At 44.0% G+C, this 1,120,000-nt stretch overlaps 5 protein-coding genes, 2 long non-coding RNA genes and 1 pseudogene across 19 annotated transcripts; 3 read left to right on the top strand and 5 right to left on the bottom strand.

Moving 5' to 3' along the window:
* Positions 1-127,830: 127,830 nt before the first annotated feature.
* Positions 127,831-140,225, bottom strand: LOC141090239 (uncharacterized). Its single transcript, XR_012232400.1, has 2 exons — positions 140,181-140,225; positions 127,831-128,771 (listed from the first exon to the last, which is right to left on the bottom strand). It is a non-coding gene; the product is annotated as an uncharacterized lncRNA (long non-coding RNA).
* On the top strand, positions 138,800-172,977 carry PAX6 (paired box 6). Of its 8 annotated transcripts, none has more exons than XM_073576311.1 (14): positions 138,800-138,955; positions 148,615-148,782; positions 151,287-151,352; positions 152,074-152,134; positions 154,843-154,973; positions 155,427-155,468; positions 155,561-155,776; positions 156,172-156,337; positions 164,992-165,150; positions 165,434-165,516; positions 165,851-166,001; positions 168,988-169,103; positions 171,282-171,432; positions 171,752-172,977. In XM_073576311.1, the coding sequence occupies exons 4-14, from the start codon at positions 152,125-152,127 to the stop codon at positions 171,835-171,837; spliced, it is 1,311 nt and encodes a 436-aa protein (XP_073432412.1). In that variant the 5' UTR covers positions 138,800-138,955; positions 148,615-148,782; positions 151,287-151,352; positions 152,074-152,124; the 3' UTR covers positions 171,838-172,977. The 8 variants fall into 8 exon arrangements, with proteins under 8 accessions (XP_073432412.1, XP_073432417.1, XP_073432411.1 ...); XM_073576310.1 differs by lacking the exon at positions 138,800-138,955 and adding an exon at positions 148,305-148,465; XM_073576316.1 differs by lacking the exons at positions 138,800-138,955; positions 171,282-171,432 and adding an exon at positions 148,304-148,465.
* A 47,697-nt stretch (positions 172,978-220,674) lies between these two features.
* ELP4 (elongator acetyltransferase complex subunit 4) lies at positions 220,675-748,535 on the bottom strand. 4 transcript variants are annotated; one of them, XM_073576301.1, is made up of 11 exons: positions 748,341-748,535; positions 735,382-735,417; positions 654,747-654,868; positions 573,920-574,045; positions 532,465-532,598; positions 513,020-513,104; positions 494,404-494,595; positions 424,200-424,308; positions 408,515-408,621; positions 359,617-359,758; positions 220,809-220,922 (listed from the first exon to the last, which is right to left on the bottom strand). In XM_073576301.1, exons 1-10 carry the CDS (start codon positions 748,504-748,506, stop codon positions 359,651-359,653), a joined length of 1,185 nt encoding a protein of 394 aa, XP_073432402.1. In that variant the 5' UTR covers positions 748,507-748,535; the 3' UTR covers positions 220,809-220,922; positions 359,617-359,650. The 4 variants fall into 4 exon arrangements, with proteins under 4 accessions (XP_073432401.1, XP_073432403.1, XP_073432402.1 ...); XM_073576300.1 differs by lacking the exon at positions 359,617-359,758 and having other exon boundaries at positions 220,675-220,922; XM_073576302.1 differs by lacking the exons at positions 359,617-359,758; positions 408,515-408,621 and having other exon boundaries at positions 220,675-220,922.
* On the bottom strand, positions 594,973-595,476 carry LOC141090215 (ras-related and estrogen-regulated growth inhibitor-like; annotated as a pseudogene).
* On the bottom strand, positions 718,835-721,384 carry LOC141090234 (uncharacterized). The gene is made up of 2 exons (XM_073576299.1): positions 720,935-721,384; positions 718,835-720,181 (listed from the first exon to the last, which is right to left on the bottom strand). Exons 1-2 carry the CDS (start codon positions 720,998-721,000, stop codon positions 719,153-719,155), a joined length of 1,095 nt encoding a protein of 364 aa, XP_073432400.1. The 5' UTR covers positions 721,001-721,384; the 3' UTR covers positions 718,835-719,152.
* IMMP1L (inner mitochondrial membrane peptidase subunit 1) lies at positions 748,523-858,958 on the top strand. 2 transcript variants are annotated; one of them, XM_073576304.1, is made up of 7 exons: positions 748,523-748,683; positions 766,668-766,726; positions 829,999-830,135; positions 830,242-830,330; positions 832,299-832,425; positions 856,296-856,406; positions 858,782-858,958. In XM_073576304.1, exons 3-7 carry the CDS (start codon positions 830,031-830,033, stop codon positions 858,845-858,847), a joined length of 498 nt encoding a protein of 165 aa, XP_073432405.1. In that variant the 5' UTR covers positions 748,523-748,683; positions 766,668-766,726; positions 829,999-830,030; the 3' UTR covers positions 858,848-858,958. The 2 variants fall into 2 exon arrangements, with proteins under 2 accessions (XP_073432405.1, XP_073432407.1); XM_073576306.1 differs by lacking the exon at positions 766,668-766,726.
* On the bottom strand, positions 858,855-940,412 carry DNAJC24 (DnaJ heat shock protein family (Hsp40) member C24). 2 transcript variants are annotated; one of them, XM_073576307.1, is made up of 5 exons: positions 940,260-940,411; positions 935,972-936,110; positions 904,595-904,730; positions 865,746-865,814; positions 858,855-861,552 (listed from the first exon to the last, which is right to left on the bottom strand). In XM_073576307.1, exons 2-5 carry the CDS (start codon positions 936,077-936,079, stop codon positions 861,416-861,418), a joined length of 450 nt encoding a protein of 149 aa, XP_073432408.1. In that variant the 5' UTR covers positions 936,080-936,110; positions 940,260-940,411; the 3' UTR covers positions 858,855-861,415. The 2 variants fall into 2 exon arrangements, with proteins under 2 accessions (XP_073432408.1, XP_073432409.1); XM_073576308.1 differs by lacking the exon at positions 865,746-865,814 and having other exon boundaries at positions 940,260-940,412.
* A 17,209-nt stretch (positions 940,413-957,621) lies between these two features.
* Positions 957,622-961,450, top strand: LOC141090233 (uncharacterized). The gene is made up of 2 exons (XR_012232399.1): positions 957,622-957,969; positions 960,258-961,450. It is a non-coding gene; the product is annotated as an uncharacterized lncRNA (long non-coding RNA).
* Positions 961,451-1,120,000: the final 158,550 nt, after the last annotated feature.

Genomic DNA, 1,120,000 nt, shown 5'->3' with positions numbered 1-1,120,000 from the left:
CTCAATTCTTCGTGGCAGAGATTCAACAAGGTGCTGGAAGCATTCCTCAGAGATTTTGGACCATATTGACATGATGGCATCACACAGTTGGCGCAGATTTGTCGGCTGCACATCCCTGATGCGAATCTCCCGTTCCACCACATCCCAAAGATGCTCTATTGGATTGAGATCTGGTGACTGAGGAGGCCATTTGAGTACAGTGAACTCATTGTCATGTTCAAGAAACCAATCTGAGATGATTCGAGCTTTATGACATGGCGCATTATCCTGCTGAAAGTAGCCATCAGATGTTGGGTACATTGTGGTCATAAAGGGATGGACATGGTCAGCAACAATACTCAGGTAGGCTGTGGCGTTGCAACGATGCTCAATTGGTACCAAGGGGCCCAAAGAGTGCCAAGAATAAATTCCCCACACCATGACACCACTACCACCAGCCTGAACCGTTGATACAAGGCTGGATGGATCCATGCTTTCATGTTGTTTACGCCAAATTCTGACCCTACCATCCGAATGTTGCAGCAGAAATCGAGACTCATCAGACCAGGCAACGTTTTTCCAATCTTCTACTGTCCAATTTCGATGAGCTTGTGCAAATTGTAGCCTCAGTTTCCTGTTCTTAGCTGAGAGGAGTGGTACCCGGTGTGGTCTTCTGCTGCTGTAGCCCATCTGCCTCAAAGTTCGACGCACTGTGCGTGCAGAGATGCTCTTCTGCCTACCTTGGTTGTAACGGGTGGCAATTTGAGTCACTGTTGCCTTTCTATCAGCTCGAACCAGTCTGCCCATTCTCCTCTGACCTCTGGCATCAACAAGGCATTTCCGGCCACAGAACTGCCGCTCACTGGATTTTTTTTCTTTTTCGGACCATTCTCTGTAAACCCTAGAGATGGTTGTGCGTGAAAATCCCAGTAGATCAGCAGTTTCTGAAATACTCAGACCAGCCCTTCTGGCACCAACAATCATGCCACGTTCAAAGGCACTCAAATCACCTTTCTTCCCCATACTGATGCTCGGTTTGAACTGCAGGAGATTGTCTTGACCATGTCTACATGCCTAAATGCACTGAGTTGCCGCCATGTGATTGGCAGATTAGAAATTAAGTCTTAACACACAGTTGGACAGGTGTACCTAATAAAGTGGCCAGTGAGTGTATATATACATACACGAACACACATACTATACACACAAATATATACACACACACACACACAGATATATATAATCTCACTAAATGGATAAGTATAGAATTTCACCATCTCATCCAACGAGCTCTGGCAATAAATGCAATAAATCTCTAATACAGATACAACCCCCATAACTGCAGGGTCCCGTGGATTCCTTATTGTGTGTGTTATTGGTCTGATGTCCCTATCTTTCTTTCGTCCTTCAGATCCTGTATATTGGGAAATCTCATCAGTAAATGAGCTGCGCAGTCAGGGGCTGGAGACTTAATTTCTCCATACGCTTTCATGTACTCCTGTCTTTCTCAGAATGGGGGTCTCTGTAATAATTGGTTAATCATATCTGAATGAGCCCCCCAGCTCCTGGGCCTAGCTGGTGGAGACCCCATTAGGCCCGGCCTGATCTGGAGCAGCCACATCTCATTTACATCCGCACCTTGAAGTTTCAGAGACCATTACTGGGGAACAATCCAGGCCATGAATAATTCAGCACTGTACAGAATTATGTATTAGCAGAGAATTTCCAGGAACACGAGACACACAATCAACAGGAAATAACATTATTCGCCGTCCTTTCTCAGTGTTGCATTATTTGAGTTGATCTTATTCAAAGCGGAGCAGACGTGAATTATAATCATTCCAATTATCTTCAAGATACTTTCCATAGGACTCAGGTTGTCAAAGGGAAGAAAGTCCTTTCTTGCTGCTCTGTGGCTCCATTTTCCAGTCGGTTTGGCCTTCCTGCTGCTTGACTAAGTTTGCTTCTCTTTGCATACTTGGATTGTCTTGGTGTTTCCTCCAAGAAGCTTTCTGTTCTGATGATGCACAAAGACAGCAATGGTGTGGAGAGGATGACAATGGTATGAGGGGATGGCATCCTTCAGGGGGCTTCATCTACAGCCATCAGTCTGGGCCCATGGCTGGGGCAGAGTCAGCACATGGACCAAGATGGAAGCAAGACCTTCTAGCGGCACACCTGAGGGGGTCTCTTCACAGGTCTCCTTAGTAAGTTCTCCCAGTCCCCATAAAGTCATCATTGTGCAGCCCCTCTGTGCTGTGCCAGGCCTCTGCGGTTCCTTCTGTACGTGTCTGTGTATAAGGACACTGGGTGATCAAAGCTGCCTATAGTTCTAGAAGGACAGACACAAGTGACCACACATACCCAGGAGAGGCCCTCCTTAATCAGCAGGTCTCCTGGTAAATTTAACTTCTCCAATCATCTTTTTCTTACAAGTCATTGTAGCAAATTAACCAAATCAACAAACCAAGGAGGCTCTTGCAGCTCATTTACACCCAAATACAAGGGCAGGTTTTATTATTACATGATTTATACCTAATTTTCTAAAGGATTATTGGATTTATGCAAGCGATATCACAATTACTACTACAGGTAGTGTCACATGAAGAAGCCCTCCATCAATGGTCACATGTACTCATATATTGGCATAAAAATCCCTTATAGTTTCCATAAGTGCCAACTTACAGTATAAGTATACACCAGGCGGTATAGTCATGAGCAGTGTCAGACTGGGCTGTCAGGGGCTAACCAGTAATATTGACTTTCAGGGGCCCACTTTTCACCTGCATACAAATATTACACTACCCCCGTTCACAAATTTACCTATATCACCATATAATAATAAGCTGGGTAGTTTGGTTAATGAATGACGAGATGCTGAGTGAATCAAGTGAATTATGCCAAGTACTGCCCATACAGTGGGGTTGGAGGCCCAGATCTGCACAGGAGCCCACCAGGGAATTGCCCTGTTACCCTATGGGCCAGTCCGAGCCTGGTCATGAGGTAAGTGACACCATGGTCACTGACATAGGAGATGGACCTCCTCATCCCCAGAGTTTCCATCTTCAGGACTTGTACCTTTCCCAGGGTGCATAGAACATACAGGTATGTGGGACCTACTGTATGTCCTGGCGATAATGGGGCAGTGTAGCTCCAGGAATACCTGCCAATATATTAATGTGCCATTATGGAATTCATGTACAAACGATACCTAGATGTAGCGTCAATGTCTTGTAAGTTTAGAGAGGCAAGTACTATTCATTTCCACAGATCAAAGCTATCAGTGGAAATTTTATTTTACACTGCATTAAAATTCTTACATTATTATTACTTATTAAAATGTCATACAGTGTTCATTATTACCCTTAATGGGGGGCACAGAAGGCACTGTTCATTTAAGAGGCATTAAGGGGGTACTCAATGTATTATAACCTTCAAAGGAGCACACAAGGGGAATTATTAGTGTTTATTTGTAAAAAAAAAAAAAAAAAGTGTGCATATTACTTACCAGGACACACAATTGAGGCTTTGTTACTTTCTCAGGGGCACAAGGGGCACTATTACTGTGTGGGCGCACAAAGGGGGCATTATTACTGTGTGGGAACACAAAGAGGGCACTATTACTGTATGGGAACACAAATGGGGCACTATTACTGCGCGGGAACACAAAGAGGGCACTATTACTGTATGGGAACACAAAGGGGGCACTATTACTGTGTGGGGACACAAAGGGGGCACTATTACTGCACGGGAACACAAAGAGGGCATTATTACTGCGTAGGAACACAAAGGGGGCACTATTATTGTGTGGGAACACAAAGGGGGCACTATTACTGCGTGGGAACACAAAGGGGGCACTATTACTTTGTGGGAACACAAAGGGGGCACTATTACTGTATAGGAACACAAAGGGGGCACTATTACTTTGTGGGAACACAAAGGGGGCACTATTACTGTGTGGGAACACAAAGGGGGCACTATTACTGTGTGGGAACACAAAGAGGACACTATTACTGTATGGGAACACAAAGGGGGCACTATTACTTTGTGGGAACACAAAGGGGGCACTATTACTGCGTGGGAACACAAAGGGGGCACTATTACTGTGTGGGAACACAAAGGGGGCACTATTACTGTGTGGGAACACAAAGAGGACACTATTACTGTATGGGAACACAAAGGGGGCACTATTACTTTGTGGGAACACAAAGGGGGCACTATTACTGCGTGGGAACACAAAGAGGGCATTATTACTGCGTAGGAACACAAAGAGGGCACTATTACTGTTTTGGGCCACAAAGGGGCACTATTACTGTGTGGGAGCACAAAGGGGCATTATTATTTTTTTAGCGCACAAAGGGGGGACAATTACTGTATGGGAGCACACAGGGGGCATTATTATTGTTTTGGCGCACAAAAGGGCACTATTGCTGTTGCGCTGATCTGAGATAATCTCTATCAGGGCAGGTTCACACAACCGTGTAAAAAATTAGAGTTTCATCATGAAAACTCGGATGATTTTTTTCTCATTTGTCTTCCAGGTAGAATCCGTTTTTTACAGCAGCTATTAATGAGTTACAGGACAGTTACAGTTTCCTATACTGCTGAATTGCAATTTATCGGTAAAAATCGGATCCTACAGTGAGGCTCCATATGTCATCTGATTATTTTTGTGCCGCCATAGACTTGGATGGGAGAGTCTCATCCGATTTATGAAAGAAATTAGTGCGCGCTGCAATTTTTTTCAAACACAGATTTGGTCAGTGAAAAAATCGCTTATCTGCACTGCCCCATTAAATAACATTGGTCGTAGTACAGTCAATTTTTTATGGACAGTACTGAGACCAAAAATGCAGTAGTGTGAACGAGCCCCAACTGTATTGGGCACATTTACTGTCCGTCACGCTTTATGCTTAGTGCCACTATCTATCTGCCACTATTATTTTCAGGGGCACTTTCTTTGGAACACATTTTTAGGAGGTAATTATAGTATTAAGACAATTTTGAAGTATTGGGGTCACTGTGTCACTCAGCAGGTGCAGTGATGAGGTAAATGGGGGCTGCAAAAGGCACAGAATTAGGAGTAGCAATAGGGTGGGCAGTTTATGTAAACTAGGAAAAGATGGATGGGGTGCAGGAACTGTGGGCAATTAAAATCACCCTGAAAGCAGTATTGGCACAGTTCGCAGAATATTTCTCAACCACAAAGATCGCTCTCCGCATATTCTTGTGAACAGGAATAGTCCAAGAGGTGACTGCCTGAGCGAACCGGTCCTGCCCCATCTTCCCATAGCCCGTCCACTGTGGTGAGACGGAGATCCCTGATCCGCATTTTCACTGTACTACTGGAACTGTGAATAACATGGCTGCCTGTCTACACCACCACTTAGCACATGCTCCCCTGGTGACTACACAGCACAACACTTTCATTCTGGAGCATCTATGTCATTGATTTGGTGGTAATATTAGGTGTGATAGGCGTATTGTGATATCCGTGGTGATTTTGGTCAGTCTGTATTGTATGGTACGAGTATGGTCGTGGTCATGGTGTGGCAGTATTATTTCAGCCTTGTATAGTGGCAGGATTGGTAATATTGGTCTTTGTATAGTGTGTTCTGTTTGTATGATTTAGTCATGATATCACAGTCCCATGTCTTATAATAAATCTATATGTATATACTTTTTTTGTGGCAAGAGAAGCTGTCTCTTGTAAGACCCTAACAAACCCCCTACGTTAGAGGTTGATTCATTGTGGTAATATAGCCTAGCAGCTTCTAGAGTTGGTATAATCAGAACCCAAGGAAAAATGTATTGTCCAGGAGGGTAAATATGGCGATCAGCGCTGCAATGATATGGTGAAAGTTGTCATAATTTCAAGTGATACATTTCTGCCTGATGTGTCTGTTGGTTTCTGAATTTTACCATGTTTTTGTATCTTTCATGGTTTTATTTGGTTTCCAAACCTTTACTTTTTCCTATGATGAATTTATATCTTTCCCAGTGATGTTTATAATCACTTCCATTTGACTTTTCCACTATATCAGCAGGAAGCTTCCACTACTCTATCAGTAAAATAAATAACATCTAACGTTCCACCTGAGCTTTCCCATTCCAAACCTCAGATTATGCCCTTTTGTTGAGCGCATGGCTTTTTTTTTAATGCCTGTCTGTACCTTACGAAAACCCTTTACATATTTAAAGGTTTCCAGAGTGTCTTCAAGTTCAATTTCTTACTAATACTTACCGTATACACATAAAGTTCCTTCAGTCTTTTCTGGTGTTTTCGGACCATACCTAGCTCATTGTGCCAAAACTGTTCCCCGGGACCCTTTATACAAGAGTCAGGACAACCTTTCACAAGTAATGGACCAGCTGTAATTGGAAGGTTCAGCCGATTGTCACTTAATGTGTATGTCCACCTGTAGGCCACTGTCATGGTGTCAAGCAAAGTGGCCTACTATTGTTTTGGAAAAACTAATAAATGCTGTCCCCGTAAGATTTGCCCCTCATCCAACCAGAATACCACATTTGGCCATGGTCAACATAAGGGAATTTGGAATCCATACATAAAATAGTGTAAGTGTGAAAATCTGTAGGCACTTGAGTCCCACCTCTCATAAACATTGCAGTTTTGGTAGGGCGCAGGTTTCTGGTGTTGCTGTTATCTATGAGTAACAATTTTTGCAAAATATAGACAAGCTGATGTTCTGCTTCAGTGTTTGAGTCACAGTAACATTGGGACAATTGTATGTAAATTATTGGCACATATTATCGGGCACGTGCCTTTATTCTGAAGGTCCATGACCACTATGTTATCTGCGCCTCTTAGGAATTTAGTATTCATGATTCCTTACAATGACAGATACACATCCCAAGACAACATTTAAGTGATCAATTAATGTTAAATCTGATAAAACATCCTAAAAGAATTTCCATGATCATTTCCAAGCATATCCATGCCATGAATATAACAATTGGTCATGTTGTATGAAATATAATTACGTCTATTTTACCTTTTTATCACAGTATAAGATCCTCCTCAGTGAATAACAATTTAAAACAACTTTATTTATATCTTTGATACATACATACATTTCATACATACATTTCATAATTTTCATTTGAAACTGTATCACCCAAGTATTTGGGCTTTAAACAGAACTGGGGCTTCTGTGATGCAATTTGATTAACCCCTTAATGACCTATGACATGCTATGTCCGTCAAAGGTTGCCTCCACCTCTTTGTTGAGGACTCCAGCTCTGAGTCAGACTCTGCATGTTTTCTGGCACCTGATCAGCTGTCATGTGCCCCTACCAGCCGAGGGTGGAATCGCAATCCACCCGCTGCAGTTAGCTAGTTAAATGCTACTGTCAATCTCTGACAGCGGCATTTAACTTGCACAAACCGGTTCCATGTCTTAGCTCTGCCCTTCGGCACCCGTGTTACTTGCCGATGGGTTGGCTTGACAACCCAAGGTCTGCACTAGACTCCTGTGGTTGTCTTTGCCGAACTGCTATGAGCTCCGTCCAGTGGTCAGCACTCATAGCAGATGAACATTTCTGCTACATAGTACAGGGCTGCAGCCCTGCTATGTGCAACACAAGTGATCAGATGATCGCAGCTTCTAGTCTCCCACGGAGACTATTGAAGCCAATTAAAAGTTTAAAAAAAGGTTTTAAAAATATTTAAAAAAAAATTAAAAAAATACAAAATTTCAACTCACCCCTTTATGCTGCAAAAAATAAGCCCTCAATATGGTGATTCTACAGGTTTGGGAAAGTGGCACATTTTTTTTTTTTTACAAACTTTGGATTTTAGTTATCACTTAAATAAAAAATAGCCTAGACATGTTTGGAGTCCATGAACTCGTAATGACCTGTAGAATCATAATGGCAGGTCAGTATTAGAATTTAATGAACATGGTAAGAAAAACAATTGTGGAATTGCACTTTTTTTGCAATTACACCACCCTTTGATTTTTTTTTTTTTTTTTTTACTATTTTCCAGTACACAATATGGTCAACGCATTAATGTCATTCAAAAGTATAACTCGTCCCACAAAAAACAAGTCACGGCCATATTGACAGAAAAATAACAAAGATATGGCTCTGGGAACAAGGGGAGCGAAAAATGGAGATGCAAAAACGGAAAAAAAAACTTGGTCTTTAAGGGTTAAAGGGGTTGTTCTCTTTCAATGATTGTTGCTCCAAAGGTTCAGCAAGGCAAAAAGACAAAAAAAACCCTCCACTTTTACTCTGTCCCACAGGATCCAGCTCTAATCTTTGCTTGATCGGCTGCAGCAGCTACAGTATGTAACAATGGCAGCACTGCAGCCAATCACTGAGCTTAGTGGCTCATTTAGTCTACAACGGTGGGGCCGCTCAGTGATTGGCTGTAGTACTGTTTGTATGACATCACTGCTGCCGCCTATCCACAAAAACCCAAGCAGTAGTGATTGGCAGCTATAGACCCTAGAGGACGAGGAAAAGTTTGGTTTGTTTTTTGTTTTCTTTGCCTCCCTCAGACTTTGGAACAATAACGTTGGAATCTGTTGACGTATGTGGCGCAGGCGACCACCCTATTGCAGGTTGATGCAGGTCATAGTCCTTTTCTTTATTCTGTTGTCCCCTATTTCTGGCACCTAAAAAATGTTTTGAACGTCAGAACACTCCCACAATAAGGGGGCATTCAGGCGTCCTTCCAAATAGAAGAAAGAACCTACTCCAACCAATCCAAACGGACAAAGGGGCATAAACAAAAGCACTTAAAATGTCAATATTTTATTCCTACAAAGTTTAAAATAATATGATCAAAAAACATTATTATCAATTTTTCCATAATGTCCAGTTCAAGTCAAGTGACTAGGAGAAACAATGATTCAAATGTAATGTGAGGTTAATAAAGGGCAGATACACACAATACACACAATGGGAAGACCAACAATCTCTACGATGTTACATCTAAAACCCTGTTTCGTGGGATAACCCAATATTCTACCTGTAAAATGAATATAACACAATGTAATGTTCATGTAGAATACTTTTAGATGTCTAAAGCTGACTTCTAATGTTAGAGATGAATAAAGAGTTTATGTCAAGGCCATTAATGCATCTCAAGGACACTTGAAGGACGCCAACTTCTAAGCCTGTCGATACTCGTGTCCTTAAAGGTCTGAAACCTGTGGCAGTCGCGAGGCCTCCACTGAGCTTTCACAGCCCTCATATTATATTGGTTTGAGAGCTTCCTTTTTTATCCTCCCCTTCCAATGAATCATTTGCTGTATTCCTTTTAATTGTGATAGCCAATTAGCCATCGTGTATGCCCCAGTTGCCGGTAACGGAGCATTAAACTAGCCTTTATTTAACGCTAATTTACCATAGCTGTTTTGTTTAACTTTGTCTTGTAAGAAGCAGGTTTTTGTAACAAAAAATAGGTATAATTTTATGTGGAGTTGCATTTCTTTTACCCGATGCTCAGCAAGGCTTCTCTTTATTGTACACCCGGCCAGGCCGGGCAGGATGGATGAAGCCTTATTTCCGAGCACCTGGAGCCACAGAACAGAAAATTAGCATTGATATAGATTTAGTTGAAATGTAATCTCTTAAATCTGTCCAAGATTCGGGGAGATAATTACACTTTCACTGAATTGCCAAGGGTCAGAGTCTCTGTGGACCCGAGGAGTTGATTTACTAACAATAGTGTAACATGAAAAAATAGTGTTTGAGATTATAATGTTAATATATTCCGCCACAAGGGAGTTGGGGGTAATGTACAGCTCATTCAATATAAGTTGATTCCTTTTCCTGTGTGGAGATACTAATCCTTTCTAGCAGTTAATTACAAAGAAAAGTTATGTTTAAAATTACACAAGCAGTGCTAATCGATTGTAATACAATATTGGCAGGAGCTTTCTTTTCAGAGAAGCTTTGGAGGTTTATGTGAAATAAAGCAAAAGGGAGACGGTGAGTGTACAATGTAGGAAAGAGAGAAAGCGGGAGCGAAAATGGAAGGTTAGGTATCAAGCCTCCGACAGTAATACGGGCCCATGATATGGCGCCTCAAGTCTTCTAGTGGTCCATTCGGCTTACATACACTTCTTCAGAATCTACAAGAAAAAAAATTGTGCCATGTCCATTGGTAGATTGTGTTATGGAATTGTCCTCCACCGGCATCAATAATTGTAAGAGAGAATACGGTAGGAATAAGGTCTACGGTGGGAATAAGGAATAAGGTCAGTGCCGTGGGTCGGTCCGTTAGTTTGTGTACAAGAATAGTGAAGCCCGTCGTTAGCTGTGGAATATATCATGTTAGTGTGGACAGATCCTTTACAGATCATAAGAAAGAGAGAAAAGTAAAAAACTAAGAAATAAATAACACTTGTGTCTTCTTAAATGGCAGAATGTCCATTGGAGCTTCTAAAGTAGCTACCCGGATATGGATGGTTACCATTTGTATCCATCATAGTTATGATCCTAAAAGAAGAAATAGAGAAAAGTGGAAGAAGAAAAATTGGAAAGGAGATAACAGAGAAAAAACTGAGAAATGAAAACGATAGAATAAGGCTCTGTTCACACCACTGTTAATGCTTCTACGATACACCAGTGAATCCTGATAAATCCCATTAAAGTACAACACAAGCACCTATACTATTCTTCCCACTGGATACAACATCTATATGAACAGAGCTCAGGTCAGAACAATTTTCCAATGTGTGGGAAAAACTGTCCCATAAAACTTGATTGTCATCATCATAGATTATGGTTACAACTTGGAGTAAAAATTAGATTTGGACCCGGGTTCACAAAAGAACACCAAAAAATTGTTACATTTTCATCCAGAAAATTCGGACGATTTTCCTCTGTAGTCAACTGTGTGCCGGTTTTTGATGAAATGTGTGATGATCAAATTCAACTTTCTATGTTAATATTGGCAATGTATCCATAAAAAAGGATGCTATATGGATGATCTGCATGGGATCAGATTTTTCGTGCATTGGAGACTTGAGTACGTGAGTCTCATCTAAAACGGGGAAAAGTACATGCTGCAGGGAGGGTTTCCGGCGACCATATGGCCTGTGCGAAAAAACGGTCCTCTACAAAGTCCTATTCAGTAACATAGTCCGTGTGCTGTAGGCGCAATATTTGATGGTAACTTGGACAGCGCACGTCTCTATAGTACACCCGTCTGAGCGAGCCCTGTAGTCCAGACCCTTCAGCAGGTGGAGGATGGCTTAGACTGGATACAACTGAGTCAGGACTTGTTCACACCTCAGGATCTGTCACATCTGCCTTGCTCTTGAAGCAAGCAGATTTCCATTCACTGACATCAAGCAGGGATCTAAATATCTATTGGACAGTGGAGGGATTTTTCATTTCAGGCCACCATTATGTAGCTTAATGTATGTGAAGCAGGAAAACCTCTTTGACGTATCGGCGTTGGCCTATTATTTGAATGGTGGTGTTCGCATTGGGAACCTTTACAGATCAGCAGAAATGATTTATTTAGTAAGAAAATAAATCATCATTCCAAATGATTACTTTTTTTAAGTGCTTTTAGACATACAAGAGACGTATATAGCAGGTCAACTGGAGGTGCTTAACCCATTCCCTGCCAGGGGCAGTCAAATTCTGTTGCTCTGGGGTCTAGTTTCAGGAAGACTTCCAGTAATCATCATGACTAATATGACTTATGCTTTCAGATACATTCCAGCTCTTATTCACCTCCTAACCTGCACGCACACCCGGCACCCAGGAGGACACAGCACTACTACAGTGAGTGTAGGTTGTATGTCACCGGCAATCTCGCGGAAGTCTCCATGTCTACGTTCAGGATTTGTTTTTGTACCAATTTAAAAGTTAAAAACCTCATGGACTTTGGATCGCTTAGAAAGAATGAGACAAATGTGAAGCATTCTAACTAAGCAAGGTACGAATACTTGTCATGTATTTCAGCAGAGGAAACAAAGGTTACAATTACATACTAAATAGTAAGACACTGAGGGGCACTGTCCTGGAAAAAGGTGTAGGGGTATGGGTGGATAACAAAACTATCATTAGTGCCCAGTGTCAGGCAGCTGCTGCCAAGGCAAATAAAATAATAGGACACATTAAAAGAGGCATAGATGCTCATGAGGAGAACCAAGTGTTACCTCTATACAAGTCACTAGCGCGGCCACATGTAGAATAAAGTGTACAATTAAGGTCCAGTGTATTACAAGGATTGAGCTGAACTAGAGCAGGTGTAGAGAAGAGCAACCAAGGTTATTAAGGGAATGAGGGAGCTGTAATACCAAGGTTATCAAACTTGTGGTTATTCAGTTTGGAAAGACGAAGGCTTAAGGGCGATCTTATTCCAATATACAAATGTATGAGGGGATAGTACTGAGATCTTTCAAGGATCTCTTTACAAGTAGGCCTGGAATAATGACAAGGGGGCATCCTCTACCTCTGGAGGAAAGAAGGTTTAATCATAATCACAGACGCGGATTCTTTACTGTAAGAGCAGTGAGACTATGGAACTCTCTGCCATATGATGGTGTAATGGTTAATTCATTACAAAACTACAAGGAGTTCTGGATGACTTTTTTTGAAAAATATAATATTACAGATTATGTGTATTATATTCTGTGATGGGGCGTTGATCCTGGGAACTAGATTGATTGCCATATGTGGAGTTTGTAAGGAATTTTTCCCCTGATATGGGGCAATTAGCATCTGCCTCATGGGGTTTTTGCCTTCCTCTGGATTAAGAATATTATAGGTTGAACTCAATGGACCTTTGTCTTTAGTCAACTTTAAAAAATCCTAACTGCTCCTACATTATAACCTGCGCTGACAAGAAATGAAGTCTAGATCGGGCCTCATTGTAACATCATTAGCTTTTATCTAGGTATCTGGTTAGATAAGTATGTAAATGTGAAATTACTAAATAAAAAAAATTACCAGATATTTGCACACTGACATGTATTACTTGTTGGAAAAGATAATTTAGGGATTGTAGACACATTAATCATTTATCACTTTGTGATAAAGAAAGACAGAGATAGATAATACATAGATAGATAGATTGATATATAGATTGATAGATAGATAGATAGATAGACAGAAAGATACATAGATAGGTACATACAGTAGATATAAAGATACAGTTGTGCTTTAAAGAAAACTTTACATACCCCAACAGTATTTTTGCTTTCTTGGCCTTTTTTCAGAGAATATGAATGATAACACCAAAACTTTTTCTCCACTCATGGTTAGTGTGTTGGGTGAAGCCATTTATTGTCAAACTCTTGTGTTTTCTCTTTATAAATCATAATGACAGCCCAAAACATCCAAATGACCCTGATTAAAAGTTTACATACCCCATTTACTAATACCGTGTATTGCCCCCTCTATCATCAATGACAGCTTGAAGTCTTTTGTGGTAGTTGTGGATGAGGTTCTTTAATTTCTCAGATGGTAAAGCTGCCCACTCTTCTTGGCAAAAAGCCTCCAGTTCCTGTAAATTCCTGGGCTGTCCAGCATGAACTGCGCGCTTGAGATCTCCCCAGAGTGGCTCAATGATATTGAGGTCAGGAGACTGAGATGGCCACTCCAGAACCTTCACTTTGTTCTGCTGTAGCCAATGACAGGTCAACTTGGTTTTGTGTTTTGGATCGTTGTCATGTTGGAACTTCCAAGCACATCCCATGTGCAGCTTTTGGGCTGATGATTGCAAATTTGCCTCCAGTATTTCCTGATAATGTGCTGCATTCATCTTTCCTTCAACTATGACCAAGTTTCCTGTGCCTGTGTAGCTCACACATCCTCAAAACATCAGCAATCCACGTCCGTGATTTACAGTAGGAATGGTGTTCCTTTCATCATAGGACTTGTTAACTTCTCTCCAAATGTAACATTTATGGTTGTGGACAAAAAGTTCTAATGTTTGGTCTCAAAAGAATGGTAAATTCGCAGGGGAAAATATAAGGCCCCTAATGTTGCCCTGTTAGCTTCCCAGCCAAAGATGTGGAGAATAGGAGTTTTTGATAATTTTCCTAAAGAGGTGTACCTCCTTGAACACAGCCCACATGTGAGGTCAGCAAAAGAAGGAGTCTCCAGGTTTGTGAGCAAAGCAGAAAACCCAAATGGACAATTTGGGAGGTGTTCACAGCTGGAGAGACAGCCAAGAACACCATGCTGTGCTGCTGAATCGCTCCTTTGGGAAGTCTCTCCTCCGCTTTATCGACACATCATACCTGTGACTGAGATATAGTAAATTCATGTGTTCATCCCTTTTATTTTCTAACTGTTGTACATATTGTATTTTGTCTTTTTTTGTAATATCTTTTGTATGTTTGTAAACATTGACGATATTTTCTGGAGTAAACTTTTAAATTTACTAAAAACATATGTGACATGCACAAAATGTGAACAAGTCGGTCAGACAGTGCTTATGCCACCCAATGGCTGAAATACAACAAGAAAACACAAAATGACAAATTTACAAAAATACTCTGCAGTAAAAAATATGGCAGTAATCAGCAAGTGCTGGATAACAAATACAGGGTATTTAGCCGATACGTTTTTTGTAAAAAATATATGCCACGCTGCTCCACCACGTCACGGTAACTCTTCACGGAGCAGTCCCTATCTAATGCATTTAAAACCTGAACATGTGAACAGTGTCTAAATGAATAGGATACAGACAGGCGCCTCCTAGTATATGGGCTTGTGGTTACATTAGAGAGGGACTGCTCCGTGAAGGGTTACCGTGACGTGGTGGAGCAGCTTGGCATATATTTTTTGCAAAAAACGTATCGACTAAGTACCCTGTATTTGTTATCCAGCACTTGCTGATTTTTGCCATATTTTTTACTGCAGAGTATTTTTGTAAATTTGTCATTTTGTGTTTTCTTGTTGTATTTTAAATTTACTAGCTTTGTCCTTCCTGCTCTATGACCGAACCGACACGTATGCTGCGCAAATTCACGCTACCTGGGGTTGGTTTCTGATCCGATATAGGCTTTGGTAACAGACCTTGCTTGTATCTAAGTAATGAGGAACTGGTGGCAGCGTCGCGTTCTGGTGTTATTAGAGAATCCTGACAGTGATGGATCAGAGGTTTATGTGTGTATTCCTGGCTTGGGACTGGTGATATACATACAGTTGTGGCCAAAAATATTGACACCCCTGCAATTTTGTGAGATAATACTCAGTTTCTTCCTGAAAATGATTGCAAACACAAATTCTTTGGTATTATTATCTTCATTTAATTTGTCTTAATTGAAAAAAACACAAAAAGAATTGTCCTAAAGCCAAATTGGATATAATTCCACACCAAACATAAAAAAGAGGGTGGACAAACATATTGGCACTGTTTGAAAAATCATGTGATGCTTCTCTAATTTGTGTAATTAACAGCACCTGTAACTTACCTGTGGCACCTAACAGGTGTTGGCAATAACACACTTGCAGCCAGTTGACATGGATTAATGTTGACTCAACCTCTGTCCTGTGTCCTTGTGTGTACCACATTGAGCATGGAGAAAAGAAAGAAGACCAAAGAACTGTCTGAGGACTTGAGAAACCAAATTGTGAGGAAGCATAAGCAATCTCAAGGCTACAAGTCCATCTCCAAAGACCAGAATGTTCCTGTGTCTACCGTGCGTAGTGTCATCAAGAAGTTTAAAACCCATGGCACTGTGGCTAACCTCCCTAGATGTGGACGGAAAAGAAAAATTGACAAGAGATTTCAACGCAAGATTGTGCGGATGTTGGATAAAGAACCTCGACTAACATCCAAACAAGTTCAAGCTGCCCTGCAGTCCGAGGGTACAACAGTGCCAACCCGTACTATCTGTCGGCGTCTGAATGAAAAGGGACTGTATGGTAGGAGACCCAGGAAGACCCCACTTCTTACCCCGAGACATAAAAAAGCCAGGCTGGAGTTTGCCAAAACATACCTGAAAAAGCCTAAAATGTTTTGGAAGAATGTTCTCTGGTCAGATGAGACAAAAGTAGAGCTTTTTGGGCAAAGGCATCAACACAGAGATTACAGGAGAAAAAAAGAGGCATTCAAAGAAAAAAACACGGTCCCTACAGTCAAACATGGCGGAGGATCCCTGATGTTTTGGGGTTGCTTTGCTTCCTCTGGCACTGGACTGCTTGACCGTGTGCATGGCAATATGAAGTCTGAAGACTACCAACAAATTTTGCAGCATAATGTAGGGCCCAGTGTGAGAAAGCTGGGTCTCCCTCAGAGGTCATGGGTCTTCCAGCAGGACAATGACCCAAAACACACTTCAAAAAGCACTAGAAAATGGTTTGAGAGAAGGCACTGGAGACTTCTAAGGTGGCCAGCAATGAGTCCAGACCTGAATCCCATAGAACACCTGTGGAGAGATCTAAAAATGGCAGTTTGGAGAAGGCACCCTTCTAATATCAGGGACCTGGAGCAGTTTGCCAAAGAAGAATGGTCTAAAATTCCAGCAGAGCATTGTAAGAAACTCATTGATGGTTACCAAAAGCGGTTGGTCGCAGTTATTTTGGCTAAAGGTTGTGCAACCAAGTATTAGCCTGAGGGTGCCAATACTTTTGTCTAGCCCATTTTTGGAGTTTTGTGTGAAATGATCAATGTTTTACTTTTTGCTTCATTCTCTTTTGTGTTTTTTTATTTAAGACAAATTAAATGAAGATAATAATACCAAAGAATTTGTGCTTGCAATCATTTTCAGGAAGAAACTGAGTATTATCTGACAAAATTGCAGGGGTGTCAATACTTTTGGCCACAACTGTACCACCTTCACTGCAGAGCAACCCGATAGCCAGTACATGACTGGGAAGTAGTGTTGAGCTTTCCGATACCGCAAGTATCAGGTATCGGCCGATATTTGCCGTATCAGAATTCCGATACCGAGTACCGATACTTTTTTCGTATCGGATACCAGAATCGGAAGTCCAAAATGCAATGAGCCACTTTTGTGGCTCTGATTGGCTGCCGAAATGACGTCATCATGATGCGCTGTCTGTGCGCATCATGATGCGCCATCAGTTCGGGCCTTCGGGGGAGCTGTGCCGACTGTCCGGGGGTCTGTGCCGGCCAGCCGGTGGTCTGTGCAGGCCTGCCGGTGGTCTGTGCAGGCTCAGGGGGTCTGTGCCAGCCTGCCGGGGGAGCTGTGCCGGCCTGCCGGTGGTCTGTGCAGGCTCCGGGGGTCTGTGCCGGCCTGCCGGGGGGGCTGTGCCGGCCTGCTGCTGGTCTGTGCAGGCTCCGGGGGTCTGTGCCGGCCTGCCGGTGGGCTGTGCAGGCTCCGGGGGTCTGTGCCGGCCTGCCGGGGGAGCTGTGCCGGCCTGCCGGTGGGCTGTGCAGGCTCCGGGGGTCTGTGCCGGCCTGCCGGGGAGCTGTGCCGGCCTGCCGGTGGTCTGTGCAGGCTCCGGTGGTCTGTGCCGGCCTGCCGGGGAGCTGTGCAGGCTCCGGTGGTCTGTGCCGGCCTGCCGGGAGCTGTGCAGGCTCCGGCGGTCTGTGCCGGCCTGCCGGGGAGCTGTGCCGGCCTGCCGGTGGGCTGTGCAGGCTCCGGGGGTCTGTGCAGGTATCGTCCGATGGGACTACAAGTCCCATCGGGCGATGCCTGCTACCATGACAGTGATTGACACATTAGCCAATGATGGGACAGTAGTAGTCCCATCATCCGGCTAATGTGTTGAATGTAAAAAAAAAAAAAAAAAAAAAATTTACATGCTACATACATACTACATACATACTACATGTAACATACATACTACATGCAACATGCATACTACATACATGCTACATGTAACATACATACTACATGCAACATGCATACTACATACATGCTACATACTACATGCATGCTACATACATGCTACATACTACATACATGCTACATACATACTACATATATACTACATGTAACATACATACTACATGCAACATGCATACTACATACATGCTACATGCATGCTACATACATGCTACATGCTACATACATGCTACATACATACTACATGTAACATACATACTACATGCAACATGCATACTACATACATGCTACATACTACATGCATGCTACATACATGCTACATACTACATACATGCTACATACATACTACATATATACTACATGCATGCAACATACATACAACATATATACTACATGCATGCAACATGCATACTACATATATACTATATATACTACATGTAACATACATACTACATATATACTACATGCTACATACATGCTACATGCATGCTACATACTACATACACAATACATATATACTACATGCATGCAACATACATACAACATATATACTACATGCATACTACATATATACTATATATACTACATGCATACTACATACTGTATATACTATATATACTACATGTAACATACATACTACATATATACTACATGCTACATACATGCAACATACATACTACATACATGCTACATACATACTACATACATAATATATACACTACATGCATGCAACATACATACAACATATATACTACATGCATACTACATATATACTATATATACTACATGTAACATACATACTACATATATCCTACATGCTACATACATACTACATACATGCTACATATCACATGCATGCAACATGCATACTTCATATATACTGCATATATACTACATGCATGCAACATACATATACACTACATACAATACATACATATAGACATACAGTACATATAACAGAGTACATACTCACCGTCACTTGTCACTTTGATCCCCGAAGCCATTGTCCCCTTGAGGAATAAATATCAAAATAAAAAAACACCAATATACTTACCCCGATCCGCAGATGTCCACGAGGGTCCCACGTCCATCTTGCGTGGAGAACAGCAGCATCAGCTGATGCTACCGTTCTCTACCAGCTCCAGGAATACAATGACGGAAGGTAGGTATCCTTCCGCACTGTATTCCTCCACCACTGTAAAAAAAAAAGTCCCTAGTCTCACTTTATGCCATGGCTGCGTGGGAATTCATAGACTTGAATGGGACTTCCGGTATCGGAATCGGCGATACCCGATATTTTTTTTAGATCGGCCGATACCATCCGATACGATACTTTTAAGTATCGGACGGTATCGCTCAACACTACTGGGCAGTCTTTCTGGTGACTACTTATGTTAGGTGCAGTTCCCTTACTGGCCGGAGGGTAAGAGGAGTGCCAGAGAGCTGCAAGTTCCTAACTGGTAACAAAAATGGTTTTCGTGGCACCTTTTCTTAACAATTCTTTCAAGGCTGTGGTTATCCCGGTTGCTTGTGCTCCTTTTTCTACCACACTTTTTCCTTCCACTCAACTTTCCATTAATATGCTTGGATACAGCACTCTGTGAACAGCCAGCTTCTTTAGCAATGACCTTTTGTGGCTTACCCTCCTTGTGGAGTGTGTCATTGACTGCCTTCTGGACATCTGTCAAGTCAGCAGTCTTCCCCATGATTGTGGAGCCTACTGAAACAGACTAAGGGATCTTTTTAAATGCTTAGAAAGCCTTTGCAGGCGTTTTTTGTTAATTATTCTAATTTACTAAGATAATGACTTATGGGTTTTCATTGGCTGTAAGCCATAATCATGAACATTAACAGAAATAAACACTTGAAATAGATCACTCTGTCTGCAATGACTCTACTGTATAGAATATATGAGTTTCACTTTTTGTATTGAAGAACTGAAATAAATTAGCTTTCATATTATTCTAATTTTGTGAGAAGCATTTGAATAGAGATAGATACAGTTGAAATCAGAAGTTTCCATACACTATATAAAAAGACACATGCATGTTTTTCTCAATATCTGACATGAAATCAGGATAAACCTTTCCCATTTTAGGTCAATTAGGATTAACATAGTTATAAATATTTGCCAAATGCCAGAAAAATGAGAGAGAGAGAACGTTTTAAGGCATTTTTATTACTTATAATAACAAATACACACTGGCGCTTCCTGGTGCAGATAGGAATGGATATGTGCAATGCAGCCGCTGCTGGTATATATACTGGGTCTGTGCACACCCAAAGAAAAAACCATATACAAATAAAAAGAATACCTGCGCTGGCTAACTATATCCAAAAAAACTCCCAATAAAAGTGAATGTGGAATGTTATACCACTTACGTCATAAAAGTTGCAGAACTGCAAATGGATCCAGCGTGCACCACGTGTGGAGATAACCGTGCCGCGGTGGTGAAGAACAGAGACGCAGCACCAAGGAGGCGTCCCTCCTATAAGTGGTGGTGCAGTAGCGTCTCTGAAACTGGCAGCCGCTGGGCGTGATGGACAATGGCGGCGCGCTCCGGCCGAGAGGCGCCGCCGGCGTGCAGCGGCTGGGGCAGGGAGGAGGGATCAGGTGACGTCTCCGGGATAGAAAGGAAGGGAGCACGTGCAGGCCAAACTAGAAGCCAACGCGTTTCTAAGATCTACGGACCCTCTTCATCAGGGCTGTCAGACCCTGCTGCGCCCATCCCTATATAGGGCATGAACCACACCTCCCCCCAGTGGATTTTTACTTTAGCCCCCTGCTTCCAATTGCAAAGGTCTGTCCGGTCTCTTACTCCTACCCCCGGACAACAGGGGAGACAGCCCCGACAGTTCCGAACCCAGCACAGGAGAGGTACTCACGGCCCGGTTCTCCTCCTTACATGTAAACTTCTGGTTTCAACTGTAGATAGATGATAGATAGATGGATTGATAGATAATAAATAATAGATATTTAGATAGATAGATGAATAATCAATTTGGTATTAATTCCATTTAAATTTCACATATTCAACGTTTGCACACCTCTTGGCACCCACATTGTGCTGCTGCACCATTTGGTATGGATATTACGTTTCTTTGTAGTATACATTTGGAGGTGGTGACTGCCTCAATATTTGGCTGAGCGTCTCCCATTATTCTAAGGCTGTTTTTACATAGTGCTGGCTCTACCTGCCCTTAACATTTATAGGCATTAGGATTGAGAGAGGCATGTCAAATAAAAAAAAATTAGGGTCCCATCAAAGAAAGGTCACCTTGTCATGGCTGGTGGGCGCACAGGAATTGGCCAATTTGTGTGCTAATTACCTCAATTTTATAAGTAGTATATATTTGGCATTATTGAAAGGTAAAATTCATATATTCAATGTTTGCCTACATTTTGACACTCATCATGTGCTGCTGTACGTTTTGGTTTGTAGATAGATGACACATATAATATACATAGAACAATAGATAGATTTGTGACAGGATAGAGTGAAGTCTAGAAATTATTTTTTTTTTCTCCTAAACACTGAAGCTAAATGTACACAATATGACACAATCACATGAGTCATGTTCCTACAATATAATACTTTGTAGATGAAATATTACATTACAATATTTCAGATAATGTATCCACATAACACAATGATACACATATAATACACAATGTACTGATATAACAATAATACACATATAATATACAATGTACTGATATAACACAGTGATACACATATAACACAATGATACACATATAACATACAATGTACTGATATAACACAATGATACACATATAATACGCAATGTACTGATATAACAGTGATACACATATAACACAATGATACACATATAACATACAATGTACTGATATAACAGTGATACACATATAACACACAATGTACTGATATAACACAATGATACACATATAATACGCAATGTACTGATATAACACAGTGATACACATATAACACAATGATACACATATAACATACAATGTACTGATATAACACAATGATACACATACAATATAACACAATGATACACATATAATATACAATGTACTGATATAACACAATAATACACATACAATATTCTAATATAACACAATGATACACATATAATATACAATGTACTGATGTAACACAATAATACACATATAATATACAATGTACTGATATAACACAATGATACACATACAATATACTGATATAACACAATGATACACAATGTACTGATATAACACAATGATACACATACAATATACTAATATAACACAATGATACACATGTAATATACAATGTACTGATATAACACAATAATACACATATAATATACAATGTACTGATATAACACATTGATACACATACAATATACTAATATAACACAATGATACACAATGTACTGATATAACACAATGATACACATACAATATACTAATATAACACAATGATACACATATAATATACAATGTACTGATATAACACAGTGACACACATATAATATACAATGTACTGACATAACACAATGATACACATATAATATACAATGTATTGATATAACACAATGATACACATACAATATATTAATATAACACAATGATACACATATAATATACAATGTACTGATATAACACAATAATACACATATAATATACAATGTACTGACATAACACAATAATACACATATAATATACAATGTACTGATATAACACAGTGATACACATAGAATATACAATGTACTGATATAACACAATAATACACATATAATATACAATGTACTGATATAACACAGTGATACACATTCAATATACAATGTACTGATATAACACAGTGATACACATATAACGTACAATGTACTGATATAACACAGTGATACACATATAAATCACAATGTACTGATATAACACAATGATACACATATAATATACAATATACTAATATAACACAGTGATACACATATAATACACAATGTACTGATATAACACAGTGATACACATTTAATATACAATGTACTGATATAACACAGTGATACACATATAATATACAATGTACTGATATAACACTGTGATACACATATGATATACAATATACTAATATAACACAGTGATACATATATAATACACAATGTACTGATATAACACAATGATACACATATAATACACAATGTACTGATATAACACAATGATACACATATAATACACAATGTACTGATATAACACAGTGATACACATACAATATACAATGTACTGATATAACACAGTGATACACATTCAATATACAATGTACTGATATAACACAGTGATACACATTTAATATACAATGTACTGATATAACACAGTGATACACATATAATATACAATGTACTGATATAACACTGTGATACACATATGATATACAATATACTAATATAACACAGTGATACATATATAATACACAATGTACTGATATAACACAATGATACACATATAATACACAATGTACTGATATAACACTGTGATACACATATGATATACAATATACTAATATAACACAGTGATACACATTTAATATACAATGTACTGATATAACACAGTGATACACATATAATACACAATGTACTGATATAACACTGTGATACACATATGATATACAATATACTAATATAACACAGTGATACATATATAATACACAATGTACTGATATAACACAATGATACACATATAATACACAATGTACTGATATAACACAGTGATACACATACAATATACTAATATAACACAATGATACACATATAATATACAATGTACTGATATAACACAGTGATACACATATAATATACAATGTACTGATATAACACTGTGATACACATATGATATACAATATACTAATATAACACAGTGATACATATATAATACACAATGTACTGATATAACACAATGATACACATATAATACACAATGTACTGATATAACACTGTGATACACATATGATATACAATATACTAATATAACACAGTGATACACATTTAATATACAATGTACTGATATAACACAGTGATACACATATAATACACAATGTACTGATATAACACTGTGATACACATATGATATACAATATACTAATATAACACAGTGATACATATATAATACACAATGTACTGATATAACACAATGATACACATATAATACACAATGTACTGATATAACACAGTGATACACATACAATATACTAATATAACACAATGATACACATATAATATACAATGTACTGATATAACACAGTGATACACATATAATATACAATGTACTGATATAACACTGTGATACACATATGATATACAATATACTAATATAACACAGTGATACATATATAATACACAATGTACTGATATAACACAATGATACACATATAATACACAATGTACTGATATAACACAGTGATACACATACAATATACTAATATAACACAATGATACACATATAATATACAATGTACTGATATAACACAGTGATACACATATAATATACAATGTACTGATATAACACTGTGATACACATATGATATACAATATACTAATATAACACAGTGATACATATATAATACACAATGTACTGATATAACACAATGATACACATATAATACACAATGTACTGATATAACACAGTGATACACATACAATATACTAATATAACACAATGATACACATATAATATACAATGTACTGATATAACACAGTGATACACATATAATATACAATGTACTGATATAACACTGTGATACACATATGATATACAATATACTAATATAACACAGTGATACATATATAATACACAATGTACTGATATAACACAATGATACACATATAATACACAATGTACTGATATAACACTGTGATACACATATGATATACAATATACTAATATAACACAGTGATACACATTTAATATACAATGTACTGATATAACACAGTGATACACATATAATACACAATGTACTGATATAACACTGTGATACACATATGATATACAATATACTAATATAACACAGTGATACATATATAATACACAATGTACTGATATAACACAATGATACACATATAATACACAATGTACTGATATAACACAGTGATACACATACAATATACTAATATAACACAATGATACACATATAATATACAATGTACTGATATAACACAGTGATACACATATAATATACAATGTACTGATATAACACTGTGATACACATATGATATACAATATACTAATATAACACAGTGATACATATATAATACACAATGTACTGATATAACACAATGATACACATATAATACACAATGTACTGATATAACACAGTGATACACATACAATATACTAATATAACACAATGATACACATATAATATACAATGTACTGATATAACACAGTGATACACATATAATATACAATGTACTGATATAACACTGTGATACACATATGATATACAATATACTAATATAACACAGTGATACATATATAATACACAATGTACTGATATAACACAATGATACACATATAATACACAATGTACTGATATAACACAGTGATACACATACAATATACTAATATAACACAATGATACACATATAATATACAATGTACTGATATAACACAGTGATACACATATAATATACAATGTACTGATATAACACTGTGATACACATATGATATACAATATACTAATATAACACAGTGATACATATATAATACACAATGTACTGATATAACACAATGATACACATATAATACACAATGTACTGATATAACACAGTGATACACATACAATATACTAATATAACACAATGATACACATATAATATACAATGTACTGATATAACACAGTGATACACATATAATATACAATGTACTGATATAACACTGTGATACACATATGATATACAATATACTAATATAACACAGTGATACATATATAATACACAATGTACTGATATAACACAATGATACACATATAATACACAATGTACTGATATAACACAGTGATACACATACAATATACTAATATAACACAATGATACACATATAATATACAATGTACTGATATAACACAGTGATACACATATAATATACAATGTACTGATATAACACTGTGATACACATATGATATACAATATACTAATATAACACAGTGATACATATATAATACACAATGTACTGATATAACACAATGATACACATATAATACACAATGTACTGATATAACACAGTGATACACATACAATATACTAATATAACACAATGATACACATATAATATACAATGTACTGATATAACACAGTGATACACATATAACATACAACATTGTCAGATCGTGGTAGGAAAAGGGATGGAGTCAATAGAGAGATTAGCATCAAAGAGAAACAATTTCATAGAAATACAGAATAGCATTAGACAACGCTGTGATAAACAACAAACCAAGTACAATAACCGGAATAGATGGACAGATTCCAGAAGAGATTCACATGGTTCTTTTCCATTTGCCCTGGGCCGAGGCCAACGTCCGCTCCACATGTCACCCTCAACATGGTACGTAGGGCTTTTTACAAGTGCTCAAAGGCCAAAGTCGAAGCAGAAACCCCCAAATGCAAATCCCAGGTCTCCCTAATCTTCTATGTAACAGCAATCTATATGTTAATAGAATGGGATCTAGAGGTGGCAAGTTGTAATTTGTCTCCTCAATGCCTGTAGCCCCCTGGTAAGGTCCCATCTCTTGCATGTTGTCATAGAACAGCTTGAGTCTTACATTAACTTCCTTTTGATGGCCCAGGGATGACAAATGCGCTTGTTTTATCCATACAATTTATTTCATTATTGTGTCCAACACAAATCATCACTATCAATCATCGGGGAGTCCACTTGGCAGGTGTCAGTCCTGCAATGTTTTGGAGGATTCAGTCTATATTTAATCCAATTACAAGGGTCAGGGCTTCAGTGTAAATCCCCTTGTTAGATCTGCTGTCTAATATTCAGGATTTAAAGCCGGCGCGCTCAGATGGATGGACGGGGTATTTACATATCGCATTAGACGCATACCGAGGTTTACTAATTTCTACAACGGAGATGCGGGTTTGGACCTAATGTAATATCTTGTTATGATGCTATAGGGAAAGGAGGGGGGGTGATGATGATGATGAGGGGGGAGACTTTCCGCTCCATGGGCTTTCAAATACAATTGTAGATCGAACTCTGCCTTGTCAAGTTGAGCAAAAGTGAATCCGTAACATCAACGACGTGACTGTCTACTCCGTGCTCGTTGCCTCCAATCACCCCCAGGGAATCCAGCTAATGTCTCAGTCTACAGCCAGGAGGAGGCACAAAGTAAATCAACGATTGGACAAGCTTGGTATTACTATTAATAATAAAACCTCTCTAATGGGAGCTCTTCTTTGCCGTAAACACAAGGACGCATTTTATCATTTTCAGTTGTAGTTTTTGGATTAAAAAAAGGTGGAAAATGATTCTTTGTCTCTTGATTCTCTTTATAAGTCCTGGAATTTATTGGAACAGTTATTATTACTCTACGTATAATGGAAAGAATTCCAGATTATATTGGTGGCAAAAAATAATGAATAATAAGCACATTATAGAAAACATTTCTTACGTTATGTTGACAATGTTATCTGATTATATTATCACTGTTTTGTTGTTATTTTTATATAATTTATTAAAAGAAGCTTAAAGATATCAGTAATTTTAGATTTTATATATTGCTGTTAATTATATAATTACCATTCTTTTTCAATTTCAATGTTTGTATTGTTTTAAAGTTGTTTACTGAGATTTTGATTGGAATAGGACAGATACATAGGTGTGTGTGTATATATAGGAGTAGGACAGATACATAGGTGTGTGTATATATATAGGAGTAGGACAGATACATAGGTGTGTATATATATAGGAGTAGGACAGATACATAGGTGTGTGTATATATAGGAGTAGGACAGATACATAGGTGTGTGTATATATAGGAGTAGGACAGATACATAGGTGTGTGTATATATAGGAGAAGGACAGATACATAGGTGTGTGTATATATATAGGAGTAGGACAGATACATAGGTGTGTGTATATATATAGGAGTAGGACAGATACATAGGTGTGTATATATATAGGAGTAGGACAGATACATAGGTGTGTGTATATATATAGGAGTAGGACAGATACATAGGTGTGTATATATATAGGAGTAGGACAGATACATAGGTGTGTGTATATATATAGGAGTAGGACAGATACATAGGTGTGTGTATATATAGGAGTAGGACAGATACATAGGTGTGTGTATATATATAGGAGTAGGACAGATACATAGGTGTGTGTATATATAGGAGTAGGACAGATACATACGTGTGTGTATATATATAGGAGTAGGACAGATACATAGGTGTGTATATATATAGGAGTAGGACAGATACATAGGTGTGTGTATATATATAGGAGTAGGACAGATACATAGGTGTGTATATATATAGGAGTAGGACAGATACATAGGTGTGTGTATATATATAGGAGTAGGACAGATACATAGGTGTGTGTATATATAGGAGTAGGACAGATACATAGGTGTGTGTATATATATAGGAGTAGGACAGATACATAGGTGTGTATATATATAGGAGTAGGACAGATACATAGGTGTGTGTATATATATAGGAGTAGGACAGATACATAGGTGTGTGTATATATAGGAGAAGGACAGATACATAGGTGTGTGTATATATATAGGAGTAGGACAGATACATAGGTGTGTGTATATATATAGGAGTAGGACAGATACATAGGTGTGTATATATATAGGAGTAGGACAGATACATAGGTGTGTGTATATATAGGAGAAGGACAGATACATAGGTGTGTGTATATATAGGAGTAGGACAGGTACATAGGTGTGTGTATATATCGGAGTAGGACAGGTACATAGGTGTGTGTGTATATTGGAGTAGGACAGATACATAGGTGTGTATATATAGGAGTAGGACAGATACATAGGTGTGTGTATATATAGGAGTAGGACAGGTACATAGGTGTGTGTATATATAGGAGAAGGACAGATACATAGGTGTGTGTATATATAGGAGTAGGACAGATACATAGGTGTGTGTATATATTGGAGTAGGACAGGTACATAGGTGTGTGTGTATATTGGAGTAGGACAGATACATAGGTGTGTATATATAGGAGTAGGACAGATACATAGGTGTGTGTATATATTGGAGTAGGACAGGTACATAGGTGTGTGTGTATATTGGAGTAGGACAGATACATAGGTGTGTATATATAGGAGTAGGACAGATACATAGGTATGTGTATATATTGGAGTAGGACAGATACATAGGTGTGTGTATATATTGGAGTAGGACAGATACATAGGTGTGTGTATATATTGGAGTAGGACAGGTACATAGGTGTGTATATATAGGAGTAGGACAGATACATAGGTGTGTGTATATACAGGAGTAGGACAGATACATAGGTATGTGTATATATTGGAGTAGGACAGATACATAGGTGTGTGTATATATTGGAGTAGGACAGATACATAGGTGTGTGTATATATTGGAGTAGGACAGATACATAGGTGTGTGTATATATTGGAGTAGGACAGGTACATAGGTGTGTATATATAGGAGTAGGACAGATACATAGGTGTGTGTATATATTGGAGTAGGACAGATACATAGGTATGTGTATATATTGGAGTAGGACAGATACATAGGTGTGTGTATATATTGGAGTAGGACAGATACATAGGTGTGTGTATATATAGGAGTAGGACAGATACATAGGTGTGTGTATATATTGGAGTAGGACAGATACATAGGTGTGTGTATATATTGGAGTAGGACAGATACATAGGTGTGTGTATATATAGGAGTAGGACAGGTACATAGGTGTGTGTATATATTGGAGTAGGACAGGTACATAGGTGTGTGTATATATTGGAGTAGGACAGATACATAGGTGTGTGTATATATAGGAGTAGGACAGATACATAGGTGTGTATATATATAGGAGTAGGACACATACATAGGTGTGTGTATATATTGGAGTAGGACAGATACATATGTGTGTGTATATATTGAAGTAGGACAGATACATAGGTGTGTGTATATATAGGAGGAGGACAGATACATAGGTGTGTGTATATATAGGAGTAGGACAGGTACATAGGTGTGTGTATATATAGGAGTAGGACAGGTACATAGGTGTGTGTATATATAGGAGTAGGACAGGTACATAGGTGTGTGTATATATAGGAGTAGGACAGGTACATAGGTGTGTGTATATATAGGAGTAGGACAGGTACATAGGTGTGTGTATATATTGGAGTAGGACAGATACATAGGTGTGTGTATATATTGGAGTAGGACAGATACATAGGTGTGTGTATATATTGGAGTAGGACAGGTACATAGGTGTGTATATATAGGAGTAGGAGAGGTACATAGGTGTGTGTATATATTGGAGTAGGACAGGTACATAGGTGTGTGTATATATTGGAGTAGGACAGATACATAGGTGTGTATATATATTGGAGTAGGACAGATACATAGGTTTGTGTATATATAGGAGTAGGACAGGTACATAGGTGTGTGTATATATTGGAGTAGGACACATACATAGGTGTGTGTATATATTGGAGTAGGACAGATACATAGGTGTGTGTATATATTGGAGTAGGACACATACATAGGTTTGTGTATATATTGGAGTAGGACAGGTACATAGGTGTGTGTGTATATATAGGAGTAGGACAGATACATAGGTGTGTGTATATATAGGAGTAGGACAGATACATAGGTGTGTATATATAGGAGTAGGAGAGGTACATAGGTGTGTGTATATATAGGAGTAGGACAGGTACATAGGTGTGTGTATATATAGGAGTAGGACAGGTACATAGGTTTGTGTATATATTGGAGTAGGACAGATACATAGGTGTGTATATATAGGAGTAGGACAGGTACATAGGTGTGTGTATATAGGAGTAGGACAGATACATAGGTGTGTGTATATATAGGAGTAGGACAGATACATAGGTGTGTATATATTGGAGTAGGACAGATACATAGGTGTGTGTATATATAGGAATAGGACAGATACATAGGTATGTGCATATATTGGAGAAGGACAGATACATAGGTGTGTGTATATATAGGAGTAGGACACATACATAGGTGTATATATATAGGAATAGGACAGATACATAGGTGTGTGTATATATATAGGAGTAGGACAGATACATAGGTGTGTGTATATATAGGAGTAGGACAGATACATAGGTGTGTGTATATATATATAGGAGTAGGACAGATACATAGGTGTGTGTATATATAGGAGTAGGACACATACATAGGTGTGTGTATATATTGGAGTAGGACAGGTACATAGGTGTGTATATATAGGAGTAGGACAGGTACATAGGTGTGTGTATATATTGGAGTAGGACAGATACATAGGTGTGTGTATATATAGGAGGAGGACAGATACATAGGTGTGTGTATATATTGAAGTAGGACAGATACATAGGTGTGTGTATATTGGAGTAGGACAGATACATAGGTGTGTGTGTATATACAGGAGTAGGACAGGTACATAGATGTGTGTATATATAGGAGGAGGAAAGATACATAGGTGTGTGTATATAAAGGAGTAGGACAGGTACATAGGTGTCTGTATATATAGGAGTAGAACAGGTACATTGGTGTCTCTATATATAGGAGTAGGACAGGTACATAGGTGTGTATATATAGGAGGAGGATAGATACATAGGTGTGTGTATATAAAGGAGTAGGACAGGTACATAGGTGTCTGTATATATAGGAGTAGAACAGGTACATTGGTGTCTCTATATATAGGAGTAGGACAGGTACATAGGTGTGTATATATAGGAGTACGACAGATACATAGGTGTGTGCATATATAGGAGTAGGACAGGTACATAGCTGTGTGTATATATAGGAGGAGGACAGATACATAGGTGTGTGTATATATAGGAGTAGGACAGATACATAGGTGTGTGTATATATAGGAGTAGGACAGGTACATAGGTGTGTGCATATATAGGAGTAGGACAGGTACATAGGTGTGTGTATATATAGGAGTAGGACAGGTACATTGGTGTCTGTATATATAGGAGTAGAACAGGTACATTGGTGTGTGTATATATAGGAGTAGGACAGGTACATAGGTGTCTGTATATATAGGAGTAGGACAGGTACATTGGTATGTGTATATATAGGAGTAGGGCAGGTATATAGGTGTGTATATATAGGAGTACGACAGATACATAGGTGTGTGTATATATAGGAGGAGGACAGATACATAGGTGTGTGTATATATAGGAGTAGGACAGATACATAGGTGTGTGTATATATTGGAGTAGGACAGATACATAGGTGTGTATATATAGGAGTACGACAGATACATAGGTGTGTGTATATATAGGAGGAGGACAGGTACATAGGTGTGTGTATATATTGGAGTAGGACAGATACATAGGTGTGTGTATATATTGGAGTAGGACAGATACATAGGTGTGTATATATAGGAGTAGGACAGATACATAGGTGTGTGTATATATAGGAGTAGGACAGGTACATAGGTGTGTGTATATATTGGAGTAGGACAGGTACATAGGTGTGTATATATAGGAGTAGGACAGGTACATAGGTGTGTGTATATATAGGAGTAGGACAGGTACATAGGTGTGTGTATATATAGGAGTAGGACAGGTACATAGGTGTGTATATATTGGAGTAGGACAGGTACATAGGTGTGTATATATAGGAGTAGGACAGGTACATAGGTCTCTGTATATATAGGAGAAGGACAGATACATAGGTGTGTGTATATATAGGAGTAGGACAGGTACATACGTGTGTGTATATATTGGAGTAGGACAGATACATAGGTGTGTGTATATATTTGAGTAGGACAGGTACATAGGTGTCTGTATATATAGGAGTAGGATAGGTACATAGGTGTCAGTATATATAGTAGCAGGACAGGTACATAGGTGTGTGTATATATTGGAGTAAGACAGGTATATAGGTGTGTGTATATATAGTAGCAGGACAGGTACATAGGTGTGTGTGTATATAGTAGTAGGACAGGTACATAGGTGTGTGTATATATTGGAGTAAGACAGACACATAGGTGTGTGTATATAGGAGTAGGACAGATACATAGGTGTGTGTATATATTGGAGTAGGACAGATACATAAGTGTGTGTATATATTGGAGTAGGACAGATACATAGGTGTGTGTGTGTGTATATATAGGAGTAGGACAGGTACATAGGTGTGTGTATATATTGGATTAGGAAAGATACATAGGTGTGTGTATATATTGGAGTAGGAAAGGTACATAGGTCTGTGTGTATATAGGTGTAGGACAGGTACATTGGTGTGTGTATATATAGGAGTAGGACAGGTACATAGGTGTGTGTACATATTGGAGTAGGACAGGTACATAGGTGAGTGTAAATAGGAGTAGGACAGGTACATAGGTGTGTGTATATATAGGAGTAGGACAGGTACATAGGTCTCTGTATATATAGGAGTTCGACAGATACATAGGTGTGTGTGTATATACAGGAGTAGGACAGGTACATTGGTGTGTGTGTGTATATAAAGGAGTAGGACAGATACATAGGTGTGTGTATATATAGGAGTAGGACAGGTACATAGGTGAGTGTATATAGGAGTAGGACAGGTACATAGGTGTGTGTATATATTGGAGTAGGACAGATACATAGGTGTGTGTATATATTGGAGTAAGACAGACACATAGGTGTGTGTATATAGGAGTAGGACAGATACATAGGTGTGTGTATATATTGGAGTAGGACAGATACATAAGTGTGTGTATATATTGGATTAGGACAGATACATAGGTGTGTGTGTGTGTATATATAGGAGTAGGACAGGTACATAGGTGTGTGTATATATTGGATTAGGACAGATACATAGGTGTGTGTATATATTGGAGTAGGAAAGGTACATAGGTCTGTGTATATATAGGTGTAGGACAGGTACATTGGTGTGTGTATATATAGGAGTAGGACAGGTACATAGGTGTGTGTACATATTGGAGTAGGACAGATACATAGGTGTGTGTATATATTGGAGTAGGACAGATACATAGGTGTGTGTATATATTGGAGTAGGACAGGTACATAGGTGTGTGTATATATAGGAGTAGGACAGATACATAGGTGTGTGTATATATTGGAGTAGGACAGATACATAGGTGTGTGTATGTATAGGAGGAGGACAGATACATAGGTGTGTATATATAGGAGTAGGACAGATACATAGGTGTGTGTATATATTGGAGTAGGACAGATACATAGGTGTGTGTATATATTGGAGTAGGACAGATACATAGGTATGTGTATATATTGGAGTAGGACAGATACATAGGTGTGTGTATATATTGGAGTAGGACAGATACATAGGTGTGTGTATATATAGGAGTAGGACAGGTACATAGGTGTGTATATATAGGAGTAGGACAGATACATAGGTGTGTTTATATATTGGAGTAGGACAGGTACATAGGTGTGTGTATATATAGGAGTAGGACAGGTACATAGGTGTGTATATATATTGGAGTAGGACAGATACATAGGTGTGTGTATATATAGGAGTAGGACAGGTACATAGGTGTGTATATAGGAGTAGGACAGATACATAGGTGTGTGTATATATAGGAGTAGGACAGATACATAGGTGTGTGTATATATTGGAGTAGGACAGATACATAGGTGTGTGTATATATAGGAGTAGGACAGGTACATAGGTGTGTGTATATATAGGAGTAGGACAGGTACATAGGTGTGTGTATATATTGGAGTAGGACAGATACATAGGTGTGTATATAGGAGTAGGACAGATACATAGGTGTGTGTATATATAGGAGTAGGACAGGTACATAGGTGTGTATATAGGAGTAGGACAGATACATAGGTGTGTGTATATATTGGAGTAGGACAGGTACATAGGTGTGTATATAGGAGTAGGACAGATACATAGGTGTGTGTATATATAGGAGTAGGACAGGTACATAGGTGTGTATATAGGAGTAGGACAGATACATAGGTGTGTGTATATAGTGGAGTAGGACAGATACATAGGTGTGTGTATATATAGGAGTAGGACATATACATAGGTGTGTGTATATATAGGAGTAGGACAGGTACATAGGTGTGTATATAGGAGTAGGACAGATACATAGGTGTGTGTATATATAGGAGTAGGACAGGTACATAGGTGTGTATATAGGAGTAGGACAGATACATAGGTGTGTGTATATATTGGAGTAGGACAGATACATAGGTGTGTGTATATATAGGAGTAGGACAGATACATAGGTGTGTGTATATATTGGAGTAGGACAGATACATAGGTGTGTGTATATATTGGAGTAGGACAGGTACATAGGTGTGTATATAGGAGTAGGACAGATACATAGGTGTGTGTATATATAGGAGTAGGACAGGTACATAGGTGTGTGTATATATTGGAGTAGGACAGATACGTAGGTGTGTGTATATATAGGAGTAGGACAGGTACATAGGTGTGTGTATATATTGGAGTAGGACAGATACATAGGTGTGTGTATATATAGGAGTAGGACAGGTACATAGGTGTGTGTATATATTGGAGTAGGACAGGTACATAGGTGAGTATATATAGGAGTAGGACAGGTACATAGGTGTGTGTATATATTGGAGTAGGACAGGTACATAGGTGTGTATATATAGGAGTAGGACAGATACATAGGTGTGTGTATATATTGGAGTAGGACAGGTACATAGGTGTGTATATATAGGAGTAGGACAGGTACATAGGTGTGTATATATATTGGAGTAGGACAGATACATAGGTGTGTATATATAGGAGTAGGACAGGTACATACGTGTGTATATATAGGAGTAGGACAGGTACATAAGTGTGTATATAGGAGTAGGACAGATACATAGGTGTGTGTATATATAGGAGTAGGACAGATACATAGGTGTGTGTATATATTGGAGTAGGACAGATACATAGGTGTGTGTATATATAGGAGTAGGACAGGTACATAGGTGTGTATATATAGGAGTAGGACAGGTACATAGGTGTGTGTATATATTGGAGTAGGACAGATACATAGGTGTGTATATAGGAGTAGGACAGATACATAGGTGTGTGTATATATAGGAGTAGGACAGGTACATAGGTGTGTATATAGGAGTAGGACAGATACATAGGTGTGTGTATATATAGGAGTAGGACAGGTACATAGGTGTGTATATAGGAGTAGGACAGATACATAGGTGTGTGTATATATAGGAGTAGGACAGGTACATAGGTGTGTATATAGGAGTAGGACAGATACATAGGTGTGTGTATATATTGGAGTAGGACAGATACATAGGTGTGTGTATATATAGGAGTAGGACAGATACATAGGTGTGTGTATATATAGGAGTAGGACAGGTACATAGGTGTGTATATAGGAGTAGGACAGATACATAGGTGTGTGTATATATAGGAGTAGGACAGGTACATAGGTGTGTATATAGGAGTAGGACAGATACATAGGTGTGTGTATATATTGGAGTAGGACAGATACATAGGTGTGTGTATATATAGGAGTAGGACAGATACATAGGTGTGTGTATATATAGGAGTAGGACAGGTACATAGGTGCGTATATAGGAGTAGGACAGATACATAGGTGTGTATATATAGGAGTAGGACAGATACATAGGTGTGTGTATATATTGGAGTAGGACAGATACATAGGTGTGTGTATATATAGGAGTAGGACAGATACATAGGTGTGTGTATATATAGGAGTAGGACAGGTACGTAGGTGTGTATATAGGAGTAGGACAGATACATAGGTGTGTGTATATATAGGAGTAGGACAGGTACATAGGTGTGTATATAGGAGTAGGACAGATACATAGGTGTGTGTATATATTGGAGTAGGACAGATACATAGGTGTGTGTATATATAGGAGTAGGACAGATACATAGGTGTGTGTATATATTGCAGTAGGACAGATACATAGGTGTGTGAATATAGGAGTAGGACAGGTACATAGGTGTGTATATATAGGAGTAGGACACAAACATAGGTTTGTGTATATTGGAGTAGGACAGATACATAGGTGTGTATATATATAGGAGTAGGACAGATACATAGGTGTGTGTATATATAGGAATAGGACAGATACATAGGTGTGTGTATATATAGGAGTAGGACAGATACATAGGTGTGTATATATAGGAGTAGGACACATACATAGGTGTGTATATATTGGAGTAGGACAGGTACATAGGTGTGTGTATATATTGGAGTAGGACAGGTACATAGGTGTGTATATATATAGGAGTAGGACAGATACATAGGTGTGTATATATATAGGAGTAGGACACATACATAGGTGTGTGTGTATATTGGAGTAGGACAGATACATAGGTGTGTGTATATATAGGAGGAGGACAGATACATAGGTGTGTATATATATAGGAGTAGGACACATACATAGGTGTGTGTATATATTGGAGTAGGACAGATACATAGGTGTGTGTATATATATAGGAGTAGGACAGATACATAGTGTGTATATATAGGAGTAGGACACATACATAGGTGTGTGTATATATTGGAGTAGGACAGGTACATAGGTGTGTATATATTGGAGTAGGACAGGTACATAGGTGTGTGTATATATTGGAGTAGGACAGATACATAGGTGTGTGTATATATAGGAGTAGGACAGATACATAGGTGTGTATATATATAGGAGTAGGACACATACATAGGTGTGTGTATATATTGGAGTAGGACAGATACATAGGTGTGTGTGTATATATAGGAGTAGGACAGATACATAGGTGTGTATATATATAGGAGTAGGACACATACATAGGTGTGTGTATATATTGGAGTAGGACAGGTACATAGGTGTGTGTGTATATATAGGAGTAGGACAGATACATAGGTGTGTGTATATATTGGAGTAGGACAGGTACATAGGTGTGTATATATTGGAGTAGGACAGGTACATAGGTGTGTGTATATATTGGAGTAGGACAGATACATAGGTGTGTGTATATATAGGAGTAGGACAGATACATAGGTGTGTATATATATAGGAGTAGGACACATACATAGGTGTGTGTATATATTGGAGTAGGACAGATACATAGGTGTGTGTATATATTGAAGTAGGACAGATACATAGGTGTGTGTATATATAGGAGTAGGACAGATACATAGGTGTGTGTATATATAGGAGTAGGACAGGTACATAGGTGTGTGTATATATAGGAGTAGGACAGGTACATAGGTGTGTGTATATATAGGAGTAGGACAGGTACATAGGTGTGTGTATATATAGGAGTAGGACAGGTACATAGGTGTGTGTATATATAGGAGTAGGACAGGTACATAGGTGTGTGTATATATTGGAGTAGGACAGATACATAGGTGTGTGTATATATTGGAGTAGGACAGATACATAGGTGTGTGTATATATTGGAGTAGGACAGGTACATAGGTGTGTATATATAGGAGTAGGAGAGGTACATAGGTGTGTGTATATATTGGAGTAGGACAGGTACATAGGTGTGTGTATATATTGGAGTAGGACAGATACATAGGTGTGTATATATATTGGAGTAGGACAGATACATAGGTTTGTGTATATATAGGAGTAGGACAGGTACATAGGTGTGTGTATATATTGGAGTAGGACACATACATAGGTGTGTGTATATATTGGAGTAGGACAGATACATAGGTGTGTGTATATATTGGAGTAGGACACATACATAGGTGTGTGTATATATTGGAGTAGGACAGGTACATAGGTGTGTGTGTATATATAGGAGTAGGACAGATACATAGGTGTGTGTATATATAGGAGTAGGACAGATACATAGGTGTGTATATATAGGAGAAGGAGAGGTACATAGGTGTGTGTATATATAGGAGTAGGACAGGTACATAGGTGTGTGTATATATAGGAGTAGGACAGGTACATAGGTTTGTGTATATATAGGAGTAGGACAGATACATAGGTGTGTATATATAGGAGTAGGACAGGTACATAGGTGTGTGTATATATTGGAGTAGGACAGATACATAGGTGTGTGTATATATAGGAGTAGGACAGGTACATAGGTGTGTGTATATAGGAGTAGGACAGATATATAGGTGTGTGTATATATAGGAGTAGGACAGATACATAGGTGTGTGTATATATTGGAGTAGGACAGATACATAGGTGTGTGTATATATAGGAATAGGACAGATACATAGGTATGTGTATATATTGGAGAAGGACAGATACATAGGTGTGTGTATATATAGGAGTAGGACACATACATAGGTGTATATATATAGGAATAGGACAGATACATAGGTGTGTGTATATATATAGGAGTAGGACAGATACATAGGTGTGTGTATATATAGGAGTAGGACAGATACATAGGTGTGTGTATATATATATAGGAGTAGGACAGATACATAGGTGTGTGTATATATAGGAGTAGGACAGATACATAGGTGTGTATATATATAGGAGTAGGACACATACATAGGTGTGTGTATATATTGGAGTAGGACAGGTACATAGGTGTGTATATATAGGAGTAGGACAGGTACATAGGTGTGTGTATATATTGGAGTAGGACAGATACATAGGTGTGTGTATATATAGGAGGAGGACAGATACATAGGTGTGTGTATATATTGAAGTAGGACAGATACATAGGTGTGTGTATATTGGAGTAGGACAGATACATAGGTGTGTGTGTATATACAGGAGTAGGACAGGTACATAGATGTGTGTATATATAGGAGGAGGAAAGATACATAGGTGTGTGTATATAAAGGAGTAGGACAGGTACATAGGTGTCTGTATATATAGGAGTAGAACAGGTACATTGGTGTCTCTATATATAGGAGTAGGACAGGTACATAGGTGTGTATATATAGGAGGAGGATAGATACATAGGTGTGTGTATATAAAGGAGTAGGACAGGTACATAGGTGTCTGTATATACAGGAGTAGAACAGGTACATTGGTGTCTCTATATATAGGAGTAGGACAGGTACATAGGTGTGTATATATAGGAGTACGACAGATACATAGGTGTGTGCATATATAGGAGTAGGACAGGTACATAGCTGTGTGTATATTTAGGAGGAGGACAGATACATAGGTGTGTGTATATATAGGAGTAGGACAGATACATAGGTGTGTGTATATATAGGAGTAGGACAGGTACATAGGTGTGTGCATATATAGGAGTAGGACAGGTACATAGGTGTGTGTATATATAGGAGTAGGACAGGTACATTGGTGTCTGTATATATAGGAGTAGAACAGGTACATTGGTGTGTGTATATATAGGAGTAGGACAGGTACATAGGTGTCTGTATATATAGGAGTAGGACAGATACATTGGTATGTGTATATATAGGAGTAGGGCGGGTATATAGGTGTGTATATATAGGAGTACGACAGATACATAGGTGTGTGTATATATAGGAGGAGGACAGATACATAGGTGTGTGTATATATAGGAGTAGGACAGATACATAGGTGTGTGTATATATTGGAGTAGGACAGATACATAGGTGTGTATATATAGGAGTACGACAGATACATAGGTGTGTGTATATATAGGAGGAGGACAGGTACATAGGTGTGTGTATATATTGGAGTAGGACAGATACATAGGTGTGTGTATATATTGGAGTAGGACAGATACATAGGTGTGTATATATAGGAGTAGGACAGATACATAGGTGTGTGTATATATAGGAGTAGGACAGGTACATAGGTGTGTGTATATATTGGAGTAGGACAGGTACATAGGTGTGTATATATAGGAGTAGGACAGGTACATAGGTGTGTGTATATATAGGAGTAGGACAGGTACATTGGTGTGTGTATATATAGGAGTAGGACAGGTACATAGGTGTGTATATATTGGAGTAGGACAGGTACATAGGTGTGTATATATAGGAGTAGGACAGGTACATAGGTCTCTGTATATATAGGAGAAGGACAGATACATAGGTGTGTGTATATATTGGAGTAGGACAGATACATAGGTGTGTGTATATATTTGAGTAGGACAGGTACATAGGTGTCTGTATATATAGGAGTAGGATAGGTACATAGGTGTCAGTATATATAGTAGCAGGACAGGTACATAGGTGTGTGTATATATTGGAGTAAGACAGGTATATAGGTGTGTGTATATATAGTAGCAGGACAGGTACATAGGTGTGTGTGTATATAGTAGTAGGACAGGTACATAGGTGTGTGTATATATTGGAGTAAGACAGACACATAGGTGTGTGTATATAGGAGTAGGACAGATACATAGGTGTGTGTATATATTGGAGTAGGACAGATACATAAGTGTGTGTATATATTGGAGTAGGACAGATACATAGGTGTGTGTGTGTGTATATATAGGAGTAGGACAGGTACATAGGTGTGTGTATATATTGGATTAGGAAAGATACATAGGTGTGTGTATATATTGGAGTAGGAAAGGTACATAGGTCTGTGTGTATATAGGTGTAGGACAGGTACATTGGTGTGTGTATATATAGGAGTAGGACAGGTACATAGGTGTGTGTACATATTGGAGTAGGACAGGTACATAGGTGAGTGTAAATAGGAGTAGGACAGGTACATAGGTGTGTGTATATATAGGAGTAGGACAGGTACATAGGTCTCTGTATATATAGGAGTTCGACAGATACATAGGTGTGTGTGTATATACAGGAGTAGGACAGGTACATTGGTGTGTGTGTGTATATAAAGGAGTAGGACAGATACATAGGTGTGTGTATATATAGGAGTAGGACAGGTACATAGGTGAGTGTATATAGGAGTAGGACAGGTACATAGGTGTGTGTATATATTGGAGTAGGACAGATACATAGGTGTGTGTATATATTGGAGTAAGACAGACACATAGGTGTGTGTATATAGGAGTAGGACAGATACATAGGTGTGTGTATATATTGGAGTAGGACAGATACATAAGTGTGTGTATATATTGGATTAGGACAGATACATAGGTGTGTGTGTGTGTATATATAGGAGTAGGACAGGTACATAGGTGTGTGTATATATTGGATTAGGACAGATACATAGGTGTGTGTATATATTGGAGTAGGAAAGGTACATAGGTCTGTGTATATATAGGTGTAGGACAGGTACATTGGTGTGTGTATATATAGGAGTAGGACAGGTACATAGGTGTGTGTACATATTGGAGTAGGACAGATACATAGGTGTGTGTATATATTGGAGTAGGACAGATACATAGGTGTGTGTATATATTGGAGTAGGACAGGTACATAGGTGTGTGTATATATAGGAGTAGGACAGATACATAGGTGTGTGTATATATTGGAGTAGGACAGATACATAGGTGTGTGTATATATAGGAGGAGGACAGATACATAGGTGTGTATATATAGGAGTAGGACAGATACATAGGTGTGTGTATATATTGGAGTAGGACAGATACATAGGTGTGTGTATATATTGGAGTAGGACAGATACATAGGTATGTGTATATATTGGAGTAGGACAGATACATAGGTGTGTGTATATATTGGAGTAGGACAGATACATAGGTGTGTGTATATATAGGAGTAGGACAGGTACATAGGTGTGTATATATAGGAGTAGGACAGATACATAGGTGTGTTTATATATTGGAGTAGGACAGGTACATAGGTGTGTGTATATATAGGAGTAGGACAGGTACATAGGTGTGTATATATATTGGAGTAGGACAGATACATAGGTGTGTGTATATATAGGAGTAGGACAGGTACATAGGTGTGTATATAGGAGTAGGACAGATACATAGGTGTGTGTATATATAGGAGTAGGACAGATACATAGGTGTGTGTATATATTGGAGTAGGACAGATACATAGGTGTGTGTATATATAGGAGTAGGACAGGTACATAGGTGTGTGTATATATAGGAGTAGGACAGGTACATAGGTGTGTGTATATATTGGAGTAGGACAGATACATAGGTGTGTATATAGGAGTAGGACAGATACATAGGTGTGTGTATATATAGGAGTAGGACAGGTACATAGGTGTGTATATAGGAGTAGGACAGATACATAGGTGTGTGTATATATTGGAGTAGGACAGGTACATAGGTGTGTATATAGGAGTAGGACAGATACATAGGTGTGTGTATATATAGGAGTAGGACAGGTACATAGGTGTGTATATAGGAGTAGGACAGATACATAGGTGTGTGTATATAGTGGAGTAGGACAGATACATAGGTGTGTGTATATATAGGAGTAGGACAGATACATAGGTGTGTGTATATATAGGAGTAGGACAGGTACATAGGTGTGTATATAGGAGTAGGACAGATACATAGGTGTGTGTATATATAGGAGTAGGACAGGTACATAGGTGTGTATATAGGAGTAGGACAGATACATAGGTGTGTGTATATATTGGAGTAGGACAGATACATAGGTGTGTGTATATATAGGAGTAGGACAGATACATAGGTGTGTGTATATATTGGAGTAGGACAGATACATAGGTGTGTGTATATATTGGAGTAGGACAGGTACATAGGTGTGTATATAGGAGTAGGACAGATACATAGGTGTGTGTATGTATAGGAGTAGGACAGGTACATAGGTGTGTGTATATATTGGAGTAGGACAGATACGTAGGTGTGTGTATATATTGGAGTAGGACAGATACGTAGGTGTGTGTATATATAGGAGTAGGACAGGTACATAGGTGTGTGTATATATTGGAGTAGGACAGATACATAGGTGTGTGTATATATAGGAGTAGGACAGGTACATAGGTGTGTGTATATATTGGAGTAGGACAGGTACATAGGTGAGTATATATAGGAGTAGGACAGGTACATAGGTGTGTGTATATATTGGAGTAGGACAGGTACATAGGTGTGTATATATAGGAGTAGGACAGATACATAGGTGTGTGTATATATTGGAGTAGGACAGATACATAGGTATGTGTATATATTGGAGTAGGACAGATACATAGGTGTGTGTATATATTGGAGTAGGACAGATACATAGGTGTGTGTATATATTGGAGTAGGACAGGTACATAGGTGTGTATATATAGGAGTAGGACAGGTACATAGGTGTGTATATATATTGGAGTAGGACAGATACATAGGTGTGTGTATATATAGGAGTAGGACAGGTACATAGGTGTGTATATAGGAGTAGGACAGATACATAGGTGTGTGTATATATAGGAGTAGGACAGATACATAGGTGTGTGTATATATTGGAGTAGGACAGGTACATAGGTGTGTGTATATATTGGAGTAGGACAGGTACATAGGTGTGTGTATATATTGGAGTAGGACAGGTACATAGGTGTGTATATATAGGAGTAGGACAGATACATAGGTGTGTGTATACATTGCCTACAAGTAGTATTCAACCCCCTGCAGATTTAGCAGGTTTGATAAGATGCAAATAAGTTAGAGCCTTCAAACTTCACACAAGAGCAGGATTTATTAACAGATGCATAAATCTTACAAACCAAAAAGTTATGTTGCTCAGTTAAATTTTAATAAATTTTAAACATAAAAGTGTGGGTCAATTATTATTCAACCCCTAGGTTTAATATTTTGTGGAATAACCCTTGTTTGCAATTACAGCTAATAATCGTCTTTTATAAGACCTGATCAGGCCGGCACAGGTCTCTGGAGTTATCTTGGCCCACTTCTCCATGCAGATCTTCTCCAAGTTATCTAGGTTCTTTGGGTGTCTCATGTGGACTTTAATCTTGAGCTCCTTCCACAAGTTTTCAATTGGGTTAAGGTCAGGAGACTGACTAGGCCACTCCAACACCTTGATTTTTTGCCTCTTGAACCAGGCCTTGGTTTTCTTGGCTGTGTGCTTTGGGTCGTTGTCTTGTTGGAAGATGAAATGACGACCCATCTTAAGATCCTTGATGGAGGAGCGGAGGTTCTTGGCCAAAATCTCCAGGTAGGCCGTGCTATCCATCTTCCCATGGATGCGGACCAGATGGCCAGGCCCTTTGGCTAAGAAACAGCCCCACAGCATGATGCTGCCACCACCATGCTTGACTGTAGGGATGGTATTCTTGGGGTCATATGCAGTGCCATCCAGTCTCCAAACGTCACGTGTGTGGTTGGCACCAAAGATCTCGATCTTGGTCTCATCAGACCAGAGAACCTTGAACCAGTCTGTCTCAGAGTCCTCCAAGTGATCATGAGCAAACTGTAGACGAGCCTTGACATGATGCTTTGAAAGTAAAGGTACCTTACGGGCTCGTCTGGAACGGAGACCATTGCGGTGGAGTACGTTACTTATGGTATTGACTGAAACCAATGTCCCCACTGCCATCAGATCTTCCCGGAGCTCCTTCCTTGTTGTCCTTGGGTTAGCCTTGACTCTTCGGACAAGCCTGGCCTCGGCACGGGAGGAAACTTTCAAAGGCTGTCCAGGCCGTGGAAGGCTAACAGTAGTTCCATAAGCCTTCCACTTCCGGATGATGCTCCCAACAGTGGAGACAGGTAGGCCCAACTCCTTGGAAAGGGTTTTGTACCCCTTGCCAGCCTTGTGACCCTCCACGATCTTGTCTCTGATGGCCTTGGAATGCTCCTTTGTCTTTCCCATGTTGACCATGTATGAGTGCTGTTCACAAGTTTGGGGAGGGTCTTAAATAGTCAGAAAAGGCTGGAAAAAGAGATATTTAATCCAAACATGTGAAGCTCATTGTTCTTTGTGCCTGAAATACTTCTTAATACTTTAGGGGAACCAAACAGAATTCTGGTGGTTTGAGGGGTTGAATAATAAATGACCATCTGAATAAACTTTTCACAATTTAAAAAAATATTAAACAAAGAAATAACATTCTTTTTTGCTGCGGTGCATTTCACACTTCCAGGCTGATCTACAGTCCAAATGTCACAATGCCAAGTTAATTCCGAATGTGTAAACCTGCTAAATCTGCAGGGGGTTGAATACTACTTGTAGGCACTGTATATTGGAGTAGGACAGATACATAGGTATGTGTATATATTGGAGTAGGACAGATACATAGGTGTGTGTATATATTGGAGTAGGACAGATACATAGGTGTGTGTATATATTGGAGTAGGACAGATACATAGGTGTGTGTATATATTGGAGTAGGACAGATACATAGGTGTGTATATATAGGAGTAGGACAGGTACATAGGTGTGTATATATATTGGAGTAGGACAGATACATAGGTGTGTATATATAGGAGTAGGACAGGTACATACGTGTGTATATATAGGAGTAGGACAGGTACATAAGTGTGTATATAGGAGTAGGACAGATACATAGGTGTGTGTATATATAGGAGTAGGACAGATACATAGGTGTGTGTATATATTGGAGTAGGACAGATACATAGGTGTGTGTATATATAGGAGTAGGACAGGTACATAGGTGTGTATATATAGGAGTAGGACAGGTACATAGGTGTGTGTATATATTGGAGTAGGACAGATACATAGGTGTGTATATAGGAGTAGGACAGATACATAGGTGTGTGTATATATAGGAGTAGGACAGGTACATAGGTGTGTATATAGGAGTAGGACAGATACATAGGTGTGTGCATATATTGGAGTAGGACAGGTACATAGGTGTGTATATAGGAGTAGGACAGATACATAGGTGTGTGTATATATAGGAGTAGGACAGGTACATAGGTGTGTATATAGGAGTAGGACAGATACATAGGTGTGTGTATATATAGGAGTAGGACAGGTACATAGGTGTGTATATAGGAGTAGGACAGATACATAGGTGTGTGTATATATTGGAGTAGGACAGATACATAGGTGTGTGTATATATAGGAGTAGGACAGATACATAGGTGTGTGTATATATAGGAGTAGGACAGGTACATAGGTGTGTATATAGGAGTAGGACAGATACATAGGTGTGTGTATATATAGGAGTAGGACAGGTACATAGGTGTGTATATAGGAGTAGGACAGATACATAGGTGTGTGTATATATTGGAGTAGGACAGATACATAGGTGTGTGTATATATAGGAGTAGGACAGATACATAGGTGTGTGTATATATAGGAGTAGGACAGGTACATAGGTGCGTATATAGGAGTAGGACAGATACATAGGTGTGTATATATAGGAGTAGGACAGATACATAGGTGTGTGTATATATTGGAGTAGGACAGATACATAGGTGTGTGTATATATAGGAGTAGGACAGATACATAGGTGTGTGTATATATAGGAGTAGGACAGGTACATAGGTGTGTATATAGGAGTAGGACAGATACATAGGTGTGTGTATATATAGGAGTAGGACAGGTACATAGGTGTGTATATAGGAGTAGGACAGATACATAGGTGTGTGTATATATTGGAGTAGGACAGATACATAGGTGTGTGTATATATAGGAGTAGGACAGATACATAGGTGTGTGTATATATTGCAGTAGGACAGATACATAGGTGTGTGAATATAGGAGTAGGACAGGTACATAGGTGTGTATATATAGGAGTAGGACACAAACATAGGTTTGTGTATATTGGAGTAGGACAGATACATAGGTGTGTATATATATAGGAGTAGGACAGATACATAGGTGTGTGTATATATAGGAATAGAACAGATACATAGGTGTGTGTATATATAGGAGTAGGACAGATACATAGGTGTGTATATATAGGAGTAGGACACATACATAGGTGTGTATATATTGGAGTAGGACAGGTACATAGGTGTGTGTATATATTGGAGTAGGACAGGTACATAGGTGTGTATATATATAGGAGTAGGACAGATACATAGGTGTGTATATATATAGGAGTAGGACACATACATAGGTGTGTGTGTATATTGGAGTAGGACAGATACATAGGTGTGTGTATATATAGGAGGAGGACAGATACATAGGTGTGTATATATATAGGAGTAGGACACATACATAGGTGTGTGTATATATTGGAGTAGGACAGATACATAGGTGTGTGTATATATATAGGAGTAGGACAGATACATAGTGTGTATATATAGGAGTAGGACACATACATAGGTGTGTGTATATATTGGAGTAGGACAGGTACATAGGTGTGTATATATTGGAGTAGGACAGGTACATAGGTGTGTGTATATATTGGAGTAGGACAGATACATAGGTGTGTGTATATATAGGAGTAGGACAGATACATAGGTGTGTATATATATAGGAGTAGGACACATACATAGGTGTGTGTATATATTGGAGTAGGACAGATACATAGGTGTGTGTGTATATATAGGAGTAGGACAGATACATAGGTGTGTATATATATAGGAGTAGGACACATACATAGGTGTGTGTATATATTGGAGTAGGACAGGTACATAGGTGTGTGTGTATATATAGGAGTAGGACAGATACATAGGTGTGTGTATATATTGGAGTAGGACAGGTACATAGGTGTGTATATATTGGAGTAGGACAGGTACATAGGTGTGTGTATATATTGGAATAGGACAGATACATAGGTGTGTGTATATATAGGAGTAGGACAGATACATAGGTGTGTATATATATAGGAGTAGGACACATACATAGGTGTGTGTATATATTGGAGTAGGACAGATACATAGGTGTGTGTATATATTGAAGTAGGACAGATACATAGGTGTGTGTATATATAGGAGTAGGACAGATACATAGGTGTGTGTATATATAGGAGTAGGACAGGTACATAGGTGTGTGTATATATAGGAGTAGGACAGGTACATAGGTGTGTGTATATATAGGAGTAGGACAGGTACATAGGTGTGTGTATATATAGGAGTAGGACAGGTACATAGGTGTGTGTATATATAGGAGTAGGACAGGTACATAGGTGTGTGTATATATTGGAGTAGGACAGATACATAGGTGTGTGTATATATTGGAGTAGGACAGATACATAGGTGTGTGTATATATTGGAGTAGGACAGGTACATAGGTGTGTATATATAGGAGTAGGAGAGGTACATAGGTGTGTGTATATATTGGAGTAGGACAGGTACATAGGTGTGTGTATATATTGGAGTAGGACAGATACATAGGTGTGTATATATATTGGAGTAGGACAGATACATAGGTTTGTGTATATATAGGAGTAGGACAGGTACATAGGTGTGTGTATATATTGGAGTAGGACACATACATAGGTGTGTGTATATATTGGAGTAGGACAGATACATAGGTGTGTGTATATATTGGAGTAGGACACATACATAGGTGTGTGTATATATTGGAGTAGGACAGGTACATAGGTGTGTGTGTATATATAGGAGTAGGACAGATACATAGGTGTGTGTATATATAGGAGTAGGACAGATACATAGGTGTGTATATATAGGAGTAGGAGAGGTACATAGGTGTGTGTATATATAGGAGTAGGACAGGTACATAGGTGTGTGTATATATAGGAGTAGGACAGGTACATAGGTTTGTGTATATATAGGAGTAGGACAGATACATAGGTGTGTATATATAGGAGTAGGACAGGTACATAGGTGTGTGTATATATTGGAGTAGGACAGATACATAGGTGTGTGTATATATAGGAGTAGGACAGGTACATAGGTGTGTGTATATAGGAGTAGGACAGATACATAGGTGTGTGTATATATAGGAGTAGGACAGATACATAGGTGTGTGTATATATTGGAGTAGGACAGATACATAGGTGTGTGTATATATAGGAATAGGACAGATACATAGGTATGTGTATATATTGGAGAAGGACAGATACATAGGTGTGTGTATATATAGGAGTAGGACACATACATAGGTGTATATATATAGGAATAGGACAGATACATAGGTGTGTGTATATATATAGGAGTAGGACAGATACATAGGTGTGTGTATATATTGGAGTAGGACAGATACATAGGTGTGTGTATATATATAGGAGTAGGACAGATACATAGGTGTGTGTATATATAGGAGTAGGACAGATACATAGGTGTGTATATATATAGGAGTAGGACACATACATAGGTGTGTGTATATATTGGAGTAGGACAGGTACATAGGTGTGTATATATAGGAGGAGGACAGATACATAGGTGTGTGTAAATATTTTAGTAGGACAGATACATAGGTGTGTGTATATATAGGAGGAGGACAGATACATAGGTGTGTGTATATTTTGGAGTTGGACAGGTACATAGGTGTGTATATATAGGAGTAGGACAGGTACATAGGTGTGTGTATATATTGGAGTAGGACAGATACATAGGTGTGTGTATATATAGGAGGAGGACAGATACATAGGTGTGTGTATATATTGAAGTAGGACAGATACATAGGTGTGTGTATATTGGAGTAGGACAGATACATAGGTGTGTGTGTATATACAGGAGTAGGACAGGTACATAGATGTGTGTATATATAGGAGGAGGAAAGATACATAGGTGTGTGTATATAAAGGAGTAGGACAGGTACATAGGTGTCTGTATATATAGGAGTAGAACAGGTACATTGGTGTCTCTATATATAGGAGTAGGACAGGTACATAGGTGTGTATATATAGGAGGAGGATAGATACATAGGTGTGTGTATATATTGGAGTAGGACAGGTACATAGGTGTGTGTGTATATATAGGAGTAGGACAGATACATAGGTGTGTGTATATATAGGAGTAGGACAGATACATAGGTGTGTATATATAGGAGTAGGAGAGGTACATAGGTGTGTGTATATATAGGAGTAGGACAGGTACATAGGTGTGTGTATATATAGGAGTAGGACAGGTACATAGGTTTGTGTATATATAGGAGTAGGACAGATACATAGGTGTGTATATATAGGAGTAGGACAGGTACATAGGTGTGTGTATATATTGGAGTAGGACAGATACATAGGTGTGTGTATATATAGGAGTAGGACAGGTACATAGGTGTGTGTATATAGGAGTAGGACAGATACATAGGTGTGTGTATATATAGGAGTAGGACAGATACATAGGTGTGTGTATATATTGGAGTAGGACAGATACATAGGTGTGTGTATATATAGGAATAGGACAGATACATAGGTATGTGTATATATTGGAGAAGGACAGATACATAGGTGTGTGTATATATAGGAGTAGGACACATACATAGGTGTATATATATAGGAATAGGACAGATACATAGGTGTGTGTATATATATAGGAGTAGGACAGATACATAGGTGTGTGTATATATTGGAGTAGGACAGATACATAGGTGTGTGTATATATATAGGAGTAGGACAGATACATAGGTGTGTGTATATATAGGAGTAGGACAGATACATAGGTGTGTATATATATAGGAGTAGGACACATACATAGGTGTGTGTATATATTGGAGTAGGACAGGTACATAGGTGTGTATATATAGGAGGAGGACAGATACATAGGTGTGTGTAAATATTTTAGTAGGACAGATACATAGGTGTGTGTATATATAGGAGGAGGACAGATACATAGGTGTGTGTATATTTTGGAGTTGGACAGGTACATAGGTGTGTATATATAGGAGTAGGACAGGTACATAGGTGTGTGTATATATTGGAGTAGGACAGATACATAGGTGTGTGTATATATAGGAGGAGGACAGATACATAGGTGTGTGTATATATTGAAGTAGGACAGATACATAGGTGTGTGTATATTGGAGTAGGACAGATACATAGGTGTGTGTGTATATACAGGAGTAGGACAGGTACATAGATGTGTGTATATATAGGAGGAGGAAAGATACATAGGTGTGTGTATATAAAGGAGTAGGACAGGTACATAGGTGTCTGTATATATAGGAGTAGAACAGGTACATTGGTGTCTCTATATATAGGAGTAGGACAGGTACATAGGTGTGTATATATAGGAGTACGACAGATACATAGGTGTGTGCATATATAGGAGTAGGACAGGTACATAGCTGTGTGTATATATAGGAGGAGGACAGATACATAGGTGTGTGTATATATAGGAGTAGGACAGATACATAGGTGTGTGTATATATAGGAGTAGGACAGGTACATAGGTGTGTGCATATATAGGAGTAGGACAGGTACATAGGTGTGTGTATATATAGGAGTAGGACAGGTACATTGGTGTCTGTATATATAGGAGTAGAACAGGTACATTGGTGTGTGTATATATAGGAGTAGGACAGGTACATAGGTGTCTGTATATATAGGAGTAGGACAGGTACATTGGTATGTGTATATATAGGAGTAGGGCAGGTATATAGGTGTGTATATATAGGAGTACGACAGATACATAGGTGTGTGTATATATAGGAGGAGGACAGATACATAGGTGTGTGTATATATAGGAGTAGGACAGATACATAGGTGTGTGTATATATTGGAGTAGGACAGATACATAGGTGTGTATATATAGGAGTACGACAGATACATAGGTGTGTGTATATATAGGAGGAGGACAGGTACATAGGTGTGTGTATATATTGGAGTAGGACAGATACATAGGTGTGTGTATATATTGGAGTAGGACAGATACATAGGTGTGTATATATAGGAGTAGGACAGATACATAGGTGTGTGTATATATAGGAGTAGGACAGGTACATAGGTGTGTGTATATATTGGAGTAGGACAGGTACATAGGTGTGTATATATAGGAGTAGGACAGGTACATAGGTGTGTGTATATATAGGAGTAGGACAGGTACATTGGTGTGTGTATATATAGGAGTAGGACAGGTACATAGGTGTGTATATATTGGAGTAGGACAGGTACATAGGTGTGTATATATAGGAGTAGGACAGGTACATAGGTCTCTGTATATATAGGAGAAGGACAGATACATAGGTGTGTGTATATATAGGAGTAGGACAGGTACATACGTGTGTGTATATATTGGAGTAGGACAGATACATAGGTGTGTGTATATATTTGAGTAGGACAGGTACATAGGTGTCTGTATATATAGGAGTAGGATAGGTACATAGGTGTCAGTATATATAGTAGCAGGACAGGTACATAGGTGTGTGTATATATTGGAGTAAGACAGGTATATAGGTGTGTGTATATATAGTAGCAAGACAGGTACATAGGTGTGTGTGTATATAGTAGTAGGACAGGTACATAGGTGTGTGTATATATTGGAGTAAGACAGACACATAGGTGTGTGTATATAGGAGTAGGACAGATACATAGGTGTGTGTATATATTGGAGTAGGACAGATACATAAGTGTGTGTATATATTGGAGTAGGACAGATACATAGGTGTGTGTGTGTGTATATATAGGAGTAGGACAGGTACATAGGTGTGTGTATATATTGGATTAGGAAAGATACATAGGTGTGTGTATATATTGGAGTAGGAAAGGTACATAGGTCTGTGTGTATATAGGTGTAGGACAGGTACATTGGTGTGTGTATATATAGGAGTAGGACAGGTACATAGGTGTGTGTACATATTGGAGTAGGACAGGTACATAGGTGAGTGTAAATAGGAGTAGGACAGGTACATAGGTGTGTGTATATATAGGAGTAGGACAGGTACATAGGTCTCTGTATATATAGGAGTTCGACAGATACATAGGTGTGTGTGTATATACAGGAGTAGGACAGGTACATTGGTGTGTGTGTATATATAAAGGAGTAGGACAGATACATAGGTGTGTGTATATATAGGAGTAGGACAGGTACATAGGTGAGTGTATATAGGAGTAGGACAGGTACATAGGTGTGTGTATATATTGGAGTAGGACAGATACATAGGTGTGTGTATATATTGGAGTAAGACAGACACATAGGTGTGTGTATATAGGAGTAGGACAGATACATAGGTGTGTGTATATATTGGAGTAGGACAGATACATAAGTGTGTGTATATATTGGATTAGGACAGATACATAGGTGTGTGTGTGTGTATATATAGGAGTAGGACAGGTACATAGGTGTGTGTATATATTGGATTAGGACAGATACATAGGTGTGTGTATATATTGGAGTAGGAAAGGTACATAGGTCTGTGTATATATAGGTGTAGGACAGGTACATTGGTGTGTGTATATATAGGAGTAGGACAGGTACATAGGTGTGTGTACATATTGGAGTAGGACAGGTACATAGGTGAGTGTAAATAGGAGTAGGACAGGTACATAGGTGTGTGTATATATAGGAGTAGGACAGGTACATTGGTGTGTGTATATATAGGAGTAGGACAGGTACATAGGTCTCTGTATATATAGGAGTTCGACAGATACATAGGTGTGTGTGTATACACAGGAGTAGGACAGGTACATTGGTGTGTGTGTGTATATAAAGGAGTAGGACAGATACATAGGTGTGTGTATATATAGGAGTAGGACAGGTACATAGGTGAGTGTATATAGGAGTAGGACAGATACATAGGTGTGTATATATAGGAGGAGGACAGATACATAGGTGTGTGTATATATTGGAGTAGGACAGGTACATAGGTGTGTATATATAGGAGGAGGACAGATACATAGGTGTGTGTATATATGGGAGTAGGACAGATACATAGGTGTGTGTATATAGGAGTAGGACAGATACATAGGTGTGTGTATATATAGGAGTAGGACAAATACATAGGTGTGTGCATATATAGGAGTAGGACAGGTACATAGCTGTGTGTATATATTGGAGTAGGACAGATACATAGGTGTGTATATATAGGAGTAGGACAGATACATAGGTGTGTGTGTATATATAGGAGTACGACAGATACATAGGTGTGTGCATATGTAGAAGTAGGACAGGTACATAGCTGTGTGTATATATAGGAGGAGGACAGATACATAGGTATGTGTATATATTGGAGTAGGACAGATACATAGGTGTGTATATATAGGAGTAGGACAGATACATAGGTGTGTATATATTGGAGTAGGACAGATACATAGGTGTGTGTATATATAGGAGTAGGACAGATACATAGGTGTGTGAATATAGAGGAGTAGGACAGATACATAGGTGTGTGTATATATAGGAGTAGGACAGGTACATAGGTGAGTGTATATAGGAGTAGGACAGGTACATTGGTGTGTGTATATATAGGAGTAGGACAGGTACATAGGTGTGTGTATATATTGGAGTAGGACAGATACATAGGTGTGTGTATATATTGGAGTAGGACAGGTACATAGGTGTGTATATATAGGAGGAGGACAGATACATAGGTGTGTGTATATATTGGAGTAGGACAGGTACATAGGTGTGTATATATAGGAGGAGGACAGATGCATAGGTGTGTGTATATATGGGAGTAGGACAGATACATAGGTGTGTGTATATAGGAGTAGGACAGATACAAAGGTGTGTGTATATATAGGAGTAGGACAGATACATAGGTGTGTGCATATATAGGAGTAGGACAGGTACATAGCTGTGTGTATATATAGGAGGAGGACAGATACATAGGTATGTGTATATATTGGAGTAGGACAGATACATAGGTGTGTATATATAGGAGTAGGACAGATACATAGGTGTGTATATATTGGAGTAGGACAGATACATAGGTGTGTGTGTATATATAGGAGTACGACAGATACATAGGTGTGTGCATATATAGGAGTAGGACAGGTACATAGCTGTGTGTATATATAGGAGGAGGACAGATACATAGGTATGTGTATATATTGGAGTAGGACAGATACATAGGTGTGTATATATAGAAGTAGGACAGATACATAGGTGTGTATATATTGGAGTAGGACAGATACATAGGTGTGTGTATATATAGGAGTAGGACAGATACATAGGTGTGTGTATATATAGGAGTAGGACAGATACATAGGTGTGTATATATTGGAGTAGGACAGGTACATAGGTGTGTGTGTATATATAGGAGTAGGACAGGTACATAGGTGTGTGTATATATAGGAGTAGGACAGATACATAGGTGTGTATATATTGGAGTAGGACAGGTACATAGGTGTGTGAATATATAGGAGTAGGACAGGTACATAGGTGTGTGTATATATAGAAGTAGGACACATACATAGGTGTGTGTATATTTTGGAGTTGGACAGGTACATAGGTGTGTATATATAGGAGTAGGACAGGTACATAGGTGTGTGTATATATTGGAGTAGGACAGATACATAGGTGTGTGTATATATAGGAGGAGGACAGATACATAGGTGTGTGTATATATTGAAGTAGGACAGATACATAGGTGTGTGTACATATTGGAGTAGGACAGATACATAGGTGTGTGTATATTGGAGTAGGACAGATACATAGGTGTGTGTGTATATACAGGAGTAGGACAGGTACATAGATGTGTGTATATATAGGAGGAGGACAGATACATAGCTGTGTGTATATATAGGAGGAGGATAGATACATAGGTGTGTGTATATAAAGGAGTAGGACAGGTACATAGGTGTCTGTATATATAGGAGTAGAACAGGTACATTGGTGTCTCTATATATAGGAGTAGGAGAGGTACATAGGTGTGTATATATAGGAGTACGACAGATACATAGGTGTGTGCATATATAGGAGTAAGACAGGTACATAGCTGTGTGTATATATAGGAGGAGGACAGATACATAGGTGTGTGTATATATAGGAGTAGGACAGATACATAGGTGTGTGTATATATAGGAGTAGGACAGGTACATAGGTGTGTGTATATATAGGAGTAGGACAGGTACATAGGTGTCTGTATATATAGGAGTAGGACAGGTACATTGGTATGTGTATATATAGGAGTAGGGCAGGTACATAGGTGTGTATATATTGGAGTACGACAGATACATAGGTGTGTGTATATATAGGAGGAGGACAGATACATAGGTGTGTGTATATATAGGAGTAGGACAGGTACATAGGTGTGTGTATATATAGGAAAAGGACAGATACATAGGTGTGTGTATATATAGGAGTAGGGCAGGTACATAGGTGTGTGTATATATAGGAGTAGGGCAGGTACATAGGTGTGTATATATAGGAGTACGACAGATACATAGGTGTCTGTATATATAGGAGGAGGACAGGTACATAGGTGTGTGTATATATAGGAGTAGGACAGGTACATAGGTGTGTGTATATATAGGAGGAGGAGAGATACATAGGTGTGTGTATATATAGGAGTAGGACAGATACATAGGTGTGTGTATATATAGGAGTAGGGCAGGTACATAGGTGTGTATATATAGGAGTACGACAGATACATAGGTGTCTGTATATATAGGAGGAGGACAGGTACATAGGTGTGTGTATATATAGGAGTAGGACAGGTACATAGGTGTCTGTATATATAGGAGTAGGACAGGTACATTGGTATGTGTATATATAGGAGTAGGGCAGGTACATAGGTGTGTATATATAGGAGTAGGACAGATACATAGGTGTGTGTATATATTGGAGTAGGACAGATACATAGGTGTGTATATATAGGAGTAGGACAGATACATAGGTGTGTGTATATATAGGAGTAGGACAGATACATAGGTGTGTGTATATATAGGAGTAGGACAGGTACATAGGTGTGTGTATATATTGGAGTAGGACAGGTACATAGGTGTGTATATATAGGAGTAGGACAGGTAAATAGGTGTGTGTATATATAGGAGTAGGACAGGTACATTGGTGTGTGTATATATAGGAGTAGGACAGGTACATAGGTGTGTGTATATATAGGAGAAGGACAGATACATAGGTGTGTGTATATATAGGAGTAGGACAGGTACATAGGTTTGTGTATATATTGGAGTAGGACAGGTACATACGTGTGTGTATATATTGGAGTAGGACAGATACATAGGTGTGTGTATATATTTGAGTAGGACAGGTACATAGGTGTCTGTATATATAGGAGTAGGACAGGTACATAGGTGTGTGTATATATTGGAGTAAGACAGGTACATACGTGTGTGTATATATTGGAGTAGGACAGATACATAGGTGTGTGTATATATTTGAGTAGGACAGGTACATAGGTGTCTGTATATATAGTAGCAGGACAGGTACATAGGTGTGTGTATATATTGGAGTAAGACAGGTACATAGGTGTGTGTATATATAGTAGCAGGACAGGTACATAGGTGTGTGTGTATATAGTAGTAGGACAGGTACATAGGTGTGTGTATATATTGGAGTAAGACAGATACATAGGTGTGTGTATATAGGAGTAGGACAGATACATAGGTGTGTATATATTGGAGTAGGACAGATACATAAGTGTGTGTTAATATTGGAGTAGGACAGATACATAGGTGTGTGTGTGTATATATAGGAGTAGGACAGGTACATAGGTGTGTGTATATATTGGATTAGGACAGATACATAGGTGTGCGTATATATTGGAGTAGGAAAGGTACATAGGTCTGTGTATATATAGGTGTAGGACAGGTACATAGGTGTGTGTGTATATATAGGAGTAGGACAGGTACATAGGTGTGTGTGTATATATAGGAGTAGGACAGGTACATAGGTCTCTGTATATATAGGAGTTCAACAGATACATAGGTGTGTGTGTATATATAGGAGTAGGACAGGTACATAGGTAAGTGTAAATAGGAGTAGGACAGGTACATAGGTGTGTGTGTGTTTATATAGGAGTAGGACAGGTACATTGTTGTGTGTATATATAGGAGTAGGACAGGTACATAGGTGTGTGTATATATAGGAGTAGGGCAGGTACATAGGTGTGTATATATAGGAGTACGACAGATACATAGGTGTGTGTACACTCACTGGCCACTTTATTAGGTACACCATGCTAGTAAGGGGTTGGACCCCCTTTTGCCTTCAGAACTGCCTCAATTCTTCGTGGCAGAGATTCAACAAGGTGCTGGAAGCATTCCTCAGAGATTTTGGACCATATTGACATGATGGCATCACACAGTTGGCGCAGATTTGTCGGCTGCACATCCCTGATGCGAATCTCCCGTTCCACCACATCCCAAAGATGCTCTATTGGATTGAGATCTGGTGACTGAGGAGGCCATTTGAGTACAGTAAACTCATTGTCATGTTCAAGAAACCAATCTGAGATGATTCGAGCTTTATGACATGGCGCATTATCCTGCTGAAAGTAGCCATCAGATGTTGGGTACATTGTGGTCATAAAGGGATGGACATGGTCAGCAACAATACTCAGGTAGGCTGTGGCGTTGCAACGATGCTCAATTGGTACCAAGGGGCCCAAAGAGTGCCCAGAAAAAATTCCCCACACCATGACACCACCACCACCACCAGCCTGAACCGTTGATACAAGGCAGGATGGATCCATGCTTTCATGTTGTTTACGCCAAATTCTGACCCTACCATCCGAATGTCGCAGCAGAAATCGAGACTCATCAGACCAGGCAACGTTTTTCCAATCTTCTACTGTCCAATTTCGATGAGCTTGTGCAAATTGTAGCCTCAGTTTCCTGTTCTTAGCTGAGAGGAGTGGTACCCAGTGTGGTCTTCTGCTGCTGTAGCCCATCTGCCTCAAAGTTCGACGCACTGTGCGTTCAGAGATGCTCTTCTGCCTACCTTGGTTGTAACGGGTGGCAATTTGAGTCACTGTTGCCTTTCTATCAGCTCGAACCAGTCTGCCCATTCTCCTCTGACCTCTGGCATCAACATGGCATTTCCGGCCACAGAACTGCCGCTCACTGGATTTTTTTTCTTTTTCGGACCATTCTCTGTAAACCCTAGAGATGGTTGTGCGTGAAAATCCCAGTAGATCAGCAGTTTCTGAAATTCTCAGACCAGCCCTTCTGGCACCAACAATCATGCCACGTTCAAAGGCACTCAAATCACCTTTCTTCCCCATACTGATGCTCGGTTTGAACTGCAGGAGATTGTCTTGACCATGTCTACATGCCTAAATGCACTGAGTTGCCGCCATGTGATTGGCTGATTAGAAATTAAGTCTTAACACACAGTTGGACAGGTGTACCTAATAAAGTGGCCAGTGAGTGTATATATTGGAGTAGGACAGATACATAGGTGTGTGTATATATAGGAGTAGGACAGGTACATAAGTGAGTGTATATAGGAGTAGGACAGGTACATTGGTGTGTATATATAGGAGTAGGACAGGTACATAGGTGTGTGTATATATTGGAGTAGGACAGATACATAGGTGTGTGTATATATTGGAGTAGGACAGGTACATAGGTGTGTATATATAGGAGGAGGACAGATACATAGGTGTGTGTATATATTGGAGTAGGACAGGTACATAGGTGTGTATATATAGGAGGAGGACAGATACATAGGTGTGTGTATATAGGAGTAGGACAGATACATAGGTGTGTGTATATAGGAGTAGGACAGATACATAGGTGTGTGTATATATAGGAGTAGGACAGATACATAGGTATGTGCATATATAGGAGTAGGACAGGTACATAGCTGTGTGTATATATAGGAGGAGGACAGATACATAGGTATGTGTATATATTGGAGTAGGACAGATACATAGGTGTGTATATATAGGAGTAGGACAGATACATAGGTGTGCATATATTGGAGTAGGACAGATACATAGGTGTGTATATATTGGAGTAGGACAGGTACATAGGTGTGTATATATAGGAGTAGGACAGATACATAGGTGTGTGTATATATAGGAGTAGGACAGGTACATAGGTGAGTGTATATAGGAGTAGGACAGGTACATTGGTGTGTGTATATAGGAGTAGGACAGGTACATTGGTGTGTGTATATATAGGAGTAGGACAGGTACATAGGTGTGTGTATATATTGGAGTAGGACAGATACATAGGTGTGCATATATAGGAGTAGGACAGATACATAGGTGTGTATATATTGGAGTAGGACAGATACATAGGTGTGTGTGTATATATAGGAGTAGGACAGATACATAGGTGTGTGTATATATAGGAGTAGGACAGATACATAGGAGTGCATATATTGGAGTAGGACAGGTACATAGATGTGTGTGTATATATAGGAGTAGGACAGGTACATAGGTGTGTGTATATTTAGGAGTAGGACAAATACATAGGTGTGTATATATTGGAGTAGGACAGGTACATAGGTGTGTGTATATATAGGAGTAGGACAGGTACATAGGTGTGTGTATATATAGAAGTAGGACAGATACATAGGTGTGTATATATTGGAGTAGGACAGATACATAGGTGTGTGTGTATATATAGGAGTACGACAGATACATAGGTGTGTGCATATATAGGAGTAGGACAGGTACATAGCTGTGTGTATATATAGGAGGAGGACAGATACATAGGTATGTGTATATATTGGAGTAGGACAGATACATAGGTGTGTATATATAGGAGTAGGACAGATACATAGGTGTGTATATATTGGAGTAGGACAGATACATAGGTGTGTGTGTATATATAGGAGTAGGACAGATACATAGGTGTGTGTATATATAGGAGTAGGACAGATACATAGGTGTGTATATATAGGAGTAGGACAGGTACATAGGTGTGTGTATATATAGGAGTAGGACAGATACATAGGTGTGTATATATTGGAGTAGGACAGGTACATAGGTGTGTGTATATATAGGAGTAGGACAGTTACATAGGTGTGTGTATATATAGAAGTAGGACACATACATAGGTGTGTGTATATAAAGGAGAAGGACAGATACATAGGTGTGTGTATATATAGGAGTAGGACAGGTACATAGGTGTGTGTATATATTGGACTAGGACACATACATAGGTGTGTGTATATATAGGAGTAGGACACATACATAGGTGTGAGTATATATAGGAGAAGGACAGATACATAGGTGTGTGTATATATAGGAGTAGGACACATACATAGGTGTGTGTATATATAGGAGAAGGACAGATACATAGATGTGTGTATATATTGGAGTAGGACAGATACATAGGTGTGTGTATATATATAGGAGTAGGACAGGTACATAGGTGTGTGTATATATAGGAGTAGGACAGGTACATAGGTGTCTGTATATATAGGAGTAGGAAGGGTACATTGGTGTGTGTATATATAGGAGTAGGACAGGTACATAGGTGTCTGTATATATAGGAGAAGGACAGGTACATTGGTATGTGTATATATAGGAGTAGGACAGGTACATAGGTGTGTATATATAGGAGTACAACAGATACATAGGTGTGTGCATATATAGGAGTAGGACAGGTACATAGCTGTGTGTATATATAGGAGGAGGACAGATACATAGGTGTGTGTATATATTGGAGTAGGACAGGTACATAGGTGTGTGTATATATTGGAGTAGGACAGGTACATAGGTGTGTGTATATATTGGAGTAGGACAGGTACATAGGTGTGTGTATATATAGGAATAGGACAGGTACATTGGTGTGTGTATATATTGGAGTAGGACAGGTACATAGGTGTGTGTATATATAGGAGGAGGACAGATATATAGGTGTGTGTATATATTGGAGTAGGACAGATACATAGGTGTGTGTACATATTGGAGTAGGACAGATACATACGTGTGTGTGTATATACAGGAGTAGGACAGGTACATTGGTGTGTGTATATATAGGAGTAGGACAGGTACATAGGTCTCTGAATATATAGGAGTACGACAGATACATAGGTGTGTGCATATATAGGAGTAGGACAGGTACATAGGTGTGTGTATATATAGGAGTAGGACAGGTACATAGGTGTGTGTATATATTGGAGTAGGACAGGTACATAGGTGTGTATATATAGGAGGAGGACAGATACATAGGTGTGTGTATATATAGGAGTAGGACAGGTACATAGGTGTGTGTATATATAGGAGTAGGACAGGTACATTGGTGTCTGTATATATAGGAGTAGAACAGGTACATTGGTGTGTGTATATATAGGAGTAGGACAGGTACATAGGTGTCTGTATATATAGGAGTAGGACAGGTACATTGGTATGTGTATATATAGGAGTAGGGCAGGTACATAGGTGTGTATATATAGGAGTACGACAGATACATAGGTGTGTGTATATATAGGAGGAGGACAGATACATAGGTGTGTGTATATATTGGAGTAGGACAGATACATAGGTGTGTATATATAGGAGTAGGACAGATACATAGGTGTGTGTATATATAGGAGTAGGACAGATACATAGGTGTGTGTATATATAGGAGTAGGACAGGTACATAGGTGTGTGTATATATTGGAGTAGGACAGGTACATAGGTGTGTATATATAGGAGTAGGACAGGTAAATAGGTGTGTGTATATATAGGAGTAGGACAGGTACATTGGTGTGTGTATATATAGGAGTAGGACAGGTACATAGGTGTGTGTATATATAGGAGAAGGACAGATACATAGGTGTGTGTATATATAGGAGTAGAACAGGTACATAGGTTTGTGTATATATTGGAGTAGGACAGGTACATACGTGTGTGTAAATATTGGAGTAGGACAGATACATAGGTGTGTGTATATATTTGAGTAGGACAGGTACATAGGTGTCTGTATATATAGGAGTAGGACAGGTACATAGGTGTGTGTATATATTGGAGTAAAACAGGTACATAGGTGTGTGTATATATTGGAGTAGGACAGATACATAGGTTTGTGTATATATTTGAGTAGGACAGGTACATAGGTGTCTGTATATATAGTAGCAGGACAGGTACATAGGTGTGTGTATATATTGGAGTAAGACAGGTACATAGGTGTGTGTATATATAGTAGCAGGACAGGTACATAGGTGTGTGTGTGTATATAGTAGTAGGACAGGAACATCGGTGTGTGTATATATTGGAGTAAGACAGATACATAGGTGTGTGTATATAGGAGTAGGACAGATACATAAGTGTGTGTTAATATTGGAGTAGGACAGATACATAGGTGTGTGTGTGTATATATAGGAGTAGGACAGGTACATAGGTGTGTGTATATATTGGATTAGGACAGATACATAGGTGTGTGTATATATTGGAGTAGGAAAGGTACATAGGTCTGTGTATATATAGGTGTAGGACAGGTACATTGGTGTGTGTATATATAGGAGTAGGACAGGTACATAGGTGTGTGTGTATATATAGGAGTAGGACAGGTACATAGGTCTCTGTATATATAGGAGTTCGACAGATACATAGGTGTGTGTGTATATATAGGAGTAGGACAGGTACATAGGTGAGTGTAAATAGGAGTAGGACAGGTACATAGGTGTGTGTGTGTTTATATAGGAGTAGGACAGGTACATTGTTGTGTGTATATATAGGAGTAGGACAGGTACATAGGTGTGTGTATATATAGGAGTAGGACAGGTACATTGGTGTGTGTGTATATATAGGAGTAGGACAGGTACATAGGTCTCTGTATATATAGGAGTTCGACAGATATATAGGTGTGTGTGTATATATTGGAGAAGGACAGGTACATAGGTCAGTGTAAATAGGAGTAGGACAGGTACATAGGTGTGTGTGTATATATAGGAGTAGGACAGGTACATAGGTCTGTGTATATATAGGTGTAGGACAGGTACATTGGTGTGTGTATATATAGGAGTAGGACAGGTACATAGGTGTGTGTGTATATATAGGAGTAGGACAGGTACATAGGTCTCTGTATATATAGGAGTTCGACAGATACATAGGTGTGTGTGTATATATAGGAGTAGGACAGGTACATAGGTGAGTGTAAATAGGAGTAGGACAGGTACATAGGTGTGTGTGTGTTTATATAGGAGTAGGTCAGGTACATTGTTGTGTGTATATATAGGAGTAGGACAGGTACATAGGTGTGTGTATATATAGGAGTAGGACAGGTACATTGGTGTGTGTGTATATATAGGAGTAGGACAGGTACATAGGTCTCTGTATATATAGGAGTTCGACATATACATAGGTGTGTGTGTATATATAGGAGTAGGACAGGTACATAGGTGTGTGTATATATAGGAGTAGGACAGGTACATAGGTGTGTGTATATATAGGAGTAGGACAGGAACATAGGTGTGTGTATATATTGGAGTAGGACAGATACATAGGTGTGTGTATATATAGGAGTAGGACAGGTACATAGGTGTGTGTGTATATAGGAGTAGGACAGATACATAGGTGTGTGTATATATAGGAGTAGGACAGGTACATAGGTGTGTGTATATATAGGAGTAGGACAGGTACATAGGTGTGTGTATATATTGGAGTAGGACAGATACATAGGTGTGTGTATATATAGGAGTAGGACAGGTACATAGGTGAGTGTATATAGGAGTAGGACAGGTACATTGGTGTGTGTATATATAGGAGTAGGACAGGTACATAGGTGTGTGTATATATTGGAGTAGGACAGATACATAGGTGTGTGTATATATTGGAGTAGGACAGGTACATAGGTGTGTATATATAGGAGGACAGATACATAGTTGTGTGTATATATTGGAGTAGGACAGGTACATAGGTGTGTATATATAGGAGGAGGACAGATACATAGGTGTGTGTATATATGGGAGTAGGACAGATACATAGGTGTGTGTATATAGGAGTAGGACAGATACATAGGTGTGTGTATATATAGGAGTAGGACAGATACATAGGTGTGTGCATATATAGGAGTAGGACAGGTACATAGCTGTGTGTATATATAGGAGGAGGACAGATACATAGGTATGTGTATATATTGGAGTAGGACAGATACATAGGTGTGTATATATAGGAGTAGGACAGATACATAGGTGTGTGTGTATATATAGGAGTAGGACAGATACATAGGTGTGTGTATATATAGGAGTAGGACAGATACATAGGTGTGCATATATTGGAGTAGGACAGGTACATAGGTGTGTGTGTATATATAGGAGTAGGACAGGTACATAGGTGTGTGTATATATAGGAGTAGGACAAATACATAGGTGTGTATATATTGGAGTAGGACAGGTACATAGGTGTGTGTATATATAGGAGTAGGACAGGTACATAGGTGTGTGTATATATAGAAGTAGGACAGATACATAGGTGTGTATATATTGGAGTAGGACAGATACATAGGTGTGTGTGTATATATAGGAGTACGACAGATACATAGGTGTGTGCATATATAGGAGTAGGACAGGTACATAGCTGTGTGTATATATAGGAGGAGGACAGATACATAGGTATGTGTATATATTGGAGTAGGACAGATACATAGGTGTGTATATATAGGAGTAGGACAGATACATAGGTGTGTATATATTGGAGTAGGACAGATACATAGGTGTGTGTATATATAGGAGTAGGACAGATACATAGGTGTGTGTATATATAGGAGTAGGACAGATACATAGGTGTGTATATATTGGAGTAGGACAGGTACATAGGTGTGTGTGTATATATAGGAGTAGGACAGGTACATAGGTGTGTGTATATATAGGAGTAGGACAGATACATAGGTGTGTATATATTGGAGTAGGACAGGTACATAGGTGTGTGTATATATAGGAGTAGGACAGGTACATAGGTGTGTGTATATATAGGAGTAGGACAGGTACATAGGTGTGTGTATATATAGGAGTAGGACACATACATAGGTGTGTGTTTATATAGGAGAAGGACAGATACATAGATGTGTGTATATATTGGAGTAGGACAGATACATAGGTGTGTGTATATATATAGGAGTAGGACAGGTACATAGGTGTGTGTATATATAGGAGTAGGACAGGTACATAGGTGTGTGTATATAGGAGTAGGACAGGTATATTGGTGTCTGTATATATAGGAGTAGGAAGGGTACATTGGTGTGTGTATATATAGGAGTAGGACAGGTACATAGGTGTCTGTATATATAGGAGTAGGACAGGTACATTGGTATGTGTATATATAGGAGTAGGACAGGTACATAGGTGTGTATATATAGGAGTACAACAGATACATAGGTGTGTGCATATATAGGAGTAGGACAGGTACATAGCTGTGTGTATATATAGGAGGAGGACAGATACATAGGTGTGTGTATATATTGGAGTAGGACAGGTACATAGGTGTGTGTATATATTGGAGTAGGACAGGTACATAGGTGTGTGTATATATTGGAGTAGGACAGGTGCATAGGTGTGTGTATATATAGGAATAGGACAGGTACATTGGTGTGTGTATATATTGGAGTAGGACAGGTACATAGGTGTGTGTATATATAGGAGGAGGACAGATATATAGGTGTGTGTATATATAGGAGTAGGACAGATACATAGGTGTGTGTATATATTGGAGTAGGACAGATACATAGGTGCGTGTACATATTGGAGTAGGACAGATACATACGTGTGTGTGTATATACAGGAGTAGGACAGGTACATTGGTGTGTGTATATATAGGAGTAGGACAGGTACATAGGTCTCTGAATATATAGGAGTACGACAGATACATAGGTGTGTGCATATATAGGAGTAGGACAGGTACATAGGTGTGTGTATATATTGGAGTAGGACAGATACATAGGTGTGTGTATATAGGAGTAGGACAGGTACATAGGTGTGTGTATATATTGGAGTAGGACAGATACATAGGTGTGTGTATATATAGGAGGAGGACAGATACATAGGTGTGTGTATATATTGAAGTAGGACAGATACATAGGTGTGTGTACATATTGGAGTAGGACAGATACATAGGTGTGTGTGTATATACAGGAGTAGGACAGGTACATAGATGTGTGTATATATAGGAGGAGGACAGATACATAGCTGTGTGTATATATAGGAGGAGGATAGATACATAGGTGTGTGTATATAAAGGAGTAGGACAGATACATAGGTGTGTATATATATAGGAGTAGGACAGGTACATAGATGTCTGTATATATAGGAGTAGAACAGGTACATTGGTGTCCGTATATATAGGAGTAGGACAGGTACATTGGTATGTGTATATATTGGAGTAGGACAGGTACATAGGTGTGTATATATAGGAGTATGACAGATACATAGGTGTGTGCATATATAGGAGTAGGACAGGTACATAGCTGTGTGTATATATAGGAGGACGACAGATATATAGGTGTGTGTATATATAGGAGTAGGACAGATACATAGGTGTGCATATATTGGAGTAGGACAGATACATAGGTGTGTGCATATATAGAAGTAGGACAGTTACATAGGTGTGTGTATATATAGGAGTAGGACAGGTACATTGGTGTCTGTATATATAGGAGTAGAACAGGTACATTGGTGTGTGTATATATATGAGTAGGACAGGTACATAGGTGTCTGTATATATAGGAGTAGGACAGGTACATTGGTATGTGTATATATAGGAGTAGGGCAGGTACATAGGTGTGTATATATAGGAGTACGACAGATACATAGGTGTGTGTATATATAGGAGGAGGACAGATACATAGGTGTGTGTATATATTGGAGTAGGACAGATACATAGGTATCTGTATATATAGGAGTAGGACAGATACATAGGTGTGTATATATAGGAGTAGGACAGATACATAGGTGTGTGTATATATAGGAGTAGGACAGATACATAGGTGTGTGTATATATTGGAGTAGGACAGATACATAGGTGTGTGTGTATATATAGGAGTAGGACAGATACATAGGTGTGTATATATAGGAGTAGGACAGATACATTGGTGTGTGTATATATAGGAGTAGGACAGATACATAGGTGTGTGTATATATAGGAGTAGGACAGGTACATAGGTGTTTGTATATATTGGAGTAGGACAGGTACATAGGTGTGTGTATATATAGGAGTAGGACAGGTACATTGGTGTGTGTATATATAGGAGTAGGACAGGTACATAGGTGTGTGTATATATAGGAGAAGGACAGATACATAGGTGTGTGTATATATCGGAGTAGGACAGGTACATACGTGTGTGTATATATTTGAGTAGGACAGGTACATACGTGTGTGTATATATTGGAGTAGGACAGGTACATACGTGTGTGTATATATTTGAGTAGGACAGGTACATACGTGTGTGTATAATAATAATAATAATAATCTTTATTTATATAGCGCCAACATATTCCGCAGCGCTTTACAGTTGAACAGTTTCAAACACAACAGTCATAAGTAACAACGTTAACAATACAATAATTAAAGCGAAATAAGACGACCCTGCTCGTGGAGCTTACAATCTACAATGAGGTGGGGGGGATACAAAGCACAGGTTTGTATTTACAATGATGTATTTACAATGACGGTCCAGCCATCTTCAGGGGGTGGGGGTTAGATGGAGATAGTGAATGGGCTACACACACACAAACATGACTTTGATTACTGAATGTGATAGGCCGCTCTGAACAAATGTGTTTTGAGCGAGCGCCTAAAACTATGCAAATTGTGGATGGTCCTAATATTTTGGGGTAGAGCATTCCAGAGGATTGGCGCAGCACGGGAGAAGTCTTGGAGTCGGGAGTGGGAGGTACGGATTAGGGCAGAGGTTAGTCGAAAGTCATCTGCAGAGCGCAGCGGTCGGTTAGGCCGATAGACAGAAATGAGGGAGGAGATGTAAGGGGGTGCCGCACTGTGGAGCGCTTTGTGGGTGAGAACAAGTACTTTGAATTGTACCCTGTAATGAATTGGCAGCCAGTGTAACGACTGGCGAAGAGCGGACGCGTCTGAGAAACGATTAGCCAGATGGACAACCCTGGCTGCTGCATTAAGGATAGACTGGAGAGGGGAGAGTCGAGTGAGAGGGAGGCCAATTAATAGAGCATTACAGTAGTCTAGGCGGGAGTGGATCAGGGCGACAGTGAGAGTTTTTGTTGTTTCCATGGTGAGAAAAGGGCGGATTCTAGAGATGTTCTTTAGGTGTAAGCGGCATGAGCGGGCAAGAGATTGTATATGGGAGGTGAAGGAGAGATCGGAGTCGAACATAACACCCAGACAGCGCACCTGCTGTCGGGGTGTTATTATGGTGCCACCCACAGAGAGGGAAATGTCAGATTTAGGGAGGTTAGTAGATGGTGGGAGCAGAAGAAGTTCAGTTTTGGAGAGGTTGAGTTTCAGATAGAGAGCAGACATGATGTTGGAGACTGCAGACAGACAGTCAGTGGCGTTCTGTAGTACAGCGGAGGTAAGGTCAGGGGATGATGTGTACAGTTGTGTGTCATCAGCATAAAGATGGTACTGAAAGCCAAATCTGCTGATGGTCTGTCCAATTGGGGCTGTATAGAGAGAGAAGAGAAGAGGGCCAAGGACTGAGCCCTGAGGTAGCCCAACAGTGAGAGGAAGAGGAGATGAAGTGGAGCCAGAAAACAGAACACTGAAGGAGCGGTCGGAAAGATAGGAGGAGAACCAGGAAAGAGCAGTGTCCTTAATGCCTAGTGACTGGAGCCTAGAGAGTAGGAGAGGATGGTCAACAGTGTCGAAAGCTGCAGAAAGGTCGAGAAGAATGAGCAGAGAATGGTCACCATTACGTTTTGCTGTCAGAAGGTCATTGGTCACTTTGATGAGTGCAGTTTCTGTCGAATGTAGGGGGCGGAAACCGGACTGTGAAGGGTCTAGGAGGGAGTGAGTGGAGAGGTAACGGGTAAGGCGTGAGTATATCAGGCGCTCCAAGAGTTTAGAGATGAAGGGGAGATTGGAGACTGGTCTGTAGTTGTTTGTGCAGGATGGGTCAAGGGTGGGTTTCTTTAGTAATGGAGTAATGATAGAGTGTTTGAAGGAGGAGGGGAAAATGCCAGAGGAGAGGGAGAGATTAAAGATTGTAGTTAGGTGAGTTGTGACGACTGGGGAGAGAGACTGGAGGAGATGTGAGGGAATGGGGTCGGTTGTGCATGTAGTTGGACGAGAAGAGGAGAGGAGCCTGGAGACTTCTTCTGTGATGGGAGCAAATGTGGAGAGTGAGCCAGGGGAAATGCAGGGAGGGATGGGAGTCACTGAACTTGGTGATTGGGAGCGGATTTCCTGACGGATATTGTCTATTTTCTCTATAAAGTGGGAGGCCAGGTCATCAGCGCAAATGTCTGTGATAGGGGCTTGTGCTTTTGGCCTGAGGAGGGAGTGAAAGGTGTCAAAAAGTTTCTTGGGGTTGTTGGATAGTGAGGAGATCAGGGTGGTGAAGTAGGTCTGTTTGGCGAGGTGAAGGGCAGAGTTATATGTCCTAAACATAAATTTGAAGTGTATGAAGTCTTCTGGTGTGTGTGTTTTCCTCCATAAGCGTTCAGCACACCTAGAGCATCGCTGGAGAAATCGGGTTTGCGATGTGAGCCAGGGCTGTTTCACTCTGTGTTTGGAGGTTCTGAGGGTGAGGGGAGCTACTTGGTCAAGGGTGCTTCTAAGAGTGTCATTGAAGTGATGTACAGCCAGATCAGGACAGGACAAAGAAGAGATTGGGGACAATGATGAGTGTAGGGAGTCTGAAAGTGTATGAGGGTTAATGGCTTGTAGATTTCTGACTGAATGGTAGGTAGGAGGGTGCTGGGGTGAGCGAGGATTTGTGAGTGTAAAGGAGAGAATGTTGTGGTCAGAGAGGGGAAGCGGTGAGTTATCTAGGTAGGAGATTGAGCAGAGCCGGGCGAAAACCAGGTCCAGGGTGTTACCGTCTTTGTGTGTTTCAGAGGTTGAGAGCTGAGAGAAGCCTAGAGAAGTGGTTAGTGATAGAAGCTGGGATGCAGATGTGGAAGTGGGGCTGTTAATGGGGATGTTGAAGTCTCCCAGGATAAGGGTTGGTAGTTCTGAGGACATGAAGTGCGGCAGCCAGGCAGAGAAATGGTCCAGGAAGTGGGTGGGTGAGCCTGGGGGCCGGTATATGACCGCTACTCTGAGGGAGAGGGGACGAAAGAGCCTGATGGTGTGGACTTCAAAAGAAGGGAATGAGAGTGATGGAACTGAGGGGATGACCTGGAAAGTGCATTGTGGGGACAGGAGTATGCCGACTCCACCACCAGGTCTATTTGTCGGTCTCGGGGAATGGGAGAATTGTAAGCCACCATGGGAAATGGCAGCAGGAGAGACAGTGTCAGAATCCTGAATCCAGGTTTCCGTGAGGGCCAACAAATTCAGAGAGTTTTTCAGAAAGTAATTGTGTAGGAAAGGAAGCTTGTTGCATACAGACCGTGGATTCCAAAGGGCACAATTGAAAGAAGGAGATGAAGGAGTGCAAGTGATATTAGTAAGATTATTAAGGTTTCGATGTGAGGTAGGGTAGGGGTTGAGGTTGGGGGATGGTGGACCGGGGTTGGGGGAGATGTCCCCTGAAATCAGTAGGAGCAGGAAGATAAAGAGCAAGTAGTTTTTGGAATTGTATGAAGATTTTATGTGCAGTGTGTTTGGGCAAGATGGGCTGAGGCTTTTTAAGAAGGTGAGAAGTGCATGGGAGCTGTACATGGGAGAAGCAAAGAGAGAGGAGCTGATGTATATGAGTCGTGATGGAGGGGGGATTGGTCGGTGAAAGTGGATTGCAAGAGAACATAGGAGGATAGGAATAAAGCACATGGTTAAAAGAAACAGCAGAGTGAGGGTTACCTGACTCCTGTCCTGACTAACTGCCATGTAATAACTGCTGTATCCCGACGCTTATCTTCGTGACGCTTTGCTTCTGTGATGCGTGCACCCCTATGGATGGTTCTAAATTTATAGTCCAGACTGCAGGGTCTGAAGAGATGGATTGTGGGAACTGGTTGAGGATAATTTGGCAGCTGGGGTCAGCACACCAGGGTTTTGTTTTTTTTTTTTTTTTTTTTTTGGGATGATCAAAGACATTCAGCCTGGCAACATCTATTTTAACACCTCCACCAGATAAGATCTACACTGATCCCAGTCATGGAAATGCAACAGTGAGTTTTAAGTACAATGCACCAAATGATTTATAACAAAGAATTAGCAGACACATTAAACTATGTTTCTAGATGGTAAAGCAGCAGATGACACAGCAGACAGCAAGCAGAGGGAATTTTTACCATTAGAATCTATTGCAGCAGATGAGACAGCAATCAGAGGTGGGAAGTTGTACCATTTGAATATGTTGCAGAAGACAGCAAGCAGAGGGAATTTTTACCATTAGAGTCTATTGCAGCAGATGAGACAGCAATCAGAGGTGGGAAGTTGTACCATTTGAATATGTTGCAGAAGACAGCAAGCAGAGGGAATTTTTACCATTAGAGTCTATTGCAGCAGATGAGACAGCAATCAGAGGTGGGAAGTTGTACCATTTGAATATGTTGCAGAAGACAGCAAGCAGAGGGAATTTTTACCATTAGAGTCTATTGCAGCAGATGAGACAGCAATCAGAGGTGGGAAGTTGTACCATTTGAATATGTTGCAGAAGACAGCAAGCAGAGGGAATTTTTACCATTAGAGTCTATTGCAGCAGATGAGACAGCAATCAGAGGTGGGAAGTTGTACCATTTGAATATGTTGCAGAAGACAGCAAGCAGAGGGAATTTTTACCATTAGAGTCTATTGCAGCAGATGAGACAGCAATCAGAGGTGGGAAGTTGTACCATTTGAATATGTTGCAGAAGACAGCAAGCAGAGGGAATTTTTACCATTAGAGTCTATTGCAGCAGATGAGACAGCAATCAGAGGTGGGAAGTTGTACCATTTGAATATGTTGCAGAAGACAGCAAGCAGAGGGAATTTTTACCATTAGAGTCTATTGCAGCAGATGAGACAGCAATCAGAGGTGGGAAGTTGTACCATTTGAATATGTTGCAGAAGACAGCAAGCAGAGGGAATTTTTACCATTAGAGTCTATTGCAGCAGATGAGACAGCAATCAGAGGTGGGAAGTTGTACCATTTGAATATGTTGCAGAAGACAGCAAGCAGAGGGAATTTTTACCATTAGAGTCTTTAGAGTGTATATATTGGAGTAGGACAGGTACATACGTGTGTATATATTGGAGTAGGACAGATACATAGGTGTGTGTATATATTTGAGTAGGACAGGTACATAGTTGTCTGTATATATAGGAGTAGGACAGGTACATAGGTGTGTGTATATATTGGAGTAAGACAGGTATATAGGTGTGTGTATATATAGTAGCAGGACAGGTACATAGGTGTGTGTATATATAGGAGTAGGACAGATACATAGGTGTGTATATATTGGAGTAGGACAGATACATAGGTGTGTGTATATATAGGAGTAGGACAGGTACATAGGTGTGTGTATATATAGAAGTAGGACACATACATAGGTGTGTGTATATATAGAAGTAGGACACATACATAGGTGTGTGTATATATAGGAGAAGGACAGATACATAGGTGTGTGTATATATAGGAGTAGGACAGGTACATAGGTGTGTGTATATATTGGAGTAGGACACATACATAGGTGTGTGTATATATAGGAGTAGGACACATACATAGGTGTGAGTATATATAGGAGAAGGACAGATACATAGGTGTGTGTATATATAGGAGTAGGACACATACATAGGTGTGTGTATATATAGGAGAAGGACAGGTACATAGGTGTGTGTATATATAAGAGTAGGACAGGTACATAGGTGTGTGTATATATTGGAGTAGGACAGATACATAGGTGTGTGTATATATAGGAGTAGGACAGATACATAGGTGTGTGTATATATAGGAGTAGGACAGGTACATAGCTGTGTGTATATATAGGAGGAGGACAGATACATAGGTGTGTGTATATATTGGAGTAGGACAGATACATAGGTGTGTATATATAGGAGTAGGACAGATACATAGGTGTGTGTATATATAGGAGTAGGACAGATACATAGGTGTGTGTATATAGGAGTAGGACAGGTACATATGTGTGTATATATAGGAGTAGGACAGGTACATAGGTGTGTGTATATATTGGATTAGGACAGATACATAGGTGTGTGTATATATTGGAGTAGGAAAGGTACATAGGTCTGTGTATATATAGGAGTAGGACAGGTACATTGGTGTGTGTATATATAGGAGTAGGACAGGTACATAGGTGTGTGTATATATAGGAGAAGGACAGATACATAGGTGTGTGTATATATCGGAGTAGGACAGGTACATAGGTTTGTGTATATATTGGAGTAGGACAGGTACATACGTGTGTGTATATATTGGAGTAGGACAGGTACATACGTGTGTGTATATATTGGAGTAGGACAGATACATAGGTGTGTGTATATATTTGAGTAGGACAGGTACATAGGTGTCTGCATATATAGGAGTAGGACAGGTACATAGGTGTCTGTATATATAATAGCAGGACAGGTACATAGGTGTGTGTATATATTGGAGTAAGACAGGTATATAGGTGTGTGTATATATAGTAGCAGGACAGGTACATAGGTGTGTGTATATGTAGGAGTAGGACAGGTACATAGGTGTGTATATATTGGAGTAAGACAGATACATAGGTGTGTGTATATAGGAGTAGGACAGATACATAGGTGTGTGTATATATTGGAGTAGGACAGATACATAGGTGTGTGTACATATTGGAGTAGGACAGATACATACGTGTGTGTGTATATACAGGAGTAGGACAGGTACATAGGTCTCTGTATATATAGGAGTACGACAGATACATAGGTGTGTGCATATATAGGAGTAGGATAGGTACATAGGTGTGTGTATATATAGGAGTAGGACAGGTACATAGGTGTGTGTATATATAGGAGTAGGACAGGTACATAGGTGAGTGTATATATAGGAGTAGGACAGGTACATAGATGTGTGTATATATAGGAGTAGGACAGATACATAGGTGTGTGTATATATAGGAGTAGGACAGGTACATAGGTGAGTGTATATAGGAGTAGGACAGGTACATAGGTGTGTGTATATATAGGAGTAAGACAGGTACATAGGTGTGTGTATATATTGGAGTAGGACAGATACATAGGTGTGTGTATATACAGGAGTAGGACAGGTACATAGGTCTCTGTATATATAGGAGTACGACAGATACATAGGTGTGTGCAAATATAGGAGTAGGACAGGTACATAGGTGTGTGTATATATAGGAGTAGGACAGGTACATAGGTGTGTGTGTATATATAGGAGTAGGACAGATACATAGGTGTGTGTATATATAGGAGTAGGACAGGTACATAGGTGAGTGTATATAGGAGTAGGACAGGTACATAGGTGTGTGTATATATAGGAGTAGGACAGGTACATAGGTGTGTGTATATATTGGAGTAGGACAGATACATAGGTGTGTGTATATATTGGAGTAGGACAGGTACATAGGTGTGTATATATAGGAGGAGGACAGATACATAGGTGTGTGTATATATAGGAGGAGGACAGATACATAGGTGTGTGTATATTTTGGAGTAGGACAGGTACATAGGTCTGTATATATAGGAGTAGGACAGGTACATAGGTGTGTGTATATATTGGAGTAGGACAGATACATAGGTGTGTGTATATATAGGAGGACAGATACATAGGTGTGTGTGTGTATATATTGAAGTAGGACAGATACATAGGTGTGTGTGTATATACAGGAGTAGGACAGGTACATAGATGTGTGTATATATTGGAGTAGGACAGATACATAGGTGTGTGTGTACATACAGGAGTAGGACAGGTACATAGATGTGTGTATATATAGGAGGAGGACAGATACATAGCTGTGTGTATATATAGGAGGAGGATAGATACATAGGTGTGTGTATATAAAGGAGTAGGACAGATACTGTACATAGGTGTCTGTATATATAGGAGTAGAACAGGTACATTGGTGTCTGTATATATAGGAGTAGGACAGGTACATTGGTATGTGTTTATATTGGAGTAGGACAGGTACATAGGTGTGTATATATAAGAGTACGACAGATAAATAGGTGTGTGCATATATAGGAGTAGGACAGGTACATAGCTGTGTGTATATATAGGAGGAGGACAGATACATAGGTGTGTGTATATATAGGAGTAGGACAGATACATAGGTGTGTGTATATATAGGAGTAGGACAGGTACATAGGTGTGTGTATATATTGGAGTAGGACAGGTACATAGGTGTGTGTATATATAGGAGTAGGACAGGTACATAGGTGTGTGTATATATAGGACTAGGACAGGTACATAGGTGTGTGTATATATTGGAGTAGGACAGGTACATAGGTGTGTGTATATATAGGAGTAGTACAGGTACATTGGTGTGTGTATATATAGGAGAAGGACAGATACATAGGTGTGTGTATATATAGGAGTAGGACAGGTACATAGGTTTGTGTATATATTGGAGTAGGACAGGTACATACGTGTGTGTATATATTGGAGTAGGACAGATACATAGGTGTGTGTATATATTTGAGTAGGACAGGTACATAGGTGTCTGTATATATAGGAGCAGGACAGGTACATAGGTGTCTGTATATATAGTAGCAGGACAGGTACATAGGTGTGTGTATATATTGGAGTAAGACAGGTACATAGGTGTGTGTGTATATAGTAGCAGGACAGGTACATAGGTGTGTGTATATATAGGAGTAGGACAGGTACATAGGTGTGTGTATATATTGGAGTAGGACAGATACATAGGTGTGTGTATATATTGGAGTAGGACAGATACATATGTGTGTGTGTATATATAGGAGTAGGACAGGTACATAGGTGTGTGTATATATTGGATTAGGACAGATACATAGGTGTGTGTATATATTGGAGTAGGAAAGGTACATAGGTCTGTGTATATATAGGAGTAGGACAGGTACATTGCTGTGTGTATATATAGGAGTAGGACAGGTACATAGGTGTGTGTATATATTGGAGTAGGACAGGTACATAGGTGAGTGTATATAGGAGTAGGACAGGTACATAGGTGTGTGTTTATATAGGAGTAGGACAGGTACATTGTTGTGTGTATATATAGGAGTAGGACAGGTACATAGGTGTGTGTATACATTGGAGTAGGACAGATACATAGGTGTCTGTATATATAGGAGTAGGACAGATACATAAGTGTGTGTATATATAGGAGAAGGACAGGTACATAGGTGTGTGTATATATAAGAGTAGGACAGGTACATAGGTGTGTGTATATATTGGAGTAGGACAGATACATAGGTGTGTGTATATATAGGAGTAGGACAGATACATAGGTGTGTGTATATATAGGAGTAGGACAGGTACATAGCTGTGTGTATATATAGGAGGAGGACAGATACATAGGTGTGTGTATATATTGGAGTAGGACAGATACATAGGTGTGTATATATAGGAGTAGGACAGATACATAGGTGTGTGTATATATAGGAGTAGGACAGGTACATAGGTGTGTGTATATATTGGAGTAGGACAGATACATAGGTGTGTGTATATATAGGAGTAGGACAGATACATAGGTGTGTGTATATAGGAGTAGGACAGGTACATATGTGTGTGTATATAGGAGTAGGACAGGTACATAGGTGTGTGTATATATTGGATTAGGACAGATACATAGGTGTGTGTATATATTGGAGTAGGAAAGGTACATAGGTCTGTGTATATATAGGAGTAGGACAGGTACATTGGTGTGTGTATATATAGGAGTAGGACAGGCACATAGGTGTGTGTATATATTGGAGTAGGACAGGTACATAGGTGAGTGTATATAGGAGTAGGACAGGTACATAGGTGTGTGTATATAAAGGAGTAGGACAGGTACATAGGTGTGTGTATACATTGGAGTAGGACAGATACATAGGTGTCTGCATATATAGGAGTAGGACAGATACATAGGTGTGTGTATATATAAGAGTAGGACAGGTACATAGGTGTGTGTATATATTGGAGTAGGACAGATACATAGGTGTGTATATATAGGAGTACGACAGATACATAGGTGTGTATATATAGGAGTAGGACAGGTACATAGGTGTGTGTATATATAAGAGTAGGACAGGTACATAGGTGTGTGTATATATTGGAGTAGGACAGATACATAGGTGTGTATATATAGGAGTACGACAGATACATAGGTGTGTGTATATATAGGAGTAGGACAGATACATAGGTGTGTGTATATATTGGAGTAGGACAGATACATAGGTGTGTGTATATATTGGAGTAGGACAGGTACATAGGTGTGTGTATATATAGGAGTAGGACAGGTACATAGGTGTGTCTATATAAAGGAGTAGGGCAGGTACATAGGTGTGTGTATATATTGGAGTAGGACAGGTACATAGGTGAGTGTATATAGGAGTAGGACAGGTACATAGGTGTGTGTATATAAAGGAGTAGGGCAGGTACATAGATGTGTGTATACATTGGAGTAGGACAGATACATAGGTGTCTGTATATATAGGAGTAGGACAGATACATAGGTGTGTGTATATATAGGAGTAGGACAGGTACATAGGTGTGTGTATATATAAGAGTAGGACAGGTACATAGGTGTGTGTATATATTGGAGTAGGACAGATACATAGGTGTGTGTATATATAGGAGTAGGACAGATACATAGGTGTGTGTATATATTGGAATAGGACAGATACATAGGTGTGTATATATTGGAGTAGGAAAGATACATAGGTGTGTGTGTATATATAGGAGTAGGACAGGTACATAGGTGTGTATATATTGGAGTAGGACAGATACATAGGTGTGTGTATATATTGGAGTAGGACAGATACATAGGTGTGTGTGTATATATAGGAGTAGGACAGGTACATAGGTGTGTGTATATATTGGAGTAGGACAGATACATAGGTGTGTGTGTATATATAGGAGTAGGACAGGTACATAGGTGTGTGTATATATTGGAGTAGGACAGATACATAGGTGTGTGTATATATTGGAGTACGACAGGTACATAGGTGTGTGTATATATAGGAGTAGGACAGGTACATTGGTGTCTGCATATATAGGAGTAGGACAGGTGCATTGGTGTGTGTATATATAGGAGTAGGACAGGTACATAGGTGTCTGTATATAGGAGTAGGACGGTTACATTGGTGTGTGTATATATAGGAGTAGGACAGGTACATAGGTGTGTGTATATATAGGAGTAGGACAGGTACATAGGTGTGTGTATATATAGGAGGAGGACAGGTACATTGGTGTGTGTGTATATATATAGGAGAAGGACAGATACATAGGTGTGTGTATATATAGGAGTAGGACAGGTACATAGGTGAGTGTATATAGGAGTAGGACAGGTACATTGGTGTGTGTGTTTATATACGAGTAGGACAGGTACATAGGTGTGTGTATATATTGGAGTAGGACAGATACATAGTTGTGTATATATAGGAGTAGGACAGATACATAGGTGTTTATATATTGGAGTAGGACAGATACATAGGTGTGTGTATTTATAGGAGTAGGACAGATACATAGGTGTGTGTATATATAGTGATAGGACAGATACATAGGTGTGTGTATATATTGGAGTAGGACAAATACATAGGTGTGTGTATATATTGGAGTAGGACAGATACATAGGTGTGTATATATTGGAGTAGAACAGATACAAAGGTGTGTGTGTATATATAGGAGTAGGACAGGTACATAGGTGTGTGTATATATTTGAGTAAGACACATACATAGGTGTGTATATATATGAGTAGGACAGGCACATAGGTGTGTATATATTGGAGTTGGACAGATACATAGGTGTGTGTATATATTGGAGTAGGACAGGTACATAGGTGTGTGTATATATAGGAGTAGGACAGGTACATTGGTGTCTGTATATATAGGAGTAGGACAGGTATATAGGTGTCTGTATATAGGAGTAGGACGGTTACATTGGTGTGTGTATATATAGGAGTAGGACAGGTACATAGGTGTGTGTATATAATGGAGTAGGACAGATACATAGGTGTGTGTATGTAGGGTTCGAGCAGGCTCACAGGATGCAGTGACGAGACACGAGACTGAATGTGGGGTGAAATAAACTTTTATAAGTTTTAAAGCCGCAAGGGCTAAAACTGATTAAATCAGACAAAACGGGAAACACTTATTTGTCCTCGCAGGGACTCGTAAAACAACATTAAAAAAACAAAAAGGGTCCTTATTTTCTCTATAATACACTTAGCCTTCCGGGCGTCGCTCGAGTTCACGACCACTCAGGGGTTGCAGATGTGGCTGCCTTGTAATCCACGACTTCCCGGAAGGACTTGTGCTTGTCCAGCCCCGAAGAGACCAGAACGATGGGGCGCAGCAGGCCCTTAAGAAACTGGACGGTGGGGCGCAACGGGCCCTGTAGTAACCGGAACGATGGGGCACAACAGGCCCTGAGGAAACCGGAACGATGGGGCACAACAGGCCCTGAAGAAACTGGGCGGTGGGGCGCAACGGGCCCTGAAGAAATGGGGTCGGTGGGGCACAACGGGCCCTGAAGAAGCTGGCACGGTGGGGCACAACAGGCCCTGAAGAAATGGGGTCGGTGGGGCACAACGGGCCCTGAAGAGGCTGGCACGGTGGGGGCACAACAGGCCCTGAAGAAACTGTTCAGGGGGTCAATCTCCCAGGCGTCCGTTTAGAGGCGCTCGTTCCCCAGCCAGGTCATGACGCAGTTTCAAAAAAAAGACATAAACGTTAACAAATTCTGCTCAGTGTCCCCTCAGTAACCGGGACGGGCTCTGCGGCTGCTTATAGCGAGGTGACGTCCCCTGAGGTCGGTGATGACGGGGCCGCAGCTGTGGGAGAAGACAGGGGGGCAGTGTCCTGGCCACTGTACCGGATTGCTGTGTCGTCGCAGCGGTCGCCTGAGATCCCGGTCCTGTCACACCACTTTATCTGAATCTTTGCGGGGGGAAACTCCCGGGGAGAGTCTCTTACGCGTCAACCTTCGGTCAGTCTCAAATTTCCCTTTTTCAGTCTCCTGCCTGTCTCTCTTTTCCACACCGTCAGTTGCCACAGTCCTCTCTCTGCCGCACGGCTTCCTCTCTCCTGTCAGGCTCTCTGCCAACTGCCACCTCAGCGCGTCCCCTGCTCCTTTTACCCTCGCCCCGCCCCCTGTTGCCCTGACAACTTCAGTCGCATGTCTCCCTTTGTAATCCCCCTGATGTGGTTTCTTCAACAACCCTGATGGCGGTCCCCCTGGTTCCAGCCCAATCACTGTATGGGGGTCCTCCTCCCCACATTCCCCCACCCTGTAAGCTCGCCAGTCCTCGGGCGAGGGTGTTAGTCTATTGAGATTGGTCTGTAAAGGTGTCAATATTTGTTGCCATACGAACTGGTCTTGTTCATACCGTTCGGGGGGTTTGCCGGCTGTTGACCGCTCGGAGCGTCTAAGTTCGACTGGGGTGGTGGACGTCGGTGAGCTGCAAGATGCCGGTGGGTTAATTGTGTCAACTGGCTCATTATTGGGTGGAGGGCCCTTGGGAACTGGAGGGAAATCCTCGTCATCTGAGTCCCAGCATATGGACTCCGGTTCGGATGTCCTCGGGACGGGTTCCAGTTGCTTCGGGTCGGAAGAAATACACAGGCGTAACATATTACGATGCACAATGCGAGTAGGCAGTGTTTCATCCTGCTCGGGCTGTATTTCGTACACAGGTCCTTCTGAATGGATACGGCGTAGTACCCGATAAGGACTCTCTTCCCAACGTGACTCCAGTTTATTCTGGGGGCGTTGATCTAGTACAAGCACACGGTCCCCGCTTTGGAGATGGGGAGGGGAGGTTGTATTCTTCCCGGGGTGTTCCCAGTCTTGAAGTTTGGTGTGTACAATTCGGTGAAGAGTTTGCAACCTGTGGCGATGATTTCGGACCCAAGACGACACTCCGGTCCAGGGCCGAGGCTCTTCGGGGTCCAACTCTACCTCCGTGATCCCTTTACCCTCTCGTCCGAACAGCAGGAAATAAGGAGTATAGCCCGTTACTCGATGTACCCGATTATTATAAACCCACACTAATTCAGAAACATATTCAGGCCAACGAGCTTTCTTGTCACTCTCCAGAGTGCGTAGCATTTGAATCAATGTCCGATTAAATCGCTCACAAGCCCCATTCCCTTGCAGGTGATATGGTGTGGTCTGGGATTTATCAATCCCATAAAGATGATGTAGTTCCTCCATAACTTTCCCCAAAAAACATGCTCCCTGGTCGGAATGTATGCGCTGAGGACAGCCGTACACTTGTATAAAATTTCTGCAAATTGCGGAGGCGGCTGACTCCGCGGTCTGGTCTCGAGTAGGGGTGACCACAGCGAATTTAGTGAAATGATCCACCATGACGAGGCAGTGTTCGTATCCCTGGAATGCGGGACCAATGTGCAGATAATCCACCGTCAAGAGCTCCAAGGGTTCTGAAGTCACAATCGTCTGTGTTGCGGTCCTCTGAGCAGGCGGTTTGGCCAATTCACATAAGCGGCAAGTACGACAAACTTCGTCCACAACAGCCGACAAGCGTGGGTGATAAACTTTCTGTTGTAACCATTGCAAAGTCTTTTTGACTCCAAAGTGGGCCCCTTTTTCGTGAGCCTCTCGAGCCAGTTCGTGTAGTTGAGCTCCGGGCGTAACCACCTGCCAAACAGTCGTTGAGGTTGTTTGCGAAGTGATCTTACGGTACAGTAATCCCCTTCGGATAATCAGTCTCTCCCATTGTCGCAGCATCAGCGACAGGTCTTGGGTCAAAGCTTGTCGTTGAGTATCAGTGGGTAATTGTCCAGCGGCGACCCATGTCCGGAGAAGTCCAACTTCTTCATCTTCTTGTTGCTGTTGTATCCACTTATTACGAGATTGTTCCAGGATGCCCCTGTGGGCCTCTGGGGAAGATACTTTTGCATCAACATTGGTGAGCACGGCAGCGGTAAGAGCGAACGGTATTTCCTCTCCTTCTAATTCTTCGTCTCGATTCTGTCCAGGAGTTGTATGTCGAATCCTAGAGAGAGCATCTGCATGAACATTCTCGGCCCCTCTTTTGTAAATAATCTTGTAATTGTACTTCGCCATTCGGGCCACCCATCGCTGCTCCAAAGCCCCCAACTTGGCGTTTTCCAAATGAGCCAGTGGGTTATTGTCAGTTCGCACTACCACCTCGGAGCCCGCTAGGTACTCTGCGAATCTCTCCGTCATAGCCCACACCACTGCGAGGAGCTCGAGCTTAAAAGAGCTGTAATTGTCAGGGTTACGCTCGGAGTCATGGAGTGAACGGCTTCCATATGCGATCACCCTTTCCCGGCCATCCTGAACTTGTGACAACACAGCTCCTAGCCCGTGAAGACTCCCGTCAGTGTGCAGGATGAACGGCTGAGAAAAATCCGCATAAGCCAACACTGGGGCATCCGAGAGTGCAGCCTTGAGATCTCGGAAGGCCTCTTCCTGAGGGTGTTGCCACTGGATTTTTCGCCCATTGGCCCCAGCGGGAGCCCCCTTCAGCAGGTCATGTAGGGCTCGAGCTCGACATGCAAAATTCTTTACGAAACGACGGTAATATCCAGCTAACCCCAGAAAAGCCCGCACGTCTTTCACCGTCTCGGGGGTAGGCCATTCCTGGATAGCAGCAATCTTCTCCCGGGATGGCCTCACACCTTCTGCCGAAACGACATGACCCAGATACTCAATCTGAGAGCGAAATAGGTGACATTTCTGAGGCTTCACCTTCAACCCGTACTTTTGCAGCCGGCTGAGTACCTGTCCCAACCGCTTCAGGTGGTCCTCGAAGGAGGCGGCATAGACGATGATGTCGTCCAGGTAGATCAACGTGGCCTCAAAATTGAGATCCCCTAGACATCGCTCCATCAATCGCTGAAATGTCCCGGGGGCGTTGGCCAGCCCGAATGGCATTCGATTAAACTCAAACAGTCCCATGGGCACTATGAACGCCGTCTTAGCTCTGTCCTCTTCTGACATAGGCACCTGCCAGTACCCACTGGCCAAGTCCAGGGTCGAAAAATATGTTGCTTTACCCAATGCAGACAGAGATTCTTCTATGCGGGGCAGTGGGTATGAGTCTTTAATAGTGCAAGCATTCAATTTACGATAATCAACACAGAATCGTAGTGTACCATCTTTCTTCCGGACCAACACGATGGGGGCCGCCCAAGGGCTTTGACTTTCCCGTATCACCCCTTTTTGTAGCATCTGAGCCAGCAAAGTTTTCACCTCCTGATAGAGTTGTGGCGGGATCTGTCGATATCGTTCTCGGATAGGGGCCGCTCCTGCTGTGGGGATCTCATGAGTGATGGCGGTGGTACACCCAAAGTCGTCCTCATGACTAGCAAATACTTCATGGTACTGTCCCAGCAATGCTTTTACTTGTGAAAGTTGGGCCGCAGTTAGTCCAGAAAGCTCGGCCCGCATCTGCTCCAAAATATTTCGGCCCTTCTCTTGTGTCGAGACTTCGTGGGCCTGTAGGGTTCGTATTGTTACCTCCCCAGGATCCTCGGGGTGTACTCGTAATTGAACCGCAGCAGCGGGCAGCACTTCTTCTAGAGGCTTTACTAGTTTGGCCAGTACAGTCTGTGCTTTCAGAATGATATCTCGGTCTTCAAGGTTAACGCAGCGGACCAGGGCGGTTCCTTTTCGCACCGTAGCGAGGGAACGGGCCACCAGTATGCCAGGAGGTAAGTGCTCTGAGTGACACGGCTCCACCTGCACCTCTACGCCTTCCAAAGGTATCGGGGCCCGAATTGGCAGGGCCACCACTGTCTGTCCAGGAGGCAGCACAAGCAGGGGTGCCGCTGTCGCGATGACCTTGCCCAGAGCCTCACCCTCCTGGCAGTCCCGATGCACCCGCGCACCTCGCACCAGCTGCTGGAATACCTGTCCCTGAGCTGTGCGAGAACCCCACTGCTTCAGTGTCCTTTGTGTGGGATCATTAAGCAACAGGTTACCAAACTCTTTTAAAATATTCATGCCTAGGGTGACGGGGTGTCGTTGATCAGCTTCTCCATGAGTCAGCACCACCCCTCTGCGGCCGAGGGGTTTACCGCACAACGTCACCTGCACCCACACTACCCCGGCAACCGGAACCGGCAGTTGGTTGGCGGCTACTAGTCTAATCATGGGCCCCCACTGAGGCCTTGCTGCCTCTGGAAAGTTTTGTTGAAAGTACGCTGCGGGCATAGTGGTTACTTGTGACCCAGTGTCCACCAGACACCGGACGGCCCGGCCCTCTACTTCTGCCCAAACTTCAGGACACTTTGCTACCAAATCTTCGGGACTTCCACCACCCCTAGTTGTGGTTTTCGGCTCCGAGCGGCGTCCCCCCAGCCCGGAGCCCTTTAGTTTAATGGCCGCCGGGGTGGGTATCTCCCACGCCGCGGACACTCTCGGGCGAAGTGGCCTGGTTCTCCACACTCATAACACCGGGCCGGTAGAGATTGACCACCTCGCGGAGAGCGTGACCCCCAGGGACCAGGATTAGCACTGGGTCGTCCAGTCTCCGGTTCGGTTCTTCTCTTTACTTCAGCCAACTCGCTCTTTATATTTTTCAATTCACGCTTCATCTCCTCCACCCATTGAGGTTCCTCAACTGTGTTCGAGGAGGCCTCCACACCTCGGACCTTCCCCACGGGGACCGCCATCCCCTGCTCTTGCTCCTGAACCCGTGCCTGACTTCCCACTTCTGAAAAGTCGATTTGGGGATTCATTCTGATCCGTTCCCTTAAAGCCTGCTTTATCAGTGGATCTCGCAGTCCAGTCACCAGTAGGTCACGTAGGGTTATGTCAACAGGTCCTACCCCTACCCCATCTTTTCTTTCAATAGCCGTATGCAACTCTTGGAGTACATTCATATACTGAGTAATCGTCTCCCCCTCTGCCTGCATCCGGCTAAACAGTCGGGTCCTTAACTCTCCCACATTAGTGGGATCCCCGTGGGTCTGTTCCACTATCTGCAACACCTTTTCAAAAGTGTTGCGGTGCCCCGGAGGTTTCAACATCACTGACCTCCGCACCTCCCCGTCTAGGGCCATGAGTGCCACTTCAGCTTCCAGGTCAGGGGTCATTGGGTGCATCCGAAAAAGCCCCCTCATCCGCTCTGTCCAGCTCCATAGCATAGTATTTGAGCCAGAGAATCTAGGCAGGTTGTTCAACATGGCCCCCAATGAGATGCTGGTACGGGGACCCTCATTATTTACAGAGCTTACAGCTCCCCCATGTTCGGGGCTACCACTGTCCGCGCTCGGAGACTGCATCCTGCCGACTACGCCAAGTGTAGGGTTCGAGCAGGCTCACAGGATGCAGTGACGAGACACGAGACTGAATGTGGGGTGAAATAAACTTTTATAAGTTTTAAAGCCGCAAGGGCTAAAACTGATTAAATCAGACAAAACGGGAAACACTTATTTGTCCTCGCAGGGACTCGTAAAACAACATTAAAAAAACAAAAAGGGTCCTTATTTTCTCTATAATACACTTAGCCTTCCGGGCGTCCCTCGAGTTCACGACCACTCAGGGGTTGCAGATGTGGCTGCCTTGTAATCCACGACTTCCCGGAAGGACTTGTGCTTGTCCAGCCCCGAAGAGACCAGAACGATGGGGCGCAGCAGGCCCTTAAGAAACTGGACGGTGGGGCGCAACGGGCCCTGTAGTAACCGGAACGATGGGGCACAACAGGCCCTGAGGAAACCGGAACGATGGGGCACAACAGGCCCTGAAGAAACTGGGCGGTGGGGCGCAACGGGCCCTGAAGAAATGGGGTCGGTGGGGCACAACGGGCCCTGAAGAAGCTGGCACGGTGGGGCACAACAGGCCCTGAAGAAATGGGGTCGGTGGGGCACAACGGGCCCTGAAGAGGCTGGCACGGTGGGGGCACAACAGGCCCTGAAGAAACTGTTCAGGGGGTCAATCTCCCAGGCGTCCGTTTAGAGGCGCTCGTTCCCCAGCCAGGTCATGACGCAGTTTCAAAAAAAAGACATAAACGTTAACAAATTCTGCTCAGTGTCCCCTCAGTAACCGGGACGGGCTCTGCGGCCGCTTATAGCGAGGTGACGTCCCCTGAGGTCGGTGATGACGGGGCCGCAGCTGTGGGAGAAGACAGGGGGGCAGTGTCCTGGCCACTGTACCGGATTGCTGTGTCGTCGCAGCGGTCGCCTGAGATCCCGGTCCTGTCACACCACGGAGGGAATCAGCAGCCGTCACTTTATCTGAATCTTTGCGGGGGGAAACTCCCGGGGAGAGTCTCTTACGCGTCAACCTTCGGTCAGTCTCAAATTTCCCTTTTTCAGTCTCCTGCCTGTCTCTCTTTTCCACACCGTCAGTTGCCACAGTCCTCTCTCTGCCGCACGGCTTCCTCTCTCCTGTCAGGCTCTCTGACAACTGCCACCTCAGCGCGTCCCCTGCTCCTTTTACCCTCGCCCCGCCCCCTGTTGCCCTGACAACTTCAGTCGCATGTCTCCCTTTGTAATCCCCCTGATGTGGTTTCTTCAACAACCCTGATGGCGGTCCCCCTGGTTCCAGCCCAATCACTGTATGGGGGTCCTCCTCCCCACATGTATATATAGGAGTAGGACAGGTACATAGGTGTGTGTATATATTGGAGTAGGACAGGTACATTGGTGTCTGTATATATAGGAGTAGGACAGGTACATAGGTGTGTGTATATATAGGAGTAGGACAGGTACATTGGTGTCTGTATATATAGGAGTAGGACAGGTACATAGGTGTCTGTATATAGGAGTAGGATGGTTACATTGGTGTGTGTATATATAGGAGTAGGACAGGTACATAGGTGTGTGTATATAATGGAGTAGGACAGATACATAAGTGTGTGTATATATAGGAGTAGGACAGGTACATAGGTGTGTGTATATATAGGAGGAGGACAGGTACATTGGTGTGTGTGTATATATATAGGAGTAGGACAGGTACATAGGTGTGTGTATATATTGGAGTAGGACAGGTACATAGGTGTGTGTATATATAGGAGTAGGACAGGTACATTGGTGTCTGTATATATAGGAGTAGGACAGGTACATAGGTGTCTGTATATAGGAGTAGGACGGTTACATTGGTGTGTGTATATATATAGGAGTAGGACAGGTACATAGGTGTGTGTATATAATGGAGTAGGACAGATACATAAGTGTGTGTATATATAGGAGTAGGACAGGTACATAGGTGTGTGTATATATAGGAGGAGGACAGGTACATTGGTGTGTGTGTATATATATAGGAGTAGGACAGGTACATAGGTGTGTGTATATATTGGAATAGGACAGATACATAGGTGTGTATATATTGGAGTAGGAAAGATACAGGGGTGTGTGTATATATTGGAGTAGGACAGATACATAGGTGTGTGTGTATATATAGGAGTAGGACAGGTACATAGGTGTGTATATATTGGAGTAGGACAGATACATAGGTGTGTGTATATATTGGAGTAGGACAGGTACATAGGTGTGTGTATATATAGGAGTAGGACAGGTACATTGGTGTCTGTATATATAGGAGTAGGACAGGTGCATTGGTGTGTGTATATATAGGAGTAGGACAGGTATATAGGTGTGTGTATATATAGGAGTAGGACAGGTACATAGGTGTGTGTATATATAGGAGGAGGAAAGGTACATTGGTGTGTGTGTGTATATATATAGGAGTAGGACAGATACATAGGTGTGTGTATATATTGGAGTAGGACAGATACATAGGTGTGTGTATATATAGGAGTAGGACAGATACATAGGTGTGTGTATATATAGGAGTAGGACAGGTACATAGGTGTGTGTATATATAGGAGTAGGACAGGTGCATAGGTGTGTGTATATATTGGAGTAGGACAGATACATAGGTGTGTGTATATATAGGAATAGGACAGGTACATAGGTGTGTGTATATATAGGAGTATGACAGGTACATAGGTGTGGGTATATATAGGAGGAGGACAGATACATAGGTGTGTGTATATATTGGAGTAGGACAGATACATAGGTGTGTGTATATAATGGAGTAGGACAGATACATAGGTGTGTGTATATATAGGAGTAGGACAGGTACATAGGTGTGTATATATAGGAGTAGGACAGGTACATAGGTGTGTGTATATATAGGAGGAGGACAGATACATAGGTGTGTGTATATATTGGAGTAGGACAGATACATAGGTGTGTGTATATATTGGAGTAGGACAGATACATAGGTGTGTGTATATTTTGGAGTAGGACAGGTACATAGGTGTGTGTATATAGGAGTAGGACAGGTACATAGGTGTGTGTATATATTGGAGTAGGACAGATACATAGGTGTGTGTATATATAGGAGTAGGACAGGTACATAGGTGTGTGTATATATAGGAGTAGGACAGGTACATAGGTGTGTGTATATATAGGAGTAGGACAGATACATAGGTGTGTGTATATAGGAGTAGGACAGGTACATAGGTGTGTATATATTGGAGTAGGACAGGTACATAGGTTTGTGTATATATAGGGGTAGGACAGATACATAGGTGTGTGTGTATATAGGAGTAGGACAGGTACATAGGTGTGTATATATTGGAGTAGGACAGATACATAGGTGTCTGTATATATAGGAGTAGGACAGAAACATAGGTGTGTGTGTATATAGGAGTTGGACAGATACATAGGTGTGTATATATAGGAGGAGGACAGATACATAGGTGTGTGTATATATTGGAGTAGAACAGATAAATAGGTGTGTGTATATAGGAGGAGGACAGATACATAGGTGTGTGTATATATTGGAGTAGGACAGATACATAGGTGTGTATATATAGGAGGAGGACAGATACATAGGTGTCTGTATATATAGGAGTAGGACAGATACATAGGTGTGTATATATAGGAGGAGGACAGATACATAGGTGTGTGTATATATTGGAGTAGGACAGATATATAGGTGTGTGTATATATTGGAGTAGGACAGATACATAGGTGTCTGCATATATAGGAGTAGGACAGATACATAGGTGTGTGTATATATAGGAGTAGGACAGATACATAGGTGTGTGTATATAGGAGTAGGACAGGTACATAGGTGTGTGTATATAGGAGTAGGACAGATACATAGGTGTGTGTATATATAGGAGTAGGACAGGTACATAGGTGTGTATATATAGGAGTAGGACAGGTACATAGGTGTGTGTATATATAGGAGGAGGACAGATACATAGGTGTGTGTATATATTGGAGTAGGACAGATACATAGGTGTGTGTATATATTGGAGTAGGACAGATACATAGGTGTGTGTATATTTTGGAGTAGGACAGGTACATAGGTGTGTGTATATAGGAGTAGGACAGGTACATAGGTGTGTGTATATATTGGAGTAGGACAGATACATAGGTGTGTGTATATATAGGAGTAGGACAGGTACATAGGTGTGTGTATATATAGGAGTAGGACAGGTACATAGGTGTGTGTATATATAGGAGTAGGACAGATACATAGGTGTGTGTATATAGGAGTAGGACAGGTACATAGGTGTGTATATATTGGAGTAGGACAGGTACATAGGTTTGTGTATATATAGGGGTAGGACAGATACATAGGTGTGTGTGTATATAGGAGTAGGACAGGTACATAGGTGTGTATATATTGGAGTAGGACAGATACATAGGTGTCTGTATATATAGGAGTAGGACAGAAACATAGGTGTGTGTGTATATAGGAGTTGGACAGATACATAGGTGTGTATATATAGGAGGAGGACAGATACATAGGTGTGTGTATATATTGGAGTAGAACAGATAAATAGGTGTGTGTATATAGGAGGAGGACAGATACATAGGTGTGTGTATATATTGGAGTAGGACAGATACATAGGTGTGTATATATAGGAGGAGGACAGATACATAGGTGTCTGTATATATAGGAGTAGGACAGATACATAGGTGTGTATATATAGGAGGAGGACAGATACATAGGTGTGTGTATATATTGGAGTAGGACAGATATATAGGTGTGTGTATATATTGGAGTAGGACAGATACATAGGTGTCTGCATATATAGGAGTAGGACAGATACATAGGTGTGTGTATATATAGGAGTAGGACAGATACATAGGTGTGTGTATATAGGAGTAGGACAGGTACATAGGTGTGTGTATATAGGAGTAGGACAGATACATAGGTGTGTATATATTGGAGTAGGACAGATACATAGGTGTGTGTATATATTGGAGTAGGACAGATACATAGGTGTCTGTATATATAGGAGTAGGACAGATACATAGGTGTGTGTATATATAGGAGTAGGACAGATACATAGGTGTGTGTATATATTGGAGTAGGACAGATACATAGGTGTGTGTATATATTGGAGTAGGACAGATACATATGTGTCTGTATATATAGGAGTAGGACAGATACATAGGTGTGTGTGTATATATAGGAGTAGGACAGATACATAGGTGTGTGTATATAGGAGTAGGACAGATACATAGGTGTGTGTATATAGGAGTAGGACAGATACATAGGTGTGTGTATATAGGAGTAGGACAGGTACATAGGTGTGTGTATATAGGAGTAGGACAGATACATAGGTGTGTGTATATATAGGAGTAGGACAGATACATAGGTGTCTGTATATATTGGAGTAGGACAGGTACATAGGTGTGTGTATATATAGGAGTAGGACAGATACATAGGTGTGTATATATAGGAGTAGGACAGATACATAGGTGTGTGTGTATATATAGGAGTTGGACAGATACATAGGTGTGTGTATATATAGTAGTAGGACAGATACATAGGTGTGTGTATGTATTGGAGTAGGACAGATATATAGGTGTGTGTATATATTGGAGTAGGACAGATACATAGGTGTGTGTATATAGGAGTAGGACAGGTACATAGTTGTGTGTATATATTGGAGTAGGACAGATACATAGGTGTGTGTATATATTGGAGTATGACAGGTACATAGGTGTGTATATATTGGAGTAGGACAGATACATAGGTGTGTGTATATAGGAGTAGGACAGGTACATAGTTGTGTGTATATATTGGAGTAGTACAGATACATAGGTGTGTGTATATATTGGAGTAGGACAGATACATAGGTGTGTATATATAGGAGTAGGACAGATACATAGGTGTGTGTATATATAGGAGTAGGACAGATACATTGGTGTGTATATATTGGAGTAGGACAGATACATAGGTGTGTGTATATATAGGAGTAGGACAGATACATAGGTGTGTGTATATATAGGAGTAGGACAGATACATAGGTGTGTGTATATATAGGAGTAGGACAGATACATAGGTGTGTGTATATAGGAGTAGGACAGGTACATAGGTGTGTGTATATATAGGAGTAGGACAGATACATAGGTGTGTATATATAGGAGTAGGACAGATACATAGGTGTGTGTGTATATATAGGAGTAGGACAGATACATAGGTGTGTGTATATATAGGAGTAGGACAGATACATAGGTGTGTGTATATATAGGAGTAGGACAGATACATAGGTGTGTGTATGTATTGGAGTAGGACAGATATATAGGTGTGTGTATATATTGGAGTAGGACAGATACATAGGTGTGTGTATATAGGAGTAGGACAGGTACATAGTTGTGTGTATATATTGGAGTAGGACAGATACATAGGTGTGTGTATATATTGGAGTATGACAGGTACATAGGTGTGTATATATTGGAGTAGGACAGATACATAGGTGTGTTTATATATTGGAGTAGGACAGATACATAGGTGTGTGTATATATTGGAGTAGGACAGATACATAGGTGTGTATATATAGGAGTAGGACAGATACATAGGTGTGTGTATATATAGGAGTAGGACAGATACATTGGTGTGTATATATTGGAGTAGGACAGATACATAGGTGTGTGTATATATAGGAGTAGGACAGATACATAGGTGTGTGTATATATAGGAGTAGGACAGATACATAGGTGTGTATATATAGGAGTAGGACAGATACATAGGTGTGTGTATATAGGAGTAGGACAGGTACATAGGTGTGTGTATATAGGAGTAGGACAGATACATAGGTGTGTGTATATATTGGAGTAGGACAGATACATAGGTGTCTGTATATATAGGAGTAGGACAGATACATAGGTGTCTGTATATATAGGAGTAGGACAGATACATAGGTGTGTGTATATAGGAGTAGGACAGGTACATAGGTGTGTGTATATAGGAGTAGGACAGGTACATAGGTGTGTGTATATAGGAGTAGGACAGGTACATAGGTGTGTGTATATATTGGAGTAGGACAGATACATAGGTGTCTGTATATATAGGAGTAGGACAGATACATAGGTGTGTGTGTATATATAGGAGTAGGACAGATACATAGGTGTGTGTATATAGGAGTAGGACAGATACATAGGTGTGTGTATATATAGGAGTAGGACAGATACATTGGTGTGTATATATTGGAGTAGGACAGATACATAGGTGTGTGTATATATAGGAGTAGGACAGATACATAGGTGTGTGTATATATAGGAGTAGGACAGATACATAGGTGTGTGTATATATAGGAGTAGGACAGATACATAGGTGTGTGTATATAGGAGTAGGACAGGTACATAGGTGTGTGTATATAGGAGTAGGACAGATACATAGGTGTGTGTATATATTGGAGTAGGACAGATACATAGGTGTCTGTATATATAGGAGTAGGACAGATACATAGGTGTGTGTGTATATATAGGAGTAGGACAGATACATAGGTGTGTGTATATAGGAGTAGGACAGATACATAGGTGTGTGTATATAGGAGTAGGACGGATACATAGGTGTGTGTATATAGGAGTAGGACAGGTACATAGGTGTGTGTATATATAGGAGTAGGACAGATACATAGGTGTGTGTATATATTGGAGTAGGACAGGTACATAGGTGTGTGTATATATAGGAGTAGGACAGATACATAGGTGTGTATATATAGGAGTAGGACAGATACATAGGTGTGTGTATATATAGGAGTAGGACAGATACATAGGTGTGTGTATATATAGGAGTAGGACAGGTACATAGGTGTGTATATATAGGAGTAGGACAGATACATAGGTGTGTGTATATATAGGAGTAGGACAGATACATAGGTGTGTGTATATATAGGAGTAGGACAGATACATAGGTGTGTGTATATATTGGAGTAGGACAGGTACATAGGTGTGTGTATATATAGGAGTAGGACAGATACATAGGTGTGTGTGTATATATAGGAGTAGGACAGATACATAGGTGTGTGTATATATAGGAGTAGGACAGGTACATAGGTGTGTATATATAGGAGGAGGACAGATACATAGGTGTGTGTATATATAGGAGTAGGACAGGTACATAGGTGTGTATATATAGGAGTAGGACAGATACATAGGCGTGTGTATATATAGGAGTAGGACAGGTACATAGGTGTGTATATATAGGAGGAGGACAGATACATAGGTGTGTGTATATTGGAGTAGGACAGATACATAGGTGTGTGTATATATTGGAGTAGGACAGATACATAGGTGTGTGTATATATTGGAGTAGGACAGATACATAGGTGTGTGTATATATAGGAGTAGGACAGATACATAGGTGTGTGTATATATAGGAGTAGGACAGGTACATAGGTGTGTGTATATATAGGAGTAGGACAGATACATAGGTGTGTGTATATATAGGAGTAGGACAGATACATAGGTGTGTGTATATATAGGAGTAGGACAGATACATAGGTGTGTGTATGTATAGGAGTAGGACAGGTACATAGGTGTGTGTATATATAGGAGGAGGACAGATACATAGGTGTGTGTATATTGGAGTAGGACAGATACATAGGTGTGTGTATATATTGGAGTAGGACAGATACATAGGTGTGTGTATATATTGGAGTAGGACAGATACATAGGTGTGTGTATATATTGGAGTAGGACAGGTACATAGGTGTGTGTATATATAGGAGTAGGACAGATACATAGGTGTGTGTATATATAGGAGTAGGACAGCTACATAGGTGTGTGTGTATATATAGGAGTAGGACAGATACATAGGTGTGTGTATTGTGGTGTGACAGGTGAACGCGTGGTTAATGGGAGATATGTCACATGGAGGGATGCTCCCTGCGATGCAACCCGGAGTATTTTGCCTATAGTGTAAATGAGCACTAAAGATGTCATTTAGTGCACTGGGTGCGGAATGTACTCCGTTTTGCCTGAAGATATGTGTATGTTCAGGACCTGTGGTGAAGTCCTGACTATGTGACCAGCTCATGTGATCCATACCTCACCTATGGGTGTGGTTACAGGGCTATGTAATTAAGGTGTTTGGCACATGTGAGGGAGACGGTGAGGAAGTCTGGCAGAGTGTGGACAGACTTCCATGTGTCCAGGTGGGACACTACAGAGAGTGGTCTGTGTTCCAAGGAAGGAGAAGCCTTCCTGTGTCTGCGGCTGCAGATAGAGCGCTGCTCTGGACATTGCCCTGACCTGTGTGCACAGGACCTGAGGGAACACAGCCCAGCTAAGGACTGTTTATGTGCTGTCTCTGGTTTATGGAGTAATAAACCCTGTGAAATTTTAAAGGAACGTGCCTCATGTTTGACTCCCGCCGCACCTAAGCGAGTCCGAATCCTTACAATTGGTGACAGACTGCGGGCAGCGATTCCCAGGAGCACAGACGGTATGGAAAATCGTGAGTAATACTGACCGAGGTCAGAGGAAATGACTGTATGGAGATTTGTGGGATGCCTATGAGGAGAAGAGGTACCCGAGAACCTGTGTGGCTGACACCAGCAGGTAACGGACAGGAATCCGTGTTGCACTGACTAGTGTCAGTGAGAGACTGTGCTTGTGTTTTTTTTTTCCCTTTTCCTCGCTTCTCTGCAAAAAAAAAAAAAAAAAAAAATCCTGAAAGTGCTTGCTGTGGCTCAGTACGCTCACGAAGGTCTTGCAGCGCGGGGACCTGATGTTTTTTCTTTTTGGGATCTCCTATTTGAGCATTGGTAGCAGACGCTGTCTGTCTACACCATCCTGCTGCAGCTTTATGGCATATGACTAAGCGGATACAGTAGTTGTGGCTTTACACAACTATTAAGGAGGGCAACAAGTGGCTTCCGGTGGATCGGCGGGTCCACGAAGACGACGCAGCAGGAGCGGCAGAGACACCAGCAGCTGCTTGTGAGCGACGGCAGGAGCTGAGGCAGTGCCAGAAAGAAGTGGTGTCGTGCTTAAAGGGCCAGTACCAGCCTGAAGGAAAAAAAAAAACTGTACTGTGTGAACTGTGGCCTAAGAGGTTCCGCAGGACAGACATGGGGAGATCCCGAAAAGGGGTGGAGTCCCAAAAGGGGGCGGTGGCCCAAATCGGGGTGGTAGCCCGTAAAGGGGTGGAGTCCCCAAAGGGGGCGGTGGCCCAAATTGGGGTGGTAACCCAAAATGGGGTGGAGTCCCGGGAGGGGGTGGAAACCCAAAGCGGGGTGGTGGTCCAGAAAGGGGCCAAGTTTGAAGAAGTGACAGCACTGGGTGACTCAGTAGGTACGTCTGGAGTACCGCAGTGTATGTGCAGGTCTTTTCCAGAATGTGGAATATCCTTTCCAGGTAGTAATGACGGGCCACAGATGTGTACAGTGATGCTGCACCGGGAAGGAGCCTTTGGTCGGCTGGAATCAGAGAATCAGGTGACTCTGACAGGAACTCCTCTCACTTTCTCTCTGTCGGAGAAAAACGTCAGGGTTCGCTGTAAACACGGGGTCACGGTGAACTACGCAGTAGACAGAGTAGTGTTTGAGGGGACCAAGGGTGGTGAGTGCCAAGGTGGAGGGATACCACGGGACTTAGTCTATGCCTGGGAGAGGAGCCAGGACTTTGTTCTGTTTGATGATGTTTTGTCGGACGATGGAGATGCTTCGACTGTGGGGCCAGCGGACACTGAGATAGTGATGGCTCCTGACATGGACAGGTCAGAGGTAGAACTGACCAGAAGAAAAAGTACAACTGCCCAACTTAAGGACCTGACGTCTCGTGATATGACGGATGGTGGGCTGGGAGATGAGACGATTGTGAGTAGTTCGGTCAGTGAACCGACACTACAGTGCCCCTTCTGGCTGGATGGAGAACGGGTGATGGGATTGTTAGACCCTGGGAGTCCGGTATCTGTGCTAAAAACCACTCCTGGACGTTCTGTGTCGCCTGGGACGGTGACGAGAGTGAATGGCTTTGGTGGGGACGATAAAGAACTTTTGACAGCATACCTCTACATTGACACGACTGAGAGTTCCACGTACCATGTAGTGACAGTAGACCCAGACTTACAGTATACTATGGTAATAGGGCGGGACTTAGAAGCCCTGTGGGACTGGTGGACAAAAGGAGAAGTGTCTGTTGATATAATGTGTATGGGAGGTAATGGTGTGAAAAGTCCGCCTCCTAAAGTTGACAGGCCTAAGTTAAACATGATGTCACCTGACGGGTACCAGAGAGAGACTGATAGTGGTGTGGTAATTAAAAAGAGTGGACCTGACACCCGAACAGAGAGCAACATGAACATTTCTCATGCGGTGGGGTGTGACACAGGTACCAGGCGTGACTGTAATATGTTATTGCCAGTAGCAACCACTAGGGCTGAAGACAGTGTTTGTCAGACAGAAGCACGAATCCAGTGTAATGACAGTTTGCCCCAGGTAGAAGCGCACCTACGAGACTTGGAGCAAGGGCGCGAAGAGATGTGTCAGCAGCTGGCGAGGGTGTGTCTGAAGGTGGCGAGTCTGGAAGTCGCCAACTCCGCGCAGGTGGAGCGGTTGCACCACCTAGAGTCCGAGCTCTTGGCAGGCAAAGCACTGAGACAAGTGACTGAGCACAGAGTGGATGAGCTGGAGAAGGAAGTCTCTGAGCTCAGAGGTCACCTGTCAGCGTGTAAAACCATGAACAAGACCCTGTTGGAAGATATGGAGGTGCTCAGAGAGGCCCAAGAGAAGTATCAACAGGAGATTCTCAGGAGAGAGGATGAGCGTCGCTACCTGGCAGAGGAGCGAGATAAAGTTCTGCAAGAACTCAGTGGAGTAGGAAAAGGTCTTCTACGGGAGAAGTGGATTGGCGAAGACGTACAGCAGCCGTGCCCGCCTGATAGCAAGGCAGAACTGCCAAAGCCCATCTTGGAAAAGGGTCCTGAAGACTGTAAATCTCGGGAAGATGGTGAGCCAAGGGCTGCACAAGACAGTCATCCAATCGTGACAGATATCTTGAGGGAAGTGTCCGTAGGGAACCCAGAGCCATCTGTTCAGGATGAGAGCAAGTCCACGACCTTCAAGGTTGTAATTGAAGTACCAGAAGACATGCAGGAAGCCTGTGCTGAGGAAGGTGTGCATGAGGCCTTTAGGAAGGCTATAGAAGCATGTAGTGTGATCTGGGCACCAGAGACGAAGCAGCTGGTCATACTGTCATCTAAGGAAGTCACAAGGAAGCGGGTTACTATCCTGAGGGATATGCATCTACAATGCCTCCGCACAAGGCAGATGATCCTGTTGGGAAAAAAAGAAGCCGCTCGATGTCTAGAGTGTGCGAGGAAAGTTCAAAGTCAGCAGGGCATTGCAGAAGACATCATTCAAGTGCCCGGAGGTCTGGTGAGGAAAGTCATCGGAAGGTTTGGGAAAGTGATGCAGGACATGGTGAACAGGTCTGGCGTGATGAGAGTGAGGATTCCGGCTGATGACGAAGCCCAGGACAAGGATGAAGATGGGATGGTTCCATTCCTCATTGTTGGGTCCATGGAGAGCCTTGGGAATATCCGGATGCTCCTGGAGTATCGCGTGTCATACCTGAAAGAAGTAGAGCAGCTAAGACTTGAGAGGAAGCAGATCAGTAGAGAGCTGGAGGAAATGGAAAGAAGATGGCCGCCTCCTTCAACTCGCGGTATAGAAAGACAAAGAGGTTCACTTAAGACTGGAAGTCCTAAAGATGGAGATAAGAGAGTACATAGAGATAAATGGAAGGGCTGCTCTCGGGACCTTATAGACCTTAGGAGAAATGGCCAGCAGAGAGAGGACAGTAGGTGGCCTGATGGAAGAGGAAGTAGTGATGCCTCAGTTAGCTCAGAGCTGAGTGACCTAGGCAGGAGACCCTGTAGAAGACGTGGTGACAAAGAGTCAGTCCAGACAAGAGGTATGGGGGCAAGGGAGTCGCAACACCATACTGACCGCCGGGGATGCGGGTGGTCTGACGTGGGCCCATCTTTATCAAAGAACAAGACAGAGTCGGATAAGGGATGCCTACTGAAGAGTTCACTAGCAGGGCCTGACTTTGATAGACGATTTGACTGGCAGAGACGACCGAGAAGGATCTCTGGTCGAGTAATAGAAAGTGCCAAGCCCCACGGCTTTAGGCAGAGGAGGGGGATATGTGGTGTGACAGGTGAACGCGTGGTTAATGGGAGATATGTCACATGGAGGGATGCTCCCTGCGATGCAACCCGGAGTATTTTGCCTATAGTGTACATGAGCACTAAAGATGTCATTTAGTGCACTAGGTGCGGAATGTACTCCGTTTTGCCTGAAGATATGTGTATGTTCAGGACATGTGGTGAAGTCCTGACCATGTGACCAGCTCATGTGATCCATACCTCACCTATGGGTGTGGTTACAGGGCTATGTAATTAAGGTGTTTGGCACATGTGAGGGAGACGGTGAGGAAGTCTGGCAGAGTGTGGACAGACTTCCATGTGTCCAGGTGGGACACTACAGAGAGTGGTCTGTGTTCCAAGGAAGGAGAAGCCTTCCTGTGTCTGCGGCTGCAGATAGAGCGCTGCTCTGGACATTGCCCTGACCTGTGTGCACAGGACCTGAGGGAACACAGCCCAGCTAAGGACTGTTTATGTGCTGTCTCTGGTTTATGGAGTAATAAACCCTGTGAAATTTTAAAGGAACGTGCCTCATGTTTGACTCCCGCCGCACCTAAGCGAGTCCGAATCCTTACAGTATATATAGGAGTAGGACAGGTACATAGGTGTGTATATATAGGAGGAGGACAGATACATAGGTGTGTGTATATATAGGAGTAGGACAGGTACATAGGTGTGTATATATAGGAGTAGGACAGGTACATAGGCGTGTGTATATATAGGAGTAGGACAGGTACATAGGTGTGTATATATAGGAGGAGGACAGATACATAGGTGTGTGTATATTGGAGTAGGACAGATACATAGGTGTGTGTATATATTGGAGTAGGACAGATACATAGGTGTGTGTATATATTGGAGTAGGACAGATACATAGGTGTGTATATATAGGAGTAGGACAGATACATAGGTGTGTATATATAGGAGTAGGACACATACATAGGTGTGAATATATTGGAGTAGGACAGGTACATAGGTGTGTATATATAGGAGTAGGACACATACATAGGTGTGTGTATATATAGGAGTAGGACAGATACATAGGTGTGTGTATATATTGGAGTAGGACAGGTACATAGGTGTGTGTATATATAGGAGTAGGACAGATACATAGGTGTGTATATATAGGAGTAGGACAGATACATAGCTGTGTGTATATATAGGAGTAGGACAGATACATAGTTGTGTGTATATATTGGAGTAGGACAGGTACATAGGTGTGTGTATATATAGGAGTAGGACAGATACATAGGCGTGTGTATATATAGGAGTAGGACAGGTACATAGGTGTGTGTATATATAGGAGTAGGACAGGTACATAGGCGTGTGTATATATAGGAGTAGGACAGGTACATAGGTGTGTATATATAGGAGGAGGACAGATACATAGGTGTGTGTATATATTGGAGTAGGACAGATACATAGGTGTGTATATATAGGAGTAGGACAGATACATAGGTGTGTGTATATATAGGAGTAGGACAGGTACATAGGTGTGTGTATATATAGGAGTAGGACAGGTACATAGGTGTGTGTATATATAGGAGTAGGACACATACATAGGTGTGTGTATATATAGGAGTAGGACAGATACATAGGTGTGTGTATATATTGGAGTAGGACAGGTACATAGGTGTGTGTATATATAGGAGTAGGACAGATACATAGGTGTGTATATATAGGAGTAGGACAGATGCATAGCTGTGTGTATATATAGGAGTAGGACAGATACATAGTTGTGTGTATATATTGGAGTAGGACAGGTACATAGGTGTGTGTATATATAGGAGTAGGACAGATACATAGGCGTGTGTATATATAGGAGTAGGACAGGTACATAGGTGTGTGTATATATAGGAGGAGGACAGATACATAGGTGTGTGTATATTGGAGTAGGACAGATACATAGGTGTGTGTATATATTGGAGTAGGACAGATACATAGGTGTGTGTATATATTGGAGTAGGACAGATACATAGGTGTGTATATATAGGAGTAGGACAGATACATAGGTGTGTGTATATATAGGAGTAGGACAGGTACATAGGCGTGTGTATATATAGGAGTAGGACAGATACATAGGTGTGTGTATATTGGAGTAGGACAGATACATAGGTGTGTGTATATATTGGAGTAGGACAGATACATAGGTGTGTGTATATATTGGAGTAGGACAGATACATAGGTGTGTATATATAGGAGTAGGACAGATACATAGGTGTGTGTATATATAGGAGTAGGACAGGTACATAGGTGTGTGTATATATAGGAGTAGGACAGATACATAGGTGTGTGTATATATAGGAGTAGGACACATACATAGGTGTGTGTATATATAGGAGTAGGACAGATACATAGGTGTGTGTATATATTGGAGTAGGACAGGTACATAGGTGTGTGTATATATAGGAGTAGGACAGATACATAGGTGTGTATATATAGGAGTAGGACAGATACATAGCTGTGTGTATATATAGGAGTAGGACAGATACATAGTTGTGTGTATATATTGGAGTAGGACAGGTACATAGGTGTGTGTATATATAGGAGTAGGACAGATACATAGGCGTGTGTATATATAGGAGTAGGACAGGTACATAGGTGTGTGTATATATAGGAGTAGGACAGGTACATAGGCGTGTGTATATATAGGAGTAGGACAGGTACATAGGTGTGTATATATAGGAGGAGGACAGATACATAGGTGTGTGTATATTGGAGTAGGACAGATACATAGGTGTGTGTATATATTGGAGTAGGACAGATACATAGGTGTGTGTATATATTGGAGTAGGACAGGTACATAGGTGTGTGTGTATATATAGGAGTAGGACAGATACATAGGCGTGTGTATATATAGGAGTAGGACAGGTACATAGGTGTGTGTGTATATATTGGAGTAGGACAGATACATAGGTGTGTGTATATTGGAGTAGGACAGATACATAGGTGTGTGTGTATATATTGGAGTAGGACAGATACATAGGTGTGTGTATATTGGAGTAGGACAGATACATAGGTGTGTGTGTATATATTGGAGTAGGACAGATACATAGGTGTGTGTATATATAGGAGTAGGACAGGTACATAGGTGTGTATATATAGGAGTAGGACAGGTACATAGGTGTGTGTATATATTGGAGTAGGACAGATACATAGGTGTGTATATATAGGAGTAGGACAGATACATAGGTGTGTGTATATAGGAGTAGGACAGGTACATAGGTGTGTGTATATATTGGAGTAGGACAGATACATAGGTGTGTATATATTGGAGTAGGACAGATACATAGGTGTGTGTATATATAGGAGTAGGACAGATACATAGGTGTGTATATATAGGAGTAGGACACATACATAGGTGTGTGTATATATAGGAGTAGGACAGATACATAGGTGTGTGTATATATAGGAGTAGGACAGATACATAGGTGTGTGTATATATAGGAGTAGGACAGATACATAGGTGTGTATATATTGGAGTAGGACAGATACATAGGTGTGTGTATATATTGGAGTAGGACAGGTACATAGGTGTGTGTGTATATATAGGAGTAGGACAGATACATAGGCGTGTGTATATATAGGAGTAGGACAGGTACATAGGTGTGTGTGTATATATTGGAGTAGGACAGATACATAGGTGTGTGTATATTGGAGTAGGACAGGTACATAGGTGTGTGTGTATATATTGGAGTAGGACAGATACATAGGTGTGTGTATATTGGAGTAGGACAGATACATAGGTGTGTGTGTATATATTGGAGTAGGACAGATACATAGGTGTGTGTATATATAGGAGTAGGACAGGTACATAGGTGTGTATATATAGGAGTAGGACAGGTACATAGGTGTGTGTATATATTGGAGTAGGACAGATACATAGGTGTGTATATATAGGAGTAGGACAGATACATAGGTGTGTGTATATAGGAGTAGGACAGGTACATAGGTGTGTGTATATATTGGAGTAGGACAGATACATAGGTGTGTATATATTGGAGTAGGACAGATACATAGGTGTGTGTATATATAGGAGTAGGACAGATACATAGGTGTGTATATATAGGAGTAGGACACATACATAGGTGTGAATATATTGGAGTAGGACAGGTACATAGGTGTGTATATATAGGAGTAGGACACATACATAGGTGTGTGTATATATAGGAGTAGGACAGATACATAGGTGTGTGTATATATTGGAGTAGGACAGGTACATAGGTGTGTGTATATATAGGAGTAGGACAGATACATAGGTGTGTATATATAGGAGTAGGACAGATACATAGGTGTGTATATATAGGAGTAGGACAGATACATAGGTGTGTATATATAGGAGTAGGACAGATACATAGGTGTGTGTGTATATATAGGAGTAGGACAGATACATAGGTGTGTGTATATATAGGAGTAGGACACATACATAGGTGTGTGTATATATAGGAGTAGGACAGATACATAGGTGTGTGTATATATTGGAGTAGGACAGGTACATAGGTGTGTATATAGGAGTAGGACAGATACATAGGTGTGTGTATATATTGGAGTAGGACAGGTACATAGGTGTGTGTGTATATATAGGAGTAGGACAGGTACATAGGTGTGTGTATATATAGGAGTAGGACACATACATAGGTGTGTATATATTGGAGTAGGACAGGTACATAGGTGTGTGTATATATTGGAGTAGGACAGATACATAGGTGTGTATAAATATATATAAACTTCTATACTTCCAGAAATGTTATCACACACATAAAAACATATACTTTTTAGATGTCTTTAATAGTAATGTATATTGCGCATATTATACATTCCAATCATTAATACATTATCATAATTCATCTATTTAGTACTAAATTAAAAAATAATAAATCTATGTTTTCTCTGGGAATATTTGACCTCAACACAGGTTGAAATTTAGACAAGTGATAAGTTATCAGTCCTTTTCTCGTCCTCACCTGGTATGAGGCATATGGGGATTGGCTCTCTGGTGCCATAATGGGCACAGGTTATCCCGCAGGGCCCCCTGACAGACACTTACCGTTGTGTGGCGTGATGGGCATCACCTCCATGGCAGAATGATCGGTGCTGGCTGGGCTGCGGGATGCTGTGAGTGCGGCGGAGCCGAGGCTTCTCCTGGGTTCTGCAGTCTGTGTAATGCCACAGTAAACAAATTGTCTTGATGCGCTTATTATTATTGCTCAGATTCTGCTTGGATAGAGAATTAAAGCTCATTATTACAGTGTGTGTGCTGAGAATTGCTCAGTCTATGGGAACACATGGGCTTAGGGCATCCTTCAAAACTTCACATTGCAAACTAACTGAAAGATGCATTATACATTTCTAACACATACAGCGGGGTCTAGCTGACAGTTTTTCCTGGACAGAGAAGCCTGTGTAGATTTGGGCAATGCAATCATTCTTATGGCTTCATGCATGTGTTGTCACTATCTGCAAGATTGACAAATGAACCCACGAGACAATGGAGCTATCTAATTAGAGATGCAGTAGAGCGGAGATTGCCACTTGGCACAACACCGAGTATTGCAACTATTGTTGACTGTGGTATCGAATGAGACAGTGGGTTTCCATAAGACTCTGGGTTCATATAATACACCGTGGGTTCATATGAGAATGTGGGTTCACATAATACACTGTGGGTTCATATAATACAATGTGCATTCCTATAATACTCTGTGGTTTCATATAACACACTGTGGTTTCATATAATACACCATGGCTTCATACAATACACTGTGGGTTTATATGAGACTGTGGGTTCACATAATACACCGTGGGTTCTTATGGGACAGTGGGTTCATATAATACACTGTGGGTTCCTATAATACTCTGTGGGTTCCTATAATACTCTGTGGTTTCATATAATACACTGTGGGTTCATATAATACACCGTGGGTTCGCATAATACACCGTGGGTTCACGTAATACACCGTGGGTTTATATGATACACCATAGGTTCATATGATACTCTATGGGTTCATATAATACACTGTGGGTTCATATAATACACCGTGGGTTCATATAACACATTGTGGGTTTATATAATACTCTGTGGGTTCATATAATACACTGTTTTCAAATAATACACCGTGTGTTCATATAATACACTGTGGGTTCATATAATACACTGTGGGTTCATATAATACACCGTGTGTTCATATAATACACCAAGGATTCATATAATACACTGTGGGTTCATATAATATACCGTGGATTTATATAATACTCTTTGGGTTCATATAATACACAGTTTGTTCATATAATACAGCGTGGGTTCATATAATACTCTGTGGATTCATATAATACACTGTGTGTTCATATAATACACTGTGGGTTCATGTAATACACTTTGGGTTCATATTATACACTGTGGGTTCGTATAATACACTTTGGGTTCATATTATACACTGTTGGTTCATATAATACTCTGTGGATTCATATAATACACCGTCGGTTCATATAATACTCTGTGGATTCATATAATACACCGTGGGTTCATATAATGCACCGTGGGTTCATATAATACACCGTGGGTTCATATAATACACCGTGGGTTCATATAATACACCGTGGGTTCATATAATACACCGTGGGTTCATATAATACACCGTGGGTTCATATAATACACCGTGGGTTCATATAATACACCGTGGGTTCATATAATACACCGTGGGTTCATATAATACACCGTGGGCTCATATAATACTCTGTGGATTCATATAATACACCGTTGGTTCATATAATACACCGTGGGTTCATATAATTCTCTGTGGATTCATATAATACACCGTGGGTTCATATAATACACCTTGTGTTCATATAATACACCGTGGGTTCATATAATACTCTGTGGATTCATATAATACACCGTGGGTTCATATAATACTCTGTGGATTCATATAATGCACCGTGGGTTCATATAATACTCTGTGGATTCATATAATACACCGTGGGTTCATATAATACACCGTGGGTTCATATAATTCTCTGTGGATTCATATAATACACTGTGGGTTCATATAATACACTGTGGGTTCATATAATACACCGTGGGTTCATATAATACTCTGTGGATTCATATAATACACCATGGGTTCATATAATACACCGTGGGTTCATATAATACACTGTGGGTTTATCTACTCCGTTGTCATTACCTATCTTACCAAAGAATACCAAACCAAACCCAAATTCAGCCCTGCTGCAAGTGCTCAATATAACGCAGATTATCTTTGTTACTCATAATGTTTGTTTAGGATACAATATCATTACAACCTTTATCTAAATGTTTAAAGTTTTTTTTTTTGGTAGGTTGCAGTTACTTCTAACATTGATCATAATATGGCGAGGGGGTCGTGTTGTAGAACATGAACAGTTAATGAGAGATCGGGGAGGGAGAGGGTACAAAAAGATAGAGGAGAGGATTGAGAGAGATAGGAGAGAGAGGACAGAAAGATAGCAGAGAAAACATGGTGAGGAACAGAGAGGGAAAAAGAAGATAGAGAAAGGGAGAGAAGGAGCGAGAGATAAATGATAGGAAAGAGAAGGACAGAGAGAGGGAAGAGAGAGAAAGAGGGGAGAAAGATGGAGAGATGAGATACAGAGAGGGAGGAGAGGATGAAAGTGAGAGGGAATAGACAGAAAGAGAAGATAAACAGGAAAGAGAGGGGAGGGAGAGATGAGAGAGAAGGAAGAGGGGTGAAAAGGGGAGAAGGGATGGGAAAGAGTAACAAGAGATGGAGAGAGTGTGTGTATAAGGCTAGTTTCACACTAGCGTTTTTTTGCGCTGCGTTTTTGCGCAGTGCAAATGCATACAAAAAACGCATCATGCGTTTTGTATGCTTTTGCTGCTTTTTTGCGCATGTGTTTTAACCATTTTTTAGCCATTTTTACTCTTAAAATGCAGACGTGCGCATATCCATGTGCACATCTGCGTTCCCATAGACTGTAATGTGTTTTTTGCGCATTCCGTGCGCATGTGTTTTTTTTGAGACAGGTAGGACGGACCAAAAATGCAACAGGTTGCGTCCGGCGCGCATGGGCGCACACTACAAAAAACCGCATGCGCACGTAAAACGCGTACGAAAGCGTGCAAACGCTAGACCATGCGCACCCATGTTAAAGATAGGGGAAAAGGACGCATGCGCATGTATGCGCAAAAACGCAGCGCAAAAAAACGCTAGTGTGAAACCAGCCTAAGACAGGTGGAGTAAGGGAGACAAGTTAAAGGGGATCTGTCAGCCCATTTTAGCCCTATCAGCTGCCGGCACCACCATCAGGGACTTATCTACAGCAATAGGGCAGAAAAAGTACGCTTGCGCAGGAGCCAAGGGAGAAGCAAGGAGGAGGACGTCATTGTATGAAGCTGGGAGGCTTACATATTAAATTAGAAAATGGTAGCACACCAAATATGAAATACGAATAGCAAAATGGCTTTAGTAATACATTTCATAATGGCTTTTTGTAAGGCATATCAAATATGAAATAAGTGAAATATGAATAGCATAATGGCTTTTGTAATCTAGAAAAACATATTAGATACTTAGCACAAAATTTGGCCAAAAGATGTGAGCCCATTCACCAACGACAAGGTAATAATCTCAGATTGAATGAGTCCCTATACTGACTGCCTGGTGTGAACTGACCTCTGGCTAGTAACAAAAAGCCATTATGAAATGTATTACTAAAGCCATTTTGCTATTCGTATTTCATATTTGGTGTGCTACCATTTTCTAATTTAATATGTAAGTTGCCTTTTGGTATGCACCTATTCAGACTAGTTCTAGATGTGCCGTCAGTTTTTTCTATACTTGAAGCTGGGAGGCGCCAGACGGGACCGCGACACCCACCGCACCCTACCACGCCCCTGGTGAGTATAATCTAACTTGTTTTTCTTATCTTTCAGGTTTCATCGGGGGCTTATCCACAGCATTACAGAATGCTGTAGATAAGCCCCTGATGGCGGTGGCCGCAGCTTATAACGCTAAAATGGGGTGACAGATTCCCTTTAAGGAGGGATGAATGAAAGAGAAAAAGATTGTGAGATGAAAAAGGGGAGAGAGTTAAGTGGTTAAGGATAAAAATAGAAATGGAAGGGTATGGAGGCATATGATGAGAGACAGAAGAAGAAGAAGAAGTAGAAAGGAGCAAGAGGGAAAAAGTGTGAGAGAAAGGGAGAAAAAGAGTGTGAGGGTGAGGGTGAAAGAAAGAGAGACAGCATGATACACAAGACAGAGGTAGAGAGGGTGAGAAAGTATAAGTAAGGTAAAAGTGGAGAGAATGTGTATATGTGTAAAGGTATGTGCAGATGATCCAGAACTGGCAGTGCTTTGGTGTCCAAAACGCTGCCGTCTATTGAGCGCAGGTGAATCCTCATGTGTTCACTGCACCGTGCAGATTTACCGCGTCTAATGCATTGAATGGGTGAAATCGATATGCTGCGGTCTGGAGACAAGCGCTGCATGTCCGTCACCACAGGGTGAGACACATTTCTGGATGTGTGTATTATACATCTGGATATGTGTATTATATATCTGGATGTGTGTATTCTATTTCTGGATGTGTATTATATATCTTATAGTGGGGAAAAAAGTATTTAGTCAGCCACCAATTGTGCAAGCTCTCCCACTTGAAAGATGAGAGGTCTGTAATTGACACCATAGGTAGACCACAACTATGAGAGTCAAAATGTGAAAGCAAATCCAGAAAATCACCTTGTCAAATTTGGCAAGATTTATTTTGCAAATTATGGTGGAAAATAAGTATTTGGTCATTAACAAAAGTTCATCTCAATATTTTGTTATATATCCTTTGTTGGCAATGACAGAGGTCAAACGTTTTCTGTAAGTCTTCACAAGGTTGGCACACACTGTTGGTGGTATGTTGGCCCATTCCTCCATGCAGATCTCCTCTAGAGCAGTGATGTTTTCGGCCTGTCGCTGGGCAACACAGACTTTCAAATTCCTCCAAAGGTTTTCTATGGGGTTGAGATCAGGAGACTGGCTAGGCCACTCCAGGACCTTCATATGCTTCTTATGGAGCCACTCCTTCTTTGCGCTGGTGGTGTGCTTGGGTGCATTATCATGCTGAAAGACCCATCCACATTTCATCTTCAATGCCCTTGCTGATGGAAGGAGGTTTGCGCTCAAAATCTCATGATACATGGCCCCATTCATTCTTTCATGTACACGGATCAGTCGTCCTGGTTCCTTTGCAGAGAAACAGCCCAAAAGCGTGATGTTGTCACCCCCATGCTTCACAGTAGGTATGGTGTTCTTTGGATGCAAATTAGTATTTTGTCTCCTCCAAACACGACGAGTTTTGTTTTTACCAAACAGTTCTACTTTGGTTTCATCAGACCATATATCATTCTCCCAATACTCTTTTGGATAATCCAAATGCGCTCTAGCAAACTTCAGATGGGCCCTGAGATGTACTGGCTTAAGCAGGAGGACACATCTGGCACTGCAGGATCTGAGTCCCTGGCGGCGTAGTGGGTTACTGATGGTAGCCTTTGTTACGGTGGTCCCAGCTCTATGTAGGTCATTCACTAGGTCCCCCTTGTGGTTGTAGGTATTGGCGATGATGATCCTGCCGACTACACCAAATGTAGGTACGTGTGGCGACTGGGGGATGTTCCGTTTTCTGCCGCAGACAGACTTAAGGCAGAGACTGATGAGTGTTCAACAGGTCCTTCTTTATTGGTCGTCCTCTCAATGACCACAGCAATACCAGCAGCATGACAGCTTTGACACACAGGCCCGGGTACCTTTCACCTTCTTCTCTGTCCTTTCCAGTGACATCCCTTGCGGCTCCTTCACTGTGGCTGCCTTAGGCCCACCACTACAGCGCTACACCTGTCCGTCTGTCTGGTACCCCTGGGCTCTCTCTGTCCTGCGGCTCTCCTGTCAGGGCCACCCCCCTGACCATCTTTCTCCTCAGTCCCGTTCGGAGCTTCCTCTTCTGTTCATCTCTCCCTTCCTTCTCTTCTTCTCTTAAGCTCCTCCTCCTGGACTGGCTTGGCTTCTGGAACTCTCTACCCCTTCTTATATCTGCCTCCCTGGGAATTCTCCTCTAGAGCTCCCGTAACTCCACCCCCCTGACTCTGCGGTTTTGTAGCCTTAAGCTGATGTTAAGCCTTTTCCTCACTGCTCCCTGCTTCTATCTCGTGGCCAAACTACAGTACTACACCATCTTCTTTTCCTGCTGTCTCTGGTCTCCCCCTAGTGGCCAAACCCAATACTTCACCATCCTCTACTGTCACTAGCTGCCTCCCACATTCATATACAGCAGTCCACGTAAAGCACATTGTACCTTTACCTTCCCACTGCAGACAGGTCCATAGGTCAGTCCACTTCTCCTACATGGTTCTGGGATTTTTGCTCACCATTCTTGTGATCATTTTGACCCCACAGGGTGAGATCTTGCATGGAGCGCCAGATTAAGGGAGGTTATCAGTGGTCTTGTATGTCTTCCATTTTCTTATTATTGCTCCCACAGTTGAATTCATCACACCAAGATGCTTACCTATTGCAGATTCAGTCTTCCCAGCCTGATGCAGGGCTACAATTTTGTTTCTGGTGTCCTTCGACAGCTCTTTGGTCTTCACAATAGTGGAGTTTGGAGTGTGAATGTTTGAGGTTGTGGACAGGTGTCTTTTATACTGATAACAAGTTCAAACAGGTGCCATTACTTCAGGTAATGAGTGGAGGACAGAGGAGCCTCTTAAAGAAGAAGTTACACGTCTGTGAGAGCCAGAAATCTTGCATGTGACCAAATACTTATTTTCCACCATAATTAGAAAAATAAATCTTGCCACAAGGTGATTTTCTGGATTTGTTTTCTCATTTTGACTTTCATAGTTATGGTCTACCTATGATGTCAATTACAGGCCTCTCTCATCTTTTTAAGTGGGAGAACAGCTGGGGCATGTGCCCCGGGCGCAGCCAGCAGGAGAGCGCAGTCGGGCCCCCTAATGCGGCGGTCCACAGTGTCTCCCCCGGCGGCGGCATTCTGCCCCCCCGGCCTGGGAGTCAGCTGTTCTATGTGCCGGAGAAGCTGCCGTGCAGCGGCTCCCTGGGATCAATTGTACTGGCGTCTGTACAGACACCAGTACTATTGAAGCTCTGACCGCAGGGTCAGAGCGATGCCAGCAGCGTGATCATGTCATGTGATCACGCTGCTGATGTCACTCGCTGGCGCCCAGGACACTGGTGGTAAGTATGCTCCACTCTGGAGCTGAAGAACCACCGAAGATTAAGGGGGATACATAAAGTGTGTAGGGATACATAAAGTGTGGGGGATTAGAGTTAGGATGGGGGGCACTTTGTGTGGGGGATTTAGAGTGGGGATGAGGGGTTATTTAATGTGTGGGGGCATTTGGAGTGGGAATGGGGGGTTATTTAATGTGTGGGGGAATTTGAAGTGGGAATGGAGGGTACTTAATGTGTGGGGGGAATTGGCATGGGGGTTATTTAATGTGTGGGGGGATTTAGAGTGGGGATGGGGGCTATTTAATGTGTGGGGGAATTTGGAGTGGGAATGGGGGGGTACTTAATGTTTGGGGGGAATTGGCATGGGGGGTTATTTAATGAGTGGGGATGGGGGGTTATTTAATGTGTGGGGCATTTGGAGTGGGGATGTGGGGATACTTAATGTGTAGGGGCATTTGGAATGAAGATGGGGGTTATTTAATGTGTGGGGCGATTTAGATTGGGGATGGGGTACTTAATGTGTGGTGGGTATTGGCAGGGGATTGGGGGATTATTTAATGTGTGGGGGTATTTATAGTGGGTATGGGGGGTTATTTAATGTGTGGGGCATTTGGAATGGGTATGAGGGGTTATTTAACCCCTTAACCCCCAAGGGTGGTTTGCATTTTCATGACTGGGCCAATTTTTACAATTCTAACCACTGTTCCTTTATGAGGTAATAACTCAGAAACGCTTCCATGAATCCAGGTAATTCTGACAGGGCTTTCTCATGACATATTGTACTTCATGTTAGTGGTAAAATTTCATTCAAATATCTTGCATTTATTTGTGAAAAAAATAGAAATTTGGTGAAAATTATGAATATTTTGCAATTTTCCAACTTTGAATTTTTATGCCCTTAAATCACAGAGATATGGCGCACAAAAAACTTAATAAGTAACATTTCACATATGTTTACTTTACATCATCACAATATTGGAATCAAAATTTTTTAGGAAGTTATAAGGGTTAAAAGTTAACCAGCGATTTCTCATTTTTGCAACACCATTTTATTTTTACGGACCACATCACATTTGAAGTCACTTTGAGGGGTTTATATGATAGAAAATACCCAAAAGTGACACCATTCTAAAAACTTCACCCCTCAAGGTGCTCAAAACTATATTCAAGAAGTTTATTAACCTTTCAGGTGCTTTACAGGAATTTTATGAATGTTTAAAAAAATGAACATTTAACTTTTTTTCACAAAAAAATTATTTCAGGTTCATTTTTTTTATTTTACCAAGGGTAACAGGAGAAACTGGACTGCAAAAGTTATTGTGCAATTTGTTCTGAGTACGCTGATACTTGATATATGGGGGGACCACTGTTTCGGCGCATGGCAGAGCTCAGAAGGGAAGGAGCGCCGTTTGACTTTTTCAATGCAAAATTGGCTGGAATTCAGATTGGACGCCATGTCACGTTTGGAGAGCCCCTGATGTACCTGAACAATGGAAACCCCCAACAAGTGACCCCATTTTGTAAACTAGACCCCCCAAGGAACTTATCTAGATATGTTGTGAGAACTTTGAACCCACAAGGGCTTAACAGAAGTTTATAACGTACAGCCGTTCAATTAAAAAATCATATTTTTTCCACAAAAATGATCTTTTCACCCCCAATTTTTATTTTCCTATGGGTAACAGGACCCTAAAAGTTATTGTGCAATTTGTCCTGAGTACGCTGATACCCCATATGTGAGTGTAAACGACTATTTTGACGCATGGCAGAGCTCGGAAGGGAAGCAGCGCCATTTGACTTTTTTGGCTGGAATTGGGATTGGAAGCCATGCCGCGTTTGGAAAGCCCCTGATGTGCCTAAACAGTGGAAACCCCCCCACAAATGACACCATTTTGTAAACTAGACCCCCCCAAGGAACTTATCTAGATGTGTGTTGAGCACTTTGAACCCTCAAGGGCTTCACAGAAGTTTATAACGCCCGGGCGTGAAAATAAAAAAATCATATTTTTTCCACAAACATTATCTTTTAGTCCCCAATTTTTTTATTTTCCCAAGGGTACCAGGAGAAATTGGACCCCAAAAGTTGTTGTCCAATTTGTCTTGAGTACGCTGATACCCCATATGTGGGAGAAAACTACTGAATGGCACACGTCGGGGCTCGGAAGGGAAGTACTGACGTTTTGGAATGCAGACTTTGATGGAATGGTCTGCGGGTGTCATGTCGCGTTTGGAGAGCCTCTGATGTGCCTAAACTGTTTAAACTCCCCACAAGTGACCCCATTTTGGAAACTAGACCCCCCACGGAACTTATCTAGATGTGTGGTGAGCACTTTGAACCCCACCTCACAGAAGTTTATAACGCCCAGGAGTGAAAATAAAAAAATCATATTTTTTTCCACAAAAATGATATTTTTGCCCCCAATGTTTTATTTTCCTAAGGGTAACAGGAGAAATTGGACCCCAAAAGTTGTTTTGCAATTTCTCCTGAGTAGGCTGATACCCCATATGTGGGGGTAAAACACTGTTTGGGCGCATGGCAGAGCTTGGAAGGGAAGGAGCACCATTTGACTTTTTCAATGCAGAATTGGCTGTAATTAAGATCAGACACTAGCGTTGAGCATTCCGATACCGCAAGTATCGGGTATCGGCCGATACTTGCTGTATCGGAATTCCGATACCGACATCCGATATTTTTTCAATATCGGGCTTCGGAATCGGAAGTTCAAAGTTGATTGACAGCCGAAATGACGTCATCATGATGCGCGGTGTGTGCGCATCATGATGCGCCGTCATTTCGGGCCTGCCGGGGGTCTCTGCCGGCCTGCCGGGGGGCTGTGCCGGCCTGCCGGGGGGCTGTGTGGACTGCCCGGGGTCTGTACCGGCCTGCCGGTGGTCTATGCACCCTGCCGGGGGGCTGTGCCGGCCTGCCGGGGGGCTGTGCCGGCCTGCCGGGGGGCTGTGCTGATGTCCGGGGGTCTGTGCAGGCATCGTCCGATGGGACTACAAGTCCCATCTGGCGATGCCTGCTACCATGACAGTGATTGACACATTAGCCAATGATGGGACAGTAGTAGTCCCATCATCCGGCTAATGTGTTAAATGTAAAAAAAAAAAAAAATAATACATACATACATACTACATGCATGCTACATACATACTACATGCTACATACATAGTACATATATACTACATGCATGCTACATACATACTACATGCTACATGCATAGTACATATATACTACATGCATGCTACATACATACTACATACATACTACATGCATGCTACATACATACTACATGCTACATACATACTACATGCATGCTACATACATACTACATGCTACATACATACTACATACATACTACATGCATGCTACATACATACTACATGCTACATACATACTACATACATACTACATATATACTACATGCATGCTACATACATACTACATGCTACATACATACTACATACATGCTACATACATACTACATGCTACATACATACCACATATATACTACATACATACTACATGCATGCTACATACATACTACATGCTACATACATACTACATATATACTACATGCATGCTACATACATACTACATGCTACATACATACCACATATATACTACATACATACTAAATGCATGCTACATACATACTACATGCTACATACATACTACATATATACTACATGCATGCTACATACATACTACATGCTACATACATACTACATATATACTACATACATACTACATGCTACATACATACTACATACATACTACATGCATGCTACATATATACTACATGCTACATACATACTACATACATACTACATGCATGCTACATATATACTACATGCTACATACATACTACATACATTCTACATACATGCTACATGCATGCTACATACAATACATTCATACAATACATACATAGACATACAGTACATATAACAGAGTAACATACTTACCAATACTTGTCACATTGTTCCCCGAAGCCATTGTCTTCTATGGAATAAATATTAACATAACAAACCACAAAAATACTCACCCATGATCCGAAGCAGTCCACGAGTGTGTCCCACGACGATCTTGGGTAGAGAACTGCAGCATCAGCTGATGCTGCCGCTCTCTACGGGCTGCAGGAATCCAATGACGGAAGGTAGGTATCCTTCCGCACTGTATTCCTCCGCCACTTAAAAAAAAAGTCCCTAGTCTCACTTTATGGTAAAAGCTGATGCTGCAGTTCTCTACCCAAGATCGTCGTGGGACACACTCGTGGACTGCTTCGGATCATGGGTGAGTATTTTTGTGGTTTGTTATTTTAATATTTATTCCGTAGAAGACAATGGCTTCGGGGAACAATGTGACAAGTATTGGTAAGCATGTTACTCTATGTTATATGTACTGTATGTCTATGTATGTATTGTATGAATGTATTGTATGTAGCATGCATGTAGTATGTATGTAGCATGTATGTAGTATGTATGTAGCATGTAGTATATATGTAGCATGCATGTAGTATGTATGTAGTATGTATGTAGCATGTATGTATGTAGCATGTATGTAGTATGCATGTAGTATGTAGCATGTATGTAGTATGTATGTAGCATGTAGTATGTATGTAGAATGCATGTAGTATGTATGTAGCATGCATGCAGTATGCATGTAGCATGCATGTAGTATGTATGTAGTATGTATGTAGCATGTATGTATGTAGCATGTATGTAGTATGCATGTAGTATGTAGCATGCATGTAGTATGTATGTAGTATGTATGTAGCATGTAGTATGTATGTAGAATGCATGTAGTATGTATGTAGCATGCATGCAGTATGTATGTAGCATGCATGTAGTATATATGTAGTATGTATGTAGCATGTAGTATGTATGATGCATATATGTAGTATGTATGTAGTATGTATGTAGCATGTAGTATGTATGATGCATGTATGTAGCATGTAGTATGTATGATGCATATATGTAGTATGTATGTAGTATGTATGTAGCATGCATGTAGTATGTATGTAGCATGCATGTAGCATGTATGTAGCATGCATGCAGTATGTATGTAGCATGCATGTAGTATATATGTAGTATGTATGTAGCATGTAGTATGTAGCATGCATGTAGTATATATGTACTATGTATGTAGCATGTAGTATGTATGTAGCATGCATGTAGTATATATGTACTATGTATGTAGCATGTAGTATGTATGTAGCATGCATGTAGTATGTATGTATGTAGTATTTTTTTTTTTTTTACATTTAACACATTAGCCGGATGATGGGACTACTACTGTCCCATCATTGGCTAATGTGTCAATCACTGTCATGGTAGCAGGCATCTCCCGATGGGACTTGTAGTCCCATCGGACGATGCCTGCACAGACCCCCGGACATCAGCACAGCCCCCCGGCAGGCCGGTACAGACCCCCACAGGGTGCACAGACCACTGGCAGGCCGGCACAGACCCCCGGCAGGCCGGTACAGACCCCGGGCAGTCCGCACAGCCCACCGGCAGGCCGGCACAGACCCCCGGCAGGCCGGCAGAGACCCCCGGAAGGCCCGTACAGACCCCCGAGAGGCTGTACAAGGGCAGGAAAGGGTTTTTCCAATTCCGATACCGGAAGTCTCATAGACTTGAATGGGACTTCCGGTATCGGCATCGGCGATACCGATACTTTTTTTAAAGATCGGCCGATCCATTCCGATCCGATATTTTGAAGTATCGGACGGTATCGCTCAACTCTATCAGACACCATGTTGCGTTTGGAGAGCACCTGATGTGCCCAAACAGTGGAAACCCCCAATTCTAACTCCAACCCGAACCCCAACACACCCCTAACCCTAATCTCAGCCCTAACCCTAATGGGAAAATGGAAATAAATACATTTTTTTAATTTTATTATTTTTCCCTAACTAAGGGGGTAATAACAGGGGGTTTGATTTAATATTTATGGCGGTTTTTATGTTTGGCAGCTGTCATACACTAAAAGACTCTTTTTATTGTAAAAATAGTTTTTGCATCACCACATATTGAGAGCTATAATTTTTCCATATTTTGACCCACCGAGTCATGTGAGGTCTTATTTTTTGCAGGACGAGTTGATGTTTCTATTGGTATCATTTTCGGGCACGTGACATTTTTTGATTGCTTTTTATTCCGATTTTTGGGACGCAGAATGAACAAAAACCAGCATTTCAAGAAATTCTTTTGGGGGGTGTGTTTACACCGTTCCACATGTGGTAAAATTGATAAGGCGATTTTACTCTTAGGGTCAGTACGATTACAGCGATACCTCAATTACGTAATTTTTTATGTTTTGGCGCTTTTATGCAATGATAACAATTTTATATAAAAAACAATTATTTTTGCATCGCTTTATTCTGCGAGCTATAACTTTTCTATTTTTTTGCTGATGATGCTGTGTTGCAGCTAATTTTTTGCGTGACAAGATGACGTTTTCAGCGGTACCTTGGTTATTTATATCCGTCATTTTGATCGCGCGTTATTGCACTTTTTGTTCGGTGGTATGATAATAAAGCATTATTTTTTGCTTTGTTTTTTAGTTTGATTTTTTTAAGGGGTTCGCTAAAGGGGTTAACTAATGGGACAGTTATATAGGGCGGGTCGCTATGGACGCGGCGATACTAAATATGTGTACTTTTATTGTTTTTTTTTATTTCCAAAAAATGAATTTATTAGGGAATATATTTTTTTTATTTATTTAGCAATTTTTTCTATAAATTATTTTTACACTTTTTTTTTCACTTTGTTATACTGTCCCAGGGGGGACATCACTGTCATGTGTGAGATCGCTGATCTGACACATCACAGATCGCTGTGACAGATCAGCAATCTCACACAGGCAGTGCAGAAGGCTTCCTCATACCTGCGCTTTGCAGGCATGAGGAAGCCGCCTCCCTGCAGGCTCCCGAAGGTCCCCACCGCCATATTGGATCTGCTCCGGGGAGCTCAGGGAAGCACGGAGGGAGCCCCTTCCCTGCCGATGCTTCCCTAAACTCCTGGTACACTGCGATTGTGTTTGATCGCAGTGTGCCAGGGGTTAACATGTCGGGGGCGGTCCGTGACCGCCCCTGACACATAGTGCCGGGTGTCAGCTGTGATAATCAGCTGACACCTGGCTGCAATAAGCGGCGCTCACCCCGTGAGCGCCGCTGATCGCTATGACGTACTATCCCGTCCTTGGGTATTAAGTCCCAGGGAACATGGACGGGATAGTATGTCATATGGCAGAAAGGGGTTAATGTGTGGGGCATTTGGAATGGGGATTTGTGGGTTATTTAATGTGCGGGGGGATTTAGAGTGGGGATGGGGGGTACTTAATGTGTGGGGGAAATTGGCATGGGGATGGGGGGTAATTTAATGTGTGGGGGGATTTAGAGTGGGGATGGAGGGATATTTAATGTGTAGTGGGAATTGGCATGGGGATAGGGGATAATTAATGTGTGGGGGGATTTGGAGTGGGGATGGGGAGGTTATTTAATGTGTGGAGGGATTTGACATGGGGATCGGGGGATTTAATGTGTGTGGGGAAATTTGGAGTGAAGATGGGGGGATTTAATGTGTTTGGGGCATTTGGAGTGGGGATGGGGGAATTTCATGTGTGGGCTGATTTGGAATGGGGATGGGGGATTTAATGTGTGTGGGGAGATTTGAGGACACAAAATGAAGAGTGTGTATGTATGAGGAAATAGTATGAGGGATGGGTGCAGACACAGTATAGTGAGTGGGGGGACGGGTGCAAACAGTATGGGGAGCAAACGGTTAAATGGATGTGGACACAGTATGAGTATGTGGACACAGTATTAGGGGCAGCACGGTGGCTCAGTGCTTAGTTCGAATCCCACCAAGGACAACATCTGCAAGGAGTTTGTATGTTCTCCCCGAGTTTGCGTGGCTTTCCTCCGGGTACTCCGGTTTCCTCCCACATTCCAAAAAGACATACTGATAGGTAATTTAGATTGTGAACCCCATCGGGTACAGTGATGATAATGTGTACAAACTGTAAAGCGCTGCGGAATATGTTAGCGCTATATAAAAATAAAGATTATTTTATATTATTTTATGAGTAGCGATGGAAAAATGTATGTGGACACAGTATGGGGAGTCGGTTATGAGTGAGCAGACAGTATAGAGAGTGAAGGGGTAAATATATGAGGAGACAGAATGGTGAACAGGGGGATGTTAGAGGAGACAGTATGAGGTGGGAGGGGAATAGTGTGAGGCGACAGTATATTGCATTATAATGACACTATCTTTAAGGGGATCGTGTGAGATTTGCTGCAGAAGACCGGAGAAGATGGAAGTCTGCAGAGACGAGATGTGGATGAGAAAACTTATCATGGGGTCTGGAAAAGAAGAAGAAAAGAAGGAGAATGACTCCAGAGACTACGTCATCTATAAGGTACCTGGATGTAAATATTATTTGTGATACTGACTAATTCTCATATTTTTATTTATGTTAGGAACATTAAAGGGGTTGTCCAGGTATGTGATGAGTCTGCAGTCATTCTACGTGACTGCAGACTTCTGAATTCTCACAGTGCGCACTGAACACTGTTAGGATTTTCTCGTGCCAGTAATTTACCTACATGCAGTCACATGCTGACTAGACATGTGTGGCCTCACTCAATGGAAATGAACAGAGCCAGGCCAGGCACGTCTAGTCAGAATGTGGCCAGAAGTATACAGATCATATGCTTGTGCTGACATGACCATGTACTCTTGCAACTGGTAAGGGAGAATCCTAAAAGTGTGCAGTGTATTCGTTGTGAGAATTCTGAAGCTGCATTGTCAGCATTCGGCTCTGCGGGTTCCAGTAGTCATCACATGGACACTTCACTCATATGCGATTTTGATACTTATGGTCCTGTGACAACGAGCTTCTCTTCCTGCTTCTCTCAGTTTTTCACTGATCATTGAGAGCACTAGGAAGAGCAGCTCGTCAGTACATGACTGAGTGTGCAAATCGCATGTGTGCTGGGGGCGCTGAACAGATTTCTTGCTTGGGTGCCAGAAAGCCTAGATACACCTCTGTCTGGATGTGTGTATTATATATCTGGATGTGTACTATATATCTTGATATGGGTATTTTTTTCTGGATGTGTGTATTATATGTCTGGATGTGTATTATATATCTGTATGTGTTATATTTCTGGATGTGTATTATATTTCTGGAAGTGTATTACATTTCTGGTTGTGTATTATAGATCTGGATGTGTGTATTAATAATAATAATAATAATAAATTTTATTTCTATAGCGCCGACATATTCCGCAGCACTTTACATTTCAGAGGGGACTTGTACAGACGATAGACATTAGAGCATAACAATAATCACATAGATCATAACAGATACCAAGAGGAATGAGGGCCCTGCTCGCAAGCTTACAATCTATGATGAAGAAAAAGGGAGACACGAAAGGTGGGTGGTAACAGTTGCCCTGATTGTATGGACCAGCCATAATGTTAAGTGTGTAACAGTACAGACGCAGAGGGCTAATGGATGCATAAAGCATGTGGGAACATGATGCGGGGAACCTGGTTATATTAAAAACTTTTGGCTGTGCCACATAGGGATAGATTAGGTTAATATGTTGAGGCGGTAGGCCAGTCTGAATAAATGAGTTTTCAGGGCACGCTTAAAATTGTGGGGATTGGGGACTAATCGTATTGACCTGGGAAGTGCATTCCAACGAATTGGCGCAGCACGTGTATAGTCTTGGAGACGGGAGTGGGAGGTTCTGATTATTGAGGATGCTAACATCAGGTCATCAGCAGAACGAAGGGCGCGGGTAGGATGGTATATTGAAACAAGGGAGGAGATGTAGGGTGGTGCTGAGCCATGAAGAACTTTGTGGGTGAGAGAAATAAGTTTGTACTGGATTCTGGAGTGGATGGGTAGCCAGTGTAATGACTGGCACAAGGTAGAGGCATCGGTGTAACGATTGGCGAGGAATATGATCCTGGCAGCAGCATTCAAGACAGATTGGAGGGGGGAGAGTTTGGTAAGAGGGAGACCAATTAGAAGAGAGTTACAATAATCGAGACGAGAATGAAAAAGATAAACAGTAAGAGATTTTGCGGAGTCAAAAGTAAGAAAAGGTCGAATTCTAGAAATGTTTTTGAGGTGCAGATAACAAGAGCGAGCCAGTGATCGTATGTGGGGTACAGAGGAAAGCTCGAAGTCAAGCATGACCCCAAGACAGCGGGCATGTTGCTGGGGAGTAATAATGGAACCACATACGGAAATGGCAATGTCGGGTATAGGTACAGTAGTAGCGGGAGGAAACACAAGGAGTTCAGTCTTTGACAGGTTCAGTTTCAGATATAGTGAGGACATGATGTTAGACACAGCGTTTAGACAATCGCTGGTGTTTTCTAGAAAGGCAGGCGTGATGTCAGGAGAAGAAGCATATAATTGGGTGTCATCAGCATAGAGATGGTACTGGAAACCAAATCTGATTGTTTGCCCAATAGGGGCAGTGTACAAAGAGAAGAGGAGGGGGCCTAGAACCGATCCTTGAGGAACCCCAACAGTAAGGGGAAGGTGAGAGGAGGAGGAACCGGCAAAAGATACTGTAAAGGAGCGGTCAGAGAGATAGGAGGAGAACCAGGAGAGAACGATGTCCTTGAGGCCAATGGAACGGAGCATAATGAGGAGGAGCTGATGATCCACAGTGTCGAATGCTGCAGAGAGATCCAAGAGAATTAGCATGGAGTAATGACCATTTGATTTAGCTGTTAGTAGATCATTAGAGACTTTAGTGAGGGCAGTTTCAGTAGAGTGTAAAGAGCGGAAACCGGATTGGAGAGGGTCGAGAAGAGAGTTATCAAAGAGATAGCGGTTAAGACGGGAGTGTACCAGGCGTTCCAGGAGTTTAGAGATGAAGGGAAGATTAGAGACAGGTCTATAGTTAGCAGCACAGTTTTGATCGAGGGATGGTTTTTTTAAGTAGTGGATGTATAACGGCATGCTTAAATGAGGAGGGAAAGATACCAGAAGAGAGAGGTTAAATATTTTAGTTAGGTGAGGGGTGACAGCAGGGGAAAGGGGCTGGAGTAGATGTGACGGAAATGGGTCACTGGTGCAAGTGGTTGGGTGAGAAGATGTAAGGAGCCTGCTTACTTCTTCTTATGTGACTGGTTCAAAATCAGAGAGTGAGCTAGATGCAGTGGGGGAGGGAGGACAGTGCATGGTATGAGGTGATTGGGAGATAATTTCCTGTCGGATCTGGTCAATTTTTTCTTTGAAGTAATTGGCCAGATCGTCAGCTCGAAGCTCCGTGATTGGGGCCTGTACTCTTGGGTTAAGTAGAGAATGAAAAGTGTCAAAGAGACGTTTAGGGTTATTGGACAGTGAGGTGATGAAGGTGTTGAAATAGGTTTGTTTTGAGAGGTGAAGGGCAGTATTGTATGTTCGAAGCATAAACTTATAATGGATGAAATCTTCGGGTAGATGGGATTTTCGCCACAGACGTTCGGCGCACCTGGAGCACTGCTGCAGGAAACGTATTTGCAGGGTGTGCCAGGGTTGTCGTCGTCTGTGTTGTGGTGTTCTATGTATAGGAGGTGCAAATTCATCCAGGGCACTTTGAAGTGTTTCATTGTAATGCTTCAATCTGGATATATCTGGATATATCTGGATGTGTATTGCATTTCTGTATATGAGTATTATATCTCTGGATGTGTATTATATATCTGGATGTGGGTATTATATATCTGGATGTGTATTACATTTCTGGATATGTGGATTTTATTTCTGGATGTGTATTATATATCTCGATGTGGGTATTATATATCTGGATGTGTGTATTTTATATCTGGATGTGTATTGCATTTCTGGATATGAGTATTATATTTCTGGATGAGTATTATATATCTGGATGTGTGCACTATATATTTCGATGTGTATTACATTTCTGGATATGTGTATTATATTTCTGGATGTGTATTATATATCTGGATGTGTGTATTTTATATCTGGATGTGTATTGTGTGACACCCCATAGTCCGGTTGTCACAGTGACATTACCTCCCTCTAAGAGGTGAAGTCATGCTTGGAGGCAGAAAGGGACCCCCATGCCAGGCAGCATAGATTTAATCACAATTTCCTGCTGCAGGTCAGAAAAGGGAGATGCCTTATAAATTCTGGCCAGCAGAGGGGGTTGGTGAGTCAGCCAGAAGTCAGCTGAGGGGCTTGTCATGGAAACAAAACATCTGTGAGCTGTGAGGAAAAAGGACAGTTAAACGTGATAACATGAGGTAAAAGAAATGTTTCTGGAAGATCCTGTCAGTTAAAGATAGGCAGAGTTGATCTGTGAAGAGGGAAAGGACAAGAGCAGAGACTGAGAGACTCTAGGGAAGCTAAAATACTGCATATAGCAGACCCCTGAGTGAAGCGCTAATAAAGAGAAAAGGGACATCATAGTCCTAGGCTGACAGGAACTGTACGCCCTGATAGCCGAATCTGAAAGTACAGGGGATTGTAAATTTCTGTGCATATTGATCACCTGAGGGCACGGCAGCGGATAAGGAGCCCGGGGCCGACGGTGAAGAGAACGGTACCCGTGGAATAGGCTCACGCTGACAGCCGTACAGGTTAGTGAAACCATCACGAATAGAGGGTCGCAGCATAGCTATATACAGCGGAGACCCACACACAAAGCGCAGAAAGGAAAGTCCTAAATACCCACCTGGCAAGGTGGATCCCCTGAATGCCTCCAGGCGAGCCAGACTCATTCCATCACCTGTATGTGGTACTCCGGACTACAACCAATTACCAGTAAAAGGTAAAGAAACTGCACCTCTCTGTGTCTTTCTCTCATTTCTCTGCACCCCAACGTTCACAGCCATTTTTACTATTTATTTAACATCTTTGCCCTGGGACTACAGCCCTACCTGTGGAGGGCTACATCATCATAGCTGCGCCCAACATCCATCCCAGAGAAGCAACACCGCAGCGCTGGTCACCTCTGACTAGAATACCACAGGTGGCGTCACGTATTTCACCATCTAATAACTTTATTTTCCTTTTTACCACATACTGTAAATACCACACAACTTTGCTCTATTTTATTACTGGACGCTTCTGGGCCACGGACCGGGTCGCCGCCGCTGTGACACCGTCCCCCATGGAAGTCGACGGGCCTGGTACCGAGTACCCCCAGGCCCCGCGGGGCGCTCCATATTGCATTTCTGGATATGAGTATTTTATATCTGGATGTGTATTATATATCTGGATTTCTGTATTACATTTCTGGATGTGTGTATTATATATCTGGATGTGGGTATTATATTGCTGCATGTGTGTATTATATTTCTGGATGTGTGTATTATATATCTGGATGTGTATTATATTTTTGGATATGTGTATTATATTTCTGGATGTACAGTACAGACCAAAAGTTTGGACACACTTTCTCATTCAAAGAGTTTTCTTTATTTTCATGACTATGAAAATTGTAAATTCACTCTGAAGGCATCAAAACTATGAATTAACACACGTGGAATTATATAATTAACAAAAAAATGTGAAACAACAGAAAATATGTCTTATATTCTAGGTTCTTCAAAGTAGCCACCTTTTGCTTTGATTCCTGCTTTGCACACTCTTGGCATTCTCTTGATGAGCTTCAAGAGATAGTCACCGGAAATGGTCTTCCAACAGTCTTGACGGAGTTCCCAGAGATGCTTGGCACTTGTTGGCTCTTTTGCCTTCACTCTACGGTCCAGCTCACCCCAAACATCTCGATTGGGTTCAGGTCTGGTGACTGTGGTGGCCAGGTCATCTGGCGTAGCACCCATCACTCTCCTTCTTGGTCAAATAACCCTTACACAGCCTGGAGGTGTGTTTGGGGTCATTGTCCTGTTGAAAAATAAATGATGGTGTGTGAAGCGTGTGCAAAGCAGTACTCAAAGCAAAAGGTGGCTACTTTGAAGAACCTAGAATATAAGACATATTTTCAGTTGTTTCACACTTTTTGCTAATTATATAATTCCACATGTGTTAATTCATAGTTTTGATGCCTTCAGAGTGAATCTACAATTTTCATAGTCATGAAAATAAAGAAAACTCTTCGAATGAGAAGGTGTGTCCAAACTTTTGGTCTGTACTGTATGCATGACTGTGGTAAAATTTACAGTATGGCCAGAGTCACACTAGCGAGGAATACGGACGAGTGCTATGCTATAAAACATTGCATAGCACTCGGATCGCTGTTAATCTATGGGGCAGCTCCCATCACTGTTTTTTTTTCTCTGTTGTATTATACGTTCGAGTGAAATTGCAGCATGCAGCGATTGTACGTGTAAATCGTCCGAGTCTCGGTAGCGCAGATGCCGAGACCTGTACCGATGTGAGTGCCAGCAGGGGGCCAGGAGTGGAGATGCAGCCCCAAAAAAACACAAATGTCTATATTACGACAGACTTAATTTTCTAGCTCCCGTTATGGATCTCAGACCGAAAGTGCATGCATGACCCCATATTTTACACATGGGCTTAAGGCCAAATCTTAATGTTTTTTTTACCACTTTATGCTTAAAAACAGAACTGGCTTAAACCTTACCGAGAGGGAAACTGCTTTCGACTCAGAGGTGAACATTAACCCAGATGGTGAAGGTGACGAAGTGGCTGGCCCATCTTCGGCACCATCATCCAGCACCCAACCACCAACACCAGCAGTGCCTTCGGCACAACAGGAGGTGAATCCAGAGAATGAGGACCGGGGCCACAGTAGCAGTCCAACATTGCCACTGGGTACATCATCCCAGGCTGCTGCAAACCCACACCTTGGCTGGCGCAGGAGGGAGCTTTTCACCACAAGCAACAGGAGACGAGTGGACACTGGGGTGTTAGACTATCTTTCATGGACTGTGAATGACGATGTGGAGGAAGCTTATACACGCAGTCTGGCATGCTACCTACGTCCAATTCCACGTGATCGATGCTTGCACACCCCCAAGTAATCCCAACCAAGTATTTATATTCCTAGAAAGGTGGCAAATATCAAGCAGTAACCAACTTCAAATGCCTGGAATACAAGATGAGCAGGCACTATCAGTTGCTGAACAACCTCCCTCAATTATGCCAACACCTCAGCCACAGCACGCCCAAACCCAACATGGCCCAACACATGTACAATATTCTGATACTGCTGCACCTGTCCAATATGGTCACTTGAGCAGACCCACTGTTGTAGGCTGGTCCCAACATGGGCATGCTCGACATGGCCATATTGGGGGGGGTTCAACAAATGGGGATGCCACTACCCAGGATTACCACCATCCATACCCTATTTCCCAATACTATAGTCTCCAAAATGATCCTTACTTGGTCCGTAATCCTGGGTCATCACAAGCCATGTCGCAGTGTCAACGTCAGTTTGGACCACAAAGTAGCCAAACCTCGCATGCTGGCCACCCGTCATCACCACCCCCAAGCTACCATAACTTGTAAGGCAAAGTGGCATCGTCAGTTTCGTTTTTTTTTTACTTTTATGAAGGCCCAGTTTTATTGGCCCCATATGCCATATGCTACAAATATAGTTTATTTGTTATTCCAAAACGTGTTTTGATTAAAACAAGTTCAATCAATATGAGTGTTTTTTAGTGTTGTGACCATGTTGATGATGGTTTTTTTTTTCAATTTTTAATCATTATAAGCCAAACTCAACACACACTTCAAACATTAACATAAGTTTACTTATGGCCTACAAAATTTACTAAATCAAACATAGAGACTGCATTCTCTTGCAGTGCAGTATATCCCTCTGGTGAAAGAAAATAATTAGTAAACACATCCTGCACATTAAGTCCAGAGGGCTGACGATGTGGATGAAGTACACGGGTAGTAGCCCTGCCATTATTTCCAACCGCAACTTCATCACCATCATTTGATGTACAGTCATGGATTCTGGTGAAATTGTGAAGTATCACACAGGCTTTTATAACCTCATTCACATTTTCTTCACTAAGTTGAATGGCAGACTGCAGGACCCACCATTTGGCACAGAGAATGCCAAAGGCACATTCCACCAGTCATTGTGCGTGTGATAGGCGGAAATTAAAGATTCTGCGCTGGTAGTCCTGGGCTCTACCTGGATAGGGCCTCATGATGTGGTGTGTTAATTGAAAGACCTCATCAGCAACCATCACATAAGGCACCACATCCATTGCAGACCCTTGTAGCTGACGTGGGGGTGGGAGGTCAGTCATTATTGCGCAGCCGCCGACCCATTATGAAAGAATTGAAGACTGGTATCTCCAGTTCTTCCATACGCCCCAATATCTACAATTATAAACCTGTAAGTGCTGTCGACCAGGGCCAACAGCACTATAGGAAAAAACTGTTTATAATTATAATATTGGGACCCTGAGTTAGTTTGGCGGTTTACGCACATGGATGTGCTTCCTATCCAGGGATCCAATGCAGTTTGGAAACTGGCACATGTCCACAAAGCCAGGGGCTATCCGCAACCAGTCTTTTTTTTTGGCTCAGGCATTACTGATTGATGCAGTTGGGACCATATTTCAGAGCATGCAGAACGGACAATGCCAGAGATGGTGGATTTCCCAATTAAAAATTCTAGATGCCGCATAGGAGAGCCCAGTGGATAGGAATCTATAAGTGAAGAGAAAAAAAAAAGATTAACATATCCAGGCCTAAAAAAAAACAGTTTAGGACTTCCTAAAAGTTATGGGCAGTATAAACTAAGCCCTATCTAACCAAAATACCACATAATTCAAAGCCTTTGGAACAATTACAAACAGCATGGAATGTCAAAAGCAAAATGTGAACAAAATAATATTAGCCAAAAAGGAAACAAAGTACTACAACCAAAGGAATGGATCATTGTATTTCCCTAAAACACAAATAGAAAACATGATCAACATAGAGGAGTAATACATACCGTAAAGTGAGTAAAAGGCGCTCCTCTGCAGAAATACACTTGCACATCTTGGTGTCCTTGAAGGTGATCCCAGGGTGCACAGTCTCCAGAAGAATGTCAAATGTGGGCATGCTCATCTGACAATACTGGTAGAACTTGTCAGGATGGCTGCATAAAGAAGCACACAGTCGGTGGAAATGCCCTATAGTCAGTCATCACCTCATAAGCGGATGTACCCACATTCTTCTCCACCTCTTCGGATCCACAATCACTGGGTAAGGCTCCCCAAAACATCGGGACAAAACCCAGTGGAAAAGCACCCGCTCAGTAATGTTGAAAGTAAGCCTGTCTGACATGTTTGACACAAAGCAGAAATACCACAACACCAGCACGGACTCTAATGCAAAGATGGGAGGGTGGAACCTGTTGTTGAGCCGATAAATAGGGTTGATAATTAGGAATTTAATTTATTTCAGGCCATAGATCCGTTATATTAAACAAAGAACCTGGCACTCAACTTGGTAGTAATATATAGGTGAATTTATTCCCAGACAGTGGTACAGTATGGCACGACAAAACGCTTTGTTCAATTTACATGACCTTCATCAGTTGAGTACTAATAATTGTGGCAGGATATGCAAAAGAGGCTTAATATTCTCACAGTGAGAGCCCATGAGCAGTAATGCTGAATGATTCAGTCTGGGTAGTAGCATTGGTGGATGCAGCCAAGAGTTCAGAGCTGCAGACCAACGGTGGACCCCTCGTTTAATGACAGAAAAACCCACAATGGTGACAGAAATAACTTGAATCTGACAAAAGTAATAATAAATCAAAAATCTATGAAAATGAACAAATAAAAGTCAGACATTGCTTTCCAGCCATGCTTCCATATAAGTAAAAAAAAAATAAAACTCATTAAATAGGCTTGGACAGAAATGATGGTACCCTTAACTCAATATTTTGTTGCACAACATTTTGAGGCAATCACTGTAATCACACGATTCCTGTAACTGTCAATGAGACTTCTGTACCTCTCGACAGGTATTTTGGCCTATTCCTCAAAAGCAAACTGCTCCAGTTGTCTCCTGTTTGAAGGTTGCCTTTTCCAGACGGCATGTTTTAGCTCTTTCCAACGATGCTTAATAAGATTTAGGTCAGGGCTCATAGAAGGCCACTTTAGAATAGTCAAATGTTTTCCTCTTAGTCATTCTTGGGTGTTTTTAGTTGTGTGTTTTGGGTCATTATCCTGTTGCAAGACTCATAACCTGCAACTGAGACCAGCTTTCTGACACAGGGAGGCACATTTCACTCTAGAATCCCTTGATAGTTTTGAGATTTTATTGTACCATGCACAGATTCTAGACACTCTGTGCCAGATGCAGCAAAGCAGCCCCAGAAGATAACATAGCCTCCTCCATGTTTCACAGTAGGGACAGTGTTCTTTTCTTGATATGCTTCATTTTTCCATCTGTGAACATAGTGCTGATGTGCCTTACCAAAAAGTTCCATTTTTGTCTCATCTATCAATAGGACATTCTCCCAGAAGCTTTGTGGCTTGTCTACATGTAGTTTGGCAAATTCCAGTCTGGCTTTTTTATGATTTTTTTTCAACAATGGTGTCCTCCTTGGTCGTTTCCCATGAAGTCCACTTTGGCTCATACAACGACAGATGGTGCGATCTGACACTGATGTTCCTTGAGCTGGAAGTTCACCTTTAATCTGTTTAGAAGTTTTTCTGGGCTCTTTTGTTACCATTTGTATTATCCGTCTCTTTGATTTGTCATGAATTTTCCTCCTGCAGCCACGTCCAGGGAGGTTGGCTACAGTCCTATGGAGCTTAAATTTCTAAATAATATGTGCAACTGTAGTCACAGGAACATCAAGCTGCTTGGAGATGGTCTTATAACTTTTACCTTTAACATGTTTGTCTATAATTTTCTTTCTAATCTCCTGAGACAACTCTTTTCTTTGTTTCCTCTGGTCCATGTTGAGTGTGATACACACCATGTCACCAAACAGCACAGTGAGTATATATAGCCATATATACAAGCCCACTCACTGATTCCAAGATTGTAGACACCTGTGATGCTAATTAGTGGACACACCCTGATTTAACATGTCCCTTTTGTCACATTATTATCAGGGGTACCATCATTTCTGTCCAGGCCTATTTCATGAGTTTTATTTTTTTTAAATTCTGTGGAAGCATGGTTGAAAAGCAATGTCTGACTTTCATTTGTTCATTTTCATATATTTTTTAATTATTATTACTTTTGTCAGATTCAAGTTATGTCTGTGACCATTGTGGGTTTTTCTGTCATTAAACGAGGGGTACCAACAATTTTGTCCATGTGTGTATGTAAGTGTCAGATTGCGGCCACAAGCCACTTTGCTTTGCGCAGTGTATTAAAAAATGTAGAACGCAGAGGCAGCAAACCAACCACAGGGTAAGGGAAGCGCTGCTTAGACTGCTCATACTAGAAGAGATAGTTGTGTGACTTGTCAGTTGTCCAGATAGTCCAATTTCTGGTGGCTTCTGGTTTTCTGTAATGGTAGTAAGTTTATATACAAAGTTATACAGTTGTGGCCTAAAGTATTGACACCCCTGACGGATCAGAGGTTTATGTGTGTATTCCTGGCCTGGGACTGGTGATATACATACAGTTGTGGCCAAAAGTATTGACACCCCTGCCATTCTATCAGATAATACTCAGTTTCTTCCTGAAAATGATTGCAAACACAAATTCTTTGGTATTATTATCTTCATTTTATTTGTCTTAAATGAAAAACACAAAAGAGAATGAAGCAAAACATTGATCATTTCACACAAAACTCCAAAAATGGGCCAGACAAAAGTATTAGCACCCTCAGCCTAATACTTGGTTGCACAACCTTTAGCCAAAATAACTGCGACCGACCGCTTCCGGTAACCATCAATGAGTTTCTTACAATGCTCTGCTGGAATTTTAGACCATTCTTCTTTGGCAAACTGCTCCAGGTCCCTGATATTAGAAGGGTGCCTTCTCCAATTAAATGAAGCTAATAATACCAAAGAATTTGTGATTGCAATCATTTTCAGGAAGAAACTGAGTATTATCTGACAGAATTGCAGGGGTGTTAACACTTTTGGCCACAGCTGTATATCATGGGTGTATGTATCTACAGTGGGGAAAAAAAGTATTTAGTCAGTCAGCAATAGTGCAAGTTCCACCACTTAAAAAGATGAGAGGCATCTGTAATTTACATCATAGGTAGACCTCAACTATGGGAGACAAACTGAGAAAAAAAAATCCAGAAAATCACATTGTCTGTTTTTTTTTCATTTTATTTGCATATTATGGTGGAAAATAAGTATTTGGTCAGAAACAAAATTTCATCTCAATACTTTGTGATATATCCTTTGTTGGCAATGACAGAGGTCAAACGTTTTCTGTAAGTCTTCACAAGGTTGCCACACACTGTTGTTGGTATGTTGGCCCATTCCTCCATGCAGATCTCCTCTAGAGCAGTGATGTTTTTGGCTTTTCGCTTGGCAACACGGACTTTCAACTCCCTCCAAAGGTTTTCTATAGGGTTGAGATCTGGAGACTGGCTAGGCCAAGCCAGGACCTTGAAATGCTTCTTACGAAGCCACTCCTTCGTTGCCCTGGCGGTGTGCTTTGGATCATTGTCATGTTGAAAGACCCAGCCACGTTTCATCTTCAATGCCCTTGCTGATGGAAGGAGGTTTGCACTCAAAATCTCACGATACATGGCCCCATTCATTCTTTCATGTACCCGGATCAGTCGTCCTGGCCCCTTTGCAGAGAAACAGCCCCAAAGCATGATGTTTCCACCACCATGCTTTACAGTAGGTATGGTGTTTGATGGATGCAACTCAGTATTCTTTTTCCTCCAAACACGACAAGTTGTGTTTCTACCAAACAGTTCCAGTTTGGTTTCATCAGACCATAGGACATTCTCCCAAAACTCCTCTGGATCATCCAAATGCTCTCTAGCAAACTTCAGACGGGCCCGGACATGTACAGGCTTAAGCAGTGGGACACGTCTGGCACTGCAGGATCTGAGTCCATGGTGGCGTAGTGTGTTACTTATGGTAGGCCTTGTTACATTGGTCCCAGCTCTCTGCAGTTCATTCACTAGGTCCCCCCGCGTGGTTCTGGGATTTTTGCTCACCATTCTTGTGATCATTCTGACCCCACGGGGTGGGATTTTGCGTGGAGCACCAGATCGAGGGAGATTATCAGTGGTCTTGTATGTCTTCCATTTTCTAATTATTGCTCCCACAGTTGATTTCTTCACTCCAAGCTGGTTGGCTATTGCAGATTCAGTCTTCCCAGCCTGGTGCAGGGCTACAATTTTGTTTCTAGTGTCCTTTGACAGCTCTTTGGTCTTCACCATAGTGGAGTTTGGAGTCAGACTGTTTGAGGGTGTGCACAGGTGTCTTTTTATACTGATAACAAGTTTAAACAGGTGCCATTACTACAGGTAATGAGTGGAGGAAAGAGGAGACTCTTAAAGAAGAAGTTACAGGTCTGTGAGAGCCAGAAATCTTGATTGCTTGTTTCTGACCAAATACTTATTTTCCACCATAATATGCAAATAAAATGAAAAAAAAACAGACAATGTGATTTTCTGGATTTTTTTTTCTCAATTTGTCTCCCATAGTTGAGGTCTACCTATGATGTAAATTACAGACGCCTCTCATCTTTTTAAGTGGTGGAACTTGCACTATTGCTGACTGACTAAATACTTTTTTCCCCACTGTATGTGTATGTGTGTATAGAGGTATAGATGCTGTTTTACACAGTATGTGTGTCTGACAAGTGTGTACACTGTGTCTTTGTGTGTGCCGGCTTGGGGTGTGCCTGGCAGTATGTGCACTCCATGTAGTCAGGCCAGGCAGACTTCTCTTTATGCCTCATTGATTTCTGGAGAGCAGTGCAGTTTGGATAGGGGGTGGTAAGAGCACCTGGTCCAGGCTCAGGATCCATCTCCTATTATTGACAGACAGATAAGCAGGCGGGAGCCGTGGTGTTTCCAATGCTTCCTCAAAGAACCCTGCTGGGTTGCACGGATTCGGAGTCCCTTAATGGCAACAACTCCAAATAATCAGTAAAACACCTTCGCGACAGCTCTTTCCCAGGCTACCACTTTTAAGCCAGTGAAATATTAGCCACCAGTTTCCTGAGAAACCTGCTGGAGAAGTGTAGTACCTCCACTATGTAATGTGAGCAAACAACAGAGAACCCTGGTCAACACAGGGATAGATGGATTGAGAGAGAGAGATAGATAGATAGATAGATGTTAGATAGATAGATGATAGATAATAGATAGATAGATAGCTAGATAGATAGATAGATAATAGATAGATAGATGATAGATGATAGATAATAGATAGATAGATAGATAGATAACAGGCCAGCAGCAGATCATGTAGGCTACAGGTAAGTGTCACAATGGGCTGTGGGGTCAGGTCTGTGTAGAGAGTAATTAGCTGACTTGACACAAATAGCTGCAGATGTGAACACTTGCTGCAAATACTACCGCAACATGTGTGATGAATACCAACACAAAAGACTGAGCAAACAACAGGAACATATTAGAGAGACCCACTCTGAAACTAATCTACCAACCAACATAGGAAAACGAGAGCACACAAAGGTCTCATAACAACTAACAATTTATTAAATAGACTTAAAAAAGATTAAGTACAATACACACACATATACCAAAGCAGAATGCTGCTAGAAGGGGCTCCGGTGACATGTACAAAGTAAGAGCTGTAAAGTAACACGACAGATTCCAAATAGGACAAAGAATCCCATCTGCAAAATTTCTCAAGGCAACTAACAAGTGTCATGACTGGTACTAAATAGTTTAGAGAAAAAGAGCATAAGGTAAGTACTTAACCAAAAGATAGAATGTCAGTGAATAGGGGTCTGGTCCACGCGTCCTGGTCCACCTGTCCCAATGCGCGTTTCACCCGGAGGCTTCGTCAGGGGGCGTGCAACATGTGGGCACATGTGTGTATAACGCAGTCATGTACAGAGATAGCAAGAATGATTTTGTCATTTAACTCTAACATACAGCACAACCACTATTTTAAATCAGTATAATGAGTTAATTTACCTGCAGTCCCATGTAATACCACAGATAACACTGCAATGGGATATGAAATGTCAAAGCCTGCACATTGGATTATATGTGATAAAATGACAATAGTGACCTGTAAATATGCACAGGAATAACCTCAATCTACATGTGTAGGAGAGCCATTACTGTGAGGAGCATTCTACTAAAGAGAGCAGTATACGTTCCATTCAGTGATGAACAGACATCAAGAAGATTCCTGTGTGTATAAAGAGGCAAATATCTGTATGAAGATGCAGGCATGTATACAGCACCAAGAAACGTACAAAAAGAAAAGTATATAAGGGGGTAAATATACCGGGGGGAATTACCAGCCTACTACTGTGCATAGATAGATACAGATAGATAGATAATAGATAGATAGATAATAGATAGATATGAGATAGATAGATATAGAAATAGATAGATCTATAGATAATATATACTGTAGATAGATAATATATAGATAATAAATAGATCTGTATATAATAGATAGACAGATAATAGATAGATAATAAATAGATAATATATAGATAGATAATAGACAGATAGAGAATAGATAGATATATAGATAAATAGATAGATAGATAATAGATAGATAGAAGATAGATAAAAAATAGATAGATAGATAGATCATAGATAGATAATAGATCAATAGAAGATAGATAATAGATATATAGACAGTTAGATCTATAGATGATATATAGATACAGTTGTGGCCAAAAGTATTGACACCCCTGCCATTCTGTCAGATAATACTTAGTTTCTTCCTGAAAATGATTGCAAACACAAATTCTTTGGTATTATTATCTTCATTTAATTTGTCTTAAATGAAAAAGCACAAAAGAGAATGAAGCAAAAAGAAAAACATTGATCATTTCACACAAAACTCCAAAAATGAGCCAGACAAAGGTATTGGCACCCTCAGCCTAATACTTGGTTGCACAACCTTTAGCCAAAATAACTGCGACCAACCGCTTCCGGTAACCATCAATGAGTTTCTTACAATGCTCTGCTGGAATTTTAGACCATTCTTCTTTGGCAAACTACTCCAGGTCCCTGATATTTGAAGGGTGCCTTCTCCAAACTGCCATTTTTAGATCTCTCCACAGGTGTTCTATGGGATTCAGGTCTGGACTCATTGCTGGCCACCTTAGAAGTCTCCAGTGCTTTCTCTCAAACCATTTTCTAGTGCTTTTTGAAGTGTGTTTTGGGTCATTGTCCTGCTGGAAGACCCATGACCTCTGAGGGAGACCCTGCTTTCTCACACTGGGCCCTACATTATGCTGCAAAATTTGTTGGTAGTCTTCAGACTTCATAATGCCATGCACACGGTGAAGCAGTCCAGTGCCAGAGGCAGCAAAGCAACCCCAAAACATCAGGGAACCTCCGCCATGTTTAGGGACGGTGTTTTTTTTGTTTGAATGCCTCTTTTTTTGGTCTTTCTTTGGTCTTCTTTCTTTTCTCCATGCTCAATGTTGGTACACACAAGGACACAGGACAGAGGTTGAGTCAACTTTAATCCATGTCAACTGGCTGCAAGTGTGATTTAGTTATTGCCAACACCTGTTAGGTGCCACAGGTAAGTTACAGGTGCTGTTAATTACACAAATTAGAGACGCATCACATGATTTTTTGAACAGTGCCAATACTTTTGTCCACCCTCTTTTTTATGTTTGGTGTGGAATTATATCCAATTTGGCTTTAGGACAATTCTTTTTGTGTTTTTTCATTTAAGACAAATTAAATGAAGATAATAATAACAAAGAATTTGTGTTTGCAATCATTTTCAGGAAGAAACTGAGTATTATCTGACAGAATTGCAGGGGTGTCAATACTTTTGGCCACAACTGTAGATAATAGATAGATAGATAGATAGATAGATAGATAGATAGATAGATAGATACATAAAAAAAAATTACCAGATATTTGCACACTGACATGTATTACTTGTTGGCAAAAATAATTTAGGGATGGTAGACACATTAATCATTTATCACTTTGTGATAAAGAAAGACAAAGATAGATAGAAGATAATAGATAGATACAGTAATATATAGATAGATAGATAATACGTAGATAGATAGATAGATAACACAAAAAAAATATGCACAGCACTAAAAAGCTGGGAGCATAGGCAAATACCAAACCTTACAATTAGTCCAAGAAAAATGATACAGCCCTCCATATAGCAAAACATAAGGTGCTCTTTATTGGCCCATGTAGCAATGTTTCAAGCTTGAGAAAGGTCTGCGCTCAGGACCGAAACGTTGCTACATGGGCCAATAAAGAGCACCTTATTTTTTGCTATATGGAGGGCTGTATCATTTTTCTTCGACTCTAGATAGATAGATAGAAGATAGATAATAGATAGATTATTATTATTATTTATTATTATAGCACCATTTATTCCATGGCACTTTACATGTGAGGAGTGGTATACATAATACATACAATTAGTGTAATCTTAAACAATACAAGTCACAACTGGTAGAGGAGGAGAGAGGACCCTGCCCGCGAGGGCTCACAATCTATAAGGGATGGGTGATAATACAGTAGGCGAGGGTAGAGCTGGTCGTGCAGCGGTTTGGTCGATCGGTGGTTAGATAGATAGATAATAGATAGATATGGGATAGATAGATAGATAGATAGATATGGGATAGATAGATAGATAGATAGATATGGGATAGATAGATAGATAGATAATAGATAGATAGATAATAGATAGATAGATAATAGATGGATAGATAGATAATAGATAGATATGGGATAGATAGATAGATAGATAGATAGATAGATAGATATGGGATAGATAGATAGATAGATAGATAGATATGGGATAGATAGATAGATAGATATGGGATAGATAGATAGATAATAGATAGAGAGATGATAGATAGATAGATAGATAATAGATAGATAATAGATGGATAGATAGATAATAGATAGATATGGGATAGATAGATAGATAGATATGGGATAGATAGATAGATAATAGATAGATAGAGAGATAGATAGATGATAGATCTATCCCTCTATCTCATCTATCCCTAGATAATAGATAGATAATAGATAGATAGATATGGGATAGATAGATAGATAGATAGATAGATATGGGATAGATAGATAGATAGATAGATATGGGATAGATAGATAGATAGATAGATAGATAGATAATAGATAGATAGAGAGATAGATAGATGATAGATAGATAATAGATACATAGATAATAGATAGATTATAGTTAGATACTATGTAAAATATATGTAAATAGAATTAAAACATTAAAGCATTTAACAATATTACATTAATATTTACACATTTATTGCTAAATTATCTATTATTTGTATTTGTTTTTTTATTCTAATTTTGAATTCATGATTCGCTGTTTTCTATCCTCCTTGATGCATTAGATGTATAAATATACCCAGATTTATAGATCACATGACGTCTATTAGTGACTGATAATCACAGTCCTACAGATGAGCCCGGCCGGTGCCCCCTCTGTCCTTATTACCAGGGTAGTATGGAGAGTACTGCTCGCCCCTGTGATGTCACCAGCCTGTCTCAGCCAATCAGGACCCAGCTGGCATTGATATTAAGGGAAAGTTAGAGAGCAGTCGCACAGCCGGGCTTTTTCCTGTCATTGACATTTAAACTGAGTGGCAGATTCTCATGTAACAACTGAAGATCAGATCTGCCAGTTCTTAACTATCAGGAAGAAGCCCAAGTGGCAGAATTATCACCACAGACCATGTGAGCTGCTCATTGGAAGCTGCAACAGGTAATTTTTTTCCTCTTAATACTTGTGTAAATGGCGCTAATCCCGGGCTATCGGCTGTATTTGCTTTGCCTGTTTGCTGAGATATCCTACGCCTTATCGGAGTTTTCCTCCAGAGAATTTACAACTTAAAGATTTTAGAAATTTACCAAAACTAGAGACTAAAAATCCAAAAGGTGAAACCCTGAGAATGCTATGGAATATAATCCACGTCCAGGTCTCAGTCGTGTTCATTCTTTTCTTGTGTGATGGAAGAATGTGCTGCAAATAGTTGTGAGAACTGAGAATCCTTTACCTTTACCCCCATGTGATTTGATCTTTTTTTCGGAAAGACCTTATAATTAGTGATTTGCAGCGGCTAGGGGGACGGGGAGTTGAGTTACCGGGATTTGGTCACACCCTCCTCGCCTGCTGAAAAACTTACTTAAGAAAATTGAATTTAAAGAGAGAAAAAAAAAACCTATCATGTCCTGACATCCCGACATCAGAATGAAAACACTGGCACTTTAACCGAAAAATGACAAATATACCGGAAACCTTTCGCATGCTGCAATCTTCTTGAACTTTTTGATTTACACTTTACTGAAATTTATGAAGCATGAAGGAAAGAAGTTTTTTTTTTTAATTTTCTATATATATATATATATTCTAGACGTACATCTATATGTATACAGTTTTTTAAAATTATAAGACTACGATAAAAATGCATTAAATATTTAAATATATTATTCCGTTAGTAAATTTGAAAAAAAATTGAAGCGTCATCTTTTAGAAGTCTTAACATTTTTTGTGGAATTTGTTATTTTTCGAACGTTCAAAATGGTCTAAATTTTTTACCTTCCGCGATTTATAAACGAATCCTAGAATAACAAATAACGTGGAAAAAAAAGCATTGAAAATTTAAAAAACTATTTTTTTTTTACTATATTTGCACTCCCTAATAAAAATGAATAAAGTCGCCATTTAGCTGTTTAAAGCCTCGATGATTAACACAGACTAAATGGTACAAGTGTTTGGAGCAGCTTGGGATGGGCATTTTTGCAGAAACCAAATTAATACTTAAATCCTTAACGCTTGAAAAAAAAAAACTAAATGCAGAAAAATGAGTGTGAAAATTTAACGAAAAAGAAAGGGAAAGCATAAGAACTGAAAGTCAAATTTAAGAACAAGTCTAAAAAGTTTTTTTTTAATTAATATATGATTTCTAAAAGTGAAAAGCTATCATTACCTTTTGGGATACTTTAGACAGTGTCAGCTTGGGTGTGCTCCTCTGCCATGTAAGAGACTGGTGTGTATTTCTTTAAAATGATGAATTTACTCTTAACGCCATGTCCCCAACACTAAAGAACTTCAACACCGCCCCGTCCACACACATAGTCATTGGCTCTCCTAGAGGCAAATGCATTGCAGTCTGACACGTCAGGAATGGTGTTTATCTCTAGGTTCAAAGTGATCTGGACAAGGGGACTTTAAGCATTTTTCTGGGTATTAAAAAAGGTGACTTGTAGAGCAGATATTAATGCAACGAGACACATGTGGCACCGGCGCAAATAAAGCTGCCGCAGAAAAACGCAAAACTGGCGCATTACTGTTATATTATCAAGACACTGCCTTGGGTTCATGGGGAAAAGTTTTACAACTGTTTCCTACAATTACAATGGTGAACACATTTACATGTATAACTTGTAAAAAAATAAATATTAGACACATTTTCAGGCAAACAGAGAGCTGCGGAATAGCAAACATAGAACTTTATACAAAAATACAATTTATATATATATATATATATATACGTATCTATATAAATATAAATAGATGTACCAATATCTAGAGATATAGATATACATATATATCCATCTATATAAATGTATATAGATATACAAATAACTATAGATATACATATATATATATACACACTATATATAGATATACAAATAACTATAGATAGACATACATATATATATATAGATATACATATATATAAATAAATATATATACATATATCTATATAGATATACATATATATATCTGTATATATATATATATATAGATAGATATTTATATATGTAAAATATATATACAAAAATAGTATAAAAACCAAAAGCGAGGATTGAAATGGCAACAAAACGATAAAAATCATTTTCAGACTCATATTTATTATCATTAAATAAGAATAATAATAAGCGTTTTATTTGCATTAGCTTTTACATCCAAAATTCTATTCCTCTGTAAAATCAATATCAATGATAACTGTGCGTCACCAATATTCATAAATCCATCAGAATCGTAGCGCAGATTAAAGAGTGATGCCCCAATTCATTTTCAGAATTTCGTTTTCTTAAATATTACTGCTATTACTTTCACAGAAACACACAAAGTATTCAATGTGCCATAAAATTGTTTTCCAGAAAAGTTTCATAAAGACGCTAATCGAATCAAGTAAAGGGTTTCTGGGATACTTTACGTCTTTGTATGTTATTTTATTAGGGGAAAAAAAACTTTTTTGTTGACCGACCTTGGCATTTTCAGTAAAATGTATATTTGGTGACACCTTTAGATACTTGTCTGTGACAACCTGGCAATTGTAAATAGCTCTAGAGTTTATTAAAAAAAGACTCTTTGGTGTAAATGAAATCATACAGATAGGAGCCCGGAGCACTCACCTTTGGTAAGTGTCACTGACACACACCCCCCCAAGTATCCATTAAAATGACGTCATCTGCATTCAAGTAAACCCTCCCCTTATACTTTCTTTTTCTTAAATCCAAAACTAATACTTTTTTTCTTCCTTTTCGAAGGGTACAAAAACCCAACTTTGCCCCAGGCAGAAATAGGATCACGATTCAAGAGAAGGCATTAGTTGGTGCTAATCCCAACAGTTGCTAATTGAAAATGGTCAGATGGAGGGATGGACGAATAGTTTCATTATTTTATAGAAAAAAATCTGAAACAAAAGGGACAATAAGACTGGCTGACAAATGCATACACCGGGCCAATAGGAACTTGAAAAATTCTTCATTTTCATAGACTTCCTCTTTGAGTTGGGACTCTGCATGTGCATCAATATACATAACAAGCAAAGGTTACCAATGTGCACGGTTTGTGCACTTCACGTACAAAGCAATCCTGTCATTAGAGCTGCTTCTATTAACCCTTGACATGTCGACAGGAGGGGAAATCAGTTTTTAAATTTTTAAATTAAGAAAAAAAATTTAAAAATTATCATTTTCTTTCAGAGAACAACACGACTTGTGTTTTTACAATTTAAGTAAAAATTCATTAAACCTTAGCCTACTGAAATAATCTGAACTTGGGCAACATGTGGCTAGACCGGGAACAACATGAAATTGATAAGGTTATAGCATTATTCAGCATATTAAGTATACATTTATAATTTAAGAGAAAATACATAACAAGAGAATAGAACTAAAAGAAGAGACCTGAGTAGTCTCAAAGCTTGCAATTTGTTACCATCTTTTCAGTTAGCCATTAAAAGGTATCAACCACTTCTAAATATTTTAGAACTAAACGAGGCATTTACAAAAAAAATTATATTTTGCCTAAATTTTCACAATTAGAAAAAAACAATTTATCTTTTACCTTTAAGACAGTGGAAATTTTTCCTTAATTTTAAAAGTACTTTTTTTTTTTTTTTTTTACAATTTCTAATTTCTCCGCTCTGTTAATATATTTGTGAATTCTGATACAAACCATAATATGCTGATAGGATAAACTATTGATTAATACAAGCTGTTCCAAAAAGTCTTGTAACACTTTCATCTCTGTGTAAATGGAGGCTGTGAGCAGCTCAGTGCCGGTTTTCTTCATGGCTTCAGTTAGGATGAAATGAGTGCGCGCTACGTATCTTCTCCATGATATATTTTCAATTAGAGGTCAATTTATTAAGCACTTTGTCCTCCGTGACATCTGGAATATGTGAGTGCAGTTCGGTGATACAATAACTATGACGGGTAACCCAATGCGGAGGTTGCTCTTTTATTGATAACAACAATTCACCGGAGACAACATGAAATGATGTCACTCGTCAACGACTAGAATACGGCAAAGGCTGGGAGACGGGTGCACACGGGGTTCCAGTTTTTATAGACACTTGGATTACAAGTGAGTGGACTGGCTTCAATTCTGCAATATTTTACAGCATATTAATGTATTATACTGATATGCATATGAAAAGCCGATCTGCGAGAGGTAATTATGCCGCAGTTTTTTGCTGCATGACAGCTGGATAAACATAATTTCTAATAAACATCTCTAATTAGGGAGGAGGGCCGGCGGCAAGATTGGATTTTTTATGAAATGGCGTCCAGCCTACACATATTTAGGGATATGTATAAAAATCTTATAAAATTAATAATTTTCTCTAATTTTTTTCATTCTGTTCCCTATTTTTATAGAAGTCTTGAAAACCAATAATAACCCCAATGATTTTTTTTTTCTTTCCTGGAAATAAAGGCCACGGTCATTCCCTTGTAAATTCTATTTTCTTAAGTAAGTTAAAGGCAACGGCGGAGGGTGTGACCGGTTCACGGTAACCCAATTCCCCATTCTCCTAACCATTGCAATGTGCTAATTATAAGGTCTTCTGGAAAAAAAAAGATCAAATCACAAGGGGCAAAGGATTTAGCAATTTCACAAATATGTGCAGATCATTCTTACAATAGGAAAGAAAGACCAAAAAAGGAAATATGAAAGAGAAAGAATAAAGAAAAAAAGAGAAAAAAGAAGATAGATTTGATGAGATGCCCCCACTATGCTATCACAAAGTCCACATTTGGCACAGTGTAAAACAGTGTAAACTCTCCAGACTTCTGCACTAGGATCTTGCCTATATTTCGGAGTAAGCTTCCCCAGCACCCCAGACCGGGAAGGTTGGGACAAGGTCTCCAGGTATTAGCTTACAGGGAACTACAATGAGGGACACTGCTTGAGCCGCTGTGAGGGAGCACCGCTGGGCACAGAAGCCGTGTGTAGGCCGAGAGAGGACAGAGAGTGACAGGCAGGCAGCTCATTATCCTGCTCCCATTCACTAACATGCAAACTCTCTGGCAGAGTCGTTTGTCTCCCTATTGTAGTCTATGTAAGAATGCAATGCTTGTCAGCCCTCTCATTCACTGTCCACATACTTTATTGATGAGATGTGACTTTTAACACTTTCACATGTCAAGAAAAGTCAAGTGTACACATCTAATACTTCATTTTCTCCCCTTCTCCTTGCATTCCCTGTCCCTCTCCCCACCGGGGTTTTGTTTTATTGTTAACTTTATTTCAGTCTCTTTTTTTTTTCCTCCATGCTTGAAACTTGTGAAATTAACAATTAAGGCAACCAGAGATCAAGCTGGTACTTTAAGTGTAACCTTAAAACTAGCACCCAGGGGTTGCTTTGGAGTGTACTGAGGTGTGGATTAATAGTGTACCACTCTACAAATGTACTCTCTGGTGTGTGGTCAAAATACTAAAAAGCGTTCACTTATTAGGACATGATGGCTGTCACCTCCCAACGCCACAAATCAGGGCGCTATTGTACGACAGAAAAAGAGCAAATCTGCATTATTAAAACATATATAGCCAGATGTGTGTAGGTATATATATAGATATATATCTACATATATATCTATATATATATCTACACACATACATATCCCTACACACACACATATATATATATATATACTTATACACACATATCTATATATCTACACACATACATATGCCTACACACACACATATATATATACATATACACACATATCTATATATCTAAACACATACATATCTCTACACACACACACATATATATATATATACATATGCACACATCTATATATCTACAGACTTACATATCTCTACACACACACATATATATGTATACACACATATCTATAGATCTACACACATACATATGCCTACACACACATATATATATATACATATACACACATATCTATATATCTAAACACATACATATCTCTACACACACACACATATATATATACATATGCACACATCTATATAACTACAGACATACATATCTCTACACACACACATATATATGTATACACACATATCTATATATCTACAGACATACATATCTCTACACACACACATATATATGTATACACACATCTATATATCTACAGACATACATATCTCTACGCACACACATATATATGTATACACACATATCTATATATCTACACACATACATATCTTTACACACACACATATATATATACATATGCACACATCTATATATCTACAGACATTCATATCTCTACACACATATATATGTATATATACACACATATGCACACATCTATATATCTACAGACTTACATATCTCTACACACACACCTATATATGTATACACACAAATCTATAGATCTACATACATACATATGCCTACACACACACATATATATATACATATACACACATATCTATATATCTAAACACATACATATCTCTACACACACACATATATATACATATGCACACATCTATATATCTACAGACATACATATCTCTACACACACACACATATATATGTATACACACATATCTATATATCTACAGACATACATATCTCTACACACACACATATGTATGTATACACACATATCTATATATCTACAGACATACATATCTCTACACACACACATATATATGTATACACACATCTATATATCTACAGACATACATATCTCTACGCACACACATATATATGTATACACACATATCTATATATCTACACACATACATATCTCTACACACACACATATATATATATACATATGCACACATCTATATATCTACAGACATACATATCTCTACACACACACATATATATATATATATATACATATGCACACATCTATATATCTACAGACTTACATATCTCTACACACACACATATATATGTATACACACATATCTATAGATCTACACACATACATATGCCTACACACACACATATATATATACATATACACACATATCTATATATCTAAACACATACATATCTCTACACACACACACACATATATATATATATATATATATATATATATACATATGCACACATCTATATATCTACAGACATACATATCTCTACACACACACATATATATGTATACACACATATCTATATATCTACAGACATACATATCTCTACACACACCCATATGTATGTATACACACATATCTATATATCTACAGACATACATATCTCTACACACACACATATATATGTATACACACATCTATATATCTACAGACATACATCTCTACGCACACACATATATATGTATACACACATATCTATATATCTACACACATACATATCTCTACACACACATATATATATACATATACACACATATCTATATATCTACACACATACATATCTCTACACACACACATATATATACATATACACACACACCTATCTATATATATATATATCTACACACATACATATCTCTACATACACACATTTCTATATACACACATATATATATCTACACTCACACACACGCACACATATATATCTACACACATACCTATTTTTACACACACACTTATGTATATATATACACATATGTATATATGTACACACATATATATATATATATATATCTATCAACACTCACAAGCACACACACACATATATATCTACACTCACACACACATATCTATATATCTACACACATGCATATCTCTACACACACGCGCACACACACATATATATATATATATATACACACACATAAATATTGCTAACATGTCACTGGGCTTGATAAAAATTCCAGATTGGAAGCTGAAACATTTTATCTAAGTGAGTGAATAAAACTCCACTTTTTTTTCAGTTGGACCCCTTAAGTGTTGCCCTCATTATATATATTATATATATATAATGTACACATATACGTAGACTGTGAGCCCTCGCGGGCAGGGGCCCCTCTCCTTGTGTACTTGTGTGTCCCTTGTCTTACACATGTTTATTGTACCTGTCTATATTTCCCCCTTTTCACATGTAAAGCGCCATGGAATAAATGGCGCTATATAAATGTATAATAATAATAATAATAATAATATTAATATATACATATGTATACAAATTTATATATATCTGTCTATATACATGTAATATATTTATATATATATATGTTTGTGTGTGTTTCATGCTTTCTATACATATAAAAGTATCAGCATTTAGCACAAGCCCAGCATCCATAGCACAAGATCTACTGGAACAGCAGAGCTGAATTTGTACTGCAGCCATTCCTTTCAGACCCCACACTGACAGTCAGTGAGCTGAGCTCGGCTTCCTCTGTATATACTATTTCAGCACATATCACGGACATATATATAATGCTTCTTCTTGCATTACCTGGGGGAAAACAGAATTCATTCCACTCTGAAGAAGATTGCACAATTATCTCGCAAAAAGGTAAAAGTGACTCTCAAATTTGATGACGTCTTAGGTTAAAGAAAAAAAATAGTTGGGTCAACAATGACACGTGGAGGAAGTTTGTGATTGTTTGCCGAGGACACTTAAGGCGACTCAGTGAGTACACTTAGTGAGTGGAGAATTTGCTCCTGGGGTCTTGGGACGGGGTCTTCTTTAAAACAAAAAAAAGGAAAAGCCTGTCGTTCTTACATGGCTGGGGGCAATTCCCAGCTTACAATACTCCTGTCTCCCAAATATTTATGCTCTTAACATGTGAATGATATTTTGCTGATCCCTATTGTCTACCGAGGCTTTTTCTCTCCAAAATGCAAATGTCCCGCATTCACGGTGTAAAAGGCCCTTTTACAACAAAAACGCAGCTTACAAGGAAAATTATTTCACTCCTAGTGAGAGGAGGAGTGCACATTCACAGCGGCGTCACTCGAAAAAGGAACACGACTTGTCAGGTAGTGATACCTTCTAGTGGATCAGAGGAGTCAGTAACAAAATAGATAAAAAAATAGGAAGAAAAAAATAAATGGGGGGTATCCTCCGTCTTCAAAGTTGCACTGAAGAGCCATCTTTTTTAGTCCTGGAGAAATGTTGTGAGTGCAATCCAATCATGAAATTTTGAATGTGCTTCACAAATTGTGTGACACACCCGCGCGCTCGCACACACGCACACGCGTGCACACGCAGTTATAAGGAGAGCAATCAGTACACAACAAAAATCTGTGCCGTGAAAAAAAAAAAATCAAGTGTATTCATATTGAAAGAAAGGAGCCAATGGAGGCATGTACCGGGGGAGCAGCCAATGGGCATGTGCAGGGCTAGCCCCGCTGCTTTGCATAAAGCAATATTTTGTGTGTGGAGTAGTCAGTGCATTTGCATGTCTAGAGTGATTAGTGGGTTTGAAAGCAAAGCCCAAGCACAGCCTCATTTCCCGCTCTGGTGGTGGAGGAGAAGCAGGAGGAGGAAGTGTTTTACTGGGACATGATGACAGGGGTCAGCCTTTACTAATGGGCCAGTGAAGAACAGTGGAGGTGAGGCAACAAGGAGCAAGCACACATACATTAATACACATGAGGCATCACCAATCAGTATAGGTGTGCACGGTGCCTGTGCACTGCTCTCACACACTCCCTGCCTCCCTGACAGCTCTTCTTATTGTCAATCTCTATCTCCTCCTCAGAATCTAACCAACAACAGCAAGGAGGCTCATCCCTGGGAGACAGAGAAGGAGAGAAAGGGGAGCTGCTTCATCCTTCCTGGGCACTACAAAATAAATCAGCAACTCTTTATTAAGCAACAGCACACCAATTACCGAGAGGAGCCTGCAAACCTAGGATGCCTCTTCCAGGTGAGCTGCCGTGCAAGCTGCGAGGCTCCCGGACTGTGCCCACGCCATGTCTTGCCTGCACAGTTTTACTTCTTTTGGCACAGTGTCTCTAACTTTGACTTGATACAGGAAAGATGTATATCTTTGTACCATGCTAGCCAGTGGATAGAAAAATATTCAGAATAGAGAGTCCTCAGTGGTTGATACCTTTTAATGGCTAACTGAAAAGATGGTAATACATTGCAAGCTTTCGAGACTACTCAGGTCTCTTCATCAGGCTAACTTTGACTTGTGCAGCCATAGAGCAAGACACATTGCTATAGAGAGGGCAGCAATGCTCATGATTATATGTCGTAGAGCTTTGTGTATATGGAAGATTTTGGATATATAGTTAATAATTCAATTTACAAGGCGCTACCGGGAATATCCTAAACAGCCATCATTGTAAATGGCCAATGTATATATATATGTTTACTTTTTTCTCTTTGGAGATTTTAGAACTACCACGTGTAGACATCCATCTAACATATATCATATATATTTGTAAATATATGAAATGACCATGGTATAAAGTAATCTGCTGCTCCAAATTGAAGCCAACAATCTCCTTTAGAGCTCATCTTAATTTTCACCAAATCCAGAATGATCTTGCCCTGCCTTTACTTAGCGATGTAACCCCCCTTGTGATGTGTGTATTGGGCGAGCACTGATCGCCTGATCATCCACTAGGCTGCACATTTATGGTGTGATCGGAGAAAGTTTGTGGCTTTGTGCTATGTAAATACAGAGGGATTCACACTCCACATAAGCAGGTGATGTACAAGTTATCACCGCCCTTACATTCTGAGGTGGAGTGAACAGACGGATTTGTTTATTTACCTGTAGAGATAATTCTGAAAGTCTCTGAAGTTTGTGGAAGCAGATTTGTTACATGGTATCACTCAGTATTGTTGGTACATATTGCTGTAATGTATCGGTTGTCACTTGTTACATTGTGGTCAATTGATTATTAGAATTATTGAAATATTGTTTCTGTGTTACACTTTATTATAAAGAATTAATTTTCTCCATTGTAATAAACATCTATTGTAAAGGATACAACATAACACAAGGTGCATTTCTTTAGCACTGCTGCACATTGTATCAATGCCAGTGCTATGACAAGGCCATGCCTGTTGCTATTTGCACAAATTGGTTTTACAATTAGCAAGATTGCTGAAAAAGCTCCTGGTAAAATGACTATTTAGTGGTATTTTAGGAAGGTTATGCTTTTACTCGATTTACAGAATAAATTGACTCTGCAAACTGTACGCTCCATGGATTAAGCATGTTGTTATAAGTGAGATTAGTGGTGTTCTGTGCAGGAGTCTTCCAAGGGATATGCTTGGTTACCCAGAAAAAAAAGTGTTTACAAATCAGTGCCATGTCCTCAGCCACCGGCCCCAGTCCTGTAAAAGAAGAGGGCTGGAATATGAAGGAAACTGATCACACTGCTGCATTATTAATATCTATCACTGGAAATATTTACCAATTACCTGCCAGTTGTGAGTCACGTTTATGGTTCCATGATGGTGCCTAAAAGTTTCCAAATATTAATTTGGGATATTAATATTAATTTTCCATATAAAAGAAGCACAGCAGCACTTTTGAAGAGCCAGGCAAACGCTTATTTTTATTTCATTTTATGCGACCATCATCCCCTTTTTACTCCTTATTACTGAAACCGTCCAATGCCTTGTCTTTTGTAATTGTCTATTGCCAATTGAGCTCCCCACAGAGCTGTTGTTTGCCTTTAACAAACCCCTAACAACTCGCACCAGTAACACAATTACCTTCCAAAAAATATTCATAGAATTAAATGCTATTTTCCTATTTTATTGCTAAATATCTGCTACAACATTGTGGCCATAATACCAAACAGGAACAGTGAACTGAGGGAAAAAAGGGAATATTTGCTTTAAGTTTTATCCTAGAAATGGGCTGTTGCCTTTGCTTTGCATTCATAGACTTTGGTTTTGGGTAGATGGTGCAGAATGAAAATCATTGTAGGCTTTGTTAAGCAGCCTCACCCCCTCCTGGTTTTACTTTTTAAAGCCAGATCGACAACGTGTGTCATTGTACAGTCAGCGACGGAAAGATCTAAACTGCTAAAACTTAAAACTTACTCGCAGAAAAAAGAAGCTTCAAATTTTAAAACCGACGATCAGCCCTCGCCCAGCTGTTAGCGCAACTCCTTATCTAATTAGCAGGCAACACTCTGGTTTCTATGGTAATACTTTGCCCTATAATTATTTTTCCCCTAAAATATTGAAATCTTTAAAAAAAAAAGATTTTTTTTACAGCGTTTATTTTTAATTTAAAAAAAAAAAACAACAGAAAAACAAATTTGAGGAAAAAAAAAAAAACTCCAGAGTGATTCATGCTTTCCTGGACAATTGTGGAAAAGTTTGTAACACAATTGTACTGATATTTTTTCATGTATTTTTTCTCAATCTAATTCGCCTCTTCTTTTTTTTTTGCCTTAGAGGAAGGATACTAGGAGCAGATGCTGAAGTGTGTACTGCATTTGGGAGAGGAAAAGCAAATATCAGGTAAGACTCCGAAAACAAAAAATCTTGATCACTTTTGTTATAATATATATTTATATATATATATATATATATACACACACACACACACCCCATGTATATATATATATATATATATATATATATATATTAATTAGCGCCACAGTAACATTTGCATATACTTTAAATCAAATTATATATATATATATATATATATATACATATACATACAATGTCAGAATGTTATGTGTGAGTTAAAATATATTGCATGTTAATATATATGTGTGTATATATATAGATATATATGTATATACGGGTGTGTGTCGATATATATATGTATATAAATAGATATATGTGTATATACATATATATACACATATATGTAGATATAAATATACAGTATATATACACACAAACATATACATATATAAACACACATTATATATATAATTGCAAATATTTCTGAATAAAATCTTAATAATGTAATTATCAATAATGATTGATAATTTTTAGGCACATGATTATATTTTTAGACACATAGTTTAATATACTTATTCATTTACACTCTTTGTTAATCTATGGTAGCACCTTTTTAGAAATTACAATACATTTTTTTTTTACAAAACGTTTTAAGCCACAATATCTTTAAAAAGAAACGGTGCAATAGCATTGACTCTTCTGCTCGCTGACGGACGTATAAAAGCTGCTTTTTTAATTAATAGGAAATGTGTTTATTTATTAATAGAATCCCTTGGAGTCACCACGTGGGAATTTACTGCAGATCATCGCCACCACCATGCAGAACAGTAAGTAATGAATCACTAAGGAATAAATGCTATTAGCCTATTGTTTTATCTGAGGGGCATCAATCAATTAAAGTGGGTGATTTATTTTATGACCCCTCTAATATTTTACTGAGCGCTTGTTAAGAGACTTGGGCTAAATTGTCCCAGTTATTTACAATGGCAGCTGGTAGTAGAGGAGCTTTGCAGGAAGGGTTCTTTTTATGGCTGATGATTTCGTTTGGGTTCTATTTGCTTCTGAATGTATTAGTCTCTTACAGATCTGATTAAACTTTTAGTATTGTTGTTAAACTATTAGTATTGTTGTCTCCACTTTTTTGGGCTTCAGACTAAATGGTCGTCACTTGGGGCCATTATTCGTAAAGTGGATTCAGCTTTGTCTTTGGAAATTGGCTGGGAAATATAATTTGTTTAGCTTACTATCAAGTAGCTATTTTTTTAATATTAAGTCGTCTCAAGATATTTGGGAGAAATCTTGTCAGTGCTTAAATAGATTTTACAATGATCTATGTCCATATATCTATCTTCATCTCTCTTCACATGAGAGGTCTTGTTAAACTATAGTTAATACTTTGATAGAATTTCATAAATTTCTGATTGGCTCCAAAACATTGGTTTCCAAGAAAGAGTATTTTTGATATCCTGAAATAAACATCTGTTTGCACCCATTATATATATATATATATATATACACACACACACATTTGTGTGTTTGGTGTAGTTTTCTCTTTATCCTTTTTTATTTCTTACTGTTGTGTATATTGCTGTGTCCATTATATTTCAAGATGTTTGGTTGGTAAATGGTCAATGATGTGTAGAACTTTGTGCCAATCTGTGCATCCTATAAAGTAGCATTGTTAGAGGGATGTGCAGCATTTGTGAAAGTTGCCGTTACAGCGGTGCCTTGTGTTCTGCTCGGAGGTGTCCTGCATTGACTAAGCCTCTTTTTTTCTGTGTAAAGGTCACTATTAGTATCTTTGTAGCTTTATGTGACAACAATTCCTGGGTGTATAAAATTCAAGGAGTCCAAATCAACACCATATGCTTTCTTATCAGCCGCCTAGGAGTGGCTAATGATTGCCACGGAGGCAGCTCTACAGCCTTCCCTTGGGAAATCACATCTTGATTAAGGCTTTAACCTTTTAAGTGAAATTTTAGTATTTCACCATTGTCAGTGTCAATTTTTAAGTTGATAAATGGTCTTTGCAAATGACATTCCTGTAGGGGATGAAAGCCGAACACTGGTCCCTGCAAATCCTAATAATAAGAGGAGCTGTCTTGTAGACAAGTCTATATGGACACGTTCGAATGCCTAGATCCTGTGAAATGCTAGATGCCCCAAATAAATTTTTTCATTGCATTATAAAGTACATATTTATTAGATAGAATATAGAGTTTGGGATTTATAATAAAAACTAAGATTTATCGACTTGTAGGACCATCATGGAGCTGGTTGTTATGGGCCAAATTGAGGTGTAGAGATTTGAAAGATTACTATATGTGATATGTGAGTGGGTATCTTTTGGTAGGTTTTGGATGTCATATATTGGCAAACGATTCCTTTAGAAGGTCTGGATTTTCAAAACCATATCTTGGGGTGAATATTTAAGGTGTCAACCAAACCCTATAGAAAATTACAGTAATAATATAAAGTGGATGTCAGAAGTAATCCAGGCTTCCTCATTTGTGGTGTTCATCCAGATCCCCCAGCCTCCCTCTCTACCTTGAAATAAAATGTGTCTTTTCCTTAAAGTAACTAGTGTTAGCCTTATCTCCATCCTGAGTGATCTCCAAATCCGGATAGAAAGGGTCGTTTTTATCATACTACCATTTGTCCTGACGATGCAATTTTCAAAAGCAGAGCACTGTCATAAAGTGACATGTCTGCCACAAGTACTTCAAATGATCTTTTCAATTAGCCTTCCATGCATGATCTGGGGCGACTTCCGCCTATTTCCAGAAATTAAGCTCAAACTTGACGTGCAGCTAGCTTTATTTTAAAGACAAATGTCACAAAGACTCATCATACTTTCCCCCTTCTTCTATATTTGGTGCTTATTTATTTGCTAAGAAGCCAGAGCCTCCTGCAAGTCCATTTATTATCAGTAGTCTGCAAGCTGAGGAGCACACACATCTCCTTGCTTCGTTCTTCTCCAGGGAAACTGTCTCAGCTCTGAGACTTCAGGTTTGAGGATTCTTTTTTTTTTTTTTTTTAATGAAGTAAACTACTATAATATCTCAGCACAAAGGAAGGGGAGCTCCAGCCCATGTCTGAAGAGGACTCTCAGGGTATTTATGAGACCTTCTCTGTAGAGTAGAGTCTGAACTCTGCCACTTCTTGTGCCATTTCTTTGCATTAGTTAAAGTGGTCATTGCCATTGGAACCTTTTGTGGTTTTTGTGCGAATGATGATGTTATTCGATGGTGAGGTTGGAATTGTTTTTCTGTTTGATGTAATTAGCTGGAAGCTACTTGTTTTTTTTGTGGAATTGAAAAGAAGGTTTTGGAATTTGTAGAGGTAGATGGTTGAAAATGTTTGGTGTTTTTTCATATTTATTAGTTATGGATCTTCAAATATTTGGCATTTATTGAATACATCTAGGTCAATTATAACTGTCTGCAGGGTGCACCCCCACTGTGGCTCGGGGGTGCATGATATTTTGGTGGTGTCACAGAGTAATATAGTAGTTGTTACTATGTTTTATTCTCAGGTCACAGTGGAGTGAATCAGCTCGGTGGAGTGTTTGTAAACGGTAGACCCTTGCCAGATTCTACCAGGCAGAAGATAGTGGAGTTGGCACACAGTGGAGCAAGACCTTGTGATATTTCAAGAATCTTGCAGGTGAAAATGCTTCTTGCTTCCCAACTGCTCTGATTTTATATTGATGCCCATCTGTTACCATTCTATCCCCTCCTCTATCGATATATAAATATTTCTCCAGCTTATTAATACATCTGCTTATCAAAAATTATCCCAATTTTTTTTATTAAATTTTAAATAATAATATTAATACATTGGCTTGATGCCATTTAATATGCTGCACCCTAGATCAAATTAGATTCTCATGTTTTGGCTCTGATTAAACCCAAGCTATTCCTACACCATAGAATATATAGGAGGATTAGGCAGATTTAAATAGGAAATTAATAATATTTTAAAATGTTTTCTAATATTTAGACGATGAGTTTCTAGGGCCATAAATGTAATTCTAAAAATAAAAAAAAAAAGAAAATAAGAAAAAAAAGAAACAGACATAAGTTCTCATACCATTGAAGGTATATTTTTGTATTATAGAGCCATGCAGATGCAAAAGTGCCAGTGCTGGATAGTCAAAACGTAAGCTTGTCATTGTTTAATGCCTTCTATAAAATTGTACTATTGTCTTGAAATTATTAATAATGTGATTTGTTGTTTGTTTCTCCGTACAGGTGTCAAACGGTTGTGTGAGTAAGATATTAGGGAGATATTACGAGACTGGATCCATCAGACCAAGAGCCATCGGGGGAAGCAAGCCTAGGGTGGCCACTCCGGAGGTGGTCAGCAAAATAGCCCAATATAAAAGAGAGTGCCCCTCCATCTTTGCCTGGGAGATCCGAGACAGGTTACTGTCTGAAGGCGTCTGCACTAACGATAACATCCCCAGTGTAAGTTACTGTTCTCAATGGAGACGCACTCAACGTGTTATATAGGGTTGTGGGGATGTACCCACAAAACGGCATCACTTACATTGAAAGGAGAGTTCTGTTCTGAGCATCGTAACTAACGGCAGAACATCTCTTGTTAAGTCGTCTCTTCTTATTGAAGAGTTATAGTCATAGAAGGAAAAATGTCACAACAATTGTAAGCTAAATCCCATTCATCATCCCTGATAAAATGCATTGGGCATAATATACTAACAATCAGCCTCGATGGAGGGCATCATCCATTCAGACCCCTACGGCACGGAGATCGTGGACTGTACATATAGTACACAGTGAGATAATGGTCACATCCAGGACGAGAGCTCATAACCTTATGCCCATCACTATTCATCCTGCAGGTATCATCAATAAACAGAGTATTGCGCAACCTGGCTAGCGAGAAGCAACAGATGGGCGCAGATGGCATGTATGACAAGCTGAGGATGCTGAACGGACAAACAGGGAGTTGGGGTACCCGGCCTGGATGGTATCCGGGTACATCAGTGCCAGGCCAGCCTACACAAGGTAAATATTTATGCATGTTCGATATTGTACGCGGGATGTAGACACGAGGGTCTGAGGATGCGTTAACGCTAAATATTGTAATGGAATTATAATTAGGCTACGTGCTAGCGGGGTCTTAACTGCAAAGCATGATTATACATGTGGACTGGAACGCTGCAGCGCTATTGTAGTCATTTTGGAGAATATACGTAAGATTAAGATGGTGGCTCATAATGGATCTGAGCTATCCTCGTGAGTGTGTAAGGACGACTATGTTATACGAGGGGTTAATTACGTGTTGTAATCATTTGCAAATACAATAATTTGAACATAAAATATTTGCAAGGATTTGCATGAGCTGAATTTTGATTGTGCAAAATTGTAGCACTTAAAATCTGTACTTTCAAGCCATGTTGGTACGAGTTTATTGATTTACTGTTATACTGGCATCATAGGATAAGTACTGTATGTAATGCTGGATGTCCATACATTGGCGAGAAGTTTGTCAGATGTAGCAGAGCTGAGACGGTTATGTGGTAAAACACACATAGCAATGCCAGGGAAACGATATTATTTGACCTTAATGCTCTCATGACAAGAATGGTCAAATTACCATCTGTATGTATAAGGCAGCGGTTTAATGGCTGAACGCTGATTTTATCGGAGGATTATGATCATGGGATTGGGGATAAATGGATTTATTTCCAAGGCTCACATGGACTGTAATTGGTTGCGAGGTAATAATCCTTAGCCGATATCTCAAAGGTAGTAGATGTGGCGCAGTATTGTCGTGGCGCATTATTCCAGACAAGGTAGCAGAGTAGACCCCGTCCAAGGAATATGCCCAGTATCTGCCACAATAGATGTTTCTGTCACACATAAGAATTAGTTATGGGAAGAAGAATTCTGTGCCGATGTAATTGCTCATTAGAGATCGTTTTGTTTCTCATTAAGGAGACATGAATAAAGCATCTAGTTGGAGGGGCAGCTGTAGAAATGTTTCACAGGAGACCCTTGGACACGATACGTCTCCGCTTGCCAATTAGAAAAACAATATAAGAAGAAGGGGGCTAAGATGGGAAAGTGGGGCTCCCCGAGTATCCTGATTAGTCCCAGCACTGCTGAGCCTGATATTATGTGTCACCTAATATTCCTTCACATTGTCATGAATGGGGCTGCCAGGTCCCCACATCTCACGTCAGGAGGTCAGCTGAGGTCCTAAAATGGTCACTTATTAATATAGTTTTCGAAAATATTTGGCTCAATGAGTGTCCAGATATGATGCGACTTGTCCTACACAAAAAAAAGCCGCAATAAGCCACTTTTGTACATTTACAGATGAAGCAGGGCAGAGTTTCTCATTTAGCACGAAAGATTGTTACTCTAGGTCGTTATTGGGCTTTGGCTGTAAACCTAAAAAATTGGGATGGAAAAAATATTATTTAGTTCATGGTTGGAAAGGAATATTGTTTTAATGCGAGTACAACACAATCATTTCTAAAAGTTTATTAGGAGCGATGTTTACAATGGAAAAAGGCGAAATGTGTATGCAAGTAATAGAGAGGCTGGAAATCATTTCTAGAGGCAGCCTTCTGGATAAGAGAGCTATTGGCTGTGAGTTAATTAACAAAATATCTAAAAGCGCAATACATAGAATGTATGCTTAGATATTAGATATATTTACAACACGACAGATCTACACACACAAGAGATAGAAAATGGAGAGAGATTGGGTAGATGATATCATTTATTCGCTGTGAGTTAGAAATAAGTGCGGTACACAATAGATGCATGGGATGCATGCTTATATATATAGTATCTACAATACGATCATATATCTACATATATTGCAGCTATGGTGGACAGATATGATAGATGACAGATAGACGTACTGACAGATATAGGATACATAGACAGATGTGATAGATAATGTGATGGATATTTCCATAAATGTGTGATTGATATGTATAAAAAAGGGAATAGCGGCGCTCTAATTCCAAAAATGATGTGTTTATTAGTCCAACATGACAATGTTTCGGTCCATGTGTGAAACTTTCTCAAGCCAAGGCAAGTAAGGTTCACACATGAGCTGAAACGTTTGCATGTGGGATTAATAAACACATCATTTTTTGGGGAATTAGAGCGCTGCTATTCCCTTTCATATCTATAGGATTGGGCTGTGTCTGGGAAGCGTTGCACCCACACATCGGATGGCTAGTGCTGCATCTCATTTTGCCTTTCTAGATATATAGGTAGATATATAGAAATGGGATAGATAGTTAATAGATAGATAAATAGATAGAAAGATTAGATAGATAGATAGATAATAGATGGATAGCTGATAGATAAATATGTGATAGAAATGTGATAGATACATATGTGATAATTATGTATGTGATCTATAGATATGTGATAAATAGATAATAGATAATAGATAAATAGATAGATAAATAATAGATAGATAGATAGATAATAGATAAATAGACAAATAATAGAGAGATAGATAACAGATAAATAGATAGATAGATGATAATTAGATATAGATAGATGATAGAACATATAAGATTGGAGAGATGGTTGGATGGGATAAATGGATAGATATATGATATTTATATGATAGATAGATAAATAATGGATAGATGATAGATGATAATAGGTAGATATAGATGATAGATATTAGGTAGATAGATAGATAATAGATAGATGGATAGATAAATAGATAGATAGAAAAAAGATAGATAGATAATAGATAGAGAGAGAGATAATAGATAGATAATATATAGATGGATAGATAATAGATAGATAGGATAGATAATAGATAGATAGGATAGATAATAGATAGATGATAGATAGATAGATAGATAGATAGATAAAAGATAGATAGATAATAGATAGAGAGAGATAATAGATAGATAATATATAGATGGATAGATAGATAATAGATAGATAGGATAGATAATAGATAGATAGGATAGATAATAGATAGATGATAGATAGATAGATAGATAGATAGATAAAAGATAGATAGATAATAGAGAGAGATAATAGATAGATAATATATAGATGGATAGATAGATAATGGATAGATAATAGATAGATAGGATAGATAATAGATAGATAATAGATAGATGATAGATAGATAGATAGATAGATACATAGACAGACTACATTTATCTTTGAGAAGGAAATACTCGAAACATCTCCACTAAACCCCTTGGAAGATGCAGGTGCCTCAGTCCTTTCTTCCTCTCCTCCTTACTCTTTGGCTGATGTACTTTTCTTGCCCGAGGACATTACTGCTCCCTAAGAGGCCATTACTGAGGAAGCATAAGGCAGGCTGGGGCCTCACAGGGCATAAATATGTTCCCAATATTGCCAACACCCTGGGCACAGAGCTCTCCATAATAGACATGAAAGGGTCCGCTCAGTCCAGGGAGAGAATTACGCAGCTCTTTACTGACGACTCAGACACTTTTGTAACTTTACCCCCTCAGATAAGACTATAAAGCTTCTATTTAGGATTCAGCCATTTTCCCCCGCGCACTGAGGCGCCATGTTGTGTGCTCCTTGGAAGCTGCTGAGTTACTGTCTGATGTTACTGGGTTTCCGCCTCACTGATTAAGACACTAAGAAACTCAGGAATGAGTCTAATTTCCCAGAGCCTTTCTCTCCTGTGTCTTCTTCCAGGGAGTAAATCCCATACATGACACACTCACACAGGCAGGCGCGTCAGCTGCTCCGGCTGCGGGATAATAGTGGCGCGCAGTCACTACAGTCTTTCTATGGATTATCCTGAGCAGTCCATTCACTCCCCAACTCCATTCTATACAGACCTTAAACCAGATATCTTAATTGAGTGTCACGTATATGTAACTCTATATGCCGGAGCGCTGGAGGGGACTGACGTGTGAGCACCCGATAAGGCCGCGGCTGCACAACATGGCGCAGGAAGGGCTATTGGTGACTCCTGGGACAAAACTAATATGTGATTATACTTACACAGCTTTTCCGATGCAACAAATCAATTGTTATTTTCACATTATTTGGGGCAAAAAAGTTGTATGACTAAGAAATCCCACCTGGATGCACCAACGAAAAGCAAACATGCCACAAATCACATGTATGTCACATATGTGTACAACTCAATGTGCTTGCACCACTGAAGTACCACGACAAAAGATTTATATCCTGACACTCCAGCACGTCCTGAGACAGCAGGAGGCCAGACACTAATTTGTGATTACTATGTCTGTAGGACTACACTGACACTGCTGTACATGAGCAGCTTAACACTATATACAGAGTGCACTTGTGTTGTGTTGCAGAAAGAATTCGTAGCCTAGGATTTCATTACAAATGTTGGACCATATGGCTTCTGCAGCCTGTATGTATCACTGTACATATTCAGATGCAGAATGATTCAAAAGTCACATCTGGCAGTGAGCTTGTCTGTTTGCAAAACCTGTAACTTTCTCTCTTCTCAAAGCTGATTTTTGACCAAACTTGAACTTTAAGTATTTTAAATTTGAGATCAAGCAACCTACAAGAGAGTTCACTAGAAGAGAGAGAATGGCCACAGAGCCTGCCATCCAATCAGCTCACCGACTGTTTACTCAATTTTGCAGTCTGCTATGTACTGTGATGCATACAGGCTGTAGAATCCAGACGGTCCAAAAATTTTAATGGACCCATACTGCAAAATGATAATTAGGTAAAAAAAAAAGCATCAAGAACCTGTCACTAGTATATCCATAAGCCAATCTGCAGATTGAAGTTTGATGGAGGCCAGTGCCGTCACTCACACCTGTATAAATGACTACTGCACAGACATGTAAGCACTATGGCCCCATTTATCATTTGCATGTTTTCTTTCAGTCAATTTTCTTTTTAACTTGTGGTGTTCAGTTATTTTGTGCTAAAGTCTTTTCAATCGTGCACGTAGTTCATGAATTGTGCATGGAATAAAAAATGCTCTCTCCTTTGGCTCTGACCAATTTTGTCACTTTTTAGCTTAAAATTTTGCAAAATTGCACCACAATATCTGGTGTACATAACATAGCTCCGGAGGAGGGCTGGAATACATTTCTGCTAAGTTTTGCGACTTTTCGAACAGTCGCATTTGATGAATTACACAATCAAACCTCTGGAAAAGCCACATTGGTGTAAAAAAAAAATCACAAAACAAAATGAACATAAAATGAACAAAAGATGAATTAAAAATAGCACAAATTGTTTGATAAATTTGTCGCAAATCAAAAAAATCACAAATTGAGAGATATTCACACCAAAAAAATGGTGAAAATGCAATGATGGACTAGGCTCTATGTTGGCATGCTCTGCATTGTGCCGACTCTACAGGGAAAGCAGGAGGCTGAATAGTGTAACCCCATATCCCTGCAGCATAGGGCAGACTCGTGCACAGATGCAGCAGTGCTGAATGTGTTATGTAAGACTTCGAGGTCACGTTGTCTGTGTCCTCCTCCTTCATACACAGGGTATATACTTTGTTGGGAGGATTAGGGGCGTATGAACCAATGTTGTCCAAGATGGAAACCAATATTATTGCCCGTCTGTATGTCATATATCCACGTGCCACTGGTCTCATCAGGGATGCCTGCAATGTACGAGTCTGCCAAAAACTGGTGAGGACCAGCGACGCATTGGCACGTGAGTGGCAGACAATTTAACATGTGGCTATTTCTTTACTTCAGTATATTCCTTATTGTCAGAGAGTTTTCAACAAGCTGGACAATTCCTTTAGATCCACTAAACAAACTTAGAGTTCAGAGAAGAACAAGCTAGATGACAAGTTCAGCACTGCTATATCTGACTGTTAGGCTGGGATCACACATGTGAGAAACTCGGCCGAGTCTCGCATGTTAATACCCATCACTGCCGCCGGCACTCGGGAGCGGAGCGAGCGGCTCCATGTATTGCTATGTGGCCGCACGTTCTTGTCCCAAGTGCCGGCGGCAATGCTGGGAATTAACATGCGAGACTCCACCGTGTTTATCACATGTCTGATCCTTGCCTTAGATTATACATAGAGCCCATAGGAGGTACGTAGGGAGCCAGGCCAAGGCAAACCATAGCCCTTACTCCTATGAGCTGGGTTATATTACATCTCTCCAGTGGGATGATGGGGGGAGATGCGGAGGACGGGCAACAGTCATGAGCCGTCATATCCTGCTACATCGCATTGTGATGGCATGGACTAACACCAGCAAGGAGCTCCAGTTTCCTCTGATATCGCCCGCTATGTCATTGTGTTGTTCATTGCTTATGGAAAATGAACGCTAGACCCAAAGTCTGACATTTTTTCATTTAAAGAAACAAAGTTGCCTACATTTTAGTGTTCTCTGGTAGCAGCCATGAGTCAGACTGCAGTGTTCTTCACTGGAATTGGAGAAATACGAGTTATGAAGTCCTCAGACATGAGCACACTAGCGTCCTCGGATAGACCCTAGTGTAAAATATTACGTTTTCCCCTGACACTGCATGTTTCAGACCTGTCAAATCGCTGGACTCCTATTACCATTAGATCTGTGATTTACAGTCTTGGGAGTAGGTTTTAAGCCTAATTTTTTTTACATCAAATTTTACATGAAATCCATGCTTTATATTCACTTTTCTTACGTTGGTTCTGGACGCGTAGTTTGCAACAAACCGTTCTAAAATAATGTAAAAAGAAAAAAAAATAATTGCACATCCGTTATGGTGCACCAAGTGTTTTTGGCCTTTCAGACGTCAGTTATACGGCCCCAAGCTCCAGCTCTGCGGGGAAAGTTGCTTTCCTGCCTACAATCACGCTTCTAGCGTTAGTGGCAGAACATTTAGGAGGAACACATAGATAGACACTTGTGGGTTAACATGTGAGTTGAAGCTTATCTAATGTTAACGGAGTACTTTTCCGCCTTTTTTTTTCCCCTCTCGCTGCTGAGTAAATAGTTGGAGTGTATGTAGTTATCCCATTGACACATTTAGGTATTTTTTTCTTCCTATAGAAAGTTACAAAAAAATCCTATATAGCTTTGAGGAGGCCAGGCTCGAGGACAGTGATTAATGATAGCTGCGCCTAAAGGTTAACATACTTGCCTAACAGTCTGTTGACTGGACCCCTTGTGATACAATGTAGATCACTGCGAGATTGAAGAGAATCCTTTTGTTCTTCGCCTCGATTGTGTCCTCAAAATTCTACCCACGGAAGTTTGCCAATCCCTCTAGCCCGAGTGTTTAATAGTTTCTCTTACTCTGCTGCCATTGTGCGCTGTTGAAAAGCAGCTCCGATTCTATTCATGTGTTGGTGGTCATCTCAATAGGTCTACAAACGTCCATATGGTCCTCACTGTAGATGAATCCCTACATTTAAATGGAAGGGAATGTTGGGGTTTTAAAACATTTCAAAGTGTTTGAAAGAAACCCACCAGATTCTGTCACAATTCTCTTAACCCTTTGAAGGCAACACTATTGTGTTAGAATATTCCTGTGATGTTAATTCCCATAATATTTAATTACAAAAGGTGCAAATTCTTTCAAGCAATAAGGGTCAATATTTTTCTCTTTTCCTTTGGGTTTTTTTCCCTTAAATTAGAAAACACACACCAACCACCGTATTGTTGCATACTTCGATTAAACAAAAAGATTTACATAGGAGGTTCAACAAAAATAAATTTAAAAAAATACTACTATTTATTGGATTGTGGGGCTGGAATAATCTTATTTTTCCCCCCAATCATCTATTAGATATTTTTTCCATTTTAAATAAGAGTTGTGATATGAGAATTTTTTTTTTATGTACCGCCATTAAGTCATGTACTCACCATAAATCTAAAGTTACAGTGTGGTACTGAAGTCGTTACATTAACTTCTAAAACAAAAATTATACAGTCATTTTTGAAGAAATCCCACTTTTCTTGTGCACCGTATTACAAACAATGGACAGTCCCTTTATCTAAATATAAAATTCAATTTTCTGCAATTATAGGCTGTTCTTACTGATGATATAATTACAACTGTTCATGTAATAGGTGTCAGGGAATTGCACACTCGTACAATGGTTGAATAAAATTGTAGAACAATGCACGCACTTCTAAATTCAGAACCTTTAAAACATGAAATTGGCTGTGTGGAAGTCAAATCTATCGAAAAAGAAAAACTAGATAAATATTTCTTTTTCGAGATTACAAGCTCTGTTTGAGTTCTTAATCACATTTTCAGCAAACCTATCAGCATTTAATTGATTAAAATTGCTGATTATAGAACATTTTAGGGAAGTATTAACGGGGCGAAATGCTTGTTACCTGCCGCAAAGAGTTTGCCAATAATTATGAATTTGGATTTGTTAATTTAAGTCGCCTTCTCCACTTTTTCTGAAACATGAAATAATTTGCTAATTTAAGTCGCCTTCTCCACTTTTTCTGAAACATGAAATAATTTGCTAATTTAAGTCGCCTTCTCCACTTTTTCTGAAATATTAAATATTTCAAGACATTAAACTTAGCTTTGAAGTTCTGATTGCTACTGATTTACAATCTTTTGGTAATTTTTTATCATCTCCGTAATAAGTAAAAATAAAAATTGGAAGTACAAGATATATATTTTTTAGACAGAACTCACTGTAATAGAGTCAATGTTGGAAAACTTTTATTGAGTTTAACTTGCCCGCTCTGTCCTAGATGGATGCCCACAGCAAGAAGGAGGTGCGGAAAACACCAACTCCATCAGTTCTAATGGGGAAGACTCAGATGAAGCACAAATGAGGCTTCAATTGAAACGGAAACTTCAAAGGAACAGAACTTCATTCACCCAGGAACAAATAGAGGCTCTAGAAAAAGGTATATGCCATTTTATGGAAGTGACTGCAAATATATCATTAATGGAGGGAATATTTATTTTAAAATATTATCTTTTTTTCTTTAAATGCCTGGGTATATGTAATAAAATGCACTGTGGGATCTGACTGCCATGTATACAGACACTCCTGTCTTGGTGGAGAAGAAAAAAAAACTGTAGAACAGGGGCCATAAGAGCGCATCCTCTAATTGGGGATGTTTAATAGCTTTGATAATGAAACCTGCATATTTCTCTTAACTAACCTGTTCCTTTGTGTGCTTGCAGAATTTGAACGAACCCATTATCCTGATGTGTTTGCCAGAGAAAGATTAGCTGCCAAAATAGATTTGCCAGAAGCTAGGATACAGGTAACTGTTACTATGTAATTAAATAAGATGTTTGACCTCCAGTGTAAAATGCATCACATTTATGTTCAAGCACAACAGTCATGTAGATAAGTGAGGGACTCGCAATATCTCGTTTTATTTATAGATCCCGCACATTAAATAGAATGAGAGGACGTATGTAACCAACAGCAATGTCTTCCATATTCAATAATTAGTTGGATCCTTTAAAAGGTTCCACAAGGGTTAAGTACTTTCAAATATCCCATTTATTATACAACCTGTCCCCACAAAATGGACTTATTTTTACTATAAGATCATCACCCGATCACTCAGTAGGTCTCTTTTTTACTAACAGGTATGGTTTTCAAATCGGCGAGCAAAATGGAGAAGAGAAGAAAAGCTACGAAACCAGAGACGACAAGCCAGTAATACGCCGAGTCACATTCCTATCAGTAGTAGTTTCAGCACAAGCGTTTACCAGCCGATCCCACAACCAACTACTCCAGGTCAGTACATGGACTGGAAAAATGTAAAATGTCTTCTCAATGCCAATTTACCAATGAGGCCCAAATCTAGTAAAACTTTTCCTCCAGATTTAAACTTCAATTTTATTCCCTCAATTATTCATGGGGAACATTGTAGAGTTCTTTAAAGTTCAGTGTTTTGAAATCTCAAAAGGCCACTTCAGTTTGGACAATTGAAAAACTATGATTTTTTTAGACTACCAAGACGTTTTCACTGTCAAAATCTATTCTAAGGGCTGTTTCAGTAAGTTGTATGCTTGACATAAGAATAAGGGGAGTGCACACAATCTTTTTGCCGATTATTTGGAGTGGTGGAAACTGAGTGCAAATAAAAAGTTTTTGATGAGTTTACAGTTTTGGAGTAATACTGGAGAGTTTAAACCCAGTTTCTGCTCCAAATACACCTAAAAAACCCGCAACATTGTAATTTAGAGTAAGGCCGGGATCACACTACCATGTGTGATGCGAGAAACTTGCACAAGTCTTTCGCATCAACACCCGAAACTGCCGCCGCCACTCAGGACTGGAGCTGCGGCTGCATGTATTTCTATGCTGCAGCTGCAGCTCCGGTCCTGAGTGCCAGCGGTAGCGCCAGGTGTTGATGCGAGAGACTCGTGCGAGTTTCTCGCATCACACACAGTAGTGTGATCCCGGCCTAAGAGTTAATTCTGACACTAACATTTAAGAATTAAAATAACTGTTAAATGATGAAACAAGGTTGAGTAAAATCAGGGATGTAAAGACCAAAAAACTCCTGGAGGAAAAAAATGGTAATATCACTAATGAGAGGGGAAGCAAAACTAACTCTTCTACCCGCTACCTCCCACATTCGGCATGCATTACCATCTCTATGTCAAATGTATTCATTTGGGGAAATATAATTTGTAGCGATGAGTCTTTTGAATTTCGAATTCACCAGGTTTGCAGATTTTTTTTCCCAAAACTTCAAATTGCAGTGAATTGATTTGAGGCAAATCACAAGTACTTCTATTTTTCTGAAATATGTACATAACACTCTGAGGTCTACTAGGCCTGTAGCTAACTTATTCAAGTGCTTTAAAGGGAATCTGTCACCTCATTTTTGCCCTATGAGATGTGGCCACCGCCATCAGGGGCTTCTCTACAGCATTCTGTAATGCTGTAGTTAAGCCCTCGATGTAACCTGAAAGGTAAGAAAAACGAGTTAGATTATACTCACCCAGGGGTCCGGTCCTGTCCGGCGCCTCCCATCTTCTAGCGATGAGGTCCTCTTCCTTACTTCTGCAGCGGCTCCTGCGCAGGCATACTATATCTGCCCTGTTGAAGGCAGAGCAGAGTACTGCAGTGTGCAGGCGCCAGGAAAGGTCAGAGAGGTCCAGCGCCTGCGCACTGCAGTACTTTACTCTGCCCTCATCAGGGCAGATAAAGTATGCCTGCGCAGGAGCCGCCACAGAAGTAAGAAGGAGGACGTCATCGCTAGAAGATGGGAGGCACCGGACCGGACCGCGACACCCATCGGACCGGACCCCCGGGTGAGTATAATCTAACTTGTTTTTCTTATCTTTCAGGTTACATCGGGGGCTTATCTACAGCATTACAGAATGCTATCACCAATATTCCCAAAAAATTATGGATATAACAATATCACCTCTTTAACTCCAGATACAATGCTATAATACACAATTCTTTCTAGCTAATTATAGCAGAAAAAACGAGTATTTAGGAAAAAATATATAATACAATTTAGATAAGCCCATTGTGAATGGACAATTATATACTGCGGCCAGTCCTTAGCCTGTGGCCCAAATAGCGATGCATGTAGATAAACTATACACTGTACTTACATCTAATAAGTGGTAGAGGATTCCCCAAGCCTGCCGCCCCAACGCGCGTTTCACCGCTTATCCAGTTTGTATAGCTTATTTGCCGGCACTGGAAGATCGTATGATACTTTATTGTCAGTGTAGTGATTAGTTCCATTTGCACAAAGCACGCTTTGCACTTTAGACGTGGCCTGATTATGTAATGAGCCTATTCACAAAGTTGAAAATTTGCATTACATATGTTAATATTGAAATACTTCAGGATGCTTGTATGCTGATAGTATATGGTTTCAGCTATTTTACATTATCTGTACTGTCTATTTTTGGATTAACCCCTTGTGAGCCTGTATAGTGGGAAACTCTGTTTATTATGTATATTTTTAATATATTTCAATAAAATTGTTTATATATTTTTTCCTAAATACTCGTTGTTTTTTCTGCTATAATTAGCTAGAAAGAATTGTGTATTATAGCATTACAGAATGCTGTAGATAAGCCCCTGATGGTGGTGGCCGCATCTCATAGGCCAAAAATGAGGTGACAGATTCCCTTTAAAGCAAGTATAGCTTTATCAAAGTCAAAGTGACCTTTACATATATGACTATATAGATAAATGAATGGTAACTGTGCTGTAAAACACACTGTCTGTACAGTTTATTCAGTGTTTTATGGCTTCCTTTTATAATGGCTAAACTGTGAAATGTGACATCCTCTCACAATCCAGATTCACCATAAAATGGTGGCTACATTCCCTGCTTCTGCTTTTATAGAGTCTGTGATAGTCCATTTTGATTGGCTGTGATGTGATAGCACGCCTGGGTCTTGTGAGCCTTTTCTGGTTTATAGCACCTTTTGCAATGTGTAAAATGGAGGCGGTCATTTTAGCCAATTCTCATAAATTGTATCTCAGATTGTTTGAATTGACTAGTTTCAGTGCATTGCTAAACATTTGACACAAATTCAATTCAAATTGAATCGATCTGCCCATCTCTAATGAGATTTCTTGTCATTAGACCAGAATACAGTCAATAATTACATAGTTTATCTTTTATAAGCATCTATGTTAGACTGTACAGTTGTAAAAAACGTATTATCATGGCAGGAAGAATGAAATCCATGCTAAAAGTGATAATGTATTATAATAAAGTCACTCTCTCTCCGCGCAGTGTCATCATTCACATCAGGCTCTATGCTGGGAAGAACAGATACAGCTCTTACTAACACATACAGCGCGCTGCCACCTATGCCTAGCTTCACCATGGCAAACAACCTTCCTATGCAAGTGAGTATGCTCATGAGCTTTGCAAAAACTCAAATTCCAATATACAATTGTAATATACACATGCATTAAGCAAAACTTAGTAAGCCACCACAAGTGAGACATTACGGAAATTCAAAGAACAGAATTAACAAGATACAAGCCATATTTTCTGGGCAAGCAATGTATAATTTGCCAATGTTGCTAATATATTCAACATATCCATTTAATATAGTATCAGGAATGTTACACTTGTTTAGAACCCATTTTTTACAAAAAATATTCCTTTATGAGCGTGAATTTATATCAGATTTCTCATTAGCTTTTCTAATTCTCAAAATATTATATTTGGAATTTACACTATTTTTACACCAATTACATTAATAGTTCAATTTCAAGGTCCATATTTAGTCTGAACCTCACATATTTCTTATGAAATAACTATAGAATTGTACGATGATGGTCCATACTGGTTAGTTTAGTAATATAATAAGAGGTTGGGGTGGTTAAGGTTCTGGAATGGGCCTTAGTGCAATTCGATCTCCCATTTTTCTTCTCTATTTGATCACTTTCCCAGCCGATGACCAAATTTTTCAGATTCTCATATGAAACCACTAATTACTTTTCGAGATAGACATCTAGGATGGATTGTCAACTTTTAAGTTACATATTATATACCCTTCCAATTGATGTTTCATGACAAGCTGCACCTGCCCTGTGTACCCTATAACTGGACCTCAGTAAGAATATAAATTCAATTATTCTTAATGTAATGACTGAAACATAGAACTGAAGACCTGCACCATAAAATTAGTTGAAATATTTACCCATCCTTCATTTTTTCGTGTATGACAGTATGGTTGCTGGAGCATTACTGCAACTTTTTATGGATTAATGGAGTAATTGCAATTCTAACTTTTCATTTTGGGTTCGGTAAAAAGGGCACAGAGTTTGGAACATTAGAAAACACATTAAATCCCCAGAAATAATCTGCATCTTCTTGCTAGGCCGATCACATATTACCTTTAGCCATATGCCACGGTCATACTTATTAGAATTTGAATAAACCATTTGTCAGCTGTCTTCACCCATAATATTGGTTTTAAAATGTAAGAGTTGTCCAAGATTATTTAAAAAAAAAATGGCCTCCTCTACTTCTTCCAAAAATTGCATCCTATCTAGTCTATCAATGTATTGTGTCCAGTACACCCGCTTCAGTCCTATTCACTTCAAGGTGCATGAGCGGCAGCACCGGAGATAGCAAAGACACGGGGCTGGTGTTTTTAAAAGAATAAAAACAGATCTTTTTTTTAGTAATCTTGAATCACCACTTTCAGACCCATTTAATAAAGACATCAAATAGGTGTCTTACAAGTCAACTTGAATTACTTAAAGGGGCTTTCCACTACTGGACATCTCCAGCTAATCCATTCAGGATCAAGTGTTGTTACTGCCGCTGTTTACGGAAAGTGACAAGACTTGTTGTGCCCCATGCCGGCTTCGGTCTTTACTCTCTCATCAGAGTAGATATTGGCTCTGGCGAAATATTGCCGATTTGCAACCAAAGAGCTGCGTCTCATTTGCTGCAACTGGCACGTGACACAAGTCAGCTCACTCTCTGGGAACAGCGGCATTGACATTGCAGGAACTATGCCACTGCAGGAGGAGACTATACATTGTTTTTATTAGGATCATGAATTGAGTAAGCTGGGGTTGCTCAAGTAGTGGACAACACATTTAAAGTAAAGTTTGGCTATTAAAATGTACTGACAATACATGGGTCTCTTCTTTCTCTGAGCAATTTAATTTTTACACTTGTATCATTTCATCAATAGCTCCTGTCCCTTGTATAAAACAAAATAAGATTTTCACTTACCGGTACTAACATTGATGCTGGGCCGTGCACTACCAGCCATTTGTTACCTGTCCTTTGTTGCAGTTAATCTCCTAAACATGAGGTGCATGCCCCATACATGATGACAATATATCTACCAACTATTGATAGACTCAAATCTCCTTAAATATGCAACCAGAGATGGAAATTAAGTTTATTTACAGACGCAGTGATCTTTGTAGGCACATACATACAGACACACTTTAATTTTTGCACTGGGCAGATGTTGGATACAGGAGGTGCAGTGATTGTGTTTATACATCACAGATGGCACTGAGCAGTAATATTGCTTTTCTTTCTTCTTCCAGCCCCCTGTACCCAGCCAGACCTCCTCCTACTCATGCATGCTGCCCACAAGTCCATCTGTAAATGGGCGGAGCTATGATACATACACACCTCCCCACATGCAGACACACATGAACAGCCAATCAATGGGCACCTCTGGCACAACTTCAACAGGTAGGCATTCCATTATTTTCCACCCTCTCACTCCTCATACACAGCCACTCCCGACTAAGATAGCCACACATTCATACACCAAGTAGCGACTGCACCTTTGCAGCTCTACTGTTCATAGATATGTGGAAAATTATAAAAAAAAAATAAAAACGTAAATCACATTCTGTACACAATGCATGCTCAAAATCAAGCCCTGCATCCTAATGACAGTTCCTATGAATGTCCTAAAACCACAAAGTGCATGAGATGTGTATTGTGATATACAAAAAAAAACAAAATAATGTGAAATTATAACTTGTACCTTTTGTATTTTTCTTAGGTCTCATTTCCCCTGGAGTGTCAGTCCCAGTACAAGTACCCGGCAGTGAACCTGACATGTCTCAGTACTGGCCAAGACTACAGTAAAAACCGTGTTAATTTAACCAATGACTTTATGGAGAACAGTTGGATGTTCAGCAGTATTTTATAAAAAAAACAAAACGGAGAACTTTCTTGGATTATAATAAAAAAAAGACTTATCGGCACAGAAGCTGTGCTCTGATAATATTGGGAAAGACTGCACAAACGGACATTTGCACATTCAGAGCATTATATCATTTGGATCAAATCTTCATTTTGAAATCCAAACTTTTATCCATGTGATGTACTCTTTGTAAACTGACTTTGTTAATTAATGATGGACAGAACAACACTGGTTGGGTGGAAGGATCTGCTCTCCGATAGTCATAATTGCTTTTGAATTGTTTTTTCTTCTTTTTTTTTAATTTTTCTTTTAAATGGAAGCCATGATCAAGCCACGAAAGATTTATCGAGATATATCAACCCCCAGGGTTTGTCCGGGAACACTCCACATTTTTATCGCAATTCCTCGGGCCAGTTGCCGAAAAAAGCATAACAAAAATTCTATTTAAAAAGACCTTCTCCTTAGAATCCCTCCACTCATTGGTACTCCCCAAAGGTTGATGTATAATCCCCAAAACAAAAAAAGGAAAAATGAAGAGAGATGTTTGGTAGATGAAAGGTAGATTATGTCTTTGATATAATCCAATTTGTTTTGTGTCAAAATGTTCTTTTTTTGTCTTCCCTAGAAATCTCCCAGAATGATTTCTATAATAAAGTTAATTTCATTTATATTTGACAAGGATACTGTATAGATGTTTTATACACTTTTTCATGCATCATATTTTTTTTCTTGGTCAGCAGGTCGTTTAATTGTTCCTAGATAGATTGTATAAAATGTTCACAGTCCAATCATTCTTGTGCATATAGATCATTCCTTATACCGATTAAAAGTGCTTGCAAGAGTTTTCAACTTAAGTGTTTTCAAGTTGTTCACAAGTACATATCAAAATTAACCATTGTTGATTGTAAAAAAAAAACCATACCAAAGCCTTTGTATTTCCTTTGTTATATATTTTTTTCATTTAAACCTTTAGCGTGGTGTTGAAAATTTTTGTTACCGGTATTGGACGTCAAGTCCGCTTTGTTTTAATTGTAATTTATTTTTAAATAAATTAGGGCAACTGAAAGATTGTGCTGTACAAATGTCCAACTCCGATTGATGAACTTTTTCATTTTAATGGAACGTGTGCTGAGCATATGCACAATTTATAGTAACTAGGGTCCTTGTTAGACTGAGTTATGTTATAAGGTGAGCTTAGTTCTTTGACTAAGGTATGGCAACACAGCTGTATAGTACTTAAGTCTATGGTCTGGGTCTCAGTGAAAAATCTGTTTTCCTGCTATTATGTGTCTTTTATCAAGACGGTGTCTTCTTGGGTGGAAGGTGAGTTACTGGCTCAGACATCAAGACATGTGCAACGACTAACGCTCCACTTTGTATGCTCGTAAAATGCCAAAACACGGAAGATTATTATTAGTCGTATATGGATTCTATAGTGATTTGACCCATTACTTTCTGTGATTTCACAATATCCAAAATAGGCTTAATTTGTTGCTTTAAAAGCCTAGTTTTACTCCTGTGGATTAACTCAAAAATAAAGTGGAATTTCTCTACCGTCTCCATTGGACAAAAGTTCAATGTGATGCCCTTAAATGGGGTTTCGCATGAACAAAGGTATTTTTAATCAACATTTTAATCAATAAGTCTTTGAATTATAAGTTCCACAATTGGATGTGTTAAAAAAATGTTCCTGTGCTGAGATAATCTTATAAATGTGCTCCTGCTGTGCACTGTGTAATGGCTGTGTCTGACCGTACAGGGACATGGTCTGATCATACCACAGCTCCTGGGCAGGGGAAGAAGCAAAATAGAGGGTATAGACATTACAACAGGGGATGACAGCTGATTCTTTTTGTGAGGCAAAACATTTCACTGCCTATTTTTAAGCAATGTTTTATCTCAAAGTAGGAATCAGCGGTTTTCCTGTGCTGCAATGTCTGCATACTCTCTTTTGCTTCCTCTCCTGCCCAGGAGCTGTGGTAAGATCAGACCATGTCCCTGTAAGGTCAGACACAGCCATTACACAGTACACAGCAGGAGCACATTTATAAGGCTAGGTTCACATTAGCGTTTGTGTGGGGAGCGTTCCATCTGCAGGTGCATGTCAAAACGCATGCAAACGCATGTTGACGCCGTGTTTTTTTATCCGCATCAGCATACGCATGACGGCAAAAAAAACGCTGCGTTTGCATGTGTTTTTTGCATGTGTTTTTTCCATGCATTTGCATTTTTTCAGCGCATGCGTTCGGAGAATTTCCTGACACAAGCCACACCCAATGGGCGTGTCTCATTTTCCGGACATGATTATGTGAAAAATACATGTGTTTCAAATGCATGTGTACGCATGTCCTTGCATACCCATGCATTCCCATAGACAGTAGCGCATTTATTTGACACACTCATCCGCATGCGCATGAATGCGTGTATTTGATGGATTTTTGCCGCTTCCAAAAATCCAACATGATGCGTCCGCCGGACCCCACCGCACACCGAAAAACAACGCATGACTATGCAAATGCATGCGAATTGATGCAAATGCATGCCCCTGCGTACACCATGTTAAAGATAGGGAAACATGATGCATGCGGATTACTGCGGATGAAACGCTGCGCAAACAGACGCTAATGTGAAACCAACCTAAGATTATCTCAGAACAGGGAAAACAGTTTTTGAACACATTCAACTGTGGAAATTATTATTATTCAAAGATCTATTGATTAAAATAAAAAAAATGTCTGTAGTGAAGATGAATAAATGTCTGCCCAACCTCAATTGTCTCCCTGCACTTGACAGCACTAAAATATTATAAGTGTCACTAAAAATAACAGCATCTGCAGCATCTACTATGAGGTCTCACAACAAAGAGGTCATACCTCCATTTAAAATTGAAAAGCAGCACAACTTGTATGGTTGAAAAGGGAAAAGTAAATAAATGGCAGAATTTATTAAGACCAGCATTTATTTACTCCAGGTTTAATAAAAAAGCCTGCAGCAACAGCATATGCCTCTTAATAAATTTGGTGCATTTGTGCATTGCACCAGGGTCAGAAATAAATGTCAGATATATAGATTGTAACTACAATTTACACCAATTTCTGGTGTACACTATTGTAAATCTGTCTGATCGTGCATGAGCTACCGTACTTCTTTCCTCTCCTTTATAAAAAGTGCCACAAGCAACAGAAAAATGTGAAAAAAAAAAAAGTCACAAATCGTGATGTAAGTACGGTGTGCCCCATCATTTTTGACTTTTTTAAGCCAGGAAAGGGTTATAGGGTAAAGATAAATTTTCTCCTGAGAGAAGATTGGTTGGAGACAAGACATATGAAAAATAACTACCAAACAGGGTAGATTGTGAATTAAAAAAATAGTCATGAGCCTTTCATATCCTAAATTAATTACTGGAGTCCATTGTCCTGGCGAAGTGGGGCTAGATTCCCAATTTTGCTACAGAACACCGTGACTGCTTATTCTTCCTCTGGCAAAACAAATTATTGACCTGCAAAAAATATCTCCAGCAACGCTATTTCTGTAGGCATATGTACCCATTAACAAAAACGCAATTGCCCTGTACTTACAGAATAGATGAGAATATAGATAACAGATTGTTTTATCGAAGACCCTTTGGGAAATCTATAACCAAGCAGAAGTTTTATCCCCACTTCTACCACTGTTTTACTATAAGTCGCGCCATTTTCATAAACAACTTTATAATATCTATTGAGAACACGCTAGTTTTTCTTCCCGTCAGGTGAAGAAGGATTTGCTGGTGACAATAAAAGCAAAGTGTATGGGGTGAATAATCAGAGTAAAGATGGTTCTTCTCCACACATTAAGTTGATTACTGCATGTGAAATGATCAGATTGACATCTTATGTGGCGCCCCTGAGGGTTCAGTCGCCACAGAGGTACTGCACCTCCTCCTGAGGTGTGGTACCCCACCATTCAGGTAAGGTGGAGACACCTGACCACACTCCAACACCTGCATCCCACACAACATAGTAGTGTAGCCAATCACCTTTGGTGGCTCCCTGCTTGGAACACGAAATGTGCTGGGAGGTGGGTGGAGGTGAGTATACATAAAAGAGCGGGAAGAGTTGAGTCAGTCGTTCATTCAGTCAGTGAGTGAAGATGTAGAAGGACAGAGAGTGAGACAGAGAAGATTCCCAGGAGAGGGATGGGAGAAGGAAGTGCTGCAGCAGGCCACAGTGATCTGGGTCTGCTGGCGCAGGAAAGAGACAGAGAAAGGAAGCTTGATTCTCCATTGGGAAGAAGGATTAGCACGGAACGTGAGGAGAATAAGAGAACAAGGACTAGGGTTAGAGGAGAACCCTTCTCAAGTTCTAAGCGCAAGGCCGGGGTCCGGTCCCAGAGGTTGTACGGATACTAACGGTCCAGCAGCAGACACCGGAGGAATTGAAGTAGTGACCACTTTATTCCCACACAAGACTTGGGGGCACAACAGCAACATAATAGTGAGCCGGGACTTAGTAGCAAGGAGTCCCCGAAGCAGGCTACAGCTGTCTGCCGTACAAGTAGAGTTCATAGGAACATCTGACAGGAGGAACTGCAGTGTAACTCAGTACTAGGAGAACTTCATTCAAAGGCGCTATAAGAGGAGACGTTCAGAAAAGGCACATATGTTGGCGGAGTGTTGGGAAGGAGTACTTCATCTTGCCTGAAAGTTGGTTGAGCTCCTGACCCGGAGGACACGGCACGGATGCGGGCACCTGTACCTGCAACAGACTGTGAGTAAAGCTTTGGAACTACATGCCCTGGTGTCCTCCACTTATTCCGGCGCCAACCCACCCAGCACTGCTACATTCCTTGCGCCCGACACTACACCATCTACGTGTCACTTCACCTACTCTGCCCTGGGACTACAGCCCTGCCTGTGGAGGGCTATAACATCATTGCTGCACCACACCATCTGTCCCAGAGGATCTGTCTGCAGCATCAGCTTACACCTCCAATGCGGAACACCACAGGTGGCATCACGAATCACTCATAAACTTTCATCATCATAAGCACACTGCAACAACTCCCCTTTTACAAAGGGCACCCAGGGCCACGGGCTGGGTCCCAGCTGCTGTGACATCTCCCATTGAAGCTCATCGGGCCCGGTACCGAGTACCCCACAGCCCTGGGAGGGCGACCCATTTACATCATTGATCAGGTCCGATTTCGTTGAGGACCCATACTCCATGGAATAATAAACTAGATCCCTCAGAAATCCCAATTTGCATTGTATTTTAATATTACATAATTCAAAAACTCATTCGTACTTTTATAGTCAGACATATCACAGTGATTTTTGTAGTAAGATAGAAACTCTCGAAGCTCTTGGCAAAGCATCCAACCCCTTATAAATAAGAGGTGTGGAAGTCGAATATCAGCATTTTACACCTATGCAACCCCCTCACATAGAATTGTGGCTTGTCTGTATCCTTTAGGTCATTGGTATGTTACCAGCCCTCATATCAGTAAATACGGCATTTTTGAGTCTAAAAACATCATAACTTGTTCATTTCTTGAAGGCTAAGTGCACCAGAATGTTTTTGATACTGTTGGACGTATATGTTTATGTCCTACAGCGGTCAAAGTATGATTGGATACTGTGACATCCATTTACCATAAGGACTAGTGATGAGCGAGTATACTCGTTGGCTCGGGTTTCCACGAGCATCCTCAGGTGGTCTCCGAGTAATTTTGCGTGCTCGGAGATCTAGTTTTTGTCGTCTCAGCTGCATGATTTGTGGCTGCTGGACAGCCTGAATACATGTGGGGATGCCTGTTTGTTAGCGAATTCCCACATATATTCAGCCTGTCTACAAGTCACAAATCATGCAGCTGAGACTACAAAAACTAGATCTCCGAGCACGCCAAAATACTCGGAGGACACCCGAGCATGCTTGGAGAGAGCCAAGCAACGATGCTACTCGCCCATCACTAATAAGGACCCATTGCAAAATTATAAGTAACTTGGCTGTTCTAAGATTTTTGCAGTGGCCGTCTGTGTAAGAAAGCTTTTTTACCTTTTATTATCTTTTTCACCTTTTTTACCTTCTTCACTTTTTTATGTTTCGCACACCTTCTCTAAGGGCATTACGCCCTTTAAATATTTACGATTATTTTAGGTTCCCTTTATCCCTCGCAGGGTATTTTTATGGATGTTTTAATACATATTTTTGATATGTTTTGCATGTTCACACTTCTTAATCCTTAAACTTGATCTGCCAACCTCATAATATGGCAAATAATAATAATAAAAAAAAAAATTTTAATTTTTTTTACAAAGTTTTTTTTTTTTTTCCCCAGCGTATAATTATACATTTTTTATGACATTTTGAACCTATTGAGCAAACTAATAGGGTTCAAACTGAATTTAATATCTGAAGGTTGAATATATTTTCAGTATTCTGCAAGCATCCGGTTACGGGATTAGTCCATGAATTGTGTGCATGGATTCAAATTCAGTTCTTAATAAGGCACCCTGCTCGCTATGATTGGGCGTTGATAGGTGCACATACATTTTTAGTGTATTTTTTATTTTTTCAGTCATAGTTTTTAATATGTGTCTGAATAAAGGTTATCACCCATTTTTTAGTATTTTTCATTTTTTAGTTTTTCATGTCCATTTTACAAAAAAGTTTTGGAACCAATATGATTTATCTTCAAGCCCTCTTTGTTTGACCAAGGGTTAATCACAAGTAGCCACAATCAGCTTTGTTTGTGCAGACACACTAGTCTCTTTGTATAGGATAGGAGGAGTTCAAGCCAGGCTCCTATGGGTCAGGTGATCATTCTATACAGGCTTAGAATGCTATATAAGGATGGTTCACACACTGGGAGGCACATCCCTGATGAAGGGAGAAGCATTCTCTCGAAACGCATCGGATTTGTGCCACTTGTGAGCCACCATCCTTTCCCTAGTGTGACGTCACGCTACACCCCGCCCCCACCACGCGCCGATCTCCTTAGCGTTGCTCACGGCCGGAGCACGCGAGGCAGCGGCGGCTCCCACTGTTTCACAGTTTAGCAGCAGCGGCTATCACCCTCACGCCTGCACCACTGATCACCTACCAGCCAAGTAAGTGCCACATATTCCTGCACCACGTTAGCTGGCACATGCCTTTACTGATAATCATCCACGTTGCAGGTGGTCTGCCTTCATGTGCATCTGCACAGCATTCAGGCTATTCCTGGTTAAACTGAGGACACTTAGAAAATAGCACCCAGCAAGGTTAGCATATAGCCTCTAACCAGTCAACTAATATTCGGTGGTATTTTCCTTTATTCATTATCTATTTTTTGGCTCAGCATTTTAAATCATATCAAGATCTTGAGGCACCTTTCTTTCTGATATCCACACTACAGCTGTTTCATGGTATGCCGTCCACTTAAGGTACTGTCACACTTAGCGATGTACCAGCGATCCCGACCAGCGATATGACGCGGTCAGGATCGCTGGTACATCGCTAAGTGGTCGCTAGTGAGCTGTCACATAGGCAGATCTCACTAGCGACATCGCTGGGGACGGGGGTCGCTACTTACCTGTCACACCAGGCGATCCTGCGGCCTCCCGCCCGGCTCCACGCGTCGTTCATCCTCACAGCAGGAAGCGCTGCAGGAAGCTGACGACGAGAAGCGGTCCTGAACGTTCTCGCGCGATCAGCGATTACCAGCGGGGGAGCCGGTCGTAGGTAAGTATCAGACATAGCGATATCGCTAGCAATATCGCTATAACGTCACTAGTTATAGCGATATTGCTAGCGATATCTCTTAGTGTGACAGGCCCTTTAGTTTGATGCACAATTGTGAACAAATTCGGGTCAGTGTTTTTAACCCTTAAGGGATTCACTTTCAGCCAAACATTAGTGTTCATTTATTTATCACTGGTTGTATTTTTATTTTATCTTAACAGCTTTTTCATCTAATTAGAAGGCATCACATATATTCAAGTACAGGCAAACAGCTTCAGGACATTCCAATTTTTCCATTTATTTACAAGTGAGTAATCTGAATCACCCTTTTGAGTTTCCCAGTATTGCGCGGTGTTTTACCATTTTCTACAAGATCTAGATTATGTTAGTTATAGACATTCATATACATACAGTAATGGCCAAATTTTTTATACCCTTGAAATTGTTCCAAAAGATGAAGTATTTCTCCCAGAAAATTATTTCAATGACACGTTTTGTTATAAATATCTTTATTTCCTTTGTGTGTAATGGAACACCAAAAAAAAGAGAAAAAAAAGGCAAATTGGACATAGTCTCACACAAACCCCCAAAAATGGGCAGTACCAAATTGTTGGAAACTTTCCAAAAGTGTACGCAAACAACATGGACCGAATGCACACCAATCTTCCCTTGTCACACTAAGCATGGAGAACAGAAAGAGAACTGTCTGAGGACTTGAGAGCCAAAATTGTTAAAAAATATCAACAATCTCAAGGTTACAAGTCCATCTCCAGAGATCTTGAAGTTCCTTGGTGTGACGCTTCAGGGGTATGGACTGCGGCCGAGAGTGGACCCTCTGGGTCGCGGAACTGAGACCCCCAGGACGAGCGCACCAGGTGGAGCCGACCCCTATACAGTGACCGTTAGGGGCAGGTCCACGGGGGCTCAGACACCGCGACAGCTGGAACCTAGAGGGGCGGCTCGAGGGACTGGAATGACTATAGGCTTTAGAGGTTTACCAAGGGACGAGACTCCATGCAGGAGGAGAGAGGAGAAAGCACAGACGACTGACAGACAGTGGCAGGAGTACAGGACAGGGAACTGAGCAGACACTGGGGGACGGAACAGAGACAGGGTACTGGGGGACGTAGGCAGTGGCGCCTGGACAGACAGGACAGAGGACGGGCAGGGAGACAGGACAACAACAGTAGCAGGGACGGCAAGACTGGGACTAGGAAGTGCACAAGACAAGGAAGACCTATAGACAAGCTATAGGCAGCCAAATAAGAGCAGGTAGGCACACACAATAATCAGGCATCCTCCCCTTATGGGAGACACCTGATATATCCCCTGCTGGCGGGCGATTGGCTGACCGCTAATCGGTCGCCGCCCACCGCAGGGTTGAACAACCCGACGGCCGCGCGCCCGCGACCTAAAGCGCATGTGCGGGCCAGCAGCCGTCGGGAGACCAGGGAGGCGAGGCGCGCGTGAGCAGGAGGAGACGGGAGGTGCGCGTGAGCTGAAGAGAGGAGGAGGCGGCGGCACGCGATGGGCCGGGTAAGTAGCAACCGCGGGGGGCCCCGGTCCTGGGGGGACGGCGGCGGGCACGACCGCCGCCGTTACAGTACCCCCCTCTTTACATCTCCCCCTTCTGAGATTGGATAAAAACTTTCTCAGAATTTGTGGGGCATTTACATTCTCCCGAGGTTCCCAGGACCTCTCCTTGGGACCAAATCCCTTCCAATCGATAAGGAAGAAGGTTCTTCCCTTGACTTTTTTCATGGCCAGAATGTCTTTCATTTCAAAGACGTTATCGTCCCCCATTGGCTGAGGAGAAGAGATAGGAGCAGGACGGAACCGATTGAGAATGACAGGTTTAAGGAGCGAGACATGGAAGGCGTTAGGAACCCGGAGTGAAGCCGGCAATCCCAATTTGTATGCAGCATCGTTAATGCGTCCAAGTACTTCAAACGGCCCGATGTACCGAGGGCTCAACTTGTACGAGGGGACTTTCAGACAGATGTGTTTGGTTGAAAGCCAGACTTTGACACCTGGATGGTAAGGTGGAAGGTCTCTCCGTCTTTTGTCTGCATGTTTCTTCATCCGGGCACTGGAGTTCACGAGAGCCTCCCTGGTCTCTTTCCAGACTTGCGAAAAGTCAGCGGCGAGAGCATCTGCCGCAGGAACCCCCGAAGATGTGGAAATGGGCAGCGGGACGCCAGGGTTCTGACCTGTAACCACAAAAAACTGTGACTTGGAGGTGGACTCATTAGGATGACTATTGTGAGAAAATTCTGCCCAGGGAACAAGTGAGACCCAGTTGTCCTGGTGGGCGTTGAAAAAGTGACGCAGGAAGGACGTCAGAACTTGATTGACTTGTTCCACTTGCCCGTTGGTCTGAGGGTGGTAGGCGGAGGAGAAATCCAAAGATGCACCCATGAGCCGACAGAGGTCCCTCCAGAAACGAGAGGTAAACTGCACACCTCGATCGGATACGATCCGTTGAGGGAGTCCATGCAGCTTGAAGATCTGATGGACGAAGATCTCGGCCAACTTAGGAGCCAAAGGCAAGCCGGGTAATGGGATGAAATGGGCCATCTTGGAGAAGCGATCTACTACCACAAGGATAGTAGTACACCCAGCAGAGGAAGGCAGATCTGTCACGAAATCCATGGCAATTTGCCGCCAAGGCGCCTCTGGAACAGGTAGTGGGTGAATAAGACCAGCGGGCAGATTCCTAGGCACCTTGTTCTGCGCACAAGTAGAACAGGATGCTACAAAATCTTTCACGTCCTGTCGAAGAGAGGGCGACCAATAGTAGCGGGAGAGAAGCAAGTGGGTCTTTTTGGTCCCGACGTGTCCTCCAATCTTAGATGAGTGCCCCCAACGTAGCACCTCCAGTCTTCTGCTCTGTGGAACGAAGGTTCTGCCGGGCGGAAGGGCAGAGAGGCTCACGGGAGCCACGGTGATGATTTTTGTAGGCTCAATGACATTTGATGGATCCTCTTCCAATTCTGGTGATTGCTGAGACCTAGAGAGGGCATCCGCCTTGGTGTTCCTATTCCCGGGTCGAAAATGGAGCTGGAAATCGAAGCGGGAAAAGTACAGCGACCATCTAGCTTGCCTGGCGTTGTCTTTGAGTGGACTGAAGATAGGCTAAGTTTTTGTGGTCAGTGAAAATAATAAAGGGCTGAACCGCCCCCTCGAGCAGATATCGCCATTCCTCCAGCGCCATCTTTATAGCGAGCAACTCCCGATCTCCGATTGAGTAGTTACACTCGGCAGAGGAAAAGGATTTGGAAAAAAACCCACAGGGAACCAGACGTCCGGATGATGCCTGCTGGGAAAGTACTGCCCCAGCCAAGGTGGAGGAGGCATCCACCTCTAGGATGAAGGGCCTGCTGGCTACAGGGTGATGCAAGATTGGTGCAGACACAAAGGAGCGTCTCAAAGCAAGGAAGGCGTCTTCTGCCTCAGGAGGCCAGGAGTTCGATTTAGTTCCTTTACGGGTCAGGGCCGTGATGGGCTTGGTCACAGAGGAAAAGTGGGGAATAAACTGTCTGTAATAATTTGCGAATCCCAGGAAGCGCTGAATGGCTTTCACACCGACAGGACGAGGCCATTGGAGGATGGCAGAGAGCTTCTTGGGATCCATCTCCAGACTGGAATCAGTGGTAATGTAGCCCAGGAAAAGCAACGAGGTTTGCGCAAACAGGCATTTCTCCAATTTCGCATAGAGATGATTCTCCCGAAGACGTTGCAAGACCAGGCAAACACTTCTTCGATGCGAGGATAGATCGGGTGGGATGATGAGAATATCATCTAGGTACACCACAACACAGGAGTACAGTAAATCCCGAAAAACCTCGTTGACGAATTCCTGAAAGACTGCTGGGGCATTGCAGAGACCAAACGGCATGACCAAATATTCATAATGGCCATCGCGAGTATTGAAAGCCGTTTTCCACTCGTCCCCAGCGCGGATTCGGATCAAATTATAGACTCCTCACAGATCCAGTTTGGTAAAGAGCCAGGCCCCCCTCAGCCGGTCGAAGAGCTCTGGGATCAGAGGAAGAGGATACCGATTTTTAACAGTGATATTGTTCAGCCCTCGATAATCAATGCATGGCCTGAGGGATCCGTCTTTCTTCCGGACAAAGAAAAAGCCCGCGCCAGTAGGAGAAGATTTCGGATGAAACCCTTGGCCAAATTTTCCTGAATGTACTCTGTCATGGCCGAGGTTTCTGCTGGAGCCAGGGGGTACGTTCTCCCCCTAGGGGGGGTGGCTGCTGGAATCAACTCGATGGGACAGTCAAAAAAACGGTGTGGCGGCAAGGAATCTGCTTCCTTCTTACTGAAGACGTCGGCATACGCGTGATACGGAGCCGGGTGTCCTGAAAGGTCGACTGGCTCCTGAGGCGGGTGAGGACGGACCACCGACAACAGACAGCTTTCCTGGCAAGTATGACCCCAGCACAGAATCTCCCCAGAGCGCCAGTCCAGAACCGGTTCATGCAACCTGAGCCAGGGTAAGCCAAGGAGAACGGCGTGAGACAAGTTGGGGAGGACATAGAAAGCTATCTTCTCCTGATGAAGAGCTCCCACTCAGAATTCCACTTCAGCAGTAACCATGGTGATAAGTTCCGGAAGTGGTCCGCCATCCACAGAGGAAATCGCATGTGGGTTTTCCAAGGTAACCACCGGAATCTGGAACTTGTCCATCACCTCTAGCCGAATGAAATTACCAGCCGCACCCGAGTCCACATACGCCTCTACAGATCTACGCTCCCGACCTAGCATAATCAAAGCAGAAATGGTAAGGGGCAGAGAGGAATTAGGGTCACCTAGGGAGGCCTCTCTTACCTGGCCTAGGTGGAGGCGTTTCCCGGTCTCACAGGACAGGTCCGCAGAAAATGATTGGCTCCTCCGCAATACAAAGCCGCAGACAAAGGCCCTCCGTCATCCTCTCCCTGCGCCATTGCTCAGACAATCTTAGACGGTCAACCTGCATGGGCTCAGGGGCGGAACTGGTAGAGGGTGCTGAGGAACGCGGAATAGGGGCTTGATAGAGCCTAAAGGGTCTCTTCTCCCTGGCTGCTTCGCGAGAACGTTCAAGGAACCGGAGTTCAATACGGGTAGCCAGGGATATGAGGTCCTCTAGAGTGGTGGGGGTATCCCGACCAGCAAGCTCATCCTTTATTTTGCCAGAAAGGCCCCTCCAGAAGGCTCCCACCAGGGCCTCATTATTCCACCCAAGTTCCGAAGACAGTGTCCGGAAGCGGAAGGCATACTGTCCCACGGTGAGCGAACCCTGACATAGGTTAAACAGAGCCTCAGTGGTAGAAGCCAACCGCCCAGGCTCGTCAAACACCTTGCGGAACGTGTCAAGAAAATTTTGGATACTAGAGACCACAGGATCATCCCTCTCCCACAAAGGATTCACCCAGGCCAAAGCCTCTCCCTCAAGGTGGGACACGATAAACGCCACCTTGGCACGGTCAGAGGGGTATTGCTGGGGTAACAGTTCAAAGTGCAGTCTGCACTGGTTCAGGAAGCCCCAGCATAGCTAAGGATCCCCGCTATACCTGGGGGGTTTTCCCAGGCGAGGTGGGGGGTGAGATGCTGGATCCCGGGGTTGGACCGAGGCAGCCGCCGAGGACTGTAAGGACAGTAGGTGGTCATCGACGGACGCCATGTAGTTTAAGATGTGGGACTGGGCGTCGCGCTGCTGCGCTAGCTCCTGCTGGAGACCTGCTAATATGGGAGCATGCCCTGGGTCGGCAGTTTGAAGGGCGGAAAGCCGGGTGTCCATGGATTTCATAAATGACATAATGCGGGTCTGGTTTTCCCGTAAAAAAAAAGTAATTCTTTTTGCGTAGCGGCCGCGGCTCCAGCGGGGTCCATGGCCTGATTATACTGTGACGCTTCAGGGGTATGGACTGCGTCTGAGAGTGGACCCTCTGGGACGCGGAACTGAGGCCCCCGGGACGAGCGCACCAGGTGGAGCCGACCCCTATACAGGGACCGTTAGGGGCAGGTCCACGGGGGGTCAGACACTGCGACAGCTGGAACCTAGAGGGGCGGCTCGAGGGACTGGAATGACTACAGGCTTTAGAGGTTTACCAAGGGACTGGACTCCGTGCAGGAGGAGAGAGGAGAAAGCACGGACGACTGACAGACAGTGGCAGGAGTACAGGACAGGGAACTGAGCAGACACTGGAGGACGGAACAGAGACAGGGTACCGGGGGATGTAGGCAGTGGCACCTCGACAGACAGGACAGAGGATGGGCAGGGAGACAGGACAACAACAGTAGCAGGGACGGCAAGACTGGGACTAGGAAGTGCACAAGACAAGGAAGACCTATAGACAAGCTATAGGCGGCCAAATTAGAGCAGGTAGGCACACACAATAATCAGGCGTCCTCCCCTTATGGGAGACGCCTGATATATCCCTTGCTGGCAGGCGATTGGCTGACCACTAATCGGTCGCCGCCCACCGCAGGGTTAAACAACCCGACGGCCGCGCGCCCGCGACCTAATGCGCATGTGCGGGCCAGCAACCGTCGGGAGACCAGGGAGGCGAGGCGCGTGTGAGCAGGAGGAGAGGGGAGGCGCGCGTGAGCTGAAGAGAGGAGGAGGCGGCGGCACACGACGGGCCGGGTAAGTAGCAGCCGCGGGGGGACCCGGTGCTGGGGGGACGGCGGCGGGCACGACCACCGCCATTACACTTGGTCCATGGGGCGCAACATAATCAAGAAGTTTACAACCCATGGCACTATATATAGTCTCTCTGGACATGTACAGCAGAGAAAAGTTGATGAAAAGTTGGAACGCAGGTTAGTCCGGATGGTGGCTAAGTAGCTCCAATCAAATTCCAAAGACATTCAAGCTGTCCTGCAGGCTCAGTGCGTGCTGACACTGATGCACCTATCTTTCAACATTTGAATGAAATGAAACGCTATGGCAGGAGAACCAAAATGACACCAGTGCTGACACAGAGACATAAATCTAGACTTCAGGTTACCAAAATGTATGTAAGCCAAAATCCTTATGGGAAAGCATCTTCTGGACAGGTGTGGCCAAAGCACATCATTTTACTGTTTGCCAAAAATAGAATGAGGCCTACAAAGAATAACTCAGTACCTACAGTTAAACATGGTGGAGGTTCAAAGATGTTTTGGAAGTTGTTTTGTCGCCTCTGGCCCTCTGAAGATCACCAAAGGATTTTGGGATGCATTATAGTGCCCAGTGTCAGAAAGCTTGATTTGCATTGTAGGTCATGAGTCTTTCAGTAATACAACGACCCCAAACATTCTTCAAGAAGCACTCAAAAATGGATGGAAACAAAGCGCTGGAGAGTTCTGAAGTGGCCAGCAATGAGTCCGGATCTAAATCCTTTTGAACACCTGGGAGAGATGTTAAAATTGCTGTTGGGAGAAGGCAGTCTTCAAATATTAGAGACCTGGAGCAGTTTGCAAAAGAAGAGTGGTCTAAAATTCCAGTCTAGAGGTGTAAGAAGTTTGGTGATGGTTATAGGAAATGCTTGATTGCAGTTATTTTTGCCAAATGACGTGTATCCAAATATTAAGTTGAGGGTGCCAAGACTATTGTTCAGCACATTTTGAGTTTTTGGAGAAATTAAATGTGTACTCACTATAAGGATACATATGAGATAAACTAAGTAAACCTTCTTTGAATCTTATGGTTTTTATGTATCAGAACATAAGAAAGTCTGGTTGTAAAAAGGTCTTAAATTTAGATAAATACAAACTCAGATGAAGAATACCACATGATAAATTATATGTTCTCATTATTTAACAAAAATTAAGGCAAAACGCAGAAGCAGTGAGAGAAAAAATAAGTACATCCCATAAATCAACTGTTTATAAAACCACAATTTGATATAAATTGAATTGTTTCTGTATGACTTACATCATTCTGAAGGAATCTATCTCACTCTTCTTTATAACGTTGCTTAATTTCACTACCGTTTGTGGGCATTCACTTATTCACAGCTTTCTTAAGGTACTGTCTCGGCATTTTAGTCAGATTGAAATCTGGACTTTAATGGCGCCATTTAAACACCTTGATTCTCTTCTTTTTCTGCCATTCTAAGTAAAATAAATAAATAAGTCGGCACACAGGAGCAGCTGTACAGTTGGGAGGATAGGCAGGTTGCATAGTCAGAAAAAGCCAGAAGTCAGTACACAGGAGCAGCAGTATAGTTAAAGGATCAGCAGGTTGCATAGTCAGGAATAGCCAGAGGTCGGTACAAGGTAGCAGCAGTATAATCTTGAGGATAAGCAGCAGGTGGAAAGAAGCTTGACTAAAAGCTAGGAGCACAATCAACTCGCAAGGAAGGAAGTGCAATGCCAGGTTCAAGTAGGGTATTCAATCAGGAGATCACAGGGTTGAGCCAATCATGAACTCAGGGTTGAGCCAATCAGGAACTCAGGGTGTAGACAATCAGAAACAATACAGGTACTAGTATCTGGTTTAGCGAAGAACTGTTCAGCGAGCTGTTTAGATCAGAGAGAGAAGCTGCCACCTGGTGCACAAGAGCTGCTAGGTTCGAGTCCTGACAATACTCCCCTCCTTTCAAGATGGCTTCTGGAAATCTCATGTGCAGGTTTCTCTGGATGTCTCTGATTAAAACCTTTTGGAAGCCTGGGTGCATGAACATTGCCCTCTGGCTTTGATGAATTATCTTCTGGTCCATAACCCTTTCATTGTACCAAATATTGTAATCTTCCTCTAAATCTTCTAGAGTCCAGAATTTAATTCACAATGTACTCTTCTTCACTATGGACTCTTTCTGATGGAGTAGGTGGCTGAGTTCTTTCTGGAAACGGGTTCTCAATCAATGTTTTGAGCAAGGATACATGAAACACAGGGTATACTTTCAGGCTGTTAGGAAGTTTTAAACAGAAAGCAACTGGGTTAATTCTTAATCTTGGCTCATAGGATTTTCGCTTAAGCAAAATGTGATGTAAAAATTGTAATGTGAACATTTGAGTAAAAGATATAATGCTTTTCGTTCTGAGTGAGATAATTGGTAAAATGACTTTTGAAGTTTTTAATGAATCTTCCGTGGACATTTGCAAATCCTATAAAATGCTGGATGTCTTTTAGATTTCTTGGTGTAGGCCAGTCAACTACCACTCTGATTTTACTGGAATCCATGCTCAGACCTTCTGGGGCGATATGTCAGACCTTCTGGGGCGATATGTCCCAGAAATTGAGACCTGTTTGTTCACTTTCACATTTTTTGAGTTTGATATAGAGCTTATAGAGCTGATTCTCCTGTAGACATTTCAGGACAAACTTGACATGTCTGAGATGCTCCTCCAAGGTATCTAAAAATATAAGAATGTCATCAAGATAAACAACCACAAATCAATCCAATAAATCTTGAAAAACATCATTAATGATATTGAAAGGTGGCAGGACCTTGCTAATTCCGAGAGGCATAGCTAGGTATTCAAAATGTCCATATCTAGTTCTAAAGGCAGTCATGCACATTCATATGAAACTATAAGCCCCTCTGAGGTCAAGTTTGGTAAAAATCTTAGCAGACCGCAGTCTCTCCAACAACTCAGGATATAAGAGGTGTGGGTAGCAATTTTTAATGGTAATCTTATTTATTTCTCTGTAATTAGGGATGAGACATTCTTTTCTAGAAAAAAGGGTGCTCCAGCTGGCAAAGAAGAAGGTTGAATGAAGCCTTTCTCTAAATTATCATCTTGGTATTCCTTTAGTTCTTTCCATTCTGGTTCAGAAACATTGTAAATTTGCCAAAATGGAATAGTTGATCCAGGAAACAATTCAATGGGACAGTCGTAAGAACGATGAGGAGGCAGCTTTCTTCTTACTCCAGACCTCACTGAACTTCTGGTACTGAGGTGGTAGTTTATCATAATTCTGATGAGAAATCAATGATACTTGAATTTGTTTGCGAATAGATAAATTAACACGGCAGTTGTTCTTACAGTACTCAGAGGGAAAGGTAATGGTCCTCAATGACCAGTTGATACATGAGTTATGGATTAAAAACCAGGGAATTCCTAGAATAACTGGAAATTTTGGAGAGGAAATAAGAAGCAAACTAACAGCTTCATGATGATTCGGTTCAATACAGATTTCAAGTTCAATTGTCTCGTAATAGGTCCAGAAGATAAAGATTCAGCCACAGTTTCCATATTGATTGACATGGATTTAATCCTACTTGCAATGTTATTATCAAGTGTAAATTTAAGTCCATAAAATTTCCTCCTGCTCCAGAATCTAATATGGCAGAGCATTGTATTTTTGGCTCCCAATTATGATCTGTATGGGAACAATAAAATTAGATAATAGTAATTGCTCTTTGCCTTTAAACTGCATTACAGATGGTCAGGATAAATGGATCTGGCCATTTAAAAAGGTCTAAATTGCTTGCAGTTTTGACATTTGTGAAGGCTATTGTCCTTTTATTAGGACAGTAAATGGCAAAATGTCCAGAGCTCCACAAGAATGGCATACATTTTCAGTACGTTGCCTCTTTTTACTGCAGAGAGACGCTTTCGGATTACATTAATTTGCATAGGTTCAGGCGCAATTTCCATTTCCTGTTGGTTTTTAAAAAAAATTAATTGAGTAAAGGAGTAGTCAGCATTGTTTCCAAATACTCGCAGTCTTTCCTTTCTTCATTCAGTGAGTCTATGATCAATTCAGATGCACAACTGAATAAGGTCTTCCATATTACCAGGGGTCTCGACCCTTGCAAGTTCATCCTTTATTAGCTCTGATAATCTTCGTCGAAATTGAGTCCTCTGGGCAGATAAACTCCATGTGGTGTTTGCAACCCAGTGGTGGAATTCTGTGCCACCCTTGATGTAGGTTATGCAACTTGGTTTTAGCTGTAACACAATGATTCGGATCATTAAACACTTGATCCATAGCGGTGATGAAGGAAACAGTGATTCAGGAGTTCAGAATTATTTTCCAGAGAAGGTGAGGCCCATGCAAGAGCCTCATCAGTCAGGAGATTAATGATGAAAAGAACCTTTTTCCTCTCATTGGTAAATGAAAAAGGTTGCATCTGGAAGTAGATATATTGATTAAGGAATCCACGGTAATGATAACGATCCCCACTGAACTTTGCGGGCAGCTGAATGTGTGCATTCGATTCCGGGCCTGAGTTACGCAAATCCAGAAGTTGCCTCTGTAACTCAATAATTTAATATTCTGACCCAACACACCTGTGTTTGCAACTTAGAAAATTTTTCTTGGTATGTGACCAAAAAAAATTCTGGATTTCAGCAACTTGTTGCTTCAGGGTGGCTGCAACAGACTCCATTTTATGTGTGAGATTATTCAGTTATGGACTGACCTGAGTTCGAGTAGTGGTACTGCAACCACTAGGGGCCACACTAGCAAGAAGCATAGTCAGGAATAGCCAGAAGTCAAGAACAACATCTGTAAGGAGTTTGTATGTTCGCCCCGTGTTTGCGTGGGTTTCCTCTGGGTTCTCTGTTTTTTTCCCACAGTCCAAAGACATACTGATAGGGATTCTAGATTGTGACCCCCATCGGGGACAGTGCCGATAATGTATGTAAAGAAATGTGGAATTAATGGCGCTATATAAATGAGTAAAATAGATAAATAAGTCGGTACACAGGAGAAGCTGTACAGTTGGGAGGATAGGCAGGTTGCGTAGTCAGAAATAGCCAGAAGTCAGTAGACAGGAGCAGCAGTATAGTTAAAGGATCAGCAGGTAGTCACGAATAGCAAGAGGTCATACAAGGTAGCAGCAGTATAATCTTGAAAATAAGAAGCAGGTGGAAAGAAGCTTGACTAAAAGCTAGGAGCACAATCAACTCGCAAGGAAGGAAGTGCAAAGCCAAGTTCAAGTAGGGTGCTCAATCAGGAGATCACAGGGTTGAGCCAATCAGGAACTCAGGGTTGAGCTAATCTGGAACTCAGGGTGGATACAATCAGGAACAATATACAGTAGGTACTAGTGTCTGTGTTAGCAAGAAATTGTCCAGCAAGCTGAATAACTCAGAAGAAAGAGTTGCTGCCTGGTGCACAAGAGCTGCAGGGTTCGTGTTCTGACAGGTATGGTCCAAACATATTTGAGACGCAGTAGCTGCATGTCTCGCTGCTGTTCGACAGCAGCAACACATGCAGGGATTACCTGTTTGTTGGGCAAGCTCTGCATGTGTTGAACATGTCAAACAGCCGCAAGACATGCAGACCCAGGTACTCGAATGCATTATTCGGGCATGTCGAAGACACTCGGTTAGCACACGAGCATGCTCGGATAACAACTCATCAAAGGACATTCGCTCATCACTAATAAGTCCTTGGGTCACTAATGACTATCAAAACTTTCTCACAAAACACAATTCTGTTACTGGGAACTGATAACAGAAGAGTTCAATTGTCTACTTATTAGTCAAAATATATACACAAGATGGATGTTAAAAAAAAATGATTTTTAAAAAATCACCCTTTCTTTTTCAATGAATGGTTTCTGCTCTGCTAGAAACCTTTAAAATATAGAGAACAAAGCTAGTAAAGACTAATAATTTTCTATGTGGGATGGTGAAATACGGATAAATGAAAGTTAAGAAGCATATATTTGTGACCCATATGATTAACTCTGCAGGATTTACCATCAAATGCCAAGTTTTATGTATTATTAAGAAACCGAGAACTGACATTTATTACGATTCACTTTGTATGATGTTTTTCTCAGTAAGAGCTTTGTTCCATTGTAGATGGTACACTTACATTTTCCTCATTTGAAGATCCTCACCATCACAGGTAAAATATAGTCCCCTACTTTCTGGTGGAGTACACACAGAAAATAACACAAATTGAACATTTCTAATAAGGTGTTGCATAATTAATCCTTTAAATCAACCAATATTGTGTACAATTTAAGATTAAATCCTAAATATACGATCTAAATAAAAAGAGATAAAAGGGTAAACTCTCAATCCGTTAAGATGGCGTCGTTGTGTTGATGATTCCTGTTCACAGCATAAGGCTGGGTGCAGATGAGCGCATGACAAATAATCCAAGTTTCATCCATTTGCCTTTTTTTAACATCTGTGTGACGTCCGTGTGCCCACTATATGTGTAATTCATTTTCATACATCTACATTCAAAACTGTACAAGATCAAAATGTCTCCTAGGTTAATAATGGAAACATATACATAAAAAAATTACATGCCATATGGATGTTCTGCTTTACATACCCATTAGTGAATAGAGCACGCTTCAATTTTTCTCACGCACAGTCTGACTGAGAAAAAATGGTCATCTGAGTAGACATTTTGAATAACATGGGTCGGCGTGCTGTCCGATCAACAATCTGCACACATCTGATTTTTACGATCCTCTGCATGAGCCCTAACTTCCACATAGATGTAGTTGTCACGTGCAGGGGATGTTTTGGGGGTTTTGTTTTGTGCACTCGTGAATGAGTGGTTGCTGGTGTGGCAAAGATCCTGGTGTATATTTAGAAGGTATCTTCTAATACCGTCCCACCTACATATTAAACACTAAAATAGGTGTAAGTTTAAAGATATAAGGGGATCAATTGAGGCAGGGCTGAAAGCTAAACCTGGGTGTAGTTAGGATTGCTATATTTATATATTCATAATAAAAGTAACATTATGAATGATCTTGTATTATGAGTTTAACAAAACAGGGCATGTTTTCTGCAATACTGAAAGTATGTTGTCCAAGTCTGTTGCTTCAGGCTATTCGTATTGTACAAAAAAACTGTAGACAAGAATACAACGAATCCTAGGGTAAATTGGACCCACCCATCACCTATACCACAATATTTTGAGGGAGGGGAAGCCCATCTGCCATAACCATCTGTACAACATTGTCTAGATCTATGTAGTAAAGGAAGTGTTTTAGGCTTGGGGTGAGGAGACAAACTACAGTTCATAGGAAAAGCGCAGGGGTGGCATCACAATGTCCATCTACACTAACAAATGCAAAGTTATTCCAGTCATTTTGGAACATACCTCCTTTTGTTCGTACCTGATTACATAACTGGGTGGTGGTAGCATTGTGCCGCAATCTGAGGATAGCCTGGAGGGGCGTCATCAAGTCTGACTTGGATACACGACAGCTGACGATACCGTGAGCTGAGGAGAAACAAGGGAGGAAGGACAAGGTGCTGCTTCAAGACGGACCTCCGGTAGATGGCAGTTGACCCCAAGGGACCGGAGGAAGGAACAGCCAGGGATGGCAGACTTGGCAAGCAGAGGCTGTGACGAATCGTGCAGGGGAAGGGGGTTTTGACTTCGCTCACCTCGGAGGAGGGGAGAGAAGGATCCAGCTCCACCACTTGCCCCAGGTCAGTCAGGGAACTGCATCGAGGGCAAATAGTCGCCGGAAAGGCTTGCCTTATAGGTACAAGTTATTGAGGTGCTCCCAGTGAAGGGGGATATACATCACCAGGGATATATATATAAACCTCCTGGCCATCACTGCCAGAGTTCCTCACTAACAGTACAGTATGCTGCTGCCAGTTCCTCGTTCGATATAAGCCCCATCCGACATCAGGCTTATATCATGTCAGAAACTAACCCGGGCAGCGTATAATATAACCAACCGAGCATGCGGATGTGGGGATTCGTGTATCGAGAGAAAAGAGCAGCTCAAGATTCACTTTATATTTAATCGCTGAAAAGGCGCACTAGAGATATACAGGTATATATTTACAAGAACAATATAAAGGTATGCAGTCAGGAGTTTAGTAGAAGATAGGGTATAGATAGGTTGCAATTACTGTGTTATGCAGCATGTGACCACAGGGAGGCGCTGATGGATCAGTTCCAAATCTTAGTTATGTGGTTTTCCAGGCTGCGTCAGCGAACAGATCCTCTTGCCAGTAGAAAAACTAAGTCCAAAATGAAGCCTTACCTTATATCTCCTAGGCTGCTCCCTCTCACGCTCTGCGCTCACCCCTGGGCTTGTGTAGCCTCTATCCTCTCATATCTGAGAGTATGATATTTCTGTCCAGAACCATGGAGGTTCTTAACTTGCCCAAAGTGCTGTATTCAGGGATGCCGCTGGATTCTACTGGATTTTATCTGTGCATAGAGGCTAAATATGCTTACCGTATGCAAGACTGCGGAGCCCTGTGTGTCTCAAACAGTGCCTTCCCCCTTCCACCAATCCTGTAATGAAACATAGACAGGCCTAGATGGGTTGAAACAGGTCGGTCACAGTTTATTAATTACATAAGCAGAGAAAGGCAATTACATTTCATAATGGGCTCATCACCGGAGGCCCTGTCTGTGACTGACAGGCGAGCTGGCTAATGAGAGGGTACAAACCTTTGCCTTCCTTATCTTCTGCTGTGACTTAATAACAATAACAAGATATATATATATACTGTATATATATATATTTTTTTTTTTATTACACATATATATCTACACAATTACAACTCACACACCGTTGACATATACAAAAACTACAAACTCCAATATGGAGTTACAAAGCTATGCTTTGTAACTCCATAACACAGAGTGCTACAGGTGGCTGTCGGGCATGGGTGTGTGGGGGAAGGAATGCCAGTTCTGATTATTTGCTCAGCTAGTCTGAGATATTGCATTCTGTTATTATAGGTAATTTTCCAGATTCAATACCTCAGAGCTTTGATGTGACCTGTAGTGCATGAGTTAAACAAAAATGAATCTAGTTTGGCTGTGCCTGCACTAGAACTCACACCCTTGAGCTAATTGCTAGTCACCAAGCTTCAAAGATCTTGTTCCTGGAGTTTTTAATTAAAGAAAAACATTGCATTGCTTTTTATGGCCTTGGGAAATGCATGCCAAGAGAGGGGGATGAGTGGTCTGAAGCAAGTATTTTTGGGCCAAACTTTATCTTGATGGGGAATTCCATCAGAAATCAAAATTATATCATTTTCCCATATCTCACACAGGCAGACATGGCTGATTGACAGGCAGGCAGAAACGTCAAATAGACAGGCAGGTGGGCAAGGCTGATAGGCAGGCATGGCTGATAGCAGGCTGGCGGGCATGGCAATTCTGGTACACTGGAATATGAGCACTGGCACTTGAGAACTAACAAGAGTGTTATGAAATAGACTTACAATGTTGCACAGGCACCACCCACTTGGTGGCGGTGCCTTAAATAAATGTTCCTCAGCCATTGTCTCTTTAAGATGTTGGGACTCCATACATGCCCTGAAACACTGTGCCTGGGGATCTGCTAGCAGTGCGCAGATGCAAGGCAGCTGCAGGAGAATGAGGATGGGGCATGGGACTGCAACAGTGAGTATATCAGCATCTCAGCTGAGGGAAAGAAGTGGAGTGCAGATATGACAGAGCCATGGCAGGGAAAGCAGGAAGAGAGGGAGGCGCGGGGCCGCAGCGGTGAGAGCGTCGGCATCTCTGCCGGGTAAGGAGGTGCAGAGACACTGGCATTACAGAATATGCAGTGGATGTAAATATACTTTTTCAGGATTCTCTAAAAGTACATTTGACACATTGGAACAAGAAATTCACATTTAGACCCTTGGTTTTGAATATAGTGAGACTTGCTATACCTGCTATCTCATTCACATAAACAGCAGTATTTAGTGTACCAAAGATGCAATCCAAGCAATAAATCAATTGCCTCCAAATCTCCGCAGATATTCAAGATATATTTTTAATACTTAAATGCAAAAACCTCAGTGACATTATCACTATGTCAAAGAATAGGGTTTTTAAGGCTATAAATAGCCACCCTAAATCAGGAAAAACACCTGAAACACCCACTCCAATAGGTATGCATGCAAAGAGAAAGATTGAGTAACTAGGTGAATATAATAAAAATACGTCTTTATTGGTTAACATGTATATCATTCAGTACAAAGATACAAAGATTAAAATGACACCACAAGATGAAAGAACAGAGTACCCCGGGAAAAACACCCAGCCACAGGATGTCAAGTAATATAACAATGTATATAGAGAGTAACCACATCTATATAGATAACAAATATCTGCTAGTTCCCCATCCCCCGAATTGGGGGTCACTGCGCCACATTATCAGTCCATTGTGACCACCTAGTGTGCATAGGTAAATTTAAAGTGGCCAGTTTAAGGAGATATCTTACCAGATATGCATGAAGGCTGAGTGAACCCAGGACCAGGTAGGACAAACGCCCGACGCGCGTTTCGCGTGACTACAAGCACGCTTTCTCAAGGGCAGTGTACTGGGGAGTGCGCACAGGACCTTCTTAAGCCCATGTGACGAATCACATGGTTTCCAATCGGCCAATCAGAGTGATTTGGCGCGGTGCATGCGCACTATCCACCCAAAGGAGTGCGCACAGGACCTGCTTATACCCATGTGATAAATCACATGGTTTCCAATCGGCCAATCAGAGTGGTTAGGCGCGGCGCATGCGCACTGTCCACCCGAAGGGCAGACAATGCAGAGAGAGCGTCATGCGTTGCCCCGGGCATCAGGGGAGTAGAAGAAGTCCCCGGAAGCCCGGAGGAAGGCAAAAAGACACTCCCCCACATATCGGCCACAAACAGGAGCAGTGGGCATGCGCACAACCACTGACACCAATGGATGTAAATATATATCATGTGAGACAACGAACACTGGGCATAGATCAAAAATAAACAGAAGATGAAACAGGCAACTAAAAATAAAGAATACTCAGAAATTCAAAATATGACATCACAATACAAGTTGCTCTCTTCAAATTAAAGCGTCCCAGAATCGTCCATGAACACCGATGTCTGAAATTGATGAGCATCCAATGTAGATATTGAAATTAGGGCCAGTGGGATCGCCACATATAATGGAACAGATAAATCCAATTGATGAGTAGAGAAGAGATCTCACATAGACTAAGAGGGGAAATAAGTGAAACATATATCAAAAATACACATATACAATACAAAATAAAAATTAAAAAGGTTAAATAAAACACACCCCAACTCCCTGGGATATGAGGGAACACGTAAGAAAAAAGGGGCAAAAGGATAAATAACTAAAAAGACCAAAAGAGGCTCAGTATATACTTTTCAGAATATCCTATAGGAAAGATGCAAAGGATAATGATTCATTAAGTCCTTTAGGGGCCATTGTATCAAGTGTAATAATCCATTTAGTCTCAATTTGAGCCAACCTACGTTTATAGTTCCCCCCCCTTACCCCTAGATGTACTTGATCAATCCCTCTAATTTTAAGGGAAGTTGATTCCCCATTGTGATGTTGTCGAAAATGGCGGGGCAGGGTTTTCAGGAGGGACATATCGGCCACTGTCTTGGATGCACAAATGTCCCGCACATGTTCACGCACCCTCATCCTCAGCTCCCTCGATGTTAATCCAATATAGATTTTTGGACAGTCACATGTAGCATAATAGATCACATTCATACTGCCACAAGAAATTCGATGGCGTATATTGAACTGTCTCCTTCCATCTGAGGTCTGAAAGGTGGTGCAGCGCAGGACATTTGTGCATGCAAGGCAGTGGCCGCAAGGTATGGAGCCAGGTGTAGGGCCCCTAGAGCCAAATGGATTAACTTGTACATGTCGATAGTGGCTCTGTACAAGGAAGTCTTTAAGATTTTTCGATCTTCTTGGGGCCATTAACGGATATGAACCCAGAGCAACTCCCAAGGAGGGTTCGGTACCCAAAATATGCCAGTGTTTCATAAGGATCTGTCTCATATCCTCCCATTGATGGTTAAAAGTAGATATAAATCTAATAGGTGCTTCCTTATTTGGATAAGGGGACCTCTTCGAGGATCCCAAAAGACTGCCGCGTGGTGTAGCCCTTGCTCTTAAATAACCTTTTTTAATGCTTCTATTTGAGTATCCACGGTTAAGGAATCGCTCTTTCAAATCGGCCGATTGGATCTCAAATCTAGTATCCGAAGAGCAAATCCACCTCGCCCGTAGGAACTGTCCGACCGGAACAGCTCCTATGGTGGAAGGATTGTGGGCAGAGGACGCATGAACCAATGAGTTAACGGATGTCGGTTTTGCGATAGACATCCGTCTGGATATAGCCTGAGTGATCAACACTCATGGCAATATCCAGAAAACTGATTTCAGTGGCATCATAAGAATAAGTAAGATGGATGTTAAATTCATTATGGTTCAGCGTCCTCATGAACTCCCCGAGCTGCTGCACCGATCCATCCCACAAAAAGAAAATATCATCTATATATCTATACCAACACAGCACATGGGAGGCGGCCTGTACGCCTGCATCGCCAAAGATCAATCTCTCCCACGAGCCGAGGAAGAGATTAGCATACGCAGGCGCACAGGCCGCGCCCATGGCTGTGCCACGCTTCTGTAGAAAAAACTTATCTTTAAAAGTAAAAAAATTGTGGGTAAGGATAAAGCGCAGCAGCTCGAGAATGAGCCCACACAAGGGGCCACCCAGGTCGGAAGCACCCAGGAAGAGGCGGACTGCCTCCAAACCGTGAGAATGTTCAATACACGTGTAGAGACTTTCCACATCGGCAGTCACTAATAACGTCCCTTGGTCCACAAAAACACCATCAACCCTAGCCAGGGCGTCCGTAGTGTCACGTATGTATGATGGTAAAGTTTCCACCAAAGGTTTTAAATAAAAGTCAATAAATTGACAAATAGGATCACAAAGTCCATCAATGCCTGACACTATAGGGCGCCCTGGCGGGTCAAGGGCGTTCTTATGGACCTTGGGCAACAGGTAAAAAGTTGGGATCCTCGGATACTTAATCACAAGACCATCGAAGACCTGCCTTGAGATGACATTGTTATCCAGTGCCTCCAGGAGGATGCCCTGGAGGTCGAGAGAGAAGGTCACAAGTGGGTTGGACGGCAGACATGAGTAGGTATTTAGATCTCTTAGTTGACGAAAGGCCTCACGTTCATATTTATCGTGAGGCCAGACAACAATATTCCCCCCCTTGTCCGCACTCCCCAGTACACTGCCCTTGAGAAAGCGTGCTTGTAGTCACGCAAAACGCGCGTCGGGCGTTTGTCCTACCTGGTCCTGGGTTCACTCAGCCTTCATGCATATCTGGTAAGATATCTCCTTAAACTGGCCACTTTAAATTTACCTATGCACACTAGGTGGTCACAATGGACTGATAATGTGGCGCAGTGACCCCCAATTCGGGGGATGGGGAACTAGCAGATATTTGTTATCTATATAGATGTGGTTACTCTCTATATACATTGTTATATTACTTGACATCCTGTGGCTGGGTGTTTTTCCCGGGGTACTCTGTTCTTTCGTCTTGTGGTGTCATTTTAATCTTTGTATCTTTGTACTGAATGATATACATGTTAACCAATAACCAATAAAGACGTATTTTTATTATATTCACCTAGTTACTCAATCTTTCTCTTTGCATGCATATTTTTAATACTGTTTTTTTATAACAGCAGTTTAATATTTTTGTATGTCTTTCATATCAGCAGCATGTACAAAAGGTATTGATGTGAAATTATTACCAATATGCAGAAGAATGACCTTGACACTAACTTTTGATGAGTCTAGGAACAATCGACACTCACGTTGTTGATGTCCAAGGGCCTCCATAACAGAGCAAACATCATTACAAAAACTACTCCTTTTTCTTCAGAGAAATAGTTTTTTTAAATCATTCTCTTGGCTAAGATACCTGATTATTCTCACGCCTTTGTGGAGTAGATTACGCCCTTTGAGCCTGGAATAGCTCTCACTATTGTTAAGACAAGTCTATATCATTGATAAGGTCAATCAGATCTTCTTGAGTTAAGAAGTGAGGGTCTGATGAACAACTTGCTTCAAAAGTAGGATCACTTCTCACATTGCTGTATGCTTCCTCTTCATTGTGAGTATGGTCAGAGTCAGAGCCATCGCTTATGGTCACAAAATCTGGACACTTGAGTCCAGGAAGCTTTTTGCTATATAATACGGGCCTCAATGCAGATGACAAATTAAGGTAATTATTATTTATTATATTCAACTATATATTTTGCTTTAGATGTGAGAAGGCAATCTGTCACCCCATTTTTCGAGTATCAGCTGCCGCCGCCGCCATCAGGGGCTTATCTACAGCATTCTATAATGCTGTAGATAATGACTATTTTTATAACCAGTAAAAAGCCTAATACAAGATAAAGAGCATATAAATATGGCCACATATGGGACATAGTAACTAGTTTAGTTATACAGCAGCACTTTATAATCATGTGCTAATTATGGTATTTGCCTGGGTTGAAGAGCCATTTAAATTATCTTGCAGTGCCTGTTATACCCCTCTGTTTCATCTGTGTGTCCACTACCTCGGACCTAAGCATCGTTAGTGTTTTTGAGTGACTCACACCTAGCACCGATCTACTTGTACCAGTAATTGGTTATATGTTTTTACTTGTGTGTTAATAAAAACTATATTTTTTACATGATTAGACTGCCCTTTGATCATCCATTTTCTGTGCTTTCTATACTAATTATGTGTATAACATGTGAAGAAAGAGAAAAACGTGGACGGCACCGATGGTACCATGTGACTTCTGGTGATGTGCGGTATCCGGAGCACTTGATGCTGGCAGCTTCGGGTGCTGGTCTGGAAATCCACAGTGCAAATATATCCAAAAGGAAAGAGAGACCACACTCCATGAGCTGGTGTGAATAAAGCTTGATTTATTGGCACATGCGGTACATGTCGGCTGGGGGAGTGATATCATGAGAGGAAAAACAGCTGACAATGGCCGTTTCACGCTATCAAAGCGCTTCGGGCCGTCAAAGCGCTTTGACAGCGCGAAACGGCCGTTGTCAGCTGTTTTTCCTCTCCTGATATCACTCCCCCTGCCGACATGTACCGCATGTGACAATAAATCAAGCTTTATTCACACCAGCTCATGGAGTGCTAATTATGTGTATGTTTGATTTTTTTAAATTTTATTTTAAATGAGCCTGATTTGAACTTTTATATATTTTTTAAAAAACTTTTTTTTTTTACTTTTGGCATGCTTCAATAGTCTCCATGGGAGACTAGAAGCTGCCACAATGCTAATCAGCTATGCTACATAGATGTTATGAGCAAATCACCTCTATGTAGCAGAATTACTCACTTGCTACGAGCGCCAACCACCACGTGGTGCTCACAGCAAGTTGGCACTGACAACCACAGAAGACCTCTGGCTATCATGCCAATGAACCGGTGACCTGCGATTACATGACGGAGTCACCAGTGGGCAGATTTCCGGCCCGATGGCCGAATAGGCAAGTTAAATGACGCTGTCAGCATTTGACAGCGACATTTAATGGGTTAATAGCCGCAGGTGGATTACGATTCCACCTGCGGCTATTCAGGGCACATGTCAGCTGTTCAAAACAGCTGACATGTCCCGGGAAAGATATGGGCTCAGCGCCCGAACCAACATCAAAGGGAGGGAGTCCGACGTCAGCGTAAATTTACGCCCAACATCAGAAAGGGGTTAAAAAAGAATATAATGCTGTCTACAGGGAATGCAGGGCAAGTGTTAGAAGAGTTAAAGACAGTAATGAAAGGAGGCTTGCAAGGGAGCCCAAAAGCATTAAAAAAAGGATTTGGGTAGTATTCAAAAGAAAAATAAGTTAAAGATGCTATAGGAATTTTGCAAGATGAAAAGGGTTTATTGGTCAAAAATGAGAAGGCCAAACTTTTCAATTCCTATTTGCATCTGTGCTCTCTAAGAAAGCAAACGAAACATCAACTGATCTTCACGGTGCCATCAAAGGAATAAAAGAATCCACACTATCTTTAAACAGAGAGATGGTGAAGGAACACTTAGCTAATTTAAATGAATTTAAATCTCCTGGTCCAGATTAACTACATTCTAGGGTACTGAAGAGTTAACAGAGAAAATAAAAGAACCACTAGGCAGATTTTGTGAAAAATCATGGAGAACAGAAGTCCCAGAAGATTGGAAAAGGGCAAATGTCCCTATCTTCACAAAAAGAAAGAAGATGGAGCCAGGAAATTATAGGTCAGTGAGCCTTACTTCTATACCAGGAAAGATCATTGAATAAATAAACAGAATGTATGTAAGTACTTGGATAAAAATACAGTAATTAACCAGAGCCAGCATGGGATTGTAGCAAACAAGTCATGCCAGACAAATCTAATTTCATTCTATGATGGAAGCACTGACTGGGTGGATCAGGGAAATGTGGTAGGTATAGTATATCAAAACTTCAGCAAAGCATTTGATAAAGTATATCATACTATCCTTATTGAAAAAATGATTGGGATTAACAAGGCTATGGTTAGGTGAATTCATAACTGGCTCAGTGATCGCACTCAAAGAGTGGTAATAAATGGTTGCACATCCAATTGGAAGATTGTTTCAAGTGGGATACCATAAGGCTCTGACCCTGCTCCAGTGTTGTTCAACATTTTTATAAATGACCTAGATAAGGAACTGAAGATGCAAAGCTAAGAGGGATAGCTAACACTAGAGAAGACAGAGAAAAGATTCAGAAGGATCTAGATAAGCTTGAACAATGGACAGTGACTAAAAGAATGGCATTTAACAGGTAGAAGGGCAAGATTTTACATCTGGGCAAGAAAAATTAAAATTACATCTACAGAATGGGAGTGTAATGATGTATAGTAGGTTTCTATGAAGACAGTGGCTAGATGATAGAGTCACAGACACAGGTATACGTGAAAGTAGTTTGTATCAAACAAGCAGCACAGAACAGCACAGGTGCTGGCGGAGCCAGATAATGACAGCAGTGGTAACAGCAGCAGAACTCAGTCCAGTAGATAGCAAGTTGTACACCGGCACTGTGTAGATGTAAGCAGACACAGTCTGAAGAATGCAGGCAAGGACAGTCACTTAGCCCTCTCCCTTGCGGGAGGGGAATCTTCGGGCACAGTGCAGTGGCAGAGAAAGTCACTAGGTAATTGATACTGGATGTGCAAAGGTAGCAGGGATAGTCTCTCAGGTGGAACGCACACAGCAGTCAAGATCTTCAGCGCATACCGTGAGTGCTGTAGTAGCGGTGAGCGGTGGAGGCAGGGCTGGAAGGAGCCTTCAGGCCGACCCCGTCAGAAGGTCCAGGCAGCGGCAGTTAGGCAGCAGGTAATCCAGGTGGATTCAGCAGGAAGGAAGGAGGTAGCACAGCGTGCAACTCCCAGCTAGCAGATCAGGTACAGGACGAGATATACAAGCAAGGTAGTCACGTCCAGGAAAGCTATTTAAACCCGGCGGCGGGACCAACAGGCGGTGATGTCACAGGAACCAGTATGGCCGAACGAAGCCAGGCTTAAGGGCAACAGTAAGGGCAAAGTCCGGAACACAGCAGAATAGGAACGATGCTTACATTATTCCCCCCTTAAAGAATGTCCTCCGGACAATCTTCGACCAGGCTTGTCCGGGTACCTTAGATGAAACTGCTCCAGCAGCCGCGGAGCACAGATATTCTCCACCGGTTCCCAGGAATTCTCCTCGACAGAGTATCCTTGCCACTTGACCAGATATTGCAACTACCTTCTGAAGATCCGTGAATCCAGAATCTTCTCCACGACATATTGTTCATGTCCATCAACGAGCACTGGAGCTGGAGGAGAGGAAGTACGCCCTGGGAAAGAATTTGGTACAACTGGCTTTAGTAGGGAAACATGGAACACCGGGTGAACCTTCCAGGCAGGGGGTAATTTCAGACGCACCGCAACCGAATTCACTAGAGCCACGATCTTGTATGGCCCTACAAACTTCTGCCCCAGCTTGACAGTCGGTGCCCTCACCCTCAGATTCTTGGTAGACAACCAGACCGTATCTCCCACCCTATACACCGGAGCCGGCCTCCTGGTACGATCTGCTGCTCTCTTATACCTTTCCTGCGCAGTCGTCAAGGTGGTCTTCAGAGCTTCCAAATTCTGCTGTAAGAAAGAAAGATGGTCAGACACAGCAGGCACTGCAGCCTCCTTGGGGAACTGCGGCAAGATGCTTGGGTGGTAACCCTGATTAGCAAAGAACGGTGACTGCTTAGTCGAGGAGTGCTGCGAGTTGTTATATGTGAACTCTGCCAGGGGAAGCAGATCTACCCAATCGTCCTGCAGATGACTTAAGTAGCAACGGAGGTACTGCTCCAGGGTCTGATTCGTACGTTCCGTCTGTCCATTAGTCTGTGGATGGTAAGCCGAAGACAGACTTACTCTAATATCCAGAGCCGCGCAGAAACACCTCCAGAACCTAGACGTGAACTGCACCCCACGATCCGAGATCACCTCATCCGGGACTCCGTGCAGACGGACCACCTCTTGAATCAACAAGTCTGCAGTCTGTTTTGCTGTGGGTAATCCAGCGCAAGGGATAAAGTGTGCTGCCTTAGTGAGGCGGTCCACGACCACTAGAATGGTGTTCTTACCCTTGGAGACCGGTAGTTCAACAATAAAGTCCATTGAGATGGATCTCCAGGGACGAGATGGTATAGGCAAGGGTTGTAACAACCCGGAAGGCGACGCACGAGGCGTCTTGAACCGAGCACATACCTCGCAGGATGACACGTATCCCTCCACGTCCTTCCGGTACGAAGGCCACCAGAAGTACCGAGCCAGGAACTCTTGGGTCTTCGTTATTCCACGATGTCCCCCAATCTTAGAATCATGGATCAGTCGGAGGACTTCAAGTCTTGTCACCTCTGGTACATACAGCCGATTCTCCTGTAACCACACTCCTCCATTGTAATTTAGGCTTACTTCGGGGGTAGGTTGCCTTAGCAACGGATCTGCTGCGTATGCTGCTTTGATCTCAGACAGAAGATCCTGATGATGGATTGCAGAGATGAAATGAGCGGGAGACACAACAGTACTAGGAGACGACTTAATCACTTCCTCAGGAGCAGCAATCCTAGATAGCGCATCTGCCTTACCATTCCGTGCCCCCGACCTGTAGGAGATGATGAAGTTGAATTGGTTTAGAAACAAGCTCCAACGTGCCTGACGTGGGTTCAAACATCTTACGGACTGCATGAATTCCAGGTTTCGGTGGTCGGTAAGAACTGTAATCGGAGTTGAGGACCCCAGCAGCAAGTGTCTCCACTCCTTGAATGCCGTCACAATCGCCAGTAACTCCTTGTTCCCTACGTCATAGTTCTTCTGCGCCGGGGATAGCTTCTGAGAAAGAAAGGCACAAGGATGAAGAACTGCCTTCTCACCTCCTCTCTGTGACAACACTGCGCCGATGGCGACATCCGATGCGTCCACCTCAAGAGTAAAGCTCAGGTCTGGGTCTGGATGTCTTAAGATGGGAGCCGACACAAATTTGTCCTTCAGCCATGTGAACGCCTCCTGGGCTTGCGGAGTCCACCGGAACGGTACCCCCTTCTTGGTCAGTTGGGTGATGGGAGCCACAATCTCAGAGAAGTTACGGATGAAGCGCCTATAGAAGTTGGCGAATCCCACAAACCTCTGAACTTCCTTCACCGATCCTGGCGCTGGCCACTCCTGGATCGCTCTGGTCTTTTGATCGTCCATCTGGAGACCCTGTGGAGAGATGACATAACCGAGGAACTGCACTGTTGCCCTGTGGAACTCGCATTTCTCCAATTTGATGTAAAGATGGTTATGCAGCAGGCGTTGCAGCACTGTCCTCACGTGGAGCCGATGTTCCTCGAGATCACTGGAAAAGATTAAAATGTCATCGAGATACACAACCATAAATACATCAAGCACATCTCGGAAAATGTCATTAACAAAATGCTGAAAGGTTGCAGGAGCATTTCGTAGTCCGAATGGCATGACCCGTGATTCGAAGTGTCCATAACGGCAGCGGAAGGCCGTCTTCCACTCATCTCCAGACCGAATTCTCACGAGATTGTAGGCTCCCCGAAGATCCAGTTTGGTGAATATCTTAGCCTGCTTCACCCTCTCCAGTAGTTCAGAGATTAAGGGTAGCGGGTGCCGATTCATGACCGTTACCTTGTTTAAATCACGGTAGTCCATGCAAGGACGCAGACCCCCGTCCTTTTTCTTCACGAAGAAGATTGGTGCACCCGCAGGAGAAGTAGACGGTCGGATGAAGCCCTTGGCGAGATTCTCGTCGATGAAGTCCTTCAAGGCCTTTAATTCAGGACCAGACAAAGGGTAAATACGCCCGAATGGGATCTCCGCCCCAGATATCAGTTCTATCGGGCAATCATAAGGCCGGTGGGGAGGTAACATATCTGCCCTCTTCTTATCACATACCTCTGCCAGATCCTGATACTCCATTGGTAATTGTCCCTCAGTCGTAGCTACTACCTTGGGGATAGCAGCGACCTTAGGAATAGCGGGGTTGCTGTTAGAACTTGGAGGGAACTGCACTTCCCTGGTCTCCCAGTTGATGCGAGGATTCTGAACCTGGAGCCAAGGTAACCCCAGGATAATAGGAAAGTGAGGAGAAGATATTAGTAAAAAGGACAAATGTTCCACATGTTCCTCTCCAATGCATACCTTCACCGACTCAGTCTCCATGGTTACCGGTCCCGATGTAAGTGGTGACCCGTCTACTGTCTCCATCAAGACTGACGACTCCCTCTTCACTGCCCTGATTCCATGCTTCCTTGCAAACGCGATATCCATGAAGTTTCCACTGGCCCCGGAGTCCAACATGGCGGCGCTCTCGACACACCGACCCTGGAAGCAGACCCTCAAGGATAGGTAATAGTGGGAATTCTTCTTAGTAGCGAAGGAGGAAACGACGGATGTCATCGAGATCACCACTGCGTTCAATGGAAGAGATGCCAGCGAATTCATATCGGCAAAGTCCAGGTCTCTCTGATTGTCTCTGCCCCCCGAATTGTTCAGATCTAGGACGCAGGACTCCCCCGCCTCGGAGTTACAATCAATGATAGCTGCAGCCGTCTTACATCTCCTGACTGGACACTCGGAGATGAAGTGACCGGTCCCCCCGCAGTAGAAGCACAGGTTTTCCTTAAAGCGATGCTCCTTGCGGGCATCAGGAGGATTTCTACGTACGGCATCCACCTGCATCGGTTCGGGCTCGGGCTCGGGATTCCTCCTGCTGGTGACATCTCTGGAGGGAGAAGAGAACGGAACAGTGTTATTAAACCGTAGATCAGACCAGCGCTCCTGTCTGCGCTCAGAGAGTCGATTGTCAATGCGGATGCAGTGGTTGATGAAGTCCCCAAGAAGCACGGGCGAGTCCCCGCGTGCCAGTTCATCCTTAACTGCCGTAGACAATCCCCTGCGGAAGATGGCCTGCTTGGCTGCCCCGTTCCAGGTGGTGTCTAAAGCCCATCTACGGAAGTCCAATGCATACTCCAGCACCGAACGCTTCCCCTGCCGAAGGGTCAGCAGCGTCGTCTCAGCAGTATTAGCTCGGTTCGGGTCATCAAACATCTGCGTCATTGCGGCAATGAAATTGTCCATAGAGTTAAGCAGAGGGTCGTCGGTCTCAATCAAAGGGTTGGCCCACGCGAGCGCCTTACCAGACAGCAGCATGACTATGGTCAGAACTTTGGAGCGTTCCGTAGTGAACTGTGGGGCATGAGCAGCAAAGAAGATCCGACACTGGTTCAAAAATCCTCGGAATTTATCCCTCTCACCAGCGAACCGGAAGGGTGGAAGCTTCGGGAAGGTCGGTGTAGTATCCCGGGCAACACCTGCTACCTGCGCGGCTGGGGCCTGTTCCAGAGCAGCAATCCGATCGAGCTGCATAGGAATCGCTTGCTCCAACGCCAGAACACGATCACCCTGAAGAGGAGCTGCTTGTTCCAGCGCCGTAATCCGATTTGCCAGTCGTTGCAACTGTGCCTCTGCTGCCCCGGCGTTGTGTTCGATACGTTGCTCCAGCGTGTCCAGCTGGGTCCTAATGCCTGCCACATCCTGCCGTATCAAAGCAAGCTGCTTGCTTACACGTTTCTCCAGGGACTCTACACCTGCGGTCTCCATATTGGTGGCTTGTATATCCTGTAATGATGTATAGTAGGTTTCTATGAAGACAGTGGCTAGATGATAGAGTCACAGACACAGGTATACGTGAAAGTAGTTTGTATTAAACAAGCAGCACAGAACAGCACAGGTGCTGGCGGAGCCAGATAATGACAGCAGTGGTAACAGCAGCAGAACTCAGTCCAGTAGATAGCAAGTTGTACACCGGCACTGTGTAGATGTAAGCAGACACAGTCTGAAGAATGCAGGCAAGGACAGTCACTTAGCCCTCTCCCTTGCGGGAGGGGAATCTTCGGGCACAGTGCAGTGGCAGAGAAAGTCACTAGGTAATTGATACTGGATGTGCAAAGGTAGCAGGGATAGTCTCTCAGGTGGAACGCACACAGCAGTCAAGATCTTCAGCGCATACCGTGAGTGCTGTAGTAGCGGTGAGCGGTGGAGGCAGGGCTGGAAGGAGCCTTCAGGCCGACCCCGTCAGAAGGTCCAGGCAGCGGCAGTTAGGCAGCAGGTAATCCAGGTGGATTCAGCAGGAAGGAAGGAGGTAGCACAGCGTGCAACTCCCAGCTAGCAGATCAGGTACAGGACGAGATATACAAGCAAGGTAGTCACGTCCAGGAAAGCTATTTAAACCCGGCGGCGGGACCAACAGGCGGTGATGTCACAGGAACCAGTATGGCCGAACGAAGCCAGGCTTAAGGGCAACAGTAAGGGCAAAGTCCGGAACACAGCAGAATAGGAACGATGCTTACAGGGAGAAATAGAACTAAGCAACAGCACGTGTAAAAAAGATTTGGGTATACTAATAGATCACGGAGTGCACATGAGTCAACAGTATAATGCACGAGGAAAAAGGCAAACAGTTCTAGAATGTATTAAGAGAAGCATAGAGTTTGGATAACGTGATATAATTATCCCCCTCTAATCCTCCTTGTTTAGGCCTCATCTGGAACACTGTGTCCAATTCTGGGCACCACATTTTAAAAAAGACACTGAAAAACTGAAGCAAGTTCAGAGAAAAGCTATCGGGATGGTGAGCAGACTTCAAAGTGTGTACTACAAGGAACAATTAAAGGATCTGGGAATGTTTAGCTTGCAAAAAAGAAGGCTAAGAGGAGACTTAATAGCTGCCTACACATATCTGAAGGGATGTCTGTTGTGAATTCATTTTTCCCTTCACCGTTGAGGTCTGATGAACTCCCTCCTCTGGTGAAGGAAGGTAGTGAGGCTGATTACCAAACACCTGGGCAGCTAGATGATGACTGGGTGGCTGGAATTGAGGACTGGATATAAGACAGCCGACGCCCTTCTGCCTTGCTGGTGATCCTGCTGGATTCTTGGAGACCAGTCTGATTCCTACGTCTCAAAGCTAAGTTTTTCTGCTCTGCTTTGCATACTTCAGTTTTGTTTTTGTTTTGCCTTGTTTTTTGGGAGTTATGCCATCCCCGGCCGGGGGTGAGCTGAATTCCATTTTTGTCTCTGATCTGTTGATCTTTTGCTCTGTCTTCAGAATATACCTGAGTGCTGATTTAGTCTTTTGAAGCCTAGCGACTTCAGGGCCTGTTTTTCCTATCAGTCGGTTGGCACATTTTGGATAGGGTTTTTGCGGATGGCAGACAGCAGCTTTCCTATCCTGTCCTATTTTAGTTAGCTTGGGCCCCATCATTTGCTCAACCTATCTTTCTATCTGTGTTAGTGTTTTCATCTTGCTTCTCCGTCATTATATGTTTGGGGGCTGCCTATTGCTTTGGGGTCTGCTCTGGGGCAGTTTAGTTTTTCCCCTTTCTGTCTTTAGACTATGTAGTTCTCCGGCTGTGATCGAGGGGTCTAGGGCACCGTAGGAACCCCCACGGCTACTGCTAGTTGTTGTGGATAGGCTCAGGGGTCTGCAATCCGATAGCTGCCAACCTCTCTGGTTTTTCTGGACTTAGATAGTATTTTGTTTTTTCCTCCTTCGGTGACTCATCATAACAGATGTCATAGTGTAGCGGGATTATCTTTATTCTCATTTGCACATGGAAATACGAGACGCAGTGGAATGAAACGGAAAGGGAGAAAATACAGATTAGATATTAGAAAAAACGTTTTGACCATTAGGGTAATCAATGAGCGGAACAGGCTGCCATGAGAAGTGACGGGTTCTCCTTCAATGGAAGTCTTTAAACAGAGGCTGGACAGACATCTGTCTGAGATGATTTCGTGAATTCTGCACTGCATTGAGCAGAGGGTTGGACACAATGACCCTTGAGGTCCCTTCCAAGTCTAACATTCTATGATTTTTTGCTCAAGAATATCCCTATATTTTGCACCATACATCTTCCCCTCGATTCAGACCACTTCTCCTCTCCTTGCTGTCGAAAAGCATCCCCACAGCATGATGCTGCCACCACCATTTTTCAGTGTGGCGATGATCTATGTTGGTTTGGTGCCAAACATAGCGTTTACCTTAGAGGCAAAAAAGTTCAATTTAGATCTCATCTGACCATGGCACCTTCCTCCATACATTTGGGGAGTCTCCCTCATGTCTTTTGGCAAACTCAAAGCAAGCCTTACAATTTTTGTGTGTAAAGGCCCTTTTACATTTAGCGATGCACCAGCGATCCGACCCGGTTAGGATCGCTGGTGCATCGCTAAATGATCGCTAGTGAGCTGTCACACAGGCAGACCTCACAGTGATGCAGCAGTGATGCAGCGCACGATACTCACCTTTCACACACAGCGATCCTGACGTACTCCCGCCCGCCTCCACGCGTCGCTCGTTATCACAGCAGGAAGCCCTAGCATGGAGCCGGACATTCTCGCCCGATCAGCGATGGACAGCGGGGGAGCCAGTCGGAGGTAAGTATCACACATAGCGATATCGCTATAACGTCACAAAATCGGTGACGTTATAGCGATATTGCTATGTGTAAAACCCCCTTTAGTAAAGGATTTTTTTTCTGCCTATTCTTCCCTAAAGGCCCCCTTTATGGAGTGTACGGGCTATTGTGGTCTTAAGGACAGACATTCCAGTTTCTGCTTGTGAACTCTGCAGCTCCTTCAGGGTTACCGTCGGTCTCTGTGCTGCCTTTCAGATTAATGCCCTTCCTGTGTTTAGGTGGACAGCCCTCTCTTGGCAGATTTGCTGTGGTACCATGCTCTTTCCATTTGATGATAATGGATTTGATGTTGCTCCGAAAGATCATCAGAGATTGGGATTTTTTTTTTAACCCAACCCTGACTTGTACATCTCAACAACTTTGTCCCTGACTTGTTTTGAGATCTCCTTGGTCTTCATGGTGTTCTTTGGTTAGTGGTGCCTGTCGCATTTCAGAAAAGGTGGGTATATAGTAACAGTCCGTGTGACACTTAGATTGAACACAGGTGGACTTCCTTTCACTAAGCATGTGACTTATGAAGGTAATTGCTTGCACCAGAATTTTTTTGGGGCTTCACAGCAAAAGGAGTAAATAAATATGCACATGCCAATTGTTAGTTATTTGCTTCCATAAATTTAATTTATGCGTATATTTTTCTCACTTCACCAGCATAGACTATTTTATGTTGATTAGTGATGAGCAAACGTGATCGGGTAAAGTGTCATCTGAGTATCTTGGGAGTGCTCGGATAATATATTCAAGTCCCTGCGATTGCATGTTTTGTGGCGGTAGACAACCGCAACACATGCAGGGATTGCCAAACAATCAGGCAATGCCTACAGGTGTTGCGACTGTCTACCGCCACAAAAACCGTAGCCGCAGGGATTTGAATATATTATCCGAGCACTCCCAAGCTACTCCGATAACACGTTATCCGAGCACATTCACTCATTTTAGTGGTCTACACTCTGTAGTAATATCTTAGCCTGACGAAGGCACGCTGCTGAAACACGCGTTGGGGAAGTGGCACCATCGCTGATATACAGGTAAATCATGTGTTTTAACTCTGCAACCTAGCATTGTACATCTAGGTACTGGCAACACGTTTAGGCTTTCCTTGTGTTGGTAATATATGAACCTTGCACTTTAGCACGTATGTGGTAGTTTGTTTACACAGGGACTGGGATATTTTGCCTATGTACTATGTATTAACTGACTTGCTGCTATTACAATAAAATCTCCTGTCAGGCTCTGGTGCCACATTCTTGGCTCAGCATCTGATTGTTTTAGTTCACCTGCTTTTTAATAATTTTAAGTTATGTTTTTTTCTATTAAGTTAATAAAGTATTTTATATTTGTATTAGTTCTTGTGCATCTTTCCTCTTATATGCTCTCAATCCCTACATGTGTTGAGGCTGTCTACCACCGCAAAACATGTAGCCACCGGGGCTTGAATATATTAACCGAGCACGTCCAAGATAATCGGATAACATGTTATCCGAGCACATTCGCTCATTTTATTTAATGGTCTACTCTGTAGTAATTATACCTCGAAAATGATACGTGATACATGTAATATATCTGTGGGAACTGCACAAATTGTTAGAATGATGGACCACAGTGCTCATCCATTCTCATCGGCATGTTCTTAGAGGGGAAAAATGTATGAAACAGTGAACAACCTGTGCACTACCACTTTATACAACTCCATGGATGGTACAGAAACAGTCAAGGGCTCTTACTTAGTTGTCCCTGTACCTCTTATAGAGCTGTAATGAAGCTTTGGGGTGCATGACCTGCTGTATACAATACATCCCACCCATAGGTGTGCTTTTAGGGATGACTAACTGACTAGGGTTCTTGCTCCAGTGACATCAGGGTCAATTCTAAAGTGATCTAATACTCATTACAGATCATATTGAAATAAGTCTCTTTCTGACCCAGGTCAGTATCACACGGCTTTCAAGACTGTTACCTGTTGGTCACGCAGGTTCTCGGATCCCTCTTATCTGCAGAGGTATCCTGTAAATCCTTCTCACTGACCAAGGTCAGTATCACATGGTTTTCAAGACCGTCCGCTCCTTTTGGCTTGGACACGCCGGCACGGCTTCCCCAGGCTATGCGACATCCGAGCCTGGAACATGGGAGCTCTGTCTGGGCTGACAGACTTTTAACACACTCTCACATGTGCAACACACCTTCCTTAAATAGCCTGTAACTACTCCCAGTTACCTATCACATGGCTAGTCACATGTTCATGACCTCATCACAGGTCCTCAAAATTCACAACCATACACATATCTTCAGACAAAATGGGGTACAGTAAGCCCCCCTCACCACGGAGTGAGGCACATGGGTAGCCAGGCCCTCCCAACTCTCATAGCTACCCGTAGCCTGGACCCAAATGTGAACTACTTAAAAATTTACGTACACTTAAGAAAACACTCTGGGCTACATCACAGGGAGCTGCCATCCCTGTGATACATACCTATTAACCACATGACCACCAGTCACACCACACACCAATTATGGCATATCTGTAAAACATGCATAGAATAAGCTTGTCCATGTGCGAGGAGCTGCAGAGCTCTGTATGTGTAAGAATAACTAAATGTTAAGTAGAGAACAGAAAAATCTCACAATCTTACACTCCTTTCATAAGGCGAATAATAGCTTTTGTAATTGGGTTTCAAACTCTCAGAAGCTAATGGCATGTCATTGAATATATTTGACTGTGCCAGTTTTGACTTAAAACTTCAATGTGTATGAAAAAAGCCTATTTGTAAAAGCTAATTTTGAAAAGCAAAGGAGGAAAAAAGCCTGCTGTAACTAATGAAATAGCTGATGACAAAATAGTAGTCTTTTTGATTTTAATCACAAAAAAAATAAACTGGTAGCGACAGGTTATGATGGATAGATTTGACATCTCAGCAAATCACTGTCATTGATTCAATTATTCTAATTCAGAATAAAAGCTGTATACAGTATGTGTTTATGCTACAGTGAAGTTTCCCTAGTGATTGACAGTCATCAAAATTCATGACTATTAAAACCCAAGTCTGCATTTGCAAACCATTTTTATAGAGCAAGTCTTCAGAGCTTTTAGATTAATTTCTTAAAACATGTTGACAACGGATCCTAGATAACCATGATGTGGTACAATGAATAATTATAAATATAAGTCTATGCCCAACACTGCACAAACTAGGACTAGCAGGCTAGTAGTCGTCCTGCCTGACCTAAGGATTCACCAATGGCTTGAACAACTAAGATAGGTCTAACCTCCTCAATAAGTCCCTACCTGACCGATCCTCCAGCAACATTCTATTATCCGGTACTGTTCAGATGCTCAAACATTGTGGAATCCTTGAGGCCTCAATACACACCAGAAGCCGAATGATGCTTCACCTCATCGTTCAGCCAACAGCTCTCTCAGCCGTCTCTCCCACACATGATTGTTTGGCCAAGCACTCTTTTCTTCTCTATGAAAGCTGCCAACAGACATCTCTGCCAGTGGCTTGTCTCCGAGAGAACTGACATTTCGATGATCAGTTGTCTAGCGCCTCCATACACATTAGTGTTGGCCGGACCTGTTGATATTGGCGAGGGGGGCTGACATTAGTCTAATGTGTATGTTTGGCTTTAGGGTTGGATGTTGATGCCATTGGCCCAGGTTGCCTGATCTTAGAAGAGCTTAAAAATAGTTGTTATTAATGTAATGCTGCAGTCTAGGATTTATTAATATAGGAAATATCCAATTAGCATCTGCGTTCTATGGACCTATCTAGATTAGGTCCCTAACTGTGCCACACTATGACCCTCATGTCACATCTTATTACCCATCTCTTATGACCTGTCTCCATTCAACATGTTAGGTGACATGATTGTAGTGGAAGTTGCCAAAATAAATTATTTACAAATATTAAAAGTATTGGTATTTTTTGATTTGCAGTTTGCCCTTTATCTTAATAACATATTTAAAAACAAAAAGCAAAAGCCAAAGAAGAACCAACCAAAACGTCCCATATATTATAATGTAAAAACACAGTTTTTTATTAAACAGGTAGAATAACAGAAAAAAATCAATGGAAATATTACATTAAAATTAATACAAACAAAGACGCCTCTAGGAGGGTAAGGTACAAGGTAAAAATTTCAGGGGAGATATGCACCAGCAAATATCTAGTAGTGCAAAATCACAAAAACATATAAAAAGTAAAAGTGCTTGTGCAATCAAAAAGCGAGAATCTAATACATGGATAGTCCAGATATATAATAGCAATGTGTAGTTCATTAGATTAAAAAAAATTGCTCATTGTGAATGTAAAATTGTCATCTGCATAGTGTAACACAGAGTAAGGTGTGTATAACTGATACATCATATCCAAAGTGAAAAATAACTTACAATGGCAGTAAAAAGTCACTGGCACCCAGATGGCTTTCTCCCCAACGCGCGTTTTCGGCACTTTATTTACTTATTATATATTTTTGTGATTTTGCACTGCTAGATATTTGCTGGTGCATATCTGCCCTGGCATTTTTAACCTTCCACCTTACCCTCCTAGAAGCGTCCTTGTTTCTATTAATTTTAATGTAATATTTCCATTGTTTTTTTTCCTGTTATTGTACCTGTTTAATAAAAAACTGTGTTTTTACATTACAATATAAGGGACTTTTTGGTCGGTTCTTCTGTGGCGTTTGCTTTTTGTTTTTCTGAATTCCCGACTGTCCACTTGTCACTACTTTGGTCCGGCTTCTTCGTAGCAGGTTTTTTTTTTTTTACTCTATATTTACTCACTTATTTTATTTCACCATTTGTTATATGGAATTCCCTGCCACCTTTTAGCATTGCCTTTGTCAATATATTTTTTCATTTAATAACATATTAGCATAGCACAAGCGATCTGAAATAATGACATTGTGTTCAATGGAAAGATATTAGAAATATAAAGAAAAGCCTTACCCTCTTACTGCTGAATCTACATTTGATTTAGACTTTGAAAAACAACATAAAAAACTCCATGATTTTTTCCAGCCAAGAGATACATATACATCAGCAATGGTAATGACCCAAGAAGCCTGCTGAACAGTGTATACAGTACAGTGGGAGTTGCTGTAAATTCTGTTATCTGTACAGTAGCATTAGCGATGCAGTCAGACTAGAGGTGCCCATACTCCTTATCTCTCTCCTGACTTCTCCATGCACATGAACTTGTGTCTTGAATTAGACAAGCACTCAAGTGTTTTTAATGGGGAGAGATAAGCTCAGGCACTTTCATTTGTGGCTTATTTGCCAAGAAAACATAATGGTGTTTAACCTCTTGGCACATATCAATGTAAATGTAGGTCCTCATGTGTGGCGTGGGCTAAGGAGCTGAGCACAATCCACATGCTACAGATGCTAGTTTTCCCCAGTCGCTGCTATTTAACCATTTAGATGCCATGGTCAATCACTGATAGTAGTATTTACATGGAGTGATTGCCGGTGTGCACCCACAACAGCTCCAATGGTCACTATGGCACTCAAAGGCATGCTGAGGCCCCCTATGGTTGCGATCTTGGTATTTATGCTACAGGCCTTCAAAAAAAGACCATGATTTAAATTATATTTTGAAATAGCGGTGTATTGCAGTATACAATGCAAGCAATCAAAGCATTACAAATTGAAGTCCTCTTAGGTGGACTAATTGTCATGATCCATGTGGGATCATGTCAGATAAGAGCTGGTAACCTTTTTTTTTCCTCTCTCTAAGCTTTGTGCTTAGAGATAGTTTTTCCCCCGGTGGCCAGTATGGTCATTGCACTGGTGTGCATAGAGATAGTTTTGCCCCGGTGGCCAGTATGGTCATTGCACTGGTGTTTTTAGAGATAGTTTTGCCCCCGGTGGTGGTTAGTGTAATTGCATGGGAATCACTAACAGGTGTGTTTACTCAATAAAGGTGTGTCAGTTGTGCTCACTCTCGTTGGTGATATTGTTGGTCTTTTCCAACCATGCTGGGTGAAGGAAGGAGCTGAGGAGAGCTCAGTCAGAGTCCTTGAGTGGCAGCTATGGTGTCAGCAAGGAGTTCGTGTAAAGCATGGTGGAGTGGCAGCTATGGTGTCAGTGAAGAATTCTTGCAAAGCTTGGTGGAGTGGCAGCTATGGTGTAGAGCTGCACTCAGTTGCTGGACTCTTTTGCTGGAAGCTGCACTCTGGTGCTGGACTCCGTTGCTGGACAGTTGCACTCAGGTGCTGGACTCTGTTACTGGACAGCTGCACCCAGGTGTTGGACACGGTGGGAGGAAGATGCACTCAGGTGTTGGACTCTGTTGCCTGGAGAAAGTGCATCAGAGCAAAGCTAAGTGTTTCCCTGTTTGTCACTTTTCCTCCTGTTGGTGTTAGTACAGCGGTGGGGCCAGTGCCTGCACCACCCAGCTCCCTAGTAAGGAATAGTTGTAGGGTGTGCTAGGGTGACAGGTATCCTGATCGGCGACAGGTGAGGAGCCTGTATAGGGAACGTTAGGAGTGTTAGGGACACTGACTCAGGGAAGTGCAGGAGGTCTCCACATCCCCCGTTCCCTATCGCAGGGCCCACCGTTGTAAATGCTTCCCTATCCCCTGTGTCTTGTTGTATTAGTTACCGGACTGTGGGCCGCGTCACATTGGACAATTACACGTGCCGTGTCCTGTTGTATTAGTTACCGGCCTGCTGGCCGTGTCACACAGGACGGAGCACGTGACACTAATAAAGAAAAAGATATAAAATAAAAAATGTAAAATTAAAATTACCTTCTTTTGGGATTCTGCCTATCTGTGTGTCTGGAATCAGGAAATGACAGTTCAGCTGTCCAATCAAAGATAAAGGTGTGCTGACCTGTCAATAAGGTAATGGACAGCTCAGTCATCTAATCGGAGGCTGGGGCGTGCTGAGTTATTATTCTGTTGAGTGACTGTTCAGCTGATCAATCAGGGGTGGGGCTTCCTCCATGTGTCTGCTATTCAAGTGATTACCTGGCTATTTCGCTGTCTCTCTGTCTCCAATTAATGCCAGTTATAGCTTTGCTCAAATGGTGCGCACTTGCTCTGTTTTCTGTACTTGATATTTGTTGCCCGACCTTGGACCTTGCCCTTTTGTCTTGATCCGATACCTTCCTGGAATTCTGACCTGGGCCTGTGACCTGACTACGACTTTCTCTTCCCCATTCTTTATGTCGAGCCCTCTTGGTATCTGACCCTGGACCTCTTGATTACTCAACCTTACAGGTAGTAACATCTCCTTTTCTCAGTTTAAAAATAAACATTTTGGGCGTTGCTGCATCCGTGAAACTGTTAACTATCAAAATATAAAAAAATAATTCACCTATACAGTAAATGCTATAAACAAAAAAAAACACAAATGCCATTTTTCGTTTGCCACACCTTTCTCAAAATATGCCAGATTAAAACGTATGTACAACAAAGTAACAATAAAAAGTATTTAAGCCCAACACATAATATATATATGTGTATATATATGTACATACATATATAATATTAATTTACCCGTACGGTAAATGCTGTAAAGAGGACTGAAGTGAAGACGACAAAAACATGGACTTTGGTCACTACACCTCTGTACAAAAAAACCTGAAAAGTCATGAAAACTATGAATTACACAGATATATACATGCTATAGAAAGAGATGCTCTGATCTCAGCAGGGACTCCAGCTGCAGGCACTTTTAACTACAGTATATTTCCATGAGATGAAAAATGCTATTTCAAGTTCAATTAGGCGCTGTTTACGTATCGCTTTCGCCATTTTTTTGACATTTTTGTGAACAGTTTATCAGTAACCTGTATCTAGCTGAAGTACTACTTTACTAGAGTCTCCAGAACTGTAATACCCCAACTATAACACAATAAACATTCAAATTTCACACTATACCCAGATTGCAGTACTCTGGTTTTCTTTGCAGTAATATGCATGAGCATTGATATCATTGCTGTGGCCAGCGACTATCAGAGTCATGGCCTGTTTCTATGTAAGGCCGCGGATCACACATGTGAGAAACTCAGACGAGTCTCGCATCCTAATACCCAGCACTGCCGCCGGCACTCGGGAGTGGAGTGTGTGGCTACATGTCTTTCTATGCAGCTGCACGCTCCGTTCCCGAGTGCCGGCGGCAGTGCTGGGTATTAAGATGTGAGACTCGTCCGAGTTTCTTGCATGTGTGATCCCGGCCTAAGACAGGTAATGGCGCTGCACATGCAAACCAGACATGTTCAAAGCTATGATGTCAGTGTAACAGCAATTTATTGGCATGAACATTACAATTTATCTTTAGTCATTTGATACAGGTTGGGAAAATTTGCGTTTTTGCCTACGTCAACCAAGACTTCCTTCATAGTAAATGAGAGCCCGCCATCCATACGGAGCATCCATAATGCCACACACATTTTACTATTGATGTTGCAAACTCAGGATATATCAGTTACATTAATAGGTTATGTCCCACCCTGGCAATAGCCAACAAGTAACCAGAATTTTACCAACATGAGTCTCGATGCATGAAGCCACTAGAACGACACAGTAGAACATCTTCATAAAAGAAAAAACGGACACAACATAAAAAGCAAAATAAATGATAGAAAATCATACATTCTCTATCCCAATTATCTTAATTGTCAGGTGTTTGTAGGCAAGATATTCGGCACACTATTACTGCAAAGAACGTTTTGTATGTGTGTGTTTTCGCCCGGCATTTACACTATTTATTCATTAAGCTTGAGTGAACATTTCAGAGTTACCAGCATTAATGTATCTGTCAGTTTGAATTTCAATCTAGAATTTAATCTGTTGATGTAATCTCTCAGTGTTGCTGTAAATTATTTAAAACTATGGTTTTAACAGAGAAGAAAGAAAAACATATTAAATACGCTTTTTGGGGAAAATAAACTGATAGACTTTTCCTGATAAATAAACATATGTGACTCCTTGTTATATAAATGTTTAGATCAAAAAGTGATTGTTGATTTCTGTGCAATCTGTTCAGATTCGCATACATTACCATTTTTCATCAGGAAATAGCAGTCCGCGAAAAAAAAAAAAATTAAATCAACTAAACATCACAAAAGTATGAAATCATAAGTACATTAATTGGGACATGAGATTCATGGTCCATAATTTAGAGAGCTCATTAATAAATAATTCAGTATGCTCATGCACTAAAATACTAATAAGTAATGTATACAGTATAATAATAGTGTATTATGGTCTCATAAAAATATTAAATAATATCAAACGTAAAATAAAATTATAATACATTATATCTGTGCACAAAAAAACAGACGCAGCCGGTTAGACCAATACTAATTTAATAATAATATTCCATTAATAATATGGTTTTATAGAAAAATGTGTAATGTTGATGATGATGGTGCCCCATTTGGAACATATCTGCTTAGCAGAAATCACTAGAAGTCCAGGTGCTTCTTGCCTGCGGCGGCAGAGCCACATCCTGAGCTCAGCAGTTTGGTCGACCCTGCCAGATCCTGTTTGCTTGAACGACTCACTGTGTCTGACAAGTCTGGAGGCAAATGCAGTCTCTGTGGAGAGAATGGGAAGGAAAATAACAGAACACAACCATTATTAAATGTTTATTTGAAGTAGCACACGGCCTACCTTGTTAGTCATTCATGTAGTCATTTAGCTTTACATGCTACATAAGTATCTATAAATCGCTTCCAAACCATTTATTTGAAATACAATTTACACATGGAGAGGAGACACGCATTTCAATGGGTGGCTTAAAAAAAAGGGGAGACATATACAATATGAACTCCTTTTATGTTAAATCAAGACATCCAAGGATATTTTCAAGGAAACTCTTGACATACGCATGTATATCTGTATTATATCTGTATACAGTCATCAACATCCCAGCTTTATGGAATGCGCGACTTACCCCCTTCTGTGTATGGTCGTATCAACATATGCCTCTAATCCCTCTGTTCTACATCTTCATACAGAGGTCGCTGGCCATAGGACCTAATTGTAGGAAGCCACCCAGGGTTGTCAGGGGCTTCAGGGATCCCAAAGCAAGAAAAGTAAGTGTTCTGTATGTTCAGACTGAGGAAGGCATGACTCATGGGGCCATCACCACAATGGGAACCTAAGAGATTTCTATCCCCTCACATTACTGCTCAATAGGAGTTGCTGTCTCGACTGTATCCAGAAACCCCATAAACGTTAATCAGGAGGGCCATGCGCATCATAACCACCTCTCCTATATGTGGCTGTGATATGGGTGGGGTGGTGTTCAAATCCTAATAGGGTCATTCATCTAAATTTGACCCAGGACCTCAAAAATGTTAATCTGGCCCAGATCATGACAATCGTTATCAGTTTCTACATGCAATTAAATACACAGTAAGAAGCACTATTATTCTTTTTCAGGCTGTTGGGCTGCACAGGTGACATGTATGACATATCCAACCCTGAAGACAATCTAAGAGAAAAGTCTGTACGTCAGATACAAATCCTAATATTTACTGAAGGATTAAAAGAATTTGCTTTTAAAATCCCTTTTTGTTAGAATGGTGTCTTGAAAAATGTAACAGAGTGTCCCACTACTGAAAGCTCATGCAAGCAGATGTAGTCTTCAGGGAAATTTGGCAGCAAGCGCTCCATTGCTTGTAGCACCACTATAGAGGAAATGTAAGATTACATGCTGCCCAGTGGGTTTTTCTGTGTGATGCATGGACATGTTGATTTCTCTAGAGCAAGAGATGCTCTTCATAGCTACTCTCTACTTACTGGGGATCCAAAATGAGGGACTTTTATAATTCTATGCCGGGAAACTTCAGTCACTGTTTCATAATGGTGAAGTCAATATTACATGGTTCTTATTACCAGTGTTACAAATAAGGGCATATTTTGGGTTCAGTATGAGGCTTGCCTTGAATGACGGCAAATAGAATGTTGGTCACACAGTAACACACATACACGTAGTATACAGGCATTGCCAAAAGTGTTGGCACCCTTGAAATTGCTTGAGAAAATGTATTTCTCCCAGAAAATTATTGCAATTACACATTTTGTTATACACATGTTTATTTCCTGTGTGTGTACTGGAACACAAAAAAACAGAGAAAAAGGGCAAGTTGTACATAATATCACACAAAATTCCCAAAATAAGCCAAATAAAATTTTTGTCACCTTTTCAAAATTGTGGGCGAATAACTTTGTTTTAAGTGTGTAATGCTCTTTCAATCTCAACAAAAGTCAAGGGCAAACATTGGATTCAGCTGGCATATATTTGCCATCTCCAGCCAGGGCCAACTTTATGTGGCCTTTTCAAGGACACAATCCTTCCAGCAAGTCAAGGTGAAAGATTTCACTACTGACCAACAAGGCAACTTAAAGAAATACAACAGAGTTTACACCAAAAATGTGCTTTGCAGAGAAGTTTTTGCACAATTAATTTTTTTTTTGTTTTCAGCTAATACTTTAATGACATTAAAAATGTGCCAACAAAAATGCTCATCATGGATTCAATAGCTAGAAGAATATAGCAGGCATCCCTGTCAAGCACATGCAACGCCGAGTCCATGTATAAGAGTTTAACGCATTTAGTGAATACAAGTTCATCAGGTTTTTTTAGTGAAATTGCACCAGGACTCAGAAACCCCTTTAAATCTATAAGTGGTGACTTATCGATGCAATCTGTATTGGTATTAATCCAGTACAATATACAGTCATATGTAAAAGTTTGGGCACCCCTATTAATGTTAACCTTTTTTCTTTATAACAATTTTGGTTTTTGCAACAGGTATTTCAGTTTCATATATCTAATAACTGATGGACTCAGTTATATTTCTGGATTCAAATGAGGTTTATTGTACTAACAGAAAATGTGCAATCTGCATTTAAACAAAATTTGACCGGTGCAAAAGTATGGGCACCCTTATCATTTTCTTGATTTGAACACTCCTAACTACTTTTTACTGACTTCCTGAAGCACTAAATTGGTTTTGTAACCTCATTGAGCTTTGAACTTCATAGCCAGGTGTATCAAATCATGAGAAAAGTTATTTAAGGTGGCCACTTGCAAGCAGTTCTCCTATTTGATTCTCCTATGAAGAGTGGCATCATGGGCTCCTCAAAACAACTCTCAAATGATCTGAAAACAAAGATTATTCAACATAGCTTTTCAGGGGAAGGATACAAAAAGTTGTCTCAGAGATTTAACCAGTCAGTTTCCACTGTGAGGAACATAGTAAGGAAATGGAAGCACACAGGTACAGTTCTTGTTAAGCCCAGAAGTGGCAGGCCAAGAAAAATATCAGAAAGGCAGAGAAGAAGAATGGTGAGAACAGTCAAGGACAATCCACAGACCACCTCCAAAGACCTGCAGCATCATCTTGCTGCAGATGGTGTCACTGTGCATCGGTCAACAATACAGCGTACTTTGCACAAGGAGACGCTGTATGGGAGAGTGATGCGAAAGAAACCGTTTCTGCAAGCACGCCACAAACAGTCGCCTGAGGTATGCAAAAGCACATTTGGACAAGCCAGTTACATTTTGGAAGAAGGTCCTGTGAACTGATGAAACAAAGATTGAGTTGTTTGGTCATACAAAAAGGCGTTATGCATGCGCTGTATTGTTGACCGATGCACAGTGACACCATCTGCAGCAAGATGATGCTGCAGGTCTTTGGAGGTAGTCTGTGGATTGTCCTTGACTGTTCTCACCATTCTTCTTCTCTGCCTTTCTGATATTTTTCTTGGCCTGCCACTTCTGGGCTTAACAAGAACTGTACCTGTGTTCTTCCATTTCCTTACTATGTTCCTCACAGTGGAAACTGACTGGTTAAATCTCTGAGACAACTTTTTGTATCCTTCCCCTGAAAAGCTATGTTGAATAATCTTTGTTTTCAGATCATTTGAGAGTTGTTTTGAGGAGCCCATGATGCCACTCTTCATAGGAGAATCAAATAGGAGAACTGCTTGCAAGTGGCCACCTTAAATATCTTTTCTCATGATTTGATACACCTGGCTATGAAGTTCAAAGCTCAATGAGGTTACAAAACCAATTTAGTGCTTCAGGAAGTCAGTAAAAAGTAGTTAGGAGTGTTCAAATCAAGAAAATGATAAGGGTGCCCATACTTTTGCACCGGTCAAATTTTGTTTAAATGCAGATTGCACATTTTCTGTTAGTACAATAAACCTCATTTGAATCCAGAAATATAACTGAGTCCATCAGTTATTAGATATATGAAACTGAAATACCTGTTGCAAAAACCAAAATTGTTGTAAAGAAAAAAGGTTAACATTAATAGGGGTGCCCAAACTTTTACATATGACTGTATGAAGGGCATTAGAAAGGTGACGGAGCGCTTGCTTTTATCTATTTGTAGCTTTGTCTGAATATTCAGTAACACCTTTTTCTCCACTTTTTGATACTGTTGATGCTATTTTAGTATAATATAACTTCTATTTTCCTACGGTCATATATCTGTCGTTTCTTAATCCCTTTTTACCTCAAAGATGCATCTGATGTTTTATTTCCGTCCTTGTTTTGGGGACAGTTTACTGAACGATATGTAGTCCTGTGATGTGACTGCAAGTTTAAATTTCGCAGTGATGGGTAATCAGTAGGAAAAATGCCGAGAAATGGACAGTTGCCATGGAGACGCATGCAAAAGCAAACTGCCCGAGTGTCGTTACACCGTCCGGCTGTTGGAGATGGACAGCACTATAAATTTATATTTTAGAATAACAGGGTATCTGATCTTCAATAGAAAACGAGCCGGTAAACATAACACCAGACACAAAGAGAAATTGTAGCTAGAAGTAAACACCAGCACGTGTTAAAATGGCTGTCTTGCCACAACAAATTCTATCTATTGCCCTATCAGGGAATATGGCCATCATGAGGGAGTGGGGTCTCTACCCTGATTCGTATCCCTCTCTGTGGTGGCTCTGGTGAGTCCATACATTGTGTGAACAGCCATTTTTTTAAATGCATACATATAATAGCTGCTACGGGGAAAATGTAAAAGCTTCCAAGATCTGGGAGGAGAAGCTGCCATCAGAAGAATTATTGGAGGAGGACTCTTTCTAATAGAATGTTTATATGCCTACCCAATAAAAGGTGAAGCCTTGATAAAAGTGATCTCCTGAAGTGGAACTTGGACATACTAGAAGACTACATTAAAATTGGTTATGATCGTAAACCCCCAATGGTCCCCATTAAGGAAATGAGACAAATGTACACTGAAGAGTGCAAGAAATCATAGTATTTCCTTAAAGCATTGAGGATTCTCTCTACAAAAACGTCACCTTGTGAAGAATGTCACAAAAAATTCAATCAGTGTGAAGGCCTATCTTTTAACACCTTTCCATCAAAGCCACCTTTGACTTTTTGAATGCAAAATTTGCTAGAATAATTAGAGGACTCCGTGTAGTGTTTGTAAAGCCACAGATGTGCCTAAATAAACAACAGTGCAAACCCCCACATGTGACACCATTTTGGAAACTAGACCCCTCAGAGAACTTATCTAGATGTGCGGTGAGCACCTTGAACCCCTAAGTGCTTCTCAGAAGTTTATAACATTGAGCCATGAAAATAAAAATATCACATTCTTCCCACTAAAAATTTCTTTTAGTCACAATTTTTTTATTTTCACAAGGTAACAGTACAAGATGGACCCCAAAATGTGTTGTGGAATTCCTCCTGAGTATGCAGATAACCCCCATATGTAGTGAAAAACTACTGTTTGGGTACACGGCAGGGCACAGAAAGGAAGAAATGACGTTTTGGAAACTAGATTTTGATGGAATGGTCTGCAGGTGTCATGTCACGTTTGGAGAGCCCCTGATGTGCCTAAACAGTGGAAACCCCTCACAAGTGGCCCCATTTTGGAAACAAGACCCCTCAAAGAATGTATCTAAATGTGTGGTTGGTGAGCACCATGAAACACCAGAGGCTTCACAGAAGTTTATAACGTAAAGCCATGAAAATAGAAAAAAAAATCACATTTTTCCCACAAAAATGTTATTTTATCTATACATTTATTTTCACAAGGGTAACAGTAGAAAATGGACGTTCAATTCCTCCTGAGTACACCAATACCCTATATGTGGTAGAAAACTACTTTGAAGGCACAGTGCAAAGCTCAGAAGGGAAGAAGCGCCATATTAGAGCTCAGAATTTGCTGGACTGGTTAGAGGGTGCCATGTCACACAGAGCCTCTAAGGTGCCAGATCAGCAGAACCCTCCATAAACACCATTTTACAAACAACACCACTCAATGAATTCATCTAGGGATGCAGTCATCATATTGACACCACAGGTGGGTCACAGAATTGTACACCATTGGGCAGTGAAGAAAAAAATTACATTCTTATCAACAAAATGTATTAGACCCAGATTTTAAATTTTCACATTGGCAAATGGATTTAAAAATGGCACCAAAGTGTGTCTGCAATTTCTGCTGAATGACCCTATATATGGCTGTACAGTACTGCTTAGCAATACGGCGAGACTCGGGAGGAAAGGAGCGCTATTTGCCTCCTGGAGTGCACATTTTCTTAGAATCGTGTATGGACTCCATATAGAGAGCCCCTAAGTGCTAGAAAAGCAGAATCCCAAATCAAGTCACCCCATTTTAGAAATTACACCCCTTTGAGAATTTATCTACACATGTAGAAATGATTTTGACTCAATGGGTGTTTTCCAGAAAAACACAATTTTACACAATAAAAACTATTTTATGGAAAAAATAATTATTTTTGCTTTGCTTTATTCTGAGAGCTATAATTTATTTTCCCGCTGATGGAGCTGTATGGCATCTTATTTTCTGCATGACTAGATGCTTTTTTCAGCAATACCATTTTTATTTACATTCATATTTTTTATTGCGTTTTATTCCACTTTTTGTTCCAAGGTATGACGATAAAGCATCGTTTTTTGCCTTGTTTTTTAATTATTTATTTGCGGAGTTCACTTAATTGGTTAACTAGTGCAGTTTTATAGGTTGGGTCATTCCAGACATGACGATACCAAAGATGTGTCCTTTTATTGTTTTTTCATAAAAATATTTATTTATGGGTACAATATATGCATATTTTTTCCCATTATTTTGATTTTTTTTTTACAATTTTTAAATTTTTTTTTACTTTGCCTCACTATGGGACTTTTTGCAGTGTTAACCCTTGTAAAGTATAACAAAACAGGCACTTTCCTATGATATGCAAGCTGTCAGCGCTGAACTGAGAGAAACTTGCTGTATCATGGTCTGAGCATCTAGCAACCTTGCTAACTCTGGTGACCCGGATGTCGTCGGGTCACCATGGCAATGATCTGCTCCTCGCAACGACATTGCGGGGTGCCGATCTGAGAGCAGAGGGGGCTTCCTCCCTCTGCTTGCTTGCTAAATACTGCAATAGATATCGATCACAGAATTTAGGGGGTTAAAGTTTCAGGAGTGGTGTGGGCACCGCTCCTGCACCGAGTGCCGGGTGTCAGCATCAGTTGACAACCGGTGGCGATCACGCACACAGCCTTTGTGGGTGCAAAATCGCCATGACATATTCATACGTCATAGGTTGGGAAGTAACAGCTGACCATGACATATGGATATGTCCAATGTTGGGTAGAGGTTTTAAATGTCAACTTTTAACTCATACAAAAACCATAACGAAGAAGAAAATCAATATAGGTAAAACGAGCCATGGTAGGTGACATGTTCAATCTGCACATAAAATATAAAGTAAAAATACATATAAATAAAATAAATTGAATGTAATTTTGAATAAAACTTGAAGGATGAGTTTGTAATTACATTATTAAAGCATAATGTAAAATGTCTAAGTCCTAATGCTTAGCATGTAGCCCAAATAATTAGGGCACTGAAAGGTTTACTGTACTATACCTCTCATATTTTCACTTAGTTCATGTTCAGTACACCAGAAAATGCATTTTGTGCAGGAATGAAAAAATGGAAAAGTGGAGCAAATGTGTGGCTTGCCCGGGGCTTAAAAATGCCTTGTTCAACTATGACAGCTGAGGCCGCAGCAGGAAAATTACAGGGAGAACACAAAAATGAGAGCAACGTGAGGGAAAGAAGGCGCAGAAAAAAAATCACAGAAATCATTTCCATAAACTAATATTCTCAATGGGGAATGATGAACGGCACACAGAGATGTTAACGAGGATATATCATATAGCTAAGAAAAAGCTATTGGCGAAGGACCTAACAATAAAGGTTTCAGATAGCAGATGACTTTGAGCCATTTTCATCATGGGAACTATAGGTCACTAATTTGTTAGAATCAATAATGATTGACAGCCGCCTCCCACAGTTAGGCAGCAGGGATTGGGTAGTCAATCAAAATTACTTTGGCAGTCCCGCCTTGTCAACAGAGCACAGCGGAAGAGAAGCCTCTGCTCTTTCAACGTGACGTCTGTAGAGGTAGCTGAATCACCGGCAGGAGCGGTCTATGACATCTCTGTGCTGGCCAAAAATGGCACAAGGCACAACAGGCAGGTAAGTAGCAACTACTGCCTGTTAGTGATTAGGCACTTTTTTTAAGCTCCAGATAGCCTCTTTAATAGTGCATATGTCACAAGTTTACTACAATTACCGTAATTCCTCCATAACACTAAGTAATGGCAGTGTGGCACTGGATTACCTTAATGATCCCCATGTTGTAGGTAGCAGCAGTATAAAATTAATGTTATGTTTCTGCTGCAATCTGCTCCATGTAGTCATCTGAGTCGGGCCACAGAGGTGTTCACTGATTAATCAAGACCGGCATTATTCACGAAGATCTTAATGAGGGAGCATGATGGAGTCATAGGAGCTGGATTCATCACCTCATGATTCAGGTGCATCTTAAAAGTGGCTTTAGCCTCACCTCACGTTTGGTGTACGGTATGTCTCAACTCATCATGAATTAGACTAGGGTGCTGCCATGCCTCGTCCTAACTCTGCCTCTTTTGCAAAAGATGGTTGAAACTACTGTGAAGATGGCAAAAGTCGACTTCGCACTGCGCAAAACTTTGTGACTTTTCAAAATGTTTTAAGCCAGAAAAAGGATGAATCTGGGCCATTGTCTCCGCTGTAGTCCTGCCCACGGCTACTTGATTGCTGTCCTCCTCAACTTGCAAACCTAATACACGGACATCCATCCTATAACCTTCAAGGACGTGCCCATTTTGGGCCTGTAGGACAAAGCAATTATTATTTATTCTATTTTTTTCCTATCATGAGCCATAGAATTTTTATTTACTTCGGTGGTGGAGCTGAACGAGGGCTTGATCATTTCAGAATTGTGCTTCTCAGAAGTCACCTACGTGGTATTCCTAACTTTTATTAATTCTTTGTGAGGAAAAATAGAAAAAAAATAGCAGTTCTGTTGCCGCTTTTTGACATTTTAAATTTTCTGCTAATCAGGTGCTGCACAAATAAGGCGTTAACTTTATTCTGTGGGTCACAACTATTATGGCGAGATCAAATTTTATTGTTTCATTCCTGTTTTAATACAATAATTACACTGAAAAAAATTATTTTCTTGTCTCCATATCATGAGAGTTAATAGTCCATTGATAGCGGTGTGCGAGAGCTTATTTTTCAAGACATGACATACGGTGTTTTCAGTAATATAATTTTTGGGTAAATATTTTTTGATAACTTTTTATTATACTTTTTTGGAGATGGAATGTACAAACGAAACAACAATTATGGATATTTTTTTATCCTGGAGGTAGATATGATAATAACCATAGTCAATTCAAACTATGTAGCTTTTTTATGTTTTACTTCTCTCGAACATCAAGTAAAATGAAAAAAATCACTTTAAAAGGTGTTCACCATAATTCAAGACCCATAACTTTTTTATTTTCCCATTCACAAGATTGTGTGAGTACGGACTTTTCTTGGGGAACAAGCTATAGTTTTCATTTATGAATTTTTTGGGTATAAACAATTTTGATAACTTTTTCCTTAATATTTTTAAGTTAGATGAGTAAAATCCATCAATTTTTATTTTGTTTTTCAAAGTTTTTTATAATGGCATGCACAATACAGCATAAATATTGATACACTGAACCAAGCAATCGTCATGACGGATATATAGTACTGTATATGTCATATAGAATTAAGGTGCTAAATGGTAAAAGAAATGACCTTGTACGGCCCTGTCATTGCCAGGAAATACTGGGATGGGAGGTACTGTACTGTAGGTACCTGTTAAAGATTTTAGCAATGAACTTTTAACAAACATTTTAAGCTGTTTACTATTCTCAATATAGATCCCCCGACTTAAAAGTGTGGTCCGAAACCAACACTGATTTAATCCTAAATTTCTATTTACTGTAATAATTAAATAGCTTTCCTAATATACATTAGTTAAAAATTCCCTATTGTTTCCTCTACTCTCTACCAAATCTCAGCATTTTCTTCTTTAATCCTTTAATATTATTTTATTTAAAATATAAGAGAAATTTAAACGTTAATTTCCTTGATGTGTCCAGATAAATAGCCATCAGTCCCCACCTTACTGTTCTGTGTGTTGTGGCTGTAAGACAACCATCTGGAGCCTCCTTTGCACCGTCTGCATTTGATCAAATATATTGATAAGTCATGTCCTTCGTTAATTCCTTCCCTATAATCACATGCTTAAAATAGATGAAATCGGAAGAAGACATAAGTTTAACCTCATCATGATATTTGATGTATCTATACATCATGGAAACGAAGGACTTCTCAACCAATGAGGCATATATGTGTCATGGCGATCACCATCGGGTGTTTAGTTAACATGATAGCTGACACCCCGATCTCAATGCCAGAAGCGATGCTCGCATCGCCCCAGGCAGATTAACAACCTAAATGTTGTGATTGATATCAATTGCAGCATTTAGAAGGCAGGGAAAGGGAAGGGGCTCCTATTCCCCTCCAATAGGTGCCCCAGCGACGTCATTGCAAATGTTGGATCGTTGCCATGGTGACCCAATGTCGTCATGATGACATCCGGCTCAATAGGCTACGCCAATCCCCTTAGACCATGCGCAGAGCATGGCCTAAGTGGCTTGTGTCAGTGCAGCACAGACAGATATAAAGCAACGCAATGCTATAGGGAGATTCCCTATAATGGGGCAGATGGAGGCACCGTGGACGCTATGTGACCTGTGATCCGGAGGTGTCAGTCTTTTTAGGCATGCGTAAAAATGCGGTCCCCCCGAGTTTTGTGCACTTCTGAAAAGGACACTGCTGAACAGAGGCCAGACAGAGTTCAGAGTAACTCTGCTGCCTCATTATAGTGAATGGACCTGTCGGGTGTGTCATCTGAATTACGTAATTCACAGATTTAGATGGAAACCACAATATAAGTGCTCAGCGTAGAGCGCAGGATAAATGAGATTCCAAATGTTATGTAAAATGTACCCAATAAAAGCTTCAACTCAATCCACAAAAAAAGCAAGTCCCCACTCAGGTCCGTCATCTGTTATTTGTAATATAGGGGGCTTCCATGTTACTAGTAGCACAAAGGCTCTGGAAAAGGACTATGGCTCCTCGCCCCCCCAAAAAAAAGAAATTTAGCGAGTTCCGCACTCCCAAACCCAAACGCCCCCTCTCTTCTGAGCTTCACAGTGTACCTAAACCATGTACAATGCCTTACGAAAGTATTTGGCCCCCTGGATCTTTTCAACCTTTTCCCACATATCATGCTTCAAACATAAGGATACCAAATGTAAATATTTGGTGAAGAGTAAACAACAAGTGGGACACAATTGTGAAGTTGAACAAAATGTATTGGTTATTTTAAATTTTTGTTGAAATTCATAAACTGAAAAGTGGGGCATGTAATATTATTCGGTCCCTTTAACTTAATCCTTTGTTGCGCCAACTTTTGCTGAAATTACAGCTGCAAGTCGCTTGGGGTATGTCTCTACCAGTTTTGTACATCGAGAGACTGAAATTCTTGCCCATTCTTCCTTGGCAAACAGCTCGAGCTCAGTGAGGTTTGATGGAGATCGTTTGTGAACAGCAGTTTTCATCTCTTTCCACAGATTCTCGATTGGATTCAGGTCTGGATTTTGACTTGGCCATTCTAACACCTGGATACATTTATTTGTGAACCATTCCATTGTAGATTTTGCTTTATGTTTGGGATCATTGTCTTGTTGTAAGACAAATCTCTGTCTCAGTCTCAGGTCTTTTGCAGACTCCAACAGGTTTTCTTCAAGAATGGTCCTGTATTTGGCTCCATCCATCTGCTGAAGAAAAGCAGGCCCAAGTCATGATACTGTCACCACCATGTTTGACAGTGGGGATGGTATGTTCAGGGTGATGAGCTGTGTTGCCTTTACGCCAAACGTATAGTTTGGCATGGTTGCCAAAAAGTTCGAGCTTGGTTTCATCTGACCAGAGCACCTTCTTCCACATGTTTGGTGTGTCTCCCAGGTGGCTTGTTGCAAACTTTAAACAACACTTTTTATGGATATCTCTGACAAGAAGAAAGCCATTTATCACTCTTCCATAAAGGCCAAATTTGTGCAGTGTACGACTGATTGTTGTACTATGGACAGACTGTCCCACCTCAGCTGTAGATCTCTGCAGTTCATCCAGAGTGATTATGGGCCTCTTGACTGCATCTCTGATCAGCCTTCTCCTTGTTTGAGATGAAAGTTTAGACGAAAATTTAGAGGGATGGCCGGGTCTTGGTAGATTTGAAGTGATATGATACTCCTTCCATTTCAATATGATCGCTTGCATAGTGCTCCTTGGGATGTTTAAAGTTTTGGAAATCATTTTGTATCCAAATCCAGCTTTAAACTTCTCCACAACAGTATCAAGGACCTGCCTGTTGTGTTCCTTGGTCTTCATGATGCTCTCTGTGCTTTAAACCTGAGACTATCACAGAGCTGGTGCATTTATACGGAGACTTGATTACACACAGGTGGATTATATTTATCAACATTAGTCATTAAGGACAACATTGGATCATTAAGAGATCCACAATGAACTTCTGGAGTGAGTTTGCTGCACTGAAAGTAAAGGGGCCGAACAATATTGCACGCCCCACTTTTCAGTTTTTGACTTTCCACAAAAATGTAAAATAACCAATAAATTTCGTTCAACTTCACAATTGTGTTCCACTTGTTGATTCTTCACCAAAAATTTACATTTGGTATCTTTATGTTTGAAGCATGATATGTGGGAGAAGGTTGAAAAGTTCCAGGGGGCCGAATACTTTCGTAAGGCACTGTATAGCGTCCACATGTTTGGGACTTCTGTAGCGATGAACGCCCACCTAATTTACAGGTGCGTATCTCCAGTAGCATGAGCTGGGCATAACATACTGGTCAATACAATAGCAGATTTGCAATTTTCACTCAGCAACATCCACTGCTTCTCGTTTCTGGAAAACACCCAAGGAGTCAAATCACCCCTACACTTGTAGATAAATTCCCAAAGGGGTATCATTTCCAAAATGTGGTCACATGAGGGGTTATTATGCTCTTGTAGTACTTAGGGGCTTTGTATATGGAGTCAACAAATTATTTTAGGACTATCTGTGCTCCAGTAGGCAAATAGCGCTCAGTCACTTCAGAGTCTCTCTGTATGGCTAAGTAGTACTGTACATCCACATATGGGTTATTTTGAAGTTCAGCAAAAAATGTGACAAATTTTAGTGCCATTTTTACCTATCTACCCTTGTGGAAATGGATGATCTGGGGCTAAAACTAAATGTTTGTGGTAAAATGTACCATATTTTTTGGACTATAAAATGCATGTTTTCCTCCAAAAATGTGGAGGAAAATGGGGGGTGCTTCATATATGTGTGAATAAAATGTGTGAAAAGCATTATAGAAAGAATACTTAAAACCTCAAAGTTTATTTTAATTTCGGGGGAAGGATTGTATTCATAGTCAAGAAAAACTTCAGATTGTTGGCAGACTCCAGAGCATAGGTAAAAGAAAGAGGAATCCAAGCTGAAGAGATTAGAGCTTTTGTACCTGCACAGTTTCCAGCGAAATGCGTTAAACAGCCACAAGGTGCAAGACAGCAGGTGAACCATATGTTTTACTCTAACAGCGCATACACTGAACCAAGATCCCCAGGCTACCCAGACATCTATCAGCAGTCATAGTCATATAGCCAGAACAAAGGACACTGCAGAGAAATGCACCACACAAAACACCACTGCAGTGTACAAGTGATGACCCAAAAGGCATAGTTATCTCCAATCTGCTGATTTCTTCACTCTAGCTATGCTCAGGTATGCTTTCCTCATGAGTTTTTACTTTTATATGGTTACTATAAAACTTCCTACCCGACTTGGTTAGCCAGAGTAAAGAATACTTCTGCTTTATTGACCTTATTATAGCTACACTCCTGAACACTGAAACTGCAAAACAAAGATGGAAAAGTGGACTTATGGAAATCACAGGATCGGAAGACATGTTAATGATATCCAGATTCAGAAGAAAATAGGATACAAAACATTGTATGCACTTGGGCAAAAAAATCATCAAGATCCACTGTTGGCAGCTCCATTTGCAACTGCTGACCAATGATGTCATAGATGACCTTGATGAGGGACAAGTACGGAGATGCTATAGGCCATTTAAGGCCATGCAGGCTGCTCGCAGTAGCACAATCAACACGCAGCCCGGTGTTATCTTCTTGAAAATGGTTCGAGGGGCTCTTTGGAGAAATGGCCACACCACTGGTTCTAGGAGTGATCCATTCTGTACTGCCAATGAAACTGTACATTGCATACCAAGCCATTAGCATGGCACAACGTATAAGGGAGGGGGGGGTCGATTCTGCATGGGGTGCTCACACTCAATACTAAATACATTAAAGATGTTTTGAAAATGTTTCCATTTTTTCATCATTTGTATATCATTATCATGTCTATCCGTCCTGATATTTCTATAATGCCACGACTTTTTCCTTCTTGGTGTTGCAATTTCAATGTGTAGGAGTATATGTCATGTATAAATCAGTTTATGTAGTAAGTGATTTCAATTTCATTTCAACCAGTTATAAAACAAATCTAGGTGATAAAAAATACATCAAACTAGATAACCCATTGCCAAGAGTTGCAACATGTCTTCCTCTGTCTTTTAACATCACTCAGAAGACAGAAGATCAGCACTCGAAACATTCTACATAGATGACACCACAAGGGACTCACTCAGACATACGGTATCTTAAAGCTCTTAAGGCTCCTACACACATTAGACTAAAGGTCCCGTTACATTAGCGATGTACCAGCGATCCCGCCAACGATACGACCCGGTCAGGATCGCTGGTGCATCGCTAAATGGTCTCTAGTGAGCTGCCAAACAAGCAGATCTCACCAGCGATGCAGCAGCGGTCATCACTTACCTGTCACATGCAGCGAGGGTGACGTCTTCTGCCCGCGTCCATGGAGTCGCTCGTCGGCGCCAGTAGGAAGCCGACGACGAGAAATGGACCATCTCGTTCTCACTCAATCAGTGATATCCAGCGGGGAGCCGGGTCAGAGGTAAGTGTCACATGTAGCGAGATCGCTAGTGATCTCGCGGTTGCGTCACAAAATCGGTGACCCTTTAGCGATATCGCTAGCGATCTCACTATGTGTGAAGGGGGCTTAATGTTGGCTGAGGCCACTTAAAATTGATAAGTCATTTTATATGTAAATCACTTTAATAAAAAATTAGGTTGTTCTAACCCAAAAAAAATCAGTCCAAAGTCCTAGCCAAGAGAACACTTTTGAAGTAGAACTACCAACTCAATAGGAGAGGATGGAAAGTTACAAATAATGAAAATTTGTACAGTTTTCAGACATATTAAATATACATGTGTAACAGAATCAGTTTTAATTTGTTGCCTGGGGAAAGGGCCAGCAAAAGCATGTTGTTCTACAGTTTGTGTGTGAAAGGCCTGGTTTAATCCCTTGGTGACCACCATTACAACTTAAAACATACATGAGATATAAGTGAATAGCATCCCTCAAAGGGTGAAAATGCAGCAGCCTTCAGCTGTACACAACAGCCAACACCCTGCTGCATAAGTCAAGATTGGTTTTGGCCATTTAACCCCTTAGAAACTGCTGTCAATAGTGACTCCAGCATCTAGATGGTTAACAGAGTGTTGGAGCTCCCTCTTTAGTCCAATCGGCACCCTAAGATCATCATTGTGTGGTCCTGATGGCAATTCATGGCAAAATATTGGTCTTAAAGTTTGCCAGCTATAGTGGCCTATTCAGGTATCAGCAACATTTAGATGGTAAAAATAACATTTTTCATTCTTGTAGGGCCACTTTGCATTAATTCCTGAAAAGCACCTGAAGGGTTAATAAACTACTTGACAGCAGTGTTTAGGTGTGTTGGTTTCAAATGATATCACTTTTGGGGTTTTACCAATATGTAGGACCCCAATGTCTCTTCACAACTGAATAGGTCCCTAAATTTTTTTTGTAAATTTCCTTTAACTCTTTTTTGACCTTATATGTATCCATACGTCCAGGTCGTCTTTTACCTACTGACATTGGAGCGATTTTCGCTGCTGGCTGTCGACTGATTCTGCCAGACGACACCCGGAACTCAGTGCCAGGAGTGGTCCGGCACCTCTCCCGGCACGTTAACCCCCTAAATGCAGCAATGGAACTTGATTGCAGCATTTCGGAAGCAGGCAGAAGGAAGAAAGACCCTCTGCCCTTGGATCGAAGACCACACGACATCATTGCGGGGTCTTGATCATTCCCGATGTTGTCATGACATCCAGGTCACCAGAGCTAGCAAAGTTGCTTCATTATGCTCAGAGCATGATCAGCAACTTCGTCTGTCAGTGCAGTGCTGACATCTTGTATAGCATAGGGATGATGCTGCATCCCCATAATATACAAGTAGTCAGCCTGCAAAAATGATAGTCCCATAGTGGGACAAAGTAAAAAAAAGTAAAAATAAAAAAGTGACAAAATTTGTAAAAATATATTTTAAAAAGCATAAAATATATACATATATATTGTACCTATAAATATTTTTAGAAAAAAAATATAAACAATAAAATTACACATTTAGTATCGCCACGTTCAGAACAAACCGACCAAACCTATAAAACTGTCCCAATAGTTAACCCCCTTTAGTTAACATCGCTAAAAAACAAAAGAAGGGCAAAAAACAATGCTTTATTATCATATGGCCGAACAAAATTTGGAAATAAACGCAATCAAAAAGACAAATATAAATACACAAGGTACCGCTGAAAATGTCATCTTGTCCTGCAAAAAACAAGCAGACATACAGCTACATTAGCCGAAAAATAAAAAGTTCTAGCTCTCAGAATAAAGCGATGCAAAAATTATTTTTTTCTATAAAATAGATTTTATAGTGTAAAAGCGCCAAAACATATAAAAAACAATATAAAGGGGTATCACTGTAATTGTACTGACCCGAAGACTATAGCTGCCTTTTCAATTGTACCACACATTGAGTGACATAACAAAAAAATTGCTGATTTTTGTTCATTCTGCCTTCCAAAAATTTTAATAGAATGCGATCAAAAAATGTCTTGAGCCTGAAAATGGTATCAATAAAACATTGAAAACAAGCCCTCACATGATTCTATTGGTCGAAAGATGGAAAAATTATAGCTCACAAATATGAGGATGCAAAAACTAGTTTTGGCAAAAAAAAAAGCATCTTTTAGTGTGTGACAGCAGCCAAACATAAAAACCCAATATGAATCTAGTATCTCTGTAGTTGCATCGACCCAAAGAAGAAAGTCGTCTAATCACTTAGACCACAGAAGGAACGGTATAAAAAATAAATAAAACCAAACCTTTACCTGCTGTTGATTTGTTCATTCTGACTCCCAAAGATCAGAGTGAGACACGGCACACATTTATACTGCGCTCTGTGCTGAGTGCTTACACCGGGGTTTCCATGTAAATCTCTAAAATACATGATTCAGACCGAACACCTGGCGGAAGGTTCCCTATAATGAGGCTGATGCAGGCACTATGGACGCAGTTTGACCTGTGATCCGGCGGTGTCTGTCTTTTTAGGCGTGGGTAAAAGTGCAGTGGTTCACATATGGAGGGTTTCTGTTATTTTGGCACCTCTGCCAATGTGACATGGCACCCTCAAACCATTTCAGCAAATTCTGATCTCCAATATGGCGCTTCTTTCCTTCTGAGGTTTGCACTGTGCCTCAAAAGTAGTTTTCCCCCATATATGGGGTATTGGCATAATCAGGAAAAATTGCACAACAAATTGTATGGTGCAATTTTTTCCTGTTACTCTTGTAAAATAAAAAAATTGGAGCTAAAATATCATTTTTTGTGGGGAAAATGTTATTTTTTATAAGTTTTCACGGTTCGATGTTATAAACTTCTGTGAAGCACCTGGGGGTTCAAGGTGCTCACAACACATCTAAAACATTTTTCACTGCTTAGGCACATCAGGGGCTCTCCAAACACAACATGCTCTTCCGTGCACCCACACAGTGGTTTCCCCCCACATATGTGACATCAATGTGCTCAGGAGAAATTGCACAACAAATTTTGGGGTCCATTTTTTCCTGTTACACTTGCAATTCTAAAAAAAAATTGTGTCTAAAGTGACATTTTTGTGGAAAAAAAAAATAAAAATGTTTTTCCATATCACAAAAATTGCTGTGAAGCACCTGAAGAGTTAATAAAAACTTCTTGAATGTGGTTTAGAACACCTTGAGGGGTGCAGTTTTTAGAATGGTGTCACTTTGAGTATTTTCTGTTGTATAGACCCCTCAAAGTCACTTCAAATGTAATGTGGTCCATAAAAAATGGTCTTGTAAATTTTGCTGGAAAAATGAGAAACTGTTGTTAAACTTTCCACCGTTATAACTTCCTAACAAAAAAAACTTGTACTGATGTAAACAAGACATGTGGGATATGTCATTTATCAACTATTTTGCGTGACATATTTCCCTGATTTAAGGGTATAAGAATTCAAAGTTTGAAAATTGCAAAATTTACCACATTTTCACCAAATTACCATTTTTTTTCACAAATAAGCGCGCGTCATATCGAAGAAATTTTACCACTATCATGAAGTACAATGTGTCCGGAAATATATTCTCCGAATCAGTGGGATCCGTTGAAGCGATCCAGAGTTATTACCTCATAAAGTGACAGTGGTCAGAATTGTAAAAATTGGCCCGGTCATTAACGTGCAAACCACCTAGGCGATAAAGGGGTCAAAACATGAAAAATTACTGCTACAATTTTAAAGCTTCTAATATCCTAACAAAATAAAAGGCCATTTGGCAGATAGTGCTGATGTAAAGAAGACATGAGGGAAATGGTATTTATTAACTATTTTGTGTGTTATGACTACCTGGATTAAAGGGATGACCATTGAAAGTTTGACAATTGCTACTTTTTGGAATATTTTGTCAAATTTCTGATATTTTTAAACGTAAACAAAACATAGCAACCTAAATTTACCACTGTAATAATATATAATGTGTCAGAAAAAAAAAGGCTCCAAATCAATGGGACATGTTGAAACATTCCAGCGTTATCGCCAAATAAAATGACACTGGTCAAATTTGAAAAATGTGTCTGGTCACTATGGGGTTAAAGTAGGCCGGCACAATCTGCGTCCATTCTTTGCTAGCCTCAACCATCTTTGGTATACTCTCTCTGTTCAGTACTCTTTGCTGAAGATATATTTGTGCATAAATGTGTCTCTCTCCATCAAAGAAGGAGAGCGTATGAGGGGTGTGAACTGCTTGGTGGCTTACACAACTCTCATATATTACATCAGACATCCCTGAACTTGTGTTTCCTTCTTGACTCCTTATTCCTGAAGTGTCAAATAAGCAATGGACTCCCATTCTCCAAATTAATAAAGTATGGGAAATGGAACTTACGAGTTGTTTATGGGTTACGGTATACTGTCAGTTCAGAACACCCTTTTAAGTTTTAATGCCACCCGACAGGGTGGGAAAATGTGGCAATGTGGCCCAGGAACCTCTGCTTTCAAGTAAATTCCATGAAAAGCTAATCTTTAATATATTTTTATGGAGATCCCAAAATGAAGTGTTCTAAATTATGGGAATCAAAATACTTCAAGATAAATCGGATCCTCCGCAAAAACTAAGAAAAAGCAACTTCCGAAAAAGTAACCAACTTTACAGTTCCTTTGCTGGTAGTCATTTGTCATCCTTTGAGCCAGCATCAAAATTGTAAAATGAGGTCACAAGTTGGTTCTTTCCTATTACCATAACACAGTATTTCCAAAACCATAAACAGTTTTTCATGGTGGTGAATAAAAACAGATTTTGCTGGGAAACTGTTCCTGAATCTAATAATTATCCTCTTCATCCTCTTAATTCAGTCTCAGTGTTTTGCCAAGGAGTGGGATGGAAGCCAGTAAGAGTCGTCAGAAGGATTATTCTTATATGAGTCTCTCATCAGGAGGCTTAGCAGCCAGCAATTACCAAAAAGCGGCCCTTTTGATTTAAAGAGAAAGTTTCAGAAATAGACTAAAACGTTGAATAATGCACATGATTAGTAATTTGTAGCTGTAGATCAGGGGTTCCCCTCTACCAGAAGTGTTTGTTGAAAAAATAATAAAAACGACACCTGTGGGGAGTTTTAGTATTTTATTTTTCTCGGGACTCAATAGACGCTGCATAAAAACTATTACGGGGCGAGAGGGACCCGGGCAGGCTCGGTAATCACCTTCAGAAAATTTATCTGTATATTCTATTGTGATAGCGCGCTGAATAAAATCTTTTCAAGCTGCAGCCTTTATATGATGCCCTGGATTTTTAAATGAAAATGGGGGTCAAATTCTCTCATTTTCCTTACAATGGAGTGAAAAGAACAACTGGCCAGTCTTGATGGCCGCACCAGAAGGTGATTTGATAAAAGGCAGACTACGAGTGAATGCTGGACTCAGATCAATGCCTTATTGTGAGCACTCTCTGAGACAAACGAGGACTGGCTACGATTTAAGCTGTGTAATTAAATTTCACACAATATGAAGCAGCAAATGACATGTAAATTATGAATGGCCGGATCCGTACTTTCCACCACACTGTTAAGTAAGGGAGGTGTAAGTGAACCATTAGATTATACCGGACTGCACAGGCTCTGAAAAGCTTGTCTTCTCTCGAGTGGACACAGACGGCTTTGGCACAAGCGATGTACTCTTAGACCATTTCAAACAGTGTGAGAACAATAAGTGACCAGCCTTTAATTGTGTTTGTCCACCTAGGTATAAAATTAGACATTATCGCAATATTGTATCACGCACTGAGATGCTTGAATTCTACCTAAGCGTGACATGACATGATATACTCAACTTGCCCATTGTTTGACAAGCCGAAAGAGCACAAAAGGAATGACTTCAGGGAACTTTTAATTCATTCAGACCCAACTTTTCCCTTTACTTTTAGTGTGAATACAGAGGAATTAAAAAAATAAAAAAATAAATAATCGTATTTGCCAACTTTACCACCGCTAACTCCCGGTGTACTTGGCAATACTTACCGTAAATATGGTCTTGAAACAGTTCAAAAGTGATTATGGAGTTGTAGAGAAACACCTTTAACTATCATTCGACAGCATTCCCTTCTTAATGAGGACAAATCCTTTTTTTCAGTTAAAGCTTAAAAAAAAAGGGGGAAGCCGGTACCCTTTGCAAGGCAGCTCATTAAAAATGTGGAATGCTGCAAGAGGGCTCCCTCCACATGCAGTCTCTTTCTGGTTGAGTAAGGATCACAGGCTCCAACATAAATGTCCCTCTCTTCTCAAGTACTTGTTTTGCACCCAGACACTCAGAGAAAAGAGGCACAACTTGTTAGTCAACAGTAATTTTGAAGGATGGAAGAGGATTTGGAGGGGGTTGGGGTGAAAAGCTAACATCTCTTCTTCCCTGGTGAGATCTCTTTTGAAGTAATGCAAAAGTATCGGTTCTAAACACTCACTTTAATAAGGTTGTGTAAACGGCCAATACTTGGCACTTTAAAAGGATGAAAAATTCAATACCTTCTTTTTTGCTAAGATTCAATATTTGCCTGGTGTGTCAAGTGCTCGCGCACCTACTCCGGTCATCTGAACTGAACAGTAATAGTGTCAGGGAACATAAAATACCAGAAAATGACTTCAGATGCAGTGAAGATTTAACTCTTTGTGTTTGCATACAATACGATAATTTTCCCATTGGGTGGGGGGATTTTTACACATTAAAAAAAACCCCACCATTTATTTTACACATTCAATGGATTGTTTGAGTATTAAAAAAACAAAACAAAAGATGTCAGGTATTACAGCATGTGATCTCTGTGACTAGTGATTAGCTGCAGCGGTCACATAAAGGTATCACAAGTCAATCATGGCTGTCTGTAAAAATAAATACCATCTGCAGGCCACCATAGCATCCACAGTAGATGGGAGAGGTGGTTTGGGACAGAAAAGGCGAGTATCAGTGATGAGCGACCGTGCTCGGATAAGTTATTATCTCAGCATGCTCGTGTGCTAATAGAGTATCTTCGGCATGCTCGAATACAACGTCCGAATCCCTGCGGCAGCATGTCTAGCGGTTGACAAACAGGCTATCTCTACGTGGGGTGCAGATGTCAAACAGCTGCGAAACATGCAGCTGCGGCAACTCGAACATATTACTAGAGCACGCTGAATATATTCTGTTAGCACACGAGCATGCTGGGACAACATCTTACCCAAGCACGTTTGTTCCACATTAAGTATTTGTTGGCTTTTTTTGCTGCTTCTTTCACATACTCCTTATGATAAAAAAAACTTGAATTTGTGACACAGAAAACAAAATGTAATGCATGCTCTGATTACCATGTCAACCATAACTGTAAATGGAACATCTCATAGTTCAGAGATTCCCAACAGGTTTTTTTTCATGTGGGTCACATTCAAATTTGAGCTAAGTTTGGAAGCCCCATTCAATTAAAAAGCTTAAAGGGGTGATCCAATACCTAATTTTTTTTTTTTTTTATAAATGTCTATTTTACAACTTCAGTACTTTTGTAATATGCTTTATTATAAAATACTCTACACTGCTCCCTATCCAGCTAATCCATTCATTTATTTTTTCCATAGCACTGGCACTCTGCTTTTGTCCGCAAATTCTTACAGTACAAGATATTGTCATCAGGGGACAGTGATAGAAGCAGGGTGAGTGACAGCAGCACCATGCCACATGTTCTATCGTCATGAGTGGTGGTGATAGAAACTGTGTGAGTGATACAAGCACCTCTTCAAAACTTCTATAATAATAGAACCTGTAGGTTGGTGCTGATGTCACTCACACTGCTTCTATCACCACCTGATTACATATACTTTCATATTAAGAAGCTGTGACTTATGCGGACCAGAAGCTAAGTGCCAGTGCTTCGGTCACTTCTTCTCTCTCCTACAGCACCTATCAGCGCCATGGATTCAAGAGGTCTTCAAAGAGCAGATATGAATAATCTGTGGTTAGTAACCGCAATACAGTTCCCTGATCATGTTCTCTTCCAGGTGGGTTTACAGAGGCTTTAGGAAAGTGAGTGCAGCCCCAGCCTCCTGATGATGCCTCATTAGAGGCTTCTCTCAAACAAAATGTCACAGGGAGTAAAAAAAAAAAAAAAACACACCTAGAGATTAGCTGGATACCAAGAAGTGTAGGGTATTTTATAATAAAGCAAATTTAAAAAGTGTTTAGCATGTAAAAATGGTTATTTAACCCCTTTCTTCTAGCTGATGTACTATACCGTCCACGTGACCCGGCACTGATTCTCACAGCTGACAGCCGGCACTAAGTGCAAGGCTCAGTCACACACTGCTCCCGGCACTTTAACCCCTGAAATGCTGCGATCGAAAATGATCGCAGCATTCTGGGAGCAGGCAGAGGGCTGACAGCCCCTATGCCGTTGGATTGGAGACCCCACGGTGTGACGCAGGGTCCCGATCGCTGCCAGGTAACTTGTCGTCTTAACATCCGAGTTACCAGAGCTAAGAAACTTCCTGTCATGCACAGTGCATGTCAGGAAGTCTCTCAGGTCAGTGTGCAGTAAGTGCAGCGCTGACAGCATCTATAGCATGCAGGTGCTGCTTGATCTGCATGCTATAGAAGCGATCAGCCTGCAAAAAATGATTGTCCCACAATGGGACAAAGTTTAAAAGTTAGAATGAAGTAAAAAAATGTTTTAAATAATTGTAAGAATATTAAATAATAATAATTAAAAAATCCATATTTATTCTATCAGTAAATAAATATTTGAATGAAAATATTGCCACGTCCGTAATGACCCAACCTATAAAGCTGTCCCACTAGTTAACCCCTTTAGTTAACACCATAAAAAAAGGCAAAAAACAATGCTTTATCATCATACCGCTGAACAAAAAGTGGAATAACACGCGATCAAAAAGACGAATATAAATAAACATGGTACAACTGAAAACTTCATCTTGTCCCGCAAAAAACAAGCCCCCCATACAGCTCCATCACTAGAAAAATAAAAAAAAGTTATAGCTCTCAGAATAAAGCAATGCAAAAATAATTATTTTTATATAACAGTTTTTATTGCATAAAAGCGCCAAAACATAAAAATAATGACATAAATGAGGTATCTCTGTAATCGTACTAACCGGAAGAATAAAACTGCCTTATCAATTTTACCACACGGGAACGGTATAAACGCCTCCCCCTCCCCGAAAAAGAAATTCACGAATTGCTGGTTTTTGTTCATTCTGCATCCCAAAAATCGGAATAAAAAGAGATCAAAAAATGTCATGTGCCCGAAAATGGTACCAACAAAAACGTCAACTTGTCCCACAAAGAACAAGCCCATACATGACAGAGTCAAAATATGGAAAAATTATAGAGCTCAAAATATGGTGATGCAAAAACTATTTTTTGCAATAAAAAGCGTCTTTTAGTGTGTGACAGCAGCCAAACATAAAAACCCGCTATAACGCCATTTTCACATGTCCTGATATTTCAGTTACCGGAGATGTCAGTGTCCGTGTGTGAAATACTTGTGGCACACGTGTGGCATGCGTGTGCCGCATCAGTACCATAAGGACGGGCGCCAGGGAAGAAGCTTAAGGCTATGTGCCCACGATGCGATTTTTAAGCATTTTTGCAGCGATTTTCGGCGCGAAAATGCAGCGAAAATGTTTAAAAATCGTGTACAGAACGCACCCCATGCATTCCTATGGCATTCCGCACATGCTGTGCTAATGCTGCGCTTTTTTCCGCGGCGGAAACGCATCGCGGAAAAAATCGCAGCATGCTCATTCTTTTGTGCGGAATCGCAAAGAATTGCCGCGATTCCGCACCCATAGGAATGCATGAGAATCGCTTACTTCTCGCATGTGGCTATGCCTACCATGCGGGAAGTTAAGCGTCTCATGTGCGGTTGGTACCCACGGTGTGGAGGAGAGGAGACTGTCGTCCAGGCCCTGGGTACAATACCCCTGTAAAAAAAGAATAAAAAATAAAAAATCGGGGTATATTTACCTTCCGACGTCCCGTGCTGCATTCCCGGCCTAAGCGTTCCCAGTAATGCCTTGCGGCAAGGTCCTGTGATGACGTAGTCTCGCGAGATCGCTATAGTAACGCGAGACCAACGTCATCACAGGTCTCGCAAGGCATTACTGGGAACGCCGTGGCCCGGGATGGCAGCGCGGGATGCCGGAAGGTAAATATACCCCGATTTTTTATCATTTTTAACATTTTATCTTTTACTATTGATGCCGCATAGGCAGCCTCAATAGTAAAAACCTGCTCACACTTGTCAAACACTATGTTTGACGAGTGTGACCAACCTGTCAATCACTTTCCAAGCAATGCTTCAAATTGCTTGGAAAGTGCTTGAGAAAATCGCGGCAAAATCGCGAACAGAATCGCGGTGAAATCACGCGGAAAAAAACGCGCGATTTCTGGGAAGGAGTCCGGTTTTTAGTGTGCGTTTTAAAACGCAACGTGGGCCCATAGCCTTAGAGCAAGCGCTGTTCACCGGTTCCGGGTGCTGAACATGGGTCTCATCATTCTCCCCTGCTCTGCCGGTGATCGGCACTAGCAGGGGAGAATGATGAGAGCCAAGATCAGCACCTGGCGCCGGGGAACAGCGCTTACTGTAACGCTTCTTCCCTGGCGCCAATGTGTGTCACATGGATGACATCCATGTGTGTTATGTGTATGCACGTGTGCTGGATGTTTTGTAGCCCATGCTGACATTAAAAAACGGACATGTCAGGATGTTTTGCCCACAGACACACGGTCCGTGGAAACACACTGACATGTGCACAGACCCATACACTTGAATAGGCAAATAGCATTCCGTTTCTCCCGAGTCTCTCCTCATGGCTGCCCAATGGTATAAGATTCTGTGACACACCCATGGTGTCAATATGATTACTGCACCCCTAGATGAATTCATTGAGAGGTGCAGTTCATAAAATGGGGTCACTTAAAGGGGATTCTGCTGTTTGGCACCTCATGGGCTGTCCCAGAGGTTCATGGCACCTGCAAACCATAACAGTAAAATCTGGCGCTCCTTCCCTTCTGAGCTCTGCCACGCACCCAAACAGCGTCCGATCTTAATTCCAGCCAATTTTGCGTTGAAAAAGTAAAACGGCGCTCCTTCCCTTTCTCTACCATGTTCATACAGTGGTTTACTCCCACATATGGGGTATCAGCATACTCAGAACAAATTGCTCAAAAACTCTTGGGGTCCAATTTCTCCTGTTACCCTTGAGAAAATAAAAAATTGGGGGCGAAAAGATAATTTTTGTGGAAAAAATAAGATTTTTTATTTTTATGGCTCTACGTTATAAACTTCTGTGAAGCACTTGGGGATTCAAAGTGCTCACCACACCTAGATAAGTTCCTTAGGGGGTCTACTTTCCAAAATGGTGTCACTTGTGGGTGGCTTCCACTGTTTAGGCACATCAGGGGCTCTCCAAAAGCGACACGGCGTCCGATCTCAATTCTAGCCAATTTTGCATTGAAAAGTCAAACAGTGCTCCTTTCCTTCTGAGCTCTGCCATGCACCCAATCAGTGGTTTACCTGCATATATGGGGTATCAGCATATTCAGGAGAAATTGCACAACAACTTTTGGGGTTCAATTTCTCCTGTTACCCTTTGTAAAAATAAAAAAATTGGATCTGCATTTGATTTTTTGTGAAAAAAGTTAAATGTTCATTCTTTTTAAACATTCCAAAAATTCCCGTGAAGCACCTGAAGGGTTAATAAACATTTTGAATGTGGTTTTGAGCACATTCAGGGGTGCAGTTTTTAGAATGGTGTCACTTTTGGGTAATTTCTATCACATAGACCCCGCAAAGTAACTTCAAATGTGATGTGGTCCCTAAAAAAATGGTGTTGTAAATATGAGAAATCGCTGGTCAAAAGGGCCAACAAGTGCTAAGCATCTCTGGGAACTCCTTCAAGACTGTTGGAAGACCATTCCCGGTGACTACCTCTTGAAGCTCATCAAGAGAATGCCAAGAGTGCGCAAAGCAGTAATCAAAGCAAAAGGTGGCTACTTTGAAGAACCTAGAATATAAGACATATTATCAGTTGTTTCACACTTTTTTGTTAATTATATAATTCCACGTGTGTTAATTCATAGTTTTGATGCCTTCAGAGTGAATCTACAATTTTCATAGTCATGAAAATAAAGAAAACTCTTTGAATGAGAAGGTGTGTCCAAACTATTGGTCTGTACTGTATCTCTGTGATTTAAGGGCATAGAAATTCAAAGTTAGAAAATTGCGAAATTTTATCAAATTCCGTTTTTTTTCACAAATAAACGTATGTCATATCAAAGAAATTTTACCACTAACATGAAGCACAATACGTCACGAGAAAACAATGTCAGAATCACTGGGATCCATGGAAGCGTTTCAGAGTTATTACCTCATAAAGGGATAATGGTCAGAATTGTAAAAATTGGCCTGATCATGAATGTGCAAACCACCCTTGGGGGTAAAGGCTTTTAGGTATCGGATCAACAGTTATATATATTAGATGTGGAGAAATACAAAATTATGTTAAAATAAATATTTTATTTAAAAAATTGTCACATGTATTATACAACCTAAATTTCTCAGTTTGCAATATTGTTAAAAACAAAAATTAAGATAACTTAGAGATCTTAAGCCACATCATTGGGCGGCCTTACCAGCCAAATGTGGCTTCTGAGCTAACTGCTAGGGATAATGGTATTTAACTAGACTTTCCAATTAAATGGAATGAAAACATTTTGCACGCTTACCTAAAATGTTCTCTTGACCTCTTACAAAAATCTATAATTCTATTTAGGCGTTTTGTTGCTCAACTTATAATGGTCTCTTCAACTTTACATTGGAGACATATTAAAGCCCACCATACACTTTAGATCCCATCGTTCGGCCGGCCGTTATGTCACCCGACTGTCCCATATACGGTAGTGCTTAGTCTGCGGAGTGCTTCAGGGTTCTCTACTCGAGAGATGCTGCTAGACATCTCTGATGGCGGCTTATTTCTTAGAGAACAAAAGGATTGGCAGCCATAGGACATAATGATTTCTTATGACACTCAATATCATCTATAGGGGTGAAAGTAAAGGTCACTATACACACTGGACTGTTAGCCAAATCTATCTATGTTAGCGGGTATGGAATTGGGAGGTTATAAGGTTTCTAAAATTTGATCTCGAGTCAGATTCAATCAGCATGACTGTAGTAGAAGTGAAGACCAACATTTATAAGTTGAACAGTATACGAAACCAGCTTTACACCCTTAGTACATCCTGTGCTCTGCCTAGTGCAAGGACTAGAAAGAAAGGAACATTACTTCTATTTTGGGCGTATTTGAATACCAGTTTTGGGTGTGGACTGGCCCTTTTTAAGAAGACCCACCGAGTATGGAATCTTATTTGTAACAGCCATTTAGAGGGGTATTTCCATTTCTAAAATCCTATCCCAATATGTAGTAGGTGTAATAATAGTATTGATCCCAGCAAAGAGCAAACAGATGTTTACTAGGGCACACAAATCACCACATTAACAGACGGAGCTATTTATCTGAAGTATTGCGGTATATATTTCAGTCAAAAAATGGAGGTGCTTGCATGAAAAAAACATGAATATTTCAATGTAAAGCAAAAAAGAAGAAATATGCAGCACTCACCGATATAGCTGAAAAACTGTGCGTCTTTATTTCACATAAATTCCATCCATAGATGTGTGGACATGCAGGACGTTAGAGGAATGCTAGGGGAGGGAGGTGCCAGACAACGGCCGTTTCGCGATTACTCGCTTCTACGGGTCCAGGTGAGACCCGAACCACCTGGAGCTGTAGAAGCGAGTAATCGCGAAACGGCCGTTGTCCGGCACCTCCCTCCTCTAGCATTCCTCTAACGTCCTGCATGTCCACACATCTATGGATGGAATTTATGTGAAATAAAGACGCACATTTTTTCAGCTATATCGGTGAATGCTGCATATTTCTTCTTTTTTCGCTTTACATTGTAATAATAGTATTACCAAATATGTATAATTAGAAATGTAGTATAGTTCTTATGATTTGTATGTTGCTTACACAATGTGCAGGGCAGTACTGTGGCTTAGGTATCCATGGATACAACCACTCATATAGTGACAGATAGTGGTCGTAACCACGGATATCTAACAACTAAGATACTGCAACGCCCTGCACATGGGATAAGCAACCTAGCAAATCAGAAGAACTATACTACATTTCTAATTAGAGGTATATGCTACTATTATTTCAACTACCACATATTGGCAAAGTATCTTGAAGATGGGAATACCCCTTCAACTACAGTCATCTGTTTAGGGGTGTTTACCATTTTCAGTATACTGCAATGTTTCAATGAGATGACCTTGGGGCAGTGTCATGGGCGGGCTCTTCTTAAGACACCCATCTGAGTAAGGAGTATTACTGGTAATGCTACATGGGAAACAAACATGTCAATAGTTCCATCCAGCGCCCTCGCAGGCCTTACTATAGTCATCACACAAGTGTTAGCTATCTCTCAAGAGTTCCTTTAGTATCAACTTGAATAGTAGAAAAAGTTTCAGGACAAACAGTTGACAAAGATTTATCAGTGTAAATAACTTGCAAACTTGCTGAAAACTTTCTTGAGACGAACAAGTGAAATCAAGCAATTATATTAGTCACTAAAGCAAACAAATTTTGGGGGGTTGTTATTTCATTAATTCAACACCTGCAAAAGTCAAAGCTTCAATATCCCAAAATACTTAGAACTATCAATTACACTAGCATTCCTATCTCTTATCATTTAGTGTAAAGTATGGATTCTTTTCTATTCTTTGTGTCAAAAGGGCCGATAATTAAAATTTGATGTAAACATGACAACTATATCAGCTCTGGGGAAATACAATCTCTGCATTCATAACCAGTCAAGCACAAAACACAGAGAGAAAAATTACTATCATTAAAAAATCCTACTTATTGAGCAAGTTCCCAGACTGTTTCGTGCTTTCTGTGTCACCATGAATGTGTATTAAATAATAATAGTAATACAAATGGGGAGAAAGTGAGTTTTTGAATCGAAATGATGTTTAGTGCAGTTGGAAATGTCAGTGTATGTTCTTCAACAAAATGGAGGTCAGCTGCCTACAAAGGCGATAAAGAAACAACACGCTATCATGATACATTGTGGAGGCTATTGATTTTATTTATTTACCAGGATTAGTAAAGAGACGGGAACAAAATGGAACATAAACTAAGATAGAAGAATGAATATAATAAAGGGGGTGAACTTCTAAGCAAAACATGTCAAAAAAAGTTTGCGCCATAATAATGGAGAACATAATGTGCCTGAAATATATTGTGTATTAGAAATTTTTAAACCATCCTAAATTTTGAAAAATGTCTATAAGCAAGGGATGTGACTAAAATGAAGCTGTAATAGGCAGTTGTAATGCCAGCATCCCTGCATGCCTCTGCTCCCCCCACCCGGAATGGACACCAACTTAATCACCTCCCAGGTCACCCTGCTGCGACTCCTGCTTTGTTTTCCGTATCCCCGGGTCTATGCGCGCCACACGCAGGTTCCCTGGCAGAGTGCTTAGGGCACATGTGAATGCTTCCTGACTGTGAAATAGACAGGGCACACTCCTAATGTGTCTCCAGTCAATAGCTGGGAGGAACTTAATACTTAAGGCACCTCCACCTGTTGGGAGGTGCCTGAGCAACAATTGTAGTTAGTCAGTCTGCAAGATGCTAGCTTGGTATCAGGTACCTGTACCAGTTCTGCTTTCCAGCATCCATCTTGTCTGAGACAATCCTGAAACCGCTCCGGCAGTACCTGATCCAGAAACTGCTTCGGCAATATCTGTGCCTGAAACCAGGCTGCCACTTCTGGTTCCAGAGTATGTCCCATCTAAACAAACATCTACGTCAGTACCATCTGTATCTGGTCTTTCCTTGGAACCTGAGTCTGCTTCTGCTGTCCTGACCCTTGGGGTCAGCTACCGTGGTACTGGGGTCTGTCCTAGAGTAGCACCTGGCGTCCACCTGGGCTCAAGACAAACCCTACCATCAAGGGCTCTAGTGAAAACTCAGGTGGTCGTTTAGTCATGCCCCTCCAGGCTCTCACCGGTCTGTGGAACAGTGGGTCCACGATTCACAAGCGTGACAGCAGCAAATGCATTGAAGACACGCTCCATCTTTTCAAACACTTTTAAATAAAAATCTATAACTTTATAACCCTTTTGTCTCAGTATTTTAGAAAAATTGAGCCATTTTCTTCAACTTTCAATGGATTAAAATAATTCCCACAAATTTTTGTAATAGACACACATATTAGTGTGTTTAACTAAGAAACAAAGTTGTCAAATGTTTTAACTCTCTTCTCACAACTTTCAATAAGACTTCAAATTCTCACAAACAACTAAATGGAATCTGTCAGCAGGTTTCTGCTACCTCATCTGAGAACAGCCTGATGTAGGTAAAGAGAAGCTGAATCCAATGATGTATCACTTAGATTATTGGGGGCAGCCATTCTGACACAATCAGAGCTTTTAGATTTAGAAAGGGGTTAGAACCAGGACAAGTGGACTTCACGAGCGCTGCTGATGTAGAGTCAATATACCCAAAAGAAAAGTGGAGCCAAGAACAATAAGTCAAGCATCTAAATTTATTGTTTATCCAAAAATAGATAACATTCAGATTTATAGTAGATCAATCATGAAGGTGAATACATAAGGGAATCAGCGACACTTAGTTTCCACACATAGGGAAGGGAGGGTTAAATATTGGCAGTATAGGAATAATTGCATATATCAATAAATTGGCCTTGTGTGTAGCACAAAAAGAATAAATAATAAAATTCATATATGAGAAAGCACAGATATTTCTCAATAATCATATAGAGTGCAACAGTACATAATTGCAAGTATATAGCAAAAAATGCAAATTTCTCTCAGTGGTCATTTAAAGTGCAATAGTGCATAATTAAGTAATCCAAAATAAGGACCTACAAAATAAACCAAAATAAGAGAAATTATAGCCTGATATCAGATATGACTACTACCATAATAGGTCCATAAACCTGAAAAAGTAATAATAAAGTGATCCTAAATTCAGATCTACAAGGTAAACCTCAGACAAAGGAGCCTTAAGTCCGATATCAGGTATTATTATTTTTTTCAGGTTTATGTATTCAACTTCATGATTGATCTACTATAAATCTGAATTTTATCTATTTTTGGATAAACAATAAATTTACATGCTTGACTTATTGCTCTTGGCTCCACTTTTCTTTGGGTATATGTATTGCTATGGTGGATGAGCTTTGACAATACCAGCCTTTTTTGGTTTCATTGCTGATTTAGGCTATGTGCCCACGTAGCGTTTTATTCCGGACACTAAAAACCGGACTCCTTCCCAGAAATCGCGCGTTTTTTTCCGCGCGATTTCACCGCGATTTTATCACGATTATGATTGCGATTTTGCCGCGATTTTCGTGTGCGATATTCAAGCACTTTCCAAGCGATTTGACGCATCGCTTGGAAAGTGATTGACAGGTTGGTCACACTCGTCAAACATAGTGTTTGACAAGTGTGACCAGGTTTTTACTATTGAGGCTGCCTATGCGGCATCAATAGTAAAAGATAGAATGTTGAAATGCTAAAAAAAGTAAAAAAAAATCGGGGTATATTTACCTTCCGACGTCCCGCGCTGCCATCCCGGGCCTCAGCGTTCCCAGTAATGCCTTGCGAGACCTGTGATGACGTTGGTCTCGCGTTGCTATAGCGATCTCGCGAGACCGCTAGAGTCACGCGAGACTACGTCATCACAGGGCCTTGCCGCAAGGCATTACTGGGAACGCTAGGCCGGGAATGCAGCGCCGGACGCCGGAAGGTAAATATACCCCGATTTTTTATTTTTTATTCTTTTTTTTACAGGGGTATGGTACCCAGGGCCTGGAGGACAGTCTCCTCTCCTCCACACCGTGGGTACCAACCGCACATGAGACGCTTAACTTCCCGCATGGTGGGCATAGCCACATGCGGGAAGTAAGTGATTCTCATGCATTCCTATGGGTGCGGAATCGCGGCAATTCTTTGCGATTCCGCACAAAAGAATGAGCATGCTGCGATTTTTTCCGCGATGCGATTCCGCCGCGGAAAAAAGCGCAGCATTAGCACAGCATGTGCGGAATGCCATAGGAATGCATGGGGGGCGTTCTGTACACGATTTTTAAACGTTTTTGCGCCGAAAATCACGGCAAAACCGCTTAAAAATCGCTACGTTGGCACACAGCCTTAGAGTCAAATCTGACTCCTTCCTCAGTACAACCACAAGTGAAAGTGACAAGATAACATACATGCAGTTTAAGCCTTAAATTATTTTGTCTTCGGATCTGTTCTTAAATCAGCAGCGCACATGAAGTCCACTTGTCCTGGCTCTTCCTATACTACAAATATTTCTGTGGATGCTGCAGTGGCTGACAACTACGCTACCATAGTGTGTAACACACAACTCTTGCAGGTGAGAAGATTACAGTAATCCTCAACTTTTATTACGCAGATAAAACCCTATTGGGCTTTGTATAGTTTTTATAGACTTAGATCGAAGCAGAGTTGAGAAAGCTAACCCCGCCTACGCCAGACTCTCGGTGTACAAAGTGCATAGACAGTGAGCTGCTTAGTTGCAGGACTAGATCAGCAGTGTTAATCTCTTAGTGATAAATCCATCACAATTCGTAAACAGAAGCACACACTTTGTATGAAAAGTGACCTTAGGTAGGCACATATACCATGAAGAACTCCTGATTGAGTATAGTAAAGTTGTCACGTTTTTGTTTTGTTTTTTAAAAGCTAGTCACCTTGCATCAGTCTTAGGATATGTGCAGCCAAGAGGAAAGGTAAGAGGGTACACTTGTACAATGGAAGTGGAAGGGTTGAAGTGAAGGTGTATGCAAAATGGTGATGATATTTAAAGAATTGCTTCATGGGCACTGTCTTGCAACTAAGATTTTACTATTGATCTGCCATAAATATATTTTGCACTTCTGACCGCTTGGACAGAGTTACGAGGATCTTGATGTTCAACTCCCACTATTCAAGTATTAATAGCATATAAACTTTTCATGGGAAATAAAAACTAAGACATGGGTATTGTTCATGGCTAAATTGATTATAAAAATACATTTATTAATGAGAATAAAGGATTTATATAAATTACATTATAGTCACATTTCACTGTAGACATGTGTTTTGGCTGCAAAAGTGCCTTCATTTCTTGGACAGAACTCCTTATAGTAGTGCCATGTGAATTCATCATAAAAAGAATATAATATGAACGAAAAACTAACAAACTCAGGGCCATAAATGCTACTGATGTCGAATGATGCCTTTTTATTATTTATTTATATAGCACCATTAATTCCATGGTGCTGTATATTAGATGGGGTTACATCAAAATACAAATACCACTTAGGGTATTTGCACACGTAAGCGTTTTTCACATTTTTTTAGTGCTTTTACCAAATAAAACGCTTAAAAGAAGCATCTCATTAATTTTAATGAATTCCGCACTTTTTGTGCATATTGATGCGTTTTTTTCAGCGAAAAAAATGCATTGCGGTAAAAAACGCAGCATGTTCATTAATTTTGTGGAAAAATCCATATTTCTAACTATTTTCTGTGAGACTTGGGCCGCTCCGGAGAAAAACGCATAAAAAACGTGCGTTTTTTTAATGGAAAAAACGCGTGGGAAAAAAACGCGTGTTTTGTGGGAAGGAGTCCGGTTTTCATGCAGAAATTTTCTGCATACGTGGGCACATAGCCTAATTTCGCAGAAAATGCCACATTTCTAGCTATTTTCTAGTTGACTGGGGCCGCTCCGGAAAAAAACGCATAAAAACGCGTTTTTTGCACAGAAAACGCGTGTTTTCTGGGAAAGAGTCTGGTTTTCAGTCAGGAATTTTCTGCATACGTGTGCACTTAGCCTTAACAGTAAACTAACAATGACAGACTGGTACAGAGGGGAGAGGACCCTGCCCTTACGGGCTTACATTCTACAGGATTATAAGGAAGATGAGGTCGGGGGTTGCAGTAGCTCCGAAGGTGTTGAGGTGGCCGTGTGGTCATTATAGATTGTAAGCTTTTTTTTTTGAAGAGATGGGTTTTCAGGTTCCGTTTGAAGGATTCAAATGTGGTGGATAACCGGACGTGTTGGGGCACAGAATTCCAGATGATGGGGGATATTCGGGAGAAGTCTTGGAGGCGATTGGGTGAGGAGCGAATAAGCGTGGAGAAGGAGGTCTTGGGAGGACCGGAGATTACGTGAGGGAAGATAGAGAGATTAGTTTGGAAATATACGGAAGAGAAAGGTTATGGATGGCTTTGTAGGTCAGTGTTAGTAGTTTAAACTGGACATGCTGGGAAATTAGGAGCCAGTGAAATGATTTGCAAAGAAGTGAAGTAGGAGTGTAGCGAGGAGAGCAATTAATTAGTCGGGCAGAAGAGTTAAGGACGGACTGGACGGGTGCGAGAGTGTTAGGCTGCTTTTACACATTTGCGCTTTTTTTGCATGCCGTATTGCCGCATTTTTTGTGGTCTGCCGCAATAACGGACCGCAAAAAAGTTTGTGGAGAGCTGTATTTCAATTTTCCAATGCTATAGAAATAGTATTGGAAAAAAAACGGCGTTCCGCAAAATTGGAAGTGACGGTGCGACGCACTGGTTACAATGGGAGCCATGTCCGTACGCCATATAAAAGATCAAGCAAGCTCGATCTTTTATCACGTCCGCAAATTCGGCCCCCACAGCCGTACTGACACTGTGAAATTTTTGCGGGACAATTTTGCGGCCCCATAGAAATCTATTGGGGCTGCAAAATTGGCCCGCAAAAACATGGTAAGTGTAAAACCAGCTTTAGAAGGTAGGCCACAGAGGAGGATTTTGGTAGCGTGAGGGTTGAGGAAAGGACGGATTCTGGAAATATTTTTGAGCTGGAAGTGACAGGAGGTAGCGAGAGCTTGGATTGAAGGACAGTGCAGAATCAAGGGTTACTCCAAGGCGGATTACCGGGACTGGGGAAAGTGTGGATTCATTTATTGAGATAGATAGATCAGGTAGAGAAGGTATGCAAGATGGATGAAAGATAATTAGTTCAGATTTGTCCACATTGAGATTGAGGAAGTGAGAGGAGAAGGAGGATATGGCTGATAGACACTCTTGGATTCTTGAGCAGAAAAGTGACATCTGGGCCAGAGAGGTAGATCTGAGTGTCATTAGCATATATATATGGCACTAGAAGCCATAGCACTTTATGAGTTGTCCCGGGCCAAGGTTATAGATTGAGAAGAGAAGGGGTCCTAGGACAGAGCCTTGAGGAACACCAACAGAGAGAGGGCGAGATGAGAAGGTAGTGTGGGAGTAGGAAACGCTAAATGTGCGGTTGGTAAGGTATGAAGAAATCCAGGATAGGGCAAGGTCTTTGACACCAAAGGGAGAGAGGATCTGTAGTAGGAAGCAGTGGTCAACTTTGATGAAGGCAGAGGGCAGGTCTAGAAGGAGTATAGAGAACTGTCTGCTAGCTTTGGCTGTAAGTAAGTCATTAGTCACTTTGGTCAGGGCAGTCTCAGTGGAATGGTGGGGACGGAAGCCAGATAGTAGGTTTTCGAAGAGCGAGTTAGATGCAAGGTGAGAGGAAAGTTCAACATGGACGTGCTGCTCAGGGAGTTTGGAAGCAAATGGGAGCAAAGATATTGTGCGGTAGCTAGACATAGCGCTTGGGTTAAGGGATGGCTTTTTGAGGATAGGTGTGATTGTGGCATGTTTGAAAGCAGAGGGGAAGGTACCAGAAGTTAGTGATAGATTGAAGAGATGGGTTAGGGATGGGAGAGATGGGTTAGGGGTCCATTAAGGAGCAATGCCATTATCCAAGAGCCAAAAAAGTTGCATTTTACGGGTTATATTTATTTGTGTTACACAAATTCACATTAATCCATGGTAAATCATTATTGGAGACTTAGTAACCGCTCACCGATTTTGGGAGTATGGGAGGAAAGCGAAGAACCCATTCTAAATCGAGGCATAAGCAGAGAGGTCATACAAGCACCGTGCATACGCTGCCCTTGGCTGGGCTTGAACTTATGCAAACTCTATGATTGAGCTTTAAAGTCAAAATTTTACTTTAGAAATGTTCTTAAGATTTAATGCAATTTCTGGTGACTCAGAATCAAGATTGAATATAAAATTATTTTATAATTTCCAAACCAGTGGAAACTAAATTAAATGTCATGTCGGACGCTGTTCACACCACAGCGTCCGACAGGCAGAGGTAGTTCCACCTCCAGCCACTATAGCCTCAGTGGCGCCGGCTTGATCTTCAGGCTCTCGGGGGTTAATCCTGCTGGAGACCAGGTTGGAAGGTTAGTCACGCCCACGGTCTTTAGTCATACTGGCATATGGGCGTCGCCGATTATAGCTTGTGTTTCATACCAAGTGGTTCCGGTCTGGAGTGGAGGTGTTGCAGAGAGAGAGAGATTCGTATCTGGTGTTGTATGATCCGTCGTTATCCTTTCTCTTTCCCATATTTGTGTTTAGTTGTGCCCTGTTCACATTACTGTATATTCCTGTGTGTGTGCGGCGCAGTGCAGTTTAAGTTCTCCCTGTCTGTCATTATTTGTGTGGGAGCTTTGGTGGTGTGACTCCTCACTGGGTGGAGGGTGGAGGGTTAAGTGCAGGGCTGAGCAGGAGATAAGGAAAGGTCGGAGGCTCAGGCATTTGCACCTTCAGCAAAAACCCTGGGTTGAGGGTCAGACTGGGTTTTCCCTAGTTATAGGGACATCACAGGGGCCCGGGAATTACAGCCTTAGTTGAACTAAGCCCCCGTGACATTATAATCGGCCCACATTTTTTCAGGAGTCCATGGATCCATTAGATTCCATAACCCGCCAGTTGGCGGCGCTGTCCTTACAGGTCTCCGAGTTGAAAGGGGCAGTTCAGCAGCAGGGCCTGGTAGTAGCAAAGGTGCAAACGGCATCTGCAGGTATTGGTGCAGAGCCGAAGTTTCCGCTGCCAGAACGATTTTCAGGCGATCGCAGCAAATTTGTCGTATTTCGGGAGGCCTGCAAATTATACTTCCGCATGCGGCCAATATCCTCAGGTAATGAGGCCCAGCGAGTAGGGCTGGTGTTGTCATTACTGAGTGGTGACCCCCAAGCATGGGCATTTTCCTTACCAGCTGACTCTGCTACATTTCATTCGGTCGATAATGTTTTTTCTGCCCTCGGTCTCATTTACGATGACCCTGACCGACTGGCTCTAGCGGAATCTAAAATCCGCGCCCTCCGCCAGGGGGAGCGCTTGGCAGAAGACTATTGTTCAGAATTTCGCCGCTGGGCTGTAGACACACAGTGGAATGACCCAGCACTGCGGAGCCAGTTTATTCATGGGGTATCAGGGAGGGTGAAACAAGCCCTCCTGATGTATGAGACTCCGGCATCATTGGAGTCTGCCATGAGTTTGGTGATACGTATTGATCGCCGTTTTCGTCAGGGGGCACAGGAGACGCTACCTCTGGGGGAAAACAGAGGTGCAGGTGTGGTTGAAGTAGATGAGTCCCCTGAACCTATGCAGATTGCTGGCGTGGCACAGGTTCAGCCTCGCGCTCCGGGATTCCGGAAGCCCGGAGCATGTTTCTACTGTGGTAAAGGAGGTCATTATGTTAACGTTTGCCCGGTACTACCTAAGAGGGTCACACCGGCGGAAAACTGTTAAGCTCAGAGGGTATGGAGGAGACCCAACTGAGCGTATGCATATCCTCCATGATGGTATCTCAATGTATGCTCCCTGCCAAGGTTATTATCGCCGGCAGAGAGCTACCTATATCAGTGTTTGTGGATAGCGGTTCCCCAACCAATCTCATAGATGAGGAGTTTGCACACACCGCCGGGTTTAAGATCGAAAGACTTCCTCACCCCATACAGGTGGTGACCATTAATGCTGTTCCCCTCCCTCAAGGGGAGATTACTGAGTTTGTGGCAGAGGTGAAACTCCACATTGGGGTCCTACATTCTGAGTCGGTTACATGTAGGGTCCTCTGTAATCTCCCAGCTCAAATGGTCCTGGGTTTTCCATGGCTGTCCAGGCACAACCCGGTAATTGATTGGAAAACTCAGGACATAGTACAATGGAGTGGTATCTGCCAAGACAATTGCTTGGCCACGTGTGTCCGCCGTGACGCCCAGCCTGCCGGAGGCTTTGCAGGATTTCTCGGATGTTTTCTCTGAGAAGGGTTGCTCAGAACTGCCTCCACATAGAGCCTATGACTGTGCGATTAGGTTAAAACCCGGGGCCAAATTACCTAAGGCCAGGATGTTTAATATTTCTGGTCCTGAGAGACAAGCTCTGAAAGACCACATCGCGGAGAGTCTGAGCAAAGGTCACATCCGGCCTTCGTCCTCGCCTGTAGCCGCGGGGTTTTTCTTCATTAAGAAGAAAGATGGGGGGTTACGCCCGTGTCTGGATTTCCGAGAGTTAAACCAGATTACTATCCGTGATCCCTACCCAATGCCGTTGATCCCGGATTTGTTCAACCAGGTAGCGGGGGCGAAATGGTTTTCCAAGCTGGACCTCAGGGGGGCGTATAACCTCATAAGGGTCCGTCAGGGGGATGAGTGGAAGACGGCGTTTAACACTCCTGAGGGTCATTTTGAGAGTCTGGTTATGCCGTTTGGGTTGACCACCGCGCCTGCCGTTTTCCAACATTTTATTAATGATGTATTTGCTCATGTCCTGGGGAGATTTGTGATTGTATACCTGGATGATATCCTCATTTATTCTAGCGATCGGGACACTCATTTGGAGCATGTTAGGCAGGTGTTACAGTTGCTCCGGGAGAACCAGCTCTATGCTAAGCTGGAAAAATGTTTATTTTTTGTCCAGGAGTCGCCTTTTTGGGATATATTGTGTCCGCAGCCGGTTTTAAAATGGACACCGCTAAGGTGCAAGCGGTGCTGCAATGGGAGAGGCCGGAGAGTCTGAAAGCACTCCAGCGGTTCCTTGGGTTTGCGAATTATTATAGGAAATTTATAAAACACTTTTCGACTGTCGCCAAACCGCTCACGGACATGACAAAAAAGGGTGCCGATCTGGCGAACTGGCCTGAGGTGGCTATACGTGCATTTGAGCGTCTTAAGAATAGTTTTGCTTCAGCCCCCATTCTGGTGCAACCAGACGTGTCTAAACCTTTTGTGGTAGAGGTTGATGCGTCGGAGGTGGGAGTGGGGCAGTACTGTCTCAAGGCTCGTCCTTGAGCGAGATGCATCCATGCGCCTACTTCTCCAAGAAGCTGTCGCCGGCCGAACGGAATTATGATATCGGCAACAGGGAGTTGTTGGCCATCAAACTGGCTTTTGAGGAATGGCGACACTTCTTGGAGGGGGCGGCTCACCAGGTCACAGTTATCACCGACCATAAGAATCTGCTCTACCTGGAGTCGGCCAAGCGTCTGTCTCCTAGGCAGGCTCGCTGGGCATTGTTTTTTACTCGTTTCAATTTTCTTGTGACGTACCGTCCCGGGGATAAAAACACCAAGGCGGATGCTTTGTCTAGGTGTTTTCCGGGGGGAGAACCTTGGGAAGAGCCGCTACCCATCCTCCAGAAAAGGGTAGTGGTCTCGGCTCTCACGACTGAGGTAGAGGCGGAGATTGCCGAGGCCCAAGAGGAGGTACCACCAGGTCTTCCCGCCAACAAATCATTTGTACCCCTGCATCTTCGGCTTAAGGTGTTGAAGGAACACCACGATTCGGTACTGGCTGGTCACCCAGGGGTGAAGGGCACCTTAGAGCTGGTATCGTGTCGTTTCTGGTGGCCCAAAATCCGGCAGGACGTGGTCTCGTACGTGGCAGCTTGCATCACGTGCGCTAGGGCTAAGTCACCCCGAACCCGTCCTGCTGGCACGCTACAGCCTCTGGGGGTACCCAATAGGCCATGGACAGAAATCTCCATGGATTTTATCACTGACTTGCCAGCCTCGGCAGGGAACACGGTCATCCTGGTGGTGGTTGACCGTTTTTCAAAGATGGCGCATTTTGTGGCGTTGTCTTCTTTGCCCAATGCTAAGACGTTGGCTCAGGTATTTGTGAAGGAGGTGGTCAGACTCCACGGAGTACCGTCTGACATAGTATCTGATAGGGGTACGCAATTTGTGGCGAGGTTTTGGAAAGCTTTTTGCTCAAGGTTGGGGAGCAAGTTGTCACATTCATCGGCGTTTCATCCACAGTCTAATGGACAAACTGAGCGCATGAACCAAAATCTAGAACAGTATTTACGATGCTTTGTGTCCGACAACCAGGAGGAGTGGTCTACTTTCCTTCCTCTGGCCGAATTCGCGTTAAATAATCACCGCCAAGAGTCATCAGGAGAGTCTCCATTCTTTTGTGTGTACGGTCAACATCCTCAGTTTTGTACCTTACGTCAGGGTGACTCCGGGGGTGTCCCGGAGGAGGATCAGCTAGGAGCCCAATTGTCATCAGTCTGGAGGCGGGTGAAACAGCGTTTGTTGAGCATGAGTGCCAGGTACAAACGGGTGGCTGACAGTAGACGCGTGCCAGGTCCGGACCTGTGTGTGGGTGAATGGGTGTGGTTAGCTACGAAGAACATAAAACTCAAAATCCTATCTTTAAAACTGGGTCGAAGGTTTATTGGGCCTTTTAGGATTTCTGCCATCATTAACCCAGTGGCTTATCGGTTGGAACTTCCTGCGGTGTACAGAATACATAACGTTTTTCACAGGGCTTTATTGAAAAAGGTGGTAGGCTTGGTGGACACGACGCCGATGCCACCTCCAGTCATGGTGGATGGCGATTTAGAGTACGAGGTCGCCAAGGTAGTGGACTCTCGAGTAGTACGCCGTACTCTTCAGTATTTGGTGCACTGGCGGGGGTATGGTCCGGAGGAGAGGTCTTGGGTTCCAGCCTCAGACATACATGCGGATCGGCTGGTCAGTTCTTTTCACCGTCGTCATCCGGACAAGCCGGGTCCTATGAGTCTTGAGGGCCCTGGGGTCCCTCGTAGAAGACGGGGTACTGTCATGTCGGACGCTGTTCTCACCACAGCGTCCGGCAGGCAGAGGTAGTTCCACCTCCAGCCACTATAGCCTCAGTGGCGCCGGCTTGATCTTCAGGCTCTCGGGGGTTAATCCTGCTGGAGACCAGGTTGGAAGGTTAGTCACTCCCACGGTCTTTAAATAGTCATACTGGCATATGGGCGTCGCCGATTATAGCTTGTGTTTCATACCAAGTGGTTCCGGTCTGGAGTGGAGGTGTTGCAGAGAGAGAGAGATTCGTATCTGGTGTCGTACGATCCGTCGTTATCCTTTCTCCTTCCCATATTTGTGTTTAGTTGTGCCCTGTTCACATTACTGTATATTCCTGTGTGTGTGCGGCGCAGTGCAGTTTAAGTTCTCCCTGTCTGTCATTATTTGTGTGGGAGCTTTGGTGGTGTGACTCCTCACTGGGTGGAGGGTTAAGTGCAGGGCTGAGCAGGAGATAAGGAAAGGTCGGAGGCTCAGGCATTTGCACCTTCAGCAAAAACCCTGGGTTGAGGGTCAGACAGGGTTTTCCCTAGTTATAGGGACATCACAGGGGCCCGGGAATTACAGCCTTAGTTGAACTAAGCCCCCGTGACATTAAATCATTTAATCAAGACTGGTGTGCAAACCGTGTGCGCTGGATAAAATGCACCTAATTCATTTTGAGACGTAAAGGATGCGATGGAGTAAGATGCATCAAATTCATTTTAAGAAAGTTGTCGGAGTTAGCCAAAAGTTGAGTAAAACCACCAAAAGTTGCTGAATGACCCATGAGTTCTGCAAAAATTTGGTGACATTTCAAACAGCCTTATATCAGAAAAACTAAATTCGTTTGATGAATTGGGGCCTTAAATTTTTTATTAAATTTAATGAAACATCAAAATTTGCATTCTTGGAAACACCAACCATCAGAGAAAATACAATGTAATATGGAAGTTAAAAATAACCTTTTAGATTACGTTGATTCTTGAAGTGGAATTAAAGATGTCATTATTATTTTGCCATTAGGAATACAGTGGGTTGCTATAAATGCATTAAATAGCCGGACTATAGAACAATTCGAGAACAGGTGGAATTATCGTGATGTTAAAAAATCCTTCTTAAGCCTCATTCCAGATGTCTGATTTTTGCGTACGAGCGGTATTTGTAATTTTCACAGAGAGCACGCCTACCTATGATAGTCTATGGGGTTATTCACATGTCTGATTTTTGCCTCGGACAGAGTGGTCTACGGAAAATATTGCAGACAAGTTCGATTTTGATCAGAGGGTCGGATCAAAATCGGAATTGCAAGTCAATGAATCCGTGAAACCAGTGGATTGCACTGGGATTACATTTGAATAATCCCCGATTTTCACGGACTGTCATACTGGAAAAGGTGGAAAAACAATTTTGGCAAAATTTTCTATGTATGAGGATGACACTCATACCACTACACTCTGATCAGAAAAATAGATCCGATTTTCTCATATGTGAAAAAAATTGGATGTCTGAATGATGCCTTACGCTACTGTATGATGATTGTTAAAGCGGAATTAAGCGGTCATAAAAATGTTGCCATCAAAAAAGTGAATTATTACTGTAAATACATGAATTAGCTGTAAAATTAATAGTATCAAACCAATAAAAATAAAATTGCTCTTCCAATGTATTTTTCATTTATTATAAGAGACAGAGGGATTTGTCTGATAATAGTATCGCTTACACTTCAAAAGTCCACAAAATTTTAAAATGTAAAAAAGCCAAAATAAACAGTGTGCGCTTCATAACGCTAAAAAAACCTGTTAATGAAAAAGATTTGAGACCCCTATAGGTGGCAAGTAAAGACGCAAACAGTGAACACAAAAAGTTGTATCTACATAAATCCGCACATGAATGTACTTATCTGCTTGGACAATAGTGAACATGGCTTGTACTTTGTGGGGGCTAATTGTTGATAATGATGCGCTGGGTGCTCTGCCTATACCTATACACAACAAGCCCTCAGCATGAAGCAGGGAACAGACAGGACAGGGTTGTAAGCAAGCATTAGCTGCTGTTAGCTTCCCTAATCACATCTGCTGCCTACAATGGATAACCCACCCCCCAGGATGGTACAGTGATGGGGGCACAGCAAAGTCACTTACACTTCTGGCTTTACTTTGCTTTGTCAAAAATATGGGGCCTGAGAGACTTATTTTGCAGACAGGTATCGCAGATTCAGGGCTCCGATGGGGAATCCATTGTTTGCAGCTATAGCATTGGTTCCTCTCTAGCGTCACATTATACGTCCTGCAACTCATTTTACAAGAAAGATGCTCCCTGGCTGCGGATGGGGGCTAGAAAAAGAAAGCTGGAGAAATATCAACTTCTCCTGGTTTGGAGCCTGAACAAAAATAACAATAAATATACAAGAGACTAAAAAATATATTAAATTTTTCAACTGGGTAAAAACACTCATTTAGGCACAAAAATGTACCTAAAAAGAGAAGAGAAATGTAACACTCCCGTAACAAACACAATATGCTGCCGCTTATCGTCTTGGTATTTTACAAATTTTCTTCAATTTTCATTACACTAATATTATTATTCCCAATACGTTATGTCACGTGAGTACTGAAGCCAAGCGTTGATTGCCGAATAATTATGACACCATCACAACATGAAGCTTTACCGCGTGTCACAACATTCTACTACTCCCATTTCTGACCTTGCTGCCTAAAAAACAACTCCTCTGACCGGGATACCCCACTTTTTCTACAGATGATCATAATTATATCTTTGGGCCTTTGGCCTCAATCTCCCATGCCAATGTGAGACAATTACTTCTGTACCCTCTATTGTCGCACTAGATTTCACTTTTGCGTCACTGATAGGGATTTTTCCAAAATGGAGAACAAGAAATGAAATATGAATCCCCCAAAAATTAATTTCGTAGAATGGCTAAAGAAATCAAGTATCCTGATCGTAAATTATTGAAACCTTTATGATTCTGTGTAATAAGAAATGTCTAAAGATGGACAGAAAAATACTTAGCCTATGCCTAAAATTAACTAGATCAATAATCATGGTATGTAAACGTAAAAGTAACTGACAACAACAAGCTAAGGTGTCAAAAAGCAATAAAAAAATACAAAACTTCAACTTAAACCGAGAGTACACATAGTGATCACGTATTAAGGCCAGCACTAAAGACAGCTATGTATATTCTATGTAGAATAAAACAAAGGCAGTCATTAAAAAGGTTTCTTTCAAAAGGACAAGCCATGAATACCGGGGACAATGAGAATGTTGACAAAGGGCAGCCTCCACAATGGAGGCACTTAGGCAGGGTTTTTCATTAGATAACTTCAAAGCCTTACATTTTGCAGCCTATTCATGCCCTCTTAGCAGTGGAGAAGTTATCGCAATGAAGTGTGGGTAAAGAAAAAGCGAATTTTATTTGCGGGATTTCCCCAAAAATACTCTATGCCTGAAGTGTATTCAAATATTGAAAACTAATAATAATGAGCCTAACGATTACAAACTACAGTATAGAAGCTATATAGGAAACTTAAGTAGAGCCCAGTGTTGTCTTTTTGGGCTTTGAATTTTTCAGTATATCCAACAAATCAACTTTTTTAGCAGCATAAACAGTGAGAAAGAGAGAAACTAGTAATAATAATATGCTTATTATAGGACAGCTGACAGAGAAGGCTTTCTCCACTAATGTAACACACAAATTGATTTTGTGTGTGTGTTAATGGCTTAATTTGTGTTGACATGTTTTTGTTAGCAAAGTCCCACCTAAAACAACATTAGATACAGAATAAGCCCCCAGGACACGCTAACATGCTGTGAAGATGATGTCCGCACATTAAGATAGGAGTGTAAATCTGCTGCTCCAACAGCGCACATCCTTGAGGCCTAAACATATGTGACAGAATTGATAATCAATAACTTTCAAATCTTTATAGTAAACAAGAACTTGACATTTCCATGTCTAATTGGTGTTTTCGGAACATTGCTTGATATAACCAAGGAAAAATGAGTACGATTCACCAGTTCAAGACTGGACCCATCTTCCCACATTCATGAACAGGCACATTTGTTTCTTGTTAAGAGTTTCCAAACTATTTTTGCCCTTTGTTTAATGTCTGTTTTGAAATTTTAATTTTATTTTTCATGATCGGAGAGGACCTCTAAAATCCATTTCAAATTGTGTTCCCCTTTCCATGGTAATATCTTTATGTACTGGACACATTTTATGATAACAGGCTGCAGCTTAGTGATTAGGACTAGCAGGGGCTTTATTTTAATGTTGCATTATTTATTATTTCCAATTTTATTTCCCATGTAACTGAGGCTGGCATACTAGCTCTAGTTAAAGGAAATCTGTCACCACTTTTTTGGCATATCATGTAAAAATATCATGCAATTTAGTGTCAGCTCTGCATTATACAAGTACCTTTTATACCCCTTGACTCCCTACCAATGATACATAAATACCGTTTTTATTCCTCCCGTGGTGTATGTATACATGCTCGGTCCGGCCAGTCCGATGGGCGGGGCTTATTGAGCATCTCTCCCCCCCTCCTGGCTTGCTTTACGCATACCTTTCGGGTAATTCCTGCATTCGCCATGGCTTTCTATGGCCCGGAAGTATACAAGTATACTTCCGGGTCATAGAAAGCAATCTTGTATGCCAGCGCCTGCACAATACTGTTTTTTGGCTTTGCCCACAGTTGGGCAAAGCATACTGCGCACGCGAGAGGGACCATTTGAATTTGCACGTGCGGTAACTGTACGCTATCTGTGATATTCACATAAACGAATACATACAGAAAGACAAGGGGGGGGAGATGGACAATAAACCCCGCCCATCGGACTGGATAGAGCATATTTACATACACCGCAGGAGGAATAAAAAAACGGTATTTATGTATCATTGGTGGGGACTCAAGAGGTATAAAAAGTACTTGTATAATGCAGAGCTAACACTAAATTGAATGATATTTTTGTATGATATGCCAAGAAAGTGGTGACCGATTCCCTTTAAAGAGCAAATTCAGTCTCCTGCGTGCACTGCTGATCTGGGTCTGCTAAGAGCAGCTCCTGCTTTTCCCCAGGGAGTCAAGGAGGAAAGCGCTGTGTTCAGCTTTAGATATACAGTGATCAAAAGTGACAAAACGATAATAAATGATCTCTGCCTTCTGTACTGAGAGTACAGCTACCGTTGGTGTCCAGCTCCCTGCTACTGCACAATCCGTGTACAGCTCATTACTCTGCAGCGACGTACTAAAACATCATTGCAGAATTATATGTGGACCAGTTTTTACCTGTCAAAGAGAACGTTGAACGTAAGATCCTTTACTGTTATGATTGAGTCACCGTAGGAGGCAGACACAAAAATAGAAGCTACGTCCAGAAAACCAGAGAAGTTGGAAACTATCAGATTGCACCCTGACCCCTGAACCTATCAACACAACTAGCAGTAGCCGTGGGGGGTTCCTACGATGCCCTAGACCCCTCGATCACAGCCGGAGAGCTAAATAGCCTAAAGACAGAAAAGGAAATCTAAACTGCCCCAGAGCAGACCCCAAAGTAAAAGGCAGCCCCCAACATATAATGACGGTGAAGCAAGATGAAAAAACACTCACACAGATAGAAAGATAGGCTGAGCAAACGATGGGGCCCAAGCTAACTAAACAGAACAGGAAAGGAAGGTTGCTGTCTGCAATCTGCCAAAACCCTATCAAAGACATAAGCCAACAAGCTGATATGGAAAAAGACCCTGAAGCAGCTAGGCTTCAAAAACTAAATCAGCACTCAGGTATTTTCAGAAGACAGAGGTAAAGGAATTCAGCACTCCCCAGCAGGGAATGGCAGAAATCCAGAAAAACAAAGCAAAACAAAGTCAAAGCACAAATGCAAAAAGCCGAGCAGAAAACTTAGCTTTAGAAGAGCAGGAATTCAGACTGGTCTCCAAGGATCCCACAGAGAAATCACCCGAAGGGTAGAAGGGCATCGGCAGCCTTATATCCAGTCAGTAGCTCCACTCAGCCAGTCATCATCATCAGGCTCAGGTGTTTGATAATCAGGCTCACTACCTTTCTTTACCAGAAGAGGGAGTTCCTCGGGCCTCAGTAGTGAAGGGGAAAATGAACTCACAACACTTTACCATAAGCAAACATATCTAAATTCAAACCTTTCTAAGAGCACATTGTTTCTTTTCTTTAATAGACTTTTATGCTTCCTGACAAATATGAATATCATGAATCTATATCTCTAAAATGGAAAATGGAGTGTCCAATGTGGATTTGACCCCTTAAGTGGTCTAAGGGAACTCTAAAATCTGTTTGCGCTGAACGATCTGCTACATTTGTGCCGGTCTGTAGTTGTTCATTGCCTGTTTGGAGAGGCTGATCGCATCTTCTATGCGCACGTATTATCAGTAATAGCTCTATGCACACAGGCTGTCTTTGTTCTTGGAAGCACATGTCCTATTAAAAAAAGTACCGCCCTTAAAACCCATATATGAGAAAAAAAAAACTAAATTGTGCCTGTTCATGAATAGTGTACATGTTCCAGTCTTGAACAGGCCAATTTTACTTTTTCTCAGTTAAACCAAGCAGTATCCAAAAACATAAAACACTACATTTATTTGATTTCACTAATACTGTAAACTTGGAAATGTGATCTTCTTTACACGGGAAATGTTCAGCTAAGAACAATCATTTTTTTTTACCCCTTAACTAATTTTAGTTACCTAGTGACTGAGCTAATTTTGGCCCTAATGACCAGGTATCACGCTATAACGGTCTTCGGTAAGGAAGGGGGGCCTCAAACTGTCCGGAACTGGGACCCTAAGTATCCCTGTCCAGGGGGTACTCTTAAGGGTAGAGAGGCCCGAGACTCTGACCTTACTACGCTCCTGATAAAGTCCTACACTGTCTTCCTACCCCAAGAGGTCTGGGAAAGATATGTTGGTGTATATACACATAAGACAAACAGGGATAAAAAAAAAAAAAGCAACTTACATACAAACACACTCACTAAGGATAGAGAGGAAACTTTAGAAATCTGACCAGTGTCACTTTAAGTGGTAATAACTCTAAAACATTTTAACGGATCCCAGTGATTCTGAGACTGTTTTTCGCTATACATTGCATTTCATGTAAGTGGTAAATTTAGGCCGATATGTTTTGCATCTATTTATGAAAATATCACAATTTTGGTGAAAATTAAAAAAAAAAAATTGCAAATTTGAAACTAACTTTTCAAATAACATTTCCCATATGTTTACTTTACATCTACATCATTTTTCAAACGTCATTCTATTTTGTTAGGATGTTTGAGGGGTTAAAAATGTAGCAGCAATTTCTCATTAATTTACAAAATCTGTTTCTTTAGGGACCTATTCAGATTTAAATGGACTTTGAGGGGCCTATATATTGGAAAATCCCCAAAAGTGAAACCGTTTTAAAAGCCAAACCCCTCAAATACTTAAAAAAACTGTTGTCAGGAAATGCTTGAACCCTTCACCTGCTACACAGGAATAAATTCAAAGGGGAATGAAGAAAAATTAAAATTTACCTCTAAAATGTTGCTTTTGCCCCAATTTTTTCACTTTTGAAAGAAGTAACACCAAAAAGTGCACCCCACAGGTTGTTCACAGCTTTCGTATGAGTGGGGCAATACCCCAAATGTAGTCAAAAAGTTCTGTTTGGACAAGCGGCAGGGCTCGGAACAGAATAAGCAATATTTGTATTTTGGAATACAAATTTGGCTGAAAGATTGCGGGCAACATGTCACATTTGCATTGCCCTTAAGACAACAAAACAGCAGAGTTTTGACTCCAAGACTGCCTCCTGAGTCAAATAGGAGAAACACGACAATTTTCTCCTAGAACTGGAGAATAGCAGGGATGTGGTGTTGGTAAACCAAACCTACGACTCAAACTCCTCAATTTCCATGACACCGACTCCACCAAAATGGGCTCTGACTCCACGAATCCGACTCCACAACCCTGGAGAAAAGTGAGTGCTCCTTGTGACTTTTTGTACAGAACAAAGCGGTTATAGGTAGCAATCTGAATGAGGTAGATTGCTACCTTTTCATACCAGGTCCTAGTCTCTCACTTCATCAGATACACTTGAAGCACCTGGTCTGACAGGTCAACGTCACCCATAGATTTACTATAATTTTTGATGCAGACTGGTTTTTGTTTGTCCCTGGTGGCGCCCCTGTCTCTGATCATCAGAGTCGTGTCCACTTCATTGAAAGCAGGTGGTCACTTGCAAGTAAGAATGACACCTCCTTCTCTAAACATCTGGACACCAACTGCGACAGAAAACCTGTTACTTTTTTTCTGATTTTAGCAGATTGGAAAATTAAAACTTAACATTTATTATATTTTAATATTTAATGATAAATGTTAAGTTTTAATTTTTCAATCTGCTAAAAATAGAACCTATCTAGATTGGGTACATCGGGCCCCTGCTCACTATTTAATTTTTTTTCTGACTGTCCCACAGACCCTTGTATTTGCAGCGTGGAATTGGGATACTGGTGTAATAATCGATGTACACATCGTACCCCTAATGAAAAAATGGAATCATTAGCTCCCAGACACTTTTACCTGGGATGCCACTTGTCTGGGGGCAGTTTGGTAGGTTTCATTGGCAGTCCCTACCCTCATATATTAGAAAGTTGCATGTGTACCCTGCTATGCTCTAGCACATTATGCATCATTTGACACCGTATTTGGCTCACTTAGAGGAAATGAATTAGTGGAATGACAGACTGTTGTGAGTTCATTTTTCCCTTCACCATTGAGGTCTGATGAACTCCCTCCTCTGGTGAAGGAAGGTAGTGAGGCTGATTACCAAACACCTGGGCAGCTAGATGATGACTGGGTGGTTGGAGTTGAGGACTGGATATAAGGCAGCCGACGCCCTTCTGCCTTGCTGGTGATCCTGCTGGATTCTTGGAGACCAGTCTGATTCCTGCATCTCAAAGCTAAGTTTTTCTGCTCTGCTTTGTACTCTTCAGTTTTGTTTTGCCTTGTTTTTTGGGAGTTCTGCCATCCCCGGCCGGGGGTGAGCTGAATTCCATTTTTGTCTCTGATCTGTTGATCTTTTGCGCTGTCTTCAGAATATACCTGAGTGCTGATATAGTCTTTTGAAGCCTAGCGACTTCAGGGCCTGTTTTTCCTATCAGTCGGTTGGCTCATTTTGGATAGGGTTTTTGCGGATGGCAGACAGCAGCTTTCCTATCCTGTCCTATTTAGTTAGCTTGGGCCCCATCATTTGCTCAACCTATCTTTCTATCTGTGTTAGTGTTTTCATCTTGCTTCACCGTCATTATATGTTGGGGGCTGCCTATTGCTTTGGGGTCTGCTCTGGGACAGTTTAGTTTTTCCCCTTTCTGTCTTTAGGCTATGTAGTTCTCCGGCTGTGATCGAGGGGTCTAGGGCACCGTAGGAACCCCCCACAGCTACTGCTAGTTGTTGTGGATAGGTTCAGGGGTCTGCAATCCGATAGCTGCCAACCTCTCTGGTTTTTCTGGACTTAGCTAGTATTTTGTTTTTTCCTCCTTTGGTGACTCATCATAACAGAATCACCAGCCATACCGCAGATCCTAGGGTACTCAATAGCAGGAGAGAATTGTAAAAAAAAAAAAAAAAAAAGTGTGTCAGAATTTTTTTTTTTTGTGCATATTTTTTCCTCTATATCTCTGAGGCCGTAGGGGGAATTTTTCTCTCAATGGAGATGAAGCAATTGTCTGATCGTGTGGAGCAGCTCACTGCTGAAGTGCGGGGAATTTCCATTGTTCTGGGGTTTCCCTGGTTGCAAATCCATAATCCAGTTCTGGATTGGAAATCTTTGTCTGTGGTGAGTTGGGGTTGTCGGTGTGCCCTTAGTGATGCTCCTGTTTTCTCCACCTCTCCCCAGTCGCATGATGTTCCTGACTATTTGGCTGACTTTTATGATGTATTTAGTGAGAATGAGTCTGCGTCTTTGCCTCCTCATAGGAGTTATGACTGTGCAATTGAGCTGAACCCAGGGTGTAAATTCCCCAAGGGTCGGCTTTTCAATTTATCTGTACCCGAGCACGAGGCTATGCGATCCTATATTAAGGAGTCATTGGAGAAGGGTCATATTAGACCATCCTCGTCACCCTTAGGTGCTGGGTTTTTTTTCGTGGCTAAAAAGGATGGTTCATTAAGGCCTTGTATTGACTATCGTGTCCTCAACAAAATTACTGTTAAATATCAGTATCCGTTATCCATGATTTCTGATCTATTCTCCAGAGTTAAAGGTGCTTGCTGGTTTACCAAGCTTGACCTCAGGGGGGCGTATAATCTTATTTGCATTAAGCATGAGGATGAATGGAAGACGGCGTTTAATACTCCGGAGGGACATTTTGAGTACCTGGTGATGCCTTTTGGGCTCACTAATGCCCCTTCTGTCTTCCAGTGCTTCATGAACGATATATTCCGAGACTTTGTGGATACATTTTTGATTATCTATCTGGATGATATTTTGATCTTCTCCAAGAATTGGGACTCTCATGTGGAACATGTTTGGACTGTGTTCCGGATTTTGAGGGAGAATTCCCTGTATGTCAAGGGATCGAAATGCCTTTTTGGGGTACAGAGGATTTCATTTTTTGGGATTTATTTTGTCTCCGTCAACTATTGAAATGGACCCGGCCAAGGTACAGGCCATTTATGATTGGGTTCAGCCCACTTCTTTGAAGGCCCTCCAGAAGTTTTTGGGTTTTGCTAATTTTTATCAGAAATTTATAGCTAATTTTTCTGGTATTGCCAAGCCATTGATGGATTTGACTAGGAAGGGTGCTGATGTGCTGAATTGGTCTCCGGAGGCTGTTTCTTCCTTTCAGGAGCTGAAGCGAAGATTCACTTCTGCTCCGGTTTTGCGGCAACCTGATGTCTCACTTCCGTTTCAGGTGGAGGTGGACGCTTCTGAGATTGGTGCAGGAGCGGTGTTGTCCCAAAAAGATCCTGTGACATCTAAAATGAATCCTTGTGCTTTCTTTTCCAGAAAGTTCTCCCCATTCGAACGTAACTATGATGTGGGGACTCGGGAACTGTTGGCCATGAAATGGGCATTTGAGGAGTGGAGACATTGGTTGGAGGGAGCCAAACACCAAGTCGTGGTCCTTACTGACCACAAGAATTTGATTTACCTGGAGTCGGCCAAGCGCTTGAATCCTAGACAGGCTAGGTGGGCCTTGTTTTTCACACGTTTTGATTTTGTGGTCTCTTTTCTTCCGGGCACTAAGAATGTCAAGGCAGACGCCCTCTCTAGGAGTTTCCTTGCTGATTCTCCTGTTGTGACTAAGCCTGCTACCATCTTAGGCGAGGGGGTAGTTCTTTCTGCCATCTCGCCAGATTTGAGACGTGCTCTGGAAGAGTTTCAGGAGGACAAACCTGAGCATTGTCCCAGTGGAAAGTTGTATGTTCCTGACGAGTGGAGGAAGAGAGTGATGTCTGAAGTTCATTGCTCTGCATTGGCTGGTCATCCAGGTATTTTTGGTACTAGAGATCTGGTGAGTCGGTCTTTTTGGTGGCCTGCCTTGTCTCATGATGTCAGGAATTTTGTGCAGTCCTGTGGGACTTGCTCCCGGTCTAAACCTTGTTCTCGCTCTAGTGGCTTGTTGATGCCTTTGCCGGTGCCCAGGAGGCCATGGACCCATATTTCAATGGATTTTATCTCTGATATGCCTGTCTCTCAGAGAATGACTGTTATTTGGGTGATTTGTGATAGATTCTCTAAGATGGTCCATCTTGTACCACTCCCTAAGTTGCCATCTTCCTCTGAGTTGGTGCCCTTGTTTTTGCAACAGGTGGTTCGCTTGCACGGGATTCCTGAGAACATTGTATCTGACAGAGGTGTTCAGTTTGTGTCTAGATTTTGGAGGACTTTCTGTTCCAAGCTGGGAATTCAGTTGTCCTCCTCTGCGTTTCACCCTCAGACCAATGGGCAGACGGAGAGAACAAACCAGACTTTGGAGTCGTATTTGAGATGTTTTATTTCTGCCGATCAGGATGATTGGGTTTCATTTTTGCCCTTGGCCGAATTTGCTTTAAATAATAGAGCTAGTTCTGCCACTTTGATGTCACCTTTTTTTTGTAACTTTGGGTTTCACCCTCGATTTTCTTCAGGGCAGGTGGAGCCTTCTGCCTGCCCAGGTGTTGACACTGTGGTGGAGAGAATGCACCAGATCTGGGACCAAGTAGTGGATAAGTTGTCTCTCTCCCAGGAAAAGGCCCAGCGGTTTTCCAACCGGCGTAGGACCGTTGGTCCCCAGTTTAAGGTGGGTGATATGGTTTGGTTGTCATCAAAAAATATCGCTATGAAGGTGGCTTCTCCTAAGTTTAAGCCTAGATTTATTGGACCTTACAAGATTTTGGAGATTATTAATCCTGTCTCTTTTCGGTTGGCTCTTCCTGTCACATTTAAAATTCATAATGTGTTTCATAAGTCCTTGTTGAAGAGGTTTGTTGAACCAGTAGTTCCTGTGGTGGCACCTCTTGACCCTATATTGGTTGAAGGTAACATGGAATATGAGGTAGAGAAGATACTGGATTCCCGTCTGGCTAGACAGAGACTCCAGTATTTGGTTAAGTGGAAGGGTTATGGTCAGGAGGATAATTCCTGGGTCTCTGCCTCTGATATTCATGCCGAAAGATTGGTTCGTGCCTTTCATCGGGCTCACCCGGATCACCCTGGTGGCATGGATGAGGGTTCGGTTACCCCCTCCTCAAGGGGGAGGTACTGTTGTGAGTTCATTTTTCCCTTCACCATTGAGGTCTGATGAACTCCCTCCTCTGGTGAAGGAAGGTAGTGAGGCTGATTACCAAACACCTCGGCAGCTAGATGATGACTGCGTGGCTGGAATTGAGGACTGGATATAAGGCAGCCGACGCCCTTCTGCCTTGCTGGTGATCCTGCTGGATTCTTGGAGACCAGTCTGATTCCTGCATCTCAAAGCCAAGTTTTTCTGCTCTGCTTTGTACTCTTCAGTTTTGTTTTGCCTTGTTTTTTGGGAGTTCTGCCATCCCCGGCCGGGGGTGAGCTGAATTCCATTTTTGTCTCTGATCTGTTGATCTTTTGCTCTGTCTTCAGAATATACCTGAGTGCTGATATAGTCTTTTGAAGCCTAGCGACTTCAGGGCCTGTTTTCCTATCTGTCGGTTGGCTCATTTTTGATAGGGTTTTTGCGGATGGCAGACAGCAGCTTTCCTATCCTGTCCTATTTAATTAGCTTGGGCCCCATCATTTGCTCAACCTATCTTTCTATCTGTGTTAGTGTTTTCATCTTGCTTCACCGTCATTATATGATGGGGGCTGCCTATTGTTTTGGGGTCTGCTCTGGGGCAGTTTAGTTTTTCCCTTGTCTTTAGGCTATGTAGTTCTCCGGCTGTGATCGAGGGGTCTAGGGCACCGTAGGAACTCCCCACGGCTACTGCTAGTTGTTGTGGATAGGTTCAGGGGTCTGCAATCCGATAGCTGCCAACTTCTCTGGTTTTTCTGGACTTAGCTAGTATTTTGTTTTTTCCTCCTTCGGTGACTCGTCATAACAACAGACGGCCCTTGAAACTCATCAAGGACTCATCAACTACAAAATTTTGCTCCTGGGTATATGAATTTAAAAATTAATTTTTTAGAAGGGAAATTAGGGGTCTCAATTTGTGATGGTGATCATAGTTGGGGTCCTTTCTGGGGAGGGCTGGTAATTATCACTAAAATGAAGGAATCTCATTAGGGCTTCATAACGGGCGTGGGGCATGACAATTGCAAATACAGGGGTGCTGTGGACAGATTCTGTTGCCAAGTAGGAGATGAGAGTGGGCTATTTTTACTAAACCCATGTTCAGGGTAATAGCTAAAAAAAATTCTTGTTTTGGGGACATTTGTGGGGATCCATGAACAGGAATGAAAGGCAGCAGTTTTTGGGAACTGTATTGTTGGGCATATAAATTCGTTTGGTTGGCAATCAATTCTAGGACCTGTGAGGTAACAAAAATTTGGAAAAAGTCTGTAAATATAAGTGGATTAAATTAGTTACATCATCTTTTATACCAGGGGCTGCTCAAAAAGGAAGATTTTTTGGGTAAAGGAATTGTCGGGATACTACAGTGAAGGGGGAACCGGGGAACTTGGCACTGCCGCTGACGTTTTAGCATTGACGACTGACTCCGCTACCATCGGGGCTGTAGGATCCCGTCGAGGAAGAGGAGTCATTACTGGCTGAAAACTGTTCTGCTTCAGAAGCAAATTAGGTGCTGCTCCCATAACTGCTGCAGCAAAGCAGGGTGTATGCTTGCTCTGCTCTAAACGTTCTGAGAGCCATTATTTTATTTTATGCTTGTCTAATTAATATAAATGAAACCTAATCTAAAACTAGTATTTTTAAGTTATTATTTTTTATACATTTTTTCTAAGTTTTGGAAAAAAAAACCTAATGCCAAAGAATTAAAAATAAAAATTATATAAAAAAAAAATAATAATATGACTAGGGTGATGACAGGGGGGTGAGACATGATCAAGGGGGTGATTATGAGATTGGGGAAGGATTTATTGGAATTTATATGGAAATTTTACTTTTTTTCTTCTCTGATAGGACAGCAGTTGAGAGCAGTGTAGGGTAGGGAGTCTTCCATCTCAAAACAACTACAAAGGGAGGAGATAGAGGCTCAACCCAAGTGCTGTCCTGTTTTGAAAATATTCAGGGATTTTGATCACTGTGATAGGGCTTAGCAAAGTGATCAAATGTCAGGAACAAATGAAATTGGCTCCTGACGCTGTCGTGTGAAGACAGGCAGATCTCAGTGGGTACATAGCGCATGTGCTTGCAATTTTGCTTCATGAAGAGGAAGAGGAGGGCCAGGGGATGGAGTCACTGGTACCAAGGATCTTGGGGGATTGGGGACACCAATTCTCTCTCCTGTGAAGAGAGATGTTTAGAATATTGGTGACATAATCCCATGTCAATCATATATGTACACTATTGGGCATGGAATGATAAAATATCCTTCAGCACGTGCTGTGGTAACATGACGCCTGGCCAGCTTCAAACAAAGGGATTCACTCCCCTCACTAGCTAGCTGGTATGCAATATTCTACAGGAAGAACCTCTGCGGATGGAAGCCATGCAGCCTGAGTCCTTTGTTCAGCCAGCTAGGAATTCATAAAGAAGTTATGGAAATACTATACATCCTAGGTGTACATCGTGTATATTTCTGAGATCTCCAGACCAGGGCAAGTGCCTGCCTGGGTCTCGAGTCATTCTAACACACACAGGAAGGAAGAGACATAGAACAGCCACTAGTAGCTAAGTAGCAAAATTGTCTTTAGTTTCTATGAGTAGCAGGGGCCTGGTCGGTTCCCATGAACCGCTGCCCTAGGACTGTGTAAAACTGTGCCAAGCTGACCTTATGTGTCCCTCGGGGGTACGAAATGTCACGTTGGTACAAGTGGGGGGCGCTTACTACATGATTCCGTTGACTTAATAGTGACGTCAGGTGGCGTGGTGAGGTGTGACTCCTTCATGTTTCATCACAAGAGAGAAATGATTTCTACACTGGATCTCACATTTTCTTTTTACACCATCACCGTTATTCGTTAACTAACGGCAATGAAGTGATCGGTGACAGTAAAAACCAGGCTTGATTCTTCGGGCTCTAAAATATCCTTGGCAGCTAAATCCCCAGAAATTATCTGAGTCTGGGGAGCTTTACACACTTATTCACGGGAATAAGGCCCCTTAGCGGCCGTCATTTTTATGCATATTGGCAGTCGTTGAGGAGTTAAGTAAGCTAGAAGATTATTTATTTTACGAATTTATTATGCTATGCTTATATGGTGCCGTCCTATCCTAGGGATTTATATACATCCCCATCACTGTCCCCGATGGGGCTCACAATGATTCCCTATAAGTATGTATTTGGAATGTGGGAGGAAACCGGAGAACCCGGAGGAGAAACACGGGGAGAGCATACAAACTCCTTGCAGATGTGGTCCTTAGGAATATGGACCCAGGACCACAGTGCTGCAAAGCAACAGTGCTAACCACTGAGCCAGCATTTCTTTCGAGAAGTGTTTTTCTGAATCATCAGGGGATCAGCAGCCTGCTTAGATTGCATGATTACTGGGTCCGAGCATGGCTGGAAATGCTCATTTTCAATAATTGTGCAGTCTAGAAATAGAGGATTAATACTTTTGTGATCTATTACATTTTGCTGGAGAAAGGATTAGGGGCAGGGTTAGGCTATGTGCACACGGTGCGGAATCTGCTGTGGAATTTTCCACGCAGATTTTACTAAATCTGCAGGTCAAAATGACCTGCATTTTTCCTGCGGATTTAGTGCATTTTTTGTGCGGTTTCACTGCATGTTTTGTGCGGTTTTCCACCTGCGGATTTCTAGAATGGAGCATTTGGAAAACTGCAGCAAAACCGCACAAAAGTGACATGCTGCATTTATCAATCTACAGCAAATCTGCGCAGAAAAAAACGCAGCATGTGCACTGCGGATTTTGTTTTACATAGGTGTGGTGTGACGGGTGGTCACATGGTTAATGGGAGGTATATGTCACGTGGATGGATGCTCCCTGCGATGTAACCCGGAGTATTTTGTCTCTAGTGTACATGAGCACTAAAGATGTCATTTAGTGCACTGGGTCCGGGTTGCGGGTAGCTATGAGCGATGGGAGGGTCTGGCTACCCATATTGCCTCACCTCTGGGTAAGGGTGTTGACTGTACCCGTTTTCCAATTCCTTCAGGTGGCAGGACCTGTGGTGAGGTCAAGACCATGTGACCAGCCCATGTGATCCATGCCTCACCTATGGGTGTGATTACAGGGCTATGTAATTGAGGTGTTTTAGCACATGGCAGGGAGTGTGAGGGAGTCTGTCAGAATGTGGACAGACTTCCATGTGTCCAGGCGGGACATTACAGAGTGGTCTCTGTGCAGGAAGGAGAAGCCCTCCTGTGTGCACGGCTCAAGACAGAGCCTCCGGGCTGCACATTGCCCTGGCCTGTGTGTGCACAGGACCTGAGGGAACCAAGCCCAGCTAAGGACTGTTTTGTGTTTCATAAAGACTGTTTGTCTTTCTGTTCTGGATTTGATGGTTTGTGAAGCCAATAAACTCACAAGGACGTTAAAGAGAATGTGCCTCCTGCTTCCTTCTACGCAGCTGAGTACAAACCTTACAATAGGCTATAATGGTACTGTACATCACATGCAGTTCTGCTGCGAATCCGCAGGGCCAAATCTGCTGCAGATCCGCAGCAGAATCCGCACCGTGTGCACATAGCCTTAAACTTTTTTTCTGTTGCAGTTGGTTGTCTTATGCAGTAATGTACTTATCCATGTCATTGATAAAGAATCCTTTCTGTGAGGCTGTAACCACTTGGCATGGCAGTCATTTCTTGCTTTTTTATCATCCTGCTTTTTGAGAAGCTTTGGCTTATTCCAAGAGAGAAGGTTGGGAGTACCATATATGGAATCACAGTTGCCCGATGATGAGGTCAATGTGGAAATCATGCCCACCCTGCTCGTGATTACAGGATCAAAGTAGGACTTTAGAGAGTCAACACCCTGCCGGACTAGACATGTCATATTTGCATATGACATATTGCATTGCACATTTGCATATTGCATATTACAAGTGAGACTTAAAATCTAGGGTGTTTTTAGGTTTCATTGGGACAGACCAACCTTCTACTGTGTATGTAGGCCCATCACTCTCAGATCACATCAGATCTCACAAAGATCATAAGGCAATTGATTTTTACGGATATATTGCAGTTGGTTAACTGACGTGTTTTTCCAAATTTTAATAACTGCTGATATATATAAAAGCGGATGCCATTTGGATGAAACATCGTATGGTTTTCTGAAAGGAACTATTTTTTGTACAGTTGAGTGAAATGAGCCTTAAAGGGAATCTGTTAGCAGGTCTTTGCTCCATCTAAGAGCATCATAATATAGGGGTAGAGACCCTGATTCCAATGATGTGTTACTCACTGGGTTGCTTGCTGCAGTTTTGATAAGATCACTGTTTTATTTGCTGTAGATCTAGCAGTTCTCTGAATTCTGAGCTGGGTATACCCCACCCACATCACTGATTGGCAGCTTTCTGCCTATGCACAAAAGTGGCCAATCAGTGGTGTAGGTTGGGTTATACAGAGCTCATGAATATGGAGGACTACCTGGCAGCAGGTTTACTAGTCCTCTAGTGATAATCTCCTGCTGAGAAAACTGTTACTTTATCAAAAATACAGCAAGTAGCCAAGTAAGTGACATCTCACTGGGATCAGGGTCTCTGTCTTTATATCATGCTGGTGACACCAAAAACCTGGCGACAGATTCCCTTTGAAAAACGTATTGGGTGTTGAAACTCAACATGCCCAATCCTTCTTTTCCTTACACTGTTTGTCAGGAGGCTCCTATGTACATAATATAAATGTGGAGTTCAGATGACTTGCTTTCTAACATGTAATTTAATGGAGACCTGTCAGCAGGTTTTTGTACCATAAACCAAACACATCTATGTTAGGTCACGGTAATTCAGAATAAATCCATACCGTCTTTTTTGCAATCCTTGCTTCCATTCCAAAGTAATGCCTTATCCAATTTTTGTTTGAAATGACCAACCTTTTTGGTTGTCGTTTCTCAGCTGTTCAACAACGTCAATACTATGTCTACATCACAATGTCATCTATCCTAGGATTAAATGCTTGGGCATGAAGACATTCATCTCCTTTTATCAGGAACAACTTTGTTTATTGATCACTGCCTGTCTGCAGCTTGTTGGCAGTAGAATATCTAATAGTACAGGGTGGGCCATTTATATGGATACACCTGGGTGGGCTGACTTCAAAATGGCCGCCATGGTCACCACCCATCTTGAAAACTTTTCCTCCTCACATATACTAATGTGCCACATACAGGAAGTTGATATCACCAAGCATTCCCATTTAATTTAGATGTATCCATATAAATGGCCCACCCAGGATTATCCATATAAATGGCCCACCCTGTAGATACAAAGTCTATCTACAGTAGGTCTACTGATTACTGAAATCAATGTCCAAATTTAAAGGGGTATTCGATAACAAGAAGTTACCAACTATCCTATAGAGACGTGGGGGTCAGACTGCCAAGGCCTCCTCCGATCACTAGAGCAGGGCTCTTTGTCCTTCTATCCCTTCCTGTAGACAGGTGATCATTTCCTGTTACCACAATACACATGTACAGCTAGTGGTTATGGTACACTATCCATGTTAGAGTACTTTTATGGCTAAATATATATTTGTACTACAGACAAATAAAGCATATAAATAGATGAAGTTATGTTCATAATTTATCCCTGGAATACACTGACAATATTCTTATATTGTAGTGTAATAACTTAGAATATTTTGGATGCAGATTACACACTGACTTTTGAAATACATTAGCAGCTAATCCATTTGCAGGTCTAAATGACTTGAGTACTGTTTTCTTCTTTCTATGTCTTTTTTCATGAAATGTTATATCACGAGACAGTCACATGAAAAGTTGTGCATTCCTATGGAATTTAGCTGCCGGTCTACGAAATTTCCCTGGGAGCCCCAGCAAGAGCTACAACCAAGCTAAATAGAGGTTTACAAAAAATAAGACACCTAGGGCTAGGCCGAGGGAGCTGCCAACCTGATGTGCTCCCTATTGATTCTACTTCTCGACTTAGCATTCTGTAAATGAATCCTCCAAGACACAGGACATATGCCAGCTAGCAGTTCTTTGTTGGTGGAAGGAACTCCGAGTTCTAGTTACCAAAAGCTGAATCTTACAAAGAAACAAAGGCAACTTTGCTAAAACTATAAACATTCTAAAGTCAAAAATTCCGGCAGCGCCCAAACATTTCTAACTGCGATGCAAACAAGACATAAGAACTGTGAAACTTAAGTGAAAATGGAAGTAAAAATAAACAAATCAGGAAGTCATCAGGACCCCTTCACATCATGAAGACGAAGGTACCCATACAAGTGGCTTCACTGGCTGATCACCGGTGAGACGCTGGACCTCTACAAAAGTTCCAAGTCAGCAATCTATCTCATAAAATGTATTCCTGAGGGATCATTTTGGTACTATAACTAGAGTTCGGGGTTGTGACTGATCTTAAGTAGAGTTCAGCGCATTTTTCTAAATTCGGTTCCGATTACGATGGACGGCGAATGTCGTATTTGTAATATTTGCCAAACACAGCTGAATGTCATTGGAATCAACGGCAATAGAATTGACCGAGTATGTTTGGAATCGATCGTCAAACATAAATTCGGCACGAATAGGATAACAAAATGGCACGAATATGGCAAATTCAGATTCAATGACCACTTCCAAACATATTCCCTCAACTCTACTCTTAAGTACCAGTCATTACAACAACCTATGAAAGTATGCACAACTCAGCTTTTGGGGAGTGAACTTTGCAAAGTAGACCGTATATACAGTATAAATTTGAATGTTCTTTTTTGTTCCCCACTTAACATATTTGCATAAATGTCAGTGATCTTTCACCCAGCATGAATTTCCCATGCAAGAGAAAACGACTCATTTCAGCACAAAAATGGGGTCGTATCATCAAGAACAACAGGAATTTTGTCTGATCCCCAGAATCACATCCAAAGAGGTGTGGAGTGGTGGGGGTTGACACAATGGGATATATAATTGTTGCAATTAAAGGGAATAGAACTATAGGGGGGCATGTATTGGTATGTACATAAATTCATGCTAAAAATAAAGCCATTTTCAAAACCCTTCCATCTACACATGAAAGTGCCCACCTACCAGGAATTCCTCTTGAAAAGACCCCTCAGACTCAGATTGTGACAGTATGTCACATAACATGTTATTAACTATGAATATGCATGACTGTACTATGAAGACCATACCGGCTGACAGCTCCATCTAGCAATAAATAAAACTAGTGCAGATACAGCGAATATCTCAAGAAAACAGACAGTTTCACATCGAATCCTCAAATCCTGCTTCTGACACAGACTTTACTTAATCCTAAACTAATGACGCCAATAGTGTTATGTCCCAAATACCTATCAGTCCGAGGATATCGTCAGTAGAATATCAAGCTTTATGAACAAAGTAGTAGATAGAGGGAAGAAGTGTAGATGGTATTGCAGTGACTTAAGTCATGAACAATCGATGGCTACTCCACAGCTTAAAAGGTGTTTTCTCATGGACACTACCCCATCTATATGCCCATTTACTGCATATGGACATTAGAGGGGTCCAAAGCTCAGGACATCATCTTTGAACCAGAAAGGAGTGCCTCTATGTATGAGATACTCCCATTCTGATGAACGTGAGCTGTCCTGCACTATTTGGACAGCCATTCTTCTAAACTGTCTCTTCTTCCATTTCATCTACTTCTTCTGGCAAAATCAGCTGTATACGTTGGGAAAAGGACCATGGAAGATTAACTGATTGTCTTGACAGCAGCATTTTGACAGAGGTTGTCTTGGATAAGACACTCTTAAATATAATGTATGGAGAGGTGTCACATGGGATCAAGGTGGCACTACGAAAGTCAAGGTGGTCACTAATATTCCAAAATTATCTGCCAACTCATCTCTTGGCTAATATTGTGTGCGCTTTATTAGGCATTGCTTATATAACGTCATCATATTCCACAAACATCACTGTCCCCAATGGGGCTGACAATCTAGATTCCCTATTAGTATGTCTTTGGAGTGTGGGAGGAAACCAGAGAACCCGGAGGAAACTCACGCATATGCAGGGTGAACATACTCCTTGCAGATGTTGTCCTTAGTGGGATTTGAACCCTGGGGACAACACAGCTGCAAAGCTACAATGCTAACTACGGAGCCATCATGATCATCGGTTTTATCCGAGGCAAAAGTTTAAAAACCAACTGCAGCCACATCTCAATGACTAAACAACAGAATCATATAGGATAAATTCAGAATGGACATTAGATGTAATTGGGAGGATATTTTATGTCCATAGGCAATCAGCTTCATGTGAATATAAGGAAACAAGCAGAACTTTGTAAATGAACACTATGAAGGTACTAAAACACACAGATCCAAACTCTTACTAGCACAGCCACCTCACAAAACCATTGAAAGTGCTGAGACCAACCTTATAACGCGCGCATCAGACGGTCTACATGATGACACCTGGTATCTATAAAGTGAGATTACTTTGCCCATACTTATCTAGTTTGTACACTAATATAGAAATATAGTCAAAGACTGTAGTTCTAATATACCATTACCATCCGCCTGGATCTCCACGTGCCATTGTTCTCCCTGTGGGGAGTTCTTCTCGGGGCATGGCTATGACTATAAAATAATAAAGTAGTATTATATAGTAGATACTATTACCAAAGTATCCAGCTAAATACACCAGGTGCAGCCCCCATAAGATAACATTCTACAATGTTGTGTAACTCAATACCAGAAAGTAATATGTGAGCAACCAAACAACAACCACACGAATGTAGATAACTTTTCTTGTGTCCATATCGAAAGTCAAATATTGGCACGGAAATTAAGTAAAATTGATCTTTGAAGCTTAGACAACTCGATGGGCACAGAATTTGGTAGTCACAAGCTGCACAAGAGATCCAGATGCTATAGGTCACTTCTGACCAAAACTGTGACCACCATTTGTAAAATAAGACACTTCTAAGACAGGCAGGTACACACTTACCCATGTGATAATATATGCTGGATTCACTCTAATAGATTAAATTACATAATCTTTATTTATTCCAAGAGGAGCCAAAGATGAAGGAAACCGATCAAAACCATCTCTACTTGTCTGCTCACCTAGCGAGTGATAGTTGTGATCCTAAATGAGACCTTTAAGACTTTGCCCATTTGGGTTCCATATGCCTCCTTGTCATTCATTAAATCTGTGCTGTTGCCAATTTAGACGATCCTCAGCATTTCAATTATTATTTTTATGTTGAATAAATTAAGCATTCTGTCACCAACACAATATGCTCAAAATCAATAAAAACAATGTTGAAGCATTACAGATGATTATCAACACAGACAGGAATATTCTAGCACATATTTCACAAACAATTAATTTTCTGTGAACGCAAACACACATGCTTTTCTGGCAGGCAGTGGGGTATAACAAAATATGGTCGAATTTAGTAGAAGTAGAAGCCAAGCAAGCAGAACGCAGGAGAGCGGAGCACGCATCCACTTCACATGGTTCTTTGTGATTTGTCCTCATAAATGAGCTGAAAGTGAATAGAGAACAAATTGGAGAGTGCAAAGATCATCACTTGAGCTAAATTGGTGAACAGAAGACAAACCTCTCAGAACACTTCACATAGTTGAGCATCCGGTGAAGTAGGAGGATAACACTGAAAACAGAGGAAAACAGCGGCCTTCTCTTAGCTTGTCCAAGCATGCTTCAATTAATCTTCAAGGATTTACAAGCACTTGACATTGACACCTTTACACAATCTCATTGCGTGTACACCACAAGGCGTCTTGCTTTACCTCCATGTCAAGTTTCAAATCGCATTATACACATGCCAAAATTTACCACAGCTTCTGGCTCAAATGAGAAGATGGCAATCTGTACGAGGGTTCATGTCAAAAACACAGAGTGATGATAATGATGCTAATGAAGTGATGTCCACATACTGCAAAGCACTCAAACCATTCAAATTTACTTTTTGTAATTCCCTCAATTCCAGAACAATTTCAAACATTCTCGTTTACTCTCGAGTCATACAAGTTTCCTACATTCTCGTTTACTTTCATCCTATAAGATTCCTACATTCTGGTTTACTCTCCTCATATCAGACTCCAACTTTCTCGTTTAGTCTCGCCATATAAGTTTCCTACGTTCTCGTTAACTCTACTTATATAAGATTCCAACATTCTCATTTATTCTCGACATATAAGATTCCTGCATTCTGGTTTACTCTGCTCATATAAGATTCCTACATTCTTGTTTAGGCCATGTGCACACGTTGCGGATTTTGATGCGTTTCCGCTGCGTTTTTGGACTCGCGGAATTGCATCAAATTCGCAGTGTAGTGCACCACCAATGTTAGTCAATGGGAAATTGAGAATTGGTGTGCACATGCTGTGGAAAAATTTGCGCAGATTTGCAGCGTTTTATTTTCCGCAGCATGTCAATTCTCTTTGCGGCTCTGCAGCGTTTCTGCACCCATTGACTTCCATTGAGTCAGTCAAATCCGCAGCAAAACCGCAGGTTCCATGTAATAACATATGACCCATGACAATCTCACATGTAGAGTTGTCACATCGGCAAATGTGACCGCTCTCCAGGGGCCTCCAGTGAAACAATGACGGCAGGTATCTTCCCGCAGTGGATCACTCCGCCGTCAGAGGTCACTGGAGTTCATGCTTTCACTTGCGACACCGCTGCATGAGAAAATTCTTGCGCAGCAGTGCCGTAAAGTGAGAGCATGAACTCCAGTGAACCCTCAATGATAACACTGCAGGAGCCATTATCTCCTGTCAGTGTGTGACTGGAGGCCCTGTAGAGCGGTCATATCTCCTGATGTGACAGCTCTATAGGGGAGATCATCATGGGACACTTGTTATTAAATGGATTATGTCGGGACAGGGAGTATACTGTTGGATTATTTTTTTTTACAGATGTCCGAGGGTATCGCTGGAATTAGGAGTACAATAAAGATGGGAAACTATGTTTAGTGTTTTATTTCATTAAGATACTTTATTCTCGCTGTTAAATAACATATCTTTATTTAGCTTACAAATACGCTTTAAAATCCGCATGAAAAAACACAATAATCGGCATAAAAAACGCATGGATTTTTAACTGCGTTTTCTGACAAGAGATGCAGAATCTGCGTAGAAAATTCCACAGGCAAATCCACAAAATGTGAACATACCCTTACTCTCATCATACAAGATTCCTACATTCTGGTTTACTCTCGTCCTATAAGATTCCTATACTCTCGTTTACTCTCGTCATATAAGATTCCTATATTCTCATTTACTCTCATATAAGATTCCAACATTCTTGTTTATTCTCGACATATAAAATTCCTGCATTCTGGCTTACTCTTCTCATATAAGATTCCTGCATTCTCGTTTACTCTCGTCATACAAAATTCCTACATTCTCATTTACTCTCGTTATATAAGATTCCAACATTCTCGTTATTCTAGGACCTAGCTTCAAGTGGTCTTAGGGTCACCAAATGAAGATTTTGGTCTCTGGTTTAACAGATATATCATGACTTTTTCATGACATAGTTAAATGGATACCCATGAGTGATGGATGACATGATATAGCATCTATACTCAAAAGCTATAAGAGTATCATCAGTTTAAAGAACAGGTCATGAAAAGCCACTGACAAGCCCATGATATGTGTTTATTGGATACCTGTGCTAGACGTCATACAGTGACATCCATCAACCATAGGCTCCTGTTTTAAAAGCATTATCCTTTTTCATAGGACCTAGTAAGGAATAGCACAGCTTATGCTACTTCCTTTAGCCTTTTTAAGGTGTACTTATGTACAACAAGAGACCATGAGGACATTTCAGGAGGTTCATAAAAATTATTTCAAGTTACTCCATCAGCAACTTCCAAAAAGTATGCTGTTTGAACCCTTTGTAAGATCTTTGTCAAATATGCCCCAATGAAGTCTAAACCTTATGCATTAAAGGGATTGTCCGATGCCTATAATGCCTTTTAAAACTATTTTATCTTAAAGCCCTAACCACTTCTGAAATTTGCTTTATTATAAAATTCCTTACCATTCTCTCTATCCAGCTTGTCCTTGTATATTTTTTTTTTTACGTTACTTCTTGTAATATTTTGTTTGATGGTAGTCTCAAATAGGATGTGACAGGATGCCGGCCCTTGAATCACCTCCCCACAGCATCTATCACCCCTCCTGAAACAGTAATTCATAAAGTGGCGGCACTTACGCTACTTCTATCACTGCCCTGTCGTCACAGCTTTTTAATTTTTTGACTTTGTGAATTTTGCATCACAGAGCTAAATGCATAGAAAAGAGCGTTGCGGACACTGAACACTGAGAATGTATTCCTTTGACGAAAAAAGGGAGAGCGGCACTTCTAGCGGCTCAAAAAAACAAGGATTTTATTTAGCAAGCCATAAAAAAGATGAACAGGGTTAAAAAAACCTGATGCATTTCTGGCGTCCAGGATGCCCTTAATCATAGTATGACGATGTACTCTGTATGGCTAGTACTTTGTAATGGTTTACTAACTGAAGTCCTTCTTTTATTGAGCCGCTGGAAGTGTCGCCTCTCCCTCTTTTTATCTTCTATTGCTGCTGTGCTGCACCAGCTGGAGACATGGCACCCACCGGTTTTGCCTCCCATGGACTATAATCTTACAAGCATGGTAATCTACAACTAGCTCCTTTTTCTCCATGTACTCTTTTGGTCTCTTACTAATAGAGTGCGCTTGTACATCTTTTAGTGTGACTATCAATTGTAGATGACAGAGATGACCACAACATGTGGGACTCATGGAGCTTCATCAATGTACATTCTAAATGTAAACCAATTCCTGATGTGAGCAGGTCCTTATTAGTCATGAGAGAAACGTGATCGGATATCGTGTTATCCAAGCGTGTTATCCTGTTTGTTAGGCAATCCCCGAATATGTTTTGGCCATCGGGATTCGATTACTCGAGCACGCCCGAGGTACTCGGAATAATACGAAATCCAAGCACGTTCATTCAGAACTAGAACTTAGTACTTGTAGCATCTGCTTTGCCTTGTGTCTTTCCCTTTGCGCCGTTGCTGATTTCTAGGGATTAAAAAAAACATAGATCCTTCTGGAAGGATCAAGAACTTGATAGATGACATGCACCAATCAGAGACAGGCTCCATCATTACAAATATCCATGTTTTACATTGAAAAGAACACTTAAAAGATACTTGGAACAGATGTCTGAGAATGAAGTGACTGAACGGGCTAGAAATGGGAGACCGGTCCCGCCAACTTCTCTGATTTCTCTGTATAGCCACAGAATTTCAGAGTAAAACATGGATGTCTGCAATAATAAGGCCTATCTCCGCTTCATGCCGCTCGTGGCTCAAACATGAGGAATTACCTAACAGGCTCCAGTTAAGATTTGAGTCCAGACCAAGAGACTTATGAGGTTTCGACACAGTAACATATAATTTATGGAAATGCATTCCCTCTCTGCTTTTTCATAATCATTATCAATACATCACTTCAAAGAGATCAATTTCCCCACATCCAAGGAACAATCCTAACTGAATGATATACAATGTTCCCCAACTCCAGTCCTCAAGAGCCATCAGCAGATTTTGTTTTCAGGATTTCATTAGTATTGCCCAGATGATAAAATTATCATCTGTGCAAGGAAACCCTAAAAACATGATCTGTTGGTGGCTTATGAGGACTGGAGTAGGGAACATTGTGTTTTACTTTATAATGTCAATTTGAACAGCGCACCCAGACCAAACTGTAGATATTTGCTGCCAAGCAAAGAATCCTTATGGTTCAAGGCTCATATGATACCTAGTATTGAAAAATGGTGAAATATGATATCAAAATTTATAAGGTAAAGACATAAGGACAAAGTACACGAACAGTCATTCAGCCTGGGCTATGGTTCATTTCAATTTCATAGTTTTTAAGCTCTAATTCATCTTGTTTGGTAACACCCATGTGACTTCCAAATTCTTCTAAATCCAAGAAGTATACTTACATCACTCTAACAATTATATAGAAGCTTACAGAACACAGGCTAACACATTTTCAACTAAGCCCTTATTACAAAGTCAATCTAAACCAATGTTCTTTTAATTCAGAAGGCCCCAAGGCATACAGTCTTGCCTTTCTGAAGATTATCCAACCCGTTATTCAAGGTATGTGAAATGTTCTCCTCTTGTTTTAATCAAGAAATGTCCTTAGGGAACCTGTAGTTTGCCAAGAAGAGGTGTTAAATAGAGTGCCTGCCCTGGGTCTCACATGGTGTCATTATCTCTGTTGTCTACAGTGGAAGGATGATTAGCAAGAGGCAAGTCCTGCTCTAATCGCACCAGTCCATGCTCTGTCTCAAACATGGAGAATACAGAAAACTATTGTGTCCCACTAATCTAATCATTTCAAGCCTAACTACTGGAAACTCATGTTTTGATCTTTAGAGCATGCCACAAACTCGATAACTTGACCTGTTCCCTTGGCATGGTGTAAACTAGCTGATTCAATTTCTCCCACAATGGCTGTCCATCGGAGTACATATAAGGGTCCTTTCTTATACCAACTGATGGTGTTCCCAGTGTGTAGTCTTTAACCTATAACATTTACATTGATTATCCTGCGGCTAGCTGATGTTAATCATTCATAGCAATACCACCTTAAATTTAAAGCGAACCTGTCAGCAGGATTGTGCACTGTAACCTACAGACAGTGTCAGGTTGCTGCTGTAATACTGATGAAAATGATACTGAGGTTGATGAAATCCGTCTTGTGGTTGTTTAATCTGTATTTGTAGTTTTGCGTTAATGAGTTAAGGTAGTGCTTCGGGGCAGCCTGTGTGTGGGGTTTTATGGGGTGCTCTGCTTACATATGCATGTGTATGGCTTGTGACAGGTCACTGATCCCTCACTGACCTGCACCCTATTTTACATACTGCATATACATTGTTGGGGTTAGAAAAAAAAGTAACTTCACTAAAATGTCGCCTGCGTTGTAGCATGACACATACCTATATGCCTTCATGCTTTCTGCCTATACTATTGTGGAGTAAAAAAAAATATATATCTTCATGAAAATGCTGTCGGTGACATTTTGATGGAGGTAATTTTTTTCTCCAGCAAAATGGCATCGGCTGCGATACTTATGCAGTAGCATCTATTGGAACGTGATAGATGCCACTGTGCAGGTGTAGCCGCCGGTGACATTTTGATGAAGATAATTTTTTTTTTTACCCCACAATAATATAGGCATATAGGCATGTATAGACATTAATTTATGGGGCAAATTAACACCACATATTCTTGGCCGGGCACATTATACTACCGAAAAAGGTCACTGACATAAAAAAGTGTACTTAGCCATGAAAGAGATGTTAGGAATTATGGATCTGTGCTCCCACCTGGAAATGGATCAGGCCTGATGCAACACTATTCCAGTCACAAGCACCACCATTGTCCTGACCCTGATGCAGAGCTACCACACACGCAAGGAAAATGTCCCAATCTTATGGAACGTTGTGTTCTGGAGTATAAGGATGTGTGGGGACATCGTATCTCCCATGGATTTCACTGCCTGGAGAACATGGGACGCGGTTTTCCCTGGTTGCCAGGTAATGCAGGACGCTGCTGTGTCTGCTACTAGGCCGTGGTGGGATTGTGTCCATTTTGCTGCTCAAGTTAGCAAGGAGTGCTTGTCTGGGGATGATTGGAAGATATTCAAGACCTAATCATTTCCTTCAGCATCAGACGGGCTATTTAACCCTGTTCCCAGCTCAGGTTTTTGCTGTTTATTGGAGTTCCTATGAGTTGTGGTGGTGGTTACATTATTGGTGACTCTCTTTCAGGGTTGGTCTTAGGGTTCGTTTCCCTTTCTTTTCACGCTATACTCCCAGGGATTCTCGCAGAGGAATCTGCCTATTCTCCATTAGGCTTTGGCTGCTTCCCGGCGACAGCTGGGAGCTGGGTGAAGAGTATCCTGGCCCTTTAAGGCTTGCTCACCTGGGGCAGCTGGCCCAAGTGCATCTGTAGACTGGCTATGCCTTTGCTGGATTGGTGCCAGTCTTGCTGGGTCTCTCTGCGATTGTGCATAACAGGGCAGTAGATGCCAAAACAAGCAGAATATTACAGAACGCATCAACACTTTCTTCCCCAGATAAAGGATACACATGCACCCACCCATCCACATGATGCAACAGAAATTATGATTTATCAGGCAAGGCTACCTACTTACGTTGCTCCATGACGTCTGAATCTTTCTTGTCAAAGGCAGCATTACGTTTTTCAGCAATTTGTGCTGGAATCTGTCCAGATGGGCTCCCCTTAATTCTCAATGTGCCTCTATGAGCCCTAGGCACCCATGGCCCTATGTCAATTAACTGGTTGTACTCCCTTGGACAACTTTTGGTAGGTACCAATCACTGTATACCAGGAATACCTCATGAGAAGAACGTATTCCTTCCAAAGACCATACTAAGGACCAGGGGGCACTCATTACGAGTGAAAGAAAGGCGATTCCAAAAGCTAAATAAGAAAGGGTACTTTACAGTTAGAGCAGTCAGACTGTGGAATGACGACCACAAGAGGTAGTAACGGCCGACAATATAACAGCTTTTAAAAATGGGCTGAACGATTTCCTTGATGCACACAACATTGCGGGTTATAGATTAATTAGTGACGAAATGTAGAATTGGTGGAGAAAGTTTCAACTTGATGGACCAAGGGTCTTTTTTCAACCTATGCATTTTTGTAAGTACCATTTTTGGGATGCTTTGAACAACTTATCAGTTTTTTTCTGCATTCAACTTCACAAGCAGTGTCTTTAATTTTGCCATTGCCTTTTTTTTTTTTTTTTTTAAGAAAAACAAAATTTATTTCACTTGTTAGTGGCTTTAAAGAGCCTGTCACACTAAGTGATATCGCTAGCAATATCGCTATAACTTGTGACGTTATAGCGATATTGCTAGCGATATCGCTGTGTGTGATACTTACCTACGACCCGCTCCCCTGCTGGTTATCGCTGATCATGCGAGAACGTCCTGGACCGTTTCTCGTCGTCAGCTTCCTGCGGCGCTTCCTGTGGAGAGACGAGCGACGAGCATGGAGCCGGGTGGGAGGACGTCAGGATCGCCTAGTGTGACATAAGTAGTGACCCCCGTCCCCAGCGATGTCGCTGGTGAGATCTGCCTGTGTGGCAGCTCACTAGCGACCACTTAGCGATGAACCAGCGATCCTGACCGCGTCATATTGCTGGTCAGGATTGCTGGTACATCGCTAAGTGTGACAGTACCTTAATTGTATGACTGACTGGAGTAAACCTTGTCCTCAATACTAAAGATTGCAAGTTCAGAAGTTTTCTGGGAAAAGGGTATTGCTTCGAGAAACTGCACACACTTCTGCCTGCCTGTTATGCCTGTTATTACAGCTTAGACCCAAATCAGGTTAACGGAGCGGAGCTGTAATACTAGTAACTATATATTGGAGAGTACGGTAGTTCTTTTTCTGGGAAAAATATCCCAACACGCAGATATACAAGGTTTCCAACCTTAGTAAATGATAAGTTCATGATTTGTACGGTAATTTTTTTTTTCTGCCATTTTAGTCCTTCCACTAAACTTGAACGCACAACTGCTTTTACAGATAAAAACATAATTACGGTAAACCTGTGCTTGAATATTTTTCCCAAAATTCACATTAGCATATTTACCACTGTATAATTGTGGTCAAAGGTTTCTTTTATAATTCCATAATAATAGTAATAATAAAGAAAAATCAAGTAAGGAAACCATTTTCTAAAGCTGATTAAATATATGCTGCTGTAGAATAAAAAAACAAAAACCCAAACTATTAATGACAGGAAATGTTAATTAATTTCTAATTCTCTTTTCTATTATTTGGATTTCAGGAAGGTTGATTGGACTTGATCCATCACTTTATGGAAAATTAATTATTTTGAATACACGCACTACTTTATGCAGCCCCTTTGATTTACATTGAGAAAAAATTCAGCAGAAGTAATTGAGGCAGAAGAGGATACTGGCACCGACTGAACTCAATTTTCATTCCAAACTCCTGCGGAATCCCAAGGCACAACAATATCAGATGCAAGGGGAAAAACAAACAAAAGACAAGTGAAAAGGCAACATGAAGGGGGAATATTACAAGAATCACACAACAAAGGCTCCACAAAAATGTTTTAGTGCCATAGACGGGCATTGAGCGCTCCATTCAGGCAAGGTGAAATAAGATATCATATGGCATCCTGACAACTGATGTCTTCATTTAAATGTAAGAATTTACATTCTAATTAGAAAGAATTTACATCTTAATCAGAGGCAGCTGTATTATCTTGTTACTGTTTTTTTCAAAGATAATGAACTAAAAAAACTGCTGTGCTTCTTCAACCAGAAATTAAACAGCCAGCATGCAGTACAACTTCATAGCTTACCTGCGGTAAGAGCCGGTATTAGTGTTTGGAAGCTTTAACTCTTCTGCTCTCGGGTAGTGGTGGAGTATCTATATTGTCTATGGCGCGGCATGTAGTGGCAAACTCAGTTTAAAGCTTGACGTAGATTTGGCTTTAATGGATCTTAATCATCATATATATATATATATATATATATTATATAATCATAGAATGGTAGAGTTGGAAGGGACCTCCTGGGTCATCTGGTCCAACCCCCTGCTCAAAGCAGGATTCGCTAAATCATCCCAGACAGATGTCTGTCCAGCCTCTGTTTGAAGACTTCCATGGAAAGAGAACTCACCACCTCTCGTGGCAGCCTGTTCCACTCATTGATCACCCTCACTGTCAAAAAGTTTTTTCTAATATCTAATCTGTGCCTCCTCCCATTGAGTTCCATCCCATTGCTTCTAGTCTTTCCTTGCGCAAATGAGAATAAAGATGATCCTTCTACAATGTGACAGCCCTTGATATATTTGTAGACAGCTATTAAGTCTCCTCTCAGTCTTCTCTTTTGCAAGCAAAATATTCCCAAATCCTGTAACCGTTCCTCATAGGACATGGTTTGTAGACCGGTCACCATTCTGGTCGCTCTTCTCTGAACTTCCTCCAGTTTGTTGATGTCTTTTTTAAAATGTGGTGCCCAAAACTGGACACAGTATTCCAGATGAGGTCTGACCAAGGAGGAGTAGAAGACAATAATATATCATCCATGTTTAAACCCTTGAACTAGACAAGGGATTTACAAAAATATGATGTTCCATACTATGCTGGCCTTGAGGGTTACAAAATATTTTAAACTATGACGGTTGCAGATTAGTCCTTTACGACCAAGTCTTTAAGGACAGTCAAAGGGACCAGCCAGCTGATTACAAAGTCTGGCTTCAGGCCCCCTGTCCAGCCGGTGTTCTCATTGTTTGGACAATCACATGGATGAGCTGGCCCACCAGACAAGGAATTGTTCTTCTTTGAAGGGGTTGTTCTTTTTCCGATATTGTATGGCCCTGTCTGCAGCGTGTTAATAAACAGTGCTACACTCACTTTCCCTAGATCCACCCGCTAGTCTATGCTGCTGCTCCAGGTATCTGGTATTACGAATATGCAAATAAAGTCCGTGGAGCCTCATTTAAGAGTCTCAAACACGGGACTAGCCAGATCTTCCTCCAGGAAAGGACCCAGCCAAGGGGTGGCTCCTTTCGGAAACCACCATTACCACCATATTAAGTGGCCCTTTAAGTCAATATCCAGCTTTTTACGAGTTTACAGATATGACAAGGGAAATACCAAGGCCAGGTATCCATCCACAGACAGCTGTCTGTGGATGGATACCTGGCCTTGGTATTTTCTTGTGGTCGGTGAGGACCACAACTTGATGTCTAGCTCCCTCCAACCAATGTCTCCACTCCTCAAATGCCCATTTCATGGCCAACAATTCCCGATTCCCCACGCCATAGTTACGTTCAGATGGGGAGAATTTTAGAGAAAAGAAGGCACAGGGATTCATTTTGTGGAAACCCCCCACAAGTGACCCCATTTTGGAAACTAGACCCCCCAAGGAACTTATCTAGATGTGTGGTGAGAACTTTGAACTCCCAAGGGCTTCACAGAAGTTTATAACGTACAGCTGTACAATTAAAAAATCATATTTTTTCCACAAAAATGATCTTTTCACCCTCAATTTTTATTTTTCCAAGGGTAACAGGACCCCAAAAGTTATTGTGCAATTTGTCCTGAGTATGCTGATGCCCCATATGTGGGTGTAAACGACTATTTGGGCGCATGGCACAGCTCGGAAGGGAAGCAGCGCCATATGACTTTTTTGGCTGGAATTGAGATCGGACACCATGCCGCGTTTGGAAAGCCCCTGATGTGCCTAAACAGTGGAAACACCCCACAAATGACACCATTTTGGAAACTAGATCCCCTAAGGAACTTATCTAGATGTTTAGTGAGCACTTTGAACCCCCCAGTGCTTCTTAGAAGCTTATAACGCCCGGGCGTGGAAATAAAAAAATCATATTTTTTCCACAAACATGATCTTTTAGTCCCCAATTTTTTTATTTTTCCAAGGGTAGCAGGAGAAATTGGACCCCAAAAGTTGTTGTCCAATTTGTCCTGAGTACCCTGATACCCCATATGTGGGAGAAAACTACTGTATAGGCACACGTCGGGGCTCGGAAGGGAAGTAGTGACGTTTTGGAATGCAGACTTTGATGGAATGGTCTGCTGGTGTCATGTTGCCTTTGGAGAGCTCCTGATGTACCTAAACAGTGGAAACGCCCCACAAGTGACCCCATTTTGGAAACTAGATCCCTTAAAGAACTTATCTAGATGTGTGGTGAGCACTTTGAAACCCCAGTGCTTCATAGAAGCTTATAACGCCCGGGCGTGAAAATAAAAAAATCATGCCACCAATGTTTTATTTTCCTAAGGGTAACAGGAGAAATTGGACCCCAAAAGATGTTTTGCAATTTGTCCTGAGTAGGCCGATACCCCATATGTGGGGGGTAAAACACTGTTTGGGGCATTGCAGAGCTTGGAAGGCGCACCATTTGACTTTTTCAACGCAGAATTGGCTGGAATTGAGATAAGATGCCATGTTGTGTTTGGAGAGCACCTGATGTGCCCAAACAGTGGAAACCCCCCAATTCTAACTCCAACCCTAACCCCAACACACCCCTAGCCCTAACCCTAGCCCTAATGGGAAAATGGAAATAAATACATTTTTTTTTAATTTTATTATTTTTCCCTAACTAAGGGGGTAATAATGGAGGTTTTGTTTTACTATTTATGGCGGGTTTTTATGTTTGGCAGCTGTCATACGCTAAAAGACGCTTTTCATTGTAAAAATAGTTTTTGCATCACCACATTTTGAGACCTATAATTTTTCCGTATTTTGACCCACAGAGTCATGTGAGGTCTTATTTTTTGCGAGACGAGTTGATGTTTTTATTGGTATCATTTTCAGGCGCGTGACATTTTTTAATCGCTTTTTATTCTGATTTTTGGGACGAAGAATGAACAAAAACCCGCGTTTCATGAATTTCTTTTGGGGGGTGCGTTTACACCGTTCCACATGCGGTAAAATTGATAAGGTGGTTTTATTCTTCGGGTCAGTACGGTTACAGCGATACCTCATTTATGTTGTTTTTTTATGTTTTGACACTTTTATGCAATGAAAACAATTTTATATAAAAAATAATTATTTTTGCATCGCTTTATTCTGCGAGCTATAACATTTTTTATTTTTTACTGATGATGCTGTATGGTGGCTCGTTTTTTGCGGGACAAGATGACGTTTTCAGCGGTACCATGGATATTTATATGCGTCTTTTTGATCGCGCGTTATTGCACTTTTTGTTCGGCGGTATGATAATAAATCATTATTTTTTCCTTCGTTTTTTTTATTTTTATTTTTTAAGGGGTTTGCTAAAGTGGTTAACTAATGGGACAGTTTTATAGGGCGGGTCGTTACGGACGCAGCGATACCAAATATGTGCACTTTTATTGTTTTTTTTTTATTTCCAAAAAATGAATTTATTAGGGAATATTTTTTTTAAAATTTATTCAGCGATTTTTTTAAAATTATTTTTACACCTTTTTTTTTTTTTTTAACTTTATTACATTGTCCCAGGGGGGACATAGCTGTCATGTGACAGATCGTTGTGACAGATCAGCGATCTGTCACAGGCATAGAAACAGACTTCCTCATGCCTGCGCTTTGCAGACACTGAGGAAGCCAGCTCCCTGCAGGCCCCCGTTGCCATCTTGGATCCGGGGACCTGCAGGGAAGGAGACCCCCGCAGCAGCGCTGCACATTGCGCTGCTGTGGGGGGCTCAGGGAAGCACGGAGGGAGCCCCCTCCCTGCCAATGCTTCCCTTTAACCCCCGGTACACCGCGATCGTGCTTGATCGTGGTGTGCAAGGGGTTAACGTGTCGGGGGCGGTCCGTGACCGCCCCTAACACATAGTGCCGGGTGTCAGCTGTGATAATCAGCTGACACCCGGCTGCGATCAGCTGTGCTCCCCCTGTGAGTGCAGCTGATCGCGCTAGACGTACTATCCCATCCATGGGCATAGGGGCCCGGGTCCCATGGACGGGATAGTACGTCTGATGTCAGAAAGGGGTTAAAGAAAAAAAAAATCCTCCTACGGCCCCAGAGAAAAAGAGGAAAAAATAGAAAAAAGTGTCAGAATTTTTTTAATATTTTTTACAATTCTTTCCTTCTTTTGAGTACCCTAGAGTCTGCGGTTTGGCTGGTGATTCTGTTATGATTGGGTCACCGAGGAGGATAGGAGGCCCAAGCTAAGCCACAGAAAACCAGAGATTTTGGTAACTAAGCGGATTGCAGACCCCTGATCCTATCCACACAACTAGCAGTAGCCGTGGAGCGTATCTACGATGCCCTAGACGCCTCGGCACAGCCAGAGAGCTAATTAAACCTAAAGCAAGAAAGGGGAAATCTAAACTGCGCCGGAGCAGACCCCAAAGGAATAGATAGCCCCCAAACATATATTGTCGGTGAGACAAGATGAAAACACAAACGCAGGAAGGAAAATAGACTGAGCAAACGATGGGGCCCACATTGACTAGACAGGACAGGAAAGGAAAGTCACTGTCTGCAATCACACAAAAAACTCTGCAAAAAGGTCCAACACGTCTGATGCAAAAATACTGAAGTCACACAACTTCGCCCACTATATCAGCACTCTGGTATATTCTGAAAGCAGCGCAAAAAGAGGCCAATCTAATAAGGGACAAAAACAAACTGGCACAAGCAGTAACATATGGATGGTGATTCAGCACAGCCCCAGTCGGAGCTGGCTGACCCACACAAAACTGAAATAGACAAAACCAGATCAAATGTGAACAGAATAGCAAAAGAACACTTAGCTGAGCATGCAGGGACTGAGCTGGAAACTAAGACCTCAGGAGGCAGGAAAAAATCACCAGCAGGGATAGAGGGAGTCAGCTGTCTTAAATCCAGTCTGAAACCCCAGATCTCCAATCGTCGTCCTCATTATCAGGTGGCAAGCCTCTGTTAATCAGATCAACTCCATTACCTCCAGTAACGACCAGAGTGAGCCCAGAAAGAGAACTCGCAACCCCTCCATCAACCTGAGCAGCTCCACCACCTTCAGCAGTAACCAGAGGTGGGCCAGAAAGCGAATTCACAACAGTTAATAATAATAATAATAAATTTTATTTCTATAGCGCCAACATATTCCGCAGTTTCCTTTAAAAGCATATGTAGGGAATAAGGGTGCACCACAAATATTTGTTTAATTTTACTCATTTATATAGCGCTGTTAATTCCACAGAACTTTACATACATTATCACTGTCCCCATTGGGGCTCACTATCTAGAATCCCTATCAGTATGTCTTTGGAATGTGGGAGGAAACCGGAGAACCCAGATGAAACCCACACAAACACGGGGAGAACATACAAATTCCTTGCAGATGTTGTCCTTGGTTGGATTTGAACCCAGGACTCCAGCGCTGCAAGGCTACAGTGCTAACCACTGAGCCACCTTGCCGCCCTATCGCATAAAGTGAAGAAAATGCAAAAAAAGAGGTGCCACATAGGTAGTAATGCTGAGTAAGGGACTAAGAGGAGAGAAAGGACTACCTAATGAAAAGTGCACACTCCAATATAAAAAATATATGAATCAACTTTATTAATACTGACACAGCAAACACATGAATATAAAAACAATTAAAAAGATATGACGATGAGGTCCCAGACCTGAATGCCAGTAAGACATTTATGAGTGCGATAAGATATAAAAAAAATGGCAGTATATAGCAATAAATGAGGCAATAAAGATTCACCACATGGCGGTATAGTGAGCGTGCAAACAAGCAAACCCAGCAGTAATAAAGATCTATTAATAGCAAATAAATAAATCAAGAACTGAGCTGATCATAGGTAAGGCGAACAATGAGGAAATAGTACCTGAAATACCAATAGTAACAAACCAAGGCTGTTACCAACAGGGCTGTGGAGTCGGAGTCGTAGTCTGAGCCCATTTTGGTGGAGTCAGAGTTGGAGTCGGTGTCATGGAAATTGAGAAGTTGGAGTCGGAGGTTTGGTTTACGGACTCCACAGCCCTGGTATGAAGGAGTTGGAGTCGAGTAGTCGAAGTTGGAATCATGGAAATTGAGGAGTTGGAGTCGGATGTTTGGCTTACGGACTCTCCACAGCCCTGGTATGAGGGAGTCGGAGTCACGGAAATTGAGGAGTTGGAGTCGGAGGATTGGCTTACCGACTCCACAGCCCTGGTTACCAAAATAAGAGATACAGGAAAGATGTATATCTTTGTACCGTGTTAGCCAGTAGATAGAAAAATATTCAGGATTGAGAGTCCTCAGTAGTTGATACCTTTTAATGGCTAACTGAAAAGATGGTAACACATTGAAAGCTTTCGAGACTACTCAGGTCTCTTCATCAGGCTAGACTAATACAAAATCTGAAGAGTCACATATTTATGCACAATACAGCCTAGAAAAAATGCAATAGATAAGACAAGTGACGTGAAGCAGAACTATCAATATGGGAGAGGGAGAAACATAAATATAAACATTGGACCAGTTCATAGATAAGGAGTCCGGATGTTTTATGGTCCTCTGATTGGGGTCTAGTTCTGTGTTGCCCCGCAAGGTTTTAAAAGGAAATTCCTTAATTGATGTAAAAAGACATAAATCCATGCGACACATTCATTCCAGCACTGAGAGTGTCAAAGTTCGTCATAAATTTGTACTCCCAAACTCGTCTCTCTCTCTGAGATGTGAAGTTACCTTTCAATACCAGTAATTTCATATCCATGCTGCTGTGATCAGGGATACAGAAATGTTTTGCCAATGTTTTGACGAACTTTGACACTCTCAGTGCTGGAATGAATGTGTCGCATGGATTTATGTCTTTTTACATCAATTAAGGAATTTCCTTTTAAAACCTTGCGGGGCAACACAGAACTAGACCCCAATCAGAGGACCATAAAACATCCGGACTCCTTATCTATGAACTGGTCCAATGTTTATATTTATGTTTCTCCCTCTCCCATATTGATAGTTCTGCTTCACGTCACTTGTCTTATCTATTGCATTTTTTCTAGGCTGTATTGTGCATAAATATGTGACTCTTCAGATTTTGTATTAGTCTAGCCTGATGAAGAGACCTGAGTAGTCTCGAAAGCTTGCAATGTGTTACCATCTTTTCAGTTAGCCATTAAAAGGTATCAACTACTGAGGACTCTCAATCCTGAATATTTTTCAAAATAAGAGAGACAGCCTGATATGAATGCATAAAGTATGCCAAGAGGAAGGATTGGTGGCAGTGACCAATAAAAACTGCCTATCTGGAGAGATACATGTCTCCTGAAGGGATTCACCTAAGGATCAGGGAAATGCCAGTCAGAGTTGTACAAGCAAAGGGTCTGGGAGCCGACCCCACGCATATCGTTGCGTGGACCGCAGCATCGTCAGGGGACAAAGGTTTCCTTTAAACGCACATGAAAAAAAACATGTTCGTTCAGATCACCATATTACTTCCTTTAAAGTCTCATCCACTGTCTCATATAAACACCATCAAAATGTATAGAAGGGCTGGCCCAAATATAAGACAACTGCTACAACACACTACATATAATGAAGAATGCTCTGATTTAGCTCCAACTGTTTTACCAATATTTTTGGAAATTATAAACAAGCTGTATATAAGGCTCAAAAACTAGTGGAAAATCAAGATACATGATCGAATATTAATCACAAATTCTGCATAATTTAGAAGTATTTCCTTGTGTACATTTTATATTCTATATTTGTTTTATGTGGAAAATCCATTGCTGGAATGGACATCAGACAACTAGCAGCACGGTCAACAAAACTTGTATAACTGCATGACAGTAAACCCCCTAAAAGAATCCCTAAATTACTATGAAATTATGGGAGTTATTTTTTTTAAGTAATTGAAGATCAGTTTTCAAATACAGTAAGTTTATTGTTTTCTTGGCTTTTTTTCACTAAATAACCAATCCCTTCATTGTCTATGTAACACAATGTACTTGCAGAAGTGACAGTTTTAAGAAAAGATAGCCATTGCAATTTCATTAATTATTGTGTGCTGGAGGACTCAAGTTTTGTCTGCTGTAATTTTGCTTGTCAGAATAAAATAAACGTGCTCTCTCAAAATAATGTATTCTATCTTGCAGCTGCCATCTTGGGCAAGTATGATGTTTATCAAACTGCTGAAGAACCGGTGAAGGCACAGCCAGGGCACACCGATTCTTGCTCCTACATAGGTTTCGTACCTATAGTTTAATGCAAAATGCAATTTAGAATTTACATAGGTTTCAAAATAAAGAGAACAGCAAAAAGAGATGGTAAAAAGTCTGAGCAACAGGAGAGAAGTTCAATTTATACAAAAACATTGCTATAAAAAAGCATTGGGTAAAGGCTTTTGGCAGAGAGGGAGAACGGCATGACTGACGCCATTTTTGAGAGTAAAAGATGATAGAAAGCATAGGCTGAATGCAGCCGTCTCTCACTGAATTTAGGCCAAGTACCAAGATTTGGAGCAACTTCCAATCAATAAGATTGGGAATAACTTCTTGATTGTGGCTTATCAAACCACTGGCAACTCAAAGATCTTGGGAACGGGGATGCGGGTCGGTTTGAGTAGAGCGAAAGTTGAGTGTGAACCACCCCACTCTAGTTAGGCTATTGGAGAGGAGCGCTCAACTTTCTTTGGCGCTCCCACTGAGGATGAGTGGAGTGGAGGTGCGTAGATTTGGCAGAGTGGTGCCGGATATTTGGGAACTGCTCTTATTACATGGCCGTTGGATTTTACCCATTCAAACAAAGTACTTGTTTTTTCAAGTGACATTAGTGTTCAGCCAAGGTATCAATTAAGTTTTAGTATTCCATAAAAGCCTCAGCATACACATCTCTATAAATTATATACCACAAAATCCTACACAAATGTAATCCAACCTCATAAACAATGGAATAATACAATACCCCCCGTCAATTAAAGGGGAAATAAGGAAGAAGCCTGGTAGGCGAAACGGCGCTGTCGGGGTGGTGGCACGGGCGCAGGGTATAACGTACTGGCATCAATGTAAGTCCTTTGTGCTTCTATGTGCACATTACCATAGACAGACCGTTCACTAACCACTTGGTTTGTTTCATTTACAAGTTTTGAGCTTAGTAAGCTAGACTATATGTTATGACCATATTTATTTTTTAAGATACTGTACATCTTAATTACTTATAGTGACAATCAGGTCCTTATATATGACTTTAGTTCTTTGCACTTTACTGCATTTTTGTACATTGTTTGGACCTTTAGTAATGTCTGTGATATATGCGATCATATTAGTTTCTCCTAAGATATCTGAATACTGTCCATATTTATTATGCTCCATTTGCCCCGTTGCTGCCCTGTTTTGAATTGAGATACTCATTGCATTTAAAAGATTTTTCGGCAAATTATATTTTTAATGTACTATTTAATAAAACATTTGATATTTTAATCTCTAAAAATTAGCATTACAAAAAAAAAATGGAAACATTGCTGGATTAAAGGTTATCTGTCACCCCATTTTTGGACTAGCAGCTGCCAGCACCGCCATCGTCATTCTGTAATGCTGTAGATAAGCCCCTGATGTAACCTGAAAGATAAGAAAAACGAGTTATATTATACTCACCGGAGGTAGTCTGGTCTTGGTCCGATGGGTGTCGCGATCCGGCGCCTCCCATCTTGTAGCGCTGATGTCCTCTTCTTTGCTTCCCGTCGCGGCTCTGACACAGACATACTTTACCTGCCCTGTTGAGGGCAGAGTAAAGTACTGCAGTGCGCAGGCGCCGGACCTCTCTGACCTGTCCTGCGCCTGCACACTGCAGTACCCTGCTCTGCCCTCGTCAGAGCACAGCAGAGTGCGCCTGCGCAGGAGCCAAATTGGGAAACAAAGAGGACGTCACCATTAGAAGATGGGAGGTGCTGGACTGGACCGCTATACCCATCGGCGCAAAACTGGACCCGGACCGCCCCTGGGTGAGTATAATCTAAGTTGTTTTTCTTATCTTTCGGGTTACATCGGGGGCTTATCTACAGCATTACGGAGTGCTGTAGATAAGCCCCTGATGGCGGTGCCGGCAGCTGATAGTCGAAAAATGGGCTGACAGATTCCCTTTAACTTAAATTGATGAAGTCAGAAAAACAAGTTTGCAGGAATCTTAAATCTTTTTGTTAGTCTTCCATTTGCGATGGCAATTTTTAAAGGGTATCTATCAATCCTCCTAAGCCTTCTATTGGGACATGTAAGTAGTAGGAAGCTGAATAAAATGATACCCTGGTATCTGTGATTCAATGTTTTATTCCAAAGAAACCCACATTTTTCTTATATGAAAATGAACTCTTAGTATCTATGGTCCGGACACTGAGCTGCATGAGAATCTGGCTCCGCAGCTTATCTTAAAAGAAAGGAGATGAAGGCAGTGTGAGACGTAATGACTGACAGTCTGATATACACGTCTCACACTGGAAACTCTTCCTTTCATTTACAGTAAGCTCTGGAGGCAGATTCTCCAGGAGATCTGTTAATGTTAAAAGTTAATGATAGGTTTGTAAGGCAGCACTAATTCTTGAGATTGCAAAATCATCAACCTTCACATATACTATAATTTATAACTGTAGTTAGCTCTTAATAAGAATCAATTCAATTCACCATTTTGAACACATGCGGAGATTCCATAATAAACTGGCAATTCCTGTATGTGTTGGGGTTGTCTAACAGCCGCAAATCAGGCAGTCGCAGGGACACGAGCATATTACTCAAGCCCCCGCGGTACTCGAATAACACCTGAGCATGCTCGGATAACACTATATCACACTCTCTCAACACTAAAAACAAACACTGTGAAAAAGAAATACATTTAACAAAAGAAAACAAAACTATTTTAGCAACAGGCAATTTTCTGATGATAGCTTGCTTTTAAAATGCCCATGTGGATACAGATATCAATATGGGAGTGGCCCTCTGATACCTGGCACCCCCACTAATTAGCTCCAGCAGCGGACAGATGTAACAGTATTCAGGGATGGAAGAGAACCGCAGCTTGGGTCTTACTGAACTGAGTAGGATCGGAACTGCAGTTCTTGGCAGTGGCCACTATATGGCGAGTAGAGCTCTGCAAGAAGGATGAAAACTGCTGGGGTTGCGAGGTGTTGGACCGCTCTGACATTGTTAATGTATTCTAAGGATAGTTCATCAATATCATAAGCCTGGAAAACCCCTTTACCTTACTTTTATGACTTAACTGACAGAGTATTAAAGTATAATAGGTTATTAGTGAAACATCAGTTTTCAAAGTATAACAGTCATTTAGGCAACTGACCTATAATGAAATGAAAAACAGGGTTTTCTGCAGTGCACATATCCCTAATAAATTGGAGATGGTGAGAGCTGACAGAAGGGCATAGGGCAGTATGCTCACCGTGGACGGATGTGCAGATACCAGGCACAACCCTGTTTCAACTCCAAAGATGGCAGGAATCATCTGCAGCTTCCCCAAGTAATGGTCCGAGCCAGGAACCACCATGTATAACAAAAAATGTTAGCTAAAAAAAGCGGGTGACAAAAGTGCTGCTGAGTGCGAAAGAAAGGCAGGTAAAATCTTTATAAGAATTTAAAAAATTGTGGGCTACATATTGAAAAATACACTCCCCTTTGATAAAGCAAGCACGCAAAACGCGCGTCAGGGGCTGCAAGGAAGGCTATAGTGGACTGGGCCTACCATGGGTAAGCGGGTGCTTTTTCTTATGGCATGTCATGTTATTGGTGCATAGGTATATCCTATAATTATCTACAGTGTCTCTTACTTGGTGCCAGATGTATGCACCCTCATTGTGATCCTTCCCACCTCGCTTCCCCAGGTCCTACACTGACCCTTAGTCTTTTCCTTGCTACCTTCATGTCTCCTCCATATGTTTTCTTACTATGTTTATATGTACTTCATCTAGTCTGATTTTATATGTGATAAATTATTTGTTTCTCTATTTTTCAGTGGTCTCTTGCTACTTTGTGTCAGGTCAGCGGTCGCGGCTGCGCCCGCTCCCGCCCCTCCTCCGGCGGCGGCCGCCGCCTCCTCCTCCTCCTGCCGGCGTCCTCGTCGCGGCACGGTCCCGCGCTCTGCCTCCCCTCCTGTGACTGCGCCGCGCTCCTTCCTTAGGGCGCGCGCGCACCAGCGTTCCCTCTTCCCCCTACGGGGGGTGGCGCCGGGGGCGGCACGCACCGCCCGCTTCCGGTCCCTAGCGTACTTCTGGCGCGCTCTCTATTGAGAGGACGCCTGAGTGTTTCTGTGCGCTCGCCACGTTGCGCTTTGGCCCCCTTCTGGTTCCTATAGTGCCCCCTGTTCCTGGCTGTCTTCTCCTTGGCTTCTAGTCCCCGCTCTTCATCCTTGTTCCAGTGTTCATTCCCTGCATGCCCGCTCTGTGCTCCCTTCTGGTACCCCCTTGTGTGCTTCCTCCCGGTCCTCTCCCCTCCAGTACCTGCTCCCTGTCTGTCTCCCCATCTGGTAGTCCTGTTTGTTCCGCTACCTCTCAGTCCTGTACTCCTGCCTACGGGCGCCTCTTATCCTTGAGCCGCCCCTCCTGGTACCGGCTGTCGCGGTTCTGTCCTCGGTGGTCTTGCCCCAAACGATCCCTGTATAGGGGTCGGTCTTCACCTGGAGCGCTCGATCCCCGGGGCTCCAGATCCGCGACCCAGAGGGTCCACTCTCGGACGTCCAGCCCCGAAAAACGTCACACTTTGCTTAGTTTCTACTTCTGGTCAATTGTGAAACGTGTAGCACATAATTCTTTAAGAAACTTTTTTGAAGATATTACCTGCCTTTCTGCTGCACTCAGCGGCGCTTTTATCCCCCCCCCCTTTTTTAGCTCAGTTTATTTAACATTAGTCATTTAGGGTGTAAGATCATCAACCCATGAAACAAATTCAGCAGAATATATAGGTAACATGCTAAAGCAACCTCGTGTTCAGCAGTTTCCAACCTCTGTGTCCACAAAGGGAGTTGCGCCTTAAAGCTCGCCATTATTGGTACTTTTATGACATGGTTGATGGATTCTAAAAGTGAAATAGAGTATTCGGGGAAGAAACCCTTTAAGGTTTACAAAAAAAAAGTCATTTTTTTAGCATACTGTATAAGACCATCCACCCATCAAACAAATGACGTACAAAATGAGGACAGCATGAAAGAACTTCCCGAGACAGACAATCCCACAACTTGTCTTCTTACACAGCTGCAGGGAGCCATGTTTGAAGCCACAAATAATGACGCCTCTGAGCTTGTCTTGTGTTTTCTTGTGTGTTTGTTCAACTCGTAATTATTGCGAAAAAATAAACAGTGGTTTGTAACACAAGGCTAAAGTAACCATTGATATAATGGGCTAGTGTGACAAAGTGAAGGGTTTCAAGTCATTTAATAATAATACAGAGGAAAAACACAAAACAATGATGTAGTGGAAGGCGAGCACTAAATCACTTCATAAACACCAATGTAATTTACATTTCACTTTAGAACTCATCCTTACAACATCCGTCTACACAAATGCCACCAGCTAAATGAGGCATCATTTGTGAAACCGATACCTTCCATCACAACCTCTAGCGGGAAAGGTCATTAGATATAGGATATCTAAGTGAACAGCTTATCCCTGCTTCATTACTGATAATTAAGGCAAGTCATATTTTCTTGACAGTAATGTGTCCAATATGAGATACCAACCACTTTGCATAAAATAGACATCAGTAACACTACTGATAAAAAAATTAAGTAGCTATGTAACATGGCCTCATTATTTTTTTTCGCAATTTCCTTAAAGAATTAGCTGATATAAAAAGCATAATGACTGTATTATGAATTCCACTTAAATGCACTGATGAAGCTCACTATTACAAACGACGCCATGTGTGCTAAGAAATACCCGGCACGTTCCCGATAGCCTGGTGCTAAACCTTTAGTCACTTGGTAAGTGAGCTGGAAGAAATTAAGATGATAAACTAGAGCCTTGCTAGATGCGGAATTTTGCCAATTAACTGCTTTCAAGGAAGCTGTAGACTTTACACCAAACTTTACTGGAACAGACACATAGAAATGCATAAGTGACAAGAATCAAATATCGAGGCCGAGCAAGGATGGACGCAAGTGTTCCTGACCTTGTCTCGCTGGCACCTACCGTAAGGGGGTTATTTGGGACTTAAGTAATTTAAGCTACCAGGAACAAATGTGATAAATCCTCCACCAGTCCAGTGGTCCCCAAGGGTCTGTGTTAGTTTGTCTGCAGTGGTAATTGCCAAGCATCCACATGACTGCTGCACCCAATCAATGGGCCTCAGCGGTCATGCTAAGAGGAGGCACGACACTATTGAGGGCAGACGGTAATCAGGTGGATTTACGGCACATTACTGCTGCAGGAAACTCAACAAACATTGGTGTGGAGCTCCAGGGTGCTGCACAAAGCTTACAAACTGGTAAATGGAGAACCATTTTAATGGAAGTATTTACATGCAATTTCAATAATTTATTATGCACATTTACAGTGGGGAAGAAGGAATTTAGCCAGCCACCAATTGTGCAAGTTCTCCCACTTAAAAAGATGAGCGAGGCCTGTAATTGACATCATAGGTAGACCACAACTATGAGAGTCAAAATGAGAAAACAAATCCAGAAAATCACCTTGTCTGATTTGGCAACATTTATTTTGCAAATTATGGTGGAAAATAAGTATTTGGTCATTAACAAAAGTTCATCTCAATATTTTGTTATAAATCCATTGTTGGCAATACAAGAGGTAAAACATTTTCTGTAAGTCTTCACAAGGTTGGCACACACTGTTGGTGGTATGTTGGCCCATTCCTCCATGCAGATTTCCTCTAGAACGGTGATGTTTTGGGCCTGTCGCTGGGCAACAGGACTTTCAGATCCCTCCAAAGGTTTTCTATGGGGTTGAGATCTGGAGACTTGCTAGGCCACTCCAGTACCTTCCTCTGCTTCTTACGAAGCCACTCCTTCATTGCCCTGGTGGTGTGCGTGGGATCATTATCATGCTGAAAGACCCATCCATGTTTCATCTTCAATGCCCTTGCTGATGGAAGGAGGTTTGCACTCAAAATCTCACAATACATGGCACCATTCATTCTTTCATGTACATGGATCAGTGTTGTGAGTTCATTTTCCCCTTCACTACTGAGGCCCGAGGAACTCCCTCTTCTGGTGAAGAAAGGTAGTGAGCCTGATTGTCAAACACCTGGGGCTGATGATGATGACTGGATGAGTGGAGTTAATGACTGGATATAAGGCTGCCGACGCCCTTCTGGCCTGCGGGTGATTTCTCTGTGGACTTCTAGGAAACCAGTCTGATTCCTGCTCATCTAAAGCTAAGATTTCTGCTTTGTCTTTTTGCATTAGTGTTTTGTTTTCCTTGCTTTTCTGGATTCTGCCATTCCCTGCTGGGGTGAGCTGAATCTCCTTTTGCCTGTTGCTCTGTCTTCAGAATATTCCTGAGTACTGACATAGCCTTTTTTGAAGCCTAGCGTCTTCAGGGCCTTTTTTACTGTTAGTTTGTTGGCTCTTAATTTCATAGGGTTTTTTCACGGAATGCAGACAGCAGCCTTCCTGTCCTTTCCTATCTAAGCTAGCTTGGGCCCCATCTTTGCTCAGTCTATCTTTCTGTCTGTGTTTTGTTCTTTCTTCTCGCTTCACCGTCATTATATGTGGGGGGCTGCCTTTTGCTTTGGGGTCTGCTCTGGGGCAGTTTAGATTTCCCTTTCTGTCTTTAGGCTATGTAGTCCTCCGGCTGTGATCGAGGGGCCTAGGGCATCGTAGGAGCCCCCCACGGCTACTGCTAGTTGTATTGATAGGTTCAGGGGTCTGCAATCCGATAGCTGCCAACTTCTCTGGTTTTCTGGACTTAGCTAGCATTTCTATTTTTGCCTCCTATGGTGACTCAATCATAACAGAATCACCCGCCATACCGCAGATCCTAGGGTACTCAATTGCAGGAAAGAATTGTATAAAAAAAAAAAATAAAAAAAAAAGGTGTGTATATTTTTTCCTCTATATCTCTGAGGCCGTAGGGGGAATTTTTTTTTCTCTCAATGGAGATAAAGCAATTGTCTGATCGTGTGGAGCAGCTCGCTGCGGAAGTGCGGGGAATTTCCGCCTACCTTGCTCATTCACATGCTGCTGAACCAAAGATTCCTACACCTGATGTATTTTTTGGGGATCGGTCTAAATTTTTGAATTTCAAAAATAATTGTAAATTATTTTTTGCCTTGAAGCCTAACTCGTCAGGGAGCTCCACGCAGCAGGTTAAAATTGTCATCTCTTTGCTGCGTGGCGATCCCCAGGATTGGGCGTTTTCTTTGAAACCAGATGATCCTATTCTGACTAATGTGAACGCATTTTTTCAGGCCTTGGGGTTGTTGTATGACGAACCTAATGCCATTGATCAGGCTGAAAAGACCCTGCTGGCATTGAACCAGGGTCGTGATTCTGCAGAATTGTACTGTCAAAAATTCCAAAAGTGGGCAGTACTTACTACCTGGAATGATAATGCCTTGGCTGCTCTCTTTCGGAAGGGGTTGTCAGAAGCCGTAAAAGATACTATGGTGGGATTTCCTGTTCCCTCTGGTCTTGATGATTCTATGTCTTTAGCCATTCAGGTTGATCGGCGTTTGCGCGAATGCAGAGCTGAACGAGAGGTGTTGCCACCTGTTGAACAGATGTCTGAACCTATGCAATGTGATAGAGTTTTTTCCAGAGAGCAGCGTCAGGAGTTCAGAAGGCGTAATAAGTTGTGTTTTTTCTGTGGAGATGCCTCACATATTATTTCTGTCTGTCCTAAACGTGAGAAACGCCTTGCACACACGTTTTCTGTTGGTGGTGTTCAACCTAAGTTTCTTCTGGCTATTACTCTGATCTGCTCCCTGTCCACATTTTCCGCCAAGGCTTTTGTGGATTCGGGAGCAGCTCTAAACCTAATGGACTTGGATTTTGCTAAACGTTGTGGATTTCCGATGACACCTCTGCAGACGCCTATCCCTTTGAGGGGGATTGATGCTACTCCTTTGGATAAAAATAAACCTCAGTTTTGGACCCAGGTGGTAATGCGGGTCGCCCCAGACCATCAAGAAAATTACAGGTTTTTGGTGTTACATAATCTGCATGATACTATTGTTCTGGGGTTTCCCTGGTTACAAATTCATAATCCAGTTTTGGATTGGAAATCTGTGTCTGTGGTGAGTTGGGGTTGTCGGTGTGCCTTTAGTGAGGCTCCGGTGTTTTCCACCTCTCCTCAGTCGCATGATGTTCCTGATTATTTGGCGGACTTTTATGATGTATTTAGTGAGAATGAGTCTGCGTCTCTGCCTCCTCATAGGAGTTATGACTGTGCAATTGAACTGAGCCCGGGGTGTAAATTTCCCAAGGGTCGGCTCTTCAATTTCTCTGTACCCGAGCACGAGGCTATGCGATCCTATATTAAGGAGGCGTTGGAGAAGGGTCATATTAGACCATCCTCGTCACCCTTAGGTGCCGTTTTTTTTTTTTTTGCCAAAAAGGATGGATCATTAAGACCTTGTGTATTGATTATCGTGCTCTCAACAAAATTACTGTTAAATATCAGTATCCGTTACCCCTTATTTCTGATCTATTCTCCAGAGTTAAAGGTGCTTGCTGGTTTACCAAGCTTGACCTCAGGGGGGCGTATAATCTTATTCGCATTAAGCATGGGGATGAATGGAAGACGGCGTTTAATACTCCGGAGGGACATTTTGAGTACCTGGTGATGCCTTTTGGGCTCACTAATGCCCCTTCTGTCTTCCAGTGCTTCATGAACGATATTTTCTGAGATTTTGTGGATAAATTTTTGATTATCTATCTGGATGATATTTTGATCTTCTCCAAGGATTGGGATTCTCATGTGGAACATATTCGGACTGTGTTCCGGATCTTGAGGGAGAATTCCCTGTATGTCAAAGGATCTAAATGCCTTTTTGGAGTACAGAGGATTTCTTTTTTGGGATTTATTTTGTCCCCGTCAACTATTGAAATGGACCCGGCCAAGGTACAGGCCATTTACGATTGGGTTCAGCCCACTTCTTTGAAGGCCCTCCAGAAATTTTTGGGTTTTGCTAGTTTTTATCGGAAATTTATAGCAAAATTTTCTAGTATTGCCAAGCCATTGACTGATTTGACTAAGAAGGGTGCTGATGTGTTAAATTGGTCTCCGGAGGCTGTTTCTTCCTTTCAGGAGCTGAAGCGAAGATTCACCTCTGCCCCGGTTTTGCGGCAACCTGATGTCTCACTTCCGTTCCAGGTAGAGGTGGATGCTTCTGAGATTGGTGCAGGAGCTGTTTTGTCCCAAAAGGATCCTGTAACATCTAAAATGAATCCCTGTGCTTTCTTTTCCCGAAAGTTCTCTATATCTGAACGTAACTATGATGTGGGGAATCGGGAACTGTTAGCCATGAAATGGGCATTTGAGGAGTGGAGACATTGGTTGGAGGTGGTCCTCACTGACCACAAGAATTTGATTTACCTAGAGTCGGCTAAGCGCTTGAACCCTAGACAGGCTAGGTGGGCCTTGTTTTTTACACGTTTTGATTTTGTGGTTTCTTTTCTTCCTGGAACTAAGAATGTCAAGGCTGATGCCCTCTCTAGGAGCTTCTTTGCTGATTCTCCTGTGGTGACCAAGCCTGCTACCATCTTAGGCGAAGGGGTAGTTCTTTCTGCCATCTCGCCCGATTTGAGACGTGTTCTGGAAGAGTTCCAGGAGGACAAACCTGAGCGTTGTCCCAGTGGAAAGTTGTATGTTCCTGACCAGTGGAAGAAGAGAGTGATGTCTGAAGTTCATTGCTCTGCTTTGGCTGGTCATCCAGGTATTTTTGGTACTAGAGATCTGGTGAGTCGGTCTTTTTGGTGGCCCTCCTTGTCTCGTGATGTCAGGAATTTTGTGCAGTCCTGTGGGACGTGCTCCCGGTCTAAATCGTGTTCTCGCTCTAGTGGGTTGTTGATGCCTTTGCCTGTCCCCAAGAGGCCATGGACCCATATTTCAATGGATTTCATCTCTGATATGCCTGTCTCTCAAAGGATGACTGTTATTTGGGTGATTTGTGATAGGTTCTCTAAGATGGTTCATCTTGTACCACTCCCTAAGTTGCCGTCTTCCTCTGAATTGGTGCCCCTGTTTTTACAACAGGTGGTTCGCTTGCACGGGATTCCTGAGAACATTGTATCTGACAGAGGAGTCCAGTTTGTGTCTAGATTTTGGAGAACTTTCTGTTCCAAGCTGGGAATTCAGTTGTCCTTCTCCTCTGCTTTTCACCCTCAGACCAATGGGCAGACAGAGAGAACAAACCAGACCTTGGAGTCATATTTGAGATGTTTTATTTCTGCTGATCAGGATGATTGGGTTTCATTTTTGCCCTTGGCCGAATTTGCTTTAAATAATAGAGCTAGTTCTGCCACTTTGATGTCACCTTTTTTTTGTAACTTTGGGTTTCATCCTCGATTTTCTTCAGGGCAGGTGGAGCCCTCTGCCTGCCCAGGTGTTGACACTGTGGTGGAGAGAATGCACCAGATCTGGGACCAAGTGGTGGATAAGTTCTCTCTCTCCCAGGAAAAGGCCCAGCGGTTTTCCAACCGACATAGGACCATTGGTCCCCAGTTTAAGGTTGGTGATATGGTGTGGTTATCATCAAAAAATATTGCTATGAAGGTGGCTTCTCCTAAGTTTAAGCCTAGATTTATTGGACCTTACAAGATTTTGGAGATTATTAATCAGGTCTCTTTTCGTTTGGCTCTTCCTGTCACATTTAAAATCCATAATGTGTTCCATAAATCTTTGTTGAAGAGGTTTGTTGAACCTGTTGTTCCGGGGGTTGCACCTCCAGACCCTGTATTGGTTGAAGGTAACATGGAATATGAGGTAGAGAAAGTACTGGATTCCCGTCTGGCTAGACGGAGACTCCAGTATTTGGTTAAGTGGAAGGGTTATGGTCAGGAGGATAATTCCTGGGTCTCTGCCTCTGATATTCATGCCAAAAGATTGGTGCGTGCCTTTCATCGGGCTCACCCTGGTCGCCCTGGTGGCGTGGTTGAGGGTTCGGTGACCCCTCCTCAAAGGGGAGGTACTGTTGTGAGTTCATTTTCCCCTTCACTACTGAGGCCCGAGGAACTCCCTCTTCTGGAGAAGAAAGGTAGTGAGCCTGATTGTCAAACACCTGGGGCTGATGATGATGACTGGCTGAGTGGAGTTAATGACTGGATATAAGGCTGCCGACGCACTTCTGGCCTGTGGGTGATTTCTCTGTGGACTTCTAGGAAACCAGTCTGATTCCTGCTCATCTAAAGCTAAGATTTCTGCTTTGCCTTTTTGCATTAGTGTTTTGTTTTCCTTGCTTTTCTGGATTCTGCCATTCCCTGCTGGGGTGAGCTGAATCTCCTTTTGCCTGTTGCTCTGTCTTCAGAATATTCCTGAGTACTGACATAGCCTTTTTTGAAGCCTAGTGTCTTCAGGGCATTTTTTACTGTCAGTTTGTTGGCTCTTATTTTCATAGGGTTTTTTCACGGATTGCAGACAGCAGCCTTCCTGTCCTTTCCTATCTAAGCTAGCTTGGGCCCCATCTTTGCTCAGTCTATCTTTCTGTCTGTGTTTTGTTCTTTCTTCTCGCTTCACCGTCATTATATGTGGGGGGCTGCCTTTTGCTTTGGGGTCTGCTCTGGGGCAGTTTAGATTTCCCTTTCTGTCTTTAGGCTATGTAGTCCTCCGGCTGTGATCGAGGGGCCTAGGGCATCGTAGGAGCCCCCAACGGCTACTGCTAGTTGTGTTGATAGGTTCAGGGGTCTGCAATCCGATAGCTGCCAACTTCTCTGGTTTTCTGGACTTAGCTAGCATTTCTATTTTTGCCTCCTACGGTGACTCAATCATAACAGAATCACCCGCAGGCCAGAAGGGCGTGGGCAGCCTTATATCCAGTCATTAACTCCACTCAGCCAGTCATCATCATCAGCCCCAGGTGTTTGACAATCAGGCTCACTACCTTTCTTCACCAGAAGAGGGAGTTCCTCGGGCCTCAGTAGTGAAGGGGAAAATGAACTCACAACAGATCAGTCATTCTGGTCCCTTTGCAGAGAGACAGCTCCAAAGCATGATGTTGCCTCCCCCATGCTTCATAGTAGGTATGGTGTTCTTTGGATTCAACTCAGTATTCTGTCTCCTTCAAACACGAAGAGTTTTGTTTCTACCAAACAGTTCTACTTTGGTTTCATCAGACCATATGACATTCTCCCAATACTCTTCTGGATAATCCAAATGCTCTCTAGCAGACTTCAGATGGTCCCGGACCTGTACTGGCTTTAAGCAGGGGGACACAGTTGATTTCATCACACCAAGCTGCTTGCCTATTGCAGATTCAGCCTTCTCAGCCTAGTACAGGGCTACAATTTTGTTCCTGGAGTCCTTCCACTTCTCTTTGGTCTTCACCATAGTGGAGTTTGGAGTGTGACTGGTTGAGGTTGTGGACAGGTGTCTTTTATACTGATAACAAGTTTAAACAGGTGCCGTTACTACAGGTAATAAGTGGAGGATAGAGGAGCCTCTTAAAGAAGAAGTTACAGGTCTGTGAGAGCCAGAAATACTGCAAATCTTGACCAAATACCGTAATTTACTGATTATAAGATGCACTTTTCCCCCAAAATTTGTGGGGGAATGGGGGTGGTGCGCCTTATAATACGTACAGTATATACCTTACCGGTACCGTTGCTGCAGGCCAGGATGAGGGAGTGCCCGGCAGTGCTGCTGAGGTGTCCGACGGTGCGGCAGGGGTCTCCGGTGCTGCTGCAGGGGGCTCTGCTGACATTTTATGAAAGGCCAGAGTTCCCCGCAGTTCCGTGGTTTCCTGTTCGGTGGACTCCGGGAAAATGGCCCCTGGGGGGTGGCGCATGCGCAGATGGAGATCTCAGCATCAAGATCTCGGGAGATATGGAATTTCATTTACCGAGATCTTGATGCTGAGATCTCCATCTGTGCATGCGCCGCCCCACGGTAGCCATTTTCCCAGAGTCCTCTGCACAGGAAACCACGTAACTGCGGGGGGCTCTGGCCTTTCACAAAATGTCGGCAGAGCCCCCCGCAGCACCAGAGACCCCTGCAGCAGCAGCACCGGAGACCCCAGCAGCACCGCCAGAGTCCCCAGCAGCATCGCCGGACACTCCAGCAGCACCGTTGGGCACCCCCTCATCCCAGCCTCCGGCCTGCAGCATCACCCCACTCCTGCCTCCTTCAGCAGAGACTGTGGGACCTTGCTTCACCGCAGCTACCACCCCCGGTAAGCAATAAGACTCATGTATTATAAGAAGCACCACCATTTTATTAAAAACATTTTTTTTCCTATCTTTCTCCTCAAAATTTGGGGTGCGTCTTATAATCCGGAGCGTTTTAGAATCCGAAAAATACGGTACTTATTTTCCACCATAATTTGCAAAATAAATCATGCTAAATCAGACAAGGTGATTTTCTGGATTTGTTTTCTCATTTTAGGTCTACCTATGATGTCAATTACAGGCCTTTCTCATCTTTTTAAGTGGGAGAACTTCCACAATTGGTGGCTGACTAAATACTTTTTTACCCACTGTATATAGAAACCATCATATTCAACAGCGCTTTACAAACATTATCATCACTGTCCCCAATGGGGCTCACAATCTGGATTCCCTATCAGTATATCTTTAGAATGTGAAACCGGAGAACCCGGAGGAATCCCACACAATCACGGGGAGAACATAAGAGCTCAGTTTCTAACCTGGTAGGTATTCTACTTTTTTATTCTTTTCAAGAAAAGGACTTGAACATTGAACACAACATGACAGATAATCCAACATGAAAGGCAGCAATTAGTCACTTAAATTGGCCAAACCCTAAACGCAGAACTATTCCGTATGTTCACCATACAAGGAGCCACCATAGAAGGTCCCACACCAGAAGCTAATCAGGCCACATACTAATCGCTAAATCGTAGAGAATGTAAGACTTAATGGAGAACCTTTAGAAAAATAATGTATCTACGTCTTAAATAAAAGATGTCATAACAGCAATCACTATACACATATCTCCAGCTTAGAGTCACAGTGCTGCCAAGTGTAGTCGATGCAGCACCATGTTCTAAAAGTTGCTTTTTTATGGTATTAGCACAAACATAGTGATTAAATTAAAGAATTAATTATGAGATCTGTACAATTTAAGTTAATAATAAATGCATGTTGGAACCATATGCATTGTTGAAATGTCAATCAAAGATACAGTAAAATTACCAGAGTGACATTAAAGTCATAATACCATCTTTGTGGCATCGTATAGATAGTTGTACATTGTGTCTGATTGACAGGTGAACAATGCAGTGGTGAAAGGAAGCCATTCATTGCCACGTATTAGAAGAAGCAATAATTGTCTCAGTGCATGGTGCATTCTGCTGGGGGTGTTGTAAACTTTATAAATGCCTATGGGGGGTATAACAATTATGTGCTCAGGTCTTCCTGGGAGATACAGCCCTTCAAAGGCAATACATAAATTACTTACAAGGCAGGTATATGAAGGATGACAATATCATTTAGGGAAAAGCATTATTAAAATGTACCACTGATTAACATATCATGCCTTACATAGCGTGTAATTAGAGAGTGCGAATATCTGGAACCTCACACATGAGCACCATTGGTGACTGCATAGAAGAATAGTAGCCAGATCAGAGACCCAATCTTATCATGTGATACAAAGGTTTAATCATTACAAGAGTTTAAAACTTTTAAAGACTGAATATATTAGAGACTATAGTTACTATATTTTTCAGACTATAGGACTCACTTTTTCCCAAAAAATTTTTGGGGAAAAATGAGGGTGCATGTTATAGTCAGAATATACTTATAAATACTGTGGCGACAGCAGGAGTTAGGCGATTCTGCGGCGGTCCCGGTCCGACGCTGTCGGGTGAGGATCACACTCCCTTCCCAGGCTGTTGTGGCTGGTTCGGCGGTGGTGCTCTGTGGCACGGGGGGGAGGCTCCGCCGGCATTTTGTGAAAGCCCGGAGGCCCCGCACTTCCATTGCTGCGATGCGGTGGCCTCCAGGAAAACAGCCACCGGGGGCGGCGCATGCTCAGATTGAGATCTCGGCAACAAGATCTCGTCCCGAGATCTCAATCTGCTGCGATGCAGTAGCCTCCGGAAAATGGCCACCGGGGGCGACGCATGCTCAAATTGAGATGCCAAGATCTCAATCTGAGCATGCGCCGCCCCCAGTGGCCATTTTCCCGGACGCCACCGCATCACAGCAATGGATATGCGGAGCCTCCGGGATTTCACCAGATGCCAGCGGAGCTCCCCGAACCACAAAACACCATCCACGAACATGCCGCACCAGCCTGGGATGGGATTTCCCGGAGGTCTCCGCATCGCAGCAGTGGATATGCTGCCTCCAAGCTTTCACAAGATGCTGGCAGAGCACCATCGCCAAACCTGCTGCACCAGCCTGGGATGGGATTTCCTGGAGGTCATCGCACCAGCCTAGGATGGGAGTCATATCCCGGGCCACCGGAGTCCTGCTCGGACAGGCAGGGTCTCCGGCGTGTCTCTTCACTCACCCGTGCTGTGGTTAGTTCTTCCGTTCCCCATGCTCTGCATGCTTCCAGCCAGTCCTCTAACCATGTCCTTAGGGCATGCGCGTGTGCACTCCCGCCCTTTTAAAGGGTCAGCACGTGCACTTGCTATTTTCTCCCCAGCCAATAGCTGTTGGACATTATGTATATATTGCCTAAGCAACCTTCTTGTTTTGCAGTCTAAGTTGTGTAAGATTGCATACCAGTCTCTGCTGCACTCTGATGCAGATCCTGCCTGCTGCACTCTGATACAAACTCTGTCCGCTGTCTGATGCGAACTCTGCTGCACTCGGATGCAAACTGTTTGCTGCATCCTAATATAAACACTGCCAACCGCTTCCTCCAGTCTGTGCTCTGGGTCCAGCTGCTGTGTGTCTGTTGGTCTGTCCTGGAGTGGCACCTGGTGTTTATCGGGAGTGGCTCTAGTGAACAGTCAGGTGTTCGCTTAGTCACGCCTCTCCAGGCTCTTCACGGTCTGTGGGACAATGGTTCCACAAACCACGTCTGTTACACCCCTCCCAGGTAAGCTGAATTCGAACTGTAAGACGGACCCCCATTTGACACATTAATTTTTTTCCCTATTTTATTTCTGAAAATTTGGTGTGCGTCTTATGATCCGGTGCATCTTATAGTCTGAAAAATTTTATATATACAGTGGGTACAGAAAGTATTCAGACCCCTTTAAATCTTTCACTTTTTGTTTCATTGGAGCAATTTGGTAAATTCAAAAAAGTTCATTTTTTCTCATTAATGCACACTCTGCACCCCATCTTGACTGAAAAAAAAACAGAAATGTAGAAATTTTTAAAAATGTATTAAAAAAGAAAAACTGAAATATCACATGGTCATAAGTATTCAGACCCTTTCCACAGACACTCATATTTAAGTCACATGCTGTCTTATTTCCTTGTGATCCTCCCTGCAATGGTTCTACTCCTTCATTGGAGTCCAGCTGTGTTTAATTAAACTGATAGCACTTGATTTGTAAAGGTGCACACCTGTCTATATAAGACCTCACAGCTCACAGTGCATGTCAGACCAAATGAGAATCATGAGGTCAAAGGAACTGGCCAAGGAGCTTAGAGACAGAATTGTGGTAAGGCACAGATCTGGCCAAGGATACAAAAGAATTTCCGCAGTACTCAAGGTTCCTAAGAGCACAGTGATCTCCATAATCCTGAAATGGAAGAAGTTTGGGGCCACCAGAAGTCTTCCTAGACCTGGCTGTCCAGCCAAACTGAGCAATAGTGGGAGAAGAGCCTTGGTGAGAGAGCTAAAAAGGAACCCCAAGGTCACTGTGGCTAAGCTCCACAGATGCAGTAGGGAGATGGGAGAAAGTTCCACAAAGTCAACTATCACTGCAGCCCTCCACCAGTCGGGTTCTTCATGGCAGAGTGGCCAGACTGAAGCCTCTCCTCAGTGCAAGACATATGAAAGCCTAAATAGAGTTTGCTAAAAAACACATGAAGGACTCCCAGACTATGAGAAATAAGATTCTCTGGTCTGATGAGATGAAGAGAGAACTTTTTGGTGATAATTCTAAGCGGTATGTGTGGAGAAAACCAGGTACTGCTCATCACCTGCCCAATACAATCCCAACAGTGAAACATAGTGGTGGCAGCATCATCATGCTATGGGGGTGTTTTTCAGATGCAGGGACAGGATGACTGGTTGCAAGTGAAAGAAACATGAATACGGCCAAATTCAGAGATATCCCGGATGAAAACCTCTTCCAGAGTGCTCTGGACCTCAGACTTGGCTGAAGGTCAATGACCCTAAGCACACAGCCAAAATAACAAAGGAGTGGCTTCAGAACAACTCTGTGACCATTCTTGACTGGCCCGGCCAGAGCACTGACCTAAATCCAATTGAGCATCTCTGGAGAGACCTGAAAATAGCTGTCCACCAACGTTCATCATCCAACCTGAAGGAACTGGAGAGGATGTGCGAGGAAGAATGGCAGAGGATCCCCAAATCCAGGTGTGAAAAACTCGTTGCATCATTCCCAAGAAGACTCATGGCTGTACTAGCTCAAAAGGGTGCTTCTACTCAATACTGAGCAAAGGGTCTGAATACTTATGACCATGTGATATTTCAGCTTTTCTTTTTTAATAATTTGCAAAAAATTCAACATTTCTGTTTTTTTTCAGTCAATATGGGGTGCAGAGTGTACATTAATGAGAAAAAAATGATCTTTTTTGAATTTACCAAATGACTGCAATGAAACAAAGAGTGAAAAATTTAAAGGGGTCTGAATACTTTCCATACCCACCGTATTTTTTAGATGACACCTGACATAAGAAAAAAAAATAATAATTTTTAAAGGGGGTGGGTTACCATGACTGGCAAATTTCCTTCCTTTACCCTACACCCAAGATTACATTCACGTTCCCAACTTTGTGCATGTACTACACCACATATTTTATATAGGACGGTCAAGAGGTTAGTGATGATAGACCAGTATTAATCATGGAAGTCTAAAGTGACATGGTGGTTATTGGGAATCTGACACCAGGTTTTTACTATGTAATCTGAAAGCGGCATAATATAGGGGACTCGGTTTCCAGTGATATATTACTTGCTGGTTTGCATGCTGTCATTTTGATACAATCCCTGTTTTATCTGCTGCAGAGCTAGTAGTGATCTGAATGCTGAGCTCTGTATAACCCACTTACATCTGATGGACTGCATTCTGTGTACCCTAAACATTGACAGAAAGCTGTCAATCTTTGATGGGGGAGGGCAGGGCCATATTTGTTGTTCATGTTGCCCCAAGTACTTTACGTTTTCACGCCCTTTACTAGTAAGTCAGACTAAGGGTATATTCACACGACATCTTTTTCAGACGGATCCGATCCGTTACCAAACTGAAAAAGTGATACTGAAAAGACTGAATATATGCGCTGCAGTGCATAATGTCTAATAAAGACTACAATATCTATATTGATAATTCACGAGAACCATCATCAGTACACAAATATATTAACAGAACCATTTTCAGCACATAAATATATCACCAAAACCACCGTTAGTACATGAGTACATTACCAAGTCCACCGTCAGCACATGACTAAATCACCAAAACCACTGATAACACATCCCCAGATCTACCATCAGTCACCAGAACTACAGTCAGTACAAAACTACATCACCAGAACAAACATCAGTACAGAAATACAGCACGAGAAACACTGTCAGTAGATAAATACATCACCAAGATTAGTACAGTGATCATTTGCAATGTCTGGTTAGCCCCCAGTTATACACTTGTATCGCATGAAACTGCAACTCCCAGTATGTCCAGAACCATGCCAATGAGACGGTTGGCGTTGTTGTTACCAACTATGATCAAACTAGAGACCATACAGGAAGTACAGTACTGATTAGTTGCAGGATGAAGCACTAGTAAACATTTAAAGAATAACTTAAAGGTGATCAGAAAGCAAAGTACTTTTCATTCTAAATCCTTATATATTTAGTGCCATAATCAAAACTATTTTCAAATATACTTCTATTAAAATTTCCCTATCCTTCCTTAACTACACGAATTGCTTATCTTTTTTTTAATACTTCCTTTTTGATGATCCTTCATTTGGGAATCCCAGTGCATGCTATCCATAATATGTAACGTAGCCAATACAAAAATCATACCAGGTGTAAACAGTTTAACTTAATATTTGCTAAAAAATCCACATTTATTTAATATGCAAAAGAGGGCACCTCAGAGTATCCTTGGCTCGCTCTGACCAAAAGAGCGCTGCTGATCAAGACAGAGGACTGACTTTAATATGCAAATAGAAGGGTGCAATGGTGCACCAAGGCATAGGCCACGCCAAATATAAAAAAATAAAATAAGATTTCTCATTATGAGGTTAAACTGTGTATGCCTATTATGATTTTTATATGGTCTACGTTTCCAAAATAAATGTTTATGCAGTTTAATTTTCATTTGTGGGGAGACAGACACCCTTGTAAGACAGTGCTGTGTGTGTTGGGGGACACTCGCTTGACAACTGGATGAAGGCACACAGGCACGTTTTTCTCACAAAACAGTCTCTTTGGTTTATTTAGACATCATAAACCACTTGCGGCCATGTTATATATCACAAGCTTAACACATAGTCCATAACACTTCTTAGTACAGTCATGGCCAAAAGTTTTGACAATGACACAAATATTATATTTTCACATGATCTGCTGCCCCCTGGTTTTTATGTGTGTTTGTCAGATGTTTTTATTACATACAGAAATATAATTGCAATCATATTATGAGTAGCAAAAGGTTATATTGACAGTTAGAATGAGTTAATGCAGCAAGTCAATATTTGCAGTGTTGACCCTTCTTCTTCAGGACCTCAGCAATTCTCCCTGGCATGCTCTCAATCAACTTCTGGATCAAATCCTGACTGATAGCAGTCCATTCTTGCAAAATCAATGCTTTTATTTTGTCTGAATTTGAAGGTTTTTGTTTGTCCACCCGTCTCTTGATGATTGACCACAAGTTCTCAATGGGATTAAGATCTGGGGAGTTTCCAGGCCATGGTCCCAAAATCTCTATGTTTTGTTCCCTGAGTCATTTAGTTATCACCTTTGCTTTATGGCAAGGTACTCCATCATGTTGAAAAAGGCATTGTTGATCGCCAAACTGCTCTTGGACGGTTGGGAGAAGTTGCTCTTGGAGGACATTCTGGTACCATTCTTTATTCATGGCTGTGTTTTTAGGCAAGACTGAGAGAGAGCCCATTCCCTTGGCTGAGAAGCCACCCCACACATGAATGGTTTCAGGATGCTTGACAGTTGGCATGAGACAAGACTGGTGGTAGCGCTCACCTGGTCTTCTCCGAATAAGCCGTTTTCCAGATGTCCCAAACAATTGAAAAGGGGATTCATCAGAGAAATGACTTTACCCCAGCCCTCAGCAGTCCACTCCCTGTACCTCTTGCAGAATATCAGTCTGTCCATGATGTTTTTCCTGGAGAGAAGTGGCTTCTTTGCTGCCCTCCTTGAGACCAGGCCTTGCTCCAAGAGTCTCCGCCTCACAGTGCGTGCAGATGCACTCACACCTGCCTGTTGCCATTCCTGAGCAAGCTCTGCACTGCTGGTAGCCCGATCCCGCAGCTGAAACACTTTTAAGAGACGGTCCTGGCGCTTGCTGGTCTTTCTTGGGCGCCCTGGAGCCTTTTTGGCAACAAGGGAACCTCTCTCCTTGAAGTTCTTGATGATGCGATAGATTGTTGACTGAGGTGCAATCTTTCTAGCTGTGATACTCTTCCCTGTTAGGCCATTTTTGTGCAGTGCAATGATGACTGCACGTGTTTCTTTAGAGATAACCATGGTTAACAGAAGAGAAACAATGATGCCAAGCACCAGCCTCCTTTTAAAGTGTCCAGTGGTGTCATTCTTACTTAATCATGACAGATTGATCTCCAGCCCTGTCCTCATCAACACCCACACCTGTGTTAATGGAGCAATCACTGAAACGATGTTAGCTGGTCCTTTTAAGGCAGGGCTGCAATGATGTTGAAATGTGTTTTGGGGATAAAGTTCATTTTCTAGGCAAATATTGACTTTGCAAGTAATTGCTGTTAAGCTGATCACTCTTTATAACATTCTGGAGTATATGCAAATTGCCATTAGAAAAAATGAAGCAGTAGACTTTGTAAAAATTAATATTTGTGTCATTCTCAAAACTTTTGGCCATGACTGTACACGGCTTTACTTCGCAGTCACTAAACACGCCGGACCTCACTTCGTCTAGTTACCGTGGGTGACCGCATGGTTCATTAGAATCCATGGAACATAAGCACAAACAGTCTGTTCCAATGGCAGTTAATTGTCTGCCCATAACCCCCTTGTCTAGAGTTACCTTACAGGAGCTCCTGCTCCACATGCTGACTCATCGTCAGTCCTGGTTCCCAGGGAAGCTGCCTAAATGGGACAATTCCTTGATCACCAGGCCACCTGACAGTTTCAGACCCTCAGAAGGACAGTGGTGTCCCCAGCGCAGTGCCGTCTCAGACTCCGCACATACACGGCCTCTCCATGTGCTCTTCAGGAATCCGGTCCTACTTCCAGGACCTTACACACCGACCATGTGACAAGACCTCAGTCACATTATATCACTGTAGCCACTGCACGCTGCCCCTTTTTCTACAGTAATCCCACCTCATGGTGCCTCTTTTCCATAGTGATCCCACCCACACTGCCCATTTTTCCATAGTCATCCGATCCCACGCTGCCCCTTCTTCATAGTGATGCCACGCTGCCCGTTTTCCAGAGTTATCCAGCTCCATGCAGCCCCCTTTTTCCAGAGACATCCCACCCCATGTGGCCTCCTTTTCCATACACATTCCACACCATGCAGCCCTCTATTCCAGAAACATCCCACCCCATGCGGCCCACTTTTCCAGAGACATCCTACCCCATGCGGTCTCCTTTTCCAGACACATTCCACACCATAAGGCCCTCTTTTACAGAGACATTCCCCACCATGCAGCCCTCTTTTCCAGAAACAACCTAACACATGCAGCCCCCTTTTCCAGAGACATCCCACCCCATGCGGCCCCCTTTTCCAGAGAAATCCTATCCCATTCACCCCCCTTTTCCAGGGATATCCCATCCTATTTGGCCCCCTTTTTGCATTCTGAGCCCTTTTTCCCATACTGAGCTGCCACTTTTGTACATTGAGCCCCCACCCCAGGCTGCTCCTTGTAGCTTCGGCTCAATGAGCGCTTATCTGGCTTCTCCCAGCTCCGGCAGCGTCTCCTCCTCTGTGGAAGTCTCTCTTTCTCTGTGGTGGTCTGCAGTAATGTCGGCAGTGTGATAAGGTAAACTCATTGCGCTACCTTGATGTCAGGAGAATGCGCACACCGCTGGGTCAGGGAGCTCACTGGATCCCCACTGACCCTGAAAATGGTCAGCGCACACAAAGTTTCAGTTGTATTAGAGTCTTAAAGACATTAATACAAATGAATATGGGGACACTTTTCTCCCTCCGGCAAAGACCTGGTTTTCTTACATTTTTTAATCCTGAACCTGGTGCTGCCCCAGACCTCCAGTGCCTAGTGGCAAATAAGGGCCTAGGGGTGGGGTTACAGAGAGCAGGTGGACCAGTAGGCACAAGATACCTAGTCCTATAGGGATAACCTCCTACTGACAATGCAATGATTTTCTGGAAACAGGAACTCACAGCTCAGTAAGTGATACATCACCGGAATCAGGGTCTCAGCCCTATATCATGCTGCTCTAAGATGACATAGCAAAAACTTTGACAGATTTCATTTAATATTTAAAATCTATGTATTATGACTGCCAAAGCATATTCACAAGGGTAACGTACAAACCAAGAAGACAAATACCTGAACCAAACAGGTCCCTGTTGATACTAAAAAAAGCCGTTCTCTGACCCTGGTCTGTCCCTGCCTGACTGTGGCGATTGTCATCCTAAGATAACGCAATGGCACCCCCACTCGATGGCGGCTTACCCTGAAAGTTCTTAGCAGCTCCTTTGATAGCTAAAGTAGCAGTTTCGTAACGAGAAAAGGAATTACACACAAAGCAACTGAAACCAACAAACTATACAGCACAGTGAATGAATCCAACAAAGTCTATCACAAGCAGGAAACACCAATAGGGGAAGGTATTTAAAGCTGCACCCGAGAGGTGATAGGACAGACATAGTAAATTAAAAACACCTGTTACTCAAAACTGACAGAAACAAACATAATAGAACTAAAACACCCAAATAAAAGGTGCATCTGTTGTGGCTCAGCAGAAAGAAATGCCAAACACAGAATCAAGGGTTTGAATCCAGAAGCCTTCAGATATTTTTATTTTTTTTTTACTTGGGCCTCACCAAATAGACCAAAATTATGTCTTGAAGCCACTATCATTATGCTTTGCTTATAATTAGTTGAACTCCATAATAAAATAACAAATATCTCTTACAATTTCATTTTTTAAGTCTCCCGAACCCAATAACCCTACCGATTTTCATCAGTGTGCTGGATCAGATTTTCATTGGTCTTTAGTCGTGTGTCATATTTTAATAAAAGAGAGCTATTTTATCAATTAAAGGTAACCACTAAAATATGTAGAAACAATTCTTTTCTAAGGTTACCCAGCAGCCATTAAGAGAGGTCAAAACTGTTCTCAGGTTAAACCATCAATGGCTTCACGGGAATGAATGAGAAGCGGAACTAATTAAATTAAAAATTATATTTTCACCACTAAAATGTTTCTAACAGGCCACCATAGCTGGCAGACCTCAAAGCCATTACTTGACCTCGGACTGACAAAGAAACCATTGGGCGAACACACAATCAATCCAAAGAGGTTAAAACAGGGAAACTACCCACTGTATTAATCATCTTGATGCTGCTGTTGCTATTGACAGGAACATCTAAGGGGTTAAATGGCCGTAATCAGCGCAAACCAATTGTAGCCGAGGCAGCAGGGTGTCAGTTATAGTGTACATCTGACGTCAGCTGCATTTCCACCTGTTGGAAGGCGCTAACCTGTTATTTCTCATGTCAGTAAAAATGCACATTGGTGGTCATTAAAGGGAACCTGTCCTCAGAAAGAATGCTATGAATCTGCAGATATGGGGTTAATCTGCGGGTTAACAACACTACTATGCTGTACAACGCCTGCATGCAGCCTAATGCAAACTGAGAGAAAATTAACTTTATTCTCCATGGAAGCATTAGTCTTGCTGAATATACAGAATGGTGCCTCTTGTGCCCCTGGCCCTGACTGACAGCTGGCAGCAATGCAGGGCCACTGTATTCTCCCCAGTAGCATTTGGTTTCAGTCATGTGGGGCGGTGCCGGTACTGGTTCAGTCAACACTCTGATCGGCGACGGTTATTGCACCTCCGGATCTGACTGACGCTGGCTCTGCATTGCGGCCGGCTGTCAGTCAGGGCCGGGGGAGCGGTTAGAGACGTCGCTCTATATATTCGGCATGACTAATGCTGCAGGGGAGAATAAAGTCAATCTTCTCTCGGTTTTCATTAGGCTACGTGCAGGCGCCATAATAATGCTGTTAACCTGCAGATTAACCCAATATCTCTTAATAGCATTATTTCTGGTGTCAGGTTCCCTTTAAATGATGCAGCAAAGTCAGGTGGGACTGGGTTAAATCCTAGCACTCCAAGTCTTAGACGCACCTGGCTAGCTTTGACTAAGAACAAGGGCTTGTGTTCACTAGAGTGTTAGTTTGCTGGACGGAGCAGAGTTGAGTGAGTGACCGGCCAAAATGTGAGCTGTAGACGGGAGAGAGGCAAACCAGTGTCGCTCTTTGCATGGAGAGCGCACGGATCAGCTAGGAAAACTGAGAAGTCTGTGTGTTGGAGCTGCAGAGTAACGAGTGGAAGCTGCAGCCAGTTCAGTGTGAACTGTGCATGGAGATGAACACTTGTGTTTGGCACTGGGAGATGCTGGAGCTCAGGCTGAAGGAGATATCAAGACTGGTGTATGAAGTCTGCTCAGGGAGACAAGACTATAATCTGTTTGGGTGAGCCCGCACGGATATATATTTGCCTGCCGAATGAATGGTTTATTTGCTGTTATACCTTTGTGCCCAGAAGAGGCTGCTTTTGGTTTTGAATCATTTGGCGTTAGATAAAAGCAATAAAACTGCACCTGTTTGGATCAAAACAAATTTCGTGTGTGAATGCTGCCTAATGCCTACCTGAGAAAGTGAATCCTTAAAGGGGGGGTAAAACAAGGTCACATAATACTGTGCAAATCTAATGTTGTAAAATGGAAAAAAAAAAAACACCCAAAACATCTTTGTTTAGACAATGAAAAGCAGTGAAGGCAAAAGATGTTAGCTCAGAAGACTGCAGAATAATCCAGAGAATCATAACAACTATTAGTGACTCAAAAAGAACTGCATTTTCCAGAGAACATGACGCCAGCCTAGAAAACTCAATGGATAAAGCAGGTAGCGTGTGATAGAAAGAAAGGAAAAGCATTAAAAAAAAAAAAATCACATATATGAATGACAACATAAAAAGTCGGTCTTTGAATCCTTTACAAAGCTCCACGCATTTCTATATCCTGGAAGAAGGTCACAGACAAGTAACAGATGATTACATGAAAGACTGCAGAACAGCAGCAGGAGCAAACTTTGCCGTACAAACAGCTCCGCTCAGGATTATATGTTGGAAATCTACTGGACTGAGATGATCACAGACTTACAAATACTGTAATTCCTATCATCTATAGACTTTATACCTTTAAATAAATACATACGTTGCAGCTGGACACAGAGTCGGCTTTTATTGCTCCGATTTAGCATGTCGCGTTGCCTTCTTACCTCGACATTAAGTAAAGTGACACCTAAATTACAGATAGAGACTGTACACAGCTGAAGCCACCAGTAATACCAAAGTTGCAATTAGACAGCAGGAGATACTTTTAAGGGCTGCACTTACTTTGTACTTAAAGAGTGAGAGGAACCATGAGAGGATATGGATATTTGCCACCGGCATCTTAAAACCCAATGAGCAAAGTTATTTAGACTGTAATCTTAGCTATGCTGCCCTAAAATGTATTTTATTTTTTTTAATGAAAATTGCGTACCGTATCTCCATGTGCCATTCTTTTATTCCTTTTCTCTATCAGTACACCAGAAAATATCGGAGAGTAAGAATTATATGGATTATTTATTATTCAATTTCCCATCCGAACAGTATATAAAATGTTGAAACACCGCAAACCCCAATGCCCAGGAAAAAATTAGGTCCTTTATGGGGCAACGAAATAATCCTATAGGAATACAAATATATTGTATGTACCACCAATGTTGTGCAAGAATTTTCTCCATAGAGGTAGAGAAGAATCGTATTTGTGATGGCATTGGGTTTTGGCTTCCACAAACTGAACCTAAAAGTCTTTTTATTATTTGTTCTTTCTTTTAAGGATCCAAAATGTTGAATGATAATTTCCTCCATAGAGGTGGAGAAAAGTTCTACTCGTATCGGTATCGAGTTTTTGGCTTTTTGAAACAGAACATAAACGGCATTTTCCTTATTGGTTCTTTCTTTAAAGGATTGAAAAAGAGAAAACATCAGAACCTGCAGTGTAATAGTGCCCTGGTCTATGATTACTCAGAAAAGCTGGTAGCTGGAGCTTTTTGTTCTGTTTAGGTTGATATGGGGATGACAGATTGGTTTTTGGAATGAAGAAACAGGCACTTCGCAAAAGCGCTGATCTCAATGCCTATATGCTAATAAAGGTGGGCTGTGATTGTAGACACACCACCAGGTAAGACCTACATTCCCGTCAACAATCATTTCCTAGCTTTACCTTCCATACAGGCTTTGTGCGAATGACAATGTGGAAGGCCATACCAAAACTCTGTAGTTAGGGCCCCGTCACATACAGCGATCTCGCCAGCGAGATTGCTGATTTTGTGACGCCACAGCGATCTCGCCAGCGAGATCACTGTGTGTGACATGTATCAGCGACCGGCCCCCCCGCCAGGTATCGCTGATCGAGCTCCATCGTCCTGGGCCGTATATTGATCGTTGGTCTCCCGCTGGCCAGCGCGCATCGCTGCGTGTGGCAGCGAGAGACCAACGATCAGCAACTCTGGACGCTTTTTTCCAATGTAAACAGCGGGTTTCTAAGAGCCGCGCAGCACTTAGTTACCCGATGTTTACGTTGGATACCAGCGTGCACGCTGGTTTCCAGGGTAAACAGCGGGTATCCAAGGGCCGTGCTGCTCTTGGATACCTGCTGTTTACATTAGAAACCAGCTTGCTCGCTGGTCCTGATCGCTGGGGCTGTCTATGTGACAGCTCACCAGCGATCAGCCTAACGATGTCCCAGTGATCCCATCCATGTCGGATCGTTGGTGGGATCGCTGGGACATCGTTATGTGTAACGGGGCCTTTAATGTGTGTAAAGTTAAGATAATGCGTTGCAACCACAGACATCTGGGGAAAAAGACACAAATCCGTAATGGACCTTTAGGCTATGGGCCCACATAGCGTTTTAAAACGCACACTAAAAACCGGACTCCTTCCCAGAAATTGCGCGATTTCACCGTGATTTTACTGCGATTCTGTTCGCGATTTTGCCGCGATTTTCTCAAGCACTTTCCAAGTGATTTGAAGCATCGCTTGGAAAGTGATTGACAGGTTGGTCACACTCGTCAAACATAGTGTTTGACAAGTGTGACCAGCTTTTTACTATTGAGGCCGCCTATGCGGCCTCAATAGTAAAAGATATAATGTTAAAAATGATAAAAAAAATAAAAAATCGGGGTATATTTACCTTCCGACGTCCCGCGCTGCCATCCCAGGCCACAGCGTTCCCAGTAATGCCTTGCGAGACCTGTGATGACGTTGGTCTCGCGTTACTATAGCGATCTCGCGAGACCGCTAGAGTCACGCGAGACTACGTCATCACAGGACCGTGCCACAAGGCATTACTGGGAACGCTTAGGCCGGGAATGCAGCGCGGGACGTCGGAAGGTAAATATACCCCGATTTTTTATTCTTTTTTTTACAGGGGGTATAGTACCCAGGGCCTGGAGGACAGTCTCCTCTCCTCCACACCGTGTGTACCAACCGCACATGAGACGCTTAACTTCCCGCATGGTGGGCATAGCCACATGCGGGAAGTAAGCGATTCTCATGCATTCCTATGGGTGCGGAATCGCGGCAATTCTTTGCGATTCCGCACAAAAGAATGAGCATGCTGCGATTTTTTCCGCGATGCGTTTCCGCCGCGGAAAAAAGCGCAGCATTAGCACAGCATGTGCAGAATGCCATAGGAATGCATGGGGGGCGTTCTGTACACGATTTTTAAACGTTTTCGCGCCGAAAATCGTGGCACACAGCCTTGCCTCAATAGTAAAAACCTGGTCACACTTGTCAAACACTATGTTTGACGAGTGTGACCAACCTGTCAATCACTTTCCAAGCGATGCTTCAAATCGCTTGGAAAGTGCTTGAGAAAATCGTGGCAAAATCGCGAACAGAATCGCGGTAAAATCGCGGTGAAATCGCGCGAAAAAAACCGCGCGATTTCTGGGAAGGAGTACGGTTTTTAGTGTGCGTTTTAAAACGTTACGTGGGCCCATAGCCTAAAGGGCATTTACACTGCAAGACAACTGTGAACAAGTATTTGTAGGAAGTCATCTTTAGGTTTGCACAAAAGATCATGGTTCTAGGTGGTGCACTGTCCCGTGTAAACAGGACTTATGCTGTCGAGAACAATGGTAGCCTATGTGACTTGAATGATCGATCTATTAAGGATTGCTCAGTGCGCATCATAAGGCTTGCTCTGCCTGTGTAAACAGGATATTAAATGACCAATCAGTAACTGGTCGGCGGTCATTTAACGCTGCAAAAATGGGGTAATGGAAACCCAACTTTTTCTACAGGAGTTGGAGCAGACACTGTACTCTGCAATGCCCCTAAAACTCTGATTTCTGTCCACACCAAATACAGAGTGGACAATAGTATTGAGGTTTGAGTACAGGGTTATAATCACTCACCTAGGTTACAATTAGGCATCAAGACAAACCACTTTGGGCGCCAGGTATGTTAATCTTGCAACAATGCCTTTGCCTAATTCCTTACCACGTTGCAGCAGCTATGGGACTACTTGCCATCATACAGAACGTCCAGCCCAGGATGGCTCCATGAGCAGCAGAGATTATCACTTGTATCAACTATTACTGAATGAGTTAATACTTAAGGATGTGGTGTGACTTTAAGATGTCAATGGGCTGCTGATTGTTGAGGTTTCTGCACATCACATGCAAGAGAGGTGATAACAGGTACTATGTAATCCCTGACTGACGCCGTGTGAACTATGGTCCATATAATCCTCTGCACACCATGGTACAATTCACAGTGTAATTCTGAATCAACCCAAATTATTTCATCACAAATAAGAAGGTCAAAGTCAATAGTTTGATACCAATGTTGATGGAGAGAGATGAGTACAATATCTCTTAAGTGCAGAAAACTACTTAAGAGTCATTTTAAAAGAATTTGTGATTGACAAAAACAAGTCGTCTCATGTAATTTTCCCTCTGTTTGTAATATTTCAAAGGTCTAGTAACAAATGAATAGACTAGCCGGCACCTTGCATGATACAATGACTGGTAAATGTTCGGAAGATAATGAGTCTTGGAACATGATAGAACTTACTGCTGTACATGTGTCCAGGGCGGCACGCGCACAATTCACCAGCTGCATTGATGTAGATGACCCCAGTTCAAATTCATTCTTTACTTGTCGGGTTAAATTACGGGTTGTAACTTCAAAAACATTAAAACATTACATATACGAGACCCTTCTTTCATTGCATACCAAATCCACTAGACCTCAATCAGACTCTCTATTGTAAAAGAACATAGGCCACAGGTGTAGGTTGTAGAAATGACTAATACAAGACTTCTGTGGTATTACGATACTTAGTAACATAGCGATACTAACACTTTATCTTCAATTGCAGATATTGGGGGCTGCCACTCCAGAGAAGACACTGTTAGTATACAAACTAGTGTATCTAGGGGGAGAGAGGACGGTCTACGGACAAATCCCTATAAAGTAGAGAGGTGGTTATGAACGAAGAATAAGAGAGGCATGGATTAGGGCTAAAACTTATCAACAGATATGTAAGATGGGAATAACTTTTTACTCAATTTAAACATTTGCACATAACTTCTTAAAGTGGTTGTCCAATACTGGATAACACCTTATTAATGGGTCCAGGGAGATGAAAAAACAAACTAACTGGTCCTAGACCAGCGATGCTCCGGTGCCAGTCTGCTGGCTTCAATATCCAGTGGCGGTGTCACACGAGCTCCTCAACCAATTATTCTGTGACATTGGTAATAGTCAAGGAGTTGGATATATCAAACTGCAAGTGAAAACTCAGTTTAGGGAATTTAGATTGTGAGCCCCATCGGGGACAGTGATGATAATGTGTGCAAACTGTAAAGCGCTGCGGAATATGTTAGCGCTATCTAATATATATCTAATATATAAATCTCAAGTGTGTGTGTGTATGTCCGGGATTGGCATCCGCACCGTCGCAGCTACAGCCACAAAATTTGGCACAGTCACACGTCTGGACCCTGAGAGAGTCCTAGGGTATGTTGTGAGGCGAAATTTTAACCCCGCGCGTTCCAATTCACCAAACAATTTTGCCCCTATTTACATAATGGGGAAAAAGTGTGTGCGTGTCAAGCCCCGCCTCTAATTATGATGTCATAATGGTTGCCATGGCGACACTGATGTCATCATAGGTTGCAAGCCCCGCCGCTCATTATGATGTCATAATGGTTGACTATGGGATGGAGGATGTGTGATGGGTATATGGGCACTGGACTATGGGATGGAGGATATGTATGATGGGTATATGGGCACGGGACTATGGGATGGAGGATATGTATGATGGGTATATGGGCACGGGACTATGGGATGGCAGATATGTGTGATGGGTATATGGGCATGGGACTATGGGATGGAGGATGTGTGATGGGTATATGGGCACTCGACTATGGGATGGAGGATATGTATGATGGGTATATGGGCATGGGACTATGGGATGGAGGATGTGTGATGGGTACATGGGCACTCGACTATGGGATGGCGAATATGAATGAAGGGTATATGGGCACGGGACTATGGGATGGCAGATATGTATGATGGGTATATGGGCATGGGACTATGGGATGGAGGATGTGTGATGGGTATATGGGCACTCGACTATGGGATGGAGGATATGTATGATGGGTATATGGACATGGGACTATGGGATGGAGGATGTGTGATGGGTATATGGGCACTCGACTATGGGATGGCGAATATGAATGAAGGGTATATGGGCATGGGACTATGGGATGGAGAATATATATGATGGGTATATGGGCATGGGACTATGGGATGGAGGATGTGTGATGGGTATATGGGCACTCGATTATGGGATGGAGGATAGGTATGTTGCGTATATGGGCACAGGACTATGGGATGGAGGATAATTATAATGTTATAACTATCCACAGTTAGTTACTATGCCCGGGCAGCGCCGGGCTCTTCAGCAAGTATAAAAATAAAGATTATTATTACTCTTCACGTTGGTTGGAAGCAGAAAAAAATGAGCAATTTTGCTGCGTCGCAGACCAGTCAAGGTACTGACCCCTCGAACTCTAGAACCATCTATAATGGGCATTAGAACATAAAAACTGATGGTCTGATGAAACATATTTGATTTACATCATGTTGATGGCAGGGTAGCGTTCAACACTTACTTATGGATGGCACAAAGATGCACCAGGGCAAGGAGGTAAGCCAATGGAAACTATGTGATGCTCTGGGAAATTGCCTGCAGAGAAATCATGGGTCCTGGCTTTCATATAGATGTTACTTTGTGACATACCATTTGCTAAAACATTGTACATATACCCCCGGAAGAAGCTGGATGCGAAACGTACGTCGGGGTGCGGAGGGACACTGAGGTCTTCCTACAGCTGGGCTCTTACTCTGGTAATATGTTTTATTTACAATTTCTTATTCTATCTTTGCCATTATCTTGCTGAGTACTCTATATATACCGTGCACTATCTTCATAAGAGGTCACTGACCTGGATATAAGCTATTATGTTATCCTACTATTTTAGTGCAGTTTTCTCTTACATACTATTTATGGTATAGTCGCACAGCACAGCGTCCCCCCTTGCTTGGACGCTTGGCTTTTGTTTCACTATTGTTTCTATACCTTCTATGTTTTTACTATTGATTAATAAAAATTAACTATTTTTAAGCCTCTTATTCTGACTCTCTTCAATTGGATCCCTATTATGTCAGTCTGAATCTGAAGTGCCAGCCAATTTTTATTTTCTGGACACTTTTGGATATAATAAAAATTAAAGGTGTTGCCTGGACCTCATAATTCTCCAGACATTAATCCAATTAAGAACCTGAGGGACCTGCCAGAAAAACAAGTCTCTTCCTTAGAGGCTGCAAAAGCAATACAGAAAGGATCTGTTGTAAGCATGGTGCCAGAAACTATAGGACTCCTTCAGGATTTTTTTGGAGTCCATTCCTAAATCGTATATGCACATTAAATGGTTCTTCCCATCTGAGCAAGCTAACATTTATCCTCAGATCCTGCACTGATCTCATGGGGAATGCCTGCCTACCCTCCATTAATTTTCTATGGAACTGCTGGAGATAGTCTTGTACAGCGCTCAAGTATTTCTGGCAGTCCCACTGACAATCAATACAGTGTGCCCCCAGCCCTTCATAGTTAGCCTCAGGATAACGGTAGGACCCCTAACAATCAATAACTTATAGCCTATCACTACAGGATGGAAGTAACCCTTTACAGTCAAGCTCCAATCTCGAATAAGTCTTGGCCAATAAACAGGGAGTACCAGAAACAAAACAGACAATAAAAACATAGGTGCTGATTCTAGAAAAATATATATAGCCTTCAGCAAGAGCTTTTCGAACTAACTTCATTTTGTTGTAGGTGCTCAGAAGAAGGCACCAAAGTACAGTCTATATCAATAACAACAATTAATAGGAGTATCTATACGGCAGAGAGATGCTCTTTATCATGATACAGCCTTATGTTTGCCTGTCTATATGGAGCAGGAACATGACATGCAAAACACAAGCTGTGGAGACACCATCACATGTTTCTCAACGCAAGCAATGACTAGCCAGGTCTTTCCCCGGGAAGGAACAACCACGGGAAGGGCAGTCTCTTATATAGAGCAGGAGACCGTGACTTACACAAAGGATTTTACTTCTGTTTTCCCAATCTGCCGTGTCTCATGTCCTAGATTCTATTGTATTACGTGGCTCTTCTCACCAGGTCTGCCGATGGGCTCAATTCAGTTATTTTGAGATAAAAGCCTGAGATCATTTTCTCTTATGCAATAACGCTGGCCTTGAGCATCTCTCTGCTCTAGTATTCTTTCTGCTGCTGTCATATGAAAATATGTAAAAAATTCTTTTCTAAACATCCCATTTCATGTGATGATCTACAAAGTAGAACACAAGGCCTAACGTGTGCTGCAGATGCTTGGTGGCCTGCTTCATTCTCCAGTGGTGGTCACAGGAGGCTACAAGACTTACAGGAGAGGCGTCACAGAAGGTAAAATATTGATGGGTATGGTAAATTAATGTGCATATAGAACATGCAGGTTCCCTCAGAAACCATCTGACAGCCATATCAGCACCTCTTACACTGCGTCACTGCTCTGATAACAGTAGTACCAGCTTATATGCCCAGGAAAAAGAGGAGTCTAGAGAGCTTATCTCACACAGATCCATGGAAAAGGAAGAAGAGGGCAAGCTAAGCTATAACAAGCTCCTTCTCATCTGATCCAAAATACATCGGGGGGCTGGAATGCTACCAAGTGCTCAACGGATAAAGTAAACATACATTCTGCAAAGACACCGATCAGTGGGTTCTGCATAATTCTGCCTACCTCAATGTGGAGCCAAAATCTGAAGGTTAATATTAAAAAGGGCATGAGATTTTCAGCTTGGTAAGGGGGAAATTGAATATTCGTGTAGGCTTCAACTCCATTCACCGATACACAGTTATTCCATATAGCTTCCCCTACCACCCATTAACCAAACAGGAGGGTTAGTGTAACGGAGAGTCCACGTGACCATTGTTTTCACGTGCACCATATTTGCTTTTAAACATTGTCAGGGCTGCATTTTTAACACTGTTAGTAATGAATGAAAGTCCCTTCATAATTTAACATGAGGCTGTTCTGCACCATGTGCACTTATTGATGGTTTATAGTGACCAGGAACAACTGGGTGCAAGCAAGAATAGAAACAAACGACCATGTCAAATCTACATTACACCTACCCTCCTGTTCAGTTATTGTTTTTTTTCTCCGACTCTTGCTGCCAGGGAAGTATAAGGTCACTTTTATAACCATTAGGCCTCTTTAACACATCAGGTTTTCGCCGTCAGGCGCGATCCGGCGCTTTTGACAAAAACCGGATCCGGCGAAATGCAATGCTGGATCCGGTTTCCCCCCCCATTGACTTGCATTAGAGCCGGATCGAGCCGGATGGCCATGCGTTTCATCCGATTTTCGCCGGATCCGGCAATGTGACGCGATCCGGCGTCTGGAAAAAACGGCTACTGTAACGTTTTTTGTCTCTGGCGAAAAAGCCGGACACGCCGAATCCGGCGTGTCCGGCTTTTTCATACAATGAAAGCCTATGAACGCCGCAATGCGCCTGATCCGGCGACGGCCGGATCCGGTTTCTTTGGTCTGAGCATGCTCAGTAGCTCTGCCCACAAGACATATATAAAAGCAAGACAGTGGGACCCTCAGCCACACCCAACATGCCACCCAAGCCAAGAACCAGGAGCAGGAGAAGGCAGCAGACATCTGCAGCAGCACCAGCACCACCCCAAATAGAGCAGCATGCTGAACAACGGGAGGGGAGTCCAGCAGCAGATGAGAGACGGTAATTATCAAATCCCCCATTCCTCCAAACTAGGGCTATGGAATATCAAGATATTCATTGGCCCTTTGTTTCTCTTTATTCAACAGCCGCCCAATAGATGCAGCAATGGCAGCAGCAGAAACACCACCCACAGCCATGGAGTCTTGCCATGAGGAAGACAGCACATCTTCTTCTGGGAGCCCTCCCTCGCATCGTCAGCGTTTGACGGTAAGTTTTTATTTCCAAAATCCATCATCTCTGTAATATATGTCTATTCATTGCCTTTTATTTCAAAACAGGAATCACAAGATGAAGAGGAGCTCCCAGAAGAAGAAGGAAGGGGTGGACAGACACTTGGAGTGGGCTCACAATTTGTAAGTTTTTTGCATCAAACGCAGAAACACAACATCACACTACACACAACACATAGAAAACAATGTTCTGCAGACCACACACAGCAAACAAATGCCTACATCCAAAGACATAACATTTTTTGTTTTCTTCTCTAGTCTTCCCAATCTGGTGCTCGGCCAAGAGGTCCTCGCAGTGCCTCCCAGGGTCGTCGGCGACAGCAACGCGGCGGTCACCAGCGTGTAAGTATAAATATTTTTGCTTTGTTTTTTTTGCACTTTTTATTTCATTTCTTTTGTGGAGGCTAATTATGTTATTTTTGTCTTTTTCTTTAACAGCCTTCACAGCGTGCTCCCGACTCTGACGGTGAGGATGGAGGGATTGATGTGGACCGCCTAATCGATCTCGTCAGAGAAAGGGAGCCGCTCTGGAATATGGCTGACCGCCGCCACGCTGACCTGATCGTTACCCGACGACTCTGGGAGGAAATCTGTTCGCTCCTTGTGGACCGCTGGGAGGACCTCGAAGCTCGGGCCCAGATTAAAGAGCGTAAGTATATACAGTACCGGTTGCTTGATTTAAACCAGTGTTTCCCGAACTCCAGTCCACGTGGTCCCCACGGATCATGTGTTCAGGATTTCTATTTACTTTGGAAATCCTGAAAACATGACCCCTGGGGACCATGAGGACTGGAGTTTGGGAAACACTGATGTTGTATACTAACCACTTTGTCCTTTCTCGTTTCAGGGGAGAGAATTGTGAAGCGGTGGCGGTCTGTGAGGGATCGTTTCAAGAAGGAGTTCAATAAAGAGATGCGGGCCCCGAGAGGATCTGGAGGAGGCAGGAGCAAGTACAAGTACGCACGAGCCCTGTCGTTCCTCCGGGAGACAATGCTCACCAGAAGGTAAATATTACACACCACATGTGACAAAAAAATGTTTAGATGTAACTTTTTTTTTTCAGCCAGGGCCATACCATGTCACTATTTTAATTGTTTTTTTTTCTCTTTATTCCACAGCACGGTGAGCAGCACTCGGGAGCCTGCACGATTGGACCCTTCTGAGGCGATCCCTGAGGAGACCGGCACCGAGGGACACTTCGACCGCCCCGGTACATCTGCACCTTCCCAGCCTTCCCACACATTCGACCCATCTGTCCCATCCACCAGCACAGGAGCATCGTGGCCGCCTACAATACATGAAGCTGCTGGTGAGGAGATCGCTTTCCCTTTACCCCACCCTTCTGCCCCTGCCACCTCTAGTACACCTGCGGGTACTGGGCGGCAGCGGCAGAGGGGTCAGGAAAAGAGTTATGCGCCAGAGTTCTTGCATCTGAATGCATCTTTCCAGAACTGTCTAAAAGTCTTGTCAGAGCAAATCTCCGCAGGCTTTCAGCAGATCCACTCCAGCATTCTGGAGGTGAAGACACTTCTGCAAACCATGCATTCAGAAGCAAGATCTTCGCCAAACCACACCTTTTTCAGGTCTGTTGTGGAGCGCATGGCAACACTATCTCCTACCCAGCAGATGCATGTAATGCATTCGTGCCATGGTGCTCTACAGCAGGTTACCTCCCAACCTCCACCTCCCACCACTGTAGTTCCTCCACCTGCACCCCCTCCAGCCACTTTCCATCCTCCCCCTCCTATTACATCTGCACCCCCTCCAGCCACTTTCCATCCTCCCCCTCCTATTACATCTGCACCCCCTCCAGCCACTTTCCATCCTCCCCCTCCTATTACATACCAGCAACCTCCCCAGTACCAGCAACCTCCCCAGTACCAGACATCTCCCCACTTCCAGCAACCTGCCCCGTATCAAACTCCTTCCCCGTACCAAACTCCTTCCCCGTACCAAACTCCTTCCCCATACAACTTTCCATCAACATCATCTGCTCCTACAGTCCCTGCCCAAACCTCCACTCCACCGCCCACCACCTCTTCTGCCTCCCACATGTCCACCCATTCTGTAGCTTTTTCCACACCATCACCTCTAACTGTTCCTTCCCCACCACGATCCCAGTCCTCTCTCCACACTCCCATTGTCGAAGTGTCCCGCAGCCCCTCCAGCAGTATTTCCACCCCACACTACACAGATTTATGATGTGTTTTGTAATAAAAATGCCCAGTTGGTTTCAAACCTTTATTAAAAATTTTTTTTTAACTTTAAAAAACAGTTTACAAAAAAAAATATTTTAAATAAAAGTTAAATTATTGTTTACACTGGTTGTCTGTCATTTCTTTCTGCGGCGAAATATGTTTAAAAAAAAGGTTAAATACAGGGTATTTAAAAGGTAAAAAGGTATTCAAAACCAGGTATATAACTGTGGGTAAATTTTAGCTTTTTGCCACAGTTGTGTTCCTGGTTGTGTTTGAAGCAAAGTATTTCACCTAAAAAGTTGTGTTTATTGTTGGTGATTTCCTAACAATGTACACAACTTTTGTTTAAAGGTGAAATACTTTGCATAAAACACAACCAGGTACACACCTGTGGCCTAAAGCTAAAAAAAGAGACCATGACAAGATAGCCAACTTTGGTTGGCAAAGGTATATACTGTTGGTACAGAAGGTACACAAGTTTGGTTAGGGCACAAATCTTTCACACTCTGTCATCCTGCCAGTGTACTCTGCCTTGAGGTGACATAAAGTATAGTGCAAAATTGTCCCTCATTACTGAAACCGTCACAGAACTTCTAGTGGTAATGTCATGGTAATCTTGCAAGGTGGTTTCTTCAGAGGTGTCCTCAATGGAAATGGGTTCCTTGCAGATAACAAAATTGTGGAGTACCACGCAAGCTTTGATCACCTCGTCAACAGTTTCTGTCTTGAGGTTGATCGCAGTCAATAGGACCCGCCATTTGGCTGTCAGAATACCAAAGGTACATTCAACCATTCTTCTTGCTCTTGTGAGGCGGTAATTAAAAATGCGTTTTGGTCTTGTCAATCCTCTGCTAGAGTACGGTTTCAAAAGGTGTTCTGACAGCTGGAAGGCTTCATCCCCTACACAGACAAATGGCATAGGTGGACCAGATGTTTGCGGCAGCGGTCTAGGTGGTGGGAACTGGAAGGTGTTTCCATACAGTTTACGCCCCATGGCAGACAGTTTGAAAACTTGAGAGTCATTGGAGCGGCCATAGGCCCCAATATCAACAGCAATAAATTTGTATTCCGCGTCAGCGATGGCCATGAGGACAATTGAAAAATATTTCTTGTAATTGAAATATTCCGATCCCGATCCGGCTGGCTTTACAATGCGGATATGTTTCCCGTCCACAGCGCCCAAGCAGTTGGGAAACTGACATATCTGTTGAAACTTGTCAGCAATTTCAATCCACCTCTCTGTTGTGGGCTCTGGTAAAAACTCTTCAGCTAAGGAGTCCCACAGTGCACGGCATGTGTACTTCACTATTCCTGATATGGTGGAAATCCCGAGTCTGTACTGGAAATGCAGTGACGAAAGAGATTCTCCAGTTGCAAGAAATCTGTGGGGAATTAAAAAACAATCAATTAGTTTAAAATCACAGCATTACATACCAAAACTCAGCTATAACACTTGGAGATACAAACTACCACCAACAAGATTGCAGTGAAAGTGTGCTCTGATGCGATCACATCCAATAAATGTGGCTTACCTTAAAGTCACCATCAGACGCTCTGCGGGTGAAACAGAGAAGCGGCAATAGGTGTCCGCTTTTCTTATGAGGTGTGCAATGCGCTCCACCAAGTAATCAAAATTCTCCATTTTCATCCGCACATATCCAAAAAATTTATCCGGGTTTCGTCGAAGGTCCATGCAGAGTGTAGAATAGACCCCACGCGTCATTCTCTTGGCTGTGATGGGGTGGATCCACAAACGTCGTCTACGATGCCTGATGCGCTGCTGTCTCGCTCTCTCCTTCTCCAGAACAATCACCCTCAAACGATTCGCCTCCGCTATAAAATCCGCCAAATTCTTCAAAATATTTCCAATCACAACATCCATCTTCGCCAGTAACTTGCTCTTCTCTCCAACCTGCACTTTCTCCTCGACAACCTGTCAAAGAAGGGCTGTAGGAACACTCTATATATAGTTTTCCAGTAGCCAATCCCGTTCGGAAGGCCACAAGGGTCAATTTTAAAAACCGGATCCGGCGTAATCCGTCGAAAAAAGGATAGAAAAACGGATGAACCGGATGAGACGGATCCGGTTTTGTCTGTCAAGAACAAGACGGATCCGGCAGAAAACCGGATCCGGAACATCAGGTTTTACAAAACATTTGCCGGATCCGGCGTTCCGGCACGACGCCGGATCGCGCCTGATGCCGAAAACCTGATGTGTGAAAGTAGCCTTAGATGGTTGGTCAGTCCATCCAGGCATACTCGCCAGGTTCAGCCAATATCTAATGTATGGGGTCATATTAAGTTGCAGAGAGGCTTTTTTTCACTAGTGGCAAATATTTCGATTGGTTGAGCTTGCTGGCATCAAGCACCCGGGACACTCACCACACCAACCTCCGCCAGCCTCACAATTACGGTAAGTTCTTCTACTATCCCACTTCAATTAGTTCACATACAGATGAGCAAAGTGATCCTTATTATTAACTGATAAGCAATCAGCCCACCAAAGGAAAATTTACTTAGGGTCCGGTTTCACTTAGCGACGCACCAGCGATCCCAACAATGATACGACCTGGTAAGGATCGCTGGTGCGTCGCTAAATGGTCGCTAGTAAGCTGCCAAACAGGCAGATCTCTTCAGCGATGCAGTAACCATCCTGCGATCCTCGGCGGTCGTTGGTACCTTGTCACACAGAAGCTTTTCTGAACGATTCCAGCCTGCGTCCCTGAGTTCTGCGTCGCCAACGAGGGCGCTCGTCGGGTCAAACACAGCGATGCATGCTGGCCAGCGGGACACCAACGATGAAAAATTGGCTCAGGACATTTGCGCACGATCAGCGATAACCAGCGGGGGGGCCGGTCACCGCTACGTGTCACATGTAGCGAGATCGCTGGCGAGGTCGCTGTTGCATCACAAAATCTGTGACGCTTCAGCGATCTCGCTATGTGAGACGGGGGCTTAATTTTTACTTGATGAAATCTCAAATGTAAGAATGATTGGGCTGATTGGGTATCAGATAGATAGTTGTCTCAAGCCTAGGTACAGGGAATCCCATATATTACAAATCATTGTACCTTTAAAGATGGGGAGAAACTAAAGCTGTCAATATACACATGGGATACTGAAAACAAACCGGTAATAAACTTTGAAATGAAACGGAGTAAGTCTTGGGCAAATTGAAAAATCACTGTGTAAACTGAATCCCCACTGTGTGTAAAACAAGGAACTACAGGAACTCATAAAAATATGGAAAATATCTCTGGAACAGCTGGATAAGTGCCTTTGGATATGTTATACATTCAGCTTTTCATAGTGCGACATAGGAGTTTTATGTAGAAATTAAGACTTACCGGCCTAAGGCAAACATGGATGAGATAGAGTTAGCAAAAAGTTATTTATACAACTTTTTCTTATTGGATAAAAGTAGTTTTATTCTGGTTACAATATCATCTATCCACAGGATAAAAATGCTGTAACACCCACTGATTACCATAATGGGGCACTTTTGTCCTCTGTCTGAATGGAGTGGCAGTGTATATGCTTGACTGCAGCTCCATTCATTCTCCATAGGGCTGCTGTAGAAAGCTGTTGTCACGATTTCTACATTGACTGTGGCCTAGGGAAGCTGTGAGTGACAGCACAGCCGCTCTATAGGATCTGGAGTGTGCTGAACTGTCAGTTTTATGAGTGACAGCCCAGTCATCCAATCTTATCCTTGGGTGTGCTGGGTTGTCAAAAGTTTCATTGACAGTCTTGCTGCTTAATCTGGTTTAGTCTGCTTGAGATTCCTCAGGTGTCTCCCATCCCTAATCATTTGCAAGGTATTTAGCTGGCTAGCTGTTAGTAGTCTGTGTCAGTTGTAGATTTGCTTTAGATAGGTGTGTTTGCTTGCTGTCTGTCTCTGAGCTTGCTGATGACCCTGGATTTTGTTGTGACTACTTTTTGGATTTCCCCTTCTGCTTTTGATGTAACCTCCTGGCATTTGACTCTGGTACTGTTGCCTGATCACGTTACTGTATCACCCCTCTGTACTACAAGCCCTCCTGTTATCGGACCTTGGACCTCCTGACTATCCTGTCTCACGGCTTTCCCGTGAGCAGTGACTCAGTGTCACAGCTATGGGCTTTACGTGACTGAGTCTAGTGGTCCCATAGACTGTGAATGGAACAGCGGTCAAGGATGTATGTGAAAATGTGATTCACTTTTTATTGCCAGAATACTCCTGTAATGTTTGATGTCATATAGGACAGAATAGGAAGGTTACAAAGTTATGTTTTAACTGCTGACAGTTGCCTTTATAATTGCCGATTAATGTCATCCCAGATGTAGTTAGCAGGAGACAAATTGGGAGATGCTGAAGGCCATGGCAGCACTTTTAGGCAATGCAGGCTCCTCATAGTAACATGAGCAACATGTGGTCCGGCATTATCATGTTAAAAATGGTTAAGCCCCAGTCACACACAGCGATCTCGCTAGCGAGATCGCTGCTGAGTCACAAGTTTTGTGAAGCAACAGCGATCTAACCAGCGAGATCGCTGTGTGTGATACTTATCAGCGACCGGCCCCCCTGTCGGGTATTGCTGATCGTGCTGGAATGGCCTGGACATTTTTTGATCGTTGGTCTCCCGCTGGCCAGCACGCATCGCTGCGTGTGGCAGGCGGGAGACCAGCGATCAGCGAGCTGGTAACCAATGTAAACATCAGGTTTCTAAGCGCCACGCGGCGCTCAGAAACCCGATGTGTACGTTACATATCAGCGCGCTGGTGCAGGGAGCTGGTAACCAAGGTACACATCGGGTTTCTGAGCGCTGCGCGTCGCTTGTTACCCGCGTGTCGCTGACCTGATCACGGGTGAAGCTGCCTGTTTGGCAGCTCACCAGCGATCATGTAGCGACACACCAGCGATTCTGACAAGTTCATATCGTTGTCGGGATCGCTGGTGAGTCGCTATGTGTTACGGGGCCCTTAGTAGGACACTTTGGAGAAATGGCAGAGCTACTGGTTCCACCATCAAATTAATTATTAATTATGCGCCCCACACCATAATCCTGGAAGTAGGATCGGTGTGACACTCCATATTGAAGACCTCGTTTTACACTTTGTTCTGTTGAATTTGAAGAACCATGGCTAGTGATCCATTCTGTACTGCAACTTAAATTAGATTTCAAATACCAAGTTTAAGGCATCAAACGGTGTATCCACAAAACATCAGAAGGTGTCTGCACAATACTTGACAAGCCACATGTGTCCAATTGACTTCACACCACAGCTCTCAAAGGCTATCATGATGCAGAGCATAATGGAAATGGAATGTTGAACGGAAGTCTGTCCTCTTTTGTGATGAATCCTGCTTTTGTCTAGGATGTGTTCATAGCTAGAGATTGGTCAAGAGAACACGTGGGTAACACCATGAAAAGGCCTTCATGAGGAGACATGAAACATGTTGTTTATGCTACTGCATGTTATCAGGCCCAAATCACCAGGGTATGTGAACTTTTGGTCAGTGTCATTTGGATGTTTAGGGTTGACATTGTGATTTAAAAAGAGAAAACACAGTAGTTTGACAATAAATGGCTTCACCGAACCACTAACCATGAGTGGAGAAAAAGTTTTGGTGTTATCTGTAACAACTCTGCTGGCATCACTGCATGGCTTCCCATCCCCCGCACACCAACTTACTCACAGCTCCAGGTCATGCTGTGATTTCTGTCTGCTGCCAGCCCCATGCTCTGTGCCTCTTGCTTCCTGTGTGCTCTCTGCATGCTTCCTGGCTGTGTGCATAGGGGGGCAGTGCTGACACTCTCTGGTTCTTATGGAATCAGTGTGCACTTGCCTAATGTGCTCCCGGCCAATCATCAAGAGGTCTCTGGTATTTAGGGCAGCTCCACCCAGTGGCCTGTGCAATGTCCTAACTCAGTTAGTGTCTTGCTGCTGAGCTGCCAGGCCTTGTTCTGTGTTTCGCCTTCTCTGGAGTCTTTATTCCTAGCTTTGCTTTGTACTTGTCTGTCTGCCCTCCAGGAGGCAGAATATCCTGGTCTCTGTGTCTTTGTTCTAGCCTTGTCTTGTACCTGTCTTGCCGCCCTCCAGGAGGCAGAATATCCTGGTCTCTGTGCTTTTGCTCCTAGTCTTGACTTGTACCTGTGTATATCCTGGTCCCTGCGTCCTTGGTCCTGTACCTTGTCTCACACCGTTACCTTGTCAGAACTCTGTCCTAACTCTGTCAGTCTCCTTGTCTTTGGCTTCTTGCCCTGCTGTGTCTTGCCTTGTGTCCTCTCTGTCTGCTTGTGCTCTGCACTCTTGAGGCTCTGCCCATGCTCTGCTGTTGTGAATTCACTTTCTGGTCTACCTCTGGTTGCTGGTGAGGGTGGTGGAGCTGGTTGTATTGCCAGAGGAGTCGTGAGTTCTCTTTCCGGGCTCCCTCTGGTGGTGGCAGGAGGTAATGAAGCTGATCTAATTAACAGAGACCTGCCACCTGATAATGAGGATGACGATTGGACATCTGGAGTACCTGACTGGATTTAAGACAGCCGACTCCCTCTATCCCTGCTGGTGATTTTTCCTGCCTCCTGAGGTCTTAGTTTCCAGTTCAGTCCCTACATTCTCAAGGTAAGTGTTCTTTGCTATTGTTCACATTTGATTTGGTTTGGTCTATTCAGTTTTGTGTGGTCAGCCAGCCGCGGCTGGGGCTGTGCTGAATTTCCATCCTGATGTTACTGTTTGTGCCAGTTTGCTTTTTGTTCCTTATTAGATTGGCCTCTTTTTGCTCTGTTTTCAGAATATGCCAGAGTGCTGATATAGTGGGTGAAGTCTAGTGACTTCAGGGTTTCTTTTGCTACCAGAAGTGTTGGACATTTTTGCAGGGTTTTTTTTGTGTGATTTCAGACAGTATCTTTCCTTTCCTGTCCTTTCTAGTTAGTGTGGGCCCCATTGTTTGCTCAGCCTATTTTCCTACCTGTGTTTGTGTTTTCATCTTGTCTCACCGACAATATATGTTTGGGGGCTATCTATTCTTTTGGAGTCTGCTCTGGGGCAGTTTAGATTTCCCCTTTTCTTGCTTTAGGCTTATTTAGTCCTCCGGCTGTGTCGAGGCATCTAGAATCATAACACTCCGCACTCTTGCGGCTCTGCCCATGCTCTGCACTCTTGCGGCTCTGCCTGCTCTGTACTCTTGTGGCTCTGCCTGTGCTCCATACTCTTGCAGTTCTGCTTTGTTCTGGTTCTGCTACTGCATAACCTCTTGCTGCTCTACAGCTCTTCCGCGCAGTCTTGCGGTTCTCCTCCTGTGTGAACAGGTCCAAACCTGTTCCTTCATACTCCTTTTCTTCCTGCCACTACCTGCATTTGCTGTGTGACCAGATTTCTACCTGTTCCTCCATACACCATTCCTTCCTACCAGTGCCTGTATTTGCTGTGTGAACAGGACCCTACCTATTCCACACACCACACCTTCCTGCCCATGTCCTTGTGCCTTTCCAGTTAGTCCCTGCCCCTGTGTCTCCGCCGTGCCTGCCTGCCCTGTGTCTCAGCCGTGCCTGCCTGCCCTGTGTCTTAGCCGTGCCCACCTGCCAGTGCCTCAGCCATGCTCACCTGTGTCTCAGCCGTGCCCACCTGCCAGTGTCCCAGACGTGCCCGGCATGCTCATCGGTCCATCTGCTACTCTGTCGCCCGTACCGTCTCCCCAAGTGGGATCAGCCATAGCCAGACACCACCCTGAAGTGGCACCTGGCAGCTGCCTGCCGCACAAGCCTGACCTCACCATCAGAGGCTCCAGTGAAAACCAAAGCAGCTGGCTTAGTCACGCCCCTTCCAGGGTAGTCTGGTTTGTGGCACAGTGGGGCCACAACCCCCTGGCTCACGCCCATCAGTCAGGGCATGACTGTGATATTATCATTCAAATTCTCTGAAAAAAGGCAAAGAAAGCAAAAACTTTTGCCAGGGTACGCAAACTTTTGAACACAATTGTATATGCTCAGTAGTGAGGCAGGGATGTAGGGTCAGCTTTGTGGAGTCGGGACAATTGAGGAGTCGGAGAAGGAGGTTTGGCTTACAGACTCCACAGCACTGCTTGATACTGAATAAACGGAGAAGCATTTAAAATGTTGTTCCATTTTTCATCATTTGCATATTATTAATGTGTATGGATCCTGTTATTTCCAGAATTCCACTTTTCCATTTTGGTGTTAATACTGCATTGTATAGATACGTATTCTTTACATATGATATTCTTACAGATAGGTATGCTCTCGTTATGTAACCTCCTATATGTAGTAATGATTGGCACTTAATATAGTAGCCGTGGTCTTTTTATTGGGGAACTCTCATTCATCCAGAGATTGGGGATCCAGCTTCCCAATGGACAAGTGTGCAGACATTTATGGATTGTGTTTTGCTAACATTTTACTAAAATAAAGGTCTATTATCACAAAATAAATAGCTTGTGCCTACCAATTCTAGATGTTACACTAACTAGAGTGAGGAAAACAGCCTGCAGCTTTCCAGCTGTTGTACTACGGGTACTAATGCTTCAGCATATTCCATGCCAGAGTTTCATCGGCATGCTGGGATATGTAGTCCCATGCTGCAGAACACCAGATTGTCCAAGTATGCATTTAAAGTATAAAGTAGCAGAGAAAACGATCTCAAAGTGAGACAATAGGGAATAATTAATAATGGAAATGCATAATTTGATATTTCATTGTTTATTGAGTTACCTGTTTCATGGTGTATATTTCACCATGCTGAAATATATACACTGAAGACAATCCATCAGTGTGACCAACTGCTTTAACCTAATGTTAACCATGCAACCTTATGTCTTAGGTGACCACATGGTCCAGCAGAGGTTGGACACTAAAAAACATACATTTGTAGTTACCGGTAGAGGAAAGATATACCGTATATATTTGTATATAATAAATATATAATATATATATTTGTATTTTATATATATTAAAAGCTATCAACCACTGAGGGCTCTCAATTCTAAATATTCTTCTTAGTTACCGGTAGGGCCGAAGAGGTGGTCGCCCAAGGTACACTTACTGGGTAGGGCACATCTGGAGTAACTGCCCCTCTTACTGTATCGGTGAGCACAGCACACTGACACCGGGAAATTCTACACAGATCAAGGAACCATGTTCTCCCAGGCCCACAGCACTGGTCACTACTGAGTATGTACATAAAGTTCAGCACAGATTCATCTCATCTATGACTCCACAGCGGAGTCATAGATGAGATGAATCTGTGCTGAACTTTATGTGCTTTATGTGCTGTGCTGAACTTTATGTACATGCTCAGTAGTGACCAGTGCTGTACTGGTCACTACTGAGCATGTACATAAAGTTCAGCACAGATTCATCTCATATACGACTCTACAGCACTGGTGACTACTGAGCATGTGATTCATCTCATCTACGACTCCACAGCCCTGCCCTGCCTCAGATAAAAGTTTTGAATAACTGTTTGGGGTTGTAAGATAGGGAAGATACGAGGGTTGTGAAGTAGGCCTGTTTAGCAGAGGTGAGGGCAGATTTGAGCCGAATCTGTGCTGCACTTTATGTACATGCTAGAGCATGTACATAAAGTGCAGCACAGATTCGGCTCAAATCTGCCCTCACCTCTGCTAAACAGGCCTACTTCACAACCCTCGTATCTTCCCTATCTTACAACCCCAAACAGTTATTCAAAACTTTTATCTCCCTCCTCCCCCCATCACTGCCCCCTCCAACCTCCCTCATCTCTGCTGAGGACTTTGCCACACACTTCAAAAATAAGAACAACCAAAAAAGGCAAGTCTTTATTGTTCAACCACCACAACCCCTTTGTACACCAGACCAATGCCCAAACCCCATAACCTCCCTCTCCAACATCACTGAAGGGGAGCTTTAATTGTCTCCTCTCCAAATCACACCTCACAACCTGTGCACTCGACCCCATCCCATCCCACCACCTCCTCCCCAACCTCACCACTACACTTATCCCATCCCTAACCCACCTCTTTAACCTATCACTAACTTCCGGTACCTTCCCTTCTGATTTCAAACATGCCACAATCACGACTATCCTTAAAAAGCCAACCCTTGACCCAACCTCCATGTCCAGCTATCGCCCAATATCGCTGCTCCCATTTGCTTCCAAACTCCTGGAATAGCACATCCATGCTGAACTTTCCCCCCACCTCTCATCTAACTTGCTCTTTGACAATCTACAATCTGGTTTCCACCCACGATCACTCCACTGAGACAGCCCTGACCAAAATTACTAATGACCTACTCACAGCCAAAGCAAACAGACAATATTCTATACTCCTACTTCTAGACCTGTCCTCTGCTTTGGCACAGTTGACCACTGCATCCTACTACAGATCCTCTCCTCCTTTAGCATCAAAGACCTCGTCCTATCCTGGATCTCCTCATACCTTTTCAACCGCACATTCAGCGTCTCCCACTCTACCTCCTCATCCCACCCTCTCTCTGTTGGAGTCCCCCAAGGCTCTGTTCTAGGACCCCTACTCTTCCCAATCTACACACTTGGCCTAGGGCAACTCATAAAGTCCCACGGATTCCAGTACCACCTTTATGCTGATGACACTCAGATCTACCTCTCTGGCCCAGACGCCAACTCTCTGCTGTCCAGAATCCCGGAGTGTCTATCAGCAATATCCTCTTTCTTCTCCTCTCGCTTTCTCAAGCTTAATGTTGACAAATCTGAGTTCATAATCTTTCCTCCATCTCCCAGATCTTTCTTACCTGACCTATCACAATTAATGACATCACGCTTTCCCCGTACCGGAAGTCCGCTGCCTCGGAGTAACCTTTGACTCTGCCCTGTCCTTCAAACTGCACATCCAAGCTCTTTCTACCTCCTGTCGCCTCCAGCTCAAAAGTATTTCCAGAATACGTCCTTTCCTCAACCCTCAATCTACTAAAATGCTTGTGCATACCCTCATCATCTCCCGCCTCGATTACTGCAACATCCATTTCTGTGGCCTCCCTGCTAACACCCTCGCACCTCTCCAGTCCATCCTTAACTCTGCTGCCCGACTAATTCATCTCTCTCCTCGCTGCTCCTCCCCTCTGCAAATCTCTTCACTGGCTCCCATTCCCTCAGCGTATCCAGGTCAAATTACTAATACTGACCTACACGGCCAACTACAACCTGTCTCCCTGTCTCTGAGCTAATCTCCCGATACCTTCCCTCATGTAATCTCCGGTCCTCCCAAGACCTCCTTCTCTCCTCCACACTTATTTGCTCCTCATCCAACTGCCTCCAAGACTTCTCCCGAATATCCCCCATCATGTCCGACTATCAACCACATTGGGATCCTTCAGATGGAACCTGAAAACCCACCTCTTCAAGAAAGATTACAGCCTGCAATGACCTCGCTACCTCCTCACCACTACCGGAGATATCGCCTTAACCAACACCGGAACTGCTGCAACCCCCCCAACCTACTGTCTCCTTCCCCACCATCCTTTAGAATGTAAGCCCGAAAGGGCAGGGTCCTCTCCCCTTTGTATCAGTCTGTCATTGTTAGCCTGTTTACTGTAAGTGATATCTGTGATTTGTATGTAACCCCTTCTCATGTACAGCACCATGGAATCATTGTTGCTATATAAATAAATAATAATAATAACAATTACGACTCCACAGCACCGGTCACTACTGAGCATGTACATAAAGTGCAGCACAGATTCATCTCTACTAACAGCCAAGATCTTTAGATCAGGAACAGAACAGTCATTTATAGGACATTTCACAACTTTCCCAAATTCTTATGAGAACATTTACAGCCCAATCCTGCATTGTACTACTGTACCCAATGTATTATATATTTTAGAGTCGGAGTTGGGTCATTTTACACCGACTCCACCAAACTCGACACTGACTCCATGGCCTGGAAGCCACTGAGCTCAGTTATTGGCTGCAGTGCTGCTGACATGACATCTGCCCTGCAGGCAATAATGGACACTGGAAGCAGAGGTTTCCACTCAGCACCGGACCCCGGGAAGGTGAGTAAAGGCAACTAAATTGTAGTCAACGGAAGAGTTGGTTTCTGATACTGGAAAACTCTTAACCCCTTCGTGACCGGGCCAATATTTTTAATTCTGACCAATGTCACTTTATGTGGTCATAACTCTGGAATGCTTCAACAAATCCCAGTGATTTTGAGACTGTTTTTTCGCGGCACATTAAAATTTATGATAGTGGTACATTTAGATTGATATATTTTGTGGTTATTTATAAAAAATATCAGAAACTTGACAAAAATGTAAAAAAATTGCAATTTTCAAACGTTGAATGATTATCCCTTTAATCCAGATAAGTCATACCACAGAAAAACATTAATAAATAACATTTCCCTCATGCCTGCTTTACATCAGCACCATTTTTAAAATGCTAATTTATTTTGTTAGCCTTTTAGGAGGTTTAAAAATGTAGCAATAATTTTTCATTTTTTCAAGGAAATTTACAAAATTTATTTTTTTGAGGGACCTATCCAGGTTTGAAGTGACTTTAGGGGTGCTATATATTGGAAAACCCCAAACATTATACCATTTTAAAAACTGCACCCCCTGACATATTGAGAACTGCTGTCAGGTAGTTTATTAACCCTTCAGGTGATTTTCAGGAATTAATGCAAAGTGGTATAGTCAGAATGAAAAAAATGTTTGTTTACCACCTAAATGTCGCTAACTTCTGAACTGACCGCTATATCCGGGAGACTCTAAGGCCGCTATTTGGCCATGAACTGCTATGGCAAACATCAGGACCACACAATCATGATCTTGGTGTGTCAATTAGATTAAAGTGCAAGCCCCCACAATCTATTAACCATTTATTTGATGTAGTCACTTTTGACAGCAGCAACTAAGGGGTTAAACAGATATGGATGGTGCCAACACCGATCATTTGTGATACAGCATGTTGTCAGATATAGTGGACAGCCAACAGCTGCTGGATTGTCACCTGTATGGGGATGATATTCCCTTATATCTCAGGTCAGAAAATATATGTATTGGCTGTGATGAAGGGGTTAAAATATATCCGAATAACATGACCCTGAGAACCCACTGGCTGGTTGTTATGAGTTAAAGGAGGTATTGCCATCAGTAAAAGGGATGGGCAACCCCTTCTCAATCAGCATGTTTGCCCTCAGTAAAATAACAACACACAACACTTATATACGTCCCTGGCGCCATTCCAGCCTGTGTGGCTCTCCGGGGATCCTGTGACATTTTTGTGTGTTGTTAACAATACAGTAGTTGATATTTTACTGGGGGCAAACTTAAGGATTGAGACGTAGCTGTCCCTTGTAATGTTATGGCATATTGTGACAATAAGATTTGTTGCGCTAACATTTTAGCCTCCACCAATCTGGAGACGGAACACATTGCTGATCAAGCCCACCCGCTGTGCAGGAGCCACAACCCAGCATTTTACAGCTGATAGGGTGGTGCTGCAGTTCGATGCAAAGTGCACGGCCCTGAACACAACGGTGAGAAGGAAAGGGAGTGAAGAAGGCTTATTGCGTAAATGCACACACTATCTTCTATGGCTCTGTAGGGTCGGGCCGTTCTAGTAATATCCGATCACTGATTTAAGTAGGAAAACCCAATCTATAGGGGTGTCCTGTTGGAAACACAGCGCTCGGATAGCTTTTTCAGAGCCTCAGACTTTGAATAGTGTGTCAGGGCACATGTGTGACCAGCGGGCCTGTTCACCTCTTGGCCACTGTCTTGTTGGCAGGCCAGAAGCAGTGACACAAGCTCCCTGCTCTGGCGATTAATAGGGCGCTCATATTGGGACTCTGCTATCAATTATCCAGTGAATAGGTGAAAACTTACTTAGATCAGATAACACCTTTAAAAACATTTTCACTCCTATGTATGATGCATCTGTTCTGCCAGTTGTAAAAGTCCATGGCTTCACAGCTGAGAAAGACATAGGAAAGCGGAGTGCTGTCACCATGCGGACCACCACAGGAGATATGTACCCAAAACACATTCTGCAACTGCAATTTGTTTCCCCTGAAGTGTCGGATGAGGTTAACACTGTTTACATAGACACACGGAAGCCATTGCTGTAAAACCACAAACCACTAAGATAATGATAGAGTGTAATACGACATTAATAGATGTGCAACTAAGTACGGTACATACCACGCAGCCTCGGGAAATAGATAGCCAGACATTTATTTTTCCATCAATTATTTTAAAACAATGTAAATCAAAGTTTTCTAGGCCGACGGTGGCCACGAGGACACGAACAGCTTCCGCCAGCTGAATGGTGACTTATCATTAGGTCTGACATAGTTGGGAACTTGGCTCTGGCTTGGAAGTGTGGCCTCAAGTTTGGACATGCCCACATTATTACTCCACACAGCCACAATTACAGCAAGGGAAAACTTGCACAGTCTCTTCCATAAAAATTACAAGAAATTTCCTATTTTTTCCTATTAACACAACCCCTGCCAATATGCCCTATTATGGATATGGACGTCAAAAAGGAGGTACCTGTGCTCGATCCCTCCATTACACACTCCAAGGGCCTCAGAGGCATCACATATTGTACTACTGTAGTACAATAGTAGTACAGGTGAACTGGGGCCAAACACTGCTGCATTTGCCACGCAGTAGCCAAAAAACCCCAAATAAGTGGCTACCAACACGTCTCTCTTCCTGAGTGGTGAGTGGCATATATATATATATATATATATATATATATGTATGTATGTGTATGTATATATGTATGTATGTGTGTGTGTATGTATGTATATATGTATGTATATGTGTGTGTGTTGTGAGGTAGCGCTGTCATTCAAGGTTGGGGGACACTCGCTTGGCAGCAAATAAATCACATCCGGTACGGGTTTTCCATAAAACCATATCAGTCCATGAGATTTATTCACCATCATAAACCACAGCTGCAATATACAACAGCGTAGCGTCCATTATATAGCTTCACATTACAGCATAGCGTCCATTAAACAGGCTATTTAGCCCCAGGGTTATCTCACCCACATCAGGGTTCCCATATGGCTGTTTCTCCAGGCTGCAGACATCCACACACTCCTCGGGGACTCTCAGACACTGGCCGCCATTACACACACAGCCGCTCCACAGGCTGTTAGCGAGGAGATCCTTCTCCTCACAGGACCTTCCAAACTGGACCAATCAGGTCCCAGCATTCACCTCTTGTGACCTACCCTGGCCACCTTATATGGTCCGTAGCCACGCCCACTGGGTCACATGGCTATGACCTCATCACAGGTCCTTCACACACTTATAAAGCCTTTTACTACAGGCATTTTCAGACACACCCCTGGGTGGATTTGTAGGTAACCAGAACCCGCCCATCTCTCTAGTTACCTGAAGACTTCTTCCTTACACTTAGAAACAACACATCAGCAATGATATTGCTGATCACACATACACAAGTCTCCATCTCAAAGCCACCCACTTTGAGATACATAACTATCCTTCAGGATTCTGCCACTCATCCGTTCTCTTGGGACATTCACACAGTGCCCCTAGTGGACAGAGTGGTCATTACACCACAGTGTGTATATGTATGTATGTGTGTATATATATATTTATTTATGCTTGTGTGTGTATATGTACAGTCATGGCCAAAAGTTTTGAGAATGACACAAATATTATATTTTCACATGATCTGCTGGCCTCTGGTTTTTATGTGTGTTTGTCAGATGTTTTTATCACATACAGAAATATAATTGCAATCATATTATGAGTAGCAAAAGGTTATATTGACAGTTAGAATGAGTTAATACAGCAAGTCAATATTTGCAGTGTGGACCCTTCTTCTTCAGGACCTCAGCAATTCTCCCTGGCATGCTCTCAATCAACTGACTATCAACTATCCTGACTGATAGCAGTCCATTCTTGCAAAATCAATGTTTTTATTTTGTCTGAATTTGAAGTTTTTTGTTTGTCCACCCGTCTCTTGATGATTGACCACAAGTTCTCAATGGGATTAAGATCTGGGGAGTTTCCAGGCCATGGTCCCAAAATCTCTATGTTTTGTTCCCTGAGCCATTTAGTTATCACCTTTGCTTTATGGCAAGGTGCTCCATCATGTTGAAAAAGGCATTGTTGATCGCCAAACTGCTCTTGGACGGTTGGGAGAAGTTGCTCTTGGAGGACATTCTGGTACCATTCTTTATTCATGGCTGTGTTTTTAGGAAAGACTGAGAGAGAGCCCATTCCCTTGGCTGAGAAGCCACCCCACACATGAATGGTTTCAGGATGCTTGACAGTTGGCATGAGACAAGACTGGTGGTAGCGCTTACCTGGTCTTCTCCGAATAAGCCGTTTTCCAGATGTCCCAAACAATCGAAAAGGGGATTCATCAGAGAAAATGACTTTACCCCAGTCCTCAGCAGTCCACTCCCTGTACCTCTTGCAGAATATCAGTCTGTCCATGATGTTTTTCCTGGAGAGAAGTGGCTTCTTTGCTGCCCTCCTTGAGACCAGGTCTTGCTCCAAGAGTCTCCGCAGATGCACTCATACCTGCCTGCTGCCATTCCTGAGCAAGCTCTGCACTCTGGTAGCTCGATCCCGCAGCTGAAACACTTTTAAGAGACGGTCCTGGCGCTTGCTGGTCTTTCTTGGGCGCACTGGAGCCTTTTTGGCAACAAGGGAACCTCTCTCCTTGAAGTTCTTGATGATGCGATAGATTGTTGACTGAGGTGCAATCTTTCTAGCTGCGATACTCTTCCCTGTTAGGCCATTTTTGTGCAGTGCAATGATGACTGCACGTGTTTCTTTAGCGATAACCATGGTTAACAGAAGAGAAACAATGATACCAAGCACCAGCCTCCTTTTAAAGTGTCCAGTGGTGTCATTCTTACTTAATCATGACAGATTGATCTCCAGCCCTGTCCTCATCAACACCCACACCTGTGTTAATGGAGCAATCACTGAAACGATGTTAGCTGGTCCTTTTAAGGCAGGGCTGCAATGATGTTGAAATGTGTTTTGGGGGATAAAGTTCATTTTCTAGGCAAATATTGACTTTGCAAGTAATTGCTGTTAAGCTGATAACTCTTTATAACATTCTGGAGTATATGCAAATTGCCATTAGAAAAAATGAAGCAGTAGACTTTGTAAAAATTAATATTTGTGTCATTCTCAAAACTTTTGGCCATGACTGTATGAATGTGTGTGTGTGTATGTATGTGTGTGTGTGTGTATATATGAATGTATGTATATGTATGAATGTGTGTGTGTATATGTATGTATGTGTGTGTGTGTATATGAATGTACGTATATGTATGTGTGTCTATATGTATGTATGTGTGTGTGTGTATATGAATGTATGTATATGTATGTATGTGTGCATATGTATTTATGTATGTGTGTGTATATGAATGTATGTATATGTGTATGTATGTATGTGTGTGTGTGTATATATGAATGTATGTATATGTATGAATGTGTGTGTGTATATGAATGTATGTATATGTATGTGTGTGTGTGTATATGTATATATGTATGTATGTGTGTATATATGAATGTATGTATATGCATGTATGTGTGTGTATATATGTATGCATGTGTGTACAGTTGTGGCCAAAAGTATTGACAATACCGGAAATTCTTTCAGATAATACTCAGTTTCTTCCTGAAAATGATTGCAAACTCAAATTCTTTGGTATTATTATGTTCATTTAATTTGTCTTAAATGAAAAAACACAAAAAGAATTGTCCTAAAGCCAAATTGGATATAATTCCACACCAAACATAAAAAAGAGGGTGGACAAAAGTATTGGCACTGTTCGAAAAATCATGTGATGCTTCTCTAATTTGTGTAATTAACAGCACCTGTAACTTACCTGTGGCACCTAACAGGTGTTGGCAATAACAAAATCACACTTGCAGCCAGTTGACATGGATTAAAGTTGACTCAATCTCTGTCCTGTGTCCTTGTGTGTACCACATTGAGCATGGAGAAAAGAAAGAAGACCAAAGAACTGTCTGAGGAATTGAGAAACCAAATTGTGAGTAAGCATGAGCAATCTCAAGGCTACAAGTCCATCTCCAAAGACCAGAATGTTCCTGTGTCTACCATGCGCAGTGTCATCAAGAAGTTTAACCCCTTCACCCCCAAGGGTGGTTTGCACGTTCATGACCGGGCCAATTTTTACAATTCTGACCACTGTACCTTTATGAGGTCATAACTCTGGAACGCTTCCATTGATCCCGGTGATTCTGACATTGTTTTCTCGTGACATATTGTACTTCATGTTAGTGGTAAAATTTCATTCAAATAACTTGCGTTTATTTGTGAAAAAATTGGAAATTTGGCAAAAATTTTGAAAATTTCGCAATTTTCCAACTTTGAATTTTTATGCCCTTAAATCACAGAGATACGGCACACAAAAAACTTGATAAGTAACATTTCCCACATGTTTACTTTACATCAGCACAATTTTGCAACCAAAATTTTTTTTTGTTAGGAAGTTATAAGGGTTAAAAGTTGACCAGCGATTTCTCATTTTTACAACACCATTTTATTTTTAGGACCACATCACATTTGAAGCCACTTTGAGGGGTCTATATGATAGAAAATACCCAAAAGTGACACCATTCTAAAAACTGAACCCCTTAAGGTGCTCAAAACCACATTCAAGAAGTTTATTAACCCATTAGGTGCGTCACAGGAATTTTTTTGAATATTTAAAAAGAAATGAACATCTAACTTTTTTTCACAAAAAAAATACTTCAGGTTCAATTTTTTTTATTTTACCAAGGGTAACAGGAGAAATTGGACTGCAAAAGTTATTGTGCAATTTGTCCTGAGTACGCTGATACCTGATTTGTGGGGGGGAACGACTGTTTCGGCGCATGGCAGAGCTCAGAATGGAAGGAGCGCCGTTTGACTTTTCAATGCAAAATTGGCTGGAATTCAGATCGGACGCCATGTCACGTTTGGAGAGTCCCTGATGTACCTAAACAGTGGAAACCCCCTACAAGTGACCCCATTTTGGAAACTAGACCCCCCAAGGAACTTATCTAGATATGTGGTGAGAACTTTGAACCCACAAGGGCTTTACAGAAGTTTATAACGTACAGCGGTACAATTAAAAAATCATATTTTTTCCACAAAAATGATCTTTTCACCCCAATTTTTATTTTCCCAAGGGTAACACGACCCTAAAAGTTATTGTGCAATTTGTCCTGAGTACGCTGATACCCCACATGTGGGGGTAAACCACTATTTGGGCGCATGGCAGAGCTCGGAAGGGAAGCAATGCCATTTGACGTTTTTGGCTGGAATTGAGATCGGACACCATGTCGCGTTTGGAAAACTCCTGATGTACCAAAACAGTGGAAATCCCCCACAAATGACACCATTTTGGAAACTAGACCCCCTAAGGAACTTATCTAGATGTGTGGTGAGAACTTTGAACCCCCATGGGCTTCACAGAAGTTTATAACATAAAGCCATACAATTAAAAAATCATATTTTTTCCACAAAAATGATCTTTTCACCCTCAATTCTTATTTTTGCAAGGGTAACAGGACCGTAAAAGTTATTGTGCAATTTGTTCTGAGTACGCTGATACCCAACATGTGGGGGTAAACCACTATTTGGGCGCATGGCAGAGCTCGGAAGGGAAGCAGCGCCATTTGACGTTTTTGGCTGGAATTGAGATCGGACACCATGTCGCGTTTGGAAAACTCCTGATGTACCAAAACAGTGGAAACCCCCCCACAAATGACACCATTTTGGAAACTAGACCCCCTAAGGAACTTATCTAGATGTGTGGTGAGCACTTTGACCCCCCCAGTGCTTCACAGAAGTTTATAATGCCCGGGCGTGAAAATAAATAATTCGTATTTTTTCCACAAACATGATCTTTTAGTCACCATTTTTTTATTTTCCAAAGGGTACAAGGAGAAATTGGACCCCAAAAGTTGTTGTCCAATTTGTCCTGAGTATGCTGATACCCCATATGTGGGAGAAAACTACTGTATGGGCACACGTCGGAGCTCGGAAGGGAAGTAATGACGTTTTGGAATGCAGACTTTGATGGAATGGTCTGCGGGTGTCATGTTGCCTTTGGAGAGCCCCTAATGTACCTAAACAGTGGAAACCCCCCACAAATGACACCATTTTGTAAACTAGACCCCCCAAGGAACTTATCTAGATGTGTGGTGAGCACTTTGAACCCCCCAGTGCTTCACAGAAGTTTATAACGCCCGGGCGTGAAAATAAAAAATTCGTATTTTTTCCACAAACATGATCTTTTAGTCACCATTTTTTTATTTTCCCAAGGGTACCAGGAGAAATTGGACCCCAAAAGTTGTTGTCCAATTTGTCCTGAGTATGCTGATTCCCCATATGTGGGTGAAAACTACTGTATGGGCACACGTCGGGGTTCGGAAGGGAAGTAGTGACGTTTTGGTATGCAGACTTTGATGGAATGGTCTGCGAGTGTCATGTTGCCTTTGGAGAGCCCCTAATGTACCTAAACAGTGGAAACCCCCCACAAATGACCCCATTTTGAAAACTAGACCCACTAAGGAACTTATCTAGATGTGAGGTGAGCACTTTGAACCCCCAAGGGCTTCACAGAAGTTTATAATGCCAGGGCATGAAAATAAAAAAATGGTATTTTTTCCAGAAACATGATCAATTAGTCCCCAATTTTTTCATTTTCCCAAGGGTAACAGGAGAAATTGGACCCCAAAAGTTGTTGTCCAATTTGGCCTGAGTACGCTGACACCCCATATGTGGGATAAAACTACTGTATGGACACACATCGGGGCTCGGAAGGGAAGCAGTGACGTTTTGGAATGCAGACTTTGATGGAATGGTCTGCGGGTGTCATGTGCGTTTGGAGAGCCCCTGATGTACCTAAACTATTGAAACTCCCCACAAGTGACCCCATTTTGGACACTAGACCCCCCACGGAACTTATCTAGATGTGTGGTGAGCACTTTGAACCCCCAAGTGCTTCACAGAAGTTTATAACACTCGGACGTGAAAATAAAAAAATCATTTTTTTCCACAAAAATGATATTTTTGCCCCCAATTTTTTATTTTCCTAAGGGTAACAGGAGAAATTGGACCCCAAAAATTGTTTTGCAATTTGTCCTGAGTAGGCTGATACCCTACATGTGGGGGTAAAACACTGTTTGGGCGCATGGCAGAGCTTGGAAGGGAAGGAGCACCATTTGACTTTTTCAACTCAGAATTGGCTGGAATTGAGATCAGACGCCATGTTGCATTTGGAGAGCCCCTGATGTGCCCAAACAGTGGAAACCCCCAATTATAACTCCAACCCTAACCCCAACACACCCCTAACCCTAATCTGAGCCCTAACCCTAGCCCTAGCCCTAACCCTAGCCCTAACCCTAACCCTAGCTCTAACCCTAGCCCTAACCCTAAGCCCTAACCCTAAGGCTGTGTGCACACGCTGCGGATTTTGCTGCAGTTCCGCAGCGGTTTTGGCTGCTGCGGACCCCAGTACCATGATTCCCTATGGGAATCAAAAACCGCAGTGCAGACGGTGCGGAATTTTCCGCGCGGATTATCTGCGGTTTTCAATCCGCAGAAAGAATTGACATGTCAATTCTTTCTGCGGATTCTCCTGCGGTTTGCCATCTCCTCTAATGAGGAGATGAAAAACCGCAGGACAAAACCGCAGAGCAATCTGCAGGTAAAACCGCAGGTCTTTTGACCTGCGGTTTCACCTGCGGATTTTACAAAATCCGCGCGGATGAATCCGCACCTAATCCGCAGCGTGTGCACACAGCCTTACCCTAACGGGTAAATGGAGATAGATACTTTTTTTTTTAGTTTTATTATTTTTCCCTAACTAAGGAGGTGATAACGGGGGGTTTGATTTACTATTTATGGCGGTTTTTATGTTTGGCGGCTGTCGCACGCTAAAAGACGCTTTTTATTGTAAAATAGTTTTTGCATCACCACATTTTGAGAGCTATAATTTTTCCGTATTTTGACCCACTGAGTCATGTGAGGTCTTATTTTTTGCGGGACGAGTTGACGTTTTTATTGGTACCATTTTCGGGCACGTGACATTTTTTGATCGCTTTTTATTCCTATTTTTGGGACGCAGAATGAACAAAAACCAGCGTTTCATGAATTTCTTTTGGGGGGTGCGTTTACACCGTTCCGCGTGCGGTAAAATTGATAAAGCGGTTTTATTCTTCGGGTCAGTACGGTTACAGCGATACCTCATTTAGGTCGCTTTTTTATGTTTTTGTCGGTTTTATGCAATGAAAACTATTTTATATAAAAAATAATTATTTTTGCATCGCTTTATTCTGTGAGCTATAACTTTTTTATTTTTTCGCTGATGATGCTGTGTGGCAGCTCGTTTTTTGCGGGACAAGATGACGTTTTCAGCGGTACCATGGATATTTATATGCGTCTTTTTGATCGCGCGATATTACACTTTTTGTTTGGCGGTATGATAAATCATTATTTTTTGCTTCGTTTTTTATTTTTATTTTTTAAGGGGTTCGCTAAAAGGGTTAACTAATGGGACAGTTTTATAGGGCGGGTCATTACGGACGCGGCGATACCTAATATGTGTACTTTTATTGTTTTTTTTTTATTATTTTCAAAAAATGAATTTATTGGGGAATATTTTTTTTTTTTTTTACTAATTTATTTGGCGATTTTTTTTAATTTATTTTTACATTTTTTTTTAATTTTTTTTTTACTTTATTACATAGTCCCAGGTGGGACATCACTGTCCTGTGACAGATCGCTGATCTGTCACATCACAGATCACTGTGACAGATCAGCAATCTGTCACAGGCATTGAAGCAGACTTCCTCTTGCCTGCGCTTTGCAGGCACTGAGGAAGCCAGCTTCCTCAGGTCCCCGAAGGCCCCCGTCGCCATCTTGGATTCGGGGGCCTGGAGGATAGGAGCCCCCCGCAGCAGCGCTGCACATTGCGCTGCCGTGGGGGGCTCAGGGAAGCACGGAGGGAGCCCCCTCCCTGCCGATGCTTCCCTTTAACTCCCGGTACACCGCGATCATGTTTGATCATGGTGTGCAAGGGGTTAACGTGTCGGGGGGCGGTCCGTGACCGCCCCTGACACATAGTGCCGGGTGTCAGCTGTGATAATCAGCTGACACCCGGCCGCGATCAGCGGCGCTCACCACGTGGGCGCCGCTGATCGCGGTAGACGTACTATCCCGTCCACGGTCATACGGGCCCGGGTACCGTGGACGGGATAGTACGTCGGATGTCAGGAAGGGGTTTAATCCCATGGCACTGTGGCTAACCTCCCTAGATGTGGACGGAAAAGAAAAATTGACAAGAGATTTCAACACAAGATTGTGCGGATGTTGGATAAAGAACCTCGACTAACGTCCAAACAAGTTCAAGCTGCCCTGCAGTCCGAGGGTACAACAGTGTCAACCCGTACTATCTGTCGGCGTCTGAATGAAAAGGGACTGTATGGTAGGAGACCCAGGAAGACCCCACTTCTAACCCCGAGACATAAAAAAGCCAGGCTGGAGTTTGCCAAAACTTACCTGAAAAAGTCTAAAATGTTTTGGAAGAATGTTCTCTGGTCAGATGAGACAAAAGTAGAGCTTTTTGGGCAAAGGCATCAACATGGAGTTTACAGGAGAAAAAAAAGAGGCATTCAAAGAAAAGAACACGGTCCCTACAGTCAAACATGGCGGAGGTTCCCTGATGTTTTGGGGTTGCTTTGCTGCCTCTGGCACTGGATTGCTTGACCGTGTGCACGGCAATATGAAGTCTGAAGACTACCAACAAATTTTGCAGCATAATGTAGGGCCCAGTGTGAGAAAGCTGGGTCTCACTCAGAGGTCATGGGTCTTCCAGCAGGACAATGACCCAAAACACACTTCAAAAAGCACTAGAAAATGGTTTGAGAGAAAGCACTGGAGACTTCTAAGGTGGCCATCAATGAGTCCAGACCTGAATCCCATAGAACACCTGTGGAGAGATCTAAAAATGGCAGTTTGGAGAAGGCACCCTTCAAATATCAGGGACCTGGAGCAGTTTGCCAAAGAAGAATGGTCTAAAATTCCAGCAGAGCATTGTAAGAAACTCAGTGATGGTTACCGGAAGCGGTTGGTCACAGTTATTTTGGCTAAAGGTTGTGCAACCAAGTATTAGGCTGAGGGTGCCAATACTTTTGTCTGGCCCATTTTTGGAGTTTTGTGTGAAATGATCAATGTTTTGGTTTTTGCTTCATTCTCTTTTGTGTTTTTTTCATTTAAGACAAATTAAATGAAGATAATAATACCAAAGAATTTGTGTTTGCAATCATTTTCAGGAAGAAACTGAGTATTATCTGACAGAATTGCAGGGGTGTCAATACTTTTGGCCACAACTGTATATAGCACCATTAATTCCTCAGCACTTTACAGACATTATTGGCTTCTATGCAAAACATATAGCCATAACATATGCACAATATGACACAAAGCTGTAATTTATACTGCAAGGTATATGATTTTTGTGGGACTTCCTAAAGTGACAAATATACTCGATTACACAGTGGAAAAAAAGGAGGCATGGTAATACATGTGTCACTTGAATGTCTGCCAAAGAGACACCTTTTCAGCATAGGTTTGGGTCATTATAACCTAAGGGTCCACTAAATGGACGGATTGCTTGCTGATCTGCAGGGTTTACACAGGCTGACCGCTCTGCAGACGCACACTGAACGATCAGTATTAGATAGGCTGCTATTGTTCTAGGCAGTAGGGTGAAGAGACGAAAAACAAGGAACCACTTGGCGCTGCTGGAAAGATGATGGGTCATGGAGATATGGTCAGCTTATTGAGACTGCGCTTTTCAGTACCGAATACCCGTACAGTGATAAAATGCATATCCTCAATAAAGTGACCCTACCTCTGTCTATAGGCCGTCACGCTTTCTGGCATCGATCAGTGGTTGCTTGTTTTTTTTTTTTCTCTACACATTACAGAACTTATTGCAGTTGCCATCGTGAATAACTGGCACAAGGGGGTGCAGACGCTGCTCTACTCGCCACGAGTTTTTGGATAGTTACTCCAGTTATAAGCACTAGTGATGAGAGAACACGTGGATGTTCAGGTTTGACGAATATTCAGTAAAAAGTTTGATAGAAGTCATAGGGGACCCAAACTTTGGTGCTTTAAAATTGCTATAAAATGGTCATAGTCAGGGCTAGGGGGCTACAAAAGGAAGCTATATGGGGGTAAGAGCCGTATATCTGCCCTGCAAACAAATGTGGATAGGAAAATTACAAAGAATTTAAAAAAAAGGAGAGGAGGCGGTATCCAAAACTGGTTTTCTGGGTTGTTTTTTTGTTCTTGTTAGGGAACTGACTTAAAATAACATAGAATTAAAAATAAAATAATCTAGAACCAGGAGGCAGAGGTCCAAGTGAAGGAGGAGGTTGAGGTCGAAGAGGCGGAGAGGTAGCAAACACTAGCTTTGTGCTTATTTATTTGAGGAGGGGGTACTCTTAGCCCCATTACGACCGCTGATACGAAGTTTAACAGCAGCAGTTAAGGGAACTTATTCCTCAGTGTCACTTTTTAACGGGACTGAGAAATAAATTTATAGAGCCACCCAGCATCGGAAAATCTCTGGGGTTTCGGCTACCAGGAGTAGAACATGATTTGGGTCAATTTTTATAGTCCCCTGTCACGTAATTGCCGTTGTTCACTGAATAACGGCGATCGGAAAAAAAAGTCTGACATTCCATTCATTTCTCTCTCCTCAGATATGATGTAGCATACCAGAGGAGAGCTAAATGGGGTCCTCCAAGCCCCCTCCCAGACACCTCCACCATCCCCGGATCTTCCTGCTCTGTCTCCCGGCCCTCCACATCATCTTCCTGGAGGAAAATGCACACGCCAAGATCTGCCAGCTGGTACCTGGCAACAATAGGAGATTTTTCCTATTGGTTCATTTTGATCACTGTGACATACCCTATCACAGTGATCAAAATAATAAAATAGTTAATCAAACCCCTCTGTCACCCCTTAGCAAGACAAAAATAAAAAATCATTTTTTACATTCTTTGCAGTTATTGTGAGGGTTGGGCTTAGAACTGGAGTTTGGGTTGGCGTTAAGGTTGGGGTTAGGGTTCTGTAGGGGTTGGGGTTGTGCTGGGTTTAGGGTTGTGCTGAGTTTAGGGTAGTGTTGGGGCTACAGCTGTTGTTAGGGTTGTGGTTAGGGTTGGGATTAAGGTTAGGGTTAGGGGTGTGTTGGGGTTAGGCTTGGGTTTAGGGCTGAGGCTAGGACTGGAGTTAGAATTGGGGGGTTTCCACTGTTTAGCACATCAGGGGGTCTCCAACATGATGCCCGCCATCGATGCCAGACAATTTTGCGTTCAAAAAGTCAAACGATGCTCTCTCTCTTCTGAGCCCTGCCATGCACCCAAACAGTGGATTTCCCCCACATATGGAGTATCGGTGTAAAAAAAAGTAGTCTTTTACCCAAATCCTCTACATTATGGAGTTCGCTATTTGGTCCTTTTCCTTTAGATTCATTGTTCTTGACAAAGGAAGTACCGTTTACACAGGACAAAGCACTGCCAAGAATGATGATCTTTAGACAAACCAGGAAGTAATTTCACACGACAAACGAGTTATGCTCACTGATAGGCAGCCTGTTAAGACTGTTCCTAGGAACACCTGTTTACAATAATTGTGCAGCATAACGATATGATAGATAAGGATTTTGTTGGAAATAGGTACCACAATTACAAAATGAACTTAATCTCATAATAATGTATCATTTCCGATATTAAACCAAGTCATTCTATAAAGTAGCGCTGTAATAGATGAAAGTGCTTACCGCGCATAGAGCTGTACCAAGACTCTGTTGTAAATTACTCTGTACGGTAATTAGCCGGTCCGAGGCTGAACAGTTTTAAGGAAGAGTGAGCCGGCATTTTTAGGTTAAAACTTTGAATGTCTATTTGCTTCTTCTTAGACGTTACAACGCGGAGGCATTCTCCAAGGCATGCGTCATAAAGCACAGTTTACGAATATGCAAATAAAGTCCGTGGAGCCTCATTTAAGAGTCTCAAACACGGGACTAGCCAGATCTTCCTCCAGGGAAGGACCCAGCCAAGGGGTGGCTCCTTTCGGAAGCCACCATTACCACCATATTAAGTGGCCCTTTAAGTCAATATCCAGCTCTTTACGAGTTTACAGATATGACAAGGGAAATACCAAGGCCAGTCAGCTGTCTGTGGATGGATACCTGGCCTTGGTATTTCCCTTGTCATATCTGTAAACTCGTAAAGAGCTGGATATTGACTTAAAGGGCCACTTAATATGGTGGTAATGGTGGTTTCCGAAAGGAGCCACCCCTTGGCTGGGTCCTTCCCTGGAGGAAGATCTGGCTAGTCCCGTGTTTGAGACTCTAAAATGAGGCTCCACGGACTTTATTTGCATATTCGTATTTTCCAGGGAGCATTGCACCTAGCATTGCACTGATTGAGCGCCTCTGCCGGCTGCCGCACTGTTTTCTTTGACTGGTCTCCCTGAGGTCAGTGATTGTTTCGTAAAGCGCAGTTTACAACACATGGAGAATGTCGCTGCAATGCAACTTTTAAGTAGATGTAAATAAATATTCAACGTTTTAACCAAAAATGCCGGATCACTTTCTGTGAAGTTCTAAGATTCTAGATTATTACTAAAGCAAATCTGTAAAGTCACTGCAAGAAAAAATGCAAGGGGAACCCAAAGTTCTCTTCTCTGTCCATAATCAAACATGCATTTCCTACATACCTTCCAACATTTAGGCTTACAATGTACGAGACAAAAACGTCAAATAAGGATTCATTCAAAACACGTTTAATTGAAAATTAGAAAAAACAAAAACACTATGACAAAATATAAAAAGTAAAAAAAAAAGTCTCGGCTTCAGTAAAACTTAACAAAAAATGAACGTCCTTAAGTGTTAGCGCCTGCAGTGATATGCTCTGACAAATCTAACAGCTCTTCCTCTGTCAATCCTAATACACTTGTCACTCAGTATTATCCATCCTCATTACTGACAATGGGAAAGTTTATCTAGGGAACATGTATAAAATCATCCGCTCTTTACAAAAGAGACCATGAAATTTCTTACAAAACACGAGGCGGAAGCATCTCTGACAACAATACCTCTTCTGGCAGGTTTATGCCTTAATTCCTGTCCAGGGGAATAATCTGTGTATTATAAAATGATAGGAAACAATATGCCGGACACGACCAGATACACGAATGATGAAGCCCAGTGGGATGACATGTCACTGTGGATTTACGAAGGCCAATTGTTAAGGATGGGAAACGGGGTCTTAAATTCCAGAAGCAACGTAAACTCCGTGTGACAAATATTTTATATTGTGAAACAAGATTCTCAGAATTACTTTTGACGTATATTTTACTAGATTACAACATGAAGCAAATTCTGAGGATTAACAGTAGACAATAGCTGAGCCCTCGGGACAACACCCTTTGGTATGGCACCTCTCCTGAAGATGAAGGCCAGGGGTCCAGCTGTAAAGGTCACATGAGGCTTCTGAGAGCCACAAGTCTCTGCAACAACATGGCTGCTCAAAAGCCCTCGCAACATCTCTAATTTACCGCAATTTATTCTGTTCCAGCTGACAGAAAAAGCAACAAGAGAATAACCCCCCCCAATCTTGAGCAGCTAAAGGGGCTGGCCACATCAAATATGTTGGGGTTGCAATTTGGTGGCACTTACCAATATCTACAGCTATGGCAAAAATTAAGAGACCACTGCAAAATTTTCAATTTAAAATAAAGAAATGCCCAGTAACTTTTAGACACAATTGGTGACATGTACAGGTAAACCGCCGTATCCGTACAAATTCCACTACATACAAATACTCAAAAAATAGGAGAACAAACGGAGCAAAGGATTCAATAGAGCAAAAAATTACAAATTTATTAGTCACAGTGCAATCTAGATATCATAAAAAAGCATAATAGCAGAACACAGGACAGACACAAAGACAAAGGGAAAAAGGTCCCGTGCATCATACTATGTACCAATCCAATCAGCCATGGCACAAGTCACACAATGTGACTGGCTGTATACAAAGTGGAAGCAAGCTATACCCCATAATCTCCTAAATATAAAACCCAAGTGGGCCAATAGACATATATGAGGAGGGAAACTTACCACCAGATATGTGCATGTACCCAGGACAGAGGGTGAGACCCCAAAGCGCATTTCGCGTCCACTCAGGCCGCTTTCTCCTTGAGAAACGCGCATCAGGGTAGACTGTTCTTGCCGTGCACTTCACCCCAGGTGCCATTTGCCATTCCTTTTGTAGGTCACTTGATGTCATCCTGCGGTTGCTGAGTGACATTCGAATAAGATGATGGTCATCCGGGTCAGTGGAGAGTCGTTTATGCCCTCTGCCGATCTGTAGTTTTATTGTCCCCAAAGTCTGCTTCTTGACCTTGTTGTAATGGACTGCCGTCTTAGAAATTTTAACGATGGTGGCAACATGACACTCACTGTATCCCTCTGCTAGTAAAGCCAGAATTGAGCCCTTCTTTTCCCCACTCAAGACTTTTCTTTTCAACTCCTTTGGCATGGTTAAAAGTTATTTTTTCATTCCTATTACTTGTGGGATATTACTAGCGCTTTTTTGCCATCCAGCTGGTCCTATTGCAAGAGGACTGTGAACACCACAGCAGGGTTTTTTATGCTTTCCTTGGTTAAATAAGATTTGGTTCAGGTGACCACCTAATCAGAAGCACAATAAGTAGAATGAGGTGTACTCTGGTTGGAATTCAACTGACACTGGAATGGAATGGCTGTCAGACATGTAGAATTCAGGTATTTCTCTCTCAGAAAAATGCATAATAAACCTAACTGAGCCTATTGATCTACAAGATTTAGCTAGAGAAATGCAAAACAACACGTAGGACAGAAACCAATTTTCCCCACTTTAGCGCTTGTTCAAACATATTGCTTATAATGTGTTTTTTGTGTGGAAAGACGCAAAGTTATACAGTAACAGTAAAACTACGGAGCATTTTAAAATCTCGTTCTCACAGTGCATTTTGAGATTTTTGACCTGTAGCATTTCTTTTAGAGGAAGCATGTCAATTCTTTAAATGTTATTACTGCAGATTTTTTCCCAATGAGATAAAAGTGGCTTAATGACAAAACCACATAAAAAATGCAGCAAAACGAGAAGTACCGTATGAATTTTTATTTTTAAATAAATTTGTATAACAGGTTGAGGATTTTAATTTGAAATAAAGGACTTTATTCTGGGTGTTTTTTTGTTCACAATACAATGGGATTAGTAATGGAGACTTTCTTATAGACGCCTCTCCATTACTAACCCCCCAGCTGACAATACAAGGCTGACATCAACCCTAGCCCTATTACCTCACTTGCCGCCACCACCACAGGGCAAGTGGGAAGAGCGAGGTGCATATTATAGATGTGCCATTTCTGGAGCATATGAGGGCTGATGTTGGTAGCCTGGGGGAGGCAATATCTCTAACCCCTTCCCAGGCTATTAATATCAACTCACAGCTGTCTGTTTCGCCTTTGCTGGTTTAAATTTATAGGGGGACCCTACGTCATTTTTTTCTGGAGTCATCATACATTCACTAGTAAAGGCTAGGCTCACAGTTGTGAGCGGTTATTAATAGCCTGGGCACTTCATGGGGTATTGTCCAAGGTTATTAAAATAAGCACCCAGCTTTCCCTCCGCTGGTTATGAAAATCGCGGGACAGCCCACACTGTTTTTTTTTTATTTAACTCTTTATTTTACACAGTACAACTCCCATCATAGTCTGCTGGTCGCGTTGAGATCAGCGCAACCAGGAGACAATGATGAGAGCTGCTTTCAGCAGCCGGGCTTTGCCTGAGAACAGTGTGAGCTGTCCCGCTTCTTCCCAGGGGCCGGTACGTGTCACACTGATGACACACGGATGTCGTGTGTGTCACACGGATGTCGTGTGTGTCATCAGTGTGCAGTTTGTGGCATGCGTTTTGCTGTGCTGCGTAAAAAAAAACCTGACATGTCTGCGACTTTTTCACACGGAAACATGGTCCATTTGAAAAACGTGACATGCGCACACCACCATGGAATACAATGGGTGTGCTTATGCCAGTATTTGTGGTCCTTAAAAAACGGACTGCAAATGGACATAAAAAACGGACGTTTGAAGATGGCATTATATTTTTTATTACTTTAAAGAAAGGAATCCAGATCAATTAGAAAACATTTCAATAACTTCACCATGACAATTTCTTCTGATAGTCCTATAGTCTCACTGTGCTAACAGAACAGATTCTGCTTCTACAATGGTGTAGAAATGTTATTTTGTCTAGACACAGTGAATGCCATCATGCTTTTAGTTACCATTCTGGGTATTAATAGATCATTAGATAGATACAAATTTAACAATATCCTCTATTTAATTGAGTGCCACATATTGTGAAATGCGTTGGAACATGTATCAGCAACACTTGTCAAAACAGAGATTCAGTTTAACTATAAACTGGTTTATCAGCTAGTAAGTACTATCAAGGCATCAATTTACAGCTGTTTTGCTCACATAATCAAGTTGTATTCTAAATTTTATTTAAAGTGAATCTGTCACCAAGTTTTTGCTACCCTATCTGAGAGCAGCATGATGTAGGGGCAGAGACCCTGATTTTAGGGGTGTCATTTACTGGGCTGCTTGCCGCCATTTTAATAAAATCCCTGCTTTATCTGCTGCAGCTCTATCAGTTCTCTGAATGCTAAGCCCTATAAAACCCCACCCACCACAATGATTGGCAGCCTTCTCTGTACACTGTGCATAGGCAGAAAGCTGCCAATCAGTGAAGGAGGTGGGGTAATACAGAGCTCATGAAGGACTACACAGCAGCAGGTTTACTGTTCCCTTTACTAATATAATTTCCTTCTGATAACACAATTATTTTATTTAAACTACAGCAAGAATCCCAGTAAGTGACACATCACTGGAATCAGGATCTCTGTCTCTACATAATACTACTCTCAATTTAGATGACAAAATCTCAGTGACAGATTCCCTTTAACCCTTTATGACCTTAGACGTAGCCATACGTCCAGGTCGCCTACGTCATGGTGATTTTGAGCGCAGAGTCTATGAGCGCAATTGCCGCCGGGTGTCAGCTGATTCTGACAGCTGACACCCAGCACCGCTCCTGGAACTTTAACCCCCTGAATACTGCGATCGATATTGGTTGCAGTATTAAGCAAGCAAGCAGAGGGAGGGAGACACCACTGCTCCCTAATCGGGTGCCGATTGTTGCTATGGTCACCGACACATCGCTGATCGGGTTGACAGATTACTGGGAGGGGCTGGTGAGGATCCAGCGGTCATGGTGCACATTGGCACAAATGACAAAGTTAGAGGTAGGTGGAAGGTCCTTAAAGATGATTTCAGGGAATTAGGCTGTAAGCTTAAAGCAAGGACCTCCAAGGTGGTATTTTCGGAAATACTTCCTGTACCACGTGCCATGCCAGAGAGGCAACGGGAGATTAGGGAGGTTAATAAGTGGCTCAGGAATTGGTGTAGGAAGGAGGGGTTTGGGTTCCTGCAGAACTGGTCCGACTTCTCAGTTGGCTACAGGCTCTACGCTAGGGACGGGCTGCATCTCAATGGGGAGGGTGCAGCTGTGCTGGGGGAGAAAATGGCTAGAAGGTTGGAAGAGTGTTTAAACTAGGGACGGGGGGGAGGGTATTCCTTTTATAGGAGGGGAAGACAGTGCAGATAGAGACCTGGGCACAAATAATGACATTGGGGGTGGGGGTGGCATGGGGGGTGGGGTTAGAACAGTTAATAATTTAAGAAAGAATAGAGGTACAGAGAGATACATAAAGTGCATGTATACTAATGCCAGAAGTCTCGCCAACAAAATGGAGGAATTGGAGTTAATGTTGTTGGAACATAATTATGACATGGTGGGGATATCTGAGACATGGCTGGATGAGAGCCATGACTGGGCGGTTAATTTACAGGGCTATAGTCTGTTCAGAAATGACCGTACAAATAAGTGAGGGGGAGGTGTGTGTTTATATGTAAAATCATCCTTAAAACCCATCCTTCGTGAGAATATATATGAATCTAATGAAAATGTAGAGTCCCTGTGGGTAGAGATAAGGGGAGGGGGGAAAAATAATAAATTACTGATAGGGGTTTGTTATAAGTCTCCAAAAATAATGGAAGCAACAGAGAATATCCTCATAAAGCAAATAGATGAAGCAGCGACTCAAGGAGAAGTCATTATTATGGGGGACTTCAACTACCCTGAAATACATTGGGGAACCGAAACCTGCAGTTCCAGCAAAGGTAATAGGTTTCTGACAACGATGAGAGACAATTACCTTTCACAACTGGTTCAGGACCCAACAAGAGGGGGGGCACTGCTAGACCTAATATTAACCAACAGGCCAGACCGCATATCAAATGTAAGGGTTGGGGGTCACTTGGGTAATAGTGATCACAAAATAATAAGTTTTCATGTATCCTTTAATAAGATGTGTAGTAGAGGGGTTACAAGGACACTAAACTTCATGAAGGCAAATTTCCAACGGATGAGAGATGATCTTCGTGCAATTAATTGGGACGATATCCTGAGACATAAAAATACACAAAGAAAATGGGAGACGTTTATTAGCATCCTGAATAGGACCTGTGCACAATACATACCGTATGGGAATAAACATGCGAGAAATAGGAGGAAACCACTATGGCTAAATAGAGCTGTAAGGGGCGCAATAAGAGATAAAAATAAAGCATTTAGAGAATTAAAGCAAGTAGGTAGTGATGAGGCATTAAATAAATACAGAAGATTAAATAAATTCTGTAAAAAGCAAATCAAGACAGAAAAGATTGAGACAGAGAGACTCATTGCCAGAGAAAGTAAAAATAATCCCAAAATATTCTTTAACTACATAAATAGTAAGAAGCTAAAAAATGATAGTGTTGGTCCCCTTAAAAATAGTCTGGGTGAAATGGTGGATGAGGATGAGGAAAAAGCCAATATGCTAAATGACTTTTTTTCAACAGTATTTACACAAGAAAATCCCATGATGGATAACATGATCAGGGATAAAAATTCTCCATTAAATGTCACCTGCTTAACCCAGCAGGAAGTACGGCGGCGTCTACAAATCACTAAAATTGACAAATCCCCGGGCCCGGATGGGATACACCCCCGAGTACTGCAGGAATTAAGCACAGTCATTGATAGACCACTATTTTTAATCTTTAAAGATTCCATAATAACAGGGTCTGTACCACAGGACTGGCGTATAGCAAATGTGGTGCCAATATTCAAAAAGGGGACAAAAACTGAACTTGGAAATTATAGGCCTGTAAGTTTAACCTCAACTGTGGGTAAAATCCTGGAGGGTTTTCTAAGAGATACTATACTGGAGTATCTGAAGAAGAATAAACTCATGACCCAATATCAACATGGGTTTATAAAGGGACCGTTCCTGTCAGACTAATCTGATAAGCTTTTATGAAGAGGTAAGTTCCGGACTGGACCAAGGGAATGCAGTGGACGTGGTGTACATGGACTTTTCAAAAGCTTTTGATACAGTGCCACACAAAAGGTTGATACATAAAATGAGAACAATGGGGATAGGGGAAAATATGTGTAGGTGGGTTAAGAGCTGGCTCAGGGATAGGAAACAAAGGGTGGTTATTAATGGAGCACACTCGGACTGGGTCACAGTTAGCAGTGGGGTACCACAGGGGTCAGTTTTGGGCCCGCTTCTTAACATATTTATTAATGACCTTGTAGGGGGCATAGAGAGTAGAATTTCAATATTTGCAGATGACACTAAACTCTGCAGGGTAATTAATACAGAGGAGGACAATTTTATATTACAGGAGGATTTATGTAAACTAGAAGCTTGGGCTGATAAATGGCAAATGAGCTTTAATGGGGATAAATGTAAGGTCATGCACTTGGGTAGAACGAACAAGTTGTATAATTATGTGCTTAATTGTAAAACACTGGGCAAAACAGTCACTGAAAAAGACCTGGGTGTATGGGTGGACGACAAACTCACATTTAGTGGCCAGAGTCAAGCAGCTGCTGCAAAGGCAAATAAAATAATGGGATGCATTAAAAGAGGCATAGATGCTCATGAGGAGAACATAATTTTACCTCTATATAAGTCACTAGTGCGACCACACTTAGAATACTGTGTACAGTTCTGGTCTCCGGTGTATAAGAAAGACATAGCTGAACTGGAGCGGGTGCAGAGAAGAGCGACCAAGGTTATTAGGGAACTAGGGGGTCTGCAATACCAAGACAGGTTATTACACTTGGGGTTATTTAGTTTGGAGAATCGAAGGCTTAGGGGTGATCTTATTACAATGTATAAATATATGTGGGGACAATACAAAGACCTTTCTAATGATCTTTTTACTCTTAGACCTGTGACGGGGACAAGGGGGCATCCTCTACGTCTGGAGGAAAGAAGGTTTAAGCATACTCACAGACGCGGATTCTTTACTGTAAGAGCAGTGAGACTATGGAACTCTCTGCCATATGATGTTGTAATGAGTGATTCACTACTAAAATTTAAGAAGGGACTGGATGCCTTTCTTGAAAAGTATAATATTACAGGGTATATACACTAGTCTCCTTAATATTGCGTTGATCCAGGGAGCTAGTCTGATTGCCGTATGTGGAGTCGGGAAGGAATTTTTTTCCCCAATGTGAAACTTACAGTTGCCACATGGGTTTTTTTTGCCTTCCTCTGGATCAACATGTTAGGGCAAGTTAGGATAGGATATGGGTTGAACTAGATGGACTTAAAGTCTCCCTTCAACCTTAATTACTATGTTACTATGTTACTATGTTAACATCGTAGTCATTATGACATCCGGGTCACCAGAGCTAGCAAACTTGTTTACACCATGTCCAGAACATGATGTAGCAAGTTTGTCTAAGGCTACTTTCACACTTGCGTCGGTATGGGCCCGTCGCTATGCGTTAGGCCGACGTACCGACGCACGATGTGAAATATTTGCACAATGGGGGCAGCGGATGCAGTTTTTTAACGCATCCGCTGCCCCATTGTAATGTCCGGGGAGGAGGGGGCGGAGTTTCGGCCGCGCATGCGCTGTCGAAAATGGCGGACACGACGCACAAAAAAAAGTTACATGTAACGTTTTCTTGTGCGTCGCGGCCGCCAAAACACGACGCATCCGTCGCACGATGGATGCGACGTGTGGCCATACGTCGCAATGCGTCGCTAATGCAAGTCTATGGAGAAAAAACGCATCCTGCAGGCAACTTTGCAGGATGCGTTTTTTCTCCAAAACGACGCAATGCAACGTACGTCACACGACGCTAGTGTGAAAGTAGCTTAACGCTGACAGTTTCTAAAGCATAGCAATGCAGAAGCTTGCCAAGCGATCAGATTGCAGAAAGAGAAAGTCCCATAGTTGGACAAGGTAAAAAAAAAAAAATGAAAAAAAAAAAAGAGAAAAAAACACACAAAACAATAATAAATATATATATATATATATACACACACACAGTACAGACCAAAAGTTTGGACACAGCTTCTCATTCAAAGAGTTCTCTTTATTTTCATGACTATGAAAATTGCAGATTCACTCTGAAGGCATCAAAACTATGAATTAACACATGTGGAATTATATAATTAACAAAAAAGTGTGAAACAACTGAAAATACTGTATGTCTTATATTCTAGGTTCTACAAAGTAGCCACCTTTTGCTTTGATTACTGCTTTGCACACTCTTGGCATTCTCTTGATGAGCTTCAAGAGGTAGTCACCGGAAATGGTTTTCACTTCACAGGTGGGCCCTGTCAGGTTTAATAAGTGGGATTTCTTGCCTTATAAATGGGGTTGGGACCATCAGTTGTGTTGTGCAGAAGTCTGGTGGATACACAGCTGATAGTCCTACTGAATAGAATGTTAGAATTTGTATTATGGCAAGAAAAAAGCAGCTAAGTAAAAAAAACAAGTGGCCATCATTACTTTAAGAAATGAAGGTCAGTCAGTCCAAAAAATTGGGAAAACTTTGAAAGTGTCCCAAGTGCAGTGGCAAAAACCATCAAGCGCTACAAAGAAACTGGCTCACATGAGGACCGCCCCAGGAAAGGAAGACCAAGAGTCACCTCTGCTGCGGAGGATAAGTTCATCCGAGTTACCAGCCTCAGAAATCCCAGGTTAACAGCAGCTCAGATTAGAGACCAGGTCAGTCAATGCCACACTGAGTTCTACCAGCAGACACATCTCTACAATAACTGTTAAGAGGAGACTTTGTGCAGCAGGCCTTCATGGTAAAATAGCTGCTAGGAAACCACTGCTAAGGACAGGCAACAAGCAGAAGAGACTTGTTTGGGCTAAAGAACACAAGGAATGGACATTAGACCAGTGGAAATCTGTGCTTTGGTCTGATGAGTCCAAATTTGAGATCTTTGGTTCCAACCACCATGTCTTTGTGCGACGCAGAAAAGGTGAAAGGATGGACTCTACATACCTGGTTCCCACCATGAAGCATGGAGGAGGAGGTGTGATGGTACTTTGCTGGTGACACTGTTGGGGATTTATTCAAAATTGAAGGCATACTGAACCAGCATGGCTACCACAGCATCTTGCAGCGGCATGCTATTCCATCCGGTTTGCGTTTAGTTGGACCAGCATTTATTTTTCAACAGGACAATGACCCCAAACACACCTCCAGGCTGTGTAAGGGCTATTTGACCAAGAAGGAGAGTGATAGGGTGCTACACCAGATGACCTGGCCTCCACAGTCACCAGACCTGAACCCAATCGAGAGGGATCGGGGTGAGCTGGACCGCAGAGTGAAGGCAAAAGGGCCAACAAGTGCTAAGCATCTCTGGGAACTCCTTCAAGACTGTTGAAAGACAGCACCAATAAATATTTTTAAGGAAAACAAAAAAAAAAGTACACATATTTGGTATCGCAGCATCCAAAATGACACGACCTATGAAACTGTCCCACTAGTTAACTCCTTTAGTGAAAACTGCCCACCCCCAAAAATGAGGCAAAAAGCGATGCTTTATCATCATACAGCCAAACAAAAACTGAAATAAAACGTGATAAAGATATGAATGTACATAAAAATGGAATAGCTGAAAACGTCATCTTGTCCTGCAGAAGACAAGCTCAATCAGCCAAAAAATAAAAAAGTTATAGCTCTCAGAATAAAGAGGTGCAAAAATAATTATTTTTTCTTTAAAACAGTTTTTATTGTGTGGAAGCGCCAAACCATAAAAAAACCCCAAACATATAAATGTGGTATCGCTGTAATCGTACTGACCCGAAGAATAAAGCTGCTTTATCAATTTTACCACACATGGAACGGCATAAAAAAACCCGAAAATGTCCTGAATTGCTGTTTTCCTTCAAATTAATCGTTGATCCGAAATATGGGAAAAGCTCTAAAAATATGGCAATGCAAAAAAAACTAGTTTTTGCAAAAAAAAAAAAAAAGTGTCTGTAAGGCCAGGTTCACATAGTGTTAAAACAACATGTTCAACGCATAGCGTTGACGGACTGCGTTAACACTATAGCATAACGTGATATGAGTTATGCTATACCGCCAGCGCTGATGATTCATCAGCGCTAGCGGTGACGGAGCCTCAGACACTGCAGCCCGCGTCCGAGGCTCCGTCACTGTTTGATGGCACATCGCGAACACATGCTGCTTTACGGCATACGTCGCGATGCGCCACATAATGGGGGTCTATGGCAGTGTTAACGGACTGCGTTACACCGCGCAATAAAACAGTCCATTAAACGGACTGCCTCAATGCAGTGTGACCCCAGCCTTAGTGTGTGACAGCAGCCAAACATAGAAACCCGATATAAATTTGGTATCACTGCACTCACACTGACCCAAAGAATAAAGTCACCTAATCACTTATAAGGCACGAGGAACGGAGTAAAAAAAAAGAAAAAATTATTCATCTGCTGTTGATTTGATCATTCTGCCTCCCAAGGATCGCAGTAACGCTCAGCTCACATTTATTCTGCACTCTGCGCTGAGCGCTAACACCAGAGTTTTTGTGTAAATCTCTGAAATACGTGATTCAGATGGTACCTCCGGCTGAAAATTCCCTATAATGAGGCAGATGGAGACACTGTGGATGCCGTCTGGCCTCAGATCCAGCAGTGTCCTTTTTAGGTGAGCATAAAAGCATGGTCCGCCACAGTTTTGTGCACCTCTGTCCAGAGTAACTGCTGCCTCATTATAGTGAATGGATCCTTAGGGTATTTCATCTTAATCATGTCACTCAGAGATTTGGATGGAAACCCTAAGTAAGTGCTCAGCATAGAGTACAAGATAAATGTGATCCCAAATGTTATGTAAAATGCTCCTAATAAAAGCTTCAACCCAATCCACAAAAAAGTCCTCACTCAGGTCCGACAACTGTCAATGGAAATATAGGGGGCTTCCACGTTACTGGTAGCACAAAGGCTATAAAAAAAGCGAAATGGCTCTTCGCCCCACCCAAAAGAAATTCAGCAATTCTGCACTCCCCAACCAAAATGCCCCCCTCCTTTGTGAGTCCCACATTGTGCCTAAACCACATTTAGCGTCTATATGTTTGTCATTTATGTAGCGATGAGAACCCACCTAGTTTACGGGTGCATGACTCCAGAAGCAACAGCTGGTCATAACATACTGGTAACTACAGTGTACTCGTCACCACAACTGCAGTTTGCAATTTTCACTCAGTAACATCCACTGCTGCTTGTTTCTGGAAAACACCGATGGAGTCAAAATCATCACTCCACCTGAAGAAAAATTCCCAAAGGGGTATAATTTTCAAAATGGGGTCACTTGAGGGGGGATTCTACTCTTTTAGCACATAAGGTCTCTGTATATGGAGTCTGCAAACTATTGTAGGAAAATCTGCGCTCAAGGAAGGAAATAGCACTCAGTCCCTCCTGAGTCTCGCCGTGTGGCTAAGCAGTACTATACAACCATAAGGTATTTCTACATTCAGCAGAAATTGCGGGACAATATTGGTAGTAAAAATGTAATCATTTTTTTCTTCACTGCTCAATGGTATAAAATATTGTGACCTACCTTTGGTATCAATATGATCACTGCACACTTAGATGAATTCATTGACAGGTGTGGTTTGTAAAATGGTGTCTCTTATGAGGGGTTCTGCTGTTCTGGCACTTCAGAGGTCGGCCAATGTGACATGGCACCCTCAAACCTATCCAGCAAAATCTGAACTCCAATATGGTCTTCTTCCTTTCTGAGCTTTGCATTGTGCTTCAAAAGTAGTTTTTGACCACATGTGGGGAACCGGCGTACTTAGGAGAAATTGCACAACAAATTTTGAGGTTCCTTTTTCTCCTGCTACCCTTGTCAAAATAAACAATTTGAAGCTAAACTAACATTTTTATGGGAAAATTAGTTTTTTAAAAATACTTTCACAGCTCTACATTATAAACTACAGTGAAGCACCTGGCATTCCAAGGTGCTCACCACACGTCTAAATAAGTTACCTGAGAGTGTAGTTTCCAAAATTGTACCACTTGTGTGGTGCTTCCACTGTTTAGGCACATCAGAGGCTCTGCAAACAAGACATGGCGTCCACCAATTATTCCCGAAAATTTGATATTCAAAAAGTGAAATGGCGCTCCTTCTCTAAAGCCCGTTAGCATACCTCTGTGGGGCTTGCAGAGAAGAAAATGGCACGCTCTGGCAGGAAGGGATGCCGCTGACTCGCGAAGCAAACGGAGGGCGTGGCCAAGTGTGATGTCACTAGCAATGTGTGCTGGCTCTCAGAAGCGCCAAAAACTGTTGCAATTCGAAAGAGATGAGGACCTTCTTAATCAGGGTGATGATTTGCCATGCCCCCAGCTTATATTTTTCAATGGTACTATTTATGTGGCACCCATGAATATAGCACAAAGTGACAAAAACACATGGTATACAATACTACTCAAATATTTACAAACCATGTGTATATTTGGATTAATGGAGCCTACCATCAACTACCACATAGAAACACCAAAAAATAATGATCAAAAGGCCAGTATTCCAATATCAAAATACAACTTTATTGTGAAAAATGTTTAAAATCCATAATGCCAAAAATGTGGGGAAAACAGGGAGAATAGACAAACACACTCACTATCCACATAGTCACTCATAACAGGATGCCCAGGTCCAGGCAAAATAACCTTCATTTAAGAAACTGCTGACAATATATTATATCTCATATATCAGAGTAAAAAAATTACATGGCATAAAAAATTACCACAATATTTCATACATACATAGCCACAAATAATTTCTACAAACGGTTAATACCCAAAGCTATATCAATATTCAATTAAACATTCATATGTATGTTTAGACCGGCGTCACCTAGCGGTTAAATAACCATATTCTCACAGCATTCGTAATATATGGAAACAATGTAAGGTATAATTACCAGTGGGTATCAGTGGTAAGAGGCGCCCATGATGCCTGGAGCTGCGCGTTCACCCCAACGCGCGTTTCGGACCTTCCTTTCTCTTTGCTGTCTTTGGATATTTAACAATTGACCCTTTTTAATGATCACATACTATTATATGACCAATAAATACTTTATTGTGCCATAGAGTTTCTTTTTATCTGCTAATAATGCAGGAAATGAAGCAAAAATAACACATAAATAAATGCACTGACTTTTTGATGGCGAGAACACTGCTGCATGCTGCTCTATTCTGTACAGATTGATGGAAACCCCTATGTAACCCTTTACTCAGGACCTCAGTAGTGGTGTGAATAAAACCTACACAATAACTTATTTTTCGAATGTAAATAGGTACCATACAATGTGATTCTATACATTAACATTGCTAAGTAATGTGCAACATTTATATGTGACTAGCTGAAGAGCCCGGCGTTGCCTGGGCATAGTAACCAACTGTGGTTAGTTATAACAAATTATCATGATTATATTGCACATAAAAACTGTGCATCTAATCCTATCCTGTGTGATACTGACTGCTGAGCCGTGTATCTAATCCTATTTTGTTTGATACTTTCTGCTGAGCCATGTATCTAATACTATTCTGTGTGATACTGTGTGCTGAGCTGCGTATCTAATCCAATCCTGTGTGATACTGTCTGCTGAGCCATGTATCTAATCCTATCCTGTGTGATACTGACTGCTGAGCCGTGTACCTAATCCTATCCTGTGTGATACTGACTGCTGAGTAGTGTATATAATACTATTCTGTGTGGTACTGTGTGCTGAGCTGCGTATCTAATCCTATCCTGTGTGATACTGTCTGCTGAGCCATGTATCTAATCCTATCCTGTGTGATACTGACTGCTGAGCCGTGTATCTGTAGGGTCGTGGGCCGGGCTGGGGGGTGGTCCCTCTTCTTACCGCGCAGAGACGAAACAGAGACAAGATGGAGACAGATTCTGGGTGCAACAGGTCCAAGTTTATTGTCCACCGTCCGACTGACGGCCCTCGCAGCACACCGCAATATCTCTCTCTCACAGCCCTCCGTGTCCAGGGCCGCTTCACACACCGTACGTCACACCAGGGACGTATTTATACGTACCGCCCATTTTCACTCGGTGACGATCCTCTCAGCTCAGTCACTGCGGCCGCCTTAGGCCCGTACACCATCAGCACTTTACTGGTCAGTTTCGGCGTTACAAATACGGTGTCCTACACCCAGAGCCTCGTCTCTACTGCGGTTCTTCCTGTCAGGACCACCCCCCTGACGTTCTCTCTCCTCAGTCCCCCTGGTACGGTTTTCCTCACAGTGCACAAACAGTCATAGTCCTCCTGTCACTGGAGCTCCCCCTGGGGACTGGAACTTTCTGGAACCCTCCTTCAAATTTATATCTTTCCCGGTTCCCTGTAACTCCGCCCCCCATGACCAATGGTTTCCTAAGCCCTAAACTGATGTCAAGTCCTTTGCTCACACTCCTCCCTGCCCTCTAATGGTCAACCCAAGGTACTGCACGTCCACTACACTTTCCTAGCTGTTTCCCCACTGTAGTAACTGACACCTATCTAAACTGTGCAAACCTTTCCTTCTCTATACTGACAAGTCCGTCCGTCCGTCAGGTCACCTTCCCTACACTCCCCCTTCGTTTGTTTATTGTCATCCTCGACAATCGTAATCCCTGCCTTCGTCGTTCTGAAGCTTCACCTACACTCTGCTATCGGACCAGTTGTTGGGCCAAACCCACTACCTCCGGGGGGCCGAACCATACTGGAAGCACCATGCTCTGAGTAGCCTACTGCTACTCACCAGCGCGCACGCCACATGACGTCTTTCAAACTGGGCTAGGTACACCCATATTCTCTCTATGGCGTGTATCTTCCCCTACTCTCCCCTTCTGTTACCTTCCACTGTCTGGTACGCCATGATCGAGGCCTCACACCTACCACATCATTGCCGGCGTCCATCTTTCTCCTTCAGGGGTGTCCGTGGTGTCGGGGACCTGACCTAGGATGGCTGTCTTTTTCACATCTTCCACCTCTTGTACCTTTCTTTCAATTACATGTCATGGTCGGCGTCTCGGTCTCCCAGACCCTCTTCACACATAGACCCCTCTTCGGATCTCACATTTCCCGTTGGTCCCTCAGACCTTCCCTTACCCGGACCTGTTGCATTTTACTTTTGCATATTATATATCAAACAACTTTATAATAGCACAAGTACCCCTTTTTTATATTTTTTTTTTCATTTTCTTTTGCTTTTAAAACCAACATATAACAGTAAAACATCACATGTTCTCCTTCCCCCTCTTCCTTGGACAAGGACACTCCATCTTCTTGACATCCCCGCTTTGCCAGGCTTAATACAACAACAAAAAAAACAAACTTCTACACTAAACCCTTTTTTTTTTTCTCGGACGCAAACTGTCCTTGTGATTGACAAAACATTTCAACGAAATTTGGAAAGTCCAAACCACTTCCTAGTGGCCGGCAGCAAGGGGTCCCACAGCCGTGGAGCTCCCGGGATGTAAGGAGTGTCCGCAACAGTCCTCTTTATGGGGGTTTGCATTCTTCGGGCTCCGCCAGTACTGCCACCGCATAATATCCGCGGGGGCAGTATTCTTTATAATATGATACTGTCACCCTCCTTCAGAGCCCGGCCGTGACATGTGGAGGCCACATTAACATAAACCTTTTGACCAGTCTGATCTCGGATGAAACCGTAACCTTTTGTAACGTTGGTGTACACCAGCCGTCCCTTCGATCTCTTAGCCGCCATACCTGCCTCTCCCTTTTCATGAAGCTGTTTCCATATCGCTTGCTCCCGTGCCTTCTTCCCCTTAATAACCTCCGCAACCCAAACGGAGGGTACAGCGCAGGCTCTAGAGTCCGATGGGCGGGGCTCCGCCGAAGAAGAGGGCAGGGCAGAGGCAGCCGATTGTTTCTGCGGCCCAGCAGCCGCTGGAGCCGAATGGCGGATGGGAACAGCCGTGTTCTCGGTAGGCTGGGTCACAGGGTTGGCCAAATAGGATGCAGCCGGTTCCAGTAAAGGCATAACCATGGCCGCCGACGTTTCAGCTGGGGCCGGAGTAGTGACCGATTTGACAAATAAGGTCGCTGGTGGCAGGGGAAGCGCAACAGTGCCCTCTAGGATCAGGCTCCGCTCCGGCAGCACCGTGCGTGGCGTCTCCGGGCGGGGTGGTTCAGGACTTGGAATGGAGGCCCCGCTCAGCTCAGCATAGAGGGAAGGGCCTCCTGTGACCGGCCTTTTGGGTACACAGGCTGCCACGTGCTGCAGTCGAATGGTGGGGGCCATTTGCGGAGCCACTGGCGGGGGCCGGAGGATCTCTCACCTTCCCCGGCGCCACGGCCTCCGTTACGTCATCACGCGGTTCCTTCCACAGTTTCTGCTCTTCACCCTGCCGTCCGACGGGGCTAGCCTCCAGGCTTAGGGGCTCCGCGGGCAGATTCTCCGCCGGTATTCTGGGTGGCCACTCCCGCTGATTCTGCACAGGCTCCACTTCCCAGCTCACCATCCTGCTGCCTGCTCGTGGCTCAGAATATGTCACTTTCTGGTGGAGCTCGATATCCCGCCGCCATTGCCACTCCAGGCGGCCGATGCCTCGACACCCGCAGTGTCTCATACCGTCCGGTGGGCAGCACTCGAATGGCACCAGACAGCCGCAGCCAAACTTTTGCTCTGTGCCACTCCCTCTGCTGGGTGGGGCATTGGCAGGCCTTTCCACCCATTTGTCAGGGTCCAGTATGAGGGAGCATCGGCCTCCCGGGACACAGCGCTGGTCCCCGGGGTACGTAGGAGGGGGCCCCAGTCCATTGGGAACAACAGCAAACATCTGGATCTCTCCTCTGCACTGGAGCATCACCGCCATCTTGCACCAGTCCTGGTACCTCCCCGAATCTTCTGCTGGTGACGCAGATATGCCACAGCGCTCCCGAATTATAATCCACAGGTGGGTGATTTGTAATCCACAGGTATTTGTAATCCAAGCAGCACTGTCCAAGTCTTTCTCCATCCTTTAGGGCAGGCCTGCCGCAGAAGATGACGTACTAGCAGCGTTGATCCTGCCGACTACGCCAAGTGTAGGGTCGTGGGCCGGGCTGGGGGGTGGTCCCTCTTCTTACCGCGCAGAGACGAAACAGAGACAAGATGGAGACAGATTCTGGGTGCAACAGGTCCAAGTTTATTGTCCACCGTCCGACTGACGGCCCTCGCAGCACACCACTATATGTCTCTCTCACGGCCCTCCGTGTCCAGGGCCGCTTCACACACCGTACGTTACACCAGGGACGTATTTATACGTACCGCCCCTTTTCACGCGGTGACGATCCTGTCAGCTCAGTCACTGTGGCCGCCTTAGGCCCGTACACCATCAGAACTTTACTGGTCAGTTTCGTCGTTACAAATACGGTGTCCTACACCCAGAGCCTCGTCTCTACTGCGGTTCGTCCTGTCAGGACCACCCCCCTGACGTTCTCTCTCCTCAGTCCTCCTGGTATGGTTTTCCTCACAGCGCACAAACTGTCGTAGTCCTCCTGTCACTGGAGCTCCCCCTGGGGACTGGAACTTTCTGGAACCCTCCTTCAAATTTATATCTTTCCCGGTTCCCTGTAACTCTGCCCCCCATGACCAACGGTTTCATAAACCCTAAGCTGATGTCAAGTCCTTTGCTCACACTCCTCCCTGCTCTCTAATGGTCAACCCAAGGTACTGCACGTCCACTACACTTTCCTAGCTGTTTCCTCACTGTAGAAACTGACACCTATCTAAACTGTGCAAACCTTTCCTTCTCTATACTGACAAGTCCGTCCGTCCATCAGGTCACCTTCCCTACATATCTAATCCTATTTTGTGTGATACTGTGTGCTGAGCTGTGTATCTAATCCTATCCTTTGTGATTCTGACTTCTGAGCCGTGTATCTAATCCTACCCTGTGTGATACTGCCTGCTGAGCCATGTATCTAATCCTATCCTGTGTGATACTGACTGCTGAGCTGTGTATCTAATCCTATCCTGTGTGATACTGACTGCTGAGTTGTGTATCTAATCCTATCCTGTGTGATACTGACTGCTGAGCTGTGTATCTAATCCTATCCTGTGTGATACTGACTGCTGAGCCGTGTATCTAATCCTATCCTGTGTGATACTGTCTGCTGAGCCGTGTATCTAATACTGTTCTGTGTGATACTGTGTGCTGAGCTGTGCATCTAATCCTATCCCGTGTGATACTGTCTGCTGAGCCGTGTATCTAACCCTATCCTGTGTGATACTGACTGCTGAGCTATGTATCTAATCCTATTCTGTGTGATACTGTCTGCTGAGCAGAGTATCTAATCCTATCCTGTGTGATACTGGGCACCCCCTGCAGTCTGTGTCAGAGGATGGTCTATGTTGGCATGGTAATAAATTGTGTTATTTCCAGCTTTACAGAAGGACGATAACACCATAGAAATGATAAGAATAATAGGCCTCAGTTACCACAACTGTCTGCAAAGAAAACTATTGCTGATAGCAACCAATCACAGCTCATTTTTCAGCTTTTAAACAGCTCTGGGACAACGTGGCGAGTTTTGAGTGCCGACTTTTCTGTTTTGACTTTTATGTGGCGAGGTTGGTGTATGTGTGGTGAAATGTGTGCTGAGGGTGGTATATGTGTTGAAGCACGTGGTAATGTGTGGCGCATTTTGTGTGTGTTCATATCCCCGTGTGTGGTGAGTATCCCATGTCAGGGCCCCACCTTAGCAACTGTACGATATATACTCTTTGGCGCCATCGCGCTCATTCTTTCAGTCCCCCTTATTCACATCTGGCAGCTGTCAATTTGCCTCCCAACACTTTTCCTTTCACTTTTTCCCCATTATGTAGATAGGGGCAAAATTGTTTGGTGAATTGGAACGCGCAGGGTTAAAATTTCGCCTCACAACATAGCCTATGATGCTATCGGGGTCCAGACGTGTGACTGTGCAAAATTTTGTGGCTGTAGCTGCGACGGTGCAGATGCCAATACATACACTTTTTCCCCATTATGTAGATACGGGCAAAATTGTTTGGTGAATTGGAACACGCGGGGTTAAAATTTTGCCTCACAACATAGCCTATGACCCTCTTGGGGTCCAGACGTGTGACTGTGCCAAATTTTGTGGCTGGAGCTGCGACGGTGCCGATGCCAATCCCGGACATACACACCCACATTGAGCTTTATATATATATATATACTAGCTGAAGAGCCTGGCGCTGCCCAGGCATAGTAATTAACTGTGGTTAGTTATAACAAATTATAATTATCCTCCATCCCATAGTCCCATGCCCATATACCCATCATACATATCCACCTTCCCATAGCCCACTGCCCATATACCCATCATACATATCCGCCATCCCATAGTCCCGTGCCCATATACCCATCATACATATCCACCTTCCCATAGGCCCGTGCCCATATACCCATCATACATATCCGCCATCCCATAGTCCCGTGCCCATATACCCATCATACATATCCTCCATCCCATAGTCCCATGCCCATATACCCATCACACATCCTCCATCCCATATTCCCGTGCCCATATACCCATTATGACATCATCATCACCATGGCAACCGTTATGACATAACGTCACCATTGCAACCTATTAAGACATCATCGTCACCATGACAACCATTGTGACAGCAACTTTGCCATTGCAACCTATTATGACATTAGCGTTGCCATGGTAACCATTATGACATCATAATGAGGGGCCGGGCTTGCAACCTATGATGACATCAGCGTCACCATGGCAACTATTATGACATCATAATGAGGGGTGGGGCTTGATACACACACTTTTTCCCCATTATGTAGATAGGGGCAAAATTGGTGAATTGGAACATGCGGGGTTAAAATTTCACCTCACAACATAGCCTAAGACGGGTCCAGACGTGTGACTGTGCCAAATTTTGTGGCTGTAGCTGCGACGGTGCGGATGCCAATCCCGGACATACACACACACAAACATATATACACATCCACATTGAGCTTTATATATTAGATGTCAGAAAAGAAGTGGTACCAACTCACTGATCCCCATCACACCTGCTCTGACGCTTCCCAAGTCCCAACTGGTTTGTGCTTCCTGGTCTCTACTGACACCAATGAACCACTCAGCCAATCGGTGGCTGAGATGGGTCATTCCTGTGGCCGATGATTGGCTGAGGAACCAGGTAGCAGAGACCAGACCTGAGAAGTGTTACAACAAGAGATGGGAGATCAGCAAGTACGGTATTATTTTTTTTAATGGCCCCATATATGACTCTGCACAAACTAAGTTAGTGGGTATGACATGACTGAGAACATGAATAAGTTAGTGCATCAAGCTGAAAAAGAAGTACAAGCTTATAAAACCCAACCTGTCTAACATATCGTAGGTCTATGTTCACAGCACCATGTGGCAAAAAGTATAGCACCTACAATATCAAAAATAAAAAACCGGAAGCAAAAAGGACAATGATATAGACCCTGAAGCAAATAATAATATGGTGAAGAATAGGGTCAAGCAACATGGATATAAAGTGCATAGGTGCATGCCACATGTAAGGCAGAGAGGGATATGAATGCCTAGAACAACAAGAACACGCGTTTCGAAGTGATACCAGAATTCAGGTTATGGATGAGAAATATCACTTTGAAACGCGTCAACTAGGATATTACATTTGTCTTGAGACTTTCTCCACAGACGTTATATTCATCCATTGTACAATGTGAATTTTTCCCTGGAATAATGTTTTAATCGATGAAAATAACATTTGGGCTTCTTTTGAAGTGCTGGATCCACCCCTTTCCTTGGATTACCGAACCTGTGCACTCGTGCATAGGTGAGCTGATCATATTTTTTTCTTCTCTTTCTTAATCAGAACGCTTTGAATGATAGATCTCTTTCTAAGTAAATATACAGGAAGAAAACTGTCAGAAGTGAAGTGGGGCGGGAAAAACTTAACAGGGAACGGCCTTATACTATCCAACTGAGACACATAGTCCTAAGGACGACTTTTCGTGGTCCAGAAAGCATAAAACTGATCACAGGTTAATTATAATAATAATAATCTGTTTATTTATAAAGTGCCAACATATTTAGCAGCACCTTACAGTTTGCACACATCATCATCCCTATCCCTGATGGGGACCAAAATCTAAATTCCCTATCAGTATGTCTTTGGAATGTGGGAGAAAACCAGAGAACACAGAGGAAACCCACGCAAACACGGGGAGAACATACAAACTCCTTGCAGATGTTGTCCTTGGTGAGATTTGAACCCAGGACCCAACGCTGCAAGGCTGCAGTGCTAACCACTGAGCCACCGTGCTGCATACGGGGGTTCCGTCTAAGCAGTGGTTTTCTTATCAGGGCTTTTTAGCTGTATCTGTGCATGAATCACTATTGGGAGAAAAGGACATATCTTAGAGGCTGAGGAACCACAAATAAATACAAATACTTATTTGAATTATAAGACTCGAACCCAGCAGCTCTTGTGCACCTGAGCTATTCAGCTAGCTGGACAGTTTCTTGTTAACCCGCATGCTAGTACCTGTGTTGTTTCTGACTGTCTCCACCCTGTGATCTTCTGACTGAGCATCCTACTTTAAGCTGACATTGAACTTCCTTCCCTGCAAGATTATTGAGATAACAGGATTTAGTCAAGCTCTCCTTTTACCTGCTGCTTTATCCAAGATTATACTGCTGCTCCTGTGTACCGACCCCTAGCTATTTCTGACTATGCAACCTGCTAATCCTTCAACTATACTGCTGCTCCTGTGTACCGACCTCTGGCTATTCCTGACTACGCAACCTGCTAATCCTTCAACTATACTGCTGCTCCTGTGTACCGACCTCTGGCTATTCCTGACTACGCAACCTGCTAATCCTTCAACTATACTGCTGCTCCTGTGTACCGACCTCTGGCTATTCCTGACTACACAACCTGCTAATCATTCCACTATACTGCTGCTCCTGTGTACCGACCTCTGGCTATTCCTGACTACGCAACCTGCTAATCATTCCACTATACTGCTGCTCCTGTGTACCGACCTCTGGCTATTCCTGACTACGCAACCTGCTAATCATTCCACTATACTGCTGCTCCTGTGTACCGACCTCTGGCTATACCTGACTACACAACCTGCTAATCATTCCACTATACTGCTGCTCCTGTATACCGACCCCTGGCTATTCCTGACAACGCAACTTGCTGATCCTTCAACCATACTGCTGCTCCTGTGTACCGACCCCTGGCTATTCCTGACTACGCAACCTGCTGATCATTCCACTATACTGCTGCTACTGTGTACCGACCTCTGGCTATTCCTGACAACGCAACCAGCTAATCATTCCACTATACTGCTGCTCCTGTGTACCGACCTCTGGCTATTCCTGACTACGCAACCTGCTAATCATTCCACTATACTGCTGCTCCTGTATACCGACCTCTGGCTATTCCTGACTACAGAACCTGCTAATCATTCCACTATACTGCTGCTCCTGTATACCGACCCCTGGCTATTCCTGACAACGCAACCTGCTGATCCTTCAACCATACTGCTGCTCCTGTGTACCGACCCCTGGCTATTCCTGACTATGCAACCTGCTAATCATTCCACTATACTGCTGCTCTTGTGTACCGACCTCTGGCTATTCCTGACTACGCAACCTGCCAATAATTCCACTATACTGCTGCTCCTGTGTACCGACCTCTGGCTATTCCTGACTATGCAACCTGCCAATAATTCCACTATACTGCTGCTCCTGTGTACCGACCTCTGGCTATTCCTGACAACGCAACCTGCTAATCATTCCACTATACTGCTGCTCCTGTGTACCGACCCCTGGCTATTCCTGACTACGCAACCTGCTGATCATTCCACTATACTGCTGCTCCTGTGTACCGACCTCTGGCTATTCCTGACAACGCAACCTGCTAATCATTCCACTATACTGCTGCTCCTGTGTACCGACCTCTGGCTATTCCTGACTACGCAACCTGCTAATCATTCCACTATACTGCTGCTCCTGTATACCGACCTCTGGCTATTCCTGACTACAGAACCTGCTAATCATTCCACTATACTGCTGCTCCTGTATACCGACCCCTGGCTATTCCTGACAACGCAACCTGCTGATCCTTCAACCATACTGCTGCTCCTGTGTACCGACCCCTGGCTATTCCTGACTATGCAACCTGCTAATCATTCCACTATACTGCTGCTCCTGTGTACCGACCTCTGGCTATTCCTGACTACGCAACCTGCCAATAATTCCACTATACTGCTGCTCCTGTGTACCGACCTCTGGCTATTCCTGACTATGCAACCTGCTAATCATTCCACTATACTGCTGCTCCTGTGTACCGACCTCTGGCTATTCCTGACTACGCAACCTGCTGATCCTTCAACTATACTGCTGCTCTTGTGTACTGACCTCTGGCTATTCCTGACTACACAACCTGCTGATCATTCCACTATACTGCTGCTCCTGTGTACTCTGGCTATTCCTGACTACGCAACCTGCTAATCATTCAACTATACTGCTGCTCCTGTATACCGACCCCTGGCTATTCCTGACAACACAACCTGCTGATCCTTCAACCATGCTGCTGCTCCTGTGTACCGACCTCTGGCTATTCCTGACTACACAACCTGCTAATCATTCCACTATACTGCTGCTCCTGTATACCGACCCCTGGCTATTCCTGATAACGCAACTTGCTGATCCTTCAACCATACTGCTGCTCCTGTGTACCGACCCCTGGCTATTCCTGACTACGCAACCTGCTGATCATTCCACTATACCGACCTCTGGCTAATCCTGACTACTCTACCTGTCAGTGCTGCCCCTAGTAGTTGCAATACCACTACTCCAACCAAGGTCAATCCACAACATGCTGCTTTTGAGACAAGAAGAAAGAAGCCTATTTGGCAAGTTCATCATCTCAACATCCCATGATTTTTTTTGAGGCCAAGTAGACCTACTTTTTTATGGTTTGGTCCTTGGAATGAGCAGGCCCTTATTTTTGGAGAAATAACAGCAGTATAGAAAAACACCTATTGACATATAGATATTGAATTTAAATTGATCTATTTCTATAACATACGTATACTTCTCACAACAAAAAAGTCTTACTTCTGGTTACTAGAAAAGCATTAGTAAAAAAAAAAAAATGAATTACCTTTTTTTTTTCTTCAATAAAATTAAGGGACATACTAGAACAACTGTGACACCAGGGCTATGGGAATGTTATTTTTATACAGCAGGATGATGCAGACAAAGCAGAAACAGTCCAAGAGAAGATTAAAATTCCAGCAATTAGCTTTATTTTTTTTCTTTTTCTAACTACTCTTTGCCAGTCTCTGAGAAAATAGAAATGTTTTGTATTTTTTTGAAAGTTTATACCCATATCTACACTAGGAAGAAGTGACCCATGCTTAATTTATGGCTTGTTGCTGCTCTATACTAAAAGGGCAATGCAGTCCTAAAAATGTAATTTGACATTTTATAGAGCAATGGGAAATCAAAAGTTAGAAATATTCTGTTTTTCTTCTAAGAGTGACAGCGCCCCAACATAAAAGAAATCACATGCAAACACATGGATATGCCTACTACAAATGTCTCTGGATTTCAAAACAGGGTTCACATCGTCATCTCTTCTTTCACTTTATGAATGATGTTTAGGTTCTCCATGGCACAAGATGCAAGTGCATGAAGATAGACAGCTGCAGCAAAATACTGTAACATGAATATCTTAGACTGTGTATGCATGGAAGCCTACACAAGTTAGCTCATGCGGTCAGGGAGGTAAGCTGCTTGTTGACGGTCTTCAACTGGCAACCAGTGCTGTGGAGTCGGAGTCATGGAATCGGTGTCTATTTTGGTGGAGTCTGAATAGGTTTAAAGTTAACGGACTCCGACTCCTAAATTTGGGAAAGTTTTGAAATGTCCTATAAATGTCTGTTCTGTCCCTGATATAAGGATCTGGGCTGTTAGCTGAGATGAATCTGTGCTGCACTTTATGTACATGCTCAGTAGTGACCAGTGCTGTGGAGTCATAGATGAGATGAATCTGTGCTGCACTTTATGTACATGCTCAGTAGTTACCAGTGATGTGGAGTCGTAGACTAGATGAATCTGTGCTGCACTTTATGTACATGCTCAGTAGTGACCGGTGCTGTGGAGTCGTAGTGGAGATGAATCTGTGCTGCACTTTATGTACATTCTCAGTAGTGACCAGTGCTGTGGGGTCATAGATGAGATGAATCTGTGCTGCACTTTATGCACATGCTCAGTAGTGATCAGTGCTGTGGAGTCATAGATGAGATGAATCTGTGCTGCACTTTATGTACATTCTCAGTAGTGACCAGTGCTGTGGGGTCATAGATGAGATGAATCTGTGCTGCACTTTATGCACATGCTCAGTAGTGACCAGTGCTGTGGAGTCATAGATGAGATGAATCTGTGCTGCATTTTATGCACATGCTCAGTAGTGACCAGTGCTGTGGAGTCATAGATGAGATGAATCTGTGCTGCACTTTATGCACATGCTCAGTAGTGACCAGTGCTGTGGAGTCGTAGACTAGATGAATCTGTGCTGCACTTTATGTACATGGTAAGTAGTAACCAGTGCTGTGGAGTCGTAGATGAGACGAATCTGTGCTGCACTTTATGTACATGCTCAGTAGTGACCAGTGCTGTGGGGTCATAGATGAGATGAATCTGTGCTGCACTTTATGTACATGCTCAGTAGTGACCAGTGCTGTGGAGTCGTAGATGAGACGAATCTGTGCTGCACTTTATGTACATGCTCAGTAGTGACCAGTGCTGTGGAGTCGTAGACTAGATGAATCTGTGCTGCACTTTATGTACATGCTCAGTAGTGACCAGTGCTGTGGAGTCATAGATGAGATTAATCTGTGCTGCACTTTATGTACATGCTCAGTAGTAACCAGTGCTGTGGAGTCGTAGATGAGATGAATCTGTGCTGCACTTTATGTACATGCTCAGTAGTGACCAGTGCTGTGGAGTCACAGATGAGATGAATCTGTGCTGCACCTTATGCACATGCTCAGTAGTGACCAGTGCTGTGGAGTCGTAGTTGAGATGAATCTGTGCTGCACTTTATGTACATGCTCAGTAGTGACCAGTGCTGTGGAGTCGGCGCTGAGATGAATCTGTGCTGCACTTTATGTACATGCTCAGTAGTGACCAGTGCTGTGGGGTCATAGATGAGATGAATCTGTGCTGCACCTTATGCACATGCTCAGTAGTGACCAGTGCTGTGGAGTCGTAGATGAGATGAATCTGTGCTGCACCTTATGCACATGCTCAGTAGTGACCAGTGCTGTGGAGTCATAGTTGAGATGAATCTGTGCTGCACTTTATGTACATGCTCAGTAGTGACCAGTGCTGTGGGGTCATAGATGAAATGAATCTGTGCTGCACCTTATGCACATGCTCAGTAGTGACCAGTGCTGTGGAGTCGTAGTTGAGATGAATCTGTGCTGCACTTTATGTACTTGCTCAGTAGTGACCAGGGCTGTGGAGTCGGCGCTGAGATGAATCTGTGCTGCACTTTATGTACATGCTCAGTAGTGACCAGTGCTGTGGGGTCATAGATGAGATGAATCTGTGCTGCACCTTATGCACATGCTCAGTAGTGACCAGTGCTGTGGAGTTGTAGTTGAGATGAATCTGTGCTGCACTTTATGTACATGCTCAGTAGTGACCAGTGCTGTGGAGTTGGCGCTGAGATGAATCTGTGCTGCACTTTATGTACATGCTCAGTAGTGATCAGTGCTGTGGAGTTGGGGTCGTGGAGTTGGGGTCGCGGAGTCGGAGTCAGGGAAATTGATGAGTCGAAGGTTTGGCTTACCAACTCCACAGCCCTGCTGGCAACGCCAATCATTTTGGATGAAGAAGACCACAGAAATCAAGAACAGATCTCTGGTGCGCTGTCAACATCATGCCATTAAGGATCACTTCAATCGAATGGAAAATAAAACAGCAAACACACAATTGTTCCCATAGCCGAGGACTAGACAGGTTCTTTTCAAAGGAACAATCTGTTTTTTTTTTTAATGGAACCATGAGAGGTTTGAATGCCAATACGGACAGATATCACTGACATAATCATAGCACCTCTTTGTTATTCTTGCAAATCAACAGCAATGCAAACCCAGGGATGAAGAGAACAGAGCTCTGAATTGATAAAATTTAAGAACTGGGTTATTCCATGACCTAAGGCCAGATCCAAAGTAGACACTGACTCGCAGGCAGGTCTGTGGCCAAATAAGATCTATAAAGCTCAAAGATGGATGGTGGCCCAGAAATAGGTAAAGATCACAGAATGAGGTGGAAGAAGCAATTTCTTCGAGTCCTTTGACACTTTTTTTTAGACCAACTCGTGCACCAGCACAACAGAGTCCAATACTTACATGTGGTGGATGAATGAAGAGGATGGTGCAGGAGTATCTAGAACTAAATATCAATACTAGTGATGAGCGAGCATACTCGGTGGAGGAAAAGAAAAAAAGAAAGAAAAATTCTTAAAACATACATTTTGATATATTATCTAAACATTAGGGAACTGAAGCTATGAGAAGTTGGGAATGACTGATCATGTCATTTTTTATACTATTTTTATACACATATTATTAATATTAAAAAGTATTAACAAAAATGCTGAATTATTACTCCATTATTATACAAGTCCCTTACCAATCCTACAAATATCGACATATGCTAAACTAAAGGCAAACAGAATGGTAAATACAATCAACTAATGATGGGTAACATTACCCTATACATGTAACATATGTTAGAAATAAACTGTTAGATGCTTTCATCAGAATAAGAATTAGTAGCAACACATTACACAACATCCAATTATGGGATCTAACATGCGGCTCAAACTCCAGGAAAGTTCATGACAAAAAAAAAGGGAGAATAAATAAGAATACTTGGCCCACGGGAAAGTCAACAAGATGGCGGTATCAGCCCATTTGGAGACACAGAAGAGCCGCCTGAGGCTTACTATATCAATCAGACATGTCCCTGTCACTACAGCATCATATGAGTACAAATCAGAAAAAATGTATTATATTAAAACATTACTTACAGGCAATAAAAATACACAACTCAAACATGAAATGTAACTTCACTAAAACAGTAGGTATTTTCGATGCATACTTATTGAAGGAAACTTGCAAGGTTGAGGCTGAAATGTCTAAAATGGAAAAACAAAGAACCACCACCACACTTTACAGTATATTCTTCATGGCCTTTCAGTCCATGAGAGCCAGTCTTGGCCATGGCTATAGCTGATCTTATAACAGTCACGGAGTAATGGAGAGTGTTCTTCATCCTTGTAGCGGAGCGCCCGCAATGACGCCCCCCACCATGTTTTCTCACGCATTTCTTCACTATAAGAATTAGTCATTTGCTTAAAAGAAAACCGTTCAAAAGTTGAAGTCAAACTTGCAATAAATCTAAATTGCATATACGCTGGATACAGAAAGTCTGCACACCCCTGTTACAATGTCAGGATTCTGTCATGTAAAAGAAAAATCACACCAAGAAGAATAATTTCAGAACTTTCCCATCTTTAATGTTTACTGATAATCTCTAACAATCCTTGGAGAAACAAACTGAAATCATTTTGAGAGGAAAATAAAAATAAATCTAAAATATTGTGGTTGCAAAAGTATGAACACCTTTTTATAATTATAATTGGGGATATGGCTGTGCTCAAAATTAGCCAATCACACTTAAAATAGCAAATAATAGTTTTTGCACAGCTGCCATCATTTAGGCTATGTGTACACGCATGCAGAAAATTTCTGCATGAAAACCGGACTCCTTCATAGAAAACACGCTTTTTTCCCCCGCGTTTTTGCCGCAATTTTTTCAGGAGCGTCCCCAGAGACATATAAAATAGCCAGAAATGCGGAATTTCCCGCGAAATTAATGAGCATGCTGCGTTTTTTACCGTGAATCGCTTTTTTCGCGGTAAAAAAGCATCAATATGCACAAAAAGTGCAAAATGCATTAAATTGAATGGGAAGCTTCTTTTAGGCTTTTTTGAGCGGATTTTTTGGTAACTCCCCGGGAAAAACACGAAAAAAACCTGCTGTGTATGAACACAGCCTTACAGCGATTCTGACAAAGCACTTACAAAGTTTAGCTGTTCTAGTTGGATTTTCCTGACATTTTAAGCTGCATTTTACATGAAAAGCAGTAAACAGCTTACAACATAGCAAAGGGACTTAATAAGGAGAACAGTGCAATAAATGTCTTAGGTATTAGATAGATGTCCTAGGTATTCGTTATACTTTGAAGACAGTCATCAAAAAATAGTTTGAATTTGGCACTGCAGTGAACTGGACGTCTCTCTTAAATTTATTAAAACACGAGAATAATAATTAGCCTAGAACAACATTAAAAGAGCTGCAGGAATTTCTGGCAAGTATTGGTTGAGTAAGGCATGTGACACACAACAATCTCTCATATTTTTAACATATCTGACTTGTACAGAAGGGTGGCAAGATAGAAGTCTTTTCTTACAAAGAAAATTACCCAAGCCCGACTATGTCTGGCCAAAATCTACATCAAGTCTGTCAAAAGCATGTGGGAAAATGAGCTATGGTCTGATAAGACCAAAATTGAACTTTTAGGCCATAATTCCAAAAGATATGTTTGGAGCAAAGCAAGCACTGTGCATCACCAAAAGAGCACCATACTCACAATTAGGCATGGTGGAGGCAGTATTAGGACTTTTTATGTTCACTGTAATGATCCCACTGCAACAATTTTAAACGGACTTCAACTTTTGAAGGAGAATATTTTAATAATATAACTTGTCAGGCTGTAACTGTGGTGGAGAAATAAAGTACATGTCGCTAACATTACAGTGAATAAGGGGGCCTGGATCCACCAAAGCAGGACTAATGCACCTTAGAATAAGTTCACCTGCAGATTCTACTGTGCATATTGTTGCATACAGTCAGTAAAAGCAAAGAGTGAAATATGTGGTACAATTCCACACAAAGGACTAACACACTGTAGATTTTCTGCTGATGAAATTTTGGCAATATGCATATAAGATTTGCTGAGATCTCTCTTTCTTTGCTGGTACAGTGTGATAGGATTTGACATATTATGCGCAAGTATTCAATTCGAAGCAAATATGCCAAGTGTGAACATAACCTAAAAGTCAAGCCTTAGAAAAGGGAAAAATCTGTCTTGTTCTTTGGTCACATTGTGGTAGCAGAAGAAATTCTTGTATAACTATCTAGCCAAACTTTGGTTATGTCGGGAATCTTAAGTGTCATAGACACCGTGACTGCACTGTGACAATCAGGGCTGTGGATTCGGAGCCCATTTTGGTGGAGTCGGAGTCATGGAAATTGAGGAGTAAGAGCCGGAGACGGATGTTTGGCTTACCGACTCCACAGCCCGGGTATGAGGGAGTCGGGGTCGATGAGTTGGAGTCAGTGTCATGGAAATTGAGGAGTCGGAGTTGGAGTCGGAGGTTTGGCTTACCGACTCCACAGCCCTGGTGACAATCCTACTTTAGCCGACGTATCAGTGGAGTATATTTTATAGAAGAGATAAAACCACCAACTTGTAGAACTTGACTTATAATAGTTTTAAAACACTAATATAAAATTCCCTTTTTAACGTTTGCTCCGTTCCCCGAGCTCCAAGCCGGCGAATGAGCTTTTACAGCAAAGTTTCAGCAGAGTCCTGTTAATCATATCATTTAGCTGGGAAATGTCTAACATATCTGACATACTTGGAGAAGTTACCTAATCAGGGAAGTTTTAGCATGTGTCTGGTCATGTAGCCATCTTTTAGTCAATCATCAGAAAATCAAAGGCAAATTGGCATGACTCAACCCAAACTTTAATACCGCATGATTGTGTCGTGTAAGCTTGTTTTGTGCGAGGGCTGCTGTGGTTTTAGCAAGGAGATTAACGACCGGACCTAAGCTGGCCTACAAACCTTGCCCTGCTGATGCCTCAAGCCCTTTGAAGTCTGACCACCATACCTGGCATAACTACAGTGGGAACTAGACTGGTGTCACATCTAATCACGTTGGCTGCCTTCGCAGTGCTAACTATGGGCTTTACTAATTGGCCCAATTGCGGATTATACCTTTTGCTACAAGACTCAAGACAATAATTTAGTCAAACGATGGTTTTTATCTCCTTGTAATTAAGATTCCAAAAGGTGGAAGGAATAGGATTAGACAGCTGAACTTCAATATGACTTTTTTTTAAAGGTTTTATTCTCTATGGAGTCACAATGTGTGCACAAAGTCATTATACATGTATTCCTTATCTTCCCCTTGAAATTAAATATTAATGATGTACTCATACAGTCTCACCTGAAGGGGGTTTCTGATAATTGTTTACATATATACAGGATTGACCATAAATGTATGAAAGCTAGTGCCATTCCGGTACCATCTCCATGTCTAAAGTGAGAAATTTGATAGGTGTCAAAAATGTCATGGAGGAGTAAAATGTATTCTTAGTTACTAGCAACAGTTAACACCTAAAAAAGACAAAAAGGTTGGCACTGCTACCAAACCTGTACAGCAAATTAGTCCAGAAGTGCAAAATGGCAAAAACTTATTAAATGCAACCAGATCTAGCACTGCTGAGCTCGTAGAGAAAAAACCTTGAAGCAAGGTTATGGAGGTTAAAATAAAGGAGAAAAGGTGCAACATTCACCAATGGTAGGTAAAGTATCAGCACCTTATTGAAGTCATTACATAAGGAGAGGAGACATGAGGGAGTGATTGAGAAACAGCTGTTTCGCATAAACGACGCTTCTTCTGGCTCTCAGCTGGAAAAGAGTAGCTTACGAGAAACAGCTGTCGCTCAATCACTCGCTCATGTCTTCACTCTTCATGTGACAACCTCAATAAAGTGCCGATATTTTACATATCAGTGGTGAGTGCCGCTCTTTTTCTCCTTTCCTCAACCTGCAGAACCTTGTAGCAATGTTTAACATCAATGAACCAAAAAATTCCAAGCTAGGTAAATGTGAAATCTGAAATACTTTTTTTTTCATTAAAAAATAGCATTTTAGTCATAGTAAAGTATCTTTCATGCATGGTACGTTTTCATTTGGGAACATGGCCAAATTAGTCTGGGGCTACAAAACAATATTGGCTGAGACGCCTGTCATGCAACCAACCTTTGCAGCACAATACATGTGTAGAGTATTACAGTCGCAACCAGGAAGTCACAACAATCACTGCCATTTGGATTGGCCAAAGTGGGAGTAGGCAAGGAACTGGACAGTTAAAAGGGCAACCAAGCAATCGAAACATTGACTGGTATCACTGCAAACATCAGATTAGGATCTGTCTGTAAAAATCTAATATCTGTAGCCAGTTTCCGACATACTGAGCCTTTATAAGAATTATGAACATTTTTCATATGAAACATGAAATTCTAAATGAAAAATAAAGTAGACTTAAAACACACCAGACAAAAAGGAACTTGAAACAACCTCACTATCAAAGCCAACATTTTTCAATGGGACTTCCTTTATGAAGCACAGCAGAGACATTCCTGTGGCACGGCACTGACGAGGTGGCTATGGTGACAGTGACCCATTGAAAAAGACAAGATGAGACAGCAATTAAAATCTTCTGTAGGATGTAAAACGGTCTTTTTTCTTTTAATAAAACTCTTGCTGTTATCCTCCCCCTCAAGAATGTTTTCCTTTGTCTCTTACTCTTCTGCAAAATCTCTGAGATCTTGTGAACCCAAATATTCTAAGTGAGATGATGGACAGCATTGGCTAAAAACTTATCTCAGTTTTATAAAATACATTATTTATAATAGCTTCCTATGGGAGTTTGTCTTAGGCGCAATTCATAGTACGGTAATCAATACTACTTGTCAGTAGTAATCTTTAACTTTATCTTTATAAGGAATCATTAAAAAAACTTTCAATTACAGGATCCCCTACTTCCATTATTAGCTCTAAATAATTTGGGGATTTTTTTTTTTTTTTAAATAGATTGAAATAGGCTTGTCATCTGTGTCGGACGGTGCATTCACACATCAGTGTGACTATAATGTCTGCAAAGTGCTGCGGAATATGATAGCACTAAAGAAGTGAGTAAAATAATATTTAAACCATGGTCACCAAGGACAGATGTGTGAACGGACCCTTAAACTGCTGTCGGCCATGTGTACTCCAGGTTCTGGGAAAGCAATACAGGGTGGGCCATTTATATGGATATACCTGGGTGGGCAGACTACAAAATGGCCACCATGGTCACCACCCATCTTGAAACATTTTCCCCATCCCATATACTAATGTGCAACAAACAGGAAGTTGATATCACCAACCATTCCCATTTAATTTAGGTGTATCCATATAAATGGCCCACCCTGTAGTTTGATAGTCAGTTCATCATTTGGACATCTGATCTAAGGTCTCAAGGACCATTCGGGAGAATCCAGCTGATCTAGTTAGATTCTATCCTTAATGCCATGTTCTGCAGATCTTATAAAGAAGGGACTACAAGGCGCTACGGGAATTGTCCACATTAGACAAGTTATTGGCTTTATGCTACATTTCGTCAAAATGGCCTTTATCAGAGAACAAGTCAAGCCGGGAGACGAAGTCCACACCCCTAGTGAGACCTATCTGATAACACCCACTTGGCCATAACTAAAGTTAACTCATTAGGTGCCAAATACTGTTGTAGCTAATATCTCCACAACGGAAGGGCGAAAATAAAAAAAAAAGAGCTTTATTTCGCTCGGCAGTAATTATTACATCACGTGTGCAGCTGAAGATCAAAACTTTGGTGAAAGCTTCTCCTTAAGGTGGACTCCATTGACTAAATTCATCAAGAAAATAAGGCAACTGATAAGCAACAGATACTGTTTTTCAGCCATATTTGGAAATTTTGAAAAATTGCCATTTGTGATGTGATCGTAAAGCCCCCATTACACACAGCGAGATCGCTAGCAATATCGCTATAACGTCACTGGTTTTGTGACGCAGCAGCGATATTGCTAGCGATATCGCTATGTCTGATACTTACCTCCGACCGGCTCCCCCGCTGATTATCGCTGGTCGCGAGAGAACGTCCTGGACCATTTCTCGTCGGCCACTTCCTGCTGGGCTTCCTGTGGTGCCGACGAGCGACGCATGGACGCGGGTGGGAGGACGTCAGGATCGCCGCGTCTGACAGGTAAGTAGCGACTCCCGACCCCTGCGATGTCGCTGGTGAGATCTGCCTGTGTGGCAGCTCACTAGCGACCACTTAGCGATGTACCAGCGATCCATATCGTTGTCGGGATCGCTGCTGCATCGCTTAGTGTAACGGTACCCTAAGTCTCAACAGCAGCTGTAGACTATGAACACGTCGCTTTATTTATTCTTTTATCTTATGTTTTACAATTATTTTAGCATGTAATCACCAAGGAGAATAAAAAAGACTGACAGCATGTTAGATAGGTTTTCTACCAAGACTAAGGCTAGTTTCACACTTGCTTTTTTTTGCAGCGCGTTTTTCCCGCAAAAAAACGCATTGAAAAAACGCATATATAAGCATACAACTGCTGCGTTTTTTTCAAGCATTTTTATGAGCATGCATGAAAAAAACGCAGCGTTTTTATGCGTTTGTATGCGTTTTTAGTGCGTTTTTACCGCGTTTGCGTTTTTTTCCAACATTTTTAGGTGGCCCCTCACACTACCCAAACCATGACTTTACTAACCCTAACCCTGACCCTAATCCTTAACAAAACCATACTTAACCCTAACCCTGACCCTAACCCTAACCCTGACCCTAACCCTAACCCTAACCCTGACCCTAACCCTGACCCTAACCCTTAACAAAACCATACTTAACCCTAATCCTGACCCTAACCCTGACCCTAATCCTTAACAAAACCATACTTAACCCTAACCCTAACCCTAACCCTGACCCTAACCCTTAACAAAACCATACTTAACCCTAATCCTGACCCTAACCCTGACCCTAATCCTTAACAAAACCATACTTAACCCTAACCCTGACCCTAACCCTGACCCTAACCCTGACCCTAACCCTTAACAAAACCATACTTAACCCTAACCCTGACCCTAACCCTAACCCTGACCCCAACCCTAACCCTAACCCTAACCCTGACCCTAACCCTGACCCTTAACAAAACCATACTTAACCCTAATCCTGACCCTAACCCTGACCCTAACCCTTAACCAAACCATACTTAACCCTAACCCTGACCCAAACCCCAACCCTAACCCTGACCCTGACCCTAACCCTAAACCCCGTTAACTAACCCTAACTCTAACCCAAACCCCTAAATTCCATGGTTAAAAAAAAAAAACGCATATGCAAAAAAACGCATACATGAGCATGCCAGTGCGCACATATGCGCATCCATAGGCTATAATGGCCATTTTTAGCGCAAAACGTGCGCATATGTGCGCATGCGCTTTTTTGCAGGGCCAAAAAATGCAACATGCTGCGTCTGGAAAATACCAACGCACACCCCAAAAAAACGCAGCGCATGAAAATCGCATACATGCGCTTACCAGCGCGCAGGTATGCGCACCCATGTTAAATATAGGGGAAAAAACGCATGCGCAGGTATGCGTTTTTTTCCAGCGCTAAAAAACGCAAATGTGAAACCAGCCTAAGTGAGAACAATGTAATATACATTACTACAAACACATTCATTATGTATGGAAATAAAGTGGTGTGAACACACTCTATGCCCGTTATACACATTTTGGCTATGTTAGGACCTTCCAAGGTATATTTTAGGAGGATTTCAGGATGTATACCTCAAAGGAAGGTTTCAAAGTAGTTCAGAAATGAAGTGTTACCGGATCCTATGATCGGGTTTACATGGAGTTTCTTGATATGGTAGCAGAAGTTGCACTAAAATCTGCTTCAAATCCATATGTCATAAGCTTCCCAATAATTTCAATGGGAAATGTGCCTTTTTTCTGCTTATTTCAAATATGTAAAAAAAAAGCAACATGTCAATTCTTGGTGCATTTTCTGTGTTGAAAAAGTGGTGAATATCCAGTTGCAGTAAAAGCTGAAAAAAATGCATCTTAGACAAAAAAGCATCACAAATTGCACCAAAAATAATTTATTTTAACATGGATTTTTGGGTCATCCGTGACCCAAGATGCACAGAAAAAGATAGGCATTATCACCAGTGTATGGGCTAACCACATACACATTAAATTGGTCATCAATTTCTCTAAATATAGCAAATTGGGCCAACTTTTGGGCTGTCTCAGCTTATTTTTCTTTACACCCTGTCAGGCATGAGGGCCCAACAGTTCTGTATATCTGTCATTTCAATTTATTCATTAATCTCTTTTGAAAGCAGGTCAGAATGTGGAATATGCCACTGTTACTATCTATCCATCCAGCCCTTCATCCATCCCTCTGTCCCCTATATCTATCCAGCCATCCCCTCTATTCATCCACCATCCATCCCTTTATCCATCCATCTCCTTTATCCATCCATCCTCTTTGTCCATCCCTCCCTTCTAGCCATCAGTCCCCTCTATCCGTCCATCCCCACTGTCAATCCATCCCCTCTATTCATCCATCCTTTGTCTATCCCTCCCCTTTATCCATCTCTCCCCTCTATCCATTCCTCCCCTCTATCCATTCCTCCCCTCTATTCATCCCTCCCTCCTATCCACCCAGTCCCCACTATCAACCCATCCCCTCTATTCATCCATCCTTTTTGTCCATCCCTCCCCTCTATCATCCATCCCTTCTATTCATCCCTCCCCTCTATCCATCCATGCTATGGAACATCTATACTTTACAGCCACCTTTTGTGCAATGATTTTTCTACCCTAGATAATTGCATTTCACTAGGTACGTATTAATCTCAATCAGACCTCTTTTTGGGCATTACCTTGCTCTCCTTATGTAGATACACTACAAAACCCAAGGTCTCCATTTCATCCTTTACTGAATCCAGCTATGTAAATGTTACCAAAACATTTACAAATCCAAGTAGAAAATCAAAATATTAACAGAAGAATCAACATCTTTCCTCTTTGCTTCTGAGGACACAGTAGTCACAAAGAATACGTCAGCCTTTGTTTCAATTGGTTTTAAGTAGCTACTAAGGAAGTGTCTTGGTACACCCATACAGAGATGACCTTCTTGAAGGACAGTCTGCCTGATTAACGATTAACTACTCCCCAGAAGATCAGATAATTAAACACACTAGTAAGCATTACTTAGGAGGAGGGCACCTTAATTTGTCAATAGCTAGCACTTTCCTGCCTGATTTATAGCACAAACCTGCTTACAAAAGTAAAGAATAAGAAAGTGAAAGAGGGCTCTTAAGTTGTCCCTTGGAAGTGGCCAACCAAAGATGGAGTAGGGTCAAGAAAGGGCCAAAATAGTCAGCTAAGGGTGAAGTCCCAGAGACCAAAGCCATGCCAGCCTTCATTGCCAATCATTTGGTGGTGGTCTAGAATATGCTAATTTATTGGTGACAATTCTCTTTTTTATGGTTTATGGCAGTTAAGGACAAGTGGCTTACTGAAAACCTTTTCATTTCAAAGGAGATTAGAGACACACGGGATTGTGGGATGGGGTGGGGGTCATGTCATGGATTTATTTGAGGAATAAGCTACCTAAAGACTTCAAAAGGAAGAGATCGTACCTTAGAAATACTTTGGATGTTTTGGAGGATTTTTATGTGTGATAAGTGGAGAAAATTACTTTTTCAAACAAAAAAAATAAAATTAAGACATAAAATAAAAACATTAAGTGGCTGGGATATTTTTTTTTCCCCTTTCCTGTCTGCACACATCAAGAGATAATTGCCAACAATGTAAATATATACGGCTCCCCGGTTTGTCCCATCTCACCAAATTAGAGCAAATAATTAATCATTAGACATTTAGTTTTATTGAATTACGTCTCTGGCCTAGTTTCCCTGCATGTTTTAAGACTTTATTGTGTTTTCTCTAATTTGAGGTATTATATTTGCCGAGCCTGGATATGACAAACAGTTAAGCCATTGCGAATAATTAGGAGTCTGTGCGCTGGAGCGGACCAACCAATATATTCATTGTATCTTACATAACAGTACACCCGGCTTTTCTTCAATGTCATTTTTGGGAAATTTGAAAATGAATAAATTAAATTAATAAAAAAATAAAATTGGGATTCTTACCTCAATACTGAACATCTTTCTTTTTAATTTAAACGCCAGATCCTTGGTGTCTGACACATCAGAAATCAAACTATTGAGTCGAGGAATCTTGTGAACAAGACATAAACCTTGGGAGAGAGAGGGAAAAAAAAGAATCAGGGACAAAATTAGAGTAAAAAAAAAAAAGCGCTCCTGTCTACGAATGAATAAATTAGAGTCTTAAAAGGCAATCTTGGTATATTTGAACACATTCACTTGCTTTCCCTATTTAAAGTGAAGCTTGCTACTGAGACCACTCAAGCAAGCTGGGTGATTATGCTCAAGTAATGAAGCAGAAGAAGATGGAGGAATCCTTGTGCAAGGCACACTAATTGCACTTTGGTACAGATGTACAGATGTAAAGAGGGATCTTAAGACTTGTCAAAGCTACGGCAGATTTGTGTGCGATTTTCGGCTTGTATTTACAGTAAGCAAATACGGCTATCGCCTTCCAAGCTGCCCACGGCTCTGTGGAGTGATCCTTATTTTATTAACTGCACCAGTAAGCAGCCAACACAACATGGTTTTCTGGGTTACTGAGAACCAGTGAAGTTCTAATGAAGGCCATTTCATTTTACACCTTGCTCTTCAGCTTTTTCGGGTGTGAGAAACAGTTATTTTTAGAAGGTAAACGGTTGGAGAGACGACTGTAACCATTTTCCATCTCTCCCGGTCTGAATTTTTTCGATATTCTCTTTTTGCGCGCGAGAGAGTGTGTGTTTAGTGTTCCATCCTGAAATACGGGAGTTTCGAATGCCATAGGTAGACTGCCAGGCTGGCATTCTGTCAGCGAAAATTTATGCTGATCCCTTCTGACAAGGACGCTGGATGGCTTTTTTTTGTGCTGCCGAAAATAATTTCTTAAACAACCCAGGGGTAATTTTCCACGGCTGATGACTACGAAATGGCCAAAGGAAATCATTGCCGTTTGGTTTGGAGAATCTGATCAGTGATGTAGATGTAAATTGTACATAGGAGGGACGAAGACCAGAAAACAGAGAGCAGAAGCTACAAATGTGTACATTCAGGTCACGGAGAAAAGAAATCATCTGGCGACCCTGGAGCTGACACTGGACCAGTGACAGTCAGAGCTGCCCATGGTGGAGTGTCGGAGTTTCCTCTCATTGTGGGAAGAGTATCTAAACGTTTGCAGTTTTGGTGTGCTGCTTTTTGTTTGCTTGTTTTTCCACCAGATTTAGGAAAATCTGATCTAAATTTGATCCTGCAGCTAGAAGTCTAGAAGGGAAGCGCATTCTCCCCAAGGTTACCATGGGACTACAGTATTTGTACCCATAATAATGGCAGTAATTTATGCAAACTGCGAGCACCGCCCTGAATCACAACCGCTTGCCATTCATTTCTTTCCAGTCACGATGGACACAAGTTAACCCTTTTGAAAACTTTTTTCCCCAATTTGGAATTGCTATTAATTTGTTAAATACGGTAACCACAGAAGTTTAGAAATTAGAGAGGTAAATAAGTCTATTTATTTTTATTCTAATAGTTTAACTTAATTTGAACAACTGAAAAATAAGTTACCAGAATAAGCATGAAAAAGACCCTAGCTGGGAATCAACACACTAGATAGACTGTATTAGTCTTACTGGTAAAATGAGAGAATATTGGAGTTTATGAAAACTCTAAAGACGTCGTCAGCTGGCTTTCCCAGACTCCTGAATGGCAAGCCTGCTTGCTACAACCCCTTCACCTGCGGCCAATTTTCTGTTTTGTCAGTTTCATTACTCTTCTATTTTTCTGTCTGCTTGTTTTTTTTGCGGGACCAGTTGTACTAGAAACCATTCATTCATTTTACCGCATATTGTATTGGAAAATGGGCACAAAAAATTCCAAGTGAGGTGAAATTATTAAAAAAAAATCCCCGCAATTCTGACATAGTTTTTTGGGAATTATTTTTACGGCGTACATTTTGTGGTAAAAATTACCTTGAAATATAATTCTACTCATTAGTACAATTATAGCGATACCCAACATGTCCAGATTTTTGTTATTATTTTAGTGAGGAAAAAAAAAATCAGAAGTTTGGGAAAAAAAATTTTTTTGGGTTGTGTCACCATTTTACGAGACCTGTATCAATTTTATTTTTTGGCCGATGGAGCTGTATAATGGCTTATTTTTTGTGGGGCGAGACATGATTTTTATAAGCACCATTTTGGGATAGATATGAATTTTTGATCGCTTGTTACAGCCTTTTTTGTGGAATTGCGGCAACCAAAAAAACTTAATTTTGGCATTCTTGATTTTTTTTTGTCACTTACGGTGTTTACCGTTGGAGTTAAGTTGTTTTTATATTTTGATAGATCAGACTTTTTTTTTTAAATACCTTTCTTTTCAATGGAGAAATTTTTTTTCTATTTTTCTCATTTTCTTTTACCTTTCCACTGACTTTGCTTGTGCTATATGTAGCGATGCCAAAGCATCACTGTGTATAACAAAAGACAGTCTCCTTTCAAGCCTGGCCACAGGCAGGGTTTCAATGGAGCTCCGTTTTTACAGGAACGGGGGTCATCAGATGACTCCCAGCTGTCATGACAACCCACTGGCGACCCACGATCACGTCATGGGTGCGCCGATGGGCGGAGAAAATGACATGCATGCATAATGACACTATTATTGAGTGATGGACAGCGGCATTGAACAGGTCAACAATCGCGGGCAGATTGTTAACGGCAGGTCCTGTAATACACAGCCATTACCTGCGAGGTATAGGGCAGTCTCGCTGCGGGATTCCGCTCCTGACACCCACTTCCTACATGCGCCGTATATGTAAGACGAGCGTCGTGAAAGCGTTAAGTCTGTTAGAGAGTTATAAAGACCCTGAGCAAGGTGATTCATGGTGAATATGGGTAAAAGTGATGAAATCCCTCATAAAAAGCGGGCAAATTATCAAAAATAGCTGGACCCTCCCAATCCCCTTTCAATAACCATACCCTGGACATATAATCATAGAACATGGGGTGGAAGGAACCGATAAACAATTGCACATAGCCCATTTAGAAAAGAAAAGGGTTAAAGTTACAACATACCCATCACTGTAAACACCAGAAGCACACTGACCAGGAGAGGCCTCTGTGCAATTGTTTATCGGTTCCTTCCACCCCACTCTGTTATGTTCTATGATTATATGTCCAGGGTATGGTTATTGAAAGGGGATTGGAGGGTCCAGCTATTTTTGATAATTTGCCCGCTTTTTATGAGGGATTTCATCACTTTTACCCATATTCACCATGAATCACCTTGCTCAAGGTCTTTTTTGTATCCGGTGACTATGATATTTTTCTATTTGATCTTTTAATGCCTTTGTGTCTTGTTCCTTTTGTCCTATACAATAAAAGTTGTTACTTTATAGTAGTTTTGGACTCTTTTCTTCTCCCCTTTTTTCTTTTTTCCAACATAGTGATGTGCGGCAGGTAAGGTGGGAATTATAGACACAACCACGGCGCCTACTCCACCTCCACAGAGACCCAGGCAAAGACCCCTCTTCTCAGACAGTGAAACACTCTGAGGCCTACCTGAGACCGCCACAATGCCCCCACAGTAGGAACATACCTGCACTATTTAATACTACCTCTCGGTCATAAGGTTAGGGCAAAGGTGCCAAAACTTTCCACTTTACAGTTAGGTTGTCTACAATGAGAATCATAAAAAATATAAAGGAACCGTTACAATCTATTTTGTAACAGAATCCCCTCTGACGTCTAATAGCTGCAGCAGAATATCAGAAACAGGACAGGAGAAGACATTTTACAACATTTTTGTCACGTATCACCAAATCTATATTTAGGCTAAGGCTCTGTTCACAAATGGCGCATGACTTCCACTTATATTGGAAGCCACAAAGCACTGTCCCGTCCACTGTAACATAGGTACTACCAGTAATTGTTGGGCTCAATCTATGCTCTTGTGTCCGGTGGAATGTCATCATGTTCATCCTGTTGTTTTAATGGCAAATACAGGGTCATGTGCAGTGTTCTTCTACCTATTTAATCTGCAATAGTGGCATCAATGCAAATGTGAACAGTACCTAAAGTTGGCAATATACACTACATAAATGATGGCTTAACCCAGCTTACTATCTGATGTATATGAGGACCTCAAAACTCTTCCCTATTGATGGATGTCATTAGAGAGAAGGATTAAGCAGCTGGATTTCCACAGTTGCTAAAAGCACTGCACTGGCGCAACTCCTAATGGGGCAAGACTTCACATTAAAGCAGAAGGAAGATGCTGGGTGCAGGCGCCATGAATGATCAGAAGGATTACTGACACACGGATACTGACCACAAAGTCGTTGCAATACAATTTAGATAAAGAATAAAACATTGTTTTTTTCACCAATGATTACGCCGATTTACAACATTATATGTGTCTTTTAAAACTTCTTTGTAGAGCAACCGTCTGTTTCATTTTTATTTCACATATCAACAGTGGACATGAAAATATAGGGATGCGAAACCAGGACAATAAACAATACAGAAGAAGTAGCAACGCCTTCGAAATGTGGTGCTGGAGAAAAAAATTACCAATACCTTGGATGGTAGAAGAACAAACTAATCAATTTTGGAATAAATCAAGTCAGACATGACACTCAAAGCAAGGATCACTAAGTTATGACTTGTCTACTTTGGACACATTATACAAAGAGAGCAATCACTGGATAAGAACATTGGGGTGGGAAGAATAGAAGGAGAAAGGCGAATAGGAAGACCGGAAACCTGATGGCTTGATACAATCAAAATAATAGCGAAGAAGATCCTAGTGGACCTATCTTGTCTTGTACAAGATCGATCTTCCTACAGAGCGTTCATCTATCAAGTTGCCATGGCTCATATCGAGCTGAAGGCCGTTACTACTACTACTACTAATAATAATAACAACATGAAAATAAGAAACTGAGAAATCTGCTTCTGTCGCCTCCAGGTCTGATTTTTCAATCTCAATCCATGGGTAAAATCTGTCTTCACTGAATACAGATTTTACTGGAGAATGGAGAATTTTGAGAATGATCAGTCCTGGAGGAGAAAAAAAGCAGATTTCTGTCATAAGATTTCATACACTTTCTTATTTTCATGTGTGTTATTCATTTATGAAAAATAACAAGATGTTTTCTCTTTAAGTTTACTACCCAAAGGTGGTACTAGGGAGGGAGACGGATAACAGCCTTGTTTGTAAAAGGGAATTTCAATAGATTGCAAATATGGCTGATCGTAGGAACAATGTATTGTATTGTGGGCAATACGTGTAATGAAATATAGAGTTCTACAAGTTTACATCTACATTGGACTTACGGGAAGAAAATACCAGTGAATCTCCCAGTCCCCATCTTTATCCCGTTGGCCCCGTTGCCATTCATCAGGAATATGCTGAGAATGCCAGATCTAGAACTTGGCAACCAGTCAAATTTCTGCTGCTTCCAAAACACATAATATAAAGGAGTCTCTGGTAGACATATTGTATTTTGTTTGGGGAAAGAAATCTCTGTAGACAACTGAAATAACAAATACAAACATTCTGGAGCGCGGCCACGTCTGTCACAGCAGAAACAATATTAATTCATTTTACACTAGAAGGAGTAAATGGTGAGAACATTAGAGAAGACAGAGCAAGCTTATTACAGATCAGAGGAAAATGGATCTTACAGTACAAGAAATAAAAATCAGTCTAACAATTGGAAGTATATTTAACGCCTTAAGAACCTGGACATTTTCACTCACGCGTTCATTTTTCACTCCTCTTGTTCTAAGAGCCATATCTTTTTTATGTTCCCATCGACATAGCCGGATGAGGGCTTTTATTTTTTACAGGACGAGTTCTCGTTTTGAATGACACCATTTATTTTAACGAAAAACAGGAAAGATTCCAATTAGGGTGAAACGGTGAAAAAAAACAATTTTAGTTCTAGAATTCTTTCCTGGGTTGTATGTTTACGACAGTCATTCTGCAGTAAAAATGACCTGGTAAAATGACCTCCAGGTCAACTATGGTGATACCAGGTTATAAGGTTTTTATTTTTATATTTTATTGGTTAATAACATTTTAGAAACTTGTAAAAAAAAAATATTGCTCGTGTCGCTGTTTTCTGAGAGTTGTAACGTTTCTATATTTCCATACATTGAACTCTGCGAGGATTTGTTTTTTGTGAGCTGAGTTGACGTGTTTATACAAAACCGTTTTTGGGGTGTGTATTACAGTTGTGGCCGAAAGTATTGACACCCCTGCAATTCTGTCAGATAATACTCAGTTTCTTCCTGAAAATGACTGCAAACACAAATTCTTTGGTATTATTATCTTCATTTAATTTGTCTTAAATGAAAAAACACAAAAAGAATTGTCCTAAAGCCAAATTGGATATAATTCCACACCAAACATAAAAAAGAGGGTGGACAAAAGTATTGGCACTGTTCGAAAAATCACGTGATGCTTCTCTAATTTGTGTAATTAACAGCACCTGTAACTTACCTGTGGCACCTAACAGGTGTTGGCAATAACTAAATCACACTTGCAGCCAGTTGACATGGATTAAAGTTGACTCAACCTCTGTCCTGTGTCCTTGTGTGTACCACATTGAGCATGGAGAAAAGAAAGAAGACCAAAGAACTGTCTGAGGACTTGAGAAACCAAATTGTGAGTAAGCATGAGCAATCTCAAGGCTACAAGTCCATCTCCAAAGACCTGAATGTTCCTGTGTCTACCGTGCGCAGTGTCGTCAAGAATTTTAAAGCCCATGGCACTGTGGCTAACCTCCCTAGATGTGGACGGAAAAGAAAAATTGACAAGAGATTTCAACGCAAGATTGTGCGGATGTTGGATAAAAACCTCGACTAACATCCAAACAAGTTCAAGCTGCCCTGCAGTCCGAGGGTACAACAGTGTCAACCCGTACTATCCGTCGGCGTCTGAATGAAAAGGGACTGTATGGTAGGAGACCCAGGAAGACCCCACTTCTTACCCCGAGACATAAAGCCAGGCTGGAGTTTGCCAAAACTTACCTGAAAAAGCCTAAAACATTTTGGAAGAATGTTCTCTGGTCAGATGAGACAAAAGTAGAGCTTTTTGGGCAAAGGCATCAACATAGAGTTTACAGGAGAAAAAAAGAGGCATTCAAAGAAAAGAACACGGTCCCTACAGTCAAACATGGCGGAGGTTCCCTGATGTTTTGGGGTTGCTTTGCTGCCTCTGGCACTGGACTGCTTGACCGTGTGCATGGCATTATGAAGTCAGAAGACTACCAACAAATTTTGCAGCATAATGTAGGGCCCAGTGTGAGAAAGCTGGGTCTCCCTCAGAGATCATGGGTCTTCCAGCAGGACAATGACCCAAAACACACTTCAAAAAGCACTAGAAAATGGTTTGAGAGAAAGCACTGGAGACTTCTAAGGTGGCCAGCAATGAGTCCAGACCTGAATCCCATAGAACACCTGTGGAGAGATCTAAAAATGGCAGTTTGGAGAAGGCACCCTTCAAATATCAGGGACCTGGAGCAGTTTGCCAAAGAAGAATGGTCTAAAATTCCAGCAGAGCATTGTAAGAAACTCATTGATGGTTACCGGAAGCGGTTGGTCGCAGTTATTTTGGCTAAAGGTTGTGCAACCAAGTATTAGGCTGAGGGTGCCAATACTTTTGTCTGGCCCATTTTTGGAGTTTTGTGTGAAATGATCAATGTTTTGCTTTTTGCTTCATTCTCTTTTGTGTTTTTTCATTTAAGACAAATTAAATGAAGATAATAATACCAAAGAATTTGTGTTTGCAATCATTTTCAGGAAGAAACTGAGTATTATCTGACAGAATTGCAGGGGTGTCAATACTTTTGGGCACAACTGTACATTTTGATGGCGGCAAGTGAAAAATGGCAATTTTGGTACTTTGATTTTTATTTTCTTTGCAGCGTTTAATGTACGGTTTGAATAATTTTTTATTTTTATAGACCGGACTCTTTTGAATGTGAAGATACCATATATTTTAAAAATGTTTCAATTTCTTTAGTTTTGGAGGGGAACAGGGTGACAATTTAAACTTTTAAATATTTTTTCTTAAATATTGTATTTTTCCTTTATTTTTCAGCCCCCTTAGGGGTCTTGAACTTGCAATCATTCGATCACTTATACTATTTACAGCAATGTCCTGCAGTGTAATCACAGCAAATAGTGATTTTTTGCTTCTCCTATGACTGTCAACCTATGACTGAGCTTTATGGGGGGACGACGACAGGTACAGGATCCTTCAGTAAGCCCCCTGCTGCATTGGTAAGGGTATGTTCCCAGGGTTAGTAAACGATGTAGGTTGGATGCTGCATACATCCGCAGCGTCTGACCCGCAGCGTCCTGATGCTACAGCGTCCAGAGACGCCCACGGCTTGCCTGTGGAGACGGACACAAGGAGCATCTTTCCAGACTGCATCATGTCAATTTATTTATTTTCGTCTCCGCAAGATAAATGTCACCGTTAAAATGTATTGGACGCGGAGATTCCACACGGTTCAATGAACACATGCTGAATCACCTGTGTTCAAAAATCGGCAGCGCTTTTGACGTGGCGGACATGTGCTGAGTCCAAAGCGATGCCGATTACGGACCGTGGGAACATACCCTAACTCATCCACTCCCCGCAATCACGTCCCTGCAGGATAATGGAAGCTGGTGTGGGAGGGCACAGACAATGGTATCATTTAAATGCTTATGGCAGAGACTGGCAGTGGCATTTACATGGCTACATTGTAGCCATTAGAGCCAGATTCAGCCACCTACGTTACAGGCGCTCACTGAGCACTACTGTAAAGTACAGAACAACGGCACTGCCAATGCTTTTGTAGGACCTAGATCATATGATCCCATGTCTGTCAGTATAACAGAGCTGCTGGCTCCTAGCAGTGACGCGTGTCACTCCAGTCAGTTGTTTTCTCTTGCTTCTCGGGCTACTAAAGACGCTTTTTTGCTTATTCTATTCCCATTGCTCCACTTAGTATTCTTTTTTTTTATAAATCTGCCATACAGTTCAAAAGATATGGACCTCTTCCTTTTGAGATCATTTTTGTGATCTTTACCATTGGGCGCTGCTTCAAAGGTACTCAAGCTGAGCAGCCTGAAAACATGCCTAGAGAGAATCTCCTGACCCACAGACAGTAAAAATTAGCACAAATTATAAAAGGGCCATACATTACGTCTCGGACCGTATGGTAGGATCCATATAGATTAAAAAAGCAAAGAATGGAATACTCAGAGGAGCAGCGGGAATAAGAGAAGAGAAAAAAATGGCCACTTTGTCTTGGTGACAGATCATCTTTAGGAAAAGCCTTGTATATCCAGCTCTCAACCCCTTACACTACTCCTTGGTGCGGAGAAGATGGAGAACTTCATCTATCTATCTTCTCCATTGTCTCTGTGTGCATACCTCAGACTGCACTTGGACTTGAAAGGGTGAGGGCGCTATGAATTGCGGAGCCACTTGCAGCAGGCTGCAATTCTTTTCTCGAGCAAAATTGGCATGAGAAACAAAAAAGTCTACTCTGCCCCATAGTATAACTTTGGGTCGAGTGCTATCCGACAAAGTTACTCAACAGCCTCATATATGACTTTGAGACTATAGCGATCAGGTCAGGAGACTGGTGGCCAGTCCATACATTGTGGTCCGCACTTGAAACGTGGATGTGAAATATCTAACAGGAATAAAAGATATTAAAAATAAAATTTTTCTATACCTTCCGATAAATACATACATGGTGAAGCAAGGCACACACATATTTCGGGTTCATTTCTAACAAATCTCTGATCAGTATGGATGTAAACTGGCGAAATGATTTAATGATCTTATGTAACTCCGAGTTATAGTCAGAAAGATGTTCCTAGACTAATACATTCTCCAGAAAGAAATGGTGCCCAAACCCCCTCGGAGACCACGGAGGCAGGGAAGCTGCAGAGTTTGTCCGTTCGTATATTGTAGCTAGTAAATTAAGGTTATGGGCACACAACAAATTTTTCAGGTGGTTTCCAATCCAAAACTTGCCTGAAAAAAAACGCTAAAAAAGGCAAGAACATATATTTCTATGTAAAAAAATTTTGCTCTTCATACGGTCAGTCTTTTGAGTGTTTTTTAACCACTTCAGTTTTCCAAAGACACAAAGCGGTTAAAAAAAAAATAAAGGACCATTGGTCAGGCATTTTCCTCTCTGAAGACGCACTATACAAAAGTCAGCGGGAAGAGGGTTTTGTCAGAGTTTTTGCTTCAAAAAATGCAAGTGGTTTCTAAAATTGTTGAATGGAGTTAAAAAAAATGACTGGAAAATTACAAGTAAAAAAGATGAAACAAAAATGCTGGAAAATTGTGAAAAACCCCCAGTGGTCGAAGAAGTACTCCAGAAACGACCAACTAGAAAAGATGCTAAAAAAAAAAATTTCGGGAAACAAAAGACTGGATTTTCTCAAGCGTTTTACTCTTGAAAAACCCACAGGTTTGCCCACTAGAAAAAGATGCTAACTGCATATACCTTAAAACTATCAATTCCCCCCAATGATAATGAGATGACTGCTGACTCTTACCAAGTCTATACAGCAAAGTTAACAAGTGGGTTAAAGAAAGCAGTAAATGTCAACCCAATCTGTGTGTACTACTGGCTACTGAAATATTAACCCAAAAAATAAGAACAAAAAAAAATCATCTCCAAAAATGAATGAATGTAATATATTTAGAATAGAAACCATAGTGTGGTAAGCAGGACTGCAGCGTACAGACATTCTAAGGAATCAGAGGGTTTTGTTTTATAAGGTTCATTAATCATTACGTTCGTAGTCAGCTGAAGTCATTCTCATTCTTGATCAGTACGGCCAGTGAAAAGCACGTAGAACCAAGAAACGACACCTCATCATCCACTGTCTTCTGCCCTCTTCAGCTTGAACTTCACTGTAATTTTTCTTTCAGTAAATGTATAAATAATTGAGTACGAGCAGCTAGAGTAAATGCTTTCCCCAATCTCTGACTACAGAGCTTCCCAGTTTAAAACTATTGATTTCATGACAACTTCGACTGGTTGGTCAGATGACTGCCAAGCCCTCCCTGCCTGCCTATTCCCCAAAGCCTGCCTATTGAGATGTTCGTCTGCTTGAGATGTGCCTCGCTAATCTGACTTGACAATATGCAAGGAAATTCCGTGTTCCTTTTTGGTTCTCTAATGCATTTTACGAAGGGGGATGGAGAATATTTTTACAGATTACCAAACAGGAAATGTGGAAGATTTATTCTAGAAACCTATTTGATTATTATAAAAGAAATCAATTACTAAGGTCTGAAATCTTGTAGGCATGAGTGACATTATCTCAAATGAATGGACACTAGTGATAATAATAAGAAATATCCCCCCAATTATTCCAGCCACTATTTAACAGTGATGTCTGGATGTAGCTTCCCGACGGAGCCACTTTACACTGTGCTGCCCAACACTTGGATACATGGATCTTAAGTACTGCTGCTTCGGTGGCTTTTTCTTCCTTTGTAATATAGTTTGCAATTAGGACTTCTCACAGGAGAGGTATTGCCAGCAGAACATGGAGGCCAGAAGATAATGGGGATGTCTCCTAGACATAAATGGAATAGGATCCCCAATAGAGAAGTCTGCTAATTACAATGAGAGAATAAAGGCACAATTTGCAGACAGAACCTTATAGGGTCTGATAGGGAGTTTGTTAACCTTGTCACTTTTCTTCTATTACCTTTCCTGCATAAACTAAAGTAGAGGCCTTATATCACACTTTATACTGTACTATACGGTGGCCCGATTCTAACACATCGGGTATTCTAGAATATGGCCAGCGGGGGTTATACTAACCTTCCGACGGCCCCCGATCTCCTCTCCACGCTCCCGGCATCTTCCGGTCCCAGTAATGCTTAGCACGAAGGACCGGAGATAACATCATTCTCGCGAGAGCGCGACGTCATCAGCGGTCTTTAGCGCAAAGCATTACTGGGACCGGAAGATGCCGGGCGCATGGTGAGAGGAGGGAAAGAGTCCGGAAGCCGTCGGAAGGTGAGTATATCACTATTTTTTATTTTAATTCTATTTTTTACAGGTTTATGATACCCAGGGCATGAAGGAGAGTCTCCTCTCCTCCGGACCCTCGATACCATCTCCGTGCGGCAGGAGATGACCCACGTCAACCGTCGGGAGATCAGAGGCTAGCGCCGCAGATCTCCCGATGGTAGCGGTGGTGTGCGTCGTTCGAATTCCGCACCAATTCGCGGCTGGACTGCGCCTGGTCGCAGCCGTCCGGGCACGACCAATCAGTGACGCAGGATGTCCGTTACAGACAGAATTAGACGATTATATAGCAGATAACCAAAAATATGCTGATAAGCTATACTTACCTGAAAAATAAAATGCAATGAGTGTACCTGTGTTGAAATTAAATTCCCTAACTGAATCCACAGGGTGCTCACCTTACAGGGTTGTGCCACCCTTGCACAACCACGGTGTGAACGTAAATGGTAGTTGGGGAGCGTGTCCTCGCAACCCAGAGGGGCACTGTGCGTGGCTGTCAGCAACCTCCACTCTCCTGGTCAGTCCATCTCTCACCGGCTTCCGGATGTGAAGTTGAAACCAATCCCAGCCGTAAGTGAACACCAAGGGTCTCGGAGCCTCCCAGCACCGCCCAGCAAATGCAGGTCCTCTCACAAACAATTTCCCTCCAAGCTGCTCCTGCCGCTAATCCTCAGAGAGGAAAAATCAATGTGAAGCAACAAAAAGAGCGGTCTATAGGAGCGCTAAAGGAGAAGCAGAAACCAGAAAAAGGGTAAAAAACTCAGCTTTTATTGTACCCACAACGCGTTTCTACAGTCACAGCCGTCTTCCTCAGGTGGAATGTTTTTTACCCTTTTTCTGGTTTCTGCCTCTCCTTTAGCGCTCCTATAGACCGCTCTTTTTGTTGCTTCACAAAGGTATACATACCTACAGGGGTTGGACAAAATAATGGAAGCACCTGGAAACATCAACAAAAGTTAGTTTAATATGGTGTAGGTCCACCTTTTGCGGCGATTACAGCCTCAATTCTCCGAGGTATGGATTCATACAAGGTGTGAATTGTTTCCGAAGGAATTTTAGCCCATTCTTCAGTTAAAACACCCTCCAGTTCTTTGAGCGGTGGTGGCGGCGGAAATCGACGTCTAACTTGAATCTCTAAAATCGACCATAAATGCTCAATAATGTTGAGGTCTGGGGATTGTGGGGGCCAGATGAGATGCTCAACTTCATTAGAATGTTCCTCGTGCCATGCTTTAACGATTCTAGCTGTATGAATTGGTGCATTTTCATCCTGAAAGGTGTCGTTCCCCTCCGGGAACAGTGCTTGAACCATAGGATGCACTTGGTCGCCCAAAATGCCTAATAATCGCGGATGTAAATTCTTCCATGAAGAGATATCATTGGCCCGGCGGATCTCCACGAAATAGCACCTCAGATCATCACAGAACCTCCGCCATGTTTTACGGTTGGGAGAAGGCAGTCTGGATGGAATGCTTCTTTCGGCTGTCTCCAAACGCTTGGAAACATTTGTCATTGAGAGCAGCGGTTTTCTAATTGCAGCTCTTCCGTGGAATCCAGATTTGTGCAGCTCCCGACGAACATTTTTCGTGGAAACTGGGTTCTGTAGGTGTTCATTGAGCTCACCAGTGATTTTCGGAGCCATGGTCTTGCGATCCTCTCTCACAATTCGCTTTAGAGTCCGACGGTCTCTCTCAGTCAACTTCGATTTTTGGCCGGATCTGTGCTTTGCTGCGGACGTTTTTCCTCTCTTTAAAATGCAGTCAAAACTTTGGAGACAGTACCTCTTGACACGCCAAGCATTCGGGCACTTTCTGTTACACTAGCGCCTGCCATACGAGCACCAACAATTTGGGCTCTTTGAAAATCCGAGAGGTCTGCCGTTGGTATCAGGTTTTCATCAATGTTCTTACAATTCTGCAAAACAAACAGTTAATTTACATACACATATCACACAACACAAATAATCAACTACAAAACATTACCATATGTCACGGTTTGCATGTTTATAACATGTTCGAAGATTATGATGCCAAAACGTTAGGTGTTTCCATTATTTTGTCCAACCCCTGTATATCAAAGTGAGATGAACGTGTCAATTTCTACAATCTAAGGCACCACTCCAAGGTTTGTTTGCTTTTAATTGGAGCCCTGGAGTGGTGTCACTAATCTAAATTCCCTGCCCTTAGCATTATACTTACCAGGCACTGTTGTCTTCTGCTCCTGGTGCCGCTCCGGTCATCTTCTGCAGGTTGTGACCTGCCGGATCGCTCCAGTGTCAGGTTTGTGATTCATAAGTCACAACCCAATGTAAGTCTATGAGATCCAGAATCCAGCTGTGGTCACAAGACAGCAGTGTGGGACCAGAGCAGCACTGGGAACAGCTGAAGACCGCGACTGTTTATGTATTACTAGGGTGAGAGAATTTAGATTAGTATCACCAATACAGCACTGAAATAAAAAAATAAAAACCCTAGAGTGGTGATTTAAGCCTATAGTGCCCTTACACAGCCCTTATTGGCAGATGTTGGAAGAAATAAGCATCAATCATGTTGGAATTCAATATCTCTTTTTATTGGGGGGGTCATGGGGTAGAGCAATCGTCCAAATAAGAACTTGGGTAGCTGTAAATTCATGTTTATGGTCAACACTAATTTAGAGCTGACTGTACAGAAGTAACCCCAAGTAGGTATCATTTTTTATTATATTAGTAATTATTTATTTAATCAGTACAAACTGTAACAAGACTCAGCACGGGTTAAATGCTGTCCTGGGTATTTTCCCATTGCACTGTTCTCACCTCCAGTACGTTGGTTACCATTATTACAGTAAAGAAGAATTCACTCCAGCATAGAGAGAACGATCCCAATGCATGGGAAGCCCCCAATGTGATCCCACAGAAATGGAGCATCCAGTCAAGGAATGCTAGTGGAGATTGTATTAGAAAAGGACAACACTTTTGGCTCTTCTGGGCAAAGAAACCAAAAGTGATATAATTTACCTCTAATATGCCTTTTAGCTATGCTTGACTAGAAATGTCCTTCTTGGTGGCGGCATGATCTGGACTTCATACGTTTTCCTAGGTGTCATCCATTAGGATTGTAGCTTCTTCTAGAGCGATTACTACTTCAACGAACAAAGTGGACAGCAGCGTTGACCAAGAGCCAATCTTCTCTTCAATCGCTCATCAGGGTTGTTGTAATCTATCACAATCTACAAATTATTTGGATATTTGCGGTTTGATCCTGCATCTTCCAAAGACATTTTTCTCAATGCCACATTCTCTTTGCTTTTTATCCTTTAAGATACACGGACAAACTTTACATTTACGGCCAAGTTGAGGTCTCGACTACAGAGCACCTTTTAATTGGTGGTGACAAGAGAAGATCTGAAGTTTCAATCACTTGCAGACTAGTAATGGACAATCACTGGGACAAAATGATAGTATGGATATTACGACCTTGTGCTTTGCTTTAATAAACAGCAAGTTCTGAACTAAGCAAATGATGATCTAAAGCTCTCAATGCCTTTATTTGGCTAAAAAGTGAATAAGGGCCATGCATTTGATATTACTGTTATCCATAGACGCTCCTCAGTCGTTCCACAACCCCAAACAATTGAACTCACCATGATAGTCTTTGTATAATGGATTGGATTCCCTCTCGGAGCCGATAAATGATTCAAGGCCAACTACCGTATCGGACAAGTTTCTCACTCGTGCAATAATTGCTTTATTCTGTAAAACAAGCAAAGAAAGTACACAGTGCTAAGAATGTAATTATTGTTTGTGTAATCAATCTGTGACTTATCAATGAGCGGAAAAACCGCCAGAAATACATTAAGACTATAAGACAACACACACTCTGCAGCCTCATGTAAGAGCGGAGGCCACAACATGAAGAAGAGAGAACCTTACACTCTACCATAGAACACTGGTAGATTGCTGGGAAAGAAACGAAACAAAACATGATTTATATTGGCTTTAAATAAGTCATGTATTTTACGTCACTTTAACAACAAAAATACTGTTAATCCAATTGTTCAAAAATAAGTTATATATGATATATGGCAAAATATGCATTATGCATTAGAGACCAAACCATCTACAGCACTAGACTCTAAAATATTGTAGGGGAAATTGTAATATGGCACAAAATGGAAATTTAAATGAAATCTGTCACTACGTTTTTACCACCTAATCTGAAAGCAGCATGATGCATAGACAAAGACCCTGATTCCAGCAATATATAACTTATTGGGCTGCTTGCTGTAGTTTCATAAAATCACTGTTATTAGCAAGAGAGGACTAGTAAACTTGCTCCATACTCATGAACTCTATATAATCCCACCCCCTTTGATTGGCAGCTTTCTGCCTATGCAGAACGTACCCAGACAGCTCTGAATCCGTGCTGTTGGTGGGGTCAAGCCGGGGTCAGACTTGCGAGAAACTCGCGTCTCAATACTTGGCACTCGGGACCGGAGTGTGTGGCTGCATGTGTTTCTATGCAGCAGAACGCTCTGGTCCGAGTGCCGGGTATTGAGGTGCGAGACTCGTGCGAGTTTCTCGCAAGTCTGATCCCGGCCGTATACAGAGCTCAGCATTCAGATATGCGGCAGAGAAAACAGGGATTTCATAGAAAATATAGCAAGCAGCCCAGTAAGAGATATTGCTATGCTAGAATCATTGTTTCTGCCACTACATCATGATGCTCTCACAAGGGTTAGCAAAAAATACCGAAATACAAAAACCTAAATCTAAAAACATTACAATATAATAATTAATATAATGTGCATTAAGTAAAAATACCGCTCATGTCCATGGGTTATGTCAGCATAGGAGACCTGTGAATGGTAGAACCTCTCTTACTCGGGAACAAAGGTAATCTTTTAGCTGGCAGAAAATGTTCCATGACACATCAGCTATTTTAACAAACTCTTGCAGGTCCATTACGCAGAAACCATTGCTATGTTCCTGGTGTGGGCAAATTACCCAGCACTCTGCAGATATAAAAGACCTGGAACATGTAGCTTAGCCCGTGCGCGAGCAAGGCAGACAGGCACTTACTGCTAAAATAACTTCCCAGTCCCTGATGTGTGCTTACCGCTCGCCATCCATTATTGATGTGCCTCTCCCAAATTAATAATTTATACATTTTTATTAATTGCACATAAAAATTGCTTTTAAGACCATCAGTTTAATTTTGAAATCAGAAAACACTTGTCTTTGCTATCATTAGTTAACGTGCGGCTGTAAGGTGAGAGCAGCAGGAACGTTACAAGGACTTTTAATATTTCACATGATTTGGAAGACTGCTGGATTGGTTTTTATTGGAGTACAAAGCCTGGGTGGCTTTAAAAGGTCTACGCAGCGACTCGTGCCAGCGCCTTTTGCCTGCCTTACTAGCTTTTGATATGTGGCGCTAATATATAATACGGCTAGCAGAGAATTTGCGCAGCTCAATTAAAACGTAAAATAATAGGAACACATTTTCCAATTTATCATCATTCATTATTTTGTGATATATTGTGGTCTGACTTTTTCAAGCTGTTGATAAGACATTGTTGGGTCGAGTTGTAAGAAATTGACTTTCGACTATAGCCGAGCTACAGAGAACAGATTGGTGCTGACTCCAGTAATTTGGGGGGGTAAGATTTTGGACGAGACACAGGTCACAAATCCAAAGTTCGCTGCATCACGGCACGTTAAAAAGTGAATGGGATGCCAGTGACCTGTAAGGCATCACTATCGCGACAAATAAGTTCCAAAAATTCCAATAACCACCAACATTTTCCTTGTTCCCCTTGCAGGTCACTATGCTGCACTGAAGCAGCGGTATACAGCGATCTTTGGCCACTTGACCTGTGTTGTGGACAAAAGCCGCTGTGTAGCCCCAACATCATTCTGTTATGTTATTAGGATTTTTTTTCCTTTTTCTATGTGTCGTCCGCTTCAGGTATAATCTCCAGGAAGGTCACTGTCAATGCGCAGATTCTTCCCTAAATCTTGCTCTCCATATTATATCAATGAACACTGAAGGTCAGCTATCCCGATGTCCTCATAAGAGCATTTAATTTATCCTACAAAAATGGTTTATAAATGCCAGCGGTAAAACATGTTAGACAATTCTGGGAACAAGAAAGCCGAATTATTGCACAACAAAATTTTCCAGCATTTTAGAAAATCTTTACCCGCACTTTCTATTTCTCCTACAAAAGAGAATAACTACCTCCTGGTGGTCCCACCAGCATTGACAAGGTCTGAAGGGAAGATCAAGCCTTGCCAAATGGTGACATCTTTTAAGAAATAGTTAGACGCTCCGGATTTATGGAAAAGTGTGCTCCTCTTAATGAATCACGAGCATCTGACTCCTAAATGTCCCCTCGTCAAGACTGATGAGAAACATCGCCTGTCTTGATAAATCGGGCCTAAGTGCTCACAGGGCTGAAGGTTAGACAAAGTTTCATCTCTTAAGTGGCTTGTTTTCAAAACTTTTATTCTAGTCCCCTGTAGGACTTAGTTGTACTCCAGATACTTAGATATGAAAAAACTACATTTAGGAGAACTTTAGGATCAACACTGAAACTGAGCAACAATGTCACTACCACAATGGTTGCAGAAAAATTACACCTCATTAACTACATTTTACCTGGCTTAACTCTCACTAAACTGAAAAAGATCATATAGAACTAATAGAAATTCGAGGTCCTACACTTCATTCTATGGTCCAATGATCCCATCTTTTGTGCAGAGAAAAACACAGAAGGTGTGCAACATGAAGGAATTTCACGTGAACATGACATGGAAGTCCCATGCTAAGGTTTTCCATTCTTCTCTAGTTCATAATCCTCATTCCATACCCAAGTCATCCACCTCCAAAGTCACGGTAACATTAACAAACAAGGGAAATGGAACAGGACTGTGGAAACTGGAGTTACTTTTGTGTACTGGATAGGTAGCATGGTGAGAACTAGCATTGCTGCATTCCTATAACTAAAGACAGCTTCATCCCATATCTAGAAGATATCCTATGTCTGCAGCCAGCTTCATCCTATGTCCGTGGCAAGACTTTTACTTGTGACCTTGGACAGCGATGGGATCCAATGACTTGAATATTATATATACACTGCTCAAAAAAATAAAGGGAACACTAAAATACCACATCCTAGATATCTCTGAATGAAATATTCCAGTTGCAAATCTTTTACATAGTGGCATGCATTGAGAACAATAAATCATAAAAATGATCAATGTAAATCCAAATTAATATCCCATGAAGGTCTAGATTTGGAATGATACTCAAAATCAAAGTGGAAAATCAAATTACAGATTGATCCATTGATCCAACTTTAGTGGAAATGCCTCAAGACGAGGAAATGATGCTCAGTAGTGTGTGTGGCCTCCATGTGCCTGTATGACCTCCCTACAATGCCTGGCCATGGTCCTGATGAGGCGGCAGATGTTCTCCTGAGATATCTCTTCCAAGACCTGGACTAAAGCATCCGCCAACTCCTGGACAGTCTGTGGTGCAATGTGACATTGGTGGATGGAGTGAGACATGATGTCCCAGATGTGCTCAATCAGATTCAGGTCTGGGGAACGGGCGGGCCAGTCCATAGCTTCAATGCCTTCATCTTGCAGGAACTGCTGACACACTTCAGCCACATGAGGTCTGGCATTGTCTTGCATTAGGAGGAACCCAGGGCCAACCACACCAGCATATGGTCTCACAAGGGGTCTGGGGATCTCATCTCGGGTACCTAATGGCAGTCAGGCTACCTCTGGCGAGCACATGGAGGGCTGTGCGGCCCTCCAAAGAAATACCACCCCACACCATTACTGACCCACTGCCAAACCGGTCATGCTGAAGCATGTTGCAGGCAGCACATCGCTCTCCACGGCATCTCCAGACTCTGCCACGTCTGTCACATGTGCTCAGTGTGAACCTGCTTTCATCTGTGAAGAGCGCAGAGTGCCAGTGGCGAATTTGCCAATCCTGGTGTTCTGTGGCAAATGCCAAGCGTCCTGCACGGTGTTGAGCGGTGAGTACAAACCCCATCTGTGGACGTCAGGCACTCAGACCATCCTCATGGAGTCGGATTCTGCTGCTGGGTGTTGCTCTCCTACGGCCCCCTCCACATCTCCTGGTGTACTGGCTTGTCTCCTGGTAGCGCCCCCAGCCTCTGGACACTACACTGACAGACACAGCAAACCTTCTTGCCAAAGCTAGCATTGATGTGCCATCCTGGATGAGCTGCACTACCTGAGCCAATTGTGTGGGTTGTAGAGACCGTCTCATGCTACCACGAATGTGAAAGCACAACCAACATTCAAAAGTGACCAAAACATCAGCCAGAAAGCATTGGTACTGAGATGTGGTCTGTGGTCCCCACCTGCAGAACCACTCCTTTATTGAGTGTGTCTTGATAATTGCCAATAATTTCCATCTGTTGACTATTCCATTTGCACAACAGCATGTGAAATTGATTGTCAATCAGTGTTGCTTCCTAAGTGGACAGTTTGATTTAATTTGATTTACAGTTTGATGACACAGAAGTTTGATTTACTTGGAGTTATATTCTGTTGTTTAATTGTTCCCTTTATTTTTTTTGAGCAGTGCATTTTTTGTATATATGAAATTATGTATTTATTATTCCTTTAAAAAGACCAAAAAATAATTAAAAAACAAACTCAACACTTATTGAGACATGCATATATGCCAATGATCAGCTAGTTCCTTGGTTTCACTTTTATAACATTTCTTTCTCTCAACATGATCTGCCACCCAGATGTTATTAGTGCCATCAGGCGTGTTGAGTGGGCGTGCATACATTAGATAATGAGTCTGAACCTGCCTAAAAAAAGGTGTTACCGTATTATAAGATAGTATAAGATAGTGTTTGTTTTCTGTTATTTGCTGTAAAATAATAAGCAGAGGAAACTGCCTTCCTTGTGATCGACACTCTTGATGAATGGCAGTGACCCGAGTACGACTTCATAGAAGATCTGGCAAAGATAGAGACAATAAATCTGCAAGTTGAACATGGCCTTATGCAACAACAGCAGAAACATTACAAATTAGCAGTGACTGAAGAGAGAATGACAACGCTACAGCAATACGGTCATATTGTCACGGTCACGTGTGTCTGCATGCAGCGAGTACCGCAAGGCGAACCCATGTGACGCACGTGACCCTGGATACACCGCCTCCAGTGGGGCGAATTTAAATAATAAACACGTGCAGCTGGATACACCGCCTCCAACTGGCAAATTTAGACATTACACGTATATACACATCTGGAAACCCCGCCTCCAGTAAGGCGAATTTAAACAATAAGGGAAACCTGGGAAACATTAACAATGGTGGGCCCTGCGATAGGGAATAGGGAAGTGGAGACCTCCTGAGCTCCCCTGAGCCAATGTCCCTACACTCCTAACGTTCCCTATGCCGGTTCCGCATCAGGCGCGCAACAGGAACCTAAAAACCCTAGCTCGTCCTGACCTAAACCCTCACTAGGGAATTGGTTGGTGAGGAAACTAATCCCACCACTGCACTAAAACACACATGAGGAAAGATGACAAAACAGGGAAAACACCACTTAGCTTTGCTCTGTTGTGTACGCTCCTAGCAACAGAGCCCACCACCTGTGTGCATCTTCTCCTCCACCCGGATCCATCACCATAACTGGATCCTTCACCATAGTGCAGCCTTGGAGCAGAGTCCACCACCAATTGCAGAAGTCCAGTAACAGAGTCCCAAAGATGAGTTCAGCTCCTGCCCAAAAAGTCAAGCATGCTTGAGTCCAGCTCTCAGCAACCAAGTCCCGCATGCTGAGTGCAACTCTTTCCATAGTCGTCACTCCACCAAGCCATGCAAGCACTGCCTGCCAACAACATAAACTGTGACTCCACCACACCATGCCAGCCCTTCTTGCAGACCACCTAGCTGCCACTCGTCCCCTCTGGCTGGGCTGCGCAGGACTCATGTTCAGCTCTTTCATTCACCCAGGCTTCCTTGTGAATGACTAACACACAATCAATATCACCAACAGTGATTGAACCCATCTGGCTCCCTTTTATAGAGCCTAACACCTGATTTGTAATTGCGTGCACATTAACCCTAAAACTAAGGTGCGATACCACTCACCACCACCGGGCAACTCAGAATGAAACACCACGTGTAATAATTCTAATGGCCACCGGGGGCAATCAACCCACTTTGGCACCAAGCCAAAGGAAAAAAAGTTCACTTTGTCCATTTAAACTGTCAGATCCACGCTGGATCATGACACATATCACCCAAGTGCTGGCGTGAGGGGTGGGGAAATATTACATCTTGCAACTGTGAGGCTTTTCTTGGACAGGCTTCCTCCTCTGCACTGACACGAACATCATTATTAATATTACAGTTGTGGCCAAAAGTATTGACACCCCTGCAATTCTGTCAGATAATACTCAGTTTCTTCCTGAAAATGATTGCAAACACAAATTCTTTGGTATTATTATCTTCATTTAATTTGTCTAAAATGAAAAAACACAAAAGAGAATGAAGCAAAAAGCAAAATATTGATCATTTCACACAAAACTCCAAAAATGGGCCAGACAAAAGTATTGGCACCCTCAGCCTAATACTTGGTTGCACAACCTTTAGCCAAAATAACTGCGACCAACCGCTTCCGGTAATCATCAATGAGTTTCTTACAATGCTCTGCTGGAATTTTAGACCATTCTTCTTTGGCAAACTGCTCCAGGCCCCTGATATTTGAAGGGTGCCTTCTCCAAACTGCCATTTTTAGATCTCTCCACAGGTGTTCTATGGGATTCAGGTCTGGACTCATTGCTGGCCACCTTAGAAGTCTCCAGTGCTTTCTCTCAAACCATTTTCTAGTGCTTTTTGAAGTGTGTTTTGGGTCATTGTCCTGCTGGAAGACCCATAACCTCTGAGGGAGACCCAGCTTTCTCACACTGGGCCCTACATTATGCTGCAAAATTTGTTGGTAGTCTTCTGACTTCATAATGCCATGCACACGGTCAAGCAGTCCAGTGCCAGAGGCAGCAAAGCAACCCCAAAACATCAGGGAACCTCCGCCATGTTTGACTGTAGGGACCGTGTTCATTTCTTTGAATGCCTCTTTTTTTCTCCTGTAAACTCTATGTTGATGCCTTTGCCCAAAAAGCTCTACTTTTGTCTCATCTGACCAGAGAACATTCTTCCAAAACGTTTTAGGCTTTTTCAGGTAAGTTTTGGCAAACTCCAGCCTGGCTTTTTTATGTCTCAGGGTAAGAAGTGGGGTCTTCCTGGGTCTCCTACCATACAGTCCCTTTTCATTCAGACGCCGACGGATAGTACGGGTTGACACTGTTGTACCCTCGGACTGCAGGGCAGCTTGAAGTTGTTTGGATGTTAGTCGAGGTTCTTTATCCAACATCCGCACAATCTTGCGTTGAAATCTCTTGTCATTTTTTCTTTTCCGTCCACATCTAGGGAGGTTAGCCACAGTGCCATGGGCTTTAAACTTCTTGATGACACTGCGCACGGTAGACACAGGAACATTCAGGTCTTTGGAGATGGACTTGTAGCCTTGAGATTGCTCATGCTTCCTCACAATTTGGTTTCTCAAGTCCTCAGACAGTTCTTTGGTCTCCTTTCTTTTCTCCATGCTCAATGTGGTACAAACAAGGACACAGGACAGAGGTTGAGTCAACTTTAATCCATGTCAACTGGCTGCAAGTGTGATTTAGTTATTGCCAACACCTGTTAGGTGCCACAGGTAAGTTACAGGTGCTGTTAATTACACAAATTAGAGAAGCAACACGTGATTTTTCGAACAGTGCCAATACTTTTGCCCACCCTCTTTTTTATGTTTGGTGTGGAATTATATCCAATTTGGCTTTAGGGCAATTCTTTTTGTGTTTTTTCATTTAAGACAAATTAAATGAAGATAATAATACCAAAGAATTTGTGTTTGCAATCATTTTCAGGAAGAAACTGAGTATTATCTGACAGAATTGCAGGGGTCTCAATACTTTTGGTTACAACTGTATTTATTTATATAGCGCCATTAATTCCATGGTGCTGTACATGAGAAGGGGGATTACATACAAAGTTATAGATATCGCTAACAGTAAACAAATTTACAATGACAGACTGGTACAGAGGGGAGGGGACCCTGTCCTTGCGGACTTACATTCTACGGGATAGTGGGGAAGAGACAGAAGGTCGGGGGTGCAGCAGCTCTGGTGGTGATGAGACAGCAGCTCAGGCGGTGGTGAGGCGGCAGAATGGTCATTGCAGGCTGTAAGCTTTCCTGAAAAGATGGGTTTTCAGGTTCCGTTTGAAGGATCCGAGGGTGGTGGATAATCGGACGTGTTGAGGCATGGTATTCCAGAGGATAGGGGATATTCGGGAGAAATCTTGGAGGCGGTTGTGTGCGGAACGAATAAGTGTGGAGGAGAGTTGGAGGTCTTGGGAGGATCGAAGATTACGTGAGGGAAGATATTGGGAGATTAGTTCAGAGATATAGGGAGAGGAAAGGTTGTGGATGGCTTTGTAGGTCAGTGTTAGTAGTTGGAACTGGATTCGTTTGGGAATTGGGAGCCAATGGAGGGATTTGCAGAGGGGGGAGACAGGGGAGTAGCGAGGAAAGAGGTGGATTAGTCGGGCAGCAGAATTGAGGACAGACTAGAGTGGTGCAAGAGAGTTAGCAGGGAGGCCACCGAGGAGAGTGTAGCGGTAGTCAAGGCGGGAGATGATGAGGACATGTACAAGAGTTTTAGTAGATTGAGGACTGAGGAAGAGACGGATTCTGGAAATATTTTTGAGTTGGAGGCGACAGGAGGTGGCAAGAGATTGGACGTGTGGTTTGAAGGACAGGGCAGAGTCGAGAGTTACTCCGAGGCAGCGGATTTCAGGTGCGGGAGAGAGCGTGATGCCGTTTACCATAATAGATAGATCGGGTAGGGAAGATACGTGAGATGAAGGAAAGATAATGAGTTCAGTTTTGTCTACGTTGAGTTTTAGGAAGCGGGAGGATATGGCTGATAGACACTACGGGATTCTGGACAGCAGAGAGGTGACATCTGGGCCAGAGAGGTAGATCTGAGTGTCATCTGCATACAGGTGGTACTGGAAGCCATGGGACTTTATGAGTTGTCCTAGGCCAAGAGTATAGATGGAAAAAAGTAGGGGTCCCAGGACAGAGCCTTGGGGGACTCCAACAGAGAGGGGGTGGGATGAGGAGGTAGTGTGGGAGTGGGAAATGCTGAATATGCGGTCAGAAAGGTATGAGGAAATCCAGGACAGGGCAAGGTCTTTGATGCCAAGGGAAGAAAGAATCTGTAGCAGAAGGCAGTGGTCAACTGTGTAAAAGGCAGAGGACAGGTCAAGAAGGAGGAGAACTGTCTGTTAGCTTTGGCTGTAAGTCATTAGTAATTTTGGTCAGGGCAGTTTCAGTGGAGTGGTGGGGGCGGAATCCAGATTGCAGGATGTCAAGGAGGGAGTTACATGAGTGGTGGGAGGAAAGTTGAGCAAGGCCATACTGTTCAAGGAGTTTGGAAGCATACGGGAGCAGTGATATGGGGAGATAGCTGGGCATAGCAGTTGGGTCAAGGATTGATTTTTTGAGGATGGGTGTTATGGTGGCATATTTGAAGGGTTGAAGAGTTGGGTTAGGGCAGGAATGATCATGTTAGTGAGGTTGGGGAGGAGGTGGGAAGAGATGGGGTCAAGTGCACAGGTGGTGAGGAGTGATTTGGAAAGGAGATGAGTAAGCTCTCCTTCAGTGATGTTGGAGAGGGAGGTTATTAAGGAAGGGCAGAGGTCTGGTATGTGGAGTGATTAGGGTGGTGGAACTGTAAAGGTTTGCCTTGTTTGGTCAATCTTGTTTTTGAAGTACGTGGCAAAGTCCTCAGCAGAGATGAGGGGAGTTGGAGGTGGCAGTGGTGGGCGGAGGAGAGAGTTGAATGTGCTGAACAGTTGTTTTGGGTTGTGGGATAAGGAAGAGACAAGGTTTGTGAAATAGGTCTGTTTAGCAGAGGTGAGGGTTGATTTAAAGGCAAGTGTAGCTTGTTTGAAAACAGTGAAGTCGTCTGGCAGGCGTGTTTTCTTCCAATGCTGCTCTGCGACCCTGGATGCTTGTCGAAGTTTTTTGGTGAGGTTTTTTTGCCATGGTTGCCTATTGGTTTGTCGCCCTTTGCCATGCATGAGAGGAGCGACTGAGTCTATGGCTGATGTGAGGGTGGCGTTGTAGAAAGCGGTGGCACTGTGCGTGTTGTGGAGTGAAGATATGAAGGACAGAGGTAGAAGAGAGTCTGAGAGTCTGTGGAGGTGTGCGAGGTTTCTGCGAGGATGAGCTAGTGGCTGGACATGGGGGGCACGTGAGAAGGACAAGGATGAGAAGGTGAGTAGATGGTGGTCAGATAGGGGGAAGGGAGAGGTTGTGAGATTAGAAAGGGAACAGAGGCGGGTGAAGATGAGGTCTAATGTATGTCCATCTGTGTGGGTGGCTGTGGAGGACTACTGAGTAAGTCCAAAGGATGAGGTAAGTGACAGGAGTTTGGAGGCTGCTGGCTGGTGGGTGTCAATGGGGATGTTGAAGTCCCCCATGATGATGGTGGGGATGACAGCAGAGAGAAAGTGGAGGAGCCAGGTGGAGAATTGGTCGATGAAGGCAGTGGCTGAGCCCGGTGGTCGGTATATGACAGCCATTTGGAGATTAGAGGGAGAGTAAATACGGACAGAGTGAGCCTCGAAAGAATGGAGGATAAGGGAGGGTGGGGGTTGGATAGGGTTGAAGGAGCAGTTTTTAGAAAGGAGGAAACCCACTCCTCCACCTTGTCTGTTGCCAGGGCGAGGAGTGTGGGTAAAGTGGAGGCCGCCATAACTCAGTGAGGCCGTGTCAGGGGGTGTCAGCCAGGTCTCAGTGAGGGCCAGGAAGGAAAGGTTGCGGGAGGTAGAGAGGTCATGGATCACGTGGAGCTTGTTGCAGATGGAGCAAGCATTCCAAAATGCTCCAGAAAGAGGGTGCGGGAGGGAGGGGGTCAGTGGCACAGGTTTTAAGTGTGAGGGATTGCGGTAGTTTGTCTTAGTGTGCGAAAGATAGAGGTGAGGATTAGTGAGATGTATGAGGCAAGGGGGGCCAGGATTGGGGGATATGTCACCAGCAGTGAGAAGAAGCAGAGAAAGGGAAAGCAGGTGGGTGAAGGACAGTGATCGTCTTGTATTGTATTTTAGTAGGAGAGGTCTGAGGTTAAGGAGTATATCTGCAGATAAAGCGAGGTGGGGGGGTAAGAGAGAGGGGGAGATAGTTATTTGGTTCGAGGGTGCAGAGGTTTGGGGATAGCGAAGGAGAGTTTAGATTAGTGGAGCAAAAATGGTGAGGGCAAATGTGAGCATGGTTAAAGAGCAGAGGAAAAAAAAGCAAGTAAAGTAAGAAAGCAGTGGTTAATCTTACCGTCTGACCGATTTCTGGACTATTTCTGGTATATTTCTCATGTATCACTTTAAATATGTCACTTCAGATGATGTCACATCTGACCAAGGTCATATCTGACCTGCTCTGTTCACACTTATACCATTCAAATGTCCATGAAATGAAGCCAGGTGAGTGAGGGAGGAGGAGAAGAGGGCTGGAGGATGGTTCACAGCAGGGAGCAATTAACAGATTGCAGTTAATGGGACATTTGACTAGCATCAAAGTTGAAGAAAGAGGTGGGATAAGATCGAAGGATGGAAGGTGTGAGGAGCATGGGTATATCAATTTGCATACAGTCATTTGAAGTATGATACATGGAATTAAAGTCAGGGGAAAAAACAGAGTGCAGTGTGGTGTAGTGACCACTGTGTCTGCTAGGGGGAGCTGTGTGGATGTCCCAAAAGAGAGGATGAGTGGCAGAATCATGAAGGACCGTTATGTATCTCAAGGTGGGTGTCCTTGAGATGGAGACTTATGTGTGTGTGTGTTGATCAGCAATGATATTGCTGAGGTGTTGTTTCATTCTGTCAGGGAGAAGTCGCCAGGTAACTTGCGAGACGGGCGAGCCTAGTTACCTACAAACCCACCCAGGGGGTGCGTTTGAGAATGTTGTGATAAAAGTGTGTGAATAGGTTCAAGGACCTGTGATGAGGTCATAGCCCGGTGGGCATGGCTACGGACCGTATAAGGTGGCCAGGGTAGTTCACATGTTGTGAATGCTGGGACCCGGTTGGTCCAGTGTGGAAGGTCCCGCTGAGATGGGGCTTCCTGGCTAACAGCATGTGAAGTGGCTGTGTGTAATAGCTGCCAGCATCTGAGAGTTCCCAGGAGAGGGAATGAATGTCTGCAGTCTGGAGAAGCAGCCGTGAGGTAATCCTGAGGGGTTATAACTGAGGCTAAGAGAGCCTGTGTGCTGGACATTGCACACCCTGTGTGACCACAGGGTTTACAGAGGGAAACTCTGTCATGGACGCTACGCTGTGTATATGAACTTTATGTTGCTTGCCTTGGTTTATGCTGCATAATAAACCGCATGGAGTTAGGATTTTGTGTAAAACCTGTGCCGGACGTGATAATTTGGCTGCCAAGCGAGTGATCCCCTATGTGAATGACAGCGCTACCTCACAGCAGACATACCAATTAAAAACAAAGGGTGAACACGAACATGAAGCAGAACTTTCACAATAACCCAATGAGGTACAGAATTACTATTATTATCAACTCCTTCCCGACGTAAGATGTAATAGTATGCCCTACGTCCAGTCGGCATGTATTAAGCGCATGCTTACAAGCTGGGTCCCGCACCATACCCAGCACATCTGCCTGTAACAGCAGCAACTTGCATAAACTCTGATAACTGCTGCTTAACAATTTAAATGGTCCTGCATTAGAAAGTGCACATTGTAGATTCGGACTGAAGACTGTAAAACCACAAAGGAACACGTATGGAAACAAGGAGTAAAGAAAAATTTGTGAAACTAACCAGAATATTTGTAAATTTAGATTCCTCAAAGTATCACCCTATTATTCTGATGAAAGGTTTTGCTTTCTCTCAAGAAGCTTCATCATGTAGTCACCTGGAATGGATTTCCAACAGTCTTAAAGAAATTGCCAAAGGTGCTGGGCACTTGTTGGCTGCTTTGCCTTCACTCTGTGGTCCAACTCATCCCAAGCCACCTCAATTGGGCTAAGACTGGATAATTTTGGAGGCCATGTCATCTGACACAGCACTGCATCACTCTCCTTCTCTGACACAGCACTCAATCACTCTCCTTCTTGGTCACATAGCCCTTAAATAGCCTGCAAGTGAGTTTTGGGTCATGATCGTCCCGCTAAGTACAAACCACATGGGATAGCATGTTGTTATTGAATTTGTAGGTAGCCCAGCACTGTAATTAATTGCAATGCTCTGTAAATAATAATGTGTGCCTTAAATCTGGAATAAATTAGCGACAATGCCACAAGTTAAGCACCCCCACACCATCACACTTCCCGCTCCTTGCTTCCTAATGGCAACACACATGTAGAAACCATTTGCTCACCTTTTCTGCATCTCACAAAGACATGGCGGTTGATACAAAAAATGTCACATTTAAACTCATCAGACCAAAGTACAAATTTCCAGTAATTGAATATCCAGTCTTTATTTTGCGTGTCTCAGACAAGTCTCTTCATTATGTTTGAGATCCTCAGTAGGGTCTTCAATTAAGTAATTCGACCATAAAGACTGCTTCTCACTCGCTCCTCAGGAGAGTTGATGTTGAGATGTGTCTGGCTACTTGTTAGCTGTACATCTTTTGTGAGGGCTGTTATCTGAGGTGCTATATATTTGTATTTACTGAGGCTGGTAACTATGATGAACTTATCCTCTGCAGTAGAAGTAATTCTTAGTCTTCCTTTCTTGGGAAAAGTCCTCATAAGACCCAGTATCACCATAATGATTGTCATGCCGGTGACATGCATGGTTTGTAACCGCCATCCTACTCACTGTGTGTACCGCTCTGCTCCTCCCTGTGTCAAACAATCTCGCAGAGCTGCATCAGCACTGCTACATCCTCCTGTTGCTGACGAGTCTCCACCCGGCTATATGGAGGCACGGCCAGAGTCTGCAGGAATTTAAAACCCCTGTGCGCTACAGAGTTTTGCTTCCCCTGCCAGCAGAGGATATATAAGGCAGTTCCTCCCACACCTTGCCTGTGATTAGGTTCTTTTTGCAGTACTTCTCTAGTTACCTGTCTAGGTGCTTTCCTGTTTCGTCTCTCCTGTTACTGACCAAGCTTATTTACTCGTTTTGACTGATCGATCCGCTCCTGACTACGGCTTTTTTACTTTGAACCTGTGCTGCCTGCCCTGACCTTGGACTTACTGACCACGTCTCTGTTTTCGCCCTTTGTGTCTCATGTTTCTGCTTTGACATGCTGGTCAGCTGCTGCAGGTCCAGGTACTGCCCTGGAAAGGCACCTGATGGCTAACTTAATGGCCCAAGCCTATCCTTACCATCACATGCTTTAGTGAAGCCCAAGTACTCACTTAATCACACCAATCCAGTGGGCTCAAATCCATCAACATCACAATGATTGATTGTTTTCATGACTGTATTAGCAAAAGAAAAAAAATAAACACCTCGTAGAAATACAGTTTACTAACCACTTCAGGTAGTTGTGCTTCTGGCACAACACCAACAATTACATCAGGATTCCACAAAGAGGTTTTACTCTGCTACTGCTGCCAAACCCTGTAGCTGAACACCTTCCAGTGGAGCAACAATAAGAAAGTATGCATAACAGGGTAGAGGGTTACTCTTGGGCTCCAAGAGAAGGATGTTTTTCAAAATCCTGTTGAAGACCTCAAGCCGAAATAGAAATGCTTCGTTCTTAAGTTAATATAATAATAACAGTCCAAGTGCCATATCATATTTCTAGTCTGGTGAATTAAAGTTCCTTTGCAATTCACTCATCTCAAGCTCAGTGTACAATAGTGGATTGCCCGCCAAGGGCCGTGGGGTACTTGGTACCGGGCCGGTATCTCAGAGGGAAGAGTCACAGTAGCGGTGACCCGGACCATGGCCCTGGGCGTCCATGTAAAAGGGGTAAAGCGTGGCTGATTAAAGTGGATGATTCTTGACGCCTCCTGTGGTTTCTGGTCAGTTTGACCAGCGCTGCAGGGTTGCTCCTCTGGGACAGATGTTGTGGTGAGGCAATGATGCTGAAGCTCCCCACAGGTGGAGCTGTAGTCCCAGGGCAGAGTAGATGAAGGTGGTAAATAGGGAGATGGTGTAAAGAAGTAGATGTAGTAGAGCCGGGTGCAAGGCACAGGAAGAAGTGGAGGACACAAGGGCATGTACTTCCAAAGGCTTTGCTCACAGTCTGGTGCGCACAGATGCCCGCTTCAGTGCCGTTTCCTCTAGGTCAGGGGCTCAGCCAGCTCCCAGGCAAGGTAAAGTACACCTTTCCAGCACTCCTCCAACATGTGCCTTCTCTGAACGTCTCCACACTAGCGCCTAATCTGAAGTACTTGTAGTTGCGTATTAACCTGAAGTTCCTCCTTCTTGATGTTACTTAGAACTCTACTTGTATGGCAGACAGCTGTAGCCTGCTTCGGGGACTTCTTGCTATCATGTCCCAGCTCACCCACGTTGCTGTTGTGCCCCCAAGTCTTAGATGGGAATAAAGTGGTGACGACTTCTATTGCTCCGGTTTCTGCTGCAGGAACATCAGTATCCATACAACCTCGGAGACCGGACTCCGGCCATGCGCTTCAAACTTGAGGAAGGGCTCTGCTCTGACCCTAGTCCTTAGTTCTCTTCTCCTTATGTTCCGCACTAATCTTTCTTCCCTCTGAAGAATCAGGCTTTCTATGGCTCTTTCCTGTGCCAGCAGCTCCAGGTCACAGGAGTCTGCTGCAGCACTTCCTTCACTCCATCCCTCTCTGGGGATCTTCTCTCAACAACTGACTCTTTCCTAATATTCTCCAGCTCTCTTGTGCAGTCTAAGCTCCACCCACCTCCGAGCACTCTTCGTGTTCCAAGCAGGGAGCCACAAAGGTTGCTCTGCTACACTACTGGTGTGTGTGTGGGATGTGAGTGTTGGAGTGTGGTCAGGTGTCTCCACCTTAACTGGATAGTGGGGTACCACACCTCAGGAGGAGGTGAGGTACCTCTGTGGCGACTGAACCCTCAGGGGCGCCACATACCCCCGTTAAACACAGCACGTCCCGGGCTGCAAGTGAAACAAAGGATGCTACATAAGGAACATACAAAATTTTTATTTTAACAGTACTGCCTGAAGTAAACATTACTTATACTACTAATAAAACATCTTCTAAGAGAGGCACTTTTACTTTTAACGTTACCTAAGATAACTTTAGTTTTACTACTACTATCTGAAGCGCTACCTTGGTGACAACCGCTGACCCTGGTTCATCACCTGAATTCAAGTTTTTATTCAAAGAACTGTACATTTTTATCAAAGATCACTTCTAAACTACTTTCTGCAAAACATCCATTTCTAATACTGCAGCTAAACATTGCTACCAACATTTTTATAAGGTACAATATAAAAGACTTCACAGTAAGACAGCAATAATTCTTGCAAGGGCTGGACACCGATCCCAGCCGGGATTTCTTGCAGTGTCTCTGTAGCTGAAGTAGAACTCGGGCCTGAGGTAGTCCTTGTTGAAGACTGCTCATGTAAAACCAAGAGACAGCACCTTATGAGGCGCAAACTATTTACAAGCAAAGTTTGTGGATCACTCCAAGTTCATGATCACTCAGTTCAATAAAATGGGTGACAACTGGGCAAACTGGGAAAACACAGAAAATGAGGGCACATACCCTCCTGGGTAACAGTTCAGTTAGAAATGTACTTAGTGGTGGTCCCCTCCTGGGGTGGTGGAAGCAGGTTTCTTCGGTTTCCAGGGAAGACTTTCAGGATGGCCGCCACCTGGTGGCATCACATATGGTCCATAGTCCTCCTGCTGGGCTTGGGGAATGGCTGCCTGCGGTGGTAGCTCAGCAGCTGTTGATGGCGTGGTAGCTGCTCTGGTCTTTGGCCTGACAGCTGGCGGAACTGCTGCCTGTGGCACAGCAGGGATAGCAACGGTGCTTTACTTCCGTGGATGTGGCCTGCTTGGCTTTGGTGGGTGCAAATACCAAGGTGGGAACGGCCTCTGCCAGAGGAACGTAGGCCTGTCCTTTTCATAGGCCGCTATGAACTCCTCAGAGATGCGGCGCACATTCAGGATATACCAGCCGCGCAGCCCCTCATGGCGGGTGAATGTCATGTAATCCCCCCTGTGTAGATCACAGACGGGGTGTCCCCTCCGGAGGTGGGACTCTACATCCCTCCGGCTTACAAACAAGTCAGAGATTTTCTGGGGGTCCGAGATGAAACCAAACCCCCTTTCCAAATTAAAATTCAGGACCCGACCCCATCCGGCTGAGTCCTGAGGACCATAGTGTCCGGCGTGGGCCTTTTGCTTCCTGTCGAGGTCAGGGCCCAGCACTGCCAGCCTCCTCTGCTCCCGCTGTTCTGCTGCCAGCTTGCGGATAGTCTGCTGGCAGCGGGTTTCCTTCTCCTCCTCCTCTCGGGACCGGCCTCTGCCAACAGCGGACATGCGCACCACTGCCAGTTGTTCGGGTGTTTCCCCCCCGGGACTAGTATCCCGGTCACAGACTAGGTCCAGCACAACCTACCCGGACGTTGGAGCGGACGGGAACTCAGAGGTCTCCCCAGCTGCAGGGGCGGCGGTCATACCTGACGCTTCAGGACGGTGTTCCAACTCCGGTGCATCCACTGGACGGCGGCTGGTGGCAGCGGTGGTTACTGGAGCTGGTGCTGGTTCAGGAACGGCGGAGACCTCCAGTGGGACCTGCGCGGCCGCGCCAGGTCCAGACAAAAACACAGTCTCTGCCTCACATTCAGCTCCCGGGTCCTCTGGTAACTCCTCCTGGCAGCCAGCACCCAGCAGCGGTATCAGCGTGGAGGTGCTGGCAGGCGCTGCCGATGGCATTGCAGCGGCCGCAGGTTTCACAGGTGGTGCCTGGGGTGGAACTGGTGCAGCGGCGGCGGGTACCGGTGGTGGAGGTACCGTTTCTGCAGGCCCCTCCTGGGTGCACTGCCGATCCAAGGCCTGCAGAGCCTCCTGCTTCAGCCGCAGACTGCGGTTCAGCATGGCGATTTCTTCCTCCAGCTGCTGACGGTCCATCACAGAAGCAGGGCTGGAGCCTTCAACTACTGCGCCAGAGAAGGCAAGCTCCTCTTCCTCGCGCTCTTCAGGCCTCCGTCCTTCCATCATGGCGACCTGGCTTCTCTCTGGGCTCCCTTCCTGCCACAGGGCTTTGCTCCTCCTTCCTAGGGCGGCGCCTTCTTCCTCTTCCTCCATACCAAGCCAGTATACAAATCCCTCTGGGGGTGGGCCATGTTGCTGTTGCATAGAAGTTCAGGCAGGGGAGGCCCAGGACAGTTCGCGCTCTTTTCTTAGGGCCACCCATGTTGTTATGCCCTTCTTCACCGCGCCGGTGGCCATTTTGAGAGTCCATTTTATAGTCTATCATTTTGGTTCTTTTGCACATTCTCAGCAATTTTAAGTCCAATAAATCTTCAGCACACAGGACCCGGTGATACTAGGCTTTGTCATCCTGTTCGTGACGCCAAAATGGATCGCCCGCCAGGGGCCGTGGGGTACTCGGTACCAGGCCGGTATCTCAGAGGGAAGTGTCACAGTAGCGGTGACCCGGTCCGTGGCCCTGGGCGTCCATGTAAAAGGGGTAAAGCGTGGCTGATTAAAGTTTATAAGTGGATGATTCGTGACGCCACCTGTGGTTTCTGGTCAGTTTGACCAGCGCTGCAGGGTTGCTCCTCTGGGACAGATGTTGTGGTGCAGCAATGATGTTGAAGCTCCCCACAGGTGGAGCTGTAGTCCCAGGGCAGAGTAGATGAAGGTGGTAAATGGGGAGATGGTGTAAAGAAGTAGATGTAGCAGAGCCGGGTGCAAGGCGCAGGAAGAAGTGGAGGACACAAGGGCATGTAGTTCCAAAGGCTATACTCACAGTCTGGTGCGCACAGATGCCCGCTTCAGTGCCGTGTCCTCCAGGTCAGGGGCTCAGCCAAACTCCCAGGCAAGGTAAAGTACACCTTTCCAGCACTCCTCCAACATGTGCCTTCTCTGAACGTCTCCATACTAGCGCCAAATCTGGAGGAGTTGTACTTGAGTATTAAACTGAAGTTCCTCCTTCTTGATGTTACTTACAACTCTACTTGTATGGCAGACAGCTGTAGCCTGCTTCGGGGACTTCTTGCTATCATGTCCCGGCTCACCCATGTTGCTGTTGTGCCCCCAAGTCTTCGATGGGAATAAAGTGGTGACGACTTCTATTCCTCCGGTTTCTGCTGCAGGAACATCAGTATCCATACAACCTCGGAGACCGGACTCCGGCCATGCGCTTCAAACTTGAGGAAGGGCTCTGTTCTGAAACCAGTCCATAGTTCTCTTCTCCTTATGTTCCGCACTAATCTTTCTTCCCTCTGAAGAATCAGGCTTTCTATGGCTCTTTCCTGTGCCAGCAGCTCCAGGTCACAGGAGTCTGCTGCAGCACTTCCTTCACTCCATCCCTCTCTGGGGATCTTCTCTCACCAACTGACTATTTCCTAATATTCTCCCGCTCTCTTGTGCAGTCTAAGCTCCACCCAGCTCCCAGCACTGTTCCAAGCAGGGAGCCACAAAGGTTGCTCTGCCACACTACTGGTGTGCGTGTGGGATGTGAGTGTTGGAGTGTGGTCAGGTGTCTCCACCTTACCTGTATAGTGGGGTACCACACTTCAGGAGGAGGTGCAGTACCTCTGTGGTGACTGAAGCCTCAGGGGCGCCATAATAGCGCCTCCCTGTGTTTCCTCTGTGAGAATTTACATTTCCTCTGCAACTGTTTCTTCTGCTTTTCAATATTGATGTTTTTGGGCTCAGACTTGTATCGAACTGTGTACCTATGCTGCCTCTACAAAACACACCTGATGGTCGCAAACGCTTTCTGGAGGCTGGTGATTCCACAAGTAACCTCTTGAGGAGGCATACTTGCTCAACGAAAGCAATCACAGGTGACTACATGATGAAGCGGCTTGAAAAAATGTCAAAGTGTACAGTAGTTATTGGAGCAAAAGGGGGTACTTTGAGGAATCTAAAGTTTAACACATTTGGATTTATTCCTCACCTGTTTCTTCACTCCTTGTTCCTGTAAGTGTTCCTTTGTGGTTTTGCTTCTTTCAGTCTGAATCTACAATGTGCACATCACAATAACAACAAGAAAAACCACTCGATTAACAGGTGTGCCCAATCTTTTGACTGGTACTGTGCATTTTAACATCTTATCCTACCATATACAGTGATTTTATGTGAGAGACTTTGGAGCCATGTAATGTTTAACCCCTTTATGACATATGACGTAGATGTACATCATACGTAATGTCTCCCCCTTTGATCCGGGCTCATGCACTGAGCTGCCATCTTTTCCAACACATGACAGCGGATTTAATCAACTGTCATGTGCCCCTAATATCCACGAGTGATAACATGCTAAATGCCTCTGTCAATCTCTGACAGCGGCATATAACATGATCACGCAAGAAACGAGCCATTAGCTCTGCCCATTGGCGCACTCCTGGCACATGATCGCGGGGCACTGATGAATTGGCATGACAACCTGGGGTCAGTAGGAGACCCCTGTGGTTATCATTGCCGATCTGCAATGAGCAATGGCCCATGTCTGGCGTTCATAGCAGATGAGCATTTCTGCCAGAGCCCTGCTATGTGTAGCACAAGCGATCAGATGATCACAGCTTCAAGTCTCCTAAGGAGACTATTGAAGCAAGCAAAAGTGTAAAAGCAATGTTTTTAAAAATATTAAAAAAATAAAAGTTCAAATCACCCCGTTTTACCCCATTCAAACTAAAACAATAAAAAATAAATAAAAAATACACATTTGGTATCGCCGCATTCACAATCGCTCAATCTATCAAAATATAAAAATAATTAATCCGTTCAGTAAATGATGTAATGAGAAAAAAATTAATGCCTGAATTAGGTTTTTCTGGTTGCTGCAACATTGCATTAAAATGCAATACTGGGCGATCAAAAGATTGTATCTGCACTAAAGTGTTAGTGATAAAAACATCAGCTCGGCGCGCAAAAAATAAGCCCTCACCCAACCTGAGATCATGAAAAATGGAGACGTATCAGAATATGACGTCATTTTTTTTTAACCAAGCTTTGCATTTTTTTTCACCACTTAAATAAAAAAAGAATGTAGACTGTTTAATATCTGAGAACTTGTAATGACCTGGAGAATCACAATGGCAGGTCAGTTTTAGCATTTAGTGAAAACAGTAAAAAACAAAACAAAACAAAAAAAAAAACAATTGTGGAATTGCATTTTTTATGTAATTCCACCCCACTTGGAACTTCCTTCACATTTTTCAGTAAGTTATATGGTAAAATCAATGGTGCTGTTCAAAAGTACAACTTATCCTGCAAAAAACAAGCCCTCACATGGCCATATTGAAAAATAAAGTTATGGCTCTGGGAAGAAAAGAAGCAAAAAAAAAAAAAAAAAACGGAAAATGGCCTGGGGGTGAATGGCCTGGGGGTGAAGGGGTTAAATATAACATTCAAGACAGTCCTGACTAATATGTATTTTTTTCATATCGGTGTGTATAGAGATCCAGTGGCGCCATTTATTCATCTTTATTTCTTTGTGAAGCAAAACCTTTTACCATTTCCAATAAACTCCCGGTGATGTGTGCCAGTCTGACATGTAAGTGCACACCAGTGACAGCTTAGAACTACGCCATAAGTGTCATCATCGTTCTCTCTAGGCATTGCTGCGCACGTTAACAGTTATCTGTGCTAACTAGTTTCAAAAATCTCATAGAACAAAAGTCAGCAAACAATACAACCCTGGTTATAAAATGTAACCTTTCATTTTAGCTCCCCAGTTATATATATATATATATATATATATATATATATAAATAAATGTAGCGAATATGCAAATAGCGGTGATTAAAAATCTACAATTTTGTTCTGTAAACATAAAATTGTAAGATTAGTTTAACCAATGTTATCCGCAGTTACTTCATTTCTGAAGAGCAATTCAAATATTAGTTCAATTTACCTTTTAATAGGTGTTTTTCTATGTCACTAGCATTACATCACTGGAGACTCTGACTCCAGTGACGTGTCACTTACTGGGCTGTTTGCTGTAGTTTTGATGAAGTAACAGTTTTCTCAGCAGGAGATGATCAACAGAGGACTAGTAAACCTGCTGAGATGTAGTGCTCCATATTCAGGAGCTCTGAACAACCCTGCCCCCATCACTGACTGGAAGCTTACTGCCTACGCACAGTGTACACAGCTGTCCCATCAGTAATGTGGGTGGGCTTATACCGAGCTCAACAATCAGTGAGTGGTAGATGTGCGGCAGATAAAACAGGGATTTTATCAAAACTACAGCAAGCAGCTCAGTGAGTGACACATCACTGGAATCGACACTTACATTATGCTGCTCTTAAATGTGGCAGCATAAACCTGGTGACAGATGCCCTCTAAATGTAACTTATCTGTTTATCCTGGGATAGGTTTTTTTAGTTCAGGTAAATTGGTACCTGCACAAGGGAGGAAAGTATTGTGTATGTAACACACTTTTATACTGAGATATCAATACAGTTTACCTCTAGGAGTGTGAGCTAAAGGTAAGATGGCCATACAGATACTTAGCCAAACTTTCCACTAACAGGTCTCTTTTCCAAATCCCCTATATATATGCATGCTCCATTCCTCTGAGTGTGCATGTGTTATATAAATGTGGATAAGGGATTAAGCCACAGCCAGACACTTCTGTCAGTGGTTCATCTCCTCTGAGAACAAAAGGATAAGGCACTGGTGTTCAACATGCACGACGCTTCTTTCTACCTTCTTTACATGTTCCTTCTAGTGTTGATCCAGCAGTGAAACGCTCGAGCGTTCGGTACTCGCACTGAGCACGTCGGACGCCCGGACGCGCTCGTCTAGAGTAGTGAGAACCATGCAATTGAATGTGAAGCTCAAGCATTTTCTGGAGGACAGATGGACTCTCTCTCTCACTTCTACAGGTCACAAAGAGTCTGGCTGATAAAGGAGTCCGGTATGGGGACACCCCCCGCTTCAGCGGTGCCTAAATGAGTCAAATCAGCGTCTTACGGGGACCCGAACACCACACAATACTCAGCAGTGCCCGATACTCGATCAAGCACACCCCGATGACCAATGATCGAGCAGTGCCGACCACGGTCACCTATCACTAGTTCCTTCCTACTGAGGTTAAAAACCCTTTGATAATATATTTCAGTTTGACTTGCCCAGTAACATATACTGATATCATATCTATTATCCCTGTTCTCTATCGGAGGGCTTCCTGAGACCGGCACATACACGCCACAATAGTGGTGATAATAGTGAGTGACATCTACCAGGATTAACCATTTGTTCACAGCAAGCGTAGCTAGTCCGGTTGTGGCAAAGATCTATTTGCAAAGGAGACTCGATGACACACGAATTGCACATGTATATAAGCTACACTAATAGTAATAACAGTGCCAACGATGGTAAGGAGCGTAAAACGGGAGCACATGGTATACAACAGAGTGAGAATGGGTGTAAATCAGCTGAAAGATGACATTACGTAAGCGAAAAGTTCCCCAAATTAATTAGTTGCTTCAGTTTAATGATTTTGGAAGCAAGTTTGCCTCCAGCACAAATAATTGCTAGTACCCAAATATCAAACTGAGCATCCAGCTGATGTCTACAATAAAGTGGCAGGTTAAAAGATACTAAAGTTTAAAATCAGCTTAGACTAATCCTATATTGAGTGCAAAATTATAGCTTGTCATCAAATGCAAGCTGGCAATCCGGGGGCCAGATGGGAGACTGGATGGGAAAGAGAGTTCATGCAGGTGGGAAAGTGACAGAGACGCGACAGAAACGATCACTGCTCCCTCTGCTGGTGAGGACATCACCTCAATTATGTTTATCAAGTCATGTGGAGTTAATTACATAAAATATATATGGTAAATCATTCACAATCACCACCTCATGTCTGTCTGCAGATATCTGCATATTCAGAAAGCTGGTTCCCTATTGTGCTTGCAAACAAGTTACTCTTTCGTCCCCCTCCGAACGCCCCCATCCAAAAAAAAATGTAATGAGTAATATTTGAGACATTTTCAGTTCCTTTGTAGACCTTCACACTGCTCACCAACCAAGACGCTTGGAGACCTCAAATATATGAAAACACCACAGACTTGTTGCTGGAGTATCAATATGAATTCACAAATCCGACAAAGTTTTATTGCAGCAATGTCAGGTAGGACAGGGTTAAATCCTAGCACTGCAGGTCTTAATTACCCGCACCTGGCCAGCTTTGACTAAGAATCAGGAAATGGGTTAACAAGGGTGTCAATCTGCTGGATACTGAGCACAATGCAGTGTGTTGAAATAGGTGAGTTACCGGCCAAAAATGTGAGCTGTAGCTGGGATAGAGACAAGCCAGAGTCTCTCCCCGCATGGAGAGCACACGGATCAGCTAGGAAAACTGAGAAGTCTGTGTGTTGGAGCTTCAGAGAAACGAGTGGAAGCTGCAGCCAGTTCAGTGTGAACTGTGCATGGAGATGAACACTTGTGTTTGGCACTGGGAGCTGCTGGAGCTCAGGCTGAAGGGTATATCGAGACTGGTGGGATCGAGCCTCTTCTGTGCATGACGTCTAGGAGACAAGACTATAATTTGTTTGGGAGTGATGAAGGATTCATGCCCTGATTCACCACTACTGCCTCAGCTACATGCCTTTAGACAGAGCAGAATAAAACAGGTGTAAAAACAGCTAAATTTTCAAATTGTTTTAAGACAAATTTCTAGTCCATTTTGTTTAATCGGTGCCTTAGAGTCTGGAAAGCACCTACACCATTTTTAAGGGTAAAATAGTAGACCTCCAACCTCTACTGGCAGTCATTTCTATGACACTCCTTAGGCCATTTGGACATTTGATTGGGCATACAGAGTTACAATCCCTTTTTCATTACAGAGTGTTGCAGTAATATTGGCATTATTTTTATGAACGAGAGTGCTGATACCTCCACCTGCTTAAAAATCTAAGAATGCAAAGAAAAATTCCCCAAAAATGTAACTGGGAAGATATTTTTTTTTCCCTCTTACCCAATAATGAGCCTATAACTACAATCTTTTGGAGTCCACTAGATGGTCTCTTTGGCATACTGCCAACCATGTCTATAGGGCATATGAAGCCAATATTGTTGGCACAGTTTTTATACTCGGCATTACTTCGTAAAATACAGAAAACAAATTTATGCTTGGAACATATTACACCCATCACCTCTGAAATCTGGTTTGGAATAGAGATTCCTGTGCCTTGTGTAACGCTAAAATGTTTGTAGCAGACCCTTTCAAATAAGGAAAGGATGTCTTTTGCAAAAAGTTGTTGCTATGCCAAACAGCCTAAGTAAAAACTGGACTTTATTTTTAAAGAATTCCATTTTGCAGTAAAGAGGCTAATAGGGAAACCCTAGTAGGGAAATATGGACATCATAGAGGGTAATCTGCCGTTTAGGAGAGGTTTCTAATAGTAAGAGCAAAAGGCCCAGGACACAGCAGCTCTCACTTAGTCACAATGTAATACATTATTGCTGCAGCACCTGCTATATTGTACGATGGAGCTTCTGGAGGTTTCTGAACCCAGATCTATCTCCAGTTGTTGTACATATGTGCCATGATCCCAGTGCGGGTTGGACCCGCACGCTTGGGTTAATGTCTGGAACCAGTGCTGGTGGACCTGCACTTCTGGGGTTAAATGTTATGATCTCAGTGCAGGCTCTTACCTGCACACCTGGGACTTATTATTGTGGCCTCTCCTTGGTTCTGGGAAAGCTTTTTATAGCCTCAGGAAGCTCTAATCCTCGTCAGTTATACTTTCGCCCTTGGCAGAGTGTGTTGACCCCTGAGTGTGTTTGTGCTGTGTTCTTGTTTGCCTGATACTTTGGTTTCGACTCGGTCTGTTCTCTGGATACTGCTTGTTGGATTCTGCTTGGTACCTTCTATGTCTGTTTGGCTTTGACCGCTGCCTGGCCCCGACTATCCGCTCTGTCTCATCCCTGGTACTTTACTGCTATCTCTGTGTATGACCCCCGTTTGTCTGACCTGAGCATTCCTGTAGTTGTGTCCTGCCGATCTCTGGCAGCAGGATGCTAAGCCCCGCCCCTTGCAGTCACATGACCGTAGGTCCTTCACTGCTTGCTAACTTCAGCGTCTCCAGGTCCTGTTTGCCTGAGCTTCCCAGCCGTATCTGACCCCGAGCCCCCCTGCAGTGTTGGTGAGTTTCTGCTCAGCGGTGGCTGCACGCCGGCGCTGCCAGGACCGTGACAATATGAACCTATATAAAATTAAAGCTATGTCAATACACACCAATTTATGATTTGTAATTTAAAGTGGTTTTCTTACCATCAAATTCATTTCTTTCCTTTCTACAGCATTGCTATTGCTGTTCAACACAGATTCTGCTGCTTCATTCATTTAGGCCGGGGTCACACTTGCGAGTGCAATGCGAGAAACTCACCTCAATACCCGGCACTGCCGTCGGCACTCGGGACCGCAGTCTATGGCTGCATGTATTTCTATGCAGCTGAACGTTCCGGTCTGAACTGCTGGCGGCAGTGCCGGGTATTGAGGCGAGTTTCTCGCATTGCACTCGCAAGTGTGACCATGGCCTAACTGTGCATGGCACTCGAATCAATCAGGAGGAAATCCCGTGGATTTGTCTATCACTGACTATACGCTGATTTTTATCATCTGTCTTGTGAGTACAATCAAAATAGTAAATTAAAGACCATAGATACTGGAAGGCGGTCAACAGGGAAAACACTGGACGGGGTTGTGCATCTCTCCCAAAAAGGTAAGCTGGCTAAAAGTCGGGTAGTACTGGTGAAGCAGCAGCTTAGGTACTGAGCATTAATATTCATGGTAGTTCTGGGTAGTGATGAGGAGGATTTAGTGGTGGGACTCATCACTCCCACTCCCGCTCCAGTACGGGTAGGACTGAGGCAGCTCAGCTGAGGGAGGTCATACATGATTGTCTATGGAACGTTTGGAGGTAGTTGAGCGCTGTACTCGGCTTTCTGCAGCAGCACATGGTTCATGAATGGAACACGGCACTACCCGGGCACAACGATGTAGCACCCTGATCGCATTTATAGAACTTTCTACTGATTTTTACAGGGAGTCAAATTAAATGTAGCCACAAGTGGAAACATTACATTCACTGAAATATACTTAAATATAATATCCTGTGTGAAATATCTTTATAGCAGTCAGGTTTCTTGATCAAATATAAAGGCAGAAGTCCCTGGCATAGACAGAAGGTTAAAAATTAATCCAAATGTTAAGTTACTGACTGTCCATATAGGATGGTTACTGAGGTTCCGATCAATGGTACTCCCAGAGTTCAGAAGATCAGGACTCTGGTACCTGCATCTTGAAAGGCACAGAAATGCATATGTTTGGCCTCCACTCTATTGATTGCCTATGGGACCAGCACTGTACTCGTATACACCGAAAAATGCCGCTGACAATGAATGGAGAAGAGGTCGAGCATGTACACCAAGACAGGGCCGCAAAGCCCCAATATCCTGAATGCTGGGGCTCCCAACAGTCAAGCCATAGTCATCATTTTTTTCCTATCCTATGAGTAGATAACTTGTTATTTTGCAAATCCTAACATTTTGGCTTCCTGCGGCAATTAACAGGACAAGCTTATTAGCAAAAGAATACATTTATTCATATGCAAACAAGTATGCAATTCACACAATAAATGAATGTACATTAATTGCCCAAAAAAACATTGAGAGACCGTCATAAAGGCAAGGTAAGATAATGCTAAATATCGGAGGGGAAAGTCACTCGTCAACCTTGCCAGGACCAAGGAAAAAAAGTGTAATAAACACTAAAAGTAGAACATTGCAGAAATAATACTGAATTGTATACATTTTATAATGTGCAATTAAAGCAGTTGTGTGTGTTATTTCCCCATCAAAATCATTCCGGAGGGGAAAAAAAGGGATAAAAATGGTTAAAAAAAAATGTAAGTGTTACAGAAAAAAAAAAGAAAATGACAGATATCTAGGAAATGTGACAGGCACTTGACCAAGTGAAGAGCAATGATGAGAAGGTTTGCGTACAGCACAGAGACGAAGACTATTGTTCTCTTTGGAGGGCATAATTCAGAAGAGCTGTTGTGTAATATTGGCTGATGACCAGAATCAGCCAGAACACGGGGGCAGTCTCGCTTTCCCCACTGTTTTCATCAGAATTCTGGCTGAAGACCCACACAAGCTCCCAGCCGTCCAGAAGGCCCCATCCCGGGAACCCTGCGTTACCATTTGCTTTGCTGATCCTAATCTCGGAGGACTTCCTAGAGGGACTGCTCAATGCTGAACTTGCACTTGCTTCTCCAAGTGAGCTGTTAAACTTGTAGGTCAATTGTGGCGCTAACAACTCTTAGGAAGCTTTCAGCTGTAACGTACGATTTGTCAGTGAAATGAAATATTAATTCTAAGTGTTACTTCTCGTGGCTAAGAGCTTCATTTCCCCATCACTGGTCCACGGCTGCCAGAAGTTACAGGGATAATCTATTTTTATTTTCATTTAATGCAATAACGTGGTAAATACAGGACCTGCCCTGCTGTAATGCTGCTGATATAATGGCGACTCCAAAACCTCTAAATCAAAAGAAAAACTGGGGAAATAGGAATTTAAAAAGATATTTGGAAATGTTCTATATAGCCTGGAAATTAACAGTCTGCAATTCTAAAATAAATAATAATTTGTGTATTTTCAGAGCTTTTAACATAAATTATATATGAGCATTCTTTCATATTTTCTATATGCATTATATTGAAATACATTTTTTTTAAAAAATTGTTGAGACATAATTTGTTTGCAAGAAAAAAAAACCAAAAAACGCCCTTATCCCAAAATACCATCTTCATTATCCAGCTTTCAGGCATGGTCACTACTCATCAGTTTAGTGAACAGTTGTGTCCACTCCTGGACATTGGGCATTAATGCAGTGAATACCGTCCAGTAGCCAAACAATCCATATGTCTGAACAGATGACTCTGTCTGCATACTGTGTTGGGACAAGGAACCACAATTTTATCCTTCATCCTCTTAAAGAAAGAATAATTTATTGCCGGTCTGTCAACTGTACAATATATGTTTTATTATAAACAGCCACATGTGTATAGGCTATTTTTTTTTTACACGTTAAAATAAAATAAAAAAAGTATAGAATAAAGAACGGGAAAAAAATCCTATATCGAAATAAAATGATAAAATTTTCAAGAAGGCACATTTATATGTAAGCAAATGCATAAAAGTATAACTAATAACTAAAGGCTCACAGATAACACATATACTAAACAACAATGTGGAGGTCTATTCAGTCCGGGAAAAACACATCACTGTCCTAAAAGAGATCATATCAGGAGCAGGAAGGTGTTCATTTTCCCACAGGAAAAATGCTGCTCCCTTAGATGGTTGCTGGTAAAGCTGATGGTATTACACGGTGATAAAAAGAGAAAATTACTGAAAGCAATTATTAAAGGACATAAATAATTTTAATATTCTAGAAATCACAGAAAAATCATGAATGAAAGAAAGAACATAGGTGAGACATAACGTGATAAATGAAACAAAGTGGACAGACAGAAAAATAAACTCATAATAGATAGATAAGAGGATAGATACATAAACATAGATAGATAGATAATAGATATATACGAGATAGATAATAGATAGATAACAGATATATAATAGATAGATTAATAGATGATAGATATATAATAGATGATACAGATAAAAGATAGATAGATTAATAGATGATAGATATAGTCATTATCTATCTTCTCCAATCTGCCCTGCACTAAAAGTCACAGCAATATCTACAATAAACATGATATCCAGCCAATGAAAGAAGAACCTATAAAACTGGATCAGGAAATAAGTTTTCTCACACTAGAAAGTAGCTGAGCGTGTATTCACTTTAGTGCTTTCCGAGGCACCAGCCATTAATACTTTAAGAAATGAATATTTAAACATTTCAAATGGAATAATGAAAATAGCACATTAAACTGAACCTCAATTGTCTCCCGAGAGGCACATTGTGGCCCGGCTGATTCATCTGGAGTTTTCATTACTACATTAATTTCCCTGGGTATGTTGTGCTGACTAATACCCTTGGTATTACACGCGAAGCACGAGGTGTGCTTGTGTATACAACCGTCTGAGTATTTCACGGGAAGATCCCAATCAACAAACAGACCCACACTACCATAAGAGGGCATTTGTCATATCAAAATAATACGGACCATGTCCATATAAAATAATGCATGACTGGACAATCACACACGGAATATAGAGAAAAGAAACTATTCCGACTAAAGAAAGCCTGTCCCTACCCTTTTGCTGCAGATCTCACCTGACTCATTTACTAACAAAACGGTAGCATTGTCCCCCACGTTAGGTTTGGTTCACCACGATGTGTGGTGAGCGCCTTGAACCCCCCCCCCAGGTGATTCACAGAAGTTATAATGTTGAGCTGTGAAAATAAAATAAAAAACACATTTTTCCCACAAAAACGTTCTTTTAGCAAAAATTTTTTTATTTTCACAAGGATAACAGAAGAAAATGCACCATACATTTTGTTGTGCCATTTCTCCAGAGTACGATACCCAATATATGAAGGAAAATTACTGTTTGGGCGAACGGCAGGGCTCAGAAAGGATGGAGTGATGTTTTACAACGCAGATTTTGATGGAATGTTCTGCGGGTGTCAGGTCGCTTGTAGAGAGCCCCTGACTTGCATATACAGTGGAAACCACCCATAAGTGACCCCATTTTGAAAACTAGACCTCTCAAGGAATTTATCTAGGTGTGTGGTGAGCACCTTGAACCCACAGGTGCTTCACAAAACTTTACAACATTGATCTATGAAAAAAATATATTTTTCCCACAAAAATATTGTTTTTAGACCCAATTTTTTTTCATTTTCACAATTATAGGAGAAAATTGACCCTGAAATTTGTTGTGCAATTTATCCTGAGTACACAGATACCCCATATGTGGGAGAAAACTACTTTTGTGACACAGTGCAAAGCTCAGAAGGGAAGAAGCACCATATTGGAGTTCATATTTTGCTGGAATGGTTTGAGAGTGCCATGTCACATTGGCAGAGCCCTTGAGGTGCCATAACTGGAGAACCCGAAAACCCTTAAAGGGAATCTGTCACCTATATTTTCACATATAAGCTGTGGCCACCGCCATCAGGGGCTTATCTACAGCATTCTGTAATGCTGTAGATAAGCCCCTGATGTAACCTGAAAGAGAAGAAAAACGAGTTATATTATACTCACCCAGGGGCCGTCCGGTTCCTCCCATCTTCTAGCAATGACGTCCTCTTCTTTGCTTCCTGTCGCGGCTCCGGCGCAGGTGCACTGCTCTGCCCTGTTGAGGGCAGAGCAGAGTACTGCAGTGCACAGGCACCGGACCTCTCTGACAACTCGTGTTGTAGTGCCCAGTACGTTCCAGTGGCCAGTACATGCTTGTGGAGACACACACCCATAAATTAGGAGGTCTGTCGTCGCTACAGAAATGCCAAATATGTGGATGCTAAATGTGGTTTAGGCACACTGTGAAGCTCAGAAGGGAAGGGGTATTTGGATTTGGGAGCACAGAATTTTCTGAAATTCTTTTGGGGAGCGCGGAGCTATAATGCTTTTACAGAGCCTTTGTACTACCAGTAACGTGGAAGCCCTCTATATTTCCGTTAACGAATGACGGACCTGAGTGGGGAGACTTGCTTTTTTTGTGAATTGATTTTAAGTTTTGTTGTAAACATTTTACATAACATTTGGGATCCTACACCAGAGTTTCCATCTATATCTCTGAGTGACGTGATTCAGATGAAACTCCCGAGGGATCCATTCACTATAATGAGGTAGCAGAGTTACTCTGGACTCTGTCTGCATTCAGCATTGGTCTTCTTTTCAGAAGTGCACAAAACTGTGGTCGAGCGTGCTTTTATGCAAGCCTAAAATGACATACACCACTGGATTATAGGTCAGATGGCGTCAATAGTGCCTTAATCTGCCTCATTAAAGGGAATCTTCCGCCGGGGATTCAGTCTGAATCACGGATTTCAGAGATTTACAAGGAAACCCCGATTTAAGATTTTTGGGCGATAGAATTAACAAATCAACAGCAGGTGAAGAATTGGTTTATTTATTTTCTTCCTTATGCGGTATACGTGATTAGTCGACTTTATTCTTCGGTGCGATTACAGCGATACCAGATTTATATCAGGTTTTTAATTAAGTTGGCTGCTGTCACACAGTAAAAGACGCTTATTATTGCAAAAACTAGTTTTTGCACTTCCATATTTTGAGAGCTTCAATTTTTCCATATTTCTGCTGACAGTCAAGTGAGGGATTGTTTTTTGCAGGACGAGTTGTCATTTGTATTGGTACCATATTTGGGCACATGACTTTTTGATTGCTTTCTATTCTGATTTTTGGGAGGCAGCATGAACAAAAACCAGCAATTCAGGATTTTTTTTTTAATGCAGTTCAGCATGTGATAAAAGTGATAAGGTAGCTTTATTCGTCGGGTCAGTACGATTCCAGCGATACCACATTTATTTTTTTTTTATGTTTTCACGCATTTACACAATAAAAACTATTTTATTGGAAAAAATATATTTTTGCTTTGCTTTATTCTGTGAGCTATAACTTTTTTATTTTTCCGCTGATGGAGCTGTATGGTGGCTTGTTTTTTAAAGGACAAGATGACGTTTTCAGAACTACCATTTTTATTTACACCGCTTAAAAAAATAAAGGGAACATTTAAACAACACAATGTAATTCCAAGTCATTCACACATTTGGGAAGTCCAACTGTCCAGTTATGAAGCCACAGTGATTGTAAATTAATTTCTCCTGCTTTTGTGCAAATGGAACAGACAACAGGTAGAAATGATAGGCAATTAGTAAGACAGTCCTTAGAAAGGAGTGGTTCTGCAGGAGGTGACCACAGACCATTTCTCGGTTCTCATCCTTTTTGGCTGTTGTTTTGGGCACTTTTGCATTTTGTCACTGCTCTCACCCCTAGAGATACTGTACAGTAATATGAATCTACAACCCACAGAAGTTGCTCAGGTAGTGCAGTTCATCCAGGACAGATCATCAAAGAGAGCTGTGGCAAGAAAGGCAGCTGTATCTGTCAGCATAGTGTTCAGAGCATGGAGCAGGTACAGTACCAGGAGACAGGTCAGTACACCGGGAGATTAAGTGGGTGTTGTGCTTACAGCCCAACACCATGCAGGGAGACTGGCATTTGCCAGAGAACACCAAGATTGGCAGATTAAACACTGGCGCCTTGTGCTCTTCACTGATGAGATCAGCGTCACACTGAACACATGTGACGTTGTAGGGAATGTTCTGCTGCCTGCTACAACCTCCAGCATGACCAGTTTGGCAGTGTCAGTAATGGTGTGGGGAGCCATTTCTTTGAAGGGCTGCACAGCCCTACATGTGCTAACCAGGTACCATGACTGCCATTAGGCACTGGGATAAGATCAGACATATTGTGAGACCCTATGCAGGTGCAGTGGGCTCTCGGTTCCTTCTGATGCATGACGGCCTCATGTAGCAGAAGTGTGCCAGAAGTTCATGCATGATTTAGCAATTTATGCTATGGACTAGTCTGCCCGTTTCCCAGACCTGAATCCAATTAAGCACATACGGAACATCATCGTCTTGCTTCATCCACCAACGCCACATTACACCACAGACTGTCCAGGAGTTGACTGATGCTTTAATCCAGGTCTAGGAGGAGATCCCTCAGGAGAACATCTACCGCATAACCAGGATCATGCCAAGGCGTTGTAGGGAGGTCATACAGGCACGAGGAGGCCACACACACTAGTGAGCATTATTTCCTTATTTTGAGGCATTTCCACTGAAGTTGGATCAGCCTGTAATTTGATTTTGCTTTTGCATTGACCATTTTTGTGTTTTATTGTTCTCAACTCATTTCACTATGTAATGAATAAATATTTGCAACTGTAATATTTCATTCAGTGATATCTTGGATCTGGTATTTAAGGCCTCTTTCACACATCAGGTTTCATCCGCTTTTCGCCGGATCCGGCAATGTGTCACGATCCGGCGTCTGGAAAAAACGGCTACTGTAACGTTTTTTGTCTCCGGCGAAAAAGCCGGACACGCCGGATCCGGCGCGTCCGGCTTTTTCACACAATGAAAGCCTATGAGCGCCGCAATGCGCCGGATCCGGCGGCCGGATCCGGTTCCGGATCCGGTTTTTTGGTCTGAGCATGCTCAGTAGCTCTGCCCACAGGAGATATATAAAAGCAAGACAATGGGACCCTCAGCCACACCCAACATGCCACCCAAGCCAAGAACCAGGAGCAGGAGAAGGCAGCAGACATCTGCAGCAGCAGCACCATCAGCACCACCCCAAATGGAGCAGCAAATGGAACATGCTGAGGAGGGGAGTCCAGCAGCAGATGAGAGACGGTAATTATCAAATCCCCCATTCCTCCAAACTAGGGCCATGGAATATCAAGATATTCATTGGCCCTTTGTTTCTCTTTATTCAACAGCCGCCAAAGAGATGCAGCAGCAGCAGCAGAAATGGCATCACTGGCAGCAGCAACAGCAGCAGCAATACCCACAGCCATGGAGTCTGGCCATCAACAGGACAGCACATCTTCTTCTGGGAGCCCTCCCTCGCATCGTCAGCGTTTGACGGTAAGTTTTTATTTCCAAAATCCATCATCTCTGTAATATATGTCTATTCATTGCCTTTTATTTCAAAACAGGAATCACAAGATGAAGAGGAGCTCCCAGAAGAAGAAGGAAGGGGTGGACAGACACCTGGAGTGGGCTCACAATTGGTAAGTTTTTTGCATCAAACGCAGAAACACAACATCACACTACACACAACACATAGAAAACAATGTTCTGCAGACCACACACAGCAAACAAATGCCTACATCCAAAGACATAACATTTTTTGTTTTCTTCTCTAGTCTTCCCAATCTGGTGCTCGGCCAAGAGGTCCTCGCAGTGCCTCCCAGGGTCGTCGGCGACAGCAACGCGGCGGTCACCAGCATGTAAGTATAAATATTTTTGCTTTGTTTTTTTGCACTTTTTATTTCATTTCTTTTGTGGAGGCTAATTATGTTATTTTTGTCTTTTTCTTTAACAGCCTTCACAGCGTGCTCCCGACTCTGACGGTGAGGATGGAGGGATTGATGTGGACCGCCTCATCGATCTCGTCAGAGAAAGGGAGCCGCTCTGGAATATGGCTGACCGCCGCCACGCTGACCTGATCGTTACCCGACGACTCTGGGAGGAAATCTGTTCGCTCCTTGTGGGCCGCTGGGAGGACCTCGATGTTCGGGCCCAGATTAAAGAGCGTAAGTATATACAGTACCGGTTGCTTGATGTAAACCAGTGTTTCCCGAACTCCAGTCCTCGTGGTCCCCACGGATCATGTGTTCAGGATTTCTATTTACTATGGAAATCCTGAAAACATGACCCCTGGGGACCATGAGGACTGGAGTTTGTGAAACACTGATGTTGTATACTAACCACTCCTTTCTCGTTTCAGGGAACAGAATTGTGAATCGGTGGCGGTCTGTGAGGGATCGTTTCAAGAAGGAGTTCAATAAAGAGATGCGGGCCCCGAGTGGATCTGGAGGACGCAGGAGCAAGTACAAGTACGCACAAGCCCTGTCGTTCCTCCGGGAAACAATGCTCACCAGAAGGTAAATATTACACACCACATGTGAAAAAAATGTTAGATGTAACTTTTTTTTTTCAGCCAGGGCCATACCATGTCAGTATTTTAATTGTTTTTTTTTCTCTTTATTCCACAGCACGGTGAGCAGCACTCGGGAGCCTGCACGATTGGACCCTTCTGAGGCGATCCCTTAGGAGACCGGCACCGAGGGACACTTCGACCGCCCCGGTACATCTGCACCTTCCCAGCCTTCCCACACATTCGACCCATCTGTCCCATCCACCAGCACAGGAGCATCGTGGCCGCCTACATTACATGAAGCTGCTGGTGAGGAGATCTCTTTCCCTTTACCCCACCCTTCTGCCCCTGCCACCTCTAGTACACCTGCGGGTACTGGGCGGCAGCGGCAGAGGGGTCAGGAAAAGTGTTATGCGCCAGAGTTCTTGCATCTGAATGCATCTTTCCAGAACTGTCTAAAAGTCTTGTCAGAGCAAATCTCCGCAGGCTTTCAGCAGATCAACTCCAGTATTCTGGAGGTGAAGACACTTCTGCAAACCATGCATTCAGAAGCAAGATCTTCGCCAAACCACACCTTTTTCAGGTCTGTTGTGGAGCGCATGGCAACACTATCTCCTACCCAGCAGATGCATGTAATGCATTCGTGCCACGGTGCTCTACAGCAGGTTACCTCCCAACCTCCACCTCCCACCACTGTAGTTCCTCCACCTGCACCCCCTCCAGCCACTTTCCATCCTCCCCCTCCTATTACATCTGCACCCCCTCCAGCCACTTTCCATCCTCCCCCTCCTATTACATCTGCACCCCCTCCAGCCACTTTCCATCCTCCCCCTCCTATTACATACCAGCAACCTCACCAGTACCAGCAACCTCCCCAGTACCAGACAGCTCCCCACTTCCAGCAACCTGCCCCGTACCAAACTCCTTCCCCGTACCAAACTCCTTCCCCGTACCAAACTCCTTCCCCATACAACTTTCCATCAACATCATCTGCTCCTACAGTCCCTGCCCAACCCTCCACTCCACCGCCCACCACCTCTTCTGCCTCCCACATGTCCACCCATTCTGTAGCTTTTTCCACACCTTCACCTCTAACTGTTCCTTCCCCACCACGATCCCAGTCCTCTCTCCACACACCCAGTGTCGAAGTGTCCCGCAGCCCCTCCAGCAGTATTTCCACCCCACAGTACACAGATTTGTAATGTGTGTTTTTTGTAATAAAAATGCCCATTGGGTTTAAAACCTTTATTAAAAAAGTTTTTTGCACTTTAAAAACATTTTACAAAAAAAAAAAAAAATTTTAAATAAAAGTTAAATTATCGTTTCACAATGGTTGTCTGTCATTTCTTTCTGCGGCGAACTATGTTTAAAAAAAAGGTTAAATACAGGGTATTTCAAAGGTAAAAAGGTATTCAAAACCAGGTATATAACTGTGGGTAAATTTTAGCTTTTTGCCACAGTTGTGTTCCTGGTTGTGTTTGAAGCAAAGTATTTCACCTAAAAAGTTGTGTTTATTGTTGGTGATTTCCTACCAATGTACACAACTTTTGTTAAAAGGTGAAATACTTTGCATAAAACACAACCAGGTACACACCTGTGGCCTAAAGGTAAAAATAGTAAGACCATGACAAGATAGCCAACTTTGGTTGGCAAAGGTATATACTGTTGGTCCAGAAGGTACACAAGTTTGGTTAGGGCACAAATCTTTCACACTCTGTCATCCCAGTGTACTCTGCCTTGAGGTGACATAAAGTATAGTGGAAAATTGTCCCTGAAACCGTCACAGAACTTCTAGTGGTAATATTTCCAATGACAACATCCATCTTCGCCAGTAACTTGCTCTTCTCTCCAACCTGCACTTTCTTCTCTACAACCTGTCAAAGAAGGGCTGTAGGAACATGCTATATATAGTTTTCCAGTAGCCAATCCCGTTCGGAAGGCCACAAGGGTCAATTTTAAAAACCGGATCCGGCGTAATCCTTCGAAAAACGGATAGAAAAACGGATGAACCGGATGAGACGGATCCGGTTTTGTCTGTCAAGAACAAGACGGATCCGGCAGAAAACCGGATCCGGCACATCAGGTTTTACAAAACATTTGCCGGATCCGGCATTCCGGCACGACGCCGGATCGCGCCTGACGCCGAAAACCTGATGTGTGAAAGTAGCCTTAGTGTTCCCTTTATTTTGTTGAGCAGTGTACATTTGTCTTTTTGATTGCTCTTTATTAGACTTTTTGTTCAGTGGTATGATAAACCATTTTTTTTACATAAGGAAAAAATAAAAAGAGAGGTGCAATGAGTGTACCTGTATTAAAATCGATTTCCCTAACTAAATGAACAGGGTGCTCACCTTAGAGGGTTGTGCCACCCTTGCACAACCACGGTTTGAACGTTAGTAGTGGGTGGGGAGCGTGTCCTCTCACCCCAGGAGGGCACTGCACGTGGCTGTCGGCAACCTCTGCTCTTCTGTTCGGTCCTTCTCTCACTGGCTTCTGGATATATCTTGTAGCCGGCCACAGCCGTAAGTGCGATACCAAAGGTCCTGGAGCTTCTCAGTGTCGCCGAAAAAAACGGAGGCCCTCCCGCAAGCGGCTGCCCTCCAAGCTGCTCCTGCCGCTAGTCCTCAAGGAGAGGAAAATAAGTGAAAAGCTGCAGCAAAGCGGTCTATAGGAGCGCTAAAGGAGAGGCAGAAACCATAAAAAAGGTTTTAAAAACCAGCTTTATTTCTTCCTCCAATACCCAATACTTGTGGGTATTGGAGGAAGAAATAAAGCTGATTTTTAAAACCTATTTTATGGTTTCTGCCTCTCCTTTAGCGCTCCTATAGACCGCTTTGCTGCAGCTTTTCAAAAAAATTTTTTGGCCCGTTTCTTGTTTATTTTTAAAACTGTGCCCACTGAAGGGGGTAAACAGTGGGACAGTTTTATAGGTCAGGCTGTTCTGGACGAGGTGATACCAAATATGTGTACTTTGCATATTTTTGTTTTTACATAAATAAATGTATTTTTTGTAATATGTTAACTTTTTTTTTTATGTGATTTTTTTTTATATATATTTTTACAATTTTTAATACTTTTTTTTTCACATTGTCCCAAGATGAGACATCAACTTTGCACTGACATATCGCTGATCTAATACTCTGCAATGCTTTCGAAATGCAGAGCATTAGATCAGTGTTTTTCACACAGGAAGCAGACGAGTCAGAACTGTTTAGTATGAATATGGGAATGAGCTTTGGAGTGGCTAAAGGTATGTGCAGACGGTCAGTAATTGGCAGCGCTTTGGAAGCATCGCATGTTCACTGAGTCCAAAGCGGAGGCTCGCGTCTCTGCAAGATAAATAGACATGCTACGGTCTGGAAAAACGCGCCTAATATCCGTCTCCGTGGGTGTTTCTGGACGCACAGTGAACATGGGATTTCTTTAAATAAATATGTTAAAAAGAAGCGTGCCCAATACTGACCCCTGTGGTACCCCACTGCTAACGGTGACCAAGTCCGAGTGTGCTCCATTAATAACCACCCTTTGTTTCCTATTCCTGAGCCAGCTCTTAACCCACCTACACATATTTTCCCCTATCCCCATTGTTCTCATTTTATGTATCAACCTTTTGTGTGGCACCGTAACAAAAGCTTTTGAAAAGTCCATGTATACCACGTCCACTGCATTCTCTTGGTCCAGTCCTGAACTTACCTCTTCATAAAAGCTTATCAGATTAGTCTGACAGGAACGGTCCCTTGTAAACCCATGTTGATATTGGGTCATGAGGTTATTCTTCTCCAGATACTCCAGTATAGTATCTCTTAGAAAACCCTCCAGGATTTTACCCACAGTTGAGGTTAAACTCACTGGCCTATAATTTTCAAGTTCAGTTTTTGTCCCCTTTTTGAATATTGGCACCACATTTGCTAAACGCCAGTCCTGTGGTACAGACCCTGTTATTATGGAATCTTTAAATATTAAAAATAATGGTCTATCTATGACTGTGCTTAATTCCTGCAGTACTCGGGGGTGTATCCCATCCGGGCCCGGGGATTTCTCAATTTTAGTGATTTGTAGATGCCGCCGTAATTCCTGCTGGGTTAAGCAGGTGACATTTAATGGAGAATTTTTTTTATTACTGATCATGTTATCCGTCATGGTATTTTCTTGCGTAAATAGTGTTGAAAAAAAGTCATTAAGCATATGGGTTTTGATGCTGTGTACTTTCACTGCGTAAAAAAATGCATCCTAACAGTTCCAGCAAAGTGGATGGGAAAACGCACTAAAAACGCCTGTAATTAGCACATGACTGTATCAATACATTTTTGTGATATACCAGGAAGTATCAAAAAGAAAGCCGCTTGTGTAAAACATAACACACCAAAAAAAAGACAAAAACACAGCAAAAACAATGCATCCAAAAACCGCAGTCACAAATGTAATTAAAAACACAAGGAATCTAAAAGGTGAAGAAATGCTGCAAAAAGTCTGCATCAAAAACCTCACCAAATTCTCATTGTGGGAACATAGCTAGTGTTGAGTGAGCGGTTTCACACTTCAGTTTTTTGTTTCAGTCAAAATCCGCCAAAATGGCGGAAAGTGGATCCGTTGCTAAACTGATGTGAACGGATGCCACCGGACCGTTTTTTTTGACGGATCCGATGAATGAAGAATTTTAAAGGAACCGTAGCCCGGGGGAGGGAGAGGGAGAGGGGGAGGGAGAGGGAGAATTTTTTCCGTCTGCCAGAAATGATTTCAGGGTTAAATTTCCGGCTGACTTCCTTCCTCCGGGCATGCGCACTCTAAAATGCGGATCCTGCAGGAAAAAAAATGTTGCATGGTCCGTCCGGGCATGTCGGCGGACGCAAAAAATTTGGCGGATACGCCAAAAAACGGATCCTACGGATGGCCATCCGTCAAGATCTGCCGGTAATGCATCTCAATGGGGAAAAAAACGGATCCGCCAAAAAAAATGGCGGATCCGTTTTTTTAAAAAACGGCGGATTTTGACTGATGGTCAAAAACGGAAGTGTGAAACAGGCCTAAAGTGTGATCGGAGTATTCTGCAGTGCTCTGCTAATGTGCTCGAGTCCCTGTGGCTGCAGGTTTTGCGGTGGTAGACAGACGCAACACATGCAGGGATTGCCTGCTTGTTAGGCATGTGTTGCGTCCGTCTACCACCGCAAAACCTGCAGCCACAGGGACTCGAGCACATTAGCAGAGCACTACAAGGTACTCTGATCACACCAGACCATGCTCGGATAATACTAAACAAAGCTTTAGGGTTCGCTCACATCAGCGTATTGTAAACTGCTCCTATGTTCATCCTGAAATATTGGACAAGTGTCTAGTGAGGGTCATGAAGATGTCATTCCATAAGTCTTGCAATTGTGCGACTTTTCTCACCTAACCTCTGTATGACATGCGCATGCAATGAGTATGCAATGTGTTTTTAACATAATCTTTTACATACTGTAGTTCTCTATGTAACTTACAGCTAGTTTACAAACTAATGAAGCAATGTTATATATAGATAGATGATCAAAAGATACCACAAATATATCTAATATATTATATAATATAATATTACCGATATACAGTGGGTACGGAAAGTATTCAGATCCTTTCAAATTTTCCACTCTGTTTCATTGCAGCCATTTGGTAAATTAAAAAAAGTTCATTTTTTTTCTCATTAATGTACACTCTGCACCCCATCTTGACTGAAAAAAACAAATGTAGAAATTTTTGCAAATTTATTAAAAAAGAAAAACTGAAATATCACATGGTCATAAGTATTCAGACCCTTTGCTCAGTATTGAGTAGAAGCATCCTTTTGAGCTTGTACAGCCGTGAGTCTGCTTGGGAATGATGCAACAAGTCTTTCCACACCTGGATTTGGGGATCCTCTGCCATTCTTCCTTGCAGGTCCTCACCAGTTCCGTCAGGTTAGATGGTGAACATTGGTGGACAGCCATTTTGAGGTCTTCTCTAGAGATGCTCAATTGGGTTTAGGTCAGGGTTCTGACTGGGCCAGTCAAGAATGGTCACAGAGTTGTTCTGAAGCCACTCCTTTGTTATTTTAGCTGTGTGCGGTCATTGTCTTGTTGTAAGGTGAATTTTCGGCCAAGTCTGAGGTCCAGAGCACTCTGGAAGAGGTTTTCATCCAGGATATCTCTGTACTTGGCCGCATTCATGTTTCCTTCATTTGCTTCATAGCATGATGCTGCCACCACCATGTTTCACTGTTGGGATTGTATTGAGCAGGTGATGAGCAGTGCCTGGTTTTCTCCACACATACCACTTAGAATCATCACCAAAAAGTTCTATCTTCCTCTCATGAAACCAGAGAATCTTATTTCTCATAGTTTGGGAGTCCTTCATGTATTTTTTTTTTAGCAAACTCTACGCTGGCTTTCATATGTCTGACACTGAGGAGAGGCTTCTGTTGGGCCACTCTGCCATAAAGGCCCGGCTGGTGGAGAGCTACAGCGATAGTTGACTTTGTGAAACTTTCTCCCATCTCCCTACTGCATCTGTGGAGCTCAGCCACAGTGATCTTGGGTTTCTTCTTTACTTCTCTCACTAAGGCTCTTCTCCCACGATTGCTCAGTTTGTCTGGATGGCCAGGTCTTGGAAGACTTCTGGTGGCCCCAAACTTCTTCCATTTAAGGATTATGGAGGCCACTGTGCTCTTAGGAACCTTGAGTACTGCAGAAATTCTTTTGTAACCTTGGCTAGATCTGTGCCTTGCCACAATTCTGTCTCTGAGCTCCTTGGCCAGTTCCTTTGACCTCAAGATTCTCATTTGCTCTGACATGCACTGTGAGCTCTTATATAGACAGGTGTGCGCCTTTACAAATCAAGTCCTATCAGTTTAATTAAACACAGCTGGACTCCAATGAAGGAGTAGAACCATCTCAAAGAGGATCACAAGGAAATGGACAGCATGTGACTTAAATATGAGTGTCTGAGCAAAGGGTCTGAATAACTTATGACCATGTGATATTTCAGTTTTTCTTTTTTAATAAATTTGCAAAAATTTCTACATTTCTGTTTTTTTTTCAGTCAGTATGGGATGCAGAGTGTACATTAATGAGAAAAAAATGAACTTTTTTGCATTTACCAAATGGATGCAATGAAACAGAGTGAAAAATTTAAAGGGGTCTGAATATTTTCTGTACCCACTGTATGTTATATAATATTATGTTATATAATATATATATATTATAATAGATAGCAAATAGATCAATACTAGATAAATACAGTGCTGTGCAAATTAATTGGGACAAAGCATTTTTTTTTAAGTTAAATTGTAAGTTGGTTACCAGTCAGTGATTCAAACCAGTTTTAACTGCTTTCAACAGGCACTCACACCTGTTCAAAGTAGTTAGAACTGGTTTGAATCACGGACTAGTAACCAACTTACGATTTTACTTAGAAAAATGCTTTGTCCCAATTAATTTGCACAGCACTGTAGGTATCCTGCAGATATATAATTTCACAAGCCCCCTGCACACAGTAAACTTGGACCCAGTGCTGTGGAGTCTAAGTCAAGGATGTCATGATCCATGCTGGATCAGGACATATAAAAAGCACAGGTAACCTTTTTTTTCCCTAAGCTGTGCTTAAGGTTGGTTTTTGCCCCTGGTGGCCATTAGGATTATTGCACTGTGGTGTTGTTTGTTCTAAGTTTACCCCCGGTGGTGGTGAGCGTTATTGCACTCTAGTTTCTTTAGTTAAGTGCACATGATTATAATGCAGGTGTGATTGCTGGCTCTGCTATGAAAGAGTCACAGGTGTTGCAATCAGGGTTGGTGATAGTTTTCATTTCAACCATCCTTGGTGGAGGAAGGATCTAGAGAGAGGTCCTGGCAGCTCAGTCAGAGCCCTGGTGTGAAAGGAGTCATAGGGGATTTCCTTAGCTCTGACAGAGCTTGGTGGCAGCGATTCAGGAGGAGAGCTGCATGCTAGTGGTGGACTCTGTTGCCAGGAGCAAGTGCAACAGAGTAAAGCTAAGTTGTGTTTCCCCATTTGTGTTTTCTCCTTAGTGTGTCTTAGTACAGCGGTGGGGCCAGTGCCTGCACCAAACAAATCTCCCTGGCAAAGGATAGGTGTAGGGTGTGCTAGGGCGACAGGTTCGTAATTGGCGCCTGGTGCGGAACCGGCATAGGGAACGTTAGGAGCGGTAGGGACACTGACTCAGGGGAGTGCAGGAGGTCTCCACGTCCCCTTTCCCTATCACAGGGCCCACCGTTGTAACTGTTTCCCTACCCCTTGTCTTGTTGTTTTAGTTACCGGCCTGCGAGCCGTGCCACACAGGACAGGTCTACATGACAATGGAGTTGATGTCCATTTTGGGGGAGTCAGAGTCGGTATAAAACTGACCGACTCCGGCTCCTAAAATATATAATAAATTGGGTACAGTAGTACAATCCAGTATGTGATGAATATGTTTTTGTAAGAATTAGGGAAAGTTATGAAATGTCCTATAAATGTCTTTTCTGTTCATGATATAAGGATCTGGGCTTTTAGCGGAAATGAATCTGTGCTGCACTTTATGTATATGTTCAGTAGTGAAGTTCCTCCTCCAGCGCAATGTAGCCGGAGTTGTGGAGTCGGAGTCAAGGATATTGAGGAGTGAGAGGTTTGGCTTACCGACTCCACAGCCCTGCTTGCACCCTTTAGTGTTGTTCATGCTTAACCTAATAAATAAATAAAAAAATGTGGGTTTGATAACCAGCAGAGGTATATCAGGCAGCTGTGAGCTTATCTTAAAAGGCTGGGAAGCTCTACTTTTATTGCACCCTGCCCAGTCTAAAAATACAAGCCCGCAGCGACCCCAGAAGTGGTGCATCATATTAGATGCACCAATTCTGGGGCTTTGCGCTGGCTTTTCCCGATTCCCCTGGTACTTGGCAATTGGGGTGATGGTTTTTGGGGTTGATGTCAGCTGTGTAGTGTCAGCTGGCATCAAGCCCTTTTTTTATTAATCAAGAGGTGTCTATCAGGCACCCCTATTATTAACCTAGTAATAAATAAAAACACACACAAAAATACTTTATTTTAAGAAACACTCCCCGACCCTGTCCCTGGTTCACAAATATATTAGAAAAAAAACCAAAAGAAAAAACCAATGCAGGTCCGACATAGTCCAGTGAATCTGATGTAGTCCACCAAATCAGACATAGTCCACAAATGGAAACCAGAAAAAAATCAAAAAAAGAGTCGCTCCGTATAACTATGAATAGCAGTAATATTACTGCTATTCACAGTCGCCAGGTACTGCCATCACAGCTCATCAGAGTCGACGGGTCACATTGCCCTCTGATAGATTCGGCAACTCTGATGAGCGGTATAGTTACTGACATCACCGCTGTTCGGAGCCGCCTGGTCTCGCAGAGCGCACCGGTAGCCGGCTACTCTGATTAGCAGTGATGTCAGTACCCGGTCACTGTGAATAGCAGTAACGTTACATTCAAGATCAGATTTGGTGCCAAGCACTTCATTTTACCATGATCTGACCTTTGCTGTAGCGGTCCCTGGGTTACAACTGAAAAGGAGCTGCTGACCAGTGAAGCCGGCTAAGCGATCAAACCTCAGATTGGAACGAGAGAGACAGAAACAGGGGAGGCTGGGTAAGCAACAATGAGCTCAATCAGAATAAAAAAACAGAAAAGATTTAGGCAGCCCAAGGTTCAAACTAGAAAAGACGTCCAAAAATAATCAGGAGACAAGAGTATTGTGAATTTTAGAATACAAAATGCCTCTAGAATTCCGATATAATTAATGAAGCAATGTTTTGATATTCAAGATATTCATGAATAATAGTCTTTCACCTTGTTTTGAAAACTCACTTAACCAATGGCCTAAGTAGAAGTCATAACAGTCAAAAGGTGTGAACAGTATACTGGAGCTCGCAGTTTCACATACAACCTCAACTAGATAATTTTCAATTGGAAATGGGGTACATAAATGGTTAACAACATAAAAGTAATGACTAGTAATCAAAATCTAAAACTCTAACATGGCTATAATGAAAAATATTGCCCAGAGAAAAAACATGACCTCTGTGTTACAACACCTTCAAAAGTGTATTTCACACTGTTCCCAAACACTCATTCCAGCTGGATTTTACAACATATCAGCGCCGGCAAAGGCTATAGGTTATTATAAGTTTAATGTCAAGTCTGACTTCTCAGTCGGCTGCTGCCACTCAGAAGTGACAGGCTGTTGAGGCTGCTCTTAGACTGTTTTTGTGTCATAGAAAGAAAAGACAAAATATAAAGAGATATAGTGATTGGATCTTCACTATAGGGACTATTCTCCAAAAGCCCAAGCTGTTCATTGGTAAATGTGGGTGGCTCTAGTCACTATCGATGTCCATCACATTCTACCCTTGTTGATCAATTCATTCTTAACCCCCAATTTCAAATCAATAAACGATCATCTAACGATAGTATCTGCTATTCCTTGGGAAGAGCACACAAGTACTACTCTACCTGGAGAGACCCTCTTTCCGATACTGATGTCTAAATCACCTTTTCTCTAAAAGTACTGAATGTCTCCTTGGCTTTTGTACAATTTTTGAATTAATTCTACAATGAATACTCCCTAAAGTTACATTTACACATCGGTGTGATGTGACGGAGTGATGTCTGATGTTTTATCAGGACTAATGCACTGCAGGATGCGACAAGCCCCCATGATAAAAGGTGGGAACAGGTGAAAAAAAAAATACTGATAAAACAACCAATCGCACACTTACCAATCATGGGGTGTTGAAATGCATAGACCCATTTTTTTAAATAAATTCTTCTATAATACCTGCCTTTTTGTTGTACTCACCGTTTTACCGTATATACTCGAATATAAGTCGAGATTTTCAGCCCAAAAAATTGGGCTGAAAGTCCCCCTCTCGTCTTATATTCGAGTCATATACAAAGGGGGTCGGAGGGGGCGGATGTGTCAGGTCATACTTACCCGTCCTGACGCTGTGTCTTGAGCCCCCAGCTTCTCCCCGTGCTCTCTCTTCCTGCCTTCAGCGGTCACGTGGTGCTGCTCATTAAAACTCATGAATATGCGCATATTCATGAGTTTTAATGAACGGTACCACATGACCGCTGAAGGCAGGAAGAGAGAGCGCGCGGAGAAGCTGGGGGCTCAAGCGACAGCGTCAGGACGGGTAAGTATAGCGATTCTCACCTGTCCTGCGTCCATGGCTGCTTGCTGCTGTCTGTCATCGGTCAGTGACTTCAGACAGCAGAGGGCACGGTGACGTGGTTAGTGCGCGCCGCGCCCCCTGCAGTCTGAACGTCACTGACTGATGACGTGGCAGACAGCGGTGAGCAGCCATGGACGCAGGACAGGTGAGAATCTGACACCCAGTGACGGAGAGGTGAGTATGTCATTTTTTTTATTTTTACATGCAGCAGGAGCATGGGGGCAGCAGGAGCATGGGGGCAGCATATGGGGGAACAATCTATGGAGCTTCTTATGGGGGCAGCATATGGGGGAACAATCTATGGAGCTTCTTGTGGGGGCAGCATATGGGGGAACAATCTATGGAGCTTCTTGTGGGGGCAGCATATGGGGGAACAATCTATGGAGCTTCTTGTGGGGGCAGCATATGGGGGAATAATCTATGGAGCATTTCCCACCCTAGGCTTATACTCGAGTCAATAAGTTCTACCAGTTTTTTGTGGCAAAATTAGGGGGGTCGACTTATACTCAAGTATATACGGTATCTCAATTTTGTAAAAAAAAAATTCTAGTTTCGATTTATACAGCAATACGTTTACCAGTTATGATTATTATTTATTTATATAGCGCCATTAATTCCATGGTGCTGTACATGAGAAGGGGGGTTAAGCTGGAGTCACACATAGCGACTTACTAGCGATACCGACACTGATATCAAGGTGTCAGGATCGCTGGTAAGTCGCTATGTGATCGCTGGTGAGCTGTCACACAGACAGCTTCACCAGCGATCAGCACAGCGATTCCGAGCGCCCGGCATCGCTGGCCATCCCTGTAAAAAATAGAATTAAAATAAAAAATATTGTTATTCTCACCTTCCGACGTCCTGCTCAGCCATCCCATCTCTCTCAACGCTCCGGTCCCAGTAATCCTTTGCGAGAGTGACCACGAGACCTACGGTCTCGCAGGAGCGCGAAGTCTCGCGGTCATTCGTGCAAAGGATCACTGGGACCGGAGCGTGGAGAGAGGAAGGCTGCGCGGGATGTCGGAAGGTGAGAATAACAATATTTTTTATTTTAATTCTATTTTTTACAGCAGATCGCTGGTCTCCTGCCTGTCACACGCAGCGATGTGACCAAAAAATGTCCAGAGGTTTCTTACAGCGATCAGCGATACCAGCAGGGGGGCCGCTGACTGATCGCTGTCACACACAGCGATCTCGCTGGTGAGATCACTGTTATGTCACAAAAGTTGTGACTCAGCAGCGATATCGCTAGCGAGATTGCTGTGTGTGACTCCCGCTTTACATTCTACGGGATAGTGGGGAAGAGACAGAAGGTCGGGGGTGCAGCGGCTCTGGTGGTTTTGAGGCAGTGGCTCGGGCGGTGGTGAGGAGGCAGAATGGTCATTGCAGGCTGTAAGCTTTCCTGAAAAGATGGGTTTTCAGGTTCTGTTTGAAGGATCTGAGGGTGGTGGATAATCGGACGTGGTGAGGCATGGCATTCCAGAGGATAGGGGATATTCGGGAGAAATCTTGGAGGTGGTTGTGTGAGGAACGGACAAGTGTGGGGGAGAGGAGGAGGTCTTTGGAGGATCGAAGATTACGTGAGGGAAGACACCAGTTGCCATTAAACAGTCCGGGAAACTCAGGAGGTGAACACCAATGGGTGCTATAATGATAGACACACTGGGCCTGATTCATCAAGGGATTTATGACAGAATTCTGGTGTAAAACACCATTAAGATTTGACACCTTTTGCTTTTTTATGGTTACAAGTTCTGTCCACCCAAGGGTATGTACAGGTATGTGAGCGCAACAACTTTTTCAGGCAAGTCAAAAAGATGCTCAAAACAATGAACATATACATTTCCATGCAAAAATGACTTGCTCTTCATATTTTCAATCGTTTGAGAGTCTTTTAATAGATTCAGGTTTCTTAAAGTCCATAATTTACAATCCAAGTCAATGGAAGGCTAAAAAGACGCTCAGAAGAAGAGGACCGAGCGTCTATTTTTCAGCAATTTGGCAGCATTTTTACTATAAAAACTTTTAATAGTTTTTTGATTAATCAAGGAAGATGACCAGAAATGGGCAGTAAAAAAAGACACCTCCTAAATAGTGATGAGCGAATGTGCTTGGATAACATGCTATCTGAGGAGGCTAGGGAGTTATCCGTTTATCTTGTGCGGCATCGGGTCATACGGGTAAAATATGGGGTAAAATGTTTGAGTCCCTGCGGCTGCATGTTTTATGGCTGCTAGAAAACTGAAGGACTAGGACATATTATCTGAGCATGCCCAAGATACTCGTATAACACCTGAGCATGCTTGGATAAGACGTTATCCGAGCTTGTTCGCTCATCACTACTCCTAAACAATAAGAAAACAATAAAAAAACATCAACAGCAAAAAGTATTGAAAAAAAGACGCTAATAGAACAATGAAAAAAAACACAGAAAAAACTCTTCAGGAAAGGAGAAGCTGGCGTTTTACTAAAGGGTCTTTCTCTTAAAAAAGTCTAAAAAGCTGTTGTGTGTATGCATCCTAAATCTGGAGTCTGGAAGGAATTTTTTTCCCCAATGTGGAGCTTAGCGTTTGCCACTTGGATTTCTTTTGCCTTCTTCTGGATCAACATGTTAGGCTATTGGTTGATCTAGATGGACTTAAAGTCTCCCTTCAACCTTAAATACTATGTTACTATGTAAATCTCAACGTTTATCTTCAACTGGTTCAAGGCTACAGAGCTTCATCACTCCGAGTGAACGGCAGCATTAATTCAATAAATGTCCTATTTATCCCTATGTAATACCTAGACATGGACAAATTAGGATCTGGTCTTCGCATATTTATATTTCATACTTGCAAATGTGAAAGATTCTCCTAAATTCTATGTATGGCCACAGACTTCTCCCCCCAGTAATTTCCTACTTTCATATTTACAGCACATACGTTAGTGTATTCAGAAGATGTATTTCTATAAAATGCCCAAACGTACCCATATGATACATTCTCATGTATATGTGCATGTGGCTGGAGACAGCAGCTGTGTACGTGTGCACTGTATATTCAGCAGCCCAATCCGGAAAGTAGGTTGTCTAAGCCCGTAGGCAAAACGAGGGACAAGCAAGATGTGCAAAGCAACGTGATTTTGGCCCCTTCTAGGAACCAAGGGGTTAAACAAAGTGAGCATCTGCTGTTATTCCAGCATCAAGGTCTGTGGAGTGGAGCGCTGGAGCCCGAGACCACATGCTCGCCTGCTCTCCCATCCGGCCATCTTCCCCAATTATCTATTAATATCCAGGGCTCTACACACGCTCTCAGAGGTTCTTTAACAGGCTTCTAGGAAAGCAGAACAAGCACACAGCAGGGCTCTGGGAACACAGTAATGCAGGGGATACAGAGACCAGCGCTTCTCCGGCTTCTTAATGGCATTCTACTCACTAGCACTGGGCTTCCGGAGGTTGTTAAAAATTTACCACTGACTTTTTCTCCATGTAGAGTGTAGAAATCCACTGTCCATTAGAGAAGAGATTGGGAGTGACACCTTAACTATCTCGTATGATTCCAATATGACTTCACTAAATAACAAAGGAATATAAATGATCGATGATAGAATGGCATCACACATATTGTGGCAATGGAAAATAATCAGTAGGACCCAAACATGAAACAAAACATACCTTATAGGTCGATCAGAATGACAAAAAAAAAAAAGGTCCTCCGCTACCTAATTTCCATTCTGGGTCCCCTGTTTTCTCTACTTCCCATAACGCAGGAAATGATCTCAGCCAGTGATCGGCTGCAGCTGATCACATGCCCCTGTGTTAGACTGTCATTACTACAGCGGTAAGTGAGACTGGCAGGGGACCTAGAACTGTCAGGTCAGGAGTGGCAGGAGATCAGCAAGGGTTACTCGTTTTTTTTCTGCCAAACTGACCATTAAAAAAACAAAAAACAAAATGAACAACTTCATTAATAAGTATGTTAAAGGTGTTGTTCACTTTATTTTTTAAAATGTGTTTCCCTGATCTTGTAGCACTTACTAATACGTAAGTACTACTGGTTCTCCAACTCCTGGACTCGTAAGTGCAGCCATCTTCACCGTCTGCACACCTCTCCTGTCCATAATGGTGGAGGACTATGTGATCTGTCCATCAGCCTCCTGCAAATGGAAAGCTCTTCATTTTGAGAGAGTGTGTGAGGAAGGCTGTACTGACAGTAGCAGGAGGAAAACCTGTATGGCTACGTACCCACGATGAGCTTTTGGAGAGTTTTTGATGTTGCAGATTTTCTGCACCCATTAAGTAAAATAGGTTACTTGAATGTTTTAAAAAATAAACAGCACTAAAAACTAATTGTGAGAACGTAGCCTCATACTAAGAAGTGCTGCAAAATCATGTCCTAACACGACAGTAACCAATCCCTTTAAAACAGGTGTGGACAATTAACGTTCTGGAGGGGCCACGTGAGAGACCATGACTGTTTTGGAGGCCAAACCATTAGGAAGAAATTAATTCTGCTCATTGTTAATATTAACATACTAGCTGAAGAGCCCGGCGCTGCCCGGGCATAGTAACTGACTGTGGTTAGTTATAGCAAATTATAATTATCCTCCATCCCATAGTCCCGTGCCCATATACCCATCATACATATCCACGATCCCATAGGCCCGTGCCCATATACCCATCATACATCCTCCATCCCATAGTCGAGTGCCCATATACCCATCACACATCCTCCATCCCATAGTCCCATGCCCATATACCCATCATACATATTCTCCATCCCATAGTCCCATGCCCATATACCCATCATACATATTTTCCATCCCATAGTCCCATGCCCATATACCCATCATACATATTCACCATCCCATAGTCGAGTGCCCATATACCCATCACACATCCTTCATCTCATAGTCCCATGCCCATAAACCCATCATACATATCCTCCATCCCATGGACCCGTGCCCATATACCCATCATACATATCCTCCATCCCATAGGCCCGTGCCTATATACCCATCACACATCCTCCATCCCATAGTCCCATGCCCATATACCCATCACACATCCTCCATCCCATAGTCCCATGCCCATATACCCATCACACATCCTCCATCCCATAGTCCCATGCCCATATACCCATCATACATATTCTCCATCCCATAGTCCCATGCCCATATACCCATCATACATATTCTCCATCCCATAGTCGAGTGCCCATATATCCATCACACATCCTTCATCTCATAGTCCCATGCCCATATACCCATCATACATATCCTCCATCTCATAGTCTCGTGCCCATATACCCATCATACATATCCTCCATCCCATAGTCGAGTGCCCATATACCCATCACACATCCTCCATCCCATAGTCCCATGCCCATATACCCATCACACATCCTCCATCCCATAGTCCCATGCCCATATACCCATCATACATATTCTCCATCCCATAGTCCCATGCCCATATACCCATCATACATATTCTCCATCCCATAGTCCCTTGTCCATATACCCATCATACATATTCGCCATCCCATAGTCGAGTGCCCATATACCATCACACATCCTTCATCTCATAGTCCCATGCCCATATACCCATCATACATATCCTCCATCCCATAGACCCGTGCCCATATACCCATCATACATATCCTCCATCCCATAGGCCCGTGCCTATATACCAATCACACATCCTCCATCCCATAGTCAAGTGCCCATATACCCATCATACATATCCTCCATCCCATAGTCCCGTTCCCATATACCCATCATACATATCCTCCATCCCATAGTCGAGTGCCCATATACCCATCACACATCCTCCATCCCATAGTCCCATGCCCATATACCCATCACACATCCTCCATCCCATAGTCCCATGCCCATATACCCATCATACATATTCTCCATCCCATAGTCCCATGCCCATATACCCATCATACATATTCTCCATCCCATAGTCCCTTGTCCATATACCCATCATACATATCCTCCATCCCATAGTCGAGTGCCCATATACCCATCACACATCCTCCATCCCATAGTCCCATGCCCATATACCCATCACACATCCTCCATCCCATAGTCCCATGCCCATATACCCATCATACATATTCTCCATCCCATAGTCCCATGCCCATATACCCATCATACATATTCTCCATCCCATAGTCCCTTGTCCATATACCCATCATACATATTCGCCATCCCATAGTCGAGTGCCCATATACCCATCACACATCCTTCATCTCATAGTCCCATGCCCATATACCCATCATACATATCCTCCATCCCATAGACCCGTGCCCATATACCCATCATACATATCCTCCATCCCATAGTCGAGTGCCCATATACCCATCACACATCCTCCATCCCATAGTCCCATGCCCATATACCCATCACACATCCTCCATCCCATAGTCCCATGCCCATATACCCATCATACATATTCTCCATCCCATAGTCCCATGCCCATATACCCATCATACATATTCTCCATCCCATAGTCCCTTGTCCATATACCATCATACATATCCTCCATCCCATAGTCGAGTGCCCATATACCCATCACACATCCTCCATCCCATAGTCCCATGCCCATATACCCATCACACATCCTCCATCCCATAGTCCCATGCCCATATACCCATCATACATATTCTCCATCCCATAGTCCCATGCCCATATACCCATCATACATATTCTCCATCCCATAGTCCCTTGTCCATATACCCATCATACATATTCGCCATCCCATAGTCGAGTGCCCATATACCATCACACATCCTTCATCTCATAGTCCCATGCCCATATACCCATCATACATATCCTCCATCCCATAGACCCGTGCCCATATACCCATCATACATATCCTCCATCCCATAGGCCCGTGCCTATATACCAATCACACATCCTCCATCCCATAGTCAAGTGCCCATATACCCATCATACATATCCTCCATCCCATAGTCCCGTTCCCATATACCCATCATACATATCCTCCATCCCATAGTCGAGTGCCCATATACCCATCACACATCCTCCATCCCATAGTCCCATGCCCATATACCCATCACACATCCTCCATCCCATAGTCCCATGCCCATATACCCATCATACATATTCTCCATCCCATAGTCCCATGCCCATATACCCATCATACATATTCTCCATCCCATAGTCCCTTGTCCATATACCCATCATACATATCCTCCATCCCATAGTCGAGTGCCCATATACCCATCACACATCCTCCATCCCATAGTCCCATGCCCATATACCCATCACACATCCTCCATCCCATAGTCCCATGCCCATATACCCATCATACCTATTCTCCATCCCATAGTCCCATGCCCATATACCCATCATACATATTCTCCATCCCATAGTCCCTTGTCCATATACCCATCATACATATTCGCCATCCCATAGTCGAGTGCCCATATACCCATCACACATCCTTCATCTCATAGTCCCATGCCCATATACCCATCATACATATCCTCCATCCCATAGACCCGTGCCCATATACCCATCATACATATCCTCCATCCCATAGTCGAGTGCCCATATACCCATCACACATCCTCCATCCCATAGTCCCATGCCCATATACCCATCACACATCCTCCATCCCATAGTCCCATGCCCATATACCCATCATACATATTCTCCATCCCATAGTCCCATGCCCATATACCCATCATACATATTCTCCATCCCATAGTCCCTTGTCCATATACCATCATACATATCCTCCATCCCATAGTCGAGTGCCCATATACCCATCACACATCCTCCATCCCATAGTCCCATGCCCATATACCCATCACACATCCTCCATCCCATAGTCCCATGCCCATATACCCATCATACATATTCTCCATCCCATAGTCCCATGCCCATATACCCATCATACATATTCTCCATCCCATAGTCCCTTGTCCATATACCCATCATACATATTCGCCATCCCATAGTCGAGTGCCCATATACCCATCACACATCCTTCATCTCATAGTCCCATGCCCATATACCCATCATACATATCCTCCATCCCATAGACCCGTGCCCATATACCCATCATACATATCCTCCATCCCATAGGCCCGTGCCTATATACCAATCACACATCCTCCATCCCATAGTCAAGTGCCCATATACCCATCATACATATCCTCCATCCCATAGTCCCGTTCCCATATACCCATCACACATCCTCCATCCCATAGTCCCATGCCCATATACCCATCATACATATTCGCCATCCCATAGTCGAGTGCCCATATACCCATCATACATATCCGCCATCCCATAGGCCCGTGCCCATATACTCATCATACATATCCTCCATCCCATAGTCCAGTGCCCATATACTCATCACACATCCTCCATCCCATAGTCCCGTGCCCATATACCCATCAGACATATTCGCCATCCCATAGTCGAGTGCCCATATACCCATCACACATCCTTCATCTCATAGTCCCATGCCCATATACCCATCATACATATCCTCCATCCCATAGTCCCGTGCCCATATACCCATCATACATATCCGCCATCTCATAGTCTCGTGCCCATATACCCGTCATACATATCCTCCATCCCACAGTCCAATGCCCATATACCCATCACACATCCTCCATCCCATAGTCCCATGCCCATATACATATCCACCATCCCATAGTCCCGTGCCCATATACCAGTCAAACATATCCTCCATCCCATAGTCAAGTGCCCATATACCCATCACACATCCTCCATCCCATAGTCTCGTGCCCATATACCCATCATACATATCCTCCATCCCATAGTCCAGTGCCCATATACCCATCACAAATCCTCCATCCCATAGTCCCGTGCCCATATACCCATCACACATCCTCCATTCCATAGTCAACCATTATGACATCATAATGAGCGGCGGCAGGGCTTGCAACCTATGATGACATCAGCGTCGCCATGGCAACCATTGTGACATCATAATGAGGGGTGGGGCTTGATATGCACACACTGCTTCCCCAGTATGCAAATAGGGGCATTATGACATCATAATGAGGGGCGGGGCTTGACGCGCACCCACGTTTTCCCCAGTATGTAGATAGGGGCAAAATTGTTTGGTGAATTGGAACGCGCGGGGTTAAAATTTCGCCTCACAACATAGCTTAGGGCGCTCTCGGGGTCCAGACGTGTGACTGTGCCAAATTTTGTGCAGTAGCTGCGACGGTGCGGATGCCTATCCCGGACATATACACACACATACCGCATGAGCCCGAACACAGCCCCCTTTATACAGTATGAGCCCCCACATAGCCTCCTATATAGAGTGTCAGCACTCACATACCCTCCTATATACAGTACAGACCAAAAGTTTGGACACATCTTCTCATTCAAGGAGTTTTCTTTATTTTCATGACTATGAAAATTGTAGATTCACTCTGAAGGCATCAAAACTATGAATTATCACATGTGGAATTATATAATTAACAAAAAAGTGTGAAACAACTGAAAATATGTCTTATATTCTAGGTTCTTCAAATTAGCCACCTTTTGCTTTGATTACTGCTTTGCACACTCTTGGCATTTTCTTGATGAGCTTCAAGAGGTAGTCACTGGAAATGGGTTTTTTTCACTTCACAGGTGTGCCCTGTCAGGTTTAATAAGTGGGATTTCTTGTCTTATAAATGGAGTTGGGACCATCAGTTGTGTTGTGCAGAAGTCTGGTGGATACACAGCTGATAGTCCTACTGAATGGACTGTTAGAATTTGTATTATGGCAAGAAAAAAGCAGCAAAGTAAAGAAAAACGAGTGGCCATCATTACTTTAAGAAATGAAGGTCAGTCAGTCCAAAAAATTGGGAAAATTTTGAAAGTGTCCCCAAGTGTAGTGGCAAAAACTAACAAGCACTACAAAGAAACTGGCTCACATGAGGACCGCCCCAGGAAAGAAAGACCAAAAGACACCTCTGCTGCGGAGGATAAGTTCATCCGAGTCACCAGCCTCAGAAATCGCAGGTTAACAGCAGCTTAGATTAGATACCAGGTCAATGTCACACAGAGTTCTAGCAGCAGACACATCTCTACAACAACTGTTAAGAGGAAACTTTGTGCAGCAGGCCTTCATGGTAAAATAGCTGCTAGGAAACCACTGCTAAGGACAGGCAACAAGCAGAAGAGACATGTTTGGGCTAAAGAACACAAGGAATGGACATTAGACCAGTGGAAATCTGTGCTTTGGTCGGATGAGTCCAAATTTGAGATCTTTGGTTCCAACCACCGTGTCTTTGTGCGACGCAGAAAAGGTGAACGGTGACTGTGAAGTGGGTGTTTACATCCCTGTAGACTTGGTCAATCTTCAGTTTTTTCCATTACCATTCTTGAGACCGGCACGGTCCTCTGAACACTGTATTGTTTACTTGTACTGTATTACGCCTGCATTGTTGGATTTACTGCATTGCTGCCATGTTACCAATAATTTTCAATAAATAAAACATTGAAAAAAAGGAAAAGGTGAATGGATGGACTCTACATGCCTGGTTCCCACCGTGAAGCATGGGAGGAGGAGGTGTGATGGTCTGGGGGTGCTTTGCTGGTGACACTGTTGGGGATTTATTCAAAATTGATGGCTTAGTGAACCAGCATGGCTACCACAGCATCTTGCAGCGGCATGCTATTCCATCCGGTTTGCGTTCAGTTGGACCATCATTTATTTTTCAACAGGACAATGACCCCAAACACACCTCCAGACTGTGTAAGGGCTATTTGACCAAGAAAGAGAGTGATGGGGTGCTACGCCAGATGACCTGGCCTCCACAGTCACCAGACCTGAACCCAATCGAGATGGTTTGGGGTGAGCTGGACCGCAGAGTGAAGGCAAAAGGGCCAACAAGTGCTAAGCATCTCTGGGAACTCCTTCAAGACTGTTGGAAGACCATTTCTGGTGACTACCTCTTGAAGCTCATCAAGAGAATGCCAAGAGTGTGCAAAGCAGTAATCAAAGCAAAAGGTGGCTACTTTGAAGAACCTAGAATATAAGACATATTTTCAGTTGTTTCACACTTTTTGTTAATTATATAATTCCACATGTGTTAATTCATAGTTTTGATGCCTTCAGAATGAATCTACAATTTTCATAGTCATGAAAATAAAGAAAACTCTTTGAATGAGAAGGTGTGTCCAAACTTTTGGTCTGTACTGTATATATATTTATATTTCATATAGTTCTACATAGCAGAATAGCCGTTGAAACATTTGCCGGCTTCATTAAAATCATTCCAAAACCCGACATGAAATGACACATGGTTTACATACAGTAAACCATTTCATTTCATGTTTTTTTTTATATGTCTTTCACTAGTAATTAGATGAGGGTTTGTGTGTAAAATTTGGGAGGTGTAGGTGTTAATTTAAGGGGTTAATTCGTTGTAAAAGATTGCGTGGGCTCCCGCGGTAATTTGTCAACCAGAGAGGTAAAGCAGGTGAGCGAGGGCAGATTTTAATAGCCTTGAGAGGGACCACCGTTTTTGTGTCCCCCCCCCGGCTACAAAAATATGCCCCCAGACACCCCATAAAAGGCGCATCTATAAGATGTGACTTTTCTGGCACATATCCTCTCTATTACCATTGCCCTGCAGCGGTGACTAATGGGTTAATAACAAAGGGTTAATGTCACCATTCGATTGGAAGGTGACATTAAGCCGATTAATAATGGAGAGGTGTCAATAAGACACCGATCCATTTTTAACCCTACACTATGAAAGGGTTAAAAACCACACACACACATTAATAAAAAAGTCTTTTAATGAAATAAAGACACCAAGTTTTTGACCAATTTTTATTACTCTGCTATTCCAAAACAAAACCATGACCTGCAAAAAAAATAACATAAAAAGCAACAATATTCTTACCTCTCCGCTGTTCAGTCCTGTCCCACGCTGTAATCCTTCACAAGGGGTTAAATAGTTTACAATGAGGACCGGTGCTAATGCCACCAGCCCCATGTAAACCACTGCCAGAATTAATTTCATCTCTGTGCAGTCTCCATGGCTGCCCGAAGATGAACTAATGAGCATGAGAAAGTTTCTGACTTTTTTCCCACGCTCATCAGTTCACCTCAGGTCAGCCGGGGACTCCCACTGACGTCACTGAGGCTGCGCGGAGTCCCCTGATTGACCTGAGGTGAACTAATGAGCGTGGGAAAAAATGCAGAAACTTTCCCACAGTAATTAGTTCATCTCAGGGCAGCAAGGGAGGTTGCGCAGAGATAAAATAATTCATTCTGGCAGTGGTTTACATCGGGCTGGTTCCATTAGCACCGGTCCCTGTGTAAACCGCTTAACCCTTTCTGATTGCAGCGGGGGACCTGACTGAGCAGCGGAGAGGTAAGGATATGGTTGATTTTTTGTTTTCTTTTTGCTACAGGTCGATGGTTTATTTTTGGATTACCAGAGCAATAAATCTTGTCAAAAACTAGGTGTCTTTATTGCATTAAAATAATTTTTAATTAATGTCTGCGTGTGTTTTTTAACCCTTTCATAGTCTAGGGTTAATAATGGATAAGTGTCTAATTGACACCTCTCCATTATTAATCGACTTAATGTCACCTTCCAATTGCAAGATGACATTAACCCATTAATATTAATCCATTAGCCACCGCTACAGGGCAATGGGAATAGAGAGGATAAGTGCCAGAAAAGGCACATCTTATAGAAGCGCCTTTTTTGGGGTGTCTGGGGGCAGATTTTTGTAGCCGGGGGGGGGCAAAAACAATGGTCTCTCTCAAGGCTATTAAAATCTCACCTGCCCGTGCCCCTTCACAACATGTACCCTATACAGTTGTGCTCAAAAGTTTACATACCTCGGCAGAATTTTTGCTTTCTTGGCCTTTTTCAGAGAATATGAATGATAACACCAAAACCTTTTCTCCACTCATGGTTAGTGATTGGGTGAAGCCATTTAATATCAAACTACTATGTTTTCTCTTTTTAAATCATAATGACAATCCAAAACATCCGAATGACCCTGATCAAAAATTTACATACCATGGTGATTTTGGCATAACATGCACAGGCGTTGACACAAATGGGTTTGACTGGCTACTAAAGGTAACATCCTCACCTGTGACCTGTTTGCTTGTAATCAGTGTGTGTGCATAAAGCTGAGCGTGTTTCTGGGATCCAGACAGATTCTTGCATCTTTCATCCAGCCACTGACATTTCTGGATTGTGAGTCATGGGGAAAGCAAAAGAATTGTCAACGGATCTACGGGAAAAGTTTGTTGAACTGTATAAAACAGGAAAGGGATACAAAAAGATATCCAAGGAATTGATAATGTCAGTCAGCAGCGTACAAACTGTGATTAACAAATGGAAAATCAGGGGCTCTAAAAACAAAACCATGGTGAGGTAGACCAACAAAAATTACATCCACAACTGCCAGGAAAATGGTTTGGATGCAAAGAAAAACCCACAAATAACATCAACTGAAATACAGGACTCTGAAAACTAGCGGTGTGGCTGTTTCAAGATGCACAATAAGGAGGCACTCGAAGAAAAATGGGCTGCATCGTCGAGACGCCAGAAGAAAGCCATTACTGTGCAAATGCCACAAAGTATCTCACCTGCCATACATAAAACAGCACAGAGACAAGCCTCAATACTTCTGGATCAAAGTAATTTGATGAGACCAAAATTTAGCTTATTGGCCACAACCATAAACGTTACATTTGGAGAAAGGTCAACAAGGCCTATGATGAAAGGAACACCATTCCTACTGTAAAGCACAGAGATGGATCGCTGATGTTTTGGGGATGTGTGAGCTACAAAGGCACAGGAAACTTAATCAAAGTAAAAGGAAAGATGAATGCAGCACATTATCAACAAATATTGGAGGCAAATTTGCAATTACTAGCTGCGCATGGGACGTACATGGACGTTCCAACATGACAACAATCCAAAACACAAGGCCAAGTCGACCTGTCATTGGCTACAGCGGAAAAAGGGCAAGTTCTGGAGTGGCCATCTCAGTCTACTGACCTCAATAATCATTGAGCCACTCTAGGGAGAGCTCAAGCTCGCAGTTCATACTAGACAGCTCAGGAATTTACAGGAACTGGAGACTTTTTGCCAAGAAGAGTGGGCAGATTTACCATCTGAAAAAATAAAGAACCTCATCCACAACTACCACAAAAGACTTCAAGCTGTCAATGATGCTAGTGGGGCAATACACGGTATTACGAAATGGGGTATGTAAACTTTTGATCAGGGTCATTTGGATGTTTTGGGTTGTCATTATGATTTAAAAAGAGAAAACACATTAGTTTGATAATAAATGGCTTCACCCAACCACTAATCATGAGTGGAGAAAAAGTTTTGTTGTTATCATTCATACTCTCTGAAAAAAGGCCAAGAAAGCAAAAATCCCTTCTGATGCCGCTGTCATTAGTGACAGCGACATTGTAGGGCATTGCAGAGGGAGCTCCCTCTGTGCTCCCATCAATTGTGATCATGTTGTGCCAATGGTCTCCATGGTGACCCCGGGCCGAAAGATAAAATAAATAAATCATAAAATAAAGACCAAAAAAATATACTGTATATTAATCCAATAAATACATTTATGTAAAAGTAAAAACAAAAAAAGTACACATCTTTGGTACCGCCGAGTCCGGAACGACCTGCCCTATAAAATTATCCCACTAATTAATCCTTTCAATAAACACCGTTAAGAAAATAAATAAAAAGAGGCAAAAAACTGTGCTTTATCATCATACCGCCGAACAAAACATGGAATAAAACGTGATCAAAATGATGAATGTAAATAAATGGTATCTCTGAAAACGTCATCTTGTCCCACAAAAAACAAGCTGTCATACAGGTCAGTCAGTGGAAAAATAAAGTTATAGCTCTCAAAATAAAGTGATGCAAAAATAATTATTTTTTTGATAAAATAGTTTTCATTATGTAAAAGCGACAAAACACAAAAAAAAATATAAATGTGACATCGCTGTAATCATATTGACCCAAAGAATAAACTTAATTATCAATTTTACCACACGCGGAATGGCATAAAAAAACCTTTCAAAAACATTTCCTGAATTGCTGTTTTTTGTTCATTCTGCCTCCCAAAAATCGGAATAGAAATCGATCAAAAAATGTCATGTGCCTGAAAATGGTACTAATAAAAACGTCAACTCATCCCCAAAAAAACAAGCCATCACATGACTCTGTCAGATGAAATATGGAAAAATTATAGCTATCTAAATATGGGGTTGCAAAAACTTGTTTTTGTAATAAAAAGCGTCTTTTAGTGTGTGACTGCAGCTAAACATAAAAACCCGATATAAATCTGGTATCGCTGAAATCGCAGCAACTAGAAGAATAAAGTTGCCTAATCACTTATACTACATGAGGAACGGCGTAAAAAATAAATAAAACCAATTCATCACTTGATGTTCATTTTTTTCATTCTGCTTCCCAGAGATCGCAATAAGGCTCGTCGCACATCTATCCTGCGCTCTGCACTGACCGCTTACACCGAAGCTTCGACGTAAATCTCTGAAATATACTGTGTGATTCAGACAGAACTCCTAGTAGAAGATTCCCTGTAATGAGGTAAATGGAGGGACTGTGGACGCCGTCTCACCTGTGATCTGGCTGTGACCATCTTTTTAAGAGTGAATGAAAGTGCGGTCTGCCACAGATTTGTGAACTTCTGAAAAAAAGGACACTTCTGAACAGAGGTCAGATGGAGTCCCAGAGTAACTCTGCTGCCTCATTATAGTAAATGGATCCCTCGAAGGTTTCATTTGAATCATGTCACTCAAGAGATTTAAATCTAAACCCGAAATTAAGTGCTCAGCGTAGAGCGACGGATGAATGTGATGCCAAATGTTATGTAAAATGTTCCCAATAAAAGCTTCAACTCAAATCACAAAGATAGCAACTTCCCACTCAGATATGTCATCTGTCAATGGAAATATAGGGGGCTTCCAGGTTACTGGTAGCACAAAGGCTCAGTAAAAGCACTATAGCTCCTCGCACCCCAAAAGAAATTCAGCAAATTTTGTGCTTTTAAATCCAAATGCCCCCTGCCTTCTGAGTCCCACAGTGTGTCTAAACTACATTTAGCGTGCACGTTTCGCATTTCTGTAGTGATGAGAGACCGCTTAATTTATGGGTGTGCATTTCCAGAAGCAGGAGCTGGGCATAACGTACTGGGCAGTACAACGTCCTGGTGACTATCACGTACTGAGCACTGCAATGGCAGTTTGCAATTTTCACTCAGCAACATACACTACTGCTTATTTCTGGAAAACACCCATCTTCTCAAAATCATCACTACTCCTATAAATTCCCGAAGGGGTATAATTTCCAAAATCGGGTCACTTGAGGGGGAATTATGCTCTTCCAGCACTTAGGTGCTCTGCATATTGTGTCCGCAAACTATTCTAGTAAATATGCCCTCCAGGAGGCAAATAGCTCCCTGTCCCTCCCGAGCCTCGCCGTGTGACTAAGCAGTACTGTACAGCCACATTTTGGGTATTTATACATTCAGCAAAAATTGTGGGATGAATTTTGGTGCCATTCTTACCCATTTCCCAGTGTGAAAATGTAAAATCTGGGGATAACACAAAATGTTGGTGGTAAAAATTTATTTTTTATTCACTGTCAATGGTATAAAATTCTGTGACACATCTGTGATCAGTGCACGCCTAGATGAATTCACTGAAAGGTGTAGTTTGTAAAATGGGGTCACTTACAGGGGTTCTGCTGTTCTGACACCTCAGGGGCTCTACTAATGTGACATGAAACAGTCCAGCAAAATCTGAACTTCAATATGCCGCTGATTCCCTTCTAGCTCTGCACTGTGCCTCAAATGTAGTTTTCGACCGCATATGGGGTAAAGATCAAATGTTTCTCTATTATATCCGGTCACGTAATACCATAAAAATCAAAGAGGGTGTATATAGCTTTTCGCATGACTGTACGGATAAGAATAGTTAACAGTCATGTGCGTGCTCCCATGTTTTTACTTCACGTGCATTATTTTGATGTACCTCTATAGTTATGTGTTTTTCATTTGCCGTGTTGTCCTTTTTTACATGACACCAATTTATGTCAATATACGTGGCGATGTATTGTCAATACATGTGGTATTATGTGATTATGTCAAAATTGGGGGTGATGCAATGTTATATAGCATTATGGGTGTGGTTGTTTTTATTTGCACTCATATTTGCTGTGGTGTTTCTACAAATGGCACCAATATACGTAAAAAAGATTTTATAATGTGATTTTTTACCATATACTACAAAACGCAATTTTAACATATCTCAAAGCCATTGTTTCTAGATGTTCCAGAGTGATATGCAATACCTGGAGGCACGCTTTATTCACGCATGATTACCACACGTTCCAGGGATTGAGATAATGATATATATCCTCCTCGTTATCGGTTTAATGGCTGTTGCGCATGTTCGTGCATTCCAGGGTGGAACAGAAACCTGTTACTTACATTCCAAGGTGAAACCTATTCCTACATTTTTCGACATCGATATGTTCACCTGAGCGCATACGTTCCAGAATGGAACGCAATTCCATCTTGACACACCTCTTTTGAATAATACATGTTACTTGTATTCCAAGGTAAAACGCAACTTATAGCTTGGGTCTGTGGGCATATCACTGATTGCCTGCCACAACAACACCTGGGAAGTAATTGCAGAAATCACTACGATACGCAAATGATTATTTATAGTGAGTGGGATTACATTGGATTTAGGTGTAGGATTATGCGCTCATTGGTCAAAGAGAAATATAAATGGATGGCCATCATATACTGCCATATCCCCTGAGGAAGCTAATGTGCGAAACATGTGTTGTGGAGCAGGCAATCAGAGATTGTTCAGGGTAATTATAGATTCAACATTTTATTTCTATGCACTGGATATGATATAATATTGATTGACAATATTATTATATCTGTGCATATGAGAGAATCTGTGCACTTGCACTCTTGTTTATGTGAATTTCCTCTTCATTTTATTAAGTTTCTGCAATACTCCTATATGGTTTATCATACAAATACAATACTTTACTTTGTATGACTCCGTATGAGAGTATCCATGCATTTGCAATTTTGATTCATATTAATTTCCCCCCATGTGACAGATATATGTATAGTTTATTAATTATATGTACTTTATATACATATATTTCTAAATATAAGATCCTTTATATTATTATTTTTATTACCTATACAGCCTCATCTCTTGACACCCCTTTATTGCGTTCACCATTTTCCTGGAGTCTGTATAGATACATACTTTTATATGATGTGTTTTTTAAGCAATTCAATAAATTATATATTTTAATATCTTATATAAGTGAGGCAGGCATAAAGATATTAAGGCATATGGTATTTTAGCAGTTGCTCTCTTAATCTGTTGAATTTGTCTGGAAAAAACTTCCTCATTATGCCTTTATCTGCACAAACCAATCTGTGCGCTGTATGAGCCATAAATCTCTTCACGGTGCGATGGTCATGCTTATGTTTTCGTGAGATATCTAATGTTTTCATACTTTCTCCAAGGCATTGGACTATCTGACACTTTTTGGCAACAGAGATCTCTATTCTGTTCCATATAACTTGAAACCTGTGGGCTGCTTAATAATGTGGAACATCCTTCTCACACAAGTGGTCAAAATTGTTGGTACCCCTCGTTTAATGACAGAAAAACCTACAATGGTCACAGAAATAACTTGAATCTGACAAAAGTAATAATAATTCAAAAATCTATGAAAATGAAGAAATGAAAGCCAGACATTGCTTTTCAGCCATGCTTCCACAGAATGTTTAAAAAAATAAAACTCATGAAATGGACCTGAAATAATGGTACCCTTAACTTAATATTTTGTTGCACAGCCTTTTGAGGCAATCACTGCATCAAATGATTCCTTTAACTGTCAATGAGACTTGTGCATCTCTCGACAGGTATTTTGGCCCACTCCTCAAGAACAAACTGCTCCAGTTGTCTCATGTTTGAAGGTTGCCTTTTCCAGATGGCATGTTTCAGCTCTTTCCAAAGATTCTCAATAGGATTTAGGTCAGGTCTCATAGAAGGCCACTTTAGAATAGTCCAATGGTTTCCTCTTAGCCATTCTTGGGAGTTTTTAGCTGTGTGTTTTTTGTCATTATCCTGTTGCAAGACCCATGACCTGCGACTGAGAGCAAGCTTTCTGACACTGGGCAGCCCATTTCTCTCTAGAATCCCTTGATATTCTTGAGCTTTCATTGTACCTTGCACAGATTCTAGACACTCTGTGCCAGATGCCGCAAAGCAGCCCCAGAACATAACAGAGCCTCCTCCATGTTTCACAGTAGGTACAGTGTTTTTTTCTTGATATACTTCATTTTTCTGTCTGGGAACATAGAGCTGATGTGCCTTGCCAAAAAGGTCCATTTTTGTCTCATCTGTCCATAGGACATTCTCCCGGAAGCTTTGCGGCTTGTCAACATGTAGTTTGGCAAATTCCAGTCTGGTGTTTTTATGATTTTTTTTCAACAATGGTGTCCTCCTTGGTCGTCCCCCATGAAGTCCACTTTGGCTCATACAACGACAGATGGTGCAATCTGACACTTTTGTTCCTTGAGCTTGAAGTTCACCTTTTATCTGTTTAGAAGTTTTTCTGGGCGCTTTTGTTACCATTTGTGTTATCCGTCTCTTTGATTTGTCATCAATTTTCCTCCTGCGGCCACATCCAGGGAGGTTGGCTACAGTCCCATGGAGCTTAAATTTCTGAATAATATGTGCAACTGTAGTCACAGGAACATCAAGCTGCTTGGAGATGGTCTTATAACTTTTACCTTTAACATGTTTGTCTATAATTTTCTTTCTAATCTCCTGAGACAACTCTTTTCTTTGCTTCCTCTAGTCCATTTTGAGTGTGATATACACCATGTCACCAAACAGCACAGTGAGTATCTGTAGCCCTATATACAGGCCCACTCACTGATTCCAAGATTGTACACACCTGTGATGCTAATTAGTGGACACACCGTGCTTTAACATGTCCTTTCTGTCACATTATTTTCAGGAGTACCATCATTTCTGTCCAGGCCTATTTCATGAGTTTTATTTTTTTTAAATTATGTGGAAGCATGGCTGAAAAGCAATGTCTGACTTTCATTTGCATATATTTTTGATTATTACTTTTGTCAGATTCAAATTATTTCAGTGACCATTGTGGGTTTTTCAGTCATTACACAAGGGGGACAAACAATTTTGACCACGTGTGTAAGCAGTTTAACTTTATATATGGGCTTACTTGGCAAACTAATTGTCACAGATGTTTGAGACTGATTTCAGTGATCCAAAGACCATGAGAATCGAAACCAATACATATCAATGAGTTTATTTGAAATCCAAAAAATTACACCTTTATGACATTTAAAATTAATTTACATGACAATTTGGAACGCAGTATAAATATAAAGAGACAAATCTCTTTAATCCTGCTTTCATCCCCAGTCAATGCCCAAATGAATGGCTATTATTCAATTTGTCTTCTTGGTTTATGTTTTATGAAAAATCATTCAATTACTCAATATTTCATTTCTCTTTTTTGTTGAATGTCCTCCTCCCCTCAGACTATTGACCTATTCTTCCCCGTCACTTATGAGTAGAGTTAAGCAAATATGTTCATAAAATGATCGCTGTACCCAAATTTGCTAAGTTTGTGACGAATTTATGTTTGATGATCGTTTCCGAATATATTTGCTCACCTGTGCTCCCATTGATGGTGTTCTGCTATGTTCGGCGAATATTGAAAATATGGCGATCGTAATCCAAACCAAAATATTCGCTCATCTCTATTTACAAGCTCTTGTCAGATTTTGTATTTCTGAGATGTGGCGAAAGATTCCTTATAGTGATGAGCGAGTATGCTCGTTGCTCGGGTGTCCTCCGAATATTTGGAAGTGCTCGGAGATTTAGTTTCTGTCGACGGCAGTGCATGATTTGTGGCTACTTGACAGCCTGAATGCATGTGAGGAATTCCTGTCTGTTAGGGAATTCCCACATGTATTGAGGCTGTCAATTAGCCACAAATCATGGAGCTGCAGGGACAGAAACTAAATCTCCGAGCACCCCAAAGTACTCGGAGGCCACCCGAGCAACGAGTATACTCGCTCATCACTAATTCCCTATTTCAACAGCAAAGCACCACTTCAGTGTTTTTATTTTTTTCCAGCACTGGAGTGGTGCTACTAATCTAAGTTTCCTACCCCAAGTAACACAATTAACAGCCGCCGTCTTCAGCTCTTCCCAGCGCCGCTCTAGTCACGATCCACTATCTTGTGACAGCAACTTACTACTGACCGGAACTGAAATGTAACTGTCACAAGGACGGCGCCTGGTAAATATAAGACTAGGGACAGGGACCTTAGATTAGTGACACCGCTCCAGCACTGCAATAAAAAAAAAGCCGGAGTGGTGCTTTAATAATGAAGTCTAAAAAACAACAAAAAAAAAGAAATTGTGCATGTAATAGTAACAGAAACAACAACAATAGTGATTTATATTCACAAATAATGGAGCCAAGTTTTTCAGAATAAGGGGATAAAGCGGCGCTTAGATGTATCAGATATCCAGTGCCTGGCGGATCGCAGTGTGGACACTGATATAAATGTTAGCACACACTCCAGCATCAATGACAGCCCGAGCTAAGAAGAGCACTCTCAGACAGAAGGGTTATCTAGGTCAGGGCTAAAACGCTCTCACTGTACAGGAGAGAATGTAAAGAGAAGCACTTTCAGCCTCTCTCACAATATTATACATCTCGAATCCTAGACAAATAAACCAGGTTTTCATCCCATCAAATGCAATACAACATCTTAGTATGTCAGACACGTGATGGCGCATGCAGACGTACAAGTGGGAATTCACACACGCACCGCTTAGACAAAGCAAAAGGGACAATTCTCAAATCCCATATGTAGAGAGAGAACTGCTATAAGGGGATCCACTGGATTTCTAAATTTGGGATTTTTTTTTTAATAAACTTTAGTAATCGCATTCTCATTGTTTTTATGACATCAAGTACATTGGGGGGAAGTAAGAAGGAGTGTATAATATGTGAATAGACTCACCTCTGGGGAGCAAGAGCTACGTGATAGTGAATATATGGTTAATAAAAATTAACAAAAAAATACATGGCAATACAATATAGAGTAATTTTAAAAAGTAGTCCTGAGACAACTCTTTTAAAGGAGCAATGAGCAGAATCAATGACACTTAAGGTGTAAACTTTACAGCATAGGTTGCTACTGTCCAGCAATTTCAGATGTTTTTCGTCTGATCAAATGAGACTTTTTAAAAAGTCACAAAATTTGTGGCCATTTCAATACAGAACCCCCCTGGTGTATTTTTGAGTATAGGAAAAATTTGGCACCATTTTTGGGACTTTAGTGTGTGAATTTTTGGTAAAAACAATTCAAGACCGGGAGAAAGCCCATTTTTTACTTTGAGTGAAATTCATGAATTGAGTTCGCAATTTTGATTAATTTGTCACCTAAAAAATGGCAACTAATATCACAAGGTAAAAAAGGAAACCACAATTGGTGAATTGGGGCCTGTGGGTTTTTAAAGAAACCATTCTAGAAATAACAAATAAATAGTGTAAAAACCAAGGCTGTATTTAAGGCGCTTTGCACTAAGGTAGCTTGTGTTCTCACCTGGATAAGATGTGCGGGCAGTGTAATGACACACACTGACAGCGATGACCGTAAGAGGCCTCGGAGGGCATACAAAAAACGGGTCAGGCTGTGGGGATTGTGAGGGCGCTCCTGACTGCAGATATCGTCTCCCCACAGCACTGATGCCAGAGACTGGATTCCAATTCGCAGGATATTCTTTTGTCCTTTTTGCTGGTAAAGAAAAAAAAAAAAACAGTTTCTTAGCCACACATCATAATTTTTACTGTTTACTACACTTTATTAACACAACACGATTCAGATCATGGATATCATAAAATCTGGACATTTTATGTTTCTAATATGAGATTTTGAGTTCTCCAAATAGCATGTAAGGCTACCTTTACATGACGATATTACTGGTACTGGAAAATCCAGTACCGGTGTCATCAGTGTTGCATATCTGTGTGCCATTCGTGTGTTAGTGTGTGTCATCCATGTGCACCATCCATGTGACATGTACTGGAATAGAAAGAAGAATACTAATTACAGATGATTAGGTGTTAAAAATATGCAAACATAGAGATACATAGATAATTATTGCCTTGCATCTGTACCTTATTGTACATGTATTAACCTAATAAATGAATGAAATAAAATTGTGTAGGCTCTCCCCAATTTTTAATAACAAGCAGAGGTAAAGCAGACAGAAACGGGCTTATATTATCAGGCTGGGAAGGTCCATGGTTATTCGACCCTTCCCAACCTAAAAATACAAGTCCCAAAAGTGGCACATCACATTAGATGCACTTTGATTTAGCACTTCCTGATTACCCTTTTGAAGTGGCAATCAGGTAATGGTGCCTCGGGTTGATGTCAGCTCTGAATTGTCAAAAAACACAGCGGGCATCAAGCTCTGGTGTCCGTAATGGAGAGGTGTCTATCAGACACCACCATTACTAACCCAGTAATAATAAAAAAAAAACACAGAAAACTTTATTTAAATAAACTCTCCCCCACACATTCCCTCGTTCACCAATTTATTTTAAAAACAAAAAAAAATCCCACACAGGTCTGACGTAGTCCAGAGAATCAGACATAGTCCAAAAGAAAAACTGAAAAACAACAAATTGAAAAATCAAAACAAGACATTGTCCCTCGCTCACCATTTTATTATAAAAAAAAAGTTCCCATGCAGGTCCGCCGTTGGCCAGCGCTTCCCAAGATGTTCCTCAAATCCAGCTCATGCTGTACTCAGATTATCCAAATAACATTACTGATGTTCACAGTCACCGGGTCTCGGTGAGCAGACGAGACTGATAAGCGAAGACGTCAGTTCCCGGAGACTGTGAAGAGCAATGATGTTAATAATTTTACTGCCGTTCACAGTCACCAGGTCTCGCTGAGCAGTGTGAGCCGGCAAGACTGATAAGCGATGACATCAGTACCCAGAGACTGTGAAGAGCAATGATGTCAGTAACATTATGGCTATTCACAGTCCCTGGGTCTCGTTGAGCAGTGTGAGCCGGCGAGACTGATGAGCGGTGACGTCAGTACCCGGCGACTGTGAAGAGCAATGATGTCAGTAACATTACTGATGTTCACAGTCGCTGGGTCTCGAAGAGCAGTGCAAGTCGGCGAGACTAATGAGCGGTGACGTCAGTACCCGGCGACTGTGAAGAGCAATGATGTCAGTAACATTACTGATGTTCACAGTCACTGGGTCTCGCTGAGCAGTGCGAGTCGGCGAGACTGATGAGCGGTGACGTCAGTACCCAGCGACTGTGAAGAGCAATGATGTCAGTAACATTACTGATGTTCACAGTCGCTGGGTCTCGCTGAGCAGTGTGAGTCGGCGAGACTGATGAGCGGTGACGCCAGTACCCGGCGACTGTAAAGAGCAATGATGTCAGTAACGTTACTGCTGGTCACAGTCACCGGGTCTCGCTGAGCAGTGTGAGCCGGCGAGACTGATAAGCGATGACGTCAGTACCCGGCAACTGTGAAGGGCAATGATGTTACTGACATCATTGCTCTTCACAGTCGCCGGGTACTGATGTCATCGCTTATCAGTCTCTCTGGCTCATACTGCTCAGCGAGACCCGGCGACTGTGAAGAGCAATGATGTCAGTAACATTACTGATATTCACAGTCGCCGGGTTTCGCTGTGCAGTGTAAGTCGGCCAGACTGATGAGCGGTGACGTCAGTACCCAGTGACTGTGAAGAGCAATGATGTCAATAACATTACTTCTGTTCACAGTTGCAGGCCAGCGAGACTGATGGAAGGTGACATCAGTACCCGGCGACTGTGAGGAGCAATGATGTCAGTAAACTTACTGCTGTTCACAGTCGCCGGGTCTCGCTAAGAAGCTTAGCCGGCAAGACTGCTGAGCAGTGAGGTCAGTACTCAGCGACTGTGAAGAGCTAAGATGTCACTAAACTTACTGCTGTTCACAGTTGCCGGGTCTGACTGAGAATAGCATGAGCCAGATTAGGGGAACATCATGGAACGCGCTGGCCTACGTCAGACCTGTGTGAGAACTTTTTTTAATAAGAAAATGGTGAATGAGTGACAGTGTCTTGTTTTGATTTCTAACTTTTTAAGTTTTTCAGGTTTCCATTTGTGGACTATGTCAGACCTGTGTGGTATTTTATTTGGTTTTAAAATATATTGGTGACCAGGGGAAAGTGTCGAGGAATGTTTGTTTAAGTAAAGTAGTTTTGTGTGTGTATAGTTTTTTTTATAACTGGGTTAGTAATGGCTAACACTTGCCTTGATGCCAGTTGTGATTTTTGACAATTCACAGTTGACATCAAATTTGATTACTCTGATTGCCACAGCAATCAGGGAAAATGAAGGCGAAGCGCCACTTCTGAGGCGGCTGGTATTTTTAGGCTGGAAAGTGCCTAATAACTATGGATCTTAAGTCACCAGGTCAAAAGTGGCTGGTTATTTTTTATCTGTTGTTCTCCAGAGTATTCTGTTTTTAGGGTTTTTTTAAACACACGCCATACAGCAAAAGATATATGGGCCTTTTTATTTAGTGCTACCTTGGTCTTTATGAGTGGGCGTGGCTTGCAGATCCTCTGAGGCGGGTCTTTAGGCTGCTCTGCATTATTACCCTATGAGCCACGACCCCTTGTTAAAGACAAGAAAAATCAGCACTAAATAAACAGGCCCATAGCAGGCCCACCGCATGGTGGATAAAAAAAACAACTCATGGGAGTAGCAGGAAATATACATGCATCTACATTGGTTTAAGTGAGTACATTACCACTTCATGCCATCTCCCTCCTAGGGACTGGCTATAGTAATACAGATGTTTCTTTACTACTTGAGCCAGAGCATAAGTTTGCAGATTACAAATCCATAAGAGTAGGGAACTTTTAGAAAGTTTCTGCAATGAACACCCATTTTCTTTAACTATGTTTCATCTGGGCCCACCTCTGCAAGGTATTAGCATTCTAAATGTTACCATTTTACTGGTCACGTTATGTCCTCAGACAGTAATTAAAGGCATATAGAACCTCATCACTTTCTGTACATGTTGGTGGGCTATATGCTCAAGACTCTTCGTTGAGTATTTAAAAAAAAAAAGACAATGGGATTTTTAGTCTTTAATTGATAAACGAAAAACAAAACTTGTGTCTTGTATTGTAGTTACAAGTTTGACATCTCATGCATTCATAGGTCAAACTTCCCTAAGCAAAACAGTGAATTAAAATGATCTAATTTCTATTATTCTACTAACTTATCTGGCCCTTTCACCCCTACACTCGCCCTCGGAAATATTTCTCACGCTTAATTAGAAGGGAAGTTGGAGACGTGAGTGGTGACTTAGCATTCTGACTTGTTGCATGCTCATCTCCTTATAACCCAGAGAAGTATGCAGCGCTCCCTTAGTCAGAACACAAGTTGTACACAAGACCTTAATATATTCTTGCTTGGGGCAATGGATTAGCTGAAATTGTCACCTCTGGGTGATTGGGAGGCAGCATCCTCACCCCTGTGACTGCAGGGCCTCTAACACATTTCTTGGCTATGTGATACCAGCAGCCATAGTCAGAAGTGCGATATCGATCAGCTTCTGTCCTTCACATCACATAGCAGACAGGGGTAGTCACACACCTGTCAGCTCAGACTCAAGTATTTAATAAGCTCAAACTTTTCACCTTTTTGTCTAAGCAGAAGGTCATCTCCAGGCATCGCTCAGCTTGTACATTCCTATCCCTACCCTCGGCTGAAGTATGGGGATCATGTGCCAATACTGTTGATGTGATAAGCTTTCACGCTCAATAAAACTGCTGTCAATTTGAGTCTTGGGTATTTAACATGGCATGATTTTTAAACCCATCAACGGTGATCCATACCCAATACCAGCAAAATCCCCCCGCCACCCAAAAAAGAGACTACAGCATCCAGCATCCAGTAAAACCGAAGATTACCATGATCACAATTTCCTTTCTCATCTCGGCCATTACTGGTAGAAGGGCTCTTTGTTTCCCACTAATCCCAACGAATCACATCAGTCCTTTATGGAATTGTCCAGGTCAAAACTTTTTTTTCCCACAAAAAAAAGTTCCTCTCATCCCCGTTAACAACTTTTGTAGTGTGCATATATATAGAAATTACCCCCATCCTTCACTAGCAATTGCATGACCCTGTCTACTGGTTGTAATCCAGTTATCTATACTCTTGGATGTGTCTGGTCAATGGTACGTCATCAACGGTGGACCAATTCAGGACAACCAAAGATGAAGCATGTTGTGTGAAACGCACATCGGGCAGGCCGGGCACCTGATGTCCTCTCCACTTTGGTTGCTACCTAGCACTTGAATTTGCCGTGTATCATCTTTTGTTCTTTGTTAGGGCAGTGTTCTGTTGTCAGTGGCTACCTGTTCCTTATCTTTAGGTTGAGTATCAGTATCTGCTTTCTCTTGTCATGTTCCATTGACTATGGCTTACACTTGTATACTCATATCACTGAGACAGGTGTCAATCATTCATGGTCAATGCTCCTTTGTAATTTGTATGAGTGCTACACTTGGGTATGTTCATCTGCATTGTGCCAGCCCTGGGCCTCCAGCTGCCCTGCCTATTCTCCTTTTTGGTTCTCTATCCTGAAGGAATCTGTACTGTACTTTAATATGCATTCTACCCAATTTATTCTATATTTATTCTTCATTCTATTAATAAAGTTGTTCACTTTTGCATTAATATAGATCTTAGTCATGTTTTCCTTACCAGGGTCTTCATAATTTGCTGCATGTGACCTTCACCTAAACTTGGCTAAATTGAGACTATGTTGGTATTATTGTGATGTTTGTAATGTGCATGAATGGACCAATATGACATGCACTTGGGCCACACATGAAGTGTACACCACAGTGATTGTCCTTTTCTAACACACAGGTCTGACGAGGCATGCGTACAGATCACAGGACAGAGCATTTAGGAACCATTGCACTTACCTCTAACCCTCACAACCAGTGGCGAACACATCATTGGTGCAACCTGTGTAACTGTGCAAGGGCCCAAGGAGGCAAGGAGACCATTCCCACCTCCAAAGCTGGTGGAATTATGCATTAGGATGAGTAACTGGCTGCAAAGTGCCCATATCTTGTTCTTGCACAGGGGCCCTCTTCTGTCTAGGTACACCAGTTCTCACAACCATTACTTGCCATGACAGCAGTGTGAAGAAATGCACCTCATTTGAGCAAGAGTGAACATTGTGCACTGTACCAATTACTGGTTCTACACACTAAATACATAAAATATTGATCCATGGATGTAAAGTTACAGAGGAGAAAGGACGTGGCATCTTGGATAGTGGATACCATGAAATTCACTTCTGTGCACACCAAAATCATAAAATCAGTAAATACTTTATCAGAAATGATTATGATGATAAAGTATCTACTGATTTTACTATCTTGGTGGGTACTGGTTTGTGAACAGGTATTATTATATTTTGGATAGCTGAAAAGGCAACTAGAACAAAAATAGAAGAAAAATGATAATTACGTTGCAGTGGACAAAACACTGGGGAAGTTGATAGCAAGAAGATGTGGAACCCAACCCGGAGAACTAGGAAGGAACGGGTGGTGGAGAACATCAGATCAGCCAGGTGCAGCCTAGGGAATGTAGTTTTAGCATCACATTACGATTACTGATGCACCCTGCTGTGTAGGATTGAAACTAGCAGAGCATGTGGTGGGAAAAGGGACATATCCTGATATGTAAGGATTGATGAGAACATAAGTGTGATCAGGCAAAGCCTAAAATGCCTTTTACATTTCTTACAATGTTTTCAAAAAGTGATGTTTTTCTGGAGCTTCTTGATGAGGTCCTCATCTATGGATTTTTTTTTTTAAAGCAAACATTTTGGTGCAGGTAAAACATGTCCAAGTCATGGTATGACGAAAGTGAAGATGTTTTTCCTATGCTCATCCATCTCACTGCATCAATCTAGCTTTGGGCTCAACAGCAGCAGATAAAGGGTGTCAATCCCATTTGAGAAACACAGTGCCCATTAGAGGTTATAGTAAATATTCTGGTTTTGGCTCCACTCGGTCTGTCGGCCATAACTGTGCTGCTATTTAAGGCCTTATAGTTTGGGTGAGGAGTACAGATCTGTGCTTTAGCTTCCCAACTCCATCTCATTTTTAGACCCGGTCCACGCTTTGCCTGTGCCCGGTGTCAGGTGCATACATTCAGGTCCTCTGTATAGGAAAGTGCAGTCTACTGGGCTTTCCTACACAATAGAGCAAAAGCTAAGAATACAAGTCAGACGGAGGCTGAAAAGAACACTTATGGCCCGTGTATGGTGAATGGTCGCTTATGGCACAGTTATAGAAAATGTTGGGAAAAGCTCCATATAGGCAAAGCATGCACCTAACACTAGGTGTGCTTATGCAGGCAGCAACTGTAAGCAGACTTGGGGCATTTTTGTTCGGACCCCTCTGTCAATGCACTTGTGCTGTTGCTGGCAATCAGAATGATGATGCAGCGCTCACTATTCAATACAAGTCTCCCACGGAAGGGCCTGCTCCAGACACTGCAAAATTTGATTGCTACCTTGAGTTAAACCAGTCTAATAATATGTAATGTGTATGGCCAATTTTATATTTATGGGTGGCTTTTTGGAATGTAAAACTCAGTGGCTGGTACTTGCAGGGGTGCACAAATTACCATAGAATTTAGGAGTCAGTTGGACAACTATTGGAGTCAGTTTAATAGCCTGGAAGCAAAGACCTCCATTGACATTAACAGAAAACAATACAGGAAATTGAATCATTAAAAATACTGCTGTCTACATAAGCTTTTAGGGCATATGGACGTCCTAGAAGTGTGACGTGAGCAAGAGCAAAGAACTGTTAACAAGCATGTATTTGTCTCAATCCAACAGGGGTCTGTCCAGCGGACAGCAATGTCACGACCCAACACCGGGCAGTCCAGCAGACAGCAATGTCACAACCCAACAGGGGTTGGTCCAGCGGACAGCAATGTCATGACCCAACAGGGGTCACAGTCCAGCGGATGGCACAACACACAACGGGATGGAAAAAGGGAAAGGAAGGCAGCAACAATAGGGAACGAGGGATGGGGCACCTCCTATCACAGCCTGTGCCTATCCCTAAGCTCCCCTAACGCCCTATGCGGGTCCTTCCCCCTCGCCACTGTCACGTGCCTAGTCCCTAGCTGTCACCTCACTAAACTCTGGCTAGTGCACTGGCTGGCAAGGACGCTGGCATCACCACTGCAATTGGTGTAAACACAGGTTATAGTGACAAGCACGAGACAGACAAGAAAAGGGGAACAAGAAACTTAGCTCCAGCCTCCGCTGCCAAGCTCCACACCACAGAGGTTACAGAAATAGAACCCTGAACGCCATAGAAGTAGCAGATTCAGTGCCGACACCATAGAGCTGCAACGGCAAAGCTGGTCTACATAGAAAACGTTATTACCAACAGTCAGCTGATGCAACATGTGACTATTTAAAGGATGGTGGGAGTAGTCACCACTCACATCAGATGACCTAGCAACAAGGAAGCTTCCAGCAAGGAAACTGACATTAACACTTGCTGGTACGAAAGCAAAAAAACTATATTTAAATTAAAGCAGCGCCAGAGCCATCACAAATCCAAAAATGAATCGTGACAGCATTATACAGATAGTCATTGATCTTAATAGCCTCTATGTAATACTATTCACCCTCTAGCTGATCCAATAGGCAAAACCTATTGTTTTCCAGGAATCTAAGGAGATGAGTGATCACACATTAAAGGGGGTGTCACTGATGATACAATACCTTTAAATGACAAACAATGTTCGAGGTGAATTACCTTGCTGGCTACTAGATTAAAATGTGGCTTTACGTTAAGCCTGTAAAAGTCCCATGTCGCATCTCCTTCCAAATTAACCTCATACCACCCTCCTTACACGCTTTCCAAAAAAAAAAGTTAAGGTCAAGTTGGTGAAGACTTTCTTGTTTGTTTTCCTTTAGAAAAATGAATACATTGTACAAAGGACAACATTTGATTTGTGCAACACTGAAAAAAATATAATGTATAGCCCAATGGCAAAAATCACTATCTTTTTTCCAGTGCATAAAAATGAATAAAGAGCAAAATACAACTAAAAAGGCAAACAGCAGAAAGCAAATGACAAGTTCACGAGAGGGAAATGGCAAAGCGAGGGACTCTCAGGAGTCACAGCATGCACCTGAGGCTCATTAAAGGACCTTTTAAAAACGAGGAGGAGATGCCGAGCGGTACATTGAGGAAGGACTCACATGTCCCTGCTGTGGTTAAAAAAAAATGAAATAAATAAATTAACAAAAAAAAAGGCTGCAGATGGAAAACCATGCCCTGGGAGAGAAGGAGAAGCCAAAGAAGAGCAGACAAGCCGAGGTGCCAGGAGAGAGCTCTGTGTGAGTCTGGCACTATTCTGGGAGCAGGCAGTCAGGACGCAGGGACCACACTGGGCACATGATGAGTGCGTGTACGGCTGCAGCCAAGAGGAACATACAGTCCTACATTATCCTCATGTATTTATATCAAGAAGACTACCAAAAGCACTACCATGTATTCCTAGAAAGTACCACAGAAGATGGCAGCCATAACATAATATATTCTTCTGCAACACCATGAAACATGAGGTAAAGAACTGTAATGCACAAAGTAAGTTCCATGGGTGAAAAAAATCTGCTGGTCCCATCCAGAGTCATAACCTACAATCCAGCATGGCGTCCCCACTACTGGGGCTCATCACCACCCTAACTGCAGAATGCCCAATCTCCACAACACACCGCGGAGTGGGCTGTGGCACCAAATTCAGAATCAGCTAGAAAAGGGGTCTTGCAAGTACATTTCCTGGAAAAAGTTGGATGTCATTATAAAAAACCTGGCTACCTAATTCACAAAATTACATTATTACATTATTGTGTAGCACGGCAGATCAGCACCAATAACTTGCATGTGGATGAGCTGCAATACCAGGTCAGGCCATAGTCTACCAAGGGGCACTACAATCAGCATATGTTAAATAACTCCCTCCACACACCCACTCCAAAAAAAAAGAACACTGGAACTAAAATCAAGAAAGTTCCAGTCTCTAGACCAGGGGTCCTCAAATTACAGCCCGCGGGCCACATGCGGCCCGCCGAGGATATTTATCTGGCCTGTCTCAAGGGGCCCCGAGCAGCTGTTCCTCCTACCTCAGCTACATCGCCCCCTGTGCCCGGCCGACGTTGAACTTCACTACAGTTCTATGCTGGCGGGCCCTGTAATCGTAGGCAGAACAATGAGGCGGCCAGAGAAGACGATGCGCTGCCTCTCCAGAAGACTTGCCCTCTGTATGCAGCACAGACGTAGTGATTGTCAACACACCGCCTGTGCGGCCTGATGACATCACACCGCCTGTGCCAGAAGAAGACGGAGTCGATCGGGCACCTCTTCAGAGCAGAGGGGGACATAGGTATTTTTTTCTTGTTTAACGCCTGGTCCAGTCTATCATGCCTATTGGGGACATGTAGCTGCCTATTGGGGACATTTACCTGCCTATTGGGGACCTATGCTGCCTTTTGGGGACTATGCTGCCTATTGGGGACATTTACATGCCTATTGGGGACTCTCACACCCCACCAGTCTGAGCCTGAGGTAAAAGCGGAGTTCCACCAGTATGGGCACTGGCGAGGCTAAAATAATATGGACCGGCAAGGCTGCATTGATGGGCACTGATCAGACTGCATTGATGGGCACTGATCAGGCTGCATTGATGGGCACTGATCAGGCTGCATTGATGGGCACTGATCAGGCTGCATTGATGGGCACTGATCAGGCTGCATTGATGGGCACTGATCAGGCTGCAATGATGGGCACTGATCAGACTGCATTGATGGGCACTGATCAGTCTGCATTGATGGGCACTGATCAGACTGCATTGATGGGCACTGTTCAGGCTGCATTGATGTGCACTGATCAGGCTGCATTGATGGGCGCTGATCAGGCTGCATTGATGGGCGCTGATCAGTCTGCATTGATGGGCACTGATCAGGCTGCATTGATGCGCACTGATCAGGCTGCATTGATGCGCACTGATCAGGCTGCATTGATGGGCACTGATCAGGCTGCATTGATGCGCACTGATCAGGCTGCATTGATGCGCACTTATCAGGCTGCATTGATGGGCACTTATCAGTCTGCATTGATGGGCAGTGATCAGGCTGCATTGATGGGCAGTGATCAGGTTGCATTGATGGGCACTGATCAGGCTGCATTGATGGGCGCTGATCAGGCTGCATTGATGGGCAGTGATCAGGCTGAATTGATGGGCACTGATCAGACTGCATTGATGGGCGCTGATCAGGCTGCATTGATGGGCACTGATCAGGCTGCAATGATGGGCACTGATCAGACTGCATTGATGGGCACTGATCAGTCTGCATTGATGGGCACTGATCAGACTGCATTGATGGGCATTGATGGGCACTGATCAGGCTGCATTGATGGGCACTGATCAGGCTACATTGATGGGCACTGATCAGGCTGCATTGATGGGCACTGATCAGGCTGCATTGATGGGCACTGATCAGGCTGCATTGATGGGCACTGATCAGGTTGCATTGATGGGCACTGATCAGGCCGCATTGATGGGCACTGATCAGGCCGCATTGATGGGCACTGATCAGACCGCATTGATGGGCAGTGATCAGTCCGCATTGATGGGCAGTGATCAGGCCGCATTGATGGGCACTGATCAGGCTGCATTGATGGGCACTGATCAGGCTGCATTGATGCGCACTGATCAGGCTGCATTGATGGGCACTTATCAGTCTGCATTGATGGGCAGTGATCAGACTGCATTGATGGGCGCTGATCAGGCTGAATTGATGGGCAGTGATCAGGCTGAATTGATGGGCACTGATCAGTCTGCATTGATGGGCACTGATCAGACTGCATTGATGGGCAGTGATCAGGCTGCATTGATGGGCGCTGATCAGGCTGCATTGATGGGCGCTGATCAGGCTGCATTGATGGGCAGTGATCAGGCTGCATTGATGGGCAGTGATCAGACTGCATTGATGGGCACTGATCAGGCTGCATTGATGGGCAGTGCCGTCTGTATGTCTGTGTGGGCAATTTTATTGCTGGTATATTGTTTTTGTAGCGCTGTATTTTGTATATTGTATTTGTTCCTGTTTTGTTTTGTTTTTACTTCAAAATAAGATATGTGCAGTGTGCATAGGAATTTGTTCATAGCTTTTTTAAACTATATTCTGACCCTCCAATGGTCCGAGGGACAGTGAACTGGCTCCCTGTTTAAAAAGAAGTTTGATAACCCTTACTCTAGACAGTCTCCTCCAAGGAATCTCTTTATTGATTACTGCATACTAAAAGTAAAAAAGTATAGGCAAGGTTTTGGCCACATAGGGCTTTTTTCAAGCCAAATATAGTAAGAAATGTGCATACAAAAGTGCAGACAATGTTTCAGCCAAAAAGGGCCTTTTTAAAGTCAAATACAGTAAGAGGTGTAAAATTTGTTCACATCTCTTAATGTATATAGTTGGCTTGAAAAAGGCCCCATGTGGCTGAAACGTTGTCTGCACTTTCTACCTTTTATATGCAGTAACCAGTAAAGAGATACACTGGAGAACGTATGGTGTCTTGGACGTGTTTCAGTAATCATCTGGCAATAATGTGGGGAGTTGCGCCATGATTAGACAGACCACCAAGTGGTGCATAGGAGTAGACTTTTTTTCTTCAGTGGTTCTAAAACACATGGGCCCGTTTCAGCAAAGTGTTTACGTAAAACACTTTGAAGAGCTGAAATTTTATTTTTTTTTTGCAATATTAGGAATTTCATGCCAGTATTGGGCACCTCCAATAAAATGGGCAGTGAAGGTGAGTAGCCAGACCAGGACGGGGTATGGCAAAACCCTGCCAGTCAAATTCATCAATAGCGGTGGTATTTTTTACACCAGATATGTTACTGTAGTCCATCACTGGAGTAGCAATTCTGAAGAGGCGCAAGGAAATGCACACCACTGAGAAGATGCATCGAACTCAAGAAGTGACGAGTGCCTCTACTGCACAGCCCTTTATTAACACTTTTCTGTATAATTGTACAATTATACGCTACCAATATGTTTCAAAAATTGCATCAAAACATGCTATAAGCATGGAGGTTTTACATATTTTTCAAGCCAAAAAACACTCCCAAAAAGTGTGAAGAAAGCCTTGTGCATCATTCATACTGGTCACTGCCAACTGCACTGTATCTGCATATTATAGGTAATCCCATGTATAAAATGTACCTTAAGGCTATGTGCACACGTCGCGGTTTTTCCACGGCGGTTTTAAACGCGCGATTTTGCCGCGAAAACGCGAAAATTAAGCATCCTATGCAATCCTATGGGATTCCGCAATGCTGTGCTAATGCTGCGTTTTTTTCCGCAGCGGAATCGCTTCGCGGTAAAAAACGCAGCATGCTCATTAATTTAGCAGAATGGCGGCGATCCCGCACCCATAGGAATGCATTGTTCCGCTTACTTCCCGCATGTGGCTGTGCCCACCATGCGAAAAGTAAGCATAACATTTGTGGATGGTACCCATGATCCGGAAGAGGGGAGAGTGCGCTTGCAAATCGCTAGTTTTTCCGCGGGAAAATCGCGGGAATTTAAAATGCGATTTTCCCACGGAATGGAAATCCGGAATTCTCACGGTAACTTCCGCGACTGTTCCGCTACGTGTGCACATAGCCTAAAGGTGCTAAAAAGATCAGACGTAAAAATGCTGCAAACATCACCAGCTAAAGAACCAACGTCTGCAAGTCACCACAGCAAATAGACGCGGCGCCTGTCTAATGAAGGGTGCAGCTATTGCCATGTTTTTCCCTTACACTGTACATCTAGCAACATGTCCTGAATTTAAGATGACCTGTCATCCGACAGAAAAGGCAAAATTCTGCACGATGTACTGTGGAAAGTGTTATGACATGCCTGTTACCATCGTTACAGCAGCAAGTGGGGAGAGGTTCCTGTCAGGGACCAATTTACTTCTCCGGAGGGGCACTGCCACCAAAGGCAAAGCATGCGTTGCCCACGAGTCTCTGCAGACTGAAACCTGAGCAGCAAGCTAAATGAGCTCAGATATTCCACACTGCTTCCGAAGAAAAAAAAATGAAAAATAAAAGAAAAAAAAACAACCCAAAGAAGAAAACACGAGGAAAACCAAAGTAAAGGCACCAAAAACCCTATAAATAGTCAAAATAAGAGGCAAAATACTGTTATTATGGCTGAGTAACCAACACGTCAGACTGCAGGTACCCTGACCTAGAAGTGACCAGACCATGCTGGGCTTGTAGTAGCCACACAATGTACGCATATGGCTGAATAACACGACAATATACAGTCATATGTAAAAGTTTGGGCACCCCTATTAATGTTAACCTTTTTTCTTTATAACAATTTTGGTTTTTGCAACAGCTATTTCAGTTTCATATATTTAATAACTGATGGACTCAGTTATATTTCTGGATTCAAATGAGGTTTATTGTACTAACAGAAAATGTGCAATCTGCATTTAAGCAAAATTTGACCGGTGCAAAAGTATGGGCACCCTTATCATTTTCTTGATTTGAACACTCCTAACTACTTTTTACTGACTTCCTGAAGCACTAAATTGGTTTTGTAACCTCATTGAGCTTTGAACTTCATAGCCAGGTGTATCAAATCAAAAGAAAAGATATTTAAGGTGGCCACTTGCAAGTAGTTCTCCTATTTGATTCTCCTATGAAGAGTGGCATCATGGGCTCCTCAAAACAACTCTCAAATGATCTGAAAACAAAGATTATTCAACATAGCTTTTCAGGGGAAGGATACAAAAAGTTGTCTCAGAGATTTAACCTGTCAGTTTCCACTGTGAGGAACATAGTAAGGAAATGGAAGAACACAGGTACAGTTCTTGTTAAGCCCAGAAGTGGCAGGCCAAGAAAAATATCAGAAAGGCAGAGAAGAAGAATGGTGAGAACAGTCAAGGACAATCCACAGACCACCTCCAAAGACCGGCAGCATCATCTTGCTGCAGATGGTGTCACTGTGCATCGGTCAACAATACAGCGCATGCATAACGCCTTTTTGTATGACCAAACAACTCAATCTTTGTTTCATCAGTTCACAGGACCTTCTTCCAAAATGTAACTGGCTTGTCCAAATGTGCTTTTGCATACCTCAGGCAACTCTGTTTGTGGAGTGCTTGCAGAAACGGCTTCTTTCGCATCATTCTCCCATACAGCTTCTCCTTGTGCAAAGTGCGCTGTATTGTTGACCGATGCACAGTGACACCATCTGCAGCAAGATGATGCTGCAGGTCTTTGGAGGTGGTCTGTGGATTGTCCTTGACTGTTCTCACCATTCTTCTTCTCTGCCTTTCTGATATTTTTCTTGGCCTGCCACTTCTGGGCTTAACAAGAACTGTACCTGTGTTCTTCCATTTCCTTACTATGTTCCTCACAGTGGAAACTGACAGGTTAAATCTCTGAGACAACTTTTTGTATCCTTCCCCTGAAAAGCTATGTTGAATAATCTTTGTTTTCAGATCATTTGAGAGTTGTTTTGAGGAGCCCATGATGCCACTCTTCATAGGAGAATCAAATAGGAGAACTACTTGCAAGTGGCCACCTTAAATAACTTTTCTCATGATTTGATACACCTGGCTATGAAGTTCAAAGCTCAATGAGGTTACAAAACCAATTTAGTGCTTCAGGAAGTCAGTAAAAAGTAGTTAGGAGTGTTCAAATCAAGAAAATGATAAGGGTGCCCATACTTTTGCACCGGTCAAATTTTGTTTAAATGCAGATTGCACATTTTCTGTTAGTACAATAAACCTCATTTGAATCCAGAAATATAACTGAGTCCATCAGTTATTAGATATATGAAACTGAAATAGCTGTTGCAAAAACCAAAATTGTTATAAAGAAAAAAGGTTAACATTAATAGGGGTGCCCAAACTTTTACATATGACTGTATAAGTGATCACTTATTTAAAAAAAAAAAAACTAAACTAACAATAAAATTACAAAGTTATCGCTTTTATTAAACTTTGAGTGACGTTCACATGATTTGGGGTGATATACAGGCGCTAATGCCAAAACCAGTCAGCCTGGAGTACCATAAAGAACTCAGATACAACCGTCCTAGAACAACAACAAAAATTCACATGCCTTATTAAAGCAACCTCTCCTCAACCTTCCCTCCGGTTCTCAGGTCGGGTATATGCATTTTTTGTATAACTATTTTATGGATATCTAAATAAAATATTTTGGATTTTACCCTTTTGAGCTGGACCGTCTTTTCCATATTTTGTCTACTGCCTGACAGAGCTGTGGCCTGTGCTTGAAAGCAACATGGAAGTACAAAGGGTGAGCTGAACACTTTTTTTTTTTTCTTGCACTAGCTACTAAAGAAGAGCAATGAATACTCACTGCCCTCCACACACATAGTCCCAACATGGGGAGCAGCGAGTATTCTGGCAGGTGTCCTTCGGCTTGTAAGCAGCGCATGACGTCCCTAACATGCGCTGTTTACCAGCATAAAGCAGCTGCTTGCACTGGAAAAAGACGCTGCGATGTAGAGCTGGAAGGCAAGTGTAATGTTTTGGGGTTTTTTATGTTTTTTTGATGGAGCCCTACATACCAGGATGGGGGCCAATCATCTATTTATATAATTGCATTGTAATGTTTTAATTTCCTGTTCTGTCCAGATGTCACCGTATCCCAGAATTCCAAGCAGAGGAAGTTCACCGACCGCCATATTGGGACACCCAAGTGATGGGTGTCTCAATATGAAAACTGCTGCTGGTACCAACCTATTACATGTTACCACCAGCGGAACATCGTCGAACCACACACACACACGCGCTGTACGCCGCACGCACCACACACACACTCACTCACACAGCCTCTTGCACGGTACCACTAGCGGAACACCATCGCACTGCGCCTGCGCGATTTCCGAGCAGGCGCAGTGAATCATTCGGCTGATCCCGGCGGCAGATGTGCGACATGTCTCCAGACAGAGGAAGCTGGTCACATTAAAGGGGTTTTCCCACGAACGAAAGTTCATTTAAAAAATTGTCTGTGTCTGACCGTGTACGGAGCATACCTCAGCTCCTGGGCAGGGGAGGAAGCAAAAAGACAATACTGACATTACAGCATGGAAACACAGAGGATTCATTTTGTGAGGTAAAATATTTCACTGACTGTTTTTAAACAATATTTTACCTCACAAAATGTATCCTCTGCGATCTCCTACTGTAATGTCAGTATTATCTTTTGCTTCCTCCCCTAGCCAGGAGCTGTGGTATGTTCTGTATACGGTCTGACAAAGGGATGAGAGAGACAGAGCACAGGGGGAAGACAGCTCAAACGGGACAGCACATGAGGGGAGAACACAGCACAGGAAGGAGAGAGACAGCAGACAAGGGGGATAGCACATGAGGTAGACAGGTCAAAGAAGAGAGCACAGATGGGAGAAGTCAGCACATGGAGAAAGAGAGAGTGGATAGGTGGGTGAGCACATGGGGGAGAGATTCTCAACGCTGCAAAGCCTGCCCCCATCGTGACATTACCACCCTCCCGATGCGATAGCATGGAGCCTCCATCTAGTACCAGGATAAAGATGAAGGGGACAATTCCCTCCAGGTTAGGGATGAGGGAGCCATGCCTACCAGGCTAGGGAAAAGGGGGACATGCCTACCATGCTAGGGAAAAGGGGGACATGCTTACCAGGCTAGGGACAAGGGGGTCATGCCTACCAGGCTAGGGATGAGGGGGTCATGCATACCAGGATAAGGGGGCCATACACACCAGGATGGGGATGAGAGGGGCCATGCATAACAGGATATCGATGAGGGAACCCATGCGCACCAGGATGGGGATGAGGGGGCCATGCATGCCAGGATAGGGATGAGTGGGTCCATGAACACGAGGATGGGGATGAGGGGGCCATGCACACCAGGATGGGAATGAGAGGGGCCATGCATACCAAGATAGGGATGAGGGGGCCATGTATACAAGGATAGGGATGAGGGGGCCATGTATACCAGGATAGGGATGAGGGGGTCATGCATACCAGGATGGGAATGAGAGGACCATATATACTAGGATAGGGATATTAAGTACAGAATTGACCACATTTTTTGCATAAATTTTGTTTTTCTAATTTCCGCCTCAAAAACCTAGGTGTGTCTTATGGTCCTTGGCATCTTATAGTCCGAAAAAATACGGCAACAGCACGCAACCTCCAATCATCACAAGGTCTCCTCTTCCCACAAATTGCATAAAAGATTTATCCCGAGCATACCCCCCTACTTTGGAACTCTCTACCCTAACATATCAGACTCTTGCCTATCGTGGAAACCTTCAAAAGGAATCTGAAGACCTACCTCTTCTGACAAGCCTACAACCTGCAGTAACCACCAAACCACTGTATGACCAGCTCTACCCTCACCTACTGTATCATCACCCATCCCTTGCAGATTGAGAGCCCTCGCGGGCACGACCCGCTCTCCTCATGTACCAGTTGTGACTTGTATCGTTTAAGATTATTGTACTCGTTTTTATTAGGTATACCCTTTTCCCCTGTAAAGTGCCATGAAATAAATGGTGCTATAATAATAAATAATAATAGCTACAAAAAGTCCATTTAAACTGAAATTTTTCACTAAAGGAAGTCCAAAGTCCTTGCAAATGGGTAAAGGAAAAATTATAATATTGGTAATGTGACACGGTTTCATAGCGTTACCATTTTATGAGTAGTCTTGGTCCCCATAGTACGAAATGAGAAGCTGCCAACTGATGACAATTAATTTACAATCTGTAAGAGTTCATAATAATCTAGAACCTTATTATAGTTGTTTAGCTCGTAAGGGTCTTTAGGTACCACCCATATATATTCAGCCCACACTGTCATGTCATGTCCACACAGAACATGTTACACATTAACATGTCCACCACTTGGCCTTCATCCCCTGACTACATTATCAGTGCCTGGTAACCGCTCACTTACTGCTCCGTATTTTTTGAGACCGACCCCTGAGAATTCCTACAATACAATTAGTTATGTGACTATGGCGGATAGTAAAGAGGATTGATACCTGGGGATTGGATCCATCAAAGCTTCCTTGGTGAACCGCGCTCTGAATAGACTGGAGAAGCTGGATGTAGTCACAGGACATCTCACTGTAGTGGAAAAAAAGACATTGTGTTCTGAAGATGACCATTTACAGCAAGTACAATCTTTAGAAAAGAAGTATGAGAAATAAAGCAATTTTAGGTAAATATGTTAATCCTTCTGGGAAAACATAGGTTTGGAAAGTTGGTGGGGGTACATAACAGAGCATCATTGTTTTATGTTAGTCCAAATACAGCCATCAGACTAAAGTGCACCAATCTGGCTGCCACCGAGGGCTACTGTGTGGAGCTCTTGTTGACGCAATGCTGAAATGCAGTGTTCCCCAACGCCTGTCTTCAAGAGCCACCGACTGACCATGTCGTCAGGGATTGTTCAGTAATGCACAGATGACAGAATGAACCGACGCAGTACTAAGGAAATCCTGAAAACATCTGTGGGTGGCTCTGGAGGACATCCACTGGGGAACACTGCATTAATTCATCAGCTATTTATTTTCCATACTTAGAGAGAGGAAGGAAAAAGGTATTTGACACACTGCCGATTTTCAAAGTTAACTTTAACTTTTATACTAGGTACAAAAAAATCCAGAAAATCACGATACATAATTTTTACATAGTTAATTTGCATTTTATTGCATGAAATAAGTATTTGATACAATAGAAAAACAGAACTTAACATTTGGTACAAAAACCTTTGTTTGCAACTACAGAGGTCAGACGTTTCCTGTAGTTCTTGACCAAGTTTGCACACACAGCAGCCAGGATTTTGGACCACTCCTCCGTACAGATCTTCTCCAGATCTTTCAGGTTTCAGGGCGAGGAAGATTGACAGTCATCTTGTGTTTCTTCCCTTTTCTAATAATTGTGCCAACAGTTGTCGCCTTCTCACCAAGTTGTTTGCCTATTGTCCTGTAGCCCATCCCAGCCTTGTGCAGGTCTACAATTTGTCCCTGGTGTCCATAGACAGCTGGTGGAGATGTTGGAGTGCGATTGATAAAGTGTGTGGACAAATGTCTATTATACAGGTAACAAGTTCAAACAAGTACAATTAATACAGGTAATGAGTGTAGAGTAGGAAGGCTTCTTAAAGAAAAACCAACAGGTCTGTGAGAGCCAGAATTCTTGCTGATCGGTAGGTTATCAAATACTTATTTCAAGAAATAAAATGCCATTTAATTATGTGTGGTAGAGAGGCTCTCTCGGCTAGACACAGAGGTATAACCGGAACACTGTCTCTTTAAGAAAATGCTTGGTTTATTATAGACAGCATACACCAAGCTTTGGAACATAAACACGGCCCTCTGGGCAAAACAAAGAAAGAAAAAGAAACAGTCCTTTTCCTAGCGGGGTTCAGCCCGCTAACAGGCAGTAATGTCCACGGTTCAGATTAGCAAACACATTCCTGGAGTGCTCTCTCTTCAGGCACCTCCTGAACACTGGAAGCTTTGGCAGTCAGCCATTTAAGCCCAGACGTTGTGACTCCTCCATCATGTGACTGATCACATGAACCTGACTTCACACAGGTCCTGTAAGAACACTGCAGATGGAGGTAGGTGGACCTCCTCCCACCCATTCTATGGAGGTCCACTAAAACCAGCCCATCATATAACTTTATATAAACACATAGAGAACATAAACTACTTGCAGATGTTTTGATCAGTGGAGGTTCAAAAGCTAAGACCCCCGCCCTTCACTAATATGAAGGGTATCACAAGTGATCAGACAAAAAAAGTTATTCTTTGTGAAATAAGACAGACGTAGAGACGTTACCCTCAGTCATAGCGGCTATATCTTCTCTCCTTGATGCCATCAGCAGAATGCCGAAAATATAGCACCATATTAGACACAAAATGTATCAAAATGTTCCCCCCCTCGCCACTTTAAGACATTTATGAAAGAAAAAAAATAGGCAACACAGATAATGAGTTTCTGGAAAAAAAATTTAAATATTAATTGATTTGATTTTGTTTCTCCGTCGGCGTTAATAAGGTATAACTCTTGGATGTGAAGGTTAAAGTCATCAATAGCCAATACTGGGATGTTTGCAAATGAGATGCTGACTTGTTTATCAATTCAATAGAGATGTCCCTGCGGAGGGAGTGGAGGCTTGTGCTTTGGGTGCAGCAGAAAAGAAAGGGTTATAGGTGAAGGCGTTGGAAACTGGGATGACTTAATTAGATCAAACCCATCTCACAATGGAGCACGTAATGAAACCGCCATTGCATTAAAATAGTAATCACAGATAATTAACACATGGTTAATGAGCTGCTACCCCAAGTACACCTGATCATTATACCTCTGAGTCTACAGTTTGCCACTGCTGAGAGGAGACCCGAATGATAAATGAACGTGCTGTAATGTCTACACACATCGTTCTCATTCTTACTAGGCTCCACAATGTGGAGCTAAAACCACAACCAAGATCTACAACGCAAAGACACAAGTTCTAACACAACGTACTCTATGAATAGCTCCAATACCTGTCCTGTATGGCAAAGAGGCCTCGGCCATCAGACATCCGGTCCCTGGTGCCACTATTATAGTTGTAAGAACAACTTTGCTGATCGCATACGAAGCTCCTGGGCGTGTGTGACCACCACTGGACACATGAGGAAGGGAATCAAAAAACACACCAGGGGGCTCCATGACAAGTATGCAACAGGAATATCTACATATTAGAGCATTATCAATTTTCTTTTAAATTATTACAATTGGAAAGTTTTAATTTAAGTCAATTAATATTAATTGGTATGATAATCCCTTATGAGAAATGTTGCAAAACTTACAAAGCATCACCTATTCAACTATCACGTAAAAATAAGCAAGTTCGCAATGCCCTTGTTTTTCCCCGAAGTGGCCCAGTGTCATAGGCAATGAATGTGCTGCCACATGGTGCGGCATATTGCGCCATATTGCTGACGTATTCTGAGGTTTGTAGTTTGTCTCAACGGGATCTGACACTTTTTTGTTGGTATATATACAACTCTCATACTGAACTATATTACAGTTGTAATATAGTTCAGTATAAGAGTTGTATATGTACCAACAAAAAAGTGTCAGATCCCGTTGAGACAAACTTTATTTTTGAAAAATAGTGTGGAAAAAAGCAAATTCTGAAATTAACTAAGGTAATGGCAGACACTATCGTAAGGGCAGACACTATGATAAAGGCGGACACTATAGTAAGGGCAGACACTATCGTAAGGGCAGACACTATAGTAAGGTCAGACACTATAGTAAGGGCAGACACTATGATAAAGGCGGACACTATAGTAAGGGCAGACACTATCGTAAGGGCAGACACTACAGTAAGGTCAGACACTATAGTAAGGGCAGACAGTATGATAAAAGCAGACACATAGTAAGGGCACATACTATGGTAACAGTAGACACTATACTAAGGGCAGACCCTATAGTAAGGGCAGACACTATAGTATTGGCAGACACTATGGTAACGGCAGACACTATGGTAACGCCAGGCACTATGGTAAGGGCAGACACTAACAGATTTTAAAAAATGGCTGGATGCTTTTTTCTCATAACAAATGTCATTGTTGGTTATAAATAATGTAGCAAGAGAGAATGTAGAACTGGTGGGGAAAAGATGATGGACTCCAGACTTTTTTAAACAAATGTAAGTATGTTAAAAAAATAAATAAAAAAATATAAAATAGAAAACTAAATACAGGTGACCTTTTATTAAACAAAGCCCAAAGTCTTCTCTTCCCCAAGGAGAACAGAAAGAACGAGTTAACCAATTCATAGTTCATGATTACTAAAAGCTGAGAGACTCTTTCAAAATTTCCAGATGCTTTGGACACAGGAGAAAATGCATATCAGTTCCAGTGTGCTATGTCCCATTTAGTAGGCCACTTTACAACTAAACATCTCCTACTTAACAATGGTTTTTAAGCTAATTAACTTTTATCCTTTAGCCGAGCATACTAGTAACTGATAACACATAAGTTGGCAAGAGAGTAACCAAGCGACACGCGAGACTTCAACTTCCTTATTGATACAGTTTCCAAGCATTCGTGAAAGGTTAGTTTATCAAAGATATGACAAATAGGGTTATTATCAGGAGGTGAACTCCATTAGGAACTGTTGCCTAAGCTGCTTCAACCAAATGTATCTGGAAACTATGAAAAGTAGAGAAAGTATAAGTACATACGACCATGTTTACGGGCTTCACTTAGGGGGAGGTAAGAGTATTTGCAGATTGCAGAGAGGGATGTACAGAGTAGATTAATTACACTGAAAAACAGATGCAGATTGGTGGATTGTTGACTCTTATCAGCAACTTATTATAGGCCCTCATTGTGTCCTATTTCTACCTTACCTTATCTGCAAGTGTTTTGCATACACTGCCCTTTCAGGCTTCACCTGAACCAATATGCAGCTATTGTGCATCCTTCAGTAGACAATTACTTTCAAGGTAGGTCATAGTAGGTACTTCATATGTTTATTGCAAGGCTGTCCAAATTGCAGGATTTAAGGTATAACCGTGAAGATTGTACATGACCACAGCTGATGACCTCTTCTGCTAAGGTGGTGGGTATCAGTGACCAGATTCCATGATGAGTGCTCTTTGATGGAGGTGGATAAAACACAAAAGAGGAAAACACCAGCGCATATTAGGTAAAAATAAACCATAGGCGACTTATCAGTATCTGCTAACCTGATGTTGTTGTGCACAACATCCAAGATGACATGACTTTTATTAGAAATGTTGCAGTCAAAAGTCCTTCCAGGTACTGTAGAAGAATAAACGGAAGAGAGATTCAGCTAGCAGATGCTAAAGTGGCGGAGAACTTGACAAATTTGTGGGCAGGCTTTGTCACACCCTGTCCATCTGCAGCTTCGTCCAGTTTGGTGAATCCAGCTGTGACAGACCGAAAAAAGGAAAAAGTGGCAACATTTTTGAGTAACATCAAATCGCACAAAAATCTTGCTATATTTCAAGGCATTTTAAGCCAGAATTAGAATCAGGCCCAATGTTCACCTGCAAAGGTAATTCTGAAAAGGTCATTCCTTTATGGTTTCTGTCACCGCATTCCAATAAGGAATGTACAACTGGCACTGGGCAGCTGTCAGCTTGGTACATCTCATCCATATCGATGTACCAAACAAAGAAGATTGACAACTGCACACTGGAAACCAAAATGATGTTGAAAGACTTGCCATTACTGGAAAAAAATCTTATATGTTGGTTATTTAAATCTTTTTCCAGAAATTAAAGCATACTTGACATGAAATTTGGTTCCTGTATAATTTTATATCATATTATTGTAATGTGATAATACAGTGTCCTGTAGATAAATTCAGGGTGCCCCTACACTTTCAATAGCTATAGGCCAGCTGCTACTCCCATACACGTGTATGCTTGATTCAGTCAATCATGCATGCAATTTTCATAAGGAGGGAATGACTCGCTGACAGACATCTCTCCAGAGGCCTATTTCTTCTCAGAACCAGAGGTGAGAAAGTTGTCGTTCAACATGTCCGATTCTTCTTCAGCTGTGAGTAAGGAGGTCCAGACATACATAAAATAATTATATCTCCTTCTACCACCTCCTTACCTCCCCACTTGACCTCTTCTGCCGACCTAATTCTCAATCTCAAATTTCTCCTACTAAAACATAAAACAGGCTGGCCTATCTCTCCTTCTCCCACCTGCTCTCCCTCTCTCTGCTTCTCCTCACTGCTGCCGACATATCTCCCAATCCTAGAACCCCACAGATGATGCTTCCTATTAATTCCCCCACCTATCGAACCCTATATAATATGAACTACCGCAATCTCTCTTATGTAAAACCCGTGCCCCTGACACTCACCCACTTGCTCCATTTCTCTGGAATGCCTGTTCCGTCTGCAATAATCTCCATGTGATTCACGACCTCTTTATCTCTCACAATTTTTCCTTCCTGGGCCTCACAGAAACATGGCTGACATCCTCCGACACTGCCTCCCATACTGCGCTGTGTTACGACGGCCTCCACTTTACCCACACTCCTCGCCCTGGCAACAGACATGGTGGAGGAATTGGTCTTCCCCTTTCTACCAACTGCACCTTCAACCCAATCTCACCTTTACCCTCCCTTCTTCTGATCTCCACTCTGTCCGCATCTAGTCAGCCTCCAACCTCCAAGTGGATGTCATATACCGACCTCCATGACCAGCCACTGCCTTAATTGATCATGTCTCATTTCTCCACCTGGCTTCTTCACTTTAACATCCCCACGACACCTGCCAGTCAGCAGTCTTCAAACTCCTGTCGCTTACTTCATCTTTTGGACTTATTCAGCGGTCCTCCTCAACCACCTTCACAGACGGACATAAGTTAGACCTTATCTTCTCCCTATTTAAACTCACAACCTCCCCTTTCCCCCTTTGTGATCACTATCTACTCACATTCTCATCAATGTCCTCCTTACATGTCTGTTGTGAGTTCATTTTCCCCTTCACCATTGAGGTCTGAAGAACTCCCTCTTCTGGTGAAGGAAGGTAGTGAGGCTGATTACAAAGCACCTGAGCAGAATGATGATGACTGGGTGACTGGAATTGCTGACTGGATATAAGACAGCCGACGCCCTTCTGCCTTGCGGGTGCTTACTCTGAGGGATTCTTGGAGACCAGTCTGATTCCTGCTCCTCAAAAGCTAAGTTTTCCGCTCTTTTTGCATTTGTATTTTGGTTTTGTTTTGCCTTGTTTTTCTGGATTCTGCCTTTCCCTGCTGGGTGCGCTGAATTCCTTTTTGCTCTGTCTTCAGAAAATACCTGAGTACTGATATAGTCTTTTGAAGCCTAGCGTCTTCAGGGCTTTTTTCCTTATCAGTCTGTTGGCTCTTGGTTTTGAGAGGGTTTTGGCGGATTGCTGACAGTAGCTTTTCTATTCTGTCCTATTTAGTTAGCTTGGGCCCCATCATTTGCTCAGCCTATCTTTCTATCTGTGTGAGTGTTTCATCTTGCTTCACCGTCATTATATGTTGGGGGCTGCCTATTGCTTTGGGGTCTGCTCTGGGGCAGTTTAGATTTCCCTTTCTGTCTTTAGGCTATGTAGTTCTCCGGCTGTGATCGAGGGGTCTAGGGCACCGTAGGAACCCCCCACGGCTACTGCTAGTTGTTGTTGTTAGGTTCAGGGGTCTGCAATCCGATAGCTGCCAACTTCTCTGGTCTTCTGGACTTAGCTAGTATTTCTGTTTTTGCCTCCTACGGTGACTCATTCATAACACTTGTCACCCATGTACAGCAACTAGCACACCCCCCGCAGAAACCTCGCACATCTAGACACGCACTCTGCGACTCTATTCTACCACTGACATCCATATCTTCACTCCATGACACAGACACTGCCACTGCTTTCTACAATGCCACTCTCGCATCAGCTACTGACGGGGTCGCCCCTCTCAGTGCAACCAATCAATAGACAACCCTGGCACAATAGCCTCACCAAAAAGCTTTGACAAGTGCCCAGGATTGCGGAGCTGCAATGGAAGAAAACACATTCGCAAGATGACGTCACTGCATTCAAACAAGCAAAACTTGCATTCAAATCAGATCTCACCTCTGATAAGCAGGCTTACCTCAAAATCCTCATATCTTCCTTAGCCTGCAACCACAAACAGTTATTCAAAACTTTTAACTCCCTCCTGAGCCTTCCACTGCCCCCTCCAACCTCCTCATCTCTGCTACGTACTTTACCACAAACTTCAAAAATAAAATCAACCAAACAAGGCAAGTCTTCATTATTCGACCACAACAACCCCTTTGTTTACCAGACCAATGCCCTAACCCCATAACCTCCCTCTCAAAAATAACTGAAGGAGATCTTACTTGTCTCGTCTCCAAATCACACCTCACCACTTGTGCATGTGACTCCATGCCATCTCGTCTCCAACCTCACCACCACACTTATCTCATTCCTAACCCAGCTCTTCAACCTACCACTAACGTCTGGTACCTTGCCTTCTGCTTTCAAACGTGCCACAATCACGCCTATCAACAAAAAGACAGAACAATAAAGAGAAAGAACACGCATGTAATTAGGATCACACTAAATAACGGGAAATATACCAAAATAAATTTTATTGTATACACAACCAAAAAAAAACACACAATTAAAAACACTTAAAAAATGCATTGAATCAGGACAAACATAGTCCCCAAGAGTCAATACAAGACATTAAACAACCACTGGCCGGTAATATAAGTATAATATGTAAACCATATGTCATATAAACATGCTGCTGATATAACCCCACAGGATGCCAATGAATTTTACACCATAATGAGGAAAGATGGGAACATTAAATGTTGTTAACCCACAGAAGATTATTCATGCTGGGTCCCAGGCTCCTCTATCCTTGATATAGAAAGAAACCCTGATAAGGAGACATCACTGGCCTAGATAGAATGAGGTGGACTAATACTGTATATCACCGCAGGTCAGTCAGTCAGGGTAAGGGCACAGTCACCCCGTCATATGGGAAGCAGTCAGGCAGCCAAAGTGGTGTGAGAATAAATTTATTTTGATATATTTCCCGTTATTTGGTGTGGTGATCTTAATTACATGCATGTTCTTTCTCTTTATTGTTCTGGTACAGGCCACATGCATTTAGTGATCCCATATATACTATTTTCTCCATTAATATAATGATGGTGCCCACTTGATATATTTTTCTATCATCAAAAAGTCATACCTCAACCCAACCGTTTTGTCCAACTATCGCCCCATATCGCTGCACCCATTTGCTTACAAACTGATTGAGCAGCATGTTTACGCTGAACTTTCCTCCCACCTCTTGTCTAAGGGTACTGTTACACCTAGCGACTCACCAGCGATCCCGACCAGCGATATGACGTGGTCAGGATCGCTGGTGAATCGCTAGGTGGTCGCTAGTGAGCTGCCACACAGGCAGATCTCACTAGCGACATCGCTGGGGACGGGGGTCGCTACTTACCTGTCACACCAGGCGATCCTGCGTCCTCCCGCCCGGCTCCACGCGCTGCTCGTCGGCGCCACAGGAAGCGCCGCAGGAAGTGGCCGACGAGGAATGGTCCAGGAGCTTCTCGCGCGATCAGCGATAACCAGCGGGGGAGCCGGTCGGAGGTAAGTATCACATGCAGCAATATCGCTAGCAATATCGCTGCAACGTCACAAAATCGGTGACTTTACAGCGATATTGCTAGCGATATCGCAGTGTGTAACGGGGGCTTACCTCTCTCTTCAACAACCTGCAATCTGGCTTCTGTCCCCACAATTCCACTGAAACTGCTCTAACCAAAATTTCTCACGACTTACTTATAGGCAAAGCCAACAGACAAATCTCTATACTCATCCTTCTAGACCTGTCCTCTGCCTTTGACACAGTTGACCAATACCTCTTACTACACATTCGCTCTTCCTTTGGCGTCAAAGACCTTGCATTATCCTGGATCTACTCATATCTTTCTAATCGCACATTTCACATCTCCCACGCCCACACTACCTCCTCATCTCGCCCTTTTTCTGTTGGAGTCCCCCAAGGCTCTGTCCTAGGACCCCTACTCTATCTATACCCTTGGCTTAGGACAAATTATTAAATCCTATGGAATCCAGTAACATCTGTACGCTGATGACACTCAGATCTACCTTTCCGGCCAAGATGTCACTACTCTGCTGTCCAAAATCCCGGAGTGTCTATCAGCCATATTCTCCTTCTCTTTTTGCTTCCTCAAGCTCAATATGGACAAATCTGAACTCATTATCTTTCCTCCATCTCACGTATCTTCCCAACCTGGTCTATCCATCACAAGAAATGACATCACGCTTTCCCCTGTACTGGAAATCCGTTGATTTGGAGGAACCCTTGACTCTGCCCTGTCCTTCAAAACTGCACATCCAAGGTCTCGCCACCTCTTGCCGCCTCAAGCTCAAATATATTTCCAGAATCTGTTCTTTGCTCAACCCTCATTCTACTAAAATGCTTGTGCATGCTCTCATCAACTCCCACCTCGATTACTGTAACATCCTCCTGTGGCCTACATGCAAATTCTCCTGCACCTCTCCAGTCCATGTTTAACTCAGCTGCCTGACTAGTTCATCTCTCTCCCCTCTACTTCTCCACTTTGCAAATCCCTTGATTGGCTCCCAATTCCCCAGCGTATCCAGTTCAAACTACTAACACTGTTCTACGAAACCATCCATAACCTTTCTCCTCCTTACATATCCGAACTAATCTCCCGTTATCTTCCCTCATGTAATCTCCAGTCCTCTCAAGACCTCCTTCTCTCCTCCACACTTATTCGTTCCTCGCACAATTGCCTCCAAGATTTCTCCAAAATATTCCCCATCCTCTGGAATTCTGTGCCCCAACAAGTCCCATTATCCACCACATTTGGTTCCTTCAGATGGAACCTGAAAACCCATCTCTTTAAGAAAGCTTACAACCTGCAATGACCACGTTGCCACCTCAACACCACCAAAGCTGCTGCAACCAATAACCTACTGTCTCCTTCCCCATCAGCCCACAGAATGTAAGCCCACAAGGGCAGGGCCCTCTTCCCTCTATACTGGTCTATAATTGTTAGTATGTCTACTGTAAGTGATATTTGTATTTTGGATGTAACCCCTTCTCATGTACAGAACCATGGAATCAATGGTGCTCTATAAATAAATAATATTTACTGAACTATTGCTCTAAAGTGTAAGGGCAACTGTGCAGTTAAATAATAAAACTCGGGCTCCTTACATCCCCCACTAATGGAAGCTTAGGACCTCACAGCATACTCTTATCACTGAGGTCAATGAGTGAACATTATGCAGTTACAGATGGTTCTCTAAACAAGAGAACCGCACCGCTCGTGCAATGCGCCAATCCCAAAGATGTACCATGTTTACATAGCTTATGCACCCGCTCAGACATAAAATCAGATTTTCTAGAACTAAAATATCTATGAGAATTCTTAAGAAGTTTTTCTAAGCCCAAATGGTTTGGCTGCACTTTAACAGAAAAATAAGGGATATCTTATGATATGGGAGAACCAGGTGCCTTATTAAGCTAATATGTCAATTGATATAATGGCAAAACATAAGACACAGTTCCTATTTCACATTTACGGTCAAGCAGCCACAATAGCTAAAGATCAAGTCACCTTGTTTCTTAGCAGTATTAGCAGACGGTGTAGTTCTCCGATGTATGCACAAGTGAGAGGACATCTGCCTTGTCACTCCCCAGGCGGTAGCTCCACTTCAGGCTCTCTCCCTGCAGGGTCATTTGCTCCCCTTATCTATTATGATAGATTCATTAGCAATCTATTGTCATGCTACCTAAACAGCAAGCCCAGGTCATTCAGGTTAATTTTGCTTTTGTCACATTGTCTGTTTTTTTCTAAACAAGGGGAAAAAGGTTGGAAGTGTCACTTGAAGATAATGGAGGCTACAGAGTTGAGTGGTCAAGTTATTCCCAATACACCTTGTTAGAGGGGCTACTGTAACTTACACTACATACTATTTTACACTAAGGAGCAATTAAAAATGTGTACTTGTAGTAGACATAAGGCTCAAATAAAAAATTTAATTATATAAGGAGCTCCTGTGCAAGAAAGCATGATGGCGATGATGCCATATCTCTTCAATTATTACTGAAATGGCAAAAAAAGTGCAATTCCGCAATTGTTTTTTGGATTCTGATATTTGCAACGATCTTGTTACTGTAAAAATGACCTGCCAATATGATTCGCCAGGTCAGCGATATTACGCAGATACCAAAAATGCATAGATTTTAAGTGGTGAAAAATAAGTCAGAAAGCCGTAACATTTTCAATTTTCAGGATATGAGTTGTGTGAGGACTTTTTTCTATTGTGCCCCAAGCTGATGTTTTGATTGATGTCATTTTGGGGGAGATACCATGTTCTGATCACCTGTAATTGCACTGTTTTTTGGTGTTGTGGCAGCTGAAAGTCTTCAATTCTGGTATTTTGACTTTTTTTCGTTACAACGTTTTCCGATTGGATTCATTTATTTTGTATTTTGATAGATTAGACTTTTACGAATGCAGACATACCAAATATGTGAGTTTCTTTTATTTCTTAATTTTTAATGGTGGGAAAAGGTGGTGATTTGAACTTTTATATTTTTAAAAACATTTTTTTTTTTTTTTTTTTTTTACTTTTCACTGTATTTGTTCGTCCCCTTAGGAGACTTAAATCTGGGATCATTCGATCACTTGTGCTATGTACACAGGAAAAACCACATTGGGCAGCACGGTGGCTCAGTGGTTAGCTGAGTCCTGGGTTCGAGTCCCACCAAGGACAACATCTGCAAGGAGTTTGTATGTTCTCCCCGTGTTTGCGTGGGTTTCCTCCGGGCACTCCGGTTTCCTCCCACACTCCAAAAAACATACTGATAGGGAATTTAGATTGTGAGCCCCATCAGGGACAGTGATGAAAATATGTGCAAACTGTAAAGCGCTGCGGAATATGTTAGCGCTATATAAAAAATAAAGTATTATTATTATTATTCTCCAATAAACACAAGCCAAGGCTGGCTTTCACAAAAATACAGTAATGACAGAACGGTTTTCGGAAGATCCCTAGCAAACATGGCAACCCTTCGGCGCACCGCGATCACGTCATGGGAGCGCCAATAGATGCACAGAATGACACGCCTCCACCGGCGCATTGTAAATGCCGCCGTCATAGGTTGCCAGCAGCATTTCGCAGGCTCCATCAAAAGTGACCCATTGTTTAAATCAAGTTTTTCATGTTAAATGTATTTTTAATACCTATTTTTAGCAGGTTATTTTGTACATACCAAAGCTAACATTCAAAATAAAAAACAGAAATCTTCCAATTTTCACACTGGCTGCTGTGGCTTATTTAGGCTATGTGAATACGTTGAGTATTTGGATGCAGAAATTTCTGTACCATTTCTGCATCTCTTGACAGGACAAATGCTGCTGCAAAAACAAGGATTTTGCTGCGTTTCCAATGTGTAAAAAACAATTTTTTCCTTTTTGCATGCGTTTTTGGACAGCAATGAATTCAATATTGCAGAGCCCACAGCCAGTAAAAGTTGTAAGTGTATCATCTCCAAATCTTCCTCAAAAACCTGAACCACCTGAAGAGGTTTTCAAAAACGCCTGGTGGAAAAAAGGATAGTTAATTGAAGAGGATCCTGAAAAAACCCTCTCCAAACTAGGAACTGTCCAATAAAAAGGATGCAGAGAACACAACTCTTGAAAAGTCCTCAAAAAAAGCAATGTGAATATGGCCTTTTTTGCTTTTTTTACACCGAGTCTGGAGGTAGAAGTTTGCTTGAAGAAAATATTAGGCTAAAAGAAGCCATTTATTGCGCCATATACAGGTGCATCTCACAAAATTACAATATCATCATTGATGCAGTAATTGATGCATAAGGAGCCCCGACCAAGTATTGAGTGCATTTACTGAGCATACATTTCAGTAGGCCAACATTTCGTATTTTAAGATCATTTTTTCAAGCTGGTGTTATAAAGTAACTGACTCAACCCGTCTGTCCCACCGGTAGTGTAAATTACCCCGAAACAGAACTATGCAAACTCATAATAAAATATATATTTTATTGAGACATATTAAAACAATGTACTGATGAAACCTCAGCAATTTAACGTTTTGCTCTATTTAGTTGATCATTGTTAAGTATTACTGGGTCACTCTATCCTCACAAAGGCCACGCATTAGGATGTATTTAGCCTTTTGTGTCATACAACAAAGGTTTCATCAGTACATTGTTTTAATATGTCTCAATAAAATATATATTTTATTATGAGTTTGCATAGTGCTGTTTCTGTTTCGGGGTAATTTACACTACCGGTGGGACAGACGGGTTGAGTCATTGCACAGTGACACTTGAAATTATTATTTTGGATTTGATGTTCATTTAATGGTGTTATAAAGTATTCTAATTTACTGAAATAATGACTTTTGGCTTTTCATTGGCTGTAAGCCATAATCATCAACATTAGCAGAAATAAACACTAGAAATAGATCATAGAGTGTTTGTAATGACTCTATATAATATATGAGTTTCACTTTTTGTATTGAAGAACTGAAATAAATTAACTTTTTGATGATATTCTAATTTTGTGAGAAGCACCTGTATATGGAATAATACGGAGGGCTGGATAGGAGCAGTAAATGTGGGTTTACTCACATTTTATTGCGCATTTTAATGTATTGAACAAATGGGCCGATTCAAATAGTTAAAACCAAGAATATTAAAAAAAAAAAATGTGGATGAGGTACGGTTACTCTGATTCACAGGTCACAATTATTTATTACAGTTGTGGCCAAAAGTATTGACACCCCTGCAATTCTGTCAGATAATACTCAGTTTCTTCCTGAAAATGATTGCAAACACAAATTCTTTGGTATTATTATCTTCATTTAATTTGTCTTAAATGAAAAAACACAAAAAGAATTGTCCTAAAGCCAAATTGGATATAATTCCACACCAAACATAAAAAAGAGGGTGGACAAAAGTATTGGCACTGTTCGAAAAATCATGTGATGCTTCTCTAATTTGTGTAATTAACAGCACCTGTAACTTACCTGTGGCACCTAACAGGTGTTGGCAATAACTAAATCACACTTGCAGCCAGTTGACATGGATTAAAGTTGACTAAACCTCAGTCCAGTGTCCTTGTGTGTACCACATTGAGCATGGAGAAAAGAAAGAAGACCAAAGAACTGTCTGAGGACTTGAGAAACCAAATTGTGAGGAAGCATGAGCAATCTCAAGGCTACAAGTCCATCTCCAAAGAGCTGAATGTTCCTGTGTCTACCGTGCGCAGTGTCATCAAGAAGTTTAAAGCCCATGGCACTGTGGCTAACCTCCCTAGATGTGGGCGGAAAAGAAAAATTGACAAGAGATTTCAACGCAAGATTGTGCGGATGTTGGATAAAGAACCTTGACTAACATCCAAACAAGTTCAAGCTGCCCTGCAGTCCAAGGGTACAACAGTGTCAACCCGTACTATCCGTCGGCGTCTGAATGAAAAGGGACTGCATGGTAGGAGACCCAGGAAGACCCCACTTATTACCCCGAGACATAAAAAAGCCAGGCTGGAGTTTGCCAAAACTTACCTGAAAAAGCCTAAAACGTTTTGGAAGAACGTTCTCTGGTCAGATGAGACAAAAGTAGAGCTTTTTGGGCAAAGGCATCAACATAAGAGTTTACAGGAGAAAAAAGAGGCATTCAAAGAAAAGAACACGGTCCCTACAGTCAAACATGGCGGAGGTTCCCTGATGTTTTGGGGTTGCTTTGCTGCCTCTGGCACTGGACTGCTTGACCGTGTGCATGGCATTATGAAGTCTGAAGACTACCAACAAATTTTGCAGCATAATGTAGGGCCCAGTGTGAGAAAGCTGGGTCTCCCTCAGAGGTCATGGGTCTTCCAGCAGGGCAATGACCCAAAACACACTTCAAAAAGCACTAGAAAATGGTTTGAGAGAAAGCACTGGAGACGTCTAAGGTGGCCAGCAATGAGTCCAGACCTGAATCCCATAGAACACCTGTGGAGAGATCTAAAAATGGCAGTTTGGAGAAGGCACCCTTCAAATATTAGGGACCTGGAGCAGTTTGCCAAAGAAGAATGGTCTAAAATTCCAGCAGAGCATTGTAAGAAACTCATTGATGGTTACCGGAAGCGGTTGGTCGCAGTTATTTTGGCTAAAGGTTGTGCAACCAAGTATTAGGCTGAGGGTGCCAATACTTTTGTCTGACCCATTTTTGGAGTTTTGTGTGAAATGATCAATGTTTTGCTTTTTGCTTCATTCTCTTTTGTGTTTTTTCATTTAAGACAAATTAAATGAAGATAATAATACCAAAGAATTAGTGCTTGCAATCATTTTCAGGAAGAAACTGAGTATTATCTGACAGAATTGCAGGAGTGTCAATACTTTTGGCCACAACTGTATGTCCTTTTATCACTCAAACACAAAATGAAAAGAAGTAAACCACAATACATGGCAATCTTTCCACTGGCAAAAAAAGTAGGATTATTTTAGTATTTTTCCAGTGATATATTTAAAACAAAAAAAAACATAGGAAAAGGGGAAGGTGATAAGGAGGTTTCTGGGATATGTACAGAAGGTTTATCTGTAAGTGCAGGTAACAGGCTTAATGTTATTTACTGTAAAAATAAAATCCTTCTCCATCTCCCAAAGGTGTACAGATTGCTTTATTTGCTGACCAGAAAAGGTCTAACAGACAGGATGATCAGAATCGCTGCGACCTTTGACCACGTCCTACGTTGCCTGCAGTGTTGCCTGACAGCTCTTTCCAGGCTGTTTGCATTAAGAAGAAGAAGGTAAATACTTAGCACTAACCTTGTTTGCTTTAGCTGGCAGGAAAGCTTACGAAATTGCCCCCACACGTCCAGACACACATACGTAAAAAGGCAGGACGGACAAGTAAAAGTGCCGAGAAGGCTCTCCTGCTTTTCAATATTACTCGGCTTTTTATACATACTTATACCAGTACTTACAAACCTCTGTAAAAGTATCTGTTTACCCCTGAATTAAAGGGAACCTGACCGGTCCACGAGCAGTATGTACAAGAAAGTGGCTGCACGATTCTACACATATATGTTTAACACTTTAACGCTGCGGTGTTTCAAAGTATAACAGTTCAAAACCCAGAAGGGACTGATCCGCACAGAAGGCTAGTCTGACCGGGAGGCCACAGCAGCTTCTCCCCGCATAGGTCATAGGTCTAGCCCTAACAACATATGCAGAGAGAGAACGGTCACTCCATAGGAACAGGCGGACAGGAACCACTGGTGATCCACCTGTCCAACTAATCTCCAGCGCAGCTCGGACCCCAGCGGCTATTAAACTATGCGTTTCAGAGTTAAAGGACCTACGGCTGAAATCGTGCAGCCATTGTCTGATACATGCTGCATGTGGATCGGCACAATGTATCAGCTGTCAAGGTTCCCTTTTAATACAGCTCTGGGAAAAATTAAGAGACCACCACATCAAATCCCTGTCATGGCCAGCCCATTCTACAGACCTGAACCCCATTGAAAACCTCTGGAATGTAATCAAGAGGATGATGGAGAGTCACAAGTCATCAAATAAAGAAGAACTGCTTATATTTTTGTACCAGGAGTGGCATAAGGTCACCCAAAAGCAGTCTGACAGACTGGTGGAAAGCATGCCAAGACGCATGAAAGCTGTGATTAAAAATCATGGTTATTCTACAAAATATTGATTTCAGAACTCTTCCTGAGTTAAAACATTAGTCTTGTTGTTTCTAAATGATTATGAACTTGTTTTCGTTGCATTATTTGAGGTCTGAAAGCACTGGGGTTTTTTTAATTCGGACCATTTTTCTTTGTCAGAAAAAAATACAAAGTTTAGTGCTTGGAAATTCGGAGACATGTCAGAAGTTTATAGAATAAAAGAACAATTTACATTTTACCCAAAAATATACCTATAAAGAGAAAAATCAGACAAACTGAACATTTGGAAGTGGTCTCTTAATTTTTGCCAGAGCTGTATATCAGACCCCTGATCACATAAGGTTTTTGCCATATGTTTAGGATGAACACCAGGAAAGCTCCTGACGCTCGCTACACAGGTTTCCACGGCTCAACATCAGTGTGCTGCAAATAAAGACAATATGGAATAATATAGCAGACTTCTATGTGCAGGAAAATGTATCCTTAACATGGAAGTGTATGGGGAACGGATGTCTCTCTATGGCATCCACCACAGCGACCTGTAAAAAGAAGTGTTAAATGTTAAGCAAGTAAAAAAAAGTGTTATATGGTCTGGGCATTAAATGAATATTATTACAAGAAGAAAACATCTTGTGTTACTATAGCTGCAGTTTATCCAGAATAGAAAAAAAAGTTTAGATTTTTCGTATAAGGATTTAAAAAAAACATCTGGTCCTCCCGAGATCTTACAATTTGATAAACCCGACCCCAGATTTACAATACATGACAAATTACATTGATAACAAAAACTAGTGCAAAATGCAGAAGCGGTGTGTGAAAAATCAAGTGCACCCCATGAATAGAGCCACCATTACCGGCAATAACTTGAACTAATATTTTCTGTATGACTATCAGTCTCTCACATCGTTCCGGGGAATTCTGGCGCACGCTTCTTTAGAAGTTGCCTAAGTTTATTGGGTTTTGTGGCTATTGATTAACGCACAGGTCCGGCTACAGCATTTTAATTGGGCTGAGGTCTGGACTGTGACGTTGTAACACCTTGATGCTTCACTTTTTCATTTGTTCTGACGTAGGTTAGCTGGTGGTCTTGGGATCATTGTCATGTTGCATAACCCAGTTTCGGCCAACTTTTAGTTTTTAAATAGACGGCCTTACACTGGATTCTAAAATACTTTGGTATACAATGGATTTATGGTCAACTCAATTATTCCAAGGTGACCAAGTCATGTGTATGCAAAACAAGACCAAATCATCACTCCTCCACCAGTGTGCTTTACAGTTCGTACAAGGTATTTGTGGTGATATTCCGTGTTTGCTTTTGATCAAATGTGGCTTAGATGGTAATATGACCAAACATCTCCATTGTGGTCACGGCTGTGCAAAGGACATTGTTCCAGGAGATGCTAGTTTGTTCATATTCAACTTTGCAAACTTTAGCTGTGCAACCATAACTTTTTTTTTTAATAAAAATTAGAGACTTTTTTTTCTTGGTAACCATTTAAAACAAGCTATACGTGTTCAGTCCTTTTCTAATTGTACAGTCATGAACTTGAACATTTAACAAGCAAACTCAGAACTTTAGAGTCTGAGTTGACACCCTTGGGTTTTTTGGCAATTTCTCTGATATTGCTCAATCTGACCTTAGGGTTAATTTGCTGGGACATTCACTACTAGAAAGATTGTCTACTCTACTGTTTTGAATGTTTTCCACTTGTGAATAATCTTTCTCAATGCAAACTGATGTACTCCAAATTGTCTGGAAATGGCCTTGAAACTCTTCTCCCTGACTGATGGTCAACTGAGATGATTCCTGATGGTTTTCCTCCTTGGCATAATGTCTAAATATGTCTGAAAGTTTTTGATGAGCAAATTGCCAAAACTTCTACTTTTACAGAGGTTGTCACACTTGCTGAGAAACACTTAAATCCGAGGCATTTATGAACAGCGACTGGCGGCTACTTACCCTCTTAATTCTTATAGAAGCAGGATTTTTTTTTTAAAACATTTTTTAAAAACAAGTATCTGTATTTCTGGAAGTTAAAGCACTGTACATAGACATATCTGTATATTAAATGGATTGTCTGAATTAGAGAACATATTTTCAAGATACCCAAAACAAACTGATGAATTCTTAGTTGAATGAGATGATGCATATTTTATATCATACATATAGATATGGAAAATTTATGAAAATGCGTTACCCATATGTTTCATCCAGAGGTATTATATTGGGAAGGTAGAAGCTGTGTGTCTTGGCAGATTGCAACATGTCTGGTGGCATAGTTTTTGACATATCGTAATAATGGCCAAATCTTGAAGACGACAAAGGAACAGACTGTACAGATAAAGAAAAAAGAATACGCATTATTCATTTTGTATGTTCATTGACAGGAGAATAGATTACTGATTAGATTAGTGTGTGACTAATGGCAAGAAACAACCGCCAATGACTATGGACCGTGACTTAATACTGTCCATAAACTATCAGGTCTTCATGTATGACAACTGATGCAACAAAAAAAGATAAAAATTGACAAAATCAACAGAATAAATCACAGATTTTTTTTTGTAGCTTTTAATAAAAACTGAAAATGGAATCTGTCTAGTTGCCATAGGTGATTAAAGGTTTTGTCTGTTGTTGTTGAACTCTACAGCTGGCCATGCCACACACATTAGTAGGTGGTAGGTGTGGATCATGGTAGGACACAGCAACAATCTAAAGAGGACGTGAGGGGCATCTCCAGCTGTATGTGGGTGATACGTATAAAAGATTTATACCCACACAAGCCTGAATCTCCTGAAACCAAGTGGTCTCTGCTGCTTTCCCAACAACTTCTTCCATTGGGTTTAACCTGTCAGATAACTTTCCCCAGGGATACTATAAGCAGTGTCAGAGATATTATGCGTCATGCAGCCATTGCTCACCCTTCCTCTATAATAGTACTTCTCACACCCCAGCCTTAAGACCCTCCAACACATCATGTTTTCAGGATCTCCTTAGTATTGCTCAGATGAGAGAACCATGATCGCCTTGGGTATCCGAGTGGACTGGAGTTTGGGAAACACTGTTCTATTAAAAAATCATGTGGATTTGCACACAGAATTTAGCTCATATGCATTCTCTCTACTTATTACTTTGCATTTTTATATTTTTGCATTTTCTGGCGGCTCAGCTTAGAAACTAAGTTCAAAGCCAGGACCAGATGCCTGAATCTGATACAAGCCATTAAAATGAACTGGTCGGATTTCCTATGATGGCCAGAGAGTTGTCTGCAGTCATGTTTTTCTGGAAGGATCACTGAGGTTGCATTGTAGAAAAAGTTTAGTACGCTTAACTCATCTGTATAGCAACCCCGTTAGAAGATTGCTCCGATTAATGGACACATAAAAGCATGACCATCTGACTATATGATGTGATTGGAGCTCCACACCTGTCTGAGAGATGATGTTGGAGAAAATAAGGAACAGACATGATTTTGAACTCCTGGTGTGTTTGTTCTCCAGTGAGACACCGTCATTAGAAGTGTCTAACAGCAGGTTTCGCCACTGTCCCTGTTCAAAACACACGAATGTCCAGATGAACTAAGCATTCATGTGTCCACAAGGCTCAGAAGGAAACGGTCAGTGATCAGCTAGTGGAGGAGTATGGTCACCCTTAGCATCATAATAAGACATATGCTAATTTTTAATAACTTTTTTCCCTTTTTGATGTCTTCTGCTTAGGAGATTATTCATAAACTTCTGAAAAAGACGTTAAAATGTAATTGTCATTTTATAAAAGTTTTTATATATCACAGGCTCTGAATATAGTTGCTGATGAGTGGCAGTCCGGGTTCTGAGTCCCCCACTATTCAGTCACAACACCACTCTGCTTGAGCTCTGCACACAGAGTGGTGCATGGTTCAATAGTACGTCTATGGGTCCAACTATTCACTCTCATACAGCGGTACGGAGACATGGGCTTACTATTGAGCCCCAACACTGCTCAGTGCGCAGCTCATGACGGAGATGCAGACTTCCGTGTCTCGTGTCGGAGATGCAGACTTCCGTGTCTCGTGTCGGAGATGCAGACTTCCGTGTCTCGTGTCGGAGATGCAGACTTCCGTGTCTCGTGTCGGAGATGCAGACTTCCGTGTCTGGTGTCGGAGATGCAGGCTTCCGTGTCTGGTGTCGGAGATGCAGGCTTCCGTGTCTCGTGTCGGAGATGCAGACTTCCGTGGTCTCGTGTCGGAGATGCAGACTTCCGTGGTCTCGTGTCGGAGATGCAGACTTCCGTGGTCTCGTGTCGGAGATGCAGACTTCCGTGGTCTCGTGTCGGAGATGCAGACTTCCGTGGTCTCGTGTCGGAGATGCAGACTTCCGTGGTCTCGTGTCGGAGATGCAGACTTCCGTGGTCTCGTGTCGGAGATGCAGACTTCCGTGGTCTCGTGTCGGAGATGCAGACTTCCGTGGTCTCGTGTCGGAGATGCAGACTTCCGTGGTCTCGTGTCGGAGATGCAGACTTCCGTGGTCTCGTGTCGGAGATGCAGACTTCCGTGGTCTCGTGTCGGAGATGCAGACTTCCGTGTCTCGTGTCGGAGATGCAGACTTCCGTGTCTCGTGTCAGAGATGCAGACTTCCGTGTCTGGTGTCGGAGATGCAGACTTCCGTGTCTCGTGTCGGAGATGCCGACTTCCGTGTCTCGTGTCGGAGATGCCGACTTCCGTGTCCTCGTGTCAGAAATGTCGACTTCTGTGTCTCGTGTCGGAGATGCCGACTTCCGTATCTCGTGTCAGAGATGTCGACTTTGGTGTCTGGTGTTGGAGATGCAGACTTCCGTGTCTCGTGTCAGAGATGCCGACTTCTGTGTCCTCTTGTCGGAAATGTCGACTTCCGTGTCTCGTGCTGGAGATGCAGACTTCCGTGTCTCGTGTCGGAGATGCCGACTTCCGTGTCTCGTGTCGGAGATGCCGACTTCCGTGTCCTCGTGTCGGAGATGCCGACTTCCATGTCTCATGTCGGAGATGCCGACTTCCGTGTCTCGTGTCAGAGATGCCGACTTTGGTGTCTCGTATCGGAGATGCAGACTTCCGTGTCCTGACAGATCTGTGAAACCCAGACCCCACCGATCAGCAACACTGTGAAGCATATTTAATACATATAAAGTTTTATAAAATGACAGTGATACTTTAACATATTTTGCAATACCTTGCCTGCAGTAATAAGCCCACAATATATCTTTTTTTACTCTAACACACAAAATATTTGCTAAATACTATGGACTAGTGGGTGAAAAGAGCTATTAAAAATAAAATTAATGATAAAATAACAGGTTGGAAAAACAATAATAATTAGCATAAAACAGCTAAATTTCAATGGACATTTATTTTTAATTTTACATTATTTTTTTATTAACATTTCAAGTTTCAAAGTAAAACGTTGCTATAACACGACTTAACAAACCTAAAACCAATTAAAAAAGGGTCTGTTTCTGGTCTCTAATCTAGCTTTTATCCGGATTAGTGATCAGAATGTTTTCACTACATAGTCTAGCAGAGCTCATCTTTTTATTGTGGAGCTCTGGCACCTCTTTATGTTGAAGAAACATAGGCCCTGACTAAGTGAACTTTCATCTGATGTCTTCATTGACGAGAACACCGGGGTTGCTTATTTTAGATGCTAATCCCCCAAGCAAAGCTCAAGAGAAGTTAGTAAAGACACTGAAAAAAAAAAGTCGAAACAAGTATTTTTTTTTCCTACTTGTGGATCCTCTTTGGGAATCCTGGGGCACATAGCTGAGTTTAATCCATGCTGCTCCGTGGATTAAGGTAGGTGATAACCTCTTTTGATTGAAGAGAAAAACCATAGTGCTTACAAACTGGGCGGAGAAGGATTTAGCCAGAATGTAACACCATGCAATAAAAGACTGGTCTATGTCAGAAGCCTCTGAATAGATCCTCAATATACTCAATTCCCAGGCCTGGCGGGGAAGCTTGCAAAGACTTACCTGACTCAAATAAGCACAAGTAATCTGTCTTAGCAGAATCATAGCGCAAAAGAGAAAGCCACAGAGTCTGTATGACTTACCCGGGTCAGCTCTGTCCCGCTCTACATTCCTGCGAGCCAATCTGCAGAAAGGCATCAAATTGGCAGCGGCACAAAATACCTTTCATAATACAGCTGCTGGCTTTCAATGCAGATTTAGTCAGGGGTTATCTTTTATTGCTTAAAGCCCTTTTCTGCCATCAGATAAGATTTATCATATCTGAATGCTATTCAAAGCCATACTTGTAAAAGTTTTGCAGAAAAGAAGTTTAGAGTAAACCCCTTGCTGATATGGAAACATATTGGAAAATGGCTTTCCTGTTGATATGAGATTGCAAAATTTACCTTTTCAGTACAAGCAATGGAGACAGGCAAAATCTTGACACCAATATTGTCCTGGTAAAGCTACTAGATTCTAGTTATCTTTCTTATAAACCATTGTTTAAGTGACTTAGAGATTTTTAAATATAATCCAAATAGGACCTATGCTTCCCGCAGTATATAGAGATGAATGGGAAGAACGTGGATGTGATCTGCGCCGCCGAATAACTTGAGGGTCCAAAATTATTCACATACTAGAGTGTGGTTTATTCAATGTGTTTCGAAGTACAATCACTTCTTCAGAAAATGCAACTTACATACATATGTGGCATTTCCTGAAGTACAAGTCATTGTACTTCGAAACGCGTTGAATAAACCATACTCTAGTATGTGAATAATTTTGGACCCTCAAGTTATTCGGCGGCGCAGATCAAATCCACGTTCTTCCCATTCATCTCTAATGTTCTGTCACCTGGTGGATCTGCTGCAGTGCATAATTCTATATGCTATAATATTAGCTTCGTCTGGTGAGTACAATTTAATTGTATTAACCCCAAATATCTTGGATAAGACCCTATTCTGCGCTATTTTCTCCTACAGCAATTATTGGATCCCCAATTATATACACAAAAGCATACACAATGACAACCCAAAACATCGAGATGAACCTGATCAAAAGTTTACATACCCCATTTCTTAATACCATGTATTGCCCTCTCTAACATCAATGAGAGCTTGAAGTCTTTTGTGGTAGTTGTGGATGAGGTTTTTTGTTTTATCAGATGGTATAGCCGCCCACTCTTCCTGGCAAAAAGTCTCCAGTTCCTGCAAATTCCTGGGCTATCTAGCATGAACTGCGCGCTTGAGATCTCGAGTGGCTCAGTGATAGTGAGGTCACGAGATTGAGATGGCAATTCCAGAACCTTCACTTTGCTCTGCTGTAGCCAATGACATGTCGATTTGGCCTTGTGTTTTGGATCGTTGTCATGTTGGTACGTCAAAGTATGTCCCATATGCAGCAGTATTTGTTGATAACGATATGCATTCAATCTTTCCTTCAACTTTGACCAAGTTTCCTGTGCCTTTGTAACTCACACATCCCCAAAACAGCAGCGGTCCACCTCTGTGCTTTACAGTAGTAATGGTGTTCCTTTCATCATAAGCCTTGTTGACCTCTCTCCAAATGTAACATTTATGGTTGTGGCCAAAAAGTTCAATTTTGTTGTCATCACTCCAAATTATCTTGTTCCAGAAGTTTTGAGACTTATCTCTGTGCTGTTTTGAGCATTGTAGGTGAGATACTTTGTGACATTTGCACAGTAATGGCTTTCTTCTGGTGACTCGACCACGCAGACCATTTTTCATCAAGTGCCTCCTTATTGTGCATCTTGAAACAGCCACACCGCTAGTTTTCAGAGAGTCCAGTATTTCAGCTGATGTTATTTGAGGGTTTTTTCTTTGCATCCTGAACAATTTTCCTGGCAGTTGTGGATGACCTTTTTGTCGGTCTGCCTGACTGTGGTTTTGTTTTTACAGAGCCCCTGATTTTCCATTTGGTAATCACAGTTTGAACGCTGCTGACTGGCATTATCAATTCCTTGGATATCTTTTTGTTTCCCTTTCCTGTTTAATACAGTTCAACTACCTTTTCCCGTAGATCCGTTGACAATTCTTTTGTTTTCTCCGTGACTCACAATCCAGAAACGTCAGTGACTGGATGAAAGATGCAAGAGTCTGTCTGTCAGCTATCATGCACACACACTGATTACAAGCAACCAGGTCACAGGTGAGGATGTTACCTTTAGCAGCCAGTCAAACCCATTTGTCTCAACTTCTGTGCATGTTATCAGGCCAAAATCACCAGGGTATGTAAACTTTTGATCAGGGTCATTTGGATGTTTTGGGTTGTCATTATGATTTAAAAAGAGAAAACACAGTAGTTTGACAATAAATGGCTTCACCCAACCACTAACCATGAGTGGAGAAAAAGTTTTGGTGTTATCATTCACATTCTCTGAAAAAATTAGCCAAGAAAGCAAAAATTCTGCATTGGTATATACACTTTTGAAAACAACTGTAGCTTACAGCCATAGCCATTATAGTCATAGGCATAGATAGCTTACAGCCATAGCGATGATAGCAATAGCTTACAGCCATAGCCATGATAGCCTTATAGCCATAGCTTACTGCCATATCCATTATAGTCATAGCTTACAACCATAGACATTATAGCCATAGCTTATAGCCATAGCCAATATAACCATAGCTTAAAGCCATAGCCATTATAGCCACAGTTTGTAGCCATAGCCATTATAGCCATAGCTTACAGTCATAGCCATTATAACCATAGCCATAGATTACAGCCATAGCCATTGTAGCCATAGCTATTATAGCCACAGCTTACAGCCATAGCCATTATAGCCTTATAGCCATAGCTTACTGCCATATCCATTATAGTCATAGCTTACAGCCATAGCCATTATAGTCATAGGCATAGATAGCTTACAACCATAGCTATTATAGCAATAGCTTATGGCCATCGCGATTATAACCATAGCTTACAGCCATCGCCATTACAGCAACAGCTTACAGCCATATCCATTATAGTCATAGCTTACAGCCATAGCCATTATAGTCATAGGCATAGATAGCTTACAACCTTAGCCATTATAGCAATAGCTTACAGCCATCGCGATTATAACCATAGCCATAGCTTACAGCCATCGCCGTTATAGCCACAGCTTACAGCCATAGCCATTATAGCCATAGCTTACAGCCATAGCCATTATACCCATAGCTTACAGACATAGCCATGATAGTCACAGCTTACAGCCATAGCCATTATAGTCATAGCTTACATCCATAGCCATTATAGCCATAGGATACAGCCATAGCTTACAGCCTTAGCCATTATAGCCATAGCTTACAGCCATAGCCACTATAGTCATAGCTTACAGCCATAGCCATTATAGTCCTAGCTTACAGCCATAGCCATTATAGTCCTAGCTTACAGCCATAGCCATTATAGCCATAGCTTACAGCCATAGCCATTATAGTCATAGCTTACATCCATAGCCATTATAGCCATAGGTTACAGCCACAGCTTACAGCCTTAGCCATTATAGCCATAGCTTACAGCCATAGCCACTATAGTCCTAGCTTACAGCCATAGCCATTATAGTCCTAGCTTACAGCCATAGACATTATAGTCCTAGCTTACAGCCATAGCCATTATAGTCATAGCTTACAGCCATAGCCATTATAGTCATAGCTTACAGCCATAGCCATTGTAGCCTTAGCTTACAGCCTTAGCCCTTATAGCCATAGCTTACAGCCATAGCCATTATAGCCATAGCTTACAGCCATAGCCATTGTAGTCATAGCTTACAGCCATAGACATTGTAGCCATAGCTTACAGCCATAGACATTGTAGCCATAGCTTACAGCCATAGACATTGTAGCCATAGCTTACAGCCATAGACATTGTAGCCATAGCTTACAGCCTTAGCCATTATAGCCATAGCTTACAGCCTTAGCCATTATAGCCATAGCTTACAGCCATAGCCATTATAGCCATAGCTTACAGCCATAGCCATTGTAGCCATAGCTTACAGCCATAGCCATTATAGCCATAGCTTACAGCCATAGCCATTGTAGCCATAGCTTACAGCCATAGACATTGTAGCCATAGCTTACAACCATAGCTATAGCTTACAGTCATAGCCATTATAACCATAGCTTAAGCCATAGACATTGTAGCCAGAGGTTACAGCCATAGCCATTATAGCCATAGCTTACAGCCACAGCCATTATAGCCATAGCTTACAGCCTTAGCCCTTATAGCCATAGCTTACAGCCATAGCCATTATAGCCATAGCTTACAGCCATAGCCATTGTAGTCATAGCTTACAGCCATAGACATTGTAGCCATAGCTTACAGCCATAGACATTGTAGCCATAGCTTACAGCCATAGACATTGTAGCCATAGCTTACAGCCTTAGCCATTATAGCCATAGCTTACAGCCTTAGCCATTATAGTCATAGTCATTATAGCCATAGCTTACAGCCATAGCCATTGTAGCCATAGCTTACAAACATAGCTATAGCTTACAGTCATAGCCATTATAACCATAGCTTACAGCCATAGCCATGATAGTCACAGCTTACAGCCATTATAGTCATAGCTTACAGCCATAGGCATTGTAGCCATAGCTTACAGCCTTAGCCATTATAGCCATAGCTTACAGCCTTAGCCATTATAGCCATAGCTTACAGCCATAGCCATTATAGCCATAGCTTACAGCCATAGCCATTGTAGCCATAGCTTACAGCCATAGCCATTATAGCCATAGCTTACAGCCATAGCCATTGTAGCCATAGCTTACAGCCATAGACATTGTAGCCATAGCTTACAACCATAGCTATAGCTTACAGTCATAGCCATTATAACCATAGCTTACAGCCATAGACATTGTAGCCATAGGTTACAGCCATAGCCATTATAGCCATAGCTTACAGCCACAGCCATTATAGCCATAGCTTACAGCCATAGCCATTATAGCCATAGCTTACAGCCATAGCGATTATAGCCATAGCTTACAGCCATAGCCATTATAATCATAGCCATTATAGCCATAGCCAACCAATCTTGTTATATCTTAGTTAATGGGTGGTGTGAACACTGTCTGACCGACGTGTACACATTTGTGCACTTCACATATGTTTTTAATCCATTTTTTCCTTGCTTAGCATGGTTTGAGAGACCCCACCCCTCTCCTGTGTGAGGTGTACAAAAGAGCTGTCTCAGACCATAAGCCCACACTGTGGAGCAGCCTGTCTGAATCCTGTTCATGTCAAGACACTGTTCAGATGTTCAGGTATTAAATACATTAGATAGGGACTGCTTCGACACGGGTTACCTTGACGTTGGTGAGGCAGCTTGGTATACATTTTTTTGCAAAAAAACGTATCGACTAAATACCCTGTATTTGTTGTTCAGCACTTGCTGATTATTGCCATATTTTTGGCTGCAGAGAATTTTTGCAAATTTTTGCAAATCTGCCATTCTATTTTCTCTTGTTATATCATAGCCAATATAGTCATAGATTACAGCCATAGACACTGTAGCCATAGCTTACAGCCATAGCCATTATAGCCATAGCCATTATAGCCATAGCTTACGGCCATAGCCATTGTAGCCATAGCTTACAGCAGCTCCTGGACGTGTACAGTCTGTCACATGGATGAAAGGCTGCCAGATAATATTAGACACAAGTAAACATAATGGTGCAAAAAAACCCTAACCAAAGGGAGGATAACACTTCATAAAGTATGCACACATAGGGACCATTGACGATGAAATATCAGGTCAGGAAGAGTAGAGTACAAGACAGATATTGTAATAGCTATTTTATTGATAATTCAGGTTAAAAACAAAACAATTAAAAGTAGTAATGTGCCTCATGCTAAAACATGGTTTTAGACTGCAGTATATAGCACCAGCATATCTGCACAGGTATATGCCAAGGTGCATATAACTGATATCCACTTAAGTATTAATGATCACAAAAACTGCACCTGTCTTTATACATATATTCAGCACATTGGTAATACAGTTAAACCCAGAAGTTTCCATACACTATATAAAAAGACACATATTCATGTTTTTCTCAATATCTGACATGAAATCAGAATAAACCTTTCCCATTTAGGTCAATTAGGATTACCACAATTGTTAATATTTGCCAAATGCCAGAAAAATGAGAGAGAGAGAACGTTTTAAGGCATTTTTATTACTTACTGTAAAGTCGGAAGTTTACATACATTTCATTAGTATTTGGTACCACTGCCCTTACACTGAATGACTTGGGTCCAGCCTTTGGGATATCCTTCCACGAGTTTCTCACAATAGTTGGTTGGAATTTGGGCCCATTCCTCCTGACAAACTTGTGTAACTGATCCAGGTTTGTAGGTCACCGTGCTCGCACCGGCCTTTTCAGCTTTGCCCATAAATTTTCAACACGATTGAGATCAGGGCTTTGTGATGGCCACTCCAAAACATTGACTTTGTTATTCTGAAGCCACTTTGTTACCATTTTGGCAGTATGCTTCAGGTCATTGTCCATTTGGGAGACCCATTTCCGCCGAAGCTTTAACTTCCTGGCTGATGTCTTGAGATGTTGCTTCAGTATTACCACATAATCTTCTTTTCTCATGATGCTATCTACAGTGAAGGAAATAAGTATTTGATCCCTTGCTGATTTTGTAAGTTTGCCCACTGACAAAGACATTAACAATCTATAATTTTAAGGGTAGGTTAACTTTAACATTGAGAGATAGAATATCAAAAATAAAATCCAGAAAATCACATTGTGTAAATTATATAAATTAATTTGCATTTTGCAGTGAGAAATAAGTATTTGAGCCCACTGGCAAACAAGACTTAATACTTGGTGGCAAAACCCCTGTTGGCAAGCACAGCAGTCAGACATTTTTTTTGTAGTTGATGATGAGGTTTGCGCACATGTCAGGAGGAATTTTGGTCCACTCTTCTATAGAGATTATCTCTAAATCATAAGATTTTGAGGCTGTCGTTTGGCAACTTGGCGCTTCAACTTCCTCCATAAGTTTTATATGGGATTAAGGTCTGGAGACTGGCTAGGCCACTCCATGTCCTTAATGTGCTTCTTTTTTGAGCCACTAATTTGTAGCTTTGGCTGTATGTTTTGGGTCATTGTCTTGCTGGAAGACCCAGCCACGACCCATTTTTAAACCCTCTCTGCCATTTGACGTACTATCCCGTCCATGTAACCTGGGACTTAATTGCCATGGACGGGTTAGTACGTCATGCCCTTTAATGCGACACTGCGACTTAAGTCGCGGAGGTCGCATTAAATTCCGATGTCATCTTACCGCAGGGATTTCTGAACAGCCAATCACAGCCTTTCTCATTGTTTCAGCCAATCAGATTGGCTGAAACAGTGAAGTCCCAGGCTAGGATCGAGTACCGATCCTAGGCTGGTGCCTGGCAACCCCTCGGATTGGCGTGATCGACAATCACATCGATCGCGCCAATCGCAGGGCACAGCAGCGGTGTTACCACGCTATGCCCTGACGGTACCTGCCTGGATCGGTGCTGTAAGAGTACCGATCCTAGGCCATTGCCTAGGACAGGACAGGCATGGCCTGCAGCTGTTGATTGGCACGATCAATGTAATCATCGATCACGCCAATCACAGGGCACAGATGCGGCGTGACCGTGCTGTGCCCTGCTGGTGACCTGCCCTAGGATCGGAGCTGTGTGCTCCGATCCTAGGCCGGTGCCTAGCAACACCGGGGTCACAAGGGCCAGCACTGATTGGTGGGGTCGATGTGGTCATCGTTCCCACCAATGACAGGTCACAGCAGCGGTATGACCGCTCGGTGACCTGTCTGTGACCTGTGTGTGACTACTCTGCAGTCCTCACACTAGCTGAGGATTCTTGCAGAGCTGTCATACTGCCAGATCTCCTCCTGTGCAGGGCCTTGTAGTGCCACAGGAGCATGTGACACCACAATTCCTGGTGAAGAAAGAAGACAGACGAAAGAAGAGAGACTACAACCGTTAGTGTTGTGTTGATCCCTGATTCCTTCCCGATCTCTCTTCATCCACCCCAATCCCCCTTCCCTTTCCCTCTCTTTTTACCCCCTCCACCCCCCCTTTGCACCGCTTCCGTGCGCACATTTAGCAGCCGCCGAACGCTCCTAAGACCGTTTCCATTTTCTCAGAACTTTTATAAGTGACACAGTTCACTTATCAGAGCTCGTGCTGGCTGTTTTCCATTTTTTTTCACCCCCCTTGCGTCACCCCAGTGCGCACATCCAGCAGCAGCTAAACTTTGATAAATGAAACAGTTCACTCATCAGAACTCGAGCCTGCTGTTTTAGACACTTATTTTAGCCACCTCCATGTGCACATCCAGCAGCCGCCGAACTTTGATAAATGACGCAGTTCACTTATCAGAGATAGAGCCTGCTGTTTTACACTTTTCTTTCACAGGCATTTTTTTCCCCTGGTTCTTTATTTCTTTAAGCTATTTCTTTTCAGAATAGTTTGCACCAATCACTATCCCCCTACACATACAGTTATAAAGTACACACAAGCCCCATATTCACAAAAAAAAGTCCCGATTGTCATGTTTGTCCCAACAGTGCTACTCATTGGAGAAGGCATATTCTTTCCTTGTCTCTGACACTAATAGCGAGGGAGAGGATCCCACATTTCTTTACTTTTCCGATTCTTTGTCCTCATCCTCTTCCTCATCTTCCTCCTCGGGTCCTGTGGAACCACCACGCATATGTCCCAGAACAGAAGATGAGGCAGCGCCCACCATTCCCGAAGATTAAGCTGAACCAGCGCACCCCACTACGGACCCCATATGAATCTCGCCCCCCAAAAAATTACAAGCCACTGATTCCTGCTTTTGTGGCAGAATCAAGAATCAAATTTGACACCTCCGGCATCACAAAAATAGACTTTTTCAAAGTCTTTTTCTCTGAGGATTTTGTTAACCTCACGGTGGAGCAAATTAATTTCTACGCTCCTCAATTATTGGAACAAAATCCCGGTTCATCACATTCTAACTGGTCTCCTGTAGATGCAGTGGAAAGGATGCAGTTTTGCGGCCTGGTCCTTCACATGGGGATCCTGAAGAAGCCAGAAATTCGGCCATATTGGAGTGTTGATAGTTTATATAACACTCCAGTGTTTCGAATAGTCATGGCCCGGATGCGTTTTGAGGGTATCCACAAATTCCTGCATTATACCGATAATGCACAGTGTTATGAATGGGTCACCGAGGAGGATAGCAGGCCCAGGCTAAGCCACAGAAAAAACAGAGAGGCTGGAAACTAAGCGGATTGCAGACCCCTCATCCTGTCCACACAACTAGCAGCAGCCGTGGAGCGTACCTACGATGATCCTAGACGCCTTCGCACAGCCGGAGAACTAACTAAGCCTAAAGCAAGAAAGGGGAAATCTAAACTGCCCTGGAGCAGACCCCAAAGGAATAGATAGCCCCCAAACATATATTGTCGGTGAGACAAGATGTAAACACAAACGCAGGCAGAGAAATAGACTGAGCAAACGATGGGGCCCACACTGACTAGACAGGACACGAAAGGAAAGACACTGTCTGCAATCACGCAAAAAACCCTGCAAAAAGTCAAAACACGTCTGATGCACAAAAAACACTGAAGTCGCACGACTTCGCCCCCACTATATCAGCACTCTGGTATATTCTGAAAGCAAAAAGAGACCAATATAACACGGGACAAAACAAACTGGCACAAGCAGTAACATATGAGCGGTGATTCAGAACAGCCCCAGCCGGAGCTGGCTGACCCACACAAAGCTGAGATAGACAAAACCAAATCAAATGCAAACAGAATAGCAAATGAACCACTTAGCTTGAGCCATGCAGGGAAAGAGCAGGAGACATCAGATCTCAGAAGGCACAGGAAGAAAATCACCAGGAGGGATAGAGGGAGTCAGCTGTCTTAAATCCCAATCAGAAACCCCAGATCTCCAATCGTCTTCCTCATTATCAGGTGGCAAACCTCTGTCAATCAGATCAGCTCCACTACCTCCTGTAACCACCAGAGGGAGCCCAGAAAGAGAACTCGCAACAGCACAGTGTCGCCCACGAGATGACCAACTTTGACCATCTATTTGCTGAAGTGTACGTGCCTCAAAGGGACATTTGCGTGGATGAGTCCTTAGTTCATTTTAAGGGAAGGCTCGAATTCTGTCAGTACCTGCCCAGCAAGAGGACCAAGTATGGAATTCAAATCTACAAACTGTGTGAGAGTACCTCAGGGTACACCCACAGGTTTAGAGTTTACGAAGGTAAGGACAGCAGGATTGAACCCCCCTGAGTGTCCTCCTGTCCTGGGAGTGAGTGGGAAAATTGTGTGGGATTTGGTGCACCCACTGCTGGATAAAGGTTATCACCTCTACACCGATAACTTTTATACCAGCATCTCACTCTACAAATAACTCTCTGCGAAAGGTACCGCAGCCTGCGGTACTGTCCGCAAAAATCAGAGAGGCCTCCCGAAAACGCTACTTGGGCAGATGCTCAGAAGGGGTGACAGCAGAGTACAATGCAGCCACCACCTGCTGGTGGTCAAGTACAAGGACAAGAGAGATGTCCTTCTCTTGACCACCATACACGGTGATGGCAGCACCCTCAGCACTGTGCGAGGTACCTCTACGCAGGTCAGCAAACCGGACTGTGCACTGGGGTACAACAAAAACATGGGGGGTGTTGATCTCTCCGATCAACTCCTCCAACTGTACAGTGCTTTGAGAAAGGCCAGGATGTGATACAAAAATCTGGCCGTGCACATCGATCAAATGGCAATGCTCAATGCTTTCCTGCTGGCATGATGTGCACGCCACACCGATACGTCGTACCGTCAGTTCCAGCAGGTAGTGGTTAACGCTCTGATATTTGGCACTCAGGAAGGAGCGGGCCCCAGTACTTCCGGAACTGAAGGTGCTCGTGTATCGTACCAAGTCAGCATTTCCAGGTGGTTGTCCCGCCAACTGGAAAAAAAAAGGTAAGCCGCAAAAAACGTGCTGAGTGTGTTACAAAAGGGGAATAAGCAAGGACACCATTTATCAATGCGACACCTGCCCCGAAAAACCTTGCATGTGTATGAAGCATTGCTTAAAATTGGACCACACCTCCATGCACTACTAATTTACTTAGATTTACAGGAAATAGATTAGTTCCAAAAAGGTGGCACATCTAGCTAAGTTCCTTGGGGGTCTAGTTTCCAAAATGTCACTTGTGGGTTTTTTTTTTTTTACTGTTTAGGCACATCAGGGGCTCTACAACATGTGTCCCAGTGTACCAAGGGCACTTCACAATGATGAAACAACTAATCCCATTCAAATATATAGAGGAAGAAGAAGAGATCCCGATATCAATTAAAGCAATATTTTATTATAACATATATTAAAAAACATGTAAAACAATACATTAAAAAACCAAAATGCCATGGGGGACACCCTCAAAACGCCTCAAGAAACTGTGTATGAAGGACTGAATTGCTAGAAACCAAAAAATGTATAAGATGATAGCAGTACACTACATCTGCATAGCGCATAAAGAATATATATACCCGGCTAATACCATAATAATCTATATCTATCTATATATATATATGCTAGCTGAAGAGCCCGGCGCTGCCCGGGCATAGTAACTAACTGTGGTTATAGTAAGTTATAATTATCCTCCATCCCATAGTCCCGTGCCCATATACCCATCATACATATCCACGATCCCATAGGCCCGTGCCCATATACCCATCACACATCCTCCATCCCATAGTCCCGTGCCCATATACCCATCACACATCCTCCATCCCATAGTCCCATGCCCATATACCCATCACACATCCTCCATCCCATAGTCCCATGCCCTTATACCCATCATACATATCCACCATCCCATAGTCGAGTGCCCATATACCCATCACACATCCTTCATCTCATAGTCCCATGGCCATATACCCATCATACATATCCTCCATCCCATAGTCCAGTACCCATATACCCATTATACATCCGCCATTCCATAGTCCCGTGCCCATATACCCATCACACATCCTCCATTCCATAGTCCCGTGCCCATATACCCGTCATACATATCCTCCATCTCATAGTCCAGGGCCCATATACCCATCAGACATTCTCCATCCCATAGTCAACCATTATGACATCATAATGAGCGGCGGGGCTTGCAACCTATGATAACATCAGCGTCGCCATGGCAACCATTATGACATCATAATGAGGGGCGGGGCTTGACACACACACACACACACTCTTTCCCCATTATGCAGATAGCGGCAAAATTGTTTGGACACACCTTCTCATTCAAAGATATTTCTTTATTTTCATGACTATGAAAATTGTAGATTCACTCTGAAGGCATGAAAACTATGAATTAACACATGTGGAATTATATAATTAACAAAAAAGTGTGAAAGAACTGAAAATACTGTATGTCTTATATTCTAGGTTCTTCAAAGTAGCCACCTTTTGCTGTGATTACTGCTTTGCACACTCTTGGCATTCTCTTGATGAGCTTCAAGAGGAAAACTCTTTGAATGAGAAGGTGTGTCCAAACTTTTGGTCTGTACTGTAGATAAATATCCAATATAATAGCAACCAAAGAACCCTTCAAAAACCACGAAAAATCCAGAGTTGTATAGAGTGCATTGTTATATAAAGTGCATTGTTAGAGCATGACCTCTGTACCTCTAGTGAAATCACTATTCTCCCCTGAGCCTGGTAACTCATAGGGCAATCAAGATAACACAAATCTATTCTATATTTCTTAGCATATTAATTCACCATATAATGATGCAATACAAGCAGATCCAGTAAGACTGCAGTAGAAAGGTGAAAATATCTAATTCCAATCACTATACAATGTAAACCAAACATGAGGATTATATTACCAAATGGCGGTGGTGGTGCTCGTGGTGTCCACTCACCCCCAACATACGTTTCGCTTCCTGCTTCTTCCGGAGGCGTCAAGAAGTTAAACGCGCATCGGGGTGAGGGGACACCAAGAGCACCACCACTGCTATTTGGTAATATAATCCTCATGTTTGGTTTGCAGTGTAAAGTGATTTCTAGTAATTCAATCATTTATATACAGTTTCTTGAAGTGTCCCCAACGGCATTTTGCTTTTTTAATGTACTGTTTTACATATTTTTAATATATGTTATAATAATATATTGCTTTTATTGATATTGGGATCTCTTCTTCCTATATCTATTTGTATGGGATTAGTTGTTACATCAGGGGCACTGCAAACTGAATATGACGCCCACAGACCATTCCATCAAAATCTGCATTCCAAAACGTCACTACTTCCCTTCCAAGCCCCGACGTGTGCTCAAACAGTAGTTTTCTCCCACATATGGGGTACCAGCGTACTCAGGACAAATTGTACAACTTTTGGGGGTCCAATTTCTCCCGTTACCCTTGGGAAAATAAAAAAATGGGGACTAAAAGATCATTCAGTCCTTTTGTCTGCCCTTATACACATACTGACGACAACACTGACACATTGTAAGGTTTTAATATTAGACAGTGTAGGACTGTCCCAATCAGAGTTACCTTGTCGTGGTGGGATGACTTTTATACTATTTTTTATTAAAAAATAAAAATATTACTAAAATTATTTAAATGCACTTTTTGCTTTTTATTTACTTAGTTACAGCAGGTTTTTTTTTCACGCTTTCTCGTGTAGGTTTTATATGTTTTGTGGCCAATGTGAACATGTGTTTATGTTCTGCATGTGTACCAACTCAAACCAAGCTAAATTTTTGTGTTTTTTTTTTAATTTTATTTTCACGCCCGGGCATTATAAACTTTAGTGAAACACTTGGTGGTTTCAAAGTTCTCACCACACATCTAGATAAGTTCCTTAAGGGGTCGTTTCCAAAATGGGGTCACTTGTGGGGAGTTTCTGCTGTTTAGGCACATCAGGGGCTCTGCAAATGGAACATGACACCCGCAGACCATTCCATCAACGTCTGCATTCCAAAACGTCACTACTTCACTTCCAAGCCCCGACGTGTGCCCAAACAGTAGTTTTCTCCCACATATGGCATACCAGCGCACTCAGGACAAATTGGACAACTTTTGGGGTCCAATTTCTCCTGTTACCCTTGGGAAAATAAAAAATTGGGGACTATAAGATCATTTTTGTGGGGAAAAAAATAGGATTTTTATTTTCATGCCTGGGCATTATAAACTTTAGTGAAACACTTGGAGGTTTAAAGTGCACACCACTCATCTAGATAAGTTCCTTAGGGGGTCTAGTTTCCAAAATGGGGTCACTTATGGGGGGTTTCCACTGTTTAAGCACATCAGGGGCTCGCCAAATGCAACATGACATCCGATCTCAATTCCAGCCAATTTTAGTTTGAAAAAGTCAAACGGAGCTCCTTTCCCTTCCGAGCCCTGCCGTAGCCCGAACAGTGGTTACCCCCCACATTTGGGGTATCATCGTACTCAGGACAAATTGGACAACAACTTTTGGGGTCCATTTTCTCCTTTTACCCTTGGGAAAATAAAAAAAAATGCTGTTAAAAGATCATTTTTGTGGCTAAAAAGATAAATGTTCATTTTTTCCTTCCACATTGCTTCTGCTCCTGTGAAACACCTGAAGGGTTAGTAAACTTCTTGAATGTAGTTTTGATCAGCGTGAGGGGTGCAGTTTTTAGAATGGTGTAACTTTTGGGTATTTTCTGCCATCTATACCCCTCAAAGTGACTTGAAATGTGAGGTGGTCCCTAAAAAAATGGTTTTGTAAATTTTGTTGTAAAAATGAGAAATCGCTGGTCAGCTTTTATAACTTGCTAACAAAAAAAAATTTTATTTCCAAAATTGTGCTGATGTAAAGTAGACATGTGGGAAATGTTAACTATTTTGTGTGACATATTTATCTCTTTTAAGGACACAAATAAAAGCAAGTTATATCGAAGAAATTTTACCACTAACGTAAAGTACAATATGGCACGAAAAAAAAATCTCAGAATCGCCAAGATCCGTTGAAGCGTTCCAGAGTTATTACCTCATAAAGGGACAGTGGTTAGAATTGTAAAAATTGGCCCAGTCATTAACATGCAAACCACCCTTGGGGGGTAAAGGGGTTAATGTCCTGGCGGAGGGAAGGATGTTGTCACTTAGGATTTTAAGGTACATAGCTCCATCCATTCTACCATTGGTGCAAAGAAGTAGTCATATGCCCTTAGCAGAGAAACACCCCAAAACATAATGTTTCCACCTCCATGCTTGACAGTGGGGATGGCGTTCTTTGGGTCATAGGCAGCTTTTCATTTCCTCCAAACACAGCGAGTTGAGTTAATGCCAAAGAGCTCAATTTTTGTCTGATCTGACCACAGCACCTTCTCCCAATCACTCACAAAATCATCAAGGTGTTCATTGGCAAACTTCAGGCGGTCCTGCACATGTGCTTTCTTGAGCAGGGGGACCTTACAGGCATTGCAGGATTTTAATCCTTTAGGGCGTAGTGTTACCAATGGTTTTTTTGAAGAACGTGGTCCCAGCTGCCTTGAGATCATTAACGAGTTACCCCGTGAAGTTTTAGGCTGATCTCTCACCTTCCCTATGATCAAGGATACCTCACGAGGCGAGATTTTGCATGGTGCCCCAGATCGATGTTGAGTGACAGTCATTTTGTATTTCTTCAATTTTCTTACTATTGAACCAACAGTTGTCTCCTTCTCACTCAGCGCCTTACTTATGGTTTTGTAGCCTATTCCAGCTTTGTGCAGGTCTATGATCTTGTCCCTGACATCCTTATAAAGCTCTTTATTCTTACCCATGTTGTAGAGGTTAGAGTCTGACTGACTGAGTCTGTGGACAGGAGTCTTTTATAAAGGTGACTATGCAAGAAAGCTGTCTTTAATGCAGGTAACGAGTTGATTAGGAGTGTCTAACCGGTCTGTAGGAGCCAGAACTCTTAATGGTTAGTAGGGGATCAAATACTTATTTGTCACTGCAAATGCAAATAAATTTATATAATTTGTACAATGTGATTTTCTGGATTTTATTTTTGATATTCTATCTCTCAATGTTAAAATTAACCTACCCTTAAAATTATAGACTGTTCATGTTTTTGTCAGTGAGCAAACTTACGAAATCAGAAAGGGATCAAATAATTATTTCCTTCACTGTATGTGGTGAAGCGCACCAGTCCCTTCCCAGCAAAACAACCCAACAACATGATGCTGCCACCCCATGTTTCACAGTTGGGATGGTGTTCTTAGGCTTCCAAGCTTCTCCCTTTTTCCTCCATACGTAACGATGGTCATTATGCCCAAAAAGTTCATTTCTAGTTTCATCAGACCACAGGACATGTCTCCAAAAATTAAGGTATTTGTTCCTGTGTGCATTTGCAAACATTAATCTTTTTTTTTTATGTTTCTTTTGGAATAATGGCTTTTTCCTGGCAGAGTGGCCTTTCAGCCCATGTTGATACAGGACTCGTTTCACTGTGGATATTGACACAATCTTACAAGCTTCGGCCATCTTCACAATGTCTTTTGCTTTTGTCCTTGGGTATATATGCACTTGGAGGACCAAAGCATGTTCATCTCTGGGACACAGAACCAGTCTCCTTCCTGAGCGGTATGATGGCTGGACATTCCCATCTTGTCTGTACTTGTGTATAATTGTTTGTACACATGAACGAGGCACCTTCAGGTATCTTGAAATTGTACCCAAGGATGAGCCAGACTTGTGCATTTCCACAATTCTCTTCCTGATATCTTGGCTGATTTCTTTAGGCTTTTCCATGATGCTACACAAAGATGCAGTGTGCTTCAGATGTGCATTAAAATACATACATAAGTGTGTCTCTAATTAACTCAGATGTTGCTAAAGAATCAAAAGCTTCCAAAAACAGGACATCATCATATGGGCAGCTCAGAATTGTTGATAGGCATAGTAATCTTAGTTTATGCAAATTTTTTACTTTGCAGTAAATAATAAAAATGCCTTACATCATTCTCTTTCTCTCATTATTCTGGCATTTGGCAAATATTAATAATGGTAATCCTAATTGGCCTAAAACGGGAAAGATTTATTCTGACCTCATATCAGATATTGAGAAAAACATGCATATGTCTTTTTATATAGTGTATGCTAACTTCTGGTCCCAACTGTATATAGGTTATAATTATCTGGCTCTATGATAATCGCCCGTCATGGTTACCGTATGTTCCATTATAGATGCTGAGCACTATAGTACTAATGATTAGGAACTGTATCTAATTACCGGAGTATACTGTATATTTTACTGTACATTTGTGTTATGTAGACCAATTATTGGTGCTTTTCATAACTATACTATATTATATATTCGGTTCACTTGAGCATTAAATGTTGTGAATTGCACTAACGTAGCTTGGCATATGCCTGCCCAGATATAATGGTACTGCATACTGCAGTCTGAGACCATTTTTGTATAATATCTAGCATTATCTTTGTGTTACTCTTCGCCCCTGTTTTGGCATGAGGCACCTTATTACTTTTAACTGTTGTGTTTTTTACCTGAGTTGTACTGTACACTTCCTGAAAAGAGGTTTAATCAATGGTCTCTATGTATGCAGATATTAGCTGTCTGTCTGACCATGCATTGGCCCAGGTCACATATAAGGGATACGTAAGACCAACCTGATGTGTCCTATCAGTTAGCTGAGAATCAATAGCAGAAACTACCAAAGCATACAATATTTCAATATTTTGCTGCAGAAGTGATTAACTGAGATGAAAACTGATTGTCCACAGTGTAATGATGAATAACCTTTGTACTTACTAAAAAGAAATGAAAATAAAAGAAATGAGAGGGCTCTAATGGCCAAGATGATGATGGTGGTGAGAGTGCACACATGGAGCTGTAGAAGAAGACATTCTTATATTGGGATGTCCTATCCGGACCATCTGTAAATGCTGGTGGTAATGTTAGGACCCTGACAATACATGGCATGAATGAAAATAAAGAAGTTCTCTGGAGAACATGAGGATTGTGGAAAACAAAGTTCACTGAAACCATTAGTGTGATCCCGTGTGGTCAGCAGTGCACCCCGCTGAGTCTTAGTATTATGAACTATGAGAAAAATGTACATGAAATGTTGCAATGTATTTATAACCAAAAGAACAAAAAAGAATGAATAAGAGAAAAATTACTTTAAAAAAAAAAATAAAAAAAAAATAAGGCATTTACTAGGATAGCCGGCACACAAACTAACGTGACTGGATTCACAAGGATTCCCATAGACGATGAAAGGTCACATGTTCAGTGTGGAACAATCAGAGGAAAAGTAGACTAGAAACCTGTCACCACTTCTGGATTTATCACCCACTTCTGGTTTTGGCTTACTGATGGAAAATACTGACCAAATACTGAGCGTGGCCTTACACAGAGGCTATAGCAGGAAGACAGCGCAATATTTGTAATGAAATCCAATTGCAAAAATCATTCCTAGCCCCAAATACATGCATTTAAGTAAGGCTAGGTTCATACTGCATTAGGGCAGTCCGATTAACGGATGCGTTAAACGGACTGCGCTAACGCTAGTCTTCACAGCTGCTCCTTCTGCGCTAGCCATGGCGGACCCTCGAACGCTGCAGACGGCGTCCAAGGGTCCGTCACAGCATAACGGCACTTCACTAACACATGCCGATTTTGCGATGCGCTACGTTATGGCAGTCTATGGGTGCGTTAACGGATGCGTTACATCGCGTTAATGCCGCTTTGTAACGCATCCGTTAAATGGACTGCCAAAACGCAATTGTGAACCTAGCCTAAAACAAAAAGCTTCTACTATGCATGGACAATCCCATTAGGTTCTTCTTATTAGAAGAGAAGAACACTTTCACTTTTTCAGCTGCTTAATAGATGTTTCAACAGGGCGGCACGGTGGCTCAGTGGTTAGCACTGCAGCCTTGCAGCGCTGGGGTCCTAGATTCAAGTCCCACCAAGGACAACATCTGAGATTTTCCTCCAGGTAATCTTGTTTCCTGCCCCATTCTAAGTACATATTGATAGGGAATTTGGATTATTAGCCCCAATGTGGACAGTGATGATGTCAATAAAGCGTTGCGGAATAAGACAGCGCTGTATAAGAGAGTAAAATGAATAAAGACAGGAGAAAATTGATCAATATAATCAAAGAGGATGTGTGAGAGTGGCGCTCTGGCTTTCTCCTTAATAAAGTGAGATGACGTGTGGTGCCCGCGGGCTGTTTAAGTTGGCAATGGGTAATATAAAGTCTTCCCATGTTTGCGCAAATCCGCAGATACCCAAACATGCCAAACCCTGCCCTGATCCCCCTACTTCAGGGCAATCTTCTTTGTCTGCGGTTCAAAGCTCCAAATCAAACGCTTGTTCAGATAGGAAAAAAAAAACACGAAATAAAAAAAGCCGGAAGTGAAAGGCTCGGGTGGAACGCCAGGTATCCTGAAGAGGAGCTTGGATACATCGTCAGCTGGAAAGCAATTGTCCAACGATGCAGCATGATATGAAGATCAGGACAGGTAAGAAGGAGCAGATGGGCCCACCAGCGAACGTCGGCGGTCTGCAGAATCTTACGTAGCCCAAGGATATGCATGACACAACACTGGCTGCTGTGGAAGCAGTGACCACTGTGCCGGCTTCTTGCAGGCTGCCTTCCCAGCGATTAGCTTCTAGTGACAGTGAAGCTGATGCAATCTCAAGTGCTTACTTTACTTATTACGCACTTGGTTAAGCAAGTCAACAGCGTGCTTCAATACTTTCACTAGAGGGATTTAATAAGTACTGCTCAGTCAACCTTTCAGGCTTTCAATGGAGAGCTACGTATCGCTTCCGATACTCCTAACGTAAACGCTCATGTTGGGTGACTGCGTCTCCCCTCTTAGTCCTGACAGGGGCTGCCGAGTGCCACAGACACTTTTTAGGACTGACAGGAGGAAATAAGAAGATTTCACTGACTCAAAACTGAAGCTTTTAATCCTGAGTGCTGCGGCCACATTGGAACTTGGTGAATTTCTTTAAATGTGTTTTTTTTTTTGCACAATGAATCAAGTCACAATCTTCTTTAATTGTGAGAAAACGTCTCAGTATGGATCAGCAGAGTTGATATTGATATTGACGACCTGTCAGACGCTTTTCACCCCCACTACTGTGACCGCAGGAAGATCAGTGTATGGAGCCCAAACACCGCATAGTGGCCATTCTCTGGTACTGCACCACAGCTCCTATTGAAGTGAACTGTGTACATATGAACTGAGCGCTGGTGGTGCTGGTACTTTGGACACACTTTATAGAGACTTTGCCTGTGCAATTTGGCATGCTTAAAAAAAAGTACATTGTAAAGGGATTTTCTGGGGTTTTCATATTGATGACAGCGGCTTCCATGAGTACTGGATCTCCTTTATTGGTTACTAGACACAGCGCTGCACATTTAATTGTGGCTGTGCCTGGAACTGCAGCTCTCTGCAGATCAGTCCTATCCAAGTCAACAGGACTCACTGTGGCCTACTCAGTCAGTTGTTTGATGGGGTGCCACGAGTCAGACCAATTTGATGCTTAGGACTTTTCCAAAAGTTAAGCGATCAATATCAAAATCCTAGAAACTTCTTTAATCTTCTAAACCACTCAACCAACCCTTAAAAACAGTGACAGACTATGAGGATATGCTGGCAATATGGGGCTGGATATAAACATTGGGATTTTATCTATTTTTCAATCTCTAAGTCAATGTAGATGGACTGGCCAGATACACATATAATAGGTCCTCTACCTCCCGACAAGATTCAGAGTCACCACCCTCATAAACTACTATATTAAAGAACCATTTGTAAGAAGTCTACATTGTTCCCTGCACATTACAGCATCACCTATATTAGCAGCATGGAATGACCAGCACTCGGGCTGCAGATGAAAAATCCAAAAATTTATGCTGAGGATAGTCATCGTGAATTTCACTTTTTACATTAAATCAGCAATATATCCACAGCAGTCTGAGAAATGGAAACTGAAATTCCCTGAAGGATTTCGAAGAGGTGGAAAATGGTGTAAGGGTGCATTCAGACGTCCGTGCAAATCGGTTCGAGATCAGACCGCAATGCATGACCTGGCCGGGGGTCTCCTGACCCGACCGGGACAGCCTCACAGAAATGCATGAAGCGGTCACGCTCAGGTCGGGAGAGCCGCAGCAAGTTTGTGCATTGCATTCTGAGGTCAGACAGATTTGTACGGCCGTCTGAATGCACCCTTAGGGCTCTTTCACACATCCGTGTCTCCAGTACGTGTGGTGACAGTTTTCACACGTACAGGAGACACTGACACACGTGAATCGGTCTGTACACATGTAGGTGTGTTTCCATGGACCGTCTGTCTGTGGGCAAAACACGCTGCTGTGTCCGTTTTATACCGTCAGCACGGGGCACAAACGTCCCGCACACGTAGAACACACATGGATGTCATCCGTGTGACACGCACCAGTGCCAAGGAAAAAGAGCTACAGTAAGCGCTGTTCCCCGGCGCCGGGTGCTGAAGACGGCTCTCATCATTCTCCCCTGCTCTGCTGGTGTCTGTGTGGTACTGATGGGGCACACGTGTGCCACAAGTATTACACACGCAGAAACTATCATCGCTGGTACCGGAAATATCAGGACATGTGAAACTGACCTTAGATTGTGACTGAAACTAATCAGGGAGCTTCTGAATTAGCACGGCAATCAGGCACTAAAGAACCCGTATACCCTTACGGTTTATTTTCATACCAGGGTGCAGCACTTTTTTACAGTCTCATATAACATTCAGTCTGTGATGGAGAAAATATTAGATTTATGGATCCCACAATTACCAAAGCAGGTAACTATTATGAGATAAATATAAGAAAAATTACTCCAGACTTCCACCAGGTCAAAAGTGTTCAGGTTTCGGTTTTACTTTATTATTGATGCTCCCTTGATTAATCTGCCTTTTTTTTCAAATCGCCCTTTAATTACAGAGATATTAGCCTTTTTAATTAGTGCCAAATTTTATGGTCTTTGCAGCAGGGTATGGCTCACAGGATGTTCCTTGGAGTACGTTTTTACCCTGTGAACACCACCCTCTTGTAAAGTAGTGACAAACGTGAGCAAAATTAGCCACTTGTGGCCTGGTGACAGGTTCTCTAATTGCTCAAGATGTATGGTTATAGGATTGTTCTAATTTTCCATCTTCAATAACGCCCTACCCCTCTGCCTCCCGGGTTTCTGACTGCCGGGGGCGGTGCGATCCTCACGATTGACAATTCAGACCGGTGGTACAGTTGTACCATTGGTTTAACCTCTACGCTGTCTAATGCGACGATCAGAGACGGCTTTGTCTGCAGCATCGGAGGGGCACTGAAGCTGGGCGGATCCAAGCAAACAGCTTATAAAGATGTGCTCATTACCTAGGGAACTGTCCACTGTCACAGACCGCAAAGGTGGCCGGTAACCGAAGCAACAAGCAGTAAACTGTTGAACAAAGAAGATTTTTAATAAGAGATAAACTGCTCTTTGCAATATTTAACCAATTAAGGAGTTGAGACAACCTCTTGTGAGAATGGCCCTAGGAGATCTGTTAGACATTCACATTATCGAACCTAGAAGGTCTCTATGACTAAGCATTCTCATTAAAGAAGTCTTAAGTGTCCTACCAAGACGTCTGTATTACCGCCACGGTTCCTTATTTAATTACTCTACTATTCTTCAAGAAACTCCTACAAACTGTAATCTCTATGCTAAGCAGCTTGACCTTAGTCTCAGGTTACCAGCAGCCTCCCGAATGTCTCCTCCTAAAAAAATCAAATGTTACCTGAAGCTTGACAGATTTAGAAAATGAACTTTGTATCACCTCACCTGAGATATCACTCAACTATTCCGGTGCCCTGTTAGCAACTTCAGCGCTCGGGGCTCACCTTACCTCGAAGTGTCAATCATCGATGTAACAATGGCCAGATCACCTTCTCAAACAGTTACGGCATACATTGTGATCAAGGACTGACCCTGAAGGATCACAGATAATCCATGAAATACATGACGTAACTGCACGAACATGCTGACACGTAGCGTAATCGTGCATTTTGTACCTGTACCATTGCATCAAAGTTGTGGACAGATGATGCCTATAGTCTTGTAGTATTCCTCGCTCAACGACCCTTAATGTCAAATGATGACAAAGCTTCTCCAATGCTTTCCAATATTATTCCCATGTACTCTATGCGTTTATCACGGACCCATATACTTGTATTGGCCCTTTTCATCTATGATGTCGGAAAAAATGGACATGTCTCTATAATTTTTGCATAGACACACAGTCTGCAAAAATACACATACATGTGAACAGCTCCATAAACTATAATGGATGTGTTCCATGTGTGACAATCACAGCTTTAACCCATTCTTGAAAATCAGACACATTTTAGGCTAAGTTCACACTGGGTGTTTTTTGCTGCGTTTTTTTTTTTTTTGCAGCAAATCCTGACTGCTTGGTAGGAAAGGAGCTACGGCAAACACCCAGGTTTTTCTGCATTTTTGTGGCGGTTTTGGTGCGTTTTTTCATGCATTTTTTTCATTCAATTAAATGGGTGAAAAACGCTGAAAAAACGCTGGAAGAAGTGACATGCTCTATGTCCAAAAAAACATGCAAAAGACAAAATAATGATGACAAAAAAAAACAATGTGTGCTCATGAGATTTCTGAAATCTCATAGTCTTTGCTGGTACTGTGAAAAGCAGGTGAAAATTAGAATAAAAACAAAGCAAAAATGCCTAGTGTGCATGGAGTGAAAGCTGGCCCCAAACCCTACCAGATTTTTAAAAGTCTGGGTTGAAAGTGACTATATCACTGTTGGCACATTTCTGTGCTCACACGCTTGCTGTTTTGTGGTTGTATTTGATTCCGATCTTTCCATCATTCCCCACATCCACTCACTCAAAATGATCAACAAAGTCAGCTTTTTTTGTTACTCTACTCTCACTCTTATTTATTTTAGGCCGGACTACTGCAGCTTGCTACTAACTTGTCCCGATTGCTGCAGCCAGGCTTTCTCTTCAGTCGCTAAACAAATGGTTGCCCATTCATTTATCAAACTCACTGACAATGCTCTCCATATTTCTGCGCTGCCATACATAACATCCTTCATATACATCTACCACCGTTACATCTGGTCTGAATTCAAGAAATGATATAAGATTAACATCCTTCATAATACAAACCTCTCATTCCAGTCTGTAAATTTTTTTTGTGCTGCACCAGTTCTTTGGAATACATTACCTAGGCAATCCGATTATTTACCAGTATTCACAATTCTACACTGTGTGCACAATTATTATGCCATTTGGCATAAGGATACAAGACCCTTTATCAAGGCTTGTAGAATTATTAGACAGATTCTTTTCTTCAGACAAAATGGGAGAAAAAAAGAAATGTAATTGACTTTGAAAAGTCAAAAAATCGCTCAGAGTCTTACAGAGGGATGCAGCACTCTTCAAATTGCTGAGATATTGGAAGCATGAGGCATGATAACAGAGGTATGAAATGATTTGTTACAAATAGTCAACATGGTTGCCAAACATGTTTTTTTTTAAAAAAAAGATGCACGTCAACTGCCAGAGTTTTGAGAAGAATCAAACCTGAAGCGACCAGGAAGCCATTATCCTCCAGGGCTATCATATTCCAGAACTAGAACAGGAAAATAACTGGGATGAAAAAAACGCAATAGGGTCTTATCCAATGACAATAGGGTGTTGGGAAAAAGTGAGATACACTCACCTTACTTAGTTGGTCAATGGCAACAATGACAAACCAGGTTTGTCCTGATGAAGTCCGGCGTGACCTCAAAACGTGTTGACTTGTAAACCTGTTCTAATAAACGTTTTTATTTTAAAGGTTCTATCTCAGCAGCGCAGCGCATGAGTGATACCTCCCGTTGTTTTTGATATTTCAGAACTGTAACGTCCCTGGAGAGCACAGAAGTATAAGGTGTTCAATGCTCAGAGACATGGCCAAGGTAAGGGAGGATGAACCCGACCACCACTGAATAAGACAAAGAAGTTGAAACGTGAATACAGGGCCAAGAAGTATCTGTAGGATTTCAAAGGTTTTATATACTGATGAGATGAGAGTTACTCTTGATGGACCAGATGGCTGGGCCCATAGTTTGATCAGTAATGGGAAAAGACCTCTACTTTGACTCAGGTACCAGCAAGGTTGAGGAGGGATATTGCTCCATGGTAGCATCAAAGTCTCCGCTGCCTGGCTGCCAGTAAAGGCCTCAAAAATGAAACAATAATGACATGGCCACTTCCTTATGTGACCTAATCTTTGAGAACTTGTAGGCCCCTCGAAAATGGGATATTTACGGCTAAGGAAAACAGTCACCTCTCTGAACAGTGTCGGGGAGGCTGTTATTGGTGCTGACAAAAAGTTGATTGTCAACAGTGAAAGAAACTAACAGACTACATGGATGGAAGGCTTATGAATGTTATTGAAAAGAAGGGTGGCTATGTTCCACTCAGCAAACAAGGACTTATTCTATTGAATAGAAGCAATTTAAACTCTCATGATGTACAGTCACAGCTGAATGTTATGGATGAGTCACCGAAGGAGGAAAAAACAAAAATAATAGCTAAGTCCAGAAAACCAGAGAAGTTAGCAGCTATCGGATTGCAGACCCCTGAACCTATCCACAACAACTTGCAGTAGCCGTGGGGGGTTCCTACGGTGCCCTAGACCCCTCGATCACAGCCGGAGAACTAAATTAGCCTAAAGACAGAAAGGGGAAATCTAAACTGCCCCAGAACAGACCCCAAAGCAATAGGCAGCCCCCAACATATAATGACTGTGAAGCAAGATGAAAAACACTAACACAGATAGAAAGATAGGTTGAGCAAATGATGGGGCCCAAGCTAACTAAATAGGACAGGATAGAAAAGCTGCTGTCTGCAATCTGCAAAAACCCTATCCAAAAAATGTACCAACAGACTGATAGGAAAATCCAGGCCCTGAAGTCGCTAGGCTTCAAAAAGACTATATCAGCACTCAGGTATATTCTGAAGACAGAGCCAGAGATCAACAGATCAGAGACAAAATGGAATTCAGCTCACCCCCGGCCGGGGATGGCTGAACTCCAAAAAACAAGGCAAACAAAACCAGAACTAAAGTGTACAAAAGGCAGAGCAAAACTTAGCTTTGAGAAGCAGAAATCAGACTGGTCTTCAAGAATCCAGCAGGAAAATCACCAGCAAGGCAGCAGGGCGTCGGCTGCCTTATATCCAGTCATCAGTTCCTGTGACCCAGTCATCATCTACCTGCTCAGCTGTTTGGTAATCAGCCTCACTACCTTCCTTTGCCAGAAGAGGGAGTTCATCAGACCTCACTGGTGAAGGGAAAAATGAACTCACAACAGCTGAAAGTGTTGGCACCCTTGAAGTTGTTCCAGAAAATAATTTTGTTCTAAACCAGACTGACAAAATTGTTGACACCATCAACTTAACATTTGGTTGTACACCCTTTGGAATAAATAACTTCAATTAATAGCTTCCTATAACCATTAAAAAGCTTCTTACACCTCTCAACTGGAATTTTGAATTACTCTTCTTTAGCAAACTGCTCCAGGTCTCTCATATTTTAAGGGTGCCTTTTCCCAACAGAAATTTTAAGATCTCTCCACAAGTGTTCAACAGGATTTAGATATGGACTCATTGCTGGCCACTTCACAACTCTCCAGCATTTCGTTTTTATCCATTTCAGGGTGCTTCTTCAAGTATGTTTGGGGTCACTGTCCAACCTAGGACGTAAACCCAGCTTTCTGACACTGGGCACTACATTTCAACCCCAAATGCTTTGGTAATTTCATGCCTTGCACATAATTACTCTTCTTTAGCAAACTGCTCCAGGTCTCTCATATTTTAAGGGTGCCTTTTCCCAACAGAAATTTTAAGATCTCTCCACAAGTGTTCAACAGGATTTAGATACGGACTCATTGCTGGCCACTTCACAACTCTCCAGCATTTCGTTTTTATCCATTTCAGGGTGCTTCTTCAAGTATGTTTGGGGTCACTGTCCAACCTAGGACGTAAACCCAGCTTTCTGACACTGGGCACTACATTTCAACCCCAAATGCTTTGGTAATTTCATGCCTTGCACATAATCAATATATGCAAAACACAAGCCGCGGAGACACCATCACATGTTTCTTAACGCAAGCAATTACTAGCCAGGTCTTTCCCCGGGAGGGAACAATCACGGGAAGGGCAGTCTCCAATGAAGGAAACCACCTATGCCAAAACATGGTATCCATCCACAGACAGCTGTTTCAGGGTATTGCCCCTCATCAGTGTGGAGTAGGAAACTGGCCAGTAGGAGCATTGCCTAGTAGAAGACTGTGAAAAATGAGGATGAACTCATGGAGATCAACATCCAACACTGCGGAGACACCATCACGTTTCTCAACGCAGTGATTCTAGGGCAATGCCCCCACCCTTATGGAAAATATGTAAATATATGCAAAACACAAGCCGCGGAGACACCATCACATGTTTCTCAATGCAAGCAATGACTAGACAGGTCTTTCCCCGGGAGGGAACAACCACGGGAAGGGCAGTCTCCAATGAAGGAAACCACCTATGCTAAAACATGGTATCCATCCACAGACTGCTGTTTCGGGGTATTGCCCCTCATCAGTGTGGAGTAGGAAACTGGCCAGTAGGAGCAATGCCTAGTAGAAGACTGTGAAAAATGAGGATGAATGAACTCATGGAGATCAACATCCAACACTGCGGAGACACCATCACATGTTTCTCAACGCAGTGATTCTAGGGCAGATTCTATATATTTACATATTTCCCATAAGGGTGGGGGCATTGCCCAAGAATCACTGCGTTGAGAAACATGTGATGGTGTCTCCGCAGTGTTGGATGTTGATCTCCATGAGTTCATTTATTCTCATTTTTCACAGTCATCTACTAGGCATTGCTTCTACTGGCCAGTTTCCTACTCCACACTGATGAGGGGCAATACCCCGAAACAGCTGTCTGTGGATGGATACCATGTTTTGGCATAGGTGGTTTCCTTCATTTGAGACTGCCCTTCCCGTGGTTGTTCCCTCCCGGGGAAAGACATGGCTAGTCATTGCTTGCGTTGAGAAACAGGTGATGGTGTCTCTGCGGCTTGTGTTTTGCATATATTTACATATTTCCCATAAGGGTGGGGGCATTGCCCTAGAATCACTGCGTTGAGAAACATGTGATGGTGTCTCCGCAGTGTTGGATGTTGATCTCCATGAGTTCATTCATCCTCATTTTGCACATAATCAAGGCACCAAGTGATGGAGGCAGTAAAAGAAAATCCAAAACATCTTTGAACCACCACCATATTTGATGGTAAGTACATGTTCTTTTCTTTGTAGGCCTCATTCCTTTTTCGATAAACAGTAGAATGATGTGCTTTACCAAAAAGCTCTAACTTGGCCTCATCTGTCCCAGAAAGATTTTGGCTTACCCACGTACATTTTGGCAAACTGCAATTTAGCTTTTGTATGTCTCTGTGTAAGGAGTGGGGTCTTCTTGGGTCTCCTGCCATAGCGTTTCAGTTAATTCAATTATCGACGGATATTTTGCGCTGACACTGATGCATCCTGAGCCTATGGGACAGCTTAAATTCCTTTGGAACTTCATTGGGGCTGCTAATCCACCATTCGGACTATCCTATGTTGCAAGCTTTCATCAATTTCTCTCTGTCGGCAATGTCCAGGGAGATTAGCTGCAGTGCCATGGGTTGTAAACTTCTTGATTATGTTGTGCAACATGGACAGAGGAACAACAAGATCCCTGGAGATGGACTTGTACCCTTGAGATTGTTAATACTGTTAAACAATTTTGGTTCTCAAGTCCTCAGGCAGATCTCTTCTTCTCTTTCAGTTCTCCATGCTTAGTGTAAGAAGGCAAGATGGTGTGCACTTGGTCCAAATTACTAGGTGTCGGTGGAACAGAGTGTGGAGCCTATGGTAACAGGCATACAAAATTAACCGCACAGTCTTATTCCAGATTTGCAGAATTTTATTTAAAGTGAAAACATGCAAACATGCAAATAAATAGAAATGGTTTTGGCAGGTGAGGGACACAGATTTTATGACACGTCGACCCTTCTTGGGTATTTCTCACAATTGTCGCTTGTACAGAACAGTGCAGGCCTATGTTGAAGCAATAGTCTTTATAATTAGATCTGTTGTGTTGGAGGCTTGTGGAGGAGAGCAATGGAGGCGCATTCATGCCAAAATCCTGTTGACCCAGCCTGCACTGCATACAAGCGACAATTGTGGCAAAAACACAAGAATGGTCAAAAAGTGTCACGCCCCCCCACCGGCGCCGTTACTTAACTGCATGATCCCGTGCACACCTCCCAGCACGCTCCCACTCCACAGCGCGTCCCCACCTCTGACATCCGTCGTCCCCGGCGTCGGTCCTGCGCGCCTGCACCCGACGTTCCACTCGGCGCTCTGACTTCTGGGAGCAGTGACGCGGTGGCTCCGCCCCCAACATGGCGGCACCCACCGCCTATTTCTTCTCGACGTCTACTCAGGTAAGACGCCTGTTCATCCGATGCGGTGACGCTGTCTGCTTGGCCAGCGCTCGCCCTTCCTTCAGGCCCTATACCACTACCTTGTCTGTTCTGCCTGCGCTACCACTGGTAGCTTCTGTGTTCTCCTCCTCCTGCTTCGCTCCGTGTCCCTGTCTCTGTCCCTGCTCCTGTGTCTCCCACCATACTACCTTTTCTGGTAGCCCGTCTATGTACCTCTTGCCTACGTGTGCCCTTGTCTTTCCACCCTGAGGTCCTTGTCCGCTGTCTTACAATATCTCTCTCTCTTGCAGCCTCCAGCCTCTGCCAGCCCTAGGTGCTCCTGGTCCCTTCGCTCGGACTCTCCACCTCTGTCTACCTGGTGCCTAACCCAGTCACCCCTTTGGCTCCGGCTGTCACTGTTCCATCGCCTGTGGGCCTGCCCCTAACACTCCCTGTGTAGGGGGTGGCTCCACCTGGTCAGCTCGCCCACGGGGGCTCTGGAGCCGTGACCCAGAGTGTCCACTCCGGGTTGTTCTAGTGTTCTCTCCCCATCATAGCACAACCGTAACAGATAAACAGGCCATGGACCCCGCTGGATTCACGGCTACTCAAAAAGAGTTAGTTTTATTACGGGAGAATCAAACACGCATAATGTCCTTTATGAAATCTATGGACGCGCGCCTCTCCGCTCTCCAATCCTCTGACCCGGGTAACGCTGCTCAGCTGGCTGGCTTACAACAGGAGCTGGCGCAGCAGCGAGACGCTCAGACTCATATCCTCAGCTACATGGCCTCGGTTGATGGTCGGTTGCGCTTTCTACAGGCTGCGGCGCCTGCTCCTCCTCCAGCCGCTGGTCCTCACCCTCTACCGCGGTTGGCCAAACCACCCCGTTATAACGGTGACGCAAAACTATGCCGGGGTTTCCTGAACCAATGCTGTCTCCATTTTGAACTTTTGCCCCAGCCATACCCCATGGACCGGTCCAAGGTGGCCTTCATAATCTCTCATCTTGAAGGGGATGCTTTGGCATGGGTGAATCTTCTCTGGGACCGTGACGATCCTCTGGTTACCCACCTGTCGGTCTTTTTGGATACTTTTCATCGGGTATTCGACGAGCCAGGCCGTCTAGCCTCTACTACTGAGTCCCTGTTCAGTCTGTGCCAGGGTTCTCAAACCGTGGGTCAATACGCCATTCAGTTTCAGACTCTGTCGTCCGATTTGGGCTGGAACAACGAGGTGTTGGTGGGAACCTTTTGGTGGGGCCTTTTCGGGTCGTATAAAGGACGAGCTTGCTGGTCCCTACACCCCCACTGCCCTTGAGGATCTAATTTCTCTGGCTACTCAAATCGATCTCCGGTTCCAGGAGCGGGCCCGTGAGAGAAGATTTGCGCGTCCAGGGCCATCTGCTCGCAGACCACCCAGTCCTCCACCCAGGGCTCTCACTTCTGCTTCTGTGCCTGAGCCGATGCAAGTGGATCGCCTGAAGCTCTCCAAACAGCATCACAAGGAGAGAAGTACCCAGGACCTCTGTTTCTATTGCGGCAGTGGGTCTCATTTGCTCCGAACCTGCCCGTAACGTCCGGAAAACTTCTCCGCATAGGTCAGGTAAGAGAGGCCTCCCTAGGTGTGCATGATACCTCTCAACCCCTTTCTTTGTCTGTCCTCTTGCATGTTGGGGATAAGAGAGTTTCCTAGGCGGCCTACGTGGACTCAGGCGCCGCTGGAAATTTTAATAGGCTCGATATGGTCACCAAATTTTCTGTCCCTGTAAGGACTCTAGAGAATCCGCAGGTCCTTGCATCTGTGGACGGCAACCTGTTGCAAGAGACCGTTACGTTAGTTACACATGAGGTTGAGCTGCGGATTGGGGCTCTGCACAAAGAGAGAATTATGTTCTATGTTTTAGCTGGTATCTCTCATCCTGTCCTTCTTGGTCTTCCCTGGCTGCGGCTCCACGAGCCCACCTTGGATTGGCGTAACGGCAATGTTCTGCGCTGGCAGGAGTCCTGTCAGGCTCGGTGTCTGCTGCCGGTGCGTCCTGTAGGTGTTCCCCGTCCTCTCCCTGTCCCCTCCGGATTGCCGCCTGCATATAGTGCCTTCTCGGATGTCTTCGTCAAGAGAGAAGCTGAGGCCCTTCTGCCACACCGACCCTATGACTGCCCCATCGAGCTCATTCCTGGTACCACTCCTCCCCGCAGAAAGATTTACCCTCTCTCTCTAGCTGAGACGCAAGCCATGTCAGAGTACATTCAGAACAACTTGGCCAGAGGTTTCATTCGGAAATAGTCCTCTCCTGTGGGAGCGGGCTTCTTTTTTGTGAAGAAGGATGGGTCCCTTCGTCCGTGCATGGATTATCGTGGTCTAAACCGCATCACGGTGAAGAACAAATACCCGCTTCCACTCATCTCGGAGCTCTTTGATCGCCTGAGTGGAGCACGAGTGTTCACCAAGCTTGATCTGCGAGGCGCCTACAACATTGTCCGCATATGGTCCGGGAATGAGTGGAAGACCGCGTTCAACACACGGGACGGCCATTACGAGTATTTAGTCATGCCATTTGGCCTCTGCAACGCTCCTGCAGTATTCCAGGAACTCGTCAATGACATCTTTCGAGATCTCTTCTATGTCTGTGTTGTGGTCTACTTAGACGACATCTTGATCTTCTCCCCTGACTTGTCTACCCACTGTCGAGATGTCCGCCAAGTCCTCCATCGCCTCAGGGAGAATAATCTTTTTGCCAAGTTGGAGAAATGCCTCTTTGAGCAAGCTTCGTTGCCGTTCCTTGGTTACATCGTTTCGAGTTCTGGCTTGGAAATGGACCCCGAAAAGGTCTCTGCTGTCCTCAATTGGCCGCGTCCTCTTGGAGTAAAGGCAATCCAGCGTCTTTTGGGCTTCATCAATTATTACAGGCAGTTTATCCCCCATTTTTCTTCACAGTCCAAGCCTATTTCGGCTCTCGTATGCAAAGGGGCCAACCCCAATTCTTGGCCCTCTGACGCTGAAGCCGCCTTCGAGGCTCTGAAACAAGTATTCGCTAAGTCTCCAGTGCTCCACCGCCCAGATGCCAATAGGCCATTCATCCTTGAGGTTGATGCATCTTCTGTGGGAGCAGGGGCAGTCCTTCTGCAGAAATCCTCCTCTGGTCGCGTGGTTACTTGCGGATTCTTTTCTAAAGCTTTCTCTGCTCCTGAACGAAATTACTCCATCGGAGACAGAGAACTATTGGCCATAAAGCTAGCCCTCGAGGAGTGGCGCCATCTTCTCGAGGGAGCTGTCCATCCGATCATCATATTCACGGATCATAAGAATTTAGCCCACGTTCAGTCCGCCCAAAGGCTTAACCCACTGCAAGCCAGATGGTCTTTGTTTTTCGGGCGCTTTGATTTTGAACTCCACTTTCGGCCAGGGAATAAGAACAATAAAGCTGACGCCCTGTCTCGCTCATTTTTGTCTGTGGACAATGAGGATGGACCTACGCATATCATCAATCCGGCCAAAATCCTTACCGTGGCTCCGCTAAGCGTACTTTCTTTAACACCAGGTAAAACCTTTGTCCAAAGTGGAGACAGGCCGAAGGTCCTGCGTTGGGGTCAATCGTCTAAATTTTCTGGACAGGCAGGAGTCAAGAAAACTCTCTCGTCTCCAGCCACTATTGGTGGTCCTCGCTTCGCCAAGACGTGTTGGATTTCATCGCTTCTTGTCCCTCGTGTGCCAAGTCCCTAGACATAGTCCTTCCGGGCTCTTACATCCGTTGCCCGTGCCTACGACCCCGTGGACCCACATCGCTATGGACTTCGTCACCGATTTACCACCTTCCTCAAGATGTACGGTTATCCTAGTGGTCGTGGATCGGTTTTCCAAAATGGCCCACTTCGTTCCATTGCCTAGTCTGCCTTCTGCTCCTGAGTTGGTGAAGATTTTCTTGCTCCACATCTTCCGACTCCATGGCTTCCCTCAGGATATTGTCTCAGATCGAGGAGTCCAGTTTACCTCCCGATTTTGGCGAGCTCTCTGCGGATTGATGAAGATAACCCTGGATTTTTCTTCAGCTGGAAGAACATTCTTTGGACAGATGAAACTAAGATCAACCTCTACCAGAATGATGGAAAGAGAAAAGTATGGCGAATGCATGGTACAGCTCATGATCCAAAGCATACCACATTATCTGTAAAATATGGCGGAGGCAGTGTGATGGCTTGGGCATGCATGGCTGCCAGTGGCACTGGGTCACTAGTGTTTATTGATGATGTGACACAGGACAGAAGCAGCCGAATGAATTCTGAGGTATTCAAAGCCATAGTGTGTGCTCAGATCCGGCCAAATGCAGCCAAACTGATTGATCGTCGTTTCATACTACAGATGGACAATGACCCAAAACATAAAGCCAAAGCAACCCAGGAGTTTATTAAAGCAAAGAAGTGGAATATTCTTGAATGGCCAAGTCAGTTACCTGATCTCAACCCAATTGAGCATGCATTTCACTTGTTAAAGACTAAACTTCAGACAGAAAGGCTCACAAACAAACAGCAACTGAAAACCACCGCAATGAAGGCCTGACAGAGCATCAAAAAGGAGGAAACACAGCGTCTGGTTGATGTCCATGAGTTCAAGACTTCAGGCAGTCATTGCCAACAAAGAGTTTTCAACCAAGGACTAGAAATAAACATTTTATTTACAATTATTTAATCTGTCCAATTACTTTTGGTCCCTTTAAAAACAGGGTGGCACATGTTAAGGAGCTGAAACTCCTAAACCCTTCATCCAATTTTCATGTGGATACCCTCAAATGAAAGCTGAAAGTCTGAACTTCAACTGCATATGAATTGTTTTGTTTAAAATTCATTGTGGTAATGTCTAGAACCAAAATTAGAAAAATGTTGTCTCTGTCAAAATATATATGGACCTAACTGTACTATTTCTTTCTTCACTGGGTAGGGGAAAGGTACAGACAGAGCGGATTCAGGAGCTAAGGCAAGGTACATGCCCCAGCATCTTCACCATCAGAAGTAAGCCTGGGTACAGGGTAAGCTAGGGAGCTCCTAGCATTAGTGACAGGGAAGGAGCCCCTTGTCCCGGGACATCCGACAACAGAATCGTGAAAACATGGCTGCTTTCTTCCAGCAACTGTACCATATTAATCTATGGGTTGTATCTGCTATTCCACTGAAGAGAATATGATAAATGCCTTCAAGGCATGTCCTCCTTGGAGATCTGGGGTTAGAAAATCACTACGTATTATGAATCACAGCTTTTCCATTTAGCCTGTGTGTTTGTATTTCAAACTAGCTGAAGAGCCCGGCGCTGCCCGGGCATAGTAACTAACTGTGGTTAGTTATAACAAATTATAATTATCCTCCATCCCATAGTTCCGTGCCCATATACCCATCATACATATCCACCATCCCATAGGCCTGTGCCCATATACCCATCACACATCCTCCATCCTATAGTCCCATGCCCATATACCCATCATACATATGCTCCATCCCATAGTCCCATGCCCATATACTCATCATACATATTCGCCATCCCATAGTCGAGTGCCCATATACCATCACACATCCTTCATCTCATAGTCCCATGCTCATATACCCATCATACATATCCTCCATCCCATAGTCCAGTGCCTATATACCCATCACACATCCTCCATCCCATAGTCAACCATTATGACATCATAATGAGCGGCGGAGCTTGCAACCTATGATGACATCAGCGTCGCCATGGCAACCATTATGACATCATAATAATGGGCGGGGCTTGACACACATCCTTTTTCCCCATTATGTAGATAGGGGCAAAATTGTTTGGTGAATTAGAACGCGCGGGGTTAAAATTTCGCCTCACAACATAGCTTAGGACACTCTCGGGGTCCAGACGTGTGACTGTGCCAAATTTTGTGGCTGTAGCTGCGACGGTGCGGATGCCAATCCCGGACACACACACGTACATACATACAGTACATACACACAGTTGAGCTTTATATATTAGATTAAATGAATTTCATTTCCTTTGGTGCTAAATAGTTTAACAACCCTTTCTATACTGGAAACTTGCAGCTACATCTCACAGCTGTTCCTGACCTGGTTAATTCCTCTCTCTATAAAATCTGGCTAGACCTTCTCTTCCTCGCCAGTTAAAGCTTTACTTCCTAGCTCCTTGGAGTTGATGTGCTGAGGTGGAGATCGTTGTTGCTGCTGGAGATTGCTGCATGCTGTTTTCCGGTCTATGCTTTTCTCATTGTCCTATTCCCATTTGGCTTGTACATCCCTACCCTTGCATATATACCCATCTACCTTTGGTGAGTGTTTTGTATGTTAGTTGCTTTTTGTTATTCCTGTATGCTTTTCTCATTCTCCTATTCCCATTTGGTTTGCACATCCCTACCTTTCCCTATATACCCATCTATCTTTGGTAAATGTTCTGAATGTTAATTGCTTTTTGCCATCCCCGTTTGTTTTAAGTGTTTATACACTAGTATTTCTGTCCCAGGTCTCTTGGGGAGTGGACAGCTTAAGCTATAACAATAAACTAGTAAAGCCCCCGTTACACACTGCGATATCGCTAGCAATATCGCTGTAAAGTCACCGATTTTGTGACGTTGCAGCGATATTGCTAGCGATATCGCTGCATGTGATACTTACCTCCGACCGGCTCCCCCCGCTGGTTATCGCTGATCGCGCGAGAAGCTGCTGGACCATTCCTCGTCGTCCACTTCCTGCGGCGCTTCCTGTGGCGCCGACGAGCGATGCGTGGAGCCGGGCGGGAGGACGCAGGATCGCCGCGTCTGACAGGTAAGTAGCGATCCCCGTCCCCAGCGATGTCGTTGGTGAGATCTGCCTGTGTGGCAGCTCACTAGCGACCACCTAGCGATTCACCAGCGATCCTGACCGCGTCATATCGCTGGTCGGGATCGCTGGTGAGTCGCTAGGTGTAATGGTACCCTAAGGCTGGTGGCCTAAACCTCCTTATCTTTAGAGGTACCTGTGGGAACAAGGATAGTTCGGGTCCCCCCCCCACTAGGCACACTGCACTATTTACGTTTAGTCACAGGTGCCACAAGTTGATGTTTGTTGATGCTGACTTGAACACTCTAATTATCAGTATATGATAATTATCTTTAAAGGGTTTTTTTTGTTTTTTTTATATTTCCACTTACGAACTACCGGGAAAACATGTTGGGACAGAAGTTCAAAAAATGTCAGAATGTTGAATAGTGATAGATCACTGATTAGAGTCACTCCTTCAAGAACAGGAGCTCTGTACAGTACAATAGATTTCTACAAGGTCAGAAACTAAGAGAATGATACTCGGCAATAAATAAAGCACGATAATTAGAGAGATAAAGCCAATATGCATAATAAACGAGACATAATGGTGCTAATATTATAGGACAAAACCCAGGACCAATCGCAAAAAAATGGTAAGAGAAAGACAAAACGCGATCAAACAGATTCAATGTAATATAAAATTAGAAAAACTTTATTTAAATCTTACATCAGAAAAACAGGTATACGGGGGAGAAAAAAGTGAATACAATCATAGTGGAATGTCACCACAAAATAACAGAAGCACAGACCAAATGTCCACAATAAATGATGAGATTTAAATAGCATTTGTAGCAGAGTGTACACAACATAATTTCTTATAAAAATTAACCTAGTAATACAAGCAGAAACATGAAGCCATGTATAATTTATCTTAGCCAAGAAAGTGTGTATCAGGGACACCGCAGCACCCGCATCCACTCCAACGCGCGTTTCAGCATTGCCTTGGTCAGGCTATTTAAATCTCATCATTTATTGTGAACATTTGGTCTGTGCTTCTATTATTTTGTGGTGACATTCCACTATGATTGTATTCATAGACATATACATAGACCTTCCGCAGGCTTCCTGCATCCTTCGGATGCTTTGATGCACATATACACTTTTTTCACCCCCGTATACCTGTTTTTCTGATGTAAGATTTAAATAAACTTTTTCTAATTTTATATTACATTGGATCTGTTTAATCGCGTTTTGTTTTTGCTTTCTCCAAGGTCAGAGACTAATAAGCCCAAGTCATTATTACCTAAATTCTTCCCTAGTTTCTTAAACTAGATAAATGCTAAGTAAAAAAAAAAATAAGCAGTACCTCGAATTTTGGCAAGTTCTGGTAGCGCCATGCTATCTTCATAGTCTCTTCTGATCCAGGACCTTCAATTACATTTTTTGTATCATCTTGTGTTGGAATTTCATCTGTAAGAGGGGCTGGAAGGTCCTGAAAGAACATAAAAGCATGTCACAGGTTAGTATATGAATGATCCCACAGCTTACAGTAAATGCTGATCACTTAAAAGGGCTTTGTTTTTTCTCCAAATAGCTACTATTATATATACGGTATATATATATATATATTTTTTTTTTTACAAAGCTTGGTTCCAGTTTCCCGATTCAGATGTCTTAGTCCACTAGGTAAACATATCTAAAGGGATTCTTCACTACTACACAAGTTAAACCTTATGGGCCGAGGGTGGAGTAGAAAGAAATACTGTGTCCCCTTTTAAGTCCCCTGTGATCGAGATCAGTGGGGGGCACCAGGTGAGCACTTCAATCAGTTTCTTCTTTCCTGTTTGTACATAGTGTAATAGCTGCAACCTAACAGTGGCCACTGATTGGCTCTAGTGGACACATAAATTTGTCCACAAGAGAGAGGTAGAAAACATAATGCGGTGTGCAGAGTTAGGAAGGGATGAATAGATTTTTTTTTTTTGTTACCCAACACAGGACCCAAGTAAAAGTTTAACTTACATAGCAGCGAGGAATCCCTTTAAAGGAGTATTCCCACCTTTATGGAGTTTTAAAAACAGTGGAGCAAGTGTGCTTGGTTGTTACAGACAAGAACAAATAGAATTACGAGTGGGGTGAAATGTCCATCCACAATATCTGCAGGCAGGACAATGCTGGGGGGACCTCCTTTTGGGAATAACTGTGGTTTTCAGAGGTGAGACTTGCAACTACCAGACATTTATACATTTCTAAGATGGGAATAACCTACAATCAGGAAGCTTGCAATCACCAGCTGAGGGACCTTGGTAGCTTGCTGTATACTACATTGAGCTGATGGTATAAAGTAATTTCCTAAGCTTTCTTACAGGAAAATGAAATGTCCACAGATGGGGAGTGTGCTCACAGCTTGCATTGATGTGCCATCCTGGATGAGCTGCACTTCCCTGAGCAACTTGTGTGGGTTGTAGAGTCCGTCTAATGCTACCACGAGTGTGAAAGCACAACCAACATTCAAAAGTGACCAAACATTAGCCAGAAAGCATTGGTACTGAGATGTGGTCTGTGGCCCCCACCAGCAGAACCACTCCTTTATTGAGGGTGTCTTGATAATTGCCAGTAACTTCCATCTGTTTTCTATTCCATTTGCACAACAGCATGTGAAATTGATTGTCAAGCAGTGCTGCTTCCTAAGTGGACAGTTTGATTTCACAGAAGTTTGATTTACTTGGAGTTATATTCTGTTGCTTAAGTGTTCCCTTTATTTTTTTGAGCAGTGTACAAAAGGTACGCAAACTTGACCGGTTAATTCTCATTAAATCTGTACAAACCTCCGTAAAGCCTTAATGCCGCTTGGCAGACAGCACATTCTCTAACAAATGGGATTAAAGGGAACGGGGTCAGCTGGTTTCTGTTACCTAATTTGAGAGTAGCATAATTTAGAGGCAGAGATCTCGATTTCAGTGATGTGTCACTTACTGGACTGCAAACTGTAGTTTTTGTAAAAATCGGGTTTATCAGCAGAAGACTATCACTAGAGGATTAATAAACCTGCACCATGTAGTCCTCCATATCAATAATCACTGCATAAACCCACCCCAACCATGGATTGACAGCTTTCTGCCTATGCAGAGTGTTTCAGTGTGGGCAGGTTTATACAGAGCTCAGAATTCAGAGAACTGTTAGATCTGCAGCAGGTAAATCAAAACAGTGATATATCAGGGTTAGAGATGGGTAAACCTGAACAGAAAAGTTTGACGTCCATACCGAACACCTACTTTTTGGGAAAGGACACCGAACACAGACTTCACCAGAAAGTCTGTGCTACTGTTTGGGTTCGGCAGCAAGAACAACGGGTGTTTGTTACACTGTCATGTGCATGACAGCGGGGCAAACACTGCTTCTGATCAGCGGTAAAATCATTACAGTCGGTTAGAAAGGCACGGTTCCCACGCTGTCAAGGGACAGTATGAACCCACAGCTGTCATCGAAGGTATAAAATTTTCCTCCAGGCACTGACGGCGACTGATGGGCCTACTGCTGCCATCAGACGCTAACAACAGTGAGAGCAGGTAGTGGCTGATTTGAGTATTCATCAGCCGATGCCTGCGCTCTAAGTAAATACTATGGCGTGGGTTCCTAAGTATTTTTGATAACCAGCCAGGCAAAAACTGACAGTTGAGGGCTGCAACTCTCAGCTATCAGCAAGGCTAGTTATCAAGAAAAGAGGGGTATAGATGCGACAATTTTTGGAGCTTTGCCCAGCTCATCCCACTTGCCCTGCAGCGGTGGCAAGTGGGGTTTATATTTGTGGGGTTGATGTCACCTTTGCATCGTTAGGGGACATAAAACCCACGGATTAGTAATGGGGAGGCGTCTATAAGACACCTATCCATTACTAATCTTATAGTTATATTGTTAATGAACACACAGCAAGAATAAGTATTTTATTTGAAATAAAAACAAACCACACTGTTACTTTTCTATTTAAAAATAACAAACACAGTTATACTCACCTAACACTCATTCCATTGAATCCCTTGTCTCCTATAATAAAACAAAAATAATAAACAACAATATCCCTCACCTGTCTTGACGTTCTGTCCCAAGCCGTAATCCATGTCTGGGGATAAATAGTTTTCAAACTGTATGGTGCCAAGATGTGACCGTCCGTGCTGAGAACCACTGATGAAGGTGTTGCTGCAAACGCAGCATCAGTGAGCAGCGGTGACCTCACTGAGGTTACCACAGGTCATTGGGGCTGCGTTCCCAGTCGAGCCAATGAACTGCAGTGACCTCCCTCACTTGGAGTATTTCACTGCAGTGAATTTGAACTGCGGTGAACTCGCCTCTGTACCATGAGACTTTTTCTCACTGTGCTAGTGGTGATCTCACCAGAGAGAGGTCACCGCAGTTCATTGGCCTGGCTTGGAACGCAGCCTCAGTGACCTAGGGTAACCTCAATGAGATCTACGCTGCTCACTGATGCTGCGCTCACAGCAGCTCATTCCCCAAGTTTTTCAGCCTGGACGGTCACATCTTAGCACCATCCAGGTTGAAAACTATTTCACCCCAGACATAGATTACGGCTTGGGACAGAACGACGGAGAGGTGAGGGATATTTTGCTTTTTATTTTTGTTTTAATACAGGAGACGAGGGAAGCAAAGGAATGGGCGTTAGGTGAGCATAACTGTGTTTGTTATTTTCAAAGGGAATCTGTCACTCCATTTTAGCCCTCAGCTGCTGGCACCGCCATCAGGGGCTTATCTACAGCATTCTGTAATGCTGTAGATAAGCCCCCGATGTAACCTGAAAGGTAAGAAAAACAAGTTAGATTATACTCAACGGGGGACATGGTCAGATGCGGTGGGTGTCGCGGTCCGGTCCGGCGCCTCCCATCTTCATACGATGCCGTCCTCCTTCTTACTTCTGCCACGCTCCGGCACAGGCGTACTTTCTCTGCCCTGTTGAGGACAGAGTAAAGTACTGCAGTGTGCAGGCGTCGGGAAAGGGCAGAGAGGTCTGGCGCCTGCGCACTGCCGTACTTTACTCTTCCCTCAACAGGGCAGAGAAAGTACGCCTGCGCCGGAGCCGCGGCAGAAGTAAGAAGAAGGACAGCATCGCATGAAGATGGGAGGCGCCGGACCAGACTGCGACACCCATCGGACCGGACTGGACGCCAGGGTGAGTATAATATAAGGGTACCGTTACACTTAGCGATGCACCAGCGATCTCGACAACGATATGGATCGCTGTTGCATCGCTAAGTGGTCGCTAGTGAGCTGCCACACAGGCAGATCTCACCAGCGACATAGCAGCGGTCGGGGGTCGCTACTTACCTGTCAGACGTGGCGATCCTGACGTCCGCCCGCTCGCTTTCACACGTCACTCGTCGGCGCCACAGGAAGCGCCAGACGAGAAATGGTCCAGGACGTTCTCTCGCGATCAGCGATAATCAGCGGGGGAGCCGGTCGGAGGTAAGTATCACATGTAGCGGTATCACTAGCAATATCGCTGCTGCGTCACAAAATCGGTGATATTTACAGCGGTATTGCTAGCGATATTGCTATGCGTAACGGGCCCTTAACTTGTTTTTCTTATCTTTCAGGTTACATCAGGGAGCTTATCTACAGCAATACAGAATTCTGTAGATAAGCCCTTGATGGCGGTGCCGGCAGCTGATAGGGCTAAAATGGGGTGACAGTTTCCCTTTAAATAAAAAAGGAAAAGTGTGGTTTGTTTTTCTTTCAAATAAAATACTTTATTCTTGCTATGTGTTTATTTATCAGATAACTATAGGATTAGTAATGGAGAGGTGTCTTATAGACCAGCCCCCTCTTCATTACTAAGCCGTGGTTTAATGTCACTGGACAATACAAAATTGACATCAAACCTAAAAATATGAACCCCACTTGCTACCGCTATAGGGCAAGTGGGAAGAGCCGGGCAAAGCGCCAGAATTGTCGCATCTAATAGATGTGCCTTTTTTGGGGGTGGCTGTGGGTTGCTATTTTTAGGCTGGGGGGGTGGCAATATACACGGCCCCTTACCAGTCCGAAAATACCAGTCCTGTTATGGTACCTGAACCCAACTTTTCTTTTTTTAACTGTTCATCCAAACCTGCTGGACCCGACCATCCAGGGGTTCGCCCATCTCTAATCAGGATCTCTGCTCCTACATCATACAGCTGTTAAGATGACGTAGCAGAAAAATCTGGTCACACATTCCCTGTAAATTGTCAGAAACTACAGTGGCAGGTTAATATTATAACTCTTTGTTTATGCTAGCCAAAATAAAAAAAAGATTTGAAGAGTGTTAGCAAAAGGCAATAGAAAATGAATTTCAAAGTTTTGTTTCTTTTTTTAAAATGACATATTACGAGTTCCAAAATTGCATATAATATAAATCTGCCTTGCTCCCTCATTTCTACTCTTCTGCCTGTACAAGTAACAATCTTCTCTGAGGTTCTGGACTTTTACTCAATAATAAGCAATCTTGATAAATGTAATAAATAAGATTATCAATTTTAACTGTAGCTACTGTTGCCCATAATGTAGAAGAAACCTATGGAAAAAGCTGATTACAGCGACCCCCAACAAATAACCTAGATTGCGTTATGGAGATGATTAGTTGTAGCAGAGGACAAGTAATGATCGAGGTAAGTCCTTTGTATTTGTCTTTTATAATTAAATGCATGAATAATACTATGCAGTTATTAATGTCTTCCCTGAATGCAAAGCTAAACAGCGGCTCCTATTTTGATTAATATATAACCATTTTCATAAGAGATGACTAGAAATTTATGGTATTTAAGCTTTCAAAAATTAACCAAGCAGTAACAATCCTAAAAATGCTACCCGCACATTAGGAATATGCAGCTGAAGAATAGGTCGTTAAGGTAATCTATTATTTTAAAGAGTGAAACATCTTATTTAATTATATCTCAGCGAGATACAATTCCTTTTTTTCATGCTTTTTTTTTTTTGCTAGGAGTAGGAATATTGCATGAAACAAATATGATGTGTATAATAAAATAGAACTCTAAACGGTAACATAAAAAAATTATCATGAGAAAAACTATTGCCCGTTCCTGGTCTGCCCACTATTAATAGTGATGGTGTATAACTAGGATGTGGCATCATTTGCTGTCAGGGACTTCTGGCTCGTTACTAAAATCTGCCGGTGTCTTATAGATGCGCCAATTCTGGCACTTAGCCTCGCTCTTCCCACTTGCCCTGTAGCGGAGGCAAATGGGGTAATATTTATGGGGCTGATGTCACCTTTATATTGTCCGGTGACATCAAGCCCACGGCTTAGTAATGAAGAGGCGTCTATAAGACATCTATTCATTAATAATCCTATAGTTACATGGTAAATAAACACACAGCCAGAATAAAGTCCATTATTTGAAATAATCACAGACTCCTTTATTGAATCTTAATTTACCATACTTACTGCATGCCTAATCCCCAATGCTCTCATCTCCTGCAAACAATCAAAAAATAATAAACCAACATAAAATACTGTCCTGTCCAAGGTAGTCCATTTAATACAGAGTGTCCCACAGCAATCTCACGTGTAGAACAGTCACATCGGGAAATGTGACCACTCTACCCAATCTCCGGCGATACACTGAGAGGAGGTAATCACTCCCACAGTGTATCACTGCGTTGCCGTGAGAGTTCACCGGGCGTCGGGGAATAGGTGTTCAGTGAGTATGTACTTTGTATGTGAGTTTGTATGTAATTATGTAAATGTTTTTGTTTTTTTTACAATTGAACACAGGCTCCAGATGATGAGACTATTCTCCCATCATCGGCTCATGCTGTCTCTGTTATACGTGACAGCAGACATAGCCGGATGGGAGTGGTAGTCCTATCAGAGGATGCCTAAGTACAATCACTATGGGCTGTTCATCGCATGGACTCACACACACCCGCAGACAGACACATACAGACACCCACGGATAGAATTAGACAGACACGCACATGTTCTCCGCACATGCACATATTCTCACGCACATATTCTCTGCCCACACACACTCTCCGCCCACGCACATATTCTAAGCTTACACATATTCTCCACCTACACACACACATTTTCCGCCCACACACATTCTCCGCCCACACACATTTTCCGCCCACACACACATTCTCCGCCCCCACACTCTCTTCCTCCTTCTGACATCATTCCTTTGACAATTCTGCAACGTTTTTGCCAGCAAATCTGCAGCAAATACGCAAACCTTTCTACACCTGCGTTTTTGCTGCAGATTTGACCAATTCAATTGAAGTCAGAGTCAAAAATGCTGCAGAAGCGCAAAAAGAATTGACATGCTGCGGAAAATAAAATGCAAATATGGACAGAAATTTACTGATCATGTGCACAACACTTTAGGATTATCATTGAATTACCTTGCTTTAGTATTTCATTGCATCTTTGGCGCATTTACGTGCGTAAAAAACGCATCATAAATGCATCCTGTGCACATAGCTTTAATGCTTCAGCAAACCAAGATATTTTGGACAACTGTAAACTCCAACTCTGTGAGAACAGTTTTGGAAAAGTCTCCTCCTTTTACAACATAACTATCGCAGTGCACAAAATCAAGGTCCATAAGGGCGTAGATGATCAGCACAGTGTTCTGACACCTTTGGGATGAGCTAAAACAAAAGTGAGCTCTAGGCCATAATTACCTAAACTACCTTATAACATGACATATCTGACATTACTGAGTAATCTGTTCAAAAAAAATAAAAAAAATATACTGGCTCCCTACTGCTCTGGCTGCAGCTCATTCTGTACATGGTCTTCACTGTCCCACACACACTACTTGGAGAAAACCTCAATAAAGAACATTAACAGACTTGACTATGTAGAAACAGTCATATCTACTGGAAGACGTGATCCTATGATAATATCTCGCAGTCATTGTTACGCTATGTTCACATGCAACTTTTTTGCAGTTTTTTTGTAGGCAAAAAAGCAGTAGCATTTTACAGCACCAGCAAAAGTTATGTGATTTCAGAAATTTCCTGCACACACTGAATTTGAGAATGTAATTTAAAGAAGCACTCCTTCTCCTCTCAAAGATTTTTCCTCTTACAAAACTGCAATCATATTATATAGCATTGTGTACTTACAATTGCTGATTTTGCCTTTCTACCCAGATAATTCTCCTCTTTTTTTCTGCTCTATGTAGAAACAATTAGTTTCTTTTCCTTGCATTTATCATCACCCTTTTCAACTCCTGACCCAGCTGCTCCTTCCTTCCCCTGCCAGGGACGTTTGCAGTGACTCATGACTCATGCAGGGAAAATTGACCTCCTGTTTATGCATAGAGCTTAGGATTCAGCGAGTCAGTTTTTAATTATGTGATGTCATAGACCTAATGGAAAAGAGAAGAATTATCTGGGTAGAAAGTCAAAATGAGCAATTGTAAGGACATTGTGCTGTATGACATGGTGACGGTAACATATCAAGATGATACAAATTGTGATAGGAGGAGTTCTTTAAATTTGCTGCATGTCAATTCTTTCCACGTTTTTGCAGCATATTTTCACTGATAAAAAGCAATAAGTGCAAAAACGCAGCAAACAACTTTCTAATAAGTGTGGCTGTCTGTTTTTGGATGTTCTTCTGCAGCCATCTAATATAGATAACACAATGTTCAGCAAATTAAAAGTGATGGTTAAACACCTTATTAATGTAATTAAGTCTTTTTCATGTATTAGTGCGGCGAATAACAAAGAGTACGTGTCTACTTTCTGTGCATGTGCTTTAATTCTAACCTTATCTAATAATTATTGTGCTTGCCTTTCAGCGCTTTCTGCAATGCAATTAGTCTGAGCTAAATGACAAGGAGCCATAGTCTGTTTCAGTGGCTTACCTTTACTCGCACAGCCCAGCGCCTGCTTAATAAGACACTAAGAATCCAAAAGCCCAAATGGCCCTGACCAGTGCAGTCCTTGCAGTCAATCCATAAGAAAACAGAATGGGAGTACAAAATGAATAATGTGAAGTGGATTTTCCTGGGCCCTTCCAGTATGTGGGTTCAAAGGCGTATTGGGGTGCATATGACTTGGTAGCAGGGCAGGCCTTGCATTCAATGCAACATTTTTTATGGAAGCCATCCTGGACCTCTCGTGAAAGGGGTATTGGGGTGCGTCGTAATTCTTGGCAGCCCATCCACTCACTGCATAGGCTATAACAGTTTAGGAGACCCACTGTTTAATAATGGCCCTTTAAGAAGATTAATGCTGCCTGATGCCCCTGTAAATGATACAAGATGGGTCTGCTTATGTGTCACACACCAAATGGCCAGCTAGGGTTGGTAAATGTTACAATGACATTTCCCAGTGAATGCATTTGTTTTGGTTGAAAGCAATGTTGAAGTGGAAAAATGCTTCAAAAACACTGCGTCTGAGCATAGCCCAAGGGGGGGAGGAACATTTTGGTCTGGGGTTAATTATTTTTCCTTATATACAAGTCATTAACCTGGAAAGGATGTACCTTAACATATTTCCCAGCAAAATCCGTTTTGGTATGTTTTTTGGTGCAGTGGTAAAAATGGCATGAAACTCTGATGTGAACTAGGAGTCAGGAATGCTTCCAGGGGCGATCCGCATGATGTCCCTGTGTCATTTGAGCAGTGTTTCCATCATTTTCAGATGTTTTTAGACCTTAAAAGGACCCCAGGGGGGGATCGCGGTAAAAATGCTCGGGGCTCCCATAGAGTAAGGGCCCCGTCACACATAACGACTCGCCAGCGATCCCGACAACGATATCAACTTGTCAGGATCGCTGGTGAGTCGCTACATGATCGCTGGTGAGCTGTCAAACAGGCAGCTTCACCAGCGATCAGCACCAGTGACGCCGAGCGTGCGGCGTCACTGTGTACGTTAGTTACCAGCGCGCTGATGCAGGGAGCTGGTAACTAAGGTACACATTGGGTTTCTAAGCAGCGCACGTCACTTAGAAACCAAATGTATACCTTGGTTACCAGCTCCCTGCATCAGCACTCTGGTAACTAAGGTACACATCGGTTTCTAAGCACAGCGCACTGCTTAGAAACCCTGCGTTTACCTTAGTTACCAGCGAGCTGATCGCTGGTCTCCCGCCTATCACACGCAGCGATACGTGCTGGCCAGCGGGAGACCAGCGATCAAAAAAATTTCCAGGGGTTTCCAACAACGATCAGCGATACCGGCAGGGAGACCAGTCGCTGATAGGTGTCACACACAGCGATCTCGCTGGTGAGATCGCTGTTGCGTCACAAAACTTGTGACTCAGCAGCGATCTCGCTAGCGAGACGCTATGTGTGACGGGGGCTTTATATTGGGCTCGTTGTTCTGTCCGAGTACCCGAGTATTCTAATTTGCTCGACCCGAACAACGAGCACCCGACCATTTCAGTGCTCACCCATCACTATTTTTAATGTAAAATAGTACTGTATATTACTAGAGTGACAGACAGCAAAAAAAATGGAATTTAGGCCTAAAATGCCCAAATTTTTAGCACACGTATGTATGAGGCGTGTCACTGATATGCCACTCTGTAAAATATGTGGCCTATATGTATTTTTTTTTTTTTTTGAGGGGGGGAGGGGTTCAGCAAAATGGTGTCAAGAAATTGTGTAAGACACTAAAAAAAAAAATCTACTCTACCGTACCACATAAAAATGACAGATTTCTCTGCACACTCAAAAGTGATTTTTGGGACACCTTAAAAATTGTTGGATTTTCACGCTGTGCTAGGAAAAGGATCTGGCTGTATTGTGCAGTGTCAAAAAGCAAACGGAGAAAAAAAGGGCTCTGTAATAAAATAATCTCTATTAACCAGGCAAAAAAAATTTTCCTAGCCAATTATACCTGGGGCTAGGTATATACAGGCAATATATCCTATACAGTAGGTAGCAGCAGACAGTAATGGAATGGACCCCCTTGATGTATGCAATGAGATCTATATACACGCATACAGTGCCTGCAGGCCTTGCACTGATGTATATACAGTGACGTACACTCTCCTGCCTAACACTGCAACCTATATATTCTGGAATTAGTCCTTAGAAGGACTGTTGGTTTAGCTGGATGTGAGTATTTAGGATGGTAGACCCCACACTAACCAATAAACCCCCAATTCTGACCCTATATTGGCAGCAGCTCTCCCTACACTATATCAATCCAGAGCTGAATGCGCAGAGCAGGGCGACGTCAGGTCTTTTATAGCCCTGATGATGCTTGTGCGGCCAGCCAATCACTGAACGACCACAACAAAGATGGCTGCGGCGTTACAGTGCCTGGCAGACAATCCCTGCATGGTGATTGCATCTCTAAAGACCGCCAAAAATGCTGGGTGGAGACCCGAGTTCCCGTCGAGTAATCCCAGAAATGCTTGGTGCTCACCGAGTACAGTGATACTCGGGCGAGTAATGGTGAGCACGTACGCTCATCGCTAGTTACAACCAAGAATTTCATATTTTCACTCATCAGTCCAGAGTACATGCTATTACTACAGACCCTCTCATCTCTTGGTATCACAGACTTGGCCCTATCTTGGATTGTGTCATACCTAGCAGACCGGACATTCAGCGTCTACCATTCGCACACAACCTCCTCACCGCGCCCCCTATCCATCGGAGTGCCGCAAGGTTCAGTCCTAGGGCCCTTGCTCTTCTCCGTTTACACCTTCGGCCTCGGACAGCTCATAGAATCTCATGGCTTTCAGTATCATCTCTATGCTGATGACACACAGATCTACATCTCTGGACCAGATATCACCTCCCTACTAAACAGAATCCCTCTGCTAGATTTCTAAAACTTAATATGGACAAAACAGAATTAGGCTGTGTTCACACACAGCGTTTTTTTTCGTGGTTTTCCCGCGGATTTATCAAAAAATCTGCGGGAAAAACGCAAAAAAGAAGCTTCCCATTCATTTTAATGCATTTTGCACTTTTTGTGCATATTGATGCATTTTTTACCGCGAAAAAAACGCTTTGTGGTAAAAAATGCAGCATATTCATTAATTTTGCGGTAAATTCCACATTTCTGGCTATTTTCTATGTGTCTGGGGACACATGAAAAAAATTGCGGCAAAAATCGCGGAAAAAAACGCGCGGAAAAAAACCGCGCGTTTTCTGGGAAGGAGTTCTGTTTTATGCAGAAATTTTCTGCATACGTGTGCACCTAGCCTTAATCATCTTTCGCCCATCTCACGTGACCCCCCCAACAGACCTATCCATTAAAGTAAATGGCTGCCCACTCTCTCCAGTCCCACAAGCTCGCTGCCTCGGGGTTATCCTTGATACTGATCTCTCTTTCAAACCACATATCCAAGCCCTTTCCGCTTCCTGCCAACTTCAACTCAAAAATATTTCACGGATCCGTGCATTCCTCAACCAAGAATCTGCAAAAACCCTACTCCATGCCCTCATCATCTCCCGCCTTGACTACTGCAACCTCCTGCTCTGTGGCCTCCCCTCTAACACTCTCGCACTCCTCCAATCTATTCTTAACTCTGCTGCTCGACTAATCCACCTGTCCCCCCGCTGTTCCCCGGCCTCTCCCCTCTGTCAATCCCTGCACTGGCTCCCCATTACCCAAAGACTCCAGTTCAAAACCCTAACCTAGCCATCCACAACCTGAGTCCTGAGTCCTCCGTACATCTGGGACCTAGTCTCCCGGTACTTACCTGCACGAAACCTCTGATCCTCACAAGATCTCCTTCTGTACTCCCCTCTTATCTCCACTTCCCCTCTTATCTCCTCTTCCCATAATCGCATACAAGATTTCTCCCGCGCATCCCCTCTACTCTGGAACTCTCTACCACAACATATCAGACACTCGCCTACCATGGAAACCTTCAAAAAGAACTTGAAGACCTACCTCTTCCGACAAGCCTACAACTTGCAGTAACCACCGATCCACCAAACCGCTGCACGACCAGCTCTACCCTCGCCTACTGTATCCTCATCCATCCCGTTGTAGATTGTGAGCCCTCGTGGGCAGGGTCCTCTCTCATCCTGTACCAGTCGTGACTTGTATTGTTTAAGATTACTGTACTTGTATGTATTATGTATACCCCTCCTCACATGTAAAGCGCCATGGAATAAATGGCGCTATAATAATAAATAATAATAATGATAATAATGTGTATTTCATCTGCTGCTTTAAGTATCCTTGGCCGATATCTGCATTACGGTCATTACAATTGTCCATTTTTGGTGTCCTCAGTACTGAGAAATACAGGCAGATAGTTATCCATCCTGCAATACCATCAGGGAGGCGGCTGATTGGCTTCAAATTTATTCTGCAGTAAGACAACGAATACAAATATGTTACTAAGAACAATCTCCAGCGTAAAGAAGAACAAAAAGTCCTGGAAGTGATGGTATGGCTCCACAGAGGCCTGATCTCAACATCATCGAGTCTGTGTGGGATTACATGAAGAGACAGAAGGATTTGTGTATGCGACACAAATACTTCTCCAAGATGTTTGAAACAAGCTCTCTGCAGAGTTGCTTCATAAATTGCGTGTGAGTGTGAGCAGGCTGCGGGATGCAGTGAAGGCCAGGAGACAGAGTAAAGTTTAAAGCTTTTTTATTAAAGGTACAGGGAGTTTTAAAGGTTAATGGGGGGACGACACAGGAAATTCGGAGGAGCAGGATATACTGATTTAAGTGAACAACGAATGTGGCAACTGTATAGTTCAGTAACTTATCCCGTCAGGTGGTCCTCAGGCAGTGGGGGTCATGCAGCAAACGATGGCACCAGCAACGACCGGCACAGGGTTGGTTCAGTGAAGTCCTGTAGATGACGATGGTCCTGGTCCCGGCGGCAGCGGTTAGTCTCTGATATCTTCCGCGGAGTCCTCAGTCCATATGCTGATGTGACAGAAGGGGTACAGGCCACAGCATCATCTGAACCCAATGTGGCTTGGTAAACATACACCAGGGAGTCATGAAACAGTTCACGGTCACTCACCCGGTCACTATTAGGCAGCACGCAGGCAGCACTAATGGGACCAGATCGTTTGGCAATTTGTCCTGCAGGGACCAACTGGCACACGTCACGTATATGCTCACAGTCTCTGCGGATTAAAGCAGGGACGCTCGGGCGTGGGCCTGCACTGCTGCCTCACCCAAGGTAAGGAGCGTCTGCTTCTCCCTGCTGCGCACTGTCTCTTCCCACCAAGTATGACCGTTTCCGTGCGCGTTGTGTCCCCAGCAGCTTAGTCACGCTCCGTACTTCCTGAGGCAAAGGTCGGTCCGTTCCTCTAAGCCTTCCCCCCCGACAACAGAGGAGACAGCCCCGACAGTTTCGGACCTGGCGCACGGCAGGTACCCACTGTTCGATGCTTCTTCCTAAAAGAGTATCAAGAAGAATTGAGGTTTTGATGCTATTTTGTAGGCAGAGGGCAGTCACACTAAATATTGGTTTGATTTAGATTTTTGCACTAACTGGTAAAAATAAAATTTTAACTCTTCTATTTGTGAAAGCATCTATGCAGCATTTTTTGCCACCAGCTTAAAATGTTTGAACAATACTGAGTGTTGCTGGGGCAAGATGTCTGAGTGGAAATAATGTGATATGGATAATAATGGAATTTTTTCTTATGTTGGTTATAGGAAAAGGACAAAATGCACATTGGAGACATGTGTCCTTCTAATGTGTACCGTGTACTGATCGGCAAAACCACAGCTCCGGCAGCAATCTTGGGAATGCCCAGCACTGAGAGGTTGGAAACTGCCTTACAACGAAGATTAATATTACAGAGCTGTAACACGCAGGAAGGAAATGAGTCGCGGGAGAGTGGACGTTCCTTCTAGAGTTCATCCTTACTGACACCTCGGTTTTCAGGAATAAATCAGTTGTGAAATAAAAGTTCAAGCCTCTGCTATTTTTTCCTGTGCTAAGAAAGAGGTGTATATTGGCCCTTGGGCCCCATAGTCACAGAGTCATCTCTGGCTCGCATGTATACAGCATATTTATCCAGTTCACCATGTGCTCAACAACAAAATCTTTTCATCAGATCTCACAAATTATTTCTGGTCCCAGTTCCCAAACAGTTATATAAATCTAGATCTTAAAGGCAAAATACCAAGAGATCTATGCTCATGGCCATAGCAGACATACTGTACGTATCTCTTTCAATATCTCAACCTTGAATCTTTAGGTAGAACCTGTCATCAGGTCAAAAGTGGCTAGCTTTTGCTCTTATACTATTCCAACTGCTCCCCTGAGTAGATCCTTTTTCATGTTTTCCTTTCTAAATCTGCCATACAGTTCCAGAGATATGGACCTTTTTTTGCTGTAATTTGTATGGTCCTTTCTAATGGGCTATGGCTGAAGTGATCCTCGGGGGCGTGTCTCTCAGCTTCTCTGCAGTGTTACTCTGCTTGCCACGCCCTCTTAGTAAAGATCATAAAAATCAGCACTAAATAAAAAAAAACATATCTCTGGAGCCGTAAGATGGAAGTAAATTAAACAAAAAAACGGATTGCTCAGGTGAGCAGCATGAATAAAATAACAGCAATAAATGCCCACTTATGACCTGGTGACAGGTCTCAATAAGCTACCAGGGGTTAAAATTGCAATACAACACTCCCTGTCTTCTCATTGTTAAAAAAGAGACCACAAACCTTGTAACAAAGTCTCCTTTTTACAGTGGCATGTAGAACTTTGGGCACCCCTGGTCAATATTACTGTTATTGTGAGCAGTTGAGCAAGTGGAAGAAGAAGTGATCTATAAAAGGCCTAAACTTAAAGATGACACATTTCCTTTGTAATTTAGGCAAAGAAAATGTATTGTAATTTTTTACATTTTAAAAATTACAAAAAGGAAAATGGGCCTATGCTAATGTTTGGGCACCTTTGTAGATTTGTGTGCTCAGATAACTCTAACCAAGGTTTCAGACCTTAATTAGCCTGTTAGGGTTATGACTTGTTCACTATCATCATTGGGAAAGGTCAGGTGATGCAAATTTCCCACCTTTATAAAAATCCAACCTCCTCTAACCTTGTGCCAAAAAACTGCAGCTATGGGTTCTTCTACGCAGCTGCCTAGCACTCTGAAAATGAAAATGGTGGACGTCCATAAAGCAGGAGAAGGCTATAAGAAGAAAGTAAATCTTTGTGGAGTTGCCTTTTCCTCATTCTGAAATGTAATTAAAAAATGATAATTAACAGAAACAGTGGAGGTCAAGAGAAGGACTGGATGACTAAGCAAAATTTCAGGGAGAGTTGCTCTAGGATTGCTAGAGAGGCAACTCAGAACCGCCGCTTGACTGCAAAAGACCTTCAGAAAGATTTAGCCTACTTTGGCGTTGTGGTACATTATTCTGCTCTTCAGAGACAACTGCAGAAATATGGTGTGCATGGAAGAGTCATCAGAAGAAAACCTCTACTGTGTCCACACCATAAAATTCAGCATCAGAAGTATACAAAAAAACATCTAAACAAGCCTGATGCATTTTGGTATGTGTGGAGATAAAAGGGCACAGAATTTCAGGAAAAGAACATCTCACCAACCATTAAGCATGGGGGTGGATCAATCATGCTTTGGGGTTGTGTTGCAGCCAATGGCACGGGGAACATAACACAAGTAGAGGGAAGAATGGATTTAATGAAATTTCAGCAAATTCTTGATGTAAACATAATGCCACCTGTATAAAAGTTGGATGACTTCTACAAATAGATAATGATCCTAAATACATGTCAAAATCCACAAGAGACTACTGCAAAAGGTGCAAGCTGAAGGTTTTACAATGGCTGCTAACTTTTAACTAGCATGACATAGTGTGATGAGTGGTGCTTGTAGTGATATATAATCTAAGGTTCCCATTGCTCTATGTGGATAAGGAATATGATGGTGCTTTATATGAACAACTATTAATGTATCTAACTGTATGATCCTTATAGATTCAGGGAGGCAATAATCTAATATATAAAGCTCAAGTGTGTGTATGTATGTATGTATGTGTGTATGTCTGGGATACCGTCGCAGCTACAGCCACAAAATTTAGCACAGTCACACGTCTGGACCCCGAGAGTGTCCTAAGCTATGTTGTGAGGCGAAATTTTAACCCCGCGCATTCCAATTCACCAAACAATTTTGCCCGTATCTACATAATGGGGAAAAAGTGTGTGTATTAAGCCCCGCCCCTCATTATGATGTCATAATGGTTGCCATGGCGACGCTGATGTCATCATAGGTTGCAAGCCCCGCCGCTCATTATGATGTCATAATGGTTGACTATGGGATGGAGGATGTGTGATGGGTATATGGGCACTGGACTATGGGATGGAGGATATGTATGATGTGTATATGGGCACGGGACTATGGGATGGCGGATATGTATGATGGGTATATGGGCACGGGACTATGGGATGGCGGATATGTATGATGGGTATATGGGCACGGGACTATAGGATGGAGGATATGTATGATGGGTATATGGGCATGGGACTATGAGATCAAGGATGTGTGATGGGTATATGGGCACTCGACTATGGGATGGCAAATATGTATGATGGGTATATGGGCATGGGACTTTGGGATGGAGGATGTGTGATGGGTATATGGGCACTCGACTATGGGATGGAGGATATGTATGATGGGTATATGGGCACGGGCCTATGGGATCGTGGATATGTATGATGGGTATATGGGCACGGGAGTATGGGATGGAGGATAATTATAACTTGCTATAACTAACCACAGTTAGTTACTATGCCCGGGCAGCGCCGGGCTCTTCAGCTAGTTGTAGATATAAGAGCTTGCTACTTTAGGCAATAAGGTCGATAGGCCTCTAGAATGTTATTTATTCAGTGCCTATATACTATTCTTACCTATTAGAAGGCTTATTTGTAGTGACGTACTGCTAGAGCGATTTTCAGTAATAGGTCCTACTATACACTTGCATCCTTCAATATAAAGGGTCTCCCTAAAGGCCCCGTCACACACAGTGAGATCGCCAGCGAGATCGCTGATTTTGTGACGCCTCAGCGATCTCGCCAGTGATAACGCTGTGTATGACATGGATCATTGACTGGCCCCCCGTCGGGTATCGCTGATCGCGCTCCATCGTCCTGGGCCGTTTTTTTGATCGTTGGTCTCCTGCTGGCCAGCGCGCATCGCTGCGTGTGGCAGCGAGAGACCAGCGATCAGCGACGCTGGTTTCCAATGTAAACAGAGGGTATCTAAGAGCTGTGCGGCTCTTTGATACCCGCTGTTTACATTGGAAACCAGCTTGCTCACTCGTCCTGATCTCTGGAGGGGCTCTCTATGTGACAGCTCACCAGCGATCAGCTATGTCCCAGCGATCCCATCCACGTCGGATCGTTGGTGGAATCGCTGGGACATTGATTTGTGTAACAGGGCCTTTAGTGGATCTAACTGTATGATCCTTATAGATTCGGGGAGGCAATAAATGTAGATATAAGAGCTTGATACTTTAGGCAATAGGGTCGATAGGCCTCTAGAATGTTATTTATTCAGTGCCTATATACTATTCTTACCTATTAGAAAGCTTATTTGTAGTGACGTACTGCTAGAGCGATTTTCAGTAATACAGTAGGTCCTACTATAAACTTGCACCCTTCAATATAAAGGGTCTCCTTAAGTGGATCTAACTGTATGATCCTTACAGCTTTGGGTAGACAAAAATTGGAAAAGAAGAGTCTAAGTTAACCATAGGTAATGAAGGCTGGTATTCCTCTGTTATTAGTCAGCAAATGGTGAAATACCTTCCCTGCTTACCAAAGCGAACTAATGTAAGGGTAGTGCAATAGCTAATAGGCTGTAATACACACTAGCACTTTCTGTCACTGACAGATTTCCCTACATGGCATAACTATAACTCACACACTAGAGTCATGTATTTTTAATAGTGTGTCCCTTCGAATTTAATAAAAGTTATGTTTTACTTTAGGATCTTTAATAGGGATCTTTATTTGCCTATGGCAATATGTGTGTTGCAGCCAATGGCACAGGGAACATTCCACAAGTAGGGGGAAGAGTGGATTCAATGAAATTTCAACAAATTCTTGATGCAAACATAACACTACCTGTAAAAAAGCTGAAGATGAAAAGATGATGGCTTCTACAAATGGATGATGATCCCAAACACACGTCATAATCCACAAGACGACCTCAAATGGTGCAAGCTGAAGCTCTTACACTGGCCCTCACGGTTCCCTGATCTGAATATCATTGAAAATCTGTGGCTAGACCTCAAAATAGCAGAGGATGCAAGACAGAGCCAGGAATCTCACAGAACTGGGAGGATTTTTCAAGGAAGAATGGATGAAAATCCCTCAAACAAGAATTGAAAGACTCTTGGCTGGCTGCAAAAAGCATTTACAAGCTGTAATCCTCTCAAAAGGGGGTGCTACTAGGTACTAACCATGCAGGGTGCCTATACTTTGCATTGGACCATTTGCCTTTTTGTCTTTTTTAAAAGTAAAAAATAACAATTTTTTTTTGCTTAAAATGCAAAGGAAATGTGTCATCCTTAACTTTAGGCCTTTTAGACATCCAGTTATTGCTTTTAACTGTTCACAATAACAGTCACTTTGACCAGGGGTGCCCAGACTTTTACATGCCACTTTATGTACATACGCTTTATATTCTAATTGGTTGGTATCGTGACTCGTCCAGAGAGACAGAGCCACATTTGCTGGGAGACTTGTCAGGTCAGGAATACACCTGAGAGACGTTCTTAATATCTGAGCTCCTAATGTTTAGAAACCAAGGTTGTGAGAAATGACATTGTATTTCCTGCATTGTGGCTGAGCTTTGGTAAAAATGTGGTCAGATAAGTCTATTCTCAGGCCCCATGGCACTTACTAATGTAGATTAATTCTCAGTCTTTCAGTCCCTCCATGCTATTGACATCTGAGGCTGCAGCGCTGGCAATAGTCTCGGCAATAGTCTCATTTTATGGCCAAAGATGGGACGACCTGCGAGATCTGATCACATGCCATGTGACTAACATGTCTATGGCTTATTGCGTGCTCTCGTCACTATACAGGACCCATGGACTGAATTCACTGCACAGCCCATGACATATTGCTTCATACTGTGTCCCATCCGAAGCCTTTACACACTGTCGGGAATATGTAAAGCACCATGTCTGGAAGGGGCAGAGCAAGGTGAAATGATTGGATTTACAGCGACATGGCATGACATTATTGCTGAGGCGTGATGCCCATGTGACACCCTGCCATGGCCGCCAATCACAGGAAGATCAGCAGATGCCGTCAGTTAGGGGGCAGCTCACAGGACTCCCATAAAGGGCCACACATCATTAATTTGGACACTGGACCGGTTCTACCAATCAATTTCCAGTTATTTTTATTGGGAGCTCTATTATTCCTTATGGATTAGGCTCCATTAGTGGTGGCCACTAGGAAACAACATGTCATCATGTAACTGTATACAGCAGGTATGGGAGGACAGTGAAGAGGATTTGGAGATTGGTATTAGAAGAAATGTGTCTACGTAAATGCAATGCAAACCTTAGGTAACATCCTTGTCCTAAAAATCACAAACAACTAAGGCATCGCTCCCAGGATTATACCCAAAGGAGTAAAATGACTGTCTCATCTGGAGTAAGAAGGATGTGCTAGGTCACTGGACATAACCATTACACCTAGGGACCAGGTAGACTTTCCAAGAATCCGACACAGTCTCCCTACAAGGAACATCCACCCTGGAGATCGCTGCTTTAGGCCAAACTCCAAACACTACTTGGTTGGGGTGAATAGCAACAATATGAAAAAAGAAGAAAAATTATTTATTTTTCATCATCCTAAATCCCCTCCATTACCCACTGCTTCATTTCAAAATATCAAGAATATGAGACAATTTCTTGGACAATAATTATAATGAAAGAGGTGGGAGTATTTCTTTGTCTCCAACATGGATAACAGCATGTGTGAAAAGTTCCCATTAAAAATTCTGCATCTGAACACGGCCAGAGAAGCGGTTCTTGGTGAAGCCTTTATCTTCAGTCTATGGTAACGTGTCACAATAAAACTAAAAAAGCGCCAGCTCTTTTGTCACTTCTCCATAAAGGACAGTAGAATAATCCATCCAATAAGGTGCACACAACTGATATACAACCTAAATAGACCATCCAGAGAAATAAAGTAAGCATCATGCCGTTGGTGCAATGCTTTCATCTTAATTAGGTAATTAGTCCTCTTGTGTCTTTCTCCCAAATATCTTGGCTCACTTGTCAAACTAACAACATAAATTAGTATTTTAGTGTGTTGTGGCAAACGTCTATCCACCTGCTGCCCGTAGCCCACTAGTGAAGACATCCGCATGTCTTTTTATTCTAGCATACTCAAGAGTTGTGCTCCACATTCATGGAGTAAATCAGAATTCTCCTTCATTGCTTTTTATCAATGCAAATCATTCCGGAATATAATCCCGAAAAGAATTGAAACTTAAACTTCGACCATTCGCATTTAGAGCAGAATTGGCATCAATTTTGGGAATCCTTTCCATCAATTTGGATACATTTCTTCTTTTGAAAGTCCCAGGAGAAAGGCTTCCTTGTCTAAGTAGTTCATAGTAAAGTGTGTTGAAGACCAGAGCTGCTTCTCCATAACTGTCCCTGGTGGACATTTCATAGCATGGATGCTTCAAGGCCTTGGAGAGCTTTTCCCCATCTTCAGTGGACACCATGCGATCACACTGGAGATCTTTCTTCTTCCCGACAATTTCTCTAGGGGGTTGCTCAGTTGATCCTTTCTTATTGGTGGAGTGAATGTGATTAATTAAGAAGCATAATCTCATGACTTCATCAAAGCTGCAGCGATCTGTACTGAGTACACCACTGCAAAACTATCGCCCCATTTAATTTTCTCTTTAATCTGAAGGGAGTCCTCCTCCTTGAAAAAAGCGAATGTCATGCATTAAAGCAGGGAAAGATGTAATTCCTATATTATTTGTAATGAAAGCTAATGAATACCTTCCAACATCAAGATATCAGTGGGGGCTGTCCACTGAAATGGATCCAAAGCCCCCGTTACACACTGCGATATCGCTAGCAATATCGCTGTAAAGTCACCGATTTTGTGACGTAGCAGCGATATTGCTAGCGATATCGCTACATGTGATACTTACCTCTGACCGACTCCCCCGCTGGTTACCGCTGGTCGCGCGAGAAGGTCCTGGACCATTTCTCGTCGTCGGCTTCCTGCAGCGCTTCCTGCTGTGACGACGAGCGACGCGTGGACGCGGGCGGGAGGACGTCAGGATCGCTGCGTCTGACAGGTAAGTAGCGACCCCCGACCCCTGCGATGTCGCTGGTGAGATCTGCCTGTGTGGCAGCTCACTAGCGACCACTTAGCGATGCACCAGCGATCCATATCGTTGTCGGGATCGCTGGTGCATCGCTATGTGTAACGGTACCCTTAGAGGTGAAGCCTCAGCAAGTTTGCCGAACAGATGGCTGTGTGGCTAATATATAGAGGGGCTCGAAATAAAAAAAATCAAAACGTACAGCTCTTAGAATATGGCAACAAAACTTTTATTTTCTTTTGTAAAAAATACATATAGCAAGAACAATATAAAATTGGTATTACCATTATCATACTGACCCATACAATAAAGTTAAAGGGCCATTCCCCAAAAAATCTAATTGTTCCTCTGTATGGGAAAGCAGTTCAATTGCTGATTACTGGGGGTCTGACAGCTTGGACCACCAAGGATCCCAAGATCATGGTTCTGGAACCCCATTAAAAGGGCACTGCAGTCTCATCGTGAATATGGTGGAGATGTGTATGCGAGGCACAGGACCGCTACAATGTATCTTGGTGCCTTTGGCAGTTGAAGCCAAAGGTGCCTCCCCCCAAACAAAAGAATAGGTAATAGACTAAGGAAAAAGGACCCTAACTCAGCACCTCCATCCTCTGATCAGTAAGAGAACAAGCTCTGATGACCACTTCCACTAAAATTGTTACCTTTATGACCTAAAGATTCTAGCAAAAATAAAAAATATGGTGTATTTTAGGGGTGAGGCGAGGCTTAATAGGAAGCAAAATGTCAAAGTTATTATACAGAATCATTCATTGTGGTGGATCATTTACACAATACAAAGGATAAATGGAGATATTCATCCCTGACATCCTATATTATAAATGTCAGACCCAGACTGAGGAAGGCACTAGGTAGCACCCTAGGCGAGTGCCTACCCTGCCTACACCTCCTCCCAATCCTGGGTTAGACCTTTGCTTTACTTCCTGGCATAAATTTTTCTAAGGTGGTTTAGTATTGATTCTGCCTTTCAGAGTGTTATATATTGTGAATGTGTTCTGTGCTTAGATTTTGTCACATCTTTCAGCGGTCGTGCAACAGCGTAAAAAAAAGTGATCTAGTAATGGATTTACCTACATTTCTGTCATAATTTACACAACTTTTATGGCATAGATAATGATGAATTTGTCGTCCAAGCTCTTGCACAACCTCCAACCTCCTTTGCCCACTTTTCAAAAAAGTTGGTGGAAAGGAGAAGAGAAAATATGAAAAGTAGAAAAATTTCACAACAGTTCAAAAAGTTTTATGCCCAGTTTCTTAAGCAAAGTTTTTGATGAATCGGCCCCATGGTCATGTTCCCAAGGAAGCAATGTAGTTTCTAAAGTTAAAACGGGTGTTTTCTGGCCAGATCTGGTGCAAAGTCCCATGGCAGCCTCTGCAGAGAGAAACAACACCAGATCTGATGGAAAGGCCCATGGCAGCCTCTGCAGGGAGAAACAATACCAGATCTGATGGAAAGGCCCATGGCAGCCTCTGCAGGGAGAAACAATACCAGATATGATACAAAGGCCCATGGCAGCTTCTGCAGGGAGAAACAATACCAGATCTGATGGAAAGGCCCATGGCAGCCTCTGCAGGGGGAAACAATACCAGATCTGATGGAAAGGCCCATGGCAGCCTCTGCAGGGAGAAACAATACCAAATATGATAGAAAGGCCCATGGCAGCCTCTGCAGGGAGAAACAATACCAGATATGATAGAAAGGCCCATGGCAGCCTCTGCAGGGAGAAACAATACCAGATCTGATGGAAAGGCCAATGGCAGCCTCTGCAGGGAAAAACAATACCAGATCTGATGGAAAGGCCCATGGCAGCCTCTGCAGGGAGAAACAATACCAGATCTGATGGAAAGGCCCATGGCAGCCTCTGCAGGGAGAAACAATACCAGATATGATAGAAAGGCCCATGGTAGCCTCTGCAGGGAGAAACAATACCAGATACCAGATCTGACGGAAAGGCCCATGGCAGATTCTGCAGGGAAAAACAATACCAGATCTGATGGGAAGGCCCATGGCAGCCTCTGCAGGGAGAAACAATACCAGATCTGATGGAAAGGCCCATGGCAGCCTCTGCAGGGAGAAACAATACCAGATCTGATGGAAAGGAAAGGCCCATGGCAGCCTCTGCAGGGAGAAACAATACCAGATATGATAGAAAGGCCCATGGCAGCTTCTGCAGGGAGAAACAATACCAGATCTGATGGAAAGGCCCATGGCAGCCTCTGCAGGGAGAAACAATACCAGATCTGATGGAAAGGCCCATGGCAGTCTTTGCAGGCCCCCATTTTGTTTGGAGCAATATATGGGGCCCATCATATACTGTAGCATTATATGGGGCCTATCGTATACTGTATGGAACATTATATGAGGCCCATCATGTATGGAGTATTACATGGGGTCCATTATGTATAGAACAATATATGGGGCTTATCACACTGTATGGTGCATTATATATGGGATTCATTATACTGTACGGAATATATGGGGCTCATTATACTGTATGGAGCAATACATGGGGCCCATTATACTGTATGGAGCAATATATAGGGATCATTATACTGTATAGAGCAATATATTTTGCCTATTATATACTGTAGGGAGCAATATATGGTGCTCATTCTGTATGGAGAAATATGAGGCTCAATATACTGTATGGAGCAATTTATGTGGCTCGTTAAACTGTATGAAGCATTATATGGGGTCCATTATTCTGTAGGGGGCAATATATGGGGTAACATATGGCGTCCATTATTCTGTATGGGGCAATATATGGGGTCCATAACTCTGTATGGAGCAATATATGGGGTCCATTAGTCTGTATGGAGCAATATATGGGGCTCATTATTCTGTATGGAGCACTATGTGGTGCTCATAATACTGTATGGAGGACTATACTGTCCGTTCTGTAATGATAAGTCTGTAGTCACTGTTTGCTGTGAGCTGCGAGCATTCGCCGGTTTCTGAGCTTTTGTAGCATTTACAATAGATAGCACTCATGTAATGTAAGTCGTCAGTGAAATCTTTGGCATTGTACTGCACCTATATTGCTTATCTGTGCATCTTGAATCGTGGTATGTGTCAAAGGGGCCGCTGAGACTCTTTTGCTCCAGCCCTGGGTAGTACTATGTGCTGGGATTATTAAAGGTAAGCTTGTTCGATCCTTTTCGGGTGAAAGATGGACTCAAAATCAACTCCCAACCCTACTGTCACTTTTTAGAAGAAACTTTCTTTGAACATTGGTGCAGGAAAACATTTGCATCGTTCAAGAAAACCATGATTTTTATACAGGACAAAGCTCCTGGAAGTCTCCACTGCTTGTCTGCTAGTAAAAGCCTAAAGAATGAAAGGATAAGGACATGGCCCCTTCCTTAACTGACCTAAACCCTATTGAGAACTTGTGGGTCCTTCTTAATCGGGAGACTTACAGTGAAGGGAAACAGTCACCTCTCTGATCAGAGTCAAGGAGGATGTGGTTGGTGCTGCCCAAAACGTGATGCTGAACAGACTAAGAAACTAACAAACTCCATGGATGGGCGGCTTACGGCTGTTTCTGAACAGAAGGGCGGCTATATTGGGAACTTTTGTTTTTTTTAAGTATCAGAAATGTAGTTTTAAGTCAAGAAAAACACATCCAGCCCATAAACGGCAGCGCTTCCCACGACTCACATCCAAAGATGATATACCATATTTTTTTATTTCATGGGTTAAAAAAGAGATACAACGCGTTTCGGATACAGTGTATATCCTTCATCAGGTATCATAAAAACACAGTACAAATCCTAATAGTATAAAATTCAGTTACACTTATACACTCACTGGCCACTTTATTAGGTACACCTGTCCAACTGTGTGTTAAGACTTAATTTCTAATCAGCCAATCACATGGCGGCAACTCAGTGCATTTAGGCATGTAGACATGGTCAAGACAATCTCCTGCAGTTCAAACCGAGCATCAGTATGGGGAAGAAAGGTGATTTGAGTGCCTTTGAACGTGGCATGATTGTTGGTGCCAGAAGGGCTGGTCTGAGAATTTCAGAAACTGCTGATCTACTGGGATTTTCACGCACAACCATCTCTAGGGTTTACAGAGAATGGTCCAAAAAAGAAAGAAAATCCAGTGAGCGGCAGTTCTGTGGCCGGAAATGCCATGTTGATGCCAGAGGTCAGAGGAGAATGGGCAGACTGGTTCGAGCTGATAGAAAGGCAACAGTGACTCAAATTGCCACCCGTTACAACCAAGGTAGGCAGAAGAGCATCTCTGAACGCACAGTGCGTCGAACTTTGAGGCAGATGGGCTACAGCAGCAGAAGACCACACTGGGTACCACTCCTCTCAGCTAAGAACAGGAAACTGAGGCTACAATTTGCACAAGCTCATCGAAATTGGACAGTAGAAGATTGGAAAAACGTTGCCTGGTCTGATGAGTCTCGATTTCTGCTGCGACATTCGGATGGTAGGGTCAGAATTTGGCGTAAACAACATGAAAGCATTGATCCATCCTGCCTTGTATCAACGGTTCAGGCTGGTGGTGGTGGTGTCATGGTGTGGGGAATTTTTTCTGGGCACTCTTTGGGCCCCTTGGTACCAATTGAGCATCGTTGCAACGCCACAGCCTACCTGAGTATTGTTGCTGACCATGTCCATCCCTTTATGACCACAATGTACCCAACACAGGATAATGCGCCATGTCATAAAGCTCGAATCATCTCAGATTGGTTTCTTGAACATGACAATGAGTTTACTGTACTCAAATGGCCTCCTCAGTCACCAGATCTCAATCCAATAGAGCATCTTTGGGATGTGGTGGAACGGGAGATTCGCATCAGGGATGTGCAGCCGACAAATCTGCACCAACTGTGTGATGCCATCATGTCAATATGGTCCAAAATCTCTGAGGAATGCTTCCAGCACCTTGTTGAATCTCTGCCACGAAGAATTGAGGCAGTTCTGAAGGCAAAAGGGGGTCCAACCCCTTACTAGCATGGTGTACCTAATAAAGTGGCCAGTGAGTGTATATAGTAGCAACCTTTTATCCCAGTCTCAGAAACTTGATTTAGGGTGTGGACAAAGTTCAGGAACACAGTTCAGGAACACACCCACTGATTGATCCAACTTTGACAACATAGATGCAAGACGGAAAAGAAAAAAAAAAAAAAAAAACCAAAAGGAAAAAAAAAACCCAGAGAGAAAAAAAAAAAAAAAAAAAGGAATATTCAAACTCTCTCTATGATATCATACAATCCGTTTGGATATAATGTTCTCAGACGATATATCCAAGACATTTCTTTCCGGTTTAAAAGAGCATTCCTATTTGCAACCCCAGAGGGTATCTGCTCCAACGGAGTTACTGGTCACAGAAATAGAGCAAAAAGCGGCTTTTTAAAACATAGTCTCTCAAGGCATCTACTAATTAAACATAACACAATTTTTAACATAAAAGTAACTCCGGTGGAGCAGATACCCTCTGGTGTTGTCAAAGTTGGATCAATTAGTGGGTGTGTTCCTGAACTGTGTTCCTGAACTTGGTCCACACCCTAAATCAAGTTTCTGAGACTGGGATAAAAGGTTGCTACTATATATAAGTGTAACTGAATTTTATACTATTAGGATTTGTACTGTGTTTTTATGATACCTGATGAAGGATATACACTGTATCCGAAACGCGTTGTATCTCTTTTTTAACCCATGAAATAAAAAATATGGAATATCATCTTTGGATGTGAGTCCTGGAAAGCGCTGCCGTTTATGGGCTGGATGTGTTTTTCTTGATTTACTCATCTTGTGTGAGCCTGAACCTGGCTCTTTCACTTGGACCCACCCGAGGCAAGCTGCAAGCCCTGTCTTCTGAGAAGTATCCCAAAAGGAAGGATTTTTGAGGATACATAATCCAAAGCTATATTAGTCTTCTATCAGGTGAGTGCATAAAATTGTGCACCCTTTAAAGACTACAATATTGTGTTTACGCACTTAGGGCGCCACGAATTGTCTGTTCTTCTCTCCCAAACAGGGTTTTTTTTGCAGAAATGTAGTTTTGTACAATTTGATTTGTTTGTTTATTATTCTCATTGTAATAGATAATAAACAATTCAGATGGGAAATTTGTATTTTTCATTTAGTTATATAATAATTTTGCACACTAATAATTGTCCAGTAATTCTGAACATAGAGATATTCCCCTCAGAAAGACAAAACCTCACTTTTATTTTCTTAAATATTCAGGGTTCAGATTTATTAACCTTTGGATTACCTACAGTAGTTATTCAATAAGAAAATTAATCAAAAATACAAATTGTGCACACAGGGTGTGTACATGTATCTATCTATCATCTCTCTCTTGGTGACACCACAATAAAGCCAATGTCACAAGTGGTGTGATGACATCATCACATTCTGTATTCCAGTGATGCGGCCTAAGGGAAATCACTGCCTTACAGACTCCCAAGGGTGAGGCAGTCCCTTTTGTTTTTCGCGACGAACGAAGCAAAAATTCATTCTAAAATGGATAAAGACAGAAGACGAGCCCAAAGACATCGGATTCTGAGAGAGAAGAGAGGAATTATTGAAGAGCAGGTACCATTGCTCGCCTTAGGGCGAAAAGACTCTATACTACCGGACATGGACACTGACGCCTCAGAAATGGCGTCCAAACGACAAACTCTGGAGTTTATGAGAAAGACCAAAAGACATGAGATCCTTACAGAGAAAAGGAAAATGGAGACCCTCATGGAGTCTCACTCTGCAGCCTCCACTGAGCTTCAGAGGGCCATTCTTATCTCCTTAAAAAAAAATTGGAGATCTGGTCCCGGAAATACGAAGGAGGAACAAAGATGACATCCTCAATAAGCGGAGAAACATCAGCGCAGAGTTAGAGCTGGAAGAGGTTCTCCAAGAAACACCGAGACATGTCACATTCTCCAGATCTGAAAGTCTAGAGACACCGAACCTACAAAGAGCGGCAGTCCAGAAGAGTGTCAGAAGCAGCAGAGACTGGGTTGTCCAATGTAGGAGATGTCTCATCTATGCCGAACCCATTATAAATGGGAATGGTGCATTACGGAGGGCCGGGACACCAGCTGAGAACATCTCCATCCCAGAGAACAAACAGCTGAGTGATTCTCCACCAAACACCTCACAGGATAAAGAGGGACCAGGTAAGATGGACATTGCTCAGTATAATAAGACTGGGGTGAGGGGGATTATACTCCTAATATTATGTACAGGCCACGATTATCAAAAGTGCAGAAAACCTGTCCTTGTTGTCCATAGCAACCAATCACAATGCGGCTTTCATTGCTCTATAGAATGTTGAGAAATGGAATCTGTGCTGTGATTCGTTGCTATGGGCAACGGACATTTTTGCTGTTGGACAGTTTTAGAGCCAAAATTTTTGACATTTCCTGCTCATTAACATAATACTCTATAAAATTGTAATATTTGCTCTGGAGCTGTTTGTTAACCCTTCTTGAACCGATAACCTTCTGGGGTGTTCTTTTTCTTCCCTCCTTCAAAAACCCATAACCATTTATTTTTATTTTTTTCTGCCCATGTAGCCGTATGTGGACTTGTTTTTTTTAGTGGGCCGAGCTGTACTTTTGAATGACATTATTTTCTTTGCCAAGTGTGGTAAAATTGGGAGGAAAAAAGTGATTCCACCATTGTTTCTTTACTGTGTTCATTGAGTGGTAAAAACGACCTCACAAAATGTTTCTCCACGTCTGTTACGACTACGGTAATGCTGAACATGTATAGAGGGATTATCACTTAACTGCTGAAAGAAAATTAGGAATTTTATTAATAAATACAATTGGTTTGTGTCTACATATTGTGAGACATTGTAACTTTTTCATTTTGATGGCTCAGTGGAGCTGTGTGAGGACTAGTTTTTTGAGTGTCGAGTTCTAGCTTTTCTTGATGCCTTTCCTGGGTAGACCGGACATTGTGATATACTTTCATTGCAATCTTTTAAGGTGGATACGGCGCCCACAAAAGGTAAGCCACCACACAGCCCGTATTCCAAAAAAATGAAAATGTTACAGGTCTTGGAAAATGGAGACACAAGCAATTTTTTTTCCTTACAAATTTTCGGGATTTTTATCACCTCTTAAATGTAAACAAACAATCCACATTTGGTATCTGCATACTCGAACTGATCTGGACAATCATATTTCTTGGTCAGTTTTATCATATAGTGAAGATGGAAAATAAGAAAAAAATGCACTTTTTTGCAATTTCAACCCACTTGGAAGTTTTTCCTGCTTAACAGGGCACCACATTATAAAATGAATGATGGGACTGAAAAGTACAACTAGTCCTCCAAAAAGCAAGCCCTCACACGGCTCTGTAGACGGAAAAATAAAACATTTCAACACTGTGTCCAAATATACAAAGAATGGCACTTCAAAATAAAACTAAGAACACGATGGTGGCAACAAATTAATGAGCTCACCATTAAAAAAGCGAACCAAAAAAATAAAATTAAAAATTATTTTTTATTTACAAAATCATGTACATTAACAAGACCACATATACATTGTAATGGATATGTGGTCTTGTTAGTGTACATGATTTTGCAAATAAAAAATAAATTTTTAATTTTATTTTTTTGGTTCGCTTTTTTAATGGTGAGCTCATTAATTTGTTGCCACCATCGTGTTCTTGGAAAAATAAAACAGTTAGGCTGTGTGCACATGCTGCGGATTTTTCAGCGCGGATTTATCAAAACCGCAGATAAATCTGCAGGTCAGAAGACCTGCGGTTTATCTGCAGTTTTTCCGTGGATTAGTCTGCGGGTTTCCCCTACGGTTTGACACCTGTCATGGAGCAGATGCCAAACCGCTGAGAAATCCGCACAAAGACTTGACATGCTGCAGTTTTGAAACCGCAGCAAATCCGTGCGGAAAATTCCACACCGTGTGCACTGCGGTTTTTGTTTTACATAGGTTATAATGGTACTGTACACCGCAGCAAAAACTGCTGCGGATCCGCAGGGCCAGATCCGCAGCAGAATCCGCAGCGTGTGCACACACCCTCAGGTCTCCTGGAAAAAGGGGAAGAAAAAACGAAAAGAAAACGGAAAATTGCAAGGTGGTGAAGGGGTTAATTGACTCCTTTTTTTTTGTCTCCTTAGGGGACTTGAACCTGTGATTTTCTGATCCAACTGTATATAGCTAAATTAACATTCTCATATGAAATTAAGCCAGGCTGAGGAGGAAAGTGAAAGACAGGGGCTTTCAGCAGGCCCAGGTAGTCATTTCAATCAATTACCCCCCACCCCCGCAGTTGTGTCCTGGGGAGGGGTAATTGGTGCTGGTGCAGGAAAATTGGCTATCACTTCATTTAAATGTGACCATTGATATAGTTAAACTGCAGTAATAGCAAAGGGTTCCGGTCGCTACAGTTTAAGACAGGTGGCAGCTATGTAATACAGTAGGCATATGCCTGGCGTGGTGCATGCTCAGCTCCTGAGCCCGCTCCATACATTTGCTGAAGAATATGACAAACATTTCTATTATGAATTCGCTAAAGGGTTAATAAATCTTGTATCATCTCTCGCAGATGGAATGGATAAGATGCCCATCGACGGAATGGATAAGATGTCCATCGATACACCACACATGCCGGCACAAGGCCTTGGTGATGCTAGTGTACAGATTTCTCCACACAGAGGACTGGTCCACACAGACCAACCTATGGACCTTTACAGTCTCAAGTTCTGGAAAGATCTTGGAAAAGGAAACTAAGGAAAAGTAAGTGTCAATTTATATTTGTCCATGTTCCTCAATGTATCCTGCACAGATACACAGGAGGGATGGACGTATTCATTACAGGATGTTCATATGTAATGATACTTGGGATAAACTAGTGACATATTACACAGTAATAGATGGGAGTTTGGTCTGATCTGTTGTGATTTTTCTCCAGGTCAGCTTGGCATCAGATTTGGTCAGTGAAGGACTGCTGGCCATTAAGATCATGGACAAGAGATCTTGTAAGGACATAATCTCTACAGAGCTAGAAATCCTGAGAATGGCTGAAAGGTGCCCCTACCTAATGTCTATGCGGGCGTTTATGGAGACACCTACGGAGTATGCAATAGCCATGGACTATATGGCCGGAGGAGACCTGTTTCACCACATGGAAGACTCAATGATGTTTAACACAAAGACAAATGTCTTCTACTGAATCTTAATAATCCGCTGCCCTCACATTGTAGTCCTATAACAATGGAGAATGACAACAAGAGCAAATAGCGAGGTGAAAAGGACACGTGTGGGATCTCCTCATGTTCTCCGTATGATTGTGTATGTAACCACTGATCCACCCTTTACTTTCTAATCCACAGACTCTTTGCAGCAGAGATGGTGTGCGGACTCCAATTCCTGCATGAACACGGCGTCAGACATAAGTAATCATTTCACCTCCATAAATCTGTCACCTGTGACTCTCTGTTGTCTCCTTACATATCTATTGTAGAAAGTTCTTTTCATGGATTATCCTCACAATCACTGTCTGCTCCTTCTCCCTGCAGTGACCTGAAGCCAGAGAACATCCTCCTCCAAGACACCGGACACATCAAAATCTCCGACTTTGGCTTATCAGTCGTGAATGTGTCTGAGGGTGACATAGTGCACAACGTTGTTGGCACTCAGGGTTACATAGCACCTGAGGTAAGGAACATCTCTTTGTGATTGGTGCCGATAGCAGGATTGAGGGATAATCTGATCCCAATGTATCCTGCTCACATCAAATCACAGACCGGCCCTCATAGTCTTTATGTAATTCTCCATCCCGGTATATTCAGCTTCCCTCCAATCTCTTGTTCCCACAGATAATGGACGATGAAGGATACAACCATCTGGCAGACTCCTTTTCCTTTGGCGTCATCCTATATATGATGAGTGTAGGTGACTGGCCATTTTACAGCAAAGGCTCACTGGACCAATACCACCAGTCTCTGGAGGACGACATCCCTTATTTTCCACCAGGGATATGCACTAATACCATAGCTATCATAAAAGGGGTGAGTAAGATCAGATGGATAAGCATGATGGGGGATTACAAGAAGAGATAGGAGATAAGATGTGGACAGTCCATGGACATTGTGTAATAACTTATCAGTAATAATATACACAGGTCAACGAAAAAAAATTTTTTTTCTGGTGTCCAAAATATTTTAATGAATTTGGGGTATTTTTGGGGTGCTGATTCTGAATATGTCATCAGTTTTGCCAGATTGGCTCAAGTTTTTGAGATTTTTGGTATCTTATTTATAGCACTTGTTGGTAAATGCGACGCATCATCTCATTAATTTCTTTGGATTAGTACTTGAACTGAGCAGTTCTCAATATAGTTTTGTGTTAATTAGTGTTCTAAAAGTTTGTTCATAGCTTGATTTTTGCACTAACTTTATGTTGTTGTCTGTTTTCCAGTGAAAAGCATGAACTCATCATGAAGAAGTTGTCTTAACGATCCAGACTCATTCTGTTACATTTGTGGTGAATATACACTGCCAAAACATAGAAGAAACATAACACACTTCGTAAAAAAAGTGTATTTTGCCTATTTTGGGGTTATGCTTGGGGACCAAGACAAGTTTTGGGCACCACACATAGTGTGCAAAGCATGTATCGAATTATTACGAAAATGGAGCAAAGGACAAAGAAAAAGCTTCAAATTTGGTGTTCCAATGGTGTGGAGAGAGCCAAAAAATCATCATGATGACTGTTATTTCTGTGCAGTGCAAGTGCAAGGATTCAATAAGCATAAGAAACGAAAATGGGAGTAACATGGAATCTGCAAGAAGGCCTGTCCCTCATTGTGAAGATGTGCCTGTACCTGTGTTTACCATAAATAACAGTCATCATGATGATTTTTTGGCTCTCTCCACACCATTGGAACACCAAATTTGAAGCTTTTTCTTTGTCCTTTGCTCCATTTTCGTAATAATTCGATACATGCTTTGCACACTATGTGTGGTGCCCAAAACTTGTCTTGGTCCCCAAGCATAACCCCAAAATAGGCAAAATACACTTTTTTTACGAAGTGTGTTATGTTTCTTCTATGTTTTGGCAGTGTATATTCACCACAAATGTAACAGAATGAGTCTGGATCGTTAAGACAACTTCTTCATGATGAGTTCATGCTTTTCACTGGAAAACAGACAACAACATAAAGTTAGTGCAAAAATCAAGCTATGAACAAACTTTTAGAACACTAATTAACACAAAACTATATTGAGAACTGCTCAGTTCAAGTACTAATCCAAAGAAATTAATGAGATGATGCGTCGCATTTACCAACAAGTGCTATAAATAAGATACCAAAAATCTCAAAAACTTGAGCCAATCTGGCAAAACTGATGACATATTCAGAATCAGCACCCCAAAAATACCCTAAATTCGATGAAATATCTTTGGCACCAAAAATGCTGTTGACCAGTGTAATCTAATGACTAATGGTCGCTTTCATTTTCTAGCTTCTCTGCAAAACTCCATCTGCCCGATTTGCCATAATAACATCCATCAGGTCCCACCCGTTCTTCCACTCCATAGACTGGAGCAATGTGGAGTGCGGCAGATCCGACCCACCATTCCTATATTACTATGTAAGTACAACCCATACGGACATCCAAAATGTTGTCACTACCCAGTAACACACTTATCCATTACACCTCTTAGTGTTATATCCCCCAGTACACTGTATATACTGAATGTGAGGAGCTGATTCTCAGACATGTATATTTCTCTTCTTACAGCAGGACTGTTAGGCTGATAACAATCAGCCTCATTCCAGTAACATTCAGGAATGAAGATTTACATTAATCGGATGAGACAACAAAACTGGACTTTCTCATTAACCGGACTGTGACAAACCTACCGAGCTTCCACCACGTAACATCCACATAGATTTGAGCACCAAACATCCAGGGATTTATTCCGATCGCCATATTTGGGGACAGGAAGGAATTTTTTTTCCCTTGATAAGAGGATAATCCAACAACGGGTCCTCAGGGTTATTTTTTCGCCTTCCTCTGGATCAACATAGCAACTAATTAAAGGCTGAAATTGAAGGACTTCTTTCAGCCATACTTGCTATGCCACCATCTGGATGACTCATCTAGAATGTGGTGGTAAGGAGAAGACTACCGAATATGGACAGACAGAAGGCAGCGGCTGCTCCTTCACCTATCGGATATTTACAGTAAGAAGGAAGCGGCGGCTCCTTCTCCTACTTGGCCATGTACATACAGAAGGCAGCGGCTGTTCCTTCACCTACAAGGCCATGGATAAACGGAAGGAAGCGGCTACTCCTTCACCTTCCTGCCCATGGTCAGACAGAAGGCCATGTGGTTGATCACGATGCTGTAGGAATCCAGGAAAATACCAATTACACAGATCACATGTCACACATTCCTGCTCTTCTCTCTGTCATGTGTGATCCAGACCTGGATGTCCAAAATCAGCAAACGTGCAAACCAAGGCCCGAGGAGCGGAATCATCATCTGCTCCTTTCTACAGAAAGTCACTTTATCTACACACTTTCTTTCTTATATATTTGCATAATATTAACAACTTTCATGCACAAATATATATGATACATCTATGTTGCTTTTGGTTAAATTCTTCTCATATACAGACCTTCTTTTTGGTATTTTTATTAACATGATCAGAACCAGGTCAAGTTATTTTGATGCCTTAGGCAGAGAAGCCAATGGCATCCCCCCAAGCAAAGTATTGGGTCAGAAACTACAGTAACAGGACCCCCTAACGCAGCACCTCTTAATCTGATCGGTCACATAACAAGCTTTGATGACCACTTCTACTACAATTGTTTCCTTTTTCAGTAAAAATACTAGCAAAAGAAAACAAATGTGGTGTAATTTAGCGGTGAGGTTTAACAGTGAGCACAATGTCAAAGTTTTAGATAGAACCACTCATTGTTTTTGGACCATTTACTCCATATAAGGGACAAATAGCGATATTCATCACTGACATCCTATATTTTATAGGTCAGACCCAAGAATGGTCATGGAAGCTAATATAGCTTAACTATAATGGGGGCTGTTTGGTTTCAATTAATGTGACAGATGCAGCTTGCTACAAAACTGAAGGTGTTTCTAGTGCCGTATTCCTGCGTGGCGCCATCCTGTAACAGAGGGCAGGTTGAACATAGCCGGCGTCTTGAGGGAATTACTGGTAGAGCAGCGAACTGATCACAGCTCCTCTGCTCCTGTCCTGGCGGTGCTCACATTGTGTTAAGGGCCTTTTACACATTTACAATTTTGCGATGCAGCAGCAATATTGCTACATGTGATACTTACCTCCGACCAGCCCCCCGCTGGATATCGTTGATCGCGCGAGATCGTCCTGGTCCATTTCTCGTCGTCGGCTTCCTGCTGGCGCCGACGAGCAACTCCATGGATGCGGGAGGAAGTCGTCATCAGAGCTGCCGTCTGACAGGTAAGTAACGACCCCCGACCGCTGCTATATCGCTGGTGAGATCTGCCTGTTTGGCAGCTCACTAGCGACCATTTTTGCGATGCACTAGCGATCCTGACCGGGTTGTATTGATGTCGGAATCGCTGGTGCATCGCTAAATGTAACGGGACCTTTAAAGACGTGAATACAATTCAGTCCAGGGAGGAAATGACATCTGAGGAGCAGGCAGTGAGCGATGTTACTGACTCACTGACACTGCTCACCTGTGTGCCTGTGTCCCGCCAGTCAGTGTGCTGAATACCTGCGGCAGGAGGAAGGAGTCTGGTGGCCACAGACATTCAGCAATGTTGGATTTTGGGGTTTATTAAACTGTTCCCTACTCAGAGAGGCAAGAGGTAGTGCCCAAGGCAGATGCCTATCCCTCGTCCCATCCCTGATGTAGCCTCCACTCCACTCAATGTGCAGTTGTGTGAAAAAGTGTTTGCCCCCTTCCTGGTTTCCTGTTCTTTTTCATGTTTGTCACATTTAAATGTTTCAGATCAACACACAAATGTTTATGCGGTCACTGTCTTCAATGGAGCTATGTTTGGAAGATATCAGAAAATGACCTATTGTTTATAACAGGTTTTTGTGTTACATGTATTTTTTAAATTGCAACACAGTTTGTATTAAAAATAAAAGTAGAAATCTTGCAATTTTCACATTGGTCACTGGACTTTTAGACTCATACTTCCTGTTACTTCAGGACAACACATGTACATTAGACACAATGGTCAGATTCCAACCCCATCTTGTATTGATGAAACTAGTGAGCGTGTGGAAAAGTCATTGTGAAGGAAGAGGGAGGAAGTCAGCTGTGACATCACCTGTTGTGACTGGTGGATACTGTGTTATCCGCTGTGTAAAGAGGTGTTATTGGTCATTGTAATCCTGCCTCAGATGATAATGAGACTAAGGCCGGGATCACACATGCGAGAAACTCGGACAAGTGTCGCATGTCAATACCCAGCACTGCCACCGGCACTCAGGAGCGTAGAGTGAAGCAGCATGTATTGCTATGCGGCCACACGCTCCGTTCTCAAGTGCCGGTGGCAGTGCCGGGTATTGAGATGCAAGACTCATCCGAGTTTCTCACATGTGTGATCCCGATCTAATGAAAACTCTTCCTGAAAGCACAAGGACAGTATAAAAAAAATGGCTAGTGTTAAAATTGCAAGATTACTAAACTGCAGGCAGATTTCAGATGCCCTATGGCAATGATACTGTATAACCCGCACCTCTTACTAATGCAATTAGACATCCCAACAGATGAAATGGCCTGGCGTCCCAGGTGTGGGTAATCCACTGCATGAGGCGGAGAATGCAGATATCTGTTTATCTCACTTACACAATGGTGGCGACCAGATCATTAGCAGGGATTCCCAGCTAAGCCTCCTAACTCCCCAGCCGGCCATTGTTCCCAGCTGTGCCGATGCCAATGTAATGAGGAGCGCACCTGTTGCCGTCACCTCTCTCCGGGCCATCAACTCCTTAAACCTTGTCATTTGCAGATTCACCTGAAGTGAGTTAACCATTTCACACCAGGCACATTATTGAATGTAGAAGACAACTCCCAAGAACTTGATTCCTAATCATTCCCCTCCAATAAACAAATGTTCTTTTCAGTTCCTTAACTTCAGTTGTGACCTGAACATTCAGGTGCAAGGACACAAGGACATCAGATCTTAACAAGCAATGTCATATGAACTTCATCCTATCCGTTCAGATCCATTATTGTCCCTTGGGAGAAGTCAGTTTGTAGTTAGTAAGAATAGAGTAAAAACATTCAACCAAAGACAATCCGACACCTGAAGGGGCGGCTCTCTGACTAGCACCATGCTTTAGGTGCATCGTTCTGATGACAGGCTCTCCATGAAGCGCTGTCCTACTTAGACAAGCTTTTCTCCAGTGTAACTCAGCCTCAACAACCCTCCAATATCATCGTTGCTTGAGCAGCGCCCACCGATGGCTACTATGGAGTAGAGGATTGGAAAATGCTAGAGCAGGAACCTGGTCTTTTTTGACTTTCCTCTTTGGCCAATATCCAGAATGAGGCATCGCCCTCCAAAGGCCCTAATAGAGGTTATTCAACTGAGCTAGGCAAAATAAGCTGGAATGGACCCAACTGTAATAAGAAAGGATGACGGCGTCCCTCTATAACCTGAAATTGAAACACTTATGAAAATGGTTTTTGTGGAACCAGACAAATCCTTTACACAAATATGAAAGCAAGACGTTTTCTATCCTATGACTGGAGACACTGAATAATTTAATTGCATAATTACTTATAAAGAATAAACAAATGTTACTTGTTTCACACCACCCACAAAGCATTTAACCTTTATTAGTAATGTCTGTAATTAAACTATACAAACTATAAGGTAATAATATTTGTTGGAACAACCCGGCACCTTTTGTCTGCGGAGGCTGATGACTTAAGCTCCGTCTTAAACTGCTGAATCCCAAATTTATTTGCAGGCATCAAATTCCATGTGGCTTAAAAATCACACAAAACAAATGGTCAATGCAAGAGAAATGTCCTGGTGATCTACTGGCATTGATGTGCTGAAAAAGATATCTACCAGTCTCACCCACGCACCTCATCTCACACTCCTGCGCACGTATACCAGGTCTCCAGGTTATTGGGGAGCTCATTGCTTCCAACCAACATAGCTGTATGAAATACACCATTGACTCATTATCTTCACTCAGGAGTACTGCTTTCATACTAGAGTCATTTACCAATAATCTGACCTTGCCAATTTATCTTCATATATCACAATGTTGGTCCACTATCCACTTCACCATTGGGTGATGAAGATGGGCAAAATACCCCTTTCTTCATAATCATTAAAATGTAGATAAAAAAGAGACAGAAGAATCAACAGAAGATGGACAGTGGACCTGGAGGACAAAACAAGCTCACGGCCCTTCTCACTGATTACTGGGGCTAACATACGGGGAATTGTTAATCATAGTAAGGGGTCTTTTTTCCTGAAAGGATGTCTGTCAGCAAGATATCACCACTCAAACTATTTATAGGTGCATGTAGCTATCTCAAAGATGAGTCAAACAATACCTTTACATGAACAGTCTGTTGCAGAGAAATCCGCGTTTGAATTGATATGCAAAAGAGGCTAAAGAACTATGGTACAGTTGTGGCCAAAAGTATTGACACCCCTGCAATTTTGTCAGATAATACTCAGCTTCTTCCTGAAAATGATTGCAAACACAAATTCTTTGGTATTATTATCTTCATTTAATTTGTCTTAAATGAAAAAACACAAAAAGACTAACATTCAAACAAGTTCAAGCTGCCCTGCAGTCAAAGGGTACAACAGTGTCAACCCGTACTATCCGTCGGCGTCTGAATGAAAAGGGACTGTATGGTAGGAGACCCAGGAAGACCCCACTTCTTACCCCGAGACATAAAAAAGCCAGGCTGGAGTTTGCCAAAACTTACCTGAAAAAGCCTTAATCGTTTTGGAAGAATGTTCTCTGGTCAGATGAGACAAAAGTAGAGCTTTTTGGGCAAAGGCATCAACATAGAGTTTACAGGAGAAAAAAAAAGAGGCATTCAAAGAAAAAACTCAGTCCCTACAGTCACAAACATGGCGGAGGTTCCCTGATGTTTTGGGGTTGCTTTGCTGCCTCTGGCACTGGACTGCTTGACCGTGTGCATGGCATTATGAAGTCTGAAGACTACCAACAAATTTTGCAGCATAATGTAGGGCCCAGTGTGAGAAAGCTGGGTCTCCCTCAGAGGTCATGGGTCTTCCAGCAGGCCAATGACCCAAAACACACTTCAAAAACCACTAGAAAATGGTTTGAGAGAAAGCACTGGAGACTTCTAAGGTGGCCAGCAATGAGTCCAGACCTGAATCCCATAGAACACCTGTGGAGAGATCTAAAAATGGCAGATTGGAAAAGGCACCCTTCTAACATCAGGGACCTGGAGCAGTTTGCCAAAGAAGAATGGTCTAAAATTCCAGCAGAGCATTGTAAGAAACTCATTGATGGTTACCGGAAGCAGTTGGTCGCAGTTATTTTGGCTAAAGGTTGTGCAACCAAATATTAGGCTGAGGGTGCCAATACTTTTGTCTGGCCCATTTTTGGAGTTTTGTGTGAAATGATCAATGTTTTGCTTTTTTGCTTCTTGCTTCATTCTCTTTTGTGTTTTTTCATTTAAGACAAATTAAATGAAGATAATAATACCAAAGAATTTGTGTTTGCAATCATTTTCAGGAAGAAACTGAGTATTATCTGACAAAATTGCAGGGGTGTCAATACTTTTGGCCACAAATGTAGATCTAAAGCCTATGTCACTCCAGCTCTAATCCCAACACAGCGTTGCCGCCTCCTGCTTGATTGACGGCACCTTTGCCCGAAATCTCACAGCAGAGAGGCTTTCAGTCTAGCAGGAGGTGGAGGCAAAAAGGTGGGGAATATAAAGGTATTGCTGACGAATAGACGAAACGTGCGTTGGGGCGCTTGGGGACACCACATATGGGAGACCATCACTCATGCAAGTGCCACCTCAATCTTTGTTATACTAGCCTGATTTGGACACGGCTGGTACTGGGGACAGGATATTTTAGAGGCTATAGTGAAGGATTTCACAATGTTTATATGAGTCTTAAGTCCAGATATGTTGGTTAGTTCCCTTATTATTTACAAGTAGTGATCTTATTAATTTTATAAGAATTTTTTGCATGATTATTTTGTGAACTACTCTTAATTTTATTAGCACTTTATACTGAAGTTTCTCCTGTGACTATCTATGCACATATATATATAGTTCAGAGTATGAAACGCTGCGGATAGATTTCCTTTACGGTGCAAAGCTGAACATTACTTTCACGACAGAATAAAACATAATGATGTGATTCTGTCCATGGAGATAGAACATTTGTATTAAAGTGGTCAAAGCTGGGTTTGCAAATAGGGAAGCTGAACCGCTATCAAAATGGAGCATGATCGTTTGAGGAAAAAGTGATAGGATCTGTTCCAACAAATACTTCAATCATAACAATATTTTCTGTGCGTTTTTTAAGATTTGTCATGCTCGCCATGTCTGTTATGCCTCATGACCTCTGGAGCGGTGTGTGCGCGCGCATCTCATGTCTGCTATCCTGCATGTTCCCTAGAGCAGTGTGCACACTCACCTCATGACTGTTGGCCTGCAAGATGCCTGCGTTTCTGCTCTGCCTTCTGCAATCATCTCTGCATGTCTGAAACCCCTGATCATGTGACCCTTCCTAGGTTCCAGCATTGTCTGGTTCTGCAATCAGTTTGCATGTCTGAAACCCCTGATCATGTGACCGCTCTCTGTGATCCTGGAGGAACTGAACCGGAAGTTCTCCCCTGGTCCTAACCCGGAAGTGGAGGTGTTAATGCCCTATATCAGACCGCCCCTCCCTATGCTCAGGGCCTGAGTATTGTGTTGCTTCCCTGCATAGCTGCTTGGTCTGCTGGGTCGTTCCCTCTATTCTGTGCCCCTGCACTTTGCTCTGTCGTGCGTCTCTGCACACGCTCCGTGCTTGTAGTCCGTCTCTTGTCCTGTGCCTTGTCTAGTGTTCGTCCTTCGTGCCATGTTTTGTCTCTGCTCTGCTTTGCCCTGTAGTCCTTCCTTGCTCTGATTCCATTCTGTGCTTCAGTCTAGCTTTAGTTCCTTGTTCCGTACCTTGCCTTTGCTCTGCCTCGCTCTCTACTATGGTGCTCTGTAGTGCTCCCTGGCACACTCACCATTTCTCCTCTCTTACTTTTGGTGCTCTTTTCCATGTCTAGACCCAAGGCTCTGCCTTGGCCCGGCTCTGGGTTTCAGCCTACGCTCCGCTGATAGACTCTTTCCTATTGTGCTCTCTTGCACGTTTCTAGGCTAGTCCCAAGGCTCTGCCTTGGCCCGGCTCTGGGCTTCGGCCTACGCTCCGCTGCTAGCTCTGTTCTTGCTCTGACCTGATTCCATGTTTCTGCCTATGCTTCCGTACTCTGCCTAAGCTCTGTCTTGTTTCTCGACTTGCTTTGCCTTGTTGCTCCGTGTGCCCTTTGCATGCGCCTGGCCTTCCTAGCTTCCTGTTTGTGCCTCAGCCGTGCCCACCCTAGCCGTGCCCGCCTGCTTGTGCCTCATCCGTGCTCGTCTGTCAGTGACAGCTGTGTCGCCTGCCATGCCTCAGCCGGGTTCGCTGGAGTCTTGCCCGTCTGTCAGTACCGCAGCCCGATCAGCTAGCCAGTGCCCCAGCCGTGCTCTCTGTGCTCCTTTGCACCTCACTCTGTTTCTTCACTGTGCTCTACGTGCTCTCTAAAGAACACGCAGGCCCTCGCCTGCTCCTTGGCATACCTCCCTGTACTTCTGTAAAAGTATGCGCAGGTCTTTCCATGTACCCTGTCGTGCCCTCTTGCACGCACAAGTCCTAACCCTGTCCTCACCTGACCCTGGCATGCCTCTCTGCATGCGCAGGACTCTGCCTCGCCTGACCCTGGCGTGCCTCTCTGCATGCGCAGGACTCTGCCTCGCCTGACCCTGGCGTGCCTCTCTGCACGCGCAGGACTCTGCCTCGTTTGACCCTGGCGTGCCTCTCTGCACGTGCAGGACTCTGCCTCGCCTGACCCTGGTGTGCCTCTCTGCACGCGCAGGCCTCCGTCCTTGAATCTGAACCTGGCGTGTTCCTTAACACGCATCGTGTCTCTAACTTGTCTTGTCTCCTTGCATGGAACCCTGGTTTGTCTGCTGGATGCCCGGAACCTGCAGATCGCTGCCAGAGATCGTAAGCCTGATGACTACGGCCTGATGTCCGGAGCTGATGTCCGCAGCCTGATGCCCTGATCATGTCGATTGTTGCCAGATGTCCGGAGTCCGATGCCAGCGTGCCTTTGCCTACCATCTTGCACGTACCATGTCTTGGACCTTGGCGTGTCTCCTTGCACGCACTCTGCCTTGGACTCTGGCGTGTCTCCTAGCGCGCACCTTGTCTTGGACTCTAGCGTGTCCTAGCACGCATTCTTCCTAGGAACCCTGGTGTGAACCCTAACACGTACCCTGCCCTGGACCCTGGTATGTTTTCTGCACGTGTTATGTCTGGAACATTTAGCGTGCCCATGCACGCACCTTGCCGTGTTTCACCGTTTTTGCCCTGCACCTGATTCCCTGTTCATGCCTTTCACCTGAATAAAGTGTGCAACCACGTTTTGCAGAAGAAACCCTGTGACTTTGCTTTGTGTTTTGTATCCTGTCCGTCCTGCTGCCAGACACTCAATAGTGTCTTCCTGAGCCGGCCGTCTGGTCCAGCTGCTGTGGTGGCTCACCCCCTTGGTCTTGCCCCTGACACTCCCTGTATAGGGGGTGGATTCTCACTAGGTCAGCTCGCCCTAGGTGGGTGGGTGCCACGGCTCAGAGGGTCCACTCTAAAAAGGAAAACAACTCAGCGTAAGCTGACGCTCATCACAAGATTTTCCTTAATAGAGGGGAAAATAAACACCAACAAGTTTTTCAATAAAATATCTAAGGCCTCTTTCACACATCCGTTTTGCGCCGTCAGGCGAGATCCGGCTTTTTTTTGTAAAACCGGATCCGGTGAAATGCAATGCCGCATCCGGTTTTTCCCCACTGACTTGTATTAGCGCCGGATGGCAATGCGGTTCGTCCGCTTTTTGCCGGATCCGGCTATTTGTCTCATTCCGGCGTCTGGAAAAAAACGCTACTGTAACGATCCGACGCTTCCAGCTTTTTGCCACAATGAAAGTCTATGGGCGCCGGATACAGAAAAAGACGGATCCAGCCACCGTATCCGTTTTTTTTAAGTCTGTGCATGCTCAGATCCAATTGGCCAGCCCCCAGGAAACAGATATAACCTGCTAGACGGATCCTGCAGAAAAACGCATCCATTTCTACAGTTCTCCAAAATTTACGCCGGATCCGTTTTTTCTAAAAATAGCCGGATCCTGCCTGACGGCAAAAAACTGATGTGTGAAAGTAGCCTAAAGGAAAAAAAAATTGTTACTGATACTACAATGTATAACTTGGCATTTAAGCTTAATTTTCATTATGTTGCATTGAAAATCACCAAAGGGAAAAAAAAAAGTCCAAGAGACCCTGCAGACATGGTGGATTACCACACTAAGAGGCCAGAGCCTTAGAGAGTGCTTTAAGGGTACAGATGTAATTTGTTGGTAGCTCGGGATATAAGATCACACAGGCTGAAGAACGCAGCTCTCAGGGGTGTTTCGCTCAATGGAATCTACAAAAATAGCAATTAAAATCTTAGAGGGGTGGTGCCGAAATGAGATTATGCCACACCCGGTGGATTATGACATATGTGTTCAGCTCAACTCGTACTGGTGCTATGTAATCACCCATCCTGCCAAGGGGAGATGGACTTAAATAATAAAACAAGTCAATTATCTACGGCAATAAGTAATTGATTGCTTACAACCATTTACTGCCAGGACAATCAGAATTACAGACTGTGACAAACAGATCAGGACATTCTGTTCAAGAAGTAACCAGTCGTATTCAGGGCAGCCGGGAAGTGGTCACTGTTGGGCCGGGTTCACACATCGGAAACTCAAGGTCCAAGGGTACGAAACACAATTTGCAAAATTGGCCTAAGTCCGTGCACTGCGCTCCAAGATCGGATTAATTTGCATAGACGTCTGATTGACAGATGAAAATAAAAAAGTGAGATGGAAAAATGTACATTTTTCATTCAGTTACATAATAATTCGGCACACTCACAGTTCCCTAATAATTATACACCCATAGATATTCTCCTAAGAAAGACAAAACCTCACTTATATTCTTAAATATTCAGGATTTAGGTTTATTAACCGTTTGGAATGGCCGATGAGAAGTGTAATTTAATAATAAAATTAGTCTAAAAAATAGTTACATATGAAAGGTAGACTCACCAAACCCTGACTGATGCACTAGATGCATATGTAAGTTTTTTTGAACTTTTTCTTATGTTAGCTGTTCAGATTTAGTGTTAGGGATTCGCAAAATCTGGGGATCCTTGACGTTTGGATTGCGAGATTATCTGTCTTGGCCAAAATAGTAACTAATACCCCATGTCTTTTTATCTTTTTGCACTTTTTATCATTTTTGCAGGATGCAGCTGGGCCTCTTTATGTTGGCTTGTTTTTTTTCTGTGTGATGCATGTATATAGTGCAGAACAGCCCGCCTGCTAATACTATGGGCGTGATCAGTAGACTGTTCAGACACTTTGCACCGCACTGTGTGACTGATGTCCTATGCAAACCTTATCTGTGTGCATTTTTCCCACTAGGCAGCCAGCTCCTCATTTTTCTTTTGGTCACTGGCTGTCTTCATCAGTGGGTTGCATCTGTGCTGCCCTAAGCCTTTATCAATGGAGGTCTGCGGCATCCTGCTAGTGCATCAGTCAAGGTTTGGTGAGTCTACCTTTCATATGTAAGTTTTTTTGAATTTTTACTTATGTTAGCTGTAAAAAATAAATAGCCTAATAGCTGTGCACACAGTATCATTAACACTTCAAAGGCTCACTCTTGGTCAGTTTACAGTGATGGCAGGCTCGGTCCATATGGGAAGTTCGGGAATATGGATGCCACAGAGGGAGAGGAGTTTCATTTTTGAACCCTTTTCTATAAGCCAAAATAAAAATCCATTCTCTACGGGTGCGTGGTAAACCTGGAGTATCCATGCAACAAATAGAGGCATTCAAATGGATGGCACCCAATGACAACAGTCAACAGATGTGGGTCAGAGAATAAGGACCCATCAAATGTAAGATAAAAAAGGCTTTGTGACACAACCCTTTAAAAGAATGGTGTTACCCCTATTCATGACAAACTTTTCATAGACCTACAAGAATGCATGTGCCTCACAGATGGGTGCTCCCTTCATGAGCCCAAATGAAGAACCACACAAAATGTCGCTCTTGTTCTCGGAAAGCACGCCACCCATAATTTGTGGTTGGAAAGCAAGGTGAATGGTCAGCATAATATAATTCTAAAGATGAGAGAATGCATATTAACCCCTTCCCGACCTTTGACACAGCGTATGCGTCATGAAAGTTGGTGCCAATCTGACCTGTGACGCATATGCTGTGTCATGAATTGATCGCCCTCCTGCGGGTCGGGTGACCAGGGTCAATGAAAGGTCACCCGACCCGCAGGTACAAGGGGCCTTGTACTTCACCCCGGGGGGGGGTGGCTTTGCCCCCCGTGGCTACGATCGCTCTGATTGGCTGTTGAACGTGAAACAGCCAATCAGAACAACTGTAATATTTCACCAATGAAATTTGGTGAAATATTACAACCCAGCCATGGCCGATGCTGCAATATCATCGGCCATGGCTAGAGACAGCGATCTGACCCCCCCATCGACTGATGGTGGCGATCTGCCTCCGCCATCAGTAATTGCTCCCCCTCCCCTGCCCTCTGCTCCTCCTGCCTTCCGATCCCCCCTCCCTCCCCTCCGGTACCTCCTGAGTCCGGGTGTACCTCCTCCATCCTACATGGGCGCCGCCATCTTCCAAAATGGCGGGGGCATGCGCAGTGCGTCCTGTTGTGAATTATCTTTCTGGCCTCCCTCTGGTTATAACTGAAGGTAGTGGAGCTGGTCAGATTGACAGAGGGGTTGGGAGTTCTCTTTCTGGGCTCCCTCTGGTGATTACTGGAGGTAGTGGAGCTGATCTGATTGACAGAGGCTTGCCACCTGATGAGGATGACGATTAGAGATCTGGGGTTTCAGATTGGGATTTAAGACAGCTGACTCCCTCTATCCCTGCTGGTGATTTTCTTCCTGTGCCTTCTGAGGTCTGAGGTCTCCTGCTCTGTCCCTGCATGGTTCAGCTAAGTGGTTCATTTGCTATTCTGTTTGCATTTGATCTTGTTTTGTCTATCTCTGCTTTGTGCGGGTCAGCCAGCTCCGGCTGGGGCTGTGCTGAATCACCGCCCATATGTTACTGCTTGTGCCAGTCTTTTTTTTTCTCTGGGGCTGTAGGAGATTAAGCAATTGTCTGATCGTGGTGAGCAGCTCGCTGCTGAAGTGCAGGGAATTTCTGCCTATTTCGCTCAATCATCTGCTGTTGAACCAAAAATCCCTACTCCTGATGTGTTTTCTGGAGATTGGTCTAAATTTTTGAATTTTAAGAATAATTGTCAACTATTTTTTGCTTTGAAACCTAAGGCCATGTGCACACGCTGCGGTTTTTGCTGCGGTTCTGCTGCGGTTTTGGCCCTGCAGAACTGCAGCAGTTCCGCAGACATGGTACTTTACCATGTTAGCCTATGGGTTTTCAAAACCGCAGTGCTCACCAGGGCTGTGGAGTCGGTAAGCCACAGTTGCGACTCCGACTCCTGGATTTTATCAGGCTCCGACTCCGACTCCGGCTCCGGCTCCTTCATAAATGGCCAATTCATAACAACAAATTTACTGTTGTAAAATATTAAACATCGTGCTTATTCAGTTTCTCACCATCATATAAGTAATCAGACCACTTAGAGCAAAAACTACATTTATTAGAATACAATTAGAATATAGCAAATAACTTTTATAAACTTTTCTAAACTGTAAGTAAATATGCAATAAACACTTTTATGAAGTTAATAAGAAGAAATCTATAAATTTGTCCTCAGAAAAAGTATTGCCTCTGTCAGATCCTCCTTCATGGATGCCCTCAAATCTGATCTAATTATTTTGAGAGCAGAGAACAACCTCTCTACACTAACTTGTGTTGGTGGCAAAGCAGTAACCACTCGGGCAACATCTCTGACAATGTCAGGATACAGAGGATTCGCTTGTTGCACTGTTATTTTTGATGAACGGTCAAATTTCTCAATTTCTTTTAGTGCATATGAAAAATTCTGCTGAAATGTACTGGCTGTGTTCCTTGATGGGGATGACTCTTCTTCTATGCGGGAACGCTTTGCACGGTCCTTGTGAACCAAATATTTTTCGAAATTAAATTCTTCATCAGTTGATGATGAGGGTAAAGATGTGGCAGGACGACCAAATTCTTCTTGTTTCTCCTGACTGTTCTGCAACCCTTTTATCCTTACTGCTATTTCAAACAGAGCTTCTTTTCCTTTACTTAGCTGTTGATCATCTAGAAGAATCCGATGCATTGGGTCTACATAAACAGCTGCCAAAAGAATGTTATTTTGTAATAGTAGCTCCTCTCTCCGTTTCATTGATGTAGCAATGCCACTTGCAATTAACCCTCCTCTTTGGGACAGGCGAAACATCAGGTTCTTCCACTCCTTTAAGAAAATACCTGGAGTTAAGTCCTCTGCTTGTAATTTTTTAGTCACTGTAAATGGGTGCTCTAGCAATTTTTCCAGCTCAGTCACCTGATTCCACTGACTTTCATTTAGCGTCAGTTGAGGGTTAGCCATGTCTACAAGAAAGGTTTTCAGTTCAACCAAGCGCTGAATCATTAAGTAAGTACTGCCCCATCGTGTGGCTTGATCAATAATTGCCCCTTTTCCAGCACGTCTCTTCAAAATTGAGTCAACTTTAGGGGTTCTGGCAACAGTAGCCAATTTTCTCACCTTGCCAATCAGTGCAGCAGCATGTCCTTCTTGCAGACTGTCTCTTATAGCCAGCTGTAGCGTATGCACAACACAGCGCATGTGATGAATGAAAGAACATATTGACACAGTTTCAACAAGATCATCTAAACTATCATGTTGCTGTTCATCTGAAGCAACTTCAGTTTGCTCCTCAGTTACAATACTGTGTTCCTCTATTTCAAACATTTCTGTGTCTGTGGACCCAGAATGTTCTTCTTCTAGCTGCTGGTCACCATCATTACTCTCATTCATTAGCTTAATAGTACTTATCATATTTGAAGCATTGTCAGTTACGACAGAAAGAACTTGCTCTTTTTTAAGTTCATAGTCTTGCAGAACCTTTTCCACCAAGACCTGGAGAAACTCACTGGTGTGATGAGCTTTGGTGTCTTTTACTGCCAATGTCTTGGTAACTATTTAATTTTTGTCACAAGCAAATCGGACATTGATGGCAAAATAGTTCACTCTGTGACGTGTGCAGGCATCCATTTTAAGAAACAGAAAGCGTCCCTTGAGAGTTTTTTTAAGTTCTTCCTTTTGTTTAAAAGCTTCTTCGATTACTAATTTTCTAATACTCTCTCTCTCCAGAGAAACACCAAGCTAGCGGGCCATTTCCCCATTCAGACACATAAAAGCTGGTCGTGAAAATAATGAAATAGGCACACTATCCTTTACAACAAGCTCTATGATCTGTTTTTTAAATGTATCTACTGTCATTGTCACAGTAACTTTGTCACTGACAAAATATCTTGCAACTGATGGCTGCAAAGTTCTCTGCTCCTTTGTTTGGCTGGAAGAGCTGGGCACTGGTTCATTGGTTTGGATGCAGTCTTTCTCATCCACTGCTTTCAGTACTTCTGGATGAAAGCGCTGTAAATGTCTCTTTAGATTAGAAGCTCTGGTAGGAGCATTTTTATCTTTGCCTGAATATGCACTCATCTTGGCTTCACAGCATTTGTTTTCGTCTGGATCATTTGTCATACACTGACAGACATAATGTTTTCTATCTTGAGTGATGGTGAAATGTTCAAATACAGCTGGTTTAATGTGATGCTTCTTTGACATTCTCAGGTTTTTAATTCTGCATTCACAATCCAAATGACAATTGTTTTTCCTAAAAACAATTGTACAAAATTATTGCCAGGTCGTACAACTGATATAGTGGTCAGTAATACTGTTATTATTCCTCATGTACTCACAGTTAACTGATGCAAAGTTTGTTGAAAGGATAATACTTCTTACAGTCTTCCTCTTCTGAGTAGCAGGCAGCTGTGAGATGCTTGGAAGACGCACACCTAGTATGATCTAGTCTAGAGGAGGAGCTTTACTACTAAGAATTTGCAACACATTTTCACTTTCAGTTTCATACATTGTAAGTAGGGGGGTTGGGGCAGCATGAGGTTAACCAAGTATAAGATTAGATAAGGGCAGTGGAGAACAGTAAAGGGGGTTTTACACTAAGCAATATCGCTAGCAATATCGCTAAAACGTCACTGGTTTTGTGACGTTATAGCGACATTGCTAGTGATATCGCTATGTGTGATACTTACCAGCGACCGGCTCCCCCGCTGCTCATCGCTGATCGCGCGAGAATGTCCGGCTCCATTTCTCGTCGTCTGCTTCCTGCTGGGCTTCCTGCTGTGACGTCCAGCGACGCGTGGAGGCGGGCGGGAGGACGCAGGATCGCTGTGTGTGAATGGTAAGTATCGTGCGCTGCGTCGCTGCTGCATCGCTGTGAGATCTTTCTGTATGAAAGCTCACTAGCGATCATTTAGCGATGCACCAGCGATCCTGACCGGGTCGGATCGCTGGTTGGATCGCTGGTGCATCGCTAAATGTAAAAGGGCCTTTACACACAAGAAGTAAGAAATGTCTCTATCTCCAGCAGAACTGCTTATCACTGTTGTTCATAGTTTGATAGAACATATATATTTGAGTAACATTTATAAAATTCATATGAAAGTTCAATTATGAAATATTAATACATTTTTTTTAAAGCTGGAGTCGGAGTCGGTACATTTCTACCGACTCCGACTCCAACCAAAACTAACTCCGACTCCGACTCCACGACTCCGACTCCACAGCCCTGGTGCTCACGCTGCGGTTTTTTACCTGCGGAAAAGCTGCAGATTTTTTTCTGCAGCATGTCAATTGTTTCTGCGGATTCTGCTGCGGTTTCACACCTTTAGTAGAGGTGTGAAACCGCAGGGCAAAACCGCAGGCCAAACCGCAGCAAAACCGCAGGTCACTTTACCTGCGGTTTTACCTGCGGTTCCGCGGGAAAAAAACCCGCAGGTGAATCTGCAGTGTGGGCACATAGCCTTACTCATCGGGGAGCTCTGTGCAGCTGGTTAAAATTGTCATCTCCTTGCTGCGCGGCGATCCCCAGGATTTGGCCTTTTGTTTGACACCCGGAGACCCTATTCTGACTAATGTGGACGCGTTTTTTCAAGCCTTGGAGTTGTTGTATGATGAACCTAATGCTATTGATCAAGCTGAGAAAACCTTATTGGCATTGATCCAGGGTCAGGATTCTGCAGAGTTATATTGACAAAAATTCCAAAAGTGGGCAATTCTTACTAAATGGGATGACGATGCCCTAGCAGCTCTCTTTCGGAAGGGTTTGGCGGAAACCGTAAAAGATGTTATGGTGGGATTTCCTGTTCCCTCTGGTCTTGACGACTATGTCATTGGCCATTCAAATTGATCGGCGTTTACGTGAACGTAAAACTACACGAGAGGCGTTGCCGCCTTTCGAACGAACTTCTGAGCCCATGCAATGAGATGGGGTTTTGTCTAGGGTGCAACGTCAGGAGTTTAGAAGGTGTAATAAGTTGTGTTTTTTCTGTGGGGACGCCTCTCATGTTATTTCTGTCTGCCCTAAACGAGAAAAGCGTTTTGCTCACACATTTGCGGTGGGCAGTATACAGCCTAAGTTTCTTTTGGCGATTACCCTGATCTGCTCCTTGTCTACATTTTCCGCCAAGGCTTTTGTTGATTCAGGAGCAGCTTTGAATCTGATGGATTTGGACTTTGCTAAACGTGGTTTTCCCTTGATACCCCTGCGGACTCCTATCCCTTTGAGAGGTATTGATGCTACTCCTTTGGCGGAGAATAAACCCCAGTTTTGGACACAGGTGATAATGGGGGTCGCCCCGGACCACCAAGAAAATTGTAAATTTTTAGTGTTGCACAATTTGCATGATACTATTGTTCTGGGTTTTCCATGGTTGCAAACTCATAATCCTGTTTTGGATTGGAAATCTGTGTATGTGGTGAGTTGGGGTTGTCAATGTGTTCTTAGTTACACTCCTGTTTTCTCCACCTCTCCCCAGTGTCATGATATTTCTGACTATTTGGCTGATTTTTCTGATGTATTTAGTGAGAGTAAGTCTGCGTCTTTGCCTCCTCATAGGAGTTATGACTGTGCAATTGAGTTAAATTTCCCAAGGGTCGGCTTTTCAACTTGTCGGTACCCGAGCTTGATGCTATGCGATCTTATATCAAGGAGTCGTTGGAGAAGGGTCATATTAGACCATCCTCTTCATCTTTACGTGCTGTGTTTTTTTGTGGCCAAGAAAGATGGTTCATTAGGGCCATATATTGACTATCGTTACCTTAACAAAATCACTGTTAAATATCAGTACCCGTTACCCCTGATTTCTGATTTATTTTCCAGAGTTAGGCTGTGTGCACACGCTGCGGAAAAGGTGCGGATTCATCCGCGCGGATTTTGTACAATCCGCAGGTGAAACCGCAGGTCAAAAGACCTGCGGTTTTACCTGCGGATTGCTCTGCGGTTTTGCCATGCGGTTTTTCATCTCCTCAATGGAGGAGATGGCAAACCGCAGGAGAATCCGCAGAAAGAATTGACATGTCAATTCTTTCTGCGGATTGAAAACCGCAGATAATCCGCGCGGAAAAATCCGCACCGTCTGCACTGCGGTTTTTGATTCCCATAGGGAATCATGGTACTGTACACCGCAGTAGAAACTGCTGCGGGTCCGCAGCGGCCAAAACCGCTGCGGAACCGCAGCAAAATCCGCAGCGTGTGCACACAGCCTTAAAGTGCCTGTTGGTTTACCAAGCTTGACCTCAGGGGGGCGTATAATCTAATTCTCATCAATCACGGGGATGAATGGAAGACGGCATTTAATACTCCGGAGGGACATTTTGAGTACATGATGATGCCTTTTGGGCTCACTAATGCCCCTTCTGTCTTCTAATCTTTTATGAACGATATTTTCCGGGACTTTGTGGATAAGTTTTTGATCATTTATCTGGATGATATTTTGATCTTTTCCAGTGATTGGGATTCTCATGTGGAACATGTCCGGACTGTGTTCCGGATTTTGAGGGAAAATTCTCTGTATGTTAAGGGATCGAAGTTCCTCTTTGGTGTACAGAGGATTTCATTTTTGGGATTCATTTTGTCCTCGTCTGCTATTGAAATGGATCCGGCCAAGATACAGGCCATTTATGATTGGGTTCAGCCCACTTCTTTGAAGGCTCTCTAAAAGTTTTTGGGTTTTGCTAATTTCTACTGTAAATTTATAAGTAATTTTTCTGGTATTGTTAAACCACTGACTGATTTTTTTTTTTTAATTCGTTTGTTGAACTTCAGGATACAAAAAAAGAAATGCACAGCATACAATTGGCTCATGTTAATAAACACTTCTACAGAGCATACATGTTTCCATCCATTTTTGAAAATATAAAGCCAAGAAATTGCCCACTATTATTTTAAAAGAACAAGGTAGCATTGTACATAACCTTCCCAGTATGCGCAAAGAACAGTTGGCTATATAACATAAAACATGTATATCGAACAAAACACATAATCCTTTTAACATATTCTTCGGATAAGGAAATCTAATCAGAAATTCCTAAACTAAACTACGGCTACCACTACATCAACCGATGTCTACTATTTTGCAACCTAGTATCCTACAGAATACTATCTCGTATGTGATATCTCAACCTTGCAGGGTAAGATGAGAGGAGTTCCACCTCCCCCAGATCTTTTCAAATTTACCCGGGCATTTTGGTATAGGGTGCGTTCATACGGAACAATCGAATTCACCAAGTCAATCCAAATTCTGAGGGAGGGGGATGAAGTTCCCATCCACCGTAATGCTAGTACCTTCCGTGCCATAAATAGCGTCTCACGCAGGAAGACCCCATCATATCGATCCCAGATCTCCTCATCCCATAACCCAAACAAGCAGACCAGTGGCTCCAAAGGGACCGGGGCTTGTATTAGGGATGACAGTAATGATGTCACCTTTCCCCAGTAATGCAGGACAGTGGGACACTGCCATACCATATGAATAAAATCTGCGTCTGAAGAGTGGCACCATAAGCATTCTGATGATTGGAAATGACCCATCCTAAAAAGTCACGTCGGAGTGAAGTACGACTGATTAATTATATATAATAGTATCATTCTGTTGTTAATAGATGGTGATACTCCAATCGGAGATTCCAGAATCCCCTCCCACTCCTCATCCTGCGTATTAGGGATGAGCCGTTCTCCACTTTCTCCTGACAGAGCTTATGGCAGATTCTGCTCCCGCTGACAGCATGTATGTGTATAAAGAGGAGATGAGACCCTGAGGGCCCTGCGATTTAAGGATTCCTATCAGAGGTAAAGATGAAATAGTACGGCCTGCACACTTACATCTCACATGCGATTGAAGAGCTGATCTCAGTTGTAAATAGCGGAAAAATTGGGATCTTGGGATATCATGCGCGACCCGTAATTGCTCAAAACATTTCAAGGTCCCCTGATCATATAAGTCCCCCATCGAAGAGACGTCATGCTGAATCCAAAATTCAGTGGACGGGTGGTTTATCAATTCTGGAAAATAATCATTATTCCACAGGGGTATTTCGGCTATAAAATCTTGAAACCCAGTCACTTTCTTAATTTGCCTCCATGTTAATTGCGCCAAGCGAAGCAAGGGCAGCAGATGAGGGGCACCAGTTCTTTCTAACTCAAGGAAACCCAGTGGGCAATCAGTCTGTGCAGCATAAAGCAGGTGACTTTCAGAGTTGGAAACGTAGCTACCCGGCATCCAATTACATAGAGCTTTGGCCTGCCCAGCTAAATAATACAAGAAAAAATTTGGTAGCGCCGCTCCACCTCCCTTTTTGGGTCTTTGTAAGGTGGCCAATTTAAGTTTGGGCCTAGTTTTCCCCCATATAAACGATGTGATCTGGGAGTTGAGATTCACAAAGAAACATCTGGGCACCATCACAGCACTGTGCTGAAGGGAGTAGCTAAGCTTGGGAAGTAATATCACTTTAATCAAATCAATGCGTCCGGCTACAGACAACGGAAGCTTGCTCCAGGATGTAAATTTAACTTTAACTAATTCCAGCAGTGGGTGGATATTAAGTTGTAAATCAAACGCACTATCACGGGATATATAGACACCCGAATATTTAAAATACAATACAATAGACAGTGAGGAGAGCGCCTCTAGCTGCGGCATCGGGGCATGAGAAAGGGGTAACAGAGCCGACTTCTCCCAATTTATGTATAAGCCTGAATATTTGCTGAATCTGTCTATTAGGGCTATCACTTGAGGCAAAGTTTCTTCTACTTCATCCATGAATACCACCATATCATCAACATATAGACCTATAGTGTCCACCCGACCCGCTACCTCAATTCCCTTAATGCCATGGGAAGATCTTATGCGTATTGCTAGTGCCTCAATTGCAAGAGCGAAGAGGGCAGGGGAGAGAGGGCAGCCCTGACGAGTCCCCCTATGTAATGGAAAAGACTCGGATATAGAATTATTTACTATGATACGGGCTTTGGGTTTCATATACAATATTTTAATCCATTTTATAAATTTGTCACCAAAGCCATATTTTTGCAAGCACGCAGAGAAAAAAGGTCACTCAAGAGAGTCAAAAGCCTTGGCGGCATCTAATGACGCTAATGCCCATTTGTTGTCGGGTATTAGGGAGCTATATTGGACTATTGACTGAACCCGTCTGATATTAATGGAAGTGCTCTTACCAGGCATGAAACCCGTTTGATCAGGATGTACAAGATTCAGTATAATTGAGTTCAGCCTGGTAGCTAGGATCTTAGTAAAAATTTTATAGTCCACATTCACTAGTGAAATAGGACGGTAAGATCCACATTCCAAGGGGTCCTTTCCCTCCTTCCTAAGCACTATGATATTAGCCTCATAAAAAGAATCAGGCATAGACCTCCCTTCCCAAATTCCACGAAATACCTTCATCAGAAGCGGTATCAACACATCCCGGTATTTCCTGCATAATTCAACCCATCCAGCCTAGGGCCTTTCCAGAAGCCATATCCGTTATAGCATTTTCTATCTCTTCCGCAGTGAACGCAGTGTCCATAAGGGCTCGCTGTTCAGAATCTAATGTAGGGAATGTCACATCTGATAAGTAATCCAGGCATCCAAAATTATCAAAGTCACTTTTAGATTCATATAGTGACCTGTAATAGTCGTAACAACCACCAAGTATCTCCTCGGTCGAAGACACCAGTAAACCATCCGCCCTACGAATCTGCAGTATTGTATTGGAGGTATTGTGCTGGCACACCAGATAGGCCAAAAACTTACTTGCCTGGTTTCCCAGTTCAAAATAAGATTGACGGGTGAAGAATAGTTTTCACTTAGATTTAGTGTCTATGTGCTGGGCGTACAACCTCTGGGTAGCCAACCACTCAATTCTATTGCCATTAGTTTGGTTAGATATATATGTAGCCTCTGAGTCTTTCAATCGTCGCTCCATTTCCTCATCCTTCCTTGAGGTTACCCGCTTAATATAAGAGATCGTGGAGGACAGGCAGCCCCTCAAGTAAGCCTTAAGGGCATCCCAAAATAAATTAATGTCATGAGGTTCCGGATGAGACTCGTTGAAACTATGCAATTGACCGATCATTCTATCGGGGGGACACTATTAACTTCAACCATAAAGGGTTCAACTTCCAAACTCTCCCTTTGTTTAATAGGCCATATTTAAGCTTAAGGATGACCGGGCTATGGTCTGAGATCCCCCTAGTGCCATGCTCTATGTTATCCACCCACATCGCCAGACAGCTGGAAACAAATATGTAATCTATGCGCGATAGAGAGCGTTTAGTGGACGAGTGACAGGTATACTCTCTTAATTCAGGGTAACGCATCCTCCACAGATCCAGCCACCCGCCCTCCCCCATAAACAGTGACAGCGAAGTTGTAGTCAGCGAAGAGGCCCCCCCAGTCACTCCACCATCCAATCTCAATTTATCAAGGCAGTTGTTCATAACCATATTGAAATCTCCCATACAAATAACATCTGGATAATCCAGGGAAAAACTCATTGCCCTCTGAAGAAGAGACATACTAGCCGGAGGGGGGTTATAGACACATAGGATTACATATTCCCTAGCATTTATCAGTGCATGCACAAAAACAAAACGACCCTCAGGATCCCTCCGAGTCTCCTTGGCCTCCCATCTAACATCTCTATGTACAAACAATGAAACTCCTCTAGAGTAGCTGGTATGGAATGCGTGAACAGACCATTGTACCCAAGGCTTTTGCACACACCGAACCGCATTCCTGGTCAGGTGCGTCTCCACCAAGGCCACAATGTGAGGGTGGTAATGTCTGACCTGCGAGAAAACCTTAATCTTTTTTTCGAGGAGTTTTGATACCCCTCACATTCCATGTCATACAGATCAACTCAGACCCCATGTTTTACTCCGCTGAATATGGGGCACATCATTACCCGGTTAGAATTTAGAGACATATCCTAAAAATGAAAAGTGTCGTTGGCTGCGAATTTTACCTAAAAAAACATATAAAACCACAACAAAGAAAAACCAAAGTGAATAAACAGCAAACAGTATGGGAGCAGAGTCCTGTACTCCCGTCATAAAGCAAACAAGGGGATACCATCACTGAGCACAGTGTCCGGTATTGTTGGTAATTGGACGCATGCGGATAGAGCTCCAATCAGACCATTGATGCAAAGGTATTGGCTAGCAAAATATGCACTAGGATTCTTTTGCAGCAGACCCCCCGTGGGACCGAAGCCACTCAGCAGCCTCCACCGGATCCGTGAAAAACTGAGTGGAACCCCCTTGAACTACTCGAAGCCGGGCCGGATAAATCATTGAGTACATAACATTTCTCGCCCCGAGGCTCTTTTTGACCTCCATGAACTGTGCCCGTTGTTTCTGAAGTTCCATGGAGAAGTCTGGGAAAATCGAAATCGTGGCGTTGTTGAACTTAATGGGGCTCTTCTGCCGCGCCAAACGCAGAGCCACATCCCTGTCTTTGCAGTTAAGGAGACGTGCCAGAAAAGGTCTAGGTGGGGCTCCGGGAGGGAGAGGCCTAGTTTCGACTCTGTGGGCCCGCTCCAGAATTTGTCCCCCAAAGTAGTTTTGAGCCATTCTTCCAGAAATTGTTCCGGGTGTTGACCCTCCGACCGCTCCGGGAGCCCAATAATTCGGATATTATTCCGACGCATTCTGTTCTCCAGGTCATCCGCTTTTTGCCTCCATGCATTCATAGAGCCTGCCACCTTCTTTAACTTGGCTTCCATGGGTGTGATGGTGTCTTCTACCTAGGAAACTCGTGTCTCCACCTCTGTAATACGGCCCCTCATGGCTTGCATACCTTGTCGGAGGCGTCCCACCTCAGTGTGCACGTCGTCGATCTTCCCAGTCAGAGATGTCCTGGTTAAGGAGATGGCCTGCATCAGTTGTTCAGATGCCTGTTTAAGGGTTAACGCCTTTTGCTCACTCTCCTCCTTGCCTCCAGAAGGGCGGCTCTTACGCTGAGCCTGCGAGGGGTTATTTTTAAGGGGTCTTGAGGCGTCAGGATGATCTATTCTAGCATATTCTTTCAGCCTCTCAGCTGCTCCTGTCCCCTTAGAGCGGCTCATTTTAACAGCAATATGGCACAGCTGGTTATTAAAAATAGTCCACTGGAGGCCTCTATTATAGGCGTAGCAGGGCTCTCGTATAGTAGCAGCAAAGCCCCAAAGGTGACACAGATCCACAAGGCCACTCAGGAAACCAGTATCCGGCTCCAAGCAGCAAATGAGGGCCCCTATAACCCGGGGGGGGGAAACCACGGCACCCCACAAGACAGCAGCCAGGAAGGGACCCAGGCCCCTAAAGTAATAGCACCAGCAGGCCAAGTGACTTAACGAAGAGGAGGAACGCGGGGCCCAATCTTTCATGGCACCACACCGCCTGTCTTCCACAGTCCTTAGAGGATATACGCTCACCCGCCCGTCAGTGCTGCAGCTATGGGGAACAGCACCACATCTCAAGAGGCAGCATGTGTGCTTCAAGATGGCTGCCGCCTCTGCCTCCAGCCGCCATCAGCGTATTCCCACGGCGGGGGGTCCGAGAGCACCCGGTACAGACACCAGGGGGTTGTTAACATTAATAAGGGGGCGCGGGGCTCCCGCTCCAAAGCTCTCACCACCCGAGGAAAGACGCGCCGCCCCAGCAGCTCCACGGGGCCAGGAACTGCAGACCTGTGCCTCCCTCCCGTCGGAGCGCACAGCAAGATGGCCGCCGTACTCTCCAGGTCCCGCACCCCCGCCGGTATCTTCAGAGCTCGGCTCACCCAGGCTGCGGACCAAGTCTCCTTGGGCACCGGACGACCCCCGGGGGCCAGAAGAATAATCCGCCTGTGAGTAAGAGCCAGTAGAATTGCAGGATTAACAGGATAAGTGGCAGGATGCGAGGAGCTCCGTCTCAGCGCGTCCTCCTTGGCTCACTACATCGCCACGCCCCCAAACCACTGACTGATTTGACCAAAAAGGGCGCTGATGTGGTGAATTGGTCTCCAGGGGCAGTCTCGGCATTTCAGGAGCTTAAGCGGAGATTTACTTCTGCTCCGGTTCTACGGCAACCTGATGTCTCACTGCCATTTCAGGTGGAGGTAGAGAAGATATTGGATTCTCGTTTGGCTAGACGGAAACTCCAGTACTTGGTCAAATGGAAGGGTTATGGCCAGGAGGATAATTCTTGGGTCTCTGCTTCTGACATTCATGCCAAAAGATTGGTTCGTGCTTTTCACCGAGCCCAACCTGACCGGCCTGGTGGCGTGGATGAGGGTTCGATGACCCCTCCTCAAGGGGGGGTAATGTTGTGAATTCTCTTTCTGGCCTCCCTCTGGTTATTACTGAAGGTAGTGGAGCTGGTCAGATTGACAGAGGGGTTGCGAGTTCTCTTTCTGGGCTCCCTCTGGTGGTTACTGGAGGTAGTGTAACTGATCTGATTGACAGAGGCTTGCCACCTGATAAAGAGGATGACGATTGGAGATCTGGGGTTTCAGACTGGGATTTAAGACAGCTGACTCCTTCTATCCCTGCTGGTGATTTTCTTTCTGTGCCTTCTGAGGTCTGATGTCTCCTGCTCTGTCCCTGCATGGTTCAGCTAAGTGGTTCATTTGCTATTCTGTTGGCATTTGATCTGGTTTTGTCTATCTCTGCTTTGTGCGGGTCAGCCAGCTCCGGCTGGGGCTGTGCTGAATCAACGTCCATATGTTACAACAACTTTGGAGGTCTAATTTCTCCTGTTACCCTTGGAAAAATAAAAATTTGGGGGGCTGAAAGATCATTTTTGTGGAAAAAAATGATTTTTTTTATTTTCACGGCTCTGCGTTATAAACTTCTGTGAAGCACTTGGGGATTCAAAGCGTTCACCATACATCTAGATAAGTTTCTTGGGGGGTCTAGTTTCCAAAACGGGGTCACTTGTGGGGGGTTTCTACTGTTTAGGCACATCAGGGGCTCTGCAAACGTAACATGACGCCCGCAGACCATTCCATCAAGTCGGCATTTCAAAACGTCACTACTTCCCTTCTGAGCCCCGACTTGTGCCCAAACAGTGGTCCCCTCCCCACATATGGGGTACCAGCGTACTCAGGACAAACTAGACAACAACTTTTAGGGTCCAATTTCTCCTGTTACCCTTGTGAAAAATAAAAAATAGCGAGCTAAAAAAAATCATTTTTTGAGGAAAAAAAATGATTTTTTTTTATTTTCACGGCTCTGCATTATAATCTTTTGTGAAGCACTTGGGGGTTTCAAAGTGCTCACCACACATCTAGGTAAGTTCCTTGGGGGGGTCTAGTTTCCAAAATGGGGTCACTTGTGGGGGAGCACCAATGTTTATGAACACAGGGGCTCTGCATATGCGACATGGTGTCCGCTAACGATTGGAGCTAATTTTCCATTCAAAAAGTCAAATGGTGCTCCTTCCCTTCCGAGCCCTGCCGTGGTTTATGACTACATCTGAGGTAACAAATTTTAGGATCCATTTTATCCTGTTGCCCATGTGAAAATGAAAAAATTGAAAATTTTTATGAAAAAAGTACTTTTTAATTTTTACGGATCAATTTGTGAAGCACCTTGGGGTTCAAAGTGCTGACTATGCATGTAGATAAGTTCCTTAGGGGGTCAAGTTTCCAAAATGGGGTCATTTGTGGGGAAGCTCATAAGTTTAGGCACACAGGGGCTCTCCAAACACGACATGGTGTCTGCTAACGATTGGAGCTAATTTTCCATTCAAAAAGTCAAATGGAGTCCTGCCGTGCGCCCAAACAGTGGTTCCCCGCCACATGGGGTTTCAGCGTACTCAGGAAAAATTGCACAACAACTTTTGGGGTCTACTTTCTCCTTTTACCCTTGGGTAAATAAAAAAAAAATTGTTTCTAAAGGATCATTTTTGTGACTAAAAAGTTAAATGTTAATTTTTTCCTTCCACGTTGCATCTGCTGCTGTGAAACACCTGAAGGGTTAATAAACTTCTTGAATGTAGTTTTGATCAGCTTGAGGGGGTGTAGTTTTTAGAATGTTGTCACTTTTGGGTATTTTCAGCCATATAGACCCCTCAAACTGACATCAAATGTGAGGTGGTCCCTAAAAAAAATGGTTTTGTAAATTTTGTTGTAAAAATGAGAAATCGCTGGTCAACTTTCAACCCTTTTAACTCTCTAACAAAAAAAAAATTTTGTTTCCAAAATTGTGCTGATGTAAAGTAGACCTGTGGGAAATGTTATTTAGTAACTATTTTGTGTCACATAACTCTCTGGTTTAACAGAATAAAAAAATTCAAAATTTTCAAAATTTTCGCCAAATTTCCGATTTTTTTCACCAATAAACGCAAAAATTATTGACCTATATTTACCACTAACATGAAGCCCAATATGTCACAAAAAAACAATCTCAGAATCGGTAGGATCTGTTGAAGCGTTCCTGAGTTATTACCTCATAAATGGACACTGGTCAGAATTGCAAAAAATGGCCAAGTCATTAATGTCAAAATAGGCTGGGTCATGAAGGGGATAAAGACCGTGGGTCCAGTGACAAAACCAGTACCCAATGGCCGCCCAACGGGAGAGTATCAAACAGCCTCTCACCTGCCGGCAAACACAGCTTTGTCTTTTGATTAGTTGGCCTAGCGCAACATCATAATTTCAGCATGATGCTCACACAAGTATGTGCCAGGCCGGCTAATCAAAAAATGTCCAAGTGTCAGCAGGAATGAGGCGATCTGATGGGCTACAGAATACAGGAATTGATTCGCTGATCACTAAATAGCCCAATTTTCCCAACAATTTCTGGAGGTGGTTTCCAACTGCCGTTAAATCTGGGTGTTAGAAAAGTCAGATATGATAAGCTGATTGCCCGGTCCATTGCTATTTACAACAGGAGCGGACTTCACGATAATAAAAAAAGGAAACCAAGACACGCCGAGTACTATAGGGAAGGAAACCATACACAACGCTGCTGCCCTACTTCTTGAATTTGCCTTCCTGCTCTAAAAAAAAAAAAAAATCAGAATCTCAACATTATGGAGGCACAGCAAACTGGCAAAGGGTTAAACGGTACTAGAATAATGACAGTACCCAGAGGCTGAAGCAAGGAACGTGTTTACCACTGTCTTGCCCTAGTGTAAATTCTAAACTTTCATGTCACTTTCTGGAAAAAGAAAGAAACATTAATTGCTTAAAGCAGTACGTGCCCTTTTAGCATCCGGGAAGCAAAAGATGACAGATGAAAAATGTAGATTTAAAGTGATAGTTCATGGAAATGCTAATGCTCAATCGAGGAATTACCGCTGTGTGCTAATGTAAATAAACGATACAAGATTAATAATGAAAACAGAATGCTGTGACCATGAAGAAAGGAAGATTTAAAGGCATTGGCAGGATGGGAAAGGGGAACCTGTCCTTAGATTCATGCTCCCCAGACCACAGGCAGCCTTGCTGAGCGACCGCAGACAGGTAGGTCTCACTAGGAAACACAGCAACGTTTCAGGGAAAACAAAGCTTGAAAAGTCAGTCTATCATATTTTTTATGGACACATTTAGTTTTGACATGACGTTCAGGGGCCTATGTATTACAACCCTTGCCACTGCTCCCTCCATAGTAGAATGACAAATTAATTTTTTTCCACTAAAATATGAATTTAGCCCAAAATATGTTATTGTTGGAGAAAATGCTCCCCACCGTTTGTTATAGAACTTCTTCCCAAAACGGTGGTATGGGCACACGGCGAGACTTGGAAGAGAACAAGCACGGTTTGATTTTTGAGCCCCAGGTACTTCACAGAAGGTTACGACATTGGGACATGAAAATAGAAACAAATTAGTTTTAAATTAAAATGTTGTTTTCATACAACATTTGTCATTTCCACACATGTCCACAAGCATAGAAACACATGCAGCTACACGCTCCGTTCCGAGTGCCGGCGGCAGTGCCGGGTATTAAGATGCGAGACTCGTCCGAGTTTTTCACATGTGTGACCCCGGCCTAACTGCGGTTATGGCACACTGTAGGGCTCCGAAGAAGCCACTTGGAAGCACAAATTGCCCTGGATTTTATTTTTGGGGAACCATGTCGCTTTTCAACAACCTTTGCTGCTAACACTCATGTGTAAAGCCTAATACTTTTCTGTTGACAGATGACGGACCTGAGTTGGGGCTTATATTCTGTGGGTTCAGTTTAACATCTTATTCATAGCATTTTGGGGTACATAATCTTTTGGATCGCTTTTAATGCAAGGATTACATCCTGTGCTCTATGCTGAGAACTTTTAAGCTGTTTTTTTTTTTTTTTTGTAAATATTCCCCAAAAATGAGCTTCACTGATGGAAGTATTTTCTATAATGAGTCAAACTGAGTCATTTTGGTGTACCATCCTTTTAGGCATGCAAAAAAATGTGGTCATCCACACTTTATGGGGATTTAAACAGAAACCCCGAGGTAAGAGCACAATGTAGCGCACAGGATAAATGTGAAGTGACGCTTAACCTAGAGTAACCTAAGCCTAGCCTAGCCTTAGGGCTCATTCACATGACCGTATTTTCCACACGAGTGCTGTCCGTGAAAAAAAACGTGCAGCACTTGGACCAATGTTATTTAATGAGACCGTGAGGGTGAACAATTTTTTGTTTTTTACTGACCGAAACTGCGAGTGAATAAAAAAAAAACAGCATTCAGATTTTTTTTTTTTACGCTGTTCATCATGCGCTTTAAGTGATCAAGCAGCTTTATTCTCAGAGTCAGTGCAATTACAGGGATACAAGATTTACATAGGTTTATGCTTGGCTACTTTTACACCAAGAATGATTTACCGTATATACTCGAGTATAAGCAGAGATTTTCAGCCCATTTTTTTTGGCTGAAAGTCCCCCTCTCGGCTTATACTCGAGTCATATACCGGGGGGGGGGGTCGGCACCTGACCCCCAGCGACGAGAGGTGAGCATGTAATTTTTTTTTTTTAATTGCAGCAGCAATATATGAGCCGTATTTATCTATGGAGCATCTTTTCTTGGGCCACCATTACAACTTTTGCAGCATTTTATGGGGGTATTTCTCTATGGAGCATCTTTTTGGACCACCATTAACCCTTGTGCAGCATTTTATGGGGATATTTATCTATGGAGCATCTTTTTGGACCACCATTAACCCTTGTGCAGCACCACCCCCAGCTTATACTCGAATCAATAAGTTTTCCCAGTTTTTTGTGGCAAAATTAGGGGGGTCGGCTTATACGAGTATATACGGTATTTTTTTTTTTTTCAACAAAAATAGTTTTTCCATCTCGATACACTGAGAGCTCTAACGTTTTGATTTTTTTTTGGCTGACAGAACTGAGGGCTTATTTTTTGTGGGACGATTTGAAGTTTTCATTGGAACCATTTTGGGGTACATAACATTTTTTGATCACTTTAATTCAGATTTGTCAGACACAACACGAATAAAATCCAACAATTCCGGAATTGTTCTGGTTTTTATACGTAGCTTATTGTACAGTAACCGTGAAAAAGACCGTTTTGTACCTTTGGTCAGTGCGATTACATCGATAACAGATTGGTATGCTTTTATTTCAGCTTTAGCCACTTTTACACACTAAAAAGAATATTTTGCTAAATACGATTTGTTTATGCGTCACCAAATTCTGAAAGCTGTAGCTTTTTTATTTTTCTGCCTAAGAGCCCTGTGTATTTATTTTTTTTCATTTGGACACAGTGCAATTTATTATAATTTTTTTTACACAAAAGTGGTAGAACAGTTTCTTTTGTTTTCATTTTTTAGTTTTGTTTTATTCTTCTACACTTTTACTTTCACCATGGGACTCAAATATTTTTTACTTTCATTACTGGTCTCAAACACTGGAATACTTCCGTATGGTGGTAGATGAGACCTGTCAGTGTCACACTGCCACAGCTTGTTAGTCCCAGCATATAGCACCATACCGTGAAGCAATTACTTGGCCATGGATTACCAATACGCGGGTACCACTAAACTTCAAGAGGGAACCTTTTCACTCTGTTAACTATAAAGATGCATCTGCCGGAATGGACAACATCATCTAGGGGGTTAAACACCTGGGATTGACGATAAAGTGATTGTAACTGATGCAGCAGAGTGCCAGCTATAACATAGGACTGACAACTGCTGCTACTCACTCAATCCTCAGTGGTGTAAAAAAGCTGCACTGAACATTAAGTCCCCTTAAAAAAGCCCTCCTCCTTCTCCCACCAAAGTTTTTATCCTCTTAAATATATTACAATCATCGTATTATACAGCACTGTGTACTTACAATTGCTGATTCTGCCCTTCTACCCAGATAATTCTTCTCTCTTCCATTAGGTCTATGACATCACATGATTAATAACTGACTATTTGAAACCTTCTAAGTTTCTATGTAGAACCAGGAGGTCAATTTTCCCTGCATGAGTCATGAGTCACTACAAAAGCCCGTGGTGGGGGGAAGTGGGAGCAGCTGGATAAAGAGTTAAAGAGGGGACAATAAATGCCGGGGCAAGAGACTTTCTGATTCTACGTAGAGCCGAGAAAGAGAAGAATTATCTGGGTACAAGAGCAAAATGAGCAACTCTAAGTCCACAGTGCTATATAATATGGTGACTGCAATATATTAAGAGGATAAAAACTGTGATGCGAAGAGGGCTTCTTTAATGACCATTGTAAAAAGGCGTAAACGGTGGTCATAAAGGGTTTAAAAACAAATTTTAAGGAAAAAATTGCATTTTTGTGACAAAAATGTTAAAACATGGATTTTTGTGATAACTCACCGTAAAATCCTTTTCTCCGAATTGCTCATTGGGGGGACACAGGTACTGTGGGTGTATGCTACTACACCCTCGCCCCGATTGCGGGCGGAAACCAGTTTGGTGCAAAGCAGTAGGAGATCAAACAAAAATCAGACAACATCAACCTTAATGCAGGTAACAACATATCTAGAAAATAACCACCCTAATCTCATACAGAGAGCATATTAATTAAATAAACAGAAGCCAACTTGGCTAACAGGGTGGGTGCTCTGTCCCCCAATGAGTGTCTCGGAGAAAAGGATTTTACGGCGAGTTATCACAAAAATACATGTTTCTCCTTCGCCTCATTGGGGGACACAGGTACTGTGGGACGTCTTAAAGCAGTCCCTGGGTGGGAAGTTGACTCACCGATACAAGCTACATGCACCTCCTGTTTAAAGGTGCGCCACCGCTGCTTGGAGAATCCTTCTACCCAGGCTCGCATCCATTAAAGCCTAAGTATGGATATTGTAATGTTTAGTACACATGTTCAGGCTGGACCAGGTTGCTGCCTTGCAAACCTGTTCCGTCGAAGCCTGGTGCCGAAGCGCCCAAGAGGCGCCCACTGCCCAAGTAGAGTGTGCTCTGATCCCTGCTGGGATCAGCACACCTCTGATGCGGTAGGACTCCTGAATAGCCAAATTCATCTGGCTATGGTTGATTTTGAGGCAGCGAGTCCCTTCCTGCGACCTTCAGGGAGCACAAACAGCGCGTCTGACTGACGAAAGGGTGCCATCCGCGACACGTACCTCCTGAGTGCTCTCACCAGGTCTAATGTATGCAGGGCCTTTTCCACACGATGTACCGGTGCTGGACAAAAAGAGGGCAAGACAATATCCTCATTAATGTGAAACGAGGAAATGACCTTTAGCAAAAAAGGAGATGCTGGTATAAGAACCACCATGTCTTTGTGAAAGGTCAGAAACGGGGCTCGGCAAGATAACACTGCCAGCTCAGAGACCCGCCTGATTGATGTTATAGCTACCAGGAACACCACCTTCCAGGAAAGGTATGACAAAGAGACATCCTTTAGGGGCTCAAATGGAGCTTCCTGCAGAACACTTAGGACCAGGTTAAGGTCCCAGGCGTCCATAGGTGCCTTATAGGGAAGTACCAAGTGGGAGACCCCCTGGATGAAAGTCTTTACCTGCAAGTTGGTAGCAATCCTACACTGCAAAAGGACGGATAAAGCCGATATCTGTCTCCTGAGAGAACTGGGGGCCAAGCCTGAGTCTAGGCCAGACTGGATAAAAGCCAAGATAATAGGGATGGAGAATCTCAGTGGAGAACAACCGTGGTCCCGACACCATGAGAAGAAAACCTTCCAGGTGTGGTAGTAAATTTGTGCTGAGGCAGGCTTCCGGGAGCTAACCATCGTAGCAACCACTTTGCGTCCAAACCCCGCCTGCGTCAGAATCCAAGATTCAATGGCCAAGCCGTCAAACACAGGGCCCCTGAGTTCGGATGGCAGATCTGGGCGCTCTGGCAGTCGCCAAGGCATGTCGACAAGCAGCTGCGTACCACGCCCAACGGGGCCAGTCTGGGGCCAGCAGAATCACTGGCACCCCTTCTGCCTTGATCTTCTTGATGAACATCGGAAGTAGTGGCAGCGGGGGAAATAGGTATGGAAGGCGAAACTGATTCCATGGCAGAACCAGCGTATCCACGACGATTGCCAGCGGGTCTCGGGACCGAGCGACAAATACGGACACCTTGGCGTTCACCCTGGAGGCCATCAGATCCACATCAGGTATTCTCAACCGTTGGCAAATCTGCTGAAAGACCTCTAGGTGTAGTGACACCATTCCCCGGACGCAAGCCCCTGCCGGCTGAGGAAGTCTGCTGCCCAGTTCTCTACCCCCGGGATGTGGAACGCTGATATCACCGAGTGGTTCCTCTCGGCCCAGCGAAGCATGTGCCCTACCTCACGCATGGTTGCCCTGCTGCGGGTGCCCCCTTGGTGATTTATGTAAGCCACCTTCGTGGCGTTGTCTGACTGAATCCGGACGGGGCAGCCTGCTAGAAGGTGATGAAACCGTTGCAGAGTCAGCCGGATCGCCCGTATCTCCAACAAGTTGATCGGGAGACGTACCTCCTGCGGTGACCACCGTTCCTGGGTGGTGTGGTGGTGAAAAACCGCTCCCCAGCCGAGGAAGCTGGCGTCGGTTTTGACCACCAGCCACTGATCTGGGGTAAAGGGTTTTCCCTGAAGAAGGGAGGAACTGATTATCCACCACTCTAGTGACTGTCTGACCTGAGAAGACAACCGGCACCGATGATCAAGCGTGACTGGGTTCTTGTCCCAGGATGACAAGAGTGTGTGCTGCAGGGGGCAAAGATGAAACTGGGTGAACGGGATCGCTTCCATTGCCGTCACCATTTTTCCTAGAATCCTCATGCAGAAACGGATGGTGTGAGGGACTGGTTGGCGCAGTACCCGCACTCCCTGTCGGAGGGCTAGGACCTTGTCTCGAGGGAGAATTACCAACCCTCGGCAAGTGTCGAAGGTCATCCCTAAAAAGGAAATCCTCTGAGCTGGAACAAGGGATGACTTCTTTACATTGACCAACCACCCTAAGCGGGCAAGAGTATCTAGCGTGATGCTGACACTTTCCTCGCATGCCAGCCTTGAAGGGCCCTTGGCCAAGAGGTCGTCTAAGTAGGGGAATACGACTATGCCCCGGGAGTGCAGGATAGCCATGGGGACAGCCATGACCTTTGTGAACACTCAGGGGGTAGTGGCTAGCCCGAAGGGTAGCGCTGCAAACTGGAAATGTAGACTGTTGATGGCGAAGCTTATAGAAACCTTTGATGCGGAGGAAAAACGGGGATATGTAGATAGGCGTCCTGGATATCGATAGAGGCCAAGTACTCTCCCTGCCCCATTGCCGATATGACTGAATGGAGAGACTCTATCCGGAAATGTCTGATCCTGATAAATTTGTTCAGGAGCTTTAGATCCAAAACGGGCCTGACAGACCCGTCCTTTTTGGGGACTGCAAACAGATTGGAATAGAAGCCCTGAATCTTCTCGTTTTCCGGTAACGGAATGATGACTCCGTTGTGGTGAGCGAATTGATGGCTTCTAGTAGAGCCTCTGCCTGGGTGTCCACTTTGGGAAGACGGGAAAGAAAAAATCGTCTTGGGGTTACCTGGCAAATTCTATCTTGTACCCTGTGGACACCAGCTCTCTCACCCATGTGTCGTGTGCGACACTGAGCCAGGCATGGTAAAACCGGAGTAGGCAGCTTGTCTACCTTGCTGGTGCCGCCTGACAAATGCCCCGAGTCATTTGGCTAAAGATCTTTGGGACCTGGATCCCCTCAATCTGGACTGGTTAGTATGCATCCTCCGAAATGGGTTGGCTCTATGAGACCTGTCGGTCCCTATTCTGGTTGGGGCGCCCTGACGCGGTGAAATTAGCCGCCGTAGTCCACCCGGGGTTGTGAAAGGCCTGAAAACGCGCCTGAAACTGGTGACGAAACGGTGGTTTGACCTTTTGTTGAGGAAGAAAACCGCTCTTGCCTCCTGTGGAGTCGGAGATGACCTGATCTAACTTCACTCCGAACAGGCGGCCACACTGGTATTGGTAGCGCTGTCAAGGACTTTTTTGAGGCTGAATCGGCCTGCCATGTCCTTAACCATAGCGCTCTCCTAATGGAGATTGCATTTGCATCCGCAAGTGCCGCCCAGTTGGCCTCATCTAAAGATGCATTGATCAAGTAGTCCCCCGCCATGGCTATCCGATTTGTGATTTCTGATACTTCAGCTGGTAGGTCTATGTCTTGCAAGGCTCTAGTCAATGATTCTGACTAAGAGACCATGGCCTTGGCTACCCACTTTGCGGCAAACGAGGGAGAGAGTGCAGATCCTGATGTCTCAAACACTGAGCAAGCCACGTTCTCTATGAGACGATCAGTGGGATCCTTAATAGAAGAACCACTAGGTACGGATAGTAGAGTTTTTGTAGCCAAACGCGACACAGGTGGATCCACCGTTGGGGATTCAGTCGACTTTTTACGAAGATCCGGGGTAAAAAGGATACATCGCCTCGAGTGCTTTCTGGCCTGAGAACCACATGTCCGGCCGTTCTCCGTTGCACTATGTCCTCAAATTCAGGGTGAGTGCCAAATAATCTATGGGGACGCTTGACTCGCTTAAATGACACCTTATGGCCCAAAGCCAGAGTGGAATCATCCTCAATCCCCAGAGTCTGGTTGACGGCTTCTATGAGACTGTCAACCGCTTCCTGACCACCCGGCGTACCTAGGTCAAGGGGCACGTCCGAGTCGTAGTCCGAGCCATGCTCGCTATCAACTGCTGGTGACGGGGAGCGAGAAGCAGAGCTCACGGATGCCGAGGCACCGGATGGACCGGGAGACGCCATGTGGGTTCGTTTCCCCCGGGTCTGCCTGGAGTGAGAGGGGCCCCTGTGAGGTAGAGAACCCCTCTAAGACAGGCGAGCCACTGTCCCTGCCCCTATCTGTGGCCCGAAGGGACTCAATTGCTCTTGTGACGCCATAGGTTGCGACAGTGAAAACGCCCATTCCGGGGGACTTGGTACACTGGGCTCAGTCGCAGGGGAGGGCTCCTGAGTGCGTTCGGACTCGCAGGCTTCGCGTACTCGCTTGGTCTGCGCCTACGGAAAAACGGACCGACAGGAGATGCATGCAGCGTACAAGAACGTATGCGTCTTAGATTTTCCTGACATGCTGTACCTGTCAGGCATCCACGCTGAAAAAAATCGCCGGGGGAGGGCGCTCTTTGCTTCTGTTAGCGTGGCCTCTCTGTGGGGCTAGGGGGCAGCACTTACCCCAGTCCTGTGTCCTCAGCGTGCGAGGCGTCGCTTCACTCTGCGCGCCGGCACTGCGGACAGGCCCCCGGACGGTACTTCCTTTTGCGGCCTAGCTTCGGCCTGAAGCCGGGGCCTAAATTTCTTCGGCGTCCGCCCAGGCCACTGGGAATGGGGCCGCCATGACGCGACGCCGGGGGCGGGGACTTCCGGCTGCGGCCTCGATTTTTATTATCCGCCCGGGGGGAGAGGGGTGGGCGGAACCGCCGGACTCCAGAATCAAGGCCGGAACTGGATCTGCCGCTGCCGGGTGCCCGTCTCTGCCCAGGAGAAGCCAAGGACTCCAGCCCTGCGCCGCTACAGGAGCCCTCCCTGGCCATCCACCTCCATCCAGCTCAGGTAGAGGGGAGGGGGGCCATATGAAACAAGGACGGTGCAGGAACCCTACCTCCATCTAACCCCTTCAAGGGGTGAGAGGGACCGTCTGCCGCCTTGCCCCACCGCAGTCTTAGCATTGGTGCGGCAGTGGGGGCCGCACGGACTACGCTTGTGCCTCTGTGCAGCCTAGAGTTTCAATACACTTGGGTGGACAGGGCTAAGTCCGGCATCATGTCCCACGGTGCAGGAGAGAATACGTAGAGGGACACTTGTACGTGCTCGCCCGTTGTTGATTTGGGGAGATCGGACTCCTTCAATAGGGTCCGTCGCACGTATCTCACCTCCGTGGTCTGACAATATCCCACGTTGCGGGAGAGGATATGTGGAGGGACACTCGCATGTGCACGCCCGTTGTTGGTTGGGGAGATCGGACCCCTTCAATAGGATACGTCGCCCCCATCTCATCTTCATGCGAAAAAACGAACATCCGGAAAAAAATCCCCGTTGCGGGAGAGGATACATGGAGGGACAATCGCACGTGCTCGCCCGTTGTTAGTTTGGGGAGATCGGACCCTTTCAATAGGGTCCGTCGCCCCTGTCTTATCTTCATGGGGAAAAAGAAAAAAAGGATCAGTCCTGAGACAGACCGACATGTGCCTCCAACCGACACTAAGCAAAAAACTGGTTTCGGCCCACAATCGGGGCGAGGGTGTATACGGCGGAGGAGGATCTAACCAGGGCTGTGGAGTCGGTAAGCCACAGTTGAGACTCCGACTCCTGGATTTTATCAGGCTCCGGCTCCGGCTCCTTCATAAATGGCCAATTCATAACAACAAATTTACTGTTGTAAAATATTAAACATCGTGCTTATTCAGTTTCTCACCATCATATAAGTAATCAGACCACTTAGAGCAAAAACTACATTTATTATTTTACAATTAGAATATAGCAAATAACTTTTATAAACTTTTCTAAACTGTAAGTAAATATGCAATAAACACTTTTATGCAGTTAATAAGAAGAAATCTATAAATTTGTCCTCAGAAAAAGTATTGCCTCTGTCAGATCCTCCTTCATGGATGCCCTTAAATCTGATCTAATTATTTTGAGAGCAGAGAACAACCTCTCTACACTAACTTGTGTTGGTGGCAAAGCAGTAACCACTCGGGCAACATCTCTGACAATGTCAGGATACAGAGGAATCGCTTGTTGCACTGTTATTTTTGATGAACGGTCAAATTTCTCAATTTATTTTAGTGCACATGAAAAATTCTGCTGAAATGTACTGGCTGTGTTCCTTGACGGGGATGACTCTTCTTCTATGCGGGAACGCTTTGCACGGTCCTTGTGATCCAAATATTTTTCGAAATTAAATTCTTCATCAGTTGATGATGAGGGTGAAGATGTGGCAGGACGACCAAATTCTTCTTGTTCCTCCTGACTGTTCTGCAACCCTTTCATCCTTACTGCTGTTTCAAACAGAGCTTCTTTTCCTTTACTTAGCTGTTGATCATCTAGAAGAATCCGATGCATTGGGTCTACATAAACAGCTGCCAAAAGAATGTTATTTTGTAATAGTAGCTCCTCTCTCCGTTTCATTGATGTAGCAATGCCACTTGCAATTAACCCTCCTCTTTGGGACAGGCGAAACATCAGGTTCTTCCACTCCTTTAAGAAAATACCTGGAGTTAAGTCCTCTGCTTGTAATTTTTTTAGTCACTGTAAATGGGTGCTCTAGCAATTTTTCCAGCTCACTGACTTTCATTTAGCGTCAGTTGAGGGTTAGCCATGTCTACAAGAAAGGTTTTCAGTTCAACCAAGCGCTGAATCATTAAGTAAGTACTGCCCCATCGTGTGGCTTGATCAATAATTGCCCCTTTTCCAGCACGTCTCTTCAAAATTGAGTCAACTTTAGGGGTTCTGGCAACAGTAGCCAATTTTCTCACCTTGCCAATCAGTGCAGCAGCATGTCCTTCTTGCAGACTGTCTCTTATAGCCAGCTGTAGCGTATGCACAACACAGCGCATGTGATGAATGAAAGAACATATTGACACAGTTTCAACAAGATCATCTAAACTATCATGTTGCTGTTCATCTGAAGCAACTTCAGTTTGCTCCTCAGTTACAATACTGTGTTCCTCTATTTCAAACATTTCTGTGTCTGTGGACCCAGAATGTTCTTCTTCTAGCTGCTGGTCACCATCATTACTCTCATTCATTAGCTTAATAGTACTTATCATATTTGAAGCATTGTCAGTTACGACAGAAAGAACTTGCTCTTTTTTAAGTTCATAGTCTTGCAGAACCTTTTCCACCAAGACCTGGAGAAACTCACTGGTGTGATGAGCTTTGGTGTCTTTTACTGCCAATGTCTTGGTAACTATTTCATTTTTGTCACAAACAAATCGGACATTGATGGCAAAATAGTTCACTCTGTGACGTGTGCAGGCATCCATTTTAAGAAACAGAAAGCGTCCCTTGAGAGTTTTTTTAAGTTCTTCCTTTTGTTTAAAAGCTTCTTCGATTACTAATTTTCTAATACTCTCTCTCTCCGGAGAAACACCAAGCTTGCGGGCCATTTCCCCATTCAGACACATAAAAGCTGGTCGTGAAAATAATGAAATAGGCACACTATCATTTACAACAAGCTCTATGATCTGTTTTTTAAATGTATCTACTGTCATTGTCACAGTAACTTTGTCACTGACAAAATATCTTGCAACTGATGGCTGCAAAGTTCTCTGCTCCTTTGTTTGGCTGGAAGAGCTGGGCACTGGTTCATTGGTTTGGATGCAGTCTTTCTCATCCACTGCTTTCAGTACTTCTGGATGAAAGCGCTGTAAATGTCTCTTTAGATTAGAAGCTCTGGTAGGAGCATTTTTATCTTTGCCTGAATATGCACTCATCTTGGCTTCACAGCATTTGTTTTCGTCTGGATCATTTGACATACACGGATAAACAATGTTTTCTATCTTGAGTGATGGTGAAATGTTCAAATACAGGTGATTTAATGTGATGCTTCTTTGACATTCTCAGGTTTTTAATTCTGCATTCACAATCCAAATGACAATTGTTTTTCCTAAAAACAATTGTACAAAATTATTGCCAGGTTGTACAACTGATATAGTGGTCAGTAATACTGTTATTATTCCTCATGTACTCACAGTTAACTGATGCAAAGTTTGTTGAAAGGATAATACTTCTTACAGTCTTCCTCTTCTGAGTAGTAGGCAGCTGTGAGATGCTTGGAAGACGCACACCTAGTATGATCTAGTCTAGAGGAGGAGCTTTACTACTAAGAATTTGCAACACATTTTCACTTTCAGTTTCATACATTGTAAGTAGGGGGGTTGGGGCAGCATGAGGCTAACCAAGTATAAGATTAGATAAGGGCAGTGGAGAACAGTGACACACAAGAAGTAAGAAATGTCTCTATCTCCAGCAGAACTGCTTATCACTGTTGTTCATAGTTTGATAGAACATATATATTTGAGTAACATTTATAAAATTCATATGAAAGTTCAATTATGAAATATTAATACATTTTTTTTAAAGCTGGAGTCGGTACATTTCTACCGACTCAGACTCCGACTCCAACCAAAACTAACTCCGACTCCGACTCCACAGCCCTGGATCTAACCTCTTTTTTTTACTTAGTGTCAGCCTCCAGGCGGCAATAGCAAACACCCACAGCACCTTTGTCCCCCAGTGAGGCGAAGGAGAAAAAAACAACACGTTTTATGTTTTTCAGTCTTTTTCTGTTCGGAGGACAAAATAAAGTCCTGCACACACATCTTTTTCAGGCGGATGAGGCCTGGAACCCACCGGAAAAAACCCTTAAAAAAATACCACCAGAAAGAACGAACATATGCAAAGCAATGTCAAAACGACTTGATGTGAATGTATTCTATCTTGTATAACTTTTTAACCGCTTGAGGGTTAGAAAAGCCGTAAAGTGGATTAAAAGAAGAGACCGGGTCCATTGTTTGGAGGAGAGTGGGTGGGGGGCTGCTTGGGAGACACCATTATCTATACATATAATTGCCTTAAATTGTCCGTCATCCACTTCCGTCTGGAAGTCCCCGAATCCCACAATCCACCACACCGCACCGGAAGTACGTCGACCACCATTTTGGAACACCCAAGTCATGCCGCTCGGATCCAGGACACAGCTGCGATCCCGACCGGCGCTCGGATCCAGGCTGCTGCTGCGATCCCGAATGCTGCTTGGATCCCAGCTGCAGCTCAGATCCAGGCCGCTGCTGCGATCAAGAAGCTGTGAAAGGGGTGTAACGAGAGGGGTGTAATGAAGGGGGTATAATGAGAGGGTGTAATGAGAGGGTGTAATGAGGGGGGAGTAATGAGAGGGATCCGCCGCTGGACCCCCACCAGGACCCACCACCTGACTACACGCGCCGGATCCCTCTGCTGCCTGCCCACCCACCTCCGTGCAGTCACAGTCAGCAGGAAAGACCGCGGCTTGAGGCCTGTGCTGGAGATTGGGTGCGGCCACCCTCTGGTGACGCCGCACAACAGTCTTTCCTGCCGGTTGTGACTGCACGGAAGAGGGTGGGCCGCCACCCCCAGCGCCACAAAGCTGCCCCATCATGATATTACTGCCCTCCCGATACGATAGCATTGGCCACACATCTAGTATTATATATGGGTAAAAAAGAACTGCGGTAAAAAGGCATAAAAAACGACACCTGAAAAGATGCTTGACAGTCCACCAGCATCTAAGAGATGCGGTGTGACCATGACCTAAGGCTCCTGCCGGGCAGTCATCACTGCCTGAGACCCATCTGTGGCTCACCAGCACGCTCGCACTTTGCGTCAATGACACATATCAGGGCGGCTTCAGAGCCATTTAGGGGACCACACCGATTTCTGCGCTTAAGACACGGTTATAATTTGGACAAGGTGAGGGATGCAGGAAGTAGATCTCTGTTTGCTTCTCTTTAAAGCTTCTGTTTTTTGTATTAATGTAAAATAAAAATTTGATCTCTAAATAAAATAAACAACAAATACAGTGAAGAAAATATAGAAAGTGACAGGCCGTGTTCTGGCTGATCACTTGATCGAATGCGGCTGTAGATTCATCCAGCAGCTGGTGACAGCCAGGACAGATCCTCAGAGCGGGAGCAAAGAATTCTGCCTGCACTCTCAATCTGATAGTCTAGAAAAACACTAGGCACGACATTCTTTTTTCTTCCTTGTGAGGTCTTCCATTGTTGCATTTCATAGCTGATTTTCTGAGAGAGCTGGGAGTACAAAAGGCATGAATATGTTTTCAAAGGATGATGGATAAATTGCCGGGTGGTATATAATATACCCTACGCTGTTGATGGGGCTTTTTATCTTTTCTTGTCTCTTTTCGCTACACATATTTTTTTTTCGGTAATTACGGCCTGAAAGAATGTCTTTTCCCCTTTTAAGTATCAGCAATATTTGTCTTGCTTATAGGTTCAGGATCCTCCCAATTACATATCGTAAAATTAAAGCAGGACAATTATAGCATTTCACCGCGAGTAACAGACGCTGCCGGCACCATTGTGCTGGTCACTGGCTCCTCCGTGGTGGTAGCAGGCTGCAGCGATGTGTGCGGGACAATGTCATGTTACACAGCTGGACGCCCAAAGAATACCGAATATGTGATAACCCCGGGCCGCCATAACACTGCGGCACCTGATGTAGCAGAGAGGAGATTGTCAGGGTACACTGGAGGACATAACTGCATGAGACAGAGTCCGCGTCCCTCACGTCTGTGTCCAGGGCAAGTGCAGATTGTCCTGCTTCTGTACAGTGTAAGTCACACGTCAGAGACCATTGCTTAGGGTATGTACAGTTTTAAAACCATTACTTGTATTTCCCCAATGTTGATAAATAAAATATTATATATATATGAAATAGGTCTTCCTCAATGGTGCTCAGTCACCAGGTTCTTACGGCCCTCGTGATCACTACAGTGACCCTAATGAGAACCACACTAACCGTAGTGAGAACCATACTAAACCTAATGAGGACTACACTGACCATAGCGAGAACTACACTGACCCTAGCGACAACCACACTGACCCTAGCGAGAACTACACTGACCCTAGCGAGAACTACACTGACCCTAGTGAAAACTACTCTGACCATAGTTAGAGCCACACTGACCCTAGTGATCACTACACTAACCCTAGTGATCATTACACTGACCCTAGTGATCACTACACTGACCCTAGTGATCACTAAATTGACCCTAATGAGAACTACACTGACCCTAGTGAGAACCACACTGACCCTAGCGAGAACTACACTGACCCTAGTGAGAACCACACTGACCCTAGTGATCATTACACTGACCCTAGTGATCACTACACTGACCCTAGTGATCACTACACTGACCCTAATGAGAACTACACTGACCCTAATGAGAACTACACTGACCCTAGCGAGAACTACACTGACCCTAGCGAGAATTACACTGACCCTAGCGAGAATTATACTGACCCTAGCAAGAATTATACTGACCCTAGAGAGAATTACACTGACCCTAGCGAGAATTACACTGACCCTAGTGATCACTACACTGACTGATGTTTTCCAAATGTCTGCAAATAAGCAAAATGGCGGCTGATTTCCTGCATAATTTGCATAATACAAAAAGACTAAATTCAAGAGATGCAAGTTCAATTTACCTAGAACTGATCTGCTCATCTATAGTATAAAGCTTGGAAGAAAACATGTAACCAAAGTGAACCCATCAATGGAGTGTAACAGAGGAGTATTTTTTCTTCAAGAAACAAGGTCATGACCGAAAGTGTTGGTACCCTTGAAATTATTCCAGAAAATGAAGTATTTCTCTCAGAAAATTCTTGAAATTACATGTTTTGTTATAAACATATCTATTTCCTTTGTGTTTATTGGAACAACACAAAAAAACTGAGAAATATGGCAAATTGACACAAGTCCCCAAAAATGGTCCAGACAAAATTTTTGGCGCTTTCAACTTAATATTTGGTTGCACGCCTTTGGAATAAATAATTGCAATCAATCACTTCCTATAATCATCCACAAGCTTCTTACGTCTCATCTGGAATTATGAACCACTCTTCTTTTGCAAACTGCTCCAGGTCTCTCGTATTTGATGAGCGCCTTCTCCCAACAGCAATTTTAAGATCTCTCCACAGGTGTTCAATGGGATTTAAATCCAGACTCATTGCTGGCCACTTTAGAACTCTCCAGAGCTCTGTTTCCATCCATTTCTGAATGTTTCTTGAAGTATTTTTGGAGTCACTGTCCTGCTGGAGATCCATGACCTAGGACACAAACCCAGCTTTCCGGCACTACATTGCAACCCAAAATCTTTTGGTAATCTTCAGATTTCATGATGCCTTGCACACAGCAAGGCTCCTAGTGCCAGAGGCAGCAAAGCAATCCCAAAACATCTTTGAACCTCCACTATATTTGACGGTAGGTACCGTCCTGATTTCTTTGTAGGCCTCAGTCCTTTCTCGGTAAACAGTAGAATGATGTGCTGTTACGGTTGTGCAATGGTGAGGGGAGAACACTAGTACAACCCGGAAGTGGACCCTCTGGGTCACGGCTCCAGAGCCCCTGCGGGCGAGCTGACCAGGTGGAGCCACCCCCTATACAGGGAGTGTTAGAGGCAGGCCCTCAAGGGATGAAACCGTGACAGCCGAAGCCAAAGGGACGACTGGGTAGGCACCAGGAAAGCAGAGGTAGAGAGTCCGAGATGCAACAGCAGGGGGAGGTAACAGAGACCACGGAGCGAGAGAGGCTAAGGGACTGGGAGCACACGGGACTGGCGGAGGCTGGAGGCAGAGATGGTAGCACGGAGGGAGACACAAGAGCCGGGAAGACAGGGACACCGAGTATAGACAGGAGGAGGACACAGAGGTTACCAGCGGTAGCACCGGCAGAGAAATCAAAGTAGCGATACAGGGCCTGAAGGATGAGTGAGCGCTGGCTGAACGGACAGCGTTACCGCATAGGATAAACAGGCGTCTTACCTGGGAAGACGCCGGGAAGAAATAGACGGTGGGCGCCGCCATGTTGGGGCGGAGCCACCGCGTCACAGGTCCCATCAGTCTGAGCGTCGGGTGGAACGTCGGGCGTAGGCGCGCAGGACCGACGTCGAGGAGGTCGGATGTCAGGAGCGGGGAGAGGTGCGCCCGGGATCGCGCAGGTAAGTAACGGCGCCGGTGGGGGGCGTGACATGTGGTTTACCAAAAAGCTCTGTCTCATCTGTGCACAAGATGCTTTCCCAAAATTATTTTAGCTTACTAACATACATTTTGGCAAACTGCAATTTCGCTTTTTTAGGTCTCTATGTCAGTAGTGGGGTCCTCTAGGGTCTTCTGCCACAGAGCTTCATTACATTCAAATGTCGACGCATAGTTTGTGCTGACACTAATGCAACTGAAGCCTGTATGACATTTTGCATTTCTTTGGAATTTGATTGGGCCTGATTATCCCCCATCTGGACTATCGTGAATTGCAACCTTTCATCAATTTTTCTCTGCCGTCCAGGCGCAGGGAGATTACCTACTGTGCCATGTGTTATAAACTTACTGATTATGTTGCGCACCATGGACAAAGGAACTCTTCTTTCTGTTCGCCATGCTTTGTGTGGCACACACAGACACACAATGCAAAGATTGAATCAAGTTCTCTTTTTTTCTGGTCTCAGGTGTGATTTTTATACTGCCCACACCTGTTACTTGCCACAGGTGAGTTTGAATGAGCATCACATGCTTGAAACAAAGTTATTCACCCATATTTTTGGAAAGGTGCTAACAATTTGTCCGGGTCATTTAGGGGGTGTGTGTGAAATTATGTCCAATTTGCTTTTTTCTCTCAGTTTTGTTTGTGTTGTTCCAATAAACACAAGGGAAATATGTGTAGAACATAACATGTGTAATTGCAACAATTTTCTGAGGGAAATACTTCATTTTCTGGAACAATTTCAAAGGCGCCAACACTTTCGGCCATGACTGTATAAAATACACATTAAATATATGTTCGACCGATTACCTGAATAATTTTGCATGGAACCTCACTGGCAGATGCGATGAAGACTTCATGACCACTGATAACTCCTTCTGCCAGGAAATACTTGAGCAGAAGATTGGAGTAAGTACTGTAGGTATCCTCCTCTGTGAACAGAAAAAGGATTTACTTATTGATACAAGTAACACATCATCTATTACACATTGTAAGAAACCACTGATAGATTAGTACTGACGTGTTCATACTGAAGAGGAGAATAGGTGACAAGTACATGGACCTGCCCAAGATAACCAAGTGTTGTGTCCTGCACACATGCGTTTTAATCATGCATTCTTTATACAAAGGAACTTCCCCTGCAATTGTTTGGGTGCCAAAAAAAGGAAAAAAAGAGGGACCGCAGTTTTGGAGGTGTAATCCAAAAATGTATTGTTTATCATTTGTTACACATTGCAATGAAACATTGTCATTTAAGATCATCAGGACTTAAAGAGAATCTGTTTGCAGGTTTTTGGAATTTTATCTGAAAACAGCAGGAGATAGAGGCTGAGACACAGAATTCAGGGATGTGTTACTTGTTAAAGTAGCTGCTGTTTACTGACTGAAGGATTTATCACTAGGAGATTAACATAGGACTAGTCCGGCAACGCCCCTTCCCCCTGTGATAAGCAGCTGACTCTCTACAGACATTGTGTATACAGAGCCTGGAGGGGGCGGGGTCATCTGTGGTGGGGGCGGGGGCAGCTTCCTCAGCTCTGCTGCATTGCTAAATCTAAAAGCTCTGATTGTGTCAGAATGGCTCCTCCCAGTAAACTAAGTGATACATCATTGGATTCAACTTCTCTTTACATACATTATGTTGCACTCGGATGAGGTAGCAAAACCCGCTGTCAGATTCAATTTAAATGGACCGGTTAACCTGTGCACTTTGCCCCACCAGCACGAGGAACTAATGGATTGACATGATCATCGCAATGCCATCTTGATTTTATGAGGCCAAACCTCTGTTCAAGCTTCATAAGAGAGCATAATTTATACCATGTACAGCAATATTGGTGTTGCGAGATGGTTAAATGCACAGTGGGCATGAGTTTTCATAAAAGTATACCAACATTACTTGAACAGTTTAACGGATGGGATAAAAACATAGCGGAACAACATGGGAACATGGCCCCAATGTAATAGATTGCTAGTACAGAAGAGAGCATCTACGACATGAGGACATTCACAATGCACCAGCTGAGACATGGGCTTGTCCTTCCATGGCGCACACAAAATCACAGCGACAATCTGTTTGCATAGCTCCTGTGAACAGCATTAAATAGTGCTGCCCAATTCTTCAAAAGCAATTATATGTGCAAAACACAGTATACATTTAGCAGAGGTGTTACCTACTGAATCCTAAAGAGCAAGAGATTTCACAGATGCAGACATTTACATACATTCATTTAGACTCCAAGAGTCCCATCTACTTATGTGGATAATAGAAGATTTCTTCATCTATTGCTCTCAGACTATTCAGCCAGTGTAAAACGTCATTCTTAATTCAATACTTCTAATTATCCAGTGGCTACCGTCATAGAATTATGTGAAAGTGTAATTATTCTGAACCCTTAAAGGGAATCTGTCACCTATTTTTTCGTATATAACATGCGGCCACCGCCATCAGGGGCTTATCTACAGCATTCCATAATGCTGCAGATAAGCCCCCAATGTAACCTGAAAGATAAGAAAAACGAGTTATATTATACTCACCAGTGGCGGTCCGATGGGTGTCGCGGTCTGGTCCGGCGCCTCCCCATCTTGTAGCAATGACGTCCTTTTCTTTGCTTCCCGTCATGGCTCCGGCGCAGGCGTACTGCTCTGCCCTGTTGAGGGCAAAGCAGAGTACTGCAGTGCGCAGGCGCTGGGAAAGCTCAACAGGACAGATCAATACGCCTGCGCCGGAGCAGCGACGGGAAGCAAAAAAGAGGACGCCATCGCTAGAAGATGGGAGGCGCCGTACCCAGACAGCGACACCCATCGGACCCGGACCGCCCCTGGGTGAGTATAATATAACTTGTTTTTCTTATCTTTCAGGTTACATCGGGGGCTTATCTACAGCTTTACAGAAGGCTGTAGATAAGCCCCTGATGGCGGTGGCTGCATCTTAAATAAGAAAAAATAGGTGACAGATTCCCTTTAAAGGGGTTGTATCAAACAGAGATTACATGTGTGCCTTCATGGAGAAACAATGCCCTCGGGTTGTATGTGGACCTGTAGGGCAGCCCCAATTACATAAATGGAAACAGCTAGTTACAACAGATGCAACATTGCAGAGGTTGTGATCAGTAGCGCTGCTGACAACCAAAGCAAGTCCATGACTGAAGCCCACATCTTTCTTCAGTAGATCCAGCTCAAAAGAGACAGCGGCACTCATCGATTGATGGAAGCACTGGAGCGGTGTTATGGAGCTTAATGTTTTCTATGTTCCCTACTATGTATATTAGGTTACATGTGCTTTTATCTAGTTTATGACGTTGTGTTTTTTTATTTCTTTTTTGATCTTGATATGGCTGCTAAATAAAGAAGCCTTTTTTTATATATTTCCTGGCACTTGGCTTTCACAAACTTTATTGAGACAGTGATGTGCGGGTTACAAGCATTTTTAACATTCTTCCACAGCAAAAACACGCTAAAATACACATTTTTATGCGGATTTCACTTATGAAATGCAATTTTATGGGGAAAATCCGCACATAAAACTCAGAGTGCCCGCGAGAGAAGCTGACATGTTGCAGATTGAAAGCATGCACCGCAAGTCAGTTAGCACTGCGCAACAACCCACAGGAGGCATGAGATTTCTATATACATTTTGTTGAACTGTAAGGCTATGTCCCCACAATCCAGGACTAAGCAGCGCTTTGGACGCAGCCCATATGTTCACTGTATCCAAAATGCTGCCTTCTAGTGAACTGGGGTAAATCCGCCTGTGATCACTGCATCGTCGCAAAAGAAACTGACATGCTGCGGTCTTGAAAGACGAACCGCATGTCCATCTCTGCGGGTGACACGCACGCATAGTGGACATGAGATTTCTAGAATTCCCATCCACTATGCTGTGACATCTGGCCGCTGCGGGTTTCCCGATTGTGGGAACTTATCAGAAGATGTTGAGTTTTTGGTGCAGTGCAGATATGGCTGACCCCCCAATCAGGCTCACTGTTCAGGTGACTGTCAGCACGCTCAGCACATTCACAGGGTGAGCAGGACGTCAGTCAGCTGGCCAGTGGCCCTCATTGGTGGACTGCCATGTCTGGTCAGTGCTGCTCCCTTCCCCAATGGCTGAGCGCAACGTGATCATAACAATGTTTTCTCCAGCCACCCGGGAAGCATGCTCTGGACCGTAATCATCGTCTCTGATGATCTGCTTTTACTTATTTACATAGGGAATCTGGACTTGACAGATTCCTATTAAAATTTTGAAATGTAATTAATTTAGGGGAAATCTAGCCAGAAGCAATGAGAAAAAAATTAATAATCCTTTACTATTCCGATGCAAATACAAGCCTGCTGTTTAATGTACGACGCCGCTATAGCACCAAGTACAGAGACACTGATATCGTTTTAAATGTTTTTTCCGCCAATTACTTCAGATTCACTATTTCCACGTCTTTTATCTGCATTCTGTGTATGATTGACTGACAAGCATAGTGTAATACTATCTTGGTTTCACAGTGGCGATGATGCTGTACATAGATATAAACCTACACAGGGATAACACCCTATTAAACAGTGTCTTGTTTGAAGACGGTGCACTTCACACTTTCTTTTCACAAGATTAACCAATCTATTTCTTTTTTATAAACCTTAATTACCACATTTTACAAACAGCAAGATTATGCAGGGTGATTATCAGCCACTAAACCGAAGATGATCTTGATACGGAGATTCAGGGAAATTACATACATTTATCCATGGAGAAAACAAAATAGTCAACCCATCAGATTTTGTATAAACTAGAAGTTTATTAAGCACAGAAAAAAGGTTGACTTATTATACACTGCACAAAAACACAATGTAACTCCAAGTCAATCACACTTCTGTGAAATCAACCTGTCCAGTTATGAAGCAACACCGATTGTGAATCAATTTATCCTGCTGTTGAGCAAATGGAGCAGACAACAGATGCAAATGAGAGGAAATTAGCAAGACAATCCCTATAAAGAAGTGGTTTTGCAGGGGATGACCACAGACCATTTTTCTGTTCTCTTCTTTTTTGAATGTTGTTTTGGTCATTTTGCATTTTGTCATTGCTCTTGCCCCTAGAGGTACTGCACAGTAGTATGAGGTAGTGTTTACAACCTACAAAAGTTACTCAGGTAGTACAGCTCATCCAGGATGGAACATCAATGCAAGCTGTGGCAAGAAGTATAGCTGTATATGTCACAAGAGTGTCCAAAGCATGGAGCAGATACCAGGAGACAGGCCAGTACACCAGGAGATGTGGAGGGGGCAGGAGGGCAACAACATATTATGACTGCTACCTCCTCCTTTGTGCAAGGAGAAACAGGAGGAGACTCGTGCAAAATGACCTACAGCAGGTCACTAATATCCATGTGTCTGGTCAAACAGTCAGAAACAGACTCCTTGATGGTGGTATGAGGGCCAGACATCCACAAGTGGGTGTTGGGATTACAGTCCAACACTGTGCATGGTGATTGACATTTGTCAGAGAACACCAAGACTGGCAGATTCCACATTGGCCCCCTGTGCTCTTCATGGATGAGAGCAGGTTCACACTCAGCAGATGTGACAGACATGACAGAGTCTGGAGATACCGTGGAGAATGTTCTGCTGCATGCAACATCCTCCAGCATGACTGGTTTTGCAGTGGGTCAGTAATAGTGTGGGGAGACATTTCTTTGGAGGGCCGCACAGCTATCCATGTGCTAGCCAGAGGTACCCTGACTATCATTAGGTACCAGAATAAGATACTTAGACCCACTGGGCCCTGGGTTCCTTCAGATGCATGACAATGCTAGGCCCCATGCGGTTGAAGTATGTCAGCAGTTTCTGCATGACAAAGGCATTGATGCTATGGACTGGCCTGGCCGTTCCCCAGACCTGATTCCAATCGAGCACATCATGTCTCGTTCCATCCACAAATGTCACAGTGCACCACAGACTGTCCAGGAGTTGACTGATGCTTTAATCCAGATTTGAGAGATCCCTCAGAAGAACATACACCGCCTTATCAGGACCATGCCAAGCATTGTAGGGAGGTCATACAGACATGTGGAGGCCACACACACTACTGAGCATCATTTCCTTGTCTTGAGGCATTTCCACTGAAGATGAATCAGCCTGTAATTTGATTTTCTACTTTAATTCGGAGTATCATTCCAAATCCAGACCTCCATGGGGTATAATTCTGATTTGCATTGATCGTCCCGATGTTTTACTAGCTGAAGAGCCCGGCACTGCCTGGGTATAGTAACTATGGTTAGTTGTAACAAATTATAATGAATATATATATATATATATATATATATATATATATATATATATATATATATATATATATATAAACAACGACAAAGCAAAGTCCAGCAATAACGTGAGCAATCCAGGATGCTGTTAAAAATTTTTTTCTTTTTATTCATAAATCCATTAAAATGCAATGGTCCAAGCAGTTCAAAACAGCAATAACGCAGGAAAGTCGTGCAGATAGGACTACGCGTTTCTTCAACATATTGGAGAAAAGTACATTAGGAATGTCCAATAACCTGACCATAAGCTTTAAGGCCCTGTGCACACAGTGCAGACTCCATGCAGTTCCGCAGCAGATTTGGCCCTGCAGAACCGCAGCAGAAAAGCAACAGAACAGCACGTAATGCACAGTACCATTTAAGGCTATGTAAAACAAAAAAGGCTGTGCACATGCTGCAGATTTTTCTGCGCAGATCTGGTGCAGAATAAAAGAAGCAGCATATCGCTTCTCCTGTGCGGCTCTGCTGCAGCTCTCCACCTGCTCCATTATAGAAATCTGCAGGTGGAAACTGCAGGGGAAATCCGCACAAAAACTGCACCAAATCTGCGACAAATCTTATGGTCAGGTTATTGGACATTCCTAATGTACTTTTCTCTAATATGTTGAATTCTTTCCTTATAATCTTTATGCATGTTGTATACTGATCAATATGTGGATAGTTTATATGTTTGATCTGCTTTTATAGCACATGTTTTTAAGTCTCTCACATATGTTTATAGTTACCCTGATGGGAGTGGGATGTATATAAGGTTCCATGTTTGGAAAGCAGATTAGATTCTGGACCGTGAAGAAGGCGGGTTCTACCGCTGAAACGCGTAGTCCTATCTGCACGACTTTCCTGCGTTATTGGTGTTTTGAACTGCTTGGACCATTGCATTTTAATGGATTTATGAATAAAAAGAAAAAATTTTTTAACAGCATCCTGGATTGCGCACGTTATTGCTGGACTTTGCTTTGTCGTTGTTCACATTTGTATGGATGGACTCCTACATCCAGATACGGGCACAACGGAGTTAACCAGGTCAGCTGAGGTTCCAGGTGGTTCACAGGAATGAGCTGGTCTACATTGTTGGATTTATTTTTATATATATATATACACATACACACAGTTGTGGCCAAAAGTATTGACACCCCTGCAATTCTGTCAAATAATACTCAGTTTCTTCCTGAAAATGATTGCAAACACAAATTCTTTGGTATTATTATCTTCATTTAATTTGTCTTAAATGAAAAAACACAAAAAGAATTGTCCTAAAGCCAAATTGGATATAATTCCACACCAAACATAAAAAAGAGGGTGGACAAAAGTATTGGCACTGTTCGAAAAATCATGTGATGCTTCTCTAATTTGTGTAATTAACAGCACCTGTAACTTACCTGTGGCACCTAACAGGTGTTGGCAATAACTAAATCACACTTGCAGCCAGTTGACATGGATTAAAGTTGACTCATCCTCTGTCCTGTGTCCTTGTGTGTACCACATTGAGCATGGAGAAAAGAAAGAAGACCAAAGAACTGTCTGAGGACTTGAGAAACCAAATTGTGAGGAAGCATGAGCAATCTCAAGGCTACAAGTCCATCTCCAAAGACCTGAATGTTCATGTGTCTACCGTGCGCAGTGTCATCAAGAAGTTTAAAGCTCATGGCACTGTGGCTGACCTCCCTAGATGTGGACGGAAAAGAAAAATTGACAAGAGATTTCAATGCAAGATTGTGCGGATGTTGGATAAAGAACCTCGACTAACATCCAAACAAGTTCAAGCTGCCCTGCAGTCCGAGGGTACAACAGTGTCAACCCGTACTATCCGTCGGCGTCTGAATGAAAAGGGACTGTATGGTAGGAGACCCAGGAAGACCCCACTTCTTACCCCGAGACATAAAAAAGCCAGGCTGGAGTTTGCCAAAACTTACCTGGCAAAGCCTAAAACATTTTGGAAGACTGTTCTATGGTCAGATGAGACAAAAATAGAGCTTTTTGGGCAAAGGCATCAACATAGAGTCTACAGGAGAAAAAAAGAGGCATTCAAAGAAAAAAAACACGGTCCCTACAGTCAAACATGGCGGAGGTTCCCTGATGTTTTGGGGTTGCTTTGCTGCCTCTGGCACTGGACTGCTTGACCATGTGCATGGCATTATGAAGTCTGAAGACTACCAACAAATTTTGCAGCATAATGTAGGGACCAGTGTGAGAAAGCTGGGTCTCACTCAGAGGTCATGGGTCTTCCAGCAGGACAATGACCCAAAACACACTTCAAAAAGCACTAGAAAATGGTTTGAGAGAAAGCACTGGAGACTTCTAAGGTGGCCAGCAATGAGTCCAGACCTGAATCCCATAGAACACCTGTGGAGAGATCTAAAAATGGCAGTTTGGAAAAGGCACCCTTCAAATATCAGGGACCTGGAGCAGTTTGCCAAAGAAGAATGGTCTAAAATTCCAGCAGAGCATTGTAAGAAACTCATTGATGGTTACCGGAAGCGGTTGGTCGCAGTTATTTTGGCTAAAGGTTGTGCAACCAAGTATTAGCCTGAGGGTGCCAATACTTTTGTCTGGCCCATTTTTGGAGTTTTGTGTGAAATGATTAATGTTTTGCTTTTTGCTTCATTCTCTTTTGTGTTTTTTCATTTAAGACAAATTAAATGAAGATAATAATACCAAAGAATTTGTGTTTGCAATCATTTTCAGGAAGAAACTGAGTATTATCTGACAGAATTGCAGGGGTGTCCATACTTTTGCCCACAACTGTACAGTCATGGCCAAAAGTTTAGAGAATGACACAAATATTATATTTTCACATGATCTGCTGGCCTCTGGTTTTTATGTGTTTGTCAGATGTTTTTATCACATACAGAAATATAATTGCAATCATATTATGAGTAACAAAAGGTTATATTGACAGTTAGAATGAGTTAATACAGAAAGTCAATATTTGCAGTGTTGACCCTTCTTCTTCAGGACCTCAGCAATTCTCCCTGGCATGCTCTCAATCAACTTCTGGATCAAATCCTGACTGATAGCAGTCCATTCTTGCAAAATCAATGCTTTTATTTTGTCTGAATTTGAAGGTTTTTGTTTGTCCACCCGTCTCTTGATGATTGACCACAAGTTCTCAATGGGATTAAGATCTGGGGAGTTTCCAGGCCATGGTCCCAAAATCTCTATGTTTTGTTCCCTGAGCCATTTAGTTATCACCTTTGCTTTATGGCAAGGTGCTCCATCATGTTGAAAAAGGCATTGTTGATCGCCAAACTGCTCTTGGACGCTTGGGAGAAGTTGCTCTTGGAGGACATTCTGGTACCATTCTTTATTCATGGCTGTGTTTTTAGGCAAGACTGAGAGAGAGCCCATTCCCTTGGCTGAGAAGCCACCCCACACATGAATGGTTTCAGGATGCTTGACAGTTGGCATGAGACAAGACTGGTGGTAGCGCTCACCTGGTCTTCTCCGAATAAGCCGTTTTCCAGATGTCCCAAGCAATCGAAAAAGGGATTCATGTTATGATTGAGTCACCGTAGGAGGCAGACACAAAAATGGAAGCTACGTCCAGAAAACCAGAGAAGTTGGCAACTATCAGATTGCAGACCCCTGAACCAATCAACACAACTAGCAGTAGCCGTGGGGGGTTCCTACGATGCCCTAGACCCCTCGATCACAGCCAGAGCGCTAAATAGCCTAAAGACAGAAAAGGAAATCTAAACTGCCCCAGAGCAGACCCCAAAGTAAAAGGCAGCCCCCAACATATAATGACGGTGAAGCAAGATGAAAAACACTCACACAGATAGAAAGATAGGCTGAGCAAACGATGGGGCCCAAGCTAGCTAAACAGAACAGGAAAGGAAGGTTGCTGTCTGCAATCTGCCAAAACCCTATCAAAGACATAAGCCAACAAGCTGATATGAAAAAGACCCTGAAGCAGCTAGGCTTCAAAAACTAAATCAACACTCAGGTATTTTCAGAAGACAGAGCTAAAGGAATTCAGCACACAAAGTCTAAGCACAAATGCAAAAGGCCGAGCAGAAAACTTAGCTTTAGAGGAGCAGGAATTCAGACTGGTCTCCAAGGATCCCACAGAGAAATCACCCGCAGGGCAGAAGGGCGTCGGCAGCCTTATATCCAGTCAGTAACTCCACTCAGCCAGTCATCATCATCAGACTCAGGTGTTTGATAATCAGGCTCATTACCTTTCTTTACCAGAAGTGGGAGTTCCTCAGGCCTCAGTAGTGAAGGGGAAAATGAACTCACAACAGTACCTCCCCCTTGAGGAGGGGTCACCGAACCCTCAACCACTCCACCAGGGCGATCAGGGTGAGCCCAATGAAAGGCACGCACCAATCTTTTGGCATGAATATCAGAGGCAGAGACCCAGGAATTACCCTCCTGACCATAACCCTTACACTTAACCAAATACTGGAGTCTCCGTCTAGCCAGACGGGAATCCAGTACTTTCTCTACCTCATATTCCTTGTTACCTTCAACCAATACAGGGTCTGGAGGTGCCACCCCTGGAACAACAGGTTCAACAAACCTCTTCAACAAAGATTTATGGAACACATTATGGATTTTAAATGTGACAGGAAGAGCCAAACGAAAAGAGACCGGATTAATAATCTCCAAAATCTTGTAAGGTCCAATAAATCTAGGCTTAAACTTAGGAGAAGCCACCTTCATAGCAATATTTTTTGATGATAACCACACCATATCACCAACCTTAAACTGGGGACCAATGGTCCTATGTCGGTTGGAAAACCGCTGGGCCTTTTCCTGGGAGAGAGATAACTTATCCACCACTTGGTCCCAGATCTGGTGCATTCTCTCCACCACAGTGTCAACACCTGGGCAGGCAGAGGGCTCCACCTGCCCTGAAGAAAATCGAGGATTAAAACCCAAAGTTACAAAAAAAAGGTGACATCAAAGTAGCAGAACTAGCTCTATTATTTAAAGCAAATTCGGCAAAGGGCAAAAATGAAACCCAATCATCCTGATCAGCAGAAATAAAACATCTCAAATATGACTCCAAGGTCTGGTTTGTTCTCTCTGTCTGCCCATTGGTCTGAGGGTGAAAAGCAGAGGAGAAGGACAACTGAATTCCCAGCTTGGAACAGAAAGTTCTCCAAAATCTAGACACAAACTGGACTCCTCTGTCAGATAAAATGTTCTCAGGAATCCCGTGCAAGCGAACCACCTGTTGTAAAAACAGGGGCAACAACTCAGAGGAAGACGGCAACTTAGGGAGTGGTACAAGATGAACCATCTTAGAGAACCTATCACAAATCACCCAAATAACAGTCATCCTTTGAGAGACAGGCATATCAGAGATGAAATCCATTGAAATATGGGTCCATGGCCTCTTGGGGACAGGCAAAGGCATCAACAACCCACTAGAGCGAGAACACGATTTAGACCGGGAGCACGTCCCACAGGACTGCACAAAATTCCTGACATCACGAGACAAGGAGGGCCACCAAAAAGACCGACTCACCAGATCTCTAGTACCAAAAATACCTGGATGACCAGCCAAAGCAGAGCAATGAACTTCAGACATCACTCTCTTCTTCCACTGGTCAGGAACATACAACTTTCCACTGGGACAACGCTCAGGATTGTCCTCCTGGAACTCTTCCAGAGCACGTCTCAAATCGGGCGAGATGGCAGAAAGAACTACCCCTTTGCCTAAGATGGTAGCAGGCTTGGTCACCACAGGAGAATCAGCAAAGAAGCTCCTAGAGAGGGCGTCTGCCTTGACATTCTTAGTTCCAGGAAGAAAAGAAACCACAAAATCAAAACGTGTAAAAAACAAGGCCCACCTAGCCTGTCTAGGGTTCAAGCGCTTAGCCGACTCTAGGTAAATCAAATTCTTGTGGTCAGTGAGGACCACGACTTGATGCTTAGCTCCCTCCAACCAATGTCTCCACTCCTCAAATGCCCATTTCATGGCCAACAGTTCCCGATTCCCCACATCATAGTTACGTTCAGATGGAGAGAACTTTCGGGAAAAGAAAGCACAGGGATTCATTTTAGATGTTACAGGATCCTTTTGGGACAAAACAGCTCCTGCACCAATCTCAGAAGCATCCACCTCTACCTGGAACGGAAGTGAGACATCAGGTTGCCGCAAAACCGGGGCGGAGGTGAATCTTCGCTTCAGCTCCTGAAAAGAAGAAACAGCCTCCGGAGACCAATTTAACACATCAGCACCCTTCTTAGTCAAATCAGTCAATGGCTTGGCAATACTAGAAAATTTTGCTATAAATTTCTGATAAAAATTAGCAAAACCCAAAAACTTCTGGAGGGCCTTCAAAGAAGTGGGCTGAACCCAATCGTAAATGGCCTGTACCTTGGCCGGGTCCATTTCAATAGTTGACGGGGACAAAATAAATCGCAAAAAAGAAATCCTCTGTACTCCAAAAAGGCATTTATATCCTTTGACATACAGGGAATTCTCCCTCAAGATCCGGAACACAGTCCGAATATGTTCCACATGAGAATCCCAATCCTTGGAGAAGATCAAAATATCATCCAGATAGATAATCAAAAATTTATCGACAAAATCTCACAAAATATCGTTCATGAAGCACTGGAAGACAGAAGGGGCATTAGTGAGCCCAAAAGGCATCACCAGGTACTCAAAATGTCCCTCCGGAGTATTAAAAGCCGTCTTCCATTCATCCCCATGCTTAATGCGAATAAGATTATACGCCCCCCTGAGGTCAAGCTTGGTAAACCAGCAAGCACCTTTAACTCTGGAGAATAGATTAGAAATCAGGGGTAACGGATACTGATATTTAACAGTAATTTTGTTGAGGGCACGATAATCAATACAAGGTCTTAATGATCCATCCTTTTTGGCTACAAAAAAAAAAACGGCACCTAAGGGTGACGAGGATGGTCTAATATGACACTTATCCAACGCCTCCTTAATATAGGATCGCATAGCCTCGTGCTCGGGTACAGATAAATTGAAGAGCCGACCCTTGGGAAATTTACACCCCGGGCTCAGTTCAATTGCACAGTCATAACTCCTATGAGGAGGCAGAGACGCAGACTCATTCTCACTAAATACATCATAAAAGTCCGCCAAATAATCAGGAACATCATGCGACTGAGGAGAGGTGGAAAACACCAGAGCCTCACTAAAGGCACACCGACAACCCCAACTCACCACAGACACAGATTTCCAATCCAAAACTGGATTATGAATTTGTAACCAGGGAAACCCCAGAACAATAGTATCATGCAGATTATGCAACACCAAAAATCTGCAATTTTCTTGATGGTCTGGGGCGACCCGCATTACCACCTGGGTCCAAAACTGAGGTTTATTTTTAGCCAAAGGAGTAGCATCAATCCCCCTCAAAGGGATAGGCGTCTGCAGAGGTGTCATCGGAAATCCACAACGTTTAGCAAAATCCAAGTCCATTAGGTTTAGGGCTGCTCCCGAATCCACAAAAGCCTTGGCGGAAAATGTGGACAGGGAGCAGATCAGAGTAATAGCCAGAAGAAACTTATGTTGAACACCACCAACAGAAAACGTGTGTGCAAAGCGTTTCTCTCGTTTAGGACAGACAGAAATAATATGCGAGGCATCTCCACAGAAAAAACACAACTTATTACGCCTTCTGAACTCCTGACGCTGCTCTCTGGAAAAAACTATCACATTGCATAGGTTCAGACATTTGTTCAACAGGTGGCAACACCTCTCGTGCAGCTTTGCGTTCGCGCAAACGCCGATCAACCTGAATGGCTAATGACATAGAATCGTCAAGACCAGAGGGAACAGGAAATCCCACCATAGTATCTTTTACGGCTTCTGACAACCCCTTCTGAAAGAGAGCAGCCAAGGCATTATCATTCCAGGTAGTAAGTACTGCCCACTTTCGGAATTTTTGACAGTACAATTCTGCAGGATCTCGACCCTGGCTCAATGCCAGCAGGGTCTTTTCAGCCTGATCAATGGCATTAGGTTCGTCATACAACAACCCCAAGACCTGAAAAAATGTGTTCACATTAGTCAGAATAGGATCATCTGGTTTCAAAGAAAACGCCCAATCCTGGGGATCGCCACGCAGCAAAGAGATGACAATTTTAATCTGCTGCGCGGAGCTCCCTGACGAGTTAGGCTTCAAGGCAAAAAATAATTTACAATTATTTTTGAAATTCAAAAATTTAGACTGATCCCCAAAAAATACATCAGGTGTAGGAATCTTTGGTTCAGCAGCAAGTGAATGAGCAAGGTAGGCGGAAATTCCCCGCACTTCCGCAGCGAGCTGCTCCACACGATCAGACAATTGCTTTATCTCCATTGAGAAAAAAAAATTCCCCCTACGGCCTCAGAGATATAGAGGAAAAAATATACACACATTTTTTTTTTTTTTTTTTTTATACAATTCTTTCCTGCTATTGAGTACCCTAGGATCTGCGGTATGGCGGGTGATTCTGTTATGATTGAGTCACCGTAGGAGGCAGACACAAAAATAGAAGCTACGTCCAGAAAACCAGAGAAGTTGGCAACTATCAGATTGCAGACCCCTGAACCTATCAACACAACTAGCAGTAGCCGTGGGGGGTTCCTACGATGCCCTAGACCCCTCGATCACAGCCGGAGCGCTAAATAGCCTAAAGACAGAAAAGGAAATCTAAACTGCCCCAGAGCAGACCCCAAAGTAAAAGGCAGCCCCCAACATATAATGACGGTGAAGCAAGATGAAAAAACACTCACACAGATAGAAAGATAGGCTGAGCAAACGATGGGGCCCAAGCTAGCTAAACAGAACAGGAAAGGAAGGTTGCTGTCTGCAATCTGCCAAAACCCTATCAAAGACATAAGCCAACAAGCTGATATGAAAAAGACCCTGAAGCAGCTAGGCTTCAAAAACTAAATCAGCACTCAGGTATTTTCAGAAGAAAGAGCTAAAGGAATTCAGCACACCCCAGCAGGGAATGGCAGAAATCCAGAAAAACAAAGCAAAACAAAGTCTAAGCACAAATGCAAAAAGCCGAGCAGTAAACTTAGCTTTAGAGGAGCAGGAATTCAGACTGGTCTCCAAGGATCCCACAGAGAAATCACCCGCAGGGCAGAAGGGCGTCGGCAGCCTTATATCCAGTCAGTAACTCCACTCAGCCAGTCATCATCATCAGACTCAGGTGTTTGATAATCAGGCTCACTAGCTTTCTTTATCAGAAGAGGGAGTTTCTCGGGCCTCAGTAGTGAAGGGGAAAATGAACTCACAACAGATTCATCAGAGAAAATGACTTTACCCCAGTCCTCAGCAGTCCACTCCCTGTACCTCTTGCAGAATATCAGTCTGTCCATGATGTTTTTTCTGGAGAGAAGTGGCTTCTTTGCTGCCCTCCTTGAGACCAGGCCTTGCTCCAAGAGTCTCCGCCTCACAGTGCGTGCAGATGTACTCACACCTGCCTGCTGCCATTCCGGAGCAAGCTCTGCACTGCTGGTAGCCGATCCCGCAGCTGAAACACTTTTAAGAGACGGTCCTGGCGCTTGCTGGTCTTTCTTGGGCGCCCTGGAGCCTTATTGACAACAAGGGAACCTCTCTCCTTGAAGTTCTTGATGATGCGATAGATTGTTGACTGAGGTGCAATCTTTCTAGCTGCGATACTCTTCCCTGTTAGGCCATTTTTGTGCAGTGCAATGATGACTGCACGTGTTTCTTTAGAGATAACCATGGTTAACAGAAGAGAAACAATGATGCCAAGCACCAGCCTGCTTTTAAAGTGTCCAGTGGTGTCATTCTTACTTAACCATGACAGATTGATCTCCAGCCCTGTCCTCATCAACACCCACACCTGGGATAATGGAGCAATCACTGAAACGATGTTAGCTGGTCCTTTTAAGGCAGGGCTGCAATGATGTTGAAATGTGTTTTGGGGGATAAAGTTAATTATCTAGGCAAATATTGACTTTGCAAGTAATTGCTGTTAAGCTCTCTCTTTATAACATTATCTTATATATTATCTATAACTTTATAACATTATCACTCTTTATAACATTCTGGAATATATGCAAATTGCCATTAGAAAAAATGAAGCAGTAGACTTTGTAAAAATTAATATTTGTGTCATTCTCTAAACTTTTGGCCATGACTGTATATCTAATATATAAAGCTCAAAGTGGGAGTGTATGTAAATGTGTGTATGTCCGGGATTGGCATCCGCACCGTCGCAGCTACAGCCACACAATTTGGCACAGTCACACGTCTGGACCCCGAGAGCGTCATAGGCTATGTTGTGAGGCAAAATTTTAACCCCGCGCGTTACAATTCACCAAACAATTTTGCCCCTATCTACATAATGGGGAAAAGTAAGTATGTATGTATTGGCATCTGCACCGTCGTAGCCACAGCCACAAAATTTTGCACAGTCACGCGTCTGGACCCCGAGAGCGTCATAGGCTATATTGTGAGGTGAAATTTTAACCCCTCGCGTTCCAATTCACCAAACAATTTTACCCCATCTACATAATGGGTAAAAAGTGAAAGGAACAGTGTTGGAGGAAAATTGACAGCTGCCAGATGTGAACAAGGGGGACTTAAAGAAGGAGAGCGATGGTGCCAAAGAGTATATACCGTACAGTTGTAAGGTGGGGCCCTGACATGGGATACTCACCACACACGGGGTTATGAACACACACACAAAATGCGCCACACACTACCACGTGCTTCAACACATATACCACCCTCAGCACACATTTCACCACACATACACCGACCTCGCCACATAAAAGTCGAAACACAAAAGTCGCCACTCAAAACTCGCCACGCTGTCCCAGAGCTGTTTAAAAGATGAAAATGAGCTGTGATTGGTTGCTATCAGCAACAGTTTTCTTTGTACACAGTTGTGGTAATTGAGGTCTATTATTCTTATCATTTCTATGGTGTTATCGACCTTCTGTAAAGCTGGAAATAACACAATTTATTACCATGCCAACACAGACCACCCTCTGACACAGACTGCAGGGGGTGCCCAGTATCACACAGGATAGGATTAGATACATGGCTCAGCAGACAGTATCACACAGGATAGGATTAGATACACGGCTGAGCAGTCAGTAACACACAGGATAGAATTAGATACACGGATCAGCAGTCAGTATCACACAGGAGAGGATTAAATACACGGCTGAGCAGTCAGTATCACACAGGATAGGATTAGATACACAGCTCAGCAGTCAGTATCACACATGATAGGATTAGATACACGGCTGAGCAGTCAGTATCACACAGGATAGGATTAGATACACAGCTCAGCAGTCAGTATCACACAGGATAGGGTTAGATACACGGCTCAGCAGTCAGTATCACACAGGATAGGATTAGATACACTGTTCAGCAGTCAGTATCACACAGGATAGGATTAGATACACAGCTCAGCAGTCAGTATCACACAGGATAGGATTAGATACAAGGATCAGAAGTCAGTATCACATAGGAGAGGATTAGATACACGGCTGAGCAGTCAGTATCACACAGGATAGGATTAGATACACAGCTCAGCAGTCAGTATCACACAGGATAGGATTAGATACATGGCTCAGCAGTCAGTATCACACAGGAGGATTAGATACACGGCTGAGCAGTCAGTAACACACGATAGGATTAGATACACAGCTCAGCAGAAAGTATCACACAGGATAGGATTAGATACACAGGAGAGGATACTTGGGTAATCGTTTAGTTAATTCGTGTTGCAAATCTGTAGTGTTGAATATACCGGTATGATGTGGAATGTTTTTATGTGCAATATAATTTGTTATAACTAACCACAGTTGGTTACTATGCCCAGGCAATGCCGGGCTCTTCAGCTAGTGTATATATATATATATATATATATAAATAAAGCTGAGTGTAGAGATCCGCCACTCCGCATAGCCACATTCACTATAATATCCCACATCATCCCGTCAGCCAGAGCCACCGGACTACTACCAATAATATCCCACATCATCCCGTCAGCCTGGGGTTAGAACCAGAGCGCTGAGTGGAACGGTCCTAACTTCCATACCGGGGATCCCTTTAAGAGAGGCCTGGTGTCAGAACCAGAGCGCTGAGTGGATTTGCCCTGACTTCCATACTAATGATCCCTTTAATAGAAGCCTGGGGTGAGAATCAGAACGCTGAGGGATTTACCCTAACTTCCATACCGGAGATCCCTTTAAGAGGGAAATGTGCCTATGGAATGGAAGATGTCTGATGGGGATATGGGCAGGGAGGGGGCGATTCATTTTTGTCATGTGCTCTCTGCTCCTTTCTGGGGCAGACAATGGCTGGGGAGCTTATGTTCCCGGGAATACTAGATTTCTCCCACCCCGTCAGTGTCTGCTGAGGTGTTGTGGAGTGGGAAAACTGTTGCTCATAGCAACCAATCACAGCTCAGCTTCTTTTAACCAGCTCTGGTGAAATGAAAGATGCTTCGTGATTGGTTGGTGATACACACATACAAACATTCAGTTTTATATATATATATAGATTGTTCTCAATGCATTCCATTATGTAATGAATAAAGATTTGCAACTGGAATATTTCATTCAGTGATATCTAGGATGTGGTATTTTAGTGTTCATTTTATTTATTTGAGCAAGGTATATAACTTGGCCATCTATAAAAATGAGATTGGATACAGGCTTACCAATCTTCCCTTATTATTTAATAAGCCTGGGCAGCCCCACACTGACGATTCTACTATTATGTATCGGTCAGCCTCATTTCACATGTGTTCAAGAAACTTAAAAGGTCCCAGATTGGAGATAGGAAGTTCTTATCCCATTAACGCATCAAGCCCCTTTAACCTTAAAGTGGTGGTCCAAAGTAATTTTCATCCTAAATACCCATCTATTTTCTAAACTATTTTCTAATATACTTGAGTTAAAAATTCCCGATCTTTCCCTAACTACACTATCTGATTTTCTTTTCTCCACTTCCTTTTTGAGGACACTGAGAATCTTACTGCATGCAGGGTACTCAAACAAAAAGACATCAGAGGGTAGAAATCTGCGCTCACTGCCGCAGCCCCTGCACCCTCCTTGAAATTGGGGCACCATCAGTGACGCTTGTTTCAGGAGCTGGGCTAGTCCTAGCACGATGTGCACAATGATATCAATGTCTCTGTTGTCGTCTCAGATCAGCAATAACAAGCCGGTATCAAAGCCTGTTGTCAGAATACCCCACGTGCAAAGACCAGCACCGCCCCCGTAAGTGACATCACTGGTTGTGCACACCAGGTATTCTGACACCCAAAAAACGCTAACTGCTCAGTGTAAGAGAAGGTCTGCAGCCAGAAAAAAAGTGAGCCCTGAAGAAGGGAAATTTGAGAAAAGCATCAGAATCTAAAAATTATAGTAAAGTTTAGTCTTTTTTTCTACAGTTCAGCATATTGCTTGGTCTGTCTCCCCTTTTTTTTTTTTCACTTGGACCAGCACTCCTTAAATTAAGCAAGAGGGGTTCTGCCTATTTTTGTTCTTAGTTCACAGCCTGAAAACATGTGGAAGGTTAGTTTTTTGCTTGTTTCACTTGGTGTTGATGCTATGTGTTGGCCATTTTTGCTGTGGTTTCGTGTCTGTGGGGCAGTGTGGCCTGGAGTCATGAGAACTCAGCTTTTCAGCATGGGTGCTGTATGCCACCAGGCTGCCTGCCCTGCTGTTGCATGCTCACTACAGTGATGGCTGGTGCACAGCGCCACACCTTTTAGGCTGTAATAATGGTTCGCCGTGACGTGGCACCTGGCTTCACACAGTCTGATCAGATTGTTAAACTAAGAACCTCATGTTCAGTTTTGTACATTTTTCACTAGCAGCATTAGACCAAGGGATGATTTTTCGATGTGCGGTCTTTTTTCTACAGCACAACATAGCTACAAAGGTTGAAAATAGACCCCAGTCCATCAAGTTCAACCTTTCTCCACCAATTGTACATTTCGTCAATAATTTAACTACAACCCTCAATGTGAAGTTGGATTTTAGAAAGATGCATACCCCTCCAACTTTTTTGTCTTTCGTGTCCTTTCTAAATGTAGTGTAACTCTCTACCTTTGTTACCCAGTCATGGTTCTTATGAAGCCAGGTTTCCACAATGCTACCACGTCGTATTCTGTGGCCGACATAGGAGTCTTCAGTTCCTTCATTTTGTTTGCTAGACTTCTAACATTTACCAGCAGACATTTAGTATTATTAGCACATGTGTTACTCCTACTCAGCTCCCTGCTTTCCTTACATATCCCAAACCCCCAATTCCTCATTAATCCCTAGTGTCCCACTCCATTTGTCTACTCTATCCCTTTATTAGTACAACTACCCTCTCTCCCCCCAGATACTAGTTTAAAAGCTCCTCCATCCTTCACACCATTTTTCTCCAAGCACAGCTGCACCTTCACCATTGAGGGGCATCCTGTCCCTACCGTATAGCTTGTAGCCGACAAAGAAATTGGCTCAGTTCTCCAGGAACCCAAACCCTTCCATCCTGCACCAATTTCTAAGCCACTTATTTATCTCCCTAAGCTCCTGCTGTTTTCTAGTAACACTCGTGGCACTGGCAGTATTTCTGAAGACACCACCTTGGAGGTCCTGGCCTTCAGATTCTCTCCAATTCCCTGTAATCATTGTTAAGGACCTTCCACCTTCCTCTAACTTTGCCATTGGTACCATTGTGTACTATGACCACTGCGCTTTCCCCAGCCCCATACCAGTAAAGTCATGTGTTTGTATTTTATTTCATTTTTACAGGTTTCCTACAGATTTCTACTTAAATCTATAAAGTTAGGTTTCGAACCCTGTATGGCATATCTACTCTGCGTATGACTGTAGAGGAGAATACCACAGAATTCAACTTGTGATGAAGGCATATAATAGGTAAATTATGGGACAATCACAGGGTATGGGAACCATGATACAGGACCATATAACAGTTGTGTGCAGGAAGACTCATTGGGTTCCAGTAAAACTGGACTTTTAATGGATGTGTATCCGAGATAGGGATATTACAGTGTAAGCCACATCGGGAAGAGACAGAAAAGTATAAACTTTAGATGTCCAGTAATGTCAATTATGTCTTATCCTGGGAATGTAATCCAGTGCTCTCAAAGTGCACCCTGAACACCTCCCAGAATCCTCATCACCACGCTGAAGATTATATCTCTAAAGGAAGCTTTAAAAACAATGTATCTTGGATTGTTAAAGTCAATGCATCGGCAAGAATCTTTCAGTTCTTCAATTTGTCACAAAGAAAATAGCTTTTTATTGATTCATTTCTAGGTCAGTAAACTTTTGCGGTTTAAAAAAGATCTAAAGTGCAGACATGAGGGCCCTCGCCAATATTGTCTATTGTACGTGGGCTTCAATAGCGTGCCGCCATTCAAACACAGCCGCTACACAAGACCTGGAAGATTTACAGCAAAGGAGACAGACAACAAGGTAGATAAGTGTTCTTTATAAACCCAGTAGCTGCAATAGAGGTCAGTGCAACCAAACTCCTGGGAAAACACAGCCTGGAATATTGTTACATTAAAAGAGGTTCTCAGAATGGCTGGGTCTGGCTATGCACAGCAGTAAGTGTGGGATTCTAACAGGGTATACAGCGGGAGAAATAAGTATCAAACCCGTAACCAGTTTTCTAAGTAAATATATTACTAAAGGTGCTATTAACATGAAATTCTCACCAGATGTCAGTAACAACCCATCTAATCCACACAAGCAAATAAATCAAACCATAAATGATGTGTAAGAATGAGAAATGATACAGGTAAAAAGCATTGAACACAGCTACTGAAGTTTGTATAACCCCTTAACGACTGCTGATACGCCTTTTAATGGTGGCAGTTAAGGGTACTTAAACCACAGAGCCGCTTTTTAACAGCGCTGAGGTTTAAGGTTAGAGCGCCCCCCAGAGTCGGAATTTCTCCGGGGTCTCAGCTTCCAGGGGTAGCCGAGACCCCAGACAACATGATTCAGGTCGGTTTTTACCGACCCTGTTGTTGCGATCGCCGTTATTATTGGAATAACGGCAATCACAAAAATAAAGTCCAATTTGCCATTTAATTTCTCTCCTCTGATGTGATCGCACATCAGAGGATAGAGAAATAGGGTCCCTCGAGCACCCCACGGTACCTCCCTGTGTCCCTGGACCCTCCTGCTTCCCCCCAAGGCGCCAGAGTCTTCTTCTGGGAAGAAAATGGCGGGCACATGCGCAATGCGCCCGCCACCCGGCAACAATAGATTTTTTCTATTGGTTCATTTTGGTGACTATGATAGACACAATGTTAGGTGCCAGGATTCTCCCGCTGCACAGGATTGATCTCAAGCCTTGTCTGGTGCTGTGTTCTCCCCTTTAGGCTCTGCCGCTGGCATGACTGCTCAGCACAGACTTCAGTCCCAGCGCCTTGCCCAGGCTCATGCTGCAGGTGTAGTTACTGCTGGCCCTCCAGCTAAGCCTATGGTGACTACTAGCTTACACGTGCAGCACTGTTCTCTGGAGCCTAAAGCCCCCGTCACAAATAGCGATGCACCAGCGATCCCGACAACGATATGACCTGGTAAGGATCGCTGGTGAGCTGCCAAACAGGCAGATCTCTCCAGCGATCAGGACCAGCGAGGACGCGGGTATAAGCGCGCGCGTCGCTTAGTTACCCGCTGTGAAGCCTGGATACCAGCATGCTCGTGCTGGGAGCTGGTATCCAAGGTAAACAGCAGGTAACTAAGCGTGTGCGGTGCTTAAGTTACCCGCTGTTTACCTTGGATACCAGCTCCCAGCACAAGCACGCTGGTATCCAGGGTACACAGCGGGTAAATAAGGGACGCAAGCGCTTAGTTACCCACTGTTTACCTTGGATACCAGCTCACAGCGTCTGCTTACAGCGCTGGGAGCTCGCTGATCGATAGTCTCCCCCTGCCACACGCAGCGATGCGTGCTGGCCAGCGGTAGACCAACGATCCAACGATCAAAAAAGGCCCCAGATCTCGCTGAATGTGATGGGGGCTTTAGTCCGGACTTTCACCCTACTGAACATGTCCATGATATGGTGCCTTCCAATGAGTGCTTTGTTGTCAGGTGCTCTGGTGATGTGGCAGCTTCAGACTGGTCCACAGGCAAGGTTCTGTCTGTCTGGACTTGAGCCAGGTATAAAAAGCGCTCAATGGTGCACGCCTGTGTGCTAGTATCATGTGTGTTTGGTGTGTTGGTGGCCACTTTACCAGCCTGTGTGCACATGTACCGCTAATAGCACTGCGAGTGTTGGTCTAGACAGGCAGTGTAGGGTAGGAACTCCCGCCTGAACTTAACATCTGCATCGGGTGTCCTCAGGCGCGCATGCTAAAGCACACCATATGTCAGAGCAGGGTCAACCACCAGCTCAGTCTTCCTTGGGGAGTTACGTTATAGCGACCCCAATTAGTATTTTGTATTCAATACGCCTGTGCAGTCTAGCAGGGTACAGTCCTTTGTGCGTTGCTTTTTAGTACCACTCTGTGGTGTAATAGAGCTTGGAACTCTGCGCTCTGTGCACACTGAGTGACATTTAACTCAGTGTGCTTAAAGTGTTTTCTCACAGCCTTGCTCCGCCATTGTGCTAGCTGTGGGTTTCTCCATCACCGCACGGTGGACCCCGGGTTGCGAATGCACCTTATTATTTCCGATTTGGTGTGTTCCGCTAATCCTAAAACCCTATCACAGTGATCAAAAGAAAAAAAACACTAAATCAACCCCCCCTTTATCACCCCCTTAGGGAAAAATAATAAAATAAAAAGAATGTATTTATTTCCATTTCCCCATCAGGGTTAGAGTTGGGCTAAAGTGATTTGGGCTAAAGTTAGGGTTGGGGCTAAAGTTAGGGTTGGTGTTGGGATTACGGTTAGGGTTGGGATTAGGGATAGCGTTGGAATTAGGGTTAAGGGTGTGTTTGGGGTTAGGGTTGTGGTTAGTGTTATGGTTGGGATTAGGGTTAGGGGTGTGTTGGGGTTAGGGTTGGAGTTAGAATGGGGAGGTTCCACTGTTTAGGCACATCAGGGGCTCTGCAAACGCAACATGATGCCCGCAGACCATTCTATCAAAGTCTGCATTCCAAAACGGCACTCCTTCCCTTCCGAGCTCTGCCATGCGCCCAAACAGTGGTTCCCCCCACATATGGGGTATCAGCGTACTCAGGACAAATTGCACAACAACTATTGGGGTCAAATTTCTCCTGTTACCCTTAGGAAAATTAAAAATTGGGGGCTAAAAAAATCAGTTTTATAGAAAAAAAAATGACTATTTTCACGGCTCTGCATTATAAACTTTAGTGAAACACTTGGGGTTTTAAAGTGCTCACCACATATCTAGATAAGTTTATTGGGTGGTCTAGTTTCCAAAATGGTGTCACTTGTGGGGGTTTCCACTGTTTAGGCACATCAGGGGCTCTCTAAACGCAACATGGTGTCCGATCTCAATTCCAGCCAATTCTTCATTGAAAAATTGAAACGGTGCTCCTAACCCTTCCGAACTTCGCTAAGCGCCCAAACAGTGGTTTACCCCCACACCTTTAAAGCACATAAAGGGTTAATTAACTTCTTGAATGTGGTTTTGAGCACCTTGAGGGGTGCAGTTTTTAGAATGGTGTCACATGTGTATTTTGTCATGTACAGTCCTCAAAGTGACTTCAAATGTGATATGGTCCCTAAAAATAATGGTTTTGTTAAGTTTGTTGTAAAAATGAGAAATCGCTGGTCAACTTTTAACCCTTATAACTTCCTAACAAAAAAAAAAAATAGTTTCCAAAATTGTGCTGATGTAAAGTAGACATGTGGAAAATGTTATTTATTAAGTATTTTGTGTGACCTCTCTCTGATTTAAGGGCATAAAAATTAGAAGTTTGAAAGTTGCAAAATTTTCTAAATTTTCGCCATATTTCCATTTTTTTCCTAAATAAACGCAAGTCATTTCGAAGAAATTTTACCACTAACATGAAATACGATACGTCACGAAAAAACACTCAATCAGCGGGATCCGTTAAAGCGGTCTAGAGTTATACCCTCATAAAGTGACAGTGGTCAGAAATGTAAAAATTGGCCTGTTCGTTAGGCAGCAAATTGGCTCTGTCACTAAGGGGTTAATACTTCATACAAAAGCCTTTGTTGGTAATGACAACTTAAAGACGCCTCCAGTATGGAGAAACTAGTCGAATGCATTGCTCAGGTGTGATCTTGGCTCATTCTTCCACACAAACACTCTTCAAATCCTGAAGGTCCCATTGGTTACTTCTATGAACTCTGAGCTTTAATTCCTTCCATAAATGTTTCATTAGAATAAGATCAGAAGATTGGCTCGGCCAATCTAGCAGCTTTATTTTCTTTTTCTGAAACCAATTGAGTTGCCTTGGCTGTGTGTTTGGGAACATTTTCTTGCTGAAATATCTAACCTTGTTTCATCTTCTTCATCCTTGTAGATAGCAGGAGATTTTATCAAGCATGTCCCGGTACATTTGTCCATTTATCCAGTGCCGTATGCTGAAAAACTGCCCCACACCATGATGTTTCCACCTCCAAACTTCACTGTTGGCATGGGGTTATTGGTGTGATATGCAGTGCCTTTTGCCCTCCAAACATGGTGTGCACTAGGCTAGGGCATCCAAAAAGTTAACTTTTGATCTCATCTCACCAAACTATAATTTCCCAGTATTTCACAAGCTTGTCTGTATATAATGTTGTCAAGCAAACTTTAAACGCACTTCAACATCATTTTTGTTAATCAATGGAGTCTTGAACGGTGAGCGCGCACGCAGGTCATGGGGGTTGAGAGCATTACTTGTTTTTATCTTTGAAACAATTGAAGGTTGTAAAGCTCATGAGACGACTCACTGGTTTTACCCATTGTCATAGAAAACATTAAAATCCATAAAGTCACACTAGTGAGGGGGCATTCACCCCTTCCCTTCTCTTCTCTCAAACAGAATTGCAGTAGGAAAAAGAGCTTACATTCTAAAGGCCTCTGTACATTTTGCGATGCACCAGCGATCCCGACCACGATACGACCCGGTCAGGAGCGCTGGTGCATCGCTAAATGGTCGCTAGTGAGCTGCCACACAGGCAGATCTCACAGTGACGTAGCGAAGCAGCAGCGGTCGTTACCTTTCAGACGCGGCGATCCCGACGTCCTCCTGCCCGCTTCCACGCGTCGCTCGTTGGCGCCAGCAGGAAGTGCCCGACGAGAAATGGAGCTGCACGATCTCGCGCGATCAGCGACAGATAGCGGGGGAGCCGGTCGGAGGTATCACACATAGCGATATCGCTAGCAATATTGCTGCTGCATCACAAAATCAGTGACGCTTTAGTGATATTGCTAGCGATATTGCTATGTGTAAAGCCCCCTTTAGTCTCTTAGATGTAGAATGGCACAATGAACTCCCATTGAAGCCAACACTCTATGGTGTGAACAAACACTTAAAGGCAGGACACCTATTGTGCCCTCTCCAGGATGAGCTGCTGAGATGAAAGAACTTCCCCCAGACTTTGTGTCTCCGTCGGAAAATTATGGATATTGGGGTTTGTATAGAACCAGTAGTGATGGAACATATATTTTCATATTTAGGACTAATAGGGGAAGAATATGCAGATTTTTTCATAACTGTGATACCTGTCTATAAACCCCAAATAAATAGTGGCCAGATCGCTAACACAAGCCATGTCATGTTTACTATCTAAGGAAAGGTAAAATAACGATAAATAAAAATGGCGGTGATCTTCAACTTCTACGATCGTCCGGAGTGAAGATATTGTTAATATTGGAAATTTCATAAAATCCTGAAGGGCTGAGAACATCCCACAACCCAATTCATGTGAAGTCAGCAAAAGGGTGAGTGCCTGGGTGTAACTGAGATGCTGATAAAAGGTCAAGGCGAATTATGATCTGTGTTCATGTAGAGGGATACATAACAATGTATGCACAATCTCTTCACTGGACGCTTTCAAACAAAGTGCTCTGCTTCGCTAAGCCGAATCATCTCTCTGATCAGCGTAGTAAGTCTTCTTTGTTAATCCAGTATATTTTATGTTATTGTACTTTATATGCGGTATTACATTTTCCAAATTGTAAAATCTTTTGTATATTTTTATAAACACTGCCTTTCGTTCTGGATTAAATATAAAATGTAAGGGTGCTGTTCCTTTTGCTCTGCAAACTGCACCCAAAAGCCATACGCTACCTGTCAGTGTGTGTAAACGACTGGTGGTGGCAGTGAGTAGTTCTTGTGTTATTGTAGAGTTAGCAGTGACCGTACCAGGAGTATACATATGTATATATTCCATGTGTTGGAATCGGAGGTGTATATACCATACGCTCACTGTTAGTGTCCCAATAACCGGCCTATTAGTGGAAACAGTCTGTGGCCTCCTCCACTAATCGTCGGCCAGTTGTGCAATTGTCCGGACAAAAGGGGGCAGCAGAGAGCTGTTCGTAACAAAAGATAACAGCGGGCGTGGTTCAGTGTGACTCCACTGGCCATGATCTTTGACATCCATCATGAGATGTTTCTTGTGTGGCACCTTGGTAATGAGACACCTATTATAGGCCATCAGTTGAACCAGCTGATATGATTCGTCACCAAGTAGCAGGATTATTGCTATGCAGTAACTGATAGATTTCAGCTAGTGTCAGGATTTTCCAAGGCTTTTTGCACTTCTTTCTTCACATGTTTAATCTTTTTCCTTGTGCCATTTCTCATTATTACACATAACTTCACTTATGGACATCGATTGTTTGATTTCCTAGCCTGTGTGGATTGGATGGATTGTTACCTACATCAGGTGAGAATTTCATGTCAATAGCACCTTTTTATATTTACTTACAAAATTAGTGACATGTTCAACACTTATTTCATCCGCTGTATACATGTACAGATGGTTGCATACTTGTATAAAGAAGAAAAGAGCACAATTTATTCTTACCAATTTTTTAATAATATATTAGAGCACCACTAACCATCTTTTTAATTTTACTGCTGGAGTTCTATGTTTACCAGCCGCTGTCTTCTGCCACATTCACACTTTTAGTATTTGGTAGTATTTTACCTCAGTGTTTGTTAGCTAAAATCAAGAGAGGAACAATCAGAGGGAAGGTATAATACAAACACGTCACCACTTCTGTATTATAAGCTACTCCTGGTTTTGGCTATATTGAAATATTGATGTGAAATTCTGACCGAATACGGACCGTGTGAACATGGCCTTCATCTGTTATTGGCGCCGTTCCAGTCATCTTCTGCAGGTTGTAACCTGCTGGACAGCTCCAATGTTTGCTGGATGAGCCAAAAGTCACAACAATGTAAGTCTATGAGACTCTCATATTTGCATTGAAAGCTCCGACTTCTGGACAGTCAAAGGATGTAGTCACAAGATGGTGCGGGACCGGAGCGGCGCCATTAACACATGGAGATGGCGGCTGGTAAGTTCATAACTAAGGTCAGGGAACTTATATTAGTGAAACTACTCCAGCGTTGAATTTAACAGTAATGCTGCCGAGGTGCTTTAATTTCCGAAACACTGAAAGGAGGGTTCCCTGCCACTCTAGAAAAAAAGAGACATGAAAGCACAAAATAAAAGCCCCTCTATCCCTGCTTCAATTAATAAGGTATATCAAAAAGATGTACGATAAAAAGAAATGCATCAGACCAACTGATAAAAAAAGCAAAATTTAGAGAAAACTCTGTGCCCTAGTGGACGTTCCAGTTTTTTCATTTTATTTCATCACATCACCAGTCTTGTAATATATATTGTGGGGATGTGGCTCGCTTAGGTGCAGCGGGAGACAAATATGAGACAGGTTCTTCAACAGTGCTTGCGGTTTATTCACGGCATAAACGCACAAGGCAACGTAACACCAAACAAATAGCCTTTTAGCTCAGGCAAAATAACACAAAATGTCCGTAGTTGTAGACTCAGAGCAGGAGACTCAGCACACATGGGAGGCTTAGTCCTCCCCACACACAACTCCCTGGTTCAGGAGCAGGCCACATTATAAGGCTGTAGCCACACCCACAAACTCAGCAGCTGACTGGTCACCTGACTGTGACCTCACCACAGGTCCTTCAAACAACCACAATAATAATATCTGGTACGCTTTACTTATGCCTTACATTATAGAGACAAGCCATTTATGAGGCACATATCTCCCATCAATTACACGACCCTTAGCCCTGCCACATACCTCCCCCCTCTGCCTAAAGCCGTGGGGCTTGGCACTTTCACCTACCAGGCAAGGGATTCTGGAGAGAGCATCGGCATTCCCATGTAGCTTCCCGGCCCTATGCTCTACATGGAAGCTGAAGTCTTGTAGGGCTAAGAACCAGCGGGTGACCCTAGCATTCTTGCCCTTTGTTTCCCTCATCCACCTGAGTGGGGCATGGTCGGATATTAATCTAAACTTCCGTCCCACCAGGTAGTACCGTAATGTGTCCACTGCCCATTTTATGGCCAAACACTCCTTCTCTACGACTGAGTAATTTCTCTCACAAGGAGTCAATTTCCTACTCAAATAGAGAACAGGATGCTCCTCCCCACGTATCTCTTGGGAGAGGAGCTCCTATCCTGACATCTGAGGCATCTGTCTGGAGGACAAATTCACGTTTAAAGTCTGGGGCCACCAAAACAGGTTGCTTGCAAAGAGCTCCCTTCATTTCTTGGAAGGCTGACTCTGCTTCTTCGGACCAGCTGACCATCACTGACTTCGTCCCCTTACGCAGATCAGTTAGAGGTGCAGCCATTGTGGCGAAGTTTGGGATGAACCTCCTGTAATATCCCACAATCCCCAGGAAAGCTTTAACTTGCTTCTTTGACAGAGGTCTCGGCCATGTCTGAATTGCTTCCACTTTATTGATTTGGGGTTTGATCTCGCCACGCCCCACTACATATCCGAGGTACTTGGCTTCTTCTCTCCCCAAGGCACACTTCTTCGGGTTTATTGTAAACCCCGCCTCTCTTAGAGCGTCAAACACTGCTTGGACCTTCTCCAGGTGAGTCTCCCAGTCCGGGGTAAAGATGACGATATCAACTAGATATGCGGCAGCATATAGCTTATGAGGCGCAAGGATTCTATCCATCGCCCTCTGGAAGGTTGCTGGAGCTCCCTGTAGGCCAAACGGCATCCGGACATACTGGAAGCACCCGTCTGGTGTGGAGAATGCCATCTTCTCCTTGGCTTCCTGTGCCATGGGAATCTGCCAATATCCCTTTGTCAGATCCAAAGTGGTTATGTATCTGGCCGGTCCAAGTCTCTCGATGAGCTCATCAACGCGTGGCATGGGATAAGCGTCGAACTTGGAGACCTCATTCAGCTTTCGGTAATCGTTGCAGAACCTCCATTCACCATCAGGTTTTGGGACCAGGACAATCGGGCTCGACCAGCCGCTCTTGGATTCCTCAATGACCCCGAGCTTCAACATACGCTGCACCTCCTTGGAGATTACCTCTCGCCGGGCCTCAGGAATACGATAGGGTTTCACGTTCACCCGCACATGTAGCTCGGTCAGAATTTCGTGCTCCACCACCTTCGTGCTCCCCGGCAACTCTGAGAACAGGTCGCGGTTTTTCTGGAGTAACTCCCGGCACTGCTGTTTCTGGGCCTTCGACAGAGTCTCCGCTATGGTAATGGCTCCAACCTCCCCTTCTAGGTTGCCCAGCAAGCACGGAGTTACCCCTGGCTCTCTATCTTGCCATGGCTTGATAAGGTTAATATGGTAAACCTGGTATGGCTTCCGTCTTCCGGGTTGGTGGATCTTGTAGTTTACGTCTCCCAGCTTCTCCACCACCTCATATGGCCCTTGCCACTTGGCCAAGAACTTACTTTCCACCGTCGGGATTAGCACGAGAACTCGGTCTCCCGGATTGAACTGCCTCACTCTGGCTGACCGGTTGTAGACCCTGACCTGAGCCTCTTGTGCCTGGCGGAGATGTTCTTTAACAATGGGCATCACCTTCGCAACCCTCTGCTGCATCAGTGCCACATGCTCAATGACGCTTCTGTGGGGCGTGACTTCGGCTTCCCAGGTTTCCTTGGCTATATCTAGGAGACCTCGTGGATGCCGGCCGTACAGAAGCTCGAAGGGGGAGAACCCCGTGGAGGCCTGGGGAACTTCACGGATAGAAAACAGTAAATACGGTAGGAGACAATCCCAGTCTCTACCATCTTCCTCTATGACTTTTCTCAGCATGCTCTTCAGTGTCTTGTTAAACCTCTCAACAAGGCCATCTGACTGCGGATGGTACACTGAAGTCCTTAACTGGGAAATTTGCAAGACTCTGCACAATTCTCTCATCACTTTGCTCATAAAAGGTGTCCCCTGGTCGGTCAGGATCTCCTTCGGCAAACCCGTCCGGGAAAACACATGGACCAGTTCACGGGCTATACTCTTCGCGGAGGAGTTTCTCAGGGGAATGGCCTCAGGATAGCATGTGGCATAGTCCAGGATGACTAATATATACTGATGCCCCCGAGCTGATTTAACTAAGGGACCGACCAAGTCCATGGCAATTCTCTCAAATGGCACCTCAATAATGGGCAGTGGCACAAGAGCGTTCCGAAAATGAGATGTGGGGGCAGTTAACTGACATGTCGGGCAGGACCTGCAATAGTTTACTATTTCCCGGTGACACCCAGGCCAATAGAACCTCTGTACAACCCGTTCCTGGGTTTTTTCCACCCCCAGGTGTCCCCCCAAGATGTGTGAATGGGCCATGTCCAACACTTTTCGTCTATAGGGGCCTGGTACTATTAACTGCTCTGCCACCTCCTCCCTTATTTTCGTGACCCGGTACAACAATTCCCCACTCAACATAAAATGGGGAAACCTTGTGTCTGCTCCTGGCTCTTGTGCAACCCCATTAATGACGGTGACATTGTTAAAGACTTCCCTTAGTGTGGGGTCCCTATGTTGGGCAGTCCCAAAATTCTCCCCGGCCACCCCTAACTCCGGGATGTCAGGTACAGGGGACCCTTGCGCTTCATCCCCAACAAGGACACAAAGGAAAGTCGTCTGCCTCTGGTGGTGGCGATACCTCAGTGGGTTGGATTGGTTCCCTGCTCTTGCTAGCACACTCAGAACCCCTCCCCCACAGATCCCAAAACAGACAGAAATCCCGGCCAATAATTATGGGATGCAACAAGTCTCGAACAACACCAACTTCATGCGACTCGGTGCCATGCGCCGTTTCAATCTTCACCCTAGCCATAGGGTAGTCCTTTGCATCGCCATGTATGCACCGAACACCAATCTTTTTACCCGGGAGTATGTTTAGAGGAAAACTGGCCCTCACAAGGGTCACCAAGCTCCCGGAGTCCAGAAGCGCCATTGCTGCTCGACCGTTCACCTTCACGGGACACGCTTGTGGCCCCTTGTTAGGTAGCGAGTTCACACTGCAAGCTGGATATGCGTAGTATGAACTACGGCGTCCCATGCTGCAGTCCATCTGCTCGGTGGTCTGGGGACAACGGGCCGCTATATGTCCTGGCTCATGACATTTCCAGCAAATAACACCCGAGAGGACCTTGGGCACCGCCTCCCCCACCCCTTTTGACCTTGGACGCACCACGCCTTTTTGTGACTCCGCCCCCTGCTGGGATCCCCAATACGGAATGGGCTGCTTCCCCAGGGAACCTTCCATCCCCTGGTATCTCTCGACCAGCCCAACCAGTTCATCAGCATTTTGGGGATCACCCTGGGCAACCCAAGTCTGTAGAGGTCTTGGCAGAGAATGCACAAACCGATCCATCACAACTCGCTCTACCATCTGTGCCGGGGAAGCTGACTCTGGCTGCAGCCATTTCTGGACCAGGTGCAACAGGTCAAACATTTGGGAGCGCGGGGGTTTGTCCCGGTGATAGGCCCAACGATGCACTCTCTGTGCCCTGGTAGTCATTGTTACCCCCAAGCGGGCGAGAATTTCCGCTTTTAATTTGGGATACTCTCTGGTATCTTGTACCGTCAGGTCAAAGTACGCCTTCTGGGGATCCCCCGTTAGGTATGGGGCCAGTACCTCCGCCCACCGCTCTGGCTGAAGTTTTTCCCTCTCAGCCACCCTTTCAAACACCGTCAGGAAGGCCTCAACATCATCCTCAGGGGTCATTTTCTGTAATGCGCGTCTTACCGCCTTCTCGACGTCGGTGGCATCAGCCCGACCTGGGGTTGGGGCGCTCGTCCTGCCCTCCTGGATGGCGGTTGCCAGAAGCTGCATCTGCTGCCGTTGTTCCTGCTGGCTCTGCTGGAACTGCTGCCGCTGCTCCTGCTGGCCTTGCTGGATCTGCTGTAACAACAGCTTGTTGGTTTCCTGCTGCAGTGCCTGGGACTGGACCAGGTGTTTCAGCAGGTCCTCCATGATTCCCGGCAGTACTTGTTGCCCCGCTGCAAACTTCACCCAGGACATGCAGCAACTGTCTCAAGTCTCTGCTGGGACCGCTGCCCGCACGTGTACCACCAATTGTGGGGATGTGGCTCGCTTAGGTGCAGCGGGAGACAAATATGAGACAGGTTCTTCAACAGTGCTTGCGGTTTATTCACGGCATAAACGCACAAGGCAACGTAACACCAAACAAATAGCCTTTTAGCTCAGGCAAAATAACGCAAAATGTCCGTAGTTGTAGACTCAGAGCAGGAGTCTCAGCACACATGGGAGGCTTAGTCCTCCCCACACACAACTCCCTGGTTCAGGAGCAGGCCACATTATAAGGCTGTAGCCACACCCACAAACTCAGCAGCTGACTGGTCACCTGACTGTGACCTCACCACAGGTCCTTCAAACAACCACAATAATAATATCTGGTACGCTTTACTTATGCCTTACATTATAGAGACAAGCCATTTATGAGGCACATATCTCCCATCAATTACACGACCCTTAGCCCTGCCACAATATATATATATATATATATATACCGTATATACTCGAGTATAAGCTGACCAGAGTATAAGCCGATGTCCCTAATTTTGCCACAAAAAACTGGGAAAACTTATTGACTCGAGTATAAGCCTAGGGTGGGAAATGCAGCAGCTACTGGTAAATTTCAAAAATAAAAATAGATACTAATAAAAGTAAAATTAATTGAGACATCAGTAGGTTAAATGTTTTTGAATATCCATATTGAATCAGGAGCCCCATATAATGCTCCATACAAATTACACCCCATATAATGCTGCACAAAGGTTAATAATGGCCCCATAAGATACTCCATAGAATAATATGCCCCATATGCTGCTCCACAAAGGTTGATGGCCCCATAAGATGCTCCATACAAAAAATATGCCCCATATAATGTTGCACAAAGGTTAATAATGGCCCCATAAGATGCTGCATAGAATAATATGCTCCATATGCTGCTCCATATATCTTGATGGCCCCATAAGATGCTCCATAGAATATGCTCCATATGCTGCGATTAAAAAAAAAAAAAAAAAAAAAAAAAAAGACAAACGCACCTCTTGTCACTGAGGGCTAGGCGCCGATGTCCTGAGCAGGTGGGGACACTGGAACGCTATGGGGGCCAGGTGTCAGTATTGCCGCTGGCTCGGGACCCCGGCACCTGCGATATTCACTTGTCCCTGTTCCAAGCATCTCTTCCTGAGTGCTCTGGACCTCAGACTTGGCCAAAGGTTCACCTTACAACAAGACAATGACCCTAAGCACACAGCTAAAATAACAAAAGAGTGGCTTCAGAACAACTCTGAGACCATTCTTGACTGGCCCAGCCAGAGCCCCGACCTAAAGCCAATTGAGCATCTCTGGAGAAACCTGAAAATAGCTGTCCACCAACATTCACCATCCAACCTGACGGAACTGGAGAGGATCTGCAAGGAAGAATGGCAGAGGATCCCCAAATCCAGGTGTGAAAAACTTGTTGCATCATTCCCAAGAAGATTCATGGCTGTACTAGCTCAAAAGGGTGATTCTACTCAATAATGAACAAAAGGTCAGAATACTTATGACCATGTGATATTTCAGTTTTTCTTTTTTAATAAATTTGCTAAAGTTTCCACATTTCTGTTTTTTTTTAGTCAAGATGGGGTGCAGAGTGTACATTAATGAGAAAAAAATGAACTTTTTTGAATTTACCAAATGGCTGCAATGAAACAAAAAGTGAAAAATTTAAAGGGGTCTGAATACTTTCTGCACCCACTGTACGTGAATAGGAGCAGAAAAGTTAGGCCGCAATCCTTCGCTGCTTCTATCACGCCAACCTGCGGCAATGAATAAGTACGTTAGCATTGAGGTGTTATCTGAAAACTTACATGCTTATATGCCAATCCAGCCTTTCAGATAATCAATTGGGAACTTCCTCTGGTTAAAGAGGTTGTCTCCTTTTACTAAATGGGTCACACTGCAAAGTGCCTGTAAAGAAAACAGCAACTTTGCAATTTAATTTGTATTACAAAGCAACTTTGTTCTCAAGAACGGTGAGATTTTTAATTCTGCAGTGCATAGCTAGTCGTCAAGGTTACCGACCACCTCAGCAGCATCCGGTCTTCTATGCAAGTAAAGTGTGCTTGCAGGCTCTTTGCTATACAGCGTGCAAGCGCTGCTCTGAATCGGGCCGAATGGATGAATCCGGACGGCCGCAGAGTCCCAGCGGCTCACCTCCCATGATGCAGCACAGTTCAGACCAATGGTTTAGCCTTGCCGCCAGTCCAAAACATCAATCTTTGAAAGCCTATCACCCTTCAACCACCCTACATGCCCTTAGCAAGGAGGAAACCAGGAGGCAGGTGAGCGGTAAAAAGAAGGAACATCAGAGAACCCCTTCAAAAAGCAGAGTTATAGCATTAGAACTCGATTATTGTCACAGGATACACTTTAAATACAATTAAATTAATACAATTAAATTTAAATACAATACGTTAAATACACTCCTATCAGGTCCCATTAATGATAGCTTAAAAAAACAAAAGATTTATATTTTCTACACATGCACTATAAGCATTCTGTCCACCTTCCATAAATTGTGCTTTTTACGCCCAATCTAAAGAGGGCCACCTCGATTTCCCTAGATGTGGATGACGGGAGCTCGGGACGCTGTGAGCGCTGTGGCAGGCAACATATGTTTCCCCGGCTCCGGTTTGCATCTGAAATGATATAAAAAGGAACTGTCCCAAATTATTTATGTCCCTCAGTTGGCTGCCTGTACTCTTGCTTTAGATTCAGAAATTCACCTACTACCCAGCATTGCCTGCAGTGGCAGCGCTGGCATTTAAGCTTGTTCTGTTCACTCAGTGCCCCCTGGCATCCAAAGCAAGACCACGGATCTCTATATTTAGATGCCATTCTGAATCAGAGCTTTTTATTCTTTCTTCCCCCCCCCCCAACTCTTCTCTGACTGTGATCAGGAAGGCATCTTACCTCTGGCTGGTACAGCAGACAAATACCATGTCCCGAGATCCACACCATTATTCAAAGATCCACACCAAGAAAGAAAAAAACAGGCTATCGTTTTATTAACAAGTCAGCAATAATTTCTGAAGAAACATATAATACATAACTGATGTTAAATTCCCTGCGACTTTAAGACATTATGATCCTCGATTGAACAAATAAATTCAACGTACAAGAAACAAACGTGCCTAATGACAAGGGGAAGTATTGCGACATCAGCTTTTCTCCAACTTTGGTCCTTGTCACCACCTTTATAAAAACAAAGACGTGCACGAGGCTATTCCTACCCAATGTAGGGATTTCTTCACTTTGCCTATTTTTGGTGATGAGTGAACGTGGTCAGATAAGGTGTTATCCGAGCATCTCGGGCATGCTGAAATAATATGCTCGAATTCCCACGGCTGCTTGTTTTGCGGCAGTAGACAGACATGCGGAGATTGCCAAACAGACAATCCCCACGTGTTGCGGCTGTCTAACAGCCGCGGGGACTCAAACATATTGATATTATCGAGCGCGCCCAAGGTACTCGGATAGCACCCAAGCATGCTTGGAAGATTGCAGTGTATGAATACAGGAACATGGAGTTTCTGTGACTGGTGAATGAATGGCTTTTGGCTTTGGCATCACTGGGCCAATAAGCCGATTGTTGCAGGTTTGGCTTCCAGTTGTGCTGGTACACTGCCGATGGTCTGGGAGGCTACGGTAAGCTATTCACACAGGGTCCAATTAATTAAGACTGGGATTGTGCACGCTCGTCTTAACCAAGGGTTCACTAGAGTACGATATGCCATATTCATTATGACAAGTGTGCCGCTTAATGAATTTGACGCATTTCATTAGTGGCATTCACATCTGGGTGCCTAGCCAGAAATGTTACTTAAGTAGCAGTTCTGGAATAAGAAGCACCGGCACTTTTGAAGAATTCGATGGGTGGGGATAGTCACATCCCATCCTGCTTCATCTCCTCCTCATTTTCGTCTATTTTGATCAAGCTTTCAGAGCAGGGCCCCCTATACACAACTCTGTACTCTAAATGCATGTAGAGCCTGAGGACGCCAGTTATTGTCCCTTTTTATGGAATCCATGCCATAGCGGTAAGGCACTGGCCTACAAACGCAACCGCACTGACTGCGCTTAGGTATAGGTGAATGTTGAAATGTGAATTATGACTCTATGACCACAAATATGTATAAATAAATGAATATAAATTTGAGTGAGTTACTTAGCACACATTTTGCCCAAATTGTGAAAGTTCATCTGCCAGTAACAAGGCGACCTCTTTAGATTGGTGCTTACACTGGGAGACTTACCTCTCCTGAACCTAGACCTACACATTTAAAGGCTACACATAGGAGCCACCTCTGTCTAAAAAATAGCTTTGGACAGATGGGAGGAATGATCATCCAATATGGATGCAATCACTCAACGCCTAGGCATAGATCTTCACGATATCGGGAATAGAGGAAGAAAAAAAACAAAAAACAAAAAAAAAAACAAATGTTAATCTTTCTGAAAATGTCCCAAGAAAACAACGCCTTTCAGTGGGATTCCTTTTCAATTTCCCCCCACAGTTGTGCATTTGGGAGCCCATTTAACGAGTCCCTAAGAGAAGCCTGAAATCAGCTCGGCAAATTAATAGCAAAGCAATCCTGTGCTGCAAAAAAACACGGCACCTTTCACAAACAGAACTGACACATTGGGAACCTCATCAGAGGGCTATGACTTTTTTCTTTAAGACTGTCGACATCTATGATTCGCTGCTCACTGAACAAGACGTATCACTGTCCTCCATATTCTGAGGCGCTTAAGTCATGTCAAGTACCTCGAATTCCACAATGAGTTCTTTCACACATCTATGGCCACAAGGCTTGGGGATTTAACCTGTGTCAGCTGCATTTACTATGCACACGACAACACAATTTGGCAAACATATATGTTACTGAATTTGGCGCAGGGCCATTAAGCAGGAAGGTGAATTTTGACAACTCACCTTCAGTATAATTACTTTTGGCAAATCACTGTTTAGTATCTCAGTAGAGATTATCACCTTGTATAGGTTTAGAAAGGTAAAGTCAATTATATTAGCATGTTAAGGGAACCCAGAACCGTCAGGTTAAATTAGATACTTATAAGAAATCGTGTCAACTAATTAAAACAGCTTAAGTCGAAAGAAATGCTTGCTTCAGGTTTGGTTATGTCTATAAAAGTCAGATAAAATTTGAGAACTATTCCAGTAAAAAGATGAAAAACAAAAAACATCTCTACCTAAACATCAACATAGTGCATTGGATGAAATAAGTTTTGAACACGTCACCAATTTCCTAAGAAAATATATTTCTAAAGGTGCTACTGACATGAAATTCTCACCACATATTGGTAAAAAACCCGTCCAATCCACACAGGCAAAGAAATCAATCCATAATGTACATAAATTAAGTTGTCTGTAATAATAAGAAATGACACAGGTAAAAAAGTATGTAACACATGAAGAAAGAGGTGCAAAAAGCCATGACACCAGCTGAAATTTATCAGAAATTAGAAAGCAATCCCGACACTTAGTGAAATATAATGTCAATTGGTTCAACTGATGGCCTATAAAAGGTGTCTCATTACCAAGGTGCCACACAAGGAACATCTCATGATGTGAGCGCTGCCTCAATACTTTTGCTACCATATTGTTGCAAAATAAGGGCATCAATGGAAGAATTTCAAAACTACGAAGTTGAAAGAACATCATTTCACCATAAACAGGCCACGACCAGGTTCTCCCCACAAGATTTTGAACTGAAGAGTGAAAACAATTATCAGAAGAGTTGTCCAAGAGCCAATAACCATCTGTGGAGAGCTACAGAGAGACCTGGAATCAGCGGGTACAATTGTTTTGAAGAAAACAATAAAAAGTGCACTCAACCTCCATGGCCTGTATGCATGCTCATCATGCAAGACTCCACTGCTGAACAAAAAGCATGTTAAAGCATGTTTAAAGTTTGTTCACCAACTTTTAGACAAGCCTGTGAAATACTGTCAGAACATAGTGTGGTCAGATGGGACTGAAATTGGACTCTATGGATGCCATAATGCACGCCATGATAAAACTCCATACCAAGAGTGAAGTTGGGGGTGGGAACATCATAGTGTGGGGCTATTTTTCAACATACGGCACTGGCAAACTTCATATGATTTGAAGGAAGGATGAATGGACAAATGTACTGAGACATTCTTGGTGAAAATCTGCTGCCATCTACCAGGATGATGAGGATGAAATGAGGGTGGACAATTCAGCAAGACAATGATCCCAAACATATAGGCAAGCAAGCACTCCATTGGTTTCAGAGAACGGACAAAAGCTGCAAGAATGGCTCAGCCAATCATCTAACCTGAATCCAATAGAAAATATATGGAAGGAACTAAAGCTCAGAGTTCTTAGAAGGAGCCCAAGGGATCTTCAGATTTTGATGAGTTTTTGTGTGAAAGAATAGGACAAAATCATAGCTGAGCAATGCCTGCGACTAGTTTCTCCTTACCTGAAGTGTCCTGAAGCGGTCATCACCAACAAAGCCTTTTGTATGAAGTATTACATTTAATAAGCGTGTTCAACTTTTTCCCTGTGTCATTTCTCATTGTTACACAATTTAATTTATGAACATCTATGGTCTGATTTCTTTGGCTGTGTGGATTGGATGGGTTGTTACCGATATCTGGTAAGGATGTCATGTGAACAGTACCTTTACAAATATATTTACTTAGACTTATTTACATAGAATGAGAGAGATATAGAGCGAGAGATAGAGGGAGTGATAGAAAGTCAGAGGGAGTGAGAGGGAGAGAGAGGGAGAGAGAGGGAGAGAGAGTAAGCCCATTACAAGGTATACAGCTACACAATGTCAGCCCTAATTGCAAGACAAAAGACCCAGACTTTAACCAAAGACTCAAAAACACTGGTACAGATCCTCCTTGAAGCATGGACTAAGGCAACTAATGAATTCTAATGTCCCCACCGGAAAAAGGGAAATCTCTGTCTCCGCCCTGAAAAACAAACACAGCAAACAGGGCCGGAGCTCAGGAGGAATATTAGTCTGGTACAAAGAGGAGCTCCATAAACATATCAGAGAAGTAAAGAGAGGAGACAGCCACATCTGGATAAGAATAAGCCGCTCCATCCTCATCTCCTGGGCCGACGTCTACCTCTGTGCAGTATACGTAGCTTCTCAAGAATCTCCATACTTCAACCCGGACAGTTTGAGACCCGAAAGACTGAAGCTGCCCACTTCCAGACTCTGTGCAACATTCTCATCTACGGAGACCTCAATGCAAGAATGGGAAGGGAAAAAGATTACCTGACTACTGATGGAAACATCTATATATTTGGAGCAGATGCCGACGGTGACAAACCAGGGCACACTGACAGGAACAGCTACGACTGCACAGTTAAAAGCAGCAGAACACTGTTGAACCTATGCCGAAACCTTGGACTTCGTATCCTCAATGGCCGCACCAAGGGAGACTCATTGGGAAGACATACCCTAAACTCCCATGTGGGCAGCAGTGTGAGACTATGTCATCACAGATATGGACCCTACAAATATTGGCGCCCTTATAGTCACCCCACAAACACATCTGTCAGCCCACAACCAACTTCTCCTATATATCAAATCCACAAACAAATCACCTGCAAAAACCCTGCAAAAGACCAGCCTCTTTAGCTTGCCACCATCCTTCAAATGGTCCAAGATGTCAGCCCCAAATATAAAGATGCCATCAACAGATCATAGATCAAGGAGAAGCTCCAACGCTTCCATAACAACATGTATGAACTTAACCCAGAAGGAGTACACCTAGAGATAAGAGATCTTAACAACATTCTCTATGCCATGGCAAAAATGTTCATCCTGAAAAAAGCATCAACAAGAGGCCGAGTAAACAAACTCCCAACAACTGGTTTGACATAGAAGGTAACATGATACAGAAGTCTCTAAGAATGGCCTTAAAAAAAAACACAGAGACACAAACAACTCCAGTCTGAGAGAAGCCTACCACACCATACAATGAAATTACAAAGACATCCTCAGAAAGAAAAAGCAAAACCACATCTCCAACAAACTCCTCCAACTCCAAGATACCCTTGACGACAACAAATTTTGGGAACTGTGGAATCACCTCGGATCCAACCAGAAAAGCAACAGCCTCCACATCCAGCGCGGCAACATCTGGCTCCAGTACTTCAAGGACCTTTACAAAGACATCCCAAGTAAAGACCTGAACCCGGCTGTGATGGTGGGATATGCTATGTGGATATCATTTTGTGTACATTTCTATTTCTCTTATTTTCATAGTGTTTTTCTTGTTGCCTTGTAAATCTACAGCCTGACTGTATCTGTCTCTTGATGACCCCCTGTAGTTCCTTAATCCCCAAGGCTCCTTTGTTCTCCTCTGGGAGGCCTGCAAACCGCCCCAACCTGTCTTACTACCTCTGGACACAAAGGAAGGGGGGTGGGGAGGACAGGAGCTGGAGAAGTCTGTTCCTGTGTGGAGAGGTCGTGTAAAGACTGTATCACAGAGAGAAGGAAGCGTTTGGACCCATTTTATCCTCTGGTGCCAGAGTTTTGGACTCTCATCTCCCTGGACGTCTTATCCTGCTACTGGACTACATTCTTGTTCTGGACTATTGTATCCTCAGTGTAGTGGATTGTTTATGGACCATCTAATTTTGCCTGTAATAAAGGTCTTGGGATTGTTCACACTTCCCTCACTCTGTTGATTGTGTGGTATCGGAGAAGGACCCCGTGACACCGGCACAAAAAGACCTTGTGAAAAAACTGAAAGATATGGAGGAAAAGTTCAAAGATTCCCAAAATCCTCTTGATACACCAATCACACTGACAGAAATAACAGAAAAGATCACATGGATAAAAAGGTTAAAAAAAAGTCAGCGGCCCACATGGGATGCTCCCAGAAATGCTAAAATACAGCCCTCCAGACATCCAGGCTGCGATAACAAAACTAATATCGCACTGCAGGCTGGCTGCTTCCCCAAAAACTGGAACCAAGGCTTCATAACCCCTACACACAAAAAACGGGGACAAATATGACCCAGCAAACTACCGAGGGATAAGTGTCACAAGCAACCTGGGTAAACTCTTCAACTGCATCCTGAACAAGAGGATCCTCACCGAGCACAACGTCCTCCGCAAGAGCCAAGCAGGGTTCATTCCGATCCACCGCACCACTGACTACATCTACACTCTGCACTTCCTCATCAAGAGCCATGTCCACAATACAAAGAACGGGAAGATATACGCCGGTTTTGTGGACTTCAAGAAGGCCTTTGACTCAGTGTGGCACCCAGGAATATTCCTTAAACTGCTGGGAAGCAGAATAGGAGGCAAAACATATGACATCAGCATCATCATTGGGCAACACGGTGGCTCAGTGGTCCTGGGATCGAATCCCACCAAGGACAACATCTGCAAGGAGTTTGTATGTTCTCCCCGTGTTTGCGTGGGTTTCCTCCGGGTACTCCGGTTTCCTCCCACACTCCAAAGACATACTGATAGGGAATTTAGATTGTGAGCCCCCATTGGGGACAGTGATGAAAATGTGTGTAAACTGTAAAGCGCTGCGGAATATGTTAGCGCTATATAAAAATAAAGATTATTATTATTATTATTATTACATCCGAAGCTCATACACTGAGAACAGTTGCAGCGTGAGGGTCAATGGAAGGACAGCCTATTTCCAACAGGGCCGAGGAGTGAGACAGGACTGCAGCCGCAGCTCAACGCTCTTTAACATCTACATCAATGAGCTGGCAGTGGCCCTAGAGTCCTCCTCAGCACCAGGACTCAACCTCCATGACACCCAGGTGAAATTTCTGCTTTATGCTAATGACCTTGTGCTGTTATCACCAACCGATAAAGACCTCCAAGATCATCTGAAAATCCTAGGGGGGTAGGTCAGTGACTTGTCATAAGTCGTACAGATGCATATGTAAGCAGAACACCACATGAAGAACCCCCACAGGCCGCCCCAAAGTACGAACATATCATTAACTAAAAACTGAAAATAAAGATTAAACAACAACTACAAGATGGATTTCATCACCAGGTATCATTGTCATCAGTGTAACGGCGCCGACTTGACACTGGCTGTAGGTTACTGTGCACAATCCTGCTGACAGGTTCCCTTTAATATAGGAAGGAAACACAAGTCAGATGGACACTACTAGTGTGTCTGAAGACATGTTAGGTGGGAGTTTGCAGCACAGACATGCTTTTAAAACAGGTGACCGCAGCTTTTGCAGTTAGTAGCATGTTGTTAAAAGCAGGCCAAGCATATTACAATTTTCTGCATATTCCTAAAGCAGCTAGGTGCCCTCATTAATGCATAAGCTAATGAACCAGAAGATTATTTGGCCTTTATAAATATGACATTTTTTAGATGTGTTTATGCAGTTTCCATAACAATACCAATTACAGCCTTGTTTATAAGTATTAATTCACAGTACAAGCCTCCAAATAGCGCTGCAGAGACCTACGAGAAGAAAATAAGAAGCTTGCAGAAGTAAATATATGTTTGACTGTTTTCAATAATCATTTCCTAACCTTCCGGTATGATAGCGTCTCAGGAGAACCGGGACAATTATCATAAACAGTTTCAAGCCCCGGAATGTACCATTAAGTGGTTAAATTAACCAGGATAATAGGTGTCAAATAACAAAGATGAGCTTTCATGCTCAAAAAATAGAAATCTTCCAGTAATGCAATTTATAGGTAAAACCAGGCCCGGATTGGCAATATAACCAACCGGGCATTTTCCCGCTGGGCCGCTGTCACGTGGGCCGCGGGCGGCAGCGCCCAATCATCTGGCCGCTTGCCAGCTGCTGCGGCCACTGTTTCTCCTGCCGCCGGCCCTCTGCGGGCACGGCGGTGATAGTTTCCAAGTTCCTCCCGCACTGCAGGGAGATAAGCCGCCACGCCCCCTCCCCCATCCTCGCCCTAGCATTAGACCCCCCTCCCCCCCAGCCACTCACAGCGTCGCAATCGCTTGCCTGCTGGCTCTGTTCGCAGGACCTGTGATGAGGTCACAGGAGGGGAGGAGTCAGTGGGTCACATGATCAGGAGCCTTTGTCCAGACCCCCCGAACATGTCACCCCTGACTCCGCCCCTCCTGTGACCTCATCACAGGTCCTGTGCGCTCAGCCTTGCCTCTACCGTCTGCAAGACTCTGCTTTGCTGTTGTCATGGTGCTGGTTGAGGTAAGTATGTGTGGGGTCAGGATTTACAGTGTGGATGTAGCAGAGCTGTGTGTGTGTACGAGGTGTACGGAGCGGAGCCGTGTGTGTACGAGGTGTACGGAGCAGAGCCTAGTGTGTACGAGGTGTACGGAGCAGAGCCGTGTGTGTACGAGGTGTACGGAGCAGAGCCGTGTGTGTACGAGGTGTACGGAGCAGAGCCGTGTGTGTACGAGGTGTACGGAGCAGAGCCGTGTGTGTACGAGGTGTACGGAGCAGAGCCGTGTGTGTACGAGGTGTACGGAGCAGAGCCGTGTGTGTACGAGGTGTACGGAGCAGAGCCGTGTGTGTACGAGGTGTATGGAGCAGAGCCGTGTGTGTACGAGGTGTACGGAGCAGAGCCGTAGAGCAGTGTGTGTACGAGGTGTACGGAGCGGAGCCGTGTGTACGAGGTGTACGGAGCGGAGCAGTGTGTGTACGAGGTGTACGGAGCGGAGCCGTGTGTGTACGAGGTGTACGGAGCGGAGCCGTGTGTGTACGAGGTGTACGGAGCGGAGCCGCGCGTGTACGAGGTGTACGGAGAGGAGCCGCGCGTGTACGAGGTGTACGGAGAGGAGCCGCGCGTGTACGAGGTGTACGGAGAGGAGCCGCGCGTGTACGAGGTGTACGGAGAGGAGCCGCGCGTGTACGAGGTGTACGGAGAGGAGCCGCGCGTGTACGAGGTGTACGGAGAGGAGCCGTGTGTACGAGGTGTACGGAGTGGAGCCGTGTGTGTATGGAGTGGAGCCATATGTGTACGGGATGTACGGAGCGGAGCCAAGTGTGTACAAAGCATACAAAGCGTGCTTTTCCCACGGACACAGGAGTACACGGCGGAGCCCCGAGGAGCATTTTAAAACACACACATGACGTTCCACCGGAAGTGATGTGCTGGAAGCTGACCGGAAATGAGATAATTTCTTGAGGAGATTGTGACGGAACTAGGAATGCTTCAGATCCATCACCGTGTCCTCCTCCGACAGCGCAGACAGCAGGATCGCCTTGGAATCGGGGATGCCGGCCATGTGAGCGGATCATGATAGGTCCTGCACCGGGAGGCTCAGGTGGGCACTACAATGGGAGCTGGGCTGCTATGGTATCTTTGTAGAATCTTTGTTTATTTCTTTCTCTCTTTTTCTTTCTCTCTCTGTTCTTTCTTCCCCTCTTTCTTTCTTTTTCTTTCCTCTCTTTCTCTCTGTTCTTTCTTTCTTTTCTTTACTTCTTTCTTTCTCTCTGTTCTTTCTCTGTCTCTCTCTGTTCTTTCTTTCCCCTCTTTCTTTCTCTCTGTTCTTTCTCTGTCTCTCTCTGTTCTTTCTTTGTCTCTCACTGTTCTTTCTTTCTTTCCCCTTTCTTTCTCGCTCTCTCTGTTTTCTTTTTTCTCTCTCTCTGTTTTCTCTCTTCCTTAGTGCCAGTGTGCCCATAATGCCAGCCACTGTGCCCTCAGTACCAGTCAGTGTGATCAGCAGTGCTAAATGGGTGCGATTAGGTGTGCACATGGGTGTGACTAGTTGTGAAATGGGTGTGGCTGGGCGTGGCCAAAATTTGCAGCGGCGCGCGCAGCGCGCCGCAATCTTTGTCCGTCTTTCCCTTCTTCAAGAGTTGGGAGGTATGATAGGGGCGGCTATGACCAGGGGGTCTGGTTACCCAATAGAGAGCAGTTCTGCCAGGAATTCTGTAATCATGCATACAAAAGGGGACAGAGATTTGGGAGGAGTACTGTACCTAAAAGCAATAAATAGGACTGAGCTGAAATACTGGGCACAGCTATGACTACATGTTATATAGTCGTGTTAATCTCCTCTCACTTCTTGTAAACTACAAGTGTACAAAGATATTATATAGTCACCATGTGACTAGTGGGCCTGTGTAACTTCAAATGCCAGGGCTGAATTTTAGTCCCAGTCCGGCCCTGGGTAAAACCCAGCTACAGGGCACGGAATATAACACAGAGGACGCTTTTCCTAACAGGCTTTACACATGATGGTATGAGAAGCCGGGCTTATTTGTATTGTGGCTTCACAGAGATGTGGGTCAGAGGCCAGCGGCCCACAAGGGCTACCTCAGACAGAGTTGGTTCAAGCTACTCTGTGTAACAGATCCCAGAGGAATCTCGGCCTTAACCCTCTAACCCCCTATACAGTGATCATGATTTACTATGGGGTCCCTGGGTTACATCCATGGAGTATCTGCTGGCCAAAGGAGCAAGCCAGCATCAGGGAAGGTCACACAAAGCTGAGTCAGCATCAAGAGGGACGTAACAAGCAAAGAAACAATAGACAAAACCAACGTCAGAGCGGAAACTGTGGTCAGGTACCATCAGAAGGTCAATCAGGAGTGGAGCCAGACAAGCGGAGGTCAGAATCATAAGGAGAACGGTTAAGACAAGGTCAGAATAAACCAGGTCGGAAACAGAATATCAGCAAGAATAGCACTAGAGATGTTTTAAAGGGAACCTGTCACCTCCTTTTTCAGCAATGAGTTGCGGCCAATGCCTTTCGGGGCTTACTATAGCATTCTAGAATGCTGTAGATAAGCAACCAATTTAACCTGAAAGAGAAGAAAAACAAGTTTTATTATACTCACCTGGGGGCGGTCCGGTCCGATGGGCGTCGCAGGTCCGGCGCCTCTCATCTTCATGCGATGTCGTCATCCTGCTTCTTCGTGTCATGGCTCCTGCGCAGGTGTACTAATCTGCGCACTGCAGTACTTGGCTCTGCCGTCAACAGAGCAGATCAGTACGCCTGCGCAGGAGCCATGACACGAAGAAGCAAGGAAGATGACGACATCGTATGAAGATGGGAGGCGCCCCGGACCCGGACCTGCGACGTCCATCGGACCAGACCGCCCTCGGGAGAGTAAAATAAAACTTCTCTTTCAGGTTAGATCGGGGGCTTATCTACAGCATTATAGAATGCTATAGATAAGCCCCGAAAGGCAGTGGCCACAGCTCATAGCTGAAAAAGGAGGCGACAGGTCCCCTTTAAGTTAAATGAACATGGCAGTTCCCAGCAGAATCCCGAGAGGAAAAGAAGAGTTTAGGGCTTCCCCAAAGGTCACAGCAAAGAGCTGATTACCCCAGCTGGGCTACAGAACAGCACACACCCATTAGCCTGACAGGTCAGAATCACAGGTACCAGCCACAGCCGTATCTCTGGTAGCACAATGTCTACGCAACTGAGACTAAGGACGGGATCACACAGGCGAGGAATACGGCCGAGTGTCGCATGTTAATACCTGGCACTGCCACCGGCACTCAGATCGGAGCATGTGGCCGCATAGCAATACATGGAGCCGCACACTCCGCTCCTGAGTGCCGGCGGCAGTGCTGGGTATTGACATGCGACCGTATTTCTCGCATGTGTGATCCTGGCCTAATGGTGACCTCCATGATGAGCACTACAAGCAGAGTGAAAATGATGTGCTTGGCAACAGAAGAAGATACAGAGGGTGATGTGACAACAGTAAGATCGGAGCGTTATCATCCAGAATTAGGGTATTTTCATACATCACATATTTGTCACGTTTTCCGGACATTATTGCCCTTTGTTTTTGCAGCAAAAAACTGAGCCCTTTACTATCTCATTAAATGATCACACATTGGAAAAACAGAACCTTTTATCTTCATTTTACTGCACATGCTCTTTTGTACTGGTAGCTTATTCGCCTCATACTACCAAGGTGCCATTTAAGTTAATCTTTATAAACATAGACAAAAATCCCAGTTGCATTCCAGATGCCAGGGTGGTAACACTAGTAGCGAACCACCATTAGAAAACAGAAATTAGAAAATCCATTAGCTCTGCATCCCCTTGAGAAAGCGGTCTGGAACCAAGCGAAACGCGCCTTGCCGTCTGACTCAGGGTCTGTGCTCTTGCTTTCTAGGAAGTTCTGCCCTGTATATATACTTGGTTTTTGAGACAATGCTTGCCAGGATACACGTTATATTGTACTCCCAAGTGTTATACTACCTAAACACATGGGTTATGTCTCTACAGGTAACATTTTCGGCACATGACCCTATTCTTTGAGTCTTTTTTGTACTGTGTCATTTTACTTGAGTGTTTTTCCACAAAAAAAACTTTAATAAAATGTACGGTATACTTTTTTAGTATAATTACCTGATACTCCCTTTGTTCTCCCATTTTTACTTAACTTAATCTTTGCTTATCCCTGCAAGCCGGCTCTTACTAATAGGGACTATGGATATACTGATTATATATGTTCCCAGCACAACCTATTTGGAGATATTATTAGTACTCTAAAATTGATTATTTAGTTTGTTTAAGCTTTTTCTGCGACGTCTTCCACTAATTGGTTCTGCTGATTTTTTATGTATCCTATTATTTTTCTTTAAATAAAATTTAGCATTTTAAATATACTGTATATTTTTTATGGTCTGAAATGCACCACTTTCCATATGATCATTTCATATTTCTGTGCGTGACCTCCGTCCTATACTATATATTCTACAAAAGTTGAACAATCTCAGTAAAGTAAAACCGAAAGAAATGTACTGGAGTATTAGTTGGTATGCATGCAACGTGTAGGAGCATGTTCACACTTGCCATTAATCAGACAAAACCTAAGATAGAAATAAAATGAACACACATCCTGCTTTAAGTAACCAAAAGCAATAGTGCATAATACAGGGTGGGCCATGTATACACCTAAATAAAATGGGAATGGTTGGTGATATCAACTACCTGTTTGTGGCACATTAGTATATGAGAGGGGGAAAACTTTTCAAGATGGGTGGTGACCATGGCGGCCAATTTGAAGTTGGCCATTTTGGATTCAACTTTATAAATGGCCCACCCAGGTCTATCCATATACATGGCCCACCCTGTATATTATAGTAAACACTGTTTTTGATTTAAAAAAAAAAAAAAAAAAAAGTGTAAAAGCCATGTACACCAGGATGGAGATGATGGGCCATGTATGGATGGGCATGAGGAGACCATGTATACCAGGATGTGGAGGGCTATATACACCAGGATGGGGACATATATATACCAGGATGGGGAGTATTATCCCTATAACAGTGTCACCAACAGATCCCCCCCTCCCCCATAACAATGCATCATGACCACATTTTTTGCTTCAATTTAATTTTTTTTATTTTCCTCATCTTAAACCTAGGTGCATCTTATCGTCCGGTTCGTATAATAGCCTGAAAAATACAGTATTTAAATAGGAAAAAAAACCCTAAAATAACGCACTCAAAAACACTAAGAAAAGGCACGTTTTTTAGTGCCGTAAAGTCTGCAGAAAATACTTGGCGTGTGCTACATATTAATAATAAAAGATTAAAGATTATATGCTACATGTGTAGTCCAAGTGATATGAAACTATAACTCGCATAATATTCTGACAACTATGTGGTCATGAGCTGGAGAGGACCTAAAACTATCGTATAGAGATACTATATACAACGTGCGGAGAGGACCTAAAAATATCGTATAGAGATACTATATACAACCTGCTATCCAGAAAGGCAATGACTTACCAACGATGCCCTTCTATATTTTCATACAAAAGGTAGAAACAGAATTTTGGAGTGCGATGTGTATTGTGAAGACCTGTAAGGAGTTGTGCAGGGTCACGCTGGACAGTTCACAGGCTGGGATCATCACACGCCAGCTTAGGTGGCATCTAGTGCTTGACCGGAGTAATGCGAGGATTGTGGCCTCATCTACGTACTGCACATGCTGCTGCTGTAATTACACTGCAATGATACATCTCAGCCTGTGGGACTAGGGGACAGACCCAACACGACCTCAGAACAACTGCCCCGTGACTCCTTACAGGTCATTTTGTAAAGTTCTTTTTGACATTGACACATTGGCTACGAAGATAGCAGTTTGGTGGCCAAAATCCTCACGACACGTTCTTTTTAGGTTTAGTTGTAATAGACTATAGAAAGAGACTCTTCTGTACCCCCTAATAGCCAGATCTAAAATAAAAAATGTTGATGAAGACGATTTGCTGCGAATCTGTAGATGGATCATGAGCAGAAGTAAATGATCCATGGTCCAAATCACTCAGAAAACATCAAAACAAATGTCGTTAAAGGTCTGAACCATTTAGAAGGCTACTTTCCTAGTCTTCGATAATAAAAACAACGGTTAGATAATTAAGAGTTCATTTTGGAGACGTCTTATGAGCTAAATCTTTCGGAAGCAAGAGTCGCTAAGCGAAGCCGGTGATGGTTTCACGTGGACAGACTCTACGGTGATCACAGAAAAGACACAAAAATGAATATGTTACAAGTGAGAGTTGAGCAAATTGACTGCAACATTAGTAAATGATGGAAAAATAAATAACTTATTCATGCAAATATATGTTAAGCATTTTCTATACGCTCTATTGGGACGGATAGGCAAATTTATGGAATGTTTAGATATATCTGAAGCGTGGAATTGCCCTTGAGAACACGCCGCTAAGTTTTCATACGTAGGCATACTCCATCTTATGTCGTCCTCAAATGATGCAGACATTTACAATCTCACATACTCTTGGTGTAAATGATTAGAAATGATCAGATGTACCCCGGAACAAGTAACTTTTTCTGTAATATTTTTTCCGCACTCATGGAAAAAACACTAACTCAGCCTCTCATAAGACCTACACACTGACAAAAACCTTGTTATTCCCATGAAAAGGAGACTATAGATCTCATTTTGGCCAGTGACACTTCCACTGTGAAGCATTTACCATTTATTCTCTTTATAAGGGATAAATGTTAGATCGGTGGGGGATCTGCTTGAAGCGATTCCCACAGCTCTCCACAATACGCTGAGACCCCAACGTGCAATAACACTGGTTGGTGGAGTTTTAATGGAGTGAGAATCAAGCATATGCTCTGCCCCTCCATTCAAAGCCCACGACACAAAAACAAAAGAGGACAGTGACTGCTGAGGATCTCTGTGCTCTGGCACCCTCCCAACATACACTGCTCAAAAAAATAAAGGGAACACTTAAACAACACAATGTAACTCCAAGTCAAATCACACTTCTGTGAAATTAACCTGTCCAGTTATGACACTTTCCCCGACAAAGCTGCCTCTGCAGCGATACGCGTGGGGCTCCTCTCACCTCTCCCTGGTCCTGGGACTGTTTCCTTCTTATCAAGGATATCCCTGACATTTTGGCTTGACTCTCTGACTGCTTGACATAGGTGATTTACGCTGATTTCTTAGGCTAGTTTCACATTAGCGTTTGGAGATGCAGCGGATGCTTGCAATGAAGCTCCGCCCCCTGCCGCACCTCCTCCGGTCAGCTCCGCCTATGGGCGCATGCCATTCCTTGCGGCCTGCGTACCCTATCTTTAGCATTGGGTACACAGGCCATGCGCAAGTATGCTTTTGCCGCCGCATGCGTCGTGTAGACGATGCGCTGACCGCACCAAAATGCAACACGTTGCGTTTGGCGCACCGTCAAAACGACGCATGCAGCAGCAAAAGCATACCTGCGCACGGCCTGCATACCCAATGCTAAAGATAGAGTACGCAGGCCGCATGCAGCGGCATGTGCCCATAGGTGGAGCTGACCGGAGGAGGCGCAACAGGGGGCGGAGCTTCACGGCGAGCGTCCGCTGTGCCTCCAAACGCTAATGTGAAACTAGCCGTAGGGTATGTTTCCATGTAGCGCATTCCTTGCGATTTGGAAAGGAGCAGAAACCCCGCTCCACCCAAAGCCCCGCCCCCTTCTATATGCGTGGTGATTCCGGATGTGCTCATTGAACACATCCGGAATCGCCACAGCATATCCATAGAGTAGGCTAATTACCTTGCGTATACTGAGCGTCTCCGCAAGGTAAACAGACATGCTACGGTCTAAAAAGACGCGCCACGTCCAGATACGCAGGGCCGCCGTTTTCGGTCCTGCACGCATAGTGGAGACAGGGTTTCATAAAATCCCCTCCACTATGCTGTAACATCTGGACGCTGCAGATTGTACGCAGCGTTCAACCCACAATTAAGGCTACTTTCACATTTGCGCCGTTTTGCACAGCGTTTCATGCGCACTTAAAACGCAAGCAAAAAACGCTTGCAAACGCATGTAAACTCAGTGATTTTTTGATGCATCAGCATGCGCATAACAACAAAAAAACGCAGCGTTTGTATGCGTTTTTGTGTTTTTTATATGCATGCGTTCTCTAGGTGTCACATTTCACAGGAGGAAAATCCTTGAAAAATTCTTGAAACAGACTCCACCAATGGGACATCAGTGGGCGTGTATCATGGGAATTCTTTATATAAACCCTGTTTACAGCTGAATTCTTCAGATTTTGTTGCTTTTTCCTTTGTGAACATGGATCTGCGCTGGAACAGTTTTCGCTTCAACTTGGATCTGGACATCAGGATGGCTCAGGCTTTTGCATTTGCTTGCCAGCAACAAAGGGAGAGAGAGAGCCAGCAAAGACGGCAGCAGGGGCGTTTGTGGATACATCCAATTATTGAACTCCGGGAGAGCCGTGGAGCATACCACACCATACCACAAAATCGCATTTTAAATTCCCGCGATTTTCCCGCGGAAAAACTAGCATTTTGCAAGCGTAATTAACTAGCAAAATGCTAGCGCTTTTCATGCGATCTGTAGCATCGCTTGGAGAACTGATTGACAGGTTGGTCACACTCGTCAAACATAGTGTTTGACAAGTGTGACCAACTTTTTACTACTGAGGCTGCCTATGCAGCATCAGTAGTAAAAGATAAAATGTAAAAAATAATAAAAAAATAAAAAATGGTGCTATTCTTACCTTCCGACGTCCCGCGCAGCCTTTCCGCCTCGCTCCACTCTCTCGTTCCCAGTAATCCTTTGCGAAAATGCCCGCGATGACGTACGCTCTCGCAGGATCGCGACGTCTCGCGGTTATTCGTGATGACGTCGCGCGAATGACCGCGAGACTTCGCAATCCCTCGAGAACACAGTTTAAATTCTATTTTTTACAGGGATATGGTACCCAAAGCCCGGAGGACAGTCTCCTCTCCTCCGGACCGTGGGTACCATCCGCAATTGTTCTGCTTACTTTTCGCATGGTGTGCACATCCACATGCGGGAATTAAGCGGAACAATGCATTCCTATGGGTGCGGGATTGCCGCGATTCCGCAAAATTAATGAGCATACTGCGTTTTTTACCGCGAAGCGATTCCGCCGCGGTAAAAACTGCAGCATTAGCACAGCATTGCGGAATCCCATAGGAATGCTTATTTTTCGCGGTTAAAACTGCCGCGGAAACGCGAAAAAACGCCACGTGTGAACTCAGCCTAAAGTGTGCTTTTGGTATTCTTGTCTCCAGATCGCGCATTCTTGGCACAGCCATTAATCTTAAACTGGAAATAGTGAATGAGGTGATGAAGGCCTGTGTAGTTCTTCACAATTTTGTGTTGGCTAAAGAGCACCCTAACTTTGAACTCAATGAACCAGCTGCAAACCCATTGCCTGAATTCACTCAGCAGCCTCTGACGTCATCAGTTGAAGCTGGCCAAATGAAGGACCAATTTGCAGCCTACTTTATCTCTGATGTAGGACGTGTGGAATGGCAAGATCAAATGGTGTAAAATTGTTTTCTTGTGTGTATGTTAATAAAAAACCTGTTTTGATACCTGTACAGAGTGCACTCTGCTGTTATACACTCCAATACAATAATTACCTGCCCAGGTGTACCAGTGAATTCAGGATGCTGTGTTTTGTGCATCATAAATTTACTAGTACTCCTGACCAGGTGAATATACATACACAAGTTGTATGACCTTGATCATCTTTCCAGTCTGTGTGCAGTTTGCAGCGACGGTGGAGATAATACAACTATTTGTATCACCTGGCCTGATGTTACATATAGTGATTTTGGGATGCATTAGCATCTTTCACTCTTTATGACACCTGACCATGTGAGTATAAATATTATTTGTAGGATCACCACTGTGGCTTGAGTATGAATGCAGACTGGAGAGATGATAAAGTTTATACAACTACTACAATCCCCAGGCCTGGTGTAATAGTGAAGTTATCACACCGGGGCAGGTGAATACACATGAGTTAAACGCCAGCATCGCTACAGTCTGCGTGCAATAGATAATACAGACTGAAGCAACGCTGCAGGTTAACTCATATGTGTATTCACCTGCCCAGGTGTGATAGTTATATGAGGCCAGGGTATTGTAGATATGACATGTATATTCTCGATCATCTCTTCAGTTTATTCACCATACACTGAATAGAGGATGTGGTTAATTACAAGGTATATCTAGAATCCCCTGGCCTTGTGTCACAAAGAGTGAAATGATGATGATGGTAAAAACACACCATCCTCAAATCACTCTTTATGATACCTGGCAAAGTAACAATAGATGTGTGTTGTGAACTCATTTTCTGCTCCACCAGTTGAGAGTTCTCCTTCCGTTCTCCCTCTGGTGGTGACAGGAGGTAGTGAGGTTGGTTTAAGTGGTAGTGATCTGCCACCTGATGAGGAGGATAACGATTGGATCTCTGGAGTATCAGACTGGATATAAGACAGCCAACGCCCTATCCTGGTGCTGGTGATTCAGTCTGCTTCTCAGGTCTTGGACTTCAGCTCTGTTCCAGTCTTCTCAAGTTAAGTTTGTTTTTGCTATTGTTCACACTTGCTCTTGTTGGTCAATTCAGTTTTTTGTGGTCAGCCAGCCCCTGCTGGGGTTGTGCTGAATTTCCACTCCTATTTATCTGGATTTGCCTTTTGGTCCCTTATTAGATTGGCCTCTTTTTGCTATGTCTCAGAATATTTCAGAGTGCTGATATAGTGGGAGAAGTCTAATGACTTCAGGGTTAATTTTGCTATCAGAAGTGTTGGATATTATTTTGGTAGGGTTTTTGGCAGATTGCAGACAGTGTCTTTCCTTTCCTGTCCTTTCTAGTTAGTCGGGCCCCATCGTTTGCTCAGCCTATTTTTCTTCCTTTGTTTGTGTTTTCAACTTGTTTCACCGTCAATACATGTGGGGGGCTGTCTTTCCTTTGGGGTCTGCTCTGGGGCAGTTAGTTTTCCTCTTTTCCTGCTTTAGGCTTATGTAGCTCTCCGGTTGTGACGAGGCATCTAGGATCATCGTAGGTACGCTCCACGACTGCTGCTAGTTGTGTGGTAAGATCAGGGATCTGCATAGTTACCAACCTCTTTGGTTTTCTGAGACTTGGCTTGTGTTGTTTTTTCCTCCTCGGTGACCCATTCATAACAGAATCACCAGCCATACTGCAGATTCTAGGGTACTCAAAAGCAGGAGAAAGTTGTTTAGGGAGGAAAAAAAAAAAAGAAAAAAAGTGTCAGAATATTTTTTTTATATTTTTTCCTCTTTTTCTCTAGGGCCGTAGGATTTTTTTTTTTCCTCTCCTAATGGAAATCAAGCAACTGTCTGATCGTGTGGAGCAACTTGCTGCTGAAGTACAGGGAATTTCCACCTATCTCATTCAGTCACATGTTGCTGAACCCAAGATCCCTACTCCTGATGTTTTCTGGGGATCGGTCTAAATTTCTGAATTTTAAGAATTGTAAATTAATTCTTGCCTTGAAGCCTAACTCATCGGGGAGCTCTGTGCAGCAGGTTAAAATTGTCATCTCCTTGCTGCGCGGCGATCCCCAGGATTGGGCTTCTTCTCTGACACCTGAAAATCCTATTCTGACTAATGTAGATGTATTTTTTCAGGCCTTGGGGTTGTTGTATGATGAACCTAATGCCGTTGATCAACCTGAGAGAACTCTGTTGGCATTAGACCAGGGTCAGGATCCTGCAGAGTTGTACTGTCAAAAATTCTGAAAGTGGGCGGTCCTTACTACATGGAATGATAGTGCACTGGCAGCTCTCTGTTACGATGGCGGAACATGCTTAAAAAAATATAAATAAATGTGTTCGCCGCCCGAGGTCCACCGTGCGGCAGGTGAAATAACAGCTGCTAAAATGGCAGAACACAGGGACGATAATGTGCCCAAGGTTTAACTGCACCTGGTGCACAAAAGTAGCTTTGTTGAGGTCACAGAGCTGCACATGAAAAGTAATGCAGAAGCAGGCTGTTTCACAGACAGAGCTGCAAGCAAAACAAAAATATAAAGAACGCTGAGTCTGTATCAGCTTCACAGACCATCAGTGGCACATGTGCGGTAGTCAGGGATCGGAGTAGTTCAAGACAACACTACAACCGGATAGACTTACCGTGGCAGACCGTGTGCATGGCATCGCAACTGCGGAAGCCAAAAACGACTGCAAGCGCGAATTTAGCCGGCGCAATGCAGAACGCTGACTGCTGTAATGAATGATGCTTGAGCGCGCTGGCGCTAGCGCAATACTGGCTGTCCCAATCACTCACACAAACGTAATATCCGAGGGAAGGGGTTTCATAATAAGTCATACACCAGACCAAGCATCCATCACCAAGCACACAGCAGCAAGTATAGAAAATACTAGAGCATGGCATAGCGGCCATGCGCACTTTTTATAGCGTACGGGACCTGCCGGAAATCTCCAGAGCCCCGAGCATAACCAATCAAATCAGGACCTGAGCACCTGACTCCTGAACTCCAGTGAGAGCTCGTCCCTTGAACACGCTCAGTAGCAGGGAAAAAGGACAGCCTCTGGAGACAAATGTGAGAATCTGGGTTGCTGCATAAGCATAGACTGACCCAGATTCCTAACATTACCCCCCCTCCTAGGGCCCCCTCCTCCCTGAACCCTCCGATCCACCAGCCTGTGCCCGACAGCAGCATAGGTCTGACTCGTCAAAAGGCAAGCCTGATCTCCTGGTAGATGAAACCGAGAACCGGGAGATGCGGACGGTATCGGGGGAGACCAGATCACCAGGTCTCAGGAGGGACACCCGAGAGACAGTGGGAGTTTTAGGAGAAGGCCGCCGTGTATCGGCGGACATAGCCACTCTCCGTTCGGGAAAGCTATCCCGAGCACACACGGTGCATGCCCGAATAAATTTTTTTACATCCCGAGCCCTGTGTGGCCACCAATACGAACCGGCCAGTGACTTCGTGGTCTGCATATAGCCACGATGGCAGTTCCCATTGGGCGCGTGTGCCCACGCGAGAACTTTAGGCCGCTGGCGAGGAGGGACAAAAGTCTCGCCTACCGATTCGCAATCAGACCATTGCGGGGCGCTGTCTTCCGGGGAAGCAGCAGGCAGATGGTGACAACCGCACATGGTCTCCTGCGCCGGAGATGTCTCCGAAATGGCACGAGACACCTCCATGGGCTCTGGGGGTGGAACCTCTGGCTCGGGCAGATCCAAAGGCTCAAAAAATTTGGGAACCGGAGTACCTCTACTTTTGGTGTGAGCACATTCCAAACCACGCTCCGAAAAACGGAGGTCGATACGGGAGGAGATGGCGATTAATTCCTCCAGAGTGGTAGGGATCTCTCTAGTGGAGAGAGCATCCTTCACGTGCTCAGCTAGGCCTCTCCAAAAAACCAGGATAAGTACCTTGTCAGACCACTCTAACTCAGACGCCAGTGTCCGAAAACGGACGGCGTATTGACTCACCGAGAGTGAGCCTTGAGACAAGGCAAGTAATTGGAGTGAGATATCGTGTGTAACCCGAGGACCGAGAAACACCTGCTTGATAGCGGTAAGCAGATTAGCCGCGGTCCAAACATCCGGGTCACCACGCTCCCAAAGTGGCGTCGCCCATTCCAGCGCCTTGCCCGACAGTAGGGAGATAATAAAGGCCACCTTGGCCCGTTCTGTAGGGAATTGTGCAGCCAGCAGCTCCAGATGGATTGAGCACTGGCTGATAAAATCCCTACAGGAGGTGCCATCCCCAGAATATTTCTCAGGTAACGGGAGGCGGGTAACTGTCAGCGCAAGGGCGGACATGCGAGCCACCGCGTCCGTAAGTGCCTGAACAGCAGCATCCATGGCCTGCGAAGCTGCGAGGGCCCTCTCAAGGGTAGTCAAGCGAGCCTCGAGCTGTCGCACGCATTGCACGAGTTGCTGCTGATCTGCCATTTAGCCAGACCCTGGCGCTAGTATTATGTTACGACGGCGGAACACGCTTAAAAAATATAAAATAAACATGTTCGCCGCCCGGGGTCCACCGTGCGGCAGGTGAAATAACAGCTGCTAAAATGGCAGAACACAGGGACGATAATGTGCCCAAGGTTTAACTGCACCTGGTGCACAAAAGTAGCTTTGTTGAGGTCACAGAGCTGCACATGAAAAGTAATGCAGAAGCAGGCTGTTTCACAGACAGAGCTGCAAGCAAAACAAAAATACAAAGAACGCTGAGTCTGTATCAGCTTCACAGACCATCAGCGGCACATGTGCGGTAGTCAGGGATCGGAGTAGTTCAAGACAACACTACAACCGGATAGACATACCGTGGCAGACCGTGTGCATGGCGTCGCAACTGTGGATGCCAAAAACGACTGCAAGCGCGAATTTAGCAGGCGCAATGCAGAACGCTGACTGCTGTAACGAATGATGCTTGAGCGCGCTGGCGCTAGCGCAATACTGGCTGTCCCAATCACTCACACAAACGTAATATCCGAGGGAAGGGGTTTCATAATAAGTCATACACCAGACCAAGCATCCATCACCAAGCACACAGCAGCAAGTATAGAAAATACTAGCGCATGGCATAGCGGCCATGCGCACTCTTTATAGCGTACGGGACCTGCCGGAAATCTCCAGAGCCCCGAGCATAACCAAATCAGGAGCAGGACCTGAGCACCTGACTCCTGATCTCCAGTGAGAGCTTGTCCCTTGAGCATGCTCAGTAGCAGGGAAAAAGGACTTAGCCTCTGGAGACAAATGTGAGAATCTGGGTTACTGCATAAGCATACACTGACCCAGATTCCTAACACTCTCTTTCGGAAAGGTTTATCAGAGACCGTAAAAGATGTTATGGTGGGATTTCCTGTTCCCTCTGGTCTGGATGGCTCTATGTCATTAGCCATTCAAGTTGATCGGCGTCTACGTGAACGTAAAACTACACGGGAGGCGCTGCCACCTTTTGAACAAATGTCTGAACCTGTGCAATGTGATGGGGTTGTGTCTAGGGCGCAACGTCAGGAGTTTAGAAGGCGTAATAAGCTGTGTTTTTCTGTGGAGACGCCTCTCATACTATTTCTGTCTGCCCTAAACGAGAGAAACGTTTTGTACACACATTTGCTGTGGGCAGTGTACAACCTAAGTTCCTTTTGGCAATTACTCTGATCTGCTCATTGTCCACATTTTCCACTAAGGCTTTTGTGGATTCAGGAGCAGCTCTGAATCTGATGGATTTGGACTTTGCTAAACGTTGTGGTTTGTCCATGACGCCTCTGCAGACGCCTATTCCTTCGAGGGGTATTGATGCCACTCCTTTGGCGGAGAATAAACCTCAGTTTTGGACCCAGGTGATAATGCGAGTTGCCCAAGACCACCAAGAAAATTGAACATTTTTGGTGCTGCATAATTTGCATGATACTATTGTTCTGGGTTTCCCCTGGTTGCAAACTCATAACCCAGTTTTGGATTGGAAATCTGTGTCTGAGGTGAGTTGGGGTTGTCAGTGTGTTCTTAGGGTCGCTCCTGTTTTCTCCACCTCTCCTCAGTCTCATGATATTCCTGATTATCTGGCTGATTTCTCTGATGTTTTTAGTGAGAGTAAGTCTCCGTCTTTGCCTCCTCATAGGAGTTATGAATGTGCAATTGAGTTGATGCCTGGGTGTAAATTTCCCAAGGGTCGGCTTTTCAACTTATCTGTACCCGAACATGATGCTATGCGATCCTATATTAAGGAGTCGTTGGAGAAAGGTCATGTTAGACCATCCTCGTCACCTTTAGGCGCAGGTTTTTTTTTTGTGGCCAAGAAAGATGGTTCATTAAGACCGTGTATTGATTATCGTTCCCTTAGGCCTCTTTCACACTTCCGTTTTTTACAATCAGTCACAATCCGCCAGGTTTTGAAAAAAACGGATCCTCAATTTTCTTTTGAGGATCCGTTTTTTTCCCCATTGACTTGCATTAATGGCGGATTGTGACGGATTGCTGTCCGTTGCATCCGTTTTTTGTGAGGATCCGCCAAAAGTTGCTGTCCGTCACCATCCTCAAAGATTTCAAAACGGAGCTTGCAACGTTTTTTTCTCTGGCGGATCCTCCAGGCACTGATTTAACCCGAAATTCTTTCTGGGTGCCGGACGAAATTCTCTCTCTCTCTCTCTCCTTCCCGGCCAGCAGTTCCTTTATATTTCCTCATTTTCAGGATCCGTCTGAAAACGGATCCTGTGCCATCCGTTCGCATCAGTTCAGAACGGATCCGCTTCTCTGACTTTTTGGCGGATTTGAACTGATGCTAAAAAACTGAAGTGTGAAAGAGGCCTTAACAAAATGACGGTTAAATATCAGTACCCGTTACCTCTGATGTCTGATTTATTCTCCAGCGTTAAGAGTGCATGCTGGTTTACTAAGCTTGACCTCAGGGGGGTGTATAATCTTATTCGCATCAAGCACGGGGATGAATGGAAGACGGCGTTTAATACTCCGGAGGGACATTTTGAGTACCTGGTGATGCCTTTTGGGCTCTCTAATGCCCCTTCTGTCTTCCAGTCCTTTATGAATTATATTTTCCGAGACTTTGTGGATACGTTTTTGATCATCTATCTGGATGATATTTTGATCTTTTCTAGTGATTGGGATTCCCATGTGGAACATGTCCGGACTGTGTTCCGGATTTTGAGGGAGAATTCCCTGTTTGTTAAGGGATCGAAATGCCTCTTGGGTGTACAGAGGATTTCATTTTTGGGATTTATCTTGTCTCCATCGACTATTGAAATGGACCCGGCCAAGGTACAGGCCATTTATGATTGGGTTCAGCCTACTTCTTTGAAGGCTCTCCAGGAGTTTTTGGGTTTTGCTAATTTCTATCGTAAATTTATAGGTAATTTTTCTAGTATTGTCAAACCACTGACTGATCTGACCAAGAAGGGAGCTGATGTGCTGAATTGGTCTAATGAGACTGTCTCAGCATTTCAGGAGCTTAAGCGGAGATTTACTTCAGCTCCAGTTTTACGGCAACCTGATGTCTCACTTCCATTTCAAGTGGAGGTAGACGCTTCTGAGATTGGTGCAGGAGCTGTTTTGTCCCAAAAAGACACGGTGACTTCTAAGATGAATCCCTGTGCCTTCTTTTCTCGAAAGTTCTCCCCATCTGAACGCAACTGTGACGTGGGGAATCGGGAATTGCTGGCCATGAAATGGGCATTTGAGGAGTGGAGACATTGGTTGGAGGGAGCTAGACATCAATTTGTGGTCCTCACCGATCACAAGAATCTGATTTATCTGGAGTCGGCCAAATGCTTGAATCCTAGACAGGCTAGATGGGCCTTGTTTTTCATGCGTTTTAATTTTGGGTCTCTTTTCTTCCGGGCACTAAGAATGTTAAGGCAGACGCCCTTTCTAGGAGTTTCTTTGCTGATTCTCTTAATGTGACCGAGCCTACTACTATCCTAGGTGAGGAGGTAGTTCTTTCTGCCATTTCGCCCGATTTGAGACGCGCCCTGGAGGAATTTCAGGAGGATAGGCCTGAGCGTTGCCCTATGGGAAGATTGTATGTTCCTGACCAGTGGAGAAAAAGAGTGAAGTCTGAAGTCCATTGCTCCGCATTGGCTGGTCATCCAGGTATTTTTGGTACCAGAGAAATTGGTGAGTCGGTCGTTTTGGTGGCCTGCCTTGTCTAGTGATGTCAGGAATTTTGTACAGTCCTGTGGAACTTATCGGTATAAACCCTGTTCTCGTTCTAGTGGGTTGCTGATGCCCCTGCCGGTGCCCAAGAGGCCATGGACCCATATCTCAATGGATTTTATTTCTGATCTTTCTGTCTCTCAGAGAATGACTGTTATCTGGGTGATTTGTGATAGATTTTCGAAGATGGTCCATCTTGTACCACTCCCAAAGTTGCCATCTTCTGCTGTGAGTTGGTACCCTTGTTTTTACAACAGGTGGTTCGGTTATACGGGATTCCTGAGAACAGTGTCCGATAGAGGGGTCCAGTTTGTTTCCAGATTCTGGAAAGCCTTTTGTTCCAGTCTGGGAGAGAACAAACCAGACCCTGGAGTCTTATTTAAGATGTTTTATATCTGCTGATCAAGATGATTGGGTCTCATTTTTGCCCTTGGCCGAATTTGCGCTGAACAATAGAGCTAGTTCTGCCACTCTGATGTCACCCTTTTTCTGTAATTTTGGGTTTCATCCTCGATTCTCTTCAGGGCAAGTGGAATCTTCATCTTGCCCAGGTGTGGACACTGTGGTTGTGAGAATGCAGCAGATATGGGACCAAGTGGTGGATAAGTTGTCACTCTCTCAGGAAAAGGCCCAGCGTTTTTCCAACCGGCATAGGACCATTGGTCCCCGGTTTAAAGTGGGTGATATGGTTTGGTTGTCGTCTAAGAATATTCCTATGAAGGTTGCATCTCCAAAATTTAAGCCAAGATTTATTGGACCTTATAAGATTTTGGAGATTCTTAATCCTGTTTCTTTTCGATTGGCTCTTCCAGTTACGTTAAAAATCCATAACGTATTTCACAAGTCACTGTTGAAGAGGTTTGTTGAGCCAGTAGTTCCTGTGGCGGCACCTCCTGACCCTGTATTGGTTAAAGGCAATGTGGAATATGAGGTAGAGAAAATATTGGATTCTCGTTTGGTTAGACGGAGAGGAGACTCCAGTATTTGGTCAAATGGAAGGGTTATGGCCAGGAGGATAATTCTTGGGTCTCTGCCTCTGATATTCATGCCAATAAATTGGTTCGTGCTTTTCACCGGGCCCATCCTGATCGGCCTGTTGGCATGAATGAGGGTTCGGTGACCCCTCCTCAAGGTGGGGTAGTGTTGTGAACTCATTTTCTGCTCCACCAGTTGAGAGTTCTCCTTCCGTTCTCCCTCTGGTGGTGACAGGAGGTAGTGAGGTTGGTTTAATTGGTAGTGATCTGCCACCTGATGAGGAGGATAACGATTGGATCTCTGGAGTATCAGACTGGATATAAGACAGCCGACGCCCTATCCTGGTGCTGGTGATTCAGTCTGCTTCTCAGGTCTTGGACTTCAGCTCTGTTCCAGTCTTCTCAAGTTAAGTTTGTTTTTGCTATTGTTCACACTTGCTCTTGTTGGTCAATTCAGTTTTTTGTGGTCAGCCAGCCCCTGCTGGGGTTGTGCTGAATTTCCACTCCTATTTATCTGGATTTGCCTTTTGGTCCCTTATTAGACTGGCCTCTTTTTGCTCTGTCTCAGAATATTTCAGAGTGCTGATATAGTGGGGGAAGTCTAATGACTTCAGGGTTAATTTTGCTATCAGGATTGTTGGACATTATTTTGGTAGGGTTTTTTGCAGATTGCAGACAGTGTCTTTCCTTTCCTGTCCTTTCTAGTTAGTCGGGCCCCATCGTTTGCTCAGCCTATTTTTCTGCCTTTGTTTGTGTTTTCATCTTGTTTCACCGTCAATACATGTGGGGGGCTGTCTTTCCTTTGGGGTCTGCTCTGGGGCAGTTAGTTTTCCTCTTTTCCTGCTTTAGGCTGATGTAGCTCTCCGGTTGTGACGAGGCGTCTAGGATCATCGTAGGTACGCTCCACGACTGCTGCTAGTTGTGTGGTAAGATCAGGGATCTGCAATCTGCATAGTTACCAACCTCTCTGGTTTTCTGAGACTTGGCTTGTGTTGCTTTTTCCTCCTCGGTGACCCATTCATAACAGATATGCCTTGCACTCAACATCATCCTCTATTCAGTCTGTGCAATATTAGCAGACTGAAGAAGCTGGTGGTGAAAATACAAGTCATGTATTTGTGTTTTTGACTACACATATCTCCAGGACTGACACAAGAAACATGTGTCAGTAATGGAGCTATGTGGTGGCAAAAACACAAAGTGTACGGTGCAGTGTGTGTACGGCGCAGTGTGTGTAGGCGGCGAAAGACACATTAATCAAACAGTATTAGGGGAAACCAGATTTTGACATTTATTTAAAAAAAACAAAAAACAGGTTTTATTGGGAATGACCTTTGGGGGAAGATGGTTGCAAGTTGGGGGTGTGGAGAGACGAGGAACGGCTTAAAGGGGAGGAAGGGGTTCGAGGGGAAGGGGCAACAAAATTAGTGGGAGAAGGGAGCTCAGGGATGGAACTGGAGGCAGGGTGAGAGACAGTGTAAGGAGAGGGGGGAGGGACAGACAGAGTTTTTGGCTTTTTGTGTTTCCTTTGTCCCGGTGTGTCCTGCCTGGACCTTCTGGCACTGTGTGAGCACCTTGAAGTGCTTTACTGCCTGGAGCTGGTGAACCTTGCCTGGCTTTCCACAAAAATAGAATGGGGGTCACCCCTCTGCTGCTGCTCGGTGGTGGCAGTGCTGGTCCATGCCACGGTGGCGGTGCTCCATGCATGAGTAGCGATGGCGGTGATGGTGCTCCATACATGAGTAGCGGTGGCGGTGCTCCATGCAGGAGTAGCGGTGGCGGTGCTCCATGCAGGAGGAGCGTTAGCGGTGGTGGTGCTCCAAGCAGGAGGAACGGTGGCGGTGCTCCCAGCAGGAGGAGTGGTGGCGGTGCTCCGAGCAGGAGTGGTGGCGGCGGTGGTGGTCCAGGCAGGCGTGGTGGTGGCGGTGGTGGTCCAGACAGGAGCAGCGCTTGCCATGGTGGTGGCAGTGGAGTGTCCAGCAGCATTCGGCCTTGGGGTGGTGTAGTGGTGTCCGGCTTGGCTTGGAATGCAGGTGGCCGTGCAGTGGTATGCAGCAGAAGTCGGTAGTGAGGTGAAGCGAGTCAGTGGTGGCACAATTGGAAATGACACCACTGACTGCTGCACGTACTGACTCTGCTGCATAGCCTGCAAGAAAGCAGTGTTGCAGGCCTGCATCACAGTCAGCTGGAGATCTGGACTAAGGTGTTCCGCCATGGCCCGTTCAATTTGGTGGAAAAAATGGTGTGCTGGTCTGTTCAGGTCGGCTTCCAGACGGCCAAGGCGATTGTCGAAAGCCTGGAAGCGGTGTTCCATGAGGGTAAAACCGCTTTCCACTCTGTCTGACAGCACCTTGAGGCCATTCTGAAAGACCGAGCTCAAGTGAAGGAACTCGGGCATGACATTCCTGTCCGAGGCCCTCTGCCGCTGGCGGAAAGTGCTCGCAAAACCAGTGGCAGAGACCTGGGACAGGCGAACACTTGATTGACCAGATTCCTTGTCTCCAGCTGTCTGTGGTGCTGACCTGCAAGATGCTTCTTGGCTGTCGGATGGCTGGGATGGGTCCGAGGTCGTTCGATGAAGGACCGCTCCAGGGACAGGTTGCTGCTCCAGGTGCTGTGAAAAGAAAAGAAAAACATTACTATCATGCATTTACAATGCAGTGTGACCTTGAGAAAGACACATCTTTGTGTCGATACGCGTGGGTCCTAGGTTCCACAAAACCCAGCTGTGTGCTTCCACTTGGGGTCCACCAGGTATCATGATTGCAGGCAGGGGAGATTTTTGTCTATGCCTCCAGGGCTCCTGTGCTGGTAATATGCTCTGACTATCTGCTGTGAGGTAATATTGGCTGCAGCAATTTGAATGTCCTAGGGTGTATGGTAATAGAGCTTGAAGTACCATTAATAATATTTGCTGATGGTTCCCTGTGTAAGCGTGCGTCTAGCACATTTTGTATGTCTATGATAGTATTGTTAACAGCATGCATACAGGTATCAGTACTTGAAATATTGTAATATAATAATATATATCTCTATGTAGTGGGACTTCATTAATTAATGAGCATTTGCACTTTTGTATTTTGTCTGGGGTTTTGGAACCTTAAATATTGAATTGTATTTGATTATGACCCAATTTTCTTTGTTCACTTTCTAATGTCTGTTTTTGCACAGACTTTTTAATTGTTTTTAACCATGTGTTTGTATGTAGTGGTTGCTGGAATTAAATAAAATATATATTTTTGCATTATAAATATTGGTGGTGATCCCTATAGTTGTTGCATTTACTTTTTCTTGGTCTGCTTCTATATAGTCCTATATGCATTGGGAGATCCCACATACGATATCATTTGAGATGGTGCCCGTTTACCCTATTGTGTTTTTGTTCTGGTCCTTGCAGCAGCACCACTGCGACCCTGGCCCTCCTGACGAACATCCCTGTTGAAGCGGTCCTTCATCGAGCGCCAACGGGTTCTGACTTTGTTCACTGTGGGAAAAAGAAAAAAAAAAAAATTAGACAATGCACTTTTGTCCAGGATAACACAAATGTGTGAGATGCTAGAAAATCACTTGCATCACACACACTTGTGTTATCACGGCCTAGGTGACTGCCGCATCACACAGCAATACAATAGACAATGCACTATTGGCCAGGATAAAACAAATAATTGTGATGCTAGAAAATCACTAGCATCACACACACTTGTGTTATCACGGCCAAGGTGACTGCCGCATCACACAGCAATACAATAGACAATGCACTATTGGCCAGGATAACACAAATGTGTGTGATGCTAGAAAATCACTTGCATCACACACACTTGTGTTATCACGGCCTAGGTGACTGCCGCATCACACAGCAATACAATAGACAATTGTGATGGACTCAGCTCCTGCTGAGCCCATTTTTTGAGTGGACCCTCTTGGTCGTGGCACCCACCCACCGAGGGCGAGCTGACCTTGTGAGAATCCACCCCCTATACAGGGAGTATCAGGGGCAAGACCAAAGGGGTGAGCCACCACGACTGCTGGGACCAGACGGCTGGCTCAGGGGACACTATGGGAGTGTCTGATGACCAGGGACAAGCAGGAAGCAAGACAAGACAAAACGTAAGTGCAAGGTATCTTCATTAAGATCTTCAGGATTACATTCAGTGCAAACGTGAAAACAAGCAAAACGTGCAAGGTGCGCGCGTGGGCACGCCAAGGTCCATAGCATAGTATGTGCCAGGTGGCAAGCCTAGGTACAGGTAAAGGCACAATGGCATCAGACTCCGGACCGCTGGTGACGATCGACATGATCAAGGCATCAGGCTGCGGACATCAGCTCCGGACATCAGGCCGCAGTCATCCAGCTTACGATCTCTGGCAGCGATCGACAGGTTCCGGACATCCGGCAGGCAAACCAGGGTTCAGGCAAGGAGGCACGACAGATATCCAGGCATGGTGCGTGTTAGGGAACACGCCAAGGTCCAAGGCTAGGTGCAAGACAAGATGCGTGTGTAGGGGACACGCCAGGGTTCAAGGCTAAGTGCGTGTGTAGGGGACACGCCAGGGTTCAAAGCGAGGTGCAAAGCAAGGTGCGTGTGTAGGGGACACGCCAGGGTTCAGAGCAAGGTGCATGTGTAGGGGACACGCCAGGGTTCACAAAACGAGACAGGGTGCGTGTGTAGAGATACGCCAAAGCACAAGGTACAAGACAGAGTGCGTGAGACACACCAAGGCACAAGGTACGAGACAGAGTCCTGCGCGTGCAAAGAGACACGCCAGGGTACAAGGTACAAGACAGAGTGCGTGTGTAGAGACACGCCAAAGCACAAGGTAGAAGACAGAGTGCGTGTGTAGACACACGCCAAGGTCAGGGTTCAAGGCAGGGTGCGTGCTAGGAGCCACGCCAGGGTTCAAGGCAGGGTGCGTGCTAGGAGCCACGCCAGGGTTCAAGGCAGGGTGCGTGCTAGGAGCCACGCCAGGGTTCAAGGCAGGGTGCGTGCTAGGAGCCACGCCAGGGTTCAAGGCAGGGTGCGTGCTAGGAGCCACGCCAGGGTTCAAGGCAGGGTGCGTGCTAGGAGCCACGCCAGGGTTCAAGGCAGGGTGCGTGCTAGGAGCCACGCCAGGGTTCAAGGCAGGGTGCGTGCTAGGAGCCACGCCAGGGTTCAAGGCAGGGTGCGTGCTAGGAGCCACGCCAGGGTTCAAGGCAGGGTGCGTGCTAGGAGCCACGCCAGGGTTCAAGGCAGGGTGCGTGCTAGGAGCCACGCCAGGGTTCAAGGCAGGGTGCGTGCTAGGAGCCACGCCAGGGTTCAAGGCAGGGTGCGTGCTAGGAGCCACGCAAGGGTTCAAGGAAGGGCTGCGTGCTAGGAGCCACGCAGGGACGCACACCTCACTGGCCAATGCACACGGCTGTAACGCCAGCACGCACCCTGCCTTGAACCCTGACCTTGGCGTGTCTCTACACACGCACTCTGTCTTCTACCTTGTGCTTTGGCGTGTCTCTACACACGCACTCTGTCTTGTACCTTGTACCCTGGCGTGTCTCTTTGCACGCGCAGGACTCTGTCTCGTACCTTGTGCCTTGGCGTGTCTCACACGCACTCTGTCTTGTACCTTGTGCTTTGGCGTGTCTCTACACATGCACCCTGTCTCGTTTTGTGAACCCTGGCGTGTCCCCTACACACGCACCTTGTCTTGCACCTTGGACCTTGGACCTTGGCGTGTTCCCTAACACGCACCATGCCTGGATATCTGTCGTGCCTCCTTGCCTGAACCCTGGTTTGCCTGCCGGATGCCCGGAACCTGCCGATCGCTGCCAGAGATCGTAAGCTGGATGACTGTGACCTGATGTCCGGAGCTGATGTCCGCAGCCTGATGCCTTGATCATGTCGATCGTCACCAGCGGTTCGGAGTCCGATGCCATTGTGCCTTTACCTGTACCTAGGCGTGCCACCTGGCACGTAGCATGCTATGGACCTTGGCGTGCCCACGCACGCACCTTGCACATTTTGCTTGTTTTCACTTTTGCACTGAATGTGATCCTGAAGATCTTAATGAAGATACCTTGCACTTACCTCTGGTCTTGTCTCGTTTCCTGCTTGTCTCTGGTCGTCAGACACTCCCATAGTGTCCCCCTGAGCCGGCCGTCTGGTCCCAGCAGTCGTGGTGGCTCACCCCCTTGGTCTTGCCCCTGACACTCCCTGTATAGGGGGTGGATTCTCACAAGGTCAGCTCGCCCTCGGTGGGTGGGTGCCACGACCCAGAGGGTCCACTCAAAAAATGGGCTCAGCAGGAGCTGAGTCCATCACAACAATGCACTGTTGGCCATGATAACACAAATGTGTGTGATGCTAGAAAATCACTAGCATCACACATAAAGAACTTGTGTTATCACGGCCAAGGTGACTGCTGCATCACACAGCATTGAAATACTTCCGAAAATCCTTGCGGACCCGGGGAGAGGCGTTGTCCCAGTCATCCATCAGCGCTGCGGCCACCTCATTCCACTGCAGCCGGGTCACCACATGGTCCGCGTGCTGTGGATCACAGCTGTCCCACAACGGGACTCGCTCCTGGACCAAGTTGATTAGGGCGTCGTCGTCCAGGGCCATTTCTTCGTCCCGTTGTGGAGCCTAGAAAAAAAAGAAAAACATTATAATCTTGGAAAGATTTGGAAACGAAAAAGATAGAAAAAGATATAGAAAAGAAGCAAGATTGAAGATGAAAAACAGGACAGAAAAAAAGGCAGGGGGGGAAAAAAAAAAAAAAAAAAAAGGACATTCACAGTCAGTCTATACTTACAGGCCGTCTCCCCACCCGCACTAGGCTTGGCTGCTCCTGCTGTTCGTCCTCCGAAACCGTGGCCGCTGAGGTCTGAAAAAGAACAAAAATTACATTTGTAGATGCAGCAGCGAATACTTACCTAAAATGTAGGGCAGGAAGGTACTCATTTCACGCTCTGCTTGGGCCAGTTCACCACGGGCCAGTGTATATTCATCCCCAGTAGACATGCTGCAATGAAAAAAAAAAGACATTAGTACATAATAAATTTAAAAAAGGACAGGCACACATTAGGTTTAGAATACTCACATTCTTGAAGTTGCTGCTTCGCTCCAAATTTCTGAATGATATTGTCTCTTCCAGGCTGTCTGTAGAGTAGTGTTCTGCCAGTGCAAACACATTCTTTTATCTACACTACCCCCAAACAATGTTTCTTTGTGTAGGAGGTGGTTTAAACCAGTGTCTAGACATGTTTACTCAAAAATCGCATACGATCAAAAGCGCAGGTGTGCACATGTCCATGCGCACGCATGCGACCCCATAGACTGTAATGTGTTATTTTGGCGCATTCCGTGCGCACGCGATCACATGCGTTTTTTTTAATGAGGTTGGGCCGAGCAAAAAATGCAACATGTTGCGTTTAGCGAGTCTCCGCTCACACCTGGAAAAAGTGCATGTGCACGAAATCTTAGATGAACGCGTGCAAGCACTAGACCATGCGCCCGCCATGTTAATCATAGGGGCGCATGGCGCATGCGACCGACAGCGCACGATGCGCTACGTGAAAAACCGCTAATGTGAAACCAGCCTAATCCGGATGTAATCCAGCAAGTGGAAACATACCCTTACAGTCCTCATTGGTGCTTTTTCTTGAATGGTTCTCTTGTTGCCTTGCTAAAGCCCAACTGATGGAAGTGTAATAACCTAACTATAGGTTATTATACGTGGGGCTGTCTAACACCTTGTTTCCATCCTCTTTATGGCCTCTACATACATATATACTACACATATTTTTTACACTTGAGCAGTTCAAGGTTTGTTGTTGGGTCCGACTATTTGCATGTGATTCTCTACAGGTCTTGGGGATGCCCATTTTTGGTTTTCAATACTATTTGATTTTATATATATTACTAGCTGAAGATCCCGGCGTTGCCCGAGCATAGTAACTAACTACGGTTAGTTATAACAAATTATAATGATAATAATATAGATTATATATATATATATATATATATATATATATATATATATATATATATATATATATATATATATATATATATATATATATATATATAAAGCTGAGTGTATAGCCCCATCCACTCCGCATAGCCACATTCACTATAATATCCCACATCATCCCGTCAGACAGAGCTACCGGACTACTACCCCTAATATTCCACATCATCCCGTCAGAGCCACCGGACCACTACCCCTAATATCCCACATCATCCCATCACAGCAGCCGCCGGACTACTACCCCTAATATCCCACATCATCCCATCAGCCAGAGCCACCAAACAGCTACCACTAATATCCCACATCATCCCGTCAGCCAGAGCCACCGGACTACTACCCCCAATATCCCATATCCTCCCGTCAGCCAGAGCCACCAGACTACTACTCCTAATCATCCCGTCAGCCTGGGGTCAGAACCAGATTGCTGAGTGGAATGGCCCTATCTTCCACACCGGAGATCCCTTTAAGAGGGGCCTGGGGTCAGTACCAAAGCGCAGAGTGGAATTGCCCTGACTTCCATACCAATGAACCCTTTAATACAGTGTTCCCCAACTCCGGTCCTCAAGAGCCACCAACAGGTCATGTTTTCAGGATTTCCTTAGTATTGCTCAGGTGTTTGAATTCTTGTCTGTCCAGGTGATGCAATTATCACCTGTGCAATACTAAGGAAATCCTGAAAACATGACCTGTTGGTGGCTCTTGAGGACCGGAGTTGGGGAACACTGCTTTAATAGAAGCCTGGGGTGAGAATCAGAGCACTAAGGGATTTACCCTAACTTCCATACCAGAGATCCCTTTAAGAGAGGCCTGGGGTCAGTACCAAAGCGCAGAGTGGATTTACCCTCACTTCCATACCGGGGATCCCTTTAAGAGGGGCCTGGGGTCAAAACCAAAGCGCTGGATGGATTTGCCCCAACTTCCATACCAATGATCCTTTTAAGAGAGGCCTGGGGTCAGTATCAGAGCGCTGAGGGATTTGCCCTAACTTCCAGACCTCAGATCCCTTTAAGAGGGAAGATGTGCCTATGGGATGGAGGTCGTGTCATGGGGATATAGGCAGGGAGGGGGTGATTCATTTCTGTCATATGCTCTCTGCTCCATTCTGGGGGGCAGACAATGGCTGGGAGCTTATGTTTGCGGGGATGCTAGATTTCTGCCACCATGTCAGTGTCTGCTGAGGTGTTGTCATGTGGGAAAACTGTTGCTCATAGCAACCAATCACAGCTCAGCTTCTTTTAACAGCGCTGGTAAAATGAAAGATGCTTCATGATTGGTTGGTGATACACACTTACCCACACATTCAATTTTTTTTATATATATATATATATATATATATATATATATATATATATATATATATATATTGTGGCAGGGCTAAGGGTCGTGTAATTGATGGGAGATATGTGTCTCATAAATGGCTTATCTCCATAATGTAAGGCAGAAGTAAAGCATACCAGATATTGTTATTGTTTTTGTTTGAAGGACCTGTGGTGAGGTCACAGTCATGTGACCAGTCAGCTGCTGGGAACGTGGGTGTGGCTACAGCCTTATAATGTGACCTGCTCCTGAACCAGGGAGCTGTATGTGGGGAGGACTACACCTCCCAGCATGTGCTGAGACTCGCGGTCTGAGTCTGCAACCACGAAGGTTTATGTTTTGTTTGCCTAAGCTAGAGGCTATTTTTGGTGATACGCTGTTTTATGGTTTATGACAGAAATAAACCTCATGAACTTTGGAAGAACCGGTCTCCTGATTGTCTCCCGCTGCACCTGAGCGAGTCACATCCCCACAATATATATATATATACCGTGAAGGTGAACGGTCGAGCAGTAATGGCGCTTCTGGACTCCGGGAGCTTGGTGACCCTTGTGAGGGCCAGTTTTCCTCTAAACATACTCCCGGGTAAAAAGATTGGTGTTCGGTGCATACATGGCGATGCAAAGGACTACCCTATGGCTAGGGTGAAGATTGAAACGGCGCATGGCACCGAGTCGCATGAAGTTGGCGTTGTTCGAGACTTGTTGCATCCCATAATTATTGGCCGGGATTTCTGTCTGTTTTGGGATCTGTGGGGGATGGGTTCTGAGTGTGCTAGCAAGAGCAGGGAACCAATCCACCCCACTGAGGTATCGCCACCACCAGAGGCAGACGAGTTCCCTTTATGTGTCCTTGTTGGGGATGAAGAGGAAGGGTCCCCTGTACCTGACATCCTGGAGTTAGGGGTGGCCGGGGAGAATTTTGGGACTGCCCAACATAGGGACCCCACACTAAGGGAAGCCTTTAACAATGTCACCGTCATTAATGGGGTTGCACAAGAGCCGGGAGCAGACACAAGGTTTCCCCATTTTATGTTGAGTGGGGAATTGTTGTACCGGGTCACGAAAATAAGGGAGGAGGTGGCAGAGCAGTTAATAGTACCAGGCCCCTATAGACGAAAAGTGTTGGACATGGCCCATTCACACATCTTGGGGGGACACCTGGGGGTGGAAAAAACCCAGGAACGGATCGTACAGAGGTTCTATTGGCCTGGGTGTCACCGGGAAATAGTAAACTATTGCAGGTCCTGCCCGACATGTCAGTTAACTGCCCCCACATCTCATTTTCGGAACCCTCTTGTGCCACTGCCCATTATTGAGGTGCCATTTGAGAGAATTGCCATGGACTTGGTCGGTCCCTTAGTTAAATCAGCTCGGGGCCATCAGTATATATTAGTCATCCTGGACTATGCCACACGCTATCCTGAGGCCATTCCCCTGAGAAACTCCTCTGCGAAGAGTATAGCCCGTGAGCTGGTCCATGTGTTTTCCCGGACGGGTTTGCCGAAGGAGATCCTGACCGACCAGGGGACACCTTTTATGAGCAAGGTGATGAGAGAATTGTGCAGAGTCTTGCAAATTTCCCAGCTGAGGACTTCAGTGTACCATCCACAGTCAGATGGCCTTGTTGAGAGGTTTAACAAGACCCTGAAGAGCATGCTGAGAAAAGTCATAGAGGAAGATGGTAGAGACTGGGATTGTCTCTTACCGTATTTACTGTTTTCTGTCCGTGAAGTTCCCCAGGCCTCCACGGGGTTCTCCCCCTTCGAGCTTCTCTACGGCCGGCATCCGCGAGGTCTCCTAGATATAGCCAAGGAAACCTGGGAAGCCGAAGTCACGCCCCACAGAAGCGTCATTGAGCATGTGGCACTGATGCAGCAGAGGGTTGCGAAGGTGATGCCCATTGTTAAAGAACATCTCCGCCAGGCACAAGAGGCTCAGGCCAGGGTCTACAACAGGTCAGCCAGAGTGAGGCAGTTCAATCCGGGAGACCGAGTTCTCGTGCTAATACCGACGGTGGAAAGTAAGTTCTTGGCCAAGTGGCAAGGGCCATATGAGGTGGTGGAGAAACTGGGAGACGTAAACTACAAGATCCACCAACCCGGAAGACGGAAGCCATACCAGGTTTACCATGTTAACCTTATCAAGCCGTGGCAAGATAGAGAGCCAGCGGTAACTCCGTGCTTGCTGGGCAACCTAGAAGGGGAGGTTGGAGCTGTTACCATAGCGGAGACTCTATCGAAGGCCCAGAAGCAACAGTGCCGGGAGTTACTCCAGAAAAACCGCGACCTGTTCTCAGAGTTGCCGGGGTGCACGAAGGTGGTGGAGCACGAAATTCTGACCGAGCCACATGTGCGGGTGAACGTGAAACCATATCGTATTCCTGAGGCCCGGCGAGAGGTAATCTCCAAGGAGGTGCAGCGTATGTTGAAGCTCGGGGTCATTGAGGAATCCAAGAGCGGCTGGTCGAGCCCGATTGTCCTGGTCCCAAAACCTGATGGTGAATGGAGGTTCTGCAACGATTACCGGAAGCTGAATGAGGTCTCCAAGTTCGACGCTTATCCCATGCCACGCGTTGATGAGCTCATCGAGAGACTTGGACCTGCCAGGTACATAACCACTTTGGATCTGACCAAGGGATATTGGCAGATCCCCATGGCACAGGAAGCCAAGGAGAAGACGGCATTCTCCACACCAGACGGGTGCTTCCAGTATGTCCGGATGCCGTTTGGCCTACAGGGAGCTCCAGCAACCTTCCAGAGGGCGATGGATAGAATCCTTGCACCTCATAAGCTATACGCTGCCGCATACCTGGATGATATCGTCATCTTTACCCCGGACTGGGAGACTCACCTGGAAAAGGTCCAAGCAGTGTTTGACGCTCTAAGAGAGGCGGGGTTTACAATAAACCCGAAGAAGTGTGCCTTGGGGAGAGAAGAAGCCAAGTACCTCGGATATGTAGTGGGGCGTGGCGAGATCAAACCCCAAATCAATAAAGTGGAGGCAATTCAAACATGGCCGAGACCTCTGTCAAAGAAGCAAGTTAAAGCCTTCCTGGGGATTGTGGGATATTACAGGAGGTTTATCCCAAACTTCGCCACAATGGCTGCACCTCTAACTGATCTGCTTAAAGGGACAAAGTCAGTGATGGTCAGCTGGTCCGAAGAAGCAGAGTCAGCCTTCCAAGAAATGAAGGGAGCTCTTTGTAAGCAGCCCGTTTTGGTGGCCCCAGACTTTAAACGTGAATTTGTCCTCCAGACAGATGCCTCAGATGTCGGGGTAGGAGCTGTCCTTTCCCAAGAGATACGTGGGGAGGAGCATCCTGTTCTCTACTTGAGTAGGAAGTTGACTTCTTGTGAGAGAAATTACTCAGTTGTAGAGAAGGAGTGTTTGGCCATAAAATGGGCAGTGGACACATTACGGTACTACCTGGTGGGACGGAAGTTTAGGTTAATATCCGACCATGCCCCACTCAGGTGGATGAGGGAAACCAAGGGCAAGAATGCTAGGGTCACCCGCTGGTTCTTAGCCCTACGAGACTTCAGTTTCCATGTAGAGCATAGGGCCGGGAAGCTACATGGGAATGCCGATGCCCTCTCCAGAATCCCTTGCCTGGTAGGTGAAAGTGCCAAGCCCCACGGCTTTAGGCAGAGGGGGGAGGTATGTGGCAGGGCTAAGGGTCGTGTAATTGATGGGAGATATGTGTCTCATAAATGGCTTATCTCCATAATGTAAGGCAGAAGTAAAGCATACCAGATATTGTTATTGTTTTTGTTTGAAGGACCTGTGGTGAGGTCACAGTCATGTGACCAGTCAGCTGCTGGGAACGTGGGTGTGGCTACAGCCTTATAATGTGACCTGCTCCTGAACCAGGGAGCTGTATGTGGGGAGGACTACACCTCCCAGCATGTGCTGAGACTCGCGGTCTGAGTCTGCAACCACGAAGGTTTATGTTTTGTTTGCCTAAGCTAGAGGCTATTTTTGGTGATACGCTGTTTTATGGTTTATGACAGAAATAAACCTCATGAACTTTGGAAGAACCGGTCTCCTGATTGTCTCCCGCTGCACCTGAGCGAGTCACATCCCCACAATATATATATATATATATATATATATATATATATATATATATATATATATATATATATATATATATATATATATATGTGTTCTTTATTTTTGTTTACTTATAGTATCTAATATTTTGTATACTGTATGTTTTCAACTGGTACTTGATTTATATTGCCAGAGTTGCCCAAACAGGGACAGTCCCATTTATATACGTCCCTTTATGCACATATTCCCACATCTCACTCTACCCCTCCACCAGCCTATCCATCAATGTCAATGGCTGCTCGCTTTCCCCAGTCCCGCACGCTCGGTGCCTTGGGGTGATCGACTCTGCCCTCTCTTTCAAACCACATATCCAAGCCCTTTCCTCGTCCTGCCACCTCAAACTAAAAAATATTTCCAAGATCCGCGCATTCCTCAACCATGAAATCCCAAAAACAATAGTGCACTCCCTTATCTCCCGCCTCGACTACTGCAACCTCCTACTCTCTGGCCTCCCCTCCAGCACTCTGGCACCACTCCAGTCCATCCTACACTCTGCTGCTCGACTAATCCACCTGTCTCCCCGCTATTCCCCAGCCTCCTCCCTATGCCAGGCCCTTCACTGGCTTCCTATTGCCCAGAGGCTCAAGTTCAAAACCCTAACCATGACATACAAAGCCATCCACAACCTGTCTCCTCCATACATCTGTGACATGGTCTCCCAGTACCTACCCGCACGCAACCTTCATTCCTCTCAAGATCTCCTTCTCTACTCCCCCCTTAGCTCTTCTTCCCATAACCGCATACAAGACTTCTCCGATGCTTCCCCCATACTCTGGAACTCTCTACCCCAACACATCAGACTCTCACCAACAACGGAAACCTTCAAGAAGAACTGAAGACCCACCTGTTCCGACAAGCCTACAGCCTGCAATGATCCTCAGTCTACTGAACCACTGCACAACCAGCTCTACCCTCTCCTAGTGTATCCTCACCCATCCCTGTAGACTGTGAGCCCTCACGGGCAGGGTCCCCTCTCCTTCTGTACTTGTGTGCCCCTTGTCTTACACATGTTTATTATACTTGTCTATATTTCCCCTTTTTCACATGTAAAGCGCCATGGAATAAATGGCGCTATATAAATGTATAATAATAATATTATTATTATTATATATATTCAGCTGCGGCAAAAATTAAGAGACCACTGCACAATTTTATGAAAATCAGCTTCTCTACATGTCTGACAGCCATTCCATTCCAGTGTCAGTTGAATTTCAACCAGAGTACACCTCATTCTACTTAATGTGCTTCTGATTAGGTGATCACCTGAACAAAATCTTATTTAATGAAGGAAAGTATAAAAAAACCCTGCTGTGGTGTTCACAATCCTCTTGTAATAGGACAAGCTGGATGGCAAAACAAGTGCTAGGAATATCCCAAAAGTAATAGGAATAAAAAATAACTTTTAACCATGCCAAAGGAGATGAAAAGAAAAGTCTTGAGGGAGGAAAAGAAGAGCTCAATTCTGGCTTTACTAGCAGAGGGATACAGTGAGTGTCATGTTGCCTCCATCCTTAAAATTTCTAAGACGGCAGACCATTACAACAAGGTCAAGAAGTAGATATTTGGGACAACAAAGCTACAGACCCGGCAGAAGGCGAAAATGACTCTCCACTGACCGGGATGACCGTCATCTTATTCGAATGTCACTCAGCAACCGCAGAATGACATCAAGGGACCTACAAAAGGAATGGCAAATGGCAGCTGGGGTGAAGTGCATGGCAAGAACAGTTTGTAACAGGCTCCTAGAGACAGGGCTCAAGTCATGTAAAGCTAGAAAAAAGCCTTTCATCAATGAGAAGCAAAAGGAGAGGCAGGCTGAAGTTTGCCAAAGACCATAAGGATTGGACCATAGAAGACTGGAGTAAGGTAATCTTCTCTGATGAGTCTAATTTTCAGCTTTGCCCAACACCTGGTCATCTAATGGTTAGACGGAGACCTGGAGAGGCGTGCAAGCCACAGTGTCTTGCACCCACTGCGAAATTTGGTGGAGGAACGGCGATGATCTGGGGATGCTTCAGCAAGGCTGGAATTGGGCAGGTTAATCTTTGCGAAGGACGTATGAATCAAGCCGCATACAAGGTTATCCTGGAAAAACAGTTGATTCCTTCTGCTCAGGCAATGTTCCCCAGCTCTGAGGACTGTTTTTTCCAGCAGGACAATGCACGATGCCACACAGCTAGGTCAATCAATGTGTGGATGAAGGACCACCACATCAAATCCATGTCATGGCCAGCCCAATTTTCAGACCTGAATCTCATTGAAAACCTCTGCAATGTAATCAAGAGGAAGATGGATAGTCACAAGCCATCAAACAAAGAACTGCTTAAATTTTTGTACCAGGAGTCGCATAAGGTCACCCAAAAGCAGTGTGAAAGACTGGTGGAAAGCATGCCAAGATGCATGAAAGCTGTGATTAAAAATCATGGTTATTCCACAAAATATTGATTTCTGAACTCTTCCTGAGTTAAAACTTTAGTATTATTGTTTCTAAACTATTATGAACTTACTGTATTTCCTTAGCATTATTTGAGGTCTGCAAGCACTGTATTTTTTTGTCATTTTGACCATTTATCATTTTCTGAAAATACAAAATTTAGTGCTTGAAAATTCAAGTAGTCATCATATGCTAGCCAGAGGTACCCTATCTGCAGTGAGGTACCGGGATGAGATTTTCAGACCTATTGTGAGACCATATGCAGGTGCATTGTGCCCTGGGTTCCATCTGATACATGACAATGCTAGGCCTCATGTGGCTGAAGTGTGTCAGCAGTTCCTGCATGATGAAGGCACGGATACTATGGCCTGGCATGCCCATTCCCCAGACCTGAATCCAAACGAGCACATGTGGGACATCATGTCTTGTTCCATCTACCAACTCTATATTGCACCACAGACCAGGAGTTGACTGATGCTTTAATCCAGGTCTGGGAGGAGATCCCTCAGGAGAACATAAGCTGCCTCAACAGGATCATGCCCAGGCCTTGTAGGGAGGTCATACAGGCACATGGAGGCCACACACACTACTGAGTAAAATTTCCTTGTCTTGAGGCATTTTCACTGAAGTTGGATCAGCCTGTAATTTGATTTTCTACTTTAGTTTTATCACTCTAAATCAAGACCTCCATAGAATATTAATTTTGATTTACATTGATCATTTTTATGTTTTATTGTTCTCAACACATTCCATTATGTAATGAATAAAGATTTGCAACTGGAATATTTCATTCAGTACAAGTGGTATTTTAGTGCTCCCATTATTTTTTGAGAGGTGTGTTATTATTTACATTGATAGATAATAAATGCCTCAGACTGGATTACCCATTGAAGTTTTGAACAATTTGGGGTAAAATAAAATACATTCATGGCACAAACTATGCACAGATAAAGTTTGTTTTGTTGAAGATGATATCCCCAGGAACATCTGTGATCCTTTCCCATGGGAAGCAATTGACCCAGATTTTAATTTCATGTCATAAGCAAAATTGCAAGACGACAACTTTGCCAGGGAAAGACTTAGGCCGGGGTCACACTTGCAAGAAACTCGCACGAGTATCGCGTCTCAATACCCGGCTCTGCCGCCGCCACTCGGGACCGGAGTGTGCGGCTGCATGTATTTCTATGCAGCTGAGCGCTCCGGTCCAAGTGCCGGCGGCAGTGCTGGGTATTGAGACGCGATACTCGTGCGAGTTTCTCGCAAGTGTGACCGCAGCCTTAGTCAGAAACACATACATGTTTATTCAGATGTAAGGCCAATCGAGATTGCAAAACATATACGCTTGTACAGAGCGCCTCGACGTTCTTGATCACAGAGGAGAATGCTCAGTGGGTACAAACTCTATGAAGTCCATATGCCCTGATATGATGCTTCTAGTCTTTCCCTTAGGGCTCGCTGACACAAGCATATAACAAGCCCGAGTGCCATCTGATGTTTTATCGGATAGCACTCGCCCCAATCTTATACAATGGAGCAGCTGAGATCATAGATTTTTTTTTTCTCATGCCGATTTGGCATGAGAAAACAATAGAAGCATGGAAAAAGTGCATCTGAGAATCAGATTGCACGCACCCATATGGGTGTGACCAACATCGGACTGCACTCAGATGTCATGCAAGTGCATTCAGATGTTTGTGCAGAGATAATGGAGAAATTAAGTTCTCTATCTTCTCTGCACCCATGCTGCGAGTCTGTCATGCGAGAGAATCGCATCACAGGAAGATGACTCTTGGATCAAACTCTGACAATTTGAATCAAGTGTCATTAGCATAATCGTCCCGAATCGCTCACATGAGAGAATCTACGCCAGTGCTACATCAAAGTTATCAGCACTATAAAACCATCATGTCCTCCCTGTTTTATGACAACAAAAGTGGCACTGACCTATGAGGAGAAGTGTTCCCACAGCAAGACCACCACCTGTGGAAGAGAAGGAGAAACAGCAATATAAGACAGCTAAATAACAACCTATCTTCATATTATACAGGGTGGGCCATTTATATGGATAGACCTGGGTGGGCCATTTATAAAGTAGGATCCAAAAGGGCTGACTTGAAAATGGCCGCCATGGTCACCACCCATCTTGAAAAGTTTTCCCCCTCCCATATACTAATGTGCCACAAACAGGAAGTTGATATCACCAACCATTCCCATTTTATTTAGGTGTATCCATATACATGGCCCTCCCAGGTGTATCCATATAAATGGCCCACCCTGTAGAACAGACCAATATCTCATGATGCCGGAAGTCAGGTCTTCAGATCTCAACCCAAATGGCCAGAGAAGAGAAGTCCACCTTCCAGGGGATCCTCTTAATGTCTAGAATGCGGAGACCTGTTAGGCCTCTTTCACACTTCAGTTTTTTGCATCAGTTCAAATCCGCCAAAAAGTCAGACAAGCGGATCCGTTCTTAACTGATGTGAACGGATGGCACAGGATCCGTTTTCAGACGGATCCTGAAAATGAGGAAATTTAAAGGAAACGCAGGGAGAGGGAGAGGGAGAGAGAGAGTTGTCCGGCACCCAGAAAGAATTTCGGGTTAAATGAGTGTCTGGAGGATCCGCCAGAGAAAAAAACGTTACAAGCTCCGTTTTGAAATCTTTGAGGATGGTGACAGACAGCAACTTTTGGCGGATCCTCAAAAAAAAAACGGATGCAACGGACAGCAATCCGTCACAATCCGCCATTAATGCAAGTCAATGGGGAAAAAAAACGGATCCTCAAAAAAAAAAAATTGAGGATCCGTTTTTTTCAAAACCTGGCGGATTGTGACTGATTGTAAAAAACTGAAGTGTGAAAGAGGCCTTAGTAGTCTACACCTGGGGCTACAAGTCTTAGAGGTGCCCGCAAAGCTCAGGATCATTACATCCATGTGGTGCGACATTTGTGTTGTACAACAGTATTTTCCCATCCATATCACAGAGACAGGATCCCCGATAACCCCCACGTCTGACCGAGAAGCAACCACAAGGATCTTTTCCTCCTCTTAAGCTTTTTTTTCCCCTTTACAAAACACCTTGGCCACATTGCAAAGTAATTTCAAGGAGAATCTGACAGTAGCATTAACCCTCCTAAGGCCGGGGTCACACTTGCGAGAAACTCTCATGAGTCTCGTGTCTCAATACCTGGCACTGCCGCCGGCACTTGGGACCGGTGCGCTCAGCTGCATAGAAATACATGCGGACGCAAACTCCGGTCCCGAGTGCCGGCGGCAGTGCCGGGTATTGAGACACGAGACTCGTTAGAGTTTCTCGCAAGTGTGACCCCGGCTTAAGCTGTATATATGGTCGTGCAGGTCATAGAAGGCTGATTACAATACCGTGATATCTGTGATACGTCTTATTGCAGAGAAATACATGCTTTTCTTACATGTAAATGAGCTGTTAAGATCTATGAGCCAAACATAGCTCTTCTGCGCATCTGCCTCCAGAGATTATCATCAATGAAAGAGGGTGTAACTCGTGAGAGACATGTAACGCCTGACAATTAGGCTAGAACCACATGCGATATGTTAATGACCCTCGGCTACAGCACTGCTGTGTGAACTGAGTATCAGTGCTCTGTGCTCCAATCCTCTCCCTTGACAGAATTACAGCACAGGTGCAGAGGACACGGAGAAAGAAATTTTTCTATCTCCTCTATGATCTATCACGTTGTTTATCAGTCTGCACATCCGAGTGTAGTCCGATGTTTCACACGCACCTATAAACTTGGGTGCAGTGAAATCAAGAGAGAAGAGAGCTACCATTACAAGAGATGGGTAGAACCCTGGATGTTCGGGTCTGATGGGTTCTGCTGAACAGTTAAAAAAAGGTTCGGGTTCAGGCACCAGAACAGAACCCGAACCCCATTCACTTAAAAGAGGGGCCTGAACATCCAGTGTTTGCCACGCTGTCAAGTGCATGACAGCACAGAACACACTGCCCTCTGATCGGTGGTAAATTACCGCTGGTGAGGCAGCTGCAGTTCCCATGCTGTCAAATGACAACGTGAGCCCACAGCTGAGATCGGAGGAAAAAGTTTACCTCCGGTCACTGGCGTCAGCTGATGGGATTACTACTTTTATCAGCCTATGCCTACTGCCACTAATAATAGCGGGACCAGGTGCATGCAGACTAAATAGTTTAAAAATCAGGAAAAAAAAACCAGCATATGTTCCCCTGTATTTTTTAGGACAAGCCAGGCAAAACTGACAGCTGGAGGCTGTGACTCTCCGCTTTATCATGAATGGTTATCAAAAAGAGAGGGGTCACCACATTTAACTATTTAAATAAATTAAAAAAAAAAAAAAAAAATGCATGTGGTCCCCCCCATTTCTGACAACCATCCAAGCTAAAGTAGACAACTGGGGGCTGGAATTCTCAGGCTGGTAAGGGGCCATGGATATCGCCCTCCCCCAGCCTAAAAATAGCAGCCTGCAGCTGCCCAGAAAAGGCACATCTTTTAGATGCGTCAATTCTGGCATTTTGCCCGGCTCTTCCCACTTGCCCTTTGACGGTGGCAAGTGAGGTTCATATTTGTGGAGTTGATGTCACCTTTATATTGTCTGGTGACATCAAACCCATGGCTTAGTAATGGAGAGGAATCTATAAGACAACTGTCCATTACTAATCCCATAGTTGTATTGTAAATAAAGACAAAGCAAGTATAAAGTCCTTTATTTGAAATAAAAAAAGTAAACGGTTTCTTTATTTAAAAATAAACAGTTATACTCACTGAATGCTAATTCCACGGGAAGCCAACATCTCCCGTCAACAAACAAAACAAAAAAACACCATATTCCTCACCTGTCCTTCGTTCTGTCGCACTCTGTTATCCATGTCGGGGAATAAACAGTTTTCAACCTGGACGGTGCCAAGATACGACAGTCCAGACTGAGAACCACTGGTGAATGAGCTGCTGCGAGCGCAGCCTCAGTGACAGGCGGCGACATCATCATTTTATCATCAAAATTTACAAAACCATTTTTAGGGACCACCTCACATTTGAAGTGAGTTTGGAGGGCCAACATGACAGAAAATACCCAAAAGTGACACCATACTAAAAAATTGCATGCCTCAATGTGGGAAACAGCAAAAGAGCAAAAAGGTTTACCCGTCCAGGCCTCCAGACAAATGTACTATCAGGATGCAGTGGACCCATACAGTATAATTAAGATGGCAACACAGGTGCAAGAATACCGATGAAACAACCGCTCACAGCCTACCAATACATGGAGGGGGTGGTTGCCTGGTATGTTAATGCACAATAAAAAAACTTGCATGCGGCGCTGTTCACACTATGGCCATGCACAGCATCCAGGCCAGCAACCGCCCCCTCCATGTATTGGTAGGCTGTGAGCGGTTGTTTCATCGGTATTCTTGCACCTGTGTTGCCATCTTAATTATATGGGTCCACTGGATCCTGATAGTGCATTTGTCTGGAGGCCTGGACGGATAAACCTTTTTGCTCTTTTGCTATTTTCTATTATTGGAGGATTTTTAAGTCCTATTTCTGTGCTATTCCATGCCTCAATGTGCTCAAAATCACATTCAAGAAGTTTATTAACCCTTCAGGGGCGTCACGAGAACTAAAGCAATGTGGAAGCAAAAAATGAACATTTTACTTTTTTTCACAAAAAAATTACTTTATACCCAAACTTTTTTTATTTTCACAATGGTAACAGCTAAAAAAGGACCACAAAAATGTGTTATGCAATGTCTCCAGAGTACGCCGATACCCCGTATGTGGGGGATTGCCACTGTTTGGGCGCATGGTAGGGCTCAGAATGGAGGGAGTACCGTTTAACGTTTTGAACGCAAAATTAGCTGGAATCAACGACAGGCGCCATGTCGCGTTTGGAGACCCCCTAATGTACCTCAACAGTGGAAATCCCCCAATTCTAACTTCATCCCTACCCCTAACTGTATCCCCAACACAACCCTAACCCCAACCCTAACTCTAGCCCCAACCATACCATTAGCCCAAACCCTAACCCAACTGCAAAGAACGGAAAAAAATACTTTGTATTTTATTACTTTTACCTAAGTAAGGGGATGAAAAAAGGGGGTTTGATTTGCTATTTTTTTTTTTATTTGAGCACTGTGATATGGGTTAGCACAGTGATCAAAATTAACCAATAGGAAAAATCTCCTAATGTTGCCGGGTACTGGCAGGCAGATCTCGGCAGGCGCAATGAGCATACACTTGCCATTTTCCTCCAGAAAGAAGATGGCTTGTATCGGGGTACAAAGCCGGAGGTCCAGAGATGGTGGAGGTACTGGGGGGGTGGGTGAGTTGCAGGAGGACCGCATTTCTCTCTCCTCTGGTATGCTAGATCAGAGCAAAGCAGAGAAAAATGAATAGAAAATCAGACTTTTTTTGCAATTGCCGTTATTCCGTGAATAACGGCGATCACAGGACTGGGGGCGGTAAAAACCGACCCAAATCATGTTCTTCAAGATCTCATCTACCCTCGGTAGCTGAGACCCTGGAGATTTTCCGAAGCTAGAGGTACTGGAACGTTATTTATCAGCGCCGTTAAAAAGCGGCCCTGAGGAATAAGGCCCCTTAACAACAGCCGTTAAGAGGCATATCGGCGGTCGTTAATGGGTTAAACCCGCTGGAGCGCCTTGTGTTTACAGCAGAATGCCTGTGAATCACAAGGCAAAGTAAAAGAAAGAGTGAATTGGGTCCAACTAGTTGACCGAGTCAGATTTTTACGAAAACTTGTCAAGGGCTTTTATTGGTTTGGTAGTGTGGCGAATCCCTCTCTCCACTCCGGGTTTGGAAGTGGCTCTATGGCCAAGATTCCATTGAAATCTGTCAGTTTGGAGTTTGCAAGCTGCAGAGCAGGAGACTCTGTGCAAAGCTAACACAGAGCTAGGGAGCTCAAGGTGGCTGACAAACCCAAGAGACATGGCGGTGGGTTCTCAACACGGACCATATTTGTGGAAACCGGGCTGCGATCTGAAGAATATCACTCCTGTTATGTGAGACTGAGAATAAAGACATTCTTTAAGTTGACCTTTCTGTGGTCCCTGTCTATCACACTGAATCAACCCCACGGGACTACAGTGGTAAGAAAGTCCTCTGTGCTGTGGAGATCTGTACTGCGTGTGGTGAGACTGTCCTGTGTGTTCTCTAGCTCTGTACTCTGTGGTATGAATGTTCTGTGTGTTCTCTAGCTCTGTACGGTGTGTGGTGAGAATGTCCTCTGTGTTCTCTAGCTCTGTACGGTGTGTGGTGAGAATGTCTTCTGTGTTCTCTAGCTCTGTACGGTGTGTGGTGAGAATGTCCTCTGTGTTCTCTAGCTCTGTACGGTGTGTGGTGAGAATGTCCTCTGTGTTCTCTAACTCTGTACGGTGTGTGGTGAGAATGTCTTCTGTGTTCTCTAGCTCTGTACGGTGTGTGGTGAGAATGTCCTCTGTGTTCTCTAGCTCTGTACGGTGTGTGGTGAGAATGTCCTCTGTGTTCTCTAGCTCTGTACGGTGTGTGGTGAGAATGTCCTCTGTGTTCTCTAGCTCTGTACGGTGTGTGGTGAGAATGTCCTCTGTGTTCTCTAGCTCTGTACGGTGTGTGGTGAGAATGTCCTGTGTGTTCTCTAGCTCTGTACGGTGTGTGGTGAGAATGTCCTCTGTGTTCTCTAGCTCTGTACGGTGTGTGGTGAGAATGTCCTGTGTGTTCTCTAGCTCTGTACGGTGTGTGGTGAGAATGTCCTGTGTGTTCTCTAGCTCTGTACGGTGTGTGGTGAGAATGTCCTGTGTGTTCTCTAGCTCTGTACGGTGTGTGGTGAGAATGTCCTGTGTGTTCTCTAGCTCTGTACGGTGTGTGGTGAGAATGTCCTGTGTGTTCTCTAGCTCTGTACGGTGTGTGGTGAGAATGTCCTGTGTGTTCTCTAGCTCTGTACGGTGTGTGGTGAGAATGTCGTGTGTGTTCTCTAGCTCTGTACTGTGTGTGGTAAGAATGTCCTGTGCGTTCTCTAGCTCTGTACAGTCATGGCCAAAAGTTTTGAGAATGACACAAATATTATATTTTCACATGATCTGCTGGCCTCTGGTTTTTATGTGTTTGTCAGATGTTTTTATCACATACAGAAATATAATTGCACTCATATTATGAGTAGCAAAAGGTTATATTGACAGTTAGAATGAGTTAATGCAGCAAGTCAATATTTGCAGTGTTGACCCTTCTTCAGGACCTCAGCAATTCTCCCTGGCATGCTCTCAATCAACTTCTGGATCAAATCCTGACTGATAGCAGTCCATTCTTGCAAAATCAATGCTTTTATTTTGTCTGAATTTGAAGGTTTTTTGTTTTTTTTCCACCCGTCTCTTGATGATTGACCACAAGTTCTCAATGGGATTAAGATCTGGGGCGTTTCCAGGCCATGGTCCCAAAATCTCTATGTTTTGTTCCCTGAGCCATTTAGTTATCACCTTTGCTTTATGGCAAGGTGCTCTATCATGTTGAAAAAGGCATTGTTGATCGCCAAACTGCTCTTGGTCGGTTGGGAGAAGTTACTCTTGGAGGACATTCTGGTACCATTCTCTATTCATGGCTGTGTTTTTAGGCAAGACTGAGAGAGAGCCCATTCCCTTGGCTGAGAAGCAACCCCACACATGAATGGTTTCAGGATGCTTGACAGTTGGCATGAGACAAGACTGGTGGTAGCGCTCACCTGGTCTTCTCCGAATAAGCCGTTTTCCAGATGGCCCAAACAATCGAAAAGGGGATTCATCAGAGAAAATGACTTTACCCCAGTCCTCAGCAGTCCACTCCCTGTACCTCTTGCAGAATACCAGTCTGTCCATGATGTTTTTCCTGGAGAGAAGTGGCTTCTTTGCTGCCCTCCTTGAGACCAGGCCTTGCTCCAAGAGTCTCCGCCTCACAGTGCGTGCAGATGCACTCACACCTGCCTGCTGCCATTCCTGAGCAAGCTCTGCACTGCTGGTGGCTGATCCCGCAGCTGAAACACTTTTAAGAGATGGTCCTGGCGCTGGCTGGTCTTTTTGGGCGCCCTGGAGGCTTTTTGGCAACAAGGGAACCTCTCTCCTTGAAGTCCTTGATGATGCGATAGATTGTTGACTGAGGTGCAATCTTTCTAGCTGCGATACTCTTCCCTGTTAGGCCATTTTTGTGCAGTGCAATGATGACTGCACGTGTTTCTTTCGAGATAACCATGGTTAACAGAAGAGGAACAATGATGCCAAGCACCAGCCTCTTTTTAAAGTGTCCAGTGGTGTCATTCTTACTTAATCATGACAGATTGATCTCCAGCCCTGTCCTCATCAACACCCACACCTGTGTTAATGGAGCAATCACTGAAACGATGTTAGCTGGTCCTTTTAAGGCAGGGCTGCAATGATGTTGAAATGTGTTTTGGGGGATAAAGTTCATTTTCTAGGCAAATATTGACTTTGCAAGTAATTGCTGTTAAGCTGATCACTCTTCATAACATTCTGGAGTATATGCAAATTGCCATTAGAAAAAATGAAGCAGTAGACTTTGTAAAAATTAATATTTGTGTCATTCTCAAAACTTTTGGCCATGACTGTATGTGTGGTGAGAATGTCCTGTGTGCTCTCTAGCTCTGTACTGTGTGGTATGAATGTTCTGTGTGTTCTCTAGCTCTGTATGGTGTGTGGTGAGAATGTCCTCTGTGTTCTCTAGCTCTGTACGGTGTGTGGTGAGAATGTCCTGTGTGTTCTCTAGCTCTGTACGGTGTGTGGTGAGAATGTCCTGGGTGTTGTATAGCTCTGTACGGTGTGTGGTGAGAATGTCCTGGGTGTTCTCTAGCTCTGTACGGTGTGGTGTACGGTGTTGTATAGCTCTGTACGGTGTGTGGTGAGAATGTCCTGGGTGTTGTATAGCTCTGTACGGTGTGTGGTATAGCTCTGTACGGTGTGTGGTGAGAATGTCCTGGGTGTTCTCTACCTTTGTACGGTGTGTGGTGAGAATGTCCTGGGTGTTGTATAGCTCTGTACGGTGTGAGGTGAGAATGTCCTGGGTGTTGTATAGCTCTGTACGGTGTGAGGTGAGAATGTCCTGGGTGTTGTATAGCTCTGTACGGTGTGAGGTGAGAATGTCCTGGGTGTTGTATAGCTCTGTACGGTGTGAGGTGAGAATGTCCTGGGTGTTGTATAGCTCTGTACGGTGTGTGGTGAGAATGTCCTGGGTGTTGTATAGCTCTGTACGGTGTGAGGTGAGAATGTCCTGGGTGTTGTATAGCTCTGTACGGTGTGTGGTGAGAATGTCCTGGGTGTTGTATAGCTCTGTACGGTGTGTGGTATAGCTCTGTACGGTGTGTGGTGAGAATGTCCTGGGTGTTCTCTACCTTTGTACGGTGTGTGGTGAGAATGTCCTGGGTGTTGTATAGCTCTGTACGGTGTGAGGTGAGAATGTCCTGGGTGTTGTATAGCTCTGTACGGTGTGAGGTGAGAATGTCCTGGGTGTTGTATAGCTCTGTACGGTGTGAGGTGAGAATGTCCTGGGTGTTGTATAGCTCTGTACGGTGTGAGGTGAGAATGTCCTGGGTGTTGTATAGCTCTGTACGGTGTGTGGTGAGAATGTCCTGGGTGTTGTATAGCTCTGTACGGTGTGAGGTGAGAATGTCCTGGGTGTTGTATAGCTCTGTACGGTGTGTGGTGAGAATGTCCTGGGTGTTCTCTACCTTTGTACGGTGTGTGGTGAGAATGTCCTGGGTGTTGTATAGCTCTGTACGGTGTGTGGTGAGAATGTCCTGGGTGTTGTATAGCTCTGTACGGTGTGTGGTGAGAATGTCCTGGGTGTTGTATAGCTCTGTACGGTGTGTGGTGAGAATGTCCTGGGTGTTGTATAGCTCTGTACGGTGTGTGGTGAGAATGTCCTGGGTGTTGTATAGCTCTGTACGGTGTGTGGTGAGAATGTCCTGGGTGTTGTATAGCTCTGTACGGTGTGTGGTGAGAATGTCCTGGGTGTTGTATAGCTCTGTACGGTGTGTGGTGAGAATGTCCTGGGTGTTCTCTAGCTCTGTACGGTGTGTGGTGAGAATGTCCTGGGTGTTCTCTAGCTCTGTACGGTGTGTGGTGAGAATGTCCTGGGTGTTCTCTAGCTCTGTACGGTGTGTGGTGAGAATGTCCTGGGTGTTGTATAGCTCTGTACGGTGTGTGGTGAGAATGTCCTGGGTGTTGTATAGCTCTGTACGGTGTGTGGTGAGAATGTCCTGGGTGTTGTATAGCTCTGTACGGTGTGTGGTGAGAATGTCCTGGGTGTTCTCTAGCTCTGTACGGTGTGTGGTGAGAATGTCCTGGGTGTTGTATAGCTCTGTACGGTGTGTGGTGAGAATGTCCTGGGTGTTGTATAGCTCTGTACGGTGTGAGGTGAGAATGTCCTGGGTGTTGTATAGCTCTGTACGGTGTGAGGTGAGAATGTCCTGGGTGTTGTATAGCTCTGTACGGTGTGAGGTGAGAATGTCCTGGGTGTTGTATAGCTCTGTACGGTGTGAGGTGAGAATGTCCTGGGTGTTGTATAGCTCTGTACGGTGTGAGGTGAGAATGTCCTGGGTGTTGTATAGCTCTGTACGGTGTGTGGTGAGAATGTCCTGGGTGTTGTATAGCTCTGTACGGTGTGTGGTGAGAATGTCCTGGGTGTTGTATAGCTCTGTACGGTGTGTGGTGAGAATGTCCTGGGTGTTGTATAGCTCTGTACGGTGTGTGGTGAGAATGTCCTGGGTGTTGTATAGCTCTGTACGGTGTGTGGTGAGAATGTCCTGGGTGTTCTCTAGCTCTGTACGGTGTGTGGTGAGAATGTCCTGGGTGTTGTATAGCTCTGTACGGTGTGAGGTGAGAATGTCCTGGGTGTTCTCTAGCTCTGTACGGTGTGTGGTGAGAATGTCCTGGGTGTTCTCTAGCTCTGTACGGTGTGTGGTGAGAATGTCCTGGGTGTTCTCTAGCTCTGTACGGTGTGTGGTGAGAATGTCCTGGGTGTTGTATAGCTCTGTACTGTGTGTGGTGAGAATGTCCTGGGTGTCGTATAGCTCTGTACGGTGTGTGGTGAGAATGTCCTGGGTGTTCTCTAGCTCTGTACGGTGTGTGGTGAGAATGTCCTGGGTGTTCTCTAGCTCTGTACGGTGTGTGGTGAGAATGTCCTGGGTGTTGTATAGCTCTGTACGGTGTGTGGTGAGAATGTCCTGGGTGTTGTATAGCTCTGTACGGTGTGGTGTACGGTGTTGTATAGCTCTGTACGGTGTGTGGTGAGAATGTCCTGGGTGTTGTATAGCTCTGTACGGTGTGTGGTATAGCTCTGTACGGTGTGTGGTGAGAATGTCCTCTGTGTTCTCTAGCTCTGTACGGTGTGTGGTGAGAATGTCCTGGGTGTTGTATAGCTCTGTACGGTGTGTGGTGAGAATGTCCTGGGTGTTGTATAGCTCTGTACGGTGTGTGGTGAGAATGTCCTGGGTGTTGTATAGCTCTGTACGGTGTGAGGTGAGAATGTCCTGGGTGTTGTATAGCTCTGTACGGTGTGAGGTGAGAATGTCCTGGGTGTTGTATAGCTCTGTACGGTGTGAGGTGAGAATGTCCTGGGTGTTGTATAGCTCTGTACGGTGTGAGGTGAGAATGTCCTGGGTGTTGTATAGCTCTGTACGGTGTGAGGTGAGAATGTCCTGGGTGTTGTATAGCTCTGTACGGTGTGTGGTGAGAATGTCCTGGGTGTTGTATAGCTCTGTACGGTGTGTGGTGAGAATGTCCTGGGTGTTGTATAGCTCTGTACGGTGTGTGGTGAGAATGTCCTGGGTGTTGTATAGCTCTGTACGGTGTGTGGTGAGAATGTCCTGGGTGTTCTCTAGCTCTGTACGGTGTGTGGTGAGAATGTCCTGGGTGTTGTATAGCTCTGTACGGTGTGAGGTGAGAATGTCCTGGGTGTTCTCTAGCTCTGTACGGTGTGTGGTGAGAATGTCCTGGGTGTTGTATAGCTCTGTACGGTGTGTGGTGAGAATGTCCTGGGTGTTCTCTAGCTCTGTACGGTGTGTGGTGAGAATGTCCTGGGTGTTCTCTAGCTCTGTACGGTGTGTGGTGAGAATGTCCTGGGTGTTGTATAGCTCTGTACTGTGTGTGGTGAGAATGTCCTGGGTGTCGTATAGCTCTGTACGGTGTGTGGTGAGAATGTCCTGGGTGTTCTCTAGCTCTGTACGGTGTGTGGTGAGAATGTCCTGGGTGTTCTCTAGCTCTGTACGGTGTGTGGTGAGAATGTCCTGGGTGTTGTATAGCTCTGTACGGTGTGTGGTGAGAATGTCCTGGGTGTTGTATAGCTCTGTACTGTGTGTGGTGAGAATGTCCTGGGTGTTGTATAGCTCTGTACGGTGTGTGGTGAGAATGTCCTGGGTGTTGTATAGCTCTGTACGGTGTGTGGTGAGAATGTCCTGGGTGTTGTATAGCTCTGTACGGTGTGTGGTGAGAATGTCCTGGGTGTTGTATAGCTCTGTACGGTGTGTGGTGAGAATGTCCTGGGTGTTGTATAGCTCTGTACTGTGTGTGGTGAGAATGTCCTGGGTGTTGCATAGCTCTGTACTGTGTGTGGTGAGAATGTCCTGGGTGTTCTCTAGCTCTGTACGGTGTGTGGTGAGAATGTCCTGGGTGTTGTATAGCTCTGTACTGTGTGTGGTGAGAATGTCCTGGGTGTCCTCTAGCTCTGTACTGTGTGTGGTGAGAATGTCCTGGGTGTTCTCTAGCTCTGTACGGTGTGTGGTGAGAATGTCCTGGGTGTTGTATAGCTCTGTACTGTGTGTGGTGAGAATGTCCTGGGTGTTCTCTAGCTCTGTACGGTGTGTGGTGAGAATGTCCTGGGAGTTGTATAGCTCTGTACGGTGTGTGGTGAGAATGTCCTGGGTGTTGTATAGCTCTGTACTGTGTGTGGTGAGAATGTCCTGGGTGTTCTCTAGCTCTGTACGGTGTGTGGTGAGAATGTCCTGGGTGTTGTATAGCTCTGTACTGTGTGTGGTGAGAATGTCCTGGGTGTTCTCTAGCTCTGTACTGTGTGTGGTGAGAATGTCCTGGGTGTTGTATAGCTCTGTACTGTGTGTGGTGAGAATGTCCTGGGTGTTGTATAGCTCTGTACTGTGTGTGGTGAGAATGTCCTGGGTGTTCTCTAGCTCTGTACGGTGTGTGGTGAGAATGTCCTGGGTGTTGTATAGCTCTGTACGGTGTGTGGTGAGAATGTCCTGGGTGTTCTCTAGCTCTGTACGGTGTGTGGTGAGAATGTCCTGGGTGTTGTATAGCTCTGTACTGTGTGTGGTGAGAATGTCCTGGGTGTCCTCTAGCTCTGTACTGTGTGTGGTGAGAATGTCCTGGGTGTTGTATAGCTCTGTACTGTGTGTGGTGAGAATGTCCTGGGTGTTGTATAGCTCTGTACTGTGTGTGGTGAGAATGTCGTGGGTGTTGTATAGCTCTGTACTGTGTGTGGTGAGAATGTCCTGGGTGTTTTCTAGCTCTGTACTGTGTGTGGTGAGAATGTCCTGGGTGTTCTCTAGCTCTGTACTGTGTGTGGTGAGAATGTCCTGGGTGTTGTATAGCTCTGTACTGTGTGTGGTGAGAATGTCCTGGGTGTTCTCTAGCTCTGTACTGTGTGTGGTGAGAATGTCCTGGGTGTTCTCTAGCTCTGTACTGTGTGTGGTGAGAATGTCCTGGGTGTTGTATAGCTCTGTACTGTGTGTGGTGAGAATGTCCTGGGTGTTGCATAGCTCTGTACTGTCTGATGACCTGTAGACAGTGACACAGACGCGTGTATACGTCCTAGGTCATGCAGGCCCATGTGCAGTACATAGTGTGGCCCCTGTGCGGACATGTCGCCGCTGTCAGTTGCTGGGACGCTTAGTGTTCTCCACACACCTAGAACGTGATCCAATGCGGGGACGCCAGTGGAGACGAGGAGCTGTCCGTTGTGCACGGAGGGCCGCGTCCCCCTGATGGCCGGGAGCTTTCCTCGCACCTTCCTCCTGAAGCTCGTCTCAGCCCCGGCTACAGCACTCACGCCGCGGACACCGGGCGCAGCCATCTTGTTTCACCAATCAACAACGCGCTGCATCATGGGAAAGCGTGACGTCGGCGCAGCCAATTAGATGGGAAGAGTCTAGGCAGCGAGCCAATCAGGAGCCTGCTTAGTTACAGTTGTGCTGAGGTCAAGCGTGCTGAGCAGTGAGCCGGCCTCCCGTATATCCTCGGGACTTGTCAGGTGAGTGGTTGCTCCATATTACAAGCAGTCATGTACTGGGGCCCGTGGTGACCGTGCCTGGCTCACCGTGCCTCAGTCATGGCCTCCCGGACTATGCAATGGCCTGGTTTTAAATGAGCCTTAAGCTTTAAGTCTAATGTGTACGTGGTGCACAGTGTTGTGGGGGCTGGTGTCAACGCAGCGTGCGCAGGGGATAGAGCGGTGTGTCAACGCAGCGTGCGCAGGGGGTAGAGCGGTGTGTCAATGCAGCGTGCGCAGGGGGTAGAGCGGTGTGTCAACGCAGCGTGCGCAGGGGGTAGAGCGGTGTGTCAGCGCAGCGTGCGCAGGGGGTAGAGCGGTGTGTCAGCGCAGCGTGGGCAGGGGATAGAGCGGTGTGTCAGCGCAGCGTGCGCAGGGGATAGAGCGGTGTGTCAACGCAGCGTGCGCAGGGGGTAGAGCGGTGTGTCAACGCAGCGTGCGCAGGGGGTAGAGCGGTGTGTCAGCGCAGAGTGCGCAGGGGGTAGAGCGGTGTGTCAGCGCAGCGTGCGCAGGGGGTAGAGCGGTGTGTCAGCGCAGCGTGCGCAGGGGGTAGAGCGGTGTGTCAGCGCAGCGTGCGCAGGGGGTAGAGCGGTGTGTCAGCGCAGCGTGCGCAGGGGGTAGAGCGGTGTGTCAACTCAGCGTGCGCAGGGGGTAGAGCGGTGTGTCAGCGCAGCGTGCGCAGGGGGTAGAGCGGTGTGTCAGCGCAGCGTGCGCAGGGGATAGAGCGGTGTGTCAACGCAGCGTGCGCAGGGGGTAGAGCGGTGTGTCAACGCAGCGTGCGCAGGGGGTAGAGCGGTGTGTCAACGCAGCATGCGCAGGGGGTAGAGCGGTGTGTCAACGCAGCGTGCGCAGGGGTTAGAGCGGTGTGTCAACGCAGCGTGCGCAGGGGTTAGAGCGGTGTGTCAACGCAGCGTGCGCAGGGGGTAGAGCAGTGTGTCAACGCAGCGTGCGCAGGGGGTAGAGCGGTGTGTCAACGCAGCGTGCGCAGGGGGTAGAGCGGTGTATCAACGCAGCGTGCGCAGGGGGTAGAGCGGTGTGTCAGCGCAGCGTGCGCAGGGGGTAGAGCGGTGTGTCAGCGCAGCGTGCGCAGAGGGTAGAGCGGTGTGTCAGCGCAGCGTGCGCAGAGGGTAGAGCGGTGTGTCAGCGCAGCGTGCGCAGAGGGTAGAGCGGTGTGTCAGCGCAGCGTGCGCAGCGTGCAGAGCGGTGTGTCAGCGCAGCGTGTGCAGGGGGTAGAGCGGTGTATCAACACAGCGTACGCAGGGGAAAGAGCGGTGCGTCGGCGCAGCGTACGCAGGGGAGAGAGCGGTGTGTCGGCGCAGCGTGTGCAGGGGAGAGAGCACGGTGCGTCGGCAGTCTTGAATCAAGTTATGACCCTAGTTGTAGTCCGGGCTCAATTCCAGTGTTCATTCCAGCCCTGACCCTGGTTCTCGCCCTAGCCATGGTTCTTGCCTAGGCCCCCGTTCTAGTCTTCATTCTATTCCTGGCCCTAGTTCTCGCCCTGGCCCTAGTTCCAGTCTTGATTGTAGACCTGTCTCTAGTTCTTGCTCTCGCCCTAGCCCTGGTTCTAGTCGTGTCTCTGTTCTTGCCTAGGCCCTAGTCTTGAGTTTAGTCCTGGCCCTAGTTCTCGCACTGGCCTTAGTTCTAGTCCTGGCCCTAGTTCCAGTCTTGATTCTAATCCTGTCCCTGGATCTCGACTTGACCCTTGATCTCGCCCTTGCCCTGATTCTCAACTTTGTCCTTGTTCTAGTCCTGACCCTAGTTCCAGTCTTGATTGTAGTCCTGTCTCTAGTTCTTGCCCTTGTTCTCTTCCTGGCCCTGGTTCTCGCCCTGTCTCTGGTTCTCTCCTAGACCCTAGTTCTAGTCTTGAGACTAGCCCTGGCCCTAGTTCTTGCCCTGACTTAGTTCTAGTCCTGGCCCTAGTTCCGGTCTTGATTCCAGTCCAGTCCCTAGTTCTTGCCCTGGTCTAGTGTTGGAAACTGCCACATCCATCACTCATCAGTCAGTTGCGTAATCGTCCTGACGATTGCAGGCAACGGAGTTGCGTCCCCCTGACAGTAGTACTGGATGATTGTGAAACACAATATCTCATCCCAAACATCTCTTTGGGAGCCAGCATGGGATCGGCTATAATGACCAGGATTAAATAAACCTCCAAATTCTGAGATAGATTTAACCCATTTAGATAAAAACCAAGAGTAATAATTGTAGAGCTTGATTGATACCAGCCCTTCACGCCATGCCTTGGTGCTAGAAGTGTGGTGTAATCCAAAGCATTATAATTGGATCAGACATTATATACATATATGGTATTGTAAGCTATAGGATAAATGTCCCCTATTCCCCATGGCATAAAAAATACTCAACCAATAAAGTTTGCTGTTGTCGTTTTTCAAAAAACCACATAATAGTTAATATGAATGGAACATTTTTTTGTTGTGTAAATGTGCTATCATTTAAAATATATATACCGTATTTTTCGGATTATACAGTTGTGGCCAAAAGTATTGACACCCCTGCAATTCTGTCAGATAATACTCAGTTTCTTCCTGAAAATGATTGCAAACACAAATTCTTTGGTATTATTATCTTCATTTAATTTGTCTTAAATGAAAAAATACAAAAATAATTGTCCTAAAGCCAAATTGGATATAATTCCACACCAAACATAAAAAAGAGGGTGGACAAAAGTATTGGCACTGTTCGAAAAATCATGTGATGCTTCTCTAATTTGTGTAATTAACAGCACCTGTAACTTGTGGCACCTAACAGGTGTTGGCAATAACTAAATCACACTTGCAGCCAGTTGACATGGATTAAAGTTGACTCAACCTCTGTCCTGTGTCCTTGTGTGCACCACATTGAGCATGGAGAAAAGAAAGAAGACCAAAGAACTGTCTGAGGACTTGAGAAACCAAATTGTGAGGAAGCATGAGCAATCTCAAGGCTACAAGTCCATCTCCGAAGACCTGAATGTTCCTGTGTCTACCGTGCGCAGTGTCATCAAGAAGTTTAAAGCCCATGGCACTGTGGCTAACCTCCCTAGATGTGGACGGAAAAGAAAAATTGACAAGAGATTTCAACGCAAGATTGTGCGGATGTTGGATAAAGAACCTCGACTAACATCCAAACAAGTTCAAGCTGCCCTGCAGTCCGAGGGTACAACAGTGTCAACCCGTACTATCCGTCGGCGTCTGACTGAAAAGGGACTGTATGGTAGGAGACCCAGGAAGACCCCACTTCTTACCCCGAGACATAAAAAAGCCAGGCTGGAGTTTGCCAAAACTTACCTGAAAAAGCCTAAAACATTTTGGAAGAATGTTCTCTGGTCAGATGAGACGAAAGTAGAGCTTTTTGGGCAAAGGCATCAACATAGAGTTTACAGGAGAAAAAAAGAGGCATTCAAAGAAAAGAACACGGTCCCTACAGTCAAACATGGCGGAGGTTCCCTGATGTTTTGGGGTTGCTTTGCTGCCTCTGGCACTGGACTGCTTGACCGTGTGCATGGCATAATGAAGTCTGAAGACTACCAACAAATTTTTCAGCATAATGTAGGGCCCAGTGTGAGAAAGCAGGGTCTCCCTCAGAGGTCATGGGTCTTCCAGCAGGGCAATGACCCAAAACACACTTCAAAAAGCACTAGAAAATAGTTTGAGAGAAAGCACTGGAGACTTCTAAGGTGGCCAGCAATGAGTCCAGACCTGAATCCCATAGAACACCTGTGGAGAGATCTAAAAATGGCAGTTTGGAGAAGGCACCCTTCAAATATCAGGGACCGGGAGCAGTTTGCCAAAGAAGAATGGTCTAAAATTCCAGCAGAGCATTGTAAGAAACTCATTGATGGTTACCGGAAGCGGTTGGTCGCAGTTATTTTGGCTAAAGGTTGTGCAACCAAGTATTAGGCTGAGGGTGCCAATACTTTTGTCTGGCCCATTTTTGGAGTTTTGTGTGAAATGATCAATGTTTTGCTTTTTGCTTCATTCTCTTTTGTGTTTTTTCATTTAAGACAAATTAAATGAAGATAATAATACCAAAGAACTTGTGTTTGCAATCATTTTCAGGAAGAAACTGCGTATTATCTGACAGAATTGCAGGGGTGTCAATACTTTTGGCCACAACTGTAAGACGCATTTTTTTCCCCCAAATTTGGGGGGAAAATGAGAGTGAGTCTTATAATGCTTATATACTTTACTGTTACCATTGCTGCATGCCACAGGCTGGGATGAGGGGGTGTTCTGAGGTGCTACGGTTATCTGGCGGTGCTGCGGGGGTGTCGGGCGGTGCTGCTACGGTGTCTTAGCGTTGAAATCTCATCTCCCGAGATCTCGGTGCCGAGATCTCCACCTGCGCATGCGCCGCCCCCGGCAGCCATTTTCCCCGAGTCCACCACACAGGAAACCATGGAACTGCTGGGGCTCTGGCCTTTCACAAAATGTTGGCAGAGCCTCGACAGCACCAGAGACACTGCAGTAGCACCGCCCGCCATCCCCGCAGTGCCGGGCACCCGCAGCTGCATCAGACAACTACAGCAGCACCGCCGGACACCCCCGAAGAACCGCTGGGCACCCGCATCAACAAAGACAGCCGCAGCGGCGTGCCGCACATCGGAACACCCCCTCATCCCAGCCTGTGGCCTGCAGAATCACCCCACTCCTGCCTACTCCAGCAGCGACCCTGGGACCCCGCTTCACCACAGCCACCACCCCCGGTAAGCAATAAGATGCATGTAGTAAAAGAAGCACCACCATTTTATTAAAAAAAAAATCCTATTTTTCTCCTCAAAATTTGGGGTGCGTCTTATAATCTGAAAAATACGTCTGTCATGCGTCTGGGTTCGCACCCTTGGGCCGTATATACTCATGTATAAGGCTAGTTTCACACTTGCTTTTTTTTGCAGCGCGTTTTTCCCGCAAAAAAACGCATTAAAAAAACGCATACAAATGCATACAAACGCTGCGTTTTTTTCCAGCATTTTAATGCGCATGCAGGAAAAAAACGCAGCGTTTTTGCGCGTTTGTATGCGTTTTTTGTGCGTTTGCGTTTTTTTACAGATTTTGGAAAAACCCCACAAAAAAGAAAAAACAACCATTCAACAACACACAAGACCAATGGGACTTCATTGTGGGTGTGGTATGTTAATATATATACACCCTGTCTACAGTATTCTTCACATTTGCTTGATTCTTCTCGTGACCATGGATCTGCGCTGGAAGAGTTTTCACTTCAACTTGGATTTGGACATCGCGATGGCTCAGGCGTATGCAGTTGCTTGCCATGAACAAAGGAAGAGAGAGAGGCAGCGAAGACGGCGGCGTATGTGGATACATCCGATTGTTGAACTCCGGGAGAGCCGTGGGGCATACCATACCCTCTACAGCGAGCTCCAGTCAAACCCGGAGAAATTTACAGATTATATCCGGATGTCCCACGAAAGTTTCATGGATTTGCTTGCTCGTGTCCAACAATCCATCCGGAGACAGGACACACAGCTCCGTCGTGCGATTCCTCCTGAGGAACGGCTACTGGTGACATTACGGTATGTTTTAAAAACAAAGGGGTGTGGTCTGATGTTTTTTTTTGTAAATTTAGTATTCAAAACCTTGTGTAATTAGTTTTCGTGAATGTACTAATATTTTTTTTATAGTTTTTAAAAATAATATACATAAATATTAATTTTACTTCTTTGTCTGTTCACAGATTCCTGGCGACTGGAGAAACCCTATCCTCACTACACTTCCAGTACCGTATTGGAATCTCTACCTTGTCTGGAATTGTTGCTGACACCTGCCGGGCTCTCTGGAATGTTCTTTGCCCAGAATTTATGCCCCTGCCCACCGCTGAAAAGTGGATGGAAATTGCTGACAAATTCTGGACAGTATGCAATTTTCCCAACTGTTTGGGAGCTGTTGATGGGAAACACATACGGATCATCAAACCCCAAAGAACGGGATCTGAGTACTATAATTACAAAAAGTACTTTTCAATAGTACTCATTGCAATTGCGGATGCCGGATGTATGTTTGTAGCAGTGGACATTGGAGCATTTGGCCGTGGTAATGACTCGCAGGCTTTTAAAAACTCAGACATGGGCCGGAGGTTGTATGGCAACCAATTTAATTTCCCTATGCCACGGCCTCTTCCTCACACCGAAGCTCCGCCACTGCCCTTTGTAATGGTTGGCGATGAGGCTTTTCAAATGTGCGGAAACTTACTGAAACCCTACTCCAGCCGGGACTTGGACCACACCAAAAAAATTTTTAATTACAGGCTGACCAGGGCCAGAAGAACTGTCGAGTGTGCTTTTGGGATTCTTGTTTCCAGATGGCGAATTCTGGGCACGGCCATTAATCTTAAACTTGAAACAGTCGATGAGGTGGTGAAGGCCTGTGTGGTTCTACATAACTTTGTGATGGCTAAAGAGCACCCGACCTTTGAACTGGACGATGATGCTCCTAACCCATTGCCTGAATTCACTCAGCACACTCTCAGGTCATCCGTTGAAGTTGGCCAAATGAGGGACAAATTTGCGGCCTACTTTATTTCTGATGTAGGACGGGTGCACTGGCAAGATGAAATGGTGTAATGTTGTTGTTTATGGTAATAAAAATCCTTATTTGATACCATTACTGAGTGCACTATATTTTTTAAACTCCGATTAATTAAAAAACTTCCCATGTATAACTGAATTTTGTTATGTTCACACACCTGGGCAGGTAAATACACATACGAGTTAAAATGCAGCATTGCTAGTCTGCGTGAAATATATTGGAATGAGCAAAGCTGCAGGCCATGAATCAGGAAACCATTTTTTTTCAAGATAAAATTGTGCAAATAGTTTAAAACAAAGTATGTGATTTTCTCAAAACACAACACTCAAAACCCAACCCCAATGAAAGTCCATGGGGAATACAAGTCAGCATTGAGTGGATGAATGTAATCTGCTCCATTAAAAGTTATTACACTAGGCCTTTGAATTGACTATACTAGGCCGTGGTATTTCAAATATGAGTATACTAGGCCTTGGGGCTAGTAGTATAGTAATATGTGAAATACCACGGCATAGTATAGTCATACCAAGGCCTACTGTTATAACTCGATTTTTAACAACTAGCATCTTGTTTCAACAAAAACAAACTGGTGAAACTAGAAAGAAACTTATTTTTTAGACAAGTTTCAACAGTTTGTTTTTCATGAAACCAGATTCTATTTGGTAAAACTAGAGTTATTACACTAGGCCTTGGAATGACTATACTAGGCCGTGGTATTTCAAATATGAGTATACTAGGCCTTGGGGCTAGTAGTATATGTGAAATACCACGGCCTAGTATAGTCATACCAAGGCCTACTGTAATAACTCGATTTTTAACAACTAGCATCTTGTTTCAACAAAAACAAACTGGTGAAACTAGAAAGAAACTTATTTTTTAGACAAGTTTCAACAGTTTGTTTTTCATGAAACCAGATTCTATTTGGTAAAACTAGAGTTATTACACTAGGCCTTGGAATGACTATACTAGGCCGTGGTATTTCAAATATGAGTATACTAGGCCTTGGGGCTAGTAGTATATGTGAAATACCACGGCCTAGTATAGTCATACCAAGGCCTACTGTAATAACTCGATTTTTAACAACTAGCATCTTGTTTCAACAAAAACAAACTGGTGAAACTAGAAAGAAACTTATTTTTTAGACAAGTTTCAACAGTTTGTTTTTCATGAAACCAGATTCTATTTGGTAAAACTAGAGTTATTACACTAGGCCTTGGAATGACTATACTAGGCCGTGGTATTTCAAATATGAGTATACTAGGCCTTGGGGCTAGTAGTATATGTGAAATACCACGGCCTAGTATAGTCATACCAAGGCCTACTGTAATAACTCGATTTTTAACAACTAGCATCTTGTTTCACCAAAAACAAACTGGTGAAACTAGAAAGAAACTTATTTTTTAGACAAGTTTCAACAGTTTGTTTTTCATGAAACCAGATTCTATTTTGTAAAACTAGAGTTATTACACTAGGCCTTTGAATGACTATACTAGTCCATGTTATTTCACATATGACTATACTAGCCCTTGGGTTGGTTTTTAACATGTATTTACCCATCAGTGTGTGTGAGCGGCGCAAACAACATTAATGAAACTTATTAATGGTGAACCACAAATGTAAATTTATTTTTTATCACAAAAAAAAAATTTAAAAATTATTTTTTACGGCGTTTGGGGGCAGATGGTTTCAATTTGGGGGTGTGCAGGGAATATGCAACACTTGCAGTTGAAGACGGTGTTTGAGGGGAAGGGGCAACAAAACTTGTGGGGGAAGGTAGTCCAGTTAAGGGAATTAAACTTGGAACACTTGTAGGAGAGGAAATCTGTTCAGTTACATTAGTTGTAATGGCATGTCGCCGTAGGCTTGTGTGCCTGGACCGACTTTGGCCCAATGCCCGCCTTGATTGATTTCGCCTTGAAGTAGGGGCAAATATGGAATGTAGGTCCCCCGTCTGCTGGTATGGCTGCTGCTGCTGAGGTGGCGGCTGCTGCTGCAGAGGTTGCGGCTGCTGCTGAGGTGGCGGCTGCTGCTGAGGTGGCGGCTGCTGCTGAGGTGGCAGCTGCTGCTGAGGTGGTTGCTGCTGCTGAGGTGGTTGCTGCTGCTGCTGAGGTGGCGGCTGCTGCTGAGGTGGTTGCTGCTGCTGCTGAGGTGGCGGCTGCTGCTGAGGTGGCTGCTGCTGCTGAGGTGGCGTCTGCTGAGTTGGCTGCTGCTGCTGAGGTGGCTGATGCTGCTCTTCTTGGTCAGTGCTCGTCCTTGCAGGAGGACTGGTGGCGGCAGTGATGGCCCAGGTTTGCAGAGTGGTGGTGGCAGGGCTACTACATGTTGTTGTAGCGGCAGGGCTGTTCCATGTTTGCCTAGTGGTGGCTGAGCTCCACGCATGCATGGGATTGGCGGTGGTGCTCCAGACAGGAGCAGCGCTTGCCATGGTGGTGTCGGTGAAGTGACCAGCTGCACTCAGACTTGTGGTGGTGTAACGGTGGGTGTCCAGCCTTTGAAGAGAGGTGTCCGTGCAGTGGTATGCAGCACAAGTCGGTAGTGAGGTGAAGCGAGTCAATGGTGGCACAGGTGGAAAGGACACCACTGACTGCTGACCGTACCGATTATGCTGCATAGCCTGCAAGAAAGCATTGTTGCAGGCCTGCAGCACATTCAGCTGTTGATCAGGACTAAGGTGTTCCGCCATGCCCTTTTCAATCTTACTAAAAAAATGGTGTGCTGGTCTGTTGAGGTCGGCCTCCAGACGGTCAAGGCGCTGTTCTACAGAATTGAAGCGGTGTTCAAAGTGGTTAAAACCACGTTCCATCAGTGCAAAACCGCTTTCAACTCTGTCGGACAGTGACTTGAGGCTGGAATTAAATGTCTCGCTCAAATGCATAAACTCGGGCAAGACATTCCTGTCCAAGGCCCTCTGCCGCTGGCGGGTAGTGCCCGCATAACCAGTGGCAGAGACCTGGGACAGGGGAACACCTGATGGCCCAGCTTCCTGGTCACCAGCTGTGTGTGTGTGGGACCTGCAAGGTGCTTCCTGGCTGTCGGATGGCTGGGACGGGTCAGAGGACGTCCGACGAAGGACCGCTCCAGGGCCAGGTTGCAGGGTGCTGCTCCAGGTGCTGTGGAAGAAAGGAAAATCATTACTACCATGCCTTTACAAGAAGCATCAGCTGTGGATTAGAAAAACACAGATTAATAAAAATAAAAACCCAAAATGTATAATACTTACGATCTTGTGGCAAGGACCGGTCTTAGGAACTGCAACGCGTGATAGTGACGGTATCTAGTTCTGGTCCTTGACGCAGATCCACTGCGAACCTGGCCCTCAGCACGAACATCACTGTTGAAGCGGTCCTTGATCGAACGCCAACGTGTTCGGACTTTGTCCACTGTTGATAAAAAAAAACAGTGCCGTCAAGTACAACAGTCACTGCTTCACAATTTAGCAATACAATACTCAAAGCAGTCACTGTACACCCCGATGACACTGTTGGGTTTCCTGCTAGAATACACCTAGCACGAAACCCAACAGTGCCGTCAAGGACAACAGTCACTGCGGCACAATGTAGCAATACAATACTCAAAGCAGTCACTGTAGACCACGATGACACTGTTGGGTTTCCTGCTAGAATACGCCTAGCACGAAACCCAACAGTGCCGTCAAGGACAACAGTCACTGCGGCACAATGTAGCAATACAATACTCAAAGCAGTCACTGTAGACCCCGATGACACTGTTGGGTTTCCTGCTAGAATACGCCTAGCACGAAACCCAACAGTGCCGTCAAGGACAACAGTCACTGCGGCACAATGTAGCAATACAATACTCAAAGCAGTCACTGTAGACCACGATGACACTGTTGGGTTTCCTGCTAGAATACGCCTAGCACGAAACCCAACAGTGCCGTCAAGGACAACAGTCACTGCGGCACAATGTAGCAATACAATACTCAAAGCAGTCACTGTAGACCCCGATGACACTGTTGGGTTTCCTGCTAGAATACGCCTAGCACGAAACCCAACAGTGCCGTCAAGGACAACAGTCACTGCGGCACAATGTAGCAATACAATACTCAAAGCAGTCACTGTAGACCACGATGACACTGTTGGGTTTCCTGCTAGAATACGCCTAGCACGAAACCCAACAGTGCCGTCAAGGACAACAGTCACTGCGGCACAATGTAGCAATACAATACTCAAAGCAGTCACTGTAGACCACGATGACACTGTTGGGTTTCCTGCTAGAATACGCCTAGCACGAAACCCAACAGTGCCGTCAAGGACAACAGTCACTGCGGCACAATGTAGCAATACAATACTCAAAGCAGTCACTGTAGACCCCGATGACACTGTTGGGTTTCCTGCTAGAATACGCCTAGCACGAAACCCAACAGTGCCGTCAAGGACAACAGTCACTGCGGCACAATGTAGCAATACAATACTCAAAGCAGTCACTGTAGACCACGATGACACTGTTGGGTTTCCTGCTAGAATACGCCTAGCACGAAACCCAACAGTGCCGTCAAGGACAACAGTCACTGCGGCACAATACAGAGCAGGGAAATACTCACTAAACGCCTTTTTGGCGGATGCTGTGGCGCTGTCCCAGCCATCCATCAACGCTGCGGCCACCTCATTCCATAGCCGCCGTGTCACCACATTGTCCTTGTACAGCCGGTCACGGCTGTCCCACAACGGCGAACGCTCCTGGACCAGGCTGATGAGCTGCTCATTATCCAGGTAGACGTCTTCATCCCGTTGTGGAACCTAGACAAAACACATTCATTAGAATAATCAAATTTAAATTGACTAAAAAGTTACAAAAAAAAAAAAAAAAAAAGAGTAAAAATAGAAGATAAAAAAAAAAAAAAAACATTACAAATCATTTGATACTTACATTACGTATCACCACCGGGACTTGGCTTCGCTGCTCCTGCTGTTCGCCCTCACTATTCCCGTCCGCAGATGATGATGACGATGTCTGAAAGTTGAAAAAAACGTAAGAGATTTGGAGAAGCAGCAGATATACTTACCAGATGCACGAAAATAATCACCTCACGGTCTGCTTGCGCCAATTCCTGCCGCGATGGGGAATACTCCGATTCTGAAGACATACTGCATGTAAAAATAATAAAAATCATTAGTACATACATAATTTAAAAGGACAGGCATATAATGTAATATACTCACATTCTTCGCTGATATAATGTGTTCTTGGTTGAATGTCTGCTCTTCAATCTGTCTAGTGTAGTAGTGGCAGAGTTTTGGCAGGCACCTCCTTTATATAGCCTTTTTTTTTTGGACTTTAGAAGATTCTAACTAGGATAAAAAGTGGACACCACCCAAAAAACGCTGCGCTAAAAAAGCGCATACCTGCGCATGCCAGTGCGCACGTATGCGCATCCATAGGCTATAATGGCCATTTTTAGCGCAAAACGTGCGCATACGTGCGCATGCGATTTTTTCAAGGGCCAAAAAATGCAACATGCAGCGTCTGGAAAATACCAACGCACACCCCAAAAAAACGCAGCGCATGAAAATCGCATACATGCGCTTACAAGTGCGCAGGTATGCGCACACATGTTAAATATAGGGGAAAAATCGCATGCGCACGTATGCGTTTTTTTCCAGCGCTAAAAAACGCAAATGTGAAACCAGCCTAAGCCGAGTTTTTCAGCACATTTTTTTTTGTGCTGAAAACGCCCCCCTTGGCTTATACACGATCCATTTTGACAGGAGGGGGAGCAGCGGGTCACAAGAGGCACGAGTCGGCGGCTGCTGCTAAAGCCTGTGCCCGCTGCTAAATAGAAATGAATATTCACTGCACTGGCAATGAATATTAATTTATCTTATAGCTCACAGTTACAGCCTCAGTCTCTGTCTTCCATCAGCTGTTGGGCTAGCACGGGTGCCTGCTCATTAAGGTAATGAATATTCACTTCTCTCCAATCCCATAGGTGTGGAGAGAGTGGAATATTCATTCCATTAAAGAGCGGGGACACATGATCGCCTGGCTGCAGGAGCTGCTGGCACCAGAACAAGATGCTGCGAGGGAGCACAGGGAAGTAGGATGTTTTGTTTTTTTTTTTATATATATATATGCTTTTCTCATGGGGGCCACGCATACAATGATAGGGATAAGGAACCATGTATACAAGGATAGGGATGAGGAGCCATGCAGACATGGATGGGGATAAGTAGCCATGCAGGCAAGGATGCGGATAAGGAGCCATGCAGGCAAGGATGGGGATAAGGAGCCATGCAAGAAAGGATGGGGATAAGGAGCCTTGCAGGCAAGGATGGGGATAAGGAGCCATGCAGGCAAGGATGGGGATAAGGAGCCATGCAGGCAAGGATGGGGATAAGGAGCCATGCAGGCAAGGATGGGGATAAGGAGCCATGCAGGCAAGGATGGGGATAAGGAGCCATGCAGGCAAGGATGGGGATAAGGAGCCATGCAGGCAAGGATGGGGATAAGGAGCCATGCAGGCAAGGATGGGGATAAGGAGCCATGCAGGCAAGGATGGGTGTTGTGAGTTCATTTTCCCCTTCACTACTGATGCCCGAGTAACTCCCTCTTCTGGTAAAGAAAGGTAGTGAGCCTGATTATCAAACACCTGAGTCTGATGATGATGACTGGCTGAATGGAGTTACTGACTGGATATAAGGCTGCCGACGCCCTTCTGCCCTGCGGGTGATTTCTCTGTGGGATCCTTGGAGACCAGTCTGAATTCCTGCTCCTCTAAAGCTAAGTTTTCTGCTCGGCTTTTTGCATTTGTGCTTAGTCTTTGTTTTGCTTTGTTTTTCTGGATTTCTGCCATTCCCTGCTGGGGTGTGCTGAATTCCTTTAGCTCTGTCTTCTGAAAATACCTGAGTGCTGATTTAGTTTTTGAAGCCTAGCTGCTTCAGGGTCTTTTTCATATCAGCTTGTTGGCTTATGTCTTTGATATGGTTTTGGCAGATTGCAGACAGCAACCTTCCTTTCCTGTTCGGTTTAGCTAGCTTGGGCCCCATCGTTTGCTCAGCCTATCTTTCTATCTGTGTGAGTGTTTTTTCATCTTGCTTCACCGTCATTATATGTTGGGGGCTGCCTTTTACTTTGGGGTCTGCTCTGGGGCAGTTTAGATTTCCTTTTCTGTCTTTAAGCTATTTAGCGCTCCCACTGTGATCGAGGGGTCTAGGGCATCGTAGGAACCCCCCACGGCTACTGCTAGTTGTGTTGATAGGTTCTCTAAGATGGTTCATCTTGTACCACTCCCTAAGTTGCCGTCTTCCTCTGAGTTGGTGCCCCTGTTTTTACAACAGGTGGTTCGCTTGCACGGGATTCCTGAGAACATTGTATCTGACAGAGGAGTCCAGTTTGTGTCTAGATTTTGGAGAACTTTCTGTTCCAAGCTGGGAATTCAGTTGTCCTTCTCCTCTGCTTTTCACCCTCAGACCAATGGGTAGACAGAGAGAACAAACCAGACCTTGGAGTCATATTTGAGATGTTTTATTTCTGCTGATCAGGATGATTGGGTTTCATTTTTGCCCTTGGCCGAATTTGCTTTAAATAATAGAGCTAGTTCTGCCACTTTGATGTCACCTTTTTTTTGTAACTTTGGGTTTCCTTCTCGATTTTCTTCAGGGCAGGTTGAGCCCTCTGCCTGCCCAGGTGTTGACACTGTGGTGGAGAGAATGCACCAGATCTGGGACCAAGATGGTGGATAAGTTATCTCTCTCCCAGGAAAAGGCCCAGCGGTTTTCCAACCGACATACAGTGGGGCAAAAAAGTATTTAGTCAGTCAGCAATAGTGCAAGTTCCACCACTTAAAAAGATGAGAGGCGTCTGTAATTTACATCATAGGTAGACCTCAACTATGGGAGACAAACTGAGAAAAAAAAATCCAGAAAATCACATTGTCTGTTTTTTTTTTCATTTTATTTGCATATTATGGTGGAAAATAAGTATTTGGTCAGAAACAAGCAATCAAGATTTCTGGCTCTCACAGACCTGTAACTTCTTCTTTAAGAGTCTCCTCTTTCCTCCACTCATTACCTGTAGTAATGGCACCTGTTTAAACTTGTTATCAGTATAAAAAGACACCTGTGCACACCCTCAAACAGTCTGACTCCAAACTCCACTATGGTGAAGACCAAAGAGCTGTCAAAGGACACCAGAAACAAAATTGTAGCCCTGCACCAGGCTGGGAAGACTGAATCTGCAATAGCCAACCAGCTTGGAGTGAAGAAATCAACTGTGGGAGCAATAATTAGAAAATGGAAGACATACAAGACCACTAATAATCTCCCTCGATCTGGTGCTCCACGCAAAATCCCACCCCGTGGGGTCAGAATGATCACAAGAACGGTGAGCAAAAATCCCAGAACCACGCGGGGGGACCTAGTGAATGAACTGCAGAGAGCTGGGACCAATGTAACAAGGCCTACCATAAGTAACACACTACGCCACCATGGACTCAGATCCTGCAGTGCCAGACGTGTCCCACTGCTTAAGCCTGTACATGTCCGGGCCCGTCTGAAGTTTGCTAGAGAGCATTTGGATGATCCAGAGGAGTTTTGGGAGAATGTCCTATGGTCTGATGAAACCAAACTGGAACTGTTTGGTAGAAACACAACTTGTCGTGTTTGGAGGAAAAAGAATACTGAGTTGCATCCATCAAACACCATACCTACTGTAAAGCATGGTGGTGGAAACATCATTCTTTGGGGCTGTTTCTCTGCAAAGGGGCCAGGACGACTGATCCGGGTACATGAAAGAATGAATGGGGCCATGTATCGTGAGATTTTGAGTGCAAACCTCCTTCCATCAGCAAGGGCATTCATGATGAAACGTGGCTGGGTCTTTCAACATGACAATGATCCAAAGCACACCGCCAGGGCAACGAAGGAGTGGCTTCGTAAGAAGCATTTCAAGGTCCTGGAGTGGCCTAGCCAGTCTCCAGATCTCAACCCTATAGAAAACCTTTGGAGGGAGTTGAAAGTCCGTGTTGCCAAGCGAAAAGCCAAAAACATCACTGCTCTAGAGGAGATCTGCATGGAGGAATGGGCCAACATACCAACAACAGTGTGTGGCAACCTTGTGAAGACTTACAGAAAACGTTTGACCTCTGTCATTGCCAACAAAGGATATATCACAAAGTATTGAGATGAAATTTTGTTTCTGACCAAATACTTCTTTTCCACCATAATATGCAAATAAAATGAAAAAATACAGACAATGTGATTTTCTGGATTTTTTTTTCTCAGTTTGTCTCCCATAGTTGAGGTCTACCTATGATGTAAATTACAGACGCCTCTCATCTTTTTAAGTGGTGGAACTTGCACTATTGCTGACTGACTAAATACTTTTTTGCCCCACTGTAGGACCATTGGTCCCCAGTTTAAGGTTGGTGATATGGTGTGGTTATCATCAAAAAATATTGCTATGAAGGTGGCTTCTCCTAAGTTTAAGCCTAGATTTATTGGACCTTACAAGATTTTGGAGATTATTAATCCGGTCTCTTTTCGTTTGGCTCTTCCTGTCACATTTAAAATCCATAATGTGTTCCATAAATCTTTGTTGAAGAGGTTTGTTGAACCTGTTGTTCCGGGGGTGGCACCTCCAGACCCTGTATTGGTTGAAGGTAACATGGAATATGAGGTAGAGAAAGTACTGGATTCCCGTCTGGCTAGACGGAGACTCCAGTATTTGGTTAAGTGGAAGGGTTATGGTCAGGAGGATAATTCCTGGGTCTCTGCCTCTGATATTCATGCCAAAAGATTGGTGCGTGCCTTTCATTGGGCTCACCCTGATCGCCCTGGTGGCGTGGTTGAGGGTTCGGTGACCCCCTCCTCAAGGGGGAGGTACTGTTGTGAGTTCTTTTTCCCCTTCACTACTGAGGCCCGAGGAACTCCCTCTTCTGGTAAAGAAAGGTAGTGAGCCTGATTATCAAACACCTGAGTCTGATGATGATGACTGGCTGAGTGGAGTTACTGACTGGATATAAGGCTGCCGACGCCCTTCTGCCCTGCGGTTGATTTCTCTGTGGGATCCTCAGAGACCAGTCTGAATTCCTGCTCCTCTAAAGCTAAGTTTTCTGCTCGGCTTTTTGCATTTGTGCTTAGTCTTTGTTTTGCTTTGTTTTTCTGGATTTCTGCCATTCCCTGCTGGGGTGTGCTGAATTCCTTTAGCTCTGTCTTCTGAAAATACCTGAGTGCTGATTTAGTTTTTGAAGCCTAGCTGCTTCAGGGTCTTTTTCATATCAGCTTTTTGGCTTATGTCTTTGATAGGGTTTTGGCAGATTGCAGACAGCAACCTTCCTTTCCTGTTCTGTTTAGCTAGCTTGGGCCCCATCGTTTGCTCAGCCTATCTTTTTCTATCTGTGTGAGTGTTTTTTCATCTTGCTTCACCGTCATTATATGTTGGGGGCTGCCTTTTACTTTGGGGTCTGCTCTGGGGCAGTTTAGATTTCCTTTTCTGTCTTTAGGCCATTTAGCGCTCCGGCTGTGATCGAGGGGTCTAGGGCATCGTAGGAACCCCCCACGGCTACTGCTAGTTGTGTTGATAGGTTCAGGGGTCTGCAATCTGATAGTTGCCAACTTCTCTGGTTTTCTTGACGTAGCTTCTATTTTTGTCTGCCTCCTACGGTGACTCAATCATAACAGATGGGGATAAGGAGCCCTGCAGGCAAGGATGGGGATAAGGAGCCCTGCAGGCAAGGATGGGGATAAGGAGCCCTGCAGGCAAGGATGGGGATAAGGAGCCCTGCAGGCAAGGATGGGGATAAGGAGCCCTGCAGGCAAGGATGGGGATAAGGAGCCCTGCAGGCAAGGATGGGGATAAGGAGCCCTGCAGGCAAGGATGGGGATAAGGAGCCATGCTGGCAAGGATTGGGATAAGGAGCCATGCTGGCAAGGATGGGGATAAGGAGCCATGCTGGCAAGGATGGGGATAAGGAGCCATGCTGGCAAGGATGGGGATAAGGAGCCATGCTAGCAAGGATGGGGATAAGGAGCCATGCTGGCAAGGATGGGGATAAGGAGCCATGCTGGCAAGGATGGGGATAAGGAGCCATGCTGGCAAGGATGGGGATAAGGAGCCATGCTGGCAAGGATGGGGATAAGGAGCCATGCTGGCAAGGATGGGGATAAGGAGCCATGCTGGCAAGGATGGGGATAAGGAGCCATGCAGGCAAGGATGTGGATAAGGAGCCATGCAGGCAAGGATGGGGATAAGGAGCCATGCAGGCAAGGATATGGTTGAGGGGACAATGCATACCCGTCTTATACCCGAGTCTATAAGTTTTCCCAGTTTTTGTCAAAATTAGGTGCCTTATCTTATACTCAGGTCGGCTTTTACACGACTGTATGTGGTAAATAGAGGCTTTGACAGCTGTGAACAGTGGCCAATGACTTCCATGTTCAAAGAACAAACACATTTTTATTGCAGGAAGGAAAAGTGCGGTCTACACTAAAGTTCTGTGTTTTGGAGCACAGCATAGAGAAAAGGTAAGTAATTTCTAAGTCCCAAATGCCCAACTATCAGCTATATTTATGTAATTCACTCCCGAGCCCGTTTTCAACTTCATGACCGGGCCACATTTTGCAATTCTGACCACTGTCACTCTGTCAGTGATGGCGAACCTTTCTGAGATCAAGTGCCCAAACTGCAACCTAAAACCCAATTATTAATGGCGAAGTGCCAAAACGTGCCAAATGCCCCATCATGATCCCTTTCTTGTAGTAATATGCCCCATCATGATCCCCATCATGTAGAAATGCCCCATCATGATCCCCTTCATGCAGAAATATGCCCCATCATGATCCCCTTCATGCAGAAATATGCCCCATCATGATCCCCTTCATGTAGAAATATGCCCCATCATGATCCCCTTCATGCAGAAATATGCCCCATCATGATCCCCTTCATGCAGAAATATGCCCCATCATGATCCCCTTCATGCAGAAATATGCCCCATCATGATCCCCTTCATGCAGATATATGCCCCATCATGATCTCCTTCATGCAGAGATATGCCCCATCATGATCCCCTTCATGCAGAGATATGCCCCATCATGATCCCCTTCATGCAGAGATATGCCCCATCATGATCCCCTTCATGCAGAGATATGCCCCCATCATGATCCCCTTCATGCAGAGATATGCCCCCATCATGATCCCCTTCATGCAGAGATATGCCCCCATCATGATCCCCTTCATGCAGAGATATGCCCCCATCATGATCCCCTTCATGCAGAGATATGCCCCCATCATGATCCCCTTCATGCAGAGATATGCCCCCATCATGATCCCCTTCATGCAGAGATATGCCCCCATCATGATCCCCTTCATGCAGAGATATGCCCCCATCATGATCCCCTTCATGCAGAAATTGCCCATTCCACCACCTCCATCATGTCCTCCTCCCCATCACTCCCATCATTGCCCTCTCCCCATCACTGCCATCATTGCCTTCTCCCCATCACTGGCCCTCTCCCCATCACTCACACACACACCAGCGGCCACACTCACCACTCCGCTCGCCGGCAGCTTCCTTCCTCTCACTTCCTCACACTCATTGAGCGGCGCGGCTGGATGACATCATCATTCTGCTCCGCGGCCACGCCGCTCAATAAGTGAGAGGAACTTGGAAGTGAGAGGAAGGAAGCTGCAGCTCCAGAGCAGTGAGGCGAGGCCGCGTGCAAGCTGAGAGGGCTCTGCGTGACATAGGTACGCTATCACTGCTGTATGTGATAACTCTGGAACGCTTCAACGGATCCCACTGATTGAGACCATTTTTTTTGTGACATATTGTACTTTATGATATTGGTAAAATGTCTTCAATATAATGTGTCTTTGTGGGGGAATAAAAAAATTTGACAAATTTTGAAACTTTTTCAATTTTCAATCTTTAATTTTTTATGTCCTTAAATCAAATCGTTATATCACCCACAATAGTTAATAAATATAATTTCCGACATGTCTACTTTACATCAGCACAATTTTTTAAGCATAATTGTTTTTTGTTAGGGAGGTATAAGGGTTCAAAATGGACCAGCGATTTCTTATTTTTCTTACACAATTTACAAAACCATTTTTTAGTGATCACATCACATTGTAAGCGACTGAGGTGCTTATATGACAGAAAATACTCAAAAGTGACTCCATCCTAAATACGGCACCCCTCATGGTGCTGAAAGCCACATTCTAGAAGTTTATTAACCCCTCAGGTGCTTCACAGGAATTTTTTGGAATGTGGAAGGGAAAAATGAACATTTTTAAATTTTTGTCACAAAAATTTTACTTTAAACTCACCTTTTTTATTTTTGCAAGGGTAACAGGAAAAAATGGACCCCAACATCTGTTTATGCAATTTCTCCTGAGCTTGCCGATACCCCATATGTGGGGGAAAACCACTGTTTCTGCACACTGTAGGGCTCGGAAGGGAAGTTGCTTCACAGAAGTTTATACAATTGAGTAGTGAAAATTAAAAAATAACATTTTCCCCACAAAAAAATTTTTTTAGCCCCAAATATGGTATTTTCACAAGGGTAACAGGCGAAATTGCACCATACAATTTGTTGTGCAATTTCTCCTTAGTATGCAGATACGTGCTAACCCGGAGTCTTACATCAGCTTTATCTCAGATAAAATGTAACCGTTATTAGAACTTATCTAAAACAAAACAGCCACACAGAAAAGACAACCAACCGTGCCCCACCTACCATGGCCCTAGAAAGGAACCCTGATAATGAACTACCTGACAGCAGTGGTTGGCACCCTAAACACAATCGAGACTGGCGCCCCCGCTCCACGACGGCTGAGCCCTAAATCTCCTATATACCCCTGGAATTGGTGCAGCATGCAGACACTCAATTATCCAGGAAAGGAGCATATAGAGGCTGCCAAGATAAAGGTAGTTGGGTAGCCAACATTGAAAAGAAGTGCAAAGAAAGTGCTGGTGACATGTGCAAAACAAATGAGTACCTGACTATACTGTTCCCTGTGACTGTAAGCTTTCCTGTCAGCGGAATGGCGCCCCCGCTCCACGACGGCTGTCCCTTGTAATCCCTGATATGTTTAATGATCCTTATTGAGGACAGCTCCACAGTACAATAATAAAGAAGGCATGGTTCATGCCAGCAATGTAATGTTGACAAATGCGGCATAGAAAAGGTTATTGACAATACAAATTGATAACAGTAAGTAAATAAATGGGTACTCAAGGTTGGTGGTTGATAAGAAAAAACCTCAACGCGTTTCTCCTAACCGGATCATCAGGAGGTAGGTGACATGTTTTGCACATGTTACTTTATTGTCTGTGTCACCAGCACTTTCTTTGCACTTCTTTTCAATGTTGCCTACCCAACTACCTTTATCTTGGCAACCTCTATATGCTCCTTTCCTGGATAATTGAGTGTCTGCATGCTGCACCAATTCCAGGGGTATATAGGAGATTTAGGGTTCAGCCGTCATGGAGCGGGGGCGCCAGTCTCGATTGTGTTTAGGGTGCCAACTTTCTCTGTCAGGTAGTTCATTATCAGGGTTCCTTTCTAGGGCCATGGTAGGTGGGGCACGGTTGGTTGTCTTTTCTGTGTGGTTTTTTTTTTGTTGTTTTTAGATAAGTTCTAATAAAGGTTACATTTTATCTGAGATAAAGCTGATGTAAGGCTCCGGGTTAGCACAATTGAATTTTGACCTTACTTTTTAATACAAATTCCAATATATTTTTTAGTACGCAGGTTCCCCATATGTGGGGGTAATATACTGTTTAGGCTCAGAAAAGGAGTGATGTTTTGGAACACAGACTTTGATGGAATGGTCTACTTGTGTCATGTCGCATTTGGAGAACCCATGATGTGCCTAAACAGTGGAAACCACCCACAAGATGACACCATTTTAGAAGCTAGATCCCTCAAGGAATGTATATAGATGTTTGGTGAGCACTTTGAACCCCCAGCTGCTTCACAGAAATTTATAACGTATAGCAGTGAAAATATAAAAAAAAAAATCATATTTTTCCCACAAGAATGTTATTTTAGCCCCATTTTTTATTTTCACAAGGATGGCAGGAGAAAATGGACCCCAAAATTTGTTGTGCAATTCCTCCTGAATACGCTGATAACCCCATATGTGGTTGAAAGCTACTTTTTGAGGCACGGTGCAAAGCTCAGAAGGGAAGAAGCTCCATATTGGAGTTCATATTTTGCTGGACTGGTTTGAGGGTGCCATGTCACATTGGTAGAACCCCTGATGTAGCAGAACCCCCCAAGAGGCCCCATTTTACAAACTGCACCTTTCAATGAATTCATCTAGGGGTGCAGTAATTCATATTGACACCACAGGTGGTAATACAGAATCTTATACCACTGGGCAATAAAGGAAAAAAATAATAATTTTTACCACCAAAATTTGGTTTTAGCCCCAGATTTTACATATTCACACAAGGAAATGGGTAAAAACGGCACCAAAATTTGTCCCAAATATCTGCTAAATGTAGAAATGCCCCAAATGTGGCTGTATAGTACTGCTTAGCCATATGGCAAAACTCGGGAGGGACGGAGCACTATTGGCAAAAAGCTCTCTGTCCCTCCCGAGTCTCGCCATATGGCTAAACAGTACTGTTATGCAGGAGGCATCCTGGAGCGCAGAATTTTCTGTAATATAATAGTTCTATAATAGGTGTCATGATGATTTTGACTGCATGGGTGCTTTCAAGAAACAAGTAGCCATGGATGTTGCTGAGTGAAATTTGCAAGTTGTCACGGAAACCCAGGTGTAAGCGCTCAGCGCAGAGCGCAGGATAAATGTGCACCAAGCCTTACTACAATCTTTTTTTTTGAGGCAGAATGAAAAAATAAATGGTAGGTGAAAATTGTTTTTATTTTTTATGCCATTCCTAGTGTGGTATAAGTGATTAGACTACTTTATTCTTCAGTTCGGTGCAATTACAGTGATACCAGATTTATATTGGGTTTTTATGTTTGGCTGCCGTCACACACTAAAAGACGCGCTTTTCTATTTTCAAAAACTAGTTTTTCCAGGACGTCCACCTGACAGCACTATGGAGGACGTCCTCCTCCTCCTTACAGGGACAGGAAAGCACACGAGAGGTTAAAAGGCCATGTCCCACCCCCTTTCCCTCAGTGTTTTTCCTGTCCCTGCACGGAGGGACACGCGAGAGCTTACCGGAGGGACCCAGGGGATCGTGCGGCCGGTCCAATCCTTCCCCTGTCAAGAGGTCCCGGAGCCGAAACTTCCCGGTGGGGAGTCCCTCAGTTCCAAAGGCCAGGAGCAGGACGGCGCTCCTGGAGGGAGCCGTTCCTCCCGGTGGGGGGGCTCTCGGCTCCAGGACGGGTCGGCTCCCCGCAGGCGGCTGGCCATGCGGGCACCGACAGAAGCGGGGCGGCGGGCCGAGCCCGCAGAACGACGCTGACGCTGGGCAGTGGAAGCCGGAGGGCTCGCGCCGAGCGCGGTCGCGCGCAGATGCCCGGCAGGAAGTGGAGGCGCGGCTTACCAGCGTCACATCCGGTGACGTCAGACGCCGGTTTCAAATCCAGGGCGCGCGCGCTCCTGGACCAAAGCCTTCTCCAGAGTCGTCACAGGCGGTTCCAGGCTGTGTGACTGCATCGGACGCCAGGGGATGGAAGGCAACACTGCATCTGGTGGAGGGGTAAGTGCGCATAGCGCAGACCACCCTCCCCACTCGTCCCCACAGCCCAGATCTGATGAGGTGCCCCTTATATTATTAGGAAAAGGGAACCCCGGCTGAGTCCCCCTCGGGAAAGGACCCGGCGAAAGCTACCGCCAAATCAGTCAGATGTCCGGTGTGCAGAGTAAAGCTGCCAGACACCTATAGCAAGACCCTATGCGGTCCCTGTACCTCCAGGGTCATAGGCGAGGAACAGCCATCTCTGCTTTCCGAAATGAGGTCGCTGATAAGGGAAGAGATTCAGGCCTCTACGTCCCGTCGATCCCCCAGCCCTGGGCCAGGTCGCAAGCGTCCGAGGTGGGAACCAGTCCCAGTATCAGAGGCGAGCCCTAGCGAGGAATCCGATTTCCGGAACTCAGATCAGGAGGAAGAAGGCGAGATCCTGGGGGATAGTCAGGAACAGAACAGAAAGTACCTGTTCAGACTGGAGGATACGGACGAGCTGGTACACGCGGTCAGAAATACCATGCAGATGGAAGAAGTCCCTAAGCCACAGTCCAGACAGGACTTAATGTTTGGAGGACTGGTGTCCCGCAAACAGGTGGTGTTCCCTGTGAGCGAGCACATCAAAGCAATGATCCAGGAGGAGTGGAAGGAAGCAGAGCGTCGGTTGACACTCTCCCGAAACTTTAAAAATAGACTGCCCTTCGATCCCGAGGAAACTCGGGCGTGGGAAGAGGTCCCTAAGATCGACGTCCCGGTTGCCAAGGTTACGAAGAAATCGGCTATCCCAGCCGAGGACTCGTCCGGTCTTCGAGACCCAATGGATAGAAAGGCGGACGTTTTGTTAAAAAGAACATGGGAGACGTCGGCGGCCCTGATTAGAGCCAACATAGCAGCCACCTCGGTGGCCAGGTCTATGTTCCTGTGGTTGGGGCAGTTGGAGGAAAACCTAACCAACAAGACCCCGAGGTCAGAGATTCTAGCATCTCTTCCTCTTTTGAAATCAGCCACGGCGTTCCTGTCGGATACGTCGGCGGAATCAGTTAGGTTTGCGGCCAGAAACAGCTCCCTCTCTAATGCGGCCCGGCGAGCAGTCTGGCTTAGATCCTGGTCGGGAGATAACCCTTCTAAGGCCAAGTTATGTGCCATCCCTTTCTCGGGTCTGAGGGTGTTTGGTCCAGCCCTGGATAATATCCTTGAGCTGGTGTCTGATAAGAATAAGGGATTCCCGGAAGAAAAGCCCAGACGGTCCCAGTCCTTTCGGAGAGGCTCCTTCTTCAGAGGACAGTCAGAGTTTAGGGGCCGGGCGAGGTCTAATAGAAGCTCCTACAGAGGCTCCTTCAGCCAAAGTGGGAAGAGCAGAGATCCCCCATTTGCATCGACATCTAGGTCGAGGAGACAATGACGCCATAGGCATTGGGGGGAGACTTCGCCACTTTGCAGCAAACTGGTCGCGAGTCACCAACAATCAGTGGGTTCTCAGAACCATCAGAGAGGGTTACAGGATAGAGCTCTATTCTCCTCCTCCCGACAGATATATTGCCCCCACTGTCGTCCAGGAGGACTCCGCAATGTGGTCGGATCTTCAGGACATGCTAGACTCAGGGGTCATAATACCAGTTTCACCATCAGAAAGAGGGAAAGGTCACTACTCTTCCCTGTTTGTAATTACAAAAAAATCCGGAGAGGCCCGCACCATCATAAACCTGAAGCCACTAAATGCTTGGGTCAGATACAGGAGGTTCCGGATGGAGTCAATCCGATCCGCAATTCCTCTGATAGACAGGGACGCAGTTATGTGCACCCTAGACCTAAAAAAGGCATATTATCAGGTTCCTATTCATCCCTCATCCCAAAGCCTACTAAGGTTTGCGATCAGTTCACCAGCCCGGACCTGCCATTTTCAGTTTCAGGGTCTTCCATTCGGGCTGGCCTCAGCTCCCAGGATCTTTACAAAGCTGGTGGTAGAGGTGGTGGCCTACCTGAGAGATCAGGGTATTGTGATTGTGCCGTACCTGGACGACTTCTTACTGGTGGCAAGATCCAAGGAAGCGCTCAATCGAGACAGGATCCGAACAACTACTGTGTTGGAGTTCCTGGGCTGGGTGATCAACTGGGAGAAGTCGGACCTCACTCCAAACACCAGAAAGGTATTCCTGGGAGTCCTCCTAGACTCAGCCGACAGAATATCCTGGCTACCCGAGCAGAAGCAGAAGTCCATTCAGGCCAGAACCAGAGGTCTGTTGAAGCGTCAATGCTCCTTAAGGGAAGCAATGGAGGTCCTGGGCCTTATGACAGCCTGCATCCAGTGTGTCCGTTGGGCCCAATTCCACTCGCGGTTGTTACAAAGAGAAATTCTCGCGAGGTGGGACAGGAGTCAGGCGTCGCTAGACAAACCCCTAAGACTCTCAGGACGAGTAAAGGAGTCCCTTCGCTGGTGGTTACAGGCCAGGAATCTTCAGGTGGGCGTGCATTGGACAACCTCTCCATACGTAGTAGTCACCACAGACGCAAGTGCGTGGGGATGGGGAGCCCACATAGAAGGGAAGATCTTCCAGGGGAAGTGGCCAGCAAGCATCAAGGCCAGATCCTCCAATTTCAAGGAACTCTTCGCGGTCTGGGAAGCGTTGCAGAGAAACCGGTCGGTACTAAAGAGTCGTCATGTCCGCATTTTATCCGACAATACGACGACAGTGGCATTCCTGAAACACCAAGGAGGAACCAGACATCAACCACTTCAGGCACTGGCGGAAAAGATATTCACGTGGGCAGAACGGACAGTTCGATCCGTGACCGCGGTACATCTAGAAGGTTCCCAAAACGAAGTGGCGGACTACCTGAGCAGACAACAGATCCACCCGACAGAGTGGGAACTGAACATAGAGATCTTCAACCAGCTTTGTCAGCGCTGGGGGAACCCCAGTATAGATCTCTTCGCAAGCCGCAAGAACGCGAAGGTTCCCAGATTCTACTCCTTAAATCCGATGGACCATCCAGAGGGCGTAGACGCCCTGAGTCAGACTTGGGGAGAATCCCTCTCTTATGCGTTCCCACCACTGGCCCTCATACCGGCAGTGCTCAGAAAGATACGCGAGGACCACGCAAGAGTGATATTGATAGTGCCATACTGGCCGAGGAGAAGCTGGTTTTCCCTTCTGGGAGCCATGGCAGTAGAAGATCCAGTCGAGCTGCCCTTGTGGAAGGACATCATCCACCAGGGCCCGATCCACCACCCGGACCCAGCAAGACTCCATCTATCGGCTTGGATCCTGAGAGGGACATCCTGAAGGCAAAAGGATTGTCGGAGCAGGTCATATCCACCCTACAGGCCAGCAGGAAGCCGGTGACGTCGGCAATCTATCGGAAGATATGGAGGAGATTCTGTCTGGAGGGTGGCAGGTCCGAGCTCGTGGCAGGTACCCCGGATCTCCCTAACATACTAGGGTTCCTGCAGGCAGGCTTTAATAAAGGCCTCAAGCCCAGCACTCTAAAAGTCCAGGTTTCAGCTTTGAGCGCCTTCTTTGATTATCAGTTAGCTGCACATCCCTGGGTGATAAGGTTTATAAAAGCCACACAACGCCTGCGTCCCACGATTAGGCAGCTCACCCCACCATGGGACCTGGGCCTGGTACTTCGGTTCCTCTGCTCGGACACTTTCGCCCTTAGTGAGAAGATACCCATCCGTGCTCTCACTCGTAAAACGGCCTTTCTAGTAGCCATTACCACGGCCAAAAGAATAGGGGAGATCCAGGCCCTATCCACTAAGGATCCATACCTCCAGATAAGAGAGGATAGTATAATCCTTAGGTTAGACCCGGCATTTACCCCGAAGGTAGCCTCCACAAGAAACCTGAACCAGGAGGTAGTGTTACCCTCTTTCTGTGATAATCCCCGAAATGAGAAGGAGCGGCGGCTCCACTCGCTAGACGTGAGGCGCGCAGTTATAGAATACCTAGAGGCCACCAATAGTTGGCGTATCGACCCGAACCTCTTCGTTCTCTTTGGTGGTAGGAATAAAGGGAAGAAGGCCTCTAAGGCGTCCATAGCGCGTTGGATTACCTCAGTAATCTCGGACGCCTACCAGGCTGAAGGCGCCAGCCCGCCTGATTCCTTAAAAGCCCACTCTACAAGGGCGGTATCGGCCTCATGGGCCGAGCGGGCAGGGGCGTCAGTTGATCAAATTTGTCGAGCGGCAACCTGGGCTAGTCTTAATACATTCTGCAAACACTACAAACTAGATGTGTTAGCTGGCCAACAAACCGCATTCGGGAGAAAAGTTCTCCAAGCAGTAATCCCACCCTGAGGAGGTGCTTTGGTACTCTCCATAGTGCTGTCAGGTGGACGTCCTGGAAAATAGGTATTAGACCTACCGGTAATGATGTTTCCAGGAGTCCATCCTGACAGCACGGGTAGTTCCCTCCCTGGTATGTTATACTATGTTGTATTATGTTATGTCATATGCTGTAATATGACTGTTTCATTAAACCGTTACTAGCATCATCCACCTTGTGGTACTTGTCAAATCACTGAGGGAAAGGGGGTGGGACATGGCCTTTTAACCTCTCATGTGCTTTCCTGTCCCTGTAAGGAGGAGGAGGACGTCCTCCATAGTGCTGTCAGGATGGACTCCTGGAAACATCATTACCGGTAGGTCTAATACCTATTTTTGTATCACCACATTTTGAGAGCTAAAATTTTTCCTTATTGCTGCACAGTGTGTGGCCCCAGATAATGCTGCACAGTGTGTGGCCCCAGATAATGCTGCACAGTGTGTGGCCCCAGATAATTCTGCACAGTGTGTGGCCCCAGATAATGCTGCGCAGTGTGTGGCCCCAGATAATGCTGCGCAGTGTGTGGCCCCAGATAATGCTGCGCAGTGTGTGGCCCCAGATAATGCTGCGCAGTGTGTGGCCCCAGATAATGCTGCGCAGTGTGTGGCCCCAGATAATGCTGCGCAGTGTGTGGCCCCAGATAATGCTGCGCAGTGTGTGGCCCCAGATAATGCTGCGCAGTGTGTGGCCCCAGATAATGCTGCGCAGTGTGTGGCCCCAGATAATCCTGCGCAGTGTGTGGCCCCAGATAATGAGGACAATGAGTGGCCCCATCATGTTGCTGCTGCTGCCGCTGCCTCCGTTACAAAAAAAAACTGTATACTCACCTCTGTCGCTGCCCGCTGTTCATCAGCGTTGCCGGATCTGCACTCACCCCCTCCTGGCGCTCGTCTCTGCAGCCCCCCTGCTTGTTCCATGTTCTCGGCGCTGCTCTTCCTGCTTCAGCGGTCACGTGGTACTGCTCATTAAAGTCATGTATATGCGCATATTCATGACTTTAATGAGCGGTACCATGTGACCGCTGAAGCAGGAAGAGCAGCGGCGCCGAGAACATGGAACAAGCAGGGGGGCTGCAGAGACGAGCCAGGAGGGGGTGAGTATGATCTGACACCCCCCCCTGGTATATGAGTCGCGTATAAGCTGACAGGGGGACTTTCAGCCCAAAAAATGGGCTGAAAATCTCGGCTTATGCACGAGTATATATGGTTATTTTTTTTTTAAACTTTTTTTTACTTTGTTCCACTATGGGACTTTCACTTTTTGCAGTCTGATCCCAATTATAAGATAGCATGCAGGAGCATTCCTATACCTTATAGCCTGTCAGACCTGTAGACACAAGTTAGTTAGATTACCGTATTTTTCTGACTATAAGATGCACCCTAAATTTCTAAAGGAAAATAGGGAAAAACGTGTCAAATGGCGGTCCGTTTTGGTTTTACAGTCCGAATTCAGCTTACCAGGGAAAGGATCGACATAGGTGGAGGAGCAGTCACAGGGGTCGTTCGGTGGTCCAGGCTGGTGCGGTGGCATCCGGGAAATCCCTTCCCAGGCTGGTGCGGTGGCGAGGTTCTGTGCTGGGGGAGTGGCAACGCCCCTCTGTGCTGGGGCAGGGCCAGTGGCACTCTGTCCTACGTGGCGGGCCTCGGGATGAGATCTGAGCATGCGCCACCCCCGACGGCGATATTCCCGGAGGCCACCGCATCGCGGCAATGGAGAGCTACGCCACTGCAGCATCACAGAGCACCACCACCGCCGCACCACAGCCACACCAGCCTGGGAAGGGAGGCTGCATCGGAACCGCCGCCACCACCGGATGTGTAAGTATATTCCGACCATAAGGCACACCCCTATTTTCCCCAAAAAATTTTTGGGGAAAAAGTGCGTCTTATGGTCTGAAAAATACGGTATGTACTGCACATGATCTAACTAACTGCCTAGTGACTGGTAACCCGGATGTCATCATGATGACATCAGGGCACCATGGCATTGATTAGGACCCCTCGATGAGTCATAGGCTCTCCGATCCAAGGGCAGAAGGGCTTTCCTCCCTCGGTCTACTCACTATATCTCATCGATCGCAACCTTTTGGGAGTTAAAGTGCCATTATAGGTGCGGGCACCGCTTCTGGCACTGAGCGACGGGTGTCAGCTGTCAGAATCAGTGCGCTTGCGATCGCCATGACATACATGTACTGCAAATCTCGGGAAGGGGTTAAGGACATGCACCCTTTTTGTGGTGGGGATGTTGTTTAGTTTTGTAAAAATATTAGGTTTTCCAATAGTCTTGAGTTGCTCTCATCTGCTGTGATAATACATGTGGTGTAAAGCCATGCCCTTCTTCAGGGTGGAATAAGTTACCTCAGTGTTACTGCAAACTAATGCGCTCATTTGTGGCAGCTGCACCATGGGATCCCAGCCTCGTACAGAATTTGGTGTAATTGGGCAAGCTTCTGTCACAGTGTAGCGTGGCTGTAAGTAGCGCCTCCTATCCCCTCTGCTTTACACTGACGCCCATTATAGTCCAGTCAAAATACGGTTTGACTCAGAACAAATTCCAAGAAAGTGTTTTATGATTTTTTTTATTACTATTATATGTGGGGAACAACATATTAAAAGTTTTCCAAAAATTGATCACCACAAAAGTCCTAACTATGACATGATAAGACAATGACAGCCATCGCACTAAAAATAACGAATATTTCCCTATTTCAAAGCTGTAGGTTACATAAGAGTTTGCATTTTGTATACTATATATTTTCATATAACAATTTTTATACAAAGTTTTATACTAACTACATGGACAGGTGAGGTCATGAAGTCATCAATGACGTCATGACATATATGAACATTTCTAGAAATTATAGAATTAATACACAGTGCATTTTAAGACCTACTTCATCACTGAATAAGCGTGTCAGGTCAATAGTCACTATTTTCATCATCAGACACTGCTTCCTCACTCATGTTGTCACAATGCCCTTCTTGACATGGTCCGCATACCCGTGAACAGGTAAGTCCGTGTCTTTTGCAAGTGAACCGAAGTGTACTACAACCACGAGAACAATTGCAGTGAATTATTTTCAGAAGTGTTTCTGGCGCGGGTGAAGTATCCATCATCACTGGAACTAGACTGTTGTTCTGCAATTCCCATCCCCATTCATTAGTGTCCATGGCCTCACCATTGTCCATCCAAAGCATCATTTGGAGGTAACTCCGAAGGGCATGATACTTCATTGCAGAGGAGGTCGGTGGCAGTCGTTCAGGTGTAACAAAGATTTTGGCTGAACCAACTTTTTTGCAGAGAGTAGAATACCTCATTGCAGACAGATTGTCTCCAGGTTTGCCCCCGAACAAAGCCACCATCGCTTTACACCCAGCGTCTTCAATCTCAGCTCTGTAGGTGTGGAAAAGATTTTAGCACAGCTATTTGAGACCGAGTCTCCCTTCAAAACCTTGTGTAGACCGAGTTTTTTTCCGATTCCAAAATCCGCGGAAGTGGTATCGCAACCCGTGAATGCATGAAGGAACAGAAGACTGCTGCAGACATGTTTTCCCAGGAACTTCTTCATAACCTTAATGTCATATACTGTTGCAGGACTCCCTTTATCAGAGTAGAAATAAAGCTTGTTGCCATCGCTGGTTGACGCGTGATGAAGTAACAACACCAAAAGATCTGTATCTTCGCCAATGAGACTAGTACTTTTGTTGGATGACATTGACACTGCTGCCTTAACAATCTCCACATCTGCATCCCCCTCTGATTGTATTACGTGGCAACCTCTGTCATTCATGCGCTGTGAAACGAGATTGATAAGAGACTGTTTGTTCTCGAAAGGAAGTCCTCCTTTTTCCCGACAAATTTCGTTCCTTCAGCAATGTTCACTTTGTTACTTGTTCGTTTTTTGCGTCGTCGCTGATGGGTAATGTCCTTAGTGTTTGGTCCTCCAATGTAACCATCAAATACTATCGTAGCCTAACCATAGTGCTTTAGTGTGAAAGATGCATAGTCTTCAGCGATTGAACAATGTCTTTCCTTCTGACCACTTCAGTCGATGGAGAAGAGAACCTCCGTCAAGAACATAATGTTTCACTTCTGGTACATCCTTGAGTACTGCGTCATCTGAACTCTGTTCTTTTATAGCCGCCATCAGTTGTGCTTTGTTTGGTTTGCGTAAGAGATGTTTTGCCTCAAAGAGGGATGGTGGGTATGGTGAAAGTTCATATGCCATCACCTAATCAAGGGAAAGATCAGCAGTTTGAGACACCACAAGAAACCTTTGGAACAAAAGAGAGGGGTCTATTGTTTTGTCCTTAGCAACGTCAATAGCCTCACTGGATGCCAGGGTCTTGGCTTTCATTGACCGCTTGTACTTAACTGAAAAACAGTGATTGACCCTCCATTGTTGCCACTATTTCTCTGCCAATGGTGAACAGGTTATGGACATTCACATCCTTATTTGCATTGACACCGGTGATAATGTTGCGAAGAGACACTTCATCAGAGAAAGGTGAAAAGGTCTCGAGTTTATCTGCAATTTTCTCCAGGTCTTCACGATCTCTTCTCATCCTTGACGTTCTTGCCACCTTGTGTTGTTCACTGGTGACAAAGCTCTGGCGAGTGAAACCCTGCATTGCATCACTGTAGGAAGAGGACACTGGCACAGACAGAGTCCACAAGGCCCTCTGATGTTCGGACATTCCACTTCCTCTGGTGAGTCCTGCAGTTTTTAGGGTGCGTATCAGAGCTTGCTCGATGACTAGGTCGCAACCCAGGCCTGCGCAGTACTGATCAGTCCGCCTTACAACATGCAAGCCATTCATAAATCTATGGAAGACTGATGGCATATCATCTTCCAGAGTGGTCATAGACTGGAGGTAAAGGTAGGCGGCCTTCACATATTTCCTATGCCCAGCAGCTGCAAGAATGGGCAAACATTCGGCTACAGCATGAAGGTGCATCAGCTAGGATCCTGTACGATCGGCCTCGATAAGCTCCCTTGCAATTCCAACCATCTGTTGGTAATTCAGCCATAGTTTACTTGTGAGCGGATAATCCGTTTCTTTTGATGGACAAGAGGTGGACAATTTCACTAAGGCAGGTAGAAGTGATGACCGAATTCAAGTCACTCTGCCCTGTCAGTGTCCGAGCATACAACTGCTCAAGTTCTTGCAACAGGTCTGCAAAACCGGGATGGTCGCAAAGTGCTTTGTCTGGAACTTGCTGAGTAAGACACTGATCAAGGAGGAGATGGCCACGAACTGCACGCTGAACTGCCTTTCCAGTCATGATGTGTTGCACAGCATTGTCACCGTAAATTGTTCCCAAGATCTCTTTGATTCCACTCCCATCCATCAACGTTCCTATGGCACCCATAGGATTCATCAATGTGTGGAAGCTCCCGAGCATCAGGACAACATCTCGAACCGGGCTGTCTTCAGGCACCTCGTGTTTGATTTCTGACGCTTTCCAGTAGAGCGGCTGATCGAATGTAACAACTGCAGCGGATCGGTGCTTATCAGCAAGGTTGCACAGATACTCAAGAGTAGAGAAGATGCATGACTTGTCTCCGGAATACATGTCAATGATGGGCAGGAAGATTACTGAAGATGACCCCGGATCATCACAGTCTTTATGTAGCATGTGCATCATTCCATTCCAGCTCGGTGCAGGCTGTTTGAAGCGTAAAGACATCTCCCACAATACATCAACGCGATGGTCAATGGCTTCGAGAAATGGCAAGGGCTTGAATTTTATGTTTCGGCGAGTGAGTTTTGCGAAACGGTATTCCCTTACATCAACTCTGCTTTGTTCAACTATCTCCAAGTCCGCAGTCTTCCGTCTGAGAACAGTGCGACTTACCTTCCTTCCTGGAGTCACAGTAGCTACCATCCCCATGCCGTGGAAAGTCACCTTCCCATCTAACGTGATGATATTATGATCGACGTTGTCCGCAGCGAACAGCAGTGCCGTATCCAGTCTGTCTATGGTACCACCAAGTACATCCTGGCCAACAGAAGCGGCAGCGTTTTCCTCGAATCGCTGAACTTCCGAATATGATGAACAATATCCCATGGCTGAGAGACTGTCTACAAGAAATGGAGACCTGAAATGATGATGGAGCTGGACTGTTAATTCAAGCTGCAATGGAGCTACTACAGCCCTGGGACGTACAGCCTGAACAACTGATTGTCCAATGCTTGCTACCTTCCTGTGAATGTCCTTTCCAACGAAGAGGGTTTCAAGCAAGCAAAGCAAACTCAGGGGGAGATAATCTAAGGCAGACATTCAAGCGAAGAAGTCTTCGGATATTCATCGGTTGAAGATGGGATCTTAGACTTGATATCGCTCTTGATTAGTTTGGCCGCAGTCTCTATGATGGCTCTCTTCTGGGCTTCTTCATCCGTTTCCTGACTACGGAAATAGTCCCTCAGGATTATTCTGGTCTTTTCACGGAACGTTACAATGTTAGGCAACCCTTCACACTCTGCTATGAATAGCGAATTGCCATACCTCTCCTCCAGCCTATACCTCAGCCATTTATTATTATAGGCAGCACTGTCTCCTTCTACAAGATACTCCATCATTTTCTTTGCAAGATCTGTGACAGTCAGTTGCTCTTCATCGTTGTCCTCGAGAAATGCACACATTCTCAAGAACGCTTGCTCTTGGTCCATGTTCATCGGCCTCCCTATCTTCCGTGGTTTCTTTGTAGTAGATCCACCACCATGACGCATAGGAATTCCGTAATTTGTCCGAAAGTTAATGTCACATGAACGATGATACAGACAGTCTGCAGCATGTAAGTCCTTCCCAAAGTACGCGATTCTCCCTTGAATGGTGATTGCCCAGTCATCATTACGCTGTTTGCAATGTGACAAGATGGACCTTACAAATCCATCCATTTTTAACAAAGCTATAGTCATCGAAATCACTGCTAGATCTTGTCTTCACTTCATGTCCACAGAACAAACACTGCGTCGTGCTATCATAGGATCCAGTAGACACCCGTGTACCTCTCTTGGCAGGTGAATGATGAACGGAAGTAGCTTTCTTATGCAAGTCTATTTGCTTCTTGTTTATGTAGTTCATACGACATCTCTTGTGCACCACTGCTCCAGCAGCTACCACAGTGCTAACGCCCCTCTCAATACAGGCTTTATTGATCCCTTCAGCTCCTTTCGCACCAATCATCACGCTTTCTCCTTCATCTTCTACTTCATGGCTGCATAAGGGGCAAGTTTCTTGACTTTCCATCATTCTCAGCACTGTAAAAAGATAAATTGTTAAATAATAAATATAATAGTAGTAATTGTAAAAGAAATATGATAGTCACTGCAAGGCGAGTCGCATTTAACATTTTACAGCTTTGGCGGCCATATTCTTTGACGTCACATTTGGACCCTTTGTGGTAACCCTATCGTGGTAAACTTTTAGTATGTTTTTCCCTACATGTAATACTACCAAAAAAAACAATAAAATGCGCTTTCTTGGAATTTGTTCAGGGTAAAGGATTTTTTTTTCGTATTTTGACTGGACTATTAATTGCAGTGGAACTGTAATGCCTCATTTTTCCTTTGGTGTCATCACAAGGTAGTTAATCACCTGCTGTAGGACACTTTGTGATCAGATAAAACAAGTTGTGCACTGAGATCTTCTTTTACAGTGTAGTGGTGTGAGGTGTGTCCAGAGAGCTGGACGCTTGCATTGACTATTTAATTTGTTTTCTTATGATGATGATCATACATGAGCAGAATTCTTTTCTCTTTTTCCTGTAAAAAGTGTAATTTGTACTAGTTTTATGTACAATCATGGCCGAAAATGATTGCAATTACACATTTTTTTATACACGTTTATTTCCTTTGTATTTGTTGGAACAGTACAGAAAAAAAGGCAAATTGGACATAATTTAACACAAAACCCAAAAATGGACTGGATAAAATTGATGGCACCTTTCCAAAGTTGTTGGTAAATAACTTTGTTTCAAGCATGTAATGCTCGTTCAAACACACCTCTGGCAAGTAACAGGTGTGGGCAGTTTGAAAATCACACCAGATAAAAAGTGGAGAAGTTGACTCAAGGTTTGCATTGTGTGTCTGTGTGCGCCACATGGAGGACAGAAAGAGGAAAAGAAAACTATCTGAGAACTTGAACAAAAATTACTGAAAAATATCAACAATCTCAAGGTTACAGGTCCATCTCCAGAGTTTTTGGTGTTCCTTTATCCACAGTGTGCAACATAATCAAAAAGTTTACAAACCATGGCCAGTGCCGTGGAATCTGAGAGTCAGTCTGTGTCCATTTTGGTAGAGTCTCCATTTTGGTGGAGTCTATCTAAAATGGACTGAATCCTAAAATGTATACCAAATTTTTCAGATTATAAAGCGCACTTTTTTCCCCCCTTACTGTTGCTGCAGGCAGCATGCTGGGATGAGGGGGTGTCCGGCTGTGCTGCTGTGGGTGTCTCCGGTGCTGCGGGGGGCTCTGCTGACATTTTGTGAAAGGCCAGAGCCCCCCGCAGTTCCATGGTTCCCTCCTGTGCGGTGAACTCCGGCAAAATGGCCACCGTAGGCGGCGCATGCGCCCGGCCATTTTCCCGGAGTCCACCGCACAGGAGAAAATCATGGAATTGCGGGGGGCTCTGGCCTTTCACAAAATGTCAGCAGAGCCCCCCGCAGCACCGGAGACACCCACAGCAGCACAGCCGGACACCCCCTGCAGCAGCATCGGAGACACCCGCAGCAGCGCACCACACATCGGAACAACCCCTCATCCCAGCCTGCAGCATCACCCCACTCCTGCCTCCTCCAGCAGCGACCCTGGGACCCCACTTCACCGAAGCCACCACCATTTTATTAAAAAATAAATTCCTATTTTTCACCTCAAAATTTGGAGTGGGTCTTATAATCCGGAGCGTCTTATAATCCGAAAAGTACGGTAATTAATTGGGTACAGGAGTACAGTGCAGTATTTGCTGAATAGGGGCGCATTTCTCACCGGCTCCTACCGACACCACAGAGCGCTCCGTTTTCCTGGTTCTTTTTCCATGACACCATACTGACGCTTCAGCTTTCTATACCTATGGGGCTTAGTCACATTAACATAATCCGTCTGATGACGGTCGCTGTATAGACCGAAACGTTAACTTAATTTGGATTATGATCTTGAAATAAAATGTTTTTTTCTGCAGTAATCATTTGAGTGCCAGATACATTTTTTTAAATGTATTATAAGGGAGTGGTAACAAGGAGTGACGTATCATTGCAATCTATATAACTTGACTGTGTTCAAGGCATCATGAAATGGAAACAAAGCGCTGGAGAGTTCTAAAGTGGCAAGCAAAGAGTCTGGATCTTAATCTCATTGAACACCTGTGGAGAGATCTCAAAATTGCTGTTGGGAGAAGGCACCCTTCAAATGTCAGGGACCTGGAGCAGTTTGCAAAAGAAGAGTGGTCCAAAATTCCAGTTGAGATGTGCAAGAATCTTGTTGATGGTTATAGGAAGCATTTGATTGCAAGTTATTTATTCCAAAGGGCGTGCAACCAAATAATAAGTTAAAGGTGCCAACAATTTTGTCCCGCCTATTTTGGGAGTTTTGTATGAATTTATGTCCCTTTTGCCCATTTTTTTTTTTTTTTTGTTCCACACAAAGGAAATAAACTTGAGTATAACAGAACGTGTAATTACAATGATTTTCTGGAAGAGATACTTCATTTTCTACAACAATTTCTAGGGTGCCAACACTTTCGGACATGACTGTATGTTTTTTCTTTTCCAGTTTAGCTAAAATGGGGATTAATTTAGCGCCAAAGTTCGTCTGCCATAAAGTCTCCCGGTTGTTTTCTTTAACAAGTATTATCTCTGTTATCATTTTCTTTCTTGGATCCTGGGTGTCCTTTGTAAACACAGTTAGAAAACTGCGTTGTCATCAATCACATTCACTTTCCTAATCTTCTTACTGGCATCTGCCATTATACTGTGCGAAAGCCTCTTCCCTCATCAATTCTGGAATGTGGTGGCATTGGCTTGTGCCAATTAACCCCTTTTTAGGCAGAGGGATCTGTCATGCACTGCAATACATACAATTGTCATTAAATGGGTTAATGTTTCGCGGTCACCAAATCAGATTAGACATGGATTCACCTGACCTGGTAGCGCTCACAGTCATGTGATATTTTTTTTTTTTTAGTGTCCTTCTGTGTTCTTACTGCGTACTGAAAGCAAAGTATTTCAAAGTATTTGAGCTTGGGGACATTAGTAAGCTCCAGACAGCGTGAACTTGGAATTATGATTACGAAGAAGATGACTTAATTTTCCTTTCTATTCAGCGGAGTAGGATGAGAGTTCAGATCTCCTACCAGCAGTTCTGGTACTCCTAATCCTACAAGGGGAGAATGAGCCATTTTAATTATGTGACCGAAGGTGGTCTTCATTGGGTTGTGGGGTGGGGAGAGGAGAAAGAACATTGTTTATGGCCGAGATTTGTTATAATTTTGTACCCAATAATATATATTGATAGTACACATAGCGAAACGGTGAATACATCGCAGGAAGGATTAGAACCTTCACCTCAACAGGTAGGGTCCTCTTATCCCTGTGGTATCTGGAGGGACTGCTACATAATTGACTAGGTGCCCTTGGCTCCATGTGTACGGGAGATATGGAAACAGCTGTCTGGTAGGGCTTCTTTCCAGGCTGGATGAGGATTGTAGGGACTGCCATTCTGGACATGCTTGTACTCCTGCATTTATTAGATCTGTGTGGTATGCTCTGTGGACAAGCAATTTAGGTAAAACTGTCCTGTTTACACAACTTTTTATGTGTCATATATTTTATATTGATAGACCCTAGAACTCCTACTGATTGATTAAACCAATGGGGTAAAATTTAAAGAGATTGCCCCTCGAGCAAAACTTAATTTTAATCAATAGATCTTTGAATTACAATAATTTCCACAATTGGATGTGTGTAAATAAATTTTTCCCTGTTCTGAGATAATCTTATAAATGTGCCCCTGCTGTGCACTGTGTAATGGCTGTGTCTGATCCTACAGGGACATGGTCTGATCATCATCATACCATAGCTCCTGGGCAGGGGAGGAAGCAAAAGTATATATAGGCATTACAGCATGGGATCACAGCTTATTCTTTAAGGTAAAACATTGCTTAAAAAAGTCAGTGAAATGTTTTACCTTACAAAAAAAATCAGCTGTGATCCCCTGCTGTACTGTTTTTTTTCCTCTTTTGCTTCCTCCTTCCCCTGCCCAGATGTGGTGTGATCTGTGCAGGAACCTGGTCCATCAGACACAGCATTACACAGTACACAGCAGGGGCACATTTATAAGATAATTATTTTTAAGCACATTCAATTGTGAAAATTATTATTATTCCAAGATCTATTGACTAAATTGTATTTTGTTTGTGGGACAACCCCTGTGAGCACTTTGTTCTTCTGAGGAAGCCTTGTAGACTCCCTATTAAGGGCTCATGCAGATGTCTGAGGATTTTAGTCCAATCATTGACCGCAAATACAGTTAGGGCCATATATATTTGGACAGAGACAACATTTTTCTAATTTTGGTTCTAGACATTACCACAATGAATTTTAAACAAAACAATTCAGATGCAGTTGAAGTTCAGACTTTCAGCTTTCATTTGAGGGTATCCACATTAAAATTGCATGAAGGGTTTAGGAGTTTCAGCTCCTTAACATGTGCCGCCCTGTTTTTAAAGGGACCAAAACTAATTGGACAATTGACTCCAAGGCTATTTCATGGACAGATGTGGGCAATCCCTTTGTTATGTCATTCTCAATTAAGCAGATAAAAGGCCTGGAGTTGATTTGAGGTGTGGTGCTTGCATTTGGAAGGTTTTGCTGTGAAGGAAACAAGCAGTCAAAGGTGCTCTCCATGCAGGTGAAACAAGCCATCCTTCGGCTGCAAAAACAGAAAAAAAAACCCATCCGAGAAATTGCTGCAACATTAGGAGTGGCAAAATCTACAGTTTGGTACATCCTGAGAAAGAAAGAAAGCACTGGTGAATTCATCAATGCAAAAAGACCTGGGCACCCACAGAAAACAACAGTGATGGATGATCGCAGAATAATCTCCATGGTGAAGAGAAACCCCTTCACAACAGCCAACCAAGGGAACAACACTCTCCAGGAGGTAGGCGTATCAATATCCAAATCTAAAATAAAGACAAGACTGCATGAAAGTAAATACAGAGGGTTCACTGCAGGGTGCAAGCCACTCATAAGCATCAAGAATAAAAAGGCTAGACTGGACTTTGCTAAAAAAAACATCTAAAAAAGCCAGCACAGTTCTGGAAGAACATTCTTTGGACAGATGAAACCAAGATCAACCTCTACCAGAATGATGGAAAGAGAAAAGTATGGTGAAGGCGTGGTACAGCTCATGATCCAAAGCATACCACATCATCTGTAAAACACAGCGGAGGCAGTGTGATGGCTTGGGCATGCATGGCTGCCAGTGGCACTGGGTCACTAGTGTTTATTGATGATGTGACACAGGACAGAAGCAGCCGAATGAATTCTGAGGTATTCAGAGCCATACTGTGTGCAGAGTTCCAGCCAAATGCAGCCAAACTGATTGGTCGTCATTTGATACAGATGGACAATGACCCAAAACATAAAGCTAAAGCAACCCAGGAGTTTATTAAAGCAAAGAAGTGGAATATTCTTGAATGGCCAAGTCAGTCACCTGATCTCAACCCAATTGAGCATGCATTTCACTTGTTAAAGACTAAACTTCAGACAGGCCCACATACAAACAGCAACTGAAAACCACCGCAGTGAAGGCCTGGCAGAGCATCAAAAAGGAGGAAACACAGCGTCTGGTGATTCCATCAGTTCAAGACTTCAGGCAGTCATTGCCAACAAAGGGTTTTCAACCAAGTACTAGAAATGCGAATATTATTTACAATTATTTAATCTGTTCAATTACTTTTGGTCCCTTTAACAACAGGGTGGCACATGTTAAGGAGCTGAATCTCCTAAACTCTTCATCCAATTTTAATGTGGATACCCTCAAATGAAAGCTGAAAGTCTGAACTTCAACTGCATCTGAATTGTTTTGTTTAAAATTCATTGTGGTAATGTCTAGAACCAAAATTAGAAAAATGTTGTCTCTGTCCAAATTTATAAGGACCTAACTGTATATATATAATCTCTGGCAAAAATTAAGAGACCATTCTCTACATGTCTGACAGCCATTCCATTCCACTGTCAGTTGCATTCCAACCAGAGTACATCTCATTCTACTTAATGTGCTTCTGATTAGGTGATCACCTGAACAAAATCAAATTTAAGGAAGGAAAGTATAAAAAACCCTGCTGTGGTGTTCACCATCTTCTTATTTCAATAGGACAAGCTGGTTGGCAAAACAAGTGCTAGTAATATCCCAAAAGTAATAGCAATGTAAAAATAACTTTTAACCATGCCAAAGGAGTTGAAAAGGGCTCATTTCTGGCTTTACTAGCAGAGGGATACAGTGAGCATCATGTTGCCTCCATCCTTAAAATTTCTCAGACGGCATTCCATTACAACTAGGTCAAGCAGCAGACATTGGGGACAACAAAGCTACAGACCGGCAGAGGGCGAAAACTATTCTCCACTGACCGAGATGACCGTCATCTTATTCGAATGTCACTCAGCAACCGCAGGATGACATCAAGTGATCTGCAAAAGGAATGGCAACTGGGGTGAAGTGCACTGCAAGAAGAGTTCGTAACAGGCTCCTAGAGGCAGGGCTCAAATCAGGTAAAGGTAGAAAAAAGCCTTTCATCAATGAGAAGCAAAGGAGAGCCAGGCTGAAGTTTGCCAAAGACCATAAGGATTAGACCAAAGAGGACTGGAGTAAGGTAATCATCTCTGATGAGTCTAATTTTAAGCTTTGCCCAACACCTGGTCGTCTAATGGTTAGACTGAGACCTGGAGAGGCGTACAAGCCACAGTGTCTTGTACCCACTGAAGTTTGGTGGAGGACCGGTGATGATCTGGGGATGCTTCAGCATGGCTGGAATTGGGCAGGTTAATCTTTGCGGAGGATGTATGAATCAAGCCGCATACAAGGTTATCCTGGAAAACTGTTGATTCCTTCTGCTCAGGCAATGTTCCCCAACTCTGAGGACTGGTTTTTCCAGCAGGACAATGCGCCATGCCACACAGCTAGGTCAATCATTGTGTGGAAAAAGGACCACCACATCAAATCCCTGTCATGGCCAGCCCAATCTCCAGACCTGAACCCTATTGAAAACCTCTGGAATGTAATTAAGAGGGAGATGGATAGTCACAAGCCATCAAACAAAGAAGAACTGCTTACATTTTTGTACCAGGAGTGGCATAAGGTCACCCAAAAGCAGTGTGAAAGACTGGTGGAAAGCATGCCAAGATGCATGAAAGCTGTGATTAAAAATCATGGTTATTCCACAAAATATTGATTTCTGAACTCTTCCTGAGTTAAAACATTAGTTTTGCTATTTCTAAATGATTATGAGCTTGTTTTCTTAGTATTATTTGAGGTCTGCAAGCACTGCATTTTTTGTTATTTTGACCATTTATCATTTTCTGAAAATAAATACAAAATTTATTGCTTTGAAATTCAGAGACATGTCAGTAGTTTATAGAATAAATAAATTTTTACTCAAAAATATACCTAGAAAGAGAAAAATCAGACAAACTGAAAATTTTGCAGTGGTCTCTTAAATTTTTGCCACAGCTGTATATATGAAGCTGTTGCACTCGGATTGGGAGACCCGCGGCCAGTCCATGCATTGTGGTCCAAATTGCACTGACTGCATGAGCCCTAACTCTAATCTTGAATAGAAGAAACAGGTGGCATTCACCGAACTGAAGCTTAGCCTTCATTATTTGTACAAACCTATATAAATAAAGTGCACTAGAGTGAAAGGGAGACACTCCTGTAGACAATGGCCGATTTGCGTTCCATGATGCGTCTACAGGCCTTTACTGTGTAACGGCACACTAAACATAATCGCAGTGAACATGAAGCTAAAAACAAACTAGTAAAATCACATCTGTTACAATATAATACATCAATGTACAATAAAAAAAAATATATTGTGCTACCATGTTAGCCAGAAAACTCTTATGTAAATACTTTTATCCCAAAAAGACAAAAATATTCTAAGAGTGATACCTTTATTGGCTAACCCCCCAAAATTATATTTGCATATTTTTGAAGGACAAAGGCTCATTCATCAGGCAAGTTTGCAAAAAAAGTTTGTAAACCAGCCTGATGAAGGATCCACTGTTCTTGGAAACCGTGTTGATATAGTTATTCTGGTTAGCCAATAATGGTATCCCTCCTAGGATATTTTTGTATTTTTTTCCTAAAAGGATTTACATATATTACATTAAATCTGCCTTTTTTTTATAACCAGACCCAAACATTAACGGACCCTGACCTCTGGTCTGTATACCTTTCTCAGGCCCTCTTTGAAGGAGGACTCTGTCGCTATCACCTCCGTTTGTTAATAGTGGTATAGTTTCAATAACTGCAAATTATATTTCAGAAACCTCACTTTTATGGATTTCTTTTATGTGGTTAGTTACCCCCATGGCACCCACCCATTGTAATTGTAGATCTCCAAAATGTGCGGTAAATTTCACGTTCCTTTAGTGTTGCGTATTAAGAGGATTAATAAAAGCACTGAATTCCTCATCTGACACTGTTCCCACAATGATACATCATTTACATTCCGCAAGTAGACTTTAATATGCAGCAAAAATGGGTTATTCATATCATAAACTATTATGCTCATATCATGAGTAAATGAAGTCATCCTCAATTACAGCAAGGTATAGATTGGCAAATGTACATGGACTGAGGTACACATCACGTTTTCATCTTATTGAACATCTCAATTATCTAGGACCTTAAGGCATTATGAGATAATATACCATATAATGCTTTTCTCATAAACTCTGTGTTTTCTGGCTTGAAATATCTTTGTATTTCGCAAAAAAAAAAAAATCTCTCTACATTTATCAAGGCAACATGGCAAGAATATTTTATACTTCTCTACTGTATTATTTTCCAAAGCTCATTTGTGTCCTTTAAATGGAAAGGAACATTTTTTAATAACGGTATAATCTAGGTTGTGAGACAGAGGTTCTGTCTGGACCCGAAACCAGCAGCTCTTGTGCACCAGGCGGCTGCTCTATCCTCTGATCTATTCAGTTCCATGGACAGTTCCTTGCTAACCCAGATACTCGTTCCTGTTTTGTTTCTGATTGGCTCCACCCTGAGTTCCTGATTGGCTCCACCATGTAATCTCCTAATTAAACCTGTCATTGGACTTTCTTCCTTGTGAGATTATTGAGCTTCGAGCCTTTAGTCAAGCTCTCCTTTCACCTGCTGCTTCATCTAAGATTATACTGCTGCTCCTATTTACTGACCCCTGGCTTTTCCTGACAATGCAACCTGCTAATCCTTCAACTATATTTCTGCTCCTTGTACCGACCTCTGGCTATTCCTGACTACGCAACCTGCCAATCATTCCACTATACTGCTGCTCCTGTGTACCGACCTCAGGCTATTCCTGATTACGCAACCTGCTAATAATTCCAGTATACTGGTGCTCCTGTGTACCGACCTCTGGCTCTTCCTGACTACACAACCTGCTAATCATTCAACTATACTGGTGCTCCTGTGTACCGACCTCTGGCTATTCCTGACTACGCAACCTGATGGTGCTGCCCCTAGTGGTTGCAATACCAATACCAGGTCAGTCCATAACAGGTTCATTTATTTAACCTATGCCCTTCACTATTTGTCTACCTAGAGGCAGGACTGTGGAGTCGGTAAACCAAACCTCCGGCTACGACGCCTCAATTTCCTTGACTCTCTACTCCACGGTACTTCCTCACTATTGAGCATGTACATAAAGTAAAGCACAGATTCATCTCAACTAAAAGTCAAGATCCTTAGATCAGGAACAGAACAGACATTTATAGGACATTTCATAACTTTTCCAAAGGAACATTTACAGAACATGCTACATTGAACTACTGTACCAATTTATTAAAAATTTTAGGAGTCGGAGTAGATCCATTTTATTCCGACTCCACTAAATCGGACACACTCCATGTCCACAGCCCTGCCTGGAGGAGCAGTGAGTGATTTATCTAATTTGGGAAAAAAAATGTCTGTGACGACACAACATTTTATCTTAATTAACCGAACATATACTTTCAGTAATCCAGGAGTCATTGACTTATCTATATGTTGACTTTTGAATTTATGTGCTTGTTATTAAGTTGGTCAAGAATCATACACTGTTGTCATATGAGTCTTAAACGTTGATTTTTTTTAAATATTTTGAATGTCTAATGTTTGCTTCTTATATCAGCTCCTACTACTTATTGTCTGCTATCTTTGCAAGACAGTGCTTCAGGGTCACTGAACAATGGATGTTTGCGTAATATATTGAACTAGCTGAAGAGCCCGGCTCTGCCCGGGCGTGGTTAGTTATAGCAAATTATAATTATCCTCCATCCCATAGTCTCGTGCCCATATACCCATCATACATATCCACGATCCCATAGGCCCATGCCCATATACCCATCATACATATCCTCCATCCCATAGTCGAGTGCCCATATACCCATCATACATCCTTCATCTCATAGTCCTATGCCCATATACCCATCATACATATCCTCCATCCCATAGTCCCGTGCCTATATACCCATCATACATATCCTCCATCCCATAGTCCCGTGCCCATATACCCATCATACATATCCGCCATACCATAGTCCTGTGCCCATATACCCATCATTCATATCCTCTATCCCATAGTCCTGTGCCCATATACCCATCACACATCCGCCATCCCATAGTCAACCATTATGACATCATAATGAGCGGCGGGGCTTGCAACCTATGATGACATCAGCGTCGCCATGGCAACCATTGTGACATCATAATGAAGGGCGGGGCTTGATACGCACACACTGTTTCCCCAATATGCAAATAGGGGCATTATGACATCATAATGAGGGGCGGGGCTTGACGCGCACACACTTTTTCCCCAGTATGTAGATAGGGGCAAAATTGTTTGGTGAATTGGAACGCGCGGGGTTAAAATTTTGCCTCACAACATAGCTTAGGACGCTCTCGGGGTCCAGACGTGTGACTGTGCCAAATTTTGTGGCTGTAGCTGCTACGGTGCGGATGCCAATCCCGGACATATACATACATACATACATACATACATACATACATACATACATACATACATACACTTTGAGCTTTATATATTAGATGACCATTTTGTGGGTCCCTATGGCTTGTTGACTTGCAAAACAGGAGTAAAACTATTCAACTTGATAAAATAGTGAAACAATGCAAATTAATCTCATTACCCCTTCATTCTGACCTGTGAATAATGGCTCGAAGTACAGTTGTGAACTATAAAAAGGGGTTATATCCCTCTGTAACTATATACTGTGCATCCTGAGAACCAGAGACCTTTAACAAAACCACAGCCAGGAACACTCCTCTACAAAACAGCAGCCCAGGACATCATCATTTGACACTCTACAGGATGCCAGCTTAGGGTACTATGGCCTCGGCTATAAGAATACAGATCTGCTCCAATGACCATCACTGAACCATGGATACATCTGGGCTAGTCAGGATTTGGGCCCTTCGGTCACCTGAACCCCATGGATACATTTGGAAAAGCCAGGATTGGGACCCACCAGTCACCAGGCTCCTTGGAGAGGTTCGGAGAAGCCAGGATGTGACCCTCCAGTCACCTGGCCTTGTAACTCAGTGGACTGTCAGCTTCTCGTTACCTCCTCTCTGTGTGTGCCACTGGTGGGGGTAGTCGTCCCTGGGAGCTCTGAAGCCACACAGCTGCTCTTTTCCCGGCGAGTCAGCAAAAGGCTTGAGACTCTGTAATTTTGCACCACCGGGGTATTGTGCTGGGACTGTTCTACGTGTCATTTGCCTGTTTTGTGGTTCAATAAGGTATTACCACACTGTTTTACCCTCACCTTGTGTTGTCTGAGTAGTATTACGCCCACGGTAAAAAAACACGGGAGTTTGGTGGGATGTCCCCTGGTCCATGCTATTTCGGCTAGCAGACTAGAGCACCTGCTGATCCCCTGTGTCTTCACAATATCAATTCGGCTTAGAAGGATATAAAAGAAAAAATTCTGCTTATTTTACTGGATGTAATCCAATTTTCACACTATTGTGTAAGAATGTTGTGAGGTAGCGCTGTAGTTCAGGGTTGGGGAACACTCGCTTGGCAGCGAATAATCACGTCCGGCACAGGTTTCCATAAAGCATAACACAGTCCATGCGGTTTATTCCTCCTTCATAAACCCATAGAAGCAACATAAACAGCATTACAGCATAGTGTCCATTATAGTGCTTTACTCTGGTTAAGCCTGTGGTCACACAGGTTACTCAATGTCCATACTCAGGCTCTTCAGCCTCATCATTTTCTCAGCCACGTCAGGGTTCCCCCATGGCTGTTTCCCCATGCTGCAGACATCCACTCTCTTCTCTGGGACACTCAGACGCTGGCAGCCATGACACACAGCCACTCTACAGGCTGTTAGCCAGGAGATGCTTCTCCTAGCGGGACCTTCCACACTGGACCCACCGGGTCCCAGCATTCACTCCCTGTGACCTACCCTGGCCGCCTTATGTGGTCCGTAGCCACGCCCACCGGGTCACATGACCATGACCTCATCACAGGTCCTTCAGGCATTTCCACACTGTGACGAGCGTCAGCTTATTTTTTCCTTTTTAGAGTGGACCCTCTGGGCCGTGGCACCCACCCACCTAGGGCGAGCTGACCTAGTGAGAACCCACCCCCTATACAGGGAGTGTCAGGGGCAAGACCAAGGGGGTGAGCCACCACAGCAGCTGGACCAGACGGCCGGCTCAGGGAGACACTAATAAGTGTCTGGCAACAGGACGGACAGGATACGAAACACACAGTGAAGTCACAGGGTTCTTCAGCAAACGTGGTTACACACTTTATTCAGGTGCAAGGCATGAACAGGGAATCAGGTGCAGGGCACAAACGGTGAAACACGGCAAGGTGCGTGCAAGGGCACGCCAAATGTTCCAGACATAACACGTGAAGAAAACATACCAGGGTCCAGGGCAGGGTACGTGTTAGGGTTCACACCAGAGCTCCTAGGAAGGATGCGTGCTAGGACACGCCAGAGTCCAAAGCAGAGTGCGTGCAAGGAGACACGCCAAGGTCCAAGACATGGTACGTGCAAGGTGGTAGGCAAAGACACGCTGGCATCGGACTCCAGACATCTGGCAACGATCGACAAGATCAGGGCATCAGGCTGCGGACGTCAGCTCTGGACATCAGGCCGCAGTCGTCAGGCTTTCGATCTCTGGTAGCGATTGGCAGGTACCGGGCATCCGGCAGGCAAACCAGGGTTCCATGCAAGGAGACAAGACAAGTTAGAGACACGGTGCGTGTTGAGGAACACGCCAGGGTCAGGCGAGGCAGAGTCCTGTGCGTGCAGAGAGGCACGCCAGGGTCAGGCGAGGCAGAGTCCTGCGCGTGCAGAGAGGCACGCCAGGGTCAGGGTTAGGACCTGTGCGTGCAAGAGGGCACGACAGGGTACATGACAAGACCTGCGCGCACTTTTATAGAAGCACGGGGAGGTATGCCAAGGAGCAGGCGAGGGCCTGCGCGTGCTTTAGAGAGCACGTAGAGCGCAGTGCAGAAACAACGTGAGGTGCAAGGAAGCACAGAGAGCACTGCTGGGGCACTGGCTAGCTGATCGGGCTGCGGCACTGACAGACGGGCAAGACTCCAGCGAACCCGGCTGAGGCATGGCAGGTGACAGAGCTGTCACTGACAGAGCACGGCTGAGGCACAAGCAGGCGGGCACGGCTAGGGCGGGCACGGCTGATGCACAAACAGGAGGCTAGAAAGGCCAGGCGCACGCAAAGGGCACACGGAGCAACAAGGCGAGATGAGAAACAAGATAAAGCTACCGCGAAACGCGCATCGGGGTCTTCCTGCCCGCACCCTAAGGTAAATATGCTCTGATTACATTTGCGAGTTTTTTTCCCATTTTAGGTCTCGGGGTACTAGTAGGATTTACTATGAGTAAAAAATTTTTTTTGCACATGCATACTCTGATTACAATATAGCCCTTGGCAGTATCCTCCCCTTACAGACTTTATAGTAAGCATCCACCTGGTTGCTTTTTATGGAGCTTATTACCAACCTATTTTGCACGTGCATATATTGACCTTTCAATAATCATCAGCACACATATTTATGCAATTTATTGTGATTATTTATATGGTTACTCTATAATGCATAGCTCCATGGAAGCATTATTTACATCTTTACAGTATTGTATTTTCTGCTCTTTACCCCACTGTGTGGGGACCTGTTTATGTCCTTCACTTTAAATGATTTGTACCAAATTTTTAACATGTCATAATAAAGATTTATTCTTAGACTTAGCTTTTGTTCTTTTTGGATGCTCTTCCCACATATTATGCTTCAAACATAAAGATACCAAATGTAAATTTTTGGTGAAGAATCAACAACAAGTGGGACACAATTCTAAAGTTGAATGAAATTTCATGGTTGTTTTAAATTTTTCTGGAGATTCAAAAACTGAAAAGTGGGGCGTGCAATATTATTCGGCCCCTTTAACTTAATACTTTGTTGCGCCACCTTTTGCTGCGATTACAGCTGCAAGTCGCTTGGGGTATGTCTCTATTAGTTTTGTACATCGAGAGACTGAAATTCTTGCCCATTCTTCCTTGGCAAAAAGCTCGAGCTCAGTGAGGTTTGATGGAGATCGTTTGTGAACAGCAGTTTTCAGCTCTTTCCACAGATTCTTGATTGGATTCAGGTCAGGACTTTGACTTGGCCATTCTAACACCTGGATACGTTTATTTGTGAACCATTCCATTGTAGATTTTGCTTTATGTTTGGGATCATTGTATTGTTGGAAGACAAATCTTTGTCCCAGTCTCAGGTCTTTTGCAGATTCCAACAGGTTTTCTTCAAGAATGGTCCTGTATTTGGCTCCATCCATCTTCCCATCAATTTTAACCATCTTCCCTGTCCCTGCTGAAGAAAATCATGCCCAAACCATGATGCTGCAACCACCATGTTTGACAGTGGGGATGGTGTGTTCAGGGTGATGAGCTGTGTTGCCTTTACGCCAAACATATCATTTGGCATTGTTGCCAAAAAGTTTGATTTTGGTTTATTCTGACCAGAGCACCTTCTTCCACATGTTTGGTGTGTCTCCCAGGTGGCTTGTTGCAAACTTTAAATGACACTTTTTATGTATATCTTTGAGAAATAGCTTTCTTCTTGCCACTCTTCCATAAAGGCCAGATTTGTGCAGTGTACGACAGATTGTTGTCCTATGGACAGACTGTCCCACCTCAGCTGTAGATCTCTGCAGTTCATCCAGAGTGATCATGGGCCTCTTGGCTGCATCTCTGATCAGTCTTCTCCTTGTTTGAGATGAAAGTTTAGAGGGACGGCCGGGTCTTGGTAGATTTGCAGTGGTATGATACTCCTTCCATTTCAATATGATCACTGGCACATTGCTCCTTGGGATGTTTAAAGTTTTGGAAATCATTTTGTATCCAAATCCGGCTTTAAATTTCTCAACAACAGTATCACGGACCTCCCTGTTGTGTTCCTTGGTCCTCATGATGCTCTCTGTGCTTCAAACAGAACCCTGAGACTATCACAGAGCAGGTGCATTTATACGGAGACTTGATTACACACAGGTGGATTATATTTATCATCATTAGTCATTTAGGACAACATTGGATCTTTCAGAGATCCACAATGAACTTCTGGAGTGAGTTTGCTGCACTGAAAGTAAAGGGGCCAAATAATATTGCACGCCCCGCTATTCAGTTTTTGCATTTCCACAAAAATTTAAAATAACCAATAAATTTCGTTCAACTTCACAATTGTGTCCCACTTGTTGATTCTTCACCAAAAATTTACATTTGGTATCTTTATGTTTGAAGCATGATATGTGGGAAAAGGTTGAAAAGTTCTAGGGGGCCAAATACTTTTGCAAGGCACTGTATGTCAGGAGCTGAGACAGTAATCAGAGATGGAGGGCATCTTTGGTTTTTTTTTATTAAAAAAACAAATCAAACTCCCAGATTTTTTTAATTCTCTATAAAAATGTTAAGTATCCAAACTTCAAAAACTAATCATAGTTTTCAAATCACAATCCAGGCTGTTACCGTAAATTTACAAGTGGTTAATAAATAATGATTAAAGTGCAGAACTGCAATGGCTTAATTATTGAAAGTGTCATTTGATCAGAGCAGAACTGCGCTCGCACCAGCGATCCTATCACTTTGCCTTTTTTCTCTTTTATAAGACGCACACACAGAAGAATCACCATATTTGGCTGTCATATGCTGCACAGAGTGGGAAGATCAGAGTTTTTTTTTTTCTCCTTTTGGCTTGTAGGGTTGGTCTGTTAATTTCTCGTTCCAAGCCCCCATCTGGGAAGTCCATGGTGTGTTCTCAGATGGAACATGGGGTTTGCGGTAATCTGCTTAGCTGCACCACAGTTAAAAATCTTCATTCCATGTTTGTGTAATTTATAATTTTAATGAGACCCTGGCTCTTGTGGGCTTTGAAATTTATTAAAACCTCTTTTGTGCATATGCTTTTGTTCCTGCTTGATGGGCTCGGCGTATTTAGAAGTGATGAATTTTTATTCATGGATTTAAAAAATGAAGGGATTAACGTCGACTGTATATCATTGCTTTCTACAATTGATACTTAGATCTTTTTCTAATGACTTTTTATTATAGGCAAATGTGAGTGGAATCTCAAAATATGGTCTTGGGGGCAGAGCATGTTTTTCAACTCCACTTTTAAAACTTGAATATTTGGGATTTTATTTTAAACAACTTTATAAAAAAAATACTTGTAAATATGTTATTACAAGTCAGATTTAGGGGTTAAGGCTGTGATCAGACGAGTCTACAAAAAATTGTCCCTTTAGTGTCCTGAAAAGTCATATTGTTCATCCATGTGATGCTCCTGCTGCACTAAAATCACATCTGTATATCAGGCTTTGATCCTGTATGGCATCCTTGGTTTTTTTCACAAATAAGTCCACAAACATTTTTGGTCTATTTTTTTTGCAAGGAATCTATGACTCTTTGAGCTTTCATTGCACAATTCATTTTTTTGCAAAGCACAAATGCATAATCAGAATTTGCAGCAAAATCTACAGTGGAATTACTTTGTCACATCTGCATTTAGTCTAAAGTTAATAGAAAACTGATGGTTTGTATGGTGTTTTTTTTGGAAGATGGAGACCGGATTCTCCAGTCTTGGTACTGGAATTAACCCCTTCCTTCTGCTGGTTTTCACTTTCTCTATTGATACCATATCTAGGAGTCAGAAATGCTTCCAGAGGCCTTCCCCATGTAGTTTGTGCACTGTTACCATACAATTCTGTCATTTTGCTACCCTAGAAGAAAGCTCGGTTTTCCCATAGACTTACATTAGACTCGTTGCTTGGGTCGAGAGTCCGAGTATTCCAATTTGATCGACACAAGCAACAAGCACCCGAGCATTTTAGTGCTCGTTCATCACTAGTCATCAGTCCAGTACATGCTCTCAAGTGTAGGCTTAAAACCAAGTCTCTAACTTCCTGTAAACTCCATCATCACCTATCCAATCCCTCCTTTCAGCTCCTAGGCCCCCCACCTGCCTGTGCCCTCCTTGTCCCTCTGTATGTCATCCCATATAGATATCAGTGGAGATTTCTGAAACTGTCTAATAGAAACAGCAGTGAATCACAGCGCTGCTTTAATATTGTATTTTTGAAGCAAATGAAAGCTGAGCTGTGATTGGTTGGGCAACAAAGTTTTTCGTAATATTATATGTATGTATATATGTATGTTCGTGTGTGTATGTATGTGTGTGTGTGTGTGTGTGTGTGTGTGTGTGTATATGTGTGTGTGTGTATATATGTATATACACTCACTGGCCACTTTATTAGGTACACCATGCTAGTAACGGGTTGGACCCCCTTTTGCCTTCAGAACTGCCTCAATTCTTCGTGGCAGAGATTCAACAAGGTGCTGGAAGCATTCCTCAGAGATTTTGGACCATATTGACATGATGGCATCACACAGTTGGCGCAGATTTGTCGGCTGCACATCCCTGATGCGAATCTCCCGTTCCACCACATCCCAAAGATGCTCTATTGGATTGAGATCTGGTGACTGAGGAGGCCATTTGAGTACAGTGAACTCATTGTCATGTTCAAGAAACCAATCTGAGATGATTCGAGCTTTATGACATGGCGCATTATCCTGCTGAAAGTAGCCATCAGATGTTGGGTACATTGTGGTCATAAAGGGATGGACATGGTCAGCAACAATACTCAGGTAGGCTGTGGCGTTGCAACGATGCTCAATTGGTACCAAGGGGCCCAAAGAGTGCCAAGAAAAAATTCCCCACACCATGACACCACCAGCCTGAACCGTTGATACAAGGCAGGATGGATCCATGCTTTCATGTTGTTTACGCCAAATTCTGAACCTACCATCCGAATGTCGCAGCAGAAATCGAGACTCATCAGACCAGGCAACGTTTTTCCAATCTTCTACTGTCCAATTTCGATGAGCTTGTGCAAATTGTAGCCTCAGTTTCCTGTTCTTAGCTGAGAGGAGTGGTACCCGGTGTGGTCTTCTGCTGCTGTAGCCCATCTGCCTCAAAGTTCGACGCACTGTGCGTTCAGAGATGCTCTTCTGCCTACCTTGGTTGTAACGGGTGGCAATTTGAGTCACTGTTGCCTTTCTATCAGCTCGAACCAGTCTGCCCATTCTCCTCTGACCTCTGGCATCAACAAGGCATTTCCGGCCACAGAACTGCCGCTCACTGGATTTTTTTTCTTTTTCGGACCATTCTCTGTAAACCCTAGAGATGGTTGTGCGTGAAAATCCCAGTAGATCAGCAGTTTCTGAAATACTCAGACCAGCCCTTCTGGCACCAACAATCATGCCACGTTCAAAGGCACTCAAATCACCTTTCTTCCCCATACTGATGCTCGGTTTGAACTGCAGGAGATTGTCTTGACCATGTCTACATGCCTAAATGCACTGAGTTGCCGCCATGTGATTGGCAGATTAGAAATTAAGTCTTAACACACAGTTGGACAGGTGTACCTAATAAAGTGGCCAGTGAGTGTGTATATATATATATATATATATATATATATATATATATATATATATATATTATAGTATTTCTTCAATGGCACCATTAGGTAATTGTTTTATTAACCTTTATTATTTTTTGGGAAAGGCATTGCATCACATTTTTTTACACGAAAACATTCTATGTGTAAGGCTATGTGCCCACGTATGCAGAAAATTTCTACATAAAAAACGGACTCCTTCCCAGAAAACGCTCGATTTTTGCGGGTTTTTGTCGCGATTTTTTTCCGTGCATCCCCAGACACACAGAAAATAGCTAGAAATGCGGAATTTTCCGCAAAATTAATGAGCATTCTGCGTTTTTTACCGCGAAGCGTTTTTTTCGCGGAAAAAAACGCATCAATATGCATAAAAAGTGCAAAATGCTTTATAATGAATGGGAAGCTTCTTTTAAGTGTTTTTTGAGCTTATTTTTTGGTAAATCCACGGGAAAAACGCGAAAAAAACTGCTGTGTGAACACGGCCTAAGGATGCTTCTATACTTATATTCCTTTACACAGAGTAACACAGGCACTTTATGTGTAGATTTCATTTTTATTCTTTTAAATCTGTCCTTACTTGCTCATTGGTGCAGATGTATGGGGCCTGCAGATGTTTCCAGTTGATGTCCTCCACATGATGACACCTCCCCTTTTATTAGCGGTGCTCCACAGTGAGTGTGTGTCCACATGTTCTTATCAATCTTGAGCCATGGCGACTTGATGGATGAACGCGCTGTAGGAAGATCGATCTTGTACAGGCCTAGATAGGTCCACCAGGGTTTTTTTTCTGCTGTTATCTTGTTTGTATCAAGCCATTGGATTGCTAGTCTTCCTCTTTGCCTTGTTCCTTTTATTCCGACCATGATGTTCTTCTCCAGTGATTGCTCTCTACGTATGATGTGTCCAAAGTAGGCAATTCGTAGCTTGGTGATACTTGCTTCGAGTGGCTTGATTTGTTCCAAAATTGATTTGATTGATCTTCTTGCAATCCATGGTATTGATAATATTCTTCTTCAGCACCACATTTTGAACGCGTCAATTGTTTTATCTTGTTTCTTTAACTTCCAGTTTTTGCATTTATTACTACAGAAAAAAAACATGCTCTTATTCTTACAAAAATTGTGGCAAAAGGCAATATTATTTCTGCCTTGAATTAGTGAAAACTGATGAACATATGACCACAGCGATACTGACCAGGAGTGCTAATAGGAGGAGCACTGGTCAGTTACAAGTACATACAGGCTCTACAATGAATCCGCAAGGTCTGCTTATACAAGCTGCTTTGAGTAGTAAGGACAGCTACTGTATTGACTGATACCTTCTAATAGGAGGTGGGGCTCATAGCGGAAATAGCCCCAATCTGCTGACACAGAAAGAAAGTGAAATGTCAGCTTAATCTTGCCAGAGTTTGTGTCACACATTGGTGGGGAAGGCGTAGTTTACTTGCAAAACACTCATGAATGCTTGACCATTGTTGGCTCAGTTGCACACCATAGGATTCACCAGCTACTCGATGGCCCATTCCTATTCTGTGTATACAGCTCTGGCAAAAATTAAGAGACCACTTCCAAATGTTCAGTTTGTCTGATTTTTCTCTTTATAGGTATATTTTTGAGTAAAATGTAAATTGTTCTTTTATTCTATAAACTTCTGACAACATGTCTCTGAATTTCCAAGCAATGAATTTTGTATTTTTTTTCTGACAAAGAAAAATGGTCAAGATAAAAAAAAAACCCAGTGCTTTCAGACCTCAAATAATGCTAAGAAAACAAGTTCATAATCATTTAGGGACAACAATACTAATGTTTTAAGTCAGGAAGAGTTCTGAAATCAATATTTTGTGGAATAACCATGATTTTTAATCACAGCTTTCATGCGTCTTGGCATGCTTTCCACCAGTCTTTCACACTGCTTCTGGTGCAAAAATGTAAGCAGTTCTTCTTTGTTTGATGGCTTATGACTATCCATCTTCCTCTTGATTACATTCCATAGGTTTTCAATGGGGATCAGGTCTGGAGATTGGGCTGCCCATGACAGGGTTTTGATGTGGTGGTCTCTTAATTTTTTCCAGAGCTGTATGTGTCACTGGGATACCACAACAGAGAGGGGCCAGAAGACTGTGGTGTCTGGTTTCATGCAGTCCTACACTAGTTAGAAGTTCTTCACCATCTTATTAAACAGGGCAGATTTTTTTCCTTGCTAGCTGTGCAAGGGTTAATCTGTTCAGTTGAATCTCCTGGGACATTCCTACTTGGATTTTCTCAGCTGTTCAATGTTTGCCACTTCCATCTGTTACGCATGCTCGTTTCTGGCACTTAAGAATAGCCAGTGTTAGTCCTTACTGCCCTGGTTCTGGAGTTGAAAGTGTAAGTTGGAGTTGGTGTTTGGAGATTTGATCAGGAGATTGTTGTCGGAGTGCATATCCTCATCATCTCATTTTGGGTTTTTCCTTCCTTTAACTCCCGTGTCCCACTCTGTTGTTTGGTTTGTGTATTTTGTATGGTTGGTATTTTCACTTATCAGTGTTTGTCTTCCCTTGCTTGTCTGGTTAGTGTGTTCCTATAAACTTCAGCTTCCCACTACACTGGGTGAGGGAAGGTTGTTGTGAGTTCATTTTCCCCTCCGTCACTGAGGCCTGGTGAACTCCCTATTCTAGTGAAGGAAGGTAGTGAGCCTGATTATCAGGCACCTGGGACTAATGAAGACGATTGGCTGAGTGGAGTCACTGACTGGATTTAAGGCAGCCTACGCCCTTTCTGCCCTGCGGGTGATTTCTCTGTGGACTCTTGGACTCCAGTCTGATTCCTGCTCTCCTAAAGCTAAGTTTTCTGTTTTGCCTTTTGCATCTAAGATTTGTTTTTGTTTTTCTTGCTTTTTGGATTCTGCCACTCCCTGCTGGAGTGTGCAGTGTTCCGTGAGCTCTGTCTTCTGAAAGTACCTGAGTGCTGATGTAGTTTTTGAAGCTTAGTTGCTTCAGGGCCATTTTTATATCAGCTTGTTGGCTTTTGTCTCTGATAGGGTTTTGGCAGATTGCAGACAGCAGCCTTCCTATCCGTTCCTATCTAGGTAGTTTTTGGGCCCCGTCTTTGCTCAGCCTGGCTTTCTGTCTGTGTAAGTGTTTTCATCTTGCTTCACCGTCATTATATGTGGGGGGCTGCCTATTGCTTTGGGGTCTGCTCTGGGGCAGTTAGTTTTCCCCTTTCCTTCTTTAGGCCTATGTATCTCTCCGGCTGTGATCGAGGGGTCTAGGTCATCGTAGGAACGCCCCACGGCTACTGCTAGTTGTGTTGATAGGTTCAGGGGTCTGCAATCTGATAGCTGCCAACTTCTCTGGTTTTCAGGACTTAGCTAGCATTTCTGTTTTTGCCTCCTATGGTGACTCAATCATAACAGAATCATCCGCCGAACCGCAGATCCTGGGGTACTCAATAGCAGGAAAGAATTGTGTTTAAAAAAAAAAAAAAAAAAAAGGTGTGTGTATATTCTTTCCTCTATATCTCTGAGGCCGTAGGGGGAATTTTTTTTTTCTCTCTCAATGGAGATAAAGCAAGTGTCTGATCGTGTGGAGCAGCTCGCTGCTGAAGTGCGAGGAATTTCCGCCTATCTTGCTCGTTCACATGCTGTTGAACCAAAGATCCCCACACCTGATGTATTTTTTGGGGATCGATCTAAATTTTTGAGTTTCAAAAATAATTGTAAATTATTTTTTGCTTTGAAGCCTAACTCGTCAGGGAGCCCCGCGCAGCAGGTTAAAATTGTCATCTCTTTGCTGCGCGGCGATCCCCAGGATTGGGCGTTTTCTTTGAAACCAGATGACCCTATTCTGACTAATGTGAACGCATTTTTTCAAGCCTTGGGGTTGCTGTACGACGAACCTAATGCTATTGATCAGGCTGAAAAGACCCTGTTAGCATTGGACCAGGGTCGAGAATCTGCAGAGTTGTACTGTCAAAAGTTCCGAAAGTGGGCGGTCCTTACTACCTGTAATGATAGTGCCTTGGCTGCTCTCTTTCGGAAGGGTTTGTCAGAAGCCGTAAAAGATACTATGGTGGGATTTCCCGTTCCCTTTGGTCTGGACGATTCTATGTCTTTAGCCATTCAGGTTGATCGGCGTTTACGTGAACGCAGGATTACACGAGAGGTGTTGCCACCGGTTGAACAGACGTCTGAACCTATGCAATGTGATAGAGTTTTGTCTAAGGCGCAACGTCAGGAATTCAGAAGGCGTAATAAGCTGTGTTTTTTCTGTGGAGATGCCTCACATGTTATTTCTGTTTGTCCTAAACGTGAGAAACGCTTTGCACACACGTTTTCTGTTGGTGGGGTTCAGCCTAAGTTTCTTTTGGCGATTACTCTGATCTGTTCCCTGTCCACATTTTCCGCCAAGGCTTTTGTGGATTCGGGAGCAGCGCTAAACCTAATGGACTTGGATTTTGCTAAACGTTGTGGATTTCCGTTGACACCTCTGCAGACGCCTATCCCTTTGAGGGGGATTGATGCTACCCCTCTGGCTAAAAATAAACCTCAGTTTTGGACCCAGTTGGTCATGCGGGTCGCCCCAGACCACCAAGAAAATTGCAGATTTTTGGTGTTGCATGGTCTGCATGATGCCGTTGTTCTGGGGTTTCCCTGGTTGCAGATTCATAATCCAGTTTTGGATTGGAAGTCTGTGTCTGTGGTGAGTTGGGGTTGCCGGTGTACCTTTAGTGAGGCTCCGGTTTTTTCCACCTCTCCTCAGTCGCATGAGGTTCCTGACTATTTGGCGGACTACTATGATGTATTTAGTGAGAATGAGTCTGCGTCCTTGCCTCCTCATAGGAGTTATGACTGTGCAATTGAACTAAACCCGGGGTGTAAATTTCCTAAGGGTCGGCTCTTCAATTTATCTGTACCCGAGCACGAGGCTATGCGGTCCTATATTAAGGAGGCGTCGGAGAAGGGTCATATTAGACCATCCTCTTCACCCTTAGGTGCCGGTTTTTTTTTTGTGGCCAAGAAGGATGGTTCTTTAAGGCCTTGTATTGATTATCGTGCCCTCAATAAGATTACTATTAAATATCAGTATCCGTTACCCCTGATTTCGGATCTATTCTCTAGAGTCAGAGGTGCTTGCTGGTTTACCAAGCTTGACCTCAGGGGGGCGTATAATCTTATCCGCATTAAGCAGGGGGATGAATGGAAGATGGCGTTTAATACTCCGGAGGGACATTTTGAGTACCTGGTGATGCCTTTTGGGCTCACTAATGCCCCTTCTGTCTTCCAGTGCTTCATGAACGATATTTTCCGAGACTTTGTCGATAAATTTTTGATTATCTATCAGGATGATATTTTGATCTTCTCCAAGGATTGGGATTCTCATGTGGAACATATTCGGACTGTGTTCCGGATCTTGAGAGAGAATTCTCTGTATGTCAAGGGATCAAAATGCCTTTTTGGAGTACAGAGAATTTATTTTTTGGGATTTATTTTGTCTCCGTCAACTACTGAAATGGACCCGGCCAAGGTACAGGCCATTTATGATTTAGTTCAGCCCACTTCTTTGAAGGCCCTCCAGAAGTTTTTGGGTTTTGCTAATTTTTATCGGAAATTTATAGCAAAATTTTCTAGTATTGCCAAACCATTGACTGACCTGACCTGGAAGGGTGCGGATGTGTTGAATTGGTCTCCGGAGGCGGTTGCTTCCTTTCAGGAGCTGAAGCGTAGATTTACCTCCGCCCCGGTTCTGCGGCAACCTGATGTCTCACTCCCGTTCCAGGTAGAGGTGGATGCTTCTGAGATTGGTGCAGGAGCGGTGTTGTCCCGAAAGGATCCGGTAACATCTAAAATGAATCCCTATGCTTTCTTTTCCCGTAAGTTCTCTTCATCTGAACGTAACTATGATGTGGGGAATCGGGAACTGTTGGCCATGAAATGGGCATTTGAGGAGTGGAGACATTGGTTGGAGGGAGCCAAACATCAAGTTGTGGTCCTCACTGACCACAAAAATTTGATTTACCTAGAGTCGGCTAAACGCTTGAACCCTAGACAGGCTAGGTGGGCCTTGTTTTTTACAGGTTTTGATTTTGTGGTCTCTTTCCTTCCTGGAACTAAGAATGTCAAGGCAGACGCCCTCTCTAGGAGTTTCTTTGCTGATTCTCCTGTGGTGACCAAGCCTGCCACCATCTTAGGCGAAGGGGTAGTTCTTTCTGCCATCTCGTCCGATTTGAGACTTGCTCTGCAAGAGTTCCAGGAGGACAAACCTGAGCGTTGCCCCAGTGGAATGTTGTATGTTCCTGACCAGTGAAAGAAGAGAGTGATGTCTGAAGTTCATTGCTCTGCATTGGCTGGTCATCCAGGTATTTTTGGTACTAGAGATCTGGTGAGTCGCTCTTTTTGGTGGCCCACCTTGTCTCATGATGTCAGGAATTTTGTGCAGTCCTGTGGGACTTGCTCCCGGTCTAAATCTTGTTCTCGCTCTAGTGGGTTGTTGATGCCTTTGCCGGTCCCCAGGAGGCCATGGACCCATATTTCAATGGATTTCATCTCTGATATGCCGGTCTCTCAAAGAATGACTGTTATTTGGGTGATTTGTGATAGGTTCTCTAAGATGGTTCATCTTGTACCACTCCCTAAGTTGCCATCTTCCTCTGAGTTGGTGCCTCTGTTTTTGCAACAGGTGGTTCGCTTGCACGGGATTCCTGACAACATTGTATCTGACAGAGGAGTTCAATTTGTGTCTAAATTTTGGAGGACGTTCTGTTCCAAGTTGGGAATTCAGTTGTCCTTCTCCTCTGCTTTTCACCCTTAGACCAATGGGCAGACAGAGAGAACAAACCAGACCTTGGAGTCGTATTTGAGATGTTTTATTTCCGCTGATCAGGATGATTGGGTTTCATTTTTGCCCTTGGCCGAATTTGCTTTAAATAATAGAGCTAGTTCTGCCACTTTGATGTCACCTTTTTTTTGTAACTTTGGTTTTCACCCTCGATTTTCTTCAGAGCAGGTGGAGCCTTCTGCCTGCCCAGGTGTTGACACTGTGGTGGAGAGAATGCACCAGATCTGGGACCAAGTGGTGGATAAGTTATCTCTCTCCCAGGAAAAGGCCCAGTGGTTTTCCAATCGACATAGGACCATTGGTCCCCAGTTTAAGATTGGTGATATGGTGTGGTTATCATCAAAAAATATTGCTATGAAGGTGGCTTCTCCTAAGTTTAAGCCTAGATTTATTGGACCTTACAAGATTTTGGAGATTATTAATCCGGTCTCTTTTCGTTTGGCTCTTCCTGTCACATTTAAGATCCATAATGTGTTCCATAAGTCCTTGTTGAAGAGGTTTGTTGAGCCAGTTGTGCCTGAGGTGGCACCTCCGGACCCTGTATTGGTTGAAGGTAACTTGGAATATGAGGTAGAGAAAATTCTGGATTCCCGTCTGGCTAGACGGAGACTCCAGTATTTGGGTAAGTGGAAGGGTTATGGTCAGGAGGATAATTCCTGGGTCTCTGCCTCTGATATTCATGCCAAAAGATTGGTGCGTGCCTTTCATTGGGCTCACCCTGATCGCCCTGGTAGCGTTGTTGAGGGTTCGGTGACCCCTCCTCAAGGGGGGGTACTGTTGTGATTTCATTTTCCCCTCCGTCACTGAGGCCTGGTGAACTCCCTATTCTAGTGAAGGAAGGTAGTGAGCCTGATTATCAGGCACCTGGGACTAATGAAGACGATTGGCTGAGTGGAGTCACTGACTGGATTTAAGGCAGCCTACGCCCTTTCTGCCCTGCGGGTGATTTCTCTGTGGACTCTTGGACTCCAGTCTGATTCCTGCTCTCCTAAAGCTAAGTTTTCTGTTTTGCCTTTTGCATCTAAGATTTGTTTTTGTTTTTCTTGCTTTTTGGATTCTGCCACTCCCTGCTGGAGTGTGCAGTGTTCCGTGAGCTCTGTCTTCTGAAAGTACCTGAGTGCTGATGTAGTTTTTGAAGCTTAGTTGCTTCAGGGCCATTTTTATATCAGCTTGTTGGCTTTTGTCTCTGATAGGGTTTTGGCAGATTGCAGACAGCAGCCTTCCTATCCGTTCCTATCTAGGTAGTTTTTGGGCCCCGTCTTTGCTCAGCCTGGCTTTCTGTCTGTGTAAGTGTTTTCATCTTGCTTCACCGTCATTATATGTGGGGGGCTGCCTATTGCTTTGGGGTCTGCTCTGGGGCAGTTAGTTTTCCCCTTTCGTTCTTTAGGCCTATGTATCTCTCCGGCTGTGATCGAGGGGTCTAGGTCATCGTAGGAACCCCCCACGGCTACTGCTAGTTGTGTTGATAGGTTCAGGGGTCTGCAATCTGATAGTTGCCAACTTCTCTGGTTTTCAGGACTTAGCTAGCATTTCTGTTTTTGCCTCCTACGGTGACTCAATCATAACAGAAGGTACAGATCAAGGTAGATATAGGAGCATAGCAAGACACAAGATCCCGGCGTTTCCACATTCAGGAGTAATCAGGGGGGGCAGGGATAGACTAGGGCACTCCTAGTTCTGGGGACATGGCTAGCGCCCATAGTCCAAACACCATTGTGACCATATGAAGTTTATATTTTTTTAGTAAATATATTTTTGATCATGTGTTTTATGGAAACAACATTTTTGTACATACGAGGCAATGTATTAGGGATTGATCCTGGGTGTAAGCCACCACTGAACTTTTTCACTGTAAGTAGATCCTGCCATATGTTTGGAAAACTTGTGTGTAATTCTGATTTGATATAAGGTGGGGAAACTCCATGACCTTTATCTAACTCAGGACTCCAAATTCTGCTTTGTGTATTTATTGACATACCCTGGAGCTCTATATAATGATTATTGATATTAAAGAATTGATATAGATAAAATTTGATATAGGCCCTGATTCATCAGAAAGTATTTTCTAGACTCTGAACATAAAGATAAAAACATAAACCTATAGCTGCAGAAAAATTCTTAGCACAAGTCACAAGCAGCTTTGCAAACCTTTTAAAAATTGTGCGGCACCACGCTAAAAGGGGGCATGGTCAAGCGCAGTCAAGAAATTCAGCATAAATAGCGCCACAAAAGTGTCAAATTACAACAACACAAACACTGAATGTCTGATTTGGGAAACAGGAAAGATGTATATCTTTGTACCGTGTTAGCCAGTAGATAGAAAAATATTCAGGATTGAGAGTCCTCAGTAGTTGATACCTTTTAATGGCTAACTGAAAAGATGGTAATACATTGCAAGCTTTCGAGACTAGTCCATTTGTGCACGTTTCTTCAGAAGTGGTTTTAGTTCCATAAAGATGCGGTACATTCTGGTATCCTCCATTTTGATACAGGAAAGATGTATATCTTTGTACCGTGTTAGCCAGTAGATAGAAAAATGATGATGAAGAGACCTGAGTAGTCTCGAAAGCTTGCAATGTATTACCATCTTTTCAGTTAGCCATTAAAAGGTATCAACTACTGAGGACTCTCAATCCTGATGATTTGGGAAAGCAGCCTAAGCAATTCTTCATACATGGGAATGATTTCTATGTGTTGGGAATTTAGGATTCTGACAAGTATGCTGCTTTATGGCTCACAATGCGTTTGTAATACCAGGAAAAACTAGGAGGAAAAGACCCCGCAATAGGGATTTATCTGAGGGAGATAAGGATGATGGATAAGGTTATGCTAACCTAATCTAGTTGTGTTTACACATTTGCATGACTTATAAATCCAGCTGTTTCAGGTCCAATGGGTCCAGACAGAAAGTATTGGTTTTCATTCAGTCAATGCGTTTTGAAGTGCTACAGACTTCATCAGGACAGAAAAACATCTTTGTTTATGTCCTGATGAAGAAGTCTGTAGCACTTTGAAACGCGTTGACTAAATAAAGAAAAAACGACAATACTTCCTGTCTGGAATTGGATCTATTATATATGATACTAGCAGTGCAGATTATCTGCAAATCCTCCTTATCAGTGCTCTTGTAATGATTCCTGCTTGTGAGCAGACCTCTGGTTACGCTGGTGTCTCTCCGTTCCGGATGCCACTATGATAGTATTGCCTGCAGGGCTCTAAAGGCCCCGTTACACATACCGATGTCCCAGCGATCCCACCAACGATCCTACATGGATGGGATCGCTGGGACATCGTTAGGCTGATCGCTGGTGAGCTGTCACATAGACAGCCCCTCCAGCGATCAGGACCAGCGAGCAAGCTGGTATCTAAGGTAAACAGCGGGTATCCAAGAGCAGCACGGCTCTTAGGAACCCGCTGTTTACCTTAGATACCAGCGTGCAGCATCGCTGATCGTTGCTCTCCCGCTGCCACACGCAGCGATGCGTTCTGGCCAGCGGGAGACCAACCATCAAAAAATGGCCCAGGACGATCCTGCACAATCAGCGATACCCGGCGGGGGGGTGGCCGGTTGTTGATAGATGTTACACACAGGGATGTCGCTGGCGAGATCGCTAATGCGTCACAAAATCAGCGATCTCGCTAGCGATCTCGCTTTGTGTGACGGGGCCTTAAGGCAAATATTCCTGCTTGTTGACCACTGTAATGACACTACACTACAGTTTGACTACTTCAGAAAACATGCAGCCCGCCGTGATCATTTTATGAGGTCACCCATTTTGCTCGGTACACACTTAGCGTAGCCCAGTGGGTCAGTACACTGTTTTGCCCCCACGCGCCTGCATCCATTTATCTTAAAGGGAAGCTGCCATCAAGAAATGTTTTTTCAGCAATTAAATAAATGCAAAAAATTAATGCTAACATTTTCTTAAATATGTCATTTGTTTATAATTTAGTAAAATATGAAAAATAATTTTAAAAGGTTTGGTATTTCTACTTTTTAACACTAGGGGAGCAGCTGCTGGAATTTGACACAAAAACCTAGTGTACAACTAGCTCACATTACTGCACTGCAGTAATTATGGATTGAATCTGCTGACGTATTTGATGTCACTCCTCTCCTCCCTTTCTTTGTGTTTGCTATGGGATAAGAGAGGATAACATTTAGAAACACAGTGAGGAGCCATTTTGTTGGTAACTGCAACGTTATACTGACAAGTAGACGGTCAACGAGGATGGCAGGCAGCAAGGATTCTGTTGGTGCTGCTTGCTGTATCACACACGCTCACATGCTGACACACATGCTGACGCTCACACACACTCATGCTGACACTCACACGCTGATGCTCACTTGCTGACGCTCACATTCACACTCACATGCTGGCGCTCACACGATGACATGCACGCTCACACTCAGCCCGACAACCTCATTCCAATCCAATAAGTAAATACAAATGCACACAAACCTATGCACACATTGTCACCAGCCTATGTAGGAGCGTTAATAGAACGAACGTACATAGGCTGTAACTAGACAGCAACTGTTAATCTCAAAGAAAAAAAAATTGCGTGGGCTCCTCCATAATTTTAATAACCAGCAGAGGGAAAGCCACCTGCTGGGGGCAAATGTTTATTGCCTGGGAAGGGGGTAATACCCATGGAGCTTCCCAGGCTATTAATATCAACTCACAGCTGTATAGTTAGTCTTTATTGGCTATTAAAATGGGGAATCCTCCCCAAAAAATGTGGGGTACCCTTATAATTAATAACCAGCAAAGGCTATGCAGACAGCTGCGAGCTGATATTAATAGCCTAGGAAGGGGCCATGGATATTGGCCCCCCCAGGCTAAAAACATCAGCTCTCAGCCGCCCCAGAAAAGGCGCATCTATAAGATACGCCAAATGTTGTGCTTTTCCTCACTCTTCCCAATTGCCCTGTATCGGTGGCAAGTGGGGTTCATATTTGTTGGGTTGATGTCTCCTTTGTATTGTCAAGTGACATCAAGCCCACGGCTTAGTAATGGAGAGGCGTCTGTAAGACACTTATCCATTCCTAATCCTATAGTTACATGGTAAATAAACAGCCAGAATAAAGTCCTATAATTGAAATAATCACACAGACTCCTTTATTTAATCTTAATTAAACCATACTTACTGATTGCCTAATTCCTGACGCCCTCATCTCATGCAACAAAAATAAAATAATAAACCACAAATATTCCTCACCTGTCCACCAGGAAGGTAATCCATAATGTCCCACGATGATCCAAATCACTTTGAGAGCAGTAACATTAGTGATATGACTGCTCTCAAAGACATCCGGCAATACACTGACGGGAGCTAATCACTCCTGCAGTGTATCACTGTGCTGCTGTGAGCGTTCACCGGAGTTCATCAGCTAATGAACTCCGGTGAACTCTCACGGCAGCGCAGTGATACACTGCAGGAGTGATTAGCTCCTGTCAGTGTATCGCCAGCATGCAAGGTAGAGCGGTCACATCTTCCGATGTGACTGTTCTACACGTGAGATCGCCGTGGGACAATCTGGATTACCTGGACTACGGCAGACAGGGAATATATGGTGGTTTATTATTTTGCATTATTTCTAGGAGACGAGGGCGTCTGGGATTTGGTGTGAGGTGATTATAATGGGTTTTTATTTTTATGTGAATATGAAATTTTATTTTATTTTTTTTTTTTTTTACTGTGAGCACAGGCGCCGGCAGATGAGACTACTCTACCATCAGACATAGCCCGATAGGAGCAGTAGTCTCATCGGCCTGAGCCTGCTTTTTTACCGCAGGTCACTGCTGCGGGTCACAGTCAGCTGCAGAATCACGCTGACATCTGCCAGCATGATCCCGCAGAGCTGTGACCGACAGTACTGGCGGTAGCATTACCGCGGGTGACAGTCACAGCTGCGGGGTAACACTGACATCTGCCAGCATGATCCCTCAGCGCTGTGGCCGACAGTACCGGCAGTAGCGTTATCGCGGGTGACAGTCACAGATGCGGGGTCACGTTGACATGTGAGAGCATGACCATGCAGCGCTCTGACCAGCAGTCTTAGGCCGGTTTCACATTTGCGCTTCAGGGCGCAGCGACAGCCTGCGCACGGCCGCGGCTAAGCCCCGCCCCTGCCGCACCTCCGCTGGTAGCTCCGCCTCCGGGCGCATGACGCTGCATGTGTCATGCGTCCCCTATCTTTATCACTGAGGACGCAGGCCGTGCGCAGTATGCGTTTTTGCGGCGCCTGCGTCCTATTGACGGTGCGCCGACCAGCTCCAAACGCAACCTGTTGCAATTTGGTTGCGCTCGGTGCACCGTCAAAAGGACGCAGGCGCCGCCAAACGCATACTGCGCACGGCCTGCATCCTCAGTGATAAAGATAGGGGACGCATGCAGCGTCATGCGCCCGGAGGTGGAGCTACCGGCGGAGACGCGGGGCGGGGCTTAGCGGCGGCCGTGCGCAGGCCGTCGCTGCGCCCTGAAGCGCAAATGTGAAACCGGCCTTACCGACAGTTCCTGTCATCGCATGCACTGAGCAGTTTGTGCAATGACAGGGGAAAATAAAGTCCACAGCTGTGACCTGGACAGCCCAGGGGGGTGTGCCAAAGTCACATCTTAGAGGCAAGAGGAGCGGCCGCAATGCAAGAGATACGGTCAGAGTCCAACCATTGGCTCCTATGCCCATTGCTGCCGTAAGTGAGGTGTGCAAGTGTCGTGCCCAGACACACATGTCCACACTAGTGAAAATGGAAGCCCCCAGTGGCAAACATAATAGTCAATAAATGAAAAACTATTAAAGTAGTTAATTTAATTTTGTATTAAAAATAAGATTGTATAATCAATAATTAATACAAAAATTAAAATCACAGCATCTTCCCTTAAGTTATAAACTTACCAGTCACAATGTTCTGCCGTTTCCAACGCCGCTTTGGCATCTTGTGCCTGTAGGTGTGACCAGCCGGCTTGTACCAGGGCTGTGGAGTCGGTAAGCCAAACCTGCGACTCCGACTCAGACTCATCAATTTCCCTTACACAGACTCCGACTCCGACTCCACGACTCCGACTCCGACTCCCACACATATTGCTTATATTTAAGTGAAAAATTTATTGTAGTACAATGTGAACCTCAGACATTTAATCATTTCTATGATCCAATAATCAAGATATTTAGATAGAACAGAATATATATTGGTGTACTACCCGGTTTTCATTCTTTTTGGTACAGATACGATATGGATAGACAGATATGGATAAATGGATAGATAGAGCAGATTTCTAATCTGCTTTTGCTATTGAAAACATTATCTATGAGCTCAAAAACCTTTCAGGTGATGCGGTTTTTTAAAAAGATGATCAGCTTTTGCAGCTGAAAAACGTATCCTCAAAAAACACAGGAAAAACGCTGTGTGTGAATGTAGCCTTAGATCAGGAATAGAACAGCCATTTATAGGACATTTCATAACTTTCCCAAACTCCTATGAAAAAATATTCAGCACATCCTGCATTGAATTACTGTACCCAATTTATTATATATTTTAGGAGTCGGAGTCGGTCCATTTTATACCGACTCCAACTCCGACTCCAACTCCACCAAAATGAGCACCGACTCCGACTCCACGACTCCGACTCCGACTCCACAGCCCTGGCTTGTACACAGCGTCGTCTGTGTGAACTGCAGGTTACGTTCTCAATGTAAGTCTATTAGACTCAGAACAAGGCTCTCAAATCCTTTAAGGGGTTAATCATCTCCTGGCAATGTTTTCAATTTTTAATCCTTTCTTTCCTTCCAAGTTTTACTTTATTTTTGTTTATATTGCTTTTCTGTATCAAGCGTGAATTTTATATATGACCACACAGTCTCACGAAACACTTTATTCACGAGCTCTTTAACTTGGTGCAATGAACATTCAGAGGAGCCAGTAATGTTATAAAAAGGTAAAGTGTGAAAATAAGTATAATTTGTATGCATCTTTCTATATCCGGATGTGGGTGACGCCTGGACCGTATGATCCGTTCAGGCCATGTCCTACACTCCATGATCTTAGTATGTGCCATGTGGAGTTCTGTCTCTTCCAACACATGGACACCACCAAATACCATACAAACCCATGAGCATTATCTGGCAGCGCTTGGATAGGTTGTTACACGGTGGGCGCAGCATTGTGCCATTCGCTATGAACAGAAGCTTCTTTTACATGTGTGATCATTCCCATTAAACCCATGGCATCATATTGTAGTTATTGGTCTTGATTTTTCCTTACCCCTTTTCTCCATTTTTAATACAAAGTCTTCAGTTCCAAACCAAAAAAAATGTCATGAATTGAGATGCGGACAGTGAGACGGACCGGACGTGGCTTCATGTTTGTTCTATTGAAGATGAAAAGCACGCCTTTCTTTCTTCACTTGCCTTGGTACCTGTTTGAAGGTCTGTGGTGCCTCTTACAAGTAAATTAAGGTTGCTGAGCCTGAAGCCACAGGTTCTCTACAATCATCAGCGTTGTTTGGGGGGTGGTAAGATGATATTTAGCGGAGAACCTCATCATTAAAATAGGTCACGGCCCCAACATAAGTCTATTTCCCTTCCCGACTCAGTTTCCTGAACTAAGTTTGTAGGTAAATGTTAGAGATCAAACCTTATTTTGTTTGATCCTTTTTATAAACTATATAAGTACGTGTTCTGTAACAGTTCTCGTGTTCAGTACTTAAAGGTCTTGTCTGGTTTGGAAAACCCATTTGAGGTATCGTGTAATGGAGTTCATCGTTAATAGAGAAGTGTCTATTAAAGAGGAGAGCAGCATGGAGAAAATTGTAATCTCTGCTGTCCCCTATGGTGGCACTTTCAAAATATTGAACACTTGCTGTCAGATTGCCCCAACAATTTGTAGCTGACCAATGAACGTCGCAGCAATAAAATGTTATCGTTGTCGCATCATTCAAATCTATGTGAGCCATGACAGCAAATGCCATTTTAAGAATAGATTTTGAGCCTGAAAAAGTTCTCAGTCATCTTCCAAACTTCGAAAGGTACAGTGGGTACGAAAAGTATTCAGACCCCTTTACATTTTTCACTCTTTGTTTCATTGCAGCCATATGGTAAATTCAAAAAAGTTCATTATTTTCTCATTAATGTGCACTCTGCACCCCATCTTGACTGAAAAAAACAGAAATGTAGAAATGTCTGCAAATTTATTACAAAAGAAAAATTGAAATATCACACGGTAATAAGTATTCAGACCCTTTTGAGCTAGTACAGCCATGAGTCTTCCTGGGAATGATGCAACAAGTTTTTCACACCTGGATTTGGGGATCCTCTGCCATTCTTCCTTGCAGATCATATCCAGTTCCGTCAGGTTGGATGGTGAACGTTGGTGGACAGCTATTTTAAGGTTTCTCCAGAGATGCTCAATTGGGTTTAGGTCAGGGCTCTGGCTGGGCCAGTCAAGAACGGTCACAGAGTTGTTCTGAAGCCACGCCTTTGAACCTTCGGCCAAGTCTGAGGTCCAGAGCACTCTGGAAGAGGTTTTCATCCAGGATATCTCTGTACTTGGCCACATTCATGTTTCCTTCAATTGCAACCAGTCGTCCTGTTCCTGCAGCTTAAAAACACCCCCATAGCATGATGCTGCCACCACCATGTTTCACTTTTGAGATTGTATTGGGCAGGTGATGAGCAGTGCCTGGTTTTCTCCACACATACTGCTTAGAATTATCACCAAAAAGTTCTATCTTCGTCTCATCAGACCAGAGAATCTTATTTCTCATAGTTTGGGAGTCCTTCATGTGTTTTTTAGCATACTCTATGCGGGCTTTCATATGTCTTGCACTGATGAGTGGCTTCCATTGGGCCACTCTACCATAAAGGCCCATCTGGTGGAGGGCTGCAGTGATAGTTGACTTTGTGGAAATTTCTCCCATCTCCCTACTGCTTCTGTGGAGCTCAGCAACATTGATCTTGGGGCTCTTCTCCCACGATTGCTCAGTTTGGCTGGACGGCCAGGTCTAGGAAGACTTCTGGTGATCCCAAACTTCTTTCATTTAAGTATAATAGAGGCCACTGTGCTCTTAATAATCTTGAGTACTGCAGAAAGAAATTCTTTTGTAACCTTGGCCAGATCTGTGCCTTGCCACAATTCTGTCTGAGCTCCTTGGCCAGTTCCTTTGACCTCATGATTCTCATTTGGTCTGACATGCACTGTGAGCTGTGAGGTCTTATATAGACAGGTGCCTTTACAAATCAAGTCCTATCAGTTTAATTAAACACAGCTGGACTCCAATGAAGGAGTAGAACCATTGCAAGGAGGATCACAAGGAAATAAGACAGCATGTGACTTAAAAATGAGTGTCTGAGGAAAGGGTCTGAATACTTATGACCATGTGATATTTCAGTTTTTCTTTCTAAATTTGCAAAAATTTCTACATTTCTGGTCTTTTTCAGTCAAGATGGGGTGCAGAGTGTACAGTAATGAGAAAAAAAGACCTTTTTTGAATTTACATTTACCAAATGGCTACAGTGAAAAAGAGTGAAAAATTTAAAGGGGTCTGAATACTTTCTGTACCCACTGTATGTGGAAACTTAGGACTGTGAAGCTCTTTACATTTGCATCCAATCCTACATCACAAATTAGATCAGATTTTCCAGAAAAACATTGGATCCACCTGTGCCCCCTGGCTCCATTGGCGACAGTCTATGTATATTGCATCTAGCGCTGCAACAATTTATTATATAAGTGTGGACTCCGCCTAAATACTAAATAGACACTATTTGAATTTAAAGGATTTTGTATAAAGTTTAAAAGTCATCATCACCATGTCCATAAGACCCAATGCCTGCAACTCCAAGAAATCCCAACAATGGGGCTCCAATATACCCCATGTGAATGAAAAGAAGGGCAATCATGTGAACCTCTGCACCATCCATTCTGTATTCGATTGCAGGGGACATCTGAATACAGTGCTTGGTTATCTCTGTCAGTCTGCTCGGGTTCATAGGGGTAAGCGCTAAACAATTAGGAAATCACCTATAGTATTTACTGGGGATAACTCCTAAACTTGTCACACACCTTTTTAATTTGTCAGTGCCAATGAAATAAACCTTCCCTTTTTTGTTGTTTCATAGAACGGACTCCATATTTGTAACCTTTAGGTTCTGACTGCATGGAGACACTGAAATCGCAGCGACACCTTCCAGTTTTGGATGTAATGATTTCTTGCGAAGTCGTGTTGCGAGCTGGTGCGACACAGGGTCACAAATGTCTCCAGATGTGTTGGACTTTCTGGTCACATGGCGCACACAACACTTGCCATAGGCTTTAGAGCAGGACACACGTGCCACTGATCTGCATCTGGGCTCTTTTTATGCACCCGACAATCAGCGCCATAAAAGTGTTTGCGGTTGCGCGTGTAGTTGCAGAAGTGGTTTTTCCATGCGACTTTCCAGAGACTTGCTGTCACTTGGCCTTAGATGCCACACGGGAGACCATTCTTCTTCTGGATCAGCCACACTCCTGACAAGTTGGATTTCCATATAGACAATCAATCATCTTCATCCCAGGCTCATTCTAAGGGATGGAAATATATTTCTGCTGTGTGTATCATTTATTTTTGCCATTTGTATGCAGACTTAGAGCTTCACCCCCTTTATTGTCAGCCCAAACTTGAACCCTTGCATTAACTTCCTCTGTCTTATGTTAATAGTTGTAATCCCAGATTACAAGGACCAATGTGTTCCCGTATTGTATCCGCTATATTTCTCAACTTCATTTTCTGTGTCTTATGTTGACAACTGCTCAGAGTAAATAGCGGGCAAACACAAGCCCAACTCTCAGAGGGGCTGTCAATGCGAGACGTAATCGAGGCTTTATAAAGCCAAGGACTAATTTATGTTGAATCTATTTAATTTCAGCCAGAATGCAGCAGGCTCCGTTGTGTCTCCATCACATATTGTGCGAGCACTCTGCCCTCCGAAAAGGGAAGGCGAGAAAACAAAACCCCCAAAAGACTGCATATGGATATTCCCTTGATATCATTCACTTGCTGTGTAATCTTATTATGCAAAGTTCTAATCTCCACCTAGAATGAATGCCTCCGGGTCAGAATATAGTTCTATCAAGGTTTTAGAGGTCATGTTTTGTGATCCTTGGCTTATTCTTCTAAGTAGGTCTGGGATTTGAAGGGTATTCCCCTGACAGTGTCAGAGATAGGCAGTCAAAGCCTGCTGCCTTTTTGGAAGAGGAGACCTACATGAGGTCCCTGGTAGGATTAAACTTGATTTGTAGCTGTAGGATTTCTTAACAGATGTATTATTGGGAAGGGAATAGCGAGCCCACCAGCACAGCGAGATTGGAAGGCGATTGGCATTCTCGGGGAATCAGCTGCCTGCGAAAACAGCAGCTGCATGTGGATTTGACTTCTTTCAGGTGAAGCTCCTTCCAGTCACTCGGAAAGGATGGGATGAAAAGGAACGTCGGTGATAATTTTGATGTCTGCAAGATTTAGTACCAGTGTAATGGGATTATCAGTAACACCTTCAGCGCAGGAAAAAGCCACCTGGCGCTTTAACTGGCAGTAACTGCAAACTAATCCGTTCCCATCTCTTGGATGTCATTCATGAGGCTTGAAGCGGTTTCCACCCCGCGGGCTGTGATTAATTTTATAAACATAAGACAAAAAAAAAATCCTGTGATGGAGAGGGCAGCGAATGTATTCATAGGAGGATACGGCTGGGCCACAGGCAAGGAGCGCAGGAACGTGCCGCACTTCTGCTGCGTACTGGAACACGGAGAAAAGATTCATTTCACATGTCACTATTCCCTATTACATCACTTCTGGTTCAACAAAGGCATTTTATCGTAGATTCTTCATTTTCTTCCAGACTATTGGAATGATTTTTGGTATATTTACATTTTTGTATTGTGTGAAATATTAACATAGTTTTATATTGTTTGTTCTTCTAAATGTTCTTTCAATATCTACCTCTGTTATTAACTAAACCTGTATGTATGTTACATTTATGTGTAGTTAGCTGGATATTTTTTATATATACATACCGGTAATTTTTTTTCATCTTCCCGTTTTAGTCAAAGGTCACATTCATTAATATAATATATTAATATATATGACTACGGTATAATCTTATCCCGCTCTACTTGTATTGCTCTTCTGGTTGAGTAACCTCTGACAGGTTCCAATTTGTACATTTTGACTATTTGGGGACCACTCTACCATTTTCTGGGGGATCTGCATCGAGCAGCCATTTCTCATTTATTTGGTAATAATGCCATTAGATTTGCTGTTCGGGGACCATAGACATGGCAGTGTTCTCTGCAGACACAGATGTTCTTGTGACCTCTGCTGATGTAATGTCTGTAGTTATGTGAGGGAGGGTCTATTCCTACTACATTGTGCAGAAATCAGTATTACTAGGAAACATACCAAACTTGTAAATGTTCACAAACTTCCAGACACCCCCACAAATCTATGAATGTTAGGAGGGATGTGTTGTCAGAAAATGGCATATTGTTTAAATCGTGTTTTTAGGTGCAATGTTTTTTATATTTTTCATATCCCTATATAAAAAAAAAAAAAAAAAACTTGCAATTTTCACAAAGACCATTAGGCCTAATGTTAGATTCATATTTCCTGTTTTTTTCCCGAAGCAATATCCTGGCGCAGACCCTGTGTGTTTGTATAGAAGCATTATGTGCGCATGCTTTCAACCTGAGCAATGGTTATTGTGTAGGGAGGGGGAGTAGGTGAGCTGTGACCTCACATTCATGAATAATGGATCCTGTGTTTTCTACTGTACACAAAGGTGTTGTCTTTTATGGAAATCCAGCCAGGGATCATTATGAATCTGCTGAATAGTCTTCACTAAAGACCATGAAGTGTGAGTGTAGTGTAAGGTCGGATGGACAGTGTACAAGTACCGTGTGTATATATATATATATATATATATATATATATATATATATATATATATATATTACAGTAATTGTTTTCATGAACATAGTAATATAGAAAATTAGAGAAAAAAGTTACAAAAACCTGATTTAAAGAGGGCCACCAAGCCCAAAATGGCCAATTTTTCCTCTTATTTTATTCCCACCTCTCACATGAGTATTCTGTATTTTTTATTGTTTGTTTTTAAATCCGCCATACAGCTTCAAATTTGTGGGGTTTTTTTATTTAATTTTTTATTCAGTGCTAATTCTTATGGTCGTTACCAAGGGGGCATTGCTGGCAGGATTTCGTGGAGGCTTATCTTTAGGTTCCTATGTATTATTACCCTGTAAGCAATAAAAACAGTTCATTTTTGACTTGGTGACAGGCCTTTATTACAAGGAATCTGTCAGTAAGACCACCATTCCCCTCCACCCGTCCAAACGGCATATATGTGTCTGCAAGTCGTAATGTAAATCTGTCAACAACTTAATATCTTCTCTCTATTGTTATATTTGTGAGAAACCCGTGTTTTAATTCACATTCAAATGAGGCAATAACCCCTTTCCCATCTTGGGCGTACTCAGTACATCATGGTCAGATGGTACTAACCGACCTTAGACGTACTGAGTCCGTCCAGGCAATTTTGCACAGAGGCTGTGTTCTCGATCTCTACCGGGTGTCAGCTGAATCTGACAGCTGATACCTGGCTCTCAGTCCCAGGAGCGGTGCACACACCGCTCCTAGCACTTGAACCCCATAAATGCAGCAGTAGCAGCATATAGCGAGCGAGCAGAGGGAAGGAAACCCCCTGCCTTGGATCTGAGACCCTGCGACGATATCGTGAGGTCCTGATTGTTGCCATGGTGACCAGATGTCGTAATGACAACATGCGGGTCACCAGGCTACGAAAAGCCCCTCAAACCATGCGCAGAGCTGGGTCTTAGAGGCTTGCCAGTGCAACACTGACAGTCATAATCCATTGCAATGCTTGGCTCATGCATTGCAGTGGATGATAACAGCGATCGAGGCTACTGAAAGTGAAAATTCTATAGTGGGACAAAGTAAATAAAAAAGTTGAAAGAAATTGGAAAAATATATTTAAAAGAAAATCAGAAAATAATAAAATAAATATATATTTTACTGATAAATCTTTAGTTTTATGTATAAAAAAAAAGTGCGCGTCTGGTATTGCTTCATTTGTAACGACCCGCCCTATAAAACTGTCCCACTAGTTAACCCCTTCTGTGAACGCCGTAAGAAAAATAAAAAAAAAGGAAAAAACATTATTTTCCATCATTTTGCAAAATAAAAAGTGGAATAACCCGCGATCAAAAAGACTAATGTAAATACAAATGGTATATCTGAAAACATCATTTTGTACCACAGAAAAACAAGCTGTCATGCAGCTCCATCAGTGGAAAAATAAAAAAAAAGTTATGCAAAAATGATGCAAAAATAATTATTTTTTCTAGAAAAGTTTTTACTGTGTAAAAGCGCCAAAGCATAAAAAACTATATAAATGTGGTATCGCTGTAATCGTACTGAAAGCTGCCTTATCAATTTTACCACACGCGGAACGACATAAAAAAACAAATAAACAAGAATTCCTGATTTGATGGTTTTTGTTCTGTGTGTCTCAAAAATGGGAATAGAAAGCAATCAAAAAATGCTATGTGTCTGAAAACGGTACCATTAGAAATATCACCTCCTCCCACAAAAAACAAGCAGTCACATGACTCTGGTGGACAAAATATGGAAAAATGATACCTGTCTAAATATGGCGATCCAAAAAGTAGTTTTGGCAATAAAAGGCTTCTTTTAGTGTGACAGCAGCCAAATATTAAAAAAAATATAAATCTGGTATCGCTGTAATTGCACCGACCCGAAGAATAAAGTCGTCTAATCACTTATAACCACACCAGCAGCAGCGTAGAAAATAAATAAAAACAATTTGTCACCTGTTGATTTTTTCATTTTGCCTCCCGAAGATAGCAGTAAGGCTTGGCTCACATTTATCCTGCACTCAGCACTGAGCGCTTACACCGGAGTTTCATATAAATCTCTGAAATATGTGATTCAGACAGAACCCCCAGCGGAAGATTCCCTATAATGATGCAGATGGAAGTACTGTGGATGCCGTCTGGTCTATGATCCGGCAGTGTCCGTCCTTTTAGGCGTGCATAAAAGTGCAGTCCGCCACAGTTTTGTGCATCTCTGAAAAGAATGAAAAGGCTAAACAGAGTCCAGACGGAGTCCAGAGTAACTCTGCTGCCTCACTGTAGTGAATGGATCCATTGTGGGTTTCATCTGAATCATGTCAGTCAGAGATTTAGATGGAAACCCGACAGTAAGTGCTCAGCGTAGAGTGACGGATGAATGTGATCCCAAATGTTATGTAAAATGTTCCCAATAGAAGCTTCAACTCAAACCACAAAGATAGCAACTCCCCTCTCAAATGTCATCTGTCAATGGAAATATAGGGGGCTTCCACATTACTGGTAGCATAAAGGCTTTGAAAAAGCACTCTGGCTACTCACACCTAAAGAAATCCAGCGAATTCTGTGCTCCCGCATCCATATGCCCCCTCCCTTCTGAGCCCGCACAGTGTGCCGTAATCACATTTAGTGTCAACATGTTTGGCATTTCTGTAGCAATGACAGCCTGCCTTATTTTTATGGATGAATGTCTTTAGAAGCATGAGCTTTGCAACACAACGTACTGGGCTCTACAATGTACTGGTCACTACAACGGCAGTTTGTAATTTACTCAGTAACATCCACTGCTTCTTGTTTCTGTAAAACACCCATGGAGTCAAAATCATCACTACACCTGTAGATGTAGAATCTGCACAAGAATATAGCGCTCCTTCCCTTCTGTGTTTTGCACTGTGCCTGAAATTATTTCCCGTTTACATGTAGGGTATTGGCGCACTCAGGTGAAAATTTTTGTAACAAACAAAGGTCCAATTTTTCCTATTAGCCCTTTAGAAAAATAAAAACTTGGCTAAAACTACATTTCAGTGGTAAAAATGTAATTTTTTTTTTCACCGCCCAATAGTATAAAAATCTGTGAGGCACAGGTGGTGTCTATATGATCACTGCACCCCTAGATGAATTTATTGAGGCGTGTCATTTATAAAATAAGGTCATATATGGGATTTTTTTTTCTGTTTTATCGCCTCAGGGGCTCTGCCAGTGTGACATGGCACCGTCAAACCATTCCAGCAAAATCTGAACTCCAATATGGCTTTTTCCCTTCTGAACTTTGCACTGTGCCTCAAAAGTAGTTTTCAACCACATATGGGGTGTCCTTATACTCAGGAGAAATTGTACAACACATTTTTGGGGTCCATTTTCTCCTGCTAGCTTAGTGAAAATGAAAAAAAATATGGGGCTAAAACAACAGTTTTGTGTTAATTTTATTTTTTATTTTTTTCATTTTCACAGAGCAATGTTGTAAAATTCTATGAGGCACTTGGGGGTTTAAGGTGCTCGCCACACATCTAGATAAATTCCGTGAGGGGTCTAGTTTCCAAAATGGGGTCACTTGTGGTAATTTTCCACAGTTTAGGCACATCAGGGGCTCTCCAAACACGATGTGACACCTGCACACAGTTACATCAAATACTGCGTTCCAAAACGTCACTCCTTCCTGTCTGCCGTGCGCCCAACTAGTTTTCCCCCACATATGGGGTATCGGCATACTCAGGAGAAATTGCACTACAAATTGTATGGTGCAATTTCTACTGTTACACTTATAAAAATGCAAAATTTTGGGCTAAAAAAAAAACATTTTTGTGGGAAAAATGATTTTTTTTTTATTGTCACAGCTCAATGTTATAAACGTCTGTGAAGCACTTGGGGGTTCAAGGTGCTCACACCGCAATTAGATAAGTGCTCTGAGGAGTCTAGTTTCGAAAATGGTGTCACTTTTGGAGGGTTTTGACTGTTAAGGTACATCAGGGGCTCTCGGAAAACGACATGGCTTCCGCTAATTATTCCAGCAAATTTTGCTAAAAGTCAAATGGTGCTCCTTCCCTTCCGAGCCCTGCCATATGCCAAAACAGTAGTTTTCCCCCACATATGGTGTATCAGCATTCTCATGAGAAATTGCACAACAAATTTTGGGGTCCATTTTTTTCTGTTACCCTTGTTAAATGAAAAAAATTGGGGTCTAAAGTAAAATTTTTGTGAAAAAAGTTACCTAAATGTTCATGTTTTTCCTTCCTTCTAAAAATTTCTGTGGAGCCACTGAAGGGTTTACAAACTTTTTGAATGTGGTTTTGGGCACCTTTAGAGGTGTAGTTTTTAGAATGATGTCACTTTTAGGTAACATAGTAAGTAAGTCCGATACGTCATTTGTCCATCCAGTTCAGCCTTTATTCCGTCAGAATAAATCCCCAGGTCTACGTCTTTCTAAAGAACCTAATAACTGTAAGATACAATATTATTATGCTCCAGGAAGACATCCAGGCCACTCTTGAACCCCTCGACTTAGTTCGCCACCATCATCTCCTCAGGCAAGGAATTCCAGATTCTCCCTGCCCTAACAGTAAAGAATCCTCTTCTATGTTGGTGGAAAAACCTCTCCTCCATACGCACAGAATGCCCCCTTGTGACAGTCGCCTTCCTTGGTATAAACAGATCCTCGGAGAGATAGTTGTATTGTTGTCCCCATATATACTACTTTTACATGGTTATTAGATCGCCCCTCAGTCGTCTTTTTTCTAGACTAAATAATCCTAATTTTACTAATCTCTCTAGGTATTGTAGTTCCCCCATCCCCTTTATTAATTTTGTTGCCCTCCTTTGTACCCGCTCTAGTTTCATTATATCCTTCCTGAGCACCGGTGCCCAAAACTGTACATAGTACTCCATGTGCGGTCTAACCAGAGATTTGTACAGAGGCAGTATAATGCTCTCATCATGTGTATCCAGACCTCTTTTAATGCACCCCATGATCCTGTTTGCCTTGGCAGCCGCTACCTGGCACTGGCTGCTCCAGGTAAGTTTATCATTAACTAGGATCCCCAAGTCCTTCTCCAGGTCAGATTTACACAGTGGTTTCCCGTTCAGTGTGTGATGGTGATATTGATTCCTTTTTCCCGTGTGTATAACCTTACATTTATCATTGTTAAACCGCATCTGCCACATTTGGGCCCAAGTTCCCAACTTATCCAGATCCATCTGTAGCAGAATACTATCTTCTCTTGTATTGACTGCTTTACATAGTTTTGTATCATCTGCAAATATCGATATTTTACTGTGCAAACCTTCTACCAGATCGTTAATAAATATGTTGAAGAGAAAGGGTCCCATCACTGACCCCTGCGGTACCCCACTGGTCACAGCGAGCCAGGTAGAGAATATACCATTTATAACCACCCTCTGCTTTCTATCACTAAGCCAGATACTTACCCATTTACACACATTTTCCCCCAGACCCAGCATTCTCATTTTGTGTACCAACCTCTTGTGTGGCACGGTATCAAACGCTTTGGAAAAATCAAGATATACCACATCCAATGACTCACCTTGGTCCAGTCTATAGCTTACCTCTTCATAAAAGCTGATTAGATTGGTTTGACAGGAGCGATTCCTCATAAACCCATGCTGATATGGCGTTAAACAGTAAAGGTACTGTCACACTTAGCGATGTACCAGCAATCCCGACCAGCGATATGACGCGGTCAGGATCGCTGGTACATCGCTAAGTGGTCGCTAGTGAGCTGCCACACAGGCAGATCTCACTAGCGACATCACAGGGGTCGGGGGTCGCTATTTACCTGTCACACCAGGCGATCCTGCGTCCTCCCGCCCGGCTCCACGCGTCGCTCGTCACAGCAGGAAGCGCCGCAGGAAGCTGACGACGAGAAACAGTCCAGCCTGTTCTTGCGCGATCAGCGATAACCAGCGGGGGAGCGGGTTGTAGGTAAGTATCAGACACAGCGATATCGCTAGCAATATAGCTATAACGTCACAAGTTATAGCGATATTGCTAGCAATATCGCTTAGTGTGACAGTACCTTTATTCTCATTGAGATAATCCAGAATAACATCCCTCAGAAACCCTTCAAATATTTTACCAACAATAGAGGTTAGATTACTGGCCTATAATTTCCAGGTTCACTTTTAGAGCCCTTTTTGAATATTGGTACCACATTTGCTATGCGCCAGTCCTGTGGAACAGACCCCATCGCTATAGAGTCCCTAAATATAAGAAATAAGAAAAACTATCATGAAGTACAATATGTCATGAAAAAACCGTCTCGGAATCAGTGGGATCTGTTGAAGTGTTCCAGAGATATTACCTCAAAACGACAGTGGTCAGAATTGTAAAATTTGGCCTGGTCATTAATGTGCAAATCACCTCGGGGGGGGAAGGGGTTAAGTGCTCTTGGTGCAGCAAAGGACTTCTCGATCTTCTGCCTCCCGAGGTTGTTTCCCTTCCCAGCACCAGCCTCACCCGTGCCCTATGTGTGGTTTGAGGTAGTTCCCTTTAAACAGTAGGTGATTGTTTTATGATTCCTTCCCTTTAGTAGAGTAAACAGAAGGCATATGATGTCTGTATGCCCTAGTAGGACTTATGGAGTATGGGGCAATCCCGGTCAGTGAATCTATCCTAAAAGATTTACCCCTGAATAAAGATATTCATATTAAACTGAGAAATCTTGAATTGAGGCTTCTACCTTTATAAAACATTCAGGAGCAAATGTCTGAGCCTCTTTTATCCCAGTAGACATGATTTTATTGTACTTGTCTTACAGGTCAGCAGATAACGAAATTAAGAAGATCTAGTATGATCAGGAAGGTGATCGGGAAGACCCTGGGATTCCTGGGGTACGCCATTCAGTACGGCTGCATAGCTCACTGCACATTCGAGTATCTTGGAGAAATAGTGGTTGTAAGTCTCACTTGGTTATTTAATATGGAAAAATAATCTTTATTTCACGGATTTGTGCATGACAACTAAATTAGTGTGATAGTCACATGTAACCTCTCTCCTGCAGTGTTCTGGGCCGTCAATGGAACCCACCATACAGAATTACGACATTTTAGTTTGCGACAACTTGAGTCGACACCTTTATTCAATTCACAAGTAAGTAGGCTCTTGCCAAATTGTGAAATATTATCACTTTATATTATTTTTGCTTTATCTCAGCAGTTCTGTATTGTGACCACCTGTAGATGTCAATGACTTTGCACATTATGATCCATAGCTGTGGAGGGCTGGCTCCTACTATCTGGTTATCCCACCACCAGATGTGGAGGACTGATGATTGTTATATCCTGACTTGTTGCTGTCCTGATTCGCCTGATTGCTATATTGCATCATTATTTACAGTTAGCCGGTTGTTGGAGATGTACTACACTGTAGCCTGTAATGACCCGTAAAGGGGATTGGACAGCAGATTCATGCTGCACAATGCACGGGCAGAACATATCAAACACTGGCTGTATGATGTCAGCCATGTATGCTGCGGCATTTCAGAGAGAAAAGCCTCTGGGGACTGAGCCGCAGGGGAGATTAGTCAGACAGTCAGGTCCTGGTGGCTTCTCCCCACCCACTGCCAATGACTGACAGGTCTTTCACTATACAAGCACGCAGGGCGAGATCTTGTGTCCAGCACAGCTCCATCCCCGACAGCTTTTAAAGTATGTTCTTCTCTGAAATGCCACAGCAATGCACATACATGGCTGAAATCATACAGCTGGTGCCTGATGCATGCTGTCCGTGCAATTTCCACATGGTTTTATTTCTTTATCACCACTTTGTGGACAATGTTTATTCAGTCGGAATTCTCCAAGCATTTATAGACACACACAAATGAGGGATGCTCTTAATTGACAGCCCAAACTTGCGCTCTATGATGCTGCACTATGAGGCAGCTGGCCTGGATCGTGTGCTAAGAGTGAACTCCTAAGATCCTAGCCAGATTCAGAGGAGCTCTGTCAGGAGCGCTTGAAAGCACTGTGCCTGTTCGGCCACCACTGTTACACCAGTGGTCAGTAACCTAAGCAGTAAACAAAAATAAATAAAGCTAATTATCAGAGGAGGGGGGTTTATTTTTATTATAAATCGGAGTGCTGCCTGTTTGCACAAGCACTATCCAGCTGATTGAAGATCACTTACACATTCAGGATCTACCTCTCATGACAAATAGATCAGTTCTGCAGAGGATTGCTGCCTCTCGATGTGGGTATTACGTGTCCTGACGAGCCTCATAGGAGGAGCGTGTAATCTCGAAGATTGCCATGCCTTCGTGGCTCCAGATATGACCCTTCTACCACAGTGATGCCCCTGTGTCACAGGTAGTCACCAGGACCACTGGACAATTGTGCGGTGTGATTACCAATCTTCGAGCCTGAAATGACCTGTGGGCTAGAGAGATTAGGGCTCTCTGGTGTAGGAATACTGTATGTACATGGCAAAATGTTTCACATATTCAGGAGATTGAAGTTGTGCTATTTTTTGGTCTCGTATGAAAACCCTCAATGTACAATCCTTTCCTAGAAAATGCTTCTGAATCACGAGGAGCCCACAGTCAGGCAGTGTAGTAGGAAACAAGGCAAAAGTAGACCAAAAGTCTTCTACAACATGGTCTTTAATTACTGCCTAGCTTCTGTACACTTGCTAAGGGATCCAGACCCCCCTCTGCACCATTTGTACCCCATGAGTCCGTGAAGCAGTTCCTTTTCTCCCCCTCCCTAATCTTCGTCTGTCACAGGCAGCTGGCACTTTCCGTCCCCAGCTAGAAGTATGGGGGAGTCGGTCCCAGATGAGCTGACATAGCTACCTTTGGCTCCGTCTCCTTTGCTTGCTGCTTCACTGGAGCATTGCAGGACTTTCTCGAGCTTTGGCATTCAGTCAGGATGCCAGGTGCAGATCTCCTATTAAAAGTATATTTCCATGCTTTTTGTTTTTTCCCTTCGTGCATATATTATTGTTGAGGTTTGCCCCTTTGGATCCTTCTTTTTTGTATGTATATTTTATGTTTTGCTTACAATGTTGTGATGCTTTTTCATTTGCTTTCCTTGAGCTTCTAAAATGGTTTTCTGATTCCAGGGGTGACATTGTAATTGCAAAGAGTCCAAACAAGCCAAGCATTAACATCTGCAAAAGGGTAATTGGATTGGAAGGTGACAAAGTCTGTACCAGCAGCCCATCAGACTTCATCAAGAGGCACACATATGTAAGTACCCCCCGCGCTCTGCACATGGGAAAAGTGGCTGCAACATGGTGAATATTTATATCATGGCCATAAAAAGACAAAGAATATGAAGTCTAACAGGTCTAAAAATAACATATTTCAGATGTAGAAAACTCGTTATCCCATTGCCTCGTGAATTATGGACATGGTGTCACAGTAATGGCTGAAGTGCTTTTTGCTTTTGCCTCAGCCCGCTCCTGTGGCCAGTCCCATTTAGCCAGTAAAAGCGGAGATGGGAATAATCCTTTACCATTTACTTAAGGGGGATACGTAGAAACTTCTCAGGTTCCGTTCACGTGGCAAGTTTTCCTCCATTTGTAATGGATCCAGTATTTTAAAAAATAAGTTTCAATACAAGCTGAGTAAAAACTAATGACCCCAGACCAGGCGCCTTAGCGAAATGCACGGCGGGTATGTTTTCCCCTGGGTGGCTGTATACATGCGATCCTTTTAACTATGGCCACTTTTTACACTTGACCTATTGATATTTCTTTGCTTTTCCTATAGCTTTTTAGGCAGCCATCTTTTTTTTAACAGTGGCTGTACCAAGAGCATCGCTATGTGTTACTTGACCTATTAGTGGTGTCTCATATATACAGTGCCTTCCGAAAGTATTCTGCCCCCTGGAACTTTTCAACCTCTTCCCACATCTCATGCTTCAAACATAAAGATACCAAATGTAAATTTTTGGTGAATGATCTACAGCAAGTGGGACACAATTGTGAAGTTGAACGAAATTTGTTGGTTATTTTAAATTTTTGTGGAAATTCAAAAACTGAAAAGTGGGGCATGCAATATTATTCGGCCCCTTTAACTTAATACTTGTTGTGCCACCTTTTGCTCCGATTACAGCTGCGAGTCGCATGTTATATGTCTCTATCAGTTTTGTACATCGAGAGGCTGAAATTGTTGCCCATTCTTCCCTGGCAAACAGCTCGAGCTCAGTGAGGTTTGATGGAGATGGTTTGTGAACAGCAGTTTTCAGCTCTTTCCACAGATTCTTGATTGAATTCAGGTCTGGACTTCGATTTGGCCATTCTAACACCTGGATACGTTTATTTGTGAACCATTCCATTGCAGATTTTGCTTTATGTTTGGGATCATTGTCTCGTTGGAAGACAAATCTCTGTCCCAGTCTCAGGTCTTTTGCAGACTCCAACAGGTTTTCTTCAAGAATGGTCCTGTATTTGGCTCCATTCATCTTCCCATCAATTTTAACCATCTTCCCAGTCCCTTCTGAAGAAAATCAGGCCCAAACCATGATGCTGCCACCACCATGTTTGACAGTGGGGATGGTGTGTTCAGGGTGATGAGCTGTGTTGCCTTTACGCCAAACATATCGTTTGGCATTGTTGCCAAAAAGTTCGATTTTGGTTTCATCTGACCAGAGCACCTTCTTCCACATGTTTGGTGTGTCTCCCAGGTGGCTTGTTGCAAACTTTAAACAGCACTTTTTATGGATATCTTTGAGAAATTTTTTTTTTTTTGCCACTCTTCCATAAAAGCCAGATTTGTGCAGTGTACGACTGATTATTGTCCTATGGACAGACTGTCCCACCTCAGCTGTAGATCTCTGCAATTCTTCCCGAGTGATCATGGACCTCTTGGCTGCATCTCTGATCAGTCTTCTCCTTGTTTGAAAGTTTAGAGGGACGGCCGGGTCTTGTTAGATTTGCAGTGGTATGATACTCCTTCCATTTCAATATGATCACTTGCACAGTGCTCCTTGGGATGTTTAAGGTATTGGAAATCATTTTGTATCCAAATCCGGCTTTAAACTTCTCCACAACAGTATCACGGACCTGCCTGTTGTGTTTCTTGGTCTTCATGATGCTCTCTGTGCTTCAACTAGAACCCTGAGACTATCACAGAGCAGCTGCATTTATACGGAGACTTGATTACACACAGGTGGATTATATTTATCATCATTAGTCGTTTAGGACAACATTGGATCATTCAGAGATCCACAACGAACTTCTGGAGTGAATTTGCTGCACTGAAAGTAAAGGGGACGAATAATATTGCACGCCCCACACTTTTCAGTTTTTGAATTTCAACAAAAATTTAAAATAACCAATACATTTTCATTCAACTTCACAATTGTGTCCCACTTGTTGTTAATTCGTCACCGAAAATTTACATTTGGTATCTTTATGTTTGAAGCATGATATGTGGGAAAAGGTTGAAAAATTCCAGGGGGCCGAAACCTTTCGCAAGGCACTGTACCTGTGTACATGTGTGTATCCAGCACCGGTAGGGAGCCCTCTACTAATAGATTGAAGTCACCATGCTCACAGGTTCTGTCTTTGCCATTTGATTTAAAACTTTACAGCCTTACTCACCCAAATGTACTTCCATGAGCCTGATGTACTAGTCCTTCATGTATTGCTAAGGGGATTTTATCTTTAACGCTATAACTTTTTTTTTTTTTTTTTACTTTTTTGGTGTTATGGTATTAATGCCCGTGGACACATTTGTATTGGATCTGTTTTTAATATGAAGCAGTGCTGTTTGGATTTTCCAGCACAGATTTTCTTGGAATAGTTTGTGGTTGTCACAGAGGTGCAAGAACATCAGAAATTCCATAACGTGACTTAATTTTAGAAATTTAACCCCTGTCTTGGAATTCCACTATGGATGCAGTAACTTTTTGGACCTAACAGATGTTTTTTAAGGAGATGTTGCAGTGGGAAGATTACAAATATGCCTTTGTAGTACCCATTAGGGATAAGCGGACTGGTGGAAGTTCAGATTCATCGCGTTCGACTTAACTTTAGTCCAAAGTTCGGTTCCGGTACCAGAACTGTACCCGAACATGAACCTGATCCCGAACCCCATAGAAATGAATGAGGACCCGAACATTGGTGCTGGAAAACCTCTTTCTGTCTTGCATTCTCTCCTCCCCGAACTCCTGAGCTTTAAAACTGACTTCCAGGATAAGTCCGTCTTTGGAATTCGGCACTGGACACTAGTTGTCCGGTATGAACCCCAAACTTTACAGTTTGGAATCGCTCATGTCTAGTGCCCATACATTAGGCCCTGCTTTTGTTTCTGGAAATGCCCAACTCATAAATTGCTGAGTGGGCTCTTCCTACTATAGTAAAGCCAACCATGTTGTTCTAATGCATTTTTCACTCACTCTTGGATTTGTCTTACAAATACTGATGTAAAATATTGACCAAATACTGAACATGTGAATGTGGCCTAACAGTGTGTATTTTGCTGAATGTATTGCAGGACAGCTACTGTTTTTTTTTTTTTTGTTGTTTTTTTTTGTTATCAGTAACATTTAAAAACCTTATATTTTCAATGATGGGTGACAGCTGACAGGGGGATTGTTTTTTGCAGGATCAGTTGGAGCTTTTATTGGTAGCATTTTGGGGCACATAACATTTTTGATCGTATTTAAAGCTGAATTCACATTTATCTTGTGCTCTTCGCTGAGCACTTACATTGGGTTTCTGTAAAATTCAGCAAAAGCATAATTCAGACAGAAACTTTCAGAACTATGCATGAGGCTGATGGACTTATTCTGACCTCTGTTTCAATGGGATCCATCTTTTTAGAGGTGTGCAAAATCATGATCACCAACGTTTTTGTGTATGCCAAAAAAGAATGGAACAGAAACCAAGCAGAGTGTAAAGGGATTTCATCGTCCTCATTATAGTGAATGGTTTCATCAGCTATTTTGTCTGAATCTGTTTTGTGGAGATTTAGATAGAAACCCTGACTTAAAGCACCACTCTACCTTTTTTTTTGTTTTACTTCACCTCTGGAGAGGTGTCACTAATGTAAGTTCCCTCACTAGCCACCGTCTTCAGCTGTTCTCGGCACTACTTTGGTCCCGCAGCTTTTGACTGATTGGAAGTTGGAGGTAATGGTCACAAGCTCTCAGTGTAAGTCTATGAGAACCTGGTTCTGGTCTTGTTCTGGTTTTCATATACTCATATACTTACACTGAGAAGCAACTTCTGGTTCACCTAACAAACACTGAAGCAATCCTGCAGTTCACAATTGGTAGAAGACAACTGGACCAGCATCGGGAACAGATGAAGATGGCGGTGGTGAACAAGACTACACCACTTCATGGAAAAAAAAAATAAAAAAACTACATAGCCTTATTATGATTTTTGAGGGGCAGAAAAAAAAACAATAAACTCCAGTTTAAGGCTATGTGCACACGTTGCAGATTCTGCTGCGTTTCCGCAGCAGTTTTGGCCCTGCGGAAACGCAGCAGTTCCGCAGACATGGTACAGTACCATGTTAGCCTATGCAATTTCAAAACCGCTGTGCTTACGCTGCTGTTTTTTCCGCGGTTTACAAACAGCAGCATGTCAAATGTTTGGGCGGTTTCCGCAGCGGTTTCACACCTTTAACATAGTAGAGGTGTGAAACCGCAAAGCAAAACCGCAGGCTAATCCGCAGGAAAACCGCAGGTCACTTTACCTGCGGTTTTAACTGCAGAGCCGCGTGGAAAAACCCACAGGTGTATCTGCAGCGTGTGCACATAGCCTAATTGTTTTTATTATATTTTTTTTAATCCATTTATCATGCAATATAACTAATAAGACGGGATTACTCTACTTGTCAGTATGAATATGCCAATGCCCGATTTATATTGGTTTTCTATGTTCTGTCCAGATGTCACCGTATCCCAGAATTCCAAGTGGAGGAAGTTCACCGACCACCATATTGGTACACCCAAGTGATTGGTGTCTCAATATGGAAACTGCTGCTGGTACCAACCTATTGTGCGGTACCACCAGCGGAACACCGTCGCACCACACACAAGCACACACTATATGCCGTAAGCACCACACACTCTCGCAGTCTCCCTCACACTCACGCAGCCACTTGCGCGGTACCACCAGTGGAAACCTGTCGCACTGCGCCTGCGCAAATTCCGCGCTGGTGCAATGAATCACTCCGCTGATCCTGGCGGCAGATGCGCGACGTGTCTACACGCAGAGGAAGCCGGTCACATTAAAGGGGTTTTCCATTGAACGAAAGTTCATTTTAAAAATTGTCTGTGTCTGACCGTGTACGGAGCATACCACATCTCCTGGGCAGGGGAGGAAGCAAAAGACAATGCTGACATTACAGCAGGGGATCACAGAGGATTCATTTTGTGAGGTAAAATATTTCACTGACTGTTTTCAAACAATATTTTACCTTACAAATTGTATCCACTGCGATCTGCTGCTGTAATGTCAGTGTTGTCTTTTGCATCCTCCCCTGCCCAGGAGATGTGGTATGCTCTGTACACGGTCAGACACAGGGGTGAGAGAGACAGAGCACAGGGGGGAGACAGCTCAAACGGGACAGCACATGAGGGGAGAACACAGCACAGGAAGGAGAGAGACAGCAGACAAGGGAGATAGCACATGGGGTAGACAGGTCAAAGAAGACAGCACAGATGAGAGAAGTCAGCACATGGGGAAAGAGAGAGTGGATAGGTGGGTGAGCACAGGGCGGGGACAGCACATGAGGGGAGAACACAGCACAGGGAGGAGCGAGACAGCAGACAAGGGGGATAGCACATGGGGTAGACAGGTCAAAGAAGAGAGCAGAGACGGGAGAAGTCAGCACATGGGAAAGAGAGAGTGGAGAGGTGGGTGAGCACATGGGGGGGGATTCTCAATGCTGCAAAGCCTGACCCCATCATGACATTACCGCCCTCCCGATGCCTCAGGCCTCATCTAGTTTACATATAAATAGATACTTATTGGGGAACTCGCATTTTTTTAGGGTCTTAAAAAAATGATACTGAAATTCTTTTGATTTCCAAATCTTTTTTTTTTTTTCCTTTCTTTTTTTTTACTATACCATAGTAACAGTTATTTTTTTTTTCTGTTTCACTCCCTTCCTCCTTCACCAAGACAAGAATATCAGAACTGTAAACGATCAATTTTGCTGCTAAAAACTGCTGTAGAGAAACATGAAGATAAGACGGAATTCAGATGATTAAAATCCAATGTATTCTCTCTTTCTGGTATCAGCGTCTGTAATCCCACTGCTTTGAGAGGACTACAGAGAACCGTGCAGCTAACTTGTCACTTAGGAGGAATGAGTACTTATTAATGACCCTAATACAGCCCTGAGCCATAGATAGGGAACTTTTTGTCAATTTGCGTGTGATAAAGAACTGGGATACGTCTGCATTTCTCAGCAACGCTCCCCTGACAATCAATAGCTGCATAGTGTAAATGCGCGGTCTGGTGTGAGGCACAAATCTACCGTATTTTCACTGCTAAGAGCTGCGATCTATTCACTGTGGAGATCAATTCATTCTGATAATATCATATTCACATTAGTGTTATCTTTTTACAATTAGCCTTGTTTTTTAATTACGGTATACTTTTTAACAATTTTGTACACCTAATCACTTTTCTTTTCCCTGGGCCATAATTAGTTTCATTTTTTTAAAGGGATACTAAATAGAAATGAGTGTATCTTTGTTGAAAATCGCAGTACTGAAAAGGAGAGGGGGGGGGGGGGGAAGACCAGCCAGATTAGCACGGAGGGGTTTAATAAGGCCCACCTTGTTTTCTTTTTGTGAAGAATGGAAATAAAATACTGTTAATAAGGTGCTATTAGAGCAATGTATCTGAGATCAATCAATTCACAGTCACTTGACTCTGAATAATAATCCACAGACTGAGACTATTGCTCCCATTTTCAATCTGCTTGAGCCCTGAATGTAGTACACCGCAATCAGATTAGGCCTTTTTCTGTCCATAGGTAGAATAAGCTGTACGCTCTGACCTTCTATCCCTCCAACCAGAAAATGGTGCTTCACATCTTATACTGCCTGTGATGACCCCCAAATTGGCTGCACTAGACCATGTGATCTGATAACTGCATGGCATTGTGGGGAAATCCGCCTGGCAGCAGTGTGTGAAATAGCAGTGGGATTCTCTTCTCATCTTGGTTCCATGGTTTCCAGTCAATGTCAAAGGGGTTTATTTTATCAGCTATGTTGGGGGCATGATTTTGATATATTTGTGAAAATTGGACAAAATTGTTGGCACCCTTCTGTTAACCCCACAATGGTTCCTGAAATAACTTGACAATTATTGCATCAAAATGATGTGCACCAAAATATATATATTTTTAAATTTGTCTGCTTTTGAATTTTGATTCAACATTGCCTGATTTCCATTAGTTGATAGTCAGTCAGTAAATTTACAGCAAACCTGTCATCAGGATTTTGCTAGGTAAAGTACAGGCACTGTCAGGTCGGCGCCGTTATACTGATGAATATGATATGATTAATCAGTATAACAGCGCCAACCTGACATTGTGTGTAGTTTAGTGAGCAAAATCCTGCTGACAGGTTTTCTTTACATTTACTGAATATCAACTAATGAAAATCAGACTCTGTTCAATCACAATTCAAAAGCAAACAAATTTAAAAAATATATATTTTGGTGCACAACATTTTAGTGCAAACAAAAGATTTCTGTAGCGCTCAGTGAGACTTCTGCACCTGTCCAGACTTATTTTGACCCACTCCTCGTGAGCAAACTGCTCCTGCTGTCTCTCAGCTGTGACAGTGATTTCCCCAAACTCCACAGATGTTCAATGGGATTCAGATTAGGACTCAAAGAAGCAACTTCAGAATGGTCCAATGCTTTGCTCGTAGCCATTCTTAGATGTATTATTATCCTGTTTGAGCACCTGCTACTCAGACAGCGCTTTCTGACACTGGGCAGCACATTTCAATCCAAACTGACATGATAGTCTTGAGATTTAATTGTATCTTGCTCAGATTCAATACACCTTGAGCCAGATGCAACAAACCAGCCCCAAAACATCTGTCACGCCGCTCTCAGTCGGGGCTGGAACTCAGCGCCTGACGTCACTACTTCGGGTGCTGCGGCCGCTCCGGGGGTCCCGTCGGGTGTGCACACGCACCTCCCATACTTGATCCTATGGCTGCAAGGCCTTGTCAAGGGCCCATGTGCTCACTTCTCTGTCCTGACTGCAGCCGCGCCATCTCTACGGTCCTGGAGGAACTGACCCAGAAATCCCAGCGCTCATGCCCTATATCATGCTGCCTCTTCCTATGGGAGATGCCTGATTATTGTTGTGCTTGGTCCCTGCTTGGCCACCCTCTGTACTCAGGTCCCTTGCCCTTTGCTCTGTCATGCTCCTTAGCATGTGCTGTGCTCTGTCGTGCTTCTTGGCACACTCTCTGCTCCTGCCTTGTGTCCTGTCGTGCTTCTTAGCACACCCTTCTGCCTTGCTTTGTATCCAGGCATGATTCCCAGCACGTGCTCTGTCTAGCCTTGTACTCAAGCATGCTGTCCTGCAAGCGCTCTGCTTTGCTCCATACCCGGGCGTGCTTGTCACTGCACGCCATACGCGCTCCCCTACCCAGCATGCTCACGTGTACGTGCCTTGCACTACCCAGTACCCAGCACGCTCCCGTGTTCACGCCCTGTACTGTCCTGAACCCTCCATACTCCCGTGCACACGCCCTGTACTATCTTATACCCTGCGTCCACTCTTTGCACAATCTTGTATTCTGCACGCTCCGTTGCACCTTGCTAGACACACTCACTCGTGTCTTCTGAGAGCCGGCCATCTGGTTCCAGCAGTCATGGTACTTTACCCCCCTGGGCCTGCCCCTGACACTCCCTGTATAGCGGGTGGTCCTCACTAGGTCAGCTCGCCCTGGGTGGGTTGGTATCACGACCCAGAGGATCCACTCCAGGAGTCGTCACAATATCTGAGCCTCCTCAATGTTTCACAGTAGCTACAATGTTCTTATCTTTTTTCTTCATTGTGTCTGTGAACATAGAGCTGATGTAACTTGCCAAAAAGCTCCAGTTTTCCCTTCACCCATGACGGCACACCTGAGAGAGGGATCCGCCCCGCCAGGACAGGAACCTACTGAAATATAAGGGGCGGCACCTCTCCCCCGCTTCAGTTGGGTTCAGAATCCCAGTCTGACAGCGGCGGTGCCTGTCATGGATGAAATAGACCCAGGGCCATCCCGGAGCGGGAAGAGCAGGTCAGCTTACCTGCAGCGCCGGCCGTCGGTTGCCTGGAAGCGCAGTCCCCGGGGATCCTCCTGCAGGCTCCGGGTTCGTGCGGGTGCGGCTAGGCGGCCTCTGTAGCGGGGCACTCCTCCGTGCCTCCCTCCCCTTGCGCGCGCCCGACCCTTCTCCCTCTGACACGACAGGGAGAGCCGGGGGCGATTTCCGGCGTCTGACGTCAGCAGCGCGGGGCACCCTGGGAGCGAGCCGGCTGACGTCACAGACGCGACGGCAAGATGGCGCCTGGTGCGACGCCGGCCGCATTAAGAAGAATGGCGGCGGCCGGCGGTCGCAAGGGGGAGGGGAAGAGATAACGCTCACCGGACTGACCTATTTAAAGGAGGAAGGGTGGCAAGGCGGCCAGGTAATACAATGGGGTCACAGCAGGAATGTTCACCGTCTCTGCCCCATCGCAAACCTCCGCTCGTAAGCATGGCAGCCGTTCAAGCGGCAAAAGCAGCAGTTGCCCGAGCCACAGATCGAGAGATGCCTCGAGGTCGAGAGAGCACAGGCCACGTGCTCCAACACAGCCTCCAAGTCCGGTACCCGACTTTATGGGTGGTGAGTGATCTCCGTGAATGCTATACAAGAAGGACCCTATTCACATTAGTCTGTTTTTTTTCCTTAGGGAAAAGCCGAAATAATAGGGAGTGTGCCATATGTCAGAGCTCCCTTGCGAGAGATTGGCAAAAGGACCTTTGCGCCAGCTGTATCCAGGGAACTATGGCGGAGGAGGTGCTGAGCTTTGCAACTAACCTCAGATCAGTCATCCGGTCTGAGGTGGAAGGCTCACTTAAAGTGTTATTAAAGAAAAAGAGTAGGAAAGACTCCCCTAGTTATTCATCAGACTCCTCCTCGGCTGAATATCAGGCCGAACACCTGTCCTCCTCCTCCTCGGATAGTGACACGGGTGGCAAGCCGTGTTTTCCGGTAGATGATACGGATGCTCTCCTTAAAGCCATTAGGACAACCATGGGCCTACAGGAGGAGAAAACGACTAAGTCCCTAGAAGATGTCATGTTCGGGGGGGTTACAGGAAAGGAAAAAGCACACCTTTCCAGTCAATGAGAAAGTCCAGGCACTCATTGAAAGAGAATGGAAGAATCCTGAAAGATCAGGAAGCCTTCCTTCCTCCTCTAAAAGGAGATACCCCTTTGAGCTTAAAGACACGGAAATATGGGACAAAGTCCCAAAGATTGACATAGCAGTGTCTAGATCATCCCAAAAATTGGCCCTGCCCCTGGAAGAAAAGTAAACCAAGGACCCTTACAACAACTTCTAGATACAGATGTGCATAAAAACAACCTTTAATGAAGCCTAAATAGTAGACAAAACAACCACATAAACAACAAGCAACCGTGTCACCTATTACACCCTACTATGGGGTACTGATATGAAAGCTGCCTAACAACTGAGGTTGGCACCCTAAACACAATCGAGATTGGCGCCCCCGGTCCACGATGGCTGAACCCTAAAACTCCTAAATAGCCCTGAATATGTGCCACATTTGGTCAACCAATTATTCAGAAAAGGAGTGTATAGGGGTTGCCAGATAGGAAGCTCAATAGGCAACAAAGAGAAAAAGTGCAAAAATAGTGCAAAAAGACAAGACATAAAGTGACAAGTGCATTAGAGTATCTCACTATCTGTCCCCTATAACTGTATGCCTTCCTGTCAGCGGAGGTTGGCACCCTACTGGTCAGCGGAATGGCGCCCCCGCTCCACGACGGCGAGAGCAGCAGGATTATCAAACGCCGCAAGGCGTGCATTTTGGCTTAAAGGTAGTCCAGGAAACATTAAATCAAAAGTTGTGCTCTCTTCCATGTGATGGACAATTTCTATTTGGAAAAAATTTAGATGACATCCTGGAAAAAGCAATTGATAGAAAGAAGGGCTCCCCCAGATTTCCAGGAGATCAAAGAAGGCCGTCCTTTCGGAGAGGAAAATTCAATAGGGGCCGTCCTCCGGGGGATCGGAAAAGATGGGAGGACAAAAGGATGACAGAGTCTGGATTCATGTTCGGCGTAGCCACCTCATCCGCAAAAAATCCCCACAATGACGCCGAGATCCCGGTAGGGGGGAGACTGATGCTCTTTTGTCAGGCCTGGGAAGGTATCTCTTCCAATGCCTGGATTTTAAACATTATTAAAAAAAGGCCTCAAAATCCCATTTTTTCAACGGCCGAGAGCATAATTTGTGGTGACCCCCGTCAGAAAGGGGATAGCAGAGCAGTTGGCCCTGGAGTCAGAAATGTTAAGTCTGCTAGACAAACGCGTTCTGGCCGAAGTCTCAAGCGGACAGGAGAGAATGGGGTTCTACTCCCCCCTCTTCCTAATAAAAAAAAGTCGGACCAGTCATTCAGGACTAGTTTATTATAAACCTCAGAGGCCTCAATCAATGGATAGAAAACCAGACCTTCAAAATGGAGTCGGTAACTTCGGCCATAAAACTATTACACCACAATTGTTTTATGACCGTAGTCGATCGAAAGGATGCCTATTACCACATCCCGATCCATCCAGAGTATCAAAAATACTTAAGAGTAGCTCTCTACATCCAGGGCAATCTCAGGCATTTTCAATTCAGAGCCCTTCCATTCCGCATATCCATAGCCCCGAGGGTGTTTACGAAAGTAGTAGCGGAGATGACAGCCTTCCTCCAAATCCACAACACAATTATAATACCCTACTTGGACGATTTTCTAATAGTGGGCAACTCGGAACATCACTGCACAGAGCAGGTGGAAAGGGTAACAAATACCCTACAGAGATTTTGCTGGATGGTGAATATCAAGTTGTCAAGACTACAACCCCTAAAGAGGCAGATATTTCTAGGGTTCATCCTGGACTCGGAACAACAAACTTGTCTGTTGCCAGAAGCCAAGATGGTAAAGGTGAGGAATATGACCTTGGCAGCCCTAGACCAGCCTCACATGACCCTGAGGGGCACAATGTCCTTACTAGGCACCCTGACAGCTTGTATTCCAGTGGTCAAATGGGCACAATTTCATACCCGTCAACTGCAGGCAGAAATCCTATCAGCACAGAAATCGCTAAGAGGGCGTTTGGATGGAAGGCTGGAGCTTTCCTTAAAGGTCAAAAACTCTCTCAGATGATGGTTAGACAAGACAAACCTGGTAGCAGGAACATTATGGCACAGACCGGTGTCCGACGTGATCCTGACGGACGCAAGTTCCTCGGGGTGGGGGGTGCACCTAAGGGGACAGGCAGCCCAGGGACCCTGGGGACCCCAAGAGCAAAACTCATCCTCCAACCTAAGAGAACTACGGGCAGTAAACAAAGCCTTAAAAATCTTTATTCCCAGCCTAGAAGGCCGCAATGTCCGGATCATGTCGGACAACAAAGTGACAGTGGCGTATATCAACCACCAGGGAGGGACAATGTCACACTCCTTAATGAACGAGGCCAACGAAATTTTTCACAGAGCAGAGCGATATCTACTCTCCCCAACGGCACTACACATAAGAGGGGTAGAAAACGTTCAAGCCGACATCCTTAGCCGCAATACATTTGAGGCAAGGAGAATGGGCCCTAAATCACTTAGTGTTCAAGAAGATAGTACAACTCTGGGGAGAGCCGGTAGTAGACCTCTTTGCCAACAAAAACAACAGACAGTTAGAGAGATTCTGTTCATTGAACCGAAAAGATAAACCATGGGCGGTGGACGCATTGCATATTCCGTGGAATTTCAAACTGGGTTACGCCTTTCCTCCAGTAGCTCTAATCCCAGCAGTGGTGAAGAAATTAAGAGATCAGGCCAGAGTGATCTTAATCGCCCCGTTCTGGCCGAAAAGGCCCTGGTTCTCGCTACTGCAAATGATGTCCCTCTCAGATACATGGGTACTACCAGAGATTCCAGACCTGCTAGCTCAGGGTCCAGTATTCCACACGCAAGTCAAGGGGTTCCATCTGACGGCGTGGAATTTGAAAGGTCACTTTTAAGAAATAGAGGGTTCTCTCCTGGGTTGGTGGCTACGCTGATGAAAAGTAGAAAGCCAGTAATAACTAACATAGATGGTAGAACATGGAATAAGTTTCTGCAGTTCCTGGGGAAGCCGTTAGTCCAAAAACCCCCGATTAAGGCCATTTTGGAATTCTTACAGGCAGGACTACATCTAGGCCTAGCGGTAAATACCCTTAAAGTACAGGTGTCAGCACTAGGCGCTCTATATAACTGCAACATAGCAGCAAACAGATGGGTAGCCAGATTCATTAAATCCTGCCATAGGTCTAGACCAATTCCATTACCAAGAATAGCCCCGTGGGATTTAAACCTGGTGTTAGAAGCTCTTACGAAAGAGCCATTCAAACTGGTTCAGCAACTGCCAGTAAAATATCTCACCCTAAAGACCATTATTTTAGTGGCCCTTACATCGGCCCGTAGAGTACATGACTTGCAGGCCCTCTCCGTTAATACACCTTATACCCAGGTGTACCAGGACAGGGTTGTCTTAAAAACAGACCCTGCTTATTTACCGAAGTGGTATCAGATTTCCACCGTAGCCAGGAGATTGTCCTCCCCTCCTTCTGTGAGAATCCAAAAAACCCAGGGGAGGAGAAATTCCACAAACTAGATGTTAAAAGAGCCCTGTTAGAGTATATATCAGTGACTAGCCAGTGGAGGAGGTTCCAGTCCCTATTTGTAGCCTTCCAGGGTGCCAGGAAGGGCTATGGAGTATCAAAAGGAACTATTGCCAGATAGATTAGGGAGGCCATTAGTGTAGCCTACTCAGCTAGTGGTTTTCCGATTCCTGACGGCATCAAGGCTCATTCCACCAGAGCCGTGGCGACCTCCTGGGCTGAAAAGGCAGAGGTATCGATTGAGCAAATCTGTAAGGCCGCTACCTGGGCCTCACCTTCAACCTTTTTTAAGCACTATAGATTAAATCTATCCTCCTCTGCTGACTTAATCTTTGGTAGAAGGGTGCTGCAAGCAGTGGTCCCTCCCTAAGGTGTTTCAAAGTCTCCAAAAATCTCTCAGGTGTGCTGTCATGGGTGAAGGGAAAGGCTCCATAGTTACTTACCGGTAGCTGATTTTTCCGGAACCCATGACAGCACCCGTATATTCCCCCCCCCCTTTTCACCGTATGGGTGTGCACGTTAGTATGGTGTATTTGTGTGATGTGGTGTCGGATAAACGTGACTAACCGGGAAGTCCTCTCAATGCTCTGTAACCAACTGAAGCGGGGGAGAGGTGCCACCCCTTATATTTCAGTAGGTTCCTGTCCTGGCGGGGCGGATCCCTCTCTCATGTGTGCTGTCATGGGTTCCGGAAAAACCGGCTACTGGTAAGTAACCATGGTGGTTTTGTCTCCTCTATTCAAAGAACATTCTCCCAGAAGCTTTATGGCTTGTCAGTAAGCATTTTGGCAAATTCCAGTCTCACTATTTTATGATTTGCTTTCACCAGTGGTTTCCTCCTTGGTCTTTATCCACTTTGGCAAAGACAGATGGGGAGATCTGACACTGATGTATCTTGACTTTGGAGTTCTCCTCTAATCTTTCTGGAAGTTTTCCTGGGCTCCTTTATTACTATTCATTTGACACATGTCATCAATTTGTCATCCATTTTCCTTTTGCTCCTATGTCCAGGGAGGTTGGCTACAGATACATAGACCTTAAACTTCTGAATAATATGTGCAAGTGTAGTCACAGGAACATCAGGCAGTTTGGAGATGGTCTTATAGCCTTTACCTTTAATGTGTTTGTCTACAGTTTTCTCTCTTATCTCCTGAGACAACTCTGTTCTTAGCTTTCTTTGGTCCATGTTCAGTGTGCTACACACCATGATACCAAACAGCACAGTGACTACTTTTCACTACATAGGCTGACTTATTACAAGTTTGTAGACATCTGTAATGCAAATAACAGGACAGACCATAGTTTAACATGACCCTATGGTCAGATTATTTTCAATCTTTTCTACGGGTACCATCATTTTTCTCCAGAAGTTTTTGTCCACATTTCTAGATATTACAGTTTTTCCTCCTACACTTGTTAGCGCAGCCTTATTCATAGACCACACAATGCTCCTTTCCTCTAAATAAAGAGTGAGCTGGGACTGGCTCAGGAAACCCGTTGGCAATAAAGATATCTTGAATTCAACGCATTGGAAGCGCCCTGTCTCCCCCCTTTTCCTTTCCTCTAAATGGCACTTACTTGAGGAGCCTCTGGCCAGAGGTGTCCATCATCCTCATCCAGTAGAAAAACGCTGCATATGGGACAGCAGTTTATGAATTGGGGAAGGCTGATGGATAGAAAAAACTAGAGCACTGTGTTGTCTCTTGAAGGCTACAATAACAAGTGGGCAGCTCTTCACAATGGAGGAGAACCGGTAATACTTAATATATACATTTACACAACATATACACAGTCATGTGTCCAACACACTTTTAAAGTAAAGTGGAGTATCCCTTTAATTTTTTTTTTTTTTTTGCGTCCTGAGACATTTATTTTGTACCCTGTAGATGAGATGGGACGCAGGATTCACTGTGTGTCACTTTTTATGTGTGAATGCCCTCTCACCAAACTAGCTTCTCCGCTATAGAGAGAAAGCAAGCTGATCCAAACAACTTGGATGTACGGTGCTCAGCAAAAATGAGTGCACCCCCTTTGAAAAGTAAGATTTTAATCAATATCACACTGAATACAAGAATAATTTCCAAAATTTTAACAAGACGGATTCCCATGGAGCATATTATAGCCCTTAACATGAAAGTCAGGTTAAAATAAATTACATAAATCTTCAGTTTTAATCAAAATTAGTTGATGCAAAAATGAACACACCCCATATCAAAGACTACTACATCATCTAGTATTTTGTACGACCTCCCTGATTTTTAAGGACAGCACCAAGTCTTCTAGGCATGGAATGAACAAGATAGTGATATATTGCAATGTTTTTTTTACATTCCACAAGAACGAGCTCTTTTAGCACCTGGACGCTGGATGGAGAGTGATGACAACGTGTCTCTCCAGAATTTCCCTTTTGTTGTTGTTCGGCTGGGTTCTGATCAGGAGACTCTTGACCATTGAATCATTTTCACCCTACTTTGGAAATGCAGCAGATGTGTGTTTTGTCTCATTGTCATGTTGGAAAAGTGCTTTTTTATCAGGGGCACAGAGTGATGGCGGCATCTTCTCTTTCACTATAGAGCAGTACATCTGTGATCCCATCAATGACATGTAGCTCCCCGACACCAGCTTCATTTTTCTAACATGTTAAACAATTTTAACTACAACAGTGTTTTCTCAACAATCCTCTGAAGAGTTGTGGAAGCGCTGGCTTTAGGGTCTGTTAAACAACCCTTATACAACCGGACATTAGACTCCATATCCCAGTTGCTATACTGCAACCACTTTTGAGCATGTGGTTGGTTGTTCCCCCTGTCCAATATTTTCTACATGGATTGGCCATTTTTGTGGGGTTTTTTTTACATGTTAGTGGATTTGCCTTATTCTACCTATAACCACTCTAATAAATCTCTATCCGGTGCAGGCCATTGATAATACATGCTCTGTCCCTCCTTTGGCCTGATATCTCATTGTTCTGGATGTCCGATTGGCACTCCAACTTATTCTTGTGTTGTGTCGGTGCACTCCCATTGCTAGTGGCAGTGGTCACTTGCTTAAACAGGAGCTGCTTTTGGCATCACTACTGGACTAGGGCCTGATCTGGTAATGTGTGCCCAACCAAAACCACAATCTCCTAAAGTCTCATCCACACAGCTGGTACTGTGACACTCAGCCTTCTTTCCTCCCAGGGAACCCTCTGCTTATCTGTACCTTAGGGGTACTTCACACTAAGCAAGATCACTGATGAGTCACCGATTGTGTGACGCAACAGCGATCTCGCTGTGTGTGGCACGCATCAGCGACCGGCCCCCCCGCTGGGTATCGCTGATCGTGCAGGAATGTCCTGGGCCATTGTTTGATCGTTGGTCTCCCGCTGGCCAGCACGCATCGCTGCGTGTGGCAGCGGGAGACCAACAATCAGCGAGCTCCCAGCGCTGTAAGCAGATGCTGAGAGCTGGTATCCAAGGTAAACAGCAGGTAACTAGCACCGCGCGCGCCTAGTTACCCGCTGTTTACCTTGGATACCAGCGTCCTCACTTGTCCTGATCGCTGGTGAGATCTGCCTGTTTGGCAGCTCACCAGCTTATCATGTTGCGACGCACCAGCGATCCTGACTAGGTCGTATCGTTGTCGGGATCGCTTGTGCGTCGTTTAGTGTAACGGGACCCTTAGACTACCTTCTCAAGGACCTTATTTTCTGCGGACCTGCTGCAGAGGACATTGTGGAAAAAGGTGCGGGGAAGCCGAACATATATCCGCAGTACAAATGATCTCAAACCGGCAGCTCCAGTCTGTTTACACTATGGAAGTTGTGCATGAGTTTTCCTAAAACTCACTGGCATTGTAAGATGCAGCGGCTATCCGCAGCACAAAATCTGCTGTGTTTTGACCCTTGGAAACTTAGAATACAGGTTCTTAACTTCTTGTTCGGAGACCTTTAAGACTATGTTAGGTTTTTATCCCTATTTACAACTCTTTCTTAAGAAAGTTTCTTTTAAAGCTAAATATTTTCTGTGCTCTCTAGCAGACGCCCGGCTAATTAGCTAGTGTGCCCCCGTGTGTCCCCAGAGAGATGGACAGAGATATCGAACTTTGTACATTGATCCTTTGTGCATTGGAAATGAAGAATGGCCATGGATCGGTCATGTGACTATATAAATAACCCGCTGGGATCCCAATCAAATAAGTACAATTCATTACAAGCTTGTAGATGTCATTTGCTACTGTCGCCTTTCATCATATTTCATTTTAATCAAGAACGGTAACACCTGTGGTTTAGCCACAAAAGCTGCTTTTGTGAAATGAACACCCGCAGGAGACGAGGCAATTACATTTGATGCTTGATCCAATGTGGGAAGCACTTAAATAGGCTCCGGTAGGGATGGTGGAGAAGAAAAGATTTACTTGTATTATCTGCCACCGAGATTAAGTTCTCTCATAAGCCTTGTTCTCCTCTAACTTCTGTGCCATTCACCCGCCCATGTCCTCAAGTCACTGGCTACAGTAGGGCCGGAAGAAAACATGGCAAAGGGGTTTAGTACGTGAAGACAGAAGCCACAAAAGTTCTTCTGAGGTTTTGTGCCAGAAGAGGAAGACGGGCAATGTTTTGCTGGCACTTACATTTTCTAAATGTGGCTAATATTTTATGTGCCACACTTTGGGGTTTTCTGAATGATATAGGTCTGGAAGTGACCAATACTACTTAATAATTGTTGTAGGTGGTCCCAAGAGGAGGGGAGGATGCAAGATGGCTATAAACTGCTCATTTCTATATGTCAAGAAAAATCTTGGACAAATCCAAGAAAGATTTTCTTCTAAGCCTTGCTGTCCCTTGTTCTTGTGGAAGGCTTTATCGGGTTAGGGTTATTCCCATTTTTTATAGGTGAAATATATGGAACCACCACATTCCGGACATGCAATAATTCTTTAGTAAGCCTAATGTTATGGTCATGTAAAGAGAAGAGAGAGAGAGAGTTTTGCAGCCTTTACAATCATTTTTCAGCAAAGTTCAGGAAGAGCTTTGGTACCCGAAATTTGGACTAAAATTCACTGTAACCCAACGAACTCTACAACCTCAAATCAGCTCATCCCTACCTCTCAGAAAAGTATTTATTATTTAAGTTATCTTTTAGTGTTACATGTATTTTAAAAAAAATGGCTTTTTTATTCAGATCACAAGTTTTATTAATGAAAGAAAATTGATAATCTTGCAGTTTTCATTCTGGTCACTGAGGGTATTTTAGACTCCTAGTCCCTGTCCTTTAATCTTTCCCCATCATGTGATGTACTATTATATAATACATCGTTTCCTCGTCATTCATGCGGCCTCGGGAAGTGAGCTTGCAGTTTTAAGATGCTGGCTGTGATACACAGCTGGTATCTCCCTCTAAGTCTACGTCCCATCATAAGTATGGTATTTGGCGAGGTTTTGACTTTGCAGCATTTCTGCATTTGTTAGGTAAATTAGGTTACCGTATATACTCGAGTATAAGCCAACCCAAGTATAAGCCGAGGCACCTAATTTTGACAAGAAAAACTGTGTAAGCTTATGGACTCGAGTGTAAGCCGGGTATGCATTGTCCCCTCATCCCTATCCTGGTATGCATGGCTCCCCCGTCCCTGTCATTGTATGCATGGCTCTCCCGTCCCTGTCATTGTATGCATGGCTCCCCCGTCTGTGTCCTTGTATGTATGTATGTCTTTTTATCCCCTAACCTCGTATGCATGATTCCTATAAAAAAAAAAAATCCTATTTACCTGCCTGCGTGCCCTCGCTGGCACTGCAGCTCTTTCCGGCGCCAGCAGATCTTCCGGCTGAGCGATCACGTGGCCCCACTCATTAAGGTAATGAATATGCACTCCACGCCTATGGGAGTCGAGAGGCGTGCATATTCATTACCTTAATGTGCGGGGCCACGTGATCGCTCGGCCAGAAGAGCTGCTGGCGCCGGAACAAACGAAATGCAGTGTTAAGGCAGCGTAATAAAAGCCACAGTGGAAGTGAGATTTCTGTAAATCCCATCAACTTTGCTGGTACTGTAACACAATGTTTTTTGGGTAGCAAAAATACACAGTGTCAAAAAATCTTTGCGGGAACTTAACGGCACCGAGTGGAGCTGATCTCTGTCCCATGCTGTTAACCACTTAAATTCTTCTGTTGACTTTGACAGTGAAACATTAAAGGCACGATCCAGGGGTGGCCACTTCTCACATGCTCATCTTCCACTGTGATCACAAAGTGACAATAGATTGCTATGGGAGGGCCTTTTGAGGGCTCCCCGTACCTGCCATGACTGATTTTTACTCTATACTGAAATACTGTGATATTGCGGTATATATACAAGCAATTGGACAATCACAGGTGTAAGAATTGTAAAGGAGTCCTAAGTTTAACCTGGCACCAGTGAAAACTATTAACCTGCCGATATGGGGTTAATCTGCAGATTATTAGCGTTAGTATCCTGTCCAGCACCTGCACATACCGTATTTTTCGGACTATAAGACGCACCGTACTATAAGACACACCCAGGTTTTAGAGGCGGAAAATAGGGAAAAAAGTATTTGAAGCAAAAAATGTGGTAAAATATTTAATAACATAATAACACCACATATAATAGTATGTTATTATGTTGGAAGATGGTGCTGTGGGACCAGTGTGGTGTCTGTAAAGTACTATGTGAAGACGCTGGAGGGTGAGTATAAGAATGGGGACACAGGGCTTATGTTTAAAGCACGACTCCAGCACTGAAAAATAACACTGGAGTGCTGCTTTAAGATCCCATGGGAGAACTATAACTCCCAGCATGTCCTGCATATTGTATGGCATGCTGGGAGTTATAGTTCACCACGGGAGTGGCAGAGTGCATTTTTATGTGTTATTACTAAACATTAATTAATACTTGTACAGGCTGTGCTCAGTGCAGGCTTGCAGCCAGCCACACTAGAAAACCGAAAGTCTCTCTCTCTCTACAGCTGTCAGGACCTGTGGTGAAGTAATAAAGGGCTGAGCATCACATGACCGCTCAGGGCCCTCCCTCTTATTACCTCACTATAGGTCCTGTAAGAGGAAGCTGCAGTGTTTCTAGTGCGGTGTCTGCAGGACCTGTGATGACATTATGAAGAGGGAGGGCTCTGTGCTGTCATGTGATGCTCCACCCCACCCTCTTCATTACCTCACACAGGTCCTATATGGGAGCACTCAGCATCAGAACAGCCCAGGCTGTGCTGTCAGGTATGCGGCGATCTCTACCATGGCACCCTGCTCCTGCCACCTCCTTCTCCACCGGACACACGATCTCCCCAGCCACTGCAGGATTCTGGCGCTGGGGAAACCAGGTGGGTCAGCTGTTTAAGTGAAGGAATATTCATTTGCTGCTCCCCGCCCACAGCTCGGTGCTGACAGGTGGGTGGGGAAGCGGCTAATGAATATTCCTTCACTTTAAGCATCGGGACCACGTGGTTTCCACAGCGCCGGATTCCTGCAGCGTCGACATTTTTCTGCCTCTTTAGAGTGCGATCCCACTCTGCCGCTGCCCCTCCCCACATTACATTTGGACCATAAGACGCACCCCACACTATCCTCCCAAATTTGTTTGAAAAAAAGGGCGTCTTATGGTCCGAAAAATACGGTAGCTGAATCCCGCAGGGAGAAAATTATCTTTATCCTCCCTGGCAGCGTTCCATTTCAGTCACGGGTGCGGCACTGGCGCAGGTTCAGTCACTGCTCTGAGAACACAGAGTGGCGGCAGTAACCGCACCCATGACCCTGACTGACACCGAGCAATAGATATTTCAATACAAAGGGTAGGGTTGGAATCTGACCATTGTGACTATGTACATGTGTTGTTTCCTGAAACAGGAAGTTACAAATCTAAAAAAGCCTTGGTGGCCAGTATGAAAATTGAAAGATTTGTATTTTTAATACAGATAGTGATATGGGAAAAAAAATGCTAAATATTTGCAAAAAAAACCAAAACCTGATTTAAATAATAGTTCATTTTCTGCGGATGGATTTTTTTTATATTACACATTTGTCACCCGAGTTGTTTTTTTCAACAGTGCACGTGAACATGTACATTTGGGAACAGAAGACTAGAATAAGTCAGGGATGAGTTCCAAAGTTAAGACTCAGACATCCATGTAAATCAATCCAAGCACGGACCACAATGCACAGAATGGCTGCTGGTCTTCTGACTTGAACATAACTGCTCCAATCTCAAACCGATTTGCCCGGATGTCTGAATGAGCCCTAGTCATTACTAAAGGGCTGCAGGGTGTTTATTACAAATGGGGATATCAGGTTTGCGATTCTTCTCAATGTTGTGGTTATCGCTAAAAGGTTGAAAAGCATTAAGCATCAGGAAATGACAGATTTGGTGGGGTGCTTGATGGTTGTTGTAAACTGGGGTAAAACGGCATTGTCACAGGAGGCTTTGGAATCTTAATTTGTCCTTCAGTTTGAGGGAATTGGGACTACGTATAATCTGGTTTGCTCTAGATGGTCACTGAACGGTGGAAATCTATACAGATCTAACCTCTTACATACTGGGAGGTAAAAGTGTTTGCCAAATGACAAGGGTTATATTCAGTTATATGAATTATTATTAAATTCTGACAAGGTTTTTGTTTTTTTAACATTGAATGACTTTAAAAATGTTTGCCATCTCTCACACACCCCTCCACTCATGTTCAGATATCCCTGGTTTTGTACCTTAGCCACAATTGTTTGTTTCGCCGAGTTGCAATACTAGACACAACCTGTGGCCAGGAGTGGAGCTGTTTCTGGGAGAAATCAGTCATGTTTCTCTTATAGCATACAAGCTCCTTTATTGAAACATTCATAAATGTTCTACTCTGTTAATAATTATTGAATAATAATTGTTGAATTAATTTTAAAACTTCTTCCATACACCCTAGTAATTATTTTTTGTATAATTTAACCATGTAATTATATACTCTACGTGCAAACATAATTCTAAACCACCAAGAAATAAGACTTGAGAGTGACTCTGGGCCTTGTTGAGGACTTGGTCATCGGAGGAAACCTTGCCATATACTGCACTCACGCCATGGGTGGTACAGTAGCTCACATTTTTCTACTAGTCAAGTAATAACTGAATGCTTTAAGAACAGTTTGGACTTGTTAGACTGTGTGCACCACAAAATGGGAGGTTTAACTGTTTTGAGTCTATAGAAATCCCGGACGGCCTTCCCAGATAACACTCATTAATTTAGCGAATGTAGAGAGTTTTTCCTTCATCTTGATGGACATGATGGCAATGTGTTGTGGATCCCGTGTGCACATAGACTGAACTGTGATCTTAATTAGAAGTTTGACAAGCCCACTCCGATAAAATGATGAGATTATGTGTAATTGGTGTCACAATCAATTACCATTTAGCTAATCATGGGCCCACTAACAGGTCTGGCCTTGGTTGTGGCCTCAGGATGTTGACGAGTGTCTGCCCTCTTCATGCTGTTACTGCGACAGAAGAGCAGGATTTCAGTCCGCATCCTAATGACCTCTTTGAAGTCTATTAAATTAATGACCCAACCATCCAGCTTTCAGATAATTGTAGTTCTCCCTTTTTCTTGCTTAGAAGATATTAAGACGTTTTATTGTTAGCCCATGCTTACTCTAGGCCATTTAACACTGTGAAATGTGTGAATATCACATCTGCTTAGTGAAGATATCTGGTGTGGTCTCCCTCCAGTAGTGGGCAGTACGGTTATACTGGTGTCCCTAGAACCCTCCGTAGTAGCTGGACAATCCAGTGGTTGTTCGCCGATACTTCCTCAATGAGGTCACCCTTACACCCCATATTGGTGCCACCTGGAACAGTAATGAAAGTCTCTAGAAAATGTTTCAGTAGAGCCCAGAATATCAGCTGGCTGGTGACCTGCCATGTCCACCCAGATATTATAGCGGATCACTTTGTGTCCCAGGCGCATGAAGCCCTGCAATCACATATTAACATTGTTCAAAAACAAAAAAATTGGATTTTATTGGCAAAAATGAATTGGATCCTTGGCACAGCGTGGTAACACAGCCAAGGTACTTTGTCTAGTCATTGACTTACAGTGTCAAGTTAGGATAAAATTGTGACACATTTTCCTTACCTGTTATCATGTTCTTGTGAATTGGGACCATGGTGGTTATTCTGTCCTTTTAAGATGGTTTTCAATATTCCGTATGGTTTCCCCGTTTTCACAGGTACCCAAGGGCCACGTGTGGTTAGAAGGAGACAATCTAGACAACTCTACAGACTCTAGAAGCTATGGACCTGTCCCTTATGCCCTCATCCGGGGAAGAGTTTGTCTGAGGGTAAGTTCAGCTTTGTCCAGGTTGCCCCTGCCGGGCTCTGTGTAGTGCATCGGTGACATGATGTACAGCCACACGACCACTGCACCCAAGAACTGGCTCACGCTGTACTTAGGTGTCACGGTTGAGGCTAGTGATTGGCAGAGCAACTGTATAATGTTCAGTATGTAATCGCAGGAGCAAAGAAGACCCCCGAAACATTGAGGGTGGGAGAATGGGTCTCCATATTTTAGGAAAAAATGTAAATCCTAAACAACGTCTCTTAAAAGTTTGGAATATTGTCCTATTCTGCTGCTCCACCTTTTGGAGGTGATCTGGGGCTGATCGATGATTACCTCTTTCTAAAGGTGGCCGCCACAGTAATCAGCCAATAATCCTGACAAATAGCTTATTCTGCTTCATTAGGATATACCATCCTTGTATAGTCCCACAAAACAAACCCACCAAATCTGACACTAAAGGGGCCTCAGCACTACTTTAGCAGTACACAGTGATTTTGCTGGCTGTAGTTCAGCAGACTAGGGTCCGTACCCCACCAATTTTACAAGTGATGGAAACCTGCAGACCGTGCGCTGGCATAGTATAGTGGATATTTGCCTGGAGTGTTTCTTTAAAAATATTGATGAACTAAAAATTAACAAAAGCGCATATAGGGGATTAAACAGGTAATGTTATTTTTAAGTGCTTTCTGCGCTTCTTGTGGTGCTGTGAGCTCAAACGATCCAGCTGCGACAGGTGGAAAAATCCAATGTCGATATACTTTATAAAAGGAATGCGGGTGTGCTCCGCTGCTGGTGAGGAATTATCAGGATTCAGAGGTAGAAGAATCAATTGCAGTATATTCTCCAGGTCAAACCGACCTGTGCCTCATGAGAACCACAATATAAGACCATTGTGATATTGTGATTCTTCTGAGGAAAATGTCGGTTCGACCTGGAAATGTGTTGAGAATAAACTATAATTAATCCTTAGTGATAAGGGAACGTGCTCTCATAAGGTGTTATCCGGCATGCTCGGGTGCTAACCGAGTGACTTCGGCGTGCTCGAATAATACGCCCGAGTCCCTGCAGCTGCATGTCTGGTGACTGTTCGACAGCTGCAACACATACAGGGATTGACTAACAAACAGGCTATCCCTGCATATACAAAAAAGGGTGCTCTCTATCGTGGTAAAGCATGTCAATGTGAAATATATGAAATATGAATAAGTAATACAGCTTCTGAATACTAGGAAAAAATGAGACGCTTTGCAGAATTTGGCCAAATAATGTCTGCCCATCAACCAATGTCAAGGTGGTCTCATAAGACTGATGGGTCCCTATCCAATGTGAATACCTCTCTTAGGCCGGGATCACACATGCGAGAAACTCGGACGAGTCTCGCTTCTTAATACCTGGCACTGCCGCCGGCACTCGAGGGTGGGGCGTGCGGCTGCATAGCAATACATATAGCCGCACACTCCGCCCGAGTACTGGGTATTAAGGTGCGAGTTTCTCGTATGTGTGATCCTGGCCTTAGGCTGATGTCTGAATTCCTGGGTGAATGGGGGACACCTCTCTCAGTAAAGCCTGCACTTATGGGTGGGTAGGTAGGAACCTGATGTAAGTAAAATCACCACATGGTGCAGGGCGGAGTGCTCGGTCAGAGAGCTAGCATAGAAATAACAAAGAACTGACTTGCACATCCAGACTAGTGTGAATAGGTGCATACCAGAAGCAGCTACCTCCATATACAATATACAAAAAAAGGTTGCATATATCCTTGCATATGTTGCGGCTGTTGAACAGCCACGAGACATGCAGCTGCAGGAAAACATGTTTTTCAAGCACGCCCAATAGACTCCGTTAGCACCCGAACATGCTCCGATGACACCTTATCCAAGCACGGTCGCTCATCACTAATCCTTATACATATGAATCCTGATAATTCTTCACCAGCGGTACAGCACACTCACATTCCTTTTCTAGTCTTTAAAAATGGTGACTTTATACCTTTTCATTATACACTCCTGAGCATTGCACTTACATCACAAAGAAGGAAACGTTTTAGATTATGGAAATCACAGGATGGATAGATATATTTATGTTCTTTGTCAGCTTGGCTGCGAACTCTGAGGGTATTAATGTTTGTCTGAGGAATATTCTGATGTTATGAATGCACTTGGGCAAATCGTCAAGATCCACTGCTGGCAACTCTCAGCGAAACGCCAAGCCTTGTCCATCAGCCTCGTGGGGGACCATGAGCTTCAGACCCTCACCAAAGGGACAGGCCTAGCTGCAGACCCAGCAGCACCAAACGTACAGCTGTACAGGGGTAATATCACATAGAATGACATCTTTGCTCATATTTGACATCTTTTATTTTTTTTTGTCTTTCAGTTGTGGCCTTTTAACTCCTTTGGGCCTCTACAGGATAATCCTAACGGCCGTATAATGAAAGATTGACTATGGATGGTTGTTGTTTTTGCTTTTAATTACATTGTAGAGTGGAATATAATTAATTTATTAATGATATAAGATGATTTTCTAATAAACAGTTTCTGTACTTTTTTTTAAGTTGTTTGTGTCATTGTTACCGTCTTACAGACATAGCCAACTTTAACGTGACATTTTTCATGTTAAATGTCAAATCAAGATTTTCTGCATTCAGTACTGTATGTTTACAAGTGTTGTAATCCTCTTTCTCCTGAAGATTTGGTTACTTGTACTTTTTCTACTGTAAGGCCAGCTTTACACATCCATATTTTGCTGTTCAAGTACACACCACAAAGCATGGACTGTACTCCAGTCTCCTAACCCAAACTAGACAGCCTCACTGGAGCTTGTCAAGTCTGGGTCAGGAGAACCACAGAAAGTTGATGCTCAAAGTGACTCGTCAGCAAAGAATGACTTTTAAAAGTAAGTCCCGCCACTAAGTGCAACATAGCATGGCCAATTAAATACACCTTCCCATCTGCTTGTTGTCACTGTACCTCCATCCCCCTTATCCACACCTCTGGCATGATAGAGCTAAGTAAGGGCCCCATCACACATAGCGACTCACCAGAGATCTCGACAACGATATCAACTTGTCAGGATCGCTGGTGAGTCGCTACATGATCACTGGTGAGCTGTCAAACAGACAGCTTCACCAGCGATCAGCGACGCCGAGCACGCGGCGTCGCTGTGTTCGTTACCAGCGCGCTGATGCAGGGAGCTGGTAACTAAGGTACACATCGGGTTTCTAAGGGGCGCGCAGCACTTAGAAACCCGATGTGTACCTTGGTTACCAGCTCCCTGCATCAGCGCGCTGTTAACTAAGGTACACATCAGGTTTCTAGGCGCAGCATTACCAGCTCCTGCTCGCTGGTCTCCCGCCTGTCACACGCAGCGATGCGTGCTGACCAGCGACCCCAAAAATGGCAGACATTTCAACAGCGATCCCCGGCGGGGGGGCGGTCGCTGATAGCTGTCACACACAGCGATTTCGCTGGTGAGATCGCTGTTGCGTCACAAAACTAGTGACTCAGCAGCAATCTCGCTAGCGAGATCGCTGTGTGTGACGGGGGCTTAAGGGTGGAGCTAGATGGAAAACAAGCAGGTGGGAAGGTGAATTTAAAGGACTGACCCCACCATTTAGCACTGAGCGCCTGTACTTAGTTTGACAGGCACTCAGTGCTTCACGGCAGGGCCAATTATTTAAAGGAAACCTGTCACCAGGTTTGGCCAATATGAGATACGACCACAGCCTTTCAGGGCTGATATACAGCATTCTATAATGCTGTTTATCGTCCCCCAACTCGACCTGTAAGAGAAGAAAAATAACATTTATACTCACCTGCGTGGCGGTCCGGTCAGAGGGGTGTTGCTCTTCTTGCAATGCCATCTTCCTTCTTGGTTTGTGTGGATGACGTGTCCTTGCATCATCTACACAGTCTGCTCGGCCTTGCGCTCCTGCACAGGTGTACTTATCTGCCCTGTTGAGGGCAGAGCAAAGTACTGCAGTGCGCAGGAGCTGGGCTTCTTTGACCTTTCTCGGCACCTGTGCACTGCAGCACTTTGCTCTGCCCTCAACAGGGCAGATAAGTATGCCTGCGCAGGAGGGCGGTGCCTAGCAGATTGTGTGAACGATGCAGGGACGCGTCATCCACATGAAGCAAGCTGGAGGACGGCATCGCGAGAAGATGGGAGGCACTGGACAAAGAAGAGTGACACTGCTCTGAGTGGACCGTCTTGCAGGTGAGGATAAAAAAAAAGTTAATTTTCTTCTTTTACAGGTTGGGTTGGGAGCCGATATACAGCATAGAATGGGCTTCTTTAATTACATCTTACCATCTATCTTCATCCTTCTCTGGGTCAATCAAATAAGGGGGGAGGGTGGAGATAGAGGGACAATAAGCAGGTGGAAAGGTGTAATAAATGATTGACCAGCCATGAAGCACCGAGCTGCAAAACTTAGTTTGAAAAGTCATTCTCTGCTGCCAGAGTCCCTTTAAGGACCGCAAAACACAGATATGTGAAACCAGAAGTCTGCTGTCTATGCACGGACTTCTTCATACCAGCTTGTGCCAAGCTGCAATATAAAACATAGGAGAAAATAGATCTGCAGCCAAAGATGAAGGTAGGTGAGGTGCTGACTGATTGAGGAAGCCCCAATCCTATGGAGCAGCCAAGAGTCCGATCTGAAAACCCCTGACAGCAACCGGATCTCGTTTGTGTTCTGATAAAATCTGGAGTTCAGATTTTTTTTCTGCAGTGGTGCCAAAATCCACTCATCCCACATTGAATGTGAACAGTGTGGTGGAAACTCCTTTCACGTGTATAGGATGCAGACTGTCCTTGATGGGATCCAAACGTTTATAAAGAAGATTTTTTTCATTGGACATGTCCAATATTTAGATTTCTTTTTGGTTATTATGTACAATGCATGTCAGACTTAGAAAATCAGTTTCTTTATGCAAATTCCACTTTATCTTTTATGTATATTGGATTGCAGTCTATAAATATTCTGAAGACGTTCATCCCAGGATTCTCTCAGGTTTGTGATCCTTGTAAGATTTCTATAACCAGCGAACATGAGTCACAATTTATAAAAGTCGTTTGTTGTAGGTCACTCTCGACTGCAATATATTGTCCGCCACATCGACAGGAGAAGGAGAAATGTTCTTCACCTGTTAAAGAAGAAATAATGGTGTTATAAGTAGTGGACAACACAGGACATATTACCACAGGCCCCTCTAAGAGTCAAGTTTGGCCTGGAGTAGTCCTGGCAAATGCCCAGGAAGACTTGCATTTTAGAGATCAGCAACAACGGACTACCCCTATACATTGTGGCACAAGAATATAAAGATGTCACCGTGGCCAACCGGGACACACCCCTGAGCCTACAACATAGAACCAAAAAAAAAGAAATAGAAAGGGTACTCAAGTAAAAAAAAAAAAAGTCCGTGCTGCAGATAATATACAGTCTAAAGATCCAAATGAAAAATTAAGGGGATTTGTGATGGAAAAAAAATACAATTTTTATTGCACGTAAGGTATTCAAATGAAATACAAATAGCAGCTAAAGAAGCCAGTGCACTAGATGACGAATGATGCACCGGACAGAGAAACGCGTCTCACAGCATGTATGCATGAAAGATAAGTGGCAAATGTTCACCAAAAAAACACCCAATTCTCAGACCATTCGGTCTGAAAGATGCTGTACATGATATATAGCCTACAAATAAATTAACCAGTAAGTAGGTTAAATAGAGATTTAAGAGATAATCTATTATCTCTACCTGATGGTAATTTTGAAATATAAACTGGTGCAAATAGGAAAGCCTAAGGAACAGTGTACAAATAAACAGAATCAACTGTTACTTTGAGACATAGTGAGTGCCACATGCAGGGGTGCTGGTGAGACGTGCAGGAGCATCGACACGCGTTTCATCGCCTCCGGCTTCGTCAGGAGCGTGGTTTGTTAAAAAGAGGGTAGAGGGTATTTGTACAGGAATCATTGGACCCATCTGCGAATCGGCACGCAGCCCGGCGTGATGTATCGCCCCATGACGGAGCAATGGGAAGGAGGGCGTCATCACTTCCCATCGCAATAGCTATGCCTACAATCTGCGACGCCACGGAAGAAGTTCAGTGTGGGTCGCGTCTGCACAGAGAGCTCTGCCTTCCTGCCGTGTCACTGTCGGCTTGGTGCGTTGCCACAGTGAGAGGGGAATGGCTTCCTCTCCTCCCAGTCATGCATGGTGCGTGCTGGGCCTGCCCTGACACAGAGGTCCGGCGCCGCTCTCTGCGCAGACGTGACCCACGCATATGCTGTATCCACGCTGTGCAGTGATGAGGCAGTGACCCAGCAAAGCTCAAAACAAAACGTGTCTTTAATGTCCAACGAAAAAAGTGGTTTGGTACCGTGTTAGCCAGTAGAAAAAAATATATATAAAGTGCTCTCAGTGAGAGAAACAAAATAGGAATCTTGTGGGTATGATACCTTTTAATGGCTAACAAATAATAGTGAATGTTGTTACAAAGCAAGCTTTCGGGACTGCTTACGTCCCTTCATCAGGCTGATATGACAAAATATTTGAAGAAACCTTATTTATATACAGTTTAAAGCACAACATTTCAATAAACAAACAATGACTCAATTTGTCAGAAGGTTTTATGACCCATTACCATATCTGAGCTATCTACTCCAAGTAGCCCTTTGATCTTCAGAACTTTTCATACTACCTATCTGATCTTACCTAATTAAGGATTCTCTCTTCAAGCTCATTGTTTGTTTATTGAAATGTTGTGCTTTAAACTGTATATAAATAAGGTTTCTTCAAATATTTTGTCATATCAGCCTGATGAAGGGACATAAGCAGTCCCTAAAGCTTGCTTTGTAACAACATTCACTATTATTTGTTAAGATGACAGCTTCAAATGGGACAGCTTCCATCCTAAACACATTAAGAAATCCATTGTCTACAGCCAGGCCCTCAGATATAACTGTATCTGTTCCAGTCCCAAGGACAGGGATGAACACCTAACCCAGCTTAAAATGTCATTTTTAAATCAAGGTTACCATCCCACCTCCATTGATGATCAGGTCGTTAGGGCCACAAGGATCCCTAGAAGTCAAGTACTTCAATACAGAAAAAAAGAGGAAAATCATCGTGTACCTCTGGTAGTGACCTACAACCCACAGCTTGAAATACTCAGAAAAATGGCTAAGAAACTTCACCATATCCTACACAAGGATGACCGGTTAAAAACACTATTCAAAGACCCCCCCTTGCTATGTTACAGGCAACCTCCCAATCTAAGAAACATCATTATCCGAAGTTCAATGCCCTCTGAATCACCAAGAGGAACATATCCTTGCAATGGGAGAAGATGCAAAACCTGCATTCATAGAGAGACCAAAGACAAAATCCAAATTCCCAACACACAGCAGGACTATAAGATCCCAGGGACATTCACATGTTCCTCTTCCAATGTGGTGTATTTAATTCTATGCAATATATGTCCTGTGGGTGGCCTCTATGTTGGAGGAACAGGACAGAGACTGAGAGCAAGGATGAGGTCTCATCGTCATACAATTACAGACAAAAAAACCCATTTACCTGTGGCTAAACATTTCTGTGGTCCAGGACACAACATAGGCAATATGAAAGTTGTCATTTTAAAAGGCAATTTTAAATCGCAGACACATCGGAGAGTGTGGGAGCATAAATTCATTACTATCTTTGATTCTATTCACACAGGACTCAATTTGTCAGAAGGTTTTATGACCCATTACCATATCTGAGCTATCTACTCCAAGTAGCCCTTTGATCTTCAGAACTTTTCATACTACCTATCTGATCTTACCTAATTAAGGATTCTCTCTTCAAGCTCATTGTTTGTTTATTGAAATGTTGTGCTTTAAACTGTATATAAATAAGGTTTCTTCAAATATTTTGTCATATCAGCCTGATATGACAAAACACAGGTTGAGTCTTTTGCAGAGCTGTCTGCTCTGCTTGCTGCCAACTCCACACTGACACATCCAAAACCCTTCCTGAAGGGTTTTTCTAAACTGGAAACTGTGGCCATGGGCCACTTGTAAGATCCGGCCAGGAGGAAACTGACCAGCCCCACTACCTTCCTGCAGTCCGTTTAAAAAATAAAAGCCCATAACGGGTTTTCTTGAACAATGCCTTGGCCAAATATCTTGACCAAATACTTTTATTTTGTCTTGTGACTCACAGGCATCCTGCCGTGACCACAAGGCACTCTAGCAGGTCTAATACGATTCTGAGCGCATCTTGGGGGACACATAGCGACCCTCGCAAATAACACCAGTTGCTGCCTCACAACATATATAAAGAAGTTGATGCTGAGCTTTAGAGGATCTGTCATATGTCCATAAAAATGAGTTTGTTACCTTGCCACATCCCAGTGCTCTCCTGAATCTGTCTCTATTTTCTGTTTGTGTCCCTCCATAGCAGAGATATGCCTTTTTGGGACCCAGTATGAATATTTTTGACTTGTGGTCAAAAGAGTTATTTTCTAAAGCGGGTGTACTCCTGTCCCATCTGTGACGCTGCCCAATCACTGCTCGGCTGTATCTGGTCGCACAACGTGATCTTGCCAGAGCTCCCTGTTCTCGATGTGGCTTGACTACTGTATGCACTCAGTAGAGTCTTCCTCCCGTTCCTGCAAGACTACGATGTAAGATCTTGTGAGATCCAGCTGATAAGCGGTGATTGGGCAGCATCATAGAGGGGAGAGGACTACAGACCTCCAGAGAAAATAGGAAGCTACGTCAGATACAGTAGAGCATGGGGATTTTGGCAAAGTAACTTTTTTGGACTTGTGACAGATCCTCTTTAAAAAAAAACCATGATGTTAAGAGGCAGTTGTATGGTCACAAGATATTAATGGACTGTCATTGGGATTGTTCATCAATATCAGATCACTGGAGGGGTCTGACAACCGGTACTCCCGCCAAGCAGGTGTTTAAAGTTTCAACTGGATCAATACACAACTCTGTTGAATGTGTAGCAGCCTCTCTTGAAAAAGAGCTGATCTGCAGTGCCTGGCAGCGGCCACTACACACTGAATAGAGACGCGCAGCTGCGTACAGTGTATTTCCATAAAGCCGCTGCTGCCGGTACTCTAAAAAGCTGATTGGCGGGGGGTGCTGGGCGTCAGATCTTGCCAATTAATATACTGTGATCAGACAACCACTTTAAGTTGTGATTGCCGTGGCATCAGTACTCCAGCACTGGGCTGTGGTTTCCATTCAAACACCAATGCAAATGTGAACACAGCCTTACTTTTACAGTGTAATGTTAACTGCACATGGTAAAGCTATACTAGATACCACCCTACATACCTTCATTCCATAACATTTCCTCCACATGAATCTGATTGTCCACAGGGAATGAGGGCGTCATTTGTCCATCTAGTATAAAAGGACAAAATTGGACAGGTGAAAGCTGTTTAGTGAAACAGAATACCTCTGAGACCCCCGGCAGATGTCTTACAAAGTCTACTCTTCATATAGAGCCTATGACAGAAGGATCTCTTAAAGAGTAATTGTTTTAATTTTTACTTCAAAAACCAACAGTACACGTGAAAATACCAAACTTTGTAATATATCTTAGAGAAATCTGCTTCTTTCTCTGCCAGAATCGGTCATTATCAAAAGTCTCATGTAAAATCTGTATTCATGAAGACTGACTCACCTCTCCCATTACTGAGACAGGAAATGGTACAGTGGCTTGCAAAGGTATTCACCCCCACCACCTTGGCTTTTCACCTATTTTGTTACATTACAACCTGTGTTGTAATCCAATTTGTCTGTGATGCATCAGCACCAAGTTAGTGAAGTGAGAAACCTATAGGCATAAATTAAATTTATAGGATCAAAACACCTAAAAATTGGCATGTGCATATGTATTCACTCCTTTTGCTACAATGCCCCTAAAAATTTCTGGTGCAAGCAATTACTAAATTCTCATGCTGTGTCAGGACGTTCATTTGTATGCAATCTAGGTGTCACATGTGCTATCATTATATACACTTTACCTTTTCTAAAAGGCCACAGAGGCTGCAACACCATTAAGTAAGAGGCACCACTAACCAAACAACACCATGAAGACCAAGGAGATCTCAAAACAGGTCAAGGACAAAGTTGTTGAGAAGTACAAGTCAGGGTTGCGTTATAAAATTCTCAGCCCAGGGAAGGAGTGCATTAATAAGAGATGGAGTACAAAGACCACTGCTGTGGTCAGATGAGACCAAAATTGAACTTTTTGGCCACCAAGTTAAACGTTATGTCTGGCACCAAATAAACAGTTCATCACCCCAAGAACACCATCCCCCACAGTGAAACATGGTGGCAGCATCATGCTGTGGGGATGTTTTTCAGCAGTAAGGAGAGGAAAAATGGTCTGTGTCAAAGGGAAGATGGATAGTGCAAAATACAGGGATATGTTTGAGCAAAACCGGCTTCAGTTTGTTAGTGATTTGAGACTGGGATGGAGGTTCACCTTCCAACAAGTCAATAACCCAAAGCATCCTACTAAAACAACACTTGAGTGGCTTAAGGGGTACTGTGTAAATGTTTTAGAGTGGCCTAGTCAACCCAAGACCTTAATCCAATGGAGAATCTGTGATCAGACTAAAAGATTGCTGTTCACCAGAGGAAACCATCTAACTTGAAGGAGCTGGAGCAGTTTTGCCTCAAGGATTGGGAAAAAAAAATCACAGTGGAAACACGTGGAAATCTCAGAGACTTATCCAAAGCGACTTGCAGCTCTAATTATCGCAAAAGGAGGCTCTACAAAATACTTACTTTATGGGGGTGAATAGTTATGCACACTGAAGTTTTCAGTTATTTTGTCTTACTTGTTGATTGCTTCACAATAAAAAGAAAACCAACTGTTTACAGTTGTACGCATGTTCTTTATATGAACTGATGCAACCCCCCCCCCCCCAAGAAAAAAAAAAAACAGTAATATTCCAGGCTGTGAGGTAGAAGAACATGCTAAGGAGGTGAATACTATTGCAATCCACTGTAGTTGCTATGGATACAATTCTACACTACCGTTCAAAAGTTAAGGGCCACTTAGAAATTTCCTTATCTTTGAACGAAAAGCAGTTTTTCCAGTGAAGCTAACATTAAATGATTCAGAAATACACTCTATACATTGTTAATGTGGTAAATGACTATTCTAGCTGCAAACTACTGGTTTGCTATGCAATATGTTCATAGGTGTATATTGGCCCATTTCCAAAAAACATCACTCCAGTGTTCTTATGGTACTTTGTGTTTTCTAACTGTGTAAAGAAGGCTAATGGTTGGTTAAAATACCCTTGAAAACCCTTGTGCAAGTATGTCAGCACAGCTGAAAACAGTTTGGCTGATTAGAGAAGCTATAAACCTGACCTTTTTTTGAGCTAGTTGGGAATCTGAAGCATTACATTTGTTGGCTCCATTAAACTCTCAAAATGGCCAGAAAAAAAGAACTTTCATGTGAAACTCGACAGTCTATTCTTGTTCTTAGAAGTGAAGGCTATTCCATGCGAGAAATTGCCAAGAAACTGAAGATTTCCTATAACGATATGTACTACTCCCTTCAGAGGAGAGCACAAACAGGCTCTAACCAGAGTAGAAAGAGACGAGGGAGGCCCCGCTGCACAACTGAGCAACAACACAAGTACATTAGAGTCTATAGTTTGAGAAATTGACACCTCAGCCAGCAGCTTCATTAAAGAGTATACGCAAAACGCCAGTGTCAACATCTACAGTAAAGAGGCGACTCCGGGATGCTGGCCTTCAGGGCAGAGTGGCAAAGAAAAAGCCATATCTGAGACTGGCTAATAAATGGAAAAGATTAATATGGGCAAAAGAATACAGAAATTGGACAGAGTAAGATAGGTAAAAAGTGTTATGGACAGACAAATCCAAGTTTGAGGTGTTTGGATCACACAGAAGAACATATGTGAGACGCAGAACAACAGAAAAGATGCTGGAAGAGTGCCTGACGCTATCTGTCAAGCATGGTGGAGGTAATGTGATGGTCTGGGGTTGCTTTGGTGCTGGTAAAGTGGGAGATTTGTACAAGGTAAAAAAAATATTCAGAATTGAGAGTCCTCAGTGGTTGATACCTTTTACTGGCTAACACGGTACAAAGATATACATCTTTCCTGTACAAGGTAAAAGGGATTTTGAATAAGGAAGGCTATCACTCCATTTTGCAACGCCATGCCATACCCTGTGGACAGCGCTTGATTAGAGCCAATTTCATCCTACAACAGGACAATGACCCAAAGCACACCTCCAAATTATGCAAGAACTATTTAGGGAAGAAGCAGGCAGCTGGTATTCTATCTGTAATGGAGTGGCCAGCGCAGTCACCTGATCTCAACCCCATTGAGCTGTTGTGGGAGCAGCTTGACCGTATGGTATGCAAAAAGTGCCCCTCAAGCCAAACAAACTTGTGGGAGGGGCTTCTGGAAGCATGCGGTGACATTTCTCCAGATTACCTCAGAAAATTAACTGCTAGAATGCCAAAGGTCTGCAATGCTGTAATTGCTGCAAAGGGAGCATTCTGTGACGAAAGCAAAGTTTGAAGGAGAAAATTATTATTTCAAATAATCTTTTTTTCGAACCTTGTCAATGTCTGGATTAGATTTTAAATTCATTCAGCAACTCATTTGATTAATAAAAGTATGAGACTTCATGGAAAACACAAAATTGTCTGGGTCACCCCAAACTTTTGAACGGTAGTGTATGTAGATGGGAGGAGCTACAGGCAGAGTTCCTCCCTCCTCATTTCCCTTCTATCTACATCAGGAATGTCAAACTCAAATACACAGAGGGCCAAAATTAAAAGATTAGACAAAGTCAAGGGCCAACCTGGATATTTATTAAAAAATATCTACAATTCAGGAAGTTTTTCCTTATCAAATATAATGATGAACCTTTTCCTATGGAAACAAACTTAAAAGGGGTTGTCCCATGAACAACCCTCCACATGCACAGTGTGATGACACTACTGTACCCCTCCAGGCAAAGTATGGTGACCCCCAACACAGTATGATTCCCCAACTGTAATCTCCACACAGCCCTCCATACAGTGTAATGGCCCCCACATAGTACTCCATACAGTATAATGGGCTCCACATAAAAAAAAAAAAAACTCACCTCTCCTCATTTCCCCGCTGCAGCGCATCTTCTGATCCTCTCCACTGCTTGGCACAGCGGGAGTACTGTAATGGAGTCAGTGCGCCCGCTGCACTGAGACTTCAGATGAAGAGTGAGAATGATGGTTACTCTTTAACACCCAAATCTGATGAGAGACTGCGGTCGCAAATTGGCTTTGTATAAGAAAAGCATAGCTGGCTCAGTGGTTAGCACTGTAGCTTTGCAATGCTGGAGTCCTGACTTCAAACCCCACCAAGGACAACATCTGCAAGGAGTTTGTATGTTCTCCCTGTGTTTGCATTGGTTTCCTCCCACACTCCAAATACATACTGATAGGGAGTATAGACTGTGAGCCCCATTGGGGACAGTGATGATAATGTATATAAAGCACTGTGGAATATTATGGTGCTATAAAAGCAAAGCATAATAAATAATAATAATAATAATACAGTCAAGTCCATATATATTTGGACAGAGACAACATTTTTCTAATTTTGGTTCTAGACATTACCACAATGAATTTTAAACAAAACAATTCAGATGCAGTTGAAGTTCAGACTTTCAGCTTTCATTTGAGGGTATCCACATTAAAATTGGATGAAGGGTTTAGGAGTTTCAGCTCCTTAACATGTGCCACCCTGTTTTTAAAAGGACCAAAAGTAATTGGACAGATTAAATAATTGTAAATGAAATGTTCATTTCTAGTACTTGGTTGAAAACCCTTTGTTGGCAATGACTGCCTGAAGTCTTGAACTCATGGACATCACTAGACGCTGTGTTTCCTCCTTTTTGATGCTCTGCCAGGCCTTCACTGCCGTGGTTTTCAGTTGCTGTTTGTTTGTGGGCCTTTCTGTCTGAAGTTTAGTCTTTAACAAGTGAAATGCATGCTCAATTGGGTTGAGATCAGGTGACTGACTTGGCCATTCAAGAATATTCCACTTCTTTGCTTTAATAAACTCTTGGGTTGCTTTGGCTTTATGTTTTGGGTCATTGTCCATCTGTAGTATGAAACGACGACCAATCAGTTTGGCTGCATTTGGCTGGATCTGAGTACACAGTGTGGCTCTGAATACCTCAGAATTCATTCATCTGCTTCTTTCCTGTGTCACATCATCAATAAACACTAGTGACCCAGTGCCACTGGCAGCCATGCATGCCCAAGCCATCACACTGCCTCCACCGTGTTTTACAGATGATGTGGTATGCTTTGGATCATGAGCTTTACCACGCCTTTGCCATACTTTTCTCTTTCCATCATTCTGGTAGAGGTTGAACTTGGTTTCATCTGTCCAAAGAATGTTCTTCCAGAACTGTGCTGGCTTTTTTAGATGTTTTTTTAGCAAAGTCCAGTCTAGCCTTTTGATTCTTAATGCTTATGAGTGGCTTGCACCGTGCAGTGAACCCTCTGTATTTACTTTCATGCAGTCTTCTCTTTATGGTAGATTTGGATATTGATACGCCTACCTCCTGGAGAGTGTTGTACACTTGGTTGGCTGTTGTGAAGGGGTTTCTCTTCACCATGGAGATTATTCTGCGATCATCCACCACTGTTGTCTTCCGTGGTCGCCCAGGTCTTTTTGCATTGATGAGTTCACCAGTGCTTTCTTTCTTTCTCAGGATGTACCAAACTGTAGATTTTGCCACTCCTAATGTTGTAGCAATTTCTCAGATGGGTTTTTTCTGTTTTTGCAGCTTAAGGATGTCTTGTTTCACCTGCATAGAGAGCTCCTTTGACCGCATGTTTCCTTCACAGCAAAACCTTCCAAATGCAAGCACCACACCTCAAATCAACTCCAGGCCTTTTATCTGCTTAATTGAGAATGACATAACGAAGGGATTGCCCACACCTGTCCATAAAATAGCCTTGGAGTCAATTGTCCAATTACTTTTGGTCCCTTTAAAAACAGGATGGCACAAGTTAAGGAGCTGAAACTCCTAAACCCTTCATCCAATTTTAATGTGGATACCCTCAAATGAAAGCTGAAAGTCTGAACTTCAACTGCATCTGAATTGTTTTGTTTAAAATTCATTGTGGTAATGTCTAGAACCAATATTAGAAAAATGTTGTCTCTGTCCAAATATATATGGACCTAACTGTAGCTGATTGCTCGACATTCATATTAACTAGGTTATTGCATTTAGCAAAAAAAAGTATTGGCCAGCATACAGGGGTTGGACAAAATAATGCAACCACCTAATGTTTTGGCATCATAATCTTCGAACATGTTATAAACATGCAAACTGTGACATATGGTAATGTTTTGTAGTTGATTATTTGTGTTATGTGTATGTAAATTAACTGTTTGTTTTGCAGAATTGTAAGAACATTGATGAGAACCTGATACCAATAGCAGACCTCACAGATTTTTAAAGAGGCCAAATTGTTGGTGCTCGTATGGCAGGCGCTAGTGTAACAAAAAGTGCCCGAATGCTTGGCATGTCAAGAGGTACTGTCTCCAAAGTAATGACTGCATTTGAAAGAGAAGGAAAAACGTCCGCAGCAAAGCACAGGTCCGGACGAAAGTCGAAGCTGACTGAGAGAGACCGTCGGACTCTAAAGAGCGAATTGTGAGAGAGGATCGCAAGACCACGACTCCGAAAATCACTGCTGAGCTCAATGAACACCCACAGAACCCAGTTTCCACAAAAAATGTTAGTCGGGAGCTGCACAAATCTGGATTCCACGGAAGAGGTGCAATTAGAAAACCGCTGCTCTCAATGACAAATGTTTCCAAGCGTTTAGAGTGGTGTAGAAACCTCCAGAATTGGTCCTTCGAGCAGTGGAAACGTGATATTTTCAAACGAATCATCGTTAACCCTATTTCCGACCTCCGGCCGAGTGTACGTTTGGATACAGCCGAAAGAAGCATTCCATCCAGACTGCCTTCTCCCAACCGTAAAACATGGCGGAGGTTCTGTGATGATCTGGGGTGCTATTTCGTGGAGATCCGCCGGGCCAATGATATCCCTTCATGGAAGAATTAACAGCCGCGATTATTTAGGCATTTTGGGCGACCAAGTGCATCCTATGGTTCAAGCACTGTTCCCGGAGGGGAACGCCATCTTTCAAGATGATAATGCACCAATTCATACAGCTAGAATTGTTAAAGCATGGCACGAGGAACATTCTAATGAAGTTGAGCATCTCATCTGGCCCCCACAATCCCCAGACCTCAACATTATTGAGCATTTATGGCCGATTTTAGAGATTCAAGTTAGACGTCGATTTCCGCCGCCATCGTCGCTCAAAGAACTGGAGGGTGTTTTAACTGAAGAATTGGCTACAATCCCTTTGGAAACAATTCACACCTTGTATGAATCCATACCTCAGAGAACTGAGGCTGTAATCGCCGCAAAAGGTGGACCTAGACCATATTAACCTAACTTTTGTTGATGTTTCCAGGTGTTTCCATTATTTTGTCCAACCCCTGTAGAACAAAAGGTCAATTTTTTTTTCGCCTGTGTTAAAGCGAGTCTGTCGGCACACAACAACTGTTCAAACCAAGTCCCACCGTTTGGTGCTTCACAGCGGACCCAATCATTTACAGTGGGTGTGGAAAAGTATTCATACCCCTTTTCACTCTTTGTTTCATTGCAGCCATTTGGTAAATTCAAAAAAGTGTCCGCAAATACGTGTCCGCTCCGTCCAAAGCGCTGCCGGCTTTTGAACGCAGGTGATTCCGCATGTGTTCACTGAACCGTGCGGAATCACTGCATCCAATACATTGCACTGGTGATATTTATCTTGCGGAGACTCATGTCTCCACAAGATAAATAGACATGCTGCAGTCTGGAAAGATGCGCCACATGTCAGTCTCCGCAGAGAGGCCAGAGGCATCTGTGCACGCATAGTGGGCATGGGATTTCTTGAAAACCCATCCGCTATGCTGTAGTAATAATAATAATAATCTTTATTTATATAGCGCCAACATATTCCGCAGCACTTTACAGTTTAACAGTTTCAAACACAGCAGTCATAATTAACAACGTTAACAATAATACAATGATTAAAGCAAAATAAAACAATCCTGCTTGTGAGAGCTTACAATCTACAATGAGGTGGGGGAGATACAAAGAACAGGTACTTATTTACAATGATGGTCCAGCCATCTTGAGGGAGTGGGGGGTAGATTGAGACAGTGAATGGGCTACTCACACACACTTACATATAAAATGACTGATTAGGGAACGTAACCTAAACAAATGTGTTTTCAGGGAGCGCTTAAAACTGTGTAAGTTGTGTCTGGTCCTAATTTCTTGGGGTAGAGTATTCCAGAGGATTGGCGCAACACGGGAGGAGTCGGGAGTGGGAGGTACGGATTAGTGCAAAGGTTAGTCGAAAGTCGTTTGAAGAGCGCAGCGATCAGCTAGGCCAATATACAGAAAAGAGGGAAATGTAAGGGGATGCCATACTGTGGAGAGCTTTGTGGGTGAGAACAAGTACTTTGAATTGGATCCTATAAAGAATAGGCAGCCAGTGTAACGACTGGCAACGAGCGGATGCGTCCGAGTACCGATTAGCCAGATGGAAAACCCTGGCTGCTGCATTAAGGATGGTCTGGAGAGGGAAAAGTCGAGTGAGGGGGAGGCCAATTAATAGAGCGTTACAGTAGTCCAGGCGGGAGTGGGTCATGGCGACGGTGAGGGTTTTTGTTGTCTCCATGGTGAGAAAATGGCGGATTCTAGAGATGTTCTTTAGGTGTAAGTGGCAAGAGATTGTATATGGGAGGTGAAGTAGAGATTGGTGTCAAACATAACACCCAGACAGCGTGCCTGCTGCCAGGGTGTTATTATGGTGCCACTCACGGAGAAGGAAATGTCAGATTTAGGGAGGTTAATAGATGGCGGGAGCAGAAGTTCAGTCTTGGAGAGGTTGAGTTTCAGATAGAGAGCCGACATTATGTTGGAGACTGCAGACAGTCACTGGCGTTCTGTAGTATAGCAGTGGTAAGGTCAGGGGATGACGTGTATAGTTGTGTGTCATCAACATAAAGATGGTACTGAAAGCCAAATTTGCTGATGGTCTGTCCAATTGGGGCCATGTAGAAAGAGAAGAGAAGGGGCCAAGGACTGAGCTCTGAGGTACCCCAACAGTGAGAGGAAGATGAGATGAAGTGGAGCCAGCGAACAAAACACTGAAGGAGCAGTCAGAAAGATAGGAAGAGAACCAGGAGAGGGCCATGTCCTTAATGCCTAGTGACTGGAGTCTAGAGAGTAGGAGATTGTGGTCAACAGTGTTGAAAGCTGCAGAAAGGTCTAGAAGAATGAGCAGAGAGTGGTCACCGTTACATTTTGCTATCAGGTGGTCATTGGTCACTTTGATGAGTGCAGTTTCTGTTGAATGTAGGGGGTGGAAGCCGGACTGTGAAGCGTCTAGGAAGGAGTGAGTGGAGAGGTAACGGGTAAGGCGAGAGTAGACCAGGTGCTCCAAAGAGTTTAGAGATGAAGGGTAGATTGGAGACTGGTCTGTAGTTGTTTGTGCAGGATGGGTCGAGAGCGGGTTTCTTTAATAATGGAGTAACGATAGAATGTTTGACGGAGGAAAATGCCCGAGGAGAGGGAGAGATTAAAGACTGTAGTTAGGTGATTTGGGACGACTGTAGGAGATATGAGGGAATAGGGTCAGTAGTGCATGTAGTCGGACAAGAAGAAGAGAGGAGCCTGGAGACTTCTTCTGTGATGGGATCAAATGTGGAGAGTGAGCCAGAAGAAATGTAGGGAGGGATAGGAGTCACGGCACCTGGTGGCTGGGAACAGATTACCTGACGGATATTATCTATTTTCTCTATAAAGTGGGAGGCCAGGTCATCAGCACAAATGTCTGTGATAGAGGCTTATGCTTTCGGCCTGAGGAGGGAGTGACAGGTGTCAAAAAGTTTCTTGGGGTTGTTGGATAGTGAGGAGATCAGGGTGGTGAAATAGGTCTGTTTGGCGAGGTGAAGGGCAGAGTTATAGGTTCTTAACATAAATTTAAAGTGGATGAAGTCTTCTGGAGTGCGAGATCCTCCATAAGCGTTCAGCACTCCTAGGGCATCGCTGGAGAAATAGAGTTTGTGATGTGAGCCAGGGCTGTTTTACACTGTGCTTGGAGGGTCTGAGGGTGAGGGGCGCTACTTGGTCAAGGGTGCTTCAAAGAGTTTCGTTGTAGTCAAGTACAGCCAGATCAGGACAGGAAAAAGAGGAGATTGGGGACAGTGATGAGTGTAGGGAGTCTGAAAATGTATGAGGGTTAATGGCTTGTAGATTTCTGAATGTGTGGAAGGTAGGCATGTGCTGGGGTGGGCGAGGACTTGTGAGCGTGAAGGAGAGAATGTTGTGGTCAGAGAGGGGAAGCGTTGAGTTATCTAGGTAGGAGATTGAACAGAGCCGGACAAAGACCAGGTCAAGGGTGCTACCGTCTTTGTGTGTTTCAGAGGTTGGGAGCTGTGAGAGGCCGAGAGAAGTGGTTATTGATAGAAGCTGGGATGCAGATGTGGAAGAGGAGCTGTTAATGGGGATGTTGAAGTCTCCCTGGATAAGGGTTGGGAGTTCTGAGGACATGAAGTGCGTCAGCCAGGCAGAGAAATGGTCAAGGAAGTGGGTGAGCCTCGGGGCCGGTATATGACCGCTACTCTGAGGGAGAGGGGACGGAAAAGCCTGATGGTGTGGACCTCAAAAGACGGGAATGAGAGTGATGGAACTGGGGGGATGACCTGGAAAGTGCATTGTGGGGACTGTAACATCTCGATGCTGCGGGTTGGACACTGCTGATGTACATAGCGTCCAACCTGCAGCGTTTAATGACCGCGGGAACATACCCTAAAACTTGCCATTAAATGCTCCAAGGTGACAGTGGCCGCAACAATTCACATAATGGCTCTTCACTATGAATAATGTCTATCAGCAAATGAAACACCTCAATTATCTGCCCTAAAGTAGTGGAGAAAAAATGTAATTAACACTTTAAGAGACAATTTAGGCATGCTATTCATTAATTAGCAACAGATATTCCATGACACAGGACACTTCTTTCTATCTTATTTTTTTACTTGAGGCCTAAACTATGGAACTCAGGGGAGCAGAGTATCCAGCCCAGAGCTGATTAATATAATTAAAGGTTATCTACGAATTTGTTAGGCGGCAGGATCAATAAAGGCATTCTTAATAGGTCCTAAACACATACAGTGCATTAACTATGGAGTGATTCTGCCCCATCTTACCGGCTGGGAGACACGTCTCCGGGAGTGTAACCGCTGACTAACTTCACAAATGAGAGGTGAAATATATTAATACAAGTTCTCACAAACCTATATCTATGTTTCCACATGTGAAAACTATCTAGTTTATGTGACTCCAGAGGATTCTAGAAATGACAGATACCATTGGCATCCGGGTCGTGCCGCTCCCGAGCAGTCCACAACCTTGTGGTGCCCCTGTACATGGCACAGGCCATCGATTACTTGTGGCTTGTCCAGCGGTACATCATTACCATGCGACAAAACCAATGCTATATTCCTGTGGGACACGGGGGTGGAAAACTTTGATAAGGTAACGGGTACGGATTTGATTTTCTGCAATCAGGACAGTAGGGGAAATTCTTCTATATAAAGGGCTAAACTGTGCAGTCTTGCTCCAGTCTGCAGATAGCCTAATGGAAGGGCAGCAAATGTAGCCAAAGTGCCGTACTCCTGATAGCCAAAACTCCACAAATGTTAGGCCATTTGGCGCTCCACAACGCTGGGGCAATGTTCTGCTCATAATTACCAGGGGACTCAAACTGTGCTGTGTTCTTCCAGCACCACTAGTACTGCACAAACCAGGAATACAGAACTATAGCTTTAAGATGTTGTCCTTATAGAAGAGAGCCTAATAAGCTGAACAATCCACTTTAAAACTAAATCAAGGAGGTAGAAGATGCACCAAAATGATGGCAGAGGTGCACCACTTTAGAAAATATTTGATGCATCTTGTTGGCCATTTTTCACCTCCTCACAATCACCCCTAAGTGACTTACTTGACATCACAATTCTGCTCCATCTCATTAAAAAATCAATCACATTTTAGGACGTAGTCATGCCCTCTTCTTTAGACTCTTTACACTTTGACAAATGTACTTACAAAATATTATGCATCTGGCACAGGACATTTGTCAGAATAGTGGCTCATGTTAGGCAAATCTGGTGCATTGTAATGTTCCTGAGGGTAATGGCGTGCAACAGCTACTTGGTACAAGACCACCAGATTTTCATCCATGTGACACTGAAAGGGTCTACATTAACTTTTAGGATTGCTAGTTCCTTTAGGTGGCACTAGAGTTCTAGTCCTCTTCCTCTCTGAAGAGACAATTTGCATATTTCCCAGAGGAGCATTGCAGTTTAAAGGTCTCATCATCTCGGCATGCTTGACATGTTACTCTCTGCAATACCTTGGATCCCGGTCAGACGCCTCGCACAGCCAAGTCAGATCTCACACTTTGCACTGACGAGGGGCAGTACCCTGAAACACAGTGTCTGCATACTGAGACTCTGGTTTGGCTTTTATCCTAAGTAATGTGTCACGGCTTGTTAAAGGGTCGACATCGACTGTTAGGATTGCTACTTCCTGTAGGTGGGACTGGAGTTCTAGTCCTCTTCCACTCTGAAGAGACAACCTGACAGCTCATCACCCAGATCTTCCTCTCATGTCCGACACAGGGTACATGACAAAATGGCATGGCTGTGTCTGGGAGCAGCTAGAGTACAACATGAAGAAAGTACTTGAAGTGTGAGGGCATTTATAGAACGTCAAATTACCTACCAGGAAGTTTTGGAAATGTGAGTGAACTAGTGGTTCGAATAGAAAATATGTAAAATCATCCTTACATCATATCTACAAACCTGTAGTAAGCTTCTCTCTCCTTCTCTCTGAAGGACTGAAATGTTTTTGTTTTTTTCTACTCCTGTTACCATTTCGCCCGGCTTAGGTGGCAGGACTCTGCCCTACAAGTCAGGTACTTGACATCCACAACTTGGTCATCTCTGCTCTGTCATTGCACTATGTGGCAAATCCAGCTCTGTTCCTCCTGTTATTACATTGTTAGGTCAACTTTGATAATTTGGCATCTCTCCAAAACTGAACTTCTTGTGTTTCTCCCCTCTACTAACCTCACTCTACCTAACATCGAAATAACCCTGGAGGGTTCAACCATAACTCCCAAGCAGCATGCCCGCTGTCGTGGGGTCATATTCGACACCAAACTTTCCTTTACTCCCTATATCCGATCACTCACTCGCTTTTGTCACCTGCATCTTAAAAACATCTCCAGAATCTGACCTTTTCTCATGTTTGAAACTGCTAAGACTCTTACTGTCGCTCTTATTCATTCTCGTCTGGACTACTGCAACTCTCTTCTGATCGGTCTCCCTCTTACCAAACTTTCTCCTCTCCAATCCATCTTGAATGCGGCAGCCAGGGTCATATTTCTGTCCAGCCGCTTCAACGATGCCTCCATCTTGTGCCATTCTTTACACTGGCTACCTATTCGCTACAGGGTCCAGTATAAACTCATCTCTCTCACCCACAAAGCTCTCCACAGGTCTGCACCGCCTTATATCTCCTCTCTCATCTCTGTCTATCGCCCTACACGTGCCCTCTATTCTACAAATGACCTAATACTAACATCCCCCGTAATCCGAACCTCGCACCTCCGTCTCCAAGACTTCTCTCGTTATGCGCCAGCTCTCTGGAATGCACTTCCCCAGACCATCAGACTGATACCTAGCCCCACCTATTCAAGCGTGCTTTGAAAACCCATCTCTTCAAACAAGCCTACCACATCAACTACTCAGTAAACTAACTTTGCCCTGTTCCCTCCTTCCAAATATTATTCTGAATCTGCACCCTACTATTCATCTGTCTCCACACCCTCCATGCACACGATAACTGCACTTGATACTTGACTATTGCACTTAAACACACGGGTTGATGACCGGATCATGCAGCTTTATATGAAAATCCCTATTTATTATAATCGCCAGACCTGAATTAACAAGCACTTTTCACCTACTGTGTCCCCCCCATTTCCTTGTAGATTGTAAGCTTGCGAGCAGGGACCTCACTCCTAATGTCACTGTTTAAATTGTCTTAACTCATATTGAATTTATTGTCTGTACATGTCCCTGCTTAATTGTAAAGTGCTGCGGAATATGTTGGCGCTGTATAAATAAAAATTATTATTATGTGTACATTGTATATGGTCTATAATATAGACTCTACATAATGCCATCTGCAGGGAAGGACAGCAGGCACATCATACACACACACACACACACACACACACACACACACACACACACACACACACACACACACACACATATACACACATACATATACTGTATATACAGCCGGCATGTGCCGCCTAACCACAGACAGATTTCTATATAATCCCCAGGATACTGAATATCTCTCAGATACATTTTTTTGACAATTTACATTCTAGTCAGCACGGCAATATCTGGAGGATGGAGGAGAAGGATCTCCATGCTGAATATATTCATACAATAATTACTGCCATATTTTACTATGGGTGCATCGGTCTGGAATGATAACATTTCAGAGATCTTAGGGCAGATGTATTTTTGTAAGCGATGATTTCATCAGCTTTATATCCTTATGGCACTTTACCTGCTATTGTGCTTTGCAGATCTCACCGTGTTAATGAACATAATGCAGCAGAAGACTGGTGAGAGGTTTACTCAGGAGAGCGACAAACTGCCCCAAGAAGACCTAACAATGAAGACATCTTATCTTCATACCACTGCTGGATAAAGAAGTAAAGCTCGGAAGACTCCACCAACTATTGTAAATTGTATCTGCATTAATCATTGGGAACATTTATAGAAGATTAGGATAGTCCAAATGCACCAGAAAATCACACATCTCATACTTCATATAGATGTAAAAAAAAAAAAAACGACCACAGAGTCACCTTGTCGATGGTGGGACGGCTTTTATGCTATGTTTGATCAAATACAGTATTACTAAGAACTTTGTATGATTTAAATGCACTTTTGCTTCTTACTTATTTTATTACAGCAGGGTTTTTTTTTCATTTTGTCTTTTGTAGGTTTCATATAGATGTTACAGCATAGTGGATGGGATTTTAAGAAATCCCATGTCCACTACACAGAGACGGACATGCGGCGCATCTCTCCAGACCGCAGCATATCAATTTCACTTATACAATGTATTGGACGCGGTGAATCCACACGGTTCAGTGATCACATGTGTTCAATAGACGGCAGCGCTTTGGACACAGCGAAAATGCGCTCTGTCCAAAGCGCTGCCAGTTCCGGATCGTGAGCACATACCCTTAAGGCAAACCTGTCAGCAGGATTTTGCAAGGTAAACTACAGGCATTGTCAAGTGGGTGCCGTTATAATGATTAAAGTGATACCTGGGGTGAAGAAATCCATCTTGTAGTTCTTGTGTAATCCGAGTTAGAAGTTTTCAGTTAATGAGATGCCCATGCTCCGGGGTGGGACTGTAGGCAGTCTTATCTTGGTGCTCTAGGCACTCCCCCAGGGTTCCCCAGCCAGTGGTGTGCCACTAGTAGTGGCACACCACGCAGTCGCTATGAGGCCCGTGAGTCAGGGGGCCTCGTTGCCAGCGCCGGCTCTGCCCTCCCCATTGCGCATTTAACTATCAGCATCACAGATGCAGTTACAGTTGGAATCAATGATGAAGGAGAGCAAGTCAGGTGACGCTCCCTCTCCCATCATTCCCCCTTTGCTTCTGATGCAGCGGGTGCGATTACTTCATCATGTGTAGAGCCGTGGACTTGTTGAGTAGACGCGCTGCAGAGACGGGAACAGTAGGAGAACAGGGAGAGGTGAGTATTGCATTTATTTTTAAAACAGGGAGTATATTGTGGCCATAGTACTGGGGGAATATGGGGTGTGCATTATATTATTTCAGGCTGCATTTTACTCTATGGAGCATGCATAAGACTACTGTGCACTACGTTATACTCTGTGGGGGCTGCATTATATTCTATTTCGATACATTATATTCTATGGGGGCTGCATTATACTCTATGGGGGTATAACGCAGCCCCCATAGAGTATAACTCAGCCTCATATGGTATAACGCAGCCCTCATAGAGAATAATGTAGCCCCCATAGAGTATAATGCAGGGCTGGGTGCTGCGTTATACTCTATGGGGGCGGCACTAAACTATTTGAGGCTGTATTACAGTCTATGGGGTCTGCATTATACTATTTGAGGCTGCATTATACTATATAGGGCTGCATTATACTATATGGGGGATGAATTATACAATATAGGGGCTGTATTATACTCTATGGGTGCTGTGTTATACTCCATGGGGGCTGCATTTTACTATATAAAGGCTCAATAATACTCTATGAGGGAGGCGTTACTATGGGGGCTCAATTATACTTATGGTGGTGCATTATACTATTTGAGACTGCATTATACTCTATGGGGCTGCATTACACTATTTGAGGCTGCATTATACTCTATAGGGGCTGCATTCTACTATTTGAGGCTGCATTACATTCTATGAGGGCTGCATTAAACCATATGAGGCCGTGTTATACACTACAGGGGTTGCATTATACTATATGAAACTGCGTTATACTCTATGGGGCTGCGTTATACTCTATGGGGGATGCTGTATGGAGGACTATGGGGAATTCATTATTCTGTATGGAAGACTATGGGTTTCATTATACTATGGGGGTGCATTATACTATATAGAGGGTTATGGGATGCATTATACTATATTGAGGACTATGGGGAGTGTATTACACTATATGGAGGACTATGGGCAGTGCATTATACTGTATGGAGGACTATGGGGCACATTATACTGTACGGAAGGCTATTGGGTGCATTATACTATATGGAGGGCATGGGATGCATTTATGCTATACTGAGGACTATGGGAAGTGTATTATACTATATGGAGGTCTATGGAAAGCGTATTATACTATATGCAGGACTATGGGGCACATTATACTATATGGAGGACTATGAGTTGTGCAATATACTGTAACGAGAACTATGAGTTGTGCAATATACTGTAACGAGAACTACGGGGTGCATTATACTAAACAAGCCAAATGATGCCTATTCATCGAGTGATTATTAGATTGTGTATGACAGAACAGAAATCATTGCTCTCAGCAACACATTAATCTACTAGTAATCATTCTGTGCCCATCATTCTTTCTCAGCCGATGTAAAGAGGCGAGGAAACAAGCATCGAATAACTTCAATACTGTAGATCACGCTCGTTTAACTTCCTGCTCTCAGCACATGTAAATACAATCAAAATGTTGATGTGTGATGGTGCAATATTTTAGGATATGGGGCTCCACTTTACACTTTTGCCCCGAGCCCCATTTTGTCTAAAACCGACCCTGCTCATAAACAAAGTATTAAAGTGAAGATCCACGTTGGCAGATACTATACAGTGGGGGAAAAAGTATTTAGTCAGCCAACAATTGTGCAAGTTCTCCCACTTAAAAAGATGACAGAGGCCTGTCATTGACATCATAGGTAGACCACAACTATAAGAGTCAAAATGAGATAACAAATCCAGAAAATCACCTTGTCTGATTTGGCAAAATCTAGTTGTCAATAGTATATGATGGAACTGAAAACTGCCAAAATACATATGGTCTAACTGGAAGCTTTGCAATTTCTTGGCCAACCTTACCATTGTACCGTAGGGCTGCCAAGGAACATTATTGTACGATGCGCAAATCCACAATACAACTTGATTTATATTGATCCCTTACTTTAAGATAACTTCCACTGGAAGCTGAGCCATGACTTCAACTCAATTGACCACCCTTGGGATGAGCTGAAACAAATATTGCGAGTCTGGTCCTCTCAAAAACTACACACAATTACATCTAGATGAATTAATGCTTTAAAAGGAAACCCTTCACCATTTTTTTCCCGACCTACGACCACCACCTGTCAGCCCCATGTGATGGCATTTTGTAATTCTGCACATATGACTCCAAATCGCCCTGTAAGGCAAAAACATGGATTTTTGTGAGTACTCACCGTAAAATCCTTTTCTCCGAGACGCTCATTGGGGGGACACAGAGACTGTGGGTGTGTGCTACTGCCGTCTGGAGGCTGACACTAGGCATACAAAAAACAAGTTAGCTCCTCCTCCACCGCATACACCCTCGCCCCGGTAGCGGGCGGAAACCAGTTTAGTGCAAAAGCAGTAGGAGAACATACAAAAAAACAGCCTTAATGCCACAAATCATATGTCTGAAAAAGGATCACCCTGTGTTAAACAAAAATCATATTAAATAATAAACATGAGCCAACCGGCTATCAGGGTGGGTGCTGTGTCCCCCAATGAGCGTCTCGGAGAAAAGGATTTTACGGTGAGTACTCACAAAAATCCATGTTTCTCCTTCGTCTCATTGGGGGACACAGAGACTGTGGGACGTCCTAAAGCAGTCCCTGGGTGGGATAACACTCACCAATCCAAGCCGCATGCTTTCCTGTCTAAAGGTGTGCCACTGCTGCTTGGAGAATTTTCCTGCCCAGGCTCGCATCTGACGAAGCCTGAGTATGCACCCTGTAATGTTTACAAAAAGTGTGCAGGCTGGACCAGGTTGCTGCCTTGCATACCTGTTCTGCCGAAGCCTGGTGCCGAAGCGCCCAAGAGGCGCCCACTGCCCGAGTAGAGTGTGCTCCAATCCCTGCTGGAATTGGCGTGCCTCTAATACGGTTAGCCTCCTGAATGGTTAGGCGAATCCATCTGGCTATGGTTGACCGTGAGGCTGCGAGGCCCCTCCTGCGCCCTTCGGGGATCACAAACAGCGAGTCCGTCTGGCGAAACGGTGCTGTCCTCGACACGTACCTCCTGAGAGCTCTTACCAGATCCAACGTGTGGAGCTTTTTCCACTCTGTGCACTGGCGCTGGACAGAAAGAAGGCAGCACAATGTCTTCATTAATATGGAACGAGGATACTACCTTTGGTAAAAAAGGCGGCGGAGGTCTAAGGACTACCTTGTCCTTAAAAAAGGTCAGAAAAGGGGCTCTACAGGATAACGCTCCCAGTTCTGATACCCGCCTAATGGACGTTATGGCTACCAGGAACACTACCTTCCTGGAGAGATATGCCAATGAAATCTCCTGTAATGGCTCAAACGGGGCCTCCTGCAGGACAGTCAGGACCAGATTAAGGTCCCAGACCTCTAATGGCGCTCTGAAGGGGGGCACTAAATGAACGACCCCCTGCAGGAACGTTCTGACCTGCAAATTGGTAGCGATCTTTCGCTGAAACAGGACCGACAGGGCCGATATCTGTCTCCTAAGGGAACTTGGTGCCAAACCTGCATCTAGTCCGGACTGAAGGAAAGCCAGGATGTTGGGCACCGAGAAGGACAATGGCGGAACCCCGTGTTCCCGACACCACTGGAAGAAAACCTTCCAAGTGTTATGGTAGATCCTTGCCGAGGCCGGCTTCCGAGCGTTTACCATTGTCGCGACTACTTCGCGCCCAAAACCCGCCTGGGTCAGCACCCAAGATTCAATGGCCATGCCGTCAAACGCAGGGCCCCTAAGTTCGGGTGGCAGATCGGTCCCTGGGACAGTAAATCTGGTCGTTCCGGTAGCCGCCATGGCACGTCTGCGATGAGTTGTACCAGATCCGCGTACCATGCCCGTCGGGGCCAGTCCGGAGCCAGCAGAATTGCCGGAACCCCCTCCGTTTTGATCTTTCTGATGACCCTCGGAAGAAGTGGCAGCGGCGGAAACAAGTATGGGAGCCGAAATTGGTTCCAGGGTAGCCCCAAAGCATCCTCTGCGATTGCTCGCGGGTCCTGAGACCGGGCAATACGCCCACCTTGGCGTTCTTCCTGGAGGCCATCAGGTCCACGTCTGGTGTTCCCCAGCGCTGGCAAATCTGCTGGAACACCTCGGGGTGCAGTGACCACTCTCCGGCCGCGATGTCCTGGCGGCTTAGGAAATCTGCTGCCCAATTCTCGACGCCTGGAATGTGAACCGCTGAGATCATCGAGTGGCTCCTCTCGGCCCAGTGGAGCACATGTCCAATCTCGCGCATGGTTGCCTTGCTGCGTGTGCCTCCCTGGTGATTCACGTACGCTACTGCCGTGGCGTAGTCCGACTGAATCCGAATTGGGTATCCCGCTAGCATGTGTTGAAACTGCTGCAAGGCCAACCGCACTGCCCGAATCTCCAACAGATTGATAGGGAGACGAGCTTCCCGAGGCGACCACTGCCCCTGCGCGGTGTGGTGACGGAAGATTGCCCCCCAACCGGAGAGACTCGCATCGGTCGTGATCACTAACCAATGATCCGGAGGAAAGGGCTTCCCCTGCCGAAGCGATAGATCGCGTGTCCACCACTGAAGAGTCCGTCGGACCTGAGCGGACAACCTGCACGGGTGATCGAGCGAGAACGGGCTCCTGTCCCAAGCTGCTAACAGGGCATGCTGCAGGGGACGGAGATGAAAATGAGCAAACGGGATTGCTTCCATCGCTGCCACCATCCTGCTCAGGACCCTCATCCCGAATCGGATAGTATGGGGGCCTGGCTGTTGGAGTCTTCGAGCTCCCTGTCGGAGTGCCCGAGCCTTGTCTTGAGGGAGAATTACCAATCCCTGGGAGGTATCGAATATCATCCCTAGGAATACAATCCTCTGAGCCGGTGTGAGGCATGACTTATTCCTGTTGACCACCCATCCTAGGCGCGACAGGGTATCCAATGTAATTCTGACATTCTCCTTGCACGCTGGAAGGGACGGACCCTTTACCAGGAGGTCGTCCAAGTATGGTAAAACCACTATGCCCCGAGAATGTAGAATGGCCATGACGACCGCCATCACCTTCGTGAATACTCTAGGGGCCGTGGCCAAACCGAAAGGCAGGGCCACAAACTGGAAGCGCCGCCCCTCGATTGCAAACCGTAGATATCTCTGATGCGGGGGAAAAATAGGGATGTGTAAATATGCATCCTGAACGTCGATCGAGGCCAGGTATTCTCCCCTCTCCATGGAGGATATAACCGACCGGAGGGATTCCATGCGGAAATGCCTGACCCTGACGAACCTGTTCAGGAGCTTTAGGTCCAGAACCGGCCTTACTGCTCCATCCTTCTTGGGTACCGCGAACAGGTTGGAATAAAAACCTTGGGTTCTTTCGTCCTTCGGTACCGGGACAATGACCCCTTTGCGCTGCAGTACCTCGATGGCCCCCCGCAATGCCTCTGCCCGAGACCTTGTTTTGGGAAGCCGGGAAGGAACAAATCGCGTCTGCGGAAGTTTTATAAACTCTATCTTGTACCCGGAGGATATCAACTCTGTCACCCATGCGTCGCGTGCCACCGCGACCCATATGTGACAGAACCGGCGCAGGCGTCCGCCAATCCTGCTGTCCTCGGGTACCACACGTCTCGAGTCATTTTGTAGAGGGCCTCTGGGACCTGGTCCCCCTTGCCCTGGGCGGGCGTCCCCGCATCCTGCCCAGCGGGTTGGTCCTGTAGGTGACCTGACGCTCCTTGTCCTGATTATAGCGCACGGGCGTGGAGGCACTGGCTGTTGCCGTCCACCCGGGGGCGCGAAATGCCCGAAAACGCGCCTGAGGTTGACGAAACGGCGTCCTTGTCTTCTGTTGTGGGAGAAAACTGCTTTTTCCCCCTGTTGCGTCCGAAATAAATTTGTCCAATTCTTCCCCAAATAGTCGGTTCCCCTGAAAGGGTAGGGAAGTCAGGGATTTTTTAGAAACCGAATCAGCCCGCCATAGCCTTAACCATAAGGCTCTTCCAATGGCGATTGCGTTTGCTGCTGCAAGTGCTGCGCTATTAGCTGCATCCAAGGATGCGTTAATTAAATAGTCACCCGCCATTGCGATCTGACTTGCTATCTCGGCCACCTCTGTTGGCAACTCTCTATCCTGCAGGATCCCATTCAAAGTATCTGACCAGGACATCATGGCTTTGGCTACCCATGTTGCCGCAAAGGAAGGGAAGAGCGCCGATCCCGATGCTTCATACACCGAGCGCGCTAATCCCTCTATGAGCCGATCCGTGGGGTCTTTGATGGCGGATCCACTAGGCACTGACAATAGGGACCTTGAGGCCAGGCGGGATACCGGGGGATCCACCACCGGAGACTCTGCCCATTTTTTACAGAGCTCTGGCGCAAATGGATATCTTGATTCTAGCGTCCGTTGTCCCGAAAACCGCTTGTCTGGCCGTTCCCGGTGCCGCTGCACTATATCCTCGAACTCCGGATGAGTGCTGAACACTCTACGCGGCTTCTGGGCCTTTTTAAAAGACACTTTATGGCCTGCGGTTAGGGTGACCTCATCAATACCCAGGGTCTGGTTTACGGCTTCAATGAGACTGTCTACCGTCTCCCGACACCCCGGGGTGTCCAGGTCCAAGGACTCCTCCACGTCCTCTACTGAACCTTGCTCGCTCCCTGAAAAGGGTGACGGCGAGCGTGATGCCACACTCGCAGATGCTGAAGCACCGGAGGGGCCTGGCGACACAGTATGGGTTCTCTTCCTATGTGCCTGTCTAGAGAGAGTGCGGCCCCTGCAGGCCGGCGGCTCATGTGAGGAGGCAGAACCCTACCAACCAGGGGAGCCGTCATCTCTACCCCTATCCGGGGCCTGAAGGGTCTCAATTGCCTTAGTTAGTGAAACCATAGACCGCGAGAGTGATACCGCCCATTCAGGGGGTTCCGGACCTCTGGGCTCTGTCGCAGGGGAGGGCTCCTGGGCGCGTTCGTTGTCACAGGTTTCACATAATTTACTGGTCTGCGCTCGTGGGAACCTAACCCCACAGGAAACGCATGCGGCATAGAAGGATGTGTGCGCTTTTCCTTTTCCAGACATACTGCTGGAACAGGCTCTCGCTTTTTTTTTTTTTTTATTCTACCTTCTGAGGAGGGTGAATGAGGAGAGGGGGGCACCTGTATGGCCTAGCGTGGCCTCAGGACGGGGTCACACTTACCCGGTCCTGCAGTCCTCTTTCCCACTCCCTCCGCACTCCCGCTAGCGCTGACGGTGCTCTGCGGCTGCGGTAAGCTTCTTACAGCCTACCCCGGACTACCGGCGGGGCCTCCATCTTATCTGGCGCCCGCCCCGGCCAGGAGGGGGCGGCGCTGGAAGTGACGTCAGACGCGACGTCGCGCTGAAGGCGGGACTTCCGCCCGCGGCCCCAGGCCGGAGCCGCGGGCTAAATTAACAATGCCTCACCGCAGGAGGCGGGGGGCGCCCTGGCGGCCCCGCTATCCCGGCGATCCCGCCGGCACCCTCATGAAGCGCTCTCGTCCACCACCGCTGGGGAATCTTCCCGCGGCCCACGTGTAGGTATAGGGAGGGAGGAGAGGAGGAGGAGGAGGAGGGAGCAGGGAGAGGAATCCAAGAACCTGCCACGCTAACCTGAAACGTCCCAGGGGCTCTCCCCAGCCATCCATACCTGCCCTCAGCAGGGGCTATGAGGTAATCCATTTTTGGACGGTGCAGGCACCCTGACTCCATCTGCCCTGTAGGGGCGAGGAGAGGGACCGTCCGCCGCCGTGCAGCACTGCCGTCATGCGTTGGTGGAGCAGTGGGGGCGCACAGACTAGTCTTGTGCCGCTGTGCAAGCCCATGGTTTCGATACCTAGGGGTGGACAGGGCTAAGTCTGGCATAGTGTCCAACGTCGCGGGAGAGGAGACGTGGAGGGACTCTCGCACGTAGTCGCCCGTTGCTGGTTCGGGGAAATCGGATCCTTTCTATAGGATCCGTTGCCCCTGTCTCTTCTTCATAAAATAATAAACACGAAAAATAGATGTCTGGGGAAAAGTCCCAGAGGTGTCCCTCGGTGCGGGAAAGGATACGAGTGCTCGCCCGTTGCTGGTTTGGGGAGATCGGACCCTTTCTATAGGATCCGTCGCCCCTATCTCCTCTTCATAGTGGGAACCGAAAAAACCTAGTCTGGAGAAAACCAGACTGCGTGTGCCTCCAAAGACACTAAGCAAAAAACTGGTTTCCGCCCGCTACCGGGGCGAGGGTGTATGCGGTGGAGGAGGAGCTAACTTTTTTTTGTATGCCTAGTGTCAGCCTCCAGACGGCAGTAGCACACACCCACAGTCTCTGTGTCCCCCAATGAGACGAAGGAGAAAAAGACCTTTTATCATGCTCTCCTATGGAGAGATCCCATCCAATGGGCGTCGCTGTTCTTGGTCTGGCGCCTCCTCTCTTCTTGTGATGCCATCCTCCTTCTCTGCATCGTGTGGATATCACGTCCTATGTCTACCACACAGTGTCTCCCTTCGCGCTTCTGCGCAGTCGCACTTTGTGCTGCCGAGATTAGTGTGAAGTACTGAAATGCGCATGGCCTGGCGCACTTTGACCTTTCCTCGCGCATGCACAGAACAGGGCACAAAGAAGTGCGACTGTGCAGAAGAGAGAAGGGAGACACTGTGTGGAAGACATAGGACGTGTCATCTGTACGAAGCAGAGGAGGATGGCATCGCAAGAAGGGAGGAGGCGCTGGATATATAATTGTGATGTTTATCGGACCAAACCGTTCCGTAGGGGAGTATAATAAAAGGTCTTTTTTTGGTCCTGCAGGGTGAATTGGAGTCATATGTGCAGCATTACAGAATGCTGTTACATGGGGCTGAAAGGTGGTGGCCGTAGGTTACCGTATTTTTCGCTTTATAAGATGCCCCTGATTATAAGACGCACCTAGATTTTGGAGGGGTAAATAAGAAAAAAAAATATTTTGAGCCAAATAGTGTGAAAAACCTTTAGTAAAATACAAAAATATCTGTGGATGACGCTCTGCTAAGGGGGATCTGTGAATTACAGTACAGTGCCTGCAGTACCATATATTGTGACTACCACCCCCCTCATTCTCAGGAATACACCCACTTACTGTATACATCGATGCATTCTGAGAGATGAGGGAGGTGGTAGTCACATTGGCAATAAACACTTTGGACACTACATTACAGTGTACATTTACACTAAATATGGCTAGAACCCCCATCATCCTTCAGAATATATCCATTGATACAGTATATTCTGAAGGGTGATGAGGGTTGCTTGCTCACCTTTCCTGAAAGGATCTAGGACTTGTGAATACCGTAGTTGCAACATTAAATAGCGCAGGGACAGATGTGATTGGTGGCAGCAGCTCAGCAACAGTTCCTTCCAATCACTATCCATCCCTGCAGAGGAGGAGAATCGCTCCTTCTCCCTCCTCAGCTTTAGGTCTCTTTCATACATCCGTGTCTCCGGTACGTGTGGTGACAGTTTTCACACGTACCGGAGACACTGACACACGTAGACTCATTCTAAAGAATGGGTCTGTGCACATGTATCCATGTGCCCCACACATAGACTTGTTTTTTACCGTCAGCACGGGCGGCAAAACGTCCTGCACACGGAGAACACACATGGATGTCATCCGTGTGACATGCATCGGCACCGGGGAAGAAGCGCTACAGTAAGCACTATTCCCCGGCGCCGGGTGCTGAAGACTTCTCTCATCATTCTCCCCTGCTCTGCCAGCGATCAGCGCAAGCAGGGGAGAATGATGAGAGTTATATTCAAATCAGAACAATGTCAGCAGGTGGAGGCTTTTTGGACTATAACTCCCATCAATCTACACCTGCCGCTAATAACAGTGACAGCAGGAGCGGATGATGGGGGTATTCCTCACCTGCCGCCTGCGATATAACTAAATAAATGAATGAAAAACCCGGCGTGGGTTCCCCCGTATTTTCTATAACCAACCAGGCAAAACTCACAGCTGAAGGCTGCAACCCTCAGCTGTCAGCTTCAGCAAGGCTGGTTATCAAGAATAGAGGGGTCCCCATGCCTTATTTTTAATTATTTAAATAAATTATTTAAAAAAACGGTTCCCCCAATTTTGACAACCAGCCTTGCTAAAGCTCACAGCTGGGGTCTGGTATTCTCAGGCTGGTAAGGTGCCATTGATATAGGCCCCCCCAGCCTAAAAATAGCAATCCACAGCTGCCCAGAACAGGCGCATCTATTACAGGAGCCAATTCTGGCGCTTTGCCCAGCTCTTCCCACTTGCCCTGTAGCAGTGGCAAGTGGGGTTCATATTTGTGGGGTTGATTTCACCTTTGTATTGTCAGGTGACATCAAGCCCACGGCTTAGTAATGGAGAAGTGTCTATAAGACACCTCTCCATTACTAATCCTATAGTTGTATTGTAAATAAAGACACAGCCAGAATAAAGTCCTTTGTAAAAAATAAGACTAAACACAGTTTTCCATTTTTATTAAAAACTAGCTGAAGAGCCCGGCGCCGGCCAGGCATAGTAACTAACTGTGGTTAGTTATAACAAATTATATTTATCCTCCATCCCATAGTCCCGTGCCCATATACCCATCATACATATCCACGATCCCATAGGCCCGTGCCCATATACCCATCATACATATCCTCCATCCCATAGTCGAGTGCCCATATACCCATCACACATCCTCCATCCCATAGTCCCGTGCCCATATACCCGTCATACATATTCTCCATCCCATAGTCCCATGCCCATATACCCGTCATACATATCCTTCATCCCATAGTCCAGTGCACATATACCCATCACACATCCTCCATCCCATAGTCAACCATTATGACATCATAATGAGCGGCGGGGCTTGAAGACATCAGCGTCCCCATGGCAACCATTGTGACATCATAATGAGGGGCGGGGCTTGATACGCACACACTGTTTCCCCCATTATGTAGATAGGGGCATTATGACATCATGAGGGGCGGGCTTGACGCGCACACACTTTTTCCCCAGTATGTAGATAGGGGCAAAATTGTTTGGTGAATTGGAATGCGCGGGGTTAAAATTTTGCCTCACAACATAGCTTAGGATGCTCTTGGGGTCCAGACGTGTGACTGTGCCAAATTTTGTGGCTGTAGCTGCGACGGTGCGGATGCCTATCCTGGACATACACACACACACACATACATACACACTTTGAGCTTTATATATTAGATAACAAACACAGTTATACTCACCTAACGCCTAATTCCACCAAAGCCCTTGTTCTCCTGTAATAAATCAAAAATAAACTAAAACAACAATATCCTTCACTTGTCCGTCGTTCTGTCTCACGCCGTAATCCATGTCTGAGAGATAAACAGTTTTCAATCTGGAAGGTGCCAAGATGCGGCCGTCCAGGCTGAGAACCACTGGGGAATGAGCTGCTGCGAGCACGGCATCATTGACCAGGGGTGACATCATCGAGGCCGGGCCGAGAACTCCATCTGCGCCTGCGCCGCATCTGTGGCCATTTTCCTACAGACATCGCGTAGAGGTAGGCTCCATCTTGCCGAGTGAGAAGCCGGACCCCGGAAGAAGAATGGCAGCCGTCATATGCGGCAACCGCACACCGCAGGACCGCCACACCACTACCGCAACATCCCCAGCTCTGGGCCCGCAGCATTGACCCCTCAGTAAGAACAGTGTTCCCCCCTAATTTTGGGGATCATAAAAGTGCGTCTTATAATTCAAAAAATACGGTATATCAGAAAAACCTGGTGAGAGGTTCCCTTTAAAGTCATTTTAAAAGGTAAACCCTGGTCAAACGAAGTATAGATATAATTTAGATTTCTCTCTTGCTCATCCACTTTGCATTTTGTTAATTGATCATTTATTTTTATCACTTGTATTTTTTTTTTTTTTTTACAAACATTCTTACGTTTGAGTATAATTCCACATGTGCCTAAAGCTTTGGCACAGTACATATACATATATATATACATACACACACACAGATTTGACTTTGTCCTAGAAAATCAGGCATTATTAACATCTATTCAAACATGATAAAAATGATGAGAGCTTTATTGACTGTGGTTTCCTATAAACTCTTTCTACATAAGAGAGATACGGAAGAGTAAACCACACGATCCGGTAAGTCTGTTGGGTTTATACAGTAATAAGGAAGCAATTATGTGACTTCATTGTCTCAAACGCTAACAGAGACTGCTCATCCACAAGGTTTACAAGCCACAGGTTCAAGAGGTCTACAATCCACAGAGATTCTTGCAGGCTGAGTAACATTAAAGTGATTAGTAGTGTGGCTAAGACAAATCAACCATAGTGCCAAAGACTCATAAAAATAACAACTTAATTATCATTTATCTCACTATCTATCCATATAAAAATATTAAAGCATTGTAGTTTTTACACCGGCAACTAGAGATCACATAACAGGCTGACACTTTCTGCCTTCTGCAGGTCACTTGTCAGTTTTACTATATACATTAAAAGGGATACCCAGGACTTTAAAAGAAAAAGCATGTAGCTGTCAACAGAGACAACTACCTGTCTGTTGTACCCGGCGCTGGCCATTGACCGCTCCTGTAAGAGATTCAGCTGCTCCCTGTCAACAGAGCAGCAGTTTCTCCTCTTGTTGACAGGGTGGCACTACTGGTGTCATGCTGATTGACAGCCGGCTTCCCCCCAACTAGGCAGCAGAGAGCAGGTTGTCAATCAGCATGACACCAGTAGTGCCGCCCTGTCAACAAGAGGAGAAACTGCTGCTCTGTTGAAAGAGAGTAGCTGAATCTCTGGCAGGAGCGGTCAATGACAGGTAATTGCCTCTGTTAGCAACTACATGCCTTTTTTTAAGTCCAAAATTTCCCCTTTACTAAAGATAAAGCCATCTTACCAATATAAAATGGGGTTTTTGGCTCTCCTCTCCCTGTTCTCTGGGGTAAGTGGCTATATTCCATCGACGTATGGCAGGATGGAAGTTTTCACGGGAACTGCAGGTAAGCATGTCCAATGCCTAAGAAAACGTATCCACCATTCGTCTATCTAACAAAGTCGAATTGTGCACATGGCGGCTACCCCCAAGCTACACCAACAGTGTTGCCTGTTTTTATGCCCTTAAACCAGTTATGTCACAAAAAATGGTTAATAAATAACATTTCTCACAGGTCTACTTGACAGCAGCACAATTTTTGAAACATAAAAAAGGGTTAAAAGTTGACCAGCGCTTTTTCATCTTTCCAGCAAAATTTACATAACCATTTTTTTTTTACAGACCACATTTGAAGTGACTTTGAGGGGTCTAAATGAGAGAAAAATCAGAAAATACAAATGAAGTGACACCATTCCAAAAACTGCATCCCTCAAAACCACATTCAATACCTTTATTAACCCTTCAAGTACTTCACAGGAACTGAAGCAATGTGGAAAGAAAAAATGAACATTTACTGTATATAGATACTTGCGTATAAGCAGATTTTCAGCCCATTTTTGGGGGTGAAAGTCCCCCTCTCGGCTTATACGCGAGTCATATATGCCAGGGGGTCAGCAAGGAGGGGGAACGGGGGTGTCAGATCATACTTACCCCCCGGCGCGTCTCTGCAGCCCCCCCGCTTCTCCCATGCTCCTTCCTTCAGCAGTCACGTGGTACCGCTCATTAAAGTCATGAATATGCGCATATTCATGACTATAATAAGCGGTACCACGTGACCGCTGACGGAAGGAAGACCGTGGGAGAAGTGGGGCTGCAGAGACCGTGCCAGGAGGGGGTGAATATATGCAGTATTCACCTGTCCCCGCTCCAACGCTGCTCGCCGCTGTCTGCCGCGTCCTCTGTCAGTGACATTCAGGCAGCACTGCAGAGGGCGCGGTGACTTAGTTACTGCGCGCCGCGCCCTCTGCTGCCTGAACAGTCACAGACAGAGTGCGCGTGTGTGCTTTACCTCATGGCTGCACGCCATTGCTATGTGACCATCCGTCTCTGCTCTGCCTACAGCGATCCTCCCTATGGTCCTGGAAACCCTGATCATGTGACCCTCTCTATGTCCAGCAGTATCTGATCCAGCAATTCTCTCAATGGTCCTGGAGGCCCTGATCATGTGATCCTCTCTATGGTCCAGCAGAATCTGATCTAGCTAGCCTCTCTATGATCCTGGAGGATCTGAACCGGAAGTCCTCTCCTGGTCCTGACCCGAAAGAGCAGGTGCTAATGCACTATATCAGACCGCCCCTTCCTATGATCGGGGCATGAGCATCCTGATGCTTCCCTGCATGGCTGCTTGGTCTGCTGGGTCGCTCCCTGTATTCTGTGCCCCTGCACTTTGCCCTGTAGTGCGTCTCTGCACACGCTCTGTACTTGTATTCTGCCTCTTGTCTCGTGCCTTGTCTTGTGTTGTCTTTTGTGCCATGTGCTGTCTTACTATTCTTTGACTTGTAGTACTTCCTCTGTTCTCTGCCTTTGCCTGTTTCGCCATGTCTTGCCTTTGCTATCCTTAGCCGTCTAGTACTTCCTATGTTTCACGTCTAGTCTCAAGGCTCCGCCTTGACCCGGCTCTGGGCTTCGGCCTACGTTCCGCTGCTAGACTCTGTCCTATAGTGCTCTCTTGCACGTTTCCTGGCTAGTCTCAAAGCTCTGCCTTGACCCTGCTCTGGGCTTCGGCCTACGCTCCGCTGATAGCTCTATGTCTCTATACCCGGCTCTGGGCTCTAGCATACGCTCCGCTTCTCTTCTCTTGTACCCGGCTCTGAGCTACTGACTACGTTCCGCTCCTTGCTCTGTACCTTGCCTAGCCTTGCTTCGTGTGCCCTTTGCATGCGCCTAGCCTTCATTAGCCTCCTGTTTGTGCCTCAGCCGTGCCCGCCTGTTTGCGCCTCAGCCGTGCTCGTTGGCAAGTGACAGCTGTGTCGCCTGTTATGCCTCAGCCGGGTTCGCCTCAGTCTTGACCGTCTGTCTGTGCCTCAGCCCGACCAGCTAGCCAGTGCCTCAGCCGTGCTCTCTGTGCTTCCTTGCACCCATGCTGTCTCTGCACTGTGCATTGCGTGCCCTCTTAGCACGCGCAGGCCATAGCCTGCTCCTAGGCATACCTCCCGGTGCTTCTCTAAAAGTACGTGCAGGTCTTGCCATGTACTCTGTCGTGACCTCTTGCACGTACAGGCCCTAGCCTGAACCCTGTCATGCCCTCTTGTACGCACAGGCCCTAGCCGGAACCCTGGCGTGTCCCTACACATGCACGTCTTGTAGTTTGAACCCCGGCGTGTCCCCTACACACGCACCGTGTTTTGTACTTTGAACCTGGCGAGTCCCCTACACACACACCATGCCCTGGACCCTGGTGTGCCCCTAGCACGCACCCTGCCTGGAACCTTGCCTTGGACCTTGGCGTGTTCCCTGACATGCACCATGTCTGGAGCTCTGTCGTGCCTCCTTGCCTGAATCCTGGTTTGCCTGCCGGATGCCCAGAACCTGCCGATCTCTGCCAGAGATCGTAAGCCTGACGACTGCGGCCTGATGTCCGGAGCTGATGTCTGCAGCCTGATGGCCTGATCCTGTCGATCGCTGCCAGCTGTCCGGAGTCTGATGCCATCGAGCCTTGCTTGTACCTAGGCGTGCCAGCTAGCACGTACCATGCCATGAACCTTGGTGGGCCCTCGCACGCACCTTGCTGTGTTTTCCCTGTTATCACGTTTTGCACCTGATGTAACCCTGAGTTTGCCTTAATGAAGATACCTTGAATTCACATCTTGTCTTGTTTCCTGCACATCCCTTGTCGGCAGACACTCGTACTTAGTGTCTACCTGAGCCGGCCGTCTGGTTCCAGCAGTCGTGGTGGCTCATCCCCTTGGTCTTGCCCCTGACACTTCCTGTATAGGGGGTGGTTCTTCACAAGGTCAACTCGCCCTAGGTGGGTGGGTGCCACGACCCAGAGGGTCCATTCTAAATAAAAAAAGGACTCAGCGTAAGCTGACTCCGTCACACATAATCTAGGGTGCATCTTATGGGGCAGCATATGGGGCATATTATTCTATGGAGCATCTTTTGGGGCCATTATTAACCTTTGTGCAGCATTCTATGGGTTTTATTTTGTATGGAGCATCTTATGGGGCCATCATGAACTGTATGAAGCATTATATTGGGCTCCTGATTCAATATGGATATTGAAAAACATTTAACCTACTGATGTCTCAATTAATTTTACTTTTATTGGTATCTATTTTTATTTTTTAAATTTACCAGTAGCTGCTGCATTTTCAACCCTAGGCTTATACGCGAGTCAATAAGTTTTCCCAGTTTTTAGTGGCAAAATTAGGGGAGTAAGCTTATACTCGGGTCGGCTTATACACGAGTATATATGGTACCTTTTTTTCACAAAAATTATATTTTAGAACAAATATGTTATAATTTCACAAAGGTAACAAAAAAAATGGACTATGCAATTTGTTGTGCAATTTCTCCAGAGCATGCCGATACCCATATGTGGGGGAAATCTACTGTTTGGGCGCACGGCAGGGCTTGGAAGGAAAAGAACACCGTTTGAGTTTTTGAATGCAAAATTGGCAGGAACAGAACAGACGCCATGTTTCATTTGGAGAGCCCCTAATGTGCCTAAACAGTGTAAACCCCCCACAAGTGACACCCTTTTTTTAAAGTAGACCCTTCAGTGAACTTGTCTACATGTGTGGTGAGCACCTTGAATCCCCAGATGCTTCACAGTAATTTATAACGAGCCGTGAAAATAAAAAAAAACATTTTTTTCCCACAAAATGTTCTTTTAGTTTCAGTTGTTTTTATTTTCTTCACAATGGTAACAGAAAATTGACCCCAAGAATCGTTGTTGCAAGTTCCCCTGAGTACACCGTATGCATTTGGTGTAAAACTACTGTCTGGGCGTATGGCAGGGCTCAGATGAGGTTTGGAGACCAGACTTTAATGGAATGGTCTGCGTGCTGCGTTTGGAGAGCCCATGATGTGCCTAAACAGTGGAAATCCCCCACAAGTAACCCCATTTTGGAAACTACACCCTTTAAGTAATTTATCTAGATGCATAGTTTTATAGTAATGATTACAATGCTTTTAGTTTTACTGGTGTATGAATTTATAATGTGATGGCATGAGTAAATTGTGCAGGGTACATCAGATTATAAAAGTGTGTTTTGTCAACAGGGTAAAAACAAGTGTTACTAATTTGTAGACGTGTGGTACGCTTTGAAGCAATCCTTAATGCCAAGGCAGGTTTCTCAGGGCACGTTTCTCTATGGTAAATTGAGTCTTTTCATATGGTACATGGCACTGTATGGGTTGAGAACCTGATCTGAGAGATCTATACTCCCCATGTACTTATTATAATCCAGGATACAATCTGGCTTTGGGACTTGTGTTGTGGTACCTCAGACAGTGACAAGGAAGTTGTTGTCATGGCGTCTGATGGCCAAAATAAGGACTTCCCTTATATCCACCGCACGACCTGCTCTACCCTCTCCTACTGTATCCTCACCCATCCCTGTAGACTGTGATCCCTCGCGGGCAGGGTCCCCTCTCCTTATGTACTTGTGTGTCCCTTGTCTTACACTTGTTTATTATTCTTGTATATATTACACTTGTCTATATTTCCCCTTTTCACATGTAAAGCGCCATGGAATAAATGGCGCTATATAAATGAATAATAATAATAATAATAATAATAATAATATCTCTTACATGTCCTTATACTTGATCACCAGCATGTTTTCGCTACATTGGGCTGAAAACTGCGAGGAAAATTGTTTGGGATGAAAAGAAAAACCCACAAATAACATCAGCAGAAATACTGGACTCTCTGAAAACTAGCGGTGTGGCTGTTTCAGGATGCACAATAAAGAGGCAGTTGAAGAGAAATGGGCTGCATGGGTGAGCTGCCAGAAGAAAGTCATTACTGCGCAAATGCCACAAAGTATCTCGCATACAATACGCAAAACAGCACAGAGACAAGCCTCAAAACTTCTGGAACAAGGTAATTTGGAGTGAGGAGACCAAAATTGAAATTTCTGGCCACAACTATAAACGTTACATGATGAAAGGAACACTATTCCTACTGTAAAGCACAGAGATGGGGTATGTAAACTTGAGTACAACTGTAGTTTAATTCCATACCTGGTCCTGACTGGCATTATCAATTCCTTGGATATCTTTTTGTATCCCTTTTCTGTTTAATACAGTTCAACTACCTTTTCCCGTAGATCCATTGACAATTCTTTTGCTTTCCCCATGACTCACAATCCAGAAACGTCAGTGGCTGGATGAAAGATGCAAGAGTCTGTCTGGATCCCAGAAACTCACTCAGCTTTTATGCACACACACTGATTACAAGCAAACAGGTCACAGGTGAGGATGTTACCTTTAGTAGCCAGTCAAACCCATTTGTGTCAACTTCTGTGCATGTAATCATGCCAAAATTACCAGGGTATGTAAACTTTTTATCAGGATCATTTGGATGTTTTGGGTTGTCATTATGATTTAAAAAGAGAAAACACAGTAGTTTGACAATAAATGGCTTCACCCAACCATTAACCATGAGTGGAGAAAAAGTTTTGGTGTTTCATTCATATTCTCTGAAAAAAGGCCAAGAAAGCAAAAATTCTGCCAGGGTATGTAAACTTTTGAGCACAACTGTATGTACTCCAGTACTGCCAGAGGTCAGGTTTCCTGACTATGCTCATATGCAGAGCAATGCCCCAAAATGTCATTATTTGTTTAATACGGTATTTCATAGCTGAAGAATAATTTTTAAAAGTCAATTTCAGTGAGACCTGTAACATCAAATTGGATTCCTGAGCTGCCCATGAAATACGTAATGACGGGCTGATAATTTTCGGGAAGTGGAGTCCATACGGGATCGACTGCTGTAGGGGTTACTTGAATCCTAGGACACCTTGCCGGGGGTCCCTCCTCACTAGATGTGGAGGAGAAGAAAGAGGAATAGAGGAATTTGAGATCTTCCTCACTGCCTGAATCCGTGTCGGAGACAGTGACACTGCAACGTACGCTCTTTAATGCACTAGCTATAAATTTACCCGGAGCTAACTTCTTTTTTTTTTGCAAAAGAAAAACGGATGTCACGAACACTGCGACGTACGCTCCCCTAATGCACTAGGTAAAAAGTTACCAGTCGCTAACAATTCTTTATTTATTCCTAAAGGAAAATCAGACATCACTTCCACTTCGACGTCCGCTACTCCAATGCACTACCTCCCTACCTATAATGCTCCTCTGTAATAACTGCTATTATTTTTTTCCTAATAGAAAACTGAAAGTGACTTACAATGCGAAGTCTGCTACTCTACCTATATCTAAAAATTAAAAAGTCCCTTGGTTCAGACTCTGAACAGCAGCGAAACCGATCAGACCACGAATGCTCAGCACAGAACACTGTGCACTTGGTAAAGCTTCTCCCATTGATCTGTCAGAAATCAGACAAAATAAATCTGCAGAGAATAGAGGAGAAAGATCCAGGTTTCTGAAAGATGATTTGTTTAGGGAGTATGCAGAAAGTCTCACAGAACTGAAAAAAAATAGTGTTATATTGGCACTCTTCATTTTCAGGTTTTCTACCCCTTTAAATATACAAGTCCTAAATATCTAATCGGCACTCTACCACTCGACCTGGTAGAATAATGGTGCAGATTATCCAAAGGTGAGAATTCGGAAAAAGGCTGTCTACTCAAAATGGAAACTCCATTGTAGGTCACCGACCCAAGCGAGAAGGCAGCTCGGCAACTATCCAGACAAGAAGAAGAGGTGGCTTAATCAATGGAAAGCTAATGCAGTCACAGGTCAGAGAGTTCAGTAAAGAGGGTCACGTGTTTGTGATATGGGGTCAGATGGGGGTACAAGGGATGGAGGCCCCTAAATACAAAAACAGCCAATGTAAACCAGAAACACCATGCTGAATAATGACAAGAGACATACTATAAACTAACACAAACAGGAAAAACGTAATCTTCATCCTGGTCAAGGCTATTGACTGTACAGGAAATGCATAGGCCACGAATAACAAGATGGCTACTACCACCAAAAAAGAGAAAAATAGCAACTGGCCCAAAAAAGCTGATAAAGCTGGGAGCAGATTTGTTTTTCCGACGTCTAATGCATGAATAATTCTGCTGTATGGTCTGAGCACCTAGATGTGGCGGAACAAGGCGAGCCACCCCCATAAAATGCTAACAGCGGGGGAGCTCGAATGCGGGAAGAGGAGGAAGATGTGGAGTGAACCTTGCACACAATCTACAGCGGCAGCTCTCTCTTTTCAGGCCGATGGTGGCTATGTATGAAAGAGAAGCCAGAGTGTGTTACTGCAATGTGCCACTGAGTGTTTTCCCCATAGGCGATATACTATTATTGAGTCCCCCTCCCATTAGCAAGAAGGGTGGGTATACATTTATTGAAGGCTCTAATGGAAGGCTGAGGGACTCCTACCCCCAGGCCAAAGCGGAGAGACAGGCTATCACATCATGTAACAGGAGCCTGTGTGTGACAGATCTGACCTACATTTCCCCCTTCCTTGCTCCCAACAGCCTGTCGCTGCTTTAAGAAGCTATTTTCTCAGAAGCGCAAAAACATTTGCAGGCGAGAGATGCTGATTTATATAGAAATTTTTGTATTATATTAACTCTTCCAGTACCAATGCTTTATTAAAGTCACAGCAAGCTACTCAAAATTTTTATCTCTACGGAAATTGCCAACGTGTAACCAAAAATAAAGCTCCTCATCTTCTGACATGTTGTGGTAGACAGGTTTGCTTTTTGGTTCTTTTTCGTCTTGTCCAGTGCTCCCAGACTGTGCATCTCATTAGCCATTCATCCACACCTTGCACTGCTGAGAGTTAATAAGGCTGAGACAGCTTTCGGCGAGTGCTTTGTGTGCCCCGCGTACTGTGCTTATACAAGATTTATGTAAGTATGTGAGCTAGATCAGTGCAAAGTGAAAGATGTTGCCAGTGCTAAGAAAAACCAAAGACCTCATATTCGGGGTGTGCCTTAGCTAAATGGTAAGGATTTCAGGACCTGGACCCTCGCAATCCTGCCCAACGCACACACAGAGAGTGATACGGATGTAATAGAAAGTATAGGCTTCGTAGCCTTCTAGCATACGTTTTCTACTGCATCCTTCCTCCACTCCGTGCGCATGCTAAGGTTGGAGCTGTGCACTCCAGTCACCTAAGCTACATGGTAAAGGTTTCAGGACCTGGACCCTCACAATCTTGCCCCAGCGCACACAGAGTGGGATATGGATGTACTAGAAAGTAGAGGCTTCGTAGACTTCTAGCATATGTTTTCTACAGCATCCTTCCTCCACTCTGCTCTGTGTGCATACTCAGGTTAGAGCGGTGCACTCCAGTCACCTAATATGGTAAGGGGCTCAGGACTTGGATCCCCACGATCTTACCCCAGCACACACAGAGTGGGATACGGATGTAAAAGAAAGTAAAGGCTTCGTAGCCTTCTAACATATGTTTTCTACTGCATCCTTCCTGCACTCTGCTCTGTGCGCATGCTCAGGATGGAGCTGTGAACTCCGGTCACCTAAGGTACATGGTAAGGGTTTCAGGACCTGGACCCTCACAATCCTCCCCCAGCGCACACAGAGTGGGATATGGATGTACTAGAAAGTATAGGCTTCGTAGACTTCTAGCATATGTTTTCTACTGCATCCTTCCTCCAATCTGCTCGGTGCGCATGCTGAGGTTGGAGCTGTGCACTCCGGTAACCTAAGCTACATGGTAAGGGATTCAGGACCTGAACCCTCATAATCCTGCCCAACGCACACACAGAGTGGGATACAGATGTAATAGAAAGTAGAGGCTTTGTAGCCTTTTAGCATATATGTTTTCTACTGCATCCTTCCTGCACTCTGCTTTTGTGCACATGCTCAGGTTGGAGCTGTGCACTCCGGTCACCTAAGCTACATGGTAAGGGTTTCAGGACCTGGACCCTCACAATCCTGCCCCAGCACACACACAGAGTGGGATATGGATGTAATAGAAAGTATAGGCTTCGTAGCCTTCTAGCATATGTTTTCTACAGCATCCTTCCTCCACTCTGCTCTGTGTGCATTCTGAGGTTGGAGCTGTGCACTCTGGTCACCTAAGCTACATGGTAAGGGTTTCAGGACCTGAACCCTCATAATCCTGCCCAACGCACACACAGAGTGGGATACGGATGTAATAGAAAGTATAGGCTTTGTAGCCTTTTAGCATATGTTTTCTACTGTATCCTTCCTCCACTCTGCTTTGTGCGCATGCTAAGGTTGGAGCTGTGCACTCCAGTCACCTAAGCAATATGGACTTGGACCCCACGATCTTGCCCCAGCACACACAGAGTGGTATACGAATGTAATAGAAAGTATAGGCTTCGTAGCCTTCTAGCATATGTTTTCTACTACATCCTTCCTCCACTCTGTGTGCATGCTCAGGTTGGAGCTGTGCACTCCAGTCACCTAAGCTACATGGTAAGTGTCTCATTACCTGGACCGCCACTGATCTGCTTGTAATTAAAATGGCACTTAAATGTAAATAATAAATACAAAGGTTTTGTAACTCTTCCAGCTAATATAACACTGACATTTAGAACTTACATTAATCCTGCAAAAAGGTGGCCTGGACAGATAGCTAGAATAGGTTACTATAGAATAAGTATAGCCCACCTAACGGGCAGCCCCCGAATGCCAATATTAGATTGATCTTGTCATTTCACACATGTGTTGATGCCTCTTCTGATATTGTGTTTGTGGCAGATGGCAGGATAGTATTTTTTTAAATGCTTCTTAAATCCAAGGTCCTAAACACTGTGCTTGAACGACCGCAATGGAAACCTTAGGTTGCACGGTGCGCTGTTGCTTTGGGGCGTAACATATGAACCCAACTTGTCAGTGGAGATTGCAGAGATGCAGTAAGCACAGATGAGTCATTCAATGCTAGCAATTTCCCCAAGGCCCACAGAAAACATACCCTCCACTATGTAATTTTAAACATACCGGTCTAAAATAGCCCAATTCTCTGTCGTGTACAGCAAGAGCAGTAAGAAGGGAAAAAAAACGCAGCCGTACAGTGGCTCTCAACTGCCGTCTTTATTTATAAGGAAAGAGCAAATGGCTGAAAATAGAAAGGGCCGAAGCTTATTAACAAACAGGAGGTGTAATCTCTCTGCTGCCTAGCCAAAAAAGATCCAGAGAAGGGCTGGTGCACGGGAACTCACCACGCCGCTGCAGGTCATAGGCTCGTTTCGTCTCCTCGTTTCCCAGCATCTTCCATGCCTGACTGATTTCAATGAACTTTCGTGCACCCTCTTTGTCTTGTTCGGAAATATCCCGGTGTTGCTTATCTGGATGGTACTGTCCATGTGAAATGAAAAAAAGGGGATAGAGAAATATTAGTTTTGCACAAATCGTTTACGGCACATCCATGCAGCCCAGTGGGGCTCCTACATCTTACTTAGTGCAACCCCCCAACTCCGCCATCAGATCATGGTACTGCAGGGAGCCAGAATAGTAATCTGCCCTATGCAGGGGCTGACCATGCCCCCTCATCCTCCGAGTCAAGCCCCAGTTCAAGGCCAGCCGAATCCATGTGTAAAAGCTGGAAAGGCAGACACCATCCACAATACATAACTCTCTTCCCTGTACCTGCATAGTCCCCGGCCACTTAATGAGGCCTGTGTAGGGTGGGCACAATTCACACTCATGTTACTGCATACAATACTTCAGAAATGATAGCAACCACTTATTGTAACGAAAAACGTTATCTAGAATGTCACTACTATATGAACACATATAGAGTCTCCCAGTGAGCCCTATGTACTGGAAGGGGTCACCCACTCTTGTTTTTTAAGAAGGATCCAATGATAAGATGATCACTCCAAGGAATCAGCGGTAATCTATGGAGGAACCTATAAAACAAAGTGTTTATTATCCCTACGGTGCCCCTACAGGAGAAGTAAGCATTACAAAGATCAAAGAGTGGACAGTGTAATCTTCACACACACACACAGTGGGTGCAGAAAGTATTCAGACCCCTTTAAACTTTTCGCTCTTGGTTTCATTGCAGCCATTGGTAAATTCAAAAAAGTTAATTTTTTTTCTCATTAATGTATACTCTGCACCTCATCTTGACTGAAGCCACCCCTTTGTTATTTTAGCTGTGTGCTTAGGGTCATTGTCTTGTTAGAAGGTGAACCTTCGGCCAAGTGTGAGTTACTCAGCACTCTGGAAGAGATTTTCATCTAGGATATCTCTGTACTTGGCCGCATTCATGTTTCCTTCAATTGCAACCAGTCGTCCTGTCCCTGCAGCTGAAAAACACCCCCATAGCATGATACTGACACCACCATGTTTCACTGTTGAGATTGTATTGGCCAGGTGATGAGCAGTGCCTGGTATTCTCCACACTTAGAACTTTTTGGTGAGAATTCTATATTCCTCTCATCAAACCAGAGAATCTTATTTCTCATAGTCTGGGAATCCTTCATGTGTTTTTTAGCAAACTCTATGCGGGCTTTCATTTGTCTGGCACTGAGGAGAGGCTTCTGTCGGGCCACTCTGTCATAAAGACCCGGCTGGTGGAGAACTGCAGTGATAGTTGACTTTGTGGAACTTTCTCCCATCTCCCTACTTCATCTGTGGAGCTCAGCCACAGTGATCTTGGGGTTCTTCTTTAGCTCTCTCACCAAGGCTCTTTTCCCACGATTACACAATTTGGCTGGGCAGACAGGTCTAGGAAGACTTCTTGTGGTCCCAAACTTCTTTCACTTAAGGATTATGGAGGCCACTGTGCTCTTAGGAACCTTGAGTACTGCAGAAATTCTTTTGTAACCTTGGCCAGATGTATGCCTTGCCACAATTCTGTCTCTGAGCTCCTTGGCCAGTTCCTTTGACCTCATGATTCTCATTTGGTCTGACATGCACAGTGAGGTCTTATATAGACAGGTGTGTGCCTTTACAAATCAAGTGCTATCAGTTTAATGAAACACAGCTGGACTCCAATGAAGGAGTAGAACCATTGCAGGGAGGAGCACAAGGAAATGGACAGCATGTGACTTAAATATGAGAGTCTGAGCAAAGGGTCTGAATACTTATGACCATGTGATATTTTTTCAGTTTATTTTTTAATGCATTTGCAAAAAATTCTACATTTGTTTTTTTTTCAGTCAAGATGAGGTGCAGAGTGTACAGTAATGACAAAAAAATGAACTTTTTTGAATTTACCAAAAATAGATGCAATGAAACAAAGAGTGAAAAATTTAAAGGGGTCTGAATACTTTCCGTACCCACTGTATATCTTTTCATTCTGAGCTGCATTACTATACTTAAAAATCTGAAGACCTTAGTGTAGATTTTGACCGAACTGTACAAGCTCACATGGCAAGGCGACATCACAGACTGCATTTACCGTATATACTAGCGTATAAGCCGAGATTTTCAGCCCATTTTTTAGTCAGTGCATGTCCTCTGCTGAACGTCACTGCAGAGGATCCGGGAGACAGCGGCGCGCAGCGATGGAGCAGGGACCGGTAAATATAGCCAGTGCCGGGGGCCTGGCCCCCAGTGACGGAGAGGTGAGTATGTCATTTTTTTTTTTATTTTTTTTTTTAAATAGCAGCAGCATATGGGGGTATTTATCTATGGAGCACCTTGTTGGGCCACCATTAACCCTTGTGCAGCATATTATGGGGGTATTTATCTATGGAGCATCTTGTTGGGCAACCATTAACCCTGGTGTGGCATTTTATGGGGGGGTATTTATCCTTGGAGCATCTTCTTGGGCCACCATTAACTCTTGTGCAGCATTTTGTGAGAGGTATTTATCCATGGAGTATCTTGTTGGGCTACCATTAACCCTTGTGCGGCATTTTATGGGGGGTATTTATCCTTGGAGCATCATCTTGGGCCACCATTAACTCTTGTGCAACATTTTATGGGAGGTATTTATCAATGGAGCATCTTCTTGGGCCACAATTAACCCTTGCGTGGCATTTTATGGGGGTTTTTTATCTATGGATCATCTTCTTGGGCCACCATTAACCCTTGTGCAGCATTGTATGGGAGGGTATTTTTCTATGGAGCATCTTTTTGGACCACCATTATCCTTTGTGCAGCACCACCCTCGGCTTATACATGAGTCAATAAGTTTTCCCAGTTTTTTGTGGCAAAATTAAGGGGGTCTGCTTATACACGAGCATATACAGTACATCAGGTTATTTTCCTCTCTCTTTGGGGTCCACGCCTACAAAATATACCCAAGATAGGTAGGGATCAGCTGTATGTTACACGGTTTAAAAACAACCCAGTACGAGTAGAAAGAGTGCGTGAGGGTGATGTACACAGACAAAGAATGAAGTTAATCATCAAATCCTTGAGCTGAGTTCACATGAGCGTCTAAAAAATACTTTCAGTTTCATCCAGAAAACCGTATGCAATCTGTTTTTATACAGCTGCAGCTATAAAAAAAATTACAGGACTACATACAGTATCCTGTGTTACAGAATTGCAATGTATCTGTAAAAGTTGGTGTCACGTGGAGCCGTCCTGTGTGACACGGCTCGCAGGCCGGTTACTAAAACAACAAGACGCGGCACGTGATACTGTCCTGTATGACACAGGTCGCAGGCCGGTAACTAAAACAACAAGACAAGGGGTAGGGAAACAGTTACAACGGTGGGCCCTGCGATAGGGAAAGGGGACGTGGAGACCTCCTGCATTCCCCTGAGTCAGTGTCCCTAACGCTCCTAACGTTCCCTATGCCGGTTCCGCACTGGGCGCTGATCAGGAACCTGTCGCCCTAGCACACCCTACACCTATCCCTTGCTAGGGAGCTGGGTAGCGCAGGCACTTAACAAAACACACTAAGGAAAAACACAAACAGGGAAACACCACTTAGCTTTACTCTGTTGCACTTGATCCTGGCAACAGAGTCCACCACCAGCATGCAGCTCTCCTCCTGAATCCTTGCCACCAAGCTCTGTCAGAGCCAAGGAAATCCCCTATGACTCCTTTCACACCAGGCTAAGTGTTGTGAGTTCATTCTCTGGTTCACCAGTTGTGAGTTCTCCTTCCAGACTCCCTCTGGTGGTAACAGGAGGTAGTGAGGCTGATTTGATCGGTGGAGATCTGCCACCTGAGAATGAGGATGACGATTGGACCTCAGGAGTCTCAGATTGGATTTAAGACAGTCGACGCCCTATTCAGTTGCTTGTGATTCCTTCTGGCTTGTCAGCTCTTGGTTTTCAGCTCTGTTCCAGTCATCTAAAGCTAAGTTTTTCTGCTAAAGTTCACAATTGATTTTGTTGGTCTATTCTGTTTTTTGTGTGGTCAGCCAGCCCCGGCTGGGGGCTGTGCTGAATTTCCACTCTTATTTATCAGTATTTTGCCAATTTGCTTTTTGTCCCTTACTAGTGTGGTCTCTTTTTGCTCTGTCTCAGAATATTTCAGAGTGCTGATATAGTGGGAGAAGTCTAGTGACTTCAGGGTTAATTTTGCTATCAGAAGTGTTGGACATTATTTTTGTAGGGTTTTTTGCAGGTTGCAGACAGTGTCTTTCCTTTCCTTTCTAGTTAGTTTGGGCCCCATCGTTTGCTCAGCCTATTTTCCTGCCTGTGTTTGTGCCTTCATCTTGTTTCACCGTCAATACATGTGTGGGGGCTATCTATTCCTTTGGGGTCTGCTCTGGGGCAGTTAGTTTTCCCCTTTTCATGCTTCAGGCTTATTTAGTCCTCCGGCTGTGACGAAGCATCTAGGAACATCGTAGGTACGCTCCACGGCTGCTGCTAGTTGTGTGGTAGGATCAGGGATCTGCAATCTGCATAGTTACCAACCTCTCTGGGTTTCTGTGACTTAGCTTGTTTTGCTTTTTTCTCCTCGGTGACCCATTCATAACAGCTAAGACAGTGCTGTAAGGAACGCTCTCCAGCTCCTTCCTCCACCAAGGATGGTTGAAATGAACACTATCACCAACACTGATTGCAACACCTGTGACTCTTGTATAGCAGAGACTGCAATCACACCTGCATTATAATCATGTGCACTTAAACGAAACTAGAGTGCAATGACGCTCAGCACCACCGGGGGGAAAACTTAGAACAAACGACACTCAGTGCAATAATCCTAATGGCCACCGGGGGCAAAAACACCTTAAGCACAGCTTAGGAAAAAAAAAGGTTACCTGTGCTTTATATCAGTCCTGATCCAGCATGGATCATGACAGTTGGATGCTGTACTGTGGCAATGCAATGATTAAAGACCTGACAGTCTGAAACGCGTCTGACCACCATCTCCCCCAGCAGTGGCTGTGACTACTATGCTATTGTTCCATTTTTTTTTTTTTTTTTTTTAATTATTTCAATACAAGTGAACCTTTTACATTGGAGTTTGGAAATTGGATTCACTTTTTTTCTGCTATCAACTAAATGACCTTGTTCCGAGTATTGCACTTTTTTCATGGACAGCGGTGCTCACTTTGTCTAGAATGCAGGATTCTAGAAGTAAGCACATACACATCCCTCTATCTCTATATGTTTGTGTTTACAGATGACGAGCATATAAGGGAACTATACACCCCTTGGGACTTTTTCCTGGTATATTACAGAGCCACATCAACCACGATGGAATTAATTAGGCTTTTTACAGCTATTAAAACAGAAAAGGGCTCTTTAAAAGGAATCTGTCATCCCTCTGGAACGTATATGACCTATAAATAATGGCATAAAAGTAATAGAAATGTTACACTAGTCCTACCTGTATGCCTCATATTAACAGTCTTGTTGTTATACTCTTTCTGTATGCTAATGATTTCTTCCTGGCTCTGGGGCATGCAGTGCCTGGAAGAAGTCCCTGCCTTCTGTCCTCATTGTAATACTTATCCCCCTCACATGTACATCAGTTGTGTCACCAGAATCCCGCGCCTGCGCCCTGACTCCCTCCACGATACGTACCCCTTTCTCCCTTCTATGGGCACTGCATCCAGGGATCTACTGCGAAGACGCAGTGACCTCCGACGTGCACAAAGGTGCTCTCCCCACTTCCTCCCTGCATAGTCACCGCTAGGAACCATGTGTACACAGCGATGACTATGCAGGGAGAAAGTGGGAAGAGCGCCATATCGTTGCGCACGCTGCTGGTGCCTTCGCGGAAGATCACTGAATGCAATGCCCACAGAAGGGAGGAAGAGGTATGGATATTTGAAGGAGTGCAGGGCGCAGGCGCGGGATTCCAAACCCTTAACTGGAACATAATGGATCAAGAGGCAGAGATTTCTTCCCGGCACCACATACCTCGGAGCCTGGAAGAAATCATTAGCATTAAAAAATTAAGGCAACATTTCTCAACAAGTGGGACTAGTGTAACATTTCCTGTATGGCCATATTAATAGGTCATGCATGTCCCGAAAGGAGGGGAGGGTGACAGATTCCCTTTAACATTAACATAAAAGTCCAAGGTGGTAAATACTTTTTGTACGCCTAAGTCAACAAAACGGTGTAATTATTTCATTTCAGCATTGGCCTTTTTTTTTGTTTTATACTACCCCTTTAATTAGTGCATTGTAATCTCCAAATGTTCCTAGAGACCAATTAGAAATGTACCAGAATCAGTACTCATGGATTAAATGCTTGATCACAGCATAAATACGTCAGGGGTCATACTTATATACTTTATTGCATTTGCCGTTTTTTTTCCATGTTTTTCGCCTTTCACTTGTGCCTAATACTTCTTTTACTTAGCACCTTTTAGTGTACTTTAACATGTGTTTGCCTGGTTTTTGTATTATTATGTTTGGCATTGTTTAGGGTTTTCAGCTATTTTCGCTTTAGTCATCATTTGGAAATTTTCATAATGTCCCGTCCTCCCCTGCAGTGAGTTTATGTACAACAGATATTTTGAACAGTTTTTGTGTCATTTTTTGTAATGCCACATTTTTTTTTAAGCTAAAGAGATGCAAAAAAAAAAAAAAGTCTAAAGAAAAATAAAGGCCATTTTTGACTCTCCAAATTCATGGACCACATTCATAGTTTTAAAGAATTTGGCCCAAAAAATGACGAGTACCAAAGGACAGAAAGAGAAAGGGACTGAATTGGCCCCTATATCGTTCTGCCTTCAGGATCCAGCACTTGTTGCTCTCCAGGCTCCTGTTCCAATTCCTCCAGATATCTCAGTCTTCTGACTGAGCGATTTACATCCCACTGCTAGGTAAAGAGGCCTTGTTGGAGCAGCTAGCCTGGAGCTACGCAGCTTTCCTTTGTGGCCGACATGGTTCATCGGCTGCTAATTAGGTAGCATGTTCTGCCACCGCTTTCAAGGTTTCTTGTCTATTAATTGATCTTCATGTCTCTCTACTGTCCTGGCCTTGTAGTTGGAGATTAGCACCTCAGCACAACCAAAGGACATTAAAGTCCTTACATATATTATGGTATAAGATTACTAATCATGAATGAAATAAGGACACCTTACCAGATTTCTGATCTTCTATGGGACCGAACAAAAGGCGAAAAGTACATAAATCATGAACACACACGTTCCTGTATAGAACTACACTGCACGTTGACCTCGCATGGAGTGCTTTTCCAGAATACCCTGTTCAAATGAAAGGACTACATTTTTGGTAAAATGTCCTTTCAAAAAATGGTAATAAAGGAAATATATCATCAGAAAATGGCCTATTTTTTAAAATCAGGTTTTTCTGTTAAATGTATTTATTTTTATTTTTTCCCATTGCAGAATCTGTGGTAAAAATATAAATTAGAAATCTTGCAATTTTTATACTGGTCACTGTGTTTTCTTTAGACTCCAACTTCCTGGTGTTTCAGGAAACAACACATGGACACAGCCACAATGATCAGACTCTGACCCTACCTTTTGTATCGAAGTCACTGTAAAGGGAGGAGGAAGCAAAGTTGCTGAGACATTACCCCTTGTGATTGGTGGATCCTGTCTTACCTGTCTCTGATGATGAGCGTGTTGAATACTTATCCATAAAGGACTGGAAATAGGGATCTAAAAAATGCCCCAGTGACCAGTGTGACCTGTACCAATAGTTTTTACAATTTCTTATGGTATTAATAAAAAATTGCTTCCAAAAATACACTGATGAGCAAAAAGGTAACAATGATTAGAACTTTTGATTTCCAGGCTCCATATTTCATCATCCACTACTGCTTCAAACATGAGACCACAATCATTATATATATATATATATATATATATATACACACACACACACACACATACACACATACAATCATCTTGGCTATATCATACATAAATTTGACCAACTATTTAGCATGTGATTAGTTGTGCAGATTCGTGTCATGTCGCTGCATTGTTACTGTTTTGCTCCTGGTGGTGGAAGTTTTTTCTTCCTGGATACTACAAATTACAACCTGTTCTCACATTCCCTAACAGCTCAGTGAGATTTTAGGTTGATTTCCAAGTGAAAGGTCATTGGTCTGAGTAGAGAAGAAGCCATGAAGACAATTTCCCAAGAAAAGAGAAACACCATCATCCAGCTCATCTATCGGCCAAGAAAACTGCATCATGTGAATGCCATGACAGTCGGAAGAATACAAAATGAAGTCGGCTCATCACAAGGTCTATCAGTTCTGGTGCAACAAACACGGCAGTGGAAGTGGCGCATATGCTTCATAATAGTGAGATCACAGATGTCGCTACAAGCTGTCACGGTGAGACTCGACCACAACGGGTGGTTTGTCAACGGATGGTGCAACTCACACACAAAGGGATGGAAAAGGCAAAAGGAAGGCCCTAGCGATAGAGAATGAGGGATGGTCACCACCTGAGCTCAGCCTGAGCCTGTCCCTGCACTCCCCTAACACCCTATGCAGGTCCTTCCCCCTGCCGCTATCAGGAACCTAATCCCTAGTGTCACCCGTCTTTGCCCTGGCTAATGCACTGGCCAGCAAGGAGCACGAGCCTTTGCCACTGCAGATAATACACACAGGGGAAAGTGACAAACACCAAAAGGGACTAGAAGAAAAAACACCACACTTAGCACTGATGCAAAGCTACACACCGCAGATATCAACAGTAACAGGACTCTTAACACTAAACGTGGCAGGCACCAGAGAGCCGCTTCTTCTAGGCTGGTCTCCAGAAAGGACCTGTATAACCAACAGTCAGCTGATGCATCAGGTGACTCTATAAAGGATGGTGGGAGTGGTCACCACCTACATCAGCTGACCCAGCAGCACTGCAGTAACACCAGGTTGCCAGAGGGGAAAAAATGACATTAACACCTGATGGTCCAAAAGAAAAAAAGTTTAAACTGAGTGGAACCAGAGCTGCCACAAATCCAAAAATGGATCGTGACACAAGCACCGTGCGACACACATTTTGGAAGTTTGGAATGGTGGCTTGAAAAAAGGTGAAGTAGCCTTGAATTCAATATAATCATGAGAAGCATCGGTTCCAGTACGAAAAGTTGACAGTAAAAGATTGGAAAAGGGTGATTTGGAGAGATGAGATGAAAGTCAATAGACTAGGCTCTGATGGGTGCAAATGGGTCTGGAAGAAACAAGTGAAAAAGGGGAGACCGGACTGAAAAATTGAAGGAACTGCCAAGTTAAGTGGATGAAGCCGGATATGGCGTTGTTTCACAGCCAACGACATTGGATACTTGACCAGGATCGATGGTGGTCTCAGTGATGAGCTATATGTGATAATCCTACAAGACAATTTACTTTGTATACTCCGGCACTATGGGTATGAAAAGACGACAGTGTTCTGCATAACTACCGTAATCACATGCTAAACAGGTGCAAGTCAAATTTATGTAAGAGATAGCCAAGATGACTGCATATAAAATGATGGTAGTCTCACAATCAAAGCAGTAGTGGATGGTGAGATATAGAGACTGAATGTCAAAAGTTCAAAACATTGTTACCCTTTTGCTTGTCAGCAGACTTAGTAAACTAAAAAGATAAAAAATCATATTTAAACAATGGGTCATTTTCTGATAATAGCTTCACGTTATATGTGTTTTTTTTACCTATTAGGGCATATCGACTTTATAAAAGGGACAGGTGTCTCATCTAGAGCCCCCTTTCCATGTGCCAGAATGGCCCCAATTAATTCGGTGATCTGTGCTTGTCAATGCATTACATGGATGGTCAGACATTTTAATGGTCGCTATGGAATGGTCACAAAGAAAAATTAAAAATAAATTTAAAAAAAATACATACAGTATATATTTTTCTACATTTGGAATCGTAACAAGTCAGACAGTAAAAAAAAAATAAAAAAAAATTACAAAAAATGAGCAGTGTTCTCTTCATTGTACTAGGGGCCAACTTATTCTTAAATCACAGATTCACCGCCCTTACAGCGCTGCTTCCTCAGTATCCCATCATATATCAAGTTGCCTTTATAATGTGGGGATATATTGTGAGTGTGGCTAATTGTAGTATATGTATGTGCTTCAGAATAACCCTTCCGGCTCTTATGTAATATGTTATTGCTATGTAATTACTGCAATATTGGAATATTCCAATGCGATATGAACAGTAAGGCCCTCTCACAGTGATGGATATGTATGTAATTTACTCATGCAACCAATTTAACACAAGAACAGTGGTTTACGTGAGACCACACCAGAGTCTCCATCACCAGCCGGAATTATTCTTTTTGTCCTTTTAATAATATGTGCAACAAACTAATTAATTTTCCTTTTTACGTAAGAAATGTAAAAGAGGTGTAATAATATGGTGCAGACAGGACAAAGGAGCCATGTCATGGGTAAAGAAAGCACATTTAGACTGACAGGTCGAATGTATGGTAGAATGTACGGAAGTTCACCATTTTGGAAGCCTGTGGTGGTCTGCACCCGTTGTGTGTACTGTGGTATGCCTTGAAACCATCTATTATAGCAGACAACAAGCAGCACAGCGCAGAGGGGTGCCGAGCAGGATTCCCCTCCTAATATATAGTACAAATCCACTGAGAAACAAACTGAAATTGATGGGAGAAATAAAAAGAACAAAGCTAGGATCATGTGATTTCATTACTGAAAGTTTGAAATTATTGAATTTTTTTTTCCCAAAGCATTAGAATACTGTGAAGACGGTCATGAAGAAGTGGCTTAAATTTGGCAAAACTAACTATATTTTGACAAAACCTACAGCATGTCGGCCAAAAGCGTGTGGGAAAACGTTATCGTCTGGTGTTTTAGGCAAAGCCAGCTCTGTGCATCACTAAGAGAACACTATACTCACAGTGAAACATGGCGGAGTCAGCATTATGCTTTGGGGCTGTTTATTCAGCAACTGGAACTAGGGCTTTAGTCAAGGTAAAAAAAAAAATCTGAACAGTTCTAAATATCAGTCAATTTTGTATAAAAAAAAAAAACCTTCAGACCTCTAGTAAAAAGCTGAAGATGAAGAGGAATTACACAGGTCAGCACAACGACGACCCTTAGCATACTACAAATGTCACAAAAGAATGACACTTAATGTGTATGATAGTGTCCCGATTCTCACCGATGGCAGATGTTGGAGGGAAAAAATGAAATTAAGCATGTTGGATAACAGAGAATGACAGAGATGACAGAGAATCTGTCATCCATAAAGATGAGCAAACACAAACTTAAAACTTAGGGGTTCATACCGGACAGTTAGGGTCCAGTGCGAAACACCAAATACAGACTTCTCCCAAGAGAGAGGGAGGGGGAGACATAATAGAGAGCACAAGAACCTGATTTCAGTGATGTCTCACTTATTAGGCTGTGTTGTAGTTTCAGTACAATCAGTGTTTTATCATGAGGAGATTATCACTGCCAGACTACATCTCACGTGCACAGCAGTCAGGGCAATGTGTTCAACCCCGCACCCACCACTGTCTGGCAGATTGCCGACACTGTACACAGAAAGCTGTCAATTAGATGCGAGCGGAGTTATACACTGCTCAGCATTCTGAGTACTGCTACATCTGCAACAGATAAAACAGGGATTCTATCAAAACTGCATCAAGCACTACATTATGTAATACATCGTTGGAATCAGGGTTTCTTGCATTGTATTATGCAGCTCTCAGATTACATAGCATAGATTACCTAGAATCAGAGTCTGATCCCATTTTGGTGGAGTCGGAGTCATGGAAATTGAGGCGTCGGAGGTTTGGCTTACCGACTCCACAGCCCTGGTATGAGGGAGTCGGAGCCGTGGAGTCGGAGTTGGAGTCATGGAAATTGAGGAGTCGGAGGTTTGGCTTCCCGACTCCACAGCCTGAGTGGAAGGAATAGCTGTCAGAGCAAATTTGCCACTTCAGTCAAAAGTTTAAATTTAAGGGGCCCGTTTAGGCAAACCAACTGCAGCCATCAAGTCGAAAATTCCCAGCACCATGAGTACCACTTAAGGTATCTCCAGTTCTGAAATATTTGAGAAAGAACTAGGTTATCTTTTACTGTCCCCATTACTTGTCACATCCTACATTAAGTCTATTCCATTCGGCACCTATTCCCACCCCCACCTGCCCCAACCCAATTTACAGAATACACTGTCAGCTCAAGTATGTCTGGCACCAACCTGCAAGACAAAATACAATTAATGTAGAAATTACTGGATTGCATTCCCTTTCGCAGAAACAAGAAATAGTTGCAGCTTTCTAATTATCATTTGTGTAATTGTAAAGGAAATTAACCCAGTGAGCGACATTTGCAATTAGCAGTACACTGTCACCTCCTTGAAAACCTCTGCGGTGGAGTCTCCTTTTACAAGAGGGAATTTAGCATTTGAGCCTCGGGCCGGTGGAAAGTCAACTTAAATCAGACCACCACTACCACAGTCTGGATAAACACTATGCTTCATTAGTTGCTACATTTAATGCCAGAAATCCCCCAAAAATAAAAATATTTCTGAAGCAAATCACTCAGTTTTTTTGTTTATTTCGGTCTCTGGACTTCGGAAACTTTATTGTGCTGGAGTATGTGGTGTGGGATATTACAGACGATCGAGAGACTGTGCGCCTGGTAAAGTACAACACACTGCTGCCACCTAATGCAGGCCGGGAGAGCCGGCGCGTCCCTCTAGAACTGCACATTTCCTGACAAAGTGGCTTGTGTTCATGCTACGAGACAAGCTGCTCTCACAGATAACATCTAACCTTTTTGTGGAATTTATTTTTGGTTTCTCTCTTAAACGTAGAATTACATTTAGAATCATGAACGGAAAAGAAAGAAAAGTTTTGCTATGTTGTACATCCATTTCTCAGGATTGTACCATGCAGGCCAGCCATGGAGGCAGATCCAAGAACGTCTGACAGTAGACATGCCACCACTGTTTCATGTGAGATGGCGGGGACCCTCAGTGACTACTTTTAACCCTTAAAAGGGTTAAAAGTTCCATTGCACCATTATGTCAACTCCTTTTTTGTATGTAAGCTGGATGACCAACGAGTGGAGCACTACGAGGCCATCCTGTATAATCATTATGATGTGCTGTAATTGTGATGGAAGTAATATTTACATATATTTCGCCTGCAGCAGCAACGTGGCATTACATGCCAGCCATTCACATAGAACTCCATCGACACCAGGAAAGGACACACCGGGTCCGCCATCCATACAAAGAATGGACACACCGGGTCCGCCATCCATACAAAGAATGGACACACCGGGTCCGCCATCCATACAAAGAATGGACACACCGGGTCCGCCATCCATACAAAGAATGGACACACCGGGTCCGCCATCCATACAAAGAATGGACACACCGGGTCCGCCATCCATACAAAGAATGGACACACCGGGTCCGCCATCCATACAAAGAATGGACACACCGGGTCCGCCATCCATACAAAGAATGGACACACCGGGTCCGCCATCCATACCAGGAAAGGACACACCGGGTCCGCCATCCATACCAGGAAAGGACACACCGAGTCCGCCATCCATACCAGGAAAGGACACACCGAGTCCGCCATCCATACCAGGAAAGGACACACCGAGTCCGCCATCCATACCAAGAAAGGACACACCGAGTCCACCATCCATACCAGGAAAGGACACACCGAGTCCACCATCCATACCAGGAAAGGACACACCGAGTCCACCATCCATACCAGGAAAGGACACACCGAGTCCGTCATCCATACCAGGAAAGGACACACCGAGTCCGCCATTCATACCAGGAAAGGACACACCGAGTCCGCCATCCATACCAGGAAAGGACACACCGAGTCCGCCATCCATACCAGGAAAGGACACACCGAGTCCGCCATCCATACCATGAATGGACACACCGGGTCCCCCATGCATACCAGGAATGGACAGACCGGGTCCCCCATGCATACCAGGAATGGACACACCATGTCCGCCATCCAAAATAGGTTTTCAAGGTGAATTATTTAAATGTCAAGCATTTGAAATTTTAGTCTCCTCCCACCAACCCAACCCCACTTGCTGTCAAGTATGATCCATCTCTAAAAACAAAGATAAATTACAAGAAGTGGGTTAGGTTTTTGCCTTTCTGCTCCTGGTCTCATTTCTGCCAAGCATAACAGTCAGATGGGGCAAGAAAGTCAATAGCAGGAGTAATGGAAAGAAAGAAAAATTAATAAGGATGCGCTAACGTTCTCGGTGATGCTAGGATATCACTCGAGTATCTAGGTGAAAGCTTGTTACTCAGTGAGCATTGGTGGTGCTTGATTTCAAACTCAAATCCTGCGTGTCACTGTAATGCCATAGCCATTTTGGTAGTGGCATTACTGTGATTGGCTTAGCGTGTGACATCATCAGGGGTTATAAAGAACAGGCGTCGCCAGGCCTGGTACAGTGACGTCATTGCACAGCACTGTGACAGTTGTTATTGAAACTGTGGTCTGTGGGACATTTCTGTATTATATAACACTCAAAAATAGCCTTGAAACATTTTTCTATATTCAATTACTCATCCATAGAGTATTACATGCTCTGGGGTACATTCCTGTGGCATATAACACTACAACAAAGTATACAAAAAGGTTTCTGGATTCAATTAGTCATCCATACACTGTAACATGCTTAGTGGGCGACAAAAATGGCAGAATCACGCGAGAATCCTGAGACAGTGACTGGAGGAATGTCAGAGCAAGAGGAAGCTAGCGCTACAGCGGAAGTGGCAGAAGCCTGTGCTCTGGAACCAGTCACTTTTCCGGAACCACCCAAACCCGAACCCAGGCTGCATCCTTCACCGCTGGGGTTCTTACACACTGCGGATGGCAGAGCCAGGGTCCAGGAACTGCTGAGTGTAATCCAGGACCTAGACTGGTCAGAAGAGACAAGGAAGCGAGCCAGGTCCAGGGCTGGAGAAGTGCTAGTGGGCCCGTTAGCCAAAAGGTACTGACAATTGGCATCCCGGGAGAAGTCGTTATGTAAGACCAGCAGCAGTGATGGGGGTCCATAGAAGAGTTTGGTACCTGTCATCACATCTGGTTCAACCAGCGGGCAATAGAGATGAAACACTTGGCTCAAAGGCTGCTTGAACTGACATCTGAAACTAAGGTCACGCTCAACAAAATGGAGGGGCAACATCGCTGGTATGCGGTGGGTGTGATCCGAGAAGGGAGCAGGATGAACCCTTCTTGCGAAATGAACGTGCCTGGGAGATGCTCCCAAAGGCGGCCTGAGACAGGGCTACCACCCCTGAGAGATCACACTGTCTTTGGGGATCCCCACCTCCAATGCAGGAGCATGCGATGCAAAGGTGCAGGTGACACAGGGAGCAGTCACCCGTCAGGGGACCCAGCACTATCTGAAGCTGGATCACTTATCGTTCAAGCACATGGAAATCGGGCTCCAAAAAGCAGGTGGAGGCAGTCCCCCCCCCCACCTCCTGAGGATGGATAAGAAGCGGACACCCGAAGAGGATGAGAAAAAGGAGATGTGTTCCGGCTACTTTGAATCCAATAATTTATTAGAAAATGCTTCTTAAAAAAACCATGGCAATGGCAAAGTGCACATGGCAAGATACACACGTGGTCAAAATTGTTGGTACCCCCCGTTTAATGACTGAAAAACCCACAATCGTGACAGAGATAACTTGAATCTGACAAGAATAATAATAAAAAATCTATGAATATGAACAAATGAAAGTCAGACATTGCTTTTCAACCATGCTTCCACAGAATTTAAAAAAAAAAAACAAAAAAAACAAAAAACCTCATGAAATAGGCCTGGACAGAAATGATGGTACTCTTAATATTTTGTTGCACAACCTTTTAAGGCAATCACTGCGATCAAACGATTCCTGTAACTGTCACTGTGATATCTGCACCTCTCGACAGGTATTTTGGCCCACTCCTCAAGAGCAAACTACTCCAGTTGTCTTGTGTTTGAAGATTGCCTTTTCCAGACGGCATGTTTCACCTATTCCCAAAGCTGCTCGATAGGATTTAGGTCAGAGCTCATAGAAGGCCACATCAGAATAGTCCAATGTTTTCCTCTTAGCCATTCTTGTGTGTTTTTAGCTGTGTGTTTTGGGTCATTATCCTGTTGCAAGACCCATAACCTGCAACTGAGACCAAGCTTTCTGACACTGAGCAGCACATTTCTCTCTAGAAACCCTTGATAGTCTTTAAGATTTCATTGTAACCTGCACAGATTTTAAATACCTTGTGTCAGATGCAGCAAAGCAGCCTCAGGAACATAACAGAGCCTCCTCCATGTTTCACAGTAGGGACAGTGTTCTTTTCTTGATATGCTTCATTTTTCCATCTGTGAACATAGAGCTGATATGCCTTGCCAAAAAGTTCCATTTTTTTCTCATCTGTCCATAGGACTTTCTCCCAGAAGCTTTGTGGCTTGTCAACATGTAGTTTGGCAAATTCAAGCACTGATGTTCCTTTAGCTTGAAGTTCATCTTTAATCTGTTTAGAAGTTTTTCTGGGTTCTTTTGTTACCATTCGTATTATCCGTCTCTTTGATTTGTCATCTATTTTCCTCCTGCGGCCACATCCAGGGAGATTGGCTACAGTCCCATGGAGCTTAAATTTCTGAATAATATGTGCAACTGTAATCACAGGAACATCAAGCTGCTTGGAGATGGTCTTATAACTTTTTACCTTTAACATATTTATCTATAATTTTCTTTCTAATCTCCTGAGACAACTCTTTCCTTCGCTTCCTCTGGTCCATGTTGAGTGTGATACACACCATGTCACCAAACAGCACCGTGAGTATCTGTAGCCCTATCTACAGGCTCACTCACTGATTCCAAGATTGTAGACACCTGTGATGCTAATTAGTTGACACACCGCGATTTAACATGTCCCTTTTGTCACATTATTTTCAGGAGTACCATCATTTCTGTCCAGGCCTATTTCGTGAGTTTTATTGTTTAAAAAATTCTGTGGAAGCATGGTTGAAAATCAATGTCTGACTTTCATTTGTTCATTTTCATAGACTTATGATTTATTATTTCTTTTGTCAGATTCAAGTTATTTCTGTCACCATTGTGGGTTTTTCTGTCATTAAATGAGGGGTACCAAAAATTTTGACCACATGTATATATCTTGCCACGTGCACTTTGCCATTTCCATGGATTTTTTAAGAAGCATTTTCTAATAATTTTTTTTCTCATCAGTACTACGTGTGACCGCACGAGTTCCATGCTTCAGCAAGCTGTATGCCGCTGTGGGTGAGCTGGTTCATTTATTTTTATTGTTTCACCTGAAGAGGATTACTGTATTATCATTTTTTCCTAGTTGTGCAAAGCCTTTCTGAGTGTACAGTAGGAGTACATCAACTACACTTTCAAAAGATTTACATTCAAATTTTTTATGGATTGAATTTGTGATCCATAGAGTAATACGTGATCTGTGTTACCTTACAGTGGGATCTAAAAATAAAAAGTTCCAAAACTGTTTATGAATTCAATTATTCATTCATACAGTTTTAAGTGGTTACTGCTACATTATGGTGGTATACAAAACTCAAAACAGTTCCAAAATTTTTTATGGATTCAATTAATCACCCATACAGTTTAACATGCTTTGTGTAAAATTACTGTGGGTTAACATTTTTAAAAATTGCTTGGCCTGGTACTGTTGACAAAATATTTTTGTTCCAAAAATTGACTATTGTCATATATACTGTAGAATCTGCTTTGTGGGAAATTTTGTTGGTTTAAAATAAAAAGCAATATTGGACTCCTACAGATGTACAAACTTGGTTGTTCAAAAATTGACAATGGGCACATATACTCTAGAAATTGGTTTGTGTGAAATTGCCATTGTTTCAAATAAAAAAACAAAAATTGTCCTGCCACAGGTGTAAAAATTTGGTAGTCGGTCCCCAATTGCCACCATTTCTGCCTTTGTGGCATCCCCGCCTTGTACCAGCACGTGTCCAGGAAACTCACAAATGCCCTTACCAATGCAGTTACTGGGATTATCCACTGTAAGGCAGTGACCCGCGTCACAGGTAGGGGTCACTGTGTGTGCTCCCCAGGATGTGCACGGAGGCGTACTGAGGTCATGAAAAGAACAATTGTTAAATATCCCTAGCATAAAATAATGCCAATCAATTTCCTAAGTGAGAATAATTACATACAACTATACAAAGAAATACGCAATTGGGATTATCTACCAAGCTGTTATTCGCAAAACGTGAGAGAACATATACAAAAAGAAGGCGTATACTGAACACTAAAAATCCAATATTTTATTAATAATGTATTAAAAATATAACAGACATTAAAAAAGTGCCAATAGTGCTTGTTGATGAGCCCAAAAGAAACAGGTGGCACCAACAGATGGCAGGTAGGAGAATGAGAACCAAAACTCAAACAATATGGATTATAGTCCCAGGCATATACTAGTTTTATAATGCTGAATAAAATAATACATCAATCCTGGATTAACTAAAACCTCCTATGTACACTAATAATAATAGCAGTGCCTTAGTGCAAATCAAGTTCAGTGCTAAAGTGCTAAAATAATTTGCTACTATTATCCTACAGTTGCATCAAATAAACACAATAATAAAACCTACCAAAGCTCATGTGATGGTGCCACTTCCCCTACGCGCGTTTCGGTGGCGTGCCTTTATCAGGGTGGGGCAATTGTGGTGATGAATCGACCCGATTACGTACAGGAGATTTACCAACAATTAGATGACAACACAGTCTATAGGAAATTGACAAGCGATCCTACACACCAGATCAGGAACCTCATTAGGGATGTTCTTATAGAATTCACTAATAAGGGCATATTGGATTGTAAGACCAGATAATTCCATACAAAGAACCATTGTATTACACCTGTTTTCTACACCTTGCCCAAGATTCACAAGAACATCCAACATTCCCCAGGCCATCCCATTGTAGCATCTACTGAATCTATTCTTTCTCCGCTCTCCATTTTACTTGAGAAGAGTCTCACCCCTCTTACTCAGAAAACCAGCTCCTACTTGAAAGATACAGGAGATTTTCTCAAAACAATTCAGGAAATTGATACAATCCATGGTGAGGCCTTCCTAATCACTTTCGACGTGAAGGACCACTACACCTCAATACCACATAATGAGGGCATCAACTGTGTACAACACCTTCTACACAAGATTGACATGAAGGAATCACGGGCAATCCAAGGACTTTCTGTCACCAATGATACCCGGTGGATACCGGATCTTTTTCAGCATAACAGCCCTAAAAATTATAGATTGCTGGATCACACGTTTCTTGTATATACCTAATGTTAATTTTGAGGTCCATTAAACTGCAAATTGGACCCTCACTAATAATCTGCTATACATATCAGTTTTCTCTCTACCGCTCACAGTTGGTACGCTGATGAAGATCAAGGTGTGACCGAAACGTTTGATAAAAGTAACACGATTGGACCCCATTAAATATCTCATCTAAAATTCCAAAGCTGAGTGCAAAGTTTTTTGTATTATACTTATTGGTTTTGGACCCTACTTGTGCACCTGCACGGTTGTGCCACAATCTTTTTCTATAGTTGTGGAATACCAGCTCCAACACGTCCTTCGGTATTCTGATCAGCCTCCACACATAACAACTGAAGAGTGTGTATGGATGTCTGACGTGTGCAGCTCTCCAAGACTTTAAGGACTCCACAAAGATGGTGATTATGACATCATCAGAGCAACGATCCCGCTTCTGTGCCTACTTAAACAGTCGCTGCTGACAACTAAACATGAATCTTTGCAAGCGAACCAGGTGGAAAAGGAGGAAGACATGAGATGGAGATAATGCCCAGCTCAGCCTCGTCTAATCTGCTCAGTGCAGATTGTTAAAAACAGCTAACAAAACAAAAATTGAAAACTAAGACATACCATAAGGAAACAGCCTTACCAAAACCTGTCAGATGACAAATGCACTAGCAGGATGCAGCAGGCCCCAAACTAATAAAAGCAGGGTCAGCAATGGTGCAAACTACTGACAGAAACAGCCACTCACACACCTACCAGATTATGGAGGGGTTGGCTGCCTAGTAGAAAAAATGCACACAAATGAGGCTGGTGTAGAATGCCAGTCACACAGGTATGTGTGATGCAAAAGTGTGCAGCTTACAGCCTATTGATGATATTATATACATGCACCCCACAGGGACAGATGCCCTAGTACACCAAGCCAACCAGTGCAGATTGTTACCCAATGAGGGGGTGGAGGCTGAAAAAGACAAGGAGGAACCGGAGCTGGCTGATAGCGCAAAAGAGTCTAGTACCCATACATGCTTCGTCCTGTCTCTCCTATATGGATGGGCGGAGGAGAAAGAGGAGGAGAGTAGTCATTATGGTAGAGACAGGGAAGGGTAGGCTTGGAACATATGGCACCCTTTATGTACTGCCACCTTTCCCTTGACCTTTACGTTACATTTATCTTGGACCAAAAAAAAAAAAAAAAAAAAAAAGAGTACTGGTTATTCACCCTGCTAGACCCACACTACAAGGAGAATTTTGCATCTCTTCTTCCTGAGAAGAGGTTTACTAAACAGGTGCTATACCAGATGGCCATTGTGGAAAATATGTTGAAAATATTCCCATCAGACAACTCTAGCTGGAGGGGCAAGCTTCCTTGGCCAGCCAAGGAGGAGATGCGAGGAATGCAAGGAAGACACACAGCAGAGGCAAGGGTTCACTGTCAAAGGCTGATTTCATGACTCCCTCCCAGAGTCCATGCCCTGATAACCGGTCATTTTTAACAAGGAGGGAAACATTTTTAAAGATGGTCAAGCAATATCTGGCCATTAAAACCAGTGAACTCCCTAATTACTTTGTGACCTTCAGCAATTGGGTCTCAAAGGTGGACACCTGGAATGAGTTGTCTCTCTATGCCTTGGAGGGTTTGTGCTGCCCTGCCTTATGTATTTAGTGTCACCGGGGAGGTCATAACAGACAGCACTTTCTGTAAACAGGCGAAAGCATCTAACAGGCTCACTTTGATAAAGTCTGGATTAGACTCAACTTTTCAACACCACCAGATGACAGCAACACATTTTTAATGTTAAATATTTGAATGAGGCCCACCAGCTGTTGCTTCCTAGGGTCTATGGATGACTGAATGACCCTACTTACAATTCTTTCCTGGCTTTGAACTTTGTGCAAAGCCTTTAAGAGTGTAGAATTACCACAACTACACTTTCTTACTTTTTTTTTATGAGGCACTCCAGTAGGTGCCTTCAAGAGTGTATAGATGACCCGGCTTGTAATTTTTGGCAGGCTTTGCACTTAGGGCATAGCTTTCATGAGTCTAGGAGTACCTCTATATGACAATTTGAACAGAATGTGTATGAGGTCCTCCTTTATGTCCAATACAGAGTGAATCTGAGTCCCTAATTGTTGGCACTTCTTGCTTCCTTCATAAATTACGCTGAAATTTTCCATTTTTTAATAAAAAAAATTTTTTTTAGTTTACTTAAATTATATATATATATTTAAAAATCATTTATACATTTTTCTTTAAATGCAAATCACTGTACAGGAAAAAAATTATAACTTTTTTTACTGTAAACTTCAATTTCTCGTCGATTTTCAATGTTTTATTGTCAGTCATTAAAGTGGAGTAAAAGTGTGACACCATTGTTCTCAGCAGCAATCTGGGGGTCAGAAATGCTTCCAGGGGTCTTCCCCATTTTGTTCTCTTTCCATTCAGCACTTTTTTCCATCAATTTCAACATTTTAACTGACCCCCAGAACTCTTTGTAGGGTCTGCTGGAAAAATGCTCGAATTTCCATTGACTCTTATTATACTTGTTTCTCAAAACTAACACCCGAGCACGGTTAGAGGAATGAGCATCCAAGCATTTTAGAATTTAAGTTACAGGACACAAAGTGCTGTCAGAAAGCTGATAAAGAGGAACAACCCATTAAAAAATTGGATCACAATTTAAAGGCATGAGAACCGAGATGTGCTTTGAACATATTAGACTGGCATGTACACCAAAAGTAGTTTTCTTTCATTGTGGGGGATGGGGGCAGAAAGACCATGCTTTCACTACAGTTTTAGGTAAAATGACATGTACACTTTTACGGATGCTATAAGTTGCCTCAATTAAGAAGCCCTCTTGTTGGTTCTGACAGGCCTAAAACGTTCATGGAAACTATGAACCTGATGATCAAATGATTGGGTCCGTCTTTGCTTATATCGGACAGACTATGGAGTTAAAAATTCCACCCTGATAAGCAGAGCTGTTCAGAGTCGTGGAGTCGGAGGTTTGGCTTACCGACTCCACAGCACTGGTATGAGGGAGTCGGTGTCATGGAAATTGAGGCGTTGGAGTCGGAGGTTTGGCTTACTGACTCCACAGCCCTGGTATGAGGGAGTCGGAGTCGGTGTCATGGAAATTGAGGCGTTGGAGTCGGAGGTTTGGCTTACTGACCCCACAGCCCTGGTATGAGGGAGTCTGAGTCAGTGTCATGGAAATTGAGGCGTTGGAGTCGGAGGTTTGGCTTACTGACCCCACAGCCCTGGTATGAGGGAGTCTGAGTCAGTGTCATGGAAATTGAGGCGTTGGAGTCGGAGGTTTGGCTTACCGACTCCACAGCCCTGCTGATAAGGCCAAAGGGGTAAACAACCTAAAAGATCATGGTTACATTAGGCATCACTTAAAAGGAAAATCAGTAATTATAAAAATGAAACTGGAAAATAACTAATACATTAAGATCAGGTTCCTCTTATGAAAACATTAACTTGCAAAACGTCGAATTTGCATATCTGCAGAAAGCTTTGCAGCAATTTAAGCTCTGGATCGCATATCTGGATTAGTTTGAGAAAGATTCTAGATCAGGGTTCCCAACTCCAGTCCTCAAGGCCCACCAACAGATCATGTTTTCAGGATTTCCTTAGTATTGCTCAGGTGATAATTGCTTCACCTGTGCAATACAAAGGAAATCCTAAAACATGATCTGTTGGTGGGCCTTGAGGACTGGAGTTGGGGAACCCTGATCCAGATTATGTTAGTTCGAAAAAGCTTAGAATATTTGTATTTATTGCATAGAAATATCTAAAAAAACCCCTGCAATACGTTCTGCTCAGTCTGTCACTCCGCATACTATATGGGAAAGCAGACCTCAACATCTGCATTATTTTCACTGTAATTATTCTTACGCGTTTGGAAAATAAGAATATTAATATAAAAGCAAAGAAAGGAAAAAAAAAATGACGGCGGAAAAAAAAAAAAAAAAAAATCACATTCACAAAAGCACTTTTTCCCCCCTATTTTACAGGTCTCATGTCTGTAAACAGTAATTTCCATACACACAACAGCTGCAGGCGCGTTCCAAAACCGATCTGCACTGACCCAAAAATTCAAGCAGATCTAAAATGGGCGAAGAAAAATTCGTGGTGATGGGGTCGGACAATGGCTTTGAATTAGTTTCATGGAGTTATTGTCTCTGCAACAATTGTTTGAGCATTCATCACTTAGAATAATGTAAATTCATATCCACTTTCTAACAAGCCAGGCACCGCATTTCCATACAGGCTTGGCTCGCTGCCACCGCTACCCATGTGCCCAGTTTCTCCTAATTTACGTTTCCACCAGGGCACGTCGAAGACTAAATAGTGACGCTCCATGTTGTTCCTAAAGTCTATTTGAAGATGAATTTCTATATAGGTAGAGAATGCTGCTGTGTGAGCAAATAGATCAGGCATAATATCAATTTACTAGAGGAAAACAACCAGAAAAAAAGAAAACAAAGAAAAATGTAATAATCGCCTCGTTTTCGACTCATTTTTGGTCGACGGTGCTGCGTGAGAGCTTGATTTTTGAGAGGAGAGCTGTATTTTTTTTTAGTACTTATAAAAACAAAACTTTTTGGATCACTTTTTATTCTTTTTTTGAAGAGACAAACTGACCAAAAATAGGCATTTTTGCCTCATTTTTATGGTTAACACTATGCAAGTTGTACAACATGGCGATTCCATAGTCCAGATGGTGAAGCAGTACAAAGTAGGTTTTGACTCAACACGTAGATTTCGTTACATACTAGCTGGGAAAAGGGCTGTGTGTGCTGAACCTTTCCCCACCAGTGTCGTGGACACGAGACCACCCCGGTTGCTGGCACAATACTACTGTGATCATGCCGCAGGGTTGATAGCCCCTATTCAGATTAACTTCTCAGATGCAGCAGTCACGACTAACTGCAACACCTAAGGAGGTAGATGGCCGAGATCGGAGATATCTGAAATTTCAATAGTTACAGGAGCCCCCGCTATATATTTTTGCTGCGCATGGAGCAAACTTAGTTACTGATCCACCTCCATACATTCCCAATATAGGCACTGGAGGAATGTGGATATCTGAAAACGATGGCAGTGAGCGGACCCTCCTCCATGACATTAATATGCCCATTGGGATAACCCTACAAAAGGCTGTTTCCATCCTATACATTTATGCCCAACAGGTGCCGGTCACGGGCAGCTTCCGTACATGATTGAAATAACTATTAAAAGATGAAAAAAATTGTTTTTGTCTGCAACGAATCAATAGTGAATTTGCATGGGTTATACTTAAGATGGTGTGCTGGGTTTGTACTGCAAAGTGTGAAATCAGTAGCATAACCGTCATACAGAAGCATGGTGGAGGATCCATGCACAGACAGCACCGACTGCACAGTAGGATGCAGCAGGGACTCACACCCAACTGGTAACACCCCGGTGTCAGTCTATTCATGTATTTATAGGGAGAATAAAGGAAAGGCAGAATGAATGAAATTATATGATGAGTTATAAGAAAAAAATGCTCAGAACTGTTACATTACAATAATGATCGAAGACAGACCTATCAGGGAGCAGACAGCTAGTTTAATCCTTTCCCGCACCATGGCAACGCTGGGCAACACAGGGCTATAACGCTGCAGTGAGGCATATTCTCTGGGACTTGTGGTGTCATCCAGGGATATTAGGGGGTGATTTCTGTCTCTGGTTCGTGTGGACTCCCTGCTGACTAGCCCTGGGTGGCTGCTGCTTTTGCAGTAGGTTCAGCTTGACCTGGTGCACGCCCCTGCTCTCGGCGACATGGTGCACGCCCCTGCTCTCGGCGACCTGGAGCACGCCCCTGCTGTCGGCGACCTGTGCTGATATTTTGATTAGTCCATTTTCTGTTTTTCTTCCACAGCTTGTATTTTGACCATCCACTTGCTTCTCGATTCTGTCCCTGACTTAGTCCTCCTGGTTGACCTTGAATGACTACCCTTCCTGCCGCCAGCTTGCTCAACGGGCCAGCAGCATACTGATTTGTCCCAACCCAGGGGTCATTATGTAAGTCCAGATTTCTGTACAGGGATTAAAAGCTAAAGACCAGGGCAACCCTTGGGAAGTGGTTTACTTAGCGGCTAGCACTAAGCCTGCCTGTGGAAGCGTTATTAAGAGCTCTCAGGAACAGTGCCACATGACAATGACACACAAATCATGGTAAGCAATGAAAGTCCTTTACAGTGATAAAATGGACACAGAAACTGGGCCTTCGGGTGTTGGCTGTACTATACCCGTTACCCCATTCAGTTGACCTCTGCCACTCCATCATCCCTCACTGGGGAGGAGTGCAATGGTGGGGTATTGGTGTGTTGACATGTACCAAATGTGCCATTTTTGTATGGTGATTAGCTGCAGCAGGATGTCGTCTCTCAGTGTTACCGCTGATATGATATACTACAATACTTTTTACAGAGCATTATATTAGTGATTATGCTCTTACCTTGTGGGGCCAAAGACAGCATATACACACGTGCGAGCTCCTCATTATGGGAGGTGTGCAATTATGGAAATCACAGGATGGATACACATTACTGATATCCTCTGGATCAACATGTTAGGGCAAGTTAGGATAGGATATGGGTTGAACTAGATGGACTAAAGTCTTCCTTCAACCTTAATAACTATGTTACTATGTAAACATAATTTTAAAAACATCTCAATTAAGTTAGAATGGAATATGAGCAACAAGCGAAGGAATCCCTGCACTTACACACCTTCACTGCTACCAGTTAACCACTTCATGACATTGGGATTTACCGTATTTCAATTTGTTGCTCCCTCTCTTCCCACAGCCATAACTTTTTTTTATTTTTTGGTCAATATGGCCATGTGAGGGCTTGTTTTTTTTTTGCAGAAGGAGTTGTATTTTTGAACACCATTGATTTTAACATTTAGGAAAAGGTACTGGAAAACAGGGTCCATATATTTGTTAATTGTATTTTATTTTTGTTATGATTTATGGATTAATAAACTTTTGGGTTTTAAGAACTTTATGATCTGGTCGCATCTGCACAGTTTCTTTATATGATTTTTGTGAATATTTTGTGCTTCACCTTATTTGTCCTTAGCCTTATATATAGGCATATTTTAGATTGCTCTTAGTGTCCTCCCTAGGCTACATTGTTTTTATTTATGTGGTGAAGAAAAAATACAAACTTGGTAACAAGTTTAAAAAAAAATACCGCCATTTTCCGAGATCCGTAGCGTATCTGTATTTCAGCATTTGGGGCTGGGTGAGGGCTTATTTTTTGGGCACCGAGATGACGTTTTTATTGATACCATTTTGGGGTTTGATTTTTTTTTTTTCTCATTACGCCGTTTACCAATTGGATTAATTATTTTTATATTTGATAAGTATGGCGTTTCTGAACACTGTAATACCAAATACTGTATATACTCGATTATAAATAGAGTTTTTTCAGCCCATTTTTTTTTTGCTGTCTAAGCACCCCTCTGCTTATAGTGGAGTGAGGGTATAAGAAGACGGAGGGGGAGCAGCAGCGGCGGAGCAGTGGGTCGCAGGAGCCGGCTGCTGCGGCTAAAGCCTGTGCCTGCTGCTAAAGAGAAATGAATATTTCCTACACTGGCAATGAATAATTTCTCTTTAATAGTAGGCACAGTAGCGGCAGCCGCCAGCTTCCCATGGGCGTGGAGTGCAGTGAATATTAATTCCCTTTAGTAGCGGGCACTCGTTATCGACCTGCAGCTGCTGACATCGGAACAAGACGCTGTGTGGGAGCGCAGGGACAGTAAGTAGTTTTTTTTTTTTTTTCTGCTGTGGCAATGCATACCAGGATAAGGATGAGGGAGGCCATGCATACCAGGATAGGGATGAGGAGGGCAATGCATACCAGGATGAGGATGAGCAGCCATGCAGACCAGGATAGGGATGAGCAGCCATGCAGACCAGGATAGGGATGAGGAGGGCCATACATACCAGGATAGGGATGAGGAGGGCCATACATACCAGGATAGGGATGAGGAGGGCAATGCATACCAGGATAGGGATGAGGAGGGCAATGCATACCAGGATAGGGATGAGGGGGACCATGCATACCAGGATAGGGATGAGGGGGACCATGCATACCAGGATAGGGATGAGGGGGACCATGCATACTAGGATAGGGATGAGGGGGACCATGCATACATGGACAGGGATGAGGGGGACCATGCATACATGGACAGGGATGAGGGGGACCATGCATACGGGGACAGGGATGAGGGGGACCATGCATACCGGGATAGGGATGAGGAGGGCCATGCATAAGAGGCCAGGGATGTGGGGGACCATGCATACCTGGACAGGGATGAGGGGGACCATGCATACCTGGACAGGGATGAGGGGGGCCATGCATACCTGGACAGGGATGAGGGGGGCCATGCATACCAGGATAGGGATGAGGAGGGCCATACATAAAAGGCCAGGGATGTGGGGGACCATGCATACCTGGACAGGGATGAGGGGGACCATGCATACCTGGACAGGGATGAGGGGGACCATGCATACCTGGACAGGGATGAGGGGGACCATGATACCTGGACAGGAATGAAGGGGACCATGCATTCCTGGACAGGGATGAGGGGGACCATGCATACCTGGACAGGGATGAGGGGGACCATGCATACCTGGACAGGGATGAGGGGGACCATGCATACCTGGACAGGGATGAGAGGGAACATGCATACCTGGACAGGGATGAGGGGGACCATGCATACCAGGATAGGGATGAGGAGGGCCATGCATATCAGGATAGGGATGAGTGGGCCATGCATACCAGGATAGGGATGAGGGAACAATGCATACCAAGCTTATACCCAAGACAATAAGTTTTCCCAGTTTTTTGTGGTAAAATTAGATGCCTCAGCTTATACTCGGGTCCTTTTTTAATATTGTCAAAGACATTTTCTTTACTAGTTTTTACTTGCTTCAATAGTCCCCTTAGGAGATTTGAAGCTGGGTTACTCCGATCGCCAGTGTACACATAGCCGATGCTTCACCACATGGGCTCAGGGCCGGAGCCCGCATGGAACACAGGGACACTTCATAGGTCGTGAAGGGGTTAATTGTCATTAATAGTTGTCTGTGGAATGTTCTGTGGCACTGAATGCACTTGGGCAAATCATCAAGATCCTCTGCCGGCAGATCCCTGTGTAAATGCTGAGCAATGATGTCCTAGATATGCTCAATAGGAGACATGTCCGGAGATGCTGTAGGCCATGGTAGCATATTTAGGACATAGAGGCTTCTTGCAGTGCTGTGAGCAACATGTGGCCTGGCACTGTCATGTTGAAACATGCGTCCCGGGACACTTGGAAAAATTACTACAGCACTGGTTACACAACCAAATTCTTGCAACGCTGGTGCAGAAATTTCTATATCTGTTGGCAGGAAAAACACTGCATAAAAGAGGTGCGTCTTTGATGCTTTCTGTGCAGATTTTTCCCCACTCATTAGTATGAGTGGAATCTGATGCAAAGACTCTGGAAGAATTGACATGCTGCAGATTTTAATCTGCAAGTCAATAAATGTGAACGGCTGTATAATCCTCTCTCAGTATTTTAGGAGTCCACGTCTAGTTTTGGCTGTTCACAAGCAGGCTAAGCCCTGAGCAATCTAATGGTTGCGTATTTCTATAGTGTAATCTAGTTACTGATCAGATTCAGAAGAGATAAAAAAATAAAAATCTTGCCATGTTGCAGGAAATTGGTTTGCTTGATCTTCTTTCTGCATTTGGTCTGGCAACGTTTGGAGACTTGTCATCTACTGGAGGCAACTTGATGTTGCCAAGGACTATGGCAGCCTCTTTCTTTGTATCCAGGCCCCGAATGGCACAGCTAAGGAGACGGGGTAAGCACACATGTGCCAGCCCTGACAACAAGCACCATTTGGAGGAGACATTTGACAGGAACCAGGCGTCGGCTGGGTTCTCATCTAATTGCCAGTGGGAAGCTAAACCGAGGCGCTAATTTGCATATGCCCATCAGACATCCCGGAGTCCGGCCATTCTTCAGCAATTCTCCACACATGTCAAATGGAAGATGAGCGGACAGTGTATCTTCTTCCCTTCTCCAAGTCTCCAACAAGGATCTGAGCCGTCCTACCGAAACGTCAGGCAGGGACAGGATCAGGAATGAGAGCTGCCATCTCTGAAGATACGCTCATCGCCATCACCGGAGATCACCCACAGTATCACTGTTAGGAAGACATTGCCTGGGTGTGAGGGTCCTGTAGACAAAGCATGTGATATGCCCCCCCACACACATTTACTCCACATGGACGGAGGGGAATACGCTGCTGCCTGACATCTCTGCCTCCATCTTGTGCACATGTCACATAAAGATGAAAATAAATCCAAAACTCGTCCAAAATGCATAAAAAAGCCTCATATGAATTTTGAGAAGAACGCGGCCGGCTACTTCAGCCCGAGCAGCCACAAAACCACCAGGTGCTGGGTCTCAGCAGACGTGTTTCAGGGAAAAAGACTTAGTAACTGAGATTTCGACGGCCAATCCTTCTGTTTTCAGTGGTGGTAAGCCATCGCCCTAGGAGTCTGGCACTGACATTTTTCCACTCTCCACACTAAAAACACCTTAATGCCCAGCTGAGAAAAGTATTCTTGGGTATAAGAGGAGTAAAGGGCCTTTTACACATAGCAATATCGCTAAAGCGTCACCGATTTTGTGACGCAGCAGCGATATCGCTACATGTGACAATTACCTCCGACCGGCTCCCCGCTGGATATCGCTGATCGCGCGAGATTGTCCTGGTCCATTTCTCATCGTCGGCTTCCTGCTGGCGCCGACGAGCGAGCCATGGACGCGGGCGGAAGACGGTCATCATCGCTGCGTCTGACAGGTGAGTAACGACCGCCGAGCATCGCTGCGTTGCTGGTGAGATCTGCCTGTTTGGCAGCTCACTAGCGACCATTTAGTGATGCACCAGCGATCCTGACCGGGTCATATTGTGGTCGGGATCGCTGGTGCATCGCTAAATGTAACGGGACCTTAAGACATTGGAAAGACATTGTACAGATAACAAGGACAGCCTTACAAGCTGTCCTGCGTATCCTCTACCTATTATGAAGGGTGATCTCCAGCATGCAGTCACGGAGGATGATGAGGTAGAAGATGCTTTCTTACTGTCATGCTACTGCAGTGTAGTATAGCGTAACCTCCACCAGGGGGTGCTGGTGAGGGAAGAAAGGTTGCACATACAGCGTAGCAACACTGAGCAGCAGCACAAGCACCACCAAGTGGCGAAAGAGTGGTCAGACAAGCCGAGTCAGAAACAGCCAGGAGCAGAAGTACCAGTAGTCACAGCAGTACACGTGGTCAGAAACAAGCCAGGGGGTCAGCAACGGTCGGAAGCAGATAAGGCACAGACAAAAGACAGAAGCAGGTCCGAATACAAGCCAAGTCAAAACCAGTGAGTCAACAAACTTACAGGGAAACACTGAGTCAGTGAAGACAGAGGGAATAAACAGACACGGGGCAAGTCAGGGATCACAACAGGACAAATCAGGATATACCAGAGTCACATACACACGCTGAAGGCAGAACTATAGCTGACATCGTCCGCAGGATGCAGCAGAGCTAAATAGCAAACCTGAGACCAGACTGAGGCTGAGAAAAGTTAACCTCTGAAATGACCAGACCGGTAACATGGAAAGACAGGACTCAAAACCCGGTCTAGATAATGACACTTACCCAATGCCTTAAGCACTAGGGCACAGATCTAATACTAAATTGCCCTATAACAAGAAAAAGTGTGACTGGTGGGTGAGGAATCTATGCTAGCTGCACTTCCATGTTCTAGAAGTGCACACCTTCCACCAGGGTTCCATCAGTCTGTGGCACTACACACGTGTGATATATACTCACTAATAACGCCAGCTTCTGGTACTTCTGTTTCAGCTCTGCCTGGCTGTCTGATGGATGTGCCCCCAGGATGCTGTACCAGTCCTTCTCAGACATGTTTTCCGAGGTCATGGTTAATCGTACCCCTCATACTGCTGAGGACCTGTATGAACAGTTAAGACAAGACAACCCTTCCTTAGAGATGTTGGTATATCAGCGCTTCTGCTCCAACAGTAGGACCTATGTATGTACCAGGGAAAGCGCCCACATGCTCGCACGCTGTCAATGTAGTTACACATCACAGACCCCACTTTAAACTGTGAGCTGTCAGTGATCGATGCAGGTCGAATTCCATGGACCCGCCAAGAATCAACTCCTTTTAGTAATGAATCTTCAGCCGGCTATGCATACCCACTATAGGGGTGACGCAACTTTACATGGGGCCATTCTGTGAAACGGTCATGTATATATTACATATACAGCTGGCGTGTCCACACTCTAGACCATTCTGTATGGGCCTAACCAGAGGGCTGTGGACAAGCAATGGTGCCGCACCTTGGCCCATACAGCAAGGTCCAGATATTGGGGGGTCGCCATCTATGACATCCATTTGTCTACATGACATACAGACAGGGCGGAAGAGATTACCAAACACCAACACTTGATCTACTACAGTAATACTGTTAGGGCTCCTATATATGACTGGAATAATCAAACGAAAAAAATAGAGTGTGTCCCCTCTTATTTTGACATTGCTTACTTCTCCACATACCCAGTCAGCAAAACGACCCTCAGAATTGCTGGCAATAATATTTCCCCTCACAGATCTAATTCCTCATGCACCTTCAGTAATGCGGCTTTCCCATGATCAGGAACTGCTGCAGGTTGGACGCTGTGTATTTATGCAGCATCAAAGCCGCAGCCGCCAGATGTTACAGCCTAGTGGATGGGATTTCTAGAAATACCATGTCCACTATGAGTGTATGTGCGCCTGCGGATCACCCGCGTACACTGACATGTGGCTCATCTTTCAGGACAGCAGCAGGACAATTTCATCAACAGATTGTATGGGATGCGGTGAATCCGCACGGTTCAGTAATCACATGCACTGCGTCCAAAGCGCTGCTACTTCCGAATTGTGGGCACGGTGTGAGCAGAGAGCGCGGGCACGGTGTGAGCAGAGAGCGCGGGCACGGTGTGAGCAGAGAGCGCGGGCACCGTGGGAGAAGAGAGCGCGGGCACCGTGGGAGAAGAGAGCGCGGGCACCGTGGGAGAAGAGAGCACGGGCACCGTGGGAGAAGAGAGCGCGGGCACCGTGGGAGCAGAGAGCGCGGGCACCGTGGGAGCAGAGAGCGCGGGCACCGTGGGAGCAGAGAGCGCGGGCACCGTGGGAGCAGAGAGCGCGGGCACCGTGGGAGCAGAGAGCGCGGGCACCGTGGGAGCAGAGAGCGCGGGCACCGTGGGAGCAGAGAGTGCTCCAATTCTCTTGGATGAGGAGAAATCGATGGAAATTGGACTGCAGTCTGATAGTTTCCACACACTCAATGACTTGCCTGGCTGAGTGCGATCTGAATATGAGAGCTAACTCGGGCATGCACCAATTTTTTTTTTACTTGGGCAGACTCTGTCTGATATGTCAGATTGCACTCTGACTAAAAACACAGCCGTCTGCACCTGCCCTTACGTATCCCAGTCCAACTCTGGTCACTTGGCTGGATGGCTCATGAGCAGCTGCCGGGAAAGACACAGACCTAGGAACTATTCTTTAAAGCATAGATTGATTAAAAATAATAAATGGAGGTATTCTCACCTTCCAGAGTCCCCGCAGAATGGTACAGGCTGCATCGGAGGTGTGTGGCAGCCCTGGAGGAGGCATCTATCCTGTTCGTAAACAACCAAGACCACTGCAGCCAGTGACTGGCTGCAGGGGTCAGGTGACTTTTAGAGCCCGTCATCGGATGTCACTTCTTGTTGGGACTAAATAGATCAAGCACGGCTATTATACCCACTGCAGTACCTGTGGGGGACACTGAACCTGCGGGGAGCACTGGGCCTGTGGAGGGCATTGGACCTGCGGGGAGCACTGGGCCTGTGGGAGGCACTGGACGTGTGGGGGGGCACTGAACCTGCAGTAGGGGCACTGGTCCTGCGGGGGGACCACTGAAACTGCAGGGGGCCACTGGACCTGTGGGAGGGCCACCACTGGATCTGCTGGGGGAGCACTGGACCTGCGTGAGGGAGCACCCGGATTTGCGGGGGGGCATTGAAACTGAACTGCAGGGGGTGTACTGGACCTGCGTGGGGGCCACTGGACCTGCAATGGGCACTGGACCTGCGGGGGTGCACCGGACCTGCGGGGGGGGGCGCTGAAATTGCAGGGGGACACTGGACCTGTGGGAGGGCCACTGGACCTGCTGGGGGAGCACTGGATTTGCGGGGGAGGCATTGATACTGCAGGGGTTGTACTGGACCTGCAATGGGCACTGGATCTGCAGGGGGGAACAATGGACCTCCGGGGGACTCACTGGAACTGCTGCGGGGGCACTGGACCTGCGGGTGGAACACTGGACCTGCGGGTGGAACACTGGAACTGTGGCAGGGGCACTGGACCTCCAGGGGAACACTGGAACTGTGGCAGGGGCACTGGACCTCCAGGGGAACACTGGAACTGTGGCAGGGGCACTGGACCTCCGGGGGAACACTGGAACTGCGGCGGGGCACTGGACCTCCAGGGGAACACTGGAACTGCGGCGGGGGCACTGGACCTCCGGGGGAACACTGGAACTGTGGCAGGGGCACTGGACCTCCAGGGGAACACTGGAACTGTGGCAGGGGCACTGGACCTCCGGGGGAACACTGGAACTGTGGCAGGGGCACTGGACCTCCGGGGGAACACTGGAACTGCGGCGGGGGCACTGGACCTGCGGGTGGAACACTGGACCTCCAGGGGAACACTGGAACTGCGGCGGGGGCACTGGACCTCCGGGGGAACACTGGAACTGCGGCGGGGGCACTGGACCTGCGGGTGGAACACTGGACCTCCAGGGGAACACTGGAACTGCGGCGGGGGCACTGGACCTCCGGGGGAACACTGGAACTGCGGCGGGGGCACTGGACCTGCGGGTGGAACACTGGACCTGCGGGTGGAACACTGGACCTCCAGGGGAACACTGGAACAGCGGCGGGGGCACTGGACCTCCAGGGGAACACTGGAACAGCGGCGGGGGCACTGGACCTCCAGGGGAACACTGGAACTGCGGCGGGGGCACTGGACCTCCAGGGGAACACTGGAACTGCGGCGGGGGCACTGGACCTCCAGGGGAACACTGGAACAGCGGCGGGGGCACTGGACCTCCAGGGGAACACTGGAACAGCGGCGGGGGCACTGGACCTCCAGGGGAACACTGGAACAGCGGCGGGGGCACTGGACCTCCAGGGGAACACTGGAACAGCGGCAGGGGCACTGGACCTCCGGGGGAACACTGGAACAGCGGCGGGGGCACTGGACCTCCGGGGGAACACTGGAACAGCGGCGGGGGCACTGGACCTCCGGGGGAACACTGGAACAGCGGCGGGGGCACTGGACCTCCGGGGGAACACTGGAACAGCGGCGGGGGCACTGGACCTCCGGGGGAACACTGGAACAGCGGCGGGGGCACTGGACCTCCGGGGGAACACTGGAACAGCGGCGGGGGCACTGGACCTCCGGGGGAACACTGGAACAGCGGCGGGGGCACTGGACCTCCGGGGGAACACTGGAACAGCGGCGGGGGCACTGGACCTCCGGGGGAACACTGGAACAGCGGCGGGGGCACTGGACCTCCGGGGGAACACTGGAACAGCGGCGGGGGCACTGGACCTCCGGGGGAACACTGGAACTGCAGGGGGGGTTGGTGCACTAGACCTGAGGAGGGCACTGTACAGGGGGGGGGGGGCAGTTTGCCTCTATTTTTCTTTATTTTTAATCAATCCATGGCTAAACATGCCCGGTGTCTTTCCTGTCTGCCGTCCCATGTCACTTCATCCTGAGGATGCCAGCTATATGGACAGAAATCTCACACCTGGTACATATGAAGTGTGGGGCTGTTGTCCATGGCAACCAATGAAGCATCCACTCTTCATTTCTAAAGGTTTTAAAATTTGAGTCGAAACCTGACTGGTTGCCAGGGGAACAACTCCGTTTTTCCTATGCATTAGCTTTGCCATATCCCCACGGATAATGTACGGTCAGAATCAGGACGTGGACAGGAACCGGATCCACCAAAAGTGAACATGACCGACGGCGACAGCCCGGGAATGCGGCATCACTCACCGGAGCAAGACGGGAGAGGCGGCCACTGCCTGGTGCGCGGGAGGACCTGCGGTGACGTCACTGACCATGTGATCTACAGTTACGCTAAAAGGACCTTACGGGGTGACCACGTGACGCTGAGCTGCAGGCAGCGCAGATGTGATAAGTCTGCAGGAAGAGACGTGCGTGTGTGTATATGTGTGTGGGTAGGTACGTGTGCAGAAAGTGCTGTGTTTGTGTATATTTGCGTGTCCGCGGGACTACTCTGTATAGCTGTATACGTGTGTGTGCGGCAGTGGTCTCTCTGTGTGTACGTGTGTGTGCGGCAGTGGTCTCTCTGTGTGTACGTGTGTGTGTGGCAGTGGTCTCTCTGTGTATGTGTGTGTGGCAGTGGTCTCTCTGTGTATGTGTGTGTGGCAGTGGTCTCTCATGTATACGTGTGTGTGCGGCAGCGGTCTCTCATGTATACGTGTGTGTGCGGCAGCGGTCTCTCATGTATACGTGTGTGTGCGGCAGTGGTCTCTCATGTATACGTGTGTGTGCGGCAGTGGTCTCTCATGTATACGTGTGTGTGCGGCAGCGGTCTCTCATGTATACGTGTGTGTGCGGCAGCGGTCTCTCATGTATACGTGTGTGTGCGGCAGTGGTCTCTGTGTATGTGTGTGTGCGGCAGTGGTCTCATGTATACGTGTGTGTGCGGCAGTGGTCTCATGTATACGTGTGTGTGCGGCAGTGGTCTCATGTATACGTGTGTGTGCGGCAGTTGTCTCATGTATACGTGTGTGTGCGGCAGTTGTCTCATGTGTACGTGTGTGTGCGGCAGTTGTCTCATGTGTACGTGTGTGTGCGGCAGTGGTCTCTCATGTATACGTGTGTGCGGCAGTGGTCTCATGTATACGTGTGTGTGCGCGGCAGTGGTCTCTCTGTGTGTACGTGTGTGTGCGGCAGTGGTCTCTCTGTGTGTACGTGTGTGTGCGGCAGTGGTCTCTCTGTGTGTACGTGTGTGTGCGGCAGTGGTCTCTCTGGGTGTACGTGTGTGTGCGGCAGTGGTCTCATGTATACGTGTGTGTGCGGCAGCGGTCTCATGTATACGTGTGTGTGCGGCAGTGGTCTCATGTATACGTGTGTGTGCGGCAGTGGTCTCATGTATACGTGTGTGTGCGGCAGTGGTCTCATGTATACGTGTGTGTGCGGCAGTTGTCTCATGTATACGTGTGTGTGCGGCAGTTGTCTCATGTATACGTGTGTGTGCGGCAGTGGTGTCTCATGTATACGTGTGTGTGCGGCAGTGGTCTCTCATGTATACGTGTGTGTGCGGCAGTGGTCTCATGTATACGTGTGTGTGCGGCAGTGGTCTCTCTGTGTGTACGTGTGTGTGCGGCAGTGGTCTCTCTGGGTGTACGTGTGTGTGCGGCAGTGGTCTCTCTGGGTGTACGTGTGTGTGCGGCAGTGGTCTCTCTGGGTGTACGTGTGTGTGCGGCAGTGGTCTCTCTGGGTGTACGTGTGTGTGCGGCAGTGGTCTCTCTGGGTGTACGTGTGTGTGCGGCAGTGGTCTCATGTATACGTGTGTGTGCGGCAGTGGTCTCTCTGTGTGTACGTGTGTGCGGCAGTGGTCTCTGTGTGTACGTGTGTGTGCGGCAGTGGTCTCATGTATACGTGTGTGTGCGGCAGTGGTCTCATGTATACGTGTGTGTGCGGCAGTGGTCTCATGTATACGTGTGTGTGCGGCAGTGGTCTCTCATGTATACGTGTGTGTGCGGCAGTGGTCTCTCTGTGTGTACGTGTGTGTGCGGCAGTGGTCTCTCTGTGTGTACGTGTGTGTGCGGCAGTGGTCTCTCTGGGTGTACGTGTGTGTGCGGCAGTGGTCTCTCTGGGAGTACGTGTGTGTGCGGCAGTGGTCTCATGTATACGTGTGTGTGCGGCAGTGGTCTCTCTGTGTGTACGTGTGTGCGGCAGTGGTCTCTCTGTGTGTACGTGTGTGTGCGGCAGTGGTCTCTCTGTGTGTACGTGTGTGTGGCAGTGGTCTCTCTGTGTGTACGTGTGTGTGCGGCAGCGGTCTCATGTATACGTGTGTGTGCGGCAGCGGTCTCTCATGTATACGTGTGTGTGCGGCAGTGGTCTCATGTATACGTGTGTGTGCGGCAGTGGTCTCTCATGTATACGTGTGTGTGCGGCAGTGGTCTCTCATGTATACGTGTGTGTGCGGCAGTGGTCTCATGTATACGTGTGTGTGCGGCAGTGGTCTCATGTATACGTGTGTGTGCGGCAGTGGTCTCTCTGTGTGTACGTGTGTGTGCGGCAGTGGTCTCTCTGTGTGTACGTGTGTGTGCGGCAGTGGTCTCTCTGTGTGTACGTGTGTGTGCGGCAGTGGTCTCTCTGGGTGTACGTGTGTGTGCGGCAGTGGTCTCATGTATACGTGTGTGTGCGGCAGCGGTCTCTCATGTATACGTGTGTGTGCGGCAGTGGTCTCATGTATACGTGTGTGTGCGGCAGTGGTCTCATGTATACGTGTGTGTGCGGCAGTTGTCTCATGTATACGTGTGTGTGCGGCAGTTGTCTCATGTATACGTGTGTGCGGCAGTTGTCTCATGTATACGTGTGTGCGGCAGTGGTCTCTCATGTATACGTGTGTGTGCGGCAGTGGTCTCATGTATACGTGTGTGTGCGGCAGTGGTCTCATGTATACGTGTGTGTGCGGCAGTGGTCTCTCTGGGTGTACGTGTGTGTGCGGCAGTGGTCTCTCTGTGTGTACGTGTGTGCGGCAGTGGTCTCTCTGTGTGTACGTGTGTGTGGCAGTGGTCTCTGTGTATGTGTGTGTGCGGCAGCGGTCTCTCATGTATACGTGTGTGTGCGGCAGCGATCTCTCGTATACGTGTGTGTGCGGCAGCGGTCTCTGTGTATGTGTGTGTGCGGCAGTGGTCTCATGTATACGTGTGTGTGCGGCAGTGGTCTCATGTATACGTGTGTGTGCGGCAGTTGTCTCATGTATACGTGTGTGCGGCAGTGGTCTCTCATGTATACGTGTGTGTGCGGCAGTGGTCTCATGTATACGTGTGTGTGCGGCAGTGGTCTCATGTATACGTGTGTGTGCGGCAGTGGTCTCTCTGTGTGTACGTGTGTGTGCGGCAGTGGTCTCTCTGTGTGTACGTGTGTGTGCGGCAGTGGTCTCTGTGTGTACGTGTGTGTGCGGCAGTGGTCTCTCTGTGTGTACGTGTGTGTGCGGCAGTGGTCTCTCTGTGTGTACGTGTGTGTGTGGCAGTGGTCTCTCTGTGTATGTGTGTGTGGCAGTGGTCTCTCTGTGTATGTGTGTGTGGCAGTGGTCTCTCTGTGTATGTGTGTGTGCGGCAGCGGTCTCTCATGTATACGTGTGTGTGCGGCAGCGGTCTCTCATGTATACGTGTGTGTGCGGCAGCGGTCTCTCATGTATACGTGTGTGTGCGGCAGTGGTCTCTCATGTATACGTGTGTGTGCGGCAGTGGTCTCTCATGTATACGTGTGTGTGCGGCAGTGGTCTCTCATGTATACGTGTGTGTGCGGCAGCGGTCTCTCATGTATACGTGTGTGTGCGGCAGCGGTCTCTCATGTATACGTGTGTGTGCGGCAGCGGTCTCATGTATACGTGTGTGTGCGGCAGTGGTCTCTCTGTGTATGTGTGTGTGCGGCAGTGGTCTCATGTATACGTGTGTGTGCGGCAGTGGTCTCATGTATACGTGTGTGTGCGGCAGTGGTCTCATGTATACGTGTGTGTGCGGCAGTGGTCTCATGTATACGTGTGTGTGCGGCAGTTGTCTCATGTATACGTGTGTGTGCGGCAGTTGTCTCATGTATACGTGTGTGTGCGGCAGTTGTCTCATGTGTACGTGTGTGTGCGGCAGTTGTCTCATGTGTACGTGTGTGCGGCAGTGGTCTCTCATGTATACGTGTGTGTGCGGCAGTGGTCTCATGTATACGTGTGTGTGCGGCAGTGGTCTCATGTATACGTGTGTGTGCGGCAGTGGTCTCTGTGTGTACGTGTGTGTGCGGCAGTGGTCTCTCTGTGTGTACGTGTGTGTGCGGCAGTGGTCTCTCTGTGTGTACGTGTGTGTGCGGCAGTGGTCTCTCTGGGTGTACGTGTGTGTGCGGCAGTGGTCTCATGTATACGTGTGTGTGCGGCAGCGGTCTCTCATGTATACGTGTGTGTGCGGCAGTGGTCTCTCATGTATACGTGTGTGTGCGGCAGCGGTCTCTCCTGTATACGTGTGTGCGGCAGTGGTCTCTCATGTATACGTGTGTGTGCGGCAGTGGTCTCGTATACGTGTGTGTGCGGCAGTGGTCTCTGTGTGTACGTGTGTGTGCGGCAGTGGTCTCTCTGTGTGTACGTGTGTGTGCGGCAGTGGTCTCTGTGTGTACGTGTGTGTGCGGCAGTGGTCTCTCTGGGTGTACGTGTGTGTGCGGCAGTGGTCTCATGTATACGTGTGTGTGCGGCAGCGGTCTCTCATGTATACGTGTGTGTGCGGCAGTGGTCTCATGTATACGTGTGTGTGCGGCAGTGGTCTCATGTATACGTGTGTGTGCGGCAGTTGTCTCATGTATACGTGTGTGTGCGGCAGTTGTCTCATGTATACGTGTGTGCGGCAGTGATCTCTCATGTATACGTGTGTGTGCGGCAGTGGTCTCATGTATACGTGTGTGTGCGGCAGTGGTCTCATGTATACGTGTGTGTGCGGCAGTGGTCTCTCTGTGTGTACGTGTGTGTGCGGCAGTGGTCTCTCTGTGTGTACGTGTGTGTGCGGCAGTGGTCTCTCTGTGTGTACGTGTGTGTGCGGCAGTGGTCTCTCTGTGTGTACGTGTGTGTGCGGCAGTGGTCTCTCTGTGTGTACGTGTGTGTGTGGCAGTGGTCTCTCTGTGTATGTGTGTGTGGCAGTGGTCTCTCTGTGTATGTGTGTGTGGCAGTGGTCTCTCTGTGTATGTGTGTGTGCGGCAGCGGTCTCTCATGTATACGTGTGTGTGCGGCAGCGGTCTCTCATGTATACGTGTGTGTGCGGCAGCGGTCTCTCATGTATACGTGTGTGTGCGGCAGCGGTCTCTCATGTATACGTGTGTGTGCGGCAGTGGTCTCTCATGTATACGTGTGTGTGCGGCAGTGGTCTCTCATGTATACGTGTGTGTGCGGCAGTGGTCTCTCATGTATACGTGTGTGTGCGGCAGCGGTCTCTCATGTATACGTGTGTGTGCGGCAGCGGTCTCTCATGTATACGTGTGTGTGCGGCAGTGGTCTCTCTGTGTATGTGTGTGTGCGGCAGTGGTCTCATGTATACGTGTGTGTGCGGCAGTGGTCTCATGTATACGTGTGTGTGCGGCAGTGGTCTCATGTATACGTGTGTGTGCGGCAGTTGTCTCATGTGTACGTGTGTGTGCGGCAGTTGTCTCATGTGTACGTGTGTGTGCGGCAGTTGTCTCATGTGTACGTGTGTGTGCGGCAGTTGTCTCATGTGTACGTGTGTGTGCGGCAGTTGTCTCATGTATACGTGTGTGTGCGGCAGTGGTCTCATGTATACGTGTGTGTGCGGCAGTGGTCTCATGTATACGTGTGTGTGCGGCAGTGGTCTCTGTGTGTACGTGTGTGTGCGGCAGTGGTCTCTCTGTGTGTACGTGTGTGTGCGGCAGTGGTCTCTCTGGGTGTACGTGTGTGTGCGGCAGTGGTCTCATGTATACGTGTGTGTGCGGCAGCGGTCTCTCATGTATACGTGTGTGTGCGGCAGTGGTCTCATGTATACGTGTGTGTGCGGCAGTGGTCTCATGTATACGTGTGTGTGCGGCAGTTGTCTCATGTATACGTGTGTGCGGCAGTGGTCTCTCATGTATACGTGTGTGTGCGGCAGTGGTCTCATGTATACGTGTGTGTGCGGCAGTGGTCTCTCTGTGTGTACGTGTGTGTGCGGCAGTGGTCTCTCTGGGTGTACGTGTGTGTGCGGCAGTGGTCTCTCTGGGTGTACGTGTGTGTGCGGCAGTGGTCTCATGTATACGTGTGTGTGCGGCAGTGGTCTCTCTGTGTGTGCGGCAGTGGTCTCTGTGTGTACGTGTGTGTGCGGCAGTGGTCTCATGTATACGTGTGTGTGCGGCAGTGGTCTCATGTATACGTGTGTGTGCGGCATTGGTCTCTCATGTATACGTGTGTGTGCGGCAGTGGTCTCTCTGGGTGTACGTGTGTGTGCGGCAGTGGTCTCTCTGGGTGTACGTGTGTGTGCGGCAGTGGTCTCTCTGGGTGTACGTGTGTGTGCGGCAGTGGTCTCTCTGGGTGTACGTGTGTGTGCGGCAGTGGTCTCTCTGGGTGTACGTGTGTGTGCGGCAGTGGTCTCATGTATACGTGTGTGTGCGGCAGTGGTCTCTCTGTGTGTACGTGTGTGCGGCAGTGGTCTCTCTGTGTGTACGTGTGTGTGCGGCAGTGGTCTCTCTGTGTGTACGTGTGTGTGGCAGTGGTCTCTCTGTGTGTACGTGTGTGTGGCAGTGGTCTCTCTGTGTGTACGTGTGTGTGCGGCAGCGGTCTCTCATGTATACGTGTGTGTGCGGCAGTGGTCTCTCATGTATACGTGTGTGTGCGGCAGTGGTCTCTCATGTATACGTGTGTGTGCGGCAGCGGTCTCTCCTGTATACGTGTGTGCGGCAGTGGTCTCTCATGTATACGTGTGTGTGCGGCAGTGGTCTCATGTATACGTGTGTGTGCGGCAGTGGTCTCATGTATACGTGTGTGTGCGGCAGTGGTCTCTCTGTGTGTACGTGTGTGTGCGGCAGTGGTCTCTCTGTGTGTACGTGTGTGTGCGGCAGTGGTCTCTCTGTGTGTACGTGTGTGTGCGGCAGTGGTCTCTCTGGGTGTACGTGTGTGTGCGGCAGTGGTCTCATGTATACGTGTGTGTGCGGCAGCGGTCTCTCATGTATACGTGTGTGTGCGGCAGTGGTCTCATGTATACGTGTGTGTGCGGCAGTGGTCTCATGTATACGTGTGTGTGCGGCAGTTGTCTCATGTATACGTGTGTGTGCGGCAGTTGTCTCATGTATACGTGTGTGCGGCAGTGGTCTCATGTATACGTGTGTGTGCGGCAGTGGTCTCATGTATACGTGTGTGTGCGGCAGTGGTCTCTCTGTGTGTACGTGTGTGTGCGGCAGTGGTCTCTGGGTGTACGTGTGTGTGCGGCAGTGGTCTCTGGGTGTACGTGTGTGTGCGGCAGTGGTCTCTCTGGGTGTACGTGTGTGTGCGGCAGTGGTCTCTCTGTGTATGTGTGTGTGCGGCAGCGGTCTCTCATGTATACGTGTGTGTGCGGCAGTGGTCTCTCATGTATACGTGTGTGTGCGGCAGTGGTCTCTCTGTATACGTGTGTGTGCGGCAGTGGTCTCATGTATACGTGTGTGTGCGGCAGTGGTCTCTCTGTGTGTACGTGTGTGTGCGGCAGTGGTCTCTCTGTGTGTACGTGTGTGTGCGGCAGTGGTCTCTCTGTGTGTACGTGTGTGTGCGGCAGTGGTCTCTCTGTGTGTACGTGTGTGTGCGGCAGTGGTCTCTCTGGGTGTACGTGTGTGTGCGGCAGTGGTCTCATGTATACGTGTGTGTGCGGCAGCGGTCTCTCATGTATACGTGTGTGTGCGGCAGTGGTCTCATGTATACGTGTGTGTGCGGCAGTGGTCTCATGTATACGTGTGTGTGCGGCAGTGGTCTCATGTATACGTGTGTGTGCGGCAGTTGTCTCATGTATACGTGTGTGTGCGGCAGTTGTCTCATGTATACGTGTGTGCGGCAGTGGTCTCTCATGTATACGTGTGTGTGCGGCAGTGGTCTCATGTATACGTGTGTGTGCGGCAGTGGTCTCATGTATACGTGTGTGTGCGGCAGTGGTCTCTCTGTGTGTACGTGTGTGTGCGGCAGTGGTCTCTCTGGGTGTACGTGTGTGTGCGGCAGTGGTCTCTCTGGGTGTACGTGTGTGTGCGGCAGTGGTCTCTCTGTGTGTACGTGTGTGCGGCAGTGGTCTCTGTGTGTACGGCAGTGGTCTCATGTATACGTGTGTGTGCGGCAGTGGTCTCTCATGTATACGTGTGTGTGCGGCAGTGGTCTCTCATGTATACGTGTGTGTGCGGCAGTGGTCTCTCTGTGTGTACGTGTGTGTGCGGCAGTGGTCTCTCTGGGTGTACGTGTGTGTGCGGCAGTGGTCTCTCTGGGTGTACGTGTGTGTGCGGCAGTGGTCTCTCTGGGTGTACGTGTGTGTGCGGCAGTGGTCTCATGTATACGTGTGTGTGCGGCAGTGGTCTCTCTGTGTGTACGTGTGTGCGGCAGTGGTCTCTCTGTGTGTACGTGTGTGTGCGGCAGTGGTCTCTCTGTGTGTACGTGTGTGTGGCAGTGGTCTCTCTGTGTGTACGTGTGTGTGCGGCAGCGGTCTCTCATGTATACGTGTGTGTGCGGCAGTGGTCTCGCATGTATACGTGTGTGTGCGGCAGTGGTCTCTCTGTGTATGTGTGTGTGCGGCAGTGGTCTCATGTATACGTGTGTGTGCGGCAGTTGTCTCATGTATACGTGTGTGTGCGGCAGTGGTCTCTCATGTATACGTGTGTGTGCGGCAGTGGTCTCATGTATACGTGTGTGTGCGGCAGTGGTCTCATGTATACGTGTGTGTGCGGCAGTGGTCTCATGTATACGTGTGTGTGCGGCAGTGGTCTCTCTGTGTGTACGTGTGTGTGCGGCAGTGGTCTCTCTGTGTGTACGTGTGTGTGCGGCAGTGGTCTCTCTGTGTGTACGTGTGTGTGCGGCAGTGGTCTCTCTGGGTGTACGTGTGTGTGCGGCAGTGGTCTCTCATGTATACGTGTGTGTGCGGCAGCGGTCTCTCATGTATACGTGTGTGTGCGGCAGTGGTCTCATGTATACGTGTGTGTGCGGCAGTGGTCTCATGTATACGTGTGTGTGCGGCAGTGGTCTCATGTATACGTGTGTGTGCGGCAGTGGTCTCTCTGTATACGTGTGTGTGCGGCAGTGGTCTCTCTGTATACGTGTGTGTGAGGCAGTGGTCTCTCTGTGTATACGTGTGTGTGAGACAGTGGTCTCTCTGTGTATACGTGTGTGAGGCAGTGGTCTCTTACTGTATACGTACGTGTGTGCGCGGCAGTGGTCTCTTTGTGTATACGTACGTGTGTGTGCGGCAGTGGTCTCTCTGTGTGTACGTGTGTGTGCGGCAGTGGTCTCTTTGTATACGTACGTGTGTGTGCGGCAGTGGTCTCTGTGTATACGTACGTGTGTGTGCGGCAGTGGTCTCTGTGTGTACGTGTGTGTGCGGCAGTGGTCTCTGTGTATATGTACGTGTGTGTGCGGCAGTGGTCTCTGTGTGTACGTGTGTGTGCGGCAGTGGTCTCTTTGTGTATTCATACGTGTGTGTGTGCGGCAGTGGTCTCTCTGTGTATACGTGTGTGTGCGGCAGTGGTCTCATGTATACGTGTGTGCGGCAGTGGTCTCTGTGTATACGTGTGTGTGCGGCAGTGGTCTCTCTGTGTACGTGTGTGAGGCAGTGGTCTCTTAGTGTATACGTACGTGTGTGTGCGGCAGTGGTCTCTCTGTGTGTACGTACGTGTGTGTGCGGCAGTGGTCTCTCTGTGTACGTGTGTGTGCGGCAGTGGTCTCTTTGTGTGTACGTGTGTGTGCGGCAGTGGTCTCTGTGTGTGTACGTGTGTGTGCGGCAGTGGTCTCTGTGTATACGTGTGTGTGCGGCAGTGGTCTCTGTGTATACGTGTGTGTGCGGCAGTGGTCTCTGTGTATACGTGTGTGTGCGGCAGTGGTCTCCTGTGTATGTGTGTGTGTGTGCGGCAGTGGTCTCTGTGTATACGTGTGTGTGCGGCAGTGGTCTCTGTGTATACGTGTGTGTGCGGCAGTGGTCTCTGTGTACGGTAGTGGACTCTCTGTGTGTACGTGTGTGCGGCAGTGGTCTCTCTGTGTACGTGTGTGCGGCAGTGGTCTCTCTGTGTATACGTGTGTGTGCGGCAGTGGTCTCTCTGTGTATACGTGTGTGTGCGGGAGCGGTCTCTCTGTGTGTGCGGCAGTGGTCTCTGTGTGTACGTGTGTGTGCGGCAGTGGTCTCTCTGGGTATACGTGTGTGTGCGGCAGTGGTCTCTCTGTGTGTGCGGCAGTAGTCTCTCATGTATACGTGTGTGTGCGCCAGTGGTCTCTCATGTATACGTGTGTGCGCGCCAGTGGTCTCTCATGTATACGTGTGTGTGCGCCAGTGGTCTCTGTGTATACGTGTGTGTGCGGCAGTGGTCTCTGTGTATACGTGTGTGTGCGGCAGTGGTCTCTGTGTATACGTGTGTGTGCGGCAGTGGTCTCTTTGTGTGTGCGGCAGTGGTCTCTCTGTTTGTACGTGTGTGTGCGCCAGTGGTCTCTGTGTACGTGTGTGTGCGGCAGTGGTCTCTCTGTGTATACGTGTGTGTGAGGCAGTGGTCTCTCTGTGTATACGTGTGTGTGAGGCAGTGGTCTCTCTGTGTATACGTGTGTGTGAGGCAGTGGTCTCTCTGTGTATACGTGTGTGTGAGGCAGTGGTCTCTCTGTGTATACGTGTGTGTGTGAGGCAGTGGTCTCTCTGTGTATACGTGTGTGTGAGGCAGTGGTCTCTCTGTGTATACGTGTGTGTGAGACAGTGGTCTCTCTGTGTATACGTGTGTGTGAGGCAGTGGTCTCTGTATACGTGTGTGTGAGGCAGTGGTCTCTCTGTCTATACGTGTGTGTGAGGCAGTGGTCTCTCTGTGTATACGTGTGTGTCAGTGGTCTCTGTGTATACGTGTGTGTCAGTGGTCTCTGTGTATACGTGTGTGAGTCAGTGGTCTCTGTGTATACGTGTGCGGCAGTGGTCTCTGTGTCTATGTGTGTGTGTGTGGCAGTGGTCTCTCTGTGTCTACGTGTGTGTGTGTGGCAGTGGTCTCTGTGTACGTGTGTGCGGCAGTGGTCTCTGTACGTGTGCGCGGCAGTGGTCTCTCTGTGTATACGTGTGTGTGTGGCAGTGGTCTCTGTGTACGTGTGTGTGTGGCAGTGGTCTCTGTGTACCTGTGTGTGCGGCAGTGGTCTCTCTGTGTACGTGTGTGTGTGGCAGTGGTCTCTGTACGTGTGTGTGCGGCACTGGTCTATGTGTATACGTACGTGTGTGTGCGGCAGTGGTCTCTCTGTGTACGTGTGTGATGCAGTGGTCTCTCTGTGTATACGTGTGTGTGAGACAGTGGTCTCTGTGTATACGTGTGTGCGGCAGTGGTCTCTTTGTGTTTTCGTACGTGTGTTTGTGGCAGTGGTCTCTGTGTACGTGTGTTTGTGGCAGTGGTCTCTGTGTACGTGTGTGCGGCAGCTGTCTCTTTGTGTGTACGTGTGTGCGGGAGTGGTCTTTGTGTATTCGTACGTGTGTGTGCGGCAGTGGTCTCTGTGTACGTGTGTGTGCGGCAGTGGTCTCTGTGTACGGTAGTGGTCTCTGTGTACGTGTGTGCGGCAGTGGTCTCTCTGTGTATACGTGTGTGTGCGGCAGTGGTCTCTCTGTGTATACGTGTGTGTGCGGCAGTGGTCTCTCTGTGTATACGTGTGTGTGCGGCAGTGGTCTTTGTGTATACGTGTGTGTGCGGCAGTGGTCTCTGTGTACGTGTGTGTGTACGGTAGTGGTCTCTGTGTACGTGTGTGCGGCAGTGGTCTCTGTGTGTGCGGCAGTGGTCTCTCTGTGTATACGTGTGTGTGTGGCAGTGGTCTCTGTGTACGTGTGTGTGCGGCAGTGGTCTCTGTGTACGTGTGTGTGTACGGTAGTGGTCTCTGTGTACGTGTGTGCGGCAGTGGTCTCTCTGTGTATACGTGTGTGTGCGGCAGTGGTCTCTCTGTGTATTCGTGTGTGTGCGGCAGTGGTCTCTCTGTATTCGTGTGTGTGCGGCAGTGGTCTCTTTGTGTATACGTGTGTGTGAGACAGTGGTCTCTCTGTGTATACGTGTGTGAAGCAGCGGTCTCTCTGTGTATACGTGTGTGTGGCAGTGGTCTCTCTGTGTCTACGTGTGTGTGGCAGTGGTCTCTCTGTGTCTACGTGTGTGAGGCAGTGGTCTCTCTGTGTATACGTGTGTGTGAGACCGTGGTCTCTCTGTATACGTGTGTGAGGCAGTGGTCTCTGTGTATACGGGTGTGCGGCAGGGGTCTCTGTGTGTGTGTGTGTGCGGCAGTGGTCTCTGTGTGTGTGTGTGTGTGTGCGGAAGTGGTCTCTGTGTCTACGTGCGTGTGCGGCAGTGGTCTCTGTGTCTACGTGCGTGTGCGGCAGTGGTCTCTCTGTGTCTACGTGTGTGTGCGGCAGTGGTCTCTCTGTGTCTACGTGTGTGTGCGGCAGTGGTCTCTGTACGTGTGTGCGGCAGTGGTCTCTTTGTGTATACGTACGTGTGTGTGCGGCAGTGGTCTCTTTGTGTATACATACGTGTGTGTGCGGCAGTGGTCTCTGTGTGTACGTGTGTGTGCGGCAGTGGTCTCTGTGTATACGTACGTGTGTGCGGCAGTGGTCTCTGTGTACGTGTGTGCGGCAGTGGTCTCTGTGTGTACGTGTGTGTGTGTGGGGCAGTGGTCTCTCTGTATACGTGTGTGAGGCAGTGGTCTCTGTATACGTGTGTGTGTGAGGCAGTGGTCTCTGTGTATACGTGTGTGTGCGGCAGTGGTCTCTGTACGTGTGGTCTCTGAGTGTGTGTGCGGCAGTGGTCTCTATACGTGTGTGTGGCAGTGGTCTCTGTATATGTGTGTGCGGCAGTGGTCTCTCTGTGTGTACGTGTGTGTGTGTGGCAGTGGTCTCTCTGTGTATACGTGTGTGTGAGGCAGTGGTCTCTCTGTGAATACGTGTGTGTGAGGCAGTGGTCTCTTTGTGTATATGTGTGTGTGTGAGGCAGTGGTCTCTCTGTGTATACGTGTGTGTGAGGCAGTGGTCTCTGTGTATGCGTGTGTGTGAGGCAGTGGTCTCTCTGTGTATATGTGTGTGCGCGGCAGCTGTCTCTGTGTGTACGTGTGTGTGCGGCAGTGGTCTCTTTGTGTATACGTACGTGTGTGTGGCAATGGTCTCTCTGTGTGTACGTGTGGAACACTGGACCTGCGGGTGGAACACTGGAACTGTGGCAGGGGCACTGGACCTCCAGGGGAACACTGGAACTGTGGCAGGGGCACTGGGCCTCCGGGGGGAACACTGGACCTCCAGGGGAACACTGGAACTGTGGCAGGAGCACTGGACCTGGGGGGGCACTGAAACTGCAGGGGGGGTTGGTGCAGTGGTCTCTCTTTGTGTACGTGTGTGTGCGGCAGTGGTCTCTTTGTGTGTACGTGTGTGTGCGGCAGTGGTCTCTTTGTGTGTACGTGTGTGTGCGGCAGTGGTCTCTGTGTACGTGTGTGGCAGTGGTCTCTACGTGTGTGTGCGGCAGTGGACTCTACGTGTGTGTGCGGCAGTGGTCTCTGTGTATACGTGTATGTGCGGCAGTGGTCTTTGTGTATATGTGTGTGTGCGGCAGTGGTCTCTGTGTGTACGTGTGTGTGCGGCAGTGGTCTCTGTGTGTATGTGCGGCAGTGGTCTTTGTGTGTACGTGTGTGTGCGGCAGTGGTCTTTGTGTGTACGTGTGTGTGCGGCAGTGGTCTCTGTGTATACGTGTGTTGGCGGCAGTGGTCTCTGTGTGTTGGCGGCAGCTGTCTTTGTTTGTACACGTGTGTGCAGCAGTGGTCTCTGTGTACGTGTGTGTGCGGCAGGGGTCTCTGTGTACGTGTGTGTGCGGCAGTGGTCTCTGTGTATATGTGTGTGTGCGGCAGTGGTCTCTGTGTATATGTGTGTGTGCGGCAGTGGTCTCTGTGTATATGTGTGTGCGCGGCAGTGGTCTCTATGTATGTGTGTGTGTGCGGCAGTGGTCTCTGTATATGTGTGTGTGTGTGCGGCAGTGGTCTCTGTGTATATGTGTGTGTGTGTGCGGCAGTGGTCTCTCTGTGTCTACGTGTGTGTGTGCGGCAGTGGTCTCTGTGTGCGGCAGTGGTCTCTCTGTGTGTACGTGTGTGTGCGGCAGTGGTCTCTGTGTATACGTGTGTGTGCGGCAGTGGTCTCAGTGTGTACGTGTGTGTGCGGCAGTGGTCTCTGTGTATACGTGTGTGCGGCAGTGGTCTGTCTTTGTCCACGTGTGTGAGGCAGTGGTCTCTGTGTATACGTGTGTGTGAGGCAGTGGTCTCTGTGCATGCGTGTGTGAGGCAGTGGTCTCTGTGTATACGTGTGTGTGCGGCAGTGGTCTCTCTGTACGTGTGTGTGTGCGGTAGTGGTCTCTGTGTGTACGTGTGTGTGCGGCAGTGGTCTCTCTGTGTGTACGTGTGTGTGCGGCAGTGGTCTCTGTGTCTACGTGTGTGTGCGGCAGTGGTCTCTGTGTCTACGTGTGTGTGCGGCAGTGGTCTCTCTGTGTCTACGTGTGTGTGCGGCAGTGGTCTCTTTGGGTATACGTACGTGTGTGCGCGGCAGTGGTCTTTGTGTGTACGTGTGTGTGCGGCAGTGGTCTCTTTGTGTGTGCGGCAGTGGTCTGTGTATACGTGTGTTTGCGGCAGTGGTCTCTGTGTGTACGTTTGTTTGCGGCAGTGGTCTCTGTGTGTACGTGTGTGTGAGGCAGTGGTCTCTCTGTGTATACGTGTGTGTGCGGCAGTGGTCTTTTTGTGTGTGCGCGGCAGCTGTCTTTGTGTGTACGTGTGTGTGCGGCAGTGGTCTCTTTGTGTATACGTACGTGTGTGTGGCAGTGGTCTCTGTGTGCGGCAGTGGTCTGTGTGTACGTGTGTGCGGCAGTGGTCTCTTTGTGTATACGTACGTGTGTGTGCGGCAGTGGTCTCTTTGTGTATACGTACGTGTGTGTGCGGCAGTGGTCTCTTTGTTTATACGTACGTGTGTGTGCGGCAGTGGTCTCTCTGTGTGTGCGTGGCAGCTGTCTTTGTGTGTACGTGTGTGTGCGGCAGTGGTCTCTGTGTGTACGTGTGTGTGCGGCAGTGGTCTCTGTGTATACGTGTGTGAGGCAGTGGTCTCTGTGTACGTGTGTGTGTGCGGCAGTTGCCTCTGTGTGTGTTTGTGTGAGGCAGTGGTCTCTGTGTGTACGTGTGTGTGAGGCAGTGGTCTCTCTGTGTGTACGTGTGTGTGAGGCAGTGGTCTCTGTGTGTACGTGTGTGTGAGGCAGTGGTCTCTGTGTGTACGTGTGTGTGCGGCAGTGGTCTCTGTATACGTGTGTGTGCGGCAGTGGTCTCTGTATACGTGTGTGTGCGGCAGTGGTCTCTGTATACGTGTGTGTGCGGCAGTGGTCTCTGTATACGTGTGTGTGCGGCAGTGGTTGTCATGATTTGTAGTCTTGCCCTGTCCTGTATTTTGTATAATATGTCATGTAACTTTCCTCTGGTTCATTTGCTGTAAATTAACCATGTCTCCTTCCCCCAATACTTTGCAATGTCTTGTGATGTACCTGGACCATAATCTAATTTAGGCTTGTGTCAACAGCTAGTGGAACTGTGGCTATTGTTTTCCTAAGCAGAAGATAACCTACAATACACATCCTGTAGACTAAGTGGAGCCCTTACATTTCTAGAATCTTCTGATGGACCAAACCATTGAATAGTAGGTGTGACCCCTACCCCCCTTCAGATGGACTGATCCCAGGAGCCCTGACAATACATTCTTGTTTTAAGATCAGATGTGAGTTGGATGCTAAAAGAGAAGGGCGAGGCTGTCTGAGGAAGCTTCGGCCTCGGTGTGAGCGTGGTGGATTTCTGGGACTCTTAAAGGACTATGGTTTTGTGATCTGGCACAAGGATTGTCGGGAGGTGCCCCCGAATCAGTTTCCTGTGGACTTATTTTGGGACTCTGCAAATTACCTTCGTGTTGTTCCTGTTTTTTGGTCAATAAATCTGTTGGATTATTCCCAGGCCTGTTGTCCCTCCTTGCTCTGGAGAATACTCCCGTCACAAACTGGTGGCAGCAGTGGGATCAGAGCAGAAGGAATGGAGGACAACGGCCCATCAACATCTGGAACCAGCACCGCAGAGTACAAGAACTGGACTGCGGTGAACCTACAAACAAAGGCCCGTGAACTGGGAGTCAGCTACAAGGGACTCTCCAAGGAGCAGCTGATTGAGGCTTTGGAAGCAGTTCACCTGCAAGATGATGCTGAGGAAGGATCCTCACAGCAAAGAGAGGAAAGGCGGCAGTCGGAGGTAAATACCCAAAAAAGTCAGTGGGTTGTGTGGTACGAGGAGGAGATGGCCTTGCTGGGAGAAGAGGCTACCATAGAAGATAAGAGGGAGGTCATGCGCACAGCCAAGGAGAGGCAGCGCAGGATGGAGGAGAGGGCAATGCTGGAGAGGGAGATCACTTTGGAGGCAGCGAGAAGCTCCAGACAGACTGTACCCACAGCATCCCCCATGAGGGAACTCCCCAGAGTGTCCCGCAAAGACTTCAAGCCGTTTAATGAGGCTTCCGGTGACATTGAGGGCTTCTTCCTGGACTTTGAGCATCAGTGTCGATTAATGGAAGTCCCGGAATGGGAGCGCGTCCGACATCTTGTGGGGCTCTTAGAGGGTGGAGCTGCTGCAGCCTATAGAGCTATGGACCCTCGGTTGAACTGTGAGTATGCGGAGATTAAACAGACTATTCTAGAACATTATGCTGTGACCCCAGACACTTACAGGACTCAGTTCCGTACTTTAGCCTGTGATGAGGAAGTGTCCTTCAAGATGTATGCTCACAAACTCAAACATATATGTCATCGCTGGCTGGAGGCAGAGGAGGCAATAACCTGGGAAACGTTCCTGCAGGTCATCCTAAAAGAGCAGTTTTATTTTAAGCGCCCCGCTGAGATCCGGGAATGGGTGCGTGAAAGGAGACCAGCAACAGTGGAGGAAGCTGCAGCTCTAGCTGATGAGGCTCTCACCATCAAGCCTCAGTGGAAAAAATTACTACTCAGGGAGAAAAACACTACCAGCCCCCCAACGCTGGCGGCCCCTGGTCCTTCTGCCTCCAATATTCACCATCCCACTAGACCATCAACTCATGGTGACCTTCGTGTGACTGTGCCTCGCATTACTCCTGCTCCACCTTTGGGACTACGACGTGGAGGAAGAATCCCAGAGCGCAGATGCTATGGATGTGGGCAGCCCGGGCATATGCAATTCCAATGTCCAGGTGTACGGAGGCAGAACACCTACAGACCGCCTTTGCCTGTTCATTATCTACAGACCCCCTCACCTGGAGAAGAGATGGATTCAGTGCCTGATGACTTGCCAAGTGACTCTGATATCCTGGCTTCCCTACCAGGAGTCTATGGGGTGCGAGCCCCAGCCACCTGTTCTTCTGATCTTCAGCACAAACATCTACAGGAGGTCGTGCTGGATGGTCAAAAAGTTGTTGGCTTCCGTGACACTGGGGCTTTTCTCACCATAGCCGATCCCCGAGTAATTCAACCAGAAGCAATTCAAAAGGGACCAGGAATTGCCATTGAATTGGCTGGAGGTACCCAGAGATATATTCCAAGAGCGAGTGTGACCCTGGATTATGGCTTTGGGGCCAAACAATGCATGTTCGGTGTGATGAGCGGCCTCCCTGCAGACGTTCTTCTAGGAAATGATGTGGGGAATCTTCATTGCCACTTTGTCGGTGCGGTAACCCGAAGTCAAGCCAAGAGAGCAGCAAATGTGGACGTGTACAACCCATCCATGGAAATGAGGCCACCAGAACTGCCGTCACAGCCGGTGAGTGATTCTTCTTGTGGGGATAATATGAATGTTACCTGGGATAAAGTTCAGTTTAGACAAGAAGTGGAGACTGACCCCACCCTAGCTAGTTTTAGAGCTCGAGCTGAAATAGGGCAGCTAGGGGAGAATGGAGAAAGAATTATCAGAGAAAATGGACTTCTGTATCGGGTTACCAATGCCGACTCCCTAGATAAGCCCTGGACTTATAGCAAACAGCTGATTGTTACTCAGAAATACAGAATTCCCCTATTACACCTTGCTCATGATATTCCTACTGCTGGCCATCAAGGCAAAACCCGCACCGAGAGGCGATTGACTCAATCTTTCTATTGGCCTGGGATTTCCCAAGCAGTGGCGCATTTCTGCCGAACTTGCGACATATGTCAGCGTAGAGGGCGACCCGGAGATCACCCAAAGGCACCCCTGCAACCGCTCCCTATAATAGAAGAACCCTTTCAAAGAGTAGCTGTTGATATCATTGGACCTCTGGCTAAACCAAGTAAATCTGGAAAGCAGTACATTCTCACTGTTGTGGACTATGCCACCCGATATCCAGAAGCGGTGGCCTTGTCAAGTATTTCTGCAGCCAAGGTGGCCGAGGCCCTGGTTACCATTTTCACCAGAGTAGGATTTCCCAGTGAGATCTTGTCGGACCAAGGCTCCCAGTTCATGTCAGAGCTGGTCCAGTGTCTGTGGCGCACCTGTGGAGTACGAGCGATCCGCACGACCCCGTATCATCCCCAAACAAATGGACTTTGTGAACGATTTAATGGCACTCTGAAGAATATGCTGAGGGCCTTCACTGACAGAGATTCAAACTGGGAGAAGTACCTACCCCATCTCTTGTTTGCCTATCGGGAAGTTCCCCAGGAGTCCACTGGGTTCTCCCCCTTTGAACTACTCTTTGGAAGAAAGGTCCGAGGACCCTTAACCCTGCTCAAGGAATACTGGGAGGGGCAAGTTGAAGATACAGGGGCCCCTGTTGTCCCTTATGTCCTAAAGCTGCGAGAAACCCTGGCCCAACTTGCTAGTTTTGCCCAGAGTCATGTGCGGATGGCTCAAACCAGACAGAAGACATGGTATGACCGTAAAGCACGCTACCGGGAGTTTGTAGAAGGACAACAGGTCTTAATGATTGTTCCCCATCGGCAGAATAAACTGCAGACAACATGGGAGGGTCCCTTCCGGGTTCTCAGAAAACTGAATGACACCAATTACCTTCTTGCTTTTGATGATCAGGGGCTAAGACAAAAGACTGTCCATGTGAATATGATTAAGGAGTACCATGACCGGACCCTTCCAATGATAGCAAGCTGTCGGCTAGCTTCAGAGGACGGTCAAGAGGATGAGGACTCCCTACCTGATCTTGTGGAAGCAGCGAGAGCCCCATCCACTGTGGAACAGGTTCCTCTGGGAGATCACCTGGATTCCTTACAGAAAAACCAGATGCTGGGAGTGCTTCAACAGAGACGTGCTGCTTTCTCATCCCAACCAGGTCGAACCACCGTCACCCAACATCATGTGGACACTCAGGGCATCCGTCCCATACAACAGGCTCCTTACCGGGTACCTGAATCAGTTCGAAACACCATGCAGCACGAACTGGAGGAGATGCTACAGCTTGGGGTAATCCAGGCCTCCCATAGCCCTTGGGCCTCTCCTGTGGTGTTAGTACCCAAGAAGGATGGGAGTACTCGATTTTGTGTGGACTATCGACGACTAAACGACCATACCGTCAGTGATCCTTACCCAATGCCTCGTATTGACGAACTTCTAGACCGACTGGCTGGATCCCGATATGTCACTATCTTTGATCTCAGTAAGGGATACTGGCAAATCCCTCTGACGGAGGAGGGGAGAGAACGGTCCGCTTTTATAACCCCCTTTGGTCTGTATGAATTCCTAAATATGCCCTTTGGAATGAAGAATGCCCCGGCCACCTTCCAGAGAATGGTGGACCAGATCCTCCGGGGATGTGGTGACTTTGCTTGTGCCTACTTGGATGATATCGCTATCTTCAGCCAGACGTGGGAGGAACATCTGAACCAAGTAGCCGTTATTCTTGACCTGCTTCTTGCAGCAGGCCTAACCATTCGACCAGATAAATGCCAATTGGGGATGGGTGAAGTCCAGTACCTAGGGCATAGAGTAGGAGGAGGGAAGCTCCGTCCCGAATCTGCCAAAATCCAGGCTATTAGAGACTGGCCTGTACCCCAAACTAAGAAACAAGTTATGGCTTTTTTGGGCACTGCCAGTTATTACCGAAAATTTGTTTCGCATTTCAGCACTGTGGCCAAGCCTCTTACCGACCTGACCAAGAAAACGATGCCCCGGCTGGTGATCTGGACTCCAGCCTGTGATGAGGCTTTTAACCAGCTGAAGGACGCTCTGGTCTGTGACCCTGTTCTGGCTGCTCCAGACTACAAGAGGAGATTCATTGTGCAGACGGACGCCTCTGCTTATGGACTGGGAGCTGTCCTCAGCCAGGTGAATGCAGCTGGGGACGAGCACCCCATTGCCTACCTCAGCCGGAAACTGCTGGACCGAGAAGTGGCCTATGCAACTGTTGAAAAAGAATGTCTGGCTGTAGTGTGGGCCCTTAGGAAACTAAGGCCGTATCTGTATGGACGAGAATTCACTGTCATTACTGATCACAATCCCCTCACCTGGCTGAACCGAGTCTCTGGGGACAATGGACGCTTACTACGATGGAGCCTGGCTCTGCAGCCCTATAACTTTACCATACAGTATAGAAGAGGCAGCCAACACCAAAATGCAGATGGACTGTCCAGGCAAGAGGAGCCCTGAGTCCTGTCAGCCATGCCTGTGTGTACTTAACCAGTGACCTGTAGAGGTCCCTAGTACGTACACAAATTGGGAGGGGAAGGGATTGTCATGATTTGTAGTCTTGCCCTGTCCTGTATTTTGTATAATATGTCATGTAACTTTCCTCTGGTTCATTTGCTGTAAATTAACCATGTCTCCTTCCCCCAATACTATGCAATGTCTTGTGATGTACCTGGACCATAATCTAATTTAGGCTTGTGTCAACAGCTAGTGGAACTGTGGCTATTGTTTTCCTAAGCAGAAGATAACCTACAATACACATCCTGTAGACTAAGTGGAGCCCTTACATTTCTAGAATCTTCTGATGGACCAAACCATTGAATAGTAGGTGTGACCCCTACCCCCCTTCAGATGGACTGATCCCAGGAGCCCTGACAATACATTCTTGTTTTAAGATCAGATGTGAGTTGGATGCTAAAAGAGAAGGGCGAGGCTGTCTGAGGAAGCTTCGGCCTCGGTGTGAGCGTGGTGGATTTCTGGGACTCTTAAAGGACTATGGTTTTGTGATCTGGCACAAGGATTGTCGGGAGGTGCCCCCGAATCAGTTTCCTGTGGACTTATTTTGGGACTCTGCAAATTACCTTCGTGTTGTTCCTGTTTTTTGGTCAATAAATCTGTTGGATTATTCCCAGGCCTGTTGTCCCTCCTTGCTCTGGAGAATACTCCCGTCACAGTGGTCTCTCTGTGTACACGTGTGTGTGCGGCAGTGGTCTCTCTGTGTACACGTGTGTGTGCGGCAGTGGTCTCTCTGTGTACACGTGTGTGTGCGGCAGTGGTCTCTGTGTACACGTGTGTGTGCGGCAGTGGTCTCTGTGTACACGTGTGTGTGCGGCAGTGGTCTCTGTGTACACGTGTGTGTGCGGCAGTGGTCTCTGTACACGTGTGTGTGCGGCAGTGGTCTCTGTACACGTGTGTGTGCGGCAGTGGTCTCTGTACACGTGTGTGTGCGGCAGTGGTCTCTGTACACGTGTGTGTGCGGCAGTGGTCTCTGTGTACACGTGTGTGTGCGGCAGTGGTCTCTGTGTACACGTGTGTGTGCGGCAGTGGTCTCTGTGTACACGTGTGTGTGCGGCAGTGGTCTCTGTGTACACGTGTGTGTGCGGCAGCGGTCTCTCATGTATACGTGTGTGTGCGGCAGTGGTCTCTGTGTGCGGCAGTGGTCTCATGTATACGTGTGTGTGCGGCAGTGGTCTCTGTATATGTACGTGTGTGTGCGGCAGTGGTCTCTTGTATACGTGTGTGTGCGGCAGTGGTCTCTCTGTGTATACGTGTGTGTGCGGCAGTGGTCTCTGTATATGTGTGTGTGTGCGGCAGTGGTCTCTGTGTATACGTGTGTGTGCGGCAGTGGTCTCTGTATATGTGTGTGTGCGGCAGTGGTCTCTCTGTGTGTACGTGGCTGTGCGGCAGTGGTCTCTCTGTGTGTACGTGTGTGTGCGGCAGCGGTCTCTGTGTGTACGTGTGTGTGCGGCAGCGGTCTCTGTGTGTACGTGTGTGTGCGGCAGCGGTCTCTGTGTACGTGTGTGTGCGGCAGCGGTCTCTGTGTGTACGTGTGTGTGCGGCAGCGGTCTCTGTGTGTACGTGTGTGTGCGGCAGCGGTCTCTGTGTTTGTGTATATTTGCGTGTGCGCGGGACTACTCTGTATAGCTGTATACGTGTATGCGGCAGTGGTCTCTGTGTAAGTGTGTGTGCGGCAGCGGTCTCTGTATACGTGTGTGTGCGGCAGTGGTCTCTCTGTGTGTACTTGTGTGTGCGGCAGTGGTCTCTCTGTGTACTTGTGTGTGCGGCAGTGGTCTCTGTATACGTGTGTGTGCTGCAGCGGTCTCTGTGTATACGTGTGTGTGCTGCAGCGGTCTCTCTGTGTATAAGTGTGTGTGACAGTGGTCTCTCTGTGTATACGTACGTGTGTGTGCGGCAGTGGTTTCTTTGTGTATACGTACGTGTGTGTGCGGCAGTGGTCTCTCTGTGTATACGTACGTGTGTGCGGCAGTGGTCTCTTTGTGTATACGTACGTGTGTGTGCGGCAGTGGTCTCTCTGTGTATACGTGTGTGTGCGGCAGTGGTCTCTGTGTATACGTGTGTGTGCGGCAGTGGTCTCTCTGTGTATACGTGTGTGTGCGGCAGTGGTCTCTCTGTGTATACGTGTGTGTGCGGCAGTGGTCTCTCTGTGTATACGTGTGTGTGCGGCAGTGGTCTCATGTATACGTGTGTGAGGCAGTGGTCTCTGTATACGTGTGTGTGAGGCAGTGGTCTCTCTGTGTATACGTGTGTGTGAGGCAGTGGTCTCTCTGTCTACGTGTGTGTGCGGCAGTGGTCTCTCTGTCTACGTGTGTGAGGCAGTGGTCTCTCTGTGTATACGTGTGTGTGAGACAGTGGTCTCTCTGTGTATACGTACGTGTGTGTGCGGCAGTGGTCTCTTTGTGTGTACGTGTGTGTGCGGCAGTGGTCTCTTTGTGTATTCGTACGTGTGTGTGCGGCAGTGGTCTCTGTATACGTAGGTGTGTGTGCGGCAGTGGTCTCTGTGTGTGCGCGGCAGCTGTCTCTTTGTGTGTACGTGTGTGCGGCAGTGGTCTCTGTGTACGTGTGTGTGCGGCAGTGGTCTCTGTGTGTGCGGCAGTGGTCTCTGTGTGTGCGGCAGTGGTCTCTGTGTGTACGTGTGTGTGCGGCAGTGGTCTCTGTGTGTACGTGTGTGTGCGGCAGTGGTCTCTGTGTGTACGTGTGTGTGCGGCAGTGGTCTCTGTGTGTACGTGTGTGTGCGGCAGTGGTCTCTCTGTATACGTGTGTGTGCGGCAGTGGTCTCTCTGTGTGTACGTGTGTGTGCGGCAGTTGTCTCTGTGTACGTGTGTGTGCGGCAGTGGTCTGTGTGTACGTGTGTGTGCGGCAGTGGTCTGTGGACGTGTGTGCGGCAGTGGTCTGTGGACGTGTGTGCGCGGCAGTGGTCTGTGTGTACGTGTGTGTGCGGCAGTGGTCTGTGTACGTGTGTGTGCGGCAGTGGTCTGTGTGTACGTGTGTGTGCGGCAGTGGTCTCTGTCTACTTGTGTGAGGCAGTGGTCTCTCTGTGTATACGTGTGTGTGACAGTGGTCTCTGTGTATACGTACGTGTGTGTGCGGCAGTGGTCTCTGTGTATACGTAGGTGTGTGTGCGGCAGTGGTCTGTGTGCGCGGCAGTGGTCTGTGTGTACGTGTGTGTGCGGCAGTGGTCTCTGTGTGTGCGGCAGTGGTCTGTGTGTACGGCAGTGGTCTGTGTGTACGTGTGTGTGCGGCAGTGGTCTGTGTGTGCGGCAGTGGTCTGTGTGTACGTGTGTGTGCGGCAGTGGTCTCTGTGTACGTGTGTGTGCGGCAGTGGTCTCTGTGTACGTGTGTGTGCGGCAGTGGTCTCTGTGTACGTGTGTGTGCGGCAGTGGTCTGTGTGTACGTGTGTGTGCGGCAGTGGTCTCTGTGTGTACGTGTGTGAGGCAGTAGTCTCTCTGTGTATACGTGTGTGTGAGACAGTGGTGTCTCTGTGTATACGTGTGTGAGGCAGTGGTCTCTCTGTGTGTACGTACGTGTGTGTGCGGCAGTGGTCTCTCTGTATACGTACGTGTGTGTGCGGCAGTGGTCTCTCTGTGTACGGCAGTGGTCTCTCTGTGTGTACGTGTGTGCGGCAGTGGTCTCTGTGTATACGTGTGTGTGGCAGTGGTCTCTGTGTATACGTGTGTGTGCGACGGTGGTCTCTGTGTATACGTGTGTGTGCGGCAGTGGTCTCTCTGTGTGTATGGTAGTGGTCTCTCTGTGTGTACGTGTGTGTGCGGCAGTGGTCTCTTTGTGTATACGTACGTGTGTGTGCGCCAGTGGTCTCTCATGTATACGTGTTTGAGGCAGTTGTCTCTGTGTATACGTGTGTGTGCGGCAGTGGTCTCTCTGTGTGTACGTGTGTGTGCGGCAGTGGTCTCTCTGTGTATACTTGTGTGAGACAGTGGTCTCTGTATACGTGTGTGAGGCAGTGGTCTCTGTGTGTATACATACGTGTGTGTGCGGCAGTGGTCTCTTTGTGTATACGTACGTGTGTGTGCGGCAGTGGTCTCTCTGTGTGTACGTACGTGTGTGCGGCAGTGGTCTCTGTGTATACGTGTGTGTGCGGCAGTGGTCTCTGTGTACGGTAGTGGTCTCTGTGTGTACGTGTGTGCGGCAGTGGTCTCTGTATACGTGTGTGCGGCAGTGGTCTCTCTGTGTATACGTGTGTGCGGCAGTGGTCTCTGTATACGTGTGTGCGGCAGTGGTCTCTCTGTATACGTGTGTGTGAGACAGTGCTCTCTGTGTATACGTGTGTGCGGCAGTGGTCTCTGTGTATACGTGTGTGTGCGGCAGTGGTCTCTCTGTGTGTACGTGTGTGCGGCAGTGGTCTCTCTGTGTATACGTGTTTGTGTGGCAGTGGTCTCTGTGTACGTGTGTGTGTGGCAGTGGTCTCTGTGTACGTGTGTGTGGCAGTGGTCTCTGTACTCTGTGTATACGTACGTGTGTGTGCGGCACTGGTCTCTGTGTATACGTACGTGTGTGCGGCACTGGTCTCTTTGTGTATACGTACGTGTGTGCGCGGCAGTGGTCTCTTTGTGTATACGTACGTGTGTGTGCGGCAGTGGTCTTTTTGTGTATACGTACGTGTGTGTGCGCCAGTGGTCTCTCATGTATACGTGTTTGAGGCAGTGTTCTCTGTGTGTACGTGTGTGTGGCAGTGGTCTCTCTGTTTGTACGTGTGTGTGCGGCAGTGGTCTCTTTGTGTATACGTACGTGTGTGTGCGGCAGTGGTCTCTGTGTATACGTACGTGTGTGCGCGGCAGCTGTCTTTGTGTGTACGTGTGTGTGCGGCAGTGGTCTCTCTGTGTGCGCGGCAGCTGTCTCTTTGTGTGTACGTGTGTGTGAGGCAGTGGTCTCTGTGTACGTGTGTGTACGGCAGTGGTCTCTATGTACGTGTGTGTGCGGCAGTGGTCTCTACGTGTGTGTGCGGCAGTGGTCTCTGTGTACTTGTGTGTGCAGCATTGGTCTCTGTGTGTGCGGCAGTGGTCTCTGTGTGTACGTGTGTGTGCGGCAGTGGTCTCTATGTGTGTGTGCGGCAGTGGTCTCTGTATACGTGTGTGCGGCAGTGGTCTCTCTGTGTATATGTGTGTGTGTGCGGCAGTGGTCTCTCTGTGTATATGTGTGTGTGTGCGGCAGTGGTCTCTGTGTACGTGTGTGTGCGGCATTGGTCTGTGTGTGAGTGTGTGTGCGGCAGTGGTCTCTGTGTGTACGTGTGTGTGCGGCAGTGGTCTCTCTGTGTGTGTGCGGCAGTGGTCTCTCTGTGTCTACGTGTGTGTGCGGCAGTGGTCTCTCTGTGTCTACGTGTGTGTGTGGCAGTGGTCTCTGTGTGTACGTGTGTGTGCGGCAGTGGTCTCTGTACGTGTGTGTGCGGCAGTGGTCTCTGTGTGTATACGTACGTGTGTGCGCGGCAGTGGTCTCTTTGTGTATACGTACGTGTGTGCGCGGCAGTGGTCTCTTTGTGTATACGTACGTGTGTGGCAGTGGTCTCTCTGTATACGTGTGTTTGCGGCAGCTGTCTTTGTGTGTACGTGTGTGCGCGGCAGCTGTCTCTTTGTGTGTACGTGTGTGTGCGGCAGTGGTCTCTTTGTGTATACGTGTGTGTGCGGCAGTGGTCTCTGTGTATACGTGTGTGTGCGGCAGTGGTCTCTCTGTGTATACGTGTGTTTGTGGCAGTGGTCTGTGTGTACGTGTGTGGCAGTGGTCTCTGTACGTGTGTTTCTGGCAGTGGTCTCTTTGTACGTGTGTGTGTGTGTGTGGCAGTGGTCTCTGTGTACGTGTGTGTGGCAGTGGTCTCTTTGTACGTGTGTGTACGTGTGTGTGGCAGTGGTCTCTGTGTACGTGTGTGTGGCAGTGGTCTCTGTGTACGTGTGTGTGGCAGTGGTCTCTGTGTACGTGTGTGTGTGGCAGTGGTCTCTGTGTACGTGTGTGCGGCAGTGGTCTCTGTGTATACGTACGTGTGTGTGCGGCAGTGGTCTCTTTGTGTATACGTACGTGTGTGTGCGGCAGTGGTCTCTCTGTATACGTGTGTGTGCGGCAGTGATCTCTCTGTGTATGTGTGTGTGTGTGTGCAGCAGTGGTCTCTCTGTGCGTACGTGTGTGTGCGGCAGTGGTCTCTTTGTGTATACGTACGTGTGTGTGCGCCAGTGGTCTCTCATGTATACGTGTTTGAGGCAGTTGTCTCTGTGTATACGTGTGTGTGCGGCAGTGGTCTCTCTGTGTGTACGTGTGTGTGCGGCAGTGGTCTCTCTGTGTATACGTGTGTGAGACAGTGGTCTCTGTATACGTGTGTGAGGCAGTGGTCTCTGTGTGTATACATACGTGTGTGTGCGGCAGTGGTCTTTGTGTATACGTACGTGTGTGTGCGGCAGTGGTCTCTTTGTGTATACGTACGTGTGTGCGCGGCAGTGGTCTCTGTGTGTACGTACGTGTGTGCGGCAGTGGTCTCTGTATACGTGTGTGTGCGGCAGTGGTCTCTGTGTACGGTAGTGGTCTCTGTGTGTACGTGTGTGCGGCAGTGGTCTCTCTGTATACGTGTGTGCGGCAGTGGTCTCTCTGTGTATACGTGTGTGCGGCAGTGGTCTCTGTATACGTGTGTGCGGCAGTGGTCTCTCTGTATACGTGTGTGTGCGGCAGTGCTCTCTGTGTATACGTGTGTGCGGCAGTGCTCTCTGTGTATACGTGTGTGCGGCAGTGCTCTCTGTGTATACGTGTGTGTGCGGCAGTGGTCTCTCTGTGTGTGCGGCAGTGGTCTCTCTGTGTATACGTGTTTGTGTGGCAGTGGTCTCTGTGTACGTGTGTGTGTGGCAGTGGTCTCTGTACTCTGTGTATACGTACGTGTGTGTGCGGCACTGGTCTCTGTGTATACGTACGTGTGTGCGGCACTGGTCTCTTTGTGTATACGTACGTGTGTGTGCGGCAGTGGTCTCTTTGTGTATACGTACGTGTGTGTACGTGTGTGTGCCGCAGTGGTCTTTTTGTGTATACGTACGTGTGTGTGCGCCAGTGGTCTCATGTATACGTGTTTGAGGCAGTGTTCTCTGTGTATACGTGTGTGTGCGGCAGTGGTCTCTCTGTGTATACGTGTGTGTGCGGCAGTGGTCTCTGTGTGTACGTGTGTGTGGCAGTGGTCTCTCTGTTTGTACGTGTGTGTGCGGCAGTGGTCTCTTTGTGTATACGTACGTGTGTGTGCGGCAGTGGTCTCTGTGTATACGTACGTGTGTGCGCGGCAGCTGTCTTTGTGTGTACGTGTGTGTGCGGCAGTGGTCTCTCTGTGTGCGCGGCAGCTGTCTTTGTGTGTACGTGTGTGTGAGGCAGTGGTCTCTGTGTACGTGTGTGTACGGCAGTGGTCTCTATGTACGTGTGTGTGCGGCAGTGGTCTCTGTGTACTTGTGTGTGCAGCATTGGTCTCTGTGTGTGCGGCAGTGGTCTCTGTGTGTACGTGTGTGTGCGGCAGTGGTCTCTATATGTGTGTGTGCGGCAGTGGTCTCTGTGTATACGTGTGTGCGGCAGTGGTCTCTCTGTGTCTACGTGTGTGTGCGGCAGTGGTCTCTCTGTGTCTACGTGTGTGTGTGGCAGTGGTCTCTGTGTGTACGTGTGTGTGCGGCAGTGGTCTCTGTGTGTACGTGTGTGTGCGGCAGTGGTCTCTGTACGTGTGTGTGCGGCAGTGGTCTCTGTGTGTATACGTACGTGTGTGCGCGGCAGTGGTCTCTTTGTGTATACGTACGTGTGTGCGCGGCAGTGGTCTCTTTGTGTATACGTACGTGTGTGCGGCAGTGGTCTCTCTGTATACGTGTGTGCGCGGCAGCTGTCTCTTTGTGTGTACGTGTGTGTGCGGCAGTGGTCTCTTTGTGTATACGTACGTGTGTGGCAGTGGTCTCTCTGTATACGTGTGTTTGCGGCAGCTGTCTTTGTGTGTACGTGTGTGCGCGGCAGCTGTCTCTTTGTGTGTACGTGTGTGTGCGGCAGCTGTTTCTTTGTGTGTACGTGTGTGTGCGGCAGTGGTCTCTTTGTGTATACGTACGTGTGTGGCAGTGGTCTCTCTGTGTGTACGGGTGGAACACTGGACCTGCGGGTGGAACACTGGAACTGTGGCAGGGGCACTGGACCTCCAGGGGAACACTGGAACTGTGGCAGGGGCACTGGGCCTCCGGCGGGAAAACTAGAACTGCGGCGGGGACACTGGACCTCCAGGGGAACACTGGAACTGTGGCAGGGGCACTGGACCTGGGGGGGCACTGAAACTGCAGGGGGGGTTGGTGCAGTGGTCTCTGTGTGTACGTGTGTGCGTCAGTGGTCTCTCTGTGTGTCCGTGTGTGTGGCAGTGGTCTCTGTGTGTACGTGTGTGTGCGGTATTGGTCTCTCTGTGTGTACGTGTGTGTGCGGCAGTGGTCTCTGTGTGTACGTGTGTGTGCGGCAGTGGTCTCTGTGTGTACGTGTGTGTGCGGCAGTGGTCTCTTTGTGTATACGTACGTGTGTGTGCGGCAGTGGTCTCTGTGTGTGTGCGGCAGTGGTCTCTGTGTGTGTGCGGCAGTGGTCTCTATACGTGTGTGTGGCAGTGGTCTCTGTGTACGTGTGTGTGGCAGTGGTCTCTGTGTACGTGTGTGTGGCAGTGGTCTCTGTATACGTGTTTGTGTGTGTGCGGCAGTGGTCTCTATACGTGTGTGTGGCAGTGGTCTCTGTGTACGTGTGTGTGGCAGTGGTCTCTGTATACGTGTGTGTGTGTGTGTGTGCGGCAGTGGTCTCTATACGTGTGTGTGGCAGTGGTCTCTGTGTGTACGTGTGTGAGGCAGTGGTCTTTTTGTGTGTGTGTGCGGCAGTGGTCTCTTTGTGTATACGTACGTGTGTGTGCGGCAGTGGTCTCTCTGTGTGTGTGTGTGTGTGTGTGTGTGTGGCAGTGGTCTCTCTGTGTGTGCGGCAGTGTGGTCTCTGTATACGTGTGTGTGAGGCAGTGGTCTCTCTGCGTGTGTGTGAGGCAGTGGTCTCTCTGTGTGTACGTGTGTGTGCGGCAGTGGTCTCTGTACGTGTGTGTGCGGCAGTGGTCTCTGTACGTGTGTGTGCGGCAGTGGTCTCTGTATACGTGTGTGTGCGGCAGTGGTCTCTCTGTGTACACGTGTGTGCGGCAGTGGTCTCTCTGTGTACACGTGTGTGTGCGGCAGTGGTCTCTTTGTGTACACGTGTGTGTGCTGCAGTGGTCTCTGTATACGTACGTGTGTGTGCTGCAGTGGTCTCTGTATACGTACGTGTGTGTGCGGCAGTGGTCTCTGTGTACGTGTGTGCGCGGCAGCTCTTTGTGTGTACGTGTGTGTGCGTCAGTGGTCTCTGTGTGTGTGTGTGTGGCGCAGTGGTCTCTGTGTATATGTACGTGTGTGTGGCAGTGGTCTCTGTGTATATGTACGTGTGTGCGGCAGTGATCTCTGTGTATATGTACGTGTGTGCGGCAGTGGTCTCTCTGTATATGTACGTGTGTGTGCGGCAGTGGTCTCGCTGTGTATACGTACGTGTGCGGCAGTGGTCTCGCTGTGTATACGTACGTGTGCCGCAGTGGTCTCGCTGTGTATACGTACGTGTGCGGCAGTGGTCTCGCTGTGTATACGTACGTGTGTGCGGCAGTGGTCTCGCTGTGTATACGTACGTGTGTGCGGCAGTGGTCTCTCTGTGTATACGTACGTGTGTGTGGCAGTGGTCTATGTGTATACGTACGTGTGTGCGGCAGTGGTCTCTCTGTGTGTACGTGTGTATGCGGCAGTGGTCTCTGTATACGTGTGTGTGCGGCAGTGGTCTCTGTATACGTGTGTGTGCGGCAGTGGTCTCTCTGTGTACACGTGTGTGCGGCAGTGGTCTCTGTACGTGTGTGTGCGGCAGTGGTCTCTGTGTACACGTGTGTGCGCGGCAGTGGTCTCTTTGTGTACACGTGTGTGTGCTGCAGTGGTCTCTGTATACGTACGTGTGTGTGCGGCAGTGGTCTCTGTATACGTACGTGTGTGCGGCAGTGGTCTCTATACGTACATGTGTGCGGCAGTGGTCTCTGTATACGTACATGTGTGCGGCAGTGGTCTCTGTGTGTGTGCGCGGCAGTGGTCTTTTTGTATACGTACGTGTGTGTGCGGCAGTGGTCTCTGTGTATACGTGTGTGTGGCAGTGGTCTCTGTATGCGTGTGTGTGAGGCAGTGGTCGCTCTGTGTATACGTGTGTGTGAGGCAGTGGTCTCTTTGTGTACGTGTGTGTGCGGCAGTGGTCTCTGTGTGTACGTGGCAGCTCTTTGTGTGTACGTGTGTGTGCGGCAGCTCTCTGTGTGTACATGTGTGTGTGTGTGTTCGGCAGCGGTCTGTGTGTGTGTGTGTGGCAGTGGTCTCTGTGTATATGTACGTGTGTGTGGCAGTGGTCTCTGTGTATATGTACGTGTGTGCGGCAGTGGTCTCTGTGTATATGTACGTGTGTGTGCGGCAGTGGTCTCGCTGTGTATACGTACGTGTGCGGCAGTGGTCTCGCTGTGTATACGTACGTGTGCGACAGTGGTCTCGCTGTGTATACGTACGTGTGTTTGCGGCAGTGGTCTCGTTGTGTATACGTACGTGTGTTTGCGGCAGTGGTCTCGTTGTGTATACGTACGTGTGTGTGCGGCAGTGGTCTCGTTGTGTATACGTACGTGTGTGTGGCAGTGGTCTATGTGTATACGTACGTGTGTGTGGCAGTGGTCTATGTGTATACGTACGTGTGTGTGGCAGTGGTCTATGTGTATAAGTGTGTGCGGCAGTGGTCTCTCTGTGTGTACCTGTGTGTGTGGCTTTGGTCTCTGTGTATACGTGTGTGTGAGGCAGTGGTCTCGCTGTGTATACGTGTGTGCGGCAGTGGTCTCGCTGTGTGTACCTGTGTGTGCGGCAGTGGTCTCGCTGTGTATACGTACGTGTGTGTGGCAGTGGTCTCTGTATACGTACGTGTGTGTGTGTGCGGCAGTGGTCTCTGTATACGTGTGTGTGGCAGTGGTCTCTATACGTACGTGTGTGTGTGCGGCAGTGGTCTCTGTATTTGTATGTGTGCGGCAGTGGTCTCTGTGTACGTACGTGTGTGTGGCAGTGGTCTCTATACGTACGTGTGTGTGTGGGGCGGTGGTCTCTGTGTGTGGCAGTGGTCTCTATACGTACGTGTGTGCGGCAGTGGTCTCGCTGTGTATATGTACGTGTGTGTGGCAGTGGTCTCTGTGTATATGTACGTGTGTGTGGCAGTGGTCTCTGTGTATATGTACGTGTGTGCGGCAGTGGTCTCTGTATACGTGTGTGCGGCAGTGGTCTCTGTGTATACGTGTGTGTGTGAGGCAGTGGTCTCTCTGTGTATACGTGTGTGTGAGGCAGTGGTCTCTCTGTGTATACGTGTGTGTGAGGCAGTGGTCTTTTTGTGTGTGCGCGGCTGCTGTCTTTGTGTGTACGTGTGTGTGCGGCAGTGGTCTCTTTGTGTATACGTATGTGTGTGCGGCAGTGGTCTCTGTGTGTACGTGTGTGTGCGGCAGTGGCCTCTGTGTACGTGTCTGTGTGGCAGTGGTCTGTGTGTGCGGCAGTGGTCTTTGTGTATACGTACGTGTGTGTGCGGCAGTGGTCTCTCTGTGTGTGCGCGGCAGCTGTCTTTGTGTGTACGTGTGTGTGCGGCAGTGGTCTCTGTGTACGTGTGTGTGCAGCAGTGGTCTGTGTATACGTGTGTGCGGCAGTGGTCTCTCTGTGTGTACGTGTGTGTGCGGCAGTGGTCTCTCTGTGTGTACGTGTGTGTGCGGCAGTGGTCTCTCTGTGTGTGCGGCAGTGGTCTCTGTACGTGTGTGTGCGGCAGTGGTCTTTGTGTATACGTACGTGTGTGTGCGGCAGTGGTCTCTGTGTGTGTGTGTGCGGCAGTGGTCTCTGTGTGTGTGTGTGCAGCAGTGGTCTCTGTGTGTGCGGCAGTGGTCTCTATACGTGTGTGTGGCAGTGGTCTCTGTGTACGTGTGTGTGGCAGTGGTCTCTGTATACGTGTTTGTGTGTGTGCGGCAGTGGTCTCTATACGTGTGTGTGGCAGTGGTCTCTGTGTGTACGTGTGTGTGGCAGTGGTCTCTGTATACGTGTGTGTGTGCGGCAGTGGTCTCTATACATGTGTGTGGCAGTGGTCTCTGTGTGTACGTGTGTGAGGCAGTGGTCTCTGTATACGTGTGTGTGTGTGTGTGTGGCAGTGGTCTTTTTGTGTGTGTGTGCGGCAGTGGTCTCTTTGTGTATACGTACGTGTGTGTGCGGCAGTGGTCTCTCTGTGTGTGTGTGTGTGTGTGTGTGTGTGTGTGGCAGTGGTCTCTCTGTGTGTGCGGCAGTGTGGTCTCTGTATACGTGTGTGTGAGGCAGTGGTCTCTGTGTGCGTGTGTGTGAGGCAGTGGTCTCTCTGTGTGTACGTGTGTGTGCGGCAGTGGTCTGTGTACGTGTGTGTGCGGCAGTGGTCTCTGTATACGTGTGTGTGCGGCAGTGGTCTCTGTATACGTGTGTGTGCGGCAGTGGTCTCTCTGTGTGTGTGTGTGTGTGTGTGTGTGTGTGTGGCGCAGTGGTCTCTGTGTATATGTACGTGTGTGTGGCAGTGGTCTCTGTGTATATGTACGTGTGTGCGGCAGTGGTCTCTGTGTATATGTACGTGTGTGCGGCAGTGGTCTCTGTATATGTACGTGTGTGTGCGGCAGTGGTCTCGCTGTGTATACGTACGTGTGCGGCAGTGGTCTCGCTGTGTATACGTACGTGTGTGCGGCAGTGGTCTCGCTGTGTATACGTACGTGTGTGCGGCAGTGGTCTCGCTGTGTATACGTACGTGTGTGCGGCAGTGGTCTATGTGTATACGTACGTGTGTGCGGCAGTGGTCTCTGTGTGTACGTGTGTATGCGGCAGTGGTCTCTGTATACGTGTGTGTGCGGCAGTGGTCTCTGTATACGTGTGTGTGCGGCAGTGGTCTCTCTGTGTACACGTGTGTGCGGCAGTGGTCTCTGTGTACGTGTGTGTGCGGCAGTGGTCTCTGTGTACACGTGTGTGCGCGGCAGTGGTCTCTTTGTGTACACGTGTGTGTGCTGCAGTGGTCTCTGTATACGTACGTGTGTGTGCTGCAGTGGTCTCTGTATACGTACGTGTGTGTGCGGCAGTGGTCTCTGTATACGTACGTGTGTGCGACAGTGGTCTCTGTATACGTACATGTGTGCGGCAGTGGTCTCTGTGTGTGTGCGGCAGTGGTCTTTTTGTATACGTACGTGTGTGTGCGGCAGTGGTCTCTGTGTATACGTGTGTGTGGCAGTGGTCTCTGTATGCGTGTGTGTGAGGCAGTGGTCGCTCTGTGTATACGTGTGTGTGAGGCAGTGGTCTCTTTGTGTACGTGTGTGTGCGGCAGTGGTCTCTGTGTGTACGTGGCAGCTCTTTGTGTGTACGTGTGTGTGCGGCAGCTCTCTGTGTGTACATGTGTGTGTGCGGCAGCGGTCTGTGTGTGTGTGTGTGTGTGTGTGGCAGTGGTCTCTGTGTATATGTACGTGTGTGTGGCAGTGGTCTCTGTGTATATGTACGTGTGTGCGGCAGTGGTCTCTGTGTATATGTACGTGTGTGTGCGGCAGTGGTCTCGCTGTGTATACGTACGTGTGCGGCAGTGGTCTCGCTGTGTATACGTACGTGTGCGGCAGTGGTCTCGCTGTGTATACGTACGTGTGTTTGCGGCAGTGGTCTCGCTGTGTATACGTTCGTGTGTGTGCGGCAGTGGTCTCTCTGTGTATACGTACGTACGTGTGTGTGGCAGGCAGTGGTCTATGTGTATAAGTGTGTGCGGCAGTGGTCTCTCTGTGTGTACCTGTGTGTGCGGCAGTGGTCTCTCTGTGTATACGTACGTGTGTGCGGCAGTGGTCTCTCTGTGTATACGTACGTGTGTGTGGCAGTGGTCTCTGTGTATACGTGTGTGCGGCAGTGGTCTCGCTGTGTGTACCTGTGTGTGCGGCAGTGGTCTCGCTGTGTATACGTACGTGTGTGTGGCAGTGGTCTCTGTATACGTACGTGTGTGTGTGTGTGCGGCAGTGGTCTCTCTGTGTATATGGCAGTGGTCTCTGTATACGTGTGTGTGGCAGTGGTCTCTATACGTACGTGTGTGTGTGCGGCAGTGGTCTCTGTATTTGTATGTGTGCGGCAGTGGTCTCTGTGTACGTACGTGTGTGTGGCAGTGGTCTCTATACGTACGTGTGTGTGTGGGGCGGTGGTCTCTGTGTGTGGCAGTGGTCTCTATACGTACGTGTGTGTGCGGCAGTGGTCTCGCTGTGTATATGTACGTGTGTGTGGCAGTGGTCTCTGTGTATATGTACGTGTGTGTGGCAGTGGTCTCTGTGTATATGTACGTGTGTGCGGCAGTGGTCTCTGTGTACGTGTGTGTGGCAGTGGTCTCTGTGTATATGTACGTGTGTGTGGCAGTGGTCTCTGTGTATATGTACGTGTGTGCGGCAGTGGTCTCTGTGTACGTGTGTGCGGCAGTGGTCTCTGTGTATACGTACGTGTGTGTGCGGCAGTGGTCTCTTTGTGTATACGTACGTGTGTGTGCGGCAGTGGTCTCTCTGTATACGTGTGTGTGCGGCAGTGGTCTCTCTGTGTATGTGTGTGTGTGTGCGGCAGTGGTCTCTCTGTGTATGTGTGTGTGTGTGTGTGTGCAGCAGTGGTCTCTCTGTGTGTACGTGTGTGTGCGGCAGTGGTCTCTTTGTGTATACGTACGTGTGTGTGCGCCAGTGGTCTCTCATGTATACGTGTTTGAGGCAGTTGTCTCTGTGTATACGTGTGTGTGCGGCAGTGGTCTCTCTGTGTGTACGTGTGTGTGCGGCAGTGGTCTCTCTGTGTATACTTGTGTGAGACAGTGGTCTCTGTATACGTGTGTGAGGCAGTGGTCTCTGTGTGTATACATACGTGTGTGTGCGGCAGTGGTCTCTTTGTGTATACGTACGTGTGTGTGCGGCAGTGGTCTCTCTGTGTGTACGTACGTGTGTGCGGCAGTGGTCTCTGTGTATACGTGTGTGTGCGGCAGTGGTCTCTGTGTACGGTAGTGGTCTCTGTGTGTACGTGTGTGCGGCAGTGGTCTCTCTGTATACGTGTGTGCGGCAGTGGTCTCTCTGTGTATACGTGTGTGCGGCAGTGGTCTCTGTATACGTGTGTGCGGCAGTGGTCTCTCTGTATACGTGTGTGTGAGACAGTGCTCTCTGTGTATACGTGTGTGCGGCAGTGGTCTCTGTGTATACGTGTGTGTGCGGCAGTGGTCTCTCTGTGTGTACGTGTGTGCGGCAGTGGTCTCTCTGTGTATACGTGTTTGTGTGGCAGTGGTCTCTGTGTACGTGTGTGTGTGGCAGTGGTCTCTGTGTACGTGTGTGTGTGGCAGTGGTCTCTGTGTACGTGTGTGTGGCAGTGGTCTCTGTACTCTGTGTATACGTACGTGTGTGTGCGGCACTGGTCTCTGTGTATACGTACGTGTGTGCGGCACTGGTCTCTTTGTGTATACGTACGTGTGTGCGCGGCAGTGGTCTCTTTGTGTATACGTACGTGTGTGTGCGGCAGTGGTCTTTTTGTGTATACGTACGTGTGTGTGCGCCAGTGGTCTCTCATGTATACGTGTTTGAGGCAGTGTTCTCTGTGTGTACGTGTGTGTGGCAGTGGTCTCTCTGTTTGTACGTGTGTGTGCGGCAGTGGTCTCTTTGTGTATACGTACGTGTGTGTGCGGCAGTGGTCTCTGTGTATACGTACGTGTGTGCGCGGCAGCTGTCTTTGTGTGTACGTGTGTGTGCGGCAGTGGTCTCTGTGTGCGCGGCAGCTGTCTCTTTGTGTGTACGTGTGTGTGAGGCAGTGGTCTCTGTGTACGTGTGTGTACGGCAGTGGTCTCTATGTACGTGTGTGTGCGGCAGTGGTCTCTACGTGTGTGTGCGGCAGTGGTCTCTGTGTACTTGTGTGTGCAGCATTGGTCTCTGTGTGTGCGGCAGTGGTCTCTGTGTGTACGTGTGTGTGCGGCAGTGGTCTCTATGTGTGTGTGCGGCAGTGGTCTCTGTATACGTGTGTGCGGCAGTGGTCTCTCTGTGTATATGTGTGTGTGTGCGGCAGTGGTCTCTCTGTGTATATGTGTGTGTGTGCGGCAGTGGTCTCTGTGTACGTGTGTGTGCGGCATTGGTCTGTGTGTGCGTGTGTGTGCGGCAGTGGTCTCTGTGTGTACGTGTGTGTGCGGCAGTGGTCTCTCTGTGTGTGTGCGGCAGTGGTCTCTCTGTGTCTACGTGTGTGTGCGGCAGTGGTCTCTCTGTGTCTACGTGTGTGTGTGTGGCAGTGGTCTCTGTGTGTACGTGTGTGTGCGGCAGTGGTCTCTGTACGTGTGTGTGCGGCAGTGGTCTCTGTGTGTATACGTACGTGTGTGCGCGGCAGTGGTCTCTTTGTGTATACGTACGTGTGTGCGCGGCAGTGGTCTCTTTGTGTATACGTACGTGTGTGCGGCAGTGGTTTCTCTGTGTGTACGTGTGTGTGCGGCAGTGGTCTCTGTGTATACGCGTGTGTGCGGCAGTGGTCTCTCTGTATACGTGTGTTTGCGGCAGTGGTCTCTGTGTGTACGTGTGTGCGCGGCAGCTGTCTCTTTGTGTGTACGTGTGTGTGCGGCAGTGGTCTCTTTGTGTATACGTACGTGTGTGGCAGTGGTCTCTCTGTATACGTGTGTTTGCGGCAGCTGTCTCTTTGTGTGTACGTGTGTGCGCGGCAGCTGTCTCTTTGTGTGTACGTGTGTGTGCGGCAGTGGTCTCTTTGTGTATACGTGTGTGTGCGGCAGTGGTCTCTGTGTATACGTGTGTGTGCGGCAGTGGTCTCTGTGTATACGTGTGTTTGTGGCAGTGGTCTGTGTGTACGTGTGTGGCAGTGGTCTCTGTACGTGTGTTTCTGGCAGTGGTCTCTTTGTACGTGTGTGTGTGTGTGTGGCAGTGGTCTCTGTGTACGTGTGTGTGGCAGTGGTCTCTTTGTACGTGTGTGTACGTGTGTGTGGCAGTGGTCTCTGTGTACGTGTGTGTGGCAGTGGTCTCTGTGTACGTGTGTGTGGCAGTGGTCTCTGTGTACGTGTGTGTGTGGCAGTGGTCTCTGTGTACGTGTGTGCGGCAGTGGTCTCTGTGTATACGTACGTGTGTGTGCGGCAGTGGTCTCTTTGTGTATACGTACGTGTGTGTGCGGCAGTGGTCTCTCATGTATACGTGTTTGAGGCAGTTGTCTCTGTGTATACGTGTGTGTGCGGCAGTGGTCTCTCTGTGTGTACGTGTGTGTGCGGCAGTGGTCTCTCTGTGTATACGTGTGTGAGACAGTGGTCTCTGTATACGTGTGTGAGGCAGTGGTCTCTGTGTGTATACATACGTGTGTGTGCGGCAGTGGTCTTTGTGTATACGTACGTGTGTGTGCGGCAGTGGTCTCTTTGTGTATACGTACGTGTGTGCGCGGCAGTGGTCTCTCTGTGTGTACGTACGTGTGTGCGGCAGTGGTCTCTGTATACGTGTGTGTGCGGCAGTGGTCTCTGTGTACGGTAGTGGTCTCTGTGTATACGTGTGTGCGGCAGTGGTCTCTGTATACGTGTGTGCGGCAGTGGTCTCTCTGTATACGTGTGTGTGCGGCAGTGCTCTCTGTGTATACGTGTGTGCGGCAGTGCTCTCTGTGTATACGTGTGTGCGGCAGTGCTCTCTGTGTATACGTGTGTGTGCGGCAGTGGTCTCTCTGTGTGTGCGGCAGTGGTCTCTCTGTGTATACGTGTTTGTGTGGCAGTGGTCTCTGTGTACGTGTGTGTGTGGCAGTGGTCTCTGTACTCTGTGTATACGTACGTGTGTGTGCGGCACTGGTCTCTGTGTATACGTACGTGTGTGCGGCACTGGTCTCTTTGTGTATACGTACGTGTGTGTGCGGCAGTGGTCTCTTTGTGTATACGTACGTGTGTGTACGTGTGTGTGCCGCAGTGGTCTTTTTGTGTATACGTACGTGTGTGTGCGCCAGTGGTCTCATGTATACGTGTTTGAGGCAGTGTTCTCTGTGTATACGTGTGTGTGCGGCAGTGGTCTCTCTGTGTATACGTGTGTGTGCGGCAGTGGTCTCTGTGTGTACGTGTGTGTGGCAGTGGTCTCTCTGTTTGTACGTGTGTGTGCGGCAGTGGTCTCTTTGTGTATACGTACGTGTGTGTGCGGCAGTGGTCTCTGTGTATACGTACGTGTGTGCGCGGCAGCTGTCTTTGTGTGTACGTGTGTGTGCGGCAGTGGTCTCTCTGTGTGCGCGGCAGCTGTCTTTGTGTGTACGTGTGTGTGAGGCAGTGGTCTCTGTGTACGTGTGTGTACGGCAGTGGTCTCTATGTACGTGTGTGTGCGGCAGTGGTCTCTGTGTACTTGTGTGTGCAGCATTGGTCTCTGTGTGTGCGGCAGTGGTCTCTGTGTGTACGTGTGTGTGCGGCAGTGGTCTCTATATGTGTGTGTGCGGCAGTGGTCTCTGTGTATACGTGTGTGCGGCAGTGGTCTCTCTGTGTCTACGTGTGTGTGCGGCAGTGGTCTCTCTGTGTCTACGTGTGTGTGTGGCAGTGGTCTCTGTGTGTACGTGTGTGTGCGGCAGTGGTCTCTGTACGTGTGTGTGCGGCAGTGGTCTCTGTGTGTATACGTACGTGTGTGCGCGGCAGTGGTCTCTTTGTGTATACGTACGTGTGTGCGCGGCAGTGGTCTCTTTGTGTATACGTACGTGTGTGCGGCAGTGGTCTCTCTGTATACGTGTGTTTGCGGCAGTGGTCTCTGTGTGTACGTGTGTGCGCGGCAGCTGTCTCTTTGTGTGTACGTGTGTGTGCGGCAGTGGTCTCTTTGTGTATACGTACGTGTGTGCGGCAGTGGTCTCTCTGTATACGTGTGTTTGCGGCAGTGGTCTCTGTGTGTACGTGTGTGCGCGGCAGCTGTCTCTTTGTGTGTACGTGTGTGTGCGGCAGTGGTCTCTTTGTGTATACGTACGTGTGTGGCAGTGGTCTCTCTGTATACGTGTGTGCGCGGCAGCTGTCTCTTTGTGTGTACGTGTGTGTGCGGCAGCTGTCTCTTTGTGTGTACGTGTGTGTGCGGCAGTGGTCTCTTTGTGTATACGTACGTGTGTGGCAGTGGTCTCTCTGTGTGTACGGGTGGAACACTGGACCTGCGGGTGGAACACTGGAACTGTGGCAGGGGCACTGGACCTCCAGGGGAACACTGGAACTGTGGCAGGGGCACTGGGCCTCCGGCGGGAAAACTGGAACTGCGGCGGGGACACTGGACCTCCAGGGGAACACTGGAACTGTGGCAGGGGCACTGGACCTGGGGGGGCACTGAAACTGCAGGGGGGGTTGGTGCAGTGGTCTCTGTGTGTACGTGTGTGCGTCAGTGGTCTCTCTGTGTGTCCGTGTGTGTGGCAGTGGTCTCTGTGTGTACGTGTGTGTGCGGTATTGGTCTCTCTGTGTGTACGTGTGTGTGCGGCAGTGGTCTCTGTGTGTACGTGTGTGTGCGGCAGTGGTCTCTGTGTGTACGTGTGTGTGCGGCAGTGGTCTCTTTGTGTATACGTACGTGTGTGTGCGGCAGTGGTCTCTGTGTGTGTGCGGCAGTGGTCTCTATACGTGTGTGTGGCAGTGGTCTCTGTGTACGTGTGTGTGGCAGTGGTCTCTGTATACGTGTTTGTGTGTGTGCGGCAGTGGTCTCTATACGTGTGTGTGGCAGTGGTCTCTGTGTACGTGTGTGTGGCAGTGGTCTCTGTATACGTGTGTGTGTGTGTGTGTGCGGCAGTGGTCTCTATACGTGTGTGTGGCAGTGGTCTCTGTGTGTACGTGTGTGAGGCAGTGGTCTCTGTATACGTGTGTGTGTGTGAGGCAGTGGTCTTTTTGTGTGTGTGTGCGGCAGTGGTCTCTTTGTGTATACGTACGTGTGTGTGCGGCAGTGGTCTCTGTGTGTGTGTGTGTGTGTGTGTGGCAGTGGTCTCTCTGTGTGTGCGGCAGTGTGGTCTCTGTATACGTGTGTGTGAGGCAGTGGTCTCTCTGCGTGTGTGTGAGGCAGTGGTCTCTCTGTGTGTACGTGTGTGTGCGGCAGTGGTCTCTGTACGTGTGTGTGCGGCAGTGGTCTCTATACGTGTGTGTGCGGCAGTGGTCTCTCTGTGTACACGTGTGTGCGGCAGTGGTCTCTCTGTGTACACGTGTGTGCGGCAGTGGTCTCTCTGTGTACACGTGTGTGTGCGGCAGTGGTCTCTTTGTGTACACGTGTGTGTGCTGCAGTGGTCTCTGTATACGTACGTGTGTGTGCTGCAGTGGTCTCTGTATACGTACGTGTGTGTGCGGCAGTGGTCTCTGTGTACGTGTGTGCGCGGCAGCTCTTTGTGTGTACGTGTGTGTGCGTCAGTGGTCTCTGTGTGTGTGTGTGTGGCGCAGTGGTCTCTGTGTATATGTACGTGTGTGTGGCAGTGGTCTCTGTGTATATGTACGTGTGTGCGGCAGTGATCTCTGTGTATATGTACGTGTGTGCGGCAGTGGTCTCTCTGTATATGTACGTGTGTGTGCGGCAGTGGTCTCGCTGTGTATACGTACGTGTGCGGCAGTGGTCTCGCTGTGTATACGTACGTGTGCCGCAGTGGTCTCGCTGTGTATACGTACGTGTGCGGCAGTGGTCTCGCTGTGTATACGTACGTGTGTGCGGCAGTGGTCTCGCTGTGTATACGTACGTGTGTGCGGCAGTGGTCTCTCTGTGTATACGTACGTGTGTGTGGCAGTGGTCTATGTGTATACGTACGTGTGTGCGGCAGTGGTCTCTCTGTGTGTACGTGTGTATGCGGCAGTGGTCTCTGTATACGTGTGTGTGCGGCAGTGGTCTCTGTATACGTGTGTGTGCGGCAGTGGTCTCTCTGTGTACACGTGTGTGCGGCAGTGGTCTCTGTACGTGTGTGTGCGGCAGTGGTCTCTGTGTACACGTGTGTGCGCGGCAGTGGTCTCTTTGTGTACACGTGTGTGTGCTGCAGTGGTCTCTGTATACGTACGTGTGTGTGCGGCAGTGGTCTCTGTATACGTACGTGTGTGCGGCAGTGGTCTCTGTATACGTACATGTGTGCGGCAGTGGTCTCTGTATACGTACATGTGTGCGGCAGTGGTCTCTGTGTGTGTGCGCGGCAGTGGTCTTTTTGTATACGTACGTGTGTGTGCGGCAGTGGTCTCTGTGTATACGTGTGTGTGGCAGTGGTCTCTGTATGCGTGTGTGTGAGGCAGTGGTCGCTCTGTGTATACGTGTGTGTGAGGCAGTGGTCTCTTTGTGTACGTGTGTGTGCGGCAGTGGTCTCTGTGTGTACGTGGCAGCTCTTTGTGTGTACGTGTGTGTGCGGCAGCTCTCTGTGTGTACATGTGTGTGTGTGTTCGGCAGCGGTCTGTGTGTGTGTGTGTGTGGCAGTGGTCTCTGTGTATATGTACGTGTGTGTGGCAGTGGTCTCTGTGTATATGTACGTGTGTGCGGCAGTGGTCTCTGTGTATATGTACGTGTGTGTGCGGCAGTGGTCTCGCTGTGTATACGTACGTGTGCGGCAGTGGTCTCGCTGTGTATACGTACGTGTGCGGCAGTGGTCTCGCTGTGTATACGTACGTGTGTTTGCGGCAGTGGTCTCGTTGTGTATACGTACGTGTGTGTGGCAGTGGTCTATGTGTATACGTACGTGTGTGTGGCAGTGGTCTATGTGTATACGTACGTGTGTGTGGCAGTGGTCTATGTGTATAAGTGTGTGCGGCAGTGGTCTCTCTGTGTGTACCTGTGTGTGTGGCTTTGGTCTCTGTGTATACGTGTGTGTGAGGCAGTGGTCTCGCTGTGTATACGTGTGTGCGGCAGTGGTCTCGCTGTGTGTACCTGTGTGTGCGGCAGTGGTCTCGCTGTGTATACGTACGTGTGTGTGGCAGTGGTCTCTGTATACGTACGTGTGTGTGTGTGCGGCAGTGGTCTCTGTATACGTGTGTGTGGCAGTGGTCTCTATACGTACGTGTGTGTGTGCGGCAGTGGTCTCTGTATTTGTATGTGTGCGGCAGTGGTCTCTGTGTACGTACGTGTGTGTGGCAGTGGTCTCTATACGTACGTGTGTGTGTGGGGCGGTGGTCTCTGTGTGTGGCAGTGGTCTCTATACGTACGTGTGTGTGCGGCAGTGGTCTCGCTGTGTATATGTACGTGTGTGTGGCAGTGGTCTCTGTGTATATGTAAGTGTGTGTGGCAGTGGTCTCTGTGTATATGTACGTGTGTGCGGCAGTGGTCTCTGTATACGTGTGTGCGGCAGTGGTCTCTGTGTATACGTGTGTGTGTGAGGCAGTGGTCTCTCTGTGTATACGTGTGTGTGAGGCAGTGGTCTCTCTGTGTATACGTGTGTGTGAGGCAGTGGTCTTTTTGTGTGTGCGCGGCTGCTGTCTTTGTGTGTACGTGTGTGTGCGGCAGTGGTCTCTTTGTGTATACGTATGTGTGTGCGGCAGTGGTCTCTGTGTGTACGTGTGTGTGCGGCAGTGGCCTCTGTGTACGTGTCTGTGTGGCAGTGGTCTGTGTGTGCGGCAGTGGTCTTTGTGTATACGTACGTGTGTGTGCGGCAGTGGTCTCTCTGTGTGTGCGCGGCAGCTGTCTTTGTGTGTACGTGTGTGTGCGGCAGTGGTCTCTGTGTACGTGTGTGTGCAGCAGTGGTCTGTGTATACGTGTGTGCGGCAGTGGTCTCTCTGTGTGTACGTGTGTGTGCGGCAGTGGTCTCTCTGTGTGTACGTGTGTGTGCGGCAGTGGTCTCTCTGTGTGTGCGGCAGTGGTCTCTGTACGTGTGTGTGCGGCAGTGGTCTTTGTGTATACGTACGTGTGTGTGCGGCAGTGGTCTCTGTGTGTGTGTGTGCGGCAGTGGTCTCTGTGTGTGTGTGTGCGGCAGTGGTCTCTGTGTGTGTGTGTGCAGCAGTGGTCTCTGTGTGTGCGGCAGTGGTCTCTATACGTGTGTGTGGCAGTGGTCTCTGTGTACGTGTGTGTGGCAGTGGTCTCTGTATACGTGTTTGTGTGTGTGCGGCAGTGGTCTCTATACGTGTGTGTGGCAGTGGTCTCTGTGTGTACGTGTGTGTGGCAGTGGTCTCTGTATACGTGTGTGTGTGCGGCAGTGGTCTCTATACATGTGTGTGGCAGTGGTCTCTGTGTGTACGTGTGTGTGGCAGTGGTCTCTGTGTGTACGTGTGTGTGTGTGTGTGGCAGTGGTCTTTTTGTGTGTGTGTGCGGCAGTGGTCTCTTTGTGTATACGTACGTGTGTGTGCGGCAGTGGTCTCTCTGTGTGTGTGTGTGTGTGTGTGTGTGTGTGTGTGTGGCAGTGGTCTCTCTGTGTGTGCGGCAGTGTGGTCTCTGTATACGTGTGTGTGAGGCAGTGGTCTCTGTGTGCGTGTGTGTGAGGCAGTGGTCTCTCTGTGTGTACGTGTGTGTGCGGCAGTGGTCTGTGTACGTGTGTGTGCGGCAATGGTCTCTGTGTACGTGTGTGTGCGGCAGTGGTCTCTGTATACGTGTGTGTGCGGCAGTGGTCTCTCTGTGTGTGTGTGTGTGTGTGGCGCAGTGGTCTCTGTGTATATGTACGTGTGTGTGGCAGTGGTCTCTGTGTATATGTACGTGTGTGCGGCAGTGGTCTCTGTGTATATGTACGTGTGTGCGGCAGTGGTCTCTGTGTATATGTACGTGTGTGCGGCAGTGGTCTCTGTATATGTACGTGTGTGTGCGGCAGTGGTCTCGCTGTGTATACGTACGTGTGTGCGGCAGTGGTCTCGCTGTGTATACGTACGTGTGTGCGGCAGTGGTCTCGCTGTGTATATGTACGTGTGTGCGGCAGTGGTCTATGTGTATACGTACGTGTGTGCGGCAGTGGTCTCTGTGTGTACGTGTGTATGCGGCAGTGGTCTCTGTATACGTGTGTGTGCGGCAGTGGTCTCTGTATACGTGTGTGTGCGGCAGTGGTCTCTCTGTGTACACGTGTGTGCGGCAGTGGTCTCTGTGTACGTGTGTGTGCGGCAGTGGTCTCTGTGTACACGTGTGTGTGCTGCAGTGGTCTTTGTATACGTACGTGTGTGTGCTGCAGTGGTCTCTGTATACGTACGTGTGTGTGCGGCAGTGGTCTCTGTATACGTACGTGTGTGCGACAGTGGTCTCTGTATACGTACATGTGTGCGGCAGTGGTCTCTGTGTGTGTGCGGCAGTGGTCTTTTTGTATACGTACGTGTGTGCGCGGCAGTGGTCTCTGTGTATACGTGTGTGTGGCAGTGGTCTCTGTATGCGTGTGTGTGAGGCAGTGGTCGCTCTGTGTATACGTGTGTGTGAGGCAGTGGTCTCTTTGTGTACGTGTGTGTGCGGCAGTGGTCTCTGTGTGTACGTGGCAGCTCTTTGTGTGTACGTGTGTGTGCGGCAGCTCTCTGTGTGTACATGTGTGTGTGCGGCAGCGGTCTGTGTGTGTGTGTGTGTGTGTGGCAGTGGTCTCTGTGTATATGTACGTGTGTGCGGCAGTGGTCTCTGTGTATATGTACGTGTGTGTGCGGCAGTGGTCTCGCTGTGTATACGTACGTGTGCGGCAGTGGTCTCGCTGTGTATACGTACGTGTGCGGCAGTGGTCTCGCTGTGTATACATACGTGTGTGTGCGGCAGTGGTCTCTCTGTGTATACGTACGTGTGTGTGGCAGGCAGTGGTCTATGTGTATAAGTGTGTGCGGCAGTGGTCTCTCTGTGTGTACCTGTGTGTGCGGCAGTGGTCTCTCTGTGTATACGTACGTGTGTGTGGCTTTGGTCTCTGTGTATACGTGTGTGTGAGGCAGTGGTCTCTGTGTATACGTGTGTGCGGCAGTGGTCTCGCTGTGTGTACCTGTGTGTGCGGCAGTGGTCTCGCTGTGTATACGTACGTGTGTGTGGCAGTGGTCTCTGTATACGTACGTGTGTGTGTGTGTGCGGCAGTGGTCTCTGTGTATACGGCAGTGGTCTCTGTATACGTGTGTGTGGCAGTGGTCTCTATACGTACGTGTGTGTGTGCGGCAGTGGTCTCTGTATTTGTATGTGTGCGGCAGTGGTCTCTGTGTACGTACGTGTGTGTGGCAGTGGTCTCTATACGTACGTGTGTGTGTGTGGGGCGGTGGTCTCTGTGTGTGGCAGTGGTCTCTATACGTACGTGTGTGTGCGGCAGTGGTCTCGCTGTGTATATGTACGTGTGTGTGGCAGTGGTCTCTGTGTATATGTACGTGTGTGTGGCAGTGGTCTCTGTGTATATGTACGTGTGTGCGGCAGTGGTCTCTGTGTACGTGTGTGTGGCAGTGGTCTCTGTATACGTGTGTGTGTGTGTGCGGCAGTGGTCTCTATACGTGTGTGTGGCAGTGGTCTCTGTGTGTACGTGTGTGAGGCAGTGGTCTCTGTATACGTGTGTGTGTGTGTGAGGCAGTGGTCTTTTTGTGTGTGTGTGCGGCAGTGGTCTCTTTGTGTATACGTACGTGTGTGTGCGGCAGTGGTCTCTCTGTGTGTGTGTGTGGCAGTGGTCTCTCTGTGTGTGCGGCAGTGTGGTCTCTGTATACGTGTGTGTGAGGCAGTGGTCTCTCTGTGTGTACGTGTGTGTGCGGCAGTGGTCTCTGTACGTGTGTGTGCGGCAGTGGTCTCTGTATACGTGTGTGCGGCAGTGGTCTCTCTGTGTACACGTGTGTGCGGCAGTGGTCTCTCTGTGTACACGTGTGTGTGCGGCAGTGGTCTCTTTGTGTACACGTGTGTGTGCTGCAGTGGTCTCTGTATACGTACGTGTGTGTGCTGCAGTGGTCTCTATACGTACGTGTGTGCGGCAGTGGTCTCTGTGTACGTGTGTGCGCGGCAGCTCTTTGTGTGTACGTGTGTGTGCGTCAGTGGTCTCTGTGTGTGTGTGTGGCGCAGTGGTCTCTGTGTATATGTACGTGTGTGTGGCAGTGGTCTCTGTGTATATGTACGTGTGTGCGGCAGTGGTCTCTGTGTATATGTACGTGTGTGCGGCAGTGGTCTCTCTGTATATGTACGTGTGTGTGCGGCAGTGGTCTCGCTGTGTATACGTACGTGTGCGGCAGTGGTCTCGCTGTGTATACGTACGTGTGCCGCAGTGGTCTCGCTGTGTATACGTACGTGTGCCGCAGTGGTCTCGCTGTGTATACGTACGTGTGCGGCAGTGGTCTCGCTGTGTATACGTACGTGTGTGCGGCAGTGGTCTCGCTGTGTATACGTACGTGTGTGCGGCAGTGGTCTCTCTGTGTATACGTACGTGTGTGTGGCAGTGGTCTATGTGTATACGTACGTGTGTGCGGCAGTGGTCTCTCTGTGTGTACGTGTGTATGCGGCAGTGGTCTCTGTATACGTGTGTGTGCGGCAGTGGTCTCTCTGTGTACACGTGTGTGCGGCAGTGGTCTCTGTACGTGTGTGTGCGGCAGTGGTCTCTGTGTACACGTGTGTGCGCGGCAGTGGTCTCTTTGTGTACACGTGTGTGTGCTGCAGTGGTCTCTGTATACGTACGTGTGTGTGCGGCAGTGGTCTCTGTATACGTACGTGTGTGCGGCAGTGGTCTCTGTATACGTACATGTGTGCGGCAGTGGTCTCTGTATACGTACATGTGTGCGGCAGTGGTCTCTGTGTGTGTGCTTCAGTGGTCTTTTTGTATACGTACGTGTGTGTGCGGCAGTGGTCTTTTTGTATACGTACGTGTGTGTGCGGCAGTGGTCTCTGTGTATACGTGTGTGTGGCAGTGGTCTCTGTATGCGTGTGTGTGAGGCAGTGGTCGCTCTGTGTATACGTGTGTGTGAGGCAGTGGTCTCTTTGTGTACGTGTGTGTGCGGCAGTGGTCTCTGTGTGTACGTGGCAGCTCTTTGTGTGTACGTGTGTGTGCGGCAGCTCTCTGTGTGTACATGTGTGTGTGTTCGGCAGCGGTCTGTGTGTGTGTGTGTGTGGCAGTGGTCTCTGTGTATATGTACGTGTGTGTGGCAGTGGTCTCTGTGTATATGTACGTGTGTGCGGCAGTGGTCTCTGTGTATATGTACGTACGTGTGCGGCAGTGGTCTCGCTGTGTATACGTACGTGTGCGGCAGTGGTCTCGCTGTGTATACGTACGTGTGCGGCAGTGGTCTCGCTGTGTATACGTACGTGTGTTTGCGGCAGTGGTCTCGTTGTGTATACGTACGTGTGTGTGCGGCAGTGGTCTCGTTGTGTATACGTACGTGTGTGTGGCAGTGGTCTATGTGTATACGTACGTGTGTGTGGCAGTGGTCTATGTGTATACGTACGTGTGTGTGGCAGTGGTCTATGTGTATAAGTGTGTGCGGCAGTGGTCTCTCTGTGTGTACCTGTGTGTGTGGCTTTGGTCTCTGTGTGTACCTGTGTGTGTGGCTTTGGTCTCTGTGTATACGTGTGTGTGAGGCAGTGGTCTCGCTGTGTATACGTGTGTGCGGCAGTGGTCTCGCTGTGTGTACCTGTGTGTGCGGCAGTGGTCTCGCTGTGTATACGTACGTGTGTGTGGCAGTGGTCTCTGTATACGTACGTGTGTGTGTGTGCGGCAGTGGTCTCTGTATACGTGTGTGTGGCAGTGGTCTCTATACGTACGTGTGTGTGTGCGGCAGTGGTCTCTGTATTTGTATGTGTGCGGCAGTGGTCTCTGTGTACGTACGTGTGTGTGGCAGTGGTCTCTATACGTACGTGTGTGTGTGGGGCGGTGGTCTCTGTGTGTGGCAGTGGTCTCTATACGTACGTGTGTGTGCGGCAGTGGTCTCGCTGTGTATATGTACGTGTGTGTGGCAGTGGTCTCTGTGTATATGTACGTGTGTGTGGCAGTGGTCTCTGTGTATATGTACGTGTGTGCGGCAGTGGTCTTTGTATACGTGTGTGCGGCAGTGGTCTCTGTGTATACGTGTGTGTGTGAGGCAGTGGTCTCTCTGTGTATATGTGTGTGTGAGGCAGTGGTCTCTCTGTGTATACGTGTGTGTGAGGCAGTGGTCTCTCTGTGTATACGTGTGTGTGAGGCAGTGGTCTTTTTGTGTGTGCGCGGCTGCTGTCTTTGTGTGTACGTGTGTGTGCGGCAGTGGTCTTTGTGTATACGTATGTGTGTACGTGTGTGTGCGGCAGTGGCCTCTGTGTACGTGTCTGTGTGGCAGTGGTCTGTGTGTGCGGCAGTGGTCTTTGTGTATACGTACGTGTGTGTGCGGCAGTGGTCTCTCTGTGTGTGCGCGGCAGCTGTCTTTGTGTGTACGTGTGTGTGCGGCAGTGGTCTCTGTGTACGTGTGTGTGCAGCAGTGGTCTGTGTATACGTGTGTGCGGCAGTGGTCTCTCTGTGTGTACGTGTGTGTGCGGCAGTGGTCTCTCTGTGTGTACGTGTGTGTGCGGCAGTGGTCTCTCTGTGTGTGCGGCAGTGGTCTCTGTACGTGTGTGTGCGGCAGTGGTCTTTGTGTATACGTACGTGTGTGTGCGGCAGTGGTCTCTGTGTGTGTGTGTGCGGCAGTGGTCTCTGTGTGTGTGTGTGCGGCAGTGGTCTCTGTGTGCGGCAGTGGTCTCTATACGTGTGTGTGGCAGTGGTCTCTGTGTACGTGTGTGTGGCAGTGGTCTCTGTATACGTGTTTGTGTGTGTGCGGCAGTGGTCTCTATACGTGTGTGTGGCAGTGGTCTCTGTGTGTACGTGTGTGTGGCAGTGGTCTCTGTATACGTGTGTGTGTGCGGCAGTGGTCTCTATACATGTGTGTGGCAGTGGTCTCTGTGTGTACGTGTGTGAGGCAGTGGTCTCTGTATACGTGTGTGTGTGTGTGTGAGGCAGTGGTCTTTTTGTGTGTGTGTGCGGCAGTGGTCTCTTTGTGTATACGTACGTGTGTGTGCGGCAGTGGTCTCTCTGTGTGTGTGTGTGTGTGTGTGTGTGTGTGGCAGTGGTCTCTCTGTGTGTGCGGCAGTGTGGTCTCTGTATACGTGTGTGTGAGGCAGTGGTCTCTCTGTGTGCGTGTGTGTGAGGCAGTGGTCTCTCTGTGTGTACGTGTGTGTGCGGCAGTGGTCTCTGTGTACGTGTGTGTGCGGCAGTGGTCTCTGTATACGTGTGTGTGCGGCAGTGGTCTCTGTATACGTGTGTGTGCGGCAGTGGTCTCTCTGTGTGTGTGTGTGTGTGTGTGTGTGTGTGTGTGGCGCAGTGGTCTCTGTGTATATGTACGTGTGTGTGGCAGTGGTCTCTGTGTATATGTACGTGTGTGCGGCAGTGGTCTCTGTGTATATGTACGTGTGTGCGGCAGTGGTCTCTGTATATGTACGTGTGTGTGCGGCAGTGGTCTCGCTGTGTATACGTACGTGTGCGGCAGTGGTCTCGCTGTGTATACGTACGTGTGCGGCAGTGGTCTCGCTGTGTATACGTACGTGTGTGCGGCAGTGGTCTCGCTGTGTATACGTACGTGTGTGCGGCAGTGGTCTCGCTGTGTATACGTACGTGTGTGCGGCAGTGGTCTATGTGTATACGTACGTGTGTGCGGCAGTGGTCTCTGTGTGTACGTGTGTATGCGGCAGTGGTCTCTGTATACGTGTGTATGCGGCAGTGGTCTCTGTATACGTGTGTGTGCGGCAGTGGTCTCTGTGTACACGTGTGTGTGCGCGGCAGTGGTCTCTTTGTGTACACGTGTGTGTGCTGCAGTGGTCTCTGTATACGTACGTGTGTGTGCTGCAGTGGTCTCTGTATACGTACGTGTGTGTGCTGCAGTGGTCTCTGTATACGTACGTGTGTGTGCGGCAGTGGTCTCTATACGTACGTGTGTGCGCTGCAGTGGTCTCTGTATACGTACATGTGTGCGGCAGTGGTCTCTGTGTGTGTGCGGCAGTGGTCTTTTTGTATACGTACGTGTGTGTGCGGCAGTGGTCTCTGTGTATACGTGTGTGTGGCAGTGGTCTCTGTATGCGTGTGTGTGAGGCAGTGGTCGCTCTGTGTATACGTGTGTGTGAGGCAGTGGTCTCTTTGTGTACGTGTGTGTGCGGCAGTGGTCTCTGTGTGTACGTGGCAGCTCTTTGTGTGTACGTGTGTGTGCGGCAGCTCTCTGTGTGTACATGTGTGTGTGCGGCAGCGGTCTGTGTGTGTGTGTGTGTGTGTGGCAGTGGTCTCTGTGTATATGTACGTGTGTGTGGCAGTGGTCTCTGTGTATATGTACGTGTGTGCGGCAGTGGTCTCTGTGTATATGTACGTGTGTGTGCGGCAGTGGTCTCGCTGTGTATACGTACGTGTGCGGCAGTGGTCTCGCTGTGTATACGTACGTGTGCGGCAGTGGTCTCGCTGTGTATACGTACGTGTGTTTGCGGCAGTGGTCTCGCTGTGTATACGTACGTGTGTGTGCGGCAGTGGTCTCTCTGTGTATAAGTACGTGTGTGTGGCAGGCAGTGGTCTATGTGTATAAGTGTGTGCGGCAGTGGTCTCTCTGTGTGTACCTGTGTGTGCGGCAGTGGTCTCTCTGTGTATACGTACGTGTGTGTGGCTTTGGTCTCTGTGTATACGTGTGTGTGAGGCAGTGGTCTCTGTGTATACGTGTGTGCGGCAGTGGTCTCGCTGTGTGTACCTGTGTGTGCGGCAGTGGTCTCGCTGTGTATACGTACGTGTGTGTGGCAGTGGTCTCTGTATACGTACGTGTGTGTGTGTGTGTGCGGCAGTGGTCTCTCTGTGTATACGGCAGTGGTCTCTGTATACGTGTGTGTGGCAGTGGTCTCTATACGTACGTGTGTGTGTGCGGCAGTGGTCTCTGTATTTGTATGTGTGCGGCAGTGGTCTCTGTGTACGTACGTGTGTGTGGCAGTGGTCTCTATACGTACGTGTGTGTGTGGGGCGGTGGTCTCTGTGTGTGGCAGTGGTCTCTATACGTACGTGTGTGTGCGGCAGTGGTCTCGCTGTGTATATGTACGTGTGTGTGGCAGTGGTCTCTGTGTATATGTACGTGTGTGCGGCAGTGGTCTCTGTATATGTACGTGTGTGTGCGGCAGTGGTCTCGCTGTGTATACGTACGTGTGCGGCAGTGGTCTCGCTGTGTATACGTACGTGTGCGGCAGTGGTCTCGCTGTGTATACGTACGTGTGCGGCAGTGGTCTCGCTGTGTATACGTACGTGTGTGCGGCAGTGGTCTCTGTATACGTACATGTGTGCGGCAGTGGTCTCTATACGTACATGTGTGCGGCAGTGGTCTCTGTGTGTGTGCGGCAGTGGTCTCTGTGTATACGTACGTGTGTGTGCGGCAGTGGTCTCTGTGTATACGTGTGTGTGGCAGTGGTCTCTGTATGCGTGTGTGTGAGGCAGTGGTCGCTCTGTGTATACGTGTGTGTGAGGCAGTGGTCTCTTTGTGTACGTGTGTGTGCGGCAGTGGTCTGTGTGTACGTGGCAGCTCTTTGTGTGTACGTGTGTGTGCGGCAGCTCTCTGTGTGTACATGTGTGTGTGCGGCAGCGGTCTGTGTGTGGCAGTGGTCTCTGTGTATATGTACGTGTGTGCGGCAGTGGTCTCTGTGTATATGTACGTGTGTGTGCGCGGCAGTGGTCTCGCTGTGTATACGTACGTGTGCGGCAGTGGTCTCGCTGTGTATACGTATGTGTGCGGCAGTGGTCTCGCTGTGTATACGTACGTGTGTGTGCGGCAGTGGTCTCGCTGTGTATACGTACGTGTGTGTGCGGCAGTGGTCTCTGTGTATACGTACGTGTGTGTGGCAGTGGTCTATGTGTATACGTACGTGTGTGTGGCAGTGGTCTATGTGTATAAGTGTGTGCGGCAGTGGTCTCTGTGTGTACGTGTGTGTGTGGCTTTGGTCTCTGTGTATACGTGTGTGTGAGGCAGTGGTCTCTGTGTATACGGGTGTGCGGCAGTGGTCTCGCTGTGTGTACCTGTGTGTGCGGCAGTGGTCTCGCTGTGTATACGTACGTGTGTGTGGCAGTGGTCTCTGTATACGTGTGTGTGTGTGCGGCAGTGGTCTCTCTGTGTATACGGCAGTGGTCTCTATACGTGTGTGTGGCAGTGGTCTCTATACGTACGTGTGTGTGTGCGGCAGTGGTCTCTGTGTACGTACGTGTGTGTGGCAGTGGTCTCTATACGTACGTGTGTGTGTGGGGCGGTGGTCTCTGTGTGTGGCAGTGGTCTCTATACGTACGTGTGTGTGCGGCAGTGGTCTCGCTGTGTATATGTACGTGTGTGTGGCAGTGGTCCTTGTGTATACGTACGTGTGTGCGGCAGTGGTCTCTGTATATGTACGTGTGTGTGCGGCAGTGGTCTCGCTGTATATATGTACGTGTGTGTGGCAGTGGTCCCTGTGTATACGTACGTGTGTGCGGCAGTGGTCTCTGTGTGTGTGTGTGCGGCAGTGGTCTCTGTATATGTACATGTGTGTGCGGCAGTGGTCTCTGTGTGTGCGTGTGTGTGCGGCAGTGGTCTCTCTGTGTCTACGTTCGTGTGCAGCAGTGGTCTCTCTGTCTACGTGTGTGTGCGGCAGCGGTCTCTCTGTCTACGTGTGTGTGGCAGTGGTCTCTCTATGTACGTGTGTGTGCGACAGTGGTCTCTGTGTGTACGTGTGTGCGCGGCAGTGGTCTCTGTGTGTACGTGTGTGCGCGGCAGTGGTCTCTTTGTGTATACGTACGTGTGTGCGCGGCAGTGGTCTCTTTGTGTATACGTACGGCAGTGGTCTCTTTGTGTGTGCGGCAGTGGTCTCTCTGTACGTGTGTGTGCGGCAGTGGTCTCTGTGTACGTGTGTGTGCGGCAGTGGCCTCTGTGTGTACGTGTGTGTGCGGCATTGGTCTGTGTGTACGTGTGTGTGCGGCAGTGGTCTCTTTGTGTATACGTACGTGTGTGTGCGGCAGTGGTCTCTTTGTGTATACGTACGTGTGTGCGGCAATGGTCTCTGTGTACGTGTGGTCTCAGTGGTCTCTCTGTGTGTGTGCGACAGTGGTCTCTATACGTGTGTGTGGCAGTGGTCTCTGTATACGTGTGTGCGGCAATGGTCTCTGTGTGTATGTATGTGCGGCAGTGGTCTCTTTGTGTATACGTACGTGTGTGTGCGGCAGTGGTCTCTTTGTGTGTACGTGTGTTTGCGGCAGTGGTCTCTGTGTATACGTGTGTGTGCGGCAGTGGTCTCTGTACGTGTGTGTGCGGCAGTGGTCTCTCTGTATACGTGTGTGGCAGTGGTCTCTGTGTATACGTGTGTGTGCGGCAGTGGTCTCTCTGTGTATACGTGTGTGTGCGGCAGTGGTCTCTCTGTGTGTACGTGTGTGTGCGGCAGTGGTCTCTCTGTGTGTACGTGTGTGTGCGGCAGTGGTCTCTCTGTGTGTACGTGTGTGTGCGGCAGTGGTCTCTCTGTGTGTACGTGTGTGTGCGGCAGTGGTCTCTGTGTGTACGTGTGTGTGCGGCAGTGGTCTCTCTGTGTGTACGTGTGTGTGCGGCAGTGGTCTCTTTGTGTATACGTACGTGTGTGTGCGGCAGTGGTCTCTGTGTGTGTGTGTGTGTGTGTGGCAGTGGTCTCTGTATACGTGTGTGTGTGTGCGGCAGTGGTCTCTTTGTGTATACGTACGTGTGTGTGCGGCAGTGGTCTCTGTATACGTGTGTGTGAGGCAGTGGTCGCTCTGTGTATACGTGTGTGAGGCAGTGGTCTCTGTGTACGTGTGTGCGCGGCAGCTCTTTGTGTGTACGTGTGTGTGCGGCAGCTCTCTTTGTGTGTACGTGTGTGTTCGGCAGCGGTCTCTGTGTGTGGCAGTGGTCTCTGTGTATATGTACGTGTGTGTGGCAGTGGTCTCTGTGTCTATGTACGTGTGTGTGGCAGTGGTCTCTGTGTATATGTACGTGTGTGCGGCAGTGGTCTCTGTATATGTACGTGTGTGTGCGGCAGTGGTCTCGCTGTGTATACGTACGTGTGCGGCAGTGGTCTCGCTGTGTATACGTGCGTGTGGCAGTGGTCTCTCTGTGTATACGTACGTGTGTGTGTGGCAGTGGTCTATGTGTATACGTACGTGTGTGTGGCAGTGGTCTATGTGTATAAGTGTGTGCGGCAGTGATCTCTGTGTGTACGTGTGTGTGTGGCTGTAGTCTCTGTGTATACGTGTGTGTGAGGCAGTGGTCTCTGTGTATACGTGTGTGCGGCAGTGGTCTCGCTGTGTGTACCTGTGTGTGCGGCAGTGGTCTCGCTGTGTATACGTACGTGTGTGTGTGGCAGTGGTCTCTGTATACGTACGTGTGTGTGTGTGTGCGGCAGTGGTCTCTCTGTGTATACGGCAGTGGTCTCTGTATACGTGTGTGTGGCAGTGGTCTCTATACGTACGTGTGTGTGTGTGTGTGCGGCAGTGGTCTCTGTATTTGTATGTGTGCGGCAGTGGTCTCTGTATATGTACGTGTGTGTGCGGCAGTGGTCTCGCTGTGTATATGTACGAGTGTGTGGCAGTGGTCCCTGTGTATACGTACGTGTGTGCGGCAGTGGTCTCTGTATATGTACGTGTGTGTGCGGCAGTGGTCTCTGTATATGTACGTGTGTGTGCGGCAGTGGGCTCTGTATATGTACGTTTGTGTGCGGCAGTGGTCTCTGTATATGTACGTGTGTGTGCGGCAGTGGTCTCTGTATATGTACGTGTGTGTGCGGCAGTGGTCTCTGTGTATACGTGTGTGGCAGTGGTCTGTGTATACGTACGTGTGTGTGTGGCAGTGGTCTGTGTATACGTACGTGTGTGTGCGGCAGTGGTCTCTGTGTATACGTGTGTGCGGCAGTGGTCTCTGTGTATACGTGTGTGCGGCAGTGGTCTCTGTATATGTACGTATGTGTGCGGCAGTGGTCTCTGTGTATACGTGTGTGTGGCAGTGGTCTCTGTGTATACGTGTGTGCGGCAGTGGTCTCTGTGTATACCTGTGTGCGGCAGTGGTCTCTGTGTATACCTGTGTGCGGCAGTGATCTCTGTGTATACGTGTGTGCGGCAGTCATCTCTGTGTATACCTGTGTGCGGCAGTGGTCTGTGTATACGTGTGTATACGTGTGTGTGTGCGGCAGTGGTCTCTCTGTGCGGCTGTGGTCTCTGTGTATACGTGTGTGGCAGTGGTCGCTGTGTATACGTACGTGTGTGTGCGGCAGTGGTCTCTGTGTATACGTACGTGTGTGTGCGGCAGTGGTCTCTGTATACGGCAGTGGTCTCTCTGTGTATACGTGTGTGTGCGGCAGTGGTCTTTGTGTGCGGCAGTGGTCTCTGTGTATACATACGTGTGTGTAGCAGGGGTCTCCCTGTGTATACGTACGTGTTTGTGCGGCAGTGGTCTCCCTGTGTATACGTACGTGTGTGGCAGTGGTTTCTGTGTATACGCGTGTGTGCGGCAGTGGTTTCGCTGTGTATACGTACGTGTGTGTGCAGCAGTGGTCTCTCTGTATACGTACGTGTGTGTGCGGCAGTGGTCTCGCTGTGTATACGTACGCGTGTGTGCGGCAGTGGTCTCGCTGTGTATACGTACGCGTGTGTGCGGCAGTGGTCTCGCTGTGTCTACGTACGTGTGTGTGTGTGTGTGCGGCAGTGGTCTCGCTGTGTATACGTGTGTGTGGCAGTGGTCTCTGTATACGTACGTGTGTATACGGCAGTGGTCTCTGTGTATACGTGTGTGTGGCAGTGGTCTCTGTATACGTACGTGTGTGTGTGCGGCAGTGGTCTCGCTGTGTATACGTGTGTGCGGCAGTAGTCTCTCTGTGTATACGTACGTGTGTTTGGCAGTGGTCTCTCTGTGTATACGTGTGTGGCAGTGGTCTCTGTGTATACGTACGTGTGTGCGGCAGTGGTCTCGCTGTGTATACGTGTGTGTCAGTGGTCTCTGTGTATACGTACATGTGTGTGGCTGTGGTCTCTGTGTGTGCGGAAGTGGTCTCTCTGTGTATACGTACGTGTGTGCGGCAGTGGTCTCGCTATGTATACGTACGTGTGTATACGGCAGTGGTCTCTCTGTGTATACGTGTGTGGCAGTGGTCTCTGTATACGTACGTGTGTGCGGCAGTGGTCTCGCTGTGTATACGTACGTGTGTATACGGCAGTGGTCTCTGTGTATACGTGTGTGGCAGTGGTCTCTGTGTATACGTACGTGTGTGGCAGTGGTCTCTGTGTATACGTACGTGTGTGCGGCAGTGGTCTCTCTGTGTATACGTGTGTGTGGCAGTGGTCTCTCTGTGTATGCGGCAGTGGTCTCTCTGTGTATACGTGTGTGTGGCAGTGGTCTCTCTGTGTATGCGGCAGTGGTCTCTGTGTATACGTGTGTGGCAGTGGTCTCTGTGTATACATACGTGTGTGTGGCAGTGGTCTCCCTGTGTATACGTACGTGTGTGTGGCAGTGGTCTCCCTGTGTATACGTACGTGTGTGTAGCAGTGGTCTCCCTGTGTATACGTACGTGTGTGCGCGGCAGTGGTCTCCCTGTGTATACGTACGTGTGTGTGGCAGTGGTGTACGTGTGTGTGCGACAGTGGTCTCGCTGTGTATACGTACGTGTGTGTGCGGCAGTGGTCTCTGTGTATACGTACGTGTGTGTGCGGCAGTGGTCTCGCTGTGTATACGTACGTGTGTCCGGCAGTGGTCTCTCTGTGTATACATACGTGTGTGTAGCAGGGGTCTCCCTGTGTATACGTACGTGTTTGTGCGGCAGTGGTCTCCCTGTGTATACGTACGTGTGTGTGGCAGTGGTTTCTGTGTATACGTGTGTGTGCGGCAGTGGTTTCGCTGTGTATACGTACGTGTGTGTGCAGCAGTGGTCTCTCTGTATACGTACGTGTGTGTGCGGCAGTGGTCTCGCTGTGTATACGTACGTGTGTGTGCGGCAGTGGTCTCGCTGTGTATACGTACGCGTGTGTGCGGCAGTGGTCTCGCTGTGTATACGTGTGTGTGGCAGTGGTCTCTGTATACGTACGTGTGTATACGGCAGTGGTCTCTGTGTATACGTGTGTGTGGCAGTGGTCTCTGTATACGTACGTGTGTGTGTGCGGCAGTGGTCTCGCTGTGTATACGTGTGTGCGGCAGTAGTCTCTCTGTGTATACGTGTGCGGCAGTGGTCTCTGTGTATACGTGTGCGGCAGTGGTCTCTGTGTATACGTGTGCGGCAGTGGTCTCTGTGTATACGTGTGTGGCAGTGGTCTCTGTGTATACGTGTGTGGCAGTGGTCTCTGTGTATACGTGTGTGGCAGTGGTCTCTGTGTATACGTACGTGTGTGCGGCAGTGGTCTCGCTGTGTATACGTGTGTGTCAGTGGTCTCTGTGTATACGTACATGTGTGCGGCAGTGGTCTCTCTGTGTATACGTACGTGTGTGCGGCAGTGGTCTCGCTATGTATGCGTACGTGTGTGTATACGTGTGTGGCAGTGGTCTCTGTGTATACGTACGTGTGTGCGGCAGTGGTCTCACTGTGTATACGTACGTGTGTATACGGCAGTGGTCTCTATACGTGTGTGGCAGTGGTCTCTGTGTATACGTACGTGTGTGCGGCAGTGGTCTCTGTGTGTGCGGCAGTGGTCTCTGTGTATACGTACGTGTTTGTGGCAGTGGTCTCTCTGTGCGGCAGTGGTCTCTCTGTGCGGCAGTGGTCTCTCTGTGCGGCAGTGGTCTCTCTGTGTATACGTGTGTGTGGCAGTGGTCTCTCTGTGTATGCGGCAGTGGTCTCTGTGTATACGTGTGTGGCAGTGGTCTCTGTGTATACATACGTGTGTGTGGCAGTGGTCTCCCTGTGTATACGTACGTGTGTGTGGCAGTGGTCTCCCTGTGTATACGTACGTGTGTGTAGCAGTGGTCTCCCTGTGTATACGTACGTGTGTGTAGCAGTGGTCTCCCTGTGTATACGTACGTGTGTGCGCGGCAGTGGTCTCCCTGTGTATACGTACGTGTGTGCGCGGCAGTGGTCTCCCTGTGTATACGTACGTGTGTGTGGCAGTGGTGTACGTGTGTGTGGCAGTGGCTTCTGTGTGTGCGACAGTGGTCTCGCTGTGTATACGTACGTGTGTGTGCGGCAGTGGTCTCTCTGTATACGTACGTGTGTGTGCGGCAGTGGTCTCTCTGTGTATGCGGCAGTGGTCTCTGTGTATACGTGTGTGGCAGTGGTCTCTGTGTATACATACGTGTGTGTGGCAGTGGTCTCCCTGTGTATACGTACGTGTGTGTGGCAGTGGTCTCCCTGTGTATACGTACGTGTGTGTAGCAGTGGTCTCCCTGTGTATACGTACGTGTGTGTAGCAGTGGTCTCCCTGTGTATACGTACGTGTGTGCGCGGCAGTGGTCTCCCTGTGTATACGTACGTGTGTGCGCGGCAGTGGTCTCCCTGTGTATACGTACGTGTGTGTGGCAGTGGTGTACGTGTGTGTGGCAGTGGCTTCTGTGTGTGCGACAGTGGTCTCGCTGTGTATACGTACGTGTGTGTGCGGCAGTGGTCTCTCTGTATACGTACGTGTGTGTGCGGCAGTGGTCTCTCTGTGTATACGTGTGTGTCAGTGGTCTCTATACGTACGTGTGTGTGTGCGGCAGTGGTCTCTCTGTGTATACTTGTGTGTGGCAGTGGTCTCTGTATACGTACGTGTGTGTGCGGCAGTGGTCTCGCTGTGTATACGTGTGTGTGCGGCAGTAGTCTCGCTGTGTATACGTACGTGTGTGTGCGGCAGTGGTCTCGCTGTGTATACGTACGTGTGTGTGCGGCAGTGGTTTCGCTGTGTATACGGCAGTGATCTCGCTGTGTATACGTACGTGTGTGTGCGGCAGTGGTCTCGCTGTGTATACGTACGTGTGTGTGCGGCAGTGGTTTCGCTGTGTATACGGCAGTGGTCTTGCTGTGTATACGTACGTGTGTGTGCGGCAGTGGTCTCGCTGTGTATACATACGTGTGTGTGTGTGGCAGTGGTCTCGCTGTGTATACGTACGTGTGTGTGCGGTAGTGGTCTCGCTGTGTATACGTACGTGTGTGTGCGGTAGTGGTCTCTCTGTTTGTACGTGTGTGTGGCATTGGTCTCTGTGTACGTGTGTGTGCTGCAGTGGTCTCTATACCTGTGTGTGGCAGTGGTCTCTGTGTATACGTGTGTGTGTGGCAGCGGTCTCTGTGTATACGTGTGTGTGTGTGTGTGGCAGCCGCAGCGGTCTCTTTGTATACGTGTGTGTGTGTGCGGTAGTGGTCTCTGTTGTAAAGCAGCGGTGTCCACGCTGTGCAGTTATGAGGTATTGACCCAAGCAAGTTCAAAAACAAAAAGGGTTTTAATGTCCAACAAAACTCGCTCATTGCACAGCACGCTGTATCTTCCGGATCGCAGCCAGGAAGCAACAAAACAGTCTGTGGCCAGTTGCCGAGAGCGACTGCGTGGCCCGGGTTTGAAACGAGTGCCAGACCTTGGCTCAGCTTGGCCCTGTGTTGCCACACACAAGGGAGCTCTGCAGACCACGGCTCTGTCTCTGTGCAAGTCGAACTGACACACGCAAAACCCTTTCTGCAGGGTTTTTTTTTTTTCCCAGTTTGTGGCCGTAGGCCACTTATAAGACCTGGGCTGGAGGAAACGGACCGGACGCCCACTACCTTCCTGCAGTCCGTTTCAAAAATAAAAGCCCATACTGGGTTTTCCTGAATAAACTCCTTGGTCCAAGTAACTTGACCAGGCTCAAACTCACTTTTATTCAGCCCTGTGAGTCACAGGCACACTGCTGCGATGACAGGGCACTCCAGCGGATCTTATACGCTTCTGAGTGCATTCTGGGGGACACATAGTGACCCTCATATATGACTCCAGTCCCTGCCTCACATAACCCCCCTCTATTCAAGCTTGTGAGGTTGAACATTTGTCACCCTACACGGGGCCCTGTTGTGAATTCTCTTGCTCGGAGTTCTGAGCCGAAGCTCCCTCTGCTTACTCTGGTGGTTTCTGAGAGTAGTGGAGCTGGCCAGGTGGATGGAAGATAATTGGAAACCTGGCTGAGAGCATATAATTGAGCTGGCAGCTCTTGAAGGTTGCTGGTGATTTCCTCAGTGTGCATTTGGAGCTCTCTTGTCCTCTGCCTGATCTGCATGGTTCAGCTAAGTGATTCTTTTGCTAATCCTTTGCATCTAATCTGGTTGTGTCTTTTTTTTTTTTTTTTTGCTTTCTGTTATGCTGCTAGGGTTCAGCGTGCTCCCTGCTGGGGGCAGCGCTGGGCCCTGCTTCATATGTTGCAGCTTGTTCAGTCTCCTGTTATGTTAGTATCTTTTTGCTTGCTGCCAGTTTATACCAGTGCTGATCTAGCGGGGGTGAGATCTTGTGATCTCAGGTTTTTTGGTATATCAGTAGTGTTGGACTTTTACAGGGTTTTGTGCGTGATTGCAGACAGTATCTTTTCTATCCTGTCCTGTCTAGACAGCTTGGGCCCCACTTTTTGCTCAGTCTGTTCTCTGCCTGTGTTTGTGTCTCATCTTGTCTCACTGACAATATTTGTTTGGGGGCTGTCTATTCCTTTGGGGATCTGCTCCGGGGCAGTTTAGATTTCATCTTTCTGTCTTTAGGCATAGTTAGTCCTCTGGCTGTGATGAGGCGTCTAGGGCATCGTAGGAACGCTCCACAGCTACTGCTAGTTGTGCGGATAGGATCAGGGGTCTGCAATCCTCTTAGGCTAGTTTCACACTAGCGCTTTTGAGCGCTGCGACGGCCTGCGCACGGCCGCCGCTAAGCCCTGCCGCGCCTCCGCCGATAGCTTCGCCTACCGGCGCATGACGCTGCATGCGTCCTGCGTCCCCTATCTTTATCACTGGGGGCGCAGGCCGTGCGCAGTATGCGTTTGGCGGCGTATGCGTCCTTTTGGCGGTGCGCCGACCTGCGCCAAACGCAACCTGCTGCAGTTTGGTTGCGCTCGGCGCACCGTCAAAAGGGCGCATGCGCCGCCAAACGCATACTGCACACGGCCTGCGCCCCCAGTGATAAAGATAGGGGACGCATGCAGCGTCATGCGCCGGTAGGCGGAGCTACCGGTGGAGTCGCGGCAGGGGCGGGGCTTAGCGGCGGCCGTGCGCAGGCAGTCGCTGCGCTCAAAAGCGCTAGTGTGAAACTAGCCTTAGTTACCAACCTCTCTGGTCTTCTGGTGGCTTAGCCTGTTCCTGCCATCCTCAGTGACCCATTCATAACAGGGCCCGTGACAGGGCATCCACATTTCCCTGTGCCTTCCCCGCCCTATGTTCCACTGAGAAACTGAAGTTTTGTAGGGACAGGAACCATCTGGTGACTCGGGCATTCCTCTCTTTTGCGTTTCTCATCTAGACGAGGGGGGCATGGTCTGTTACCAAACGAAACTGTCGCCCGAGCAAATAATAGCTGTGAGGTAACGCTGTCATTCAGTTAGGGGATTCTCGCTTAGCAGCCACAAAACCAGATCCAGCACGGGTTTTCCATAAAGTAGTGTAATCCATGAGGTTTATTCATCATCATAAACCCACAGCAGCAACAAAACTTCATATAAACAGCAGAGCGTCCATTATAGCTTCACTCTGCAAACCCTGTGTTCACACAGGTTGTACAATGTCCAGCATACAGGCTCTCTTAGCCTCATTTATCTCACCCATGTCCGGGTCTCCTCATAGCTGCTTCAGCTTACTGCAGACGTTCATTCCCTCCCCTGGGAACTCTCAGACACGTGCAGTCATTCACCACAGCCACTTCACAGGCTGTTAGCCAGGAAGCTCCATCTCAGCGGGACCTTCCACACTGCACCAATCGGGTCCCAGCATTCACCCCATGTGACCTACCCTGACCACATTATATGGTCCATAGCCACACCCACTGGGTCACATGACTATGACCTCATCACAGGTCCTTCAACCACTCACACTCTTTACAAGTGTTCTTTAAACACCACCCCCTGGGTGGGTTCGTAGGTAACCAGGCCTGCCCATCTCTCTAGTTACCTGGAGACTTCTGCCTGACACATTGAAGTAATACCTCAGCAATGTCATTGCTGATCCACACACATACATATGTCTCCATCTCAAGGCCACCCACCGTGAGATACATAACGGTCATTCAGTATCTTGCCATTCATCCACTCTCCTGGGACATCCATACAGCGCCCCCTAGTGGACACAGTGGTCACTACACCACATAGCGTAGGGACTCCAAGGCCCATTTAATCGCCAAGCATTCCTCCTCCACTACACTATAATTTTTCTCTGCCGGGGTCAGTTTCCTGCTCAAGTAGGTGACTGGATGCTCATCTCCGTTCACCTCTTGCGACAGCACCGCTCCTAGACCTACCTCCGAGGCATCGGTTTGTACAATAAAGGTCTTTTTGAAGTCGGGGCTTATGAGGATCGGCTGTCCACACAACGCCGACTTCAGGGACTCAAATGCTTTTTCCGCCTGAGGATTCCATCGGACCATCATTGTCTTTTTACCTTTTAAGAGGTCCGTTAGGGGTGCTGATTCCCCCGCAAAATTGGGTATAAACCGGCAATAGTAACCAATGGTGCCAAGGAATGCCCTCACCTGCTTAGTAGTTAAAGGCTTGGGCCAGTTTTGGATGGCCTCAATCTTGTTTACTTGGGGTTTGATCACCCCGTGACCGATCACGTAACCCAAGTACCGAGTTTCCGTGAGCCCTATCGCACATTTCTTTGGGTTTGCTGTTAACCCCACGACTCGGTGTAAGTCTAAAACTGCTTGTACCTGGGACAGGTGGGCCTCCCAGTTGGCACTAAAGGTGACTATGTCATTTAAATAGGCCGATGCGTATTTCCGATGAGGTTCTAATACTATGTCCATCAGCCTCTGGAATGTGGCCGGAGCCCCATGTAACCAAAAGGGTTAGACAACATAGTGAAACAGACCCTCTGGTGTGATAAATGTGGTCTTCTCTTTAGCCGATTCTGTCAGGGGAACCTGCCAGTACCCTTTAGTGAGGTCGAGCGTTGTGAAGTACTGGGCCTTTCCCAGTCTTTCAATTAGCTCATCCACCCGAGGCATTGGGTAGAGGTCAAATTTTGACACCTCATTTAACTTCCTGAAGTCATTACAGAAGCGTAACAACCCGTCCGGTTTCGGTATTGGCACAATGGGGCTAGCCCACTCACTCCAGGACTCTTCAATGACTCCCAACTGGAGCATTTGCTTCACCTCGGCTGCGATGGCTTGCCTTCGGGCTTCTGGTACTCGATACGGTTTCATCCGTACCCTTACCTGGGGCTCAGTGATAATGTCATGTTGTATCACCGAGGTCCGACCTGGCAGCTCTGAGAATACGTCGGTATTCCTCTGCACGAGGGCCCGAGCCTCCCGCCGCTGCTGTTTGGTGAGCGAGCCATTTATTATAACCTGTCCCCCCGCTGTGTCCTTGGCCAGTGCCATAGGGCCCTCTGTTGGTACGACCGGAGTTGTCTCCGTGACCAAACATTTCCGGTCCTTCCAGGCCTCTCGCAGGTTTACATGGTACAGCTGCTCGGGTTTCCTTTTTCCGGGTTGGTAAACTTTATAGTTCACTTCCCCCACTTTTCCCCGTATCTCATAAGGCCCTTGCCACTTGGCCACGAGTTTACTCTCTGGGGTGGGTACTAGTACCAACACCCGGTCCCCTTCTTTAAAGGTCCTGACCGTGGCCCTTTTATTATAGCGGCCTGCGCATCCAACAGATGCTTCTTTACTATGGGCCACACGACCGCAATCCGATCCTGCATTTTTGCCACATACTCGATGACACTCTTATGGGTAGTGGGCTCCTGTTCCCACGTCTCCCGTCGGGTGCCTGCCATACAGTAGCTCAAAAGGGGAGAACTCCGCTGCAGGCACCTGCAGCATCTCGCGGATGGCGAGCATGAGATAGGGAAGTAACAAGTCCCAATCCCTTCCATCCTTGCGACCACCTTTTTTTAGCATGGCTTTGAGGGTCTTATTAAATCTCTCCACCAACCCGTCGGTTTGTGGATGATACACCGATGTATGTAGCTGTTTAATTTGGAGCAACTTGTACAGTTCCTTGGTCACCTTAGACATAAAAGGGGTTGCCTGATCTGTCAAGATCTCCTTGGGTAGCCCAAGGCAACAAAACATGGCAAACAGTTCCCTGGCTATTAATTTAGCCGAGGTGTGGCGGAGTGGTATCGCCCCTGGATACCGGGTGGCGTAGTCTACGACTACCAATATGTGTTGGTGACCCCGGGCGGATTTTACTACTGGCCCTACCAGATCCCTCGCAATCTGCTCAAAAAGTACCTCTATAATGGGCAGATGCACCAATGGGCTCCGGTAGTTTGTGGTGGGTGAGGTCAGTTGGCACTCCGGACATGTCTCACAATACCTTTTGGACCTCAGCATAGACACCTGGCTAGAAGAACCGCTGCAGTATGCGCTCCTGAGTCTTTTTGGCTCCCAAATGTCCTCCCAGCATGTGAGTGAGCCACGTCGAGCACCACCCGGCGGTAGGTCTGGGGCACTACAAGCTGTTCTACCACCTCGCCCCTGATTTTATCCATCCTATGCAGTAGCTCCTGGTTAATTACCATCCGTGGGAACTCCATCTCCGCACCCGGTTGCTGAGCTACCCCATTTATCTCAATTACTCTTTCCCGTGCATGTGCCAAAGTGGGATCCTGGAGCTGAGCTGTCCCGAACTTACCAGAGGACATCTCTAGTTCTGGGATCGGTGGGGTCTCCTCAACCTCTCCTGCCAATACGTCTAAGACAAACATATCAGGGTTGCATCCTGTCCCTAGGTTGGCAACCCCTATGGCAGGTATCCCTGACTCGGCGTCTTCAGGTTCAGCGCACGGAATACCATTGTCCCTGAGAGGGTTAACGCTTTTCTCCCACAGGGACCAGAACAGGGGCAAGTCTCTTCCCAATATAGTCCCATATGGAAGAGTCTACTACTCCCACCACATGTTTTACTTCCCCACACGGGGTGGAGAACGAGACCCCCGCGGTCGGGTACTCTCGGTGGTCCCCATGTATGCACACCACCCCCACCTTATGCCCATCAGGACTGTCCCCAGCAACCAGGGACCCATGCACCATAGTTACCAAACTCCCCGAGTCTAAGAGAGCGTCCGTCTGGTACCCATTAACGAGTACCTGTCACAGGTGACGTTCAGTACCAGCAGGGTTTGTAGAGGCAGAGAGGCAGTGAAGACTAGCTGGGCATACATAGATACCGGCGGGTCTACCCACAGTCCATGGGTTTGGTTTTTAGGGGGCAGTTAGCAACCACATGTCCAGGCTCTTGGCATCGCCAACACTTAAGAACTGGGGCACGAGGGAACCTTGGGACCACGTTAGGGGACACGAGGCAGTTGACACTCTCCTTCCGAGATATCCCCTCAGTTCTGGCACAATCCGTATTGCCCTTGGTGGAGAGTTGTGGACTTTTTCCAGGCTCCCGAGCTGATGCGGCCTTACACGACAGCCGAAGTGGGGCAGTGTCCCGTATAAAGTCTTGTGTGGCTGTATACCTCTCAACCAGTCCTACCACCTGGTCCAGAGTGCCCCACCCAACGCTGTATGGCATCTGGCAGGGCCCTCACCAGCCGGTCGGCCACCACCCTCTCTACCATCTGGATCGGGGATAAAGTCTTAGGCTGTAGCCATTTTTTTTTTACCAGTTGCAGTAAGTCATAAGCTTGAGACCGAGCCGGGCGAGTCTCAGAAAAGGACCACTGGAACACCCATTGGGCCCGCACATATGTATTAACCTCCAGTCGAGCAAGGATCTCACTTTCAGCTTCCCATAGTCCAGGGCATCGTCCCGACTGAGGTCCAGGTAGGCCTTTTGTGCATCTCCCGTCAAGAAGTTGGAGACCACCTCAGCCCACTGAGCGACCGGCAAGTTCTCCCACTCCGCAGTGCATTCAAAAATGGTGAGAAAATCCTCCATGTCGTCCTCAGGTGCCATCTTCCTCAGCGCTGAGCGGACCTTGTACCGGGCTTCCGATCGGTATGTGGTGGCTGGGGATCCTGCCTCTTGCAGAGCCGCAATCTGCTGCAGAATTAAATTGTTGGTTTGTTGCTGCTCCTCTTGCAGCTTCTGCTGTCGCATTTGCGAGGCGGCCAACTGTCTCAGTATTTCCTCCATCTTATCAGTTGACTTAAGCTGCAGCTTTGCAGGCCTAATATACGACATGCAGCACGCTTCGGGTATGCCTCAATTCACACTGCCCGCATTCTCCAACCATATGTAAAGCAGCGGTGTCCACGCTGTGCAGTTATGAGGCAGTGACCCAAGCAAGTTCAAAAACAAAAAGGTTTTTAATGTCCAACAAAACTCACTCAGTGCACAGCACGCTGTATCTTCCAGATCGCAGCCAGGAAGCAACAAAACAGTCTGTGGCCAGTTGCCATGAGCGACCGCATTGCCCGGGTATGAAAGGGATGCCAGACCTTGGCTCAGCTTGGCCCTGTGTTGCCTCACACAGGGAGCTCTGCAGACCACTGCTCTGTCTCTGTGAAAGTGAGAACTGACACACCCAAAACCCTTTCTGCAGGGTTTTTTTTCCTTTTCCCAATCTGTGGCCATAGGCCACTTATAAGACCTGAGCTGGAGGAAACGGACCGGACCCCACTACCTGCCTGCAGTCCGTTTAAAAAATAAAAGCCCATACCGGGTTTTCCTGAATAAACTCCTTGGTCCAAATAACTTGACCAGGCTCAAACTCACTTTTATTCTGCCCTGTGAGTCACAGGCACACTGCTGCGATGACAGGGCACTCCAGCGGATCGAATACGCTTCTGAGCGCATTCTGGGGGACACATAGAGACCCTCACATATGACTCCGGTTGCTGCCTCACACTGTGTATACGTGTGTGTGTGGCAGTGGTCTCTGTATATACATGTGTGTGCGGCAGTGGTCTCTGTATATACATGTGTGTGTGGCAGTGGTCTCTGTATACGTGTGTATGTGGCAGTGGTCTCTGTGTATACGTGTGTGTGCGGCAGCGGTCGCTGTGTATATGTGTGCGGCAGCAGTCTCTGTATATGTGTGTGCGCGGCAGTAGTCTACGTGTGGCAGTGGTCTCTGTGTATGCGTGTGGCATTGGCAGTGGTCTCTCTGTATCTGGCAGTGGTGTCTCTGTGTATACGTGTGGCAGTGGTCTCTCTGTGTATACGTGTGGCATTGGCAGTGGTCTCTGTGTATATGGCAGCAGTCTCTGTGTATGCGTGTGTGTGTGTGGCAGTGGTCTCTGTATACTGTGTGCGGCAGTGGTCTCTGTGTCTACGTGTGTGTGCGGCAGTGGTCTTTCTGTGTATAATTGTGTGTGTGGCAGTGGTCTCTGTGTATACGTGTGTGCGCGGCAGCGGGCGCTGTATACGTGTGTGCGGCAGCGGTCTCTGTGTATACATGTGTGCGGCAGCGGTCTCTGTGTATACATGTGTGTGCGGCAGCGGTCTCTGTATACGTGTGTGTGCGGCAGCGGTCTCTCTGTGTATACGTGTGTGTGCGGCAGCGGTCTCTCTGTGTATAATTGTGTGTGTGGCAGTGGTCTCTGTGTATACGTGTGTGCGCGGCAGCGGGCGCTGTATACGTGTGTGCAGCAGCGGTCTCTGTGTATACATGTGTGCGGCAGCGGTCTCTGTGTATACATGTGTGTGCGGCAGCGGTCTCTGTATACGTGTGTGTGCGGCAGCGGTCTCTCTGTGTATACGTGTGTGTGCGGCAGCGGTCTCTCTGTGTATATGTGCGTGTGTGGCAGTGGTCTCTCTCTGTGTATACGTGCGTGTGTGGCAGTGGTCTCTGTGTTTACGTGTGTGTGTGTCAGTGGTTTCTCTGTGTACACCGTGTGCAGAATTATTAGGCAAGATGTATTTGAGAGGATTCTTTTTATTATTGAATAACAACTATGTTCTCAATCAACCCAAAAGACTCATAGATATCAAAGCTTAATATTTTTGGAAGTTGGAGTGGGTTTTTTGTTAGATTTGGCTATCTTAGGAGGATATCTGTTTGTGGAGGTAACTATTACAGTGCAGAATTATTAGGCAACTTAATGAAAAACAAATATATACCTATCTCACTTGTTTATTTTCACCAGGTAAACCAACAGAGCAACACAAAATTTAGAAATAAACATTTCTGACATTCAAAAACAAAAAAAAAATCAATGACCAATATAGCCACCTTTCTTTATGATGACACTCAAAAGCCTTCCATCCATAGATTCTGTCAGTTGCTTGATCTGTTTACGATCAACATTCCATGCCGCAACCACCATAGCCTCTCAGACACTGTTTGGAGAGGTGTACTGTTTTCCCTCCCTGTAGATCTCACATTTTATGAGGGACCACAGGTTCTCTAAGGGGTTCAGATCAGGTGAACAACGGGGCTATGTCATTATTTTTTCTTCTTTTAGACCTTTACTGGCCAGCCACGCTGTGGAGTATTTGGATGCATGTGATGGAGCATTGTCCTGCATGAAAATAATGTTTGTCTTGAACGATACCGACTTCTTCCTGTACCACTGCTTGAAGAAGGTGTCTTCCAAAAACTGCCAGTAGGTCTGGGAGTTGAGCTTCACTCCATCCTCAACCCGAAAAGGACCCACAAGTTCATCTTTGATGATACCAGCCCATACCAGTACCCCACCTCCACCTTGCTGGCGTCTGAGTCGGAGTGGAGCGCTTTGCCCTTTACTGATCCAGCCTTGGGCCCATCCATCTGGCCAATCAAGAGTCGCTCTCATTTCATCAGTCCATAAAACCTTAGAAAAATCAGTCTTAAGATATTTCTTGGCCCAGTCTTGACATTTTATCTTATGTTTCTTGTTGAAAGGTCGTCGTTTTTCAGCCTTCCTTAGCTTGGCCATGTCCCTGAGTATGGCACACCTTGAGCTTTTTGATACTCCAGTAACGTTGCAGCTCTGAAATATGGCAAAACTGGTGGCAAATGGCATCTTGGCAGCTTCACGCTTGATTTTCCTCAATTCATGGGCAGTTATTTTGTGCCTTTTTTTTATCAACACGCTTCTTGCGACCCTGTTGGATATTTGCCATGAAACACTTGATTGTTCGGTGATCACGCTTCAAAAGTTTGGCAATTTCAAGACTGCTGCATCCCTCTGCAAGACATCTCACAATTTTTGACTTTTCAGAGTCCGTCAAATCTTTCCTCAGACCCATTTTGCCAAAGGAAAGGAAGTTGCCTAATAATTAAACACACCTTATATAGGGTGTTGATGTCATTAGACCACACCCCTCCTCATTACAGAGATGCAAATCACCTGATTTACATAATTGGCAGTTGGCTTTCAAGCCTATACAGCTTGGAGTAGAACAACATGTATAAAAAGGGTGATGTGATCAAAATACTCATTTGCCTAATAATTCTGCACCCAGTGTATACATGCATGTGCGGCAGTGGTCTCTGTATATGTGTGTGTGTTGCAGTTCTCTTTATGGCTGTATATGTTTATTTTCCTGATGTAGCTGTAGGAGGACTTTGTGCCCAGATATGTAGTTCTCAATAATACCATCTGGATTACATACAACATGTTGATGATTTGTCAAACGCGGTGACTGAAGAAACACATCTGGGTTTTTTGTTAATCGTATTGTAGGGGTCGACTCATATGGCTTCTTGCAAATGTAGACTCAGGAATTCCTCTTGCGGTAAATCACCCGCTAGTTTATTAAAACACAGCATAAATCTCAGCAGGGTTAAATAAAGTAAACATGGCCTAATGAAAAAACAAAGATAATGTGCAAAAGAGTCCTTTCCCTGCTGGATTCACCCGCAGATACCACACAATGTCCTCAGCTCCTCCTGGAGCCATGTGGGTGATCCTCCTCTCCCAGGTGACAACACACACTGACTCTAGACAAGCTATTTAAGCCAGTCCATGTGATTTCCAACTGACCGTGATATCATCCCAGGTCCTGTCAGAACATAGGCTTATGTTGGCTCTGCAGGTGAAGATATGGTGAGCACCCTCCCACCCACATGGGTGCCCACATAAAACCAACAACCCATGTGTGCAACTTTAATTTAACCCTCTAAACACAGTGTGCTAGAGGAAAAATATCCTGGTTTCACATAACTGACGTCAATATGCGCAGTGGCACATATCTCCCCTCATACACTGTGCCAGTGACCCTGTCACAATATATTTAAATTCCCTTATATTTCTCCAGTCACCTTCCACAACAGCAGCATCGGAGGATGTCTCCTCACCCTAATGGTGGACAGGAAACACAGAAGAGGTTAAATACCCCTCCCCTTCCTACAACCTCCAGTGTTTTTCCTGTCCCCAATGGGGCATGAAGAGGTTCCGGATGGTGCTGCCGTGGCCGGCGATCTGTAGCACCCCACATTACCTGTCTAAATGCTGGGCATGCAAGGTTGTGGGCTCTGTTCTCCACCTGGGCTGCTCCCGTCGTGACGCAGGACCCCCCTTCCCGCCCCTCCTGCGCCTCCTTAGAGGGTAAAGTGGGGCAAGGATGTGCGGTCAGGGTCCTCTTGCAGCTCCCCGGCGTCCTCCCCTCATGCCTGTGAATGCCGGAGACCGCGCGCACCAGAAGTGAAAGTTGGCCGAACTTCAGGTTTACTTCTGAGTGCGTTCCACACTGGAACACGTGCTCCCGGCCGGTGCCGGACTTCGCTAGATCTGGGGGCCTTGATTGGAGCGCCCCCTTCCGGACCCCCCATGACGATCTGGGGGAGGAGAGGAACAAGATTCAACGCTGGACCTCGGTTTGATAGATCCTGGTCGGGGAAGGCCTCCAGGTAAGGCCTATTGTCTGTGTCCCTCTGTGACTGGAATATGGACAGCAACAAACCCTCCCTGCCTGCTTCTGCAGAGTCCAGCGTTCACCTTCCTACCGTGAGTAGTGGATGATGGTCCCTCACTGCCCAGTTATAGTCCATGGGTACTTAGCATACCTCTCTCTCTTTTAGGGAGAAAAGGTCCCTGCCCCTAAAATGGGTAAGTCCTTACATTGGATGCCCATTCATTATAGGATCCAATTCAAAGTACTTGTTCTCACCCACAAAGCTCTCCACAGTGCAGCACCCCCTACATCTCCTCCCTCATTTCTGTCTATCGGCCTAACCGACTGCTGCACTCTGCAAACGACTTTCGACTAACCTCTGCACTAATCCGTACCTCCAACTCCAAGACTTCTCCCGCGCTGCGCCAATCCTCTGGAATGCTCTACCCCAAGAAATTAGGACTATCCACAATTTGCATAGTTTCAGGCGCTCCATCAAAACACATTTGTTAAGAGCGGCCTATCACGTTCACTAATCACAGTCATTCTATGTGTACGTGTGGATGTGTAGCCCATTCACTATCTCCATCCATCCCTCACTCCCTCAAGATGGCTGGACCATCATTGTAAATACACACCTGTTCTTTGTATTTCCCCCCCCCTCATTGTAGATTGTAAGCTCTCAAGAGCAGGGTCATCTTATTTTGCTTTAATTATTGTATTGTTAACATTGTTACTTATGACTTATGTTTGGAACTGTTAAACTGTAAAGCGCTGCGGAATATGTTGACGTTATATAAATAAAGATTATTATTATTATTGTTATTATAAGGTGCCTGGACGCAGGTGTGGTGTTTGTGCTTCCAGTCTTCACTCATACAAAAAGAAGCTTTGCCAGCCCTGAACGGATGATGTCTTGCATGCCGAACAGCCCTCCCTACTGGACAGCATCAAAGTTCTCATTTAACAGGAAGTTCAATCCTTCTATGTCAGTTCTATGGCTGTCCTTTCCCAAAACCCAACACCGCAACTCCCTCTTCCAAAAAGAAAGAGGATGGCACCAGCGGAATCTGATTCAGATTTGGGGGAAGTCCGTACCTCTGGTCCAGAGGACATTTGGGAGAATGAGGGTTCCACTTCCACCCCCAAGTCTGTTAAAAAATATTTTTCTTCCGAGGATATGGAGGATTTAGTAAACATGGTGAGGGGCACCATGGTGGTTGAGGAGGAGGAAGTGAGATATTCTGTGCAGGATGAGATGTTTGGGGGGATCAAACCCAAAAAACAGAGTTTCCCATACACGAAAATATTCAAAGCCTTATCCTTCATGAGTGGGACCTTCTTCAGAAGGGTCTTAGCGTCCCATCTGAATTTAAAAAATTGCTTCCCCCTAGACGGAGACTGCTCTTTATGGGATACCTCCAAAGTGGATGTGCAGGTTTCCAGGGTGGCCAAAAAGATGGCTCTTCCTTTCGAAGACGTCCCAGCTCAAGGATCCCATGGATCGTAAAATTGAGAGCTTGCTAAGAAAGTCCTGGGACACCTCTACCAATCAGCTTAAAGCAAACGTGGCCTCAACATGTGTAGCCAGATCTCTATTCCGCTGGTTGCAGACTTCTAGAGAGGAAATACTTGATTCTCTTCCCCTCCTTCAGAGAGCAATGGAGTTTCTTGTTGATGTTTCGGCTGAGTCCGACCGAGCACCAGCTAGATCTGCAGTCCTCTCCTCAACTCCAAGACTAAGATGTGTAGCTCCTTTTGGATAAAATATTTGGGCTTACTGTGCGCTACTGAGACCAGGATAAAGTCACCACATGAGAAACTTTTTAGCTCTTTATTCCCAACGCGTTTCGAAGTAAAAAACCACTTCTTCAGGGGATGACATGTCGGGTGAGAGGACGCTGGTAGCACAAGTCTCCATTCAGCGGTAATACTTATTTTCTCTTGCACATTTGTCATTATGGGCCTTATTGTGGAATTATAATGGTAATTATTCCATTTGAAACCTTGTAGTGTTATTATGCACGGGAGTTATGGTAGCTATTGTGTTACATCTCTTGGGGCCGCATCAGAATAATATTTAGTGTTATGTTTACCGTGTTTTGAGCAATATATTTTGATTACTATATTCTATCTTGGCTTTATTATATGTAATTTTTAAGCCATTGTTTATATTTTGTACATCCAGCGTCCTTTATACGGCATTTTGCTTTTTTACTTATATGTTTTTTATTGCATTATTGAATAAAAATTGTGATTTTATATTATGGGATCTCTTCATTTTTTCCATGTAGCTGAACTTGGGAAATTTATCTAGATGATTTAATTGCTCATTGTCGCTCCTTCCATCCATCTTCTCAGTCTAGATGTGTCAAAACCCTGGAATCCCTGGACTGGATCCCGAATTTGGAAAATTCAGATCTTCAGACCTCCTCCATTGAAAAATTCCTGTGAATTCTGTTGGATTCGGAGAAGAAAACATCATTCTTGCCCAAGGATCATCAGCTCGATCTGGTCCAGAGAATCTCCTGGTTCAGAAATCAGAGGGCTCCTACCCTGAGGGACTCAATGTCTATTCTGGAATTAGGCTGAGTTCACATGTGGCGTTTTTTTTGCGTTTCCGCGGCGGTTTTAACCGCGCGATTTTGCCACCAAAACGCGAAAAATAAGCATCCCATGCATTCCTATGGAATTCCGCAATGCTGTGCTAATGCTGCGGTTTTTACCGTGGCGGAATCACTTCGCGGTAAAAACCGCAGCATGCTCATTAATTTTGCGGAATCGCGGCGATCCCGCACCCATAGGAATGCATTGTTCCGCTTACTTCCCCCATGTGGCTGTGCACACCATGCGGAAAGTAAGCAGAACAATTGCGGATGGTACCCACGGTCCGGAGGAGAGGAGACTGTCCTCCGGGCTTTGGGTACCATATCCCTGTAAAAAATAGAATTTAAAATAAAAAGTATTGTCATTCTTACCTTACGGCGTCCCGCGCAGCCTCCCCGCCTCTCTTCACGCTCTCATTCCCAGTAATCCTTTTTGAAAATGCCCGCGATGACGTCCGTTCTCGCGGGATCGCGAAGTCTCGCGGTCATTCGGGCGACGTCATCGCGAATTACCGTGAGACATCGCGATCCCGCGAGAATGGACGTTATCGCTGGCATTTTCGCAAAGGATTACTGGGAACGGCTGCGCGGGACGTCAGAAGGTAAGAATAAAACCATTTTTTATTTTTTTTTACATTTTGTCTTTTACTACAGATGCTGCATAGGCGGCCTCAGTAGTAAAAAGTTTGTCACACTCGTCAAACACTATGTTTGACGAGTGTGACCAACCTGTCAATCAGTTCTCCAAGTGATGCTACAGATCGCTTGGAAAACGCTAGCATTTTGCAAGCTAATTACGCTTGCAAAATGCTAGTTTTTCCGCGGGAAAATCGCGGGAATTTAAAATGCGATTTTCCCTCGGAATGGAATTCCGGATTTCTCGCGGTCATTTCCGCGAGAATTCCAGTACGTGTGAACTCAGCCTTACTGACAACGTGCATCCAAGCAGTCTTCTGGGCTCAAGCCCATACACGGATCTTTCAGTCCCATGTTCTCTCATCCAGAAGAAAGCATCAAAAAGTGATGACTAAAAGAGTTTCCCTTCCCGGACATGTGAAGGCCTCTCTTTCATGGTGGATAGACTACCGAAACCTTCAGCGGTGAGTCAGCTGGGACCAGCTTCCCCTAAAGATACTCACTTTGGATGCCAGTGGGAGAGGCTGGGGTGCTGTGGTGGAGAGGACTCACTTCCAGGAGTTGAGGACTCCGGACATCAGATCCAGCTCCTCCAATCTGAGGGAACTACACTGCATTCCAAATTATTATGCAAATTGGATTTAAGTGTCATAAAGATGTAATTTTTTGTTTTTCAAATCAACTCATAGATGGTATTGTGTATCAGGGCTCTTTGGATCACTGAAATCAATCTCAAACACCTGTGATAATTAGTTTACCAGGTGAGCCCAATTAAAGGAAAACTACTTAAGAATGATGTTCCACATTATTAAGCAGGGCACAGGTTTCAAGGAATTTAGGAAAGAAAATGGATCTCTCTGCTGCTGAAAAGCATCAAATAGTGCAATGCCTTGGTCATGAGATGAAAACATTAGATATTTCCCAAAAACTTAAACGTGATCATCGTACTGTTAAGAGATTTGTGGTTGATTCTGAGCACAGACATGTTTGTGCTGATAAAGGCAGAATGAGGAAGGTTTCTGCCAGGCAAGTTCATCGGATTAAGAGAGCAGCTGCTAAAAATCCATTACAAACCAGCAAACAGATATTTAAAGCTGCTGGTGCCTCTGGAGTCCCTCGAACCTCAAGGTGTAGGATCCTTCAAAGGCTTGCTGTGGTGCATAAACCTACTATTCGGCCACTCCTAAACAGTGTTCACAAGCAGAAATGGTTGCAGTGGGCCCAGACATACATGAAGACTAATTTTCAAACAGTCTTGTTTACTGATAAGTGTCGAGCAACCCTGGATGGTCCAGATGGATGGAGTAGTGGATGGTTGGTGGATGGCCACCATGTCCCAACAAGGCTGCAACGTCATCAAGGAGGTGGAGGAGTCATGTTTTGGGCCGGAATCATGGGGAAACAGCTGGTAGGGCTCTTTAAGGTTCCTGAAGGTGCGAAAATGACCTCTGCAAAGTATATAGAGTTTCTGACTGACAGCTGTCTTCCATGGTATAAAAAGCAGAAATGTGCCTTCAGGAGCAAAATCCTCTTCATGCATGACACTGCGCCATCTCATGCTGCAAAGAATACCTCTGAGTCATTGACTGCTATGGGCATAAAAGGAGATAAACTCATGGTGTGGCCACCATCTTTCCCTGACCTCAACCCTATAGAGAACCTTTGGAGTATCATCAAGCAAAAGATCTATGAGGAGGGTGGAAGGCAGTTCACATCAAAACAGCAGCTCTGGGAGGCTATTCTGTCTTCATGCAAAGAAATACAAGCAGAAACTCTCCAAAAAATTCACAAGTTCAATGGATGCAAGAATTGTGAAGGTGATATCAAAGAAGGGTTCCTATGTTAACATGTAACTTGGCCTGTTAGGATGTTTTGGAGTTAAATAGCTTTTTTGTTCGGTGAATGTGACCTCCTAATGCTGCACATTCCACAAATGAGCATTTTCAGTTCTTTAAAACATATCAAATGTTTAGAAATTCTACTGTGCATAATAATTTGGAACAGTGCAATTTGAGTTTTTATTCATTTTGGAGATTATACTGTTATCATTGGGAGGTTTCTTCAATAAAATTCGATGCATACTCTAACGGGTGATGATTTTTATTAGACTGACTGTCATTTGCACCGACTGTTTAGGAAAATCAGAGAAAAATATCATTTGCATAATAATTTGGAACACAGTGTAAAGGCAGTGGAAGATGCATTAAAAGCCGCATCTTTTCTCATCAAAGGTCACCACATATGGGTCTATTCTGACAACATGACCCCAGTAGCTTACCTTCGGCATCAGAGAGACACAAGATATGCCAACTTGAAGTCAGTCGCTGCAAGGATTTTTTAAAAGGACTTTCAGCACGACGCGTAATGACTATTCAAACCAAGTACAAGAGCTCAGTGCTTTATGGTGAGACTAATCATTAAATGCACCTTACCACTTGCCTGTTATCTCTCTACCTTCACCACCTCTTTGATTAACAACTTAAGCTTCATAGAGACATAGATGGATGGGGATAAATGGAAACCAAGCAGGTGGGAAGGTGTATTTAACTGTTTGCCCACCACGATTAACCGAGCACCTGTACTGGTTTGAACAGTGATTCTGTTCTCACAGAGTATCTTTAAAGCATACCATTATTGTGATGAGAGAGGATTGAAAGTGACACTCATTTATAAGATTATTGGTAAACCATTATGATTGAGTCACCGTAGGAGGCAAAAACAGAAATGCTAGCGAAGTCCAGAAAACCAAAGAGGTTGGCAGCTATCGGATTGCAGACCCCTGATCCTATCCACAACAACTAACAGTAGCCTTGGGGGGTTCCTACGATGCCCTAGACCCCTCGATCACAGCCGGAGAATTAAATAGGCCTAAAGAAAGAAAGGGGAAATCTAAACTGCCCCAGAGCAGACCCCAAAGCAATAGGCAGCCCCCAACATATAATGACGGTGAAGCAAGATGAAAACACAAACACAGACAGAAAGATAGACTGAGCAAAGACGGGGCCCAAGCTAACTAGATAGGAAAGGACAAGAAGGCTGCTGTCTGCAATCCGTGAAAAACCCTATGAAAATAAGAGCCAACAGACTGACAGTGAAAAAGGCCCTGAAGACGCTAGGCTTCAAAAAACCTATGTCAGTACTTAGGAATATTCTGAAGACAGAGCAACCGGCAAAAGGAGATTCAGCTCACCCCAGCAGGGAATGGCAGAATCCAGAAAAGCAAGGAAAACAAAAACAAAACACCAATGCTAACAGAGGAGCAGGAATCAGACTGGTGTCCTAGAAGTCCACAGAGAAATCACCCGCAGGGCAGAAGGGCGTCGGCAGCCTTATATCCAGTCCGTGACTCCACTCAGCCAGTCATCCTCATTAGGCTCAGGTGCCTCATAATCAGGCTCATTACCTTCTTTTACCAGAATAGGGAGTTCACCAGACCTCAGTGATGAAGGGTAAAATGAACTCACAACAGTACCTCCCCCTTGAGGAGGGGTCACCGAACCCTCAACCACGCCACCAGGGCGATCAGGGTGAGCCCGATGAAAGGCACGCACCAATCTTTTGGCATGAATATCAGAGGCAGAGACCCAGGAATTTATCCTCCTGACCATAACCCTTCCACTTAACCAAATACTGGAGTCTCCGTCTAGCCAGACGGGAATCCAGTATTTTCTCTACCTCATATTCCATGTTACCTTCAACCAATACAGGGTCTGGAGGTGCCACCCCAGGAACAAATGGTTCAACAAACCTCTTCAACAAGGACTTATGGAACACATTATGGATTTTAAATGTGACAGGAAGAGCCAAACGAAAAGAGACCGGATTAATAATCTCCAAAATCTTGTAAGGTCCAATAAATCTAGGCTTAAACTTAGGAGAAGCCACCTTCATAGCAATATTTTTTGATGATAACCACACCATATCACCAATCTTAAACTGGGGATCAATGGTCCTATGTCGATTGGAAAACCGCTGGGCCTTTTCCTGGGAGAGAGATAACTTATCCACCACTTGGTCCCAGATCTGGTGCATTCTCTCCACCACAGTGTCAACACCTGGGCAGGCAGAAGGCTCCACCTGCCCTGAAGAAAATCGAGGATGAAACCCAAAGTTACAAAAAAAAGGTGACATCAAAGTGGCAGAACTAGCTCTATTATTTAAAGCAAATTCGGCCAAGGGCAAAAATGAAACCCAATCATCCTGATCAGCGGAAATAAAACATCTCAAATATGACTCCAAGGTCTGGTTTGTTCTCTCCGTCTGCCCATTGGTCTGAGGGTGAAAAGCAGAGGAGAAGGACAACTGAATTCCCAGCTTGGAAAAGAAAGTCCTCCAAAATCTAGACACAAACTGAACTCCTCTGTCAGATACAATGTTCTCAGGAATCCCGTGTAAGCGAACCACCTGTTGCAAAAACAGGGGCACCAACTCAGAGGAAGATGGCAACTTAGGGAGTGGTACAAGATGAACCATCTTAGAGAACCTATCACAAATCACCCAAATAACAGTCATTCTTTGAGAGACCGGCATATCAGAGATGAAATCCATTGAAAAATGGGTCCATGGCCTCCTGGGGACCGGCAAAGGCATCAACCACACTAGAGCGAGAACAAGATTTAGACCGGGAGCAAGTCCCACAGGACTGCACAAAATTCCTGACATCATGAGACAAGGTGGGCCACCAAAAAGAGCGACTCACCAGATCTCTAGTACCAAAAATACCTGGATGACCAGCCAATGCAGAGCAATGAACTTCAGACATCACTCTCTTCTTCCAATGGTCAGGAACATACAACTTTCCACTGGGACAACGCTCAGGTTTGTCCTCCTGGAACTCTTGCAGAGCAAGTCTCAAATCGGGCGAGATGGCAGAAAGAACTACCCCTTCGCCTAAGATGGTAGCAGGCTTGGTCACCACAGGAGAATCAGCAAAGAAACTCCTAGAGAGGACGTCTGCCTTGACATTCTTAGTTCCAGGAAGAAAAGAGACCACAAAATCAAAACGTGTAAAAAACAAGGCCCACCTAGCCTGTCTAGGGTTCAAGCGTTTAGCCGACTCTAGGTAAATCAAATTCTTGTGGTCAGTGAGGACCACAACTTGATGTTTAGCTCCCTCCAACCAATGTCTCCACTCCTCAAATGCCCATTTCATGGCCAACAGTTCCCAATTCCCCACATCATAGTTACGTTCAGATGGAGAGAACTTTCGGGAAAAGAAAGCACAGGGATTCATTTTAGATGTTACAGGATCCTTTTGGGACAAAACAACTCCTGCACCAATCTCAGGAGCATCCACCTCTACCTGGAACGGGAGTGAGACATCAGGTTGCCGCAAAACCGGGGCAGAGGTAAATCTTCGCTTCAGCTCCTGAAAGGAAGAAACAGCCTCCGGAGACCAATTCAACACATCAGCACCCTTCTTAGTCAGATCAGTCATTGGCTTGGCAATACTAGAAAATTTTGCAATAAATTTCCGATAAAAATTAGCCAAACCCAAAAACTTCTGGAGGGCCTTCAAAGAAGTGGGCTGAACCCAATCATAAATGGCCTGTACCTTGGCCGGGTCCATTTCAATAGTTGACGGAGACAAAATAAATCCCAAAAATGAAATCCTCTGTACTCCAAAAAGGCATTTCGATCCTTTGACATACAGGGAATTCTCCCTCAAGATCCGGAACACAGTCCGAATATGTTCCACATGAGAATCCCAATCCTTGGAGAAGATCAAAATATCATCCAGATAGATAATCAAAAATGTATCGACAAAGTCTCGGAAAATATCGTTTATGAAGCACTGGAAGACAGAAGGGGCATTAGTGAGCCCAAAAGGCATCACCAGGTACTCAAAATGTCCCTCCGGAGTATTAAATGCCATCTTCCATTCATCCCCCTGCTTAATGCGGATAAGATTATACGCCCCCCTGAGGTCAAGCTTGGTAAACCAGCAAGCACCTCTAACTCTAGAGAATAGATCCGAAATCAGGGGTAACGGATACTGATATTTAATAGTAATTTTATTGAGGGCACGATAATCAATACAAGGCCTTAAAGAACCATCCTTTTTGGCCACAAAAAAAAATCCGGCACCTAAGGGTGAAGAGGATGGTCTAATATGACCCTTCTCCAACGCCTCCTTAATATAGGACCGCATAGCCTCATGCTCGGGTACAGATAAATTGAAGAGCCGACCCTTGGGAAATTTACACCCCGGGCTTAGTTCAATTGCACAGTCATAACTCCTATGAGGAGGCAAGGACGCAGACTCATTCTCACTAAATACATCATAAAAGTCCGCCAAATAGTCAGGAACATCATGCGACTGAGGAGAGGTGGAAAAAACCTGAGCCTCACTAAAGGCACACCGACAACCCCAACTCACCACAGACACAGATTTCCAATCCAAAACTGGATTATGAATTTGCAACCAGGGAAACCCCAGAACAACGGCATCATGCAGACCATGCAACACCAAAAATCTGCAATTTTCTTGATGGTCTAGGGCGACCCGCATGACCACCTGGGTCCAAAACTGAGGTTTATTTTTAGCCAAAGGAGTAGCATCAATCCCCCTCAAAGGGATAGGCGTCTGCAGAGGTGTCATCGGAAATCCACAACGTTTAGCAAAATCCAAGTCCATTAGGTTTAGCGCTGCTCCCGAATCCACAAAAGCCTTGGCGGAAAATGTGGACAGGGAGCAGATCAGAGTAATTGCCAGAAGAAACTTAGGTTGAACACCACCAACAGAAAACGTGTGTGCAAAGCGTTTCTCTCGCTTAGGACAAACAGAAATAATATGCGAGGCATCTCCACAGAAAAAACACAGCTTATTTCGCCTTCTGAACTCCTGACGTTGCGCCTTAGACAAAACTCTATCACATTGCATAGGTTCAGACGTCTGTTCAACCGGTGGCAACACCTCTCGTGCAATCCTGCGTTCACGTAAACGCCGATCAACCTGAATGGCTAATGACATAGAATCGTCCAGACCAGAGGGAACAGGAAATCCCACCATAGTATCTTTTACGGCTTCTGACAAACCCTTCCGAAAGAGAGCAGCCAAGGCACTATCATTCCAGGTAGTAAGGACCGCCCACTTTCGGAACTTTTGACAGTACAACTCTGCAGAATCTCGACCCTGGTTCAATGCCAACAGGGTCTTTTCAGCCTGATCAATAGCATTAAGTTCGTCATACAACAACCCCAAAGCTTGAAAGAATGCGTTCACATTAGTCAGAATAGGATCATCTGGTTTCAAAGAAAACGCCCAATCCTGGGGATCGCCACACAGCAAAGAGATGACAATTTTAACCTGCTGCGCGGAGCTCCCTGACGAGTTAGGCTTCAAGGCAAAAAATAATTTACAATTATTTTTGAAACTCAAAAATTTAGATCGATCCCCAAAAAATACATCAGGTGTAGGGATCTTTGGTTCAACAGCATGCGAACGAGCAAGGTAGGCGGAAATTCCCCGCACTTCCGCAGCGAGCTGCTCCACATGATCAGACAATTGCTTTATCTCCATTGAGAGAAAAAAAAATTCCCCCTACGAGATATAGAGGAAAGAATATACACACACCTTTTTTTTTTTTTTTTTTTAAACACAATTCTTTCCTGCTATTGAGTACCCTAGGATCTGCGGTATGGCGGGTGATTCTGTTATGATTGAGTCACCGTAGGAGGCAAAAACAGAAATGCTAGCTAAGTCCAGAAAACCAGAGAGGTTGGCAGCTATCGGATTGCAGACCCCTGATCCTATCCACAACAACTAACAGTAGCCGTGGGGGGTTCCTACGATGCCCTAGACCCCTCGATCACAGCCGGAGAATTAAATAGGCCTAAAGAAAGAAAGGGGAAATCTAAACTGCCCCAGAGCAGACCCCAAAGCAATAGGCAGCCCCCAACATATAATGACGGTGAAGCAAGATGAAAACACAAACACAGACAGAAAGATAGACTGAGCAAAGACGGGGCCCAAGCTAACTAGATAGGAAAGGACAAGAAGGCTGCTGTCTGCAATCCGTGAAAAACCCTATGAAAATAAGAGCCAACAGACTGACAGTGAAAAAGGCCCTGAAGACGCTAGGCTTCAAAAAACCTATGTCAGTACTTAGGAATATTCTGAAGACAGAGCAACCGGCAAAAGGAGATTCAGCTCACCCCAGCAGGGAATGGCAGAATCCAGAAAAGCAAGGAAAACAAAAACAAAACACCAATGCTAACAGGCAAAGCAGAAAACTTAGCTTTAGAGGAGCAGGAATCAGACTGGTGTCCTAGAAGTCCACAGAGAAATCACCCGCAGGGCAGAAGGGCGTCGGCAGCCTTATATCCAGTCCGTGACTCCACTCAGCCAGTCATCCTCATTAGGCTCAGGTGCCTGATAATCAGGCTCATTACCTTCCTTTACCAGAATAGGGAGTTCACCAGACCTCAGTGACGAAGGGGAAAATGAACTCACAACAGTAAACCCTGTAGGGAATTGGAAAATGACAATTGCACAACATGAAACTGTAGCTAGACAAGATAAATTCTCCATCTCCTCTGGTCTTGAATGAATAGAACAGTTTTTCTGTAGTAACTTTTTGTGCTATCACTACCTTGGACCAACAAAGACATGAAGCTGCTCTACTGGATTCCCTTTTGAGTACTGTATCTTGTTTTAAATGTGTCTTAAAGAAGTTGTCCACTATTGGATAACTTCTCATACCCCACGCTTGGCTCCTATAAAATAATAAAGCTTACACTCGCCTCCCATGCTGGTGCCGTTCCCGCAGTGTCGGCGCTCCAACTCCTGGGGCCTCCGTGCTCTTGTTGTGACACCGGCGCACATCAGCACTGGCAGCACTGTCCCTGCTTCCTGTCAAATTGAGCAGGAAGAAGTCCAAGATCAGCTGCAGCCCGGACTTCTGCTTCATGTTCGATTTGTCCGAAGGCGGGGACAGTGACCCCAGCGCTGATTAGGCACCAACGCAATGTGTCACAACAGCACGAGAGCTCCTCGGGGAGAGTGAGTGCCGATACTGCGGCAACGGTGCCAGCACGGGAGGTGAGTATAGACTTTATTATTTTATCGGCACAAAACATTTTGATCAAGAAGAGGTTGTCAGTCGTTGTGGACAACTCCTTTAAGGTGTCTTTGAGCCCAGTTTATTATTGCATTTACGCCTATTTTATGTTGAGCTTTTAATATTTCACGCCTTTTTGTTTTGTTTGCGCCAAATTATCGCATATACTTGAGTATAAGCCGAGTTTTTCAGCATTTTTTTATGCTGAAAAAGCCCCACTCGGCTTGTACTCGAGTGAGGTGTCCACAAGATGGAGGGGAAGCTGCAGCAGGTCACAGTGGTAGGATCCGACTGCTGTGGCTAAAGCCTATGCCCACTGCTAAAGAGAAATGACTGTTCACTGCACTCGCAGTGAATATTGATTTCTCAGTAATGGTGGGCACAGTAGTCTCAGACGCTGGCTTCCTGCAGCCGCCGGGTGATCACGTGTGCCCACTACTTAAGGGAATGAATATTCACTGCCCTCCACGCCTAATTGTCCCCTAAACACACTCTAGGGAGACCTGTGTGCCGTGCGCAGGTCCCGGGACCTTATGCTGCGGGGACTGAAGCAGTGCGGGAGGGTGTTGTGAACACACAAGCTGAGAGGTGGAAGGGGACTCGTGCTGGGGCGCCGGCACTGTCCTAACGCTGCAAAGGTTCAGATGACAATATTATTATTATTTATTTATATATCGCCATTAATTCCATGGTGCTGTACATGAGAAGGAGGCTACAGGGGCGTAACTGCCGGGGTAGCAGCCGAAGTGGTTGCTTTGAGGCCCGGTCCATATAAGGGCCCACCACCCGGGTCCCTGGGTCCGATCGGCGCTACCCGGTAGTGCAATTTACCCCAACCACCGGTCCGTGGCCCAGCACCGGGCCGTTGCAGTGCTCTTGCCAGTCCGCGGACACAAGGGGAGCCGGCGGCTGTGTAACAGCTGTTACTCACCCTGCATAGCGGTCCCTGTCGGCGCGGCGGCTTCATCCAGATTCCAGCACTGAGCTGTCAAGTGTACCGCTCATTTAATGTCATGAATATGGATGCCACTCCTCTCCCATAGGCGTGGCGTCCATATTCATGCACCTTAATGAGCGGTAGCACGTGACCGCTCCGCACAGGAAGAAGCTGAAGTGCCGCGAGATGCAGGGAGGGAAGTTCAGCGACGGGAGGGAAGTTCAGTGACGTGAGGGTAAGTATGATGGGGGAGGATGGGGAAGCCAAGCGGAGCCATATATACAAGGGAGGGAGAATGGGAGCAGAGCCATATATACAAGGGTGGCAGGGAGAGTGGAAGCAGAGCCATATATACAAGGGAGGGAGAGTGGGAGCGGAGCCATATATACAAGGGAGGGAGAGTGGAAGCAGAGCCATATATACAAGGGAGGGAGAGTGGTAGCAGAGCCATATATACAAGGGAGGGAGAGTGGGAGCAGATCCATATATACAAGGGAGGGAGAGTGGGAGCAGAGCCATATATACAAGGGAGGGAGAGTGGAAGCAGAGCCATATATACAAGGATGGGACAGGGGAGCCATGCATACAATAGGGGAAGCCACACAGAGCTGGACAGGACGGGGGAACCACACATACATTTTCTGATGATTAGAAAATAATCAGCATGCACAGTACTCCAGTACAATTTTTCTTAAGTGCTCAATGCTCCATTTCCTTGTAGGTTCCAATCATCATTAGCAGTGACGGTCATCGGTAGAAGTAGCCCAGTGCTCCCACTGAAACAGAGAAACAAACAAGCCAGGTGCTCCCACTCATTCAAAACCTATGGTGAGTTGAGTCACATTATAAATGTTATAATTAAATGATAAGTATGCACTGCTAAACTACAACCGCGTCCATAGCCCTGCCTCCTTATGACCAAAGCCCTGCCCCTGTCACACCTCCATCCCCACCCTGCCGGGCCATAGAAGAATGGTCTTGCTTGAAGCCAGTCCATGGTGCAAAAAAGGTTGGGGACCACTAGTGTAGGGGATCCGGGGCCCCGGTGGAAAAAAATGTACACTATGATTTTGCAGCCTACGCTGCATTTCTGTGCCTGCTGTGCGGAGCGAAGCACATATTGGGCCCGCCTCCCTGCCTGCAGCCAGTCACAGAGTGTATTGCTTCAGACTAGTTCAGTCCCGCCCCTTCCCTGAGCCCTCGCTGTCTAATAGCTCTCTGTAGAGCTGCCTGCCGCATGGACCTCTGGGAAATGAAGTTCCTGGAGGGGTGTGTCTTTGAGGAGGTGTGTCTTTGAGGGGGCCCAGTTTAAAAGTTTGCTATGGGGCCCAATCAGTTCTAGTTACGCCCCTGGGAGGTTACATACAAAGTTATAGATATCGTTAACAGTAAACAAATTTACAATGGCAGACTGGTACAGAGGGGAGAGGACCCTGTTCTTGTGGACTTACATTCTACGGGATAGTGGGGAAGAGACAGAAGGTCAGGGGTGCAGCAGCTCTGGTGGTGATGAGGCGGCAGCTCGCTATAACAGTTATAACAGCTGGGAAATTTCCCTTAGGGTTACAGTCAATTTCTGTGTAAAAAATGGACAAGATTGCTCATAGCAACCCCATTGTATGCCAACTCATATTTGTCAGAGAATTTAAAAAAATGGATCAGTGACATGAGTAGCTTGTATTGGCAATTGATCGACATTTCCTTTTTATGAAGTTTATGAAATTTGGCCCATTTTACTGCAGTCAGATCTTCTTGACTTAGTGGTTTTACCATTATACATGTAGTTTTGCCTTTACAAACCCTTTAATACCATATTTTTCTCTTGGTAAATCAATAATACTCTGCCAGTTCTCAATCCCCAACCTTGTTATGTTGGGTTATAGCATTTGACAAGCCGTCTAGTGTCTAATGATACTTGCGGTGCAGCTGGGACATTTCTGATGAATAACCTCAATGTTTTCTTTTAAGTAATATAATTATTTCAGTTAAAATTCCTGATCTGGCTGTTCCCGTTAAACTGGCATGATAAAAGGACATTCATTGCAGACCATTAATTGCCTCACACTCCAATGTATAATCTGAATGAGCAAAAGGTGATAATTTGTAGGTTAAAATGTGTTAAGTAGTTGAAATTCAGTCTATTTAACTTAATTAAGCTATCTAATGAAAATGTCTCTTTGGTGATTAGGCTGAAGTCACCTTTTGCTCTGAACATTTGTTTTAAGGATGTGAAAGGGAAACCATAGGTCAATACTTAGAGACAATTGAAGATTCAGTGAATGATGAGGAAGTCGCTTGCCTCCTGATATTGCCATGTGTTTGTACTTTTGCATTTTATGACTTTATTGAAAATAATTTCAGTTATGTTGAAAAACTGCAGCGTCCAGATGTTATATGAATGTGAACAAGATTTGTCAAATTTGTACTTGTACCACATTTTATTTTGTTATACGCGTATAGATTTTTTTTTTAGTTTACTTAAATGGACATAATCCACAGTGTTGAAAATAAGAAAATTTGCAGCCACAATCTCTGATTAACTGTTTCTGTTTGCCGCAACTTTTATTCTGTGGTTGTGTCTCGACTCTGTTGTCGGGTATTCTGGCATCAAGGGCTCCTTACCTGTCCCTACCGCTAGGGGCGCCCTGGCTTGCCCTGTTCCCTGGATTACTTCTGATGGGGAAGACACCCGTGCCACGTACCTTGCCTTAGTTCCTAAATCTGCCCTCAGTCTGTAACCTTCCCCCACTCAGGAAGAGGGGAGTAGTAGTGTACCGTAATACACCAACCAGACTAACAAGGTAATACAATCTGGGATAAAGGAAAATACCAAACATACAACTATACTGAGACAAACAACAGAGGTATACACAGGGGAATGGAGGGTGGGGTAAAGCCAAAGTAAGAGAAGGAAAGGAATTAGTACACAACCAAAACCTAGCAACAGTCTCAGGTCAATCAACTAAACGCCTTCTCAAACAACAACAAACCACCATCTCCAACCATGTAGGATGAAGCTAGGTCTGGCAATGAGTGCTTGCCAGGACCCAGAATATATAGGAGAGCTGAGGGGCTAACACTGAACAGTTGAGAGCCTTAATGCAGGAAAGCTTCCAGGAGCTTTAAACTCAGTTTAACACCTGACTGCTAATAGAAACCTGCACTGTTTAATATGAAGGTGGTGAAATGCTTCTAATCTGTGTAGGAGTTTGAGAAATCCGACGCTGCGGTCTTCTGGCTTTGTTGCAGTAAACCCGTGACAGGTTGGTTTTGGTGCAGATTAATACCATAAGTTAAATTGTGAAGACGACCTTAAGGTACTGCCAAATGTTATACTGCAAGGAATAGTAGCTTATGATGCACCATTGAAGCAATACAATGCTGGATTTCACTACACAGACAACTAAAAATTGTAAAACCAGAGCATTAAAACTCTACAGAGCTGTGTTCACTCTTTGTCCTACACGCATATCTCTAGAGCCCAAAAAAGATCCTATGGGTCCATTTACATGGACCGACTGGTGGTACAATATGAGCGCCAAAAGGTAAACTTATACCGATCAGCAGTTGATGGAATCCCTGTTTACACAGACTGACCAGGGTAAACGATCACAATCTAGTATGCATACAGTGTTCAGTGTACATAGGCTGCCATTGTTCTCAGCATTGCAAGTTCTGATTACACAGGGTGATGCAGCCCTGAAAACGATGATCTTTTAGTCTGCATTAAAGATCGTTTCACGTGTTTTTTCTCATTTGCACAAAGAAAGACTAGAAGCAATGGGAAGAGACACAGATTAGATATTAGAAAATACTTTTTGACAGTTAGAGTGATCAATGAGTGGAACAGGCTGCCACGAGAGGTGGAGAGTTCTTCCATGGAAGTCTTCAAACAGGTTGGACAGAGATCTGTCTAGGATGATTTAGTGAGTCTTGCTTTGAGCAGGGGGTTGGACACGATGACCCAAGAGGTCCCTTCCAACTCTACCATTCTATGATTCTATTAGAGCCCCTGATGTGCTTAAATAGTGGAAACTCCATACAAGTGACACCATTTTGGAAACTAGGCCCCTCACAGAAGTCTATAACGTTGAGCCGCAAACAAAAAAACCTCATTTTTCCCACTAAAAATGTTTTTTTTTTTAGCCCCAAATTTTGCATTTTCACAAGGGTAACAGGAGAAATGGACCCCAAAATTTGTTATGCAATTTCTTCTGCCTACACCGATACCCCCTATGTCATTGTAAACTACTTTTGAGGCACAGTGCAAAGCTCAGAAGGGAAACAACACCTTATTGGAGTTCAGATTTAGCTGGACTTGTTTGAGAGTGATATGTCACTTACTTAGATTCCCTGAGGTGCCAGACCAGCAGAACCCCCCCATAAATGACCCCATTTTTCAAATGAAACCTCTCAATGAATTCATCTAGGGGCACAATGATCATATTGACACCATAGGTGTGTCACTGAATTTTATACCATTGGGCAGTGAAGAAAAAATTATTATTTTTTTACCACCAAGATTTTTTGTTCGCCCCAGATTTTACATTTTCATACTGGGAAGTAGGTAAAAAATGGCACCAAAGTTTGTCTCACAATTTTTACTAAATGTACAGGGTGGGCCATTTATATGGATACACCTAAATAAAATGGGAATAAGTTGGAGATATCAACTTCCTGTATGTGGCACATTAGTATATGGGAGGGGGAAAACTTTTCAAGATGGGTGGTGACCTTGGCGGCTATTTTGAAGTCGGCCATTTTGGATCCAACTTTATTTTTTCCAATGGGAAGAGGGTCATGTGACACATCAAACTCATTGAGAATTTCACAAGAAAAACAATGGTGTGCTTGGTTTTAACATAACTTTATTCTTTCATGAGATATTTACAAGTTTATGACCACTTATAAAATGTGTTCAAAGTGCTGCCCATTGTGTTGGATTGTCAATGCAACCCTCTTTTACCACTCTTGACACACTGATAGTTCCCAACCTTTCCAAATTCAATGTGACTGTCCTGCTGCGTCAGTGCGTTGTCCAGGCTTCTAAATACTCACCTCTCTCTGACATTTTCATCTCTCCTTAGTTCCTCCTCAGGGGGCATGGCCACTTCAGTGCAAAAATTAAAAAATGAAATTATAATATTCATTATGTCTTCTCGTGTGATCAGGAATTGAACTCGCATCTTCATGTTTGTAGGCAGCAGCTTTAAAAACATAGGGCATAATCTTGACCTGTATTGTAGGCAGTGAACCCAGATGCAGATTATGTATGTACATAGAGAAACATCATATATTTCAATTAATTTCTATGGTCCCTGTATAGTAAGGTGAAGAAAAGGTCATTTTTTTGTTCTCATAAAACTTCTAAAGTGAGTCTCCCTTGTAATCAAACCCCAAACTATCAGCATTACAGGCAGGAGATAAAGCTGCTGAGCCACAGGTTCTAATGATGTAAGGGGGAGAATTTTGTGTACTTGATATGTATTGCAGGCTCTGTCTCTACAGGCAGATCATGCTGATACATTGTACAACACAGCAGAGTATTTCTATGTATTTGTATTCTAGAGGGAAATGAAAAAATTACTAAAAGATAATGGAAAGCACTTAAAATAGTCATTTTTAATGCGCTTTTTAAAAAAATAATGAACAGCACAAATCCGCAAATAACATACATGTTTGGTGTTCCTGTAATCGTAACAAGCCCACACATCAGTGATTAAGTTATTTACGGTGATTGGTAAAAGGTGTAAAAAAAAAAACATGATTGATTTTTTTATGGGTTTAATTGAGAAAAAAATATTAAAAATCTAATGCTGAGGCCATGTTCACATGTAGCGTAAATGCTGCATTTTTTCTACTGCTATTTTTCTGCAGATGTCCTCACAACACAATAACAATCTTCTCTGATTACTGCATGTTTGCTGCGTTTCTTTTATGCGTGTTCCCCCTTATTTAACGTGCTTTGGTGCAGATTTGAATCCGCGTTTTTAATGCTTTTTAAATTTTTTTAATACAACAGAAAAGTTTTGACTCTACGCTTAAAAATGTGACAGTTTTTTTTCCTTGCGTTTTTTCATAAGAAGCCTACAGAGAAAAAAAAGCACCAAAACCACAGAAATCAGCAGTCTTCAAACCACAGAGGGCGTAGATTTCATGGACTCACATCCACTTTGTGTAGACATTTAGATTGTGTTCACATGTAGCGTAAATGTTGCGTGTTTTGCTGCTTTTTTTGCAACTAGAGATGAGCAGGATGCACAGATTACGTCGTGCTAGCCCTGTCTAATCAAAAGCTACTTTGGGGACGCCGGAATGTAAGGCCATGTGCACACGTTGCGGATTTTGATGCGGATCCGCAGCATTTTTGGAAACGCGGAATTGCATCAAATCCGCAGTGTAGTTCACAACCAATGTTAGTGAATGGTAAATTATGAATTGCTGTGCACATTCTCATTCTCTCTTTCTCCTCCAGAAGCACAAGGGAGAAAGTTCACAAACCGAATCCACATTAAAATCCGCATGGAATTCGCATCAATTCTGCATGAAAACCTCAAGTGTCTTCCCCTGCGTTTTCTGCCAAGAGATGCGGATACTCTGAGGGTGTGTGCACACGCTGCGGATTGGTCTGCGGATTTTTCCTCGCGGATTTTGCAAAATCCGCAGGTAAATCCGCAGGTCAAAAGGCCTGCGGATTGGCCTGAGGTTTTGCCCTGCGGTTTATCATCTCCACAATGGACATGTCAATTCTTTCTGCAGATTGGAAAATTCTGCACCGTCTGCACTGCGGTTTCCATTTTCCATAGGATATAATGGTACTGTACAACACAGCTAATTCTGCTGCGGATCCGCAGGGCCAAAACCGCTGCGGATCCGCAGCAGAATCCACAGCGTGTGCACATACCCTGAGAGATTTGCAGCCTTCCGTCCAGTCACCAGGTACCACTGACCTGGACTACAGTCGTGTGAATGAACCTGCTCATTTCTAGTCAGGGGCTGACATATCATTGGTGGAAAAAAAATATATACCGTATTTTACGGATTGTAAGATGCACTTTTTTCCCCAAAATTTTTTGGGGAAATGGGAGTGCTTCTTATAGTGCATATATACCTTACCGGTACCGTTACTGCGGGCTGTAGATGAGATGAGATATCAGCGCTTAAATTTCATCTTCCGAGATCTCCATCTGCACATGCGCTGCCCCCCGGTGGCCATTTTCTTGAAGTCCACTGCACAGGAAACCACGGTACTGCGGGGGGATCTGGCATTTCACAAAATGTTGGCAGAGCCCCCCGCAGCACTGGAGACCCCAGCAGCACCACCGAAGACCGCAGCAGCACCGCAGAACACCCGCAGCACCGGACACCTGCAGTGGCGCACTGGACATCAGACACCCCCTCATCACAGCCTGCGGCCTGCAGCATTACCCCCCTCCTGCCTCTTTCAGCAGCGACCCTGGGACCCCACTTCACCGCAGCCACCACCCCCGGTAAGCAATAAAACACATAGATTATAAGAAACACCACCATTTTATTAAAAAATAATTTTCCTATTTTTCTTCTCAAAATTTGAGGTGCGTCTTATAATCTGAAAAATACGATATATACATATAGAGAGAGAGAGATACTCCTAGTTCGCCCCTGTACATGCCATTTTTCTCATTCGGAAGTGCCAGTCTTTTGTTATTTGTATATCAGCACTCTAACCGAGCACTCTGCCCTCTAGCCTGTGATGGCTTTAATTGCAGCAGAATCCTATCTACCCATAAATTCAGGCTGTAGCCAAGGAGAGGTATTCACCCTAGACACGTAGGATCCCAGCAAATTTGAGATTGCCTTGTCGTTGGCTGCTGGGCATTCATGAAATGGCCAAATTATGTGCTAAGCATCTCCATTTTTTCTTATTGTCTAGAGCTGTAATGCTATTCATATTTCATATATTTCATATTTACATGCTTTAGCACTACAGGGTGCAACTGTATTGAGATGGCTACTCTTAGTTTGCACCTGTACACACCAGTTTTCTGATTTGGAAGTGCCAGTCTGTTTTTTGTTATTAATACATCATTAATGCCACCTGTACGGCCGCACTGGGGCCTATGAGTTAAGAGGGTCCATTTCTACCTCAAAAGTAGATGCAATTTTGCATTTTTAATAGCTTTTGGGCTGCAAAGAGCCCATATGTTGTTTTTGCACAGGGGTCCTTTTCTGTCTGTGTCCACCAGTGTCTCCAGTCTCAACTATCCTTGATACAGAGGACAGTTCCGGAATTGGGTCTGCAGTCTTGGGCATCCGCTGCATGTGCCTCACTGCCAGCACTCCTCTGCCATCTCCTCCCGCTATGGTAGAAAGAAATGGTAAATGGGCTGTCAGGGTAACCCAACTTTTGTCTCAGTTCCAATTAGGAACTTGCAGCTCTCTGGTGCCCTCTTTACCCTCAGGTCTGTCAGGGAACTGCACCTAGGATAAGTAGTTGCCGGAAAGGTTGCCTTGTCATGTACTGGCTATCGGCCACTCTGCAGCGAGGGTGGTATGTGTATCACCTCTCCCAGGCCGGGAATACACACATAAACATTTGATCCGTCACTACCAGGGTTCCCAATAACACCAGGATGCTACGCTGCAACTGGTCTCTCGTTTGATACCAAAGTCTATATCGGGTCAGGAACCAACCAATGGTAGCGGGATTTTGCGCGGAGCACGTGTCCGTTCGATCATAGAGCAAAAAGGATGAAACTACGAAATTTATACGTTTACTCCATAAAATATCGGCAGTGTTTACAAAAATACAAAAGATATTACAAAAAGGAGACAAAATACAATATGTACAAACAGAATAAAAGGGATTAAAATATGAAACTTACTTTATCTCAGTCACAGGTATGACGTGTCGATAAAGGAGAGGAGAGACTTCCCAAGAAATAGATCAGCAGCACAGCCGGTTGTCTAGTTGATTATCTGGCATCTGACACCTCCCAAAATGTGCATTTCGGTTTTATGCTTTGGCCACAAACCTAGAAACTCCACCATCGCTGACCTCACTGGTGGGCTGTGTTCAAGGGGGTACACCTCTTTTGGAAGAATATTAAAACACTTCTACATTCCATATCTTTAGCTGGAAAGCTCACAGGGTGACAATAGGGGCATTACACTTTCCCCTGCGAATTTACCATTCTTTTGAGACCAAACATGACATGTCTGTGTGTTACTTGGGGGCAGAAACTCATTTCACAGTTTTCTGAAGGCTCTAACGGCTGCAAAACGTTGCTGGGACACCCTCACACCCAGGGCATGGGGTACTTGGTACCGGGCCCGATGGTCCTCAGTGGGAGATGTCACGGTAGCTGGAACCCTGCCCGTGGCCCTGGGCGCCCATTTTAAATGTTCAGTGTCAATGTGTAAGTCGTGACGCCACCTGTGGTGTTCGGCAATGAAGATGTAAGCCGATGCTGCAGACAGATCCTCTGGGACAGATGGTGTGGTGTAGCAGTGATGTTATAGCCCTCCACAGGCAGGGCTGTAGTCCCAGGGCAGAGTAGGTGAAGTGACACATAGATGGTGTAGTGTCAGGCGCAAGGGATGTAGCAGTGCTGGGCAGGTTGGAGCAGGAATAAGTGGAGGACACCAGGACATGTAGTTCCAAAGCTTTACTCACAGCCTGTTGTACAAACGTGCCTGCCTCCGTGCCGTGTCCTCCGGGTCAGGGACTCAGTCAACCTCCAGGCCAGATGGAATACTCCTTTCCAACACTCCGCCAACATGTGCCTTTCTGAACGCCTCCTCTTATAGCGCCATTAAATGAAGTACTCCTAGTACTGAGTTACACTGGAGTTCCTCCTGACCGATGTTCTTATGAACTCTACTGCTTCGGGGACTTCTTGCTACTAAGTCCCGGCTCACTATCCAGTTGTTGTTGTGCCCCCAAGTCTTGTGTGGGAATAAAGTGGTCACTACTTCTATTCCTCCGGTGCCTGCTGCAGGACCATTACTATCCATACAACCTCGGGGACCGGGCCCCGGCCTTGCGCTTGGAACTTCTAGGAAGGGTTCTCTTCTAACCCACGTCCTCTGTTCTCCTTTACTCCTCACGTTCCGTACTGATCTTTCTTTCTATGGAGAATCAGGCTTTCAGTCTATGTTGCTCTCTCTCTTCCTTTCCCGTGCCAACAGACCCAGGTCACTGGGATCTGCTGCAGCACTTCCATCCATCTATCCTCTCCAGGGATCTTCTCTCCAACTCTCTAATCAACTGACTGACTCAACTAACTCTTGTCCTAAACTCTTCCCGCTCTTTTGTTATGTCATCTTACTACACCCACCTCCCAGCACGTTTCGTGTTCCAAGCAGGGAACCACCAATGGGTGCTTTTCTATACTCCAAGCAGGGAGCCGCCGAAGGTGCTTTGCTACACTACTTTGTGGTGTGGGGTGCAGGTTTTGGAGCGTGGTCAGGAGTCTCCACCTTACCTGGATGGTGGGATACCACACCTCAGGAGGAGGTGCAGTACCTCTGTGGCGACTGAGCCTCAGGGGTGCCACATTGCCATGCGTAGCCCCAATCACCCTGATCCTGGAAATCCTTTTTTCCTGTCTCTATGATTATTGTGTGTTATGGAATTCGATCTGGAATATTATGCCTGATAGAAAAAGGAAGTTTTGGAGGGAAAAATAAACCACACTTAACTCTGCCAGAGCTGGCATGCAATAAAAGTGACCATTTGGTTAAAGGGAGGGGGAGTGGATAAAATTTCACAGAGGGAGACTGTGGGGGCTGGCAGTAGTGTGAGGAGGAATGCAGCAGTGTAGGCTGCATGTGGAGCTCAGTGTTACAATACACAAATCAAATGGGGTAGGAGCAGCAGGAAGTTCTGTATGTATACCTAGGACAATAGGAAATAATTCATATTTCCCTGACACCTCCCCATTTTGGACTGCGCTACGGAGGCAGGACCTCTCGGTACTCCTCCATGCGCAACCTCTGCAGGCTCTCCCCCACTGGGATAACCCATCTGCGTTGCCATGCGCGCTACCCTTTTTGTGTTGAACAGTAAAGTCGTACTGCTGAAGGGCAAAGCTCCAGCGTATTACCGGGCACGGTGTGCAGCCAACTCGGAGTTGTGGTCGGTCACGATGGTGAAGGTGCACTCGAACAAGTAGGGCTGCAAGCGTTGCAGGGCCCAAACCATGGCCAGGCACTCCTCTATGGTGGACTAGGCCTCTTCCCTCGGCAGGAGCTGCCGGCTTAGGTACAACATGGGGTGCTCTTGGTTTCCCCGAGTCCATCTGGCTGATCACAGCACCAAGGCCAAACTCGCTGGTGTCAGTCTGTACTAAGAACGGCCAACTGCTGTCGACTGCCCTCAGCTCAAGAAAGCTGCTCAGGGCTTTCTTCAGAGCCCGAAAGGTCCCCTCACAGTCACTTGTCCAATCGACTTTTGGGATAGGTTTTTCTTGTTGAGGTCCATCAAGGGCTTCACAAGGCTACTATAGTTTTGTTTAAGGTGTCTATAGTACCCTGCAATGCCCAAGAAGGACATCACCTGCTTCTTGGTCCTGTGGGTGGGCCAGGATGTGATAGCATCCACTTTTTGCAGTCTCTGGCCTCATAATACCCCCGCTTACCCGGTGCCCCAGGTATTGGACCTCGCACATGCCCATCTGGCACTTCCTTTCCTGGCTTGATGATCAGGCCTGCTTGGTAGATGCGCCCGAGCACCTGCTGCAGATGCTCAAGGTGATTCTTCCAGGTGGGACTGAAGATGGCAATGTCATTCAGGTATGCCACCATGTACCTCTCCAGTCCCTAGAGCAGGTGGTTGACCATCCGCTGGAATGTGGCAGGGGCATTCTTCATGCCAAAAGGCATGACCGTGGACTCATACAGTCCAAAGGGGGTGATAAAGGCGGACTTCTGTGCCTTGGGGCTCAGGGTAATCTGCCAATATTCCTGGCTCAGATCCATAATGGTTAGATAGCGCGCGCCAGCTAACCGCTCAAGAAGTGCCACGATGCGTGGCATTGGGTGCACATCGGAGGCTGTTATGGTGTTAAGCCCTCTGTAGTCCACACAGAGCCAGGTGGTCCGATCCTCCTTTTGCACCAGGACTACAGGCGATGCCCACGCGCTCTTGGACAGCTTAATCACCCTCAACTGTAACATCTTATCGATCTCCTGGCGTATGACATGCTGCAACTAGTCCAAGATCCGATAGGATGTCCGCCAGATTGGGGAATGATTCCTGGTGTCCACTTCGTGGACCATTACCTCAGTCCTTTCAGGCAGCTTGGTAAACACAGCCTGGAAGGATTCCAGTATTAATGGCAACTGCGACCGCTGGTGTGCGGATAGCAAGGCGCTTGCCTCCACGTCCTCTATGGACCTGCCAGCCTTCGCTTGGCCAGCATATCCAGGAGGGGGTCTTCCTCCCCATCCTTGGGCAGGTTGCAGACTGGTAGGATGTAGGCTCCACGTTCTAGATGAGCCTTCATCATATTGACGTGGAAGGCCTTCCACCTAACCCGAGCGTAGTCAAGAGTGACCACGTAGGTGAACTGGTTGAGCTGTTGGTGTATGATGTGCGGGTCTTCCCAGGCCACCGGAAGCTTGTATTTTGATATGAGGACCAGCACCCACTCCTTCCGACCCACCTGGTAGGTCAGCTCCCGAGCATTGTGGTAGTACAAAATGCTTCTGGTCAGCCGGGGCCTGCGCCATGTTGTCATGCACCAACTGCATCAAGGTCTGCGTCTTGTTACGGAAGCGCATGACATACTCCACGATGGACACTTCTGAAGGGCTCGGCTCTTCTTCTCAGGATTCCCTTACAAACCCAAGTGGCCCCTGGACTCAAAGGGGGAGAACCCCGTCGAGGCCTGCGGAACCGCTCGATAAGAAAATAGCAGGAGTGGGAAGTAACACTCCCAGTTGCGTCCCTGGGACGCAACCAGCATTTTTAGCATATGTTTGAGGGTACTGTTGAATCGCTCACACAAAACATTGGTTTGAGGATAATACGCACTTGATACCAGACGCAATAATATATGGACGGAGGGCACAGCCAAATTAGTCAAAAGTGAGTTCACCAAAGATATATTCAAAAATACATTATACAAAGAACAAAAGAGAAAAGCAATATATCTACATATGGGAACGCCACAAAAAGTACAAAAGGTAAATTTTATTTATACATCAATACCTGACACATACACAAAACAGCAAAAACATTAAAAACAGGTTAAAAAATGCAAAAAATTGCAATAATCTCAAATCATGAAATAATGATATGATGATACTCCCACAGCAGAAAAACCCCACATAGCAATAGTGACATGGGGTAAATATCAAACAAGCCACCTCAACATATTGAATATCACAAACAATGTATGTAAAATAGTGTAGTCATACATAGACCAAAAGGTCTGTGTATGTGAGGTGTAAAAAGCCGCTATTCACAGCACCGTATGAGCCAAAAAAGAGTTAACAGGGAAGAAAAAAAAAAGCCCACACAATTGTTCAATACCTGACCCAAAAAAAGAAAGCTTATAGACCCTGTAGATGCATAGGGACCAGACGATATTCAGCATAAAGATATATAATGCCAGAAAAGGCTGGAAGCAGCTGGTGGGGTAAGGGAGTGGGGGGGAGCAAGGCCCCACGCGTATCGCCACACGCTGTGTGGCTTCTTAAGGGGAGGATAAAGCGCTCACACAAAACATTGGTTTGAGGATTATACGCACTTGATGCCAGATGTCGCACCTGCATTTTCTTACAGAGAGCCTCCATTAGGCGAGACATGAATTGCGTCCCCTGGTCGGTAAGCATCTCTCTGAGAAATCCTACTCAGGAAAAGATGGCCAACAAGGTATCTGCCCTAGTTGAGGACAGAGCCACTGCCTCCGGATACTGGGTAGCATAGTCTACTACAGTAAGGATGAAACTCTTTTCAGAGCTGCTGGTTATGGCCAGTGGTCCCACAATGTCCACAGCAATCCTCTGGAAAGGCTCCTCTATCACTGGCAAAGAGATCTGGGGAGCTTTGGGAACAGGCCCTGACTTTTCCACTCTTTGACAGGTGATACAGGAGCGGCAGTAGTTTGTTACATCTGTCCCCATTTGTGCCAATAGAATTCTTGAGACAGCTGGGCCTTAGTTTTGCTGACCCCAAAGTGTCCAGCGAGTGGAATCTCATGGGCAATCCGTAAAAACTCACCCCTAAATTGGTAGGGTACGACTAGCTGTCTCTCCCTCAACCACTCCTGTTGGGGTTAACAGGGAACGGTCTCTCGATACAACCTCCTTTGTTCCCAAATACCCTCTCCTTATCAGTCTCGGAGGTGGGCTTCTCGGCAAGGTTTCTCAAGGTCTCCAGGCTAGCATCTGAGTGCAGAGCTGCCTGGAACTCCTGGCTGGAGGCAGCCAGAATTGACGCTAATGTCCCGTCCTCACGTGGACCCTCTGGGACCTGCTCTGGGTCCATAACTGGTTCAGTCATTCCTCTGACTGAGGAGGGTCCAGAATGTAGGGCGTTACTTGCATTCTGGGCACTCTGACTGCAGGTGACAGCGGCTATATAGGCTGTCTCCCCAGGGAACACCACAGTCTCCACAACCTGCTTGGCTATGGGTACTACCTCCCCATCCTCCCCCATTACCTCAGGAGCAGTGGTATTTATTGGGCAGTTACCATCAGCCAGGTCACCTTCCTTTGTGGCACTGGTCTGTTGTATGGCATAAACTGATTCATGGTTCCCGTACCTCTCCCCATTTCCCTTAGCACTGACGCTTGCTCCTGTTAGGGGTTCCTCAGCAATACCACCCCGCAGCGTGACATGGCTAAGTCATCCTGTACCTCCAGATACATCCTGATCAAGTGAAGCATTAACATTCACATTCTTAGCGATAACATTACCTTCAGTATCAGATCAGGGAGGGGTGTCAGGGACATAATACGCAAACATCCTCCCCAAATCAGTTCCCAACAAAACGTTTGTGGACACCCCCACTTCCTTCACCCTGCTCCCGGCACCCCAATCTATAAAAACCAGGCCTTCGGCAATGGACAATAGACGCCTGCAATCCTGGTGACAGTCAGGGTTTTCCTTGGGATAATCTCTTCAGGGGTCACCAGTTCGGGTCGGATGAGGGTTCGTTCGGCTTCGGTGTTATTGAGGGCTACAGTACAGTGTCTCCCACGGTGACACTCTGAAAATTTTCATAGGCCCTCCCAACCGCCCCACCCACAAAAAGAACTGCGGTATAAGGCCCCTAGGCCTTGGATGGGGGGGCTCTTCTGCTTTTCCGGACAAGTGGCACTGTGGTGTCCAGTCTGACTGCAGAAATAACATGGGGATCAGCTGTTGGCCTGGCACTGACTAAGGGAACAGAGCCTCCGGAGGGTCGACTGGAAGGGGCAGGGATGGTTGTTAATGACTTACCCACTTTCCAGCTGGTGGTGACCGGCTTCCGCACCTCCGTTTTATAATTGGTCTCGTACGTGTCGGCGATCTGCGCTGCTTTATATACGTTTTTTGGCTCTCGGTCCATCACGAACTGTTGCACTTCAACCGGACTAAGATGTAAGAACTAGTCTTCCACCATCAGGTCCTGCAGCTGCACATAGGTTGTCACTGACAGTCCTAGCACCCACTGCTCAAAGTGAGTTCTGAGTCCATGCACCACATCGCTGTAGCTGTTGTGTAGTCCATGTTGGAGGTTCTGGAACTTTTTACGGTAGACCTCAGGAGTCATTTGGTACTTTTTTTATCAGGGCCTGCTTCATGGCGTCATTGTCTCCATCTTGGTCTCGAGGAAGAGAAGCAAACACCTCTAGAGCTTTTCCTCTGAGCCCTGGAGTCAAATATCGGGCCTATTGGTCCTCAGGCAGCTGGTACTGTCTGCAGGCTTTCTCAAACTCCCTCAGAAATATGTCCAAGTCCCTGTCCTTTTCCATCACTGGAAAGTGCTCTGGCCAGGGATTAAAAGTTGTTGCATTATTGAACTCACCACTAAGTGGGTAGATAGTGCTACCCCGAGTCAGGCCATCTCCAGCTCATGGTCTCTCCGGGCTTGGGCCTCTGCTCGCCGCTCAGCAGCTTCCCATTCAGCTCTCTCGGTCTCTCGTTGGGCTTGGGCCTGCCGCTTGGCTCTCCCAACCTCTCGCTGAGCTTGTGCTTGCCACTCTACTCTCTCAGCCTCTCGCTGGGCTTGAGCCTGCCACTCGGCAGCCTCCCACTCTTGGAATTGAATGATCAGCTTCAGATGTCCCTCACGATCGTCTCCGTGGAGTTGCTCCAAGGCCATCCGCAGTTGGGGGTCCACACTACCCTGGTTGCGAGTAGGGCTGGCATTCACCAGTTGGACCTCCGCAGCAGCACCACCTGCACTTGGGCTGGCTTCTGGGTCACCAGGGCTCTGGTGACGGACTGGTTCTGCGGCAAATTGCATCAGTGCAGCAACCATTTGAGCCTTGGTTTTGCCTGTGGAGTCAATCTGTCTGGTCATGCAAAGGGCAATAAGAGTGTCCTTTGACAGCTGATTATACCAGGCCTCTTCCAGTGTAGCCATAATTGGCAACTAAAAAATAGGACAGAAAAACAAAGAGAGGTAGGGGATAACTGCTACACATAGAGTATTGTCTCAGATCTAATAAACACTGAGTTTGATCTTCAAAACTTTTTGCGCAGGGACCTCGCAAGAACCGTGCAAGTTTTTAGTGAGAGGAATGATTGCTTAAACCCGATCGCTAATGCCCTATGATCCCACCGCTGCAACCAATTTGTCAGGAAAATCCAACTTTTATCTCAGTTCCAGTTAGAAAGTTGCAGCTCTTTGGTGCCCTTTCCTCAGGTCAGTCAGGGAACTGCACCTAGGATAAGTAATCACCAGAAAGGCTGCCTTGTCACTTACTGGCTGTCGGGCACTCTGCAGTGAGGGTGGTATTTGTATCACCAGTCCCAGGCCGAGAATACACACATAAACCTCCGATCCATCACTGCCAGTATTCCCAATACCACCAGGATGCCACGCTGCCACCAGTCCCTCATTTGATACCAAAGACTATATTGGGTCAGGAACTAACCCATGGTAGCAGGATTTTGCGTGGAGTAAGTGTCGGTTCGATCATACAGCAAAAAGAATAAAACTAGTAAATTTATAAGTTTACTCCAGAAAATATTGTCAGTGTTTACAAAAATACAAAAGATATTACAAAAAGAAGAAAAAATACAATCTGCACAAGCAGAAATAAAAGGGATTAAAATATGAAACTTACTCTATCTCAGTCACAGGTATGACATGTCGATAAAAGGGAGGAGAGATTTCCCAAGAAATGGATCAGCAGCACAATGTTAGGAATCTGTGTCCTGCCATACTAATGCAGAGATCCAGATCCTCACATTTGTCTCCAGAGGCTAAGTCCTTTCAGCCAGCTTCTGAGCATGCTTCCGGAATGAGCTCCCATTGGAGTTCAGGAGTCAGGTGCTCAGGTCCTGCTCCTGATTCCATTGGTTCAGCTCAGGGCTCTGGAGATTTCCGGAAGGTCCCGCTCACTATATAAGGTGCGCATGGCTGTTCCACCATGCGCTAGTATTTCTCATACTTGCTGCTGTGTGTTTGGGATGGATGCTTGGACTGGTGGATGACTTATTATGAAACCCCTTCCCTCTGATATTACGATTGTGTGAGTGATTGGGCAGCCGCCAGTAGCAGCGCTAGCGCCAGCGCGCTCTAGCTATACCTTTACAGCAGCTAAGCGTCTTGCCTTGCGCCAGCGTCCTTGCAGCGCCTTGCTTGCGGCTCTGTTCCCGTAAGCAAGTGAGGTCCCGCTCACTATATAAGGTGTGCATGGCTGTTCCGCCATGCGCTAGTATTTCTCATACTTGCTGCTGTGTGTTTGGTATGGATACTTGGACTGGTGGATGACTTATTATGAAACCCCTTCCCTCTGATATTACGATTGTGTGAGTGATTGGGCAGCCGCCAGTAGCAGCGCTAGTGCCAGCGCGCTCCAGCTATACCTTTTCAGCAGCTAAGCATCTTGCATTGCGCCAGCGTCCTTGCAGCGCCTTGCTTGCGGCTCTGTTCACACCGCGCTGCGGTTGCAGCCTTCCGGGTGTTCGCAGTTGCGACACCTCGTGCCTTATTTTTTACGGTAGGTCTAGAGGGGATAGTCCTGGTGTTTAAGGCTATTTCTGTGATCTTTAATACCGTGTCCACATCGCTGAAGTCTGTGACTCTATAAAGACTCAGCGGTATTTATGTTTTTGTTGGCAGCTCTGTGCATATAACAGAGTCTGCTTTATACTGCACCTAAACCCTGTGCACATTACCGCCTGAGTGCCCTGCCTCTTTTAGCAGCGGTTACCCCATCTACCGCACGGTGGACCCCGAGCGGTGAACGCACTTTATTTTAATTTTATTTAGTGCGTTCCACCGCTCATAACACACAGCCTGTTGTCTAGCTGACTCTCCGGCATCTGACACCTCCCAAAATGTGCATTTCGGTTTTATGCTTTGGCCACAAACTTAGAAACTCCTCCCTCGCTGATGTTACTGGTGGCCTGTGTTCAAGAGGGTACAGCTCTTTTGGAAGAATATTAAAACACTTCTACGTTCCATATATTTAGCTGGAAAGTTCACAGAGTGACAATAGGGGCGTTACACTTTCCCCTGTGAATTTACCATTCTTTTGAGACAAAACATGACATGTCTGCGTGTTACTGGGGGGAAGAAACTCATTTCACAGGTTTCTGAAGGCCCTAATGGCAGGAAAACATTGCCATGCATAGCCCCAATCACCCTGATCCTAGAAATCTATTTTTCCTGTCTCTATCATTATTGTGTGTTTTGGAATTCGACCTGGAATATTATGCCTGATAGACAAAGGAAGTTTTGAAGGGAAAAATAAACCACACTTAACTCTGCCAGAGCTGGCATGCAATAAAAGTGACCATTTGGCTGAAGGAAGGGGGAAGAGGATAGAATTTCACAGAGGGAGACTGAGGGGGCTGGCATTAGTGTGAGGGGCGAATGCAGCAGTGTAGGCTGCATGTGGATCTCAGTGTTACAATACACAAACCAAATGGGGGTAGGAGCAGCAGGAACTTCTATATGTGTACCTAGGACAATAAGAAATAATTCATATTTCCCTGACATGGATGTGCATTGGGGTGTGGCCTTGGGCATTGGCAAAATTTGCACCAGCACGCCACACACGTTGGAAAATCTGTCCCTCTTTCTGACCTTCAAAAGTTGGGAGGTATGGTTAATGTAAATTAACCTTTGTGTAGTGTTTTTATTGAGTGACAGCATTTTCCTCTGCTGGCCTCTGTTTGGGATGCACCTCTACCAGTCAAATTTGGGGTCCATTTCATAGGTATTATTCCCCTTCTGGCCAAAGCCACCAACTGTACCCTTGCATTTAGGTCTAGATTTAGACCATTATTTTATGACAAAAATAAGGTAATGCAATAATAAAAATATTGTAGTCCCCTGTCATTTAATTAACAAACAGCACATAATAGAAATATATCCTGTGTACAGACAGATCATTTGCTTCTCATACAAAAAACTGCATCTCTGTGTCTAGGAATAGCAGATACGGGTGGAAAACAAAAGATATAAATACATATTAGCAACTAGACAGCAATTATGACCTGCCATCGAACTGTTAATTGACTTTGCTACCATTTAATTGCCACCAAGAAAGGGTATGAAGTTGTTATGCGGAAATAAGGTGTCAGGACATAGGTGAGATGTTGTGGCCATACAAAGGACTGCAAATCACATGGTATTTACTCTCACACATTGAGGAAAAAATGGCATCCACATGAAAAACAGAAATTATTTCTTCGTTTTGGCCTTTTGGCATTGGTACCATTAAAATAAAAGACAGTTTATACAGGGATATTGTAAAAACTGTTTTCTTTAAATTGTATCACTTCAGTATATACTATTAGAGCTAGCTATAGACCATTTCTGTAAATATCATCAGACATCGAGGGTAACAAAAACAATCTCAAACCAATGGAAATGAATTCACTGATAAATATCAGGCAAATATCATGATTAAGGCTTTATGGCTAATAATGTAACATTGTCCACATCTCTCTTAAGATAGAGGCCACCAACTTGTCATCTAGGATGATGACAGGTTCCCGGAGAAAATTTTCTTTCTTTTGTCATATTTGTCTCTACACATTAAAAGGAAGAAATATGTTGGACTGCTGTACTGAAACAGTAGTCCGACATCACAGAGGTGGAACCGCTTTCCCTAAAGCCGGTCAGTTCCCTTCCTGGCATAAAATGAACACACAGCCTTCAGTGTCATTTAGGGCATGCACATTGCAAAGCTATAGTCAGTGCCAAAACATCTTTCTTCACTGAGCATGAGTTGCTGGAGGTTAAGAGGTTATTCCAAGAATCGCTTTTCCCCCGTCAAAGTTCAAAGTACAGTAAACGCATACTTGTTAATATACAGACTAACATAACCCACCATAAAGTATTTTTCTTGTACCTTTTTTGTCTTTATTCCTCTCTACCTGCCCCCCTTTGCATTTAAATTCACACAGCTGAATTGGTGGTCCTATTCTTATGTGGTAAAACTACATATCTCTGCAGCGCTTGCTTCTCCACAGTGCTGCAGACCCCTCCCTTCTTCTGTGTGAATTCCCTTTCTGCTTTTGAGCACTGTCTGCTCCTGTACTGTACCCTGCCTGACCAATTTTATCTTCTGCCATCTACTTCAGTATAGCTGCGCATGTAGTATTACATCATTAGCTTGTTATAGCAAAGCTCATCTGTCCTGTACACCTCCACACCTGCTGTGCAGAGCATTGTTTGTTGCCTACTGCAAAAAAATTAATAATTTGAAAATGGAAATGCTGCTCTATTGATGCAAATAGCAGAAGATACTTGTCATCAGTATACTTCAATAGAGCTGCATTTGTAGTTTCACATCACTGAACTTCTACTGCAGGCAGCAATCACAGCTCAGTTAAGTTCAGACCTTGTACACAGAGTCCCATAGTGCAGGATATCTCTCCTTCCAGCCTCCTGTTTGCAGCTCAGCTCATCCAGTAATATACAGTTAGGTCCAGAAATATTTGGACAGTGATACACGTTTTGGCATTTTAGCTGTTTACCAAAACATATTCAGGAAACCATTATATAATCAATATGGACTTAAAGTGCAGACTCAAAGCTTTAACTTGAAGGTCTTCACATTCTAATAGGAGTAAGGGTTTCGGAATTACAGCTCTTTATTATGTAGCTGCCTCTTTTTAAGGGACAAAAAAATTAGACCATTATCTCAGAAGCTCTTAAATGGGCTGCATGGCCTTTTCCCTCATTAATCCGTCATCAATTAAGTAGGTAAAAGTTCTGGAGCTGATTCCAGGAGTGTCACTTGCATTTGGAAGCTGTTGCTGTGAACCCACAACATGCGGTCAAAGGAGCACTATATGGAAGTGAAACAGACCATCATTAGGCTGAAAAAAAGAAGAAACTAATCAGGGAGATAGTAGAATATAGAAGTTGCCAAATCAACAGTTTGGTACAATCGACCAAAAATAAGAGTGCACTGTTGAGCTTCGGAACACAAAAAGACCTGGACCTGTAAATTTACAGTGGTAAATGATCACAAAATCTTTTCTATGGTGAAAAAAAATCTCCTCATCATCAACCCAAGAGAAGTACCTTCTCCAGTAAGTAGATGTTTCAGTGTCTAAGTCTACCATAAAGAGAAGACTTCATGAAAACAAATACAGAGGGTTCACAACTAAATTCAGCTACAGTAAAGGCCTGACAAAGCATCACATAGGAGAAAACCCATCATTTGGTGACGTCCATGGCGTCCAGATTTCAGGCCCTCCTTTATTGCAAAGGGTTCTTTACAAAATATTAAAAATGAACATTTCATTTATGCGAAAATTTACCTTTCCAATTACTTTTGAGCCCCTGAAATGAGGGGGCTTTGTTGAAAAATGGTTGCAGTTCCTAAAGGTCAACTCTAATTAAACTTGAAAGTCTATACTTCAATTGCATCTCAGTTTCATTTTAAATCCAAAATAGTGGCCTGCAGAGCCCAAATTATGTAGATTCTTTCACTGTACAAAGATTTATGGACCTAATTATATCTAATTTCTATCCCCTGTATATACAGCCAATTTAGAAGCATTTCTCTTCTTTCTCTCCCCTCTATATACAACACCTCCTGCAGTATATCTCTACGTTCCGTCCTCTGTATGCAGCCCTTTTAGCAGTATTTCTCTTTTTTTGTCCCTTACATATGCAGCTAATCGTGCACTACATTGATCCTAGTTACGAACACAGACGACCCCGCTGCTTCCTGGTATGGGCGTTACACATGCATTTCACATGCTTAAGACAAAACTTAAGGCAGAAATACCCACAAGCAAGCATTAGCTAACGTATGCTGCAGTAAAGGCCTGACAAAGCATCAGAAAGGAGGAAGCCCAGTGTTTGGTGACGTCCATGGCCTTTAGACTTCAAGCAGTTATTGTCTACAAAGGATTCTCTGCAAAGTATTAAAAATTAACATTTTATTTATGATAAAGTGAATTAGTCCAATTACTTTTGAGCCCCTGAAGTGATGATACTTGATAAAATGGTTGCAATTTCTAAACGCTTCATAGGATATTTTGGTTCAACCGCTTTAAATAAACTTGAAAGTTTACACGTCAATTGCATCTCAGTGGTTTCAATTTAAATCCAAACTAGTTGCATGCAGAGCACAAATCATGAAAATTCTGTCACTCATGAAATATTTCTGGCCCTAACTGTAGCTCTCAATTATGTCCTCTCTATATACAACCCATTTTGTAGCATTTCTCTCCTTTCAGTTCCCTCTATATACAGCACATCATGCAGTATAGCGCTCCTTTCTGTCCTCTATATACAGCCCCTTTTGCAGTATTTCTTTTTTCTGTCCCCTGTATATACAGCTAATCTTGCAGTACATTGCTCTTTTGTAACAGCACAGACACCAAATCTGTGTTTTGCTATGGACTCTGCACAGTAATGAAGAAGGTTCTGCACCTTTCAGTGACATCATCCCTCAGGATGCAAGCTGAAAAAGACTACTACGCAGGACCGTCTGGGCTGCTGGATCTACAGGATAGTTCTAATGGCAACAGAAGGGTAAATAGTTTATGTTGTTTTCCTTTTTTTGCCAGACACAAAATCAGACTGAGCCATATGAGTATAGTCTTAGGATGGTCCAGTTATGGTTAGGTTACCACACCAAGTTGTTTTTAGGTCCAATATTCTGCAATGATTATTTTTTTTATATACAGTCATGGCCGCACCCTTTACATTTTTCTCCAGAAAATGATGTTTTTCTCCCACAGAATTATGACGATTACACGGTTTGATGTTTATTTCCTTTGTGTGTATTAGAACAACACAAGAATAAACAGAGAAAAAAAGGCAAATTGGACATTTCACCTATAAATCTTCACAGCTGTCAGAGCTCTGTTTTTTCCATGTATATATACAGTATATATATGTAATCTTGAAGGATTTCATCAGAGAAAGTGGCTTTGTAGGAAGTTCAGAAATTGGACTGCAGAGAACTCATATAAAGTTATTTTCTCTGATTAAGCCCCCTTCATACTGTTTAGGACAGTGATGGCGAACCTTTTAGAGACTGAGGGACCAAACTGCAACCCAAAACCCATTTATTTATCGCAAAGTGCCAACACGACAATTTAACCCGAATACTGAGGTTTTAGTTTAGAAAAAACAACTCATGCAGAGAGCAGGCAGGGGGTGGGGGGAGGGGGCAACAGAGAGCAGCCACAGACAGGAGCAGGGGTACCAGACTGCAGATATAAAGGAATATGCTTGCTATCTTGGTACATGCTTTCCTCATCTGGTTATATGCATCCTCATCCTGGTATATGCACCCACTTCTTGGTATAAGCCCTTCATCCTTGTATAGGCCCCCACCCTAGTATAAGCCCTTCATCCTGATATATGCCCCTCATCCTGGTACACATGCCCCCATTCAGGTATATGCAACACATCCTCGTATATGCTCCCCCAATCAATGTATATGCACCCATCCTAGTATATGCTCGCCAATCCTAGTATGTGCTCCCCCAATCCATGTATATGACACCATCCATGTATATGTTCCCCCAATTCATGTATATGCCCCACATCCTTGTATATGCACCCCCATCCTGATATATGCTCCCCATCCTGGTATATGCCCTTCATTCTAGTATATATGCCCCCATCCTTGTATATGCTTCCCATTCTTGTATATGCTCCTCCATCCTTGTGTATGCTCCCCCAAATGCTCTGCCATCCTTTTATATGCCTTCTATGCTGGTATCTATGCAACCCCATCCTTATATATGTACCCCTATCGTTGTATATTCCCTTTATCCTGGTATATGTTCCCCCCATCCTTGTATATGCTCCCCCAATCTATGTATATGCCCCCATCCTCGTATATGCTCCTCCATCCTGGTATTTGCCATTCATCCTGGTATATTTTCCCCCTCATCCTTGTATATGCTCCCCAAAACCATGTATATTCCCCCATGCTGGCATATGCTCCCCCATCCTTGTATATGCCCACCATCCTGTATATGTTCCACTATCCTGGTATACACTCCCCCATCCTTGGAAATGTCACCCCATCATTGTATATGCACCCCCATCCTTGTATATGTCCCCCATCCTGTCGGCACCGCTGTTCAACACATAGAAAGAAAAAAAACAAAAACACAGTAGACACTGCTACTCACCTTCCTTCCTCTCCCCCGTCATCTTCTGAAGCTGGCAGCTGACTTCAGCGTCCAAGCGTTGGGAGGAGCATAACGTCACTACCATGTGCCCAGTCACCTGTACGCCAACATCAGCTGCTGGCCTCTGATTGGTTAGCAGCGTGTACTGTGACACACGGACCTGGCAAGTTCGTGCGCTGGAATACCTTCAGCTTGACATGTGTCCCAAGACGCAGATCCAGCTGAAGGAAGGGCTGGCGTCCCTGGGCTCCTTACCCGCCGGCCCTGGTCTACTGATGAGGAACAGCGATGGTGTGCATGCCCACATGTGCTATAGGTTCACCACCACTAGCTTAAGACATCTAGAAAACTGATTGGAAAAGAAAAACTGAGTGCCATCATGAGTCTTGGGTCATGCCAACAGTAAATAAAATTCGTGGGTGGGTTTGATTTACATCCAAGAGAGTGGACTCACAATTTTTTTTTTAAGAACACTGCCAATGGATAAACAATCAAATTCTACAAAAGCAACTGCTTCAACCATCCAGTAGCAATACTGTGATGACCAATGCTTTTTCCAGTATGATGGAGACCTTGTCGCAAGGCAAAAGTGATAACTAAATCACTTGGAGAACAAAACATTGACATTTTGAAATGAAGGCCAGGAAACTCCCCAGATTCAATCCCATTGGGAATCTGTGGTCAATGCTGAAAAAGCGGTTGGACAAACAAAAATACAAAATTGTGATAAATTCCAAACACTGATTAGACAAGAATGGTTTGTCATCAGTCAGGATTAGACAGAGAAGCTGGTATTTAGCGGACAAGGCGAATTACATAACACTGAAAATATTGGCCCAGTAATCAAGACTGGCGATTTTCTTACTGGTCTTAATGGATTGTTGTGGTGGTGTCAGATGCTCTTGATTCATGGAGAGCTGCACATTTCTTCATGAATCCAATCCCAGACTATAGCAATATTTCTGCCTTAGGGAATGCCACAACTCATTCTGAATTAGACCATTTCTGGCGTCATGCCCACGCTGCTCCTCAACTCTGCCCATTTTGGAGATGGTAGAAACTGACGTGGAAACAACAAAAGTTGCATCATTTTAGTGCAACTTAGAATCACACCAAAACTTTAGGATTTTGCAAAGCAATTGATGCCAGAATTCAGGCAACATTTCTTTGACGAATTGAGGCCATAGAGTCTTTGCACAAGCCTGACGCATTAGTCAGTGAAAGTTGTGAAAATCTTCGGAAATGCTGATAATTGTACTTCAGTAATTCTAGAAAGTTTGAACTTTGTGAAAACGAAAATCTGTGTCACTCTCAAAACTTTTGGCTGTGACTGTATACTGTGACCATATGGCTGCCTTGGGAAACTTTCCATGATAAATTAGAATTAGAATTTAGAAACTTTAATTGAATCATTAATTTTATTTTCCCAAAATCTAGAAATAGCGAGTGAAATGTTATGCTTGAGGAATGTGGGATTTGATGTAAAGTCTGAATCTGATTCTGTCGCTAACAGGTTTCTCCCTGTAGACTAGGTGTATGCATGAGAATTTCACCAGTTTTGCACCCAAGATGCTTCATGAAAAGCTCCTGAAATGCTCTTTTTAGGTGCAGCCTGGCGAATGCAAGCATGCCTTAAAAGTGTGCAGTGGAATCACCTCCCAGTGCCGTTTTTGTATCTTATTAGCAATTTCTTTAATTAGTTTTCTTAGTGATAGATAGTTAAAGTAGCAGACAAGTGACAGATTGTTTGTCTTTAATGATTTTCTTGTTTCAGGCCCATTACAAAGCAATTAGAAATGTGACAGCGATTTCACTCTGCATTACTGATCATCTCAAGTGATGAGAAATGAGAGGTGATGAATATTAATTGTATATTTTCATATGATTATCATAAATTATTACCTTGTCTAATGTGATGCAGGTGAACACAAGAGCAAAGGAGTAAAACGCAGTCAGATATGTTAATTTGAGACTTTACAAGAACGCGGTTTTTACACTGTAGTACGAGCATTTGTATTTTTTCTGTCTGTTTAACAAAAAAAAAAATTACGTTCTGATGTGTTTTGAGATTTAAAACTGGAATAAATACACAAGTAATTGGGAATTTAAAGGCTAATTTTATTAATGGAGGTAAAATGATGCCTGAGATGTGATGCTATTGTTAATCACTTCTTGGAGCACATTAGGCACGCCGTGACGCTGATTGTAAAATAACGTGAGCGAAAATGGGCCCCACACACTCATGCTGTCAAGCATTAAAAATACAATAGAGTTTTATTTTAACACACATCTACTGTTTTCTAAGTGTTTAGTAAGCATTTTTCGGGATGTGTCTGACCTGCATTTGATCAACCAGCATACTGCAGGGAATCTTAGGGAAATGAAAGGGAACACATTTCGAAAGCACTAAGAAACTAACTAGCCAATTGTATGTACAGTGAGGAAAATAAGGATTTGATACACTGCCGATTTAGCAAGTTTTCCCACCTGCAAAAAAATGGACAGGTGTGTAATTTTTATCCTAGGTGCACTTCACCTGTGAGAGACAGAATCTTAAAAAATAATCTAGAAAATCATATTGCTTGATATTTACATAATAAATTTTGCATTTTATTGGATGAAATAGGTATTTGATACAATAGAAAAACAGAACTTAATATTTGGTACAGACATTTTTATTTGCAATTACAGAGGTCAGACGTTTCCCGTAGTTCTTGACCAAGTTTGCACACACTGCAGCAGGGATTTTGGCTCACTCCTCCATACAGATCTTCTCCAGATCTTTCAGGTTTCTGGGCTGTCACTGGGCAGCATTGAGTTTCAGCTCCCTCCAAAGATTTGCTACGGGTTCAGGTCTGGAGAATGGCTAGACCACTCCAGGACCTTGAAATGCTTCTTACAGAACCACTCCTTATTTGCTCTGGCTGTGTGTATTGGGTCATAGTCATGCTGGAAGACCCAGCCATGACCCATCTTCAATGCTCTTACTGAGGGAAACCCATCTTCAATGCTCTTACTCAGGGGAGGGATTCGGCTGGTTCTCCCCATTTGATGGAACCGCTTGTTAAAAAAGCAGCTGGTTCCCCTAACCGGGGAGATTCAGAGCCGTGATCCGGTACTGCCATGGGGGGCCCTGCAGGGCGGCAGGCAGAGAGCGATCCAAGTAGCTCCGCTGCCTGCAAGAAAAAATAGCAGCGGAGCTGCAAGGATCCAATCTGATTCCTGCCCGCCGCCCGCGCTCCCTGACACAGAGAGGAGCGCTGCTGCTGTGCCAAAGTGAGGAAGCGCAGGTGATGCGGCGGACAGGTGAGAGGTGCTGCTGCTGTGTGTGTGTGTGTGCACGCTGTGTGCTGTGTGTGTGCGCTGTGTGTGTGTTTATATGTATGTATTTGTTTATGTCTGTGTGTGTAGGTGAAGTCTGGCCCTGGAGGAGAAGGCAATGATATGATGGGGACATGGGGAGAAGGCCGTGATGGGGAGAGAAGGCCATGATGGGGGTGATGAGGAGAGAAGGCCATGATGGGGGTGATGGGAGAAGGCCATGATGAGGTGATGGGGAGATGCCATGATGGGGTGATGGGAGAAGGCCATGATGGGGAGAGAAGGCCATGATGGGGTGATGGGGTGAAGGCAATGATGGGAGTGATGGGGAGAAGGCAGTAATGGGGTGATGGAGAAGGCAATGATGGGGTGATGGGAGAAGGCCATGATGGGGTGCTGGGAGAAGGCAGTGATGGGGTGATGGAGAAGGCCATGATGGGGTGATGGAGAAGGCAATGATCGGTGTTGTGAGTTCATTCTCTGGTCCACCAGTAGTGAGTTCTCCTTCCAGACTCCCTTTGGTGGTAACAGGAGGTAGTGAGGCTGATTTAATACCACCTGATAATGAGGATGACGATTGGACCTCAGGAATCTTAGACTGGATGTAAGACAGCCGACGCCCTAAGTCAGTGCTGGTGATTGCTTCTGGCTTCTGAGGTCTTGGTTTTCAGCTCTGTTCCAGCCTTCTCAAAGCTAAGTGTTTTTGCTAATGTTCACACTTGATTTTGTTGGTCTATTCAGTTTTTTGTGTGTTCAGCCAGCCCCGGCGGGGGCTGTGCTGAATTTTCACTCTTATTTATCTGTATTTGCCAATTTGCTTTTTAGTCCCTTATTAGATTGGCCTCTTTTTTGCTCTGTCTCAGAATATTTCAGAGTGCTGATATAGTGGGAGAAGTCTAGTGACTTCAGGGTTAATTTTGTTATCAGACGTGTTGGACATTATTTTTGTAGGGTTTTTGGCAGATTGCAGACAATGTTTTTCCTTTCCTATCCTTTATAGTTAGTTTGGGCCCCATCGTTTGCTCAGCCTATTTTCCTGCCTGTGTGTGTTTTCATCTTGTTTCACTGTCAATACATGAGTGGGGGCTGTCTATTCCTTTGGGGTCTGCTCTGGGGCAGTTAGTTTTCCCCTTTTCTTGCTTTAGGCTTATGTAGTCCTCCGGCGGTGACGAGGCGTCTAGGTCATCGTAGGAACGCTCCACTGCTACTGCTAGTTGTGTGGATAGGATCAGGGATCTGCAATCTGCATAGTTACCAACCTCTCTAGTTTTCTGGGACTTGGCTCTTTGTTGTCTTCCTCGGTGACTCATTCATAACAGAATCACCAGCCATACCGCAGATTCTAGGGTATTCAAAAGCAGGAGAAAATTGTTTAGAAAAGAAAAAGAAAGGGAAAAGTGTCAGAATTTTTTTTTTTAATATTTTTTTTTCCTCTTTTTTTTTTCTGGGGCCGTAGGAGGATTTTTTTTTTCCAATGGAGATTAAGCAATTGTCTGATCGTGTGGAGCAACTTGCTGCTGAAGTGCAGGGAATTTCCACCTACCTCATTCAGTCACATGCTGCTGAACCTAAGATCCCCACTCCTGATGTGTTTTCTGGGGATCGGTCTAAATCTTTGAATTTTAAGAATAATTGTAAATTATTTCTTGCCTTGAAGCCTAACTCATCGGGGAACTCTGTGCAGCAGGTTAAAATTGTCATCTCCTTGCTGCGCGGCGATCCCCAGGATTGGGCTTTTGCTCTGACACCTGAAAATCCTATTCTGACTAATGTGGATGCATTTTTTCAAGCCTTAGGGTTGTTGTATGATGAACACAATGCTGTTGATCAAGCTGAGAGAACCCTGTTGGCATTAAACCAGGGTCAGGATTCTGCAGAGTTATACTGTCAAAAATTCCAAAAGTGGGCGGCCCTTACTACATGGAATGATAGTGCATTGGCAGCTCTCTTTCTGAAGGGTTTATCAGAGAACGTAAAAGAGGTTATGGTGGGATTTCCTGTTCCCTCTGGTCTGGATAATTCTATGTCATTAGCCATTCAAGTTGATCGGCGTTTACGTGAACATAAAACTACACGGGAGGCGCTGCCACCTTTTGAACAAACGTCTGAACCTATGCAATGTGATGGGGTTTTGTCTAGGGCGCAACATCAGGAGTTTAGAAGGCATAATAAGCTGTGTTTTTTCTGTGGAGACATCTCTCATACTATTTCTGTCTGCCCTAAACGAGAGAAACGTTTTGCACACTCATTTGCTGTGGGTGGTGTACAATCTATGTTTCTTTTGGCAATTACTCTGATCTGCTCCTTATCCACGTTTTCCACTAAGGCTTTTGTGGATTCTAGAGCAGCGTTGAATCTGATGGATTTGGACTTTGCTAAACGTTGTGGTTTTTCCATGACGCCTCTGCAGACGCCTATTCCTTTGAGGGGTATTGATGCTACTCCTTTGGCGGAGAATAAACCTCAGTTTTTGACCCAGGTGATAATGCGAGTTGCCCCAGACCACCAAGAAAATTGTAAATTTCTGGTGCTGCATAATTTGCATGATGCTATTGTTCTGGGTTTTCCCTGGTTGCAAACTCATAATCCTGTTTTGGATTGGAAATCTGGGTCTGTGGTGAGTTGGGGCTGTCAGTGTGTTCTTAGGGACGCTCCTGTTTTCTCCACCTCTCCTCAGTCTCTTGATATTCCTGATTATCTAGCCGATTTTTCTGATGTATTTAGTGAGAGCAAGTCTGCGTCTTTGCCTCCTCATAGGAGTTATGACTGTGCAATTGAGTTGATGCCTGGGTGTAAATTTCCCAAGGGTCGGCTTTTCAACTTATCAGTACCCGAACATGATGCTATGCGATCCTATATTAAGGAGTCGTTGGAGAAGGGTCATATTAGACCATCCTCGTCACCTTTAGGTGCTGGTTTTTTTTTCGTGGCCAAGAAAGATGGTTCATTAAGACCGTGTATTGATTATCGTTCCCTTAACAAGATGACGGTTAAATATCAGTACCCGTTACGTCTGATGTCTGATTTATTCTCCAGAGTTAAGAGTGCCTGCTGGTTTACTAAGCTTGACCTCAGGGGGGCGTATAATCTTATTTGCATCAAGCAAGGGGATGAATGGAAGACGGCGTTTAATACTCTGGAGGGACATTTTGAGTACCTGGTGATGCCTTTTGGGCTCACTAATGCCCCTTCTGTCTTCCAGTCCTTTATGAATGATATTTTCCGTGACTTTTTGGATAAGTTTTTGATCATCTATCTGGATGATATTTTGATCTTTTCTAGTGATTGGGATTCTCATGTGGAACACGTCCGGACTGTGTTCCGGATTTTGAGGGAGAATTCCCTGTTTGTTTAGGGATCGAAATGCCTCTTTGGTGTACAGAGGATTTCATTTTTGGGATTTATCTTGTCTCCATCGACTATTGAAATGGACCCGGCCAAGGTACAGGCCATTTTTGATTGGGTTCAGCCTACTTCTTTGAAGGCTCTCCAGAAGTTTTTGGGTTTTGCTAATTTCTATCGTAAATTTATAGGTAATTTTTCTGGTATTGTCAAACCACTGACTGATCTGACCAAGAAGGGCGCTGATGTGCTGAATTGGTCTCCTGAGGCTGTCTCAGCATTTCAGGAGCTTAAGCGGAGATTTACTTCAGCTCCAGTTTTACGGCAACCTGATGTCTCACTTCCATTTCAGGTGGAGGTAGATGCTTCTGAGATTGGTGCAGGAGCTGTTTTGTCCCAAAGAGACCCTGTGACTTCTAAGATGAATCCTTGTGCCTTCTTTTCTCGTAAGTTCTCCCCATCTGAACGCAACTATGACGTGGGGAATCGGGAATTGTTGGCCATGAAGTGGGCATTTGAGGAGTGGAGACATTGGTTGGAGGGAGCCAGACATCAGGTTGTGGTCCTCACCGATCACAAGAATTTGATTTATCTGGAGTCGGCAAAACGCTTGAATCCCAGACAGGCTAGATGGGCCTTGTTTTTCATGCGTTTTAATTTTGTGGTCTCTTTTCTTCTGGGCACTAAGAATGTTAAGGCAGACGCTCTTTCTAGGAGTTTCTTTGCTGATTCTCTTAATGTGACCGAGCCTACTACCATCCTAGGTGAGGGGGTAGTTCTTTCTGCCATTTTGCCCGATTTGAGACGCCCCCTGGAGGAATTTCAGGAGGATAAACCTGAGCATTGCCCTATGGGAAAATTGTATGTTCCTGACCAGTGCAGAAAGAGGGTGATGTCTGAAGTTCATTGCTCCGCATTGGCTGGTCATCCAGGTATTTTTGGTACCAGAGATTTGGTGAGTTGGTCTTTTTGGTGGCCCGCCTTATCTCGTGATGTCAGGAATTTTGTGCAGTCCTGTGGGACTTGCTCTCGGTCTAAACCCTGTTCTCGTGGGTTGCTGATGCTCCTGCCGTTGCCCAAGAGGCCATGGACTCATATCTCAATGGATTTTATTTCTGATCTTCCTGTTTCTCAGAGAATGACTGTTATCTGGGTGTAAACATTCAAAAAGAGAAAAAGAAGCCAGCTCACCTGAAGGCATGTGTAGTGGATAGCCCGGACCACGTGCAGTCTTCACGCAGTAACCAAGGAAAAAGAAAAAAGGTCCAGCTTTGCAAAGCTGGACCTTTTTTCTTTTTCCTTTGTTATCTGGGTGATTTGTGATAGATTTTCGAAGATGGTCCATCTTGTACCACTCCCAAAGTTGATATCTTCCGCTGAGTTGGAGACCTTGTTTTTACAACAGGTGGTTCGGTTACATGGGATTCCTGAGAACATTGTGTCGGACAGAGGAGTCCACTTTGTTTCCAGATTCTGGAAAGCCTTTTGCTCCAATCTGGGAATTCAGTTATCCTTCTCCTCTGCGTTTCATCCCCAGACTAATGGGCAGACTGAGAGAGCAAACCAGACCTTGGAGTCTTATTTAAGATGTTTTATATCTGCTGATCAGGATGATTGGGTTTCATTTTTGCCCTTGGTCGAATTCGCGCTGAACAATAGAGCTAGTTCTGCCACTTTGATGTCACCCTTTTTCTGTAATTTTGGGTTTCATCCTCGATTCTCTTCAGGGCAAGTGGAATCTTCGTCCTGCCCAGGTGTGGACACTGTGGTTGATAGAATGCAGCAGATATGGGACCAAGTAGTGGATAAGTTGTCACTCTCTCAGGAAAAGGCCCAGCGATTTTCCAACCGACGTAGGACCATTGGTCCCCGGTTTAAAGTGGGTGATATGGTCTGGTTGTCGTCTAAGAATATTCCTATGAAGGTTGCATCTCCAAAGTTTAAGCCAAGATTTATTGGACCTTATAAAATTTTGGAGATTCTTAATCCTGTTTCTTTTCGATTGGCTCTTCCAGTTACGTTCAAGATCAATAACGTATTTCATAAATCACTGTTGAAGAGGTTTGTTGAGCCAGTGGTTCCTATGGCAGCACCTCCTGACCCTGTACTGGTTAAAGGCAATATGGAATATGAGGTAGAGAAAATATTGGATTCTCGTTTTGTTAGACGGAGACTCCAGTATTTGGTCAAATGGAAGGGTTATGGTGAGGAGGATAATTCTTGGGTCTCTGCCTCTGATATTCATGCCAATAGATTGGTTTGTGCTTTTCACCGGGCCCATCCTGATCGGCCTGGTGGCGTGGATGAGGGTTTGGTGACCCCTCCTCAAGGGGGGAGTACTGTTGTGAGTTCATTCTCTGGTCCACCAGTAGTGAGTTCTCCTTCCAGACTCCCTCTGGTGGTAACAGGAGGTAGTGAGGCTGATTTAATACCACCTGATAATGAGGATGACGATTGGACCTCAGGAATCTTAGACTGGATTTAAGACAGCCGACGCCCTAAGTCAGTGCTGGTGATTGCTTCTGGCTTCTGAGGTCTTGGTTTTCAGCTCTGTTCCAGCCTTCTCAAAGCTAAGTGTTTTTGCTAATGTTCACACTTGATTTTGTTGGTCTATTCAGTTTTTTGTGTGTTCAGCCAGCCCCAGCGGGGGCTGTGCTGAATTTCCACTCTTATTTATCTGTATTTGCCAATTTGCTTTTTAGTCCCGTATTAGATTGGCCTCTTTTTTGCTCTGTCTCAGAATATTTCAGAGTGCTGATATAGTGGGAGAAGTCTAGTGACTTCAGGGTTAATTTTGTTATCAGACGTGTTGGACATTATTTTTGTAGGGTTTTTGGCAGATTGCAGACAGTGTTTTTCCTTTCCTATCCTTTATAGTTAGTTTGGGCCCCATCGTTTGCTCAGGCTATTTTCCTGCCTGTGTTTGTGTTTTCATCTTGTTTCACTGTCAATACATGTGTGGGGGCTGTCTATTCCTTTGGGGTCTGCTCTGGGGCAGTTAGTTTTCCCCTTTTCTTGCTTTAGGCTTATGTAGTCCTCCGGCGGTGATGAGGCATCTAGGTCATCGTAGGAACAGGAGGAGGTGGAGGAAGACATTATTATTGCTTAATATGTCTAACACAGTCCCTTAGTATATAGTGTACTCACTATGTCTAACACAGTCCCTTAGTATATAGTGTACTCACTAAATCTGTATAACACCATCCTTAGTTATATAGTATCCTTTTTTATGTATAACACCGTCACTTATTATATACCATCCTCTCTATTTATATATGGTGCCGTCCCTTATTATCTAGCTTCTTCTGCTGTTATGTATAGTGCTGTCTCTTACATAATGTATTCTTGTTAATTTTATAATTCACAGCACCCTCTTTTATTACATAGTCCCCTCTCTTTTTAGATGTAAAATGACTGCTGATTGAGGAGTCGGTGACCAAACTACCAGTCCATCAGCTCCTCCATTAGAAAGGAAGCTTTCCCATGCTCCATCAGCCATCATTGCATTATACAGCTAACAAGACAGGACGGTATGTAGTAAAAAACAGGGCTCTATATAATTCAATATGTAAGGGACGGTGCTGTACATAACAAGAGAGGGCACTGTATAAAGGACAGCAATATACATTATAAAGGAGACTATGTAATATATATACATGTATATGTGTGTGGCTATATAATATAGGATACCAACTATCCTCAAATCCAAGGACGACTACCCTTTCCTACTGATACATGTAGGCACAAACGACATGGCAAGAAATGACCTACTAACTATCTGTGAAGACTTTGAAATTCTGGGGAAGAAAATAAAGGAATGGAAAGTACAGGTTGTTTACTCATCAATCCTCCCAATCGATGGTCATGGCATCAGAAGATGGAATAGGATACTAGAGGTGAACAACTGGCTACGACGGTGGTGCAGGCAGCAAGGATTTGGATTCTTGGACCATGGCGTGAATTACCTCTACGATGGACTTCTCACAAGAGACGGGATACACCTCACAAAACCTGGGAAACACACATTCGCCAGAAGACTTGCCACACTCATCAGAAGGGCTTTAAACTAGAAGAAGAGGGGATGGGAGGAAAAACAGCAGACAAGAACATGCAGCAGAAGGATAAACTAATCAAGGATACTAGATGTGGTAAAGAGGACCCAAGACAGGGTACTCAGAAGGAAGCTAAGAAAAAGGAAGCAAAACTTCTTTCCTGCATGCTGACCAACGCAAGAAGCCTGACCAATAAGATTGAAGATCTGGAGTTGGTAATGTATGAGGAAAAATTCGACATAGTAGGAATAACTGAGACATGGTTAGACGACAGCTATGACTGGGCGGCTAACTTGCAAGGATGTGATTTGTTTAGGAGGGATCGTAAAAAAAGGAAAGGGGGTGGAGTCTGTCTATATATAAAGTCCACTTTAAAGCCCACACTAAGAGAAGATATACAAGAGGGAAATGAAGAGGTGGAGTCTCTATGGGTGGAGATACAAGGAGGGAAAAGTAATAAAATCCTCATAGGGGTTTGTTATAAGCCACCAAATATAACAGAAACCACTGAAAATGTATTATTGAAATAAATAGACAAAGCAGCAAATCACAATGAGTTGATTATTATGGGGGACTTCAACTACCCCGACATAGACTGGGAAACTGAAACCTGCGTATCTCAGAAAGGAAACCAATTTCTGTCAGTAACCAAGGATAATTATCTGTCACAACTTGTGCAGGGCAGAACTAGAGGGACAGCCCTTCTGGACTTAATTTATGCAACAGGCCAGATAGAATAACAGAAGTACAAGTCGATGGGCACCTAGGGAACAGGGACCACAATATAATACAATTCCACTTGTCCTTCAGTAAGGTGCCCTGGAAGGGGGTTACAAAAACGCTGAATTTCAGGAAAGCAAAGTTTGATCAGCTTAGAGAGGACCTTCGCCAAATTGATTGGGACAATGTCCTCAAAAATAGGAGCACAGAAAATAAATGGGAAATATTTAAATCAGTTTTACACACCCACTGCGAGCTAGCCATACCGTACAGAAATAAAAGGGCTAGGAACAGGAGAACACCAATGTGGCTAAATAAGGATGTAAAAAGGGCAATAAATAACAAGAACAAGGCATTTAGGAAGCTAAAACAAGAAGGCAATGAAGAAGCATTAAAAAGTTATAGAGAAAAAAATAAAATGTGTAAAAAACAAATAAATTTAGCAAAAGTGGAAACTGAGAGACTCATTGCTAAGGAAAGTAAAACAAACCCCAAACTATTCTTTAATTATATAAACAGTAAAATGATTAAAATTGATGGTGTCGGCCCCTTAAAGAACAATGAGGGTGAAATCATAGAGAGCGATGTGGGAAAAGCAAATGTTTTAAATACTTTATTATCAACAGTGTTCACATAGGAAAAGGATTTGCCAGGGGAAATGCAGAGTGATAATGTAAACTCTCCATTAAGTATTACCTGCCTAACCCAGGAAGAAGTGCAGAACCGCCTTAGTAAGATTAAAATTGACAAATCACCAGGCCCTGATGGCATTCACCCTCGGGTATTAAGGGAGTTAAGTAATGTGATAGACAGGCCTCTATTCCTTATATTTAAAGACTCTATAGAAACAGGGTCTGTTCCTTTTGATTGGCGGCAAGCAAATGTGGTACCAATATTCAAAAAGGGGTGTAAAAGGGAACCTGGAAACTATAGGCCGGTAAGCTTAACATCTGCTGTGGGTAAAATTTTTGAAGGGTTTCTAAGGGATACCATTATAGAATATCTCAATGTTAATAAATGTTTAACTCCATATCAACATGGATTTATGAAGGATCGCTCCTGTCAAACTAACCTGATCAGCTTCTATGAGGATGTAAGCTCTCAAATGGACCAAGGAGAATCATTGGATGTCATTTATCTCGACTTCTCTAAAGCATTTGACACTGTCCCACATAAAAGATTGGTAAGGCTGGTTTCACATTTGCGTTTTTTTGCGCTGCGTTTTTGCGCATACGTGCGCATGCGTTTTTCCCTATATTTAACATGGGTGCGCATACAGTACGTGCGCGTTGGCAAGCGCATGTATGTGTTTTTCGTGCGCTGCGTTTTTTTTAAGCTGTGCATCCATAAAGTCCAGACGCGACATGTTGCATTTTTTGGTCCACCCGACTGCTTAAAAAAAACGCATGCGCACGTTTTTGCCAAAAAATTAACATTACAGTCTATGGGTGTGCATACGTGCGCGTTGGCATGCGCACGTATGCATTTTTTTTAAGCATGCGTCTTTTAAGTCAACATTAGGGATGAGCTTTACTATACTGACTACTAACCCTAAACCATAACCCTAAACCTACTAACCCTAACCATGCATTTTTTAAGTCAACATTAGGGTTGAGCTTTACTATATTGACTACTAACCCTAACCCTACTAAACAACCATAACCCCTAACCCTACTAACCCTACCACTAACCCTAACCCTACTAACCCTAACACTAACCCTAACTCTAACCCCTAACCCTACTAACCCTAACCCTACCACTAACCCTAACCCTACTAACCCTAACACTAACCCTACTAACTCTAAGCATAACCCTAACCCTACTAACCCTACCACTAATCCTAACTCTAACCCTAACCCTACTAACCCTAACCCTACCCTTAACCCTACTAACCCTAACACTAACCCTACTAACTCTAAGCATAACCCTAACCCTAACCCTACTAAACATAACCATAACCCCTACCCCTAATCCTAACCCTACCCCTAACCCTACCCCACTAACCCTACCCCTAATCCTAACCCTACCCCTAACCCTTACCCTAATCCTAACCCTACCCCTAACCCTTACCCTACTAACCCTACCCCTAATCCTAAACCTACCCCTAACCCTACCCCTAATCCTAACCCTACCCCTAACCCTTACCCTTACCCTACTAACCATAAACCCTAACCCTACCCCAAATCCTTTTTTGGGTGAAGACAAACAATGTGGATAAAAACACAAACACACTAAAAACGCATACAAACGCATAAAAACGCTGCGTTTTTTCCTGCATGCGCATAAAAATGCTTGAAAAAAAACAGTGTTTGTATGCGTTTTTTTCCATGCGGTTTTTTGCGCAAAAAACACGCTGCAAAAAAAAGCAAGTGTGAAAGTAGCCTAAGTAAGATGAGAAAGCTTAGGCTAGGGGAAAATGTGTGTAGATGGTTAGGTAGCTGGCTTAGTGATAGAAAACAAAGAGTGGTTATTAATGGTGCATTCTCAGATTGGGCCAGGGTTGCTAGTGGGGTACCACAGGGTTCTGTATTGGGCCCCTTACTATTTAATATATTTATTAATGATCTAGTGGATGGCTTACACAGTAAAATATCAGAATTTGCAGATGATACAAAACTACGTAAGGTAGTTAACACAAAGGAGGACAGTTTGCAACTACAGACAGATTTGAGTAAATTGGAGAATTGGACTGGAAAATGGCAAATGAGGTTTAAGGCTGGTTTCACATTTGCGTTTTTTAGCGCTGGAAAAAAACGCATACGTGCGCATGCGATTTTTCCCCTATATTTAACATGGGTGCGCATACCTGCGCGCTTGTAAGCGCATGTATGCGATTTTCATGCGCTGCGTTTTTTTGGGGTGTGCGTTGGTATTTTCCAGACGCTGCATGTTGCATTTTTTGGCCCTTGAAAAAATCGCATGCGCACGTATGCGCACGTTTTGCGCTAAAAATGGCCATTATAGCCTATGGATGCGCATACGTGCGCACTGGCATGCGCAGGTATGCGATTTTTTAGCGCTGCGTTTTTTGGGTGGTGTCCACTTTTTATCCTAGTTAGAATCTTCTAAAGTCAAAAAAAAAAAGTCTATATAAAGGAGGTGCCTGCCAAAACTCTGCCACTACTACACTAGACAGATTGAAGAGCAGACATTCAACCAAGAACCCATTATATCAGCGAAGAATGTGAGTATATTACATTATATGCCTGTCCTTTTAAATTATGTATGTACTAATGATTTTTATTATTTTTACATGCAGTATGTCTTCAGAATCTGAGTATTCCCCATCGCGGCAGGAATTGGCGCAAGCAGACCGTGAGGTGATTATTTTCGTGCATCTGGTAAGTATATCTGCTGCTTCTCCAAATCTCTTACGTTTTTTTCAACTTTCAGACATCGTCATCATCATCTGTGGACGGGAATAGTGAGGGTGAAGAGCAGGAGCAGCGAAGCCAAGTCCCGGTGGTGATACGGAATGTAAGTATCAAATGATTTGTAATGTTCTTTATTTTTTTTTTATCTTCTATTTTTACTCTTTTTTTTGTTTCTTTTTTTGTAACTTTTTAGTCAATTTAAATTTGATTATTCTAATGAATGTGTTTTGTCTAGGTTCCACAACGGGATGAAGACGTCTACCTGGATAATGAGCAGCTCATCAGCCTGGTCCAGGAGCGTTCGCCGTTGTGGGACAGCCGTGACCGGCTGTACAAGGACAATGTGGTGACCCGGCGGCTATGGAATGAGGTGGCCGCAGCGTTGATGGATGGCTGGGACAGCGCCACAGCATCCGCCAAAAAGGCGTTTAGTGAGTATTTCCCTGCTCTGTATTGTGCCGCAGTGACTGTTGTCCTTGACGGCACTGTTGGGTTTCGTGCTAGGCGTATTCTAGCAGGAAACCCAACAGTGTCATCGGGGTCTACAGTGACTGCTTTGAGTATTGTATTGCTACATTGTGCCGCAGTGACTGTTGTCCTTGACGGCACTGTTGGGTTTCGTGCTAGGCGTATTCTAGCAGGAAACCCAACAGTGTCATCGGGGTCTACAGTGACTGCTTTGAGTATTGTATTGCTACATTGTGCCGCAGTGACTGTTGTCCTTGACGGCACTGTTGGGTTTCGTGCTAGGTGTATTCGAGCAGGAAACCCAACAGTGTCATCGGGGTCTACAGTGACTGCTTTGAGTATTGTATTGCTACATTGTGCCGCAGTGACTGTTGTCCTTGACGGCACTGTTGGGTTTCGTGCTAGGCGTATTCTAGCAGGAAACCCAACAGTGTCATCGGGGTCTACAGTGACTGCTTTGAGTATTGTATTGCTACATTGTGCCGCAGTGACTGTTGTCCTTGACGGCACTGTTGGGTTTCGTGCTAGGCGTATTCTAGCAGGAAACCCAACAGTGTCATCGTGGTCTACAGTGACTGCTTTGAGTATTGTATTGCTACATTGTGACGCAGTGACTGTTGTCCTTGACGGCACTGTTGGGTTTCGTGCTAGGTGTATTCTAGCAGGAAACCCAACAGTGTCATCGGGGTCTACAGTGACTGCTTTGAGTATTGTATTGCTACATTGTGCCGCAGTGACTGTTGTCCTTGACGGCACTGTTGGGTTTCGTGCTAGGCGTATTCTAGCAGGAAACCCAACAGTGTCATCGGGGTCTACAGTGACTGCTTTGAGTATTGTATTGCTACATTGTGCCGCAGTGACTGTTGTCCTTGACGGCACTGTTGGGTTTCGTGCTAGGTGTATTCGAGCAGGAAACCCAACAGTGTCATCGGGGTCTACAGTGACTGCTTTGAGTATTGTATTGCTACATTGTGCCGCAGTGACTGTTGTCCTTGACGGCACTGTTGGGTTTCGTGCTAGGCGTATTCTAGCAGGAAACCCAACAGTGTCATCGGGGTCTACAGTGACTGCTTTGAGTATTGTATTGCTACATTGTGACGCAGTGACTGTTGTCCTTGACGGCACTGTTTTTTTTTATCAACAGTGGACAAAGTCCGAACACGTTGGCGTTCGATCAAGGACCGCTTCAACAGTGATGTTCGTGCTGAGGGCCAGGTTCGCAGTGGATCTGCGTCAAGGACCAGAACTAGATACCGTCACTATCACGCGTTGCAGTTCCTAAGACCGGTCCTTGCCACAAGATCGTAAGTATTATACATTTTGGGTTTTTATTTTTATTAATCTGTGTTTTTCTAATCCACAGCTGATGCTTCTTGTAAAGGCATGGTAGTAATGATTTTCCTTTCTTCCACAGCACCTGGAGCAGCACCCTGCAACCTGGCCCTGGAGCGGTCCTTCCTCGGACGTCCTCTGACCCGTCCCAGCCATCCGACAGCCAGGAAGCACCTTGCAGGTCCCACACACACACAGCTGGTGACCAGGAAGCTGGGCCATCAGGTGTTCCCCTGTCCCAGGTCTCTGCCACTGGTTATGCGGGCACTACCCGCCAGCGGCAGAGGGCCTTGGACAGGAATGTCTTGCCCGAGTTTATGCATTTGAGCGAGACATTTAATTCCAGCCTCAAGTCACTGTCCGACAGAGTTGAAAGCGGTTTTGCACTGATGGAACGTGGTTTTAACCACTTTGAACACCGCTTCAATTCTGTAGAACAGCGCCTTGACCGTCTGGAGGCCGACCTCAACAGACCAGCACACCATTTTTTTAGTAAGATTGAAAAGGGCATGGCAGAACACCTTAGTCCTGATCAACAGCTGAATGTGCTGCAGGCCTGCAACAATGCTTTCTTGCAGGCTATGCAGCATAATCGGTACGGTCAGCAGTCAGTGGTGTCCTTTCCACCTGTGCCACCATTGACTCGCTTCACCTCACTACCGACTTGTGCTGCATACCACTGCACGGACACCTCTCTTCAAAGCCAGGACACCCACCGTTACACCACCACAAGTCTGAGTGCAGCTGGTCACTTCACCGACACCACCATGGCAAGCGCTGCTCCTGTCTGGAGCACCACCGCCAATCCCATGCATGCGTGGAGCTCAGCCACCACTAGGCAAACATGGAACAGCCCTGCCGCTACAACAACATGTAGTAGCCCTGCCACCACCACTCTGCAAACCTGGACCATCACTGCCGCCACCAGTCCTCCTGCAAGGACGAGCACTGACAACGAAGAGCAGCAGCAGCCACCTCAGCAGCAGCAGCCACCTCAGCAGCAGCCACCTCAGCAGCAGCCGCCACCTCAGCAGCAGCAGCAACCACCTCAGCAGCAGCAGCCACCTCAGCAGCAGCCGCCACCTCAGCAGCAGCCGCCACCTCAGCAGCAGCCGCCACCTCAGCAGCAGCAGCCACCTCAGCAGCAGCCGCCACCTCAGCAGCAGCCGCCACCTCAGCAGCAGCAGCCATACCAGCAGACGGGGGACCTGCATTCCATATTTGCCCCTAGTTCAAGGTGAAATCAATCAAGGCGGGCATTGGGCCAAAGTCGGTCCAGGCACACAAGCCTACGGCGACATGCCATTACAACTAATGTACCTGAACAGATTTCCTCTCCTACAAGTGTTCCTACTTTAATTCCCTTAACTGGACTACCTTCCCCCACAAGTTTTGTTGCCCCTTCCCCTCAAACACCGTCTTCAACTGCAAGTGTTGCATATTCCCTGCACACCCCCAAATTGAAACCATCTGCCCCCAAACGCCGTAAAAAATAATTTTTAGTTTTATTTTTGTGATAAAAAATAAATTTACATTTGTGGTTCACCATTAATAAGTTTCATTAATGTTGTTTGCGCCGCTCACACACACTGATGGGTAAATACATGTTAAAAACAAACCCAAGGGCTAGTATAGTCATATGTGAAATAACATGGACTAGTATAGTCATTCCAAGGCCTAGTGTAATAACTCTATTTTTACCAAATAGAATCTGGTTTCATGAAAAACAAACTGTGGAAACTTGTCTAAAAAATAAGTTTCTTTCTAGTTTCACCAGTTTGTTTTTTGTGAAACAAGATGCTAGTTGTTAAAAATCGAGTTATTACAGTAGGCCTTGGTATGACTATACTAGGCCGTGGTATTTCACATATTACTATACTACTAGCCCCAAGGCCTACTATACTCATATTTGAAATACCACGGCCTAGTATAGTCATTACAAGGCCTAGTGTAATAACTCTAGTTTTACCAAATATAATCTGGTTTCATGAAAAACAAACTGTTGAAACTTGTCTAAAAAATAAGTTTATTTCTAGTTTCACCAGTTTGTTTTTTGTGAAACAAGATGCTAGTTGTTTAAAATCGAGTTATTACAGTAGGCCTTGGTATGACTATACTAGGCCGTGGTATTTCACATATTACTATACTACTAGCACCAAGGCCTACTATACTCATATTTGAAATACCACGGCCTAGTATAGTCATTCCAAGGCCTAGTGTAATAACTCTATTTTTACCAAATAGAATCTGGTTTCATGAAAAACAAACTGTTGAAACTTGTCTAAAAAATAAGTTTCTTTCTAGTTTCACCAGTTTGTTTTTTGTGAAACAAGATGCTAGTTGTTTAAAATCGAGTTATTACAGTAGGCCTTGGTATGACTATACTAGGCCGTGGTATTTCACATATTACTATACTACTAGCCCCAAGGCCTACTATACTCATATTTGAAATACCACGGCCTAGTATAGTCATTACAAGGCCTAGTGTAATAACTCTAGTTTTACCAACTAGAATCTATTTTCAAACTGTTGAAACTTGTCAAGTTTTGTGAAACAAGATACTAGTTTGCCAAAATCGAGTAGGCCTTGTGGCCTTGTTATGACTATACTAGGCCGTGGTATTTCACATATGAATATACTAGTAGGCACAAGGCCTAATATACTCATATTTGAAATACCACGGCCTAGTATAGTCATTCCAAGGCCTAGTGTAACTTACTTGTATTCCCCATGGACTTTCATTGGGGTTGGGTTTTGAGGGTTGTGTTTTGAGAAAATCACATACTTTGTTTTAAACTAGTTGCACAATTTTCGATTGAAAAAAAAATGGTTTCATGATTCATGGCCTGCAGCTTTGCTCATTCCAATATATTTCACGCAGACTAGCAATGCTGAATTTTAACTCATATGTGTATTTACCTGCCCAGGTGTGTGAACATAAAAAAATTCAGTTATACATGGGAAGTTTTTTAATTAATTGGAGTTTAAAAAATATAGTGCACTCAGTAATGGTATCAAATAAGGATTTTTATTACCATAAACAACAACATTACACCATTTCATCTTGCCAGTGCACCCGTCCTACATCAGAAATAAAGTAGGCCGCAAATTTGTCCCTCATTTGGCCAACTTCAACGGATGACCTGAGAGTGTGCTGAGTGAATTCAGGCAATGGGTTAGGAGCATCATCGTCCAGTTCAAAGGTCGGGTGCTCTTTAGCCATCACAAAGTTATGTAGAACCACACAGGCCTTCACCACCTCATCGACTGTTTCAAGTTTAAGATTAATGGCCGTGCCCAGAATTCGCCATCTGGAAACAAGAATCCCAAAAGCACACTCGACAGTTCTTCTGGCCCTGGTCAGCCTGTAATTAAATATTTTTTTGGTGTGGTCCAAGTCCCGGCTGGAGTAGGGTTTCAGTAAGTTTCCGCACATTTGAAAAGCCTCATCGCCAACCATTACAAAGGGCAGTGGCGGAGCTTCGGTGTGAGGAAGAGGCCGTGGCATAGGGAAATTAAATTGGTTGCCATACAACCTCCGGCCCATGTCTGAGTTTTTAAAAGCCTGCGAGTCATTACCACGGCCAAATGCTCCAATGTCCACTGCTACAAACATACATCCGGCATCCGCAATTGCAATGAGTACTATTGAAAAGTACTTTTTGTAATTATAGTACTCAGATCCCGTTCTTTGGGGTTTGATGATCCGTATGTGTTTCCCATCAACAGCTCCCAAACAGTTGGGAAAATTGCATACTGTCCAGAATTTGTCAGCAATTTCCATCCACTTTTCAGCGGTGGGCAGGGGCATAAATTCTGGGCAAAGAACATTCCAGAGAGCCCGGCAGGTGTCAGCAACAATTCCAGACAAGGTAGAGATTCCAATACGGTACTGGAAGTGTAGTGAGGATAGGGTTTCTCCAGTCGCCAGGAATCTGTGAACAGACAAAGAAGTAAAATTAATATTTATGTATATTATTTTTAAAAACTATAAAATAAGATATTAGTACATTCACGAAAACTAATTACCCAAGGTTTTGAATACTAAATTTCCAAAAAAAAACATCAGACCACACCCCTTTGTTTTTAAAACATACCGTAATGTCACCAGTAGCCGTTCCTCAGGAGGAATCGCACGACGGAGCTGTGTGTCCTGTCTCCGGATGGATTGTTGGACACGAGCAAGCAAATCCATGAAACTTTCGTGGGACATCCGGATATAATCATTAAATTTCTCCGGGTTTGCACGTAGCTCGCTGTAGAGGGTGTGGTATGCCCCACGGCTCTCCCGGAGTTCAACAATCGGATGTATCCACATACGCCGCCGTCTTCGCTGCCTCTCTCTCTTCCTTTGTTCATGGCAAGCAACTGCATACGCCTGAGCCATCGCGATGTCCAAATCCAAGTTGAAGTGAAAACTCTTCCAGCGCAGATCCATGGTCACGAGAAGAATCAAGCAAATGTGAAGAATACTGTAGACAAGGTCTATATATATTAACATACCACACCCACAATGAAGTCCCATTGGTCTTGTGTGTTGTTGAATGGTTGTATTTTCTTTTTTGTGGGGTTTTTCCAAAATCTGTAAAAAAACGCAAACGCACAAAAAACGCATACAAACGCGCAAAAACGCTGCGTTTTTTTCCTGCATGCGCATTAAAATGCTGGAAAAAAACGCAGCGTTTGTATGCATTTGTATGCGTTTTTTTAATGCGTTTTTTTGCGGGAAAAACGCGCTGCAAAAAAAAGCAAGTGTGAAACTAGCCTAACACAGATAAGTGTAAGGTTATGCACATGGGAAGGAGAAACAGATGCTACAATTACTTACTAAATGGGAAACTGCTGGGGAAATCAGACATGGAAAAAGACTTAGGCATCTTAGTCAATAAGAAGCTAAATTGGAGTGCCCAGTGTCAGGCAGCTGCCACCAAAGCAAATAGGGTCATGGGATGCATTAGAAGAGGTCTGGGGACACGAGATGAAAACATAATACTCCCTCTGTACAAATCACTTGTCAGACCACACTTGGAGTATTGTGCAATTTTGGATGCCGGTGCTCAAGAAAGACATTACTGAACTTGAAAGGGTTCAAAGGCGGGCTACTAAAATGATAAATGGAGTTGGTTCACTACAATACCCAGAAAGGTTATCAAAATTAGGTCTATTTACTCTAGAAAAGAGAAGACTTATGGGAGACCTAATATATATGTACAAGTATATCAGAGGACAATACAGAGATCTCTCCAATGAACTGTTTGCACCAAGAACTGTGACAAGAACAAGGGGGCATTCTCTTCGTTTGGAGGAAAGACAATTTCTGCACCAGCATAGAAGAGGGTTCTTCATGGTAAGAGCAGTGAGGCTCTGGAATTCTCTTCCTGAGGAAGTGGTGATGGCCAACTCACTGAATGAATTTAAGAAAGGAATGGATGCTTTTCTTCTTGTGAGTAACAGTATAGAAGGTTATGAATAACAGAATATTATAGGTAGATGGTTGACCCAGCTAAAGGGAAGGAATTTTTTTTCCCTATGGAGAAAATTGGCTTCTACTCTGTGGGTTTTTTGCCTTCCCCAGGATCAACAATGCAGAACAGCTGCACTAAAAATAGGCTGAACTAGATAGACATAAGGTCTTCCTTCAGCCTTCAAAACTATGTTACTATGTTACATGTAGCTTTGACGCCATAAGAGGAGGGGAGCCCAGACACATTTCTTGCACAGGGGCCCCAAGCTGTCAGTGTCCGCCCCTGGGTACTGCCACTAACTTCTCTCAGTCTCTTCTCATGCTGGCCGCATCAGTACTGACTACGCTGCCTACGTCCCACACACAAGCCTGGAAGTGACGGTGACGTCCCTTAAACTAGCATAACCACACCATCTAGCCTGGCAGAGCTGGATGGTTACGGACCTCACCGGTTACATCATCAGTGTGCGCCGTTGGATTGCGCGTGTCCTCAGGAGAGCCGTTGGCCAGAACGTGCACTGTTCTGATCATATTACAATTTATTTTTTTTCAACTGTTTGACTGCGCCCATACTTGTATATGCTTGAGGAAAAGGTGTGTAAATGGGTGTGGCTTAAAAATAGATGTGGTTTTCCTACACACAAACACAGAACCTGTTGTTAAAAATTTGAATCCCACCCCTGCTATTACTGAGGGAAGGAGGTTGCTGGCCAAAATCTTGCAATTCATGACCCCATCCATTCTCACTTCCATACGGTGCAGTTGTCCTGTCCCCTTTGCAGAAAAGCACCCCCAAAGTATGATGTTTCCCCCACCATGCTTCATGCTAGCACAGAGTTCTTGGGGTTGTACTCATCCTTCGTCTTCCTCCAAACACGGCAAGTAAAATTCACCCCCAAAAAGTCTCATCTCACCACATGACCGTCTCTCATGCCTCCTCTGGATCTTCCAGATGGTCATTGATGAACTTCAAGTGGGCCTGGACATGTGCTGGCATGAACAAAAGGACTTGCATACCCTGCACGATTTTAATCCATGGCAGCGTAGTGTGTTACTAATGGTAATGTTTGAGACTGTGGTCCCAGCTCTCTTCAGGTCATTGACCAGGTCCTCCCATGTAGCTTTGGGTTGATTCCAGACATTTTTCACAATCATCCTTAGCCACGAAGCGAGATCTTGCCTGGACCCCCAGACTGAGGAAGATTGACGCCAACAGTTGTTGCCTTCTCATCAAGCTGTCCTGTAGCCCATCCCAGCCTTGTTCATGTCTACAATTTTGTCCCTGGTGTCCTTAGACAGCTCTTTGGTCTTGGCCATGGTGGAGAGGTTGGAGTTTGAGTGATTGAGTGTGTGGACACGAGTCTTTTATAGAGGTAACAAGTTCAAACAGGAGCAGTTAATACAGGTAATGAGAGCAGAGTTGGAAGCTTATTAAAGAAAAACTAACAGGTCTGTGAGAGCCAGAATTCTTGCTGCTTGGTAGGTGATCAAATATTTATTTCATGCAATAAAATGCTATTTAATTATTTAAAAATCATACAATGTGATTTTATGTTTTTTATTTTTAGATTCTGTCTCTCACAGTCGAAGCGTACCTAAGATAAAAAGTACGGACCTCTCCATTGTAGGTGGGAAAACTTGCAAAATTGGCAGTGTATCAAATAGTTATTTTCAGCACTGAATCCTACTTTTAAAAGATATATACAGTGGATAAAAAAAAATCTACACAACCCTGTTAAAATGCCAGAGACTTGTCATGTAAAAAATCTTCCCAATGAGAAGTGTTTTAGAACTTTTTCCACCTTTTAATGTAAAGATAAAAATAACTAAAACAGGGGGTGTGGCCTATGATCCTGGCTATGTAGGAGGCAGGAGTCCAGAGCTCCCGGTCTGATATCCCAAAAGCGACCCTCAAAGCGACTGGAGGTTTACTTGAACAACTCTATTTGGTCCAGAAGAGTTCCCTGATCTACCAGGACCAAGTTGATCCTTCTTTCAAGTCCCTTTGGTCAGGAATGAGTGAAATATCAGCCCTTCAGGAACAGACAGCGTGAGCAGTGTGGAAGCGGTGGAAGGATACCGCTCATCATTGTGGGCCTTCCTGAGGAGATTGATTGGAGGAAAGTGCAACCGTTTTCTGACGGGAGGACTGCCGGGGGCTTCCCTCCCTGCCTTGAGGTACCCGTCCCTACCCTCAAGAGCAAGGCACACCGATGTTTTTGCCTTCTAACCCCGGCGTGACAGTGTGGTGCTGAGGAGCGGAGTAATACCGCTCACCACTGCGCGCTTCCCCGGGGAGAGGAATTACAGCAGAGTGCACGCTCCCCTCATAGAGGGGACCACCAGGATCAGCTTTCCCGGCCGCAAGATACTTCTAGCTGCCCGTTAAACCTGGGCACACCCGGTCCCTGCTTACTAGAATTGGGGAATAATCATCAAACCGGCCGGATCTACATCCGCAGCGCGCAAAAATAGTCCCGGCTGCGACGCTTGTACACACAGCGGCGGTACCAGCTTTTGGACGGCAGCGGCTCCTGGTCTATTACTAATTACCCCTTCTACCCCATGGGTCCATATCTCTGAGCCCTATTAATATCTGTGGGAGGCTCGACACTTGCTTTTGGGTCATTATCCACCTGTGAAGCAGTCAGGACACTCTGCAGTACTTCTATGGCGGGAGAAGATTAACCCATTCCTCACAAGCCGTCTTAGTGATATTAACTTATAGTAGACTCTGTTACATCTGACAGCTGGGATCCTGGGTCTTTTCACTCAGCCTGCATAAAAAATAAAGGTTTTGCCGCAAAAGAATACATACCTGTTTATTCCACTGGTCCAGTCATCATCACTGGGCAGACATCTGGAGTGGTAGTCAAGCAACAAAAGTGGACTACATAAATCTGTTCCCTCAGAAACCATTGAGGGTATAGTGTGATTTCCTCAAGTGGACCCTCTGGAGAAGCCTACAGCCCCTGCATAATTTAAAGGTTAAAGGAGAGACTCCGGATACTATAATTCAACTGCCACTCAGCTGATTACCTGTTTTGGTCTACCTGGTGTACCTGTGAAAACTGAGGCTTCATTGTTATCAAATTCTGAAAACTTACAAATTTGAAAGATTTGTTTGTTGGATTCCTGCTTTTCATTCCCCACCCTTGTTCTTTTTGGAACCAAACAGGAATAGTCCACCCTGAATATACCTTGCTGGTGCATAAACCAGTTCTTAAAGGGATACTCACCTGCTATTTTATTCCTTATTCCTGTTATACAACTTGGTCATAGTACTCTTATATAGGGATATTTTGAGATTATATTTCTATTTCTATTGCTAGGAGATCTTAATATCTCGATTTGTTTGATAAGTTTTATTGATTCTAGTATATTTTCTGAAGTCTCGTAATTTCTCTATTTGTCTGATAACCTACATTTACTCTCGTGCATTTTTTAAATCTAGTTATATTTATATCACATCCCATTGAGTCTATTTAAAAAAATTGAATTCTAGTATTTCATTTAATTCTCGTATATTTGCCACCCAAACCTTGCTAAAGGGGTTCTTGAACAAAATGGATGCTGCAAAACTGAGAAACAAAACTAAGTCTCAAAAAACACTCTGTCCCACTTGGGAGTAACCTCAGTCATATGATGACTTTCCTAGCTTATTAAGCCTGGGCAAGTCGAGGTCCCCACTAAAAAGAGATGAGTCAAGGCCTTCCTTTCTAAAACAATCACAGATTCTAACCTATAGTAAAAAACTAAGGAAGGTAATGGCTCTGGCCAAAAGAAAAATTCAGTGTCCAAATCTCAAACTAACATGCCCTCCTTTAAAGGAGACTCTAAAGGTGCAGCCAGCCCCTCAAACCAAATTAATCCTCCTTTAGAGGGGATGGACACCACTATCTCGGCAAAAAGAAAAGACCCTAGTGACCATGAGAGCAAATCTCATTCTTTCACTGGGGAATCTGATAGTTTTCTGATGATTATTCCCCCAACATTAGTCCGGAGAGACAAAGGGTTAAAATATCACACAAAACTTTAACACTAACAATGGCAGTTGCACCTTCACTTAATATAGACCAATATCTTGATTCTAGTAAACAAGTTACAGAAGGTTTTCTAGCAAGTGTCTTCAAATCTTTCAGTGACGCCTTGATAATATGGTTCGAAACACAAACCAAGACTCTACAGGACACATGTAACAGCTTTAACCAAAAACTTGAAAAACATGAAAAAGTTTAACTACAGTAGAGGAAGACACTAGATTCCTCTACTAAATTCCTAAACAGAATTCGGTCCTACAAGAAGAGGTCTTACTTCTTAAAAACAAATTAACCGATCTCGAGGACCGAAATAGATGAAATAATTTGAAGTTAAGGGGTATCCTGGAGTCCATTTAACCAGACAGTCTTTCAGGATACACAAAAAACTTATTTAAGAAACTGGTCCCTAACTTAACAGACCTCGAGTTAAATATTGACCGTATCCACCATCTCCCTCGCCCAAGGGGGATTTCTTGAGATAGACCTAGGGACACCATTCTCAGAGTCCATTTTTTTGGCACCAAAGAGAAGATATTAAAGGCTATTAGAGAAAGGGGCTCCTTTCCAGACCACATGGTAATGTCAAGGTCTTCTCCAACTTTTCTAAGGCTACGATGGATGCTCGCAGTTCTTTTAAAGATACCACCACAAAACTCAGGGAACTCAGAGTCTCCCACAGGTGGGGTTTTCCCCCTAAACTGATTATTTGGTATAATGATAAGAGCTATATAACCAACACCCATCAGGAGGGCCAGTGGTTACTGGTATTTCTCAGGCAGGAACCAGCTTTCAGGGATAAAGATTAGGAATTGTGATGGTTTTTTTCTGTTTTCCTCTATAACTACTTTTGGTCCTATATGCTTCTTTAGTTTGGTACAGTATATCTCTAAACATATGATGTCCTTCCGGGATCTCAGGCACTTATTTGTAGTTTTCCCCCCAAATTTAGGTGAGACTTCAGCTGTATTGAAGATTGCCAGGGGAACTTTTGCTACCTATCCTTAGATAGCTCTCCTTTTTCTTCCTTTAGGTTTAATTTTTACAGGCAAGTTTGCCTATTTGTTTCTTCTTATTATTTGTTAACCTGCTGTTCCTGTTCAGGAGTGTCATGAAGATTTTATCTTACAACGTTAGGGGTCTCAATAGCCCCCACAAGAGATTCGCAATATGGAAGGAGATCAATCACATTCACTCTGATATTGTTTGTTTACAGAAGGTTAAGATGGCGGTTGACCACAGCCACATTTCCAACACAAAAACTACCCTCATCAATTCAAGTCCTTAGGCCCTTCAAAGAAAGCTGGAGTCATAACTTTGGTAAGTGGCGATGTTCCGTTTAAATTGCTCAATGAGGTCACAGATTCCTTGGGGAGGTATCACATCCTTGTCTGTCTCCTCAATAATAGGCTTTGCACGGTAGTGAACACCTATGTTCCCAATAAAAGACAAATTTCTTTCCTGAATAAACTACAAAAGAAAATTAACAAAACAAAATCTGGGGACCTTGTCCTGGTTGGAGACTTTAACATAATTCCGACAGCAGCCTGGACTCATCCTCATCAGTCAGGCATAAGGCCCCAGTATTAAAAAAAAGGCTTATTCAAAATGAATATTACAACACATTTCACTGCCTCAACATGTCCTCAAGGGAATACACCCATTATTCTGATGTCCATATGACATCCCCACAAATTGATGATTCTTACAAATATTTTCACATTAACTAAGTTCCAAAGTATTAAAATCCTGAATAAGACCTTATCTGATCATTCTCCAGTCTTAAGGTACTGTCACACTTAGCGATGGACCAGCGATCCCGACCAGCAATAAGACGCGGTCAGGATCGCTGGTGCATCGCTAAGTGGTCGCTAGTGAGCTGCCACACAGGCAGATCTCACCAGCGAAATCGCTGGGGACGGGGGTCGCTACTTACCTGTCACACTAGGCGATCCTGACGTCCTCCTGCCCGGCTCCACACTCGTCGCTCGTCTCTCCACAGGAAGCGCCGCAGGAAGCTGACAACGAGAAACAGTCCAGGACGTTCTCGCGCGATCAGCGATAACCAGCGGGGGAGCGGGTCGTTGGTAAGTATCAGACACAGCGATATCGCTAGCAATATCGCTATAACGTCACAAGTTATAGCGATATTGCTAGCGATATCGCTTAGTGTGACAGTACCTTTAGCACAATTTACATTAGGCCCATCCCACGAAAATGCCCGCCTCTGGAAAAACAACCCATCAGTTTTTAAAATATCTGAGTTTAGACAAGAGATTGAAAATCATATTGCCAACTTCTTCAATGAAAACCAGTCAGACAAAATTGATATTTTCACATTATGGAATGCCCACAAGGTTGTACTAAGGGGAACTCTCATCCAGATTTCCTCGATGTACAAAAAGAGAAACAGAGAAAAAATTGCCACATTACAAAAACAGATCAATGAGAGAGAGGAATGACAAAACAATTTGACACATCCTTCCCCTGTCCTTAAAGGGGAAATTTTAAAACTTAGACAAAGTCTAAGACTCGAAATCAGCCAAGATTTTGAGGCGGTAATTAAGGCCTCAAAATTTAAGACTTATACATCATTGAACAGACCCACCAAATACATGATGGGGAAACTGAAGAAGGAGAGAGTTAATAGAAGGATAAACAAGAAAGTCTCCGTCTTGGGTGAAACCAAAACACATCTGAAAGATATCACCAAATCATTCACAGAATTTTACCAGCGTTTATATAATCTTAAAGACGACCCTCAGGCCCCTATAGTAAATCACAAATCTATTAAAAACTTCGTAGCGGATATCAGCCTTCCCAGAGTGATCTATTTCAAGTGTTTATTTCTGTTACTGTTGATGGTTATGGCTTATGGAGCGCCCGCCAGGGCCGTGGAGTACTCGGTACCGGGCAGTTCTTAAAGGGGAATTGTCACGACAGCCGTGACCCGGTCTGTGGCCCTGGGTGTCCAATGAAAAAGGTTCAATAAAGTTTATAGGGGATGATTTAAAAGGGAATTAGGTCAATGGTCCAGACAGCTCTCAGGTAGCTTGGGGTGCACGTTGTTCCTTTCCTGGCCGTCTCACTACACTGGCTACTGCCTCTCCTGCCCTGCGTCTTCATACACAGTGTCCCAAGCCAGCAGACTTGGATCTTGTCAGGCAACGTTGGTCAGACCCCTGGATCCTATATGTCTGCCTTTTCAACGAATATGTATGTATGTGGCTGCAGCACCTGCAAATACTGCAACCTCTGGTTTCCTAGCTGAGTCCTTAGTTTCACCACTAGTTTTGGGGCTGGTCCCCTAACTGCGACCTGGTCCCTCCACCGACCACGCTGGTGGTTACGGGCCCCATGGATGGATCTCTCACTATCCGTGCCCCGAGACCTCTTCTTCCTCTCCACTACTGGAGCTTTTCCTTCTATCTTCCTTCTTCACTCCTTTCTCTCTGTAATCTGGGTACAAGCTGCATTCAGCTTCAGCCCCCTTTCTAGACTGTCCCTCAAGTCTAATAGCTCTCTGCTTACCACACTCTGACTCCTCCCTCTCTAACCTCCTCCACCCACACCCTCTACCTAGTCCCTCCCGTGCCCTGAGAGGTCTGGTGTTGGTTGTAAGTGTGTGATTGCGGGAAATGCCCCTTCCTTTCCCTTCCTTACCCGAGAGCAGAGTACCACACCTCTGGATGAAGTGCAGTACCCTGTGGCGACTGAGACTGCAGGGGCGCCACACTTACAGCTAATGAAAACTCAAATGTCAGTATCTCAGGAAATTAGAATACTTTATAACACCAGCTTGAAAAAAAAGATTTTAAAATCTGAAATGTTGGCCTACTGAAATGTATGTTCAGTCAATGCAGTCAATACTTGGTTGGGACTCCTTTTGCAGCAATTACTGCATCCATGTGGCGTGGCATGGAGGCGATCAGCCTGTGGCACTGCTGAGCTGTTATGGAAGTCCAGGTTACTTTGATAGCAGCCTTCAGCTCATCTGCATTGTTGGGTGTGGTGTCTCTCATCTTCCTCTTGACAATACCCCATAGATTCTCTATGGGGTTAAGGTCAGGCGAGTTTGCTGGCCAATCAAGCACAGTGTTACTGTTGTTTTTAAGCCAGGTATTGGTACTTTTGGCAGTGTGGACAGGTGCCAAGTCCTGCTGGAGAATGAAATTTCCATCTCCAATAAGCTTATCGGCAGAGGGAAGCATGAAGTGCTCTAAAATTTCCTGTTAGACGGCTGCACTGACTTTGGTCTTGATAAAGAACAGTGGACCTACACCAGCAGATGACATGGCTCCTGAAGTCATCATTGATTGTGGATACTTCACACTAGACTTTGGAAATCAAGGTCCCAGAATTCCTGGAAGTCTGCGAAACGGCACTCGTCGGGCGGGAGGTGGGGAGCCTTCCAGCCTTCACTTCTGTGCACTGCCCTGGTGACACTCATTCAACCCCCTGCTACATTAAGGTATTTACCGCATGGTGCCTCCTTTCATGCCTAATGCATTCTTCTATGTTCATTAATTTTGGACAGGACTATGTTTCATTACATATATAATTTAGTGCTTCTGCACTTGGTGGATAATTCAGCAAAGTAACATTGCCTTACCACTATGGCAAATAATAATTTGCCAATATACTGTATGTCATGTATATTATCATTGGCCAAGCTCATAACTGTATGTGGAAATAGTGTTTTGCACTGGTGCTTAATACAACAATATCAATATTGCCTTACCTCCGGTATCTGCATAGTATTTTGATATTAGGCCGGCGTCACACTAACCGACGCAAAATACGGTCGGTATTTTACATGCGTAATACGGAGAAATGTCCCCTAAATAGTGCTCCGTATGTAATCCGTAATAAAGGTGTGGTCGCGTATTTTGAGCATGTAAGCATCCGTATGTAATCCGTATGGCATCCGTATGACGAGATTTTCTCGCCGGCTTGCAAAATGGACATATAATGGAGCCCTATGACAGGTTTTCTAACACAAACAAAAGAATAGATATAGACACATAGAATGTGTATATATATATATATAGGAATATAAGAGAATTGGGATCCAGCAAAAAGATGGGTGAACTTTCATCTTTTTGCTGGATCCCAATTCTCTTATATTCCTATTTGTTGGGGCACACTCCCTGCCTGGATCCGTGCAGAATATAAGGTGAACACCGACTATTGCATAAGAGGAACTCCTTTATGGTGAGCTGGCTATATGTTTTTTACATTGTTTGAATATTGCCTCTGGGAGTATTAGCCGAGCACCCATAATCAAAGTATTGAACTTGAAATTTCATTACATATGACTGATCCCATTAGTAAAAAATCATTTTTTGCTATGGAAGTGGATTACTGCAACACAAGACGCAATAAACTTGCCTTGATATTCAATGACAATGTCAATGGAGTGGATATAGCACCTGGGGGATTAAATTCCATCATGTACAATTTGGAACGTATTATGATCAAGGAACAGAAATTATGGTGGGACCACAATTCTCTCAGCTGCTACTGGGAGAGGAGGATGATCCCACGTGGTCTGAGATTAAAAAAAGTGGCCACAACAGCTTATAATGATGAGTTCCAGACCAGGTGGGAAAATGCTCTTAGTGAATGCTCTCTCAGTCTTATAAAATTAATCATTGAAGAAGAGGAGACTGAACTTAAAAAACTCAGTGATGAAATTAAGATTGTGAAATATTCTCTGGAAATTTATCAAGGCAATGATTCTTACAAATTATTATATGAAAAAATGCAACAAAAATTAAATAAACTAGAGGATACCATCATTGAGACTAAAAAAAGAAAATATACACGAGATTTGGAGGATTACAACAGCAAATGTGTATATAATTGGAGTAAGAATCCGTCATCAATATTAAAAAAACGGAAACCTTGGTTCAGCAAACATAAAGTGACTTTTCAAAAAACTCAAGAAAATATGGATACTACTTTTGGAGATACTTCAGACGATTATTCAGATTCATCAGTGGCTTGTGCATCTAATAAAGGTATGGAAAAAAGAAAAAAATCTTACCAAAGAAATTACAACAAAGAGGGAGCTAAACCAAAAAACGGATTAGAAGGAGAGGAGGAAGACGCCATAAGAGAACAGGCTTATCAGGACAAACTCCGGAAACGGAAGAAGTAACTGTACCAGTCTACAACCTTTCCAGTTATATACTTTCAGCACCGCAACTTTCACTTTTGTCAAAAGGACTTGGTTTTTCCCCGGCATGTAAATTCAATGTATATGACACAGTGATGGATGTCAATCGTCTAGCACGTAGTTTAACCTTAAAATGTCATTTTGGGGATAATATTGGTACTGACAATTTTTGTTCTGTAGAAAATAGGAATGTTGAAAGGTTACTTACATTTGAGGAACAGGTGGGTTTGTACAATTTGAGACAACTAGAATCTGAAAGCTCCAAAGAATGCCAGGTTAATTTAAATGATTCTTTTCATGTAAAAAATACAAAATTTTACCCACTTAAATCTAGACCTCCGATGCTGGATGTTTTTCAAGAAGCGGTGGAAAGGGATTTGGTAGAATTAAATAACAGAGTGGAACTGACCCATCATAATCTGACATTTCATGAGCATAAAGCTCTTCAGGAATTGAGTAAGAATAAAGATCTAAAAATTGTCCAGTCGGATAAGGGTGGATCAATTACCATTCTGGATGTGGGTTTATATAAGAAACTTAATTTATCCGCATTGGGAAACCCCAGTGTGTATAGGGAATTAAATGAAAATCCCACTCTCCCTTTTAATAAGGAAATGAAAAAAATTTTGCAGGAAGGTGTATCTACAGGAGCTATTTCAGAGAAATTGAGTGAAGCTTTGTATTGTGACCATCCCATTATACCCATTTACCACTCACTCCCCAAGGTGCACAAATAAATTTTTCCTACCCCACTTAGACCTATCGTTTCAGGGATAGGATCTTTTAGTGAACGCCTTGGAGAGTGGGTGGATCATTATCTACAACCCCTGGTGGCTTTAACTCCTAGTCACTTGAGAGATAGCAAAGCAGCTATTAACATGGTAGAAAAAATAGAATGGGGGAATGATTTTCTGTGGCTTTCATGTGATGTTATTGGATTATATCCATCAATTCCACATTCTGTTGCATTGGAGAGCCTCAGATATTATCTATCTAAATACAGTGAGTATACAGTTGAAATTCAACATTTTTTATTGCTTGCAACTAATTTTTTGCTCACTCATAATTATTTCATTTTTGATGAGAAATATTATTTGCAGATACAGGGAGTGAGCATGGGGGCCAAATTCTCACCGTCTTTAGCAAATGTAACTATGTCAGTATGGGAGGAGAGGTATATTTTTCATTTTAACAATCCATTTAGACATAACATTTTTTGGTTGGGACGCTTCATTGATGATTTGGTTTTTGTGTGGAGGGGGAATAAGGATTTAGCATCTTCCTTTTTTTCATATTTAAATAAAAATAGTTTCAATCTCAAATTTACATGTCACATGAATGAGCTGTCAATTAACTTTCTTGATTTGACCTTGAAAATAGATTCAAATCAGAAAAAAGTGTTGGTGGAACCTTATCGCAAATCTACAGCTGTGAATAGTATATTGATGGCAAATTCATGTCACGCCAACCATGTAATTAGGAATATACCTAAAGGTGAACTGATTTGAACAAAAAGAAATAGTACAGAAAAAGATACCTATATGAAAGAATCTGAATTTTTGGCAAAAAGATTAAAATCCAGGGGTTACCCAAACTGGTCTCTAAAAAGAGCGAGAGGCATAGTAGACAATTTAAATAGACAGGAATTGTTGGAATATAAAAATATCAAAGAACATAATGATTTGGGTATAGTTTTCAGCACTAAATTTAGTCCACAGTATCAAGAAATAGTCTCCATTATTAAACAACATTTACCCATTTTAGAACAAAGTGGTGAACTGAAACAAATATTAAAAAAATATTCAATTAAATTTGTTGCGAGGAGAGCTCCTACTATAGGATCCATGTTGACGGCAAGCTTATTTACTGATCCAGACAAAAAATTGAAACAAAATTGGATGAAAAGTGTAGGCTGTTATGGTTGTGGTGCAAAAATTTGTAAGTGTTGCAAATATATTGTTAAAACGAAAACATTTTCTTCTATAAAAAATGGAAAAAACTTTGAGATTTTTTCTTTTATTAATTGTAATACAGAAAATGTAATATATCTTATTGATTGTAATATTTGCGGACTTCAATATGTGGGTTGCACCACTAATTCATTGAAACAGCGTATGCGAAAACATTTGTCGGATGCAGTTAATTTGCCTATTGCAGGAGCCTCTGCGGTTTCCAAACACTTTGCCAATGTGCATAAAGGTGATCTAAAAAGCTTTTCCTTTAGGGGAATAGAGGTGGTTACAAAACCACGTAGGGGTGGTGATTATAAAAGTAAAATCCTCTCTAGAGAAAGTAGGTGGATCTTTTTATTAGAGACTAGAGTTCCTGACGGATTGAACAGTAGAATGGACCTTATTACACAATATTAAGCAAGCAAACATCATAATATTTTTTTTTTTTTTTTTTTTTCTTGTGCCTACATTAGTTTCTAAAGATCATATCTTTATCTTAAACCTACTCCAATATGTTATTCTTTTGAGAGTCATATTTATGATGGTCTCTGATACTTAGATCGCGCCTACTACATGATGCATTTTTTTCATATATGTTTATATAAAAATTTCTTTATTTTTGCAGCAGTTATTCCATATCACTGTTGATTTGTTATTTAATGTTTATATCATTGGTCTATGTATAAAACATGTTCAATATATGTATTTTTCTAGCAATATTTTTGAACTGAGTTTCAACCATCTACTCAGGTGTTTTTAACTGGTTTGTTTCACTGCTTTTAATTAAGGGTCATTTGAATATGTTTCACAAAGGAGGATATATTGCCAGTGTTGGAGCTCAGTTTAAATAGGACCGTGAAGAAGACACATAGTGCTGAAACATGTAGTCCCTTGCTGGAATGTTACCAATTGTTTGGAGTTCCTCACATATTTTTTTATATGATTTGATGGATAAATAAAGAAGAAGATTTTAGGGTGAACTTTCATCTTTTTGCTGGATCCCAATTCCCTTATATTCCTATTTGTTGGGGCACACTCCCTGCCTGGATCCGTGCAGAATATAAGGTGAACACCGACTATTGCATTAAGAGGAACTCCTTTATGGTGAGCTGGCTATATGTTTTTTACATTGTTTGAATATATATATATATATATATATATATATATATATATATATATATTCATTCCAAAAAAAGGCAGCACTCCAAAGAAAAAAAAAGGCAGCACTCCATAGTAACTTTTTTCAAAGTGGTAGGTTTGTTTTATTCAGCCCACATATCAAGGTAACGTTTCGGCTCAACTGAGCCTTTCTCAAGCTTGAGAAAGGCTCAGTTGAGCCGTAACGTTGCCTTGATATGTGGGCTGAATAAAACTCTCCTACCACTTTGAAAAAAGTTACTATGGCGTGCTGCCTTTTTTTGGAATGAATATTGAAATTGTAACTGAAAATAGGACTTTCTGCCAGGGGCCGTGCACCCGAAGCTAAGTACTGTGCAGTTTCCTTTTTTTCTCTCTCTCTAATATATATATATATATATATATATATATATACACTCACTGGCCACTTTATTAGGTACACCATGCTAGTAAGGGGTTGGACCCCCTTTTGCCTTCAGAACTGCCTCAATTCTTCGTGGCAGAGATTCAACAAGGTGCTGGAAGCATTCCTCAGAGATTTTGGACCATATTGACATGATGGCATCACACAGTTGGCGCAGATTTGTCGGCTGCACATCCCTGATGCGAATCTCCCGTTCCACCACATCCCAAAGATGCTCTATTGGATTGAGATCTGGTGACTGAGGAGGCCATTTGAGTACAGTGAACTCATTGTCATGTTCAAGAAACCAATCTGAGATGATTCGAGCTTTATGACATGGCGCATTATCCTGCTGAAAGTAGCCATCAGATGTTGGGTACATTGTGGTCATAAAGGGATGGACATGGTCAGCAACAATACTCAGGTAGGCTGTGGCGTTGCAACGATGCTCAATTGGTACCAAGGGGCCCAAAGAGTGCCAAGAAAAAATTCCCCACACCATGACACCACCACCACCAGCCTGAACCGTTGATACAAGGCAGGATGGATCCATGCTTTCATGTTGTTTACGCCAAATTCTGACCCTACCATCCGAATGTCGCAGCAGAAATCGAGACTCATCAGACCAGGCAACGTTTTTCCAATCTTCTACTGTCCAATTTCGATGAGCTTGTGCAAATTGTAGCCTCAGTTTCCTGTTCTTAGCTGAGAGGAGTGGTACCCAGAGTGGTCTTCTGCTGCTGTAGCCCATCTGCCTCAAAGTTCGACGCACTGTGCGTTCAGAGATGCTCTTCTGCCTACCTTGGTTGTAACGGGTGGCAATTTGAGTCAATGTTGCCTTTCTATCAGCTCGAACCAGTCTGCCCATTCTCCTCTGACCTCTGGCATCAACAAGGCATTTCCGGCCACAGAAATGCCGCTCACTGGATTTTTTTTCTTTTTCGGACCATTCTCTGTAAACCCTAGAGATGGTTGTGCGTGAAAATCCCAGTAGATCAGCAGTTTCTGAAATACTCAGACCAGCCCTTCTGGCACCAACAATCATGCCACGTTCAAAGGCACTCAAATCACCTTTCTTCCCCATACTGATGCTCGGTTTGAACTGCAGGAGATTGTCTTGACCATGTCTACATGCCTAAATGCACTGAGTTGCCGCCATGTGATTGGCTGATTAGAAATTAAGTCTTAACACACAGTTGGACAGGTGTACCTAATAAAGTGGCCAGTGAGTGTATATATATATATATATATATATATATATATATATATATATATATATATATATAGTTCTTCATAGCAGAATAGCCGCTAATTCAATTGCCGGCTTCTGTCAAATCATTCCCCAACCCGACATGAAATGACACATGGTTTACATATAGTAAACCATTTCATTTCATGTTTTTTTTATATGTCTTTCATTAGTAATTAGATGAGGGTTGATCTGAAAAATTTGGGAGGTGTAGGTATTAATTTTAGGGGTTAATTCATTGTAAAAAAAATGCGTGGGCTCCCGCGGTAATTTGTCAACCAGAGATGTAAAGCAGGTGAGTGAGGGCAGATTTTAATAGCCATGAGAGGGACCATTGTTTGTGGCCCCCCTGGCTACAAAAATCAGCCCCCAGACACCCCAGAAAAGGCACATCTAATAAGATGTGCCAATTCTGGCACTTATCCTCTCTATTCCCATTGCCCTGTATTGGTGGCAAATGGGTTAATATAACAAAGGGTTAATGTCACCATTCGATTGTAAGGTGACATTAAGCCGATTAATAATGGAGAGGTGTCAATAAGACACCGATCCATTATTAACCCTATACTAAGAAAGGGTTAAAAACCATACATAGCCATTAACTAAAAAGTCTGTTAATGAAATAAATACACTAAGTTTTTGACAAATTTTTAATACTCTGGTAATCCCAAAAAAGCCATGACCTGCAAAAAAAAAGCATAAAAAATCACCAATATCCTTACCTCTCCACCGTTCAGTCATGTCCCACGCTGTAATCCATCAGAAGGGGTTAAATAGTTTACAATGAGGACCGGTACTAATGCGACCAGCCTCACTGTAAACTGCTTCAGAATTAATTAATTCAGCTCTGCGCAGCCTCAATGGCTGCTTGGAGATGAACTAATTACCGTGGGAAAGTTTCTGAATTTTTTCCCACGGTCATTAGTTCATTCTCAGATCAGCCGGGGACTCCCGCTGATGTCACTGAGGCTGCGGGGAGTCCCCTGGCTGACTTGGAGTAAACTTATGACCGTGGGAAAAAAGTCAGAAACTTTCCCACGGTAATTAGTTCATCTCCAGGCAGGCATTGAGGCTGCGCAGAGCTGAATTAATTCATTCTGAAGCAGTTTACAGTGAAGCTGGTAGCATTAGCACTGGTCCTCATTGTAAACTATTTAACCCCTTCTGATGGATTGCAGCGTGGGACATGACTGAACGGCGGAGAGGTAAGGATATTGGTGAGTTTTTGTTTTTTTTTTCAGATCAAGGTTTTTTGGGATTACCAGAGTATTAAAAATTTGTCAAAAACTTGGTGTATTTATTTCATTAAAAGACTTTTTAATTAATATCTGTGTGTGGTTTTGAACCCTTTCTTAGTATAGGGTTAATAATGGATCGGTGTCTTATTGACATCTCTCCATTATTAATCGGCTTAATGTCACCTTACAATCGAATGGTGATAACCCATTCGCCACCGCTACAGGGCAATGGGAATAGAGAGGATAAGTGCTAGAATTGGCACATCTTATAGATGCGCCATTTCTGGGATGTCTGGGGGCAGATTTTTGTAGCCGGGGGGGGGGGCAAAAACAATGGTCCCTCTCATGGCTATTAAAATCTGCCCTCACTCACCTGCTTTACCTCTCTGGTTGACAAATTACCGCGGGAGCCCACGCATTTTTTTTACAATGAATTAACCCCTTAAATTAACACCTACACCTCCCAAATTTTACATATCAACCCTCATCTAATTACTAGTGAAAGACATATAAAAAAACATGAAATGAAATGGTTTACTATATGTAAACCATGTGTCATTTCATGTCGGGTTGGGGAATGATTTGACAGAAGCCGGCAATTGAATTAGCGACTATTCTGCTATGAAGAACTCTATGAAATATAAATATATATATATATGTTTCTCAATGACATGTGTATATATATATATATATATATATATATATATATATATAGTATTCTATGTGTATATATCTATTCTTTCATTTCTTTATTAAACCTGTCAGTGTGAGTTTACTGTATCGCGCACTGAATTGCCGGCTTTTCTAAAAGACTCCGGGTGCGTATTTCTCGCAAGTCACACATCTGGTCCGTGTGTAATGTGTTTTTTTAGTGCACCCATTGTCTTGCATTGGTGTACTATGGGCATAGTACGCTGACAATCGCAGCATGCTGCGATTGGCACGGACTGTAGAATACGGACGAGAAATATACGGCTGATGGGAGCTACCCCATAGAGAATCATTTGTCCGTGAGTACTGCATGGTTTTAACGCCTCTCACTCGTCCGTATTTCACTCTAGTGTGACCCCGGCCTTATAGTTAAATTCAACATACTCATTTTTGCACTTTTGGCATTAGCACTTTAGTAAGGGTTAATTTTTTCTCTTTTGGCAATATTAAGATCTCTAGTGCATTTTATGCCCGCATACTATTTATGGTTTTAGACAATTACTTATTCATGAATTATTATTTACAATGCAATTTTGCACTTTATTTATTGTTTAGGATCTACTTATTTGCCTATCCCATTGAGGGTTGTGCTGGTGTTTATCTCCCCTCCCCTTTTTTGGAAGTCCATTTTTGTCCTGTTTTTTTAGTTTTGTTTCTACCATTTTAATATTGTTAATGAAAATATATTTTTAACCCCTTAAGCCCCAAGGGTGGTTTGCACATTCATGACCGGGCCAATTTTTACAATTCTGACCACTGTCCCTTTATCAGGTAATAACTCTGGAACGCTTCCATGGATCCCGGTGATTCTGACATTGTTTTCTCGTGACATTTTGTACTTCATGTTAGTGGTAAAATTTCATTCATATAACTTGCGATTATCTGTGAAAAAAACGGAAATTTGGCGAAAATTTCGCAATTTTCCAACTTTGAATTTTTATGCCCTTAAATCACAGAGATACGGCACACAAAAAACTTGATAAGTAACATTTCCCACATGTTTACTTTACATCAGCACAATTTTGGAAGCAAAATTTTTTTTTGTTAGGAAGTTATAAGGGTTAAAAATTGACCAGCGATTTCTCATTTTTGCAACACCATTTTATTTTTACGGACCACATCACATTTGAAGCCACTTTGAGGGGTCTATATGATAGAAAATACCCAAAAGTGACACCATTATAAAAACTGCACCCCTTAAGGTGCTCAAAACCACATTCAAGAAGTTTATTAACCCTTTATGTGTGTCACAGGAATTTTTTGAATATTTAAAAAAGTGAACAAACTTTTTTTCACAAAAAAATACTTCAGGTTCAATTTTTTTTATTTTACCAAGGGTAAAAGGAGAAATTGGACTGCAAAAGTTATTGTGCAATTTGTCCTGAGTACGCTGATACCTGATATGTGGGGGGAACCACTGTTTCGGCGCATGGCAGACCTCAGAAGGGAAGGAGCGCCGTTTGACTTTTTCAATGCAAAATTGGCTGGAATTCAGATCGGACGCCATGTCGCGTTTGGAGAGCCCCTGATGTACCTAAACAGTGGAAACCCCCCACAAGTGACCCCATTTTGGAAACTAGACCCCCCAAGGAACTTATCTAGATATGTGGTGAGAACTTTGAACCCACAAGGGCATCACAGAAGTTTATAACGTACAGCGGTACAATTAAAAAATCATATTTTTTCCATAAAAATGATCTTTTCAACCACAATTTTTATTTTCCCAAGGGTAACAGGACCCTAAAAAGTTATTGTGCAATTTGTCCTGAGCACGCTGTTACCCCATATGTGGGCGTAAATGACTATTTGGGCACATGGCAGAGCTCGGAAGGGAAGCAGCGCCATTTGACGTTTTTTGCTGGAATTGAGATCGGACACCATGTCGTGTTTGGAAAGCCCCTGATGTACCAAAACAGTAGAAACCCCCCACAAATGACACCATTTTGGAAACTAGACCCCCCAAGGAACTTATCTAGATGTGTGGTGAGCACTTTGAACCCCCCAGTGCTTCACAGAAGTTTATAACGCCTGGGCGTGAAAATAAAAAAATCATTTTTTCCACAAACATGATCTTTTAGTCACCAATTTTTTTATTTTCCCAAGGGTACAAGGTGAAATTGGACCCCAAAAGTTGTCCAATTTGTCCTGAGTACGCTGATACCTCATATGTGGGAGAAAACTACTGTATGGGCACACGTCGGGGCTCGGAAGGGAAGTAGTGACGTTTTGGAATGCAGACTTCGATGGAATGGTCTGCGGGTGTCATGTTGCTTTTGGAGAGCCCCTGGTGTACCTAAACAGTGGAAACCCCCCACAAGTGACCCCATTTTGGAAACTAGACCCCCTAAAGAACTTATCTAGATGTGTGGTGAGCACTTTGAAACCCCAGTGCTTGAAAATAAAAATATCGTATTTTCTCAACAAACATGATCTTTTAGTCCCCATTTTTTTTATTTTCCCAAGGGTAACAGGAGTAATTGGACCCCAAAAGTTGTTTTGCAATTTGTCCTGAGTAAGCTGATACCCTATATGTGGGGGTAAAACACTGTTTGGGCGCATGGCAGAGCTTGGAAGGGAAGGAGCACCATTTGACTTTTTCAACGCAGAATTGGCTGGAATTGAGATCAGACGCCATGTTGCATTTGGAGAGCACCTGATGTGCCCAAACAGTGGAAACCCCCAATTCTAACTCCAACCCTAACCCCAACACACCCCTAACCCTAATTTCAGCCCTAACCCTAGCCCTAGCCCTAATGGGAAAATGGAAATAAATACATTTTCTTTTAGTTTTATTATTTTTCCCTAACTAAGGGGGTGATAACGGGGGGTTTGATTTACTATTTATGGCAGTTTTTATGTTTGGCAGCTGTCACACGCTAAAAGAAGCTTTTTATTGTAAAAGTAGTTTTTGCATCACCACATATTGAGAGCTATAATTTTTCCGTATTTTGACCCACCGAGTCATGTGGGGTCTTATTCTTTGTGGGACGAGTTGACATTTTTATTGGTACCATTTCCGGGCACGTGACATTTTTTGATCGCTTTTTATTCCGATTTTTTGGGATGCTGAATGAACAAAAAACAGCGTTTCATGAATTTCTTTTGGGGGGTGCGTTTACACCGTTCCGTAAGCGGCAAAATTGATAAAGCGGTTTTATTCTTTGGGTCAGTATGGTTACAGCAATACCTCATTTAGGTCTTTTTTTATGTTTTGTCGGTTTTATGCAATGAAAACTATTTTATATAAAAAATAATTATTTTTGCATCGCTTTATTCTGCGAGCTATAACTTTTTATTTCTTTGCAGATGATGCTGTATGGTGGCTCGTTTTTTGCAGGACAAGCTGACGTTTTCAGCGGTACCATGGACATTTATATGCATCTTTTGATCGCGCGTTATTGCACTTTTTGTTCGGCGATATGATAATAAATCATTATTTTTTGCTTCGTTTTTTATTTTTATTTTTTAAGAGGTTCGCTAAAGGGGTTAACTAATGGGACAGTTTTATAGGGCGGGTCGTTACGGACGCGGCGATACCAAATATGTGTACTTTTATTGGTTTTTTTTATTATTTTCAAAAAATGAATTTATTGGGGAATATTTTTTTTTTTTTTACTAATTTATTTAGCGATTTTTTTAAAATTATTTTTACACTTTTTTTTTAACTTTATTATATTGTCCCAGGTGGGACATCACTGTCCGGTGACAGATCGCTGATCTGTCACATCACAGATCACTGTGACAGATCAGCGATCTGTCACAGGCATAGATGCAGACTAAAAAAAAAAAAAGAGAGAGAGAAGCCAGCGTTGCCAAGGTCAGAACGCATAACATAAAGTTCATTTGCACATAACATCTAACTGTATTCAAAATGAGATATTTAGCAAAAAAATTGATCAATTCAATTGAGCCACCCCGCCGCGCCAAGGCAATCTCATATGGGGGGTCCTACTCTACGTTTTTAATAAACACTGTGCCATTACGGCCTCCTAGATACATTAAAAGCAAGACCACTTTAAATGCAATCCGTACCTGAGCATTTCTGGATCGCTCCCATGATGCCAGAAAAGGCAAGTGCGGATGAAGGCCAACCAGGTCTGAATACAGACGTGTCAGGTTTTAGCCTCCACACATTGCCTGACCAGCAAGCATAGATGAAGGGCAATGCAGGTTCAGATACAGGTGCACAATTATATAAAGCTTGGGGCAGGGTGGGGCTGCTGTGTATGTGTGCACAGCAGCCTAGATCCATCACAGTGAACACAGAAAAAATGGCGAACACAACCCAGCGCGCACGGCAACAGTGGTGGTCAGCCACATACCAATGTACAAAAAAAGAAAAGAGAAGCCAGCGTTGCCAAGGTCAGAACGCATAACATAGAGTGCATTTGCACATAACATCTAACTGTATTCAAAATGAGATATTTAGCAAAAAAATTGATCAATTCAATTGAGCCACCCCGCCGCGCCAAGGCAATCTCATGTGGGGGGTCCTACTCTACATTTTAAATAAACACTGTGCCATTATGGCCTCCTAGATACATTAAAAGCAAGACCACTTTAAATGCAATCCGTACCTGAGCATTTCTGGATCGCTCCCATGATGCCAGAAAAGGCAAGTGCGGATGAAGGCCAACCAGGTCTGAATACAGACGTGTCAGGTTTTAGCCTCCACACATTGCCTGACCAGCAAGCATAGATGAAGGGCAATGCAGGTTCAGATACAGGTGCACAATTATATAAAGCTTGGGGCAGGGTGGGGCTGCTGTATATGTGTGCACAGCAGCCTAGATCCATCACAGTGAACACAGAAAAAATGGCGAACACAACCCAGCGCGCACGGCAACAGTGGTGGTCAGCCACATACCAATGTACAAAAAAAAAAAAAAGAGAAGCCAGCGTTGCCAAGGTCAGAACGCATAACATAGAGTGCATTTGCACATAACATCTAACTGTATTCAAAATGAGATATTTAGGAAAAAAATTGATCAATTCAATTGAGCCACCCCGCCGCGCCAAGGCAATCTCATGTGGGGGGTCCTACTCTACGTTTTTAATAAACACTGTGCCATTACGGCCTCCTAGATACATTAAAAGCAAGACCACTTTAAATGCAATCCGTACCTGAGCATCTCTGGATCGCTCCCATGATGCCAGAAAAGGCAAGTGCGGATGAAGGCCTACCAGGTCTGAATACAGACGTGTCAGGTTTTAGCCTCCACACATTGCCTGACCAGCAAGCATAGATGAAGGGCAATGCAGGTTCAGATACAGGTGCACAATTATATAAAGCTTGGGGCAGGGTGGGGCTGCTGTGTATGTGTGCACAGCAGCCTAGATCCATCACGGTGAACACAGAAAAAATGGCGAACACAACCCAGCGCGCACGGCAACAGTGGTGGTCAGCCACATACCAATGTACAAAAAAAAAGAGAAGCCAGCGTTGCCAAGGTCAGAACGCATAACATAGAGTGCATTTGCACATAACATCTAACTGTATTCAAAATGAGATATTTAGCAAAAAAATTGATCAATTCAATTGAGCCACCCCGCCGCGCCAAGGCAATCTCATGTGGGGGGTCCTACTCTACGTTTTTAATAAACACTGTGCCATTACGGCCTCCTAGATACATTACACTCCAATTTATGCGTCCTAACCCTAAGCAGTGCTGGCTTCCCCCCCTATTTTATAGATGCAGACTTCCTCATGCCTGCGCTTTGCAGGCAGTGAGGAAGTCAGCTCCCTACAGACCCCCGAAGGTCCCCATTGCCATCTTGGATCCGGGGGCCTGTAGGGAAAGAGCTCCCGCAGCAGCGCTGCACATTGCGCTGCCGTGGGGGGCTCAGGGAAGCACGGAGGGAGCCCCCTCCCTGACAATGCTTCCCTTTAACCCCCGGTATACCGCAATCGTGTTTGATCGCAGTGTACAAGGAGTTAACGTGTCGGGGGTGGTCCATGACCGCCCCTGACACATTGTGCTGGGTGTCAGCTGTGATAATCAGCTGAAACCCGGCCGCGATCAGCTATGACGTACTATCCCGTCCCTGGGAATTAAGTCCCAGGGCACATGGACGGGATAGTACGTCTCATGGCAGAAAGGGGTTAATAGTACTTCTGTTTCTTCACTTCATATCTTTTATGGCCTTTTTCATAAGTGATTATGTGTATTATGTTTTTAAAACAGGCTGGTGCATAGGTATGGTAACAGAGCAGAATTTGCTGCATAGATATTGGAGCAGAACCAAACTTTCTGTCTACATAGATACTGCAACAGAAGCAAGCTGACTACATAGACACGAGAACGGAACCAAGATAACTACATAGATATGGAAACTGAAAGGAGCTTACTAAAGAGATATGGGAGCAGAACTGAGCTTACTACAGAGACATGTGAGCAGATCCGAGCTTACTACAGAGATAAGGGAGCAAAACATAGCTAAGTCTACTACATAGATACAGCAGCAGAACCAAACCTCCTACATAGATACAGGAACAGAACCAAGCTTGCTGCATACATATGGTACCAGAATCCAGATTACTGTATAGATACGCTACCAGAACCAAGCTTTCTGCTTAGATATGGTACCATAACTGAGCTTACTATATAGATATGGGAACAAAACCACTCTTGCTGCATAGATACGGGAGAAAAAACAAGTTTACTATATAGATACAGTACAGTACCCTAACCCAGCTCACTATATATACAAAAGTTACCTAGTGAGGCCTTTTTGAACACCATCTTTGAAAAAAAAAACCTTTTAACTTTTGGAAACTTCAATTTCACCCTCAAAAAATATTTTCAGATTCTGTATTGGGATATGACTGTTTACATACTCTCTAGGCTCATCATATCACTGCTCCACATGCAGTTTGCATAGAGACAATCACATTGCAACAGCTTTCTTTTCTGATAATCCCAAATGAAAGAATGAGAGAAGCAGAAAAGAAAGTGTTGTCTCTATAAAAACTGCATGGGATGTGACGATATGGAGCGGTGATGTGACGACTCCAGAGAGAGTAAAAACAGATGAATCCTCATAGTACATTAGGATTCTCCAGATCTTAATCCCATAGAAAACTTATGGAGAGAGTTGAAGCTACGAGTTGCCAAGTGACAGTCTCAAAATCTTAATGATTTAGAGATGATCTACAAAGAGGAGTGGACCAAAATTCCTCCTGACATGTGCGCAAACCTTATCATCAACTACAGCAAATTTCTGACTGCTGTGCTTGCCAACAAGGGTTTTGACACCAAGTATTAAGTCTTGTTTGCCAGAGGGATCAATTACTTATTTCTCACTGCAAAATGCAAATAAATTTATATAATGTATACAATGTTATTTTCTGGATTTTCTTTTTGATATTCTATCTCTCAGTGTTAATATTAACCTACCCTTAAAATTATAGACTGTTCATGTCTTTGTCAGTGGGCAAACTTACAAAATCAGCAAGGGATCAAATACTTATTTCCCCCACTGTATATAGAAAATAAAATTACAAAGTTTCTCCTATACTCCTAAACATGTTCAGCACATGGACTGTACCGATGCCATCCCTGTGCTGTACATGTTTTTTACGGACCCATAGACTTGTAATAGCCCTTGACATCTGTGCTGAAAAAAACAGACATCTCTGAGTGGTTCACATGGATACATGGATCCTGTAAACAGACAGACATGTGACCAGCCCAATAGGTTATAATGGGTACATGTGGTATCTGTGAAAAAAACTGATCCAACTAGTAGCGGAACCACTGACATGGGAAGGAAGCCTTATGGTGACATAGTTACGTCACGTTGCAAGAAGGGGTAATTTCACCTTTCTTTTCCTTAGCTTGGAAAGACAAGTGGAATTCTACAACATACACTCACTGGCCACTTTATTAGGTACACCTGTCCAACTGTGTGTTAAGACTTAATTTCTAATCAGCCAATCACATGGCGGCAACTCAGTGCATTTAGGCATGTAGACATGGTCAAGACAATCTCCTGCAGTTCAAACCGAGCATCAGTATGGGGAAGAAAGGTGATTTGAGTGCCTTTGAACGTGGCATGATTGTTGGTGCCAGAAGGGCTGGTCTGAGTATTTCAGAAACTGCTGATCTACTGGGATTTTCACGCACAACCATCTCTAGGGTTTACAGAGAATGGTCCGAAAAAGAAAAAAAATCCAGTGAGCGGCAGTTCTGTGGCCGGAAATGCCTTGTTGATGCCAGAGGTCAGAGGAGAATGGGCATACTGGTTCGAGCTGATAGAAAGGCAACAGTGACTCAAATTGCCACCCGTTACAACCAAGGTAGGCAGAAGAGCATCTCTGAACGCACAGTGCGTCGAACTTTGAGGCAGATGGGCTACAGCAGCAGAAGACCACACTGGGTACCACTCCTCTCAGCTAAGAACAGGCATCTGATGGCTACTTTCAGCAGGATAATGCGCCATGTCATAAAGCTCGAATCATCTCAGATTGGTTTCTTGAACATGACAATGAGTTCACTGTACTCAAATGGCCTCCTCAGTCACCAGATCTCAATCCAATAGAGCATCTTTGGGATGTGGTGGAACGGGAGATTCGCATCAGGGATGTGCAGCCGACAAATCTGCGCCAACTGTGTGATGCCATCATGTCAATATGGTCCAAAATCTCTGAGGAATGCTTCCAGCACCTTGTTGAATCTCTGCCACGAAGAATTGAGGCAGTTCTGAAGGCAAAAGGGGGTCCAACCCGTTACTAGCATGGTGTACCTAATAAAGTGGCCAGTGAGTGTATATGTGAACAAGTGCTTTTAGATTTAGTGTTGTGCCCTAAATAAGCAAATGTTTTACACATACACCACAATACACTGTCTTACAAACATACATACAACTCCAGAAACACGTACATGTAAATACACAGTATGGAACAGGAGTTGCTAGGGTCCTTAACCTCTTAATCCCATATGACGTACTATCCCGTCCATGTGCCCTGGGACTTAATTCTCAGGGACGGGATAGTACGTCACAGCGATCAGCGGTGCCCACGTGGTGAGCGCCGCTGATCGCGGCTGGGTTTCAGCTTATTATCATTGCTGACGCCCGGCATAATGTGACACGTTAACCCCTTGCACACCGCGATCAAACACGATCGCGGTGTACCGGGGGTTAAAGGGAAGCATCGGCTTGGAGGGGGCTCCCTCCGTGCTTCCCTGAGCCCCCCACCGCAGCGCAATGTGCAGCGCTGCTGCGGGGGTCTCTTTCCCTGCAGGTCCCCGGATCCAAGATGGCGACAAGGACCTTCGGGGGCCTGTAGGGAGCTGACTTCCTCAGTGCCTGCAAAGCGCAGGCATGAGGAAGTCTGCAGCAGTGCCTGTGACAGATCGCTGATCTGTCACAGTGATCTGTGATGTGACAAATCAGCGATCTGTCACAGGACAGGGATGTCCCCTCTGGGACAACCTAATAAAGTTAAAAAAAAAAGTGTAAAAATAATTTTAAAAAAATCGCTAAATAAATTAGAAAAAAAAAATATTCCCCAATAAATTCATTTTTTGGAAATAAAAAAAGAAAAAAACAATAAAAGTACACATTTTTGGTATCGCCGCGTCTGTAACGACCTGCCCTATAAAACTGTCCCATTAGTTAACCCCTTTAGCGAACCCCTTAAAAAATAAAAATAAAAAACGAAGCAAAAAATAATGATTTATTATCATACCACCGAACAAAAAGTGCAATAACGCGCGATAAAAAAGACGCATATAAATATCCATGGTACCGCTGAAAACATCATCTTGTCCCGCAAAAAACAAGCTGAATACAGCATCATCAGCAAAAAAATAAAAAAGTTATAGCTCGCAGAATAAAGCGATGCAAAAATAATTATTTTTTATATAAAACAGTTTTCATTGCATAAAAGCGCCAAAACATAAAAAAAGACATAAATGAGCTATCACTGTAACCATACTGACCCGAAGAATAAAAGCGCTTTATCAATTTTACCGCACGTGGAACGGTGTAAACGCATCCCCCAAAAGAAATTTATGAAATGCTGGTTTTTGTTCATTCTGCGTCCCAAAAATCGGAATAAAAAGCGATAAAAAAATGTCACGTGCCTGAAAATGGTACCAATAAAAACGTCAACTCATCCCGCAAAAAATAAGACCTCACATGACTCAGTGAGTCAAAATATGGAAAAATTATAGCTCTCAATATGTGGTGATGCAAAAACTATTTTTACAATAAAAAGCGACTTTTAGCCTATGACAGCTGCTAAACATAAAAACCTGCCATAAATAGTAAATCAAACCCCCCGTTTTCACCACCTTAGTTAGGGAAAAATAATAAAATTAAAAGAAAATGTATTTATTTTCATTTTCCCATTAGGGTTAGTGCTAGGGTTAGGGTTAGGGCTAGGGCTAGGGTTAGGGCTGAGATTAGGGTTAGGGGTGTGTTGGGGTTAGGGTTGGAGTTAGAATTGGGGGTTTCCACTGTTTGGGCACATCAGGTGCTCTCCAAATGCAACATGGCGTCTGATCTCAATTCCAGCCAATTCTGCGTTGAAAAAGTCAAATGGTGCTCCTTCCCTTCCAAGCTCTGCCATGCGCCCAAACAGTGTTTTACCCCCACATATGGGGTATCAGCCTACTCAGGACAAATTGCAAAACAACTTTTGGGGTCCAATTTCTCCTGTTACCCTTAGGAAAATAAAAAATTGGGGGCAAAGATATCATTTTTGTGGAAAATGATTTTTTTATTTTCACGCCTGGTCGTTATAAACTTCTGTGAATGACTTGGGGGTTCAAAGTGCTCACCACACATCTAGATAAGTTCCGTGTGGGGTCTAGTTTCCAAAATGGGGTCACTTGTGGGGAGTTTCCACTGTTTAGGTACATCAGGGGCTCTCCAAAAGCACATGACACCCGCAGACCATTCCATCGAAGTCTGCATTCCAAAACGTCACTACTTCCCTTCCGAGCCCCGACGTGTGCCCATACAGTAGTTTTCTCCCACATATGAGGTATCAGCGTACTCAGGACAAACTGGACAACAACTTTTGGTGTCCAATTTCTCCTGGTACCCTTGGGAAAATAAAAATATTGGTGACTAAATGATCATGTTTGTGGAAAAAATACGATTTTTTTATTTTCACGCCCAGGTATTATAAACTTCTGTGAAGCACTGGGGGGTTCAAAGTTCTCACTACACATCTAGATACGTTCCTTGGGGGGTCTAGTTTCCAAAATGGTGTCATTTGTGGGGGGTTTCTACTGTTTTGGTACATCAGGGGCTTTCCAAACGCGACATGGTGTCCGATCTCAATTACAGCCAAAAACGTCAAATGGCGCTGCTTCCCTTCCAAGCTCTGCCATGCGCCCAAATAGTGGTTTACCCCCACATGTGGGGTATCAGCGTACTCAGGACAAATTGCAGAATAACTTTTAGGACCTGTTACCCTTGGAAAAATAAAAATTGGGGGTGAAAAGATCAGTTTTGTGGAAAAAATATGATTTTTTAATTGTACCGCTGTACGTTATAAACTTCTGTGAAGCCCTTGTGGGTTCAAAGTTCTCACCATATATCTAGATAAGTTCCTTGGAGGGTCTAGTTTCCAAAATTGGGTCACTTGTGGGGGGTTTCCACTGTTTAGGTACATCAGGGGCTCTCCAAACGCGACATGGCGTCCGATCTGAATTCCAGCCAATTTTGCATTGAAAAAGTCAAACGGCGCTCCTTCCCTTCTGAGATCTGCCATGCGTCGAAACAGTGGTTCCCCCCACATATCAGGTATCAGCGTACTCAGGACAAATTGCACAATAACTTTTGCAGTCCAGTTTCTCCTGTTACCCTTGGTAAAATGAAAAAATTGAACCTGAAATATTTTTTTTGTGAAAAAAAGTTAGATGTTCATTTTTTTTTTAAAATATTCAAAAAATTTCTGTGATGCACCTAAAGGGTTAATAAACTTCTTGAATGTGGTTTTGAGCACCTTAAGGGGTGCAGTTTTTAGAATGGTGTCACTTTTGGGTATTTTCTATCATATAGACCCCTCAAAGTGGCTTCAAATGTGATGTGGTCCGTAAAAATAAAATGGTGTTGCAAAAATGAGAAATCGCTGGTCAATTTTTAACCCTTATAACTTCCTAACAAAAAAAAATTTTGCTTCCAAAATTGTGCTGATGTAAAGTAAACATGTGGGAAATGTTACTTATCAAGTTTTTTGTGTGCTGTATCTCTGTGATTTAAGGGCATAAAAATTCAAAGTTGGAAAATTGCAAAATTTTCAAAATTTTCACCAAATTTCCATTTTTTTCACAAATAAACGCAAGTTATTTGAATGAAATTTTACCACTAACATGAAGTACAATATGTCACGAGAAAAAAATGTTAGAATCACCGGGATCCATGGAAGCGTTTCAGAGTTATTACCTCATAAAGGGACAGTGGTCAGAATTGTAAAAAATGGCCCGGTCATGAACGTGCAAACCACCCTTGGGGCTTAAGGGGTTAAAGATCAGGGGCCCAAGCCCCAAAGTGCATGTCTCCCCATAAGAACACCCTTCAGCCATTTAAAATACCATCTATACATATATAATTACCACTATTACTAACCAAAAACACACAATGCAAAGACCCTCCCCCCAAAAATTAAACTGTCCTATAGGAAAGTATTAATGCCTCTACTGTGCAAAGGTCCTGTATGCTCCTTTCAAGGATATAACATCCCAAATGCCCCCTTCCAGCAGCAAATACCCTTGAGTGTCTTCTTAAAGTTAACAATGCCCACCCAAAAAATAATGGAACCTGAGTGTCCCTATCAAAAGTAATAATGCCCCCATTTATAACAAATAATGTCCTCTGAGTGCCCACACAGCTCTGTATATACGGAATGATGGTTCTACAGCCCCACTACACAATATTATGGTCCCCAAAGCCCTTTTTCATGCTTTAAGGACCCCAGAGCTCCCTATATATAGTAAAATCACTACATAGCCCCTATATACAATATGATGTCACCACTGCCCCCCTACACAGTGGGTACGGAAAGTATTCAGACCCCTTTAGATTTTTCACTCTTTGTTTCATTGCAGCCATTTGGTAAATTGCAAAACGTTTCTCATTAATGTACATTCTGCACCTCATCTTGACTGAAAAAAAACCCAGAAATGTAGAAATTTTTGCAAATTTATTAAAAAAGAAAGACTGAAATATCACATGGTCATAAGATTTCAGACCCTTTGCTCAGACACTCATATTTAATTCAATCATGAGGTCAAAGGAACTGACCAAGGAGCTCAGAGACAGAATTGTGGTAAGGCACACATCTGGCCAAGGTTACAAAATAATTTCTGCAGTACTCAAGGTTTCTAAGAGCACAGTGACCTCCATAATTCTTAAATGGAAGAAGTTTGAGACCACCAGAAGTCTTTCAAGACCTGGCCGTCCAGTCAAACTGAGTCAAACTATCAATGCAGCCCTCCATCAGTTGGGCCTTTATGGCAAAGTGGCCAGACTGAAGCCTCTCCTCAGTGCAAGACATATGAAAGCCCGCATAGAGTTTGCTAAAAAACAAATGAAGGACTCCCAGACTATGAGAAATAAGATTCTCTGGTCTGATGAGACAAAGATAGACTTTTTTGGTGATAATCCTAACGATATGTATGGAGAAAACCTGGCACTGCTCATCACCTGCCCAATACAATCCCAATAGTGAAACATGGTGGTGGCAGCATCATGCTATGGGGGTGTTTTTCAGCTGCAGAGACAGGATGACTGGCTGCAATTGAAGGAAACATGAATGCGGCCAAGTACAGAGATATCCTGGATGAAAACCTCTTCCAGAGTGCTCTGGACCTCAGACTTGGCCGAAGGTTCACCTTCCAACAACACAATGACCCTAAGCACACAGCTAAAATAACACAGGAGTGGCTTCAGAACAACTATGTGACCATTCTTGACTGGCCCAGCCAGAACCCTCCCCTAAGCCCAATTGAGAGAGACCTGAAAATGGCTGTCCACTGCTGCACCAATCCTAGAAAAAGGAATGAAAGATGGATGCTTCCCAGTACAACAAAAAAAGCAGAACACCCAGCAGAAGAAGACGTATGATTATTGAGAGCAAACTCAGCTAATGGTAGATATTCCGACCAAATCTCCTGATTGTCTGCTACAAAACATCTCAAAAACTACTCAATGTCCTGGTTCTTCCTTTCGGTCTGTCCATAAACTCCGGATGATAGCCCAACGAAAATGGCAAACGAACCTTAAGTCTGTCACAAAAGGCACGCCAAAATCGAGCCACAAACTGTGGTCCCCTATCGGAGACAATGTCCGTGGGGACACCATGGAGTCTGACAATCTCTTTCACAAATGCCCCGGCAAGTGTCTTAGCGCAGGGTAATTTATTGAACGGGACACATCTTACTAAACCGGTCTACCATGACCCAGATGACAGAAAACCCTCAGAGACCGGCAGGTCAGTGATAAAATCCATTGCAAGATGCGTTCATGGGGAACTAGGAACCTCTAATGGGCACAGCAACCCTGCCGCTGGGGCATGAGAAGCCTTAAACCTAGCGCACATGGTACACTGATGCACCCACTTGACAATTTCTCTTAGCCACCCCGGCCACCAGATATTCCGACCAATCGACTTCCTAGTCTCGGCAATCCCTGGATGACCCGCCAAACAAGACTCATGACATCCCGCAAACAAAGCTTCAGGGGAAAGCATCAGGGCTTTAGGCACAAATAATTTCCCATAAGGAGTGTTAGTTGGTGCAGTATCTTGGGCTTTAAGAATGCTATTTTCCAACTCAGAACCTAAAGCTGCCACCACCACCCCTTTCTGCAGATTAGATTCCTCCTTTTCAGTATTAACTGCTGGGGAGAAACTTAGAGACAAAGCATCAGCTTTAACATTCTTTGTCCCACGGATATATGTCACAGAGAAATGGAACCGGGCAAAAAACAATGCCCACCTAGTTGACGAGCATTCAAATGTTTAGCAGCATCCAGATAGATCAGATTCTTATGATCAGTGAAGACTTGTATAGGATGTCTAGCGCCCTCCAAAAAATGTCGCCAATGTTCAAACGCGAGCTTAATAGCCAGCAATTCTTGGTTCAACATCGTAGTTGAGCTCCGCCTCCAAAAATTTCTTAGAGAAGAACGCACAGGTATGTTCCCCATCCTCTCCCTCCTGTGACAGAACAGCCCCCACTCCTACTGATGAGGCATCCACCTCTACCAGAAAGGGCTTAGTCTCGTCTGTCTGGATCAAAACAGGAGCAGGGCTAAACTTCTCCTTGAGATGCTCAAAGGCCTTAACAGCCTCAGGGGATCATTGAACAGTATTGGCACCCTTCTAAAGGCCCCTTTACATTTAGCGATGCACCAGCGATCCCGACCACGATATGACCCGGTCAGGATCGCTGGTGCATCGCTAAATGGTCGCTAGTGAGCTGCCAAACAGGCAGATCTCACCAGCGATGCAGTGACGGAGCAGTGGTCGTTACTTACCTTTCAGACGCGGCGAAGATTACGTCCTCCCGCCCACGTCCACACGTCGCTCGTTGGCGCCAGCAGGAAGCAGCCGACGAGAAATGGACCTGGACGATCTTGCGCGATCAGCGATAGCCAGCGGGGGAGCCGGTCGGAGGTAAGTATCACATGTAGCGATAATGCTAGCAATATCGCTGCTGCGTCACAAAATCGGTGACGCTTTAGCGATATTGCTCGTGATATCGCTATGTGTAAAGGGCCCTTTAGTCAGATCAGTAAGGGGTTTGGTGATAACAGAAAAATTCTTTATGAATTTTCTGTAATAATTAGCAAACCCCAAGAATCTCTAAATTGACTTCAAGCATTCAGGTCTAGGCCACTGCAATACCGCCTGAATCTTCACTGGGTCCATTTCAAACCCATCACTGGAAACAATGTACCCCGAAAAGCTAATTATCTGTACCGCAAACTCGCATTTCCCCAGTTTAGCAAAGAGTGAGTTTCTTCTCAGAATCTGTAGAACCTCGCGGACTCTCTGCCAATGCGACTGCAGATCGGGCGAGTAGATCAAAATATCATCCAAATAAACGATAACACTCCTACCGATCAACGGCCTCAGAATGTCGTTGATGAAATTTTGAAAGAACGCCAGAGCATTTGTAAGGCCGAAAGGCATAACTAGGCACTCAAAATGACCTTCTGGGGTATTAAAGGCTTCCTTCCATTCATCGCCATCTTTGATCCGCAGCAAATTATTTGACCCACAGAGATCAGTATATAGACTTTTCAGTTCTGCCTTCTAAATTGAGGTGTCTCCCCCTTTTTTAATTTTATTTTCCATGTTTTAATATTTTAACATTTTTCTGATTGTATGTTTTTTGTTTATTCTATTTATCCTCTATCCGGCTTGAGATACAGCGGCGCATGTTGTCTGAGTTTTGACCCTGTTCTTCAGTGGCGCCATCCATCATGATCACAGTGAAGAACTAGCGGAGATGAATTAACCATGATTCATGACCAAATACATCATCTAATTATTAATTTTTTTTCTGTATGATATATACCTTTGTAATATATTTGATCAATGTTCTTTAATATGTCGCTTATTTGCTTTTTTCATATTTTCCAGTTGTGAAATTATTACATTTAATTGCATCTGCAATATGTAAATTTATATAGGTGGTAAGGGGATTTTCTCTTTTTTCCTTTTTTCCACCTATGTTTATTCATCCCTTTGGGTTTTATCATGCTCCCATGTGCATTTTAGTGAGATATTTACCCCTTTGGGACTTATCATGTCCCTATAGATCTTAGCCGCTTGCATATGTGCACTGCTGTGTGAGAACTTTTTCATTTAATGGCTGTGATATGTTACTAAACACTGCCGGGGGGGCGGGGGCTGGTGTTGCCTGGGAAACGGTCTAGCGCCGGCTGCTCCCACGTGAGATCAGCTTACTGCCCTTTTCCCCCATCAGTGTTCTGGCTGTTGCCCCGCTGACGAATCGGTGCTCACCGCCCCCTGACGTCAGAACACTCTGCAGCAGCCTTTAACAAGTGCTCCCATTCGCCAGCAGTGCACATGTGTGATACAGGCTCTCTGATTGGCTGGTATCCATCACATGACCGTTTCTGGCCGGATATTTAACTAGGGCCTATTTACATTCTAGCCACGCCCCCGAGGAAGCAGTATTTTCACTGCGAAACACGTGTTGGGGTGCACAAATCAGCGCTCTCTTTGCACCAGGACATGATGGGTATGTACACACAATGATATTTCTCTTCCCCTTTGTTTGGGCATCTGTGCAATAGATATAACACATAGTGCTGAACCCTTTTTTTTTTCTCTCTGCCTGTATTGTACTGCACTCGCTACTGCGGGGAGGCTGGTTCGGTGGTGATATTTTATTGGCCCCCTTATGATATGCTGCATTTTCAGATTATATTGTTCACAGCGAATTAGATATCAGTGGGGGTCATACTCATTGCCACAGCACTATAGATTCATACTGCCAGAGTCTAGTGCAATATACTTTTGTGGACTAACTCTTTTCAGTGCAGATTCCGCAGCACTTTTTACTTGCACTAATTCATTTCCCTTACAAAGGGCCTGAGTGCTTTTCACATGATAACAAATTTATTTGTTGCTGAGTTTCTGTGTCATTGGGCTCCGGGCATTCATTTATTGCCTTTTTATTATACTATCATGATTGTTCTGTTACTCTGTATGTGCCTGTTTTTTGTCAATAAAATTTTGTACTGCTTTAGATAGCTCTGGACTCCAGCATTCTCTTGTTTCTTTCCAATTTAGTGGGAGTCGTCTCTATTGATTGAGACCTCATGAGGCATAATTCTTGTACTTACAGTAATGGACTAAAAATGCTTCTTTGGAGAATTTTCTTTACATATATTGTCATTGAGACAAGTTGAGACACAAACACAGGCAGAGAACAGACTGAGCAAACGGTGGGGCCCAAGCTGTCAGGGCCCTACCACAGGACAGGACAGAAAAGATACTGTCTGCAATCAGGCACAAAACCCTAAAAAAGTCCAACACTTCTGATATACAAAAAACCTGAGGCCGCACGACCTCACCCCTGCTAGATCAGCACTCTGGTATAAACTGGAAGCAAAGCAAAAAGATACTAACATAACAGGGGACTGAACAAGCTGTAACATATGAAGCAGGGCCCAGCACTGCCCCCAGCAGGAAGCACGCTGAACCCTACCAACAAAGCAGAAAAAACACAAAGATTGAGCTTGGTTTGAGTTGGTACACATGCAGCATATAAATGCATGTTCACATGGCCAAAAAGCATACAAAACCTACAAAAGACAAAATGAAAAAACCCTGCTATAATTAAATAAGTAAAAGACAAAGCAGAAAGTAAAAAAAAGGCACAACCAGGTTAGATGCAAAGGATTAGCAAAAGAATCACTTAACTGAACCATGCAGATCAGGCAGGGGACAAAAAAACTCCAAATGCACAAGGAGGAAAATCACCAGCAACCTTCAAGAGCAGCCAGCTCAATTATATGCTCCTAGACAGTGATCTGAGGTTCCTAATTATCGTCGTCAGGTGGAGAACTGCCATCAACCTGGCCAGCTCCACTATTCTCAGTAACCACCAGAAGGAGCAGAGGGAGCTTCGGCTCAGAAATTTGAGCAAGGGAATTCACAACAGCTTCTCTCTCGGGGATCGTCAGATTAAATAAACGACTCTTAGGGAGAGTAGCACCTGGGACGAACTCAATAGCACAATTGTAATCTCTGTGCGGTGGTAGAGCTTGTGACTCAACTTCAGAAAAGACTTTCCAGAATTCCTGAATGGGTTCAGGTAGCTCATTTTTTACCACAGCAGTGATGTGTACATCACAACATTTCCCATAACACCCTTGACCCCAGGATCTTATAGTATTTGATGTCCAGTACAGTACAGGATTGTGCACTTTTAACCAGCGTAACCCCAGGACGACTGGAAAAGGCAATTTATCAAGTACAAACAAATCTAAAGATTCCTGGTGCTCCATATTCACAGTGAGTGGAAACCCGGTGATTTTTTGGGAAACGCACCCATGCTCAAGCGGAGTGTTATCAATCGCCACAACGGGAAAAGGGGATGACAAAGGTACAGACTCAATCGTGGACTTGTCAAGAAATTGTTCATCGTTTAAATTCAGTGCAGACCCATAGTCCACCATCACTTGAAAATCCATAGTATGACCATGACAGAAAGAACTACCAGAAAAAGAAACTCCAGCGGACAGTAAAAATGCAATACGAACGGGAGGGTTACTCTGAGCCATTTTTTTTTTCTTTTCCAGATTTATGTGACCTTCACATTGCTTGATAAAATGGCCAGTCTTACCACAATAAAGGCAGAGCCCCTCAGAGAACCTTCTCTCCCTTTCCTGGGAACGAGAGGACATTGCACCAAGTTGCATCGGTTCCCCGTAGTCCACGAGGGTATCTTGAGAGACAGGACCGAGCAGAATTGAAGCCTTCTCCTCATTCTGCCTGTCTATCAATCTTCTATCCACCCTGATGGCTAACTGCATGGCAGCCTCAAGTGTAGCAGGTGCAGGGTATGCAATGAGCATGTCTTTAACCCTACAATTCAGACCTGCAAAAAACTGACTTTTGAGTGCTGGGATATTCCATAATAAACTGTATCTATGGCCTGAGGACACCGATGCAGTTCAAATGGGGTTCCCACCCCGACCAGCTGGGACAGTGGAACAAGTTCCTAAATCCAGAACAATACTGCTGGATTTGAATAGTTTGGAGATATGTCTGAAATGGAATGTTCCATAATCTTCTACAGGAGCTCCCCACTCCCCAGACTCCAGGCTTTCTGTTTACCTCTGTAAAATCAGAATACAGAAGCTCTGGAGCTGGCCAGGACTGGGAGCTAATGCACACTTCAGCCATCTGTCCAGTTTCAGAGCATCGCTATTGTGATTGTGAAGAGCTTGTACATTTTGTATATGCTTGTATGTCAGTAATCTTGGCAATAACTGCTAAACAACAGAATTAAAAATCACTCAGTTCTTGAGAATAGAGGTATTTTTAATATCAAGTGAATTGCAAAGTTACTTGTTTTTAAAGTTCTCTGGAAAGTTTCTCAGGGTAGGGGTCTGGGGCAATGGACCAGCATAAAGCCACTTAAAACAGCGCCTAAACGTCTATCAAGATGTTGTCGAATAGTATTTTTAAGGGTTTTTTTTGGGGGGGTGGAGGGAAGGAAAACTGCAACATGTGGCAACTACTAGTGAAATAGCTACATTTAGTCATTTATGCTATCACATACTATAGTTATAGTATCATCAAAAAGAATGAATATGAACTAGAGCAAAGGAGTATTTTTTTTTTCTAATTTTTGTGACAAAGGAATGAATATTACATACTTAGATTAAAAAAGCAATAATCATTTAAAAGTGAGCGGCATGCAATCACAGCAAAAAGGTAAAAATATTAAGCGTGATTGCTTCACGCAGTAACACTTTCCATAATAACTAACAGTTATTATAAGAAAGCAGTGGACCATGCGAATGTTGACATGACAATATCACACAGTGATGCACCTACAATGAGGAGTAAGGAATGACAGATTGGTAAACATGTAGAAATGACAATTCTGCAGACTGTGAGGACAATAAAAAATGGAGCATAGGGACAGCGACAAATAAATATACAGAAAAATGCATATGTTTAATAAAGAGAACGTCTGGAACAGTGTGTTCTCATACTGGGGTATACTGGGTAGTTTGTTAAAAGTGTGAAAAGAAAAAGAAAATGTAATTGCAGTGTCTATTAACTGTTTGGAATACTTTGTTCTCATGCACATGACTGCATTGTATGGATCCTAGTACGGCGCCATGGTATTTTGCACACCAACAGCGGAGATTTTCTAATATACAGTCTACCATATGGAAAAAAAGAAGATTGTTAGAATGTTCTGATATTCTCACAGAAATAAAGCTCCTGGAAGTCTCCTATGCCAGAGTTATCCCTGAAAACTAATTGATTTTATTCACTTGAATTTTTTAATTAATCGGTCCAGAAATGTAGAAACCCCATGCACGTGAGACACAATTTTGATTTAAATACTGCATCATTTCGCAACAGGCCGGATCGCTCTCATATTCATAGGAGTCCTTGTGAGGAGCTGGCCTTGTTCTAAAGACTACCGGACCAATGGACGTAGAGCGGAATCCACGGCTCTAAGGGATCGGGACTTTTTCCAGCGCACACAACAGCAGTTACGTGGAACTTATTGTTGTGTTTTATTGGAGACTTGCTGTATTTTATTAGAGATTTGCTTGCTCGTCAGCTTAAGTACACTGCTTAGGATAAATATACAGATTAGTTGAACAATCGGACAGTGAAGAATCACCTCCCGCCACCTTCCTTCTATCTGTCCTCAACTAGAGCTGAGAATATAAAAAGATTGTGGTTACCTCTGCAAAGAGACCCTCTTCACCGACAGCCCATGGAATCACAGCTCGATCTGGTGGAATACGAGTCTGCTCCTCTGCCCATCACTGAACCCACAAAGACATTTGGAGAACCCTGGTTGGGACTGTATTATGTGTTGTGGCCGGCTGGATTGTGATATCTAATGTCTGGATGTGTGGAACTGTCTTAATTAAGGACTGTTATTGCTGGCTGGAGATTGATACATATGCTACGGTCATGATATCTATCATCTGGATGAGTGTAACTATCTTAAGGACTGTTGTTGCTAGCTGTAGTGGGAGACATGCTATGGTCATGGAATGTAGCATGGACTATGACTACAGACTATACTGGTAGGAGATACAAAAAAAGCTGAGGACCAACCAAATGTAGGGAGACAGTAGGCATCGCCAGGTACGGGGAAGTGGAACTATCGGCCCCAGGATGGGATCTTGTGGACTGAGGACATTGCATTGTGACAATCTACCCTGAATTGCTCTTAGACCATGGATATCTAATATATAAAGCGCAATGTGTGTATGTCCGGGATTGGCATCTGCACCGTCGCAGCTACAGCCACAAAATTTTGCACAGTCACGCGTCTGGACCCCGAGAGTGTCAAAGGCTATGTTGTGAGGCGAAATTTTAACCCCGCGCATTCCAATTCACCAAACAATTTGGCCTATTATTCTTATCATTTCTATGGTGTTATCGTCCTTCTGTAAAGCTGTAAATAACACAATTTATGTTGAATCTATTTTATTGAGAAGAATTTGACATATAACATACAAGACATAAGATACAAGATACAAGATTATACACGATTATACACCAAGCCGTACTAGATCACAGCAACAATGGTTCGTGTTCAACAACAGTTTGCCCGTAACCTGTGGATGTATATTGCAAATAACAAAGGGAGAAAGAAATTAGAAAGAGAAAGAAGACTCACAGGAAGTATAGAAAGAAAGAGAAAGGGGAGAAGGGTGGGGGGAAAGGGGAAAAGGAGACGGGTTTCAGACTTCCGAGCCGGCCTCTAAGAAGCGTTTTCGACCAATCGAAGTAGTCCAGGCGTTTCCCTTAACACGATCCAATGCTGCCAGATTCGAATCAAACGGGAGTTATCTCCCTCCAATTCAGCCATCAACTCCTCCATACAAAAAATGTCTGTAAACTCTGATAAACACTCTGCTATAGTTGGCTTTGTCGTCGTACGCCAGTGGCGTGGGATCACCATCCGTGCCGCAGTAATACAAAACCGGAGAAGGCTCTTTTGAGTGGATATGGAACCCGGGAGAATTGATAGGATGGCAATTTGTGGGGAGGGAGGGACAAATTTTCCAGAGATCTCTTGGTAGGCCCGAAACACCCCTTCCCAGAAGGGTCGTATAGCAGGGCATTGCCACCATATATGGTATAGCGTGCCTCTCTCCATTGTACAGCGCCAGCATGTGTCATCCACTGTCGGAAAGATGGACTTCAATCTAATGGAGGACAGATACCACCTAGTCAGTATCTTGAAATTTTTCTCCTGTGCACCCCCGGCCGGAGACATTTTATGTGTAAAGAGGAATGCTTTGTCAAAGTCTTCCGCTGAAAATTTACAACCCATCTCCTCCTCCCATGCACGGATGTAACTTGGAGCCACGTCCGAGTCTCCTGAATGAAGTTCCTTATATAAAAAGGAAATCAGATGAGAGGGAGGGTCTTGCAGTTGTAAGAAAGCCTCCAACCGCGTCGTGGGAGGGCGAGAAGTACGGTCGACCAAACATCCCCGTATAAACGATCTCAACTGATTATATTCCATCCAGGAGAGTGACCTATTGGGAAATTTTTCCCGTAAAGCGTCCCACGTCGGAAAATTTCCATCCACTAGTGTCTGTCCCAGTTGTAAGTCAGAACTCCTATGCCAACCTAAAAATTGGTCTCTGTGACATCCTGGAGGAAAGTCCGGGTTACCAAATATTAGTGACAGCGGATTCAGAGTGCTGATCAGTTTCTTTTTATGTTTAACACGATTCCAAGTCTGTAAAACTTCTCAAGTCAAGAAACCTGTTGGTCCCTTAAAGTCATTTGCGACCTGTTCAGTGAGTCTGATCCACGGAAGATGGCGCAATGGGACACCAAAAGACGTCTGTTTCAATTGAACCCATTGTTTAGAACGGTGGCCGAACTGCCAGTCAAACAGACGTGCAAGTAGGGAAGCTCTATGATAGAGTTCCAGGTCGGGAAGGCCTGCACCACCTCTGGGTTTCGGGGCGGTTAGAATAGAATATTTAAGACGAGGTTTAGATGTCTGCCAGATAAAGCGGATTAACGCAGATTTAATGGTCTGGAAGAATGTCTTCGGCGGCACAATCGGGACCGCCTGGAATAGGTATAAGAATCTGGGAAGAATGTCCATTTTAAATGAATTCATCCTGCCAAACCATGAGATACTCTTCCGTCCGTATTCCCTCAACCGTTTCAAAGTCGACTCCAACAGGGGCACATAATTTAATTTATATAGGTCAGTCGTGTCAGTAGGGATTTGAATGCCTAAATATTGAATGGCTCCAGTCTTCCACCGAAAGGGGAAATTTCCCATAAGTCTTGTGAGTTCTGTCTGTCCTAGGGATATGTTAAGGGCTTCAGTTTTCTGAAAGTTAATCTTAAAATTACTGACTGCTCCGTATTTTTGGAACTCTTCCATCAATGATGGGAGGGTAATATGTGGCTGGGATATATACAGTAGGAGGTCGTCTGCATAAAGAGAGACCTTATAATGAACATTGTCTTCCCATAGACCGTGTACACTGGGGTTCTTCCTGATCGCCACCGCCAAATGTTCCATAACTATCGCATATAAAAGGGGCGACAAAGGGCACCCTTGCCTGGTCCCGTTCCCAATGGTCATAGAGTCCGACATTGCTCCGTTTATCTTAACCCTTGCCGACGGGCCAGAGTATTAGGCTGCAACCCTATGCAAAAAGCGGTTTCCCAGGCCCATCTGTCGTAGGTCCGAGAACATGAAGCCCCAGTGTACACGGTCAAAGGCTTTCTCCGCATCCATCGACAGCACAACCAACGGTTTACATTTTGATTTAGCATATGCAGTGAAGTTGAGGGTCTTGCTTATGCCGTCTCTCGCCTCCATTCCCCGCACAAACCCCACCTGGTCTGAATGTATTACTGAGGGCAAGAGAGGAGCTAGTCGATTCACTAAAATTTTTGCGTATAATTTTATGTCAACATTGATGAGAGATATTGGGCGGTAATTTGTTACTAATTTAGGGTCCCTCCCCGGCTTCGGTATCACTGTAATAAAAGCCTCTAAAGACTGTGGAACGAGCGGAGACTCAGCTGTGATGGAGTTAAACACCCATGTCATAATGGGGCTAAGTTGTTCTCGAAACATCTTATAAAAATGAGGGGAAAACCCATCCGGTCCCAGGCTTTTACCAGCCGGAGTATTTTGGATGGCTTCAACAATCTCCTCCGTCGTAAAGTCCAAATCTAACGGGATAGTTAAATCCGTGGGCGGTGTAGGAAGGGCAGTGTCATGAATATAAGATTCTATGTATGGTTGAGGATCCAAGGGTGACTGAGGGGGACAATCTCCGCCGATGTTATATAATGTATGATAGTAACGCCGCATTATATCCAAAATTTCTGTCGGGTTTGACGTCGTTCGACCCCCGTTTTGCTGGAGAGATGAAATGTATGTAGTCTGATTACGTGGATGCAAAAATCTAGCCAACAGACGTCCACATTTGTTAGCTTGACCGTATAATATGCTTTTAAAGCGGTTTCTGTGGTGTCGGTATTTTTCATTTAGCAGGGACTTCAGATCGTCTCTGCATTTAATCAGGTCAGTCAACGTTTCCGCCTCCTTGTTCGTCTTATGCTTCATCTCTAACGTCAATATCTTTTCTGTCAAGTCTATAATCTCTTTACTTTTTATTTGTTTCAAGCGAGATCCATGTTTAATGAGAACCCCTCTAAGGATACATTTAAGGGCCTCCCATTTAATAGGAATGGCAGTAGTATCATGTGCATGGTCTTGTAGAAAGTCTGCTATGGTAGACTTGATGTCGGCCACACAAATATTATTTTTTAAAAGATTATCGTTCAATCTCCACGTCCACTGCCGCTTCCCTGAGTCAGGAGGTAATGTCCAGAAACAATGGAGAGTGATCTGACCACAGAAAACTTCCGACAGAAGGTCTCGGGTTCCAGGCCAATGCACAGTGACTAAGGAGAAAGAAATCTATCCTACCATATGAGTTATGTGGTGTGGAAAAGAACATATAGTTTTTCTCATTGGGGTTACAAAGTCTCCAGACATCAGTGAGCCGTAAATCTCGGAGGTCCCTTTTCAATGAGGACAACTGACGAAGAGATAAGTAAGACTTTGCTGCCGTGGAGTCTAGAGTCGGGTTAAGAGTCAAGTTGAAGTCACCTCCCAGTATGACCACCCCCTCAGCAAACTCAGCCACGATCTTCAAGAAAGATCTAGCAGCTCGTATTTGGTCTCGGCCGGGGGCGTACCAACCCGCTATAGTATATGTGGTTGAAAAAATTTGAATTTTCAAGATCACGTATCTGCCCTCCGCATCAACCAATGTGTCCAATATGTTATGCTGGAGGGATTTATGGAGCGCTATAGATACCCCACGGGATCGTGAATTCGGGTTAGCACTATGGAACCAGGTTGTGTAGTATCGGTCATGAATATTAGGGATATGTCCAACTTTAAAATGTGTCTCTTGTAAGATTAATATGTTTACTCTTTTCTTGTGCATGCCATATAAAATATGTGACCTCTTCTGCGGGGTATTAAAACCTCTAGTATTCAAAGAGCCCAGTGTTATCTTTTGTGCAGTGGTCTTACCCGACATTGTATCTGTAGTGCAAGGTCGAGGATGCAAGTTACGGCTACAAAGATGGATCGGCTTCGGAGTCCAACGTCCGCTGTTGAAGAGGGAGGGGAAGCTAACAAGGGAAGTAGGTATAGACAAAGAAAGTCGATAAAAAGTTAAAAGAAGACAAAGGTATAGGAAATTTTAACAATACGAGTGTAAGTAGGCACACTCCGATAGAACCTGTTGGAGGTAAACTATAATAGCTGCGTGCCTCAGTGGCAAAACAGCGCCTCCAGGGGTGAAGTGTACAGCAAAAAGAGGAGTCGGAGACACCATCTCCTCCGGTTCCCAACCCCGTAATGACCTGACAGTCGTATTCCCTTTATATCGAGAACTTAACAGATAGAGAATATGTATATTTTATCTAATTATAAGCGAATGAAACATACCCCGTTTCTTAACCATTTTCGATATCAACAACACTAATAGTATTATGAGTACCCCGTTCTGAAACTGAGAACCAGTATAATCTTTTAAACAGCAAGTTATCCCTCAAAACATGACACCAGAGAACAATCTGCAATTCAGGACAAAGCATGTTCGTCAGCCTCTTCCTCTGCCAGATGCATGTGCCCCGAACCATTGGGCCGACCCCTGCGACGACGCTGCTGCTGAGGGTTCTGGCCTCTTCGGAGATCCTCCAGTCTATAAAATGATGGTAAGGATGGCCAATCAGGAATATCCACTTCTGTTATATCCAAGGCAGCCGAGAATGCCGGAACTCCACCAGGATGGCTCAAACAATGCACTCTACCTCCCCTCCGAACTCGAAGACAAAATGGAAATCCCCAAGTATAAGGAAGGCCGTGTCATTGTAGTTCGTCCAAGAGGGGGCAAAAAGCTCTGCGTCTCTGTAGGGTCCATCTGGACAGGTCTGCGAAGAGCTGTATACGGGATCCCGAATGGTTTATGGTTTTTATTCTCCTAGCTGCTCTCATGACCGCATCTTTAAGTTGGTACTTGTGAACCCGGCATATCACATCTTTCGGCGGGTCTTGCTCGCCGGGACGTGGGCCCAAGGACCTATGGGCGCGATCCATTTCCAATGGGGCGTCCTGAGGCCTATCTAGTACCGAGTTAAAAATGCCTCTCAAAGTGGTGTTCAACTCCTGGGGGGGTATAGATTTGGGCAATCCTCTTACTCTTATATTATTTCTGCGTCCCCTGTTCTCAGAATCATCCAGCATTTCTGCTAGAGTTTGTAACTGTCTAGCTTGTGCGGCTGTGGCAGATTCCTGCGCCTCCATTCTTTCAGTCAAAGAGGCTAAAAGCTGGTCATGAGATTCCACTTTCTCACCACATTGTTGAATATCATCTCTTAGTATGGAAAGTTCAGCCTTGTAGGAGGATTCCAAACGGGCAATGTACTGCTCCATATCCTGCTTCGTCGGGATATCTTTTATCTTATTGTATAATAGATTGAAATCAACTCCCATGGGTGCTGCGGAGTGCCCTGTCAAAAAAGAGGGTGACTTCCCATATTGCGGTGTCAGGGGTGCATCTGGTCGATGAGCTGTTATATGGCAGACCTGATTGAGGAGCAGGGGATACTGTGGTATCTTTCATCATGGGGTCTGCTGCCCCTATTGCTGCAGAGTCATCTGTATTAGTCATGTCGGCGTCTGGGGGGACACTGCCGCCTCCCTGTGGTGTGGGGGCTCTACATTCATCTCCCCGGGGTTCCCGCCCGACCCACCGATCTGCGGTTGCGCCGGTCCGTCCGCGGGGCTCCCCTGTGAACGACGGGTCTCCTGGGGCCCGGTGGATTTGTTCGGAGGAGAGCGCCTCACTGTCTGCGGGGCTCCTGCGGACGTGCCACCAGTTCTCCCAAAGGGTCCCCTACGGTCTGCTGTCTCTCCGGACCGTTCTCCCCTCGCCTGCACCTTACTTCCTGGTGGCGGCGGGGCCTGCTGCGCTCCGGTCTCCGCGCCTGTCATGGCGCCTGCGGCCTTCCCTCCTCCCGCTCCTGTAAAGTAGCAGGAAATGCCTTTGGGAGCGCTATCAGGTGCAGAAGGGCCTGTGGACGTGCTCCCCCTGGTCCTCCTAGCCGACATCTGTATATGGGGTACGTATTTCGGGCTCTGTTCGGGTCGGTCACCAGTGTGGGAGCGGGAGCTCTCCCAAGTGCGTCCTCACTCCTCGCTCGCGATACCACGCCCCCAATAACACAATTTATTACCGTGCCAACACAGACCACCCTCTGACACAGACTGCAGGGGTAGCCCAGTATCACACAGGATAGGATAAGATACACGGCTCAGCAGTCAGTATCACGCAGGATAGGATTAGATACACAGCTCAGCAGTCAATATCACACAGGAGAGGATTAGACATATGGCTCAGCAGGCAGTATCATACAGGATAGGAATAGATACACGGCTCAGCAAACAGTATCACACAGGGTAGGATTAGATACTGTACACAGCTCAGCACACACTATCACACAGAATAGTATTAGATACACGGCTCAGCATACAGTATCACACAGAATAGGATTAGATACACGGCTCAGCATACAGTATCACACAGAATAGGATTAGATACACGGCTCAGCAGTCAATATCACACAGGAGAGGATTAGATACACGGCTCAGCAGTCAGTATCACACAGGATAGGAATAGATACACAGCTCAGCAGTCAGTATCACACAGGAGAGGATTAGATGCACTGCTCAGCAGTCAGTAGCACACAGGATAGGATTAGATACACGGCTGAGCAGTCAGTAACACACATGATAGGATTAGGTACATGGCTCAGCAGTCAGTATCACGCAGGATAGGGTTAGATACACGGCTCACCAGACGATATCACACAGGATAGGATTAGATACACTACTCAGCAGTCAGTATCACACAAGATAGGATTAGATACACCACTCAGCAGACGGTATCACACAAGATAGGATTAGATACACTTCTCAGCAGTCAGTATCACACAGGATAGGATTAGATACACGGCTGAGCAGTCAGTAACACACGATAGGATTAGATACACAGCTCAGCAGACATTATCACACAGGATAGGGTTAGATACACAGCTCAGAAACAGGATGTGCCAAAGGAGAGGACATTTTCATTCCAAGAATTCCACTCATTCCATCTGATTTGTTTTTTTATTTTAAACGCCTCCAGTTTCCCATTCAACTGCTATTTGCAATGTCCATTAACAATGCTCAGGGACAGTCCTTGAAAGTAGTAGGCATCTATTTACAATCTCCATGCTTTTCTCATGGTCAACTTTACGTGGTCTGTTCAAGAGTTGGAGCTGCCAAAAATCTGTTCATCTTTGCACCAAAAGGAAAAACCAAAAATCTTGAATGAGTTGAAAATAAAATACTACCAATACTTGGGTAATCATTTAGTTAATTTGTGTTGCAAATCTGTAGTGTTGAATATATGATGTGAAATGTTTTTATGTGCAATATAATCATTATAATTTGTTATAACTAACCACAGTTGGTTACTATGCCGGGGCAACGCCAGGCTCTTCAGCTAGTAAGAAATAAAACACAGTTGCATTGCTAACCTGCCTAGGTGATTATTACAATCAACAACCCCAGATCTTCACAGCCCTGTATATGTATTTCTTTTATATCTTACCATTATATATCTCTTTTAAGTGTAACTTTTTTTGCAAATAAATTTTCCTTTTATTTAAATCACCTGCGAAGACCTGATTTTTGTTGCCTATTTTTTCTATAGGAAAAAGGAACTTAGCATGCTGATACAGATATATAAAATGAAAATACTATTACTGGTGCTTCAGTGGAGATAAGTGTTTGTTGTAAACAGAAAATCATAATCTAAGTAAAAAAAATTAAATATATGATATATACAGTCATGGCCAAAATGGGCATTACAAAATTGTTGGCACTCTTCCAAAATTGTGGGTAAAAAACTTTGTTTCAAGCATGTGATGCTCGTTCAAACTGACCTGTGGCAAGTAACAGGTGAGGGCAATATTAAAATCATGCCTGAAACAAGATAAAAAGGGGAGAAATTGCCTCAATCTTTGCATTGGGTGTCTGTGTGTGCCACAGTAAACATGGAGAACAGAAAGAGAAGAGAACTGTCTGAGGATTTGAGGATCAAAATTGTTGAAAAATATCAACAATATCAAGGTTACAAGTCCATCTCCAGAGAGCTTGATGGTTCTTTGACTATGGTGTGCAACATAATGAAGAAGTTTGCAACCCATGGCACTGTAGCTAATCTCCCTGGACATGAAAAATTATTGAAAGGTAGCAACACGGGATAGGCCAGAAAGTGGATAGCAGCACCAATCAAGTTCCAAAGAAATTGAAGATATCCTACAGGCTCAGGGAGCATCAGTGTCAGCACAAACTATCCGTTCACATTTGAATGAAATGGCTGAAGACCCAGGAGGATCCCACTGCTGACACAAAGACTTAAAAAAATTAGACTGCAGTTTGACAAAATGTATGTGAGTAAGCCAAAATCCTTCTGGGAAAGCGTCTTATGGACAGATGAAACCATGATAGAGCTTTTTGGTAAGGGTCATTATTCTACTGTTTACTGAAAACAGACTGAATCCTACAAAGAAAAGAACATAGTACCTACAGTCAAATATGTTGGAGGTTAAAAGATGTTTTGGGGTTGGTATGTTGCCTCTGGCACTGAGTGCCTTGACAGTGTGCAAGGCATCATGAAATCTGAAGATTATCAAAGGATTTTGGCTTATAATGCAGTGCCCAGGATCAACGTCCCCAAACATACTTCAAGAAGCACACAGAAATGGATGAGAAAAAGTGCTGGAGAGTTCTGAAGTTGCCAGCAGTGAGTCCAGATCTAAATCCCATTGAACATCTGTAGGGAGATCTTAAAATTGCTGATGTGAGAAGGCACCCTTCAAATAGGAGAGACCAGTAGAAATTTTCAAAAGAAGAGTGGTCCTAAATTCCAGTTGAGAGGTGTAAGATGCTTGTTGATGGTTATAGGAAGCAATTGATTGCAGTTATTTATTCCAAAGGGTGTGGAACCAAACATTAAGTTGAGGCTGCCAATAACGTTGTCTGGCCCATTTTTGGGGTTTTGTGTGAAATTATGTGTGCCTTTTTTGTGTTCCAATGCACACAAAGGAATTAAACATGTTTATAGCAAAACATGTGTAAGTTCTTGAAGAAATACTTAATTTTCTGTTGCAATTTCCAGGCTGC

This window comes from Dendrobates tinctorius, unplaced genomic scaffold, assembly GCF_039654945.1.
Source record: "Dendrobates tinctorius isolate UK_male_01 unplaced genomic scaffold, ASM3965494v1 ptg000048l, whole genome shotgun sequence".
NCBI lineage: Eukaryota > Metazoa > Chordata > Amphibia > Anura > Dendrobatidae > Dendrobates > Dendrobates tinctorius.
This window is presented reverse-complemented; position numbering and strand designations above follow the sequence as displayed.

What these genes read in the sequence shown, in the direction of transcription:
- PAX6 (XM_073576309.1), top strand. Translation starts at nt 154,399, where the DNA reads ATGTCTGAAGAGGACTCTCAGG. An exon ending in CCCACAACCAACTACTCCAG is followed by an intron (nt 166,002 to 168,987) that starts GTCAGTACATGG and finishes CTCTCCGCGCAG; the next exon opens with TGTCATCATTCACATCAGGC. An exon ending in CTCTGGCACAACTTCAACAG is followed by an intron (nt 171,433 to 171,751) that starts GTAGGCATTCCA and finishes TATTTTTCTTAG; the next exon opens with GTCTCATTTCCCCTGGAGTG.
- LOC141090234 (XM_073576299.1), bottom strand. Translation starts at nt 721,000, where the DNA reads ATGTTCGTCAGGAGGGCCAGGGTCGCAGTGGTGCTGCTGCAAGGACCA. An exon ending in CAGAACAAAAACACAATAGG is followed by an intron (nt 720,182 to 720,934) that starts GTAAACGGGCAC and finishes TTCTTTTCACAG; the next exon opens with CACCTGGAGCAGCAACCTGT.
- ELP4 (XM_073576300.1), bottom strand. Translation starts at nt 748,506, where the DNA reads ATGGCTGCGCCCGGTGTCCGCGGCGTGAGTGCTGTAGCCGGGGCTGAG. An exon ending in GGGAACACTTCTCCTCATAG is followed by an intron (nt 654,869 to 735,381) that starts GTCAGTGCCACT and finishes TTCTGTTCACAG; the next exon opens with AGGAGGATACCTACAGTACT. An exon ending in TTGATGGATCCAATCCCCAG is followed by an intron (nt 494,596 to 513,019) that starts GTATCAATCCTC and finishes TTTCTTTACCAG; the next exon opens with CAAAAAGGACAAAAGAATAT.
- IMMP1L (XM_073576306.1), top strand. Translation starts at nt 830,031, where the DNA reads ATGATCAGGAAGGTGATCGGGAAGACCCTGGGATTCCTGGGGTACGCC. An exon ending in TCATCAAGAGGCACACATAT is followed by an intron (nt 832,426 to 856,295) that starts GTAAGTACCCCC and finishes CCGTTTTCACAG; the next exon opens with GTACCCAAGGGCCACGTGTG. An exon ending in GGGGAAGAGTTTGTCTGAGG is followed by an intron (nt 856,407 to 858,781) that starts GTAAGTTCAGCT and finishes TTTGTCTTTCAG; the next exon opens with TTGTGGCCTTTTAACTCCTT.
- DNAJC24 (XM_073576307.1), bottom strand. Translation starts at nt 936,079, where the DNA reads ATGACCTCGGAAAACATGTCTGAGAAGGACTGGTACAGCATCCTGGGG. An exon ending in ACCAGAAGCTGGCGTTATTA is followed by an intron (nt 904,731 to 935,971) that starts GTGAGTATATAT and finishes TCACATGGACAG; the next exon opens with TACCATCCAGATAAGCAACA. An exon ending in CTATGACCTGCAGCGGCGTG is followed by an intron (nt 865,815 to 904,594) that starts GTGAGTTCCCGT and finishes CTTTTATACTAG; the next exon opens with ATGGACAAATGACGCCCTCA.